Source organism: Mesoplodon densirostris, chromosome 3, assembly GCF_025265405.1.
Source record: "Mesoplodon densirostris isolate mMesDen1 chromosome 3, mMesDen1 primary haplotype, whole genome shotgun sequence".
Taxonomy (NCBI): Eukaryota; Metazoa; Chordata; class Mammalia; order Artiodactyla; family Ziphiidae; genus Mesoplodon; species Mesoplodon densirostris.
In genome coordinates this window covers 30,844,948-31,998,380 of record NC_082663.1, presented here as the reverse complement: position 1 = coordinate 31,998,380, position 1,153,433 = coordinate 30,844,948, and the positions used below count along the sequence as shown (strand labels likewise).

Below are 1,153,433 nucleotides of genomic sequence, written 5' to 3'. Positions count from 1 at the left end.
AAATATAGATTACAAGCGACACTGTATATGATTTTTGCTTTTCAAACAGAAGATTATTACATGCATATATAGGGCAGATGTCTTCCAGGACATTTCTTGGCTGACATCTTTATTCCGTGATTCTATGAGAGTTTTCTTCAAATTCTACAAAGTGGTCAGATCTCCAGATGAAGGCAATCCAGCTATCTTGGGAAAGGGGTTTCTGTTCTAGCTGGTGTGTAAGTGTCAAACCAGCAGGAACCACAGATGCCACTGCTTGGCTTGAAAGCCCCCAACGCCTCACTTATTAATGCCTTTGGGGCTTTACAATCTCTGCTAAAACCTAGATTGCATCAGTTTCCAAGAATGTATGACTTGGTCTGGCTGTCCGAAATATCTGCTCAAGTCCCCCTTACTCTTCACATCTGTCCAAACACTAGGGCAAGAGGTACATTGTACATGATGCAAAGCCAAGAGTCAGCGCAACACTCTTCAAACTCAGAGTCAACAGTGAGAATGACATGAAACAAACGTAACCTGCTCTCCACAAAAGCCGAAATTAAATTTTCTGTCTGCTGAAAGTACATTTGAAAGATGAAATCTTTCCATATGGCTTTATTTTCCTCTGTATAAAAGGGTTAGACTGAATTCTGCTTTATTTAAATAAAGAATAGAGCTCTATGTATATAGTGCTGACATATATACTAAAGTCATCTGGAAAAAATACAAGCTACTATAATGAATGCCAAATGCCAAAAGTAACCGTTTCATTCTATTGAGACAAATGATTGAAGGGGAAACAGGTTTAGTTGACAGAGTGAATAGAGAAAATCGATCTCCTACCGTCAAATATGCTGTTACCAGACATGAGGGTTGGGAAACTCTGAAACGTTGTATTTTGCACACAAAATAAACTTAAAGCCTTCAAATGAACCTATTTCAAAAGCCTCTTATATCTAAGGATGAAATAATTCACACCAGACTAAGTGTTTACATTAGCTATTCCTCTTTAGTTCTTGAGAGAAAGGAAAGCCATCCTGTACATAAAGTTTTGAATCTCAAATGGAGAGAAACAGCATATTTTGTGAAAAGAACATTTAGTACCTAATGTTCAAAACACCAAGCCTGGGTTCCCCCTTTTACGAGTGCACAGTTGTATCAGAGTCCGGACATTTAAGATTATATAGCAAGCTTGTAATAGAACCACATTTCCTTTTAGAATACAATACAGCTGCAAACAAAAAATATCATATTTCCTCCAGTTATTTGCCAAATGGCCAAATCCTCACACCAATTACAGAGTCTAGTGGAATCCGGACACCACCAGGAAAAGGGGCAGGGATAAAAGGTGAGGGTAATCAGACCCTTCTCTTCCATTTGCCATAGAATAAAACCAAGAAGAAAGAAAAGGAGACGCATTTTTAAGACGAAAGATCATATTTTAAAACATAACGGCTAGTTTCTTTTTTAATATGCCTTATTTTTTCCTTTTTGGCTAAGAAACAGGACCTTATTTTTGCTGTAACACAATAAAGCATTTCACAAAGGCCCTTAATTGCACATAAAATTTAAAAAAAACACTTCATGGGCTCCTTAGCATAACCCCCACAGTCTCGGCTCTTTCAAATAACAGGCTAATTCCACTTCCTTCCATTCTTCTACCAAATTCTGCCTCTCTCCATTGCTACCATTTCACCTACTTTGTTTTGTCTTTTCCTTCAGTAAACTCAACACCCTGGTAATTTAATCTCCTGTTCAATGTCATGGTTGAATCAAATTGCTGTCACTCAAAATATAACCCGAGGCTTGAACTACGGCATGGTTGAGTGATCAAATCAAATATTCCCAAATCTGGAATTTCGGGGTTTACAGCTACTGAGCTCCTAAGTGGCTTTAGACAAGATTTCCCTCTGCCTCATGAGAACAGGTCGAATCCTGTTTGTACAGGCTGGGACTCCATAGGGTAGAACATTGCAAGTGAGGAGAGCTCCACCTGTGACCCGGCTCTCTGTGGGTTAGTGGAGAATTGGTTGTAATAGGATTTAAGCAACAAATTGGTGACAGCAGCGTTGACCTCCCAAGATGGACCTGGGAATTAACAAATAATGGAAAAGGTTAACAAAATGTTACTTTCACACCAGGAGAGAAATCGGAAAAGACCAGAAGGGAGCCCTGTTTAAAGATGCCTTTCCTCGTGCAGTATCAATAGCCAGGTTTCCCAGAAAAAGACATTTCCATTCCCACCACTAGTTCTACTTAAACAAGTTTGAAGGCCAATAAAAACACAGTGCTGGTTTACAAGGGTTAGGAGAAATGAAGGGAGATACTGAATCTTCCTTGAGTTCAGAAGTTTAAAGAGGAAATTCTAAGGGTGGGAAGTGACAAATTGTATCGATACTGACATTTTTTTTTAACAATTCAAGACATGAAGCAGGACCAAGCACATTATACAAATGTTATGAGATGAAGAGTAGAAACTAGTCTAAGGACTACGATAGAAGAACACCTGAAGAAACAGGGCTAGATCCTGAATTAGAAGTTACAAACACACGAAGGCCGGCAGCCAACCAACGTGATGCACATTTGCTGTGCATTGTGAGAGACGTGTGGAAAGGAACCCAGGAGGTGAACCTGGTGTTGGAAAACCATCTGATAGGATCCAGAGCTAAGACGCCCTGCTCAGAGATCAGAGACCTTTGCCCAGCAAACTCATTCCAAAGGCGAAAGGGGGCAAGCAGATAGCTCTTAGCTGATTCCTATCACAAAGTGGGCACTCCATAAATCTTTGTAGAATTGAATTGTTCAAATAAAATCATACTCAGAAGAACTGGGATTTTTCAAATTAGAACAGCTGCCTTTATGAGTTGCACTGTTCATCCAGAGAGTGGTGTGGGAAGGAAGAGACAGCACAACCATTCTCTTTTGCAACTGATAGTAAAATTAGAGGGAAAGCAAATGGGCAGAGCAGACCACCAAAATCAAATGGATGTGGACCACTTAAGTAATTGGGTCAAGGGCTAGTAAATGCAGTTCAATTTAGGTAATGTTCAGTAAATTGTTTTAAGAAATAACCTAGGGAATACAGGTTAAATGGAACAACCATGTCAGAGATTGATCTACAAATCACAGTAAAGAAAATCATTGAAACTAACTACCAGAGCATTACCAACATCAGTAAAAAAAAGGCCATAGGAACGCTACCACCGAAAATGCAAATAGACCCGCTCAGACCACAGAGCAGCTGTCCTCCACTCATGCGCTTCTCTCTGCTCTCCCCGTGCTAGTGAGAAGTTAACCATTTCCTAAGCAGCTCTTCAAACTTAATATATTTCAATATTGCTATGGTCTTCCCCTAACTTCTCTCCAAATTTCCTTTTTTTTTTTTTTTTGGCTTGGCAAATTTGGCAGTTACATTCACAGACCAAATGGACATGTTACAAATGTTACTACCCACTTGTCGAATTCTTTGGTGGACCATGAGGCATGGCACTGGGAATCCATATATCTCAGCTAGAGGGCTTTCCCCTAAAGAAGGTGGGGTATGTATGGCACAAAGACAATGCCGTCCTCCAGGTAAAACTAAGTAAAACTCAAAGTAAACCAAGCCCACACTTTCCCCAGGAACAGAGAGAGCTGGAAATGACTTGACTGGCATTATTCTATTTGAATTTTTTTAACATCTTTATTGGAGTATAATTGCTTTACAATGGTGTGTTAGTTTCTGCTTTATAACAAAGAAAGTCTATTTGAATTTAGTTTCTTTAGTCACGGACAAGAATGGGGATACAAGTTAATTTCAATGGACATTTGCTGAGCTGTGTGCCAGATACTGTGTTGGATGCTTGGGATCCTATAATGACTGAGTTGTACCCCCCTGCCCTCTGGAGACCCACAGTCAGATAAATTACAGCACGACACACAGGGCAAGAACAACTTCTGCTGTGTGTAAGGCAATCATGCACATTCTCTGTAGACTTGGCCTGGACATAAATTTGGAACAAGTTTTCAAAACCACAGAAATTTTCTTTTTAATTTTTAAGGTTTTATTGGTATCTTTAAGGTCCAGCTGAAGGGAAAACAGGGTAATGAACTTCTATCATTTGCTAAACAAATGGTGTGTTCTTGCCAGTAAGACAGCAGCTTGAGCAACAACATTCCAGCCAACTTCCTTTCTCACCTCCAATCTGTCCCATTTTGCCCCAGTCTTGGAGGAGTTTGCTGTCCCAGACTTCTGAGACTCACCTAGATTCCTGAAAGGAGCAGGGCTAACCCGACCAAACTAATTAGTGTCTGGATTTCATCAGCTCAAGGAAAAACATTTTGGTGGAAGGCAGCATGGACATGGCAGTCTAAGAGAGGGGTTTGAATCCTGCCTCTACATTTTATCAGCTGTTACTTAGCCTCTCCCAACCTCAACCTACTCATCTTTATAATGGGAATAATAATGTCTCATTGTTGGCTTGCTCCTTATGCAAAATGAGGTAATATATATAACAGTGCCTGGCACATAATTCATTAAGACCCATTCCATGCCACTACTCCTGCCAAATGCTGGGAGAAAAAACTTCCCTACCTTCCATTCAGAATGTCTCTAAAGTGTAGTAGACGATGGAAATGACCTCAGCTGGGCATGGAATTCTAAGGGATACCTAAGCTTCCATCTGTGAGTAAAAACATGGAATGCCTGCCATGGGGAAGCCATCTCTCCTTCTAGCAAGTACTTTCAGAGTCACCCTTCTCCAAGAAGCCTCAGAAAGGAGAAGCTCTTGGTATATTTCACACCTGGTTTTGTCAAAGATGAATCATGTCCTAGCCACAGTGAAAGAACTGGATGCAGTAGAATTTTGCCAGAGGGTAGGAATGAAGAGTGAAAGGGGGAGAAACAGTACTATGATCATTCTCATTATAGGTCAGGAATTTCATAGACGAGAGAGGTTGAATAACTGGCCAAAGACACACAGCATTTCAGAAGTAAAGCTGACAAGTGGCGTGCCTCAAGTTCCAGGGCTGTGCTCTATTTTGGCATGAATTAAGTCTGCCTTTTTTCACTGTCATAGCCTAAACACCTAGCCCCTAGCAACACTCAGAGCCTGCAATTCCTGGCAATATCTAGCAACACTTCACCGTGGCACTCAATAAGTGCTTGCAAATAAATGATCTTTAAAAAGGTAAAATTCAAAGCACGCAGCAGCTCAGAACCTGCACTTAAACCAAAACCTAATAAAAGAGATATAGAGAAAAGGAGATATCTTGCTCCAAAACAGAAAAAATCAGATGTTTTGTTCCAAACTAACAAACACTTTTAAGTTCCCCTGTCCTACCCAACCATTATCTTGTAATATTTTCCCCCTTTTTCTTTTCAGGACAATTTGCTATCCATTCTGAAAAGCAACTCTCCAAATAAAATAGATTTCATCATGATTCAAACTTACAACATTTTTTAGTAAAGAAACACCAGATAAACACTAGGAGAGCTTAGACTTTGGTGTCAAACAACCAAACAGATGTGATTCCTACCACTTCCTACCTCTCCAAAAGACGTGATAAATGGGGAATTATAGGAATATTCTAATTCTTGTTGAAAAGCTTGATCGATTTATTTGTGCTTGCAGCCAAACAATAACCAGGTACATGTTTCATACCACTGCAGATGACCCAGAATTTGGGGCTCATCATGATTCTATACTTTGCTACAAGACCAGTGTCAAGAAAATTTCTTCCAAGCTCAGTAATCCTCCTTCCTTTCTGGATAAATTCTACATAGCTTTCCCTTTGCTCCTACCTTGGGTTAAGATTCCTTGCAGCAGCCTTGTAAATGACTGCCATCTTTGGAAGATTCATTAAAGCTACACTGTATCTCTGATTCCCACCCTTATAACAATATCTACTTTCTACCCAAATGGGACCCTGCACAGAAGTCTCAGCCCAGCATCGATCACCCCAGGAAACCATCACTGATCCTTCTGCCCCTAGACTAGGATAGGTCCTCCTGCTCTGTGTTCTCACAATATTTGTATCTCCCCAATCACAACGTCTTCACATGTTATTAATTTCTATTTAATTGCCTATCTTTCCAGCTGGACTGTATGACCATGAGGAAAACATCATTTCCTCAGTACATGGCAGCTGCTAAGTAAATGAATGCCTCCCAAAGTTTATCAGCCCTTAACATCCAAATTTCATTCCTTCTCCTGAGAGAACCCATAGCACTTTTACTTCAGCTCATCGTTTCCTGATAGCCATTCTAATTTTTGCTTTTTGGGGTAACTGAACCTCAAGAGTTTTGCCAGGGAACAAGGCCACACAGCTAGGGATGTTCCCAGCTTCCCCTGCAGCTAGGCTCTGGCCACCTGAATGTGAGCTAAAGAGCATGTTCAACATGCAGGTCATGTTAAAATAGCTGCTTCTCTTCTAATTGTTCCTTTCTCTTCCTAAAGGCTGGAAAACATATGTATATGTATAACTGATTAAATTTGTTATAAAGCAAAAAATAAAAAAATTAAAAAAAAATTTTAAAAAAATTTTAAAAAAAGAAGGAAATCCTGCCATTTGCAACAACTTATATGAACCATGAGGGCATTATACAAAGTGAAATGCGTCAGAGAAAGACAAATGCTGTATGATCTTACTTATATGTGGAATATAAAAAAGCCAAACAAAGAGAGACAGAGAGTAGATCAGTGATTATCAGAGTTGGCAGAGGAGTGCAGGGTAGGGAGATAGTGGCCAAAGTGTACAAACTTCCAGTTATACGATTAACAAGCTCTGGGTATATAATGTACAGCATAGTGATTACAGCTGATAATAGTGTATTATTTTCTTGAATGTTGCTCAATGAGTAAACCTTAAATGCTCTTGCCACAAAAGAAGAAATGGTAATTAAAAACACAATCTTGAACTATTCGGAGGACCTCACAAATGGTTCCCCGAATGAGGTAATGAGCTCAGTCTAGCTAAGTTCCCAGAATGAGCAGCCTATCTATGGTAAGCTTTCTCCAACCTCTTCCGGATTATTTTGCTCTTGCCCCCGGATGGCAGACAACAATCGATGGGAAAAGCCACACTATGTCTCCAGCAAGTAAAGGCGGTGCTTCACAAGTGTTGCAGGATGCAGCCTTTGTTTTCTGAGTATAAGCAGATGTTAGAGACTCATCTCATTATCTTCGGATACTGTATAATATTATTATGGTGTCAGGCTATGAGAGGCAGCAAACACTATACAACAACAGCTTTAACTGAGGCTTAGAGTTGAATTGTAAATATGTAACCTTACTTGGGGATGTTTCCAAATGCTTTCTGGAAACGGTTTATAAAGATGTTTTCAATTGTTAGAACAATGGCTTGCCCTGCCAAGATCAAGTAAAAGCTTCTTAAGATATGGGTACCATAAACATATTTCTTTTATAGTTTTTGATGTTGTTGTTTTAATTTATTTATTTATTTATTTTTGGCTGTGTTGGTTCTTCGTTTCTGTGCGAGGGCTTTCTCTAGTTGTGGCAAGTGGGGGCCACTCTTCATCGCTGTGCACAGGCCCCTCACTATCGCGGCCTCTCTTGTTGCGGAGCACAGGCTCCAGACGCGCAGGCTCAGTAATTGTGGCTCACGGGCCTAGTTGCTCCGCGGCATGTGAGATCTTCCCAAACCAGGGCTTGAACCCGTGTCCCCTGCATTGGCAGGCAGATTCTCAACCACTGCGCCACCAGGGAAGCCCCATATTTCTTAATTCTTCAGTTTTGGGGTTTTTTCGTTGTTGTTTTTCCAGAAGCACAGCAAATCTGTGAGCCAGGAAGCCTCATGTATGTCACTTCCGGGACTGTTGCCGGGAAAACTAATGAAACACTGCAGAAGTTGCACTCAGATCTACTGTGATCTCACGGCCACAGAACTCCCCTCCTTCTCTGAAGTTACTTTACTATGATAATAATTATCTGTCCATGAGTCTGGACTTGGCACTGGCCTATCCCTAGGGATGGGGATTTGGGTGCATGTAACAACAGCCCATCTTCAGCAAGGAAGCTCCTGACATAGAAGGCTGCCCATCGATCTTAGCTGACATACTTGTCACCATACACACAAAGCGACTGGTCTTGAGCTCCCCGGGGTGAATTACAGCTCTCAAACATTTGATGGAGGTGAATTATGATTCTGATGTATAGGATAAAAGACAGAAAAAGCTGGGTCATTTGAGATTGATCCCAGGCAGAAACTGTTAAACAACAGTCTGAGTCTCCTTTACTGGATAGAGTAAAAGAAAACAGGAACTGAACACTTTGAAAAGTACATTCAGAACAGAATCCAGAGTCCAGAGGCAAATTATCCAGGCTGTGGATTATGCAGGCCATTTTGTCCAAAGTCTGATCCCAAAGAATTGACTCCAGTGGGTCTTTTTTTTTTTTATGACTGTTAGCATGTGCACAAGAAAGGGACAAGTTCAGCATTTTGTTGCTTGTTGGTGACAATGATCAAAAGTGTATGGACAGGGGCTTCCCTGGTGGTGCAGTGGTTGAGAATCTGCCTGCTAATGCAGGGGACACGGGTTCGAGCCCTGGTCTGGGAGATTCCCACGTGCTGCGGAGCAACTAGGCCCGTGAGCCACAACTACTGAGCCTGCACGTCTGGAGCTTGTGCTCTGCAACAGGAGAGGCCGCGATAGTGAGAGGCCCACGCACCGCGATGAAGAGTGACCCCCACTTGCCACAACTAGAGAAAGCCCTCGCACAGAAACAAAGACCCACCACAGCAAAGATAAAGAAATTAATTAATAAACTCCTACCCCCAACAACAACAACAAAAAAGTATATGGACAGATGGCCAACAGGCATATGAAAAGATTCTCAACATTGCTAACTATTAGAGAAATGCAAATCAAAACTACAATGAGGTATCACCTCACACTGGTCAGAATGGCCATCATTAAAAAGTCAACAAATAATAAATGCTGGAGAGGGTATGGAGAAAAGGGAACCCTCCAACACTATTGGTGGGAATGTAAATTGATACAGCCACTATGGAAAACAGTATGGAGGTTCCTAAAAAACTAAAAATAGAGTTACCATATGATCCAGCAATCCTATTCCTGGGCATATTTCCAGAAAAGATGAAAACTCTAATTCAAAAAGCTACATGCACCCCAGTGTTCATAGCAGCACTATTCACAATAGCCAAGACATGGAAGCAACCTAAATGTCCATCAAAAAATATGAAATAATGCCATCTGCAGCACCATGGATTGACCTAGAGATTATCATACTAAGTGAAGTAAGTCAGACAGAGAAAGATAAATATCATATGATATCACTCATATGTGGAATATAAAACAATGATACTAATGAACTTATTTACAAAACAGAAATAGACTCACAACATAGAAAACAAACTTACGGTTACCAAAGAGGAAAGGGAAGGGGGGAGGGACAAATTAGGGGTATGGGATTAATAGATACACACTACCATATATCAAATAGATAAACAACAGTGACCTACTGTATAGCATAGAGAACTATATTCAATTATCTTGTAATACCCTGTAATGGAAAAGACTCTGAAAAAGAATATAAATGTGTGTGTGTGTCTGTCTGTTTATAAGCTGAATCAATCTGCTGTACACCTGAAACTAACACAACATTGTAAATCAACTATACTTCAATTTAAAAAACCATAAAATTAACACAAAAAAATAAATGCTAGTCCAAATCGAGATGTGCTATAAGATTAAATCCACACTGGATTCAGTATAAAAATGTAAAATATTCTTAATAATTTTTATGCTGATTACATGTTGAAGTGATAATATTTTGGAGATATTAGGGTAAATAAGATGTATTATTAAAACTAAAAAAAACATTGTGTGGAAAATCCAGAGGAATGAGGGATTATAAAATCTCAGTAATATAGATCCTAGAGTCCAGAATTTAGGATCATTCTATCATTATTGTCTTTCCAAAGAAATTAAAAATGAGCAATGACTGGATATTGTGTTTAAGCAGTTTATCCCATTACAATTCCATAGCCTTCAGCAGGGGATGGGGAACAAGTGAGAGCTAAATATTAATTATTATCATATAACTGCACAGCAGAAGCTATAAACAACAGTATTTGCCATGAAAACACTATTTACCTAAGTAAAACTGTACTTCTTTGAAAAATAAATCTATAATTCAAATACTGTAAGTTCATTTAGGTTTATTCCCCCACTCCATCCTCAAACTCAGCAATAAGTCTGGTTTAATGAAGTGTTTACTGTATTTAATAGATGAGATTTACCCAATGTGGTTTTCATTTATCTTCATTTCCCATGACCAAAACTGATGTATATAAACAGGATTTTAATGTCAAGGTACCCTTGGCAAGTAAAAGAGGATACACAGCACTTGCACAGTTTACATTTTCTCTGTTACATCCTCTCCTTCCCTGTTAATATTATTTAGATTTCTAAATTTATTTTAAAAATTATACTTGAGGCACAAGACTGAAATTTGCACCAAAAGTCCAAAAGAAAGCCAAAATGGGTAAGATGCTATGGCAATGTATTTATAATAGTGATTATAAACATGGCCAGACTGAGATTCATAATCTTGGCTCTGCCACTTACTGTGATACTGTGCAAGTTTAACTTCTCTGAGCCTTGGTATCCATGTCTACTAAATGGGTGTAATATTATCTACTTCATAAGAGTTACTGAAGGAATAGAAAGAGATCATCTGTGCATATGCTTGCCACAAATCTGGCCACACAGCATTTTATTCAACATATTTACTAGTGTCAGTCACTATTATGAGTGAAATAAATTTAAAAACTGGGATTTGAACCCCAGGCAGCCTGGTTCTGACGCCAAGTGCCTAACTCACTATTCTGAACAGCTTCAATATACACTCAAATGGGGAAATATTTCTAAATAATAATGATTATCGCTGCAGTTAAGGTTGAATCTGTTAGCTATTGCAATATAACAAAACATCCCAATGCATAGTGTCTTAAAGTAATGATAATTTGGTATTTCTCCCTAGTCTATATGTCAGTTGGTAGTTCTGCTGACCCGGCTCATGCTTAGCTGATCTTGGCTGATCTTGGCTAGGCTCACTTGTGAGTCTATGGAGAGCTGGCAGGTTGGCTAGAGGGTGACTGGTCTTAGATAGCCTCAGATGACCTGAATCTTTTATAGGTATCTTTTACAGTCTTTTAGTGAGCTAGCATGGTCATGTTCTCATCGTTATGGAAAAGATGCAACAGCAGCAAAGACAGTCCAGAGTGCATACTTTGTACCACATTTATTAAGACCCCACTGGCCAAAGCAAATCATGTGGCTGACCACAGAGTCAAGAGCTGGGGAAAAATGTCCCTCCCAAAGTAGGAGGAGTGGAAACTTGGGGCTTCTAGTGCAATTAATCCACTGCAGAAATACTCAGAATTATAGAGACAGCAGAATTAAACCTGAAAAATGAATTCTTTAAACAAATATGTTATCAGAAACCTACACGAACCCATGAGGAACAAACACGCCTAAAATTGTTTTATGAATGCTTAATAAAATACAATATGAAGTTAAACTATTAACATTTGATTAGGACTCTAACATAAGTGACACCACATGTATTTTTACATGTTATCCTCATAATACACCACAGAGAAGACAGGACAGAAAGAGTTTCAGGAGCCAAGTTCCCTTTAGTTACTTTTACAGCACAGATTATGCTAGTGAAAACTGGCAGATTTTGTAATACCATACCTTATCAAGAGAGAGCAAACTGGTTTTAATGAGAATCAATCCTACTGATCACAATGATGGTTGTGATGGCTTCAAATTCAATTTTTAAAATATTTCATCAAATTAAGAATTTAGATCTGATATTTCTGGGTTAAAAACCAAGATAATATTTTAGGATACTAGGTAAAATGATTTTGCTGTTAACATGAGTATAGCTCTAAAATATAGAGTAGAAACTTTTTATGTAGGTGGCATTTAAAGACAAGAATAACCATCATAATATTTCTCTTATACACCAAAAGCAGATATAATATGCATACTCTGAGCAAGAGTCTTCAACAAGAAATATGTGAATATTTACCAGTACAAGATGTTTAGGCTTGGATAAACTACTTATCTTCTCTGTACCTTAGTGCTCTCATCTGTAAAATGGGAGTGATGATAGTGCTTATTTCATAGGGCTGGTATGAGGATCAATGATTTAACATATGTTGTAAAGTATTTCCAATAACATCTGGAACATAGTAAGCACTCAATAATAGTTAACAGTTTTAACCATCATAATTATTAAAACAAGACAGTTTATGGCAAGGTTTTACTCTGCTGTCTGCTCTTAAATTATTCCCTCTGATTAAGTAAATTATATATAGAATTTAAACCAACCAAATTGTATTTGCATTTCACAGAATCTAAAGCCTCCACTTAAGGAGATGTACAGATGGGAGTCTTTCATTTATCAGACATCTTCTGTGGAGGTACAATATCACAGCCCAGCTTTAGGGGACACTAAATAAGCAAAGTAAAGGAAAAGGGAAGCAGAGTTTCAGAGAACTGAGTATGAAATCAGGGAATTTCTAGATATTGTGTAAATTCCTAGGGGTATTATGGGCTAAGAAAGGATGGGAGTTGAAGGGTCATAGGAGAATTGAGAAAGGTGATGTAATGGGGAAGGGTATGGTTTAAGTGGAGACTGCAAACTCCAGGAATCACACAATTCCTACCATGCCACCCTATGCCATTCATCCTTTCCACACACTTCCTGCCAGAATTTTTCAACTCAGTTTATGGGAGGATTTTCTCCTGATGAATAAACCTCCAGATAGTAATGGAAAATAATGTCTGCTTTATAATAAATGTTTGCTAGGATGTTTTTGCAGAGTATACTGAAGGAGGCCTACATTTTCTAAGAATGTATACGATGCACAAAAAAGAAGTACTGTAGAAACTCTTTAGCATAAATGAGGCAAGACAAAGAACAAAGATATTTTGAGAATTCGTATGGCACCTATTTGCTTTGAACAGAGTAGTAAACTTGTCAGCAAGTAGTTAAGGAAAAACACCACTGAAATGAAATGTAGCTCTAAGCATTTGTTATTACTTTAAAAATACTCAAAACGTTACCTAGAACCCAGCAAACTGTATGTGTTGGAATGTTTTCATTCTCACTTATAAGGACCGTAGAATATCTGCAGGATATCCAACCTTCAGCTAACAGTTACTTTGCACAGAAAGCTCCTCACCAATACTTCTTGTTGTTTAAGTGGTTAGTCCAATTTGCTGAAAGTCTGAACGAGAAAATGTTTTGATAAAATTATTTTATAGGAATATATGCTAAGATACAGCAAAATATGCTTTTTCCAGCAATGAATCTGATACCTACTTTAAATATAATTTATAATTAGTCTATTACATATGCAAAGGCATTAAACTGATGTCACTGGAAGAGTCCTTCAAACATTTGTTCTTTCAAGTAATCTCAACATCCCTCCCTGGGATCTTTTTTTTTTCTGCTTTATACACATATTTATTTCCTTAGAATCAATTCCTACAAGTGAAATTGTGGGTCAAAGGGTACAAACATTTTAAAGATTTTCCTAGTATAATGTGGCCCTCCAAGAAACAATCCCAATTAACACTCTGCTAGCAGTGTATGTTGGTATACATTTTCCCATGGCTTTATCAACTTAAGAGTATTTTCTTTTATCTTTTCCATAGCTAGTGGGAAGCAGCCGCATAGCACAGGGAGATCAGCTTGGTGCTTTGCGACTACCTAGAGGGGTGGGATAAGGAGGGTGGGAGGGAGACGCAAGAGGGAGGGGATATGGAGATATACATATGCATATAGCTGATTCACTTTGTCATACAGCAGAAACTAACACACAATTGTAAAGCAATTATACTCCAATGAAGATGTTAAAAAGAAAAATGAGAAGCCTGCGCACTGCAACGAAGACCCAACGCAGCCTAAAAATAAATTTAAAAAAAATTTTTTTAATGGTCCACATCAAAATATTAAAAAATGCAAATTGAAACAAACTTCACCAAACAGATCAAAGTCAGTGGGATCAATTTTTATATATTCATTTGCATAAAGTTCTAAGTGGTGGTGTTATTTGCTGGGCAGATTCTTTTTTCAGTATGTTTTGGTGAGAAAGCAAAAGCAAACGTAAGCCCAGCCCATGTCTGTTTTATTCTGAATTCCTTTCTAGTGGGATCCAAATTGAAGAGATTTTACCTTCGTAAACGTTCTCTGACAGTGACCCTCAAGTGTAGTTCTGGAATAAAGAAGACAGGACACAGAAAGCAGTGAGAAGAAGGGAGAGGAAAGGAGAAGGATGATGGGAAAGATGCAGCCAGCCAATACTGCGTGCTTTTGGAAGCTCCAACTTGGAGCTGAGTCACCCATCCCAGGGAAAGAATACCTCAAGGCTCCAAACACAAAGGAATAATTTCAGTCATTCATGTATATTCAAGAAACATTTATGGAGAACCTAATATTCACCAAGTACTGCACTATGCACTGGAAAAAGTACCAAGAGCAGTATTATCATGGCCCCTATTCACCAGGGGTCACAGTAGAGCAAGGAATATGAACACAGAAACTAGTTATGATGATCTGCAATAGGTAAGGTAATGCTAGTTGCTATAACAAACCAACCCCCCAAATCTCTGTGACAGATGTTTCTTTCCTGCTCATGTAACAATATGATGCAGGTTTTCTGATTAGTTGGCAGCTCTCTACCAATATGTGATTCAAAGACCAAGGTTTATTCCATCTTGTGGCTTCAGCATCATCAACATTCACTCTCCAAAGTTTCATTAAGAACACCTATTGCCAATATCAAGAATAAAAGAAGTGTTATCATCACAAATCCAATACATCAAATGGGTAAGAAATGAACATTATGAAAAACTTTATGCCAACAAATTCCACAACTTAGATAAAATGAACAAATTCTTTTTTTATATTAGTTTCTGCTTTATAACAAAGTGAATCAGTCATACATATACATCTGTTCCCACATCCCTTCCCTCCTGCATCTCCCTCCCTCCCACCCTCCCCATCCCCCTCCCTTTGTGACCCCTCCAGGCGGTCACAAAGCACCGAGCTGATCTCCCTGTGCTATGCGGCTGCTTCCCACTATCTATCTACCTTACGTTTGGTACTGTATATATCTCCATGCCTCTCTTTCGCTTTGTCACAGCTTACCCTTCCCCCTCCCCATATCCTCAAGTCCATTCTCAAGTAGGTCTGTGTCTTTATTCCCGTTTTACCCCTAGGTTCTTCATGACATTTTTTTTTTAATTCCGTATATATGTGTTAGCATACGGTATTTGTCTTTCTCTTTCTGACTTACTTCACTCTGTATGACAGACTCTAGGTCTATCCACCTCATTACAAATAGCTCAGTTTCGTTTCTTTTTATGGCTGAGTAATATTCCATTGTATATATGTGCCACATCTTCTTTATCCATTCATCCGATGATGGACACTTAGGTTGTTTCCAGCTTCGGGCTATTGTGAATAGAGCTGCAATGAACATTTGGTACATGTCTCTTTTTGAATTATGGTTTTCTCAGGGTATATGCCTAGTAGTGGGATTGCTGGGTCATATGGTAGTTCTATTTTTCGTTTTTTAAGGAACCTCCATACTGTTCTCCATAGTGGCTGTACCAATTCACATTCCCACCAGCAGTGCAAGAGTGTTCCCTTTTCTCCACACCCTCTGCAGCATTTATTGTTTCTAGATTTCTTGATGATGGCCATTCTGACTGGTGTGAGATGATATCTCATTGTAGTTTTGATTTGCATTTCTCTAATGATTAATGATGTTGAGCATTCTTTCATGTGTTTGTTGGCAGTCTGTATATCTTCTTTGGAGAAATGCCTATTTAAGTCTTCTGCCCATTTTTGGATTGGGTTGTTTGTTTTTTTGTTATTGAGCTGCATGAGCTGCTTATAAATTTTGGAGATTAATCCTTTGTCAGTTGTTTCATTTACAAATATTTTCTCCCATTCTGAGGGTTGTCTTTTGGTCTTGTTTATGGTTTCCTTTGCTGTGCAAAAGCTTTGAAGTTTCATTAGGTCCCATTAGTTTATCTTTGTTTTTATTTCCATTTCTCTAGGAGGTGGGTCAAAAAGGATCTTGCTGTGATTTATGTCATACAGTGTTCTACCTATGTTTTCCTCTAAGAGTTTGATAGTTTCTGGCCTTACATTTAAGTCTTTAATCCATTTGGAGCTTATATTTGTGTATGGTGTTAGGGAATGATCTAATCTCAAACTTTTACATGTCCCTGTCCAGTTTTCCCAGCACCACTTATTGAAGAGGCTGTCCTTTCTCCACTGTACATTCCTGCCTCCTTTATCAAAGATAAGTTGGCCATATGTGCGTGGGTTTATCTCTGGGCTTTCTATCCTGATCCACTGATCTATCTTTCTGTTTTTATGCCAGTACCACACTGTCTTAATGACTGTAGCTTTGTAGTATAGTCTGAAGTCAGGGAGCCTGATTCCTCCAGCTCCATTTTTCGTTCTCAAGATTGCTTTGGCTATTTGGGGTCTTTTGTTTTTCCAAACAAATTTTGAAATTTTTTGTTCTAGTTCTGTGAAAAATGCCAGTGGTAGTTTGATAGGGATTGCATTGAATCTGTTGATTGCTTTGGGTAGTAGAGTCATTTTCACAGTATTGATTCTTCCAATCCAGGAGCATGGTATATCTCGCCATCTATTTGTATCATCTTTAATTTCTTTCATCAGTGTCTTATAGTTTTCTGCATACAGGTCTTTTGTCTCCTTGGGTAGGTTTATTCCTAGATATTTTATTCTTTTTGTTGCAATGGTAAATGGGAGTGTTTTCTTGATTTCATTTTCAGATTTTTCATCATTAGTGTACAGGAATGCCAGAGATTTCTGTACATTAATTTTGTATCCTGCTACTTTACCAAATTCATTGATTAGCTCTAGTAGTTTTTCAGTAGCATCTTTAGGATTCTCTATGTATAGTATCATGTCATCTGCAAACAGTGACAGCTTTACTTCTTCTTTTCCAATTTGGATTCCTTTTATTTCCTTTTCTTCTCTGATTGCTGTGGCTAAAACTTCCAAAACTATGTTGAATAAGAGTGGTGAGAGTGGGCAGCCTTGTCTTGTTCCTGATCTTAGTGGAAATGATTTCAGTTTTTCACCATTGAGGACAATGTTGGCTGTGGGTTTGTCATATATGGCCTTTATTATGTTGAGGAAAGTTCCCTCTATGCCTACCTTCTGCAGGGTTTTTATCATAAATGGGTGTTGAATTTTGTCGAAAGCTTTCTCTGCATCTATTGAGATGATCATATGGTTTTTCTCCTTCAACTTGTTAATATGGTGTATCACATTGATTGATTTGTGTATATTGAAGAATCCTTGCATTCCTGGAATAAACCCCACTTAGTCATGGTGTATGATCCTTTTAATGTGCTGTTGGATTCTGTTTGCTAGTATTTTGTTGAGGATTTTTGCATCTATGTTCATCAGTGATATTGGCCTGTAGTTTTCTTTCTTTGTGACATCCTTGCCTGGTTTTGGTATCAAGGTGATGGTGGTCTCGTAGAATGAGTTTGGGAGTGTTCCTTCCTCTGATATTGTTTGGAAGAGTTTGAGAAGGATGGGTGTTAGCTCTTCTCTATATGTTTGATAGAATTCGCCTTTGAAGCCATCTGGTCCTGGGCTTTTGTTTGATGGAAGATTTTTAATCACAGTTTCAATTTCAGTGCTTGTGATTGGTCTATTCATATTTTCTATTTCTTCCTGAGTCAGTCTTGGCAGGTTGTGCATTTCTAAGAATTTGTCCATTTCTTCCAGGTTGTCCTAAAATGAACAAATTCTTGAAAAATACATCTTACCAATACTGAGGCAAAATGACATAAAAATTTTTAATAGCTCCATTGCTATTAAGTAAATTGAATTCATTATTTAAAACGTTGCTGCAAACAAAACCCCAGGCCCTGACGGTTTCACTGGTGAATTCTATCAAATATTTACGGAAGTAATAATTACAGCATTACACAAACTCTTTTAGAAAATAGAAGAGGAGGGAATACTTTCCGAAAAATTTTATGAGACCAGCATAACCCAAATACTTAAACTAAATAAAGACATTATAACAAAAGAAAATTACAAAATTTCACTGGGCATCATCTCCCTTTCAGCCAGCTGGAAGGGGAAACTAGCATAGATGATTTCACGTGATAAGTTTTCCTATAAGCCAGGCGTTTATACGGAATACACTACATCCAGCCATATTCCTTGAGACGCTAACAATACAACGTGTAAGGAAAACACACACAGACCACCGGTCTAGCACAAGGACAAGACTGGCTGATGAAATGAAGGAATGAATGAACGAACCAGCAGTTAGCTAATGATATAAATAAGCCCCCTTAAAATTGCCTCTACCTAGTTCTAGATGAAGTAGTAACTGTACCAAAAACAATAATGGTTTACAAATCACTAATGGGCCCTGGTTCAGGACTAACTTGTGGCTAGAGCACCGGGTGTGTATTCGCTTTCTGCGGGACTTGGTGGCAAGCCTGGCCTAGCGTTAAATGTCTCAGTTCTAGTTGTACGTGAAGCTAGTGGGATTCTTCTGTAGTCACTTAGCCTCCCACCGCCCCGATTTGCTTCCTTTTTTGTTTCTTTGAGAGGGTGGGGTCCATGGGAATAGAGAGAGTGGGGGAAGTCCAGAAATCTATCCTACTGACTTTTATGACAAACACTGTGTGGTTTCCCTGTATATATGAAAAGTTGGAAATTTTGTTTGAAAAGATAGACAACTTGTCTCATTTCAGTGGATGCCACATGCCTCCCCTGCTTAACCCTCTTCCATTTTCCATAGGTCTGTTTTTCCTTATTTCCATTCCCCATCCTACTATTTTTCTTTCCTCATTTCTTGACCTACCACAAAATATCCTGTTTCCCTCTAAAGAGCTAAAGGGAAGTAGACTTTCTGGAGGTTTCTGAGCATGGTTCAAATTCAGATTGTCTTTCTCTGAAAATCGTGATAACGGTTTCCTCCAAACAGCAGCAGTATCATTTAGACAGCAGGTATATCACCATGGTGAAGAAATGTGAAAACCCTGGCTGTGGAACCAAAGTGGAGTGCAGTGACATGGCTGTGTCCTCACACCTCCTTTATAATTTTCTCAGTCCCCTGGACTGAGAAAATGAGTGAGGATTTCCACCAGGGTTCCCCACCTACCACCACTGCCTCCTCCACCCTCCACATCTCTCTGGGTCACAGCTTCGCTGAGACCACTCCCACCATCCAGCAGAATCATGGAGCATCTTTATGAAGCACCTGGAAGAGCCAAGCATGGCAGCAGAAAAATGCCCTTCTAGCCACCCCTGACATTTCACCTTGGTGGTGAGTTTACCTTCATAAGATACCCTACGTTCAAAACCAACAGTTTACCATTAAACTCGTATTTTATTGTTTCTAATGTATATTAGGCTCCTCTGCCCGTTAAATTTTTTTCTAATTTCTTATTGGAGTTGAGTTGATTTACAATGTTGTGTTAGTTTCAGGTGTACAGCAAAGTGAGTCAGTTATACGTATATATAAATTGACTCTTTTTTAGATTCTTTTCCCATATAGGCCATTACAGAGTATTGAGTAGAGTTCCCGGTGCTATACAGTAGGTCCTTATTAGTTAACTATTTTATATATAGTGCCCAGTTAAATTTTAAGTTCCTTGGGGGCAAGTCATGTCTAACACTGCTTTGGCCCTTCCACAGGCCCTCACACGGCCTTGCGCGTGGTAGATTCTCAATAAATATACAGTGATTTGATTTAGGTCAAAGGTGCAATCACTAGTTAAAAGGCAAATATCCCTGAGAAAGACACTACTATAAGCCTGTTGTATCGTTAAACACCTGCATTTGCATGGTGTTTCTTGTAATGGTGTTTGGATTGGGACTGACAGAGAGGAAAACTCAGTACTGAAAAGAAGGGCTACGGGAAAAGGGAGCCCCTCTCCGAGTGGGGGAAATGGAAAGTTGAGGGAAGTTGAGACTATTTTTTACACTGATAAGACGATCAGAGTTCCAAGAAAAAACTACTCTATAGTGGTCAAGTGATCAGAAAAGATGCTGTGGGAGAAGGAGGACTTCTTGAAGGAATATGATTTTCTTAGATAAAAAGTCAGAGAGCTTTTCTGGCTGGGGGAACAGACTAAGGAAAGGCAAGGAAGCTTGATACAGTTTGATAAGTCAGGGCCTTGAAGAGATGGTGCTGGCTTAGGCCAAGAATGTTGGGGGCTTGTGGGAGGATGGTCGGGATAGTTATTGTGAGGTCCATTTATGGGGAACTTTGAAAGCCAAACATGGGAGTAGGAAGCCATGATAGGTTCTTAAGCTGGGGAAGGCCCTGGTGAAAGTATCATTCGGGGAAGATCCCCTCCACGGGTAACTTCTACTTAAACTCTTACTTTTACTCATTATTTCAATATACAGTTGCCTTGTGAGACCAAGTGTAATTTAATCAATCAGAGTCCTAATCTTTGTAAGCTCAACCTCAACCAAAGACCACCTTGACTCTTTCCCTCTTGGCCTCTGATTAACCTGTTCCTCACAACCCAGTCCTACTTTTAGAGCACTCTATAACATAGCCTATTCATTTATTATTTGTACAGTACTTTTTTTTCGCATTCTACAGTACCTGAGCAAGTTGGGGAAGACCAAGTTAGAAATTTCTCAGATAGCATCAGTGTTGCAAAAATATATTTATTCATTTAGCTAATGCCACACCAGTGCTGCCCCCCCCCCAAAAAAATACACCAGCACTGGGATATATGTATGAAAAGGACATCCACAAAAAAGAAAGGCAATCATAAAAAAATAGCATCTGAGACTCCAGAAGCTAGATTATAAGAAGTTCTACAGCTTCTGCCCAAGTCTTTGGGAACATCTACACTTGGAACCCAAACACCCTACTGTAAGGAAGCCCAAGCAAATGGGCCCATATGGAGAGGTATCAAGACACCAGTTGACAGCCCTAGCTGAGCACCAACTTGCTCACAGGCAGCGAGTAATTCTGGAAGCATATCTTTCAGTCTCAACTGGACCAACCTAGCTGGTGCTATGTGGAGCAGGAACAAGCTGTCCTCACCAAACACATCCTAAATGATAGATTTATGAGCAAAAATAAATGATTGTTGTTTTAAGCCACTAAATCTTGGGGGTAGTCTTCTATATAGCAATACATAACCATAACATATGTGTAGAAATCAACCCTGTCTCTCCTCACACAATTCACACACACACACACACACACACACACACCACTAATGCTACACAGGAATTTCTGCTAATGTAATTAATCTGCATTGTGTATGTGTCTGTGTGTGTATGTGTGTCTGTGTGTGTGTGTGTGTGTGTGTGCCTTGTGCCATGGGTTCCCACTATATATCAGGTAAGGTAGGCAAGCTCTCTACAGACGTCCCTAAGGAACCCATATGGAGCAGGTCATGGTCCCCATATGGAGCAGGTCATGTGTCTGTGTGTGTATGTGTGTCTGTGTGTGTGTGTGTGTGTGTGTGTGTGTGTGCCTTGTGCCATGGGTTCCCACTATATATCAGGTAAGGTAGGCAAGCTCTCTACAGACGTCCCTAAGGAACCCATATGGAGCAGGTCATGGTCCCAAGATCCTCAGGTTCTAATACAGTAATCAGATAATGTAATCAAGGCTTCAGTGTGGTACCCAAATGTCTTATTCCTGCTAAAAGGCTGTGTTTCTTGAAAAGTCAAGCTAATGAGCATTCCAGGCACCATGGCAAATTTAGACAAGATATATTTAGTTGGAGTATCTCAAATTTCAGGGCATGATCAGCTTTCTTTTGGATCCATACTTACATCTGACTCTAGACCCTGGAGTATAGGCCAAAAAACCTTCTACTGGTCAGCTAAACATTGACCTCCCTTATCTTATAGGCAGGTAAAGGCTGAGATTCCCTCAGGGGAAGGAGGCAGGGCAGGAACACGGGGCCACGAGAGTAAAGGGTATTTGTAGCTATTTCTCCTTTAGACCAGTGCTTCTGGAACATTAATGTACATACAAATCACCTGGGAGTACTGCTAAAATGCAGATTCTGATTCAGTTGGTCTGCGATGGAACCTAAGCTTCTACATTTCTAACAAAGAGCTGGCTGGTGGTCACTGCCACAAGTCTATGGACCACACCTTAAATAGTAACAGTTTGACCACCATCATTAATAGTAAGTCTTCAGTGCCTCCTATATAAAACTCCCTCCAAAGACTGAGCCTGGCAAAATAGTCTTGCCACCCCATCACCACCTTCTCCATCACCTCCACCACCACTTCACTAGCTCCACCATCTCCATCACCGCCACCATCACCTCTACTATTATCTCCGCCACCACCACCTCCAATAACACCACCATCTCCATCACCAATTATCACTAACACCACTACCATCTCTACCACCATAATATTGCCCATTATAAACCATCAGAATTACTTAAATGACAGATCATTTATCTATCCAACTAGACTCTTCCTGGGCATCCAAGAGATGATTCAGCCAATAGATACGAGCACTGAAATCAAAGACTGTGATCACTAACCAAACAATAATGATGATAAGAACTGAAGACCGGTAGTTCATCAAGCACAGTCATGACAGCAGGGAATACCAGCTTCTTCTGAAATATGGAGTTCAACTGATTAAAACAGCTAAAGCACAGAAGGAGATCCAAGAGCGAGGCAAATCCTAATGACAATAACATGGTTGCCATGAGACATATGCCAAAATTGTACCTTCATATCAGCACATTTTGGACTTGTAGAAGAGTTCCTACATTTGGAAAGTTAAAAATGTTAAGTAGGTGGGCTTAGATTACAGCTGAGACAGGTAACTCCTCTGCTACATAAAATTAGAAACAGAAAACTGGGGTTTCTTTCCTAATCATTCATTCTTCCCCAAGATGATCTCTAAGATGAACTGCCAAGCATGCTTAACTTCTGTGTCCACCAAACTCCAATCCCTGGCGAACATAATTTTCATTCTGGAAATGAGAAATCTGCCCAAGCAGTAGCAGCACGAAGTTCAAAAACATCTGTACTGCTAGGTAAAGATGATCTGTATACATGGTGTGGGCAGTGGTGATTTCCTCTACTCAGCTCCCAAAATGAGAAAGCCTAGGAAGGCAGCAACTCAGCCCAGCCGATGTGAACTTTCTGGGGTTTCAGAAGTGATTACAGCCAAGTTCTCTCAGTGCTTGTGTGTATTATTAAGTAGATCCCATTTGAGTCTAAAATCACATGCAATGTTTAAATGCTATTTCTGTAAACTATACAAAACTATAATCTTCCAGTAAAGAAAAAAAAAGATGCTGTCAAGGAAGAGATATGAAATGAGATCGTTCCCCTTATTTGCAAGACAGATGTTATTTTTGGCTCTTCTGTATAATACATTCCATATTATAGTCTCTTTCTAACCAAACACTAGGAATAGCACACGCTTGCACAAAGTGCACCAAAGCCATTATCAGGAAAACTTCTTTTTATTAACACTGACAACTCTTCAGGTCCCTGGTGCAGAAACCTCATGCTGTCGGCTGCAAACAGGACCCATTATGCCAAAGCTGGATTTTTTTCATCTATCTCACATATTCCTGCAATAGAAATAAAGCTGTACATTTCCTTCAGAACCTGCCCTGGGGGTTGACAAATGATTTTTTTCCCTCTTATCTTTCCTGTGAAGCTCTTGTCCTCTTACACTGACAGATTTCATAAGATTTAAGGTTTCTTTTCTCATCTTTAAAGAAATGTAAAAAAAGAAGACAGTAAGGATGACATAAACTTACACAGGAAAAAAAAAGATTCCATCACACCAACTGGCTACTCTACGTGTATTTATCTCCAAAAAGTGTGATGCTGAGTAAGTATCAGCTGAAACTAATTAGCTCCAGGACAAAAATTTCCATATTGAACCGGGATGACAAGAATGCAACCAGAAATGAGTAAAATGTACTGGTTGGAAGCAGAAGGCAGTTTTACCAACTAGTGTGTACTGTGGGAGAAACAAATGGTTATTATTAGGCTGATTTAATTTTCAGTTGGAGGTTCTTCTTCACGATGGAGAAACTGACGTTCATTTAAATAACCTGACCTCAGGCAACTGCTAATGCCTTCTGGGTTTGCTGAGGTCTTGCTTTATTCTGCAGAGTTTTTAAAGATGGCATCTTGCCCTTCAACAGCCTGGGGGCACTGCCAGCTAAGATACAGAACAAACAAATATTCTTTGAAGAGACAAGAGCCTGGATACGTGAAATACAGAGCTGCTCCTTGAACAGTTTGATGTTCTTTCCTGTTGCTGATGTGGTGTAAGGGGTTACAGTGGCAATGCTTGGGATTTAGAGGAGACATGGCTTCCCTGTTTCAAAGAAGAATGTGTGAGAGTTTGGGGAGATTTCTGGGAACACAATTGGGTCCCTCTTTCCCATGGAGTGAAAGTGGGTAGTGGTGAGGACCCAATAGGCAGACATTCTCCCAAACCACTAGTCAATATTCCAGGGGACTAGTCAATGGTTAAGACTATTTCCCTTCAGTTCCCCCGCACCCTGGGCTGCAGCTCCCACCCCCGCTCCAGTACAAGACCAGTCACCGGAGAACAGGGTAGAGTAGGGGAGGTGACCTCCTGTTCATTCCCTCCCATACAGCCCTGGCAGGAGTGGAGTCCTTGTGCTCTGCCAGGACGTTGGGGAGGCTCTTCCGCTGGGGGCTGCCCAGTCTGCCCTGCTATAGGTCCAGCCCTGGCCATATTCCCTGAGCTTACTTGGAGGGCATCTGTGGCTCCAGCAGATGGTTCTCAAACATGCCGAAGCCTTCCTCCCTCAAGGACCTGCATCTCTCTCTGCCTATGGTTTTTCTCTAAACTCAGGAGCATGCCTGGCCTTTGCAACCAGTGAGGTATTCATTCACCAACTCATGAATGAATACCTCAGCTTTCATGTCCCTTGGTGAGACAATTCTTAGGTGTGTCCTACCCAGCCTCTCAGAAGGTCTGCAAAAGGATTAGCTGTCCCCAGAGGTAATGTACCCATTAATGTCCCTTTGACTTGCTTTTTCAGAGTTTTGTAGTACATAGTTTTGAGTCAAGTTTATCACAAGAGGGGCAGCACCTGAAGTTGAAGGATTTCAGGGACTGGTCCTCTTAATGTCTAGGTTAATGAGAATAGCTGAAGAGCTGCCATATCTGGGTTAAAAATCTTTGTAAGTGGCCAGTTGTTTGAAACCTGGACAGGCAAATGTATGATGAACACATCTCTTCCCAACTCCTTGTTTAATGGCTTCATGTTGGTAGTTGGACCATGGTAGGAGTATTCACACCACAATAATCAGCAAACACTACACATTTCCCCAAAGAGCCTGTTGTTAAACATTTACCAGCACACCAACAAAACCATCCCTGAGACCATAGTAATTTCTCATAGCCTTTTTATACGAGAGGGAAATGCATCAAAAAATACTTAGGCCACCCACTTCTCTTGAATACCACTATCGTTACTAACATAATAATCATTATGCGAATTAGTAATGCTTCTAATAGGAGATGGCTTATTGAAGGGACCTTTGAAGTGTGGCTTTTCTGATTAAATACAAGCTGACTACCCCGGAGTATATATTCCTGATTAGAGCAACTGATCATCTCTAGACTGTAGCTTAAACCAACACTCAGAAAATACCGTAATATCAATGCTGAAATAGTTGAAAGTAAGTTGCAGACATCACACCAGGAGGCTTACCAGGTACCAGGCACTAGGCAAGGCACAGCTCTACAAGCCCACAGATCTCACTCCTAGAAGTTTTCTGAGGAGCCATTCACCAAGCAAATATTTTTTTGAGGAATTACTGCATGTGAGTACCTGTGCTAAGTGCTGTGAGAAATCCAAAGATGAGAAAAATGAGGGGCCTTGTCCTGGCAATGTTCAATTCCCATGAGGGACTTGTGAGTCCCACAAAAATAACGACCCCCCCCCCAAAACTCCTCTAATTCACCTGCTGGAGTCTGAGGTATAAGAACAGAGAGTGTAGTAGGAACTGGGCTCCAAAGGCAGCCCTGCCCCATGGAGCTCAAGTGCAAAGCAGATCTTGGTGAGCAGTGGGAAGGAAATGGTAGATGGACAGAAGGAGAGAGTGAGGTAGGTAAGGAGGACCTGTCACTAGGTTAAGGCAGATTATGAAGAGGCTTAAAAATTATATGATTTGTGGGAAGGGGCTAAATTAGGAGCTTGGGATTAACAAATACACACTCCTACATATAAAACAGATGAACAACAAGGACCTACTGTATAACACAGGGAACTATATTCATTATCTTATACTAACCTATAATGGAAAAGAATCTTTAAAAGAATATATATATATATATATATATATATATATATAATATATAGAGAACTGAATCACTTTGCTGTACACCAGCAACAACATTGTAAACCAAATATACTTCAATAAAAAAAATTTTATGATTTGAAGACTTAACCCTCAGGTCAAACAGAAACCCAACACCACTTTCCCCAAGTTCTTGAAATTGCTACTTTCAAGTCAAGGAAAACATCAGATCAGATGAGTAGGGTCAGGTGAGGGTGGGGATGCTTCAGGATGGTTGAAGTGGGCAGGCATGTTGTCCTGTGGTCCCAAGAAAGGGGAATGGCATCTGCAAAATACAGAAGCATGTGCCAGCATGTCCAATTTGGGGGAATTTTGAGAACGTCAAGTAAGAAGTCTTGGGTCCTGAGTTCTAATCTAACCTTTGTTACTGAATAGCTTCATAACCTTGGACAAGTCACTGAAATTGTATGGATCTCAGTTTCTTCATCTATCAAATGGGGGGATTGGACTATGCTGATTCCGATGAAGATACCTATTCTTCCCGTCTTCCATACTAGCAGAGCTCCTATTTATCAGGGAAGCCATGTACCCAGGTGAGGAACTTGATTCTGGTGACTTCCCTGAGCAGCAGCCCCAGCCTGACTCTCTGCCTCTGGACTTCTTATTACTTGGGAATTCAGCAGAACCTTATTGGGTTAGGCCATTGTATTTATGCTTCTGTTACATACAGCTAAATGCAAACCCAAATCGTGCACTATGTATCAGTGATTCTCCCTAGTAGACTACATCTCCATAGGAGAAGCACATCAGAATGGGGGTAGGGGCATGTCAACATTCTCATTGTTTTGACTGCAAATACTACACAGTTAATGTCAACATTCTCATTGTTTTGATTGCAAATACTACACAGTTAAAGGCAAACAAAAACCACTTGGCTGGTAGGGATATTCAAAAGATGAAAGTCAGAAAGCTCTCTGTGGGGAGCATGGATTTAAAGTGTTGAAGACAGTGAATGTGACGATTTCTCAGACTGCTTTTAGATCCCGGAATTCTAAATTCGAATCATTTATCTAATTAGTTATCTGCTTTTTGGATATAGTAGAGATATAAGGTCATGCATGAGACATGGGACTAATAAGTTGGATGGAGGAAGAAGTGGTTAGAACAGAGGGTCCCATTCTAGCTCAGTAGGATCCAAAGTGGAATGCATTAGGTACTTCATGGTGCTGAAAAGGGTTAGGAATGTGACAACATATGCAAAAACTGACGTTTGCAAATTTTCCCAGGGCCACCCATTTTATAGAATATGAAGTGGAGGTGACAAGCCAAGTACACGAATCAAAAGAAAAGCAGGAGTGCCCACCTCACCTAAAACCTTATGGCCCCATGGGCAGGGCTTCATAGATTCTGAGTAAATCCACATTCCTCTCCTCTGCAGGGCTCACTCACAAAGGAAGGATTTCATCCCTAAGAAAGAAACCCATGGGTTTATAAGTACCAGATTTTTGACAGTACATTCAAGAGTACTGGGGTTTGCACACACTTCCAAGTGTACAATTCTACAGGCTGTATTCAAATTTTCTAACGTATCATCGGTAGACTTCAATAGAACAAACAGATAAATGCCATCTGCCAGAGCAAAGTAGTACTTTATATTCAATATTCAGGGCCTCTGAGTAGTGATGTAGTAGGATGCTGACTGGGTTTGATGGAGGTGGAAGGAGGAAGAATGGGATGAGGATATGAGACCAGAATGCACAGGCCTTTGCAAAGAATCAGCTTTTGTTTTTTACAGGGCAACTCTACTAACTTCTTATTTGTTAATTTCTGTGTAAATAATTTCTACCTTAATCTTTATCAATTCCTTCACTTCACATTCTTTGAGTTTATTTTTCTCATATGTATCCAGCTTCTTGATTTCAAAGATTAGTCCATTCATTTTTTGGTCTTCCTTGTTTTTCCTAATAAGTACAGTTATAACAAATGTTTATCCAAGTGCTGTCTTGGCCATATCAATGGTTTTAACACATTGTATTTTGTTATATTGCATTTCTAAATAGTTTTTATTTCCTCTTTAACTCAGGTGTTACAAAGACATGGGCTTTGTATAGTATAGTTTTATATTTAAGAAATATAGTTTGGTTTTTAGTTTGGGGGGTTGCTGTTTTTATCCTTCTCAATTTCTAATTTTAATGCATCATGATCAGTGAATGTGGCCTATGTGATTTCTATCTTTTAATTTGTTAACATTTTCTAATCCATGTCACTTTCTTCTGAAAGTTTAATGTTCTTATGAATAAAGGGAATGCTGTTCATTGGAGAGATATATGTAAAATTTATTCACTGTTATTCAAATCTTTTATATCCTTATTTTTAGTGTATTTGATTTCTGAATTTCTAAAAAACATATGTAAAAGTCTATTGTGATTGTGGACCTGTCTATTTATCCTTTCATTTCTATTTGCTTTTGTTTTATATACTTAGAAGCAATGTTGTCAGGGTTATAAAGGTTTGTTTGATAACTTTTATAACTTTTATTATTCTGAAATAGTCCTCTTTGGCTATTTTAATAATATCTACCTTGAATTTCCTTCTGTCTGATCTTAGTATTGCCAAATTTGCTCTATTCTGGTTAGCGTTATCCCTTATATTTTCTTCCATTCCTTTCATTTCAGCCTTTGTGTGTCTTTAGCCTGCTTGGGGGAGAGAGCCGGACATGCCGTTCTGTGCAGTGTGACCTCTAGCCTGTCTCCTGTGACCTGGATGAGGAACAGTATATGCTGTCCCTCAGGACAGATGTTCAGTTATCTCCTGATGTGGGGCTCACTGATTCACCTGCATGTCACAGCCACCAAAGGCCCCACTCAGCCTCTCACTCACTGTTCCTGCCTAAAGGGACAGACATATGGGTTGCTCATTGCCTGGGAGTGGTAGAGGCAGGGGAGAGGGAGACTGCAGATGGTCAACAGACCTGATGGCTTCTGCTGCAGAACCCCAACTGATCACCCTATCAGTTGCCCCGGGGGACTGCTTCTCAGACCTCTGAAAGTCACCAAATTTTCAGCTAGAAGCATCCTTGGAGCCAGATGCACCTTTACGGGAGTTCTCTCCTGCACGGGTTTTGGGCTGTAATTTCCTTCTTCAATCTGATTCCGAATATCTTCCATCTTTCTGAAATTCAACAAATACATTTTGGCCAGTTGCAGACTCCTGTTTTCAAGCATAGCTTTTAAAACAAGATTTTTGCCATTTCTGAAGATTTGGAGTGGGAAGGAGAGGTTGCAAGGATTTCCATAATACTTGTTCTGTCTTTTCCATTATTTCTTTAGGCCAGTTTACCAAACATGGGATTTTGAGGCAAAGCATATGAACATTTTTACAGACCTTGATACATATTTCCAACTGCATTCTAGAAGGAGTATAATAATTTACACTACCATCAGTAATTCCCTCATTAGAAATTTTGTTCGTTGTTTAGAACAAAAAGAGAAATTAGATATCAAGTAGTCTGATGATTCATTTTTTAAAACAGCTTTACAAAGGTTTAATTGACATACAATAAAGTGCACATATTTAAAGTACATAATTTGATAAGTTTTGACATATGCATCCACCTGTGAAACCATCACCACAATCAAGAGAGTAAACACACCCAACAATCCCCAAAATCTCCTAATACCCTTTTGCAGTCTCTCTCTCCCACTCTTACCTGCCTCACTCTCCCAACCCCAAGTAACCGATGATCTGGTTTCTGTCACTGTTGATTAATTTACATTTTCTAGAATTTTATATAAACAGAATCATAACTATGTACACATTTTTCTCTGGTCCTTCACTCAGCATAATTATTTAAAGATTTATCCATATAATTGCATGTGTCACCAGTTCACTCCTATTCATTGCTGAGTAGTATTCCACTGTGAAGTTAAACCACTATTTATTTATTCATTCTTCTTTGTCTGACTTGGATTAATTATTTGTAATGATTCCATTTTATCTTCTTTATTGGTCTTTCAGCTATAATTCTTTGTTTTGTTATTTTAGTGGTTGCTTTAGGATATTGTGTATATCTTTAACTTATCACAGTCTACCTTCATGTTATACTATACCTCATTATGTATAGTATAAGAACCTTGACGATGGCATGCTTCTACTTCTCCCTTCCTGGTCTTTATGGAATCGTCATCACACATTTTCCTTTTACATATTTTATAAGGTAATAACTACATAGCTATTATTTTTGACAATTATATTTTTAAAAGATTACTAATAAGGAGCAAAATCTTACTATTTACCCATGTAGTTACCATTTCTGCTGTTCTTCAGCCCTTAGTGTAGATCCAGATTTCCATCCGGGATCTTTCTCTTTCTTCTTGAAGGACTTTAAACATTTCTTGTAGTTATGGTCTGCTGGTGATGAATGCTTTCAGCTTTTGTAGGTCTGAAAATGCCTATTTGCCTTCATTTTCAAAGGATATTTTTGCTGGGTATAGTCGAGGTTGACAGATTTTATCTTTCAGTACTTTAAAGATGTTGTTCCAATGTCTTCTCACTTACATTGTTTCTGATTAGAAATCTGCTTTTTTATCTTTGTTCCTCTGTATTTAAGGTGTCTTTTTTCCTCTGGCTGCTTTTAGGAATTTTCCTCTTTATCAGTGATTTTTGACAACATAATCCTGATATGCCTTGGTGTAATTTTCTTTGTGTTTCTTGGGCTTGGGGTCTCCTGAGCTTCTTGGATAGTTGGTAGAATTATAGCTCCCCAAGAATATCCACATTCTAATCCCTGAAACCTATTGTTTTAGTTTGTTAGGGCTGCCACAGACTAGGTGGCTCAAACAACAGAAATTTATTCTTTCATAGTTCTGGAGGCTAGAAGCCCAAAATCAAGATGCTGGAAGGGCCATGCTCCCTCCAAAACCTATGGGAGGACACTCCCTTATCTTTTCCAGCTTCTGGTAGCCCCAGGTGTTCTTTGGCTTGTGGCAGTTTAACTCCAATCTCTACCTGTCTTCACATGGTCATCTGTCCTCTGCGTCTGTGTTTTAACATTGTGTCCCCCTTTCTTTACATCTGTCTTCTCTCTTACTTACAAGTCATATTGGATTAAGAGCCCACCCTACTCCAGTATGACCTCATTTTAATTTGTATCTTATCTATACCTTCAAAGACCCTATTTCCAAATAAGGTCACATTCAGAGATACCATGGGTTAGGACTTCAACATACCTTTTGCAGGGACAAAATTCACACCATAATACCTGTGATTATGTAATCATAAACTGCAAAATGGACATGCATAGGTAATTAGATTAAGGATTTTATATGGGGATACTGTCCTGAATGATACAAGTGGACATGATATAATCACAAGGGCCCTTATAAGAGGAATACAGGAGAGCCAGAGTCAGAGAAGATGTGACAATGGAAGAAGCTGCAGTGATGCAAACACAAGCCAAGGATTGCAAACCCTCTAGAAGCTGGAATAAACAAGGAACAGGTTCTCCTCTAGAGCCTCCAGAAGGAATGTAGCTCTGCTGATACCTGTATTTTAGTCCCTAAGATCCATTTCAGACTTCTGACCTCTAGAACTATAGGCATACCTCATTTTATTGTGCTTCATAGATATTGCATTTTTTACAAATTGAAGAGTTGTATGGAGCAAGTCTATCAGCACCATTTGTCTAACAGCATTATTTTAAAATTAAGGTGTGTACATTGTTTTTTTAGACAGTATAATATAAATATAACTTTTATACACACTGAGAAACTGAAAAATTTGTGTGACTCACTTTATTGTGATATTTGCTTTATTGCAGTGGTCTGGAACTGAACCTGTAATATCTCTAAGGTGCCTGTATAAGATAATTTATGTCATTTTTAAGCCACTAAGTTTGTGGTAATTAGTTATTACAAGAGAAAAATAATATATTAGGGTTTATAGGTTTCATCAAATTGTTTCTTCAAATATTTTTTTGTCCTTCCCCTCCCTCTCCTTCAGAGACTCTAAATATACTTACACACACACACACACACACACACACACACACACACACACACACACCATCTTGAAGTTGCCCCACAGCTCACTGATGCCCTTTATTTTTTTAATTCTTTTTTTCTCTGTGTGTTTCTGTTTCATTTTTTATAGTTTCTACTGCTATGTCTTCAAATTCACCAGTCTTTTCTTCTGCAATGTCTAGCCTGCTATTAAGTCCACCCAATGTATTTTTCACCTCAGACATTATAGCTTTCATATCTAGAAGTTTGATTTGGGCTTTTAAAAAATATCTTCTATGTCTCTAGTTTACTTTTTGAACATGTGGAATGTAGTTATAATAATTGCTTTAATGTCCTTGTCTGCTAGTTCTGACATTTGTGCCAATTCTAGGTCAGTTTTGATTTATTTTTCTCCTCATTATGGGTTGTATTTTCCTGCTTTTTTGCATGCTTGGTAATTTTTTATTGGATTCCAATCATTGTGAATTTTACTTTGGTGTTAGATATTTTTGTATTCCTATAAATATTTTTGCACTTATTTTTGTATTCCTATAAATATTTTTGTGCTTACTCAGGGATACAATTAAATTACAAGGAAACAATCTGGCCTTTTATTCTTGCTTTCAAGACTTGTTAGCGCCAGAGCAGTGCTTACTCTAGGGCCAGTTATTTCCCACTACGGAGACAAGACTTCTCTGAGTACTTTACCCAATGGTCCATGAATTGTAAGGCTCTCCACTCTGGCTGGTGGGAACAGGCATTATTTCTGGTCCTGTGTCAGCTTATTCCTCCTAATCCTTTAGAATAGTTCTTTCTCTAGACTTGGGTAATTTCCACACATGCATGGGCTGAAGTCCACTGTCTTGAAAACTATTGTTTCATATGTTATACCTTTGTTTCAGGTGGAATGGCAAATACAATCTCTTTTAACCCATTTTGACAGAAGTAAAACTAAACTTTGTTGTGTGAGAAGTCTTTTTTCAAATAATGTCCTATTTAACACAGATTAAAAGCAAAGCTCCTGTGATTGAAAATGAGGTAAAGGATTGATGGCCTGAGGAAATCTGCTAATGTAGCTTCTTCTCTGATGCTCTCAGAAGCTCCTAAGGAGTCTCCCCTGATGCTTACAGATTCACAGGATCCAGTTAAAAACCACTAGATCTAGTCAAACTGCTCCTTTTTATATTTAATGGGACTTAGACCCAGAATGATTATGTCACTTGCCCAAGGTCACACAGCTAAAACCTAGGTCATAGTTTAAAGGGGAATAATGACTGCACATGAGTAAAGGCCTCGAGAATGGTAGCAATTATTACTAGGTCTGTTTTTGTATTTTAAAAATTCCAAAGCCTGTAATAGTGGCTAGAGAGGAAGGGAAAACTATGAGTTTGCAGAAAGGATCCAGTGCTAAAGGGCCCAGTTATGCCTTTCCTTACAAATCCAGTTCATTTCCTGAATCCCCATCTCCTGGGAAAGGTTCTCATGGCTCCAGATCAACTCACAGATCTCTCTTGAAACTAGAACCCAGATCCCTGAATCACAGGTAAGTGTTCTTCTATTCACTCTACCCCATCACCTCCCTTCCATTGGTAAAATTCTAGAACCCAGTGAATCCTTATTCTTGCTATCCACCAAATATTTAGAAAGAGACTGACCCAGAACAATGTGTTTGTGATTGTTGGCAAAATTCCCTGTGAGCACAAAATAGTCTCAATCCCTCACTAAAGAGCACAGATTCCACTTTTGCCTTGAACTTCATGCAATAGAGTGTGGCCTGACAGTGTTTAGGAAGCAAGCTAGAAGGAAGAAAGTTGATCAAATAAAAATGAAGGCTCTAGGCCCCCACTGAACACAACAATAGAGGAAGGACATGGGTGCCAAGAGGGTCTAACTCAGACATGACATTCTGGATGAGTCTGGATTTGCCACTCAATGAATCTCAAATTCCTTGCCTTTAAACAGTGTTCATAGAACCTGTCCCTGCTTGCTTCCCGGAGAATCTGGGAGCTACAAGTGGATTTAAAAATAATTTGTAAATCACTTAGAGCTCCTTGGAGATAGGATGATACATAAATATGTGATATTACTATTATGTTAACCATACTTAAATATTTATAATATGACCATTGAGAGGGATTATCTACAAAATTAGTAGTGTCTTTTCCAATTAATTTTCCAAATGATAGAGAAGTTAATTACTCTGGATGCTTGCTATATTATAATCTGAGGTACATTTAGAACCCTTTCTGTATCAGTGAGAACTGAAAGAATTTCAATATAACATAGCATTCCCATGCCACAGCATCATAGTATGCCCTAGGAGACTACAGCAATAAGGAGAGTTAAACATCTTTCTTGATGATTCAGTCTTGTCATTTTACCCCACACTAGAGGTAAAAATTACCAATTTGTTTGATTCATCTTTGTGATCTTATTGTTATTTTTTATATATATTTGTTTGCAAATTCAGCACCCAGAAGATGGTTTGTTTCACCTAAAGTTTTAGGATGCCTTCAGTTTAGGATGGCAAGATGTCATTAGGTGGGTAGTGACTTGATTTGAACTGCAAGACTGCTCCTTAGAGCTGACCAGGTATAAATAAGCCCTTGAGAACTGTGCTGTGTACAACTTTCTCCATCACACATGGTTTCCTTTATTCTACTTTAGTATTAGAGGAAAACAGTGAGTCAAGGAAGAGAATATGGGAAGTGAGGAAATAAGGAATATGAGGAAGCCAGGCAACAGAATTCCTCCAAAAAATATGCATATACAGATAATAGATCTGTTATATGTTCTACATTCACCAGAATATATTACATTTACCTGCATAAGCACAATATATTACACTTACTCATAAAAATATTTAGCACATATATATTATATGTAAAAATTCATTGAGCCCCTGTACTAGACCTATAATAGGTACTCCCTAAATATTTCAACTAGATGAATGAAAATATCCTTACCGTCATAGCTGTACACTGTGGCTATGAAACTAAGGTGAACTGCTAATTTTCATCAGGATGAAGACAAACAGTTGGTAATTTTCATCCAGTTAGAAATGGCCCACCAGGTTCAGAAGACTCCAGAGGAACCTATAACCTAGAGTCACAAGTATAACCAAGTGTGACCTAATCATCACAGATTAACTGATTTTTCTGTAACATGTGTCAGAATCCGTTTAATTCTAAAAGTCCTGCTCCTGGGCCTTAGCGCCATCTTCTGAGAAACCTCCGCGCCATGCGAGCGAAGTGGAGGAAGAAGTGAGTGTGCAGCGTGAAGCACAAAAGAAGAAAAGTGAGACAAAGGTCCAAGTAAACTTGTACACCCATGGAAGCCACAGGAGCAGAAACAAAGGAAGCCAGAGGCCAAGGACGCTGGTAAAAGTTGCTGGACTGCATGTCTACTGTCTAGAACTTGTCTCTATGGCTCTAGAACATCAATGGCCATTTGGATCACCTTGACCACCTTGATCGTATCAAAACAGTCCCTTTTGGTCCTTTGCCCCGGACCTGTGACTTTCTGGACTAGTTCTGTTCTTGGTTGTGGCTGAATGTAACACGTATACAATACATCATCTCCTTTGCTGTCTTAGCTGAAGGAAGTCTTGTCCCCATTGTCATAGGTAAACTCCACTCTCTAAGAAGGGTAGTCATCATGGAATAGAGGAACAAGTATTTGCCTCGAATCAGAAGTCAGGGCTCTGTAACTCATAAGCTGTGGCTACCTGTTCCAGTCCCTTCTGTCCAGATCTTTACTGCTTAGTCTATAAACTGCATAGTTGGATTTAACAATCCGTAAGGTCCCTTCAAGTTATGCGTAATTTCATTTAGTTTTTGCATTTACTTACACCCTGTCAAATCAATAAGGTTAATAAAATAGAAAAGTAGGACTAAAGGGCAAAAGGAAAACGAAAATACACTGACAGTCAGGCTTACACAATTGGCAATTAAATTTATATTGGCTCTGAGCAATCAGGGCAAAATTATAAATGTAAGTTTCACAACTTTCATTTTTAGAAAGGGAGAAACTTTCCTTTTTCTTAAGGTATAATCTTCTATGGTTATAATTCTTGCCCTAGTTGAGAAGATAAACTGTGACCCTAGATTCACAGAATCATCCCCCAGCAAGAAACACTTCTATATATTCTTCTAGGTAAAGACTAAACATTCGAATGACACCATTTTTCATAGGCAATGAAATGTCAAGGAGAGGTCACTCGGTACCACACAACTGGGGAAATCAGAACCCAGAGAAATTAAATAATATTGCAGAGGCCACCCAGCTAGGCATGAACAGCAGAGAGATTAAACACTCAAGAGCTCCTGACCTCAGGGCAGCACCTGGTTTTAGGTAACACACCTCTGGCAGTGGAGGGGCAGCCCAGGTACACGTGCACAGAGCTGAGGGCCCAAGGAATCTGACACGAGCTGCAGAAAGCACAAGAGATGTGAAAGGCGGAGAGCACTGGGGTCTTCTGGGGGCATGTGCAGGTCCCTTTCACTCCATCCCATTGCTTTCACCACAGCGCAGTTTTAACCTGAATTAAGTGTGAAGTTTACTTATTCTTCTGTGCAGAACTCTTCCAGGTGGGGCACCCATGGGGGCTGAAGCATCAGTACATCTGCAAGATGGCACTGGGTGTTGTCTGAGACTCTTATTGGAGATCACCATAGGTTAAAGGCTGGGAAACATCTGGCTCGGAGACAGCGACGGCCCCCTACCAACCTCTGACACAATCCAGGCCTGTCAACTCCCCGCTTAAGGCATCCTTTTGCCCCAAGGAGGTGACTCCAGGGATTGAGGTCATCAAAACAATGATTACAAGGAACACCTATTAAGAATAAATTTTGACAGCAATTGGAAGGAACATTTCCCTCCTTTCCTGGTCTCAGGGAAGAGTCCTGAGGCTCCTCAGTGAATTAATATTCGCTGGCCCTTCTTCTGATCTCAGTAGGGATAAAGTCTGAGAAAGAGCAATGGAATACAGCTTCCAGAGAAAACCTACTATTCAGGCGACCACCCTGAAGAGTGATTTTTTCCAAAATAACTTGCCTACCAGTGCTTCCATCCCTCACTCAAGTCTTTTCCCCATTAGCCAGCAGGGGCAACACTTCCAATAAGCATCCAAAAATCGTCATTTTATACTTTTACCGTATCTGTACAGGGTCTTAGAAATGAAAGGAACCTTAAGAAACATGTGTAGCCACTAGAATAGCAAAACAGCTATGCCACAGCTTGTTAGTGGAAAATGGTAATAGGCCTTGGCTACCCCAGTTTAACTGGGGCTTTTTCCTTCCATTCATCTTTTCTCAACAAACATTTATTGCGTGCCTACAAAGGCAAAAGGTAACACAGACAACCATGCTCTGACTCTGAAAACTCCTGTCTCAGAAGTGGCACACATCCTTTCTGCTCACATTTCATGTGACAAAGCAAGTCACTGGCCAATTGCAACAGTCAGGGATAGATTAACCTCCCCTGGAAAAGGCATCAAATTTGTTAACAATAAGATAGTCCTCCACAAGACCCTGAGATCCAGGACAAGGCTTGATTTCACACAGACTAGTTAAGGAGCTAGGACCCCAGGAGATGAATCATCCACTAAAATGGGGGCAGTGACAACTCTTCCTTCCTCAACCCAAACTAGAGACATTCTGAAGGCATGGACACCAATGAGGAGCACAGGGAGGAAGAGTTCTCTGGAAGCTCTTTGGGGAGAAGAATGCTTTTTTCCATTTCTGGGAATTTAAGGACATATATACATGAGCCTCTGACACATGACCTGAAATATTCCATGTATACACAACTATTCAACCAGATGGGTACAATGTTGTGAGGATGAAACATACCACCATGATGGTGTCCAGTCTTGTCCCTCTCCAATATTCTAGACCCTGAAGCCAGAATGATGTTTTTAAAATAGAAATCTGGATGCAGACATAGAGAATGGACTTGAGGACACGGGGGAGTGGGATAGGTAAGCTGGGACAAAGTGAGAGAGTGGCATGGACATATATACACTAACAAATGTAAAATAGATAGCTAGTGGGAAGCAGCTGCATAGCACAGAGAGATCAGCTCAGTGCTTTGTGACCACCTAGAGGGGTGGGATAGGGAGGGTGGGAGGGAGGGAGACGCAAGAGGGAAGGGATATGGGGATGTATGTATATGTATAGCTGATTCACTTTGTTATAAAGCAGAAACTAACACACTATTGTAAAGCAATTATACTCAAATAAAGATGTTAAAAAAAAAAGAAATCTGGTTGTATTTTCCCACCCTGTCATCCACCTTCCCATGCCCAACTTTCCATTGATCAACACATGTCCATAGCTTCTTCATATTTTTACTCTAAAGATTAAAATCTTAACTAATGGTTTCCTGCTCTCTCTGCCCCAGGCACACTGGCCTTCCTTTAGTTCCTCAAGATGACCATGCTTCTTCCATCCACAGAGTCATTCCACATACCACTTCCACTTTCTGGAATGCTCTTCCCTACCCTCTTCATCCAGATAATTCTGACCTTTTTTAGATCTTGGCTTATTGCTGTTCTCTTCTGAAAGTTTTCCTTGGTCTCCCCAACCAAGTAAATCTCTCTAGATTACTCATACAACAAATCTTTTTTAACACTTACTAAGTGCCAGGCATTATCCTGCTTGCTGGGAGCATAAAGGAAACACTACAGTCAGTATGGCAGCAGGGACAATAAACAATAAATATAAACCTTCTATGGGTATGATAAGTGCAAGGACCACCAATAAACAGGGTAAAAGGCAAAAGAACAGGAGCACTATCTTAGATAAAGTGGTCAGGGAATTCTCTTCTAAAGAGGAGACAGCTAACAAAACTCCAAATGCAGTGAAGGACCATGCAATGCTTTCTGGAAGAAAAAGTTCCAGGGAGAGGGAACGATGAGTGACAAATTCCTAAAGGTAGAGTGTCAGAGGAACAGCCACAGATTATGATTTATCTCCATGCTGTGTATCTTGTCTTAGCACTTATCACAGTTGTTATTAAAAACATTTGTATTATCTGATTAATGCTCATTGCTCTTCTAGACTGTTACTTCTAATGACATAGGACAGGAACTGTGTCCATTTTTTTGCTCACCATTGAACATTGGATCTCCTGTGTCTTGCCTGCTGCCCAGAACATAATAGATCTTTGATAAACATTCGTAGAATGAATGAAGAAATGATGACAAAATGAATGAATGATGAAGCAGATCGCTAGATGGCCACAAAAAGTAGGTGTTGCCTGTGTCCCACCCATATACCCTCAGAACTTACTATAAATGCCAAGAGCTATTTATTTGGCAAATCTCTGCCTGTGGACTTTTATTCTGACCAAGATAGCATGTTTGGCCAATGAGTTTCAGAGAGATAATGTCCCCAGAAACAACCCTCTACCAAAGCTGGATGGGGGTCAGAGGATAAATATGTACCAGTTTTCTCATCCCTTGAATGGAATAACTCGTAGGCAATGGTTCTCAGCCCTGGGCAATTTTGCCCCCTAGGGGACACTTGGCAATGTCTGGAGACCTTCTGGGTTGTCACAACCCTGGAGGGGGGTGGGGGTAGTGGGAACAGGAAGATGCTACTGGCATTCAGTGGGTAGAGGCCAGGGATGCTGCTTAAACATCTGACAACACATCCCCTACAACAAAAAATGATCCAGCCCAAAATGTCAACAGTGCTGAGGTTGAGAAAGCCTACTCTAAGGAAATATATTCTACACAGTCTCCCAAAGAGCCAAGCTCCAGTTGCCCACAGTGGTAGCTGGTGTGATTACACACCACTTACTGGCTTTCTTCCCTTCCCTGTCTCACTTCCCGCTCCCCTAGTGGTGTTTCCCAGATCACCTCCCAAACCAACTACTTGCCCGCAAGTTACTGTTTTGGGTTTAGCTTCTGGCCAAACCCAAACTATAAAATATTCCTCACACCTTGTATTTCTCAGCAACCATTCTCTCCTACCCTTTAGCTATGTAATAAGCCATGGGGCTGGCCTAGGAAACCCCAAGGAATAAGCAAGTGATATTGGCTTCTGAAAATGGCAGCAGATGGGCTGCAGCTCTTAAGGAAACGCTGTGCCACTTGATAAAGTGTCTGGTTTGGGAAAAGACACTCTTTTCCCACAGGTATCCCTGGAGAGTCACTCCGTTTAGATAGTTACCTGGCATAAGACTGTGAAAGGAGAAAGAATGCTGGAGCAGGAGATCAAAGACCTGGTTTAAATCCTGCCTCTGCTGCTAATTAGACCCCTCTCCTGGCCAGATGGCTAACCTGTCTTATATTCAGTTTGCCCATCTTAAAATGAGTTTGCTGGGTGGGATGATCACTGAGGATTCTTTGAGCCCTAGCGTTCTACAATTGCAAAGAAAATCACTCACCTTCCATGCCCCCTCCACCGTGGTGCGAGCACTGAGCTCTGCCCAGAGGCCTCTTCCCTTCTAGACCAACCATGCTCTCCCAGGGCAGCACTCCAGGTGCCAGGCCTCTCTTCCCCTCTCCTCTTCTGTTAACACTGATCGCACCCACAAGTTTGCAGGTCAGTTCAGCTCTTAAAAATCGGCACGTCTCTGGGCTTCATTTCCTAGAGGCAAACCAAGGCACAAAGACATTTGCTCACTTTCTCAAGGTTGCAAAATTACAAAACTCATTCCAAGACTATGATCCCACCTCCACCCCACCCTCACTTGAACAACTGGACAAATACACCTGAGCATGCGCTTGTTATATATTGGGTGTGGGGTTTCAAGGGCAAAGGGGAAAATAATTTAAACCCTTTCCCCTATTTAATGGAAATAGTTAGGGGATAGAGTATTCTGACTGAGAATTACCAAGCATGTGCTGTATAGATGATCAATTTTTGAAGAATTAGAAAACAAAAGCCCACCTACTTTGAAACACACACTACAGATAAGTATATATTTTCTTAATGGTTCCAAAGGTGTTTCAAGGTGACAAAAATATTAAGAATGCCTACCATTGGTTTGGCTCCATGTCATTTATAGTCTCAGTTTTCAAAAGGTTTGTATCACAGCCACTATGGACAACAGTATGGACATTCCTTAAAAAACTACAAATAGAACTACCATATGACCCAGCACTCCCACTACTGGGCATATACCCTGAGAAAACCATAATTCAAAAAGATACACGTACCACAATGTTCACTACAGCTCTATTTACAATAGTCAGGACATAGAAGCAACCTAGGTGTCCATCGACAGATGAATGGATAAAGAAGATGTGGCACAAATATACAATGGAATATTACTCAGCCACAAAAGGAAACGAAATTGAGTTATTTGTAGTGAGGTGGATGGACCTAGAGTCTGTCATAGAGTGAAGTAAGTCAGAAAGAGAAAAACAAATACTGTATGCTAACACATATATATGGAATCTAAAAAAAAAAGACATGAAGAACCTAGGGGCAAGACAGGAATAATGACGCAGACCTACTACAGAATGGACTTGGGGACACAGGGAGGGGGAAGGGTAAGCTGAGACAAAGTGACAGAGTGGTAGTGTATATATGGACATATATATACTACCAAATGTAAAATAGATAGCTAGTGGGAAGCAGTCGCATAGCACAGGGAGATAAGCTCAGTGCTTTAGTGCTCTAGTGACCAGCTAGAAGGGTGGGATAGGAAGGGTGGGTGGGAGGGAGGGAGATGCAAGAGGGAAGAGATATGGGGATATATGTATATGTATAACTGATTCATTTTGTTATAAAGCAGAAACTAACACCATTGTAAAGCAATTATACTCCAATGAAAATGTTAAAAAAAATAAAATAATAAAATTAAAAAAATTTTTAATGGTAAATGGTTTTATAAAAAAGTTCTAAGTACTTTATTAGTAAAGTAATATACTCATTTAGAAATATTTAATTTCTAAAAAAGTACATAAAACAAAATACATGAAAATAAAATTGCCTACAATTTCACACCTAGAGACCACCATTGTTTACGTTTTCATGTAATTTTCTTCCAACTGTTCAGACATTTTTAATGAAAATTGAGATAATTATTGTCTAATATACATACATGCCCTGTTTCTTGCCCTTTTCACTTCTCACTGTATCATGAGCATTTAAGCAAAGATTCCTATTTGTTTAATTGTTGCATAATATTCCATTTACCAGTCAATGACAAATTGATTTAACTCAGCCCTTATTACTAATGCTTAGGTTGAATCATATTTCTCAACTTGTATAGAACTCTCTCTGTGTCTCTGATAGATTCCAAGAAACAAAATCATTGGGTCAAAGGAAAAAAACATTTTTAAGGTTTAAAAGCAATTAAAGCCAGAAATTATTTAGTACTTGTCTCATTCATCCTTAACTTGCTGAGCATAAATTAACCTAATCCTGGTGTGAGGCACAGATTTGACTGAATTCTTCTTCACCTTGAGACCTATACTAGAGTTATGGTCTCTTTGAACTGGGTCTTTAGGAAGAGTTTAGCAATGACATTTTTAGAGAAAGGGGATTCCTGGGGTACTGCTGATATTCTCTTTCTTGATCTGGTGGGGGTTACATAGTTGTATTCAGTTTATAAAAATTCATTGAGCTCTACACCTACAATTTGTATACATTTATGGATATGTGTTATACTTCAATAGAAAGTATGCTTAGAAAAAAAATTTTAATGCTTCTTGGAGTCATTAACTATGAGTTTCCTCAAGAAAGTCCTCAGCAGCCATGAAATCCTTGCAATCTTGGGAATGAAATACTGTGTGTATTTGAAAACCATTAGGTATTTTTTAGATGTAAAGAATTACCACTATCATTGCCTGAGTGAAGTCATTCAATGCTAATATATGAATAAGGCAATACTCTCAGAGGGCATTTTTATTTTTTAGTCAACTTAAGTGATTATGGGGCTCTGCTGGGCTCTGCCTGGATATCTGTGATGGCTGATTTTATGTGTCAACTTAAATAAACTATGGTGTCCAACTGTTTGGTCAAACACTAATCTAGATATTGCTATGGAGGTGTTTTTAGAATGTGATTAACATTTATGATCAGTAGACTTTAAGTAAAGCAGATTGCCCTCTATAATGTGGGTGGGCCTCATCCAATCAGTTGAAGGGCTCAAGAGAAAAGACCACGGTTTCCTGAAGAAGAAATTCTGCCTCCAGACTGCAATATAGAAATTCTGCATGAGTTTCTAGCCTGGTGGCCTCCCTACAAATTTCATACTTGCTAGACACTGCAATCTCATGATTAATAAATCAGTAGAGGAGAGGGGGAAGATGGTGGAAGAGTAAGACGTGGAGATCACCTTCCTCCCCACATGTACATCAGAAATACATCTACACACGGAACAACTCCTACAGAAAACCTACTGAATGCTGGCAGAAGACCTCAGATCTCCCAAAAGGCAAGAAACTCCCCACGTACCTGGGTAGGGCAAAGGAAAAAAGAATAAACAGAGGGCTTCCCTGGTGGCGCAGCGGTTGAGAGTTTGCCTGCTGATGCAGGGGACACAGGTTCGTTCCCCAGTCCAGGAAGATCCCACATGCCGCGGAGTGGCTGGGCCCATGAGCCATGTCCGCTGAGCCTGTGCATCCGGAGCCTGTGCTCCACAACGGGAGAGGCCACAACAGTGAGAGGCCCGCGTACCACAAAAAAAAAAAAAAAAAAAAAAAAAAAGAATAAACAGAGAAAAAATAATAGGGATGGGACCTGCACCAGTGGGAGGGAGCCGTGAAGGAGGAAAGGTTTCCACACACTAGGAAGCCCCTTTACAGGCGGAGACTGCAGGTGGCGGAGTGGGGAAGCTTTGAAGCTGGAGCCGTGGAGGAGAGCGCAGCAACAGGGATGCGGGGGGCAAAGCGGAGAGATTCCCGCACAGAGGATCGATGCTGACCGGCACTCACCAGCCCTAGAGGCTTCTCTGCTCACCTGCCAAGGCGGGCGGGACTGGGAGCTGGGAGCTGAGGCTCCGGCTCTGGTCGGAGAGCAGGGAGAGGACTGGACTTGGGGAGGTGAACACAGCCTGAAGGGGTTAGTGCGCCATGGCTGGCCGGGAGGGAGTCCAGGGAAAAGTCTGGACCTGCCGAAGATGAAAGGGACTTTTTCTTCCCTCTTTGCTTCCTGGTGCACGAGGAGAGGGGATTAAGAGCGCTGCTTAAAGGAGCTCCAGAGACAGGCACAAGCCGCAGCTAACTGTACGGACTCCAGAGACGGGCATGAGACGCTAAGGCTGCTGCTGCCGCCACCAAGAAGTGTGTGTGCGAGCACAGGTCACTCTCCACACCTCCCTTCCAGGGAGCCTGTGCAGCCCGCCACTGCCGGAGTCCCAGGATCCAGGGACAACTTCCCTGGGAGAACACACGGCGTGCCTCAGGCTGGTGCAACATCATGCCGGCCTCTGCCGCCGCAGGCTCACCCCAAACTCCGTGCCCCTCCCTCCCTCCGGCCTGAGTGAGGCAGAGTCCCCGAATCAGTGGCTCCTTTAACCCTGTCCTGTCTGAGCAAAGAACAGGTGCCCTCCAGCTACCTACACGCAGAGGCGGGGCCAAATCCAAAGCTGAACCGCAGGAGCTGTGCGAACAAAGAGAAAGGGAAATCTCTCCCAGCAGCCTCAGTAGCAGCAGATTAAATCTCTACAATCAACTTCATGCACCCTGCATCTGTGGAATACCTGAATAGACAACGAATCATCCCAAATTGAGGAGGTGGACGTTGAGAGCAAGATTTATTATTTTTTCCCCGTTTCCTCTTTTTGTGAGTGTGTATGTGTATGCTTCTGTGTGAGATTCTGTCTGTATAGCTTTGCTTTCACCATTTGTCCTAGGGTTCTATCCATCCATTTTCTTTTTTTTTCTTTTTACGTAAAAATTTTTTTCCTTAATAGTTATTTTTTATTTTAATAACTTTCTTTTATTTTATCTTACTTTATTTTATTTACTTTTATCCTCTTTTTTTCTTTCATTCTTTTTACTTTTTCTCCCTTTTATTCTGAGCCAGGTGGATGAAAGGCTCTTGGTGCTGCAGCCAGGAGTCAGTGCTGTGCCTCAGAGGTGGGAGAGCCAACTTCAGGACACTGGTCCACAAGAGACCTCCCAGCTCCACATAATATTAAATGGCAAAAATCAGGCTTCCCTGGTGGTGCAGTAGTTGAGAGTCCGTCTGCTGATGCAGGGGACACGGGTTCGTGCCCCGATCCGGGAAGATCTCACATGCTGCAGAGTGGCTGGGCCCGTGAGCCATGGCCGCTGAGCCTGCACGTCCGGAGCCTGTGCTCCGCAATGGGAGAGGCCACAAAAGTGAGAGGCCCGCGTACCGCAAAAAAAAAAAAAAAAAAAAAAAAAAAAAAATTGCAAAAATCTCCCAGAGATCTCCATCTCAATGCCAACACTCAGCTTCACTCAACGACCAGCAAGCTACAGTGCTGGACACCTTAGGCCAAACAACTAGCAAGACAGGAACACAACCCCACCATTAGCATACAGGCTGCCTAAAATCATCATAAGGCCACAGACACCCCAAAACACACAACCAGACATGGACCTGCCCACCAGAAAGGCAAGATCAAGACTCATCCACCAGAACATGGGCAGTAGTCCCCTCCACCAGGAAGCCTTAACAACCCACTTCAGCCACTGGGGACAGACACCAAAAACAATGGGAATTCGAACCTGCAGCCTGCAAAAAGGAGACCCCAAACACAGTAAGATAAGCAAAATGAGAAGACAGATAAACACACAGCAGATGAAGGAGCAAGATAAAAACCCACCAGACCTAAAAAATGAAGAGGAAATAGGCAGTCTACCTGAAAAAGAATTCAGAATAATGATAGTAAAGATGATCCAAATTGTAGAAATAGAATAGACAAAATGCAAAAAAAGATTTAACAAGGACATAGAAGAACTAAAGATGAAACAAGCAACAATGAACAACACAATAAATGAAATTAAAAATACTCTAGAAGGGATCAATAGCAGAATAACTGAGGCAGAAGAACGGAAAAGTGACCTGAAAGATAAAATAGTGGAAATAACTACTGCAGAGCAGAATAAAGAAAAAAAATGAAAAAAAATGAGGACACTCTCAGAGACCACTGGGACAACATTAAACACACCAACATTTGAATTATAGGGGTTCCAGATGAAGAAGAGAAAAAGAAAGGGACTGAGAAAATATTTGAAGAGATTATAGTTGAAAACTTCCCTAATATGGGAAAGGAAATAGCTAATCAATTCCATGAAGCACAGAGAGTCCCATACAGGATAAATCTAAGGAGAAACACACCAAGACACATATTAATCAAACTCTCAAAACTTAAATACAAAGAAAACACGTTAAAAGCAGCAAGGGAAAAACAAGAAATAACACACAAGGGAATCCCCATAAGATTAACAGCTGATCTTTCAGCAGAAACTCTGCAAGCCAGAAGGGAGTGGCAGGAAATGTTTAAAGTGATGAAGGATAAAAACCTACAACCAAGATTACTCTACCCAGCAAGGATCTCATTCAGATTTGATGGAGAAATTAAAACCTTTACAGACAAGCAAAAGCTGAGAGAGTTCAGCACCACCAAACCAGCTTTACAACAAATGCTAAAGGATCTTCTCTAGACAAGAAACACAAGAGAAGGAAAAGACCTAAAATAACAAACCAAAAACAATTAAGAAAATGGGAATAGCAACATACATATCGATAATCACATTAAATGTAAATGCATTAAATGCTCCCACCAAAAGACACACACTGGATAAATGGATAGATAAATAAGACCCATATATATGCTGTCTACAAGAGACCCACTTCAGACCTAGAGACACATACAGAATGAAAGTGAGGGGATGGAAAAAGATATTCCATGCAAATGGAAACCAGAAGAAAGCTGGAGTAGCAATTCTCATATTAGACAAAATAGACTTTAAAATAAAGACTATTCCAAGAGACAAAGAAGGACACTACATAATGATCAAGGGATCAATCCAAGAATAAGATATAACAATTGTAAATATTTATGCACCCAACATAGGAGCACCTCAATACGTATGGCAAATACTAACAGCAATAAAAGGGGAAATCTACAGTAACACATTCATAGTACAGGACTTTAACACCCCACTTTCACCAATGGATAGATCATCCAAAATGAAAATAAATAAGGAAACACAAGCTTTAAATGATACATTAAATAAGATGGACTTAGTTGATATTTATAGGACATTCCATCCAAAAACAACAGAATACACATTTTTCTCAAGTGCTCATGGAAAATTCTCCAGGATAGATCATATCTTGGGTCACAAATCAAGCCTTGGTAAATTTAAGAAAATAGAAATTGTATCAAGTATCTTTTCCGACCACAATGCTATGAGACTAGATATCAATTACAGGAAAAGATCTGTAAAAAATACAAACACATGGAGGCTAAACAATACACTACTTAATAATGAAATAATCACTGAAGGAATCAAAGAGGAAATTTAAAAATACCTAGAAACAAATGGCAATGGAGACACAATGACCCAAAACAAATGGGATGCAGCAAAAGCAGTTCTAAGAGGGAAGTTTATAGCAATACAATCCTACCTTAAGAAACAGGAAACATCTCCAATAAACAACCTAACCTTGCACCTAAAGCAATTAGAGAAAGAAGAACAAAAAACCCCCAAAGTTAGCAGAAGGAAAGAAATCATAAATATCAGATCAGAAATAAATGAAAAAGAAATGAAGGAAATGATAGCAAAGATCAATAAAACTAAAAGCTGGTTCTTTGAGAAGATAAACAAAATTGATAAACCATTAGCCAGACTCATCAAGAAAAAAAGGGAAAAGACTCAAATCCATAGAATTACAAATGAAAAAGGAGAAGTTACAACTGACACTGCAGAAATATAAAAGATCATGAGAGATGACTACAAACAACTCTATACGAATAAAATGGACAACCTGGAAGAAATGGACAAATTCTTAGAATTGCACAACCTGCCAAGAATGAACCAGGAAGAAATAGAAAATACGAACAGACCAATCACAAGCACTGAAATTGAAACTGTGATTAAAAATCTCCCAACAAACAAAAGCCCAGGACCAGATGGCTTCACAGGCGAATTCTATCAAACATTTAGAGAAGAGCTAACACCTATCCTTCTCAAACTCTTCCAAAATATAGCAGAGGGAGGAATACTCCCAAACTCATTCTATGAGGCCACCATCACCCTGATACCAAAACCAGACAAGGATGTCACAAAAAAAGAAAACTACAGGCCAATATCACTGATGAAAATAGATAAAAAAATCCTCAACAAAATACTAGCAAACAGAATCCAACAGCACATTAAAAGGATCATAGACCATGATCAAGTGGGTTTTATGCCAGGAATGCAAGGATTCTTCAATATATGCAAATCAATCAATGTGACACACCATACTAACAAATTGAAGGAGAAAAACGATATGGTCATCTCAATGCTTTTTGACATCTCAAAGCTTTTGACAAAATTCAACACCTATTTATGATAAAAACCCTCCAGAAAGTAGGCATAGAGGGAACTTTCCTCAACATAATAAAGGCTATATATGACAAACCCACAGCCAACATCGTCCTCAATGGTGAAAAACTGAAAGCATTTCCACTAAGATCAGGAACAAGACAAGGTTGCCCACTCTCACCACTCTTATTCAACCTAGTTATGGAATTCTTAGCCACAGCAATCAGAGAAGAAAAGGAAATAAAAGGAATCCAAATCGGAAAAGAAGAAGTAAAGCTGTCACTGTTTGCAGATGACATGATACTACACATAGAGAATCCTAAAGATGCTACCGAAAAACTACTAGAGCTAATCAGTGAATTTGGTAAAGTAGCAGGATACAAAATTAATGTACAGAAATCTCTGGCATTCCTGTACACTAATGATGAAAAATCTGAAAATGAAATCAAGAAAACACTCCCATTTACCACTGCAACAAAAAGAATAAAATATCTAGGAATAAACCTACCTAAGGAGACAGAAGACCTGTATGCAGAAAACTATAAGACACTGATGAAAGAAATTAAAGATGATACAAATAGATGGAGAGGTATACCATGCTCCTGGATTGGAAGAATCAATATTGTGAAAATGACTCTACTACCCAAAGCAATCTACAGATTCAATGCAATCCCTATCAAACTACCACTGGCATTTTTCACAGAACTAGAACAAAAAATTTCAAAATTTGTTTGGAAAAACAAAAGACCCCGAATAGCCAAAGCAATCTTGAGAACGAAAAACGGAGCTGGAGGAATCAGGCTCCCTGACTTCAGACTATACTACAAAGCTACAGTCATTAAGACAGTGTGGTACTGGCATAAAAACAGAAAGATAGATCAGTGGATCAGGATAGAAAGCCCAGAGATAAACCCATGCACATATGGCCAACTTATCTTTGATAAAGGAGGCAGGAATGTACAGTGAAGAAAGGACAGCCTCTTCAATAAGTGGTGCTGGGAAAACTGGACAGGGACATGTAAAAGTATGAGATTAGATCACTCCTTAACACCATACACAAAAATAAGCTCCAAATGGATTAAAGGCCTAAATGTAAGGCCAGAAACTATCAAACTCCTAGAGGAAAACATAGGAAGAACACTGTATGACATAAATCACAGCAAGATCCTTTTTGACCCACCTCCTAGAGAAATGGAAATAAAAACAAAAATAAAGAAATGGGACCTAATGAAACTTCAAAGCTTTTGCACAGCAAAGGAAACCATAAACAAGACCAAAAGACAACCCTCAGAATGGGAGAAAATATTTGTAAATGAAGCAACTGACAAAGGATTAATCTCCAAAATTTACAAGCAGCTCATGCAGCTCAATAACAAAAAAACAAGCAACCCAATCCAAAAATGGGCAGAAGACCTAAACAGACATTTCTCCATAGAAGATATACAGACTGCCAACAAACACATGAAAGAACGCTCAACATCATTAATCATTAGAGAAATGCAAATCAAAACTACAATGAGATATCATCTCACACCAGTCAGAATGGCCATCATCAAAAAATCTAGAAACAATAAATGCTGCAGAGGGTGTGGAGAAAAGGGAACACTCTTGCACTGCTGGTGGGAATGTGAATTGGTACAGCCACTATGGAGAACAGTATGGAGGTTCCTTAAAAAACTACAAATAGAACTACCATATGACCCAGCAATCCCACTACTAGGCATGTACCCTGAGAAAACCATAATTCAAAAAGAGTCATGAAAAAAAAAAAAAAAGAGTCATGTACCAAAATGTTCACTGCAGCTCTATTTACAATAGCCAGGACATGGAAACAACCTAAGTGTCCATCATCGGATGAATGTATAAAGAAGATGTGGCACATACATACAATGGAATACTACTCAGCCATAAGAAGAAACAAAATTGAGTTATTTGTAGTGAGGTGGATGGACCTAGAGTCTGTCATACAGAGTGAAGTAAGTCAGAAAGAGAAAGACAAATACTGTATGCTAACACATATATATGGAATCTAAGAATAAAAATGTCATGAAGAACCTAGGGGTAAGACAGGAATAAAGATGCAGACCTACTAGAGAATGGACTTGAGGATATGGGGAGGGGGAAGGGTAAGCTGTGACAAAGTGAGAGAGTGGCATGGACATATATACACTACCAAACGTAAGGTAGATAGCTAGTGGGAAGCAGCCGCATAGCACAGGGAGATCAGCTCGGTGCTTTGTGACCACCTAGTGGGGTGGGATAGGGAGGGTGGGAGGGAGGGAGACGCAAGAGGGAAGAGATATGGGAACATATGTATATGTATAACTGATTCACTTTGTTATAAAGCAGAAACTAACACACCATTGTAAAGCAATTATACTCCAATAAAGATGTAAAAAAATAAAAAATAAATCAGTAAAACAATAAACTAATAAATCCCTCTCTCTCTCACACATAGTCATACACAGAGATAGATATCAATAGGATACACATGTATCCTATTACTTCTGTTCTCTGGAGAACATTGACTAATATAGCATCTACGAACTTCAGCCTCTCCAGTGGAGCACGGCCCACTGAGAAACCTCCCCATTCTCAGGAGACCTCTCACTGGAAGAAATGGCCAGGAGCACAGTGATTCATCACAATCCAAAAAAGTAGAAACCTACAAATGCAGCAACCCCATTTTAACACTCATTTTAGAGGCCCTCGCAAAGCCTCTACTAACAAATAAAATCTCAGAATAGATCATTTAAAGAAAATATCCAAGCAGGAAGGGTAAGGCTTTGGGGGTCAGTGTCCTAAAGTGATTTCACGACCATTTTTAATCCTTTAGAAAGTGATTTTACAGGCATGCTTTCAGTTGATCTGACAGTACATCTCGGGAATAAAGTCATGAACTCAAATCTCATTAAATTCTGGTCTTTTGAGACAAATGGAATAAAACATTTGGAGAAAAAGATAGTGTTCTGCCACTGGAGCCCATATGATTTCATAGGGGTTTCTCTAGATCCCTGGCAAGTCTGCATTTTAAAAGCAAAGGGAACATCCAAAAATAGTTCAAATGAGAACACCTTCCCTTGATTTTTTTTTTTTTTTTTTTTTTTTTTTTTTTTTGTTTGCGGTACGCGGGCCTCTCACTGTTGTGGCCTCCCCCGTTGTGGAGCACAGGCTCCGGACGCGCAGGCTCAGCGGCCATGGCTCACGGGCCCAGCCGCTCCGCGGCATATGGGATCCTCCCAGACCGGGGCACGAACCCGTATCCCCTGCATCGGCAGGCGGACTCTCAACCACTTGCGCCACCAGGGAGGCCCCCTTCCCTTGATTTTTATGAGCAGGCCCAGAGTATGAAATGGCATGTAAGGTCTACTAAAAAAAAAAAAAAAAAAAAAAAGATCTATTTAGGAATTACAATCAATTATTTTCCTTCCTCCCCTCCCTGCCCTCCTTAATCTTTCTGGCAGATTAATCTGAAGAACGCTGCCCAACCATCTCATTTCCTGTGTGCACACACCCTGTACACACATACAAGCAGATCACTATCTCTCTGGGAGTGATCATGGACCAAATGTTATTTCCACCTTCTCCAGCTTCACACTCTCTCATTCTGAAGACTCTGGCTATCAGTCTGTCCTTCACATCTTGGTGGTATTTTTAGCACCATTTCCCTTCAGATCTGCCTTTCTCCTGTCAGAATTCCCTGGCAAAGGGATGGATGCCTTCTAGCTTTTTCTACCTTCAGCAGTTAATGTTCATTCAGAGGAAAAATTCTTAATTCTTGGTAGAGTAGCCCCAGTCATCTGTTATGCCTGCCGTTGAGGATGAAGGTGAGGAGGAGGAGAAAGTGCCAGTAAAGAAGCCAAGATACCTGCAAGTTTCTTGCAGGTAGCATCTGAGCCTTGTTCCTCTTTGAATCTTTGCCTCTTAACATCATGCCTAGCACCTTGCAAGTGCTTATTCAATGTTTGAAAAATTAAATAATATAAAGAAAATGAACAGGAATGGAAAAGAATGAAGCCTGGAGAAAGAGAGAGAAAGAAAGAATTAACTTATTCCTGGTAATGTGAGGAGATAGTAAATAAAGCATAGTTTCTGGAGCCAGAATGATTGGCTTGAATTTCAATCCTGAAACTCACTAGCTGTGTCCCCTTGGGCGAGTTTGTTAAGCTTTGTAAACCTCAATTTCCTCATCAGTGAAATGAAATTATAGCACCTACCTCACTGGGTTGTTCAAGGATTAAATGTAGTAATACATGTAAATAACATTCCATAAATGTTAATTATTATTCTTTTCTTCATCACCACCATTATCATGGCATCTCCTAAAGTCACTATTACCCATTGATCTTGAAACTGGTTCTCTTCTTCTAGAAATACCTTGATTTGGTAACCAGTGAAAAATTAAGAAGTCTGTTTGTCGGTTTTGTGGATACTCACTGGCTGTTACTCAGAAGGAAATTTACTATATTAATTTCATGTTCTGACAGTGCTTCAGGACATAGTGGAGAATATTAAAAACTTCTGTTGAATTTTCATATTTTAGTCAATTAATTTAACATATCTTCTGAATATTCAAAGCATAACCTAAGAATTTGAAGTGAATGAATCTTTCATCATGGCAGTAATCACATTACAGTGAATTTCACTCCCTGGGTTTACAATGGTATGTTCCCTTATATCCCAGTATACTTCCAACAGCCAAACCCACACAAGCTTGGCAGGGATCCAGGGCTCAGGGGCACTCACTCACCTGACAAGCAATCACACCTCATTTGCAATGAGGAGGAATTCCCTTTTTGATGACAGATGCACTTCACGGACACAACTGCTGGGCAGGACACTGTCTCATGACCACTCAGGGGAACTGACCCAACAAGATTTCCCAATCAGCAGGAAAATGTTTATTGAGCTCAGCCTATTCATTCGCATCCTCAAGGAAATGAATGCAGAGGGATCCTTTCTAAGAAAGACCAGAGGTGAGAAAGACCAGAGGAGGCATCAGGATGTCTTAATTCCATGCTCATCCATTGTTTTTTTCTTTTTCTCCCACTCATCCACCCAAAAATAAAATATACACTTGCTAAAAAAAAAGACTGGTGCTGAATCACCGTCTACTCATACAAATGTTTTACAAAATTACTACCCTGGGGTTATTTTTTATAGGTCTTTGGCCCTCCTCTTCCTTCTCCTATCCCATGGAGCTAGTCTAATCTTATAACCTTTCACCCAGATCAGAATCATGGGCCTGATGATCAAGATATTTTTTAAGTGAAAGAAAAAATAATGACCACCTATGTCGTGGTACACAAGGTTTACAGATTGCAGAAAACACAATATGTTAGTGTTTGATTGTAATAAACCTTTCTCCAAATCGGTGATACTCATCATTACACCAGTCTTTCTTTGAAACTCCAGGAATGAAGCTCTGAACCAGAGCAGCTCATCTCAACTACACATAATAATTATAATGACAGTGCTCCTATTTGACAAGTTAAATTCACAAGCAAGGAGCTCTACATCCATTTACAAGAGTGAAAAAAAACAAACAAAAAAAACCCCGCTACCTAATAAAGAGCAGTATAACAAGCAACAGTTTTCCTTTGACATAGACTGACAAGGAAGGAGCTTAAAGAGGAAGTCACAGACTCCAGAGGATATCCTGCTCACCTGAGGCTGAGATTTGGTCAGTCAACCTAGAATTCACTAGCTAGGAATTCCTCAAAAAAATGCCCATCCTTCACAGTGCTGGATAAGCTCAGATCCTGAGTCACAGCTTGAGGGACTGTCTTAGTCTGTTCAGGCTGTTGTAACAGAAGTATGATAAACTGGGCAGCTCAAACAACAGACAGTTATTTCTCACAGTTCTGGAGGCTGGGAAGTCCAAAATCACAGCATCTGCAGATTTGATGTTTGGTGAGAACCTGCTTCCTGGTTCATAGAGCGCCATCATCTCACTGTGTCCTCACATGGCAGAATGGCCAAAGAGCTCTCTAGGGACTCTTCTAAAGGGTGCTAATCCCGTTCATGAGGACTCCACCCTCATGACCTAATCACCTCCCAAAGGCCCCACCTCCAAATACCATCATATTGGGGGTTAGGCTTTAACATATGAATTTGAGGGACACAAACCTTTAGTCCATTGCAGAAACTGAGTCCCCAGACCTGCCAGTGCTGAGTGAACTTGAGCAGCTTACTAAAACTTGCTGCTGCCTTGTTCTCTCCATCTGTGAAATGGAGAAACTACTCACATCACAGCACTGTTACGGGAACAAATGATTTCATGTGTGAGGGCATCTAGTAAACTAGCAAGATAACATTCAGCAATTAGGGAAGGCATCATGGCAGAGGGACTCTCCAGAGTTCTAAAAAGGAACAGGGTCTCAACAGGTAAAAAGAAGGGGAACAACGTGACAGGTAATGATCATGACAGCAGCAAAGACAATATAAGCACAAGGGGTGAATTAGACTCATGAGGGCAGGGCAGAGTACTGGAGTCCTGGGAAATAGGCTTCCTATTTGGACGTCCACAGGAACCTTGGGATTACTATTTTACAAAGTATTATTTTGCATAAAAGTTTCAGAAAATCTTAAACCACACAAAATGCTAATTTTCCATAAGACATGCATGTTCCTACACAATTTTATCAACAAGCAATCTTCCCTATCAATCTGCAGCCTTTGATTAGTCCCTTGAGTCACTAAACCAGAGGTTCTCAAAACATGGACCTCAGGCCAGTAGCACCAACATCACCTGTTACAGTGTAGGCAGAATAATGTTCCTCAAAGATGTCCATGTCCTAACCCCTGGGACCTGTGAATACATCATGTTTCACAGCAAGGAGGATTTAAGTTTGGAGATGAAATTAAGGCTGCAAATCAGCTTGCTTTAAAATAAGGAGATTACCCAGGTGAGTCCAATGTCATCACAAGGATCCTTATACAAGGGAAGAGGAGAGCAGAAGAGTTAAGAACCAGAGAGATGACGTCGTGAGAAAGACTCAACTCAATTGCTGGCTTTGAAGATGGAAGGCAGCCATGGGAAGGCAGGCAGCCTCTAGAAGCTGGAAAGTGCAAGGAAATGGATTCTCCCCCAGAGCCTCCACAAAACCCTACCGACACCTTGATTTTAGCCCAGTGAGACCCACTTTGGACTTCTGTCACTCCAGAAATCTAAGATAATAAATTTGTGTTGTTTTAAGCCACTAAGTTTGTGATAATTTGTTACAGCAGCATTAGAAAACTAATACACCTGGAAAGTTGCTAAAAAGGCACATTCTCTGGTCACATTCCAGACCTACTGAATCAGAAAATCTGAGGGTGGGGTTCAGCAGACTGTCTTTAAACAAGCCTGGAAGTAATTCTAATGCATGCTGAGGTTTCAGAACCGAGCACTAGACTAAACAATCACAATTATTTCCCTGAAGCAAACGCACTCCGACACACATCCCCATGAAAACTCAACACTGACAATTAATGACTTGATTAACCATGATAAAATCTACTGGTGTCATGTCCTGCCTTGACAAGTATAGAATAGGAAATCCAACCAAATCATTGGTGATTCAGAATCCTTCCCAATCCAGGGTCTTCATTTGGAATACCAGTAATAAATGTGTCCTAGTCCCTGGGAGGTCCATTTTTAATTCATTTTGGATGCCAAATAGACCGTCTTTGGAGGTGGAGTCACTTGCCTCTTTCTCACTAAACTTGAGTGATGGGGGGAAATGTGGGTGGATGAGGGTCCCAGCAAATCATGGATTTATGATGGCCTATTCCAGGAAGAAGAGGTAGACTTGATTCCATAGACTCTTAATCATGGAGGGATGGGGATTCTTATAGACCATGAAGCTGGTTTCTCCACCTAGAGTGTAGGTCCTGCTCGCCCCACAACCATAGCATTGCCATCAAGTGGTCAGTCAGCCTCAGCTTGAATATCTCCCATGATGAGGAACTCACTACCATCTGTGGCAAACTATTCCATTCTGAGAGGGCTCTAATGTGAGACCTAAGTTCCCTTCATGTGACAGCTGCTGTTCTTTGGACCTCACGCTTGATTTCATTTTGGCCTACACAGACTTCTTTGAAGTCTCAGGTATACACTCACATGCAAGACTGAAATAAGACTAGGTTGCAACCTCCACTACATACATTGGCTTGTTTTCTCAGCACTATTAGCCTCTACTGACCTCAAAGGGAGGCATGTGTGTGAGCTGGGCAGGAGGTAGACGTGGGCCCTGTTAAAGACAAAGTGCTTTAAAAGCCTTTGATGAAAGGCATTATGGCTTGAAAGGGTTGTTTCTGAAATACTACACCTCCCTTTTAAGAACTCTTAAGATCTGGAGGGTGATACTCTCTCATCCCAGAAGAATTCAAGCATGAATTTTCTTAGAGCCACCAATTAAGAATCCAATTCCATCTCCCTCAGATGCTCATTTCCACCAAAATTACCTGCTTGGATTTTTTTTCATTTTTTTTTAAGAAATAAACTAAACCATGTTGAAAATATCTCAGAATTAAATAACCATTAGATGGGACAAATTAAGATATAAAAGCCCAATAGCTCTACTTAATACACATAACGATAAATAGAAAGAAAACCCCAAGTCATCCTTGCTTTACTTATTAATTATTAGTCCAATTATTTTGTGCATCTATTATGTGCCAGTCACTAAGATCAGTACCAGAACAACAATGATGAACTAGACACGGTACCTGCCCTCCTGAGGCTTGGAGATCCATTTAAACATCAACCCGTCTATATTCACATGATCCTGTGGCATTAAGCTTCCAGACACTTCTACTGTTTATAAAATAATTCAGAGAAAAATGTGGTTGTTGGATCGGGATGCCCCTGGATACTTGATTCAGATGGCTAAATGATGTGATGCATTATTTTTAGAGAAGGAAGCTAGAAACCCAAGATTAAATAGTCCTTGGATTTTTCTGGATGCTGCATGATAAATACATAAAAGAATTTCGTTTTTGTCCATCGCAATATGGGTTTCTTTATGAAAACAACTGCACTAGGGTCCAAGGGAGGCTTATTTAACAGAATTCACTGGGTTTTTTCTTTCTTACTCTGTCCCAATGTTTATTCCATCCACACAGAGTTCAAACTTGCTGGCCAGTGTCGCTAGATATCAGCAGTAATTTGTGAGCCCACAGTATTCCCTGTGACCCCTGCCCATCACTGGGGCCTAGCTCCCCTCATTCCACTTTTTACAAAAAAAAAAATGTATGAACTACCAACTGCTGTCAAAGCACTAGTCCTCACATCACTACCCCGAAGTGCTACATCATCTGTAGATTCTCCTACACACCTAATCCTGAGAGATCAGAAGATGCTTGAGACTTGTGAATTCTTCTATAAAAACAGAAAAGCTGCTCTTCTGGATCAGGACACTAGCTGTGACAGAGACCCCAAAAAGCATCTTATGGAAGGTCAGAGTTCTCTTTGTTGTGAACTCAAAAAGTCAGATCAGAACTCAAAAACAAAACAAAACAAAAAACCTCTTCCCTCCCCAGCCAGCTCTATCAACCATAAATATATAAGCCTTATAGATTTATATTTTTAGAGATTGCCTCAATTCTTGAGTAGTGAGGAACAAAAGTGCATTATCCACTATATGAACTGGGACTTCCTTATATTATGCAAAGCTTACCTTTCAAAGACTACTTCTTTAGAAATTCAGGACATCTGTGTCCTCTTCATTATGGCATCCTCTAAGACTTTACCTTTCTGGGCTGAATAATACTGACCTTTTCACTCTGTTTTCATAAAACCAGCTCCTGCCTCTCCCTACCCACTTCCATCTCTTCACTCTCCCATATTCATGCTTAGATCTTATTTATCTTCCCATAACCATTCTCTTCCAGATGCATTTTTTCTTTCTTGTGGCACAGTGTCTGGGCTCAAAAGCAGCACCACGGTTGCTGGGGTGAACCCATCTTTCTCTTCCATGATGGTCAGACAATGCTGTTTAGTTTCTGACACCCTTAAATGACAACCAGAATTCGTTGGCTTTTTGCAGACAGTGTCTTCATTGGCTCACATGCCCTTTTCTAGATTGTATCTGGTAATCCAGAGTCTATTATTCCACCTGAATAGTTTGGATTATTTTCCCACAAATTCAAGATGTTCATCTATTTTTGAACAAGAAAATGGAGAAATGTTATGATTTTCATCACGTTATTGCTTGAGATGGCATCTAGGCTAGAAGAAACAATGGCTGATATGCTCACTAAAGCAAGCTGCCATGTCATGGGGACAAGCAACAGCCCTGGGAGAAGGCAGCATGTAGAGAGGCCCATATGGAGAGGAAACATCTTGCCAGTCCCCTCTTGCCAGCCATGTGTGTGAGCCACCTTAGAAGTGGGTCCTCCAGTCCCTGCCAAGCCTTCAGCTGATTCCAGCCCCCCAGGATCTGAGCCTTCCAGCTGAAATCACAGAAAACATCATGGAGCAGAGACAAGCCACCCATACTATGCCCTCTCTGAATTCCTGACCCACAGTAACTCTAAGATAATAAATGATAATTGTTGTTTTAAGATACTAGCATTTGGGGGTAATTTTCTACACCATGGTTGATAACTATATCACGGTGTATATGTATGCAAAAATAACTTTTCCTAAAAAGCAAAAAAAAATTACAGTTCAAACTTCAATATAGTGGCTACCTCTGCAGGAAAGGCAAAAGACCAGGATAGGATAAGAGGACATAAATAATTGCTAAATAATTGGTAAAGATTTGCCTATTGGTTGGATGGTATGTTTTTAATAGGTAAATAGATGAATGGCTGGCTAGATAGATGGATGGATGTCCAGATAGATAGATAGATAGATAGGGACGACCTTGTATGGTCCAATGATGAGAGTGTGTCATGAGCCAAAGATTGTGTTTAATCCAATTTAAACACCTGAGATCCGATGATAAGGAAAGAAGAGAAGAGAGGGAAGAGAAAGGAGAAGTGAAGAAGGAAGGAAGAGAGGAAGGGAGGGAGGGAAGGAGGGAGGGAGAGAGGGAGAAGAAGGTGAAGTTATTTGTTCTTACCTGATAAAATTTGCAAATGTTTCCACCCTTCACCCAACATGTCTACTCTTGGGTGTATACCCTAGAGCAGCTCTTACACAAGAGAATATGTATAATATTCACAGAAGCATTTTATAGAAGCAAAACACTAGAAATATACCAAATATCCAGCAATTGTAAAATGAATAAACGCATGGTGGTTATTCAGAGAGTAGAACATTACACAGCAATGAATACTAATGATTAACAGCATGGGTGAATCTCCACTCAACTTCAGGGATAAATATCTAGATAAATATCTAAATATATGGCTTTCTGCAATGATAATAATGTTCTAGAGCATGATGTTAAGCAAAAGAAGCAAGACAAGAAATGATTCCATTTCTATGAAGTTAAAACACAGACAAAAATAAACAATATACTGATTAGAGATGAATCTATGGTCGTAAAACTACAGTGAAAAGCAAGAAAATAGGCAAGATTCAGACTGGTGGCTGGGGAGACAGGGCGATTCAATAGTATTGGAAATATTCTCATTCTTAAGCAGGGTTGGGGAGAGATCCACAGGTGTTCATAATTTTTATGTGGGTTGTCAGGCCAGTATTTAATGACACATGGTGCAATGAACAGAATATTGGATTGAGTATGAGAGACCAGAACTCTGGGGCCTGCCGAATCCCTCCCCAGCCTGGATGACTTTGGCAAAATCAGTTCACTGCTCTACACAGCTGCTTCAGAAGAGCCACTAGGGATAACCAGAGCTGCTCCATTTATAAATTATTTCATGTTGGACTTCTTGGTTTGATTCCTTTTGAAGAAAAGATTGCACTGCTTTAAAAAGAGAAAAATTTCAACAACCTCTAGACTGAATGATCCCCAATATTTTCTTGCTCTGACACTTTAGAATTCTGTGCTTTGTCAAAGCCATGTTACTGCACCTGGCACAATGTTAGAAGGGCTGATCAAAAGGGTACTTACAACTAGGTCACAAAGTTGGCCTTTTCTAGAAAAAATCTAAATATTTTGGGCCAACAACAATGGATTATTCCAGAAGTTCTCTAGCAAGGCAACTCAGGCTTCACTTCCTTGTTTCCCCTTCAGAACCTACCTGACCCTTATTCTACTGGGAATCTGACAGCAAATCTGGCGAACTCATTGAATCACTATTCGAGAGAGATCATGGGAGAGGGGCTGTAGATGAGGGGTGTTCTCTGTAAGGGAGAGCATTGCATGGGAACTTTCACAAGAGTTCCTGGGGGCCCACAGCTCTCTTGTCTGTCCTTATCCATCCCTCTTATGTCTTTAGCCCTCAGGCCCATCAGCCATGCTGTCCTCAGGGTCTTCCTCCTCTGTCCTCCACCCATTCTTGTTGTGTTTTTCTTACACTCTGCTTGGTCAAGCACGTGTCCAGTTGAACATTGGGTTCCAGATCAAACATTTGTCATCTAAACCCCAATCTTCTGGGCATGATGAATTTCAGGCACCTGGTAAAGCTGCCTGCCTGGCACAATGTTCTTTCCATCTTTGTACAAAGTCAGCTCTGCCTGTGGCCAGTCAGCCCCTCATACTCAACAGCGCCTGCCAGGACAGCATGGGAGATCTGTCCTCTGGCCAAGAGCTCAATATTATTGTCTTAATAAAGGATTAGCCATTGAATCATCACCCCACTTTGGGGTGAATCCCACTTTGAGCTTCACTCTCTGCTTCAATTTGTTCTAATTTTCAAATAAAACATGCCAGTTGTAGCTCTACAGAATAACAAAAGGAAATAGTAGTTCTTTTTTCTTTTAAGGTCAAATTTATTGTCATAAAGTTATTCATAATACCTTATTATCTTTTTCCTTGTTGGTTACCTATTTTAAATATAGCAGTGTGTACATGTAAATCCCAAACTCCCAATCTATCCCTCCCCCCAACCCTTCCCCCTGGTAACCATAAATTCATTCTCTAAGTCTGTGAGTCTGTTTCTGTTTTGTATTAAGTTCATTTGTATCAATTTTTTTAACTTCACATATAACTGATATCTTATGATATTTGTCTTTCTCTGTCTGATTTACTTCACTTAGTTTGATAATCTCCAGGTCCATCCATGTTGCTGCAAATGGCATTATTTCATTCTTTGTAATGGCTGAGTAATTTTCCACTCTATATATGTACCCCACTTCTTTACCCATTCCTCTGTTGATGGACATTTAGGTTGCTTCCACATCTTGGCTATTGTAGGCAGTGCTGCAATGAACACTGGGGTGCACGTATCCTTTCCAACCATGTTTTTCTCTGGATATATGCCTGGGAGTGGGATTGCTGGATCATATGGTAGCTTTCAAAATAAAGTTTTTTAAAAAATAAAATTAAAATTTCTGACTACAGTAACATGTATGTGGCAAGGGGTAAGTAGAGTTATAATATCCTAAGGGCCTTGATTTATCCATAAAGAAGACAAAGGTTTTTATTAATTTAAGAATTTGATAGGTTAAATGTGCATATTGCATTTTATAAAGAATCCACTAAAAATGGGGTTGGCTAACTCTTTCTATAAAGGGATGGACAGTAAATATTTTAGTCTTTGCAGGCTCCCTATAGTCTTTTTTTTTAATAGATCTTTATTGGAGTATAATTGCTTCACAATATTGTGTTAGTTTCTGTTGTACAACAAAGTGAATCTGCCATATGCATACACATGTCCCCATATCCCCTCCCTCTTGAGCCTCCCTCCCATCCTCCCTATCCCACCCCTCTAGGGCACCTCAAAGCACCGAGCTGATCTCCCTGTGCTCTGCTGTTGCTTTCCACTAGCTAACTATTTTACGTTCAGTAGTGTATATATATCGATGTTACTCTCACTTTGCCCCAGCTTCCCCCTCCCACCCCATGTCCTCAAGTCCATTCTCTATGTCTACATCTTTATTCCTGCCCTGCAACTAGGTTCATCACTACTTTTTTTTTTTTTTAGATTCCATACATATGCGTTAGCATATGGTATTTTTTTCTCTTTCTGACTTACTTCATTCTATATGACAGATTCTAACTCCATCCACCTCACTACAAATAACTCAATTTCGTTTCTTTCTATGGCTGAGTAATATTCCATTGTATATATGTGCCACATCTTCTTTATTCATTCATCTGTCAATGGACATTTAGGTTGGTTCCATGTCCTGGCTATTGTAAATAGTGCTGCAATGAAATATTGTGGTACATGACTCTTTTGGAATTATGGTTTTCTCAGGATATATGCCCCATAGTGGGATTGCTGGGTCATATGGTAGTTCTATTTTTAGTTTTTTAAGGAACCTCCATACTGTTTTCCATAGTGGTTGTATCAATTTACATTCCCACCAACAGTGCAAGAGGGTTCCCTTTTCACCACACCCTTTCCGGCATTTATTGCTTCTAGATTTTTTGATAATGGCCAGTCTGACTGGTGTGAAGTGATACCTCATTGTAGTTTTGATTTGCATTTCTCTAATAATTAGTGATGTTGAGCATCTTTTCACGTGCCTCTTTCCATCTGTATGTCTTCCTTGGTGAAATGTCTATTTAAGTCTTCTGCCCGTTTTATAACTGGATTGTTTTTTTGATATTGAGCTCCATGAGCTGTTTGTATATTTTGGAGATTAATCCTTTGTCTGTTGTTTCAACTGCAAATATTTTCTCCCATTCTGAGGGTTGTCTCTTTGTCTTGTTTATGGTTTCCTTTGCTGTGCTAAAGCTTTTAAGTGTAATTAGGTCCCATTTGTTTATTTCTGTTTTTATTTTTGCTACTCTAGGAGATGAGTCAAAAAAGATCTTGCTGGGCTTCCCTAGTGGTGCAGTGGTTGAGAATCTGCCTGCCGATGCAGAGGACACGGGTTCATGCCCCAGTCCAGGAAGATCCCACATGACGCAGAGCGGCTTGGCCGCTGTTAAAGTCCCCTACTATGATTGTGTTACTGTTAATTTCCCCCTTTTACAGCTGTCAGCATTTGCCTTATGTATTGAGGTGCTCCTATGCTGGGTGCATAAATATTTACCATTGTTATACCTTCTTCTTGGATTGATCCCTTGATCATTGTGTAGTGTCCTCCTTTGTCTCTTGCAATAGTCTTTATATTAAAGTCTATTTTGTCTGATATGAGAATTGCTACTCCACCTTTCTTCTGACTTCCATTTGCATAGAATATCTTTCCATCCCCTCACTTTCAGTCTGCATGTGTCCCTAGGTCTGAAGTGGGTCTCTTGTAGACAGCATATATATGGGTCTTGTTTTTGTAACCATTGAGCAGTCTACGTATTTTGGTGGGAGCATTTAATCCATTTACATTTAAGGTAATCATCAATATGTATGTTCCTATTACCATTTTCTTAATTGTTTTGGGTTTGTTTTTGTAGGTCTTTTCCTTCTCTGTGTTTCCTGCTTAGAGAAGTTCCTTTAACATTTGTTGTAAAGCAGGTTTGGTGGTGCTGAATTCTCTTAACTTTTGCTTGTCTGTAAAGGTTTTAATTTCTCTGTTGAATCTGAATGAGATCCTTGCTGCCTAGAGTAATCTTGGTTGTAGGTTTTTCTCTTTCATCACTTTAAATATATCCTTCCACTCCCTTCTGGTTTGCAGAGTTTGTGCTGAAAGATCAGCTCTTTACCTTACAGGGATTCCCTTGTATGTTATTTGTTGCTTTTCTCTTTCTGCTTTTAATATTTTTTCTTCGTATTTAATTTTTGATAGTTTGATTAACATGTGTCTTGGCATGTTTCTCCTTGGATTTATCCTGTATGGGACTCTCTGTACTTCCTGGAATTAATTGACTATTTCCTTTCCCATGTTAAGGAAGTTTTCCTCTATAATCTCTTCAAGTATTTTCTCAGACCCTTTCTTTTTCTCTTCTTCTTCTGGGACCCCTATAATTTGAATGTTGGTGTGTTTAATGTTGTCCCAGAAGTCTCTGAGACTGTCTTCAGTTCTTCTCATTCTTTTTTCTTTATTCTGCTCTGCAGTAGTTATTTCCACTATTTTATCTTCCAGGTCACTTATCCGTTCTTCTGTTTCAGTTATCCTGCTATTGATTCCTTCTAGAAAATTTTTAATTTCACTTATTGTATTGTTCATCATTGTTTGTTTGCTCTTTATTTCTTCTAGGTCCTTGTTAAACGTTTCTTGTATTTTCTCCATTCTATTTCCACGATTTTGGATCATCTTTACTACCATTACTCTGAATTCTTTTTCAGGTAGACTGCCTATTTCCTCTTTATTTGTTTGGTCTGGTGGGTTTTTACCTTGCTCTTTCATCTGCTGCATATTTCTCTGTCTTCTCATTTTGTTTAACTTACTGTGTTTGGGGTCTCCTTTTTGCAAGCTGCACGTTCGTAGTTCCCATTGTTTTTGTTGTTTGCCCCCAGTGAGTGAGGTTGGTTCAGTGGCTTGTGTAGGCTTCCTGGTCCCTTCCTCCATCTTTTTATGCTATTCGGGCCCTCAGTTGGATGATGCTCACCCACTCTAGGGAGGGTCATCTTCTTTACTGATTCAAATGTTAATCTCTTCCAGGAACACCCTCACAGACACACCCAGAAATCATCTTTTACCATCTATGTGGGCATCCCTTAGCCCAGTCAATTTGACATAGAAAATTAATCATCACAGACCCTCAGCTAAGAGCCCAGCCACAACATCCCAGAATTCTGACCTATAGAACTCTGAATAAATAAACTTGTGTTGTTTTTTTTGTTTTTTTGTTTTTTGTTTTTTTTCTTTTTGCGGTATGCGGGCCTCTCACTGTCGTGGCCTCTCCCGTTGCGGAGCACAGGCTCCGGACGCGCAGGCCCAGTGGCCATGGCTCACGGGCCCAGCCGCTCCGCGGCATATGGGATCCTCCCATATCGGGGCACGAACCCGTATCCCCTGCATCGGCAGGCGGACTCTCAACCACTGCGCCACCAGGGAGGCCCTTGTGTTGTTTTAAGACACTAAGTTTGTTGTCATTTGCTATACAGCAATCGGTAACCAATATGCTGTGTCCCATGTCACTTGGGACTTACAGAGTCTGGGAGATAGTGTCCCATTAAGGGAGCTTAGGGAACATATGGGTCCCTGACTATACTCTTGGGTGGATACTGCACTGTAGGGTTGTTCTCTTTGTAGTTGATATGGAACAAGGCTTTTTAGTGGGGCTAACTCCTTGAGTTAGGTGGGAACAAGCTAGCACCTTAGCAAGGATAAGTTTATTCATTGCTGTTATGAAATTGAAAATGGGACCCAACTGCAATGGGAAAGGTTGATGGTTCAGGGAGGAAATGTCTGAGCTCAGGCAGGCATGGTCTAGACAATGGTAGGCAGAGAAGGCTTGATTACCATCAAGCTGAGGGCACAAAGGGACATGAAGGAGGGTTAGGGGAGGCGGGGACCTGGGGTAGAGGTGAAGGGAAGATAACACAGAAGGATTTCTGAAAAAAGAAGCAAATTACAAAACAGGCCCATTTCACAACTTTACCTTCAACTGATGTGTGTTTGCAGAACTGAGTTCCCTGAAAAGTTCCACTCGGTTTCCAAGGAAAAGAGCCATGAAGATATGGTTTTCTGTCCTGTGGTCTGTCCCCCAGGAACCTGATTGCAAGGATGCGAACTCAAGTTGATAGCTCCTTTCTATACATAGGGAACAGCTTTGGGATGGGAAAAGATTTTTTAAAAGACTGAAAAAAAAAATCCCTGAAGAGCAACTTTGGCTCTTGGTTAATGGGACTGATGAATGATTTGAGGGGGATGAGAACTGTGGCAAAATGAAGTTTTTGAAATGCTGAGTTGCTCTGGTTTGGGAACAGGGCTTTATCATTTGGTAGCCAGAGGGTGGATCTCCTGAGCCTGTTAAAGCTATTAATTTGATTGTTTTTAATATAAAATTTTTAAATAAAAAATTTTTGATTCAATGAAATGAATGGACAGGTAGGTAGGTAGGTAGATAGATAAATAAAGTATATAGATAGACAGACCAACAAGCAGACGTGCTTGTCAAGCACTAGGCCTCCCTCTGCTCAGTTCCTCAGGCACCTTCCTTACTCCTTCTCTTGGGAATCCACCACCTCCCACACTGCCTGGGTATTGAGAACTGCTAAAATTTTAGTCTGAGGTAGATTCAGCCCTGTACTATGGCCAGGCCTGGTGGAATTTATGCAAGTCTCTTTAAGAACCATAAAGGCTTAAGGGTAGGTAGAGAGATAGATAGATAGATAGAAAGATAGATAGATAGATAGATGATAGATAGATGATATAAATGGGGATGATATATAGATATATAGTTATGAAATAAATAAAAAATATAAATACATACATATATGTATATATAAGGTGATTTATATTAAAGAATATAAATTGGCTCTAAATTGGCTCACATGATGGTGAGGGCTGACAAGTCTAACATTTGTCAGGCCAGCCAGCAAGCTGGGAACTCAGCAGGAGTTAACTTTGCAATCTTGAGACAGAATTTCTTCTTCCCTGGAAAACCTCAGTTTCTGCTCTTAAGGCATTCAATTGATTAGCTGTGACCACCTCACATTTTCAACAGTAATCTTTACTTAAAATAAGGCTTCCAGGATTAAGGATTACTGGTTGCAGATGTTAATCACATCTATAAAATATCTTTACAGCAACATCTAGACTACCATTTGACCAAACAGCTGGGTACCATAGTCACGTGAAGTTAACCATCACAGGTGGGATCCTAGCTCACCCTCTCTGGCCCCAGGCTGGAATTTCTTCTCCAATGCTGCTCTGTTACTCCGGGGTCCCACACCCAGCATCCACAGTTGCATTGATGTGGTAGTTACCACTGGGGCCCACATCAGGTCTGTTCTCTGTGGCTCCTAGAAGCCCCTATGACCCTCTGATCCTCTTCTCTCTGATATGTTCTGTCGGGAAGAATCACTCTAGCCTCTTTTGAGGCTCAGCCTCTTTCATCTTTTGTTCTAAATTAATATCTGGGTCCACAGGGGCAAATACCATTACCCAGAGCATCTGTCTGCATCATGTCAGCCCCCTGAAAGGACCCACGAGCATACTCTGCTTCCTCCTTCAAAGGAAGAGTGTCCATTATAGGTCAGTTGTGGGCTCTGGTCTGTGTCATCCTTGCTCTGGGACCCGGATGGGTCTGCCACCCTTTGGAGCATTGCCAGTCACTGGGGCAGAAGGAACATGGGAAACCGTATACTAGCTCTTAAAGCTTCCACCTAAAAGGGATACACGTCCCTTCTACTCATATTTCATTGGCCAAAGCATGTCCCATGGCCATACAAACCACAAGGGAACAGGGAAGTTCTACCCCATCATGTGCCTGGAAAGAGATCTGGAAATGCATGGTAATCAGTGCTGACCGGTACCACCAAACCCCTCCGCTAACCACAGGGCTGATGGATATGCCTCAAGCCCAGTGAGCTGTCCATTCTTGTCTGGATCAGATCCCCAGCCCCTAATCCTCACTCTCCCAGCTCCTCGTGGGTCTCCATCAGATGCACCCAAACCTTCCCTCTGCATTCACTTCTCTCAGTTTCTCTGCCTTTCCTATACCTCCCACACTCAGAAATAACCTTCCAAAGTTGATACTAGAATTTTATTATGGAAACATGCTTTACACAAACAGTATTAATAGACAGTGTCTGCTGAAGTGAAGGAGGATTATATCCTCATCGGTTTCCTAATCCAAAGCCCTGGCTTCTCAGTGCAAACCACTCAAGACCAGTGGCTGTCTGCCCTAATAAAGTGTCCACATGCTTCTAAAAAAATACAGCTAATGATACAAGAGAATTTTTTGATAAAATATAATATGTAAATAAGACAATGTCCTGTAATACAGAATAATCTCAATTTTGTGAAACAAAATATACATAGGCATAACTTTTAATGGGTCTAAAATGTACTTCATGGTGATAGAGGATTGTTTCTGGAGCATGGAAGAATTGACTGATATTTTCTTATGTTTTCAAAATAGGAATGCGTGTATGTTCTTTTAACTAGGAAAACTTTTTAAAGGTTTTTAAAGTCCTTGTGGATGGAGATTTTTCATCTTCTCATTACCTTTTAATCAGTGTTACAGACAAGAATCTTCCCTTTACATCTCATTAAACTCTTTTTTATACTGATTGAAATCTGTTTCATCCTGTCTGGATAACCGAGGGGAGAAAGAAGATGGGAATGGAGTTAAGAGAGATAAGGTGTCTGCTTAGATGACTGGAACAGTCCTGGAAAATTAGCCAAGATCATTATTTCAATTCTCCGACTCCTCTTTTGACTACATAGAACCCACCCAGGGAAAGTGTTCAGACACCCTTATCCCTAATAGACTAATGTCATCCATCTGGACACCTGGAGGTGGGGCAGGGTCGCAGGTGAGCAGAGAGTGTAAAGAGTAACCCTGCCCCATGAGAAGGCCCTCCTCCTCCAAGCCTGGGTGCCATCTCAGGTCAAGTCACGCCAGGTGCAGCCAGGGCTTCTGTGCGCGATGCTCTGGATATACCCCGTCAGCTGGGCAGAGAGCGTGGCTGGCGAAACTGTGCAGGGGACAGACTTGTGCTGGTTTTAACACATGGGTGGATCACGTATGGTTGAAAGGTGGTATGTGATCCGCATCGGAGGCTTACCGGGGTCAGGAGGCACAGGGATGACAGCACATTCATGCAGTTATTATACGTGCTGGGATATTTTTCTTTTCTAAATATATTTTGGAAAATAAGCCCTCTAGTCCCACTCACTTCCTATGTCCACAAAGAGGGGACACAAGGAAAGACAGCTGGCATAAACAGAAGGGGACACACTGCTTTACGATGAACAAGAGCAAACATTTACTGAGCACTTACTATGTGCCAAACTCTTTCTATATATCATCTCAGTTAATCCCTCAGCAACCCCATGCAGCGGGGATTATGATAATACACACTACGGATAAGGAAACAAAAATTCTACAAGCTCAAGTTCAATAGTGGAGCACAGCAGTTAAGACCACAGGCTCTGGAGCCAGACCACATGGATTTGAATCCTGGTTCGGCCACTGACTAAGGAGTCCGACTTTGGCGTGTTACAAAACCTCCCTGTGCCTCAGTGTCTTCACTGGCAAAACGGGGACAAGACTTGTACCTTCCTCCCCAGATGATTTCTGAGAACCAAATGAGTTCATCTATGCAAAGGGCTTAGAAATAGTACCTGGCACATGACAAAAGCTGTCAAGTGTTAGCTCTGATTGTTATGTCATTTTCCCAGGGTCATACAGGCAGCAAGTGGCAGTGTCAAGATCTGAAGGCCGACAGTGTCACCCCTGAGCCTCCACACCCAAAATCTGCTCTACTTTGGGCGACATGGCCTATCTAGCTCCTAAAGAACAGCCTCCCTCAGTTGGCCCTTGTAATGTACCCAAAGGCACCCTATTTGGAATTTAAAAGTACCCTCTGGGCAGTTATTTAAGCAAACAGTACATTCTCAACCAGCCTGCTTTCACACAGCATCTAAAACAAATAGATGCCGAAGTTTTAAGTCACCAGTATGTCACTAACACAGAAAAAGCTGGGAAGTGTCCTTTTGGGGAAGGAAAGAAACACAAAGATTCCATCGAGGCTCCCTCCCTCCCAAACCAAACATGTCACAGGGGAGCTGCCTCCCCATCCTGGGCCCCTCTCCACTGGGCTTGGTTCAAGTGTTCAGCTATGGGCACACTTCAGTGGGCACAGCTTGACCACCCCCCTCATACTATCTGCTCCCCTACAGGCAGCTCCAAGTAGCTATAGACATGCTCAATCTGCAGAATGCCTGGGTTTCAGGCCCTGCCTTGGATTCTGATGTATGTCCAAATTGGAAGTTTGGTTTAAGGGAAAAAAAGTCAACCCTTCCAGCTGACACCAAAGCCAAAAAAAAACGGAAAGGCCGGGACTATGAGCACTAGCCCAGATAAGAACTTCCTTTCCTCCTTAGCCTGCGCTAACCTCAGAGGCCTGATTACCATCATCCACATTTGAAGCTCCTGAACAATCTCAAGGCTGCCTCAAGCAGAGACGGAGCAAAGTTGTCTCCTTTGCTGAGGTGTGATAAACCCTCACAGTGCAGTGGCAGAACCTAAGATTAAATCTCTAATCCATCCTCTGCCAGCTACCTGACCTGGGGCACACTGTTCGTTTCCTCATCCATAAAATGGGGATGATCACACCCACTCGTGCTATTTCTGGGAGGAATAACTGAAGGCACAGTGTAGAAGAAAGGGCTCTCAGAATTTTCTGTACACCAGTCCCTACAGAAGTAAAGGTCGGGGGCCCTTTGTATTAATCATGTTTTAAATTTTCTATATTTTATAATGCTTTGATATCTTGAGGACCTGGCTAGCTGGGGAGAGACTGCCCCTCCAGGGTTAGCTAGTTTCCAGAGATAGAAAATAACTTACCTGTGAATATGCCTTTCATATGCAAACAAATCAATCCAGAGCCCAGGTCTTCAGCCATCTCCTTTACCTAATTCACACACACCAAGCCCATCTTTCCTCTGCCCTAAATCACCCCAGGACCAAGTACTGGACAACTAGTACTGGAGATGGACAACCATCTCCTTTACCTAATTCACACACACCAAGCCCATCTTTCCTCTGCCCTAAATCACCCCAGGGCCAAGTACTGGACAACTAGAGATCACCCCATAGCGCAGAGCCTGCCATAATTATTCAAACTACCCAGTCCTAAAATATGTATCCCTCCCTGCCATGCCGTTCCTGCAGGAATCATAATAAAGGCTCCTGCCCCTGCTTTCTCCTTGCTCCTTCTGCCTTCGGACCAGCCCTGGTGCTTCCCATGTGGCCCTGCATGGCATGGTATGTCTCCTCCTCTTGAAAACTATAAGTAATAAACTTCTTTCAATAGCGTTGACCTCTCTGTGTCATCACTCAGTCACCTCTATAAATAAAATTCCTGGGTACAGTCAAAACACCCTTGCTATCCAAACTCTTACTATTCACTGTCAAAACCCAGGAACCAAATAACTTTAGAAAACTTACTTTTCAAACTAGGATCCAAGTAAATTTGATTAGCAAAGGAACTTGTATTATGTATTCTTTTTTTAAAACATATATATATATATATTTTTTGGCTGTGTCAGGTCTTCGTTGCTGCATGTGGGCTTTCTCTAGTTGTGGTGAGTGGGGGCTACTCTTCGTTGCAGTGCACAGGCTTCTCCTTGTACTGGCTTCTCTTGTTGCGGAGCACAGGCCTGAGAGAGTGCGGGCTTCAGTAGTTGTGGCTCGTGGGCTCTAGAGCACAGGCTTAGTAGTCATGGTGCACGGGATTAGTTGCTCCGCGGCATGTGATCTTCCCAGACCAGCGATCGAACATGTGTCCCCTGCATCGGCAGGCGGATTCTTAACCACTGCGCCACCAGGGAAGTCCTTAATATTCTCAAGATCAAAGATGCTATTCATGACCAGTAGCTGTTCCCCAAATAGGAGACACAAGCTAGATAAGCCAAGAGCTACAAATGTGTGAAGCCCCCTGCTAGAAAGTTACAAAGCTATATAAGCCCTGCTCTTTGCCTTCAAATATATATAGTAATACATGAAAAATACCAAATGAAAGTTATATACTATCAAAGTTCAGACTAGAAAGAAAGCACCCATAATACAAATAAAAGATAATGGAGAGTCAAGCATAACAGTTTAAAGGAAATGAGAAATATTCTGGTCCAAGTCCAACTCTGAGGTTCGCTCCCGTGGTTTTCCTACACATGTGGGAAACCATCCACTTCACGGTCATTGGCATTCAGCCCCTTTGCCTCCCAGGCTTCTAGTGCCTCCTTCTTGGAATGCTCTCTGGCCTGAGGCACTAGCTCCTTAGCTGTGGCTCTTCCTTCAGTGGGTCACGCGGTGCCACCCATGCTTCTGTGGGGCTTTGAGCATGTCTTCATTCCACTGTCAATCCACTTCAGCACATCATCTAAGAGCTGCCTGAGTCAGCTGCAAGCTGACTCATTCTTGCGGGAATGTGTTTCTGAGAATGCATTTCTAAGGCTAGAGGTTGGGCCATGGGACTGTGCCTTGTCATTGATCATTAGTTCAAGTTCACAGAGGCTACTGAGGAAACTGGTCCAGAAGTCAGCCATGCCAACCAGACCTGGGCCAAGCAAGCAGCGCTCTGGGTTAGCTTTCATTCTGAACCACTGATGGTGCTTTGGGTGAATGCACAGTATGTGATTGGCTCTTCCTCAAGAACTGGAGAATTATCTGACGGATTCTCCATTTCCCATTCGATGGTAAAAACATGTTTCCAATTTTGTTTATTTAGTTACTCGACTCTTGCATTTGTTCAATGCTTGTTTAGTTGTCCTTTACAAGGCTCATGACAGGAATGTCTACTTTGACAGGAACCTCCAAGCAGGCAGTGTGTTCCCCCTCTGTTACTCCTAAGGTTGCAGGCGATGGAACGTGAGGGCTTCAGAATCAGATCTGCTTGGGTCTAATGGCCTCTCACCAGCTGTGTGACACTGAGCAAGTCACTAAACCCCTCTGAGCCTCTTTCCTTTTCCGAAGAATGTTAATAGTCATACCTACCTCAAAGGGTTGTTGTGAAGATTAAGTGAAATAACATGGGTAAAATCCTTAGCACTGAGCCATGTACATTGCAAAAAATAGTAAGTTTTCTAGCCGAGTGCTAGCTAACAAATGTTTTTAAGTGGCTATAAAACAGGATATAATGATAAAGTCTTTGACCTCAAAGGTAAGGTAAACTAATGTTGAGAGCTAGGGTAATGGCTATATGAAAGTATACAAGTTGAGATAGATTAGGTTATGCTGCAGTAACAAACAACTCCAACATATCAGTGGCTTAAAACAAAAAAGGCTTATTTCTTTTTTTTTTTTTTTTTTTTTTTTTTTGCGGTATGCAGGCCTCTCACTGTTGTGGCCTCTCCCGTTGCGGAGCACAGGCTCCGGACGCGCAGGCTCAGCAGCCATGGCTCACGGGCCCAGCCGCTCCGCGGCATGTGGGATTTTCCCGGACCGGGGCACGAACCCGTGCCCCCTGCATCAGCAGGTGGACTCTCAACCACTGCGCCACCAGGGAAGCCCAAGGTTTATTTCTTGCTTGTATTATATATGTCCATCAGGAGCAGGTGGGTGGGGGAGTGGGGGTCTTCTCCACTTCATCCTCATTCAGACACACAGGCTAACAGAGACTCCACTGTATGCAGTGTAGTTGGTTGTCTTGGCGGAGGGAGAGGGAGATGGAGAATCCTACTCCAGCTCTTAAATATACTTCAGCACAACTCTATTCATATATTATTAGCCAGAGAGAGTCCCTGGCTATACATAATTTCAGAGGGAAGTATAAGCTTCCTGAAGGCTCAGAAGTAGAGTGGAACTGGAGATTGATAAAAGTGCTCATTTCTTCCACAGAAGGTGTACGACGAGGTCATAAAAAAAGAAAAGTCTGAGGTTGCCTTACATTTCCAGAAGAGCCTCTGTCAGGGAGAGAACTCTTGTGATGAAACTTTAGTAATAAATTACAACTTGACCGATAGGCAAAGGAACAGGAGGTGTCCCAGACAGAGGGATTAGCATGTGCAATGGCTTGGAGGCCTGAGAGAGCAGGATGCTCTCTGAGAACAAGTTATTCAGCGTTCATGGGGAAAAAAAGGGTGATTTGGGAAGAAGTGGGAACTGAGCTTGGACCCGTGCTAGATCATGTCATGATAAGGAGTTGAGAGTTTATCATACAAGGGATGGGGATAGGGGCAGAAGCATTGGAAGGTTCTGACAAGGGAGTGCCAGGATCAGATTCACTTACTCATCTTTTCAGTCAAGACATATATACTGAGTACCTAGTAAGAGCAAAGCACTGCTCAAGGAGGTGGGGATATATAGGTGAACAAAGTTCCTGCCCTCGTGGAGCTCCAATGCCAACGTCAGAAGAGGCACTGTGGCAGCAGTAAGGGGAGTGGATCAGAGGGGCTGGTTGAGATGAGAAGCAGAGAAAACAGGAAGGAGGTTATTGCAGTCGTAGAGATGAATAATGACATGTGTCCAAAGTCTAGCAGTGAGAGTGAAGAGATGGGGACAGATGAGAGACATTGAAAGAATGAACAGGACTTGGGGATGATGTTATGTAAGAGTAAAGAGGTGGGAGGGGTGAAGAATGACTCTCTGTGTTCCTGCTTGAACAACTGGATGAATGTCAATGCCCTTCACCAAGACTGAGACCTCAGAAGGAAGAACAGGTTAGGAAGAGGTGATGAGCTTTGTCGTGGGTGTATTGACTTTGAGGTGGTTTTTTCCCACAGGAAGTTTGATGTGTCTGGGACTCAAGAGATGGCTATACACTGAAAAATATATATATATATTTGGGGATAAACAGAGGGGAGCAGAAACAATGGGGGAGAATCTAAATTGATGGCAAATGTATATCTTCTCTCCCTCTCAAGACCTGGATGGGGTTACATGGGCAAATGTATCTGTAAATACAGCTATACATTCAATATTTTTCCATTTTGATAAGAAATGGAAATCTTCTAGTTTATAAGATTATGCCTATTTTTTTTAAAAAAAAAGAAAAAGAATTAAGGAAGCAAATGGCATTAGACTTATCAAATGCAATGCAGGAATGTAGAAGACCATGAAAGAATGCTTTCAAAATTCCAAGAGAAAACGGCTTTGAATCTAGAATGCCAGACTCATCCAAACTTCCAGTCAAGTGTGAGGGTAAACTTAAAACATTTAGTTGAGCAAGGACTCAAAATAATTTAACTCCCATGCACTCTTTCTTTAGAAGCTTTCAAAAATTTATCCACCAAACATGGGAATACCCAGTGGATCGAGAGAACAAGGGGTCTGACCAGAGTAGAAGGAAGGAGAACTATGGTGGAAGGTATATTGAGGAGAAGGAAAAAGGGAGAATTGAAATGTGACCAGATATAATTGAGCATTTGGGAAAAACTGATAGGTTTGTGACAGATATAATGCAGCACTCAGGAAAAAAAAAAAGAAATAATGAATACCTGTACTGAAGAATCTGCAAGTGAGAATTAGGGGCAATTATTGACTCTAGGAGAAATAAAAATGATACTAGAAAGTAAATATTATCAATAATCCTCCTCCCTGGTAAACATGAGTTTGTTTTCTACATCTGTGACTCTATTTCTGTTTTGTAAATAATTGATTTGTACCATTTAGGGGTGCAGGGAGGGATAAACTGGGAGACTGGGATTGACATACACACACTACTACATATAAAACAGATTACTAATTAGGACCTACTGTATAACACAGGGAACTCTACTCAGTACTCTGTAATGACCTATATGGGAAAAGAATCTAAAAAAGAGTGGATATATGTATAACTGATCCACTTTGCTGTACAGCAGAAACTAACCCAACATTGCCAATCAACTATACTCCAATAAAAATTTTTAAATAAAATAAACAGAAACACTTGAAAAAATCCTCCCCTTGGGTCAAAAATGAATAATATTAATGTAGTAACACTGTAAATGCTGATAGTTGGTTTAACAAAAAATATAACTATCTTAGGGGATCAGAAAGGGACGTGCAGGTAGAAGCAATGGAGCTACATCCTCATCTACATTGGGAGAAATTTGTTAATTTCAGACATTGCCTGAAATTGATGAATGAAGAACTAGTGGTCTAAAATAGTATAGAAATAAGGAGACAACTATGGAAAGAAACTGCCAGAAGAATTTAAAAGTACTGTCTGCACAGAGTGGACATGCACACAGGGTAGAGGGAGAAGGTGTAGCAGGCTGGTTTTTGCATTTTAAGTCTTTCAGAACAATTTTTAATAGAATTTTTAAGAGAAAAGAGAGACATATAGAAGATTATGCAAGGAGGGGAAGAGTGAGAAGCAAAGGACCCTAAAAAGTCCGAGGAGCACGGACATTTCAAAGGAGGAGCCTGCATAGAGACTGAGAAGGCGATACCAAAGAGGTGGGAGGGGAACCAGAAGAAAGCGTCCCACGGAAACCAGAGGGACGGCATTAACTGAATTCCTACCTGCTGTGGAGTCACAGGTAGATTGAGACTTTGATTGAGGAATGACTCACGCTTATATCCACTGGTAATGATCCTTTACACAGGTGGGCCAGGCCCTAAAAGTGGTTCTGGAATTACAAGGTACGGAGCAGCAGCCTTGTTGCTGTCCTACCAGAGCACCTGAATGCACACCCTGGGAAAGCAGCTGGAGTCAATGAAGTCTCTCAGAAATTGCTCCACTAAAAAAAAAAAAAGAAATTGCTCCACTGCCCTGCACCCCTCCCTGAGCTGTCTGCCTCCCCATCTGCCTGGCCTCCCCTACCTTGTAGGACAGGACCTTGGGGTCCTGTTTCGAAGGTAGGATTCTGGGACTCTCTGTGGCTTCCATTCAGATATCCTAACGCTTACTTCGTCCTGAGACTCTGTCCTTTGCCTCTCGGACTGGATCTGAATTCACCAGGTGCTGTCCAAGCGCCCCCCACCTGCTCCTGGGATTGCTGGGGCCTGTTGCTCCCACCTTCCGCCACGTGTGACAGGAATAATTCATGGAGCAGACAGCTCTTCCTGAGGTAAAGCAGCCCAACGCTTGGAGGGCTTTTCAGTGAGCATCCTCTAGTTAAACTGTTTTATGGCTGGATAATGTGGCCATGGGTTGTTTATAGATATACTAATTCTCTAATTTGATATTATCAATAAAAGCATTAATTTTTTAGAGTAGGAAGGTGGCCATAATGGTACTTCCAGGCTGACAACTGAATGAGCCAGAATGTTCTGGAAGTACAGAAAGTAAGGACACTCAAGGAAAGCTCTATCACATAGCACCTATGAAATGAAGGACATACCAAAGGCACATGTGGATGATCCAACCTGAGAGATGATTTGAACAGACATGTAATTGTCTCAGAGAAGCAGATGGAATGGAGACAGTCACCGATGACCAAGGGAAGCTGGTTAACTGTAGACAGGTTGGGATTTTATTACAATCATAATGGTATTTATTGGGACTGCCCTGGTGGCGCAGTGGTTAAGGCTCCATGCTCCCAATGCAGGGGGCCCAGGTTCAATCCCTGGTCCGGAAACTAGATCCCACATGCAAGCCGCAACTAAGAGGTTTGCATGCCACAACTAAGGAGCCCACATGCCGCAACTAAGGAGCCCACCTGCTTCAACTAAGACCCCACGCAACCAAATAAATAAATATTTTAAAATAAATTAATTTTTAAAATGGTATTTATTGAGCACTTGCTGTGTGCTGGGCTATAAACACTTTACCTCTGTTAGCTCACTTAGTCCCCATAAAAACGCTGTAGGTCACTATTATGATTGTTATTATTCCCACTTCACAGATGAGGAAACTGAGGCAAGAACCTAACTTGCCCCTAGTCCCACAACTGACAGAGGTGGGGTTTGAACCCAGGCAGTACAGTCTAGAAACGCCCTCTCAAGCTTAAACTGTAGCGTGAACAACACAGATCACATGCTCTGGACATATTTCCAGACTGGAAAGCAGTCCCGCGTCTATAAGGAGCACATTATAGAGCTCATAACAGAGGATATGGGAGCTGACCAAAGAAGTGAACCCATATACAGGTTCCCATCTCCTACAGAGACTGAAATCCTGACAGGAAATTCTGTAGTCAGATATCCAAGTATAGGCAGCTACTGAGTGAGACTTAAGAAAATCTAACTCTTACCACTAACTCTGTGGTCACAGAATGAGTTTAGCAAACCTTTCTGCACCTCAGCAGACAGAGCTCTGGGTTTCCAGTACTGACATCCTGAAAAGTTATGTATGCCAGTGTAAAAGTCCAATGGTACAAAATTCAGGGAGAAAATTTGTGAACTATATTCCATCAAATGGAGTCTGTCATTTAGGGGGCTTTAAGGGAAATTATTAATACAAGGACCCGAATCTGAGCATGCTAGTCTGTAGCAAAATTTTACTCCACGGGGCAAAAAGCTTTCCAGGGGAAGCCAGATGTATCCTTAGATAATTCAAAGAAACAGTTCATGTAAAAAGAACTGCAAGCTTTGTTGGAAAGGATTCTCACTGCTTGTTCAGCAACAGCATGAGAGCCCTCATCTCGAATTGTTCTCAAATCCTGATTCGTTTGAAAATCAATCCAAATGTCTCCCCACCAGCCCCATTCCCTTCTAGTAAATTTTATTAAGCAATAAATTCACATCAAACACTATTCACTGAGAAACTTCAGATGAAACTAGTCAAATTCACTATACAGTGGACACTCCAAGGAATTCAACATTCCTGCCTCACATTTTTTTTCATAGGGAAGGCCACTGAGATCTTCCCCCTGCCCCCCATACAGGGCATGACTCCCAGGAAGGGGTGTTGGCACAGATGGGGAGTGAAAGGCTTGCAGAGCTGAGACTTCTGCATTAAAAAGCCATGTGGCTCCAGCCATGAGCTAAGTATTCCTAGCTCAAGACCTGTGGTTAAGTCCAGACTTCACGGCTGACTCGTGAAGGCACTCAGCTGCAAGCTTTCTTGCCAAAGGCCAAAGCAGTAAGTTCAAGGTGCTTCCTGGCTCTAACTCAGCCAGTATGGAAGGACCCCATGTTGACAGTGGTGCAGGAGCGGCTCTGAGCCTTCTCTAAGAGTGCTCTGGAAAGCATTATCCTACCCAAAGGGGGTGAAAATCTCTTTGAAAGCATTTCGCCTAGCCTGCTTTGAGATGAAGACAAAAACCATAACACATGGGAAGGACAAATATCCTGTGCACTGCTGATTGATATTATCTGGGTGCTGTGCTTTCAAGAACCTTTTGCTCGTAAAAGAAAAACACGTTCCTATCACTAACTGTCCCCAGAGCAAGTCAGCTGCCCTTTCACAGTCTCAAAGGATCTCATCGTAAAATAAAGAGTTGAATTATAAATGATCATCGAGGTGCCATATTGTCTAGTAATGACAAGTGTCAAAAGTGGTCAGATACTTACAATTACATATGGTTCAACATAGCATACACACACACACACACACACACACTCGCCGCGCATCTACCCTTACAGACATTTCCTCATTCATTTGGTAAAAATGTATTGCCTGCCAGATGCCAAGCACTCTTCTGAGCACTGACGATACAGCAGCAAACACAAAGCCCTGCTTACTTGGAGCTTCCTTTCCAGGACTGGCCAGAAGCAAAATAATCAAAACATATGTGTCAGGTAGTGTTAACTGCCATGGAGAAAAATAAAAATGGACAGAGACTGTCAGAGTTGGGTAGAATGTTCTATTTGAAATATGATTAGGAAAGGCCCCTCTGAATAAGATGACATTTGCTGTGGAATCTAAAAAATAAAACAGATCAGTGAATGTAACAAAAAAGAAGCAGACTCACAGATAAAGAGAACAAACTAGTGGTTACCAGTGGGGAGAGGGAAGGGGGGAGGGGCATGATAGCGGTAGGGAAGTAAGAGGCACAAACTATTAGGTATAAAATAAGCTACAAGGATATATTGTACAGCACAGGGAATATAGCCAATAGTTTATAATAACTATAAATGGAGTAAAACCTTTAAAAATTAGGAATCACTATATTTGACACCTGAAACATATATATATTTTAAAAAGATGCCATTTGGGCAGAGCTCTGAAAGATATACACTAAAGGGGGGAGCCATTGTACAGTCACAGCAAGGAGGTTCCAGGTAGAAGCAATACCATGTGCAAAGGCCCTGAGAGGGAACCATCTTGATCTATTCAATAGTCAAAGAACAGCAAAGAAATCAGTATGGCTGAGAAAGAGAGTGACCAAGGCGTAGAGTGGAAGGAGGTGAAGTCAGAAGGATCATCAAGGTCTGGCTGGCAAAGTCTCACTCTGAGTGAGATGGGAATCCACTGGAGGGTTTTGAGCTTTAGAATGGCATAATCTGATATATGTGCTTTAAAGATTATCTTCACTGCTGTATGTGACAAATAGAAGGACAAAGGTCTCACTCTAAGCAGGGGACCAGTTAGGAGGCCATTGCAGTAATCCAAGTGAGGAATGAGGGTGGCTTGGACCAGGTGGCAACAATGGAGCTAGTAAGAACTGGGTACAGCGTGAAGGTAAAGTCAGGAGGATTTGCTAACTTACAGTGTGGGGATTGGGAGAAGAGGACTCAGACCTGACTCCCAGCATTTAGGCTTGAATAAGTGAAATGATGGCATCTCCCTTAACTGGCCTGGGAAAGACGAGGGAGGGAATGTACTTGGGCTGGTGGGAGATAGAAATCTGCATGTTCCATCTCAGGCATGAGAAATCTGAGATGCCTTTTAGATATCTTATGAAATTGTGATAGAATTACCACAGACTTCTAGAATCTTCCTTGGAGAATTTAAAACATAAGCCCCCATGACAACACCCACATCTTCTACTTGGGAACTGTCCGGAGAATACCTGTGACCAGGGGTTTGCCGGTAAATGTTTAACAACCTGTGCTGCAGGGGAAAACATTTTCTTCATTTGTAGCAATTTATGGATTTCCACTGTGTAAATACTCCACCCTGGCCAATTTCAAGCTGGCAATGTGAGGTCACTGAATGCAGAGAGGGGAAGGCGGAGCACAGTGGCTCTCCCCCACACCCATAAGAGCAGCGGGACCCAGCACAGCGCCGCAGCAGGGACCCCGTCCCCAGGCCCGCACACTCCTCAGAAGGCAAAGCAGGGACAATCTTAGGTGGGGAGGTGATGGCTTTAGGCGGTTACCCTTTAATCACCTTTGCAGGGAGTTCGACAAAACAGGTTGTGAGAAAGCCTGAGGCATCTGTATTATAAACAGCTGCCTTACTGTTGTAACACACTGATCCAAGATCTGACATTAATTATCTCTCAGGTAAAACAAATTTACTCTCAAGTTTCAATGGGGGATAGAGCAGGATATAGTCCCAGGTCCCATGGATGGTCCCCAAGGCATTTTGAAAGGAAGGAAAGCTCCATCCTCTATATTTGTTTCTGGTTTCTGAGCCCAGGATCCCTTTCCGAAATAGTCAGGACATACTTGGATCATTTTCAAATTGGGGGTGAGAAAAAAATTTTCTCTAGGCTTTAACCAGCTCCTGGAGAGAACTATTTTCTCAGGGCAATGAATGACATTAAATTTGCTTTAGTAAACTGTTGTCCAGTCAGCAAACTAAAGATTCTTTATTTCCATCTCCACTCTAGAACAGGGGTTCTTAATCCTCTCTGCATTTTTAGAATCAGCTGGAAAATTATTTTAGAGTATTCATGCCCGGCAAGGGTAAGTGGGTCGCATGCAGAGATTCAGATCCAACTGGTCAAGTGAGACCTGTGGGCCTTTTTTTTTAAATGCACCCCAGGTGATTCTAATGTGTAGCCAGGGCTGAGAACCACTGCAAGTTCAAGTAATGAGTGGTTGGTTAGAAGCAACCTAATCACTTTGTGGTAGCTGAAAAAGCACTCCCCTATGTACAGTAGCCGCTCAGTGAGCCGGATAAGCACAGGGCCAGGAGTTAGAGAGCCCAGGGGTCTAGTCCTATTTCTCCCATTTAGCATATGTCCTTGGAAAGGCTGTTGACCAATGTGGACTCCAGAGGTTAGGACAGATGGTCCTGGCTCTAGGCTCACTCATCCACCTGACATTCATTTTGGTTCAGATAGGGGTGCTGTATCATAGGTGGTTCACTTTGGCTCCTACCAAGGAAGCCCCCTGCCTGGTGTGAGGGCATGTTTTCAAGAGAATGACAGCCAGGGCTGTTGTTGCTTACAACTACTCCAAGAGCTGGTAAAACAGCTTGATAAGGAATACCTGAGCAAAACAAGGCTGGACCACAGATTTGCCCAAAAATAAAGCATCTTGTCTGGGATGGAGGGTCAGGCTGATGCAATCCTAACCTTTCCTAACTCTCGCACCTGAGTTTAGTTTCCTGGTTTTACAGCCTCACAAGGATGCAGCAGGACTAATGGGAACCCAGCACTCTTCAAAACACTGAAATTTTTTTTCTCTTTTATTCTTTTGCATTTTATTCTTTTTTTTCACACACACACACTGTATTTTATTTTTATAAGAGATAAATAGAGGCGGCTGCGAGGACCCGCGCGTCGCAGGGGCACCGAGCGAGGGTGGCGGCGGGGTCGCCGGCTGAAGACTCTCTGCCCCTGAGGCCTGATCGGGCGGTCGCGCCCTCCCTGGCGGCCTTCGCGCCCCCGGCAGGGCTGGTGCCCGGGCCTTCGGCTGGGGGCCTGCTGGCCCTCCGTCGGTGACCCGAGGCGTCCGTCGGTCCGTCGGTCCGTGCATCCGGCGAGCTTGGCCTGCCCCGCGGGGAAGGGCGGCCGGGCCTGAGCCTCCCTCCCCGGACTCGGGAGCCGCCGCTGCAGATACACCAGAAATACAGCTACACGTGGAACAACTCCTACAGAACACCTACTGAACGCTGGCAGAAGACCCCAGACCTCCCAAAAGGCAAGAAACTCCCCACATACCTGGGTAGGGCAAAGCAGAGAGATTCCCGCAGAGAGGAGCAGTGCCGAGCGGCACTCACCAGCCCGAGAGGCTTGTCTGCTCCCCCGCCAGGGCGGGCGGCGCTGGAGCTGAGGCTCGGGCTTCGGTCAGAGCGCAGGGAGAGGACTGGGACTGGCGGCGAGAACTCAGCCTGAAGGGGGCTAATGTGCCACAGCTAGCCGGGAGGGAGTCCGGGAAAACTCTGGAGCTGCCGAAGAGGCAGGAGACTTTTTCTTCCCTCTTGGTTTCCTGGTGCGCGAGGAGAGGGGATTAAGAGCGCCGCGTAAAGGAGCTCCAGAGACGGGCGCGAGTCGCGGCTGAAAGCGCGGAGCCCAGAGACGGGCGTGGGACGCTGGGGCTGCTGCTGCCGCCGCCAAGAAGCCTGTGTGCGAGCGCAGGACACTGTCCACACCGCCCTTCCGGGAGCCTGTGCAGCCTGCCACTGCCGGGGTCCCGGGATCCAGGGGCGGCTTCCCTGGGAGAACGCACGGCGCGCCTTGGGCTGGTGCAACGTCACGCCGACCTCTGCCGCTGCAGGCTCGCCCCGCACTCCGTGCCCCTCCCTCCCGCCCGGCCTGAGTGAGCCAGAGTCCCCGAAGAGGCTGCTCCTTTAACCCTGTCCTGTCTGAGCGAAGAACAGACGCCCTCCGGCGACCTACACGCAGAGGCGGGGCCAAATCCAAAGCTGAGACCCAGGAGCTGTGAGAACAAAGAAGAGAAAGGGAAACCTCTCCCAGCAGCCTCAGAAGCAGCGGATTAAAGCTCCACAATCAACTTCATGTACCCTGCATCTGTGGAATACATGAATAGACAACAAATCATCCCAAATTGAGGAGCCAGGAGTCAGTGCTGTGCCTCTGAGGTGGGAGAGCGAACTTCAGGACACTGGTCCACAAGAGACCTCCCAGCTCCACATAATATCAAACGGCGAAAATCTTCCAGAGATCTCCATCTCAACACCAGCACCCAGCTTCACTCAACGACCAGCAAGCTACAGTGCTGGACACCCTATGCCAAACAACTAGCAAGACAGGAACACAACACCACCCATTAGCAGAGAGGCTGCCTCAAATCATAAAAAGTCCGCAAACACCCCAAAACACACCACCAGACGTGGACCTGCCCACCAGAAAGACAAGATCCAGCCTCATCCACCAGAACACAGGCAGTAGTCCCCTCCACCAAGAAGCCTACACAACCCACTAAACCAACCTTAGCCACTGGGGACAGACACCAAAAACAACGGGAACTACGAACCTGCAGCCTGCAAAGAGGAGACCCCAAACACAGTAACATAAGCAAAATGAGAAGACAGAAAAACACACAGCAGGAGAAGGAGCAAGATAAAAACCCACCAGACCTAACAAATGAAGAGGTAATAGGCAGTCTATCTGAAAAAGAATTCAGAATAATGATGGTAAAGATGATCCAAAATCTTGGAAATAGAATAGACAAAATGCAAGAAACAGTTAACAAGGACCTAGAAGAACTAAAGACGAATCAAGCATCGATTAAAAACACAATAAATGAAATAAAAAATACTCTAGATGGGATCAATAGCAGAATAACTGAGGCAGAAGAACGGATAAGTGAGGTGGAAGATAAAATAGTGGAAATAACTGCTGCACAGCAAAATAAAGAAAAAAGAATGAAAAGAACAGAGGACAGTCTCAGAGACCTCTGGGACAACATTAAACGCACCAACATTCGAATTATAGGGGTTCCAGAAGAAGAAGAGAAAAAGAAAGGGACTGAGAAAATATTTGAAGAGATTATAGTTGAAAACTTCCCTAATATGGGAAAGGAAATAGTTAATCAAGTCCAGGAGGCACAGAGAGTCCCATACAGAATAAATCCAAGGAGAAATACACCAAGACACATATTAATCAAACTGTCAAAAATTAAACACAAAGAAATCATATTAAAAGCAGCAAGGCAAAAACAACAAATAACACACAAGGGAATCCCCATCAGGATAACAGCTGATCTCTCAGCAGAAACTCTACAAGCCAGAAGGGAGTGGCAGGACATACTTAAAGTGATGAAGGAGAAAAACCTGCAACCAAGATTACTCTACCCAGCAAGGATCTCATTCAGATTTGATGGAGAAATTAAAACCTTTACAGACAAGCAAAAGCTGAGAGAGTTCAGCACCACCAAACCAGCTTTACAACAAATGCTAAAGGAACTTCTATAGGCAAGAAACACAACAGAAGGAAAAGAACTACAATAACGAACCCAAAACAATTAAGAAAATGGGAATAGGAACATACATATCAATAATTACCTTAAATGTAAATGGACTAAATGCTCCCACCAAAAGACACAGACTGGCTGAATGGATACAAAAACAAGACCCATATATATGCTGTCTACAAGAGACCCACTTCAGACCTAGAGACACATACAGACTGAAAGTAAGGGGATGGAAAAAGATATTCCATGCAAATGGAAACCAAAAGAAAGCTGGAGTAGCAATTCTCATATCAGACAAAATAGACTTTAAAATAAAGACTACTAGAAGAGACAAAGAAGGACACTACATAATGATCAAGGGATCAATCCAAGAAGAAGATATAACAATTGTAAATATTTATGCACCAAACATAGGAGCACCTCAATACATAAGGGAAATATTAACAGCCATAAAAGGAGAAATCGACAGTAACACAATCATAGTAGGGGACTTTAACACCCCACTTTCACCAATGGACAGGTCATCCAAAATGAAAATAAATAAGGAAACACAAGCTTTAAATGATACATTAAACAAGATGGACTTAATTGATATTTATAGGACATTCCATCCAAAAACAACAGAATACACATTTTTCTCAAGTGCTCATGGAACATTCTCCAGGATAGATCATATCTTGGGTCACAAATCAAGCCTTGGTAAATTTAAGAAAATTGAAATTGTATCAAGTATCTTTTCCGACCACAATGCTATGAGACTAGATATCAATTACAGGAAAAGAGCTGTAAAACATACAAACACATGGAGGCTAAACAATACACTACTTAATAACGAAGTGATCACTGAAGAAATCAAAGAGGAAATTAAAAAATACCTAGAAACAAATGACAATGGAGACACGACGACCCAAAACCTATGGGATGCAGCAAAAGCAGTTCTAAGAGGGAAGTTTATGGCAATACAATCCCACCTTAAGAAACAGGAAATATCTCGAATAAACAACCTAACCTTGCACCTAAAGCAATTAGAGAAAGAAGAACAAAAACATCCCAAAGTTAGCAGAAGGAAAGAAATCATAAAAATCAGATCAGAAATAAATGAAAAAGAAATGAAGGAAACGATAGCAAAGATCAATAAAACTAAAAGCTGGTTCTTTGAGAAGATAAACAAAATTGATAAACCATTAGCCAGACTCATCAAGAAAAAAAGGGAGAAGACTCAAATCAATAGAATTAGAAATGAAAAAGGAGAAGTAACAACTGACACTGCAGAAATACAAAAGATCCTGAGAGATTACTATAAGCAACTCTATGCCAATAAAATGGACAACCTGGAAGAAATGGACAAATTCTTAGAAATGCACAACCTGCCAAGACTGAATCAGGAAGAAATAGAAAATATGAACAGACCAATCACAAGCACTGAAATTGAAACTGTGATCAAAAATCTTCCAACAAACAAAAGCCCAGGACCAGATGGCTTCACAGGCGAATTCTATCAAGCATTTAGAGAAGAGTTAACACCTATCCTTCTGAAACTCTTCCAAAATATAGCAGAGGGAGGAACACTCCCAAACTCATTCTACGAGGCCACCATCACCTTGATACCAAAACCAGACAAGGATGTCACAAAGAAAGAAAACTACAGGCCAATATCACTGATGAACATAGATGCAAAAATCCTCAACAAAATACTAGCAAACAGAATCCAACAGCACATTAAAAGGATCATACACCATGATCAAGTGGGGTTTATTCCAGGAATGCAAGGATTCTTCAATATACGCAAATCAATCAATGTGATACACCATATTAACAAGTTGAAGGAGAAAAACCATATGATCATCTCAATAGATGCAGAGAAAGCTTTTGACAAAATTCAACACCCATTTATGATAAAAACCCTGCAGAAAGTAGGCATAGAGGGAACTTTCCTCAACATAATAAAGGCCATATATGACAAACCCACAGCCAGCATCGTCCTCAATGGTGAAAAACTGAAACCATTTCCACTAAGATCAGGAACAAGACAAGGTTGCCCACTCTCACCACTCTTATTCAACATAGTTTTGGAAGTTTTAGCCACAGCAATCAGAGAAGAAAAGGAAATAAAAGGAATCCAAATGGGAAAAGAAGAAGTAAAGCTGTCACTGTTTGCAGATGACATGATACTATACATAGAGAATCCTAAAGATGCTACCAGAAAACTACTAGAGCTAATCAATGAATTTGGTAAAGTTGCAGGATACAAAATTAATGCACAGAAATCTCTGGCATTCCTATATACTAATGATGAAAAATCTGAAAGTGAAATCAAGGAAACACTCCCATTTACCATTGCAACAAAAAGAATAAAATATCTAGGAATAAACCTACCTAAGGAGACAAAAGACCTGTATGCAGAAAATTATAAGACACTGATGAAAGAAATTAAAGATGATACAAATAGATGGAGAGATGTACCATGTTCTTGGATTGGAAGAATCAACATTGTGAAAATGACTCTACTACCCAAAGCAATCTACAGATTCAATGCAATACCTATCAAACTACCAATGGCATTTTTCACAGAACTAGAACAAAAAATTTCACAATTTGTATGGAAACACAAAAGACCCCGAATAGCCAAAGCAATCTTGAGAACGAAAAATGGAGCTGGAGGAATCAGGCTCCCTGACTTCAGACTATACTACAAAGCTACAGTAATCAAGACAGTATGGTACTGGCACAAAAACAGAAAGATAGATCAATGGAACAGGATAGAAAGCCCAGAGATAAACCCACGGTCATATGGTCACCTTATCTTTGATAAAGGAGGCAGGAATGTACAGTGGAGAAAGGACAGTCTCTTCAATAAGTGGTGCTGGGAAAACTGGACAGGGACATGTAAAAGTATGAGATTAGATCACTCCCTAACACCATACACAAAAATTAGCTCAAAATGGATTAAAGACCTAAATGTAAGGCCAGACACTATCAAACTCCTAGAGGAAAACATAGGCAGAACACTCTATGACATAAATCACAGCACGATCCTTTTTGACCCACCTCCTAGAGAAATGGAAATAAAGACAAAAATAAACACATGGGACCTAATGAAACTTAAAAGCTTTTGCACGGCAAAGGAAACCATAAACAAGACCAAAAGACAACCCTCAGAATGGGAGAAAATATTTGCAAATGAAGCAACTGACAAAGGATTAATCTCCAAAATTTATAAGCAGCTCATGCAGCTCAATAACAAAAAAACAAACAACCCAATCCAAAAATGGGCAGAAGACCTAAATAGACATTTCTCCACAGAAGATATACAGACAGCCAACAAACACATGAAAGGATGCTCAACATCTTTACTCATTAGAGAAATGCAAATCAAAACTACAATGAGATATCATCTCACACCAGTCAGGATGGCCATCATCAAAAAATCTAGAAACAATAAATGCTGGAGAGGGTGTGGAAAAAAGGGAACACTCTTGCACTGCTGGTGGGAATGTGAATTGGTACAGCCACTATGGAGAACAGTATGGAGGTTCCTTAAAAAATTACAAATAGAACTACCATATGACCCAGCAATCCCACTACTGGGCATATACCCTGAGAAAACCATAATTCAAAAAGAGACATGTACCAAAATGTTCATAGCAGCCCTATTTACAATAGCCCGGAGATGGAAACAACCTAAGTGTCCATCATCGGATGAATGGATAAAGAAGATGTGGCACATATATACAATGGAATATTACTCAGCCATAAAAAGAAATGAAATTGAGCTATTTGTAATGAGGTGGATGGACCTAGAGTCTGTCATACAGAGTGAAGTAAGTCAGAAAGAGAAAGACAAATACTGTATGCTGACACATATATATGGAATTTAAGAAAAAAATGTCATCAAGAACATAGGGGTAAGACAGGAATAAAGACACAGACCTACTAGAGCATGGACTTGAGGATATGGGGAGGGGGAAGGGTAAGCTGTGACAAAGTGAAAGAGCGGCATGGACATATATACACTACCAAACGTAAGGTAGATAGCTAGTGGGAAGCAACCGCATAGCACAGGGAGATCAGCTCGGTTCTTTGTGACCGCCTGGAGGGGTGGGATAGGGAGGGTGGGAGGGAGACGCAAAAGGGAGGGGATATGGGAACATATGTATATGTATAACTGATTAAATTTGTAAAATAAAAAAAAAAAAAAAAAAAAAAAAAAAAAAAAAACATAAAACCCCCAAAAAAAAAAAAAAAAAAAAAAAAAAAAAAAAAAGAGATAAATAAACTGACACCAAGCATTGTAAATGGATGACCACAACAAAAGCAACAATGATTGCAATTACCAAACACAAAACACACTCACACTATGTCATAATATTGACATTCAGTCCAGTAATCCTCCACTGTAACAGCTCCTTTACTTTGCAGTGGAAATTGATTCGCATATTTTTTGCCTCTGAGTCCTTGTGGGATTTTTTTTTATTCAAACAGAAAGTCACAAAAATTATAATCATCCTCATCAGTTCACTCAGTCCCATGTAATAAATTTTTTTCATCTTGATCTCTTGTTAGCACTTTTATGAATTCATCAGTTTTCCATTAGAGTTCTGAAATGCTTATTCATTCACTTCAGCAGTATAGTCAGTTACCAGAAACCTGTACTTGTCAGAGTCTTTTCCATAAATTCCTTGAAGATGAAACCCTTTTACAGGAACATTTTTGCAAAAGCATCAGAGTACACCCAAAACACTGAAATTTCACATGGTTCCCGACCAAACAAGAAAGCAGTCAGAGTTCAATTAAGAAATTCATGCTAAAATCAAGCCGTGCTTAACTGCCCAATCTTTGGAGTTATTAACAATAGGGCCCCCTTCCATGAACACTGGCAGTTAAAGGCCATTCGCACCAAACTCATTATAGTGTAAGTCTATATATTCTCTCTCCTGTCCTGTCTCCCCAATCCAGAACGATCCCATCCCCCTGCCCTGCCCCCATGCACACACTCCCCCACTCACACAGAGACACCAACTTGGGACCCAAAGGATCAGAGAGAAGACAACAGCAAACATAGCAGAGTGGATGGAGAACGGAGGGTTAGGCCTGGCGTTCCAAGGACAAAGGCCCAGAAAATGACTGTTTCCAAGGAGAAAGAGGAAAATCTCCACTAGAGAGCAGAGCCCCAGCCAAGGGCAAGCCCCCAAGGATGGAGGGCCTGGGGTAGCTCAAGGGACACAGCCACCAGAGGAGTCAGAACTGGCTCAAGACAGGCAACATCAGCCTCCACTTATCACACTACAGACACTTCCGGCCCATCTCCTACCTCCTAGGGTGGCTCTGAAGGAGGCTGAGAGGAAGACACGCTCCGTTGCCAGTGGCTACAGAGGCTTTTGATTAAGGGAAGTCAGTGGAATGGAAGCTTCGTCTTTTAAATCCCTCAAAACAGTTTCCAAAGAAAATGTAGAAAGGAAAAGAAAGGGAGCAGAAATGCTCAGGGCTTCAGCCTGGAAGGCCAGATGCGGGAAGCAAATAAATTCAGCGCTTTCAACAAGAGAGCAGGGCAGAGCTGCCAAATGACGCAGGGGAGGGGATTCTGTGGTTTGCTTATCTCTCTTCTCACCCAAGAACACAAGTTATGACTTTCATGGAAATGGATGGTGGAATGAATCCGTTACACTCACCAGGTCACCCTTTTCCAAATACAATCACCGGTTTAGCAAATCAGGTCTCTTGTCTCTGCTGGTCCCACTGCCTGATAAGCTCCTTCTTAACCCTCAGGACCCAGCTCAAATGTCACCTCCTCTGTGAGGCCTCCCTGGACTCCCCCAGGTAGAACCTATGGCTCTTTCTCCTTTGCTCCCAAGGCCTTCCTCCACATTCTCCAAGGACATACTGTCATGCTGTCATCTGGCTATGTTCTGTCTCCCCCAGTAAAGTGGGAGCTCCCAGGGTTAAAAGCTAGACCTTGTTCACTTCCTCATCCCCAGTGCCTAGGAAATGCTTACTAAGGGAACGGATGGATGGACACAAAGACACCAGGGGAATTCAGAGAAGCCACTGCTCTAAAAAAGAATCTTCATCCACAGGGGACAGGGGAGCTGTACAATCACGAGGCAGACTTTTCGATAGGCAGCGAGTCATCTTTTCTGGAAGTTTGGAAGGGCTGTCAGCAAGATCTCTGCCAGTCTCCTCTGTGTCTCCCTCTATTTATACCCTGGGGCCAGGAGACAGGAGGAGGCTGTCTAAACTCAAGGACAATGTTCCGCAAGCAGTACCGTCTCTGTATTTATTCTTGGCAAAGATCCCCAGAGGTTAGGTTTCCTTTAGAAGGAAACTACTGAGAGAAGGAAATTCCAGTTTTTTAATTCTTCTGCTATTTCCAAAGAAATTGATGGAAACTTTAAATATCTGCTTGGGAGTCCTAAAGGCGCCAAAATTCACCCTTAAGCAAAAAGACTTTAGGCATTGCAAAAGTTGCTGATGCCAAAAAACTTTCAGGTTACTGGAAAGGGAACAGCAATAAATAAATAAATAAATAAGAGTAAAACTGAAAGGGTCTCTCAGAGAGCAAGAAATTTAAGGGATGGTGATATAGTGTCACCATCCGATCCAAGTTATTTAACTGTGTAATCGGGCAAAAAAAAAGAGTTCAGTAAAATACTTAGTCTTATCCTTAATGAACCTAAAAACAAATACACACATACATGTATGTAGTACAGCCACTATTAACCTAACTTGCTAAAATCTCATTTTGATCTCTTTTAGGTAAAGAAGCAAAAGCTACAGTGACTAAGAGCACACGTTTAGGTGTCAGACCTGAACTGAATCTCACAGCCCTCCAGCTGCAAGACCTTGAGCAAGTTACTCAAGCCCCCTGAGCCTCAGTTTCTTTAGCTGTAAAATGCGTTGTTGTGAGGCTTCCTGAGCTGCTGCATGTAAAAGGTCTCAGCACAGTGGCAGGAGGAATACAGTGCTCAGGAAGTGGTAAGTGGCAGTGTTAGCAGCAGAGGTTCTCAGAATTGTTATGACAATCATCACAATAACAAGCAATGGAATGGATGTCAGGACTTTAGGAAGAAAGGAAAAGGTTCTGAACTTTCTTCTATGGCTTCATCTCTTTATCAAATGCATTGGTCTCTCTGTAGAATCCCCAAGAACAGTAGAAAGATCCAATTCCAGTCACAGAATTAACCAGGAAGGCTATTAATACATTTGCTCAAGCTTTTCAATCAAATAGTTGAGACAAAAGGGTTTCATTTCTAAACGTTCAATTTCCAGGAAAACCCCACACCCTAGGAGCCTAGTTCTCCTAGGTTTGAATTGTTCATTGGTTCCAGAGGCCTGAGAGGCTGCCTAAATACAAATTTCCTTCTAGAAGTCACACCAGAGAGTTTCCACTTGTTATGTCCCCAACAGTTTGGAGCAACTGAATACATACCCCAAGAGGAGGCCTTTTTTGGCATTAAAAGTGAAGCCCCTACCCAATCCCAAGTCTGTGGACATTGTAATAATAGACGCAATTGCTGAAAACAGCACTTTATCACCAGAGGCTTGAAAGACTCAGCAGAACTAAGTTGTCCTCAATTTATTATAAGCTTTCAAGGGCTAAAGACCACACATTTAAACACAAGTGTATGGTTTTATATATGCGTGCGTGTGTGTGTGTGTGCGTGCACATGTGTGCACGCAACAAACGCAGGTTTGAGGATTGTGAGCCATGCCTCACACCTGACTCTTCCTGTCATGTTGACGATGCTCCCAACTAGCACAAGTCAGTTCATCTATGCCAGAAAAGGCAAGAAAAAAGAAAGATCTTAGAGCACCAATGAAACCCAGACAACTTACAAGTATCAGCACTATCTTAGTCCATTCGGGCCGCTATAACAGAATACCATAGACTAAGTAACTTATAAACAACAGAAATTTATTTCTCACACTCCTGGAGCCTGGGAATTCCAAGAAAAAGGCCCTGGAAGATTCGGTGTCTGGTGAGAACCCACTTCCTGGTTCATAGACAGCCATCTTCTCACTGTGTCCTCACATGAGCTCTCTGGGGTCTCTTTTGTAAGGGCACTAATTCCATTCTCGGGGGCTCCACTCTCATGACCTAATTACCTTCCAAAGGCCCCACCTTCTAGTACCATCACATTGGGGGTCAGGGCTTCAACGTACGAATTTTGAGGGAACACAAACGTTTAGTCTATAGCAAGCACCAATAATGAAGAAGATGCAAATAAATTCAAATGGCACATTTCTAAAAACTTCATTTTTATCTGACTTTAGAATAAATAATTTGGCATTTGTGTTAGAAATTTTTGTTGTTTTCTTTTGCAATTAATTTTTAGCATTTTGGTTGAGGAGAATGGCAATTACAATATAATTACTTTCCATAAACCCAGACCAAGTGGTGATTGCAGAATTACACTTGGTAAGAGGAAGAAGCCATTCTTGGATGAAAAACCTGCATAAAAGAATGGATAATGGTAGATAATTAGGAGTTGGTTTATCACATATCTCCATATTAGATATGTGAGCATGTATATCATATATATGTAGCAAATTAACACCAATATTATATATGTGTGTATATATGTGTGTATACATTCATGTGTATATATAAACCTGGGGTTGACATGTATATATTTCTGTGTGTAAAGGTATATATATGTGAGCATACATACACATGCAGGCATTGAAAAATTCATGTGTGTAAACAGTGTATGTGTGTGTTCTTGTGAAGCTTCATCCTCACAAAAGAATTTGTCTCATGAGCCCTGGCTGTAGCTGACGTACAGCCTCATTTTAGGAAACATGTTTTCCATTTATATGGTTTATTATTCCGTGGTTGTTCCCTTCCTCCAGTAAAGTAATGCTGAACCTACATCTTCTTCCCTCCTCCGCTCCAGATCACCTGCCCCCACTGGGAAAAGCCAAGTCCTCCACACTCTTGCAGAACTGTGACTCACTCCATCTCACCCTGTGGACAGCCCAGGGCAGCCCATCCTTATCCTAGGTGACTGTCTCTATCAATCCCAACTCTTTCTCCCAAGGGCCTTTGTCTGCCCTAGGATAGTACAGATTTTAGTGGGAAGGCTCATCCAGGCAGCCTCTATGGGACAAGGGACAGCTGGATCCAATAACACCTTGGAATAAAGTACTTCCTGTAGCCAGATTCAAGTCTCCCTATGTTCTCGGTGAAAGTCATGTCTCCCTGTGTTATAGTCTCTTAAGAGGGCATGGATGTAAGTTGTGACTTTATATATATATATATATATTTATTTATTTACTTACTTACTTATTTATTTTTGGCTGCGTTGGGTCTTTGTTGCTGCATGCAGGCTTTCTCTAGTTGTGGCGAGCGGGGGTTACTCTTCATTGTGGTGTGTGGGCTTCTCATTGCAGTAGCTTCTCTTGTTGCAGATCATGGGCTCTAGATGCCCGGGCTTCAGTAGTTGTGGCACGCAGGCTCAGTAGCTGTGGCTTGTGGGCTCTAGAGCACAGGCTCAGTAGTTGTGGTGCACAGGCTTAGGTGCTCCGTGGCACGTGGGATCTTCCTGGACCAGGGCTTGAACCTGTGTCCCCTGCATTGGCAGGAGGATTCTGAACCATTGAGCCACCAGGGAAGCCCGTAAGCTCTGACTTTTATATAAATATGACCTGCTGCCCTTAAGAACATGTGGGAAATTCTCTATCTGCTGAAGGGCCTGAGTCATTATATGTGCCCACTCTCCTGAGGCCAGATGCACTGTCTGCCATGCCCCAGTTCTCCATCTCCCTTTAACCTGGGGGATCCCTCCTGAGCACAGAGTGTAGGGTCTTCTCCACCACCCCACTTCCACAGCTTCTTGAGAGGCAAAGGGAAGGATGCATTTTCCTGTCCACAGCATCACCATCCCATTCCCAGCCATGCTATGAGTAGAGCCAGCAGGGTACCAGGCTTCACCCTAGTCAGTCTGTCCTTAAAATGCCTCCACCATTCCATCCGCATGTCTGCCTCTCCTCTAGGATCCTCCCTCACATGCTCAAATACCTGATCTTGACCCAGAGGTGCTCCCCATGCCCATTGGAGCCCCATAATCCTGAATTCCCCTTAAACCTCCTCTACTTTCATCAAAAACATACCCGTCTTCTGTGTCCTTTGTCCCTGAAGGTGACAGGAGATGATGCGTCACTCCATTAATTTAATTATCACCTGATCATTTGCCAGCTAATGGGTTATCCCTTATCAAGATCAACAGACAGTAGAACTAGAGGTGGGATTCTAAGAATTCACCATAGGCTAACGATGAGTCACTTGAGGAAGGAGTGAGACTTCGGCCATCTCATGCCACCCTGTGTAAACAGTCACCAACTCGACACAAAGAGCAAAGCCAAGAGGAGGGACGGAAGGCCACCAGAAAGCACTTCTCCGAAAAGACTAGGTTAAGTGTTTCCAATACTCACCCCTACCCTGACCTCTCTCAGAACCACACATGGAGCCTCTCTGGGCTCCCACGTGGAGGGTGGGCTTCCTCACCCTGTGGTAGTGGAGTCTGGCAGACAAACAGCACTCCAGAGGTAGGAAAGCCTCAGTGTGCTTCCCCCAAGGGCACCATGGAGAAGCTAGAATACAAGGAACTCAAAGGCTGAGCCATCAAAAACACTTCTGGCAGGAATACAAGAGCCCTCAAGAAGCTAATTTAGATCCCGCTTGGCTGACTTGGGTCTGGAAGGAACAGAGAAAGAACAAGAAAATTATGTAGTGAATTGTCAGAAGGCAGAAAAGACCCAAGGCCTTGGTCTTAATCACGTTCCATGTGAAGAAGTTCTGGCATGATGCCTGCGTGAAACCTGCCAAGCCTTGAGTAATGGGAACAAACGAGAGAGAAAAGGGGGCGGAGGGGAAGCTGAGAGTGACTGGTGGGGAGGGGGAAATCAGGCCGTGTCTAGGTAGTACCAAACATCTGGGTAAACTGTAAAATGTTCAAGCCAATATCGAGTCATTTTGTCTATAGAATAGCAAACATCGAATCTGAAAATGTCTAGGTCATATCGTTGTCATTTTGCTTTGTGTTCTTTTTCAGTGTTTGTGCAGATGTTTGAAAGTTCCTTGAGGGCATAACCAAGGCTTCTTTATTTTCAGGTATCTCCACCTTCCAGCATTTAGTACATGTCTCATACCAGGTAGCTACTCTACATATGTTTGAGGAAGGGGAAGAGAGAAGGGGGGAAGGAGAAAGCCATGTACAGACTACCCCCACATCCTTAATGACAGGATGACCACATAGCTCATTGCCCAAACTGGGACAAGCTTGAGAGTAAAAGTGGTTGCTAACATTGACCCAAGCCATATGGCCTCCCTACTTAATGGCTGGTTACCTATGGAAGATGAAGCATTAGGAAGGAACTGCCTTTGTTGTTATTTTCCAAACACTATAAGTTAGACAAGCTTGCAGTGCAGAAGAAATAGCAAGAAGCTCAGTGCACCTGGAGCTGAGAGAGGGAAGGGAGAGTGGGAAAATGAGGCAAGGCTTGGACTTCATTCCAGGTGTGATGAGGTGCCATGGGTGGTAGGCGGCTGGGGAGTTTGCCTGGGTGAGTGACAAATTGTGATTTATGTTTTAAAAGATCTGTCTGGCTGTAGTATGGAGAATGAATTGTAGAGGGAAGAGGAGCATCAGGCCGTCGTGGTTGTCCAAGTGCAAGGGAATGGTGGCTTGTGCTGGGGGGGGTGGGAGCCGAGGAGGTGGAAAGAAAGGGACGGTTTTAGGACAACTGGTCTACATTGAGTTACTGATGCAATGGACGTGGGAAGTGAGTTAAGAGAGGCATCGGGGTGGGGAGGGATAAATGAGGAGCTTGGGATGAACATACACACACTATTATATATAAGATAGACAACCCACAAGGACCTACTGTAGAGCACAGGGAACTCTCCTCAATATTCTGGGATAACCTCTATGAGAAAAGAATCTAAAAAAGAATGAATGTATGTATATGTATAACTGAATCACTTTGCTGTACATCTGAAACTGACACAACATTGTAAATCAACTCTACTCTAATAAAATTAAAATGAAAAGAGAGAGGCACCAAGGGTGGTTCCTAGGTTCAGAAGTTGAGCCACCAGCTGGGTAGATGGTGATGTCCTTTGTCTAGATGGAAGCCAGGGGAGGTCAGCAGTCTTACAAGGACTTCACTGACCTCTGTCTAAAAACGAGTTCCCCTGAAACCCTCATCTAGTCCCTGTGTCTCCCACATGTTTATCTCCCCTGGCTCTTATCACCATCTATATTTGTTTTATATATGGGTTTATTCAGTTAATGACGATCTCCCCTGCCAGACCGTTGGCCCCTTGAGAGTAGGGACTTTGTCTTGTTCACCAATATGCCTAGGATCCGATATGTGCTCAATAAATATTTGCTGAAAGGAAAACCAAGATAAGTTTTTAAAAATGCTAAACTTGAGTTCTAGTACAAGTTCTGGGACCAGTGAGCTTCAGAACCTTGGTCAAGCCATTGGGCCTTGCTGATTCTTGACTCTCATCATTACAATGACAGTTTGCATGAGGTGCTTGCCAAGGTCCTTTCCACCTCAAACATTCGGGGACCATGATTATCCAGAGAAATCATGATGCTCCCAGGTGAGCTAGAATCAGCAAAACCAGAAGATGGTGTCCAAAGTCCTCGAACCGAAGAAATATTGTTGACCTAGAGTTAAGGAGGGAGGTTTTCCCCAGTGCCCAAGCCCTCACACCAGTAAGTGGAGATATATCAACCTCATAGGGAAGCAGCACGTTAGGTAGAGCAGGCTGGGCTCGTTCCCTTGGTCCTTAAGGAGGCAGATAGCACATCACCCCCATTACTAGCACTGAGCACGTGCCCAAGGTCCCCATTTCTCCAGGGCTGTAGGTTGGGGTCCTACCACTCTGTGAGTCATCTTCAGTGTCCCCCTTTCTTTTCTTTCATGTCTGTTCCCATTATTCAAAGTTTGGTGTGTGTTTTACATGCAATAAGCCAGATCATCTTTGTATTAAAAATGACTAAGTCTGCAAAACTACAATGAGGTATCACCTCACGCCAGTCAGAATGGCTATCATTAAAAGTCTACAAATAACAAATGCTGGAGAAGCTGTGGAGAAAAGGGAACCCTCTTACACTGTTGTAACTTGGCATAGCCACTAAGGAGAACAGTATGGAGGTTCCTTAAAAAACTAAAAATAGAACTACCATATGATCCAGCAATCCCACTCCTGGGAATATACCCAGACAGAACTATAATTCAAAAAGATACATGCACCCCTCAGGACTTCCCTGGTGGTGCAGTGGTTAAGAATCCACCTGCCAGTGCACGGGTTTGAGCCCTTGTCCAGGAAGATCCCACATGCTGCGGAGCAACTAAGCCTGGGCACCACAACTACTGAGCCTGTGCTCTAGAGCCCACGAGCCACAGCTACTGAGCCCACGTGCCACAACTAACTGAAGCCTGCGTGCCTAGAGCCCATACTCTGCACCAAGAAAAGCCACCACAATGAGAAGCCCGTGCACTGCAACGAAGAGTAGCCCCTGCGTGCCACAACTAGAGAAAGCCCATGTGGAGCAACAAAGACCCACCTCAGTCAATAATTAATTAATTAATTAATTAATTAATTAATTTTAAAAAGATACATGCACCCCTATGTTCATAGCAGCACCATTCACCATAACCAAAACATGGAAACAACCTAAATGTCCATCGACAGATGAATGGATAAAGAAGATGTGGTACATATATACAGTGGAAAACTACTTAGCCACAAAAAAAGAACAAAATAATGCCATCTGCAGCAACAAGGATGTAACTATAGATAATCATACTCAGTGAAGTAAGTCAGAAAGAGAAAGACAAATACCATATGGTATCACTTATATGTGGAATCTAAAATATGGCACAAATGAACCTGTCTACAAAACAGAAACAGACTCATAGACATAGAGAACAGACCTGTGGTTGCCAAGGGGAAGCGGGGAGGGAGAGGGATGGACTGGGAGTTTGGGGTTGGTAGATGCAAACTATTACCTTTAGAATGGATGAACAACAAGGTCCTATTGTGTAGCACAGTGAACAGTATTCAATATCCTGTGATAAACCATACGGAACAGAATATTTTAAAAATGTCTATATGTGTATAACTGAGTCACTTTGCTGTACAGCAGAGATTGGCCCAACATTGTAAATCAACTATACTTCAATTTTTAAAAAAATGACTAAGTCTGCTGTCCTCTGAAATACAAGGCATGATTTTATTTCCTTGTTTCCTCCTTCCTTTTTCCAGCCCCACATCCATGAGGGAACTTTGGAATGAGGCCCATGAAAGCTGTTGCTCTGCCAGCAGCTCTGTGATCTCTGGGTCTCCCTGATTCCACATTTGGCATTCCCGAACCCACCAGCTTCCCTCTGACCTTTCCTCTCTCTCCTTGCCAACAGGAAAGAGAGTGCATGGATAAAAGAAACCGACAGATAGCTCAAACCCCCATGTTAGTCATTAGTTAAAACTTCCTGAGCCACTAACAAGAACCAGAACTCATCCCAGGAATATTTCAAAACCTCTGCATTCAGGCTAGGTTGGTGTCGAGTTGCAACACTCTCCATTGCAGCTCGTGCCAACAGTTAGACCAGGCTCAGAAAAAAGCTCCAGAACACCAGGACGGAGGCCAGAGACCTGAGCTCAATTATCACAGCCAGATGTACCGCTGGTGGCCCCTCTCCGCCTGCTTCTCCAAACCATGGATCCCAAGCCCCAGCCCATGTTCAACCACAAGGACTCTTCTTCTGCTCCACCTTCCTGACTGTAAATGGACCTCTGACCACCAATCTCTGGCCACTCTCTGCCTGGGCCCCGTGTCTGACACGGGCCCTCACCTACTTTGTATGAACATTGACACGAGTGCCCTTCAGCATCAAAGGAGCCAAATCTTCTCAGGTTTACCAGCTCTCCTCTTTGCATATTTCTCTACCTTCCCAATTTGCAGCTTATAACCTGTTTCGGGTCCTCTCTTGACCTTTCTTAGGCTAGTCTGAGTCTCTTCTTAGGCTAGAGCCTCCTCTTATGGAACTCCTGTTCCAAGGTTCCTTTGGGAGCTCTGTGAGCAGCCACACTGGTGACTGTTTTCTTACCACAGTCTCTTGCTTATCCTGCTGCTTCTAAACCTTTTGTTATAGAGAGACATGGCCAGGCCCTCCAAATTCTCTTTACTCAGGCCTCACCCAATTTGAAGAAAAATTAACACACCGGGTAGCAACTGCTGGCTGCATAGACATGCCTTCCAGGTCTGGTCTGAACCACCATCATGTCCCGGCAGTATCTGCAACAGGGTCTGGTTATGTCTATCTGTAATAACAGATAACTGCCCTTGTCCTTCTATAGTTATTCTCTAAACTGTGATCCTGTAGAAGTAGAAATCTGATCATATCACACCTGTGCTCAAAATCCTGCAATTTTTCTCCCATTAATCTCAGGGTAAAAGCCGAAGTCTTCACAACGGTCTAGAAGTCCCTTCAAAACGGGAGGTGTACCTAATTGTTTCTCAAAGATACCAGGCATGCTCCTGCCTCAGGGCCTTTGCACTAGCTGTTCCTCTGCCTGAAATAGTTTTCTCTGGATAGCATGGCTCACTCACTCCTTTTACTACTTCAGATCTTTTCTCAAATGGCATATGCAGCCCACCTCATTTACAATTTCAACCTTCACCTAGCCATCCTATTCCCCCTTACCCTGCTTTTATTTTTCTAAATTACAGTCTATTATACCATGTAATTCTCTTATCTAGTAGGTAATTCTTTATTTCTGTCTCCTCCACTAGAATTTAAGCTCCCAGAGGGCAGGAATTTTTGTCTGTCTTGTTCAGGGATGAATCCTCAGTGTCTCGAACAGTGCCTGACACATAATATTATTGAACGGATTAATTAATCCATTAATTAATAAGAAACTCATCAGTAGTTAAGAGTCCCAACTCTGGTCTTACTGCCAGGTTTGAATCTCAGATTTTCTACTTCTAATAACTATGTGACTTCAAGCTTCAAGCAAGCTTCTTAACTATTTTATACCTCAGTTTATCCGTATGCAAAAATGAAAAAAAAATTTGCCAAGTACTTCACAGGACTTTCAATGGGAAAATTCATGAAGTATGCTTAGCACGGTGCCTGGAATACAGAAAGAACACTGTGGAAGGTATTTATTATCTTCAATGCTGGTGGGTGAATTAGACTTTTGGAAATATTCAAAAAGCCACCTGGACTGAAGCCTGGTAAATAAAGTAATAGTGTCTCTGCTCAAGCAAGATGGGAAGGCAATATGAGCAGTTCTCTTTTGTGGCTAGTACATCAGCTCTATAAACAATTGGGAAAGGAAAAAAAAAAAAGCAACTCATGTTTTCAGCAATGGTACTCCCAGCATGGCCACTTGGAAGGACAACACCCACTTGGCTGCATCAGGTCTGACGTATTTGCTAGTCCCACGGAGTCCCAGTAATAGAAATAGAAATGGAGGCCCTAGAGGTCCTCTGCTGTACCGCCTCCTTCACCCACTCACTTTATGTTGCTTTTCTGCCCAGGAGGGCCAACTGTTCTCTGAGTATGTGGGTCAAGAACCTCTGGGGAGAGAGTGCCCAAGAGGCTTTACAGAGAGGATGTCACAGAAAGTGATACCCTGAACCAGACCAAGCAGTAACCTGAGTGTTGGGAAGGTCTAGAAACCCAATCTGGGGAAGAGTGATCAGAGATGGGATAGCTCACTTGCAGAATAGTCTTTCTGGGCCCCTGAGGAAGGGAAGAAAGGGCCGACTCACCCCCAAATGGCTGATCACCACGCACCCCATTACAGCTCTGGGGCCTTCCTTCTCCTCTCCTCAGCTCTGGTACCTCAGGGGGGAGGGGGGAGGATATAGTGGAGGGCCAGAGAGACACACTCAACCCTGCCACCTGAGAAGACGTAAAGTCTCGGGCTCTTCCATGCCAGCCGTGCCCTCTGTCCCTCTCCAGGGCTAAGCACGTGCTTCAAATTGCATTTGAGACTCAAGGAGGACCTTGGAGACTTACAGAGGAAGAAGCTGAGGCCCAGAGAGAAGAGTATGGGGTTGGCCGACCCAACTGGTGGCCCATCTGTATCCCTTCAGCCCATCTCCAAGGTCACCTGCGGACAGCCTCTTACCCAGCAATGGCTTCCCACATGTCCCTGCCCGAGCGTGGCCTCTGGCCTCAGAAACACGCTCAGCCGGCAGGCAGAACAGGCCACATGTGCCAGGACGTTAATACTTAGAAGTGACCCTCCACCTACCAAGGGAATGATTTCAAGGTGTGCCACACAGTTTCTTAGAGGGACATTTTCTCATCCAGTTCAGGCCCCAAATGTTAAAATAATCAGGGAAAATACTTTCATATTCAAACAAGAAGTGCTAAGCTGGAGGTTCTAACCATCTTTGTTCCCTTGGACTCCTTTGGCAATCTGGCGGAGACTGTGGGCTTCTCCTCAGGATAATTATTTTTAGTGCACAAAATAAAATATATAGGATTATAAAGGACACTAAATGTGTTAAAAGACAATTATCAAAATAATTTTTTAATAATTTTGGGATATCATAATATGCAGATGTCTTCATTTTAGCACAACAAATAATAAGACTGAAAGGAGAGTCTCATAATTAACATAATTTGAAAGTAGCAATGAGCATAAATAATAGTTTCTACACCACCTGCAATGTGCCATGAAAATATGTGTGATTCCCGTTGTTGACAAAGTCACAGGCACTGCTGATACTATTGTGGTGTTGCCTACGTTCATAATTGAAGGAAATGGTAACATTCAGTTAGAAATTAAAAAATAAAGATGTTGGGCTTCCCTGGTGGCGCAGTGGTTGAGAGTCTGCCTGCCGATGCAGGGGACGCGGGTTCGTGCCCCAGTCCACGAGGATCCCACATGCCGCGGAGCGGCTGGGCCCGTGAGCCATGGCCGCTGAGCCTGCACGTCCGGAGCCTGTGCTCCGCAACGGGAGAGGCCACAACACTGAGAGGCCCGCGTACCGCAAAAAAATAAATAAATAAAGATGTAATTATTTCCCATCAAAGTTAAAACTTTTCCATCCAATTTCACAGACCCCCTGAATTCTCTACATGGACCCTCTGGGGTCTTTGAACAACAGACAGGTTAGGGACCTTGTGCAGGAAAATCTATGTGACCTGCTCACTGGTGATTCAAGACTGGTTCAATGCCCCTTGAACTTCCATTCCCTTTCTGAATAATTCAGTCCTACGGCCATTCGTTGCGGCAGAGCAAGGTTCTGCAGCAGAGACAGAGGAAGCCACACTGGCCCACAGTAGGGTATCAGCGTTGAAACAGAGTGAAGAGGGTGGCCCCATCAGGGAGATGATGGCAGCAGACATGGGAGATATGCAAGGGCATTGATCAAATCAATAAATGAATTACTAATGAAAGCAAGGTTTCTCATTGTTAGACAAGACAGTTGCAAATACAGAGAGGGGGAAAGCTAGAATGAACCCTGGGGTTGGATTCCAACTGGAGACATCTGTGTGAATTTATGGTTTTCAATAGATAGAGAAATGTGTATATATAGACTCTAGCTCTGGCCATAGAGAGGGCCTGGGAGCAGAAATACCCCAATAACAATGAGCGCACCTAGCCCTCAGATCTTGGCTTCTAAATACAATTTTCTACTAAAAGAGACCAGGGCTCCTTGGAGAAGTGGCTGATTCCAGGACTGGGGGACAGAAAGTACAAACGAGCCTAGAGCGTCTTACTGTGCCAGAAAGCACTCAAACAATGACAGGGTTTATGTGAAAGGAATATAGAAGTCAGCTTGAATGTGATCCCACTGGCCAAAACAGGGACAATTGGAGCAACAAAATAAATAAGAAGAAGAATTAAAATGTGTTCAGTATAATGAGAAACTATGAGTTGTACAAATGTAAATAAATAGATGAATCTATTGAATGTTTAATTAGGAATGAGATGTTTATACAGTTTCAAAACACCTCCCCACAAAATACGTATTAATTACACAGGGAAAAAGAGTACCTTTTCAGTGAGAAAGCCTAGAAGACATTAACTTAATCAAGCAATCAAAGGTAACAACACCAGTAATAACATAAAGAGGCATCTGTGCCACTTGGTAAGATGCAGTAAAAAGCACATAACCTAACTGCTGTGGTATTCCTGCCCAAAAATGCCTAATCTGAATATAATCACAAGGAAACATCAAGCATCTAAATTGAGGGACGTGCTACAAAATATTGGCCTGTGAACTTCAAAGTGTCAAGGTGATAAAAATCAAGGTATGTCTTGTCATGTCTCTCAGGCCTCCAGACTGAAGGAGACCTGAGACACATGACAACCAAATGCAGCCTGTGATTCTGAACTACACCCTTTTGCTATGAGGACATTATTAGGACAATTGGCAAAACTTGAATAGAGTGTGAGGATTAGATGATAGCAAGGTATCAGTATTCATTTTCCGATTTTGATGCTTGAATTGTGGTTACACAGGAAAATGTTTTTTGTAGAAAACATCCTCTAAAATATTCCAGGGTGATAGGATACAAGTTGGAAATCTACTCTTAAAAGGTTCAGAGGAAAAAAACGTTCTTTGTACTTACTATCGTTCCAATTGTTTTAGAAAGTTTGAGATTGTTTCAAGATATAAAAAGAGGAGGAAAGGCTAATTCTGTGACCTATAGTCCATCATTTACCTTCAGCCAGTACATAAGAGGAAATAAAAATAATCAAAGGAAGACTGGGGAGCATGGACTTCTTGGAATGGAGTTGTGACCTTATACTTGGAGAATCCCATTCATTTCAGTTGAGAGGCAGGGAGAGACATTCTCCACTGTCACCAAACCTTAGAGGGTGGATATAATTGCCTGAAAGAGAGAATAACTCTTGTCCCCCAGCATGATGCTCAAGAAGCTGCAGAAACAGAGCCATTGAACACTACAACCAGAGCAGGACATGAAAGAGTTTGAGTGCAGCCTGTCCTTCCAGAGTTGGGTGGGCAAAGAATACAAAATATCTCCCAGGAGCAGTTAAAATCATGGAGGACAGGTATTCTTGAGCCACCTTGAAAGGATGAAACCCCAAAGGTAAAGTTATCCCATAATCAGAAGCTCAGAGGTAGGAGGAGATCAGAAGTAGGGAGAGAGGAACCATAGGTGGTCAATAGGAGGGTGAGCCCTAAGTCAGGGAATGAGACAGTGGGCAGTGCCTGATGCCCCTTTAGGGAAAGGATATATCTTAAGACCTACAAAAGCACTGAGAGAGAGAGAGAGAGAGAGAGAGAGAGAGAGCGTGCACCAGTATTTGAGTATTGACACCCAGAGGGCATCAGCCCCAGAATTCAACTGCATTAGTATCAGATTAAAACCACAAAGAACCAGCAGCAGCACCATAAGTGGCAGAAGAGGAAAGAAACAGCAAAAAAGAGAAATCATAGAACAAAGGACACTCTACCCTTCCCCACTGCAAGTTCCCGAGGCTGGATCAGACCTCGAAGTTCTGAATTGGAAGAAAACTTGAAATTTTGATTTGGATCCTAATATTTTAACACCAGAAAGCAAGACTAAAATACCCGAAAGTGACCAAACACCTACGGAATCTTCCAGGGACAGGGAAGGAAAAGCCGAAAGAACCTGTTTGAAAAGCAATGGTGATCAGGAATAACGTGACTCTCTGCTTCTCCCCAGTGAGTCCAGCCCATTCAATCCGCCATTACACATGCGTTATCCTGCCGAGTCCTCACGAGACCCGAGGAGGGCGGCCTTCACTGCAAGGCCGACTGAAAGGGACTGAGTGCAGTTTCATGGGTACCAAGTCACAGCACCCAGTGTGCCAGCCTTCCCGGAGCCCCTGGCATTGCTCCGCACCACCGCCTCACATGTGGGTAACGAGCGAGCGGACACCAACAGGCAAGCCGGTAGGTGGGCAGCAGAAACCAAGGGAGGATAATGCAAAACACCGCTGCAGAGAATTTGCTTTGCTGTGTAGTGGTTTCCCGGGAAAACCACAGCTACAGGGAGGATTAGCAATCAGGGATGGGATGGTTAGTGCAGAGGCACTGGCAGAAAACATACCGTGAAAGCTGAAAGCCCAGCAGAGAAAAGCCCAGGCCACCAAGATTCTGTTTATTCACCCACTGCAGTGGTTCTTAATCTTGCTGGTACACTAGAATCACCTGGGAGCTCTTTAAAATCCTGATGCCTGGGCCCTAAACTCAGAGACTCTAGACACTGGATTTTTTTTTTTTTTTAAGCTCCCTGGATGATTCTAATGTGCAGCCCAGATTGAGAACTGCAGCTTGACTGCAATGGATTTTGTTGCCTCCGTTTGGGGGGGAAAAAAAAGGAAAAAGAAAAACGTTTTGTCTCGATTACAAATGTCAACTCCAGAAAGGTTTGGCTGAGCATGAACCTCAACCCTGAAAAGTAACTTGTACGAAATATAAACATACTAATGAACATTCAGGCATAGCGTCATTTACTAGGTATAAGTTTAGAGATAGAGAGATTGATCTATCTTCCTGTGCTAGTGGTAAAATTTATTTTTTATTTATTTAAAAGTGTTTTTCCTGTATTTGGAGGAGATGATCATCAGTTCATCTTATCTACACTTACCTGGTCCCCCTTCTAAAAAAAACACACGTTTGGGCTTCCCTGGTGGCACAGTGGTTGCGAGTCCGCCTGCCGATGCAGGGGACACAGGTTCGTGCCCTGGTCCGGGAGGATCCCACATGCCACGGAGCGGCTGGGCCCGTGAGCCATGGCTGCTGAGCCTGCGCGTCCAGAGCCTGTACTCCGCAATGGGAGAGGCCACAACAGGGAGAGGCCTACGTACTGCAAAAAAAACAAAACAAAACAAAAAAAAAAACCCACATACGTTTACATAGTAGCTGTACAATATTTAAGTGTGCAAGAAGTTACAAAAAAGAGCAAAGCCATTAGACTCACCAAGTGAGTGGCTGGGGTACTTTGTTTCATGTAAACTCTCTAGAACTAGCCAAACCCCACACTACAGCGTTTCCATCCACCCACCGACATTAGCATTTCAATAAAAGCAGAAAACAAGCAGTTAGACAAGTCTACACTTTAACGTTATTTCACTCCAATGTCACTTTCAACTTCCACCCCGTTTTAATATTAACATGTGCTTATTACTCACATTAAAAGGAAAGGTCCAGGGCTTCCCTGGTGGCGCAGTGGTTGAGAGTCCGCCTGCCGATGCAGGGGACACGGGTTCGTGCCCCGGTCCGAGAAGATCCCACATGCCGAGAAGCAGCTGGCCCCGTGAGCCATGGCCGCTGAGCCTGTGCGTCCGGAACCTGTGCTTCGCAACGGGAGAGGCCACAACACTGAGAGGCCCGCGTACCGCAAAAAAAAAAAAAAAAGGAAAGGTCCAGATTCCTCCGCTTGAAGGTTAAGGTCCTTCACAATCTATTTCCATCCTAACTTTCGACCTTTACCTCCCTCTCCCCATATCCTACTCCAGAACAAATTATCTTTCACAGCTAGTAAGTCTGCTCACTATCCCAAATTTCCTAAAGCCACCTTTTTTTTTTCCATGTACTTTTTTTTCATTAAAAAGTATTTTTAACTAATTATTTTTTCCTACTGAAGATAGTAGTGTTTCATCTTAAACTGAAGCAAAAACGTATTTAAATAAACATAGGTACATATACTTGCCTTTTCTACTAGTAAAAAGACAATGCTGACCATATCATCAACAAGCACAGGGATAGACTCATCCCACTATGGCTCCAACCCTTCACCCCTCTCTGGATCCTCGGCCTTTGCAATGTGACTTGGCTGCTCTACCGACCAAAAGGGGGCACATATTTCCCCACTCCTTCGTTCTCAGTTTGTGACTTGCTTTGAACATTGAGCAGACCTGATACAAGCCAAAGCTTAAAAAGAAGCACTCAAGTGTTTCTACTTTTGCTTTTGTTCGTCTGCAATTGCTTGGAGAAAATGCCAGGGCTAGCCCATTGGAGGATGAGAAACACATGGCCCAATGACCCCAAAGGCCCCAGCCAATCAACTGCCAGACTTGTATGTGAGTGAACTCAGCTGAGACCAGAAGAACCTCCCAGCTGAGTCCATCCTAGATCAACCAACCCTTGAGACCATCATACTAGACAGCCCAAGACCAGAAGAACTGCCCAAACAAACCCAGCCTAAACTGCCGTCTTGCTGACAGGCTTAATAAATAACCAATTATTTTCAGTCACTGAGTTTCAGGATGGTTTGTTACACATATTATTGTGACAATCAATAAATGATACAAGCACTATACTAAAAACTGTATAGTGAAAATTTAAGTGAAAACAACTGGGCAAAGACTAGACTGCAAGACCCATGGGGGCAGGGACTATGTTGGGTGATTCACCATTGCATCCCCTTTGCACAGCCCAGGAACAGTTATAGGTACTCAATAACATATGCTGGAGGAGGAAAACATCTGGTAGTAATGGATCCTATGCTGTAACAGTTCTCAGACTGGTCATAAAATCATTAACTTCCAAACTTTTAAAAATATAACTGACCCACTACTATCATTTACTTACCTTTTTTCCTTTCCAAGTCAAAATCCCCAGCTAGCGCACATAAACCAAAAAGGGTTTCTGTAAAAGGCTTTTCCCAAACATGCCGATGACTCTTTGCTCCATCACGTAAAGTCATTTCTCTCCAGCTGCCAGGCTGCTTCTGCAAGACTAGAGCCTAGCCAGTTACAGTAGCTGGTATAAAAGCTAATCTTAGAAAACACACATCAGTTCTCCAACCCCGTAATTAAGACCAGAAATCTGTAACTGAGACATTCATAAAACTGGGGTTTCCAAGTGCCAGCTTTGCCTAAGAGTTCTACACAACGGGCTGGATTTGGGGAAGGCTGCCCAGAATAATCTGATGGGCAGGAGAATGGGCTTCTGAATGGTCAATGGCCAATGGGAGCAGGCCCAAGCCCGTACTTTCCGAATCGACTTCTCCTAGTTCATGGCTCATTACTTCTCTGTCCACCTTTGATCACTATTAAGGGCCAGGACTAACCAACTATTAGCAAATCCATAATAGAAGAACAAATTTCTATGGACAAGGTTAGTAATTGTTTGGCTTTTGGAGTTCTGTCTTTATTAATGTCTCCAGTGGCTAGTTGTAAATGAGAAGTCTTTTAACTTCTCAGAAGGATATTTCTATTCCACTAATTTTAGCTTTCACAGAAGGGACCAGTTTCAATCAACTGTTTCCAGTCCTGATACTTGGCTTCAAGTCAGAGAGGATTATGAAACTTATGTAGACGGGGCTTATTACTGAGTTCCGATTGATTAACATGCTTATTTAGACACAGTCATAACAAAGACTGGGAAGCTACAGCCTCTCCTTCCCAAAATGCAAACATATACCCGTGCTTTACCTCTGACTCCATTTATCTGGACCAAAGTGCTGATATTGGCAGGTCATCCTTGAAGACACTTTAGGAATCTGTCTCTTTGATATAGCCAGAGGGTAAAACCGCCATATCCACATATGTCTTCAATTGCTGAGATATTCTTTTCCCACCACTTCCCACTGAGGAGAACATTTCAATCTGTTTAATTCGAGGGAGGAGTCAGGTTGCTATTTTGGGTTTAATTGTGAAATATTTATTGACTTCTAACTTACCAAGAGCTATTTGAAACCCCAGGGCCTTAAGATTGCATCATTTTTATAAAAATTGGCTCAGAAATTGATCAGATAATGGGAGGAGCAAGAGGGAAGGTCACCCTGATTTGAAGGAATGGCAGACCAGGGAGCTTGGAGTATAAGCACCTAGAGGACAGGAAGAGCAGCGTTTGCATGCTTCATTCACTGTTACGGGCATAGCATGTGAAAACTGAAAAGTACCTTAGAGATCATATACTGCAAACTTTGCATTTTATATGAGGAAATTACGGCCCAGAGAGTTTAAGTGATCTACCCAAGGTCACACAGCAAGTCGGGAAGACCCAAGATAGATTTTTTTCAGCAAATAACCATGAGTACCATCTACAAAGACAGGGCCGTATTACAGGGTTTGATGTTGTAGTTACAAGCCAGGGTACAGAATCTCAAATGTTCTTACCTCTGGGGCCAAACTCTGTGCACTCATACCAGTAGCATTTCTCATTACACATTAGCTCCCAGCAGGGAAGAACTCATGATTTAGAGCAAGGGTTCTCAACCTCAGCACTACGGACATTTTGGCCCAGATAACTCATTGTTGGGTAGGGGTCTGGGGCTGTTCTGTGCATTATAAAACGTCTTGCAGTATCCCTAGCCTCTACCCACTAGATGCCAGTAACATCTAGTTTGGTTCTCCAGACACTGTCAAATGTCCCCTAAGGACCAAAATTGCCCCAGTTTAGAACCACTGATTTAAGGAAAAATTAATCTGACACCTGTTCAAGGCTCCACATAAGCATCACTGAGCTGAATGACATATTTGTATGAATGGTGAGGAAGGTAGAAAGACCTAGAGAGTTAAAGAGGAAGACTTAATATCATCATAGTATTCTCCAGTGCCTAGAACTATGCTTGGTACAAAAAACCTACATTCCATCTTCTTATAAATTAATATAATTAATAATTATTATTTATTATTAATAATAAGTGTTAATGATTATTTTTATTATTAATAATACATGTTCACTTATTAATAAAAATCTTCTGAATGCTTAAAGTTTACATTCAAATAATTTTCTTTCATGTTTCTTACTCCCAATGTACAGTGGGTATTCTTTTCCTAATGGCCACTGCAGTTCTTCTTTTAAAAAAATCATAGCCCAAAGAGTATACAAAGTACACAAATATAGAGTCAAAATAATCCCCCAAATAACAATTCTAAAAAAACCCTCATCCACATTTGATCCTTTACTAAATCAAAATCCACTTGGATAAATGTGCAAACATCTGAGGTAGATTAGCTTGCATTAGGGCAATCCGATTACTTTCCTACCACCCAGCCCCTAGGTAATAAGCACAGAAGTGGTTAAAAGGGGTAGAGAGGAAGGATGGGATGTGGGCACCGCAGAGTGCCAGTTTCATTTCATTTCATTTCAAACCCCCAGTATGAAGCAACTCCAAAGTCCTAGGGAATGTAGTGATTGCGGTACCAATTTGGTTGCGGTACTTGTTTGCAGTACCAATTTGAGGCTGGCATGTCTGAGGAACTGGTGCAAGGAGCCCAGCCAGCTGACCAGGACCACACTGGACTCAGCTCCATTACTCACAGACGACACGTATGAAGTGATTCTGGTAGGTGATTTTTAAAAACGTGTTTCTCTGTGAAAAATTGCTATCAAGTGAGGGGTAAAACCTCAAGGAAATTTGGAAAGGCGGTTCACCGCAGTTAATGAGCAAGGCCAGGCCCAGAAACACTGGCCTCTCAAGGGAAATGAGAATTTAGAGGAAACCAAGAAGTTGTACATTCTCCGATTCTCACTTTATTCTCAAATTTAGGGAGTCAGAAAATTCTGGAGCCCAGTCCTCTGGGTTGTCTACTGTAAACTCTCACTTACCCAGGAGCACACAAGTGAGGGTCCAGCCTGAGGGTCTCTGACATCGCGGGCTGGGTGGTAGGTAGGAGAGGCGGTAGGTGGAAGCCCCAGAAAGAGGTCTGCTTGGCGACTCTGCCTTTCCAGCACTGCCTTCCCACGCAGCTCTACCTTAACTCTAGGGTGTCGGGTACCAAAGAGCTGCCTAGAGTCAGGGATGGACATCAGGTGTTCTGTCTTGCCCCGTAGAAGCACATCGGCTATGGAAGGATGCTAATGTCAGGAAAATAGCCCCGACATGGAGAGGCCTGGCAGTGTCACTCCAGGGGCTTAGAAGGAGGCCAAAAGATGCCTGGTCTCCTGAAGACTCATTGGCCAGGGCGACGGCTGTGCTTTCCAAGGCTCATCAAGCTGTTCTGATCTCCTTCCCTGCTATTGCTACCACTGAGGTCCAAAGAAGCCAGACCCATCAATGCCCTGGGCTGTGCAATTTCCCATCCCTTCCCTAAAACCTGGAGGAAGAGACCAGCTGCATATCTTATTTCAAAGGGGCTAGAGAGTGGACTGCCTGCTTGGAGCCATTCCCAACAGCTCCAAATCTCTGACAAACCACGGCTCCCACATGAGCCAGCGGGAAGGTATTCACACTTGGCTCTGCCACCAGTCACCAAGCTGGACAGGACCCCACAGTTGTCCTTCTCCGGAAAAGTTCGCCCTTCCATGATGTACCAGGTGCTTCATATATTGTCTTATTTATATGTTGTAACAGCCTTCCTCATAACGACATGGCAAAGTGCATATTTATAAGTGAGAAAACTAGGGTTAGGAGAAGGTAAGTAATTTGTCCAAGGTTGCACCAACACGTAAGTGATCTGGCTGGGATAGAACCGAGCCTAAGTCCTGTACTCTCTCCATGACAGCAAAGGATGTCTAAGACCCAAGAAAGATGCAGTGTTTAGGTCAAGACTGAGCTTCTCCTGCCTGACTTGTTCTGGGACAGACCTGGAAAATTCCACTGGGGCTCCATCTCTCCATGCCACCTGCCACATGGTGGTTTCTGTGGCACCCCAAGAGCATCCTCAAAAGTGGCTATGAGCATTTCTGCCCTCTGGATCTGGACTTCCCACCGCACACAACCTGGGATCTCCAGAGATTCAATGCAGCCAGTCAGCCCCACAACCCAACACAAGACCTCACAAGACCTCACATACAGAGTCTGTGGGCCCCTTCTTAGAGTTGGGGACAAACAGGTAGCCTTCGCCTAAATACTGGTGCAGAGAGCTTCATTTATGTTTCCTATGGTTTCTATAACAAATTACCACAAATCTAGTGACTTAAAACAGCACAGATTTATTATCTTACATGTTTGTAGGTGAGAAGTGGACATGGGTCTCACTGGGATAAAATCAAGGTGTCAGCAGGGTTGCATTCCTTCGTGGAGGCTCTAGCAGAGAATCTGTTTCCTTGTCTTTTGCAGCTTCTGGAAGCTGCCTGCATTCCTTGGCTGTTGGCCGCATTCCTCAGCTCATCTTCAGAGTCAGCCACAGCAGGTTGAATCCTTCTCACACGGCATCCCTCTTCTTCCACAGAAACACCACCTTCTGAATCTCTTTTGTCTCCCTCTTCCACTTTGAAGGACCTTTGTGATTCAATTGGGTCCACACAGAAAACTCAGGATAATCTCCCCATCTCAAGATCCGTAACTTAATCACTTCTGCAAAGTCCCTTTTGCCACAAAAAGTAATATAACAGGTTCCGGAGATTAGGACGCAGATATCTTTGGGGAGTGGGCATACCCCATAAGCTCAAAAACCTCTCCTCTGGTCATTTTCACACACGGAGTGCAGACATTTTGACCACTCTTGCCCAGGGCCACCCTGGACTGTGAGCAAGTTGCGGATGGGACCTCTCCTGTCTTATTAACCAGCGTCTGACACATGGAAGGCAGTGCATGGGATCTGATGCAGGAAGAAGTGCCCACCATGGCCAACAAACCAGCCTCTCCCAGTTGCCTTTAAACCCAGTGACCTTAGATGACTCACATCTGCCTCCTGTCTGGCTGCTCACTCTTAGACACAGCCATCCTGACCATGACTCCCCATCAGCACAGAGCATGGGCTGCATTCACCCACCAGAGTCTCTCAGCGTTCAGTCGGGGCAATGCCATTTGTGGTGACAAGTTTGCAAACACTGAGATATTGCCCCGTAAGACTCTGAGAAAGCCTCAGAGACATGATGGTGTCTCACCCCAGCATCTCACATGCTTAAATCAACACGTGAAGTATCCCTCCACCCTGGGAGTATTGGGATGGCTCTACATGTAAAGGCCCTCCAGGTAAAATTCAAAATGTTCGAAGTATAAAATAAGCCTGGCAAGTGGTTTTGTAAAGGGAGGGATGCCATGCCCCCTGCACTCCTCTCTAGCATCCCCTCTGGCACCTTCCAGTCCTAATGAACAAGCACATCACACTCTTACCCCCAAGATTTTGCACAATGCTTTAGTGAATTAGCCCCAATTTTGAGACGAGCAAACTGAGCCTCGGGACAGACTAAGAACTTGCCCGAGGTCATCTAGCTTATAAACAGGAGAGCCCAGTGTTAACCCTACCTGACTCTCAAAACTGATGTGCTCTCTGCCTCATTACACAGCCTCCCAACACGGTGTGATGATCCTGGCCACTATTCATGCCCCAGGGCCTCAGCAGGTGACCAGGAGTGTCCACTACACACAGGGCTGCCTGGGCCCAGCTTTGAATGTTAGGATCAAAAACCTTGTGATGAAAGTTGTCATTTCTAGGGTCGTATTCCCTCAAGATTTGCATGTACAGTAGAAGGGATTTCATTAGACAATTGGAAGAACTTGCCCAAACACTAGGGACTGGGTAAGACCATTGGATTAAATTTTCCAAACATAAGAAGAATGAGACACTGGAATGGAATTATTGAGGTGTCTTTGGAATCTTTCACAATACAGTCCACAGATCCAGTAGCTAACTAACGCTGTTCACGAATAAAAACTAAAAACAAACAAACAAACAAACAAAAACCTACCTGTGTCTTCTTCCCTAACCCTGTCCTATCATTCACCCTCGAAGCCCCGCAAGTCCCAGGTTCCCGGATTGAGGAAGAGGAGGGGGGTTACCTGTCACCACCTCTCAGAGGAAAACAAACCCCAGAGTCCACTCTGAATCTGTGGCTCTCAAACTTTAGCAGGCATCAGAATCACTAGGAGGGTTTCTTAAAATGGAGATTGCTGGCCCCAGCTCCAGAGTTTCTGACTCAGTAGGTGTGAAGTGGGGTCTGAGAATCTGCTTTGCTAACAAGTGCCCAAGTGATGCTGAGGCTGCTGGCTAGAGGACCACGCTCTGGTAACTGCCCATCTAAGCTTCATTGGCCTCCATCCTTATACACAGTTGGATTAAGAAGGGATCTAGGCTTCCTCCCAGCCCTGAGGCGTGCCCCAGGGTCTATAGGATGACCAAGTGCTCCTTTTCCAGCTTTTCTTAGAATAGTCTCTGCAAATCGTGCTGGGGCTGTGATCTTTCATGGAAGAGGCACTAGCCTGCCATCACAGCTGAGATTACGTCTTTTGTTTTCTCTGAAAAGACACGAATCTTGAGCGCTCGCAGAGGATGTGAGCCACCTGTATACCCAGCTGCCACCGGCTTGGCACCGAAGTTTGCTTTACCTCTGCTCAGCTGCCGTCTTCTGAGGATTTTCTTGTCCCGCCCTTAGCCAGGCTCATGTTTTTCAAGTTCAGTCCTGAGAAGTCTCTCATTCACTGGGTGGAGGAATCTGGGCTTCTCTCCTGCACGTGCCCCTTCTGGATTCCCCTCTCCGGCTGCTCCCCATCTCACAGCAGAGACAGTGGACCAGGGAGCAGGGATGGCCCGAACCCGGCTGTCCCAGCAGGGAGGGGTATTTATCACCACGGTGTCTGGAACTGTTGACACATGATGCGGTTTGTTTTCTTTTCTTTTCTTTATTTTTTACATCTTTATTGGAGTATAATTGCTTTACAATGGTGTGTTAGTTTCTGCTTTATAACAAAGTGAATCAGTTATACATATACATATGTTCCCATATCTCTTCCCTCTTGCGTCTCCCTCCCTGCCAGCCTCCCTATCCCACCCCTCTAGGTGGTCACAGACCACCTAGCTGATCTCCCTGTGCTATGCGGCTGTTTCCCACTAGCTATCTACATACAATGGAATATTACTCAGCCATAAAAAGAAATGAAATTGAGCTATTTGTAATGCAGTTTGTTTTCTTACTGTTTTTGAATTCTCTGCAGACACTGTACTCCCCTTTCCCCCGCCCCCTCCCCTGTGCCCTGCACCTGGGGCAGACGGCTCCCACCCAGCCCCTCCTTGGTCCACCGAGGCCACACAGTGTTGCTATTCTAGAAGCCTTGAAGTTGAGCACCATTCCTAAAAGGCCCATTGTCACAAGGTCCCCTGGGAGCAGGTCTAGACCCCATTCCCCTTTTTTTGTCCCTTCCACCACCTCCACCTCCATCCGACACTGTCCAGCCTCAGGACCCTAGAATCACTCTTACTCAAGTCTGTTTGTTGTCCTTCACTCCCCACGCCAACATCCACCGAAACCTGCCCAACCTCCTGCCTAAATGGCTAAGTGATCTGCCAAACCCATTCTCCCTAAGGCCTTCATGGAAAGTCAGGACTTCTCCCAGACCTTGCCGCACCTAAAGCAGCAGGATTTCTGGGCTGAGTGGTGTCCATTTGCAAAAGATTGTATTGCTAATGATGGCGATGAAGTAGTTCAAGGTTCCAAGAAGGGTCAACATGAAAAAGGTAACCTCTGGCCAGGATCCCTCAGATCAGCTGTGTATGTGAACTCTGAACGTCCATCCTATGGCACCAGCCTTCTTTTAATATCCAAACAAATGGCCTGAGCCCCCATCCCATGGGAGTACAGTACTCTCCTCCAGACTCCTAAGTGGGGGCGTGGCAGGGGCACTCATGGTCTCCTGGCCACCTCACATAAATCTTCCCTTCCAGGGACTTCTTGGTCTGTGTTTACCATCTTGCCTCCTGCATTTATGGTTTTCTCTGTGCACCTGTGTGTGCTCCCCTCCCCTCGGACACTACCCCCTCCCCCAATTCATTCCCCAAATGAATGGAGAATCACTTTTGTGCCTAATCATACTTTGACTGAAGTTTGGAAAAAACATAACAGAAAGTAGCGTAAAATTGAATATTGGTCATCAGTGTTCTTAAAGTTGCTATTCTGTTCCCACCACTCTCACCCTCTCTAGCTGGATCTTTTCTTGCTTATCTTCTCCCAGTTTTCCAGGCTCTAAATCCCTCTGTCTCCCTCTACCCACAAACTGCCAAGGGAAAATGGAAAATTTCTGTTACTTTATTATATGGACATGTTTAAGTCTGAACACTCTCTTCCTAGTGGCTTCGGGGCCTCTTTTTCTCATCTGCTTAATAAGGTTTCCTTAAGAAAAAAAAACACCTTCCCCTGGCATGAAACCCACTGATCCCATGCACAGAGAAGCTGCAACAGTCATTCCTGTTTTGAAATAGCAAATTTTCCTTCCCTGATATCTAGGCAATTTCCTCTTCTGCCTACAGGCCTCACTTTGATTCCTAAACCATAAGAGGCTTTTCTTGTGCCAATTTGCTTTTCTCAATTACTTACATATATTTTTTCATAATACTGTAAAAACATTTCATATTATTGCAAAACAAAACACATGATCCCATCACTCTTTCAACCATTTTCATTTTCAAATGCTCCACCCACACATATTTTAAGGTATCCATGTTTTCCTCTTCTACTTTTTTTTTGTGTGTGTGTGGTACACGGGCCTCTCACTGTTGTGGCCTCTCCCGTTGCAGGGCACAGGCTCTGGACGTGCAGGCTCAGCGGCCACGGCTCACGGGCCTAGCTGCTCCGCGGCATGTGGGATCTTCCCGGACCGGGGCACGAATCCATGTCCTCTGAATCGGCAGGCGGACTCTCAACCACTGCGCCACCAGGGAAGCCCCTCTTCTACTTTTTGATTTTACTGATACTACAAACAACTTTCCATGTCTTCATTGCTATTGTTTTAACAGCTGCAGAACATTCCATTGACTTATTGCCCCACAGGTTAGCTATATGTTCCCCATCACAAAAACAGGGATCTTTCCCAAACAGTGGGAAACAATGCTTGGCACACAACAGGATCTCAATAAATGTTTGTTGAATTGAATGATTGAATGAGTGAATGAGACTTTCAGATTGTTTCTAATTTTTTATTTATTTATTTATTTTTGGCCACGCTGCACAGCTTGCAAGATCCTAGTTCCTTGATCAGGGATTGAACCCAGGCCCACGGCAAAGAAAGGGCAGAGTGCTCACCACTGGACCGCCAGGGAATTCCCATCTAATTTCTTATTTTTATAGACATGATGCAATAAACATCTTTATGCGTACAACATTTTCCTTTAGCTTAATTAGATCCCTGATATAATTATTTCCCTGATAATAAAAACAGCTGTAGTGGTGATTATAACAGCTAATATTTATTGAGTAGTTACCACATGCCAGGCTCTGGGCTAAGCACTTTTTACCTCAAATATCACTGACTGCTCAAAAAATCCCTTTGGGAAAAGTATTAATTACCCTCCTTTTACAGATGGAAAATGCAAAGATTATTATTTGCCCAAGATCACACAGCTTGTACAGGGCAGAGATGGTATTTGAACTAAGGTCTATCCCACTCTAGACTCTGAAGTCTTAACTATTATAAGGACTTAAAAGATGAAAGAGTGTGAACAAGCTTATGACTCTTGGTACATACCACCATGCTGCTTTCAGAAAAAGCTGTGGCCATTTATAGACACCTTATTTTGAAGTATGTCACTTGTAAGGGGCATATACTTGGGTTTTGTTTTCTTATTCAGTCTGACAACTTTTACCTTTCAATTGTAATATTTAGTTCATTAACATTTAATGTAGTAATTGACTCATTTGGATTTAAATATCCCACCTTACTATTTGCTTGCCTTTATCTAAATTGATTTTATCTTTTTTAATTCCATCTTTCCTTTCTATTAGTTGGGTAGGTATATATTCTTTTATTCTTTTTAGAGGTTACCAGAAAAGGGCTTTTATTTTAAAATCTCCTGGAACTCAATAAATACAATTATTGGCACTTTTTTTGCTAGATACTCATTAGTCAACCTAAAATAAATTGTCTCCTCAAGTCCTACATGGCACTGTGGGTCATAGACTCAGGTCCTCCAGAGCACGACCGTAGAGCTCCCTATGCATAGGCAGTGCCAATTTCTGGCATTAAATATTAAGCAGTTTCTGTTGTCCTCAAAGTATAAACAAGCAAGCGAATCACTTGATACCCAGATTCAGATGGCCATCAGTGTAAGACACAACCTGAGCACAGGCTGATGGCAGAGATGGCCTCAAACCCTGCCTCGTGCTGGGGTCCCAAACCCCACAAAGACTCTTTCTGGGACATAGAACCATCCTTCCATTACCTGATCCAAAATGTTGTGCAACCTACCTTCAAACATGATATAGTAACCCTTTAATTATTCGTTAGAACAGAGGGCATACAAATACTGCTTTTTCTTGGCTTTGGACAATGGTTTTACATGTACATTTGAGATGTTCTCAAAACTTTAGGAGTAAAATGAAACCATGTTGCAAAGGGCTGAAGCAAAAATTAGCCTGAAAATAGTCTAAAACCTTCCTCCTCCCTCCAAACTGCTGTTAATCTATCCAGAGTTTGGGGTGGCATGCCAACTGTTTAAGACCCCAGGGTATATATGCATGCACTTCAGCAGTAAAGTAGTCTACGAATTCCTCAAAATTACCTCCCTGGAACCTCATTTGTGACCACGAACACAAATAATAAGAATGGAAAACGTCTTTGGCTGGGAAAGTAAACTGTTTCTGTTCCTTAAGAGTATGATTTTGAATCTGTTAGCAAAGCTTTGCCATCTTGTCTGGAATCAAAAAGGTCAGTACAAGGTTAAGCCCAAGAGAATGGCCCATCCTGAACTGAAATAAATACAACACAACCCAGGGCTATGTGCAATGTTATTCTTTCACCTTCCTCCTGGGATTTCAGAGATTGTGCAAATGGAACACAAAAAACGATGAAATAATGTAACAGTGTGAAATAATGCCAGGGGAGAAATCTGTTTACTGGAGGATTCAAAGAAGAAATAAAACATCCTTAAACTGTGGATGTACCTACCTCTGTTCCCTAACAACCTCCTCATCCCTCAGAAAGAAAAACAGTTTCTCTTTTCTTTTTTTCCACAAGATTTTTCTCATTTCCAAAACCCTTTCATTCTCCCTCCCTCTCCTATATACACACAGAGAAAGAACCATAAGATGTTAGAACTGAATGGAGGAGCTGGAGAATCAACAAAGCCAGTGCTTTTCAAACTTGTTTTAAACCAAAGGATCTGATTATTCACTAAAACATATTTATAAGCTGTATTAGTTATGGCTGCAATGATGCTGTGTAACAAACCACCCCCAAATAGAATGCTTTTTTTTTTTTTTTTTTTTTTGCAGTACGCGGGCTTCTCACTGTTGTGGCCTCTCCCATTGCGGAGCACAGGCTCCGGACGCGCAGGCTCAGCGGCCATGGCTCACGGGCCCAGCTGCTCCACGGCATGTGGGATCTTCCCGGACCGGGGCACGAACCCGTGTCCCCTGCATCAGCAGGCGGACTCTCAACCACTGCGCTACCAGGGAAGCCCTAGAATGCTTTTAACAACATTTATTCTCTGCCTACAGATCTTCAGGTTGATCGTAAGCTGGTCTGGATGGGACTTGGCTGGGGAAGTTCTGCTTCAGGCTATGGGTTGGGTTTAGGTCTGCGCCACACATCTCTCATTTTCTTTGCCCAGTGGCTACCTGTGAGCACATTCTCATAGTAAACAGAAGAGCACAAGAGGCGCCAAACCAGGCAAGTACATGTTTAAAGTCTCTGCTAACATCACATCCTCTCACATTCCATAAATAATTCAAAAGTAAGTCAAAGTAAGTCACATGGCCAAGCCCCAAACCAGAAGGACAGGAGAATGTGGTCTGCTCCAAGGAAGAGAGAAAGGGAGTGACTTATTTGCTGATCAGTAATCCAATCTACCACAGAAACCAAATATATAAAGTAGACATAAGTGGCTCTTTGCTAGTTGAGTTAGAGATGTGGGGAGCCTGGACCCCATGCCCTTCGCAACCCCAAGCCCCCAACGAGTTCTCTAGCAACACCTAGGGCTTCAAGGAACACAGCATGAAATGTAAGGCAACCTGTTCATTTTACAGATGAGAAAGCTGAGGTGCAAATAATTACAATAACTTGTCCACCATCTGAGAAGTGTCAGGCATGAGGCCACCAGCGAGTGGACCCTTTCTACAAGTTTTCAGATCTGATGACAACTGGTCATTTTTCAGTCTCTAGTCATAGTTACAGAGATTACAGCAGTTACATAGTTTACAATTTGTGTAAATTGCTCGCAACTGGAGAAAATATTCGCAAACCAGGTAGCAAAGTAAATAAAGAAAAAGAGGGAGTGGAGAATATGATTCTGACTACCAAATCTCCAACCACTCATTTCACAGCACAACACTCAAACCCAACTACTTCATTTCCCGCCACCCAAGTATATGTGATGTAGATTAGAACAGTGACAGACCAATGGGAGAGCATATAGTCAAGCCAAATTCTAAATGCATCTTTGATAAAGAAAATTTGCAAATTACAAAATAAAAATAAGATCATAATTCTATCTGTTGGTAAATGAAGGCTTCAGAAGCCAGAGTATTAGGAAGAGGGTGGCCTGATAACTGTGTAACTAGAGACAAGCTGAGGGCATGCCAAAGACTGGACATCTCTCGTACTCATCCTTGATTTCACAATCATGGGCTGGGTAAGGTTGCAAACACCTGGCCCTCTTCGGGATCCCGGTGTACCTCTGGCTTCACCCTGGTGTCCCATTAAATGGCTTCTTTTCTTGGCACTGACCCTCCTCTCTGCTCCTGGTATCTACTCCTGCTAAATCCTCCAGCTGGACCTAGAGGTCTCTTTGGTGGTCAGCATCCTCAGGCTGTAGGTGTTCCCTCTAGTGCTTCTAGTGCTTAGGAGTCACAGTGTTGAGGAAGCTTCTACCCTCTATAGTGAATCCCTTATTCCATGTCACTCAGAGTAGCTGCGCTTTCTTGATCCAATGCTAACCAATACAACCAGTGATTCCCATGGCCTCAGGCAATGCAAACAAAGACCCTTCTGTCTTTGCTTCCCATGCGGTTCCTCTGAACAGCTTTTCCTCCTACTTTCTGCTTTCTTGACTGAACTTTGATCACCACCACCACCATCAATCACAGACATCTCTGTCACCACGACCACCACCAACACTACTGTCGGTCACCACTACAACCACTACCAAACCACCAACACCATTACCAAAACCACCACTACCACCATCACCCCCGTCACCATTGTAGGCACCTGCTGCCACCGCCACAACAGATACCCCTGCCTTACCTCCCTTAATTTTCGCAGCAATAGAAACATCTAGACAACATTATTCCTAGTTTACAAAATGAGGAGCTGAGGCCCAGAGAGAGTAAGTAACTTGTCAGCAGCCAAGGAGATATTTTTTTTTAAGATTTATTTATTTAATTTATTTTTGGCTGCGTCGGGTCTTAGTTGCAGCATGCAGGATCTTCACTGACGCCTGCGGGATCTTTTGTTGCGGAGTGCGGGCTCTCCCTTGTGGTGCGCAGGCTTCTCTCTAGTTGTGGCATGTGGGTTCTCTCTTCTCTAGTTGTGGCACCCAGGCTCCGGGGTGCGTGGGCTCTGTAGTTTGTGGCACACAGGCTCTCTTGTTGAGGCGCGCAGGCTCAGTAGTTGTGGCGCGCGGGCTTAGTTGCCCCGCGGCATGTGGGATCTTAGTTCCTTGACCAGGGCTCGAACCCGTGTCCCCTGAATTGTAAGGCGGATTCTTTACCACCAGGGAAGTCCCCAAGGAGAGATTTAAACCCAGCTCCGACTCCAAGTCCCCTCTTCCTTCACTCCACTGCACAGCCTCTAAGACTATGTTTAACAGAGCAGAAGAGGGTAGTGGCCAAGAAGCTAAAAGGACAGGAAGAAGCAAAACTGGGCTGATCAAGAGAGGAAGAGCAGAGAAACAGCAGCTAGAAGGCATGAGGCAGGCAAAGAAGGGATGGATTCAGACAAGTTCCTCAGAGCAGAGCTGGGGTGTGGGTGGGAAACACCAACCACCTGGTAGCAGCAGCTCTGACCCAGAGCCTGCCTCAGGTTCCAAGAGGAAGTGGCCTTGCTTTTGCCAACCCAGAGACAGAGCCCCAGAGGAAATCTTGCCCACTGCATGAAGGACAGAAATCAGGTCTTTTCTGGCCTCCAAAGGAAGGGCCAATGAGTTCAAAGGGGGAGGGGTAATAAATGACCACAAGAAGCACCTGCAATGCCCACTGAATGCCTTAGCCAGAGTGGTTCTCAGCCCTGACTACACCTTAGAAGCATCTAGAGAGTTCTAAAACTTACTAATGCCCAAGCTCCACCCTCAAAACGTCTCTTACATTTTTAACATTCCCCAGTTCATCCTAACGTGCAAGAAGGACTGAGAAGCAATGTGTTGAAGCAACACAACTCTGAGCTCATGATTTTCTTCCATTTGAGTCCCCAGAATTCGCTCACACTCTAGTACGATTTAGTTGGAGTCTTGAACAAAGTGACTCTGGGTATTAGATGGTGGTAAAGGAGATGAGAGAAAATGTTCTATACCAGAAGGGAGAAAAAGATGAGCCTAATTTTAGACCGAGGCATCTACCTGCCTTTTAATTGGGGGTGAAAGAAATCAAGAATTAATCTACAAGCTGAAGCAGTAAGAAAAGGTACATGGGCTGGAGGGGAGCCCTGCAGATGGAGTGAGGTACTGCCCTGTCCCCCGACTCAATGTGAAGTTGCCTTATGTTCTACAATATCCAAAGGCTTCATGGAACAAGAGAAATTATAAACAACTAGTGACTGTTAGCATTTGCCAAACACTTATTATGGGCCAGGTACTCTGCTAAGTTATTTAATTATGATAACTCTTAATTCTCAAGGTAACCCTATGTGGTGGATGCTAACATTTTCCCCATGATACAGATGAAGAAACTAAAGCACAGAGAGGCCAAAGAACTTGCCCAAGTTCACAGGAGGGTCAGAGCTGTGATGGCATCCCAGGAATATGCCTCCTAAATCCGTACTCCTAACACTACACCATCCAGCATGTCAACCCCCATGGGCCCTGTGGTGGGTAATATTATCCCCATTTTACAGGTGGAAAGACTGAGTTTAAGTAACTTTCTCAAGCTGCCACATCACCTCACTAGCACAGCCTGGATTGGGACCCTCCACAAGTAGAAATATACCAGACGGGTTCAGAAGCAGTTTAGCCTAGAGGCAGAGAAATGTTTCTAAATGCCCAGTTCTTCCCCAACACCACCCCACCCTTCACACTCAGAGAATACACAGAAGTCACATGCAATGATACTTCTAAATAACTGCATTTAAAAAAATCTACTCAAGACCCAAACCAACACTGGCGTGCGTGCCGAGTCTGAAAATGACACCTAAGTAGAAGGAAAGGGTGAATCTAGCCATGCTCTAGGCTGGGCAAAGCATCTCAGATTATTTGTTTCAAACATTTTGCAATTGGCAAGACCCAAACCACATTTTTCAAAGCATTCTCTTCTCCACTCCCCCCACCATTGCCCTGCTTTACATTGTAAGCCCGTGTGTATTTCCCCAAAAATGTAATCCATATGTCTCTGATCCGTTTACACTTAACTCACCAAATTGTTGTTCGCTCAGAGTTGTTTGCTGCTCATGAAGCCTTCTGAGACTGTCTGTGAGGCCTTCAAAACGCTCTTTCGGCCTCTTTTCTTAGAAACAGGAAGCTACATTTAGCCAAGGGCAAATGAAATTGAAAATGTTGGCAACTGGAGGAAAGAAGCTCCAGGATGAAAAACTTTGTTCTTTGCTCCCATGGCAGAACAGCAAGGAGGGTCCCCCTAAGGAGGTATTTCAAGGTCCTGCGTACTTGCTCTTGGTGAAACATCAAGGCCAGGGTTGGTCTAATTTTGTCTTCAGCCACACTCACAGCCCCTCTGTTGCCACAGCCCCTGAGTTGGCTCTGGAATGGAACAGAGAACTGGCAGCGCATCCCTGACCTGGGTCATCAGTGATCTGATGGTATCGACTGCTTTGGTGGAACTAAACCCCACATACTGGACTTCTATCTCGGTAGCTAAAGATCTTGCAAGTTCTGCTTTTACATCTGCCTTTAAAAAACACCCATGCATATAGACAACAAACCAAACACTTCTTAAAACAAACCATTACATCTGATATGGTTTAACTCCTCCATGTTTTTTGGCTTTTGCCAAAGGTTCTAGTTTTGTGTTTGGTTGTTGGGTTTTTTTTAATTGCCTAAGGTTAGCTAACTTCTGTCCTTTGGGAAAACCAATCTATGTAAATGGGATTTAACTAAAGAGGCTCCAGCCATTCACATGTGTTTTACATTTTCTAATCATCCTGAGCCCTGTACGTAGTGAGCAGACTGAGAAAACGATGGTGGTCTCATTTCAACATCAATTTTTATCCTTTCTGTCTCCCAAGAATACTAATGATGGCTGGAGAGAATCTCACTTCCTATTTCCAGACGATCAGAAGCTGGTATGTATGGGAACCCTGGCAGTGTGCGAAGTTGATTGAGTGGGTGGAACGCTCAAAGGGACATAGCAACTCTCTAAGATGTCCACATTCTCAAAGTTGACCAAAACGTTAGTGAAGATTCATTTTAAATACTCTAAGCCCCTGATTAAATTAAATATGACTAACATTTAAGAAATGCCAAGTGTATGAGTCTTCTAGTATTGTGTAATAAATCACCACAACTTTAGTGGCTTAACACAACGTACGTTTGCCATCCCAGAGTCTCCATGGGTCAAGAGTCTGGGCGTGGCTAAACTGGGTTTCTACTCAGGCTCTCAAAAAGTTGCAGTTAAGGTGTCAGCCAGTCTACATCCCCATCCAGAGGCTTGACGGGGAAGGATCCACTTCCAAGTTTATTCAGGTTGTTGGCAGAATTCACTTCCTTGTAACTGTAGGTATCCCCATTTTCTTGATAGCTGTTGGCCATGAACTGTTCTCAACTCCTTGAGGCCACCCTTGGGTCCTTGCCATGCAGACCCATGTTCTTAAAACATAGCTAATTATTTCTTCAAAGCCAGCAGGAGACTCTCTTCCTTCAGGAAGGGCCCAGTCCGTCTTCAAGGGCCTTCACCTGATTAGGACAGGCCAACCCTGTATATATCTCCCTTTTGATTAACTCAGAATCAACTGATTTGGGACTTAAATTACATTTTCAAAACCCCTTACCTTAGCCACATAACATAACCTAGTGGGGACAAGACACCTGTCATATTAAAAGGCTCCATCCAGGGCCTCCCTGGTGGCGCAAGTGGTTGAGAGTCCGCCTGCCGATGCAGGGGATACGGGTTCGTGCCCCGGTCTGGGAGGATCCCATATGCCGCGGAGCGGCTGGGCCCGTGAGCCATGGCCGCTGAGCCTGCGCGTCCGGAGCCTGCGCGTCCGGAGCCTGTGCTCTGCAACGGGGGAGGCCACAACAGTGAGAGGCCCGCATACCGCAAAAAAAAAAAAAAAAAAAAAAAAAAAAAAAGGCTCCATCCACACGCAAGGAGAAGTGTGTATGCCAGAGGGTAGGAATCTTGGAGGCCACCTTAGATTTCTGCACACCACACCTACTATGTGCAAAGGTATGGTGATACATAAGGTATGAATCCTACCTTCACAAAACTCACACCTAAATAAAGGCAGTGGATATGCAACAAATAATGACTACTCCCTGAGATATGTTTTGTAATAGAGATATGTTCAATGTTCAGAAACAACACAAAAGTGGTCATATAGAAGCTGGGATTTGTAAGTTGACTAGAAGTTCAGCAGGCAAGCATGTATGGTGAAGAGGGGATTAAGTAGGATTGGGCTGAAACAGTGTGGTGTGATTAAGAAATTATCAGGAATTTGATTTTCCTAAGAGTTCCACAAATGTGCTGAGCATTTTTATTTGTTTTATTTTGACTTACTTATCTTCTTTAAAAAAGTAAGAAGGGCTTCCCTGGTGGCACAGTGGTTGGGAGTCTGCCTGCCAATGCAGGGGACATGGGTTCATGCCCCGGTCCGGGAAGGTCCCACATGCCACGGAGCGGCTGGGCCCGTGAGCCATGGCCGCTGAGCCTACGCTTCCAGAGCCTGTGCTCCACAGCAAGAGAGGCCACAACAGTGAGAGGCCCGTGTACCACAAAAAAAAAAAAAAGTAAGAAAATTAATTGCCTTAAAGGCTGGTTGATGGACCATGTGTATGTGTATGTGATATGTTGCATGTGACCCATCCATTTACAGCAATCATGAGAATAACACTGAAGGGAAAATATATAATAAATTAACACCCCAGGTGCTATGGACTGAATATTTGTGTCCCTTCAAAATTCATATACTGAAGCTCTAATCCCCTGTGAGACTGTATTTGGAAGCGGTCTCTGAGAAGTAATTAGGTCATGAGGGTAGAACCCTCATAGTGGTATTAGTGCCCTTATAAAAAGAAACATAAGAGAAATGATCTCTCTCTGCCATGTGAGGATACAGCAAGGAAGCGGCCATCTGTAAACCAGGAAGAGGTCCTCACCAGAACCTGACCGTGCTGGCACCCTATCTCAGACTTCCAAACTCCAGAACTATAGAAATAACGGTAGTTTAAGCCACCCAGTCTATGTTCTCTAATTATAGCAGCCCAAACTGATTAAGACATCAGCCCTATGAGAAAATGTGCTCCTGAGTCTCCTTCAGAATATGTGGACCTTTTACAGTCAGAAGCTTCCCTTGAAATAATGTTTCATTCCAGAAAGGTGGAAATGAGTCTGTACCTACATGCATAACAATAGGAAAAGCCAAGGCAATTTCTGTATCCCGAGCACAAAGAACAGCAACCAAAGTTGGACATAAAGCCAGGCCAATCCCAGTGCCTGAGGCAACACATGCTGAACTGCAGCCCACATCCTGGCACTTTTGTAACTTGAAACAGGATTCACTTTTGAAGCTTGAAGCCTTCTGACTCTTCCACCACAATATATAAACACAGGCCAGAAAGAAAATACCTCTAAAAATTACAGTAGCCTTTATGGCAACTCCAAAACACCTCTTGAACCACTAGGAATATGACAGTACTATAAATGAAAACGCAATCATCCTGCAGGCAGTTTAGGTCCACGTGTTTCACTTCCACCGCCAAGTCCGATTGTGGGGTATTTTCCGATTACTCAGACCTGCTCCGGTTAGCCTGCCTCTCTGGGGCCCTCCTGACAAGCCACAAAGCAGAGGGGAAAGCACTTTAGATATGACATTAGGAGACCTGGGTTCCAGATCCAATTCAATTGAATTCAATTTTTTCTTTCATTTTCCCAGGATTGTTGGAGGACAAGTGAGTTTCCCACTTACTGGATAAGTGAGTTTTCCAGACAAGAGAAAAACTTGCTAGCTACAAGATGTTTGCACTTTATTGTTTAAATATGGGAAATTCTTCTAAGATATGGTACATATTAAGAGATGGGCCCTGGGGCCAGGATGTCTGGGTTTGAATCCCAGCTCCAACACACGCTCGCTGCGTGACACTGGGCAAGGGACTTAACTTCTCTGTGTCTCTGGGGATAGTCTCTACTTCATAAACTAGTGCTGAGGGTTAAATAAGTTAACAACATAAAATACGAGAACAGTACGTGGCATATAATAATCATTTCAATAAGTATTATGGATATTATGATAAAACAGAATATAAAAGATAAGAGGGACTTTTCTTCTCAGGGTCATCATCATAAACACCAAGCAAAATACTGTAGGCATATGTACATACCATATATTATATACTACAATACACCCACTCTCACTAAATACACACACGTGCGCACACACACACACACACATGCACGCATATAAAAATACATAAAATCATGCCTTCGTGACCCACTGGAATAAATTAGGAAGGGTACATCTACCCTAAATGACCTCAGAATGTGGTTTTTAATGACTTGTGTTTGTCTTTTTTTAACATCCTAGCCTCCCCTCTCATTGGTCTAACTGCTACCAGTCATGTCTGGCTATGTTTGTGTCTTTCCCCTCTGAGTTGTTCTTCTATTCTTCTATAACTGGGAAACCAGATTACAAAGCTTGCTAGAACTGTGATCAGAATAAGAGCACAGAGATCTGAATGAGAGTCTTACAGGCTCCATTATGAACTAAACGAATGGGTTTAAACATTTGGGCCTTGTGTCACCTATTTTGATTGAGCAGAACAGTGTTTAGCTTGCTTTCTGGATCTTGAACATATTCTAAATGTGGTTTTCAGCTACATTCATGGGGCCTTCATGCTCTGTGAGCACATCTCAAAGACCTCCACGGTGGAGAAGGGAAAGAGAAAGGTTTATCCAGTGAGGCTTCAAGCCCTCCACTTCCGCTTCAACCATGGAAGAAGCTCTGATATTTTATATAATGGGATTCTGCATACGGTGCCATTTGAAAAAAGGATTCCACTGCTAAATCAATAAAGTTGACTACGGTTCTACATTGTCATGTTTGCCAGATATTTGACATCTGGACATACACACTTCTCTGTATATTTGAAATATTTCAAATTAAAAAGAGAGAGAGAATCACAACCTAAACCATCACTGGGAATTAAACATAAGAATTCATACATGATAAATGAGACCAGACATCTACAGAGAGCATTTCCAAATAAGTCACTGTAACTATTATTTATAAAAAAATTTAATGAGATTAGGCTAACCCCATATCCCAGCAGACAGCCACCAAGTTAAAAGCAAATAAATCTAAAATAAGTTATAATTTTGAGAAGTCTAATGTCAATGATGGTTATAAATAGATGGGAGTGAATTGCATGGTTGGGAAAAGGAGAATTGTTAACAATGATTTGTCAGTGTTTTGCCAGAATTCACCAAAACAGATTCCAGTAGCTGATGTCACGTTTCTACTCAGAAACATTCTTTGAGTGAAGATGGACACATGGGCATGATAGAATTACCTTTCAGCAACATCAAACTCCTTCTTGTTCTAATTCTATCCTTACCACTGTATTAACAAGGATTGTTTTGGCTTCAATAAACAGAATGACACAAAAGTGTCTTCAAAAAGGCTTAAGCAAGATCAAAGTTTATTTCTCTCTCACAGTCGTGGAGTCTGGAAGTAGTTAGTTCAGAGCTGGGTCAGCACTCATGATCTCAGGAATCCAGGCTTCTTCTACATTATTGCTCTGCCATGAGTGGCTTCCATTCTCAAGGTCCCTTCTGATCCAAAATGGCTGCTAGAGCTCCAGACATTATGACTACATTCCAGGCGGCAGGAGGGAGGAAGAGGAGGCAAAGGAAATCCCCCTTCTTTTAAGGAGACTTCTTAAAACTTTCACACACCCTTTCTGTTTACATCATATTGGTCACAACTTAGTCACATGGCCACACTTAGCTGCACAGAAGGCTGGCTGGGAAATGTAAACTTTATTCTAGACAGTTCTGTGCCCAGCCAAAACTCAGGCATTGTATACTGTGAGAGAAGGGAGAACAGATATTGAATGATAACAAAAGTCTCTACCATGCCAAGTCATCTCCCGATTTCTATTTTGACTTCCTAAGTGAACATGCTCAGTGGAAATACAGTGATATCCCCGGTATCCACTCCTCCCCTAATTATATTTTTAAAACATAATTTTTAAGTACCTATTATTTGTTAAGTACCTATTATGATTCATGCAATGGAATACTATTCAGCAATAAAAAGGAACAAATTATTAATATATAGAACAACATTGATGAATCTCAAAATAATTACATTGAGTGAACACAGCCAGAACCTTTCCCCACTACAAAAAAAAAAGAGTATGTGTCCTATAATTCCATTTAAATAAAATTCTAGAAAATTCAAGCTAATTTATAGTGACAGAAAGCAGAACCATGGTTGTCTGGAAACAATGGAAAGGGGGAAAAATACTGCCAAGGAACACAAGGGGACTTTGGAGGTGATGGATACGTTTGTTGTCTTGATTGTGGTGATGGTTTGAGGGGTGTATGTGTATATCAAAACTCATCAATGGAAAACTTTAAAAATGTGTAATTAATTCTCATCATTTATACTTCAATAAAGCTGTAAAACACTTTTTAAAAAAAAGAACCTATTACATGCCTGGCCCTATGCTAAGCACTAAGGATACAAAATAAGCTGAGTTCTATCTCCAAGGACCTCACAGTCCGGTAAGTTGTTCTGATGAATAAAACAGGTTTATGAGTTTAGATGGGATGAATGGATCCCCCAACACTGAGCACTCCCAATACAGTCTACAAACTGAGGACCAGATCCTGGCTGATGCATCCAGCCAACCCCCAAAATCTAGTCTGAAACAGCCCATCAGGCTTAACCATTTTACAGGGAGAAGCAACATACATGTATACACCACACTGTAGATCTATTTTTACATATAGCTATGGATACATATGGGGAATAATGTTACTACTTTAAAAGTCCCAAAGTTGGGGAGGGATATATTGGGAGACTGGGATTGACATATACACACTACTATATATAAAATAGATAACTAATAAGGACCTACTGTATAGCATAGGGAACTCTACTCAATACTCTATAATGGCCTATATGGGAAAAGAATCTTAAAAAGAGTGGATATATGAGTATGTATAACTGATTCACTTTGCTATACACCTGAAACTAACACAACATTGTAAATCAACTATACCCCAATTTAACAAATACCAGAAAAAGAAAAAATAAAATAAAGTCCCAAAGTTAACTGTGTATTTTCCCTTTTAGAAATGAAATTCAACGGCACGCTCCCTTCCCTTTTCACATCTGTGTTGCAGAGCCAGGGAGGATCATATGACAAAGCCAAGAAGTTGGCACAAACAGATCTTCAGAAGGAATAGTCTAGTAAGACAGCTATTTGGAATCTGCTATTTCCAAGGACCAATACTGCTCATGTCTTGGCATCTCTGGGCACTGCTCTTGTACCGTGGGCAGTGTTGCAAGGGTGCAGTGCTAAGCTCTGGAAATCTCTGATGTCGGCTCAAGGGCAAATACTACAGATCAAATTCTTGACTCTACTTGATCCTCAATTTTACCCCCTACTTCCTAGGGCTTATGAATGTTAATAGAACATTTCCTTAGAACTGAAAGCTGTTACTCCTACATTTTCCACTTTGAAAAAAAAATCATAAAAGGACAATGGTTGTCAGAGGTTGGGAGGAGGAGGGACAGATGAATAGGCAGAATGCAGAGGATTTTCAGGGCAGTGAAAATACTCTGTACAATATCATAATGATTTTTTTAATACTTTATTTTTTTTATTAGTTTCTGCTTTATAACAAAGTGAATCAGTTATACATATACATCTGTTCCCACATCTCTTCCCTCACGCATCTCCCTCCCTCCCACCCTCCCCATCCCACCCCTCTAGGTGGTCACAAAGCACCGAGCTGATCTCCCTGTGCTATGCGGCTGCTTCCCACTATCTATCTACCTTACGTTTGGTAGTGTATATATGTCCATGCCTCTCTCGCTTTGTCACAGCTTACCCTTCCCCCTCCCCATATCCTCAAGTCCATTCTCAAGTAGGTCTGTGTCTTTATTCCTGTTTTACCCCTAGGTTCTTCATGACATTTTTTTTTTTAGATTCCATATATATGTGTTAGCATACGGTATTTGTCTTTCTCTTTCTTATCATAATGATTGATACATGTCATGAGACATTTGTCCAAATATATAGAAGGTACAACATCAAGAGTGAACCCTAATGTAAACTGTGGACTATGGGTGATGAGGATGTGTCATCAATTGTAACAAATCTACCACTCTGGTGGGGGCTATGGATAATGGGGGGACTATGCATGTGTTGGGATAAGGGCATACAGGAAATCTCTGTACCTTCCCCTCAATTTCACTGTGAACCTAAAATTGCCCTAAAAAAAGTCTTAATTTAAAAAATTGGCATGCAAAATGATAACCAATCTCATTAGAATTATGTAAATTCTAATAAAAATAATAATGAGATTGGACTTCCCTGGTGGCGCAGTGGTTAAGAATCCGCCTGCCAGTGCAGGGGACACAGATTTGTGCCCTGGTCCGGGAAGATCCCACATGCCACAGAGCAACTAAGCCCGTGCGCCACAACTACTGAGCCTGCGCTCTAGAGCCCGCCAGCCACAACTACTGAAGCCCTTGCTCCTAGAGCCCATGCTCCGCAATGAGAGAAGCCACCACAATGAGAGGCCCATGCACCACAATGAAGAGTAGCCCCCGTTCGCCACAACTAGAGAAAGCCCACGAGCAGCAACGAAGACCCAACGCAGCCAAAAATAAATTAATTAAAAAAAAACAGGTACTAGAAATCATCATTAAAAATAATAATGAGATACTATTCCCCAACATAGTGACCTTTTAAATTACTACAGTAATAAGGTGCTCATATACGGAAGGTAGGGGTATATGTTGGTGTGTTCCTCAGGACAGTAATTCGGTAAGATGCATAATGATCCTTTTGAAGAGTTCTTGACAATGTATGCAGAAACAGTTCCAAATGATTACACAATAAAGTGTTAACTCCTTTTAAGAAAGTCATTAGTTGCTGTGTAGATAGCTTCAATGTAAAAAAGCAACATGATTAGGTCAATTCAAAATCCATGTCAAAAAAAAAACCAAAACTTTTTTCCAGTCACCCATGAAGCCTTTCCTTGTGTGGCCTGAACATCACTGAGTAGGGAGTGTCATACAGATTTGCATCAAATGCTCCTCACAACCCAAAATACCTCCCCCCTCTTATCCTTACCCATACCTGACACCCCTGTATTATTATTATTATTATTATTTTTTTTTTGCGGTACGCGGGCCTCTCACTGTTGTGGCCTCTCCCATTGTGGAGCACAGGCTCCGGACGCGCAGGCTTAGCGGCCATGGCTCACGGGCCCAGCCGCTCCACGGCATGTGGGATCTTCCCGGACCGGGGCACGAACCCGTGTCCCCTGCATCGGCAGGCGGACTCTCAACCACTGCGCCACCAGGGAAGCCCACCCGTGTATTATTGATTAAGGTGCTGAGCCTGGAGTGTCCTCTGGGAAAAGAAAGCAAAAATCCAACTGACCCCCTTTACCCAGAGAGCCTTGAAGGACAGTTGTAAGGTAACCCCGTGGGGTTGGTCTGCATGATGGCTGTGGACCTGGTGTGGGTGTGACAAAGGACCATGTGAGATGCACGAGGCAATGAACTCTCATTATGGAAGATTTTCTCAAGAGCCAGTCCTTCTTTTTATAAAAAAAATAATCTGGAATAAAGTGATGAATTATTCCATATAAAAATCACCAAATCCTAATTCTTTTCAAATGTTGATGTGTTTTTAAAGATCCATGATTCAAATCACTCCTTTCACTTTCACTCAATCCCCTAATAAATGCTCTCCTCCTTAAGCCCAATTTATTGGCATTCGAAGTGTATTGACTTACTAGTATGTGGTTGCCCTAATTACACTGGAACTTCCAAAGCCAAGAAACTCTGCTGATGAAAATAATCCCTCCCAAGTGCCTCCTTTCGGACTGGGCACCTCTGTGTATTGAAAACACATTTCAGTGCAAACTAGGAAGGGCTTTCTTATCACATTAATTTTGTGGTTTTAACTTTGCGACTGGAAAGTCAGTTGCTTCCAGAAGTCCTTTCCTTAAATCATTTGAGGAGAGCCTGAGATAGCTCGTCCACGAGAAGGCCCAGAGCAGATGTGGCAGGCAGGAGGGGAATCAGTGACAATCTTCAACATTTGTTCTTTAATGACAAGTAGCTTGACCCTCCTGAACAGATCGTTTGAGTAAACCACTCACTCCTGAAACTCTTGGAAATAATTCTATCAGAAAAAGAAGTCCCTCATTATCATATGGTTTTCATGAGCAGATATTTCTGGGGGGACAGGAGGCAAGTTAAGGACAGAGAGATGTCGAAATATGGCTACCAAAACCTAACATTGCAAAGCTTACAAAACACTCACAGCTACAAGCTGGAGTCAGTCCCATCCCCCGTATGTCACAGAGACGTTTCACAACATTTACAACATCACCTCCCGGGCACGACCACAGCTTGCTCTGTGCCCTCGGACAAGTGCCTCCTTGCCTCTGAGTCTCATCTCTCATCCACACAAAGACAAGACTGGACTAGGGGACAGCTACCGTCCATCATGATCTATCCTGTTCTAGAATCCAGTCCACAGAATTACCTTGATGCTCCCCTAGTGGCCGTGCTTTGTCTTGGTGCCTTGATTCTTTATATCACTCTTCCCAAGACTCCTCAAGGAAGTGAATTCTGATTTTTTGCAACACCATGTCCAAAATGCCAAGAGAACCTCTTCAGGTGCGTGTTAAGAGTGGTTCGTGGAGAACAGATGCAAAGATGCTGCTAAACATCCTACAATGTACAGGACAGCTACCAACGACAATTATCCAGCCCAAAGTGTCGACAGTACCGAGGCTGAGAAGCCTGACCAGTCCACAGAATGAGTGGGGTGGTGCAGCCAGCTACTCTATCCCCCTAGAGTTGTCTGTGTGCATCTCTCTTCAATTCCACATTCATAAGGTTACTCTGATAGCTAGAAATTGGCCATTGTGGAAGTATTTACACCACAGATATTGGCACACTCTACAAACCAAGGCAATTTTTTTTCTTTTTTTCCTTTTTTTTTTTTGGCTGTGCCACATGGCATGGGGGATCTTAGCTCCCCAACCAGGGATGGAACCCACGCCCCTTGCAGTGGAAGCATGGAGTCCTAACCAATGAACCGCAAGGGAATTCCCACGGCAATTTTACTTCTGAGAGCTCGCTGTGAAACATTAGCCAACACACTGCTACTCAGAGCCAACACCTAAAATAACTGATTAGAAACTCAAAAGTGCTTTTAGCAAAAAGGCTGGATTGTAGGGAAAGTAGAGACGATTTTACCAATGAGCAAGGAGTCTGACCTCATAGCAGCATCATGACAACGAGGACAAACAGGAAAGGAACAGTATGAGGGACGCTGTGGGCAGACACTTGAAGACTCTCGTCTTGTTGTTTTGTTTGCTTACTCCTATGTACCTTGCCTCCTTCCAAAGAGCATTTGAGGGGACAACAGCCTTATTTATTAAACTCCTCAGAGGAGAAGCATGATAGAATGATAATAATTCAATATATTTAATTTTGAAAACTTGACATACAAAAATAAAGATCAACACACGACAGGTTGCAAAGCCTGAGGATCAAAGCCAAGAAGTCAGCCTTTCGGCACCTGACCCGGGCGCCTGAGAGACACACTTCCTGCAAGAGCATGGGTCCCAGCAGTCGGCACAGCTGGACTCCACTAGATCCCTGACGATGGACTGCAGGGACCACTCGTGCCTTTCAGGGCTTCACGCAGACGATGGATGCCCTACAGAAACTCAAGCCACATTGGAGGGAAAGCCTTTCCCCGAGTTTGCTCTTCATTACTGTCTTGATATTTGCCTCTGGTTGCTATAACAAAATCTGGCCTTGGAATTTTTCTGGGAACAAATAGGAAATAGTTGGCGCAGGGGGGGGAAGTTCAAGACCCTACGCACATTTAGGTTTGGTTATAAACACTCATTGTAAAATAAAGCATTGACTCATTAAACCCAAAACGAAACTAAAAAGTATGTTTTTAATCCCCATTCAAAAATTCTGTGTTCCAGAGGTGACCTGCTAGAAAGCTATTTGTTCTTGACAAGGTCACCAGCAAAATGAACTAACAGGGTGGAGTACTGACCAGGTGGGGTACTAGTCATCCTGTGCTAAGACACCCTCTGCTTCTAGAGTGCTTGATTTCCGGAGCTGGGAGTACTAACCCGACAGCAGAAATTTTCCACTTACTGGAGGTGATTATTGGGTCCAGTGATTATTTTTCACTGATGAGAAAACCAGGGCTGCAGCCATGCAAACTCCAGCACCAAGGGTCTGGAAAATCTTATAAGGACATTCAGACCTATGACACACCTCAGACCCAGATGTGCTGGGGTGTCTCTGTTTTTTTGGGGTTTTTTTTGCGGTACGTGGGCCTCTCACTGTTGTGGCCTCTCCCATTGCGGAGCACAGGCTCCGGACGTGCAGGCTCAGTGGTCATGGCTCACGGGCCCAGCCGATCCGCGGCATGTGGGATCTTCCCGGACCGGGGCATGAACCCGTGTCCCCTGCATCGGCAGGTGGACTCTCAACCACTGCACCACCAGGGAAGCCCGTGTCTTTTTGTGAGGCCAGGATATCGGAAATTTTGTTCCTGAATCTCCACCTTTCACCTAAGCCCAAATTGATCTCCCAGTTCACATCCACTGACTTGTCTTCTAAGGCCAGCCTTATACGTGGGAAGAGTCAGTTGTCACCCCGACAGAGTGATCTGAAGAATGGGAAAGCCTCTCCACCTACATGGGCCAGCCAATGTGACTGGGGGTCCATAGCATGGACAGCTGTTGTCAAACACAAAGGCTACGGGAGATGTACTGGGAAATACCCTACGGATCCTTCCAATGGCCATCTGGCTGCATGGCTCCAACCTATCTTTCCCATCCTGTCTCCTCTGGCTCCCCAACAAACCTCCTCCACTCCCGTCAAGCTCATACCTCACTATCTCTTACATCCAACCTAGATGCCTCAGAAATAACGATAAAAATATGTTCCACATTGGGCTTCCCTGGTGGCGCAGTGGTTGAGAGTCCGCCTGTCGATGCAGGGGACACGGGTTCATGCCCCGGTCCGGGAAGATCCCACATGCCACGGAGCGGCTGGGCCCGTGAGCCATGGCTGCTGAGACTGTGCGTCCAGAGCCTGTGCTCCGCAATGGGAGAGGTCACAACAGTGAGAGGCCGTGTACCGCAAAAAAAAAAAAAAAAAAAAAAAGTCCCCTACAGTTAGTTACACAAAGAAAATGCAGCTTATTTTCTATAATTGATCTAATCTTTCTCCTGAGCCCTTCACCTTACTATGTAGAGATAGAAAAACATCAGCCCACCCAATAATTTAAAGTCTCCTGGATATTTCAGTCTTGCACTTTTCCTCCCCAACTTTCTCTTCTTCTCCAAGATGACGTCTGGGGGAAGAGTTTAACTTTACCTGGTGATAGCGCGAAAGGGAAGGGAGGTCCTTGGTCCCCATGATTCATAAGTGCAGGTCCTGTACCATCCTCCACATCCTCTGGGTCCTCCCCGGAAGGCCTCAGTGCTGAAGTCTGCAGCTGATCAAGGTCTGCTACGAGCTCTCTTGGCTTGGCCAGGGCTCTGCTGACTGAGGTCCACTGAGGCCCTCCCAGGAGTCATGGACCCCTGAGGTCGGACTATGCCTCCTATTTGATCTCCATCCTGGGCAGCCCCGACAGGGCAACCCACTAGTAAGTTCATCAGCATGGCACTCATAGAACTCTTGCCCAATGAGCCCGGGTGTGACTGCAGCATCCTGCCCATCACAGTGCCCTGCCGGCCACCACACTGAAGTTGGCATATTAAATAAGCTTTTGCCATCCTGGATCTCCTAGTGATTCTCTAAGAGGCACACCTGTTGGTAGTTAGTTACCTGTGCCCAGAAGATAATAATCACCCGAAGTGGGAACCCAAGCAAATATATAGACCTGCAATTAGTACTAACTGAATTAATAAAGATTATTATCAATCGCTTATATGTGGAATCTATTTTAAAAAATGGTACAGATGAACCTATTAACAAAACAGAAATAGAGTTACAGATGTAGAAAACAAACTTACGGTTACCAAGGGGGAAAGGGTGGGAGGGATAGATTGGGAGATTGGGATCGACACATACACACTACTATATATAAAATACATAACTAATAAGGACCTACCGTATAGCACAGGGAACTCTACTCAATACGCTGTACTGACCTATATGGGAAGAGAGCCTAAAAAAGAGTGAATATATGTATATGGATAACCGATTCACTTTGCTGTACACCAGAAACTAATACAACATTGTAAATCAACTATACTCCAGTAAAAATTAATTTAAAAAAAGATTATTATCACCTACTGAACACAACAGCATGTGTCCCAGTCCTAGTTCTAGTAAGTATTATCTATCTTCCCCAGGAGAGAGAGGGGAACACACACTAGCGTGAGCACGTACTGTTCAGGTCAGATACCCTTCAATCTGACTCCCCGAGGATAATCTGACCCAGTAAAGGCAAGCCCTGCTTATGTGAGTGTTTCAGGAGTTTATCCAGAACTTTGGATCATTATGGCTGGAGAAGTAAATAGGCTGAAGAGCTGATGCTACTTCCAAAAGTCTGGGATGAACCCATCAGATCTCAGGACAGAGGGCCGGGCTGCCTATCTTCGCCCTCTGCAGACGGGAGAAGCTGGGTGTGGACTTGGTCAAGGTCCCAGGGAGTCAGGCCGGTGGGTCTCATTCCACAATCCCCACCTTCCTCCTTCCCCAACATCTACCCTCTGTCCAGCTCAGCGGACCATCCTTCTGTTCAACAAGTGCAGCATTTGAATTCCACATTTTATCTTAAAAGAAAATCCTCAGGGCTTCCCTGGTGGCGCAGTGGTTGAGAGTCCGCCTGCCGATGCAGGGGACACGTGTTCGTGCCCCGATCCCGGAAGATCCCACATGCCGCAGAGCGGCTGGGCCCGCGAGCCATGGCCGCGGAGCCTGTGTGTCCGGAGCCTGTGCTCCGCAACGGGAGAGGCCACAGCAATGAGAGGCCCGCGTACAGAAGAAAAAAAAAAAAAAAAAATCCTCAGAAGGCCAAATCTCAAAAAAAAAAAAAAAAAAAAAAAAAAAAAGGGAGGTGACGGTGAGTTTTAGAAGAGAGACTGGAACAGGGGGCAGGACTGCTCTTAGGCCCAGTAAACAGGGGCCCCTGGACCTGGCACTACGGGTCCTCCACTGGCTGTGCTCCATTCCATGAAGACATGCCCACCTGGAACCTACACCTCCTTTTCCAGACCACGCCTTGGGTACCAGAGACCCCAGAATTCCCTGCCTGGTCCCGAGCCCACTTCCAGGGCCTTCTCCAGGCCAGATCTCCCAAGGGCAGGCCACGCCTCCAGTAATCACACCCCTAAGAAGTAGCCACAGGGTGGCCGTTTGCAAGGATGGAGCTGGGATGTGCAGGCTGGGGCTTCCAGGGGAGGAAGAGATGGGGAGCAGGCAGCAGGCCAGGGCAGGGAGTCCACAGCCCCTGAACCACCACATTCCTGCCTGGCACCCCAGGAGTCCACAAATTTTAATTCCAGCCTGGCCTCTGTGCGGGTATATTTGTCGAGGCAGGAGGATGGAACATATTTCACAGTCGGTCAGCTTGATTGACAGCTTTTAAATATTTAGACACGGTACATAAGCCTCCATTTTTACACTTGCCAGGGCCTCACAAAAGTTAGTGGAGGGCCTGGGGAAGGGAAAATGGGGGAACTCTCTGGATCAAAAAGGACCAAAATGTTTCTGTGCTGTGTGGTGCTTAAAACAGCATCTAGCACCTAGTAAGTACTCAAAATATTTGTCAGAAGAGAGAGAAGAAGAGAAGGAAAGAGAAAGGGAAGGGTTTTGTGTAAAACCTTTCATACTTTCAGGAGTTTGTGATATAGAGTCAGAAAAGCCAGAATTCAAATCCTGTCTCTACTGTTCTACCTGTGTGTCCCCAGACAAGTTATTCGACACCTCTAATCCTCAGTTTCCTCACCTGGAAAATGGGGAAGCCATGCCTATCATACAGTGAGAACACATAAAAATAAGTTCGAGCTACTTATATTATTCTCCTTCTCATCATCATTTTCATTATATACTCCAGCCCTCGGTCCCATTTAACTTATGTCACATTCTGAGGACCAATTTGTTTCAAAGTCTCAGGAAGGCTACTGCTACTGATGTGCCCAATACAGAGACAGAAATATTTCATGGTCCCCATTTCAGCCCCACCAACATCCTCAAATGCCCACCTACCCCCATAGTAGATGCAGCTGGTGGACCACCCATACCCCTGGGCCCACACCATTTCAGTACTCAGCAGCCTGACTTCCAATGGCCAGCACCAGCATTTCTTTGCATAAGGGCAAAGTGGGGCTCTCTCTCTGGGGAGAGCCCCACTTTGCCACTTGAACAGCAGGACAGAAATGTCAGAGAATTAATGCCCAGGAAGCAACCTTCAACCAATGTCAAATGGGAGTGGGTAGAGATACCTCAGCTCTCTCTCTCCTGGGGCAAGATAACTCTGAGGTGCATGTTCTATACTGAATCCCAGCAGGATCACGTTCCAGTTACCCTCAGTAATAACTTGCTGGATAATGAACATTCGGTTGCTACACAACTATGCATCAGTACAGCCATGTCACTTATTATGGCCAGTGAGTGTTCCTTTTAATTGCTCAGTGTTCATGCCTTACTACTTGTTAAATATTTTGAAAAACACCTCTTCACATTTAACCAGTAAGTTGCTACCACAAGTGCTTCTTGAGAAATGTCAATGTTCTATAAAACTAGATCCGACAGCAATTCACCTAATAAAATAATAAGTATTTGTTATTTTTCCCTCCTTCCTACAATGGCATAAAAATTCAATAGTTAAGTGGTAGAGAATAGACAATAAAAGATCGTTCAGCGCTTCCACCTACATACAAAAGCCAGCAAACACCATGGATTTTTTTTTTTTTTTGGTTGTGGTTGGAAAATTTCCCATATATTTAAGTGAGGTACCATGACCCTACACAGTGTGTTATATAGGGCATCTGCTCTCAAATACTTTTGTACTTGGCAGTGACCGCAGGGCTTGACAAATGTTGTCTCCGTATTTTTATTTATCTCATAATCCTTTGAATGGCGACACATTCTGAGATTACAACAAATATATTAAGATCCCAATATGAATATAATGTAACCAAAAAGATGACCTAGGTCGAGAGTGGGTGAAAGCCAACCCAAACAGTGGCTAAACTGGCAGCTGTTTGCAATTAGGTCCAATTAACACATTTTAAACACAGAATTACTGGGAACCTCTTTGAAGTGTGTGCTCCAGGAAGGTTTTTCTTTTTTTAACATCTTTATTGGAGTATAATTGCTTTACAGTGGTGTGTTAGTTTCTGCTTTATAACAAAGTGAATCAGTTATACATATACATATGTTCCCATATCTCTTCCCTCTTGCGTCTCCCTCCCTCCCACCCTCCCTATCCCACCCCTCTAGGTGGTCACAAACCACCTAGCTGATCTACCTGTGCTATGTGGCTGCTTCCCACTAGCTATCTATTTTACGTTTGGTAGTGTATATATGTCCATGTCACTCTCTCACTTTGTCACAGCTTACCCTTCCCCCACCCCATATCCTCAAGTCCATTCTCTAGTAGGTTTGTGTCTTTATTCCCATCTTACCCCTAGGTTCTTCACGACTTTTTTTTTTCCCTTAGATTCCGTATATATGTGTTAGCATACAGTATTTGTTTTTCTCTTTCTGACTTGCTTCACTCTGTATGCCAGACTCTAGGTCCATCCACCTCACTACAAATAACTCAATTTCGTTTCTTTTTATGGCTGAGTAATATTTTACTTGAAAGGGGTTTCCTAATGGGAGGCAGGCAAAATCCACAGCTGAGCAACCTATTTTGACTTAAATGTCATGTAGAGTTCACAGTTTTAATTCATTTTCCCCAGTTATGTGTATAAATATTTCAAACATGTAATGAAATGTCTGGGAAGGCATCTTTGCTGAAAAGAACGTTTGTTAAGCCAGGAAGAGGAAAGCAAGGGGCTGAGCTCCTGTGCTCTAATTTGCGTGCTGTTGAATTGCCAATCTCTACCAGAAACGTAAATTGTAAAATCACAGTTATTCGTTTAATAAGCACATAAAAACACTGTCTACTCCAAATTAAAAGCTCCGTGAGAACAAGAACTTTGTCTCATTTATCACTGTATCCCCACCACCTAGACTGGCACATAGCAGGTCTACAATAAATATTAGTTGACTGACTGAATGAATGGATGAATGTTTACTGAATGAATAAGCAAATGCATAAATGAAATAAATAAAGAAGTCATATACATGTGTTTGGAAAACACAAGCTAAAGGCTTTAACCCACATATATGCATATGTTACACAAAGGCACACCCATACTCAGAGAAAGGGAGAGAGCTGCCTTAATTCTCCTAATTATTTTGCTGGTGCTGCCTATTTGGGGATAATTTGGGAGTTAAATCTCAGCTTCATTTTTCATATCTGACAAAAAGTTGAGGAATGCAAAGTTTGGTAGAGTGCCCCTAGAATGATACGTGGCACATGGCAATTAGCACTAAATAAATATGTGAGGACTAATGAGTGAAAACACTAAATGGTGCTTGTTTCCATCGCCCCTGACCAGAAGAGGTTCCAAAGCTCTGACTCGGTGGATCTGGGGTGTGACCCGGGAATCTGCATAGTAACTACCACCCTGGTGACGCTGGTGTGGATGATAAACCGTTAGAGACAGGGCTAGAAAGAAAGAATTCTGGAAGGAGGAAAAGTTTCATCCCAGAGTGCCTCCAGGAAAATAATTCCCACATCTGGATGTTTCATGTCATCCTGGGACATCTCTTCAGGGAAATTCTCAAGCATTCTCTAAATGAGACTTTAACTAACTTTAATTTAAAAGAGAATGCTGTAACGTGTCTTTTCTGTGGTGGTAGCGGACACACACACATACCCACACACACAATCCAACAATCAAAGTGTCTGAGCTCCCCAAAAGTCTAAAAACTAAAGAAAGAGCCCCTGAGCACAATTTGGGGGGCCATGCACTTCTATGTAGAAGACCCACTTTGCCCTCTAGGGAAAAGCCGAGGTTTGGATGTATCACAGAAACAAAAAGAAAGAGAAGTAGGAAAGAGTCGTTGAAAATGTTGATGCTAAAGAAGCAAATAGGAGGAGAAGAGGCTCTGACGTCTGGAAGCAAAAGAACTCTGCCACTGGCCGTGTGACAGCGTCTCAGGACGGGAGCGGGGCTGGGTCAGAGCTAGACTCCACTAGAGCACTGGAATGACTGGTTCCTGCAACTTGATGATTTAGGGACTTGTAATGTATCTGTCCACACATCAGCCAGTTTCAGAGCCAATGGTATACTCCTTGAAGACAACCTGGAAACCTGGAAAATCCAAGATGAACGGTCTGTTAGCACAAAGGATCTCAATGGTTTAAATCCTCCATGTATCACGCCTGCATGAAAGGGCCCTGCTGTAAACAGAGGAGCATTTGTACCTCTGTAAACAGAGAGGTACCTGCCTTGTATCAAGACCTGCTCAGCCTGTTTAAAAGGGGCATTATTTTCCACTGCACATGTGGTTTCTTCACAATTTCACACACACACACACACCCTATCTGTGCACACAGCATAAAACTCTTCGAGCTTGAGTAATAAAGTACTTAGCCTTTTTGTATTACCTTGGGAAATAAAGCTACAGACTAGACTGGTGCCTCTATGGTACCAACTGGTCAGGCTTCCATCTCTTGCTGAGCTGGTCATCAATATCTCTTCCCTTCCTACTACCTTCTCACCCTGCAACCATCAATTTATTTGTTCTTGAACCTCTCTGAGTAAATAAAGGTACTTATTTTTGGTTTACTTGCCATCAAATAGGGTTTTTTTTTAAAATTAAGTAATAATTGTATATGAGCACTTTATGTCAATTCTCCAACACATGAAATTCAAATCCATTTCTATTGACTCCCAACCCTTAGGCTCATGGCAAAGGCCTTATGACGATATGATGGATATGGGTGAGTTACTCATAAATGACGTCAGGAGGAAGAGAGGGAGGAGAAAGTATTGCATTGAGAACCAGCTAGTTTATGCTGTGGTAGCAACGCTACCAAAATTTCAAAGTCAAGAAAAAGGCATCTTTCTCACTCCACTACATCCCCATCATCTGCAGCCAGGCACGTGGGAGAGGAAAGATCTGCACAACCTCACGCCAGCAACTACACGCTTGCACTGGTGGTGACACACATCACCTCCACTCACATCTTATGGACCAGAGCTAGTCAGATGACCCAACCACAGTCACCCGGCTACAAGGGGGCCAGGAAGTGAAAATGTACCCTGCGCCCGGAAGTCACAGAGCCAGAAAGATTTGGGGAGCAGCACTAATGACCACCAGGATGGTAGGAAGGAAGGGAGAAGAAGCCAGCAATTGCCTGCTGCTGAGAAAGGCACACTGAGAAATCTTACCTACTGTCACCGACCGAACCCTAGTCCTGACTCAACAGCATCTACCACTGCCTGGAACATCCTGCAAAGCTGGTAATTAAAAAAAAAGATTTTTGTTTTAATTATACAATTTTTTAAAGTTTTCATTTGCCATGAAATAGACATTCTCATATATTAATTTTAGTAGCAAAGTTATGTCGGGTCTTTGTAGAATATTGTTTGATGTGTGTGGAAAGAACATTTTAAGAGGTTCATTTCCCTTTGACCCTGTAATTCCACATCTAGAACTTAGTCCTTAGGAATAAGTAGAAATGCAGATAAAGATTACGTTAAAAAGATATTTTCTATAGCATTATCACTAATGCTCCAAACTTAAAGTAATATAAATGTCCAATGAAAGGGGATTGGTCCAAAAAATTCTGCAATATCCATATGCTGTAATATTGTGTAGCTACTAGATGAAATGGCTCAGCAGGCTGGTGTGTTAATACAATGGACTATTGACATTAGGAATCACAATTATGAGGGTTATCTAGAAATATGGAAATAACTACATGAAGTAATAACAGGACAAAAGAGAACTCAATAATATATATATTAAAATTATCTATGAAATAAAGCAGGTCTGTATCAAATCCAGGATTAGGGTATACACATGACATTTCAGGGATTTGAGTTTTTCTGGTGATTGCAAATTTGTGTTCAGATGTTTTGTTCAACTCTTGTTCAGTTGACGAAAGGAGGAAAAACAAGGAGGAAGAGGAGAAAGGGGAGAGAGAGGAGAAAGAACGGGAGACAGCAGAGATAGAAAGTCCAAATAGAAAGGAGAGCAGAGGGAGAGGAAGATGATTTAGAAAGCTCCCTGAAGTGACTGCCAGAGCATCCTGTGTTCGCCACCCCCTGCAAACCCCTGAGCAGGCTCCTCCTCTGCGAGCTACATACGTGCAATGTGATTTAGTCCACCAAAAAAGGGTGAATTTTTTCTGTTCATTAAATACACAGAAGGTATAGAAAAGATCTTCAATACCTCCACATCACATTCACAGATACACCTGCTACTTAGGAGAAGAAGCTTTAGCATCTAAGTAGCGTGGCCACCTGGAAGGTTCACCAACTACCCAGTGACCTGGCTGAGTGTTTCTGGGGTATGTGGTGCTTGGTCTGGCCAATCTCCAGTTGGCTGTGTCAATGAGCAAGGCTGAGTGTCAAGTCTGGGTCTGGGCTTAGTCAGACTTTTTGAGCTCCATCCTTGAGAGTGAAATAGAGGACTCAGAAGTTAGTATTAGAAGAAGTCTTCAAACAAGCCAGAAAGTTTTCTCAATTCAGTAGGCTACCAGCAATGAGATACCATCACACACCCTCTAGAATGGCTACAATTAAAGACTGACAATATCAAATGTTGACGAGGATGCAGGTCAACTGGAAGTTTCTTTCATTGCTAGTGAGAGTGTAAAATGGTGCAACCACTTTGGAAAGCTGTTTGGTTGCTTTTAATATAATTCTACTCCTAGGTACACACTTAAAAGAAATAAATGAGATGCCCACAAAAAGACTTGTAGAAGAACGTGCATGGTGACATTAGTCGTAATAGTTCAGATGTGTGCAATCTGTCTCCTTTCTCTGGGATGACTGGCTGCCCGGGACATGGTTTTCTCAAGGTAGAGTCCAGGGGAATAAGAAAGCAGAGGAAGTTTGCCATGCCTCTTGAAGTCCCATTCAGGACTGACCTACAGTCACTTATGTCCTCTTTCTGTTGACAAAGCATTTACTACAGGTTTGACTCTTCTCAGGCATTGTAACATTTACAACAATGCAATGAGGTAGATATAATTATTATCCCCTTTTATATTGATAGATGAAGAAAGTGAAACTAAGGGAAGTTAATTTTTCCAGGGTCATGGAGCTGGTAAATATCAAGGATTTGAGTGCAGAAAGTCACCCTCCAAAGTCCCTCATAGTGAACCAGGAGTTAGAAGACCCCAGGTCTGGCCTGTCCTCTACTGGCACAGCCATCACAGAAGCCTGGGGAGTGAGTTGGGGCATAAATTTTTAAATGGCTTGAAAAAAGTCATTTAACCTCTCTGGCTTTCAATTTCTTCTTGTGTAAAATGAGAGCCGCATTGGATCTCTAAGCTCATTCCAGGTATAAATTTAATACCAAGGTTCTGTGAACTCAGTAGAACTCTTACCATTAATCTGACAACAGCTGTAAATGGATAATTTGCTAATCACTAAAAACGAGCCCACAAACTACCCCTGATTTCAGTACAAGTAACTATTCTCAAAGGTTACAATGAGACGGTAAAGTCTCTTTATGTAAAATAGATACCAATTAATTCCCACTTTTTAATATTGAATTTTACTTTTTGGTGGATCCTAAAAGCACTAGGAAAAAGTAATTCCATGTAAAATTAGATAAATTCCCCTGTTAATGCAGGATTTTGCTTCAATTTTTAACTGCAAATTGCAGTTCCCATGGAAGCAGCACTAGGCTGCTGGTGCATATGTCTTACCCTCTTCAATCCGCACCTTCTCCACAGTGCGGGGGGGCGGGGGGGGACATAGAGCACAGCCGATACCTGGAAGAGCTGCCTCTAGGGGTTCACACATGCAAATCCCATTCCAGCAAGAGCAAGAGGAAGGGCTGAAATTGTCTCACATCTTTGTTACTTAAAATAACCTCTTAACGTTCTCTGGGGATTTTTTTTAAAACATAATCCTCTGGTCTCCCAGAGGAGTTAGAAGACTAACTCCTTATAGACTTAGAAAACACCTGATTTCTACTTGTTGGCAGCCCTGTGATCACTTGTTACTGTATTGTTTTGTAAAGATGGATGGATGGATGGGTAGATGGTCAGACTGGACAGATGGACAGGTCAACACACACGCTGTACCTCTGTCAGGAATGCCTTTTCCATCCCACTCTACCTTTCACCTAATTAACTCCTATTTACATGTCAGTTCTCAGACCAAGCATTGCTTCCTCAAAGAAGCCTTCCCTCCACCTGTAGATGCCTATGAGGACAGCTTGTATGGCATCTGGAGGATTCATCTGAGCATTCTTAAGGAATGGGCTCATCAGCTACTCCCCCACCTGAGGCCGGCCACACCACTTGTAATAGGGAAGAAAGTAATGCAGTAGAAACCATGAGTTGCCCCCTCATCTTCCTTGCTAGCAGGACCCTGACTATTCATTCAGGCAGCATTGTACTCAATCCCCAAAGCTGATTTCATGGTTGGTCTACCACCTGAGTATATCAGTCCTCTTCCCCTTTGCTAGAGGTTGGGCTAGTTTGGACATATGAGCCAGTTCTGACCAATGAGATGTGAAGGGAAGGCTGCTGGTGGAGTCCTAGCAAAGATTTTCCTCCTTGATAAAAGGAGAAAGGGCTGGAAAGAGATGTCCTTTCTCTCCATTCCCTTGTTTGGGACACTGTCCTGTAAGAACACGACTTTTGGAGTTAGGACATCCATCTTGCACTATGAAAGGAGGTATTGCTGACACATGGGTATTAGCAGAATGTAGAACACAAACATCAACTCTCGAATGACATCGTGGAGCCACTGCACCAGTCCCAGGGCCTTGCACATCCAGGTAAGTGAATGTTAAATGTCTTTATGGCTTAAGCCACTGTTAATCCAGCTCTCAGCTACTTGTAACCAAATGCATTCCTGATATAAATCACAACATAGTCAGTATGTTAGATTAGCATGGCGCGTCACATTCTTCAAAATACTTTCATATCCATTACCTCTTTCAATCCTGCCAACAATCCTGGGAAGAAATAGCGCAGCTATTATCCCTCATTTTACAAATATAGAAACTAAGATTTTAAAAGAATTAGTCTTGTGTGAAAAAACAAAGAGAACCAAAATTAAAATGGATTCAAGACTCTTCACTTTAGTCCAAAGGTTGGCAAACCATGGTCCAAATGTACAACCAGAGTGCCAAGAATGTTTTTTGCATTTTTAAATGGTTGGAAAAACCCCCAAAAGAACAGTAATATTTTGTGACACATGAAAACTATGTGAAATTCACATTTTAATGTCCATAAGTAAAGTTTTATTGTAATACAGTCATGCTCATTCATTTACCTATTGTCTACACTATTGTCTTTAATGCTTCAATTGCAGAGTTGAGTCACTGTGACAGACCCTATGGCCCAAAAAGCCTAAAATGTTTACTACCTGGCCCTTTACAGAAAAAGTTTGCTCTCCCCTGTGTTAGTCCTATCACGCCCACTCAAAACAAACAAACAAACAAACAAAAAACCCTCATGTTCCAATAAAAAACCATGTTGAGCATTTAGGACACCATATTTTATATCCCAGCACAGTGATCTGAGGTTTGGTTTACTTTGGTTTGCTGTTTGTCATTTTTTTCATCATCTGAATATAACCTACTGACAGCTTCATAATCCCCAGACTACCCAGATAGGAGCAGGGAAACATCTTGACTAACTGCTAATTAATCAGTCTGGCTTAAATTCTCCCTTCTGTAAACACCAGAACACATCTGTTTAAAACAATGTTTTGATGAAACAGTCCCTCAATCACAAAGAAAAAACTAACATCCCAGTCATGCCAGGCTGCAGGAGTTTTTCTTCTGAGAGTGGCCATCACAGAAGTGTCAATGAATCATGCTAAATTTGGTGCTAAACATACAAAGACTTCCTCTATAGAGAGATTATGGGCAACCATATTATGTAAACCAAGGTTAGGCAAATATAAAAAGCAGATATAAAACAAACACACCATTTTATTTCTTAAGTGTTTTCTTGTTTTGATCTTTGTATCATAATATTTAATGAACAATATATTTCTAAGTGAGAAAATATATATACAAACATTTAATACAATACCTAGTACATATTTTGTGCTCAAAAACTAGTTGAACCTGAAATTCCATGAATCATGAGGAGGAAAATTTTTAAACCACTTAATTGTTAAAATGGAATTTTTTTAATATGCATCTTTAGCATACAAATGCGAGGAGCCGGCAGTCTACTAAAATCCATCTGAAAATAAATTTTTTCTCATTTTTGTGGCTTTGGTTTAAACCACTTCATAGAACCCCAAAAATATGCCTTAAAAGATACAATGCCAACTTTATTCCAGCCAACATGGGTATGCCATGTTCATAAATCTCTGCATTGTTACAAAGCAGAGGCAAGATGCTGGTCTATAAAGATTCCTTTAAGAGTTCTAAATTAAAATTATACTCACCCCACTATCATCATCAAATAAAGGCCTGGGTGCTCCATGATAAAAGGTGCATTTTAGGACTTCAGAGCTCCTGGCTCCCTGTCACCCAAAGAACTCAATGTTTTAAGTTTATCTGCTCCTTCTGCTGCCTGGTTCCACGGTAATTACCAGGCTCCAAGAGCTGGGCTGACATCTCATGTGATAGAAGTAGACAAGCAAAGAAGTAAACACAAACAGCTGTGTTAATTCCAGCAATGTTCAAGCCTTAAACAAGCTGAGGGAAAGTTGCTGAATCAAAAAGGAGCAAACTAGGGGGTAATAGCTCTTCCAAAATTCTAACAAAGAACCTAAAGGCTACAGCCAATAGGCCCAACCGTCCAAAAATAAAGGTGGTGTTTCCAGGTGACTGTCACCTACAGTCACCTGGAGACACCACTTAAATCCAGGAACATTGTTGTTCCTGTTCAACACTGTGGGTTCCTCTTTTGGAATCAGTTTGCAAGCTGTATCAGTTAGCTATTGCCATGACAATGCTGTGTAACAACCACAAAATCCCAGTAGCATACAACGGGAAGTACTTATTGCCCATCTCTCTGGAGCGGTCAGAAAGGCAGCTCTGTTGATCTTTACTAGGCTCACTGACATGGGTGGGGGCAGTAGGGGTAGGAGTCAGCTGGCTCTCAGCTGACCTTAGCTATCACCTGTCTCCCATCCTCCATTAGGCTAGCCCAAGCGTGTTCTCACAGTAATGGCAGAGGTTTGAGAGAGTAAGTGGAAACATATTAGCCTCTTGGGTCCTACGCTCAGAGGTGGCACACCCTCACTACCACTGCATTTTACTGGCCAAAACAAGTCACAGTGCCGGTTCAGATTCAAGGGATGGGGAAATGGACACCACGTTTATAGTAAAAGAGCATCTGCAAAGTCACATGACAAACAGCATGGCTACAGAGAGCCCATCACTGCAATTAACCACCAGGCCATACCAGAAGAGCAGTCTCTAAATTACCTTCTCTTGGTGTTAGTCCACCTCTATCACTAGAATTCATTTCAGATGGTTTGGTCTTTGCCCCAGATTAAACCCATCTCCAAACTCCAGTTAATTGCCACCACTGAATACGGTGATCCTATCTCATGCCTTTTTAGTTCCCTTGACAACTGCCAACACAAGGCCTTATGAAGAGAGATGCCTAAAGGATTTATGTTGGATGAATGAACAAACACATTCATATGTCATAAAAGTGTTTTGAGCAATAGCTTCTTATCAGAATATACAGATAGTCTCCTCAGATGACCATTTTGAAATGGATGCCACATCCTAATATGTCAGTGCTCCTGTGTTTGTATAAAAAAGTGATCCATTTCATTTAGGTAATATTGCTACTACTCAACACTGTAAAGCAGATGCTTTATTACATTTACCTTACTTTTACCTTTTGTTTTTTACTCGGATGTCTAAAATGCACTTTCCAACCTTTCATCCATTATTTTTTGAATAGTGAAGTCATTCTACAAATACATGCTTCCCTAAATTCATGTTGGGTATATTATGCACTGATCCTGCACTGGATAGAGGATGACTCTGAAAAGGATACCAATGACCTAACTTATGGGGCTGTTCTGCAAAAAGTCACATGATGGATCCCTCAAAGAATGGTTTGCTAATGTGCTTTTTAATATTAATTCTTTACATTTCTCAAGCTGACCTTCTCTCAAAGAATGCCAAGCACTTCACATATGGTCAGCCAGATCAGAGTGTAAATTATGCCCCAGGAGTAAGCGAATTGCTTCGAGGAAGGTGTTAACTCTTTCGGGTCACTAGGGTTCCACTTAGAGCACTGCAGGAGGGCAGTCATTTACCAAACAGCACCCCAGTGGCCGGAAAGTATACGTGTAATATAAATTATTTCCAGGGAGTCATTAATGAACTCAGAAAATCTGGTTTATCATCTCATCTATTCACACAGTATCCTGGTGACGGAGACAACAAGCAAGAAGAGAAAAATAGGTGAGCCTGGCGATGCTAGAAGTTTCCTAAGCTCCCACAGCCTGTCAGGGATGGAGCTCCAACTCGATTTGCCCGATCCTTGGCTTGACTTCCTCGTAACAAGGCCCCGGGATTTGGGGCTCTCAACTTGAAACTTCTGCTAATTGGGAGGAGGTGAGGCAAGTGAGGTGCCTAGGATGCAGAATTAGCCGCCTCCCAGTCTTGGCCCTGCTGCTAATTCAACGAAGGATATTTGCTTTGCCTAGTGGCTTAAAACACCTAAGAAACCACAAAATTCACACTGACTTACTATTTGCTTCTACTAAATCCATAAATATGGATGAGGTTTCGTTCGTTGATTAATTTGTTATCCCACACTGAGGAAAAGTGAAGAAGGCAATGGGGGCGGGGATATGATGGCAGAGAAGAGAAGGCTGTCTTCTTGTTTTGTTGCCAAAGTTGGAAATGGTCAAATAGTTGGTCTATTTTAGGCAAAAGGAGAAGACTCTAGATTGAAGTCTGTGTTATGCAATTAATACATGGCAAAGTGGTCCCTTGGAATGTTTTGGCTTGAAGGTCCAAACACTGAGTCCTTGCCCCGGCGTCAACCATCCACTTTGGCAGTATCTCTAGCTATTGCCTGTGATTTCACATCTTTAGGAAGCCTCCAGAAGCTCTGCAACAAGCACTAGGTGGTCTATAAAAGGATTAGGATGCAGGTGTCTTGATTCCCCACTCAAACCTCTCTTTCTCAACACATCTCTGTGCCTTTGTGATGAGACCCTGTGTATCTGCTAAGAGCCAATCACAGAAATATAAAGGCCTTTTAGGGAGGGGGGAAAATCTATTTAGCACTGTGCTCTGCCTGGGAACTCTGCTACGCTCTAAAAGGCGGCAACTGACTTCTTTTAGAAGTTGAAAGAAAGTCAATTGTCACCTTTTGGAGCATAGCTTCCCATTCAGCCAGATATCAACCTCTGCCACCAATAAAGAGTCCAGTTGATTTCCTTGTATTTGGACTCATTTCTTGCCTCAACAAAAAATACTAAATCCCAATTTGAAAGAAAAATGATACAACACATCCCCCATGTACTCCCCATTACTGCCACTGGAGCACGCACGCGCACACATGCGCGCGCGCACACACACACACACACACACACACACTAGTGAAGTCATTTGATCCCATGTTTTCTCGATAGTAAGGGTGTGTCACTCACTCAAAGAGCGACCTTGGATAAGTCACTTAACCCTCCCTGACTCAGTTTTCTCTCCTGGTAAAATGAGGAGATTAGACTAGAAACCTCAGGGGCTTTCCAGCTCTGGAATTCCATAATTCTAGAGGTGATACATCTCCTCAGAGTTACAACTTCAACCTAACTGGAGTCAGCAAACTATGGCCCTCGGGCCAAATCCTGCCCACCATCTGCTTTCATATGGTCCCAGAGCTAAGGGTAGTTTTCACATTTTAAATGGCTGCAGAAAAAACCCCAAAAGAATAGTATATCATGATGTGAAAATTACATAAAATTCAAATCTCAGTGTCCATAAATAAAGCTGTATGGGAACACAGCTGTGCCCGTTCATTTATATATTATCTATGGCTGCTTCTGCAATACAGGGTAGAGCTGAGTGGCTGCAAGAGAAACTGTGTAGCCTGCAAAGCCTAAAATATTTACTATATCTACAGAAAACGCTTGCCCTTTACAGAAAAAGTTTGCCAACCCTAGATCTAAGCCACTAGACCTGTGCAGAGTAACAAAGTCTGCTGTAACCCTCTTACCTGATTAAAGTTTTATTACCCGAAGAGTCCCATAAAGTAATCCTAAGAACCAAAAACAAAGTTACAGATAATTAAACAATCTGATCCCTATAAAAGAAACTGCTGGAAATCGCTGATAAATCTATCATGTCAATGTCAGAATTGATTTCTTATAAGAAACAATTTACTCCAAAGAATTTAGCTACTTTACAATGTACTCTTTACAAAGAGGCCAATAGTCCCTTTTTCGCTTGTTCTTTTTTTTCTTTTCTCTTTTTTTAAGTGGTCTGAAGGATAGCACGTTTATCTTTCCCTTATGAGTAATCGTACCATTGGTGAAAATGACTGTGAAAGAGTGAGCAAGCATGAAACAAATCCCTGCCCAATAAAGTGGTGACTTTGAAAAGGAAATTGCCCTGCTCAAGTGATGGATTCGGTTTCAGCCGTCATGACCCAATGTTATGAGGGAGTCCAGGGACCCGGGTCCTGGCCCTTCTAGGCAAAGCAGCTGCAAAGCTCCACGGGGAGCTCCGGGAGGATGCTCTGTGAATGGCCAAAGGCTGACCCGCAGCACTCAGCACTGAGTCCCCAGAGACTCCTCCACCTAGCCTGGAATGGCCCCCCTCAGCTCCCCCGCCTCTCTGCTTACCTACCCCAATCAAGGCCCAGTTTGAGTTCCAAATATGGTCATACTCGAGGCCCATAGCCTCAGGATACCCTGTATTTTTTTTTTTTTTGATCATTTTATGTTTGTGTTTCTCTTCCCCCTGACTGTAGGATCCTGGGGCACAGACAGCACCCATCATTCCGACATCTTTCAGTTAAAGACCCACATTGAGTTCTGATGAAGAGGATGACAGTGAAATGGGACATTAGTAAGGTTCTGAAACTTTTTTCTCGAAGAGGAGATGAGATGCTTAAACAATACTTGCTTCTCTCCTTCTGATTCTCTGGCAGGGTTTTCCAGACGAGAGGCCGAGACCTAGGGACCCTGTGAGAATTCTTAGCAGTGTGTTGTTGTTACTTTATCAGGGGACAATCCATCTATTCAGAGCGAAAGTGGTTCTCTTCTGGACTTTGTTGAGGAACGGCTTCAAATCAAACATATCTTTGTTTCCTCGAGAAACGAGAAGATGGAGTCACAGAGCTATTGCGGGGGGGGGTCCCTACTTCCAGCATTTGGGGGCTTTGAGATAGTGACATCAGGCCATCCCCTTGTCCCCAAGACACCAAACGCTTGCTTCCTGGCACTCGCTTTGGAAGCAGCTTTGTTTTTCATTGTCTGTGAAGGTCCGAGGAGATTTTTGTCAACATCAGTTATAGTACTTTTAAATGTTGGGCTTTGCGGTCAGGGATCTTGAAAATTTTTAGGTTTTTTCACCTCTTCTGCAGTCATCTGAATGTTGTAATCACGCAAATAAATGTTCTTTCAAAACTAGGAGTATTTTCTTTAAATTAATGTTGTACTTTCCTTTATATTACTATTTAAGATAATTAGTAGTATTTCACAAGGATTTAATATTCTGGAAGAGTCTTAGTCCTAGAACCTATCAAAATAGGTGAGCCTCTTAGTTTTGCTTTCAAAAAGAACCATAATAATAATGATTATAATCACTGAAAAAAAAAAAGCTAATTAATCCGTCAACCCTGGCTTCACTTGGAACAACTTAAAACAAAATACCGATTCCTGGGCTCCACTACCCAAGAAATTCTCATTTAACTGCCCAGGAATAGGGCCTAGGCATGGGTATGTGTTTGCAATTCTCCAGGGTTTCACTGGCCATGTAAAGATCAGACCTGAGCACCTCATATATACCTCTATCACAGCATTTACCACTTAACACTATGATTACTTGTGTCCACATCTCCCTCTCCTTAGAGATGGTAAGCGTCCGGAGAGCCAGGAGTTGCATCTTATTCATCCTTCAGTCTTGCAGTAGACAGAGGTTTGTTAAACTCCAAGTGCCTGCCATTAACACAGCTACTTCTGGGGGCCCAACTCCTGTGGAGGGAAGGCAAGAAGGAACTCTAGGAAGGCTCTTAAGCGAAGGTGGCCAGTCTCTGAACCACGTAACCCAACAACGTGAACATGGGTGATTAGCCCGGGAATAGGCAACTGACCAAGGGCTGCTGAGCTGCAGGGTATCCAGTAACCCGTATGTCCTGACCCAAAAGCTCAGTCCATCTCAGGCACCTAATTCGTGCCCAGCAGGGCCAATTAGATCCTTTCACTAAAGGAGTTTAAATGTGAGATCAACAGAGAGCTGAGCAGTTGGTAGCAGGAGCAGAAGCCAAGAGACACCCAGAGAAAAACAGAGAGAGAGGAGCTGAATCACCTTGGCGGCTAAGCCTGTTAGACGGGACGGCAGATGCCTAGGGCTCAGGGGGCAGCAAGATAACCCAGTCACAGAGCCGGATCCTGAATGACCTTCCAGTTCCTGAACTTCAATCCAGTTTTCGTGAGGCCTGGCCGGGTGGCCTTTCCGGAAGGCTTTTCGGAGACACGTGGCTGAGTGGTGGAGATTCCGGTCAGCCTTCCTTCCACAGGGAACTCCCGTTACATAGGGTAAACTCAGTGGTATTTGTGCTTTGCAACCCCCCAAAAGCCCAGTCAAGCACAATTCCCAGGGTCTAGCACTTTGCCTGGCACATAATGAGCACTAAATCATTGCAGGTGCTTGGAAGCCATGACCATCCCCGGCGAAAAGCCTTCTGAAAATGAAGAGATCATTCACGGTAAGAACACTGACTACGGTCGCCTTCGAATTCCAAAAACAATGTTCAACTAGGATAAAAATATTAAGGTCATGCCAGTTCCAAGTCCATCTACATTTCTACTGTAATCTACCAAAGAAGGAAATGTCACATTCTGCAGAACTACAGTAGGCATCCTCATTTCAGCTAAGGTATGTTTGGATGACTTGATTTTCACTCCGCTTAATCTTAAATCACAGTAACCTTAGTAAGAACAGTTTCCCTCTCACACTAGCTTCACTGACAAACCTCCAAAGTAGCTGATCTTTGACTTTTAAGAAGTTTAATAATATAGGATCTTCCCCCCACATTGCCACACACATTCCCCCTATTGTCTGTATCATCTACTCAAGGAACACGTACTCCCCAACAACCGGATGAGTCATAAAATAAGAGGTACTTGGATGTAAACTGAGCCTGTTTACGCTCTCCCTGGCCCCAACTAATAAAATAAAAGAGGTCCCACTGAACCCAGGTCCAGTGGCTTCCGGAAAGCAGGTTTCTGCTTAGCAAAGATGAACTTTACTCAGTACATTATTTTAAAGGTAGAGCTAATTTCATGCCCTGGGTTAATGAAACGGATTTAAGGGGAGAGTCATGTGCAGGGTGTGTAAGGACTTGCCCTCCTCACGTCCTCTATGAAAGAAGGTTCTGGCGCTTCTGGTGGTAAGCAAACCAACAAAAGGAATTCCTAAAAGGTCTCACAAAGATCAGGAATAGGCGCTGGGCCCCTGGTCACTGGAAACGCAGCACCCAAGGGAGTGCTTGCTTAGGTTTCCCATCTGCATTTTCGAAAATCTGGATGAAAGCAAGTTTTAGTCCAACCTCCCCCGACCTGTTCCTGATAAAGTGATCTTACGCCTCTGGAATTGGGATTCTGAATGTATGTGCCTACCCCACGTCTGGTATTATATTACAACAGCATGAAAATGGAGCCTAGGACTGAGGAGCGGGCCAGCCTCAGAAGCCTACTTCATTGCCTGCCATGTAATACATGATATGCAAAGCCTCTGACTTCAGCCAGCAGATATTTGGAGACCGTGTTGGCCCTAGCATGGGGACTAAACTAATGTGTGTTTGGGTCAGAAAGCGAATCAGAAAAGCCACTGGAGGGCACGTCACGGAGTGAGAGTCCTATAAATTCTTCCCCACTCTCAGCGTGCCCTGGCAGACACTCGGCTTCCCTCTCTGGGCCGCTGCACATCTCTCCTTCGTAGTGCTAGGAGAACTCCGGCCAGCAGCTGTTCTCCTCGCCACTGCCTTCTGCCCTGCAGAAAAGCCAGAGGGCTAGACACCCGAGGAGGAAGGAGAGGCTTCGACAGGCGCGAGGAAAGCCCAGGGTAGCCCTCTACCCGACAGAGCCCCGGCTCAGAGAGCGAGGCGCGAGGGCGAAGCCGGGCGCGGGCGCCGCGGTCAAGTTCGGATTGCTCCCTTCGGTTCGTCTGCGCAGAGCTCCGCACATTCCTTCGGATCTACCCGGCGAGGAGGAGGCGCGAGCCCGGCAGCGTCTCCACGCGCTGAGCGCTCTCTCCCTGCACCCCGGGGAGGGGCGCCTCGCGTCACCCACTCGCACCCCGAGCCCCCGCCTCGGGAGCTCGGGCGCCTCCTCACTGTTCTCCGTTCCCTCCCCGCCACCGCTGACTCTAGACCCTCCCCTCACGGGGCCCCGCGCCTCCCCTCCCCCACCCGGCCCCCCGGACCGGGCTCTCAAGGACCAGCCTGCGCTCCTGGCGCCCTCATGTCTTCACGGGACTCTCGGCGCCGGTTAACGTGGTGTCTCGTTCGGATTTCCAGGCCAGACCTCAGCTCCGGCGGCAGCATCAGCCCGGCGCGTCTCGTGCTCCCAGGCGCTGCGCCCCAAGAAGGCGCAGAGCGCGGCCGCCACCGCTGAACCGGCCGCCGCGCCCCGCGCCCGCGCAGCTCGGGCTAAAAGCGCGGCGCGCGCAGCCCTGTCACCCCCCACCCAAGGCAGCGGCGGCTGCTCGGACCTCGGCTTCTGGGGGTGCGGGGAGCCGGCGGGGGAGCTGTCTGCATCCCTCGCGCTTCTCGCGGCGGCGGCGGCGGCGGCGGCGGGAGCCTTGGCCGCCGCCTCCTGCGCGCCCTTGCTGCCCCGAGCAACCCCAGGATTGCGAACTCGTGCCCCTGACCTATCGGGCGGGGCTCCGCGCTCCTGCCCTCGGCCCGGATGGGTCTCCTGGCTGGGACTTGGGGCTCCTGGAGTTAATGTCCAACTGGAGGTCTGCGGAGACCGGATCCGAGGTAAGCGGAGGAGCGGGCCTGGGGGAGCGGGCCTGGGGGGAGCGGGCGGGTGGCGCCTGAGTCGCCAGCGGGTGCGTCGGGCTGTGCGGCGCTGGAGACAGAGGGGGCGCGGCTGGACCCCAGAGCAGGCGGTGAGACTAGAAAGAGGGGACACTAGAGGGAACCGAAACGCCGGGAGGGCAGAAGAGAGAGAGAGAAGTGGAACCGGGGAGAGGCTGGGTTTGCGGAGGGGCAGGTTGCCTTTCCTCGTGGGCAAAAGTCTCTGGTGCCCCTGCTGCCTCTGGACCCGGGCATATCCGACAGGGGTAGTTTCCCTCCCCGACTCGGCGAGGTGCTCTTCCGTCAAGTCCCAGGAAGGTGCGGAACTGCAATCGCCTTTGAACCTACCACGACCAGAGCTGGGTTCTCTGTGGACGCGCAGCTGCATAGATATCATTAACGGGACTGTAACTGGGTTTGGTCTGTTCCAAGGGAAAGTGTAGGCCCCGGGAGGGACTGCTGCAAAGGTGCTGAGAACCTAAAAATAGAGAGCTCACCTCCTCCGGCGCGGTTTTGCAAATCTACATTCCTAGCCCTGGTCGGAACCCGGTTGCTAGCACTTTCCTAATGCCCGAAATCCCACCTCACCATCCCCGTCAAGCTTAAGAGACGGGCTTCCTGAACAGTCCAGGACCAGGGCCTCCGCCTCGAGCAGACTCTTGAACCTTCTCAAGGTCTCCCCTAAGCCATCTCGGTGATGGGTTGAATGACTTTCGTCTGTACTCTGTGTCACCTCCCCCAGTAACACCCCCGCCACCACCCTGGCACAGCCTCAGGGCTGATTTCGCTGTCGTTTGGTTTCCAGACCCACCGGGTGAAAACGAACCCTCTTCGGGGCGGGGAATGACTCCCGCCGGAACCCCCAGCCTCCTGACGCCTCCCTAGTTAGGGGGCTGGCACACGCACCCGCAGAGCCGACGTGCGCGCCCCGGGGGAGCTTCCCAGCCCCGCGCTCGCAACACTTTTGCTCATTGGTGGGGACAAACACAACTCTTCCGAGCCCTGCCGCGGATGTGTTAGAGCGCACTCCACTCTTCCACAGTATATTTGGGGGGGAGTATAAGTGGTTTACAATGTTGTGTTAGTTTCTGCTGTACAGTGAAGTGAATCAGCTATGTGTGTACATACATCCCCTCCCTCTTGGACCTCCCTCCCCGCCCCCATCCCACCCACCTAGGCCATCTTGAATATACACTCAAGTATCCCAAGGAAGAGATGCTGCTGCCAACCTGACGCACGCACCTCTTCCCGCAAAGCCCTGGAAGAGGGAGCTGCTGGGCTTCCGCCCAGCCGCGACCAGGTCTCGCCCTCACAGTTTCGCCACGTCTTCGCTTCGGCAGGGCTCAGGGACAGTGTCGCCTTTTCAACAAGTGTCAGGCGTTCGGGGAGCCCGCTGCGTCCCCAGCCCACTCTCTCAAGGGGTTCGGGTGCCCCTGGCCTCGGGCCTGGCCCCCGGCCTCGGGCCCTTTAACAGACAGACCCCTTCCCAGACTGTGTGCAGAAGGCGGCGCTCCTTCTTTTTCCTACTCTGGTCTTGGGCCCGACAGAATAAGTCCTCCGTCCGTCCAGGACACAAGACACAGTTAAGAAAAGCAGTTCATCTTTTCAGCAACTTCTGTCCCTATCCCAAAAGAAAGCCCCCGAGTTACAGCACGCCGCCTCCCACCCACCCACCCCCGCCTCCCTTTTCTCCTCCTGAGACCTGGATCTCGAAGGCAAAGCCCAAACAAACCTCCCAGCCTGCCAGACACAAGAAGGCGCGGGGGCACTGGCGGCGGGAGCGCTCACACGCGCTGAAGCTGTCACCGTGACGCGGGGGAGGGGGGTAGTTCAAAAAGCAGGTTGCCGAGAAACCAGCTTAAGTGAGGTGGGTAGAGAAAAATTACGGAGTGGGGATGAAGAGGGCTAGGAGCCTGAAAAGCAGGGGTGCTCGTGAGGACATCCAGAAGTTCCGGAGGGAAGGGTAATTTGCATTTGGGGACGATTGTAAGGGGAGTGCTCGTTCATCGGTTCTATGCTTAAAATGACAACGCAGCCCCAGCCGCGTGGGCGCTCCAGGACTCCGGCGGTTTCTGGTGCCCTCTGGTGCTGGGAACCCAGAAGCGCCCCACGGCGAGCGGCGGCTTCTGCCGGCACTTATGGCTCTTGGGACGTCCTTTCCTCCCTGGACTTGGGGACCACCAGGTGCCGGCGCCCGCGACGCTCCCCTTTTGCCCTGCCGGGCGCGTAAGTCCTGGGCGCAGAGGGGAACCAGCCTGTAGGGTACGAGGACGGGTGCGGGGGCACCTGGCGGAGCCGACTTCGGGAGGAGAGCTTGGTGACCGCACGTGGCAGCGCGTTCCGCAATTCGCGCTCGTCGCGAAGGCGGACGGTTGCGGCAGAAACACGTCGGACAGATGTGCTTTAAGAAAGAGATAAAGAGACCATCAGGGAACCCGCGGGGTGTGGGGTGTGTGGGGGGAAAACCTCTGCGTGGACCGCTGTGAATGCGAGCCGCCGGATTCCCTCCTCTTGCTGCGCCAGGCAAATACTGGGAACTAAAGAGCCGCTCCGGCTGCAGCCTGCCCCGGCTGTGCGCAGAGGGAAGAACGCGCCCTCCCCGTCCGGGGGACGTGGGAGAGCTCTTTCTGTGGCCTGCGCCGCACCCGGCCGAGGGCGGGAACCGGAGTCGGGAGCCTCCTTTGGCGAGGCGGGGAGTTTTCCGCTGAACTCTTTTGCCAGCTTCGCCACACTTCTAATTGAGGATCTCCACGTCCAATTTAAAAAGCCCTCCGTCGGCCAAGCAGGAAAAAAAGGAAAAACCCTCTTAATGCGGAAGGGAAATCTGGTGCCTCTGTCGCTTCCTGCTGGCGGCCACCGCGATTTGGGATAGCGCATTAATCCCGCGCCTCCCGGCCCCTCAGGGCCGCCAGCCAGTTCGCACGCACCCGCGAGCGGGCCCTTGGCGAGGGGGCGGGAGGCCTCGCGTTCCCCAGTCCTCTCTGCTCGAGCGCCTCGCTGGGCTCGTTTTGCACGGCCTGGGTCAGGTGTTGCCTGGGCCCCCGCGCCCCAACCCAGAGCCTTTCCTTTTCCCCGGGTTTGTAAATCAGCCAGCGGGGCATGGGGCGCCCGGAGCTGCAGGTTTTCGGAGTTCCTAGTGCCTACTGACTCCCCGAGCCCAACAGCTGCATAGCGAACAAACAGACGCTCAAAGGATGGAAAATGCATTCGTCTCCGCAGCGGTGGGAGGTGGCGGTCGAATAAAACGCTTCCCCGGGTGGCCTGCACCGGAAGCCGGGCGGGAGTTCTGGGTGGAGATGGGGGGCGGTTGCTGGAAGGGAGGCGGGCGCTCCTGGCTGCTAATGGAGAGGAAAGGGGCCAAAGTTTTTTTTACCTGGAAACTCTTACTCTCTCCCACGGAAAAAGTTCAAGGAGATTTTCCTTAGAATCCCTTTTATTTGGAGGAAAGAGGATAATCAACTGCATGAGTCTCGTAGCCCTTGCAAACTGAACAGTGGTATTTGGAAGGCACTGGGTAACACCGCGCCCCAAGGCGCCCGGGTCTCCCGCCACCTCCTAATTGTGTGGGGCTTGGCCCCGAGTTGAGGGGCCTTTTTCTCACCAGCCCCCTGCTGCGTGACCCTCCTTTCTAGGGGTGTGCGGAGTGACAGACCAAACGGAGGCCCCTGACTCAGAGGACCTGAGCCCCACCGCGCGCCCTTTCCTGGTCTAGACCTGCTGGTGCCCGTGCTCCTCTGTAGCGTCCCGGACCGGGTGGACTGTGACCGGGCGTGGGGAGCTCGCAACTCCTCTGCGAGGGGAAGGGATTTAAGGCCAGAATCTTCCAACACTGCAAAAATAAAGAGGGCGTTCGGGGACACCACGAACATTTTCAAGACAAAGGCTATCCCTACCTAACAGTAACGCTAAAACACTTACTGAGCGCTTACTTTCTGCTTGGCTAGGCCTTTTCCTGTGTTAATATTCATAACCTTAAGAAATGGAAGTAGTATTTTAAACTGACTTGAAGCTTTGGGAAGTGAAGTAACTTAACGCAGATATTCCCCGGACAGCCCCAAAGTCTCCAAGTTCCTACTAACTTCTTGTTCCGACAACAAAACACTAAGTTAAATGGGAGGAGGAGGGCTTCCCTGGTGGCGCAGTGGTTGAGAGTCCGCCTGCCGATGCAGGGCACACGGGTTCGTGCCCCGGTCCCGGAAGATCCCACATGCCGCGGAGCGGCTGGGCCCGTGAGCCATGGCCGCTGAGCCTGCGCGTCTGGAGCCTGTGCTCCGCAACGGGAGAGGCCACAACAGTGAGAGGCCCGCGTACCGCAAAAAAAAAAAAAAAGGGAGGAGGGCGAGGTTAATGGTGCCGCTGAGCCTGCCCCCGCCTAGCTGAGAGCAGGGTCAGGACCCCCGGCGGTCCCGCACTTGATTTTATTCCTAAAATAAAAGGCTGGTCTCTTGCTTGGGTCCAGGGCTCTTCCCTGGGGCCTGTGGGAGCTGCTGGACGGGGCGGGAAGCACAGGGTGAGGGTTGCCCGGTCGCCCCCCAGGAAGCGGGGGACGGGGGAGGTTGCGCGCCAGTGCTGGTGTCGTCGTGTTGGCCACGCGTCCGGTGTCGTCGTGTTGGTACCGGCGGGGGCAGCGGCACTGCTCGAAAATCCGACCCCTGGGATCCGGTGGCGGAAGAGAAGGGCACTTGTGGGATGGCCGCCAGGGAGGCGCACCCAGGAGCGGGGACGAGCAGGCGGCTGGGAAGGAAGGAGGGTGGGGGGAGCCCGGGGAAACGCCGGGCTGCCGCGGTCCGGGAGGAGGGCGGTGCCGAGTTTGGAGGGGAGCCCCGAGGACCCGCGGGGCCGAGGCGCCCCGGGCAGCGCGGCGGCCCTCGGCGTCCAGGCCTAACGCGCTCTCCCCGGTTCTCTCGCCCGCCCGCCCGCCCGCCCAGGTGCCGCCGCCGGACGGGACTCTAAGATGAAGTTATGGGATGTCGTGGCTGTCTGCCTGGTGCTGCTCCACACCGCGTCCGCCTTCCCGCTGCCCGCCGGTAAGAGGCCTCCCGAGGCGCCCGCCGAAGACCGCTCCCTCGGCCGCCGCCGCGCGCCCTTCGCGCCGAGCAGTGACTGTAAGAACCGTTCCCTCCCCGCGGGGGTCACCCCAGCCGCCGCTCGCACGCACCCCAAGTCAGCCCCGACCGCAGTGTGGCCTCCCGACCCAGGGCAGAGCCGCGCTGGCGCCGACGCCCCCTCGCGGTTCGTAGCCACAGACTGGAGCCCCAGGACCCCAGCACCTAGTCTGTTTGTGGCACGCGCTGGTTTTGCCCCGCACGGGGGGTGACACATTTTTCTGCTGCTCATTTAGCGTTCCGAGGAACAGCTGTTTTCCCCAGCAGTACCACCACCATCACCGTAGGAGAACACGCAGTTGTCCCCTTTCCTCTGCTTCCCCATCACACATATACACACCCCCGTTTTTTCTTCCAAAGCCCTCTTTCTCTGGGTGTGCCTGGCTGTGCTGAATTCTGAAAACAATTGCATTTCCATCCTAAACTGCCCTTGCAAGGGAAGAGGCTGAGGTTTCACAAAACCAAGCCAGAGTCAGAGAAAACACAGAAGGGACTTGATTTCCAGAACAAGCATCTGGGCAGTGTCAAATCTGTTCAGAAAAGTTCCAGTTCTAGAAAGACAACGATACATAGTGCTAGCTGGGGCTAGGGGGGAAAGAAACAAACCATCGTGCGCTCCACACATGACAGTGTTAACTCTTAAGAAAAGACCAGGTTATTAATATTAGGAAATTAGTCTGTGATTTGCCTCTCAAAAATGTCTTCGCAGTGTATCAGGGCACATCAGCTATGATTTGATATAATTTACCCTCCGCTCTTGAGAAGTTTATTGCATAAAGCAGAGTATGCTTCATCACAGGTTAGAGATTATTGGAGAGGTATGTAGCTAACAAAGGTAGCAGCAGAGAATTTGCACGACCCCAGACTAAAGCAATAGTGAGCATTACCGTAACCACTCACCACTCCCGTTACCCTTCAAGCTATTTTGCATTTGAAACATGCACAGTAGAAAGGGTCCCAGAGTCAGCTGTATGCTAGAGTCCCCCAAACCTATGGCCTTGGGCTAAAAATCGCTCAGGAAACGTGATGTGCTTATCTTATGCTTAATTAAAGCATCGTCTTCCAGAAGTCCCAGGAAAAAGAAAAAGTGCATTTTTCTAAGGCCAATTAAGACTTCAAGAGTGACTTAGGGTTAGAAAGAGAACACAGTTGATCCCTTGAAATTGAAGGAACTGTTCCAGGAGTTTCTGTCCATTAGCTGTATAAGCCTATTTTTAAAGGCTTTGGTTTCAACCACGAGTTTCCATCTTAGCGTATACAATGTTTCTGTAGTAGAAACTTAAAATGCCCTTTAGTGCCACTGTCTTCAGAACTGTACCCAGGAGGGCTGAGTAAGTGGCTTTTCATTGGTTCAAGCAGCCTAGGTCAGAGGAATGGGAACACAGTGGAAGGTAATAGTTTTCTAACCAAGACATTCTGGAGAGAAAAATGACTGTGCCTGATTATGAAGCTGATTAATTCATGGAGGTTTAATTAGCATATTAGTATCCTGTCTACCTAGGCTTATTTAATGCTGGATCCTGGTGCTGGCTCTGCTTTTGGCTAATTCTGTGACCTTGGACAAATTACTTACTACAGAACTCAATGAACAGTTTACAACTATACAGTAAAGGAAGGCCTTTCCACTCCAAAATGCCAATGACCGTGAGATTGACCCCCCCCCGGAACCCCCACACACACCTGCACACTCCACCCTAACCTTCCTTTGGGAAAAGACTCATAAGAAAAGACCCCTGCTCACTGGACTTACCTGGGGAACTTTAATGACTGCTGATGCTGGGCTTCACCAGGAGAGATTCTGATCTTATTGGTTTGGGGCGTGGCCTGGGCATCTAGATATTTAGATGTTCCACATGTGAGTCTAATGTGTTGTCAGGGTTGAATCCCTATGGCTTGATAATACCCTAAGAAAATCCGTGCCTCATGTAAGGTACAGGCAGTCACAAAGCAAGCAAGGTAGCCGTAATCCTACTGATGGACGGCCGTAGCTGGGGGTTCCGGGGAAAGGGAGATCACTTCCCTTTTCCAAAACTGATGCTAAATCATCAATGGACAAGATTCTGACCACTGTGTTTACATTAGAACCAGCAGAACACATCTGACTCTGTTTTATCTGTCGGAAGACCCAATAGATCCTTGAAAGAGAACTGTTCCCAGAGAGACAGTGAGCTGCGTTCTAAGCCAAATTGACTTCTCTCCAGGTATGTTCAATTCGGTAGCAAGCTGTCAGTGCAGGGAAGGCAGAATAATGACAATGTGCAGACTTTGAACACTCAACCAGTGTCAACATGCTCCTGTCACAGAGCTGACATTTATATCCTGCACTGTACGCCATGCAACTGGTTAAGGCTTATGTAGAAAAACATTCAGCCACTCGTTTCATTTGAAAATAGAAAGTACCGTAAATACTGGTCCCTCTTCTTTTCAAATGCTTGTAACTTAGTGATTGAGCAAAGGCTCTTTTATGCCACCTTGAGTCATTCTGTGCTGTTTAAAGGGGGCTGGACTGCACCCAACACCTTTGAGGTTGCGTGTATTTTGCTGATTCCAATATAAATGAAACAGCCAGAATTCTGTTCCTACCGTTCTCATGAGCTGAACCAACCAAGTAGAGTTCATAACTGGCTCACTCATTTGCCCAGAGGTTGACAATGAAGTTCATGGACTGTGGCTGCCTCCTGTAGCAACTTTGAACTTGTCTGAACTCGAAGACTTGTGATTTTCCTTTTGGAGCATCCAAGACTTCTCTCCCCTTCACCATCTTTGGGTTTTTTTTTATTTTGCTTTTTACCCATATCTTCTCCAAAGGGCGATTAGAGCAGGCCTGGGGCATCTAGAAAGCGAAACTAGAAGGTGATACGCACAGATGTCATAGCATTTTAGAGCCCAAAGGTACTCCTATGGTCCCCAAGCCTAAAGATGTAAAGCAGCTTGTCCAAAGTGCCAGAGTTCCATGATGGCAGGAGGATGGTTTCTAAAAATTTGTGATGTAAAAGCACGTATTCATTCAACAAGTAATTAATGTGTGCCCGTATGTGCCAGGCACTGTCCTAGGTGCTAGGGAATCCTTGGTACACAGGCAAAAGCTCCTGTCCTCATGAAACGTACTCTCTAGTAAAAGTGTAAGGAATGTATGAATTAGGATATGGGGGCTAACAGACATGTACTAATACATATGAAATATATAATCACAAAATACCTATGGAATACCAAGAGAGGTCTACTCAACACTCTGTAATAACCTACATGGGAAAGGATCCAAAGATGAGTAGATAGATACATAGACAAAATAAACCAAATTCTGTACACCTAGAACAAGCACAACATTTTAATCTAATTTGCTCTGATAATAAATAAAAATTAAATTTAAAAAACAAACAAGAAGTAAGGAGTTATAAGCTCTTGGGGATTAGCCCTGGCACATTCTACTCTAATTTGCAGCCTACTACAAATTGTGGTGCAACTTGGTAGCTTTGTAAACTAAAACTAAACATGAAGAACCTTGGGCTGAAAAGGTGGGCTTTCTATGTGACAGAAAACCAACTAGAAGAAACACTGGGCATTCTTAAATTTAATTGCAGGTAATCCACAATTTATTGTAATCTAATGGGGTTATAGTCCACCAGTTTGGTAGCAAGTCACAAATCCTCCTAGAGAAACCATCTTACAAATCAAGCTATCAAGCTCCCAGACTAGCCCACAAAAATCTATGGAAACCGTGATAGACCTGAGATATAATTCACAATATTATTGGGCTAGAGTTTCTTCCCAGGTTGCCAGGTCCCATAATCTGCAGAAGGAGGGCATAGAGCAAATCATGGAGTTTCAACAAGCAAGAGCTCACGTCCACACATTCAGATCAGTCTATGGTTTGGATCCCAGTCTTGCCACTTACCCAGCGGTTACTTAACAGCTCTTAAAGCGCAGTTTCCTCATCTGTAAAACAGGAATACTATTCATCCTGCCTCCTGGGGCTGCTGTGAGAGTTAAACGAGATAATGCTTGGTAAAACCTGTGCCCCATAAACAACTATTGAACGTGCCACCCTCCTCCTTGCAGCATGCACCCAGTGAATGCCTTTTCTCCCGACACAGACTTTCACTTCAGCCCCTGCCAAGCCATTGCTCTAACTGGTGGAATTTCAAGCAGCCCGACAAAGCATGGAGAGTGAAAGAAATGCAGGCCTTGCAGGGAGGCTATTTTGGGCCCCAGAGACAGTCAGTTGGTCAGCAGGTAGGCGGGCCAGTCTTGCCTGGGATTCTGCCCGCCCCCCACCCCCGTCAGCTCCCCCTGGCTCTTCCCAGGTTTCACAGCTCCTTCCCTTCCCCATTCTCTGAGCCCACGTAGTTCCTATGGAATTGTTCCCACCAGATTCCCATGGTCATGTTAGGGAGACCCTCTTCCCCATGGGAAGAAAGGGGTCAGGGCACACTAAGATCCTTACAGGTAGGTGATAAGGGGGCTGTGAGTTGGAGGCTCCCTGTCTTGAGATACGGTATTTCTGTGTTAAGTGATCCCACCTGGATATTTAAGCTGTTTCACAAACTCAGCAAAAAAAACTGTTAGTGAATTTATTAAACTTTCAGCCCATTGTTATTCGGCTAAGAAAGCTTCTAGTACAATAAGCTGGTTAAATTTTAAGCTTTCAAATCTAATGTTGTGGGTTCAGAGTTCAGAATAAATAAGTGCCGTCCATCTATTGCTTCTTATTATTTTAGGGACTGTATGAATAGATGATACCGTAATAAAGTCCCTAAGCTGAAAAAGGGCTGTGCCACTTGGGCTGGGGGTCCTGGAATCAGGAAATTGCATGTCAGCCTTTTAGGAAGCACTGATTTCTCACTTGAGATCTGAGACCAACATCTCATTCTGGCCTCAGTCTGAAGACCTATTTCAAACTGTTGCTGTTTAGAGAAATCTATTTCAGGCTTAATTTGAATTGGCCAGTCTTAGGACCTTAGGCCGATCCAACAGTCAAAGAATTATTCTCAAAAGATTCTACTTTCACTGATAGAAGAATAAAAGCTATCTGGCATTTTCTCCTCCTAATGTCCCTTTCATCTTTGTTTCTTTAGCACTTAATGGCCCATAGCCCCTTTATTCAATTAAAACACATATTCTTTAATTAATCACTTGAGCTCAATCAGGAAGCAAGTATTAAATATCTTTCATGCTCTAGGTGCTGTGTAGGCATCTAAAAGGCAAAATTGTGAACTTAAATAGCTTATGATCTAGTTGTAAACTATGGATAGGCCGATGGGTGGGTGGGTGGGTGGATTGTCAGTCCGAGAGATAGCTGTGTCTACCAAGGCATGTATGTTAGCTGTGGTCATGGTAAGAATTCCTAGCAATGAAGTCACTGGGATTTGGAGATTATAGCAGGAAAGAATTTGGGGGAGAGGGGGGATTTGAGCTGGTACTTGAAAGATGGGTATTAGGAAAGGAAGGGAAAGGGAAAAGGGCACATTCCAGACCAAGGAGAAGCACAGGCAAATTTGTGATCACGATATGGGGAAGGGGCAGGTGGTGGATACAAGGAGGAGGCCAGACGAGTCGCCAAGTACTGAGAACAGGTGGCGGGAAGTAGTGTGAAATTTAGGATATCTCTGTAGGTGATACCCAGATTATGAGATACTGTAAAATCCAGGAAAAGAAGGTGCTTGCTCTGTTTCTGATGGCAGCGGGGTGCCGCTGGAGTGTCTCAAGCAAGGTGGCAGCAAGCAGGATCTCACTGCAAAGCCTTCTTGCTGCAAAACTTACTCAAGTCCCAAGCTTCACGAGTCTATAGCATAGGCATATTTTTCATTTTGAAGTGTGCCCTTATTTTTAAAGTGTCAGGGCATAAGTACAATTGAATCAACCTGTTAATCCTCAAATAAGTGAAGAGCTACAAATAAAAACTTAAGTTAGTATCATACAGATGAATGTATTTACAAAACAGAAATAGACTCACAGATATAGAAAACAAACTTACGGTTACCAGAGGGGAAAGGTCGGGGGGAGGGATGGATTGGGAGTTTGGTATTAGCAGATGCAAACTATTATATATAGGATAAACAACAAGGACCTACTGTATAGCACAGGGAACTATATTCAATATCCTGTAATAGACACGGCTAGGGGGAAGAGTAAGCTGGGACGAAGTGAGAGAGTGGCATGGACATATATACACTACCAAACGTAAAATAGATAGCTAGTGGGAAGTAGCCGCATAGCACGGTGCTTTTCGACCACCTAGAGGGATGGGATAGGGACGGTGGGAGGGAGGGAGACGCAAGAGGAAGGAGATATGGGGATATATGTATATGTATAGCTGATTCATTTTGTTATAAAGTAGAAACTAACACACCATTGTAAAGCAATTATACTCCAATAAACATGTTTAAAAAATCTTGTAATAAACTATAATGGAAAAGAATCTGAAAAAGAATATATATACATATACATATATATGTACATATCTGAATCACTTTGCTGTACACCAGAAACTGACACAACATTGTAAATCAACTATACTTCAATTAAAAATAAAGAAATAAATAAAATAAAAGCTAAAGAAAAATAAAGTTAGTATCAGAGCACATCTTAGCTCTCCACGTGGTAACCCACTTTTTAACAAATAAGGTGTTTTTAATTTATTTTATCGAGTATAGTTGATTTACAATGTTGTGTTAATTTCTGCTGTACAACAAAGTGATTCAGTTGTACATATATATACATTCTTTTTCATATTCTTTTCCATAATGGTTTATCACAGGATATTGAATATAGTTCCCTGTGCTATACAGTAGGACCTTGTTGTTTATCCATCCTATATATAAGAGTTTGCATCTGCTAATACCAAACTCCCAATCCATCCCTCCCTCTCCCCCCTTCCCCCTTGGTAACCACAAGTCTGTTCTCTATGTCTGTGAGTCTATTTCTGTTTCGTAGATAAGTTCACTTGTGTCATATTTTAGATTAGATTAGATCCCACACATAAGTGATATCTTATGGTATTTGTCTTTCTCTTTCTGACTTACTTCACTTCTTATAATCTCTAGGTCCATCCATGTTGCTGCAAATGGCATTATCTCATTCTTTTTTATGGCCGAGTAGTATTCCATTATAAATATGTGTGTGTGTGTGTGTGTGTGTGTGTGTATATATATATATATATATATATATATACCACATCTTCTTTATCCATTCATTTGTTGATGACCATTTAGGTTGTTCCATGTCTTGCCTATTGTGAATAGTGCTGCTTTGAACATAGGGATGCATGTATCTTTTTGAATTATAGTTTTGTCCAGAAATATGCCCAGGAGTGGGACTGCTGGATCATATGGCAATTCAATTTTTAGTTTTTTGAGGCAATTCCATACCGTTTTCCACAATGGCTGCACCAGTTTACATTCCCACCAACAGTGTAGGAGGGTTCTCTTTTCTCCACACCCTCTCCAGCATTTGTTATTTTAACAAATAGGTTTTGCATATTGCCCTAAAATCGAGTAGGTTTGAGCTATACTGGACAAGAGGAGATGTTATTTATCCCTGTTGTACAGATGAAGCAATGAGACATAGAGATTTGCTCAAGGTCACAAATCCAATAAGTGGTGAAGCCAGCAAACCTCCAACTTCTAGTCCCAAAGCCAATAATGCTGGCTTAACACAGACTGCTCTCATATTAGAAGATTAAGAAAACACAAACCTTGGCTTGCTAAAAATGTATTCACTAACTGAAACACGTATTACTAGGAAAATCAATGAGCAAACTAATAGCAAGAAGCAAGGAATATTATATTTCCTTGAGGCCCTTTCTTTGATCCCTGTTTGGGCTGCAGTGGGCCTAGGCTCGTATTATTAATGGATATTTAGAAGTCTAAATCAGGACATTTTAGGGAGAGAAACATGTATTTCTCTGCACAGTCCTATAATATCGATGCTTTTTGCAGTGAGAGAAGGCTCCCTGACTCTTCGGGACAAAGTGAGGTCTCCTAGAATGCTTGATAGGCTGATGGCATTTGGGAGGCCTTCGAGAAGGCACTTGCCCTCAGGTGGCTTCTGTTCCGCCCAGGGAAGGAAGCGTCCACTTGGGAAGCCAAGGGTGACTGCACATGTGCCAGAGTGATGGCCTCTGTGGGAACAGGAGTGGGTTTGCACAACACAGATCTTGGGAATCAACTGCTTAGCTCAGTAGAGACAAAACCCACTTTTGTATGATTGTATAACTGAGCATGGTTTTTTAAAGTCTTCAAGCTTTTTTGCTTGCAAACCTACAAAATTACATTGAAAAACTATTGCACACTTCTAAAGTGATATCTGCATTTTTATCACAAGTTTAAATAGTTGTAGCAGATGTAATTTCCAGCCCATTTGGGAACTAGATATGTGCTTCAAATCTATTTTTGGCAAAACCTTGGAGCTGCAAATGTAACTTATCCAATTCGTGGAAAATTATCAAACAAATCAGCTCAAATAAGTTGATTTTTTGGTCAGAAAAGGTCCAACTTCATTTTCACTTCAAATGCACATGTTAGTATACATCCATGACAACCACCACGCCTCTGGATCCTAATTATAAGGTGAATAGATGGATGGGTGGATGGACAGACAGGCAAATGAAGCCCCATGCCTTGCCATGAGTGCCTGGACAGAATGAAACATGGAACCACCTACTTTGGTATTTCTTGAGTCATTCATATGGGACTTTTTAGTAAGTGTTCATAGTACAATGAACACCCATGTCCCCTTTTCACCAAGACTGACCTTTCATTAGCATTTTGCTTCATTTTTTTTCTTAATCCATTTGAGAATTACTTGCAAACACAACAATAAATAGTTCAGCATGAACCTTCTAGGAGCCAAGGACATTACCTTATATAACCACAATTCAGTTATCAGTCTCAGGAAATTTAACATTGACACAATACTGTTATCCAATAGATAGTCCATATTCAGATGCCCCCAATTGTGGCAATAATGTTCTTCATAGTTTTTTCCCTTAATTGAGAGTCACAACTTGCATTTGATTGTCATGTCTCTTTATTCTCCTTTAATCTAGAATTAGCTCCCAAGCCTTTTTTCCCACATTTTGAGAAGTCCAGACTGTCCTGCCTGCTGTTCTGCAGACTGTCCTTCGGTTTGGATTTGTGGGATTGTTTCCACATGATTAGATTCAGGTACACATCTTTGGAATCCTAAGTTGATGATGATGTGTCCTCACATCATGAGTCACCGATACCAGTTTATCCCAAGGAGCCATGCACGCCTGAACTATCCTTACAGGTGTCTATCCACCAGACAGTGCCTCGCGGTAAAATGAGTGAGACGGGCAGGAAGGCAGGATGATTGTGGAAGGAGCACTGGCTGCAGGAGTATTCGTAGGTGGACCGGTCTTAGGACGCAGCACATGTGGAATTTGAGGATCTGGACATTGATTCTCTTAAAACCACCCATAGACTCTGTAGAAAGTCCTCATGTACCCCCAGAGGGAATACATGCCACAGTTTGAAGACACCGATCTATGCCAAGGTGGACACAAAATATCATTCATGGGCTGTGGAGTCAGTTGATGTTTGTGTGGTTAATTTGGGGGCATTTCTAGGAAGAGAGAAGAGGCAGCCCAGACTCCCAGGACAGGCCTGCACCTCCTGTCCACAGACCACCATGCCGGGGCCTCCAGGCCTTCTCCTCCATGCAACATGCTGGACAAGCAAGGGGCCAGTGTCTGCATCCCCTTTGTCCAGAGCCAGCAGAGTTGGTCTTCACACCACTGCTTCCAATGTAATGTCAGTGAAGAATGGGCACAGATGTGAAAACCATAGGGACTTACTTTTGGTGCCATTTGTTAAGTACTTTCTGGCACTGAACCGAAAATTTTCTTCCATTCCATGTAACTCTCCCCATTTTCAGGGGAGATCGGGGCTGCAAACGGTTAAGGAACTTAACCAGACTGGACCCAGGAAAGCCTGAGGGAACACTCACCCTTCTGACCATACCACATGACCACTTCCTGCCGGCCTACCACTCTCCTCCGAAACTCTTCTGGCTACCTCAGTGAGGAGAAAAGTCAGGCGTGGAGGTTTTGTAAATGCAGCTGTTTTTGAATGATATGTCTAGCTCATTACCTGAAGAGTCTTTGAGATTCCAGTAAATTCATCCACCAAGGGGTAGAAAGTCCGCCTCACATCTGACCACAGGAATCCATCAGGCAGGCTCAAATGATAAAGAATACTTTTCTTTCACCCCCTTTATTCTCCTTTCAGCTTCTTAACCCCTCCTCTTCTTGCCCAGGTCCCTCAGGCCCTTCGAGTTCCTTCTACCCACCGCTCAGGTGGGCCCACTGGGAAGGGCCCAGGGACGTTGAATGAAGGACCCAGTGGAACCACGGGGCCTCTCTGGCTGCAGGCAGGGCTTTGTGGGAAGGAAGAAGCCAGGTTCTTCTGCTTTCCAGGTTCCTTTGGGGTTTCCCCTCAAAAACCACCTGCCTCTGAGAACATCTCAAGGGATTATTTTCCCTAGGGCGCTCATTGTATTGGGTAACTTTCTCTCCCTCCCCTGTTAAGTGTTTTATAAGGGCAGGAGCAGGGCTCCTGGTGTGCACTGGAGCATGAGGTGTTTACAGCTGGCTGTGGTCTGCTTTTAGGTCACACCAGGTGTTCATGGATTAGCTGACAAATGGACACCCTATTGAGTGTTTTCCTGGCTTAAAAGCAGAAGAATGGACATTTTCCCCTCAGGGGAGCCATTCTGTATTACCATAAAATTATTAACATCACTATAATAAAAGTATGGACCACATAGGTGGAAATCAGAGCAGGGCAATTAGAAGCTGAGTAACAAAATGAATGCAGTCCATCTTTCCTGAGTGAGGTTTTTGGCTATTTGTATTCACAGAGTCATTTCCATTACAGTGATGACAAGTTTTCTTAGTTAAATTGTAGGATAAGTAGTCAAGACATGGTATAGCTAATAAGTGTGTGCGATGTTGGTCAAAGTAAGTGGAGGTGGTAACTAAAATGGCATTCTGGTGGGCAAATGGCCTTTAAAAGTATACTCAAGGCTTCTTTTTCTGTATTTTGAACTGGTTCGTCTTTTCTTCTGTCTTGAGAGGATCCAGAAATGCTTTTTTAAAACAACACAACACTGGTGTTTTTACAACGCAAATACTTTTCAGATAAACCCATGTCATGTTTTATTGCCGGCAAACCACTGGTCGTGGAGAGAACGCCCTGGTAGCTCTGGCGGTGGTCACAGTGACTTAGTAAATTGCCTCAGCTGGTGATTGTTCATGGGAGAACAGATGCTCTGGACCCCTCTTGAAGTTAACTCAAGTCCACTCTGACCAGGATGGTCTATGTAACGCTAGATGAATACTCTGTCCAAAATAGGAAAGTAAGGGTGGTCGTCACATGATGCGAGATGCCTCAGCATTCCAGTACTTAGGGACCCATGGGTGCTTTATTTTAATTAGTTCAAATAAGTGGCAACGTCAACACTTTTAAATAGTAGCAGATGACAGAACTTTGAAGTCTTCAGAGAACTGCAACACGCTCCTAAACTAACACCACACGTTTCAGAGGTCGCTGAAGGTCAAATAAAAAACAAGCGTCAACAGCCCCCAAGACAAAGCTGTGGGGCTCTTACAGCGCATTTGGTAGCAGGTGCCATTGGTGATTCTAGCCTTAGAGTCCTAAGACCAAGCAGCAAAACCAGAAATGAATAAAATAGAGATTTTGAGAAAATGGCAATTTTGCCATTTGGGTGAGGGAGACTGCAGGTTTATAGCATGTTGGTGTCTGTGTCCTCTCAGAGGTCATTGGCTCCTTCTCTACCTTTACAGATGGAGACTGGGGTGTAAGGATACCTCCCACTAGAACCTGGGTGCTTTGAGACACAAGTATAGGGCCCTTTCTACACATCTCTTCACCTCTCCTAAATAAGACATAGGAAGATGACTTGATGAGTTGAGAGGCACTTGGTTATTTCAGGTGTAACCAAGACGTTGAACCAAGAGGCAAACGAAAAAGGTTGAGAATTGCTAGAACCTAAAATACCTCTTATGGGGTCTCCTGGGGCCCCTGATGCTGGTGGTTAGCAGAATGCTGCGGGGGCATCAGCAGAGGCAGTCCTCTCCCTGACGGGGGTGACACCAAGACTTAGACTGTCCACATCTTAGGGCATTAGCACTGGGGAAGGCTCCCGAGAGGGGCTAGCTGACCTCAGAAGGGTTCAGTGACTAGTCCAAGGTCACAGGCTGGGCAGGGACTGACCCCGGACTGGAATCCCAGGCTCTGTCCTCTCCAGCTCTGCAGTGAGACTTTATCACTCGGTGCCAGCGCGAGTTTGAGGAGCTTCCGGAGACGGGGCCTCTCTGTCTGAATCTGCCACCGCCCTTGGCTGCCGGTTTTCCGGTTTTAACTGGGAAATTGCCAGTTCTGCCTTAGGGTGATACGCAAGACCCAGGATGTGGGAGAGATGCCCCTGAACGACATGCTTTTCCCTTTCTGGAGACGATTTACTGTATTCTGTGGTCCATGGCAGCCTAACTTTAGAATCTACTTAATGTACCTCAGTTCAAGCTGAACTTTCCAATAGAAAGTGTATTTCTCACTTCCTGTTCTGAATGTGGTAAATGCGTGCAGGTGAAATGAGCATATCTTCCAGAGTAAGTTACCACACACCCGAGACTAGACAAGCTGCACCGTAGTGGAATTTTTACTTAAAAACAGATGGGCAGCTTGGAGCCCTAGAACAAGTCTGAGCTTTGAAACCAAAACCAGCTGAGTCTACATTTATGAGCCACGTGGCCTTGAGCAGATAGATATTTACCTTCTCTGAGCCTCAGTTTCCTGATCTGTAAAGTAGAGATAAATAGGCGACCCCGACTTTAGCCTTGCAGGGATGTTGTCAGGGTTAAAATTCATGCTAGGTGGCATCCATCCCACCTTGACACTGGTCATACTAAGTACATCAAGGAAGCTGTCATTTCAGATAGAGGATGATGCACATTCTTTGTAACGTGGGGAATTTTAAAGGTAAGACTCCATCATGTAGTTCTCATAATACTGCAATATTAGTGAAAGAAAATCATGTTCGTACATTATTGAAAAGTAAAAGCAGAATTCTGAAGAATGACATTAGTTGGAAATTTTCTTGAGAGGTTACATAAATCTTAGGCTGATCTTTTCATGTAAACATGCACGTGTATATGTGTATATACACATACATGTTTGTATATATGTGTGCGTGTATACACACACAGAGAACTTCTCTTTTTTATATACTTGGTCTACAGAGCAATTTGTACTTTACCTGGGGTACAGGTAGGCAACGAATATCAGATTAAATGTCCTCCCCCCCAGGGGGGCGGGTTCCACGTGCCTCCTTTTGCAGACAGCCTTTCAGGAGAGACTCCGCAGGCACAGCATCTCTGGCTTCACACCCAGGGTCTAGCCCACCCCAGAACTGGGCACCACCTGGAGTGAGGGCACCCAGGCACTGATTGAAGATGTGCCTCTCGCCTGTGTGGCCTTGACCTGGGCAGTAGGTCACCCCTGCGGACCTCAGCGTATTAACCCTTGCCCTTCCAGTACACAGAAGCTGGATGCTTTTCGCTGGAGTACAGAGGTGGGTCCTCCCCAGAGCGAGAAACACCTGTGCCTTCTCTCCAGAGCCTCTGCATCCTTGAGGCTAGTTCTGGCCTGGAAGACGGCTCCTGTAGGAGAGGCCCACTGTGCATGCAAGGGTCCAGCCCTCTCCTTCCTGGGCCCCTCGGGGCCCACCCCACTCTGGGTAAGGGGTCACCTCCTCACTGCTTCCTACACAACCTTGTACTGCCTCCCTCATGGGCCCATGGGTCAAAGACAGGCTGAAAACTGGCTTAGACACTCAGCCAGGCCGGGTGAGGAGGGGGACAACCCAATACGAGTATAAAATGACCCCTTGATTAAAATATAATTAACCTGAAAAAATATATATATATAATTAACCTGTACTCTTTTGAAGATAAATCTGACATTTAAAAGAATACTTTGTCCACTATATGCCAGCTTAGCCAAGATAATGCTTTGAATTATGTGCTTCTTGGTTCAGCTATTACAAGGAGTACTCCGAGGTCTCACCATTGTTCCTATAAAAACTCAATTAACTTTACCAGATAGTCAATATCCCAGGCCTTTGTTCCTGAGGTAATGTTACTGTTTTCCCATAATCGAGGGGGGCAAAGTCTCTGCAGTGAATGGTTTGGTTTGTTCCCAGAGTCTGGCCCTGTACAAGGTTTCATTTGTTTAAATAACATTGTTTATACAAAGGACACATCAAAGTTAAAATATTTTAAATAGAATAATGCCAAAATGTTTAGTTGCACCCTGAAGGATGACTTAAATGCATTTGAGCGTTTTGATTTTTCAAAAACTTTAGCTTTTAGATGTCCATGTTTTCCCAGATCTAGCCTCCAAATGGGTCTGGGAAATGGGCAAGTGTTTGACTTACTTTTTAAAAACGATGCTCCTCTTTTGTATTTTGCAAGTATTTTACTATCAAAGTTCATACTAACGAGGGCCATTTGTGTAGCTGACATGCTGCCAAGCCTTTATAGGATAAAGAAAGTGATATGCCATTAAGTCTTAATTTGGGGAACTAATCCAAACCCAACCCCTTTGCTGCCCCTGGCTCAGTGAATTCCAGGAACATGGAGGCGGCTGGGGGCTTCTTGGTCCCCCAGGGAGTTTACTTGCCTGAGCCAGGTGTGAGGCCTCTGCAGAGACCCTAAAGATTGGCTCAGTGGGGGCATGGCTCACAATGCCCCCGCCAAATGCCTAGTGTTGATAACTTGAGGTCTCTTTAGAAATGAACTCAGTCAGCAGCAAAAGGCCTGGGATTAGGAATTCAGTTGGAAGAGACAGGCCAATTTGCTCTATGGTTTGGAAAATATAATGTTGCCCTTTCCTAGTTTCCAAAATTCATATCCATGTAAAACTTTCAGCATAAATATTTATTTTTTCCTCTATTGTTCAAGAAGCAGAAGAAAGGGGGCAGGGGGGAATCCCTTCAGTTCAATAAGAATCACCTATGTCCTGAACCTGAGGCTTAAATAAACATTTCCACCTTAACGACAAGGTATGAGGGAGATGTCCCATCAAAAGCGGTCCTCATTACCTACACTCTTTCTTTTTATTTTTTTATTTTTATCTTTGGCTGCATTGGGTCTTCGTTGCTGCGCGGGGGCTTTCTCTAGTACGCGAGCGGGGGCTACTCTGTTGCGGTGCGCGGGCTTCTCATCGTGGTGCCTTCTCTTTGTTGCAGAGCACGGGCTCTAGGCGCACGGGCTTCAGTAGTTGTAGCATGCAGGCTCAGTAGTTGTGGCGCATGGGCTTAGTTGCTCCGCAGCATGTGGGATCTTCCCGGACCAGGGCTCGAACCCGTGTCCCCTGCATTGTCAGGCGGATTCTTAACCACTGCGCCACCAGGGAAGCCCCTACGCTGTTTGGTTTAACACATCAAACACAGATTGACTGCTTCCCAGGTGCCTGGAAGCCTTTTAATTCAGGCTTAATGATCCATTCACCACCTCACCCAAAAGCATAAGTGGCTGGTGCATTCACACTGCTACACGCATCACCCCAAAAAGGCCAAGCAGAAATTAAAATAAAGAAAAAGGAACTAAGCATTCTCATAACAAAGGATAAGTATGTCCCAAACATTACTGAGGACCGCTGATACTATAAGTTTATTTGCTAGTTATCTGAAATCAAATTTAACTAGGTATTCTGTATTTTATCTGGCAAGCAAAGCCAGTGGACAGAGTCATGTGGTCAAAATGTCTTAAAAAGGAGGGACAACATTTTTCCAGAACTTCGAAAGTGTCAGGCAATAAATAAGAACATTATAAATGCTGATTCAAATCATCATTATAACCCTAGTAATATAAAATTATGTAATTTATCATGTTATATAAAATAATGAGTCTCTAAACCAGTGTAAGTTGAACTTTTCTAAGTCAAATGTTTTCACATTTGTTTTTGTTAAAATTTTAGTAATATTTCATCCTCATTTCTGATTAATCCTCAGTTGATTCTCAATCAGTTTTAACTTCCATGTTCCCAGGTTCTTAAGTTCATGATCTATTCAGGAGTTCTTGAAAAGAGCCAGGGACCCCATCATGTGGATCCTTTTGTAAAGCAAAGAGTCTCTTTAGAAATTTGAAGACTTTTTTTTTTTCCTGTATTTTGACTAATCACCCCTAAGATACCAGGTTTAGAAGTTCAGACTTCTATTCAAGCATGGGTTTTTGAAACTGAGCACACCTAATTTCCTCTTTTATAGCTTATTATTGAAAAAAAGTCACAAATAGCATAAGCAAGTCATTTTTCAAAATAAGTAGTTCATGTCTTTAACGCAGAGTGCTTTAAAAAATTTTTCAGGGAATTTCCTGGCGGTCCAGTGGCACTTTCACTGCTGTGGCCTGGGTTCAATCCCTGGTCTGGGAACTAAGAATCCTGCAAGCCATTTGGTGTGGCAAAAAGAAGAAAAAAAAATTTTTTTAACATCTTTGTTGGAGTATACTTACTTTACAATGGTGTGTTAGTTTCTGCTTTAGAACAAAGTGAATCAGCTATACATATATATATCCCCATATCTCTTCTCTCTTGCGTCTCCCTCCCTCCCACCCTATCCCACCCCTCTAGGTGGTCACAAAGCACCGAGCTGATCTCCCTGTGCTATGCAGCTACTTCCCACTAGCTATCTGTTTTACATTTGGTAGTGTATATATGTCCATGCCACTCTCTCACTTCGTCCCAGCCTACCCTTCCCCGTCCCGTGTCCTCAAGTCCATTCTCTATGTCTGCGTCTTTATTCCTGTCCTGCCCCTTGGTTCTTCAGAGCCATCTTTTTTTTTTTTTTTAGATTCCATATATATATGTGTTAACCTATGGTAATTGTTTTTCTCTTTCTGACTTACTTCACTCTGTATGACAGACTCTAGGTCCATCCACCTCACTACAAATAACTCAATTTCGTTTCCTTTTATGGCTGAGTAATATTCCATTGTATATATGTGCCACGTCTTCTTTATCGATTCAACATTTTTTTTTAAGAACAGAGAAGGAAAGTAAGGGAGAGAGAGAGGGAGGCAGGAAGGAAGGAGACTTCCTAAAGAAGTCCAGTAGAAGCAGTTCAGAGGAAACGACAAATTCAGATTCCAATACTCTCCCACTCTTCCAGTCCTTCTTGAGAAAATGTTACGCCCATGGAGCCAGAACCTTTCTGAATCCTCAGGATGAAGTGGGCTTTGAGAGCTGACACTCTAAAGCTGCCGGAAGCTGGCAAGGGAGTGAGCTTGGTTATTTGCTGCTTATTCGCTCTCAGGAGGGAGATGACCGTGCTGCTCGCGCACTGCGGCTACCCACGTGATGGAGGCTATTTATTTTGGAGCCTTTCATTTCATCATGGTGCGGTTCCCAGCTGAAGCCCAAGTGTCCCCTGGATAAATTAAGGACTCTCTCTTTCTCCCCTCATAAAGTGACCTAACTCATTCAGAAATCATTGTGGGCCTCCAGGGACCAGAACCTATTGTAGGCACCTGGGATCCACTGGTGAGCAAGCCACGCAAAGGTCCCTGCCTCGCAGAGGTGACATTCGCTCAGAGAAGACAGACAACAAGTAGTCAACATAAGGAAAGTTAGACAGTGTGTTGGAAGGTAGTGAGTATTACGCTGGGGAGGGAAGAGGGCAGGAGGGTCTGGCTTCGGGCTCGGGAGGGATTGCATTTGAAATAGGGAGGTCAAGGCGGGGCTTGGTGGTGGTGACATTTGAGCAAAGACTTGAAGGGGACGTGGGCGTGAGCCACTGGGTACCCCGCAGGAATGGTGTTTCAGGCAGAGAGGGAACAGCCGGCACAAAGGCCCTGAGTCCCTGTTTGTGTTCTGATCTGTGTGGTTCTCGACCACGATGATCTTGCCCCCAGGGGACCTTTGGCAATATCTGGGGACACTTCAGTTCGTCACTGTCGGGATGGGGCTGGGGGATACTACTAGCACCTCCTGGGTGGAGGCCAGGGATGCAACTACACATCCTTAAATGCTCCCACAACAAAGAATGTTCCAGCCCAGAATGTCAGTAGTGCTGAGGTTGAGAAGCCTTGTGTTTGAGGAACAGTGGGAAGGCCAGAGGAGCCGGAGGGGGAGGCAGTAAGGAGGAAGGAAGGTCAGTGGTAACAGAAGCCGGGACGGAGTGGGGGGCCGGGTCAGGGAGGGCCTTGGGCCAGGGTGGACTTTGACTTTTATGCCCAGGGAAATGGGGAGCCACTGGAGGGCTTGGAGCAGAGAAGGGACATGAGCTGTGTTAACAGTTTTAAGAGTGTTGCTCTGGCTGCCGGGTGGAAGACAGACTGAAGGAGGGTAAGGCTGGAATGCAGGGGCTCGGGGACAAGAGGCGATGGGGCACAGACCAGTGGAAGCAGCTTTGAGAATTCTGTGCACAGGACCATCCAGTGCCAAATTTTAGATTTTAGTTTTAGGGCAACAAGGTGATCTGGAAATTCCACACCATCCCCACTCTTTTCATTACTATATGTCATATGTTCTGCATACACACACACACAGATGAGAGAGAGAGAGAGAAACAGAAATAGATATGGTTAAGTTGCCTTAGCTGGATTATGTTTTACACAACAGGATACCTGATATCTGTTTTAACAATTTGTTCATAACAAAACCATTTGACGTGGGTTAGGCACAGTGTAATCCTTTGCTGCTTTAACGTGGGCTTGGCAAAAAAAATTCCCTCTTGCTAACAACTCTTTTGTGGCATATTGTCCTAAGCCACATATAAACCTAAACATACTAAATAACCTGAAAATGGGATGGGGAGCATAAAAGGTTTAGTACCTAATAAATGGGTGTTTGAATTGCTTTCCTCTTTTAAAAATGTATTCAGTTGTTCAAAGTTACTCTTCTCCTACTGGATCAGCCAAAGCAAATGCTTGAAATACGGCAGAAAACGCCAAGAGACTGCAAATTCATGCATTTGCCCAAAGGTCTCAAACACCGTAGAAGCATCACCTCAATCACTCCTCCATGTGACCTCCCTAAAATGCACATCTCTTGTCCTCTTTGCAACCAAAGCCAGTGGGAGTCATGTGACAGCCCGCAGCAGAGGCTGGACACCCCCCTCCCACCATCTGCCCACAAACAGCATCTCAGTCCATGTACTGCTGTGATACATTTAAATGTCATCTTCCATGTCCTGGCTATTGTAAATAGAGCTGCAGTGAACATTGTGGTACATGACTCTTTTTGAATTACGGTTTTCTCAGGGTATATGCCCAGTAGTGGGATTTCTGGGGCGTATGGTAGTTCTATTTTTAGTTTTTTAAGGAACCTCCAAGTGTCCATCAACAGATGAATTGGTAAAGAAGGTGTGGCACATATATACAATGGAATATTACTCAGCCATAAAAAGAAATGAAATTGAGTTATTTGTAGTGAGGTGGATGGACCTAGAGTCTGTCATACGGAGTGAAGTAAGTCAGAAAGAGAAAAACAAATACCATATGCTAACACATATATATGGAATCTAAAAAAAAAAAATGTCATGAAGAACCTAGGGGCAGGACAGGAATAAAGATGCAGACCTACTAGAGAATGGACTTGAGGACACGGGGAGGGGGAAGGGTAAGCTGGGACAAAGTGAGAGAGTGGCATGGACATGTATACACTACGAATTGTAAAACCGATAGCTAGTGGGACGCAGGAACATAGCACAGGGAGATCAGCTCGGTGTTTTATGACCACCTAGAGGGGTGGGATAGGGAGGGTGGGAGGGAGACGCAAGAGGGAAGAGATATGGGGACATATGTATATGTATAACTGATTTGCTTTGTGGTAGTGCAGAAGCTGACACACCATTGTGGAGCAATGGTACTCCAATGAAGACATTAAAAAAAAATAAAAAAAGAAAGAAAATACATTAACTGTAAATACTCAAAAAACAAAGGAAATATAAGGTTAAATAAAATATATGAAAAATTTTTTTTAAATGTCATCTTACAGTATGACCATATAGTTTTAAAGTCATGCTAATCCAAAGAAGTGGTAAATTAGTCTCTGTGTTAGTGAAAAGTAGGCTTTATGTTTTTTAAGGAAGCTCTAAAATATAGCTGAGCTCAAGAGCTTTTCATGTGATCTGTCAAAATGGTTCTCGTCCCACTCAGCTGAGCAGAGGTGTTAAGTCGGGGTGGATTTCAGGAAGGAGCACTCCTCGGTATTCCAGGTGAAAGTAGCAGTGTCTTCCAAGCCCAATCCAAGGTTAATCCTTTTTTCACCCTCTAAGACAGGGTTTCTCAACGTATGCTCCATGGACCACCCCCATCAGAACTTCTCCAGGGCTCGTTAAAAATACAGATTCCTCGGCCCCTCCCCACGCGTCCCTTAAGGTTCGGGCTAGGACTCTGCATTTCCGTGAGCAGCCCAGCATAGTCACATCCACACTCACATTTGAGAACCACAACTGTAGGTTACGTCATTAGAACAAGAAGAAGCGGCCTCGATCAGCATCAGCACCCTCAATACAGACGCGTTACAAAATGGCAGATGTTATTCAAATGGCAATTCCACTTCGAAGGATTTGTTTTCAGCAAGGAAGTGGGTCACCCCCCCGTGTCAGTCTCCTCTTTCGAGTGGATGAACTTCCTTCCGCGGAGTCTTGGAGGGCACCTTTTGGCCTGTGTCCTCAGGCTCGGGCTGGAGGGGGTGACAGCGGTCCCTGAGCTGGCAGTTTCACCGCGAGGCCGAGCTTGGCCGCCTTTAGGAGACACTGGGATCTTGGAGCCTCCTCGAAATGGTCGTTGCTGTTGTCTTACGTGACCGTTTCTGTTTTCTTGTTGCACAGCAAATATGCCAGAGGATTATCCTGATCAGTTTGATGATGTCATGGATTTTATACAAGCCACCATTAGAAGACTGAAAAGGTCACCAGATAAACAAATGGCCGTGCTGCCCCGCCGAGAGCGGCACCGGCAGGCTGCAGCCGCCAGCCCGGAGGGTTCCCGAGGGAAAGGCCGGCGGGGCCAGAGGGGCCGAAATCGGGGATGCGTCTTAACCGCCGTGCATCTGAACGTCACTGACTTGGGTTTGGGCTACGAAACCAAGGAGGAACTCATTTTCAGGTACTGCAGCGGCTCATGCGATGCAGCCGAGACAATGTATGACAAAATATTAAAAAACTTGTCCAAAAGTAGAAGGCTGGTGAGTGACAAAGTCGGGCAGGCGTGTTGCAGACCCCTCGCCTTCGACGACGACCTGTCCTTTCTAGATGATAACCTGGTTTACCATATTCTGAGAAAGCATTCCGCCAAACGCTGTGGATGTATCTGACTCCCGCTCCAGAGACCGCTGTGTATTGCATTCCTGCCACAAAGTGCAAAGAAAGGGACCAAGGTTCCCAGAAAACGTTTGCCCGGAGGGGAAGATAAGGACCAAGGAGGCGAGGAGGAGGCAGGCAGCCGTTGTGGGAGCCTGGCGGAGGGAGACCCAGCGACAGAAAACAGGGCGGGAGAGAGAGAAAACTGCTGTCTGCATTCTCCCAGATGGCGGCCAGCGTCACCAGAAGCTCAGGGCTGGTGTCCCTGCTTGGGTGTTGCCGTCGTTTCATCCGATACAGTCCACCGTCGCCGGTCACGGGTACAGTTGCGGATGCACTTGAAACCAAACCAGTGTATCTCCTGTGGTTTGTTTTCACATGTCTGGAGACACCGGGGAAATGGTCCTCCTGGTGTCGTTCCCTGTCATTACGTTTTACTGCTGAAAGCAAGAAAGGTTTATTTTTCTGTCACTCAGTGGAGACATACACCGGCAAGGAGGGAAAAAAAAAAAAGCAAAGACACACACAAGAGGTAGTAACCTTTGCTTTTGAAGGTTCAGGCCTGAGGTTTACTCCAGCCAGCGTTTTGGGGAACAGTGGGTGATTGATTTCAAACATGGTGTGTGAGGTGGGAAGAGGTTGGCTAGGAACCAGAAAGGCTGTCCTCATGACTAAAACCAAACCTGAAGGTATTTCCTTTCTGTCCTTGGAAACAGGAAACCAGTTGTGGTTTTCGGCAGCATTCTTGCAGGAGAGCGTTCGGGGAAGGCCCCCAGCTGCACCGGGGCGGGGAGGTCGCCGGGCTCTCGGTTTACAGAGAGACAAATGTTACATACACCCCAGCTCCGTTATGTGTGGTCACCAGTGACCAGAGAAGCTACTCGATGCAATGCATCTGTTTCAGATACAGAAGTATAGAGAAAATATTTATTGAGATTTAAGTTATTGTTATTTATTACCGTTCACTAATGAGTTTCTCTTTCTTCCCTTATTTATTAAAGTTTCTTTTCAAAGGTGCCAAAGTATATGTGCTCGCAAAATGTAAAAGAAGGTGACAAAGGAAATTTTAATTGGGAACAAGGGTCCATGCTTTTCAAAGTATTAAAAAGTTTTTCACTAGGCAAAAAATCACTTACTTTACCTTTTTTAAGAAGAGCTCTCGTGTGATTCCCCCAGATCTCAGCGTCTTACCTGTTTTCATATTTTAGAGAAGAAACGTGTCAGAAGGAACATTTCTGAGCCGGCCCCCTTTTCGGGAGCAGGACACAGAGACCAGGGCACTCGGCTTCATCTCTTCACGGTTCTGTCTCCCAGCAGATAGGCTGTGTGCTCCATTCCCTGTTGTATTGAAGCTCTCACTCCCCTGCACGTGTATCTGTCTGTCATGTGCATAACCACATATATCAAAGCTTAAAGTCCCCTTAGTAGGCAGTCCTGGATTCAATGCAGACCTCAAAGTAACAATCCTGTCAGGTAGCCAGGGTTCTGCCCTGATTGTGGAGACTCTTCCTCTACCCTTCCACCCACCACCTTCCTGAGAAACGTGCTCGGCCCCAGTGCAGCCAAGGAGTGCTCCAGGCCTTCCGGAAGTGGGGTCAGCCAGTTGCCAAAAAAGCCACCAGTTGCTGCCCCTCCCTCGGGAGAAGGTGCCCCGGAAGGGTGGACAAGCAAGATGGGCCTGGGCCAGCCTCAGCACACACGCCCTGCCACCTGGATGCTGAAAGCCTTTGACGGGGTGGAGGTGTAGGGTGAGAACGATCCTCTCCTAAGTGCCCCAGATCGTGGATTTGTCTGGCAGCTGACCCAACTCAATGCACTGAGCCCTACTGTAGAGCCTGTTACACATCTCATAAAAGGGATTTTTATCAGAGAGATCATCTATCACTACCACAGTGGCTATTAGCCCCAAACTATGACAGCTTTAGCCGTTAAATAGCCTACTGGCCTCCCTCAAATAATCATGTTAATTTTACAAAGTAACCAAGAAGCAGCAGTTACCAGACATCCCTTTCCACACCCCCCACCCCGCCCCAAAAGACCCGAGCTGTCCATCGTTCTGCACCCTCTGTCCTTTCTGTTCCCCTTACACGACTCGGAAATAGAGGAAAAGGGCCTCCCTTTTGTCCTTTCTTGGGGCCCAAGCAGGGACCTTGCTGAGGAGCAGCCTGCTCAAAATAGGGACGGACCCAGCCGACCATTCATTCACGAAGTACAGTTTGATGCAGCCCCAGGATCATCTGTCCGATTCAGAGAGTCCTGGCTGATCTGGTGGCTGGTGTCCCCAGGGGTCAGCCTCAGCCCCAGCTCCCCGTGGAGAGTCTCTGCCCACAGGGGCAGTGGGATTCAATGGGTGCCGACAGCTTGTTCCCAGCATTACCTACACACCATAAGCAGGTTTTTTTTTTTTTTTTTCTTCTTTTTTTTTTTTTGCAGTACGCGGGCCTCTCACTGTTGTGGCCTCTCCCATTGCGGAGCACAGGCTCCGGACATGCAGGCTCAGCGGCCATGGCTCACGGGCCCAGCCACTCCGCGGCACGTGGGATCCTCCCGGACCGGGGCACGAACCCGTGTCCCCTGCATCGGCAGGCGGACTCTCAACCATTGCGCCACCAGGGAAGCCCCATAAGCAGGTTTTAACTGAAGCAAATCCCTCCACCAAATCCACAAAAGGGTAAAGTTTGTGATTTTTCTCTATCATTGTGATTACCATCTGATCCAGTGCACTTCTTTGGAAGTTTTGACTTCTCTGATCTGTCTCGGTCGTTTGTGTTATACAACCAAAGTTCTCTACAGACTTTATTTTTGTACAATATTATTTTGTAACTTTTTACAAATAAAAACTCATTTCTATTGCTCTCTGTACTTCTGTGCTTCCTCACCTGCCCGGACCATGACTGGCCCAGGCTGGAAGGCCGTGCCCTTTACTACCACTCGGCCCACTGGTTGGCCAGTGGCCTTGTCCATCAACTCTCCACAACCAATCACCACCCAACTGGGGAAGAACTTGCAAAGCTGTTCTTCATTTATTCATTCAACAAATACTTGAGGTGAGCGACACTGTGCCAGGCACTGTCCAAGGCACCAAGGATCCAACAGTGGCCAAAACAAACAAACAAAACTCTGCTCAACCCTGTGGAGTTGATATTTTATTTGAGGGGGAGACAGACAATATTCAAAAAAGTAAAAATACGTAGGGATTCAGGTGTCGATAAATGAGTCACCATTTGTAAAGAATACAAACAGGATATCATAATAGTAAATAGCAGGGGCCTGCTGTAACTAGAGGTGACATTGAGGCGGGACTTACGAAACAGATAGGATTGTCCTGGCAAAACCCTGCGGCAGGCAAGCGCTTGGACGGCACCACCGCTTTGCACAACCCTGGGAGACGCCGTTCACGTGGGTTCCCCACAGCAAAGTAGCAGAATCCCTGGAATTGTGCAAATGGTGGCCTTGGGCTTAGTTGTTGCTGGCAAGAAAAGCACACAAGAGAGGAAATGCCACGGCCCTGGACTGCGGGGAGAGAGCATGCTTCCTCCTCAGATGACACACACCCCATGCTGTGTCACAGGCGGCATTGTGACTATTAAAAGGTGGCCTTGTACAGCGTTTCAAGCCCAAAATGAAACTCTGACGCTCTTAAGACTCTTCTAAGTGGCCACCAGCCTAGGCTTTCCAGACGACCACAGTCAGGGAAGTACAGGAAATGCCCTCCCCTTCCCGACACTCACCATCCCCCAGCTAGAGTGGCTGGTACCCACTGTGGGCACTTGGGAGTCCTGCTGCCAGGGCAGTGCTGAGGTCAGCTCACTTTCTCTAAGCCAGATTCTGGTCCAAAGCTCGGAGAGAAATGCAAACTCTTGCTTACCTCCACTCCTACCGTTTCCCCAAAGCGTGTTCCCAGGATGACGAACCAGGTGAGATGCTCGTAAAACATGGGGTAGTTCTCTGATCAAACAAGTTTGGAAAACATTGAGTTAAACAACGTCTTTTTGAAGTTAGAAAGAAAAGTGTAGAACCTATCAGAGCCTTTATTAAACTAAAGAAGCTTGTGACCGTCCAGGAGGGGCAGAGCGTGCAGACTTCCCCAGATGGATGGGACCATGATCTTGTTTTCTTTCTCATAACACCTGTTGCCCGTCCCTTGAAACTACCTTGGGCCATGTTGCCCGCTCCTGTAGGCATCGGGATGAGCAGAGCGGGGACTAGAGATTAATAAGAGTCAGAAACTACTGGGCAGCTCCCCACGTGCACACACGCACACACACACACACACGTTATGGACATTTGGGCATTGTGGGTTTCTTGTTCAGCATGATTAACAAGTGGTCAACTCTGGAAATTTCATTCAACTGAGAAAGGGAGAGTTGAAAGCTGGGAAATTCTTAGCAGCAATAAGAAAAGGAACTGTCGCCGTGCTTACCCAGTTCAATTTGTTAGGAACCACCAGTGCTTTGGCTGGTCCATAGTTTTGGGGGGGCGGGTGCCCCCTCACAGTGGTCCTCAGAGGAATGTTTCTCCCTTTGGGCGTCTGACTCTGAGTCCTTGCTGCTGAGGGTGGTGTGAGAGCACGGGACCAGGAGCCCAGACACCAGGCTCTGATGGTCTTGTGGGGCTGTACCCACCATCATCTCGGGCCAGTTTTCTCCTGTGTGTCAGATGCCAAAGTAACAGTTTAAAAGAACTTTAAAAAGAATCAATCCACTCCCAAAGTTAAGATGGAAAATCAGAATTCCCTGAACCTAAGTCTCAAAAACAGAAAGCCCCTCCCCTTCACACACAGGGACCCTCTTGGGCCACAGCTGATTTGCTACCTGACCCCAGCATCACGGGGAGGGAGCCTGAGCCCTCGCACCCTCTACCTTCTTGGAGCACGGTGGCAGGGAGGGACCATAAGTGCCCACCACGGGCCTCGGGCTTTTTTCCATCAGGTTGTGAAGTGTCTGAGCCCCAAGTGTCTTCTTGGGACACATCTTTGCTAAAAGGGTGTTACTGGGCTTCCCTGGTGGCACAGTGGTTGAGAGTCCGCCTGCCGATGCAGGCGACACGGGTTCGTGCCCCGGTCCGGGAAGATCCCACATGCCGCGGAGCGGCTGGGCCCGTGAGCCATGGCCGCTGAGCCTGCGCGTCCGGAGCCTGTGCTCCGCAACGGGAGAGGCCACAACAGTGAGAGGCCCGCGTTCCACAAAAAAAAAAAAAAAAAAAAATGGGTGTTACTGCAATCCCACACAGTAGTTAACTTGACTCTTATCTCCCCACACAACATCCTGAATGAAATCAAAACCAGATCCTGCCAAGTCATCCCTGAAAATAAATAGAGAGTTGGGGAAATAAGAGGAAAGCACCCACTTACTCATATGTGACACCTAATACACTGCCACGTCCCGGCCCCGTGGCAGGTGAGGATAATGATGATGGGAGCACAGACGGGGTGGAGAATGTGCAGTGACGGGTGCGTGGAAAGTGCCAGAACGCCTCCACAAGCAGCAGGTGGGAAGAAAGCCTAGGAAAAAAAAAATGAGTCAGGGAAAATTACAGAGTAGGCTTCCCGGATAATTTGAATTTCAGATAAACATGCATGATTTCTTAGTATAATTATGTCTCATGCAATATTTGGGGCATGTGCTATTTGGGACTTAACCCTACTAAAATGATTACTCATTGTTTATCTGAAGTTCAGCGGGGCATTCTGTATTTTAATTTGCTAAATCTGGCAAAAGAAAGCGACCTTCAAGCTGGGACTGGCATGTGAGCAGGAATCCGTCAGGTAGGCGGGGCAAAGGGCGTGGGCGGGTTGAGGGACAGGCATTCCAGGTGGAAGAAAAGTGTGACGCAAAAGGATGGAAGGGCAGTGCGCGCTCAGGGTGTAGCAGGAAGGGTGGTGGGCTCGGAGCTGACTTCCTCATCACACAGGGCGCAGCAGACACCGTGCCTAGGGGCCACGAAATGTTTCGAGATCCAAAAACTGTTTAACTTTCAGTATTTTTACAATCAGAAGAAAAAGTGAATGTAACTATAACGAATATGGAATAACAAAGCAGCCTGGGTTATATTCGCCTTTATATACCAGTGCAGTCATTGGTAATTGTTAACATTTTTTATGGAGAAGGGGTCCACAAAGGCAAAAAGGCCTCCAAACCACAAAAGTCGTTTCTCAGCCCTGGCTGGGCTGCCAACAACAACCTGTCCAGGTTCTCTACCTGCAAGTTTTTTCTAGTTTTCCCTTTCTCGTTCAATCATTAAAGCTGACCTTGAACTAAAAAAAAAAAAAAAACTTCTTCTCACCTTTCAAGTTAGATTGTCTTCTTAAGATATTTGCATTTACTTCCTGCTTAGGAAAACATAAACCTAAGGATAGCCATTAACAGTCCAAGACTCATTCGCTCTTCTTGAAAAAGGACATGAATCGGGGGACCTGGATCAGATGTAGTTGAGGGGATGATGACGGAGGGAAGAACAGGTAGACAGAAAGATGGATGGAGAGAAAGGCAGAGGGAAGACTTCAGGCCCCGGGAGGTCAGAGAACCAGCAGAGGTGGGCATGACATACAAGATGAGGTTTTCAAACATGTAGAACAGATTCTTTTAACTTGGGAAATTCTTTCAAGTGGGACATGTAAGGGATTTTAACACACTTCCTGTATGTGCCTGGGTCTCATTCATCCAATTAATTATTGAGTATCTATCTCCTACCAGAGGAGGATATAAGGATGTAAAGATAAAGCCCTTGAGGGGCTCCCAGATTAGAGGGACAGAAATAAGAGTATTAAAAGGGCCGTGATGAGGGCAGTGATGAAGAGTCGCAGTGTGTTATGGGAGCTTGGAGGGACAATAAACCCAGCTGAGGCTGTGGGGTGAGGAAAGGTATCAGGGATGGCTTCTTGGAGGTGGCCTGCCCAACAGACTATTAAAGGAGAGAAGGAATTTCCCAGACTAGAGTTAAAAGGCGAAAGATTTATACAATCTGAAGAGAACCCAGAGTATAGGAATTTCCCCGACTGGAGTTGAGGACATTTCGGGCAGCAGGGACTCGAGGGCTAAGCCATCAAGACTAGAGGCGGCCTGGTTTGTTGGTGGCTGGAGGAGGTGGAGATGCGGCAAGGCCGGAGCTTTGGAGAGCAGGACGGGTGAGCGTTACTGGGCAGGGGAGGGAAGGGAGCAGAGAGGCTGGGGGTGGTGAGGGGTGTGGGCTCCAGCTCCGCATCCATCCCTGGAGACAGGATCACTTATAATCTTTGCACCTGACCTCTCCCTTTCAGACCCTCTGTCCCCCACCCCCAGGCCCCCCTGCAGTCCCCTCCTCTCAAAACCTTGTCCACACTGCTTTCCTTCTCCCACAGAAAGCCTCTCCTGGGGATGTCTACTTTCCCCAGGGGACTCCATAGGACTGAAAAGGCTCCCAGACTAGCATTTCCCAAACTGTCTAGGTGAACACTAGGGAAGCATCCATGGAGGCAAGAGTTCCTTGATTTTAAAAATTGGGGAAATGCCGCATAGTCTGATTCCATCTCAGGAAGAAACAGTACACGTTACCTATCAAACAAGGCCCTGAGAAGACCTGCAGAGGAAAAACACGTTTAATGTTGTTTAACTCAGCATCTCACAATCTTATTTGACCAAGGAGCATCTGTTGACATCTAATGTAAGTGTTTTGCTGGACACAACTTGGGAAATGCTATTTTAGAACCAAAGGAATGGACCTCTAATGGAAGAACTGCAGACACTGGTAGTAAGTTATTTCTGGGCAAGGGGATCTTTCCACCCCACCACTGGTATACAGGCACCCTTGGCCTGGGGACCTGAGAAATAACCATCACGTTTTCTTACATGCATTACTGGTCCAGTGAGCAGCCAAATCCAGCCATGTTCTCATTTCTCCCAGAGCTTGAACAGACGTAACCAACCCTCCTCCCCTGTCCTCACTCTCCACCCAGCTGGCCAACCCTGCCATAGTTCACAACTGCTGAGCTGGAAGACACTCCAAGGGGTTCTAATCCATGCTACACACACAGAAAAATCAGCTCTTGTGGTCTTCATTTGTGTTGTTCACCAGATAAAGACAGATCCCTTCCATTCCTGGCTATGTGGTGAGATTACACAGCTGGGTTCTCTTGTGCTTGACTGAGGCCAGTGACTGACCAAAGAGCATGAGGAGAAGTGGCATGGGCTTCTCCTGAGCCAACATTTAATTGCCATTGTGAGACTCAAGAATCTCTTTCTTTTTCTATAGTATGGCCACCAGAAACGTTCAAGAAGGTGGCTGCTCAGTCAACTTGGAGTGACTCTGATGAACAAGGCCACTCCGCCAACCTGCAGCAGACATGGCCTGGTGAATGAGAAGTAGCCCTGTGTTATCTGAGCCACTGAAATGTGGAGGTTATTTGTTACTGCAGCATGCCTTAGCCTATCCTGACAGATACAAGCTTCTGCTATGATGAGGCACACTATGGTCCGTGAAGAGAAAGAGAGCAGTCAGCAGAGGCAGGCAGAGGAGCGGGCGGAAAGGCTCAAAGGGAAAGGGGAGTGGTAGGAAATACAGTGGAAGAGATAAGCAAGGGTCAAATCACGTGGAGTCCCTTGGGGCCGTCATAGGGATTTAGGATCTTCTTCTGACTCAGGCAGAAAGCCATCAGGAGGTTTTAAGAAGAGGGTCGACAGGATCTGGCCTGTGATGATAAGGGACTGTTGTAGCTGCTTCGCTGAGTTACAGACCATGGAAGTGAGGAGGCCAGCCAGGCCGAGGCATCAGTCCACACGAGTGATGATGGTGACGTGGACCATCGTCCCCCATCGCGTGGGGGTTGGCGATGGCGGTGCAGACGGGGCTTGCTCAAGACTGGGCGCGAGGAGGCCGGGAGAGCGAGAGGAGTGAAGGTGCGAACAGGGTGGCACCGAGTCGGAGGCCAAAGCAGCGGCCTCTCTAAGAAGGCCGAGCTGTGCACGGCTCATGTGGGGGAGGGTCGGAGTCTCATGATGGGCCTTTTCCGCTCGCAAAGTCACCATGTAAGAAGAGGGACGCTGGTTCTGACATCCTAACTCTGGGTGAGGCAGGAGCCAGAGCCGGGGCAGGGTTCCGAGGGCGTCTGCCAGGCCCCGAGGTCTGGAATGCCATTAAACGTGTGCGTGCCAGGCCGGCTGGCTCGCGTTCAGGAGGAATCTGCCACTGCTCCCTCTGACAATGTTTAGCATGAAATAAAAAGTTTGGCTTTCAAATGATATGACGAGGAAGATTCTTGAGCAAATATGGCCAAAGCCTCTCGGCAGAATGTTCTCAGAGGCTGGGATTCCACCCACCTCCAGCCTTCTTTTTCTGTCTGGTCCTTCCCAGCTGTGCACTGAGGTGGAGACGGCCAGTTGCACCGGCCCCTCCCTGGTCCCCTGCCCCTCCAGCTCTGCTCGCTGTTGCCAAGTTCATCTTCCTCACCTCACTTCTCTACTCAAGATCCAGCTCTAAATTCCTGCTGCCAGTCAGACCCCTCAGACTGCCAGTCACAGCCTCCTCAACTTGTTTCCAACAAATCTTTTCTCTAGTTTTTTTTTTTTTTTTGTCCCCTGAATCTTCCTTTTCAGCCTAACCTTTACCCTTCAGTCACTATGGATGACCCCATAGAACCTCAAATTACACATTGAGCTGTTTACACTTTCCGTGATTGGACCCTTGCCCAAGCCTTTCCCTCTGCCAGGAATAATGTCCCTCATCTCTTCAGTGCTCCAAATTCTCCCCAGCTGGTATCCATCACTCACTCCATTGTGGTCCTACAGCCAAGCTCGTCATGGGTGGATCGGGCTGACCACATGGGTCCCTTCACTTCTGGATATTTGTGCACTGATCTTATGTTCTGTGCTAGCTTGAGGGCTCCTTGAGTGCAGGGGCCTCATCTGACTCGTCTTTGAATCCTGAAGAACCCCAAGCCTGTGCCCTCACAAGTAGCAGATGCTCAAAAAGAATGTTTATTTGTCAGGACTTTGAGTTACAAACAGCAGAAACTCAACTCAAGCTGTCTTAAACAATGATAGGGAACTGATTAGCTCATGCAACTGCAAAGTCCTGAGGTGGATTGCTTCAGGAAAAGTGAGATCCAGGTGATCAATTGACATCATGAGGAATAGGCCCCTCTCACTCTCTCCCACTTCACTGTTGTCCACTGTGTTGGCCTTATTCTCAGTCTGTTTATCCCCACATGGTGGCAAAGAGGTCCAGTGAAAGCTGTAGGCTTTGATCCCACTCTCTCTTTTTTTTTTTTTTTCTTTTTGTGGTATGCGGGCCTCTCACTGTTGTGGCCTCCCCCGTTGCGGAGCACAGGCTCCGGATGCGCAGGCTCCGGATGCGCAGGCCCAGCGGCCACGGCTCACGGGCCCAGCCGCTCTGCGGCATATGGGATCCTCCCAGACCGGGGCACGAACCCGTATCCCCTGCATCGGCTGGCGGACTCTCAACCACTGCGCCACCAGGGAGGCCCTGATCCCACTCTCTTAAATACCCAGTGATTAATGCCACCAAAGATCTTGGAGGAGATTCTGACTGGCCAGCTAGAACCAGATGCCAATTTCTCAGTCAATTACTATGGCCAGAGGGATGGCTAATTCTGTCCTGGCCTAGGGAATGTGCCCACCTATGGTACCATCAGGTGGGCCAGCTCCACTAAACCACATGGACTAAGAACATGGAAGGGCAGATTCCGCAAAGGAAAGTTGTGTGCTGTGACCTCAGGAAGGGAAGAGGGACACTGAGCAGGCACAAACAACAGATGTCCATGACAGAGGGCATTTTCTATGATGGCACATTCCAGCAAAACAATTTGGTACCTCTTTTTTCGATTGATTTTGACAACCATCTACTCAAAAAAATTAACATTCCTACCTTGGCTTACTCATTTGGCCAAAACAGCACAAAACAGTTCACATAATAATTCAAACAAAACAGCAGGGACGGGGCTTCCCTGGTGGCGCAGTGGTTGAGAGTCTGCCTGCCGATGCAGGGGACACGGGTTCGTGCCCCAGTCCGGGAGGATCCCACATGCCGTGGAGCGGCTGGGCACGTGAGCCATGGCCTCTGAGCCTGCGTGTCCGGAGCCTGTGCTCCGCAACGGGAGAGGCCACAACAGTGAGAGGCCCGCGTACCGCAAAAAAAAAAAAAAAAAAAAAAAACAAAAAAAAAAACCCAGCAGGGAGTAGGGGACACCAGTTAGGGCATAACTGGGAGAAATATGAAGATGGGCAATCAACTTTTTTACAAAAAGTAAATGGAATATTGGATGGATGGATGGATGGTTGAAGGACTGTTTATTTATTTGATTGTGCCATCTAGAAGATTAAAACCCTGTTATAATGGACCCCATTAGAAAGACAATTCAAAGAAGGTCCAATTAATAGAAAACCCTACTGCAGTGATTTAAATAGGGGCTTACTTATCTTACACAACTGAGCGTTTGTGAATATATATACACAGTGGATGCCACAGTGATATGTTTTATAGGCAGATCCACTAATGGATGTTAAAAATAGTGGGCTTATATTTGAGGAGAAAAGGATATTTGCATAACTTCAAAAAATCTCTCCCAAGATAGCTATTAATGACAAAGAGGAAAATGGTAACTTTACAGTAGAGAAACTTGGCAGAAACCACCTTAAGCAGGTGGTGCAGGCTAAGATCATCAGTAATAAGACATATTGATATCATGTCCCCTGATATAATGATACACTGGGAAGGGCACAAAATCACCCTTGTGTAATTTTTGCCAAAAATGCAAAACCTCAAACTAGCCTTGAGAAAGCATCAAACTCAAATTGAAGGACATTCTACAACATAGCTGACCAGCAACATTCAAGTGTCGAGAATGGGAAGAACAAGGAAAGACAGAAGACTTATTCCCAGGTTGGAGGAGACTAAGGAGACAATGACAGCTAAATCAAGGTGGGATCTTGGATTGGATCCTGGAACAGGGAAGGAACAGTAGCAGGAAAACTGGAGAAATCTCTTTCAATAGGTTCTGCAGTTTCATTAATAGTATTGCACCAAAGTTAATTTCCTGGTTTTGATCACTGTACGTGGTCACGGAAAACGTTAGCGTTAGCGGAAGCTGAGTGAAGGGTATATGGGAGCTCTCCTCTTATTATTTTGACAATTTTTATATCTAAAATTATTTCAAAATTTAAGGTAAAAAAGAAAACTGTTGTTTTCTTCCTTAGTAAATGTATAGACCAGTTGCCGCCTCAATGCAAAGGTCCATAGGATTTACTGCCCAAATCGTAGGTATAGACAAATTATCTGAGTTTGGAGAAAAGGAGGGAGCAGTGTGGCCTTGATACTTTTGATATCTCTAGGAAGGGCTTCAAGCAAGTCATGTGGGAACAGCTAGACCCTGAAAGCATGAGCCAAGGGGTAAAAGGACTTCCATAGGTGACCCCAGCTGAGCAAAGATACAGAAGTGTGAATGAAAAAACATGGTATATTCTGAATGCTGGGCAACTCATGCCCAGGCAAAGAAAGGGAGAGTGGGCTGTCATATGGTGTAGCATTCTGGAATTTTAGGCTTGAGGTGGAATTGGGGAAGACATGGGGTTGATTGTGGGACATGGAATAATGGGGAAATAAAGGCAGCATCTTAGGAGAAATCAGTTATGGAAGAATAAGTACTGGACAAACTTCTGTACACAAAAATAAGAATGAAGTCTGAAACTAAAAGCCAGAAGCACACATGTTAAGAGAGAGCTTTTAAGGACACCAAGCTGATTTACATCAAGATATCCTGGAGTGAATATTTATTTGGAGGGGCAATGAGTGACATGGGGTCAGCTAAGAAGTTGTGCTTATCTCAGTCTATGTCAACCAGACCTCCTCCAACTTCAATGTGCATACAGAGCACCCAGGGAGCTTGTTAAAATGCAGATTCTGATTCAGCAGGTCTTGGATGGAACCTGAGATTCTGCATGTTTAACAAGCTCCCAGGTGATACAGGTGCTGCTGGTCCTCAAACCATGCTTTGGGTAGCAACAATGCAGACCATGGGAGACGTTTACAGTGGTGAGACACAGTGAAGACAGCAGTTTAAGACCATCAATCTGGGATTATGTTCAACGAGGCCAGGCTGCTTCTGAATACCTTCCTGGCCTTAGTGTGAGGGTAAATAGTCATAAGCAGACAATGCTGAAAGCTGAAAAATTTGTATGAAAAGCCCTAGCAGGCAAATAACACAGGCTCGAAGAGCAGATGGTATCCTGCCCACCCCTCACCAACCCCCCAGGAACATAGAACCCAGAAGTGAAGCTGCAGCGCATCTGTAACACTGACTATTGCAACCAGTCCACTAAACACAGCCCCAAAACGCAGCCCCATGGCCCCGGGCCTCCCAGGAGCAGCAGAGACCCAGCCAAGTGAAGGTTTCCTGATCACAGCCTCAGCCTGTTTGCATGGTAAAGTCCAATAAACCAAGCTCTTCCTTGTTCTTTTCTGCTTCATCACATACCAAGTCTCTTCACGTTCTTCCAACCCTTCCCAGCTCAAACATACCATTATCCAAGAACAGCCCTTCCAAGCTTCCCACCAAAAAGCACCCTCGCGTGCAAAAATGCAGATGCTGAAAGGAAAGAAAAAAGAGATGACCTTTGACCTCTCCTAGGGACTTATTCATTCCTCTTCTGGAGGATGGTTATGAGTTCTACTTCCTGTCCCTACCAGACAACAAGTTAGGAATGCCATCTGTAACCATCAATTGGGAAGGCATTTTCATTCTCTGAGGGTTTCTGGAAGGCAGGCTTATTCCCTAAATAATGAGGTGCTATTCTACCAAATGAGCAGAGAGTGAGTGCCTCCTGCCTGAACTGTGTGGCGACCAAGACATCTGCCCTTAAGATGCTCTCAACCTACTAAGAAAGAAGAACAAGGTAAAACTGAGGCAGGTACCAAAGGCTGCAGGAACCCAAGGGAGATAATGTCTAGTGAACTCTGGGAATTGGAGAACTAGGAGATACACTCTGAGTAAGGGGGTCTGTGGTCCCCTCTCACAGCCTCATCTCTGTCCTACAGGACACCATAGCATCCACCATCTCAACATGGGCTGGTGGCGCTTCCCCTGCTATTAGGTGCAGACTCTACTGAATCCCGCAGACTGACTGTTTCAGCCTCACCTGGCACACTGTCCTGTGCATTCCCCACAGTTGAAGTCTTTCCTTACAGCTGCCTTATTTCTCTCCAGACTTCTAAATCATAGCCACAAAATCCTCCCAAATCCCTTTGCTCCAAGTCTCACTGTTCATTCGCTACCCTGGTTTCAGGGCTGACCCCAGAGAGTGGGTCACACACTCTCCTTGTGGTGGCCATAGCACCTTGCCCACCTCCTCCTTCCTTGCCACCCTCTTACCAGTGCTGACAAGAATCTCCCCGTCCCACCTGCCCACCATCTTCCCTGGTATTTGCTTGATCCTCTTCTCATGCCACCTGTTGTTTGGGACCACTTCCCCCCTTTTCCATCCAAATCCTAGTAATTCAGGTCTCTGTTAACAGAATCACTTTGGAACAAGCTGTTAGAAGGCTGTTTTCTACAAGCCCCAACTCATCCCTTAGGCATCTGACAGATAATGTTTCGGAGATTCATCTACGTTGTAACATGTATCAGAACTTCCTTTTCATGGCTGAATAATATTCCTTTGTATTATATACACAATTTGTTTATCCATTCGCCTGTCAATGCACTTTTGGGTTGTTTCTGGGTTTGGGCTATTACAAATAATTCTGCTGTAAACATTTGTGTACAAGTTTCTGTGTGCACAAGTTTCTGTGTGGATATGTGTTTTCACTTCTCTTGGGTATATATCTAGGAGTGGAACTGCTGGGTCATGTGATGACTATGTTTCACTCTGAGAAACCATCAAACTGTTTTCCACGATGGCTGCACCACTTTTCTCTCCCTTGTTGCCATCATCATTATCATTATCACAGCAGCTAATATTTACTGGGCACACAATGGGCCAGACTATGTTTAAAACAACATTATGAAGTTGATATTAAAAGAAACCAGAATATGTCACCCCAAAATATGCCACTTTGATATAAAAATTATCTTGAGCTAAAGGCAATTAAGAAGCAATAAACTCAGAAGAAGTTCCCCTTTTTCTGTCTAAAAGCACAATATAAATTCTCCTTTCACTGGAGACAGATTCTTATCAGAACAGAGACAGCCCCAGAGGAATCTGCAAACAAATCTCACTCCATTATTTCCCTCCCATTTATTTACCTTCCCACAGTTTGCCATCCTTGGAAGCCTGTAGCTTCTTTTCTTTGTCCTGTCATTTCTCTCCAGCTTTATTGTTCTTTGTTGGAAGATGCTAGATAAGCTGAAATTCTAAGTCACGCTTTGAGTTACTTTTTATTCAGGTTTCTCCCGCGTGATGTGTGCTGCACGCATTAGTAAACTGCTTTTCTCCTGTTAATCCTTTTGTTGAAGAGTCCCAACTGAAAACCTAAGATGAAGAGAGATAAAGTTTTGCCTTTCCTGTAATATCATCATTGTCTTCATTTCACAGATGAGGAAACTGGGGGCCAGTACTTGCCCAAGGTCACACGGGTGGGATGTGGTAGGCGGGGCCTGCCTCGGAATACTTTGAGCACAGGAAAGACCTGTGTATACGAGGCAGTTGGGGCACAGAGGAAGGAGAGTTCTGGGGTGTCTCCATTAAGGAAGGGGCCCTAAGCTAAGGCTTGAAGGATTAGTGTTCCTGCCAATAGATGTGCAGTCTCAGGGGAGCAGCAGAGAGAACTGAGTGAGCAAGGCATTCAGATGGAACAACACGTGCTTGGTGTAGACGGATTGTAAGGTACAGGATGATCGTTATTTTTACTGCTGTGTCTCCGGCACCTACACGGTACCTGGCACAAAGCAGGTATGTGATAAACGTGTACTGAGTGAAGAGGTTAGAGAAGTGAAGTAAAAGAGAAAGCTGGAGAGATGGACAGCGTCCAGGTCCAGGTGAGCTTCACCTGCCTCAGTGAAGAGTTTGGACTTTATCTTGCAGGTGACACAAAGCTTTGAGGGTCGCATCGTAATTACATGAGAGGGGCAGAAAGATCCCTGCAGCAGCAGCGTGGAGTATGGCTTGGAGGAGATACGAGGAGAGACAGTGACACAAGTTAGGAGGCAACTGCAACAGCCCAGGAGAAAGATGTGGCTGAAGGTCTGAACCGAGGCAATAATAGCTGGAATGGGAAGGAGAGGAGGAGACCAGTGTGTTGAATGGAAAGAAGAAATAATCTACTGGATGTGGGAACAGGTTAGATTAGAGGGCAGAGGGGGAAGGTGGGATTGTGACTCATTCGCACGTTTATGTTTGGATGATGGGATTGACGGAGTCCCTGGTGGGCACAGTAGGTGCCCACCGATACTTGATGACCAGTTCACCACATTGGATGTGGTGCACTTAGGCTGCCTATGGGACTTGAAGGCAAAGATGGACTTGAAGGCGAGCCCCAAGCTCAGCAGAAAAGGGAAGGGGATAGAGAGGTAAGGGTCACCAACGCCCATGTGATCACTGATGCCCCTGGGTGGATGGATCCCAGGGATGTGGGTGGAAGCAGGAGAATGGGAACCTGGAGCCAGACCCAGAGAAGACCGTGAATCATATTGACACGCCACCACCACTTAGACACTTACTGCTTGCTTCCTTATTCTCAACAATTTAACTAACCTAAGGTAGTCAGAGCAGTCCAGAGACCACCTTCCTCTCCCACCCACGCACGTCGTAACATCCTCACTTGCTTTCTTTTCCTTTGCACGTAGGAGACATTTCAAGGAATATGCACATGCCTCAATTTCCTTGCCATCCCAAACAGCTCATTTATTAACTTGGATTCATCATTTTCAACCTTTGGAAAATATATGACTGTACAACTCCGTGGAGGAGAGAAAGCTTTGTCTTCTCCTCAGAAAAAAGGACGTGCCCTTTAAAATGGGGTTTGGTGGCAACGGGAACAGAGCTCTCACAGATGCAGATGTGGGCAGTGTCCTCCCAAAGGAAGAGGAGCCTTGGCTTGGGGACTTGGTGCCCTTGGGCCCCGGTGGCAGGGCTGACTCAGAAGCTCTCTCCCTCCCCATTAGACATTTGATTCCTCTGACTCGACTCGGTTCTACGGCTGCCTGCTACAAGGAGAGAATGAGCTCGCTTATGCCAGTGGGGGATTCTGGACCTTTGCCACAGTGATTTCGCGCCGGAAATGAACTAATCCAGCTTCTGCTTTCATCTCAGTCTTAGGAGCTTGGGGAGGATGGGTCTGCCCCTGGACTTGCCCTTGATCTGTGGACAAAATGCAGTGACAGAGCCTGTGGGCTGAGGCACAGCCCTTGGACCTGGTAAATTCCCCAAGGCCATGGCTTCTGCCTCAGAAGCAGGCCACCCGACACAGGAATGACTTGGGCTCTTTTTTCTCTGACTGGGTCTCTCTACTTTGATCACCTGTCACCTCTTTCCACAACCCTTCCACCTCGCTCCTGAGTCTGCCGTGAAATTTTTATTTAAAGGTCGATAATGAAAAACCATCCTCAATTTATATTTTCTAGTTTAACCATTAGGGATGGTGTTTTAGACATCAACTTCTAGACTGTGAAGAAAGGTACTCATAAAATAGTGTTAGTGAAGTTGAGTAGATTCCTTAAATCACCATTTCTGGCTGCATTTTGTGAAGTCACAGCTTAGAGAAACAAAAGCTCCCAAATGGCTTTAAGAATGGAACCATTTTCAGATTGACAATCAGATGAATTTATAAACATTTTCTCCCATTTACTTTTTTAACTTTCACACTCCAAAGGCAGAGATAGGAAACATAACTTGCGTGGAAATGTACTCATGATGCTGGTGATGAGGGGGCGCAGCTGGGATACCACCTGCCCCCAGCCCCCGCCCCCCACTCCACACTCACGCCCCCCCAGCCCCCCACCCCCGCGAGCAGGCGCACCCTCACGCAGCAGGACACACCAGCGCTCATGACATCAGGAGGCAGCCAACGAGACTGCAGCTAAAACACGATCTGCCTCGGCCCGCCAAGCTGCTCCACTTCCAACCACACCTCCAGGGTTCATTTTGCCCTTCTGACAACTATTTGCAGGTTGCTTTACCAGCATGAGTCTTGTTTTTCTGGCTTAAAATCTCAGAGAATGCTAAATTATTCTATAAGAAGGCAAACTTTAATACAGAGATTAACCTCATACTTGGTGAAGTATCTTTAAAATTTCTATATAAGATGCAAAACTGTTTTGTTGCTCTAATGCTTATTTTTCTGTATTTGTTTACACAATAAATTCTTACAATAGTGAAAAAAACAAACAAACAAAAAAACAACAACAAAAAATCTCCACGCCTCTTCAACCCAAAGGCTTGCCTTTTCTGACATTTTCCTTCTCAACTTTGTTGCTCCAGGCTGCTTTGGTTGTTAGGATAAATAGTGTTTATGGAGTGCCTTCTATCTTCTCTGTATCTTATAAGCACTACCTCATTTAATCCTAAACAAAGCTAGGGAGAGGCAGCCAGTACCTGCATTTTATAGCTGGACACCTAAGGCTCAGAGAGGTTCCTGTTCAGCTGGTTAGGGTCACCCAGTTGTAAGTAGCAGAGCCAGGGCTTAAGCCCAGATGAGGCTGAATCCGCAGCGCTTACACTCTCTTCCCATCACACCCTCTGACTTTATGCAGTGTCACTTGACAGAGGGAAGCCTGGGTCACAGACATCACAGCCACTAAATAAGCAAGGAAGAGAATGAAACAGAATTTTTCTTTGCTCCCAGCTGGTGCTCCCCAGCCCATGCATTTCTTACCAGAAATGGAGTGACCCAAGTATTTATTTGTAAGAAGAACAGAGCAATACAGGAGGGAAAAGAGGCATCCGAGAACCAGAAGCTCAGGGACCCAAGGTTTTGCACTTGTAAGGTGGGTTGACTTGGGTATAGGTATAAATCACCTAGACCCTCTGCTCCTGTCTCCTCATCTGTATAAGGACGGTGAACAATGCTTGCCCTTCCTTCTTCCCAAGGCTGCTATGAAGATCGATGGACTAATAGAAATGAAAATTAGAAAATGTTCTACCAATCATGTATAAATATATTTTTTCTATGGGTGTATTAATGCCTGAGAAAACAATATTTTAGGGTCACTGAATCCATTCCTTAGCTCTCCTCTCGGGCATAACATTCAATTTCTCTTGGCCTCAGTTTCCCCATCTGTAAAATGTGGCCACGGGGTTTGTTGAACCCTAAACGTCTTTCTAGCTCTGACATTCAGCAGGTCAGTGACTCTTCCTGACTCCTGCCATGCTTTCCACCCAGCCCTCAGTGGCCAAGAAAACCCAGAGATGGGGTTCCCTTACACAGAGCCATCTGTCCTCAACCAAGAGGAAACTGGAGATTAAACAGCAAAGGTGCCCCAAGAATAGTCAACTGCAAAAATGGCGGCATTAAGTGCTGAGAGGAGTAACAAGCTTTATCCCCTCCACAATGCTTTATCAGTGAGTGTCACGTGTCACTTAGTGTACTGGGAATAAGACCGGCTTTTAGAAACAGTCCAGAGAGGGAGATAGCTTTCAACAAATATCGTCCCAGGTAATTATTTAATTGGAGTTGTGACATATGCCAGGAAGAAGAGTTTGACTATTTATCAGGAGATTATATAATGGGGGGGGGGAGGGGCAGGGGAGGTCTCAGGAGGATTCCCCAAGGAAGTGGCATTTCAAACTGGTTCTTGAAGGAGCATCTGGAGTTGGCAGGGCAGGGAGGGGATGAAGAAAGGGTAGAGAATGTGCTAGGCAGAAGGAACATCCAGTGCAGAGTGCTTTTAAAGAGGAGAGCTCTTGATGTATTTGAGTTGCTGAACATAAACTGATTTGGCTGGAATGCTGGTGGTAGGTGAAGAGTGGTGTGACCTGAACTTCGTGATACAGACAAGGACAGATCATGCAGCATCTTACAGGTCAAGATGAGGAACTGGAGGCTTTAGCCTAAGAGCACAGCGATGCCACTGGAAAGTTTTAAGCTACAGGCTATGTTCCAGGCAATTGTCCTGAAAGATCACTGTGGAAGCAGCCAGTCTATAAGAGGAATATAGGAGTGGGTGCAGTAACACCAGCCAAGAGGCTAGTGCAACGGTCTAAGGCAAGAGAGGAAAGCAGCTGGGCCCAGGATGGTAGCCGTGAATACAGAGAAACGTGGAAGGAGTTGAGAGGTGGAATGTTTAGGCCATGGTCACTGACTGGGGCTGGGGGGAAGAAAGGCAGGTATTTTATACACTGTACATTATAACCCACTGAACTAACTAGTACCATGAATCCCAAGTTCCAGATGAACAAAGGAAGCCTCTGAGAGGCTGAGGGGCTTGTCCAGATTAAAGAGCTAAAAAGTGAGGCTCCCAGAACTTCGGCTCTTAAGTCATAATGTTTCAGGTATGTAAGGGTTCTTGTCCCAAATGATTCATCCTAAGTGCTATCATTACTTCACAGAAAACCCAGTGAAGGTCTGATTTCACATGTATTGAATTCCAACCACACTCCGGCGAAGCCCATATGATGAGAAGGGACTCGAGTGAGCAAGTGACATCATGAAACAGATAGTCACTATTCAAATGTGCACTGTGGACTCCTTACACCATCACCTAATTATAGCTCCTGAGGAAGCGCTGTACAATAATACACTGTGCAGAAGCCAATGGATGATTGTCAGGGGGCCAGACGGTCCTTTTTATCTGAGCTGATATTTGGAAAATAATGTGTAACCAGCTCAATGAGGTTTTTGTGGTGGGGCTTTTGGCTGATCAAGTCATAAATCTTTCTCGTCCAAGAGAAAGGCCTGCCCAGCTTGTGAGTTGAGCAGGCTCTTCCCAACTCCAGAACTAGCACAACTGAAAGTATGCTGACTTTAGAGCCTTCTCACATCCCAGAGAAAGGGAACAAAGAGGTCACAAAGTTCTCGTAAATATGTGTGCATCTGACGCGTAGCAAGTCATTCACATACCACTGCTCCTCTAACTGCACTGGCCCAGCATGGGTTGGCCAAGACAAACATTGATTTCTTTCCAAATATTCTGGTTTTAATGACTACACTTAGGTAACTTCCCCAAAGTCCCATAATTATAAGCAGCAGAGCTTGGAAACGGAGTCTCTCTGAGCACAGGGCCATGCTGCCTTGGGTCCAGTCTGAGCCCCGGACCTTCATGTGTGCAGTGAGGACACTCTCCATCTCCCAGCACCGCTGTGATGGTTCATACCTGCAAGGCGTCTCCCACAGGCCTCGGCTTGCCATGAGAGCTCGACAAATGAGCTCAACTAATTCCAACAGAGCAGCAACGGTGTGCAAAAAAAATGTATCGTGGGGCTTCCCTGGTGGCGCAGGGGTTGAGAGTCCGCCTGCCGATACAGGGGACGCGGGTTCGTGCCCCGGTCCGGGAAGAGCCCACATGCCGCGGAGCGGCTGGGCCCGTGAACCATGGCCGCTGAGCCTGCGCGTCCAGAGCCTGTGCTCCGCAACGGGAGAGGCCACAACAGTGAGAGGCCCGCGTACTGCAAAAAAAAAAAAAAAAAAAAAAAAATGTATTGTGGAATCAAAATGAATATAAATTACACAAATGGTACACTGATTTGTCCAGAATGTGAGACTGACATCTGAGTCATATATCTGAGCATATATCTGAGCGATTATTCACCATCAAGCAACAACCAGTTTCCCAGCTCTTAAACCATTCAGTGACTGAAAGTCTACTGATCCTATTTGCTTCAATCTTCCGTCCCATGTGATGCATTAATCCCGATTCCCCACGAACCTCAAGGTCTTAACTACGCTTTGCATCCTTGAAAGCAGCACGACTGGGGCAAAAGCACACAATAATGTCAGTGCCGTTTCCCACCGAGCCTGGATTTTGCCTGCCTTTGGTTGACAAACATGTATTCTACTTACTGAATTAGGTTGTGCAGATATGGCACCAGAGGCTGGCTCTACAAGCAAGTGGAAGGTCTGGTCATCAGCGTCACATGGTTCACATCCTAGTGGGAAGAGAGGTCTGGAAGTCCCAGTTAGGATGGGATGGAACAGGAGCTATAAAAGCAGGAAAGTTCAACTGTGGGGGGAGGAGACGGGGAAGCTACTCCCTCTGCTTCAGAGGGAGGGGAATTCAGAAGAGCCTGCCTTTCTCTCAATTCCACCATCTCAGGAAAACCTGGAGGGAGGGCCAGTGGGTCAGCCTGTTAGCCAGGGTGGTGAGAAGTGGGTTTATCCGGGTGATTGTGAGGAAGGAGAGCTGCAGAGCCGTGGAAACAGGCACCAAATGAACCCCACCACGATTTAATTCCACCACGATTTGGGGTAGACGGGTAGACGCAGGGGAGAGGCGAAGCTGACCTCTCAGGCTGACACAGGCGGCCAGGGCCTGGCCTCTTCCCCTCACCTCACCTCTCTCCCCAGTGTATCACTTTCTTTCACCCTATCCTTAGCTCCTGCCACCCAGAAAGTTTTCTCCAGATGGGCGGACTGGCCATAGCTCCCCTCCCTTATGTAACCAAATATCTTACCCTGAAGATATGCTCAGACGCCCTGGCCTCCACTCAGCCCTCTGGTTTCCAGCATGGCCTGAGCAGCCAGCCAGCCGGCCCGGTGCCCCACCGGTTTCTAATTAAAACGGAACACATGTGTCTCTAGACGCAGAACAATTTCTTGGAGGAGAAACAGCAGGTTCCTCTAAGGTTGGCCTTTAAGTCTCACGTAGATGGGCTGTTTGTGAAGGAAAGGCAAACAGCCTGGCTTTAGAAAGTACAATAGGTATTTTATTATTATTATTATCTTTTTTTTTAAGCTCTACTGCTACCTGATGCTGACTATAAAGAACTTAGACATGTCTCTGGAATGGCATTCAATAACAGAAAAAAAAATCACATTATTTTAATGTGTTGGAGCTGCAAAAATTAAAAATAATTTCCTGTTTCCCTTAAGTTATAAAAATTTACCTAATCCTCTCCAGATTGATCAGGGTTAGCACTGTGCTATAGAAATGTAAACACTTCCAAAAATAGAAGAGCTTTTATAATTAAAAGTTAAAAACAAAATCAACACAAATGCCAAAGCCATCTGTGTTGGAATACATCCCCTCCTCCAGAGGCAAGATTGCATGGTCCAGCCCAGAGGCCACAGACTGTCACCTAAAGGCAGGGGAGACAGTCAAAGTAGCTAACAGCCATCATGGCTCAGGGCAAGGACTAGTCAGCAAATGGATGTGAGACCTTGCGATGGAGCGGGGACCTGAAGCCCTTAATGCCAGATACAACCTCTTTATAGCCAGACTGTAGGGAAGTGGGCTTGAGGGTGCTATCGGGGAATGTCCCCCCGGAGGAAGGGGGGCACTAAGGGTACTCAGGAAAGTATTTACCAAAGAGAACAGGAAGATTTCACCAATTTAACAACTGGTTCAGTTGGACCAGTACGTACCCACTAGATACTAAAAATCTGTATTTTACTTTGGCAAGTAATGCACAATAAAAAATAATGCCATGTTCCTCTGAGTAATAAAATCATGCATATTGAGAGTGTAGCTCAGGGTCCCGCTCACAAAAAAAAAAAAAAAGTGCCATGTGAACCAAACCAAACAAGTTGGTAAGCGACCATTTTACAACCCCTGGCGGACAATGATGGGGGAGGGGCGTGGTCAGGGCCACCTGGATCCATGGCCGCCACAAAAACATGAACCCACCAAATTGTTCCAAAAGCCAAAATCTCTCTCCATCTCCAAAGCACCTGTCCTGGTTCAGGCCACTTTGTGTTTTTCCTGGTCATTTTAAACTTCTTTTTTGGTAACTCCCTGGATTAAGGTAATAGTGGCAACACCTATACCCAATAATCATTATCAATAGCCACATAATACTCCATGGATTGAATACAGAAAGGCAGGGGGGCCTACCAGGAAGACTGCCACCCTGGTGATTGGCTCGTGTTCCAGTTCCAGATCTAGTTCTGTGAGAGCTTGGGCAGATGAGAGAGTGAAGAAATTCAAACACCACACCCGTCTCCTTGGTGAGGTCAATCAGCCATGCAGATTCTTCAATGGCCAGTTGGAAAAGCAGGACCCCAACCTTAAGGTCCACTCGCAAGGTAATGGAAGGATGGATGTCACTGTTGGCTCTAGAAGACACCTCTGTGCCTCAGCATCTTCATGAGTGGAATAATTTATTGTGAAATTCCAGTAAATTTATTGTGAAAATCAAAAGATAAAGTGAAAGCTATTATTACATTGTATCTAGGTTTAAGGCAGAACACTTTTTATCAACATTATTGGCATAGAGTACCTTTCCTCTTAAGAACGCCAAGTATGGGCTGCTTTTGTATGATATCACTTATACGTGGAATCTAAAAAATGAAACAAGCGAGTGAATATGACAAAAAAGATACAGACTCACAGATAAAGAGAACAAACTAGTGGTTACCAGTGGGGAGAGGGAAAGGAGAGGGGCAAGGTAGGGGTAGGGGATTAAGAGACACAAACTATTACGTATAAAATAAACAAGCTACAAGGATGTATTATACAACACAGGGAATATAGTCAGTATTTTGTAATAACTATATATGGAATAGAAGCTTTAAAAATTGTGAATCGCGGGCTTCCCTGGTGGCGCAGTGGTTGAGAGTCCACCTGCCGACGCAGGGGACACGGGTTCGTGCCCCAGTCCGGGAAGATCCCACATGCCGTGAAGCGGCTGGGCCCGTGAGCCATGGCCGCTGAGCCTGCGCGTCCGGAGCCTGTGCTCCGCAACGGGAGAGGACACAACAGTGAGGAGTCCACATACCGCAAAAATAAAAAAATAAAATAAAATAAAAATTGTGAATCGCTGTGTTGTATATAATATTGGACATCAAATATACTTCAATTTTAAAAAAAGAAACAGAAAAATGAGGTGCTTTATTTTGCAAGCAGAAAAATAGAGGATCAAGAGGTTGCAGTGGGGCTGAGACTGAAAAACTCCTTGGGGCTTCTCAGATCAGGCAGCCATTCTCTCAGCTCAGCCAGGTTGCCGTCAAGGTCTTCAGGGCACCTGAGGCACCAAGTCTCCAGATTTACCCCAGTTCAGAATCAGAAGGAAAGGGAAGTGTTCCTTCCTCAGAAGTGCTTCATGGAGGAGAGTCCATGATGTCCCGTTTCAGAGTCACTCAGGACACTAGTTACAATGCAGATTCCTGGGCCCTACCCCGGGAATATATTGAATTTGAATGACTGGGATTTGGTATTTTTAATAAATGCCCCCCAGATGAATCTGATGCAGTCTAACGTTTTAGAATCAGTTTCTCCTGATACTGGATCACCCTTTTATGGCAAGACCATCCACCGGAAGGCTGAATCCACAGCGTGTCTTAATCCAGAGAACCTCCCTCCGGGCAACATTCTTTCAGCAGCTTGTAAGACACCACAAGCTGTCAAAATGGGCAGTATGTTGAAGGATATCACTGACGGCATTTTGGATTTTAGAAGGGGGGAAGGTCCAAACCCCATTTGCCAAAGAATGTTTGCTTCAACAAAGGGCTGAGCGAGAGGTTAGTAATGCAGCAATGGCCACAATTATGTTCCACCCAGACAGATGCGGCCCAAGCCCATGACTTACACCCCAGTCATGGGTTTGACTTTTGCAGGATCTCTGATCTGGCATTTTCTAAGACCAGATCACTTTCCCTGTGTCTGAGGGTTAACGGGATATTTATAAACAATGCCCATAAAATGCCACCTTGAGGTATAGAAACTCTTGATCCCAGGGTCAGCTTAGCCACACAGCTCATTTAAGTCCCTGTCCCTCAGTTTCTTTAGGAGCAAAACAGAAACTCTCTCGCTGCCCTGCCTCTAAGGGGCATGGCCAGGAGAAAGAGGCAGGATTTGCAGAAAGCTGAGTGGTGAAGAGGAGAAACCTCAGCCCACCCTCAGAGGCCCCCGTGTGAACACACGCTCTGGGATTTAGGTGCGTCCCTCATCTGAATCTCAAATGGATTCACCTGCCATGGCTCATACTCTGGGTCTTGCGGAGCAGCACACCCAGGGGAAGACCCGGAGGGAAGACAGCTGCCCCTTCTAATCCTACACAAGACCTTCCGGCACTTCAGCACTCGGCCTCTCGCTGCTCCCCTCCTTTATCAGACTCCAACTCTGCAGCCTTGCCCCCGACTCGGTGCCTTTCGCCCACGGTGGTCCACTGCCAACGCTGCTGCAACCCACCGGAGCCTCCGTACCTGCCCCCAAGGCAACCAGCTAACGTGCCCCTCCTTCCCGCCTTCAGCATTTCCCCCTCACGTGGTCCTGGGTTGTTTCTTCATTTCTCCTTTACTTCTTTCAAAGCAGCCTTGAAATTCTTAGTGGCTTAAAAAAAGAGGCGAGAGAAAAAGAGATCAGGAAGATTCAAGAGAGACCTACACTCAAAATACTCAGAATCTAAAGTCTTTAGTGAGGCCTCTAAATATTTGGATTCTCCAATGCCTGAAATTTAAGTAGAAGTCTCAGATTAATGGAAAGACTCCGATATGACTAATTACGGCTGAGAAAGTTAGCAAGGTAAAATGGAGAAACTGAAATCAGTTTCTCTGGATTGCATTTGAAAGACATGTGTAGATAATCTAGATCTACCTCTGAAAGCCACTCAAAGGCTGATAAAAGGCAAACCAAGCTGAGAGAAAATTAGAATTGATGAGGAATTAATTTCAGTTAAACTTATGTCTTGATAAAGTGATTTATGCATACTTACTGGTATATTGGCCCTTTGCAAAACCATAATAACTGTCACGTAACTGAGCATGGTCTTGGCCATTGGTTAAGTCTTGGTCTTACGTTAATTATCTAGTTTAATCTTGACAACAACCCCATGAGTTACGTATTAATTTCTCAGATTTATAATTGGGGGCATTGAGGGTCAAAGAAGTGAAATAACTTGCCCAAGTTCACAACACATGGCAGAGCTGGGATTCTAGGCTGGGTCTGTCTCATTCTAATCAGCGACCTCAAGAGTAGTGGAGCTGAAGGAACACTGGACTGCTATCAACGACCTTGTTATGGTCCCAGCTCTACCATTAAGTAACAGTGTGTCCTGGCACAAGTGGCTGGTCCTCAGGGCTCTAGTTTCCTCATCTGTAAAATATGGGCCTCACGGTAGATGGCCTCTAATATCCTTTCTGACAGTCTCTAATTATGCTCCGCTCTATCACATTATCACATTAACGGCCTTCTACCACTTTCTTTGGATTTTATGATACACAGGTAGTCATGACGATGACTTATGGGATGCTCAGTCCTTGATCTCCTCTGCCTCCCAATTACAACATTGTTCTTATGGGTAAAATCCAATGTGCCGGACCAGTGTCTGCTTTGCCTCAGCCCATGCTGTGATACAGTTCCCAGGGCACAATGTGGCAAAGGTGAGGGACTGCCTGTCAGAATCTCCAGATAAAAGCAGTAACATTTGCTTGTTGTGCTGTTCTGTCTTCTCATTATTTACAGTCTTATGATCCTCCGTAAAGGGGAAAACCTGAAAGTTGACTACGCATACATTATAAGAATAATGTTGATTGTTGTTGACTGTTTATAATGACAAAGATCTTAGAAGATGCAAGGAAATCCAGGCATGGATGGGTTAGGACCACACATCTGGCCCCAATGAGATTCATGAGTCTTATCTCCAGGTCTCACATTGTCTGGTGAAAGAGAGTCATCATGCATGATGCTTTTGGGGTTCAGCCAGCCTTGGAGCTGGATGGAATAAAGAGCATGGCCACAGGGGCAGATCAGCAGAAGAAAGCCTCAGGTTGTAGTCTAGTTTCCAACCTCAGGGTGGACACTAATTGTTAGTGGGTAATGAGCAGGTAGGGACTGGATTTCAAAAATAGGGTTCCACATTTTTGAGGTACAGAAACAGCTGCCACATGTTCTTCAGGACTTTCTTGTTTCAAATCAAATACCCAATGCTACGATACAGCATTTCCAAGAAATATCCTGAACCAGAATCTCTGAAAAGTCTGCCTGCTAGGATGCTGCTGAACGAAGCAGCAGTAATAAGAACATTTGTGAGCATCTCATTGTTAGAAAAGAGCTTTCACACTCTGGTTCTCATAACATCCCCAAGAGTCACTGAGGCTCCAAAGAACTTTGTAAGTTGCTCAGTCTGGGATTTGAACCCAGGTCTCCTGACTTCAGAGCTTTTCTCTATGCTATGTATCTCTGAATAATAACTTGTTATTTTTAAAACAAAATAAGGAGAAGGAAAATGTCTGTGTACTTTGAAGGCAAGATCCCTGCTGGCCATTTGTCGCAGTTGACTTGCTGTTTTTCATAAACAAGAGGCGGTAGGGTCAAAGGACAAGACCACACGATACCCAACAAAATGAACACGATCCTTTTGAATGCTTTCGAGAGAGAAGGACAAACGAGAAAAAAAAAACACCATAAAAATAGCCTCTGACAGAGGATCGTTGTCTAGGCAAACTTTCTCTTTGTTGCAGGCTTTTTCCATCATAATTTTGCGACTGAATTGTTCACATGTGCTGCCAATATACGATTATAATTATAATTTAAAAATAAAGGCAATTCTATGTTTCTTCCCCTTTCTGAAAAAAGAAAAACAAAAACAAAATAGCCTATGAGAAATGCAAAAGATAATTCCCCATGCTTCTAAATTTGGATGGTTTTCAGATGCTGTCACCACCAGCACCCTGAGGATGGTTGATGGAATTGAACATGGCCAGCAGTGAGGCCAACAGGAGGTAGATCAGGGTCCCCGCTGGCTCCATGAGAAGCTGAATCAAACAGGACCAGAGGCCCCGTAAGACAGCCTTAGCCAAATCTTGGGTAACTTCCACATTAGACGGCAACCTCTCCAACACGCAGAATGACATTCTCCTTGATTATGGGGCTGATAACGGATTTGGACTTCTTTTCTAAAAATATGCACTTCATGTACACTCAGTGAGATACTACTAATAAATACACACAAGAGCCAACAACTATATTAGCATATTATGGTTTGCAAAGCACCCCCAGTCCCCCGCATTTGAACCATACAACACCCCTCTGGATACAGGCTGGGGGATTAACATCATCCCCATTACACGGATGAAGAAACTGAGGCTCACAGTTTCTTTGATTTCCCTAAACTCACAAAACTACTAAATAGCAAAGGAGAAATATGAACCCCAAACTTCTGCCTTCATATTTCATGTCACTTCCATGATACCAGCCACTGATGAAGACTCCTTGATTAATGGAGTAAGTTGTCTTCTATCACACGTTTACCTTCTGCCATGACTGACTGCTGCCAGAGATCTGAGGAGCGGCACCAGGCACCTGGTCACATCAGCTCTGTCAGGCAGATCTGAGCAGGGAGTCTCGTCGTCAGCCACCCAGGCTCCGAAGTGACTTGTAAACAGCAAAACCAACATCCGTTATTCAGCCGCTGGTGTCTCAGAATAAAAAGGCTGTGAGACAGACTTATTCATAGGCTTACAGCCTCATGGGTACCGTAGATTAGGAGGCTACAACGCTGGGCATCTGTCTGTCCCGAGGAGCCAAGTGCAGAAGCCACAGCAGCTCAGGAAAACCCTGCCAGCGAAGGTGACTGAGGCAAAAATGAGGAAGAACAGCCACTCTACTAACTCAAGGGAACTGAACGAAAAGAATAGTATAATTATTCCCTTTAGCTAAAGTCTCTGGGCTTGTCCCAAGTGGTTCCTGACAGTCTTCCCATCCTAGAGAATAAAATCTGTCCTCTCACCCCCATCGCATCAAGAAGAGCCAAGACCTCACTGCTTTAAGACAAATTCTTTTTTTTTTTTTTGCGGTACGCGGGCCTCTCACTGCCGCGGCCTCTCCCGTTGTGGAGCACAGGCCCCGGGGCGGGGGGAAGGCCCAGCAGCCACGGCTCACAGGCCCAGCCGCTCCGTGGCATGCGGGATCCTCCTGGACCAGGGCACGAACCCACCCCCCCCACATCGCAGGCGGACCCCCAACCACTGCGCCACCAGGGAAGCCCCTAAGACAAATTCTTAATGAACCCACCCTAGATACTCAAAATGTAAGCTGAATTAGCTGCATTAGAAATTGTATTAGTTGTCTATTGCTGTGTAACAAATTACCCCCAAACTTAGTGGCTTAAAACAAGCACCATCATAAGTCAAGTCCATACTGACAGCTGGGGCCTTGCAGGGGCTAGGGGTACGGTGAGAGGGAGGAAAACAGGACTCTAAACTTTGATGTTAGACCTTGAAAGTCTACTTGTGAACTTTTTTCTCTTCCTGGGCCCTTAATGAATTGTGAAATGCAGACTTGAAAAGTGCCCACCTGGAACCAAGTGTACCTCACATCTAACTGCTAGGTGTATTCATCTCCTATGGCTGTCTTAGCGAATTACCACAAACTGGGTTGCTTAGAACAACAGAAATTTAGTCTCTCACAGTTCTGGAGGCTAGAGGTCTGAAACCAAGGTGTCAGCTGGGCCATGTTCCCTCTGAAGGCTCTGGGGAAGGATCCTTCCTTGCCCCTTCTTAGCCTCTTGGTTGCCAGTGATCCTTGGAGTTCCCTGACTTGTCCACATCACTTTGATATCTGCCTCCATCTTCACATGGTCTTTTCTCCTCTGTGTGTGTCTCTCTCTGGGTCTTCCCATGACCTTCTTATGAGGACACCAGCCTTTGGATTTAGGGCCCACCCTAATCTACTATTACTTCATCTTAATTTTAACTAATTGCATCTACAAAGACCCCATTTCCAAATAAGGCCACATTCTGAGGTTCTGGGTATGCATGAATTTTGGGGGGACACTATTCAACCCAGTAACTAGGAATATTTCTGAGAATTATCTTTGGCCTTTCCAACTGGGCATCCACTGATAAGGTAACTACCAAGATTACAGTGAGTTATTCTCATAGCAAAAATGAGTCATTCTTTTGACCCCCATAATTCCATTTTGGTAACCAATTTTAAGAAAAAAAATCCTATGTACATAAAGAAACTCTAGGCATAGATCTTAAGACAAAGCAGCACTGCTCATAATAGCAAATCTGTAAACGACCTGTATTTCCAATAATAGGAGAATGATTAAGTATAGCAGATATATATATATATATATACATATATATATATATATGTATATATATATATATATATAATGGACAACTAAGTAGCCTCTAAAATTATACATGAGGTTTGTAATAATGTAAAAAATGTACATGTTTATATAAAAAGTAAAAAATATACCCTATTTAATAAACATTATTAAAATTATGTTTTAAGAAAAAGAAAATAAGTCTCAAAATTATACATAAAAGAAAAAAACTGGAAAGTAATTCATCAAAATATTAGCACTATTTATATTTAAATGGTTGAATTTCTTTTTCTCTTTTATGTTGTTCCAGTTATATATTTCTGCCAAACCAACCAACCCACAACTTATTGCTTAAAATGATAATAATCATTCATTTTTCTCATTCATCTGCATTTTGGGCCAGGCTCAGAAGAGGCTGGTTTATCTCTGTTTCATGCAACAATAGCAGATGTGATTCAACTGGGACTGAAGGATCTGCTTTTTAAGATAGTGCAATAACATGCTGGTGCTGGCTGTCGGCTGGCAGCTCAGTTGGGGTTCTTGGCCAGGGGCCTCAGTTCTCCACATGGGCCTCTCCATGGGACTACTCAGGCTTCCTAACAGCACAGCAGCCAGCTTTCAAGAACAAGTGCTCCAGGGCTTCCCTGGTGGCGCAGTGGTTAAGAATCTGCCTGCCAACGCAAGGGACACAGGTTCGAGCCCTGGCCCGGGAAGAACCCACATGCTGCAGAGTAACTAAGCCTGTGTGCCACAGCTACTGAGCCTGTGCTCTAGAGTCCACAAGCCACAACTACTGGGCCCATGTGCCACAACTACTGAAGCCCGCGCACCTAGAGCCCATGCTCAGCAACAAGAGAAGCCACCGCAATGAGAAGCCCGTGCACCGCAATGAAGAGTAGCCCCTGCTCGCTGCAGCTAGAGAAAGCCCGCACACAGCAACGAAGACCTAACACAGCCAAAAATAAATAAATACATTTATTAAAAAAAAAAAAAAAGAACAAGTGCTCCAAGAGAAAAGAAGTAGAAACTGCAAAGTTTCTTAATGCCTGGTCCTGGTAGCTAGCAACAGCAACACTTCTGCCATGTTCTATTGGCCATGTCATCACAGAGCCTGCTCAGATTTAAGGGGAGGGGATCTTCTTTCTTTTTTTTTTTTGCGATACGTGGGCCTCTCACTGTTGTGGCCTCTCCCGTTACGGAGCACAGGCTCCGGACACGCAGGCTCAGCGGCCATAGCTCACGGGCCCAGCCGCTCTGCGGCATGTGGGATCTTCCCGGACCGGGACACGAACCCGTGTCCCCTGCATCGGCAGGCGGACTCTCAACCACTGCGCCACCAGGGAAGCCCTGGAGGGGATCTTCTTGACGGGAGAAACATCAAAGAACTTGTGGCCATCTTTTATCACCATTACAAATCAATTTTGACCTCTAATACAAACTCTCTGATAATTCAGAAAACTACTTAGAATAGCAAACTTCTCTTTGTCCTCAAAGCCCCTTCTCTACCTATAGACCTCTAAACACACACACACACACACACACACACACACACACACGATCTCATCTTTAGGCACTTTGCATCTCAGATCTTTGGTGACTCAGGACAAGCATCATGGTGGCTTATGTCTTGTTGGGCCAAGCCTGTAACAGCATTGACACCTGTTTACAATCCTGCTTCTTCCTCGAGCCAACAACAGTTACCTGTGAACAACTCAGTTACCTGTGTACAACCCAGTTACCTGTGTAAATCCCAACACAGAAAGGTAAAGCAGCCAGCTGGGATATGGACCAAGCTTCGGTGTTAATATGGAGAACAGTATGGAGGTTCCTTAAAAAACTAAAAATAGAACTACCATACTACCCAGCAATCCCACTACTGGGCATATATCCTGAGAAAACCATAATTCAAAAAGAGTCATGTACCACAATGTTCATTGCAGCACTATTTACAATAGCCAGGACATGGAAGCAACCTAAGTGTCCATCGACAGATGAATGGATAAAGAAGATGTGGCTCATGTATACAATGTAATATTACTCAGAATATTACTCAGCCATAAAAAGAAACGAAACTGAGTTATTTGTAGTGGGGTGGATGGACCGAGAGTCTGTCATACAGAGTGAAATAAGTCAGAAAGAGAAAAACAACCAATACCGTATGCTAACACATATATATGGAATCTTAAAAAAAAAATGGTTCTGATGAACCTAGGAGGAGGACAGGAATAAAGACACAGATGTAGAGAATGGACTTGAGGACATGGGGAGCGGGAAGGGTAAGCTGGGACGAAGTGAGAGAGTGGCATGGACATACATACACTACCAAATGTAAAATAGCTGGCTAGTGGGAAGCAGCCGCATAGCACAGGGAGGTCAGCTCTGTGCTTTGTGTCCACCTAGAGGGGTGGGATAGGCAGGGTAGGAGGGAGACGCAAGAGGGAGGAGATATGGGGATATATGTATATGTATAGCTGATTCACTTTGTTATACGGCAGAAACTAACACAACACTGTAAAGCAATTATACTCCAATAAAGATGTTAAAAAAAAATTACTCCTTCCCATCTGCAAGGCAGAAGCACTTCTCACACCTCATTCTCTCCCCATCCTTTTCTCTCCTTTCCCTCTGCTAAATATTTAATGAGCACCTTTTTAAGCCCTTTCACAGGGCTAGGATCTAGAAATACCAATGTGAATAAAATACGGCTCCTCTCATTTTTCAAAACAAACTCATTAAATATTCACAGAACCCAATGTATTTTAGTTCTTACAATCTACTTCCCAGTGGGGGAAACAGACACACTCAGGTCCACAAACCACACACATGTACACATTTACGATGCAACATAAAAGAAGGCTATAGTGGAGAGATACGTAAGCAACTATGGGGGCAGAGGAGGGAGCAAATAATTGTAGGCCTGGATGGGTAATGGAAGACTGGTCAGAGAAGGTGAAGTGGTTCCCATGTTCAAAAACAAACAGGCAGACAACAAAGGGACATGTGCAAAGGCATTCAGGTGACAAAGAGCATGGTACCTCTGGGTTCCGTGCCAGTGGATCTCAGAAGCATGTGTAAGATCAGCCAGAGTTAAAGGAAGAAAGACCACGAGAGGCCGAATCCTGGATGTCCAAATTCTGGATGTCCGAATCCTGGATGTCCGAATCCTGGATGTCCGAATCCTGGAGGTCCGAATCCTGGATGTCGATGCCCTCAGGGCCACACAAATGGGTTAGAGATAGAACATGGAGCCTCTGGAAGGCTCTAAGCAGAGGAACGAAATGATGGCGTTTGGTTTTAGAAGCTAATTCTGATGGGCAGAGTTAAAAAAAAAAAAAAAAGATGGATTACATGAGGACCAAATAAAAAACAGAGAGATGAGTTGGAAGTGAGGCTCCTGAGGTCCTGCTGAGGGATAAAAGGGGTCTCGGTTCTAGTTGGGGCAGTAGGGAAAGACACGGAGGTCAAATACCAGAGATTCAGAAGACAGCATGGATAGAAATTGGCAAGTGATTAAATGAGGTGGGAGTGGGGTGAGGGAGGGGTCATTATTATGACTTTCCGGTTCCTTATTTGAGCGAACAGAAATGGAGTTGACCAGGATCAGGAATACAAGGTTATATGGGGTGAGAGAATTGAGGCCTGGTGGGGGGGGTCACCATCCTGGCACTGAAACAGCAGATGAAATGAGCACCCACTCTTTGTCCAATCCCAGCTCTCAGGTCCTTGGTCACCAAAATCGAGACTGGAAATTCTTATGTGCATTTTGATAATCTCGTGTGGAAAAAATCATTTTTTTACAAAACTCTCCCGAGTGAGATAGATCATCTCAAGCATGAAAAGGGCCACTTGTGCTGTGGGTAACAATGAGAAAAATCATCTTCGTGCTAAATTTGCCTTTCCCTTCCCTTACCTCATAGCAGACTCTGCCAAGACCACTATGATCAAGTTTCTGTTCCTCCCTCCAGCCCTCCACAGCAACTTTTGGCTGTGCAACACGAATACTTCCATATGGTGCAATGTTTATGTTAAGACGGGAAAAAACATGAAATGCTTTAATTTTATCCAAGAAGCAATACATTTACAAATCCTAAGCAGCTGGAACAAAATATTAGTCTGTAATTGATTTTGGATGAAGTGTATTTCAACAAGAATAGGAAATTTGGGGCAGTAACTTTTTAACTACTGATGTCTAGGGATCTTGGGTATCTTCTTACTGTATTCCGTAAATGTAATCTCGGACAGATTATTTGATATCCTGGACTTCTTCTGTCTCATCTATAAAGTGGGTTTAGCAATTTTACCTCTTCATGGGTTTTTTTGGTGAGGATTAAATGAGCTAATGCAGGTAAAGAGCTTAAAAAAGTAGTCATCAGGTAGCAGGCACTCAGCAAAGGTTAGTTCTTCCTCTTCTTACCTATTAAGCTAGGTGACAAGGGAAGGGGAATGGGATGAAGATGGGGATGGCAGAAGAAAAGGACAGGAAATAGCTTACGAGAATGAAGGTTTTTAGGATTTATCTATGAAGAATGCCCCCTGCCACCTCAGAACTGTAGACGCAAAAAAATCTGTGTGAGTTCAAGGGGTTGTTAAAAATGATTTCGGGGGAAGGGTGTCAGGGAGTGTAATATGTGAGGCTTGTAGAACCAGGAGGTTCCTGATACACATTTTGGGCCATCATTCACTTTCATAACGATTTAATTCGCTGGGACAGATGAGAGCAGGAGGGCAGAAGGCAAGAGTATTACAAAACCTGAGTTGTCTAGCGGAGATGATTGACACGCAAAAACTACCCCAGGTCGATGGGAAGTCAGGGGAGAAAAAGGCAAATTTAGCACGAAGATGATTTTCTTACTGTTACTCACAACACAAGTGGCCCTTTTCATGCTTGAGAATGAAATAGGATTTTATTCTATTGACTCATTATTACTTTGGACAAACTGCCAACTTTTGTGTTAGTTTTCTAGTCAAAAGCACAAAGACTATTCAGAATGATTCTTAATGTCTTCTACTTATACAGCTTTTACATTTACAAAGCATTTCTATACTTTTAAAAATACTGATAAAAATCAGGCAAAGTCAATATCACTAGCTCTATTTTAAAAGACCAAATATTTAGTGTATATTTACTGCGTGTCAGGGACTATACTAAACGCTTTACAAGGATGTCTTATCCTTTTGACAAACCTATGAAGGTTATACCGTTATCACCTGAGTCTAGAAGAGAGACGCTTAATAACTCTCCCAAGCTGACCCACACAGTAAAGAGTAGAGCCTGGATTTGAACCCACATCGGTCTGACTTCAAAGCCTGCTTCCTAAGTCCTAATCACTGCTTTCTGATGTTGAAAGATAATCAGATACATGTTCTTTCCTAGTATGGCAATACTTTTAGTTTAAACTCAGCCTAATTATTTAGTCATGTAAACAACTGCTGTGAAATTATACAGAGATATTAAACGTTTTGATGTCCATTTCCATTTTGTGCTCCTAGAATTGCTCAAGACAGACGTACATCTCAATGTACCTTCCCCTCCCCCAAGGTTATAACAATCTGTACAAGACCAATCACTGTTGAATAAAGTCTCCAAATACCTAAAGTACTTGGTAATAAGCTAAGAATCTGTTTCTTATTTACTTATAATATGGTTTAATAATTGTAGGTAAGAAAATGTAAGCACAATTTTACTGAAGAGTAGCTACCAATCTTTTGAATGGTTCAATAATACAAAGGACAAAAACCTGATCATAAAAATGTATTTTTATTTCATTAAAAAAAAAATCCAAACCTGTTCAATATCCCTACCCCTCATGCAAACAGCTCTCACATGAGATTCTTCAAATTTTACGTTTTTTCCATTCCGGCTCATTCTTTGCTTCCTCATCATCAGATTCAACTTGGGCAAACATGGTTTTGGGCTGAGTCCTAAAAGAAAGTTAAAGAGGAGAGGAAAACTTTAGTCAGCAAGTGTGCATTAGACTTTGCTGCTTTCAACAAGTGGAAGCACATTTGGGGAATCAATTATATCTCAATTAGTAGATAATCATTAAACTTCTGGCAAAGAAAAGGATAATGGAAATTTAATTATGTTCAGATTCTTTTAAAGGTTTTTCCTTCTGTGGCAGACTATGTATGTTGTCCTTTCCTTCAATAAAATGAAAATGTATCAAAGTCAGTGGAAACTCATACATCCATTAACCACCCTCAGTTTAACCAGTACTGCTCGTGGGCCAAACTATAGTCACCAAGCAAGAATCTACACAGTCTTTATTTATAACTCCCTGGGCTGTCCCTAGACTTAAGTACAGCAGTCCAAATACACGTGATTACGGTGCACACAAATAGGAGAATCTGAGTCAACAGTTTTCTTATTTAATGAGTTTAAAATAATAGATAACATATATAGTAATTTGGGCCTGGCAGCAAAAATAAAAAACAAAACAAATGAACATTCCTTCCACCAAACACCCAGATCACTGCATGGAAATGACAAGCATTTTAGGACATACCACTGCGTATCACTGCCGTAATACTGGCACATGGTACATCAAGCAACCTTTGCACTAGGACTTGCTGTGTTTTGTAAACATACCTGGTTCAGTGACACTCCTTTTCACATCATTCACACAGAAAATAATTGCAAGAAAATATCAAATGGTCATAATTTATGCCTTTTCAGTCATGCTACTGCTGATTTCCTTTTAAAAGCAGCTCCACTGCACTATGAGGAAACATTAAAGCATGATATCTGAAGATGAAATACTTTAGCTTACATCATCATTTAGGGTTCAATTCATAATAGCAAGGTAATTGCAGAATGGTAAAAATAATATCAATAATTCCTTTTATTTGGCAAGTGAAACAGGGTTAAAACCTTATATTACTAAACAGGTGGTTGCCGGAGGGGAGGTATAGGGAGGAGAGAAATAGGTGAGGGAGATAAAGAGGTACAAACTGACAGTTATAAAATAAATGAGACACTGGTGTGAAATGTACGGAGTGGGGAATAGGGTTGATAATTATGTAATATCTTTGTATGATGATAGATAGTAACTACACTTATCATGATGCTCACTGTGAAACGTATAGAAATATCAAATCACTATGTTGTGTACCAGGAACTAACACAGTGTTTTAGGTCAACTGTATTTCAAAACAAACAAACAAACAAACAATTTCATAGAAAAAGAGATCAGATTTGTGGTTATCAGCGGCGGGGGGGGTGAGGGAGGGGGAATTGGAGGAAGGCAGTCAAAAGGTACCAACTTCCAGTTACGAGACAAGTAAGTACTAGGGAGGTAATGTACGACATGATAAATATAATTAACCCTGCTTTATGCTATATATGAAAGTTGTTAAGAGTAAATCCTAAGTGTTTTCACCACAAGGGAAAAACCTTTCTGTTTAATTTTGTGTCTGTATGAGATGATGGATGTTCATTAATTAAACTTATTGCAGTCATCATTTCATGATCCATGTAAGTCAAACAATTATGCTGTACACCTTAAACTTATACAGTGCTGTATGTCAATTATATCTCAATAAAACTGGAAGGAAAAAAAAACCCTTATATTACTTCTTGCTCTTCCTTTATTATCCTGGGGAAGAAGTATAAACCATCCACATTCCATGCTGATGTTGTTCTGATGCAAGCCATGTACTAGAATTCCTCATGCATAACTCAGTCACAATTCCTGTCTCTCCAGTTACCTGCCTAGAGAGCCCAAGCTGTCCCCATACACAATCCAGTTGGTTAAATTTCTTGTTGTCACTTCAAGACACTGTTATGACATCTATAAACAAGTCATAGCCCTAACATTTCCAAAACCAGCTGCAGATTTTCGTAGGTCATGAGTTGCTGAATTACTAGAAAGCAGGACCACTGGCTTTCTAACATGCTACAACAAGGCAACTGGTGCTCGTGACATATTTCATCTTCTGGCAAAGATGTCGAGCCCTTGGGTATAGACAAACCTGTACAGGAACAAATTTGTCTGGTTTAAAAAATCCTTTGGAAGCCTGAAGCTGTCAGGAGTCCTTGAGCTAAGCCTCAGGCGGGGGATTCATTCCCAGTTTGGCCACTGACTTGTTCTGTCACCTGCAACAGGTGTTTCCCCTCTCAGGGGTTTAGTTTCCTCCTCTACCAAATGTGGAGGTTGAACTTGATTAGTGGGTCCCAAAGGACCAAAGGCCCAGGGTAGACAATGATGAAGAGTGTGTTTTAACATTAATTCAAGTATAATACAAATAGAAAAGTGCATATTTCATAAATGTACTGTTTTCTGGATCTTCACAAACTGGACATGTCACGAAACCAACACCCAGGTGAAGAAACAGAGTATGATGAGCACCTCCGAAGCCCCTCATACGCCCTTCCAGTTACTAACCCCAGACCCGGCGTAACCATATCCTGACTTCTGGCCACATAGATCAGCCCCACCTGTGTTTGTCCTGTCTCTGTATGATGCCTAGAGTGTTCACTATTTTGTGCCTGGTTTCTTCCATTCAGCATCATCCACGGTGCTGTGTGTAATAAGGATGTTTGTAACCATACATTCCAAAAAATGCAAAAAAAACCCCAAAGGCAATACTGTGAATTTTACCGTGAGTTAAAATGTGTTTAAGTTAAATGACTGTCCTTTATTCTGAGATAATGTTCTTCTACCTATTTTGTAATAAAATGTGTTGGAAGTTTAAAAAAAACAATCCTTAGAATTAGCTACTTAATTTCTAAGGGAATAAAAAGAACATGATCTTCTAAAGATACCTGGCAATGCTTCATAGCTCATCAATGTTAGCTGCAATGAGACTTAAGTACTTAAGAAGTTGCAGTGCTGCTTTTTTTGGATATAAAAAAAGAAACTGAATGACAGGTCACGGGAAGAAAACCTAGAGCTTGAAAAGGCTATTTCATTTGTGTAGTCACTTTTTTAAATAATCCACCTACTTCCAGAAGTATTTTTAGTAGGTTGGTGGCTAACATTGAAGGGCACAGAATCAATGGAACTATTTAACAAGGGGCAGAAAGGGAGTAATGATGGCAAAGAGGCATGGGAGAACATTTTGGGGAACGGAGACATTCTATAATCTTGATTGAAGTGTTGATTACACAGGTGTATACATTTGTTAAGACTTGAAATGGGTGCATTTTGTATTTTATTGTAACTAACTTATAAAGAAAATCAAAACAAAAAAATGAGTCAAAGGTCAAGAACAAAAGAACAAAAAGGTATGTAACTGAGCATAAAACTTAGCACTAAAGTTCCTAGAAGCCAAGGCAAACGGAAAAGAAAGAGATTAGTTTTTCAAAGGAGGTAACCTCCCCCGCCCCGAGCGCTGAACTCAGCAAAATTCACTGAGAACATTTTCACACCAGGGTCACTTCGACTGTCACTTTCAATGACCAGGCCATGACAGTTTCCTTTTCCTCTCCAGGTATTTTTTTTTTTTTTTTTTTTTTTTTTTTTTTTTTGCGGTATGCGGGCCTCTCACTGTTGTGGCCTCCCCCGTTGCGGAGCACAGGCTCCGGACGTGCAGGCTCTGGACGCGCAGGCTCAGCGGCCATGGCTCACGGGCCCAGCCGCTCCGCGGCATATGGGATCCTCCCAGACCGGGGCACGAACCCGTATCCCCTGCATCGGCAGGCGGACTCTCAACCACTTGCGCCACCAGGGAGGCCCTCCTCTCCAGGTATTTTAACTGAAGGGATATCAACTTGTTTGGAAGGCTGAATGGGCTTATTTGTGAAACTCCATGAATTTATTTTAAATTCCACTTTTGAACTAATAAAAATGTTGTCAGCAAAATAGCCATATTATGTATACACAACATCAAATCATGACACTTAGCTTTCATGTTCCACTTAGCATTCAATAGCCATGCTCCCCTTCCCCAAATTGCCAAAATCAAGGCATAAATCAGTGTCCAAATTTTCCCAGCAATGCTTGCATACCACTTTTCCTTTCATTTCGCTGCCCAGGTAGATAATAATTGAGTGTAAGAACTAGGCTCCTTTCAACAAATAATGTTGGGGAAATTGTATACCCATATGCAATGAAATTGGACCCTTACCTTACACTATATACAAAAATTAAATCAGCATGGATCAAAGACCTAAACCTAAGAGCAAAAACTATAAAACTCTTAGAAGAAAACATAGGGGAAAGTTTTATGACATTGGATTTGGCCATGATTTTTTTGACATAATACCAAAAGCACGGGCAACAACAAAAATAGGTAAACTGGACTACATCAAAGTTAAAAACTGTACATCAAAGGACAAAAGCAACGGATTAAAGTGAAGAGCAGTTAGTTAGTGGGTATAGAATTTCAGTTTTGCAAGATGAAAAGAGTTCTGGAGATTGCACAACAACGTGAATGTATTTAACACCACCGAAGTGTACACTTAATAATGGTTAAGATGGTAAATTTTATGTTATGTGTATTTTACTAAAAACTAAAACTAAAAACTAAAAAGATAAAAGTGTAGGCTCCTGAACTGGGGAATAAGGACGAATGAACCCCCTTCCTGGGACAAAAAGGGGGCACCTTGGAAAGGGCCTTAGCCTCCAACTTGGGGCCATGCCTAAAGCAGTGCTTCTCAAACCATCTGTGGTGCAAGGCCAGACTTTGTTTTCTAATTTCCCACCACTTGCAGATAAATATTTCTAGAAAAATTAAAAGACTACAAAATACAGATCCAAAGTTTTTATTAGATTCAATAAATATATCAAACTGCTATAAAATTTTCTAAGCTTATCTTGTCAGCACTGGCTGGTGGGGCACACTGTGAGTAGCGTCTGCTGGCAGCTCCATCCCTCCCCTTGCTTGGGAAAGAAAGGCTCTGAAAGCAGGGCACTGAAACCAGACTGTGGAGTAAGAATCTGTCTTCTTAACATAAACTTTTACACATGATGAGCTTCCTCCAACTGCAGGAAAATATTTTTCACATCTAGAGAAGCTGGCCCTGTATGATGCTACTGAAGGCTTGGTGAAGGAATGAAGCCTGAGGTTGCACTCTCACAGGGACACCCTTTAAGGAGCAGTCTTTCATTCTCAGGAGTATGGCATGGGGAGGTGAAGGGAGACGTGGCCCTCGGAAGGAAGATTTCCTCATTCCAATCCATCCTGCCCCCACAACCAACATTCTTACAGCATAGTTCAGCACCTTTCATAAGAGCTGTATGATGTCTGCTGAATAAAGACCAGATTCTTCAAAAAATATTATTTGACTTTAGCACAATGTCTAGTCTAGGGAACGCCAGTGTTTTATAGAAGCAAAGTGAGAGAATTACAGCTTTAAAATTTGTAGCTATTCTTTCTTGTCAGCAATTTTTATCTTTAAATTTATTTCCAGCAGTTTTTCTTTTGAGATTTTTTGGAAATCCATATATGAGGAAGACCAAAAAAAAAAAAAAATCAATTCAGGATTATTTAGGGCATTTAAAACAGACTTCTTTAGTTACCACTTTTCAAGACAATGAAGAACAGAGATGATTAGGCAACTTCCAGCAGAGTTAGGAACAGAACCAGGAGATTTCTTCCTTGGGGGTGGCCTAATTTGCCCTTGGCATAGAAAACTACTATAAAAATAAATGAACAGTGTCAAGCAAGAGTAAAATGACACATACAAAAAGATAAAATGTTTTGAGAGCACTTAAAAGCTGGTCCAGAAATTCCTACTTTTAAAACCAATAGGAAACCAACAAATAAACAACAAAACCCTCTAAGCCCCTTCTAACCTTGTCACTGGTGACATAAAATGTATTCCTTTCTGGGCTGCTTGAAGAACTGGAATCTATACACTGATCTTAACATAGACTCTTTTGGGTGCTTCCATGAGGAAAAGTAGAACAAACCAAACCAAATGGGCACTGAAGACATGGGAGTAACTCAAGAAATACACATGTAAATAAATAATGTGCAAAAAATATATTCTACTGCTTCAAGAAAGCATTTCCATTACCAGCCATCCCCTGTCTCCTCCTATTTAAGCGGTTCCTGCGTAATTCTATTACCTCCTTTCTCAAGAGACAGGAAGTTGTCAACTCAAATTTACAACCTCATGGCAGACTTACCTCAGTTGCCCAAAACGAAAGCCTACAAAGGGACTGACCTGAAGAAAAAGAAGGTAAGGGGAACTTTCCATTAAGCCAAAGTATTGTGCATACTCAACAGGTTAATGGGGATAAGGTAAGCCTCACTGAGAACCATTAAAGTATCCACCTTATTGAAATCAGCTTTATCCAGACTATTTATTTCATTGATTTACTGTCTACATTTACCCATTTTTCTAAGTGTTAACTGAAAACTTAAACTTACAGAAGGCTGATGTGAAACTTGTATTTTCCAGTTTGATTAACTCACTTGGCAAATAGTAAACATTTTTCACTTGACTATATATGTCATCTTGTTTACTAGAGTTACCAAGAAAAGGAGAGTAGATTAGATAGCAACATCGTTATTTACTGCTAACCATTAAATAAACTAATCAGAGGAGGGCTGATGGGTTTTTTGTTTTAGCTTCAGTAAACTCTGCATTTGCTAATAGTTAATATTTCATGAAGTACATATAAAAGCTTAAGCAAATGTCTTTCTCAAATCTATACATTCTGAATAGCTGATACTTTGTGCTGATTAATTTCCCCCTTGGAACATTTTTTAAACTGAATTCTCAAAGTTATTTGTACAAAGGGAGTCTTTTCCAGCAACTGTGCGTTACAGAAAAATGACAGAAGCCCAACAGAAACCGGTCCCACCTTCAATGTTTACATACAGAGGAATTTCGCATAGAACAGTCAGTAATGAATAAAAATTCCCTCTGTGATCTTTTCGAAGGGCATTTTTTGGATACAATGTTTGTGCAAGAGATTCAAAGTGTCCTTTCAAAGATTCAAAGACTGTCCTTTCTCTTCTGACTAAGCTCTAACCCAGGCTTTCTACACTCCTTGAGTGCTCAGGCCAGAGAGAAGTCTCAAAGTATCTTTGGCTGCAATGGGAAGTCCATAGGTCAAATTCTTTTTAGTTATGGATATTCTCCCGATATGATTCATTCAAAAAGCATAAAGTGAGCTCCAGGGTAACAGAATGAGTATGAGGGGAAATCACTTGTAATACTTAATCATCAGTATGTGACTATCAACCACAAGCTTTTTTGGCTCAGAGCCCATTGTTTATTATGAAGGAAAACCTCAAAGCCAAAGTCAATTATAGCCATGACTTGACAATCTGACACACTTGTTAACCCTGTTAGAATGAATACAGCCCAGATGAACTCTGACCCAGTCATCACAATTGCAGAATTATTAAGATTAAATAAAGGCTTGACCAAAAGATTCCACTTGAAATGGTCCCTTCTTTCTGGTGAAGAGCTAATCAAAGATAACTTTTATTTGTTTATTTATTTACTTACTTATTTTTAATTTTTATTTTATATTGGAGCATAGTTGATTAACAATGTTGTGTTAGTTTCAGGTGTACAGCAAAGTGATCCAGTTATACATAAAAAATATTAGGGATGCATAAGAAGATGAGAGGCAACAAGATATTTCTAGATAAAGAATGTGCTATCTTCTTCAGGAAATGAACACATAATATTTTGGAAAATAGCTAAACACATCTCAGACTCATTAAGTAGGACATACTAACTCATAATGCTTGTGTGAGAGTTCAAAGACTGGGTGAGGGTGGAGAAAGGGACATACATGAAACCTGTGGAAACTGGGGGGAAAAAAAAAGAAAAAGAGGGGAAAACAAAAGGAACCCTCTAAAATCACCATTAGCTACTTTATCAGTAAGTGGGTACACAAGTTAGAATGATTAAATCTCTGAAGAGCACACAGGCCTGAGGCAGCCCAGGTAACGTCAAAATGCCCTCTCTAAGCTCACATTTATGAAACATATAACGGTGTGCCACAATTCCTACTCAAAAACACATATGAAAGCTGGGCATTAGTGTAACTCTACTGTCTTACTTCATAGATGGCGAAATAGTCTCAGTGAAGGTAAGTGAGTCTCAGAGCAGGAACTAAACCCCAGGACTTCTGATTCTTAGTCTAGCGTTCTTCCACTATGCCACACAATAATCTTTTCGGCTTCACTATTATTTAAGTTTTCCAATAACTACTATCAGTTGCTCTGTGATGAGAAGCAGTACACTGTAGGAGTCAAAAGCAGAAGCTTGACTTTGAAGCCAGACCGCCTGTGTTCAAGTCCCAATTCTGCCTCTTGCTATCTGTATGGCTTTGGTCAAGTTATAAGCCTCAATTTCCTCATACGTAAAATTGGAGCAATAATACCACTTTCCTCATAGGACTGTTGTGAGGATTAAATGAATAATACATAAAGTTTTTACATTACCATATAAAAATGTCATTATTACCATGTACCTTGCTTTTGGCTATCAGGTGTTCCTCACTTCATATTTTCAAAAGTTATATGTGGAATATATTTGATAAAATAATTTGCATATTAAATACAACATAGCAGCTTGCTGTTTTTTTAAAAACCCTGGGGGAAATACTCTTCTATGTAAATGAACTGTCTTCAGTATGAATCTCTACAATCAAAATAATCTATTCCATACATTTAAATCTTCAGACGGGCTAATCACTTGTAGTTTATTTTAAATAATTACTCTTTAAAAAAATTATTACCAGACTTTAGTGTGCAAAATAATCACCTGGAGAACTTCTTAAGATGCAGATTCCCAGCCCCAATCTCTCAGTCTAAATGAGCTGGGGTGAAGTCTAGAAATCTGAATTTTTAACTTTCCCACTCTTACCCTCAACTCTGACACAGACAGTCCACAAAATCACTTTGAGAAACACTGGCCCTTACATAGGAATACGGTGGTCAGTGATATCAGTCATGTAACCATAACTTACAAAGAAAAGTAATATTTTTCTCTGTGGGTTTATGTCTCTTCCTGGCACAAATAATATATAAATCTTTACTCACTCAAAGAGTGATCTCTTTAAATATTGCCTAGTAACTCAACATGACTTAAATGTATCCTTTATAGATGGGAATGATATTTTAATGCATATACACACATATCCACGTATCCCGTATCAGACAAGACATGCACACTGAAAATTAAATTGACTGAACCAGCAGTAATGGCAGCTTATCTGGCAAGGAAAGTGACCATCGCTGACAGAACTGTCAGGCTGTCTGGCTACTGGCCAGGGTTCAGGTTCCCACACACAACTATCCCTGTTGATGCGTAAGCTAATAGCATTCTGGATCTCTATCCTGCCCACTCCCCAGCGGGCTCCTTCCCCCTCCCTCCAGCAACATCTTTGACAAGAAACTGTAATTGAATCTGCCCATGTATAGCTAAACAAGAGTCCTCTGTGATCCTGCTGTGTTTTAAAACTTTCATGGTTGTTACATCGTGAGTGCCAGGAATGAAACTTAAATACTCAACAATAAAGGTAAAGCGTTAAAAGACTCTTTGTTCTCATCACTGGAGAATAAAGGTGTCATGTGCAAGCAGGCAGATTTGTGTAATATCTAGTTGTGCTTTCCTGTGATAAAGCAAGATACAGTAAATCTTCATTTCATCACTGAGACAAGTCAACTGCAGGGAAGAAAAACAACCAGACACACATTCTCGATTACCGTGACCTTTATGAAAAGATCCTTTTAAATATTAGCTTCCCTTCAAACACTGCCACTTGGCAGTAAACAGTATACTGTAGCAGGTGAACACAGGAGAAACTGCACTGCAATTCTGGCTAACAAATCACATGCCACAGACAGTGCCATGAACTTAGTATGCAATAAATGTAAGGTGACAAAACTGAGTGGAAGGAAAGAGATGGGAGCAAACTGCAGCAGTAGAAAGGTGTATATTAAGAGAGATCACAGTCCTCTGAAAAGCTCATTAAATTAGGGATCAAGAGAAATGAAGTCTAATTCTAATTGCAATCACTGTGAATTGCAAGTCTCTAAGTTTCAGTCTCCTCACATGTAAGGTAAGGATATGACAATACCTGTTCTACCCATTTTGCAGAGCTACTATTAAACTAGCATATTATTCAATTGTAGATATCATTAAACCACCTACAATGCAGAAAAATGTCATTAGGTAACAGAAACCAATGAACAAAACCAATTTCTGCTTCAATTAATTCTAGTTAAAGAAGGTTGAAAATCTGGATGAATTTTTTCCCAAGAAAATATTAATTACCAAGCACACTCAGAAGAGTAAGAATATCCAGATAGTCTACTTACCATGAGGGGACGGAAAATAAAGAGAAAAATTAAGGAATTACTACTCACCCTCCCCTCCACAAAAGCACCAGGCTTCGACAGTTTTATGGGTAAATTCTATCAAATTTTTACAAAGTAGATTTAATGGTATTCAAAACAGTTTGAGAGTACATACAGAAACGGAAAGCATACAAAATTTTTATGAAGGCAGTCTAACACCTGACAAAGAACAAACCATAAGCATGTGAGGGTCATACCAAAGAAGTGAGGATGATTCAATACTAGAATTTTGTAATCTAATCATATTCATTGATCAAAGTAGAAATACAGAGGGAATTCCCTGGCAGTCCAGTGGTTAGGACTCTGAGCTCCCACTCCAGGGGGCATGGGTCAGGGGACTAAGATCCCGCAAGCCACGAGGTGCAGCCAAAAACAAAACAAAACAAAACCCCCCAAAACAAAACAAAACAAAACAAAAATAAAGCAGAAATACACAGAGATACAACAAAGGAATTCAATAAAATTCAGCATCTATTTCAGATGAATATGCCTCTCATTTTTGTACAGTGTTTTCTTCGTATAGGATGCTCTTCCCTTGGATATCTGCACAGCTCATTCCCTCATTTCATTCAAGTCAAAGATCACTTTAGCAGAGGTTCTATCCTGATGACCATATCTAAAAATAGCACCCCTCTTTCTCCCTGATTACTCTATGTCCCCTTATCCCTATTTTATTTTTCTTCACTGCACCTGCTACCATCTAACACTTATATATTTACTTATTGTCTCTCTCTGTCCACTAGAATATAAGCTCCATAAACCACAACTTAGTACCTGACACACTGTAGGTGTTCAGTAAATCTTTGTTGAATGAATAAATAAAATAAAAAGAGATGAATTCTTCTTTAACATCTTGTATGTGTGTGTTCTCAAAAGCTGTCATGCTTTACGGAGAAATACCATTAAATTGAACAATAATGAAATTGCTGATATTTGACTTTTTTTCATCTACAGAAAGGGCAATTACATATGTTTTAACCGAATCCTGTTCAAGTTCAAAGTCAGAAAAGGATGTGCACTATCACTGTTATTATTTAATATTGTTCTGGCAGTACCAGTCAGTATAATTAGATAAGATAAAGAAATAGCAGGTATAAAAATTGGAAAAGAGGAGGTGAATTTATAATTATTTGTATATGACATAATTTTATGCCTGCACACCCCTCTAAATCTGACCACATTAAAATAAAGTTTTTTCACATGGGGGAAAAATGGCATAAGCAAAGTAAAAGTAAAAATGACTGATGGGACTTCCCTGGTGATGCAGTGGTTAAGAATCCACCTGCCAGTGCAGGGGACATGGGTTCGAGCCCTGGTCTGGGAAGATCCAACAGGTCATGGAGCAACTAAGCCCGTGCGCCACAACTACTGAGCCTGCGCTCTAGAGCCTGTGAGCCACGACTACTGAGCCCACATGCCACAACTACTGAAGCCCGTGCATCTAGAGCCCATGCTCTGCAACAAGAGAAGCCACCACAATGAGAAGCCTGTGCACTGCAATGAAGAGTAGACCAGCTCGCCGCAACTAGAGAAAGCCTGTGCTCAGCAACGAAGACCCAATGCAACCAAAAATAAATAAATAAATTTATTTTAAAAAAATGACTGACTAGTAGGAATATTTGCAATACGTGACATACAAAGGGTTAAGCTCCTTAATATAAAGAACTCTTACAAATCAGTAAGAAGAGGACCAATCAACCAATAGACAAAAGGGCAAAAGACATAAATAGAAAGTTCACTGGAAAAAGAGGCTTTTAACATATGAAAAGATGCCTAGAAAATTTTTAATGAAAGTGTAAACTACGATGGAATATAAGGTTTCACCTATCAGATTGACAAAGATAGAAGGATGAGGGGAAGGAAGCTCTGATACATTGAATAAGTTGGTTAAAAAGTCTCTTTGGAGGAAATCTGGGCACTATCTATACAAATTTAAAATGCAAATATCTTTTGATTTGGCAATTCTATTTCTCCAAGTTTTGCAATATGTGGTCAAGGAGTCCAAAGATATTAATTTCAGTATTGCTTATAACAACAACAGACTGAAAGCAATGCAAATGTCCTTCAATACTGTACTGTTTTAGAAAAGCATAATATATCACACAATGGAAAATATCAAGAAAGTATACAGCACAAGCTAGATATGTATGAACGGGTCTAGTCCAATCTCCCAAGTAATAAATAAAGCAAAAAACCAACCAACAATCAAAAACAAAGACCAGCTTGTAAAACATGTTATATACCTGTTTTTAAACAATAAGTGTTTCTACACACGTCTGCTCATTTATACATGGACTCTCTCTGGCAGGAAATACAAGAACCTGTCGGCAGTGGGTATCTCAAAGTGGTAGAACGAAGGAACTGGGGGTTAAAGTGAAAGGGAGGCTTTCAAATTTCCACTGTCTTTGCTTTAGCCTTGCTCGATTTTTTAAAAATTGTGTGCATGTATTACTTAAAATCTCAGACATGAAAATTTTGTTATCAAGATAATTAGTTGTTAGAAGTTAGAACAATAACCTGGAAGTTCTAAGGCCAGGTTCCTGGTTTGGGTTCTAGCAATAACGTGCAATCCAGTAGGTTCTAAAAGTTACCTTCGCAATGTCTCATTTTCTTCAGTGGTAAATTTTGACACCTTTCTGTGAATTATATATTGCTAATATCAATCATTAATCAGCAAACAGTATTATTTCAATATTTGTGGAGACACCTCAATGATTTACTTTGTGTACAAACGTACACATGTCTATTTGGAGCAGTTTGCTATCAAAATGATACATATAATGTTTGGCAAATTTTAAACCATGGCTCTGTTTACTCTTCTTTCCTCAGCTAATTTTTGGTATGCTTATAAACAAGTTTTTGAAGTATAAAAAGATCCCTAATAATAATAGAAAATAACTACTCCATTAAAAACAGAAGTGTCAGAGGCATAATCTATAAGCTTATCTAAGTGCCAAGGATGTGTTGACATATATTAGCTTATACACACACAGATTCTATACAAATGAAGGCTACATGCAAACTATTTAGCTGGCCAGCCTTGATATGACCCTCTTAGCTGTTGTAATATTATCCAACTACTTGTTCAGAGATGTTCCATCTGTACTGTCTGGTTATTAATACATGTTGCAAACATCCACCACTCACGTTACACAGTAAATAAAGTCTGTTCTGCTACAACACATAGAGCAAAGGATGCCGTGCTCCCCACCAGGGGCCCTCAAATCCCTTTAGCATTTTTCTGCAGGGTGCTTTCACTCGCAGCAGCAGCACCGACCTCTCTCTGTCAGAGGGCTGCCGGCAGGTTGCTAAAGCCTCGGATAGCTGGAACTGCCTGAAATGTCTCCCCTGGTCCCATCTCTAGCCATCACCAAGGATCAACAGATGTTGGAGTGAAATACTCCAGTTACTGTGTGCTCGGACCAGGGTCTCCAGGATCACCTTGTGGGACTAAGCCAAAGTGACCCTCCCTGGAACTCTATTTAATATTGTGCACTTTCTTGGCTTAAATCATCTTTGCAAGAGTCTTTATCTCAGGGTCTGCTTTTAAGGAACCCAAGCTAAGACAGTGTGTTTTACTTTTAGGCAAAGTAGCTCATAATGATCAGCAGATAGAGGATCAATATCAGTATAACATGTAAGTTGAGTTGGTTTATAAAGTTGGCTTTCTTCTAGCATATAAATGTTTTGAAAAGTAATCAGAGTCCAGCTTTCTCATAATTGAAGAGAAAACTTTAGCAATACATAAAAACATCAAGAGAAAAGCTGAATATGCTTCCAACAATACAAAAATACACATACACTAATTTATTTACTGTGTTAGTAATTGCAAAATACTAGGTGCAATCTAAATACCCATACGTAGGAGAATGGTGGAATAAACCATGGTACATCCATGCAGCGGAGCACTATACAGCTGTGAAAAAGAATGAGAATGAGCTCTATGAACTGGTGGAGAGTGATTTTCAGGGCATACAGCTAAGCGAAAAAAAAAAACAAAACTCAAAAGACTATTTATACCATGCTAATCTTCATGTAAGAAAGGAGGGGAATATAAGAAAATACAGATCTGCACATTTGTACAAAAGAAGATAAAACAGAAACTAAAGAGAGTGGTTACCTATAGGGGTGAGTGGGAAAAGGACTGAAAGAAGCAGGGGTATTGGAATGGGGGAGCAGGGACGAAGAGGGAGTGACACTTCCCTGGGTGTATCTCTTTTAAAGTTCTGACCCCTAGCACCACAGTAACCGTTCATATACCCTACCCACACCCTAAAAAATAAAGGAATATAAACACTAAAAATAAGCCTAACTTCATTTTCAAATGAATAACATAACCACACTGATGGGAGTGGAGAAGAAAAGAGCTAAGTAACTTGACTAGACACTGTAAGGATAAAAAAGACAAGAAGAACTGTACACAAACGCTGTAATTTAGTTAGGAAAAGTGTTTCTCATGGGCGGGTGGCGGTTAGCAATTCTAAAATGATTTTAGGTGTAGACTATAATTGAACAAATAAGTAAATATACTGTAGATAATATGAGCTGGGTTTCTCACTATTGGAGAAAGAAGTTACAAATATGCAAAGGGAAAAGGTGAAATGAACCCTGTGGTACAGGACTGAAATCAGGGGCATCAGTTTGAACTGGTACTATTTAAAATATACATACAGATAGATACATACAGAAATATATATGTGTGTATATGTGTAGGTTAGTATACAAACATATATTTCTGAGGTTTGCTGGCTGACAGGACCTAGAAGCAATGACATTTTAATAGCAATGAGCACAGCTAGCACCAACCTCTTGGTTTCTAAACATCATTCTCCAACAAAAAGGAGCCAGGGCTCCTTGGAGAAGTGGTTGATTCTAGGACTGTGGCAAAACAAAAACAAAGGTGAGCCTGGAACATTTTGTGGTGCCAGAAAATAAGGACGTGCTAAAAAACAAACAAACTAACAAACCAAAAAAAACACACCTTGCTGAAAGAATAAAGGAGCCATTCTGAAGGAGATTCTATTGGCCAAAACTGGAACAATGTGAGCAACAAACTAAATCATGATAGTATTGGATTTTAACCCATAGAATAAAGCATTTTAAAGTCCACACTTATATTTAAAAACTTGAAAAATAAAGAAATGTGAGAGAAGCAATTCTTCCTTTTAGTAGAAGTCCAATGAATAAACGTAGAAAAAAAGAGGGAAATAGAAAACACCACTAGGGAAACACCACGGTAGTAACTGCTGCAGGCAAATCTATCCATGCATGATAAAATGAGAGAGCAAAAGTCTGAGAGACAGGATTTGCCTTAAAATATTACTCCCAAGCAAGTTATTAACTCAAAATGGAATGATAGTAACTTGACAGTGGAGAAACTTGGCAGACATCACCTTAACCAAGTGATCAAAGTTACCATCGCCAGTCATCAGACTGAGGGACACGAAGCCCCTGATGTGATGCACTGAGAAGGATATAACATCACTCCTGTGTTATTTTTGCCAAAAATGCATAGTTTTATTCTAATCATGAGAAAATATCAGACAAACACAAACAGAGAAAGTGTACAAAATAACAAACCAGTGTTCGCTGAAAGCATCAAGGTCATGAAAGATGAGAAAGACTGAGAAACTGTTATGACTGGAGGAGACAAAGGAAAAGTAACAACTAAATGCAACGTGGGATCCTAGATACGACTGTAGAAGAGAGAAAGGATATTAGTGGAAAAACTGGGGAAATCACATAAGGTCTGTAGCTCAGTTAACAGTACTGTACCCCTGTTAATTTCATGGTGTTGCCAATTAATTGTACTATGGCCATGTAAGGTGTTAATATCAGGGGAAGTTGGGTGAAGAGTAGACATGAACTCTCTGCATTGCTTTTACGATTTTTCTGTAAGTCTAACGTTAGTTTACAATGAAAACTTAAAACCCCCAAATTCTACAATATTACTGTTCTTTAGTATAAATGTAGCTGGTTTAGTGGTTTTAAGAACCACTACATGTTCGCACATGCGAAGCTATTTGAGGGAACCTGAGCAGGCAGGCTCTACTCTGCCTATGTTTAAGTGTTACTTACAAACACAGCTCTACAAATAAAAGTTAATCCTCAATAATAGATTCTACAAACTGTTTCCTTTCATTTGTTTTTAACCCTCCCTAACTAAGATAATGCAGACAGGCAGTGATTTTCTTTCTTTTTTTTAATCACAGGTAGAATGGGTTTCACACAATGGGTTTATGCTAGGCTATAGGTCTAATGGAACTGGCCTGGTTTAAACATTTACCGTTTAGAGCCCTCAGGTACAAACAAATGCCTAGGTTTCAGGACCATGAGTACCTAGCCATTTTTCATGCTTAGGACTAAAAAAGATATGGAGAAACTAGAACCTCAAAGCAGCCATTGTTATGTTCTTCGCAATTCATTAAACATAATAAATTTTCTATTTTAAAAGGCTGTTTCCTTACTTGGAGTATGCGGGAGAAACCCAATATGGGTTGTCCTCGGCTGCTTTGGCGTGCCGCAAAATGGCTTCCCGGGGATTGCTGTCATCGGTTTTGTCCAAAGCAATGTTCTTCACAATGTATGATGACAGAGTGCCCCCGTGGGTTCCAACCCGGCCACCACGACCTGTTCCAAAGGAAAAAAACCAAATCCAGAATGGAGTGAGCATATACCTTTTGTACACTGGGGTTATCTGACAAGGTTGAGAATCCCTCACTGCTGGCTTCCAAGGCGGACGGTTAAATGAATGACAGACTAGGGTCAGGGATTCAGGTTTACCTGATTTTTGTCATTCCCTACAGAATCAAAGTTTTGAGCACTCTGAGGCTTCTAACAGACTTTGGTTTGAAGCACACAAGTCTCAAAAGTACTTGAGTATCGTCCTTTCAGCTTTCATTTACGATAATCAAAACCAAAGTAGGACATCACCAAACCTCAACTTCCCCATAACATTTTTAAATAGACACATTTTTTATTATGCCTCAGTTGCTTAATTTACACAATGACACCAATGTAGGAAGAAATACAAATAGTTTGCCATGTGTGTGCCTTAAAAAATTCCTCAGGCATGAACACATGAAATTCAACTAATAAAAATAACCAATGATCATTAGGTGCTATTTTAGATTTAAACAAACATATCTTAGGGCTTGCCATCTTCCAAGTACCTTGTAGGAGAGAAAACAAGATGAACAGACTGATTCACATTATTCTACTGTACTGTAATTGCTCTAGACAGGAAGCTCCACATGGGCAGGAATGTGTTCCCCACTGGATCCCCAACTGCCAGCCTGGTTCCCAGTACTCAGAAGATGTATGACTTTTTAGAAAGATTAAAAAGAAAAAAAAAAAAAAAAGGAAAAACAAAAACAAAAAACCACATCACATGAAAAGTCAAGTAGCACTAAAAGATTAATTTTATAAGGGAGGAAATAACTGCCAAAGAATCTGTATGGCCAGTAACTAAGTGGAAGGAGAGGAAGGAGAAAGCTCTTCAGGCTGATCTGGTGGGGGTAGGGGGTCTGTAGGAAGAGATAAATCCAATTTGGGAGAACTCAGAAGACAGAGAAGGTTATTTTCAAAGAGCAGAATGGTTTAAATACAAAAGTACAGAAAGAGGGACGTTCACTGGGCATTTGGGGGCAGGAATGAACCAACAGTCATGTGAGAAGATCAGAGTAGGAGAGAGGTGAGGTGTAAAGCTCAAAAGTGCGTTAGGGGCTTCCCCGGTGGCGCAGTGGTTGAGAGTCCGCCTGCCGATGCAGGGGACACGGGTTCGTGCCCCGGTCCGGGAAGATCACACATGCCGCGGAGCGGCTGGGCCCGTGAGCCATGGCCGTTGAGGCTGCGCGTCCGGAGCCTGTGCTCTGCAACGGGAGAGGCCACAGCAGTGAGAGGCCCGCGTACGGCAAAAAAAAAAAAAAAAAAAAAGTGCATTAGATTCAGAGTGGAGAGAACTCTGAATCTCTGGAAATGCAACTGGACAGTGTAAAGCTTATGAAGAGTTGGGGGCAGTAGTAATACGAAAGCTACAGGAATTGGGAATAAAAGCTGTGTGTGAGATGAACGAAGGTAGGGTGGTGAGAAGAGAGACCTGAGAAGGTGCCTAGTTAGAAGGGCTTTTCAATAATCCAGGCAAGAATATTATCTAGGAACTTTGATTAGGATGGTGGCAGAGAAAATGGAAAAAAAGTTGAGATTGGTATAGGAAACATTTTCAATGCTGAAGGGTCAGGCCAAACAGATATAGGTCCAGAACTCAGGTTCACATGAATGAACAAGTCATAAGCTTTAAGCATGTGAACATAGGATAAATGGAAACTACGCAGGTGATAACAGAAAACGGGATTCTAGTAAAGGTACGTGCTATATGATAGCCCATGCTGCCTTGTTTTCTTCTGGTACCTACTTTCTTAGAAACTCTAAGGATTTTTATTCATCTTCTAGGGAAATGGGCAGTTCCATTTTATCAACACAGAACTAAATGATGTTCACTTTCTGCCTTGCGTGAAACCTAATCCAGCCTAAATTCTGGTCAAAGTACCCAGTGTTGCATATTAAGCCAATATTGAGAACAGTGGTTTTAACACTGGGTCCCAAGGAGCCCCAGAGTTCAACCGACGTCACCTAAAGGGCTCTAGTTGGAGACCAAGCAGAAAGGGTTCCGGGCTTCCTCTCTACTTCAGCACAGCAGCTCCATTTTTATCAGTTTATGCACTGGGTTTCCGCATCAGATCTTTACACAAGAACTTCTGATGCTAAAAGAAGACGTTTGAAAACCCCTATTTAGCAAAATCTCTGAAGACAGGCATCTAGGCCCAAAAGATCTTCCAAATTCTGCATCTATTACCCCACCCTGCCCCGCAACCCCCTCTGCAAGTCACTAGTTAGATCACAGTCACCTGGGCCTGCTACAGGAGGTTCGGGTTTGTGAGACTTCAGGGGATCCAGTCTGTCCTTCTCCAGCTGTTTCCTTGTACTCCGCTGGCGGGGCTCGCGGAACATAGGCAAGGCATGAGCTACGAGAAGTCACATTTGAAAAATTTCATTATGGTAATAACCCTTCCATCCAAAAACATAGCTAACGCATGAGTAAATGAAGATGAAATGGAAGTCATAATGACAGCCTTCATCTAATAATAAAAGACAGTCTTACTGCAACCAATGAGCCAGTTTCGTTTGAGACCAGGCTCACTGTTCACCTCTCCTGGCAACTAATGGTGCTCAAGAAATGCCGTCAAATACCGTCACAGAAACACTGGTGAGGCTCCCCATCTCCCAAACCATGGGCAGCAGTTAAACTTAATTTCTGTGGTTTTGAAAAGGAACACTTAATGGGACTGCCTCTTGTTTTTTCTTATAGAACCCACATGCAAATAATGCCAACAGCTTGCCTGTCAGCCCTGACGTTTCCTCAGATGCCTCATAAACAGTGGAACCACTTCACACATTTCTGAAATGTGACCACCTCTCAGGAGGAGTCCACAGCACTGAGCAACCGGAAGGGAGGAACACTTATCCCACTGAAACTGGGACAAAGGTGGCCTTGAATGCAAGGAGGTGCCTGCATCTCCTGACGTGGTGACTTGATGGGGACTTAATTCTTTTCAATATGGTCGACAAACGAATAAAAATCAAAGTAATATTTGTCCAACTGCTGTTGCTCAATGTCAGAATTAAATTTCAGAATATAAAAGAAAATATGTATTAAAAAGGGAAACTGTGATATTCTGGTGGAGAGGGAGAAGACTACTGGGGAGAGAATCAAATACCTTCTTTTGACCAAAAAAAGTACCAGAATAATTTCTTCGAATGTTTATGTGCAAATTAAAACCCCTTTAAAAGAGAAAACTGGGGGAGAGTTAAAGGAATAATAGAGGTTTAAAGTAAATTTATGATATGAATGACAGAAATGTCTGTTAACACCTAAAAAACACTTCCAGTACCCTCCTATCCTCTACCCGTACTTCCAGCCTGGGCCAGGGCCGTATCACTCACTAGTAAAACATGCCTACCTTGAGTCAGGGGAGCTGAAACACAGCCACCCATCACTCTGTCGGGCAACACAACACAACAGTATTTTTAGGAGGGGGAAAAATAGCTTTTCACTTCAAACGAATGCAGGAGTTTAAGGGGGCCGCATGTAATCACGTGAGTTAGACTGGTTATGACACCGACTTTAACACTTCTACTCTTGCAAAAAATGTCACCAGATCTCTTTACTGATCATCAGCACCAAGGGACATGGTCTTACACGAGACCAACCACCAGGGAGAAAACCCAGCAGTGCAGCACCCCCTGGTCTTTAGACTGAGCCACTGATAAAGTCCACAGGGGCATCTGCTAATGACAAGTGCTACTGCATCCAAGATCTCCTGCCTAGCCGCAACCTGTGACAGGTCTGAGACTGTGACTCTGGGAAACAAAAACCTGCCAGATTAACGAGGCTGTGTGACAAACCCAAGAGAAGCTGCTCTGTCCTGGTAAGATTTCTGATCATACCCCGGGTAGTTCATTTTATATCTAAAGGTCTCTGGATCAGTCTATGACATGGTCACAGAATTTAGGCTTTTCCCTTTTGGGTTGAAAGTTACATGAAGTAACCCTGTCTCCGTGACGGGGCACAGAAGCTAAAGGGGTTAGCTATTATATGACCCCCAGTCCTGAACACATGAAAGGGGTATTCTGTAACTTATGCCTGAACTCAGAGGGCTTTTTCTGTCTCTAAAGCCATGAGATCAACAGCACACTAGAACAGAAGACAGATGCATGATGAAGAAACCACGCTAACAACTTACGGGTGATGATGTAGTCCTGGGTTAGAGTCTCCGCTTGTTTCGCCTTCCGCTGGGTTTTAACCACGCATAATTTCGCTCCCCTGAGAGGGGTAAAAGCAAACGATTTTCTTTATTTGGTCTCAGAAACAAAGTCTACGTCAAAAGTATTAGATACTTTCAGGAACATGCTCTGTACACACCACCTCACCAAGTCCTTGACTTTCTAAGGACTGGCAACAGATGGAGCCCTTGGTGATAAGAGATTAAATATATGGGAAAGCAAGTCTGAGTCAGTGGTTACTACTCTGTGAAAGGGTTAGAAAGGTAACTGGAAAACAAAAGGCCAGTTTAAAAAATCTATAGAAATAACCTAAAATTAAGATCTTAAAGAGATATTAATAACATTAATCAACCTTTTCACCCTAAAAGTCATAGGGTTCAAATTTTAGTTTATGTCTCAGATGAAAGCAACCTAGGTAGTCTACAGCCCAAGTGGCATTTGTCTACAACTCAAATACAAGAGTACAAGTGATCTGGAACTGAGTCAGCCTGGCAGTGTTGCCAAGGGGCTACAGTCCAAGAATGTGTGGGATTAACCTAGAGTGTGCTTAGAACATTTCACTTCTCCTCAGCAATAATGAGCATCCATTTCAGGAGAAACAAAAACAAATAAGCAAATTTCTTAACATAAAGATCCCAAAGATAGGAATCTTCTAAAGGGTGCTATCAAATGGGGTTCATTATTTTCTCAAGTAAAACAGATTCCCTCCTCTCATCCTAATTACATTAGCATTTTCAATTTCTTTATTAAAAAACAAACAAAATCCTATTTGTTCTTAAAGACCACAATATATAACTTTATTTTATAGGGCAAAGGTTCTAACTCCAGGAAATTCTGAAGGAAACAGGACTGTCTGCTTCTATTCAGAGCCAAATTATAGTCAATACATATTCACTAATAGAGGATGGGTTTCCTTTCCCCTGAAAGAACGTGGGAGCTCAAAACAGGTTTATGGGGGACCCCAGTAAATACAGCATGTGAACTTTAGTACTAGCTAGCCAAGGCTTACTCTAAAGAAAGACTAATCTCTCACTATACCTTAATGAAGAGAAACAAAGCCATCTTTTTTGGGGTTGGTGACACATGTTTACCTTTGTGCCCAAGGAAAAGAGAAATAACTGAGAGACTGACTGAGCCTCTAGTGAAGTTTTCGGATCCTTGAAGCACACTGGTATGCTTAAATTTGGCACTTTGGGACAGACATGGGATTGAAGGGGAAAGTAGCTGTGCTGTCCTCCTCTGCTGGCAGAGAACAACCCTGCCAAACATCCAAACCAGCACCTGATAAAAGCCCAAAGAGAAAGGGAATAAAACGGACTAGCCGTTTCCATTTCCTATAAGTGGTTAGTTCCCTGCTTTGTTAATCCCTTACAGGCATCACTGCTAATGCCACTGTCCAGGGTGGTATGCAAAGTGGGCAGGCCTTTTTCCCCCCTTGCACTCAACATTTCAGCTAAAGAACTGCAAATCCCCGGGAAACTTTCACTTTGAATTCTGTATGGATCAAGGGAGATATCCAAATCCTCTTTAAAGCACAATACTAGGAGTTTGAGGCTTTACTCTGTGCCAGCTGCATTTTCTAAAAGGGTGGATCCCCATCAAAGAGGGAAATAAATAAAAGTGGGGGTGGAAAAAGAAAACCCTCCCCCAGTTGCTGTCATCCATCTAAAACAGGCAATACTTAGGAAATACCTCTGACTCTTGTTGGGGTCATAATAGACTTTAGCCAATCCGTTTCCAGTCCCCACCATGATCTGGTTCAGCTTTGGATGCCACAGGCAGCGGACAACACTCTGTAAAGGAAAGGCATGGTAGTCAACTAAAGAGGGCACATAAAAATGGAAAAAAATTCCGCTGGTACTTTGATGGCTTGTTTACGAAACTGAATATCACCCTGATGATTACCTGTAACTTTTAGGGCATTTTCTTCTAAACCATAGGGTTGTGTTCCTGAGGTTGAGTTCTGTTCTATCACTTGTTATCTGTGTGATGATACTCTATAAAAATAAAAACGATGCTCCCTTCCTGACATCTCTCCTCTCCTTTCCTGACGGCCTTGGGCTTTCCCAACTCTGCTACCACACGAGGCTGGCATCTTAGAATGCTGAACCCACAAACTCAGTTCATTTTACCACTGAAGCTGATTTAGATCTCAGTGTTTCATGCTTTTATACACACAATAAATATGCCCCTCTGCACAGCATGTTGAGGCCAGGTGGTTACTGTTTTTTAGTTTACAAAGATCAAAATCTCATAAAGCTTTTTCAGGAACAACACACATTTGCAAACATTGAATAGTATCTCCCTATCTATGAGATAAACCAGCAGGCCAGTAGCAGAAGTAAAACAGAGATATGGAATATAAAGCCTTGATATTAACCTGAATGAAAAGCTATTTAGGAGAAGGTTCACTGGAAGTTATGATCCTGTGAGTTCATCACTAGTGAGGAAAATAAGTGGTACTCTGGGGTCAGAAAGAACCATGAGTTCTCAGTGAGAAGTACAGCCTGTTTTTGATTTCTGCTGAAGTAAGAGGGCAGAGATGGAAGAGACGGCAGGAATAGAATTAAGGGGGAAAAAATGAAGCTAAGGTTGGTAGGCAGAAACGGCATGTGCTGGGTTCTGCAGATCTCCCTCTGATAGAGCACGAAATGAGTGGAAACATTAATTCAACGATTACCAGGAACCTCTCACGTGCCAAGCAATGTACAAGGACTAAGGGAAAAAGGGTACAATTAGATATTGCCATTTTCTGTTCTAATACTAAAATGCAAAGCATGGAATTTCTGTCTCCCAAATAATCTACCTTGGGCTGGATTTCTTTGGTTTCTTCTCCCCAGCCATCCAGCTCTTTTCTTAAGACAGAATATCTGGGAATCCCTGCAACCCCTTTTGATAGAAACTCTGGCTCCCACCTGACTGGCCAAAAAAAAAAATGCATATAGTTAAATGGCTACAATTCCTACTCTGAGATTCCTGAGAAACTAAGAAGGAAGTGTAAAAGAGTCTGCAGGACTTCTACTTCATGTCTGACAATATTCGAGAAGAGTGGTTCTTAAGCTCTGCACCACTGAACAGCGTTGAGATGTTCTACTGAGAAAACCAAATCAGAGGGGCTGTGTTTCCCCTGTCGTCGGGGGAAAACTAAGTTCAAAGGGCAGGTTTTCACAGTTTTAAGTGTTCTTTCCACAATTTTTCTTAAACCTGTGGTGCCTGCTACCCAATGTCTACTAGCAAGTGCTAAAAGATGATAAAACATTTATAATGGTGAGGGAATATTAACAGAAAAATTTGAAAATAGTAAATCATATTTTTAGTAAAATATGAAAATAGTAAAACAAAGTTTGACTTTTAGGGTGTGGGGTTGTTGTTGCTTTGTGCATATGCTCATGAAACTTACTTTATAATGCATGTGTATAAAAAGTCACGTTTTCTCCTAATAAAACTGTGCCTGGTTGGTAAGACGGAATTAAGTATATCAGTAGTTCATGGTCTGCAAAGCACAACCTGACTATCAGGTTCTCCGCCACTGAGACTAATTTGAGAAGCACGCCTAGACCACTGGGAATTTCCAGATGGTCAAGGCCAGGTATGTGGAAACATGAAAAGAGTCACAAACATAACTTCATATCTTACCTAGAATAAGTTCATCCGGGCCAATACTAATCTCCTTCAAGTCTTGGCTTAAGTGTCCTAACTACCCAGACCACCCTATTTAAAACTGCATCACACAACTCCCCTTACTTTCCTTGTTTTTATAGCATGTATCCCATTTTAAAGTACTATATAGTTTACTGTTAATTATGCTTATTGTCTGCCTCCCCTACTAGGATATATGTTCCACACAGGCTGATCTTTGTCTGTTTTACGTAGCCAAGAATCCCAAGTGCCTAGATTAGTGTCTGGAACTCAATAAATGTTTGCTGCAGGGATGAATTAAAAGTTACAGTTCACCCAAGCCTAAATGGATTGCTTTGCTAGGTGGAGGTAGAGACAATTTTCAACTTAAACTCACTACTGCCTAGGAGGGATAATTTGATTCCTCCAGATCATTATTATACTCAAGTACCCCACAAACAGAGTAGGGTTAGCTCCCTCCCAATGTGGGCCTAAAACGAGGGATGTGCAAGGACCAGAAAGCAAGGGAGGAGAGTGAGAGGGGCTTTCAAGGGCCTTCAGAAATCTCAGCACCCACAAATCGCCCCAGGACAACTTTAAGGACATAGCATTAAAGTTATTTCTCTTTCTTGGTTCTCTAGAGATCTAGCTAAGCAGTCTAAGATTACTGGTTCTCAAATATGTTTTCAAGTGAGCAGGGTGCAGAATTGGAAAAGATCCACAGTGTAGGCCTGGTAAATTCCAAGACACCCAGCCAGACAGGCAGTTTCCAGGGGCAGCAGGTTACTGTTACTCTCTCCCTCTACGCTGAGGGTGTAAATGCTAGAGAGAGGCAACGGCCCAGGCCAACAGACCAATGTCTGACGGCTTTCCAGAGAGTCCAAGCTCAGGGCACTGCACCTCTATTCCTGTTCACAGCTTTTACCCTCTAATGCCCTTAGACACACACATGGCTTTTTACATGGAAGCAAGGAAAAGGCAAATGAGACCCCTTGAACTAAACAGTCATTACAGAGCCCCATCCACTGTGGCAGTGAGTCACCAAAGCAGCCAATGAGGACTCTGGGAGCAGTCTGACTTAAGCAAAAGATACTTAAGGCTCAATTACCCTAAGACTGGCTATTAATCAAATATTACAAGGATTCCAAAACATGGAAAGAAGAAACAGAATTCAAAGTCAAAGGTGGGTGGGCCTTTTTTGTTTATTAATATTTATTGTGTATGTTTAGCTAACCTTCGTAAACTTTGCAGCTAATGCGGCTCCACACTTTGTCCTGTCAAGGAAATGCATCTTATAGCAGAGAGCTGGCCATCTGCCAAACCAAACAACCCCTGAGACGGCAGCGAGGCTGCGGAGCAAGTAGAGCTGCCACGCTGCTAACTTGTCAAACACACATACTGGGTTTTACTTAACAACAATGGGACACGTGCCTGCTAGAAGCCCAAGGAGCTCTCAGAAGACAGATGAGCTATAACTACTTAGAAGGAATGCATTCACTCAGTCAACCATCCACCAAAGACATCTTCCATCCTCTGTTCTTGAAGAGGTACTTCTGTAGCTGGGGGCTTGCCACATTCAGACGTACACATTTGCTGAGTGACACAGCAAAGGAAGGGTAGAGAGCACATCTGAATTAAATGAGCAGAGGAAAATGTCATGACAGGAGATCTGCACGGACCAAAGAGAAAGCAGAAGGCCACTGTAGTGCAAAGAACTAGATTCTGAAGTTAGTCTGCATATTTTAATATACTGATTTGCTTAATTAAATCGATAAAGGGTTTTATTCTTACACTAATCTACTTCATCTTACCGAAGCATGTGGAACCACCACTGGCTTCCCCTAGCTGCCTAAGCTGAACCCCATGTTACCATAACAATTAAGCTTAGTCTTTTAAAATTTATTTATTTTTAATTTTTGGTTGTGTTTGGTCTTTGTTGCTGCACACGTGCTTTCTCTAGTTGCGGTGAGCGGGGGCTACTCTTCGCTGAGGCGCGTGGGCTTCTCGATGCGGTGGCTTCTCTTGTTGCGGAGCACGGGCTCTAGGCGCGTGGGGTTCAGTAGTTGTGGCATGCGGGCTCAGGAGTTGTGGCTCACGGGTCCTAAAGTGTAGGCTCAGGAGTTGTGGCGCACAGGCTTAGTTGCTCCACGGCATGTGGGATCTTCCCAAACCAGGGCTTAAACCCTTGTCCCCTGCATTGGCAGGCAGATTCTTAACCACTGAGCCACCAGGGAAGTCCCAGTTTAGCCTTTTAAACCAAAACCCACTGTCATTTTAGATAATCTGGCAGTGCAGAGGAACCACAGCCTGCCCCAAAAGTGCTCAGCTCTAGCGGCAGCCACAAAGAGACAGTAACTGGCGATGGAGATCATAAGCAAGATGACAAGGAGTTACAAGACTTTCATGTGCTCAACACAGAGATCTTTCTTCTCTGTGAAGACCAGAGAAAAAAGAGGGGGTGGGGGGCAAGAAGAAGAAAGCACTTTGTGTACAAAAGGCAGTGTCAAGATTCCAAAACAGGAATTTTGGAATTACTCCTCTGCAAAAGTAAAAAAGCCACAAAAAATTCCAAATAATTTATTTCTGTGGTTTTGTTTTGCTTACTTTAAGTGAAATCATGGAAGCAAATAAGGAGAAGAGGAGGAAATCAATGAGAGAAGTAAATTTATATTTTAGGACAGGGTAGGAAAGGAACTATTAGGTATCTGCAACTTTATGTTATTTAAAGTAGTTGAATCCTCACAGCAACACTACAAAATTAGTTCTCTCAGCCCCATTTCACAAGAAGAAACTGAGGCGTGTAGGAGGCTGGGTAACTTTCCCAAGGTCACATAACTTGTACACAGAGGAGCTGGGATCAGCAGGGAGGTTTTCGCAACTCCAGTGCTCATTCCTTTATACCACCTAATTATGCAAAGGCCTGTTTCAGAAGATGATGGGGAGGAAGGGATGTGGCAGATTTAAAATCATCTCCAAACCCACCTGACCCAGAAAGAGAAGTCTTAGCAAGTCTATACTAAAAAGCAGATGTTATTACTAAAATCATAAGGAAGGAAAAAGGAACTACTATCCCAGTTCACAAATGTTACTATAAAAGAAATCAATGCCTGCAAAACATCTTAGGCATCCGTAATGCACATATCCAAACACCACCCTTAATTCTACTTCACATGCTAAAAGAAGCCTAACATCCTTCATAATTTTATATCTTAATCATGATTATGATGAAACACCATTTCTTGATCCTTCGCAGCTGCTGACCCACACTGTAAAAGAAACTCCGTCTGGTTTTTTCACGTTTGGTTTTTGTCACATAGTACAAGAATGGATAAGCTAACCCAGTGATTCCTTGGGAGAAGGAGCATTTTCCAAAATTTCAAATAAAGAGCCTAACACCTGTCTGGGGAGGAGACTGTCACACAGTTTTGCACACTTTTGTAGAGGCAGTCTTACGGTCATGGACACCCTCAGGACTACCCAATACATTTGAAAGGCCATGTATCTGCTGATCCCCCAAACTAAGAACACAGATCAAGATGCGAGTCCAAAGCAAATAAAAAGAAGGCAGATGAAAATGGAAAGGTACTGGAGAAAGAATTTTCTTTGGATTTGCACAAGCCCAAGTTTTATTTCACAGAGAAAGAAAAACTGCTTTCCACATTAAAATACTGAGCCAGGGAGGTAGAAGAGTAAGATGGGAAATCTTTAAACTCTTCCAGGCTATTTGTCCTGTCCTCTCAAAGCCTTGCTTTTCCCAAACTTGGATGATTTTGCAGCATGCATGGGCCATCGGGCTTAGTTTCATTCCTCTAGAGTTCAGGAAGCAAACCTGGTGAATAAGCCTTAGTCTACAATAAATAAGACTCCTCAACACCCACTGGATCTCCATGGAGACATCCCTCGAATAAAAACGATTAAAGACATTTTCTCTGCTCTTATAAGTGAGCACGTGCCTATCCTTTTTTCCTCCTCCACATCCCTCCAACTCTAAGGAACTTCCACCATAGGGCCAGACTGGTAGCAATTATCACTCTTTGCTGGAAATCTTCTTAATCTGTCCCCTTCCCTGCCCCAAACAATTCTCTCTCTGATAAACCAGGTAGAAGCCCAATGGTGAAAAGAAAAAAATGCCATGGCACTTTTATAAATGTACGGGTTGCTGCAAAAAAAACAAACAAGGAAAAGTGTTGCTCTATTCCTGCCATAAATATTTGGTACAGATGCACAGATTATGCTTTTTAAGAACTGGTATCTAATTAACAAATTAAGTCCTATCAAATGGATGGAAAATGCATTTATTAAAATCAGTTTATTTACAGCCTCTGCTCTAAAATTAAGGTAACTGCTCAAGCAGCAAAAATCTGGAACCTGGTAATTGTCCTTGGCACAAAATGAATCACATCTGTATCTGATAATAAACTTGCCTAAAGAACTTCATCACGAGAAAAAGATCTCAGAGGAAATGGAAGGTCTCTTGGGTAAGAAAATTAAATACAATTTTCTTCCTCTAATTCAAAACACTAAATGTTAGTTTGCTCCAATTTGCTATTTGAGAAGAACTTACAAAGGCAAAAAAAAAAAAAAAAAAAAAAGCACAAATAATGATTGAAGAAAATCTGGTAATTATTCTTATTAATGACAGTCTGGGAGCAGGAAACAAATAAGAGGCTGGAAGCTGGAGTCCACAGGGTGAGTGACAACAGTGGTGGATCCTACAAGGCAAATACAACAAGGCGGGGGGGGGAGTGACTGGGGGGGGGTGGTGGTGGGATGAATTGGGAGATTGGGATTGACATGCATACACTAATATGTATAAAACGGATCATTAATAAGAACCTCCTGTATAAAAAAATAAATAGGGCCTCCCTGGTGGCGCAGTGGTTGAGAGTCTGCCTGCCGATGCAGGGGACACGGGTTCGTGCCCGGGTCCGGGAAGATCCCACATGCCGCGGAGTGGCTGGACCCATGAGCCTGCATGTCCGGAGCCTGTGCTCCGCAACGGGAGAGGCCACAACAGTGAGAGGCCCACATACCGCGAAAATAAATAAATAAATAAATAAATTTAATTAAATTAAATGCAAAAATTCAAAAAAAAAAAAAAAGACGCAGCGCTTACTGGAGGCACATTCCCAATATTCTTGTAGAACTTCCGACTAGTGGGCACAGGGTGGATCAAGTGCGTCAAGATATGGAGCTGCGCAGGTTTGAGAGGGGCCTGGGGCACTGGAGCCTCAGGCAAGTCAGTTCCAGCAAAGAGTGGGTTTGTCTGTTATATCACACATTATCATCTGTTACGAGGACCAGCTTGTGAAAGAGCTTGGGAAGCAGTACCTAAGGCCATCTCTCTCAATCTAATCTACACAGACCCAGACCCCTTTACCATTCTTCATTTATCAGTAGTTCGAGATGGGAATAAAGATAATAACCATAAATCTTTTCTGTATATAAATAAACAAAGCACAAATGGATAAAGCTTGAAATCCCTAACTACTAGATAAGAAATATATATGATCAGATCTTGGAAATCATCAAGTATGTAAAACTAAAAAATTATAGAAAAAGCTGAATCTTCACAGATGATCTATACAGGATACGTAAAGCACTATTTGTCTTAATATAGCATAGGTAAAGATGTTTTACAAATCATACTCTTTTATTTAGCCCTTTGGGCGTCTCACAACCCCTCATCATACAAGACACAGCATTATCTATCACTCCAAAAAAGGAAAAAATACTATTCTGGGACATGTGTTAATTATAGAAGTCTTTCTTCCCCACACTAATATAAATTGTGAAAGTCTGGCCAGAATTCTGATAGAACAGCCGGAAAACTTGTTACCAAAGATCGTTCATCAAATTCTGGTTGGGAGAGGAAAATCTGTGGTAGAAAATCCTACAAGACACGTAAGTCCTTCACTTGGTCTTCTACCAGTGTGATGTTATATGGAGCTGGGTTTGGACAACAGAGCACTAGTCATTACTGTATTATATTTTATACATTTTATAAAGAATAGTGTGTCATTTTGAACTCCTACAAAATTTACATATCTGCAAAGTCAAGTTCTCTTTTCTTGATATTTTATAGCGTCAAGTATGTTTCTCCTTCAGGGTTGTGTTATCTAGTAGGTGATTCTTCACCCAGTTTTGCCATTCCTGGCAATTATGTCTATACTAGGAAGTATAGATATGTTTAAATGCCAATTAAATAAAACACCAAACTCTTGTGTAGAGAAGAAAAAAAAAGTTTCTAACTAATCAAAAGGGAAACACTGACTGTTTCTATTGCTTTGAAGGACTAGAAATAGAAGCAAGATAGTAAACAGAAAACATTACCATGAGACTGCTGACACCAAATAAGTAGTAGATGCCTTTTAATACAGCATGTTGCAGGGTTAAATGACACTAGAAAATGAATAAAGTATTAAACTGGACAAGCCCTGCCTTTAGTCCTCATTCTTCCGCCTTCAATGATTTATGAAGCCTGAAGCAGGATGTGATAGGTTCTTCATCTAATTGTAACTCCCAAAATGAGATCACTGTCAGACAGATAATTATAGGAAAAGACAACTCACTATAGGTTTTGAATCTGGATCCCTGCAGTAAACGTTATTTCAAAGAAGAAAATGTTGAATAGAGAATCTAAATAACTGCTCCTGAACTAAGAGTCTACTGGTTAAATTTATAAATTGTTCTTTTAAAAGAGACTGGAAATAAGAACAGAAATGAAATGATAAGCACACCAGAAGTCGTCTTCTATTCTAAGGAAGAATAAAGATTAGAATTTTGATAAAATACAGTGACACATTCCAACAAATAATTTTTACTTCAAAGCAGAGTGTGTTCTACAAAACAGATCCAGGAAACAGATCATATTCATTAACAGTATAACAACCAAAACAAATTATATTCATTACAGTTTTAGATTACCAGTATTTTAAGCATCCACAGTAAACTTGCTTCCTCCACTGAACTCAAAACAGCTATTTTTAGTAAGTCTGAAAAAAGATCATCTCAAGTTTTAAAGAAGTAGACAATTAAAATTTGTACTTCTTTCATCAAATCTAAAAGAAAACATATTTATGCTCTGAAATTCCAAATTAATTAGAAAAAACTATTAACAAAAAACAAAAACAAGAGAAGCTGGTACGGAATAGGCCATTATAGTAAGTCCTGATAAGAACATGCTATAATAAAATATAACAAAAGGTAAAGCAAAATTAACAAATACATTTTCACCAAACACCTACCGTGTGCCATATATTGTTCTAACCATAGGAATATAATGCCCTTCCCACCCACATGGCACCAAGGAGTCCCTTACTCCAATTTGGTCACTGGAAAATCTAGAAATGTCTGAGAAAAAGAGTACCAAAGATAACAGAAGTGTTGAGAAAATATGACCCACAAGGAAATGTTAAAACAACAACAACTAAGTTTGGTTCACTTAGACAAGAGAAGACAGAACAGCAACTTTATAATCTTAAAGGAAAGAGAGGATGTTGACCAGCTGTTCTCCAATTCCTTGAGGACTAGAGTAAAGGATGTGGGCTCTAAGCATGAGAATGTGAGCCTAAAAATAATGAAAAAAAAAGATACGATGGTATGGGATTTCATAAACAGAAATGAACTCTTAGGGAGGTTGTAAACTCTTCTGTTAAAAGTCTAATTTTCATATAGGAGAGTTGAGCCGTAGTCCTCAGGTAGGCAAGAAGATGGACTCTGGAAGATAATATTGAGACACGGAGCAACGTATGCCTGATGCCAGATGGCAGCTGATGAAGCAAAAGCCAGCAGCTTTGCCTGTGGCATACTTATGTGAAGGGAACCTATCACCAGTGTAGGAGAGGGGACTCGCAATAGGATCAAAGACGTTATTTTATTTCCTATAATATGAATGTCCTTGCAAATGTGCAGTGATCTTAGAGCTTCCTCTTAGGCACATTTGCTGCAATTTGTACTATTTCATTATTTATTTCATATAGTTTTCCACCACAGTTATGATTTTTTTAATTAAAAAAATTCTCCTGGTGCTGGGTGAGATACAGGGATCACATTCCACTCAGTCTCTCCCTCTGAATGCAGTTATAAAACCTAAATTTCAGGATTCTGAAAACTAAATAGTAGTAGGTGGATCGGGGAATTAGCCCAGAATTCAAAGTATCACTGAAGCAGCAGTGAGTTCACTATTTCCCCACTCTGGTACTCCACCCTATCCCCCCCCCACCAAAAAAACCTGTAATGAACAAAAGATCAAAAGTTTAAACTAAGGCAGCCTCAGTTCAACTGAATTTTCCTTTTGCCTCGGGCTTCAGTACAGCATGGCATAGCACTGTTACTGATCCCATTTTTATTTAAAGCACTGGAATTTTACTCATCATGAATTTTATGCATTAATTCTTATTTTTTATAATACTGCATTAAAATGTTAATTTGCTTTGATTACTGAGTTTTTTGATACCTCCTTCAATTTTGTGCTTGAGTCTGACCCTAGTCCTGGCCTTGATTCAACCTATATCTTACTCTATTACACAAAGATTATCTCAAAATAAACCACACACCCAAAATGAACCACATTAAACCACAGAACTTTTAGAAGAAAACACAGAAGAAAATCTGTGTAACCTGGAGTCAGTCAAGGAGTTCTTAGATGTGACACCAAAGCTACATTCTACAAAATAAAAAAATGATAAATTAGACTTTATCAAAATTAAAGTATTTTGGAGGAGCTTCAAGATGGTGGAAGAGTAAGACGCAGAGATCACCTTCCTCCCCACAAATACATCAGAAATACATCTATATGTGGAACAGCTTCTACAGAACACCTACTAAACGCTGGTAGAAGACCTCAGACCTCCCAAAAGGCAAGAAACTCCCCACGTACCTGGGTAGGGCAAAAGAAAAAAGAAAAAACAGAGACAAAAGAACAGGGATGGGACCTGCACCAGTGGGAGGTAGCTGTGAAGGAGGAAAGGTTTCCACACACTAGGAACACCCTTCTCGGACAGAGACTGCGGGTGGGGGAGGGGGAAAGCTTCAGAGCCGCCGAGGAGCGCGCAGCCACAGGGGTGCGGAGGGAAAAGAGGAGAGATTCCCGCACAGAGAGGATCAGTGCCGACCAGCACTCACCAGCCCGAGAGGCTTGTCTGATCACCCGCCGGGGAGGGCGGGGATGAGAACTGAGGCTCCGGCTTCAGATCCCAGGGAGAGGACTGGGGTTGGCTGTGTAAACACAGCCTGCAGAGGCTAGTGCGCCACAGCTAGCCGGGAGGGAGTCCGGGAAAAGGTCTGGAGCTGCCCAAGAGGCAAGACTTTCTTGCCTATTTGTTTCCTGGTGCATGAGGAGAGGGGATTCAGAGTGCCGCTTAAAGGACCTCCAGAGACGGACGCGAGCCGCGGCTATCAGCGCGGACCTCAGAGACGGGCGTGGGACACTAAGGCTGCTGCTGCCACCACCAAGAAGCCTGTGTGGGCGCACAGGTCACTATCCAACCTCCTTACCTGGGAGTCTGTGAAGCCCGACACTGCCAGGGTCCCGGGATCCAGGGACAACTTCCCCGGGAGAACGCAAGGCGCGCCTCACGCTGGTGCAACGTCACGCTGGCCTCTGCCACCGTAGGCTCGCCCTGCATCCATACCCCTCCCTCCCCGCGGCCTGACTGAGCCATCCCCCAGAATCAGTGGCTCCTTTAACCCCGTCCTGTCTGAGCGAAGAACAGACACCCTCAGGCGACCTACAGGCAGAGGCGGGTCCAAATCCAAAGCTGAACCCCTGGAGTTGTGCGAACAAAGAGAGAAAGTGAAATCTCTCCCAGCAGCCTCAGGAGCAGCGGATTAAATCTCCACAATCAACTTGATGTACCCTGCATCTGTGGAATACCTGAATAGACAACGAATCATCCCAAATTGAGGAGGTGGACTTTGGGAGCAACGATATATATATATATATATATATATATATATATATATATATATATATATACTTTTTGTTTTGCTATTCCCTTTTTCTCTTTTTGAGAGTGTGTATGTGTATGCTTCCGGGTGTGATTTTGTTTGTATAGCTTTGCATTTACCATTTGTCTTAGGGTTCTGTCTGTCCGTTGTTGTTTTTTTTTCTTCATTCTTAAAAATTTTTCGTACTAATTATTCTTTATTTTAATAACTTTCCTTTATTTTATTTTATTTTATCTTCATTCTTTCTTTCTCTCTTTTTTTTCTCCCTTTTATTCTGAGCCGGGTGGATGAAAGGCTCTTGGTGCTCCAGCCAGGCGTCAGGGCTGTGCCACTGAGGCGGAAGAGCCAAGTTCAGGACATTGGTCCACAAAAGACCTCCCAGCTCCATGTAATATCAAATGGCGAAAATCTCCCAGAGATCTCCATCTCAACGCCAAGACCCAGCTTCACTCAACGACGAGAAAGCTACAGTGCTGGACACCCTATGCCAAACAACTAGCAAGATAGGAACACAACCCCATCCATTAGCAGAGAGGCCGCCTAAAATCATAACTAGGCCACAGACACCCCAACACATCACCAGATGTGGACCTGCCCACCAGCCTCATCCACCAGAACACAGGCACTAGTCCCCTCCACCAGGAAGCCTACACAACCCACTGAATCAACTTTAGTCACTGTGGACAGACACCAAAAACAATGGGAACTACGAACCTGCAGCCTGAGAAAAGGAGACCCCAAACACAGTAAGTTAAGCAAAATGAGAAGACAGAGAAACACACAGCAAATGAAGGAGCAAGGCAAAAACCCACCAGACCTAACAAATGAAGAGGAAATAGGCAGTCTACCTGAAAAGGAATTCATAATAACAATAGTAAAGATGATCTAAACTCTTGGAAATAGAATACAGAAAATACAAGAAACATTTAACAAGGACCTAGAAGAACTAAAGAGCAAAAAGACAGTGATGAACAACACAATAAATGAAATTAAAAATTCTCTAGAAGGGATCAATAGCAGAATAACTGAGGCAGAAAAAGAGATAAGCGACCTGGAAGATAAAATAGTGGAAATAACTACTGCAGAACAGAATAAAGAAAAAAGAATGAAAAGAATTGAGGACAGTCTCAGAGACCTCTGGGACAACATTAAATGCACCAACATTTGAATTATAGGGGTCCCAGAAGAAGAAGAGAAAAAGAAAGTGACTGAGAAAATATTTGAAGAGATTATAGTTGAAAACTTCCCTAATATGGGAAAGGAAATAGTTAATCAAGTCCAGGAAGCACAGAGAGTCCCATACAGGATAAATCCAAGGAGAAACACACCAACACACATGTTAATCAAACTATCAAAAATTAAATACAAAGAAAGAACATTAAAAGCAGCAAGGGAAACGCATAAATAACATATAACAGAATACCCGTAAGGTTAACAGATGATCTTTCAGCAGAAACTCTGCAAGCCAGAAGGGAGTCACAGGACATATTTAAAGTGATGAAAGGGAAAAACCTACAACCAACATTACTCTACCCAGCAAGGATATCATTCAGATTTGACAGAGAAATTAAAACCTTTATAAACAAGCGAGAGCTAAGAGAATTCAGCACCACCAAACCAGCTTTACAACAAATGCTAAAGGAACTTCTCTAGGCAGAAAACACAAGAGAGGAAAAGACCTACAAAAACAAACCCAAAACAATTAAGAAAATGGGAATAGGAACATACATATCGATAATTACCTTAAATGTAAATGGATTAAATGCTCCAACCAAAAGACATAGACCGCTGAATGGATACAAAAACAAGAACCGTATATATGCTGTCTACAAGACACCCACTTCAGAGCTAGGGACACATACAGACTGAAAGTGAGGGGATGGAAAAAGATATTCCACCCAAATGGAAATCAAAAGAAAGCAGCAGTAGCAATTCTCATATCAGACAAAATAGACTTTAATATAAAGACTATTAAAGGAGACAAAGAAGGACACTACATAATGATCAAGGAATCGATCCAAGAAGAAGATATAACAATTGGAAATATTTGTGCACCCAACATAGGAGCACCTCAATACATAAGGCAAACACTAACAGCCATAAAAGGGGAAATCAACAGTAACACAATCATAGTAGGGGACTTTAACACCCCACTTTCACCAATGAACAGATCATCCAAAATGAAAATAAATAAGGAAACACAAGCTTTAAATGATACATTAAACAAGATGGACTTAAGTGATATTCATAGGACATACCATCCAAAAACAACAGAATACACATTCTTCTCAAGTGCTCATGGAACATTCTCCAGGATAGATCGTATCTTGGGTCACAAAACAAGCCTTGGTAAATTTAAGAAAACTGAAATTGTGTCAAGTAATCTTTTCCAACCACAACGCTATGAGACTAGATATCAACTACACGAGAAAATCTGTAAGAAAGAATCTGTAAGAAATACAAACACATGGAGGCTAAACAATACACTACTTAATAATCAAGAGATCACTGAAGAAATCAAAGAGCAAATCAAAAAATACCTAGAAACAAAAGACAATGAAAACACGAAGACCCAAAACCTATGTGATGCAGCAAAAGCAACTCTAAGTGGGAAGTTTATAGCAATACAGTCCTATCTTAAGAAACAAGACACATCTCAAATAAACAACCTAATCTTACACCTAAAGCAATCAGAGAAAGAAGAACAAAAAAACCACAAGTTAACAGAAGGAAAGAAATCATAAAGATCACATCAGAAATAAATGAAAAAGAAATGAAGGAAACAATAGCAAAGATCAATAAAAGTAAAAGCTGGTTCTTTGAGAAGATAAACAAAATTGATAAACCATTAGGCAGACTCATCAAGAAAAAAAGGGAGAAGACTCAAATCAATAGAATTAGAAATGAAAAAGGAGAAGTAACAACTGACACTGCAGAAATACAAAGCATCATGAGAGATTACTACAAGCAACACTATGCCAATAAAATGGACAACCTGGAACAAATGGACAAATTCTTAGAAATGCACAACCTTCCGAGACTGAACCAGGAAGAAATAGAAAATATAAACAGACCAATCAAAGCACTGAAATTGAAACTGTGATTAAAAATCTTCCAACACACAAAAGCCCAGGACAATATGGCTTCACAGGTGAATTCTATGAAACATTTAGAGAAGAGCTAACACCTATCCTTCTCAAACTCTTCCAAAATATAGCAGAGGGAGGAACACTCCCAAACTCATTCTACAAGGCCACCATCACCCTGATTCCAAAACCAGAAAAAGATGTCACAAAGAAAGAAAACTATAGGCCAATATCACTGAGGAACATAGATGCAAAAATCCTCAACAAAATACTAACAAAAAGAATCCAACAGCACATTAAAAGGATCATAGACCATGATCAAGTGGGGTTTATCTCAGGAATGCAAGGATTCTTCAATATACGCAAATCAATCAATGTGATACACCATATTAACAAACTGAAGGAGAAAAACCATATGATCATCTCAATAGATGCAGAGAAAGCTTTTGACAAAATTCAACACCCATTTATGATTAAAACCCTCCAGAAAGTAGGCATAGAGGGAACTTTTCTCAACATAATAAAGGCCATATATGACAAACCCACAGCCAACATCGTCCTCAATGGTGAAAAATTGAAACCATTTCCACTAAGATCAGAAACAAGACAAGGTTTCCCACTCTCACCACTATTAGTCAACATAAGTTTGGAAGTTTTAGCCACAGCAATCAGAGAAGAAAAAGAAATAGAAGGAATCCAAATCGGAAAAGAAGAAGTAAAGCTGTCACTGTTTGCTGATGACATGATACTATACATAGAGAATCCTAAAGATACTACCAGAAAACTACTAGAGCTAGTGAATGAATTTGGTAAAGTAGCAGGATACAAAAGTAATGCACAGGGGGCTTCCCTGGTGGCGCAGTGGTTGAGAGTCTGCCTGCCGATGCAGGGGACATGGGTTCGTGCCCCGATCCGGGAGGATCCCACATGCCGCGGAGCAGCTGCGCCCGTGAGCCATGGCCGCTGAGCCTACACGTCCGGAGCCTGTGCTCCGCGGCGGGAGAGGCCACAACAGTGAGAGGCCCGCATAACGCGCAAAAAAAAAAAAAAAAAAAAAAGTAATGCACAGAAATCTCTAGAATTCCTATACACCAATGATGAAAAATCTGAAAGTGAAATTAAGGAAACACTCCCATTTACCACTGCAACAAAAAGAATAAAATATCTAGGAATAAACCTACCTATGGGAGACAAAAGACCTATATGCAGAAACTTATAAGACACTGATGAAAGAAATTAAAGATGACACAAATAGATGGAGAGATATACCATGTTCTTGGACTGGAAGAATCAACCTTGTGAAAATGACTATACTACACAAAGCAATCTACAGATTCAATGCAATCCCTATCAAACTACCACTAGCATTTTTCACAGAACTAGAACAAAAAATTTCACAATTTGTATGGAAACACAAAAGACCCCAAATAGCTAAAGCAATCTTGAGAAAGAAAAGCGGAGTTGGAGGAATCAGGCTCCCTGACTTCAGACTATACTACAAAGCTACAGTAATCAAGGTAGTATGGTACTCGCACAAAAACAGAAATATAGATCAATGGAACAGGATAGAAAGCCCAGAGGTAAACCCACACACATATGGTCACCTTATCTTTGATAAAGGAGGCAAGAATACACAGTGGAGAAAAGAGAGCCTTTTCAATAAGTGGTGCTGGGAAAACTGGACAGGGACATGTAAAAGTATGAAATTAGAACACTCCCTAAGACCATACACAAAAATAAACTCAAAAAGGATTAAAGAGCTAAATGTAAGGCCAGACACTATCAAACTCTTAGGGGAAAACATAGGCAGAACAGTCTATGACATACATCACAGCAAGATCCTTTTTGACCCACATCCTAGAGAAATGCAAATAAAAACAAAAATAAACAAATGGGACCGAATGAAACTGAAAAGCTTTTGCACAGCAAAGGAAACCATAAACAATACGAAAAGACAACCCTCAGAATGGGAGAAAATATTAGCAAATGAAGCAACTGACAAAGGATTAATCTCCAAAATTTACAAGCAGCTCATGCAGCTCAATATCAAAAAAACCAAACAACCCAATCCAAAAATGGGCAGAAGACCTAAATAGACATTTCTCCAAAGAAGATATACAGGTTGCCAACAAACACATGAAAGAATGCTCAACATCATTAATCACTAGAGAAATGAAAATCAAAACTACAACAAAATGTCATCTCACACCAGTCAGCATGGCCATCATCAAAAAATGTATAAACAATAAATGCTGGAGAGGGTGTGGATAAAAGGGAACCCTCTTGCACTGTTGGTGGGAATGTAAATTGATACAGCTACTATGGAGAACAGTATGGAGGTTCCTTAAAAAACTAAAAATAGAACTACCATACGACCCAGCAATCCCACTACTGGGCATATATATACCCTGAGAAAACCATAATTCAAAAAGAGTCATGGACCACAATGTTCATTGCAGGTCTATTTACAACAGCCAGGACATGGAAGCAACCTAAGTGTCCATCAACAGATGAATGGATAAAGAAGATGTGGCACATATATACAATGGAATATTACTCAGCCATAAAAAGAAACGAAATTGAGTTATTCGTAGTGAGGTGGATGGACCTAGAGTCTGTCATACAGAGTGAAGTAAGTTAGAAAGAGAAAAACAAATACCATATGTTAACAGATATATATGGAATCTAAAAAAAAATAAAAATGGTCATGGAGAACCTAGGGGCAAGACGGGAATAAAGACACAGACCTACTAGAGAATGGACTTGAGGATATGAGGATGGGGAAGGGTAAGCTGTGACAAAGTGAGAGGGTGGCATGGACATATGTACACTAAACGTAAAATAGATAACTAGTGGGAAGCAGCTGCATAACACAGGGAGATCAGCTCGGTGCTTTGTGACCACCTAGAGGCGTGGGATAGGGAGGGTGGGAGGGAGTGAGATGGAAGAGGGAAGAGATGTGGGAACATATGTATACATACAAGTGATTCACTTTGTTATAAAGCAGAAACTAACAGCATTGTAAAGCAATTATATTCCAATAAAGATGTTAAAAAAATAATGTATTTTGCCTTGTAAAAGACTCTATTAAGAAAAAGAAAAAAACAAGCAACAGACTGGGAGAGAATATCCCAAGAACTTTGTATCTAGAATATATAGAGGAATCTCAAAATTAATAGTAAGAAACAAACAACCTCATTTAAAACTGAGCAAAAGACTTGAAGAGGCATTTCACCCAAGAGAATACAACCATGGAAAATGGACACATGAAGATATTCACATCACTGGCTATGAGGAAAATTCAAATTATAACCACTCCACATACCTATTAGAATGTATAAAATAAAAAATGTTACAATACAAAGTGTTGGTGAGGATGCAGAGCAAGTAAAAAACACAGACACTGTTGGTGGGAATACAAAATGACATTGTTAATCTGAAGATGGCTTGGCAGTTTCTTATAAAAGTAAATATACACTCACTATATGACCCAGCAAGCCTACTCTTAGGTATTTGCCCTAGAGAAAAGAAAACTTACATTCACACAAAAACCTCTATATGAATGCTTACAGCAGCTCCATCCGTGACCTCCAAAAATTAGAAATAATCAAGTGTCCTTTAGTAGATGAAAAAAACTGTGCTATAGCCATACAGTGGAATACTATTCAACAATAAAATGTAACAAGTTATTGATACGCACAACTAACCTGGATGAGTCTCAAAGGATTCTGCTGAAAGAAGTTGATCTAAAAAGGTTACACACTATATGAGTCCATTTGTATGACATTCTTGAAAAGTCAACACTATAGTGATGGAGAACAGACCAGTGAATGCCAGGGATAAGGAGTGGAGAGCGACGGGGGGGTAAGAGGGTGACTATAGAGGGATGGCACAAAGGAGTTTTTAGGGGGTGATGGAACTAACTGTTCTGTATCCTGATTGTATTGATGGAACTACAGGAATCTATAGGGGTTAAAAATCACAGAACTGTACACTTTAAAAATAATAAAAAATAACCAGCACTAAGCTTGTTCCTTTCATTTTCCCTACATAAAACATTTTAGGACTTGATAAGGTACATATTAACAGTTAAACCATCATGAAATTGGTGGTTTCTTTCCTCTCTATTCTCACGTGCCTACAGATGAACACTCAACTGCACTCTTTAAATCCTGAGAACTACTGTCCTGGAACATCCATAGCATGATACCTTTAGGTGCAATGAAAAGTAATTTAATCACGTCTTATGGACACTAGCCCCATCCTGGACACTGTGAGGCTAACTTAGCAGGGGACTCTAGCTGAGTTCCAGTTACTGAATCTGAAGAAAGGGTTTAGTAAGTCAAATCACAAAAGTGGTAAAAATGCAATATTTTTTTCCATCATAGCCCAATGGCATCTCTTTCCTTCGCTACTTAAAGAAAACCTAAATGTCCATCAACAAAGGAATGGATAAAGAATGGGTATGAAAAAAAAAAAGAATGGATATGGATGTGGTACATACAAACAATGGAATATTACTCAGCCACAAAAAGGAACAAAACTGGGTCATTTGTAGAGACGTGGATGGACCTAAAGAGTGTCATACAGAGTGAAGTAAGTCACAAAAACAAATATCATATATTAATGCATATATGTGGAATCCAGAAAAATGGTATAGATGACCTTAATTGCCAAGCAGACACAGAGACACAGACGTAGAGAACAAATGTATGGATACGAAGGGGGAAAGGGGTGAGGTGGGAGGAATTGGGAGATGGGGATTGACACATATACACTATTGATACTATGTATAAAATAGACAACTGATGGGAACATACTGTATAGCACAGGGAAGTCTACTTAATGCACTTTGTGTCCAAAATGGAGGGGATATATGTATATTTATGGCTGATTCATTTTGCTGTGCAGTAGAAGCTAACACAACATTGTAAAGCAACTATACTCCAATAAAAATTAATTTAAAAATATTCTTACAGAAAGTAACACTGACCATTGTGCTTCCTGACAGTAAAACATTGTCCTAATAACCAGGCTCAGGACCCTGGGAAAAGGTAGTGTTAGAAAAAGAACCTTGTAACTGCTGTGCTGGCAAATTTACACTAAAACTCCATCATCATCTATTTACTCCCAGGTTCCCTATCAAATATTCATTGACCAAGAAAGAAGAAATATTCAGAAGACCAGGAAACACGCAGTGCTCACATACCCTTTTAGTTGCCGATGAGCAAATGCTCAATAAACCTACCCTGAGTATATTGTCTTATCATCTGGCAGTGGGAAAACAGACATATTTTACTAAATACAAACATACTAATCAGAACCCACCTAAAATCTACATTGTTTAATCCTCCCAAGAAAGTGAATTTCATTAAGCTGATATTGCTTTATTCAAAATAATACATAATTCAAAGCAACTGCTATTCCCTAGCCAACGAGCTGCCTGATTGCTCTTTAATAAAAGTCAGATAATGGAACGCTAGTTAACTCACAGCCCATTTTTTTCCATCCCCTTGTGCTTCACATTAAAAAGGTTTCACCATATTTTAGAAAGCAGATAAATGCCAAATATAGTCTTTCTTTCAAGCTTATTTTCAGTTGGCATTTGCACTGCATATAACTCAAGTTCTCTCTGTGTACTACTATTCCTTATGCGATCCTGACTGGGCAAAGACACCGCTTGAATCCTTTATTTCTAGAAAACGCTTAAAGACGTGTGATTCGGACTGAGTTGGGATTTTATATCAGTAAGACAGATCATTAGTCTATTCCCAGTACAAAATGGAAGAACAGTTGAGTTCTTCAGCTCCTTCAGAGACAAGCTTTCACAGACACAGCTTCATTAATTCATTAAGTTTGAAGTAAATTCCCATATTAGTCGTTATCTGTATTCAAATATAAGAACAAAGACACATTCCAAAGCCAATTCTGAGGACTCCTTGGAATATCCATTAATTTGAATGACCTTTCTGCTCTCATTCACATGTACAAATAACATGGGGTGATTGTAGTCTGAAGAGTCAGCATGTCCCTTACACTTATTAATTAAGATACATAGCTAGATTCATGAAGGGTCTATTATTTCATGGCCCCATTATATCCATTTATACTTATTCAATGTCTTTGGATTTAAAATATCAATATTCTCTCCTAATAAGAACACAAAAACTTTTTATGTGAAATGGAAGTGCTAATCCTTTCATTTTATATGTTATATGTCATTTTATATATTGACACATATAGCAATTTTCTTGGACATCAAAATTCATTAATTTAAAGGTTATATCTCAGTATAATCTATGGGTAATGTGATAAGATATGATGTTTAGAAAAATAATGTGAACTCAAGTTCTCTTCAGAACTTCACCTAACTATATAAAGAAGGAAAGACAGTTGGTATTTTTATGGAAATTTTTGTTCTTTTAAAGAAATCTCTTTTTTTTTTTACACAATATGGACCTTACCTTCTCCTCAATATATGCAGTAGGCTATCTCTGTAATAGGATAAGTAGGTCTGATATAAGAAACTTTCCCCACCTTTTGGTAAATATATAAACTATTACTTAATTAACATAACTTTAACAATAATTATGTATTTTTCAACCAATACCCATGATAGTAAGGGGCAGAGATACAGCCTGTAGGTAGGTAGGCAGTAAGTAAGTGTGCATAATCCAGATTTCATCTCCCACAGGAAAGGGATATTGCAGAGAACAAGTAGTGGTAGAAAGAAACAAAACTCTAAGATAATCCTTGTTCTTTGCTATCTATTCTCTTCAATGGTTAAAAAACATTCCTAAAGATAATCAAATATTCTCTAGATGATCATAAATGAGTTTTTTTCTTCCTTAAAACACCTTTACTATTATCTTTCCTATATGGGCACCAGGATTCTCAATCAACTTTGAAATGCCTACGGGAGTCTAGTTGAAAATGCCAAAGCAAATTTCCCTTCCCTTCCGTTCAGTAGCCGTGCTACATGCTATAGCTATGTTTTAAAAATAAAGGTTTAGTTTTTCTCTTTCTTCTCTTCACTTTGTTCATTGTTTACAGAAACAGAGATCCCTCACCAAACTTCATAAACAAATTAGAAGAGAAGTTGGGACCAAGTGTGAAATTTCTGGCTGTTTTCCTTTCCACCTTTTCCTTGTCTCTACACAAGGGAATGTCTGCTCTCTCTTAAATTACTGCCCAAAGCAACTGAGGTGAAGAGGCCACCATCTTAATACCAGGTCAAAACAACTTCATTTCACTATGCTTGGGTTAAAGAGTATAAGTGGTAATATACTAGTACAATTGCATAAACCACATCCCTTGATTTATATTAGCAAAAAAGGAAATTCTATTAATCATTTTGCAACAAAGCATAGTTTGATGAAAAATCACTAAGCTAATAATAGTTTTGAATGTTATTTCACAGCATTTCCTGAAATAACTGGAACTTTGAAAAGACTTTAAAATTTCTATGTTTCTTCTAAACATAATTACCTTTTAAAAAAGTGATAGGTCATCTCCAAATTACACTTAGTCCATTCCTTCTCTCCTACGCTTTTTCACATAAAATAGAGTAATGGAAGCTTTTTACACAATATATAAACATTCTAGGGTCCCATCTACACAAAGACAAAGGCGAGCTTTTAAATTCAAGATCAAATTATATTCTGGAATTTATCTTAGAAAAGAGGCTAAGCACATTATTCAAATTACAACGAAGTAGATGATAAATGAGGATATGCATTTTTTTTAAACTTGAGGAAACGAAATTGGACTAGGAAAAGGAAACACCTAAAAATAATTTCAGCAGAATTGTAAAATGTATACAAACATCACACAGTAAAAATAGTAAATGTTAAACATTTGTCATCTCCTAGCGAAGAGTGTTCAGAGTCTCTCAACTGAATAGAGAAAGAAAAATTTTCAGAGCATATGACAATGCAGAGAGTGTAATTAAAACCATTTTTAAAGTTTGTTTCAAAACTAAATATGGAAAATATAGTTGTTATATTTTAAAAATCTATTTATTGTGAAGACTGTAGGACAGTTTTTAGTTATTAGGAAATTAATCGTATAGATTGTTAACATTCCCTAACTGAAAACAATGTTTGGCTCCCTATCTATATTGAGCTTGGCATTCCAGAATAGAACTATCTAGGGATTTATTTAGTTTTAGAAAAGGGTGTGGGAAAATGCAGTCAATCATACTTTACTGAAGTAAATGGCCTTAGGATAGACCTAACAGCAGCATTGCCTGTGCCTAGTCAAACAAGCAAACAACTAAATGTTGATATTAAGAATATGAGATGCTGCCTTTTAGCTAAATTAAAACTCAATACAGTAAGTACCTTATTATAGCAGAGTGTGGTGTTTCCAAAAGAAATGACAATCCTGGCTTTTAATAACAAAAATACAATTAAATAAAAGAGGTGTTTTTTGGCTCCTCTAGCAAAGTGTCCACCCTCTTTATCCATCCCAAAGAATGAATCTGTTTATTTTTCGACATTCCAAGAAGACTTAAAACTTGAGAAAATAGGGATCAAAGGGGCAGTTTAAAGTCCCTTTAGCATACCGTTCTACAATATAAACAGAAAACAATGCTGTCTGATGCTAACAACCAAAAAAAGACAAACAAATCCTCAATCAATGATTTAAAAGGCCACTTTAAGGTGAGTGGTTTTGTCCCTATTTGGAGTTCTCTCTTCATCCATCTATTAAAATGGGTCTCAAAATCAGTTTTCTGACTTTTCTAAGGTAATTCAATATATGATCAATTCTGTTTCCTCAATGACCTCACTCTTTGCATCTCTTCACTTGCTCGTCCCTTAGATGCTTTGGTTTCCTAGGGCTCATCTTCTCCATCCTTGATGCCCTTTCTGTGATCAAACTAATCAGCAACCAACATTTCAACTCTGAACTATAAATACTCCTCCCAAAACTGTGTCTTCTTTCTTCTAAGCACCAAAGTTATCTACCCATCTGCCCACTGAACATCTCCACCCAGAGGTCCTAAAGGTACTTCAAGTTCAACATACCAACAACAGACTCGCTGCCTTTCTTCTAAAACCTGCTATCTTTTTTTGTTTTCTTTTAATTGCAGGGAACACTGACCCAGTCTCCTAAATTATACATATACAAATAAATACCACGTCTTGTAAATCTAACCTTCACACTTCAATAAAAATCAACGTCTAAGACCTGGATCTGAATATGTCATTCCTTTGCTTTAAAAAACAAAAAACAAAAAAACAAAAAACCATAAGATAAAGTCACTTTATTATGGTATACAAAGTCAGTTTACCCTTCCATCTCTAGATACTTTTCTCCTGCCTCCAAAGACACACCTGTGCTCTACAGTATGCATTACTTGCACTTCCCAAGTATACCATTCACTCATTCAATAAACAAGAACCTTCTATGTGCCAGGCACTGTTCTGAGCATTGGGGATATTGCAGTGAACAAAACAGACAAAGTTTCTGCCCTCATGAGCATACATCCTGGTGGAAGCAGACAGACAAAAACAAACAAATATATAATAGATGAGATGGTGGTAAGTGCCATGGAGAAAAACATCTAGTTAGAAAAGCAATTCAGAGCAACACAACAAACAGTGTGTTCTGTACACTTATGACATCCACATGTCTTTAAAAGTACAATCATACTTCTATATCCCTTAATTTAATTACATTTCAATTTAAATTATAATTTAAAAACACAACCCCATGAGTAATACTGAGAGGTATAGTCGTTGAGAGGCATTAAAAAAAAAACAGCTTACTTCTGGAACAACCAATTATAATAATTTTATTTTTTGAGATTAAATTTGATAGAGTCAAGAGTGTTTTTCTTTGATTCTAGTGTTTTAGTTGGCTCCTGGATGCACCCAAAAAAAGTATTATTAGTGTTGGCACATTTCAAATTATGTCATGAGATTAGAATCTATAAAACTTAAAGTACTCATCTAGAATTAGTCTCATTGTTAGTTCATTGTCTCTATACCATGGTTTCAAATTTAGTGCCTACAACTTAAGACTCCACAGTAATATTAAAACATTAGAGATAGGAGCTTTTTGCTAGTGATTTAAAAACAGTTGTTCAATTGTCTGAATCATTTAAGTACATAATATGTCTCAACTGTTTACATAGAGCTGAAACAACCGGAGAAACCTACATAAGAGTGCTGTTTAAGATATAGGATATTACTAAAGGATTTGACTATGAGCCAAAGAAAATTTGCACAGACATTAATTGGCCTGTTTCATACTCGAAAAATAACAATGATGTGCCTTACCATCTAAATAATAATACATACTTTCAAAGACTTTAAAGGAACTCAGATTTTCCTCTGGGAATCTTCACTATTATTGTATTACATACTGCTCCAGTCTCTAGACATGAATGAATGAATGAATGAATGAACACATGCTGGTGTTTTAGTGCTTACATAAATATGTAAAGAAAACGAAAGGGGGGTTTTTCGGATGTGAAAGTTAAATCTGAAATGTTTTAAACTTCTAATAACTAAATAGATATTAACCTCAGTGGAAGCTGAGTCTTACCTTAATGACAACTCTAACAAGGAGAATTCTGTCAAAGTTTTCAAACAATGATACACTTCATCACATTCTGTGTGCATAACGTTTCACTTCTGTCCATAATCCCTGAATCCTTACAAACATGCACACTGTGGGAAGCTCCTTTCTGTATGTTACATGAAGATCAGCTTCTTCTCACCTCAAATTGGTTGGCAGAGCGGGTAAACATCCCAGGCCCAGCTGAAATTCTGACTAAAGTGTGGGCCTATAGGAAATATTGGGCTGGGGAGGGAAAAGTGTAGATAAGCCAGTCTGCAATGTACTAATAATTCCTGTGTTGGAGAAAAAAAGCAGCTACCACTGTACTGTAAGGGCAAGAACTTATGTTCTATTTCAAAACCAAAACCAAAACCAAAAATGGCTAAGAGGCAAACTTCACTTCATTCTCAAGGCTGGGAGGAAAGAACACACATACCGCATCTGTGATGTCTATTTCATACACCCTTTGGAAAGTCCTGCGCTCAAAGAAAACAAGTTTGCCGCTGCCACATCCCCTTTGAACAGACGTACCGGTGACTATGAGTTTATCATCTGGACTGAAACAGCAGTCAGTCCTACAGACAAAAAGAGTTTATAAGTATAGGCTTATGATGCCACAACAGTGCAGTGATAATGAGTTAAAATATAAACAACCTCACTGTAATAAGAGACAACTCTTACATAGGGTTTATAGTAAGTCAGGCACTTTTATTAATTCACTTAATACTAACAATAATCCTATGAAGTAGATACTATTATCCCCATTTTACTGATTAGGAAACCGAGGCAGAAAGAGGTTAAATAAACCTTGTCCAAGATCACAAAAGTAAGTGGTACAGCTGGGATTCGAACTTAGACAGCCTGACTCCAGAATCTGTGCTCTAATTTCTATACATTATAATATCTTTCGATGTAAATAACATGTGGGAAAAACTCAATATAGACATTGATCCTGTCTATACGCAAATAGACAGTATATGACTAATGCCTAAGTAGTGATTATTTTGATCAGTTTGGGAACTATTTTTATCAGCACTACCTCTCAAACAATTTGAGTTTTGTCAAGTCAAGCACCATGAAATGAGGAGCAGCTTGTACCGCTGGAACCTAATTGATGGCTGTGATTCAACAGCTCTTGTGATGAGAGGTCTGGCCACCTGACTGTGAATAATCTAAGACATGAGCCAAAGACGCTATCTAGTTATCATTACTTGCAGCAGGCATAGGCTCAAAAAATTCGTATCGGCTATAAATTCATGTTTGTTTATCCATCTGTTTGTTTTAACAGATAAATGCCATGGGCAATAGACTGCGTCAGAGTTAGTGCTCTGATATTATATAGCTTCCTCCATTTGCTGCTTCCATTACCTTCACACTCTCCTTGTTGGTCATTATTTAATACAGATGAGAAATTTTATTTCTACCAAAATAGAAATTTTTGCTTAGGCACCAATTGTAGGACTTAGAGATCAAATCCCAACCTCAGCTGTTTGCAAAAAAATCTTTAAAGCTTCAGTTATCAACTTAGTAGAATGCAGATAACAGTGTTCAGCTACCCAGAGCAAGACAGTCTGAATAAGTGACGGTTACCGAATTATTGACTGAAATGATGATAAGAAAAAATTGAGAAAATTACATATAATATTCAGTAACTATGAAGAATTGCTTTAATGGTATGAGGATTCAAATTTTAAAAGAAAACAAATAAAAGACAGGCCTATTCTGTCATTTATACACTATTAAAAGAACAATTTAACCCTTTAAAATGTTTTTACTACCCCAAGACCTATGTGTGCATACAATATATATATTCACAACACAAATACATGAACAGCCATCATTTCAACTTCAAAAATAAAATTTTATATTCTGAAAGGAAAAATAAAAATAAAAATAAAAATAAAAATTCATCTTTCAAAAAACCTATTTCAATCACTCTTCAAGTCGCTTTTCTAGAAAATCTAAGACACATACTATAAATTAACATGAAGATGAAAAAATTACTTTTCCATTCTCTTGTGCTTATCGAATATTAAAAATATGCTACTTACATTGGGAACATGGTGGGAAGACCCGAGGCTGAAAAAAGTGGCTTATTAAACTGTCGGATGTCCCATAATTTTAATGTATCATCACCTGATAGAGGAATGAGAAAGGAAAAAAAAAAGTCAGAAAGTAAATTTTGCAAAAAAGAACCAGCCCCAAGTTTAGAGTTTGCAAAACTTAGTGTATAACTATAAGAAAAGGAAGGGAGAGAGGGAGGCGGGGGACGGAGGGAGAGAGAGAGAAAGGAAGGAGGCAGGAGGGAAGGTAGGAGGGAAGGGGATGCACACAACACATTTTACTTTTTAACTAGGGAGCTTGAGAGCCATAGCTGTGAGAACAGTAGAAAGATACATGATAATGAACTAGCTTCCTAGAAATTACTTTCCAGATTGATGTAGCATCTGCAGGCTAGAAGGAACCCTGGAGAATCTTCTCTAAAGAGTGACTTTAGAGCAGATGGTAGTTTCCCTGTGGTATATCTGAGCATAACTTGACTTCTTAAGAAGATATTAATTTAGCAACCACCAGGACTGAAAATAGTTCAGTTCACAACAGATTCTTTTTCCCACTAGTGTGTGGGTGAAACTATCCATTAACATTAATGAGAGTGAGCCAATATGATTCCTTTCCCTCCAGTGTAACTACCTGTGGCTATCATTCTTCACCTTGCTGGGGAGTATAGCTTTTCCAAGCCATTTAAAGTATAATTAATATTCTTTAAAGAATCACCTTTGAAGTATTTCTATAGGGCTACTAACTAATTCCTGTGCATAATGAAAGCCAAAACTCATATAAGTAATATCTTTGCTGTTCTTTTTCCCCAGTGTCCACAGCTGAGACCTGCCTCAACCCCCTGGGTCCAATAAGGAATCACTACCAGATGCAAGCGAGGTGAGTGGAGAATTCAATAAAAATCCCCATTCTCTCCCCAGAAACCCTGACTCTGAAACCCAACTTTTGGCAGGTGCACTAATCCACAACTGGCTGGATTGGAGACCTGCTTATACTGGAAGAACTTTGTAAGACTCACCTTTTTCCTTTTAGTCTTTAAAAAAAAGGTTACACATCCCCACAATCCTCAAACAGTAAGAAAACATTAATCTGTATTAAACAGTTTAGTTAACCTGGCAGGTTCTGGAGCTAGCAGGAGCACCATACAACACTCTGGGGACTCTGCTGAACAGAGAGACTTCCATCTGGTATATTCTATACATCCAGGAAGGAGAATGGTGGAATACAGTATACATGTTCTGTAGACGACATGTTACCCAACAGCTAGTATGGGATGGAAGTGGAAGGTAAAAATTATCACTAAAATGGCTTTGACTGAAATGGAGTTAATCCTATACTTCTAAGGCAGTAATAATCAACTGGGTGGGGCTGGGCTATTTCAGAATCCTCCAGGAAGAATTTTCAAAGAACATTCCTCTGTTATTCCCCTCTTCTTTCCCCACTCTACCTCGGAGATTGGGGTATACCACTCTAGAGGTGCGAGGGTGAATGTGACAATTTCCTAGTGGAGGATTTGTCGTTTTGAAAACCTTCCCAGGGGATTCAGATACATTCTTGGGGTAAGAATCACTGATGTAAGTACAGAGTATAGTACATAGTCTTAATTAAGAGTCATCTTAGGACTCAAAGAACAGGTTAGAATTGATGAACCAAAACATATATTTTATACATATCTATCTTTGCCATGTATACCGTAAATAGAAAATACATGTGCATAGGCTTTGCTTTTTTTAAAAAATTATGTAAGTGAGGGTAGTTTGGGTGTAATATATCAATAGAAGGCTTCCTTGGAAGAAGGAGAATCTGGATAGAGTTCCCAAGGGTAAACGGGCATGGACCAGTTAAACTGAGGGGAGAGCTGTGCCAACCCTATGTTCCCCTCACTTCCATACCCTCTACATCAGGCTGTGAATTCTTTCAGGAAAGGAACCCTGCTATGATGTCCACAGTTTATGCCAAGCACCTAGCATAATGCTTAGCTCAGATCAGTTGCTCAATATATAGTAAAGTGAGTGAATGAATGACTAAACTCAGTGTTGCTAGATTAATTTGGCCTGTGGAAAAAAGACTAAATCCTTTATGTGATATTTAAGGCTATCTGTAACACGACTCCAACCTACTTACATTGGTTCTTTTCTCTCCCCACAAATGGGCCTACTGGAAGATCCTCAGTCACGCCCCATACCTCCCCCTAATGCTTTGTTCATAAGCTGCCCTCACTATTTTATTATTTCCTTCTATCAGCATACTACTTATTCACGTGAGAAAGATTTAGCAAAAAGTTAGAAACAATCTCTATTCAATCATATGAGTGTAGATAGGTAAACTTACAATACGACGACACAGAATTACATAGCTATTAAAAAAAATAACATCCAGGTATACAATTTTTTTTTAACTGAACTGAATTAGTGTTTGAACTGAAAAAAAATCAATGGTCAGCAAATAGAAGATTTGAAATACCAGACCCAGAACTATGAAATGATATAGAAAGAATACAGAATATCATCTACAAAAGTCCATAAGGTAGAGGCAATGGTCATCCTTGCAGGCTCCAAATGCTGATGGAATTTGGAGCTAAAATGAAAACTTAGGCAAAAAAGTACATATTTTCTAAATTTTACTTGATAATTTTAATAAAACAATGTTGCCAAGTTGGAAATGCATTTTAATGAAAAAAACTAGACTGGCAAAGGTACATTAACAAAAGCACAGCTAGCTTTACTAAGCGCTAGGATATTAGTGTGACAGTTTTTAGAGTTACATACGATCATTTTATATACAGAAACATATCAAAAAGAAAGTTTCTAACCTACCTCCACGAGAGGCAAGGACATTACCATCATAGGAAAAAGTCACGCAAGAAGTATCTGTGCCCGGGTCATGAGCTTGTTTATAGTGGAATTTAGGGTGAACCTGTTTGCAAAGACAAGCAAAGTGTTAACATCTCATCTGAATTCAGATGAGAACATTTTTGTGGCAAGAATATTTTACTTTATCATCCAAAAAATGATATATAGCTACATGAAAAATATTAATTTCACCTGATGATAGTTTTTTTATTTTGGAAAAAATTTCAAAGATCTTTAAAAAACATCCATTTGCTTTAATAAGCAAAAAGAAGAGACAAGGTTAACTTCTAGTAGGAGATATTTTTCAGACTGCCTTAGCAAGCTCTGAGCAACGCAAGATTAGCACTGCATTTAGTTCTTCTCATTAAACTTATAAAGTTTTGGGGACCATTTCCTACAGTTAGTTATCTGAAAGAATAAATATAAATAAAAATTACAAATGAACATATTATTAACTCAAAAATATCACTGTATTCCTAGTATATGCCAGACACTGTGCACATGGTTGTAAGTCTTGAACTATCTTTAGTGTGCCTGTAGGATAACGTTGTTGTGGAAGATGATGACGACAGCTAGCCGTTACACAACGCTTACCATACCCTAGGCACTATATTCTTTTACTAACTTGCCTATGGTGCTCACGTTCACTCTAGAAGATTATCTTCATTTTACAGATTAGGAAACTAAGCACAGAGACTTAAGTACCCTGTCCAAAATCACAGAGCCAGTAAGTGGTCGAGCTAGGAGTTTGAACCAAAAAGCCTACCCTTAAACACCACCCTATACCCCCTCTGTACAGATATGTTATTAGTCTTTTTACTTGCAATGTCACTTCTGAACAGTTAATGACTTATAAAAGTAACTCTACTACACTAACCTTGCCACCCCGTTATGATTCAGTAACCAGAACAGGCCAAAGTACTAGGGAATCAATTATCCCAGATCCACCAGGCTGGATAATTACACAGTGAATGGCCAGGGACATTACTAGTGATGACAGCATGTAGGTCTCTCCTGGCAGCCACAGGTATAGGAATACAAATGACCCATCTCCATCAGTGTGCAGCAACCATAACAAAGAATGAGTCACAAAACAGAGCTCACGTACATTAGCCTCCCAATAATATCCCCAACACTCCATCATTGAGCTTTCACCAAAAAGTTTCCAGTAATGAGGACACACTACCTCACAAAAGCAATCCTTCAAAATAAAAACTATATATTGAGTTAAAACTGTCTTCTCAAATACATCACTTAACTCAGACCTTCTGTTTTAATAAGGACCAGAGCTTCCTTGGCCTTCTGCGGAACTGTTACACTCAGATTTCTTTTCACTATATTCCTAGGTTAGTTCTAATGATTCTTGTGTCCCATTGTCACAATTTAAATTTAAATAATTTTTCAGAAAGTCCCATTGTCACAATTTAAATTTAAATAAACTTTCAGAAAGTTAAATGGTAATAAATAAATAAATAAATAATAAACTTGTCTTCTCTCTTCCTCCATGTGACAATCTTAGAAATTTATATTAAAGACAGTAATCATGCTTCCTCCTTTCATGGATATAAATAATTCATTGATTCATCTTTTTTTTTTTTATATTGGGAATCAACTGTATGGCAGATACATGGTTTAGCAGGGAAACACAAATGTGCCGAGATAAACATGGCTTCTCTCCTCAGAGGTGATAGACGGTCCCCCGAAAGGACACAGATAAGCATACAAAGTGACAAGTGGTACAGTGGGGAAGTATAGAGTAATTTGAGAGCACTAAAGAGAGGTTCTTGATCAGAGCATGTGAAGAGAGGAAAAACAAGAGGGGCAAAAAGAAAGCAGAGACGCAGTGGATAAAGTAAAAGTTAGCAGACGAAGGAGCAGGATGCAGGGTCTAGAAAGGCTATTCCAGTCAGAGGGTACTCACTGCATTCTGGTAGCAGAATTTTGAACCCCATGACCTCTGCAATCCCTGGTGTTATGCCCATGAATATGTTACTCTACTTAGCAAAAGGGACTTCGCAGGCATAATGAAGGTTATTAGTTGGCCGATAGGGAGATTATGTCCTGGATTACCCAGGTGGGACTGAAGAGTCACATGAGTCCTTAGAAGCAGAGTTTTTGGGACTTCCCTGGTGGGGCAGTGGTTAAGAATCCGCCTGCCAATGCAGGTGACATGGGTTCGAGCCTTGGTCCAAGAAGATCCCACATGCCATGGAGCAGCTAAGCCCATGCGCCACAACTACTGAGCCTGTGCTCTAGAGCCCGCGAGCCACAGCTACTGAGGCCACACGCCACAGCTACTGAGCCCACGCTCAGCAACTACTAAAGCCCGCATGCTCTAGGGCCCCTGTGCCGCAACTACCGAGCCCAGGTGCCTACAGCCTGCGCTCTGCAACAAGAGAAACCACCTCAAGGAGAAGCCGGCGCACTGCAACGAAGAGTAGCCCCTGCTCGCTGCAACTAGAGAAAGCCCACGCTCAGCAACGAAGACCCAACGCAGCCCAAAAAAAGAAAAGCAGAGCTTTCTCCTGGCTGAGGACAGAGAAGGAAGCCATAAAGATGTGCCAGAAGAGTAAGAGAGATTTTAAGAATGAGAAGTGTTTGACATGCCACTACAGACTTAAAAGATGTATCAAAGAAACAGGGATCTGAACGTGGGTTTTAACTGCATAGGTCCACTTATACACAGATTTTTTTTCAATAAATACATAGTACAGTACTACATGATCTGTGGTTAGTTGAATCCACAAATGTGGAACCATGGATATGGAGGGCAGACTGTAAAGTTATATGTGGATTTTCAACTGCTCGCAGGGTGGCGGGAGGAGTGTGTGTTGGTGTCCCTAACCCCACACCTCCCCACGTGTTCAAGGGTCAAGTGTACTTTGACTGTAGCCTGGTGAAACCCTAAAACCCTAAGAAGAGAATCCAACCATAGCATGTCAGGCTTCTTACCTACAGAAATTGTGAAATGATAAACTGGTGGTTTTTCAAGCCACTAAATTTGCGGTAGTAATCTGTTACTAAGCGATAGAAAACCAACACGCGCATATTGGAAGGCCTGAAGGGAAAGGAGCTGGTTGATTCAAAGACCTAAAAGAAGTTAATCACGTCTAAGAGGGAAAGGACAGGTGAGAGGTGACATAAGCAGGGCCCAGATCACGCCTTGTAGGCCATGTTAAGGGCTTAAATTTTATCCTGAAGGTAAAAGGAGTTGCTAAGGGATTTTACACAGAGCAGTAGTAGTGTGACTAGGTTTGCTTATCTTTAAAAGATCATTCTTGGACACATGGAGAATAGATAGAACATATTTTTTTTGTTCCTCAGAAAAGCAGAACTCTGCTACTAATCTCAATAAGGAAAATATGCCACTTAGTTATATTTCAACAACTTATCAACTGCTAAACTCTAAATAAAGCTTTTGAAAGATATTACAGTGGTAACTGTTTACCAGAAAGTCCTATACTTACATTTGGCCTCTCAGTGAAATTATTTTTTATTTGTTTTAAATGTTTTATTTATTTTTAATGCTAATAAATACATATATACATCTTAACAGAAGGAAGACCCATCACTTCATGAATTACCAGTAAGGTAATGTGGTATAGCAAAAAGAGCACTGGTCCAGGACTAGGAGATATGAAATCTGGACTTAGTTCAGTCAAAAGGTAGCAGTATGACTTGGGACAAGTTACTTAGCCTTTCCAGATCACAATTTTATCTTCTGTAAAATAAATGGATTGAACTAGATGATTTCTAAAGTCACTTACAGCTCTATGATTCTTTAGGAAAAGACAGAAACTGGTAAATATATAATATTTTATAATTCGACTAACTGATCAAATGTACTTTTTTTTTAAGTGGTTACTTTTTTAAAAAAATTAATTTATCTATTTTGCTGTGTTGCGTCTTCGTTTCTGTACGAGGGCTTTCTCTAGTTGTGGCAAGTGGGGGCCACTCTTCATCGCGGTGTGCAGGCCTCTGACTAGCGCAGCCTCTCCTGGAGTGGAGCACAGGCTCCAGACGCGCAGGCTCAGTAGTTGTGGCTCACGGGCCCAGTTGCTCCGCGGCATGTGGGATCCTCCCAGACCAGGGCTCGAACCCGTGTCCCCTGCATTAGCAGGCAGATTCTCAACCACTGCGCCACCAGGGAAGCCCCAAATGTACTTTTTATTATTAATAGAGCAAAATAGATCATGAATACCAATATTCTAAAATATAAATACACACACACACATATATATATATACACATATATATATATAGACATGTACATATCATATACCAGTCAGGTGGGATAAAGAACCTTAAAAGGTGTAGAATCCAAAGCAATCATATCACGTACACTTCCGCATGAGCCCAAGAGCAAGCAGGTAGTTCCATTTCGACTGAGATTTTATGTCAAGTGTGCTCTTCAATTATTAACTTCACTTTAACCAGTAACAAAAGTTTATTCCAACAAAATAAAATGGATAGCCAGAGGAGATCTTAAATTTGCATAAAACATCAATATTTGGACAGTCTGTGATGAAAAATACCCTCACATTTTGAAAACAAACTCAACCTGACTGAAAAACACTTCTGGCATAATGTGGGAAATCTAAAACTGCAACTTCTCCTTTAATTCCTTTTATAATCATCCTAGGCAAAGAACATTATTCTTTAGGGAAGCTGAGATTATTAACTCCTTTATATAGGCTTCCTATTCTTAGGAGTGCCTTATGTTAGATTTGGAGAACATCAAGTCTCAAATATTCAGAGTGATGGGAAATGCAAGCACAAGAACCGAGAGTTTTAAAGGCCCTCTCTGAGATCATACAGTACCAACTTCCAACTGGTAAAACTGCCCCTTCTCAGCAGATGGTCGTAGAGCATCCAGCAGTACAGAGCTCATTACATCACAAGCAACAACAGCGCGTTGGTCTGGGTGGCTCTAATTGGCAACACCTTTCTTAAACTGGGTGCAAGCCTCCCTCCTTCTAACATCTACTTGTGAGTCCTGGTCCTGCCTTCTGTGGCTATGCTAATTCTAGTTTTTCCTCTCTAAGGAAGTAGGCCAAATTCTCAAAGAAAAATAGGATGCCTAGCCCAAAGTCTTAAATATATCACTTTCTGTAATTCTAAATAATCCAAATATTCTATGGTGGTAACAGAGGTCAGTGAGTCTACATCCAGCAGCTAGCTAGATCCCGATACCTTTCCATCGCTCTAGTGTGTATCTATGAATGCAAGAGGAAAGACAGCCCCCAAAAGGATCGAAACATGTTTTGTAATCAATAAAACAGTGGAATGAACTATTTTAAAAAAGAGAGAATTTAAATAAATTTCTGGGCTGAAAATAGGGGAAAATTTAGTGGAACGAATACTGGTCTTAGAGCCAAGCCAACTTGATCTAAAATTTCAGCTTTCTACATTTAGTTTGACCCTGGCCAAGATGCTTAATCTTTCTGTTTCACAGTTTACTCATCTTTCAAATAACATGCCCTACACATCTTCCCACTCTTACTCTTTTTCTCCAACTCCCAAAGAAACGTAGCTGCATTTGACCTACTATCTCCCTGCCTTGTGTCAATGCCACACATTTATTTATTCAGTCTACAGTGGGCACCTCCTCTCAGAACGTTGCTGAAATGCAACTATGCTACCGAAACACAAACTCCGAGAGCAAGATGAAGCAATGCTAGGCTATCTAACAAACTAGGTGTACTAACAATTTAACTGTTCTCTCAAATCTACTCTTAGGTCCCCCTAAATAGATATAAATTTTCTTCTTCATTGAGAATCTATTTTCAAGCTTCGTTATAATCAAGCAATTCCAATCAATTCTATATTTTCAATCACATGTTAGGTTTACTTACCATACCAGGATTAAAAATATTCCAGGATTTTTTTAAATGCCAAGATTAAAAAACAGAATAGATATAGGTCCAGACTGAATATAATTTCCTCCTGTTCCTCTGATTTCGGAGATCTGTAGTAAGGATTATGAGAATAATGTACACAAAACTATAGGAACTGTCATAGAAAGGTACTTTGCGATTTCCTATGCCCATGAAGGCTTCATTTTAATAAAAGGAAATTAGACAATAAAACCTCTGTAAAAGATTCTGTGATAATCAAATTAATATATTGTATGAAAATATGGTATAATGATAAAAAGCACAGAGGGTGGAATCGGACTGGTGAGTTCAAGTCCAGGCTTCACCACTTATCATCTTGGGCTAATCTCCCTATGCCATCTATTAAATGTGATTAATAATAGTACCCACTCCATAAACTGCTAGGAGAATTTAATGAGGTAATGCAAGTGTGTCACACGCCTTTGCAATACAACTTTGCTTTTCTTTTCAAAAATATGTGGCATGTATTTCTTTACACCTTGAGTCTGGGTATGGACAGGTGACTTGTTTGGGATTATAGGACATGTAGCCAAGAAAATGTGTCTCTCAGACTTCCCACTGTGAAAAGCATAATGACTAGCACCCTCACTACCTCTGTGACAAGCCAGGCTTTCCACAGGCTCCTCCTCACCAAGGATTGAGCACAAGGGAGAAAGGACTCCTAATTGGCCTGACTGAAACATTCTGGGCATTGCGCTACAGTCTAAGACTCTTTCTGTACAATCCTCTTTTTCTTTTCTTTTAATATAACAGTTTTATTGAGATATAATTCACACACCACGGAATCTGTCCACTTAACGTATGCAGTTCAATGTTTTTCAGTATTTTCAGAGAACTGAGCAATCATTACCTCAGTCAACTTTAGAACATTAGGATCACCCCAAAAAGAAACCCCATACACATTAGCAATCACTCCCTCTTTTCCCCTAATCTGTCAGCCCTAAGCAACTGCTAACCTAGTTTCTGTCTCTGTATATTTGCCTATGTGAACATTTCAAATAAATGAAATCATACAATATGCTATCTTTTGTAATTGGCTTCTTTCACTTGGCATAATGTTTCTGAGGCTCATGTACGTTGTAGTATGTTTCAATACTTCATTTCTTTTTATTGTCAAGTAATGCTCCACTGTATGGATGTACCACATTTTATTATCCATTTATCAGCTGATGGACATGTAACAGTCCTTTCTTTCCTTTCTCTTTCTTAGGGGTATGGCCTACATCATGCTCTCTTCTCCAGCCTTCTCAGGCTCCCTCACCCCCATTCCCTTGACAGGCCTTTCCCCAAGAATTCTCTTACATGTTTAACCCTATCTTGGTGTCTGTTTCTCAGAGGAACCAGACTATCGTAAGTGGTACCTGGTGTGACCCAACAGCACAGGTGTTAAGATAAAAATCCAGGACTGCCTCCTTCATGGGTAAAGGAGACACTGTCCTGAGTGGACTGTGGAGCACGGATACACTCGAGCACTTGGTTGCGTTCCAACTGCTACAGATTTCACTGGAGGTGAGCTGGGAAAACTTCCTAGTACAGGGGACTGTCCTTGAGGGAAATCACTTTAGGCATTTAAAAATATATGGGAGGAAGATACCTACAAAGACAATAGTGTTGCTGGTTAGTGCTAAGTCATTATCCCTGCAGAGGGACAATGAGAAACTGAGCACCAATAACAGTTAAAGACTCAGTGGAAGAGCCAGAGGGCCCCTTCAGTAGCTTTCAAAGAAGTCCTCATCTCCTGCAGTGGAAGACCAGACACAGCTGAGCAACAAACAAAAGCGATCTGGTAGTTTGATTTATAGAGCTCCAGAGATATCTAAATGCTCAGCCAAGGCACGTCTGTTATTCTAAGGCAGGGCTCTAGCTGGGAAAACCTGAGACTCTGAAACATAAGGACAGGATATCTGGATGGATGTCTGTAAGATGCTAGATCTGCAGACGCCCCTGAACCCTCACAGCCTACGGAGGTGGCCCACCCTTGCCTAGTAAGAGCTAGCAATTCCTTTGGGTTGGCAGATGCTACAACCGCCCCTCCCTGACAAGGCAGCAGCAACTTCTCTTAGGACCTGCCCCTACCTCCTCTTCTGGCTTCTACGTCAATAACTAGTGCCGAATCCCAGTATTACTCAGCTGGAGAAGTGGCTGGAAAGAGATTACGCGCCAAAAGAGATGCAAGAATTAGCTCACAGCTGCTGGCAGGAGCCATGAAGTACCTGGAGTTTGGATTTTGAGGATCCTTAATCAAGGGGGCTTTCATCAGCAGGATTCATTGATTTGGGGCACATTTTTGTACAAGGTCCCCAGGGGATGGGGCAAACCTGCTGCAAGGATGCTATAGAGGCCTGGAAAAGTGATGGCCAATGTTGAGTAAAATAAAAACACCCCAATTGTCCTGGCAGACAACAGAGAAGAGAATAAGAAGGCTGGGGGAAGTGGGCATGCTGGGATGGATATATTGTGTCAAGTCAGAAAATACAGAATCTTATTTTTCATGGGAGAGCCCAGAGGAAGTACCATTCACCGAGGCCACCAGGAATACACAGGTGAGAGGGAGCCAGCATGACCAAGGAGTTCAGTTCAGCATCACCAAGAAGCACCATTCACCAAGGTCTCTGCTGCAGCCCTGCAGATTAGCCCTCTGCAGGGCTAATCTCACTGAGCTGGGCCATTAATATCCATGGGGATGATGAGGCCCAAAGTAATAAAAGCTAGGTTGCAGTGCTTAATTGCTAGAAGCCAAGAGGCTGCAATATAATGACTGACAAGATCAGAGAGGCAGCCAAGGGGGCTTGATGTGCAGAAAAATGTGGAGATGGTTAACAGAACATGGCATTCCTAGGGGCAGAAGAGATGGGCAGACAGCAAAGGTACTGCTTAGTATCTACAACCAAAAAGAGAGATACATGGAGGAGCAGGAAGCTGAGGGTGGTCACCCCGATAAAAAGTCATGATCCCTGGCTCTGTTCCCACATCTGACTCTATTTTCAGATCAGGAACTGATTGACTATAGAGGTAGCCTGATTCCTAAGAGGAAGGACGGTGCTACTCAGTGGGGCAATGATTTTTCTCCTAGTCCTTCCACAAAGGGCTTGTTGACTACAGACTTAATCAAGTAGTAGTCCCGATTGTAGCTGCTATGCTAACTAAGATAGCAGCATAGCAAGAAAGCCTTGGGTTGACTTAGGCTCAAGGAGTTCCCACTGGCCTGGCCAAAGCTTTCTTAGAACTGTGCTGAAGTCTGAGATTCTTCCTAGCCAACCCTCCTTCGTTCCTTCCCTCTTTCCTTCATAGGAGTCAGACCTGCATCACCACCTGATACTCTCTAGCCTCCTCTGGCTCCCCACACACTTTTCCCTTACAGGAGTTGTAGCAATAAATCTTTTACACATCTTAGCATCTGCTTCTCAGAGAACCCTAACAGAGGACATGAGCAAACAAGACACAAGCAGACACCTGGAAAGGCACATACATTGGGACTTGCTCTCTTGCTGCTTTTGGAACCTAGCCACCTTGTGAAAAAGCACAAGATGCTCTCCGGATGACCAGAAACATGTGTCCAGTCATCCCTGTAGCACCAGCTGACATCTGGTCAACAGCCGGACATGTGGGTGAGGCCATTCTAGACCATCCAGCCTTGACTGAGCTGTTAGTTAACTGCAGATGCAATAGAGAACCCAGAAGAAATCAGCCAAGCCAGTTCAGACCAGAAATACTGCCCCACTGACCCAGAGAATCTTGAGAAATAATTAATGTTTGTTGTTTTAAGCTACTAAGTTCTAAGGTAGTTTGTTATGCAGCAAAAGTTAACTAATGCAACACATGAAGGAAGTGAACAGTGCTTGGCAGATAGTAAACATTATATAAGAGTTTGTCATTATTATAAGTCAGACGATACCACAGAAGCATTAATAACGTTTTAAGAAGGTTAATTCTTGCTCCCCTACCTTAGCATTCTACCAAATAATATCCACCATAAACCTGTCCTGCAACCCTATAATTAAAATTAATTCAACTTTATCAGGTCTTGTACTTTATATAATCATTACGCTCCTCTCTTGCCTTTTTGCATCCACCTGTGAGACCAAAAACTCTCTCTAGCAATGTTTCTTAATCCTCTCTGGGTTTGCTTCAGATAACCACTGTCTCTAGGTAGCTGTAGTCTGTTTTCAACTAGTTGCAGCCATTTCTTCTATATATTCTTTGACACTAAGACAATGATTCCAGAAGACAATATTAGAGAAGTGAATGCTTGGAAACAGCTCATTCTTGGAGGACACAGAAGGGAGGGTTGTGTGTTTAAACTGCTTTTCTTTATGTTACTAAACGAGAGCTCTTTCCCCACATTTCTGATCCTTTCTTTCAAGTAGGTCAGCTTCAGATTATTTCTTTCCCAGGCACATCATCTGAACTCTAGGAACCCCAATGAGTCTTAGAGTACAGTATAATATGTTATGTATCACATAATCATGGTGCTTAAAAGATGAACATAATAAATATAGCAAATGAAACTCTGAACTTTTGAGCATGTTTCAAGGAAACAACATATTTCATAGCAAGTTGACAGTTTCCAACTTTTTTAAAAAAGATAATTATGTTCCAGCCAAGATGTTTTTTCCTTCCCTCATTCCTTTCTTCTCTCTCTCCTTCCCTCCCTTCATTTTTTTAAAATAAATAATTTAAAGACAAAAGACAATGACATCTGACAAAGGTTTCTGAAAGGTCCATTCATCATCCGCCATAAAATAAAAGTGTGATAATAAAATTTTTAGGATCCACATTTACAATGTCAACCACATTCACTGAGGACTCATTACACACACAACACAGAGATACATAAACGAAGAGACGATGTGGAATTTTCTTGAAATGATTCACAAGTTGGGAAAGGAGAAGAAACACTTAAGACCTCTTATTCTTTCATAAAACATTTACTGCATCAAGTATAAGCCAGGTTTACAGGGCATCAAAATGACTAAGAACTGGCCTCTGCCATAATGGGGAAGCTCACGGGAAAGGCCGGGTTGGGTGGGGTGGGGGGCTCAGGGACAGGGAGGGAGGGAGGGAGGGGGGAGGCGAGAATGAGCATTTATGACCAGAGATGAACTCTTCAGCAGGATTCTCCACTCTTGGTCCAGGTTCACTGTTGCAACCACTATGATTTCAGAAAATTGCTATGACTTAGCATTTATTTTTCAACTGTATTTGGCAAAGATATAGCCCAGCCTTCATTCATAACTGGACAATGTTGCTTGTTTGGTCATCTCAAACCAGGTGACTGCAGTGTGTGACTACCTAGGGCTCTGTCTGATTACCAGCTGGAAGCTGCAGCTGCAGGAGAAAGCTCAGCCACTGAGATGTGTGAGTCACAGGCAGAATATGATGCCACTGCTCTGGAATCTTCTGGCTCCCCGTGTGCTTGCAACTTGAAATTCAAGGTGTTTACTTTAGTCTATAAAACAAACCCCTTATGGCTAAGGCACAAGTTACCTTCACATTAATCTCCCTTCTTATAAACCTGAGCTGAGATCAGCTGGTATCCCAGTTAGGCACTCGAGATTTATGCTTCAGAAACCTGGATGCAAAAAAACGTTAAACCCTACAGAAAACCCAAGCTTTCAGAATTTTAAGAAGGCATGAAATGAAACTTTGGACTTCGAGACTCCATTTCTAACCTTTGAGACATCATACAGAATCATTTAAAGACGGGGATATTATCTTATTAGAGCATTTAAATATCTGGTATATTTTACTATTGTGATTTTAGGCAAAGTATAATTTTACCGGGGAAAAGAAATGAGGCAATACAGAATCTCATATGATATTTTGTAGGTCTCTAAATGAGGATATCACTGAAATCACCAAGAGGAATGATTTAAGAAGAAAGTGCTTCTAAAGAGACAGCCCCAAAGCAGGGTTTCCCAGAGGATGCTTTGTGTAACATCATCAGATCCAGGGGTGAGGTGGAGGGGTGCGGGTCATTCTATAGCCAAGCAAGCCTGGGAAACTAGAGTTGATTTGTATACCATGGCCTTGTCTTGAAGATTCACAATGCACACTAGTATATTAAAAGCCAGAGTCTTTTAAGTAGTAGTCCTAGAATAAATCAACTTCTCTAACATTTCCAAAGCTTATTTGACTGTGGAACTAGTTTTTTTTTTCCTTCTTCTTTTCAGAAAGTACTTACTAACACTAATAGAATTAACATTCTCTGGACCTTAATTGGAGAAATATATATTTAGAGCAAGGATCAGTAAACTTTTTCTGGAAAAGTCCAGACAGTAAATATTTTAGGCTTTGAGGACTATAAAGTCTCTGTTGCAACTCTTCACTTCTGCTGTTATCGTATGAAAGCAGCCATAGACAATAAACAAATGGATTAGGCTGTGTCCCAACAAAACTTTATTTACAAACAGAGGTGGCAGGCTGGATTTGGCCCGTAGTTTGCTGACCTCTGATCTAGAGAGGACAAAAATCTTAGGGAAAGGCACTCTATTTGTAAAATCATTTGCATAAACTGAAGGCTTCCTTGTGATTCAATAACACTTTTAACTTGTAATGCTAACGGTGGTGGCAATAGTAATAGTAACAACAGGTACATTTATTGAACATGCTGATACTTAGCGCAGTAAAACAGAACACTTTCTAATTTCATTCTTAAAGCAAGCCTCGTGTCGTGTATGTCATCATAATCTCATTTTACAACCAAGAAAACTGAGGCTTAGCGAGGTAACTTACCCAAAGAGATATGACTAATAAACTGTCAGACCAAAAACTCAAACCCTGATTCTAACTCCAGAAACTGTACTCTTTACTAAAACACCTCTTATTTATTTATTTATTTATTTATTTATTTATTTATATTCACATTTACAGTCATGTTTTAAACCAGGCTTCTTCTGGATGTGTGTAGATTATTATAGTAATGGCTCTAAATGCATTGCATCTCCTTATACTCCTAGGAAGGGCAGTGCAAGGAGAGAGAAGGATAACATAAAGTAACTTTTTTCTCCTTCAAACTACATAATACATTTTTTTACAGTATTACGGATTTCTGGAAAAGAAAAATTCTATTACAAATTCCATCTAAGGGAGCCTTTTATCCATACAGGGGCAGTGAAAATCACCAGTCAGTTTTTCACCTCCTCTAGTCCTGATCAATGGGATCTGGCACATGATAATACTAGCTAACATTTATCGGGCATTTACTCTGGGCTAGATACTGTCCTTAAGTGCACGGTATGTATTAACCCCTTGAATCCTCCAACAGCCTTATGAGATAAGCACTATTATATCCCCATTTTCCAGGGAGGGCATGGTGGGGCAGAAAGGTAGATCATGTGGTCAGTAACTGGCAGAGCCAGGATCTGAACCCAAGCAGCCTGGCTCCAGGGTCTGCACTTTTAATCACCATTATACTCAGACATACTCACGGCTCTTCTGACTTCAGGCTCCCTCCACTCTGACCCTCATTTGCAACTAAGGTGGACCTGGACTCTGTGCAGCACCCTCGCTCTCTCCTTACTAAACCAGTCCTCTCCCCAACCACCAGGGCAAGTTGAAGGCGAAAGGTGGGAAAGTGCAGCAAGAGAGTGAAGTACGGGCTAGTGGGTGAGCACTACACCAGTTTCTGGAAACAGATAAAACCACTGTCCATGACCAAACCCGGTTCCAGGTCACTAGCTCAACTCAGTCCATAAGCACACGCTGATTAGCCTTTACTCAAGAAGATCACACCAAGAGTCCCTGAAGTAATTTAAAACTTGGTAAATAACACAAGATACAACTAGCAATGAGGAAATCCTACTAACTGCTGTGGCTCTCCTTAGCTGCCCTTTGTATGATGTTACCTTTTCTCCTCCATCTTTACTCTTAAGCTTCGGGTAACAGGAGTTAGGATCTTAGACTGTCTATAACACGTAAAAAACACAAATGTGAACACAAGTGCAGCTTTCAATTCAGCTCTTTAATTGAGGAGGAACTTGAAAGCCACTATGCCAACACCGGAAGCACAGGGCCGTGGAATGACCTGCCTAGACAGGAGGGAAAGCCCAGCGGTCCCCCCTTTGAAGTCCAGCTGCCTGAGAGTCACTGGCAGCCAACCTTCAAAGAGAGCCGATGCTTCCTTCCCTCAGCCTGGCCGCCAAGCTTCCCGGGCAGCTGGGCAGATTTAGCCACTCTCTGCCCAGCTGTCTGTGAACTCTGGCAGCCAGTTCAAGAGAGGCAGTGCAGGAGGGAGGGGGAGGATGAGGGAGTGGTGCGGGCGGAGGGTGGCGGCCCAGTGGCGCCAGGGCAGAGAGGATGCTGGGTTTCCTTGGAGCCAACCTTACCAGTGTCAATCAAAAGACCAAGCTTCCAAGGGGAGAACAATCCAACGCCACGACAAAGCAACTTTTGAGTGAGCAGAGAAATTTCAAATACTTTCCTTCAAAAGCTGAGCGAATCTCAGATGTACCCTCCTATACATGGCCCAGTTGTTGCAGAAAGCAGTCCAATCTCTACATAGGGACGCAGGGGACAAAGCTAAGGTCAAGAATCAAAAAGGCACAGTCCTTTACTAATTTTGATTTTCCAGCAGTGTGCGTTTATGCTTCTTGGGGACTTTTGGGGTTGTTTGCCGGGTTTGTTGTGGCAACCCTTCTGTTCCCCTGGCAGCCAATAGCTGAAACCACTTATCTGTTTCTGCGCCTGTGCAGCAGATGCTTGGAGAAGACTGGCTCACTTGACATAAACATCACCAGCGTGTTGTTATGTTTATCCTCTGGAACCATATGCTTGAAACAGAGAATATTGTGTGTTATCAGCTGCAGGTACAAAAGGAATGTAGAACAGTTCTACTGGTGACAAGAAACTTTCGGAAGAAGTCTAACTAAGAACAAGATCTTAAGTTCGGTAAAGCGGGAGGTTATGAAAGTGACTAACATATAGAAAAATGGAAACAAAAGAATTGAAGGGTCATGAACAGAGGAGTAAATCATCAGATCTACATGGGGATGGAGGAGAGGAAGACTGGAAGCCAGAGGAAAAATAATGATAAATTTCATGAAATCTTTCCTCTAGCTTTGTACAATGTGGTTAGGAAAGAAATGTATGGATGAGCTTGTACTGTGCACCATGACAATGTGAGGGAAAGATCTAGTAAGTATTCACATTGACTACTGTATTAAGTCACTAGCTACAAACATCCTCCTCCCTGCTCTCTAGATCTCTTTAAAACTGTGTGACACAGCAGCCAGCATTAAGTACAGTGACATCAAAGACATACAATCTGAAATTTATTATCTAACTTTAAAAGTGTAGGGGCTTCCCTGGTGGCGCAGTGGTTGAGAGTCCACCTGCCGATGCAGGGGACACGGGTTCGTGCCCCGGTCCGGGAAGATCCCACATGCTACAGAGCGGCTGGGCCCGTGAGCAATGGCCACTGAGCCTGCGTGTCCGGAGCCTGTGCTCCGCAACAGGAGAGGCCACAACAGTGAGAGGCCCGCGTATCGCAAAAAAAAAAAAAAAGTGTAACACTAAGCCTATAGAAGAAGCCCCAATTAATATTTGCTGAAATTAGCCCAACTGTTTAATCACTCTTTCTACAAATATTTATGGCGTCCTTGCCATGTGCAAGGCACTATGCTAGGTGCTGCAGGTGAGCAACAGATTAGTTAAATGGCTCCTTTCTCTCCAGGAGATCTGTCTAGAAAAGGAGACAAACATAAAGACAAATATTCGCACTGCATTGTGCAATAAACAATGGCAGTATCCACAAACTATATAGTAAACCCACAAAATAAAGGTTAACTCTACTATGATAGCATAATGGTGACAAGTTGGAAGTGGAGGAAAGAGAAATCAGGTAAAGTCTGGGGATGCTTGACTGTTCTCTTAGAAGGTTAAGGAGGAGATCACTAGGAATACAAAAAAAAATTTTTTTATTCCCCTAGGGGGCTCAGAATATAAAAGGCTCAGAAGTGTGAAACAGCACATTGCTTTTGGAACTACAGGTGGTGCTACGAAGGGATCAGTAGCACGTTAAGACTGGAGAGCAGGAGGTCAAATCATTAGCAGCTTCATATGTGTTACGGAGTTTTTATCTGTACCTATGGGCAATGTTGAGCCTCTGAAGGGCTTTAAGGAGAGAGGGGTAATATGATCATATTTGTATTTTGAAAGATTGCCCTGCAGCAGTGGGAAAGATAAACTGGAAAAGGAAAGACTGAGGGCAGGGAGAAGAGTTAAGAAACACCTGCAGTGGTCCAGGTGAGAACAGGTGGGGCTTGCAGCTGAGTGATGGAGGAGTATGTCTGAGAACAATTTAAGTCGTATTCAGTGACTTTGATATGGGCAGTTGCAGTGAATCTGTGAAGTGGACACAGCAAATATCGGGTACTCTGGGTAGAAAACTGACAATGAAAGAAGGAGGAGTTGGAGAAGGCTTTTGTTAAATCACATAAATAAGAAGCAGAAGCTTGAGCATATTTTCTAGGAGCCAGTAGGGATGAAAAGGATAAAAACACAGGAAAGGGAGTAACTGATAGAATTAAGTCTCAGAGGAAGCAGGAAGAATGTGATCAAGTGCACAGGTGGAAGGATTAGTGAGGAACGAGAAGAGAAAGACCTCTTCCTTGGAGACTTCAAGGAAGGAGGCTGAGAGCCCAAGGAGGTCTGAACACAGAGGTACATGTATACATGTAAGGGTGAAAAGTCTGACAGAAGTCCAACCTAGTGTCCTTACTTTTCCATGTTAAGGAGGGGAGTTGACTGACTAGGGAGCAGGGGGTTATAAAATGGACCAGAAAAGAGCTGGGAAAGTTTGAAAATACCCGATGAGATGAAATGACAGAGATGGCAGGAAAAAGGAAGAGATTACCAAAGGCACGGAGGGCCAAGAAGAGAATGTATATCATAAATCTGGAATGGTAGCAACCTGGAAAACTGTGGGTTTTATCAGGTTGGACTTAGAGCTAGAGTGAGGAAGCAAAGGAACCACACATGCTCCTGGGGTTGCTAGGCAGAAAACAAAAAATAAAGCACAGTTAACAATGCTGGTAAAATGTATATTGCAGAAGTCAAATGATCTTTTGCCTTTTCTCCAAGGACTATGCCCCAGAGTTAATTGATTTAAATTTCAGTTTTGGCCCCCAAAATCAAAGCTGAGGCCAATGTAATGCAACTTTAACTTGGCAGCTCAATTACAAAAGTAAAACTTTCTCTCCTTTTTGAAATGTAAACTTTATTAGAGAAGATGCCTTCACAACAACTAAATATGATAGTATAAATATTTTACTTATTCTCAGCATAGCATTAACTTCTTCAAAAAAGCAGGAGTTCCAATTTCACTCACCAGAGAAATCAATTTGAAGCGAATATTTACTGGGTGCCTTCAAGGTGCCTGGCATTATGCCATGCTTGTAGGAACAGATACAAAAACACAACACTGCCTTCAAGATGATTATGCTCTAATTCACATTCTAAGTATTTAAATAACTTTCTTTTTACCTGTTTAAAAAACTTACATTTCCTTGTTCATTACATTTGTTAATGATCCTGGTGATGCCACTCTTTCAAATAAAACCACAAAAATGAACACTGACCAAGTAGTAACTAGTAACTGTCAGAGAAAAAGAATTTTTTAAAAAACTATTTTCAGGGCTTCCCTGGTGGCGCAGTGGTTGAGAATCTGCCTGCTAATGCAGGGGACACGGGTTCGAGCCCTGGTCGGGGAGGATCCCACATGCTGCGGAGCAACTAGGCCCGTGAGCCACAACTACTGACCCTGCACGTCTGGAGCCTGTGCTCCGCGACAAGAGAGGCCGCGACAGTGAGAGGCCCGCGCACCGCGATGAAGAGTGACCCCCACTTGCCGCAACTAGAGGAAGCCCTTGCACAGAAACGAAGACCCAACACAGCCAAAAATTAAAAATTAAAAAAAAAAACTATTTTCAACCATATACTGTCACTTATATGTGGAATCTAAAATATGACACAAATGAACCTACCTACGAAACAGAAACAGACCCACAGACACAGAGAACAGACTTGTGGTTGCCAAGGAGGGAGAGGTGTTGGGGGAGGGAGGGGTTGGGAGTATGGGGTCAGCAGAGGCAAACTAGTATATAGAGGATGGATAAGCAGCAAGGTCCTACTATAGAGCACAGGAAGCTATATTCAATATCCTGTGACAAATCGTGATGGAAAAGAACATGAAAAGGAATGTATATAGATGTATAACTGAATCACTCTGCTGCACAGCAGAAATTAACACAGCATTGTAAATCAACTATACTTCAATAAAATAATTTTTTTAAAGTATCTTCATTTATATTTTAATTTGAAGAAGAGAGAATGTGGAAGAAACAAACAGGAATTTATAACAACCTACACACATTCAAGAAATTAGGGATTTCCAGCTTTTCCTAATAAACTAAAAGACCTAACACCCCTTATTTCCACATTACAGCAACAGGCTGATGGAGGATGTATATGGAAAAAACCACTCAGTTTTCATCTGTATTTTTCCTTTACTATTCACACAGAACACTTCATTTCTGATACTTCTGGTCACCAAATGTGTGAGGGATTTTCTCCACACCAAGCAATTCTTCATGACAGCAGCCCAGTGTCCTACAATGTAACTCAATTCTGACAGTATGGAGGTCAAAGTCTCAGCCCTACAAGTCTGCTCCCACCCCACTCCCACTTCAGACGCCAATCACAAGTAGTAGGTCTCTGACCTCCTTGGGCTCAACTAATTTGGTAGAGCAACTCACAGAACCCTAGGAAATACTTGTTTACATTTATCAATTTATTATAGGATATGATAAAGGATACAGATACACAGGGTGAGGTCTGGGAGGGTCCCAAGCACAGCAGCTTCTGTCCCCATGGAGCTGGAGTGCATTACCCTCCCAGTACATAGATGTGTTCACCAACCTGGAAGCTTTCCTAGCTCCATGATATGGGGATTTTTATGGAGGCTTCCTCACATAGGTATGATCAATTATAAACTCCATTTTTAGCCCCTCTCTAGAGAAGTGGGGAGCAGGGCTGAAGATTCCAAGCTTCTAATCATGGCCTGGTCTTTGTGGTGACCAGACCCCATCCAAGAGCCATCCAGGAGCCCACCCGAGTCACCTCATTGGAACAAAAGATGTTACCACTACTCTTATCACTTAGGAATTTACAAGGGTTTTAGAAGGCCTGTTTCAGGGACTGGAGACAAAGACCATATATATATATATATATATATATATATTTCTTATTATAAATCACAGTATCACAGAGGAGAAAAAGACTGCCTTAAGGGAACATGACAAAACAAATTGTCTTCATTTGAAGTAAAGAAGATGTAACTCAGTTATTTAGTAAGATATCATTAAATATAAGCACAGGGATGCACTGAAAACATTTTAATCAAGGCAGGTAGTTTCCTCTTTTAAGCAGGGAAATATGTTTTGGGAATGGACATAAACCAATCTTTATTAGTGATCTAATACTGAGATCTAAAAAAAATTTCCAGGTATTTAGCATTTACCTTTACCTTGGAAAACATTTACTTATCTGTAAAACTGTGCTATCTCCATAAGCTCAAAATATTCTCTTAAACGCTCCTTTTCACCTGATTTTTAATGGAAAAATATTGAAGACCTGCTATTTATCAGTATGTTAAGTTCTGAAAGACTATCCATAAGTGCATTTGCTCCTAAGACCCTTCCCACAATCTGTAGGTGCCGGCACAGATGATAGGCTTTGGCCCAGAGCCATCAGCCAGATACTTCTTTGACGTAAGGCAAAAATAATCAACTGCTGACAGAGGGCAGGGAACCCTCCTACCTCCTGGCCCCTGCCCTTCCAGACGAAGGTCAGATGTCACAGAGAAAAGCGAAGGACAGGTCACTTGCTCACACCCAAGACCCCTTACAGACACAAAGCAGTGTTTGATTGCTATGAAGGCAAGACAAAGGAAACCTGCCCGTGTTCTAGACCCAAACTGTCTAACGTGGAAGCCACTTGGCACATGCAGCTGTTGAGATCAAGAAATATGGCTGCTATGATTAAGGAACTGAATTTTAAATTTAATTTTAACTAGTTTAAATTTAAATAGCCATATGTATTGAATAGTACAGGCCTAAATGCTCCAGTTAAAAAGCAAAGATTGTTACATGGATTTAAAAAAAAAACATTCAATTCTATTCCTGTATAAAAAATCCACTATGGCTTAATTTAAAAGTAAAAGAATGAAAAAAGATACAGTAGGCAAATACAAATCGAAAGAAACCTGGAGTAGTTATATTACTATTAGACAAAGTAGATGTTCTAAAGAACAAGAAATATTGTCAGAAAGAGAAATACATTATATAATGGTGAAGGGGTCGATTCAGCAAGAAAACATAATTATAAATGTGTACATACCCCCAGAAAAGAGCCTTAAATGCAAAAAGGAAGAAAAAAAAAAGAACTGAAAAGAAAAACAGACATATCTATAATTACAGTTGCGGATTTCAACACTTCTCTCTTAGTAACTGATAAAATAAGTAGACACATAATCAGTAAAGATATAGGTGACATGATCAATACTATCAACCAACTTGACTTAATTGACATTTATAAGACACTCCTTCCCCAAAGAGCAGAATACACATCCTTTTCAAGTGTACATGGAACATTTATTGAGACACACTATTTTCTGGACCAGAAAAAAAAAAAAACACTATAAATTTCAAAGTGTTAAAATCCTACAAAGCATATTCTTAGACCACATGGAATTAAAGCAGAAATCAACTAACATAACAGAAAAACAAAATATTTGGAAATTATACCATATGCTTCTAAATAATCCATGGCCCCAAAAAGAAATCAGAAGAGGAAATTATAAATATTTTTAATTCGTTAAAAGTGAAAACACAAAACAAGCGTTTTGGGATGCAAATTGTTATGGACTGATATTTGTGTCCCCTCAAAATTCATATGTTAAGAACTAACCTCCAATGTGATGTTATTTGGAGGTAGGCCTTTGGAAAGTAATTAGGTTTAGATGAGGCCATGAGGAGTGGGGCCCCAATGATGGGATTAGTGTCCTTATCAGAAGAGAGAGAGAGATCAGTTCAATAACCATAATTTGCTGCCTGCCTCCCTCCCTCTTTCAGCCATGTGAGGTGAGGACACATTAATGAGAGGCTGTCATCTGCAAACCAGAAAGAAGGTCCTCACCAGGAAATGAATCTGTTGGCACCTTGACCATACACTTCCCAAGTCTCCAGAACTGTGAGAAATGAATGTCTGTTGTTTAAGCTACTTAGTCTATAGTATTTTGTTATGGCAGCCTGAGCCAACTAAAACACTGCAAATGAAGCAGTATTTAGAGAAGAATTTAAAGAGTTTAATGTGTAAACCCTTCAAAAGAAGAGAGGTCTCAAATAAAATCTCCCACTTTAAGAAATTAGAAAAAGATAAGCAAATAAGGAAGAAAGTAATAGAGAGCAGAAATCAATAAACTAAAAAAAAGAGAAAAATCAATGAATAATTAGATATTAAAATAAAAATATTTACAAAAGTATCAAAAACATGAAAATCAAATAGAAATCTATATCAAACTATGACCTCTGTGGTTAATAAAACAGAGAGATTAATCAAAACAAAAATGTTAGGGCTATTACTTAATTGCAGAGGGTTACAAATGGCCAACAAGTATTAATAATCTGTTTTCTAACTATAGAATCATCTACCTTAAAATCTCTATATATATTCTACTGAGGAATTAGAACATATTTTTTTCCAAACCTCAAGAAACTGAAATAGTAATTGTCTACTTCTAATTATTTTCTAAGAACTAGCTAAAGGGAAAATAATGGAATGAAATGTGTAAACATCATCAAGATTTCTCCTACTGATAGAATACATGATTAGTACTAAAGAGAACCTTCTACTATCAAGAACTGATTGCAAGAGAGACCTTCAAGATGGTGGAGGAGTAAGACGTGGAGATCACCTCCCTCCTCACAAATACATCAAAATTACATTTACATGTGGAACAACTCATACAGAATACCTACTGAATGCTGGCAGAAGACCTCAGACTTCCCAAAAGGCAAGAAAATCCCCACATACCAGGCCGTGTGGCTGACAGGGTCTTGTTGCTCCAGCTGGGTGTCAGGCCTGACCCTCTGAGGTGGGAGAGCCGAGTTCAGGTCCACAAGAGACCTCCCGGCCCCACGTAATATCAGATGGTGAGAGCTCTCCCAGAGGTCTTCGTCTCAACGCTAAGACCCAGCTCCACTCAATGACCAGCAAGCTACAGTGCTGGACACTCTATGCAGAACAAGTAGCAAGACAGGAAAACAACCATACCCATTAGCAGAGAGGCTGCCTAAAAGCGTAATAAGTTCACAGACACACCAAAACACACCACCAGACACAGTCGTGCCCACCAGAAAGACAACATCCAGCCTCATCCACCAGAACACATGCACTAGTCCCCTCCACTAGGAAGCCTACACAAACCACTAAAACAACCATACCCACTGGGGGCAGACACCAAAAACAAAGGAAACTACGAACCTGCAGCCTGTGAAAAGGAGACTCCAAACACAGTAAGTTAAGCAAAATGAGAAGAGAGAGAAACACACAGCAGATGAAGGAACAAGGTAAAAACTCACCAGGACAAACAAATGAAGAGTATATAGGCAGTATACGTGAAAAAGAATTCAGAGTAATGATAGTAACGATGATCCCAAATCTTGGAAATAGAATGGAGAAAATACAAGAAACGTTTCACAAGGACCTAGAAGAACTAAAGAGCAAACAAATAATGATGAACAACACAGTGAATGAAATTAAAAATTCTCTAGAAGGAATCAAAGCAGAACAGCTGAGGCAGAGAAATGGATGAGTGACCAGGAAGATAAAATAGTGGAAATAACTACAGCAGAGCAGAATAAAGGAAAAAGAATGAAAAGAATTGAGGAGAGTCTCAGAGACTTCTGGGAAAACATTAAATGCACAAACATTCAAATTATACGGGTCCCAGAAGATGAAGAGAAAAAAAAGGGACTGAGAAAATACTTGAAGAGATTATAGTTGAAAACTTCCCTAATACGGGAAAGGAAATAGTCAATCAAGCGCAGAGAGTGCCATACAGGATAAATCCAGGGAGAAACATGCCAAGACATGTGTTAATCAAACTATCAAAAATTAAATACAAAGAACAAATATTAAAAGCAGCAAGGGAAAAGCAACAAATAACATATAATGGAATCCCCATAAGGTTAACAGCTGATCTTTCAGCAGAAACTCTGCAAGCCAGAAGGGAGTCACAGGACATATTTAAAGTGATGAAAGGGAAAAACCTACAACCAAGATTACTCTAGCCAGCAAGGATCTCATTCATATTCAACAGAGAAATTAAAACCTTTACAGACAAGCAAAAGCTAAGAGAATTCAGCACCACCAAACCAGCTTTACAACAAATGCTGAAAGAACTTCTCCAGGCAGGAAACACAAGAGAAGGAAAAGACCTACAATAACAAACTCAAAACAATTAAGAACATGGGAATAGGAACATACATATCAATAACTACCTTAAATGTAAATGGATTAAATGCTCCAACCAAAAGACAAAGACTGGCTGAATGGATACAAAAACAAGACCTGTATATATGCTGTCTATAAGAGACCCACTTCAGACCTAGGGACACATACAGACTGAAAGTGAGGGGACGGAAAAAGATATTCCATGCAAATGGAAATCAAAATATAGCTGGAGCAGCAATTATCATATAAGACAAAATAGACTTAAAAATAAAGACTATTACAAGAGACAAAGAAGGACACTCCATAATGATAAAGGGATCGATCCAAGAAGAAGATATAACAACTGTAAATATTTATGCACCCAACATAGGAACACCTCAATACATAAGGCAAATACTAACAGCCATAAAAGGAGAAATCAACAGGAACACAATCATAGTAGGGGACTTTAACACCCCAGTTTCACCAATGGACAGATCATCCAAAATGAAAACAAATAAGGAAACACAAGCTTTAAATGATACATTAAATAAGATGGACTTAATTGATATTTATAGGACATTCCATCCAAAAACAACAGAATACACTTTCTTCTCAAGTGCTCATGGAACATTCTCCAGGATAGATCATATGTTGGGTCACAAATCAAGCCTTGGTAAATTTAAGAAAATTGAAATGGTATCAAGTATCTTTTCCCACACAATGCTATGAAACTAGATACCAATTACAGGAAAAAATCTGCAAAAAATACAAACACATGGAGGCTAAACAATATGCTACTAAATAACCAAGAGATCACTGAAGAAATCAAAGAGGAAATCAAAAAATACCTAGAAACAAATGACAATGAAAACACGACGACCCAAAACCTATGGGATGCAGGAAAAGCAACTGTAAGAGGGAAGTTTATAGCAATACAATCCTACCTCAAAAAACAAGAAACATCTCAAATAAACAACCTAACCTTACACCTAAAGCAATTAGAGAAAGAAGAACAAAAAACCCCCAACGTTAGCAGAAGGAAGGAAATCATAAAGATCAGATCAGAAATAAATGAAGAAGAAATGAAGGAAATGATAGCAAAGATCAATGAACCTAAAAGCTGGTTCTCTGAGAAGATAAACAAAATTGATAAACCATTAGCCAGACTCATCAAGAAAAAAAGGGAGAAGACTCAAATCAATAGAATTAGAAATGAAAAAGGAGAAGTAACAACTGACACTGCAGAAATACAAAGGATCATGAGAGATTACTACAAGCAACTCTATGCCAATAAAATGGACAACCTGGAAGAAATGGACAAATTCTTAGAAAAGCACAACCTTCGGAGACTGCACAAGGAAGAAATAGAAAATATAAACAGACCAATCACAAGCACTGAAACTGAAACGGTGATTAAAAATCTTCCAGGAAACAAAAGCCCAGGACCAGATGGCTTCACAGGCGAATTCTTTCAAACATTTAGAGAAGAGCTAACACCTATCCTTCTCAAACTCTTCCAAAATATAGCAGAGGGAGGAGCACTCCCAAACTCATTCTACGAGGCCACCATCACCCTGATACCATAATCAAACAAAGATGTCACATACACAAAAAAAATACAGGCCAATATCACTGATGAACATGGATGCAAAAATCCTCAACAAAATACTAGCAAACAGAAACCAACAGCACATTAAAAGGATCATACACCATGATATAGTGGGGTTTATCCCAGGAATGCAAGGATTCATCAATATATGCAAATCATTCAATGTGATAAAGAATATTAACAAACTGACTGAGAAAAACCATATGATCACCTCAATAGATGCAGAAAAAGCTTTCGACAAAATTCGACACCCATATATGATTAAAACCCTCCAGACAATGGAACAAGATAGACAGCCCAGAGATAAACCCACACACCTATGGTCAACTAATCTGTAACAAAGGAGGCAAGGATAGACAATGGAAAAAAGACAGTCTCTTCAATAAGTGGTGTGGGGAAAACTGGACAGCTACTTGTAAAAGAATGAAAGTAGAACACTTCCTAACACCATACACAAAATTAAACTCAAAATGGATTAGAGACCTAAATGTAAGACCAGACACTATAAAACTCTTAGAGGCAAACATAGGAAGAACACACTTTGACATAAATCACAGCAAGATCTTTTTTGGTCCACCTCCTAGAGCAATGGAAATAAAAACAAAAATAAACAAATGGAACCTAATGAAACTTCCAAGCTTTTGCACAGCAAAGGAAACCATAAACAAGACCAAAACACAACCCTCAGAATGGGAGAAAATATTTGCAAATGAAGCAACTGACAAAGGATTAATCTCCAAAATATACAAGGAGCTCATGCAGCTCTATATCAAAAAAACCAAATAACCCAATCCAAAAATGGGCAAAGACCTAAATAGACATTTCTCTGACGAAGACATACAGATGGCCAAGAAGCACACAAAAAGCTGCTCAGCATCACTAATTATTAGAGAAATGCAAATCAAAACTACGAGGTATCACACCTCACACCAGTCAGAATGGGCATCATCAGAAAATCTACAAACAACAAATGTTGGAGAGGGTGTGGAGAAAAGGGAACCCTCTTGCACTGTTGGTGGGAATGTAAAGTGATACAGCCACTATGGAGAACAGTATGGAAGTTCCTTAAAAAACTAAAAATAGAACTACCATACGACCCAGCAATCCCACTACTGGGCATATACCCTGAGAAAACCATAACTCAAACAGAGTCATGTACCACAATGTTCATTGCAGCTCTATCTACAATAGCCAGGACATGGAAATTACCTAAGTGTCCACTGACAGATGAATTGATAAAGAAGATGTGGCACATATATACAATGGACTATTACTCAGCCATAAAAAGAAACGAAATTGAGTTATTTGTAAGTGAGGTAGATGGACCTAGAGACTGTCATACAGAGTGAAGTAAGTCAGAAAGAAAAACAAATACCATATGCTAACACATATATATGGAATCTAAAAAAAAAGGTTCTGAAGAACCTAGGGGCGGGACAGGAGTAAAGATGCAGACATAGAAAATGGATTGGAGGACATGGAGAGGGGAAAGGGTAAGCAGAGATGAAGTGAGAGAGTGGCATAGACATATATACACTACCAAATGTAAATTAGATAGTGGGAAGCAGCCGCATAGCACAGGGGCATCAGGTCAGTGCTTTGTGTCCACCTAAAGGGGTGCGTTAGGGAGGGTGGGAGGGAGACGCAAGAGGGAGGAGATATGGGGATACATGTATACATATAGCTGATTCACTTTGTTATACAGCAGCAACCAACACAACATTGTAAAGCAATTATACTCCAATAAAGATTAAAAAAAAAAAAGAATTGATTGCAAAGTGTTTAGTTCTCTTCTTCAGTCTCTCCCTTTAAGCAAATGGTCTTCCAGAGGAATGTGGGAAGAAAAATACTGGAAATAAAACCTCAAATGTTTCTTTTTATCTTAAAACAAAAACATGCCTAGCAAATGGTTGGAAGAGGACCAGTGGCAGGCCTACCACTCTTGCCAAAAACCTGGATTTTGGATTACTTGTGGATTTCTATATTACTCATTAACCCATTCATTAATTCATCCATTCTCTAAACACTTATGGAGAACCTAATTGTGAAGCTAGGGATAGAGAGATGGCACGTGTTTAGGGGAGCTCACTGCAGTGTGGGAGGGAGCTCTACGGGTTTTCACACAGGCAGATGAAGAACAGGAAGTGACTAATTCAGCCGAGGGGGCAGGAATGTTTTGCAGAGGTAACGGCACGTAAAGAGGGTTTTGAAGGATAACTAGGAGATCACCAGGCAGAGAAATGGACGAAGCATATTCTAGGAAGAAGGAACACTATTTCCTAAGGCAAAGAGTGGGAAGGGGCACCATATGTTTAGAGATGACAAGCAAATGTTTGGTATGGTAGCCTAATACTCATATTGTCCCTTCTCACTATTATTTGGGATTAGAGAGTTGGTTCCATTTGAATTTCCACTGAAAAGGTATCCTCTGTGAATACATGAATTGTATTTGACAAGCATCTAAAATATTTTAAAGGAAAGTAAGAACACATGTACCTAAATGTTTTCCATTTTCATCGTAAAACAGAAATAGTGTGTAAGCACTAATCTATAACCGCATTAATCAATTTTCATAATTTTGGAGACTATTATCTAAGTTTAATTAAAAACAATGAATCACCTATACAACAAAAAGTTAACATGTTTAAGCTTCCTGTCTGAAAAGTTATCCCTTGGGTGTAAACACATTAATCATGTAATGACACAGAGGAGTCAGTGTGTGACATGATTAAGGTGCAGATACCGTGGTATTTGTGAGAGAGAGGGGTCAGAGTGAAAACAGGCAGTAATTTATAAAGGAAATAAAACAAAGTGTTATCCTTTTAAATTTGGATTTGAAGATGCTATGCTTTCAGTGTAAGACAGACCAGACAGTTGCTGTTGCTCCATATCAACACTGAACTGGCTCCTCAGTTACTGAGTTTCCACTGTAAATGAGATACTGCACTAGCCCCCCATGGGGAGCAAGATAACTACTACAGGGTTCCTGACCCCCAAATTCTCCCAATCTTGCAAAGGAAAAAAAAAATGTATACAACTCTGAATAACAAAGAATGAAATCACTGTTACTGTTACAAGTTATAATAATCACCATAAAACAGCATTTATTAAGCACTTACTATGTGCGATGCCCAGGGTAAGCACTTTATTTACATTATTTTATCTTCACAAAACTCCCCATTTTACAAATGAGGAAACGGGTTATATTCTGAACTAGAGTTGGGATTTAAATCTACCAAGTCTGGGACTTCCCTGGTGGCGCAGTGGTTAAGAATCCACCTGCCAATGCAAGGGATACAGGTTCGATCCCTGGTCCAGGAGGATCCCACATGGCGTGGAGCAACGGGGCCCGTGTGCCACAGCTGCTGAAGCTCGCGCAACCTAGAGCCCGTGCTCTGCAACAAGAGAAGCCACCTCAATGAGAAGCCCGCGCACCACAGCAAAGAGTAGCCCCTGCTCGCCACAACTAGAGAAAGCCCACACACAGCAACTAGAGAAAGCCCACAACACAGCCAAAAATTTGAAAAAAACTACCAGGTCTGAATCTGGAGCCTAACCTCTTATCTATACCTAATATAAAATGTTCTGGGAAAGCAAAGAAAGGGACAATTATTTTGCTCCCAGCACACTGGTTAAGGTTTCACAGAGAGACATCATTTGAGCTGGGCCTCAAAGAGAGTGGCTTTCCACGGCCAGAGGCGGGGAGGAGATATTGAGGCTGAGGAAACTGTCCAGTCAGGTGGGAAAGTACATGGCATGTTTTGGAAACATTACACAAACTTGGTTGGTTAGACTACAGAAATGCACAAGGCACAGATTGTCAAGGGCTTAAAAGGCAGGGTACAACCTGAACAATCCCACCAGATGGCCCTGCTGCAATGGCCCAGATTAAGGGATTTGGACTCCAATAAATATCTTGTTCCCAGGGCCACATCGGCTGATTCATTCTCAGCCTTTTTCACTATTACGCCAACTTTAGTACCAGAACCTCCAAAGCAGTACAAGAAATGAAGCAGGAGAGGAATCTATCCACAGATAAAAGGACTCTCTCTTTCCCCTTTCAAAGCCGGTGGTCGGTAGACAGTTAACTCCTTTAACACTTTGCCCCTATAAAAATAAAGCACATTCTGTTGATTGATGTTCTGAAAGCCCTCAAGGAAGTTCTGTTGAAGGAAGTGTTGCTGTTTCAAGACAGTATTAAAAAAAAGAGTGGGTCGACGAGCAGTGGAGGGAATTATAAAGGACAATTTCTCTTCCGTCTCAAAATAGGGAGCAGAAAATATAAGAGAACGGGAGGGAACAAATATGTACATGGTTTTCCCTTAAATGTCTGCTCTCCTGTCCACACCTAGTGCCCAAGAGCTCATGCATGCACAGGGCTTCAATGATCTACCACGCAAATGATCCCCACATCTTAATCTCACTTATTCTATAACTTTCTCTCAAGCAAAGCCTTTTATGTCGAATGATACCAGGCATTTCCACTTAGATGTATTATCATCTCCAATCAATATTTCTAGAACTAAACCCACACATTCTTACCCCTAAACCTGCTCCCAGTCCTGACTTCCTCATTTCACTTTACTTACTACACTTTTTTCTGTCACTAAGCATCATCGCTGACCCTTACCGAGTATCCCTTGATATAATCCATCTCTCACATCCAATGCCTCCTTTTAGTAACTAGTACAATGGCCTATATTCCTTGAACTGCCAATAAATGTTGATAATGATAATGATATTACTAAGTAATATCAGCCTAAATGTATCCAAGCTTCACAGTTCATAAAAAACATTTTTATGTGCGCCATCACATTTTCTGCTCACAACAACCCAGTGAGACAATTAGGAAAGATATTTTTATTACATTCATTGTCCAGATGCAAAAAAGCACACAGGATCAGAAAGGCTAACTAACCTGCTCAAGACCACAAATTTGACTTCCCATCATGCTTCCTGCTTCATCCTAGTTGTTATAATAACTATGGTAAGGAGAGATTTCCTTTCTCTCATCCCAACTATCTCATATAACCCCAACCAATTAATCTTTCTAAAACTTTTTGTTGATTATATTACTTCCATGTGCATAAAACTTTAGAAATTGGCACTGCAAAATAAGTAAGTAGGTAAATAAGTAAGAAAGTAAGTAAATAAATAAGTGAACCAATGAACAAATGAATGAAGGTCAAAAACGAGACGCTAAGATATTCATGTTCCTCCACGGTCTGGCCCTAACCGAGCTTCCTGAACTTACTCCCTACAACTCCCGATAAAAATCCTTTGCTCAGCAAGAGGCAAGAGATATGGGGACATGGGTATATGTATAACTGATTCACTTTGTTATAAAGCAGAAACTAACACACCATTGTAAAGCAATTATACTCCAATAAAGGTGTTAAAAAAAAATCCTTTGCTCAAGATAAACTCGAGTGGTCACTATCACTTGGAAAGACTTCCATTTTCCACTTTACACCTTTGCCTATGTTGTGCTTTACTTAGAAAGCCTGCCTCTCCCCTCTCTGCCTGCCCTGTAGTGATCCTGTATATCTTAGTCCAGGCACCTTTTGCTTCATGAAGCTTTTCTAGTGTACACACAGCACTCTTTTTAAAATACCTTTTTAAAATTTTGATTTGATTTGATTTTTATAAAGCTGGATACAGGAATATGATTTTAGGGAGTTTATCACTGAAAACTCACATTGTTTAGTTTTATGTCATAGCTAAATTATTTCTAAAGATCATTTCAAAAATCATTTCTCATCCACTGACAACGTTAATAATGAAAATCAAATTAATGTCTTAAAAGTAAAATTCATTAGGATAATGAAAAGCAAAATTCAATACAATGAATATAATCTGTAAGAGCTAAAAATTTTAAATGACAGAGAAAATTCTTCCTCCTAATGACCTCTTTTTTTGAGATGTGCTGTAACATTTATTTATTTTTATTCAATTTATTAAACTAAAACAAAAACAAGAGCAATTTCACCCATTTCTCCCACCCCCTGCCCCCTACCCCCCACCTCTGGCAACCACCAATCCGTACTCTATCTATGAGCTTTTCTACACATAGGAGAGATCATACAGTATTTGTCTTTTTCTGACTTATTTCACTTAGCAAAATGCCCTTGAGGTCCATCCAACTGTTGCAAATGGCAAGGTTTCATTCTTATTTATGGATGAATAATATTCCACTGTATATATATACCACAATTTCTTTATCAAAAGAATAAAATATATGAAATAAAACGTTAATATTTGAAAAATTCATTTACTTTTCTCTCCATAAAAAGAAGACACACTTATTTTAGCTATAATTCAAAATCCCATGAATAACATATTACAAAGAAGTAACAAACTACAAAGAAGAAGGAAGTACTCAACTTCACTGTGTTGCTTTGTTCAAAGCCAAAGAAATATCTCAAGCCACTATTTTTTTTGTCCATAAACTCCAATGACAAAAAATTGGTGAAGACAATACTGTAAATCAACCATACTACAAAAAAAAAAAATTGGTGAGGAGTACTAAGCATGTTTGTTGATGTTTTATTTTACAGTGACTTCTGACAATTTAGCTACCAACAGATTACCTTGAAAAGAATAGCTCTCTCTTTCTGAAAAATATTATTCTTTTAAAAAAAGTTATTAACTAGTTCAAGTCAATATCGGGATTAATCACAGTGAGTTTCTAAATTATGGCATCACACTTTACAGTGGCGTGGCTTCATAAATTTAGATGAAAACAGAAGGAAATCCAACATGCCTGAAAGACATGGTCTTTTAGGAATAGAACCCAAGGGCTCTTCATACACTGCAGATATTATCACCACCTTAGTCAAGCAAGTAAAAGAAGTAAAGATTCTGAAGAATAGTATTTATTAGGTAAATACTATTTACTGTTTATTAGTATTTATTATTACTAGAAAAGTAAACATTTTTCACTTGGTCTTTCTATATATTTACTGGTGAGCCTTTTTTTAGTAGTATTGGGGGTTGGGAGGTTGAAGGGAGAAAACTGGAAAACTAATTTGTTTCCAAGATAGAACTATTTTATATTTTTGAAACCTCCTCTCTTTTACACACATTTCAGTCTGTCAATAAAAGTTATTAAGTGCCTCCTGTGTCTGAGGCACTCAAAGCTAAAATATAACCTCTTTTCATGAGAAAAGCATTGACATTTAGCATATCACGTCCCACAGTTAATATATAGACATTTGGATACAGCTGCTGTAGGAAAGTGTGAACTAGGAAAAATGGCCAAATGAGTTCAAGTGTCACAGACACAACACAGAATAAAAGACAATAAATTTATTCTATTGATCAGCAAGGTTTTTAAAATAAATTTCAGTTGTGCCTAAATTCATGTTAACCTAGGGCATGGTTTGGTAAGGCTGGAAATATCAGAGATTATCAAAAGGCAGAGCTGTTGTTTTTCTCTTACAAATTATGAGCTACCTAGAAGAACAAGGATCAACTCAGGTTTCAGAGAAATTTCACAAGATTCAGGCAGCCTTCTGCTGGACGTACCTGGTTACAGTATGTGTAATATCACGATAATCACACATCATATAAAACGCCACTAGGAAGGACTCCACCTATTTCACTACATTTTCTGCAACTGTTTAGTAGCAACAATCACAATAACAAAGCTCTAGCTTTTCTATTTAAAAAAGTGAGAAAGGGAATTATTTCTTATTTTGTCTTTTCATTTGAGTAAAGGTTAAAATACCTTAGAAAATCTAAAAATTACTTCCCAAAATGCCCAAGGAAGTCATGAAAAATTGAAGGTGACAATTTTTTTGAAAGTATAATGTTCATTTCCTGAAAAACAATCATGTTTTACCACTTATCCTATGTTTAGTAGAAGTAAGAACTGTCATTAGAAGTTCAAAATACTTCAGGTTTTACAAATTAACTGGCAAATGAGATTTCACTCTCTTTAAGAAAACACATCACTTACTGATTACCAAAAAGCAAACAAACAAACCAAAAAAATGCATATACATAATTGTGGTCAGTTTTGAATTATTTTCATACTTTGATGTGGATCATACTCTTATGAAATAATGGACCTAGCAATAGTATTTATGCAATAATTATTAGCTGAACTGAGGATGCTGGGTTATTTTCTCTATGATTGAATGTTTTCATACTTTGACATGGACCACAATATTATGAAATAATGGACCTAGCAATAGCAGTTACACAATAAATATTAGTTGAATTGAGAACACTGGGTTATTTTCACTATTTATGAACATCTGATGAAATTAATTAGAAGCTGGCAGTAAAAAAACTGAAGACATAAAAGCATCTATAGGTGGAGTTTTTATTGCTCTTTCTCCTTATGCAAGATCTTCTTTTTCCTATGCCGCTCTTCCTTTCACTTCCTTTGTATTCCTGAGATAAGCAGGACATAGCCTTTTCACTTTCAGTACTTTGTGAATCAGTATAAAACTCATGCTTGGGACTTGGTGGCACAGTGGTTAAGAATCCGCCTGCCAATGCAGGGGATACGGGTTTGAGCTCTGGTCGGGGAAGATTCCCACATGCCATGAAGCAACTAAGCCCGTGCACCACAACTACTGAGCCTGCACTCTAGAACCCGTGAGCCACAAATACTGAAGCCCACGCGCCTAGAGTCGGTGTTCTGCAACAAGAGAAGACCGCACACCGCGACGAAGAGTAGCCCCCGCTCGCCACAACTAAAGAAAGCCCGCGCATTGCAACAAAGACCCAACGCAGTCAAAAAAAGAAAAAGAAAAAGAAAACCCCCCACATGCTCACTGTGTGTACTCATAGGCACTGTGCCTCCAACAGGGTTCTCTTTTCTACTTATACTTCCCCCATTTCCTGGTTGTCATAAGCACCGGGTATGTGTCTTCTCTGGACAGTTTCATGCTGGAAATATTCTCTTTTAGCCCATCTTAAATGGAACCCCTTAAATATCTGGATATAGGACTGTAACCTACATGCTCATTTACAACTCTCTCAGTGCTCCTATTATAAATCTTGGCAAGAGACATCATGATTATAATGTCAAGTATAAATAATAATAAGATGAAGAATATAATTCTGATTTTCTAAACTTCATTTAGTTTATTATTTTCAGTAATAAGACGATGAAGAGATGGAGAAAGAAATAACACATTGGGGAGGGAAACTAGCGTTAATATAAGGAGGAACAGAAGAGTAGATACTGTGGGGAGGTAGAAACAGTGGGCTAAGAGAACTGACTATGAAATAAATCATCCCCAGTTAGGTGAACTTGAAATAAATATTGGGTTGGCCAAAATGTTCGTTCGGGCTTTTCTGTAACATCTTGTTACCTTGATGTAACTATAGGCAGTTTACAGTAAGGGATACCTACTTCAAGTAAACAGGTAGCACACTTTTAGCAATCACGCTTTCAAAACTCCTGAAAATATATTTAAATCAAGTATTATATTGAGTTACTAGATCTAGAACATTTAACGTAAACTTTGATTACACCTCCATCCCTACCAACCTGCTCTGACCATAGAATAGGCCTTTCTCAAATAGCTGACATCTAAATGCTACTATAGAACAACAGAAGTCCGTTTTCAAAAATAAGTGTTTCAATGATCAGTACTACAGGAGAGAACTGAGACTGAGGTTTATACTTACTGGACTAGGCAGTATTGGGCAGGAGAAGCTAGAAGAGAAATTCTAAGTATAAGAAAGCATGCTGTGAATAAGAGAAATAAAAGAGAAAAGGCTGAAGGTCATGTCTTCAGTGGTTTGTGGTGGTGGTGGAACTGAAGAAAAATAGTTCAAAAGACCCACAGCAATTCTGCTGTAATGAATAGCTTACTGGGAAACAAGTGAATTGACAATCATGCTAACTCAGTGAAACAGGCTATGTTTAGGGTATAGCCTACAAACATTCTTACTCTACTGTCCTCTGGTTAATGAAAGGTAACATTACAGAGAATTTTAAGGATACTACCCTATACCTCATTTATTCATGTGAGCATGAACTTCCAGACTTTTAAAATGCCTCATATTTCTAGCTTAAATCACTGATTGAAGAAAAGTTCTAATTCTTCAAGGGGACAGACCGGAAAAGTACAAACTTGTTTCTTTAATTATCTCCTTTAAATGACTGGTGATTTTTCATTTCATACAGTATTTCCAAATTTGGAAGGACAATTTAAAATTTACTGAAGTCAAGAATAAGTGCTGCTTTAAGATCAAAAGGTAAGCTAATACAGAGAGCAAGTATCTGTTCAGAGTTTAAACCCAAAGTGTGACCTACTTTTAAGACTTTATAGCCTAGAGGAGAAAGTCTTTAGATCTAAATGTCAGCATGTTCTTTTAAAATTATTATTGTGATTATTTTTAACTCCATCATTCTCTCAATGAAAAAAACCACACAATACAGTCTATTTATCAAAGACTAGTGAATACCACATCAGAAAGGCTGAGACACAGCTATAGAAGAATTATCATGGAAAAACAAAATGTATCCACACTGACAGCTACTATGAGGAATGTCCACTCACATATTCTAAATAGCATTAAAGCATTTAACCTGCTATTAATGCAGGTTTTTCAGTGTTAGATAAATGGAATAGATATTTAAGACGTTTTTAGGATATTTTCCCCTAATAAATGAAGACAAATCCGTAAAAAAAGTCCTTGTTTTTCAAGGGTATGCCTTTATAATCATAACTCTCTATAAGTATTCTAAAAGAAAAACATTTAAATATAGATTTGAGAGACATAATAGAATCAATATCACATACAAATGTCCATAGAGACCACTGTATCAAAGAAAACTGCGATACAGTGGTTGAAAGCAGTGCCTTTGGAACCAGACAGACCTGAGTTTCTAGGCTTTAACATTTCTAGTTATATATACAACGGGCAAACTATTTAACTTTTTAAGTTGTAGTTTTCTCATGTGTAAAATGGGAAAATAATAGCAATCTCAGTAAGTTGTGGTGAGAATTGGATGAAATAATAAATGTAAAGGGCTCAAACACACTTCTAGTACCCAGAAAATGATCAACAAAAAATAGCTATTATTTTTGTTTTGATATGACACAGGCAATTGGAAAGTAGATAAATATTGAGAGATAGTTGCAATATAAATATTGAGAAATAGTTGCAATATTATTAATTCTCAGAATATACTAACCAGAGGCCGAGTCTATTTCAACTCAAAGGAGAAAACCACTTCATCATCATGATCACCATCAAAGAGTGATGTAGAACCCAAGCCCAAAGACAGTAACTGCCCTCAAGGAGCTTATAATCCAAAACGGATGACACTGGTACCAATTAACATGTAAAAGGCCAGAGCCACTGACAGAGAACTGCACAACAAACTCAGACCAGAAAGAGCTTAAGAGCCAAGAAAGTGAAGGAATTAAGACTTACAACAACATTCATGCATAAAGAAGGTTCATAGATCAGAGTTCCTAAATCTGCAAATGAGGCAGGAGACGTATTTTGAGAGTAGTTTTTTAACTTCCTCCTGTCTCACTAGAAGCCCCGGTGAGCACCCTGGCTTTCCTTTAATAAACTGCTGACTGACCACAATAAAACTTTGAGGAAAGTTTTGACAAGTCTTCAGAGGTGGGTAATGATGTCCATATCCTCTGGAAAAGAATCATGGTCATGTTTTAAGGATTAAAACTGCACTGCTAAGTCTTAATCATGATCAGAAAGTGTGAAGTTGTAGGGAGGTTTTTCAGGTTTTTTTCCATCATCTTGGTATGATAACTGTTTAAGGAAAACTTAACTCCAATAGGCAATTGGGGAAAGAATTTCAAAGGCTTGACATAATGATGCAGTTGTTCATTACTCAAATGAATACTCTCTCTGGGGTTGTTTGTATGTTCTTCATTTCTACCGAATGTTCTAACTCGCCCCTCCCTTGCGCAGTCAGTGAATAGCTTAATTTTGTTCATCTGGCTTATAAAATTCCATTAATTTAAATTGGATACATTTTTTTCTTTTAAGTGTTATGTATATTAAATTATTCTAGAAATATTTAAAGATAATTAATAGAAGCTAATATTTTAGTCTTGCTCTTGAAAACAACCAATTCATTTCCTTCTAAAGTTGGGATGTCAGTTATCACTTTCCCTTGGAAGCAAATCAGCTGAATAGATTCCAATAACTGTTAAGAACCAAGTTGTTTCTGTAACATACCAATGTACAAAATCTGTTCTCAGATCTCATCAACAGTGTGAACTTTCTTCTGTTAAGACACATACTAGAGAGGCTCACCAAGAGGAAAAGTACTACAAACACAAATGGGTTTAAGAACTTGACACGTTAAAATCATTCAGAAAAGCAAATATAAATAAATTCTGAGCTGATCTGAGAATCAAAATAACAATAGCTAAATAGAGAGCTTACTACCTGCCAGGCACTACTCTAAGCATACACACATATATTTACACACTTACACACACACACACACACACACACACAGTCATTTAGTCCCCCTAACAAGCCCAGAAGTAGGTGCAGTTATCGTCTCATAACTGGAGAAACTGTTGTTCAGGTAAGTGACAGAGCCTGGATTTGAATCCAGGCATACCTCCAAAGTCTACTCTGTTAACCATTACATAATAATGACTCTCAAACTCAACTTACTAGCTCAATATAATACATATAAAGGCATATTAAACCTTGAAGAGCTGAAAAATATACATGCCTTAAAACAACTCTTGCAACATAAACTCATTTTAGTGTCCTAAGAGAATAAGAAAGATGGAGACAGTTTAAAGTTCCAGATAGCTCTCTAAGTCACAGGAGAAAGTTATTAAATCCATTAAAATCATACGGGAGGAGATATGGGAACATATGTATATGTATAACTGATTCACTTTGTTATAAAGCAGAAACTAACACACCATTGTAAAGCAGTTATACTCCAATAAAGATGTAAAAAAAAAAAATCATACGCTAAAGGGCTCTATCTTGCTCCTGATATTTTGATGAACAGATCTGTACATTATCAGTTAGAGTTCTCCATTGTAGCAGAAGATGAATTTACTGAAAGAATAGAAAGTGCATCCTAAAATTGCTGGGGAGGCTACAGAACCAGGCTCATAAAATGTGTGGGAACTAGCAGGCATCGCAGAGCCAGGGTCCCAACCAGATTCAGGACTCAGAACAAGCCTAGAGGACACCATTACCACTTCAGAATGTTGCATGTGACACCGTCAGGGTCACTGCTACCCCTAAAATGGTGGCCACTACTTCCACTCCGCACCAGAATGAATTCTTCCCTCTCATTAGCTCCTGAATCAAAGGCCATAGTGGGAGAATTTGTTTGGCCAAACCTACTTTGAATACCTGCATTCTATTAACACAAAGAAGGCTGGGAAAGTGAGCATTTGGCATTTTGGGGTTTTGGAGTGGAGGCTGTGCTCTACTTCCCACTAAGACTCGTGTGATCCACAGTTCATTTAATGGCATCAGGAGACATGATTATCCATCCTCCAGATGGTCACCCTCTAAAGGTAAGTCATTGATAGGCACATATGCTAGCATTATCTATCTATCTATCTATCTATCTATCTATCTATCTGCCTATCTATCTATCTATCTATCTATCTATCTATCTATCTATGGCTGCGTTGGGTCTTTGTTGCTGCATGTGGGCTTTCTCTAGTTACCGCGAGCGGGGGTTACTCTTCGTTGTGGTACGCGGGCTTCTTATTGCGGTGGCTTCTCTTGTTGCAGAGCACAGGCTCTAGGCGCAGGGGCTTCAGTAGTTGTGGCTCACGCGCCCTAGAGTGCAGGCTCAGTAGTTGTGGTGCACAGGCTTAGTTGCTCTGCGGCATGCACATATGCTTCTTGAACACATTCTTTTTCTCTTTTTAATTAATTAATTTATTTATTTTTGCTGTGTTGGGTCTTCGTTGTTGCACGTGGGCTTTCTCTAGTTGCCACGAGCGGGGGCTACTTTTCCTTGTGGTGTGTGGGCTTCTCATTGCAGTGGCTTCTCTTGTTGCAGAGCACAAGTTCTAGGCGTGTGGGCTTCAGTAGCTGCGGCTCGCGGGCTCTAGAGCGCAGGCTCAGTAGTTGTGGTGCACGGGCTTAGTTGCTCCACAGCATGCGGGATCTTCCCCGCACAGGGCTCAAACCCGTGTCCCCTTCATTAGCAGGAGGATTCTTAATCACTGTGCCACCAGGGAAGCTCTTGAACACATTCTTTTTTAGGCTTTAACTAATCCTCAGGGATGTTGAAGACCAAAAATTTACCTCTCCATTTATTAAAAAGAACTTCCTGCTGCCCTAAAATTATCTCTTTCAAATTTTTCAAAATCTATTAACTTCATCACTTTCAGGCTTAGTGTATAGGCAGGGGAAAGGGTGTATGAGTTGACTTAACCTTGCCATGTTGACACCAAGGCTGTTTCAAAATCATTTTTAAGGTTAAAATACATGTTTTGAGCTCTTTATTTCAAAATAATCCTAAACTTATAGAAAAATTACAAAAATATCACCTATACCCTATATACCCTTTACCCAGCTTCTCGTAATGTTATCATCTACCATAACCATGGTACAATTATTTAAAAAGTAGGAAATTAACAGTGCAGAATGCTATTAACTAATCTATAGACCTTATTCGAATTTCACCAATTTTCCCACTACTATCTTTTTTTCTGGTCCAGACTGAAACAAGGCTCCCACATTGCATTTAGTTGTCGTGTCTTCTTAGTCTCCTCCAATCTGGGATAGTTTACTTTGATAGTTGGGAAGAGTACTGGTCAGTTATTTTACAGACTATCCCTCCATTTGGATTTATCTGATGTTTCCTCATTATTAGACAGAAGTTATATATTTTTACCAAGAATACAATAGCAGTGACACTATACCTTCTCATGCACCATATCAGGAGTTATACAGTGTCAATGTCTTGTTACAGGTAATGTGATCTTTAATCACTTGGTTAAGGTGGTGTCTACCATGTTCCTCCAATGTAAAGTCATTATTGTTCCCTGTGTAGTTAGTACCTTGTGAGGAAATACCTTGAGATTTTGTAAATATCCTGTTTCTCATCGTACTGTTGTCTACTAATTTTAGCATCCATTGATGATTCTTGCTTGCAATAATTATTACTGTGGTATTTGCCCCATGGTGATTTCCTATTTCTGTCTTTCCTTCTACATTTATTAATTGGAATTCTATTGTAAGAAATTATGTATGCATGTGTTTGTATGTGTGTGTATATATATATTCCTGGATGTTTACTTTATTCTACGGATTACAGTTCGTAGACTTGTCTCAGATTTGAACATTAGGAGCTCCTTCAATTTGGCTCCTGTGTCCTTTTGAAATGGCCCCGTCATTTCAAATATATTTTAATCAAATTATCTCAACTTCAATTAATTTCATGGAGAAAATATATTTCAGAATGAGCTCCATTAGGCTAATTTAATTCCTTTATCAATTATCTTAGCAGCACAAATAAACCATTTTCAAAAAAAGGGTGTTTTTTTCCCATTTTCAATTTAATTTTACTGAAATAATTTTCACTGAGATTTATTTTTCCATTCAATTTCTACAAAGAGAAGATTTAATTTATCTATTCTTTAAAATACACTGTATTTGATACACAGTTCTATCAAATCCAATTCTATGGAGTCAAATATTACAGATGTAAATTTTGTGACAAATTTTTACAACTGAAGGTAGAGTTTCAAAGGTCCTTTAGCCCAACCCAATCATCTTACAGAAAAAGAGGCTGAGGCATGGAGGGGTTGAGTGATTTACTTTAAACAGCTAATTCTGAAGCAGCAGTGGCATAAGACCTAATACAGTACTCTTCCTCCACGCTACAGTGTTGTGTTCTCTCCTATGCCCTATCAAAATCAGTGCACAGGGACACTGAGAAAATACACCTCCAATAAAGTTTACTGCACCATCTCTCTCAAGGATATGCATCCAGAAGGGATTCTGAGCCAAAGGTGAGTAAGGCAGGAAGGGAGTTGGTAAGGACCATAATTACACTTGGGCCAGAGGTACTAAACAAAGTGGTAATACAGGTACAGAGGCATAGGTCAAGGCACAGTAATTCAATCAGCAGAAACAAAGAAATTAGGCTAGATCATGGAGGAAAAGAATCAGATCTCAGTCAAGTTTTGGAAACAGAAATCCAGCCCCAGGCCAAAAGTTAGGGCATTTTTCAAAATATAGGAAAAGAGAGTAATGGATGTGGATATTAGTAAATTACCCCTAAGAATGAGCAAATTCATTCATTTATTCAACTGAGTTGGATACGGACTCCAGGATTTTGTGACTTGACACATCCCAAACCAAACCCCTTATAGCCTTCCCTTCTCTCTCCATTTCCTCAGGCAAACCTCCCTGCCCTGATGGGTGGCATGGGTCTTCAGTTACTCTAGTCACTCAGCCTTCACTCCTCATCCACAAACATTTAAAGTCTTATCTGTCCTACACATCCTAAATACCTTTCTGATTCACTTCTCTCGCTTGGTCTCCATTCTCACTCCACAAACTTGGTTGAGTTCCTCATTATCGCTCATTCGGGACTGGACTCACCTGACACCTCTTAACTGACCCCCTTGCCTTAACTGTCTCTTGCCTTAATTTCCTCCGATTTATCTTCCATAGAGACAATAAAGAGATTCTTCAAAAACTTAAGTCTGATCGTACATTTCTCTTGCCTGCAGCCATTTACTGAAAGAAAAAATAGGCCTCCCTCTCAAGATCACCCCACGCCAGTGCCACCAGGAGGGGCATGGCAAGCTACTGTGTGGGGTAAGGCTAGAGAGTCTCTTTAAACAGCATATTCAATCTATCTGCTGTTTCTGTAACAGAGAGTACAGAAAGTAAAGTTTAGCAAATATTCTTAGCTAACTGAAAAACACAGAATATGTATTGGTTTTCAAAATATTTTAAAAAATACTCTCCTATATGATAAAACAGAAGTATTTGGTCCAAGTGTATCTTTGTGAATGGGGAAACCCCATACAAACACACAACTGCTATCAAAATCTCTCTCTCTCTCTCTCTCTCTCACACACACACACACACACACACACACCTGTATCAGTTTCAGATTTATACAGGAGGGTCACTTTCTCTAAGAATGTGGATTTAGGAATACAGCAGAGAATTTTTTATTTTTTGGCTTATCATATCTTATTAAACAAAAGCATGCTTATTTTATCAATATAAAAATAACTGCCATGTATTTTGCTATAATTTTAAACTAGTATTTTAGTGAAATGTCTAAAATATCTTTCCATCTTTGAGATACACATTTTATGTGTGGGAAAACATTCAAGCCTCATGCAAGTATCTTTAGTACCTCCATATGTTTTAACTCAGAGCACTTGGAAAGTTTGCTCTGCTACTAAATGGTTTATAGGCAAACTTCCTCGGTTTAAAAATAAAACGGCAGGGCCTCCCTGGTGGCGCAGTGGTTGAGAGTACACCTGCCGATGCAGGGGATGCGGGTTCGTGCCCCGGTCCGGGAAGATCCCACATGCCGCAGAGTGGCTGGGCCCGTGAGCCATGGCCGCTGAGCCTGCGCGTCCGTAGCCTGTGCTCCGCAACGGGAGAGGCCACAACAGTGAGAGGCCCACATACCGCAAAAAAATAAAAAATAAAATAAATAAATAAATAAAAAATAAAACAGCAAAATGTCATCTGGCTACTAGATCTAGTCAATGACAAAGAATTCCATTTTTGCTATGGCCATTTAAACTTAGCAAAAGGTTTTAATTTTATACCATGTCTATGATCTTCATTCACTATCTCAGTAATTAAAGCATAAATATAGTACAGAATGAATTATTTCCTTCAATGAATGACGAGTGATCACTTAATGGGCACAGAGTGTTTTTACAGGGTGATGAAAAAGTTTTGAAACTAGAGAGAGCTGGTGGTTGCACAACACTGTGAAACCACTAAATACCACTGAACTGTACACTTTAAAATAGTTAATTGTATGTTATGTGAATTTTACCTCAATTTAAAAAGTATTTATAATTTTAAAAAAATCAATTTTTAACTAAGTAAACAATAAGGTGCTGTATAGACAAGGAAAGAATTATGAGAGTAGTATGCAAACAGATGAAGTTAGGGAAATAGACTTAACTAGAGAAACTAGACTGGATAAGTATGGATGGGATTTCTGGGGGTGAACTACAGGAATCTGAGAGGTAGAGCCTTGCAAACTAATTTTGGCAGCCTTTCGAGACACCAGCAACTGAGTACGTTCCAGCCACAGGTGACTTCTGGTGGCATGCCAGATGTCTTCAGGGGCTTAGGCAAAAATGCCAAGGCAGGGAAAGCATCTCTTGCATCTATGTGCCTCCTAATCTAGATCTCTACACCTCCCCTTCCTCTCCCTCACCATTCAAGTGCCTACTGTGTTTATTATGACCTCTGGTCACTCAATGCCCCAAACCATTTCTTCTTCAGTCAAAGCTTCTGTTTTTTTTTGTTGTTGTTGTTTGTTTTTCTGCGGTACGCAGGCCTCTCACTGTTGTGGCCTCTCCCGTTGCGGAGCACAGGCTCCAGACACACAGGCTCAGTGGCCATGGCTCACGGGCCCAGCCACTCTGCGGCATGTGGGATCCTCCCGGACCGGGGCACGAACCCGTGTCCCCTGCATCGGCAGGCAGATTCTCAATCACTGCGCCACCAGGGAAGCCCATAGCTTCTGTTTTTTAAGTGAAGGCTTTAATTATGTTTCTAAAGGATATTAGTCTTGCCTACCTCACCTGTGAAGATCAAATTACACTGGGGACATGATTTAGTAGTGTTTTGCAAACTCTGGATTCTAACTGATTAGTGGGTCATAAAATCAATTTAATAGATTATGATCAGTACTTTTTAAAAATGAAATCAAATGGAATGAAAAAATATTAGAGTGCACTGTACATTGCAAGATTAGGAACTGTTATGGTAAACTATTTCAGTTGTGTGTGTGTGTGTATGTCAGTCTGCGCAAAGATATGTGTGTAGTGGGTCACAATGTAAAATGTAATTTACTGTGGATAAAAAGTACACAGCTTTACAAGACAAGTAAGTCCCTTCTCTATTATATTTTCTGATTGAGAGAGTATAAAAACTATTTTTCAGAATAAAACAGGGTTACCACATGATGTACACAGCAACTGGCTTCCTGACCACCTGTCCCATGAGCATCTGTGTTTTCTACCCAGGGTAAAATGTTTACAGCAAAAAGCCAAATTCTGTATCAGACAGTTTAGAGTGAGAATAATTCTTTATAAACGAACTGTAAATAAATTTGAGCAATAACTTAAAAAATACTTCTGAATTAAGATTTGATCCTTGCATTACTTTGTAGGATAGAGCAGAAAGCCACAAAAACTCTGATATGGAACAAAACTGGTAAATATTTACAATATTCTGAATTTCTGAGGTTTAACAGAATCTTGCAATGCTCTTTAATTTGGGTCCCACATTATAAAAATTAAATTTTCTGAGAAGTTTTAAGAAATGTGGTAAGGCTTGGGTAATTAATAGAAGAAAGTAGATGGAAAAAACAAAATAAAACAAAACAGGAAGAATCACTGTAGTACCAGGAGTTTTGGAGCTCAAATCATCACTGGTTACATCACTTCTCCAGTTGCAATGAATCAAAGAGTAAGTTAAAAGGGAATGCATGTAGACCAGAGAACTGATTTGCAGTTTTGGCTCAGACACTATTTTCTGTATATAAAAGCATTACTAGTGGCTCTACTGAGTGAACATTTAACATTTACTATCTTGTTTCTAATGGTTAAAACAGTAATGTTTGGCCTCGTCAGCGTACAAAATAAATCAGAGCTGTCCTGTAGCTGAGAAACATGGCTCAGGAAATCTCTCTCCTAGAGAGAGGCATCCCTTATATAGGCTTTCTAGAGAGTATAGTCACCCTACAGAGAGTCTGACCATTTTAGACGACATAACAGCCCTATCTAGACAACTGCAAAGGGCTCTGCTTGTGCTACAGAAAACACTAAAAATCTTCTGTTTTTTTCTTTTAAGAATTAGGGAGCATTTACTCCATATTGTCAATTGATATAAAATAATAATAAAAGAAAAAATATAAAATAATAAAAATATAAAATATATAAATATCTATATAAATATATAATAATAATAATAAAATTAGCTGTTCAAAATTAACTAAAATAACACAAAATCAAGGCAGGTTTTCATGAAATCCAAATTCTCAACCTCAAATAGCCTACTTATTAGAAAATCAGGCACCATGAAAGGAAATGATCAAATGTGTTTTGTGGAATCATTTTCCAAATCATCTATATTACACCACTGTACAGCTATTTAAAAAGGCATCATGTAAAATACTGTGAAAAAATTACCTTTACATTAAATTTTACCCATTTGTCAATTCTAGTTTTAAAAAATCTTCAGAAACCGAACATCACCTCCACCACTACCACCCTCATCCAAGAAATGACCTGGATGTCTGCACCAGCCAGCCCCCAACCAGTCTCCTTGCCTCCACCTTTCCCCCTGTAGTTATTCTCTGTGCAGAGAATAACTGCATGCAGAGTGGTGATTCCTTAAAAAATATAATTTAGAGGATGTCATTCTTCTCCTAAAATCTGTCTAATGGCTTCTCATTACCCTCAGAAGAGTGTGTTCAAACTCCTTTACACAGCCTCCAAGGCCCTACTTGATCTGATATCCTCTCACCCCAACCTTTCCCCACTTCTCATTCACTCTTCCCTAGAAAGGAAGGCAGTTTATTAATCTGACTTGAATGTGGGAAGAATTCACTGAGAGTGCTTGGCTCACTCTCTCCTTTTCCTTCCTGGGTGCAAGCTGCCCTTGGTGGTAATTATGCTCTGCATCTCTATGCCCTGAGTCTTCCTGGGGCCAGCCTGGCTGCGCAAATCTATCCAATTCAGGAGTTAGTCAGCAGGGACTTTTGGCTTTCATCCCCCTCTACCATCTGTAACAAAGGTGGATTCTGGCCTTCAACTGTCATGCTGTAGTGATTAGTCTTATTTATTAATTTGTTTAGAACCCATGTAGGGAGAAGGGAATATTAATTATTAGGGCTACCAAAAACCCCTACATACTGAAACAAACACATATGCAAGGCACACACACCTTATGCGTGAGTAGAGAAAAGAATCTAGAAATGTTCATCTCTGATTAGTATAGTTACAGGTGACTTACTTTCTTCTTATGCTTTTCTACTTCAGATGAATATTTTTATAAATAAATATGGATTACTTTTTTAAATCAGAAAAAACCCAAATAAACTTTCTTTAGGGGCAATTAAAGAGGCTCCTAGGGCCAAGTTTTCAGAGGAAATTATGAGCTATGTTTTGGATTCATGTCTAACAAAATTAAAAACAGAGTTACAAAATGACTGTCTCCAATCATGATTACAAAAATGCAGATAAAATTGTCTTACCTTTTTTACAGACATTTCATAATTACTTTCACTTTACTATTTTGGCTACCTACAAGTTACCAAGTAGTGACAAAAATTACATCACTCTCTTGAATCTACATAGCCCCTCTGGTCTATTTATTCAATATAATGAAAATATAAGATTATACTAACTGCTTAGTTATGATGTGTATACATTTGACTCAGTAACAGCAGTCTTATATTTTATTTATTTATTTTTTTTTTTTGCGGTATGCGGGCCTCTCACTGTTGTGGCCTCCCCCGTTGCGGAGCACAGGCTCCGGACGCGCAGGCTCCGGACGCGCAGGCTCCGGACGCGCAGGCTCAGCGGCCATGGCTCACGGGCCCAGCCGCTCCGCGGCACATGGGATCCTCCCAGACCGGGGCACGAACCCGTATCCCCTGCATCGGCAGGCGGACTCTCAACCACTTGCGCCACCAGGGAGGCCCCAGTCTTATATTTTAAACTGGAGGTTTTTGGTTCATGACTGATTTCCTTTTTTTTTCTAAATATCAACACACATCCATAAATATTCATGTAAGTTTTCTTCTATCACATTCAGAGGAAGATTCTTCTGTTTTTACTCACAAGTTAAAATGCTTTAAAAATACTTGCAAATCTTTGTAAGTAAATTTTATGTTAACTCAATTTTAATTTTCCTTCAGGCTTCCCTGAGCAACTTTGATCAGTAACTAAACCTAAGAATTTTTTCTCACATTATTTTCATCAGTTACATTTTTTCCTTCTATATGTTAACGTCTATGCATTGAGATAGTGCATAGAAAGTTTTGTCTTTTTCAGGATACTGCACAAGGTCTATATTTCAAAATTAGAGTATGAAAGCAAGGATCTTTTTGATACAATTTAAATACCTAGGGTGCAGATAAATTAAACCATCGAAAGTTAATTCAACAAATACCTATATATGCTTTGCATCCCAGTGAATCCACAGGTAAGAAAGAAAAAAATCCTTTCCTGCAAAGAGCACATGACAGTGACACAAACTTTTTTGTCCTTCATCAACTTCGGCAGGATAAAAGTTTACCTACTTCATCTACTCCCATTTCCAGTGGCAAGAGAACACAGCATTTAAAGTTCTACTGTAGATACAGTTTTGAAAAGATTATAATGCATTTTAACAATAAGAGTAAGGATCATTTACTTTTTAAACAGCTTTATCAAAGCATAACTTAATACCATAAAATTCACCCATTTTAAGTGTGCAATTCAACAATTTTTAGTAAATTTACAGAGTTGTGCAACCATCAACACATTCAGTTTTAGAATATCTCCATTAGGATCATCCTTTTTTTTTTTTGGCAGTACGTGGACCTCTCACTGTTGTGGCCTCTCCCGTTGCGGAGCACAGGCTCCGGACGCGCAGGCTCAGCGGCCATGGCCCACAGGCCCAGCCGCTCCGTGGCATGTGGGATCTTCCAGGACCGGGGCACGAACCCGTGTCCCCTGCATCGGCAGGCGGACTCTCAACCACTGTGCCACCAGGGAAGCCCGTATGCCATGTTCTTAGGCACGGGGAAATAGCAAATAAGATGAAAAGTCCCTGACCTTATGAAGCTGAGGGGGAGACAAAATGAATGAGAAGGCAAATGAAAAATGAAACAAAGTAATTACAGTGTTAAGTGCTATAATGACAATAAAACAAAGTAATGGGACAGACAAACAGGAGCAGGAAAAAGCCAGTAGAGTAGTACTACTCTAGTCAGTAGTCTAGTCTGGCTCTAGAACCAGTCTTCTAAATCTATATTCTCAGCTACTACATTGCTTGATGGCTCTTTGAGATGACATTTCACCAGAGGCCAGAATGAGAGGTTAGCAGCCACACTCAGGCCAATAACCATGGCAAAGGCCTACAGGCAGCAAGGATAACAAGTACAAAGGCTACAAGGTGGACAAGGCCTAACAATACCTGAAGAACAGAAAGAGGCCAGCTAGCCTGGAGTTTCCTGAGCACGAAGGAGCATGGTAGAAGATGAGGTTGAAGAGGTAGGTAGACACCAGAATCTTGCTTTATTTCACTATTTGAATTACCCATTCCCTATTCAATAGCGTGAGGCAATGTTAGGTCAATCACTGGACATTTCTGCAGCCTGGAGAAATTCACCTTCACCATAGGTTAAACTACAGCAACTACGTTATTAAAAAGATGAGAATTTTAAGTGGAAGATTAATTTTTTTAAAAATTTGACCTAATTTTGTTATTTGAATGTCTTCAGGATTTACACTCCTAGATACATCATCTTCTAGTCCATAAATACACCATCACGACTGTGCAACAGCATCATGGAGAGAATGGTATCTGATTTGCCTTCTTCACTGGGTGAGATTTCCCCCAGTAGTGGGGGGCTTGCAGGAGAGACAGACAGGGCAGAGTGGTCAGTATAGAGACAGGCACGTAGAGCAGTAAAGTAGAGGATGATGAGGAGAGAACAGAGTATAACCTAATCTGACTTTGAAAAGAAGTTCTTCTATTTATGGAGAAAGTTGCGGGAGATACTCAGAGACAGGTTAAACACAAACTGAAAGGCTGTAGGTGTCAGTCTGCAGAAATGTGAACTATCCTCAATATGTGGTAAGCACCGAAGCAGGGATTATTGTATTGAACATGATTTAAATTGGGGCTGAGTAAAACAGAGAGGATGGACAGAGAAGGGAAAGGATAACCAACAACAGAGGTGAGAGGTGCTGAAAGTCGGAAGTAGAGTGAAGGCAAAAGATGAAACTGAGGGGGCAGATGTGAGGGACACTGAAGCATAGAATTTATAGGAGACAGAGAATATTCTGAAGTTCTAAATGGAAATATAAATTAAGAAAACTAGCAAAGTCAAACGGAAGATTGAGTTCTAAAGGAGATGAGGAGTTGCGTCCTGGTATTTTGAGCTTAACATCCTGGTGGGGTTCTTTCACAGGCAAGCGAATGCGCCTCCGGAGTGTAGAAGAACACGTAGGATGGAATGAAGAGCCACAGATTCAGTCAGCAGTCACTGCATGTAATGATAACTGAGCTTAAAATAGTTCATCGGCTTGACAGGAGACTAGGCAAGATGATGCCCTTTTACTCTAGTATGGAGACGGTGGGAAACGCAGCCAGTGAAGGAGGCTGAGAATAATAAGGACAAGAAGGTAGTGACTGTCACACGTGTCAAGATTGCCTCGTTACCTGGAGTTCGGAGGGCAAGAGGGAAGTTGGCAGGAGAAAAGGTTGTTTCAAAGAGTGATACTGTCGGGCTTCCCTGGTGGCGCAGTGGTTGAGAGTCCGCCTGCCGATGCAGGGGACACGGGTTCGTGCCCCGGTCCGGGAAGATCCCACATGTCGCAGAGCGGCTGGGCCCGTGAGCCATGGCCACAGAGCCTGCGCGTCCGGAGCCTGTGCTCCGCAATGGGAGAGGCCACAACAGTGAGAGGCCCGCGAACCACACACACACAAAAAAGAGTGATACTGTCAATGAGGGGAACAGAGGCTGTAAAAAGACAGCTGAATTTGGTGCTTAGAAAGCCTTTTTTAAAAAATCCTTAAAAACACTAAAAGAGATTGTACCATGTTTTCTGATAAATCCTCAAAATACCAATTTTCCAGCTCCTTCAGAGCCTTTGAAAGAAAACTGGATGGGGTCTCTGTTTTGTTCACTGTGGTATCCCCAGAACCTAGAATAGTACTTGGACGAGAAAGGTGCTCAGTAACTTTTGTGGAGTGAATGATGTGATCTCTCTACTTTCCCTCCACGTATCAGCCCCTCCTGTTCTTCATTTCCTTCCGTATTGGGCTAGGAGTCCATGATCTCACACGTCTTATCAACATCCTAAATTAGATGGCCCCAACACCCTTCTATTACATGTTTCCTATTTTTCTCTCTCTCTGCGAGTTTTAGGATCTTCTCTATAACCCCGGTGTCCTGACATTTCATGACGTATGGTTTGATGTCTTTTTCATTCACTGTGCGGAGCATTTGATGAGCAAGTCCTACCTGGAAAAAAAATCTTTTCAGTTCTGAGACTTTTGGGGGTAATGGGGGGTGGGCAGTGGGAGAAGGGCAGTAGTAATTATTTCTTACCTAATTGTATCCTCTCTCCTCTACATTTTCTCTTTCTAAAACTTTCTGGTCAAATATTGGGCCCTGAATTGACGCTTAAGTCCATCTTTTCTTTCTCACTGTGCTTTATGCTATTTTCCAGGAGATTTCCTTGACTATTTCTTTCAATACTCCCATGGATTTTCCCCCAAGTATCACCTATTTATTTTCCAAGAGCTCTTTCTTGAACTCTAAGTGTTCAAAAAATTTTTGTAGTATTCTGCTTTAGTTTCCTGTCTGCAATATTCTCTTTCCTCTCTGAGAATATTAAATATAGAATTTTTTTCTTGAAATATTCTTCTGTTTCCTACATTGTCTCTCTCTGTCCCCTCTGAGATTGCTTTAGTCTCTGTATTTCTTGTCAGAGGATTTCTTCAAATATCTGGTGATCCTTGTCTGTTCATTAATATATAAGAGTAAGGTACTAAAAGCTGATTAGAAACGCTATGTCAGGGGTCAAAATCTTCTTCTGTAAAGGGCCAGACAGTAAAATATTTTAGGCTTTGAGGGCCATATAGTCTGTTGTAACTACTCAACTCTGCTACTGTAGTGCAAAAGTAGCCATAGATTACAAAAATGAATGAGCAAGGGTGTTCTAATTAAACTTCATCATGGACACTGAAATTTGAATTTCACATCATTTTCGTGTGTCATGAAATATTTTTTCTTATTTTTTTTTTTTTATAAACCATTGTGGTAGGCAGAGTAATGACCCCCAATGATTTCTAACCTCCTAATCCCTGGAACCTATGAATATGTTACCTTACCTGGCAAAGGGGAATTAAGATTTCAAACTGAATTAACATTGATAATCAACTGATCTTAAAATAGGGCAATTATTCGAGTAGACACAATGTAAGCACAAGGGTCTTTAAAAGTGGAAGGTGGAAGCGGAAGAGAAGGTCATGGTTTTGTAAAGTGAAAAGGACTCAAGTCACTGTTGCTGGCCTTGAAGATGGAGGAAGGGGGCTATGAGCCAAGGAACGTGGGCAGCTTCTAGAGACTGGAAAGGGCAAGGAAATGGATTCTCCCCTGAAGCCTCCAAAGGAGACAACAGTCCTGCCAACACCTTGGTATTTAGTTCAATGAGACTTTTAAGCTACGTAAGTGTAAGAAGTCTGTGTTGTTTTAGCCACTAAGTTTTTGGCCAATTTGTTACAGCAACCACAGGAAAACAGTAGAATCATTTAAAAATGTAAAAACCGTTCTTAGCTTGCAGGTCATACAAAAACAGGTGGTGGGCTAGATTTGGCACATGGGCCATAGTTTGCTGACGCCTTGTGTAGGCGCTTGCACCAGACTGCCTAGGACTGGATCCCAGTTCTGCCACTTACTAACTGTAATTTTGGGTAGGCAACACAACTTCTTTTTGTCTTGGTTTCCTCATCTGTAAAATAATGATAGTAACTACTTCTATCATAGGATTGTTGTAAGGATTAAATAAAATATTACATGTAAAGTACTTAAAATACTTTAAGTCAATTACCTGGTTTCTAGCTTCCAAAAGTGTCTTGACTTCTCTATTCTGCTGTCATCTCCTCTCTAATTCTCTTTGTTTGTATGGATTTATGCTTTAAAAACGCCTTTTCTGTCATTTTAGTGGGGTTTCAGGAGGGAACAGAACTGAATGAATGTGTTTAACTTACCATATTTAACTGGAAGTCTTAAATTCAATTATTTTTCCTGCCCTCAAAAAACAAGGATAGGGCTTCCCTGGTGGCGCAGTGGTTGAGAGTCCGCCTGCCGATGCAGGGGACACGGGTTCGTGCCCCGATCCCGGAGGATCCCACGTGCCGCGGAGCGGCTGGGCCCGCGAGCCATGGCCGTGGAGCCTGTGTGTCCGGAGCCTGTGCTCCGCAACGGGAGAGGCCACAGCAGTGAGAGGCCCGCGTACAGCAAAAAAAACAAAAAACAAAAAACAAAAAAAACAAGGATAACAGGGACTTCCCTGGCAGTCCAGGGGTTAAGACTCCATGCTTCCAATGCAGGGGGCATGGGTTTAATCCCTGGTCAAGGAACTAAGATCCCACATGTCGTGCGGCCAAAACAAACAAACAAGAAAATACAAGGATAACAATCATCTACATTTAAAAGAAAAACTTTTAACCTGATTTTTTCGAAACCAGTATATTCCCATTTTTACAAATGTTGCTTCCAAATATATGCGACATTTTACAAGAGCATTATAAGTAAAACTTTAAAGCTTTCATTAAAATAATTGACAAATTAGAACTTAACTTCAGGGCCTGCAAGTAATTTCACACAGTTTTGATGGTTTATTTGTGTTTTGAATCAATGACATATTTTTTTGAAAAATGAGCTTTGAAAAATATACATGTTAAAAACTCTATAGAATAAAATTTGTATGTCATATGTTTTCTCTTGAATGTTTATTTAAAAAATAATTATAATTCATGTCTACTGAGGCACACTAACCAATGGATATATAAAGATCTTCTTTATTGACGATGGTTGTATTTCCATACATTGAATGACTGGCTCTAGCAGGGATCTACATTCTTATCTTCCTAAGTCATACTTTTAGTTTCCAAAGCATCTGTCACACTCAAATTCATGACACTTTCACAGCCATAATTAAATAGCATCCTGAGATCTAACTTCACCATTCTATAAAAACTGTAAATCGCCTAGGAGCTAAAAAGAAAAGAGGAAGAAGACCAACAGTTATCAAAACCTGCTATGTGCCAGTCCTGTTCTGGGTGCTTTAAATATATTACCAAATATAATCCTCAAAATAACCAGACAAGGTGGGGATCATGCCCTCATTTCATGAATAAGGAAAACGGGTGTATAGAGAGCTTAGGAAACTCAGGACTGATGGAATGAAAGTCCCAAGTAATGTACAGTGTAATTGTAGGTCTCAGGTGTCATTTACAAAAAATGTGCTATAGAACTATGTGGTAGACTTTTAGCCATCCATATATATTTTCTAAACTCCAAGTATTAGGCCTAATGAAAAGAAAGAAATCTATATTCGAATTTTTAACATGACTCTTTATATTTTTTATAGAGACACACCATTTTTTTCCTCAAAGGAAGATATTAGAACCATTTTATAAATCTCTTGATTTTTAAAAATTGTTTAAAAATATCATTTTTTCCTCTATAATGTACTTCTCTTCCCCCAGTAGTCAATATTTCACTGCTTTAACTTAAACAACTAATACTGGGTGAAAGCTGAGAATTATTGTTAAGCGCGATCAGTCTTTGCAAAAAGAAGGGAAAAGACACCTTTTTGTCATTTGTCTCATTCTCAGTGAGACGGTAGGTTCTCAAAACTACCACCAGGTGAAGTGTTCCTGATCTAGGTAGACAGCTAGATATATGGACAGACATAGAGCTATAGAGAAAAGTACAGAAGGATATATACCAGGTAATTTACAAGCACCATGAGTTAGAGATAGGATAATAAGAGTAGAGGCAATTAATAAAACAGTAATAGTAATAATAATAATTTTTTAAAGTGTATATTTCATGTTTGTAAAATTATGATTCCATTTAAATAAAGAAATTTTGAAAAAAGCCAATTAGAACTATATCTATTATTACAAGGCTGTCCATGTTACAGTCTCAAATAAAAAAAGCAAACTGTAAATTCTCCATTTTGAAAACAAAACATTTTACTGTGTCTGTGCGTATATGTGTATATATATATGTGTGTGTGTGTGTGTGTGTATGTACACACACACACACACAAATAAAGGAAAAGATGTAGAAGGCCATAAATCAACCTAATCTTAACTTGGGTTATCTGAAGGTGACTGGAGACATTTAAAGATTTGTGGAACACTGGATGCAAGCTACTACTGGTGATTTTATTTTCTGTCTTCTTTCTCCTTCATACCTGTTCTCTTATTCACCAGGGGCTTGTTTGCCCAGAAGCTTATCTCCTGGTGTGATTACGAGCTCTTGCCCCAGCTTTCTCTGAACCATACCAACCATTCTCTAGCATGGCTGAGAGAATGTGGGCACTGATCAACCTCTGAGCTAGAGAAATGTCTCCGCAGTGTCTCACAGGCTTGAGGCTTTCCTGGTAAGGGGTTGTAGCGTGTGCTCATGTTCCTAATCTGGGCTGGGGTTGCAGGCCAAAGGAGCAGCAGGAGGCAGGCAGGTGGAGAGCGGGTCAAGTTGCTGGTGGTACCCTATTGCCAAGTCAAACTTCACATATCATTCCCTCCCATCACCTGGATCTAGGGAAAGCAAAACTCCATGAAGATGATGGGTTCTCATTTTCCTGCCAAAATCTTAGTCTACAAAGAGTGACTGCAGTACAAGGAAGTACAGCATGTTCTTTTAGTAAAGAGGCTAGCATATTGTAGACTCCTGACAGATATGAAAGAGCACTAATGCTGCTTCGAGCAAAGTATGTCCAAAGAATTCGGTAGGTGTTTTCATTTGAACAGAAGAAGTCATTGGGTATTCATGAGACTATACAAGCTGGAATATTTTAAAAGCCAGAAATTATACGTGAGAGAGACATGAAAACAGTTTTTAAAACTCCATCTATGTTAATACAGATTATGTGTTTCTACATCATTAAGGATACATGAAGAATAACATCAGTATCTCCCTCCCTCCCTCTCTCTCTCTCATATCTCTATCTCATTATGCTTTCATATAACAAGGATAGTACTTTATGCTACTATTTTTTGATGACTTCTTAGAAATAAACTGACAATCTCAATAAACAAGTAAAATATATAGTATAGTATGTCAGAAGATGATCAGCCCTATGGAAGAAAATAAGAGGGATAGAGAGTGCCACTGGTGGGGTGAAGGTTGCAATTGTACATAGTGTGGAGTCAGGGAAGGCCTTGCTGAGAAGTGAAAATCTGAGCAAAGTACTGAAAGAGGTGAGAGGGAAAAGCCATGTGAACACCTAAGAGAAGAATGCTGGAGGCTGAAGGGTTCGCATATGCAAAGGCCCCGAGTCAGGGGGCATGCTGTTACCTCTCCAACGTCATCTCCCCATATTCTGCACCTCCCCCACTTTACTCCAACCAAGCAGTGGCCTCCTCGCTGTTGCTCACATAAGTGCTGCTGAATGGGGAGTGAGGGAGCAGGAAGGCAGCGCAGACCTGAAGAAGCTCCTCTGAACTGGGCTTCCTCTCAAATTTAAAGACAGCCCAGCATCATATGACTGAGAGGGATGCTGGGCAAACAAACACTCCTCTTGAGCAGCAATGTCCAACAGAACTTTCTGCAACGATGAGAATGTTCTCTATCTGTGCTGTCCAATAAGTAGCTAGTATGACCGAGGAATTGAAATTTTAATTATATTTTATTTTATTTTATTTTTTAACACCTTTATTGGAGTATAATTGCTTTACAATGGTGTGTTAGTTTCTGCTTTATAACAAAGTGAATCAGTTATACATACACATATGTTCCCATATCTCTTCCCTCTTGCATCTCCCTCCCTCCCACCCTCCCTATCCCACCCCTCTAGGTGGTCAGAAAACACCGAGCTGATCTCCCTGTGCTATGCAGCTACTTCCCACTAGCTATCTGTTTTCCGTTTGGAAGTGTATATATGTCCATGCCACTCTCTCACTTTGTCACAGCTTACCCTTCCCCTCCCCCATATCCTCAAGTCCATGCTCTAGTAGGTCTGTGTCTTTATTCCCATCTTGCCCCTAGGTTCTTCATGACCTTCTTTTTATTTTTTTTCTTAGATTCCATATATATGTGTTAGCATACGGAATTTGTTTTCCTCTTTCTGACTTACTTCACTCTGTATGACAGACTCTAGGTCCATCCACCTCACTACAAATAACTCAATTTTGGTTTTTTTTATATTTTATTTTAATTATTTTAAATTGAAATAGTCAGATGTGGCTAGTGGCTACTATACTAGCCAGCATAATTCTAGAATAAAGGTAGGTCTTGAGAACACAGGTTTTTATCACTGATAGACACATTACTTCGAAGAAAAGAAATACATTTCATTTAATTTGCTGAAGTTCAATTGGTCTAATGAAAATTCTATGATTAAATGTGGCAATTGTGATAGCATTACTTAATTGTCACAAAACATATGTATTAACCATTATTTGCCATGTAATTCTTTGGCTATTGTGTGGAGAAAACCATTGTTATTAGGGTTTCTTATCTCAGCTTCAGTGTTTCCCTGTAGATGACTTATTATTGCTAAAGTAATAGTTTAGAACATTTTTTAAGCTGTTTTTTAATCAAACTGCGTTTCCTGCTAGCAAGTTTCTTCCTCTCAATTTGATTTGTCTTCAGGTGACACACACACATGCAAGTTTAAAAATATGAATGAAATATGATGAATAGGATGTGGTATAATTAGCTTTACATTCATGTATTATTAAATAAACAGAATCAAAGTCTGTGATTAGAAGAATGGCTTAAAAGATTCTGGGGGCGGGGGAACTGGCATTCAAATAGCTTTGGTTTCTACAAAATGGGAAATAGGAGATATACTAGTTATTTCAAGAGATGTGCAAGGCCCATCTCTAAAAACTATACTGAACTTTATGAAAATATATGGTTTCTAAGAAAAGGCATATATATATATGTAAATATATATATATATATACACACACACACACACACACACATATATATATATATATAACAAACACATCACTATTAAAGCTAGATAAGAAAACTTCATGTTTTAGAATTTCTATGTTTAAATCAACAGCACCCAGAGACGATGAAAGCTAGGAACTAAAAAATTTATTGCTTTGTTAAAACTCAGTTTATAATTCAAAGGATGTTTTAAACCTCTGAGCTGTTATGAAGCATTATGGGGTTTATAGTGGAGATGAAAACAGAAATAAAAAGATCTGACAAGCAGAAAATGCCAAAGATATTTCCAGCAATCTCAACATGGACTCCTTTTTCCTATCACTATTTTTTACCTTATTCCAAGAAAAATGACTTTAACTCATCTGCCTGAAAAGACAACTATGTTTCCAGGGGCCCCTTTCAAAATATAAGTGTTTGATAGGCAATTTTATTTGAAAGAAAATTATTATTATTATTTTTTTGCTTTACACGGGCCTCACACTGTTGTGGCCTCTCCCGTTGCGGAGCACAGGCTCTGGACGCACAGGCTCAGCGGCCATGGCTCACAGGCCCAGCCGCTCCGCGGCATGTGGGATCTTCCCGGACCGGGGCACGAACCCATGTCCCCTGCATTGGCAGGCGGATTCTTAACCACTGTGCCACCAGGGAAGCCCGAAAATTATTTTTATAATTGTTAAAAAGAAAAAGAATGTAAACTCTATGAAGGCAGAAATTTTGGTTAATCTACAGTATTTGCAGTGCCCAGAATAGTGCCTGCATATAGTATGTACTTAATATTTATTAAATTAATAATTTGACCATCATCTTTTATTAAAATAAGATAACTGGGGCTTCACTGGTGGCTCAGTGGTTAAGAATCTGCCTGCCAATGCAGGGGACACAGGTTCGAGCCCTGGTCCAGGAAGATTCCACATGCTGTGGAGCAACTAAGCCCGTGCACCACAACTACTGAACCTGTGCTCTAGAGCCCATGAGCCACAACTGCTGAGCCCGTGCACCACAACTACTGAAGCCCGTGCACCTAGAGCCCGTGCTCCGCAACAAGAGAAGCCACCGCAATGAGAAGCCCGCGCACCGCAACGAAGAGTAGCCCCTGCTCGCCACAACTAGAGAAAGCCTGTGCGCAGCAACAAAGACCCAATGCAGTCAAAAATAAGTAAATAAAATAATGTTTTTAATTATAAAAAAAATAAGATAACCAATTTGTATTATAACATTAGTGTAGATTTTCATTTTAACGTTGGTAATCTAGAATCATTCCACTTAAAAATTCTTGTTTTACCATCTATGCACACAACAAAACCCTTTTCAAAGCTTATTGGTAATTCACAAAATTAGCCAAAGGCTATTCATTATCTTATTCATTATTTCTGTGGTTACAGAATTCTATGATCCCTTCCAATTCCAAAGTTTATTTATTCTAATAATGACCAAAAACTGAAAAGAAAAAAAGTCTGAAACCTATTCAAATGGAATATCACAGAATGTCAAAACAAAATATTATTTAAATTACTAAAGAAATAATTGCATAACAACTGATGGACTGTCCTTGCTATTTCATGGTTTTCTCAAATCTTTTAAGGGGTATTTTCTAGTGCTCTGCCTAGTCTTGTTTTATATTAATGTCAGATCCTTTGCTTTCAAAATCAAGTGTACTGAGATGTCATATAATAAACTGCACTATGCTTTTTAAATTTTATACCAAAAGATTTAGCTTATTTTAAAAACAAAATCGAATACACATTGGAAAATACTGAGCTGGAATGTTTGCTAAAATGCTGTTTACTGCAAAAGTCCCAGTGTTTTATCAACTAACACTGAAGTTTAAATTAGAGCTAAACTCAGGAAATTGACCTTCATAATATTTTAACATGATGTTTGGCTTTGTAAGGTGGTTTTCTTCTAAGTAAAGAGGACTTAAATGTCTTTAACTTACAGTCATATTTCGGTCCCAGATCTGTATGCTTCCATTCTGGCAGGCAGCTGCTATGAGGTTTCCATCTCTACTATATGTACAAGTGGTGGGAATTACTTTTTTACCCTGCACTGTCCGTGGTTTAAACACACTTTTTTGCTTCTTTGGATTTTCAACTTCCCATGTCCTCACAGTCCTAAAAAAAATAAGGAGATTTTCATTTATAAAGAAGAAAGGATTTTAAAATATAAGAGTTCACAAAGACTGCTTCACCTTTTAAGCATATAAATCTAATTAATGTTTTTAATTTTTTATTTAATATTTAAATAATATTTTAAATAAAATGTGCATTGTAAAACATTCTATGCTTATAAATGAGATTACCCACTAAAATAAAGTGAACCATCCAAATTGTGTTTTCATGAAATCAAATAGCAAGTGGCAAATTCCACTTTAAATCTGTCAGAGTTCTTAGTTCTGACCCTCTAAAGCAGCAGCTTCCAAACAATTCTGACTATACACCATGATCAGTAAAACTGTTTAACATAATACACCCCCTACATACACACATTAATTTCTAAATTACATGTGTTAATGTACTGCCATATAACACACACCAGAAAACACACTGAAAAAAACTGGTCACTAAGAAAGAATGATGTCCTGCTCTAGGGCCCAGGCAAATATCTCATGTCTCTGGGGGAGGCTGACTGCCTCAAGTTTCCACCAAGTAACCACTAATAGCAGTCTAGAGCTGGAGCAGAGAGAACGAATACCTTCCTGCTCATAGCCCCAGGCAAAGGAGTACTGCCACTGAGGGAGGCTAGAATAAAATCTATATGAGAAAAAAAAATACAGAAAAACCAAAGACTAGCAACTTCTTTGCAGAAACTATCCAGGCTAAACCACTACAGAACAACATCTCTAAAGTTCTGAAAGAAATAAAAAAGTCAATCTAATATTCTAAAGCCAGAGAAAACATATTTTAAAAGAAGGTGAAATAAAGGCTTTTTCACATGAACAAAATCTGAGATAATTCATTTCCATCAGATATGTACTACAAGAAATGTTAAAAGAAATTCTTCACAAAGAACAAATATGACACAAATGGAAATATGAATCTACACTAAGAAATGAAGAGTGCCACATATGGTAAAAATGAGGGTAATGTAAAAGACATTAAATGTAAAACATTTAAAATGTTTAAATCTCCTTAAAAGATAAATGGCTATAAAGCAAAAATAATAACATATTGTGAGGTTTGTAACATATGTTCAAGTAAAAGGTGTGACAGAAATAGCACAAAGGTTGGGAGGGAGGAATGAAAGTATACAGTTTATACTATATTTGAAATGGTAAAATATTATTTGAATAGAGACTTTGCTACATTAAAGATGCATATTACTAACTCTCAAGCAATCGCTAAGACATTTTTTATAATGAATATGTAATAATGGAGAAAAAATGGAAACCAAAAATTAATCCTATCAAAAATAGGAAAAGGAGGCAGCTTCAAGATGGCAGAAGAGTAAGACACGGAGATCACCTTCCTCCCCACAGATACATCAGAAATTCATCTACACGTGGAACAACTCCTACAGAACACCTACTGAACGCTGACAGAAGACCTCAGACCCCCCAAAAGGCAAGAAACTCCCCACATACCTGGGTAGGACAAAAGAAAAAAGAAAAAACAGAGACAAAAGAATAGGGACGGGACCTGCACAAGTGGGAGGGAGCCGTGAAGGAGGAAAGGTTTCCACACACTAGGAAGCCCCTTCACGGGCGGAGACTGCGCGTGTGGGAGGGGGAAGCTTCGGAGCCGCGGAGGTGAGCGCAGCAACGGGGGTGCGGCGGGCAAAGCAGAGAGATTCCTGCACAGAGGATCGGTGCCGACCAGCACTCACCAGCCTGAGAGGCTTCTCTGCTCACCCGCCATGGCGGGCGGGGGCTGGGAGCTGAGGCTCAGGCTTCGGAGGTTGGATCTCGGGAGAGGACTGGGGTTGCGGAGTGAACACAGCCTGAAGGAGGCTAGTGCACCACGGCTAGCGGGAAGGGAGTCCAGGAAAAGGTCTGGAACTGCCGAAGAGGCAAGAGACTTTTTCTTCCCTCTTTGTTTCCTGGTGCACGAGGAGAGGGGTTTAAGAGCACCACTTAAAGGAGCTCCAGAAACGGGCGTGAGACACGGCTATCAGCGCGGACCCCAGAGACGGGCATGGGACACAAAGGCTGCTGCTGTGGCCACCAAGAAGCCTGTGTGCAAGCACAGATCACTATCCCCACCTCCCCTCCAGGGAGCCTGTGCAGCCCACCACTGCCAGGGTCCCATGATCAAGGGATAATTTCCCCGGGGGAACGCACAGCGGCCTCAGGCTGGTGCAATGTCATGCCGGCCTCTGCCGCCGCAGGCTCGCCCCGCATCCGTACCCCTCCCTCCCCCCGGTCTCAGTGAGCCAGAGCCCCCGAATCAGCTGCTTCTTTAACCCCGTCCTGTCGGGGCAGGGAACAGATGCCCTCAGGAGACCTACACGCAGAGGCGGGTCCAAATCTAAAGCTGAACCCCGGGAGCTGTGCGAACAAAGAAGAGAAAGGGAAATCTCTCCCAGCAGCCTCAGGAGCAGCGGATTAAATCTCCACAGTCAACTTGATGTACCTGCATCTGTGGAATACCTGAACAGACAACGAATCATCCCAAATTGAGGAGGTGGACTTTGGGAGCAAAGATATATTATTTTTTTCCACTTTTTCTCTTTTTGTGAGTGTGTATGTGTAAGCTTCTGTGTGTGATTTTGTCTGTATAGCTTTGCTTTCACCATTTGTCCTAGGGTTCTGTCTGTCGGTTTTTTTGTTGTTTGTTTGTTTTTTTACTTAAAAATTATTTTTCTTAATAATTATTTTTTCTTTTAATAACTTTATTTTATTTTACTGTATTTTATTTTATCCTCTTTCTTTCTTCCTTTCTTTCTATTTTCTCCTCCCTTTTATTCTGAGCCATGTGGATGAAAGGCTCTTGGTGCTCCAGCCAGGAGTCAAGTGCTGTGCCTCTGAGGTGGGAGAGCCGAGTTCAGGACACTGGTCCACCAGAGACCTCCCATCTCCACATAATATCAAACGGTGCAAATCTCCCAGAGATCTCCATCTCAACGCCAATAATCAGCTTCACTCAACAACCAGCAAGCTACAGTGCTGGACACCCTATGACAAACAACTAGCAAGACAGGTACACAGACCCATCCATTAGCAGAGAGGCTGCCTAAAATCATAATAAGGCCACAGACACCCCAAAACACACCACCAGACGTGGACCTGCCCACCAGAAAGATAAGATCCAGCCTCATCCACCAGAACACAGGCACTAGTCCCCTCCACTAGGAAGCCTACACAACCCACTGAACCAACCTTAGCCACTGGAGACAGACATCAAAAACAACGGGAACTATGAACCTGTAGCCTGCGAAAAGGAGACCCCAAACAGAGTAAGTAAAGCAAAATGAGAAGACAGAAAAACACACAGCAGATGAAGGAGCAAGGTAAACACCCACCAGACCTAATAAATGAAGAGGAAATAGGCAGCGTACCTGAAATAGAATTCAAAAAATGATAGGAAAGATGATCCAAAATCTTGGAAAAAGAATAGACAAAATGCAAGAAACATTTAACAAGGACCTAGAAGAACTAAAGAGCAAACAAACAATGATGAAGAACACAATAAATGGAATTAAAAATTCTCTAGAAGGGATCAATAGCAGAATGACTGAGGCAGAAGAACGGATAAGTGACCTGGAAGATAAAATAGTGGAAATGACTACAGAAGAGCAGAATAAAGAAAAAATAATGAAAAGAACTGAGGACAGTCTCATAGACCTAAGAGACAACATTAAATGCAACAACATTCACATTATAGGGGTCCCAGAAGAAGAAGAGAAGAAGAAAGGGACTGAGAAAATATTTAAAGAGATTATAGTTGAAAACTTCCCTAGTATGGGAAAGAAAATAGTCAATCAAGTCGAGGAAGCACAGAGGGTCCCATACAGGACGAATGCAAGGAGAAACATGCCAAGACACATATTAATCAAACTACCAAAAATTAAATACAAAGAAAACATATTAAAAGCAGCAGGGAAAAACAACAAATAACACACAAGGGAATCCCCATAGGTTGACAGCTGATCTTTCAGCAGAAACTCTGCAAGCCAAAAGGGAGTGGCAGGACATACTGAAAGTGATGAAAGGGAAAAACCTACAACCAAGATTACTCTACCCAGCAAGGATCTCATTCAGTTTGATGGAAAAATTAAAACCTTTACAGACAAGCAAAAGCTGACAGAGTTCAGCACCACTAAACCAGCTTTACAACAAGTGCTACAGGAACTTCTCTAGGCAGGAAACACAAGACAAGGAAAAGACCTACAATAACAAACCCAAAACAATTAAGAATATGGGAACAGGAACATACATATCATAATTACCTTAAATATAAATGGATTAAATGCTCCAAAAAAAAGACACAGACTCGCTGAATGGATACAAAAACAAGACCCATGTATATGCTGTCAACAGGAGACCCAGTTCAGACCTACGGACACACACAGACTGAAAGTGAGGGGATGGAAAAAGATATTCCATGCAAATGGAAATCAAAAGAAAGCTGGAGGGCTTCCCTGGTGGCGCAGTGGTTGAGAGTTCGCCTGCTGATGCAGGGGACATGGGTTCGTGCCCTGGTCTGTGAAGATCCCAGATGCCGCAGAGCGGCTGGGCCGGTGAGCCATGGCTGCTGAGCCTGTGCATCCGGAGCCTGTGCTCTGCAACGGGAGACGCCAAAACAGTGAGAGGCCTGCGTACCGCAAAAAAAAAAAAAAAAAAAAAAGAAAGCTGGAGTAGCAATTCGCATATGAGACAAAATAGACTTTAAAATAAAGACTATTACAAGAGACAAAGAAGGGCACTACATAATGATCAAAGGATCGATCCAAGAAGAAGATAAAACAATTGTAAATATTTATGCACCCAACATAGAAGAAACCCAATACATACGGCAAATACCAACAGCCATAAAAGGGGAAATCGACAGTAACACAATCATACGAGGGGCCTTTAACACCCCACTTTCACCAATGGACAGATCATCCAAAATGAAAATAAATAAGGAAACACGAGATTTAAATGATACATTAAACAAGATGGACTGAATTGATATCTATAGGACATTTGATCCAAAAACAACAGAATACACATTCTTCTCAAGTGCTCCTGGAACATTCTCCAGGATAGATCATATCGTGGGTCACAAATCAAGCCTTGATAAATTTAAGAAAATTTAAATTGTATCAAGCATCTTTTCCGAACACAACGCTATGAGACCAGATATGAATTACAGGAAAAGATCTGTAAAAAATACAAGCCCATGGAGGCTAAACAATACACTACTTAATAACCAAGTGACCACTGAAGAAATCAAAGAGGAAATCAAAAAATACCTAAAAACAAATGACAATGGAGACACGACAACCCAAAAGCTATAGGATGCGGCAAAAACAGTTCTAAGAGGGAAGTTTATAGCAATACAATCCTACCTTAAGAAACAGGAAACATCTCAGATAAACAACCTAACCTTGCACCTAAAGCAATTAGAAAAAGAAGAACAAAAAAAAAAACCCCACGTTAGCAGAAGGAAAGAAACCACAAAGATCAGATCAGAAATAAATGAAGGAAACGAAGTCAAAGATCAATAAAACTAAAAGCTGGTTCTTTGAGAAGATAAACAAAATTGATAAACCATTAGCCAGACTCATCAAGAAAAAAAGGGAGAAGACTCAAATCAATAGAATTAGAAATGAAAAAGGAGAAGTAACAACTGACACTGTAGAAATACAAAAGATCATGAGAGATTACTACAAGCAACTCTATGCCAATAAAAGGGACAACCTGGAAGAAATGGACAAATTCTTAGAAATGCCGAAACTGCCGAGACTGAACCAGGAAAAAGAAAAAAATATGAACAGACCAATCAAAAGCACTGAAATTGAAACTGTGATTAAAAATCTTCCAACAAACAAAAGCCCAGGACCAGATGGCTTCACAGGTGAATTCTATGAAACATTTAGAGAACAGCTAACACCTATCCTTCTCAAACTCTTCCAAAATATAGCAGAGGGAGGAACACTCCCAAACTCATTCTACGAGGCCACCATCACCCTGATACCAAAACCAGACAAAGATGCCACAAAGAAAGAAAACTACAGGCCAATATCACTGATGAACATAGATGCAAAAATCCTCAACAAAATACTAGCAAACAGAATCCAACAGCACATTAAAAGGATAATACACCATGATCAAGTGGGATTTATTCCTGGAATGCAAGGATTCTTCAAGATACACAAATCAATCAATGTGATACACCATATTAACAAATTGAAGGGGAAAAAACATATGATCATCTTAATCGATGCAGATAAAGCTTTCGACAAAATTCAACACCCATTTATGATAAAAACCCTGCAGAAAGCAGGCGTAGAGGGAACTTTCCTCAACATGATAAAGGCCATATATGACAAACCCACAGCCAACAACGTCCTCAACGTTGAAAAACTGAAACAAATTCCACTAAGATCAGGAACAAGACAAGGTTGCCCACTCTCACCACTATTATTCAACATAGCTTTGGAAGTTTTAGCCACAGCAATCAGAGAAGAAAAAGAAATAAAATGAATCCAAATTGGAAAAGAAGAAGTAAAGCTGTCACTCTTTGCAGATGACATTATACTATACATCGAGAATCCTAAAGATGCTACCAGAAAACTACTAGAGCTAATCAATGAATTTGGTAAAGTAGCAGGATACAAAAGTAATGCACAGAAATCTCTGGCATTCCTATATAATAATGATGAAAAATCTGAAAGTGAAATTAAGAAAACACCTCTATTTACCACTGCAACGAAAAGAATAAAATATCTAGGAATAAATCTACCTAAAGAGACAAAGGACCTGTATGCAGAAAACTATAAGACACTGATGAAAGAAATTAAAGATGATATGAATAGATGGAGAGATATACCATGTTCTTGGATTAGAAGAATCAACATTGTGAAAATGACTCTACTACCCAAAGCAATCTACAGATTTAATGCAATCCCTATCAAACTACCACTGGCATTTTTCACATAACTAGAACAAAAATTTCACAATTTGTATGGGAACATAAAAGACCCCAAATAGCCAAAGCAATCTTGAGAACGAATAAAGGAGCTGGAGTCATCAGGCTCCCTGACTTCAGATTATACTACAAAGCTACAGTAAACAAGACAGTCTGATACTGGCACTAAAACAGAAATATAGATCAATGGAACAGGATAGTAAGCCCAGAGATAAACCCATGCACATATGGTCACGTTATCTTTGATAAAGGAGGCAAGAATATACAATGGAGAAAAGAGAGCCTCTTCAATAAGTGGTGCTGGGAAAACTGGACAGGTACATGTAAAAGTATGAAATTAGAACACTCCATAAAAACACACACAAAAATAAATTCAAAATGGATTAAAGAGCTAAATGTAAGGCTAGACACTATCAAACTCTTAGAGAAGAACATAGGCAGAACTCTCTATGACATAAATCACAGCAAGATCGTTTTTGACACACCTTTTAGAGAAATGGAAATAAAAAGAAAAATAAACAAAATGGGACCTAATGAAACTTAAAAGCTTTTGCACAGCAAAGGAAACCATAAACAAGACCAAAACACAACCCTCAGAATGGGAAAAAATATTTGCAAATGAAGCAACTGACAAAGGATTAATCTCCAAAATTTACAAGCAGCTCATGCAGCTCAATAACAAAAAAAAACAAACAACCCAATCCAAAATGGGCAGAAGACCTAAACAGACATTTCTCCAAAGAAGATATACAGATTGCCAACAAACACATGAAAGAATGCTCAACATCATTAATCATTAGAGAAATCAAATCAAAACTACAATGAGATATCATCTCACACCAGTCAGAATGGCTATCATCAAAAAATCTACAAACAATAAATGCTGGAGAGGGTGTGGAGAAAAGGGAACACTCTTGCACTGTTGGTGGGAATGTAAATTGATACAGCCACTATGGAGAACAGTATGGAGGTTCCTTAAAAAACTAAAAATAGATCTACCCTACGACCCAGCAATCCCACTACTTTGCATATACCCTGAGAAAACCAGAATTCAAAGAGTCATGTACCAAAATGTTCATTGCAGCTCTATTTACAGTATCCAGGACATGGAAGCAACCTAAGTGTCCATCAACAGATGAACGGATAAAGAAGATGTGGCACATATATACAATGGAATATTACTCAGCCATAAAAAGAAATGAAATTGAGCTATTTGTAGTGAGGTGGATGGACCTAGAGTCTGTCATACAGAGTGAAGTAAGTCAGAAAGAGAAAAACAAATACGGTATGCTAACACATATATATGGAATCTAAGAAAAAAAAAAAGGTCATGAAGAACATAGGGGCAAGATGGGAATAAAGACACAGACCTACTAGAGAATGGAGTGGAGGATATGGGGAGGGGGAAGGGTAAGCTGTGATAAAGTGAGAGAGTGGCATGGACATATATACACTACCAAACGTAAAATAGATAGCTAGTGGGAAGCAGCCTCATAGCACAGGGAGATCAGCTCGGTGCTTTGTGACCACCTAGGGGGGTGGGAGGGAGGGAGACACAAGAGGGAAGAGATACAGGAACATATGTATATGTATAACTGATTCACTTTGTTATAAAGCAGAAACTAACACACCATTGTAAAGCAATTATACTCCAATAAAGATGTTAAAAAAATAGGAAAAGATAATTTAAAAGAACAATGGGATAAATATAAAACAAATAGCAATATGGCAGGTTTAAATCCAACCTCATCAGTAATTACATTAATTGAAAAAGGCATAAAAGCTTGAATTAAAAGGAAAAGAATGTCAGATTCGATAAAAGCAAAATTCAGCAGATTCTGTATTAAAAAACATACAAAAACCTTTAAATATAAAGACTTGGGACCTCCCTGGTGGCACAGTGGTTAAGAATCCGCCTGCCAATGTAGAGTATACAGGTTTGATCCCAGATCCGGGAAGATCCCACAATCCGTGGAGCAACTAAGCTCATGTGCCACAACTACTGAGCCTGTGCTCTAGAGCCCACGAGCCACAACTACTGAGCCCGTGTGCCACAACTACTGAAGCCCGCGTGCCTAGAGCCTGTGCTCTACAACAAGAGAAGCCACCACAATGAGAAGCCAATGCACTGCAACAAAGAGTAGCGCCCCTTGCCACAATGAGAGAAAGCCCACACACAGCAACGAAGACTCAACGCAGCCAAAAAAACAAATAAATAAATCTTTAAATAAATAAATAAATAAAAAGACTAAACAGTCTAACATTAAAAGGATGGAAAAAAGATGTGCCATAACATAATCAAAAGGAAGCAAGAGTGACTATATTAATGTCAAAGTGGACTTCAAAAGAAGAAATAAAACTAGAGACAGAGGAAAAGTTCATAATGATAGAGAGTCAAATGATCAAGAAGACATAACAATCCTAAATGCATACGTCCCTAATAATAGAGTTTCAAAATGTGAAAGCAAACTTAACAGAAATAAAAGAAGAAATACCAAATCCACTTTTTTTATAGGTTCATGTGATTTTTTTTCACATCTTTATTGGAGTATAATTACTTTATAATGCTGTGTTAGTTTCTGCTGTATAACAAAGTGAATCAGCTATATGTATACATATATCCCCATATCCCCTTCTCTTGAGCCTCCCTCCCACCTCCCTATCCCACGTCTCTAGGTCATCACAAAGCATCGAGTTGATCTCCCTGTGCTATGCAGCAGCTTCCCACTAGCCATCTATTTTACATTTGGTAGTGTATATATGTCAATGCTACTCTCTCACTTCGTCCCAGCTTACCCTTCCCTGCCCCCGTGTCCTCATGTCCGTTCTCTATGCCTGCATCTTTATTCCTGCCCTGCCACTAGGTTCAGCAGTACTGTTTTCTTAGATTCCATATATATGCGTTAGCATATGGTATTGTTTTTCTCCTTCTGACTCACTTCACTCTGTAGAACAGACTCTAGGTCCAACCACCTCACTACGAATAACTCAATATCGTTTCTTTTTATGGCTGAGTAATATTCCGTTGTATATATGTGCCACATCTTCTTTATCCATTCATCTGTTGATGGACACTTAGGTTGCTTCCATGTCCTGGCTATTGTAAACAGTGCTGCAGTGAACATGGTGGTACATGACTCTTTTTGAATTATGGTTTTCTCAGGGTATATGCCCAGTAGTGGGATTGCTGGGTCATATGGTAGTTCTACTTTCAGTTTTTTAAGGAACCTCCATACTGTTTTCCATAGTGGCTGTATCAATTTACACTCCCACCAACAGTGCAGGAGGGTTCCCTTTTCTCCACACGCTCTCCAGCATTTATTTTTTCTAGATTTTTTGATGATGGCCATTCTGACTGGTGTGAGGTGTGACCTCATTGTGATTTTGATTTGCATTTCTCTAATGCAGATCCATACTTACAGCTGTATACTTCAACACTCCTCTCTCATTAACTAATAGAACAAGTAGACCTCTCTCTGCCACTCCAAAAAAATCAATAAGGCTACAGAAGTCCTCAAAAACTGTACCAAACAAGTTGAGGTAATTAACACTTATATAATACATCACCCAACAACTGGACATGCATTCTTTTATACATTCAACATTCACCAAGACAAACCACATCCTGGGCCATTAAAACAAATCTAAACACACTAAAATGACAGAAATCATACAAAGTATGTACACTGTCCAAAAAATAAAACTAAATAAATGATCAATAACAGAAATGTATCTGGAAATATATCTCTTCCAAAACATTTAGCAATTAATAAATACAATTCTAAATAATCCATGAGTCAAAGAAAAAAATCACAAGGGATATTAGACAACACTCTGAAGCCAAAAAAACGTGAAAATACAATATATCAAAATTCATCGTGTCCGACTAAGGCTGGGCACAGAGGAAAAATCTAGCAGTAGCTACATATGTTAGAAAAAAAGAAAGGCCTCAAATCAATGACCTAAAATTCAAACTAGAAAAAAGGGAGAATATTAAATCCAAAGCTAGCAGAAGGAGGGAAATGAGAATACAAATGAATAAAACAGAAAACAGAAAACCAGTAGAGAAACCAAAAGCTGGCTATTTGAGAAGACCAATAAAATTAATGAATTTCTAGCTGGAATGATTAAAAAACAGAAACTGGAGACAACATCAAACACCAGTATCTTGAATGAAAGAGAAATATCACTATAGAGCTTAATGACATTGAAAGAATAATAAGGAAATTTTATGAATGAATTTATATAAATAAATTTGATAATTTAGATCAAGTGGACAAATTTCCTTAAAAGACAAACTACCAAAGCTCACTCAATAAAAAATAAATAACTAGAATATTCCTATATGATTTTAAACTAAGTACGTAGTTTAAAATTCTCCCACTAAGGATGACTTCACTGTTGAATTCTACCAAACATTTAAGAAAGAAATAATACCTTAAGAAAGAAAAGGCTGCCTACTGAATGGGAAAGATATTTTCAAAGATATATCTCATAAGGGGTTGATATCCAAAATATACAAAGAACTTATACAGCTCAACATCAAAAAAACAAACAACCTGGTGGGAGGAGATTTGGGGATATATGTATAGCTGATTGACTTTGTTATAAAGCAGAAACTAACACACCATTGTAAAGCAATTATACTCCAATAAAGATGTTAAAAAAAAAAAAAGGGCAGAGGCAGGTCAAAGTTCCACCAGACAAAGAGTAGCCTTCCCCACAACAGTGCTCTTGAGTAGCCCCATGTGGCCCCAGTAGGAAGCCTCTGATAACTTTGACAGATGAAGTTACAACAATAGCAGAGCCCAACGGGAAGAAAAAAGACTCCTCCTCTTCTTTCCCAGCAAGGACTCCTCTTCTTTCCTGGCAAGGACTCAGCCAATGAAAAGACATGGACTCTGTTTACTACAGCCCTCCCAACTTCCTTTTGCCCTCTATAAAAGAGTTCTCCTTCCCATGCCTCTGGGGACTTGCACATGGCTCCATGGTGGCAGACCTTGAATTGCAATTCTCTGCTTATCCCAAATAAACCCATTTTGCTGGAGAAATATCTGAGAGTCTATTTGTTTCAGGTCAACAAGAGGAAGGGAGTTAACAAGATCTGGGGACTCTGGAAGACTCAGAAAAGCAAATTATCCACTTGACACATTTGAATGGACACTAGTTGACACCTCTCAGGCTGACCAGATGCAGGACTCTAAAGACCCCCCAAAAACCAAGAATAGGGGCTTCCTTGGTGGCACAGTGGTTGACAGTCCGCCTGCCGATGCAGGGGACAGGGGCTCGTGCCATGGTCCGGGAAGATCCCACATGCCACGGAGCGGCTGGGCCCGTGAGCCATGGCCGCTGAGCCTGCACGTCCGGAGCCTGTGCTCCGCAACGGGAGAGGCCACAACAGTGAGAGGCCCGCGTACCGCAAAAAAAAAATTAAATTAAATTAAAAAATTAAAGGCTTACAGACTGGAAACAAGAAATAAAACTAGGGCTTCCCTGGTGGCGCAGTGGTTGAGAGTCCGCCTGCCGATGCAGGGGAAACGGGTTAGTGCCCCGGTCTGGGAAGATCCCACATGCCGCGGAGCGGCTGGGCCCGTGAGCCATGGCCGCTGAGCCTGCGCTTCCGGAGCCTGCGCTTCCGGAGCCTGTGCTCCGCAACGGGGGAGGCCACAACAGTGAGAGGCCCGCGTACCACAAAAAAAAAAAAAAAAAAGAAATAAAACTGTCATTATTAAGAGACCACATGATCATCTATATAGATAATCCCAAGAATCTACAAAAATGTTAGTAGAACTAATAAGTGAGTTTAGCGTGTCACAGGATACAAGGTAAATAATCATAAATCAATTCTATTTCTATTGACTAGCAACAAACAACTGGATGTTGAAATTATGAAAATAATACCATTTATAACAACATGAATAAATATTGAATCTGTCAAGATATGTGTAATATCTGTACACTAAAAACCATCAAATATTTCTGAGAGAAACAAAAGAAGATCAACACAAATGAGAAGATATACTGTATTCATGGAGTCAATACTGTTAAGATTTCAATTCTGCCCAAATTAATCTTTAAATTCAATTCAATCTCAATCAAAATTCCAGCAGAGTCTCCTTGGGGGTTAGAAACTGATAGAGCTAACTCTAAAACTTACATTGAAATGCAAACAACTTGGAACAGCCTAAAACAATTCTGGAAAAGACAGAAACTCATTCTACCCAGACTCCCAGATTACCTTCTAACTCCCACATTATAACACCAATCACATAAGTTGTAATTACACATACTGACATCTATTTCTTCTACAAAAAGAGCTCCATTAGAGCAAGGGCTCTGTCTGGTTTTTATTTTTTTTAAATCTTTGTATGCACAAAGAGGTTCTACCAAATCTCTTGAACCCAATAGGAACATAACACATACTAGATTCTCAATAATTGCTTTGAATGAATTAAAGAAATTCACTGCTTATCTAAGCTAGAAATCAATTTTATTGAGATAAAACCAACATACAATGAAATGTAACTGACTTTTAAATGTATAGGTTTAAAGTAGCCAGCGTTTGCTGTCAAATATTTATGATTTTTTCCAAATGAAGGTTGTTTTTTGTTTTTTTTTTTAATAACTTTTGCATGTCTTCTCCCTAAGCTTTGCTTGGGAACTTAATCAGCTGTTTAACATTACCAAACCCTAGTTTTCAGAGCTGTCAAACCCAGTGCCTAATATAAGAATGCATTCACTAAACTTTAGGAACTACTAACTAGCAAAATGTAAGCTCAAATAAGAGTTTGGGAACAGAACACAGGAACAACAGAAAGGCACTTTGCAACTTCAGGATATAAAGCAACCTAGTGGAAGATCCAGGAGACTTAACTTCAGTGTTACAAAACACTGCGACAGCTAGAAGCCATCGGCAGTGTGACAGATACTGCTAGCAGCATACTCCAACATCCATTCTCTTTTCTTCTCTAAGTCTGTATTTCCCAGTCTCTTGCAAATACATGTGATGAAATATGGCAACTATGCTTTGACCAATGTGGTGTAAATGCAAGGGTATTAAAGAACTCTGGGAAAGTCTCTAAAAGAAGGTTGCAGACCCTTCTTCACCCCTTCTTGTTTACTCCTTCCTCTGCCAGCAATTTGGATATGATTCTGGACTCAAGCAGCATCTCAGAGCAACAAAATAGAAGGCCCTGGTTCTTGATGACACTAAAGCCATCAAACCAATGCTGGAGTGCCTATGGATAGACTTCTCTTACTGATGGATGGATAGATAGGTAGGTAAAGTTTATTGGGGTTTAACATACTTCCAATGAAATTCATCCTTTTAAATGTGCAGTTCTGTGAGTTTTGACAAATGCATAATTCTACCACTCCAAAAACTTACCTTGCGTTGTTTCTTTATAGAAAACCCCTCACATCCCCAGCTTCAAAGTTGGTAACTATTGACCTGTTTTGTATCCCTAGAGTTAAGCTTTTTCCAATATTATATAATAGGAATCACATGGTATGTAGCCTTTTGAGCCTTGCTTCTTTAACTGAGCATAATGTATCTAAGTTGTTGTGTATATCAGTAGTCCATTCCTTTTTGTTGCTGAATAACATTCTACTATATGGATACACCACATTTTGTTTTCCATTTGCCAAATGCAGGATAACGGGTTGTTTCCAGTTTGAGGTGATTATAAATAAAGCCACTACAAATATTCATGTACAGTTTTGTGGGTTTTTTTTTTTTCTTGGTAAAAATAAGTTGTCATTTCTCTTGGCTAAATACTTAGAAATGGAATTGCTGGCCATATGAGAAGTATGTGCTTAACTTTATAAGAAACTGCTAACCTATTTTCCAAAGTGGTTGTTCCATTTTGCATTCCCACCAGCAATGTATAAGAGTTCCAATTACTCCATATCCTTGCCAGCACTTGGTAGTATCAGCTTTTTTAAAGCCATTCTAATACGTGCATATTCTTAGTGTGATTTTAATTTACATTGCCTAAATGACTAATGATATTGAAGATCTTTCCATGTACTATTTGCCTACCATTTCTCTTCTTTGGTGAAGTGTCTCTTCAAATCTTTTGCCTGTTTTCAATATTTAGTTGTTTATTTTCTACTACTATTTTTTGAGAGTTCTTTAGATATTATGGGTACAAGTTCTGTATCAGATACATGTTTGGCAAATATTTTCCAAGTCTGTAGCTTGCTTTTTCATTTTTTTAAAACAGTCTTGCAAATAGCAGATGTTTTAAATTTTGATAAAGTCCTATTTATCAATTTTTTTTATATTGTATCTAAAAAATCTTTGCCTATCAAGGTCATAGAAATTCTCCTATGTTTTCATCTAGAAATATTATAGTTTTAAGTTTTACAATTAGGTCTATGATCTATTTGAATTAGGTTTTATATGTGGTATGAATTAGGTTTTATATGTTTTTTTTAACATATGGATATCCAATTATTCCAATACCATTTGTACGTGAGCATTATAAAAGCTTACTCCCAAATGAATGTATTCTGTATTGTTTACTTGTCTCTGTTCAGTATGTTTTCCATAGTTAATATGCACAAAAAGTTGAGAAATACCTAGTGTGCCTTTTCTTTCTATCCTCAGCTCTGCAACACTGGAGATAAATTATGACAGTTTCTCTTTTTTTACAACTGAACATCTGCAAAAGTCAGATGATACTTTAGAACTACGATATGAAAGGCCCCACATAAGTACTATAAAGTGTCATTATCATTATCTGGTTTGTTTAAAGTTCATCTGTAAAACTGGGATAATAATACCAACAATGAGGGGTTGTGAGGATTAAATGATACTAGGGATTAAACGTGTCTAGGACAGTACTTGGAATACAGCAGGCACTCAACAAATACTAGTTTCTTTCTGCTCGTCCTCTTAGACCATAAATAAAACATTAAAGCTAATAAGCCCAACAACTAAGTATGTTCCATTTATTTCAGTGGTATATTAACAGGTTGAGCTAGTTATCAATATAACAGAAAGAAAAAGCAGCTAGCCTAGCATATAGATGTATGAAATATAAATTTACACAGCATCTGATGGTGACTAATAACATTATGGTTTTATGGCTCTGATTCTCTGAATCTACGCCTGAAAAAATGGATGGTAAAATGCTAGGCCATTAGGTATCTGTCAAAATATTTTATGCTGAAGACCACATATTTTGAAACTTGGAGTGAGATCTGGTCTTATAAAATTAAAACTGTGTTTCATAAAAAAGATTTAAAAATAGAAGAAGGATCTGCCTGGGCCTTTCGGGACACAAAATGAAAACACCCAGAAGACAAGAAAAAGACACAGGTGGGGTCATTATATTGCCCCAGGCACAAATGCTTTCTATCTTAAAATTTTGAATTCTTTCCAGATACAAGTTCTAAACTTTCTGGCATCTGCTGCATAAATGCATCACAGCATTTGGCAGAAGTCAAGGGAAGCATTAATTTTGCATGGAAATCACTTAAGAGATCTTGGTTTAATTTTTCTCGAAAGACTACACAAGCAACTTGAGTGATGTAAGAGTCTGAAACTTGCTGGCTCCCTTCGCAGAATAAATCCAACAAGAAAAACCTTATTTTCAAAAATGCCCAAATATTAAAGGTATTATCCCACAGAAATGGGGAAAATATCTTTTCTATATAAACCCACAACAATCTTTATAAACATATGTAAGCCACATTCTGCACACAAAGTAATTGCAGTAAAAATATAGTTGCATTTAGGAGAAATGTATTTTGGGTTAATGTTCTATACTTATAATTATTAAAATAAGGCCTTATGAAATCTAGACTTAGAGTAAGGAATAAATGCTACAATAAATAACCAGTTATACCCTTACATTTATGGCCAATTGATTTTCAATAAATATGCCAAAACAATTTCATGGAAAAAGAATGGTCTTTTCAAAAAATGATGCTAAGACAGATAGATATCCATATGCAAAAAAGATGACTGTGGACCTTTACTTCACATCATAGAAAAATTAGCTCAAAATGGATCATAGACATAAATGTAAAACTCTTAAAACATGACATTGGATTAGGGCATGATTTCTTAGATGGACACCAAAAGCACAAATGATAAAAGGAAAAAAAAGGTAAGATGGACATCATCAAAATTAAAAATTTACATGCTTCGAAAGATACTATGAAGAAAGTTTAAAAACAAGCTATAGAACTTGGAGAAAATATTTCTAAATCATATATATGATAAGAGACTGGTATTGAGAATACTTAAATAATTTTTACAATTCAATAAAAAGATAAGTGACCCATTTTTTAATGGGTAAAGCACTAAAGAATATATACAAATGCCCAAAAAGCACATAAAAAGAAGCCTGACATCATTTGTTATTAAGAAAATGCAAATCAAAATCACAGTGAGATACCATTTCATACCCAATAATCAAAAGACACATAGTAATAAGTGTTGGTGAGGAAGTAAAGAAACGGGAACCCTCATACTTTACTGGTAGGAAGGTAAGATGGTGGAGCCAGTTTGGAAAACAGTTTGGCAGTTTTGTAAAATACTAAACAGAGATTTACCACATAACTCGGCAATTCCACTCCTAGGTATCCACCCAAGAGAACTGAAACCATATCCCATGCAACAACTTTAACATGAATCTTCACAGAAGCATTATTTATAATAGCCAAAAACTGGAAACAACCCCAATGCCCATCAACTGATGAATGGATAAACAAAATGTAAAACTGTCGTACAATGGAAAACAACTTGTTTGGCAATAAAAAAGAAAAAGGAGTGATACGTACTATAGTATATGACTTTCTTGAGGCTGCCTTAACAATAACTACAAACTGGGTAGCTTAAAACAACAGAAATATATCCTTTCACAGTTCTGGAGGCCAGAAGTCTACTCCCTCTGGAGGCTCTACAGGAAAATTCCCCCTTGCCTCTTCCAGCTTCTGGTGCCTGTCAGCACTGATTGGCTTCACTAGCTTATAACCACAACAGTCCCATCTCTGCCTCTATCTTTACATGGCCGCCCCCTCTGTGTCTTCTCCTTGTTTTGTCTCTTATAAGGATTCTTGTTCACTGGATTTAGGGACCACCTGAATATTCCAGGATGATTTCATCTCAAAATGCTTAACAACTACATGTGCAAAGATCCCTTTTCCAAGTACGAGAACATTCACAAGTTCCAGGAAATTGAAATAGAAATATATTTGTGAGCTGCCACTCAAACCACTACCCACTGTAATATGGACGAACCTCAAAACACATTATGCTAAGTGAAAGAAGCTAGACACAAAAGATCATGTATCGTATAATCCTATTTATCTGAAATGTCCATAAAAAGCAAGTATATAGACAGAAAGCAGATCAGTAGGTTGCCTAGGCCTGGAGGTAAGAATGCAGAATGACTAAACATGGAATCTTCTTAGGGTGATGGACATATTATAAATTAGATTGTTGTGGTGATTACCCAACTCTATAAATATACTAAAAATCATTTAATTGCCCCATCCAATTTCACCTGCTGAACGTCTCATTAAATTTCTAGAAAAACAACCAACAATTAAACATTTCTGAGAATCACTTTCAGAAATCTCAGATGAGGAAGTCGATCAAATGAAATAGAAGATTCTCAATTAAAAATATATACCAAAATACTTATTAGCCAAAAATTATGCCCTGTTCTTATAAACCAAATAACCCTGAAGCTCTTTACAAAGCATTTTTAAAATCTTTTATATCATTAAATCAAACAACAAGAGAAATCAGGGTCTAGTACATAAAATAAGAAGCAAAGGATCCTGGGGTGGTGGTGGTGGGATGAATTGGGAGATCTTGACTGACATATATACACTAATAAGTATAAAATAGATAACTAATACGAACCTACTGTATAAAAAATATAATGAAATAAAATTCAAAAATTCAGAGAGACCTTCAAGATGGGGGAGGAGTAGGATATGGAGATCACCTTCCTCCCCACAAATACATCAGAAATACATCTACACGTGGAACAACTCCTACAGAACACCTACTGAACGCCGGCAGAAGACCTCAGACTTCCCAAAAGGCAAGAAACTCCCCACGTACCTGGGTAGGGCAAAAGAAAAAAGAAAAAACACAGACAAAAGAATAGGGAAGGGACCTGCACCTCTGGGAGGGAGCTGTGAAGGAGGAAAAGTTTCCACGCGCTAGGAAGCCCCTTCACTGGCGGAGACGCGGGTGGCGTGGTGGAAGCTTCGGAGCCATGGAGGAGAGCACAGCAACGGGGGTGCGGAGGGCAAAGAGGAGAGATTCCCGCACAGAGGATGCTGACCAGCACTCACCAGCCTAAGAGGCTGGTATGCTCAGCCGCCAGGATGGGAGGGGGCTGGGAGCTGAGGCTGGGGCTTTGGAGGTCAGATCCCAGGGAGAGGACTGGGGTTGGCTGCGTGAACATAGCCTGAAGGGGGCTAGTGTGTCACAGCTAGCTGGGAGGGAGTCCGGGAAAAAAATGTGGACCTGCCGAAGAGGCAAGAGACCATTGTTTCGGGGTGCGTGAGGAGAGGGGATTCAGAGCACTGCCTAAACAAGCTACAGAGATGGGCGTGAGCCACGGCTGTCAGCACAGACACCAGACATGGGCATGAAATGCTAAGGCTGCTGCAGCCACCAAGAAGCCTGTGTGCAAGCACAGGTCACTCTCCACACCTCCCCTCCCAGAAGCCTGTGCAGCCCGCCACTGCCAGGGTCCCGTGATCCAGGGACAACTTCCCCAGAAGAACAAACGGCGCACCTCAGGCTGTTACAATGTTATGCTGGACTCTGACACTGCAGGCTCACCCCGCATTGCGTACCCCTCCTTCCCGCTGGCCTGAGGGAGCCAGAGCCGCCTAATCAGCTGCTACTTTAACCCCATCCTGTCTGGGTGGGAACAGACGCCCTCAGGAGACCTACATGCAGAGGCGGGGCCAAATCCAAAGCTGAACCCCAGGAGCTCGGTGAACAAAGAAGAGAAAGGGAAATCTCTCCCAGCAGCCTCAGGAGCAGTGGATTAAATCTCCACCATCAATTTGATGTACCCTGCATCTGTGGAACACTTGAATAGAAAACAAATCATCCCAAATTGAGGCGGTGGACTTTGGGAGCAACTGTAGACTTGGGGTTTGCTTTCTGCATCTAATTTGTTTTTGGTTTTATGTTTATCCTAGTTTAGTATATAAAGTTTATTCTCATTCATAGATTCGTTTATTGATTTGGTTGCTCTCTTCCTCCTTTTTTTTATATATAGATATATATTTTTTTTCCTTTTTCTCCTTTTGTGACTATGATTCTTTGTGTGATTCTGTCTGCATAGCTTTGCTTTACCATTGTCCTAGGGTTCTGTCTGTCCATTTTGTTTGTTTGTTGTTTGTTTGTTTAGTATAGTTTTTACTGCTTGTTATCATCAATGGATTTGTTTTTTGGTTTGGTTACGTTCTACTTTCTTTCTTTCTTTTTATGAGTTTTTAAATTTTTTTTTAATTTTTAATAATCATTTTTTAATTTAATAACTGTATCTTATTTTATGTTTCTTTCTTTCTTTTCTCCCTTTTCTTCTGAGTTGTGCGGCTGACAGGGTCCTGGTGCTCTGGCTGGTCTCAGGCCTGTGCCTCTGAGGTGGGAGAGCAGAGTTCAGGATATTGGTCCACCAGAGACCTCCCAGCTCCACGTAATATCAAATGGTAAAAGCTCTTCCAGAGATCTCCATCTCAATGCTAACACCCAGCTCCACTCAGCGACCAGCAAAAAACAGTGTGGACACCCTATGCCAAACAACTAGCAAGACAGGGACACAACCCCACCCATTAGCAGAGAGGCTGCCTAAAATCATAATAAGGTCACAGACACTGCAAAACACACCACCAGATGCAGTCATGCCCACCAGAAAGACAAGATCCAGCCTAATCCACCAGAAAACAGGCACTAGTCCCATCCACCAGGAAGCCTACACAAACCACTGAACCAACCTTAGCCACTGGGGACAGACATCAAAAACAACGGGAACTATGAACCTGTAGCCTGCGAAAAGGAGACCCCAAACACAGTAAGTTAAGCAAAATGAGAAAACAGAGAAACACACAGCAGATGAAGGAGCAAGGTAAAAACCCACCAGACCAAACAAATGAAGAGGATATAGGCACTCTACCTGAAAAAGAATTCAGAGTAACGATAGTAGAGATGATCCAAAATCTTGGAAATAGAATACAGAAAATACAAGAAATGTTTCACAAGAACCTAGAAGAAATAAAGACCAAACAAACAATGATGAACAACACAATAAATACAATTAAAAATTCTCTACAAGGAATCAGTACCAGAATAACTGAGGCAGAAAAACGGATAAGTGACCTGGAGGATAAAATAGTGGAAATAACTACTGCAGAGAATAATAAAGAAAAAAGAATGAAAAGAATTGAGGACCGGCTTAGAGACCTTTTGGACAACATTAAATGCACCAACATTCAAATTACAGGGGTCCCCGAAAAGGAAGAGAAAAAGAAAGGGACTGAGAAAATATTTGAAGAGATTATAGTCTAAACTTTCCCTAATATGGGAAAGGAAATAGTCAAACAACTACAGGAAGCACAGAGAGTTCCATACAGGATAAATTCAAGAAGAAACATCCCAAAACATATATTAATTGAACTATCAAAAATTAAATACAAAGAAAAGATATTGAAAGCAGCAAGGGAAAAGCAACAAATAACATATAACGGAATCCCCATAAGGTTAACAGCTGATCTTTCAGCAGAAACTCTGCAAGCCAGAAGGGAGTGGCAGGACATATTTAAAGTGATGAAAGGGAAAAACCTACAACTAAGATTACTCTACCTAGCAAGGATCTCATTCAGATTCGACAGAGAAATTAAAACCTTTATAAACAAGCAAGAGCTAAAAGAATTCAGCACCACCAAACCAGCTTTACAACAAATGCTAAAGGATCTTCTCTAGGCAGGAAACACAAGAGAAGGAAAAGACCTATAATAACAAACCCAAAACAATTAAGAAAATGGGAATAGGAACATACATATCGATAATTACCTTAAATGTAAATGGATTAAATGCTCCAACCAAAAGACACAGACTGGCTGAATAGATACAAAAACCAGACTCATTCATATGCTGTCTACAAGAGACCCACTTCAGACCATGGGACACATACAGACTGAGAGTGAGGGGATAGAAAACAATATTCCATGCAAATGAAAACCAAAAGAAAGCTCGAGTAGCAATTCTCATATAAGACAAAACAGACTTTAAAATAAAGACTATTACAAGAGACAAAGAAGGACACTACATAATGATCAAGGGATCGATCCAAGAAGAAGATATAACAACTGTAAATATGTATGCACCCAACATAGGAACACCTCAATACATAAGGCAAATGCTAACAGCCATAAAGGGGGAAATCGACAGTAACACAATCATAGTAGGGGACGTTAACACCCCACTTTCACCAATGGGCATATCATCCAAAATGAAAATTAATAAGGAAACACAAGCTTTAAATGATACATTTAACAAGATGGACTTAATTGATATTTATAGGACATTTGATCCAAAAACAACAGAATACACATTCTTCTCAAGTGCTCATGAACATTCTCCAGGATAGATCATATCTTGGGTCACAAATCAAGCCTTGGTAAATTTAAGGAAATTGATATCGTATCAGGTATCTTTTCCGACCACAACGCAATGAGACTAGATATCAATTACAGGAAAAATATCTGTAAAACATACAAACACATGGAGGCTGAACAATACACTACTTAATAACCAAGAGATCACTGAAGAAATCAAAGAGGAAATCAAACAATACCTAAAAACAAATGACAATGAAAACACGAAGACCCAAAACCTATGGGATGCAGCAAAAGCAGTTCTAAGAGGGAAGTTTATAGCAATACAGTCCTACCTTAAGAAACAAGAAACATCTCAAATAAACACCCTAACCTGACACCTAAAGCAATTAGAGAAAGAAGAACAAAAAAACCCCAAAGTTAGCAGAAGAAAAGAAATCATAAAGATCAGATCAGAAATAAATGAAAAAGAAATGAAGGAAACGATAGCAAAGATCAATGAAACTACAAGCTGGTTCTTTGAGAAGATAAACAAAATTGATAAACCATTAGCCAGACTCATCAAGAAAAAAAGGGAGAAGACTCAAATCTATAGAATTAGATATGAAAAAGGAGAAGTAACAACTGACACTGCAGAAATACAAAGCATCATGAGAGATTATTACAAGAAACTATATGCCAATAAAGTGGACAATCTGGAAGAAGTGGACAAATTCTTAGAAAAGTACAACCTTACGAGACTGAATCAGGAAGAAACAGAAAATATAAACAGACCAATCACAAGCACTGAAATTGAGATGGTGATTAAAAATCTTCCAACAAACAAAAGCTCAGAACCAGATGGCTTCACAGGGGAATTCTATCAAACATTTACAGAAGAGCTAACACCTATCCTTTTTAATCTCTTCCAAAATACAGGAGAGGGAGAAACACTCCCAAACTCTTTTGATGAGGCCACCATCAAAACCAGACAAATACGTCACAGAAAAAGAAAACTATAGGCCAATATCACTGATGAACATATATGCAGAAGTCCTCAACAAAATGCTAGCAAACAGAATCCAACAGCACATTGAAAGGAACATACACCATGATCAAGTGGGGATTAACCCAGGAATGCAAGGATTCTTCAATATATGCAAATCAATCAATGTGATAAACCATATTAACAAATTGAAGGAGAAACACCATATGATCAACTCAAGAGACACAGAAAAAGCTTTCGACAAAATTCAACATCCATTTATGATAAAAAACCTCCAGAAAGTAGGCCCAGAAGGAACTTACCTCACCATAATAAAGGCCATATATGACAAACCCACATCGTTCTCATTGGTGAAAAACTGAAACCATTTCCACTAAGTTCAGGAACAAGACAAGGTTGCCCACTCTCACCACTATCATTCAACATAGTTTTGGAAGTTTTAGCCACAGCAATCAGAGAAGAAATAGAAATAAAATGAATCCAAATCGGAAAAGAAGTAACGCTGTCATTTGTGTAGATGACATGACACAATACACAGAGAATCCTAAAGATGCTACCAGAAAACTGCTAGAGCTAATCAACGAATTTGGTAAAGTAGCAGGATACAAAATTTATGCACAGAAATCTCTTGCATTCCTATACACTAATGATGAAAAATCTGAAAGAGGAATTAAGGAAACACTCCCATTTACCATTACAACAAAAAGAATAAAATACCTAGGAATAATCCTACCTAAGGAGACAAAAGACCTGTATGCAGAAAACTATAAGACAAAGATGAAAGAAATTAAAGATGATACAAAAGATGGAGAGATATACCATGTTCTTGGATTAGAAGAATCAACATTGTGAAAGTGACTATACTATACAAAGCAATCTACAGATCCAATGCAATCCCTATCAAACTACCAATGGCATTTTTCACAGAACTAGAACAAAAAATTTCACAATTTGTACGGAAACACAGAAGACCCCGAATAGCCAAAGCAATCTTGAGAAAGAAAAACAGAGCTGGAGGAACCAGGCTCCTGGCCTTCAGACTACACTACAAAGCTACAGTAATCAAGACAGTATGGTACTGGCACAAAAACAGAAATATAGATCAGTGGAACAGGACAGAAAGCCGAGAGATAAACCCATGCACATATGGTCACCTTATCATTGATAAAGGAAGCAATAATATACAATGGAGAAAAGACAGCCTCTTCAGTAAGTGGTGCTGGGAAAACTGGACAGCTACATGTAAAAGAATGAAATTAGAACACTCCCTAACACCATACACAAAAATAAACTCAAAATGGATTAAAGAGCTAAATGTAAGGCCAGACACTGTCAAACTCTTAGAGGAAAACACAGGCAGAACACTCTATGACATAAATCACAGCAAGATCCTTTTTGACCCACCTCCTAGAGAAATGTAAATAAAAACAAAAATAAACAAATGGGACCTAACGAAACTTAAAAGCTTTTGCACAGCAAAGGAAACCATAAACAAGACGAAAACACAAACCTCAGAATGGGAGAAAATATTAGCAAATGAAGCAACTGACAGAGGATTAATCTCCAAAATTACAAGCAGCTCATGCAGCTCAAAATCAAAAAAACCAAACAACCCAATCCAAAAATGAGCAGAAGACCTAAATAGACATTTCTCCAAGGAAGACATACAGATGGCCAAGAGGCACATGAAAAGCTGCTCAACATCATTAATTATTAGAGAAATGCAAATCAAAACTACAATGAGATATCATCTCACACCAGTTAGAATGAGCACCATCAGAAAGTCTACAAACAACAAATGCTGGAGAGGGTGTGGAGAAAAGGGAACCCTCTTGCACTGTTTGTGGGAATGTAAATTGATACAACCACTATGGAGAACAGTTTGGAGGTTCTGTAAAAAACTAAAAAGAGAACTACCATACGACCCAGCAATCCCACTACTGGACCATAATTCAAAGAGTCACATACCACAGTGTTCATCGCAGCTCTATTTACAATAGTCAAGACATGGAAGCAACCTAAGTGTCCATCAACAGATGAATGGATAAGAAGGTGTGGCACATATACACAATGGAATATTACTGAGGCATAATAAGTAACAAAACTGTGTTATTTGTAGTGAGGTGGATGGACCCAGAGTCTGTCATAGAGAGTGAAGTAAGTTAGAAAGAGAAAAACAAATACCATGTGCTAACATACATATATGGAATTTAAAAAAAAAATGGTTCTGAGGAACCTAGGGGCAGGACAGGAATAAAGACACAGACATAAAGAATGGACTTGAGGACTCGGGGAGGGGGAAGGGTAAGCTGGAACAAAGTGAGAGAGTGGCATGGAATTATATATACTACCAAATGTGAAACAGATAGCTAGTGGGAAGCAGCCGCAGAGCACAGGGAGATCAGCTCGGTGCTTTGTGACCACTTAGAGGGGTGGGATAGGGAGGGTGGGAGGGAGATGCAAGAGGGAGGAGATATGGGGATATATGTATATGTATAGCTGATTCACTTTGTTATAAAGCAGAAACTAACACACCATTATAAAGCAATTACATTCCAGTAAAGATGTTGGGGAAAAAAAAAAGAAGCAAAGGATCCTGAATTACACAGAGTTCTAGTCCAAGTGACCTGCTGGATCACTGTAGCTGAAGTGATACTCAACAGCTTCCTACCAACATTAAATTAAAACCCTATAGATACCAAATAACAACTGCTTAAAGGTTTGTATACCAACTGGAAAATATAGATGTATAATTATATATAATATATATTGAGAAATTCTTATCTTTTTCTGAATAAGTAATATTAAACATTACGAGAGAAGGAGAAAAAGGAAAAGAAGAAGGGAAAGGAAAACTATCAATACATATTCAGATGTAGATTCAAATATGTTAAAGCAGTAGATTCCTTTTTTTCCCTCTAAGACCTTTTACTTTAACCTATCATGAAGCTCATGAGCAAAGTAGTGTAGTGTTTTAAGGGAACACTCACAGGTAGATGCTGAGAATTGCTCTGCTCAGACTTATGAGAAAAATGCTTCACAGGTATTTCAAAAGAATATATGAAGACTTTCATACGTCTTCTAATATGCCAAACAAAAATCTTCCCAATAGATACCCATTTCAACTCCTTTTATTCTCCTAATATCTAGCCTCATTTTGTACATATAATAGGCTTTCAATAAAATTAAAATCCTATACCAGATGTACCTAATTAATACATATTTATATAATAAAATAATACATATTTATAAGATATATTGTCATTATCTATCTATCTATCTTTTAGTACTATTCTACTCTCAAGTTCTCCTGAAATGTTCTTGAACATAACTTGCTCCAGTTAACTTTTGTTGAGGCGTGAGCACTGTTCTAGTTCTGAAGAAACAAGGATTGACTAGGATGGGGCCTTAGCCTTCATGGAAATCACAGCTTGCATAGTAGAAATAATGTACAAGCAATAAGTCACAGGGCCATAATGTAACAAATATATATTAATACTTTCTATAGGCTAGATACCTGGGAATACAAAGGTGCCTGTTCTTCAAGAACATATAATCTAATGGAAGAGAAAAACGGGAAAAGACGTTATCACATCATGAGGCAGCATCCAGATAAAGGAGAGAGGTAGCTCATTTGAAAAGATCTGGAAAGGATTCCTCAGAGGTGTGTTTTTTGGGAAGAGTTGAGATTCTACAAGTGAAATTCATAGTTCGGGGAGAGGGTTGAGTCCTAGAAATTGGTATAGAAGATGCAAACATAAGGGGGCTTGCAAAAGCACAGCTGATTCTAGGAACAAGTAGTTTGCTTTAACAAGAGGATGAGGTGCTCAGAGGGCATAAGTAGAAGATGAGATTGTCAACAATCATCAGCAATTACTAGACTGTAAAGGGTGTCCTATAAGCTGTACTGGGATTATAGGCTTTACACTCCAGGAGACTATGGAGCCACTAAACAGAGGAATGACTTAAGTTATATAATCAGACCTGTGTTTCAGAAAACCACTTGCAATGGTAATGGAGAAGACTGTTTGGAGCCAAGTCTGCAGGTTGCATAGCCCAGGTGAGGGATGATCTAGGCCTGGGCTAAGGCAACGAGGTAGGGAGGGTGTAAAAGAAAAATAACTTTGAGGAGGGAAAGGGACGTGGTGTCATTCATTCATTCAGTGAAACAGAGTTGTGGAAGGGGTGATGTAAGACAAAAGATAATAATAGTAAAGGAGGTAAGAACAAGTTAAAGTTCAAACATCTGTGTGGCAATTAGGTGGAGAATCTTGTGGTGCAGGGCAGGTGAAAGGAATACAATTAGGAGTCATTAGGATGCAGACAGGCATACACCTGTGGGAACTGCAGAAGGCAGACGTCTGTGCAACAGACGCCTAAGGAATAGGCAGCAAAAAGGGAAAGCATTGAGACAGGAGACAAGAAAGAGGTATGGGAAGCAGAAGGGGACAGTGTCAGGAAAGACAAAGGAGAAAGTTTAATAAAAGGAAGGTATGATCAAGAATGTCAATTCTGAGCTTCCCTGGTGGTGCAGTGGTTGAGAGTCCACCTGCCGATGAAGGGGGCACGGGTTTGTGCCCCGGTCCAGGAAGATCCCACATGTCACGGAGAGGCTGGGCCCGTGAGCCATGGCCACTGAGCCTGCACGTCCGGAGCCTGTGCTCTGCAACGGGAGAGGCCACAACAGGGAGAGGCCCGCGTATCGCAAAAAAAAAAAAAAAAAAAAAAAAAAAAAAAAAAAAGAATGTTAATTCCAAAGAGATATTAAGTAAAATAACGACTAGAAGGTCTTCATTGGATTTAACAGGTAAAGGTCATAGATGAGGCCTGCAAGAGCAATTTTAGTAGAATGACAGGGCAGAAGTCACAGTTCTATGGAGTTAGGAGTGGGAAGTGATCAGGGAGAGATAGCAGGCAGAGAGTGCTCCCGCATAAAATGTTATTTAAATACAGACAGGAATCCAGGGGTGGGGAGGGATAAATTAGGAGCATGGGATTAACAAACTACTATACATAAAACAGATAAGCAACAAGGATTTACTGTACAGCACAGGGAACTATACTGAATATCTTGTAATAACCTATACTGGAAAATAATCTGAAGAAGTACACACACATAAATATAAACATAACCGAAGCACTTCACTGTATACGTGCAACTAACATAATATTATAAATCCACTATGCTTCAATTAAAAAATAATAAAATTGAAAAATTAAAAAATACATCTAGGAATCGGTAAAACTTGACTTGGATGAAAAGTAACAGAACTGAGGAAGAGGGGCTGAGGACAGGATGTAACATTTGATTTGGCTCCTAAATGGGGAGAAGGGGCTGTGGGGTAGATTTTGAAGGAGGAAGTTTACGGCAGTAGGAATACCACGGGAAAAGACCTTGAAAGGAATGGTCAGTATAGTCTGATGTGGTTACACTGTGTGTGTTGGGGGGAGGGGTTGCACACATGTCTGGATGAGGATGGAAACAGGCTAGGACGGGACTGGGAAAGACCCTGCAAACCCAGTTAAGGAGTGTGCACAGTATTCTGTAAGCTTTGGGAAGCAACAGAGATTCAGGAAGGCGTTTGGGATCATGAAGGGCGGGCCTGAACTCCTCTCCTAGGCAAGCAGCATACCCCGAAGCCTGCCTGGACTGGTGCTCCAGCAACAGGGTCTCAGCCATGGCTGCAGGGTGTGGAGCCAAGGGCTGAAGACAGTGTCCCCGACAAAGGTCCTGAACAAAGGAAAATGATGCTGTTATGAACATAAATGGAAAAATTTGAGAAGACAAGAAAATGAAATTAAAATAGTAAAGATACAGTGCTTCTAACAGCATGTATTTCTGACCAACTGGAAACGAGCACAGAGAGGTCACTGATGAAAACCAACTCTTCTGGAGAGGAAACAGAAGAATTCTGTCATCCTCCCACCTCTATTTCTATGTACTTGATTGGGGGAAATTCACAATAAATCCACCTGGAGCATAAAACAAGTCACTCAGTGCTAGTCACTAATAATTACTCTCAGAGTATGCATCAAAAGAAGATATCATATGTGGATTTGGCCTTAAAATGTGGAGAAATATGTAGGTGCCTATAATTACAAATGACTGTTTATGTTAAGAAGTAATTACTACCTCCCGACAAGAGCAATACACAGCACAGTGGGCGGGGGTGGAGAACGGGCAGATACAGAGGAAGAGGAAAGAGAATATGGTGGCCAGCACAGGATAAAGTGGGTATGACAAATCTTACAGAAATCTGCCTCCACCCACCATCTACTCCGATGCTGCCAGGGCTCGACAGTATTTCTGGACCAACTTCTCCCTGGATATCAGCAGGTGCAGGCAGGCTTTCCAAACAGCCACTGCAGTATAGAGCCACTATTCTTCATGATTACAGCCATTATAATTTTTTTCTAATGCCTATGAAATACAATACATATATGAAATTTTCACTCAACTAACCAAGTTTTAAAGCAGCAGCCTTTAAAAACTAAAAATAGAACTACCATACGACCCAGCAATCCCACTACTGGGCATAGACCCTGAGAAAACCATAATTCAAAAAGGGTCATGTACCACAATGTTCACTGCAGCTCTATTTACAATAGCCAGGACATGGAAGCAACCTAAGTGTCCATCAACAGATGAATGGATAAAGAAGATGTGGTACATATATACCATGGAATATTACTCAGCCGTAAAAGGAAACGAAATTGAGTTATTTGTAGTGAGGTGGATGGACCTAGAGTCTGTCATACAGAGTGAAATAAGTCAGAAAGAGAAAGACAAATACCGTATGCTAACACATATATATGGAATCTAAGAGAAAAAAAAAGTCATGAAGTACCTAGGGGCAAGATGGGAATAAAGACACAGACCTACTAGAGAATGGACTTGAGGATATGGGGAGGGGGAAGGGTAAGCTGGGACAAAGTGAGAGAGTGGCATGGACATATATACACTACCAAATATAAAATAGATAGCTAGTGGGAAGCAACCACATAGCACAGGGAGGTCAGCTCGGTGCTTTGTGACCACCTAGAGGGGTGGGATAGGGAGGGTGGGAGGGAGGGAGACGCAGGAGGGAAGAGATATGGGGACATATGTATATGTATAACTGATTCACTTTGTTATAAAGCTGAAACTAACACACCATTGTAAAGCAATTATACTCCAATAAAGATGTTTTAAGAAAAAAAGCAGCAGCCTCCACATCTGCAAAACAGATTCTAAAGGTAACATTGTATGTGCCAAAGAGTGAGTCAGTGCAAATTTGAAAATGAGATAAATATTCTTCTTCTGAAAGGGAATGGATTTCCTAAACTTTCCTGGAAATCCTAAACTTTCCTGACTGAAAAGTTAAACAATGCTTAATCAAGTTGTAGAGTTAAGTAGTGAAGTCAATGTTATTTTAGAAGTTTACGCTAAAAATAGTGAACCTTCTCAGTATCTCTAAGAAATTAATCTACAACAGAACTCCAGTACTTGAAGGGTTATTTCCAGAAATCATGAATGCCAAAATGTGTTTGATAGTGAATTCAGAATACTGAATTAATAATCTGCATAAAAGCTAAGATTTGGACTAATAATCATGATAAATAACATTTGCATGCTCATAACAAAGCAAGCACTGTTCTAAGTACTTTATCACTTAATCTTTACAACTCTATAAAGAAGGTACTATTATTACCTGTTTTACAGAGGAAAACTAAAGCACAAAAGGATTAAATAATAATTAATGTCAATATTCAGAAAAATCAACTACTGTACCTACTGCCCATTCATGTTTCATAGTGTTATCTATATGGATCCGCTGAAGACAGGTAAGCTCACACATTAATTTTGGGTTAATATGCCATAAATATTGATGGTTCAAGTAATAATTTTACTTGAGAAAGAATACTGCAAAATTTCCATACCTATAAAACTAGTGTAAAATAGAGCTGAATATTATTTGTATTTTGCATCTTTTAAGAATAGGCATTTACCATTGCAAGAAAAAGAATAAACTATCTAGGAATAAACTTACCAAAGGAGACAAAAGACCTGTATGCAGAAAACTGTAAGACACTGATGAAAGAAATTAAAGATTATATGAATAGATGGAGAGATATACCATGTTCTTGGATTGGAAGAATCAACATTGTGAAAATGACTCTACTACCCAAAGCAATCTACAGATTCAATGCAATCCCTATCAAACTACCACTGGCATTTTTCACAGAGCTAGAACAAAAAATTTCACAATTTGCATGGAAACACAAAAGACCCTGAATAGCCAAAGCAATCTTGAGAACGAAAAGTGGAGCTGGAGGAATCAGGCTCCCTGACTTCAGACTATAGTATAAAGCTACAGTAAACAAGATCGTATGGTACTGGCACAAAAACAGAAATATAGATCAATGGAACAGGATAGAAAGCCCAGAGATAAACCCACGCACATATGGTCACCTTATCTTTGATAAAGGAGGCAAGAATATACAGTGGACAAAAGACAGCCTCTTCAATAAGTGGTGCTGGGAAAACTGGACAGGTACATGTAAAAGTATGAAATTAGAACACTCCGTAAAAACACACACAAAAATAAACTCAAAATGGATTAAAGAGCTAAATGTAAGTTCAGACAGTATCAAACTCTTAGAGGAAAACATAGGCAGAACACTCTATGACATAAATCACAGCAAGATCCTTTTGACCCACCTCCTAGCGAAATGGAAATAAAAACAAAAATAAACAAAATGGGACCTAATGAAACTTAAAAGCTTTTGCACAGCAAAGGAAACCATAAACAAGACGAAAACACAACCCTCAGAATGGGAGAAAATATTTGCAAATGAAGCAACTGACAAAGGATTAATCTCCAAAATTTACAAGCAGCTCATGCAGCTCAATAACAAAAAAAATAAACAACCCAATCCAAAAATGGGCAGAAGACCTAAACGGACATTTCTCCCAAGAAGATATACAGGTTGCAAACAAACACATGAAAGAATGCTCAACATCATTAATCATTAGAGAAATGCAAATCAAAACTATAATGAGATATCATCTCACACTGGTCAGCATGGCCATCATTAAAATATCTAGAAAAAATAAATGCTGGAGAGGGTGTGGAGAAAAGGGAACACTCTTGCACCGTTGGTGGGAATGTAAATTGATACAGCCACTATGGAGAACAGTATGGAGGTTCCTTAAAAAACTAAAAATAGAACTACCGTACGACCCAGCAATCCCACTACTGAGCATATACCTTGAGAAAACCATAATTCAAAAGAGTCATGTACCACAATGTTCATTGCAGCACTATTTACAATAGCCAGGACATGGAAGCAACCTAAGTGTCCACCAACAGATGAATGGATAAAGAAGATGTGGTACATATATACAATGGAATATTACTCAGCCATAAAAAGAAACAAAATTGAGTTATTCATAGTGAGGTGGATGGACCTAGGGTCTGTCATACAGAGTGAAGTAAGTCAGAAAGAGAAAAACACATACCGTATGCTAACACATATATATGGAATCTAAGGGAAAAAAAAAAAGGTCATGAAGAACCTAGGGGTAAGATGGGAATAAAGACAGAGACCTACTAGAGCATGGACTTGAGGATATGGGGAGGGGGAAGGGTAAGCTGGGACAAAGTGAGAGAGTGGCATGGACATATATACACTACCAAACGTAAAATAGATAGCTAGTGGGAAGTAGCCGCATAGCACAGGAAGATCAGCTAGGTGGTCTGTGACCACCTAGAGGGGTGGGAAAGGGAGGGTGGGAGGGAGGGAGATGCAAGAGGGAAGAGATATGGGAACATATGTATATGTATAACTGGGTCACTTTGTTATAATGCAAAAACTAACACACCATTGTAAAGCAATTATACTCCAATAAAGATGTTAAAAAAAAAGAATAGGCAGTGACTTTGAAAGCCTATCAAAAGTATATTACGTTACAGAAATGTAGTCCTTATTAATTAACAAAATAAATACCAACTTTTCTCTTCCAATGAAGATAATCAATGAGAAAACACTTTCAAAGGGATACAAGGATAAGAGATTCCAATTACTATAATTTCCTCTCTCTGTTCCCCATCCCTAACACTTCCCATCCTCCCAGACCCGTGACATTTGTTCTTAAGCCAGGCATTTCCCCCTGAATGAGCTCTGTTAGACACTCTTTAAAAATACCTTTAGGGTAATAAATTTTCCATGTGTAAGGGAGGAGGAACAGCCTGGAGAAGAATTAGCAGCAGCTGATGCACAGAGTTCAAATGGGGAAATAAACAAGGTGAATCCAGGAAAAGTTCTGAAACTCACCACACACAGTTTAAAGCCTTGCACAGAGGCTATGAACTACTAGGATCAAGAGAGCAGGGGGAACCACCCAAGTAGCATTTTGCCGTCAGAAACAGGTCGTTGGAGAAAAGGCACTAGTGGAGGCCTGGCTAAAGAAGTACTATACACAACGACAGCCCATGATAAAAACAGGTTGAAACTCAGCAAACTCCCCAAACGCTCTCCAGACCTAATGCCTTTCCAGTGACATAAAGAGTCATCATAAAGAAATGTTCACAGGAATTCCCTGGCTGTCCAGTGGTTAGCGCTCGGCACTTTCACTGCCTTGGGCCTGGGTTCGATCCCTGGTCTGGGAACTAAAATCCCACAAGCCACGCGACATGGCCAGAAAAAAAAAAAAAAGAGAGAAATGTTCACCGTCTGCCGCATTACCACTTAAGTATAATAATATTAATAAAAGCTAAACACTTATGAAGTCTGCATTATACTACCACTAGGCTAAGGGCTTTATACATGTTATCTCATTTTAAGCTCAACACTGAAGTAGGTAGGTACCTTTATCACTCTTATGTTAGAAATGAGGTACAAGAAGCTGTGTCATTTGTCCACAGTCATACAGTTAGTGGCGGAGTTGGGATTCTAAGCCAGGTCAACCTGCTTGTAAAAGTACCTTGATACCTAAAGGATAACTGTGTGTAGACCTCTGATTGTATAATCATTGTATCAAGCTGGGTCAGGTACTACTAAGCACGCAGAGAAGTCTTGGGTTATATGGCTAGATGTCTAATATAAGGACTTTGAAAAGTACTATTTACACGATTGTTAGTCTAGTTTGCAGGGACAATCACTACACATCTTCCTAAAATATTAAAAGGTTTGATTTCATAGTTTGGTTTTCACCTGTCCCTATAGTTAATCAGTCTGAGTAAAATGGTCTGCTACAACACTTAAATTTACCCCAGGAGCAGTAAGGACCAGAATACAACTGCTAAAATGACCCATCCTATAACTAAGTAGCGAGACCATCAAAGGTCCTAATAAGGCAGATACTGCTTTAATAAATTTAAATAATAAAAGTTTTCATACACTCCCCCACACCCTGGGAGTTGTCTAAAGTACTGAGAGATGTGGGATTTGGAATCTAGCGAAATATCTCCTTGCTTGTGACTTACGACGGGACAAACCATCTAATATTCAACAGTCAGTTAATGCAAAAGGATCTGTCCCCATTTGACACACCTAATATTTATCAGTTTATTGTCTTAGACACTCTGCTGCCCAACTCTACATCCATGTATAGTTTTGGGGGGTGAATTTGGGGGTGGTGGTGAGAGGGAGAGGAGGCCTGTGAGTTGCCTAAAATAGTACCTATGCGTACTTTTTGAAAAAGAAGTCTGTAGCTTACCCTAGATCATCAAAGAGATCCAACAAAGGTGAAGAACACAGCTCTAGGTTGACAAAATTTTCCCCCTGGCCAAGTAAGACCTTCAGAGAGCTGACTGTATATTTAGGCTGCATTGCTTTGATCCCCTCTTAGAATGGCTTTTCTTGAATTTCATTTTTTGGTTCTGCTTTGGACTAACATTGAGAGGTGCAACAAAAAACAGTAACATGAATATAGTAAAGAAAAAAGATTAAAGTCAGATTTAGCTGTTTTTAAATCCTTTCTCCCCACTTACTATGTGATCTTGGACAAGTCACTAAACCTCTTGGGGCCTAACTTTCCTAATCTGAAAATAATTACTTCACAGGGTTATTGTAAGGAATTGAATGAGAAAGTGTACAGAAAGGACTTATGCCTTGTCCACAGTAAATGCCCAATTATTATAAGTTTACTGTTGTGTTGACTGTGAGGATATTATCTACATCGACCAGTGCTCCCTATATGAGGGTCCCCGGGAAACATTTTTCCTTTATACTCTTTCAAAAGGAAAAGCTCTATGTTTTCACCTTGGGGATCCTAGGACTCTTAACTGAGCGTGTCTCCACCTTTGCTCTGGTCACTAGCAAGTTTAGAGCTGAGTCTACAACCTAACTTTACCCCCTGAGCAGCAAAACCTTCCTAATAATTTTTTGTAAACTAACTTTATTCCTTTACCCTTACTTTCCCATGGCCCTGAATGCTTTCTTTTTTATAATGTTGTGTTACTATTATTATTTTGAGCTTCTCCGAATTCTTTCTTGGAATGAGACAAGATGCATAAAAATAAATAAATTAACAAACCAACAGAAAAAATACATAGTGTTATTTTTGAGCTGGTGATAATTTAGGTTAAAATAAAAAGCTGCTTTCTTAATTCATGGGTATATTGACTACAAAGTCAGGAGAAAATTTTAATTCTTTGCACTTCCAAAAGTAGGATCTGCCCTAGACCAATTTAGACTCTCTAAGGAAAGCTGAATCAAGAGTCATCAGTCAAAAAGCAAAACCAATGACTGGTATGGTGATGACAACTTAATAGGAAGAGTGAGGAAGTAATGAAGGAGTGTAGCAACATGCTATTCCTCTGAGGCAAATGCTTACATGTCTGAAAGTTAATTAAATTCTAGAATTCAATGAGGGGCATTTCAAAAAGAAGCTACAAATTCACACTAATGGGCTTGATTGCATCAATTTCTCGGGAAAACAAAAACAAAAGTTTCCTGTCTTTAACTGTATTGGACCCACAGCAGTGGCAGGTAATATTCAAGCCAACATAAAGGTCTCTTTATTTTCTGACCCAGATGAATGGAAATGTGCCATAGCTGTTGTGTGTTAAGCAGATGGGACACCAAAGGGGCTGAACGCTATAAGAAAGAAAATGACACCATGTTGGATTATGCACAATAATGAACCAAAAAAGAGTTAATACAGTGAAATTCAAATTTCTTTCAGACTATAATCAAATCTCTGACTGTTCTAAATTTTAATTTTTCCAAAATTGTTGCCAGAGTTGGATTTTTTTGTCCTTTCTCTTTTCTTTGCTCTTCTAGAAGTGAATATATTTTAAATTTTCCTTCTTTTCTTCTCTCTCTCTCTCCCTGTTCCTTCCATTCAGTCAAAAAAAGTATTTATGGACCTACTGACAGACTAAGCACCTCTCTAAGTGCTAGAAATACAGCACTGAACAAAACAGACAAACATCCCTGTCCTTGTGAAGCTATTAGTCTAGTTACATACATTGATTCATTTGTTTATTTTCTCATTTCACTGTCTCTTTATTGTGTGCTTTCAAGGAACATGGAGTTTGGAGAAACACTTATACAAGGAATTAGAGAAACAAAATTTAATAGCAACATCAGGGTTAAGACTATGAAAGGAAAAAATAAAACTTCAAATACACTATATTTAAATGATAATACAACATGTGGAAGAGACATGGGTCAGATTCAGGTCAGGGCCCACCTGTGGAGGATTCCCCTCTCTTCTCCAGGCTAAATTTATCACATTTTTCTGTGCCTCTATAGGGTTGAGTATGTTATACTTCTTGTATAAAACTTGTCATATCAGGTTATATTTTATACCATGCATTCTTCTCCCCCATATTAGACCTCCTCAAAGACAGAGTCTTTGAATTCCTTACACAGGCAAGAAATCATTAAGTTTTTAAACGTTCATAAATAGGGTATAATTCGCGCTGAATGGTTAACTACTGGACAACCGCTCCACGTGTTGATTACACTGTTACTCTGCAGCTTTCTGACATTTATATGGTCTCCACTAATGGTAGGTTTGTCACACTTAGAGCTATAAAATAAAATAAAATGACAATGGTCTGGTACAGAGCCTGAAAAAAAGGCAAAACAAAAATCCTGATATGTTTTATAATTATTCAAATCATTAGCTTCATTCTTCCGCTCTGCTCTGCCTGTATTGATCAACGCACCACCCTAATGATACCTTCCCTTAATTCCGCCTCACCACACCTCTTCCCTTCTCCACCAACACCTCCTTCACGTTTTTCATGCAAATTTGCTTTTTGTCTCTGGCACTGTTCTGAAACTAAATTCTGTGAGACCAGCAGTAACTCCCTGGCTGCCAAATACAACACTTAAGCACCTCTATCTTTACCTTGAAGCTTTTCCTTCTCTGCCCTTAAGTTTTCCTATCTCTTCTGCTGAACCACATCTGACCTGTGCCTTTAAAAAGTTGGTGTTTGAAAATTTTGCCATTTGCAGCAACATGAATGGACTTGGAGGGCATTATGCTAAGTGAAATAAGTCAGACAGAGAGAGACAAAAACTGTAAGATATCACTTATATGTGGAATCTGAAAAATACAACAAACTAATGAATATAACAAAAAAGAGGCAGACTCACAGATACAGAGAACAAACTAGTGGTTACCACTGAGGGGAAGGTAGGTGGACAATACAGGGGTGGGGGAGTGGGAGATACAAACTACTAGGTGAAAGATAGGCTCAAAGATGTACATCACAGGGAATGTAGCCAATGTTTTGTAATAACTGTAAATGGAAAGTAACCTTTAAAAATGTATAAAAAATTTTAAAAAAATTTTTTAAAGAGTTCTGAGGTAATTATACAAAGCCCTATGGCTTCAACAATCCCTTATACAATGAATCTCAGGCCTAAATTTACTATCCACATATCTATCTAGTGCCTGGGCCACAATTTTTACATTTCCAACTACCACCCAGACTTGTGGTTTTCCTGTAGGCAACTAGAACATGTCAAAATTAGAATGTACTATCTTCCCCGTCAGACAGGTTTCTCCTCCTACCTTCCCAGCCTCACTTGGGAGAATCAACATTAATGCAACTGCTCAAGGTAGTGGTCTCATTCATTCTCGACTCCTTCCTCTCCATCCCCATGCCTACAATACATGTGTGGTTCCTTCTGTCTAGAGCATCATCTTGCTTCATAGCTGTTTCTCTCTTCTCCTCTGTTCTCAACTAAAATGGCATCTCCTTGGAAGTCTTCCCTGATGTCTCTCTAATCACCATCATCATCATCATGCCATACCATTTGACCCTGTCTGTTTGCTTCAAATGACTGATTATAAACCATAATTATGAAGTCATGAGTGTCTTTCTCCTCCACAGCTTCTTTGTAAGGCTTTTTAGTGAGCTACCTTGTTCACTAGTGTTCCCTAGAACCTAGCCCACGGTGCGACACAGAGCACAGAGTAGGTGCCAATAACTCATGACTGAATGAATATCTGATCGATAAGTTCTGATGAATCTCATTCTGAAACACACCTCTCATCTGTTCCCTATTTTCCACCAAATTGTCACCACTGCCCTGAATTGGGCTATCATAACCTATTGTCTACACTAGAACTAACCTTGGGACTAAGCGCTCTGTCTTTAGCCTAGCTCTCTTTACCCTGTCATAAAAATGATGCTTTTTTTTCAGGAAAAAAGCTAAATTTGATGAGGTCACTCGCCTGAGGAAAAGCCTGACAGATCAGAAGGCTATAGAAAAAAGTTCCAGAGAGCACCCAAGAGCCTTCCTAAAATGATCATAACCTAAACTCGACTTTCAAGGCTCTGGTCCAGTTACTTCGGCCTGCTTACGTTTGATACACTGGGGGTGAGAAAAGATTGTTTGGTAGACAGAGCCGGAAGGAAGGTCTAGCTAGCAACTAATTAAAAATAAAAAAGAACCTAGCTGTTCTAGTACCCTAAGTCAAAATAAAGTTTAAAGACTAAACAGCTAGAGCTTCCCTGGTGGCACAGTGGTTGAGAGTCTGCCTGCCAATGCAGGGGACACGGGTTCGTTCCCCGGTCTGGGAAGATCCCACATGCCGCGGAGCGGCTGGGCCCGTGAGCCATGGCCGCTAAGCCTGCGCGTCCAGAGCCTGTGCTCCGCAATGGGAGAGGCCACAACAGCGAGAGACCCGCATACCGCAAACAAAAAAAAAAAAAAAAAAAAAAAAAGACTAAACAGCTAGAAGAATTAAGTGGTATAAAGAAATAAAACACAACTGTGTGACAAAATTGGGATAGAGGTTGGTGGGAGGGTGGTTACTAAATTACATACAATGGTCAGGAAAGTTATCTCTGAGACTATGACTTTCTGGAGGTGAGATCTGAATGATAAGAACTGTATCTTGCCTTACAGCTCACCAGGAAGAAGAACCGCAGGTGAAAGGCCTTAATGTGAGGAAGAGCTTGGTGTGAGGAAGGGAGAGAAGGGTGCTGTGGCTGGAGCATAGTGTGATGTGAGATAAAGTCGTGAAGCAGGCAGGACCCAGATACATAGTCTTCTAGTCTAGATTCTATTCTAAACTGGAAAACCACTGGAGAATTTTAAGCAGGGAAAGGGCATCATCTGTTTTATTATAAATTCGAAGTGGAGAATTGATTCATTCATTCTTCCATTCAACAAATACTTAATAAGTGTCAGCTGTGTACCAGACACTATTCTGGGCACTGTGAATACAGTGGTGAACAAGAGAGGTAAAGCCCTTGCCTTCATAGAGCTTCCATTTTACAGTATTCTGTGAAGACAAAAAAGAAGAAACGAGTCCAGTTAAGAGACCACTGCAGAGCCCACATCAGGAATCTTGGCTTGGACAAGATAGGGAGAAGAAATGGACAAATACAGGTTATATTTCAGAGATGCAACAGATAGGACTAGTAAGGTAAAGGAAAGAGAAACTGGGAATGTCTCTCACATCTCGGTCTGGACGAATGCTTTGATGGGTGTAATGCTATTTACTAAAATAGAGGAAAATAGAAGTGGTACACATCTAGGGTAGAAAACCAAGAGGTTCTATTTTGGTGAGAAAGAGCGAGGTGCCTATTAGACATCCGAGGAGGAGTTATCCAGTAGGCTGATGAGTTTAGGAGCCTGAAGTTCAGTGGAGAGGGCAGACCTCCAGTGCACAGGTGACAGAGGTGGTATTTAAAGCCATACGATTTAGGAAAAGAGTTCAAATGAGGGGAGCATCCAGGATCAAACCCTGACACATTCAAACTTTGAAGGGCTGAGCAAAGGAGGAGAAAAAGCAAAGACTATTGAGAAGTGATTAGTAAGTAGGGGGAAACAGTGAAATGTATAGGTGTCTCTGTGGCAAGTCGTGGATGTGTGCTGCTAGGATATCCCATCAAGAAACCACTTGTCATTCAGTTGTAAGGAGTGCAGTTAACTGACAGCCTCCAGCTGTTAACAGCCTCAAGATCTGCTCAGCTTTTAAGCCAAAGCCACATTCTCCCCAGGTCACCCCAGTTGATCGCTGAGCACACTATGGGTAGTATGGCCTGGCCAAGTCTGCCTAATGCAGGTCTCTTCTCAAAGAACCTTTGCTCCAGAGCTCCCAGTAGGGTGGCCAAGGACTTTGTTAGATCTGCATCACAGCTGGAAGTTTTCCCTGACCAATTCTGCTTCCTCCCCACTTTCTTTCAAAGCTATTCAATCTTGGTCTGAAGGCTTGACCTATCTAATCTTGCTCCCTTCCTCTTGCATCTTTCACAGGGAAGCCCCTCCTGCCACAAGCCTCTTGCACAACTCTGTCCATCTCAGCACCTGCATCCCGGAGGACCAGGTTAAACAGCGACAAAAACCAAGAAGGAAGAATGTTTCAAGAAGGAAATGGTCCACTGTGATGAGGTTTGCTGCGACGTCAACTAAGGAAAGGAGAGAGAACTACCTGTGAATTTGGCAAAATGACAGTCATTGAGGATCCTGAAGAGGACATTTTCAGTGGAGCAGTGTGAATCAAAACTGACCTGGAACGGGATGCAGGGTAAATGACAGCTGAGGACAGAGCAGAGACTACAGACAACTAACTCTCTCTGAAGTTTTCCTTATATAACTCCCAGCTATAACAAGCGCTCTGCAAGAACAGTACTAGGATTTCAGAAGAGTGTAACAGAGGAACCTAATTTAGATTGCGGAAGGTGTATCTGAGGAAGTAAAGTTTACCAGAATACTGGAAATAAGAGCATTCCCAGAAGAGGGAAGAACAGATGCTAAAGCCAAGGAGTGGGAGAGAGTTTGAGTTATTGGAGGACCAGAAAGCCAGTTGCTGTGGATGAAATAAAGACAGCCAGAACCAGGTTATGCAAGGTCATGTGGGAAATAATAAATATTTTGGATCTTAGCCTAAAGCCTAGACATTTTAAGCTGGTACTTTATTTGTGATTTTTAGGCAATACCACTATGTTTGCAGTATGGAAAAAAACAGAAGTGAAAGACCTGTTGAGAGCTTACGGTGATTTGAACTTGGACAGTTGAATGCATTCATTCATTCAAATAATATCTAATAAATGAGAGAAGTAAATGGATTCAATAAGGATTTTCAGAGGTAGAATCTACAGAATTGGTGAAAATGGGGTTCAAAGAAGGAGAGTTATCAGGGGTAATTCCTAGCACTCTGGCTCAACCAACTGAGAACTGGTTATGATGCCCAGCAGAGGTACACCAACTTATCAGGTGCCCCACAGACCAGATGTATCCAGTAGCCCCTTTTTTGGTGGGACACCAAGCCTTTCCAATCCCACCCCAGCATCACAACACCAAAGGATACAACTGCATAACACAACTACATTACACAACACAGGCTTACACAGCATGTTTCTCCTTCAATGCTCAACTATCTCATTTTATGCCTGAGGGAATGGACTGTCTACTAGAGTTGGAATCCGGTCATACATATTAATGATGCTCTCTTGACCTTTACATATAATTTTACACATGTCAGGAACAGGCCATAATCCCTCAGTCCAGCAATTTATTTATGGGCAGTTTTTGAAGCTGTTATCACTGGCTTCTCCTATTGGCTTTTCCTGGGAATTAGAAATCCTTGCTTAACATGAGCTGGTCCCTTCTTTCTCCTTTTATCTAAAACAAGCATTAAACTCCATAAACCAGATCTTAACACTCCTTAGCCTTTTTTTTTTTCCATCGCAGAGGTCATTCTTTTTGCTCCTATAGCTCTGAATATCCTTTACATAGACATAAAACAAATGATCAAGCCCCTATCATCCTTGCAAAAAAAAATCAGAAAAAGTACAGAAAAGAAGAATTTGAGTAAATTAAATACACCTAAATTACCAGGAGGAAGGAAGAAGGGATATTACCAGTTTTCAAAGTGACAATCAACAACGCAAGGCACATATTTTTATATACATTAAACATTTAAATGTTGCATGCTGAGTCAAAAGTAACTATTACCCCAGTATACTCCAGTGGATTTTAAGAGTAACTCTCTTCTGAAGTAAATCCATGGGGTAGTTTAATTATTCAGCAGGGAATGGTTCGATGTCCTTACTCCAAATGGACACATGGGCTTAAAATAACTCACTGGAAGTTACCAAATTTATTCCTAACCTCTAGGAAAGAAGAGATATTCCAGGGAGTTCCCTGGTGGCCTAGTAGTTAGGATTCCGGGCTTTCACTGTCATGGCCTAGGTTCAATCCCTAGCGGGGGAACTGAGATCCTGTAAGCCACGTGATGCAGCCAAAAAAAAGAGGAGGGGAAAAAGAAAGAATAGACTATTCCACTGACTCTTACATATTCTGGCACTGTTGTGAAAGACCATTTTGGATCCAGGGGCTTATTAGAGAGAACAATTAGTCTATTCCTGGCCAATTATAGAAAGCTACTTATTGACCCCCTTCCTCAATGTTATATCAATAATTCATATTACAGAACAGGACTTCATTTGTATTGTATTATTAGAGAAAAGAGCATAGGACAAAGTTCATCCAACAGGCAGCACTATTTGAAATTCTTTTTTTTTTGTTTTTTTTTTTTTTTTTGTAGGTACGCGGGCCTCTCACTGCTGTGGCCTCTCCCGTTGCGGAGCACAGGCTCCGGACGTGCAGGCTCAGCGGCCATGGCTCACGGGCCCAGCTGCTCCGTGGCATGTGGGGTCTTCCTGGACCGGGGCATGAACCCGCGTCCCCTGCACTGGCAGACAGACTCTCAACCACTGCGCCACCAGGGAAGCCCTGAAATTTTGGTTTTAAAGTGACTGTTAATGTGCGATTTTAAATGCTGCTTTTGCCGAGGATTATATTCAAAATCAAGCATTCAAATCCATAAGCATTTATCAAGGAATACGTATTTGCTAGGTACTGTGTGGAGTGTTAAGAAGCAAGAGATGAGTAATACAAGACCCCAGCCCTAACAGAACTAATACAGACTTGGTGAGTTCAGGAATTCACTATCTTTGTCAAGGTACACAGATGACCTCCAAATCACCTGTGAAAATGCTCAAATATGCTACACTAGCTGTGAAACTACAGCAAGGAAATAATTTTGCTGGGAGAAGACTTCACAGAAGAGAGGACATTTGAGAAACATCTTGAAAGAGGACTGAGAGTTCAATAAAACTCCAATACAAAAAGAAATAAAGAACATTGTAAGTGGAAGGAACACCTTGTGCTTAGAAACAGAGGCCATGTTCCTGACTGCCCTAAAGAACAATTCTTCAGATCTCACTTTGCTTGATCTCAAAGCAACTTTTGATCCTGATGACCATTCTCATATCCTTGACACATTCTCCTAGTTTTGGGACACCACACTTTCTTTGTCTTCCTCTTATCTCTGGTTAATTTTACTCAGTACTGTCTGAAGACTCCTCTTTGTCTCTTACATAGTATCATTTCCTCAGAGTTTAGTCCCAGGCCCTTCTTTTTTTTTTTTTTTTTTTTTTTTCCCACAAATGAAAAGCCCTCTGCCTGGTTGCCTCATCTCTCATGTTTTCAATTACCATATACTCATGACTTGCAAAGCTGTATCTCCAGAACAGGTAATTGCTGAGTTTGAGAGCCACATAACTGCTGTCTTCTGGATACTTCTTTAAAATTTCACAGGTACCTCAAACTTAACACTTTCAAGATTAAACTGTCTTCCTCCCCAACCCCCTGCTCTTCTTGTGCTGCCCTTCCACCTCAGTGAACTGGCCAGTCAGTCCCCAGGCTAAAACCCTGGACATTATCCTTGACTCCTCTCTCTCCATCACACTTGCCATTTATTCAGTCCCTATGTCCTGTCAATTTTGCCTTTTACTTGAATTCACCTACTTCTCTTCATCCCAACTGCTATTGTCCTGATTTATGGTCCCATCATCTCTTGCATGAAATTACTACAAAACCCTTCTAACTAGACTTCTTTGCCTCTAGTCTTGCTTCCCTCCAAACTACCCTCCACAATGATAATGTCTCATAGCACATTGTGTGCTCCAGTTCCTAATAACATTCTGGACTTATCTCTTGCCACTAGCCCCTACATATTCCATATTTCCAGTCATATTTGACCATTTCTCTTGCCTTTAGGTTTTCCTATATAGATTTCCTATGCATAAAATGCTATTTCTGTTATTTTCTGGCTAATTCCCGCTCTCTCTTTAGATCTAAAATTACACATCATTTTCTCAGGGGAGCCACTGATCCCCCAACTGCTTCCCCTTTTTTTCTTTCTTTTTTGAATGGGGTATTTTTTTTTAATTTCTTTTTTTCACTGAGGTATAACTGACAAATAAAATTGCAATATAAAGTATACAATGTGATGCTTCGATATAAATATACACTGTAAAAAAGATTCCCACCATGGAGTTAATTAATTATCATCCCACATATTTACTGTGTGTGTGTGTGTGTGTGTGAGAGAGAGAGAGAGAGAGAGAGAGAGTGAGAGAGAGAGAGAGAGAGAGAGAGAGAGAGAGAAAACACAAGTTCTACTCTCTCAGCAAGTTTCAGTTATACAATGCAGTATTGTCAACTATAGTCACCATGTTATACATTGGATCCTCAGACTTTATTCATCTTGTAACTGTAAGTTTGTACCCTTTTACCAACTTCTCCCTATTTCCCCCACCTCCTAGCCCCTGGCAACCACCATTCTACTCTCTGTTTTTGTGAGTTCAATTTTTTTTTTTAAGAGTTCACATGTAAGTGATACATGCAGTATTTGTCTTTTTCCATCTGGCTTATTTCACTTAGTAATGTCTTCCCAGGTTCATCTATGTTGTCACAAATGTCAAGATTTCTTCTTTTTTAAGGCTGAATAATATTCTATTGTGTGTACATGTATGTATGTAAACACATATATATATATATGTAAGTACATATACACACACACACACACACACACACAGACAGACACATACATATCTCACATTTTCTTTATACATTCATCTGTTGACAGACACTTAGTTTCCAGACCTTGGCTATTATGACTAATGCTGTACTGAACATGGGAGTACAGATATCTCTTCAAGATAAGAGTTTCATTCCCTTTGGATATATAACCAGAAGTGGGAATGCTGGATCATATCATAGTCCTGTTTCTAATTTCCTGAGGAACCTCCATACTGTTTTCAAGAGTGGCTACACCAGTTTACATTCCCACTAACAGTGCACAAGGGTTCCCTTTGCTCCACATCCTTTCCAGCATTTGTTATCTCCTGTATTTTTGATAACAGACATCCTAACAGGTGTGAGGTGATATTGCACTGTGGTTTTGATTTGCATTTCTCTGGTAATTAGTAATGTTGTGCACCTTTTAATGTACCTGCCCAACTGCTTCCTCTTATGTGTTCCTGTCATAGGTGTTCCTATCCCACTATAATTTAATTTGCTGGTTACTTGTCAGTATATTCCTAGACTGTAAGCTCACAAAAGCCCTTGGCACAGTGCCTATGCATACCGTAAAAGCTCAAAAACTATTTGTGCTATGGCTAAACAAATGATGAGGAAATCCTTAACACATTTCATCAAAACACTGAGCACACATAAGATTTAAAAATGGTACAGGATGACAGGGGACTTCCTGTGGTTCCACTTCTAATAAGGTCAACAGGACAAATAATATATGAAATACTATGGTAAAAGGACACCAAAGACATTGAAACAGATTATTCGAAAGAGGGTAATTCAGTTCAACAAACACCTGGAGGTGGCCAACAACAATGGAAATGAGCTGCTCTTGTCTTTGATTCACTAATTTTGCAGAAATATCATTCAGGATGACTTTTTAAGAAAGCAACAACTGACCAAAAAGCAAGCTGATGTCTGAAGCTTTTGTTCCCCCAAAGAAACATGTTCTAAGACCAACCATTGTACAGAAGGTAGACACTGCTGCATAATAAACTACCCTAAATCCAAGGACTTAAAACATTGAACATTTCTTGCTCTTAAATCTACAGGTCAGTTGCCAATTCCATCTTGACTGTGCTCTCTCATGATTCTGTAATAGTCTGATAAATTAGCTAAGACTGGCTTATCTAGAATGGTCTCCCTCACATGTACTGAGGTTGGCTGGCTCTTGGATGAAGTGCAGGCTTGATGGGGACACATCCAGCAGGCTAGCTCAAGCTAATTCTCATACCAGCTAGACAGGGTTCCATAGGCAGAAATGCACAAGGTGTCTTACACGTTGCAAGGGTCATAGATAGAGAGAAAAATCAAGGTCATTTTTTGCAATCGATCTCCCCCCACACTATTAGGCCCTATATATGTATCTACCTGTGGGTGGTACAGTTCAGTATATGATATTCATAATGATGATTTTGATTCAGCAAGGAGTTAAATAACACTCAGTATATTATAGGCAGAGAAGTATACTATAAAAAGCTTTTCATGATCAGAATGAAAGTTAAAAGATTTACACTAGATAACTCACTTATTGTGGTATCATTCCCCATTGATTTCAGAGAACAGTGTTTTTACCGAAGTGCATTAATTGTTCACTGTGAGTGCTATCAACAGGCCTGAGAAAGTAATAGGACAGTCCATTGTATCACTGGTGAAAGGATTCAATTAAACTAAACAAAGGCTAAGCCCAGGCAGATCCTTTTAATATAAAGAAAAATGTGTACTTATGTAATTCAGGAAAAGGAACTCCTAAGCACCTGCACACAGAGATAAAATTCTATAAAAACACTGACAGAATCACTCACTGGACCCTAGTACCATAAGAAGCCTGGTGATTGGGTGGGTAGGGATAAATGAGGAGTTCTTATGACAAATTCACATAAACCTTGAAACCTACTAGAATGAAAATTAAATGAAACTGAAAAAATACTTTCATATGTGCAAACTGATATTAGTAAGGTATTTTTCAGAAACCACAAAAACTATGCTGGCCTTGATTAGGTAAATAGAAACCAGACCAAATTACAGATAAGCTTGAAAGCATGCAGATCTTCAAATCCAAAGATATTACTGGGTGCACTTGATCCTTAGACTATGTGGCCTAGTTTTGCTGGATGACCCTCTAATTTCTGAAAAGTGCCACAGGATCCTCCTGACAACGACCTCTCTTAACTCCAGCACAGGAACTCTTAGCATTTCCGATGTGGATTTTAGAGACAAAGATAGAACACTGAGACCTGCCAAGGCTGAAAAGGATATCACTTTCAAAGGTTAAAAAAATTCCCCCCCCCACCGACTTTTTTCTGATGACTACCCAATTACACAAGCCAGGCATGATAACCGGGAACAGTGAAAGAAGTCTTCTACAGGCATGGACAAAACTGCCTGTTCAAGTGAAAAACATGCATGAGATATAGCAATAAAATGCATCTTTTGGGGGTTGCACATGGCGTAGCTTATTTAGCATGAAAAGAAATTTTTTGAATATAAAACAAAAAACTTAGAACCTAATTATATTATTAGCATTTATTATCAGGGGCCTATTTTGTACTATTTAAACAGCATAGTTTTTTTTTTTTTTTTACATAAGAGCATCAAGTTATAAAAGAGATTTATTCTTAAAAATCTGTAGGCAGAACAAAATTTTGTAAAGTGAAACCCATTCTTCCTCTGAGAGCTATTATAAAATCCAACATGTGTATCTATATATAAGCATACTCCTAAGACCATGGATTTAGGTTATATTTTTGTGTACCGCAATAAAGTTGTAGTGTGATGTCTACTTTTATGGTGATCCTCATTTTCCACCTGCCCAGTTGATCTATGTTCCAAGCATCTCTTGTCAATATCCAACAATGGCAATGTTTTAGTCTTCTTATTTATTTACAATTCAAAAATAATGTTTTGATGTTCTATTCAGAGGAGAAAGCTAAGGCATGAATTCAAGAATGGAATCTCGTTCAGCCTGTGGGTTCTTCTAGTATCTTGGCTGTTGAAGGTATTTGCCATTGCTTATTATCACGGAGACAGTGAAAAACAGCTATCATAGGAATAGTCACAGTAAACTACTATTATTTTTTTTTGCAGACCCCAGGTTCTGTCACTGCTTCCTAAGAAGAGTCAGAGAAGTTTTATAGTGATGTTCCTAAAACAGGTCTTTTTCTCAGAGTTCTTATATAATCAATTTCACAACATCTTTTCACTCCATACACGTTGGAGTTTTATACAATAACAGTCGTTGGATGACTCTGACAGTTCTCAGCTGAACTAAATCCCAGATGAACTATAAAGCAGATCTCTACATGAACAAAATCCTCAGTATACCTGCCAACTTCAAAAACTACTCCCTTACCCTCTCAGTATCAATCCCTCGCAGTATCAATCTCAGTATTTAAACCAGGTAAAACTAGACTAACCTTGTATGATAGGCACATATTTGTGATAATTAACCCACTAGTCATTCATACAATCAGGTGCCCAAAGTCACATAGCTAGCAAGGACCTTAAGAGCTTGCATGAGTGAAGAACTGAGTATGATCAGTAAAGAATGTCAACTGTTCGTGTGCAAAAAAGGAATGTTTCTAAGACTGAGAAAAAAATGCAAACTTTATTTTAAAGTATTTTAAACAGAAATTCTATTATAACTGCTATGTAAATACTTATTTGTACTGTGAGAGAAAGGTATTCTAAGCAAAGATAAATACAATCAAGGTCATTTTATTTATCCCAATTTGGGGGTTAAAGGAAAGAAATATTTACCTCAAATTTTCAGAAATAAAAACAAAAAAAGAGGTAGATTCAACAAACTTTTGCTAAATAACAGTAGGTAATTAACAATGTACTACTATGCCTAATTAAAACATATGATGATGAACTATTGTTTACAATATGAAGGAAATAAAACCTTAGCAACATTGCTACCAATATTTAACAAAATAGAACTTAATTACATAATTTCATTAATATGAAAGATCACTGGTATTAAACTATTACTTACTTGAATTTCAATGCAACATTTTAGTCAAAAAGTAACAAAAAGTAGATTAGTGGTTAGCACAGGTTGAGGGATGGGAAAAATGGGCAGTTAACTGCCAATGGGTATGGGGTTTCATTCTGGATCAATGAAAATATTTTAAAAACTAGATAAATGGTTGCACAACTCTTCAAATATACTAAAAACCACTGAACTTTAAAAGGGTAGATTTTATGATATGTGAATTATATCTCAATAACAATTCTTTTCATAAAAAGCAAATAATGTTAAACATTTTCATTACCTATGTGAATTCCTAAAAAGAAAATAATTGTTTATTCCAGGGTAATATGCTGAACATATTTAAATCTTTTATCTGTAAATTTCTTTGTCTATTATTTTCTAGGAAATTATCTCCCTGAATGGTTACTCTGATGCTCTAAATATCCACAGGCTTCTAAACAACTCTTCAAAACATAGAAATTACACTAAACATTGAAGATTTCGACATCTTGATAAATGCATTTTATTTAAAAGGGTTTAAATTCCAGTGGGCTACATAATATAAAGACACCTGTTTTCCTGGGAATTAACAGTTGTAAATACAGACAACCTAAGTAATTTCACACATCAAGCTGACGTGTAATAAAATAAATCTACTCAAGGTTCTTCTTTCAACAAGATAACAGACTCTAACAATAAATGACTACAGCTCATCTTGTTAAGATCAAAAGGGAATGACTAAGTGTCCATCAACAGATGAATGGATAAAGAAGATGTGGCACATATATACAATGAAATATTACTCAGCCATAAAAGGAAACAAAATTGAGTTATTTGTAGTGAGGTGGATGGACCTAGAGTCTGTCATACAGAGTGAAGTAAGTCAGAAAGAGAAAGACAAATACCGTATGCTAACACATATATATGGAATCTAAAAAAAAAACAAAAGGTCATGAAGAACCTAGGGGCAAGACGGGAATAAAGACACAGACCTACTAGAGAATGGACTTGAGGATACGGGGAGGGGGGCGGGTAAGCTGGGACGAAGTGAGAAAGAGGCATGGACATATATACACTACCAAACGTAAGGTAGATAGCTAGTGGGAAGCAGCCGCATAGCACAGGGAGATCAGCTCGGTGCTTTGTGACCACCTAGAGGGGTGGGATAGGGAGGGTGGGAGGGAGAGAGACGCAAGAGGGAAGAGATATGGGAACATATGTATATGTATAACTGATTCACTTTGTTATAAAGCAGAAACTAACACACCATTGTAAAGCAATTATACTCCAATAAAGATGTTAAAAAAAAAAAAGCGAATGAGTTTTGCAGCAAAATATGCCTAACAGCTAAGCTATTCCACCACCTCAGTTACTAATGATACAAAAGCACTCTTGCACAAAGCAGCAAAAGGAAGAAAGAAGGGATTAGCAAAAGACCCGATTTGTCCAGGTTGTAAATTGCTTTGTAACTTTTATTTAGACTTTAGAGTTTTGTGTATCAAGATGAATATATCTGAATTGTGCTGATATCACAACAAATTTTTCCTTAACCTCTAAGCACTTTGCAGATATTTCAAACCCACCAAAACTAGAGCTATATTAACAGTTCCTTCTTATTGCTACCTTATAACATAATATCAGAGCTAATTTGCCACAACTGGGACATCAAGAAAGAACAGGATCTCTGTAAGATTATCGTCTATGCTATCATATCATATAACTGTCATATAAAGCAGTTCGTTTTGTGGTGATGCTACTTCTAAAGGTTTAAAATAGTTTATTTTGTATTTAAATTTTAACTACATGAGTTACTGCAAATGTTTATGCATAAAAACATGATCTGCACTTACGCTGCCTTTGAAATAAAACAGACACAATTAGAAAAATGTCAATGTCAATAGAAAAAATCTTTTCTAAAACCATAATTCAGAAACACTCCAATGAAAAAAGGTAAAGAGTTATTAATAAAAACGATAATAGCAGTAAAAACAGATAAACTTATTCTTTTTTATATCATAAGTTTTACCACCATTAGATCTCATACAGTTGTCATACAAACTGTAGCCTCAAATTTTCACTATAAGAGAGGAAAAGGAGCTTTTTTCCTTTCTCCAGTCTAAAGAGCTAAGCTTCTTCCAAAACTATCTACCATGCCCACATAATGGATGATGAGGAAATTGAGCCTCAAAGCCACTGAGAAGCTTCTAGGTTTAAAACCCAAGTCTTCTGATTTTTCTAGAATGTCATTACAAGAACAAAGAAAATCTACCACTTGACTACATAAAATCTGATTATGCATTTGGCATCATCTACTCATATGCAGACCCCAGGACTATGAGTGCATCTTGGGTGCCTATAGTACAAGGGGTACTTACAGTGATTGCCCTATCCCATTCCCTTCAAATACCCCTTTCTTCCTTGCCACTGTTCCCTTCAGCCTTAATTCTCTAAACCCATGAGTTCTTTTCCCCTTTTCCACACTAACACATTAAACAATTTTTACAGATATAAACAGCAAATGCACTTAGAACTTCAGATGCTACCTTTATGTTAAATCAACAGAGAGAACTTTTCTAGTTTTTACTAAAAAAGCAATATGTCATAGTATAAACTATAATAAAAAGAATTCCACCCACCAGAGGATTAAGCTTTGCAAATACAATGAGACTTGCTTTATAAAAATAACCCTTATAATGATATGGCCTGTTGCCGAGACCCTCCTACAGTAAATCCTACCCTTGTTGGGGACAAAACAAGCCTTAGCACCATGCCAACATAACAGCTGCCAAAAATGAATTCTTCCTGATTCTGGAGAACTCTCACTCCAGTTTCCTACCAAGGTAGCTAACCTTATCTGTTATGACCATGTGCTTTGACTACGTATCTTATACAAACATTTTATACAACTTTAATTAAACAGTTATTTTGTTAGCACAGTGTACGCCATCTCTGGTATTGATTAGTGAGAAAGACTTTATTTCTAAAAGAACTCAAAAATATGGCTTTAAAGACAACCAAAATAATCTTATCTCTCTGTTCTCTAGATTGGTTAATTCTATCTTTCTAAAACTTCGAGAGAGCCTACAGAGGATAAAAGAAATACAAAATATTCCTGCTTTCATGGCACTTAAAGTAATATTTAAAAAGATAATATTAACAGAGTTGAAAATAATTAGAAAACACTTAAGTGGATGGGACTACAGACTTTATTTCCTAAAGGTCTTTCTCTGCAATACCCATGAGGTGAGACATAATGGGTCTGCAGTAGCCAATCATAGCCACCCTTCTTAGTAGATCTCCCCCAACAGTATGTATAATCGACAACTTGTCTCATGAAGTTAAAGGAAGTATGAGGTTGATATAGTAACAGTGAACATGTGCAGGAGCCTACCAGCCATGGGTACCATGTACCACATGGCTGACTCAGTTAAAGCCACTGCCTGACTAGACAAATTGCTTTGACCTGTATTTTTTTCCTCAAAACTGACTTCTGTAAGCCTTGGTCATGTAATAAAATAAATGATGAGTAGCTGGTGGGGTGTCCTGGGAAGGCCCAAATGACTCCAACTGTCGCAAAGCTTCTAACATATAGGACTAGTCTCTGTTATTTATTAGGAACTATTAAAGCATCTCAGACAGGTTCACTTATAATTTGAGATACACAGTAGCCTGGTTTGAAAAAATACTATAGCAGTCAGCAATAACTAAGAAATACAACTGCATGTCCTGTCAAAGGGCATGTATTTTCAAGATGTGAAATAGCACAGAAGATAAAAAGGAAAGGTGGGGAGTCAAGACGGCTTACTAGGAGGATGCGGAATTTGCGTCTCCTCACAACTAGGGCACCTACCGGGCACCTACCAGGCACCAGTGGGGGACCGCGGACACCTAAGGCGACGGGGGGGACCCCCAGCGACCAGGTAGGACGTGTGGCACAGGGGCAATGAAGGGGGAGGAGAAGTGGAGGAGGGACGGGACTGGCATCCCTGAGGGGCGGCCGGGGGAGGGGAAGGGATCCCACGCCCGAAGGGGGAAATTGGGGAACCACTCGGAGGGCAGAGGATCAACAGGGACTGTGGCCAGGTTTCCCCTGCCCACTTGGACTCCCAGGAACCTGCTAAGATCCCGGGCCTGACCCTCTGCTCACCTATGCCCCCTCCGGCCCCGTGGGTCCTAAGGGAGGGGGAGGGAGGGAAGGGGAAGCAAAATTAAAGGCTGGACCTACAGGACCGGCACCTCTGAGGGGCGGCTGGGGGAGGGGAAGAGTTCCTACACACAGAAGGACCCACCTGTGGTTAGCAGTCCAGTGGTGATGGGGGAGACAGTGGGGGAGGGGCACGAAGGAACGGAGGGGAACGCGGCCAGTGCTTTCCTTGCCCACGTATGCATGGGGCTCCTGGGACTACTGCTCTGCCCTCAGAGCCTCCCTCCTGCTGCTCAGAGCCCAAGCCCCGCCCCTACAGCCCACCCAGGGCCCCACCTCTATGCTCAGAGACCCCCTCCAACGTGCTGGGCCTAAACCCCACCCACACACCCTCATCAGGGCCCTACCGCAAACTCCGGAACTCCACACTCCAGACGTCCTCCTTTCCACGTGCTGCCTCTCCCCTACTGCCCAGGTCCTAAGCAGAGGCCCCACCCCATGCTCAAACGTCACCCTCCCACCCGCCTAGGTCCCACCCCACCTAAACCCCACCCCTGCCTAAGTTCCACCCCCACCTTAAACTCTGCCCTCATAGCCAAGACTCCCCCCACTTTTAGATTGGGATTCTGTTTTACCTTGTTGATTCATTATTGTTAACTTTATTTTATTCTTTATACTTTGATATTGTTCTCTCCTTTTGGCTTGTCATCCCCCCTTTTGTTTTCTTTTTTTCTGTTGTGATTTTTTTTTTTACCTTGCTGCAGTTGTTTCAATTATACTTTTATTTTTCCTAATATATTTTTTACCTTTCTGATTTTATTTTGTTTTTTATTCTTTGCGATTGTACTGCTCCTTGTTTTCTTTCTTTCTTCCTTTTCTTTTTTTTTTAACTGTGCCACAAAGTTTGCAGGATATTGGTTCCCAGGCCGGAGATTGGTCCTGAGCTCCTGTGGTAAGAGCTCCAAGTCCAAACCGTTGGACTAACAGAGAACCTCAGACCCCAGGGAATATCAGTCGGAGTGAGGCCTCCCAGAAATCCTCTTCTCAGGTTCAAGACCCAGCTCTATCCAACTGCCTGCAAATTCCAGTGCTAGATGTCTCAGGCCAAACAACAAGTAAGACAGGAATACAGCACCACCCATCAAAAAAAAAAAAAAAACAATGAAACGACAAAAAAAATGTGTTACAGACGAAGGAGCAAGGTAAAAACCTACAAAACCAAATAAATGAAGATGAAATAGGCAACCTACCTGAAAAAGAATTCAGAGTAATGATAGTAAAGATGATCCAAAAACTCGGAAACAGAACGGAGAAAATACAAGAAACATTTAACAAGGATCTAGAAGAATTAAAGAGCAAACAAACAGTGATGAACAACACAATTACAGAAATTAAAAATACTCTACAAGGAATCAATAACAGAATAACTGAGGCAGAAGAACGGATATGTGAGCTGGAAGATAAAATGGTGGAAATAATACCCAGGGAGCAGAATAAAGAAAAAAGAATGAAAAGAATTGAGGACAGTCTCAGAGGCCTCTGGGACAACATTAAATGCACCAACATTCGAATTATAGGGGTCCCAGAAAAAGAAGAGAAAAAAAAAAGGGTCTGAGAAAATATTTGAAGAGATTATAGTCTAAAACCTCCCTAACATGGGAACGGGAATAGTCAATCCAGGAGGCATAGAGAGTACCAAACAGGATAAACACAAAGAGAAACACGCCGAGACAATTATTAATCAAACTATCAAAAATTAAATACAAAGTAAAAATATTAAAAGCAGCAAGGGAAAACCAACAAATAACATATAAGGGAATCCCCATAAGGTTAACAGCTGATTTATCAGCAGAAACTCTGCAAGCCAAAAGCGAGTGGCAGGACATATTTAAGTGGTGAAAAGGAAGAACCTACAACCAAGATTACTCTACTCAGCAAGGATCTCATTCCGATTCGATGGAGAAATTAAAACCTTTACAGATAAGCAAAAGTTAAGATAATCCATCACAACCAAACCAGCTTTACAACAAATGCTAAAGGAACTTCTCCAGCCAGGAAACACAAGAGAAGGAAAAACCTATAAAAACAAACCCAAAACAATTTAAAAAATGGTAATAGGAATATACATACTGATAACTACCTTAAATGTAAATGGATTAAATGCTCCAACCAAAAGACACAGACTGGCTGAATAGATACAAAAACCAGACTCATTCATATGCTGTCTACAAGAGACCCACTTCAGACCTAGGGACACATACAGACTGAAAGTGAGGAGATGGAAAAAGATATTCCATGCAAATGTAAATCAAAAGAAAGCTGGAGTAGCAATTCTCATATCAGACAAAATAGACTTTAAAATAAAGACTATTGCAAGAGACAAAGAAGGACACTGCATAATGATCAAGGGATCAATGCAAGAAGAAGATATAACAATTGTAAATATTTATGCAGCCAACAGAGGAGCACCTCAATACATAAGGCAAATGCTAACAGCCATAAAAGGGGAAATTGACAGTAACACAGTCACAGTAGGGGACTTTAACACCTCACTTTCACCAATGGACAAATCATCCAAAATGAAAATTAATAAGGAAACACAAACTTTAAATGATACATTTAACAAGATGGACTGAATTGATATTTATAGGACATTCCATCCAAAAACAACAGAATACACTTTCATCTCAGGTGCTCATGAAAAATTCTTCAGGAGAGACCATATCACAAATCAAGCCTTGGTAAATTATAAAAAATTGAAATCATATCAAGTATCTTTTCCGACCATAACGCAATGAGACTAGATATCAATTACAAGAAAAAAATTGTAAAAAATACAAAGACATGGAAGATAAACAATACACTACTTAATAAGCAAGAGATCACTGAAGAAATCAAAAAGTACCTAGAGGGCCTCCCTGGTGGCGCAGTGGTTGAGAGTCCGCCTGCCGATGCAGGGGATACGGGTTCGTGCCCCGGTCTGGGAGGATCCCATATGCCGCGGAGCGGCTGGGCCCGTGAGCCATGGCCGCTGGGCCTGCGCATCCGGAGCCTGTGCTCCGCAACGGGAGAGGCCACAACAGTGAGAGGCCCACATAACGCAAAAAAAGGAAAAAAAAAAAAAAAGTACCTAGAAACAGATGACAAAGAAAACATGACAACGCAAAACCTATGGGATGCATCCAAAGTAGTTGTAAGAGGGAGGTTTACAGCAATATAATCCTACCTCAAGAAACAAGAAGTATCTCAAATAAACAACCTAATCTTACACCTAAAGCAATTAAAGAAAGAAGAACAAAAAAAACCCAAAGTTAGCACAAGGAAAGAAATCATAAAGGTCAGATCAGAAATAAATGAAAAAGAAATGAAGGAAATGATAGCAAAGATCAATAAAACTAAATGCTGGTTCTTTGAGAAGATAAATAAAATTGATAAACCATTAGCCAGACTCATCAAGAAAAAAAGGGAGAAGACACAAATCAACAGAATTAGAAATGAAAAAGGAGAAGTAACAACTGACATGGCAGAAATAAAAAGGATCATGACAGATTACTACAAGCAACTATATGCCAATAAAATGCATAACCTGGAAGAAATGGACAAATTCTTAGAAAAGCACAACCTTCTGAGACTGCACCAGGAAGAAACAGAAAATATAAACAGACCAATCACAAGCACTGAAATTGAAAGTGTGATTAAAAATCTTAAAACAAACAAAAGTACAGGACCACATGGCTACACAGGTGACTTCTATCAAACATTTAGAGAAGAGCTTACACCTGTCCTTCTCAAACTCTTCCAAAATATAGCAGAGGGAGGAGCACTTCCAAACTCATTTGAGGAGGCCACCATCACCTTGATACCCAAACCAGACAAGGATGTCACAAAACAAGAAAACTACAGGCCAATATCACTGATGAACATAGATGCAAAAATCCTCAACAAAATACTAGCAAACAGAATCCAACAGCCCATTAAAAGGATAATACACCATGATCAAGTGGGTTAATCCCAGGAATGCAAGGATTCTTCAGTATGTGCAATCAGTGTGATACACAATATAACAAACTGAAGGATAAAACCATATGATAAGCTCAATAGATGCAGAAAAAGCTTTTGACAAAATTCAACACCCATTTATGATAAAAACTCTCCAGAAAGTCGGCATAGAGGGAACCTACCTCAACATAATAAAGGTCATATATGACAGACCCACAGCCAACATCGTTCTCAATAGTGAAAATCTGAAACCATTTCCACTAGGGTCAGGAACAAGACAAGGTTGCCCACTCTCACCACTATTATTCAACATGGTTTTGCAAGTTTTAGCCACAGCAATCAGAGAATAAAGAGAAATAAAAGGAATCCAAATAGGAAAAGAAGTAAAACTGTCGCTGTTTGCAGATGACATGATACTATACATAGAGAATCCTAAAGATGCTACTAGAAAACTAGTAGAGCTAATCAACGAATTTTGTAGAGTAGCAGGATACAAAATTAATGCACAGAAATTTCTTGCATTCCTATACACTAATGATGAAAAATCTGTAAAAGAAATTAAGGAAACACTCCCATTTACCATTGCAACAAAAAGAATAAAATACCTAGGAATAAACCTACCTAAGGAGACAAAAGACCTGTATGCAGAAAACTATAAGACACTGATGAAAGAAATTAAAGATGATACAAACAGATGGAGAGGTATACCATGTTCTTGGATTAGAAGAATCAACGTTGTGAAAATGATTATAGTACCCAAAGCAATCTACAGATTCAATGCAATCCCTATCAAACTACCATTGGCATTTTTCACAGAACTAGAACAAAAAATTTCACAATTTGTATGCAAACACTAAAGACCCCTAATAGCCAAAGCAATCTTCAGAAAGAAAAACGGAGCTGGAGGAATCAGGCTCCTGGACTTCAGACTATACTACAAAGCTACAGTAATCAAGACAGTATGGTACTGGCATAAAAACAGAAATATAGATCAGTGGAACAGGACAGAAAGCCCAGAGATAAACCCATGCACACAGGGTCACCTTATCTCTGATACAGGAAGCAAGAATATACAATGGAGAAGAGACAGCCTCTTCAATAAGTGGTGCTGGGAAAACTGGACAGCTACAAGTAAAAGAATGAAATTAGAACACTCCCTTACACCATACACAAAAATAAACTCAAAATGGATACAAGACCTAAATGTAAGGCCAGACACTATCAAACTCTCAGAGGAAAACATAGGCAAAACACTCCAGGACATAAATCACAGCAAGATCCTTTTTGACCCACCTCCTAGAGAAATGGAAATAAAAAAATAAAAATAAACAAGTGTGACCTAATGAAACTTAAAAGCTTTTGCACAGCAAAGGAAACCATAAACAAGATGCAAAGACAACCCTCAGAATGGGAGAAAATATTTGCAAATGAAGCAACTGACAAAGGATTAGTCTCCGAAATATACAAGGAGCTCACACAGCTCAATATCAAAAAAAATAAACAACCCAATCCAAAAATGGGCAGAAGACCTAAATAGACATTTCTCCAAAGAAGACATACAGTTGGCCAACAAACACATGAAAGGATGCTCAACATCACTAATCATTAGAGAAATGCAAGTCAAATCTACAATGAGGTATCACCTCACACCAGTCGGAATGGCCATCATCAGAAAAATGTACAAACAATAAATGTTGGAGAGGGTGTGGAGAAAAGGGAACCCTCTTGCACTGTTGGTGGGAATGTAAATTGATGCAGCCACTATGGAGAACAGTATGGAGGCTCTGTAAATAACTAAAAATAGAATTACCATATGACCCAGAAATCCCACTACTGGGCATACACCCTGAGAAAAGCATAATTCAAAAAGTGTTTGGACCGCAATGTTCATTGCAGCACTATTTACAATAGCCAGGACATGGAAGCAACCTAAGTGTCCATCAACAGATGAATGGATAAAGAAGATGTGGCACATATATACAATGGAATATTACTCAGCCATAAAAGGAAGCGAAATTGAGCTATTTGCAGTGAGGTGGATGGACCTAGAGTCTGTCATACAGAGTGAAGTAAATCAGAAAGAGAAAAACAAATACCATATGGTAACACATGTATATGGAATCTAAAACGAAAATCATTCTAATGAACCTAGGGGCAGGACAGGAGTAAAGACACAGACGTAGAGAATGGACTTGAGGGCATGGGGAAGGAGAAAGGTAAGCTGGGACAAAGTGAGAGAGTAGCATTGACACATATACACTACCAAATGTAAAACAGATAGCTAGTGGGAAGCAGCCACATAGCACAGGGAGATCAGCTCGGTGCTTTGTGACCACCTAGAGGGGTGCGACAAGGAGGGTGGGAAGGAGACGCAAGAGGTAGGGGATATGGGGATATACTTATGCATATAGCTGATTCACTTTGTTATTCAGCACAAACTAACAGAACACTGTAAACCATTTATACCCCAGTAAAGATGTTAATTTAAAAAAAAAAAGGAAAGGTGTCAATCTAATATAGACAGTTAGATAATAGCTTATGTTTGGCTTACCAGACACACTCTCATATTTGACTTTAAATTGAGAATTCTGGGAAAGGGGATAAGCTGCAGCTTGTAAACTACATCTTAGCGGAAGGAGGTGAATCTGATGATCTAGCTGTCATTAAAACTATGTAAGTTTAACCAGCAAAAATACATGGCACAACAGGTCAGAGATATGCCTTTGAATACAGTAGAAAGAAAATAATTCATCGGGACTTCCCTGGTGGCACAGTGGTTAAGAATCCGCCTGCCAAAGCAGGGGACACGGGTTCGAGCCCTAGTCCGGGAAGATCCTACATGCCATGGAGCAACTAAACCCGTGTGCCACAACTACTGAGCCTGTGCTCTAGAGCCCATGAGCCACAGCTACTGAAGCCCACGTGCCTAGAGTCCATGCTCCGCAACAAGAGAAACCACCACATGAGAAGCCTGCGCACCGCACAGGAAGAGTAGCCCCCGCTCGCCGCAACTAGAGAAAGCCCGCGCACAGCAACGAAGACCCAACGCAGCCAGCTAAATAAATTTATTAAAAATAATAATAATTCATCGAAAGGCAGTGGTTAATCCATAATGATTCTGAAGAATATCTGGCTCTGACCTAGTCCCCCAAAACACTACAAGGTTAGTATTTTAATCACATGAAAAATAAATGTAGTAACTCTACCTCTCTATCTTGAATTATATAAATGCGTAATTCAAGCTACTTTGGCAAAACTCAGTTATTAATGGCTTTTCTTGGTTTTAATTCTCTCCATAGCTAGCTTTGCTTAAATTGGCTAATTAAAATATGAAAACTTTGCTATAAAAAGGGAAGTACTAAAAAAACTGTAAAAGTTATCTTCTGCAAAGTTATGGACATAAGCAATAAATACAGTGAAAAACAGGTTCATCAGTCAAAACAAAACTAAATACGTGAGAGAAGTGAAATTTTATTGTAATGTAAGAAAAACAAAATAAGCTTGGTGTTATTGAAGGATAAAGAGAGCCAATCCATAACCTCCCAAAGCTTTCAAAAAGCTTTCTCTATTTCCACTGATGAACACATTTCCAGCCATCAGATAACACCCAAATAAGTCAATATTTCTATACAACTTTATAGCAGTATGCTCTGGATTAATATTTGTTGTTGAGAGAGATGAAGGAGGAGGAGGATGGCTGATGGAAGAAGAGAAAGGGAAGAAAGCGGGGAGGGGAAGGAAGTGGAGGAGAGAGGGAAGACGAGTGGAGAAGGGGGAAGAATAAGTGATGCCACACCAAAGTTCAATATGTCTTGCTTGAAGACAGGGTAAGAATACACATAATTATACGTATCAAAGAAAGAAAAATTATTAATATTCTAGCTAAGGGTAGGGTGGTGGCAGGTATAAGGAAAAAAAAAAGAAGCAACAAAACCTGGCTTACTAGCCTAAGAATGAGATCACTGTGGAGCCACCTACTTTTCTCTATAGAGGAATTTAAACTTATCTCTATGAATAACACAGATGGCTGGTAGACAAGGAAGAAGAGGGAAATAAACTTCCACCAAGGAGGGGGTATTTAAGAAGCAAAGGAAAATAGTAAATATGCTGAGTTCAAAACAAAAAATTTAGGGCCAACAGATATTAACATGGCAACTACATGCAATACTGTAGCTTTAAAAAGTAAACAGGAAGCTGTCAGAAAATCTAGATGGGTTACATCATAGTAAGTACTCCTAAATAAATGTCTAATATCTATTTTAAATTTGACATTCCAAAGGGCTTTCTTTCCATCTAAAAATGACTGAAATTCTTATAGAATATTACTATTAATGGAACTTGAATAGCCCATGCATTTGACATACTTAGAGTGAAATAGAGTGGTCATGCTAGTGCTTATAGGAATTGTATTAAGAATATTATTAATGTTAAGAAATAAATATGATTATAAATTAATATACATAATATATTTCAAAATAAATTCCAAAAGGAATCTAAATTAAATGTTCACACAACGGAAATGTAAATAATTCATTTTTTATTATATAGTCAACTCTTTTGGGGTAGATTATTTAATGTATGGATTACTCATGGGAAATATGTTTATTTAATAAAATACTTAGAATTATCATAAACCAAAATAAAATTCTTATTAGAAGATCTTAACATTGAAACTATATAACTACCAAAGACTCACCACTGACACTATTACAAATTCGAAACATTCCTCTTACCACTAAGACTATAGCACCTCCCAGCCTTTGTCAAAGTGAATCTCCAGAACAAAGCAATGATTTCATATTCCTACACAAAAAGTAGGTAAGAGAAGAAGGGATCTTGTAATTGCCCAACGTGTCTTGTTGCAAGAGAATTAAATGAGTTAATACATACAAAGTGTTTAGAAGAGTGCATCTGGCACATAGCAAGCATTCAATAACACTGGCTATTATTCCCATACAAAAACAGTGTTTTGCAGAAATCCTAGTCTCTGTAAACTATCTAAGAAGAATAAATAACCCATATTTGGTAAACTCATTGTGATCTTCAGGCTCAGTGCCTTGCCAATGCTCTTCAAGGCCCATCAGCATTAGTTATAAAAGCTACTTGGGTGGTCATTACCATGAGTGATTTTGTTAAGCTTTTTTAAAAATGAACTTTATAAATGTCAAGCACTAGTTCTGCTGTTTTGAAACAATAGCTAACTTCTTTTCATGCTGGCTGATCATATACTTCGAGTCAATTTAAGTTAACTGATCTTTTCTTTTGGAAGTTATTCAGGTTGTGTCTAAAAACAAAATCTCAATGATTTTATTTCTAATATATAATTCAAAAAGAAAATAAAAATATTAAATCCTGTGTAATCCCTCAACAATATACACTTCCTAATATAATACTAATTTGGATATAAAGATATTGGCAGTTGGCTCCCATCCTCTACAACATGCTCACCCCAGGGATCTATGAAAAAAGATTAACTCATATCACTACATTATATGCACTAATTATTCTGTGAACTGGGTTGGGCTTTTCCTGCTAAGTCATGAATTTTTCCAATGCATTTATTGCCTACAATTCTACCAGCTGCCATTAGGTGGTACCTGCTAATGGAAGCTAAGAAGAAAAGAGGTAAAACACACAATTCTATAAACAAAAGAATATTCTATCAATGATCATCATAATAAAATGTCACTAACTATTCACTATAAGGTTGGTTATATAAAAAATATAATTTGAAATAATACAAATAATTCTATAACACATATTTAACCTTTGGTTATTTTTTTCCAGTAAGTTTTTATAAAAATCTGTAATTGATAACCTAGAAGACAACAGCCTAGAGTTTCTTCTGTTCACTGCTTCTGCTTATTCTTCCTTTCTGTGACTATTTTAAGACATCTGGGCTTCAGAGTTTGGTATGAAATCTTACTGGTGCCTGGAATTATTTTCCTTTAACTACTTTCCTAGAAGACTTCAACTCAAATATTCAACCCTGAACTCAAACATTATTTCCTTTGTGAAGCTTTCCCTGATCACCAAACATCTTACTCCAAATCTGCCACAGAGCTTGAGGCAGATGGGCCTAGGTATAGTACTTATTTAGTACTCTATAACATAGTGGGCCAGGGCATAAACATAGATTTTATGAGCCAGCAATGCTGGACTATGACCAAGATTAAATCAGCCAATAAAGACAGCCAGTTCTTCACAGGCCAAGATCTGGTACAGTCATGCTCACTATTTTCCACAATAACTCTTAAACAGGTACATTACTTAGTAGCTGTCTTTGTGGTGTTTTTTTTTTAGCCAAATAAAAACAATCCCAGTGTATAAACAAAGGGAGAATTGTACTAAAACAGTGGCAAAGTTAGCATTCTTGTAGCATATGAAAAGTTTGCAATAAATTAATTAACCATATGAATCAACTGTCTTCTGTGGAAAGCTGTTGTTAAGTCAATATGTCCATAATCCCTCTGAGAGAGATATAAACCTTTCAACAACACTAACAATAACAACAATAATAACAGCAGATAACTTACGGAGTGCTACCATGAGATGAACACTATCCTAAGCACTTCAGGTATATAAATTCGTTTAACGTTCACACAACCCCATTTTACAGAAGACAAAGCAGAGGCACGGAGACATGAAATAACTTGCCAAGAGTCACTGTAAATGGCACGGTCTGGATTCAAACCTGCATAGTCTGGCTTCAGGGTCCAAGCTGAGAACTACATTTTAATGCCTTGTAACTAAAAGCAATATGGAATATTTTCAAAGCCTGGAGAAAAGACACAATGGTGAAGTTGTGATCATGTCCTATACTGAAACAGGGAGTGACTTTCCCACAGCAGGAAATACCTTATGCTAAGACCCACACATTCACACACCCACTTACCCTCCAACACCTACAACTGAAACAGAACAGTACTAACCGTGACACAGTATAACAATTTCTACTTGATTTTATTTTGTAAAAACTGCTGGTCATGACCCGAAAGGGGTCTCACAATGGAGTCTGGAACACACTGCACTACCCCAGGATCAGCTTTACCATGCAACCATCTATTCTGAAGGAAGATATAGTAAACAGGATACAGATGATTGTGGGCTTAAGATAACTAAAGCTAGCGAGGGAATGTGGTATAATGGACCCAGGCATGAGGTCCAATCCCTACTCCACCTCTAAATAGATGTGTGACCTAGTGAGTCACTTTCTTCTTCGAGCCAGTGCTGTGAGGATTAAGGGAGACAGAGTATATAAAGCTCCTGGCCCATAACACATATAAGAAACACCAACTCTTGGGGTCCACTCTGTTGGTTTGAAGTAAATCATGAAAGCAGAGGTTGGGGTTATTTTGAAATAGGAAATGATCCAGTGATTGATACTACAACTTACTGAAGACTCAAGCACCATCTTCTCTGGAAAAAACTTTCTCCTTCCCAGGTGAGCCTGAACTAAGGCCCAGGCTGAAATGTAACTAGAGGAAAACTATGTTCTTCCATTATGGGATCCATGTTTCCTAGCAAACAGGGCTTCATGTACCTCTGAAGAACAATCCAGAATGAGCCACTCCCATGCCCTTGCTGCAAATCATAGTGTTATGGGTGCCCAATGATCCTGGGAGCCTGGGAAGCACCTTGGAGAGTGAGGACCATGTTGTATTCATCTCTGTGCATTCAGCTCAAAGCATGGTGCCTAATGCAGCTCCTGAGCCACAACAATGGATACAATGGATATAAAATAAATATTTGCTGAGCTTAACTGAAGAAAATTTCTTAGCTCTGGACTGTGGAGAAAAGATCCTCCAAATGCAAATCGGTATCATCTGTTTCATTTCTGTATGACTCCCTTTTTACCTCTTCTTCGTGCATTCCCACAGTGGACAGTCACGTTGGTAACTATTTTTACACTACCCACTGCTTTCACTCCTCCTTCCTAATCAAAGCCTATTTAGTATTGGCATATACTTCTCTGTAGTTTAGTTTTAGAATTGTTCTTCACATAGATAACTGGTGCTTATTGAAAGGGCAGAATTAAATTAATGCAGCCTAAGACTTTTATTTTACAGATGAAGACATTGGTCCAGGAAGGGCAAGTATGTTGCCCAAGCTCTCACAGGTAGTAGATGACAGATGTTGAATTAATTTATGGTCCAAGCTTTGCATTACAGTAACAGCAAACTTGGCCTTGTATATTTTAAACACATTTGGTTGAAGAAAATAAAAAGCCCAGAATGGAAGTAAACTTGTATTGAGCACCAACTATGTGCCAAGAACTATGCTTTCCATATATTACCACATTTAAAACTTGCAACAAGCCTACGAAATTGCACAAATATATATTTTGTAAATTCTCTGGGTGACACGAAAAAACACTGAGCTTTGAAGATACACATAGCTTTCTCTGCCAATGCTAATATACTAAGATAGACTGTACTAACTGGAGAAGCTCAATATGAGCTGCCAAAAATGCTGAGTTACATATTTTTTTAAGATATAGTAAATACAGAACTTTTAACTGCATTCCACAAGTAGAATTAAACTAAGTGTTATGACAAAGAAATCCTTTAAAAGCTGGTATGGATGGCAATTTAATAAAATTGCATTAACAGACATTAAAATGTCCACACACCCCCAAGGAGCTTTTCTTTATATGTGTCCTACCTATAGATGTTTACCACAACAGCACAAAGTTTTAAAATATCTATTGACTCAATTAAGACTATCAACAAACTCAGGGAGTTCCCTGGTGGCCTAGTGGTTAGGATTCCGGGCTTTCACTGCCTTGGCCCGGGTTCAATCCCTGGTCACTGAACTGAGATCCCGCAAGCTGCGCAGCCAAAAAAAAAAAAAAGAGAGAGAGAGAGAATATTAACAAACTTATATATTAGCATGTTTTTATGAAAAATATATATAAACAAAAATGTCGCATGAAAATATAACAATTATTTTCCAAAGGAAACAAACAAAAATAGTAAGAAATGTAGCACTATTCTACATTTTTGCAAATCACTTTGAAGTGTGACTTTAGTAGAGGACAGTACTTAGCACTTCTGTATTCAATCTGTTACAATATGCTGTTCTTGTTAAACCACATGAAGGGAAATCCATCACACAGGTATGCAGTGGGGAAAAGGAGTATTTTAATCGCCTTTTCAGATAGTTGTGGATATTCTTCAATACTGCACCAAAATTCAACCAGTGGGTACTTTCTTAAAAGTTAGCTGCAATGTGGAATCTGAAACTAAGTCAATACACTTTACACACTCTTACATTAAAATATATAGGTCTATCTTAAACTTTGCAGAGATCCTTTCTGTAACATCATGCACTGGTCACTTAAAAAATGTTTAGGGCCTCCCTGGTGGCGCAGTGGTTGGGAGTCCGCCTGCCGATGCAGGGGATGCGGGTTCGTGCCCCGGTCTGGGAGGATCCCGTGTGCCGCGGAGCGGCTGGGCCCGTGAGCCATGGCCGCTGGGCCTGCGCGTCCGGAGCCTGTGCTCCGCAACGGGAGAGGCCACAACAGTGAGAGGCCCGCATACAGCAAAAATAAATAAATAAATAAATAAATAAATAAAATGTTTAAGTAGGTGGGAGCCAAATCATGCAGGCTACGAAAATCTTCAAAATGTTGATATATTTCATTAAACAATTGTAAAAAAAAAAAACCAGAAAAACATACTCATTAATACAACTGATTTCATCAAAACAAAACAAAATAGAAACCCTTTAAGTACTAAGAAGCTGTCAAGCTCAAAGAAATATTTTAAAATTTCCAATGTTCTACATTTTACCTGAAAACTCAAATTTCATCATTGGACACAAATCTTTCAGTTGTTTTCATTAAAATAACAGTGACTTTGTTCATTTTTTTTAAATAAAATGTCTGCCAAATATCCAGTCTGAATAATCATAATTTGTCTGTTGACAGTTCTTACAAGTAAAAATGGTGTTCTATAAAAAAGAAAGTTGGCTCACAACTCTATCATGCAAGTGTTTTTCCTTCAAACAATCATGTTTTGGTATGCAGAAGTGCTTTATATGCCATTCCCATTTTGGCATAGAGAACAGTAAAGACATGTACTCAAGTGTTAAGATTTCATAAAACTAATGATTTTTACTGCTTCATCAAGGACATCCTTATGTAAAACTGGCATTTTACAAAAATTATGAATGTATGGCAGTAAATACAATGATTACTCATGCAGTTTGGTACCACTGCCTTGATTAAGGCCAAGATACCAGGGGTTTTACCCACCACTGCTTTGGTGTCATCAGTGCAAATGTCAACCCAGTGAAAAAAGCCAAATTATGCCTTACCATTTTTATGAAAATAGTTCTGACCTTGTAGAGCAGCAAAAAGATCTCAGAGACCTCCAAAGGTCCTTGGATCACACTATGAAACTGCCATTGCGAACCACTGTTTCATTCATCATTATATCTCCTATACTATATCTTTATATTAGAGAATTTGCTACATACATATATTTTGTTGTCCAATAGCCAACCCACAGTGCATAGTAAATATATTCTAATTGATGATGCTAGTTTCCTAAATCTAAGAAAAATTATGTGAAAAGGGCTCTGGAAGATTGTCTCAACTGTGGGTTGAAGTGCTTGCTCTGCCATTGGCTAACTACCTACGTGACCTTGTCTAAGTCACTTCTCTCAGCGTCAGTTTTCCTATCAGGTAAGAGCTGGACTAGCTCAGTGATTCTCACCTGAGGTGTGGGTAGCATATGGATGGAGATTAGATTCACTACAAATGATGAGCAGTGTTACTGATGGGAGTATGTTTCATGTATGAAAATCCCAAAAGCAAAAAAAAGAATCACTAACCTAACAGAATGAAAGCCACTCATTATAAAATTCTTAGAATATGGTTACAACTGCCCTGATCTTCACCCATCCAATTTATTCCATAGAGATGTTAGGGTAATTCATTTTAATGTAAATCTGACTGTGTCACTCCCCTGCTTAAAATCCTTTAACCTCTTGTAGTTGTCCTTGGAATAAAATCCAAATGTGTTCAACATGGTCTGTAAGGCCCTGCATGATTTGGCCCCCACCTACTTAAGCAAATTCATCTCATGCTGCTCTCCATCTTGCTCGCTGTGCTTTAGTGATGCTGGATTTCTCTCAGTTCCTATAACAGGCATTTTAATATGATGTTTCCTCTGTCTGGGATGGCATCCCCCTCTTTTCAATGACCATTCATCTTTCACATCTCAGTTTAAACATCACAACCTCATAAATGTTTTTTCTCCAGTATGCTTTAGGTCTTCCTCATATATTGTTCCTTCACAGCATTTTACATGCATAATTATTTACTTAACTATTCATAAGTAGTTTCAAATGTCTATCTCCTCACTGTATTTTAAATTCTACAAGAGCAGGAACTGCTTTATTTACCCACAAAGTCTAGGTGAGCCTGAGCACGCAGGGGGTTGTCAATAAATATTTGCTGGTTGATAGACAAAATGATTTTACAAGAGCACAATGGAATTAAGAATGTTGAAAGTTGTGTTTGCAAAGGATATATTTTTCTGTGAAAAAATAAATTATGTAACGCGTTATGAACAAGAATCAGAATCTTCAGCCTATTTGGGGCATATAAGTAAAACCGCCTAGGAAAGATAAAGAATGCTACCTACAACATAGTTATGTGACATAAACCAGAAGCCGCTCTACCTCTTCAGTTATTCTACGCAGAGATAAAGCTATGTAGCCAAATTTTTGTTGGAAAAAATGTCATCAGTGAGCCTTATTTCCTCCATGAAAACACAGACTGTTATTGCAAGAATGTAATGACCACATGAAGTGTTGTTAAACAAGTCTGTGCTAGCTCTATTTATAGATAAGTTAGTACAAGTTTCCAACAATATCATTTGTTTTATTCAAATTAATAGAACACAGCCCATTAAGGAAACATGAATCAAAGGGAAGCTTGTAATTAACAATTTATGAGATATTTCTACTTTATATTCTACTTGATTTTATTACTATTATAATAACAGAAAAGTGTTACCAAGAGAAGAATAAACTATTTTCACTTGGAGCCTTTTTAAAAAGCAGTAACAAATTTAACATTTTCATCAAGACAAATTTTAGAAGTACCATCACAAGAAAGGATACTTTATAAGACAGAAATAGTTTTACAAGTCATATAAACTTAGAAGATTTAAAAAGAAGCAACAGAAAAAGTCAACTCATTATTCACACCTCGTAGCAAAGTGCCTGATAACATGCCATCCTAACTTCATCAACTCTGTCAATATGAAACTAAAAAGATGAGGTGACAACTTTTTCAAAGTTGGGAATGGATTCAACAGGCTTATACAACACAAGAGAAAACAAGGGATTCAGAAACAGTATACATCTACATTTGCCACGTAGTCACAGAAGCTTAGGGAAAAAATGGAAAGGATAATATAAAAAGGAAAAATCGCTTGTAGCCAAGACTTTCAGAAAAAGTCAGAGAGTCAAAATAAACATTTTCATTTGAATTATGAGTTTCAAGAAGAGCAAAAATGCAAGCTACGGAAACATCTATTCCCATTCCTGCAAGTAAATTCAATTCATCAGTTTTTCACAGGAACAATATTCTTCATAAACAACTACTCCATAAATGGTCAAGAGGGCCATCACATACCATAAGAATACTGGTACATTAGTCATACATACAGGCCCATTCAGTCACGCATGGAGTGGACCAGTTGTATTGACACTACCTTGCCTGGCCTAGAAATCCCCAGAAGAAATTCAAACCACCTTCCACCAAATACTCAGTTAACCTAGGGATGCCAGTAAACAAGTATACTCTTCAACATTTGGAAACACCCATATTCCCTTTAAAAATAAACATATAAGTGAATAAATAAACAAATATTTAAAAAATTGAACTGATGTAACAGAGATGTACTGGTGAAATTAACAATGTTTTTCTTATGGATTTCAAGATAAAGTAAATACTAAAAAGCATCCCTCACCATTTATAATCCCCACATAGAAATTACTGTTCAGCACTGATATTCCCTTAGCCAAAACAAGCTACTGATTAACATCTGTGAAAAGTGTGCAAATAAAGTAAAACATAAACATGGACTTTATCAAACTTTCTGCCAACATTTTTAAAGGTATGAACATCTTACCCTTCTTACGTATGGCAATACAGTGCACATGAGCAACATTTTGTATAAAAATTACATAAAACTTAAATCAAGGATAATGTGACATTAAATTTTTATATAATTCCTAGAGACATAAGGTGAAGTTTTATACTGTAAACATATGACAAAAAATATTATCTAAGTAGAAAGTGCTAGGAAAACTATAAATCAAACAAAGGCTATTCAAGCATAACAGGAGCTTAAAAATTTAAATTATATAAAATTAAAATGCTTAATTATAAATAACTCTTGACTGTTGAGTAAGTTTAACTCCCCCAGTAATATTTTATTAGCTTATTTTGAGTTACAAAATATAAATGACATTATATCTGAGCTTTAAAAAGAAGAATATAAAAGGTTATTTAGTTCTGCATCTGTTTTATTAATAACACTAAAAAATTGTGCTATAGTTTTTTGAAAAATTACATTATCGGGTTTTTTAGTGAGCAAAACCATGTCACCAGTTAACAGAGCAACATATAATTCATCTGTAAAATTATGTGTGAAACTTCTCCTCTGCGTCTAGTGCTGACTTCTTCAGACCAGCATCCAATTACTTTCAATCACCACAAGATCAAAATATACTTAATAAATATCTAGACTGTTTTTGGTGAGTTGTTTTCAAGTCACTTTAAAACAACTGGTTAACTAATGCCCTATTTTATGCTCTTACCAATTCCTAAGAGAAAACTAGTTCTAGAGTTCCAAATACTGCATGGTTCTCAATAACTGTTAATTTCATTTTCCAATTAAGATACATTTCCAGGATTTTGTGTTTCATTGTTTTATGTTTCATGATAGGAATTGAGAACACTGACATATTCTGTTTAAAATACAATTGATTACCAACAAAAAACAAAAACCCAACCATAGTCTGTGTGACAAATTAATCCACATAAAATGGTGAATGGTGATATTTAGAGCCCAACCACAATCATAAACCCTAATTTTAAGTTCTAAACCTAACCTTTTAAAGAATTTGTCCTGGTAGCTCTGCAGTGAGCTATTATTATTATTTTAAAATCTTACAGACTTTTTACCTACTGTGTCTTTTCTCAATATAAATAGAAATAAAATAGAGCTGAGTAAAAGGAAACTATTTTGAGAGGAATGAATTTATATGAACCAAATGAATTTATGATAAAATTAAAAGATTTATATTTTTTCCATTCAAGCCTACAGAAAAAGCTCGTCAATAAAAGCTAAATCAAACTAACACCAAAATGTGCACATCTCAATTACAGCAGTAATTTCAGAATAGATTCTCATTACTCTCAGAACTCATGAAGAAAAAGAGCTTTAAAAAGTGTCTGAATAAATTATGTCTTTTATTATAAGCATATTTCACCACACTCAGAAAGTTTGAATAGGAACATTTTCAGCATTTAGGTTCTACTGACAGCTAAACCCTAAATCCCATTAATCATTCAAAGAAGTTACTGTTTCATGTAAAATTTCTATAACAAATGCTTTAAAATATATAGACATATTTTTAATTACCCACACAGTGAAAATAAAATAGAAGCTATTAATTTTACAAATGCTGGTATAATTAGAATAATTAGAATTAGATAAAAGGATCAAAGAAATAAGTTAGATAAAAGCAATGTCAGATAGTGTAAAAACAAGATCTAAACAGTATATTTTCTTTTTTAATTGAGGTATAACTGACATATAACATTATATTAGTTTCAAGTGTACAACACAATGATTCAATATCTGTACCTACTGCAAAATGATCACCACAATAACTTTAGTTCAAATCTGAAAACAGGACACGTTCTGTTTCTATAATGGGATCACCCAAAAAGAACCATTACTTATGTGGCAGCATGGACAGTATAAAACTCTGCCCAGAATCAGAAAGTAAGCAAGAAAAAGTCTCCTAGCTGCCAGAGATGGCAAAAATTAATGTTATTTAAAAAATAAAACTTGGGACTTGCCTGGTGGCGCAGTGGTTAAGAATCTGCCTGCCAATGAAGGGGACACGGATTCGAACCCTGGTCCAGGAAGATCCCACATGCTGCGGAACAACTAAGCCTGTGTGCCACAACTACTGAAGCCTGTGAGCCTAGAGCCCATGCTCCGCAACAAGAGAAGCCACGACAATGAGAAGCCTGCACATTGCAACAAAGAGTAGCCCCTGCTCACCACAACTAGAGAAAGCCCACGCGCAGCAACGAAGACCCAACACAGCCAAAAATAAATAAATAAATAAATCTATATATTAGAAAAAAAGAAAACAGCGTTTTCCAGCCATACTGATACAACTCCCTCTCTCTCCCACAGCCAACAACATCATTTACACTCTGTGCCTAGTGCTCCCAGGAATATACTTTGGGAAATTAAGGTTGCCACCAGCAAATGCTTTTCATGGTGGGATTCAGTAAATTATAAATCTTTTTTTATTTTGTTGCAGCTTATAAAGATGCACAATACCAATTAAAATTCTTGGCGAATTCTGGCATGGCATAATAGAAAGAGAATGCACTTTCCAGACCAAGAGGAACTTGGGTACTCCGCCACTCATCATGACCTTGAGCAGCTAATTTACCATTGAGTCTTACAGGCTTTTGCTGGAAGGCTGCTAGGCATATTTGACTTGACTTTAATAATCAATAACATATGTAAATATAATTATAAAATTCTCCAAGGAATGATGATTTACATAAATGGATCTCAGAAAATTAAACTTTTCTATAGCCCAAAGGTTTTTTTTTTTATTTAAATATTTTTTGGGGAAACTTAAAAAATATATTAGCTTCCTTTTATTTCTAGGTGTTTTGAATATAATTTAACATTTTCATAATTTATACATTACTACACCATGGTATAACATGCCTCAGAAAGTCTTCACATGTGTAGGCCAATTTTACAGCTTTTTGAGTTCTTTTTTTTAAAATAAATTTATTTATTTATCTTATTTATTTTTGGCTGTGTGGGGTCTTTGTTGTTGTGTGTGGGCTTTCGCTAGTTGTGGCGAGCGGGGGCTACTCTTCCTTGTGGTGCGCGGGCTGCTCATTGCAGTGGCTTCTCTTGTTGCAGAGCACAGGCTCTAGGCAAGCAGGCTTTAGTTGTGGCTTGCAGGCTCTAGAGTTCAGGCTCAGTAGTTGTGGAGCACAGGCTTAGCTGCTCCACGGCATGTGGGATCTTTGCGGGCCAGGGCTCAAACCCGTGTCTCTTGCATTGGCAGGCAGATTCTTAACCACTGCGCCACCAGGGAAGCCCAGAAAATGCTGTTTTCTTTCGTTAATATACTTCTCAGGATCTCTAGTCCTTGGCACTATAACTCTCCAAGGGAAAGCCAAAGGAACCCTTTCTCCATGGACACACTACAGGTACTAGCATTACTAGGAACAAGCTTAGGAAATCCTGCTACAGTCCCTAATCACTAGGTTCTCACAGTTTAATCAGCACTGATATGCAGAAAACTAAAATACACTGAAAAACTGTCCAAGAAAAAACTTAAGTGGAGTACAACGAACTATAATCCCCACCACCCTTTTTACCCATCTTATATTCAACTTTTAGATTGGGGGTGGAATGGATGACTTCCACATAAGCCAATATTAAGAAGATCCTCCCAACTTTTTATTTGGAAAAGGTTCAAAGCTACAAAAAAGTTAAAACAATACTACAATAAACACCCATATACCTTTTCCAATAAACACCATATACACTAACATTCATTTTGTCACATCTATATACTCAGTCTCTCTCTTTCCATACATATATTCATACACACACACAAAAAAATATACACAAATGCACTTTTTATTTTTGTTATACCATTTAAAAGTAAGTTGCATACCTCATGATACTTCACACCTAAATTCACTAGCTGGTATCTTCTAAGAACAAACACATTCTTCTATATAACCATGATTCCACATAACATGAAGCAATAATATCATCTGTGTCAGTTAACAACTGGTGCATAACAAAACATTTTCAAAATTTAATGGCTTAAAACAGCAGGAATACAAAGCAATACTGAGGAAAAAGAACAAACCTGGAGGCATAACCCTCCCAGACTTCAGACAATACTATAAAGCTACATCATGGTACTGGCAAAAAAACAGACATGCAGATCAATGGAAAAGATTAGAGAGCCCAGAAATAAATCTACACACCTTCGGTCAACTAATCTTTGAAAAAGGAGGCAAGAATATACAATGAAGAAAACACAGACTCTTCAGCAAGTGGTACTGAGACAGCTGGACAGCGCATGTAAATCAATAAAGTTAGAACATTCCCTTACGCCATACACAAAAATAAACTCAAAATGGCTTAAAGACTTAAATATAAGCAAGACTTGATAAAACTCCTAGAACAGAACACAGGCAAAGCATTCTCTGACAAAAACTGTACCAATGTTCCCCAGGATAGATCATATCTTGGGTAACAAATCAAGCCTTGGTACATTTAAGGAAACTGAAATGGTATCAAGTAACTTTTCTGACCACAATGCTATGAGACTAGATATCAATTAAAGGGAAAAAACTGTAAAAAATATACACACATGGAGGTTAAACAATATGCTACTAAATAACCAAGAGATCACAGAAGAAATCAAAGAGGAAATCAAAAGATACCTAGAAACAAATAACAACGAAAACACAATGACCCAAAACCTATGGGATGCAGTTCTAAGAGGGAAGGTTATCGCAATACAATCCTATCTCAAGAAACAAGAAACATCTCAAATAAACAACCTAACCTTACACCTAAAGCAATTAGAGAGAGAAGAACAACAACAACAAAAAAAACCCCAAAGTCAGCAGAAGGAAAGAAATCATAAAGATCAGACCAGAAATAAATGAAAAAGAAATGAAGGAAATGATAGCAAAGAGCAATGAAACTAAAAGCTGGTTCTTTGAGAAGATAAACAAAATTGATAAACCATTAGCCAGACACACTGAGAAAAAAAAGGGAGAAGACTCAAATGAACAGAATTAGAAATAAAAAAAGGAGAAGTAACAACTGACACTGCAGAAATACAAAGGATCCTGAGAAATTACTACAAGCAACTATATGCCAATAAAATGGACAACCTGGAAGAAATGGACAAATTCTTAGAAAAGCACAACCTTCCCAACTGAACCAGGAAGAAATACAAAATATAAGCAGACCAACCACAAGCACTGAAATTGAAACTGTGATTAAAAATCTTCCAACAAACAAAAGCCCAGGACCAGATGGCTTCCCAGGCGAATTCTATCAAACACTTACAGAAGAGCTAACACCTAGCCTTCTCAAACTCTTCCAAATGATAGCAGAGGGGGGAACACTCCCAAACTCATTCAATGAGGCCACCATCACGCTGATACCCAAACCATACAAAGATGTCACAAAAACAGAAAACTACAGGCCAATATCACTGATGAACATAGATGCAGAAATCCTCAACAAAATACCAGCAAACAGAATCCAAGAGCACATTAAAAGGATCATACACCATGATCAAGTGGGGTTTATCCCAGGAAGGCAAGGATTCTTCAGTATAGGCAAATCAATCAATGTGATATATCATATTAACAAACTGAAGGATAAAAAACATACAATAATCTCAAAGATGCAGAAAAAGCATTCGAGAAAATTCAACACCCATTTATGATAAAAATTCCCCAGAAAGTAGGCATAGAGGGAACTTTCCTCAACATAATAAAGTCCATATATAACAAACCCACAGCCAACATCGTTCTCCATGGTGAAAAACAGAAACTGTTTCCACTAGAATCAGGAACAAGACAAGGTTGCCCACTCTCACCACTATTATTCAACATAGTTTTGGAAGTTTTAGCCACAGCAATCAGAGAAGAAAAAGAAATAAAAGGAAACCAAATCGGAAAAGAAAACTGTCGCTGTTTGCAGATGACATGATACTATACATAGAGAATCCTAAAGATGCTACCAGAAAACTACTAGAGCTAATCAATGAATCTGGTAAAGTAGCAGGATACAGAAGTAATGCACAGAAATCTGTAGCATTCCTATACACTAATGATGAAAAATCTGAAAGTGAAATTAAGAGAACACTCCCAATTACCACTGCAACAAAAAGTATAAAATACCTAGGAATAAACCTAACTAAGGAGACAAAAGACCTGTATGCAGAAAACTATAAGACACTGATGAAAGAAATTAAAGATGATACAAAAGATGGAGAGATATACCATGTTCTTGGATTGGAAGAATCAACATTGTGAAAATGGCTCTACTACACAAAGCAATCTACAGATTTAATGCAATCCCTATCAAACTACCAATGGCATTTTTCACAGAACCAGAACAAAAAATTTCACAATTTGTATGGAAACACAAAAGATCCCGAATAGCCAAAGCAATCTTGAGAAAGAAAAACAGAGCTGCAGGAATCAGGCTCCTGAACTTCAGAGTATACTACAAAGCTACAGTAATCAGGACAGTATGGTACTGACACAAAAACAGAAATATAGATCAGTGGAACAGGATAGAAAGCCCACAGGTAAACCCACGCACATATGGTCACCTTATCTTTGATAAAGGAGGTAAGAGAATACAATGGAGAAAAGACAGCCTCTTCAATAAGTGGTGCTGGGAAAACTGGACAGCTACATGTAAAAGAATCAAATTAGAATGCTTCCTAACACCACACACAAAAATGAACTCAAAATGGATTAAAGACCTAAATACAAGGCCAGACACTATCAAAATCTTAGAGGAAAACATAGGCAGAACACTCAATGACATAAATCACAGCAAGATCCTTTTGACCCACCTCCTAGAGAAATGGAAATAAAAACAAAAATAAACAAAATGGGACCTAATGAAACTTAAAAGCTTTTGCACAGCAAAGGAAACCATAAACAAGACCAAAAGACAACCCTCAGAATGGGAGAAATTATTTGCAAATGAAGCAACTGACAAAGGATTAATCTCCAAAATATACAAGCAGCTCATGCAGCTCAATATCAAAAAAACAAACAACCCAATCCAAAAATGGGCAGAAGACCTAAATAGACATTTCTCCAAAGAAGATATACAGGTTGCCAACAAACACATGAAAGGATGCTCATCATCACTAATCATTAGAGAAATGCAAGTCAAAACCACAATGAGGTATCACCTCACACCAGTCAGAATGGCCATCATCACAAAAATCTACAAACAATAAATGCTGGAGAGGGTGTGGAGAAAAGGGAACCCTCTTGCACTGTTGGTGGGAATGTAAATTGATACAGCCACTATGGAGAACAGTATGGAGGTTCCTTAAAAAACCAAAAATAGAACTACCATATGACCCAGCAATCCCACTACTGGGCATATACCCTGAGAAAACCATAATTCAAAGAGTAATGTACCACAGTGTTCACTGCAGCTCTCTTTACAATAGCCAGGACATGGAAGCAACCTAAGTGTCCATCGACAGATGAATGGATGAAGAAGATGTGGCACGCATATACAATGGAATATTACTCAGCCATAAAAGGAAACGAAATTGAGTTATTTGTAGTGAGGTGAATGGACCTAGAGTCTGTCATAAAGACTTAAGTAAGTCAGAAAGAGAAAAACAAATACTGTATGCTAACACATATATATGGAATCTGACAAAAAAAAAATGGTACTGATGAACCTAGTTCCACGGCAGGAATAAAGAGGTAGACATAGAGAATTGACTTGATGACATGGGATGGGGGAGTGAAGCTGGGGTGAAGTGAGAGTAGCATCGACATATATACCCTACCAAATGTGAAATAGCTGGCTGTTGAGAAGCAGCAGCATAGCACAGGGAGATTAGTTCAGTGCTCTGCAATGACCTAGAGGGGTGGGATAGGGAGGATGGGAGGGAGGATCAATGGGGAAGGGATATGGGGACATGGGTTTGCATATGGCTGATTCACTTTGTTGTGCAACAGAAACTAACACGGTATTGTGAAACAATTATACTCCAATAAAGATCTATTATAAATAAATAAATAAATAAAATATGTGTTTCACCTAAGTAACACCATCTGTATATTTTCATTTATAAGATTTTTCATTGTAATTTTCTCTGTAATATTACAAATAACTCATTCTTGTGAACTACACTTAATACTAAAAATGAGTCATACAACATAACAATTCAGGAAAAAGCTGCTCAAATATTCCCTGTAATACTCTTGAATCCTAAGCCAACAAATATAATGTAAAAGAATCTGAATAGGGACTACCCTGGTGGGCAGTGGTTAAGAATCCGCCTGCCACTGCAGGGGACACAGGTTCAAGCCCTGGTCTGCGAAGATCCCGCATGCCACAGAGCAACAAAGCCCGTGTGCTACAACTACTGACCCTGCGCTCTATAGAGCCCACGAGCCACAACTACTGAGCCCGCATGCCACATCTACTGAAGCCCATGCACCTAGAGCCCGTGCTCTGCAACAAGAGAAGCCACTGCATTGAGAAGTCCGCACACTGCAACGAAGAGCAGCCACCGCTCGCTGCAACTAGAGAAACCTCACACGCAACAACAAAGACCCAACACAGCCAAATTAATTAATTAATTAATTGATTTTTTTGAAAAAAGAATCTAATAACCATTAAATCATTTTTTTCAGTTGTCACTTCCAAAAAACCATCATTTAAAAAACAAATTTATATAAGCTATTAGATTCAGATGAAAATCAACCTTTACTATAAAAAGTAACAAAGTTTAAAGTCATTTGAGTCCACTTAACAGCATCAGTCTGATCCACTGTGCTCCCTAATAAACTCTACTTGAATTTCTTCCAACTGTCATTTCTACAGCTTCCGTATTTGTTTAAGCAAACCTTATACTGTCAGCTAAATTCAAGGTAAAGTTGAGAACAAGACTATATAAACATCAGGATTACTAATATTCTATCTCTTACTTTACTGGCAAGATTGCTACAATATAAAGGTTCAAGAAAATACTGAAATATATGAATGTATTAGATGAATTATCAACAATACTCACGCATCATTTGAGCAAGTCACAAATTCTCCCTTTATTTTGGGATGCCATGAGCCAGTATGAAGCATTGCTGTATGACCCTTAAAAAAATAAAAAAGGAAAAAAATCTTTTAAAAATGTAAAATAAACAAACTGACCAAAAGCTGACAAATTATGCTTAAAATTAAAACTTTTTAGTCCTCCCCAAGGCACACTATTTTAATTACAAACTGATATTATTTTATTTCAGTTTTATTTCATAATATGCTGTTTATTTCCTTTGTTTATTTTAATTTTAATTCACCGTGTAACCCCTCCTGCCCAGGAATTGGTACAGTGCTTACGTATAACAGGTGCTTAAAAAGAAAGAGGGGGAAATGACAGCCTCTCTTAGGAACGAAGCAAAAAGAAAAACCACAATAAGACAATGGGAAAAAAAATCAGTGGAAAAGAATTAAGGAGAATAGAAAGTACTTACAAGTAACCAAGGCAAAAGCAAGAGGATAGGGAAAAAAAAAATCCATTCTTGAAAATGTGTCAACAATCTTAATTCTACAATACATCTGTAAGAATAAATATGTGAGAAAATAAAAACATCTTTAAAATGATTCAGGAAGATTAGCCCTACTCAGGACGGAGCATAATACAAAAACACTGCAATTATTTTATTTATTTATTTTTATCTTTATTGGAGTATAATTGCTTTACAATGTTGTGTTAGTTTCTGCTGTACAACAAAGTGAATCAGCTATATGTATACATATATCCCCATATACCCTCCCTCTTGCATCTCCCTCCCACTCTCCCTATCCCACCCCTCTAGGTGGTCACAAAGCACCAGCTGATCTCCCTGTGCTATGCAGCTACTTCCCAATAGCCATCTATTTTACATTTGGTAGTGTATATACGTCCATGCCACTCTCTCACTTCATCCTACCTTCCCCTTCCGCCACCATGTCCTCAAGTCTGTTCTCTACGTCTGCGTCTTTATTCCTGCCCTGCAAGTAGGTTCATCAGTACCAGTTTTTTAGATTCCATATATGTGCATTAGCATACTGTATTTGTTTTTATCTTTCTGACTTACTTCACTCTGTGTGACAGTCTCTAGGTCCAACCACCTCACTACAAATAACTCAATTTTGTTCCTTTTTATGGCTGAGTAATATTCCATTGTATACACGTGCCACCTCTTCTTTATTCATTCATCTGTTGATGGACACTTAGGTTGCTTCCATGTCCTGGCTATTGTAAATAGTGCTTCAATGAACGTTGTGGAATGTATCTTTTTTTTTTTTTTTTTTTTTTTTTTTGCCGTACGCGGGCCTCTCACTGCTGTGGCCTCTCCCGTTGCGGAGCACAGGCTCCGGACACACAGGCTCCGCGGCCATGGCTCGCGGGCCCAGCCGCTCCGCGGCATGTGGGATCTTCCGGGATCGGGGCACGAACCCGTGTCCCCTGCATCGGCAGGCGGACTCTCAACCACTGCGCCACCATGGAAGCCCTGGAATGTATCTTTTTGAACTATGGTTTTCTCAGGGTATATGCCCAGTAGTGGGATTGCTGGGTCATATGGTAGATTCTATTTTTGGTTTTTTAAGGAACCTCCATACCGTTCTCCATAGTGGCTGTATCAATTTACATTCCCACCAACAGTGCAACAGGGTTCCCTTTTCTCCACACCCTCTCCAGCATTTATTGTTTGTAGATTTTTGTGATGATGGCCATTCTGACCAGTGTGAGGTGATACCTCATTGTAGTTTTGATTTGCATTTCTCTAATGATTAGTGATGCTGAGCATCCTTTCATGTGTTTGTTGGCAACCTGTATGTCTTCTGGAGAAATGTCTATTTAGGTCTTCTGCCCTTTTTTTAAAAATTTATTATTATTTTGTTAACATCTTTATTGGAGTGTAATTGCTTTACAACTGTGTGCTAGTTTCTGCTTTATAACAAAGCGAATCAGCTATACATAGACATATATCCCCATATCTCTTCCCTCTTGCATCCCCCTCCCTCCCACCCTCCCTATCCCACCCCTTTAGGTGGTCACAAAGCACTGAGCAGATCTCCCTGTGCTATGCGGCTGCTTCCCACTAGCTATCTAGTTTACATTTGGTAGTATATGTTAAGTCCATGCCACTCTCTCACTTCATCCCAGCTTACCCTTCCCCCTCCCCGTGTCCTCAAGTCCATTCTCTAGTAGGTCTGTGCCTTTATTCCCATCCTGCCCCTAAGTTCTTCAGAACTACTTTTTTTTTTTTTTTAGATTCCATATATATGTGTTAGCATACGGTATTTGTTTTTCTCTTTCTGACTTACTTCACTCTGTATGACAGACTCTAGGTCCATCCACCTCACTACAAATAACTCAATTTCATTTCTTTTTATGGCTGAGTAATATTCCATTGTATATATGTGCCACATCTTCTTTATCCATTCATCTGTCAATGGACACTTAGGTTGCATCCATGTCCTGGCTATTGTAAGTAGAGCTGCAATGAACATTGTGGTACATGACTCTTTTTGAGTTATGGTTTTCTTAGGGTATATGCCCAGTAGTGGAATTGCTGTCTTCTGCCCATTTTTGGATTGGGTTGTTTGGGTGTTTTTGATATTGAGCTGCATAAGCTACTTGTATATTTTGGAGATTAATCCTTTGTCAGTTGCTTCATTTGCAAATACTTTCTCCCATTCGAAGGGTTGTCTTTTCGTCTTGTTTATGGTTTCCTTTGCTGTTCAAAACTTTTTTTTTTTTTTTTTTTTTTGTAGTACACGGGCCTCTCACCATCATGGCCTCTCCCATTGTGCAGCACAGGCTCCAGACGCACAGGCTCAGCAGCCATGGCTCACAGGCCCAGCCGCTCTGCAGCATGCAGGATCTTCCTGGACCGGGGCACGAATCCGTGCCCCCTGCATTGGTAGGCAGACTCTCAACCACTGCGCCACCAGGGAAGCCCTGTGCAAAAGCTTTTAAGTTTCATTAGGTCACATTTGGTTATTTTTGTTTTTGCTTCCATTACTCTAGGTGGTGGGTCAAAAAGGATCTTGCTGTGATTTATGTCATAGACTGTTCTGCCTATGTTTTCCCCTAAGAGTTTGATAGTGTCTGGCCTTACATTTAGGTTTTTAATCCATTTTGAGTTTTTTTGTGTGTGTGTATAGTGTTAGGAAGCGTTCTAATTTCATTCTTTTACATATAGCTGTCCAGTTTTCCCAGCACCACTTATTGAAGAGGCTGAATTTTCTCCTTTTTATATTCTTGCCTCCTTTGTCAAAGATAAAGTGACCGTATGTGTGTGGGTTTATCTCTGGGCTTTCCATCCTGTTTCAATGATCTATATTTCTGTTTTTGTGCCAGTAGCATACTGTCTTGATTACTGTAGCTTTGTAGTATAGTCTGAAGTCAGGGAGCCTGATTCCTCTGGCTCCGCAAAAACACTGCAATTAACACACTGTGATGTTGGTATAAAAACTGAGATACATACCAAATCAATCGCAGAGTATATATTTCAAACATAAACACACACATACACACACACACAATTCCCTCCTAGGTAGCAAAGTAAGTTATAGTGGTCTCATACTGTAAGTCAGGTTCAGATGGGGCAGAAAAGAACCTAGTATTTTTTAGTATAATAATGGCAAGGCCACTTATTCTGAAAGGGTCCAGCATAAAGCTAAACTAAAAGTAGTAAAATGTGCATATTTAAATGACTTAGAAGGAAAATAACTGTAGCTCTCTGGAAAGACTGAATTGGAACTGGAGTACCCACACATGGGCCTGGAGACCCATCTCTAGTCCCAGCTGCTCACAATGCCTCAAATAGTATCTGGCCAACTCCTGACATTCTGTTCATGTTAAAAAGGTACAAATCGGGACCAGAGATCTGGAATCTCTTCCTGCAGTAGGAAAGAATGGACCGAAGTACTGCCTGGAGGGACTAGATAGGGGGTTTGAGATTCCACGTTCCTCTCCCGAGCTCAAGACTTGTATATTCAACTATCAACTTGATTGACATTTCCATTTGCATGTCATAAGCATTTCAAACATAATAGGCCCAATAGGGAAATCTTGATTCTTACTGCCCATTTCATTTGCAATAAACTTCTTTCCTAGTTGCTAAAGCTACAAACATGGAAGTAAACCTTAAAGACTCTAATAACCCCTAAACTCTCTTCTCTCTACCCACCCAGATTCAATCCACTAGCTAGTCCTATCAGTTCAACCCCAAACACATCTCAAATCTATCCACTTTTCTCCTTTTTCACTACTACAACTCTTATATGAACCAACATTTTCTCATGTCTCTACACCAGTTATTATGTACTGTGACAGGCCTGTGACTAGTCTCTCTACTTTTACTTTTGTGTAATGTGCTCCACAAAGCAATCAATAAAATAGAGACACAAATTTAGAGGACAGACATATGGGCACCAAGGGGAGAAAGTGGGGGGGTGGCGGGGATGAACTGGGAGATTGGGATTGACATGTACACACTAATATGTATAAAATAGATAACTAATAAGAACCTGCTGTATAAAAAAAATAAAATAAAATACAAAAATAAAATATAAAAAAAAATAAAGTTTAAGGTAACCCCCCCCCAAAAAAGCAATCAATATCGTCCTTTAAAAATATACTTCTAAAAACGCCACTGCTTTTTATCCTCCACTGGCTTTCCAACGTCCTTCCACAGTGTACAAAAGCTTACATCTTCCAGCCCCTGCTTTCTTTACAACCTCCCTAACTTTGTGCTCCTTCTTGCCCAGAATGCACACACCTCCCTGGTCTTCTTTCATTTCCTCCCATACATGTGACTCTTTCCCCACATCAGGGCCTTTCACATGCTTTTCCATCTGCTGGAAAGCTCTTTTTCCACTTTTAAGTGAGTGGCTTCTTCTCACTCTTTCAATCTCAGCTTACATGCCACTTATTCAAATGAGTATTGCCTGGCCCTCTATCTAAGTGAATATGGCCCATTCCATTCTTCTCTACCAGAGTACCTGTTCATTTCCTTGATAATAGTCACCATAATTCGTAGTGCTATATCTATTAACTTCTCATTTGATTCTTGACCCTGTGTTAATGTTTTACGTATTCATAAATAAACAAATAAGGATGGGAAAAAACCTAAAACAATATAAACTGAAACAAATGAACCCTACTGTATTTCAAATGAATAACAAATAAACTGAAAGAATAAACAGCAGGTAATAACCTAAGTAACTATACACCCTGTAGTGGGTTGAACGGTGGCCCCCCCAAAAGATATGTCCATGTCCTAATCACTGGAACCTGTGAATGGACCTCATTTGGAAAAAGAATATTTTCAGATATAATTAAGCATCTCAAGATAAGGTCACTGTGAATTATCTGGGTCAGCCCTAAATTTGATAACAAGTATCCTCAAGTATCCTTATAAGAGACAGAAGGGGAGAAGACACAAAGAGGAAAGGCTCTGTGAAGATGGAAGCAGAGACTGGAGTTTCGCAGCCACAAGGATGCCTAGAGTCACCAAAGGGTAGAAGAGGCAAGGAGCGATTCCTCCAGAGCCGTTGGTGGGAGCGTGGCCATGCCAATACCTTGATTTCAGACTTCTGGCCTCCAAAATTGTGGAAGAAAAAATTTCCGTTGTTTTAAGCTACCAGGTGTGTGGTTATCTGTTACAGTAGTCCTAGGAAACTACTAATATATACTCCCAGTCTAAAGACCAAAAGAACGGTAAATAAATACTGCATTCCAGTTAATATGTCTGCATCTTTTTTTGCAATGGTATGCGTTAACAATTCGGAAACTGCTTTCAATACAATGAAGATTTAAGCAATATTTGAGGAAATATGTTGAAGATAATGGGAGTCGAGTTTCTCACTGTTGGAGAAGGGAGTAACTAAAGTGGAAAAGGGGAAGACTAGAACGAACTTTGTGGTGTTTGACTGAAACTGGGGATATCAATATGAACTCATGGTTTTTAATAGGTATATGTAAATTTAAGGGTAAATGTACATTTGTAAATTATTCTCTAGCTTTATATGCTGCAAATGTCTAGAAACAATGACACCCCAGCAAACATAGCACAGATATCGTGGTTTCTAAATATCATTCTCCACTAAAGGAACCAGGGCTCCTTGGAGAAATGATTGTTTTGGGGGCTGAGGTAGGAAAAGTACAAGATAAACATAGAATATTTGGTTATGCTAAAAAAATAAGAAAGTGTTGCAAAAATGACAGGGATATGCTAAAAAGATAAAATGTAGGTTGGAGAAGCTTCCACCAGCTAAACCTGGGACAATTAGGGCATCAAAATAAATAAAGTAATGGATTATAAACCACTGACTAAAATAAGAATCCTTGAATGCATATTAATATAATAAATAAATAAATAAGAGAAAGCTCTTCCTTACAGAATACTAATAAATATAAGATAAATTATAGAGTTAGAAAAATCATCAGTTTGCAGTCATGACAGTAATACCTGATTCAGACAAGAACCATCAATGGATGCTAACACTAATAGAGGAAAGTCTGATAATACACAGGGTAATTGCATGGTCTCAAAATCTCCCTGCAAATGGCTTAATAATGACAAAGAGATAATCGTAACTTTATAGTGAAGAAGAAATCTGGTAGGCTCCATCTTAACAAGTGATCCAAGTTTACATCATCAATACTGGGATGCAACTGACATCATGTACTTTCTGATATGAGGAAGTAAGGAGGGTACAATATCATTTGTGGGTCAATCTTTCTAGAAATGCATACCCTGACTCTAATTATGAGAAAAAACAGGCAAAATCAAATTCTACATTTTACAAAACAACTGGCTTACAGTCTTCAAAAATATCAAAGTGAAAAAAAGGGGGGGCGGGGCAGAGGAACTATTCCAAATTAAAGGAGACAAAAAGGCATGATGATTGAACTGGGGAGAAAATAATTAGGGACAAGATCATTAAGATAACTGATGAAACTATCGACTATGGATTAAATAGTATTTTATCAACATTAAATTCATGGTTATATAAAAAAATGTAATGTTATTAGGAACACCACACTAAAGAATTTAAGAGCAAAGGAGCATGATGTTTGCAACTTGTTTTCAAAAGTTGGGGGAAATTAAACACACATACGTGATTTTTATGTATGTGCATATACATATGCGTGTGAGTGTCTGGGGGGTGTATAAGTGAGGTGGGAGGAAAGGAGGGAGAGGGAAGGGAGAGTGTATATTAGTCGAGGGAGGAAGGGAGGAAGAGATGAGGGGGAGATAAAGCAATGGGGTGAAATGTTAGCAATTGGTAAATCTGAAAAAGGGGTATAAAGAAGCTGTGTACTGATTTTACAACTTTTCTGTAAATTTGAAATTACATGAAAATAAATACTTTAAAAAATATATTGTGGCTGCTCTGTGAAGAAAAGTCTGCTGCAAAAACAAAAGAGGAATTAAGAGGGTCAACTGGGAAGATATTGATGTGGTTCATGTGAAAACTGACAGTGGCCTGGACTAGGGAACAGCAAGAAAGTGTTCAGAAGTGAGAAGATTTGGGATACATTTTAAAGACAGAGACAATAGGATTCCCTAAAGAATTGGATCTGGGCTATAATAAAAGAGGAAGCCAATGCCTGTGATCTGAGCAGCTGTGTGAATGGGGTGACTGTATAAATACATGTCATTCTTTCTGGCCATGGAGAACATGAACCTCATTCTGTGTTTAGGGAATTCACCCCAAAAATGACTCTTCATAGAAGACAGAGGCTACCTCTCATAGAGAAGCAAAAAGTCAGATGCCAACTTTGCCAGCCTCCCTTACAGATACGACACAGGAAATGCAATTGAGCTCCAGCCACAACATTCATTTTGAGCTGTGACTCAAAGACAATGAGGATATCCTCTTTCTATCTCAGTCCATTCAGGCTGCTACAACAAAAATACCATAAACTGAGTGGCTTATAAACAACAAACATTTATTTCTCATAGTGCTGGAGGCTGGGAAGTTCAAGATCAAGGCAGTTTTAGTGTCTGAACTTCCTAATTCACAGATGTGGTCTGTCTGCTCTAACCTCACATGGTGAAGGGGAAAGAGAAGTTTCTCTGTCCACTTTCATAAGGGCACTAAACCCATTCATGAGAGTCCTGCCTTCATGACCTAATCACCACCTAAAGGCACCACCTCCTAGTAACATCACGTTGGGGTTAGGATTTCAACATATGAACTTGGGGGAGACACAACATTCAGACCTGAGGACTCTCCTTAAGGACAGCAGTACTGCATCTCCTGCAGGACAGAGTTCCCTGATCTTCAGTAGCAGTGGTGCAAGCTGTGACATTCAATGTCTGGCAGTGACCATCACGATTTTATCAGCAAACCAGGTTTGTAGCATGGTTTGGGGGCATTGTTCCTGCATTTCACATCAAGTGTCATTCACCCCTTCCAGCATTCTCATTACACATAAATCAAGGAGAGTAAGCTTCTGCTGCAAGAACAGGTACTGAAATCCTCGCTCATAATATTTATCAGGGAACTGCAGTGAATTAAAATATATTTTGCAGGAGGTTCCAGTTTCACTCCAGGTGGAATATACACATTCCATCCTATCACTCCATCTGATTACAATAAGTTCTGAACAAAATTTTAAAAGTTACTGCCAGAAGACACTGAATAGTAGATAAGATCAAGCAAAAAGGATACAGAACCCAGGTCCCAAGGAGCAGTGAGGTGAAGAGTTTCCTGGGGGGATGTTTTTTGCCTTCTCACTTCCCAACATAGGCTCTGGGGCAGCCCACATTGACAACTGAGAGCAAGAGCAGATAGACGGGGTTCCAAGAAAAGGTTGCAATCTCCAGAGGGTAGGGGTGGTGGAGATTGGGTAGGGAGAGTGGTGAAGGACCTGGGAGACACAGCTCTTGTGACCTGACCTACCCTATGCCAGGCAAACACAAGGAACAAAGCTGCCGGTCTCCCCTCAGTGCTGGTACCAGAAATGGAAGTAGCCTTTACAGGCCAAAGAACTACTGACTGCCTCCTTTTCACACCAGACAAGCCGTGGCTCTGAGGTGGCACTTCTCATCCTCCCAACCAGCTGCAGGGGCCCTGTGAGGCGATTACAGCAGATGACTGCCAGCAACAAAACAGTAACTGCCCTCTCCCTGGTGACAGGAGAAGCCCTTCGGGGAGGATATCTATTGGCTCTCCTGACCTTACACCAGGGAAAGGCCAGCAACAAAGAGTCAAGGCGTCTCCTCCCCTGACCCAAAAGCAGCAAGGACAGCAACCTCAATGGGGTAGAACATTTCTGATGTTCCATGCCCTCTACGAGGCCAACATTAGCAACAAAGTAAGCCTAAGCCTCCCAACCATACAGTAGCATTTGTAGGACAGAAACCTTCTGATACTCTATGCTTTACATTGGGATAATGCCCACACAGACTAGCAGCACTCTCTTTTCCCACCAACTCAAAGAAGCAGCTGCTGAGGGGTAGGTAAAACTTGATTTCCCCATCCCATTCCAGCTTTGCCCAGAGGCACATCCAGTTATCGGAACTGCTACATAGCACAAAAAGAGTAAGTCTCTGGTTTTCCAGCAGGAACACCAGAACAGAAAACTTCTGAAAACAGAGGGTAAAGAGAAAATTATGGGCTTAAGGAATAAGAAAGCTAGAGAAAAATATCATCTAAATCTGTACAAAAAGTCCTGAGCTCACTCCTGAGGTACATATATGTAAAATCTGTCAGAATCAACTGAAGGAAACCACTGAGATCTCAAGATGGTGCAGACTACAATCAAGGTTCCACACAGACTCCTGGGTAACACACACATGAGACAAACCAGAATAGCATACAAAGGCATAAAGGCTTTGGAAATTAAACCAATACTGGAAGTAAAAACAGCTCACAGAAGTCAGGTCAAGATATACAGTCTAAAACTAATCAGACTGACTGTCAACTTAAAAGAAACCACATATTCACATAAGCAAAAACACCTCTAGCATTCTCCAGAAGTTTTAGACAGGAGTCAGAATCTCATAACACAGTATTCAAAGTGTCAAGGATACAATCCAAAATTTAACATACAAAGAACCAGGAAAATCTAATCAGCTCTCAAGAAATAAGACAAAAGATGCCAACCACAAAATGACCCAAATGTTAGAATTCTCAGAAAACTACTTTAAATCAGTGTTTACAATCATGATACAAAAAGGGAAAGCAAACACTTTTGAAACAAATGCAAAGATAGACATGCTCAGCAAAGAAAAACAGACTAATTTTTTTAAATGGTTGTACTGAAAAATACAATAATGGAAATTAAAAATTCACTGGAGGGGCCCAATAGTAGAATGGATATGTCAGAGGACAGAGTCAGTGAACTTGAAGAGAGGTCAATAGAAATAATTCAATCTAAACCATAGGAAGAAAAAAGAATACGGAAAAAATGAGCAGAGACAATAATATTAGACAATATCAAAAAATTTAGTATTCATGTTATATAAGATTCAGAAAGAGGAGATAGGTGCAAAAAATTTTTGAAGAAATAATGGCTAAAAATTTCCCCAAAGTGGTGAAAAATGTAAACTTACAGATCTAAGAACCTCAGTGAATGCCAAACAAAATGAACTGAAAACAAAAAAACAAACTAATGAAAGCCAGAAGACAGTGGAACAACACTTTTAAAGTACTGAGAGAAAAATACTGTCAAGTTAAATGTACAGAAAATGTACTTCAGAAGTGAAGGTGAAATAAAGACATTCTAAGATGAAAGAAAACTAAGAACTAATTGACATGGAAAATAAAAGAATAACAAAAAATTTCAAGAATCATTTTATTATTTCAAAAAATATTAATTTAAGAATAATCATGAGGACCTTCCTGGTGGCACAGTGGTTAAGAATCCTCCTGCCGTCTTCCGGGTAAGATGGCAGAAGAGTAAGACGCGGAGATCACCTTCCTCCCCACGGATACACCAGAAATACAGCTACACGTGGAACAACTCCTACAGAACACTTACTGAACGCTGGCAGAAGACCCCAGACCTCCCAAAAGGCAAGAAGCTCCCCACATACCTGGGTAGGGCAAAGCGGAGAGATTCCCGCACAGAGGATTGGTGCCGAGCGGAACTCACCAGCCCGAGAGGCTTGTCTGCTCGCCCGCCAGGGCGGGCGGCGCTGGAAGCTGAGGCTCGGGCTTCGGTCAGAGCGCAGGGAGAGGACTGGGGCTGGCGGCGAGAACTCAGCCTGAAGGGGGCTAATGTGCCACAGCTAGCCGGCAGGGAGTCCGGGAAAACTCTGGAGCTGCCGAAGAGGCAAGAGACTTTTTCTTCCCTCTTCGTTTCCTGGTGCACGAGGAGAGGGGATTAAGAGCGCTGCTTAAAGGAGCTCCACAGACGGGCGCGAGTCGCGACTGAAAGCACGGAGCCCAGTGACGGGCGTGGGACGCTGGGGCTGCTGCTGCCGCCGCCAAGAAGCCTGTGTGCGAGCGCAGGTCACTGTCCACACCGCCCTTCCGGGAACCTGTGCAGCCCGCCACTGCCGGGGTCCCGGGATCCAGGGGCGGCTTCCCTGGGAGAACGCACGGCGCGCCTCGGGCTGGTGCAACGTCATGCCGGCCTCTGCCGCTGCAGGCTCGCCCCACACTCCGTGCCCCTCCCTCCCGCCCAGCCTGAGTGAGCCAGAGTCCCCGAAGAGGCTGCTCCTTTAACCCTGTCCTGTCTGAGCAAAGAACAGACGCCCTCCGGCGACCTACACGCAGAGGCGGGGCCAAATCCAAAGCTGAGACCCAGGAGCTGTGAGAACAAAGAAGAGAAAGGGAAACCTCTCCCAGCAGCCTCAGAAGCAGCGGATTAAAGCTCCACAATCAACTTGATGTACCCTGCATCTGTGGAATACATGAATAGACAACAAATCATCCCAAATTGAGGAGCCAGGAGTCAGTGCTGTGCCTCTGAGGTGGGAGAGCCAACTTCAGGACACTGGTCCACAAGAGACCTCCCAGCTCCACATAATATCAAACGGCGAAAATCTTCCAGAGATCTCCATCTCAACAACAGCACCCAGCTTCACTCAACGACCAGCAAGCTACAGTGTTGGACACCCTATGCCAAACAACTAGCAAGACAGGAACACAACGCCACCCATTAGCAGAGAGGTGGCCTAAAATCATAAAAAGTCCTCAGACACGCCAAAACACACCACCAGACGTGGACCTGCCCACCAGAAAGACAAGATCCAGCCTCATCCACCAGAAAACAGGCACTAGTCCCCTCCACCAGGAAGCCTACACAACCCACTAAACCAACCTTAGCCACTGGGGACAGACACCAAAAACAATGGGAACTACGAACCTGCAGCCTGCAAAAAGGAGACCCCAAACACAGTAACATAAGCAAAATGAGAAGACAGAAAAACACACAGCAGGAGAAGGAGCAAGATAAAAACCCACCAGACCTAACAAATGAAGAGGTAATAGGCAGTCTACCTGAAAAAGAATTCAGAATAATGATGGTAAAGATGATCCAAGATTCTATTTCCAAGGTCCAAAATCTTGGAAATAGAATAGACAAAATGCAAGAAACAGTTAACAAGGACCTAGAAGAACTAAAGATGAATCAAGCATCGATTAAAAACACAATACATGAAATAAAAAATACTCTAGATGGGATCAATAGCAGAATAACTGAGGCAGAAGAACGGATAAGTGAGGTGGAAGATAAAATAGTGGAAATAACTGCTGCAGAGCAAAATAAAGAAAAAAGAATGAAAAGAACAGAGGACAGTCTCAGAGACCTCTGGGGCAACATTAAACGCACCAACGTTCGAATTATAGGGGTTCCAGAAGAAGAAGAGAAAAAGAAAGGGACTGAGAAAATATTTGAAGAGATTATAGTTGAAAACTTCCCTAATATGGGAAAGGAAATAGTTCATCAAGTCCAGGAGGCACAGAGAGTCCCATACAGAATAAATCCAAGGAGAAATACGCCAAGACACATATTAATCAAACTGTCAAAAATTAAACACAAAGAAATCATATTAAAAGCAGCAAGGCAAAAACAACAAATAACACACAAGGGAATCCCCATCAGGATAACAGCTGATCTCTCAGCAGAAACTCTACAAGCCAGAAGGGAGTGGCAGGACATAATTAAAGTGTTGAAGGAGAAATACCTGCAACCAAGATTACTCTACCCAGCAAGGATCTCATTCAGATTTGATGGAGAAATTAAAACATTTACAGACAAGCAAAAGCTGAGAGAGTTCAGCACCACCAAACCAGCTTTACAACAAATGCTAAAGGAACTTCTCTAGGCAAGAAACACAATAGAAGGAAAAGACCTACAATAACGAACCCAAAAGAATTAAGAAAATGGGAATAGGAACATACATATCGATAATTACCTTAAATGTAAATGGACTAAATGCTCCCACCAAAAGACACAGATTGGCTGAATGGATACAAAAACAAGACCCATATATATGCTGTCTACAAGAGACCCACTTCAGACCTAGAGACACATACAGACTGAAAGTAAGGGGATGGAAAAAGATATTCCATGCAAATGGAAACCAAAAGAAAGCTGGAGTAGCAATTCTCATATCAGACAAAATAGACTTTAAAATAAAGACTACTAGAAGAGACAAAGAAGGACACTACATAATGATCAAGGGATCGATCCAAGAAGAAGATATAACAACTGTAAATATGTATGCACCAAACATAGGAGCACCTCAATACATAAGGCAAATACTAACAGCCATAAAAGGAGAAATCGACAGTAACAAAATCATAGTAGGGGACTTTAACACCCCACTTTCACCAATGGACAGATCATCCAAAATGAAAATAAATAAGGAAACACAAGCTTTAAATGATACATTAAACAAGATGGACTTAATTGATATTTATAGGACATTCCATCCAAAAACAACAGAATACACATTTTTCTCAAGTGCTCATGGAACATTCTCCAGGATAGATCATATCTTGGGTCACAAATCAAGCCTTGGTATATTTAAGAAAATTGAAATTGTATCAAGTATCTTTTCCGACCACAGTGCTATGAGACTAGATATCAATTACAGGAAAAGAGCTGTAAAAAATTCAAACCCATGGAGGCTAAACAATACACTACTTAATAACGAAGTGATCACTGAAGAAATCAAAGAAGAAATTAAAAAATACCTAGAAACAAATGACAATGGAGACACGACGACCCAAAACCTATGGGATGCAGCAAAAGCAGTTCTAAGAGGGAAGTTTATAGCAATACAATCCCACCTTAAGAAACAGGAAACATCTCAAATAAACAATGTAACCTTACATGTAAAGCAATTAGAGAAAGAAGAACAAAAACATCCCAAAGTTAGCAGAAGGAAAGAAATCATAAAAATCAGATCAGAAATAAATGAAAAAGAAATGAAGGAAATGATAGCAAAGATCAATAAAACTAAAAGCTGGTTCTTTGAGAAGATAAAAAAAATTGATAAACCATTAGCCAGACTCATCAAGAAAAAAAGGGAGAAGACTCAAATCAATAGAATTAGAAATGAAAAAGGAGAAGTAACAACTGACACTGCAGAAATACAAAAGATCATGAGAGATTACTACAAGCAACTCTATGCCAATAAAATGGACAACCTGGAAGAAATGGACAAATTCTTAGAAATGCACAACCTGCCAAGACTGAATCAGGAAGAAATAGAAAATATGAACAGACCAATCACAAGCACTGAAATTGAAACTGTGATAAAAAATCTTCCAACAAACAAAAGCCCAGGACCAGATGGCTTCACAGGCGAATTCTATCAAGCATTTAGAGAAGAGCTAACACCTATCCTTCTCAAACTCTTCCAAAATATAGCAGAGGGAGGAACACTCCCAAACTCATTCTACAAGGCCACCATCACCTTGATACCAAAACCAGACAAGGATGTCACAAAGAAAGAAAACTACAGGCCAATATCACTGATGAACATAGATGCAAATATCCTCAACAAAATACTAGCAAACAGAATCCAACAGCACATTAAAAGGATCATACACCATGATCAAGTGGGGTTTATTCCAGGAATGCAAGGATTCTTCAATATACACAAATCAATCAACGTGATACACCATATTAACAAATTGAAGGAGAAAAACCATATGATCATCTCAATAGATGCAGAGAAAGCTTTCGACAAAATTCAACACCCATTTATGATAAAAACCCTGCAGAAAGTAGGCATAGAGGGAACTTTCCTCAACATAATAAAGGCCATATATGACAAACCCACAGCCAGCATCGTCTTCAATGGTGGAAAACTGAAACCATTTCCACTAAGATCAGGAACAAGACAAGGTTGCCCACTCTCACCACTCTTATTCAACCTAGTTTTGGAAGTTTTAGCCACAGCAATCAGAGAAGAAAAGGAAATAAAAGGAATCCAAATTGGAAAAGAAGAAGTAAAGCTGTCACTGTTTGCAGATGACATGATACTATACATAGAGAATCCTAAAGATGCTACCAGAAAACTACTAGAGTTAATCAATGAATTTGGTAAAGTTGCAGGATACAAAATTAATGCACAGAAATCTCTGGCATTCCTATATACTAATGATGAAAAATCTGAAAGTGAAATCAAGGAAACACTCCCATTTACCATTGCAACAAAAAGAATAAAATATCTAGGAATAAACCTACCTAAGGAGACAAAAGACCTGTATGCAGAAAATTATAAGACACTGATGAAAGAAATTAAAGATGATACAAATAGATGGAGAGATGTACCATGTTCTTGGATTGGAAGAATCAACATTGTGAAAATGACTCTACTACCCAAAGCAATCTACAGATTCAATGCAATCCCTATCAAACTACCACTGGCATTTTTCACAGAACTAGAACAAAAAATTTCACAATTTGTATGGAAACACAAAAGACCCCGAATAGCCAAAGCAATCTTGAGAACGAAAAATGGAGCTGGAGGAATCAGGCTCCCTGACTTCAGACTATACTACAAAGCTACAGTAATCAAGACAGTATGGTACTGGCAGAAAAACAGAAAGATAGATCAATGGAACAGGATAGAAAGCCCAGAGTTAAACCCACGGACATATGGTCACCTTATCTTTGATAAAGGAGGCAGGAATGTACAGTGGAGAAAGGACAGTCTCTTCAATAAGTGGTGCTGGGAAAACTGGAAAGGTACATGTAAAAGTATGAGATTAGATCACTCCCTAACACCATACACAAAAATAAGCTCAAAATGGATTAAAGACCTAAATGTAAGGCCAGACACTATCAAACTCTTAGAGGAAAACATAGGCAGAACACTCTATGACATAAATCACAGCAAGATCCTTTTTGACCCACCTCCTAGAGAAATGGAAATAAAGACAAAAATAAACACATGGGACCTAATGAAACTTAAAAGCTTTTGCACAGCAAAGGAAACCATAAACAAGACCAAAAGACAACCCTCAGAATGGGAGAAAATATTTGCAAATGAAGCAACTGACAAAGGATTAATCTCCAAAATTTATAAGCAGCTCATGCAGCTCAATAACAGAAAAACAAACAACCCAATCCAAAAATGGGCAGAAGACCTAAATTGACATTTCTCCACAGAAGATATACTGACTGCCAACAAACACATGAAAGGATGCTCAACATCTTTACTCATTAGAGAAATGCAAATCAAAACTACAATGAGATATCATCTCACACCAGTCAAAATGGCCATCATCAAAAAATCTAGAAACAATAAATGCTGGAGAGGGTGTGGAAAAAAGGGAACACTCTTGCACTGCTGGTGGGAATGTGAATTGGTACAGCCGCTATGGAGAACGGTATGGAGGTTCCTTAAAAAACTACAAATAGAACTACCATATGACCCAGCAATCCCACTACTGGGCATATACCCTGAGAAAACCATAATTCAAAAAGAGACATGTACCAAAATGTTCATAGTAGCCCTATTTACAATAGCCCGGAGATGGAAACAACCTAAGTGTCCATCATCGGATGAATGGGTAAAGAAGATGTGGCACATATATACAATGGAATATTACTCAGCCATAAAAAGAAACGAAATTGAGCTATTTGTAATGAGGTGGATGGACCTAGAGCCTGTCATACAGAGTGAAGTAAGTCAGAAAGAGAAAGACAAATACTGTATGCTGACACATATATATGGAATTTAAGAAAAAAAAATGTCATGAAGAACATAGGGGTAAGACAGGAATAAAGACACAGACCTACTAGAAAATGGACTTGAGGATATGGGGAGGGGGAAGGGTAAGCTGTGACAAAGTGAAAGAGCGGCATGGACATATATACACTACCAAACGTAAGGTAGATAGCTAGTGGGAAGCAGCCGCATAGCACAGGGAGATCAGCTCGGTGCTCTGTGACCGCCTGGAGGAGTGGGATTGGGAGGGTGGGAGGGAGACGCAAAAGGGAGGGGATATGGGAACATATGTATATGTATAACTGATTAAATTTGTTATAAACCAAAAAAAAAATTTAAAAAAAAGAATAAATACAAATGGCCAATAGGCACATGGAAAAAAAAAAAAGAAAAAAAGAATCCTCCTGCCAACGCAGGGGACACGGATTCAAGCCCTGGTCCGGGAAGATCCCACATGCCACAAAGCAACTAAGCCCACGTGCCACAACTACTGAGCCTGTGCTCTAGAGCTCGTGAGCCACAACTACTGAGCTCACGTGCCACAACTACTGAAGCTTGCGTGCCTCGAGTCCGTGCTCTCCAATCAGAGAAGCCACTGCAATGTGAAGCCCGTGCACCGCAATGAAGAGTAGCCCCCCCACTTGCCACAACTAGAGAAAGCCTGCACGCAGCAGTGAAGACCCAATGCAGCCAAAAATAAATTAATTAATTTAAAAATATAATCATGGAAAGAAGGAACAAAGTTGAAGGATTCACACTTTCCAATTTCAAAATTATCTACATGTCAATGTTAATAGCAGCTTTATTCATAAAGCTTTGTAGGTAAAACATGTTTTGCCAATGGAACAGATGTGCAGTGAGAGGGAGAGGGAGAAGTAGAGAAGACGTTTCAAGAAGGAGAGAATAATCAACTGTGTCAAACACTGCTGAGAGTTACAGTATTATGAGAACTGATCACCAGATATGAATGGCATGATGGGTGGGCGCCATGAACAGATAAGTGAGTTAGGTTCCCCTCAATTCTGTGCACCTAAGGTACTAAAAGATAGTAGTTAAACTGGCTCATAGAGTAAAATCATAGGACTGTCAGGGATCTCATTAAGCTCTTTCCAAAATAGAAATTTGCCAGTCTTTGCTTATTTAAGAAAAAAAAAAGAATTTCTAATACCAAGCAGTAAATAGGTACCTGATCTAGTTTCACCCCATTAAATATCTGCCTCTGGGAAAACAGCTCATGATTTGCAACAGCAGGAACACCCCAATAACCCCAAGATATGCCCTACCTTCAAGGACTTAGATCCTAAACTGCCTTGGCTTCCTCAATCTTGCACACTACTCCACACCTTCATTCTCCCGCTCTGCTTAGCTCAGCTCCACCTCCACTGACATCTCCACCTGGCCTCTTAATCTAATGTGGAGCCTGCTTACCTCCCAGTCAGTTCCTAGTTTACCATCGTCCTCTCCCACTCCCAGACTCAGGGATTCACCCATTCTCAGCACAATGGGTGCTGCTCAGTCCAGTTCTTAGAATCCCACTTCCTATGCTTTGACATAACAACAACCTCAAAACTGGCCCAGCCCATACAGGTCTGGAAGGCAGGCTCCAGAAAACAGGTCTTCTATTGATATTTGTTGATTAGAGGTGAAATAGCATCTTGAAATATAAAGGATAGTTCTAAGAGGACCAAAAGAAGATGATCCCTATTACATAGAACACTATGATAAAATGTGGTCACCTTAGTTGTTGAATACACAGAATATGAACACAAATAGTAAGTTAAACTGAAGAAATCTAAAAGACTATGAATCTTGTTTCTTGTTTGTAAAGACAAGAGTATGACAAAGGCAATGGGAATGTTAAGTACCCTTGTGTTAAAACAGTGACGAAAATTAATCATAACAAAAAATGAAGTTCAACTAAGGATTCTTAAATGGAACTAAACAGATTCAGTACCACGGCTAACATTAGTGGAAAAATTTTTAAAGTGACACCTATTAAAGAAGAGTCAGTGACTAAAACACTTTTTCATCAAATAAACTAGGTTTTCTCTCTTTCTCCTTTATCTAAACATAGGCAGGCACCCCTGGAAAAAAATTTTTTTTCCCTCCTTTATTTAACAGCCTTAACTGGAAAGAGCCTAGTAGAAAGAATGAAACATCTATTTGTTTCTCATAATATGCTAAACTTTGCATACAGAGAGGACATTATCAAACCGTGATGACTATTGGTTTCCTCTAACACACACGCGCGCGCACACACACACACACAGAGGTATGCTGATCAACACCTGTCAGTCCATACCCTTGTGGCAGCCTCATGACAAAAGCTGTAAAATAGCTGCCTCGCCGCAGCACCATTTGTAGTCACTGAATGAAGTGAGGCTCTGTGACCCACAAGAATGAAAGTACCCATGTCTTTGGCATGGTGAGCTAACTAACAGAAGCAACTCCTATGAAGAGATGAAGTGCATCAGGGAATATATCTTGAGCCTTAATCCAAAAGTTCTTCTTCACCAAAGTCTATTCATGGGCTTTCAGTAATCACCAAACTTCCTGAAGTTGCCAGCAAGATTTTGTGTCTGTATATTTTGCTGGAGAAAACGTTCATAGCTTGATTTTGGGAGGTAGCAAACTTCTTCTCTAATGGACTACATAGTAACTATTTTAGGCTTTCTGGGACACATGGTCATTGAGGCAACTACCCAAATTCTACCACTGTAAGCACAAAAGCAGTCATAGACAATAGTAAATGAATGGGCGTGGCTGTGTTTCAGTAAAACTTTTATTTACAAAAAAAAGGTTGCAGGCTGGATTTGGACCACAGGCTATAGCCTGCTGACCCCTGTTGTAATCCATCACACTCTTAGTCATTTACTTCTAGGAATCAAGGACTCTGAAGTCCAAATCTTTCTAATTCCTGAGCAATTTTAAAATCCATTTGAAGATATCAAAGAGATCAATTCATTCTTCTTCGATCTACTCAACTCCAATGACCTCTTCTAAGATATTTCAGCAGCCCCAACTATGGCTAACTCTGTCCACAGATGGTTCCTTTTCTGAAATCAAGAACTTTCTTTTCAACACCCTAAATTTCAACCAATCACTCAGAGTAAACCTGAGTGTCCTTTTATAATGCACAACTTTTATTATGGAATAACCCCCTCCTCCTCATCATTGTACTCCATTCAAACACCTCGGGCTAATGAATAGACTCAGGGATATCATACGAATATGCCGAATGACTATCTACAAATTTAGATTTAGTGGCCATTAATGCTCCCACAATTCTTCCAGCAATTTTCCTCTCACGCCATCAATAGCTATTCTAAGCCTTCACTGTCCTACATAAGGCCTCATCCCAACACCTCCTAACACAAAACTAGGAAATGACCCTGTGACTACACGGTGATACCTTCAACTGCCTATCTAAGGCTCACCACCTATAAACGTACCTGCACATGAGCCCATCCTTATCACTCCATTCCCAGTGTAAATAAATTCCCTCCTCCCACTCAAAGCTAATTCCTGCTCTTATGTTTGATCTCTGTCACTACCACCTCCTCAGGGACTTTCATAATTACTTAGTCTGTTTGGTATTTGCAGAAACGTGTTAGTTTTCTATTGCTGTGTAACAAATTACCACAAACTTAGGGGTTTAAAACAACTCCAATTTATTAGCTAACAGTTTTGGGAGTTAGAAGTCCAGTCACAATCCAGAAGTCTGAATTTTCTGCTCAGGGTCTCATAGACTAAAATCAGGATGTCGGTAGGGCTTCCTTCTGGAGGCTCTGGGGAAGCATTTGTTTCCAAGTTCATTCAGGTTGCTGGCTGGCAGAATCCAACTTCCTGTGGATGCAGGACTAAGATGCCTATTTCATTGTATCTGTCAGCTAGGGGCTGCTCTCAGCATCTAGAAGCTGTGTCCTTGCCACATGGATTCCTTCACCTTCAAAGCCAGTAAATGAAAACCTTTCTCTTGTTGAATCTGAATTAGGCAAAGACATGCCCCCAAATCTTTGCAAAAACAATCTCTTCTTGACATATACACACTACCATATATAAAATAGATAACTAATAAGGACCTACTATATAACACAGGGAACTCTACTCAATACTCTGCAATGGCCTATATGGGAAAAGAATCTAAAAAAGAGTGGATATATGTATATGTGCAACTGATTCACTTTGTTGTACACCTGAAACTAACACATTGTAAGTCAACTATACTCCAATAAAAATTTAAAAAAAAAAAGAATAAGGGAAAAAGAAATCCCTTCTCTAACCATAGCCCTTGCTGAAATGGCTAAGAAATAACCTCCTTAAGCTTCCTAGAGGTCACCTGGTTTGTTTGAGAAAATCTGTGAGGCACATGCTCTTGAAAGAGTCTTTAGTGTGACTGAATATTCTGACCTTTTGATCTTTCTGAGGTTTTAGCAAAAGGTTATATAGCCACACTTTCAGAAGCAATTTCTTCATTTTAACATTCTTTGCCATGTGGATAGGTTCAAAATTAACTAAATCATCTAGTATTCATTCCTTTTTAACAAGACTTCTCTCAGTTTACCTTTTTTCTCTCATATTTTATTATAAGTAGCAAGAAGAAACCAGGCAGTACTTTCAACATTTTGCTTGGAAATCTCCTTGGCTATAGCTATGCACCCAACTTCATCACTCAGGTTCTGCTTGCATCTTCAAAGCCTTGAACAGAGAATCCCCCTTGAGTCAAATCCCTCGAATTTTAAAATCCTTTTTTGCCAGGAAGAGCCCAATCCCTTTTAAGGGCTCATCTGATTAGGCAGGATGCACTGAAGATAATCTTCCTTTCTTTTTTTTTTTTTTTTTTTTGCGGTACACGGGCCTCTCACTGTTGTGGCCTCTCCCGTTGCGGAGCACAGGCTACGGACGCGCAGGCTCAGCGGCCATGGCTCACGGGCCCAGCCGCTCCGCGGCATGTGGGATCTTCCCGGACCGGGGCACGAACCCGTGTCCCCTGCATCGGCAGGTGGACTCAACCACTGTGTCACCAGGGAAGCCCTAATCTTCCTTTCTTAAAGACAACTGTGCCAGACAATATAACCTCATCACAGAAGTATCTCATCATAGTCATTGGTCACATCCACACTCAAGGGGAGGGGCAGGGAATCTTGGGTGCCTTCTTAGAATTCTTCCTACAAGGACTGTGTGTGTAGCAATTCTGAAATTACTTTCTATGGACTATACCATTGAAGAAATGAGAAAATATACTGGTGATGCTGGAGGCCAAGTTTCTCACTGGAGAAGTGAAATACAAATATGGAATGGGGAAAGGCTAGGAAGTTGGATTAGAATTGGATATATCAGGGTGAACTCATGATTTTTTAATATATTTTGTTTATTTTTTGATTGGTTGGTTTATCCTCCCAGCCCCAGCTCTGTCTTCTGAAATAGTCTAGAAGCATTAACACCTCAGCAGCAATGAACATATCCAGTGCCCAGATGTTGATTTGTAAATAGAATTCCCTATTCAAAAGAGCCATGGAATGCTAGAGAAATCAGAACAGAAAAGTTCTGTTCTGAGCCAGGAACTTTTGTTGTGCCAGAATGTAAGAAAGTACCCCCCAAATGACGGGGATATGTCAAAAGGATAGAAACCAGTGTTATGGAGTTTCTATTAGATAAAAAGCTCTGGAAATATTCAGAAACTGCAAAGAAACACAATGTACTTTAAATCACTGCATTTTTTAGAGTTTATATTTGCAGTTAAAACCATCAGTTACAAATGCTTAAGGAAATAAAAATATACCTAGAACTCACAGTTTACAATATTTTACTCCTAAGAAACAATATTTACCATTAAAAGGACATGACTAAAATATTTCTTCTCCAAATAGTAAGGGCAATTTTCTCGAGTGGCTGGATATCAGAATAACTACATGTACTATTCAAATATAAATACAGCATTTGAAAATACCTTTTTCCCAGAATTCCTTATAAAGCTTCTAATCTCCATAATTAAAGTACACTCACAGAGAGATGGCCCACTAAAATATTCAAGAATTCTGGTGTCCCATGAGCCTGTCCCCTCCCACTTTAGCCAAGTAATTATGAAATAAATGGCACAGAACTGTTTTAATGTTGAAAAAGAAAAAGGCTGAAGGCAAAGTATATGTCTAAGAGTTTAAAGTAATAGAGAAAAACACTCTCTGGGACTTCCCTGGGGGTCCAGTGGTTAAGACTCTGACCTTCCACTGCAGGGGGCGCAGGTTTGATCCGTGGTAGAGAACTAAGATCCCACATGCCACAGGGCGCGGTCAAAAAAAAAAGAACGGAAAAAAAAGAAAAACACTCTCTGATTGGAAGTAATGTACTAACATTCTCATTTAGAATAAATAAGTTTTAGATGACAATATAACTACAGTTTTTAAAGCATGCTTTTGAATGGTTTAAGGGTTGATTCCTGTTTATCCTTGTCCTACTTTCCTAATGACTTAAACCTGAAGAAGTAAGGTCCCATTTTCCCAGATAATATAACCAATAAATCCCATGAACCCCAGATCAGTGATCTTCATATTCTAAAGACACAGCAGAACCTGATTTTCAAAGGATATATTATAGAGAACTCCAACAGTTCTCCAATAAAACAGACAAAATTGGAACTTCTCTGGCTGAAGGAGGAGGCCTGCTGGCCCTCACTCACACTCTAAGGCCTCTCATTCCACCCCACTACAGGCCCTGAGGCACTGGCGTACAATCCCAAGACTGCAGAACATGTAAAATGTGGCTCCAAACAATAAATGATGTAAAGGTTCTGGTGTGATCAGAAAAAAATCTTTTTCAGATGCATAAAGGAAAAAATACAGAAATTGACATCTTAATAGTGATCATATTTGGGTAGTAGAATTATGAGTATTTTTTCTTTTTTTCTTTTCCAAATTTTTAATAATCAATAAGAATTACTGTTAGAAACCCAATAAACTATTTTTTAAAGGTATAAATATAAATACTCTCCCTGTAATGCATTGTGTTGCAGTATGTAACAGAAAAAAAAAATTCAGTACTACTATAGGTACACATTAAAAAGAAATATACACATACACACAAAGACACAAAGATTAGAGGTAAAAATCTAACGATATAACAATTTAATAATCTAATTAGAAAGGCCTGTTTATGTTTGAAGTACATAATATTTTATCATAATAGATCAGATATATTTAATAGTTTCCTTTAAAGTCCTACTTGTTGAACTTTCCAGTAAAGCCACAAGTTAATAATTACTCTTGGAATCAGAAAAGAAGCTTAGAAATTAAGAAAAAGTGTCCCATGAAATCTGCTTCTTTCAAATAATAATTCTTGCATTTCTAAAACCCATCACTCAAGCCAAAGACTACAATTAAGTTACAAGTAATGTTCCTAAACAAATAGTTAATTATATTTGCTTCTGGAAAATGGAGAGAATAAATATTAACCATGATTTTGAAATCAAAGTAGAGATGATATTAGACAAGATTGGGAGAGTTCTAATATTTAGTTACAATCTATACAGTTGTTTTTTGCATATTGGTAATTAACTTAATATTTTAATTTCCTACATTTCTACATAGATTTGTTTATCCACCCTCGTCCTACTTTCCCAATAATCTTACTATATGTAATATATATATATATATATATATATATTTCTGAAATAAATATATATATATTTCTGAAACTGCAGAAACAGCCAGATACAGAACCAACCAGATTTCTTTCTTCTTGAAATTTTCTTGGCTAAAACCTAAATCCACAAAGTCTTAGTCTTTTTACAATGTAAGAAGCCCTGAGCGGCTGAAATCATTAAGAGCTTAGAAACTGGCAAAAACTTCTCTTCTTCATATTATTTAAGCAAAATTGTCTATGGTAACCATAAACTAAAAAAGAATAAGTTCAGTAAGAGCTTTTAAAGCTTTCCTTTCCACAAACCCATTGTTTAAATAAAGTTTTAGATTCCCAAAAGCTTCAAATAAAACAGATAAAAACAGAACTATTTGAGTTTAAGATAGGGAGATTGATCTGGAGCCCTATCTGCTTTATTTCCTTATCACCATCACCCTCAAAACAACATCTTTGGTGGAATCCTTAGGCAATGACTTTAAGATGAGGAGAGAGAAACTCTAGTGGAATACGTGGGGGAAAAGAAACACTATTCAAGCCACCACTACAATATAATTGCATATAGCATTATGTTTAAATTATATTTGAATGCTGTCTGAATCATCTAACACACACTGGACACTCAATAAACAGTCAGTAAACAAAAGGAAAGGCATGAGACTGTGATCCTCATTAGGATTAAGAGGCATTTCACTAGGCTTCAGCAGAGGGCAGTTTGGAACACACTGTATTAATTTATTCCAATAGCTCAACTGGAGCACCTAAAATAGATTACAGTCAATTCTCATTACTCACAGTAGTTATGGTCTACAAAGTTCTGCAAACACTGAATTATCAAATACAGGATTAGATTACTGCAAGTCTCTGGTCACATTTTTGTCAACCAATCAATACATAACTTTGTTTTATGTATGTTTGTGTTTAAGGACATCTTTTATTTAACATATATAGTTGAGTCATTAACAATGAACTCACAGCCAACAGCACTATAACTTTTCCCTGAATGAAGTTTATCTAACACATGTATTTTCTCTATAAGGCACATCAAAGACTTCCTTGAACTTAGGTAACACTTGACAGGACTACAGCAATTCAGTCCTGGGGGCCATTTTAAACAGCAAGATCACCAACCAAAAGCACAAAAATAAGAAAAATGTAGCACTAAATAGACCTCCAAAAGGACACTTGATTACAGCATGAGAACTGAAACAAGAAGGTGGAGCATCGCCTTGATCAAATGCTTTTTTGCCACTCTGCCAGATGCATGTCTGAAAATTACCATGAAAGGGCTGTGAGTATTGATTTGGGGGTTACAAAAAAGTTTTAGCAAATAGGTGAGCTTGCAAATACAGAAATCACAAATAATGAGGATCGAGTGTATTTTCTTAGACAATCAAATCTCATGTAAGATGTTGACTTAGGCACAACCCAAAGGTACTAGAAGAAGGTACTAGATAGGAGGGGAAGAGAGAGTGAAAATCAGAATTCAAATGAAGGCTCAAAATTCTACATCAGCCATATGCACTGACACTTTAACATATCTTTAAATCATTTTTATTGATGTATAGGAGAGATTTACTTAGAGAAATATTACAACATATAAAAACTACATAAAGGGGCCTCCCTGGTGGCGCAGTGGTTGGGAGTCCGCCTGCCGATGCAGGGGACGCGGGTTCGTGCCCCGATCCCGGAGGATCCCACGTGCCGCGGAGCGGCTGGGCCCGCGAGCCATGACCGCGGGGCCTGTGTGTCCGGAGCCTGTGCTCCACAACGGGAGAGGCCACAGCAGTGAGAGGCCCGCGTACAGCAAAAAAAAAAAAAAAAAAAAAAAAAAAAAAAAAAAAAAAAAACTACATAAAGTCTTAATTTCCACTCATACAGTGGTAGACTTGATATAATGCATAATAAAAACCTTTTAAAATCCAGAATGCACAAAGTGCTGCACAGTGTGGTCACTAAATTAAAAATTGCATTATTGTTCCCAATCCATCATCCCTCCCTGTATCCACAACCTCTGACATGTGGTACTACAGTTCCTCTTACTAGAGACCAGATGTTATTCATGGTCATGTGATTTGCTTTGGTCAGTGGAATGTTCGTGGACATGATATGAGCAATGGCTTGAAATATGCTTTCAGAGTTGGAGTTTCCTTCTTGTATTTCTGCCATCACCATAAGAAAAACATGCCCTCAGGTAGTCTGTTGGTACAAGGAGGAACAGAGTCACACGGAACAAGCCTACACTCTATCTGCAGCTTGGAGCCAAGCCCAGGCAAGAGCAGCCAACCCATATATATGTTAGCAATTATAAATAAGCCATTAAATTTCATAGCATTATTGGGAGTACAGTTAATTGATATTTAATATACATTAATTTAAAAATATCATTATACCACTAAAATCCTTTACATAAAAAGATTGATGGGACCCTCTTTCATTCTTGTCCTAAAGCCTAGTACATAGTAGGTTTGTGGTAGACTGTATTTCACAAGATGGCTGCATTCATATCTCCCAACCCCCATGATACTTTACAATGTGATCTTGCCATTCACCAACCAAACAGTGAAGTCTATCTCCTCTGTTCCCGAATTTGGGCTGGTCCTATGATGCTGTGTAAGACTCAACACCAGACCTTAAGGAATCTGAAGTTCCAATGTTCATCCTTCATGGAACCTAGTCACCAAGCGGCAAGTCAAACCACACTAAGTTGTCTACCACACTGTGAGAAAGCCCAAACTAGACACGTGGAAGGAGAAAGGGGGCAGGGTTGGAGGGAGAGAACGTGTGTGTGTGTGTGTGTGTGTGTGTGTGAACGTGTGTGTGTGTGTGTGTGTGTGTGTGTGTGTGTGTGAGAGAGAGAGAGAGAGAGAGAAGGGGCAGGGAAAGAGGAACAGAGAAAGAAATGCCACTGGTGAGAGCACCAGCTGTAAACCATCAGAGTGAGGCCATTCTGGACTTTACAACTATCCTAGTGCCCCAGCGGACACTATGAAGCAGAAGAACTTCCTGGTCAATGCACAAAATTGCAAGAAATAATAAATTATTTTTAAGACATTAACTTTTGGGGTAAATTATGGCAGCACCAACAAGTTGTTAGTAAATGTGTACTGAATTAATTAAATTCACTAAAATACTCTGTGTCATACTTACCTTGGTGTTGGCCATATCTACAATATACTGGTCTCCCTTTATACACTCCATTACTTCAAAACCATCTCTGTCAATCACTTTGGCCTGAGAGCTTCCAGATACAACAAGAATCATGTCTCCTGTGTTACTGTACTGCAATGACTTGATCTGATGGCTATGGGAAAAAAAAAAGACAATCTGGTAAGACACTGAGCATGTTTATACTTTCACTTATTAATCCCTGTCAGAAAAACAGTCACACAACTCCACAAATTGTTAATTCTACAAAATCAGGAACATCAACCTCAAATGGGCCCTCAACACCAGTGCCTACCCTGTTAAGCTCTCCTCCCACTCTCCATAGCAATCTATTAAAATCTCTATTTGCCTTAAATCTTCAACCCAAACTACTCCTCCTCTGTAGCTGTTGGTTCTTCCTGCTCTTTCCCAGAAGAAACATATAAGAACTGCCTCAACCTCCTCTGATTACTGTTATAAATGCATCTGCTTCTGAACACCTCTCTTGCTTCTTCCGTTTGATTACAATGGTGAAAATGAACCTCTTCCTGCCCCAGGCATATCTACTACCTATATTCTGGATCCCACCCCTTTCCAGTCTCCTCAGTAACTTCTGACTACTCTCCCTCTCTCTCCTCCCCTTCACAGCTAAGCTATCTAAACAAGTTTTCATCTCCCTCCTTATTTCTCTAGCACTGTAGTATCCTTTCCACCCTCACCACCCCACTGAAAGTGATCTTGCCATGTGGCTGTAGTGAAAGCTTCGGTGTGCCACCTGGATCGATCCTTTCAGGACTGAAGTACTCATTCCCCCAAGCTTCCAGGATTTGGCCTGCTGGTGGCTTAAAACTAAACTAAACCCTCAGGAATTTCCTTGAGTCGCAGAGAACTCCCTCATCCAAGGTTATGTTACCATCCCAAAGCATCCCACAGTCAATGACTGGTCAATGTGCAGTAAAATGGTCCAGCCCTCTGTTTCAATCGGGAATATCTCAGAAGGGTTATTCCAGCTTCAGACCTCCCTGTGGGAATCAGCTGAGGCTGCTGTTGCAACTACCTGGCAACTCAGTTCCTGCATCTTCCTAATGCTGTTTCCCTGCACCTTCTCTCCTAGGGGTTGATCCCAGAAGCACTCCTCAACAAACCTCCTACATGCAAATCCTGAAGCTTCAAAATGTTTTGGGGGAACCTAACCTGAGAGCCTTGGTAGCAAAAGTAGACCTATGAAGTCCACTCCAGTGGTGTCAATCACTGACTGGTTAGCAATGAGGACCCCATCACTGGTGGTACATAGTCCCTGATAAGCTGCAGCAGCGCAAATGCAACTGCTAAAACTGTTGGTCAAAGGGAAGGCACTGGCTGGTGCAATACTTCAGGCATTTGAAAGGTACAGGAAAGGAAGTAATTGAAAGGACTGTGGAACTGGGTAGCTATTGCTAGGGGCAGTCAGCGCAAAAAAGAAAGACAATGAAAGGCTGAGGATGATTAATCACCAATTAAAGACTACAGACTGAAAGTCGGAGGGCCCATTTAGCAGCATATAAAGACAGGGTTATTGCTCTCTGTCAGGTGAGTGCTATGCAGTCACTGATCCCCTAAAGCAGGTGTTTCTACTTCTATTAGGAAGGAAGACCGAAAGCAGTTGACATTCATATGTAAATCAACAGCAGCATATATTTACATGCTTGAACCAGGGCTATGTTAATTTTCTAGTCCACTGTCTTAAAATAGTCCCAAGGGACCTGGACAATCCAAAGAAATTCATGCTGGTCCATGATCTCCATGACAGCATGTTAACTATGTCAGGTGAGCAAAATGTCTAAACTACATTGGTTAGAAACACTCTCTCCAGGAGATGAGAGATAAAACCTAGAAAAGATCAGGAGACTGAGAAAAGGAGATGTGGGGAAGATCCACATAGACAGACATATGAAAGTGGACACCAAAAATGAAGCTCTTTGTATCACATGTTAACCCCAGAGAGCATCAACCTTAAAAGAGGCAATGAACAACCATGCAAAGTTAGTTGGCCAGTTCAGTTGACATTAGCTAGCTTTTGCCATCGTCCACTCCACTCTTAATGCAATAGGCTCATAAATGAAACAGTGGTGCTAGCAGGGATGAAAGTTATGCATGGGAATGACAACAGCTCTCCAAAGGTGACCTAACTATTGCTGAAGGTCCAACCCGCCAGTAACAGAAGCCTATGGTAAGACCCCCTCCCAAAATCAATACTAAGCTGATAAATATGTAAAATACATAATATGAAAGACTGTGATAACTGTACAGAGAAAAACAGAATGGGGAAGGCAGATAGTAGGTACCAAGGGGGCAGGAATAAATGTTTTAAGTGGAGTGCTCAGGAAGTAAGTGACTGAATAGTTTATCAGGTAACTGAAGTAGTAGGTTATGGAGATATTTTCAGGAAGAGTGTTCCAAGAAGAGGGAACAGTTACTAGAAAGGACCTGCAGCAAGAGAATACTTGGTATGTTCCCAATGTGGCTGTAGAATGAGCAAAAAGAACAGGAGTTGGAGATAAGGTCAGAATGCAGCCAGTGGGGTGGTGCAGATCATGGAGGGCCAGGTAAGGCACCAAAAGGACCTTGGTTTTACTCTCTCTAGAAGAAATGAGAGGAAACCCACTAGAGCATTTTGAGCTGAGCAATGATACAATCTGACCTATTCTGTACAGAACCGCTTTGTTGGCCTGGACTATTTTATAGTCTGAAGTCTATGGAGCCCTTCTTAGCATGTTTTTAAACACATTTTAAAAAACACACTAGACACACCACGGAAATCATTCATAAAGAAATAACTATAAAAATATTTTTTAAAAAAAATTTGTGACATAACATGGAGCTTCTACACTAATGTATCAAGTAACTAGGCCTAGAGGCAGGTCTGATAACTTCTGTAATTTCAAAGCAGTGATGATCATAAACAATATATCTTTCAATATACCTGTAACAATGGTAATGTGATATGAAAGCATCTGAAATTTGCAGGTACACCTGTGACTTTGTTGCCTACTTTCATAATTAAAGGAAATGCTAAATTTCAGTTAGAAGTTAGTGAAAGGAAAGAAATTTTTATCCAGGTTCACAGAAATTGGGAGAACCAGATACTGAACTCATGAGCCATAGAATTTTGTATAACTATAATTAAGAAATTAAGTGACAAGGTAGAGATCTTATAAGAGAACTGAAAATCATAAAAAAATATGAAGAAATTCTAGAATGAAAAATACATAACTGAAATTTAGAATTAATAGATGGGTTTAATAGCAGAGAATTAACAGTTAAAAGATCATTTTTAGATTGAAGCATGGTGAGAAAAAATGGAAAATGCAGAAAAAAACATAAGATACACATAAGATATGGTAAAAACGTCTCATACTGGAATTGAAGAATGGAAGGAGTGAGAAGCAAAATGTGCAGAGGTGACTGTCAAAATTGGAAAAATGATAAAAGACACTAAACCAGAGATTCAGTAGGTATTATAAACACCAGCAGGATAGTAGAAAACCACACCCAGGCATATCATAGTAAAACTGCTGAAAACTTAAAGACAAAAGTAAAACGTTTAAAACAGCCAGAGTGGGGGAAAAAATTCCTTCAAAAGGGTAAAAATAAAACTTAATGGAAGACTTTTGCAAAGAAGCAACAAAAGCCAGAGGACAACGCAATGATATCTTCAAAGTTCTGAATAAAAATAACTACCTAGATGGAATTATAGGATCACTAAAAATAAAGACAAAATAATTTCCCGAAAAATAGAAGCCAAAAGAGTTTGTCAACAGCTGTATATACTAATGGAAAGAACCCTCAGGCAGAAAGAAAATGACCCCAGATAAAAGCATACAGACAGAGTATGGTATGAAAAATAACAGAAAGGGAGGATATATAAGTAAATCTCAATGACTACTGACTTCATAAAACAACAATATATCTGATGGAATTTAAAATGTATATACACACACATACCCATATATATAATTGAAATACATGGAAAGAACTGCAAAAGTGCAGGAGAGGATAAATGTAGTTACATATGGTAAATGTTCTAAAGTCTTTGTATTGACTGGGAAGGGGTAAAAGTACTAATTTTTAATAAAATTTCAGTCTTTTATTGGAATATATGATGTAATCTTTAGGGTAACCACTAAAGGAACAGTAAAAGACACTAACAAGCCAACTGAGAGGAGAATATATAGTATTAAAAAATTAACGCAGGGACTTCCCTGGTGGTACAGTGATTGGGAGTCCACCTGCCAATGTAGGGGACATGGATTCGAGCCCTGGTCCAGGAAGATCCCACATGCCGTGGAGCAACTAAGCCTGTGCACCACAACTACCGAGCCTGTGCTCTAGAGCCTGCGAGCCACAACTACTGAAGCCCATGTGCCACAACTACTGAGCCCACATGCCACAACTACCGAAGCTTGCACACCTAGAGCCCATGCTCTGCAACAAGAGAAGCCACCGCAATAAGAAGCCCACTCAACGCAATTAAAGAAAGCACCCGCAGCAACAAAGTCCCAATGCAGCCATAAATAAATAAATAAATAAATAATTAAAAAATTTAATGCAAAGGAAAGGACAGTAAATGGGAAATCAAACAGGCTGGACAAATAGAAAACAATGAATCAGATGGATGACTTATGCTCAAACTTATCAGCAATAACATTAAATATAATTAAATTAAGTATTACAATTAAAAGGCAAAGTTTGTAAGAATGATTAAAAAATAAGCTTTCACTTAAAAGAGACACTTCATACAGAGAGGAAAGTGTGAAAGCAAAAGGATGTAAAAACATAATTCACAAATACCGACTAAAAGAAAGCTGGTATATCTTACTAATATCAGGCAGAGTAGACTTTAAAGCAAATAACATTAATGAAGGTTAAAAGGACATTTCATAATGCTATTTGCAGCAACACGGATGGACCTAGAGATTATCATACTAAGTGAAGTAAGTCAAAGACAAATCCTATATGATATCACTTACATGTGGAATCTAAAATACAACACAAATCAACGTATCTATGAAACAAAAATAGACTCACAGACATAGAGAACAGACTTGTGGTTGCCAAGGGGGAAGTGGAGTAGGGGAGGGAAGGAATGGGAGTTTGAGATTAGCAGAGGCAAACTACCATATATAGGATGGATAAACAAAAGTTTCTTATCAGGTTTTGGTATCAAAGTATTTCTGTTCTCATGAAAAAAACTGGAAATCATTACTACTTTTTCTGTTCTCTGGAGATTTTTGGATATAATTTACTATTTTTTCTAGCTTTTTGAAATGGATGTTTAGATCATTAAAATGTTTTTTTGGTAATATATGCATTTAAGTATGTAAATTTTCTTCTAAATATGGCTTTGGCTGCATGTCACAAGTTCTAATCCATTGTCTTTTCATTATCACCCAATTAAAAATACTTTCTAATTTCTCTTGTGTTTTCTTCTTTGACCTAGGGATTATTTACTTAATTATTGCTTAATTTTCAAACATTTGGTGGTTTTCAAATTATTTTTTAGAATTGCTTTCTCACTTAATTCCACTAGGATTAGAGAACATTTAGACTTTGGGCATTTATTGAGACTTGATTTACAGACCAGTATATGTCAATTTTAAAAGCATTATTTATATGCCTGAATGTATTTTGGAACAACATATGTAAATTAGTCATTTATTAATTATGTTATGTTGCTCAAATCTTCTATTTCCTTACTGATTTTTTTTTTTTTTTTTTTGCAACATCAGTTACTGGGAAAGTAACACTCCCAGTATGACTGTGGATTTGCCTGTTTCTTCCTTTAGTTTTGTTGGTTTTTGCTTTATATATTTGGAGGTATATCATTAGGTGCAAGTACATTTAAAACATCTTCTTGGTGGACTGCACCTTTTATCATTATAAAATGTCCTTTGTTTTTAGATTTTATTGAAGTATAGTTGATTTACGATGTTGTGTTAATTTATTCTGTACAGCAAAGTGACTCAGCTACACATATATATATTCTTTTTCATATTCTTTTCCATTATGGTTTGTCACAGGATATTGAATATAGTTCCCTGTGCTATACAATAGCCAATACCTCTTATGAACACAGATACAAAAAAAAGTTCTAAACAAAATAGTAGCAAATTGAATCCAGCAATATGTAAATACACAACAATCAAGTAAGAATTATTTAAGGAAGGCAATATGGGTTTAATATTCAGTCGATTCATGTGATTTTCTATAATTACAGAATATAGTAGGAAAAATAATTCAAGTATTTCATAAACCTTATTAAAAGACATTATTAAGAATATGAATGGGCCTCCCTGGTGGCGCAGTGGTTGAGAGTCCGCCTGCCGATGCAGGGGATATGGGTTCGTGCCCCGGTCTGGGAGGATCCCATATGCCGCGGAGCGGCTGGGCCCGTGAGCTGTGGCCGCTGAGCCTGCGCGTCCGGAGCCTGTGCTCCGCAACGGGAGAGGCCACAACGGTGAGAGGCCCGCGTACGGCAAAAAAAAAAAAAAAAAAAAAAAGAATATGAATGGGCCAAGTCAAAGACTGGGAGAAGGGCCTCCCTGGTGGCGCAAGTGGTTGAGAGTCCGCCTGCCGATGCAGGGGATATGGGTTCGTGCCCCGGTCTGGGAGGATCCCATATGCCGCGGAGCGGCTGGGCCCGTGAGCCATGGCCGCTGAGCCTGCGCGTCCGGAGCCTGCGCGTCCGGAGCCTGTGCTCCGCAACGGGGGAGGCCACAACAGTGAGAGGCCCGCATACCGCAAAAAAAAAAAAAAAAAAAAAAAAAAAAAGACTGGGAGAAAATATTCATAACATGTATCTGACAAAGGATTCCTATCTAATATATGTAAAGAAATCCTAAAGTACAACAATTAAAAACAAAATGACCAACAACCCACTAAAAAGCGTGCAAAAGGAAGAGACACTTCACAAAATATATGCAAATGTCCTATGTAAACATTTAAAAACATGGCCAATTACCAGACAGTGTAGGGGACCACAGTTAGGAGGAACAAGCCCATGAGACTACTTTATAGGCTTGAGGCCAGTCTATAGGCAAGATGCTTTGGGGATACATCCTGAACCCACCACAGCTACGGCCACATGTCAGACAGTCACATGTTATTAAAGGAAATCTTCAGAAGTACAAATTAAAAAGGTATATAAATGTTTCTAAGCATGGAGCTGTTTGTTATTTCCCCATAGCACTTAACACCATCTGTTATTATATATGTTTTGTTTATAGTTGGCCTTCCCTCACTAGAACAAAAGCTCCATGAGGACAGAACTATACTTATGTAGTGTTCTATGCCCAAAACCTAAAACAATACCTGGCACACGGGAAGTGTTCTATAAATGCTTGTCAAATTGATATAAATTTTAGAATAATTCCAACTATATCTGTTTGTGATATGTATAAACATTAAAAAGTAGGTTATAAAACAATATGTACAGAATGGTACTAGTTTTGTAAAATAAAAATATTTACATATGTGAGTAAAAAAGACTAGAAGGATAAATACCACAATGTTAACAGTAGTTACCTCCACAACATAGGGTTTGAAAAATATACAGATATAAGTGTTAGGGCAAAATAAATTATATATTATTTTAACCAAAAAGAGTAAATCATAAAATTCTCAAAGAGCCTGGAAAATTATTACTGGGATGGTGGAATGAAAAAATCTACCCTCTGTGAGGAAGAAAGCTATCACATCAACAATTTCAATATAGTCACGTTTGTCAGTATCCAAGGGGGATCGGTTCCAGACTACCAACCCACATACCAAAATCTGCAGATGGTCAAGTCACCTATATAAAACGCCATAGTACAGTCAGCCCTCTGTACCCGCAGGTTCCACATCCATGGATTCCATCCGTGGTTGGCTGAATCCACAGATAAGGAACCCACAGATACAGAGAGATGACTATATGTGAGAAGCACCATCTCACATCCTATAAGACCAGGACTTTTCAAGAGGACTTTCTGTAATGATGGAAGTATTCTATATCTATGCTGTCCATGGTAGCCACTAGCCACAAGTGTCTATCAAGCACTTGAAATATCACTAGTGCAACTAAGGAACTTAATTTTTTTTTTTTTTTTTTTTTTGCAGTACGCGGGCCTCTCACTGTTGTGGCCTCCCCCGTTGCGGAGCACAGGCTCCGGACGCGCAGGCTCCGGACGCGCAGGCTCAGCGGCCATGGCTCACGGGCCTAGCCACTCCGCGGCATATGGGATCCTCCCAGACCGGGGCACGAACCCGCATCCCCTGCATCGGCAGGCGGACTCTCAACCACTTGCGCCACCAGGGAGGCCCAGGAACTTAATTTTTAATTTAATTTTATTTAAATTTAAATAGCCACATGTGGCTAGTGGCTAATGAACTGAATAGTGCAGCTGTTAACAATATGAAATAAATATAAAACAGTATCAAGTTTGGAACAACAGAAGATTCACATTGCCTCATAAGATGGATGAACAATGAAATACTAAGCTATGTAAAATGTTCTTTAAAAACAAAAGAAAACAAAGCCTAATGAAATCTATAAAAGTCTACTGGGACAATAATACCTTCCAATACTAAAAAAGCCACTGTGCAGCTCCCTAAATGTGACTTTCAGTCACAAATTTAGAAATGACTACTGAAGTAAACTCCTCAGGTAAAAATTTTATTACCATGCTAAAACATAGTATCTAACATTTTTCACACATGGCAAAGTAAAGTATCTCACATCAGAGCAATCTTAAAGGTATGCTATCACAGGTGTCATTCTCTTAAAAAAGATATCCCTAAACAAATATGAATGGAAAGCAAATAATTAAACACCCTAAATAGATATTAATACACAAACTCAATGAATTCTGTAATATATATACATATACACACACAGACACACAATGGAATATTACTCAGCCATAAAAAAAGAATAAAATTTTTCCATTTGCAACAACATGAATGGATCAAGAGTGTATTATGCTTAGTGAAATAAGTCAGACAGAGAAAGACAAATACTATATGTTATCACATGTGGACTCTAAAAATAAAACAAATGTAACAAAACAGAAACAGACTAACAGATATAAAGAACAAACTAATGGTTACCAGTGGGAGGAGGGATGGGGAAAGGGGCAAGATGGGGGTAGGGGATTAAGAGCTACAAACTACTATGGATAAAATAACTAAAGATACAAGGATATATTGTACAGCATAGGAAAAATAGCCAATATTTTATAATAACTTCAAAGGGTGTATAATCTATAAAAATATTGAATCACTATGTTATACAACTGAAACTAATATTGTAAATCAACTATAATTTAATTAAAAAAATCTGGTAGAGAACCAACTTAATAATCAAAGCCCAAAACATAAAATTTCTCTATCAAAAATTAAAATGATCATCTTTTTTTTAAAGCTGTCTCCAGCTATACCGTCCCTTATGAATGTAATTCTTCTGTCAAAAAATTAATTAAAGGGACTTCCCTGGTGGTCCAGTGGCTAGGACTCCACACTCCCAATGCAGGGGGCCCAGGTTCTATCCCTGGTCAGGGAACTAGATCCTGCATGCATGCCGCAACTAAGAAGTCTGCATGCTGCAAGTAAAAGATCCCGCATGCCGCAATGAAGATCTCACATGCTGCAATTAAGACCCGGCGCAACCTAAATAAATAAAAAAAAATCTTTTTACAAAATTAATTAAATTCCTTAATTTATCCTAACAGGCCAAACTCAAAATAAAATTAACTTCAACAATAAAACAATTTTAACAAAATGTTAGGCCATTTAGTCCAATTTACCTTCTAAGTTTATAATTTTAAGGCTGAGAAATAAATTGGTATTTCATAAAAAACTATTAACTCATGATAATTTTATCTTCTAAAAATAGAATATATACAAAACGCTAAAATTTATGGATGTCTAACTAGGCCTCAGTAGAGTTATTCTTCCTGGTTGGTTATCAGATCCAAATTGGATACTTACCAATGAAACTGCCTTTATGCAGAGCCACCACTAACTAGAAACTGCTGCTCAAAATTTATAGTGACTGTTTCTCCTAAAATGCTGAAATTCTAGCTGATAGTTTTTGAAATATTTATTCTGGAAAAGGCCATTCTTAATGTACGAATTCAGAGTACTGCTTCCAATGGCAAAGATAATTCAAACAAAGATCTGAGTGAGCTCTGAGGTTAGAATGTGTGAAAATGTGAGGAATTTCACCACAATGCCCAAGATCAAAGTGTCAAGATAGATGAGAAATTGAAGCTCCCAAACGAGATGCTCATGAAAAAGGAACCTACAGAAGCAAAGGTGGGGCTACTGCCCAGGATCCTTCCTTCCTAAAAAAGAAAAGTCTCTCTGGACTCATGACATCCTTTCTGAAACACTGGAAAGGAATGAGGTCCTGGGCAAGATTCTGATCAGGGTCCCAAATTTAAATTAAGTCCATAGGAGGCATCAATAATAATAAAATATAAAATTATTTGTTTGATCAAATGTGTCAGTTGTCCATCTACTGCCTCTCATTTCCAAATTCACCCTTCACTGCCTGCTGTGCAAAAACAGATTTGGGTCCTTTAAATATTTTCCCTGGGCCACGTGGCATGATGTTAAGTCTGGCATGATGTTAAGTTAGAGAATGCTGGAGGGACACTGCAGGAGAAAGGGGTATTCCTCCCTGGGTCTTGTGTGCTCCTCTTGGTAGGTTCCTGCACCACACATGGCTTCTCCAGTGTCCAACTCCTACAGTTTGTGTGGCTTCTCCACTACCAGGCTCCTGAAGTGTGCACAGCAATCAGTAGCCAGCAGCACCCAGTAGATTCCCCAGCACCTCCCTCAGACAGTTTTGTACCAGAGTGAACTGGTGAAAAAAGTTTCTGGCAAGTTCTCCTGTCACAGCACCACAGAAGCTTCTTTATCTTTAGTGAGCCACAGCCTTGCCCTCGCAAATAAGGTCTGGAGCCCAATCCTGGAAGCCTCTTCCTTAAATATTCTATCTATATGCTAGGAGTAAGGCTACTCTTCTTATCTGCTATTCCTATATTCTTTAGAGTTCACTTTACTTTTTAGGACCAAATCCCTCATTACGTCAATCCCCTGTTACGGGCAATAATTCTTTATAATAACCTTTCCCTATTCAAATTACTGTGTGATTTCTCTCTCCTCATCAGCCTCTGATATACCATATCTCAAGCAATTAATTAGGAACTGAGAAAATTATAGGCCGTTTAGTGCAATTTTTTAACTACATGAACAAACAGATCAGATCTTTGATAATTAGTCAGTTCAGACTGCCAGACCAAAGTCTGTAAAGTAAGAATAGAATGAACCAATTAGTTCACAGGGTGTATCTTTGCTAACAGTACTCCCATTTTGGAGAAGTCTTAATTTTCTTCAATAACCATGGAAGATCAAATACTTTAAGCAATAACTTTTTTTTTTCTGGTGAACCATTTTCATTTCCAAAGGGAAATGAAAATCTTAAAAAACACAGCAAACTTTAGGAAGACTGGGTAGTAGCAACAGTTCAATGGCTCCATTTCTCTGGCTCTTTGCTCTACCAAATTGCTCTATTTACATTTGGAGGGAAATACAAAATCTCAGCAATCCCACACTAATATTCATCTTGCTTTTTAGCTTTACAGGAAAGCCTAACGTTTACCCTCTGTCTCATTTCACATGCTCTCTTTGCCAACATTAAAATGAAATGTTCAGCATCAAGCTCCCCATTCCTGTCCCACTCTGCTCTTAATTCTGCTAGCCACAGAGTTAAAAGGACAGGATTAAGAGTCATTAGACACAGTACTAAGAAGAATTAAAGGGCTTGTTCAAGGGGTATAACATCTGCTCCTCAAATTCCTGCCTAAACAACTAAGATTCTGATCAAAGAGAAGAGGGCGAAAGCCAATCTGACAGTAAACTGGAGTAATGAGGAAGTGAATGTTCTCTCAGGGAGTAACTCTGACACCAGAGGAAGGCTTAGTGACATTGCACAATTCTTTCTGTGAAGTTATTCATGGGGCAAGTGGGAGTATATGTGTGTAAGTGGAGGTGAGTGGGAAGGTGAAGACTGAGGATCCTTTTAAGTAGTTTTTGCTCTGCTAGCAAAACAAGCTGGGACATGCAAGACAGATAAACACAGTTGTTTGGGGCTGTCACTTGGGGCTCAGGAGCCAAGGTGTCCTGATACAGTGAAAAGCGCACCGGAATGTGAGTCAGGAGGCCAGGGATCCAAGTGCTCACTCTGCTGCTAACTAGCTATGTGACGATGAGCAAGCCCTTTGGCTTCACTAGACTCAGTCTCCCCATTTTTTTCCAAATTAGTAGATGGAACTAGATGGTAGCACTATGCAGAGGTGCTCCTGAGACAGAGTGCACGGACCAGCTTTATACCTTTGCTGCGTCCTGGTTTCCTCCACTAAAAAACCCAGAGAAACAATACTTATAGGATTGGGGTGAAGATTAAAAACAATACATATCTATGTGCAGCTAGCACAGTATGTGAAATAAGTAGTTGTTATTATTACTACTTCTTTATTTCCAAGGGCTGTTTAAGATTATTTGAGGGGTATAAAATCTTGATAGCTAACTGTAATGAGTACATTTGAGTTGAATACATTGAATATTTCAAATTCATTACGAGTTAAGTTAGTATAAGTTTAGCATGTGTTTTAATTATTACTAACCAAAATGCTCAAGAGAAATATTCTTACACCTTTTCTGATTTTTTTATACCTACTCACATACTAAAGGTTTGGAAGCTACTAATAACTTTACAAAATAATGTATCTGTCAAACAAAACTAAAGCCACAGAAGATTTCTATCCAGGACTAAATATTTTACTAAACCGAAATAACTCTTCCCTTCCATTAAAATGTATATTTTTGTTTATTAATGTGATAAAATTACTCTATCACTCAAGTGCAGATTATCAGCTTCATGACTTTATATGATCTCACAGACAAGTACCATGCTAAAAGACAATGAACCTAAATATCTAAACAGTACATTTTCATATCTTCTGAGGATTAGAGAAATATGATCAAGAACAGCCAACCAATAAGGATGATTAGCAAAAACCAAGTCCTTGTTCTGATTATTCCCAATAGCTTCCTTTATGATAATGTTGAGTTAGGAATAATTCAAGTCTTAATTCTAACAGCAGAACAACAGGAGCTCAGCATTTAACAATGAATAAAAGGTGTTGAGGGAGCAAATAAGGGGAGAGCCCTAGTTTGGAGAGCCTCTCTAGAAAAGCAATATTTCGGTGGTAACCTAAGCATAAAAATAAGCTAACCATGTTTGTGAGGCGGGAGCAGGTAGCAACGGGCAGGGAAGAGCATTCTAAGCAGGAGAAAAGTACTGTATAAAATCCCTCAGCCGTTTTGCTAGAGCATACTAAGAAGAGAAGAAATGGGCAGGGGCCAGATCACATAGGACTTTACAAATCATAGCAAAGCATTTGAGTTTTAGTCAAAATGCATCAGGAAGGTATTAAGCGGATTTAGCATGAATAGTGGGGGAAAACAGACTGCTTCAGTACTCTAAGTGAGATTTAAGCAAGGAAGATGCTTGAGTTGAATTCTGAAGGAGGGATCTGGAAGAAACTGGAGAGGCAGGGAGAACACTTGTACGGAATACAGGTAAGGATGGAGAGAAGGACCAAGTACTGGGGAAGGAAGGAAGTGGGGACAATGAACTAACTGCAATGAAACCTTCATGTTGTGAAGTCAGACAGAAAGATGATGACAACTATAAAGGCCTTTGAAGTTTAGGAGAAGAATATAAACATAAGACTTTAGAAATTAAGGACTTGTGAAAGATCACCCAAGAATGTTAAAATGTATTCAGTCAATGTAGGGGAGATCCTGAAGACAGTGCAAAAAGAATGTAAAGACAGGGTCCTTAGAACTTAAAAACAGGAAATATAATAGAAGACTTCTACAAAAAATGTGAGTTACGCATTAGATTTCCCTAGTCCAAATATCAAAAGAAATAACCTGGAAAAACGTAACAATAGGGGAGAAGTATCAGAATTAGAAACCGAAAGAACTGAAAGGTAAAAACTACCCAGAAATTTCTAGAAGAAAAAAAACTAGAGTGATAAGAAAAATACCTCCCAAAAAAGGGTACAACAGCCTCATGTGAAAATATCCCACAAACCAAGAATTCCTAGGGCAGCACATTCTCAAAGTAGAAAGGCTGCTCTTATGGAAACATTTATCACAGTAGGCAGCTGGCAGCTAAAAAGGATGTTTAAGAGATGACACAGGGGTCAACAAAACAAAGATGCACCAACTAGTCAGAACCCTAACAAAATAGCTTCCTGGAAAACAGAATATGCATCACATAAAGAGGAAACTCCCTTGCAAGGATTACTCCCAGAAGCAAGCCCCTTGAAACTCCCTCACACCATAGTCTCCTTCCACTAGCTACAAGCTATTATCTTTAAGGAAGTGAGGAGATACAAGAAGAATCTATTCACAGCCTTTGTCACCACGCAAGGAGAGTAAAATGACAAGGAAGAGATTCTAGACTAGGGGTCAGCAAACTTTCCCTTTGTAAAGGGCCAGATAGGAAAAACGTTAAGGTTTGCAGGTCATGTACAATCTTTGTCACATATTCTTCTTTGCTGTATTTTGTTTTACAATCCTTTAACATTGTAAAATCTTTAGTTCAAATGTCATTAAAAAAAAAAAAACAGGCCAAGATCAACTATACTCCAATATAAAATAAAAATTCTAAAATTAAATTAAATTTAAAATTTTAAAAAACAAAAACAGACGAGGGACTAGATTTGGCCCTCTGGTTACAGTTTGCTAATCTCTGTTGTAGAACATAAAAAGATGAGGAACATAGCTGTGAATTTTTTTTTTTTAAGGAAAAAGAACACATATTCAGACTGTCCTTGTTTCAGTGCTAAAAATAAAATTCAAGAAAGCATATCTGTTGCTATTGTATACAATGCTGCAGTAAATAAACTTTGTTCCTTGGCTATTTCCATGTGTGGATACATGTGTCAGAGAAGTTCCTTAAAGTGGGTTACTGGTCAGAGTATCTATCTGTGTTTATAATTTGTAAAATAATGCCAAATTGCCCTCCACAGAGTGGTACCAATTTACATTCCCACCAACAATGCCTGAAAGTGCTTATTTCTCCAAATCTTATCACAATTCACATTTTCCATCTTGATGGATATTATCAAATTATTCCTTAGAAAAAGCTTAAGAGGGGTGGGATAGGGAGGGTGGGAGGGAGGAGACGCAAGAGGGAAGAGATATGGGAACATATGTATATGTATAACTGATTCACTTAGTTATAAAGCAGAAACTAACACACCACTGTAAAGCAATTATACTCCAATAAAGATGTAAAAAAAAAAATTTTTTTTTTTTAAAAAGAGCTTAGAAACTGATATCCCACCTTTGCCTTCTCCCCACATTTGTCTTCTTCCCGCACAGGATAGTAGAGATCTTTTTCATCTTTTCCAGTCTTACAGGGGACAGGTAGTACATCATTGGCATTTTAATTTTTTTCTTCAATTGTTAGTGAAGTTGAGTATAATTTTTCATGTTTATTGGCCAGTTTCATTTCTTCTGCTGCTGTCAATTTATTTTCTTTGACAGTTTTAATTTTCAAATAACCCCCTTTATTGATTTGTAGAAACTCATATATTATGTGTGGCTAGCAGTCCATTGCTTTCAGTATGTATTTCAATTTTTTATGAGCTTATAATTTGTCTTTTAATTTTGCCTATGTTATCTTTTGTTTTCTAAAGTATAAGATAGCTTTTTAATTATAAAAGTAATTCATGCTGTTTTGCCATATCATAGAAAGTGGAAGTTCTTCATTGCCACTACAAAAGTTAAGTCCATTCCCAAAATGTAACCTCTTAAACTCTCCCTAGTAATTGAAAGACAGAAATATGTAAGTTATATATTACAAAAATAAGGTATTTTTGAAAACTATTTTTCATTTAATAAATGTTTGTGGAAATCTATTTTAAAAAGTTTCAAGAAAATATGGCTTATACTAACGTAAGCAGAAAATAAGCAAGGATAGAGAACAATATTTAAAAGCACGTTAAATATGCTATTCAAAAGACACTATCATGTAAATGAAAAGCAAGACACAGACTAAGAGGAAATATTTGTGATAAACATATCTTATAAAAAACTTTATCAACCAACCCAAGAAAAGCAACCCAATTTTAAAAATGGACAAAAGAGGGCTTCCCTGGTGGCGCAGTGGTTGAGAGTCCGCCTGCCGACGCAGGGGACACGGGTTTGTGCCCCAGTCCAGGAAGATCCCACATGCCGCGGAGCGGCTGGGCCTGTAAGCCATGGCCTCTGAGCCTGCACATCCGGAGCCTGTGCTCCGCAACGGGAGAGGCCACAACAGTGAGAGGCCCACATACCGAAAAAAAAAAAAAAAAAAAGGACAAAAGATTTGGACACTTCACCAAAGAAGATAGATGTAACACAAATAAGAATATAAAAGAATGCTCAACATTACTATTCATCAAGAAAATTTAAATTAAAACCCAAGTATATATCACTACACATGGAAAAGAATGGCTAAATTTAAGAATATTGAAAATACCAAGTATTTGGTAAGCATGAAGTAACTAAAACCCTTATATATTGCTCCTAAGAAAGCAAAATGGTACAGCACTTTGGAAAAGTTTGGAAACTTATAAAGTTAACACACATACCACACAGCCCAGCAATTCTCTTTTGGGTATTATCCAAGGGAATCAAAACATCTATCTACAAAAAGACCTATATAGAAACATTTATAGCAACTTGATTCATAATATCTAGAAACTGGAAGCAACCAAAACTTCTATCAATTGGTGAACAGATAAGCTGTCTGTTGTATATTCATACAAGGGACTACTACACAATAAAAAGGGGAAACACTACTGATAGAGGCAACAACAAAATCAGAACAGTGGTTGTCTGGGGGTCAGGAGAAAGGAATGACTGCAAAGTGACTAGAAGGAACTCTCTGGGATAATGAAAATGCTCTATAACTTGATTGTGGTGGTGGTGGTTAATATGACTATGCATTTCTCAAAACTTGCAGTATTGTACACTTGAAAGGATGAATTCTGGTGGGTGTATGTAAATTATACCTGAATAAATGTGACTTTTAAAAAGTTCATTAAAAGCAATAAAGACCTGAATTAAAATTGTAAGAAATTAGTAATGTGGATTGATTTAAGAGATTCTCACAGATTGTAGCAAAAATAAATAAATAAATAAATGAAAAGATAAAGAGAACTGGGTCAGAAAGAAGAAAAGGGAAATGGAGAAGAAATAATAGATTTGGATAGCCAGGACTCCTAAAAACGAAATCAGGACAGATAATAGCTTCAACAGTAGTCTGAATTTTTAGAGGTACAATCCAATCTTACGAGACTAAGAAAATCTTAGTAATGGGAAGTAATACATTAAAGATAGCAATTTGTGAGTCTGTGTACTGAAATTCCTTCATGTTAAAACAGTACTAAGATAATAAGAGCTAATATTTACAGTGCTTTACTAAATAAGCATCAAGCATTGTGCCACACATTTTGCATATACTATCCATTAATCATTATTACAACCCAAAGAAATGGAATTATTCATTCTATTTTGCAGGGAAATAAAACAAGGGTCAAAAGTGATTAAACTTGCCTAGTCACACAGAAAATGAACTGGTCAAAGGAGAATTCAAGTTCAGACCTGGGGCTTCCCTGGTGGTGCAGTGGTTAAGAAGCCACCTGCCAATGCAGGGGACACAGGTTCGAGCCCTGGTCCAGGAAGATCCCACATGCCACGGAGCAACTAAGCCCATGTGCCACAACTACTGAGCCTGCGCTCTAGAGCTCGCGAGCCACAAGTACCAAAGCCCATGAGCCTAGAGCCCATGCTCTGCAACAAGAGAAGCCACCGCAGTGAGAAGCCTGCACACCGGAACAAAGAGCAGACCCTGCTCGACACAACTAGAGAAAGCCCGCGCACAGCAACGAAGGCCCAACGCAGCCAAAAATAAATAAATAAAATAAATAAATTTATTAAAAATTCAGACTTACATGACATGGAATCCATGCTCTTGCCCATTATGCACATGGACCCTAGACTAATACTTAGTTGTAGAACTGAATTTTACATAAATCAGTGTGCTATGGAAAAGAAAGCAGGGGGAAAAATACTTCAATGGAAGTCTGGGAGACTAATGAAATTTCCTTCCATCTCCACTATAACTGACAGATATGACACCAGTTCAGCCACTTAAGCAGAGAATAATGCCCAATGGCTAGAGCAATGACTCAGCCATTCTTATTTCTAGTAATAGAAATTTTTAAATTTCTGAACCTAGGATTCACTCAGGAAGATGAAATACTGGGTAAAGGTTTTTTTTTTTTTTTTTTTTTTCCTTTGAACTCTGAAACTATTTAATCAAAAGAAGAAACTAACAGATATATGCCAAGGACTACAAATGCCATTTCAAAAAGTAGAAATTACAGCTCAGTGGCAGTCAATTTTAACATACAGTGAACGGAAATTGTAAGATGCAATAAAACTCTGGAATCAGTTACCTTGAGATTCCATGTCCTATTTTTTGCTTTTTAAAGACCTGAACATATCAATCAACTTGAGACCTGAAGCCCAGTGTATCATGATGCAGAGCCAGAGATTTCAAAAACTGCCTGTCCTTTATTTGCCCTGAACTAATATGGTTTAAGCCAAAATTTTTTAATTTTCCAGAAAAAGAAATCGTTATACTTCCTTTCTTTTTGAAAAAAAAAATATATAGGTACACCCTGATGAAAATGTTCTTATTCCACACAACAAGAAATTTTTGGAGAAAAGGATGAAAAGATTGCATTATTCATTGCTTATTTAATGCATAATAAGTTCCTACTATATGCCAGGCACTATTCCAGGTGTTGGAATACAAGTAAAATATAAAAAACAGATGATCATTTCTGATAATGGTAAGTGCTATAAAGAAAACAAACCAGAACAATGCATACAGTGGGTGGCGGTAGAGCGATTGGGAGATAAGCTACATTTTTTTTTCTTAACATCTTTATTGGAGTATAATTGCTTTACAGTGGTGTGTTAGTTTCTGCTTTATAACAAAGTGAATCAGCTATACATATACATATATCCCCATATCTCTTCCCTCTTGCATCTCCTTCCTCCCACCCTCCCTATCCCACCCCTCTAGATGGTCACAAAGCACGGAGCTGATCTCCCTGTGCTATGCGGCTGCTTCCCACTAGCTATCTATTTTACATTTGGTAGTGTATATATGTCCATGCCACTCTCTTTGTCCCAGCTTACCCTTCCCCCTCCCCATATCCTCAAGTCCATTCTCTAGTAGGCCTGCATTTTTATTCCCGCCTTGCCCCAGGTTCTTCATGACCATTTTTTTTTTTTTAGATTCCATATATACGTGTTAGCATACGGTATTTGTTTTTCTCTTTCTGACTTACTTCACTCTATATGACAGACTCTAGGTCCATCCACCTCACTACAAATAGCTCAGTTTCGTTTCTTTTTATGGCTGAGTAATATTCCGTTGTATATATGTGCCACATCTTCTTTATCCATTCATCTGTCAATGGACACTTAGGTTGCTTCCATGTCCTGGCTATTGTAAATAGAACTGCAATGAACACTATGGTACATGACTCTTTTTGAATTATGGTTTTCTCAGGTATATGCTCAGTAGTGGGATTGTTGGGTCGTATGGTAGTTCTATTTTGAGGATTTTCAGGAACCTCCATACTGTTCTGCATGGTGGCTGCACCAATCTACATTCCCACCAACAGTGCAAGAGGGTTCCCTTTTCTCCACACCCTCTGCAGCATTTATTGTTTCTAGATTTTTTGATGATGGCCATGCTGACTGGTGTGAGATGATATCTCAATGTAGTTTTGATTTGCATTTCTCTAATGATTAATGAGGTTGAGCATTCTTTCATGTGTTTGTTGGCAATCTGTATATCTTCTTTGGAGAAATGTCTATTTAGGTCTTCTGCCCATTTTTGGATTGGGTTGTTTGTTTTTTTAATATTGAGCTGCATGAACTGCTTGTAAATTTTGGAGATTAATCCTTTGTCAGTTGCTTCATTTGCAAATATTTTCTCCCATACTGAGGGTTGTCTTTTGGTCTTCTTTATGGTTTCCTTTGCTGTGCAAAAGCTTTGAAGTTTCATTAGGTCCCATTTGTTTATTTTTGTTTTTATTTCCATTTCTCTAGGAGGTGGGTCAAAAAGGATCTTGCTGTGATGTATGTTATAGAGTGTTCTGCCTGTGTTTTCCTCTAAGAGTTTGACAGTGTCTGGCCTTACATTTACGTCTTTAATCCATTTTGAGTTTATTTTTGTGTATGGTGTCAGGGAATGTTCTAATTTCATTCTTTTACATGTAGCTGTCCGGTTTTCCCAGCACCACTTATTGAAGAGGCTGTCTTTTCTGCATTGTATATTCTTGCCTCCTTTATCAAAGATAAGGTGACCATATGTGTGTGGGTTTATCTCTGGGTTTTCTATCCTGTATGCAGAAAATTATAAGACACTAATAAAAGAAATCAAAGATGATACAAATAGATGGAAAGATATACCATGTTCTTGGATTGGAAGAATCAACATTGTGAAAATGAGTATACTACCCAAAGCAGTCTACAGATTCAATGCAATCCCTATCAAACAACCAATGGCATTTTTCACAGAACTAGAGCAAAATATTTCACAGTTTGTATAGAAAAACAAAAAACCCCGAATAGCCAAAGCAATCTTGAGAAAGAAAAATGGAGCTGTAGGAATCAGGCTCCCTGACTTCAGACTATACTACAAAGCTACAGTAATCAAGACAGTATGGTACTGGCACAAAAACAGAAATATAGATCAATGGAACAAGATAAGCTACTTTTAACAGGATTATTAAGAAAGGTCTCTTTGAAGAGCTGACATCTGAGCTGAGACACAACTCAAGAGGTCACTGGTTTTCATTTAATGAGACAAAATACAAAAATTATGCAACTTGATGACAGTTATAGAGGGTAACAGAAACCCAGGAAATTAAGCAAAAAAAAAAAAATCCTTAAGCTTATATAAATTTACAATGAAAATACCAAAGGAGAAAATATATTCAGGTACATAGTATATATATATCAAAGAATATTAACTGTGCTTTCCCACACACCTTTCACCTCATATTAAAGCTTTCTGGTGATGCACATGATCCCACACCGACTTCCATACAGACCATGTCAACAACCTTCTTTCTAATTAGTAAACCACAAGAAAGTTCTGTCATCCCTAGGACTATCTTAACATACCAAGAATGACTTGTGATTTAATTAACCTACTAACTTTATGAATGAAGTTATCTTCTAACTTTTTCTTTCCTATTGATGATATCCAAGATGAGCTGCAAACCAAAAAAAGCTTGTTATGCAAAACTGAAGTAGCTACATGGATTTGATATTATACTTTTCTTCTCAAGTAGAGCCTAATTAATGATGCCACTGATTAGTGACATCTATGGGAAAAAAGTCATATTTGGCCTTATGGTTACTTACCCTAAAAGTTGCAAAATCTAATAGTTTCGAAAATAATATTACTATGGAAACTCATAAAGCGAGTTTACCAATTCACTAATAATTATAAAAAGTTCAATCAAAAATATTTTGTCATTAACTTGAATTCAATTAATGAGCTATTGGCCAGGAGAAATGAGAGTTACAATGATATGATTACTGAAATTTATATAACTCTGCTTCTTCACACATTAACTCATACACAAATCATGAATCCAGTTTTATAAGAGGAACCTTTATCCATCTTCAGTTTCTTTTTCACAACTGATAACATGAAAAACGAAAGAAAGCATAAATGCCTGAAAAAAAACACTAATCTATCACACAATTATGTTAAATATTATGCTGCATAAGTATCAGCTGTAAACTAATTTTTAAAACTTTACCTAAAAGCTAAAATAGTATTACTTCAGTTATCTGGCAAAGGCAGTAAATAAAGTGTTAAAATAAGTAAGGCTTACTGATAAATGAACTTAAGCAAACATACACACCACACCCTTGACTATTTCTGATGGCACTTACTCTAAATGGTTTTAATCCCTCTGTGCCTATGCGTAACACAGTGATTAATGGCACAAACTCCACAATTAGAATGCATGCATTCAAATCTCTGTTCTATCACTTACTGTATGACCTTGGGCTAATTAATTTTTAAGGCTCCATCTCCACACTGTCAAAGGGAGATAATAAACGTACCTATGACATAGGGCAGTTAGGAGAATTAACTGATATAAAGAATTTAGCCAGACCTAGAGTCTGTCATACAGAGTGAAGTAAGTCAGAAAGAGAAAGACAAATACTGTATGCTAACACATATATATGGAATTTAAGAAAAAAAAATGTCATGAAGAACATAGGGATAAGACAGGAATAAAGACACAGACCTACTAGAGAATGGACTTAAGGATATGGGGAGGGGGAAGGGTAAGCTGTGACAAAGTGAAAGAGAGGCATGGACATATATACACTACCAAACATAAGGTAGATAGCTAGTGGGAAGCAGCCGCATAGCACAGGGAGATCAGCTCGGTGCTTTGTGACCACCTGGAGGGGTGGGATAGGGAGGGTGGGAGGGAGACGCAAAAGGGAGGGGATATGGAAACATATGTATATGTATAACTGATTAAATTTGCTATAAAGCAAAAAAAAAAAAAAAAAAAAAAAAAAAGAATTTAGCCAGGCTCAATAAATGTTAGCTGTGATAATGATACACATTATTAATATTAGTATTAGATAAAAAGAACATATCTTTGTTCTCTAGCAAAAAAAACCTTATATCTGTATTAAATAATATACACACCTCATATCTAAAACTCAAAAGATATAAAAGGGTAAATAATAACACATTTTCCTTCCACCTTGGTCTCCCAGATAATCAGCTCTTCTCCCTATAGACGACTAGTGTTATTGGTTTCTTGTGTACCTTTCCAAGAATATTTAAAACATATATAAGCAAATAGTCTATATTATCTTTTCCAAGCTTTTTAAAATACTATGTACTACTCCATACTGTGCTTTTATAACTCAATACATTTTGAAGACTGTTCCACAACTGAACCCTTTCTCAATGCCTTAGGTAGTGCATTTAATTTCAGTAATAATACCTTCCTTTTGATGGGAAAGTATTTTAGAGACCACTTTGTGATGATAAATAATTTTATTATATTATTATTTAACTGAGTATGAACATATAACTAGGCTCCTTTTACTAACAACTCTTACAAGAGTATAGATTTGCAATGAATTTAAAAGAAAACACTTATCAGGACTTCCCTGGTAGTGCAGTGGTTAGGAATCCACTTGCCAATGCAGGGGACACGGGTTTGAGACCTGGTCTGGGAAGATCCCACATGCCTTAAAGCAATTTAGCCCATGCGCCACAACTACTGAGCCTGCTCTCTAGAGCCCGTGAGCCACAACTACTGAGGCTGTGTGCCACAACTACTGAAGCCCGCACACCTAGAGCCCATGTGCCGCAACAAGAGAAGCCACCACAGTGAGAAGCCCATGCACAGCAACGAAGACCCAATGCAGTCAAAAATAAATAAAAAGAAATTAAAAAGAAAAAAAGTAAACACTTATCACTCCACTCCCACAGGAATGATTATCATCAAAAAAAACAATAACAGGGCTTCCCTGGTGGCGCAGTGGTCGGGAGTCCGCCTGCCGATGCAGGGGACACGGGTTCGTGCCCTGGTCTGGGAGGATCCCACATGTCGCGGAGCGGCTGGGCCTGCCATGGTTGCTGGGCCTGCGCGTCCGGAGCCTGTGCTCCGCAGCGGGAGAGGCCACAGCGGTGAGAGGCCCGTGTACCGCAAAAAAAAAAAAAAAAAAACACCAAATGCTGGTGAGGGAATTCCCTGGCGGTCCAATGGTTAGCGCTCTGTGCTCTCACTGCCGACGGCCTGGGTTCAATCCCTCAATCCCTCGTTGGGGAACTAAGATCTTCATGAGCCATGTGGTACAGTGGGGCGGGGGGACATGGAATTGTTGGTGAGAATTTAGAGAAACTGGAACCCTTATATATTGCTTGTGGGAATGTAAAATGGTATAACCACTTTGGACAACAGCTTTCAAGTTATTAATATGTTAAACATAAATTTACTATATGACCTAGCAATTTGCAGTTTAGGTTAAAACAGATGGAAACATATGTCCAAAGACTTGTACACAAATGTTCAAGCAGCATTATTCATAATAGCCAAGAAGTGGAAACAACCCAAATGTCCACCAAATGGTGAATGGACAAACAAAATATGCCATATATAGAGAGAGATATATATGCCATATGCCATCTATCTATCTATCTAAAACAGAATACTAGTCAACCATAAAAGGGAACAAAAGTCCTGATGTATGCTACAACATGGGTGAACCTCATAAATACTATGCTAAGGGAAAGAAGCCAGACACAAGAGACCACATATTGTATGATTCCATTTATATGAGACATCCAGAAAAAGCACACCTATAAAGCAGAGTAGTGGCTGCCTAAGGCCGGAGGTAGAAATGGAGAGTGACCACAAATGGGAATTAAGTTTGTTTTGGGGTGATGATAATTAGATTGTGGTCATGGTTGCACAACCCTGTAAGTTTACTCAAAACTACTGAACTGCACACTTAAAATGAGTGAATTTCATGGTATAGAAATTAAACCTCAATAAAGTGATTTTTTAAAGCAAATACTAAAACAAAATAACCAATGAAATTCAAATTAATTTTAAGATGTTTTCTGACACAACACTATAATATAAAGAGTGAAACAACTTCCTTACTGTGAGACAAACTGATTATATCCCTCTGCCACGGTCCTTTAAGCGGCCACCAGCTGAACAAGTTAATGAATACCTGATGCCTGCACTAGCACAGGCCTGTTTTGCTGTGTTACAGCAATGATCCAGTCTTCCCACCAAGTGTCTCTATTATAACTACTATGAAAACTTTGTTCATACAACACTTTATGACAAAACAGGCTTTCACTTGGCATTTATAGATGAAGGGTGTCTCTGCTCCCTTCTCATGAGGCTACGGCAACTGAAAGTGAACGGAGCATTTGAGCCCAGGTGATTTTAAACACAAAGGTAAACAAACGCAGGCATTAGCGTTGTGCCAAATGGTTATCAAAATGAAAAAAACAATTTCTAAATTAATAAAAAGGATTCATGAGCCCCTGAGAATATGCCCATAAACCCCCGTCTGAGAAAACTGTAATGTGCCAAGTCTCAGAATTTACTGCAGTATGCAGGGCTGAGTGACCTCACGCTGAACGGTCACAGAGTTGAGCAGTTCCAGTGAGTGCCCATTCACAGAATGCTTTGGGAAGACAATCTCCACAATGCATGGCCCAAAACAACTGTGTCTTCAGTTATGGATCTTTGGTGGACTTCTGAAGTGGAAACTTATTTTAACATTTATATGAATAGCGATTTTAAAGCAACAAACACCTGATGAAAAATAGTAGCATTCATCCACTTGCAAAGGCTGAGCATCTGACACAAACGATGAACAAACTACTGACAACCATTATCATATAGTAATTAAACCTGCAGAAAAATTTCTCAAAAGTGAATGTAGGGCCTCCCTGGTGGCGCAGTGGTTGAGAGTCCGCCTGCCGATGCAGGGGATACGGGTTCGTGCCCCGGTCTGGGAGGATCCCATATGCCGCGGAGCGGCTGGGCCCATGAGCCATGGCCGCTGGGCCTGCGCGTCCGGAGCCTGTGCTCCGCAACGGGGGAGGCCACGGCAGTGAGAGGCCCGCGTACCGAAAAAAAAAAAAAAAAGTGAATGTAAGTACACAACCACTTAAATCAATACTTACTAAGTATGAAATTGTGTTACATCTAACTAAAAAACACTTTATTGACTAAATTATCCCAGAACTTAAAGTAAGAACCAGGCTTGTAAGTTGCCAAACTAATGATTAACTTGTTAGTCTGTTAGCAGACCAGAAGATCAGAGTACAGGAATATAATTTATTTTCAACAATAAAAAAAATTCATTCTATATGTCCCACTGAGTTTATTTTTTACTTTTGCATATCGAATACAGGCAATCCTTGCTTTGCATGGTTCTGATATGCATGAATGCCAGTCGCCATGGTTTAGATAAATAATACCAGGCCCCAACAACATGGTTCAAATTTCAGTTACTATGGTGTGTTAACTGTGAGTAACTGCATCAAGTACAAATTTTGCTACTAGCACTTCAGTCCAAAAATCACTATATAGGGCTTCCCTGGTGGCGCAGTGGTTGAGAGTCCGCCTGCCGATGCAGGGGACACGGGTTCGTGCCCCGGTCCGGGAAGATCCCACATGCCGCGGAGTGGCTGGGCCCGTGAGCCATGGCCACTGAGCCTGCACGTCCGGAGCCTGTGCTCCGCAACGGGAGAGGCCACAACAGTGAGAGGCCCGCGTACAGCAAAAATAAAAAAAAAAAAAAAAAAAAAAAAAAAAATCACTATATAAATAGCAGCTGTGCATCCTGATCAATGACCAATCACACCACTTCCTCCAAAATCTGTCCCTGATTGGTCACTGTGCATGTGTTAGTTCATGCACAGATAGCAAAGCACATAATTGTGTTGCCTCCCTTGTCTCCCAGGGATAAATCCATGTGACATTTCATAAAACGGATAATCAAAAGACGGTTATTTGACAATGTCAACATTTTTTTTTTTTCTTTTTTTTTGCTGTATGCGGGCCTCTCACTGTTGTGGCCTCTCCCGTTGCGGAGCACAGGCTCCGGATGCGCAGGCCCAGCGGCCATGGCTCACGGGCCCAGCCGCTCCGCGGCATATGGGATCCTCCCAGACCGGGGCACGAACCCGTATCCCCTGCATCGGCAGGCGGACTCCCAACCACTGCGCCACCAGGGAGGCCCAATGTCAACATTTTTAAATGTGCATAAAAGGCATTTCATTTCTTGCTATCTATTCTTGAGAAACACGCAATTTACACATATGCCCAATGCAGTATAGAGGTAATCATTTCATCATTTATTCAGAATAGTGATAAAGTGGCCATAACCCAAGTCCATCAAGGGGAGAACAGCTAATCAGTGTAGTGGTTTTCAAAGTATGTTCTCAGATCAGGCACGCCAGTAGCATGTGGGAACTTGTTAGAGATGCAAATTCTTGGCCACACCAGACCTAAAGAATTGGAAACTCTAAAGGTAAGTTATAGCATTTAATATTTTAACAAGCCCTTCAGATGGTTCTGATGCCTATTAAAGTTTTAAAACCACTTAACTATGGTAAATTATACATAGTATGCTATGTAGCGCTTAGAAAGAATAGAGTAGTATACATGTAGTCTTATTAAAAATCTCCAAGCGATATTATTGAGTGAGAAAAAAAAATTATGGAATAACAACGATCTATGCCATTTATGAAAATAAATATAGAATACACAGTTTTTTGATAGATACATTTGATATTTGTTGATAACTGCATGGAAAAACCTCAAAAAATATATACCATAATGAAAACAGATGAAACCTGAGAAAAAGATGAAAATGAAGATGATAAAGAACTTTAGTTTTATCCAAAATATTTTAATTTCTGTATGAAAATGTTACTTATATAGTACTTGATTAATTAAAGTGTTTTAAAAAAGAAAAGAATAGAGAGTATTTAGTCATTTTCAAAAGGGCTGAGATAAGAAATTCTTATTTTGGGCTACCTAAGTGATCCAAAACTACTCGATATTTAATGACAAGTTTTACTTCATCCACATTTCTTTTTTTTTTTTTTTTTTTTGCATAGAGGATACAACCAAAGGGTTTGTGATCCCAAGGATTCTAATTCTTAAACTTATATATATAGTTATTAAGAATCTATGAGGAAACATAAAGAAAGTAAAAAGTGACTAGCAGATTGGATCAGAGAAAATGTGGTACTGATTTTCACTAAATGACAAAGGAAGACTTTAGAAACCAGAGATCCATAAATCTAATACTGATACTGGGTAAAAGTCCAAACAAGTTACTAAACAGACTTCAAAATACAAAAAATGAAAGATGCATCAAAAAGAAGTTGAACAACAAAAGAAAAGCATTTTTTAAAATTTGATTTTTATACTGGTAGATCAAGGAAACATTTAACATCAGTCTTTTCAGGTGGCCCAGGAGAGTGAGAATGAGGCTAAGAATATTACAGCATCAGAGTCCTTTGGAGAAATTCATCAGAGGTGCCCCAAATCCAGAATACCTTACCTCAGTCTCACCCATAGATTTAGAACTTCTGCCTTCCCTCCTGAATGGCTATGGGGGTCCTTTGTGTGTGAATACCTCTTTGAAACCCACTTATTCATCATAATGTTGCCTCTCGAATATCAGCCAAATTCTGACATCTGCTATTACAGGTGAGGAGATAGTCTGAAAACAGTATAATGTGTTTTTATATCTTTACAACAGTTAACAAATTCCCTCAAGTTTTCTCGATAGATGATATAGAAATAATGTAGATGGGTGACAAAAAAGTTATGGAAGAATTTAGCTGAGTAATTGGTATGCATGGATTCTCATGTGAGTGAACCACTTAATCTAAAAAGTTGTTTAACAGACCAATATCAAAACAAAGAAAGGTTTCTAATGGCATACTAAAGTCTGACTCTTGCCGTATTTAACAAGTTATCAAGTGAATGAGAACTTATTGCACATTTATCAAATCTGCAATTGGCAAAAACCAGGGTTCTGATCATTAATACACTGGATGTCAGAATCAAAAACTGGAACAATGAGCTAATAGAATAAAGAGAATGATATTGAAATCAAAAAAGAAAAAGAAAAAACGTAAATACCTGCACTGCATTTTTTCCTTATTTAAAAATTTAATTTAAATTTATTATTATATAATATAGACACATCACACACACAAATAAATTTAACAAAGATCATTTGTGGCCTGTAAGGCCTAAAACACTATCTGACCCTTTACAGAAAATGTTTGCCAACTCCTGGTCTTGACTAGTAAGTCTTCCTCAAAAATATGTTCTATCTTTGAATTTGAGTATAAAAATCAAAGACATTAAGTAAACATTCTGTAATATTAAATTTAAATTTGAATGGGGATACAGATTAACAATTCTGAAATTATTTTACATGTATACTGGGGTTAAACAAATATATAAATGCATAGGAGGTAGAAGTGAGGTTTCTCACTGGAGGAAAGTTAAGTTTCCAAGACAGAAGAAGAGGGAAGGCTAGAATGAATCAATGTGTACTGGATTAGAGTCAGAGACTTCAGTATGAACTCATGTTTAGCTTAATATAAATGCAAAAGGATACAGAAACAATTACACATATAGCACATACATAGGTTAGTACACAGGCATAAACTTCCTAGCTCTGTTGAGAAGGCCTAGAAGCAGTGACACCCCAGGGGCAACAAGCACAGGAAGAGCCTAGATCCTTTTTTTCTGATATCATTCTCCAAAGAAATATGACTAATTCTAGGACAGGGGTAAAGAAAATATGAGTTTGGAACATCTCATAGTACCCAAAAGTAAGGAAGTGTAAACAAACAGACAAACAAAAAGGCATGTCAAAGAAAAGAACACAAGAGGCAAACTGAAAGAGCTCACAATGGCCACAGCTGAAACAATCTGAGCAATAAAATAACACAGTATTGACTTATAATTCAAGGTATAAATAAATAGAAATGAATAAATAAACAAACAAACATTCTTCCTTGCAGAAGAATTCCAAGTAGTTTATGTAATTATCACTCCCTTCAGAAAGGAGAGCTTAATTTTTCCACTCTACCAAGTGTGAGCAGCATTTGTTGACTTGCTTCCAAAGAATGGCATATGGAAAGGTGAGGAAAAAGTAACTCTATAGTGGAGAAACCTTAAAAACATGATAGCATGCACCCCTGATATGTGACAAGAAGGGCACTTCACCTCTGTGATATTCAGCCCCAAAACCCACAGCCTCAGTCTAACCATGAGAAAAATGCCATTAAAAAATAAGTCAAGGGATATTCTACAAAATACCTGACCGATACACCTCAAAACTGTCAAGTCATGAAAATCAAACAATGACTGAGAAACTAGCATAAACCAGAGGAGACTAAACAGACATGAAGACTAAATGTAATGTAATATCTTGGAAGGGGTATTAGTTTATAAAAAAAGTGAAATCGAAATAAAGTTTGGCGTTTAGGTAATGATAATGTACCAATGTTTGTTTAATTATCACAAACGTAATGTGACATGGTAATGTAAGACGTTAACAATAGGAGAAACTGGGTTAGGGGTATACCTGAACTCTGGACTATCTGTACATCTTTTCAGTAAATTAAAAAATATTCAGAAATTTAAAGTTTACTAAAATTTTGAAATGGAAGTGTCAATATGATCTCATCATTTAAGCACACACACACTTATCTATATTTTTCACCTCTTTCCACTGAAAAGGTCAAGAAGTAATGATACCCCAATATCAATGAACATGTGTAGCATCCAGATTTGGTCTCTGAATACCATTCCCACTAACAAAAGAGGTGTCTGTGGGGAAATGCTCACTGTGGGACCTGGAAAGGCATGTACTGGGAAGCCTACAACATGTTGTTCCAGAAAATAAGTAAGCTTTTAAAGACTAATGAGGTCATGTCAAAACTACATAGCAATCAGGGACTCCCAATGGCCAAATCTGAGACACTTTAAACATCAAAAAGAATAATGACTGGGACCTCCCTGATGGCACAGTTGTTAAGAACCTGCCCACCAATGCAGGGGACATGAGTTCAATCCCTGGTCTGGGGAGATCCCAACATGCCACGGAGCAACTAAGCCCATGCGTCACAACTACTGAGCCTGTGCTCTAGAGCCCAAGAGCCACAACTACTGAGCCTGCGCACCACAACTACTGAAGCCCGCACGCCTAGAGCCCGTGTTCGGCAACAAGAGAACCCACCGCAATGAGAAGCCTGCACATGGCAACAAAGAGTAGCCCCCGCTCACCACAACTAGAGAAAGCCTGAGTGCAGCAACAAAGACCCAACTCAGCCAAAAATAAATAAAAATTTTTTTTAAAAAAGAAGAATGACTGCAATTGACTGAAACACATAAAAATTTTAAAATCATAAATACCAGTAATCAAAAAAAAGCAAAAAATTTAAAAAAAACTATCACCATGAATAACAGCAACAACTCATTTATCAACACCGACCCATAAGCTAAAAATGAGTAATAAAAGGGAAATAACTAAGCATTTATCGTGACTCTCCAGTAGGAACTGTATCTCAGGGGAACCAAATAACATCAGGCATGAGGAAAAGTACTTCTCTTAGAAGAATGCCAGCAAGTAAAAGTAGATGAAACAAGAGAATTAGAAAACCACTATCTTGCAGCCCTTGATGAAATAAATGATTCAGTTATGAATAATCAATGGATGCTAAACTTATTAAGTGAAAGGATGAATAGAATCTGGATATTTACATGGTACCAAGGTATCTTCCCCCCAAAGTTCTTGCCTATCTCAAGTATGTAATATTAACTTTACAATGGAGGAATCAGATGTCCCAACTTACTCCAGGGATCAGTCTTAATTGCTAGTCACTAATAGTGACAACAACCAGACAATACATGCCATCTAATGTGAAACAATATGGATTATAATCAAGCCTCTGGATCTTTTATAGGAAATACTGGAGATAAAGAAACAACTTAAATAATATCAAAAGGAAGCAATTAGAAAATCAGGAAGGAAAAATCTCATAGAGGAGGACTAGACTTGTCTGTTTAATAAAGTTGTGGGAAAGAAAATAGTTAGGGAAGGGTCAGTGTAGATTAAAAGAGATGTAAGAGAGATACAAAATAGACGTGATGTGTATTACTTGATTGGATCCATGTCTGACAAACCAGCATTAAAACACATTTTCAGGGACTTCCCTGGTGGTCCACTGGGTAGGACTCTGCACTCCCAATGCAGGGGGATGAGTTTGATCCCTGGTCAGGGAACTAGATCCCACATGCATGCTGAAACTAAGTCCACATGCTGCAACTGAAGATCCTGCCTGCCACAACTAAGACCCGGCACAGCCAAAATAAATAATAAAATAAATATATAATTATTTTTTAAAATACATTTTGAGGGCAAATGGGGAAATTTAAATACAGAATGTTTATTGGAAATATTAAGGAATTATGAAGAATTTTGTTAAAAATAATGGAACTACATTTATATAAGAAAGCGTCTATCTTTTTCAAAGATAACACATTGAAGTATTTCAAAGTGAAAGGTGTATCTGTCTTTATTTTTCTTATATTATAGTTGATTTATAATATTTTATTAGTTTCAGGTGTACAACAGAGCAATTCAATAATTTTATAGATTATACTCCATTTAAAGTTACTTCAAACTAATGGCTATATTTCCTTATGCTATACAATACATCTCTGTGCTTATTTATTTTATACATAGTAGTTTGTATCTCCTTAATCCTATACCCCTATCCTGCCCCTCTCCCCTTCCCTCTCCCCATTGGTAACCACTGGTTTATTCCATCTGTGAGTCTGTTTCTGTTTTGTTACATACAAACAGTGTCTTTACTTTTAAATAATTCAAAAATTACAAAAATGAGATGAAGCAAATAAAGAAAAATATTTATAACTTAAATCTAGGTAAAGGGTAGATGGCTATCATACTAATCCCTCTGCTTTTCTCTCCATTTGAAATCTTTTTTACAGTAAAAAGGGAATTATAGATGAATATGTAAATCGATAGAAAATACACACTGAGTCACAAAAACATCATAAAAAGCAGAGTCACATTACTTTGAGATTAGGGACAAGTGATAGCAAAGTTAAATAGTTCTCATGATTTAAAGGAGTAACATTCACGTAATGTTTGCAATTATTAGAGTTTTATATTAATTTTATATGAATTGTCAAGAATTCTATTTCTTCCCATCTATCTAATCTTTGATAGCTCACAATTACATATAGGATGCAACAATTTAATTACAGAAGAGAAAATAAGCTTATTCTTGCTTTTTTCTGAATTTTCAATGACAACAGTGTAGCAAATGACATAGTTTAGTGAATAATAGAGCACTGGCTTGAGACTCATGAGATATATATTCCATTCAGAGCTGATCATTGATATAGCACTGGATAGTCCTGAACAAGCCACCTTATAGTTGTAGAAGTAGGAGAGCACAATCCCTATATGAATCAAGAGACTATTTATCATGTGGGAAAAAGGGATATACACAACTTTTTTTTTTTTTTTTTTTTTCGGTACACGGGCCTCTCACTGTTGTGGCCTCTCCCATTGCGGAGCATAGGCTCTGGACGTGCAGGCTCAGCGGCCATGGCTCACGGGCCCAGCCGCTCCGCGGCGTGTGGGATCTTCCCGGACTGGGGCAGAAACCCTTGTACCCTGCATCAGCAGGTGGACTCTCAACCACTGCACCACCAGGGAAGCCCTAAACAACATATTTTAAGTACATTTTTAAAAGCCCATCATGGGGCTTCCCTGGTGGTGCAGTGGTTAAGAATCCTCCTGCCAATGCAGGGGACATGTGTTCGAGTCCTGGTCCGGGAAGATCCCACATGCTGCGGAGCAACTAAGCCCGTGTGCCACAACTACTGAGCCTGTGCTCTAGAGCCCATGAGCTACAACTACTGAGCCCGTGAGCCACAACTATTGAAGCCCGTGTGCCTAGAGCCCATCCACCACAACAAGAGAAGCCACCACAATGAGAAGCCCATGCACTGCAACGAAGGGTAGCCCCCGCTTGCTGCAACTAGAGAAAGCTCACACACAGCAATGAAGACCCAACATAAATAAATAAATTAAATAAATAAATTTATTTTTAAAAAGGTCATCATACTAACTCAAGATAAATGTCATTATTTTAAATCATAAGAGCTATTTTAAATATAGCCATCGCTGGAGATACTCAGCGTTTTTTTTTTCCTTTCAATTGATCCTACATCTGTTAAGATCTATTTAGGGAATTCTCAAATCTTTACTACTAGACAGCTTAAGAGTTACGACTTCAAACTTTACAAATCAATAATGATTTGTAGAACACTGACCAGAGCCACATTAGTCAGCAAAGTTATTTTGCTAGATAACTATATAACTGCCAGAGAAATTTGAGGTCTGACTCAATTCTGATCCACATAAGACAGACATTTATTATGTAATATTTATTGGCAAGTAAGCACAAACAATTCATATGATCTATTCTGCAGGCTTGAGAAAAATCCCAGTATCTCGTTTAGATGCTCCAACCACCACTTTCACAAAAGGTTCACTAGAAGCAAACGCTCAACGGTCCAGAGACAGGAACTTTCTCCATATAGTTGATGAAATCCAGAGTTTACAAGTGGACATTAAACAAAACCCCTAAGAGTTCAGGTTGAAGGCAAAACTAGATTTACATCCCATTCATGCAAGAGTAAGAAATTGAGTCAGAGTAATTTCAGCTAATCCACATATCTTGAATATTTTTAAATCTCATCATTGAAAGCTCATTTCCAACATACATTATGCAAGTTAACAAGATAGTTTCACCAATAAAATCCATTTCTGATATCCAATATGCTAAAAGAACAACGATGGTCAAAAGTAGACATAAGAAGGTTGCTTATGGTAGCAACATGTAAAGTCATTTATAATATAATGCTAGCTGACCATAACTGCACAATGCAGCACCAACTAGCACTTGGCTTAACATATGTTATACACACACATATAATATTACACAGTATTTAATGACGTGTTTTAAAGTAAACTAGGCAAGGTAACAATTTCTAAATTAAAATATTTTTTAAAAAACAATGTCTTTAAAACATAAATTAATGAAACTAAAGGAAATTTACTAAAGAATAAATTAATGAAACTAAAGGAAATTTACTAAAGAAAAGAAACATAAAAGGTACACTTCACTTTCATCTGAATAACGAATGTAGTATATAGTCATGTAAACTTATCGTATTTTGGTAAAAATCATCATAAACGGAATTCAAATAACAAGAGACTCTGTCTTCAAATATGAAGGTATTAAGTTGCATAATACATACCATTCACAGGGCTGAAGGGATCGAAATGCCTTAAAAGAAGCATCCATTCCAGCAAAATCCCAAAACTTAACATCATAGTCATATCCTCCAGTCACCAAACGGGCACCTGAGGGATCCAGACCCAAAGCAGAAACCTGGTTTAAAAAAAAAAAAAAAAAAAAAAAAATGGAGAAAAGCTACTTATTGTCTATTATAACCCTATTTCCTTTCTCTAACCCTACTTCCTACCTTACAGGCACTGTAAATATAGATCACCACTGTTGTTACTTCTGAAAAGTGAAAATGGAAAGCACCTTCTATATTATGTGGCTTTGTTATTAGGAGTATTATTTCTTTGAAATACAAGAAAATATTTTAGTTTAATCTAATCAGTAGCTTCATCCAAACTTATCTACCATGTACTCAGAATAGCTGTCATATGATAAACTAAGTTGCTTCAGTATATAAGTAGAAATCTTACAAACAATTCAGCTTTTTCAATAAACAATTGTTCTTGTATTTCAAAGGAAATACATTTCCATAAAATATTTGTGTTAAATACATTGGGTTTATTATTATTTTAAATGAAGTAAACAGTGAATATTTTAAAATGTCTTAATTTTAATGTTTGCTATGGTAAATACTGACACAAATAACTCATATAAACAGACATTTTGGGTTCTTAAAAGATTTTGAGTGCAAAGGGTCTTGAAACTGAAATATCTGAGAACTGCTGCCTTAAGAAATCATTTCCATCTAATTCTTCATATTATACCTATTTTTTATTAAATCACACTTTTGATATTTTTATTCTGAAATCAGGAAAGAATTTTACTAATTTTCATGTTTTTAAGTAAATAAAAAAAATTATAGACTGTAAATACTTAAACAGAAGCTTTCCTATCATTGAGTCCAGAGATTTTTACAGCTGAGAGATAGTTCATGTTTAACACGTTTTATTTAGATATGCTTATTTTTTCAAATCAAATTTTATCTTTAAAAATATATATAATTAAAAAATACTCCAAGTTATTTTACACATTAATAATCAGAGCTTCTAACTGTACTGTTAGGTTAACTAATTTTTTTTGCAGTCCTGCCTTTGCCCTGCATGTATTTCAACTTTTTGGAAATATGTCAGAGATTAAGAAGGTGACTGGCCGGTCTTCTTTGTTTGTTTGTTTTTAAGCTAGTTATTGTAAAAATGTTTACACATTCACAGAAGTATAGAGAATACTGAAAGGAATTCCCATATATTTATCTCTGAACCTTACCAATTGTCTACATAAGGCCACTCTTATTTCCTATATAATTTACATTTCTAGTAAACCTCCTTCTCCCCATCCCATCGACATGCCCACTCTACCCTTCTTCCCTCCTGTTAAAATTAAAGAGGTGTCCCTCCTCCTGATAAAGCTAACCCCACCAGTGTTCATCTCCCTACAATGTAATTTGAAATTGCAAATTCATTTGTGACTTGTCTATTCTATACCTGTCCTCCCCTCAAGAGTGTAAATTCCACTCCTACCCCATGACCACCAGTACGGAGCCACAGGGGCTGAGGCCCTGAATCAGGGTGGGAGGAATAGTGACCAGCTGCAGGCATCCTCACTGTTCTCCTGGGGAAAAGGACAGTGTTGTTTGCAACCTGCAGTTTCCAACTTCCTGGTGGTCATTTGGACTTCAGGGTAAACTGGGAAGAATGTGCCCAAAGGGGAACCTGGGGAAAAGGAGCTCTTCACCTAAAAAACGTTCACCGTTGTGAGTTCTTTTTTTTTTTTTTCACTGTGCTGTGCGGCATGCAGGATCTTAGCTCCCCAACCAAGGATCAAAACCGTGCCCCCCGGCAGTGTAAGTGCAGAGTCCTAACCACTGGGCCACCAGGAATTTCCCTGTTGTGAATTCTTTCACTGAGGAAGAGAATTACCATTATGTCACTATGTTAATGAAAAAAGAAATAGATGTGATTCATAATTTAGAACCAAAAAATGTAGAACCTAAAAAAAAATGAAAGTAGGAAGTATATTCCTTGGGAAGAATTTCCTCTACTGGACCAGCTTTTCTGGGCATTAGGTTGTTTAAAGGAACAAGGCTATGATCCTTCTCTGGATCATCTGGTAGGATACAAAGGAAATGATCTCTTAAGTGACCAAGAAGATTCTTTGTTTTTTTTAAAAAAAAGACAGAATAAGGTCTGGCTAAGGAATGGAAAGTATCTAATTTCAGAAAAACTCCCATTTTATCTAAAAACTTCAAAAAGATCGCCAGTTTATTTGCAAATTCTTAATATACCTACCACCTTTTCAGCCTTTTCTTGTGAAAATTTTCCTAGGATATGTGACTGCATTACATTCAGACACAGAATATATGATAACTGATGAGACTATGGTTAATCTGCTTTCTATATCTACCTGTGATATTTACTGTGCAGTCTGTCATCAGCAGCTTACATGGAACAGAGTGCAATAGAATTTGCCTTAGCATTTTAGTTCAAATAGAAATTCTAATTCAAATACTAACACAGTAAGCCAATGGCAGAATTTATCATGTTTGTTGATTTTCCTCTTTTCTTTTATTTAAAAAAATGGGAGTAGGGGGCAGTAATATACTGTGACAGTCCTTGCTAGAGGCAACAACTAGAGAGAACAGGACAGGCCATTAGGGTATATTTCCCAGGTTTGTGACTGAGAATCCAAACCAAGAGAAGTGAGACAAACCTCTAGGATCTGTATCCTATCATGAACAGGCCATGTAATTTTGGATTTCTCACTTAATCTCTCTGAGATCCAGGGCTTTTACATGTAAAATGAGCGAGATTAGAATACAGCAGTGGTTCTCAAAGTGTGATCTGGAGGGTCCACGAGACCCTTTCAAGTGTACTCAAGATCAAAGCTATTTTTACAATACTAAGACATCATTTGCCTTTTATCCAGAGGCATAATGATATTGTAAAAGACTGAATGCAAAAAAGCAGGTATGATAACTCCAGCCCTCTTCTATTAAGCCAGATATTAAAGAGATTTGCAAAACTGTGAAATAATATCACTCTCCTCATTAATGGATTGTTTTGCTTTCAAAAAAGTAATTTTTCATAAAAATTATTTATGTTAGCATGTATCAGTTTTTCTTATTTGTAAATGAGTTAAAAACTCTAAAAACTAGAAGAAAAAAAAAAAGTGTAAATTCCATGTGGACAAAGACCATCCTTGTGCCCAGCACAGTGCCTGACACAAATCTGACACTTAATAAATAACCCTTTTAAAAAATGAAGGAGGACTGCAAATAAAAAAAACACATACAAACAAACAGTTATGCAGTTTGACAAATATAAGATCAATTACCCTCTATCAGGAAAGAAAAGGATAAACTACAAAGTTCACTTTTTTTTATCTAAGGACAGAAGAAAGATGGCAAAGAAGAAAGGGCAAAGTGACAAAATGAGATCTCCAATGCTAGCATTCTGAAGTACCAGGATCGTGGACTTCCCTGGTGGCTCAGTGGTTAAGAATCCACCTGCCAATGCAGGGAACACGGGTTCAATCCCTGGTCCAGGAAGATCCCACATGCTGCAGAGCAACTAAGCCTGCACCACAGCTACTGAGCCTGTGCTCTAGAGCCAGCAAGCCACAGTTATGGAGCCCACGTGCCACAACCACTGAAGGCCGTGCGCCTAGAGCCCATGCTCTGCAGCAAGAGAAGCCACCGCAGTGAGAAGCCCGCACGTTACAACAAACAGTAGCCCCCGCTCGCTGCAACTAGAGAATGCCCACGCACAGCAACAAAGACCCAATGCAGCCAAAAATAAATAAATAAACAAACAAATAAATAAAGTATCAGGATCTCTGTGACTTCTTACATACTCCATTTATTATCCAACAAAAGGATATGAAAGGTAATGAGTAACAGAAAACAGAGCTCTGGCGGAGCTTCAAGATGGCGGAAGAGTAAGACGCGGAGAACACCTTCCTCCCCACAGATACAACAGAAATACATCTACATGTGGAAAAACTCCTACAGAACACCTACTGAATGCTGGCAGAAGACCTCAGACCTCCAAAAGGCAAGAAACTCCCCCACGTACCTGGGTAGGGCAAAAAAAAAAACAAACAAGAAAAAACAGAGACAAAAGAATAGGGACGGGAGCTGCACCAGTGGGAGGAAGCCGTGAAGGAGGAAAGGTTTCCACACACTAGAAGCCCCTTCGCCGGCGAAGACTGCAGGTGGCGGAGCGGGGGAGCTTCGGTGTCGCGGAGGAGAGCACAGCAACAGGGGTGTGGAGGGCAAAGCGGAGAGATTCCTGCACAGAGGATCGGTGCCGACCGGCACTCACCAGCCCGAGAGGCTTGTCTACTCACCCACCGGGGCGGGCGGTGGCTGGGAGCTGAGGCTCGGGCTTCGGTCAGATCGCAGGGAGAGGACTGGGCTTGGCTGAGTGAACACAGCCTGAAGGGGGCTAGTGCACCACGGCTAGCCGAGAGGGAGTCTGGGAAAAAGTCTGGAGCTGCCAAAGAGACAAGAGAATTTTTCTTCCCTCTTTGTTTCCTGCTGCACGAGGAGAGGGGACTCAGAGCACCGCTTAAAGGAGCTCCAGAGACGGGCGCCAGCCACGGCTATCAGCGCATACCCCAGAGACGGGCATGGGACACTAAGGCTGCTGCTGCCGCCACCAAGAAACCTGTGTGCGAGCACAGGTCACTATCCACACTGCCCCTTCCGGGAGCCTGTGCAGCCCGCCACTGCCAGGGTCCCGTGATCCAGGGACAACTTCCCCTGGAGAATACACGGCGCGCCTCAGGCTGGTGCAATGTCACGCCAGCCTCTGCCGCCGCAGGCTCACCCCGCATCCGTACCCCTCCCTCCCCACGGCCTGAGTGAGCCAGAACCCCCAAATCAGCTGCTCCTTTAACCCCGTTGTGTCTGAGTGAAGAACAGACGCCCTCAGGCGACCTACACGAAGAGGTGGGTCCAAATCCAAAGCTGAACCCCGGGAGCTGTGCGAACAAAGAAGAGAAAGGGAAATCTCTCCCAGCAGCCTCAGGAGCAACAGATTAAATCTCCACAATCAACTTGATGTACCCTGCATCTATGGAATACCTGAGGAGACAACGAATCAGCCCAAATTGAGGAGGTGGGCTTTGGGAGCAAAGACATATATTTTCCCCCCTTTTCTCTTTTTGTGACTGTCTATGTGTATGCTTCTGTGTGTGATTTTGTCTGTATAGCTTTGCTTTTACCATTTGTCCTAGGATTCTGTCTGTCCGTTTTTTGTTTCTTTGTTTGTTTTTTAATTACTTAACTTTTTTCTCTTAATAATTATTTTTTATTTTATAACTTTATTTTACTTTATCTCCCTCCTTCCTTCCTTCCTTCCTCCCTTCCTCCTTCCCTCCATCCCTCCCTTCTTGCTTGCTTGCTTGCTTGCTTGCTTTTCTCCCTTTTATTCTGAGCCATGTGCAGCACAGGCTCTTGGTGCTCCAGCCGGGCATCCAGGCTGTACCTCTGAGGTGGGAGAGCCAAGTTCAGGACACTGATCTGAAAGAGACCTCCCAGCTCCACATAATATCAAAACGTGAAAATCACCCAGAGATCTCCATCTCAATGCCAAGACCCAGCTCCACTCAATGACCAGAAAGCTACAATGCAGGACACCCCATGCAAAACAACTAGCAAGACAGAAACACAACCACATCCATTAGCAGAGAGGCTGCCTAAAATCACAATAAGGCCACAGACACCCCAAAACACACCACCAGATGTGGACCCGCCCAACAGAAAGACAAGATCCAGCCTCATCCACCAGAACACAAGCACTAGTCCCCTCCACCAGGAAGCCTACACAACCCACTGAACCAAACTCAGCCACTGGGGACAGACAACAAAAACAACAGGAACTATGAACCCGCAGCCTGCAAAAAGGAGACCCCAGACACAGTACGTTAAGCAAAATGAGAAGACACAGAAACACACAGCAGATAAAGGTGCAAGGCAAAAAAACACCAGACCTCACAAATGAAGAGGAAATATGCAGTCTATCTGAAAAAGAATTCACAATAACAATAGTAAAGATGTTCCAAAATCTTGGAAATACAATGTAGAAAATACAAGAAACGTTTAACAAGCAACTAGAAGAATTAAAGAGAAAACAAACAGTGAAGAACAACACAATAAATGAAATTAAAAAATTCTGTAGAAGGAATCAATAGCAGAATAACTGAGGCAGAAAAACGGATAAGTGACCTGGAAGACAAAATAGTGGAAATAACTACAGCAGAGCAGAATAAAGAAAAAAAAAAATGAAAAGAACTGAGGACAGTCTCAGAGACCTCTGGGACAACATTAAATGCACCAACATTTGAATTATAGGGGTCCCAGAAGTAGAAGAAAAAAAGAAAGGGACTGAGAAAATATTTGAAGAGATTATAGTTGAAAACTTCCCTAACATGGGAAAGGAAACAGTTAATTAAGTCCAGTAAGCACAGAGAGTCCCATAGACGATAAATCCAAGGAGAAACATGCCAAGACACATATTAATCAAACTATCAAAAATTAAATACAAAGAAAACATATTAAAAGCAGCAAGGGAAAAACAACAAATAACACACAAGGGAATCCCCATAAGGTTAACAGCTGATCTCTCAGCAGAAACTCTGCAAGCCAGAGGGAGTGACAGGACATGTTTAAAGTGATGAAGGAGAAAAACCTACAACCAAGATTACCCAGCAAGGATCTCATTCAGATTTGATGGAGAAATTAAAACCTTTACAGACAAGCAAAAGCTAAGAGAATTCAGCACCACCAAACCAGCTTCACAACAAATGCTAAAGGAACTTCTCTAGGCATGAAACACAAAAGAATGAAAAGGCCTACAATAACAAACCCAAAACAATTAAGAAAATGGGAATAGGAACATACATATCGATAATTACATTAAATGTAAATGCATTAAATACTCCAAACAAAAGACACAGACTGGCTGAATGGATACAAAAACAAGACCCGTATATATGCTATCTACAAGAGACTCACTTCAGACCTAGGGACACATACAGACTGAAAGTGAGGGGATGGAAAAAGATATTCCATGCAAAAGGATATCAAAAGAAAGCTGGAGCAGCAATTCTCATATCAGACAAAATAGATTTTACAGTAAAGACTATTACAAGAGACAAAGAAGGACACTACATAATGATCAATGGATCGATCCAAGAAGAAGATATAACAATTATAAATATTTATGCACCCAGCGTAGGAGTACCTCAATACCTAAGGCAAATACTAAGAGCCATAAAGGGGGAATTCAACAGTAACACAATCATAGTAGGGGACTTTAACACCCCACTTTCACCAATGGACAGATCATACAAAATGAAAATAAATAAGGAAACACAAGCTTTAAATGATGCATTAAACAAGATGGACTTAATTGATATTTATAGGACATTCCATCCAAAAACAACAGAATACACATTCTTCTCAAGTGCTCATGGAACATTCTCCAGGATATCTTGGGTCACAAATAAAGCCTTGGTAAATTTAAGAAAACTGAAATCGTATCAAATATCTTTTCTGATCACAACACGATGAGACTAGACATCAATTACAGGAAAAAAATCTGTAAAAAATACAAGCACATGGAGGCTAAACAATACACTACTTAATAACCAAGGGATCACTGAAGAAATCAAAGAGGAAATCAAAAACTACCTAGAAACAAATGACAATGGAGAGACGATGACCCAAAACCTATGGGATGCAGCAAAAGAAGTTCTAAGAGGGAAGTTTATAGCAATACAATCCTATATTAAGAAACAAAAAACATCTCAAATAAACAAGCTAAACCTACACCTAAAGCAATTAGAGAAAGAAGAACAAAAAACCCCAACGTAAGCAGAAGGAAAGAAATCATAAAGATCAGATCAGAAATAAATGAAAAAGAAATGAAGGAAACGATAGCAAAGATCAATAAAAGTAAAAGCTGGTTCTCTGAGAAGATAAACAAAAATAATAAACCATTAGCCAGACTCATCAAGAAAAAAAGAGAGAAGACTCAAATCAATAGAATTAGAAATGAAAAAGGAGAAGTAACAACTGACACTGCAGAAATACAAAGGATCATGAGAGATTACTACAAGCAACTCTATGCCAATAAAATGGACAACATGGAAGAAATGGACAAATTCTTAGAAATGCACAACCTGCCAAGACTGAACCAGGAAGAAATAGAAAATATGAATAGACCAATCACAAGCACTTAAATTGAAACTGTGATTAAAAATCTTCCAACAAACAAAAGCCCAGGACCAGATGGCTTCACAGGCGAATTCTAACAAACATTTAGAGAAGAGCTAACACGTATCCTTCTCAAACTCTTCCAAAATACAGCAGAGGGAGAAACACTGCCAAACTCATTCTACGAGGCCACCATCACCCTGATACCAAAACCAGACAAAGATGCCACAAAGAAAGAAAACTACAGGCCAATATCACTGATGAACATAGATGCCAAAATCCTCAACAAAATACTAGCAAACAGAATCCAACAGCACATTAAAAGGATCACACACCATGATCAAGTGGGGTTTATCCCAGGAATGCAAGGATTCTTCAATATATGCAAATCAATCAATGTGATACACCATATTAAAAAATTGAAGGAGGAAATCCATATGATCATCGCAATCGATGCAGAGAAAGCTTTTGACAGAATTCAACACCCATTTATGACAAAAACCCTGCAGAAAGTAGGCATAGAGGGAAAGTTGCTCAACATAATAAAGGCCAAACATGACAAACCCACAGCCAACATTGTCCTCAATGGTGAAAAACTGAAAGCACTTCCTCTAAGATCAGTAAAAAAACAAGGTTGCCCATTCTCACCACTATTATTCACCGAAGTTTTGGAAGTTTTAGCCACAGCAATCAGAGAAGAAAAAGAAATAGGGCTTCACTGGTGGCACAGTGGTTGAGAGTCCGCCTGCCAATGCAGGGAACATGGGTTTTTGTCCCGGTCTGGGAGGATCCCACATGCCGCGGAGCGGCTAGGCCCGTGAGCCATGGCTGCTGAGCCTGTCTGTCCAGAGCTTGTGCTCTGCAAAGGGAGAGGCCACAACAGTGAGAGGCCCGCGTACCGCAAAAAGGAAAAAAGAAAACAAAACAAACAAAAAAAGAAATAAAAGGAATCCAAATTGGAAAAGAAGTAAAGCTGTCACTGTTTGCAGATGACATGATACTATACATAGAGAATCCTAAAGATGCTACCAGAAAACTACTAGAGCTAATCAATGAATTTGGTAAAGTAGCAGGATACAAAATTAATGCACAGAAATCTGTAGCATTCCTATACACTAATGATGAAAAATCTGAAAGTTAAATTAAGAAAACACTCCCATTTACCCATGCAACAAAAAGAATAAAATATCTAGGAATAAACCTACCTATGGAGACAAAAGACCTGTATGCAGAAAATTGTAAGACACTGATGAAAGAAATTAAAGATGACACAAATAGATGGAGAGATATACCATGTTCTTGGACTGGAAGAATCAATCTTGTGAAAATGACTATAGTACACAAAGCAATCTAGAGATACAATGAAATCCCTATCAAACTACCATTGGCATTTTTCACAGAACTAGAACAAAAAATTTCACAATTTGTATGGAAACACAAAAGACCCCGAATAGCCAAAGCAATCTTGAGAAAGAAAAATGGAGCTGGAGGAATCAGGCTCCTGGACTTCAGACTATACTACAAAGCTACAGTAATCAAGACAGTATGGTACTGGCACAAAAACAGAAAGATAGATCAATGGAACAGGATTGAGAGCCCAGAGATAAACCCACACACACCTTATCTTTGATAAAGGAGGCAAGAATATACAGTGGAGAAAAGATAGCCTCTTCAGTAAGTGGTGCTGGGAAAACTGGAAAGGTACATGTAAAAGTATAAAATTAGAACACTCCCTAACACCATACACAAAAATAAACTCAAAATGGATTAAAGACCTAAATGTAAGGCCAGACACTATCAAACTCTTAGAGGAAAACATAGGCAGAACACTCTATGCCATAAATCACAGCAAGATCCTTTTGGACCCACCTCCTAAAGAAATGGAAATAAAAACAAAGATAAACAAATGGGACCTAATGAAACTTCAAAGCTTTTGCACAGCAAAGGAAACCATAAGCAAGACGAAAAGACAACCCTCAGAATGGGAGAAAATATTTGCAAATGAAGCAACTGACAAAAGATTAATCTCCAAAACTTACAAGGAGCTCATGCAGCTCAATATCAAAAAAACAAACAACCCAATCCAAAAATGGGCAGAAGACCTAAATAGACATTTCTCCAAAGAATATATACAGACTGCCAACAAACACATGAAAGAATGCTCAACATCATTAATCATTAGAGAAATGAAAATCAAAACTACATTGAGATTTCATCTCACACCAGTCAGAATGGCCATCATCCAAAAATGTACAAACAATAAATGCTGGAGAGGGTGTGGAGAAAAGGGAACCCTCTTGCACTGTTGGTGGGAATGTAAATTGATACAGCCACTATGGAGAACAGTATGGAGGTTCCTTAAAAAACTCAAAATAGAACTACCATATGACCCAGCAATCCCACTACTGGGCATATACCCTGAGAAAACCATAGTTCAAAAAGAGTCATGTACCAAAATGTTCATTGCAACTCTATTTACAATAGCCAGGACATGGAAGCAACCTAAGTGTCCATCGACAGATGAATGGATAAAGAAGATGTGGTACATATATACAATGGAATATTACTCAGCCATAAAATGAAACGAAATTGAGTTATTTGTAGTGAGGTGGATGGACCTAGAGTCTGTCATACAGAGTGAAGTAAGTCAGAAAGAGAAAAACAACAAATACCATATGCTAACACATATATATGGAATCTAAGAAAAAAAAAAAAAGAAGGTCATGAAGAACCTAGGGGCAAGACGGGAATAAAGACGCAGACCTACTAGAGCATGGACTTGAGGATATGGGGAGGGGGAAAGGTAAGCTGTGACAAAGTGAGAGAGTGGCATGGCATATATACACTACCAAACGTAAAAGAGATAGCTAGTGGGAAGCAGCCGCATAGCACAGGGAGATCAGCTCATTGCTCTGTGACCACCTAGAGGGGTGGGACAGGGAGGGTGGGTGGGAGGTAGACACAAGAGGGAAGAGATATGGGGACGTATGTATATGTATAAGTGATTCACTTTGTTATAAAGGAGAAACTAACACACCATTGTAAAGCAATTATACTCCAATAAGATGTTAAAAAAAGAAGTAAATTATTCACTTAAGCAATATATAAAAATAGAAGTGCTTTAGAGGGAAATTTATGTCTATGACACCTATGTTAGAAAGGAAGAAAGATCTCAAATCAATAACTTAAGCTTCCACCTTAAAAAACTACCAAAGAAGATGAAACAAACCCCAAAGCATGCAACAGGAAGGAATAAAGATTAGAGCAGAGTTCAGCAGAAAAGAGAAATTTTTAAAGTAAAGAAAATCAACGGGACCAAAAAATGGTCCTTTGAAAATTTCAAGAAAATTGAGAAACTTTAGCTAGATTAGCCAAGAAAAAAAGAAAGTATTACTAAAATCAAGAAGGAAAGAGAAGATAACATAAATTAAGAGGATTACAAGGAAATTCTATGAATTGCATGCCAACCAGTTATATAACTTAGATGAACCGTACAAATTATTAGAAAGACACAAACTACCAAAATGGACCCATGAAAAATAAAAAAGAAAAAAAATCTGAATAGATTTTTAATTAGGGCTTAAATTAGTAATCAAAAATCTTCCCAGAAGACTTCCCGGTGGCACAGTGGTTTAGAATCCGCCTGCCAATGCAGGGGACACAGGTTCGAGCCCTGGTCTAGGAAGATCCCACACGCCGTGGAGCAACTAAGCCCGTGCGCCACAACTACAGAGCCTGCGCTCTTGAGCCCACGAGCCACAACTACTGAGGCCCTCATGTCAGAACTACTGAGCCCACACACCTAGAGCCTGTGCTCCACAACAAGAGAAGCCACCGCAATGAGAAGCTCACACACCACAACGAAGAGTAGCCCCCACTCACCACAACTAGAGAAAGCTGGCACACAGCAACGAAGACCCAACGCAGCCAAATAAATAAATAAATTTATAAAAAACAAAAAAATCTTTCCACAAAGAAAAGTCTATATCTTTTTGGCGTCAGGATAAATTCTATCAAACACTTAAAGAATAATTAATCAATCCTTCATAAACCCTTCCAGAAAATATAGGAGAAATAAATGCTTTCAGCGTTCTATGAGGTAAATATTACCCCAATGCCAAAACCAAAGTCACCATAAGAAAACTACTGACCTATATCCCTTATGAATATAAACAGAAAAATCCTCAATAAAATACCAGCAAACTGAATCTAGACCTTAAGCATCACACCTTACAACCTGGAGATTTCATCTATTGGAAAAGACACCTCCAGAAAAACTCTTTTCAACCTCCCTGGAGAGGCCCCTATCAGGCACTGCTAACCAATATTTTTGCCACCAAACTCCAAGGAATAGATTCTTGAATTCATGTGACGTAATACACCTAAAGAAAGCACCAAACCCTGACTGGACCTGCACATCATCTGGTGACCTGAAAGTAAAGATTTCCTGGAATTGAAGCAGATGACATCTGATAAGACAGCTTTCCCAAGATATCCAGAGAAACCCTGTTAGAAGTTTGTCACCAAATCTTTGATGATGACATAACGCTCCAGACGATCTCCAATATCTATGATCTTGATAACATACGGACTTCAGATAAAAAGTACCTGAAAGTTCCCCCTCCTGCCTCTCCTTGTTATTCGAGTGTGATCTTAATAAGTTTCTAATCTATGCAATTTCCTTCTGATGTGAGACACTACACCTAAGAAAGGTCCTTCCTGACACTGAGGGACAAAAGGCTGCTGAAACTAGGCAAACTGACATTTAATCAGTGATGCTTTCAGAGAAAAATCTTGTGATCAAAGGGGTAAATGTAAAAAATTAATAAACAGAAACCTCAATTAAATAGATTTGGGATACCAGAAAGGGAAACCCTGCAATGATAGTAGAGCTCAATAGGAAGAATAAAGACTCCTCTTGTTTCCTGGCAAGGACTCATCAGCCAGTGAAAGGCCATGGACTCTGGTTAGCCCTCCAAATTTCCTTTTCACCCCCATAAAAAGGTTCTCCTTCCCTTGCCACGCAGGAACTTGAGCATGGCTCACCATGGCTGCAGACCCCAAATTGTAATTCTCTGCTGATCCTGGATAAACCTATCTTTGCTGAAGAAATACCTGGTAGTGTATTTGTTTCAGGTCAACGGTAAGTATACTGACAAAATAGATATATTTCTTCAATGGCGAGGAGAAAAAAAGAAAAGGAAAAACATATAGATTAAGAGACATAACAAGTAAACAATGATGACTCTCCTCAGAGTGAGTCAGATACCGTCTGGATACTGATTTGAACAAACTAACTGGAAAAATATGTATGGGGGCTTCCCTGGTGGCGCAGTGGTTAAGAATCCACCTGCCAATGCAGGGACATGGGTTCGAGCCCTGGTCCAGGAAGATCCCACATGTCGCGGAGCGACTAAGCCCGTGCACCACAACTAATGAAACTGCGCTCTCGAGCCTGCGAGCCACAACTACTGAGCCCATGCTCCACAACAAGAGAAGCTACCGCGATGAGAATCCGGTGCACCACAACAAAGAGTAGCCCCTGCTCACCGCAACTAGAGAAAGCCCGCACTCAGCAACAAAGACCCAATGCAGCCAAAAATTTAAAAAAAAAATAGTATGGGACAATTGAAGAAATTTGAATAATGGGATATTAGATGATATTAAATAATTATTGAAAAAACTTTAGACGTAATAAAGATGTTCCAATTATGAGAGAGAGAGAAAAGGAGAGGGAGAGGAGGAGAGAGAGAGAGAGAGAGAAAGACCAACCTTATCTCTTACAGATTCATACTGAAATATTTACAGATGAAATCATATGAAGTCTGGAATTTGTTTTTAAATAATCCCACAAGGTAGGTAGATGGGATGGGGAGAAGGAGGTTTACTAGAAATGTAAATTACATAGGAAATAAGAGTGGCCTTATGTAGACAATTGGTAAGGTTCAGAGATAAATATATGGGAATTCCTTTCAGTATTCTCTATACTCCTGTGAATGTGTAAACATTTTTACAATAACTAGCTTAAAAACAAACAAACAAAGAAGACCGGCCAGTCACCTTCTTAATCTCTGACATATTTCCAAAAAGTTGAAATACATGCAGGGCAAAGGCAGGACTGCAAAAAACATTAGTTAACCTAACAGTACAGTTAGAAGCTCTGATTATTAATGTGTAAAATAACTTGGAGTATTTTTTTAATTATATATATTTTTAAAGATAAAATTTGATTTGAAAAAATATGCATATCTAAATAAAACATGTGTTAAACATAAACTATCTCTCAGCTGTAAAAATCTCTAGACTCGATAGGAAAGCTTCCTTTTAAGTATTTACAGTCTATAATTTTTTTCCTATTTACTTAAAAACATGAAAATTAGTAAAATTCTTTCCTGATTTCAGAATAAAAATATCAAAAGTGTGATTTAATAAAAAGTAGGTATAATATGAAGAATTAGATGGAAATGATTTCTTAAGGCAGCAGTTCTCAGATATTTCAGTTTCAAGACCCTTTGCACTCAAAATCTTTTAAGAACCCCCCAAAATGTCTGTTTATATGAGTTATTTGTGTCAGTATTTACCATAGCAAACATTAAAATTAAGACATTTTAAAATATTCACTGTTTACTTCATTTAAAATAATAATAAACCCAATGTATTTAACACAAATATTCTATGGAAATGATATTTTCAAAAGCAAAAAATTTAGTGGAAAGACTATCACTATTTTTAAATCCTTGGCTATTAATTCTATCATCTGTGTTATTTCTGGACCTATTTCTATTGATTGGTGTTTTCCCCCTCATTATGGGATGTATTTTCCTACTTCTTTACATGTCAGACTTCTAGAAAAAGGTAGCTTAATTATAAAGGGAAAGCAAGATAATTTTATTCTTTCATCCATTCACAAGCAAGTTTCATTCATTCAACTATCATTTTTTAATAAGATATTATTAAATCTTTCTTTACAATAAGATAAAATGATTTAATCTTATACCTCAAAATGTATACATTATTAATTTTTAAATAACATAAATAAATATGAAAATATAAAAATATAATCCATAAATCTAAGTAATATAATCTTAGAGCCATACAGTAACTATCTTATGTTCATTTCTTATCTCAACATCCACCTAAAAAATGAACTCAGGCCTCTTACTGATAGAGAAATGAAGCTAAGGGTAATGAAAAATTTTCCCACACCATAACAAAAAAAAGTACTGGAGTTTCATTTCTTTCTTTCACTTATAATGTTCCTATATCAAAGAAAGAGGTTTTAAAGCCAACAATAACAATGGCAGTAAGTGTTCCTATTTTAAATGAAATGCAATGGTTATTTTGACTGAACAGAAAAGTAATCTATTTTCCTTAATGTCTATAGCTTTGTGATACCAGTTGATTGTATAATTGGCCTTAATATAAATATATCTTATTAGTTCACTTTTCCATGAGAGCCCTGTTACTGAGGGAAAAGAATTAAATTTTTAAAACTTACTGTCTTAGTGCCATGCTTCAGCGTTATCTCATGAGAGTCAGGGATCTTTTGGACAGGATTCTGAAAAAAGAAAATTCCGTGACATTGATGAGTAATATAACATATTTGGGGGAACTACATACCACACTCACAGGAAACTTAATTTTTAAAAATTGCATCACTGACTTTTTAACACAAAACTTTAAAAAATAGGAAGTAAAAAGTGTGAGCGTGGGACTTCCCTGGTGGCACAGTGGTTAAGAGTCTCCCTGCCAATGCAGGGGACACAGGTTTGAGCCCTGCTCCAGGAAGATCCCACACGTCACGGAGCAACTAAGCCCGTGTGCCACAACTACTGAGCCTGCGCTCTAGAGCCCGCAAGCCACAACTACTGAGCCCATGTGCCACAACTACTGAAGCCCGCGCGCCTAGAGCCTGTGCTCCGCAACGAGAAGCCACTGCAATGAGAAACCCACGCACCACAACCAAGAGTAGTCCCTGCTCGCCGCAACCAAAAACAGCCCGCGTGCAGCAACGAAGACCCAATGCAACCAAAAATAAATAAATAAAAATTAAATTAAATTAAAATATTTTTTAAACTGTGAGCGTATCTTATTTCTGCACTTCTAGATAGATTACAATTGGTCACTTTGAGCTGATAATAAATTTATCTTAAATCTCTAAAAAGATACACCTAAGATATTCTTTAGGTTGTATGAAACCATAAGGTCCTCCCTATATGGAAATTTTTTTTTTTTTTTTTTTTTTTTTTGCGGTATGCGGGCCTCTCACTGCTGCGGCCTCTCCCGCTGCGGAGCACAGGCTCTGGACGCGCAGGCCCAGCGGCCATGGCTCACGGGCCCAGCCGCTCCGCGGCATATGGGATCCTCCCAGACCGGGGCACAAACCCGTATCCCCTGCATCGGCAGGCGGACTCTCAACCACTGCGCCACCAGGGAGGCCCTGGAAAATTTTTAAAGTCCTCTTTTCACTGGTACTTGGGCATACCTTAAAGTACTTAATTTATAACAGACAACAAAATTTGCACAGGATAGATACATACCTTTTAACCCATAAAAGATTAAAAAACAAAAAACTGATATTCAAATGGTACAAATAAGGAACAGAGTCATTCACTGATTCATCGATTCAACAAAGCTTTATTAAAGTAAGATGACACCAGATGCTAAGCAGCGTTAGACACAGCCTCTACTCTTCTCTCCTCCCAAGAAGCGTATGGTCTAAGAGGGAAACATCAGTGACTCTACTTCCATATAATACATGCTGTGTTAGAAGGGGTATGGACAGAATAACTGAGGGATGAAGAAGACGGATGCATAAATCAGACAGAAGAGGTCACACTGATCATTTAAGTAAGAAGTTTCACTGGTTAGTCAAGTCTCCATTATCCAAGAGCAGGGTAGTTATACTAAAATTCTACAGCCATGACAAATTCATGTTAGGATTATCTTGCAATCTAATGAATTAAACATGTTCAGAGAATTCCCTGGTGGTCCAGTGATTAGGACTCTGCACTTTCACTGCCAAGGGCCCAAGTTCAACCCCTGGTCAGGGAACTAAGATCCCACAAGCCATGTAACACAAGCCATGTGGCATGCCCAAAACAAATAAACAAACAAACAAAAACGTGCAATCTACAGACTTTGGTCCCTAACTTCCCTCCTTTATTAGGATCCTTGATGAACCAATCAATCACTAGTTCTTTCTATTTTATCTTAAATCTTTCCCCTACCATGGCTCTTTCTCCTCAGAATATGAACAATTTAAGTACGTCCCATATTGGGACTTCCCTCGTGGTGCAGTCGTTACGAATCTGCCTGTCAGTGCAGGGGACACGGGTTCGATCCCTGGTCTGGGAAGACCCCACATGCTGTGGAGCAACTAAGCCCCCATGAGCCACAACTACTGAGCCTGCGCTCTAGAGCCCATGGGCCACAACTTCTGAGCCCGCGTGCCACAACTACTGAAGCCCGCACGCCTAGAGCCCGTGCTCCACAAGAGAAGCCACTGCAATGAGAAGCCCGTGCAACGCAACAAAGAGTAGCCCCGCTCGCCGCAACTAGAGAAAGCCCGTGCGCAGCAACGAAGACCCAACGCAGCCAAAAATAAATAAACAAATTATATTTAAAAAGAAGTACATCCCATATTAAAACACACACACACCCCAATTTCGCCTAGGTTTACTGCTATACCACTGTCTTTTCCTTTACAATCAAGCTTCTTCACACTACAGTTTTCACTCATTGTCTCTACTTTCTTTCACCCCTCTACCTCTACCACTTTGGCACTTGTCATTTAATTCCCAGTACCTAGCACAGTTCTTGGTACTTAAAGGACTCTTAGTAAATATTTCTTGAATGAATAAATAAGTCACTATAAATGTCCCAGGACACTTTTCAGAACTTAATCTGCACGTCTGACCTTTCAACAGCATGATAACTACTTAGCTATTTCCTCCAACTTGAAACTATTCTTTCTTGGGAGGAAACAGCCTTGATAAAAAGCCAGAAACTCTAGGGTTTTAAAATCAAGCTCTGATACTCATTAACCTTGTCATAACCTCAGGAGAGTAATGACTCTCAGTTTCCTCATGTGCAAACAGGATAATAGCACCTGCCCCTTAGGTTACTGTGAGGTAAGTGGTTTAAAGCTCATAATAGAGTTCAGTACAAAGTAGGTACTCAATAAATGACAGCCACCATTTATTCTAAGGCTTACCTCCTGTCTCTCTTGTCATATTATCTTAGTCTATTTCCAGGCTTCTCTTCCTTTTTACTTGGCTAATTCCTACTCACCCTTTAAGACGCAGTTCAGATGTGACCTGCTCCTGGAAGCATTTCTCAACATTTCAAACTCTGGGTTAAATGACCCTTCCATACACTCCCATGACACCCTCTCCTTGTCTCTATCACAGAACCTATCATAATACATTGTAATTTTTGACCAGTCTCCCTCCACACCACTCTGTGACCAAACTCAAGAGATGCTTCTCAAAGACTGTGTATATATATCGTCTCTGGGTCCCCAATCCACAAAACACCTGGTATATGGCAGACACAAGAGTTTTTGGAGTGTATTAATGGCCCTTACAATGTCTACCTCGTAAATCACATTAGATAATTTTTAATTTACCTCAAACCTTAATGTTTATGTCCATAAAGAAGAAGCGGTAGGTGCTATCCATCAGGTGAGCCTGGTGAGTGAGAGTCATATTTTCCAAAAGTGAAAACCTTTGAAGACCAAATGATTCTATCCCAGACTAAAAGCACATGTAAAGTTGCAAGTATAGAGAAATAAAGGCAATTTTGTCTTAAACTATTTGCATCTGAGAAGTGGCTATAGTTCATTACCACCACAGATCAGTAAAGAAGGAGATCAGGGTGCTTCCCTGGTGGTGCAGTGGTTGAGAGTCCACCTGCCGATGCAGGGGACACGGGTTCGTGCCTCGGTCTGGGAAGATCCCACATGCCGCGAAGCGGCTGGGCCCGTGAGCCATGGCCGCTGAGCCTGCGCGTCCGGAGCCTGTGCTCCACCACGGGAGAGGCCACAAGAGTGAGAGGCCCACGTACCGCAAAAAAAAAAAAAAAAAAAAAAAAAAAGAAGGAGATCAGGAACCAAGAGGCGCTGAACAAAAACACTTACCTCATAGTAACCCAAGGAACTGCTGGAGAGTTTGCAGTTTATTTCAAGACAAAGACATTACAGTATGGTTTACTATGTTTTGGAAAGTCCTGCACACACCAATATTGGAGATACCAATATTCCAACACAAATTCCAAAATAATTTAAAAGTTGAACAAATGAATTCTGGACTACCCCTACATTAAATTATGTAAACCACTGCTCCCTTTGCAGTTGACAATATTTGTAAGTAATAAAAACTCATGTAAAGGTGCTAAGTCCTCCTGAAAGAAACAGAACAGTTCAAATGTTTTACTTAAAGAAGAATCTATTATAGTATCATTTCATAACCAATTCCTTTTTCATCACTCAGGAAAGAAAAACACTGTCACCAGAAGGAAGGATGAAAATTATTTCACTGAATTCAATGCAGAACGTGCCTATATACAGACAATTTCTGACATGTAAAGAAAAAACTTACAAGAATACAGAACAACTCAGTATTTACATTAGGAATGAATTAAATGTTCAAATAAGTATTGTTTACATTTAAAATCAAAGTTTTACTGGAAATCATGTAGGGCATAACTCATAAAAAGCCCATATAATTGGCACAACTAAATCATCTAAAATAGTAGCAATCCATCTTTTGGTAGCATATCACTTGATGGTGACTGTTCTTTTTCCAGAACTTTTACTAATGACTTTTTGAAATATGGCTTAGTGTGAAATTTGCTGTAACAGTAAAATATTTTCAAGATTTCCCTGCCAGGGGACATCATAAACTACAAGACTTCAAATGAAGTCATTTATTACCAAAATTCATAACAAGAGCTACAGTCTTAATGGAAGAGAGGAAAAGATACCAGTTTTTGTTTTGTTTTGGTTTTAAATGCCAACCAAAGGATTATTTCCCAGGCTCTTTCGTTTATCCCAGTAAGAACAATGATAGCAAACATATCTAGAATGTGAGCAATTCCATCTCATATACTATACATACATCCTTGCAGTGTTTTTCAAAAGACTTGCAAATCATTTATAACCTTTCTGGGGTAATATGTCATAAATTTTAGAAGTTATATATGTATAGTAGTATGAGTCAAAATAAAAAGTCTACTCAGTAATAAAGATCTACCACAAAGTGGCTAACAGTTGGGACAGAGAATGGGGATTTCCAACCAGGAGTTTGAAAATGAGTGCCACTTTCTCCCAGAAACCACTCTGGAAACAGTTACCAGTGCAGAACCATAAGCAACCAGAATTAGAGTCCATTCTGCTGTAACTCTTAAAATGAATTCACTTATTCACTCACTCACTAATCACACATTCATTTAACCACATTTATTGAGTATTTAATTATATACTACATACCACATACCAGGAACTAAGTTAAAGATAAAAAGACCAATAACAAAGACTCTGCTCGTGAAGAACTATCAGTCCAGCAAAGCAAAACAGACAGGTAAACAAACAGGCAAACTAAAATGTTTCAGACGCTATGAAAGAAGGATGCACAGGGTTCAGCACTCAATTCCACCGTGCCTGGGGAAGTAGAGAGTGATTAGAAAAGGCTTCATACAAGAGATGTTTGAGATGCTTTTGGAAAAACAGAAGTTCCCTAGATGAATGTGGAGGGCAACTAGGCGAGAATAAGATGAATCTTGACACTTTCTGAGTTGCAAATATTTTTGCCTGGTTAGAGTTTAAATTGCTGGGCAGAAAAAAGGAGAAGGATGTGTGGGGTCGGGGTGGGGGGGGTGTCTTTTTTTTTAATGTTAACCCAGAGAGTTCATTATGAGCCAGATTGTATACAATGCCAAGAATATGAAATTTAAGCTCTGAGCCATATAGAGTAATTTGATAAGACTTGAGATTTCAAAAAAATCACCGAGGCATCAAAAGACACACTTAACACGGTGAAAAGGCAATCTACACAACGGGAGAAAATATCTGCAAATCATATATCTGATATGGTGTTAATATCCAGAATATATTTAAAACTCCTATGACTCAACAACTACAACGAAAAAAACCCAATTCAAAATTTGGCAAAGAACTTCAATAGTTATTTCTGCAAAGAAGTTATACAGATGACCAACAAGCAAATGAAAAGGTACTCAACATCACTAATCCTTAGGGAAATGCAAATCAAAACCACAATGAGAGGGCTTCCCTGGTGGCGCAGTGGTTAAGAATCCACCTGCCAATGCAGGGGACACGGGTTTGAGCCCTGGTCCGGGAAGATCCCACATGCACGGAGCAACCAAGCCTGTGTGCCACAACTACTGAGCCTGCGCTCTAGAGTCCACGAGCCACTACTACTGAGCCCGCGTGCCACAACTACTGAGCCCATGCGCCACAACTGCTGAAGCCCGTGCGTGCGCCTGTGCTCCACAACAAGAGAAGCCACTGCAATGAGAAGCCCAACCACCGCAACAAAGAATACCCCCGCTCGCCACAACTAGAGAAAGCCTGCGCACAGCAACGAAGACCCAACACAGCTAAAAATAAATAAATTTAAAAAAAAAAAACACAATGAGATACCACTTCATACCCAATGCAAAAGCTAATATTTAAGGGACAAAAAGAAAAACAAAATAAGTCTTAGCAAAGATGAACAGAAACTGGAACACATACACTGCTGGAGGGAAATAGAGCAGCTGCTATGTAAAACAGTATGGTAGTTCTTAAAAAAACTTAAACAAGAATTACCTTATGATTCAGCAATTCCATTGGTGTATATACCCCAAAGAACTGAAAAGCAGTGTCTCAAAGCGATGTTTGTACACTCATGTTCAAAGCAGCTTTATTCACAATAGTCAAAAGGTAGGAGCAACTCAAATGTCCATCCATGGATGAAGGAACAGTCATATAAATATACAGTGGAATATTATTCTGTCTTAAAGAGGAAGGAAATTCTGACACATGCTACAACATGGGTGAACCCGGAGAACATTATGCGAAGTGAAATAAGCCATTCACAAAAAGAGAAATACTGTATAATTGCACTCATCTGAGGTATACAGAGTAGTCAAATTCACAGAGACAGAACGCACAGTGGTTGCCAGAGTTTGGGGGAAGAGATGGAAATGGAAAGTTGTCGTTTAATGGGCATAGTTTCTGTTTTGCAAAAATGAAAAAGTTCTGGAGACTGGATGCACAACAATGTAACACTACAGAGCCGTACATTTTAAAATGATTAAGACTGGGACTTCCCTGGTGGCTCAGTGGTTAAGAATCTGCCTGCCAATGCAGGGGACACAGGTTCAATCCCTGGTCCGGGAAGATCCCACATGTCGTGGAGCAACTAAGCCTGTGCACCACAACTACTGAGCCTGCACTCTAGAGCCTGCGAGCCACAACTCCTGAGCCCACACGCCACATCTACTGAAGCCTGCGCACCTAGAGCCCGTGCTCTGCAACAAGAGAAGCCACCGCAATGAGATGCCCGCTTGCCGCAACTAGAGAAAGCCTGAGTGCAGCAACAAAGACCCAACACAGCCAAAAATAAGCTAATTAACTAATTTTAAAAAATAAAATAAGATAAATTTTAAAAAATGATTAAGACTGTAAATTTTACAGTATGTGTATTTTGCCAAAACTAAAAAAAAAAAATTTTAATAGATACAACACACATAAGCAAACAAAAAAAGATTAAAAGATGCATACTCTTATGCCTGAATACTTCTCAATACTTTAATAAATGTTAGGTAAGTGTCAAAAAATCATTTATCCAATGTTTATAAAATCTTCCTCCAAAAATGTAAAGTTACACGTCTAAAATACTGCAGGAAGGAAAGACAATTTTCTAGCTAAATCTCACAGCTGGTTCCAATCCTTCAATTAGCAGTATTCCCAAACCACTTCTAAATTACCTTCAAACCATTTATGCCCTATTGCAAGCTGAAATCTTAGAGAACATTTCTTAGTAACATGACTTAAGAGCACACTATTAGATAATTTTTATACTTGTGTGAGAGCCGAGAAACTCGAAAAGGATAGTTCATTCTTATATTTTATCAGAAATCACTTTTTAAAAAAAACACGACATTAGCAATAAACACAAAGATGATAATTTTCTATGTTTATTTATCATAAAACAATGGCAGGTAATTAGCCAACAGGATTTATATCAAATGACATTTATTTTCAAGGCTACCATGAAAATGTGCCCTGTCATTTCTTAACACCCTAAAATTTTATGAATATGTCAGCTTTTATTCTTATTTGCTCTCTAAGTCCAAAGACTTGAAATCTAGACATGACTCTGACATTAACTGCCACTTGCAATCTTCACTCAGCCATTTAACTGTACAGAACCTCAGCTTTTCCACTTGTAAAAGTGAAAGAGTTGGACCAGGTAATTCATGACATTCTATGATGACATGGTCTACCTTAAACTCACATCTAGAACTAAGAACACTACCCTATGTCCTTCCCTGACTTCCATCTTCTTTACTCCACACTGCTCACTACCATGATATTACTCTTCCTACTGCATTTCTCACTGAGAACCTTCAATGTTTCTCCACCACCTTTAGTCCCAATTGTAACCTCTCAGAGCATCACACATATTGTTTTAGAAATTTTCATTTGTAGAATGTTATTCCAGGTTGACTTTAGAAAAATTAATGTTTTTAAGAAGTTTCTGGTCAAAGGGTACAAACTTTCAGTTACAAGATAAATAAGTTCTGAGGATCAAAGGTACAGCATGGTGACTACAGTTAATAACACTGTGCTTACACTTGAAGTTTGCTCAAAGAATAGATCTTAAGTGTTCTTGCCATACCAAAAAAAAAAGAAAAACGTGACTGTGTGAGGCAATGGATGTGTTCATTGATTGTGGTAATCATTACACAATGTATACATATATCAAACCATCACACTATACATGTTAAGTATCAATACATACAATTTTTTTTTTTTTTTTTTTTTTTTTTTTGCGGTATGCGGGCCTCTCACTGTTGTGGCCTCTCCCGTTGCGGAGCACAGGCTCCGGACGCGCAGGCTCAGCGGCCATGGCTCACGGGCCCAGCCGCTCCGCGGCATATGGGATCCTCCCAGACCGGGGCACGAACCCGTATCCCCTGCATCGGCAGGCGGACTCTCAACCACTTGCGCCACCAGGGAGGCCCAATACATACAATTTTTATTTGTCAGTTATACCTCAATAAAGCTAGAAAATAAATATCATTAAAAAAACAAAAAAGTTTCATACATAATCAAAACAGCAGATCATTTCTCAAAAGATATTAATCTCTAAAGAGCCTACCAATATTCCTATCATTTGCAGTGGTATTATTTTTCATTGATTACTTATCAATGTAGGCATTAAGATCCCACCCTTACCCACATAATTAACCACTCCAGGCAGGAACAGAAGAACAGAGGTTGAGCTTGCCAGAATTAAGAAGGAACAGCCTCGCTTTCTAAGACCCCTATAATGAAACACTCCCCTCCCACTTCTTTACCCCTACCCAAAAGAGAAGGCTTTCCTTTACAACTATAAAGGAAGAGGGAAAATTTCACCAGCTCAGACTGGAGTCCCTGAGTTTTACCATTTGTCCTATTCCTAAAAAAGGCCCACCTCTACCATGTCAGTGGCAACAATGTACACACCATTCTCACATCTTCACAACTTGAACTAATCATCCCCTCAAAACTTCAAGTCCTTAGCCTTATCTACAAGGAATAAGAATTTGTTACAATGATTCTTTTGGGAAACAAAGCACTTTTATAAGTGGAGTAAAGATTAATACAAACCTCAGCCTGATAGTGCCACTGTTCTCATAGAAGCCTCTCTAATGCCTTGCTACTCAAAGAACAGTCCACAGAGCAGCACCAGGGGCATCACCCAGGAACTTGTTAAAATTCAGAATGTTGGACCTCTCCCAGACCTACTAAATCAGAATCTGCTTTTTAATAAGGTCCCCAGGAGACTTATGTGCACATTAAAGCATGAGAAGCAGGGAGTTCCCTGGTGGCCTAGTGGTGAGGATTCCAGGCCTTCAATGCCGTGACCTAGTCAGGGAACTGAGATCCTGCAAGCTGCGTGGCATGGCCAAAATAATAATAATAATTAAGTATGAGAAGCAAAAGTTTTCTGAGATTACCACTTTACTGCAACACAAGTTCACCAGTCCTATTACGGCTTGATAGTATATTGCCTGAGCTACATTTTATACCTTAAGATAATTTCTATAACCTAAAAAAAGATATTCAACTGGAAAATCTTTTTTTCCCATTTGTTAATTTTTTATTACCCCGGAACAGGAAGACTAACATGTAACATGTTTCATTTATTTTATTTTATTGAAGTATAGTTGATTTACAATATTGTGTTAGTTTCAGGTATACAGCATAGTGATTCAGTATTTCCGCAGATTATACTCCATTATAGGTTATTACAAGATAATAGGTATAATTCTCTGTGCTATACAGTACATACTTGTTGCTTACCTATTTTATATATAGTAGTTTGTATTTGTTGATCCCATACCCCTTATTTGTCCCTCCCCCTTTCCCTCTGCTCTTTGGTGCCACAAGTTTGTTTTCTGTATCTATGAGTCTGTTTCTCTTTTGCATAAACATTCATTTGTATTATTTTTTAGATTCCATGTATAAGTGATATCATATACTATTTGTCTTTCTCTTTCACTGGAAAATCTTGGAAGTCAAATTTAACTTTCAATTTAGCAAAAATCTTACTCTATAATTCAATTTTCCAAACTGCCAGGCAACATGGGATTTTTTTTTCCAATTCATACAACCATTCATTCAACAGGTACTTAATAAAACTCATATTGTTTTAAAGAGTCAAGGCAAGAGCAGGACAAGAATCTGGATTCTGTTACTTACTAGTGGTAAGAATGAAAAAATCCCTTCTTCATAGAGCCTCTACTTCCTTAAGCATCTACTGTATATAAATAATAATAATAATAGTAACAGCTAGCATATACATGCATACTATGGGCCAAGCACTGCTCAAGGCACCACATATATACTAAGTAATTTAATCCTCACAACAACTCTCTGATAGGTCCTATTATCACCCCATTTTAAAGATGAGGACACCGAGGCAAAGAGAGGTTAAGTAATTTGTCCATGGTCACATAACTGGTAAGTGACTGAGAGGGAATTTGAACTTAGAAGTCTGGCCCCAAAGTCTGTGCACATAATCATTACAACATAATGCCTCCTCTATAGTAACACTTACCCTGTTAGCTTCGCAGAGTTGCTGTGATAACCAAATGAGTTAATGTGCCAAAACACTTTATAACTACAACCCCATTATAAGTAAGACATTATTATGAGCCTATGGCTATAAAGGTTTTACCCTGAAAGTACACATTTGAGAAATTGTTTGAGACCAGGTATAAAAATGCCTTGAGATAGAAAAGTTTCACCAACTTTCAGAATCTTAGACATCAAGTGCAGAATTAGTTCAACATGGGTTATACACTGTAGTATTTTGAGTTATGTTTAAGGTTTCGTAACTTTTTTTTACAAAAATTGAGTTATTACTTGGGCAGTCTTGTGATATTCAGTTAAAGATGCACAGACTGTACTAATTTTGACTATAAAAAATGTCCAGGTATCAGTCAAATTAGTGAGAATTAATTTATTTGGAAAAATAAAAGAAGCTTGAGACATAATAAATTTTTATCAAATTCACCTCGTACTGAGAAAAAATATATTTTAATCCTTCTCCCCTACTACAGCTCTCTTGAAAACTAACACTGCAGAATAGATACCATATATTATTTAATGTAACTCTGCATACATGCAAAAGCATGTATATGCTTCACAACTGTAAAAGGTATAGTGAAAATTAAAGGCATCCCCAAAGCCAATCTGTATAGATTCTCTTGTATTCATTCTATAGTCCTAGCTCTAGCAATTCTACACCCTATTCATCCCACCAAATATGGAACAGACAAATTATTAACACTCCACCATACTTTCCATAATGTCTAAAGCCACCACTACTACAACAAAATATTTTAAATTGCTCTTGGGCATTTCTTGCTAGAGAACAAAAGCAGATTGTTTACTTGTCATCTCCTCACTAGTCTGTAAAATCCTTGAGGACAGATACTAAGTCTTATTTAATTTGCATCTTCAGTACTTAGCACAGTGTCTGACATACAGTACATGCTCAAATATATTCATTCTTAACTAAAGATATAAATCACCTAGTAATGACAGTTTGTTTTTAAAAGAAAATAAACATGAAATCCATGAGAAAAAAAAATACACAAGCAGAGTTTATCCGTCCTTTCTAAAATATGGGGATGTGTTTATTAACTATTTATATTTTATATCTACTCTTAAAAATTTTTCTCTGTATCCTCAGGATAAAACATTCAAGGCCGCAGACATACTGTAAGCTGTACCTAATAAAGCCTAAGTGCCAGGTACTATATGCTAAACACCAGGAAACCCAAAATAAGGAAGACACAGGCACTGTCTTCATAGAGCTCAGAAACTACAGAAGGTGCACACTTGTAAACAAATAACTATCACAACAATGATCATTTTATCATAGTTGTGACAACTACAATAATAGGAGAGTGTCCTTTGTCAAATCATACACAAAAATTAACTCAAAATATACCAAAGACCTAAATGTGACTAAAACTATAAAACTCGCAGGAAAAAAAAAAAAAAACATAGGAGTTAATGTTCACAACCTTGGGTTAGGCTACTTAGATATGACACCAAAAGCACAAGCAACAATACAAAAACCAGACAAACTGGACTCCACCAAAATTTTACATTATTATACTTCAAAGTACACCATCAAAGAAGGTGACAGGACAACCCACAGAATGAAAGAAAATATTTGCAAATCAAGTATCTAAGAAGGAATTTGTGTCCGGAATACATAAAGAACCCTTATAACTCAATAATAAATAAACAAATAACCCAACTGAAACAGGCAGAAGAGCTGAAGAGACATTTCTCCAAATAAAACATACAAAAGGCCCATAAGCACATGAAACAATGTTCAACATCATTATTCTTTAGGGAAATACAAATCAAAACCACAATGAGATTCCACATCACATCCACCAAGATGGCTACCATCAAAAAGACAAACAATAAAGTGTGTTGGTGAGGATGTGGAGAAATTGAACCCTCACAGACTACTGATGGGATTGTAAAATGGTGCAACTACTTTGGAAAACAGTTTTGCAGTTCCTCAAAATGTTAAACATAGAGTTATCATATGACCTAGCAATTCCACTCCTAGATATACACCCCAAAAAACCCCAAAACATACATCCATACAAATAATTCTAGACAAATATTCATAGTAACATTATTCATAATAGCCAAAAAATGTAAACACCCAATGTCCATCAACTAATGAATGCATTTTTTAAATGTAGTATGTGCATATAATAGAATATTATTTGGCAATAAAAAGTAATGAAGTACTGATACATGCCACAACATGGATGAACCTTGAAAACATTATGCTAAGTGAAAGAAATCAGTCACAAAAGACTACTTACTGTATTATTCCATTGATATGAAATGTCCAGAATAGGCAAATCCATACAGACAGAAAGTAGATTAGTGGTTGCCAAGAGTTGGAGGAAGACTAGCAGAGGGAGAATAGGGAATGAAAGTAAAAGGCTACAAGGTTGCTTTTTGGAAGGATAAAAATGTTTTAAAATGAGTTAGCAGTGATGGCTGCACAACTAACTCTATGGTTATACGAAAAGCTACTGAATTGTATATCTGAAAATTATGAATTTGAGGGTATTAGTTATATCTCAGTAAAGCTGTTATAAAATTTTTTAAATAACAGAGGAATATAACTAATACACAAGTAGCATAAGGAAGGAGGTATTCAACTCTCCCTTTGTCAGTGAACGCTTTTAAAAGGAGAAAATGCACTCCTTTCACAATGATAAAAATTGGATCCTGCAAAATGAAGAGGTTCTTCATTGATGCAGACAGGTCTGTCACAATGTTACCCACAGGGGCACTACTTACATAGACTACCAAGAGAATGGAGTTGTACTAAGTATTGACCAGGGTCCACACACAAGGAAAAGCATGTGGGAATGCATGAAAGAGTAGTCATATGCAAAGACTGCTAATAGCTTGTATGGTTGGGGCATGAGACAAGTGTAGGAGAGACAACTGATGCCCTTGAGAAGGAGAATAGGTCACAACCAGTGGTAAAGGAAGGCATACTGGTTAAACACATGTATTCTGGAGTAGATTTTCCTAGATTTGAAACCTGGCTCCGCCGTTTACCGTGGCTTTGGGGAAGTTACTGCCCCTGAGTATCAGTTTCCTCATCTTCAAAAGAGGATAACAGAAGTAGGAGGATTAAATGAGTTATTTCACTTTAAGTGCTTAGAACTTTGCTGTACAAAGGAAGTATCCACTTACTGTCAGCACTATTGCTGGGCTCTAGATTTGAGCATACGCTTATTTCTTTATCATAAATCAAACAAAAGGGGACTGCAGATACTGAACTGTGGCTTAACACTGAATTCCTGGTTTGTTAGAGCATCACTTTTTTTTTTTTTTTTTTGGCCACACTGTGTGGCATTTGGAACTACCTGGACGAGGATCGAACCCGTACTCCTTGCAGTGGAATTGAAGAGTCTTAACCACTGGACCACCAGGGAAGTCCTGAGCATCACTTTTTATGAGAGTAAAAATCAAGACTATGCCATTAACTCCTTCATTTAATCAAAAAAAATTTTTTTAACCCCATTTGTAGTGTTCAAGGTTCTGCGGCATGCAGAGGTGAACAAAGACTCCCTGATTCCAACCCAGACAAGTAGAGAAATGGCAAAATTACTATCCAACAGCTGCCTGGTAGGCTATCTGAATCAACTTGGTGGTCTTGGTATTATTTCAAATTCACAATTAGCTGCACTTCCAGCACTCAGCACAAACAGTATGAACAAAATGTCCCTCCAAATAAGAATCAAGGTCTATAGAAGCATTTTTTTAAAAAGTAAGCTCTGTTGGTGCTGCTTTAATATTTACTTACATGCTATTTTATCAATTTGGCACTTAAAAATATAAAATGTACTCACATGCAAACTTTATAATCTTGGTAACAGGAAAGTACAATTCTACTAAAAGACATCTCAATACCAGTAAATATTAATGATTTTGTAAAGATTCTTTAAAAGCACTTTTTTGAATTAAAGCACTAAGAAATCTTTTTCAAAACTGACATACGCAAATCTTCCACTATTACCCATGTAAATAGAAGCGGTGAAAGAACAACGGAGATGTTTCACTTTCAAATACTGTGTTTATACCTACTAACCTGAAAAACTGATGTCTGTTTTTACAGCTTCTTTAACATCTAGAGGAGTGCAAAAACAATTACATGACCTTTGCTCTTAAGAATACTTACTAGTTGGAAGACAGAAGAAAACAAAATGAGATCAATAAATAAAGTAACTCAAAGTAACACTTTAAAGTAATAAACTGAGAGTAAAAAATGGCGGGGGGGGGGGCTTCCCTGGTGGCACAGTGGTTGAGAATCCGCCTGCCGATGCAGGGGACATGGGTTCGTGCCCCGGTCCGGGAAGATCCCACATGCCGTGGAGCAGCTGGGCCTGTGAGCCATGGCCGCTGAGCCTGTGCGTCCAGAGCCTGTGCTCCGCAACGGGAGAGGTCACAATAGTGAGAGGCCCGCGTACTGTTAAAAAAAAAAAAAAAAAAAGCCGGGGGGGGGAATTTAATTACACTGCATGCAATTTCTTTTTTAAATTTTAAGGTAAATGGATAAAGAAGATGTGGCACATATATAAAATGGAATATTACTCAGCCATAAAAAGAAACGAAATTGAGTTATTTGTAGTGAGGTGGGTGGACCTACAGTCTGTCATACAGAGTGAAGTCAGAAGGAGAAAAACAAATACCGTACGCTAACACATATATATGGAATCTAAAAAAAAATGGTTCTGATGAACCTAGGGGGGCAGTACAGGAATAAAGACACAGACATAGAGAATGGACTTGAGGGCATGGGGAAGGGGAAGGGGAAGCTGGGACGAAGTGAGAGAGCAGCACTGACACATATACACTACCAAATGTAAGACAGATAGCTAGTGGGAAGCAGCTGCATGGCACAGGGAGATCAGCTCGGTGCTTTGTGACCACCCAGAGGGGTGCGACAAGGAGGGTGGGAGGGAGACGCAAGAGGGAGGGGATATGGGAATATATGTATGCATATAGCTTATTCACTTTGTCATACAGCAGAAACTAACACAACACTGTAAAGCAGTGTTAAAAGAAATGTTTTTAAGGTAAAATGAAACATACATGAAACAGAGCCAATAGGTGAAGCATATGTAGGAAGACATAAGAAACTGGAAAAAAAGAGAAATGAAAGCAGAAGATAAAAAAGACGAGGATTACACATAGGTAAATAACAAGTGAAGGACTTTGGCAGGTCCAATTACAATAGTATTAATAGAACTATGAAGTATAAATGATGCAACCCACTGAACGTAAGATCAAAAATACAAAGTGTGAAAAAAAACTTCGGTGTTATAAGCAGAGAGAGTCAGGGGGAATAAAAGAAGATGAGGCTTTCATTACTTCATATAAAGTACTGATGATAGTAAAAATCCTTGGGTAAAGGGGAAAAGAAGTTCTGAGAAAGAAGATGTCCAAGGGATTGTTTGCAGAAATGAACAAGGGTTCTGTGAATCCAGAAGATAAGTATATGGCTGTAATAAATAATAAAGGATACAAGGGAGAACATAATAACTTTTTTTCATGATTACAAGATAAGTAGTCAACTGAAAAGGAGACCTAAATTTTCATTAAAAAGGGGCATTAAAAGGTTTGACTAAAATATCTTAAAATGAAATTTAAATTTCTAAATAGTTTATTTAATCTTTAACAAAAATTAAGTCGTAACTACATCAAATCTCAGAATACACTAAATCTTACAATCCACAAAGAATGAATCAGGTATTACTTTATAAGAAGTAGGGAGTAATTTTTCCAACTAAAATTTAGACGACATAAAATGGCATCACACTGAGTAGCCCCTGCTCACCGCAACGAGAGAAAGCCCGTGCACAGCAACGAAGACCCAACGCAGCCAATAATTTATTTATTTATTTATTTATTTTTTAAAATGGCATCACAGACTATACAGGATCAACTTTGGCAGGATCATTAAGGGGGCTGTTTTTGCAAAAAAAAATTCAAAACCTTCGTGAATTTTCTCCAAGGCTCTTAATCCCATAATATTCAAATCGTTTTTCATCCTTGTCAATTTTCTCTTTTTCAATTAAGAACTGGTCTGGGACTTCCCTAGTGGCGCAGTGGTTAAGAATCCACCTGCCAATGCAGGCGACACAGGTTCAAGCCCTGGTCTGGGAAGATCCCACATGCTGTGGAGCAACTAGGCACGTGCACCACAACTACTGAGACTGCACTCTAGAGCCTGAGAGCCCACAACTACTGAGCTCGCGTGCCACAACTACTGAAGCCCGCATGCCTAGAGCCCGTGCTCCGCAACAAGAGAAGCCCCCACAATGATAAGCCCATGCGCCGCAATGAAGAATAACGCCTGCTCACCACAAATAGAGAAAGCCGGTGCACAGCAACAATGACCGAATGCACCAAAAATGAATAAATTAATTAAATAAATTTTAAAAAAAGAACTGGTGTAACTTAACTAGATCTTCATTTGACAAAGGCTTTGAGTGAGGGACCTCCTTAACATCACTTCCAAAGACTTAAAGAAATTTTACATCTGCGAGATTTGCTATTCACTATATATCCATTACATTGATAGACGTTTTTACCAGAATTTAATGCTGAATACTTAGATTTTAAAGCAACTTGTAATTTGAGGAGACTACAATCAGTCAGATAAAAAGTACCCTCCTGTCTTCTTCATTGCACTTAACTGCCCTTTGCATTGTCTGCATATTGTCTGCATCTTCCCCACTATACAGTAATTACTGAAAATAAAGAAAATGGTCCATACTAGCAGTCATTCACATTGCAGGTGCACAAAATAAGAACCCTTGATTAAAGGCAGAAAGGACCCATACTACGGACTATTCTCAGAAGCCACCTGAGAGGATACAAAAGCCCACCTAGAAATGGGAGCTTAAAAAGGTCTGCAGAGTTTTGACAAGGGAACTGTAGTAGGACTAGCCTGGAAGTGTAAGAGTGGAATATTGCTCCTGAGTTTCTAAAGGTTAACTGTGACTATAACAGAAGTTGGCTTTGATTCCAGGAAATGTCTAGGGGAAAGAGAGTAACTATAACCAGAGCCAAAGATGGCCACTCATTCAACAAATATTCCTTGAGTATCTACTATGTGCCAAGTACAGGTCAAGCCACTGGGGATACAACAGTAAAAGAGACACTGCTACTGCCCTCAGGAAACTTAAATTACTGTGAGGAGAAAGACAATAAACCAATAAACAAAAATGTCAGATAATGGAGCACCATACAGCAGTGGGATGGAGGCGGAGTACTTATATAAGGTAGTCAGAGAGGTAACACTTGAACAAAAATCATAATGAAATGAGGGAGTCATGTGAAGCTCTGAGTGTTAGTTCCAGTAGAAGAAAGACAAAATAGAAAGGTTCTATGAGGGAACAAGCATAGCTGTTCAAAGAAATGCAGAAAAGTCAACATGGGTAGAGAAAAGTGAGCAAGACAGGAGTGGAAGGAGATCAAGTCAGAGAGATCTGCAGAGGCCAAGTCATGCAGGGCCTTACAGATCAAGGCAAGGAACGAGGATTTCTTAACAATGTGGTAGGAAGACATTGCAGAGTTTACTGACAGGAAAGTAACAAAGAAAGCAGGGACGTGACAAGATCTGATATGTGTTTTTTAAAGTTTGGATTACTCTGGTGATCAGAGAAATAAACCTTCTTCTTTCGCCTTACAGACTTAAATTATAAAGAAGCTATCCTTAACATTCCTGCCGTTAAGCCTTATCCTATACAGGGATCTGTTAGTGATTTTAAAAGCTTAAAGATAAAAAAACAAACTTTATACTACTGTCATAACATTCTCAAATCACAAAAGAATAAAGAATTTTTCTACATTCTTCTTCAGAAAAAAAGGTGATTACTCCAACATTAATCTCAACCTAAACCTCACCTGTTCCAACTTTTAGAAGACATTGTTTATAAGATTCTTTTTTTCCTTCCACTGTAGGAAGGAGACAGTTGAAAAAAATGGATTCACGCCAAAAGCTAAAATGCTTCTACTGCCCCCTGGTGCCCATCTTAAAGAATGAAGACCTTCCCACATTAGTTCGGAAATAGTAATGAACACATTCACTGGATTTGGGAATAGAGCTTCTAGCAACCTCTGCTGACAGAATCTCGCAGGTGTAATTAACTGGCTCTGTTTTAAAGAACACTAATTTTCCTCTGAAGTTAAAATCATTAAGTGTCCTCACACTGTTTTTTAAAAACTTTTTTCTCCAGTCAGCTGCAATTAAATTAAAACTGGTCATGAATCAAATATTGGTAATGATGATGAAAACAACGTTGAAATCCAGCAATTTTGAGTACTCAGTATGTGTCAATCCATGTGTTAAGTGTTTACAGGCATCATCTCATTCCTCATATAGATCAACTCCTGAGAATAAAAGAGAGTTTTTGTCCACTTTTAATGCTTCAACCTTTGCCTCTGCATGAGGGAAAGAGACTGACTGATACAGGTGGTTGGCAATGACCAAGGCCAAGGGATGAGAAGCCTCAGCCCAGAAGTCAGGGAAGCACAGTGGTGACCCAAATTGGACTCTCCACCACAGAACGTGCCAACCAGGGAGTCAGAGAAAGCTCATGGAAAACAGGTGCTCACAACTAAAAAGTCACTGCTACATCTAGCCTTTAGTTACAGTGATAAAAAAGCAACTTTCAATTTTCTGTAGGAACGGGAAATGGGATAGCAAGGATAATGAAAATCCTCAATAATCCCAGAGTTTCCATTTGATTATGTTACAACCTTCTTTACCTTTAAAATAAAAATCAGAATTATGCACATATAATAGATATGGTCTAAAAAGCATTTTTCACCTCTTTCCTGACTCTATCACCCTTGAATTTTTGTTCACTTATTCAGTTCAAAGCAAAATAATAATATACGTTCAAATACTCACTGAATACTTCTAATTACTTAACAGTTGGTATAGTTTGGCAAAGTTCAAATATGGTTTGCATACCATTTTCATTTGCATTCTATTTGAAAGAACTATTTTATTACCACTGTAGATAAGTAAAATGGAACAAAGGAAAAATGAGTGAAAAGCAAGCTTGTCATCAAAAAAAATTATGACAAACAACATTAACACTTCCAATCCAGTGACTTCAGCAGCAGCACTAAAGCAACTACTAACCAGCAACTGAAGTAAAATGCATATTAAAAAAATTAACCACAGGGCTTCCCTGGTGGCGCAGTGGTTGAGAGTCCGCCTGCCGATGCAAGGGACGTGGGTTAGTGCCCCGGTCCGGGAAGATCCCACATGCCACAGAGCAGCTGGGCCCGTGAGCCATGGCCGCTGAGCCTGCATGTCCGGAGCCTGTGCTCCGCAACGGGAGAGGCCACAGCAGTGAGAGGCCTGCGTACCGCAAAAAAAAAAAAAAAAAAAAAATTAACCACAATCAGGAGCTATAGTTCTTAATGTAAAACAATCAGTATGTCCTCTGGTAATTTTCCTTCCAATTCTAGTGCTATCAAGAGCTCATTTTTTAAAAGTCTGTGACTAGAAGAAGGCACAAAGAACTATATGGGTGACAGGAATGTCCTGTATCTTGCTTGGGATGGTGGATACATCTGGTGTATACAAAACTGTCAAAATTGTTCAAACTGATACCTTAAGATCTGTGCACATTACTATATATAATTATACTCAATCAAAACAATCACATTTTAAACTTTGTGGGACTGTTTTAAGAAGAGAAAACTACAACTTTTTTTGCCTCATTTAAAAGGTAGGTTCATAAGCAATTATAGTCTATACGATTAAGTTAACTAATCTCATTCAACTGTGGGGCAGTTCTTACAATTATTAAACTATTATGTAACTAAATTTTAAGCTTAGGACAAGGCATATATAATGGCTCTTACAAAGCAGGTGTCGTTTTGCATTTTCATGCTCACATTTTTTCTGTTCAGTCCTCTATCCCAACCTCCATTTTCCGTGTAAAAACTAGGGATTTATATGTCAAAAATAGAAAACACTCTCAAATGTCATGAGGTTTTCAATTATAAAAACCAAACGCATTCAATTCCAACTGACAAATATTTACTCTATGTACTACATTAAAAGTACTACACCAAAGGTTGCAAGTTTTTAAAAACTACTGTACTATTTATATACAAATCCCTGTACCTAAGGTCATCACAAAGGATTGCAAAGGAGAGGCACGGTAGTTAACACAAGAATACAAGTAATGATTTCACAAGAAAAATAGCTTGTTTGTTTGTTATACAAGGGAGAAAACAGGCCTGGGAAGTAGCACGTGCAGCTGGCATCTGGAGAGGCTGTTTGAAGGAAATCACGTTTGAGATGGTCTCCAAAGGCTAGACAGAATTTTAACAAGCAGAAACTGGAGGAATGGGAAGGAAGCATTACAGTTTTGATCAGTGTCCACTCAAAACTAACAGACTCTTTTCTCAGAGAGAATTAATGGGCAAATAGGAATTTGGTGAGGTCTAATACATTTACAAATCAGGCCTTCTCTATATTATCCTATTTTAATGACAGATTAGACATGTCCTTAAAAAAAATCTCGAATTACTGATAGAGCCAGTGATAAATGAACAGTGAATTACATGTCAGTTGTGGGAAATAATAAAAGAAAGTGGGAAGGAGGTAAAACTCTTTTTTAAAAAAATGACAATCATAAATTCAATTGAGGGAAAATTGCTTATTTTGTTTACAGTTATAACTTGCTTCACTAAAGAAGCACATTCTCCTAAAGTAAAAGCATTTAAAATGTAGTTTCTTTGTTAAGATCTCTTTACTGGGAATGCTTTTGTAAAGTTAAAAACAAAAATCCATTCCTATGCCTCCATTTCTTTATGAACGTTTCAAAGATCCTCTATACAAACGAACTTGACATATATAGTTGAACTTGACTAAAATAGCCAAGACTAGTTTTAAAATCTCTCCTTAATAAAATGAACCATAAAGATTGCACCTCATTCCAGAAGAAATAAAAACAGTAGAATAACTAAATAGCAAGATGAAACAGACAGGAATTCAAATGAAATTCATACATGCTAATATAGTAACCAAATCCTAGGAGTTTAAAGATTGCATTAGTAAACATAAACTATGTCTTTTGAGACTTTGGAGAAAGGCAGCTAATATGTTCACAATGTGCAAAATGAGATCAAATAAATAGAGTATACATATGTATGTCATAACGATACAATATTAAAGGACTATTCACAGTGCCTAAAAAGATTTAAAAAGTAAATAAATAATTTGCCATTTCTATAAGTGAAAGTACCAAGCACTGAGTATAAATTCATGCACACTACATAGTTGCTGGTTGCTGCCTCCATCATCCATCCTTTGTAATGGAAGCCCTGAATTTTAGCTAGAATCCTGGATCCCTAAAGTAAACATTGTATTTCTCATGTGACAGAAAGACATAAAGTTCAAAATGAGTAGCCTTCTTTATCCCTTCTGCCTTCCTGCTGACAAAACTGCAAGAATAATGGCTACAGCTAGAGCGTCCATGTTGAAGCCCACACATTGATGATGGAAGAACAAAAAGACAGAAGATCTTAGATCTGTGATATCCTGGACCTGCAAACTAGCCCTGGTCTATTTAATTCTTTATTTCATTTATGTAAGACAGAAAAAAAAAAAAGACTTCTATCTGTTTAAGTCACTGCTTTTTTCCATTTTCTGTCACCGGCAGCCAAATCACTATGTACTAACTGATAGAAGTTAGTATGGGAGGGAGCACAGTAATGTTAAAAGCACAGACAGCCTGGGTTTGAACAGAAACTCTACCACTGAATAGTGAGATAAGTGAGTAAATGAATAAATTGGGCCAATTATTTAACCTCTGTGGGGAAAAAATTTAATATTTACTGATTATCTAGTGGTTCTTACTTCTTTTTTGTACTGAAAAGCTTTATAGTGTTTATATTATATTTACATTCAGATGCATCTCTCACTAAGCTTACTTCTAATTTTTGTTGTTGTTCCTGTTGTGAAACAGGTATCTCTTTTTCAATTTTAACCCTTTAAACTAGACACTATTAACCTGGTGTTTTTTGTTTGTTTGTTTGTTTGTTTTCGGTACGCGGGCCTCTCACTGTTGTGGCCCCTCCCGTTGCAGAGCACAGGCTCCGGATGCACAGGCTCAGCGGCCATGGCTCACGGGCCCAGCCGCTCGGTGGCATGTGGGATCTTGCCAGACCGGGGCACGAACCCGTGTCCCCTGCATCGGCAGGCAGACTCTCAACCACTGCGCCACCAGGGCAGCCCCTCCTGATACACTTTAATTACAGCCATGATAAGATTTCAAATGGACTTCTGAGCCCCACAACCACGCATGTTTTTCCTTCTCTGCATAGCTGCACTTCGGGTTTACTCACCTATCAGCTCCAAGTCAAAGGTCCAATCTTCATTAACCCTCTATTCTAGAGAAGTTGATTTTCCCATATTCCCAAATCTAATCTTGTACACTGTGCCTTTGTTCTGGCCATTCACTCTTCCTAGATAGGAGGTGGCCTCCACTCACCTCACCCATCAAAATGTTACCCTCTACAAGGCTCATTCAAATTCCACCTCCTCCACAAAGTACAGGCATCCCCTCTTATCCCTGGTTTTTGCTTTCTGCAGGTTCAGTTACCCTTGGTATGGAAATATTAAATCAAAAGTTCCAGAAACAAATAATTCATAGGTTTTAAATTGTGTGCCTTTCTGAGTAACATGACAGAATCTCAAGCTATCCTGCTCCTTCCTGCCCAACAAGTAAAGCATCCCTTTGTATAGTGTATCCTGCCCAGCAGTCACTTAGCAGTCATCTGTCAAGATATCACAGTGTTTGTGTTCAAGTAATTCTTATTTTACTTAATAATGGCCCCAAAGTGCAAGAGTGATGCTGGCAATTTGAAAATGCCAAAAAGAAGCTATAAAGTGCTTCCTTTAAGTGAAAAGTTGAAAAGTTCTCAACTTGATAAGGAAAGGAAAAAAATGGTACGCAGAGGTTGCTAGGATCTACAGTAAGAACAAATCTCCTATCTATGAAATCATGAAGAAGCAAAAAGAAATTCATGCTAGTTTTGCTGTCGCACCTCAAACTGCGAAAGTTATGACCACAGTGCACGATAAATGCTTAGTTAAGATCGAAAAGGCATTATACCTGTCCAATAATATATTTTGAGAGAGAGGGAAAGACCGCATTCACATTCAGGCATACCTTGTTTTATTGCTCTTTACTGTGTTTTTTACAAATTGAAGGTTTGTGGCAACCCTGCTTGGAGCAAGTCTATTGGCACAATTTTTCCAATGCATTTGCTCACTTCACGTCTCTGTGTCACATTCTGGTAAATCTCACAATATTTCAAACCCTCCACCAGCAAAATGATTACAACTCGCTGAAGGCTCAGATGATGGTTAACATTTTTTAGCAAGAACATATTTTTTTTTTTTTTTTTTTTTCGGTATGCGGGCCTCCCACTGCTGTGGCCTCCCCCGCTGCGGAGCACAGGCTCCGGACGCGCAGGCTCCGGACGCGCAGGCCCAGCGGCCATGGCTCACGGGCCCAGCCGCTCCGCGGCATATGGGATCCTCCCAGACCGGGGCACGAACCCGTATCCCCTGCATCGGCAGGCGGACTCTCAACCACTTGCGCCACCAGGGAGGCCCTGCAAGAACATATTTTTAAATTAAGGTAGGTACATTGTTTTCTTTTAGATATAATGCTATATTGCACACTTAATAGAGTACAGAATAGTGTAAACATAACTTTTATATGCACTGGGAAGCCAAAAAATTCATGTGACTTGCTTTATTTCAGCATTTGCTTCATTGTGGTGGTCTAGAACCCAACCAGCAATACCTCCAAGGTATGCCAGTAACTTTTACTACAGTACATCGTTATAATTGTTCTATTATAAGTTACTATTGTTAATCTCTTACTGTGCCTAATTTATAAATTAAACTTTATCACAGGTATATATGTATAGGAAAAACATAGTGTATATGTAAAGGTTGGTACCATCCACAGTTTCAGGCATCTACTGGGGTATTGAAACATATCCCCCTGGATAAGGGGGAATTACTGTATTTCTTCTCTGGATCTGATCTCATCAGCCTCATCTTTCCACTTCCCCCTAGTAAGAAAAAACAGCCATGCACTAATCACATGACATTTCACCACACTATCATGTACTTGCACACATTTAGTCCTCACTATAGCAACTTTTTTTTTCTCCTCACAACACCCTTCATACTTCTATTCTCTCTTCCCCAGTACCTTGCCAGCATTGCAAACCTGCATTCATCAGCTCAGACAAAAGACCACAGATTGGGTGGCTTAAAGATTAAAATTTTATTTTCTCACAGTTTTGGAGGCTAGAAGTCCATGACCAAGTGCCAGCAAATTTGGTTTCTGTTGCAGACTTTCTTCCTGGCTTATAAACAGCCAGCTTCTTGCTGTCATGTGCAGACCTAGCTCTCTAGTATCTCTCTTCTTATAAGGAGGTTAATCCTATTTGGATCAGGACCCACCCTTATGCCCTAACTTAACCTTGATTATTTCCAAAGAGGCTCATCTCCAAATAGTCACATTGAAGGTTAGGACTTCAACATATGAATTTGGGGGGCATACAAACATTCATAACAAACAAACATAAGTCATTCTCACATATGATAGTTCAACCTAAATATTACCTACTCTGTGAACTACCCAAAATAATTAAACACATTTTTTCCTTGTCCATCACACATTGTGGCCTGTTGTTGTGTGGTTGCTATTGTTTCTGATTACCCATGTATGAAAAGAAAAGAAAATGCTGGATGAAGGTTCTATATATGTTCAATAGATAAAACTTGTGCATTTGTATTGCTAAAATCTATACTCTTACTAATTGCCATCTTAACAACTCCTGAATTGTTTCTGAACAATCTTCCATTATCACTGTAGGTTTGTCCATTTCTCCTTATAATTCTGTCAATTTTTGCTTTGATTATATTGTGTTAAAATGCACACAGGTTAAGAACTATCAAATTTCCCTGGAGAATAAATTGTTTCTTTTACCATTAGCTAATGACACTCATTTTATCTTTACATTAATTTTATAATACTAATCAGTTATCTTTCAGTTGGTATTTTCCTGCTAGTCTCCTTTATTCCTTTTTCTTTCAACCCTTCTATGTCATTACATTTTAGATGTATCGTTCATAAGCAGAATATGCCTGAATTTTTTAATCCAATCTGAGGAGTTTTGTCTTTTAAGTGGCAAGTTTAGCCATTTACATCTATTGTGAATAATGACATACAGCTGACCTTTGAACAACATGACTTTGAACTACAGAGGTACACTTATAAGCAGATTTTTTTTTTAATAGTAAATACTACAGTACTACATGATCCACAGTTGGTTAAATCTGAGGATGTGGAGCCTCAGATGTGGAGGAACCATGTAAATGGAGGGCTGACGGTAAATTATACTCGGATTTTTGACTGCTCAGAGAGTCGGTGCCCCTAATTCCTGCAATGTTCAAGGGTCAACTGTATTTGTATTCATGCTTACCATCTTATTTTGTGATCTCTATTTATCAAGATTTTCATCTACTTCTTTTTTCCCCTTTCCTGTCTTTTTTTGGAATGATTGCTCTTTCTTCAATGGCATATCAAGAGCATTTCAGTGGTAGTATTGCAGACCAATAAGGGGGTACATTTTCTTTAGAGAATTTAAAAACAAAAATAAAATCAACTAAAGATGAGACTACTTTTTATTATCACCAGGTGCTGGCAATTCTAAAACTGTCAGTTTAGAAATTTGTTTTTTTGTTTTTTGCTATGATTAGTGCCGAGTTTTGATAACACATATGTAAGCTTCAAATTAGCATATTTTTATTACTTATCTTTTAATAAACATTGCATTCTACACGAAGTTAGTTTGGCGCACTCCCAGTTATACTATCTGCACCACATACATGCACAAATATACTCAGCTACACACATGTTCAGATAATATTTGTAATGGTTCAGAATCATTCAAGCTTACTTCAAGGGTGGTTTCATATCTCCAATCCCTGGTGTACTTCATGTTCTTGCATTTAAACAGTAGGTTCAAAATAAACAATGATTATAAAGTCAAAGAAACAAAAAGGGTCTTCCATTCTGCTATACTTTCAAGGCCAGGAGGAAAAGACAAAAGATGGTAGACTAGGTCGGCAGAAGAATTCAAAATGGGAATGTTTAAACACCTCAATTGTTTTCATCAAAAACATTCTAAAGCAGTGGGCCATTTAATGACAACATATGTCATTATTTAGCCATTTTCTCTGATTTTTACAGAAGAAACTTTAGAAGTTTTTACCAAATATATTAGAAAATGATGGATTTTCTGGAAGAAGAAATTTTAGTGAAAGTGTTTTAAGAACAGAGATATTTAAAAGCCACTAGGGGGCCTCCCTGGTGGCGCAGTGGTTGAGAGTCCGCCTGCCGATGCAGGCGATACGGGTTCGTGCCCCGGTCTGGGAGGATCCCATATGCCGCGGAGCGGCTGGGCCCGTGAGCCATGGCCGCTGGGCCTGCGCGTCCGGAGCCTGTGCTCCGCAATGGGAGAGGCCACAACAGTGAGAGGCCCGCATACCGCAAAAAGAAAAAAAAAAAAAAGCCACTAGGACTGACATCAAAAGAAAAATGATATGGTCAACACTGCAGTTTCAGGGATTTATTGTAAAACAAAATTTTTAATGAAACTGCCTGATTTATCCTTACGTTCCTCTTTTCCTAATTTTACATACACACACATACACATGTGTGCATGAAAAGCTTTCTTTAATAAACTATGAATAGACATAGAATGACAAATTTGGTATACTGTGTAGTAAACACAAATAAACAAAGAATGTCCATTTTGATGAAGTCACTGACAGATCTGCAAAGGCTGTCAGTTTCTCTTCTGGCCATTATTATTTGTTTCAACTCATAATTATTACTGAAAATAATCTGTCACATAGAGAAAGGTGGTATTAAAAAAAGATCCATTCTAGGTATCAAAAATACAAAGTACATCAATGGTTTTCTTTATATGTTTTTCCTTTTACTATTTTGGAGGTTACACAATTTCTATTTTTTGGGCATTTACTCTTAAAATTGTAACTTGCAACTTGACCTAAGCTAATCTAAAATTAACTAACATCTCTAGCCTTCGCCCAAATAATATGACTTCAAAATGATTGAACTGATTCCACTCTCCTATCTTCCACATTATTGTTCAAAATAATATTAGATCCACTTTATTTTTAAATCTTCCCAGATTTATTCATCATCAACATTACACTCAAGGCTACATAAACTTAACAAAATGTTTATTAGCTTTTTAACACATTGCTTCCTACTGTCCATTTATTATTTTTGAGTTCTACTTCTTTATCCTGAAATACATTCTTTAGAGTTCTTTCAACAGGGGGTTTTAGGAGTAAACTCAGATTTTTTTTTATTTGATCTCATTCATGAATAACTGTCTAGCAGGGAACTGATCTCTACATTACTCTAAAAGACACTACTCCACTGAATTCTTAAATTACTACTGAAATACTTACTTCCTCCTCTTCTGAATCATCATCATCATCATCATCTTCTTCTTCTTCTTCTTCCACATCTTCACCAAGAGGTGGAGGTAAAGGACCGAGGATATCTTCCTCCATATGATTAACTGGTTCTTCTGCCATTTTAAGGGGTAAAGGGGGGCCAATTAACTCATCATCAGAAGATTCAGAACTCGCTTCACTTTCACTGCTGCTTGTATCCCTGAAAATACAGAAACAGAAACTCATTGCCTTTGCTGAAACAAAGAACGTACTCTGGAGATAATACTGATTTCTCAGGAAACCCTGACTCTCCTTTTAACAACTGAGTTTTTTAAATGTTTTTAAATTTGTAATTCAAACATTGAATGTGTGACTCAAATATTATTTCACCTAAAGAAAGTAAAAAAACTTCTTTTATCTATCTTGCCTAAATATAAAGTCAGAGACAAAAGCTCAGAGCAATTACATGTTAGAGGCCCATCAGATAATCCTCATTCATAAAGAGCCAGCAGAACAACTGGAATGTGGAAGAAAAACTACTAGATACTACACCATAAGAAAGAAAACTACTGAGATAACCCATGCTTCTATTCACTATATGTGAATACGATCACTGTTTGCCATAGGAGTAAGCAAAGTCAGTCGTGTAAGAAAGTTAATATTACTGTCAAAATGTTTCAATATATTTTCTGAAATACAAATTATTTCTCAGTGCTAATCCAAGTTTGCTGAGTTGCTAGAATGTTAAACATATTGATAGCTGTCCTGGATTGTAAAGATACCTTACCCTAGGGAGTATCATATTGATTCTCAACTGTTTTCCTACCCAACACACCTGAGGACTATTACACACTCTCATTAAAGTCTATATGAAACACCTCTATACATTCCGAAGCCACCACCATCCACCATCCCCCTACCTCCCACCCCATCCCAAAAGGTGGAGAATTGCATTCCTAATTGTATCAATTAATCTATCAAATATTTTCTAGGATTCAAAGTGTCACTGCCTTCTAATGAAGTATCTCTAGAATATAAGCTCAATGAAAGCAGAAATTTGTCTGTTGTGTTCATTGCTGTGGCTCTAGCACCTACATGATGCCTGACATAGGCAGTCAATATCTACTGAAGAAAAAAAAATGGGATTTTTCTTTTTATTTTCATCTAGGTTCAATATTAAAAGGAATACATACTCACATACATGTTATCCTTATACAAAGACAGGAGCTAGCAAACCTCCATAAAGAGAATATCTCTTTTTTTCAACAGTTAAGCTCAAGGTGCTCCAGCCCCACAGGCCTTCTTCATAACCAAACACTTGAAGCTTGGTTCAGCCTGAGGGTCTTTGCACTCGCAGCTCCCTCTGCTAAAACACTTGTTACATGGCCTCTTTCTCATCATTCAGTTCTCCTCAAATGTCACCTCCTCAAAGAGGCCTTCAGACACACACCCCTTTCTAAACTTTCAAACACACCCCCATCAGTCACCATTACCTTAATTACCTTACTTTGATGGTCTTTATTATGTACATTGCTAAATTATATTGTTTGATTAGTTATTTAGTTGTTTGTAATCTGTTATCCATCCCCTCAAATGTCCCCACAGCAATATGAGCTGAGATCTCATCTGACTTGTTAAATGCTATACCCCCAATTTTTAAAGCAGTGCCTAACCCACAGAAATGTTCAATAAATACTTGAATTACTGAATAAATTTGTATTAAAGTATTCATGCTCCCAAATTTTCTCTCTTGTGATCAGATCACAAATTTCTGACTGTACTGGTTACAAGTCAGACTTCCTTAATGCAAAATTAAGGCCACAGAGAGCTCTAAATTGAAATGTTAACCCTTAGCACCCATGCTTTAACCCAGTTAACCAGTTCAAAAATAATCATTGAACTGAGAACTAAACAGATCCATATAGATTTCATGGCTGATTATGCAGGCCTAATACCCACATGAAACTTGATAGAATGTATAAGCTTCTAATTCTGCTTCTGGCTTTTTGCTGCTAATGTGCACAAGCCAAAAAAAAATGAACCATTTTTAACATTTTCAATATCCTGAGAAACAAAGTCCATGAAATTATGTCCAAAAATGTCCCTGACTGAAAACACAATACATTCCATGTTTAAAATATGCCTTGATTCAATGTGGTACCCAAATATGAACCAGAGCCTGAGAAACAATATGTACTCAACGAGAAAACAGTTGAGTCAATCCTAACGTTTTCCTCAGCTGACTTTTTTTTCCACCTGACTTTTTAAGTGAGATTTTAGCTAGGCATTAAATAAGATGTATGGTTGTACAATTTCATTAAATTCATAGGCAAAATTCATTGTTTCTGGTACTACTTTATTAAAAGGAAGTGCAAATGTCTAAATGATTCCTACCTTACAAATCTGGAGTATATCAGTATTTCTCTACTATCCTACAGCTATTTTTCATAGGATAAATGACGTATTTCTTCTCAGTAATTGATTTCTGAATGATAACTTACACCCATATAATATTTCTTTAAGCCAATAAAAAGGGTAGTTTTAGATTACTGTCTTTCTCTAAACCAAATTTTAACAACATTGTAGACGTTTTTTAAATTATCTGTATGCATTGTGAAACAGACTCTCAACATGCTACAAAGGAGAAAAACTAACATGAAACATACTTAAAATATATAGGCCCAAATGAAATACAGCCAAGAGAGCAGAAGACCAATTCCAGAACTGAATTCAAATTATAATAAGTAACTTATATATAATAAGTGTGCATTTAAAAAAAACAGTGAAGAAAATGATCACCATATAATGAATGCTGAACACTCATAAAATAAAACAGAAAACTACTCTGGAATCACACCTTACGTTACACATTAGAATCACCAAGACGGGACTTCCCTGGTGGCGTAGTGGTTAAGAATCTGCCTGCCAATGCAGGGAACGCAGGTTCAAGACCTGGTCTGGGAAGATCCCACATGCCATGGAGCAACTAAGCCCGTGCGCCACAACTACTGAGCCTGCGCTCTAGAGCCCGCAAGCCACAACTACTGAAGCCCACGCACCACAACTACTGCAGCCTGCCCACCTAGAGCCCGTGCTCCACAACAAGAGAAGCCACTGCAATGAGAAGCCCATGCACCGCAATGAAGAGTAGCCCCCGCTTGCTGCAACTAGAGAAAGCCCACGAGCAGCAACAAAGACCCAATGCAGGGCCTCCCTGGTGGCGCAAGTGGTTGGGAGTCCGCCTGCCGATGCAGGGGATGCGGGTTCGTGCCCCGGTCTGGGAGGATCCCATGTGCCGCGGAGCGGCTGGGCCCGTGGGCCATGGCTGCTGGGCCTGCGCGTCCGGAGCCTGCGCATCCGGAGCCTGTGCTCCGCAACGGGAGAGGCCACAACAGTGAGAGGCCCACATACCGCAAAAAGAAAAAAAAAAAAAAAAAAAGACCCAATGCAGCCAAAAATAAATAAAATAAATTTATTTAAAAAAAAACAAAAAAAAGAATCACCAAGATGGGTCAAAAATAAAACAAAAACAAAAAAAGTTGGACCCCTACCTCACATCATATACATAATGAACTCAAAATGGATCAATAAGCAAAATGTAAGAGCTAAAGCTATGTTTTTTTAGATGAAAGCAGGAGAAATCTTCATGACCTATAATTTGGCAATGGCTTCTTAGATATGACATGAAAAACAAGATCAACAAAAAGAAAAAATAGGTAAGTTGGACTTCACCAAAATTAAAAGCTTTCATGCATCAAAGGATATTATTAAGAAAGTAAAAAAACAATCTAAAGAATGAATAAAATATTTGCAGATCACATATCTGATGAGTTAATAACCAAAATGTATAAAGAATTCCTATAACTTAACAACAGAAATACAAACAACACAATTTTTAAATGGGCAAAGGACTTGAATATGCATTTCTCAAAAGAAGATATACAAATGATCAATAAGCATATCAAAAAATGCTCAACATCATTAGACATTAGGGAAATGAAAATAAAAACTACAAGGAGGGACTTCCTTGGTGGTCCAATGGTTAAGAATCTGTCTTCCAATGCAGGGGACGTGGGTTCAATCCCTGGTCGGGGAACTAGGATCCCACATGCAGCGGGACAACTAAGCCCACACATCACACCTAGAGAGCCCACGTGCCCCAACTACAGAGCCCATGTGCTCTGGAGCCCACACACTACCACTAGAGAGAAGCCCGCATGCTGCAACGAAAGGTCCCACAAGCAGCAACCAAGACCTGACACAGCCAAAAATAAATAAATATATTTAAAAAAAAAAAAACTACAAGGAGATACCACTTCTCACCTACAGGGATGACTATAATAGAAACAAAACAAAAAATGGAAAGTAACAAGTGATGGCAAGAACGTGGAGAAATTGGAACCCTCACACGTTGCTGCTGAGAACGTAAAATGGGGCAGCCATAGTGGAAAACAGCTTGGCAGTTTTTCAAAAAGCTAAACATAAAATTACCATATGACCCAGAAATTTCACTCGTAGGCAAATACCCAAAAGAATTAAAATCAAAGACTCAAACAGATACTTGTATGTCAGTGTTCACTGCACTTACAATACCCAAAAGATGGAAACCCAAGTGTTCATCAATGAGAGAAGGGGAATTACTGCTTAATGGCTAAAGTTTCTGTTTGGAGTGATAACATTTTTGGAAATAGTGATGATGGCTGTACAACATTATAAACATTACTAATGCCTCTAAACTGTATACTTCAAATTGTTTAAAATGGAAATTCTTATGTTAAAAACATTTTTGCCCCAATTCAAAAAATCAAGACACCATAGTAAAATAAAACATTTAGAAATACAGAGGTAAATTGAAGAAAAAAAATGTTAAAACAATTTTTAATCATTTCCTCTGGGAAGCAAGAATCATGAGCAGGGAGAAATGAGACTTTATAATGTTTGACTTTGTAATGTGTATACCCTACTTCGATAAAAATTTAAAAGATAAGTGGTTGCTAAGGGTTTGTGGGGAGGGAGGGATGAAGAGGTGGAACACAGAGGATGGTGAAGGCAGTGAAACTACTCTGATTGATACCATAGTGGTGGATAAACATCATTACAAATTTGTGCAAACTGACAGAAGGTACAACATCAAAGAGTGAACCCTCATGTAAACTCTGGATTCTGAGTGATGAAGATGTGTCAGTGTAGGTTCACCAACTGTAACAAATATACCACTCTGGTGGGGGCTGTTGATAATGGAGGAGGCTATGCATGTACTGGGCCAGGTGATATATGGAAAACTCTCTGTACCTTCGGCTCAATTTTGTTGTGAACTTAAAACTGCTCTAAAAAAAACTCTACTAAATTTTTTTAAATTAAAAATAAAGGGGCTGGGGAAATTGATTATTCATATGAAGCAAAAAATAAAAATGAATAACATCTTTACATTATCCACAAAAAATTAATCCTATGTTGATTTAAGACCTAAATATGGAAAACAAAACTTAAAAACTTTAGATAAAAATATAGAAAGTTATCTTTATGTCCTCAGAGTAAGGACTCATTTCTTAAACAAAACACAAAAGCACACATCACAAAAGAAAAGGTTAAAATGAGAATATATTAACATTTGAAACTTATTTTTTTAAAAAATACCACTGAAAAACAAAAAAATAGTAATAGTAAACCACCAATTAAGGGGAGAACACAAGGAACCTGACAGAAAATCTTGCAGAAGACACAGTTCTTACTATATCTTCAGAAGAAAAAATATATGACCAATAAACTTTTGAAATGATGATGTACAACCACGCTGGTAATCATCAAAATGCAAATGAACACTATAAGGATACCACCTCACAACAATCAGATTGGCACAAATAAAAATGTCTAACAGTAACAACTGTTGATGAGGATGTGGAGCAACGGGAACTCTTACACTCTGCTGCTGGGAAAGTAAGTGGGTACAAACTCTTTAGAAAACAACTGAGCCAAATCTAAAGATAAATGTGTACTTACTCAAAGACCTAGCAAGTCCACTACTAGGTATATACTCTAAAGAAACTTTTGTACAGTAAAACAGAGGATAGCTATAAGGAGATCTCTAAAAGCATATTTTATAATAGTATAGAAAAACAGCAACCTAAACTGACTAGACAATGGATAAACTGTAATATAGTTCTAAGTGGAAAACTAAAATGCACTGAAAATGAAATGAACTATAGATTCACTTGTCAACACGAATGTGAAAAACCTCTTGTTGAATAAAAAAAGCAAATTGGAAAAATACATTCATTAAAGCATTAATGACATCTATATAAAATAGAAATCATACAAAACAACATGTATTTAGGAATACACTCATATATAATAAAATTATTAAAAAGAGGAGGGAAAGATAAATACAAGGAAGGTTTCCCTTGTGGAGCAAAGGAGTAGAATTTCAAAGCACTGATAAAGCTCTACAACTGTCTCACATGCTGGATGTTTGTTTCATTGTTCTCTTTACTTTAAATGAAGGATATCTAAAGTTTTATATGTATGACAAACTCCATAACAAAAATTTTTTGTCGGGCTTCCCTGGTGGCGCAGTGGTTGAGAGTCCGCCTGCTGATGCAGGGGACACGGATTCGAGCCCTGGTCCGGGAAGATCCCACATACTGCACAGCAACTAAGCCCGTGCACCACAACTACTGAGCCTGCGCTCTAGGGCCCACGTGCCACAACTACTGAAGCCCACGCACCTAGAGCCCGTGCTCCGCAACAAGAGAAGCCACCGCAAGGAGAAGCCCACGCACCGCAACGAAGAGTAGCTTGCCGCAACTAGAGAAAGCCCGCGTGCAGCAACAAAGACCCAACACAGCCAAAAAATAAATAAATAAATTTTAAAAAAAGAAAGAAAATATCTTGGACTACAACTTGTAGTGAATAAAGATGTTCTTTTTTTAAAAATTTATTTATTTTGGGCTGCGCTGGGTCTTTGTTGCTGCACACGGGCTTTCTCTAGTTGTGGCGAGCGGGGGCTACTCTTCGTTGCGGTGCGCCAGCTTCTCATTGCGGTGGCTTCTTTTGTTATGGAGCACGGGCTCTAGGCACGTGGGCTTCCGTAGTTGTGGCTCGCGGGCTCTAGAGCCCAGGTTTAGTAGTTGTGGAGCACGGGCTTAGTTGCTCCAGGGCATGTGGGATCTTCCCGGACCAGGGCTCGAACCCATGTCCCTGCATTGGCAGGCAGATTCCTAACCACTGCGCAACCAGGGAAGTCCCTAAAGATGTTCTTAAAATGGCTATTTTTTAAAAACGGACTTCAAATTTAATTTAGCCACAGTGAAATTATTTCATAGTAACATGATTCAATGCTTAAGCAGAAATAGCTTAAAGACTCCTATAACAGAGATAGAAAATCTACATAAAATATATCTGATATTAATATAGTCTCAGTTAAGCTTCTGACGGGCTTATTCATCTGCCATGGATTATTCATTCGAGGCCTTCTGAAACAGGGATAAGTAAACTTCCATTCTTTTGATCAACAAAATACTGTAATAAAGTTGTATTATTTTATTTTTCTTGATGATCATTTCTATCTTTATATTTGATATAGATGGTCCCCACTTACAATTTAGACTTAACGATTTTTCAGCTCTACAATGGTGTGAAAGCAATACGCATTCAGTAGAAACCATGCACTGAATTTTGATCTTTTCCAGGACTGGCGATAAACGGTACCAAACTCTCTCATGATGCTGGGCAGTGGCAGCAAGCCACAGCTCCCAGTCAGCCACGCAATCATCAGGGTAAACAATCAGTACACCTACAACCATTCTGTACCCATACAACCATTCTGTTTTTCACTTTAGTATAGTATTTCATAAATTACATGAGATAGCCAATACTTTATTATAAAATAGGCTTTGTGTTCTATGGTTTTGCCCAGATGTAGGCTAATATAAGTGTTCCAAGCATGTTTAAGGTAGACTAGGCTAAGCTTTGATATTCAGTAGGTTAGGTGTATTAAATGCATTTTCAACTTATAATATTTGCAATTTATGATGGGTTTATCTGGACATAACCCCATCATAAGTCAAGAAGATCTGTAATTATAATCTTAACAGTAGTTCTGTAATTTTAATCACTAATGACAAAAGTAATGCTGGGTTTTGTTATATCAATAAAATTTATTCTCAATACCAATACTGCACGTTCTTTATCTTTGGACTTTAAAGTTAGTATTGCAGAAAAAACAGAATCAATGAAACTACTGAAATTTTTACAATTTTCAATTAATGGAATCATTTGTTTGTCAAAACCTTAGCAATAAGATAAATTTCCAAAAACACAACAGTAGTTTTTTGACATCTTAAATCATCCCAAAAGTAAGAAACTAAAGGTAAATACTAAATGTTCCTCTTAGGAAAAAGGGGTTTTTTCCCTATCATATTGAAACCCAAGGACATTGTGAGACTGATAACTGATATAAAACCATAGATAATGCTAAACTGAATTTTTTGACTAATATAAAGAAAGGACACTCTATAGCAGGGGTTGGTAAACTTTGGCCCAGTGTTTGTTTTTTAAAGATTTACTGAACACAGATAAGCCCATTCATTTACGTGTCGTCTATGAAAAGGGAGAACCAGACTTGTAGTCCCATATAGATATCCCCTCCCTCCGCAAAGAGAAGCTATAGAAAAGACTAACCAACACTCTTTTTTTTTTTTTTTTTTGCAGTATGCCGTCTTCTCACTGCCGTGGCCTCTTCCGTTGCGGAGCACAGGCTCCGGATGCGCAGGCTCAGCGGCCATGGCGCACGGACCCAGCCGCTCCGCGGCATGTGGGATCTTCCCAGACCAGGGAACGAACCCGTGCCCCCTGCATCGGCAGGCGGACTCTCAACCATTGCGCCACCAGGGAAGCCCTAACCAACACTCTTATGGAAAGATATTCTGCTCAAGAGCCTAGACTGAGATACCAAAGAATGCACCTTCTGGGTGAACAAAAAATAAAATTACATAGTATAAGTGATATTTTGTGTATTTAGATATTTTATGTTTTTTTACTGTAAAAAGAGGAAATAATGAAATCCACTGGTGAAATTTGCCATGAATAGTTTATGTAACCAATTTGATTATTCCCTGGTGGCACAGTGGTTGAGAGTCCGCCTGCCGATGCAGGGGACACGGGTTCGTGCCCCGGTCCGGGAAGATCCCACATGCCGCGGAGCGGCTGGGCCCATGAGCCATGGCCGCTGAGCCTGCACGTCCGGAGCCTGTGCTCCGCAATGGGAGAGGCCACAACAGTGAGAGGCCCGCATACCGCAAAAAAAAAAAAAAAAAAAAAAAAAAAATATATATATATATATATATATATATATATATATCTAAACAACATTAGAATTCTCATATTATTCTACCCAGATTTGATATCTATATACTTATTTATATTGTTTAAAGTTCTTAGTAATTAAGTTACATAGTATTAAATTTCAATTTAAAGTAATTTTAATGGCTGCTTTCTCCTCTAAGTCGATAAACTTTATAATGTGCCTCTATTTATATTCTTTCTTATTATCTATTTCCATAAAGGATCCTACCAAAAAAGGTTATGAATGCAGAGTCTGGGGAAAGGGACAAAAGATGTAAATGACAAAATAAACATGAAAAAAATAATAAACTTGTCAACATCTTTCCAACTTTACATAGTTATGCTCTGCAGTCAAAAGGCATAGATTTTAATACTACATCTGGAATACTTTAGAAAAAGTCAATTGATTTACAGTGTGACAAATGACTTTTTCCTGATCCTAGACATACACAATTGCCTGAAATGGGAGAAATTATGCAAGCTTTTAGTATCAGGAACTTTGCCTAAATTGTGTTATGAACGCCTGGAAAAAGGTAGTTTAAAAGCATTCTTTTGAGAAAGACAAGCACCTGGAAGATGATTTAGAGCCATCTCTGGCCACATTTGAGCCTGAAGATGTTGGTTCAAGATCTTCGCTTTGCCTTCTTAATTCTTTCTCTCTGTTCATTTCTTCCTCTTTTTCTCTTGCTTCTGAAAAGATTATAAAATTTTTTCAACAGTTAGGCTTCAAAATTTGTTATTATTTAAAACACTATAAATTAACATAGTTACAAAGATGTAACATAGACATGTTACCAGTAACAGCAAAAAAATTATCAATCTAAATGCCCAACACTGAGAAAATAATTGAAGTTTACTGTGTATCAACATAATATGAAATACAGCCAATAAAAATAGTGATAGAAGAGAAATTCCTGGCAGTCTAGTGGTTAAGACTCAGTGCTTTCACTGCAGTGGCCTGAGTTCAATCCCTGGTCAGGGAACTAAGATCCTACAAGCCACACAGCACAGCCAAAAAAAAAAAAAATAGTAATGGAAAATGTACAAATCTGAGAAAATATAAACAGATATGCTAAGCAAAATTAACACGTGAACAGTGTATGAACCATGACTGTACTATGTAAAAAGATGTGGCAAGTGACCAGAAGAAAGTATTCAAAGGTAAGATTTTAGGTAATCTCACCTTTTACTTTTAATGTTTTAAACCAAAAATTCAGTACTTCATTCCTTTATGAATTTCCCAAACTGGATTTTTGGTCAGAGACTTCCTACCAAAATTATGAGGAAAGTTGAATTACATTTAGTTTCCAGAGTTGTCTACCTTGGAAAGACAAAAAAAATTTATCCAAGGAAATCTTATCTTTCTCCTCTGATAATCTCACTCAACAATTGGGGCGGGAAGCACATAGGAAGGAAATTAATTATATGAATAAGGCTTGTTCTCAATTGCCACCATCCTCAATAACCTGAGATAATCTTTAACATTTATTTCTTAATAATGAAGAATAATACACCCAAAGTTAAGTGGTATCAAAGGGCACTTATTAATTGGAATGTTGTACTCTTTAGGCCTTTTGTTGCTAGGATGTAGAGGATGAGTAACAAGGAGATAGGCAGCAACTAGTGTCAACAACCAGTCTTTTGTTTCAAACATGGAAGATAAAACTCTCCGGGAAGAGGTAAGGCATAGCTCAGGTTAATTTTTTTGTGCTCTCCACTGGGCTGGGTTAGGAGTTAACAATTTGGCACTCTGATGCTGGAGGAGGCTGAAAACAATAAGAGAAGGATAATGCCCAAATTTAAGAGTGAGCCTGCTGGGCTCCTACCTTCATCCTGCTTCTCCAGACATTCCCTCCATTCCCTCTAGGGTGAGGGGGGATTGGAGAGTGAAGTGGGGAAGGCCACACTTGGACTGTAGGCTCAGGTCTTAGGGGCAGTTCTGACCCTAATCAGGAAACGATACTAAGGCACATTATTAGCCACCTACACAACAGCCACTTCTCACTTTCTCCTTGCTAAGAAAACCACAGTTCTCCCTAGGTAAGAATCAACACTGTGTTTCAGGAGCTGCTGGGCCCCGCCCTGCCCAGGAGGGCTGAAGTTTGATTCCAGGTCAACCATAGTGGTCTTGCAATGGCTGTTTATTGCAACTGATGTGCCACACTAATACCGGCTAATAACATGTGAGGGGAAGTCAGCTGAAGGTACATTTGAGAAAGGTTTTCTTGCTCCTCAAAAGTGTTACATAGAAGTCTCCTTTCAGCCTGTGGAGGTGGTCACCTGCATGTAACAAAATTTAGCTGACAAAATTTTGAGACATGAGGACAGTCTGCTTAGGACAAGCCAACACTCTAAAGCTGGCAAAACAGAAAAAAGGGGAAAAAACTTCATGTCCTTCATATCAGGACGCAGAAGACAGAACAGCCCCACTCCAGAGTTCTTGTCATAGTGCAATACTAAACCTTTCTTATTTAAGCAATTTTTTATTAGGTCTTCTATGACTTCTTTGAAAGTAACCATTAGCATCTTAATATCAACCTTAATTTAACAAAAATAATAGCAACTAATACATGGAGCTTACTATGCTATGTACTAGGTATTGTTTTAAGCATTTCCTGTAAATGAACTCCTTTAACGCAGACATAGAGAATGGACTTGAGGACATGAGGGGAAGGGTAAGTTGGGATGAAGTGAGAGAGTGGCATGGACTTATATATACTACCAAATGTAAAACAGATAGCTAGTGGGAAGCAGCCACATAGCACAGGGAGATCAGCTCGGTGCTCTGTGACCACCTAGAGGGGTGGTCTAGGGAGGCTGGGAGGGAGACGCAGAGGGAGGAGATATGGGGATATATGTATATGTATAGCTGATTCACTTTGTTATACAGCAGAAACTAACATACCATTGTAAAGCAATTATACTCCAATAAAGATGTTAAAAAAAATTAACTCCTTTAATCTTCATAACAATCCCTGAAGTAGAAACTTTTTTTCTTCACCTTTATTGGAGTATAATTGACAAATAAAACTGTGAGATATGTAAAGTGCACAATGTGATGATTTGGTACAAAAATACATTGTGATAGAATTCTCCCCATGGAGTCAATGAACACAACCATCACCCCACATATTTACCTTTTTTTTGGGGGGGGGAATAACATTTAAGTTCTACTATCCTAGCAAATTTCAATTATACAATACAGTTGAAGTAGATACTACTATCCTCACTTTATAGTTGACGAATCCAAGGCAGAGAATAGAGCTATTAAGCCTCAAAGCAGTGAACTGAGGCTCCACAACTGCAACTTTCCTTGATGTGACCAGACTTTCTAGAGACTGTAAAATTATCCAGCGACTACCACCTACCTTATAAAACAGTGAGCCTGCCTCTCTCTCCAATGGGCCATAAAGTACAGCCCTTCATTGCTTACTTGTCACCAGACTATCTGGAAACTATGACCCACCCACCTAACTAGAGTTCCTTCCCAGAGGATGAATACTCCAAGCTATGTGCCCCATCCTGGTGAAGATCTAACTTTTTAATTTAAAATTTAACTTTTTTTTAACAATAGTAAGGATTTTCTATTCAGAGAGGCTTCTGCTGTCACCTGCTGCTTCATAAAAGAAGAAAAAAAAAGAAAAGACATTTTTGAGGAAAAAAAATATTTTTTTCCTCATTGTTGACTGAGGACAAACCAAAATGAAACATAATAAACTGTAGCTCCCTGACCAAGGGGATCATTTTCATATATTTTTACTGAACGTAGGACCAAGTACACTGTAAACACTGTAAAAATGCTCCACATGTTCCCTTAACAAGTGAATTAACCTACCCCCCATCACCTCATTTTATTCTTCCAAGTACCTCATTTTATTGTTAACTCTCTACTCTCAGATAGTTACCAATTTTGGATAGCCATTTCTGCAAAAGCACCCCAGATGTATGCAACTCTCATTTAGGTTAACAGCAAACTAGCCAAGGACTTGCCTGGTGGCGCAGTGGTTAAGAATCCGCCTGCCAATGCAGGAGACACAGGTTCGATCCCTGGTCCAAGAAGATCCCACATGCCTTGGAGCAACTAAGCCCGGGTGCCACAACTACTGAGGCTGTGCTCTAGAGCCCACGCGCCCCAACTACTGAGCCCGCGTGCCACAACTACTGAAGCCTGCGCGCCTAGGGTCCCTGCTCCGCAAGAAGAGAAGCCACAGCAATGAGAAGCTCGCACACTGCAACTAGAGAAAGCCTGTGTGCAGCAACCAAGACCCAATGCAGCCAAAACATATACTTAATTTTTTTAAAGTAAAAGATTAACAACAAAAAAATTTGAAACATTATTCCCTGACATTTTACATAACACATATTTTATTGAAGTTTTACAGTAACTCATCCTTTCTGTTAGAGCATTTAACAACCAAAATTTCACGTCCATATACACAGACAATTAAACTTGCCATTAAAAGGGACCAAAGTTCTTATTTTCCTCAAGTCTGATGTCAAAGCCCAGGAAAAGACTCCAATACCAATCATTAAATAAAATATGCCCATATCAGAATTTTGTAACTTTTCTTTTAAGAAAAGTAAGTCAAACTTTGGATTCTTGAGTTTAGATCAGGGGTAGAAACAGCAGTCCATATCCAAGACTGTAACACTAAATCAAGAAAGTTCAATGCATTTAATTCATCCACAAATATCAATAGGAGTACATGGTCTTGAGATAATTTTTCAAAATTTTAAAAATGTAATAACTCTTTAGTGGAATTCCTCTTAGGTGCTAAATGCATACATACTTCACTAAGAAAAATGACAGGAATTAAAAGTGATATTTATAACACTGCTGTTTAAAAAGTACTCTGCCCAACATCTTAATTCCTTCAAGAATCTTCTAAGAGGGTCTCCCTGGTGGCGCAAGTGGTTGAGAGTCCGCCTGCCGATGCAGGGGATACGGGTTCGTGCCCCGGTCTGGGAGGATCCCATATGCCGCGGAGCGGCTGGGCCCGTGAGCCATGGCCGCTGAGCCTGCGCGTCCGGAGCCTGTGCTCCGCAACGGGGGAGGCCACAACAGTGAGAGGCCCGCATACCGCAAAAAAAAAAAAAAAAAAAAAAAAAAAAAAAAGAATCTTCTAAGAGAGATCTTATTATTATTGCCACCAAGCTGATGGGGAAATTAAGGATCTGAAATTTGAAAATCCATCCAATGTCATTCATCTAGTGGAATGTGGGGCTAACCCTTAAACCTGCATCCTCCAACTCCAAATCCCAAACTCTTTACTATTCATCATGCCATTTAAAAACATTCTCCAAAGATGCAGGATTTATTTTTTTAAAGGCAGTACTGCAGTTTTAAATTCAATTCAGTCTTCACAAATATATATTGAGAAACTATCTTGGAAGGCATGGTACTGGGGACTATAAAACTTAGGTAGGGGAATAAGACAATCCCTATTCAAAGCATTTTGTATCACACACTGAAAGAGGTAAATACAAGAAAGTTACACTGTAACAGTATACGCGTTCACTAAAACATTTAAAAATTAAGTGTATAATGCATTCATGTATATGCTGCAGATAGCATGTCTTTACGTATTGTTTGATATTAAATTATTTAATATTTTTAGGTGTAGTAACAGTATTTTGGTTAAGATTTTTCCAAATCCTTATCTCTTAAAGACATACTAAAATATTTATGGGTGAAATAATGTACCTAGGATTTGTGTCAAAGTAATCTGAGAGGAGAAGTAAATGGAACTAACACTGGCCATGAACTGTTACAGTAGTTAAATCTGTGTGATAGGTATACGGGAGTTCATTACTATGTTACACTGCATGTAGAAATGCAAGTGTTTTTTAAAAAAATACATACTATATGTAGATAGCTAGCTGTCTTTTCACCACACATACACAACAAAAACTGTTATTCTTCCAAAAACCAAAAACATTTCATGTCAAGTGCACTTCCCAAATATGAGATATTACTGCTATACAATTTATCATTTTAAAACCAACAATGACAACTGCTGGAATAACATGCACTTAAATTTTTCCAGGAGTCCTGTCTCTGGCTTCTAGCCCCTTCTGCTGTGTCAGGTTACATCTATCCTTTCTCTAGTGTAAGAATGATCTGAATCAGATCTAAAGAAAGCGGTAGAGGAGTCAGTCTCCTTCTAAGACCCTGAGGTGGTATCTAGAATTGCTAACCACCTGGTATCAAACCACACAGTCTGGAAGTTAAGGCCTTCATTAAATATCTGATACAACTTATTAATGCAGAGATTCAACAGCAGCAGCCACATTCACTGTATGTCTCAATTTTCTATACTGTCTGGGTCAACGGTCAGTGGTGTACACAGCTCTGAGAGCCACCTCTCGCCCAGCCTTCCAAATACTGGTTCCGCTGTAAGCAGGAAAGAAAAAAATGAAATGAGAATCAGATAGAGGGGGGGAGAGGAGGTAATAAAGAAACCACTATTCTGATTCTTATAAATTAATTTTGAATCCTTGTTTGTTCATAGCTCACAGTACTAAAAGATTTTAGCTCTCAGACCTTCTTATCCTGTTTAGATGCAACTTTGATCGTGTTTAAAAAAACAAAGACAAAAAAGCGTCTGCTTCCAAAAGAACCAGCACATATGGTCTTTTAACAATTTTGAAATTTTTTTCAGTCTTATAATTTTATAACTGGTAGGACACTGGTGTAAGCTGGATACAGTATTTATTCCTATAAAAGAGCAAGTAACTGAACTTCTTACCCAGTGTTTTCCGACTTCTTTCCACTGCTGTTCTTCGAGTTTGTTCAAACATTGCTTCCAAATCAAATGTGCGAGCTTTTTTCCCTAAAACAGAAATAAGTAGCAGACTATGATTTTCCTGAACTAAGTTGGCCAAACTTTAGGTACTAAATAAATACTTACTGACTGACCAATAACCACTTAAGTCTACCTAATTTATAGTAGGGCTACAAAATAACCATAAAATATCAATGAAGAAAGAGTTTACTTCCCAGGGAATTTTTAATTACAATCTCATCGCTAAATAACATTAACCAGCCAACTTTCCCATCCTCCTGTAATTCATCTAGACCCTACTCCTTGAAACTACAACACTGGTGTGTTAGGCAGAATAGAGAATGTTCATATCCTAATCCCTGAAACCTGTGAATATATTACATTACAGGGTAAAAGGGACTCTGCATATTAATCAAGGTTATGGACTTAAAAACTGGGAGATTATCCTGGCCAGCCCAATCTAATCACAGGAGCCCTTACATGCAAAGATGCAGAATAGATATAGCAGAAGTCAGAGAGACCTGAAACTTGAGAAGAGCTGCAGTTCCTTTGAAGATGAAGGGGGCAAGAAGACAAGTAATGCAGGTATCTAAAAGAGCTAAGAAACTCCCACCAGACAACCAATAAGGAAATAAGGAAACCACAAGGAACTGACATTCTGACAACCTGAATCTGCTTGGAAGCAGTGTTGTATTTGCTTTTAGTGCCTTTTTAAAAAAAAAAATAATACCTATCCTGTGTTTGTTTGCCAGAATATGGTAAAAATGGCTTTCTTACACACTACTGACTTTGTTATAAACTGAAACCACCTTTCTGAACAGCACTATGACAATATGTATCAAGAAGCTTTAAAAGCTACATGCCCAATTTTTTAAATTTACTTTTTAATTTACTTTTTAATATCTGTATTTTTTATCAAATTATTCCCTCTTTTAGATCTACCCTATGGAAATATGCATAAAACTACCTTTACAAAAGGAGATAAAAGAGTTATTTATAAAAATGTTTATTTTAGTATTACTGATAAAAGAAACTATGTGGGATAAAGTTAAAAATATTACAAATTATAGCACTTCTATCTACTATTCAACCATTAAACATCATGTTTTGGAAAAACATTTTATAATATGGGAAAATCCTCAAAATATTAAGAATTAAACAAATTCTATATAATTAAGAATAATATAAAACTGTACATATATACGATCTTACAACAGGAAAAACTGGAAAACAAACTAACTTTTAAGGCTTGATTTCTAGATCATGAAATTATGAATGATTTTACTTTCTTCCTTCTTATTTATTGGGTTCTTTATATTTTCCTGCTATTTACATGTGCTCCTTTTGAAATTAGGGAGAAAGCTATTTAAAAGAACTGAAACAAAAATAAGTACCAAAATACTACAGAAGTATACAGTACTTTTGTAGCCATGACCACCTAGGAGATAGTAAATATGTTTTGTGGCTCAAGACATTACCAGAATAAATGAATGAACAAAAGAGAGACTGAAATGAAGATTCTGGAGTAGAAAACCTGGAATCAAAAAAGACTTACTAACCTACAAGGACCTACTGTATAGCACAGGGAACTATACTCAATATTTTGTAATAACCTAAAAGGGAAAAGAATATTCATATATAAGGGAATATATATAACTGAATCACTGTGCTGTACACCTAAAACTAACATGACATTATAAGTCAACTATAACTTAATAAAAGATTTACTATTATAACATCACCTAATGGCCCATTTGTTGCCAAAAGGGCCACCTTATTACAGACCACAGTCAGTGGTTAGCGCTCAGTCTCAGGACGCAAAGAGACAACTCCCTCCATCAACCAACACCCTCCACCGCGTGGGTCACAAAGCAATCTTTCTTTCTCACTAGCCTTCTCATAAGTGTCACCTGAGCTGGTCCCAAGAGATAGGCAGGAGTTAGAAAACGGATGGGGAAGACTGTGTCTAAAAATTGCAAGATAAACACATTAGAGCTGAAGTAATGAGAACTTAGCACTGCGGAAGGGGCGGAACACAGGTGACAGCTCGGGCCCCCCTCCCAACCTGCGGCTCTTAAAATCTCTGCAAAATGAAACGGGACCATGCCTAGGGCAGTCACTCACCGAACCCCGTGAAGCCCATGGTGACCGCCAGCTGCGGGTCCGGTCCTGATGCGTCTGAGCCTGTCACTGGGACAAGAGAAAAGAGAAAAGGCCTTGTTAGTGCGGCGCCCCCAGAGCCGCCGGCCTGCCCGACCCACCCCGCCGGCGCTCGCCTCACTGAACCCACCGCCGCTGGGTCCGGGGCGCTCCATGGTCTGCCACCCGCGACGGAACCAGCAACACCCACAGCCCAAACAGCTGCTAAAGACTAGCGGCAAACAAGGCAGGAAGTATCGCCTCCGAGCGTCAGCCTCGCCTCCAAGGCCAAGAGCGGCGCCTTCCGCGGAGGGAAAGAGGCCTCCTAAGCAGCGCCGCCCTAGCGGGCTGGCGGAGTATAAGCGCCACAGAAGCTGGCTTCAAATTGAACCCACAGGAAGGGGAATAGTATCTGGAGTTTCTGTAACACTTTTTACTTTGTAAGACGTATTTATCGGGGCTTTCCTAGTGGCGCAGCGGTTAAGAATCCGCCAGCCAACTCGGCGAACATCGGCTCGAGCCCTGGTCTGGGAAGACTCCACATACCGCTGAACAACTAAGCCCGTGTGCCACAGCTACTGAGCCTGCTCTGTAGAGCCCACGAGCCACAACTACTGAGCCCACGCGCCACACCTACTGAAGCCCACGTGCCTAGAGCCCGTGCTCCACAAGAGACGCGTTTACTGCCAAGGTGACACTTAATCCTCAGAAATCTAAAGATGGCTTCAAATTCCACGTCACAACTAACCACTAAGAGACTACCATTTGTTAAGTTTTGGTATGCTGTCAGAGAGTATTCACAAGTGTCTAAAAAGGTTATTAAAATACTCCCTTTTCCAGCTACATAACTCTGTGAGGCCCCCTTTTCTTCGTAGACTTCAACTAAACAAGTAACAACAAGAGATATGAAATCTGGTTATCTCTTATTTAGCCAAACATTTAAGAGATCTGCAAAAATGTAAAATAACAGCATTCTTCTCACTAATGGTTTAGTTTTAGAAACTATGGCGATTTTTCATAAAATATGTGTTATTTATATAAACGAGGATTAGGCTTATTCTTTTAAATAAGTTATTTTTAAATTTCTCATTTTTATGAGATATTAGCAATTATTAACAAAAATAACCCTATGAAATAAAATTCATATTTTATCGCAAGACAAGAAAAATTCAAACACAAAAACATTTCTCTGCCTTTTGACCTCCTCTCTCCCCTCTACTGTGCATTGTGTATATGCATTTTGTATCAACCAAAGCTCCTCCATCAGCAGAAATACCTGCTCAACCATAAAGAGCAACATTCTCCTAGCATCAAGACAACTCCCTAAAAGATAACGTTCCTTCTTGATCTTGAAAGTGGCCAAGATGATGGTTAGAGCTGGATTGTGTAAACTGTCAGTAATACATCATTTAATGTACAGCCCTCTGTTTCGAAAAACATATAACTGTGTTTTGACTTCTAATGAGCGGAACAGTCCTTAGAGCTTTCTGAGATGTTGTTTTGGGTTATAATCCTCAGCTTGGCACAAATAAAATTTTCTATTTCTTTTTTAGATCGACTGATTAACTTTTTTTCAACAATCCACACAAAAACCAAACCTCTTTGGACTCCATAATAATTTTTTTTTTTTTTTTTTTTTTTTTTTTTTTGCGGTACGTGGGCCTCTCACTGTTGTGGCCTCTCCCATTGTGGAGCAAAGGCTCCGGACGCACAGGCTCAGTGGCCATGGCCCACGGGCCCAGCCGCTCCACGGCATGTGGGATCCTCCCAGACCAGGGCACGAACCCGTGCCCCCTGCATCGGCAGGCAGACTCTCAACCAAGGCGCCCCCAGGGAAGCCCTCCTTAATAATTTTTAAAGGTATCAAAAGTTTTAGAATCTTTATTCTTGAGACGTCTTCAGCAAAATTTTCACATAAAGGTCTGGATGGTAAATATCTGAGGCTTTGAGTCCATGTGGTCTGTGTACCAACTATTCAACTCAACAGTTGCAGCTGAAAAGCAGCCATTGCAATATGTAAATGAATGGAGGGTCTTGGACTTAAGACCCTTGGAAATGCTGTTGCTGTGTGCAGGACTATTAGACCAGTATTGTTAGATATCCAATTTGTAGAGGTGAAAACTTTCTATTGTATTTTTTTGTCTCAAATTAAAAACAAACCAACCCTGTGACAGACTGTCAGTTTTCAATCTGTAGTCTACCAAATAAAAGAAAATTGACAACTGGCGACCCCTCTGCCTATTTATCTGCCGGTAATACAAATCTAATTTTTCTTGGTATACTTGCTATGAAGTCTTAAATTATATGTATAGATCTGTAATATCACAGTATTTTTAATATTCAGAAATTTAGTCAACCCTTTATTTGAGGCAGTAAAAAGTAATTCAAATAGCAAAAGACCACTTCAGAGCAATTCAGCTATTGATTTGCTAAACTATGAATATAATCGGATGTAACTTAGGTGAGACTCTAAATAAGGACTAATTCTAAGTATTCTAAATAAGGACTGCTCTTTGAAGACTACTGCTTTGTTTTAACCACTCCAGCTGCCTTCTGCATGAAATGAAGCCCATCCTGCCTCTCCTCACTCATTTCTCTTACCCTTTTACTGCAGTTAGTACATACCCCATAGACAAAATATGGTTATGCACACTGTTTTTTTTTTGCCTGTGTGTCCCTGCATAAAGCACCTGGAGAAGAGGAATGCTGTTTCAGTTTGATATTCCCTGCACAGGTACAATGCCTGACACAAATTCAGAATTCAGTTGCTGTAGAAGATGATATATTAGGTGGCCTACTCTATACCAGTCCCTCTACTATGTGCTGGGGATGAAGCAGTGAATAAGAACCACCTGCTTCCCCTCTGAAATGGGAAATAAAGCAAGGCATCAGGTCCCTGCACGCTGTGAAGATTCCATAAACATAATTTTTCACAGTAACGTACCACAAAGTCAAGTGGTAACGACACAGAAATAGAAAACCTGATGAATTTTAATTTACACTGAAGCCCATATTTCTAGTGAAATTCTGGTTTATGTGTAAACTTTTTCTAACAAACATCTACCAACTCCTATCCACTCTCAGAAGACAAGTTATTTGCAGCACCAAATTGGCACGCATACTCAAAATAGTTGCAGTTGCCGGTTTCCGATCCCCGAAGCTCGAGGCACTCAGATCCAAGCGCGCGCTAAACCCACCAGAACCCGAGCAGCCTGCGCTGCCCCCGCACTAACCGGCTCCCACCCTCCCGGACCCCGCTCCCTCCTCCTCCCCACCCCTACCGACCCCGTCCCATCTCTCCTCTTCCCCAGTCCCTCCCCTTTCCCCTTCCTCCCTCCTTCCCTCCCTTCCTCCACTCCCACCACCGATCTCCCCCTCCCGCCCAGAACAACCAGCCAGCCCACTTCGAAGCACCTCCCGCTCACTAGCTCCACCCTCAACGTCCAGCCCCCTCTAACAGCTTCCTCTTCCCAGAGCCGAAAAACTGGCTTCAAATTCCCCGCCCCATGAACCAGAAGTGCGTCATGCACTGGCGCCGGGGCGCTTGTTTGGCGCGCGCGCCCTAAGCTTTGGGGCTGACCTAGCGTCTTGGCTTTTTCTCTTATTTCTCCTCGCTTTTTGACTTTCTCCGGTCGCTGTTGTCTCCGATTTTCGATATGCCGTCTTCTTTGCTGGGTTCGGCAATGCCGGCCTCCACGTCGGCCGCAGCCCTGCAGGAAGCTTTGGAAAATGCGGGGCGGCTCATCGACCGTCAGTTGCAAGAAGACCGCATGTACCCGGACCTTTCCGATCTGCTCATGGTGTCTGCCCCAAGTGAGTGATCGTTGCCCAGTTGGTGACTGTTTCTCAACCCTCTCGAGTCAACTCTCGTCTGACTCCCTAAATAGGTCCTTATCCGCAGGGTGAATCGGCGAAGATATCCTGAGATCTGGAACGCTGTTTGCTGCATTTTGAAGGGCGGAAAAGAGCCCATTTTCAGTGTTTTTCCTTCTCTCACTTTCTTCGTTACAGGCACCTCAGGGGATAGGAATGAGGAGCAAGCCCCCATTTGAAGCAGAAAGAGGCAAAGTTTCCAACCTTAATGAGCTTCTCATGGCCTCCAAGTGTGTATCGCTAAGACCAGATGAGAAGGTTCACCTGACCCAATTCTCATCCTTGTTAATACCTCATATTAATGTTGGAGTAAAATTGAAGAGCATACGAAGTTAATTTGGAAATTTACTGTGTTCGCTCAGAGATATGCTTTATTATGTATGGAGTTAATGTAATATGAAGTCCTTAAAGGTGTTAAAAAGAACTACCACCGCAATGAAGGAAGGGGATAGGGAAATCAGCACTGATGATGGGTGAACACGGAGGGTAAAGCAGATTTTTGTGCCAACAAAGAGAGGTGTCCGTAAAATATTCTGTTTATCGGTTTTAAATTAAGGCCAGGCTCCTCAAGGCATATAGAATCACACAAGTTGCTAGAAAAAAAGTGACCCCCTTTGTGAGGTGGAAATTGGAGAAGAGTAAGTAAGATAAAAACAAGATTTGGGGTAAGCAAGAACCAAGATAATCTAACCAGGTTAATCTGCAATGTAAACCTAAAAGACAGCTCTGACGATTTATAAAAAGTCATTAATTGACTTACAATCAGAGAAAAGACAGAAACAAAGCAAAGAGTATTTACTCCTGACAGCTACTTACCAGTGGGCTTGTCTTAAAAGAACTGAGTGGCCTATTAGCAACTCTCATCCTGAATAGCACTCTTCCCTTTGTACTCCTTATTTCTGAAAGCAAGGTGTAAAAACAGTCCATACATTCTGGTCTTATCATCATATCTGACCCCAGTCCAACCTATCCACCTTTACACACATGTACCTCTTCAACCAAATTTCCTCTCCCTCATCCATCCTATTCTCGACCTCCTTGTTCCAGTTATACCAAATTTAACAGGTTTTCCATAAGAACCCCCTCTTCAGGATTTCATTTTACATGTACTCTTCATCATTTCTAGAATGTTCTTCTTTGCCTGACAAGCTATTCTTCCAGACTCCGTTAAATACCACCTTCTCTGTGAAGGCTTTCTCAACCAGAAATAACTCTGGTGAGGTTTATATCCTCACCAGAGTTATTAACTCCATCCTTTGTGTTCCTGCTGCAGTTTAACATGTGTAATGTTCTATTAAAATTATGTTTTAAGATTAAATGGAACATCTGGGATTTGCTTCAAAAAATACATTAGGGAAAAAGTGGATAGTGACTGACATATGAAATATGACTGGGCATGTTACTGGTAATTTCTGAAGCTGGATACTCAATACATAGGGATTGATTGCATTTGTTCTCTAGTTGTATAAATTTTAAAAATTTTCATAATACATTTAAAAATTTGTTTTATATGTCAGTTTCCCCCAACATCTTTGTACTTTAGAGAGGCTGAAAAGGTGCCTGAGTAAATAGTAATAGTAAATAGAACTAAAACACCTTGCTCAGGACTAGGAAGGACAGGCTGAATAGACCAGCCTGCTCTTGCCCTTAGTGTCTGGGCTTTAGAGGAAGAGAAGGTTGCCAGTTGAGAGCAGTTTATAGAGTAGTCTGATTCTCTCCCACTGCCCCCCCAATAAAATATTGCTTTTGTGGTATTACAGGCATACCTCATTTTATTGTGCTTTGTTTTATTGCGCTTTGCAGATACTGGTTTTTTTAACAGTAGGTTGGTGGCACCCCTGCCTTGTCAGGTGACAGCATTTTTTAGTAATATTTTTTAAATTAAGGTGTGTACATTGTTTTTTTTAGACATAATGCTGTTGCACTCTTAGACGTCAGTATAGTGTAAACATAACTTTTACATGCACCGGAAAACCAAAAAATTTATGTGACTCGCTTCTGGGCATGTTCATTTTATTGCAGTGGTCTGGAACCAAACCCACAACATACCTGAGGTATGCCTTTATTTGTATATTGGTCTGAGGGTGGGGGGTGGATACATAATGGGAAAAGGCATGGATTGTTTTAATCTTTAAATTTTTAAGTGGGAAAGGAAATGCTGTATTTTCCCCAGTCAGTATTTTGTTTGTCCACAGTTGTTTTTTTTTTTTTTTTAATTTATTTTTATTTTTTTTTTGTGGTACGCGGGCCTCTCACTGTTGTGGCCTCTCCCGTTGCGGAGCACAGGCTCCGGACGCGCAGGCTCAGCGGCCATGGCTCACGGGCCCAGCCGCTCCGCGGCATGTGGGATCTTCCCGGACCGGGGCACGAACCCGCGTCCCGTGCATCGGCAGGCGGACTCTCAACCACTGCGCCACCAGGGAAGCCCTGTCCACAGTTGTTTTTATCTGAGAATAACAAAGCGGTTTTATAATTTTTTTCCCATTTCAGATTAGTAAAATAATAGGAAAACACTCTAAATTATTGAACTAAACATTTCTCTTCTTATGGAGAAAGTCTCTGTGAAAGATAACCTTCTGTTCAGTGTTGAAACCAGTAATTGCACCCCATCTTAACACTGGAATTTCTCAGGCCTCCTTTGTGTCAGATCAGAACTACTTTATTCTCCGTATACCTTTAGAACCAGATGCACAATTTTTTTGTAGCTTGCAATACTTCTGTATGCCCATTTGATGCCCAATACATTATGATTTTAAATAAATGCTTTATTTTATTTTATTTTTTGTAGATAATTCCACTGTTTCTGGCATGTCAGATATGGATTATCCTCTACAAGGACCCGGTTTGCTGTCAGTTCCCAACCTGCCAGAGATCAGTTCCATTCGAAGAGTTCCTCTTCCACCTGAACTTGTTGAACAGTTTGGCCGTATCCTATTACTTTGTGTTTAACTCTTTAAAAAATTTAAAAATTGGTATTCTCATTATTATAATTCTAGTTTTGTGTTTAATTAGCACATTGTGTATAAGTTCATATAAGGTTTTATTTAAAGTACATTTTAAGTATGTGGGTAGTTTGCCATGTGCCTAGAAAATGTCATGTAAAATTGAATGTTGAAAATTGAGTCACATTTTAATTGTTTGGGGACATTGAGAAGAATAAATTGTTTACAAGCAACTCTGCATTTTTGAATGATATATAGCAAGGCATTACTTTCCAATTAAGTGCTATACAGGGAATTTTTTTACTACCACTCTTCTTCAGTTCAAAGACCCATGATTTTTGTTTTTATTTTTTCCCATATGTTAACATTTTAAAACTGGGAAGTGGCTCTGAAAATGTTTAAAATAAAACTGCTAGGTATTCCGTCCTAGAAATACCCCCCAAAAAGTTTTTTTGTTTTTTTTTTGTTTTTTTTTTTGTGGTACGCGAGCCTCTCACTGTTGTGGCCTCTCCCGTTGTGGAGCACAAGCTCCGGACGCACAGGCTCAGTGGCCGTGGCTCACGGGCCCAGCCGCTCCACGGCATGTGGGATCCTCCCGGGCTGGGGCACGAACCCGTGTCCCCTGCATTGGCAGGCGGAGTCTCAACCACTGCGCCACCAGGGAAGCCCCAGTTTTGGTGTGTTTTTACACTTACTGGTGTCTTAGAGTTGAAGTTTATAATTTATTGTATTTCTAAGGATTACAGTAAGAATCTGTATCTAAAGGTATAAGAAACTGAAGTATTGATACTAATGCCATCTTCATAGACTGAGAAGTTAGAGGAGTTTTCTTATCCTCTAAAAATAAGATTTTATTTGTTTTTCTTAAAGTGTGGCATACCCTATAAAAGGACTATATATATATATTTTTTTATTAGTTTCTGCTTTATAACAAAGTGACTCAGTCATACATATACATCTGTTCCCACATCCCTTCCCTCTTGCGTCTCCCTCCCTCCCACCCTCCCTATCCCACCCCTCCTGGCAGGACTATATTTATAGTTCTTTGCTAGGAAGCTTTTATAAAAATCAGTCTGTAATTCTCATAATAAAGACATCAAGATGCTATATAAAAATTTAATCTGACTTTTAAAAGTATGTTAATCTGTTGCGGGTAAAGGGCTTCATATTTCAATACAGTGTGATTTAGAAAAAAAAAGAAATGAAAAATTAGGGAAAATGCTTGTAAAAGAAATAGAAAAACTAGTAAAATCTAATCTATATTTTCATTGTTTCTCTGAGACTTTGTAAAATAGTGTTATTAAATAAATAATACACCTTATCATATACTCTACCATTGCTTAGTTTCTTAATATTCTTTAATTCTCTGATAATATTATACTATCTACAAGGGATATTTCTTTAATTCGGAAATTATTTTGTTTTCACAATTGTTTCCTTATAATTACGTAAATAATTCTTTGTCTATTTTTCAGTTTATACAAGGCTTGTAGATTGTCACCTGGCTGTGACTTTAGCATGCCGACTGTTTTTCTTTGTTTTTTCTTTTTTTATAAATTTATTTATTTTTATTTTTGGCTGCGTTGGGTCTTTGTTGCTGGGTGCAGGCTTTCTCTGCTTGTGGCGAGCGGGGGCTTCTCTTGTTGCAGAGCACGGGCTCTAGACTTGCAGGCTTCGGTAGTTGTGGCGCACGGGCTTCATTGCTCCGCGGCATGTGGGATCTTCCTGGACCAGGGATCGAACCCGTGTACCCTGCATTGGCAGGCGGATTCTCATTCACTGCACCACCAGAGAAGTCCCTGTTTTTTGGGTTTTTTTGTTTTTTTTTAATCACTCTTTTATACCATTGGAAAAACTGGTCCAGTGAAACAGTTTATACTGTTAAAGTCCAATGGTATTACTCAGAATCAATATTTTTTTGTTAGCAATGGCAAAAACATTACGTTTGTTATTTAGAGTACATTTTAAATGGTCAGATAGCTTTATTTAGAAATTATAATAAATATTTTTGTCATACACTATGGCTTTCATTAAACTCATTGGAAATAAAGATATTTCATTTGCTCTTTTGATTGAAGAGTGAATAAGTCATGATTTTTTAATCATACATTTTAAATCAAAATCTTTTTTTTTTGTTTTTGTTTTTTTTAATCAAAATCTTTTGAAACAAGTTTAAGAAACGTGGGATTGAAATCTTTCTACCTTACATCCATACTACCTCAGATATGCAGTGTAACTGCATGATGGGTGTGTTCCCTCCTATCAGTAGAGCTTGGCTCACAATCGACAGTGACATATTCATGTGGAACTACGAAGATGGGTATGTATTTATGACTGGTTTGCTTTAGCATGATTAGAATTTAAATTATCTTTATTACAACTAGTATTCTACTCATTAAAAGCTGCCTGGTTTATCTTTCATTCTTCTAACATCCGGGTCGGTGCTTCTCAGTTTACGTACCAACCTGGGGATGGGGTTAAAATGTGGATTATGTTTTAGTCATTAAGGCTCAGGAGTCTGCATTTGTAAAAAGCTCCCAGGTGATGCTGGGGATCTGGGTACCACTCTGAGTAGCAGCAGTCTTATTTCCCAAACTCCTATAATAATGATAGTCTATCAGTAATTCTTTGAGGGACGGTTTGAGATTTTTAAAGACCTCTGTTTTTCCTGCATATCATGGAGTGGGAGGATGTTTACTGAAGTATCTTAACAGTTTTGTTATTCTGTGGGCTTGACCTTGTGTAAATTAAATTTGTATAAAAGAGTCTGAGTGAAGGCCGAAGGCATTCTTGCTTAAATAAAGTTTATTGATCTGATGAACTTACTCTTGGCTATTTGGAGAAAAATTTTACCTTCCAGTTCTCCATCATATTATCTTTAGGTGAGGGGTGAGATAACCAGAGGAAGATCCATATTAAGATGCTACTCTTGCTCCTGAGTAATTAACATACTTGTTAGAAACATACAGTGTCATTGAATCAAAATTGACACTATATGAGAACTTGTAGCTTAAACCATTTTTGTTTGCTGCTTTTTTTTTTAATTAGAAATTTTCCTAGCTATTTTTATTGTTGAAATGGTAGTCATAATAATAGTGATATAAGGTTGTGATTGTTCTTCAAGTATCATAAACGTTGCCCCAGTTTGTTATATTACACATAACATTCATTTTTATACTAAAGAGTAGAACCTGTTCATTTAGGCATTGATCTCTTCAAGAAAACCTAATGCAAGAAAATTACAAAATGGATAAATGTGAGAATAATTTCATTGAAAAGGGTTTTCACTTCAATGAAATTTTTATATTTCCATTGACTTCTAACTTATTCATTTAACAACCACATTGAGCTTATCATGTATCAGACACTTTTTGTGCTTGAACAGTACTGAATAAACATAGTCCCTGCCCACATGGAAAGTGTGGTTCAACCTTATTGAGTGTTCAAACTAAACTCATTTAAAGAAAAATTATTTGAACATTGTGTTTATTGAAAAAAATCAAGGCACAGGTACTGGATATAAATCTTTACTTCCTAAATTCAATTCTGTAAAAACCTTAGCCTTAATTTCAGTTATTCCGATAGCTTTCTATTATAAATCCCAATTCCATCTGGATGATAGAAACGTAATGTTGTTCAACTCACTGTTCTCTAATCCCCAGCTCTCCCAATATTGTTCTTAGTTCTGGGGGCTGTGTCAGTTGTTGAAGGAGCCTGTGTAATTCCACAGCATTGGGAAGATGGGGAAACCTGGCCCCACGTAGGTTGCCATGTAGGTGTTTTCTGTCCACTTGTGTGGCCCTTTGCAGGACAACCAGAAGTTTTCCTCAAAGTCTGGATCATTTTTTTTCTTGGTATTTATCCTGCTTGCTGTTCTCTGAGTTTATTGGATCTAGATTTGAAGTCTTTGTTATTTTTGAAAATTTTTCAACCATTGTCTTACTAAAGTATTTGTTCTTTCCTGTTCTCTTCCTTTCTCTTCTGAGATTTGTTATACTTTTGTTAGACTGCTTGATGTTTTCCAACAAATTTTGGATGCTCTGTTTGGATGCTCCACTCCTTTTTCTCTTTTTATTTCAATTTGGACAATTTCTATTGACCTTTAACTTCATGTTTACTGATTCTTTCCTCAAGTCAACTGAAAAGTCCATATAAGACATTCTTTGTGCTGTGCTTTTTATTTCTAACATTTTCACTGGCTTATTTCTAATTATTTTCATTGCTCTGCTGAAATTCCTTACCTGTTTATACATATTGCTCATGTTTTTTATTAGAGCCTATACTATATTGATTATATTTATTTTAAATTTCCTGTCTGATAGTTCAGACATCTGACTCTGGTTCTGTTGATTGCTTTGTTTCTTGACACTGGGGCTTTTTTTTGCTTGCTTTTTTGCTCATGTTTTGTTACTCAAAACCAGACACCATGTATAGGACAGTGAATACTGCAATAAATACCCTTTATCCTTAGAAATGGGCATGTCTCTTCCTTTGCTGGAGCTTAGCAGGTAGGCCCTTACTGTGAGGGAGTTGACTTTTTCCAAGTCAGGAGTTAAGCCTAGTGGTTTTGTTGTTGCAGTGGTTACCTTCAGTGGACCACAGGTTTCAAATTCCTTTAGAATTATTTTGCACTTGGCGTACAGACTGGGTTGCTGGATTTTTTCTCAGTGTTCCTGTTTCTCCCCCAGCAATAGGCTCTCCCTGTGAGCCAGTTCTGAGAGGGTCCTCTTGCCCCTGCCGCAGCAGTAGATTGTTGTTATTGAGACTTGCAACCTGGTGGGGGGATGTTTGGCATGGGGACCAGCATTCCCCTTTTTCCTGGTTTATGCTTAGCCTTAGGTAGGGCTGTGTGCCTGAGTCTTGGAACTAAAACAGTTTTTTATATTCCATAGTCTTGAAGAACATTATAAAACTTTTTCCTTTACATGTATAACATGTTTTTCTTCAACTGTTGACAGAGGAGACCTTGCCTATTTTGATGGACTTAATGAGACTATTCTTGCTGTGGGGCTTGTGAAACCAAAAGCTGGTAAGAAATAAAAATATAAAGATTAAATTATGTTTGTACATAAGATTCCAAATGTTTTAGGACTAAATGATATCATATTTTAAGTAATTAAATTTCCTATTGAAGTTTTGTTCTAAATTACTTTTAATTAGAAATATAAAAAGTGATTAGGAATATTTAACAATTTACTCACCTTATGGTATAAGTGAGTCTGCCTTTAAAATTGTTAAACTATAATTCTTGAATTTTACCTTGCTTTTTCTTAGTTTTTCTTGATTTACCTAAAGTTTTTTGCATTATACATTTTTCACTAATTACTGAATTTAATGTTAAAACCATTTTTGTCTCTGTATTTTTTTAGTCCTGATAGCCCATGGAAGTGAGAATAGAGTTCAGAATAAATCCTAAGAGAAGTCACGAGCATTGTTTAACTTACAATTTCAACTTCAGTACACTAGATCTTTTATCATAGCCACTGATAAGCAGAATTGATTGATTTAAATTTAATATACATCCCTTGAAAGCAACTTCCTACAAGAGGAAATAATAGATGAAATTTACTTGTTTACAAGGCCTAAATAGGAATTTTGAAGGTCACAGCCATTCTGAAATTATACTAATTCACATAAATATAAACATGCAGTTTTGTTTTGTTTTGTTTTGTTTTTGCGGTACGCGGGCCTCTCACCGTTGTGGCCTCTCCCATTGCGGAGCACAGGCTCCGGACGCGCAGGCTCAGCGGCCATGGCTCACGGGCCCAGCCGCTCCGCGGCATGTGGGATCCTCCCAGACCGGGGCACGAACCCGTGTCCCCTGCATCGGCAGGCGGACTCTCAACCACTGCGCCACCAGGGAAGCCCCAACATGCAGTTTTATACACTTTTTATGTGATTGCATTGGAAATGTATTTCCTTTACATAGAATTTTAAAGCAGTCTTTACCCAGTTGTATGTTTCTCTATCTTGTTCCTTAATTTAAAAGTTTATTCATATACACATCAACACCTGTTCATGCTCTCTATCATAATAAATATTGATTGTCCGTCTGAAACAAATAGTAAAATTTTGTTGTATTCAAATGTAAATTTCAGTACAGAATTGAAATGGCATAGTCTTTGATTTGGCAGCAAAGGTGTTATCTTTGATAAGTTTTCATAAAGCTCAAGCTTTTTAAAATCAAATCCTGAAATATCAGGTATATTTTGAGGTCATTAAGTAGAAGGTCTGCACCTTCAGCTTTATTGACTTGAACCTTGAAACAAACAATTGTGGCCTTTGTGCCCCTTGGTATTCATCAGTGAAAGTAAAACCAAGTGATAATAGGAGCTTTGTTGAATTTTCTGACATTTAACACCCAAACGTATACATATAAAGAGATGTCCATTATCATAAGATAAGATATATTTCCTTTTATTCTTATCAGTGACACTATTTTTGGATGTTATAACATGAAGAGAGTCATAATTACACATAGCATCTCATACCACTCTTTAAAGTTAAATGATACCTTAGAGTGAATTAACATTTAAAAATTTTGTTCTTGGTTTAATGCCCTCTCCGAAACTGTAAATTTTCTAGCTTTGGTACATAAACTCATTTGATCTATAAACTCATTTCTGTGTCTATGAATTTGACTATTCCAGGAACTTCATATAAGTGGAATTATATAGTATTATCTTTTTGTGACTGGCTTGTTTCACCTAGTATGATGTCCTCAAGGTTCATCGCTATTGTAGGATATGTCAGAATTTCCTTTTTTTTTAAGTTCTAGTAATATTCCATGTATATACATACCACATTTGGTTTATCCATTTATCTGTTGATGGTCGCTTGAGTTGTTTCCACCATTTGGGTATTGTGAATAATGCTATGAACATGAGTATACAAATAGAAATTTTTATATTGTAGTAAACCTGAACTGTTTTGTAATGTAACACTGATTTTATTTTTCTTTATTTTTTTAAAAATCTTTATTGGAGTATAATTGCTTTACAATGGTGTGTTAGTTTCTGCTGTATAACAAAGTGAATCAGCTATGCATATACGTATATCCCCATATCTCCTCCCTCTTGCGTCTCCCTCCCACCCTCCCTAGACCACCCCTCTAGGTAGTCACAGAGCACCGAGCTAATATCCCTGTGCTATGCGGCTGCTTCCCACTAGCTATCTGTTTTACGTTTGGTAGTGTATATATGTCCATGCCACTCTCTCACTTCGTCCCAGCTTACCCTTGCCCCTCCCCATGTCCTCAAGTCCATTCTCTACGACTGCATCTTTATTCCTGTCCTGCCCCTAGGTTCCTCAGAACCATTTTTTTTTAAGATTCCGTATATATGTGTTAGCATACGGTATTTGTTTTTCTCTTTCTGACTTACTTCACTCTGTATGACAGTCTCTAAGTCCATCCACCTCACTACAAATAACTCAGTTACGTTTCTTTTTATGGCTGAGTAATATTCCATTGTATACATGTGCCATATCTTCTTTTTTTTTTCTTTAACATCTTTATTGGAGTATAATTGCTTTACAGTGTTGTGTCAGTTTCTGCTGTATAACAAAGTGAATCACCTATATGTATACGTATATCCCTGTATCCCCTCCCTCTTGTGTCTCCCTCCCACCCTCCCTATCCCACCCCTCTAGGTGGTCACAAATCACCAAGCTGATCTCTCTGTGCAATGCAGCTGCTTCCCACTAGTTATCTATGTTACATTTGCCTACCCATTTTTTCTTTTAACATCTTCATTGGAGTATAATTGCTTTACAATGGTGTGTTAGTTTCTGCTTTATAACAAAGTGAATCGGCTATACATATACATATGTTCCCATATCTCTTCCCTCTTGTGTCTCCCTCCCTCCCACCCTCCCTATCCCACCCCTCTTGGTGGTCACAGAGCACTGAGCTGATCTCCCTGTGTTATGCGGCTGCTTCCCACTAGCTGTCTATTTTACATTTGGTAGTGTATATATGTCCACACCAGCCTCTCACTCTGTCCCAGCTTACCCTTCCCCCTCCCCGTGTCCTCAAGTCCATTCTCTAGTAGGTCTGCATCTTTATTCCCGTCCTGCCCCGAGGTTCTTCATGACCTTTTTTTTTTTTTTTAGATTCCATATATATGTGTTAGCATACGGTATTTGTTTTTCTCTTTCTGACTTCACTCTGTATGATAGTCTCTAGGTCCATCCACCTCACTACAAGTAACTAATTTCGTTTCTTTTTATGACTGAGTAATATTCCATTGTATATATGTGCCACATCTTCTTTATCCATTCATCTGCTGATGGACACCTAGGTTGCTTCCATGTCCTGGCTATTGTAAATAGAGCTGCAATGAACATTGTTGTCCATGATTCTTTTTTTTTTTTTTTTTTTTTTTGCGGTATGCGGCCTCTCACTGTTGTGGCCTCCCCCGTCGCGGAGCACAGGCTCCGGACGCGCAGGCTCCGGACGCGCAGGCTCAGCGGCCATGGCTCACGGGCCCAGCCGCTCCGCGGCATATGGGATCCTCCCAGACCGGGGCACGAACCCGTATCCCCTGCATCGGCAGGCGGACTCTCAACCACTTGCGCCACCAGGGAGGCCCCATGATTCTTTTTGAGTTACGGTTTTCTCTTTTTGAATTATGGTCCAGTAGTGGGATTGCTGGGTCGTATGGTAGTTCTATTTTTAGTTTTTTAAGGAACCTCCATACTGTTCTCCCTAGTGGCTGTATCAATTTACATTCCCGCCAACAGTGCAAGAGGGTTCCCTTTTCTCCACACCCTGTCCAGCATTTATTGTTTGTAGATTTTTTAATGACCGCCATTCTGACCAGTGTGAGGTGATACCTCATTATAGTTTGGATTTGCATTTCTCTAGTGATTAGTGATGTTGAGCATCCTTTCATGTGTTTGTTGACAATCTGTATATCTTCTTTGGAGAAATGTCTGTTTAGGTCTTCTGCCCATTTTTGGTTTGGGTTTGTTTTTTTTCATATTGAGCTGCATGAGCTGCTTATAAATTTTGGAGATTAATCCTCTGTCAGTTTCTTCATTTGCAAATATTTTCTCCCATACTGAGGGTTGTGTTTTCGTCCTGTTTATGGTTTCCTTTGCTGTGCAAAAGCTTTTAAGTTTCATTAGGTCCCATTTGTTTATTTTTGTTTTTATTTCCATTTCTCTAGGAGGTGGGTCAAAAGGATCTTGCTGTGATTTATGTCATAGAGTGTTCTGCCTAGGTTTTCCTCTAAGAGTTTGACAGTGTCTGGCCTTACATTTAGATCTTTAATCCATTTGGAGTTTATTTTTGTGTATGGTGTTAGGGAGTGTTCTAATTTCATTCTTTTACACGTAGCTGTCCAGTTTTCCCAGCACCACTTACTGAAGAGGCTGTCTTTTCTCCTTTGTATATTCTTACTTCCTTTATCAACGATAAGGTGACCATAGGTGCATGGGTTTATCTCTGGGCTTTCTGTCCTGTTCCACTGATCTTTATTTCTATTTTTGTGCCAGTACCATACTGTCTTGATTACTGTAGCTTTGTAGTGTAGTCTGAAGTCCAGGAGCCTGATTCCTCCAGCTCTGTTTTTCTTTCTCAAGATTGCTTTGGCTATGCAGGGTCTTTTGTGTTTCCATACAAATTGTGAAATTTTTTGTTCTAGTTCTGTGAAAAATGCCATTGGTAGTTTGATAGGGATTGCATTGGATCTGTAGATTGCTTTGTGTAGTATAGTCATTTTCACAACGTTGATTCTTCCAATCCAAGAACATGGTATATCTCTCCATCTTTTGTTTCATCTTTAATTTCTTTCATCAGTGTCTTATAGTTTTCTGCATACAGGTCTTTTGTCTCCTTAGGTAGGTTTATTCCTAGGTATTCTATTCTTTTTGTTGCAATGGTAAATAGGAGTCTTTCCATAATTTCTCTTTCAGATTTTTCAGTATTAGTGTATAGGAATGCAAGAGTTTTCTGTGCACTACTTTTGTATCCTGCTACTTTACCAAATTCATTAATTAGCTCTAGTAGTTTTCTGGTAGCATCTTTAGGATTCTCTGTGTATAGTATCATGTCATCTGCAAACAGTGACAGCTTTACTTTTTCTTTTCTGACTTGGATTCCTTTTATTTCTTTTTCTTCTCTTATTGCTGTGGCTAAAAATTCCCAAATTATGTTGAATAGTAGTGGTGAGATTGGACAGCCTTGTCTTGTTCCTGGTCTTAGAGGAAATGGTTTCATTTTTTTACCATTTAGAATGATGTTGGCTATGGGTTTGTCATATATGGCCTTTATTATGTTGAGGTAAGTTCCCTCTGTGCCCACTTTCTGGAGAGTTGTGTTTTTTTGGTTTGTTTTTTGTTTTTTGGTTTTTTTTGTGGTATGCAGGCCTCTCACTGTTGTGGCCTCTCCCATTGTGGAGCACAGGCTCCGTACTCTCAGGCTCAGCAGCCATGGCTCATGGACCCAGCCGCTCCGTGGCACGTGGGGTCTTCCTGGACCGGGGCACAAACCTGTGTCCCCTGCATCAGCAGGCGGACTCTCAACCACTGCGCCACCACGGAAGCCCTGGAGAGTTTTTAATCATAAATGGGTGTTGAATTTTGTCGAAAGCTTTTTGTGCATCTATTGAGATGATCATATGGTTTTTCTCCTTCAATTTGTTAATATGGTTTATCACACTGATTGATTTGCGTATACTGAAGAATCCTTGCATTCTTGGGATGAACCCCACTTGATTATGGTGTATGATCCTTTTAATGTGCTGTTGGATTCTGTTTGCTAGTACTTTGTTGAGGATTTTTGCATCTATGTTCATCAGAGATATTGGCCTGTAGTTTTCTTTTTTTGTGACATCTTTGTCTGGTTTTAGTATCAGGGTGATGGTGGCCTCATAGAATGAGTTTGGCAGTGTTCCTTCCTCTTACATTTTGGAAGAGTTTGAGAAGAATAGGTGTTAGCTCTTCTCTAAATATTTGATAGAATTCCCCTGTGAAGCCATCTGGTCCTGGGCTTTTGTTTGCTGGAAGATTTTTAGTCACAGTCTCAATTTCAGTGCTTGTGATTGGTTTGTTTATATTTTCTGTTTTTTCCTGGATCAGTCGGAAGGTTGTGCTTTTCTAAGAATTTGTCCATTTCTTCCAGGTTGTCCACTTTATTGGCATATAGTTGCTTGTAGTAATCTTTCATGATCCTGTGTATTTCTGCAGTGTCAGGTTTTACTTCTCCTTTTTCATTTCTAATTCTATTGATTTGAATCTTCTGCCTTTTTTTCTTGATGAGTCTGGATAATGGTTTATCAATTTTGTTTATCTTCTCAAAGAAGCAGCTTTTAGTTTTATTGATCTTTGATATTGTTTCATTCATTTCTTTTTCATTTATTTCTGATCTGATCTTTATGATTTTTTTCCTTCTGCTAACCTTGGGGGATTTTTGTTCTTTCTCTCATTGTTTTCGGTATAAGATTAGGTTGTTTATTTAAGATGTTTCTTGTTTCTTAAGATAGGATTGTATTGCTATAAACTTCCCTCTTAGAACTTCTTTTGCTGTATCGCATAGGTTTTGGGTCATCCTGTTTTCATTGTCATTTGTTTCTAGGTATTTTTTTATTTCCTCTTTGATTTCTTCAGTGATTTCTTGTTTATTAAGTAGTGTATTGTTTAGCCTCCATGTGTTTGTGTTTTTTCCAGTTTTTTTTTTTTCCTGTAATTGATATCTGGTCTCATACCATTGTGGTCGGAAAAGATACTTGATACAATTTCGATTTTCTTAAATTTAACAAGGCTTGATTTGTGACCCAAGATATGATCTCTCTTGGAGAATGTTCCATGAGCACTTGAGAAGAAAGTGTATTCTGTTGTTTTTGGATGGAATGTCCTATAAATATCAATTAAGTCCATCTTGTTTAATGTATCATTTAAAGCTTGTGTTTCCTTATTTATTTTCTTTTTTGGATCTGTCCATTGGTGAAAGTGGGGTGTTAAAGTCCCCTACTATGATTGTTGTAACACTGATTTTAAATGTCATTAAATACTGAAGTGTTTGTGTCTAAGATTTGGGTTTTTTGTTTGTTTGGTTGGTTTTTTACTAATATCTACTTATTTAAATGATCAAAAGTGGTAATGTTTTAACATCAACATTAACTTAATTAGCTTCACACTTTTCATATGCTGGTTAACCCATAGCTCATATTAAAGGTAAACATATTCTGTTAATGCTTAAATGATGAGTGTTTTCCAGAAAATAGTGCCTAACTCATGTTTACTTTATCTTAGGCATCTTTCAACCTCACGTACGACATCTTCTGGTTTTGGCAACCCCTGTGGATATAGTGATTCTTGGGCTCAGTTATACTAATTTGCAAACAGGTATAGCAACCCGCATGTGTCGTGGGGGGTTGGGGGTTTGTTTTTTTGGCCACATCCTGCATAGCATGTGGAACTTCCCCGACCAGGCATGGAACCCGAAGCCCCTGCAGTGGAAGTGCGGAGTCTTAACCACTGGACCACCAGGGAAGTCCCCACATGTTGTGTTTTTTAAAATAAAAATATGTTGCCCAATTTAATATTATAATTGAAAACTAATCTTTTTCACTAAGTTAACTTTCTGGGCTATTTGCTCATAGCAAAATATTTCCCTGTAGGTATGGTATCTTTCAGGTTAATAACTCCACCAGAAATTATTTTGGATTTATTTACCATATCAGTGTACATTCCTTAAATGTCCAATATAAAGGAAGGGTAGTAGAAGAGAAATAGTTTCCCCAGTAATATTTTTTAAATGCCTTCAATTTCTTTATTTTTAATTTTTTGAATGGCCATTTTAACATATGGAACATTGAAATATATATTATTCTTTCCCTTAAAGTAAGAAGCCATTAATTAATTTATTACATGCACATTCAGTGGTTTCTTTTGCATTCTGCCAGTGTTTTAGGTAAAATAATGTTGAATTTCAGAGCCTCAAATTGATGATTATTGGGGTGGGGTGGGAGGAAAAAAGAAAAAATTAATGATTATTACTACCGTATCCCTAGGCTTTTTTCCAAAATTTAATACTTCGGGTTAGTTTTTTTGTTTGATGTTTTACTATGTTATATATATATTTGCTATATATTTAACATGTGTTATATATACATACTGTAGGTTGTATTTAACATGAATTATAAAACTGTTCATATCAGACTTTTTATAGTAATTTTGAAATGTATGTTATACATACATTATTTTGAAATTTTTGAGCATATCATGAATTCAGTAAGAATATCACTTCTGAAGATAATACAGTGATTGTTTTAAAACTTTTAAAAAGCTCTTAAAGTGATTCCTATATTCTTTCTTTTAAAAAAAATAGGTTCTGGAGTTCTCAATGACAGTATGTGTGGTGGAATGCAGTTACTTCCAGATCCTTTGTATTCTCTTCCTACTGATAATACTTACCTTTTAACAATAACTTCCACTGATAATGGCAGAATTTTCTTGGCTGGAAAGGATGGCTGTGTATATGAAGTAGCATACCAAGTAAGTCTGGCATTTGTAAACATTTTCATTTTCCTCCCTCTTGATGGAGTAAGAATAGCTAAGCTTTTGTCTTTTTTTTTAATTAATTTTTTTATTGGAGGATAGTTGATTTACAGTGTTGTGTTAGTTTCTGATATGCTTTAGTCTTTATCTTCTAATTATATAGCACGTTAATATATTCTTATGGTAAGTAGTCAAACATGCAGTTAAAGCTGTAGTCCTTCATGACTACACCATACCTGTAAAACCCCGTCCTCCCCGCAAAGATAACAGCCATTATCAGTTCTGTATATGTCCTTGTAGAATATGATGCATACATTTCTAAATACCTATAACTGTCTTTAAATATCTATAGATAATACATATGTATTTATTTGTGTGTATACATGTATATTAATACATAGTACACTTCTGTGTATGTATGTTTTTACTTGTATTATTGCTTAAGTTTTGTTTCATATTGGCTTTTTTTCCTTTTTCTGCCTTTTTTTTTTTTAATTTGTTTGTTTCTTCCCCACGCCATGTGGCTTGCGGGATCTTTGTTCCCCGACCAGGGATTGAAACTGGGCCAAGGCAGTGAAAGTGGCGCGCCCTAACCAATGGACCACCAGGGAATTCCCATAATTGGCTTTTTTCATTTAACTGTGCCTTGAAAGTCTTTCCTTGTCAGTATCTTGTAGATAGATATGTGTTATGTTTTGTTTTTTTTTTTTGCGGTACGCAGGCCTCTCACTGTTGTGGCCTCTCCCGTGGCAGAGCACAGGCTCCGGACACACAGGCTCAGTGGCCATGGCTCACGGGCCCAGCCGCTCCGCGGCATGTGGGATCTTCCCAGACCGGGGCACGAACCCATGTCCCCTGCATCGGCAGGCGGACTCTCAACCACTGCGCCACCAGGGAAGCCCATGTGTTATGTTTTGTGATTGCTGCATGATTGTCCGTAAAATGGATGTATTGATACATGATTGAACAATTCCTTTCTTGATAGACTTCTAGGTTTTTATTAAACCTTTCAGAAATGATGGTGTGATAAGTGTTCTTTTGCAAGCCTCCTTGTGCACACGTGTAGGAGTTTTCTAGTGTGGTGACTTAGAATTCTAATAGTTGTATTATAGTGTATGTGTATTTAAAACTGAATTTTCTATTTTCATTTTGCCCTCTTAAGAGTTTTAGACTCTTAGCAGGCATCTGTGATTGCATCCCTTTCCTCTCCCTCCTCACTCTCACTAACCCTGGTATTTTATAACTTACTAATTTTGACCAGTCAGATAGAAGACAATTGTTTTTTATTACTGGTTGGGTTGAGCATCTTTTCATGTATTTATTGGTCATTTGTGTTTACTCTGAAATGTCTTTGTATCCTTTGCTCCATTATTTTTTCCCCCTACTGTACTGTTGCCTTTATCATAAGGTAAACAGTAGGAAACTGGTAAGAGAAGTATTCTCATAGGCACACAGCTAATTAGTGGCAGAGATAGGATTAGAACTGAGGTTAGCTTTTTTATGTTATATTGTATCCCTTCCTTACCCAATTTCTCTTGGTTTTGTTAACTACAAAAAAAAGATTTTGTTGTAGATTTTAGTATGGCAAAACTCGATCATTGAGGGGCAGACTGTAGATTATGATGGTGGTGGCTACTATTTTTTAAATTTCCTTTTAGCAGTAGTGGGAAGAGATAAAAATACCTCTGTCCTGTGTACTTTTGACACTTATAAACTATGCTTATTATTCCCCTTACTGCTTTCAAATAGGAGTTTTTAAGATAATTAAAATGAGTTCACTAACATAGCATTACTGAGGTTGCTGGAATAGACATAGCTGATTTCATTGAGAGCAGTGATTTATTTGATTTTCGTTAAATACATTTTCTATTTTTAATTACAGGACTGAACTCAGTACTTCTCAGTACTTATTTTTGAGTAGTATGTCTTACTTTACAATTATTAGTATTTTACTAAGATTTGAGAATCTTTATAAACATGAGTATATAATAGTTGCTATGATGGAGGTACCTACATTTACAAGTCTTATGTCTTTCAATTTTTTCTTTTAAGGCAGAAGCAGGCTGGTTTAGCCAGAGGTGTAGGAAAATAAACCACTCAAAGAGTACACTTTCTTTCCTTGTTCCTTCATTACTACAGTTCACATTCTCGGAAGATGGTGAGTAGAAAACAAATTTGGCAAACAAAAAATTTTAACAAATCACTGACCTAACATTTTCTTCAGAAATTCTCATTCTTAATTGAAACAGTTTCCTACTAAACAGTATTTGTTATATATTCATATCATCTTTTAAAGGGAGAAGGGATGATAAAACAGACAGCATGAGTTTCATTCCCAAGTTCCTATAAATGTAGCACCATAGAACATGTGTCTACAATAGCTATATATACTTAAACCACCCGTGTCTGTGTTTGTGAGAGAGTTAGACCTTCAGACATTTAATACATGTTTTGCCTGGTCTGAAAGAAATTCCCAGCATAAAATGAATATATCTGAGTTTTTAATTGAGAGATTTAGGCAGGTGAAGTAATTTTAAAATGTTTCAGTAAAGTAAGATAAATATATCTAAAAATGTTAATATGACTGAATTTTTTAATTATTTTCTTTTACACAATGAATTATTAAACTAAACTGGAAGTTTCTTGAAGGAATGGACCAGGTATAATTATTTTGTGTTTCTAGCATATAGTAAGCATTCATTAAATGTTGAATGAAGGAATAATTTGGAACTTGTTTTTGGTTTGGCTTAAAATTAATTTAAAGGACAGAATAACTTATTCGTGATGCTCTTAACCCAGTCACAGTATTTGATGTTTGCTTTCTTTCACGTGCTGTCTGACCTGAATGCTTCTTGGCCTTGTCCTTGTGCAACTACCCTAAGACTTACCTACAAAACAAAAGAAAAGCCCTGAATGTAAATCAGCAATTTTAATTTGTTGTAAGTGGCTACTGTGTTTGATTTGTTAACCTTTGTTTTTTTTTTCTTCCTCTGTCTTATTTTAGATCCTATTGTTCAAATTGCAATTGATAATTCAAGAAATATTTTATATACACGTTCAGAGAAAGGAGTAATACAGGTAAGTATTAATATTATACCACCATGTAACAGGGGAAGAACATCCCTGTTTTTTTTTGTTTGTTTGTTTGTTTGTTTGTTTTTCGGTACGCGGGCCTCTCACTGCTGTGGCCTCCCCCATCGCGGAGCACAGGCTCCGGACGCGCAGGCCCAGCAGCCATGGCCCGCAGGCCCAGCCGCTCCGCGGCATGTGGAATCTTCCCGGACTGGGGCACGAACCTGTGTCCCCTGCATCGGCAGGAGGACTCTCAACCACTGCGCCACCAGGGAAGTCCCCATCCCTGTTTTTAAGGAACAAGATTTAGTCACTCTTGGGCTTTTCCTATGAACTGTGTGCTTTTAAAAAAAAAAAAAAAAAAAACCCAAACCGCTTCTTAAGGCCCCCTTTTTATGAAATTGCTAATCTCTGAATGTTTTCATACTTATATGAAGTACCAAAATTAAATGATCCCTTAAAAGGAATAGTTTATTTAATAAAAGTTTATTTAAAAGGTTATTTTATAAAGTGTATACAGTTTATAATCATGTTAAGTGGGTATGATTTTTTATTCACAGGTGTATGATTTGGGCCATGATGGACAAGGAATGAACAGAGTTGCCTCAGTGTCACAGAATTCTATTGTTTCTGCTGCTGGAAACATTGCTAGGTAATATGTAATTTATTCTCAGGCATTTCATTTGCAGGCATAATTATATTATTTATATGAAGTATACTAAAATTATTACCTCCTCGAAATATCTCCAGAAAATAAGAAACGTTGAAGGAGGTGACATTGTAGGTTATGTTTGAAACAGTTGCTAGCAATGCTTCCTTTTATTCTTATGTTGGATGGTTTGAAACACAAAGCAGACTGGTTTTACAGTGTAAAGGACAGCTTGACCTGTGATTTTCCTTGGAGTTTGAAATTATGCTCTAAGTGGTCTGTGCAGGCATTATAGGTATTATGACTAGGAAACTGCAAGTCTCAAAATTTCCCCTTTTGTAACTACTCCACCCTTTTAACAGGTCTACATGGTAGTTTCATTGGTCTGATAATGGACACAAGTACGTTTCGGGAAATACAGAATTTCACAGTTGTATTAGCCTCACTGTATTCTTGAGGAAACTAAAACTAAGGCTGTTAGGATTTGCCTGAGGTCTAACTCCTAAGTAAGTGCTGAGATCCAACCTAAAAGCCAAGTTTTCAGACACTATACACTGCTATTTGCATATGTCACAAGTGACTTAGCTGCAGAAACTCTCATCACCTAACAAAGACCTCAGATTTTCCATTTCTGTTTTCTGTGTGCCTGGGTCACTGCTACAATCAGATATCCTAGTGATAGCATGTTTTCCTTGGTCTTCAATGACCAAAAAATTCTCAAGGCAGGCAATTTGAAACAAAGTTTCCTTTTTCTTCTCCTAATTTTTTGGGGAAAGATTTCTTCAAATCCACAGAAAAATGAAAAGAATAGCATGATAAAATCTGATATACCCTTTATCTAAATTCACCAGTTGTTAACATTTTGCCTTATTTGCTCACTCTTAAAACCTATTTGAAAGTAAGTTGCAGACATGACTTTCACCCTTAAATCCTTCAGCTTCCATCTCCTAAGCTCTTATAGACTACATTATCATTACCACACCTAAAAAATTAATAATTTTGTAATGTTATCCTAATTATATAGTTCATATTAAAATTATTCAGTACTCCCCCAAATCTTTCATAGCTGTTTTTCTTTACATTTTTCTCCACATGCAGCCAGAGCACATGAGCTACGTTGGTCATTAGTCTCTTTAATATAAAACGGACCTCTTATTGCCTTTTTCAAATGTTGACATTTAGGGGGGAGGGGCAGGAGAGTTATTTGTAGAATATCCCATTTTCTGAAATTTTTTTTCCTTATCTATAGATTCAGGGTAATATTGTCTTTTGTTTATTTATTTATTTATTTATTTGGTTTTGCCAGGTCTTAGTTGTGGCTCCAGGGCTCCTTAGTTGCGGCACGAGGCCTCCTTAGTTGTGGCATGAGAACTCATAGTTGCAGCATGAATGTGGGATCTAGTTCCCTGAGCAGGGATCAAATCCAGGCCCCCAGGTTTGGGAGCACAGAGTCTTATCCACTGCGCCACCAGGGAAGTCCCAGGATAATATTGTTTTTAGCCAATATCACATACATGATGCGAATTTCTTACGGTATTACATTAAGAGGCACATAGTACCAGTTCTCCTATTATGAACACTTGGTTAAAGTGGTATTCACCAGATCTCACCATTATGAAGGTTCATTTCCCCCGCCTTTTTTTTTTGCGGTACGTGGGCCTCTCACTGTTGTGGCCTCTCCCGTTGCGGAGCACAGGCTCCGGACGCGCAGGCTCAGCGGCCATGGCTCACGGGCCTAGCCGCTTCGTGGCATGTGAGATCTTCCCGGACCGGGGCACGAACCCGTGTCCCCTGCATCGGCAGGCGGACTCTCAACCACTGCGCCACCAGGGAAACCCTCCTCCTTTTTAATTAGTGATAATCTTTTCAATGATATTTTGATGCTCTAAGAACACCTTATTCCCCATTAACCATTCACCCAATGGATTTAGCCTTCTTTTATAGTCTTTGAAAAAAGGTTACTCTTAACAATATTAATGTGAAGAACACACATTCAAGGGTTTTTGCCAATTCTTGCTCCTTTTCCACTACTTTCCTAAAAAAGTAGCCTTAAAATTATTTTAGCATGTTTAAACGTGTAAAAATCCTGGTGGAGGGGCTTCCCTGGTGGCGCAGTGGTTGAGAGTCTGCCTGCCGATGGAGAGGACACAGGTTTGTGCCCCGGTCCGGGAAGATCCCACATGCCGCGGAGCTGCTAGCCCCGTGAGCCATGGCCACTGAGCCTGCGCGTCCGGAGCCTGTGCTCCACAACGGGAGACGCCACAACAGTGAGAGGCCCGCGTACCGCAAAAAAAAAAAAAAAAAAAAATCCTGGTGGAATATATTCCTTGTAATTGAATAGATATATTTTAAGAATAAACTTTAGTTTTTCTTTCTTCTAGGACCATAGATCGTTCTGTTTTTAAACCAATTGTTCAAATAGCAGTGATTGAAAACTCCGAATCACTGGACTGTCAGTTATTGGCTGTCACACATGCAGGTATGTTGTTTTATTTATATGTGTGCTCTTAGTGTGATAACTTTTTATAATTTTCAGGTTTGGAAATTTATGACTGAAAATATGTTTTTACTTCTGTATCAATTATAAGCCATGTTAATAATTCATAAAATTAAGTCTTTTGAAAAATCAGAAGATTCCACTCCCTCTGTCTCCTCATTTTATAGATGTAAAACCAGGCCTGAAAGGTAAAGTGGCTAACATTTAGTGACAGAGCCTGAACTGGAACGCAGACTCCCTTGTCTTATACTTGTAGGTTCTTTCTACTGAAATGTGTTGATTTACCTCTCAATTCCAAGTGATGTCTTAGAAACCACTTCAGCTGGTAGTACGCTTGGTGATTTAAGATCAGTCAGGAAAGTGATGTATGGCTTTAACAGAGTTCTGTGTTTTTCTGTGGAATTGTTTCAACCACACATGTACCTCATGTCTTTTATTTCCTGTTAATGATGGATAATTTTACCCCATCATCAGGTGTAAGACTATATTTCAGCACTTGTCCGTTCAGACAGCCATGGGCACGCCCTAATACATTGACACTGGTCCACATCCGCTTACCTCCTGGATTCTCAGCATCTTCAACGGTGGAAAAGCCTTCAAAAGTACATAAAGCTCTTTATAGTAAAGGTAAGTTCTGAAATACTATCAGATGTAATATTAGATTCTTAAAATTATTAAAATTAGAATGCATTTTGAGGCATTTGAAAATAACAGATTTCCAGTGAAGTTCAGGATGTTTTGGGTTTCTTTAATCCAGGAACTCTTTTTTTTTTTTTTTTTTTTTTTTTTTGCTGTACGCGGGCCTCTCACTGCTGTAGCCTCTCCCGTTGCGGAGCACAGGCTCCGGACACACAGGCTCCGCGGCCATGGCTCGCGGGCCCAGCCGCTCCGCGGCATGTGGGATCTTCCGGGATCGGGGCACGAACCCGTGTCCCCTGCATCGGCAGGCAGACTCCCAACCACTGCGCCACCAGGGAAGCCCAGGAACTCTTTTTTTATATTAGCTTATATTTCAGATTTTTCATTGGCATATATATTAAAAATATAGTTTTTTAAAGTATCTAAGAACTTTTAAAATTGTTTTATTAGTCTTGTACATGAACTCACTGGTCAAAATCAGTGTTATAAACTGTTATAAACAGTTATAAATTTAAAATGACTTTTCTGATACCATGCCTGCTTTGTCAGTGTCTTTATGGATATGGAGAGTTTTGCCTGTCAAAATATGAAATTTTAATAACAAACTCTTTTGGATTCATAATCAAGTTTAAAAAATGAGATTCTAGTTAAACATCAAAACTTGAAAAATCTGTATGTGGTTTTCCCCAATATGAGAAAGCATTTGTAAAACAATTTCTTTTTATTTTCCAATCATTTTAAAGCCTCTTCTCTGCTTATTCTACTGTGTCTTCTAATATTTTATTTTTCAACACCCAAATTAAACTTTCCTTTACAAATAGAATTTTTTCAAGTACATTGTGTCGTGTACCTTCATAGCATTTTTAATAACAGCTTTAATTGAGATATAATTTACATACCTTTTAAAATGTACAATCTATTAGTGTTTAGTTTATTCACGGAGTTGTACAACCATCACTACTATCTAATTTCGGAACATTTTCATCACTGCAGAAAGAAACCCTGTACCCATTAGCTGTCACTCCCTATTTCCCCCTTCTCCCAGCCCTGGGAAATCACTAGTCTACTTTCTGTTTCTATGGATTTGCCTCTTTTGGACATTTCATTTAAATGGAGTTGGAAAATACAGGACTGGCTTCTTTCACTTAGCATAATGCTTTCTTTCAAGGTTTATCTATTGTAGCAGGTTCTTTTTTTTTTTTTGCTGAATAATTCATTGTGTGAGTGTACCACATTATAATTACCCATTCATCATTTGGTAGGCATTTGGGTTGTTTCTATTTTTTGGCTATTATGAATGATGTTGTTATAAACATTTATGCACAAGTTTTTGAGTGGACATATTTTCATTTCTTTTGGCTATGTACCTCAGAATGGAATGCTGGATCATATGGTAACTTTAGAAATGTTAAAATGTGAAAAAAAAAAAAAGTTGTGTTTACCTGAAAGAAATGCAGTATAAGGTCTAGAACACTTAATAATGCTACCCTGGCACTAATTATATATCCTTTTAGGGGATTTATTTTTGTTTATTTTGTGACTTGTTTATTTATAAAGATTAATGCTGTATATTTATGTATTTGTATTAATGTCACTAATCATAATAATTATGATTATTGAGGATATATATTATTTGACATCATATAAGATTTTACATATTAAACTTTTAGGTATTCTACTGATGGCAGCCTCAGAAAATGAAGATAATGACATTTTGTGGTGTGTCAACCATGATACATTTCCTTTCCAAAAGCCAATGATGGAAACCCAGGTAAGTTATCCTGAGAGATTATAAAGAATTTTTTACATAATTTTAAGTGAAGAATAAAATTATGAGAAACTTTATCTTCTGATTTATTACTGTTTGCTTCTAATAATCTTATATGATTAGCAGTCATACTGAAAAGAAGTATATACTGTTAATTTTTTGTTTTTCCTCTGTGAGATTAGAAGTCATTATGGTACTCGTTAAAAAAACCTTTAACAAAAACATTGGAACCCTTTTAGAATGTTCTTCATAATGTACCTGAAAATGCCTATATCTTTTCTGAAATGATCTTTGTCCCACTTAAATATATTTTTAGTTATTATGAGGCCATCCATTATAGTTATGACTTAGAATTTTATTCTTATGATCTCTTTAATTTGTAGTTCCACCTAAACATTTAACGTTTTTTCTTTTAATTATAGAATATTTCAAATATATGCAAAAAAATAGAATGGTAAACTGAACTCCACATTAAGAAGTTACCCATTTCTCCATCTTGTTTCGTATCTCTTCCCCACATATATAAATGTATACACACAAACACATGATTGTATTTTAAAAGTAAATATCACGTATACCACAAAGTCAGCGGAGAGGTCCTAGGTGAGAGGTGCGGCCCCGGCCTATCCTGGCCCAATCCCACACCTAGGCCACCCACCCCAGCCCCCAGCCCAGGAGATACTGAGAGGAGGCCATCTCTACTCACTTCCCTTGCTGTCCCCTACTCCACTCCCATCTGTCCTAGATGCCCTAGCATAGCTCATGTTACCTGCCCCCAGAGGCTGCTGATCAAACGAGATAGACCAACCCCCACTAGTGTGTGAATGTCTGAGACTCTCTTTGGAGCCACCTCTTTAAAGGCATTTTGGTTCTAGTGTCACTAGCTGCTTCTGGTTATTTTCAAACATGAACCCTTCTGGTGAGGGGGAGTGGGAAAAGGTGTGTGTAGATGGGAGGAGGAAGAACCAATTCCTGGGAATGGGGGCATAGTTTGGGCTCTTCCAAGTTTCTGACATGGCCTAAGCAGCTGGGGTAGAGTCAGGAGGTAGGTATGGAGGCAAGGAGCACCTTTCTCAAATTCTTTTGTTTATCCTTTGAACTTTACTGAGCACATACTGTGTCGCCTCATTATGCGACAGACTGTAAGGATTCAGAACTCAGGAAGATATAAACCCTGTCTTGATGGGAGCACAGTGTTAGGGGGTGCAGGTTTGAAATCTGGCTCTGTTTCCTCAAAGCACTGACTCAAAGGACTAACATGTCTCTGGTCCTCAGTTTCCTAATCTATAACAGTTTTAATGGTACCTACCTCTGTGGGGTGGTTGTGGGATTAAATGAGTTCATGTGTGTAAGGTGCTCAGAACACTACCTGGCACACAGGAAGCACTTGATAAACGTTAGCTATCGTTTTTACTTTTAAAGTAGATACTATACATCATATCACTTCATCTCTATAATACTTGAGTTCTCAAACAAATGTGGACTTTAAATATATATATATAAATATATAAATATAGCTCATGAACTTTAATCAAATTCTGGTCTCCCAAAAACAGCTGTAAAAGACATTAGGTCAATGGAAAAATTCTGTATTGACTGGGCATTAGATTGTATTAGAGAAATGTTAATATTCTTACATGTTAGGATAGTATAGCAGTTATGTTAGAAAACATCCTTATTTTTAAGAGGTGCATGCAAAAGTATTTAGTGGTGACATGATATTCATAACTTTCAAATGGTTCAATTAATGAAAAAATATAGAAAGAAGAAAGCAAATAGGGCAAAATGCTGTCAACTGTTGAATCTAGGTATCAGGCATATGGACATTTATTGTACTTTCAACATTTTATTAATGCTTAAAATTTTTTATAATAAAATATTTTAGAAGACTAGACACTTTTTTTTAGAGATATCTTAGTTTAGAAAGCAGATATAACTTCAGAAGAAAACAAAAACTGTATGTCAGCAGATTTAAGCACTGAACCTACCAATGTAGATCAATTTACCCTGGAAAGAGCATAGAAGGTATAGTCTTCAGTTATTGAAAAAATTATAATTTTAGTAAATACTATTTATAGTTTATTGTAAGAAAATTTTGCCTTTGTCTTCTGGTATGAAAAGGTTTACTATCATAGAAGCTGCCTGATTAAAAGAATAGACATTAGAAAATTAAATACAGACTTTTGAGCATATTCATGCTAATGTATTATTATTAATCTGTTAAACCCTACATTATTTAAAGATTGTATTTTTTTTCTTTTTAGAAGGTTTTGCCTCATGTAACTTTAATAATATGTATAAAACGTTTATTTCTTCTACATAGATGACTACTCGTGTTGATGGTCATTCCTGGGCTCTTTCTGCAATAGATGAGTTCAAAGTAGATAAGATAATCACACCTTTAAATAAGGATCATATTCCCATAACTGACTCACCAGTTGTTGTACAGCAGCACATGTTGCCTCCAAAGAAGTTTGTTCTCCTCTCAGCACAGGTATGTACATCATCTGTTAAGGTGGAGAGAAAAAGAAGAGAAGCCATATGTAACGTTTTGGTCAAAGTATTCTGCAGTAGTTGCTTAATAGAGTTGTTTACCTAAGTACTTAGGAATATTTATTCTTAAAATATTCTTAAGGAATAGTTTATAAATACCAAAAATGCGGGCCTTCTCTAGTTGTGGCAAGGGGGGACTACTGTTCGTTGCAGTGCACAGGCTTCTCATTGCGTTGGCTTCTCTTTGTTGTGGAGCATGGGCTCTAGGCACACGGGCTTCAGTAGTTGTGGCATGTGGGCTCAGTAGTTGTGGCTCGCAGGCTCTAGAGCTCTAGAGTGCAGGCTCAGTAGTTTCTCCGCGGCATGTGGGATCTTCCTGGACCAGGGCTCAAACTGTGTCCCCTGCATTGGCAGGCGGATTCTTAACCACTGCGCCACCAGGGAAGTCCCAAGAACTTGCTGTTTATAAAGTATTGATATTATACTTTTTCTAACGTAGCATTTCTATCAATAGTATTCAGCATAAAATTAGTAAAACAAGCTATGTTTATTTCTTATCATGTAGTCCTCACTTGTTAAAAAAACAATTTTTTAATATTTATTTTTTGAGTAGCAATGCATTGACAAAATCCCACTGGTAAGCAGAGGGGTATACGCAATAAAATCTCCCTTCTGGTTTGGGTCCCCTCCCTACAGACACCCATGTCATCAGAATCTATATCTTTCCAGAGATATGTTATGATATCAATATACAAACAATACAAGTATGTTTATAAACAAACAATAGCATATTGTGTGCACTGTTTTATACTTTGCTTTTTATGTTTCAAAGATACATTTTAGATTTCTTTACATAGTAATATATAAAGAACTTTCTCATTCTATTTTATATTTGAAAGACATTCCTTTATATGGATGTACCATATTTAACTAGGCCCCTATTAATAGATCATCTTTTGCCTTTAAAAATGATGCTGTGGGCTTCCCTGGTGGCGCAGTGGTTGAGAGTCTGCCTGCCGCTGCAGGGGACACGGGTTCGTGCCCCAGTCCGGGAAGATCCCACATGCCACAGAGCGGCTAGGCCCGTGAGCCATGGCCGCTGAGCCTGCGCATCCGGAGCCTGTGCTCCACAACGGGAGAGGCCACAACAGTGAGAGGCCCGCGTACCACAAAAAAATAAAAAAATAAAAAATAATAATGCTGCAACCTTATGCATATATCGTTTTGCCTGTGTGTGGGTAAAGCTGTAGAATTACATCTGCTGGATCAAAAAGTATGTGTATTTATCAATTTGATAGATGTTGCCAGGTTCCCTGTATATATACATACATTCACTATCAGTGAATGTTGAGTGCTTGTTTCCTTACATCCTGTGCAAGTACAATATGCCATCTTATTAAGAGTGAGATTGACTGTCTGTTCTAGTGTTTATTTTTCTGTGAATTATCTGTTCCTATTCTATATCCACTTTTCTATTAAGTTGTCTTTTTCTTTTTTATTTATAGAGGCTCTTTATATGTCAAGGAAACTAACTTTTTGTGATTTAGTCTCAAACATTTTTCCTGGTTTGCCATCTTATTTTGTTTACTGAGATTTTTTTTCCTCGTGTGGATAAGTTTATAAGTAGTTGAAATATTCAGTTTTGGGGGGGGATTTCTATTAAAGTTTAAAAAACAAAAGTCCACACTCTGAAGTTCATAAAATAATTCACCCAGAGTTGCTTCCAGTACTGTTACAATTTTATTTTGTCCTGTCTGTTTGGAATTTATCCTGTTTTAAGTATGAGTATGGATCCAGCTTCATTTTTTCCCTAAGGGGACATACTTGTGCTAACATGATTAATGAATAATCTAACTTTGATCCTTTAGTTTGGAGGGCAGCTTTTATCATATATTAAATTCTAGTGCTTACTTGAGCCTATATCAGAACTTTGTTTTGTTCCACTTATCTGACTCTTTATTCATGTGCTAATACCATGCATAAGATAAAGGTTTATAATGTGTTTCTGTCTGACAGAGCCTGCACCCTTTTGCTTTACTTTTTAGGGGGAAAGGGCAGTGTTCTCTTATTAAGTTTTCTGCATGGATATATAGATCTAGTATAGGTTAGGAATTGAAATGTTTTTGACCAGTTTACTTCGTATTCTTGAAGTTATTTTTTTGTTTCATTGCTTTTATTAAATAAGGTAACAAGGTCAGTTGCTTACTAGCTATGCTTGATAAATCTATTATTCGTCCTTTTTCTTTTTTAACTTCTTAGGGGAGTCTTATGTTTCATAAACTTAGACCTGTAGATCAACTGAGACATCTACTTGTGAGTAATGTGGGTGGAGATGGAGAAGAGATTGAAAGATTCTTTAAATTACATCAGGTAATTATTTGTACCTTTTTTTTTATTGTGATGATATTATGTAAGTTAGGATCAAAATACTGTGATTAATACCAGTCTTCCTTTCTTTGCCTTAATCACTGTATGTGTACTGGTACTTGGGAGCAGTATTAATATGCTATAAGGGTTTATGGTAAATGGTCAGATTTTTGTTCTGTTTTTGATAAATTCTTATCATTAAAGTGTACTAATAAGAGTGTGATGTTCAAATTATATGATGAATGTATTTTTATTAAAAGGACAAGATATTTATAGATAAATAACTTTTTTAATTAAAAACTTTTTTTGCTTTTTTTTTTTTTGCTTAATGACATGAGGAAAAAACTTGAGGCAGTAATGATGGGGACTTTAGTATTTTAAAGCCACAACTAGAAATGATGAGGTAAAACTGGGAATGCTTAGTTTAACATCAGGAGTATCAGATCAAAGTTAAATATACACACTCCGAATTCAAACTAACAGCTCCTCCATCAGAGTAGATTATTTGAATTCTCTGAGCTTCCATTTCCTCATGTGTAAAATGTGTATTAAATTATAATATGTGGAGTGAGGATTAATATGCTCTAAACTCTTAAAGTAGTGCCTGGCACATGACAAGTACTTAATAAATGTTAGCTATTATTGTTATTTTCTAAAAGGTTAAAACACCATGAGAAAAAAACCCGGGGTAGTGGGGGACTAAACCAGATACTAAAGTAGAATCTAGATAAAAAGAAAAAGAGAACATCCTTTAATAACAGCGCCTATGATAAACTTTAAAACCAATAGTGTTTACTTCTCCTTTTTCATACCAGCTGATTTCATTCATTCAGCAATTATTTATCAAGTACCTGCTCTGTGCTAGGCATGGGTTTAAACATTGGATACAGAAGTAAACAAAACTTTTGAAATGTTTATGTTTTACATAAGGAAAGATACTCTTTTTTTACAGGAAGACCAGGCCTGTGCAACTTGCCTTATTCTTGCTTGTTCCACTGCTGCCTGTGACAGAGAAGTATCTGCTTGGGCCACTCGGGCTTTCTTCAGGTATATATCATTTTCCTTTTGTTCTTGGCCACTTTTTTTAATGGTTGTATTGGCTAATGTGGTTGTTTAAGGGTTTGCAAAACAGTTGAGCAACTATATAGGCAACTTAGTAAAATTTAAATTGGAAAGGTGATAATACTACTGGAAGCAACTAGATTAGCATAATTTACGCATTGTTACTCTTTCTCTGGATTCTCTTCTCCAACTTCTTTTGTCTAGTCTTCTACCTCAGTTATTATCTCATCTATCTTTTCTACTTCTTCAAACACTACCAGTTGTGCTTTATGTGTATCATTTGCATTGAGAGATTGAGTCACTTTAAGAAAACTTGGTATCAAAGAGATATTATTTGGAAAATATTTAGCTAAGAATAAATTTAAAATGCAATTTTGTTTAAAAGAATTTTTTGAGTGGTCTAACCATAATCTAGTATGAAAATTACAGTACCATATACTTATTAAATACATTCTATGCATTACAGACTCTTTTAGAAATTGCCAGAGTCCCTTATGATTCTTCTTGTTAGCAATTTGAAGTCAACATTTACTAAATAAGTATTTTATTATGTATCTGTGTATATTTCACTGTCTACACAATGCATTTAAAGTCTCTAATTTTTTTTAATATTTATTTATTTATTTATTTATGGCTGCGTCGGGTCTTTGTTGCTGCATGCAGGCTTTCTCTAGTTACAGCGAAAGGGGACTACTCTTCATTGAGGTGCACAGGCTTCTCATTGCAGTGGCTTCTCTTGTTGCAGAGCATGGGCTGTAGGCGCGTGGGCTTCAGTAGTTGTGGCGCTCGGGCTCAGTAGTCGTGGCTTGCTGGCTTTAGAGCGCAGGCTCAGTACTTGTGGTGCACGGGCTTAGTTGCTCTGTGACGTGTGGGATCTTCCTGGACCAGGGATTGAACCCATGTCCCCTGCATTGACAGGCCGATTCTTAACACTGCGCCACCAGGAAAGTCTCTAGTGTTTAAAGCATTTATTTTGCAGCTAAGCAGGACTTGAAACAGTTCTAGCTTTTAAGGTGTATAGTTTCACTGAATAAACTCAGCCCCTGTTGTCATAAAAATAGGTATGGTGGTGAAGCACAGATGAGATTTCCAGCCACTCTCCCCACTCCGAGTAATGTTGGTCCCATCCTGGGGTCTCCTGTCTACTCTGGTGAGTATGAAACATTGAAATGAAACTATTTCTAATAGAGTTGAATTTTAGAAGCTTTGTAGCATATTTTAATGGATAAAAAACTTCATTGTATTTTCTTTACTGCTCCTGCATTATTAGGGAATAATTCTATAGATGTCTGACTCTTAGTGTTATGATATATTAATATTGAATCTTTAGTGTGTACTGGGAAACAAAATAAGATATAACCAGTAGGAAAGAGTTGAGTGGTTTAACCAAAAGGAAAGAGTTGAGTGGTTTAATAACAAGCTCCCACCTCAGTGTTTTCCAAAGTGGGATTGTTAGAAAGTTGCTGGGGAATGAGTCCCTAACTCTTGAATATATTATGGGTGGTGCCACTCCTCACTCTTACGCTTAGAACCAGTTTCTGTGTCTAATTTTGATCAGATGCCAAAAAATTGGGTGATAATTTTATAAATCTTTATATTCTTCTTTCTTTTTAGGTTCTCTGGTTCCTAGTGGTAGTACATACCTGAATCCATCCTTTTTGGGAACACCATCTCAAGGTACCTCTTTTCTTTGTTTTAGGTTGCTACTACTATTCTTTTTGAGAAGCTAACATTGTGAATTATTATTCTTAATGCTTAGAGTGGGAAAGATCAACCTGTCCTATTCCCCTGAAAATAATGTAGTTTAATAGAAGTGGCATCCAAGCAAGTATTGGCGTTTGACCATGAATGCCTTTACTTAGTGGACCTGGAAAGCCCCCTTTTTGAGTATCAGGACCTTAATTACCAGCCCTGAACTGTATAATTAGTCCTGTTTTACTCCCAGCATTAAGGTGCAGTGATTGCAAGTTTGCTTTCCTTTTCATCCTGCATTGCCCACGCTTGAAAGCCAACTTGGGAGTTCCTCTCCAAGTCTAAATCTCTCTTCTTATCGAGGAAAACCAAATTAAATAACTATTTATTTCAGTACTTCTGTAATTGTTTTTACCTATGGGTCTAGGGACAACTGACTTGGGTTATTGAGAATTCTGAATATTTAAGGTTAAATTTTAAGATTTGTTTTTCTTACGTGTGTACAAGGTGTTCATCCTCCTGCTATGTCAACTCCAGTGTGTACTGTGGGAAATCCAGCAACTCAGGCCACAAGTATGAGTTGTATGGCTGGACCAGAGATTGTGTACTCTGGAAAACACAATGGTATTTGCATTTACTTTTCTCGAATCATGGGGTAAGTTTTTCATGGGATAATGAACTATTGCTTACCTTGTTCTATTATGTATAGTTGAACATTTTTAACTTTAAATTTGGGACATCATTTGTCCCTACTAAATTTTACTTATAGTTTAAGCTCACTTGTCCATTAATAAGATTGTTTTCTGTCATTCAGCTTTTTTATTATCTAACCATCTATATTTGTTACTGTGTTTTATATATGTATATATATCTTCAAAATATATCTACATATACTAATATGTGTAGTGTAACAAACCACCGCATAACTCAGTGACATGTGTCTGCAAGTCAGTTAGGCAGTTCTGGTCTTGGCTAGGTGCACAGTGCATTTGAAATCAGCATTGAGGTTGAAGAGAGTTCTGTCACTCTTGCTGGACTCTCACATGTTTAGGGTTATGTTTGTGTGTTGGTCTAGAATGGCCTCAGCTGGGACAGCTGGATTGTTCTCCACATGGTCTCTCATCCTCTAGCACGCTAGTCAGGGATCATAGACTTGGTGGTGGCAAGGTTACATGAAAGAGAGTAGAAACTTGCAGAGCCTCAGGATGCCTGGGCTCAGAATTGGTCTACTATCACTTCTGCCTGACTTACTTGGCAGGGGGACATCTCCAAGCCAGCCCAGATTCAAAAGGTGGGAAATGGACTCCTCGTTATAAGGGAGGCATCAGAGTCATATTGTAAAGAGGATAGGTGTAGGGAGGGATAAAGAATTACAGCCATTTTTCAATCATTCTACCAGATCCACTTAATTATCATGTCTGGTGTGTATTTTTCTTAGAATTGAGATGTATGCTTTCATATGAATCATTTGCATAGAAATGGGAAACAGTGCAGAACTCAATTTATAAGCTTCCTTGTTTACAATTTATTACCCAGGGTCTTTGATTTTTCTCCAACAGTATTTCATTATGTGAAATGACTTAGATCTGTCAGGTTTGGAAATTTTCCTGTTTTTTTTTTTGGTTCTTTCAGATAACTTAGTAAAATGTTAAGTCATTGCTACACTTTAAAAACTAAATAAACACATAGAAAGGAATTTACTACTTATTGTAATTGTTTTTATTCATCTACAGCACAATCATTAAAACATTTTTTGTTCCAGAAACATCTGGGATGCTAGTTTAGTTGTGGAGAGAGTATTCAAGAGTGGCAACAGAGAGATCACTGCAGTAAGTGCGTTATATAAATAACAGTATTCCATTATCTCTGTGGAGCCAGTTTATGTTATTAATGGAGAAGTAGATTGTTTCATATTTCTTGATGTTATAAACAACATGCAATGATTATTCCTTTGTATACATGGTTGTGTCCTCATCTAGTAAACTGTTCACCCCCTGAGTTACATCTCAGCTCTGTCACTTACTAATGATGAGTAAATTTCTTAACATTTCAGAGCCTGATATCTCACAGTAAAATGAGAATGTATCTCCCTCATAACATTGTTATGAGGGCTAAATAGAATCAGTCCTAATACTTAATATTGCTCAAAGTTACAATTTAATGTTTTGCTTATATGCCCCCAAACTCCAAGAACCTAGCACTAATTTCCATGTATTGGCGTACTTTCCAGAGTGCTTTAAGAAACACAGAAATTTGTACTATCATAAATTCAGGTATTAAGGGGTTTTTTTTAATGTGAAGTATGCATGCAGTTTATTTTAAGCTTTTTTTTCTTTTTAAAATGGAAAGATACTAAATATCTTCTTAACTCTGATACTCTATTTTAAAGTTCTAAATTTTAAAGTTTCTCAGAATCAGAATGTATTTACTTAACATAGTATGTGATTCCATTTGTGTGCATTTCGAACAGGCAAAACCAGTCTATATTCTATGATAGAGGTAAGAAAAGTGGTCGGTTACCTAGGAGGTAGAATGACTAATGACTAGAAAAGGGGCAATAGGGAACTTTTTTGGGTGTTGGAAATACCCTATGTTGTGATCTGGGTGGTGACTATATAAAGATGTAAAAAGTTATCAAGGTATTCACTTAAGATTTGTGTATTTTACTGTCTGTAAATTATACCTCATTAAAACCAGAGCAGCAGGGGGTGGAGGGATGTGGGTGTCTATCCCTTTATTCTGGTCACCAAGTATAAATTGATAAAAGAAATAACTTTACTGTTTATGAAGATAGGGTACCTCAGAATTAAAACTTCATGTTCAATTATGGGTATACAGCATATGTGTTTTTTATAGAAACTTTTTTTTCATTGTTTTTAAATGTTTGAAAATATTTCCCTTCTTTCAGATTGAAAGTAGTGTTCCTTCCCAGCTGCTGGAGTCAGTGCTACAAGAACTGAAAGGTTTGCAAGAATTTCTAGACAGAAACTCCCAGTTTACAGGAGGACCATTAGGAAATCCAAAGTAGGAATAAATAAGATTTATTTCCCTTTTTTTTTCTGAGATTTAATTTACATGTTATAAAATTCATCCTTTTAAAAAGTTTCATGGTTTTTAATATATTCATAAGGTTAAACTATCATCACCACTATCTAGTTCCAGAACATTTGCATCACACCAAAAAGAAACCCTATGCCCATTAGCAGTCACTCCATGTCTTAATTCAAGCTGAAATAACAAAGATACCATAAACTGACTGGCTTAGACAACAAACATTTATTTTTCGTAGTTCTGGAGGCTGGAAGTCTGAGATAGGGTGCCAGCACGGTCAAGTTCTGGTGAGGACCTTCTTCCTGGTTTGCAGACAGCTGCTTTCTTTTTGTGTCCTTACATGGCAGAGAGAAAAGCAGACAGCAAGTCCTCTGGTTTTTTCTTAGAAGGGTAATAATCTTATCATGGGTTTCCACCTTCATGAGCTCACCTAAACTTAATTACCTCCCAAAGGCCATACCTCCAAAAATACCATCGCTTTGGGGATTACTATGAATTTGGTGGGACACAAACATTCAGTCGGTAACACTGCAAAGTTGTCTTTCCCCTAGTCCCTGGCAAATACTAATCCACTCTCTGTTTCTATGGATCTGCCATATTTTGGATCTTTTATGTAAATGCAGATACACAGTATGTGGCCTTTTGTTTCTGGCTTTTCTCTTAGCATAATATTTTCATGTTCATATATTGTAGTGTATATCAGTACTTGGTTTCATTTTTCAGTTCATCGTTTGATGCACATTTGTCTTGTTTCACCTTTTTTTCTTTTTCTTTTTTTAAATTGATTTTTTGTTTTTTATTGAAGTATAGTTGATTTACAATGTTGTGTTTCAGCTTTTTGGCTATTATGAATAATGCTGATATGCACATTCCTGTAAAAATTTTTGTGTGGACACATGTTTAGGATGAACATTTTTTGTTGCTGTTGTTATAAAAGTAATATGGACTTGTAAAAAATTCACATCAGGGCTTCCCTGGTGGCGCAGTGGTTGAGAGTCCGCCTGCCGATGCAGGGGACATGGGTTCGTGCCCCGGTCCAGGAAGATCCCACATGCCCTGGAGCGGCTGGGCCCGTGAGCCATGGCTGCTGAGCCTGCGCGTCCGGAGCCTGTGCTCCGCAATGGGAGAGACCACAGCAGTGAGAGGCCCACATACTGCAAAAAAAAAAAAAAAAAAAAAAAAAAAAAAAAAAAAATTCACATCACTCCCCTGATGAATTAATTTGAAGTATGACAATATAAACTTTCAAATCATATGTGAACATACATGAATATGTGAATTTACACATATGTATATGAATGTATATTCATATATGAATATACATTTCTTTTTTTTTTTTTAGATGTTGGGGGTAGGAGTTTATTAAATTATTTATTTATTTTTGCTATGTTGGGTCTTCGTTTCTGTGCGAGGGCTTTCTCTAGTTGTGGCAAATGGGGGCCAGTTTTCATCGCAGTGCGCGGGCCTCACACTATCGTGGCCTGTCTTGTTGTGGAGCACAGGCTCCAGACACGCAGGTTTAGTCGTTGTGGCTCACGGGCCTAGTTGCTCCGCGGCATGTGGGATCCTCCCAGACCAGGGCTCGAACCTGTGTCCCCTGCATTAGCAGGCTGACTCTCAACCACTGTGCCACCAGGGAAGCCCCTACATTTCTTTTTTAATACAATTTTTAAAACTTATACTCCATTTACAGTTATTAAAAAATAATTGGCTATATTTCTTGTGTTTTACAATACATCCTCATAGCCTGTCTTATACCGAGAAGTTTGTACCTCTCACTCCCCTACCCTTATATTGCCCACCCCCCCACCCCCTCCCCACTGGTGACCACTTGTTTGTTCTCTATATCTGTGAGTCTGCTTCTTTTTTGTTATATCCACCAGCTTGTGTATTTTTTAGATTCCACATATAAGTGATATCATGCAGTATTTGTCTTTCTCTGATTTATTTCACTTAGCATAATGCTCTGCAAGTCCATACATGTTGCTGCAGATGACAGAATTTCATTCTTTTTTATGGCTGAGTAGTAGTCCACTGTAAAAATAGGATCTAAGTAGGCATACTTTTTGTGAAACATTGTTTACATTCATTATATTCTTTAGAGCATTCCAAATCAATAGAATAAATTTTGTTTGTATTGGCTGCATGTTATTCCATTATATTCAAGCAATTAGTGGCATAACTCTATGCGTAATTAGGTTGTTTCTACTTCTTGATGGTATAAACAGGGTTCAGTGAGTATTCTTTATACATGTTTGTGTACTTGTTCAGTAATATTCAGATGAATTTCTTTAGAAGTAAAATATTGGGATATAAGAGCTTTTAAAAATGTTGGTATGTAGTATTTGGTTGTCCCCTGAGAAGGTTATACCAATTATTTTTAGCCTTCAGAACTCCTTTAAGTGTATCTTAACATGTATATATTGATTTCTAGCCCCTGCCACTTTTTAATTCAGTTTAAGAATCTTTGTCTTTTTAAACCCATCTCATTTTGTTGGGGTTAATTAAATGTTTGATCTATTTCTTACCATCCTGAACTTGTGGGCTTTGTTGTGGTTTTGGGTTTGTTTGGGTTTTTTTCTCCCCTTCCATTTTACTGGATTGATTTAAAAGTTTTATGTATGACTTTTCTTCTTCTGATAGTTTTAAATTCTGAAAAATATACATCCCAGTCATCATTAATAATTGAACAGAATCTGTTATCTTACCTCCTTCCCCTGCCCTCTACCACTGTCCTTCTTCCTACATAGCTGGAATTTTAGTTGGAAAGTGGGTTTTTTTCTTTTTCTTTTCCACCATTATATTCTTCTGTTAATAGTTTCTAAGCAGTTTATTGAATTTACAATTATAGCCTCAATTATAACCTTCGATTTTGTAACCTACTGCTTTGCTAATTTCTCTTTACTGTTTTTAGTAGTTTTTTTTCATTGAGTTTTTTGGATTTTTCAAATATGTCATCCTGTCATCTACAAATAGAGATAGTTCTACCATTTTCTTTATAACTCTAGTTGCTTTCTCCTGTCTGCATAGGCTAATATCTCCAACATAGTGTTAAAGAGTGGAGATAATGGTGCGCATCCTGCCCTTATTCCTGACTTTAATGGGAAAGTGTGTAGTGTTTCCCCACTAAAGAAGATGCCTAGATATAGTTTAACATGATAAGAAAGTATCCATCCATTTCAATTTTACTGAGTATTTTTATAAAGTGAGTATTGAAGTATGTCAAATGTATTGTCTACATCTTATAGAGATGATTGTATAATTTTTTTCCTTACCTTTATTAAGAGATTTCCTAATTTCAACCAACCCTCACAACATTAGTCTCACTGAGTATGGGAATTTTTAAATAGCTTTTTGAGATAAAACTTACATACCATAAAATTCACTTGTTTTAAATCAGTTCAGTGATTTAGTAAATATATAGAATTTCTTCAGTCATGATAACAATCCATTTTTAGACCACATCCATCTTGTTCATTTGCACTCACTCCCCATTTCTACCCTTCAGCCCCAAACAATTACTAATGTGTTCTATCTCTGTAGATATACATGTTCTTGACATTTCATATAAATGGAATCATACAGTGTGTGGTCTTCAGAGACTTACTATCTTTGCTTTGCTTCTTTGGGTATGTTCCATGCACATACAGCCTGGGAGGTGAGCCCAGAAGCTGTGTTCATCTTCCTCAGAATTAGGGGATCTCCTCCTCCAGCCTCTTCTTGCTCTGATTTCCCATATATTCCCTAGGTCCCAGAGGCCTCTTTTACTGGTCCTCTGGATAGAATGTCGGTGTTTTCTCTCAGTTTTCACTGTCTTGTCATACAGCTTTGCAGAAGTGGTGGTGCCTTTGGGGCAAAGCATCAAGAGAGATAACTGATTCCCTCCAGACTTTTTGGACCACACGGCCCCCTTTTCTCAGTTCTTCTGCTCCAGTGTTTCTCAACCTTGGCACTGTAGACATTGTAGACTAGATAATTCTTTGTGCTGGGGGCTGTCTTGTGCATTGTAGGATGTTTAGGATTATCCTCGGCCTCTGCCTACTAGATACCAGTAGCTCTCCCCAGTTATGACTCAAAATGTCTCCAGACGTTGCTGAATGTTCCTTGGGAGTTTTACTCACCATACTGGTTTGTTTTTTTGTGTGTGTGTGTGGTACGCGGGGCTCTCACTGTTGTGGCCTGTCCCGTTGTGGAGCGTAGGCTCCGGGCGCGCAGGCTCAGCGGCCATGGCTCACAGGCCTAGCCGCTCCGCGGCATGTGGGATCCTCCCGGACCGGGGCACGAACCCGTGTCCCCTGAATCGGCAGGCGGACTCTCAACCACTGTGCCACCAGGGAAGCCCTCACCATACTGTTTGGAGACTCAGTTCACCTTTGGACAAAGCCTGAAGATAAAGGAGTGGGGGGGAACCCAGTATACTCACCTCCATATGGATTATCATTCGAGTTTTGACTTCCCCTCATCAATCTGTGTGCTATTAGAGTCCTCAGGTGAATAGTTGCTTTTCGTATAGTGTCCAAAGTTCCCACTTGTAGTCAGTGAGAGAGACTGTAACAGGCTTACTCCATCTTGGCCAGCACCATCAGTTGAGTTTTTTATTTAGTATCATTATGTGGATCTGGTTTCAAACGTATTTAATGTGTTTCAATCCATTGCAGGTTGTTTTTTCAATGGAAAATTATCCCAACCTCTTGCTTCTTCTAACTGCTCCGGAGTCCTTTTTGATAGTATTTGGTAGCGTCTTTGCTTTCTAGCATGACAGGACATTTCAGGCTCATTTGGTACAATTCTTGCCCTAGAACTGGATTTGGCCATTTCTCTAGGGAGCCCTGGTTTCTTTTGGTAGGAAAGGGTATTAGAGACTACAGCTAGAGGTATTAATTCCTACTGGTCATGCTGTATGTTGTTTTGTTTTTTATTTTTTTTTAGTAAAACAAAATTATGAGTTTGTATTGTTTTTCAGTTCAGATTTAAGGTTAAAGGGAATTTGCTCAGTTTCTTTTATAGTATAGTTGTATTGCTTTTACCCTAAAAATTTTGTTTTCTAACAACATTGACATATTCACTTATGAACTTCATCCGACAGTGTACCTATTATAGCTTCAGTAGTCATACTTTTTTTTTTTTTGCCATGCTCCATGGCTTGCAGGATCTTAGTTCCCCGATCAGGGATCGAACCCGTGCTCCCTGCATGGAGTCTTAACCACTGGACTGCCAGGGAAGTCCCTCTTTTTTTTTATTTATTTATTGATTGATTGATTGATTGATTGATTGATTGATTGCTGTACGCGGGCTCTCACTGTTGTGGCCTCTCCCGTCGCGGAGCACAGGCTCCAGATGCGCAGGCTCCGCGGCCATGGCTCATGGGCCCAGCCACTCCGCAGCATGTGGAATCCTCCCGGACTGGGGCACGAACCCATGTCCCCTGCATCAGCAGGCGGACTCTCAACCACTGCGCCACCAGGGAAGCCCCCTCTTTTTTATTTTAAATGGAAATATAGTCCATTTACAGTATTATATTGGTTTCAGGTGTACAGCATTGTGATTCAGTATTTTTACAGATTATACTCCATTGGAAGTTATTACAAAATAATGGCTGTAATTCCCTGTGCTATACAGTACATCCTTTTTGCTTATCTAATTTTTACATAGTATTTTGTATCTCTTAATCTCATACCTGTAATTTGCCCCTCCCCTCTTCTCTCTCCCACTTAGTAACCACTAGTTTGTTTTCTATGCCTGTGAGTCTGTTTCTGTTTTGCATATAGATTTTTTGTTTAAGTTCATCATTCTTTTCTTTGCATCCCTGAAGTTGCATTAAGAGCTGAAATAATCAGATTCTTCACCAAATGAGTACCAAATGCTTTTATTAGCTCATATCTCTCAGTGACCAGTATTTCCTGACAGCAGGTTCTTTGCTTTTCACTTTTGTCCTGAAGTTTTCGTATCTGTAAAATGGTATTCTTAATAATACGTACCTTATAGAGTTGTTGTATTACGTTAAATCATTGGTGGGGACAGAGAGCAAGTGTTTGATAAATGGAAGCTATTGTTATTAACCATTTACTCTCAGTGAAAATTTAAGCATCTGAGAGATTAAAATGCTCCAGGTGTAAATTGTTGTATTGATTTGTCAGTGATTATTTCACTAATCTACAGAGGAAAAGAATATTTACAACATATTCCAGTTCATTATATGCAGAATAGGCAAATTTATAGAATCAGAAAGTAGATTAGCTGTTGCTTAGGGTAGGGCGGGGGAAATGAGAATTGACTGCTAATGGAAAGTGAGTAAAAATGTTCTAAAATTAAGTTGTGGTGATAGTTGCACAACCCTATGAATATACTTTCTGGAATTTTTGTTTCAGTACTACTGCCAAAGTGCAGCAGAGGCTGACAGGATTCATGCGCCCTGAAAATGGAAATACCCAGCAAATGCAACAGGAGCTGCAGAGGAAGTTTCATGGTAAATTATTGCTTCTGATCAGTTAAATGTACATGACCCCAGTAAAGAGTTTTATTAGGTGAATAGAAAACAGTGGACATCTCTTGATAAGATCATTTGTGGTAACAAATATTTTTATTAAAATAATATTAGTGTGATTTGAAAAGTAAGATGATATGGACATCATGTATTTCCACAACTTTCAGCTCATAAAAGGTTTTCATTTCTTCCACCAGAAAACATGATACACACTTTTTTTTTTTTAACTTTTTTTGGGGGCAGTGGGGGAGCTGCATCCCGTGGCCTGTGGGATCTTAGTTCCCCGACAAGGGATCGGACCCAGGGCCCCTGCAATGGAAGTGAGGAGTCCTAACCACTGGACCACCAGGGAATTCCCCAATACACACCTTTTTCTAATGAATTTTTTTTATTGTACTAAAATATACATAACATAAAATTTACCGTTTTAACCATTTCTAAGTGTACAGTTCAGTGGCATTCAGTAAGTTAAGTTCACATGATGTCCTGTAGCATGGTGATTGCAAAAAGCACCACTATCCATCTCCAGAATGTTTTCATCTTTCTAGTCTGAAACTCTGTACCCATGAAACAATAACTCCCTGTTTTCCCTTGCCCCCAGCCCCTGACAGTCACCTTTTTTTTTTTCCTGTCTTTGAATTTTACTACCCTGTGTACCTCATGTAAGTGGAGTCATATAGTATTTGTTTTTTTGTGACTGCCTTATTTCACTTAGCATATAATGTCTTCAGAGTTCACATGTGTAGTGGCATGTGTCAGAATCTCCTTCCTTTCTGAGACTGAATAGTACTCCATTGTGTGTATCAACCACATTTTGCTTATCCTTTCATTTGCTGGTGGACACTTAGGTTGCCTTCATCTTTGGGGTACTGTGAATAATCCTGCTATGAACATGGTGTACAATAGAAATTTGAGTCCCTACTTTTAATTGTTTTATTATATATCCAGAAGTGTAATTGCTGGATTATGTGTAATTCTGTTTTTAATTTTTTGAGGAGCCACCATAACTTTTCCATAGCAACTATACCCTTGTATTGGTACATTTCCACCGGTAGTACACAAAATACTCCAATTCCTCCACATTGTCACCAATAATTTTTCTTTTTCTTTTTTTTTAAAAACATTTCTATCCTAATGTGTGTGAAGTGGTATTTCTTGGAGAGTTAAAAATGTGAATCAAATGTTAGGTTGTGTTTTTTTATTTATTATAAAAAAGTAACACCTAAGGAAATAGCAAGGGAACTGAAAAGTTCTTATAACCAATAATTATTCCAGATGTGAATTGGCATAGTAATAAAATATTGTTTAAATTTTGCCTGCCATTCAGGGTTTGTTTTAAGTTCTTTTGCCTTCTGTTGTTTGAGCCAGTTATTCAGGCTGATAGAACTTTGCTAGTTAAGACTCAGCTATTTACTTTTGTTCCAACGTACTTCCTTTCCTTCCTGCTGGACCTAGTTTTCTGTGCACTATTTTGTAAATTCTTCTTTCAGTGCTTCTTTTCAAGTAAACTTGACAAAATACAAGCATTGGTAAGGATTTATACAAAGGGGAGCATTCAAATTGCTGACAGTATGCACTGAAATAACCACTTTGGAGAGCAATTTGATCATATATATTAAAAGCTAAAAATGCATATGCATTCAAAGCCAGCAGTTTCACTTCTAGGTATATATTCAGGAACAGTCTTTACCAGACGTTTTTCCCACAATAAGTAATAATTTTTATATTATGACCCAGATGTTTAAAAGCATGTACACACAACAAAATTTTAAGAAATAACTATACCTAGTTTAAACTCTAATATTTTTTTTCCTTTTTCATTCTATTTCCTTTTTAAGGGGGAAAAAAATCTGTCATGATTGACTGAATTGATTTCATGATTCACCAATGCATCTTAATTTGAAAAACAGTCATAGCAAAACCTGACTGTGTTTTTGAGGAGACCTTTTTTAAGGATATTTATTGCATTATTGTTGTAGTAGCAAAACATTGGAAACAACAGAAATGTCCTTCATGTGGAAAATGGACCTAATTGTGGTATACTTACATAATGGAACACTCAGCAATTAAAATAAATGTATTGATACTAGATTTTTACTTATCAGTATGGGTAGCCTGTGAAAATATAACTGGGCAGAAAAAGCAATGGTGTAACTTGTCTAAAAACAGCAACATTTTTACTGTTTATGTATGCGTACACACAGAAGCACTTATATATAGTGAGAGGATAAAACTGAATTCAACAACTCACGATCATGGTTGCCTATGAGGGGAGGAAGGAGAACAATGAGGATTTCAACCTTAACTGTAGTTGTTGTTATTTGAGATAAAGTGTTTTACTTAAAACAACTTAACCTGTCATTTTTCAAAACTTCATGAGTTGTGTTTTGTAACTAGAGGCTCAACTGAGTGAAAAGGTTTCACTTCAGGCAATCCAGCAGTTGGTTCGAAAATCATACCAGGCTCTGGCTTTATGGAAACTTCTTTGTGAACATCAGTTCACTGCCCTTGTAGGAGAACTTCAGAAGGTAGGATACTTTTCCCCCTAAGATCGTACTGTTAATTCTGTGCTTAGTTTGTCTGCTTTTTTTTTTTTTTTGCGGTACGCGGGCCTCTCACTGTTGTGGCCTCTCCCGTTGTGGAGCACAGGCTCCGGACGCGCAGGCTCAGCGGCCATGGCTCACGGGCCCAGCTGCTCTGCGGCATGTGGGATCTTCCCAGAGCCGGGCACGAACCCGTGTCCCCTGCATCGGCAGGCGGGCTCTCAACCACTGCACCACCAGGGAAGCCCAGTTTGTCTGCTTTTGAGTGAGCTGTAATCTTTCACTTAGGTTCAGAAGGAGATTATTTTGGGAAGCATTTAGGTTATGATCATTATTTTGGGAAGCATTTAGGTTATGATCAAATTAATGTGTTATGAGAAAATTGCACTAAAGCATGATAACTTGAGGGATTCATTATCAAAACCACAAGTTATTACAGTATATGAGAACTTTGTTGTGATATGTGAATGAACTCTTACTTTACCAAAAATATTTTTCAAACAGTAGATTGTAACCTTTATTTGGGCTACAGATCCCTTTGGGAATCTGATCAAAACTCTTTCTCCCCACCTTCAAAGAATGCATAAAGACACATACATAAAATTTTTGCATGTAATTTCAAGAAGTCCAGTGACCTAAATTAAAATTAAACATTCCTACTTTAAAGAAAAATGTTTGCCACTGTGGAAAATGAATGGTTCTTGCTGTCCTCATTGGAATCCTTTTTAAGGATAAAGGTAATTTGCATTTATCTAAATGTTAGGTCATTTAGGGGGAATGTATTCCCACCTATTAATTTAATTGTGAGCATTTCTAAACATACACAAAAGTACAGCAAGTACAACTAATCCCCCATACACAATTTATTTGCATTCAACATTTTCACAATTTTACCAACTTTACTTAATCTCTGCCTTATTTTCTTTTTCTTTACTGAATTATTTTAAAGTAGATCCCTAACATCATGTCTTTTCATTCCTGTATATTTTAATATGTATTCCTTTGGCCATTTTCTTGAATACCAATGTCATTATCACATTTAACAATATTACCACTAATTCTTTTGGGTAACATCTAAAATAATGAAATTTCTGTGTCTTAAAAATATCTTTATAGATTGGTGCATTCTAATCAAAATCTGAACAGTTGGTTCACTCATTGAATTTGGTTGTTTTTTCTCTTAAACCTCTCAGTCTAGAGCAATTTTCTCTGTCTCTCTCTTTTTGGTGGGGGGGTGTTGCTATTGCCTTGTAGGCATCAGGTCATCAATCTTGTAGAATCCCAACATTCTGAGGTTGTCTTTACCTTACTTGTAGTGAACTTATTCGTCTATTTCCTGAATTTTCTATGAAATGGAAGTCAAATCTACAGAGGCTTGATAAGTTCAGGTTTTTTTGTTTTTGTTTGTTTTTTATGTATTTTATTTATTTTATTTTTGGCTACATTGGGTCTTTGTTGCTGCGCACGGGCTCTCTGTAGTTGCAGCAAGTGGGAGCTACTCTTCGTTGCGGTGCATGGGCTTCTCATTGCGGTGGCTTCTCTTATTGCGGAGCACAGGCTTTAGGTGCATGGGCTTCAGTAGTTGTGGCACACGGGCTCAGTAGTTGTGGCTCATGGGCTCTAGATCACAGGCTCAGCAGTTGTGGCACATGGGCTTAGTTGCTCTGCGTCATGTGGGATCTTCCCAGATCAGGGCTCGAACCCATGCCCCCTGCATTGGCAGGCGAATTCTTAACCACTGTGCCACCAGGGAATCCCCAGGTCCATTTATTTGAGAAAGAATAGCACATACTTTTTTTTCCTCTTTTAAAAACTCAAGTGAATATGTTTAATTATGAAAGCTATTTCCTTTTCCATGCCAGGTAGAATGATGATTTTTAGTTTTATTGGCTGGTAAGAATAATGTAGGTCAGTTTTTAGCCTAGGTATCTTTTTTGTGATCCACCTTCAAAGCTTTCCTTCCCTATATGCTCAAGGAATGCAAATTAAATATTAATCCAAAAAATTTGAACATAGATTGTATATTTGCAGAAATTTAGAAAAAAGAAATAGCAGTCAGATCACTAAACAGAATGTTACTATAGTATAAATCACCTCAATACTTTAGAACTCCATTTTAGCAAGCAGATTTGTTTAAATAAGATCAAACTCCAATGTCAGAAGTCCTTGAATAATAGAATTCAAATGTTATTTTGGAAAAATAAATGTAAGCCCAAGATTTTTTAATGTAGCTGATTGTTTTTTCCTGGTTATAACTAAAGTCAGGAGGCCTGTCTCGAATTTTGACTCCACCTGGGTTTTGCTTTCCTCATTCGTAAAGTGAGAGATTTGGGATAGGCATACTGTGGGTTCTTTTACAATTCTCAATGATTCTATGAAAATCTGTAAAATTTTATTATTTTTTATAGTTTAGTATATTTTATCTTTTGAATTATAGAGTCTATTAATGTTTTGATATTTTAAATTATTAAAGAAATTTCATTCTGTGTGGAAATACAATATTCCTATATTTTTGATCGGAAGAGGATTTTCTTTTATACTCCTAGGAATTTCAAGAACAGTTGAAAATCACCACCTTTAAAGATCTGGTAATCAGAGACAAGGAACTGACTGGGGCATTAATTGCTTCTCTAATCAACTGTTACATCAGAGATAATGCTGCTGTTGATGGCATTAGTTTACACTTACAGGACATCTGCCCACTTCTGTATAGCACTGATGATGCAGTTTGTTCTAAGGTATGATGCTTTGTTACCCGTTTCAGTGTTTCTTACAAGAGGTTTCATGGTATGATGAAAGCACACTAGAATTGTAATCAGGAACTGTTGTCTTTTGTTTGACATACGACCTTGGGTAGGTCTTTTAACCTTCCATGGCGTCAGGATCCTCATCTGTGTAAGAAAGACATTGGAATATATTATTTCTTAAAATCCGTATATAAATTCTTCATAAAGAATCTTTGATAGTATTTCTAGATTGTATTTAAAAAATGGTTAACTATGCCTTTCCTTAAAAATTAAGAAAAAATCACTAAAACTTTGTCTGTAATAAATTAGAGCTAATTGGGCAATTTTTATTGATCCTTTCCTACAGGTGAAAAAAATTTAAAAAATCAGTGTCGCTCGGACTGCCTGCTGACCAATAATGTATTGACTAGGCAAGAGATTTACCAGTCAAAAGCTGTCTTGCTTACATGTTTGTGAGAGGAATTAAGAATAGCTAGCATTTTTTGGTCAAAAACTTTTCTGCCTAAAATTAAGAAGAAGTAAGTTTGTAGAGTTGTTTTTATCTTTGATGATAATCAACCGGATGTAAATTTAGACATAGACTAAACAAAACTTGTATTGACAGCATCATCCATGTGCTTGTATCTTTTTAAGTTCTTGTCATCTCTGCTTCTAGGCAAATGAGCTTCTCCAGCGTTCCCGACAAGTTCAAAATAAGATTGAAAAGGAAAGAATGTTAAGGGAATCATTAAAGGAGTATCAAAAAATCAGCAATCAAGTGGACCTGTCCAGTGTTTGTGCTCAGTATAGACAAGGTGAGAAACAAAATGTTCTTCATACCTTCTGCTTAACTCAGAGGGAGATCTTGCTTCAGCTTTCAGTAGCCCAAGTGATATGACATAGGGAATTCATTTCTTATGTCTTAGTATTTGATGACTGCACCAGCTTCTACAAAAGCTATAACTCTCTTTTTATATCTTGAAATGTGTAACTTTTTAACATTGGGGTTTCGGTCCTATTCCAGTTAAACTACTACCTGTGTTAGATTGCTTTCTGGGTTACATTTATTTTTCAGATGCTTTAGATTCTTCTGATTAATTTTAAAAATACTGCCTGTCTGCTCACTTTAAAATAACTTTAAATCAAGTTTAACATAATGTAGTAACTGTTAGTACAGGTACTACTTTGAATCCTAAGATTTTTTTTCCATCAAGGAACTGCAACCCTCCTTTTTGCTATTTTAAATATGACATTTTTTTGCAATGAAGAAAATACATTTAATAGCTGCCTTTTAGGCATGCTGGAACCTAGTTCTTCGGTAGACTCATCAGAAATATTTTATATGATGTTATCACCTGGGTGACGGATATACAGTAGAAACCTCACAGTAGTAAACATAATAACCTTGATCAGTATTTTTATAAGCCATCTAAGGAAAATGTATCCACTTAATAATATGCCTTAACTCTTTGTCCTTTGTCTTTCCTATTAGTGCGTTTTTATGAGGGTGTGGTGGAGCTCTCTCTTACTTCTGCAGAGAAGAAAGATCCTCAGGGTCTTGGACTTCATTTCTATAAACATGGAGAACCAGAAGAAGACATCGTAGGACTTCAGGCTTTCCAAGAAAGGTGAGTTTTATCACCTTAGCAGATGCAACTTTATGGATATAGACTTTTCTTTGTGTCAAGTTTGATTGATGGTATCAGGAAAATAATATTTCAAGTACAACTCATAAAATTGAATTATGCTTTCACCTAAAAATGTCTTGTTTTATCAAAGGTGTGAATCAGTATTCTAATTATTAGCCTAGGGATAAAATTATAGCCCGGTGGGAATTCTTAAGGACCTCAGTGTTTTTGAACTTGCCTCTGGTTTTCCTGAGGTTGTATTAATGTCAATTCGAAATGCAAGAACAACTTTGGAAACAAAACTGTCTCACCCGCCCCACCCCCAATGTCTCGTTCTGGATGAGGATTAGTATTTTAAAGGATGATTTTTAAATGTTCACAGATTATTAGAGACTGTTTTTTAAAAAAAAAAAAAGGTATGTCCAGGGCTTCCCTGGTGGCGCAGTGGTTAAGAATCGCCTGCCAATGCAGGGGATACGAGTTCGAGCCCTGGTCCGGGAAGATCCCACATGCCGCAGAGCAACTAAGCCCGTGTGCCACAACTACTGAGCCTACGCTCTAGAGCCTGCGTGCCACAACTACTGAAGCCTGTGCGCCTAGAGCCCGTGCTCCGCAACAAGAGAAGCCACCACCATGAGAACCCACGCACCACAACGAAGAGTAGCCCCCGCTCGCTGCAACCAGAGAAAGCCAGTGCGCAGCAATGAAGACCCAATGCAGCCAAAAATAAATAAATACATTTATTTAAAAAAAAAAAAAACAGTAAAATAAGCAATATTTTTTAAAAAGTATGTCCATAAAGGAAATATATAACCAATCTAAGATGTGTTTCATTTTTATGACTTTACCCTTTTAAACAAGTGCTTCTCAAACCTATTGAAAAAGCATATGATTTGTATTGTTTTTATTTTTATTTATTTATTTTTAATTTTATTGGAGTATCGTTGCTTTACAGTGTTGTGTTACTTTCTACTGTACAGCAAAGTGCATCAGCTATACATATACATATATCCTCTCTTTTTTGGATCTCCTTCCCATTTAGGTCACTACAGAGCATTGAGTAGAGTTCACTGTGCTACACAGTAGGTTCTCAACTATGGATACTATGTATAAAATAGATAACTAATGATTTGTATTACTTTTTTTTTTTTTCTTTTTTTTTTTTTTTTGCGGTACGCGGGCCTCTCACTGTTGTGGCCTCCCCCGTTGCGGAGCACAGGCTCCGGACGCGCAGGCTCCGGACGCGCAGGCTCAGCGGCCATGGCTCACGGGCCCAGCCGCTCCGCGGCATATGGGATCCTCCCAGACCGGGGCACGAACCCGTATCCCCTGCATCGGCAGGCGGACTCTCAACCACTTGCGCCACCAGGGAGGCCCTGTATTACTTTTAATACCAAATTGTGTGTGTGTGTGGATTTTCTCCAAAATTCTCTTTAGGTTATATTTCAATTAGATAAGATAAACCAGTTGATAACTAAATGATGGAATGGCTCCTTTTTCATTCTTTCTCAGATTAAGCAGTTACAAGTGTATTACAGATACACTTCAAGAACTGGTAGATCAAAGTAAGGCTGCTCCTCAGTCTCCCAGCGTGCCCAAACAGCCCGGACCTCCAGTGTTGTCATCTGACCCCAATATGCTGAGTAATGAAGAAGCCGGCCATCATGTAAGGGACACAGCACACTTTCGTTCTGAAAATACACTGTGTTTAGATGTTCTGTGTGGTGGTGGCGGCATAACCATCTTGGAAAGGGTAGTAACTCTTCGAACTCACCATTTAAGGATTCTTGATTTCTTACCAGAAGCTTATAAGGCTAAGGAGTCATGTCGAGCCTTGAACTGTTGTTTTACCGTTTTTACTGTTTTTTACTGTTTTCTTTATTTTAGTTTGAACAAATGCTTAAATTGTCTCAAAGATCCAAAGATGAACTCTTTAGTATTGCCCTGTATAATTGGCTAATACAAGCTGACCTTGCAGATAAACTGCTACAGGTAAAAAATATTTTTTATACCAATGTTGTTAATTTATAGTTTTAAGTAGCATAACTCAGCGGGTTAAGCACATATATAGTCATGAGGAAATTCAGTTTTTCACCCTGTACCAACCGTTAGGTATTAGTGAAAAGCCAAGTAATGTAATACCTTTTCCTAGTGAGCAAGGTAGTCTGTTGGTCTAGTTTTCTTGTTATTTAGAAGCTGATTGGGATTGTTTATATTGTGGGGTGAAAATCAATGGATTATGAGTTAGGAGACATGAACTTTGTCGTAGCTCTGCCATTAAGCCACTTCACAAATAAATGTCCTTTCACTACCCTAAGTCATAGTGTTCCTCATTCTGTAAAATGAATATATGGCATTTGATAATTGCAAAGATGCTTTTGAGCTCACAATCTAGGAATCAATAGCTGTGTTCTCAAAGTTTATTAAAAGATTTGTAATTGGATTGTAATAAATTGTTTTTATCAACCTAATGCAACTATCATAGCAATTCTTTGATTAACTGTGGTAAAACAATCATTTATAATGAGAAAAATTGCCCTCTCTTATCTGTTACTGGATTATAATATTGCTTATGTATTCATAAAACAAGGCACACCTATAAAATGATATATTTACTATCTGAAGAGCAAGTGGGTAGTCACAAAATGTTTCTGAGTAACTTTACAATTTCCAGATTGCTTCTCCATTTCTGGAGCCACATCTAGTCCGAATGGCCAAAGTTGATCAAAACAAAGTTCGTTACATGGATTTACTCTGGAGGTATTATGAGAAGAACAGAAGTTTTAGCAATGCTGCTCGTGTCCTATCCAAATTGGCTGACATGCATAGGTATGGCCTAATATTCTCACTGTGACAAATAATTGATAACTGGGCTATATCTAGTTACATCCAGATTTTAGATATTAAATAAAACCTTATTCAGGTTATAGATATATAGAATTTTTATGCTTTTACTTGGATTTACCTAAAGTTTATAGTTTTCTCTTTTTATTTGTTTTTAATAATGTGTAGCAGGTACCAAATACCTCCTACTAAATAGACTCGCTATTCAAACTGTCTTGTAAATCCTTTTCTTTAAAGTATGTCTTTAGATTCTTTCCTATTAACAGCAATTAATTACTATTCTTTTTCTTTTTTAATATTTATTTATTTTTATTTGGTTGCGCTGGGTCTTAATTGAGGCAGGCGGGCTGCTTAGTTGTGGCATGTGGGCTCCTTAGTTTTGGCTCACTGGCTCCTTAGTTGTGGCATGCATGTGAGATCTAGTTCCCTTACCAGGGATTGAACCCGGGCCCTCTGCCTTGGGACCGTGGAATCTTAACCACTGCATTGCCAGGGAAGTCCCTTAATTACTATTCTTAACTAAAGGACAAAAAATACTTCTCAAAGTCTTTATATTTTTAAACGTTTAACAAATTCCAGGCCAGTTTCCTCTACTCTCTTTAAATAACTGAATAGGTCTTGGGGCATATGTATTGAGGATTGTTAAGAGTCCTGTTAAACAGTGCATTGAAATTTCTAATTAGATTGTCTTATCAAAAGACAACTTAAAATTTGGGACAGATCATTAATTTGACCCTCTTTTCATTTGGAATTTTCTTTGCCACAATAGTGCAGTGCTATTTCTAAAATCTGGAGATTGGTTAAGTTAGGACAAGGAGGTGTTTGAGACAAGGTTGTTATTAAACCAAGTTAATCAGAATGGTTACTTAAATCACCCAGATATGGCTAATAGCAAGTGTGAGAGTTTGTGTATCTGTGTGTGTGTGCTCAATGCAGTTGTAATTATTGCATGTATGGGCCCAAGGCATTTTTGGTCTTCTTGCTGTCTTTGGTCATAATAGTCATTTGGTTTTTTCCTTTTTTTATTTTTTTTATTTTTGGCTGTGTTGGGTCTTTGTTGCTGTGCGTGGGCTTTCTCTAGTTGTGGCGAGTGGGGGCTACTCTTCGTTGCAGTGCACGGGCTTCTCATTGCAGTGGTTTCTCTTGTTGCAGAGCATGGGCTCTAGGCTCGCGGGCTTCAGTAGCTATGGCATATGGGCTTAGTTGCTCCGCGGCCTGTGGGATCTTCCCAGACCAGCACTTGAACCCGTGTCCCCTACATCGGCAGGCAGATTCTTAACCACTGTGCCACGAGGGAAGCCCAGTCATTTGGTTTTTATAAGTTCCCTTCATATACATCTTCTGTCACATGTATCGAAGTGACTTTAATTTCTTTGTCTTTGATTTAATAAAAGGAAAGAAAAGGAATTTAAGCTAGTAAAGGCCTAAAAGGTAGTTTCTAGTAAAGGCCTTGGTCAATTCATAGTTTTTGTACAATTAAGAATTGAGAGGGAGACGCAAGAGGGAGGGGCTATGGGGATATAAGTATATGTATAGCTGCTTCTGTTTGTTATACAGCAGAAACTAAAACAACAATGTAAAGCAATTGTACTCCAATAAAGATGTTTAAAAAAAAGGAAAAAAAAAGTTCAAATGAAAAAAAAATTGAAAGCATTATTAAATATTTAATTCACTGTAGCTCTGTCTTAAGGTTATGTAATTCATTCCTTTATCCGGTGTTTGAATGCCTATTATTTTCTGTACTCAGAGGCACGTGTGGACTGTGCCCTTATCCAGGCCTTCAGTATCTCATTTCTGGATTACTCTTGTCATTTTTCTTAGTGCGTCCTAGATACCATTACTATACAAATCTTTGTAAGTCATTTCTGTCATGCTGCTCAATGCTTTCAATGTTAGAGTGACTCTTTTTTTTTTGGCCGCACCTTGCAGCTTGCAGGATACCAGTTCCCCAACCAGGGATCGAACCTGGGCCCCCTGCAGTGGAAGCGCAGAGTCCTAACCACTGGACTGCCAGGGAATTCCCTAGAGTGGCTCTTTTTACACACACACACACACACACACACACACACACACACACATTTATTTATTTATTTTTGGCTGTGTTGGGTCTTTGTTGCTGCACACAGGCTTTCTCTAGTTGCGGCAAGCGGGGGCTACTCTTTGTTGTGGTGTGTGGGCTTCTCATTGCGGTGGCTTCTCTTGTTGTGGAGCACAGGCTCTAGACGCACGGGCTTCAGTAATTGTGGCACACAGGCTCAGTAGTTGTGGCTTGCAGGCTCTAGAGTGCAAGCTCAGTAGTTGTGGTGCTCGGGCTTAGTTGCTCCACGGCATGTGGGATCTTCCCGGACCAGGGCTCGAACCCATTTTCCCTGCATTGGCAGGTGGATTCTTAACCACTGTGCCACCACAGAAGTCCCCTAGAGTGGCTCTTAATTGCCCTTTCATTAATATTTACTGACCTTGTTCCTTGTTATAACAGTTACTATATTCTTGTTATAAAATATTCAGAAATCCTCTAACTTTTAAGAACAGTGCCCATTGTTCATATCTGCTTCACACACAAACACATAACCTAATTTCCTCCTCATGTGAGAGACCCTATACGTCTTACCAGCTCTCAGCTTACCATCTCTTTCCACAATAAAATCTTTTTCCGACTATTATGTTACTCTCTTTCTCACTACACTTTTTTTTTTTCATTTATTAATTTATTTTTGGCTGCGTTGGGTCTTTGTTGCTGTGTGTGGGCTTTCTCTAGTTGCAGCAAGCGGGAGGATACTTTGTTGCAGTGCGCGGGCTTCTCATTTCGGTGGCTTCTCTTGTGGAGCACGGGCTCTAGGCACACAGGTTTCAGTAGTGGCTCATGGGTTCTAGAGCACAAGCTCAGTAGTTGTGGTGCACGGGCTTAGTTGCTCCGCGGCATGTGGGATCTTCCTGGACCAGGGCTCGAATCCGTGTCCCCTGCATTGGCAGGTGGATTCTTAACCACTGCACCACCAGGGAAGCCCTCACGACACTCTTTTTACATACGTAGGCTGCACCAAGTAAGTTGGCGGCTATAGAGTGTTCTACTGTAAATAATTTGGAAATATTACCCATGTTTAAAATGTTTGTTTCAAGTGGGGTTTTTTTAAGAGATGAGAGGGGAGGTAAAGGAAAGCCTTTCAGAAGCAAAGCTCCTAAAGGTACAGAGTCCTTTATATTTGATCTTAAGAGATGGTCAGTGCTAATTAACTGTCATCCACACACGTACTTTGCAAGATAGGAGAAAGGAGTTAATCCTTTCTTTTGGTTTCTTTTTGGAAGGGGAAAACTTACAGGAGCCATAGCTATGTAGAAGGACAGTTTTTTAAGTAAGACCTTCTCTGAAAGTAAAAGAAAGCCAGTTTTTTCCTGATTCAGATTGGCATTAGTGGGGATATCAAATATTAAAATTCATTTAATACTGGTTGATCTGAGGGGTTGCCAACAGCTAAATGAGTTAGTATGTTTGTTTTTAATGCCAAGTTGCTTTATAATGTCAAAGAACCAGGTCTGATGGACTTAGGGGATTAGAAAGGACTGAAGATGGTAATCATGGAGGTGGATACATGCTTAGGGCTTTCTGACACCTGTCAGTCAGTCAGCCAGCAAATAGATTTTGAGTACCAGTGATAATTCAAGGCATTGAGGAAGGGAGTAGTGAACAAGATAGACACCATCCCTGCTCCTAAGGAGCTCTCATTCTAGTGGGCAAAGACCATAGACAGACAAGTTCAGATTCTATAAATACAGTAAAAACAGGATATTACAGTAGAAAGTGCCTTGGGGAATGGGGAGCTGCTTTAGTTAAGATTGGTCAGAGAAGGCCTCAGGCAAATTGTCATTAAAATTGATTCTCAAATGACAGGAAGAGGCAGCTATTAAAGAAATGGAGGAAGTGGTTTAAGCACAGAAGCGATGGTCTCTGAAGAGGCACTGCATCAGATTTAAGTTTATCATGTTTAGGGTACAAAAAAGAAAGCCAGTGGGGTTGGAAATGGTGAACAAGGGAGGAATGAGATGAGGTTGGAGGAGTAGGTAAAGGAGATTGGAGGGTCTTAAGAAAGCATGTGACGTGATCTGATTTTTGTTTTTAAGAGGTCACTCTAGTTGCTGTGTGGAAAATGAAATGTAGTATTTGCCACATTAAGGTAGAGGAGTGAAGAATATGAGGAATAATAAAAAGTTTAATTTAATTTTAGAATAATCCAAGTTTTAATATACTGAAGTTTTAAAATAGGAAGTTACTTTTTGGATGTAAATATAAGTATTTATGTGCTGACTTAAATTGTGGATCTCTTTTATTAGAAATCCTCTAATTTTTCAAGTTTCAAATGGCTTTTTATGTTAATTTGGCATAAATAGTACATCATCGCTGATATATATGTATATTGGATCCTTAAGAATTCACATGAATAAAAATAAGGATTTTCCCCCCAGCACAGAAATTTCACTTCAGCAGCGACTAGAGTACATTGCTCGTGCCATTCTTAGTGCCAAAAGTTCCACTGCCATTTCATCAATAGCTGCAGATGGTGAATTCCTTCATGAATTAGAAGAAAAAATGGAAGTAAGTGCTAACGACACTTAAGTCTTATCCACATTGATTAGTAGCCACGTGTTAGTCCACTTCCTCTCTTCCCCTAGTAAAGAATAGGTCTGTAGCAGTCAGTATTAATTTTAATCTCTTATACCTTCTTTTTTTCTTTTCATATTTATATATAAATCTTTTAAAAGATTTTAATGATACAGCATTTGGGTCCTAGGACATTGCTGTAATCTAAAAGTTTTCTCTATGGCATTTCTAAAGATTTATTCTAACTATTCTAACACCAAGCAGATTATGTCACATTCACCGTTTATTCTGGAGGCTAATAAGTAGATGTGTAGAGTGGGCTAAACTGCCTTTACTAAGAGACACAAAAATGTATAATGGTCCACATACAAAAGCTTATTTCTCATTCACAAAATCCAGAGTTGGTGTTCCTGATTGGCATGTGGCTTTCTTCCACTTGGTTGATGTCAGTTCCCAAGTTCTATTTTCTGGCTCTACCATTCCAATGGCCTTACCTTTTTCTTTGATCAAAGGGAGGAAGGGTGAAAAGCGCGTGTAAGAAGCACATTCACTCTTAAAAAACCTCAACCCTGAAGTGCCATACTGTACTTCTGTTCACATTCCTTTGAAGAGAACATAGTCTTACGGCCATACTCCTAGCAGAGGAGGCTGGGAAGTAGAGGCTGGCCATTTTGTCTGGCTATAATCATGGGCAAAACAGGTGTTGGTGAGTAGCAAAGGCTCTCTGTCACAGCACAGTCCCTGTGTAATCTTCTATGTTGTAATGAAGGGTTGCTAGTCTGTTATGATAAAAGTCTTTATTTATACATTTTTTTAAATTTGGGTAGAATTAACATATAACAGTTGCTAAGGTATACAACATAATGATTAAGTTTTTCTGTATATTGCAAAATGATCACCACAGTAAGTCTAGTTAGCATCTGTCACCATAAATGATTACAAAAAAATTAATTTTCTTGTGATGAGAACTTTTTAAGACCTACTCTTTTAGCAACTTTCAAAATATGCAACACAGTATGATTAACTGTAGTCACTATGCTGTTATTTATATATTATTTTTATTTTAACAAACTTAAAGTCAGATACTAGGAGTCATTCCTTCAAGTACCTGGTGATTTATCATGAAGAACTTAAGATTTGATTTTTTTCTACCCAAACTAGGTTGCTAGGATCCAACTTCAGATACAAGAGACACTACAAAGGCAATATTCCCATCATTCTTCTGTACAGGATGCAATTTCTCAGCTGGACTCTGAGCTAATGGACATAACTAAGGTAATAAAAAAGCAAGTGAAATTCCTATAGTAGTCACCTATTATCTTGTTTCTTTTGCATTTTATTTTGTGTTTAAGATAAGCCATCTTTGGAAGCACATCACTGGGCTGACACATCACCACTGTGGTATCTCACTCTTAGAAAAAGCTATGTTTCTCTTTCCAGGCCAATTTCTATCAAGAATCTATCAGCCTCACATGGGGCTTTGTTAAAACTCCTGCCACCTATTTTATGGCCTTATTTCTTATCTTGAAAAAGTAATTTATCTTTGCTTAACTCTCCAAGCCTCTCCCACTCTGTACCCTTCTGAACAGTTTCTTTTTCAATTATTCATGGACATTTCTCTAAGTACCCTGAAGCACCATTAGATTTGTCAGTATTTCTGTGATTTTTCAAACCTTAGTTTAGACACTAATTCTAAAAGAAATGTCATTGCAGTATCTTGCTCTCAGCCAAGAAAAAAAAAGGCACACATATTTAAATCTGTTTAAATGTGTTTTCCATGCATTTACCATTCTTAATCTGGCATTATGACCACCTACGTGTCATCACATCTTTGTATCATATTTTTGGAACTTTAGATAAAATCTTTGGTTACTTTTAACTTTGAGGGAGTTCTTCACTGTTAATTTCTGAATACTAATCTCTGGTTGGATGTTGGCATTTTCTCCTACAGCTTTATGGGGAATTTGCTGACCCATTTAAACTTGCAGAATGTAAGCTTGCAATAATTCATTGTGCCGGTTATTCAGACCCTATACTGGTGCAGACACTTTGGCAAGATATCATAGAGAAAGGTAAGTGTTCATTTATAGGTGTATTAGCTGTACGTTATTTAGTGACGTAGTAGAAGAGTGAATGCAAGCTGCTAACGGTCATACATTTAGGGCTCATGAGAATTGTATATACCTAAACAGAGGGAAGTAGAGGGTACTTGATATGGTGGAGGGTGATCCCGTAGAGAATGATCCCAGTAAATATTTGAGAGGACCCTCAGAAAAGATGTGTCATTTTTGGTGGTTTATACTGCTTAATAAGGGATTCTGAGACTCTTATCTCGGAATCTCATAACTAGTGCCCTGGTAAGTGGAAAGTATATCAGGAAGTAACAGAAACACAGAATCTGCTCGTTATATTAACGTACGTACAAGTTCTAGTATTTTGTACCTTGAAACAGAATAAAATCGTCAATTTAAAATTCTCACAATAAAAACAGTTTGGGTTTCTAATGACATATCTCTTTCTTACAGAACTGAATGAAAGCGTGACATTGAGCTCCCCAGACAGGATGCATGCTCTTAGTCTCAAGATAGTGCTCCTTGGCAAGATGTATGCCGGCACACCTCGTTTCTTTCCTCTAGGTAAGCCATAACCTTAGCTACGGTCGTGGGCTTTTATCTTTTTGTTTTGATGGTTTTCTTCATTGACATGGAAAAATAATGGTTTGTAGGGCAAAATCATTTTGTTGTTGCTATTTATTAGCTCTGCAGTTTCATTCTACCTCTCCAGAAAGAGACACCTCTAAAGAATAGCAGAATTTGTTGATGAATAGTTGGGTATGAAACTCTCTTTGCTTGACCTTCCAAGTTGATATATCTATCTTGGGATAGTCTGACTAACAGACCATAGTGGTTATGTTATTGGTAACCTTATACACGCTTGAAGAGAAGGGAAAAATAGCTGATGTTTTTGTGTATGGATGATCTGTGATTGATTCAACTGCCCCCTATTATATTGGGGGCATATTTTTCTTTAAAATAGCAAGTAGTTGTGTTAAGAATGTAATTTTTGTGAACTCCTTTCTTAACCAGATATACTGACTTATTTGTTATGTAGGAGACTCTGTTATAAGCCATTTGCCAACCTATAATGTCTTCTTCGGTTGTAAAACAATAGATTCAACATAAATGTAATCATACAGTAGAATGTTAAATAAGCACTTTCTGTTTTTGAAAAATGTTGAGAAACATGAAAACGCTTATAACATAACATCAAATTGTTTTTAAAATATGAAGATCCAGACTTGTTTATAGACCTTTTCTGATTTAGGGTTTATTCCCTGGACATGGTAAGAAATAAAACTATTATAATCATACCATTATTTCTTGTAAGTACAGTATTAAAAACTGCCATGACAAAAAAACAAAAAACCGCCATGCCATTTCACTGATCAGGAAAATAAAGAGAAAATAAAGAGCAACTGTATATATATGTCTTATGAGTATGTGAAACCTGACAATTTTAATAGCAAAAAGGCCACATTGTACACAATCCCTTTTGAGGGTATTTCTGCTTTGACTTAAGATTTTTAATTGTTGAACCCAGTAAAATTTAGGGTAGAAGAGGCCTTCCTTTTTCTATCACTCTCTCAATGGCAAACAGGTTCCAGGGGGCTTCAAACTAGAACAAATTGAGTCTTTAGAATTTTTATTACCTTTCCAGAATCTCTGTATGGTAACTTGTAGGGGAGATGTAGGTTCAGTGGCACTTTTTTCAGTGACTCTTGCCCATGGTTACTCACATTGGTCAGTCTCAGATTTTAGGTACCATAAATAAGAACTTGATTCTTACGGTTAAGATCTTATTTATGGGACTTCCCTGGTGGCACAGTGGTTAAGAATCTGCCTGCCAATGCACAGGACATGGGTTCGATCCCTGGTCCAGGAAGATGCCACATGCCGCAGAGCAACTAAGCCCATGTGCCACAACTACTGAGCCTGCGCACTAGAACCCGTGAGCCACGACAAGAGAAGCCACTGCTATGAGAAGCCCACGTACCGCAACGAAGAGTAGCCCCCGCTGGACGCAACTAGAGAAAGCCCACGCGCAGCAACGAAGACCCAACGCAACAATCAATCAATCAATCAATCAATTTAAAACAAAAAATCTTATTTATGATGTAACAGGTAGTAAAAAGTGAGACTGGGACCACAATTACAATCATCAAAATAAATAACTTATGAATCTTACGAATATTACATTTAATATTTCTAAAATCTAGATGCAGTAGTGCTTTTCTGAAAAGCTGTTAAATTGAAGATATAGTATTTCAAGATATTAAATGTTATCAGTGGGTCCTCTCCAATAGTGGAATTGTGAATGGTCTCTATTTTCTTCTTGTTCTTTTGCTGTTTTCCAAATTCACTATAATAAGTTTTTTCTCTAATAGCTTTAAAGTGTGTAATTGAATGGTTTTAGCATATTTACAGAGTTGTGCAACCACCATCACAATTAAATTTAGACTATTTTCATCACCCCAAAAAAGAAATTATATCCACCTTCAGCCCTAGGCAACCACTGTTCTACTTTCTATCTCTATAGGTTTGCCTATATTTCGGTATATGCCTTATTTTTTATTAAAAATTTTTTAAATTGTTTTTTAAAAGAGTTTCCTGTAGAAACTGTTCAATTATGAGTAAGGTCTACTTTTTAGTATGAAGAGTTAACAATTCTACAACAACAAAAAAATGGTAATTATATGAGGTGAAGGACATGTTAACTAACCTTATTGTGGAAAACATTTTGCAATATGTATGTGTATCAAATTATCACATTTATACCTTCAACTTAGACAGCGTTACATGTCAATTATATCTCAGTAACACTGGGGGCAAAAAAAGAGTTAACAATCCCAACTTCTGGTCCTTTTCTCCCCAGATTTTATTGTGCAGTTCTTAGAGCAGCAAGTTTGTACTTTGAACTGGGATGTGGGTTTTGTGATACAGACAATGAATGAAATTGGAGTGCCATTACCTAGACTACTGGAAGTATATGATCACTTGTTCAAGTCACGGGTAAGGAAAATATTAAATAAAATAAAACTATTTAGTTAAATCAATTAACTATCTAGATACAGGAGCGGAGTATTTTGCTTGTGTGTTTGTAAGTACCTCATCTAATACAGTTGTATCAGAAATTTGCTTCATTGGTTAAGCAAATTATGCTTCAGACTTTTAAAACCGATAATGAGAGTTGCTTTGCTATATATCGTGATAAAAATCAAATATTTTTTAATATTAATAAGCATAATTATATATGCTTTACTTTTAGTGGAACAGGCTAAATACATGAAGACTTATCATTTACTTTAAAGGAACAAAATATCAGTGTATTTATTCACTGTAACCTCATATAAAATATCAGTGCTTAAAGATCTTTCCACAAGAAAATTTAACTATGTATGGTGACGGGTGGTAACTAGACTTACTGTGGTGATCATTTTGCAGTGAATGCGAACAGTGAATCACTGTATTGTACACCTGAAACCAATATAATGTTATATGTCAATTATACCTCAATTTTTTTTTAAATGATCTTTCTCACCATATTTAACCTTATTGGACTGTATATTTTGTAATTTTTATCCTAAGATCAAAAACCAAACAAAACCTGTTGAACTGGATTGCATTTAATACTAGTCATGATTATAGTACCATCGTCAAAACATTCATACAGTGCTTTACAAGGCACTTGTATATCTCATTAAAACTCACAATGAGCCCATGATGGAAATGAGCAAGTAGGAGTATCCCCATCTTCTACTGCATCTGACAAGGGCAGAGAGGTTAAATAACCTGCTCAAGTCACATGGCTAGTAATGATGAAGCCAGAACTAGAATTAAGATTCTCTTTGGGCTTCCCTGGTGGCGCAGTGGTTGAGAGTCCGCCTGCTGATGCAGGGGACACAGGTTCGTGCCCCGGTCCGGGAAGATCCCACATGCCGTGGAGCGGCTGGGCCCGTGAGCCGTGGCTGCTGAGCCTGCGCGTCCGGAGCCCGTGCTCCACAACGGGAGAGACCACAACAGTGAGAGGCCCACATACCACCAAAAAAAAAAAAAGATTCTCTGACTACTGATGTAGTCTCTTATTCACACTATCGGATTAAGTCTGCATAAGTTCAAAGTAAAAATGGTGTCACAGCCAATAGGAACAGATGGATTTTCTTCTCTTCAGGTTCCTAAGCAGGAAATTTATATGCTCTACACAGTAGATCGAAACATCAAATATTCTTTCTAAATAACATCACAATGAAGTTTTCAGTGCTATTCATTATTAACCATAGATCAGATATATAATTTAGTAACCACATAATATTAAATGCTTATTTTAATATCAGTAAATTTTGCTTTGGACATTGATGACTATTTTAACTAACATAAATGATTAAAAAATCAGTTGACACAATTTGCCTTACAACTCATGATGTGTTTTTTCTTTATAGGATCCATTCTGGAACAGAATGAAGAAGCCACTGCACCTTTTGGATTGTATACATGTACTATTGACAAGATATGTTGAAAATCCTAGCCAAGTTTTAAACTGTGAGAGGTAAGTATGAATTAGATATACTTTATTATATACCAAAGGCTTTTAAATGCACCTAATAAATACCTGGGTAACACATTTGGAGACAGTGGAGCATGACATGGAAACTAAAAGAAGTATGGGAGATGTAAGCTCTTGTGCATATTTGCAATAACTATTTGAATGATATCAGTCAGTATTTATGAAAGGTTAGAGTTTTTTCCATTTTTCAACCCTTGTCCTGAAGGCTTTCTAAAGGTGACAGGATAAAATTAATGAATTACTCCTAAACTCCTTTCACTTTGAATTAGTGGCCTAAGAAGTTCAATTATATATTTGTGATATTAATGGCCATTTCAAGATACATTTGTTTGAAAAGGCCAAATGAATGTAAATAATATTAATTTAAGGGGTCATCCCTTACTGCCTCCTTCTCATTATAATTATCTTCAAAAGGGAAATGGTGATGATGTGGTATAATCCACCTACCCCCTGAGTTTCCTTCTCTAGTTTCATTTATTTGCCATTTACTTAATCACATGATCCTTGCTCTCATGTGGGACTATGATAAGTAAGGTTAGCAGAAGTTGAAGGGAAGTCCTATAGGAGGAAATGTTTCTAAATATGTAGATGGTTGATCAGGTGTCTTTTTCATTACAGGAGAAGATTCACAAATCTCTGCCTGGATGCCGTTTGTGGTTATCTGGTTGAGCTCCAGTCTATGAGCTCCTCAGTAGCAGTACAGGCCATCACTGGGAATTTTAAATCTCTTCAGGCTAAACTAGAACGGCTTCATTAATTATTGTAATGTATTTTCATCCATGCGTTTTGATCTGTAAAATAAAAGCTCAGTTGGGTCCAGATTTCAGGTGCTATAAATCTAAGAATTTAAGACTAATTTTAGTAGAAACATGTTTTTAATAAGTGGCTGGTATCAGCAGACAGTACATTTGCAGGTGAATTCTTTTTTACTACATAATACTATTTTGGTTTTTAATAATCAGTTTAAACAAACGAAGTAAGATTATGATTTTAACACAAAGATAAAAAATAAAAAACTCTTATTTTGAATTTATAGTATTCATTTTCAAGTTAGTTCAAGTGTCAAAACTTAAATAGGCTAGCTGAGCAGGTCCAGTCCCATAATACTAGATTCTACAACAGTTCCTAAATAGGCAAATAAACACTGTCTCTTTTTAGAAGTTATTTAGGTTTTGGGTTTAACCTTGGAAAGAAATTTCTTCCAACTACTGATTTGGTCAGTTACAGTCCTTATAATACACACCTGGTTGTTTTCTGAGCAAGTGATAAACTTGTAACTAATGTTCTATGTCTTAAAAACCTATGCAGGGAGATACTGTTTTCCCTCAGTGTTCACCTAGCTCTTCTTTGGCCTGGGACTACTGATTCCTTTAAAGCAGTGGTTATCAAAATGTACGCACCCAACTATCACATCAGCATCATCTGGGAATTTGTTAGAAATTCAAATTCTCCAGCCCAGTCCCAAACCTGCTGAACCCAAAACTTTGGGATGAGTCCCAGCACTCCGTTTTAATAAGCCCTTCAGGACATTCTGGTACATGTCAGGTTTGAGAACCATTGCATTAGAGGATACACTAGTTTATGGATTGAGCTCCCTATCTGATTCCTCCTCCTCCCTCCCCCATCAATAACCACAACACACGTTTCACCCAAGACACACCATATATGAAGCAAAATAGTAATATAAAAATAGTTTAAAAATAGTTTTTTATCTTCAAAATTAGGATGACAAAACCAAGTGCCCCCAAGTCATGGCAACAGGGAGGGAGAAAAAAGTGGGAATGGCCAGGTCTAACAAAAAAGCAAGAACATAGACTCCTTTCCTCTTACCTTTTATGCTACCAAGAGTAATTACCTTCTACCTGTTGTCACTAATGTATGTCTAACAATTTTCAAAATACATTTTGAAAATATTTTTCCTTGCACTTGTTTTTCCCAAGACCATGGGTTGCCCTTTCCATATTCTCTTAGAATCTAACTCCCTTTCTCCTATAATCTTCTAATTTATAATATTTAATAGAATGTCAAAATACCACTCATTAGGTACCACTACCTCTCATGTTTTTCAGCTTTTCAGTTCCCTGAGTTTAGATTTTTTGAATATGTAAAATGAATGTATGCTACACATTGTTAATTCTGTAAATTTAAAATTCTGTCATATCTACTTAAAATGAAAGTCTTGCTTAAATGCTATACTTAGCCACAACTCCAGTTCTGCTACATGTTTTTGTTTTAAGCACATTTACATATAAGCACATTAATATATATGTTAAGTATACTGAACTGAAAATAATGAAGCTACATCTTTCATTAGGGCTAATGTGGCTAAATGGTCCTTAAGAATCAGAAATCTGAACCCTGTTTCTTTCATTTACATAACATCTTTTGAGAGGGTTTAAGAATTCTAACCACACAGCAGATCTTTTCAGTATCCTTTGGAGGGTGGTAAGATTTCTAAGAGAAATTAAGATCCCCTCCTTCTTTTTAGTTGTCTAGAAGAGTGTTTCTAAAACTTTTTCATAAGAATCACTTCGATAGCCTGTTAAAACATGTTCCACCTTCAATGTGATGATGAAACTGGTAAGTGGATCAGACTTGGAGTAGCATTGTTCTAGCACATTCATCCACTTCATTTATACATTTTGTATTTGGTGTTCATTCAACACAGTATTTCTTTATAGTGACTATTAAACATATATAGGCAATGAATAATAAGTGGAACATATGAAACAGTGCATTCATTGTAGGCAGTGAGGAGTCACTGAAAGTCTTGGTTTTGACATATATTTATATTTTAGACATCATTTTAGTATGGCAAAATGTTTAGGAAAGAGAAAAATCTATTTTGAGTTAACTGTACAAGGTATGGGATATTGATCCTGAAATTCATGGAATGTACGTTCAGCATTTCTTCAGTATAATATACCTGGACTTACTAGTGACTTGTTCATTGAAAACCTCTCTGCTAACCACATAAACTTCCTCCACTTATATGTTTTATAGTTGATTTCATCTCAGGACTCACATATTACTCATTCTTTTCCTCAGGATACTTCCCACCTCCATCTTTTTTCCTCTTATTCATGAGGGGGAAATTATGATAGTGATACAGTTGTATCAGGAAAATAAAGAAATAGAACATTGAGTCTGAAGGTCTTGAAAGGCACATGCTTTCCTTTCATTTTCTATCAGTTTTTTCATTTAAATTCTCTTAATAAAAAAATTATGCAGAATATTTTTGAGTCTTCTAGTATATCATTTAAACTCTTTGAAGTTTTATTTTCCTCATAAGGAAAGTTTCCTCATAAGGAGGTTGAAGCTAAATGATAAGACTTCTTTAAATCCAAAAATTTGTAAGAACTAATGTAATCTATTTTTATTCACTTTTGTTGTTCTGCTTCCCATATTAGTTAAAATACTATTGTTTTTACTCTTTTTCATTTCAAATAAACATTTCTACTGCATTATGGCATGTATGAAATTAAACATTTGTTTTAGAACTCAGCTATGCTTCTTGTATTTTGGCAGCTCCTATTAGCAGGAAGAATAACTTTTTAAGTTTAATCAGTTTGCCATGTGGGAACTAGGACTATCATATCTGCAGCCCACACCTGAGTGTCTACTCGTGTAATCAACATTTCCACTTGAATGACTGCCAAAGATCCTCATTCAAAATGTGACCAAATCTGCACTCATTCCTCTATCTCTCTGCCCTTTGCCTCCTGTTCCTCCTCTATTTTCTACCTGTCTTTATCATCTAATTACTCAAATCAGAAATACAGGTCTCATCTTTAAATTCCTTCCCCTCCCTCCAAATCCAGTTAGTCACCAATTTCTAAGCAAGTCTATTTACTTGATGAAGAAATATCTGTCCAGTTACCTCACTATTTTAGTTTTTTAGAGTTTAATCAGGTACCCTATTTCACTTGGATGCTTACAATAGTGTTTAAGTGGTTTTCCCACCTCTAATTGGACCCCGTCTTCATTTTTCCCCTGCACTAAAGTCAGAGTTTTCTTTTAAAAATGTAAACCTAAATATATTATACCCCCACCTTCTTCAGAAGAAATTTCAGATTCCTGGTGTGATGTACAAGGACTCCACTGAAGTTGACAAAAATAAAAATAACAAGAATCTCAAGTTCGTTTAAGCAAACAAAGAATTTATGGGCCCTCAAAACTAAGAAGTCCAAATGTAGAGCTACTTCCACATGACTAGATCCAGAACCTCAATATCTTCACAGCTGTCTCTAGGTCAGTTCTGCTTTTCTTTCCATCTTTATTTTTTTGTCTTTCTGCAGTTTGCTCCATAAGCCCTGGGAGAGTGCAGGCAGTGTCAAGTTACTTCATTCTATTTAATCTAACCCAGAGGTATAGTCAACAGACAAGTCCCAGGAAGGGTGCTGATTGACCCAGCTTGAGTTATGGACTCAGTTTTGGGGTACAGAATCATTCCCAAACTATACATAACAGGAAAGAAATGCTTTCCTAAAGAACTGGATGTTCGGCACACATCAGTCCACTGAACCCTGGACTGATGTGTATCTGACCACCTACCTTACTTACCACTAAATTCCTTGTGTTTTGATGGAAACTATAAAAGCATAGATCCAAGAAACTCAATGAACCCAGAGTAGGACAGACACAAAATCACACCTAAGCACAATATAATCAAATTCTCAGCAAACTAGAAATAAAAGAACTTCCTCAGCCTGATAAAAGACATCTATGAAAAAATGTACAGCTAACATTACACTTAATGGTGGAAGACTAAACACTTTTTCCTTAAAGTTGAGAACAAAATACGAATGTTTCTATTCAACATAGGATTGGAGGTCCTGATCAGTGCAATTTGGCAAAGGAAATGAAACACGAATTGGAAAAGCAGAATTAAAGGTGTGCTTATTCACAAACAACATAATTATGTAAAAAATCCTATAAAATATACAGAAAATAGTAGAACTACTAACTAGAACAAACTGCTAGAACTAGTTTAGCAAAGATCACAGGATATAAGGTCAATGTATAAAAACCAATTGCATTTCAATATACTAGCAGCAAGTAATCAAATCTTAAATACTGAAAATAGCATGAAAAACCATTAAATAAGATTAATGTTAACCAAATATATATAAGACCTATACATTGGAAACTATAAGATAGTGCTGGAAGAAATTAAAGAAACCCTAAATGAGAAATATACAATACTCATGGATTGGAAGGCTAAACTTATTAACCATGAAATCTCATCAAATGGATATATAGATCTGATGCACTGTCAACCAGATTTCCAGTACACTTTCTTGTAGAAATTGACAAGCTGATTCTAAAATTTAAATGGAAATCAGAGGTCCTAGGATAGCCAAAACAGTTTTGAAAAAGAATAAAATTTGAGAATATACTCTGATTTCAAGATTTTGTTATAAAACTACAGTAATTGTGATAATGTGGCATTGGTATAAGGATATACACATCAATGGAACAAAGTAAGAGTACAGAATTAGATGCACACATATATGGACAATGGATTTTCAACAAAGGTGGCAAGGTAATTCAGTAGGAGAAAGAACAGTCTTTTCAATAAATGGTGCAGGAACCATTGACTACATGGAAATAAATCCTCAACCCTTACCTCATAACATATACAAAAATTACCTTAATATGCATCACAGACCTAAATATAAAATGTAAAATTATGAAACTTCTGGAAGAAAACTGGATAAAAAAAATCTTGTGACTTTAGGCAGAATTCTTAGGACAAAAAAAAAAAAAAACCCAAATCAGAAAAAGCTGATAAATTGAACTTCACTGTAATTTAAAACATCTGCTCTTCAAAAAAACACATTAAGAAAATGAAAAGCCAGGCCACAGACTGGAATAAAATATTTGCAAACCACAGATCTGATAAAACACTTGATCTCAATAAAGAGACAACCCCCACCCCCCAAAAAATAAATGAGGGCAAAATGATTTGGATACTTTACCCAAGAAAATCTGAATGGCAAATAAGCCCACTAAAACATGCTCAACATTGTTACAAGGGAAATGTAATATAATAAGATGCCACTAGACGTCTACAAAAAGGACTAGAATTTTAAAAGATTGGCCATTGGCAAGGATGCAGAGTAACTGGAACTTGTATATGATTAGTAGGAATGCAAAACAGTATAGCCACTTTGGAAAACCAGCAGTTTCTGTTAAGGTTAACCATATACTCTTGTGACCCTGTAATCCTAGTTATTGCTCCAAATATTTACTCAAGAGAAATAAAAACTTAGGTCCACAGAAAAACTTGTATGAGAATGTTCATAACAGCTTTACTCATTATAGCCAGAAACTGAAACAACCAAAATCTCCAACAACAGTTGAATAAATAATAAATTGTAGTATAGTCATGCAATGAAGTACCATACCAGTATAAGCAACAATATGGTGTTAAGAGAGAGTTAAGTAGCAAAAAGAATATATGCAGTATGTTTCCATTTACACAAAGTTCAAGAACAGACAATAACAAAAAACTGCCCTGGACTGTTTAGATATGTATACATAGGTGGCAAAACCTTAAAGAAACCAAGGTTATCATAAAAGTTGGTCTAGTGGTTACTTCCAGAAAGTAGGGAGAGAGATGGTTGTGGGGAGAGAGGGGAACTTCATGGGTATGGGATGTGCATGCCTTCTAGGAAGTTAATGTTCTTTCTTGACCTGGTTGGTAATGTGTCATAGATATTTACTCCATATTTTATAAACCTTACATATGTATTTTATATATACTTCTGTGTATATACTACATTTTACAATTAAATGAAAACAAACCTTTGAACGAATTATTATAAATCATTTAGTCATTGTAAATAAAGCACTTAAACACGAGCTTTGGTGGTGCCTTCAAGATGGTGGAGGAATAAGACATGGAGATCACCTTCCTCCCCACAAATACATCAAAACTACATCTACGTGTGGAACAACTCCTACAGAACACCTACTGAACGCTGGCAGAAGACCTCAGACTTCCCAAAAGGAACAGATGCCCTTGGGCAACCTACACACAGAGGTGGAGCCAATCAAAAGCTGAACCCCAGGAGCTGTGCAAACAAAGAAGAGAAAGGGAAATCTCTCCCAGCAGCCTCAGGAGCAGCAGATTAAATCTCCACAATCAACTTGATGTACCCTGCAATTGTGGAATACCTGAATAGACAACAAATCATCCCAAAATTGAGGCGGTGGACTTTGGGAGCAACTGTAGACTTGGGGTTTTCTTTCTGCATCTAATTTGTTTCTGGTTTTATGTATCTCTTAGTTTAGTATTTAGAGTTAATTATGATCAGTAGATTTGTTTATTGATTTGGTTGCTCTCTTCCTTTATATATATATACACACATATATATGTATATATATATTTTTTTCCTTTTTCTCTTTCTGTGAGTGTGTATGTGTATGCTTCTTTTTGTGATTTTGTCTGTATAGCTTTGCTTTTGCCATTTGTCCTAGGGTTCTGACTGTCCATTTTTCTTTTTAGTATAGTTTTTAGCACTTGTTATCATTGGTGGATTTGTTTTTTGGTGTGGTTGATCTCTTCTTTCTTTCACTCTTTCTTTTTTTAATTACTTTTTTTATTTCTAATAATTTTTTTAATTTTAATAACTTTATTTTTTATTTTCTTTCTTTCTTTTTCTCCCTTTTCTTCTGAGCTGTGATGCTGACAGGGTCTTGGTGCTCTGGCTGGGTGTCAGGCCTGAGCCTCTGAGGTGGGAGAGCCGAGTTCAGGACACTTGTCCACCAGAGACCTCCCGGCCCCATGTAATATCAAACGGCGAAAGCTCTCCCAGAGATCTCCATCTCGATGCTAAACCCAGCTCCACTGAATGACCAGCAAGCTACACTGCTGGACACCCTATGCCAAACAACTAGCAAAACAGGAACACAACCCACCCATTAGCAGACAGGCTGCCTAAAATCATAATAAGATCACTGACACCCCAAAACACACCACGGGACGTGGTCCTGCCCACCAGAAAGACAAGATCCAGCCTCATCCACCAGAACACAGGCACCAGTCCCCTCCACCAGGAAGCCTACACAACCCATTGAACCAAACTTACCCACAGGGAGCAGACAACAAAAACAACAGGAACTATGAACCTGCACCCTGTGAAAAGGAGACCCCAAACACAGTAAGTTAAGCAAAATGAGAAGACAGAGAACTACACAGCAGATGAAGGAACAAGGTAAAAACCCACCAGACCAAACAAATGAAGAGGAAATAGGCAGTCTACCTAAAAAAGAATTCAAAGTAATGATAGTAAAGACGATCCAAAATCTTGGAAGTAGAATGGAGAAAATACAAGAAACATTTAACAAGGAACTAGAACTAAAGAGGAAACAAACTGATGAACAACACAATAAATGAAATTAAGAATTCTCTAGAAGGAATCAGTAGCAGAATAACTGAGGCAGAAGAACTGATAAGTGACCTGGAAGATAAAATAGTGGAAATAGGGCTTCCCTGGTGGCGCAGTGGTTGAGAGTCCACCTGCCGAGGCAATAGCCAGGACATGGAAGCAACCTAAGTGTCCATCATCGGATGAATGGATAAAGAAGATGTAGCACATATATACAATGGAATATTACTCAGCCATAAAAAGAAACAAAACTGAGTTATTTGTAGTGAGGTGGATGGATGTAGAGACTGTCATACAGAATGAAGTAAGTCTGAAAGAGAAAAACAAATACGGTATACTAACACATATGTATGGAATCTTAAAAAAAAAAAAGAAAAAGTTTCTGAAGAACCTAGGGGCAGGAGAGGAATAAAGACACAGACATAGAGAACGGACTTGAGGACACAGGAAGGGAGAAGAGTAAGCTGGGATGAAGTGAGAGAGTGGCACGGACATATACACACTACCAAATGTGAAATAGGTAGTTAGTGGGAAGCAGCCACATAGCACAGGGAGATCAGCTCAGTGCTTTGTGTCCGCCTAGACGGTTGGGATAGGGACGGTGGGAGGGAAATGCAAGAGGGAGGAGATATGGGAATATATGTATATGTATAGCTGATTCACTTTGTTATACAGCAGAAACTAACACACCATTGTAAAGCAATTATACTCTAATAAAGATGTTTAAAAAAAAACAACAACACACAAGCTTTTTAAGGACAAGGACTGTCATATTCTCCTCTGTATCTATTTCTCAGCCTAACAAATGGTCTACATGTAATAGGAGCCTCACCAAATGTTTGCTGAATTGAATTAATACATATTTTATAATAAAAAATAACTTTACATGATAACTTTAGAATTAATAATGTACTGGGTCAGATTAATGGAGACTATATCCATGTGATTATGTCACTTCTGAGAAGTGACTTAAATACACATTAATTCCTAAATTCCATGTTTCAAAACAATGTCCAGACCAGGACAACACAATCTTTTATAAGTCATAAGAATTTTGCAAATCAAATCAAAGTACCCGTTGTTTTCACATACTGTCACAGTTAACGTTTTGCCAGTGTATTTGTTCTCTTGTATAATTCATATCCTGAAGAAAAAGGACTAGAGTCCATCCATTCTGACACCATTTTTAGTGAACACAATAATTCAGATGCTAGCAATTATAATAAGATACACAAAAAAAGAATTCTATAAACTTCATAATGTAAAAGGATAAATATAAGTAAAAGTCTCAAAATAATTCCACGTGAAGGCAACATGATTACATATTTTGAGAAACTAAGTGAATCAAAAACACAATGTGATAAGAAAATAAGAGGGCTAGCAACATCGTAGGGTAAATTGACTACAATGTATTTCCATACTCCAGTTAAAAAATAGAGTTTATAGGGCTTCCCTGGTGGCGCAGTGGTTGAGAATCTGCCTGCTAATGCAGGGGACACGGGTTCGAGCCCTGGTCTGGGAGGATCCCACATGCCGCGGAGCAACTGGGCCCGTGAGCCACAACTACTGAGCCTGCGCGTCTGGAGCCTGTGCTCCGCAGCAGGAGAGGCCGCGATAGTGAGAGGCCCGTGCACCGCGATGAAGAGTGGCCCCCGCTTGCCACAACTAGAGAAAGCCCTCGCACAGAAACGAAGACCCAACACAGCAAAAATAAATAAATTAATTAATAAACTCCTACCCCCAACATCTAAAAAAAAAAATAGAGTTTATAGTGAAAGTAATGACATGCCTATTGATGGGAAATATTAAATATTTCATTTAGTCTCAAATGCCATCAATTAATCATTTTTTAATGTACTACCAAGAAGGAAAAAATGTTGCCAATCAAACTGACATAATGGACTCATCACTTAGAATTTTTATTTTATGTTTATTGAGAGATCATTAGATTTATAAAATAGAGTTTTATATCATTTTTGCACATTCATAAAAAAGAAAATAGAAGCTAAATAAATCAGTTAACGTATTCCTAAAACGATTTTACACTGACAGACTAACTTTTGGGGTGGGGCATCACTCTTTTTTTTTTTTATTTTTATTGAAATATAGTTGATTTATAATGTTGTGTTAGTTTCAGGTGTACAGCAAAGTGATTCAGTTATACGTATACATATATATTCTTTTTTAGATTGTTTTCCACTATCAGACCAAGTCTTCTGAATTATATTTGGACTCACTGATGGGATAGGTAATCCGCCAGGACCCTGTGCGTCCTATGCCCTTGCAGGATATGCCAAGAATGCAAAACCCAGACTGCTCTTTATCCGGGCCATTTCTGAGGGTTTTGCTGAGGTAATGTCCCAAACAACGAGCTGGCCTTACTTGTCACTCACATTCCTCTCCTGTGACACAACCCTCTTCATCCATCCAGGCACCTGTGCTGCCCCTGTGGGAACTGGGAGTCACGGGGAACCTCATGAATATCATACTGACACTTTGCCTACTGCTTTTGCCTTAAGAAATAAAGTCCTTTCTCTCTAACCACAGGAGTCTGATGTTTTCTGCCAGCATCCATGAAAAACAGTAACAGGAGAGCTTGTTAGCTTGTGAGTAGGGTAAAATCCCAATCTTCACAAACCCTGAAAATAACAATTTATGACCATCAAAAATGGTGATGAGGTATTTCTTACAAGTGTTTTACTCAGACTTGTAGTTGCCAAGGGGAAGGCGGGGTGGGAGAGGGATGGAGTGGGAGTTTGGGATCAGCAGATGCAAACTAGTGTATACAGGATGGATAAATAACAAGGTCCAACTGTATAGCACAGGGAGCCATATTCAATATCCTATGATAAACAATAATGGAAAAGAATATGAAAAAGAATATATGTATATATATATATATATATTCCTGAAAAAAAAAAAGTGTTCTACTAATGACTCACGAATTTCCTGCCAAGCTGCTGACAGCCATTTTGCAGATTTTGACATGCATACAAAGGCAATTACCGCCACCTGGCTGACAACTGTTCTAAAACTCATCCCAGTTTGAGATGTTGAAATGGGCAGTGCATCTTAGAATCGATACAGTACTTGGTATAACGGATATTTTTTGTTTATTCATGACCCGTTCTTCAGCTTCCTGATTAGCAACCTGATTTGGGGTACCTAATTATAAGGGAACTTGGTATAATGAATTTTTTAAAATAATTAATTTATTTATTTATTGGCCGCTTTGGGTCTTTGCTGCTGCGCGCGGGCTTTCTTTAGTTGCGGCGAGCGGGGGCTACTCTTCGTTGTGGTGCGTGGGCTTCTCATCGCGGTGGCCTCTCTTGTGGAGCACGGGCTTTAGGCGCACAGGCTTCAGTAGTTGTGGCACGCGGGCTCAGTAGCTGTGGCTCACGGGCTCTAGAGTGCCGGCTCAGTAGTTGTGGCGCACAGGCTTAGTTGCTCCGCGGCATGTGGGATCTTCCTGGACCAGGGCTCGAACCTGTGTCCCCTGCCTTGGCAGGCAAATTCTTAACCACTGCACCACCAGGGAAGTCTGGTATAATGAATTTTAAAATCTATCCATTCATTTTCTCTTTCACCTTCCTAACAGGAACCCAGTTTCATTAGATTATCTTCCCTTCCCCTGCGTAAACCAGAGTAGGTCCTCACAGGTAAAAGCCAATACAACCTACCCATCTTCACACAGTGTTTGTTTCTCATGAAACCTGAGACACATTATATCCAGGGCATGTGATTCAATCTAGGTGAATGAGATGTGAGGGGAGGTGGGCTTATGGGAAAGACACTTCTTCACTCTTCTGATAAATCTATTAAAAGGATTGTTCTCCTTCTCAGGATGATTGTGGCTTGCCTGCCTTAAGTCAAGTCAGTGGTATTCTGGGGCCCCTAGTACTGGGTTTTGAGAGCTGATTGTTAAATTTTCAGGAAATTTGTGAGCCGGTTGATGTCAGGCTTTAACTTGAAAGCAGTCATGGTGGGAAAATTTACCCCACAGAAATTAGCAAATGCTATAAATCATGACATCTCCCCCACCTCCTAGAGAAGCTTGTTACATATTTACCAATCTGCCACTGCCTTAACTCCTATCGGGCTAGTTAGTTAGCTGGGGATGGGACGACATGAGAGGACAGGGTTATGGCTGCTAAGATCCACCTCTGAGTGTGTAGTACAGCAGTTCTCAAAGAGAGAGTCTGCTAAGGTAGCACCCAAAATATGCCTTGTATTTAGAATCTGCCACAGGAGCTCACTTTACATTCCCTGAATATGTCCTACATTCGTTCCATATGATGTAACTGAAATCATAATCTTTCTCCACTTTGCTGTCAAAGTCCTACTCATCCTTTAAAGGTGAATCTGTTTGGGAGCCAATAGAGGACCACTTTAATTTTTATTTTTGTTTTGTAGCTTTCAACATGTTTTTAAAAAACAAACTTTTGGGACTTCACTGGTGGTCCAGTGGATAAGACTCCACGCTCCCAATGCAGGGGGCCCGGGTTCCATCCCTGGGAACTAGATCCCACATGCATGCCACAACTAAGAGCTCGCATGCCGCAATGAAAAGACCCTGCATGCCATAACTAAGACCCAGTGCAGCCAAAATAAATAAATAAAATATTTTAAAAAAATAAATAAAAATAAAAAGCAAACTTTTACTTGAAATAGTGTACAGAAGGGTACACAAATCATAGAATATTAAGTTTTCTTAAAGTGAACACACTTGTTTAACTACCACCTCAATCAAAATACAGAACCTTATCTAAAAGCACATGTTCTTTCCTGTTTCCTGTCCTGACAGCCCAGGTCTTAGTATTTGACTTACTTTTTCCCTCCATCATGGTTGTCTTTTTCCTTCTGATGGGTTTTCTGGAAGTAGAATAACTCCAACTGCCATTTAAACAAGAAGAGAACTTAGGACTTGAAATTAAAAGGTTGCATGTTATGATGGTACTGTTACACTCATCTAAAGATAAGGTCCAAACAGTGGCTGGATAAACTATTGAGGCATCCCTGCATAGCCACTCATTTACCAGGTTACAGTTGTTGGGTCCACTTTCTGAAGCAGAACCTTGGAAGAGAAATCGGAGGATGGTCTCTACTCTTGGGATGACATACGGATCCATAGCACTCACCATGAGAAAGTCCTTTGTCTCTGACAACTCTGGCAACTCCAACTGATTCTATAACTAAGTTTAATAGTCACCATGGCTTCTGGCCACCTGCTCATTATTTGTCCAAGTATGTGATAAATTAACCCTCCACCTGACAAGTAACGGAAGGCATACTTAAAATGTAAAATGGCTGCCTTTCAGGTGACAGGGAAAGTCTGCAGTCCTGCAGCTCACATTGTTACAGTGACACTTAACTAAAGCCTAAAGCAATCAATGCATTGTTTTTAAGGCCAGATGATTGACTCAAAGTGACTATGTGACTTAAGTTGTTCCAATCAGAGTGAAGCCCAGGTTGGGGAGATAGATCTTTTTTTCTAGATAGTAGGGTGTGACAGTCTAAGGTCTGGTTCATCTGTAGCCTCTTTGCTACCAAAACAGAGATGATATTTTAAAAGAATATTTTGGAAATTAATTTTATATTTGTTAAATCTTGTTGCTTTGCACACTATATCAGTCAGGGTTCAATCAAAGAGAAAGGAGCACCAGAAAATGTGTGTGTGTGTGTGTGTGTGTGTGTGCGTGTTTACAGGAATTTGACCTTACACAGTCATGAGAGTTGGTTCAAGTAGTCTCTGTACAGCTGTTGTCTTTGTGTCAGATGCTGGAGCGTGAAGTTCACAGAGCAGTTGATCAGCAAGAGAAGATGGCTGCAAAGTGGAAGAGAGTAATGGAAGTCTGGGACCTGAAAGCTTGAGCTGGAGTTCATGAGGATGGACCCAAATCCCTATCAGTTCTTGTTGTTTGTCACCTTAATGGTACTGGTGTCCTGCAGAGGCTGGGACCTTCCTGGAGCTAAATATTTACACCTGTCACAGGAGTTGGAGCCTCTGAAAGAGGATCCAAAGGAAGTTAGAGCAGCTGCAAGTTCTCCCACTGCCTTAGCAGTGACCACATATGTGAGCTCCAAATAGCTGCTGCTTCATTCTGCCCTCAAATCTCCCATAATAATCTCTCCTGTGTTCTATTCTACCTAGCAACACACAGGGAAGGGAATTCTGGGAAAGGTAATTCAGCCTAGCCAAGTTGACACATTATAAAGCCACCACACTACCCATTCATTGAATCAATGGCATTCACCTCTTTGCAGAGAAGATAGAAACCACCTAGAACAAAGGTTTGTTTTCAGCTTCAAGTCTCCAAGCAAAATTATTATTCAATTCCTTAGCGAGACAACTGTCTAAATAGTTCACTTTTTTTTTTCTTTTTTCCTAGGTGGGGGTAAGAAGACACACGCATGCCTGAGGAAGGTGCACAGGCACACAGGGGACAAGGGCAATGCTACCTGAGACCCTGCGAGGTATCTTGCCTCTGTTTCATTTGCTTCACCTCTGTCTGTATGTCAGCAGCCAAACATGTATGCTTCAGGGCATGGAAGCCTTGAGAGCGGGCCATCATCAAGCCAAAGAGTTTGCTGTGAATCAACTCCTTGGTCTCAGGCCCTGCAATTCAGCTCCTGATGTCATCCTGAACCCCTGAGAGACCCTCAGGGGGACTGGGCCCCCTCTGCCTAACAGCCACTGCCCTCCAGGGTAACACACCCGTTCTTTGCACATACTAAAAAAGTCACCTTTATTCACAGAGAAAGGGACTCTCTAAATTTCTTGTTATATCAAATACAATGCATTAAAGTCTGAATATGGAATTTTGCCACAATGCAGGGACAATCACGAGACGACTCAGAAAATACATAAGAGGGACACTCTCCAGGAGGAAGAAGAAAGCCCCTCTGGCTTAGTGGAAACAAGGAATCAGACATGCATGTATTTCAAGGTAAAATCTCATGGGGATGGGGTTGACGAGAATGTTGAGAGCAGAGTAGCTTTTCCAAATTATTGGAAAAGATTATCCTTTAGGATGTTCCCCCTTTCCCAATATGGGGGGAGGGGGTGATCCCAGCAGAATAAAACATGGTAACGTGTCATCATTAGAGAAAAGAGTTTAGTCATCATTCCTGACCTGCTCTCAGCTCTTACGTCTAGTTCAAGACATAGAACATTCTCACATGCTCTGGGGGACTTGAGAGCAAGGGGACCCCACTGTAAAGGCAACAGAATAGACAGATGAAGGATGTGGCTGAGGCTTCGTGGGCATACTGGCATCATCCAGGGAGAAATTAGAGACTCTCTAGATATAGACACCACAGTAGACACCAATGCAAGAGACCCAGGAGCCAACATCAGACATCCGGAAGCAGGGATGACTAAGAATATAAAAAACAAAATTTGAATGCAAGCACTCTTTCCCCCATTGCCCTCCTACCACTATCACTTATGAATCTACCCTGTAGATTGAGCAGAATGAGAAAAAGACAATCTGCAAGATACAGCATTTATTTGAAAGAGACTTCACCAAAGAAGAAATGGAAGTACCATTAATTGTCAAGGTAAAGACTTTCCCTGCTATACATTGGGTTGGAGGCTCAAGAAGAATGTTTAATTACAGAAACAAATTTTAAACTACATTTTCCTTGCAAAATAAGTGTAAATGTGCCATCTTCTTACTTTACCACAAGAGAAGCCAGCCTGAAGACAAAGAGCAGAGAGAAGAGAATTCGCGAAAAATAGAACAAGAGCCCTGCCTGATCAAAACTTGCAAGAAACCTGCTGAACCCCTGGGTTAATGAGACAATCAACTTCTCTTATTGCTAAATCTAGTTTGTGTGGGGTTCTCTATTACTTAAGATATTTATTAGGCTTAAAGATAAGCAATTTAAATCAGCCAGTAAGTCAAAGTTGGGAATTGAACGGAAAATGTCTAACATTCAAAATTTGACTCTTAATCACTGTACCATAATACAAAGCTCAAATGCCATTCCCTCTGTGGTGTTTGCTGCACCTGCAACTGCTTGCTACTCAAGGTATGGTCCAAGGACTGGCAGAATCAGCATCACCTGGGGGCTTCTTAGGAGAGCAGATCTTACGGCCCCACCTACCCCAGACCTACTGAATCAGAATCTGCATTTTTAACAAGATTCCCAGATGATTCATAGGTACATTAAAGTTTGAGAAATAGTTTTAAGTCACTCTTTTCTTTGGGTTCTTACAGCATGTTCCTTATTCATTGCTAGTTACGTACTCTTCTATCTCCTCACCAAACCTGTGATACCCTTGAAGGCAGGAAATATGTATTACTATTTTTTATATTCTAACCACTTGTGATGAAAACTGCTAATTGACCACCAAAATCATTCTTTCAGTCTTACTGGGTATGTTGCTAATCTACATTTCCCAGCCTGCTTTGCAGTTAGGTATGGCCAGGTGATAAAGTTCTCTCCAATACAACATAACCAGAAATACTGTGTACCACTTCTGGGCCCAGGTCTCAAAACTGTGGGTATGCTCTCTCTTTTTCTCCTTTCCTTTGGCTGGAATCCACTGGAACCCAGTCTTGATTATGCAGCAAGATACTGGAGAATTACAGAGTGAGTATGTCGAAGGAACCCAGATCTCTGAGTAACTGTGTGGAGCAAAGCTACCCTAACAAACTGAATCACTCACCTTGTAACAGTTACGCAAGAAAGAAATAATTGCCTATGTTCTCTAGGCCACTAATTTATGGTAGAGGCTTTTTGATATGGCAGCCTACTCTTACCCTAAATAACTCACAACTCCATCTTATAATAGATCTCAGCTTATAATGATTCCCCTTGTCAGGGGAGAATGGCCTCAGATACACACAGACAAGACCTCAGCAGCCATTTCTGCACTACGTGATCCTAGCCATAGCTGACTGCTCCAGGAGTAGATCTCTTACCCAAACTGCACCACTTGCATTTTTCCCTCCAAGAGATTTGCAATTCTGAACTGAGACACAGGCTGAGAAAAATTGGAGCTGAGTCACGTTAATGGAAAGGCTTTAAAGCTGCACTGTACAATACAGGAGCCACTAGCCACATGTGGCTATTTGAATTTAATTAAAATAAAAAATTCGGGGCCTCAGTTGCACTAGCTACATTTTATGTGCTCAATAGCATTTGTTGCTAATGGCTACCATATTGGACAAAGCAGACATAGAACATTTTCATCATCACAGAAATTTCTACTGGATAGCATTCTTTTATTTTTATTTTTTATTATTATTATTTTTTTTGCGGTATGCGAGCCTCTCACTGTCGTGGCCTCCCCCGTTGCGGAGCACAGGCTCTGGACGCGCAGGCTCCGGACGCGCAGGCTCAGCGGCCATGGCTCACGGGCCCAGCCGCTCCGCGGCATATGGGATCCTCCCAGACCGGGGCACGAACCCGTATCCCCTGCATCGGCAGGCGGACTCTCAACCACTTGCGCCACCAGGGAGGCCCTGGATAGCATTCTTTTAGAGAGAAAGTCTATGATCTGTCCTGGTTGCAGTACTTCCTAAGAACTGGTTATTGAAATCATTCCTTAGATTCTGTGGGATACTCCACACTCCCTACAATAAATTCCTTCTCTTGCTCAAGCTAGTAAGATTTGATTTCACTATCTGCTACATAAAGGACCTAGGTTATTATATATCTTGCACTATAACTATGAAACACCAAATCTGATGGGGGAATTTTCGAGCTTATTTCTATTTCACTTTACTCAGACTTTCCCATGGTTGACCACTCCTTCCTAGACTCTTCCCTCCTAGGCTTTCATGCCTTCCTGACACCACTTTTTTGGTTCTCTTCACCCCTCTGATGCTCTCATAAGAAGTGGTCTTCTCCATTAAACCCTTATTCATCAATATATATTAAAGAGAGGTGACCTTTAAAAAAGTGCAGGGCAGGCTGATGGAGAGACAGATGGTTAGGTTACATGTTCTACATCTACAGTTCTCCCATTGGGCTTCTGAACCATGATTCTAATTGCTCACCTGCAAGTCCACGAGGCACCACAAAATGAATGTGCTTCAAATTGAACTATTCCTTGTTGAAAACCTAGCTTAGACACTTCTGACCTGCCCATCTCCCAAAGAGAAAAAAATGTGTTCTGTGCATACTGCTATCATGAAATTTATCACTGCACTGTAACTTAAGTGTCTGTGAATCTCTTTTGAATAGGAACAGCATCGTCTTCCTCTCTTTACACCTAGCATCATGTTTGACACATGACACGTAATAGGAATCCAATAATTTCTATGTTAGCCAATTGTAGGCATTCCCATGAAATTTTAAAGAATAAATGTGCACAACAGTTACTCCAGAATTGCACCAATACCTGTAGTTCTGATGGCCACACAGCAAAGTCAGCCACAGTTATCCTATTGTTATCACATCTGAAGACCTAGAAATGGAAACACAAAATTGTGGGAATAAGTTAGGATTTCTTTGTTCTGCTTCAGACTTCTTGGGCTAACTCTAGCAAGATTTATGTAAGATGTTTGTGATTTGAGTAGCCTTGGACCACTTCAGTTCTATAACCCTTGACGTAAATGGTGCTAAGTGGTAATTATCCCAGCTGCCACTTATCCCACACCGAGACACAGGGAGAGTTGTGATTTACGATGCTGTGGGAAGTCCTCCTGCCCAGTACCCTTTGCTTGTGCCAAGATAAACCAATCTGATAACGATATCTTTCCATTTGAAAGGGCTGAGCGATTTACTCAGCAGAACATACCTAGCCTAGCCAAAGGTAACAAGCCAAAATGCCTTCAAACACCAGGCCAGTGACATCAGTGAGTGAAGAGGAGGGCGGCTAGGGAACGGAACGCTTGCCCCTGCCTGAGGCATACAAATGTAAGCTAAAGAAAAATGCTTTTCCAGACCAAATATAGATCTCGAGCTGCGTGTTCTTGCCCCCTGTTTCCAGACCGTGCGCAGGAGCGGGACAGGAGCGAAAACAGTGCTGTAAATAGAAGTCACTAGGAGTGTGAGTACAGAAACGCTTTCCTTAGCGCTTTAAGTTGCCCACTTGATCCGTGGAGGGCAGTGTACAACCCGTTCATTCTCAGGTCTCTAGAGGTCTCCACTAGGGTGCTGACATCCCGTGATTTACATCTTAGTCGCGGCGCGCATCGCCTGGGCACTCAAAGGCGAGTGTCTGAGGAACGCACGGGGACGGTGAACACAGAAGGACCCGCGGAAGCTGAGGAGGAGACCGGGAACGGGAGGAGGAGCGGCCGATTGGAGGGGATGCGGGACAGCTGAGAGGAAGGGGCGGGGGAAACCCGAGGAGACCGGGAGGAGAAAAGGAGGGAGGAGCATTTCCAGCTTCCCGCCCGCGCTCCCGGCCGGCTCGAGGCTGGCGCACTGGCGGCGCTCGCTCGCGTCCCCTCCCCCACCTCCGCCGTCGCCAGGGCGCAGGCTCGCGTCTTCGCCGGCGGCTGGGCCCTCGGCCGTCGCCCTGTGCTTTCTACCCTGCGCTGCGGGCTTCGCCTTCTGCCTCCCCGCGCTTCCCCCTTCCCGGATGGGCCGGACCCTGGCGGAGGTAACTGCCCGCAGATTCCTGCCCCTCACGGCCCCAGCCTCTTCGCCACGCTGTCCGGCCCGCGGGGTCCTCGGGCTCCTCCGTCTCTCTCACCCGCTCGAGTGTTGCGCGCCCGCGACCTCCCCAGCCCCGCCATCCCCCGCCGCACCCAGCTCCCTCGTCCTTTCCCACTGCACGGTCCCCCAGCTTCCCCGGAGTCGTCCTCCGGCCGCCGCACCCTCAGCCTGACGGAGGCTGGGCGGCTCCGAGGGGCCTGGGTCTCCCTCCGTATGGCTGGGAACGACGCCCGGTTCGGGCCAGACCTCGGCCCCGCACCGGGGTCCTCCAGCTCCCGCCCTGTCCCGGGTGGGCACCGCAGTGGCACCTCTCGGGGCAGAGGGCGGCGCTGCCCCGCAGGGTTGGGTAGGGAATCTCAGAGGGGTCCCCTGGGGATGACTTGTGCGAAGTGGGGAAGCTCCTGTGTTTGACCTTAGTGGGTGATAAATTGAGCACGGATGAATGGACACGATTTCTCAGAGTCGTCTGTAGTGGAAGCCACAGAACAACTTGGATTTCTTTCCCTCTCCTCTCTCTCTCTCTTTTATTGAGCAGAGTTCCCTGAGCTATACAGTAGGTCCTTGTTGGTTATCCATTTTAAATATAGCAGTGTGTACATGTCAATTGGATTCACTTGAAACTGCTTTCGCCAATGTGTTTTAAATAAAGGTACTTTGGAGTGGGGGTAGACTTAACATGTTTCTCCTCCTCACATATTTTGTGAGTGTGATCGAGCTTCCTTTTATCTCTTTCTTCCATGAACTAATTTGACTTGTTTCGTGATGTCTATTAGTATCCATCCGTACGTAGCATTATTGTTTTGAGTGCCAGTTTGGTATGAGGCAGAAATAACCTTTGCTATATAACAGGTGATTTTCAGAGTTGTAAAAGATAGAAGACCATCCATCATCAAATTCTTTTGGGTTCTGTCTTTACATCTTTTTTTTTAAATTTTTTTTAAAATTTTTTTATTTTTTGCTTTATAACAAATTTAATCAGTTATACATATACATATGTTCCCATATCCCCTCCCTTTTGCGTCTCCCTCCCACCCTCCCTATCCCACCCCTCCAGGCGGTCACAAAGCACCGAGCTGATCTCCCTGTGCTATGCGGCTGCTTCCCACTAGCCATCTACCTTACGTTTGGTAGTGTATATATGTCCATGCCGCTCTTTCACTTTGTCACAGCTTACCCTTCCCCCTCCCCATATCCTCAAATCCATTCTCTAGTAGGTCTGTGTCTTTATTCCTGTCTTACCCCTATGTTCTTCATGATATTTTTTTTTCTTAAATTCCATATATATGTGTCAGCATACAGTATTTGTCTTTCTCTTTCTGACTTACTTCACTCTGTATGACAGACTCTAGGTCCATCCACCTCATTACAAATAGCTCAATTTCATTTCTTTTTATGGCTGAGTAATATTCCATTGTATATATGTGCCACATCTTCTTTACCCATTCATCTGATGATGGACACTTAGGTTGTTTCCATCTCCGGGCTATTGTAAATAGGGCTGCTATGAACATTTTGGTACATGTCTCTTTTTGAATTATGGTTTTCTCAGGGTATATGCCCAGTAGTGGGATTGCTGGGTCATATGGTAGTTCTATTTGTAGTTTTTTAAGGAACCTCCATACCGTTCTCCATAGTGGCTGTACCAATTCACATTCCCACCAGCAGTGCAAGAGTGTTCCTTTTTTTCCACACCCTCTCCAGCATTTATTGTTTCTAGATTTTTTGATGATGGCCATTCTGACTGGTGTGAGATGATATCTCATTGTAGTTTTGATTTGCATTTCTCTAATGAGCAAAGATGTTGAGCATCCTTTCATGTGTTTGTTGGCAGTCTGTATATCTTCTGTGGAGAAATGTCTATTTAGGTCTTCTGCCCATTTTTGGATTGGGTTGTTTGTTTTTTTGTTATTGAGCTGCATGAGCTGCTTATAAATTTTGGAGATTAATCCTTTGTCAGTTGCTTCATTTGCAAATATTTTCTCCCATTCTGAGGGTTGTCTTTTGGTCTTGTTTATGGTTTCCTTTGCTGTGCAAAAGCTTTGAAGTTTCATTAGGTCCCATGTGTTTATTTTTGTCTTTATTTCCATTTCTCTAGGAGGTGGGTCAAAAAGGATCTTGCTGTGATTTATGTCATAGGGTGTTCTGCCTATGTTTTCCTGTAAGAGTTTGATAGTGTCTGGCCTTACATTTAGGTCTTTAATCCATTTTGAGCTTATTTTTGTGTATGGTGTTAGGGAGTGATCTAATCTCATACTTTTACATGTCCCTGTCCAGTTTTCCCAGCACCACTTATTGAAGAGACTGTCCTTTCTCCACTGTACATTCCTGCCTCCTTTATCAAAGATAAGGTGACCATATGTCCGTGGGTTTATCTCTGGGCTTTCTATCCTGTTCCATTGATCTATATTTCTGTTTTTGTGCCAGTACCATACTGTCTTGATTACTATAGCTTTGTAGTATAGTCTGAAGTCAGGGAGCCTGATTCCTCCAGCTCCTTTTTTCGTTCGCAAGATTGCTTTGGCTATTCGGGGTCTTTTGTGTTTCCATACAAATTGTGAAATTTTTTGCTCTAGTTCTGTGAAAAATGCCATTGGTAGTTTGATAGGGATTGCATTGAATCTGTAGATTTCTTTGGGTAGTAGAGTCATTTTCACAATGTTGATTCTTCCAATCCAAGAACATGGTACATCTCTCCATCTATTTGTATCATCTTTAATTTCTTTCATCATTGTCTTATAATTTTCTGCATACAGGTCTTTTGTCTCCTTAGGTAGGTTTATTCCTAGATATTTTATTCTTTTTGTTGCAATGGTAAATGGGAGTGTTTCCTTGATTTCACCTTCAGATTTTTCATCATTAGTATATAGGAATGCCAGAGATTTCTGTGCATTAATTTTGTATCCTGCCACTTTACCAAATTCATTGATTAGCTCTAGTACTTTTCTGGTAGCATCTTTAGGATTCTCTATGTATAGTATCATGTCATCTGCAAACAGTGACAGCTTTACTTCTTCTTTTCCAATTTGGATTCCTTTTATTTCCTTTTCTTCTCTGATTGCTCTGGCTAAAACTTCCAAAACTATGTTGAATAAGAGTGGTGAGAGTGGGCAACCTTGTCTTGTTCCTGATCTTAGTGGAAATGGTTTCAGTTTTTCACCATTGAGGACGATGCTGGCTGTGGGTTTGTCATAGATGGCCTTTATTATGTTGAGGAAAGTTCCTTCTATGCCTACTTTCTGCAGGGTTTTTATCATAAATGGGTGTTGAATTTTGTCGAAAGCTTTCTCTGCATCTATTGAGATGATCATATGGTTTTTCTCTTTCAATTTGTTAATATGGTATATCACGTTGATTGATTTGCGTATATTGAAGAATCCTTGCATTCCTGGAATAAACCCCACTTGATCATGGTGTGTGATCCTTTTAATGTGCTGTTGGATTCTGTTTGCTAGTATTTTGTTGAGGATATTTGCATCTATGTTCATCAGTGATATTGGCCTGTAGTTTTCTTTCTTTGTAACATCCTTGTCTGGTTTTGGTATCAAGGTGATGGTGGCCTCGTAGAATGAGTTTGGGAGTGTTCCTCCCTCTGCTATATTTTGGAAGAGTTTGAGAAGGATAGGTGTTAGCTCTTCTCTAAATGCTTGATAAAATTCACCTGTGAAGCCATCTGGTCCTGGGCTTTTGTTTGTTGGAAGATTTTTAATCACAGTTTCAATTTCAGTGCTTGTGATTGGTCTGTTCATATTTTCTATTTCTTCCTGATTCAGTCTTGGCAGGTTGTGCATTTCTAAGAATTTGTCCATTTCTTCCAGGTTGTCCATTTTATTGGCATAGAGTTGCTTGTAGTAATCTCTCATGATCTTTTGTATTTCTGCAGTGTCAGTTGTTACTTCTTTTTCATTTCTAATTCTGTTGATTTGAGTCTTCTCCCTTTTTTTCTTGATGAGTCTGGCTAATGGTTTATCAATTTTGTTTATCTTCTCAAAGAACCAGCTTTTAGTTTTATTGATCTTTGCTATCATTTCCTTCATTTCTTTTTCATTTATTTCTGATCTGATTTTTATGATTTCTTTCCTTCTGCTAACTTTGGGATGTTTTTGTTCTTCTTTCTCTAATTGCTTTAGGTGCAAGGTTAGGTTGTTTATTCGAGATGTTTCCTGTTTCTTAAGGTGGGATTGTATTGCTATAAACTTCCCTCTTAGAACTGCTTTTGCTGCATCCCATAGGTTTTGGGTCGTCGTGTCTCCATTGTCACTTGTTTCTAGGTATTTTTAAATTTCCCCTTTAATTTCTTCAGTGATCTCTTGGTTATTAAGTAGTGTATTGTTTAGCCTCCATGTGTTTGTATTTTTTTACAGCTCTTTTCCTGTAATTGATATCTAGTCTCATAGCATTGTGGTCGGAAAAGATACTTGATACAATTTCAATTTTCTTAAATTTACCAAGGCTTGATTTGTGACCCAAGATATGATCTATCCTGGAGAATGTTCCATGAGCACTTGAGAAAAATGTGTATTCTGTTGTTTTTGGATGGAATGTCCTATAAATATCAATTAAGTCCATCTTGTTTAATGTATCATTTAAAGCTTGTGTTTCCTTATTTATTTTCATTTTGGATGATCTGTCCATTGGTGAAAGTGGGGTGTTAAAGTCCCCTACTATGATTGTGTTACTGTCGATTTCTCCTTTTATGGCTGTTAGTATTTGCCTTATGTATTGAGGTGCTCCTATGTTTGGTGCATACATATTTACAGTTGTTATATCTTCTTCTTGGATCGATCCCTTGATCATTATGTAGTGTCCTTCTTTGTCTCTTCTAGTAGTCTTTATTTTAAAGTCTATTTTGTCTGATATGAGAATTGCTACTCCAGCTTTCTTTTGGTTTCCATTTGCATGGAATATCTTTTTCCATCCCCTTACTTTCAGTCTGTATGTGTCTCTAGGTCTGAAGTGGGTCTCTTGTAGACAGCATATATATGGGTCTTGTTTTTGTATCCATTCAGCCAATCTGTGTCTTTTGGTGGGAGCATTTAGTCCATTTACATTTAAGGTAATTATCGATATGTATGTTCCTATTCCCATTTTCTTAATTGTTTTGGGTTCGTTATTGTAGGTCTTTTCCTTCTGTTGTGTTTCTTGCCAAGAGAAGTTCCTTTAGCATTTGTTGTAAAGCTGGTTTGGTGGTGCTGAACTCTCTCAGCTTTTGCTTGTCTCTAAAGGTTTTAATTTCTCCATCAAATCTGAATGAGATCCTTGCTGGGTAGAGTAATCTTGGTTGCAGGTTTTTCTCCTTCATCACTTTAATTATGTCCTGCCACTCCCTTCTGGCTTGTAGAGTTTCTGCTGAGAGATCAGCTGTTATCCTGATGGGGATTCCCTTGTGTGTTATTTGTTGTTTTTGCCTTGCTGCATTTAATATGATTTCTTTGTGTTTAATTTTTGACAGTTTGATTAATATGTGTCTTGGCATATTTCTCCTTGGATTTATTCTGTATGGGACTCTCTGTGCCTCCTGGACTTGATGAACTATTTCCTTTCCCATATTAGGGAAGTTTTCAACTATAATCTCTTCAAATATTTTCTCAGTCCCTTTCTTTTTCTCTTCTTCTTCTGGAACCCCTATAATTCGAATGTTGGTGCGTTTAATGTTGTCCCAGAGGTCTCTGAGACTGTCCTCTGTTCTTTTCATTCTTTTTTCTTTATTTTGCTCTGCAGCAGTTATTTCCACTATTTTATCTTCCACCTCACTTATCCGTTCTTCTGCCTCAGTTATTCTGCTATTGATCCCATCTAGAGTATTTTTTATTTCATGTATTGTGTTTTTAATCAATGCTTGATTCATCTTTAGTTCTTCTAGGTCCTTGTTAACTGTTTCTTGCATTTTGTCTATTCTATTTCCAAGATTTTGGATCTGGGAAATAGAATCTTGGATCATCTTTACCATCATTATTCTGAATTCTTTTTCAGGTAGACTGCCTATTACCTCTTCATTTGTTAGGTCTGGTGGGTTTTTATCTTGCTCCTTCTCCTGCTGTGTGTTTTTCTGTCTTCTCATTTTGCTTATGTTACTGTGTTTGGGGTCTCCTTTTTGCAGGCTGCAGGTTCGTAGTTCCCGTTGTTTTTGGTGTCTGTCTCCAGTGGCTAAGGTTGGTTTAGTGGGTTGTGTAGGCTTCCTGGTGGAGGGGACTAGTGCCTGTGTTCTGGTGGGTGAGGCTGGATCTTGTCTTTCTGGTGGGCAGGTCCACGTCTGGTGGTGTGTTTTGGGGTGTCTGCGGACTTTTTATGATTTTAGGCCACCTCTCTGCTAATGGGTGGCATTGTGTTCCTGTCTTGCTAGTTGTTTGGCATAGGGTGTCCAGCACTGTAGCTTGCTGGTCGTTCAGTGAAGCTGGGTGCTGGTGTTGAGATGGAGATCTCTGGAAGATTTTCGCTGTTTGATATTATGTGGAGCTGGGAGGTCTCTTGTGGACCAGTGTCCTGAAGTTGGCTCTCCCACCTCAGAGGCACAGCACTGACTCCTGGCTCCTCAATTTGGGATGATTTGTTGTCCATTCATGTATTCCACAGATGCAGGGTACATGAAGTTGATTGTGGAGCTTTAATCCGCTGCTTCTGAGGCTGCTGGGAGAGGTTTCCCTTTCTCTTCTTTGTTCTCACAGCTCCTGGGTCTCAGCTTTGGATTTGGCCCTGCCTCTGCGTGTAGGTCGCCGGAGGGCGTCTGTTCTTCGCTCAGACAGGACAGGGTTAAAGGAGCAGCCTCTTCGGGGACTCTGGCTCACTCAGGCCGGGCGGGAGGGAGGGGCACGGAGTGCGGGGCGAGCCTGCAGCGGCAGAGGTCGGCGTGGGTAGAGGTCGGCGTGATGTTGCACCAGCCCGAGGCACTCCGTGCGTTCTCCCAGGGAAGCCGCCCCTGGATCCCGGGACCCCGGCAGTGGCAGGCTGCACAGTCTCCCGGAAGGGCGGTGTGGACAGTGACCTGCGCTCGCACACAGGCTTCTTGGCGGCGGCAGCAGCAGCCCCAGCGTCCCACGCCCGTTACTGGGCTCCGCGCTTTCAGTCGTGACTCGTGCCCGTCTGTGGAGCCCCTTTAAGCAGCGCTCTTAATCCCCTCTCCTCGCGCACCAGAAAACCAAGAGGGAAGAAAAAGTCTCTTGCCTCTTCGGCAGCTCCAGAGTTTTCCTGGACTCCCTGCCGGCTAGCTGTGGCACATTAGCCTCCTTCAGGCTGAGTTCTCGCCGCCAGCCCCAGTCCTCTCCCTGCGCTCCGACCGAAGCCCGAGCCTCAGCTCTGTCTTTACATCTTGAAATGATTAGCTATCTTTTTATCCTTTACTTTTTTTTTTTTTTTTTTTTTGGCCTCCTGGCATGCGGGATCTTAGTTCCGTGAGCAGGGATGGAACCTGTGCCCCTTACAGTAGAAGCACCAAGCCTTAACCACTGAACTGCCAGGGAAGCTCCTATCCTTTACATTTTAATTGACAAACTCATAAGGATTTAAAGGGAGTATTTTAAAGCAAATCCCTGGCATAAATACTTAAGTATAGACAGAATCTCTCATATCTGGGAGAGGTGAGGTTCTAAAAAAAATAATAATAATAGAATTACCACACACCACCAATCTCATTTCTCTTTCTTTTTGACATCCGCACCGCCCCCCCACCCCGCCCCATTGTGTGTCTGCTTCCTCACTTTGAAACAACAAGATGTTCCAGGTTCTTCTGGTTCCTTTCCTACCCCAGCCTTGAAATCACCAGGTTCTCCTAGGAGCTCTGGTTCCTCCTACTGAAGAATGGTATTTGGAAACCGAGATCTGGGTGTTAACTTTGCTTATGGTTACTGGGGTGTCGTTGCTTCTAGGCCCTTTTAGAGGACAGAGCTAGAAATCATGATTTTTATACTGTACCTCCAATTCTAATCCAGCCCCTTAGGGCTCTTCCTTACCTTTCCCTGTTCTATAATTGTTTCCCCTTTCTTCCACAATGAAGATGGTAGCTCTCATTGTCAGTATATTGTTGACCCTTGAACAACACAGGTTTGAACTGTGTGGGTCCACTTATACTTGGATTTTTTTCAGTAGTAAATACTACAGTACTACAAGATCTGCAGGTGGTTGAATCCTTGGGTACAAAGGAACTGCAGGTACAGAGGGCTGACTATAAATTATACTTGGATTTTCAACTGCACAGAGGATCAGTGCCCCTAACCCCCGAGTTGTTCAAGGTCAATTGCGCGCTGATTTGCTGATTTATTCAATCCTAAACTACACACAAAATTGCTTCATAATTTCTATACTCATACCCCTAGGAAAAATAAACCTACTAAAAAGAATTTGAGGTTTGTTTGTAGTTCTTTTTATTTTTAGTTTGAGAGTATATAGTCAAAATACTGTCGTAAAAGTTGCTTGAATTCTTTTTCTCTTCAGTGTGGTTTTTAAAATTTATTTATTTATTTACGTTTCTTTGTATTACGTTTTAGTTCCCCCCATTCTTGTTTTTTTTGTTTTGTTTTGTTTTTGCGGTACACGGGCCTCTCACTGTTGTGGCCTCTCCCGTTGCGGAGCACAGTCTCCGGACGCGCAGGCTCAGCAGCTATGGCTCATGGGTCCAGCCGCTCCGCGGCATGTGGGATCCTCCCAGACCGGGGCATGAACCTGTGTCCCCTGCATCGCAGGCAGACTCTCAACCACTGCGCCACCAGGGAAGCCCCCTATTTATTATTTTTAAATATTTATTTATTTATTTATTTATTTATTATTTTGGCTGCTCCAGGTCTTAGTTGCGGCACGTGGGATCTTTAGTTGTGGCATGCGAACTCTTAAGTTGTGGCACGCCTGCGGGATCTAGTTCCCTGACCAGAGACTGAAACTGGGCCCCCTGCATTGGGAGCATGGAGTCTTATCTGCTGGACCACCAGGGAAGTCCCTATTCCATGGATTTTAAATCCATTAATATAATTGTTTTGATGCTCAAATTGTCCTCAGTTTGGTCTATGGGATCCCTTTCATTATGGCTTCTGTGTCCTCAACTGTGCCTGGCTCCGATACACTGTACCAGGCTCTTCCACTGCGTGAACATCCTCCCAAGATTCACTCAAGAATGGGCCATTCACCCAAGATTATGCTTCCCTCACCCAAATAGGGCTCTAACAAACTGTTCATGGCCTCTACCACACTATCCCCACAACCAGCATGGGGACTTGCTGGGCATCTTTACTTCATATTATCTCAAGGCTTCATTTTTACGTCAACTAGTTTGGACTTTCTTACAGCTCTGTGACTTAGGGCAGTTTGACTGTTTATGTGGTGATTGAAGGCTTTAAGAGTGATTATTCCATAGAGTAAGGTAAAAGTTGTATTGCCTTATATGAGCTAGCCTTGGGAAGTGCATAGCATCACTTCCATTTTACTCTTGGTCAAAGTAGTCAAAAACCACCCAAATTCAAGGGTTGAGGCATAGACCAGAGCTCTCAATGAGAGGAGTATTAAAGTCATAGTGTAAGAAGAGCATATGGGATGGGAGGTATTTTTGTGGCCATCTTTGGAAAATACAACCTGCCACACTGAGAAAATCAAATCACATGGAAACTATATTGTCAAGATGTTCTCCTAGTTCATGTTTATCTTCATAGTCTGAGAAATAACTTGTTGAAAAGCAAATACATTTTGTCTGACTATTCAAGATGAGATACGAATAAATTGTCATCATCTTACCTTAAAAAGAGTTAACTTGAGCTGATGAAAAAGTAATCTACTAAAACTTTATGAAAATTCTAAATTAAGATCCTCAGTAAGTATTATGGGCTATTATCATTTTTTTGTTTGTTTTGATTTTTACAGCATCTTGTGACTTTTGACTTAATTGGTCATTGATATCTCAGCAAGCATGGAGATAAGATTAGAAGTTTTGACCTCAACGAGTATCAAGCAGAAAAAACCCTGGCCACGAGTCTCCTGGTTGGGACAGGTAGGTTTTTCTTTAATCCTACAATATCAGTTCTAATATGTGTTAACTGTGTGCTTTGCCTCTAAGATCAAAGAATGTTCTATGGCCTTCACAAAATACAGTATCATCTGTAGAAGGATCACCTGCCTACTGAACAGGGTTTTGTGTATTTGTGTGGTAACAGGCTGGCAGAGATGGGGAGGGAGCATCAGTCTTTCTGTGGTCTAATCAGAGTTGCCACCACTCTCATCACTCTCTTGCTCCTTTTCTCCATAAACTTGCTTAATCTTCTTCACGGTCCTCTGTTTCTTTGCTCTTGGAGAGCTGGGATGATGCATCATCCTCACTCTCATTTGCTGTGCTCTCCTGGGAATGCTGGGACATAATTTCTTCACCCTGCAAGTCCCAGTTTTTGAGATTGCACAGCCAGAAGACCTCTCTGCAGTTGCTGAGGATGAGCATGGCTTTCACTCTGCATACTAACAACTACAGGGTCTTTTTGAGTAAAGGCACATGTTTGGTGAGTTTCATGTCCTGGTGAATCTTGGAACGCCCACACAGGTGATGAAGCAGTGTGGTGTCCAACTGGAAGGTTTCCAGTAAGCTCAGATCATTTTCTCGATGTTTTCTAAACCTGAAGTCTAGGAGCAGCATGTCACTGCTTCAGAAATGAGAAGCCATGTCTATTTTAATCTAAGTAAATAATTTAAAACTTACCCGTACTACTGTTCAGGTTGATGAGATAACAGCAGGTAACTCAGTTTGGGCTAGCAGAATTGGAAGACACTCCTATAATTTTAAACTCCAAAGAAATCTCAGTGCAACTGTTAGGTCATCCTACCTAGTAATTCTAGTAAGAGGTACTTTAAGATAGAATGAAAAATCTTAAGGTTACATAATCAACCTTATTGTTCATTTTATGATGTGTAGTACAAATATACAATCTTTCTTAAATGTCATTTTGTTTTCTTTTCTGGGATAACTTACTTAGGTAAGAGGCTGAATTAACTTCTGGCATCTCTTGAGTCTCTCACGTGTTTCTTCTCTTAGGAAAATGAAGCTGTTTTTCTTTTGGATGATAAATTCATAAATGAAATTAATTTGCTATCAGGAAGGACAAAGAAGAAAATTCCCAGTCTTCAGCCTTTGTTGAAGGATGTTACAGTCCTAACAACGTCCAGTAATGGTTAAGTAGTACTGATATTTTCAGAAGGCTAGATTAACTGTATTTTTAAAAATAATTTTGGGAGTAATATTAAGGGAAATGTTAGATCATAAGTATTGCATTTCCTTTTTGGAAGCAGATGCCTGGCTGGCTGGGGTACTTGCTACTGGGGAGCTTTTCCTCTGGAACAAAGATCAAGATTGTTTGAAAACTATACAAGCAACTGAAAAGCCTAAAGAAATGATTAAAGCTGCAGTAGGTGGGAGTTTTTTATTTGTTTAAATTGGTTTAACTTGATATATAGGAGAAAAGAAATATATCTCTGTGTAAATATATATGTCTGTATATATATGTATTTTTCCTTATATCTGTAAGTATTTTTTTGGTGTTGTTTATTTGTGACAATTAGGTTCATCTTGAAGAAGAAAAATCTGGCATGCCTTACATATCTGTGGTAACAGTGGGTTCCTAATACCACATATGAGTACATGATAAATGTTATAATTTGTACTTTTAGTTTATTACTAGTGCCTTAGTTTTACATTCTGAATGGAAGCATCATTTAGCTTCCTTATTGTCAGAATAGATAAAATTTGTACTTTTTTGTGGGAATTCAGACTTCAGAGGTGTAATTACTTTTTTTTGTTGTTTTCTAGCAAGCTCTTTGAGACTGTACTTGTATGTATCTGGCAATGGGAAAAGAGTTCTGCTTATAACTCCTTCTGGATGCATATTTCTTTGGGAACATTTGGAATTCAAGAATATCTTATCTTCTAAAAGCCCTTCATTGGTGGGCCAGTGGTCCCAGATCGTACCTGAAGAAGCAGTTCATTTGCCTTCCACTGAAGATAAAGAAGCTGTAGTGCATGCTGTTTTTATAAAAAATGAGGTAAAATCCAAATCAGAAGTGGTGGAGATCTCAGACTCTAAGAACAGACACCATCTGGGAAGCTGTTGAGCAGAGTGTGTAATGGCATAGCTATATATCTCCAGGCATCATTAATTGTCATAGTAATGGTGAAATTATTACGGAAAAGGTATTTTTATATTTCTTTGTCACATTTTAAAAGATGTTTATTAAAAATGGTTTGAACTTAGAGCTTCCTAGTTATACTTTTCCCTAGTTTTAGAATATAACTAGTTTTGTAATAAAGAGAAAAACAAATATCGTGTATTAACGCATATATGTGGAATCTAGAAAAATGGTATAGTGATCTTATTTACAAAGCAGAAATAGAGACACAGATGTAGAGAACAAACATATGGATGGATACCAAGGGGGAAGGGGGTGGTGGGATGAATTGGGAGATTGGGATTGACATATGTACACTTCTAAATATAAAATGATAACTAATGAGAACCTATTGTATAGCACAGGGAACTCTACTTGGTGTTCTGTCATGACCTAAATGGGAAGCAAATCCAAAAAAGGGGATATATGTATACATATGGCTGTTTCACTTTGCTCTACAGCAGAAACTGACACAGCAGTGTAAAGAAACTATACTGCAATAATAAATAAAAAAAAAAAATTTGTTGGAAGGATTTAAAAAAAGCTAGAATTAGTGATATTAAGTAAGCCATTTAATTCCCAGGAAATAACACGTTCATTAACTAAAAGCATTCAGAATAGCTGCATGGTACTCTTTGTATGTATGGACCAACATTTTATTACCCAATCTACTATTGTTAGAAATTGCATTTTGAACTTTTGTTGTTTTCCTCCACCCCCATGGGTAGTGCCCTAATTTAAATAATATGTAACTATAGGGACTTCCCTGGTGGTCCAGTGGCTAAGAATCCACCTTCCAATGAAGGGGACGTGGGTTCGATCCCTGGTCCCACGTGCTGCAGGGCAGCTAAGTCCGAGAGCCACAGTTACTGAGCCTGTGCTCTTTAGAGTCCATAAGCCACAACTAGAGAAAAGCCCGCACGCTGCAACGAAGATCCGCATGCCACAACTAAGGCCCAACACAGCCAAATAAATAAAATAAATTAATTACAAATAAATAAATAATATGTAACTGTAAAAGAAGAGAAAAATAAATATATTAGAATATTTCCAGTTATAGCCAGAGTAAAGGCAGTGTTTTCTAAAGAGAGTAAACTGCACCTTGATTTCCCTCTTGAGATATGCCTGTGGCTCAGAAATTAATTACTTAGTCTTTAGCTTAATGTTCAGCTACATGTTAATAAAAATATGAGCAGGCTCTTGATATATTTCATTTATTTTATTTATGATGAGAAATATGTGGGGGGGTTTTGTTGTTTGGTTGGTTTTTTTTTTTTGCTGTTCTTTCAGGCATTAGTTTATTTTATTTATTGTTTAATTATTTTATTTTATTTTTTTTCCTTGTTGGTTATTTATTTTAAACATACCAGTGTGTACATGTGAATCCCAAACATCCTAACTATTCCTCCTCCCCACCCTTACCCCCTGGTAACCATAAATTCGTTCCCTAAGTCTGTGAGTCTGTTTCTGTTTTGTAAATAAGTTCATTTGTATCATTTTCTTTTTTTTTTTTTTTTTTTTTTTTTTTTTTTTTTTTTTTGCTGTATGCGGGCCTCTCACTGCTGTGGCCTCTCCCGTTGCGGAGCACAGGCTCCGGACACACAGGCTCCGCGGCCATGGCTCGCGGGCCCAGCCGCTCCGCGGCATGTGGGATCTTCCGGGATCGGGGCACGAACCCGTGTCCCCTGCATCGGCAGGCGGACTCTCAACCACTGCGCCACCAGGGAAGCCCTATTTTCTTTTTTTTTTTGATTCCGCATATAAGCTATATCATAGGATATTTCTCTTTCTTTGTCTGACTTCACTCAGTATGACAATCTCTAGGTCCTCTTGATTTATTTTCAGATTAATTATATACTAAAGTATATTAAATTTATCTACAGTTATTTGGAGACTGCTGCCTGTGTTCATTTACTTTCTATTCCGGGGAATGCCTGAAGTTAACATTTCTAGCAATTCGCTGGCATGAAAATGTATTTACATCTATAAGGTGAGGTAAATGTTTCTTCTTCCTAGTTTTCTATCTGCTTTTTTTTTTTTTTTTGGTCACTCCATGCAGCATGTGGGATCTTAGTTCCCCTATCAGGGATTGAACCTGTGCCTCTGCATTGGAAGCATGGAGTCTTAACCACTGGACCACCAGGGAGGTCCCTCTATCCCTTTTAAAACATTGTTATCTTTTGGCCCATAAATATGTAATAAGATTAGTAAGTGGGCTTCCCTGGTGGTGCAGTGGTTGCGAGTCTGCCTGCCGATGCAGGGGACGCGGGTTCGTGCCCCGGTCTGGGAGGATCCCACATGCTGCGGAGCGGCTGGGCCCGTGAGCCATGGCCGCTGAGCCTGCGCATCCGGAGCTTGTGCTCCGCAACGGGAGAGGCCACAGCAGTGAGAGGCCCGCGTACCGCAAAAAAAAAAAAAAAAAAGATTAGTAAGTGAAATGTGAATATCAACTTCTGAGGCTTTACAAATTCTTTCTTCCTGTAAGTATTGTTCTATTTCTTTACTTTTCATTTTGAATGTCTATTATAGAAAGTTTTTCTTGTTTTTATTTTGTTTCTCTTCTTGGAATCAAGAACACATAAAAGGTAAGGCAGACAGACTCTGGTCTTACTTGTATTAAGACTATAAAAATAACTCCTTTGAAAAGTAATTCAATTGAATTTTTAAAAATAAATTTATTTATTTATTTATTTATTTTTGGCTGCATTGGGTCTTTGCTGCACACGGGCTTTCTCTAGTTGCAGTGAGTGGGGGCTACTCTTCGTTGCAGTGCACGGGTTTCTCACTGCAGTCGCTTCTCTTGTTGCGGAGCATGGGCTGTAGGTGTGCGGACTTCAGTAGTGTGGCTCACGGGCTCAGTGGTTGTGGCTCACAGGCTCTAGAGTGCAGGCTCAGTAGTTGTGGTGCACAGTCTTAGTTGCTCCGCGGCACGTGGGATCTTCCCAGACCAGGGCTCGAACCCATGTCCCCTGCATTGGCAGGCGGATTCTTAACCACTGTGCCACCAGGGAAGTTCCAAATCAATTGAATTTTGAAAAGGAAATAACTTGAATTTACTACTGTACCTTTTAAATGCTCAAGTATTTTTTCAATTAAAAGTAATTTTATTTATTTTAAAAAGCCCAATGAAATAGAAAGAATGCATTAAAAGCATATAATGACTAAGATTTAGTAAAATAGTGAGGTTTTTTGTTTTTTTCTGTTTACTTTATTTTTTATGCTAGCAGTTATTTGGGTGTAATTTATATAAAGTAAAATGAACAAATCTTAAATGTACAACTAGGTGGACTTCGATAAATATACATATGCCTGTAACCATCCTCATATCAAATATAGAACATTGCCACTATCCTAAAAATCCCCTCTTCTCACCTATTTAATACCTGTAAAAATGTTTGTAATAATGTAGAAATATGTGTATCTAAACTTTTAGTGGATGCAGATGTGTTTGGGGCTGGCTACAGAACATGCCATTATTAACAAAACTCTGATACGGACCTTGTTTAACTAGCAATTGCTCTTTTGTGTCCTGGATGAAACTTGTGAACAGTTGCTACGAGACCCCAAATATATGTGCACGTGTACGAATTTAGTTGAACCCTTTAATTTTTTGTAATGAAGTATATGTTAATTTAAAAGTTACTATACTTTCTGTTTTCAATGATTTCACTACTTAGATCATTGACATACCATGTTCAGTGGGCACAACAAGATTGCCTTCTGTGCAGTCTGATTCCTAAATGTGAACCAGTAAAGTCAAGAGGAGCTCTAATTTCTGCATTTTCAAGAGATGGCATTACCCTGGCAGTAACTCTTAATCAGAAAGACCCAAAGGTCAGTAAATGTAATCTGTCTTGGAAGTAACCTGTAAAAGAGAGAGTTTAGTTCAGTTTTGAGATTTTTTTCCCCCTGAGTATAGTTTTTTCCTTAATATTACTTTATATTCTTTAAATTGGTGTTTTCTGATCCACCTCAACATTGTAAATTGGTAAAGTTATTTACATTAGCTGCCATAATTTTCAGAATTTGGCCTTCAGAGGTGAAAAGAGGATAATGGAAAAGGAAGAAAGAAGGGCAAAGTGGTAACTGATATTCTTAAAATGTAGTATAAAAGAGAGAAAAGTTATAGGTGGTCAGTATTATCTTGCCAGTTGGCAAAGACTAGGTAGTTCATTGATATAATAGATCTCTAGGTCTTCAGAATTATAAGTAAAATAATTTTAATGGTTTTTTTAATCTTTTTTTTTCTTTCTAGGCAACTCAGGTATTATTTATAAACACACTGAATTTTGTTACACTCTGTGGTAGCCTTAAAGGATGTAGTAATAAGAATCCTGTGGTTCCAGCTACACTTATCAGGTAAGGGTTTTTTTGTATTTCTGAATAGTGTTTTTATTTTCTTTTTTAATAGTTTAATAAGTTTAAGGCACTGATAATTCAGTAGGTGTCTAAATAGATGTTTAGATAGGTGATGCAACTTTCAGCATTTGTGCTTGATAGATTCTAAAAATTGCTTTGTATAAGGAAAGGCTTAAATACTTTAAGGAAGGGTGGAAGATACATGAACTCATTTTCTTTTCTCTCTTATTTCTTTCTGTGTTATCTTGGGAAGAGTGGAATTATGACTGGGTAGAGAAATACTGGGCTAAGTTAGAGAGGCTGAAATGAAAAAACCTGGGTTGGGAAGACCATTGTATACTCAGGCTGAGGCGTTTCTAGCTTTTTAAACAAAGTTAGCGTTCTCTGCATACGGGTGGATAGTACCATAAGTGGTGATTTTGGATGGCACATGGACCTATGAAGGATTATAGAGTAGGAAAATTTCCTCTAAGTTCCTATTCTGAATTGTTTTCTCTGCTGCTCTCTGAATTTCCAAAGTTTTCAGGTTCATCCAGCCTTGCCTTTTTATTTTCTTTCTCTCCCCAAAATCTCCTTTCTAGAAATATTACTAGTCTCAGTTCAGTGGTCTGTTTGACTTAGGGTATCCATCATTCACATGAGGAGGAGCTATTTTTTGTCTCCATGAAAGAAACATTAATATTACCAGATAGTTAAGGAGTAGTAAAGATGGCTTTGGGAAGAGGGAGTCTGCTACTGAGTGGAGCTCTGGCAGACTGCAGAGAAGACAGGTGTGGTATTGACCTTCAAATCTACCAGTAGATCTTAGTTTTGGACACCACTAGGATTAGAAGTTGTTCTAATTATAATGTAAGTGACAAAAACTTTACTTTGTTAGGTCTTATTTTCATCTTATGATTTGCTTATGAATCTAAGTAAATTTATAATTTGTATGTTGTATGGAGTAGATGTTTATGAGCGAACTCCTTTTTTCTTACCTTTTTTTCTGGGAAGTAAAATACATGAAATGTATGTGACATTTGCCTACTATTCATTCTTTTGACCTTATTTTTCAAAGCGTCTCAGCCCTTCTTGGCCATTATAAATTGTCAAAGACATTGTAGAGAGTCCTTTTCTAAACATATTGTCTTGTTTTTTCTAGGTCCTACTGGGTAGGTGATATCAGCTGGACTCATGATAGTCTTTTTCTGGCTTGTGTGTTAAAACGTGGCTCCCTGGTTTTATTGACCTGCCAAGGTGAATTGCTAACGTTAATTACATTTGGTTGCTCTATAGAATTTGGGCCAGCAGAATTTATTCCTCTTCACCCGCTAATAACATATAGGTGAGACATTTGAATTGTTTTAATATATTTACAGAAGTTTTTCTCTTTTGGTATTACTTTACTGTGTATTTTTTTAATATAATTTCGTCTTTCAAATTGTCTTATTCTTTCTTTGAGTCTGTCATCTCACTATCCGCTTCTTATTTATAGTTTTCTTCTGTTTCTTTTTGTGGCTTAATCCTGGTGAAAATTTGACATTGTGACTATGTAAGTATATGTTATTTAAATATTTAATAGCACTAAAAAAAGTAACTTCTTTGATATAACAATTAATAGGAGTGTGGTATATCTTTTATTGTTTCAAAAGCAGAGCACATATGTATCTACTTTTCTCCCAGAGGGAAAAAGGAGAAAAGTTGTTGGAAATGGGTAGTAGACTTTAGAATTTAGCCATATTTTAATTTTTACTTGTGAGATCATGAAGCATTTTGGCTTTGGAGTCAGAACAAGATTCAAACCTTGGTTCTACTTATTAGTTGTGTGACTTCGGGTAAGTTATTCTTAAGACTCTGTTTCTTTTACTGTGAAATGAAGATGACCGTAATTGTCTCTTAGAGTTGAGGGAATGAAGTAAGATAGTAAATAATTATAAATTGCTTTAACACTGTTCTGGCATAAAATAAGTGGTCAGTAAATATTTGCTGTTATTGATGTTAATATTATTATATATGGCTAGACACATATAGACACCTATTTACAAATCAAAAGCATTGGAAAAGGTCTTTGAAACTAATCCATTCCCTTTGCTGTATAGAAAAGAAACTGAGGAGGGATGTGTCCTTGATTATATTTAGCAAAAGTTTTGCTTAATTTTTAGCAATAGAACGTTCTAATGGAAAAACTTGTCACTTTGTGCAGTGAAAGTGTTTTTCCTTATTTCTTATGGTCTGATTCATAATTGACTTAAATTTCCTCACATTTTCCTTTAAAATGAGTATTTAGGGGCTTTCAAAATGGATTGCATTTTTTGATTACAAAAATAATACATATTCATTGTTTTAAAAAAAACTTAAAAATCAAATGCTACAAAAGTAAATAATGAAGAAAGTGAGACTTGTAATCCTATTCCTCAGAGATAGCAATTATTAGCATTTTAGTGTGTTGTCCTCTAAATTTAAAATTTTTATATAACATTTATAACAATATTAGTTTCTTTTTTAAAGCAAAATAAATTATATGATATATGTTGTTTACTATTTTGCTTTTTTGATATAACAGTATGTCATACATCTTTCCATGGAGTCACTTTTTAATGGTTTTATAAATTTCACAGCATGTACATTCTGAAACCAATCTTCTATTGTGGATCATTTGGCTAATAAAATCTATATTTGATTAGTTTCCTAACCAGAAAAAATATATATATTTTCTTTATTCTCTTTATATTTATAAAGCTCCAAAGTTAAAAATCAGTGATATTAAGTAATCAGAATCAGGTACTCCACCATAAAAATAAATAACTACACTTATGTGGAAACTCAGTCAGATTTAATCTTAAGCTGATAAAATTATACTTATCACCATCCTCTCCAAATGTCCTGTTTCTTTTCTTTCTCCTCCTTAATAACAAATATACTCATAGCTCCTAATTATATTCTTATAAGTATATTTAAATAGATAGTAAGAAGGAAAGGTAACTAACTCTTTAATAGTAAAAATGAACTGCCTCAATTATTTTATGAAAAAGGTTGTATAAAACTAGATTAAAAACAAGACAGAGGGCTTCCCTGGTGGTGCAGTGGTTGAGAGTCCGCCTGCCGATGCAGGGGACACGGGTTCGTGCCCCGGTCCGGGAAGATCCCACATGCCGTGGAGCGGCTGGGCCCGTGAGCCATGGCCGCTGAGCCTGCGCGTCTGGAGCCTGTGCTCCGCAGAGGGAGAGGCCACAACAGTGAGAGGCCCGCGTACCGCAAAAATACAAAAACAAAAAACAAGACAGAGTAAGTGCCACAACGCTGGGAAAATTTTAAAAAACACATAAACCTCTGTATTATTTAATCACTTATGTTTTCCTCACAGATATATGCACATTTAATATTTTTGCATTTAATTTGCTTGCTTTTTCATCATTCTGGAACTTTTAATTGTTTTGTTTTTTCTTTGGAATAACATAATTGTTTCCTTTAAGATTTTTCTCTTACTAATTCTTGAATTTTGGTGTTTGTTTGCTAGACCACAGCAGTTTACACTTCAAGATTCAGATAATTCTGTAGATTCATCAGCTTCTGATAGTGACCCTATGAGACAGAGATTTTCTATAAAAGCACATTCACGGTTACCCTACCTCATTATTTCTGATGGATACATGGTCACAACCCTTCGATTTCTTGATAATCTGTCTCCATCAGTGCTCATGAGATCCCTTCTACTTGATTCAACACAGAGGCTTGAGAAAACATACGGAAGTTTGATATTGTCTAAGGTATAGTGCTTTTTGGTACCACTAGTAAAAGTTGACTTCTTAGTCCTTTCAAATTTAAAACTGTACTGATAGCCTTGGATTGTATACAGTTATCTATAGATGTTTTAATTGTTTGTAGTACAATTATCGATAAAATTTTGCTCTGGAAATCTTTTTTCTTCTATAGCCAAAAGGCCAAGGGCTGAACTTGCAATCACTGGATTCCCTAAGATCTAGCTTGTTAAAACACCACAGAAATGAAAATTTAGCTGATTCTACTGTTCCCAGATTCTTGCAGGCAGAAGAAACAATGAAGTTAAATGAAAAAACAGCAGATTTGCAGGTACTTAGTAACAATGGTTTATTTACTTTGAACAGTTACATATTGACTTTATTCCAAGAAACGTATTTTCTTTTTCTTTCATTAAAGGGAAGAAAAATTTGAGAGCACTAAAGTGATTCTACTTGTAAGGAATCAAATGATATTAAGTATAATTTTTTTTCACTCATGTTTTAGGATTTTGAAGCTGAAGAAACTAATGAAGGCGAACATTTTCCAAACAACTTATTTTCTTTTTGGAACCAAAAGAATCATCTATTGTTTAGTAGTGCCAAAGAAGGAAGATTGGAATTTGCCTCTATGTTTGATACCATACATGCAAAAGATAATACTGAGGAGACAGATAAAACTGTTACAGAACTGCATTCTGTCCAGAAAAATCTCCTTGCAGCATGGACTATAGGAATTTCAAAAAATGTGACAGAAAAAAACTTAATGTTAAATTACACAGTAGTTTGTATCACTCATTTTTTGTACATTCTTCAATTTATAAAATGTCCTTTCCCCAAACTTGATCTTTTTTTAAGCAAGAGCCCAAGACGTAATGCATGGGTACTTTGTATCTTTCAACTTTTTCATCAGTGTTTATCAATCCAGTACTGGGATATGAGATACAGACAAGATGTAGGACATTTGGTAAAGCTGACCTCAAATACTATAAAGCTTTTGCTGACACAGCAACAACAGAATCAGTTATTCTCAAAGAAGCTTTTAGCCTGTTTTCATTTACTCAGAATGGTAGCTGATCATTTAAATGGCATATACAGTCTTCAACCAGAAGTTATTTCAGCATCAACTGATGGAAGTAGAACAGCAAAGCAAGACTCATTGGTGGTACCCATTTTTCAAATGTTTCAAGATAGTGGTGCTTGGAAAAACTGGTCATGGAATTCATCTTTCAAGATTCGTCCTCAAACATTAAATTTTGTTCAACAGCCAGGACACAGGTATAATGACTTTAATATTAGGAGACCATCAGCTTTATAGATTTTTCAAAATTGAGATATAATTCCCATACTGTAATATTCTCCATTTTAAAGTGTACAATTCAGTGATCTTTAGTATAGTCACTGGCTTGTAGAACTATTAGCACAAATTCCAGAATATTTTTATCACCCTCAAAAGAAACCTTGTACCCATTAGCACTCAGCATTATAGATTTTACGTTATAGGATTTATGCCAAATATTATTCAACACATATATTTTATTAGTCTTGGGCATCCATGATACTGTTGAAGGATTTTGGTTTAGATAAGCACTATAGAAAAATGACCACAGGTACATAAAGCATTTATGAAAGTTTTAAAAATATGCATTTTTCGATCAGTGGACTTTGTTGTATATTTAAATCTGATCAGTTTGTATACATGTTATTACCTCCGTGAAGAATACATGCAGGAAAAAAAAGGCTAATGAGGAGGCTATACTCATTCTTATCCCTAGTCTGAAATTTGATTTTTATGACTACCTAATTTTGTGTGCAGATTGATTGTTCTCTGGAGAGTATTGTACAGAAAAACTTTATGGTATCAAACACAATTAAGTCAAAGAGTTCCTGAAGATGACGTACAGTTAACTGAAAAGATGACACACGAAGCATCTACTGTCAAGTCCCTGTTATGTCATATACAGGCTAAATTGCAGACTGCTGGAGTTCTCTTGAACCAGACCTTAGAACTTAAATCTATCAATGGTCAGTATCTTATAAACAATTTCTAACTCCAGGAATAAGTGATATAGTTAGTTGGACTTTGATTTTATTAATTGGTTGCAATTATTTGCTTTTCAAAATAATTTCTGGTGGAGCTGTATCCACTAAATTTTAAAATAAGTACATGTTTATAAAGGAATTTAATGAACCAGCACTAATTTTTGGTTAAAAACTTTGTAGGGGAAGAGTGTTTCCTATTAGGATCATATGAAAAGTCTGTTCAGCTATGGAAGAAAGCTCTTCAAGAAACCCAAGAGAAAGGTAGGGGAGTGTTAAAAAATAATATTTGCCATAATATTGGTAGGACCATATTTTAGCATGCTGTTGAGCTTAAAAATTACTTCAGATTTCTGAGTGCTCACAATTTCTTAATGCTCAAATAGCATACATATTGTAGGTACCTTTACTGTCAGAAATAGTTATTTAAAATTATTCTTAGTCTTGGAAATTGTAGCACTAAGAATTTTTTCTGTTATCTATAGATAAGGCTCCTCTGTCCTTTTTTTGGTTAGTGGTGGAACCTGTGATTGATTGTTGATAGGGAAAAAATGAGACTTAATCCGAAATTAAAATATATATTTTGTCATTTAGTGGACTGCAAGTATCTAAATGAGAAACTATGGGTCAGATAATTTGTCACCTTATTACAGACTTATAGAAACATGGAGCTAAGGCTCTCTGCCCTTAAGTAATTCAACTTTAAGAATTTCCTGTGGGACCTCCCTGGTAGCGCAGTGGTTAAGAATCCGCCTGCCAGTGCAGGGGACACGGGTTCGAGCCCTGGTCTGGGAAGATCCCACATGCCATGGGGCAACTGGACCCGCGTGCCACAACTACCAAGCCTGTGTGCTACAACTGCGGAAGCCTGCACCCCTAGAGCCCGTTCTATGCAACAAAGAGAAGCCCATGTACTGCAATGAAGAGCAGCCCCTGCTCACCGCAACTAGAGAAAGCCCGCACGCAGCAACCAAGACCCAACGCAGCCAAAAATAAAATTAAATTAAATTAAAAAATTTAAAAAGAATTTCCTGTGAGTTAGACTTATTATGGGCTACATGGATTTTTTTTTTAATATTTATTTATTTGGCTGCATTGGGTTTTGGTTGTGGCACGCAGGATCTTCATTGCAGCACATGGGCTTCTCTCTAGTTGTGGCACTCAGGCTCTGGAGCGTATGGGCTCAATAGTTGCGTTTCGCAGGCTCAGAAGTTGCGGTGTGCAGGCTTAGTTGCCCCGTGACATGTGAGATCTTAGTTCCCCAACCAGGGATTGAACCTGTGTCCGCTGCATTGGAAGGCGGTTTCTTAACCACTGGACCAACAGGGAAGGTCTCCTACATGGAGTTTTTGATGAGAATCTAGGGGTGTGGATTCTAGAAACTGGTGATAGCTTTTATGATATAGGGCTGAGGGTATGAGTAAGGTGACAGAGGTTCTCAGCTAGTGACCTTGGAGCTATCCTTGACTGCAGCTACTACCTGGTCAGGTTTGGCCAATTATTAAATTTATTTTCTGACTGATGTGGCTTTGTATGTTTCTTTAATTTATCTACTTAACTGGTATTTATTGAGGGCCTGCTATGTGTATTAGGCAATAGGAATAACTGAAATAAACAAGTTTACCCTAAAGTTGCCTACAATCTGGAGGAGAGATCATATAAACAACTAGCATGTTTCTAATTATGTTTTATGGTAGGTGCCGGGAAAGCACACAGTCTGAGCTAGAGTGCAAACATCAGTCTGGGGAAAACCTGGAGGAGCTGACATTTAAAATTGAGTGAATTGTCCAATTGAAGGAGTGGGAATGGTTTAACAAATGATATAGCATTCCTAAAGCAAAAAGGCATGAGAAACCATGGCAGTTTGGTAAACTGCAGGTAGTTTTAACAGGACCAGATTATTTGAAATATGTGTGTAATATTGAGGATAGGGTGGCGAGTGCTAAAGTGAGAGGTAGAGAACAGATGATAAAGGAGGATATTCTGCAGTGCCATGGGATTAAGATTATCCTGAAGACAGTGGGGTCACTTAAGATACTTTATGTAATAAAGAGAACTTTTCAAATAAATATAGGCCATTTGGAAAGATCACTTTAGTACATTATGGAGGGCCATTTGTAGGAGTGTGGTGTAGAGATGTGGGTTTTACCTAGAAGCAAGACAGTTATTTGAGGAGGTCCTGAACCAAAGCAACGTCAAGAGTACTGGAGGACAGAAGTCACATTTGTCAGACATTTAAGAGGTTTGATCAATTGGACTTGAGTAGAGAAAGAAGTCTAATGTAGTTCTCAGATTTGGGGATTGTCCAACTGGGTGAAGAAGAGTGGCATTCAAGGTGATAAGTTCTCATGAAGAAAAGTTTTCATAGTGAGTCTCATTGTAGACCTTTTCATTTAATTTCATTTCCAACTGTATCCAGTTGGTATGGTTTCTTGTAATAGAGACTGACAATAACTGGCTTCAACAAGAAAGAAGTTTATTTCTCTTTCTTAGGAAATGAGGCCAGAAGTTGATAGGCTGGGGCTGATTCGGTGTTTCTGTGGTCTCATCAAGGACTCGCGCTCCTTTAGTTTCTCTACACCGTCGTGCTTAGTGCTTTGCTTCCAGTCTCAAGGCCATTACATCAGTTAAGATGGGTGCTGAAGTCTCAGGCATCATGTACATAATCTAGTTAACAGAAAGGAGGAAGGCAGGAAGGGCAAGAAAGGGTGTACCTCCTAGTTGAGTTACCTCTCTTTAAGCAGCTTTTCTAGCAGTTCTATACAATATTATCTTGGTTCAGAACTTGTCATATTTTCACATGGCCACATCTAGCAAGAAATTGTGATCTGGGTCATTGTAACCTCAAATAAAATTAGAATTCTTTTACTCAGAAAGAATAGATAAGGAGTAGGCAGCCAGCAGTCTCAGTCCTAAGCACCCTTCAGATGTTTGAAGGCAGTGGTCAGGGGCTCCTATCTTATTGGGTAGTGTTTCTTCTCCTTTGGAAAGTCTCTTTGACTGTCTGTTTGATATTTGTATGATTTCTTGTGTGGTTTAAAATTTTTTTTTATTTTTAGCATGTTCCCCTCTGTTTCATACCATGTGTACTTGAGATAGATGTCGTTAGTGGACCTTAGTACCAAGATGAGGAGGATGTGCACCTCTCTTTGGATAAATTCTTAGTCAGCCTAGGGCCTGATCAAAGAAAATAAAATTGTTCAGAGCTTAAAATGAAAAAGAACAAAATATTGCTTACCTGTTTTTTATTAAAGTATAAAACAGGTGCAGAAAAGTTCACATAACATGAATGTACAGCTTGATGAATTTTTATAAACTGAACATTCCTGTCTACCCAGCACCCAGATCAAGAACATTACCTAGCTAACATGTTTTTAATGTAAGTGTAATTCTTCCCTGTTTAAGGAAGAAGAAGGATATGTTTTCTTCAGATACGCTATTATCTTTCCCTTTTGTACTGCCATCTGTATAACTATAATTTAAATGATGCTCAAGGATTATGTGATCAGCTAGTAAGAGAAATACTGATATCGTCCCACCTACCTGTAAAAGAAAATGAAGATTGTTCAGGTATGCTTTTCAAAAATCAGTATGTTTAATGTTAGTAATTTGTATTTATAAGTGTAGATATGAAATTGCTTATACATAAAAGTTGGTTGCTCTGCCCTATTGTGGTAAATTTTGGACTATCAGCTTCTCACTAGCAAGGATCATGTTTTCGTTTGTTTTTAATCTTTGGGTCTCTAGGCTTAGCAGTAATTGCCTGCTGAACTGATACAATTGTTGTATCACAGCCCTATTTGTTAGACATAATATCAGGTACCCAAGTACTTTTCCTTGATATTTTTATATTTTCTTTAATGGTTGCTTAAGGTTGTTTAGTAAAGTGATGAAAATCACTTACTGAGGTATTCTGAGTCTTTTAAAATTGCTTAATAGGCTGCAGAATACTTGGATTGTCCTTTTTTAAAGAGTTGTATTTAAATTAAGCAGTAACCAGAGTAAAAGATATATATGAATGAACACATAATATAGTTATAATGGTTATACGGTCATAGACCATTAGATGTATACTATGCATATGAATGTGTCAGAAAGGCTCAATATATCAGAACTTTCTAAATGGAGTTCATGACTCTAATGGAGTTTTGTTTGTTTTGGTTTTTTTCTAATAACTGATTATTTATTGGTTTAGAACATCATTTTACTGATGGAAAATAATGATCAAAAGAAGTTAGTTTACAAAGGCTTCTAAAAATAGCTTGAGAAGTGGGGCCCATCTCTTATGTAAAACCCTTTCTTTGATTTTCACTAGTTTATCAGAACAGTGTTAGTTTCTTTGGCTTCAGCCACTGTTTTTTTGTTGTTGTTTTGTTTTGTTTTTTTGAGGTGAGATAGATGGTAGAATACCATGACATTTTTATTCTGGTATTCATATTTTCTCTGCATTTTTTTAAATTTAATTTTTATTTTATACTGGGGTATAGCTGATTTACAATGTTATGTTAGTTTCAGGTATACAGCAAAGTGGTTCAGTTATACGTATATCCATTTTTTTTCAGATTCTTTTCCCATGTAAGTTATTACAGAATACTGAGTAGAGCTCCCTGAGCTATACAGTAGGTTCTTCTTGATTATCTAGTTTTTATATAGTAGTGTGTATCTGTTAATCCCAACCTCCTAATTTATCCCTCCCCCTCACTTTTCCCCTTTGGTAACCATAAGTTTGTTTTCGATGTCTGTGACTCTGTTTATGTTTTGTAAATAAGTTCATTTGTATCATCTTTTTATATTCCACATATAAGTGATGTCACATGCAGCCACTGTTTATAGATTTCTTACTTTTGGTGATATTTGTCTTTTTAAATTTTGTGTTCATTACAGAAGTGATACAAGTTCATTTTAGACAATTTTGAAATATGGAAAGGTTTAAAGAAGAAAATAAAATCACTTAATTCTACCACTTTTTGTCTATATACATTTATATATGTATATTCTGTTTTGTAATCTTTTTTTTTTTTTTTTTTTTTTCTTTTTGCGGTATGTGGGCCTCTCACTGTTGTGGCCTCTCCCGTTGCGGAGCACAGGCTCCGGATGCGCAGGCCCAGCGGCCATGGCTCACGGGCCCAGCCGCTCCGCGGCATATGGGATCCTCCCAGACCGGGGCACGAACCCGTATCCCCTGCATCGGCAGGCGGACTCTTAACCACTTGCGCCACCAGGGAGGCCCTGTTTTGTAATCTTTTAAACTTAATATTATGATGAATATTTTCCAATGTAAATAATATTCTTTTTAAAAACCTATTAAGCCTTTTCCTCATTATTGCACATTTTAGATTGGTGCCACCTATTTACTATTGATATTTTAAATAATGCTGTAGTGAACATAAATTTTTGTGAACATTACTAATACTATCTCTAGGTTAAATTTTGAGAAATGAGGTTACAGGATCAAAGAGAATCCATGGTTTTAAGACTTCTGATGCCTGGTGTCAAATTTCCCTCCAAAAGGACTGGTAGCTGTGTATGAGTGGAAGACTTTTATGTGTGACTTTTTTTTTTTTTATGTGTGACTTTTTAACTGACTGATATTCTTTTTTTTTTCAGTAGTATTGTCATGACATAATAAATTTCAGGATAAGTTGAACCTATTGTAATGTATTTGTTTTAATTTTTAATGACAATTGTTTAGAGTATATTAATCATATCCCTACTGGGTCAGGAGTCCCCAAGACTATCCCCACGTTCAGGGATTCACAGGGAGGACTCACAGGGCCTAGTATATAGCTGTACTCACACCTATGATTCATTACAATGAAAGGATACAAAGCAAAATCAGCAAAGGGATAAGGAGCATGGGGTGAAGTCCGGAGGAAACCAGGCACAAGCTTCCAAGAAGTGACAAGATAGAAATGGCCATACACATATAGAACTTAATATTATTGTGAATACCTACCAAGTGACTTCCTTTCTTTTTTTTCTTTTTTTTTTCGGCTGTGCCATGTGGCTTGTGGGATCTTAGTTCTCACAACCAGGGATCAAACCCGGGACCCCTGCAGTAGAAGCACGGAGTCCTAACCATTGGCCCACCAGGGAATTCCCCCAAGTGACTTCTGAGAAAGAAAGATACTTTGCCATTGTCGGGGCCATACATTTTATAAAAATTAATATTAACTTAGTATTTATCTGTGTTTAATAGTTTTAACTGTTTATTTTTATATATCTGAATGCCAGTTTATATTATTGAGTTTTGATTTTCAAATAGGGATGACACATGTTTGCTCCTACTAGTTTATATCAGAATCACCCTAGAAATAGTGATGTAACTCTCTTCCTCCCCTGCCTTCTCCCTCCACTCCACGTGTTCCTTTTGTCCATACCTCCCAGAAGAATCTTATGGTAAGGACTTACTCTTACTAATGGAAGTATATCATAATATCCAGACCTAACGGTACAGAAAAAAGCATGAAGAATCACTGCTCTGGTGCTTTTCAGATTATCTTTGTAGTAAACGCTGCCTCCTTTCATTAAAGAAAGAAAATTAGAAAGGGAAGAAAGAAGGGAAAATAAATAATGAAATGCTAAACTTGCAAGTCCGTTATGGCTGGATTGTTTGTATAGATCCTTCCATGTTTTTAGATAAAACTAGTAGCTTGAGGTTAAAAGAGTTCCTAAGTGTATGTGCTCATAATTATGAGCTAATTATTTTTGTTCTATTGTCTTCAAGAAGTGTAGATAGCTATTATAAATTAACTTGTGTAGGCCATGGGTGTTCATCTCAGAAAAAAGTTGTAATTATAATTTTCTTCTTGCATAATGTTGGGAACTTAAATATTACTACTTTTGATAGTTTGATCAGAATCTCCTTTGGTCATTTGGTGTATCCTGCAGTTCCTGAGAAGTCTCATTGTGAGTTTGGAGTGACTGGAAATGTTCATCCTGAAGCGGCGGTGAGGGTTATCCAGTCCATGGCTCGCTTCATGGCTGCCTATTTCACCAATCAGCTGCTTTGCATTTTGCCACCTCACCATGTGAATGTTCTTCCTCCCCTTCATATTAAAACAGGTAAATAATCTTCTCCCCTTGTTTTTGCACGTAATATTTAAAATCATATTATACGGTGATCATTAGTCTATGGAAATACAACTGTTCTAGCTCACTGCCTGAACGCTAAGGAGATACACAAGTGACTATTTACGAATGAATATAATCTGAGAAAGGTAATTGCTTTGGACTTGCTTTTATTGAATATGTTGTTTTTGTTTTTTTGTTTTTTTTTTTTGCGGTACGCGGGCCTCTCACTGTTGTGGCCTCCCCCGTTGCGGAGCACAGGCTCCGGACGCACAGGCTCAGCGGCCATGGCTCACGGGCCTAGCTGCTCTGTGGCATGTGGGATCTTCCCAGACCGGGGCACGAACCCGTGTCCCCTGCATTGGCAGGCGGATTCTCAACCACTGTGCCACCAGGGAAGCCCTGAATATGTATTTTTAAATTGCAAATTTTGGACACATCGGCATTTATAAAGTTTCCATTTTTAAAGTAAAAGGGCTATAAAAATGTGGTAATTTAACAAATTTTGAGTATTCTAATTGAGAATTTAATTTTATTTGGACATTTTACTTTTATAATTTTATTTGGATCATTTTCTTTGCTCTACTTAATCATTTCACTAATAGAGTCAAAATGTACCTAATCTGTGTGAGGTAACTGCCCTACCGTAATGGAAATAAACATGTACACAGATTTCTATGATATTCATTCATTCCAATAATTTTTATTAGTGCCTGCTATGTGTCAAGTAGTGTTGTAGGTGCTGGAAATATATTAGCTTGCACCATATGAAATTAATAATATGAAAACATCTGTAGTTTTGTCTTGTCTTGACATTTGGAACAGATTTATCCTAACTGCCATGACCAAAACAGATGAAATACCTGTTCTTTTATGGAAGTACATCTAATAGATTGAGACAAAATTAAATAAATGCATATATAAACAAAGATCTATCAAATGGTGATAATTATTATGCATAGAACTGAAGTAGAGAAATGTACTGTGACTGAGTCGGTAGTTGAGGTGGTGACTTTAGGGAAGAGCTCTCTGCGGGGGTGACATTTAAGCTGAACTCTTAATGACAGGAAAGAGCCAGCCATGGACGCGTAGGACTTAGAGCATTATAAGCTGAGCCTGTGCAAAGGCTCTAGAGCAAGGACAAACTTGATGTGTCTGAGAAACTGAAAGACTGGTGTAGCTGGAGCACAGAGGGTGAGGTAGAGAGTGGTGTGAGATGAAGACAGAGATAGACGGCCAGGTGATGTAAGCCAGGGTATGAAATCTGGATTTTATTTTAGGTACAGTGGGAAGTTATTGGAGGGCTTTAAGCAAGAAATAACATGAACCGATAAACAGGTACAAGGCACACATAGATTAGAGTAGTACAAGTTGTAATATAATTAGAAGTTTAATAGAAGTAGCAACAAGTGGTCATCAGATTTAATCACAGAACTGTGGATTTTGAACTATGTGTTCGGACTCTAATGTAATTTTCTCAGGGTGTGGGTGGGAGTGGAGGACTGTCCTCACCCACTTGGGTGCTTCAACAGTAGTGTTAGACTCTAGTGTCATCAGGGTTTTCAGGAGCTTCTAGACCCTAGAGAGCCTTATATGTAAGGTAGGATCAGAAAGGAAATTGTCTAGAGGTTCCTTTTCATAGGTGTCTGCTTCCCTGGGGAAGAAAAGTTGGCCCTGACCTGATTATGGCTTTTCTTAGGGAACTGGTGTAAACAGAGAAACAGGTGCTCTGATTTTCCAGGATCTACCTTCTCCCCTTTCCGTCTCCACTGGCCACTAACTCAGTTTCAGCTGGTGCTCCCTCCTTTTCTCCCTGAGAACAGCCTGTGCTGCTTTCTCTGACCTTTATGCTTTCCTCTGACTGAACCCCTCTCAGTTGGATATTACTTATTTCCTTGTACATTTGACACTAATTATTACAATAGTTTTTTATTTAAGCTCTCTTTATTTTGTCACAACTGAGGTATTTACTACTTGTGCTCCCTATTTTTGGTAATAATGGTTCTGATAACAAATTGTATCTTTAATCCATATAATTTTACTGAAGGAGAGAGGCAGAACTCATGTGGTTTTTATTTTTATTTTTTAAAATATATTATTTATTTATTTATGGCTGCGTTGGGTCTTCGTTGCCGTGCGTGGGCTTCTCATTGTGGTGGCTTCTCTTGTTGCGGAGCATGGGCTCTAGGCATGCGGGCTTCAGTAGTTGTGGCACGTGGGCCCAGTAGTTGTGGCCTGTGGGCTCTAGAGCACAGTCTCAGTAGCTGTGGCGCAGGGGCTTAGTTGCTCTGCGGCATGTGGGATCTTCCTGGACCAGGGCTCGAACCTGTGCCCCATGCATTGGCAGGCGGATTCTTAACCACTGCACCACCAGGGAAGCCCTCATGTGGTTTTTAGAAAAATCTAAAAAAAAAAAAAAGGTACAATCCTGATATTCAGAAGATTTATCTCAATTTCTTATCTTTCTGTCCTACAGTATTTATAGGACTTTTGCTCTTTGCTAATGATTTTTATCTTTACAGATGACTTTACATACCTAAGGGAGACTGATATTTATCACACTTTGTGCAGAAAAGTGGGAGAGTTATTGAATTGTTTCTGGGCAGATTCATAAACATTCATAAAAGCTCAGAGACACACCTTTTTATTCCCTACATAAATATCTTCCCAGTTAGAGGAGAGAGTAGGAGAGAAGACTTTGTGTTCTTTTCCTATGCCCAAGACTAGACTATGATTGTTGAAAATTTAAATATCTGAAACTTGTTATATATCCTTTAATTTCTTTAATCTCCCTCTGTCTTGAAAAATGATATTAGCAGGCTTGACTTAGAATATATTTCATGTTAATCTTTTAAATCAGAACTAGTGGCAGAATGTACTGGGGATTTGAGTTGCTAATTTGGTATGATGTTTGCTGTGTGAAAGCAGTAAAAATTTCAGAAAATTAAATCATTCAAGTTCTTTTAATGGTACAGTGCCTTAATCGTAGTAAATTAAAAACTGGAAAAATTTCATCAATCTCCTGGCTGTTTGCCTATGCAGAATCAAACAGTCATCAATTGACTAAATTTTTCCTTCCTTTCCATATCTTTGTCAAAGAGCTAAAATGTTAGTGCCAGTTGTGGGCAGAGCCTATGCAGATCACCTAAGAAACTCATCATTTCATTTCAAGGAGCAAAAACCTACAGATACTAACTACCAGTTTTATTTTGAGGGAGTGAGTGAAAATCTTAGCAATATGTATTTTTTAAAAGATAACAGTTCTGTCATAGTATTTTCAAATTTCTCATTCAAGTTACTTTAATTAGGGAAAGATACAGAAGGCTGGGGAGAAAGATATTATTACCCTTTGTATTTAATCTCAGGCCGGACTGAAATCTTGTCATTTGTTCAGGATTACTGAAAATCACAGTTTTCTACTTTCTGTTAAACACTAATACATTGAACATTTCATATGCTTGAGTATTACCTCAAACTAGATTTTTATCCCATGGCACTATGAGGAATGAAAAGCCAGGTAAAATGCAGTCTCTGCCCTCCAGATTTCATAATGCAGTAGGAAAAATAGCTATATATTTCAGAGCAGCCCACAGTAGTAAACTGTACACTGTGACCGGTACATTTACGTGTGTGTGTACGTTTATATTATCTGACCAAAAAGTTTCATTAAACTGTACTTATTTACCTTTATTTTGTGTAATGCCCTCTGATACTGTCTCTTTTGTTTCTGTGTCTACTCTGTTTCATGTTTTTAGGAATGCTGACATTTGCTTCATGACCCACTAGAGAGACACAGTGTTCAATGTTAAAAAAACTATTCTAGAGTACGTTAAGCATTGTTTTAGGCCATTTTGTATGTATCTTCCTTGTTGTGGTTTTGTGTAGGAAATACTGATTGAAGAGATCTATAAAAGGAGATATGAGTTCTTGTATATATAACTGTAAAATCCATTTTCTTTAATTTACTCACAGAGCAGCCCTTTCGACTTATACCTCTGCAACACTCGAAGGTGGCCAGTGTTGTTAGAGCGCAGAATCTTTCTAATGTGTGGACAATTGAATATGCCCTTGAGTTATTATTTATTGGTGGCCTGGTTCCAGAAGCTGTGTGGTTGGCACAGAAACTTGGAGACTGGAAGACGTCTGTTTCCATTGGTGTGGCCTTGCAACTGTTCTGTAAACATGATAGCAATTTCACAAGGTATGTATTTTTAGGAAAGTATGATGGTGTCATCTAAAATATTTTTTATTTCACTCATTGCTGGTATTTACACATTTTGTGGAATCCTTAGTTCAGCATTGTCCAATAGAACTTTTTTCAGTAATGGAACTATTCTGTATGTGCTATCCAATCTGATAGCTACTAGCCACATGTATTTATTGAGCACTTGAAATGTGGATAGTAAGACCAAGGAACTGGATTTTCCATCTAATTTTAATTAATTTAAATTTAGAAAGCTATATGCAGCTAGTGGCTACTGTACTGGACAGATCAGAGGCTTACTTATGGTGTTAAAACATCTGTTCAGCACATTAATTTGTTAGTAGTGCCCTCAAAGGGCCTAGAGTCAATGGGAAAGTTTGTCTTTCCCAAACAGGATTTGAGTTTTAAGCTAATCAAACTAATCCCTATATTTTAACTATTCTGAAGGTTATGGTATTGCTGTGTCTTCTATATTTTTTAATTCAATAATTCAATATATGTTTATTTATTAAGTAACTCTGTATCAAGCTCTATGCCAGGTATTTTAGTGGATTGTAAACTTAAATGGTACATAGTTTCTATGCTTAGGCATTTATAGTTTAATAGAGAAAATAGGACAAAACATTACAATTTACATAGTATGGTAAGAAAAGTGCCCGTGGTACAGTAGGGAGAGCAGTAATATCAAGTGAGGGAAGGACAGGAAATACTTTATGTGGGAGATGTCATTTGCGATGGGCATTGAAGGGAAGATGGGATCTTGACAAACTGAGTAGCTGTAGGGAGAGAGAACATTCCAAATGTGAGCAAAGGCATATGGCAAAAGCAAGTTTGGTTTGGTTTGGATAGAGTACATATGTAGGGCAGCAGTGGGAGGTAAGGATGAGGAGATATATTAGTACCATAATTATGGAAAGCCTTAATACTATCCTTAATACAGTATTTCCTTATTTCTTGTCTAAATACAGGATGAATAAAGTGAATATCTCTGTTCTTTAAAATTTCATGTTTAGCTCTTGATGTGTGTATGTTTCCTTTTTTCAAAATTTGTATTCTTTTCCCTTAATTTGATGTGATTTCAGGTCCAGGAAGAAGGGTCTGAATCTACCATTAAATATGACTCCAGCACAGATTTTCCAGGAAAAACTGCAGTGTTTTTTAGGTCAGCCAGCCTCTTTGGAAGCAAAAAATGAAATGGGCTCAAAATACAAACAGTTTACAGGTGTGTTACCTATGTATGGTCGACACATGTATCACCTTAATTAATATAAAGCTTATGGTATTTTAAAAAGCTTTTAAGTACCCACACATATATTAATGCTTTGAAGTAATAAGCTTATCAAAAATTAAATTTTGCTATTTATTCTTAATAATGGGAGCATCCCAAACTGATGCAGTTCAAAATACAATGTTCAGTATCTGAATGATATTCTGATTTTCCATACATAACATTTCTTTATACTAGTGGTATTTTGCTGCATATAGATTGTTTTCTTTTGCAGTCATAGAATCGTAGAATCTCAGACGTCGAGGCGTACTTAGACCTCTTGCCTAATGAATAAATCAGAGTTGTTTTTTGCTTTTAATTTGAAAAGTTCTGAGTGGTATTATAAAAAAATAATATAATATTACATGTAATGTATAGATTTACCCAGGAGCCCTATAAAACTCGTCTGTTTTAAAGATGGGGAAATACAGACAAAAAATAATGAAGTCTGTTATTTAAAGTCATATATTTAATGATAAAACCAGGATAGCTGTTTTGTTTTATTAGTGCTTGTCTCCATTAAGGAGTAAGACTTCTCTAGATTCCTAGAGCTTATTAATTATAACTTCTCTTTCTGGAAAGAATTCATAATACTTGGAAATCAGACTGAAAATTTCTTTGATAATTTTCTGTCAAATTTTTTTAAAGTAAATGAAAAGATAATGTATCTACATGAAAGTTGATTTTGAAAAAAAGGACTAAAAAATTCCCAGTCTGAACTTCCAGTTCTGGCAATATATTGTTTTAGATGATCTGAAAACTCTCCCACAGTAAATACATAGATACAGTGTGTTTCTAGATAAAATATAAAGATATGCATTTAAAGGCTAATATTTAAAGAAAGTAAGGGAAATTTCCAGGGGTCAGAAACAAAGAGAAGAAGTCAGTGAATTCCACCCCAAGGTATTTACCCAAGAAAAATAAAAACATAGGTCCACTGAAAAACCTGTATATGAATGTTCATAGCAGCTTTTTCATAATAGCCAAAAACTTGAAACAACCCAAATGCTTATCAACTTGTGGATGGAAGAACAAATTGCAATTTATCTGTACAATGGAATAATAAATAATAAAGAGTAGCAAACTACTGAAAACATGCAACAACATGGATGACTTGAAGAACCATTATGCTGAATGAAAGAACTCAGAAATAAAACCACACTGTGTGATTCCATTTATGTGATTTTATAAAAAGCAACACTATAGGGACAAGAAACAGATCAATGGTTACATGGAAGTAAGGGGGGAATTGACAACAAAAGGGTATAAGAACTTTTTTGGAGTGATGAAAGTGTTCTTATATTCTTATAGGCTGTATAGATTTGCCTAAATTCATTGAACTGGGGACTTCCCTGGTGGTCCAGTGGTTAAGACTCTGCACTCCTAGTGCAAGGGGCCCAGATTCCATCCCTGGTCAGGGAACTGGATCCCACATGCCACAACTAAGCCACGTGCCACAGCTAAGACCTAGCGCAGCCAAATAAATATTTTAAAAAACAAACAAAACTCATTGAACTGTACACTTAAAAAGGATAAATTTTAGTGTATGTAAATTATACCTCAACAAACTGATTTAAAAACAAAAAAACTCAGCAGATGGTTAGTTAACTGGAAAATGAATTTGATCTATCTCTGTATATATACACACACAAAAAAATATATAGAGATAAAAATGTATAGATATAAAGAAAAGAGTTGGAAAATATGAAAGAGAAGTTAAACTTTGTATAGAATGTGGTGGAAGACACAACATATGTCTAATAGGAGTTTCAATAGAGCCACACCAAATTCTGGATAGTGACTACCTCTGGAGAGAGGAAGTGAAATATGATTGGTACCTAAGGAATTTCAGCCGTATTTGCAACATTTTTTTTAATCGAAATTGAATGTAGGAAACATGTTAATATCAGACAAAGATGAAAAGTCAGTATGTGAGTGTTTTCATATTATATTCTATACCTTGAAGTATGCTTAAAATATTTCCTAATATAAAAGTGCGTAAGTCTCCAATTCTGCCACCTGCATCTCTGCATTTTGCCTTCTGGAACATGTCTCCATATATACATACACTTATATAATTGAAGCTGTACTGTATGACTATTTTGTATATTTCTGGGGTTTTTTTTAGCTTCACAAGTCCTTCTTATTATAAAAGTACTGTGATGGACCATTATGAAAAAGAAAATAATTACTCTCTCACTGCCTTCATGTAATGTCGTATATTATTTTGGAGTCTTTCTTGTCATTTTATTTTTCCCATTAATATTTTTTCTTTTATTATTATTTTTGAGTCACGACTATATTCCAAGAATATTTTTATTATATAATTGTTATTATAGTGTCTCGTATAATTTTGGAAAAGTCTTTGTGCTCTGATTACCTATAATCTTAAAAGTAAGAGAACCTTTATTAATTTTCTGTCTAGAAGTTTGGGTGTTTTGCATGTCAACCAATATGTTCATTTTTGGCAATCAGCTTTTTCAGATATGAAATTTTATACTACAAAATAGCATGAAAAGTATAATATAAATTTTAACTACTTTACCTAATTGTGTATTTGCTAGATCCCATTGAAGAAGAAGATGCAGATCTGCTATTTGGTTCTGTGCAGGAAGTACTGAAAGCAGCAGTTATGGCTGATGCAGATATTCTTTCAGAGACATTTCAGCTTCTGATAAACTCTGCCAAGGACTTCAGTCAGAGACTGTGGGGCTTAGTGCCGGTCAGCTTGTATCTTCCAGCTCCTCCATTATATTGTCCTCAGCCAGCTATTCTTAGTGAAGTAAGCTTAGTGCTTAATCTTTTAATTAATTTAAAGTTGATTTTGTCCAATTTTTAAAATAATCAACTTGATAATAATCATCAAGTTAAAAATGCAGGTTCTGAAGCTAACTTCTGGATTCCAGCTTTGCTGTTTATTTATTGTGTAATATTGGGCAATGTACTAAACTGATGTTTAAGTTTCCTTATCTGTAAAATGAAGATGATAGTACCTCTGACAGCATTGAGAGTATTAAATGAGATATCCTGTAAAAGCTTTTACTTTAGGGCCTAGGACACATAGTAAGCATTCAATAAATGTTAAAATTATTTCAATAATAAAACAAAATTAAGAGATATTTCTCTGTATCCAGATTTTTAAAAAATAAACATTTGTTTAGGGTAGCAAAAAGAATGTCAGAATTTAGAAGCCATACATTATTATTTATTTATTTATTTATTTTTGGCTGTGTTGGGTCTTCGTTGCTGTGTGCGGGCTTTCTGTAGTTGTGGCGAGTGGGGGCTACTCTTCATTGTGGTGCGTGGGCTTCTCATTGCGGTGGCTTCTCTTGCTGTGGAGCATGGGATCTAGGCATGCGGGCTTCAGTAGTTGTGGCATGTGGGCTCAGTAGTTGCAGCTCCCAGGCTCTAGAGTTCAGGCTCAGTAGTTGTGGCGCTTGGGCTTAGTTGCTCTGTGGCATGTGGGATCTTCCAGGACCAGGGCTTGAACCCGTATCCCGTACATTGGCCAGTGGATTCTTAACCACTGCACCACCAGGGAAGTCCCAAGCCATACATTATTTTAGTCTTTTATTCATCTCATTGTCTGTGCCTCTTTTGAAAGACTTAGTTTGATTTTTCTTTGATTTGAAAGATCATTTTTTTCTCCTACACTTTTCAATTGATAGTTCTGTCTTATAAATAGCAATACTGTATTCCTCTCAGGAGCTTTTCCTCTGTTCTTATTGAAAATCATAACATAGCTGGTTTTAGGATTTAAAGTGTTAATGTAAGTTATTTACATTTAAATTGTTTTAATATTCAATTAGCAGTTTAAATTGATTCTGGTATTGTTTCTTTACTACTTTTTCAGAATTAACAACTTTTTTTTTTTTTTTGCGGTATGCGGGCCTCCCACCGCTGTGGCCTCTCCCGTTGCGGAGCACAGGCTCCGGACGCGCAGGCTCAGCGGCCATGGCCCACGGGCCCAGCCGCTCCGCAGCATGTGGGATCCTCCCTGACCGGGGCACGAACCCACGTCTCCTGCATCGGCAGGCAGACCCCCAGCTAGTGCGCCAGCAGGGAAGCCCAGAATTAGCAACTTTTTTTCTTTTTCTTTTTTTAGACTTATTTGCTGTATTCTCATTGTTATATTTCAAGTTACGTTTCAGTAGGTTAAAATATTTCATTTGTTGATATTTCAGGTGTAATATATTACAAATGGAAAGAATAAGTAGTCCATGGTATTTCTCAGTAATTCCTCTTTCCTCTCGTATCTGAGTCCTCCGTATGTTGGTTTAGGAATTAGAAATAGCATTTAAGATATTTTTGGATATGCTATGCTGATATTAGTTTGGTAACTATCCTTAGTAGTACTTCATTTTATTATTTTTTAGTAAAATAATCTCCAATGGTAGGATTTCTCTTAAATGTCCCTCTGTATCAGTTAGAACCCTTTGGGTTGTAAGTAACAGAAAACTTGGTAAATATTGGCTGGCATAATTGAGAAGCCCAGTTATGTTACCAAAGACTTGGGCTCTTTCTTTTAGTTTGTTTTCTAAGGTGTCAGCTTCAGTTTAAGGCTGGCTCCCTTTGTGGGAGCAGGATAGCTGCCAGTAGCTTCTAAGGATACCTTGTCCATGTCCAAAGGGAGTGGGAAGGGGAGAAAGAAAAGCAGTAAAAGTATTTCTCTCCCAGCATTCCAAGCAAAGAGTACTGAGAGTTACTCTTGTAAGACCGACTGAGGTCACTTCCCTGTCCTCAAATCAAACACCTTGGCTAGGGCTAATACAAGGTACTGCTTGCCAGTTGACTAGGGCCTTCCTTGGTAGCTAGGGATATGGGATCAGCTCTCCTTGAATCATTTGGCTATGTAGGAGAGGGGCAGATACCCAAATAAAAACTGAATACTCTTAAGAAGTGACAATGGTAGGAGAAGGTTGGGGAAGCAAATGTTTACAGTACTCACATTATCTCATTCTCTGGGAAATTAATCTGTAGCTACTGACTTGAATTGTGTTTATTCAAGAAACATTTGTTGGATCCTACCACATATTGGAGTTTACTCTATGCACTATATGACAAGGCCTTTGCTCCTGGGTAGTTCTCAATAGTGTGGGAAACAGATACATAAATCAGCAAGAATAGATTAGTGAAAGCTATAATGGAAGTCTTGAGCAAAGTGTCATAGTAGCACAGAATGGGAGGGCTTCACAGAGGAGGTGACATTGAAATATAATGGGATTTTTCCAAGAAGAGGAAGGGAAAAGTCATTCTTTTTGAAAGGAGCTTTCTCTGTAACATTCCACCCATGGAGTCGGGGGTGATGGCTTCAACTGTTGTAGCCGAAGACTTGGGATTAGGGTCGACTTATCCCTTTACATTGTTTGAGGTGAGAGAAGTGTTTCCTTGACACTAGAAATAGCTATAGTTAATCTCTGAGGCCATGCCTCAAAACTTCCTTTATAAATGTCCAGGAGTATTCTACTTTGAGAAGCACTATCTTTATTTTCACTTTAACATTTTAAGTTTAAGTTTTAGTAGCTACTAAAATTGTTGTTACTGTTTTTTTTTTAGGAAGATGGTGGTGATCTTCTTTTAAAAGCTGAAAAAGCTAATCGCCAAAAGGTGTCTGGAATCCTTCAACGTGTTCTCTTGCTTTTCCGGGCAGCTCGGTGTTCTTTTCCTATAGCACAGTGGTACATCTTGCAGTTGAGATGGGCAAGAAAAGTCATGCAGAAGGTATGGAAATGTCCTAGTCACTTACGTGCTATTGAAATAGGGAAGAACCTTTTGTATTTTATTACAAGTTAATCACTAAAGGGTTGTTGCCTCTAACCTTAAATTATACATAATGGCCCATCTTTGGGAACCCTGCTTCCCTGGTAATGAGCATTAAGCTAAAATACCTCTTTTTAGCTAACAGGAAACGTCCTGACCAGGCCCACCTGTGAATGACTGCAGGGAGGAAGAAATTAACACATGCCCTCCAGAGGAAGTGTTTGACTTTACTCCCTCCCCTTTTAGTATAAAAGGAGCCTGAATTCTAACTCAGGCAAGATGGTTCTTGCGGCATGAGCCCACCATCTTCTCGGTTTGCTGGCTTTCCGAATAAAGTTATTCCTTGCCCCAAGAACTCATTTCTCGATTATTGGCCTGTAGTGCAGCAAGCAGTATGAGCTTAGACTCGGTAACGGTATGGTAAACAATTTAAATATACTAATATTTATTAATATTTATAATTGTGATATTTTCCCAAGGAGTCCCGCCCTGTAAATCCATAAATTTCAGGCTTATTTATAGTACGAAACCTGGACAGACCGGGTGGTTTCTGCTGAAAGATAAGGACTCTGAACTGGAGCTCAGTGTTAGTCCCATGTGGTCTGACAATAGAAAGTGTAACCTAGTCAGTTAATTCCAGGTAATTTCAGTTACTTTTTTTTTTTCCCCTAGTTACTTTCTTTTCCCACAATCATTGAAGATTTGAGCTTAGTTCAGGGTTTACCCTACTTCTTCCTGAGACGTTATCTGTGTTCTGTGGGGGCTTCTGTGGTGTCAAACCGTGGAGCGTTAGAGTTAGTTCTTGGTGGTGTGTTTCCTTGCAGTAGTCACCCCCAGTCAGAGTCTCCCCCTCCTGTCTTCGGAGATGGGCAGTTCAGTTTGATTCTGGGGCTGTCATCCTTTTCTACACTGACTTCAGCTGAGATGTAGCTGCATTCTTGCCTGATCTGCAGCCAGATGGGACATCTGCTTATATATCCCTTACCCAGCTGCAATTCCTTTGTTGTCTGTCTCTCTGTAAAATGTGGAGCTAAATATTATTAGCCCCCAAAATCTAAAATTTGGCCCTTGATTAAATTACTAAATGTAACGAGAGTTTACAGCTTATTTTAGTAGAAACCCTAAGAGAGAATGAGAAATTGTTTATCAAGTTGTTTTTGAAAATTATCCTTTTTTAGGGAGAAAGGTTTGTGAAATTTGCATACAGCTACCATAAAAATACAAGTTAAAACTATTAAAACTATACTCATTCTATATCTTGTTATCCCAAAGGTGTTTTTAAGGATGTTTACTAAGAAGGGCAAAGAGTTTTCCTGTATTATTGAAAGATTGTTTTTAATAGTTTCAAGATTTGTTGAGCCTGAGTTTTTGTTATAGGAAACTTTATTTTAAAAACTGCTTGTTGTAGAAAACGGTTTCCTTTATTCTTTTTTTTTTTGCGCATGGGCTTTCTCTAGTTGTGGCGAGGGGAGGCGACTCTTCGTTGCGGTGCGCGGGCTTCTCACTGTGGTGGCTTCTCTTGTTGCGGAGCACAGGCTCTAGGCAAGTGAAATGTGGAAAAGGAAGGCAGGAGAAATGAGGCACAAGGGAGGATTAGAAGAGTGATAACCTTGCTGGTTTGAAGAGGGCCATTATCCGAGGAAAGAAGGCAGCTTTTAGAAACTGAAAATGTTTCCCCAGCCTATAGCCAGTAAGGAAATGGGGGACCTCAGTTCTGTAACTATGTGGAATGGAATTCTGTCAACAACCTGAATGAGCCTGGAAATAAATTTCCCCTAGAATCTCTAAAAAGGAAGGCAGCCCTGCTGTTACTTTGACTGACTTTGTGAGACTCTAAGCAAGGAGCCAGCTGATCTGTACCTAGACTTCTGATCCACAAAAACTGTGTGATATTAAATGGGTGTTGGTTTCAGCCATCACATTTCTGGTAATTTGTTAGGGTAGTAATAGGAAACTAATATAATGCAGAATCTTTATTTTAGCTAATTTCTTTACTATTTTTTAATTGATATATAAATTACATTCCATAAAATTCACCTTTTAAAAATGTACAATCCCTTGGTTTTTAGTATATTCACAGAGTTGTGCAGCCATCACCACTGTTTAATTCCAGAATATTTTCTTCACCCCAAAAAAGAAACACATTAGTAGTAACTTCCATTTCCTTGTCTTCCCAGCCCCTGGCAACCATTAATTTACTTTCTGTCTCTACGAATTGGCCTACTATAGACATTTTATATAAGTGAAATCATACAACATGTGGCCTTTTGTGACTGGCTTCTTTCACTTAGCATAATGGTTTTAAAGTTCATTCATGTTGTAGCATGAGTCAGTACTTTATTCCTTTTTCTGGCTGAATAATATTCCATTGTATGGATATATAACATTTTGTTTATTCATCCATTGATGGACATTTGGATTGCTTCCACTTTTTAGCTATTATGAGTAATGCTGCTATGAACATTTATGTATAAGTTTTTTTGGGGGGGGGTGCAGTGTATTTATTTATTGATTGATTGATTGCTGCGTTGGGTCTTTGTTGCTGCTCACGGGCTTTCTCTAATTGTGTTGAGTGGGGGGCTACTCTTGGTTGCGGTGCGCAGGCTTCTCATTGCAGTGGCTTCTCTTGTTGTGGAGCATGGGCTCTAGGCACGCGGGCTTCAGTAGTTGTGGCTCATGGGCTCTAGAGTGCAGGCTCAGTAGTTGTGGTGCATGGGCTTAGTTGCTCCGCAGCATGTGGGATCTTCCCGGACCAGGGATTGAACCCGTGTCCCCTGCATTGTCAGGCGGATTCTTAACCCCTGTGCCACCAGGGAAGCCCCTATGTATAAGTTTTTGTGTAGACACATGTTTTTCATCCATGGGTCAAACTGCACCAATAATTGCAAGGATATAGGTAGCCAAAAGATACAGATGAAATGTAGCGAACTCTGGAATTGCATACACCACTCCAAGTCTTTTCTCACTGTAGAAGAATGTGTCCTGGTTTTTTTTTTTAACGTCATGACACAAAAGGGAGCTATTTCAGTTATTTAACATCTCCATTTTATATCTCTCTAATTATATAGCTTGTGTAACATTTTCCATGGGTCATACTCCATAAATCCATACATTCTAGATTTGTTTCTAATAACCAGCCTAGACAGACTCTGTACGTCTGGTAAATACCATTAATTTGTTTGACAAGAAGTCTGTCCTTAGCATGCTTACACGGGGATTTGACGAGATCATGTCTTTCTGGAAGTGAATAATAGAGGGAGAAAATAGATTACAAGCCTACTGTTAATCCTTTTCTTCCCATGATTATGTCTCTTAGATCCCTTTTCTTTTATTCTTTTTTTTTAATAAGTTTATTTATTTTTATTTATTTATTTTTGGCTGCATTTGGTTTTTGTTGCTGCGTGCGGGCTTTCTCTAGTTGTGGCGAGTGGGGGCTACTCTTCTTTGCACTGCACTTGCTTCTCATTGCGTTGGCTTCTCTTGTTGTGGAGCACAGGCTCTAGGTGCGTGAGCTTCAGTAGTTGTGGCACATGGGCTCAGTAGTTGTGGCTCATGGGCTCTAGAGTGCAGGCTCAGTAGTTGTGGCACACGGGCTTAGTTGCTCTACGGCATGTGGGATCTTCCCGGACCAGGGCTCGAACCCGTGTTCCCTGCATTGTCAGGCAGATTCTTAACCACTGTGCCACCAGGGAAGTCCCCCTTTTCTTTCATTCTATCACAGTTTCCTTTTAACACACAGTAGTTTCCTTTATTTTCTATTCTTGATTTGTTAGAGAGATTAGGTAGTTGGTCCTAAACCATATTTTGGATTTGTCTGTCATTTTTTCATTTAGTGTCATTTAAGTTGTTCCTCTTTCTTTTCATTTTCTATAAGCTGGTAATTAATCTATCCTCATCAAAGTAGACAGGTTTGATTAAATTCAGGTTAACATTTTCTTAGAATTGAATCCTTCATAAGTGGTATTGTATACTTCCCTTCTGCAGCATATCATGTTGCACATAACGTCTTTTTCTTTCACTTTTCATGATAGTGAGATGGATCAATGAATTTGGGTCATGTTCCACCCACTATCATGTCCTCCATCAACCCATCAATTTTTTACCTAATTTAGCATTTATTGATGATCCTCACTAGAGTCATTTTTTTATTAGGAGTTGCCAAATGATGACTTTAGAATTCTGTCACTTATAGATTAGTTTTTTAAAGTTTTGTATGTAGATATACCTTTTTCTGTATTAGTTTTTAGGTAATGCACATAGGTAGAGTTAGATACTTAAGTTTATTTTCTTTACTATTCCTTTGGGGGAAGTCAGGGCAAATAGCATTAAATTCTTTCTATACAGAACTTTTTAGGCAAAACTGAGTGACAAGAGAGGTTAATTTGGATAGAACCTTTTTTTTTTTCCTTTGAGATTTAGCCTAGTGAATTTGTTGGTTAAATTTGTGAGCTAAGTTTCTGAAAGAACAAGTGATTTCAGGGATATTTTCTTACATAGTATGGGAACCATGCTGTGTTTTCCACTCTTTATGGTTTATCTTACCTGCCTTGTTTGTTGCTTTATAGTTTCCTTAAAAATTGACTTATATGACTGGTAATTAACATATTCTTTCTTTACTTTCAGATTCGAATGAAAGGATCCCTTCCTTCATTGAGTCCTTTCCCTCAGTCGTTACTTAATTTCTGTAAAGAAGGTGTAGGATTCTTTCGACCTGGGGCAACTGGAGACCGCAAGCTTGATGAAGTGTCCATTAAAGCAATAGGTTTGTCCAAAATGAGCTGCTTGCTTATAAATTAGGCCTAAATATTAGTAATGATATATTTTACATTTGATTTGGGGAAGTTTCATGTAACAGAATACTGTGCTGATAATGAAAAGACCGTATGTGTATGTTGCCACCATGGAAATATATCTGAGGGACTTACCTGGTGGTCCAGTGGTCAAGAATCTGCGCTTCCACTGCAGGAGGCACAGGTTTGATCCCTAGTTGGGGAACTAAGATCCCGCGTTCCTTGTGGTGTGGCCAGGGAAAAAAAAAAAGAAAGGAAATATATCTAAGATACATTAGGTGGAAAAAAAAGAGATAGTTGCAAAACTGTATATACATAGTATGATTTTATATATCTTTGTGTACTTGTATTACTTTTAATAAAAATTGTTTTATATTGGAAATTATACTTTTAATATTGAAAAATTTTTAACTTAAATGCCTATTTTTTTAAAATAAATTTATTTATTTATTTTTGGCTGTGTTGGGTCTTTGTTGCTGTGCTCAGGCCCTCTCTAGCTGTGGTGAACAGGGGCTACCCTTTGTTGCAGTGCACGGGCTTCTCATTGCAGTGGCTTCTCTTGTTGTGGAGTACAGGCTTTAGGCACGTGAGCTTCAGCAGTTGTGGCACACGGGCTCAGCAGTTGTGGCTCGTGGACTCTAGAGTGTAGGCTCAGTAGTTGTGGCGCATGGGCTTAGTTGCTCTGTGGCATACGGAATCTTCCCGGACCAGAGCTCAAACCTGTGTCCCCTGCATTGGCAGGCGGATTCTTAACCACTGTGCCACCAGGAAGTCCCTTAAATGCCTATTAATAAGTGATTTTCCAAATAAATTAGCAATATGGTATTAAGTAGAGCTATGCGTATTGGCTTTGAAAAATATCTACAATATACTCTAAGTTTAAAGGAAGTAAACTACCAATAAATAGAGTAGCTTATTTACTCTATAAAGTGTTTTTAATATTTTCATGTGAGTGTGACATGTATGAAATATTCTGGAATAATATGTGTAAAAATTCTGTAGGGATCTCCACAACTTTTATATAAAGTATTGAGGATGAGCATGTTTCTTTTATAATCAACAGTATAAAGACATTTATTTTGGAAAAAAATAACCAACAGTTGTTATAATATTAATGTATATACTCATGCAGTCTTCTTTCATATTTCCATTCCTGATTTAGGTTGCTTCAGAGAACTTTGTGCTTTGTGTTGGATGCTGCATGTCCGTGATAAGTTATCCTATAGTTGCAGGCAATATCAGAAGGCAAGAGAAAATGTGGAGGGAAAAAAGGTATCAATTACACAAGAATAAGAATAATAAATATTACTTGGGAAATAATTGCTTGATCGAAGAATCTAGTCTATCCGTCTAAAGTGAAAAGGAAATGATATCTTTCAATATCCATTTAGGACCTCGAAGTGAAGTTTGATTCTTGTATGGTTGAGCACTGTCTCAGTGCAGTGGAATGGGCTTGTAGAATGCTACCGTTCTCTCGGTTTTCTAATATTGAAGAACTTATTCAGGATCTAATTTTGAGCCTCATTGGAGAACTGCCACCAATCAGAGAGGTAATGTAAATGTAGGTGAAAATAAACTAAATCAGAATCAGAGACTTTAAAGAATTTTAATTTTATTTATAATTAAGAATGATGCTCATAAAACTCATTTTTAAATTTTTCTGAAGGTAGCAGAAATTTTTGTGAAAGCATTTCCCAATCCTGAGGACATAAGAGTTCCTTTAAGAGAAAAATATCACTCTCTTCAACAGAGACTCAGACACTATGTTGTGAAAGGTATGATCTGTCATTTCTTAGATATCTGTTAGATAAATTGCTGAAGATTCTCATTTTGTTTTGAAAGCATTTATTTTCTAGTGCTTATGTTTTTATGCATTTCTCTTTGGAGATAGGAGTATGAGAAGTCAGAAGCACTTCCCCATTACGGAAGCACCAATTCTGTTGCTTTGGAACCAGACAAAGCTGACTTCATGTCATGGCTCTGTTAGTTAGTAACTGTGTGACCATAGGCAAGTTGCTCGGTATCTCTGAGCCTCTTTTCCTTATTTGTAAAATGAGTATATTAATATTTCTTTATGAATATGTAAAGAGGATTAAACAAGATAAAATATATAAAATGAATATATAATGCTTTGTATAATCAGATATTTTATTGAAGACTAGTATTCTCCTTTTAGGGTTATTTATGCTCCTTATTTTATACTATGCATTCAAGATGACCTTATGAAAAATTTTTTTATTGTGGTAAAATATAAATAATATAAAATTTACCATTTTTAAGTGTACAGTTCAATGGCATTAAGCACAGGCATACCTTGGAGATATTGCAGGTTTGGTTCCAGACCACCATAATAAAGTGAATAATGCAGTAATGCAAGTCACATGAATTTTTTGGTTTCCTAGTGCATATAAAAGTTATGTTTGCAGTATACTATAGTCTATTAAGTGTGCTCTAAAAAAAGACAATGTATATACCTTAATTAAAAAAGTACTTTATTGCTAAAAAATGCTAACCATTATCCGAGTCATAATCATAAGCAAGTTATAATCTTTTTGCAGTAGTAGCATTAAAGATCACTGATCACAGGTCACCAAAACAAATCTCATAATAATGAAAAAGTTTGAAATGCTGTGAGAATTAGCAATATGTGACACAGAGACATGAAGTGAGCAAATGCTGCTGGAAAAATGGCACCAGTAGACTTGCTTGAAGGTTGCCCCAAACCTTCACAGATATTGCAATTTGTAAAACATGCAATATCTGTGAAGTCTAATAAAATGAGGTATTCATAATATAGAAATTTTTAAAGAATTAAAATTACTCTCTGTTTTAGAACTATAGTCTAGTTATTTAAGTCTAGTAATATCCTATGATGTACATTATTGCATTAATGTACTTACATTGTATTTGTGATTTATATTTTTTCAGACTTTTTTGAAATCTCTAAAATGTCATGTTAATGTATTACTGATATTTAAAAATTTTTATGTAGGCACTCTTGAAAAACTTCCCTTTCTGTTGTTTTCTGTTACTTGAAGTCAGAAAGGTGTTTTTGTTTCTTTGGCTAAAATTATACTTATTTTCTCTTGTGTACCACTCTGTGGGAATGAGAAGAATGTTAGTGATTCTTTCTCTAATTATCCGATTTTTGAAACAGTTAAATTGCTTCTAAATTTTTTGTTTTCCAGGGCATACTTTTTTATGGAATCACTTTTATTGTTCTTTAATGGACCTTTTCTAGCTTCTGCTGTTCTACCTTAAAAATATGGACCGTACCTTTCTAACAGATATTGAAAAAAAGTATGATCTGTAAGATTGTAGAACTAAGCCTTAGCCATCAGTTAGATTTCATGTTCCCAGGGGGGACCAGAATTGAATCCCCTTATGTCTTGAGTTGAAACATTATAATGAACTTTAAGGCCTTTTGTTCTTTTCTTTCTAGGTCCCCAAACTCAGGAAATGATGTCTGTTATCATGCATTCTATCCATAAAGTGAGGGTGAAAGCTCTGAAACGTGTGCAGAGAAATATAGGTTCTTTTGAGATGAATATATGGGAGCCAACTGAAGAAGAAAAACCAACTGAGGTTCTAGGTTTTGACAAGTTTTCCTTGGGAACTAGTTTGAGCAGGAGCACACTCACAGAACCAGGGAATTCTCTGGTCCACAGTGATGCAGATACAGCTGATACTTTCTCAGAAGCTTTGTTGGCTGAAGAAAAAAGTAGGATACATTTCTCTCAAAGGTACAATTGAGATCTCGTGATAGAAAGCATTCACTTCCTTTGGGAACAAAGTACTTTCAGTATTTTCATGCAACTGATGACCTGATTTTTATTTCCAGCAACCTCACTGATTGTATTATTACCACCCTCCATACCCACAAGAATGTGAGGAGTGTAAGATGAGACTGTTGAAAATCCATTTAAAATATTACTGAGATACAAAATAATTTTGCCACCTGAAGGTATAAAATAAAATGAGTAGATGAAATTCTAGAGTTCACTGGAGGACTTTTAGTTCTTTTAGCAATCTTAGACTTAAATAGTTCAGGATTATTTGGTTAGCTATATTATTTTTAGAGTTTCCAGGGAAGGAATTTGCAAATTCATCTTTTTTTTTTTTTTGCACATTCATCTTTGAAGCTTGTCTATAAATTGTTGAGAAATTCTTGCTTATCAGTTAAACCTCTGTTACTTTGACTTAAGCAGATTTTTTTCTTTATAATTCAGTATCTACAATGCAGTTTATCCTTCTCGTGACTGAAAGACTATATAATCAACCATAATCTTGCTTAAGTGAAATAGTATCATCTACTTCAAACGTCTGCTTAAACTGTATCTGGTAGTGTCATAAATGATGTGCTTGTTTCACCAAACAACTTCAGTGTTAGCACAGGAATACCTTGGAGACTGCTTATTTTGCATTCTTAATAGGAAGAGACATGGAGGCTTCAGCCCAGGTGCCTAACTGGAAGCTTTCTTTTATTGAGGGAACTAGGGATCTGTGTTCTGCCCTAAGAACCATGTTGAAAGGAAACAGATTTAAAAGTAATTATGGCTGGCAGTTAGGTGCCTGCCCAACAGGTTAACAGCAGCAGAAAGTGTTTAGAAAAATACCCAACTTTTGTGTGGTATCCTGTGGAATCCTGAGGGCAGTCCTGCTTCTTGCATATCATACAGGGAAGCTGAAAGGGGTGGATGCAAGAGAGAAACAGAAAACTGTAAACTATGATGTGTATTGGTGGCTTGTGATTTTTTATTGACTTTGTATAGTATTTCTAAATTCTGACCTGTTAGAGGACCTGCTTTTTTTTTCCCAGAAAAAGTCATGTTTTTTTTAATAGTGAAATTTCTATGAACACCTTTTAATCTTTTTTAACATAAAATTTCCCTTTTGATATTAATCTGTTATATTTTTTGGACTCAGAATGTTCAGCTCGAGTGACTACTTAGAGATCTTTGCCCCTTATTTGAAAGATAGGTTACCAAGGCATCAGAAAACAAGAGGTATGACTTAACCAGCAGAGAGAATTTTTATTGTCAATGCTAAGATCATTTTTAGTGATTAAGTGATCTTAATTTTGTCTTTTTAAATTTTATTTTGCTATAGGAATGCCCCAAATCACATGGAATTAACATTGACTGGTAAGCCCAATGGAAAAAAGAAAATATGTAATCAGAAGGAAAACCCTAAAAGAAAAGAAGATCATGAAAAGTTGTTACAAAATACACTTCCTATAATAGGTGTTTGGGAATTTGAACGTGACGATGATGAATATATTAAATTCCTTGAACTCTTCTTGAGTTATGTTCTTGAAAGAGACCTACTTGGTTCCAAGGATGCTGGCATTCCATTTCTAACTAGCTTTTCTGGACATCTTAGAGAACATGAACTTAATTCTTTACTTTTTGATGTACATACAACATTAAAACGACGTCAGGGCAAAACCAAAAGCCAGAATGTGTTTAGAGCTGGCTCTTGCTTTGTTGTTGCTCCTGAGTCATATGAGTATGAAAAATCAGAAAACCAGACACTTTCGGCTTCTGTACTGGTTAATCAAGGGATCAAGCCTTTTTTAGAGAACCCTTTGAATGAAGTCAATAAAAATGAAGGGAAGAGTGGGTTGTTTGGTTTAAAACAGAAGTCAGTTTACAGAATACAAGATGACAATGCAGAGAAAACTTTAATACAGAGGTGGTCAAACCATAGTTTTTGCACTCCCAAGTCTACTGAAACTAGAAGATGTATTTTCAAAGTAATTCAATGCAACGATATTAACCCTCAAGAAGATCTTCCTCTAGCACTAAATAACACATTTGGCAGTATAAGAAGGCTGTTGGAATGGATGATAAGATGGTCTGATAGAAGACTGCTCTGTGATTTTGGTCTCACTGCGTCATCCTGTGAGTACAGTCCTGTCATTCGTGTAAAGACCTCTACGGCTGCCATTCTTACATCATTGTGGCTTTTGAAACAACCCTACTTTGCTACATATAAGGCAAAAAATGCCATTATTAAGGTAAATACTTGAATTGTTAATTACATACAAATGAGAATTCTCATTTTAGATTAAAACTATATTTATATTTCCCTATCTAATAAAGAGTCACTAAGTAACAAAGTTAATGACAATGCTGATTATAACCTGTATCACCTAATTTTTTAAAGTGGTTCCTTTAATTCTTAAAAATGATAAATTAGGGTTAAAGTGCTTTCAGAGAGGCTGTGAGGTTTTGAGGTTTCATGTGTGTTTATAAAAAAGAAAAAGAGTTCCCTGGTGGTCTAGTGGTTAGGATTTGGTGCTTTCACTGCCGTGGCCCGGATTCAATCCCTGGTCGGGAAACTGATATATCCTGCAAGCTGCATGGCATGGCCAAAATAAAAAAAAAAAAAAAAAAAAAAAGAAGAGATAATTTTAAGTGATATAAGTGGTATTACATTTCTGTTATTTCTTTTTAAAGTTTTAGGGTTTTGTTCAGATGAGGAAGAACTAGGCAGCTGTCCAGTTTTTATTACTGATATCTCATCGTATGTATTAGAGGATCATCTTTTCTTATACTATCTGGCAGATGAAGTTGGAGGACCAAACTTAGAAAGGCAGATGGATATCAGTAGAGAAATTAATGCTTATGGGCTATTCTTTTTTTGTGTGTGTGGTATGCGGGCCTCTCACTGCTGTGGCCTCACCCGTTGCGGAGCACAGGCTCCGGACGCGCAGGCTCAGCGGCCATGGCTCACGGGCCCAGCCGCTCTGCGGCATGTGGGATCGTTCCAGACCGGGGCACGAACCCGTGTCCCCTGCATCGGCAGGTGGACTCTCAACCACCAGGCCACCAGGGCAGCCCGGGCTATTCTTTCTTTTCTCTACCCAGTGGCAAGTAAAAGGCTGCTCTTTTAACCTAACTGTTTGCAAGGCAAGTATTTTTTTCATAAATATCTTTTGATTGAGTACTTGCTGTTGTACTCCAGAAAAAGATGGAGGTGAATTTCTTGGAAAACAAATTTCTATATGGTAAAGTAGTTGGGACATGGACTTTTTTTTTAATATTTGGAGAATTCCAATAGTATCTAAATTTGTTCTTTTTTTCAGTTTTATTGAGGTATAATTCAAATTTGCTTTTGTTTCCTTTGCTTTTGGTGTCCAAAAAATCATCATCAAGGAGCTTAACTGCCCGTCTTTTCTTCTAGGAGCTTTATGGTTTCAGGTCTTACTTTCAAGTCTTTAATCCATTTTGAGTTAATTTTTGTGTTGGCTTCTATGTTGGCTGCATAAATATTAATTGATGTTATATATTCTTGATCAATTGGCCCCTTTATCATTATATAATGAGCTTCTTTGTCTGTTGTTATAGTCTTTGGCTTAAAGTTTGTTTTGTCTAAATATAGCTACCCCTGTTTTCCTTTGGTTTCTGCTTGCGTGGAATACTTTTCTATCTCTTCACTTTCAGTATGTGTGTGTCCTTAAAGCTGAAGTGAGTCTCTTGTAGGCAGTATTCAGTTGGGTCTTTTTTTTAATCCTTTTAACTACTCCATGTCTTCTGATTGGAGAATTTAGTCCATTTACCTTTAAATCAATTATAGATATGTATGGATATGTATGGGCTTAATACTGCCATTTTGTTAATTGTTTTCTGGTTGTTTTGTATTTCCTTTGTTCTTTTCTTCCTCTCTTGCTTTTTTTTTTTTGGCCATGCCACATGGCTTACAGGATCTCAGTTTCTTTCCCAACCAGGGATTGAACCCAGGCCACAGCAGTGACAGTGCAAATCCTAACCACTAGGCAACCAGGGAACTCCCTCTTCCTCTTTTGCTCTATTCTTTGAGATTTGAATATTTTCTGTAGAGGTATGCTTGGATTCCTTTTAAAAAATCTTTTGTGGGTTTTTTGTTTGCTTGTTTACTATAGGCTTTTGCTTTGTGGTTACCATGAGGCTTATACTAAAACAAGTTATATTTGTAATAGTCTGTTTTAAGCTGATAACTTAACTTCGAATGCATACAAAAGCTCTGCATATTTATTACACTACCCCTCTCCCTGCATTTTATATTTTTGATGTAACAATTTATATCTTTTTACATTGTGTATCCATTAATTATTGTAGCTATAGTTATCTTTAATACTTTTGTGATTTATTCTTCATAGTACAGTTATGAGTGTTTAACCCACCACCATTACAACACTAGAATATTCTGAATTTACCTATATATTTACCTTTACCAATGAGTTTTATACTTTCGTATGTTTTTCTGCTACTAATTAGCATCTATTTGTTTCAGCTTGAAGAACTCTTTTTAACTTTTCTTGTAAGGCTGGTTTAGTGGTCATGAACTCCTTCAGTTTTTGCTTGTCTGGAAAACTATCTTTCCTTCAATTCTGAAGGACAGCTTTGCTGGGTAGAGTATTCTTGGTTGGCAGTTTTTTTCTTTCAGCCCTTTTAATATATCATGCCATTCCCTTCTGGACTACAGAATTTCTGCTGAAAAATCTACTGATAACATTATAGGGGTTCCTCTATAGGTAACAAATTGTTTTTCTTTTGCTGCTTTTAAGATTCTCTCCTTGTTTTTAACTTTTGTCTCTTGGTGTAGGTCTCTTTGGATTTATGTTATTTTGAACTCTCTAGGCTTTTTGGATCTGATGTCTGTTTCTTTCCCCAGGTTTGAGTAGTTTTCAGCCATTATTTCTTTGAATAAGCTTTTTGCCCCTTTCTTTCTTTCTGGGACCTCTGTAATGTACCCTTAAGTTATCTGCACTCTTTTATTCTTCTTCCTTCTTGCTTCTTTGATTCCACTGCCCTATTTTTGAGTTCTCTGGTCCTTTTTTCTGCTTGATTTAGTCAGTTACTGAATCCCTTCAGTGACTTTTTCAGTTCAGCTATTGTGTTCTTCAGTTCTAATTTACGTTTTGTACTTTTTTTGTATTTTCTATCTCTTCCTTGAAAGTATCACTTTGTTCATGCATTGTTCCCCTCATCTCAGTGATTGTTCTTTTAGATCTCTATCAGGTAAATCACTTATCTCTTTCATTAAGATCTGTTTCTGGAGATTTATCTTATTCATTTGTTTGGAACATATTCTTCTGTTTCTTTATTTTCTTTGAGTCTCTTTGTTGATTTCTGAGCATTAAATAAAATAGCCACATCGCCCAGTCTGAACAGAGTGGTCTTATGTAGGAGATGAACCTCATCAGTTAACCTGGCCTGAGCTTTTGGTTGTCTCTGAAACCTTTGTGATTATCTAAGCCTCCTTTGTTCTTAGTGATTCCTAGTAATTGAGGTTATGTGAAGACTGTCAGTGTCCCAAAGGGGTAGATCGCATTTAGCACCAGATGCAGGCTGATTGGAAGCCAGACCCTCAGACAGCATGTGGCGAAGTATGTAGTTAAGCCCTTCTTGGGGAGTAACCGGGAGATGGGTATTTTTGCCTGCTCCCTGTGGTCTGGGCCCACGTGTATAGCCATTGTGGGTATTCCTGCACCCATTAAGAACTGCTTCTTTGTTTGCTACAGTTCTGTAGGACTTGTGAATACAAGCCCTACTGGCTATCAGAGGCAGGTGATCCAGGGACCTCCCCCTCAGTCAGCAGCTGCAAAAACTGGGGCAACATATGTGTGTATAGGCTCCTTCTAGGGAGATACTGGTGACTTGGAGCAGGGTAGATAGAGAAGATAGAGGAGGTGTCCATTGGCTTCCCTGGTCTCTGGGGAAGGCTGTAGCCAGGCCAAGATGAGTGCTCAGGTGCGGGCTCCCCAGGCAGCAGCTTACAAAGTATGCGGATGGACTCATTCCAGGGGAAGACTGGGAGATGGCTGTTTTTGCCCACCCCTCTGTGCTAAGCCCTGTGGGGATAGCTGCAGTGCAGTGCTCACACACTTGTTAATAACTGCTTCTTTGTTTGCTATACTCTTGTGGGTTTCATGGATACAAGACTCTTTGGCTCTCAGAGCTAGGTGTTTTGGGGCCCTGACTCTCAAGTAGGAGTCTTAAAAGTCTGGGCACTAAATGTAGGGTCCAAACCCTTTGCTTTTTGGAAGCTGGAAGTTAGAAGTTCCCTCCCGCTTGTAGGGTGCTGTTCCAGGGTTGGGGTTTATGGTCAGATTGTGTTTCAGCCTTAACTACCTGTTTCAACATGTGTTTTCTTATTCCCCTGATGTGTAGGAGTCACCCAGTGAGCTTCTGGATTTCTTTCAGTGGTAATTTTCTGTGTGTCGTTGTACATTCAGTGTGTCTGTGAGAGGAGGAGAATTCAGGAGCCTCCTGTGTTGCTGTCTTGGTCAACACCCCTCCACACTTTTTAATTCTTCATTTGTTCTTTTTTGAATTGCCTTCATTTTAAACTAGTTTATTCTGGGTTGAAGAAATTTTGTTTTGTTTTATGTTTTCTTTTTGTGTTTTTTTTCCTTTTTTTGAGATCAGTTTCTGTTATTGTAAGGTAGTTTAGAAGATACTGTGATATTTGTTGTCATAGAAATTTTTAAGTGTTTCTAGGTGATGCATACCTAAATTTCTAAGTAAAACAAAAGAGATACATCCCTTGTATTTTTAGCTGCATATATTTTTGCCCACTATGTCATTTTGAAATAATTACTAAATGTCTTTATAACTGTAAAGAGAGTGCAATGAAAGCAACTTTACATTTTTATTGCTATTGTTCTGTGCCTGAAAACACTGGTGATATACCTTTCAAGTTTGTAAGGCTGATTTCTTTTGAATACTCTTTAGGTAGTCAAGCTTATTTTTTCTAGGTGGAATAAAGACAGACATTGCTTCAGCATCAAATATTGAGTATTAGAAATGCAGTAAATACTTGGTAAATGAATAAGAGACTTAATCAGGAGAAGTTCTGTAGAAAGTATTAATAATCTAAAAATATAATGAGGGCTTCCCTGGTGGCGCAGTGGTTGAGAGTCCGCCTGGCGATGCAGGGGACACAGGTTCGTGCCCCGGTCCGGGAAGATCCCACATGCTGCGGAGCGGCTGGGCCCGTGAGCCATGGCCGCTGAGCCTGCGCGTCCGGAGCCTGTGCTCCACAGTGGGAGAGGCCACAACAGTGAGAGGCCCGCGTACCACAAAAAAAAAAAAAAATATATATATATATATATATATATATATATATATATATATAATGAAAATTAAATGAATATTAAGTACTATAAATGGTTTGTTTTAGGTGCTAGAGAATAATTACCCTGAGCCTCAGAATGGACCCAATATAGAGAGTGATTTTAAAACAGATGCTGGCTGTTCTGTTGCAGTATCCACTCAAGGTGGGAGTGAGGAAAGAAATGATCAGAATGAATCTTGTCAGAGTATCTTGAAGTAAGTTGCTGATTATACCTTCCTTTTCAAATACCTTGTTTGATGGTGTTTGGGCTTAAAGGAGAATTGAACCCTTGAAAGTTAAAGAAATGAGCATTTCTTTGAACTAGAGAAGCAGTAAGAGAGTGCTTTCTGAAGTACTTTAACAATTCATTACAAATTTTGTTTCTTTACGTGTTGGTCTAGCTTATATCTTGTAAGACAGGAGCTAATTCATCCCAAGAGATCCCTTTATTATGTTCATTGATTTCCTGTGTCAGAGGAAGTTGAACTAATCATCTCATCCATTTTTACGTATTAAGTAATATTACAAGTAATGTATCTTTGAATACTAAAGCTGAAGCCTTGGTAGCAGGAAGATTCCTTTGTGAGAATGGCAAATTTAGAAAAGTGGAAATTATTCTAATCCTTTGAGTAAATAAAAACGGGACGTTCAGTTACTCATTGAACAACCTTTTATTAAGCTTCTAGTATTTGCCATACATGGTTAAAAAACAAACTTTATAAATACGAAAGCTTAGTTTGTTCTTTTTCAATAAACTGAATCAATTGAAAGCAAGCTCTTTGTTCCCAAGAATGAGTTATAATTTTAGCTGCTTCATTTCTGTCAGTAGAATGCCAACTGAAGTAAAAAATCCTGAAATAAAAGGAACCAATGATGAGATTATTTCTGTCACTGATGATACTGAAAAAATATTTGTAGATATTGAGGAGGATCTTTTAGAAGTAGAAACATTTACACAGGAGGAAATGGATATATACTCATCAGACTATGAAGGTCAGTTCATTTAGCTAATCTTTTTGTTTGACCTTACTAATTTGATATTGGTGAATGATTATCTGAGATAACTTACATCTTACATCTAAATTGGCATGTTTATAATAGCCTAAAGCCAAATATTTAAAGAGTATTTAATATTTATGAAACGTTAAGCATATTAACTTATAACCTGAATATACAATTTTGGGGCCTTTTGCCTTGCTGTGTAATTATTATGGGTCTCCTCATTGCTGTGAACCAATTCTATGAACCTTTCCTTGGCAGTCTTCTTTAAAACAGAAACTCTCAGAGCTTTATGTGGAGTTATACACACTGATATGAGGCCTCTCAAGGCTCACCTGTGATTCACTTGATGAAGAGGGGTTGTCTCTAGGTGTTTAAAGATATTTTTGTAAGGAGGATAGAAAATGTTTCTGCCATTATATTTGTTTCCTATAATATTTCTGAACATTCTAAAAAGAAAATTGATTATTTTTCAAAAGGTCAGTTTTCTCTTCCTTCTTGTTTCCGTGTAGAATCCGCCAAAGAATCTGTTGGAATTGTTAAAAGTCCCAGTATTGCCTCTTACATGCAGATGCAGACTTTACCACAGCATTTAGAAGAAGTAAGTCTATAAGTAGTGGATAAAGTTAAATTATGCTATGGTAACACTATAGTGTTTTATTCAATATATCCAACCAAGGCTATTATCTCTTAAAAGTGTACTGTGGACTGTAGAGTGTAGCCATGCAGCATTTTTCTTTCACTGAAATTCTATTATTAGTTAGATGTCTAATAATTTCAGGCAATGAAATGCTAATTTCATAAACTGCTGTACTAAATTAATTTAATCAAGAGTTATGCAAGTGTGCCATATTCAGAATGTATAATTCAGCAATAGTGTGCAGTTTTTACACATACATGGACTTTTATGTATTACTTGTTTTCTCAAAACTCTATACGCTGGATTTCCAGGTAGAACACAGACATCTCTAATTATTGAAACAATTCCTTTAAGAAGGATTTTTTTTTTCTGATTTTCTAGTTGTTTTCACAGCGTACAGTTGGCCCTTGAACAACATGGCAGTTAGGGGCTTTGACCCCCATGCAGTAAAAAATCCTCATCCATTCATCCCTTAGTATTCACGGAGGATTGGTTCCAGGACCTGGCGTGGATTCAACCAACCCCAGATGGTGTAGTGTATTTACTGAAAAAAATCTGATATAAGTGCACCCCCTTAGTTCAGACCAGTGTTGTTCAAAGGTCAGTTGTACTTACTTATGTAGTGATGTGTGTGTAATTTACAAATACATTGTAAATACATTGTGAATGATTTCTAGTGACATCATTTGTCTTTGTAGTTTAATATGCTCAGTGGCTCAGGGTGATGGGCCAAAGGCATCACAATATAAAGGTCTAGTCAGAGCAGGACTGGGAGTACATTTTAATGTTTGGTTTCGCACTTGCTTTTAGACTGTTTTTATTCCAGGTGAATGGCTAATGTGAAACTCAAGATAACTGAGACAGTAATACCTGTTTGTTTCACCTGTTTTCTTTTTGGGTACTATTAATTTTAACAGCATTCCACAGGAGAGGTTCAGTGTCCAAGGGAAGAACTGTTAGAGACATGTATGGAAGAAAAATCAACTGAACAGAAAGGGTAAGGGGGAAAAAGTATGGAAAGCTTTCAAAGCTCATCTGGGATTAACTTGATGAAGAGGGGGTTTTTTTTTCCTCATCATTAACAGTATATATTTTATGGTGATAACTGTGTTCCTAGTGAAATTGTAACCTCAATTTAATAGTAGTGGTGGTGATGATTTTTAGTAAATTCTATACTTCTAAATCTTGGTAGAGTGAAATAAATAATGATGTCTAAAATGCTTTTTGTTCTCCTGTCACTATCAACCTTAAAGTAAAATATAGCTATGAATAGACCAGAGTTTATTCAGCTGCTAATTAGGGTACTCCCTTTCCATACTAATTCCACTCTTCATGGGTCAAGTAAAGAATCTTTATGAGTCATATATGTATAATCTTTCACTGTTATGGTATGATTACTGCACACTGTCCATAGGGCTTTGATGGACACATACTCTGCTAGCTTTTTATTATTATTATTATTTATTATTTTTTTTTTGCGGTATGCAGGCCTCTCACTGTTGTGATCTCTCCCGTTGCGGAGCACAGGCTCCGGATGCACAGGCTCAGCAGCCATGGCTCACGGGCCCAGCTGCTCCGCGGCACGTGGGATCTTCCCAGACTGGGGCATGAACCTGTGTCCCCTGCATCGGCAGGCGGACTCTCAACCACTGTGCCACCAGGGAAGCCCGCTAGCTTATTAGCTTCAAGGATAGCTGCAGGCAGTTTTCATTTGTTGCAGTTTGGGCATGATTTCTTAATTTTTAGAATTTTTGATGTTTTAGAATTTTAGAATTACCTCAGATAAGAGAGGCAACATAATTAGATTTTCTTTCTCTTCTTTTTTGTTCAGGTCTTCTGTGGATAATTAACAAAAAAATATGTTTAATGTCCTGTGCCTTTACAAGTAATATAGATATTTCTATTAATAAAAAACTAGTCGTTACAGTTTCAGATGTGATAATGGGCTCTGTAGTGTTCCTGAGCAAACTGTCTGCTTCTTCCTAGGTAAAATTTGAGGTCCCAGCTAACTTCATTTCCACTCATTTTAGATTATATTATTTCTGTTGCCAAGCATTTAATAGTGTTCAAGTCGTATATTAAAGCCATCCAGACATATTCTTTGCTTTTGTTTGAATCTGTTACTATTGCTATAGAGACGGATGTAAATAGATTGTAATTACGAGCTAAGTATTACAGAAGATTAGAGGATGTTTAGACTCTTAGATCGCGGAGCATTAGATCACCTGGACCTTAGATAATGTGAAGAATATCTTGCTTCCTAATTGATTATTAATCTTTAATTGTAGTATGATCGAAGGCTCTATAGATCCAGAACACATCACTCCTCATTCATTTGGTGTAGATACAAGTTCAGAAGTTTCTAGGTGAGAATTTTTGCATACTGTACCATATTGATATAATTACAAATAGATAAGAGAATGAAATGATGCCTACTGTACCATTTTGAAATAATTACTAAGATCTTGACCAAAAACTAAGAGAGTAAAAGATTTTCCTCTAACAGTTGTGTTTTAAAGACATGCAGGAACTATTTTAGAACAAATCTTTTCTGGAAAAAAGAAGTAGTGGATATATTATTGAAAGATGTAGTTCTTGCTCATTTTCAGCCTCTAGCAGATCTCTAATAGCATATGAAATGCTTCTAATTCTCTCATAGAAAAGAGTCATCCAGTTGTCTTCTGAATTTATTTTACAGGAGTTGAACAGTGTGTTTAGTGTTTACAAATCATGTTGAAATAGGAGAATGATATAGCACAAATTTGCTTTAAAAAAACTCTCCAGTATTAGAATTTATCTCATTACTTGTTGAAAGCAAAGGCCAATAAAGTTGTCTTAAAATAGGCAGGTCAGTTGTAACGCCTGTTTTTTTATGGATTTCCCAAATATAGTTTTGTTATTAAGGATGTGAGATGCTTGATAAAAGGCAAATGTTATTGCTGAAAGGGAATGAATGTAAATCCAAATAAATATAAACACAGTTTAATGTGTTATTTTCGTTTTAGAGACAATGATCAGTTTATTTGGACATGATAGTGCCTGTTCCCTAATTTAGGTTATAAAATTGATTTGCTTGTACAACATTGAGTCCCTTCTATGTTTTAAGGAATCATCCCCAAACAATCATTTTATAAAACAAAACTCACTTTGATTTTTAACTTTTATTTCTAAATAAGCATTTTTGTTAGGGTTTAATTATTAACATCAAGTCTCTGATTTGTTTGGAAATGAAATGTTCACAATACTGTTGTTTCACATTTAATGAAGAACGACAGGAGTTTGCTCTATCCATGTTAGAATTAAACATTTTTTTAACCCATTCTTTCCACAGTTTTCTTAAATCCATTCTGGATCATTAAATTTAGTCCAAGAAATATATTCCTAAGCCAAATTATGTACTCTGTACACCTAATCAGAATGATTGCACAGGTCTCAAACTCAGATGCCTGTAGGGACCAGGCAAGTAAAATGAACGTGAGAACTGTCCTGGGTTGTAACACCATAGGGAGGGGACCATGGCTGACTAGACATCACATGTCCCTTAATTACAGCATTTGGATGAATAACTGTGCTGAGGACAAATGTGCCTGGGGGCTGAGGGATAGAGTGAGATCGGCTTTAGGGTTTAAATTTCCTGAAAACTTCCAGAAAGCTTTTAAAGTAGAATAAAAAAGTAGGATCAAAATACTCAGCTCATAGACATCTAATTTGTTTCTTTCTTGATTAATGTGTGTTTTTTATTTATATGCTTCCACATAGTGCACGGATCTCTGCATGTAAAGATAAATCTTCCTCAGCTCCACCTTTGGTATCAAATAGAGTCACTGTTGCTTCACAAACACCTGGGCCAACAGCTCAGCCAACCCAGAGAAACGAACCCAGGGCTCAGTTATCATATTCTGATTCTGTTAGGCAAATGCTTCAAGATGAAATGTTTAAATTAGTTCAGGTAAGCACATCTTCATATAAACAAGTAAGTCTACACATGATATATATGTAAGCTTTTAAAATATGAACAAACTTCCAGAGACGGACAAGTTAAAATTGAATTGCAGGGCTTCTCTGCTTTGGGCACTCTTGCTTTGTTATTCAGAAGTCCTAACTCTAGGGACTAGAGTCTAGGCTGAGTTCCCTACTTCCCATGACGACTTTTTTTTACTGAGCTCTTGGGGATGCAGAGCTGCTCACAAAAGTGAGGTGGGGGATAATCAAACCAGACCAGCGGCCCCTGCTCAAAGGTGCCCAAAGTTCATTTTCTAACACAGTCCGTCACATCACATTTATCATCCCCAAACCAAATGTTGGCTTGGTTTGAAATTGTCAGCTGCATTTTAAAGTATTGTTCACTTTGCCTTCCATCATCTTTTTCTCACCTGGTTATCCTTTCCTCTGTCTACCAACAATTTTTAAATATTTCCCTTTTCTATTTTATTCCTTAAACATTAATTTCCCTCAGATCTTATCTTCTCTTCATGTGTTCTACGTTCACTTTCATACCCTTTTTGTTTTTAATTGTACAATTTTCTTTTTTATTTATTTATTTTATTTTTCGCTGCATTGGGTCTTCATTGCTGTGCATGGGTTTCCTCTAGTTGCGGCGAGCAGGGGCTACTCTTCGTTGCAGTACATGGGCTTCTCATTGCAGTGGCTTCTCTTGTTGCAGAGCATGGGCTCTAGGCACACGGGCTTCAGTAGCTGTGGCACGCGGGCTCAGTGGTTGTGGCTTGTGGGCTCTAGAGCGCAGGCTCAGTGGTTGTGACGCACGGGCTTAGTTGCTCTGCGGCATGTGGCATCTTCGTGGACCAGGGCGTGAACCCATGTCCCCTGCACTGGCAGGCAGATTCTTAACCACTGCAACACCCTGGAAGTCCTCATATCCCTTTATGTGATGCAGTATACCATTTTTATATGGATAATTCTGGGCACTAATTTTGTGAGTTTTTCAAATATGTGTACCGATTTTTATAAATACAACTCTTTTGTAATTAACTCATGTACAACCTCATGCTATATAGTTTAACAGTGAATGCGCCTGTGTGGTGCCTGGGCTCACAGCCAGGCTTGTGTGGCGTTCCCATGACTTCATGACTGATTGGTGTCTTCCCATGTGGACTGTGGCCTGGCCAGAGACCGTCACACATCCCACTGTGGGGCAGCCAGGACTGTTCCCATCCTCCTAGCATGCCCATACCCCTCCTCATGCCCTGCCCACACCCCTCCTCCAATAGAGACCTATGCCCTCCGTGACAGCTCCCCATGTGCTGTTGCTGGGATGTTTATACTAAAAAAAAAAAAAATCTTTGAACTATGGGTCCTGATGGGAATACTTTTTCAGCATGTCCCACTGTCCCATGGAACTTATTGAAAGTGATTTTATTCTTATTCTTCTGAGTCTCTTCTTTCCCTTTTCTGTTTACTAGCATGACCTATTTTACCTGCTTAAGGTTTTAGAAGCATTTGTCAAACTTGTTTTTTGGATTACCTAGGGACTTTGCTGGTCACTGCCCTGTATATCTAACACATTCTCCAGATGATTCTGGAGAAGATTGAGAATCACTGCCTTAGAGAGTCATCTTCACCTTCTTTCACTACGCATATCCAGTGTTGTACTGTGCCCTCTTGACTCTTTTGCCCACATTGTATGTCAGTACAGTTACTTGCTATTTCTATAGTGGTAGCCAACCTTAGGTTCTTAGAACTTCATACTTCCATTGTCTCATATATGCATTTCTGAGACATTTTTTCCCAGATATTGTTTTAATACTCTTATTTTCCTGCTTTAAAATCTTCAGTAAATTTCAGGCACAAATTTGTATACTATATGATATCAATCATGTTTTAAAAATACAAAGAATGGAACTTCCCTGGTGGCGCAGTGGTTAGGAATCTGCCTGCCAATGCAGGGGACACGGGTTCGAGCCCTGATCTGGGAAGATGGCGCATGCTGCAGAGCAACTAACCCCATGCGCCACAACTACTGAGCCTGCGCTCTAGAGCCCATGAGCCACAACTGCTGAGCCCACATGCCTCAACTACTGAAGCCCATGTGCCTAGGGTTCATGCTCCACAACAAGAGAAGACACCACAGTGAGAAGCATGTGCACCGCAATGAGGAGTAGCCCCCACTCGCCACAACTAGAGAAAGCCCACAGCAACGAAGACCCAAAGCAGCCAAAAATAAATAAATAAACAAACAAATAAATAAATACGAGGAATGAAAGGATATACACTAAAAAACGTTAATACTAGTTATCTTTGGGAATAAGATGAATCATTCTTATTTTCTTTTTTATCCTTTTTTTCTGTAATAAGCATATATTTCTTTTGTAATTGAAGGGACCTACATTTTTTTTTTAAAAAACGCAGTGTTTCCTTATTGGCTTGTTTTAAGAAGTGCAGATTCCTCTGTTGGGCTTGAAAGACCCCCATGGACAGCTTTTATCTTCCCTCTTTTCCCACCATACTCTCACAAGTCCAGTGGTTCTCAAAGTGTGGGCCCTGAACCATTAACATCAGCATCACTTAGATATTAGGAACACAAATTCTCAGGCTGCCATCCCAGACCTACTGGAATCAATCTCTGGGGATGGGGCTCAACAAAGAGTGCTTTTAGAAGTCCTACAGGTGGCTCTGATGCATGCTACAGTTTGGGAACCACTGTACTAACCTCTCTCCTCATTAGCTATAAATTTCCTGCTCCATCTAAGCCAGTGTACATGCTAGTGATTCCCAAGCTTTTCTGTACATTGAAATCACCTAGTCATCTTAAAAAATACTAATCCTGGCTCACATCCCCCGGATACTCTGATTTTATTGGTATAGGGTGTGACCTGGCCATTGGGACTTTTTAAATGCTCCTCAAGTGATTTTGTCATTCAAGGTTTGTCAGCCACAGTGCATACCTTTGCCTTTCACTGGGTCAGCCCTTCCACAGGAATTCCTCTCTCTTCACCTGTTGCTAATCTCTGCTTTTTTCTTTCCTGAAAAACCTGGTCACAACACACCCATTTTAGCAATTCTTTAATTATCCTCACCCACTCCATCAGACCACTCCTTTATGGTCCCAGGGATGTTTATGTAAACTGCTTTACAGATAGTCCCAAGTCTCACTAGGAGTTCATATTCCTAGTTGACAGCTCCTTGAGGACAGGAAGCTATTCTTCTTTTCCTGTTTTTTTTTTTTTAAATCTCTCTCAGCTCTGCTTCCTATTCAGCATTTATGGGTCCAGCAGTTACTAAGACGGAAGTATGACTATTCTGGAATACTCAGATAATTATTGTTGCTTCTTTAGGTTCTTTTCATTATATTTTAAGATGTTTCTTTAATTTTTATTTTATCCTAGCTGCAACAGATCAACTTCATGAGCCTAATGCAAATAGTAGGATCATCCTTTGCTAACCTCCCGGATATACATCAACGTCTACAGCAGTCTCAGTCTGTGCATTTGGTGGGAAGCCAGGGATCAAACCCCACAAGAGGGAGTAATGATGTTGAAGACACCAGTAGAAATCTGAAGGAGAGATTTTTCGTTAAACCACAACCCATGGGAGAGTACACCAGAGAGCCTGGCAAGAACAGCCCACACTGCCATAAAGAAATTGTGCAATCTGATGAAAATAGTAATGGAAATTTACAGGTTATGCATCTTAAAGTACCATTAAAGTTGTCCTAGTAGTTCAGTTGTTGGTTATTTGAGTAAATAACTTATTTAGTAATTATATTCCACCTCCTCCAAAACATACTGAACATCATTTAAAAAGTAAGAGTTCGTAATATATTTTAATCTTACATAATATTTTTTTCTCTTCCAGAATGTTCCACATAAGAGTGTTCCTTTTTGTCAGTTAGGAGGCCAAACCCAGAATAGAGGACTAACTCCAGCATCTCAGAGCTTACCAACCACTTCGTTGTCTCCAGCCCCTGCTGGAAATACTCACCTCCACCTTTTGTCTATGCCTTCTGCCATTCTGAAGACACCTGAACTTATCCCCATTGCAAAAGCTTTCAGACCTGGTGATGGTTTTCCTTTGCTTCAATTTCAGCCCAAGCCTGAATTTAAGCCCCTTTCCTTCCATACAGAAAGAGTTCCTCAAGTTCCCTTCAGTCCTCCACCACAGCCAAGAGTGGCTTGGGGATTATCTGACTTCTTCCAGCCTCCTTTGCCAAAGAGAGCAATGGACACTACTTCAATGTCCCATTTGAATTTGAGCCAGTATAATACTGAAGCCATAAAAAAAGCAGTTGAGCAGAAGAAATGGACGGAAACAATAATTACAGAAATCCCTAAGCCTGTGAACTTGGATCAGTATGTTGGACAAGAAAACGTGACACCTCAGCAGGACTCTGCAACATTTATAAAACCAGAAAAACTGTTTGATGTTAAGCCAGGGCCCTTTGAGATATCTCCTCAGAATTCTTTTGGACTTCCATTATTGCACCTGCAACTTAAACCTCCTTCTGTATTTTCCTCTGCCTCAAGAGCATCAGTTACAGTTCCATCAATACCTATTAGAACTGTAGCAGAAGAAAGCAAATACCCAAGACTATCACTACTTCATTCATGTCTATCCCAAGGAAATATGGTAATGATTTTTGCAGAGTGATACGAAAGCACAGTCCTGCCTTTTTCATACCATAAATATACACTCAGTGAAAAGCTCTTACACACTTCTTTTTAAAGAAATAATGCTTCTGTTATTGAAAATAACATACAAAATTTGGTTTAAAATAATAATGGAGTTCCTTAAAGGTTTTAGGTCTTTTTCGTATATCAGTACCAGAGTTTTCTAGACTCTTTCAAAAAGATGTTTCTGAGATTCTTCTCAGAGAAGAAATAAGAAGTAAAATGACCAGCGTTCCGTGTGTGTGTGTGTGTGTGTGTGTGTGTGTGTGTGTATGTATGTGTGTATGTATCTGTCTGTCTGTCTAGAGAGAGAGCATTGTTTGGGGTTCCTAGCAATTGTGATATGATTCCCTTCAAATCTACTACAGGTTAAAATTGTTAAATTTAGACCCAGATCTGTAAGTAGTTTTACATACTAAAAAATTATATCTTTTTAAAATACTTTAAACACAAAGATTAAAGCTTTATAAATCCACCAAATCATCTTTAAAGTTGTAACCTTTGATTTATGAAATTAAGACTGTTTAGGTTCTAGTTTTGTAAGTCAGTATAGTTGAGTAATTCATTCTCTGGTACACTTTTAAGATTTGAAAATAGTGCCAGGAAAAGAAATGGTCATTCCTTAGAAAAAGTACTTATCGTGCCTTCCTTTCTTCTGAATGTATTATGAACAAAAAAGAAAGGATTAAAGGAGTGGAAAAGTAGACATTTTGGGAAGGTTCTAAAGAAATATGTTTAATTAGAATAGTATAATGAACCCCCAAGTTACCATCACCCAGCATCAGTGGTTATCAACATATTGCTACTCTGTTCCATCCATAATCTCCACCCGTGTCCATCCTCCCTATTCCAAAGAATTTTAAATCAAAGCTAGATGTTATATAACTTCGTTTATAATTTTAAGGAAGATTTTTAATATGAAAAAGAAATTAAGAAGATGAGGACTTTTAACATAATTTCTGAAATAAAATGCCCAGTTGAAAATTTCAGGAAATGATTTCTAAAATCATTTGTACTTTAAGATGTGCGTACTCGTCTTACCAGTCCAAATCAGTTTGTTTTCTTTGATATGTTCTATCTCTTGCACGTCTTAGTTTAATTTAAACCAATGTTTTTCTCAATTTTTTATTAACATATTGCCTAATTGAGGTTTGTAATTTTAAATTACTATGCTTTGTTTCTTTCTTATAGTACCAAAACCCACAACTTATTCCACTTGAAAACCTTATTGCATTTAAACAAATGCAACAAAAATTAACACATAATTTATTTGAACAAGGCAATCCTGGACACCTCCAGCTTCTACAGGTCAAAATAGAATCATCTGAATTGAGACAAGGAAAGGACAGTAAAAAAAGGCAAGTTTTAACGTGAAATTTTATTTGAGTATATACCTGCAAACGTACCTGCAAGTTTATTATTAGTGACAATAATATAGTTATAAGACGGAAGTTATCTGGTTCAACCTCCCAGCCTGACACAATTGCATATTCAGTTTCCTTGTCAAGTGTCATGCATTTGAACACATCTTGTGATGAGAAAAATTCCTATAATGTGAGAAACAAATACTATTTTTGTTTACATTTTATTAAGGAATTCTTTCCTGGCATTCATAGGCTAGAGGTTTCTTTTTACATTTTTCTCTAACAGGATGAGCAGTCATCTTTTGCAGCACAAATATTTGATATCATGAAATCTTCCATATACTGTCCAATACACTGAAGTAACGTTAATTGTTATTCATCTTACCATATCCTCCAGACTCTTACAGGAAGCAGTGATGTGAATTGTTTCAGGGCACTAAGAAATGCACATGTAAAAAGCAAGGCTGTGACTTCTAATGAAGAGCATTTATAATGTTTTACTCATAATGGATGTTCAAAACATGTATTAACTGGTAGATTATTACTTAGTTTAGAAAATACTTTAACAATTTTACATTTATCAGACCCTAAAATCTACCACCAGTGCTCTCTTTCCAGAAATGGTCTTTCCTTGCATCTTTTCCAGGTAAACCCTCTTCAAAGTAAGTTTTCCCCTTAACTTTTTGGGCTCTCCTTCCTCCTTGCTGGGATTTCCTCCTTGCTGAGGTGACTGAGTTTGCCTAACTTCTTCAGATAGGTGAATGGAGGTATCCAGTAGGGTTTCTGGGGCCAGCTTAGAATCTGCAGAAAAGAGAATTTGAAAATTACCTAAAAGGTGTAACTCTAACCTGGGACTCTAGTGACTAACACAGAAAAGTCAGTTCAGTATTAAAGGAGCTAGAAATAACTTTCATGGGTCCCTGACTTCTGCTTATATTTGCTTGTATTCTAGCAGAATATCTTGCTAATTTAATTAAATGGCACTGAAAATAATTTATTGACAAAATTTTGATAACTGTCCCACTGCATAGCATGATACAAATGAAAAACTGATGTTACTAAAATAGTAAAAATATATTTTACACTATTGTTTTTAATAGACAAAGACGACGAGCTGAAAAAGAGCTGCAAGAAAAAAGATCAGAGGAACTAAGGAGAAAACTAAATGTGACTTTCCAACCAGAGGATTTCATCATTAATGATAATGATTCAGAAATAGTTATGAAACCCAAGGTATAGAAAAACTATAATACATTCTTCCCTGGTCTGCATGTACACAGAGTTTGGAATGTCTGTGGTTTATCTAGTTGTCTGATTGCTGGAAGCTTCTGATTGTGACTAGGAGAACCTTAACATCATTAAGCACATAAATCTCTGCTGCATCCCTCTGTGCAACAGTAGACAAACAGTTGTGAATGTGAAAAGCAACTTGTTGGTAAATCAAAAACTAGTTTAGAGCATCTGCTTGTGTGACTTATATTTGAAATCACTCTGCCTTTTTTCTATGACATCTTAATGCATATCATGTTATTTGGGTTTCTCCTATGATAGTTTCACCTCACTCTTTTAGGTGCCTCTAGGATTTCCCAAACATAGGTTTGTTATGCAACCTATATTTTATATCAGATCTTTGCAAACATTCATTCTAAATTTGGTGACTATTTACCTGTATTTGCAACAAGAGTTTAAATAAACAGAAATAGTTTTGTTTACTTGAATCTTAGCACCCTTTTTTCAGTAAGTCCTCAAGAACATGTCTAGAGGCACTTAGTAAAATTTTGAGTCCATGAACAGTTTTGTTATTATTTGTGAGTTAAAGCTAGTCTTGCAGGAGAGAATTGCATATTGTAATTTAGTAACTGCATTAAATTGGTAATCCTCTTTTTTATTGTTTGACTTGTGAATTTCGTAAGCATCTTTGTGGAGTTACTTTGATAGAGTAAATAATTTGATAGAATAAATATTTCTAGAATTAAAGGATTTTAAACTATACCTAAAAAATCAACATTTCTCATAGCTATTGAATATTTTTTTTCAAAATAATGACTGTCTTTGAGTTAATCATAACTTGATCATTTGGGAATTCATTTAGGAGCAACAAGAACATCATGGTTCCCAGCCTTTGGAAGACTTTGACATTCCTTTTGGTATGTATATGCATGATTAATGTCATATCTCCATTCAGAGTTAAAATCAGCTTTCTAAAAATATGTAGATACCTACCCATTTCCCAGGGATACTGGGAAAAGTGGAAATATTTATGTAAGTGTTGTATGTTGTAAGCACTGTTAAAATGTTAGTTATGATATATGAAAAAAAAACACAAAAAATAAATATAAAAATATGTAGATAAAAGTGAGACCAAATTGCTTTCATGTTATCTTTGACAGGATGGTGTATATGTGTGTATGTATGCGTATGTGTTTGTTTTGATGTGTTATCCGTTAGAGCAGTGGTTGACAAAGTATGGCCCATAGACCAGATCTGGATTACACCTGCTTTTGCGAATCAAGTTTTATTGAAACACAGGCAATGCCCATTTATTTACACATTGTCTATGACAGCTTTCGCATTGCAGCAGGTTCCATTTATTGCAAAAGGGACCATATGGTTCACAAAGCATAAAATATTTATCATCTGGCCCTTTACAGAGTTTACCAACCCCTATAGTAGAGCAATGCAATTAATTAGAATCTCAAATAAGGTATTGATATATAAGGCCTAAAAGGAAATTATTGGAAAACGCGCCTGGAGTCAAATTAATCATAGAAAATACATGTACATTAAAGTAAAGGCATCAGTTCAGAAAAAAGAACTTGTTTGTACATAGTAAATTCTTTTCTTTCTTGAATTGGTCAATTAATTTCTTGCCACTGAATGTACATGTTCTCCAGGCCTTTCTCTTCAGTATTTTTCACACATATACACACAAACACTCTTGTGCCTCTGCAACCATTCACTCTCATGACTTCAGCTTTTAAATTTTTTTGGTGACATTCAAATATACACCTTCCCTCTCTTTCTTTTCTACTTTCCCCTTAAATTCAACATGTTCACGGGAGTTCTTTGGTGGCCTAGTGGTTAGGATTCTGGGCTTTCACTGTGGTGGCCCCGGGTTCAATTCCTAGTTGGGGAACTGAGATCCCACAAGCTGCATGGCGTGGCTGAAACAAAAACAAAAAAAAACATGTCCACATTTTAAACTGGCATTTTCCTATTAGTGATATCACCACTCATTTGATTGGACAAGATTTTTACCTTGGAAGTCACCCCTGATTTATCCTTCATGTCTGTTACCCCATTCCTTCACTTAATCCTTGACCTGGTGCTCCCTCCCTTTCTCGGTGCCACGACCCAGCATCAGGCCTCTGTGTGCTGAGCAGTTGTCTCCTCACTGACCTGGTTAGCTTCTGTTTCTCAGCTTCTTAATCTGTCTGGTGTTCTTCTTTTCCATGCACTTGTCTTAAAACCATTTTCTTTTTCATTCATGATAACATTCTTTCTCTTCACAAAGGTGGTACATATTCACTGGAGAAAATTTAGAAAATGCAAGTAGAAAATAAGACCAATATTAAAATCTCCAATAATCCTTCTGTCTAGAGATAACTAGTGCTAATATTCTTCTAGGGTTTACTTTCTGAATATCCCTACTCTCTATATATCTATAAATATATATATATGTGTGTGTGTGTATATATATTTATATATAAAAAGAATACCTCCTCTACTTGTTTATAACTTACTTGTTTTTACATACTAGTATTAAGGTATATATCTTCCCATTTTACTAGATATTCTTCTACAATGTCATTTAAAATGACTGCGTAGTACTCCAGTGAATGTATATTGTGTCATTCCAAACAACAACAATTCTCCAATTCTGTGACATCTACTGGGTGTCCTATAATTCAGTTCCATTCTAACACTAATAACCTAGAGTTAGCAGAGACTCCAGAGGTTAAGGAATCAGTCCCAAAAGACTCCCTATTTCCTTTAGACACCAGCTGCAAATGGGGTCCCCCAACACCTGCATTTTTGTCTGGTCAAATATAAATTCAGGGATTCCCATGACACCCCCACCCCCTACCACCAGGTTTACTAATTCTCTAGAACAACTCTAGAACTCACAAAAGCACTTTATTTGTGGATACAGTTTCATTATAAAGGATACAACTCAGGAACAGCCAAATGGGAGAGATGCATAGGGCAAGGTATGGGGTTTGAGGACACAGAGCTCCCACACCCTTTCTGGGTGCACCAACTCCCAGCACATCCACTTAATCATCAACCTAGAAGCCCCCTTAGCCTCGTTGTCTCAGGGTTTTTACTGAAATTTCATTGCATAGGCATGATTGATTACATCATTGGCCATTGGTGATTGAACTCCAGCTGCTCTCCCTTCCATGGAGGTGGGGGTATGGCGGGGCTGATAGTTGGTTCCTCTGGTGACCAGCACCCATCCTGAAACTATCTAGGGGCCTGCCAGGAGTCATTAGCCTAAACTCAGATATGATCAAAAGGGGCTCATCATGAATAACAAAACATACTCCTACCACTCAGGAAAATCCAAGGGTGTAAGGAGTTTTGTTCCTGGAACCAAGGACAAAGACCAAATACAAATATTTTTTATTATACTACCAAGAGCCATCATTGATACTCTTTTATTCTACTTAGACTCCCTGGGTACTCTCCCAGGAATATCCACATCAAAACCTAAACTCCCATAATAGTCTTTGGACTTTGATTCTACTTCCTGCTGAATGTTTCCTCCAGGGTGGAAATTACCTCAGGTACAGCATGTGCAGTCTGAATTCATTATCCCTTCCCTACCAACTGGTTTGTTCTTCTGTGTTCTCTATCTCCATTTGTGTCACTACCAACTTAACATCAAACCACGCATTATTCTGAGTTCTGCTTTCCCCTTCCCCCTCTCAACCAGTCAGTAGCCAGTTCTTGCCTATTTTACTATCGTTGTACTTCTTAAATTTATCCTCTCTTGTCTATTCCTCACCATTACTGGGTACTTATTTGGACTGCTGCAGCAGCCTCATCTATCTGATTGCCTTACTTTAATTTTATCCACTGAAATTTATTTTCCACACACTGGCTGCGGTGGTTTCTCTGGAACATCAGTCTGAGCATATCATTTCCCTGCTCAACAACTTCTACTGGCTCTTCATCAGTCAGAAGAATAGGTTTCTAGCCTGGGCATACAGAGTCCTTCACAATTTTGGTTTTAATTCTACTGAGCTGCCTGTGAGGGTCAACTTAGATACCACTTCACTCAGAAAGTCCATTTTAGTAACATCTTGACACTGAATTCCTCACCTCCCTTGAGTTAGGTACTCTGCTTCTGGGCTCCTGGTAATATGTTGGCTTCTTAATGATTGCTTCCAATGTTTTGTTGTTATATTTAAGAAAAGCTCCAGGATGATGTTAATACTTCAGCTGGATTGCATTTCATGGCCTCTGTAAAAAAGAAAGTTAAAGAATGTCAGGATGCAAGTACAAATACAGACCCAGGTAAAATGCTATTTCACTTTAATTTTTAAAATTCATTACATTTTGCAATATTTAATATATCAACTTTTTTTTTCAAAGCAGTGATTTAAAGGGAATTTAAAATTATGTGATAGGGACTTCCCTGGTGGTCCAGTGGTTAAGACTCCACACTACCAATGCAGGGGACCTGTGTTCAATCCCTGGTCATGAAACTAGATCCCGAATGCCTCAACTGAGAGATCCTGCATGCCGCAACTAAAGGTCCTGTACATGGCGATGAAGATTCCACATGCCTCAACTAAAACCCAGCGCAGCCAAATAAATAAATAAATATTTAAGTAAAATATAAATGAATAAAATTATGTGATATTAGTTACTCATCCCAGCTTCTTGTCCCCAGCCCTGGTATATACTTTACAAATTTTAAACTAAAATTAAATTTTAAATTGAATTTATGGTAACTTTATTAAAATGTAATAGGTATTTGTTTTAAAATGCCATGGACTACATCCTAAATCAGTAGAAATAATATATATATATTTTAAAATTTTTTATTTTTTGGCTGCGCCATGCGGCATATAGGATCTTAGTTCCCTGACCAAGGATTGAACCGCACCCACTGCATTGGAAGAGTGGAGTCTTAACCACTGGATCGCCAGGGAAGTCCTGGTAGAAATAATATTTTGAATTTGGGTTCTCTGTGCCATAATTGACTTTACTAGAATTTCATGCCTAAGATTGAGAGGCCTGAAGCCGTGGCTACTGAAGTTGAGTTAGGAAGAGAAGGACTAGATTGGGTTTAGTGTGGGAAGAATATATGTAACTGTGTCCAAAAATAGAGGAAATAATTGTTGGAGGAGCTATTATTTCGAATTTTGCCTGACAGACTTCTTCATTAATGTAATGAATGAATGTATTAGGTGGTTTCCAGTATTTTTCTCCTATGAATGATGCTTCAATGAGTAACTTCTTGCATAGAGCCTTTTTTGTTATTGTTCATCACTATGATTTAGCTAACTCTTTTATCCTTTACCAATCCAGTAGATTAAAGAAAAAGGCCTCTAACTGTTATTTTAATTTTTATTTCTTTCTGAATGAGGTTGAGCATGTACAGGTTTTTTTTAATAAGATTTTTTTGATGCAAATGGTGAGTGCGCATTTGAGAAACATTCTTAAATGTAGCTTTGAGAAAGCCTTGGAGGTATTTGACTGCTCTGTAGTCTTCTAAAGTCAGCAGCCTATTTGCTAGAAGTTTGTTATTCATTCAGGTGATCAGGCCCAAGATATAAATAGTAATAAAATCTAAAATTATCATATTAATTAAAAAATTAAATTCTTAAGCTGTCAGTCTACTTTTCTACCATGTTTTATACACAATATATAAAAATCTGCACTTGTATATTTAATTTTTTCTGTGCTTGTGAAATCCTTTTTCTGTTTTCTCTTTTTGTCCCAAATCTCCTAATTGACTACAAGATAAAGATGCTGCTTCTCAAGAAGTTGTTTCTGAATGTCATAAAAATCAGCAAATCATTTCTTCCTTATCAGGTGTGATTTCTTTCTTTCTTTTTTCTGAGAACACCATGACTAGTTAAAGGTTATGTCTGCATGACGGCTGAAACAGGAGTTACCGACCCCCATAAAAAAAGCAATTAAACCAATCAATTGATTTAATAGAGATAGAAAGATAATTTAAGTATTTTCACTTTCTTTTTTTCTAGTTTTTTAAAAAATGTGTTTATTTTATTCATTTATTTTTGGCTGCATTGGGTCTTCGTTGCTGCACGCAGGCTTTCTGTAGTTGCGGCGAGCAGGGGCTACTCTTCGTTGCAGTGCATCGGGTTCTCATTGCGGTAGCTTCTCTTGTTGCAGAGCATGGGCTCTAGGCACGCGGGCTTCAGTTGTTGTAGCACGTGGGCTCAGTAGCTGTGGCTTCTGGGCTCTAGAGCGCAGGCTCAGCAGTTGTGGCGCATGGGCTTAGTTGCTCCACAGCATGGGGGGATCTTCCTGGACCAGGGCTCGAACCTGTCTGTGTCCTCTGCATTGGCAGGTGGATTCTTAACCACTGTGCCACCAGGGAAGCCCTTTTTTTTTTCTAGTTTTTTGGTTGTCATGTGGTTTAAGTTCAAGCCTTGGTGCCAAGTTTCCAGTACTCAGTATTGCAACGAGTTATATTTTGCTTGTGAAATTTGAAAGTAATGTTCTATTAAAAATACAATGTTAGGAAATAAGATTACAGTTGTAGGACAAAAGGCACAGCGTTAGACTGCTGACTTATTGTGACAGGCTTCTATATTGTTTTGAATAAGAAGCTAATGACTTTTGTAAAATTAAGATATTAAACATTTTAAGTGGTAAAATTTAGCTATGGTCTTTATATATACTAAGAACCACTGAATTGTACATTTTTAAAGGAGGTGAATTACATCTCAAAGCTGGTTAAAAAAGTGAACAAACAACAAGAAACGGTGTTGAAAGTAAAAAGAATAAATTAGTTATGATTAATTTCCTAAAGCCTGGTTTTATTGAAATTTTAAACAAGCAAAAATGACTTAATATATCTGAAATTGAAAAATGAAATTATAGCATTTTCTTGGTATGACTTAGATATTTCATTATTCATGTGAGCCATTCATATGAGAAAAGCAGTAGTCAATATGCATCAATTCTGAATTATTCTAGAGTAATTTGCCCTTAGAATAGAATACAATTTGCTTTATTTATATCTATGAAACTTCTACTTAGATTTTCAACAAATATCCTTTTTTTTTTTTGGTTGTGTTGGGTCTTTGTTGCTGCGTGCAGGCTTTCTCTAGTTGCAGCGAGCAGGGGCTACTTTTTGTTGTGGTGTGCAGGCTTCTCACTGCGGTGGCTTCTCTTGTTGCAGAGCACGGGCCCTAGAGCACGCCGGTGTCAGTAGCTGCAGTGCGTGGGCTCAGTAGTTGCGGCACACAGGCCCTAGGGTGTGCGGGCTTCAGTAGTTGTGGTACGCATGCTCAGTAGTTGTGGCTCATGGACTCTAGAGCACAGGCTTAGTAGTTGTGGCGCACGGGCTTAGTTGCTCTGCAGCATGTGGGATCTTCCCGGACCAGGGATTGAACCCGTGTCCCCTGCATTGGCAGGTGGATTCTTAACCACTGCACCACCAGGGAAGTCCCTCCAACAAATGTCTTTAATGTTGTTTGTTGCTAACTTGTTCTTACCAAGTTAATGACATAGAGCTATTTACAGATTTTTTTACTATCCTGATTTTTCTTATTTTTAGAACGCGAATCTTTCAGTGTTCCTCAACTTTTGGCACCAGATGTATATCTGAATCTCAGACTTTCCACTGAAATATCAGAGAAACCTCTGTCACCTTCAACAAGTGAAACGGTACTAAATTTGGAAGTTTTAATAAGAAGTTTTAACAATACCTTTGTGCTAAATTTTATTATGGTCATCTGCATTATTCAGTTGTATAGGTGAAATGAGGCCAAAAATCTCACCTACATAGATTTGTTGGAAAGGTCAAAAATTAGTTTAAAATTTAAATATTGTGCCCCCAAATACTGTAAACTAAGACCATCACACATACTTCCTGCAGTTTGCCCTAAGTTAGGCTTATATAAGCTCTTCTTGCCTTGAGAATTAAACCTTTTTGGGGCAGGGGTAGGGTACAGTACTATAAGTAAAAAGAATGTAACCCTCATTGATTTTGTGTGTTTTGGTTCAGATTGGACACACTTACATAAATGTTATTGACATTGAAGCTGATGATCTACACAAATTACCTGTTAGAGAAGAGCCTTCAGATGATAATAGTATCAAACAGCAAAGCGATCATCTAAAAGTCCCATCTTCTGCAGAATTACATTACGTGGCAGCTTCAGTTACTAATGCTCTTCCCCTGCACCATTTTAAGAGTCAAGGTAATAATTTTTTCTACTTTTAAAATAAATTTAAAACATTTTGAAAAATTCTTTAATATAGCATTGTTACCCCTACTTATGTCTCTTAGCTCTCCTCCTCCAAATCCACTGTAATTTTATTTTATTTATTTTTTTAATAAACGTATTTATTGATTTATTTATTTATTTTTAGCTGTGTTGGGTCTTTGTTGCTATGTACGGGCCTCCTCTAGTTGTGGCGAATGGGAGCCACTCTTCGTTGGAGTGTGCGGGCCTTTCACTGCAGTGGCCTCTCTTGTTGCGGAGCACGGGTTCCAGGCACGTGGGCCTCAGCAGTTGTGGCACGTGGGCTCAGTAGTTGTGGCTTGCAGGCTCTAGAGCACAGGCTAAGTAGCTGTGGCACATGGGCTCAGTTGCTCCATGGCATGTGGGAACTTCCTGGACCAGGGCTCAAGCCCATGTACCCTGCATTGGCAGGTGGATTCTCAACCACTGTGCCACCAGGGAAGTCCAAATTCACTGTAATTTTAGATGTTTATATTCACATTTAGAAATGTTCTATTAATCTTTTAAATACCTTGTTTATATAAGTTTAGAATCGATCTTTTTATGCCATTCGTATTCTTGATAGAATCTGGCAATTCCACTATGGATTTATTTTTTACACCTGCAGAAGTGTCTCCAACCTGTCTAGATGGAAGAAGCTGGAGAGCAGGCATTCCAGAAGTGAAGGAGCCTTGCATCACCTCACCTCCACCATCAGACATACAGCAGGACAAAGGTGCATGCCCTAGATTTATAGCATAACTTTCCCCTTTCTCTGAATTACTGTTATATTAGAAATAAGCACTAAAACTTGATCATTGCAGAGGAAACCAGAAGAAGGGTTTTTCCCTTGCTAAGGAGAGTAGGGGCAGATAGGTTCCAAGCCTGGGACCCAGGGATATTGTGCAAGGAAGCTACAGATCTGTTTATGCATATGTCTTTTCTCAATTAATGAGGCTAAAAATAAATATCCTGTGGAAATTCATGAGAGTTTTGGTGTTAAAAAGGAATTCTCATATTTTAGAAGGTGGGAAGTTCTAGAATAGCACATAGAAAATACACAGGCTTGGTAGCCAATAGTACTTTATAGTAAAATATTCAGTTTTATAGTCATAAATCAGGTTGCATTATTGTAAAATATTTGCAAGATTTAGAAGAATGTTTCTCCAAAACCTAAACTTACTACATGCTGCGAATTATTAGGTTAATCTAGTATGTAATCAGACTTCCTGCAGCAGAGACCTAATGCCTCTTCTGGCTTCCACAACTGTTGGGAGTAATGGACCTAGCCTTGTGGTCATCAGGTGCTTGGGTGCAAAGTCCAGCACTGCCCTTTCATTGTGCATCAACAGCAGACACTCAGGAGATGTGAGGAGCAAGGAAGGGATGGGTAGCAGGGAAACTTCACCTTAGGATGTGTCAGAGCATGTGTATTACAGCTGTGTATACAATAAGTGCCAGCATTTCAGATTTTGAAGCCTTTGCCCTCTCTCTCCCCTGCCATGGGACTGCTAGGTGCATGGGTCGTGGAGGGAGGATGTATGAAGCTGACAGTCTTTCAGGCTGGGGAAGTGTGTGGGGAAATGAAAGGACCTTGGCTTTTATCAGTAGATTCAAATAGAACAGACCTGGCTTTCAATCTCAGCCCTGTTACTTAATAGCTTGGAGACTTTTTGCAGGTAATTAACTTTATCTGATCCTCACTTGTATCTCTGTAGGATACAGTCTTATAGGGTTGTCATGAGGGTTGCATCTAGCCAAATGCCTGTGACCACTTAAGTACCCTGTTAGTTTCCCTTCATTTTCACACCAACTTGACTTTTGAAATTCTGACAAACTAGAACCGGACTGATCTCCCTGTGACCTCAGAATATCTTAGGACAGCATTTTAAATGACTATAAGCTACAGGTTAATTTCCTCCATCAGTGAGATCAAGTCTATATTCAACCTTTTGGAAGATCCATCTCTGAGGAGATCGGTCATGAAAATATGTCAGTGGACCATTCTACTATTACTAAAGATAACTAAAAAATGCCAATTTAAAAGGAAGAGTTTTATATTTTGAAATTAAATTCCATCATGGTATATACATAGTATGCTTTAAAGACTCAGAATATAGTCACAGTAAAGTTGAGTGGAATTTGTATTATAAGAAAAGGCTGGGAGAAGGGAAGGACAGGGTTCTTAGGTATTTAAAACAAAAGCAAAAGCCAAACAAACAATACATTTATGTTTTAGTGAGACCTCACCATTTTGAATGACAGTAGCTTACTATTTTTGAAACCATCTCCAACAGGAATACTATCAGTAACAGCAAGCAGAGCTTTGCTAGGCAGAGGGAGAGCATTGCAGGGTCCGTGGAACTCAACATTTTAAATCACCTCCTAGAAAAAAGTGCTATCCGACTTCCGGGGAAGATGGCGGAAGAGTAAGACGCGGAGATCACCTTCCTCCCCACAGATACACCAGAAATATAGCTACACGTGGAACAACTCCTACAGAACACCTACTGAACGCTGGCAGAAGACCTCAGACCTCCCAAAAGGCAAGAAACTCCCCACGTACCTGGGAAGGGCAAAGCGGAGAGATTCCCACACAGAGGATCGGTGCTGACCAGCACTCACCAGCCCGAGAGGCTTGTCTGCTCGCCCGCCGGGGCAGGCGGCGCTGGAAGCTGAGGCTCGGGCTTCGGTCAGAGCGCAGGGAGAGGACTGGGGCTGGCGGCGAGAACTCAGCCTGAAGGGGGCTAGTACACCACAGCTAGCCGGGAGGGAGTCCGGGAAAGCTCTGGAGCTGCCGAAGAGGCAAGAGACTATTTCTTCTCTCTTGGTTTCCTGGTGCGCGAGGAGAGGGGATTAAGAGCGCTGCTTAAAGGAGCCCCACAGACGGGCCTGAGCCACGGCTGAAAGCGCGGAGCCCAGAGACGGGCGTGGTACGCTGGGGCTGCTGCTGTCGCTACCAAGAGGCCTGTGTGCAAGCGCAGGTCACTGTCCACGCCGCCCTTCCGGGAGCCTGTGCAGCCCGCCACTGCCGGGGTCCCGGGATCCAGGGACAGCTTCCCTGGGAGAATGCACGGCGCGCCTTGGGCTGGTGCAACGTCACGCCGGCCTCTGCCGCTGCAGGCTCGCCCCGCACTCCGTGCCCCTCCCTCCCGCCCGGCCTGAGTGAGCCAGAGTCCCCGAAGAGGCTGCTCCTCTAACCCTGTCCTGTCTGAGCGAAGAACAGACGCCCTCCGGCGACCTACACGCAGAGGCGTGGCCAAATCCAAAGCTGAGACCCGGGAGCTGTGGGAACAAAGAAAAGAAAGGGAAATCTCTCCCAGCAGCCTCAGAAGCAGCGGATTAAAGCTCCACAATCAACTTGATGTACCCTGCATCTGTGGAATACATGAATGAACAACAAATCATCCCAAATTGAGGAGCCAGGAGTCAGTGCTGTGCCTCTGAGGTGGGAGAGCCAACTTCAGGACACTGGTCCACAAGAGACCTCCCAGCTCCACATAATATCAAACGGCGAAAATCTTCCAGAGATCTCCATCTCAACAGCAGCACCCAGCTTCACTCAACTACCAGCAAGCTACAGTGCTGGACACCCTATGCCAAACAACTAGCAAGACAGGAACACAACGCCACCCATTAGCAGAGAGGCTGCCGAAAATCATAAAAAGTCCGCAGACACCCCAAAACACACCACCAGACGTGGACCTGCCCACCAGAAAGACAAGATCCAGCTTCATCCACCAGAACACAGGCACTAGTCCCCTCCACCAGGAAGCCTACACAACCCACTAAACCAACCTTAGCCACTGGGGACAGACACCAAAAACAACGGGAACTACGAACCTGCAGCCTGCAAAAAGGAGACCCCAAACACAGTAACATAAGCAAAATGAGAAGACAGAAAAACACACAGCAGGAGAAGGAGCAAGATAAAAAGCCACCAGACCTAACAAATGAAGAGGTAATAGGCAGTCTACCTGAAAAAGAATTCAGAATAATGATGGTAAAGATGATCCAAGATTCTATTTCCAAGATCCAAAATCTTGGAAATAGAATAGACAAAATGCAAGTAACAGTTAACAAGGACCTAGAAGAACTAAAGATGAATCAAGCATTGATTAAAAACACAATAAATGAAATGAAAAATACTCTAGATGGGATCAGTAGCAGAATAACTGAGGCAGAAGAATGGATAAGTGAGGTGGAAGATAAAATAGTGGAAATAACTGCTGCAGAGCAAAATAAAGAAAAAAGAATGAAAAGAACAGAGGACAGTCTCAGAGACCTCTGGGACAACATTAAACGCACCAACATTCGAATTATAGGGGTTCCAGAAGAAGAAGAGAAAAAGAAAGGGACTGAGAAAATATTTGAAGAGATTATAGTTGAAAACTTCCCTAATATGGGAAAGGAAATAGTTCATCAAGTCCAGGAGGCACAGAGAGTCCCATACAGAATAAATCCAAGGAGAAATACGCCAAGACACATATTAATCAAACTGTCAAAAATTAAACACAAAGAAATCATATTAAAAGCAGCAAGGCAAAAACAACAAATAACACACAAGGGAATTCCCATCAGGATAAGAGCTGATCTCTCAGCAGAAACTCTACAAGCCAGAAGGGAGTGGCAGGACATAATTAAAGTGATGAAGGAGAAAGACCTGGAACCAATATTACTCTACCCAGCAAGGATCTCATTCAGATTTGATGGAGAAATTAAAACGTTTACAGACAAGCAAAAGCTGAGAGAGTTCAGCACCACCAAACCAGCTTTACAACAAATGCTAAAGGAACTTCTCTAGGCAAGAAACACAACAGAAGGAAAAGACCTACAATAACGAACCCAAAACAATTAAGAAAATGGGAATAGGAACATACATATCGATAATTACCTTAAATGTAAATGGACTAAATGCTCCCACCAAAAGACACAGATTGGCTGAATGGATACAAAAACAAGACCCATATATATGCTGTCTACAAGAGACCCACTTCAGACCTAGAGACACATACAGACTGAAAGTAAGGGGATGGAAAAAGATATTCCATGCAAATGGAAACAAAAAGAAAGCTGGAGTAGCAATTCTCATATCAGACAAAATAGACTTTAAAATAAAGACTACTAGAAGAGACAAAGAAGGACACTACATAATGATCAAGGGATCAATCCAAGAAGAAGATATAACAACTGTAAATATGTATGCACCAAACATAGGAGCACCTCAATACATAAGGCAAATACTAACAGCCATAAAAGGAGAAATCGACAGTAACACAATCATAGTAGGGGACTTTAACACCCCACTTTCACCAATGGACAGATCATCCAAAATGAAAATAAATAAGGAAACACAAGCTTTAAATGATACATTAAACAAGATGGACTTAATTGATATTTATAGGACATTCCATCCAAAAACAACAGAATACACATTTTTCTCAAGTGCTCATGGAACATTCTCCAGGATAGATCATATCTTGGGTCACAAATCAAGCCTTGGTAAATTTAAGAAAATTGAAATTGTATCAAGTATCTTTTCTGACCACAATGCTATGAGACTAGATATCAATTACAGGAAAAGATCTGTAAAAAATACAAACACATGGAGGCTAAACAATACACTACTTAATAACGAAGTGCTCACTGAAGAAATCAAAAAGGAAATTAAAAAATACCTAGAAACAAATGACAATGGAGATACGACGACCCAAAACCTATGGGATGCAGCTCTAAGCAGTTCTAAGACGGAAGTTTATAGCAATACAGTCCTACCAGAAGAAACAGGAAACATCTCGAATAAACAACCTAACCTTGGACCTAAAGCAATTAGAGAAAGAAGAAAAACATCCTAAAGTTAGCAGAAGGAAAGAAATCATAAAAATCAGATCAGAAATAAAAAGAAATGAAGGAAACGATAGCAAAGATCAATAAAACTAAAAGCTGGTTCTTTGAGAAGATAAACAAAATTGATAAACCATTAGCCAGACTCATCAAGAAAAAAAGAGAGAAGACCCAAATCAATAGAATTAGAAATGAAAAAGGAGAAGTAACAACTGACACTGCAGAAATACAAAGGATCATGAGAGATTATTACAAGCAACTCTGTCATAAAATGGACAACCTGGAAGAAATGGACAAATTCTTAGAAATGCACAACCTGCCAAGACTGAATCAGGAAGAAATAGAAAATATGAACAGACCAATCACAAGCACTGAAATTGAAACTGTGATTAAAAATCTTCCAACAAACAAAAGCCCAGGACCAGATGGCTTCACAGGCGAATTCTATCAAGCATTTAGAGAAGAGCTAACACCTATCCTTCTGAAACTCTTCCAAAATACAGCAGAGGGAGGAACACTCCCAAACTCATTCTATGAGGCCACCATCACCTTGATACCAAAACCAGACAAGGATGTCACAAAGAAAGAAAACTACAGGCCAATATCATTGATGAACATAGATGCAAATATCCTCAACAAAATACTAGCAAACAGAATCCAACAGCACATTAAAAGGATCATACACCATGATCAAGTGGGGTTTATCCCAGGAATGCAAGGATTCTTCAATATATGCAAATCAATCAACGTGATACACCATATTAACAAATTGAAGGAGAAAAACCATATGATCATCTCAATAGATGCAGAGAAAGCTTTCGACAAAATTCAACACCCATTTATGATAAAAACCCTGCAGAAAGTAGGCATAGAGGGAACTTTCCTCAACATAATAAAGGCCATATATGACAAACCCACAGCCAGCATCGTCCTCAATGGTGAAAAACTGAAACCATTTCCACTAAGATGAGGAACAAGACAAGGTTGCCCACTCTCACCACTCTTATTCAACATAGTTTTGAAAGTTTTAGCCAGAGCAATCAGAGAAGAAAAGGAAATAAACGGAATCCAAATCGGAAAAGAAGAAGTAAAGCTGTCACTGCAGATGAGATGATACTATACATAGAGAATCCTAAAGATGCTACCAGAAAAGTACTAGAGCTAATCAATGCATTTTGTAAAGTGGCAGGATACAAAATTAATGCACAGAAATCTCTGGCATTCCTATATACTAATGATGAAAAATCTGAAAGTGAAATCAAGGAAACACTCCCATTTACCATTGCAACAAAAAGAATAAAATATCTAGGAATAAACATACCTAAGGAGACAAAAGACCTGTATGCAGAAAATTATAAGACACTGATGAAAGAAATTAAAGATGACACAAACAGATGGAGAGATGTACCATGTTCTTGGATTGGAAGAATCAACATTGTGAAAATGACTCTACTACCCAAAGCAATCTACAGATTCAATGCAATCCCTATCAAACTACCACTGGCATTTTTCACAGAACTAGAACAAAAAATTTCACAATTTGTATGGAAACACAAAAGACCCCGAATAGCCAAAACAATCTTGCGAACAAAAAATGGAGCTGGAGGAATCAGGCTCCCTGACTTCAGACTATACTACAAAGCTACAGTAATCAAGACAGTATGGTACTGGCACAAAAACAGAAAGATAGATCAATGGAACAGGATAGAAAGCCCAGAGATAAACCCACACACATATAGTCACCTTATCTTTGATAAAGGAGGCAGGAATGTACAGTGGAGAAAGGACAGTCTCTTCAGTAAGTGGTGCTGGGAAAACTGGACAGGGACATTTAAAAGTATGAGATTAAATCACTCCCTAACACCATACACAAAAATAAGCTCAAAATGGATTAAAGACCTAAATGTAAGGCCAGACACTATCAAACTCTTAGAGGAAAACATAGGCAGAACACTCTATGTCATAAATCACAGCAAGATCCTTTTTGACCCACCTCCTAGAGAAATGGAAATAAAGACAAAATAAACACATGGGATTTAATGAAACTTAAAAGCTTTTGCACAGAAAAGGAAACCATAAACAAGACCAAAAGACAACCCTCAGAATGGGAGAAAATATTTGCAAATGAAGCAACTGACAAAGGATTAATCTCCAAAATTTATAAGCAGCTCATGCAGCTCAATAACAAAAAAACAAACAACCCAATCCAAAAATGGGCAGAAGACCTAAATAGACATTTCTCCACAGAAGATATACAGACTGCCAACAAACACATGAAAGGATGCTCAACATCTTTACTCATTAGGGAAATGCAAATCAAAACTACAATGAGATATCATCTCACACCAGTCAGGATGGCCATCATCAAAAAATCTAGAAACAATAAATGCTGGAGAGGGTGTGGAGAAAAGGGAACACTCTTGCACTGCTGGTGGGAATGTGAATTTGTACAACCACTATGGAGAACGGTATGGAGGTTCCTTAAAAAACTACAAATAGAACTACCATATGACCCAGCAATCCCACTACTGGGCATATACCCTGAGAAAACCATAATTCAAAAAGAGACATGTACCAAAATGTTCATAGCAGCCCTATTTACAATAGCCCAGAGATGGAAACAACCTAAGTGTCCATCATCAGATGAATGGATAAAGAAGATGTGGCACATATATACAATGGAATATTACTCAGCCATAAAAAGAAACGAAACTGAGCTATTTGTAATGAGGTGGATGGACCTAGAGTCTGTCATACAGAGTGAAGTAAGTCAGAAAGAGAAAGACAAATACTGTATGCTGACACATATATATGGAATTTAAGAAAAAAAATATCATGAAGAACATAGGGGTAAGACAGGAATAAAGACACAGATCTACTAGAGAATGGACTTGAGGATATGGGGAGGGGGAAGGGTAAGCTGTGACAAAGCAAAAGAGTGGCATGGGCATATATACACTACCAAACGTAAGGTAGATAGCTAGTGGGAAGCAGCCGCATAGCACAGGGAGATCAGCTCGGTGCTTTGTTACCACCTGGAAGGGTGGGATAGGGAGGGCGGGAGGGAGACGCAAAAGGGAGGGGATATGGGAACATATGTATATGTATAAGTGATTAAATTTGTTAAATTAAAAAAATAAAAATTTAAAACTAGCAAAAAAAAAATTAAAATAAATAAATAAATCGCCTCCTAGGTGATTTTTTTTCAGTTAGTCAGCTAGAGTGGAACAGTTTCTCTATAGGAAGGGAAACTAGTTTCATTATGTATGTAAGCCATTCCAGGTTTTGAGCACATCCATCTCTTTTTGCTGTATTTTCTACTTGAAGTTTGCCCACCAGATTTTTTCCTGTGTGAATAAGGGAGATACTGCAGGCTGTCAAGAAACAAGAAGGATAGGTGGCAAAGTACTGTGATAGGCAAGCTAAAAAAAGGGTAGGGCCAAAACAGGTAGTGAAAGATTATGTGACTGCCATTGCCAACACTGGAATTTACCTTTATCTTCTCATGGGAATCTTCTCCTTAGACTGGGACTGAAATATAATCACTACTTAACGTTTGTTTAGTAATTCACAGTTTTCAGAGTATTTTCTTGGATAATTTGATCTTCACAAAACCTCTATGAGTTAGGTAGGACAGGCATCATAATTCTCATTTGACCAACTCTTCACTCAACAGTAAGTTAGAGACAATATATTGGGACTGAAGAAGAGAGTAATACCAGGCTCTGTGTCCTTGGGCTCATATATGGGGAGAAGGAAGGCAGGGAAGTAAAGAGGTGATTATGATACAGCATGCTAAGTGCAGTTATGGTGAAAAGGATGAGATTGTTGGGAAATATAGCATTTAATCCATATCTGGCTAGGATTGGGGCTATTTAGGGGAGAGCCACCTAAATGGAATCTTAAAAGTAGGATCTAGCGGGGGAAAGGTGCATACAGATGTAGAGAGTAGATTGTGCAATGACTCAGAGGTTTGATGGAGCTTACTGAGTTTGAGAAAATCAAAGTTCAGTGTGCTTGGAATTTTTTTTTAAGAAATAGCGAGAAATGAGCTGGATAGGTAGGCCAAGGAAAGACAATGCCATTGTCTCTCATACTGAGACATTTGAACTTTTAAGGTGAAGGCATTAGAGAAACGCTGAAGGATTTCAAGTGGAAAAGGAAGAATACCAGATTTGTGTTTTAAAAGATCTCTCTAGGGCCTGTGTGGAAGTTGGGCTAGAGAGAAGTGAAATAAGTTAGAGATAAGGATACTGTTTGGGGTTCATTGGTCGTGAAAGCTTCAGCTAAGCACTGGTAGTAGGAATGAGGAGATGATAGGTATGTGGATCCTCAATATTTGGTGTCACGTTGGAACTGAAGGAAGGAAGAACCTCGAATGTGTCTCAGGCCTCTGGCTTGGGAAGCTGGGTGAATGATAGTGCTACTCCCTGAGCTGGGGAATCAGGAGGAAGGAGCAAGGTGAAAGGGCTGAAGTGATGAGTTTGGTTTTATATGCTTTGGGGACAGCCTAACTGAGATGACCAGGATAGAGATGGATTTAAGGGCTGGAGCTCAGAAAGAGTGCCATTTGGATGTGAGAGTCAGCAGTGCATCTGAGACCTCACCCAGAGAGGGTGGGTGGAGTGAGAAGAGATGTGAGCTGAGACCGGCACCCTGGAAATACTGAAGGGTAAAAGGAGTGGGTGGTGGGAGGGAAGACCAAGGTGACAACTGAGAAGGGAGAGCGAGATAGGGAGGAGAAGACCCAGAAGCCAAAAGTGTTTCAAATTTGGGACAAGAATCAGTTGGGCTTAAGAGTAGAGTCAGTCATTGGCTTTGATATGGGCCTTGGGAGGTTTAGTGTTTGCCTAAGAGCCCACGTAGAAGCAGTAATGGCCAACACTGGACCTAGGTTTTACTGTGTGACATTGTTGGTTTTCAAGTAGAGTTTTAAAAAGTCATAAAGATAGTAAGGTTGCTTTTTTTTTTTTTTTTTTTTAATGGTATGCGGGCCTCTCCCGTTGCAGAGCACAGGCTCTGACGTGCAGGCTCAGCGGCCATGGCTCACGGGCCTAGCCGCTCCGCGGCATGTGGGATCTTCCCGGATCGGGGCACGAGCCCGTGTCCCCTGCATTGGCAGGCGGACTCTCAACCACTGCGCCACCAGGGAAGCCCAGTAAGGTTGCTTTTTGATGAAGTGTATTTTTGTAGCAGAAGATAAAAGTAACATTCAAATTGCATTGTATATGGAACTTCGTGGTAATGGTAACACTGTTATGTATTCTTATCTCACAACAAAGACAAATCTCAGAAGTCAAGAAGCTGAAATGGTATTTCTAAGTATATTAAGTTAAAACTGATTTGGAAGGGAATGTTATGTTGACTTAAAATGAGGTCTTCAAAAAATTAGATCATCAGCATCTACTTCTGTTTTTGTTTTTGTTTTGTTTTTTGTGGTACGCGGGCCTCTCACTGTTGTGGCCTCTCCCGTTGGGGAGCACAGGCTCCGGACGCGCAGGCTCAGCGGCCATGGCTCACGGGCCCAGCCGCTCCACGGCATGTGGGATCTTCCTGGACCGGGGCACGAACCCGTGTCCCCTGCATCGGCAGGCGGACTCTCAACCACTGCACCACCAGGGAAGCCCTACTTCTGTTTTAATTGTAGTCAATTCTGATATTACCTTTATTAATATTTAGATACTCTGAAACCAGATCTTCGATTCAAGGAACGAAGCTCAAAGTCAGATGCCGCAGATTACCTGCTGTGGGAACTACAAGAGGATGTCTCTGCCACTCGTCCTGCGCCAAGCTCTGCAGCTCGCCGGCTAGAGCATCTCACCTCAAAGCTTCAGAGAATTGATGAACAGCTGTTAACAATACAAAACATTGCTGACAACATAGAGCAGAATTACCCGAGACATGTCATGCTAGGCCGACCTTGTATTAAGGTAGGCTGTCTTTATTTTAGTTGTTTGTTTGTTACCTACTTATTAAATTTGTAGTGTGATATAATTTTAGACTCTTGATTTTTCAAAATAATGAGAAATTTGGTTTCTTTAGGCTAGGGTTTCTCAACCTCAGCATTGTTGACATTTGAGCCAGATATTTCTTTGTTGTGGGATTTTGTCCCATGCATTGTAAGATGATTAGTAGCATCCCTGGTCTTGACCCACTAGCTGTCAGTAGCATTCCCCTCAGCTATAATAATCAAAAATGTCTCCAGGCATTGCCAAATGTCCCCTGGGGGACAAAATCACTCCCAGTTGAGAACCACTTAAACGTTAAGCTTTTAAGAAGTGAACTCTTGCTTCCTACCAGGAAAATAAATATATGAATTACAAAACCAGAATGTGGTTTTAGATAAACCCTGCTCATAATTGAGTATCATTTTCTTCAGCAAGATTTTTATAACTTTACAAACATTGTTGTCCTTATATTTTGAATTCTCTTTCTTTCAGATACTTTATACAATGGGATTACTAGTGCTTAGAAGTTTTCTGTATCTTTAAAAAGTATTCAGAATAAAGAGATTAATGTTTATGTATATTGGTATATCATGGTAGTTAGACCAATAGAAAGGAAGTCTCAAACATTAATTACTTACTTTGCACAAACATCCTGTCTTTTTTTTTAGGAAATAAAATTTATATGAAAAAGGTTAACCAACAAATGGTAAAAATATTTTGTGTGTGTTAAAGCCTTATATTGAGAAATGCAAATTGGTTTGCAGGAAAAGAATTCCATCAGTAACATGTCTAACAAATATTCCAGGTTCCTAAGATGTTGATATTTTAAAAGATAAATTTATTAGATTTATAGCATTTGTTTAATCCAAACATTTAACAATTATTAAAAGGTTAAGAGTAAACATATGTGAAACTACACTGAAAAAAATGCATGAAGTAGGACTACTGGGGTTTTTAAAAAAATTTTTTTTGGAGTTTAGTTGATTTGCAATGTTGTGTTAGTTTCAGGACTACTATTAAGTAATGACATTATTGTGTTTTGTTGGTTGTTTTCCTTTTGTTTTTAATCCAGGTTTAGATCTGTTACATCCAAATTAATGTTGAGGGTCAGAGTTGTCCTTGGAAATCCATATTCCAAGGAATCACTTTCAAAATCCCTTATCTTCTAGTTTATTAAGCGTATCTAAAGCCAGATATGTTACTTACACCTGAATCTAGTCTCGTTCCTGGCTTGTTCACTCTCTCCAGAGCCCATGAATCATTCGTTCCTTTAACAAACATTTATCGACCTTCTACCACATGCTAGGCCCTGTGCTAAGTTCTGGGAATAGGAAAGTAAATAAGGCATAGTCCCTACTCTCAAGGAGCTTAGAATCTAATAAAAGAAGATAGGTGTATGCACCCAAAATATGTGTGAACAGGGTGCTGTAAGGACACACAGGTACATATGGCCTGTTGTGACTGTATAGGTAAGTGAAGCTATGGCACCAGAGAAGGCTTCGTAGAGGTGATTCTTGAACTGATAATGAATTGATATTCATCAGTTCGATGAGCAAGGGCTGATGAAAACATTGTGAGCAAAAGCAGAATGGCATAGAGTATTTGGGGAACTATATCAATGTTAGCAGAAGGAAGCAGTTGATGGGACTGGGCTTTAAGATGCCTGGCAGGAGAGGTAGGTAGGGCAGATAGGGAAGGATGGAAAGTGTTGTTTGCCGTGCCAAGAGAGTAGGATTTTATTCTATAAGCAGGCAATAGGGAACCACTGAGGAATTCTAAGCACTGAAATGATATGATCAGACACTCTGGCAGCCATGTGGTGAATAGAATGGAGAGGAAAAGACTAGGAACAGGGAGATTGGTTGGGTCACAGTAGTTCTAGGCTAGCTGTTTGTTAGAATCAACTTGGGAACTTGTCAGAAGTGCAAACTCATGGGCCCCATACCTATGAAATTCTGATTTTAGGTAGGTGTGGGTTAGAGCCCAGGAATCTGTATTACTAACAAGTTTCATAAATGATTCTTAATCAGTTAGCTCTATATCAGGTCTGTTGATTGGTGTTTGGGATCTGGTGAATAGTACCAAGCCAAGAAATAATACTAACCTGAACTTTGGCACTGGGGATGGAGGGAGAATGTCGCAGGATTCAGAGGTTGAGTGGCTATGGGAAGGTGAAGAATAATGCAGAGATTCACAGTAGAGTCCAGATTTCCAGCCTGGGTGAATGTTGGAGTCATTTTCTAAACTAGGGTAGAGGAAGTGTATGTCTTTTGGGAGGAGTAAGACAGAGATTTCATTGAGGGCCATGTGAAATTTGAGGTGCTGTGAGATTAGCAGGCATTTGGATATCTGTTGGTACTTCTGGAGCCCAGGAGCTAGATCCGGGGTGATGGTACAGATTATTTTAGAGTCATCAGATAGGAGAAAGTTCAAATTATAATAGTGAGGGCACTCACCCAGAGAGAGCATATTGAGTAAGGAAAAAGTGGGTTAAGATCAGAATTCTGTGGGTACACTAACTTTTAAGGATGGGGATTCAACAACAAAGCTTAAGAAGGAATAATCTGAGGGAGAGAAGAGGTTCAGGAGAAAGCAAGCCAGAGGAGGAATTTCAAGAAGAATTTCCACAGATCTGGGTCATTAGATAAAAGGACAGCTGTGCATGTCAAGATCACTTGGGATGCTTTTTCAAAATATACATGCCAGCCCTATTGAAAGGGGTGGGGCGGAGAGAGAGGAAGGGGAGTGACTTTGTAAGGAGGAGGGCGTAGGTCACACACTTGTATTTTTTGAAAGTTCCCGCAAATTCTGATACAGGTCCCCTCTCAGCCCAAGCCTTTCCAAACTGGAAGGTAGGAATTATGTCTTTTGCTTGGTGCATGGCAGGCAATTGATAACTTTATTTAATGGCTGTCTTTGTGCTCTCATTTTTAGATTCTGACAGAAATAAAATCATGTTCATATAATAAAGACTTACTAATGGAATAGTTATTAGTAATTGTAGCACAAGCTTGGGAGACAATTTCAAAAGAAGAGTTCTAAAAATGGTTGATCAAACTCTATTCTTCCGAGGTGACTACTTTGAAGGAAATAGAATTGATTTAAATGAAAGGTTTGGCATATTGGCTTAAAATGTTCTCACCCTATTATAATGCACACATAAATACAAAGATTTTTACTTGCCCATTTTAGTTTAAGAAAACAGCTTGTAGGTCTGGAAGAGGCTGAGGGACACCGTGGACACACCGACTACATGCCTTAAAGTTACGGGTTCATGTCCATGTTCTGGATTTGCAAGTCACTGAATTTCTCTGGGCCTTATTCCCTCATCTTTAAAATGAAAGGTTTTTTTTTCTTCAGATAAATACCCAAAAGTAGAATTGCTGGATTGTATGGTAGATCTATTTTTTTTTTTTTTTTGAAGAACCTCCATACTGTTTTCCATAGTGGCTGCACTAATTTACATTCCCACCAGCAGTGCACAAGGGTTCCCTTTTCTCCACGACCTTGTCAATACTTGTCTCTTTGATAATAGCCATTCTGTGTGGCATGAGGTGATATCTCATTGTGGTTTTGATTTGCATTTCCTTGATGATTAGTGATGTTGAGCATCTTTTCATGTGCCTGTTGGCCATCTGTATGTTGTCTTTGGAAAAATGTTTGTTCACGTCCTGTGCCCATTTTTAAATTGGATTGTTTGTTTTTTTGATATTGAGTTGTATGAGTTCCTTAAATATTTTAGATATTAATCCCTTATTGGAGATAGTATTTGCAAATATTTTCTCCCAGTCTGTAGGTTGCCTTTCTGTTTTGTTGTTGGTTTCCTTCGCTGTGCAAAAGCTTTTTAGTTTGATGTAGTCTTGTTTATTTTTGCTTTCTTGCACTTACCTGGGGAGACAGATCCAAAAAATATATCACTAAGACGAATGTCAAAGAGCCTACTGCCTGTTCTCTTCTAGGAGTTTTATGGTTTCAGGTCTTACGTATAAGTCTTTAATCTAGTTTGAGTTTATTTTTGTGTATGGTGTAAGAAAATGGTCTATGAAAATGGTTTCATTCTTTTAAATATAGCTGTCCAGTTTTCCCAACATCATTTGTTGAAGAGACTGTCTAAAACACAAAACAAATAAACATATACAACAGAAACAGACTCATAGATACATAGAACAAACCAGTGGTTGCCAGAGGGGAGATGGATGGGAGATGGGCGGAATAGGTAAAGGGGATTAAGAGGCACAAACTACCATTTATTTTTTTAAAAAAAAGTAAGTCATGGTGATGTAATGTACAGCACAGGGAAAACAGTCAATAATATTGTATAACTTTGTATGGTGTGTAGTGTATAAAAATATTGAATTACTGTGTTATACACCTGAAACTAATATAACATTGTAAGTCAACTATACTTCAATAAAAAAATAAATAAATAAAATAAAGGTGAACTATGTAAAAAAAAGAAAAGTTTTGTCTAGATGGTAGTTATTATTCCTCCCCATTGTAAAATTTATAATACAATTTTTCTGAACCTCTTAAAAGGTTAAATCAGTTAAGATACAAAATAAGTAAAAATTTACTCCTCTTCATCAGTTCTCACCATTTAGCTCATATTGGATTTAATGCTGTTCTTTCATTTGTTGCATTAATACAAATGTGTAAAACCTACATAAAATCGTTTATGATGTTTTGAAATTATCAAACCATAAAATTTGTAACAGTTATTTTGTTGTGCATGTTTTTCGACAGGTTGAACCTGTAGATCACATTGAGCTGTCTTCTGGCCCCGAATCTGAAAAACCATTGCCTTCAAAAACCATTCACGTTCCTGAAGAAGGTTTGTGAGGGGTCGGGGGTGGGACTGAAGCCTTTCTTTGAAAGAATAAGTATTTCTTTTTGGTGTGCCAGAACTGGGAATAGTTTTCTTATGGGAGCTGAAGCCGTCCGTCCCCTCATTTTTAGATGAGGGCTTCCACCTCAGGCCAGTGTTTTTTCCGAGAAGCCCGATGCTGTACCCTCCCCTGGTGTTTGTACCAGAGGTGGACACTGTGGGCTGGACCTTACGCGGCCACACACTGCTGAGGGTCACACAGAGCTTTGTGCTGAGGTGCTTGTTTGTCTGTGGTCATCAGCTGAGCTAGAATTTGAGGTTCAGGTTAAATGACACGGCAATGGTGAAGTATTAAGTTTTTTCATTTCTTATTGAATGAATGGAATTAGGGTAGTTATTTAAATAAATTTCTACTGTAACTATAGTTGTTTATATCTACATTCTCTCATTGAGTCTTATCAGCAGTTTAATGCATTTTGCCAAAAAACAGGTTTTAGTTCATTGATTCTCTCTATTGTTTCTTAATTTTCTTTTTCATAAATTTCTACTCCTAGCTTTATTATTTTTTCTGCTTTTGGGGCCTTACCTTGTTGGATTTTTCCTAACTTCATTCTTTCTTTTTTTATTTTTTCTAATAAATGCATTTGAGGCTGAACATGTTTCTGAAAGGACCCAGATAAGAGTGTTGATATGTTACATCTTTTGGTGGTGTTCAGATTGAAATAGTTAGCAGGTGTTTTTTTTTTTTTTTTTTTTTTTTAGATGTTGGGGGTAGGAGTTTATTTATTTATTTATTTATTTTTGCTGTGTTGGATCTTCATTTCTGTGTGAGGGCTTCCCCTAGTTGTGGCAAGCGGGGACCACTCTTCATCGCGGTGCGCGGGCCTCTCACTATTGCGGCCTCTCTTGTTGCAGAGCACAGGCTCCAGACGCACAGGCTCAGTAATTGTGGCTCACGGGCCTAGTTGCTCCGTGGCATGTGGGATCTTCCCAGACCAGGGCTCGAACCCATGTCCCCTGCATTGGCAGGCAGATTCTCAACCACTGCGCCACCAGGGAAGCCCCGATTAGCAGTTTTTATTAAGATTTCTTCTTTAGCTCATAAAAGGAGTTTTTAGCTTCCAAATATTATGGGGCTTTGGCTATATTTTTGTAATTTATTTCCATTTTCATTGTATTGTGATTAGATGAGTGTATAATAATGTCATTCGTAGATATTTGTTAAAATTTCCCTCAGTATATACAGTCAGTTTTTGTAAATACTATATGTTTATTTGAAAAGAATAAGCGTTTTATGTTGGTTTATATATGTACACACGCACATCTCCTACATAAAATCCTACATAAAATTTCATATGTGGGGACTTCCCTGATGGTCCAGTTGTTAAGACTCTGCACTCCCAATGCAGGGGGCCCGGGTTCAATCCCTGGTCAGGGAACTAGATCCCGCATGCTGCAGCTAAGAGTGCACATGCTGCAACTAAAGATTCTACATGTCGCAACTAAAGATCCTGCATGCCTCAACAAAGATCCCGCACACGGCAACAAAGATCCCACATGCTACAACTAAGACCCGGCACAGCCAAACAAACAAATAAATTAATTAATAAATTCATATATGTAGTCACACATACATATATAATAGTCAGACTTCTAAATTATACTGTTCAGAAGGGTGCATTAAAAATTACCCACAATGATTGTGGAATTAATTATTTCTCTTTATAATTCTGTTAATAGTTTCTTTATGTAGTTTAGGCTATGCTATAAAATGAATATAGTTCATGATGATTATTTTTGTTGAATTTTGTCCCTTTTATCATTAATGACTCTCTTTATTTGCAGTAATGCTTTTTAGACTCAAAAGTCAATTTTGTCTAATATTAATATGTCCATTCCTGCTTTCTTTTGCCTGGCATATCTTTTTTAGTACTTTTCATTTTTAAAAAATTTTAATGGAAAATTTCAAGCATATTTCAATAGCAGACAGAATAGTATAATTGACCTTCATGTACCCAACAATCACCTTTAACAATTACGAACTCATGGCCAATCCCACCCACTCTTCCTACCTTTTCCTGAATTATTTTAAAGCAAATTCCAGACAGCACATTATTTTATCCATAAATATTTTATATGTATCTCTAAAAGATAAGGTCTCCTTTTAAAAAATAATAGTATTGTCATTTCTTTTTTAAAAAGTCTTGATACTGTCATGTATCTAATTAGTGTTCAACTATTGCCAGTTGCCTCATTTTAAAAAATAGTTTATTTGGTCTAGTTTGAGTCCAGATAAGGTCTATACATGGCAGTTGGTTGATGGCTTAAAAGTTTCCTTTAACTTCTGTGTTACTCCTTTATCTCTCTTTTTCCCTTCCAGTTTATTTGTTGAAGAAACCTCGTTGTTTGTCCTTAAGTATTTTTTGGAGTCTGTAATTTGCTAATTGAATCTCTGTCGTGTCATTTAACATGTTCCTCCATTCCCTGTATTTCCTGTACATTAGACATCCCTTTACTTTCAAGCTGAGTGATTATGTTGTAGCTGTGTCCAGCATATAGCTAGATTTCATTCTTTTAAATAATTACATAATTTGTGTTTTAATCATCAAGTATAATCAGTTTCCATTTACTGTGATTACTGATATATTTGTGCTTATTTCTATTATCTTATTTTGTGCTTCCTATTTACTCCTTATTTTTTCTTTACTTTCTGTCCTTTCCTTCTCTTGTATTGAGTTTTCTATATACTCTCTTTCCCTATTTGTTTAGAAATTATACATTCTATTTTTAATCTCCTAGTGATTATTCTTCAGTTTTCAACATTCAGAGTTGAGTGTTGAGATGAATATATTTACCTCCCAAACAATATAAGGACTTTAGACTTTTAACACTGATATGCCTTTTCACATTTTCTCTGATAATGTTTTCTAGTATTTTTGTTCTACCTTGTTTTTAACCCACCCACTTAGTCTCCTTTGTCTTGTATTTTTGCTGTTGTTGTTGTTAAACGTTTTTTTTTTTTTTGGTTTTAATTTATTTATTTTTGGCTAGGTTGGGCCTTTGTTGCTGTGTCCGGGCTTTCTCTAGTTGTGGCGAGCAGGGGCTACTCTTTGTTGCCGTGTGCGGGCTTCTCATTGTGGTGGCTTCTCTTGTTGCAGAGCATGGCTCTAGGCATGCAGGCTTCAGTAGTTGTGGCTCACGGGCTCAATAGTTGTGGCTCATGGGCTCTAGAGTGCAGGCTCAGTAGTTGTGGTGCATGGGCTTAGTTGCTCTGTGGCGTGTGGGATCTTCCCAGACCAGGGCTTGAACCCGTGTCCCCTGCATTGGCAGGTGGATTCTTAACCACTGCACTGTCTTGTATTTTTTTAAGTAAATACTAATTTGAATTTATCAGCATGTTTGCCAGTTTCTTTCCCCTAAGTTGCTTCTCTTTTAAAAAAAGTTGGTAATTGAATAGTGTACTTATGTAAACAATAAATATATGAAACCAAAACACAAGTTTCATCAAATAATACTTGTCCCTACTGCCTGAGATGCACTCTGGCATTTTCTATTCTGTGTCATTATTGCTTCTTGCATCCACTTCTTCGAGGATTGTTCTCTTCTTCCTTCCTTTATTAGTTCTTTCAACTAGAGTCTGTTAGTAGCAAGTTCTCCCAGTCTTTGAAAATAGTTTTAGTTTTACTACAAATGTGAGTGATGGCTTATAGCCAAGTACAGAATTCTAGATTGATGCTTATTTTCCCTCAGCATTTTAAATATATTATTCCATTTTCCACTGACATCTCTAATTGCTGAGTTTATAATACCTATGTGCTGTCTGTCTAATTGCTGTTTTTTAATCTCTTATTCCTTTTAAAGTTTTCCTCTTTATGTTTGGTTTATTTTGCATTTTTGATACACTTTGGGTAGGAATGATTCTTTTATTTTTTTAATAGATCCTTATTGGAGTATAATTGCTTCACAATACTGTGTTAGTTTCTGTTGTACACCAAAGCGAGTCAGACATATGCATACATATGTCCCCATATCCCCTCCCTCTTGAGCCTCCCTCGCATCCTCCCTGTCCCACCCCTCTAGGTCATCGCAAAGCACCGAACTGATCTCCCTGTGCTATGCTGTTGCTTCCCACTAGCTAACTATTTTACGTTCAGTAGTGTATATATGTCAATGCTACTCTCACTTTACCCAACTTCCCCCTCCCACCCTGTGTCCTCAAGTCCATTCTCTATGTGTACATCTTTATTCCCGCCCTGAAACTAGGTTCATCGGTACCTTTTTTTTTTTTTAGATTCCATATATATGCGTTAGAATACGGTATTTGTTTTTCTCTTTCGGACGTACTTCACTTTGTATGACAGACTCTAGGTCCATCCACCTCACTACAAATAACTCAATTTTGTTTCTTTTTATGGCTGAGTAATGTTCCATTGTATATATGTGCCACATCTTCTTAATCCATTCATCTGTGGATGGACATTTAGGTTGGTTCCATGTCCTAGCTATTGTGAATAGTGCTGCAGTGAACCTTGTGGTACATGTCTTTTTTTATTATGGTATTTTCAAGGTATATGCCCAGTAGTGAGATTGCTGGGTCATATGGTAGTTCTATTTTTAGTTTTTTAAGGAAACTTCATACTGTTTTCCATAGTGGTTGTATCAATTTACATTCCCACCAACAGTGCAGGAGGGTTCCCTTTTCACCACACCATTTCCAGCATTTATTGTTTCTAGACTTTTTGATAATAGCCATTCTGACAGGCATGAGGTGATACCTCATTATAGTTTTGATTTGCGTTTCTCTAATAATTAGTGATGTTGAGAATCTTTCCATGTGCCTCTTGGCCAGCTCTATGTCTTTCTTGGTGAAATGTCTATTTAGGTCTTCCGCCCATTTTTTAATTGGATTTTTTGTTTTTTTTTGGTATTGATCTCCATGAGCTCTTTGTATATTTTGGAGATGAATCCTTTGTCTGTTGTTTCATTTGCAAATATTTTCTCCCATTCTGAGGGTTGTTTTTTTGTCTTGTTTATGGTTTCCTTTGCTGTGCAAAAGCTTTTAAGCTTAATTAGGTCCCATTTGGTTTTTTTGTTTGTTTTTATTTCTGTTAAACTAGGAGGTGGGTCAAAAAAATCATGCTGTGGTTTATGTCAAAGAGTGTTTTTCCTATGTTTTCCTCTAAGAGTTTTATAGTGTCTGGTCTTACATTTAGGTCTTTAATCCATTTGGAATTTATTTTTGTGTATGGTGTTAGGGAGTGTTCTAATTTCATTCTTTTATATGTACCTGTCCAGTTTTCCCAGCACCACTTATTGAAGAGGCTGTCCTTTCTCCATTGTATGTTCTTGCCTCCCTTGTTGTCAATTAGGTGACCATATGTGCAGTGGTTTATCTCTGGGCATTCTATCCTGTACCATTGATCTATATTTCTGTTTTTGTGCCAGGACCATACTGTCTTGATTACTGTAGCTTTGTGGTATAGTTTGAAGTCGGAGAGCCTGATTCCTCCAACTCCGTTTTTCTTTCTCAAGATTGCTTTGACTATTTGGGGTCTTTTGTGTTTCCATATGAATTGTAACATTTTTTGTTCTAATTCTGTGAAGAATGCCATTGGCAGTTTGATAGGGATCGCATTGAATCTGTAGATTGCTTTAGGTAGTATAGTCATTTTCACAATATTGATTCTTCCAATCCAAGAACATGGTATATCCTTCCATCTATTTATTTTGTCTTTGATTTCTTTCATCAGTGTTCTATAGTTTTCTGAGTACAAGTCTTTCGCCTCCTTTGGCAGGTTTATTCCTAGATATTTCATTCTTTTTGTTGCGATGGTAAATGGGATTGTTTCCTTAATTTCTCTTTCTGATATTTCGTTGTTGGTGTAAAGGAATGCCAGAGATTTCTGTGCATTAATGTTGTATCCTGCAACCTTACCAAATTCATTGATTAGTTCTAGTAGTTTTCTAGTGGCATCTTTAGGATTTTCTATCTGTAGTATCATGTCATCCGCAAACAATGACAGTTTTACTTCTTCTTTTCCAATTTGTATTCCCTTTCTTTCTTTTTCTTCTCTGATTGCCGTAGCTAGGACTTCCAAAACTATGTTGAATAAAAGTGGTGAGAGGGGCTTCCCTGGTGGCGCAGTGGTTGAGAGTCCACCTGCCAATGCAGGGGACCACGGGTTCGTGCCCTGGTCTGGTAAGATCCCACATGCCGCGGAGCGGCTGGGCCCGTGAGCCATGGCCGCTGAGCCTGCGCGTCCGGAGCCTGTGCTCCGCAACGGGAGAGGCCACAACAGTAAGAGGTCCATGTATCGCAAAAAAAAAAAAAAAAAAAAAGTGGTAAGAGTGGAAATCCTTGTCTTGTTCCTGATCTTAGTGAAAATGCTTTCAGTTTTTCCCCATTGAGTATGATGTTTGCTGTGGGTTTGTCATATATGGCCTTTATTATGTTGAGGTAGGTTCCCCCAGTGCCCACTTTCTGGAAAGTTTTTATCATAAATGTGTGTTGAATTTTGTCAGAAGCTTTTTCTGCATCTATTGAGATGATCTTATGGTTTTTATTCCTTAACTTGTTAATGTGGTGTTATCACATTGATTGATTTGCATATATTGCAGAATCCTTGCATCCCTGGGATAAATCCCACTTGATCATGGTGTATGATCCTTTTAATGTGCTGTTGGATTCTGTTTGCTAGTGTTTTGTTCAGGATTTTTGCATCTATGTTCATTAGTGATATTGGTCTATAATTTTCTTATTTTGTGACATCTTTTTCTGGTTTTGGTGTCAGGGTGATGGTGGCTTCGTAGAATGAAAATGGGAGTGTTTCTTCCTCTGCAATTTTTTGCAAGAGTTTGAGAAGGATTGGTGTTAGCTCTTCTGTAAATGTTTGCTAGAATTCACCTGTGAAGCCATCTGGTCCTGGACTTTTGTTTGTTGGAAGATTTTTAATTACAGTTTCAATTTCATTACTTATGATAGGTCTGTTTATATTTTCTAATTCTTCCTGGTTCAGCCTTGGAAAACTGTAGCTTTCCAAGAATTTGTCTATTTCTTCATGGTTGTCCATTTTATTGACATACAGTTGTTTCTGGTAGTCTCTTATATTCGTTTGTATTTCTGAGGTGTCTGTTGTGACTTCTCCTTTTTCATTTGTAATATTATCGATTTGCGTCCTCTCCCTTTTTTCCTTGATGAGTCTGGATAAGGGTTTATCAATTTTGTTTATCTTTTCAAAGAAGCAGCTTTTAGTTTTATTGATCTTTGCTATTGTTTTCTTTGTTTCTATTTCATTTATTTCTGCTCTGATTTTTATGATGTCTTTCCTTCTACAGAGTTTGGGTTTTCTTTGTTCTTCTTTCTCTAGTTGTTTCTTTGTTTGTTTGGGTTTTTTTTTCGGTACACAGGCCTCTCACTGTTGTGGCCTCTCCCGTCACGGAGCACAGGCTCCGGACGCGCAGGCACAGCGGCCATGGCTCACGGGCCCAGCCGCTCCGCGGCATGTGGGATCTTCCTGGACCCGGGCACAAACCCCTGTCCCCTGCATCGGCAGGCAGACTCTCAACCACTACGCCACCAGGGAAGCTCTCTCTAGTTGTTTTAAGTGTAGGGTTAGATTGTTCATTTGAGATGTTTCTTGTTTCTTGAGGTGAGATTGAATTGCTATAAACTTCCCTCTTGGAACTGCTTTTCCTGCCTCCCATTGGTTTTTGGGTCATCGTGTTTTCATTCTCATTTGTTTGAGTGTATTGTTTTATTTCTTTGTTGATTTCTTCAGTGATCTCTGGGTTATTTACTAGTGCACTCTTTAGCCTCCATATATTTGTGTTTTTTACAGTGTTTTTTCCTGTAATTCATTTGCAGTATCATAGCATTGTGGTCAGAAAAGATGCTTGGTATGATTTCAGTTTTCTTAAATTTACCAAGGCTTTATTTGTGACCCAAGGTGTGATCTGTCTTGGAGAATGTTCCATGCGCACTTGAGAAGAAAGTGTATTCTGCCACTTTTGGGTGGAATGTTCTATAAATATCGATTAAATCTATCTGGTCTTTTGTGTCACTTAAAGCTTGTGTTTCCTTATTTATTTTTTTTTGGATGATCTGTCCATTGGTTTAAGTGGTGTGTTGTGGTTTAAATGGTGTGTTAAAGTCCCCTTCTATTATTGTGTTACTGTCAATTTTTCCTTTAGTGGTTGCTAGCATTTGCCTTATGTAGTGAGGTGCTCCTATTTGGGGTTCGTAAACATTTATAATTGTTATATCTTCTTGGATTGATCCTTTGATCATTATGTAGTGTCCTTCTTTGTCTCTTGTTAATAGTCTTTATTTTAAAGTCTATTTTATTGGACACGAGTATTGCTACTCCAGCTTTCTTTTGATTTCCATTTGTATGGAATATCTTTTTCCATCCCTTCCCCTCAGTCCATAGGTGTCCCTAGGTCTGAAGTGGGTCTCTTGTAGACAGCATATATATGGGTTTTCTTTTTGTATCCATTCAGCCAGTCTGTGTCTTTTGGTTGGGGCATTTAATCCATTTACATTCAAGGTTATTATCCATATGTATCTTCCTGTTACCATTTTCTTACTTGTTTGGGGCTTGTTTTTGTGGGTCTTTTTTTGCTCTTGTGTTTCCCACCTAGAGAAGTTTCTTTAGCATTTGTTGTAAAGCTGGTTTCGTGGTGCTGAATTCTCTTAGCTTTTGCTTGTCTGAAAAGCTTTTGATTTCTCCCTCAAATCTGAATGAGATCCTTAATGTGTAGAGTAATCTTGGTTGCAGGTTTTTGTCTTTCATCATGTTAAGTATATCCTGCCACTCCCTTCTGGCCTGCAGAGTTTCTGCTGAAAAATCATCTGATAACTTTATGGGGATTCCTTTATATGTTATTTTTTGTTTTTCCCTTGCTGCTTTTAATATATTTTCTTTGAATTTGATTTTTGTTCTTTTGAGTAATGTGTGTCTTGTTGTGTTTTTCCTAGGGTTAATGCTGTATGGGACTCTCTGGGCTTCCTGGACTTGGGTGACTCTTTCCTTTCCCATGTTAGGGAAGTTTTTGACTATAATATCTTCAGATGTTTTCTCAGACCCTTTCTTTTTCTCTTTTTCTTCTGGGACCCCTATAATTAGAATGTTGGTGCGTTTAGTGTTTTCCCAGAGGTCTCTGAGGGTGTCTTCAATTCTTTTCATTTTTTTTTCTTTATTCTGCTCCTTGGCAGTTATTTCTACCATTTTGTCTTCCAGCTCACTTATTTGTTCTTCTGCCTCAGTTATTCTTTTATTGATTCCTTCTAATGTGTTTTTCATTTCAGTTATTATATTGTTCATCTGTGTTTGTTTGTTCTTTAGATCTTCTAGATCACTGATAAACATTTCTTATATTTTCTCAATCCGTGCCTCCATTCTACTTCCAGATTCTGGATCATCTTTACTATCATTACTCTGAATTCTTTTACAGGTAGATTGCCTATTTCCTCTTCATTTGTTTGGTGTTGTAGGTTTTTACCTTGCTCCTTCATCTGTGACATATTTTTTTGCCATCTCATTTTTTTTTTTTATAAGTGGGATTGTGTTTCTGTCTTACTGGTTGTTTGGCCTGAGGCTTCCAACACTGGAGCTTATAGGCTGTTGGGTAGAGCTGGGTGTTGGTGCTGAGATGAGGACCTCCGTGAGACCTCACTCCAATGAATATTCCCTGGCGTCTGAGGTTCTCTGTTAGTCCAGTGGTTCCGACACAGAGCTCCCACCACAGGAGCTTCAGCCTGACCTCCCGCTCATGAACCAAGATCCCACAAGCCGCATGTGGTGGCAAAAAAAAAAAAAAAAAAATGAGAGAACAATAACAAAGTAATAAATAAAATTAGACTAGGAAACTAACAGATATGTTAGAAAGAATATAAAAATGAAAATATAGTTGAATCAACAACCAGAAGGTACAACAGTACCACACTAGTAAAAAAGAGAAGGGAAAAGAGGGAAAAAGAAAAGAAAAGAAGAAAAAAAAAAAAAACAGGGAAAAGGCCTTGGCTGTGGAGGGTGGGTCCTAAGCAAGGGTGAGGTTTGGGTGGTGGGCAGGGTCAATGCTCAGGGACCCACATCAAGTGGGTGGGGTAAATGCCCTCCTCTCCTCTCCTGCTCCTCTGGTCCGGAGGGCCTCTCCTGCCTGCCTCTCCTGATCTCCCCGGGTCTCCCTCCTACGCCCCCAGGACCCATGCCACCTGGAGGGGGCTTTGGAGAACAGGGGACCAGCCTGGGAGGAATGATTTGCAGATTTAACACTGGGACTTTTTCATCTGATTTCTTTTGGAGTATTGCTTCTTCCCCATTCTTTCTGTTCTGTTTTCTAAAACAATTGTTAGAGGTATGTTGGAACTTCTCAGTCTATTTCTTGTCTTTTAATCACTTCTTAATTTCCACCTTTTTATCTCTCAGTGATGTGCTCAGGATGTTTCCTCAGATCTCTCTCTCTTAGTTTACGAATTCTCTCTTCTGCTGTGTCTCCTTTGCTGTAGAATTTTAATTTTGGTGACTACATTCTTAATGTCTAGAAGTTTTGTTTGGTTTTCAAATCTATCTGTTCTTTGGATGTACTCTGTCCTGTTCTTTTATTGTGGTTTCTATACCTTATTTCATCAATTTAATTATTTTAGTAATATTTTATGCCCTTTCAGGTTATTTTATTTCTTGTGTGCATATTCTCAATTGTGAAATCTATATACTGTCCTCAGGGTTGCTTCTTTCTTTGTGTGAGTTTTAATTTTTTATCATGAGCTTATTTTGCAGGGGGTTGTTCTGCTAGGTTGTATATGTTTTTCTTTGGAGTGGTTTTATATTTACTTCTTGCTGTTACTGAAGTATAAAAAAGTGGGGACAAGTTTATATATATATATTTTTGGCTTGGAGTTGCTGTACTACATAGATAGTATAAATTCAGATCCCACATTTGCCTGTAGCAAGACAGGGGTTTCTATTTCTCAGAGTTGACTTTTATTTTTGTCCCATCCACTATCCACGGAGATAGAAAACTTCTTTGCTGCTTTTTTAGGGCAGAGTTTTTCTTATCTTCATTTTTTTAAAATTTTATTTGTTTTTGGCTGCGTTGGGTCTTCGTTGCTGCGCGTGGGTTTTTCTCTAGTTGCGGAGAGCGGGGGCTACTCTTTGTTGTGGTGTGTGGGCTTCTCATTGCAGTGGCGTCTCTTGGTGCAGAACACGGGATCTAGGCGCATGGGCTTCAGTAGTTGTGGCTCTCAGACTCTAGAACGCAGGCAGGCTCAGTAGTTGTGGCGCACAGGCTTAGTTGTCCCATGGCATGTGGGATCTTCCCAGACCAGGGTTCAAACCCATGTCCCCTGCGCTGGCAGGCGGATTCTTCACCACTGTGCCACCAGAAGCCCTCTTATCCACATTTTATGGACAGAACTGTCCTTCAGCACTCTGAGCCATAGGAAGGTAGCTCAGTTCCCCTCAATGCAGTCTGCAGAAACCACATCTCCTGTTCCTCCGTGGACTATTCCAGCATCATTGTCCATTTATTGCCCAGCTTTGAATTCCTTTTGCTTTTATGGCACCAGAAGATTTCTTTATTTACAGGTCTTGGTTGTGTATGAATCTTTTTTGTTTTGTTTTTTTAATTTAGCATTTCTCCTTTGTTTTATAACAGGGCATGGGCCTATCCACTGTAGCTCAATCTGAAGTTGATAGTAACTTTAATAGTTTTTTTTTTAACCATGAGGGAGTTTAAATTTTAAATATTGTATTAAATTATTTTATTATGGGGTAAATAGAAAGCTATCAGAATAATATGTTGTAAACTTCTTAATGTGTCTGTTGCCATGTGGAAGTGTTAGCTAAGTGCTATGTCTTTCCCATGTGACTTTTTTCTTCTGTTTTCTTTTAATTGTAATATATACTATGGATAGTGCATTTCCTGACTCATATGAATAAAGAAGATCAAAGGGACAATGAACAGATTTCAGTAACGGAAACTCATCCTAGTCGGAAAACCTGTGTGTTTCCTTCTGCTGATTCAGCTGTCAGCCTTTCCAGTGACCAGAATGTGACTTCTCCTGGTATGATTCTTAACTTTTTTCATTTACTCTTATTTTCCAATACTCTTACTGAAGAGTACTTACTAGGAATATAGTTGTGAAGGATTTGTGAAGCCATTTTGCAATACTTACAAGTTTCGGGAAAGGGATGTTAAAAATGTGCTATTCACATGAAGAGCTACATCATCTTGTCACCTTCATAAGATACACTGCAAGCATGTGTCATATCTCTGTGTAACTTATTAATGTTAAATACATTGCAACTGAAGTATTATACCATTATACTGGTATATTATACTATAACACTATAATATTTGATTTTTGTAAAAATTAAGAAATTCCAACTCTGTCAACTATGAGAGTTTTGATTTGAAAACAAAATAATAGCTGTAATTTATTGAGCCTCTGCCATGTGCCAGACATTGTTGTTTTACATGCATTGACCCTGGTGTAAGCCTGACCTGTGACGTAGCTACCATTATTATCCCCATTTTACAGTTGAGGATATTGAGCCTTAGACAAGTTCAGTGCCACTGTTCATTCCATTTCATTTGGAGCTGGCAATTCAAAATGCTATTCCTTGGTCCTAACAAGTACTTGGTGTCATATAAATAGCAGGGCATACTAAATATCACAGTTGGACCACTAACAGTGGCTTTAAATATTTTTTTTGCCCTCAGATATTTATGGTCAATAATGACGATTCTACTGAATGTTTATAGTATGTTTTATGACCATTATTAATATAATCAGTTAAGAAATGCTATTTTTAAATGACATTGCTGTTATTTAAACAAAAGCTATTAAGAAGCTGGTTTAAACTTTGAAATTTTTTTCTCTAAGTTCTTCCTAGATTCTGTTTGTATTTCAGTCATCATCACATGGGGATAATTATTTTTACTTCATAGAGTTGCTGTGAGGATTAAGTACTATAGATAGAGCAACTAGCTGAGAATCTGTTTGATTCCTATAGGTTCTTGGTTACCAGTATCTTTCCTCTTCCCTCTTATGGGTGGGGGGAGAATTGAGAAATGAGGTTAAAGAGGCTTTAGTGGGTTCTAGCTGTATCTGAGAAGTCTAAACTCCATTTTGTACTTAGGAATCATTGGTAAATTCTGAGCGGTGGAGGTTAGGAGGAAGACTAGGATGGAGGCCTGGGTCAGTTAGTGAACTGTTAAATTAATCTGACCTGTGCAGTGATGAGGGCCTGGGCAGTGTTGTGGGAAAGGAGAAGAAACAAGAGACATTCTGAATAGGCAGCTGATGATACTCACTGATTAAGTGGTTGGAAAGGAAGGAGAACGTGAATGGCTAGTTAGCATTGTCGGACTAAGAGCAAGGATATCACCAGGTCTTAACGTCAAACTCTAGGGCACCTTCGGACCACTTGTAGCATTTAAGGAGATGCAGGGCCATGTCATATTTAGGATCTAGTTTTTGATAAGGAAGTAGAGCTTGCTGAGAGCTTTAGGCTTAATAAACAGATGTAAGAGCCTTTTACCTAATTATATAGTCAAGACTTAGAGAGTGCATCAGTTTTCTACAAGAAAGATGGAAAAAGGAGAAAAGATGAGGACCAACCTGTGAAATGCCACCCATTAGAGAGCAAGGGGAGCCCCCGCCTCCAGTGAGGGAAATGGATGAGCAGACTCTGGTAAAGGGATTTTCAAGAAAAAGTGAGTGGCTAACAGTTTCACAAGCCGCCAGAAAGTCAAGAATGAAGACTGAGTTTTTTTTAAGGACTAGAGGACTTTCAGGGTAATATCAAGGGTAGAAGAAGGCAGGTTGGGGACGAAGACAGACTCAAGAAGCTGTAAGTATAGGCAACTTAAGAATTCTGACAGTAAAAGGAAATGAGAAGAATGAAGATAGAAATGAGATAAAGGAAATGAAGTCAAAGATCATTTCGAGTTGGGGATAAATATAAACTCTTATGTTTAAAGGCAGAAGAAAAGAAAGTGCTGGGAGAAGAGAAATTGAGAGTACCAGGTTAAGGCGAAGATTCATTCAGGATTGTAATAGCTTCTTAAACTCTAAGGCAAGAGGAAAAAACAAGAAGTGTCAATAAATGTCATAACACATGTCAAGATGGATAAATAAAAATGTTTTTTCTCTAGTATTCAATGTTTAATTATAAATTAAAAAAGAAACCTTATTAGTATTTTTTTGGAAGTGCAGAATTTAGATGCCCTAATGGGTGTTTTCTTCTCCAAGGTTGGCTTCTTGGAAAGATGTGCAGTCATTCCTTTACTTCTAGTGCTCACAAATAGCTCAAATTTACTCTTTTGAAATTGACTTTCACTTCTTAGCAAATTCTTCTGAGTGTTCTTATCAGTGCCAAATAATTTAGTCACTGAGAATGAATTTAATTTTTGTTAACAGCCATAAGTTATTCAGAGGTGTTTCTGGTAAGTGAATTAGATGATCAGGCTGAGTGTCACTGTTTGGAATTGTTTTTTTTTTTTTTTTTTTTTTTTTTTTTTTTTGCGGTATGCGGGCCTCTCACTGTTGTGGCCTCCCCTGTTGCGGAGCACAGGCTCCGGACGCGCAGGCTCAGCGGCCATGGCTCACGGGCCCAGCCGCTCCGCGGCATATGGGATCCTCCCAGACCGGGGCACGAACCCGTATCCCCTGCATCGGCAGGCGGACTCTCAACCACTTGCGCCACCAGGGAGGCCCTGGAATTTTTTTAAAAAAGGAATTGTGACTATCAAGGAATGAAGCTGATCCATTGTGTTTAGTAAATTGTGAAGCCTGTCCCAAAGAAAAAGTTCCAAAAATGGTTTGAAAATGAAGTAAGGATAGAATCTTCCTATGTAACTACTTTCAAAAGTAGTTATTTGAATATAACACTTCTCTGCCTTTTGATGAAAGGAATCTGTTTCATTTCTTAGATCTTTTATATCTTGTTAGCCTTTATGTACACCATTATCGAAGAACTTGCAAAGGACCAGACTCTGAGAGCAAAGATAATGTAAAATCCTTGATTTGAGGATTAACAAACAAAACAACATGTGCTTAAGAAAGCAAAATTGTTTTAATATTAAAAACGTGAGAATGGATGATATAATAAAGGACATGATGAACATGGACCTTAAACCAAAAAAAAAAAAAAAACAATGTGGATGTTCTAAGTCTTAGAGGCAGGGTGGATTTATCTTAGTATAAGAAAATCTTAACAAGGAAGTGTTTTTGACAAGAGATGTCAGGACACTTTTCCCTGTTTTAACTCAATTCTCTTTGAGGGTTAAACATACAGAAAATTAAGTAGACCAAGTGTTTTGCTTTAAAGACGTGTTGTTAATATTGGACAAGGTTTAAAAATTATTCTTTGGGGCATGTTCTTCCAAGTAAAGGCTCTTGGAGTTAAATTAGATATTTTCCCAAAAGTATTCCTGTTAGATCATCAGAAGTTTTGTTTTTTGTTTTTTTTAGTAAATCTCACTCCAGTATTCTAAACTGTGTATGAAGCAAAGAAAGATTGTACCTCCTAAAATGAATTATTCAGAGTACTCTGGATAGAAAAGTAATAATCTTAAAATGTGGACAATATTCACTACCAAATGGAGGTTTAAAAATATTTCAGTTTCTGTATATATAATTTCTAGATCAGGTTAATAATCGAAAATAGAAAAAATAACTGACCTGAAATTTTTATTAATAGTAATGTTGCTTTTTTTTAAGGTGTGAATAACAGTGATGAATTATTTGAGAGGTAAATATCTTAAGAATTAATTCACAGTTTTACTTAAAGTTAAGTATAAATTATGTGTTCTGGAAATTTTGTTGTTCATATGTATGTAAACTTCTACACTACATATTTTTTGTGGATTAAAGGGAGGTAATTCACATTGGGAATGGGGTGTTTTAAGATAGCAGTCCCCAACCTTTTTGGCACCAGGGACCCGTTTCTTGGAAGACAGTTTTTCCACAGACGTCAGGGCTGGGGGATGGGTATTGTTCAGGTAGTAATGGGAGCCGTGGGAAGTGGCAGATGAAGCTTCTCGCTCACCCACCGCTCACCTCCTGCTGTGTGGCCCTGTTCCTAACAGTCCACGGACCGGTAGCAGGGTAGTGGTCCACAGCCCCAGGGTGGGGCCTCCTGTTTTAAGAAACTGAGGATTGTTACATTGTATCCCTTACTGTTCAGCATAGGTAATTAGAATACAGTAGCTTATATTTGCTACCTTTTCTTTTACTAAGTATGTATTATGTTTCAATAGGCAGGACAGGCTGTTGTCGTAGTTGTCCCAATTGTCCCCTAGGCCTTATGTTTGCTCCTTTGAGAGTGCATATGAAGTTATCAATGACTGATGATGAGGCTTTTCCACCGAGGATTACTGGAATTAAAGCAATAGAAGGAAATTAGTTATATGTTTATCATTTTATGTGGTCATTTATACTCTTGGAGAGCATAGTTTTACATGTTCATTTTTGCTTAATGTAATTAAGTTGTAGATACTGATTTATATCTCTCATACTGCATTTGGGAATGAAGTGTTTCAGTAGATCCACTCCAGATGAGTGAACTGACTGATATTGCAGACATTATCAATGACCTTATAACAAAAGATGGAGTTTCCAGTGAAGAGCTTGGCTTAACAGAACAACAGGCGAGGAGCATCTCCAGGTAATCATTGAATAATTCATTTTCAACCTGCTTAAAATGTTTATGGTTCAAGAATCTTTAAAATTGACCATATTTTATGTGATTTTTTTACCTCTTTATTGGCATATAATTGCTTTACAATGTGTGTTAGTTTCTGTTTTACAACAAAGTGAATCAGCTATATGTATATATATATCCCTATATCCCCTCCCTCTTGAGCTTCCCTCCCACCCTCCCTATCCCACCCCTCTAGGTGGTCACAAAGGATCGAGCTGATCTCCCTGTGCTATGCAGCAGCTTCCCACTAGCCATCTGTTTTACATTTGGTAGTGTATGTATGTCAGCACTACTCTCTCACTTCATCCCAGCTTCTCCTTCCCCAACTGTGTCCTCAAGTCCATTCTCTACGTCTGCATCTTTATTCCTGCCCTGCCACTTGGTTCATCAGTACTGCATTCTTAGATTCCATATATATGCGTTAGCATACGGTATTCGTTTTTCTTTTTCTTTTTTTTGTTTTTTTTTTTTGTTTTTTTTTGTTTTTTTTTTAATGTATTTTTTTTTAATTTTACAAATTTAATCAGTTATACATATACATATGTTCCCATATCCCCTGCCTTTTGCGTCTCCCTCCCACCCTCCCTATCCCACCCCTCCAGGCGGTCACAAAGAACCAAGCTGATCTCCCTGTGCTATGCGGCTGCTTCCCACTAGCTATCTACCTTACGTTTGGTAGTGTATATATGTCCATGCCGCTCTTTCACTTTGTCACAGCTTACCCTTCCCCCTCCCCATATCCTCAAGTCCATGCTCTAGTAGGTCTGTGTCTTTATTCCTGTCTTACCCCTATGTTCTTGATGACATTTTTTTCTTAAATTCCATATATATGTGTCAGCATACAGTATTTGTCTTTCTCTTTCTGACTTACTTCACTCTGTATGACAGACTCTAGGTCCATCCACCTCATTACAAATAGCTCAATTTCATTTCTTTTTATGGCTGAGTAATATTCCATTGTATATATGTGCCACATCTTCTTTATCCATTCATCCGATGATGGACACTTAGGTTGTTTCCATCTCCGGGCTATTGTAAATAGGGCTGCTATGAACATTTTGGTACATGTCTCTTTTTGAATTATGGTTTTCTCAGGGTATATGCCCAGTAGTGGGATTGCTGGGTCATATGGTAGTTCTATTTGTAGTTTTTTAAGGAACCTCCATACCGTTCTCCATAGTGGCTGTACCAATTCACATTCCCACCAGCAGTGCAAGAGTGTTCCCTTTTTTCCACACCCTCTCCAGCATTTATTGTTTCTAGATTTTTTGATGATGGCCATTCTGACTGGTGTGAGATGATATCTCATTGTAGTTTTGATTTGCATTTCTCTAATGAGTAAAGATGTTGAGCATCCTTTCATGTGTTTGTTGGCTGTCTGTATATCTTCTGTGGAGAAATGTCTATTTAGGTCTTCTGCCCATTTTTGGATTGGGTTGTTTGTTTTTTTGCTATTGAGCTGCATGAGCTGCTTATAAATTTTGGAGATTAATCCTTTGTCAGTTGCTTCATTTGCAAATATTTTCTCCCATTCTGAGGGTTGTCTTTTCGTCTTGTTTATGGTTTCCTTTGCTGTGCAAAAGCTTTGAAGTTTCATTAGGTCCCATGTGTTTATTTTTGTCTTTATTTCCATTTCTCTAGGAGGTGGGTCAAAAAGGATCTTGCTGTGATTTATGTCATAGAGTGTTCTGCCTATGTTTTCCTCTAAGAGTTTGATAGTGTCTGGCCTTACATTTAGGTCTTTAATCCATTTTGAGCTAATTTTTGTGTATGGTGTTAGGGAATGATCTAATCTCATACTTTTACATGTCCCTGTCCAGTTTTCCCAGCACCACTTATTGAAGAGACTGTCCTTTCTCCACTGTACATTCCTGCCTCCTTTATCAAAGATAAGGTGACCATATGTCCGTGGGTTTATCTCTGGGCTTTCTATCCTGTTCCATTGATCTATCTTTCTGTTTTTGTGCCAGTACCATACTGTCTTGATTACTGTAGCTTTGTAGTATAGTCTGAAGTCAGGGAGCCTGATTCCTCCAGCTCCGTTTTTCGTTCTCAAGATTGCTTTGGCTATTCGGGGTCTTTTGTGTTTCCATACAAATTGTGAAATTTTTTGTTCTAGTTCTGTGAAAAATGCCATTGGTAGTTTGATAGGGATTGCATTGAATCTGTAGATTGCTTTGGGTAGTAGAGTCATTTTCACAATGTTGATTCTTCCAATCCAAGAACATGGTATATCTCTCCATCTCTTTGTATCATCTTTAATTTCTTTCATCAGTGTCTTATAATTTTCTGCATACAGGTCTTTTGTCTCCTTAGGTAGGTTTATTCCTAGATATCTTATTCTTTTTGTTGCAATGGTAAATGGGAGTGTTTCCTTGATTTCACTTTCAGATTTTTCATCATTAGTATATAGGAATGCCAGAGATTTATGTGCATTAATTTTGTATCCTGCAACTTTACCAAATTCATTGATTAGCTCTAGTAGTTTTCTGGTAGCATCTTTAGGATTCTCTATGTATAGTATCATGTCATCTGCAAACAGTGACAGCTTTACTTCTTCTTTTCCCATTTGGATTCCTTTTATTTCCTTTTCTTCTCTGATTGCTGTGGCTAAAACTTCCAAAACTATGTTGAATAAGAGTGGTGAGAGTGGGCAACCTTGTCTTGTTCCTGATCTTAGTGGAAATGGTTTCAGTTTTTCACCATTGAGGATGATGCTGGCTGTGGGTTTGTCATATATGGCCTTTATTATGTTGAGGAAAGTTCCCTCTATGCCTACTTTCTGCAGGGTTTTTATCATAAATGGGTGTTGAATTTTGTCAAAAGCTTTCTCTGCATCTATTGAGATGATCATATGGTTTTTCTCCTTCAGTTTGTTAATATGGTGTATCACATTGATTGATTTGCGTATATTGAAGAATCCTTGCATTCCTGGAATAAACCCCACTTGATCATGGTGTATGATCCTTTTAATGTGCTGTTGGATTCTGTTTGCTAGTATTTTGTTGAGGATTTTTGCATCTATGTTCATCAGTGATATTGGCCTGTAGTTTTCTTTCTTTGTGACATCCTTGTCTGGTTTTGGTATCAAGGTGATGGTGGCCTCGTAGAATGAGTTTGGGAGTGTTCCTCCCTCTGCTATATTTTGGAAGAGTTTGAGAAGGATAGGTGTTAGCTCTTCACTAAATGCTTGATAGAATTCGCCTGTGAAGCCATCTGGTCCTGGGCTTTTGTTTGTTGGAAGATTTTTAATCACAGTTTCAATTTCAGTGCTTGGGATTGGTCTGTTCATATTTTCTATTTCTTCCTGATTCAGTCTTGGCAGGTTGTGCATTTCTAAGAATTTGTCCATTTCTTCCAGGTTGTCCATTTTATTGGCATAGAGTTGCTTATAGTAATCTCTCATGATCTTTTGTATTTCTGCAGTGTCAGTTGTTACTTCTCCTTTTTCATTTCTAATTCTATTGATTTGAGTCTTCTCCCTTTTTTTCTTGATGAGTCTGGCTAATGGTTTATCAATTTTGTTTATCTTCTCAAAGAACCAGCTTTTAGTTTTATTGATCTTTGCTATCGTTTCCTTCATTTCTTTTTCATTTATTTCTGATCTGATTTTTATGATTTCTTTCCTTCTGCTAACTTTGGGATGTTTTTGTTCTTCTTTCTCTAATTGCTTTAGGTGCAAGGTTAGGTTGTTTATTCGAGATATTTCCTGTTTCTTAAGGTGGGATTGTATTGCCATAAACTTCCCTCTTAGAACTGCTTTTGCTGCATCCCATAGGTTTTGGGTCGTCGTGTCTCCATTGTCATTTGTTTCTAGGTATTTTTTAATTTCCTCTTTGATTTCTTCAGTGATCACTTCGTTATTAAGTAGTGTATTGTTTAGCCTCCATGTGTTTGTATGTTTTACAGCTCTTTTCCTGTAATTGATATCTAGTCTCATAGCATTGTGGTCGGAAAAGATACTTGATACAATTTCAATTTTCTTAAATTTACCAAGGCTTGATTTGTGACCCAAGATATGATCTATCCTGGAGAATGTTCCATGAGCACTTGAGAAAAATGTGTATTCTGTTGTTTTTGGATGGAATGTCCTATAAATATCAATTAAGTCCATCTTGTTTAATGTATCATTTAAAGCTTGTGTTTCCTTATTTATTTTCATTTTGGATGACCTGTCCATTGGTGAAAGTGGGGTGTTAAAGTCCCCTACTATGATTGTGTTACTGTCGATTTCTCCTTTTATGGCTGTTAATATTTCCCTTATGTATTGGGGTGCTCCTATGTTTGGTGCATAAATATTTACAATTGTTATATCTTCTTCTTGGATTGATCCCTTGATCATTATGTAGTGTCCTTCTTTGTCTCTTCTAGTAGTCTTTATTTTAAAGTCTATTTTGTCTGATATGAGAATTGCTACTCCAGCTTTCTTTTGGTTTCCATTTGCATGGAACATCTTTTTCCATCCCCTTACTTTCAGTCTGTATGTGTCTCTAGGTCTGAAGTGGGTCTCTTGTAGACAGCATATATATGGGTCTTGTTTTTGTATCCATTCAGCCAGTCTGTGTCTTTTGGTGGGAGCATTTAGTCCATTTACATTTAAGGTAATTATTGATATGTATGTTCCTATTCCCATTTTCTTAATTGTTTTGGGTTCGTTATTGTAGTTCTTTTCCTTCTGTTGTGTTTCTTGCCTAGAGAAGTTCCTTTAGCATTTGTTGTAAAGCTGGTTTGGTGGTGCTGAACTCTCTCAGCTTTTGCTTGTCTGTAAAGGTTTTAATTTCTCCATCAAATCTGAATGAGATCCTTGCTGGGTAGAGTAATCTTGGTTGCAGGTTTTTCTCCTTCATCACTTTAAGTATGTCCTGCCACTCCCTTCTGGCTTGTAGAGTTTCTGCTGAGAGATCAGCTGTTATCCTGATGGGGATTCCCTTGTGTGTTATTTGTTGTTTTTGCCTTGCTGCTTTTAATATGATTTCTTTGTGTTTAATTTTTGACAGTTTGATTAATATGTGTCTTGGCGTATTTCTCCTTGGATTTATTATGTATGGGACTCTCTGTGCCTCCTGGACTTGATGAACTATTTCCTTTCCCATATTAGGGAAGTTTTCAACTATAATCTCTTCAAATATTTTCTCAGTCCCTTTCTTTTTCTCTTCTTCTTCTGGAACCCCTATAATTCGAATGTTGGTGCGTTTAATGTTGTCCCAGAGGTCTCTGAGACTGTCCTCTGTTCTTTTCATTCTTTTTTCTTTATTTTTCTGTGCAGCAGTTATTTCCACTATTTTATCTTCCACCTCACTTATCCGTTCTTCTGCCTCAGTTATTCTGCTACTGATCCCATCTAGAGTATTTTTTATTTCATTTATTGTGTTTTTAATCGATGCTTGATTCGTCTTTAGTTCTTCTAGGTCCTTGTTAACTGTTCCTTGCATTTTGTCTATTCTATTTCCAAGATTTTGGATCATCTTTACCATCATTATTCTGAATTCTTTTTCAGATAGACTGCCTATTACCTCTTCATTTGTTAGGTCTGGTGGGTTTTTATCTTGCTCCTTCTCCTGCTGTGTGTTTTTCTGTCTTCTCATTTTGCTTATGTTACTGTGTTTGGGGTCTCCTTTTTGCAGGCTGCAGGTTCGTAGTTCCCGTTGTTTTTGGTGTCTGTCCCCAGTGGCTAAGGTTGGTTTAGTGGGTTGTGTAGGCTTCTTGGTGGAGGGGACTACTGCCTGTGTTCTGGTGGATGAGGCTGGATCTTGTCTTTCTGGTGGGCAGGTCCACGTCTGGTGGTGTGTTTTGGGGTGTCTGCGGACTTTTTATGATTTTCGGCAGCCTCTCTGCTAATGGGTGGCGTTGTGTTCCTGTCTTGCTAGTTGTTTGGCATAGGGTGTCCAGCACTGTAGCTTGCTGGTCGTTGAGAGAAGCTGGGTGCTGGTGTTGAGATGGAGATCTCTGGAGGATTTTCGCCGTTTGATATTATGTGGAGCTGGGAGGTCTCTTGTGGACCAGTGTCCTGAAGTTCGCTCTCCCACCTCAGAGGCACAGCACTGACTCCTGGCTCCTCAATTTGGGATGATTTGTTGTCCATTCATGTATTCCACAGATGCAGGGTACATGAAGTTGATTGTGGAGCTTTAATCCGCTGCTTCTGAGGCTGCTGGGAGAGGTTTCCCTTTCTCTTCTTTGTTCTCACAACTCCTGGGTCTCAGCTTTGGATTTGGCCCTGCCTCTGCGTGTAGGTCGCCGGAGGGCGTCTGTTCTTCGCTCAGACAGGACAGGGTTAAAGGAGCAGCCTCTTCGGGGACTCTGGCTCACTCAGGCCGGGCGGGAGGGAGGGGCACGGAGTGCGGGGCGAGCCTGCAGCGGCAGAGGTCGGCGTGACGTTGCACCAGCCCGAGGCGCGCCGTGCGTTCTCCCAGGGAAGTCGCCCCTGGATCCCGGGACCCCGGCAGTGGCAGGCTGCACAGGCTCCCGGAAGGGCGGTGTGGACAGTGACCTGCGCTCGCACACAGGCTTCTTGGCCGCGGCAGCAGCAGCCCCAGCGTCCCACGCCCGTTTCTGGGCTCCGCGCTTTCAGCCGCGACTCGCGCCCGTCTCTGGAGCTCCTTTACGCGGCGCTCTTAATCCCCTCTCCTCGCGCACCAGGAAACCAAGAGGGAAGAAAAAGTCTCCTGCCTCTTCGGCAGCTCCAGAGTTTTCCCGGACTCCCTCCCGTCTAGCTGTGGCACATTAGCCCCCTTAAGGCTGAGTTCTCGCTGCCAGCCCCAGTCCTCTCCCTGCGCTCTGACCGAAGCCCGAGCCTCAGCTCCAGCGCCGCCCGCCCCGGCGTGGGAGCAGACAAGCCTCTCGGGCTGGTGGGTGCCGCTCGGCACCGCTCCTCTGTGCGGGAATCTCTCTGCTTTGCCCTACCCAGGTATGTGGGGAGTTTCTTGCCTTTTGGGAGGTCTGGGGTCTTCTGCCAGCGTTCAGTAGGTGTTCTGTAGGAGTTGTTCCACGTGTAGCTGTATTTCTGGTGTATCTGTGGGGAGGGAGGTGATCTCCGCGTCTTACTCTTCCGCCATCTTACCTGGAAGTCTCGTTTTTCTTTTTCTGACTTACTTCCCTCTATGACAGACTCTAGGTCCGTCCACCTCACTACAGATAACTCAGTTTAGTTCCTTTTTATGGCTGAGTAATATTCCATTGTATATATGTGCCACATCTTCTTTATCCATTTTTCTGTTGATGGACACTTAGGTTGCTTCCATGTTCTGGATATTGTACATAGAGCTGCAATGAACATTGTGGTCCATGACTCTTTTTTTTTTTTTTTGCGTTACGTGGGCCTCTCACTGTTGTGGCCTCTCCCATTGCAGAGCACAGGCTCCGGACGCGCAGGCCCAGTGGCCATGGCCCACGGGCCCAGCCGCTCCGCAGCATGTGGGATCCTCCCGGACCGGGGCACGAACCCATGTCCCCTGCATTGGCAGGCGGATTCTCAACCACTGCGCCACCAGGGAAGCCCCCATGACTCTTTTTGAATTATGGTTCTCTCAGGGTATATGCCCAGCAGTGGGACTGCTGGGTCATAGGGTAGTTCTATTTTTAGTTTTTTAAGGAACCTCCATACTGTTCTCCATGGTGACTGTATGAATTTACATTCCCACTAACAGTGCAGGAGGGTTCCCTTTTCTCCACACCCTCTTCAGCATTTATTGTTTTAGATTTTTTGATGATAGCTATTCTGACCGGTGTGAGGTGATACCTCACTGTGGTTTTGATTTGCATTTCTCTAATGATTAGTGATGTTGAGAGCATCTTTTCATATATTTGTTTGCCATCTGTACATTTTCTTTGGAGAAATGTCTATTTAGGTTCTCCGTCCATCTTTGGATGGGTTTTTTTTTTTTTTAATATTGAGCTACATGAGCTGCTGTATATTTTGGAGATTAATCCTTTGTCAGTTGCTTCATTTGCAAATATTTTCTCCCATTCTGAGGGTTGTCTTTTTATCTTGTTTATGGTTTCCTTTGTTGTGCAAAAGCTTTTAAGCTTCATCAGGTCCCATTTGTTTATTTTTGTTTTTATTTTCATTACTCTAGGAGGTGGATCAATAAGGATCTTGCTGTGATTTATGTCCTAGAGTGTTCTGCCTATGTTTTCTTCTAAGAGTTTTATAGTGTCTGGCCTTACATTTAGGTCTTTAATCCATTTTGAGTTTATTTTTGTGTATGGTTTTAGGGAGTGTTCTAATTTCATTCTTTTACATGTAGCTGTCCAGTTTTCCCTGCACCACTTATTGAAAAGGCTGTCTTTTCTACATGTATATTCTTGCCTCCTTTGTCAAAGATAAGGTGACCATATGTGTGTGGGTTTATCTCTGGGCTTTCTATCCTGTTCCATTGATCTGTATTTTTGTTTTTGTGCCAGTACCATACTGTCTTGATTACTGTAGATTTGTAGTATAGTCTGAAGTCGGGAGCCTGATTCCTCCAGCTCCGTTTTTCTTTCTCAAAATTGCTTTGGCTATTCAGGGTCTTTTGTGTTTCCATACAAATTGTAAAATTTCTCGTTCTAGCTCTGTGAAAAATGGCATTGGTAATTTGATAGGGATTGCATTGAACCTATAGATTGCTTTGGGCAGTATAGTCATTTTCACAGCATTGACTCTTCCAATCCAGGAGCATGGTATATCTCTCCATCTGTTAATGTCATCTTTGATTTCTTTCATCAGTGTTTTATAGTTTTCTGAGTACAGGTCTTTTGCCTCCTTAGGTAGGTTTATTCCTAGGTATTTTATTCTTTTTGTTGCAATGGTAAATGGGATTGTTTCATTAATTTCTCTTTCTGATCTTTCATTGTTAGTGTATAGGAATGCCAGAGATTTCTGTGCATTAATGTTGTATCCTGCAACCTTACCAAATTCATTGATTAGTTCCAGTAGTTTTCTGGTGCCATCTTTAGGATTTTCTATGTATAGTATCATGTCATCTGCAAACAGTGACAGCTTTACTTCTTCTTTTCCAGTTGTATTCCCTTTCTTTTTCTTCTCTGATTGCTGTGGCTAGGACTTCCAATAGTATTTGAATAAGAGTGGTGAGAGTGGACATCCTTGTCTTGTTCCTGATCTTAGAGGAAATGCTTTCAGTTCTTCACCATTGAGAATGATGTTTGCTGTGGGTTTATCGTATATGGCCTGTATTATGTTGAGTTAGGTTCCCCCAGTGCCCACTTTCTGGAAAGTTTTTATCATAAATGGGTGTTGAATTTTGTCAGAAGCTTTTCCTGCATATACTGAGATGATCATATGGTTTTTATTCTTTTTTTTAAAAAATAGATTTATTTTATTTATTTTTGGCTATGTTGGGTCTTCGTTGTGGCATGCGGGTTTTCTCTAGTTGTGGCGAGTAGGGGCTACTCTTCGTTGCGGTGTGTGGGCTTCTCATTGCGGTGGCTTCTCTTGTTGCGGAGCACAGGCCGTAGGCGCGTGGGCTTCGGTAGTTGTGGCTTGCGGGCTCTAGGGCGCAGGCTCAGAAGTTGTGGCACACAGGCTTTGCTGCTCCGCAGCATGTGGGATCTTCCCAGACCAGGGCTCGAACCCGTGTCCCCTGCATTGGCGGGCAGATTCTTAACCACTGTGCCACCAGGGAAGCCCAGTTTTTATTCCTTAATTTGTTAATATGGTGTATCACATTGATTTTTTTGCGTATATTGCAGAGTCCTTGCATACCTGGGATAAATCCCACTTCATCATGGTGTATGATCTTTTTAATCTGTTCCTGGATTCTGTTTGCTAGTATTTTGTTGAGGATTTTTTGTGTCTATGTTCATCAGTGATATTGGTCTCTAGTTTTCTTTTTCTGTGATATCTTTGTCTGGTTTTGGTATCAGGGTGATGGTGGCCCTGTAGGACAAGTTTGGGAGTGTTCCTTCCTCTGCAGTTTTTTGGAAGAGTTTGAGAAGGATAGATGTTCAAACTCTTTTCTAAATGTTTGATAGAATTTGCCTGTGAAGCCGTCTCTTCCTGGACTTTTGTTTGTTGGAAGATTTTTAATTACAGTCTCAATTTCATTACCTGTGATTGGTCTGTTTATATTTTCTAATTTTTCCTGGTTAAATCTTGGAAAGTTATACCTTTCCAAGAATTTGTCCATTTCTTCCAGGTTGTCCATTCTGTTGGCATACAGTTGCTTGTAGTAGTCCCTTATGATCCTTTGCATTTCTGCAGTGTCAGTTGTAATCTCTCCTTTTTCGTTTCTAGTTTCATTGATTTGAGTTCTCTGCCTTTTTTTCTTGATGAGTCTGGCTAAAGGTTTATAAATTTTGTTTATAAGAACCAACTTTTAGTTTTATTGATCTTTGCTATTGTTTTCTTTTTTCTATTTCATTTATTTCTGCTCTGATATTTATGATTTCCTTCCTTCTACTAACTTTGGGTTTTCTTTGTTCTTCTTTTTCTAGTTGCTTTAGGAGTAAGGTTAGATTGTTTATTTGAGGTTTTTCTTGTTTTTTGAGGTGAGCTTGAATTGCTATAAACTTCCCTCTTAGAACTGCTTTTGCTGCATCCATAGGTTTTGGATCATTGTGTTTTCGCTGTCATTTGTTTCTAGGTATTTTTTAATTTTTTTGATTTCTTCAGTGATCTCTTGGTTATTTAGCAGTGCACTGTTTAGCCTCCATGTATTTGTGTTTTTTACAGTTTGTTTTTCCTGTATTTGATTTCTAATTGATTTCTAATTTTCTGATTTTTTAAGAAACAAATTCAAAGCTTAAAATAGACTTTTTTCTTTGTAAATACATTTTGTGGTGTGTGTTTCATTCCTCCCCCTCCTCCAATATATAGACTGGTTTATTTAACTAATATAGCACATCTGTATCCTTTGAGTTTTCCCAAGGTCTCATCACCCTGAGTACAACATAGATTTAATCCTATTTCTTCTTAGAAGGATTAATGATTTATTTCATAGTACTTTACCCTAAATATGAACCCTTAGAATACATTTTAAACAGCTTTTCCTTGGAACATTAGGTTAAAATGTTTTTCCTTGTAGCCTTTCCTGGGCCCACAACTCGTTCCTGATAGAATAGAGGCTGCCTCTTCTACTAATGCTTCTTTGGGATACATATGCCTTTTGGGTTATTGCTTCATTGGGGGCTGGTTGGGTAGGGTACCCTCTGCCTGGCATGTACAAAGAGTCCAGTCTTTCAGAAGGAAAGCAGGTGTTCGGTATCAGCCACATCGTCTGTATGCATGACCCATCTTCCAGTTAGGATGGTGTCTTCTTCGCATACTTGGTGATGAGTCTGCCCCAAATTCCCGTCTACAACACCTGTTTTTCTGGGCCACTCTCAGTACTCTTTGTGTAGAAGCCAAGATGGGATTAGATGTACAAAAGATTTACTGAGAGAAATGCCTGTGAAGGGAAAAATAAGTGGGGCGAGGCATCAGACCCCAATGCAGTTCTGACCCCTGCCTGTGAAGGAGAGAGGGTTGGGTAAGCAATCCCAGAGTATAGTATAGCTCTAAGCGTGTTTCAGCTGGGTCAGGGTGAGACATCGTGCCAAAATCGCCCATCAGAGGAGTCCTGTCTCTGTAGATCGGGGCCAGCCACAACATCCCTTCCACACTCAGTTGTTAGCTCGGGTTGGCCCTTGGGAGGTGCGGCCTGGGCACGAACGTGAGGCCAGATCCAGAGAAGCATCAGTTTAGAAGTCATCTCTGTAGTATAAGTTTTGGAAGTGACTGAGATAGTCCAGAAATAGATTATAAGTGAAGAAATCCAAACCAGAACCTTTAAAGACATTAATATCTCATGGTGAGCAGAGAAGAAAGGCACCAATTCAAGAGGCTGCATCGTGTTTTGAGAGTTAGAGAAAGACCCAGGTAAGAGAGAGTTTAAAGCAGGAAGGAGAAGCCAGTTGTACCAAATTTATAGAGAAGTGCAGTAAGGTGAAGACTGAAGAGGCTGTCAGTGACCTGAGATCATTGTCAGTGGATTTCATGGGACAGGTTGTAGCAAGTTGATTAGACATCATGAGTGTATGACTCTTCAAGATGGGGCAGAATCAGTCCAAAGAAACAGTATTTAGTTGTGATACTTTTTATCTCCATAACAAATTTAACATCAAGTGATGCCCTGCTGGTTAAATTTCTTAGGATTCAGCATTCCTCTGGTAGACGTCCACAAAGAACTGAGAAGGAGAGAAAAGCGATTCAAGTCTGGATGAAAAGAAAACGAAAAGAAAGGATGGCAGAGTACTTGAATCAGCTAGCAGAAAAGAGAGGGCAAGAGCGTCATCCTTTCTGCCCCAGGAGCAACCCAGTAAGTCTTCAGTGTCAAGGGTAATGGAATTATCACAGAATATGTGTAATTTTTTCCCTGGCAAGTATTCAAGAAAAGGATTAACATCATTTGGATGCATTTTTTTGTTTGATAGAAAAGTCAGCATTTTACTTAAGCCTGGAAAAGTTAAGAAATTACCTTAACAAAATGTAGCAGGGAATTCTACAAACCATGTTCTGTTGAACTATCTTAGATTATTTTTTCTCCCTGAGGCTAATTATGGCTCTAGCATTTTATTTTATTTTTTATTAATTAATTAATTTATTTATTTGGCTGCGCCAGGTCTTAGTTGTGGCGTGCGGGCTCTTAGTTGCTGCGTGTGCGATAGAGTTCCCTGAGCAGGGATTGAACCCGGGCCCCCTGCATTGGGAGCACAGAGTCTTAACCACTGGACAGCCAGGGAAGTCCCGTGGCTCTAGCATTTTAACCAAATGAAGAGGTCGAGGGGTTGGGTGACCAGCTGGAGTCACTCCCTTAATCTTCAATGAAAATCAGTGGCAGTTGAACAACTGTGTGTGTAGTAAAGCTATTTTAAAAATCAATTTTCTCTCCATAAGTTATCTACAAAAAAATCTATTAAAGTATGGTCCAGTTATGAACCCACAGAACAGTGGCACTTCTGTGTGTGTGTTTCAACTGTCCTTTAAACTGTCAACATTCGTTTCCTGAGCCCTGACTATGGACATCACCATGGCCAGGTCAGAAGTGTTTTTCTTCAGAAGGTGAAACAAAGCAATGTTACTTTGATGATTACGTAACTGTGAAACTCACATTTAGATTACACTTGGATTATAGTTTATCTTTTACTTTGTCATCTGAAATAAAATATAATAGCACTTCATCTTTTTTCAGCATCATGAGAGGAACATATTCTGTAAGTGAATTTTCCAGATAAGGTTGTCACATTTCAGCACCAAACGGTGCAAAAGTAGGTGAACTGTTATTTAAAGAGTATAATTTACTTACCTGTGTCTGGAGAGAGCATGCTGATGTTAGGTGACATTTTGTTGATAGCTCTGGGGACATGGTAATGACCTTCAGGGCTACTCAAAGACCAGAATCTTACAGTGTGTGTGTATATGTGTGCTCTTCCACCCCACGGAGGGTGAGTTTGCATATCACCCTCCCTGTCAGCCAAGCAGATTCCCCAGATGGTTAGAATTGTATCCAAATTTAGAATAAATGAACTCTGAGGGCATTGGGACTGTTTTGTTCATAGACTTTGTGACATCTCCTTCAGTATCGCAGATAATTGTTTATTTTTAGCTTCTGTTTGGGTAAAGGTATGGAACTAGTGAGGGGTTAATGTAATTAGAATTTTCACTTTCATTTTTATCAGAAATCAATAAGACCTTAAATTTATTGTTGACTACTGTATAGGACCTTGAGAAAGTGAATCCACTTCTGCACGTACGTTTTTATATACATAATTGTATGTGAAAGGACTTACCCTCATTAGTAATTCAACAGTAACTCTTAATGTTCTGGAATAAGACATATATAGCTGATGTTGGCCAGTTTACCCTGTGGTGCATAAGTTTTGAAGAGTTTACAAGTCACAATGAACCCACTATAGTAGGTTTCTCATGAACATTTTAAAACATTAAAGTGATGGTTTTAAATGTCTGACTCATTTCTGCTTTTATCAACCAAGCTGTTGGTGAGATTAATCATAAGACAGAGTACAAAGTATGGGTGTCTCCATCCTTAAAATGTTCCTATTTTCCATTTTAAATGCAGCTAATAAGGATCTCTCCTTTTGAGAAAATACATTAGTTTAACTACTAAAATAGACTTTGCATTCCATTTATTAAATTGGATTTTATTTTAATTACATGATGCTTTAATTTAACATTTTCATATTTTGTGCTGGGGTAGTAAGCTTCATCAAATATGACAGTGTTTTGTACTGTTTACTAAATAACAAAATTATGGTTTAACTGCCTATTAAAATATATTAGTGGAATTTTCATGTTTTCCAAGGGTCATAATGGTTTAATTATTTGAACTGAACAGTAATGAACTAACTGGTTATTTCTTGTGCAGTTTTACATGACTTCAAGGGAAATCAGGTTGAGACAAAAGATGAAGCACGAAAAAGACAGGTGATTTTGGTGGTTGCACCCTGATCATTCTCTCTCTTGCTTGCTCGCTCAAGGCCATAGATAATGCCTTAGGGATTCTGGTTTGCACAGTAGTCCCTTTTTTGTTGATAAACAGAAAATTATGGAAGCTAACTGCAAGGAAAATAATTAGATTCCAATAGCCTTTTTCAGAATTTGCTTTCAAATATTATTTATTCCATTCAATTTTTATACCTTATTTCTGCTATTCCCCTCCCTCTCACAATCCAGATATGTATGTGCATTTTGAAAATACCCCAAAGGCCATAACTACAGATGCCTTTAATAATACCTCCCAATGGTTTTCAGATATCTGAAATTTGAAGTTGTATTGAAATGCATTGAAGAAAATAAATGCTATGTGGTCTTTGAACGCTATGTTCCCTCTAGAAATATGAACTGAAAGTGACTCTTTTACTAAATGTTGTTTAATTCTTTCTCTAAAGATTGCTGCTCTCTGACCACTATAGTCGTCGAATCTCACAAGCATACAGTCTGATGAATGAACTGTTATCTGAATCAGTACAGCTTCCAGCAACTGCACAGAAACCATTGCCTAACAAACCCAGACCTGCTCAAATTCCCAGAAGGCAATGCTCCCTTTCTCCAAGAGGGTAAGACAAGGTTTGGCACGTCATTTGGCAAGATAACGTCAAGCGTGATAAGTGTGAAGCGCTGTTGTGACTCAAGTTCAGTGGACTTGTTCTGAATTATGATAATAAAGTGAAGGGGAAAATGGTGCCGTAATTATGAGGTCTTCATTAGTTTTAATCACCAAGGAAAAAGACAAAAATGGCATTAAATGTCTAATTAAGATATAACAAAGCACTTCTGTATGCCTAATACAATTATTATATCCATTCAATCCTGTTTTCTTCTTTTTTGTAGTTTTTGTTAATAATTCCTTCTGTAATTTGCCTCCTAACTGCTCCCCTGTTTCTCTGCTGGGCTCCATTCTTGTAGAAACAGATAGTCATCACCAGCTTACCACTTCTTCCTCTTCTTCCCACCCAGTTATTGCTGATTCAATTGTAGATACTGTTATATGTTTCTTCTTAAATTAATGGCCTGCATTAGGTTTGGATATTAGTTCATTAGGGAAGAATTAATTAAACATAGATACTAAAGAAAAGTACCCAAGTGTAAAGTTGCTTATATATGGCAAACAAACACAAAATTATATTTGTTAATGACCCATAAGGAAGAAATGAATTGCCAGTATAGTGTTGTTAAAAATTACCACCTTTGACAAAATAATTGATTAGGATTGTAAACATAATCACGTAACTTAAGAGCCTAGAAGAAATGCTACCCGACACAAAGCTAGATGTAATCAGATTACTTGTGTGTGTGTAATTTGGGGTGTAATCAAAAGAGCAGAGACTCCTCTTGAATATTTCCTAGACTAATGCATGGTATTTAATACATAAATAACTGCCAAATGCAGTTAAAATAGAGAGATAAAAACAATTTCTTTGGGAAAAATGAGTGAAGTTGGAGCTATGAGGAGAATTATACACTGAATGCATCACTAAGGTACAAAATGAATGTATTAATCTGAGCTGGAATTTACATCTTTTGAAATATGGTAGTTTATCACTGATAGAAGATTCTAGGAATATAATAACTGTGTAATTTCTACTTTAGAGAGAATCGACATGATCACAATTTTCCAATACATAGACCTGGAAAAGTCAGATATATATCCATCAAACCAAGTTATACCCAAAAGGGGAGACTTTTGGGGCAAACTCAAGGCTCACCTTGGCCATGTGGTAAGAGTGAAAACTTTTTTTTTATCTTGTGTAATTTGGACCTATTCTTTCTTGTCTCCAAAGTTGTGTTTTCGTTAGTAAAAGTTGTAAATCTTAGTGAAAAGCAGTTCCCATTTCAACAGAATGCAAGGGATTGATAAAGAGTTAGTGGTACTGGGATTTTGTTCTGTTGCTTTGAAATGAGAAGACCCTAGGAATCTTTTTAAACTAATGGCCTTTTTGTAATAGAATTTGAACAGTCAGTTCTGTGTGATATGACTTATTTGGGAATCTATTTCTTTTGTGTGGCTAAAGATGTAGGCATTTTTACAAATTAAATTCTGATAGATTTCTGGATGGATATATCATAGAGTAGGAATAGAACAGGCGCAGGTTGAAATAGTATCGTTTTTACCCTTTTTGAATATTCTTTTCCACATTTGAAGCTATAGTATCTGTTATTTATTACTAGCCTTCCTTTAGTTCATTTTGCCATATGTGGGTTTTGATTACTAAAGTAAAACATACTTATTTGTTTAAAAATGTATAATCATAGTTAACATGTAGTATACATATATACAGCTAAGAATGTATAATAATAACTAATGTGCCAGGTTCCATTTAAGCACTTGAATTACAACTCTGTGAGAAAGGTACTATTATGTTCCCATTTTAAGCAAGAGAAAGCCAAGGCAGAGAAAGTTGAAATAACTGCCTAAGATCAGATATCTAGGAAGTGGTAGAGTCTAGATTTAAACCCAGTCTGGGTCTAGAGCCTCCACACCTAGAACCTGAACTTTAGTATGCACGTTAACTGAGAAAATTGAAGTATCCATATATTACAGTCTTTTTTTTTTTTTTTTTGCGGTACATGGGCCTCTCACTGTTGGGGCCTCTCCCTTTGTGGAGCACAGGCTCCGGACGCGCAGGATCAGCAGCCATGGCTTCCGGGCCTAGCCGCTCCGTGGCATGTGGGATCCTCCCGGACCGGGGCACGAACCCGTGTCCGCTGCATTGGCAGGCAGACTCTCAACCACTGCGCCACCAGGGAAGCTCTATTGCAGTCTTTTTGATGGAACTTTATAGTTTGATTAACTCTTGCTTTTGATTGATGAATTACAATAAGAAAACACTGTTCTTTTTTAAACTAGAATTTCAAAATAGTAACCATTTAAAAATTTTTTTAAGTTTTATTTTATACCTGATACATTTACCAAAATTAAATAAAAGAAATATCCAAAATTGGAAAAGATTTTAAACTTGAATCATGGTTTCTTAATGTCAGATGGAAAAGTCTTGGATTATGTGGAAATATGTCTTTTTCTTGGACCTGTCCAATGTCAGGCCTGTATTGTTACCTTGCACTTGGCTGGGCTGAGGCCTTGGCCCTCTTTGGTCCCTTTACCTGTCCTTGCTGAGCTGTGCTTGATGAGGTGGTCCTGCTGCCCAGGGACTCAGAAGTCCTCAGTGACCCGTACCCCACACAGATAAGTCCAAACCCTCTCCCTGGCCTTTAATGTGTCCCCTTCTGCCTCCTTAGCCTCCTTTCCGCATATAATCCGGATGATCCATAGCACTTACAGGCTTGTTTTCCAGACACATGGCTGTGTGCTCCCATTCCTGCCTTGAAAATTTCCCTTATACCTTAAATGCCTCCCCTCTGTGTCTTGGAAGACATCCCTAATTTTAATTCTTTAGCTCTTCCAACCCAGTGTAATGAATTTTAACATACGTATTTTCATTTTTAAACTGGCTAATACTTAACTTGCATGGTAGTTGTGAACATTAGAGACAAACAGTAGCATTGGTAACTAATAGAGTTATTTTTTTTTGTCCTCTGAACCCTCAGTCATGTGTTTCTGCCCCTCTTGAGGCACTACTACAACAGGTCTTATGTTGTAGTTACTTATAAACTTGGTTATGTCCCAGGATAGACGAAACGTTTTGAGGGTAGCAACACTCTCTGCATCTTGTGTTACCCCTTCACATTGAACAAACGAAATAATTGAATAACTGGATAAATGGGGGAAAAAAGCCTATTTAGCTTTTTTGCTTAAAAATAGCTATTTTTAAACTAATTACTGTTCAAGAATATTAATGGGCAGGTATTGCAGTATTTATACTGTGTCATAGAACACCATATGCCTAACTATTATCTGAGCTGACCCGTCACTCAGCTTCCTGGACCTCCAAGGCAAAGGTAGGAGAGGCAACTTGAGGGACTGTGAACACTCTGACCTCCCTGACGGCCTCTGCCACATCCAGAACCCAGCCACTCCCCTGACAACATTCAACGGCAGTGGGGGAAACTGGGCTCTTCCAGTCAGTGATACAGACAACATGAGCCCGCTGGGGCAAGTTTAGTTGTTACACAAGTGGGAAGTGAGGATCCATCAAGATTTTAAAATTCCCTGCAGTTCTTCTGTAAAAGTTTTCCTGAAAATTCTTTGAGTCCGACTATATGTTGCTGTCTTTTATTTATTTATTTGTTAAATTTATTTATTTATTTATTTTTGGCTGGTTGGGACTTCGTTGCTGCGGGTGGGCTTTTCTCTAGTCGCGGCGAGCAGGGGCTACTCTTTGTTGTGGTGCGCCGGCTCCTCATTGCGGTGGCTTCTCTTGTTGTGGAGCACGGGCTGTAGGTGCGCGGACTTCAGTAGTTGTGGCTTGTGGGCTCTAGAGTGCAGGCTCAGTAGTTGTGGTGCACGGGCTTAGTTGCTCCGCGGCATGTGGGATCTCCCCGGACCAGGGCTCGAACCCATGTCCCCTGCATTGGCAGGCGGATTCTTAACCACGGCGCCACCAGGAAAGTTCCAACTATCTGTGTTCTATAAAGCAGTATACAGTTTTTGGCTAACTTCTTCAGCCCCGTGCGCAAACTGTTAGAGTTTTCTTTATTTTTTTTTGCTTGTTTTGTGTTTAATTCTGTCAAAAACAATACATAAGGACTATATGATAAGTATCTGAGAGGCATTATAAGCATAAATAATAGGTCTAGCCTTTGAAATCATCCAGGCCTAGGTTCATAGCCCAGCTCTGCTGCTTACTTTGTGCTCTCAGATGTGTTTTTTAAATCCTACCACATAGAGCTGTTGAGGATCATACATAAAACATTTTGTATAACAAACAGTAAATGGTTGCTACTAATCCTGAAATTTAAGAAACCTTAGTTGATCATTCTCTTCGCATTTTGTCTAGGTGTTTACTGGAAATAGGCTTATACACCTGGCTTTTCCAGTTGCCAGAGATGTTGTCAGGGTACATTTGCCATATGAGAAAGGTCCATGGTTGTGCTATAAGGATACCAAGTCTCAAAGTAGACTTTCCCTTCCTTCATCTGCACTTTTGTTTTGCTTTCTTGGTTCAAATCAACCACGATTTATTGGGCCCCTACTAAGCAGATTTCTGTCCTCAAAGAACTTACAACATGAAAGGTGCATATGGAAGGCTAAAGAAGTTCACCTGTCTTTATAGGAACTGCTACTTTTACCATACAGAGGAAACCTGGTGGAGCCAAAATGGCAGTAAGAAAGGCTGTGCAGTCTCCAGTTACCATCCGAAAAGGTATGGGATAAAGATTAGAAAGTTCTTGAGCTTAATACTAAAAATTTTTAAATCATAAATCACTCTTAGAAATGTCAAATACAGATTTCAGTATGAAGAGTGTGGCTAGGTGGTGGTAATGGGCTTAATAAGCACGGTGCTGAACATAAAAATAAGTACTCAGGAAGGTGCTGTGATCATGTAGCCATGGAGCACACAGACCCATAAGTTTGGCCCAATTAGCTCTGCTCTGATGGAGAGAGAGGGAAACTGTACGTCATTATCTCAGTCCCCAACATCTCCCCGAGCCCACCCCTCAACTGCTGTTACTCTCCACAATTTAAAAAACAGTTTCACATTCATCCTCCTATTAGCTGTCTGTAACAACCCAGGTAGATAGTCAGGGCAACTCTTATCCCCATCTTACAGCTGAGGAAGCTGAGGTGTAGAGAAGTCAAGTAGCCTGCTCAAATCCCCTTAGAACAGTAGAAAGAACAGCTAGCAGTTATAGAGAACTTACTTGATGCCAAGCATTGTATTAACATCTTATGTGCATGATCTCATTTAATCCAGTGAGGTATCTGTGAATTAAAGAACTAAATTTGATGGGAATAATGATGAAAACACTGATTCATATATACCATAAAAATGATGAGAGATGTGAGTTAATCTGTTCTGTTATGCCTCTCTCCACTGCTGTGTCCTTTCTTTGCAGATTCTTCTTTCAGTTTACATCACATCTCTCTTCAGCTGTGTCTAATCTGCTGTTTAACTCATTTATCAAGTTTTAATATCGATGGCTATACCTTCTAGAAATTCTACTTGGTCCTTTCCATACTTTCCCCCATTGTATGCATTAAAACCCAAGCCTCCAGTTACTGGGATTAATTTGAGTCCTAGAAGCATCATTTCCTGTGCTTTTAATTTTATAATCCCAGGCTAGTTTTCTTCTTTCAAAGTCTCTCATTTTAATCTTTTGTTAAGATGTTTTCTAATTTAGAATACCCCATAGCTTTTTATTCTTTTCTAAGCAAATATGGAACAATGTTTATTTTAACAGATAAAATGCCCCAAAATACAATGTTACCCCTAAAAATAGCTGAAATTATATGTACCTTTGTATTGTATTATGAAGCCTCCAGAGACTCAAGGTTTTGTGTTCTTGAAGTGAGTTATGACCTAGCATGAGGCCTTGCCCATATAAAGGCAAAGAGAAGTATTTCTTTCATTGTCCAGTGTCCAGCCCCTGAGAGTATGACTCCAGGTTTCTAGCTTGGGTGTTTGTCTAGACTGTGGCCTAATAATTGGCCCAGGTTGGGCAAGAGGAGGAGTAGGGTTTTCTTCTAGGGGAGGTGGAGCTAATGGACTCAGGGTTACTGTTCAGTTTCAGACTCCTCAGGCAAGAGTCTACAGAGTTGTTTGGCAATAAAGAAACAGAGGCAGCATTCACTCTCCTACAGAGAAAGATGCTACTTTAGGGGAAGCTGGTGCACTTTCCCACTAGTTTCCACTGTGGGGTTTCTTCTTGATATATCACTTACCTTTGACCTTAGAAAGCTTTCCCTGGCCATGTTGGGGTAGGAACACCCCACCTACCACAAAGGAGAAGCTTTGCACATGCTCCGTTTCACAGAATTTTTTTCATATTGTATTTTTATCTCAAAATTGGATATCCCAAATAAATCTAGAGAAATGCACTTTGATCTGAAGCAAAGGAAATTACAAAGCCATCCCTGTGTAAAGCAAGGTGAGAGAAAGCCAGTGTTAGCCTCTCAAGGTTTGTAGATACCCCATAGGTAAAAGTTTACCCTAAAATGTAGGCTTATTAACCTTAGTATCAGCCGACTTGGTGATGATCTGTCATTCTTTCTAGATGGCAGTAATTATGTTCATTTGACAGAACAAGAGTAGCAAAGATTAGATACCAAATTAATTGCAGCGGAGATAGGGGTGGGATTAGTTAATGGTCACAATCTTTGCTAATCTCTTATCATACCTGGAAGACTTGAAGGAACAACTTCAGCACCCCGCCTCCGTTATTTTCATCTACTCTGGAGGGACAGCCTACCCTTGTAGTTACAATACTGCTTAACTACCTGTTGGTTTCTCTTCTTTTTTTTTTTTTTTTTTGCGGTATGCGGGCCTCTCACTGTTGTGGCCTCTCCCGTTGCGGAGCACAGGCTCCGGATGCGCAGGCTCAGCGGCCATGGCTCACGGGCCCAGCCACTCCGCGGCATATGGGATCCTCCCGGACCGGGGCACGAACCCGTATCCCTTGCATCGGCAGGCGGACTCTCAACCACTGTGCCACCAGGGAGGCCTGGTTTCTCTTCTTTTTATCCTCAGTCTCAACCTTTTCTGTTTTACCAGCTGTTTTTTTTTTTTTAAACACAGTGTGTTCACATGTGCATTCCGATTGTGCATTCATAGATATTTTTTCTTTCACAGTTTTTCAAAAATTGTTCCTTAGTAATATTTACTGAAATAATTATTTTAATATGAAACTTTCAGTCACACCCCAAAATACTCAGTGGTGTCTTTAAATAGCAGAAAAAAAAGTGAGCCCTTTTTCAACTAGAGCACAGTCCTCACATTGGATTCTAAAGTGGTGACCACAGGTGCTACAGAATGATGTTGACCTTATTTCCGTTTCAGACCCTTGGGTCTAATCAAAAGAAGAATCCCTAAGCCCTCTTGTACTGCCACCCTTCTCCCTGTAACCCAAGAAGCAAGCCATTGGAAAGCTGCTGCCTTGGGGATCCAGATTAATAGACCTGTTTCTCACTTACAGATGTGAAGATTATCCAGCAGAGCCCTCTAAATACTATTCTTCCCTCACCCAAAAGAACTGAAAGTTAACATATTAGCTTAGGTTCTGGGCATAGATCATCTCTCTCATCTTGGGCAAATTACATAACCTCCTCCCTAAGCCTCACCTTCCTTATTTGCAAAATGGGGATAGTAACTGGTTCCCCACAGGACTTTCATGAAGAGTATTTATTCTGCAGCAGTCTGTTGAGCTCCTGCTACTTACCAGGCACTGTTAGTCAGGAACAACGCAGACGGTAGCACAAAATAAGATATGGGAGACCTTGAAGGTCTCTTTGAGAAGGTGTCATTGGAGTGAAGATGCTGAATGTTGAAAAGGCGGTTGTCACGTAATAATAAGGAAGAACAGTTCCAGGCGGAGAGAAGAGCAAGTTCAAAGCCCTGCTACAGAGGCAGTCTTGATAGATTGCCTGGATTGGATTTTACTCTGCATCCAGTGGGACTCCATTGGAGGGAATTAAGCAGGGAGATAATATAATTTACATTTTAGAACATGTGGGAGAAAAAGAACAGAAGGCAGCAGACAAGCACAGAGATATTCCTTGGAGTAGCGTTATAATAATAAAAATGGGGGGAAGTCATTCGATTTGGAATATAGAGCATTTCCCGGAATAGGGCAGACATTAACAGTTTGATTTTGGACATGTTAAGATTGGGATGTTTATTGTACATCCAAGGCAAGGTGTCAAGAAGGCCGTTTGCACTATGAAGCTAGAGATACAGGTTTGCGAGTTGTCAGCATGTAGGTATTTCCAGCCATGGAACTAGATGAGGTCAGCGAGGGAGGATGTAGATGTGTAAGGAGACCAATGACCAGGTCCTGGGGCTCTCTGGTAATTCAGCGGACTGAATGTAGGTAGCGTGCATAGCCCATAGTAAATGCAAAACTGTGTACTGCTGTTATTTGGGGGCGGGGGTGCTTATTTCTTGGAGGTATCCTTAGCACATGAGGTTGGTAGAGAGATGAAAGACCAGGTGGCCCAAACCTTAGCACTCCGTTACCTCTTCTTCCCCTCTTCAAGGAGCCACAGGCCTGCTTGTTGGGACCTGAGTTTACTTCCCATCGTATACCCCACATATACACCCATCTCGGGTGTTTCTTTAGGTCACCCAGTAGGGGTAGAATGGGCTGTAATGCTGGCTTTAGAACATGAAGTGTGTTAGGTGGGGCCAGCTTCCTCCAGGCCTCGTGCAGAGAAGCGCTGTCGATGGGCCGACGCGCTAAGCTGCCTGTGGGCGCGAGCTGGGATGAATGTTTCTTTTCAGCAAATACTGATATTCAGTAAGGAGGAAGGGGGCCATAATGTGCGGCTACTGCACTTACCTTGATGCCTGTGCCCAAAGGCGGATTGTAGCTGTGAAGCGCGAGTGGCGATGCCGAGAACACCACTCCTGTGAAGCTTCCACAAGACTTTCCATAAGAGAGAGGCAAGGGGGCTTCCCTGGTGGCGCAGTGGTTGAGAGTCCGCCTGCCGATGCAGGGGACGCGGGTTCGTGCCCCGGTACAGGAAGATCCCACATGCCGCGGAGTGGCTGGGCCCGTGAGCCATGGCCGCTGAGCCTGCGTGTCCAGAGCCTGTGCTCTGCAACAGGAGAGGCCACAGCAGTGAGAGGCCTGCATACCACACACACACAAAAAAACAAACAGAAGAGAGGCAAGGAAGGCCCAGTTCTCTGAGTTCATCCAGCTTTTAACTTGGAACTTCTCGAGAGTTCCTTTTTTTTTTTTTCTGTGGCCTCTCCTCCCTGGACTCTCTTGTCCTAGAGGTTACTGTTGCTTTTTTTGTTTGTTTTGTTTTTGTTTCTTTTTTATTAGTTATCTATTTTATACATATTAGTGTATATATGTCAATCCCAATCTCCCAATTCATCACACCACACCACCCCTGCTTTCTCCCCTTGGTGTCCATACGTTTGTTCTCTACATCTGTGTCTCTATTTCTGCCCTGCAAACCAGTTCATCTGTACCATTTTTCTAGATTCCACATATATGTTAATATACGATATTTATTTTTCTCTTTCTGACTTACTTCCCTCTGTATGACAGTCTCTTGGTCCATCCACGTCTCTACAAATGACCAAATTTCGTTCCTTTTTATAGCTGAGTAACATTCCATTGTATATATGTACCACCTCTTCTTTATCTGTTCATCTGACAATGGGCATTTAGGTTGCTTCCATGATCCTGGCTATTGTAAATAGCATGGCAATGAACATTGGGGTGCATGTGTCTTTTTTTTTTTTTTTTTTTTTTTTTGTGGTACGCGGGCCTCTCACCGCTGTGGCCTCTCCCGTTGCGGAGCACAGGCTCCGGACGCGCAGGCTCAGTGGCCATGGCTCACGGGCCCAGCCGCTCCGCAGCACGTGGGATCCTCCCGGACCGGGGCAAGAACCCATGTCCCCTGCATCAGCAGGCGGACTTTCAACCACTGCGCCACCAGGGAAGCCCGCATGTGTCTTTTTGAATTATGGTTTTCTCTGGGTATATGCCCAGTAGTGGGATTGCTGGGTCATATATTAATTCTATATTTAGTTTTTTAAGGAAACTCCATACTCTTCTCCATAGTGGCTGTATCAATTTACATTCCCACCAACTATGCAAGAGGGTTCCCTTTTCTCTACACCCTCTCCAGCACTTGTTGTTTGTAGATTTTCTGATGATGTCCATTCTAACTGGTGTAAGGTGATACCTCACTGTAGTTTTGATTTGCATTTCTCTAATAATTAGTGATGCTGAGCAGCTTTTCATGTGCTTCTTGGCCATCTGTATGTCTTCTTTGGAGAAATGTCTATTTAGGTCTTCTGCCCATTTTTGATTGGGTTGTTTGTTTTTTTAATATTGAGTTGCATGAGCTGTTTATATATTTTGGAGATTAATCCTTTGTCTGCTGATTTGTTTGCAAATGTTTTCTCCCATTCTGAGGTTTGTCTTTTCATCTTGTTTGTAGTTTCCTTTGCTATACAAAAGCTTTTACGTTTCATTAGGTCCCATTTGTTTATTTTTGTTTTTATTTCCATTACTCTAGGATGTGGGTCAAAAAATATCTTGCTGTGATTTATGTCAAAGAGTGTTCTTCCTGTGTTTTCCTCTGAGGGCCTTATAGTGTCCGGTCTTACATTTAGGTCTTTAATCCATTTTGAGTTTATTTTTGTGTATGGTGTTAGAGAATGTTCTAATTTCATTCTTTTACACGTAGCTGCCCAGTTTTCCCAGCACCACTTATTGAAGAGACTGTATATATACCCTTGCCTTCTTTGTCATAGATTAGTTGACCATAGGTGCATGGGTTTATCTCTGGGCTTTCTATCCTGTTCCATTGATCTATATTTCTGTTTTTGTGCCAGTACCATACTGTCTTGATTGCTGTAGTTTTGTAGTATAGTCTGAAGTCAGGGAGTCTCATTCTTCCAGCTCCATTTTCTTCCCTCAAGATTGCTTTGGCTATTCGGGGTCTTTTGTGTTTCCAGACAAATTTTAAGATTTTTGGTTCTAGTTCTGTAAAAAATGCCATTGGTTATTTGATAGGGATTGCATTGAATCTGTAGATTGCTTTAGGTAGTATAGTCATTTTCACAACATTGATTCTTCCAATCCAAGAACATGGTATATCTCTCCATCTGTTTGTGTCATCTTTGATTTCTTTCATCAGTGCCTTATAGTTTTCTGAGTACAGGACTTTGTCCTCCTTAGGCAGGTTTATTCCTAGGTATTTTATTCTTTTTGTTGCAGTGGTGAATGGAAGTGTTTCCTTGATTTCTCTTTCTGATCTTTCATCTTTAGTGTATAGGAATGCCAGAGATTTCTGTGCATTAATTTTGTATCCTGCAAGTTTATCAAATTCATTGATTAGCTCTAGTAGTTTTCTGGTGGCATCTTTAGGATTATCTATGTACAGTATCATGTCATCTGCAAACAGTGACAGTTTTACTTCTTCTTTTCCAATTTGTATTCCCTTTATTTCTTTTTCTTCTCTGATGGCCGTGGCTAGGACTTCCAAAACTGCTGAATAAGAGTGGCGAGAGTGGACATCCTTGTCTTCTTCCTGATGTTAGAGGAAATGCTTTGTTTTTCACCATTGAGAATGATATTTACTGTGGGTTTGTCATATATGGCCTTTATTATGCTGAGATAGGTTCCCTCTATGCCCACTTTCTGGAGAGTTTTTATCATAAAAGCGTGTTGCATTTTGTCAAAAGTTTTTCTGCATCTATTGAGATGATCATATGCTTTTTATTCTTTAATTTGTTAATATGGTGTATCACATTGACTGATTTGAAGAATCCTTGCATCCCTGGGATAAATCCCACCTGATTATGGTGTATGATGCTTTTAATGTGTTGTTGGATTCTGTTTGCTAGTACTTTGTTGAGCATTTGTTTATCTATATTCTGCAATGATATTGGTCAGTAATTTTCTTTTTTTGTGATATGTTTGTCTGGTTTTGGTATCAAGGTGATGGTAGCCTCATAGAACGAGTTTGGGAATGTTCCTCTGCAATTTTTTGGAAGAGTTTGAGAAAGATGGGTGTTAGCTCTTGTCTAAATGTTTCATAGAATTTACCTGTGAAGCCATCTGGTCCTGGACTTTTTTTGTTGGAAGATTTTAAATCACAGTTTCAATTTCATTACTTGTGATTGGTCTGTTCATATTTTCTATTTCTTCCTGGTTCAGTCTTGGAAGGTTATACCTTTATAAGAATTTGTCCATTTCTTCCAGGTTGTCCATTTTATTGGCATAGAGTTGCTTGTAGTAGTCTTTTATGATGCTTTGTATTTCTATGGTGTCCATTGTAACTTCTCCTTTTTCATTTCTAATTTTATTAATTTGAGTCCTTTCCCTCTTTTTCTTGGTGAGTCTGGCTAAAGGTTTATCAATTTTGTTTATCTTCTCAAAGAAGCAGCTTTTAGTTTTATTGATCTTTGCTATTGTTTTCTTTGTTTCATTTATTTCTGCTCCTGATCTTTATGATTTCTTTCCTTCCACTAACTTTGGGTTTTGTTTGTTCTTCTTTTTCTAGTTCCTTTAGGTGTAAGGTTAGATTGATTACTTGAGACTTTTCTTGTTTCTTGAGGTAGTATTGTATTGCTATAAACTTCCTTCTTAGAACTTTGCTTTTGCTGCATCCCATATGTTTTGGATCGTGTTTTCGTTGTCATTTGTCTCTAGGTATTTTTTTATTTCCTCTTTGATTTCTTCACTGATCTCTTGGTTATTTAGTAACGTATTGTTTAGCCTCCATGTGTTGGTTTTTTTACGTTTTTCCCCTGTAATTTATTTCTAATCTCATAGCGTTGTGGTTGGAAAAGATGCTTGATATGATTTCAGTTTTCTTAAATTTACCAAGCCTTGATTTGCGACCCAAGATTTGGTCGATCCTGTAGCATGTTCCATATGCACTTGAGAAGAAAGTGTAGGGACTTCCCTGGTGGCATAGTGGTTAAGAATCCGCCTGCCAATGCAGGGGACATGGTTTGATCCCTTGTCCAGGAAGATCCCACATGCCACAGAGCAGCTAAGCCCATGTGCCACAACTACTGAGCCTGTGCTCTACAGCCCACAAGCCTCAACTGTTGAAGCCCATGTTTCACACCTACTGAAGCCCATGTGCCTAGAGGCCGTGCTCTGCAACAAAGAGAAGCCACTGCAGTGAGAAGCCTGTGCACCTCAATGAGGAGTAGCCCCCGCTCTTTGCAACTAGACAAAGCCTGCGTGCAGCAACAAAGACGCAACACAGCCAAAAATAAAAATAAATAAATAAATTTATAAAAAATAAAAAAACGAAAGTGTAATCTGTTTTCGGATGGAATGTCCTATAAGTATGAATTAAATCTGTCTGGTCTATTGTGGCATCTAAAGCTTGTGTTTCCTTATTAATTTCCTATCTGGATGATCTGTCCATTGGTGTAAGTGAGGTGTTAAAGTCCCCCACTGTTACTGTTACTGTCAATTTCCTCATTTATAGCTGTTAGCATTTGCCTTATGTATTGAGGTGCTCCTATGTTGGGTGCACATATATTTATAATTGTATATCTTCTTCCTGGATTGATCCCTTGACCACTACGTAGTGTCCTTCCTTGTCTCTTGTACCATTCTTTATTTTAGTGTCTATTTTATGGTATATGAGTATTGCTACTCCAGCTTTCTTTTGATTTCCATTTACATGGAATATCTTTTTCCATCCCACCACTTTCAGTCTGTATGTGTCCCTAGGTCTGAAGTGGGTCTCTTGTAGACAGAATATATATAGGTCTTGTTTTTGTATCCATTCAGTGAGCCTGTGTCTTCTGGTTGGAGCATTTAATCCATTCACCTTTAAGGTAATTATCGATATGTTTGTTCCTAATACCATTTTCTTAATTGTTCTGGGTTTGTTTTTGTAGGTCCTTTTCTTCTGTTGTGTTTCCCACTTAGAGAAGTTCCTTTAGCATTTGTTGTAGAGCTGGTTTGGTGGTGCTGAAGTCTCTTAGCTTTTGCTTGTCTGTAAAGCTTTTGATTTCTCCCTCAAATCTGAATGAGATCCTTGCTGGGTAGAGTAATCTTGGTTGTAGGTTCTTCCCCTTCATCACTTTAAATATATTGTGCCACTTCCTTCTGGCTTGTAGAGTTTCTGCTGAGAAATCAGCTGTTAACCTTATGGGAGTACCCTTGTATGTTATTTGTCATCTTTCCCTTGTTGCTTTTAATAAGTTTTCTTTGTCTCTAATTATTGTCAATTTGATTACTGTGTGTCTTGGCGTGTCTCTCCTTGGGTTTATCCTGCCTGGGACTCTCTGCAGTTCCTGGACTTGAGTGGATATTTCCTTTCCCATGTTAGGGAACTTTTTGACTATAATCTCTTCAAGTATTTTCTCTGGTCCTTTCTCTCTCTCTTCTCCTTCTGGGAACGCTATAATGTGAATGTTGGTGAGTTTAATGTTGTCCCAGAGGTCTCTTAGGCTGTCTTTATCTCTTTTCATTCTTTTTTCTGTTCCACCACACTGAATTCCACTATTCTGTCTTCCAGATCACTTATCCATTCTTCTGCGTCAGTTTTTCTGCTATTGATTTCTTCTAGTGTATTTTCATTTCAGTTATTGTATTGTTCATCTCTGTTTGTTTGCTCTTTGGTTCTTCTACGTGTTCTTTAATTCTCCTAAGTCTTTGTTAAACATTTCTTGCATCTTCTCGATCTTTGCCTCCATTCTTTTTCTGAGGTCCTGGATAATCTTCACTATCATTATTCTGAATTCGTTTTCTGGAAGGTGGCCTATCTCCACTTCATTTAGTTCTTTTTCTGGCGGTGTTTTATCTTGTTCCTTCATCTGGTACATATTCCTCTGCCTTTCCATTTTGTCTAACTTTCTGTGAATGTGGTTTTCATTCCACAGGCTGCAGGGTTGTAGTTCTTTTTCCTTCTGCTCTCCGCCCTCTGGTGGATGAGGCTGTCTAAGAGGCTTGTGGAAGCTTCCTGATGGGAGGGACTGGTGGTGGGTAGAGCTGGGTGTTGATCTGTTGGGCAGAGATCAGTAAAACTTTAATATGCTTGTCTGCTGATGGGTGGGGCTGAGTTCCCTCCCTGTTGCTTTGCCTGAGGTGACCCAGCACTGGAGCCTACAGGCTCTTTAATGGGGCTAATGGCGGACTCCAGGAGGGCTCATGCCAAGGAGTACTTCCCAGAACTTCTGCTACCAGTGTCCATGTCCCCACGGTGAGCCACCGCCGTCCCCCGCCTCTGCAGGAGACCCTCCAATACTAGCAGGTAGGTCTGATTCAGTCTCCTAGGGGGTCACTGCTCCTTCCCCCTGGGTCCTGGTGCACACACTACTTTATGCCCTCCGGGAGTGGAGTCTCTGTTTCCCCCAGTCCTGTTGAAGTCCTGGAATCAAATCCCACTAGACTTCAAAGTCGATTCTCTGGGAATTCCTCCTCCTGTTGCCAGACCCCCAGGTTGGGAAGACTCATGTGGGCCTCAGAACCTTCACTCCAGTGGGTGGACTTCTGTGGTATAATTGTTCTCCAGTTTATGAGTTGCCCACCCAGTGGTTATGGGATTTGATTTTATTGTGATTGCACCTCTCCTACCGTCTCATTGCTCCTTCTCCTTTGTCTTTGGATATGGGGTATCTTTTTTGGTGAGTTCCGGTGTCTTCCTGTCGATGATTGTTCAGCAGTTAGTTGTGATTCCGATGCTCTTGCAAGAGGGAATGAGCACACATCCTTCTACTGTGCCATCTTGAACCAATCTCGGTTACCATTACTTTTAAAATCAAAAGAGATGGCCAGAGGAGATGGAGTCAAGATGGCAGAGAAGAACATGAGCTCACCTCTTCTTAGGAAAACATCAAGATAACAACTGCTGAACGACCACAGACAAAAAAAAAAAAAGAAAAAGCCCTACTGGAACCTACCATAAGGATATCCTACATCCAGAGAAGCCACAGTGAGACAGTAGGAGGGGCAGAATTGCGATAAAATCAAATCCCACAAAATTTGAGTGACCGACAAAATGGAAAATAATTATACCACAGAAGCTGTCCCACAACAGTGAAAGTTCTGAGCCCCACATCAGGCTCCCCGGCCTGGGGGTCTGGCAACCAGAGTAGGAGCCCCCAGAGAATCTGGCTTTGAAGGCTAGTGGGGTTTGATCGCAGGAATTCCACAAGATTGGGAGAAACCGAAACTCCTCTATTGGAGGGTACATACAAGGTCTTGTGTGCACCAGGACCCAGGGAAAAAAGCAGTGACCTCATAAGAGCCTGGGCCAGACCTACCTGCTCCTATGGGAGTGTCTCCTGCAGAGGTGGTGGTGGGGCAGCTGAGGCTCAGTGCGGTGAGAAGGCACAGTGGTGGTTCTGGGGAGCACCCTTCGGTGTGAGCACTCCTGGAGGCTGCCGTTCTGTCTCCAAGACCTTGCCCCACCCAACAACCTGTAGGCTCCAGTGTTGGGATGCCTCAGGCCAAACAGTCAACAGGGATGGACACAGCCCCACCCCACCCATTAGCAGACAGGCTGCTTAAAGTCTTCCTGAGCACATGGCTACCCACGAAACACACCCCTTGACATGGCCCTGCCCACCAGAGGGACAAGACCCAGCTCCACCCACCAGTGGTCAGGAACCAGTCCCTCCCACCAGGAAGCCTGAACAAGCCTCTTAGCATCACCCACCAGGGGGCACAGCAGAAGCAAGAACTACTACCCTGCAGAAGAGAAACCACATTGCAGAAAGTTAGACAAAATGAGACAGGAGGGGAATATGTCCCAGATGAAGGAACAAAATAAAACCCAGAAGAACAACTGAGTAAAGTGGAGACAGCCAATCTACATGAGAAAGAATTCAAAGTAATGATAGAAAAGATTATCCAAGTTCTTGGGAAAAGAATGCAGGCACAGATCGAGAAGTTACAAGAAATGTTTAACAAACACCTAGAATAACTAAAGAACAAACAGAAATGAACAATACAATAACTGAAATGAAAAATACACTGGAAGGAAACAAGGCAGAATAACTGAGACAGAGGAATGGACAAGTGAGCCGGAAGACAGAATGGTGAAAATCACTGCTGCAGAGTAGAATAAAGAAAAAAGAATGTAAAGAAATGATGAGAGCCTAAGAGACCTTTGGGACAACATTAAATGCACCAACATTCGCATTATAGGGGTCCCAGAAGGAGGAGAGGGAGAGAAAGGACCTGAGAAAATATTGAAGAGATAATAAATAGCTGAAAACTTCCCTAACATGGGAAAGGAACCAGCCATAGAAGTCCAAGGAAGCCCAGAGAGTCCCTGGCAGGATAAACCCAAGGAGGAACATGCTAAGACACATGGTAATCAAATTGACAAAAATTAAAGACAAAGAAAAAAATATTAAAAGCAACAAGGGAAAGCAAAAAATAACATACAAGGGAATTCCCAAAAGGTTGTCAGCTGATTCCTCAGCAGAAAGTATGCAGGCCAGAAGGGGGTTGCACGATAGATTTAAAGTGATGAAGGAGAAGAAGCTTCAACCAAGAACACTCTACCCAGCAAGGCCCTCACTCAGATTCGATGGAGAAATCAAAAGCTTTACAGACAAGCAAAAGCTAAGAGAATTCAGTGCTACCAGACCAGCTTTGCAACAAATGCTAAAGGAACTTCTCTAGGTGGAAAAGAAAAGGCCACAAATAGAAACAAGAAAATTATGAACAGAAATGCTCACCAGTAAAGGCAAACATACAGTAAAGGTAGAAAGTCATCCACACACAAGTATGGTATCAAAACCAGCAATTGTGAGGAGAGTACAAATGGAGGATATTGGAAATGAATTTGAGATTAAATGACCAGCAATTTAAAACTATCCTGTTTATGTAGACTGCTGTATCAAAACCTCTTGGTAATCGCAAACCAAAAATCTACAATAGATACGCAAAAAAAAAAAAAAGGAATCCAAACACAACATGAAAGGTAGTCATCAAAAGAGAAGAGAACAAGAGTAAGTGAAGAAAAAACCCTACAAAAACAAATCCAAAACAATTAACAAAATGGCAACAAGAACATATCAATAATTACCTTAAACATAAATGGATTAAATGCTCCAACCAAAAGATATAGACTGGCTGAATAGATACAAAAACAAAACCTATACATCTGCTGTCTACAAGAGATGCACTTCAGATCTAGGGACACATACACACTGAAAGTGAAGGGATGGAAAAAGGTATTACAGGCAAATGGAAATCAAAAGAAAGCTGGAGTAGCAATACTCATCTAAGACAAAATTGACTTCAAAATAAAGACTGTTTCAAGAGACAAAGATGGACACTACATAATGATCAAGGGATCAATCCAGGAAGAAGATATAACGATCTTATAAATATATGCACCCAACATAGAAGCACCTCAGTATGTAAGGCAAATGCTAACAGCCATAAAAAGAGAAATCAACAGTAACACAATAATAGTGTGGAACTTTTAACACCACACTTTCATCAGTGGACAGATCATCGAGACCTAAAATTAATAGGGAAACAGAGGCCTTAAATGACACATTAGACCAGATGGACGTAATTGATGATATTTATAGAGCATTCTATCAAAAAGCAGCAGAATACACATTCTTCTCAAGTGCACATGGAGCATTCTCTAGCATTGGTCACATGCTGGGCCACAAAGCTAGCCTCAGTAAATTTAAGAAAACTGAAATCATGTCAACCATCTTTTCTGACCCCAATGTTATGAGATTAGAATCAACTACAAGGAAAAAACAGTAAAAAACACAAAACATATGGAAGCTAAACAATATAATAGTAAACAACACGGATCACTGAAGAAATCAGAGGAAATCAAAAAATACCTGGAGACAAATGACAGTGAAAGCACAATGATCCAAAACCTATGGGACACAGTTCTGAGAGGGAAGTTTATAGCAATACAATCTTACCTCAGGAACAAGAAAACTGTCAAGTAAACAACCTAACCTTACACCTAAAGCAACTAGAGAAAGAAGAACAAACAAAACCCAAAGTTAGTAGAAGGAAATCACAAAAATCAGAGCAGAAATAAATAGAAACAAAACAGTAGCAAAGATCAATGAAACCAAAAGCTTGTTCTTTGAGAAGATAAACAAAATGGATAAATATTTAGCCAGACTCATCAAGAAAAAAGAGAGGGCTCAAATCAATAAAATTAGAAATGAAAAAGAAGTTACAGCAGACACCACGGAAATACAGAGGGACTACTACAGGCAATTCTATGCCAATAAAATGTACAACCTGGAAAAAACTGACAAATTCTTAGAAAGGTACGATCTCCCAAAACTGAACCAGGAAGAAATGGAAATATGAACAGACCAAATACAAGCACTGAAATTGAAACAGCAATTAAAAAACTTGCAACACACAAAAGTCCAGAACCAAATGGCTTCACAGGTGAATTCTATCAAACAATCAGAGAAGAGTTAACACCCATCCTTCTGAAACTATTCCAAAAAATTGCAGATGAAGGAATACTCCCAAACTGATTCTATGAGGCCGTTGTCACCCTGATACCAAAACTAGACAAAGATACCGCTCACACACACAACGAAAATTACAGGCCAATGTCACTGATGAATATAGACGCAAAAATCCTGAACAGAATACTAGCAAACGAAATCCAGAGACTTCCCTGGTGATCCAGTGGTTAAGAATCCACCTTCCAGTGCAGGGGATGCAGGTTCAATCTCTGGTCAGGGAACTAAGATCCCACATGCCACAGGGCAGGTAAGCCCACTCATGGCGACTACTGAGCCCATATATTCTAGAGCCCACATGCCACTAGTGAGCCCTGTGCCACCACTACTGAGTCCTTGCACTCTAGAGCCCGCACACCACAACTAGAGAGCCTGCGCCCTGCAACTTCTGAGCCTGCACGTTCCGGGCCCATATGCCGCAACTAGTGAGCCAGTGCACCACAGCTACTGAGCCAACAGTCTCTGGAGCCCATGCACCACAACTAGAGAGAAGCCTGCACACCTCAACGAAGAGCCTGCACACCACAAAGATCCCACATGCTGCAGTGAAGATTCCACCTGCCACAACTAAAACCCAATGCAGCCAAATAAAAAACAAACGAAAAACCTCAAATCCAACAGTACATTAAAAGGATCATACACCATGGTCAAGTGGGATTTATTTGAAAGATGCAAGGATTTTTCAGTATCTGCAAATCAGTGTGCTACACCATATCAACAAATTGAAGAATAAAAACTATATGATCATCTCAATAGATGCAGAAAAAGCTTTTGTCAAAATTCAACACCCATTTATGATAAAAACTCTCCAGAAAGTGGGCATTGAGGGAACATACCTCAACATAAAAAGACCATATATGACAAACCCACAGCTAACATCACACAAAACGGTGAAAGGCTGAAAGCATTCCCTTTAAGATCAGGAACAATACAAGGATGTCCACTCTCACCACTTTTATTCAACATAGTTTTGGAAGTTCTAGCAATCAGAGAAGAAAAAGAAAAGGAATGCAGATGGAAAAGAAGAAATAAAACTCACTGTTCACAGATGACATGATACTATACATACAAAATCCTAAAGATGCTACCAGGAAACTACTAGAGCTCATCAATGAATTTGGTTAAGTTGCAGGGTACAAAATTAATGCACAGAAATCTCTGGCATTCCTATACACTAGCAATGAAAAATCAGAGAAATCAAGGAAACAATCCCATTTACCACTGCATCAAAAAGAATAAAATACCTAGGAATAAACCTACCTGTGGAGGCAAAAAGATCTATACTATGAAAACTGTAAGATGCTGATGAAAGCAAAGGTGATGCAAATAGATGGAAAGATATACCATGTTCTTGGATTGGAAGAATCAATATTGTCAAAATGACTGTACTACCTAAGACAATCTACAGATTCAATGCAATCCCTATCAAATTACCAATGGCGTTTTTCACAGAACTAGAACAGAAAATTTTACAATTTGTATGGAAACACAAAAGTGACCCCAAATAGCCAAAGCAGTCTTGAGAAAGCAAAACAGAGTTGGAGGAATCAGGCTCCCTGACTTCAGACTAAACTACAAAGCTACAGTAATCAAAACAGTATGGTACTGGCACAAAAACAAATATAGATCAATGGAACAGTATAGAAAATCCAGAGATAAACCCACACACCTATGGTCAATTAATCTATGACAAAGGAGGCAAGACTATACAGTGAAGAAAAGACAATTTCTTCAATAAATGATGCTGGGAAAACTGGACAGCTACATGTAAAAAAATGAAATTAAGACACTCCCTAACACCATACATAAAAATAAACTCAAAATGGATTAAAGACCTAAATTAAGACCAGATACTATAAAACTCTTAGAGGAAAACATAGGCAGAACACTCTTTGAGGTAAATCACAGCAATATCTTTTTTGATCCTTCTCCTAGAGTAATGGAAATAAAAACAAAAATAAACCAATGGGACCTCATTAAACTCAAAAACTTGCACAGCAAAAGAAACCATAAAACAAAACAAAAGACAACCCACAGAATGGAAGAAAATTTTTGCAAACAATGTGACCAACAAGGGATTAATCTCCAAAATTTACAAACAGCTCATGCAGCTCATCAATATCAAAAAAAACCCCAATCATAAAGTGGGTAGGGCTTCCCTGGTGGTGCAGTGGTTGAGAGTCCGCCTACCGATGCAGGGGACACGGGTTCGTGCCCCGGTCCGGGAAGATCCCACATGCCACGGAGCGGCTGGGCCCGTGAGCCATGGCCACTGAGCCTGCCTGCCCAGAGCCTGTGCTCCGCAACGGGAGAGGCCACAACAGTGAGAGGCCCCCGTACCGCAAAAAAAAAAAAAAAAAGTGGGCAGAAGACCTAAATAGACATTCCTCCAAAGAAGATATACAGATGGCCAAGAGGCACATGAAAAGATGCTCAACATTGCTAATTATTAGAAAATTGCAAGTCAAAACTACAATGAGATATCACTTCACACCAGTGAAAATGGCCATTGTCAAAAAGTCTACAAACAATAAATGCTGGAGAGAGTGTGGAGAAAAGGAATGTTGGCGGGAATGTAAATTCGTATAGCCACTATGAAGAATGGTATGGAGGTTACTAAAAAATCTAAAGATAGAGCTACGATATGATCCAGCAGTCCCACTCCTGGGCATATTTCTGTAGAAAACCATCGTTCGAAAGGATACATGTACCACAGTGTTCATTGCAGTGCTGTTTACAATAGCCAAGACATGGAAGCAACCTAAATGTCCATCAACAGAAGAATGGATAAAGAAGATGTGGTACATATATACAATGGAATATTACTCAGCCATTAAAAAGAATGAAGTAATGCCATTTGCAGCAACATGGATGGACCTGGAGATTATCATACTGAGCAAAGTACATCCGACAGAGAAAGACAAATATCATAGGATAGCGCTTAATATGTGGAATCTAAAAAAAATGATACAAATGAACTTACTTACAAAACAAACAGACTCACGGACTTAGAGAACAAATATGGTTACCAGGGGAGAAGGGTGGGGGGGAGGGATAGATTGGGAGTTTGGGATTGACGTATACACACTTGCTATATTTAAAATAGATAACCAACAAGGACCTACTATAGCACAGGGAACTCTGCTGAATATTCTGTAATAAGCTAAATGGGAAAAGAAGTTGAAAAAGAATAGTTACATGTATATGTATAACTAAATCACTTTGCTGTACATCTGAAACTAACACAACATTTTTAATCAGCTGTACTCCAATATAAAATAAAAAGTAAAACAAAAGAGGTGGCCAGAATTCAATTTCCTTCTCTCACACAGACAGAACAGGAATTGCTAGAACCCTAAAGCCAACCATATCCAGACCTTGTGATTTAAATATTAGGTAAGGTGTGACCGCCTTGGGTTTGATGATAAAAGTCACTGTAAGTAACAAACTTATAAATGAATCAGTCCTAATGTATGCATTGTTCTTTTCCCTTGAAAGGGTCTAATGCTCCCTGTCTGCAGTGTACAAAAAATCACACAAGTGCTGGTCTTGCACCTCAAACCAAGGAGGTATGTTTAGAGCATGAGAGAGAGGAGAGTGTGGTGAGCCCCTGGACGGTACCTTCAGACATCCGTGCGATTCTCTATGAGAGTCACAGTTCCCTTCTACAGGTACACGTTGTTCCAGGTTCCAGTTTGCCTAGTGGTTCCTTGTGTTCGTCAGGGTTTTTTTGTTTATTTATTTATTTATTTATTTAGTGGGATGTAGACTTACTCAAAGATTATTAGGTCAGTTTGAAGTAGCATCTACACTTTGGGCTTAGTACTCCAGCATTTATCATTCAGAATTTTCCTTGACTGTGTATTTTCTTTTTAACCTAAAAAAAAAAAAAGACTCAAAAAACAAGACACAACAACAAAAATGTAAGAACAGATCATTGTACTATAGATATAAAAATCTATTCTGTCCACTCTCAGACCTGGTGCCAGCATCTTGTTGTGTCAGGTGATGTTCATTCAGCCCATTGCCAAGCCAGATGTGCCAGGCAGCCACAGCCCTGGTTCCCTTCATATTTCCTTCAGTGTTGGGTGGATGAGCAGCTCTAGAATCTTTGGAAATTTTAGTTCATGTTCCATTTATTTTTTCTCAGGCTAGGACCACAACTTACTGTTTTTCTCAATTTGACAGGACTCATCAGCAACTGAAGAAAAGCCAGAGCCTCCTCTTGGGGTGGGTGGCACGGACAGCTTGTCTGAGAGCACGGGCAGCATCCTCAGCAAGCTTGACTGGGATGCCGTCGAAGATATGGTGGCCGGTGTGGAGGACAAGAGCCCGTCTGTCCACTGGGCCCTGGACCTGTAAGACCTGAATGTCACTCTGCTTCCACGCAAAGGCCAGCAGCTCAGTGTTGTAGTTCTGAAAGATTTGTGGGCTTAAGGGAGAGAAGCAATGAAAGAAGCAATGTGAATTTACCACCTGCAGGCATATTATTACCTCGATTAGACATTTTAAGAGGAAAAATAAACATTTCTCAATAAGTTTGCCTTCAAGGGAAAGGGGTTAACTATAGATGTGTTATATGTTTTTGCATTTGACTTACTATCTTTAGGTATAATTTTTTAAATGGTGAAATAAACAGTACCTTTCAAGCCAAGCTTGTACAATATTTAAGCTTCTTTCAATAAAAATCTTCTGTCTTGCCTCATCATTTACCCCCTGAGTTTTAAGAAACCACCTTAGCTGGGTAAACCTGATGGGAAAAAAAAATTCTTTCATTGAGGTGAAGAAAATCACACTCTCACCAGAGACGCTCAATAATGAACTCCATTTTAAACGATATCCTAAAGTTGTGTAGGGCTTGGCTGTGGAGTGAAAAGGAACCAGCCACCTTCCACTAATCCTGAACTTCTAAATAAAACATGTTCCACATGGGCCAGGTCTTCTGGCCTCTGCCCTGTATCGTGAAAAGCCTTGGAGGAAGAAAAAGAGTTGGATGCTTTGGGTGCCTTGCAGAGTCTGGCCACTGCTACTACTCTGCACTTTGATCTCTGCCTTGTCAGCTCAGTGGGACCACTGTGGTCTGCTTGGACATAGCTCGTTATGCTGGAGTCGGGATAATACCCTTAAAGCAGAGAGCCAAGCATTTATGAGACTTACCTCATGAGCTTCCCTTCCCTCGGGGATCACTGTCTCGCACTGCATGCTGCTGTCCAGTGTCTACAAGCAATTGCCTCACATGTTTTGTCCAATTTTATGGTTAAGGCATGCAGGCTAGTCACGTGCCAGTTACTTTGTCATAGCTGCAAGTGGAAGTCTTGTCTTGGTCTCGGTCAATTTTACATCCATACAGAAAACCTGAAAATAAGGACTGAAGGAGGGTAGAGCATGTCAGCAGAAGACTGATGGTCCTAGGCAGTCTCCAGCCTCTAGCTTGAATATGTTCTCTTAGTCTTCAAAAAACTGCAGTATGGCAGTTTTGTAGTGTGCCTGACAGGAAACATCCTTACAAGGAAGGGTCTAGACTGCATACCTTCCAAACAAGGGTTAAAAGAAGCAGTTTCCATATCTAGATTTCAAGCACTTAACATGATTGGGAATACCTCCAGTTACCAAAAGGATTCCCCAATTTCTCAAAACAATAGTATTTTGCTCACATTTTTATTAGAAAATACGTTATACAGCATTTAGTATCATGTATATCTAAACTAAAGCCACATCTGAGTGTGTAGGTTAGGAATGAATCTTTATATATGGGGCCTAGGGCCAACTTCCATGGCAGGAGTTGCCTAGTTGAAGGGAAAAATTTTATGTAGGATTTTTAAAAACTGATACTAACTTAAAAAGAAGTATTTAAAGTATATTCAAAGTCAGTAAAAGTAAAAACAAGCTAATTAAAATAACCAGCGTTAAGAATTTTAAAATGGTAAAATATTTTACCTTCTGATAAATTTTGATTCCTTCTAAGAACTAAGTGAAAGGATAATAAAAGAATTTTTAAATGTATAAATCAACACAAACGAAGAGAATTGGAGAGGAGATATCACCGGAGGAGAGAAGTCACAGGAGGTGTAAGAGGGTGAGGAAGCCATAATTGAATTTGTGCAGAAGAGGATAGTGATGAAAAGTGAATTTAAGACTCAGAGCTGACAAGCACAAAAAGGGACCCAGTGAGACAATCACGGTGTAAGTCTTAGAACAGTTGCAACTTCTCATCTCCGCATCCCTTGTGCAAAGAGCTCTCAGTAGCTATGCCCGAGGCAGGAGTCCAACTTCCCACCTGATTACCTTAGAGCAGAGATCAGCAAATCTGGCCTGCTTTCTGTTCTTGTACATAAAGTTTTACTGAAAGACAACCTGCCCATCCATTCACATGATATCTATGCTGCTTTTGCTCGTCAGTGGCAGAGTTGCATAGTTGCTACACAGACTATGTGACTTGCAAAGCCTAAAATACTTGTTTTCTGACTCTAGAGAAAAAGTTTGCCAACCAGTGCTCTAGAGTGGAGCTCACCAGATGAAATCCACCTATAAACTTTCAGAGCTTCAATAAAGAGCTTCAATAAATTTTCTAGTACCTTGCTCAAAAACCTGAATGGACAGTTAGGCATCACTTGACACAAAGAGAAAGCCCTTTTCATGAAAGGGAGAGTCAAAATTAAATGAGAAAATAACAGACAAAAAGATCATGCAAGAAATAGAACAAGTGGTTTTTTAAAGCTAACAAATTGGAAGGCTCAGGCAATGACAGAGGAAGCCCTATTCTCACATTTCTGTTAGTAAAGAAGACATTTCTTATTGGTGAGTGGCAAGAGTTTGACATCAATTGATTCCTATTTTAAAAACGAGTACACATGCATTCACCAAGTATATGTGTGGTCTCTTTGTCCCTACTTCTGGCTTTTGATGAGTGAGGGGCAGCTACTTCAGGAAGCTAAGTAGATTAAATGTTTGCTTTGCAGAGCGCTCCACCAGAAGATGGGTGGGTGTCTAGATTTGGGGCAAATGGCAGCAAGCTGGACTGTGGTTGCCGGTCCAGGCTACAATATGTTCTCTACTCTGGCTCTACTGACAAGCTGGTAGTTTTATCTGTATCTGACTTCAGTTTATAATTCTAATCAGAACTCCAAGGAGGGAGGAATGTGATTTATCAGCCTCCTTAAATCTGAACACGTGAAGCACTGGCTGTGGCTTGAGCCCAGGCCTCCAAATGGTGACAAGGCTACTTTCTAATCAGATAGATAGATGTGAGATTGTTGCATTCATAAAATAAAACAAGTTACTGTATGAAAGGAGCAATCAGAGAACAAGAAGAAACTCTTTGAAATTTAGAATATAGCTGAAATAAAAATTTTAATAGAGTTAGAAAATAAAGTTGAAAAACTCTCAAAGATAGACTCAAAAGACCAAAAAAAAAAAAAAAAAAAAAGCCAAAAACGTAACTGAGGAGATCAGTCCAGGAAGAATAATATCTAACAGAAATTATAGAGAGGGGCTTCCCTAGTGGTGCAGTGGTTAAGAATCCGCCTGCCAATTCAGGGGACACGGGTTCAATCCCTGGTCCAGGAAGATCCCACATGCCGCGGAGCAGCTAAGCCCATGCACCACAACTACTGAGTCTACGCTCTAGAGCCTGTGAGCCACAACTACTGAGTCCATGTGCCACAACTACTGAAGCCCATCCACCTAGAGCCCATGCTCCACAACAAAAGAAGCCACCGCAATGAGAAGCCCGCACACAATGAAGAGTAGCTCCTGCCAACACAGCCAATGAATAAATAAATAAATAGATTTTTAAAAATTATAGAGAGAAGAAACCAAGGGGAAGGAATTATCAAAGAAAATTCTCCATAGCTAAGAACACAGATCAAAAGTCTATAACATGCCCTGTAGAATGAATTTCACAAAGAGATCCACTAAGAAACCTCATAGTGAAATTTTACAATATGAGAAATAGAGAAAATATCCTAAGTTTCTAGAGCGGGGAAGCACAAGTCATAAACAAAGGAATAATCATCAATATGGTAGCAGCCCTCTTAACAGCAACAACACAGGCTAGATTATGGTGAAAATACTTTCAAAGGGAAAATTTTCAATTTAGAATTCTAGGCCCAGCTATCAACCATGAGGTGAGAATAATGACATTTTCAGACATCTAATGATTCGAAAATTTTGTCCTTATGTGTCCATTCTTAGGAAACTACTGCAGGATATGCTCAAGCAAACTGAACATTTTTAAGCAAAAAGGAGGAAGTTTTGGGTTCCAGACATGGGTTCTGGATCCTACCAGAAGAGGGGTAGAAAAAGTCTGGTAGAACACCTTTGCAGCAGTCCTGAAAAATCGGTCCAGATTGGTGCAAAAGTAAGAACAGCTCCAGGAAGGAGTTTCTTGATGGAGGAATGCAGGAGGGGCAGGGGGGAGAAGACTCAAACAAATGAATGATATGAAAGAAATCTGTAATTCTTTTGGAGCTCTATGGAAATTATGTAAGTGAAAAAGCAAAGCAATTTCACTAAAAGGAAAACAAGAATATACAATAAAGGAAATGTATTCATAGTAAACAGCTCTGATTGAACAATATTTGCATAGTTTTATATTACACAAATGCTTATTAAATATAGTGATATCCATACTGGGAGGAGAGGGAAAGACTATAAGAGCCAAGTCTTTATCTATTATAAAAAAGTCAATAGGGGACTTCCCTGGTGGTCCACTGATAAAGAATCCACCTTCCAATTCAGGGGATGCAGATTTGATCCCTGGTCAGGGAACTAAGATCCCACATGCCGTGGGGCAACTAAGGCTGCGTGCTCTAGAGCCTGCATGCCACAACTAGAGAGAAGCCTGCACACTGCAACAAAATATCCCACATGCCTCAACAAAGATCCCATGTGCCGCAAAAATAAACTAAAAAAAGTCAATAGATGATAATATAATTCAATATCTAAGTTCCAGAGTTAATAAATTGCAACAGTACATTCTTTAGAAATATGCATGTTAGCTACCCAAAGAAATCAGAGTGGTTGCCTGTAATTATATTAAAAGCTTGTCTCATTAAAATCTATCTTGGAATTACTCTGAACTGTATAAAAAGCAGATTTTAAAGATTCAGTTGACAGTTTTAAGCTATCCAAGACTATTTTTCTCTTTTTTGGTTCCTTTCCTCACTTCAAATCATGGTTATTCCTCATGGGCTGTCCTCCAGATGAATCAGGGGTAAGTCATGTTGTCTTTTATGTGGCTATCTACCCAGGAATACTTGTCTCACTCATCAAAACTTACTAAGGAAATTCACACCTGTTCTCTCATTACAATTTAATTTTTAATTGTTGGCCATTATTTTAGCCTACCAAAGCTATGTGACCCACTTAAACATCCTAACCACTTCTACAAATAAGGCTACTTCTCTCCTTCTACCACCACCACCCCAGCCAGAGTTATCATCATCACCTTCCACAGGGCGTTATTGGTCCCCCTCATATCATTGTCAGTGCTCTTTAAAAAAATGCAAATCTGGACTTCCCTGGTGGTGCAGTGGTTAAGAATCCGCCTGCCAATGCAGGGTACACGGGTTCAATCCCTGGTCTGGGAAGATCCCACAGGCCACAGATGAACTGAGCCCATGTGCCACAACTACAGAGCCTGCGCTCTAGAGCCTGCGAGCCACACAACTGCTGAGCTCATGCACCACAACTACTGAAGCCCATGCTCCCTAGAGCTTGTGCACCACAACTACTGAGCCTGCATGCTGCAACCACTGAAGCCCACGTGCCTAGAGCCTGGGTTCCGCAACAAGAGAAGCCACCAAAATGAGAAGCCCTCGTACAGCACCAAAGGGTAGCCCCCGCTCTCCACAACTAGAGAAAAAGCCCGTGCACAGCAATGAAGACCCAATAAAGCCAAAATAAAATAAGATAAATAAATTTAAAAATAAATAATTAAAAATGCAAACCTGACTTCACAGAACCAAATCCCCGTTCCACTTCCCACCTATCTTAATTTCTTAATGGCTCCCCATTGCTCATAGGACATCCTTAACATGGCCTACAAAAGCATGATTTGGCCCATCTATTTTATCAGCTTCATCATTACTCTTTTTTCTCTGCCATTCACAGGAACTGCAAAGCTTTAAGTGATATGCTCTTTTCTTCAGGCCCTTTGCATATGCCATGTCATCAATTTGGGATTCTTCTTGCATCCCCTTCTTTCATCTAATTTTTTTCCCCTCAGACTTTATAGAGTTCAACCATCATGTCCCCTAAGGAATGAACTGCTAGGAACAAAAAAAAAAAAAAAAAAAAAAAGAGAGAAGTTTTCCCTTTTATCAGTGGTTCAGCCAACATTATTTGGTGTCTATTATATATATTACATGTCAGGCTTTATCCGAGCATTAGTTTCACTTGGAGAAGGAAGACTTTCTGGTCTCCCCCAGCCCTCCAGACTATTTTAGTGCTACATACTCTCATGATTTCTTTTACTTTTCCTTTTAAGCACTCATTTCAACTGTAACTTAATAACTGTATAATTGTGTACTTTGTGGTTCATTTCCTATCTCTTCCACTAGAAACACAAGCTTGTTGCCAATGGGTCCAGCACAGTTTGTTGCTGATAGTATGCACTCAGCAAATACTTGTAAAATGACTGAATTTGCAAAAACTAAAAATAATGAACCAGTGTCAATACCAAGTGATCTTCAAGACAAAGGGTATGACAGGAAAAAAAGAGGTAGAATCCAATGCTTTAAGCTCAGGAAAGGAGTGCAGAATGTAGCCTGTGATTCCTTCATCTCTGCAGCACCAAACTCCACCTGTTCGCCTGACTCATTCATTCCTACGGCCACCTTCCCTACCTGGTTTCCAGAACCACTCTCCCTCAGAAATCCCACACTCCTCTCTCCGACTTTATCACTCCACTATTCCGCTTCTGCCACTCTCATTCTACTTGCTCTCCCACTTCATGCAGACCTCTGAACTTTGATCTTTCCATTTTCTCTCAATCCAGCTCTTCAACTATACCCCCAACAAAGGCCGGCCTGCCCCTGGCTCACTGATGAGTCACTCCTGCTGTGCAGCTGAGTGCTGCTGGGGAAAATAATGCAGTTTGGCATCTTCACAATCCTCCACATTGTAGCCAGTGAGTGCTTTTTCTGAACCACAACCCTGAGGATATTTACTGTTTAAAGCCCTTCCAAACTCTTAAATATGGGGTTTTAGGCCTTTTATTATCTGCTTTTCTCTCTAGCTTCACTACTCAGCATTTCAGTACTCTGTTGTCTCTCTTCCCGCCCTTGCCACTCTCCCTGATTCTCATTTATTTCTCAACTCAACCACCATCTGGCTTTGCTCTCATCCTCCCTGAAACAACTCTCCCTAAAATTTACCATTTACATCCTGAACGGCGAGATCAAGCATTTTTCATTCTCAGTCTTACTGTGGCATTTCACGTGCTGCTCTCTACCTTCTGGAAACTCTCTAATCCCTTAGTTCTGGATTCTTTCCAGAGTCTTCTAATCATTTCACCTGCTTCCATCACAAATGCATTTTTTCTTGCTGCACCTTAAATGTTAGTAGCCTCCAAGGTTGCTCTTTGGCTCTGCACTGATTGCTGTAGCTACAGCTTCCATGGCTGATGAATCCCAAGTGTAGCCCCTGACCAAACGTCCCCCCGAAAGTGCCATGTTCCCACCTTTTGCACATCACCTGAACATCCCATAGGCACTCACTTTCAACATATTTAAAATTGAACCTCGTCATCTAAAGTAGAGAATCCCGATAGCTGTTCTAGACAACTGTCTTCTTTTACCTTATCAGTCAACTGTCAAGTCTTGCTGTTTTTAGTTCCTAAATACATCTGCAATCTCTGCAATCTTCTTTATCCTTACTACCATCATTATCCTAGTTCAGGCTCTAACCATCCCTGAGACTATATTGCACTAATATCCTCTTCTTGACACACTTAAATCTATCCTCTAGTAGCAGTCAGACTGAACTTGCAGTAATCCCTTGATTAAGGTCCCTCCACTCTCTACACATTTAAATTCTCAAAATTCTATACTTACCTCTCCTTAGTTCTGTAACTTCATTGTTCGATACTTTACTACCCACACCCTGTGCTGCTCACACTTCAAGTTCCCACTTAGCATGGCTAAATGATTTTATTTACCAAACTTCATATAACACTTATTTCAGAAACAATGGCTTCAGACTATGTCTTCTGACTTCTCATCAATCCAAGTTTTAGTCTTCTATATCAAGCCAGGTAATGTAAAAGATAATTAAAAATAGAACACATAAAATATTAAATTTTGGGCTTCCCTGGTGGTGCAGTGGTTAAGAATCCTCCTGCCAATGCAGGGGACACAGGTTCGAGCCCTGGTCCAGGAAGATCCCACATGCCGCGGAGCAACTAAGCCCATGCGCCACAACTACTGAGTCTGCGCTCTAGAGCCCACAAGCCACAACTACTGAAGCCTATGCGCCTAGAGCCCGTGCTCTGCAATGAGAAGCCACTGCAATGAGAAGCCCGTGCATAGCAACAAAGACTAGCCCCCGCTCACCACAACTAGAGAAAGCCCGGGTGCAGCAACGAAGACCCAATGCAGCCAAAAAATAAATTAAAAAAAATATATATATATATACATACTACATTTTACCATATCCATTTATCTAACAGGATGGTAGGCATCTCAAAAGTTACATTTAGTCATCAAGTAGCCTTCATTCAGATCTCAACGGGTGACTGAAGAATGACCTGACAGACGAAATCTTCCTTATTAAGAACATCTGGAGGGTTGCTCTTGGCTCACTCTTGGCTCTAAGTAAGTATGTAGCTTATAGGTAACAAGTCACCTCTTTGAGCTTCAACTTCACCTTAAAAAGAAGGGTTTGGATTAGAAAGTATCTCTTAACTTGTAACCCATAGATTTTCAAGTCAGGTCATTCATACATAGACCTGGGTGGGGTAACCATAAATCCCTTGAAATTGTATGCACAATTCTGGATATAAATTTGTTCAGTTTTCTAAGGAGAGAGAGTTCATGGTTTTCATTAGGTTCTCAAAGAAGTTCATGAATTACAAAGTGGTTAAGAACATCTGGATCAAAGGATTTCTCATATTCCTCATATTGTGTAATTCTGTATTTTTAGAACTATGGAATGTGCAGGTCCACTGTTGGTTTAGCTTTTATGACAAACTTAGATTATAATGACTTTTCCCTTTCCTTTATTTCAGAATCTAAATCTAATAAGGGTAAGCCTAAATTAGAATTCTAGGCAAGTTTTGATCAAGCCAAACTTACAGGCATGTCTTAGCAGAAGAAAGGCTAATGTCAAAGGTGAAGACCCTAGAACTACTTGACAAAGTAACACAAAATAACTTTTGATTTCTAAGGGTCTAAGTGACTGAGATTAAACAATGACTGAAAAAAGTAACAAATACAAACCCAGAGGCAAAATTCCATTCAGCAAAAACTGTAATGCCTATGAACTATAGAGTAAAAAATAATCAGAGTTTGTAGTCCACTTATTTCAAACAATAATTAACACAAAAGTTTCTAACAGAGGGACTATAATCCTAGAGTATCCTCTGTTATCTATTTAAACCTCTGTTTCCTTACTTCAGTTCTTTATCTCCAATTGCCTGCTTGGCATTTGCCAAGTAGAATTCAAAGGATGTTTATCACCATCTGTCTGAAAACTAGACCTATCTCCTTACTTCATTATCTCTGTAATGGTACCTCTGTTCTAGTTATCCATGCTCAAGAATAAATACATGAGTTTAGATGAGAGACAATGACTCTCAAATGTACAATAAATTCAGGTAAGAAAAATGATTACAAACCAGAAAATAACTGTTATCCCTCTATTTAGAATTAACTATTTTCTTAAGAATCCAAAGACTTTCTTCATGAAAAATTTGCAAAAGGCAGATGAAGATACATATAAAAACTAAAAAAAGACATTTTTTGAGGAAAGTGAACATATGAACACTTACTGGATACTTGAGGTCAAGGAGTATTTAACATTTAAAGATATTTTTATAGATGAAATAATATGATGCCTGGGATTTGTTTCAGAAAAATGAGGGAGTGTATAGGGTATAATGCAAACAAGCTTGATCAGAAATTCAGAATTGATTGAAACTGAGTGGTAAATACATGGTGGTTCCGTAACAAAAAGTTAAAATAGTTAAATTCTGATGAGAAAAAAAATTGTGTGCATATGGCATCACTATGAGCAACGAAGCCATACACAACGGGAATCTTAAAAAGGAAGGGTGGGTTGGTGGTTTTCTCTTGGTTGTCATGCAAAACGTAGGAGGATTTTATGACCACTTGGTCAATAAACTATACAAACTGGAATTTGGTCAGTGACCTTTCTATCATACCAAATTTACACACAAATGTTTCTCAGATGGGACCAATAGGACAACTGAATAAAACTTCACATATATAAAAATAAAATCAATTTGTGTAATAAGTATCTCCTATGACAAAAATTAGCTAAGGGTTAAACAAAGTTTTAAAATGAGCAAGGCAAAAGGTTCATACAAGCAGAACTTTTGTAGAGCAAACATTACTATCGAATGTTTCAAATTATTATTTTAAATGGGTCATCTGATGCACTTTATATTTGCAAAAGTAATCTTATTCCAGTTGATATCAATTTCTAAAGATGCAGACTACCTGGACATTAAGATAGGAACCAGGATGAGTGCTTTATGCAACTAAAAATGGTGTGTGGAGGAGGGAGAACCATACACCTTCCTGGTTAAATTCACTTTCTAAATGAACGTATGATAAATTTGCTTGCTGGTCATGAAATCTATTGGGTTGGCCAAAAAAGACTTACCTGTCTTCACGAAATAGACTACAGTTGTTAAAATTTGCTGTGTGCTTCAGTTTACCTGCTAACAATTCAAATACTCAACATATTAATAGAATAAGCATATACTACTTTCCCCTAAAAGTTCAGTATTTCTTCTCCTAGAGATTACTAAATTCTATTTTCTGCATTTGTATCTTGGTATGGATTTTTAAAAAACGACCCATTCGTCAAAATAATAACAAATAATTTAAATAAGAAAATATTAAATTTCATATTAATATAAAAAGTGAAGGCATACTTAGAAAAGTTCATTTCAAATATAACCTCTTTTCAATACAAATCAATAAAACATGGTACAGCTTACTACTTATCAACAAACTATAGATTGAAATTTGTAAACTCCCAATACACTCCAAAATTTTGATTTTGTACAATTGACTGCCAAGGCCTTAACTTATTTTAGTGTTAAGACCTAAAATCACATTTGAGAAATCTACTTTTTAAAAACCTTGGTTTGTATATTTAAGGGTTTCATCAATTATATCAATATTAATATATTAATAGCTAAAATATTGGAGCTTAGAATAGATGGCAAATTCCTGAAGACAGCAATTCATCTATGACCAAGCTAACAGAAGCAATACTCTAAATAGGATCCCCAAGTATATATACTCCAAGGATCCTTTAAGAACTGGTTTACTTTCAAAAAGTATCATCTCCTTTAATGCTTGATGTTCAATTAGCTTAGAGTAGTGAGATGCAATTACTCCAACTCCAAATTTAAATCCTTATTATAACATTTAATTTAAGCAGATTACTGAATCCTGCTGAGCGTGTTTTCCTTATGAACAAAATGGGGGAAAAAGATTTAACTAGCAGAGTTTTTGTAAAAATTATAAGACACCATGGGGACTTCCCCGGTGGTGAAGTGGTTAAGAATCCACCTGCCAATGCAGGAGACACAGGTTGGAGCCCTGGTCCGGGAAGATCCCACATGCCGCGGAGCAACTAAGCCCATGTGCCACAACTACTGAGCCTGTGTTTCTAGACCCCGCATGCCCAAACTGAAGCGCGCATGCCTAGAGCCCGTGCTCCACAACAAGAGAAGCCACCTCGATGAGAAGTCCATGCACTGCAATGAAGAGTAGCTCCCACTCGCCGCAACTAGAGAAAGCCCGCACGCAGCAACGAAGACCCAACACAGCCAAAAACAAACAAATAAATGTTCCTTAAAAAAAAAAAAGACATCATGCATCACTGAATGTCAGCATTCAAAACTGGCTGTTTTTTTTTTTTTTTTTTTTTTTTTTAACCCACAACTCTATTCTTTAAAACTCTAGAGGCTGGGTTTTACATTCTACTTTTCCTAACTGGTATATTACTCTTATTGATATATCATTGTTGTTTTCAAAAGCCACCTCAAATCTTTTGCTGATAAAACAAACTCCAAAGGTGAAAAAACCCAATCTATAATAGTTTTTCCCCACGTAGTTCATAGCAAAAAGGAAGAGGAAACATGCAATTAAGTGGAAGAAAAAGAAGAATGAGAAAACATTTCCTTCAAGAAAATGTTCTGAAATAATTCCACATAGAAAATGGATCCTGTAAAGGTATTTTCATAGTGGTTTAATAGGTGTTCACAAAAAGGTATTTTATGGCAATGTCACTCTTCCTCACAAATTGAGTATCTTCATTTATTGGCCAATTTCATAAAACTTAACATTCTAGAGGTCAGATTTTAAAAAGCTGACTTAAAAATAGTACATATTTTTAAAAAGACTTAACTTTGAAACAGACCTCATCCCCTGTAAATTTTAGGCATTACTATTTCTCAGCATCAACTATGCAAATCAACTAATTAAATACCCACCTCCCCATCTGTAGTAACAGATAAACGACAACTGCTCCCAAAAGATGTATAAAACGTTTAGAATAGAAAATGAGTAAACATCTCAACTAGTAAAATTACTCCTTTTTCAGCATTAAAAAATAACTTGTGAAAAATGTAATGTTATTATGAAGTGTCATAGTCATCTCAATTCTAGTTTGAAAATAACACATGGCATAATTTTAACTAAGAGAAATGCTAGTTTTCCAAAATAGCATGATTGTTCTTTCCCGAAGACTGTTACCTTTTCCCAAGGTTTAAAAAATAAATATTACCATCATGACATTACTAGAAAGAAATTGAAGCATACAAGGAATAAACTATAGTTTCTTTTTATATCAAAATGTACTCTTGAAAATGTGTTTGGCACAGTGCTAAATCATATATAGTTAATACTAAATATTGCAGGATACAATAAAACCCTGGAATTAATTGTTTACACCCTCTTATGGGAATGAAAATAATAGATACCAATTATTCAGAAGTCAGCCTATACAAACTGTATAAACAATATTTTATGTTTTGTTTTGAAAACCAGTGATATAATAAATTTTACATAAAAGACTGCAAAATAATATAAATGGATTTAAACAGATCTTTACAATAAGAAATTCAAATGGAAACAGACAAGTAACAAAGAGAAGTAAAAAAATTTATTGCAGTATTCGCTCCACCAGATTGCCTGGGGATCCCTTTTCTTGTATTGTTTTCAGGGTGACCTAATACATCAAAATCTACATTTACAAAAACTCCTTCTGCAGATAGGTCATAGATACTGCATGCTTTTTTTTTTTTTTTTTTCCAACAGAATAAATTATATATCCAGGAGATTCTGCCATTTTACAGCCTGGAAAAAACAATGCTTCCCTGGAAACTGGGCTAAGCTAAAGAAAGCCATCCGCTGCTAGGTTAAACTCCAAGAACACTTTATTAAGAACATTAACAGACTAATTTCCAACATTCACTTGTTTATTTTTTAAACAGAAAGTTTTTTTTCCAAGATATAAACAATTTTTGTTAAACTATAATACAGTGGGAGTAAAAATGAACTGAGAATCTGTTTCTGCTGCACAACAGCGAAGGGAGCTCCCACAAAAATGTTTTGCCCAACATTTCCTTCTTTTGTTCCTGCATCCCAGGTTCCATTCTTACTCTTCATAAAACTGATTTTTTTTTGCCAGAATGTTGATATTTCAAGTTTTTCTGCCTTTAAAAAAAAACTCCTGTAAATTTGGCTGCATGTACAAATTCATTAGCTGGAAGTCCCGTCCTTGGCGGCATACAGGGATCGTAAAGTCTGAACAACTTTATTAGTCAGCTTATTAGCACTCGTTAGAGCAATTTTTTTGTAAATAATGTCTGACTCTTTAATAGTGTCTACCCAAGGCACCAGTTTGCGGCCATCACGGCGCTTAGCCTCAGTCCAGGAGCCACTGTAGGAGCCTGCCATCCACTGAACACTGAAGCCATTGCTGGTTTTCTGTACTACTCTTGCAATTTGTGGTCGATCTTTGTACTTTGGACAGCAAATAGCGATGACATCCATGACGTCAACACTTTCATTCATCTGTGCTGCCAACTCCGTAGAGTCTGAATTTCGTTTTGACCTTCTCAATGACTAAAACATTGGGAGGGGGGAAAAAAGACCAAGTGTTACACAAAATAATTTTAGTGAAATTATTGTTTTTATTGCTTTTAATCCCTTGACGCCGGGAGTTGGGATTTCCCAGCACACTTCCATTGCCGGCAATGAGACGCACCGTGACCGCCAGCGCCAAGGGGTTAACATATACTTGTAAAACCATGTAACTCTTAATTTGTACCCGTGTCTTTACTCTTATTGATATATAAAATTATATATACATATGAACCATAAAGCTACATAAAACTTATCAACAATAAAAAAGGATAACACACATTAATACAATCCAAAGAAAAATTAATAACCCTTTATGCTGGATAAATCTCATTTCTGTTTTTTCTTTTTTATTGTCTTTTATGTTAAACTTTCTACAAAAGGATGTATAAATGGATAAGTAGAGAATTTCTATCTACAAAATGTTTTCTCTCATAAGTATTACATTACTTGGTGTACATTTAATAGACTGACATATATAAGCACATAAAAATCATTTTACGTAATACGCTGCGAAATACGTTGACTCCTCCTCCGCCTCACCCCTGAAGTGCCTCCTCCTCTATCCTCCCCATCACTTTCATCATCTTCTGTCTCTGCTGCTGCATTATTTTTAGGGCTGCCTCCTCCAAGCAGCGAGGTAATTGCTTTGTTCCGAGCATTTGTGCTAGCTGACACCTCCCCTTCTTCTTCCTCTTCATCAGGGTCCAGATGTTCCATGAGAAGTTTGAACTACAAAAATTAGATATTAATTTAGAATTTTAAGTATATTTTTTCAAACAAGACTGACAAATTCCTAAATGTTTCCTTTATTTAAAATTTTTTTCCTAAATGTTTTCCATGGTAGTTGTTTGGTGTGGGTGAAACAGACTTTAGCTATTGTCCAAGTTGGGGGCTGGCAAACATTTTCTGTAAAGAGCCAGATAGTAAGTATTTTTGGCTTTGCAGGCCAAAATGCAATGCAAAAATGAATGGGCATGGCTGTTTCAATGAAACTTTATTTTACACAAACAGGCAGTTGGCCAGATTTGGCCCATAAGCCAGATGTTGCGGACCCTGATCCAAGTTATCAAGCAGCCAAGTGATTACTAATTATTGACAGACTTTTAAACTTTTCTGCCCCCCATTTTCTGCTCTCCACCAAGATAAGAGGATACAACAGGAAACAAAAAATGCTGAAGAATTTTAAAGAACTAAAATAAATGTCAAATTTAGAGTACAAGGTTTGCAGTCTATGAATAATATGAAAATCACTGTGTACATTACATTCTTGGTCAAAAAAATCATTATTAGTTGTGTTCAACTACCAGCTTTAAGTAGATTAAAATTAAAGACTTTATTTTTACTTTTTAGGACAATCTCGAAAAATTTTTTTAAACGTTAAAAAATTTTTATTCTGGTAAAATATATATAACATAAAATTTACCATTTTAAAGTGTTTAATTCATTGACAGTAAGTATATTCACACTGTTGTACAATCATCACCACAGACATTTCAAAAGCTTTTTCATCATCCCCCAAAGAAACTCAATCTGTACCCATTCAATACTCCCCCCCATTCCTGAGACAGTGGATGCAAGAAGAACTACAATCCTGTAGCCTGTGGAATGAAAACCACAACCACAGAAAAGAGAGACAAAATGAAAAGACAGAGAATTATGTCCCAGATGCAGGAACAAGATAAAACCGAGAAAAACAACTGAATGAAGTGGAGATAGGCAACCTTCCAGAAAAAGAATTCAGAATAATAACAGTGAAGATGATCCAAGATGACCCTGGAAAAAGAATGGAGGAAAGGATTGAGAAGATGAAACAAATGTTTAACAAAGACCTAGAAGAGTTAATGAACAAATAGAGATGAATACAATAACTGAAATGAAAAATATGCTAGACGGAATCAATAGCAGAATAACTGAGGCAGAAGAACGGATAAGTGACCTGGAAGACAGAATGGTGGAAATCACTGCCATGGAACAGAATAAAGAAAAAAGAATGTAAAGAAATGAAGACAGCCTAAGAGATCTATGGGACAACATTAAATGCACCAACATTCGCATTATAGGGGTCCCAGAAGGAGAAGAGAGAGAGAAAGGACCAGAGAAAATATTTGAAGAGATTATAGTTGAAAACTTCCCTAACATGGCAAAGGAAATAGCCACCCAAGTCCAGGAAGTGCAGAGTTGCAGGCAGGATAAACCCAAGGAGAAATATTCCAAGATACACAGTAATCCAATTGACAAAAATTAAAGACAAAGAAAAATTATTAAAAGCAACAAGGGAAGAACAACAAATAACATACAAGGGAACTCCCATAAGGTTAAGAGCTTATTTCTCAGCAGAAACGTTGCAAGCCAGAAGGGAGTGGCACAATATATTTAAAGTTATGAAAGGGAAGAACCTAGAACCAAGAATACTCTACCCAGCAAGGCTCTCATTCAGATTCCACAGAGAAATCAAAAGCTTTACAGACAAGCCAAAGCTAAGAGAATTCAGCAACACCAGACCAGCTTTGCAACAAATGCTAAAGGAACTCCTCTAAGTGGGAAAGAGACTAGCAACTTAAAACAATCTTGTACATATACAGACTGCTATATCAAAACCTCATGGGAACAGCAACCCCAAAAGCTACAATAGATACACACACAAAAAAGAAAAAGCAACCCAAACACAACACTAAAGATCGTCATCAAACCACAAGAGAAGAGAACAAAAGAGCAAAGAAAGAAGACCTACAGAAACAAACCGAAAACAATTAAGAAAATGGCAAAAGGAACACACATACCAATAATTACTTTAAATGTAAATGGATTAAATGCGCCAACAAAGACACAGGCTCACTGAATGGATACAAAAACAAGACCCATATATATGCTGTCTACAAGAGACCCACTTCAGACCTAGGGACACGTACAGATTGAAAGTGAGGGGATGGAAGAAGGTTTTCCATGCAAATGGAAATCAAAAGAAAGCTGCAGTAGCAATACTCATATCAGACAAAATAGACTTTAAAACAAAGAATGCTACAAGAGACAAAGAAGGACACTACATAACAATCAAGGAATCAATCCAAGAAGGTATAACGATTGTAAACATATATGCACCCAACTTAGGAGCACCACAATATATAAGGCAAATACTAACAGCCATAAAGGGAGAAATTGACAGTAACACAATAATAGTGGGGGACTTTAACACCCCACTTTCATCAATGGAGAGATCAGCCAGACATAAAATCAGTAAGGAAACACAAGCCTTAAATGACACATTAGATCAGATGGACTTAACTGATATTTATAGAGCACTCCATCCAGAAGCAGAAGAATACACATTTTTCTGAAGTGCACATGGAATATTCTCCAGGACTGACCACATCCTGGGCCATAAAGTGAGCCTTGGTAAATTTAAGAAAACTGAAATCATATCAAGCATCTTTTCTGACCACAACACTGTGAGATTAGAAATAAACTCCAAGAAAAAGACTATAAAAACACAAATACGTGGAGGCTAAGCAATATGCTACTAAACAACCACTGGATCACTGAAGAAATCAAAGAGGAAATAAAAAAATATCTAGAGACAAATGAAAATGAGAGCACAACGATCCAAAACCTATGGGATACAGTAAAAGCAGTTCAAAGAGGAAAGTTTATAGCAATACAACCTTACTTTGGGAAACAAGAAAAATCTCAAATAAACAACTTAACCATACACATAAAGCAACTAGAGAAAGAAGAACAAACAAAACTGAAAGTTAGTAGAAGGAAAGAAATCATGAAGATCAGAGCAGAGACAAATGAAATAGAGACAAAGAAGACAAGAGCAAAGATCAATGAAACTAAAAGCTGGTTCCTTGAAAAGATAAACAAAACTGATAAACCTTTAGCCAGACTCATCAAGAAAAAAAGGGAGAGGACTCAAATCAATAAAATGAAAAATGAAAAAGGAGAAGTTACAGCTGATACCACAGAAATACAAAGGATCATAAGAGACTACTATATGCAACTGTATGCCAATAAAACAGACAATCTGGAAGAAATGGGCAAATTCTTAGAAAGGTACAGTCTCCCAAGACTGAACCAGGAATAATTAGAAAATATGAACCAATTACAAGCACTGAAATTGAAACTGTAATTTAAAAACTCCCGGGCTTCGCTGGTGGCGCAGTGGTTGAGAATCCGCCTGCCAATGCGGGGGACACGTGTTCCAGCCCTGGTCTGGGAAGATCCCACATGCCATGGAGCAAGTAAGCCCGTGCACCACAACTGCTGAGCCTGTGCTCTAGAGCCTGCGAGCTACAACTACTGAGCCCATGTGCCACAACTACTGAAGCCCGCATGCCTAGAGCCCATGCTCTGCAACAAGAGAAGCCACCACAATGAGAAGCCCGCACACTGCAACGAAGAGCAGCTCCTGCCTGCTGCAACTAGAGAAAGCCCACATGCAGTAACAAAGACCCAACACAGCCAAAAATAAATAAATAAATCTATATATTAAGAAACCCCCAAATGATCATCTCAGTAGATGCAGAAAAAGCTTTTGACAAAATTCAACACCTATTTATGATAAAACTCTCCAGGAAGTGGGCACAGAGGGAACCTACCTCAACATAATAAAGGCCATATAAGACAAACCTACAGCTAGCATCATACTCAATGGTGAAAAGCTGAAAGCATTTCCTCTAAGATCAGGAACAAGACAAGGATGCCCACTCTCACCACTTTTATTCAACATAGTTTTGGAAGTCCTAGCTACGGAAATCAGAGAAGAAAAAGAAATAAAAGGAATCCAAATTGGAAAAGAAGACGTTAAACCATCACTGTTTGCAGATGACATGATACTATATATATAAAATCCTAAACATGCTATCAGAAAATTACTAGAGCTCATCAATGAATTTGGTAAAGTTGCAGGATACAAAATTAATACACAGAAATGTGTTGCATTTCTATACACTAACAATGAAAGATCAGAAAGAGAAATTCAAGAAACAATCCCATTTACCACTGTATGAAAGAGAAGAAAATACCTACAAATAAACCTACCTAAGGAGGCAAAAGACCTGTACTCCGAAAACTATAACATGCTGATGAAAGAAATCAAAGAAGACACAAACAGATGGAAAGATATATCATGTTCTTTGCTTAAAAGAATAAATATTGTCAAAATGACTATACTACCCAAGGCAATCTACAGATTCAATGCAATCCCTATCAAATTACCAATGGCATTTTTCATAGAACTAGAACAAAGTATCTTAAACTTTGTATGGAGACACAGAAGACCCCAAATAGCCAAAGTAATCTTGAGAAAGAAAAATGGAGATGGAGGAATCAGGGTCCCTGACTTCAGACTATACTACAAAGCTTTAGTCATCAAAACAGTATGGTACTGGCACAAAAACAGAACTACAGATCAATGGAACAGGACAGAAAGCCCAGAACTAAACCTACCCACCTATGGTCTATTAATCTATGACAAAGAAGGCAAGATTATACAATGGTGGAAAAACAGTCTATTCAACAAATGGTGCTGGGAAAACTGGACAGCTACATGTAAAAAAATGAAATTAGATCATTCTTTAACACCATACACAAAAATACGCTCAAAATGGATTAAAGATCTACATGTGAGACTGGACATTATAAATCCTCCTAGAGGAAAACACAGGCAGAACACTCTCTGACATAAATTGTAACAATATGGCAGAACACTCTCTGACATAAATTGTAACAATATCTTTTCTGATCCATCTCCCAGAGTAATGGAAAAAAAACCCAAAATAAACAAATAGGGCCTAATTAAACTCAAAAGCTCTTGCAAAGCAAAGGAGACCATAAACAAAATGAAAAGACAACCCACAGATTGGGAGAAAATATTTGCAAATGATGTGATCGACAAGGGATTAGTCTCCAAAATTTAGAAACAGCTCATGTGGCTTAATATCATCAAAACAAATAACCCAATCAAAAAATGGACAGAAGACCTAGACATTTTTCCAAGGAAGACATATGGATGGCCAAGAGGCACATGAAAGGGTGTTCAATACTGCTAATGATTAGAGAAATGCAAATCAAAACTACAATGAGGTATCACCTCACACCAGTCAAAATGGTTATCATCAAAAAATCTACAAACAATAAATGCTGGAGATGGTGTGGAGAGAAGAGAACCCTCCTACACTGTTGGTGGGAATGTAAACTGGTACAACCACTATGTAGAACAGTATGGAGGTTCCTTAAAAAACTAAAAATAGAGCTACCATGTGACCCTGCAATCCCACTCCTGGGCATATACCCAGAGAAAAACATGGTCCGAAAGGATACATGCACCCCAATGTTCACTGCAGCACTGTTTACAATAGCCAAGACATGGAAGCAACCTAAATGTCCATCAACAGAGGAATGGATAAATAAGATGTGGTACATATATACAATGGAATATTACTCAGCCATAAAAAGAATGAAATAATGCCATTTGCAGCAATATGGATGGACCTAGAGACTGTCATACTGAGTGAAGTCAGACAGAGAAAGAGAAATATCATATGATGTTGCTTTATGCGGAATCTAAAAAAAATGGTACAAATGAGCTTATTTACAAAACAGAAATGGACTCACAGACTTAGAGAACGAACTTATGGCTACTGCAGGGGAAGGGTAGAGGGAATGGATAGTTAGGGAGTTTGGCACTGACATGTACACACTGCTATATTTAAAAAGGATAACCAACGAGGAACTACTGTATAGCAAAGGGAACTCTGCTCAATGTTATGTGGCAGCCTGGATGGGAGGGGAGTCTGGGGGAGAATGGATACATGTATATGTATGGCTGAGTTGCTTTGCTGTGCACCTGAAACTATCACAACATTGTTAATTGGCTATACTCCAATACAAAATAAAAAGTTAAAAAAAAATCTAAAAAAACCCCACCCAACTAACCATTCCTGCCCCCCCTCCCCCCATAACTTCTATTTTCTGACTTTCTGAATTTGCCTTTTTTTTTGGGGGGGGGCTACACCACAGCTTGAGGGATCTTAGTTCCCTGACCTGGGATTGAACCTGGGCCCTCGGCAGTGAAAGCGCAGAGTCCTAACCACTGGACTGCCAGGGAATTCCCTGAATTTGCCTATTCTTAAAGACACTTTAAAAGCACAATTTATACACTCACATACTCACTCACATACTTCTTAGGTGGGTCTATATGTAACAGATACACAAATACACACACACACACACACACACACTTGTACTGCTTCTGTAAGAATACATGAAAAAGTAGTCATATTGGTTGCCAGAGGGAAGAGGAACAGAATGGCTGAAGAAGGCAGGAGGATGACTTTCCATGGTTTTTCCTTTGATGAAATATAAACCATGTAATCCACTGAATTAAAAAAATACATATATGGGCACAGCTTTTCTCTAAAACTTGCCTAAAAACTTTGCTTTTCACTAAAATAAAGTTAGTGGTGGGCTGGTATTTCCTAAGAAAAAACAATTGTAGTGCAATTGTAGTGGGTGAAGTGGGAAAGATAAGCTTAAAGTAACTCATTAAAACTACATAGACAAAAATAATGAGTGATGGGTCGCGAAGCATACCTTCAATGAAAGGAGGTAGCTATCTGTCTCAAAAGAATTTACTTTTTAAAAAAGCCGTTATCAAAATGAAATATATTTTGGTTTTACTACTCACATCTAGATACTGTTTTACTATACTCCTCTTCACATCTTCAGTGATTTTGGAATTAGCCATATCACTCCGCAGGAAGTCCAGTGTTTGTTTGGGATGAAAATGAACTCCTGTTTTTCGGTTTATCGCTTTATCATACACTTTTGCAGATTCAGATGGAGAGTATTTCTGAATTTTACTGTTTTGGGAAAACAAAACCATTAACTTAAAAAAATTTTTTTAGGCATTTACATTTAAATTGATTCTAGTTAAATTTTATTTAGTTATAATTAAACTTTTTGTTATACAGATTTTAACCAGTGAAATTGTATACAAAATAAATATAATTTTAAAAAGGGAAGTAAAGACACAAAATCAAAAGATTAAAAAGAATAATATTCTCTTGTTTCTATCAGTATTTGTCTTGAATAGAGGCATCATTTAAATGAAAGTAGTTTCTCATGTCTATTTCTTAGCACCATGATTGTGACTGTAGGACAGTTTTAACATAATTACTCAATACTACCTAACTGGTTTACCTCCTTCTACTGTTTTGTGCCCCAACTATTCATTCTCTACACAGTGACCAGAATTATTGCTTACAAACCTGTTTCACATTATTAACAACTGTTTCAAAATCTTTCCAACTCCTTAGCACTGCCCCAAGACTTTACAAGGTTTTAAATTATTCCGAATTACAGGCGTATCTTGGAGATGTTGCGGGTTTGGTTCCAGACCATCGTGATAAAGCAAATATTGCAATAAAGCAAACCACATGAATTTTGTTTCCCAGTGTGTATAAAAGTTACGTTTACACTATATTATAGTCTATTAAGTGTGCAGCATTGTCTAAAAACAACGTATGTATCTTAATTTAAAAATATTTTATTGCTAAAAAATGCTAACTATCATCTGAGCCTTCAGTGAATTGTAATCTTTTTGTAACAGCAACATCAAAGGTCACCACAAAATATAATAATAAAAAAATTTTAATACCGTAAGAATTACCAAAATGTGACACAGAGACACAAAGTGAACAAATGCTGTTGGAAAAATGGCGCCGACAGACTTGCTTGATGCAGGATTGCCACAAACCTTCAATTTGCAAAAAATGCAGTATCTGCGAAGTGCAATAAAACAAGGTATGCCCGTGGCTGCCAATATTTAACATCAAGATAGTTCTCATTAAAATCTGGATTATCTAGCTTCTCTTGAAAAGATGGAAGCTCTGGCCACATTGTTCCCACTCTCTTCCATGGCAACAAGCTGATGAACATCTGAGTAATATCTAAACCCTTCAGAAGAAACATGTTCTTTTCATTTTGCCACTGACCTACCAGGTCTACTTTACTAATTTCATTATCTGTCCCTACGAACATGTGACTTCATAGGGTTTCAATGAATGTGAAAAATGTCCAAAATTCCATTGGTACAGGCAGAAGACAGATACCTACAGTGATTGACAATGGGTAAAATTATAGGGCAGTCTAAGTTATTAGTACTTTTCTATCTCTTACTTGATAGTGTACATTAAAGACTGCTAGACTGTTAGAACTTAGCCTAGTTGGTCTGCATCTATTCTTCATTCATAGTTCTTTTTTTAAAAATAAATTTATTTATTTTAGGCTGCGTTAGGTCTTCATTGCTGCGCGTAGGCTTTCTCTAGCTGAGAGCGAGCTGGGGCTACTCTTCGTTGCAGTGCGCGTGCTTATAATTATGGTGGCTTCTCTTGTTGCAGAGCACAGGCTCCAGGCACGCAGGCTTCAGTAGTTGTGGCATGCGGGCTCAGCAGTGGTGGCTCGCGGGCTCTAGAGCGCAGGCTCAGTAGTTGTAGTGCACGGACTTACTTGCTACGCAGCATGTGGAATCTTCCTAGACCAGGGCTCGAACCCATGTCCCCTGCATTGGCAGGCAGACTCTTAACCACTGCACCTCCAGGGAAGTCCCCACAGCTCTTTAAAAACTTGAATTTGTGATCTATTTTTAAGGTTAGCCTAATTCTCGAATATCTTTTTAAAGATATTAAGGATTTAAGTCCTCTAATTTATAGTTCATAATGCATTATCTCCAATTAGAGGAATAGTTTTCCTCTCTTCAATAACAGAATGGACAAATTATGGTAGATTATACAACAAAATAGTATATAGCAATTAAAAGGAACAAACTCCTTTTTTAAAAAGAGCATTTTTAATATTCAGCATGCAATCAAAACTGGGTTTCACATTTGTTCATTATTTGAACACAGCAAGTTTTTTCTCTCACTGCTTATGCAAGCTTACCTATCAGAAAATCCACAGAGATTCTTCAAATGTTGTTTTAACATCAGAAGCAATAAAATACCCTGGGAGACATTTGCAAACTCAATTAAAGGAGCTGAATTTTCTGGCAAACATTTCATCACTGAATTTATATCATCTTCTGAATCTGAATCTGAATCTGAATCTACACGTTTCCGTGACTTCCGAGGCCTGCAGACTTCTTCTTCACTCTCGCTTGACTCATTTTCCTTACCAGGAGATGATTTTCTCTCTTTCCTTTTGTCTTTTACCATAGACTGAAAAAAAAGAGGAAATTATTCTGTCTGAAAAATAATAAAACAAAAATACCACTACAACTATACATATGCTCCATTTAACAGCTTCAAAAGTATCCTTATATTAATATTTTATATACTGAAACCATCTGATTTTCCATAAACAACTGGGGACGCAAACCTTGGGGGAAAAAATTATGTTCCAAGACTAAATAAAATCCACTCCTTCAACCACTGTGCCACCCTCCCTAAACCATTCTGAAATATCATTCAAAGGGAAAGAATCTCCTTATAGTAATGAAAGATAAATTAGTTATAGAAGTAACAATTTGATATACAGGTAAGCCATTATAGAGGAAAATAAGTAATTATAATTTTTTTTTTTGCGGTACACGGGCCTCTCACTGTTGTGGCCTCTCCCGTTGCGGAGCACAGGCTCTGGACGCGCAGGCTCAGCGGCCATGGCTCACGGGCCTAGCCGCTCCGCGGTATGTGGGATCTTCCCAGACCGGGGCACGAACCCGTGTCCCTCGCATCGGCAGGCGGACTCTCAACCACTGCGCCACGAGGGAAGCCAGTAATTATAATTTAACTGGGGAAAATATAATAGGCTTGAATTCCCCCAGCTTCTATCAAACTCTCCCTTTTAAGAACTTTTCAGCAAGATAATGTGCAACTTTCCTTAAATACTTAAATTCTCATTTTTTGTACTTTATGAAACTGTTAGCTTTTAAAAAGAAACAAAGTCAGCTGGTTTCAAGGTGGAAAAGACCAGATTACAAAGCAATATTCAAAATGTAACTGCTAAGAAATAAAACAGGAGAAACAGATACAAGTATATGTACAACAGTAAGTGAAGTAAAATAAGATAACATGATGGATCAAGTTCCTGGGAAATTATTAACCTCTCAAACTTTAATGTGCATATTAAACAACTAGAGATTTTGTTAAAAATGCAAACTCTGTTTCACCAGGTCTAGGGTGGGGCCTGAGGTTCTGCAGGTCTAACAAGCTCTCAGGTGAGGCCAGTGCTACTGGTCTTGGTCTGCACTTCAAGTAGCAAGGGTTTAGATACTTCTGTAATTCCAACCCTTAGGTATTAAAAAGATCTCCCTGATTTACGAGTTTGACCAGGCTGAGTTTTGAGCACTACGATATTGTAAAATGAGATATATACTTATATCATCAGGTACATGAAAATACTCCAATTAATTTACAAAGAATGTAAATTACTGAGTACACCTACTATGTACCCAGGGCTATACCAGGTGCTTTTACAATGAAACCAATTATATTTCCTTCTTAAAAACCATGAAAGAAAAGATACAAAGTTTATAACAAAAAATTTAGTGAAGATTTTGGGCATACAATATGCCAACTCCATTATGATGCTGGTGTTCAGGGATAAGGAAATCAATAGTATAAATTTTCTGTGTTTCCTTGTAAGTAAGCTACTTATATTTATTCTGTATTTCTTCAAGTGTACTACTATTATCTACACCATTACCAGATTTATAAAATAGCAAAGTGTTTTAAAATGGGGTTTAAACAAATATATGAATGAACACCAAACACTTAAGGTCAATGCTTGAAGTGAGATAAATAAACAAGTGGGATGGCTTATCAAGAGAACAATCCACATGTGTGTGTGCGTGTGTGCGTGTGTGTGTGTATAAATTCCACCTAAATGATCTGGAATGAAATGGTTTTAAGATCTTTCTTAATGGAAATGAAATGGCAACCCACTTCCTCTCCCCAATTCAAGCACTACCCAGATTTCAGTTAAGTTTTAGAAAGACTTTATATACCTATGAAAAGAATAAAAAGAACAATGAGAAACAAAACAGTGAAAATAGCATGCCTGTACTTTGAAAGATTAAGAATAGTAATGTGTGTAACTTACCTCCTTGAATGACTGCAGTAGGTTACTACCAGAAACTGAGAGTGTAATGTCTATATGATGCATTATAAACAACGGCTCTTCCTGTGTCTGGTATGGAAAACAGGCTAGATTGTCTGCTATATACAAGAGCATATTCACTTCTGTTTTCTGTAAATTTTAGAAGAAAAGGTACACATGTTTAGTGGATAATCTAGAAATCCATCACAAAAGCCTTTTTAGAAAAAATATTACAGGGCACTTTCACCTCAGTTAATGTTTCAGAACGAGAGAGAGAGAGAGAGTTGGGGAGAGGGAGAGGGAAGGAAGAAGAAGGGAGGAGGTGGAACAGAAACGGATTTTACAGAATAATCTTAAACCCATTTTAAGAGATTTCATAATGACTTAAACCATGGTACCTTAAGAAGGGAAGGGGTGAACTTTTTTAGTGCACCCAAGTGGGAGTCCCTGAAGTTTTCTTATAGAGTATATAGAATCTTTATGATAAATCCATACCACATCAGAAAGTATACATATGAATTCATAATTATGTCATTGTGCCTCTAAAAGTTTAACCCATATGGAGATCAGTTACACACAGTTACTATTCTGACTTCAAAAGTAAGTGGTAATTATAGTACTAATATGTGGGTTAAAAAAAAATCAAAGTTCATGTACTCATAAAACAATTGTCAGTTTCCTATGTGTACATAATTTAGAATATCAGAGTCATTCTGACGGTGTTACCACAGTTTCACACCAAAAAACTCTAATGCTGGCAAATTATGGTTACTACTAGTTGTTTGCTTTAAAAGAAGTAACAAACTGAGATTTTCAGCATTTACATGATGATACAGAATATAAACAGAAAGACATGTTAATGTTTAAATTCCTTTAAAACATTTATAGCTTAAAAAAAATAGGCAATTAAAAAACACTCCTTCCTGCCATCTCCCTTATCCTGCTGTCCAAACAACATAAAATACAGTTATCAGCAGTAGTAATAACAAAAATCCCATAGGACAGATGGAATGAACTTGCTATTAGTATTCATGAGACCCCCACGTTTTTATTTTTAAATATGTATCAATACCTACATGTTAAAGTTGGAAAAATACAGACAAGCCACCCTCATCTCCTTCCTGAAACGTTCTTCCTTAGTTTTCTCTTCCTAGCTCTTTGACTATTCCTCTTCTATCTCCTTCTCAAACCAACTCCTTTTCAAACTGCTTTTAGCAACATCCTGTTCTTTTAGGTGCTTAGGACAAAAATATTTCAGTTACCCTTTGACTATTCTCACAGACTCTCATTTAATTTATTCCTTCCTCACATTTCTTCTTTCCTTTCCTACTGTCCATTCTTTTCTTTCCAACTTTCACCGTAACAGGTCAATCCCTTATTACCTTCAATGTAAACACAATGCTAAAAAATCTGTGTTCCTAAAATGCTCTCTGTCACCTGTCCTCATCACTGAATTTAACACTTCCAACAGTTTTCCACTGTCTACAAGATCCTCCATTAACCATGCCTCATTATGATCTTGCTGCTCCAGTTAAATAACATCTATTCATTATTTCCCACACATTCTTTTTTAAAAAAATATTTATTTATTTATTATTTATTTATTTTGGCTGCACCAGTCCTGGTTGTGGCATGCGGGATCTTCGCTGCGGCATGAGGGATCCTTAGTTGCAGCATGCATGCAGGATCCAGTTCCCCCACCAGGGATTGAACCCAGGCCCCCCACATAGGGAGCATGGAGTCCCACCCACTGGGTCACGAGGGAAGTCCCTCCCACACATTCTTATCTTTGTACCTTTATTCATGTTTTTACACCTGCCCTGCCTTAAGAGTAGATCCATCTTATCCCCTAGGCCTTCAGTGATTTGTTCCTCCTCTGACATCCACTGTGTTATGAGAGATGGATTTCCAGTTTAGCATTTCACATGCTGAGAAGACAGAGCATCCAGCTAATGATATGTAGCAGGCAATGAAACCACGTAGGAATGAAGCTCAGAAAGGAGATAAAGACTAGGGCAGTATCGATACAAACCACCAGGGACTCAGATTATGCTAATCTTAACTGTTAGTTCCTTTATTTAGTGTCCTATCCCTCCAACTGGAGATAAGATCCAATGAGGAAAAGAGCACTATATCATTTTGTACTCCTATCTAAATATCTTACACACAGTGAAAGCTTAATACTGATGACAGCCCTGATGATGACTAAATTATAGTCCAAGTATTTCTAAAATAGAAGTTTGTTATATTTATTTGTTAGATAGTATATCCAAAAATTTCATGTTGTACTTAAAAAGAACAGGTCTAATAAGACATCTACATTCTGGTAATTTAAATTTTACTTTATTGAAAAAATCTGGTGTTGGAACAGCAACAAAGTCAAGCTATCAAGTGATTAAAATAAGAAAAAAATATTTCTTTTTTTTCTTTTTAAAGCTTTACACAATACACTAATTGGTAAGCTCTATGTGGAAAGATACCACATCTGTCCCATTTACTATTTTATCTTCATCTCCTAGCACAATGCTACCATAACGCAAATAGATACTGAATAAATATTGACATAAAATGAATGAAAAAATTAAGAGATAAGCTTAAAGAACAGGATGTTGTATTTTCTTGCCTTATGGTCCTGGCCAATGCAACTTGTCCAATAGCCCCCTTAAGGGTCAAAATTGTAATTACACAAAAGTGGGCTCTTCATTAAAGGCGGTCAGGTTGAACAACCAGGGATCTCAGCAGCCAAAACCCTATTAGAATAGTTACTCTAACAGCATTCAAGTCTGACAGAAACTAGCAAAATTCCACTTCATCTATCTATCTATCTATCTATCTATCTATCTATCTATCTATCTATCTATCTATCCTGGAAGTGACAGATTAGTAATGTAGCTTATTTAAAGGTATGCTTAAAGCAATTGCTATCAAAGTTTATAAGACACACAGTATGGAAACACAATTATACTTTATCCCACAATTTTACTTTATCCCTCATTGTGTTTATTCTCATGCAAAATTTCCCCTTCAATTTTGACTGTATACCTTGCAATTAACATAGACCTAAATAAACATATTTAAGATAGCCTCTGTTATTTACTAAAATGGTAGTATTTTTAAAATGTTGACTACTTTAGGCATAAAATTTATAGAACACTTATTTTCTTAAAATAATAAGTCTTTAATACTTACTGCTGTGTCATCAAACAGGTTGAGTAAAGAAATTAGAAAGGCTCGTCTGTGTTGGCGGTTTCCACGGATCATGGAGTAAAGGTGTGAACACAAAGCACTAGAGGACTCATCTTGTCTGAAACCTCTTACAGGATCTTTTAGGCATGTATTGATTGCCTGTTGTACCTGGTAAGACATCTTCATACCAGCCACCGCTTTCATCTGAAATCAATAAAAGCCTTAGTTTTGCCACAGAAATTAGAAGAGTCAAATTAAAAATATAACTTTGAGTATTATAGTTCGAGGCAAGCTTCGTTATTTGGTTTTCTTTAAAATAATAAAAATCATAGAATGCAAGTGCTGGAAGGAATACTGCAGATCATCTACCGCAATCTGCTCATTTTATAGAAGAAACAAATGGAGACTCAGAAGAGCCATCACTGCCAGGATACACAGTAGGGACTAGAACCCATGCATCCTGATTTTTATCCTGCGTGCGTGCTGTACTGTTACCTCTAGCTCAATCTTAAGAGTTAATTTTAAACTAAACACCCTGGGGGACAAACTTAGTTGCATGTTTAAAAGTAACTACTAAGCAAAATATTTTATTCTAATATGAATCTGAGCAGAACATTTGCTAAAGAAATGGTTTACCAAAGAATGATGTTTAAATTTAGGTTGCACAATTTAAAAATACATACATGAATAAATCCAGCATATTTTTTGTCTATTTCCACAAGCTGCTGATCAGCCTTGTTCCGCATAGCTGGTTCTGGGTCTGTGCCCATAGCAATTAAATATGGTACACACTGGAAATAAAAATAAAGAATTCATAAGACATAACCGTAGTAAAAGCTCTATATGTATCTTGACATATGTTAAAACTTGCTATATATCTGGGACATATGAATTTAGCTTTATAGGCCTTCCTATAAATGCCATGGTTTAGTGTTTTTTAAAAAACTATTCATCTTCCCTTAAATCTTTCCCTTAAAGCAAAAAAGCACTGGAGTATCAGCAAGAAAATGATGCGGTGAAATTTAAGCAATTTCAGTGTGATTTTAAGGTTCTTTAAAACTAAAGGGCTCCCAGACTAAGAATATCCACTTAAGATTATGATATATACTACAAATGTATAATTCAATAATTTTTCAAGCCTGACTGAATTTTCTATGTAAAGATAGTTGAGGGGAAAAAGTAATTTGTCTTCCATACTCAAAACTAGAAAAATATAAATTTTTTCTCACAAAGTTGATTTTAAATATGGCTTCAACGGTCAGACAGTTGGATAGCTAGTAATTTGGTAACAGCCATACTCACTGTACACTTCTAAAAGTCAGGAAACACCACTATTATGTTAAGTGAATCTGAATTAGAGGTGAGGAGGTGAGAGAAATAACAACAAACAAACAAAAAACTTAAAAAAAGTAGACACAGCACTAACTGAAATGGGTCATCACCAATTAAATCCTGAATTGGGGTGGGGTCGGGGGGAGAAGTCCACAAAGAATATTATTAGCTTAACTTACAAAATATGAAAATGAACTATATATTAGATAATATTGTATCAATGTTAAATTTCCTGAATTTGATGACTGCATTATGATTTTGTAAGAGAATGTCCTTGTTCTTAAAAAAATATACGCTGAAGTGTTTAGAGGTAAAGAATCATGATATGTGAAACTTACTACCAAATGATTTGGAAAAAAGTGTACATATGAAGAGAGAGAAAGCAAATGTGGCAAAATGTTAACAAATGGTGAAATATAGGTGAAGAGTATAAAGAAGTTTATTGTACCACTCTTGCAATTTTTTTATAATTGTAAAATTTAAAAGAAAAGCTTAAAAAAAGAAGATATAATAAAAGCACAACCACCTGAGACCATTTAGAATACCAGCAAAGAGCCCTAAGTATCTAAAAAATTCAAGAGTATCAACATAGTACTGTATACTTTATTAAGTAATCTTGCCCTGAATCATGAAGAATAGGCTAAATACACATTACTGTGTTTTGTTTCAGGACACAGGGAAGAACACAGCATAACAACATAGAGCATATTTTAGAAAAGTTCCACAAAACAGAGCCAAAATAAAAATCTTGAGGGTACAGGCTTTGGTTATCTAACAAATTTACTTTTGCCCCCTATGGCACTCTCCTGAACATGTCAGATGGTGAATACTACAACATCAGAAATAGCTGCCAATCCCTTGTAGTACTAATATGTCTTGAGTACATCATCTAGTCTACACATCGGTGTTTTGAGGTGTTGGGTACTTGATATTACTTCCAATTCAAGATGAAGAAACTGAGTTCAGATTATATAGGTTATTTTTCTGTGAACTAAAATCCACCTTGTTTAAGATAGATTATACTCTTAACCCCAGTTACATTACATATTTGACAGTATATACGATTGGTTCTTAGAGATAAGAGTCAATGTCAATTAAAACATATCTATCATTTCAGAAGAAATAATTTGGAGTACGTATTCTACAAATATAAATTGGAAGTTTGTTTAATAGAGACGTTATGAATATATGGGTATTTTGCAGTAAAGACAACCTAAAAGATGGACTAAAACTTGTATTCTTAAGAGTTTGGGACAAAAAAAAAATCAACAACTAAGAGGAATAAAGAACTACTTATTTTCTAATCACCATGTCTTCAAATGGCAACAAATTTGGCTCTTTTGCTAAGTGCCGCTGCTATAAAACATACTTACCTGAACTGGATGAATAAGACCTTGGTTTAGAGTCAATGCAATGACATTTAGGGCAAAGTGGCGTACACTTGATTGGGTGTGAAAAAACGCCTCGAGCACCTGTTTGAGGTAAAGCTGCATGATGGAACTACTCATCCCTGAGGAAACATCACCCATTTCTTTTAAATCTTCCTGTTTTGCAACCTTCTTCCCTACAAAAGGAAGTAAACATACTAAGAACGTGTCTATTAACTTTACTAAATACTCTAAATTAGGCCACAACCAAAAGCACAAAATGTTATAGCTGGCCCAATGGTTCTCAAATTTTTTTTTTTTTTTGGTGGGGGATCTGTTAGAGACTCCTTTGAGAACCTGATGAGAACTATAATCTCTCTCCCTCCATCAAAATGTTAACGTCTGGTTTACCAGACGTTATGAGTTGAGAGTCCGCCTGCCGATGCAGGGAACACGGGTTCGTGCCCCCGTCCGGGAGGATCCCACATGCCGCGGAGCGGCTGGGCCCGTGAGCCATGGCCGCTGAGCCTGTGCTCCATGATGGGAGAGGCCACAACAGTGAGAGGCCCGCGTACCGCAAAAAAACAAAACAACAACAACAACAAAAAAATGTTAACGTCTGCACATATATTAAATTTTATAAACTACTTCAGGGAGTTTATGAAGGATTCTTCTTTAACTGAACTCCTTTACCTAAAATTCCTTATCTATTAGATATCTGGATTAAAAAAGAGTCATAGATGGTATGCTAACTGCAGCTACACTGTGCATGTTTGAAAGTATGTTTTTACTTACAGTCTCTATCTGCCTGCTGCATACGTGTGTCTTCTTCTTGTAGGTAGGTCTGGAGGTTTTTTAACACCTGTATTTTTAAATTTACTGAGGAGTTTTTATCAGATAAAATATTATTGTATAGATTTTTCACCTCTTGCTCAAACATTAGACTTGGATGCTGAATAAAGGCAAATCCTAAAGAAGAGAGAAAACAAAAATTCTCTTGATATATTCATATTAAAATTAAATATAACATTTAATGAAAATGTTGATAAATTATATAAACAGCTCCTTATTTCAAAAATTAAAACTTAAAATGACTGGAAGAATATGCTGGTGGCCTTACCTAGAGAAGTATTAGAGCAGGTACTTCTTTCCCCATGAATTAAAAACAAGAAATTGTATTTCAAAGGAGAATTTCACACAAGAGGAAACCTTGAGGAGGGAGCAGGGCCTAGTGGCTAGGGGAGTGGATTAGGAGTCAGGAGTCTTGGGTTCTATTCCTGGCTCCACCACTGACTTGTAGTGTGACCTTAGGTGAGTCACATAATATCTCTGTGCCTCAATTCTCCATCTGTAAAATGGGGACAATAATATTTACCACCCACCTAACTCAATGGGATATTTTCAGGATTTAAGAGGTAATGTCTGCAAACATTTTTTAGATCCCTAGCAGAAGGTACTACCTTGGAGCTATTAAAAATATATATATTGAAATATATTCATTTGATGAAATGGAATAATTCTAAAATAAAGCTTAAAATCTTCTACTTATTTCTCATATGTCATTATAATTGAAGCCACAATGCTGAATTCTACAACCACAAGCTAATAAGCAGCAAAATTATATTGTCCATGTTTATTTGTACAAAATGCTTACTTATGTGAGATAAAATGAAGATCCTTGATGATAGCAAGTATTATGGATGCCAAGTAACAAACTAAATTCAAAGCACAGAGTGATCAGATAACTAGCCCAAGGTGACACAGGATAACTATGGCCCAGGCAAGATGTCTTTTATTAACTAGTCTAAAGGCACTATTTTCTGGACAGTGCTGCAAGTTAAAATTTACACTCTTTGTTTTCTGAATTAGATGTAACACTATTAGCTTTTGCCACTTTATAGAATGTATGTCCAGATTGAATATTCAAAGGTATACATTTGACTTAAAAGATAATACTCTATCAATATAACTCTCTAGTAAGTGATATCTGAATTTTTACTATATTTGCTATATGTAATTTTCTGAAAGAGATGAAGAAGGAATAAGATATTAAGATTTAAATTTATTTAAAGAAATCAGTAAACATTTAATGAAGTTTGGGTGACTTAGAAATATCAGCAACTGTCCATGCATATTAAATTATAAACCTTGCTAATGCTGCCAAAATAAAATTTCTAAATAAGTTGTTAACCTTACTGAGTAGCTTTACATGTATTTGTACAAAACAAAACAAACAACAACAACACGAAAACCTGGAGAGAGTGCTCTTCTTCTAATTTTTTTTACAGTGCATTCATTTCAGGCACTTTAATTCTACCCTTCTCATATTTCTCCCATATACCAATATCTTTCCAGATAAGCCACAAAGACCTAACTTTCTGCAAAGACATGTATTTATTACATCAATGATCCCTGAACAATAATACAGGAAAAGTATATATCCAAATTGTTCCTGTGGGGTTGTTTACCCAGTGCTTCTAAATAAATAAAAGTTTGGGTAGACTGCCCATTGTTTTCACCTTAGAAGAGGCAGACACATATAATGACAAAACTTTGCAAAGAAAAAGAACAATTTAAAAAATATGCAACAGCACTAATTCTTCTATATTACCTTTCTTTATTAAAGTATTTTAATGAATGTTTCTATGAAACCCTATGAATTAGGGGTAGAAGAATGTATTGTCATCTCTATTTTACTAATGAGGAAACTGACAAATAGAAGTTACATGACTCGCTCAAAGTCAATGGAACCCAGTTGTTTTAATCCGCAGACTTATATTCAAGATACCAGATCCTACTTTAAACAGAAACATACTTAAATAACTCAACAATTTAAATTCACAACATTTTAAAATTTGTTCAACCTCTCAAACAACTAAAAAATATGAAGAAATTTAGACTTATCTTACCTAGACCAATGATAGCTTTTGTTTGTACTTCTTCATCTGAATGCTTTGTAAAATACATCAATAGTTCAAGTACCTTATCCTTTATGTTAACCTAAGGGGGGGGGAAACCATGTTAAAGTGTATAAGGAAGAGTTAACTTAGATTGGTTTTCAACTATAAAGGAAAAAAATACCTAAAAGCAAGCAATGAGAACTTCCACATGTGAACTTTACTAAAGAATAATTCACCAATACATTTATAAATCCATGAATTTTAGAACAGTGGCATTCATTGAGACTGTTAAAAAAAAATGAACTGCTGCTGACATAAGCAGTGTGCCTACTAACACAAAGCTGATATAACTTGTGTAAACTTATCTTATTATGGACCGGTAACAAAGAGTTCATGGATCAGACGCCAGTCTGAGGACCATGCTTTGAGTAGCACTGTTTCAGAATTAAACCAGACTACCCTAATGCCACCTTCATCCTGAGTCATTATAGTCATTTTCAATGCCCAGGGTCACACAGTTGTTTTTAAAGCATACTAAATAATTAATATTAGGATCTTTACCTTACTGTTGCCTTTAAAATCTTCCAGATCAAAATCAAAATGCCGACATAGTGCTCCAACAGTGAAAAGGGATCTAAGAAGTGCTGGTTTGTTTGTTAGCAGTGAAGTGTTATTTGGGTCCTCTTGGTGCTGACTTTTTAATTTTGAAATGGCACCTAATAAAATAAGTAATATTTATTTATAACAAACCCTGTATCCTTAAATTGTTATGTTCAAATAATTACTGCTAATAAATTAAAATTAAATTTTACTAATGGTTTTAAGTATTAAACGTCTAGAAATATAAGGGCATTCCATTGAGTCTAAAAGAATTAATGTAAGAAAAAAATGATATTTAAATTTTATTTTACATAGTAGGCAAAAAACTTACCAACATTTACTTATGAGGAGATAAATTTCTGAAGTAATCATACTGGGCTATTAAGAGAATGTAAGACACCAGAAAATATTGCTTCTGAGAGTAGACCGGAGAGGACAATCATCACACCTCTTATAATTCCCTTGATACTACCTTTTATCAGATGTGTTAAAAAGGAACTGTATACACTGCAGGATCTAGCAGAATAATTTTAAAGCCCAGGCACTGAACTTACCATAGTATCTATTGAAACAGGCCCACACAAATTTAAAATTTTGTGTCACTTTATTTACAACTGCCCCAAGACAGCTTACACAATGTTGCACTACCTAAAAGAGAGAAAATGTTACTGTTTAGACAAAAGTTAAAGAGAAAGGTAAAAACACATGATTAAGTTATCATTTGTGAATTATACACTGATCAACACAGAGATGGTAAAGTGAATGCTTACAGTCATGCCATATTTGATGATAAGCTTCATTAGATCTTCTTCAATAGTGGCAAGGAAAGTTTCACTCGGATGCTCCATCAGTGGTACAACCAGCTCTAGGATTTTTGCAACATTGCAGATAACCATGAAATCATTTTGTGTCTATAAGGATAAAATTAGTGCTTTATGAAAAACAAAATCTGAAAACAAACTATATACAGCTTTACATAGTTGGGAGGTTTGGTATTATTTATATATATGTATATTTATATAAAGTTTTTTTTTTTAAAAAAAACATTATTAGAAAAGAACTTCTTTAAAGAATGAAGGGAAGAGCAGCAGATAGTGACAGGAACCTGGATTCTAGCTCTGTCACTAACTTACCATGTGATTTTTGGGTCACTTAATCACAATGCTACAATTACTCTTTTTCTTCCCAAGATGCACTAACAGTCAATTCTGAACAATGGGGTTTAACTAACAGAGTATTTTACCAAGACTGGTATCGTTTTCAAGATTAGTATTTTTCAAACTAGGGTATGTTAACTCAGTAGTTCTCAATTGAGGGTGACTTTGCCCCCCAACGGATATTTGGCAATATATGGAGACACTTTTCGTTGTCATAACAGGGGCACTGGGGTGCTACTGGCATCTGGTGGATAGAGGCCAAGGATACTGCCAAAAATCCTACAATGCTCAGAATAGCTCTTGACAACAAAGAATAATCCGGCCCTAAATGTCAACAGTGCTGAGGTTGAGAAGCCCTGTGTTAACCCTTCTATGATAGATGGAAATGTGGAATCCCAGAACTAGGTATAAGGCTCCTTTATTTTAAAATTTAAAATATTATATTACAATTATTTTTTAATTTTAAAAGTTTTAAAGCTGATTAAAAACTAAGCGGTTTAAAAAATAGGTAGAACATTAAGAAGCAAAAAAACCAAAAAACAAAGGGGACTTCCCTAGCGGTCCAGTGGTTAAGACTCTGCATTTCACTGCAGGGGGCACGGGTTTTTTTTGTTTGTTTGTTTTGCGTTACGCGGGCCTCTCACTGTCTTGGCCTCTCCCGTTGAGGAGCACAGGCTTCGGACGCGCAGGCTCAGCGGCCATGGCTCACGGGCCCAGCCGCTCCACGGCATGTGGGATCTTCCCAGACCGGGGCACGAACCCGTGTCCCCTGCATCGGCAGGCAGACTCTCAACCACTGCACCACAAGGGAAGCCCGGGGGCACGGGTTTGATCCCTAGTCGGGGAACTAAGATGCCACATGCCAGGCGGCACGGCCAAATAAAACACCTTAAAAATAAATAAATAAAGTAAAAGCTAGTGATTAAAAAAAAAAAAAAAGGTATTAAAGGATTTACAGTAAAAAGTCTCTTTCCTACCCTTGTCCTCCAGTCACCCAGTGGTGTCCCTGCCCATAGGCAAATAAAGTTACTAGTTCTTTCTTTCCTTTCCTCTTCTCTCCCTTCCTTCCTCTTTCTAAGGTTTTAACATATGTTTTTTAAAATCTAGCCAAGTTATCACTCCTTATTCTTTTTTTTTAAAGGTTTATTATTTATTTGTTTTATTTATTTATTTTTGGCTGCGTCAGGTCTTAGTTGTGGCACGCAGGATCTTCGTTGAGGCAGGTGGGATCTTTCATTGTGGTGCGCAGGCTTCTCTCTAGTTATAGTGTGCGGGTTTTCCCTTCTCTAGTTGTGGCACGCAGGATCTTCGTTGAGGCAGGTGGGATCTTTCATTGTGGTGCGCAGGCTTCTCTCTAGTTATAGTGTGCGGGTTTTCTCTTCTCTAGTTGTGGTGCACAGATTCCAGGGTGCGTGGGCTCTGTAGTTGTGGTGTGTGGGCTCTATAGTTTGCGGCATGCAGGCTCAGTAGTTGTGGCACGTGGGCTTAGTTGCCCTGTGGCAATGTGGGATATTGGTTCCCTGACCAGGGATTCAACCCGCATCCCCTGCATTGTAAGGCAGATTCTTTACCACTGGACCACCAGGGAAGTCCCTCATTCCTTATTCTTAGCAACAGGTTTTTAACACTCATTTTGAACTCTTTGAGCTTATTATTACCTCACTGGTTAAAAACTTTCTGACCTTACATTCATCCTTCCTTTCAGGATACACAAAGGATTAAATAAAAAAATAGGCTAAGATGAATACTTTTTTTCTAAGTAACACAGATATCCTATTGTTCTCTGCCATCTCCCACTCCCACCTCCTTTAAGCAACAGGGGATGAGTTAAAGGGGGTGTAGGGATAAATCAGTTTTTGTCAAGTAAGATAAATTCATTTGAGAATCACTGCAGAAATTTTACCTAAAAATATGTAGTAAAAAATTTTTGAAACATAACTGGCTTGAAAAATCAAGTAAATGAAGTATCTTAAATTCTGGAAGGAAAATTTAAATGAAGATGTAAATCATGAAGGAAAAGAGCTGTAGAATATAAGAAATATTTGAAATGAATATACATAAGATAGTTCAGTATATTAAACATTTAAAGAGTTTTCAAAAAAAAGGTCCACAATTCAAAAGTAAAATGGGCAAATGGTAACAACAGTCAAATCACAGAAAATCAAGTCCAATTGGTTAGTATCATAAAAAAGATGCTCAACCTTCTTAGAAATCAGGGAAGGGAAACTGAAGCAACAATGAACTATATTCTTTTACACCTGTTAGACTGGCAAAGAGTACAAAAATGACACAGATTGTCATTTACTGGTTTCCAAAGAGGCTATGAAACATGTCCACCAGCAATCTGGAAAGATCTATTCAAAACCAAAACCAAAACTAAAAAAAATTCCTTCAATCTGGGAAGTTAATTCTTCAGAATCTATCCCAAAAGAAAAAAAGCACCAGTATTTAGAAGTATATGAATAGGAATGATTATTAAGGAATTGTTTGTAGTGGCTATCAATAGGAAACAATGTAAATAAATACCTGCCAAGATGGGAAATGGTTAAATAAATCACAGGACGTCCATAAGATGAATAATATGTAGCCATTCAAAAGGATGAATTAAACATATATCAGTTGTTTTGAGATTAGTAAAAATGCCTAACAGATATGTATATAACATGACCTGATTTTTTAAAAAATCTGGTCAACCATTTGTATATGTGTCTATGCGTGCCTACAATTATAGAAACATGGATAAAGTGGCAAGGATATTCCAGATTGCTTATCTTGAGAAGAGGGGGAATAAAGACGGGGATAGGATATAAAAAAACAAAAACAATTTTAAAATGTGTCTATTATATTTATGAGATGGCCTTATTTATATAAAACTTTACATTGGTGTATATATAAAAATATGTATATATGCATAACAAATTATACAAAACGTTTTCAAAGTAACCTTGCTTTAAAAAAATATTGACTGAAACGAGGACAATTTACGAAGGTTCCATTATAGTTCAGATTCTAGAGGCAAGCCATGGTGTTGAATTCTAGTTTGGGGACTTGTTAGCTGTGTGACACTGGGCAAGTTAGTTATATTCTCTAAGCTTTTGTTTCCTTATCTGTAAAACTGAGATAATAATGGTACCGACTTCACAATGTAAATGAGATAATGTATGTAAAATTCTTCAGTGTTTGGCACTGCGCTCAATAAATATTATCTATTATTATTAGCCATAGATTACATATTAATCAATTTATTTCTGGATCTAACACTAAGACCTAAGCCCTGAAGATAGAATTAAATGTTATCTTAAATGTTGTTTTCAGAAGTACTATATATTGTTTTTTTTAAATAAATTAATTAATTTTATTTTATTTTATTTTTGACTACATTGGGTCTTTGTTGCTGCACACGAGCTTTCTTTAGTTGTGGCTAGCAGGGGCTACTCTTCGTTGCGATGTGTGGGCTTCTCATTGTAGTGGCTTCTCTTGTTGCAAAGCACAGGCTCTAGGCATGCAGGGTCAGTAGTTGTGGCTCACGGGCTCTAGAGCGCAGGTTCAGTAGTTGTGGCACACGGGCTTAGTTGCTCCGCGGCATGTGGGATCTTCCCAGATCAGGGCTCGAACCCATGTGCCCTGCACTGGCAGGTGGATTCTTAACCACTGCGCCACCAGGGAAGTCCTATATATTGTTTTATATATTGCTTTTAATGCATTTATCTTCTGGTACTTTCCTCAGTCGTTAAAATTTCTCAGGACATCCTGAAGATTTTCACCTAGAATTTGTTAATTTAGATTGCCAAAAAAACCTGACTGTGGCAACAAAACAAATTTAGTAAACAGTTCAAATTAGCTCCTTAGGAACACTGGGAACATAGTAAGTAAAAAACGATTTACATTTATAGGTTTTTAGAGTATTTTAAAATTTAGTTATAATAAGCCACTTAACTCACCACACTGTCATGTTAAGTTGCTAGATTATCTTACTCAAGTAATATTTAACCTTCACATTTGATTTTAGGAAAACATAGTATGTGTAATATTAACTTAAAATAACAGCCTAGCATCTCTGATGATCCTAGGTCTTCCATATTCAATATACTGATATGTTATAAAAATAAATAAAATATATCAAAAATGACAAATGAAAAGCAAAATCAGAATCCAAAAGACAGTAAATTTCTCAGTGGCAGGAACTCTGTCTCATTCACCTTTTAAGTCCTAACAATAATTACAACGTTTATTAAGCATTACTGAGGATTTAGCTTGAGGAGTTCACAAAGAAATGGGACTTGAACTTTATTTATAATACATCAGAAAAATGATGTTTGTAGATAACTTGCCACAAATATTAGAACATACATTTGAGTACATAACCCAGTTGATCTGTCAGTGAAAATGACTGTCATCTGTCAGTGAAAATGTGGATGACACAATGTGAATTTTAAATTTAAAATATTTACTACATGGTTTATATAAGAGAAAAATAGGACAGCTCTAATACTTACACTACATTTAGTGGTAAGATATGGCTGCATAGTCATGGCATGTTTAACCATGAGCTGGGGTCTTATTTTGCTGAATAAGAACAAAGTGGTTATGCAAGCTACCAATCGTCCAGAATTCACACCTTTATTGTCAGAGTCTGGAAAAACAAACAGAGAAATAAGACACTAAAATATGACAAGGCAATGGAAATTATACAGAATATTATTTAAATTACTCAATACTATCCCCTGAATAGATTCAGTACATGCCTGAATACAACAGATTAGCATTTCTTATGATGCTAGACTTCCTGCATTTCATTTTTTCTTTGTTATATAATATTACATATATTAAGGATAAAGGACAAGGAGGCTGCACTAGGGAAGGCAAGTTTTACACTGAGGGGAGTAGGACTGAAGTTAAAAAGTAGAATGAAAAGTTGGGAAGTTTAGAGATGGAATTTTCAGAATAAACATGGTGTTGATTATATCTAAAACTGGATGGAAATGAGTATGGGAAAGAAAATTAGCAAAGGAGGACAAAGACAATTTAGCTGAGGTGATACTGTGTTTAAGGGTACTGGGGAAAAAAAGAGATGCTGTGGGAGAATAATGTTAGAAGACAGGAATGATAAGAAGGTGGGCCAGTGCTATATTAGAAAAGTAAACAAAATGCTGTTCAGGTGAGAGGAAAATGTTGCTAGTTAGGAGATAAAATGTTTCTTGGTCCTCAGGAGTTTTTAGAGGAGATTAGAAACTTTTTAACATTAAGTGACAACAGTATCACCCTTAAAATCTAGGATAGGGAAAAGTAGGGGAAACAACAAAATATACAAAGAAAAAGAGGTAAACATGGAAAATGAAAAAAAAAATAAAGAAAAAAAACTGCAATAAAAATATAAAGAATATCAACAATTTTACCATAAATGATACCTCTGTATAGAGGCAACTGGCCCCCAATTCTGAAAACTGACTGAGGCTGACTATTGTTCCTCATTAACGTACATTAGGGGGATGGGAAATAATGTTAGTCTTGTGTGCTTTTAAGCAATAGATATCCATTATGACTTTTATAAGTTTTATATAATTATTTATATTTTCATTAACTTCAATTTTGTGACAGTGTGATAAATAATATAAAATATTAAATATTTAAGGAATTTCACAATTAAAAAAATATTAACAGCTTTCTAGGTCAAGATTAAGCACATTTTATATAATAATTATAAATGATATTAGGTATATACTAAAAATCTTTTAAAAACATTTTTATAATAATTAAAACAATTTCATTTTGATAAAAATTTTATATAATTTAAAAGATATTGAACAGTTTTTGGATGAGTGCATTTAGCTAAATACATATTAGCCCCTGGACTTACTTTAATTCCTGTTCATTATGACATCTAAAATTATGTGCTATTAAAAGATATGTGGAAGAGATAAGTCCTATGCTTTTATTGTACTGCTCTAGATAATATTACTCAACCATAACAATATAACCTAGGATTCAACACCAAACAAAAAACAGATTTCATTTAAAAGTGAAGTAGTTAATTATTAGGCTAAGCAGAGCTAGAGGCAAAAATGAGAAATGTGCCCAAAGTATTTTAAAATATCTTATAAAATCAACTTAACGACCAATATATAAAATGTCTTACCAGCTAGAGATTCCTCATATTTAAGAATGTGCTCAACTAGGTTATCAACAAGTTGAGTACAAGCTTTCTTCACAGGTTTATATGAGGAATCCTCTTCGGACTTCAACAACTATATATGTATATATATAAAAAAAAAATCCCAGTATAATTATTCATTAGACAATAATAATATAAACGCATTAAATGTGTCCATAAGTAATAAGCTTTTCAATTGGTTATTAACAATTTAATACTGAAAATTCAAATTAATAAACAAAAATATGTAACAAATATTTAAAAATATCTTATAAACCAGTAATTTATAGATACTTTCAAACAATTTTAGTATGAAGTTATTTAAATTGCTATGTGTAGGACTTAAGGTAGAATATGAGAGAAATGAGAACGGTGACCTTCCCTTAAGAGTACCACTCAATGTTAGTTGGAATGATTTTAAAGAATGAGAATTCCATTCCTTATTATTTCAAGTTCTTTGATGTCTCAAAAAAGTATATTATGGGTTAATTACATTTTTAAAATAATTGTAACTACATCTGAATTGCACCTTATAATTTGCAATTATAAAACACAAGGCTGGATTTCTTCCCTGTGTTATCTCTTACCAAGTTATTAATAAACAATGTTAGAAAAGTGTTACGAATAATGATATGAGGAAAAGAGATCAGTCTAACTATAGCCAAAAAAATAAAACCAACCCAATCTTTCATAATAATCAGAGGTCAATGGTAAAGTCATCTAAGGTGTATCTGTTTTGTTAATAAAGAATAGCTAATACAATTCTGGGGCTATTAAAGAAACTGAAATGTTTAATTTCTGTCAAGAGTTCCAGTGCTGTCCAATGTAACTTTCTACAATGATGGATATGTTCTATATCTGTGCTGCCCATTATTGCTGCTACAAGCCACATGCAGCTACAAAACACCTGAAATGTGGATAGTATAACTGAGGAATTAAAAGTAAATAAAAATTCAAGTTAATTTAAATGAAAAAACACGTGTGGCTAGTACGGGACAGCACAAGTTTAAACTTTCGCTACAATATGCGTGGATGATTAAAACTGATGGCAATCAGAATAACATATCACACACATTTCCCCTGCTCCCTCCAATTTAAAGAAATAAATCAAAGCAAGGAAACTTCAATTTACCCAGTTACAACTCTGAACAGCAAATTCTCCTTGTTCTGCTCTATAACTCAACCTTAAGCAGCTATTAAAATTATATGCTAGTCTGGTCTTTTTCAGGCAGGAGTAGAAAACAATCTCCTCGCCCGTTTTTTCTTTCTGCTCTCCAAGACATCAAGTATACATAAAAGTATTAACCATAAATTTTAGTTCATGGCATTGCCAATACTGGTTATGTACCCTTTTATTTACTTATAAATATAATGATGCACTATGAACCTAACTCAAGGATATTTCCAATAACTTATATTTCCCAATGTGCTCCTTCCTTTATCCTATCTTCCTGTTTAACTTTCAAGGTAACACTTATCAGGAATTTTACCATTTCTTTGCTTTAAAAAAATTGTCTAAGCTAAATACTGTTTATAGTTCTGCTGGATTTTCAGCTTTCTGAAAGGTATCATACTGGATGTAGTCTTCTGGGATGTGCCTTTTTCACTCAACATGTCACTAACTGTAATCCAGGTTGTTGCATGAAACTACTTTATTCATTTTCACTGCTATACGACAGGCCGTTGTATGTCTATACTGCAGTTCATTTATCCATTCTTCTGAAGATAGGTTAATTAAAATTTTAGTGGCATAATGAACATTCTTGTCTCCTGGTGCACATATGCAAGATTCTCTTGGGTATATACCTTGGCGTGGAACTACTGGGTCATAGGATATATGAATGTTCAACCTTATGAAATAATGCTAAATTTAAACTTTTGTTGTAATATTTTCTCAGCACCAGTGTTTAAGAGATGCTATTTAATCCACCTTTTCTCTGTCATTTGTTATCACCGAACTTCAACTTTTGCCAATCAAATGGGTGTAAAATGTGGTCTTGATTTGTATTTCCTATATTATTTATGAGGCTGAATACCTTATAGGCCATGTGTGCTATCTCCTCTATGAACTGCCTATTCATGACTTTCTCCTGTTTTCCTGCCAGGACTCCTGCCTTATACTGGTTTGCAGGACAGGAGTTCTTTACATATTTTTAACAATGATCCTTTGTTAGTTATATGTGTATCAAATATCTTTCCCAGTTTGTGACTTGTGTTTTCTTGATTCATAAATGTTCCTCATTTTAAGGCAGTGAAATTTATCAATCTTTCCAGGTTAATGGCTTTTGTGACTTAAGAAATTCTTCCCTAAGAAAGGTCAAAAATATATTCACACATATACTTTCTTCTGTAAGTATTAAAGATTTCCTTTCATCTATATGGAATTGACTGCTGAGTTGAAGAATTAAAAAAAAAAAAAAAATCCTTATGGATAGCCACTTGGCCCAGTCTCATTTATTGAAAAATCCATGCTACCTTAATTACTGTATCTCTAAAAATAAGTCCTGATATTTGTTAAGGCACATCAGTGTCCCTGCATTTTCAGAAATGACAATTATTTTCAGCTCTTTACTTTTCCATATACATTTTTAATCACTTTGACATGTTTGATGAATATTTTTTGTTCTTGATTTTGATGAGATCTTTTAATATCTTTCCATTTTGCATGATTTTCATTTTAGGTTTTAGAGTTTATTCTCTGTCAGATTTTATTCGTAGTTTACTAGAAGTTGTCATTCAAGGGTATTAAATTTTATCAACGATTTCTCCTGTATCCTGACATGATTATTTTTTGTTTAACGTTAAATCATACACACGTGTGATGTTAAACCAGCCCCATGATATGCATGCATAGATATATGTATATATGTGTGCATATGTATATGTAAACATATACACATCTCTATCCATCTTTTTGATGCATTTCAAAGTAAGCTGCAGACATCAGTGTATTTCCTCGTTTTTCTTTTTTTTTTTTTTTTTTTTTTCGGTACGCGGGCCTCTCACTGTTGTGGCCTCTCCCGTTGCGGAGCACAGGCTCAGCGCCCATGGCTCACAGGCCTAGCCGCTCCGTGGCATGTGGGATCTTCCCGGACCGGGGCACGAACCCATGTCCCCTGCATCGGCAGGAGGACTCTCAACCACTGCGCCAGCAGGGAAGCCCTCTTTCTTCCTTTTGAGATAAAATTTACATGAAATATATACAAATCTTCAGTGTATACTCGCCCGGTTTTGTTAAGTGTATTCACCTATATAAGTCAAACTCCCTATCAAGATAAAGGACAGTCTTTCTCCATCTTTAACTTATATCAGAATCATCTGGAGACTTTGTTTAGGTGGGCCCCTACTTCAGAGTTATGGATTAATTAAGTCTGGGGTAAAGCCTTAGAACTTCACTTCTAACAAGTCACAGGTAATCTTGATAACTTTTAGAACCACTGATATAGATTATTACCATCGCCCCTGAAAGTCCCCTCATGTTCCTTTCCAGTCAATCCCTGGCCCCCTGCAACCACTCTTCTGATTTTTTTCCAATATAGATCAGTTTAGCCTCTCCTAGAGCTTCATATAAGTGGAATCGTAATATGCACTCTTCTGTGTAAGGCTTCTTTCGTTCCACATGTTTTTATTATTTACCTATGTTGCTGTATGTATCAATAGTTTGTTCCTTTATGATATGGTATACTATCAAGTTGTATGGATACATCAGGTTTTTTTTAACCCATTCACTGGCTGATGGAGACAGAGACAGTATTTGACTGTAAACTCAGGCAGGAGAAATCAAGCTGCACCTTCAACACTTTGCTTAGAAATCGCCTCAGCTAAACATTCAGTTTCATCACTTGAAGGTCTACCTTTCACAAAACACTGGAACAGAAACACAATTTAGCCAAGTTCTTTGTCACGTTATAACAAAAAGTCACTTTTCTCTGTTGACTGATAGCATGTTCCTCATTTGCATCTGAGACCTCATCAAAATGGCTTTTAACCATCCATATTTCTACCAACATTCTGTACATGATTATATATATGCTTTAAAGAGAAAGAAGCTTTCCCTATAGTTCTTCTCTTTTCTTTCTGAGCCCTCATCAGAATTGCCTTTTAATGTCTTCACAGCAATATCAGTTTTTCTCTAGTATGCACCTCAAAAATCTTCTGGTGTCTACCAACTACCCAATGCCAAAGTCACGTCCACATTTTTAGGTATTTATTTCAGCAGCACCTCACTTGTTGATACCAATTTCTTAGTATGGGCTGCTTTAACAAATACCATAGACTATGTGGATTAAGCAATAGAATTTATTTCTCATAGTTCTGAAGGTTGGGAAGTGCAAGATCAACGTATGGTTGGTTTCTGGTGAAGATCCTCTTCCTAGACTGCAGAGATGGCTGTCTTCTTGTTGTATCCTCACACAGCAGAGAGCAGACAGGTAATTTCTCTCATGTCTCTTCTTAGAAGGACACTAATCTGATTCATGAGGGCCCCACCCTCATGACCTAATTATCCTCCAAAGGCCCCATCTCCTAATACCATCACACCGGGGATTAAGCTTCAACATTATGTATTTTGGAGACACGAACATTCAATCCACAGCATTCTTTGAAGAATCCTCTTGAGGAAGGAGTTCCATGCACTACTGCAAATTTATACTGTTAATCCTTTCTCCAACCTTCCCTAAAGGAACCTACAGTCTTTTACCAGGTTAACTGTGCATTGGGGGAAAAAAATTATTAGACCTTTAGGGATTACCAGACACTGGCTCTGAACTGACACAAATTCTAGGAGACCCAAAACATCACTGTGGCCCACCAATCAGAGTAGGAGCTTATGGAGGTCAGATGATCAATGAAGGTATAGCTTAGGTCTGTTTCACAGTGAGTCCAGTGGGTCCCCAAACCCATCCTCTGGTTATTTCACCAGTTTCAGAATGCAAAATTAGAATAGATTTATTCACAGGCTGACAGAATCCCCACATTGGTTCTTTGATCAATGGAGTGAGGGCTATTGTGGTGGGAAATGCCAACTGGAAGCCACTAGGACTGCTTCTACCTAGGAAAATAGTAAATCAAAAACAATACTGTATCGCTGGAGGGACTGCCGAGATTAGTGCTACCACCAAAGACTTGAAGGATGCAGGGGTTGTGATTCCGACCACATCCTTATTCAACTTGCCTATTTGGCCTGAGAAGACAAATGGATCCTGGAGAATGACAGTGAATCAGCATAAGCTTAACCAGGTCGGGACTCCATTGCAGCTGCTGTACCAGATGATGTATCAGTGCTTGAGCAAATTAACACGTCCTCTGGGATCTGGTGTGCAGCTACTGATCTGGAAGATGCCTTTTTCTCATCCCTGTCAAAGGCCCACCAGAAGCAGTTTGCTTTTAGCTGGCAAGGCTGGCAATACACTGCACTGCCCTATCTCAGGGGTACATTAACTCTCCAGCCATACATTATAATTTAGTTTGCACGTTCTTGATTATCTTTCCCTTCAATAAGATATCACACTGGCCCATTACATTGATGACATTATGTTGATTGTATGTAGTAAGCAAAAAGTAGCAACTACACTAGACTTATTGGTAAGATGTGCGTGTCAAAGTGTGGGAAATAAATCCAACAAAAATTTAGAGGTCTTTTACTTCAAAGAAATTCCTGGGGGCTTAGTGGTGTGGGGTATATTGAGATATTCACTGTAAAGTAAAGAAGATGTTGCATCTGGTCCCACCTATAACCAAAAAGGAGACTCAATACCTAGTGGGTTTCTTTGAATTTTGGAGGCAACAAATTCCTCATTTGGGTATATTATTCTGGCCCATTTACTGACTGACCTAAGAAGCTGCCAGTGTTGAGTGGGGCCCAGAACAAAAGAAAAGGCTCTGGAATAGGTCCAGGCTGCTGTGCAAGTTGCTTTGCCACTTGGGCCATACGATCTAGCAGATCCAGTGGTGCTTGAAGTGTTAATGGAAGACAGGGATGCTGTTTGGAGTCTTTGGCAAGCCCCCGTATGTGAACTGCAGTATAGGCCCTTAGGATTTTGGAGCAAAGCCTTGCCATCCTCCATAGAAATAGCTCTTGGCATGCTACTGGGCCTCAGTAGATACTGAATGCCTAGCCATGGGCCACCAAATTATCATGCGTTCCGAGCTGTCATGAACTGGGTGTTTTCTGACTCACCAAGCCATAAAGTTGGGTGTGAAAAGCAGTACTCTATTATCAAATGTAAGTGGTATATACATGATTAGGTCAGAGTAGGCTGAAGGGCACTTGAAAAAATGGCCTAAATGCCTGTGGTTCCCACTTCTGCTATACTACCTTCTCTCTCCCAGCTTGCACCTATGGCCTCAGCTGACCATGGGGAAGACCCTAGGGTCAGTTGACAGAGGAAGAGAAGACTTGGGCCTGGTTTATGGATTGGTCTGCACAATATGCAGGTACCACCCAAAAGTGGATAGTTGTAGCAATACAACTCCTTTCTGGGACATCCCTGAAGGACAGTGGTGAAGAGAAATTTTCCCACTGGGCAGAACCTGAAGCTGTGCATCTGGTTGTTCACTTTGCTTGGAAGGAGAAATGACCAGATGTGTGATTATATACTGATTCATAGGTTTTGGCCAATGGTTTGGCTGGATGGTCAGGGACCTGGAAGGAACATGATTGAAAAGTTGGTGATAAGGAAATCTGGGGAAGAGGCATGTGGAGACATCTCTGAATGGGCAAAATCCATGAAAATATTTATATCCCACATGAATGTTCACCGAAGGGTGACCTCAGCAGAAGAGGATTTTAAAAATCAAGTGGATAGGATGACCTGTTCTGCAGATACCTTCTCTGAGGATATCAGCCTCTTTCCCCAGCCACTCCTGTCATCACCCAATGGGCTCATGAACAAACTATCCATGGTGGCAGAGATGGAGGCCATGCATAGGCTCAGCAACATGGACTTCTACTCACCAGGGCCACACTGGCTATGGCTACCACTGAGTGCCCAACCTGCCAGCAGTAGAGACCAACACTGAGTCCCTCATATGGAATGATTCCCTGTGGTAATCAGCCAGCTACCTGGTGGCAGGTTGATTACACTGGACTGCCTCCATCATGGAAGGGGCAGCATTTTGTTCTTACTGGAATAGACACTCTGGATACAGATTTGCCTTTCCTGCATGCAATGCTTCTACCAAAACTATCTCCTGTGGACTTACAGAATACCTTATCTACCATAATGGTACTCCAAACAGCATTGCTTTTGATTAAGAAACTCACTTCACAGCAAAAGAAGTGCAGCAACAAGCCCACGCTCATGTTCCCGACTATTCTGAAACAGCTGACTTGATAGAATGTGGAATGTCCCTTTAAAGAGTCAGTTACAGCACCAGATAGGTGGCACTATCCTGCAATGGCTCAGGCAAGATTCTCCAGCAGGCTCTTATGCTCTGAATCAGCATCAATACATGGTGCTGTTTAGTCCATAGCCAGGATTAGTCCAGGAATCAAGAGGTGGAAATTTGAGGGGCATCACTCACTATTACCCCTAGTGACCCATTAGCAAAATTTTTGCTTCTGTTCCAGCTACTTTATGCTCTGCTGGCTTAGAGAGAGGTTCTAGAGAGGGAACGCTTCTACCAGGAGACACAACCATAATCCCACTGAACTGAAAGTTAGTACTGTCACCCAACTACTGTGTGCTCCTCATGCTTCTGAATCAACAACAAAGAAGGGAGTTAGGGTCTGGATGGAGTGATTGATCCTGACTAACAAGAAGAAATTGGAGTACTACTCTATAATGGAGGTATGGAAGAGTATGTCTGGAATACAAGAGATCCCTTAGGCCATCTCTTAGTATTATACCAGCTGTGATCACGTTACCAGTTATAGAAATAAGGACTTTAATTGCCATGAGTATTTCCTACTTATTTTGTCATGAATACATTTGTGTGTGTGTACATGTGTGTGTATTGTGTGTACAGAGGTGGGGGAGAGGGAAAGGGAGAGAGAGATCGAGAGGGAAAGTGAGAAAATATCTTTCTTCCCCCCCCTTATTCCTTTATCACATAACATAAAGTGTACTGACTTCATATCATAGTATTTAAATGTTGTTAATCTGACACCACAGTACTTAAATTATGGGATATCAAGAAGAGTAAACATCACTCAAGGACTTCTTCTGGGGAATGGGTTAGTGCATTTTTGGTTACATGCATGATAGTTGTATCATGTTAGGTAGAATCATGACCTTGTTATTGTCTTTATTTGGAGATTTAGTATGGTTTAAGGAGATGTATATGGGTACCAAGTTAACAAAGGGTAGAACTGTGACGGTTAATTCTAAGTGTTAACTTGACTGGGCCAAGGGATGCCCAGTTATCTGGTTACACATTATTACTGGACGTGTTGGTGAGTAAAGGTGATTCTAAATGAGATTAGCATTTGAATTCGTGAACTCAGCAAAGGAGACTGCCCTCTCCAATGTGGGTGGGGCTGAATAGAACAGAAGGTAGAGGAAGGGAGAATCCAACCATTCTCTGAGTACTTGAGCTGCGACATTGGTCTCCTCCCACATTTGGACTGGGATTTATGCTATCAGCTTCCTCGGTTCAGGCCTTAGGACACAGACTAAACTTCATACTAGGGGCTTTTCTGGGTCTCCAGTTTACAGACAGCAGACTGTGGGATTTAAGAACCTCCATAATGACATAAGCCAATTCCTTATAATAAATCTTTTCTCTGTCTCCCTTTCTCAGTATCTTGTTGGTTCTGTTTCTCTGGAGAAACATGACTAATACATGTCCCTTCTGAGTCAATCCCTGGCCCCCTGCAATCACTCCTCTGATTTTTTCCAATACAGATTAGTTTTGTCACTCCTCGAACTTCACATAAATGGAATCAGAGTATGTACTCCTCTGTGTAAGGCTTCCTTCATTCTGCAGTGTTTTCATTAACCGTCTATGTTGCTGTATGTATCAGCAGTCTGTTCCTTTAAGATGTGGAGCACTATCAAATTGTATGGATATATCGGTTTCTCTATTCATTCACTGATTGATGGCAATAAGAGTATTTGATTGTAAACTTCAAGAAGGAGATCTTGTTCTGGACTACAAAGGCCAGGAACAGATGAAATATAGTTTATTCAAGTTTTTTCATTGCCTGCATTTTCTTGTAAACTAAAAAAAAGGCTGTAGTCTTAGATCATAAGTGATGACAATGAGTGGCTCTGTAAAATTAATTTTGTGTACCCACCATAGGCTATGACAGTGGTTTAAATTAATTGAACCACTTTTTAGAAATAAAAAAAATGTAAGGACTTTCATGATAGAACTTTTTCTTTCACATACTACTGAAAAAAATCACAAAAAAGCTATGAATTCATTAAGTTATAAGGGAATTGAATTTCCATACATTTACAAAATGTGTATATGTAGTTTAGTGGACAGAGTTTGATGCCTGTGTAAATATGAAACTATTTCATGTAGTACTTCAAGTTTCCCTAGGAAATCATATTCCATGAATTGGGAATCACTGATTTATACAAAGCCGACCCAAAATAAAAATAATAATGAGAAATATCTGAAATTGGACAGAATGGAATGTGTGTACATGAATCCATGTGGAAACAGTAAGAGTGCTAATTATTTTTGATTCAAGAATTTCAAACAATTCCAGTAGTCTCTTCTTTGTATCCTTCCCAGCTTCTCTTAAAATTTATGCACAGTGCTGTTACAACTGCTAAGACTGGTTATATCTCCATCAGATGTATTTATATAAATATTTTTTAGTTTTCTTTATTTCATTAACCTAAACTCTGCTAGTCTAATGACTGTATCAGAAAGTCACAATGTCATTTTGGTAAACTAAATTGTTGGCAGAAACTAAAGTAGGAAAGCAATGAATAGGGAGCAACAGAAATCAATGAACTAAAAGAGGACTAGAGAGTAAAGATATAAAGAATATAAAACTACTGCTAAGAGGTTATAAATCTAGTGTTCTCTTTTCTACTTCCAACTTGCTAATAACACATAGGGATATTATCTTAGATTCTTTTTATTAATACTAACTAATGACATTTCTGATAGCTATACTTAATTCTTACTTTAACATTTATTACAATTATCACATGAAACACTGTTGTAGAGCTTTCTAGAAATTATTATGCCCCCTTTGGAATGGCTGACATAAATATAACTAAGATGGTCATAAGGCTCTATAATATAGAGCTAATTATGTGACTTAGCAGGGAAAGGATGTCAAATATATCATGTAAAATTATAAAATGGAAGATGATTGATGAAGAGAGTCCAAGATATTACAGACTGGATAACAGGCAAATACCATGAAGATGCTTAAAAAAGGCATCTTAAAAATTTTTTTAAAGCAACATATTACTACATACTACCAGAGGGCTAAAGTTAAAAAGAATGACAATACCAAGTACTGAGGATGTGGAGCAACTGGAATATTGCTGGTGGAAATGCAAAATGGTTCAGCCATTTTGGAAAAACAGCTTGGCAGTTTCTCACTCACCACATGACCCAACAATTACGATCACAGGAATTTACCCAAGAGAAATGAAAACACCTACCCCCACAAAAACTTGCACACAAATATTCATAGCAGGATTATTCATAACAGTCCAAACTGAAAACAACCCAAAAGTCCATAAATTTGTGAATAAAGAAATTATGATACATCCATACTATTGACACTACTCAGCAATAAAAAGGAATAAAACATTAATACACCAGCAACATTCTGCTAGTTAAAAGAAGTCAAACACAAAAGACTACATGTTGTATGATTCTATTGATATGAAATTCTACAAAAGGGACAACTGTAGTGACAAAAAGTGAATCAGTGTTTTCCAAGGACCAAGGGGAGAGGATCAACTACAAAGAGGCACAAGGAAGCTTTTAAGAGTGATATTCTTTACATCACTGTAAATAATTATTAAAGTTAATAAAAATGTACACCTAAAATTGGTGAAAATTTTTGCATGTAAATTATGTCTCAATGAAATAATTCTGATTGATTGTTAAAAATATTGCTAGGGTTTCCCTGGTGGCGCAGTGGTTGAGAGTCTGCCTGCCGATGCAGGGGACGCGGGTTCGTGCCCGGGTCTGGGAGGATCCCACATGCCGCGGAGCGGCTGGGCCTGTGAGCCATGGCCGCTGAGCCTGCGCGTCTGGAGCCTGTGCTCCGCAACGGGAGAGGCCACAACAGTGAGAGGCCCGCGTACCGCAAAAAGAAAAAAAAATTGCTAAATACAGTTTTATTACTAAAAGTATTATTAAAAATAAAAAAGTAAACAAATAGACTTAACAGTAAATTGTTGACATAATCGAACAGAAAAAATTACTTCATGATAGACTTTTAATGGTATATGTTTAGTGAGCTACAGATAAAAAGAAATGCACAAAAAATCCTAAACTGTATCCAGTAATCTTACTGTTAATATAGTAGGGCAAAGCAAATAGGAAATTATGTCCATTTCCTTGGAAATAAGATTTTTAGCCTAAAGGAAATAATAAAATCAAAGAAGCAGAATCTCATAATCTTAAATTTGAATTAAAAATATCAATATAAATTCTTGGTTTATTTTTTTCTAAGAAATATGTATCTTTTAGCTCTATCCTCTGAAAAGGCCCAAAGCTATGATAACCCGTTAGTAATGAACATCCACAGCACCCAGATTATTCCCACCAAAGGGATTCAAGGCTCTTTGGAAAAACGGTCGATTTCAGGTTTGGGACAGAAAATGTATAAGTTGAGTCTAGGGCATCTTGTAGAGGCAGAAAGTAATCAGGCTACAAAAGAGTAATGAGGTTATACCAAAAAGATACAAGATCCATTTGAAGGGACTACCACTGGGCAAAGATGGGACAATTTGAGCTTCAAAAAGAATTATGATTGCAATAAATTAAAATACAAAGATACAAAAATCTTAGTTCACACTGATATTGACAGGAAAACTCATTATTCTGAAACTTGATTAAGTAATGGAAAGAATAAAGTATTTCCCCTGCCCTTCCTGTACAAACTGTATTTTACAGTAGCCAAATATTATGACAAATTCCTCTTTAAAGAAGAATCCTTGCTAATTAATATGGAATAAATAAAATAACTAGAAAAAACCAGTATTTTGCCACTTTTAATGAAAATAATGAATCTAGGTAATGATCATTTAAAACCAGTCCTGAAAGACTGTATAATAGATGTACCAGGCAATCAAAATCACTGAAAATGTAACAACCAAACATTATGTGCCTCTTGATGTGAGGCAATAATATTTACCATTGCCTGTGAAGTATTTCTGTCTATACTCCTAAAACTGAACTTCAGTATTAGTAAACCTCTAGATCTAACTTAAGAGTTTACAGAAAAAAATGGTGGACAGAGGAACAACTTAAATGACACCAGAAAGAACAGGTCTGTGAAATCCAGAATGTGGGACACTCTACAGGAAAACATGTAAGTGGCATGAAAAAAGGAGTGAAGGGTTGACTATTATAGACTAAGACTTAACAGTCATGTCAACCAAAGCAACTGCAAACCAACTATAAAAATACATTTTTGAGACAATCAGGGAAATGTGAACATCGACTAGGTATTAAATATTAGGAAATAATTTTATTAATATTTATTTTGATATAGATGATAAAGATATTCTGGTTATTTTTTAAAAAGTCATTTCTGTTAGAGATCAATACTAAAGTATTTATGGGTGAAATGATACAAAGTATGGGATTTTCTTTAAAAGTATTACAGCCAAAAAAAAATTTTTTTTAAAAAGATGGGGGAGGGATAGAGATAAATAAGATATTAGGAAAGTGCTAACAATTTTTGAAGCTGGGTGATGGGTACTTCTATCTATCTGAAAATTCTTAAATAAAAAAATTCATATTTCAACTTATAAAATTTTTAAAGAACACTAATTGTGGTTTAATCCTGTACTACTATAGGAAATTCTACATATTTTATAATATGTCAAATAATGTAAATATATATTTAATGCAATCTATATACCTATTTATAGATCTCATGTCTATCATCTAGATTAAAGGGATAAAAAAATTATCTAGAAGGATGGGAAGACGGAATATCAATATTAGTGATTTAGAAAACTTACTTGTAGCAAGCAATTGAACAATTCATTAAACAGGGATATTAACCAAAACATTCAGCCTAATATATTGAAATAAATTTTCCCTACCACAAAGTATATACTTAAAAAATAACTGAAAAACTTCTTTTAAATCATAAAGTCTACAAAAACTCACATTTTGAAGAAGTTGCTCAAACCAGTCATAGCCAGTATCTCTGCATGCTGCAACCTAAGGGGAGAAATATGGTGAAACTATCAAAGTTAGAAATTTACTTTAAAATATACTTTTGCTATGCTATAGCCTCAAGTATATAAATATCTAAAGTCCTAAATTAAAAAAATTATTTTTAAACTATTTTTTCAGTGAGCCAATAATTTACCATGTTAAAGAACTTTATTCTAAAAATATCTTAGAAGACATTCAAGAAATTAGTTTAATGCATTGAAATTTTAAAAATGGTATACATTCTGAATGGTATTATTGAATCACACACTATCAGAAAAATCTGTAAGGTCTAAAAACAATAAAAATGGAAATGTTTGCTTCTTATTTTCCTTCGAGATAGAAGATTTAAAGACATCAGTGAAACAGAGTTGATCATGTAATCCATAATATAAAATTTCTTATGTTCAAAACATGAACAGTATTCTGGGTCAAGAAAAATTGTAGCTTATGTGTATAATTAAACATAATGAAACTAATCTTAATTCATGTTTTCTGAAAAAGGTAGAAATTACTATCTCATTTCAGGCTGCCATCCATGGGTTATCGTTATCTTTTTATCCACTTCTCCTTTCCCTTTCAGTTTTCAATCATTGGAAGAATCTGGAGAATTTTAGTATCAGCGCTTTAACTCAGTGGATGCCAAAAAGTGGGGCTAGGCGAAAACAACACTCTCATCTTACTTGCATCCCTTGAGTACATCCATAAATATAAAGGAAGGGATGTAGTAGAGAATAACCAAATATCTTGTCATTGTCTCTCCCTTTGTAAGACAAGGCAGACCTCAATGAGGTTTGCATCCACAGGGACCACCCTTGTTCCAGTCCTTCTTACCACATCAGTGATATTTAAAATTTTCCTTGTCATTGCTTCTTTGTCGTTGTGTGGAGTTGGAGTAAACCAGAGTTTTTGGAATGTTTCATTTACTAATTTCTAGAAGAAAGAAAAATTTCAAACTAAGTAACTACAACGAATGTGGCAAAATTCGTAACCCCCAATTCTCATTAAAGCCCAAAACAGATTAAAAAAAAATCTATAAATAACTAAACAAAACACAAATTACCAGAAACTATTGGTATGACATCCTCAGTTTTTTTTTTTTAATCAGCAATTAACTTACAAAAATTATAACCTTTTTCAACTTGGCAATGATTTTAAATGGGTAATACGATGCCTAGTATAGAACTTCTGGAGAGTACACATTCAAATGCTTTTAATCAAACTAAAAACACATTTTTTTCTACTTTTGGGGGAGAAGTTGTTAAAAAACAAAAGAAAAAAACCCCCAAAAGAAATATAGGGACAATCATATATATATAAATTCACTAATGAACTCAGGATTAAACTTTCAACAAAGTACTTACTAATTTAGAAAACCAAGCACATACCATTTGAAAATCAAAATAAATTTAATTTGATAATAAACTTCCTATATACAATGCAATCTCTACAATGATATTAAATATTATAATTGCTAAATTGGTTGGGTAAGATCAGATTTTATTAATTAATGCAAGATATAGAAATAAAAATACCTAAGTATGTCTTTTTCTTGAATTTATAATCTAAAATGATGATTCACTTGTAAAGTTTATATATATGTAAATTAACAAAATTTATGTAAAATAAACATTTAAATTATTTAAAACATTAATTAAAAAATGAATTTTAAAGTAGTCAACGTTTTTATCTCACCTTAATGCCCTCTTCATCATTCACTCTGCGAATCATTTTTACACACATTTCTGTAATTTTTGGAAATGTTGGTTGTTCAATACAGATGTCTCTTAGAATCTTTATTACCCTTTTTCTGACACTGATACCAGTATCCTAGGAATAGAAAGGTATTTTAAACGTCAGAAAAATTGAGATGCTTAGGTGTGTGAAATTTGATAAAATGAAATCAGAAAATACCAACAAGCAGTATATACACTATTTATTAACATGGTAAACATGGTCTATATATTTCCTTTTTATATGCTCTTTTATTAATGTTACTGTAAATTTAAGTTATTTTATTATGTTGTCTTTGCTTTTAAAATATAATATCTAATACATGGAAAAATATAAAATAGCACTGAACACAAGACTAGAGTATAAGCTTGCCAAAATTAAATGGGATAACAAACATGAAACTTTTAGGACAGTGTCTGGCGCTTAAACAGCATATGAAGTATATTTAACAAAAATGTTTAACCTAACTCTTTCAAACCATTGTCACTATATTATGATTTATAGTAAATATAAGAAACAAAGGAACAGATTAAATGAAACAAAACCATGAGGAAATAACAATATTGGCTTGGCCATTTTATTTTATTTTTATTTATTTACTTTTTAATGATATTTTCCTTTTTTAAAAAGATTTTTTGATGTGGAGCATTTTAAAATTCCTTATTGAATTTGTTACAATATTGTTTCTGTTTTATCTTTTGGTTTTTTGGCTCCAAGGCATGTGGGATCTTAGCTCCCTGATCAGGGATGGAACTTGCACCCCTGCATTGGAAGACAAAGTCTTAACCGCTGGACTGCCAGGGAAGTCTCTGGCTTGGCCTTTTTAAATCAGTCAATGTGGATGTGTGTAAAAAAGAGCTAGAGAATACTCTAAATAAAACAGAGATGAGGGACTTCCCTGGTGGTGCACTGGTTAAGAATCCGCTTGCCAAAGCAAGGGACACAGGTTCAAGCCCTGGTCCAGTAAGATCCCACATGCTGTGGAGCAACTAAGCCTGTGTGCCACAACTACTGAGCCTGTGCTCTAGAGCCCACGAGCCACAACTACCGAGCCCGCGTGCCACAACTACTGAAGCCCATGTGCCTAGAGCCCATGCTCTGCAACAAGAGAAGCCACTGCAATGAGAAGCCCACGCACTGCAATGAAAAGTAGCCCCCGCTTGCCACAACTAGAGAAAGCCTGTGTGTAGCAACGAAGACCCAACGCAGCCAAAAATAAATAAATTAATTTATATATATAGAAAAAAAGGTGAAATATTATGTCCCCTTTGGAAGGGGGTGGTGGATACTTGGGTGTTCACTGTACTATTTTTCTTTAACTTTACAAATTTTCATAATTCAAGCATTTTTAAAATAAATAAAAAGCATTGAACACTTATTGTGTAAAATTATTTCCATTATGCAATTTAGCAATTGTGAAAATATTTTAGGATACATTACTAAGGCAGACACTGTCAGAGTTCATTATATCTGAAAATCCTGAGGAGTTTGTCCTTCACTCTTGAAAAGAGTGAGGCACTAAAATGGAAAAAATTACTCCACTCTTTCCTTAAAATTCTTTGTTTCCAAAGAATTGAAGATGAAATTATCTGTAACTCTCAGTCCCACTGTATTCTAATACTGGGCTAAAGGTGATAAAATAAACTCTTGTCATTTCAGAAATACCTAATCCTGTACCTAATGCATCTCTGTTGAGTTACAGAAGAACTCAATATGTCCGCAGTGGGTGGTATGAAAATTCTACAGATACTTTGTAATGCCAATGTTTCATTTTTTCATTCTTTCATTTTCCAGGGAAGAATTCAATGACATAGAAGAAAAGAATATCTTAGAATAGTGTTTATTAAGTTTGGTCTTAAGACTCAAATGACTTTCTTGTTTAACTTGCAGGTATCTGAGCTTGTCATAATTCAGCTTTAAGGAAACATGTGAATATATAATGGCCAAAAATACTGTCAGACATCAAAGTTCTATACCTAGTTCTCACTGAAACAATTCTTCCTGTTTATATACATACATATATAATTACTCTAGATTCCTGTCCAAAATATTTAACTATGCCATGTAGCTCCTATCATTTACTCATTGTAAACTGGTATAATCAAAAGGCAAGAGTAAGTGTAAAAAGGAATCCAATTTTTGCCAATGATTTGTTTTACAATATTGAGCAGCCCTCCTCTTGAAATATGTCCTTCTTTAGAAAGTTGCTATAGTTTACAGATTAGGTAATATAAATACATAATTGATATCTACATTTCTAGCTTAACATTTTTAAAAGTGACATTAGGAAGGCAAAATTATACTCATAAATGACAATAAAAATGACGTAACAAACATACCAATATTCTTTCAATCAGCATATCATAATACTGCTCAGCAAGCTGAGGTCGACAAAGGACAAATCGACCTAGTAATTCTACTGCTGCTTCTCTGACACTAGTGGAGTTATCCATCAATCGTCCATGAACTCCTCGCTGCATATCCAGCTAAAGAAAAATAAAGCAAATGTAATTTATACTAAGTAGAACTAATATCTTAATTTGAATAGAAAACTCAAATAAAAAGAATCATCTGTGCTCCTCTTTACCCTTGCTAGAATACTGGGGTCTACAGCAACAACCTCAGATAAACACTTCATGGCTTTTGTTCGAACGGCAATTGCGTTTTCACCAAGAACTCGAAGGATCTGCCAAGCAAATATTGACATTTTCATCAATTTTAGAACACATAACATTTAACAAAATATAGAAAGAAAACATGAAAAAAGATTAAAATAAATATCATACTCACTTTCCTTTAATTTTTATATAAGTGAGTAAAAGATCTGTTATCTTACTGATCCAAAGCTTTAACTTAAATCATAGTAAGGCATTCTATGCTTTATGGACTTTCCTTTATCCTGGCATTCTCAATTAAACCTGTTTTTTATTGCTATGTTTCATCTGCAAGAACCTGTAGCCCCACTGAAACCTTCCTATCTGTAACTTTAATCAAGGATATTTAGTATCATTTAAATAATAACTTGGAATTGAATATTTTTATTACATCAATCACTCTACCTATATACCATCACTCTACCTGTACCATACAGATACATATCCATTTATCTGTAAAACAAGAATCAGTAGGTAAAAGGCATGCAGAACAAAGATATTTTAACAAATATGGAACACAGAAACAAATGTTACTTTCATGATTTTTTAAAATATCTGTTCTCAATAATGATAGACATCATACTCAAACGCAAGTAACCAGAATTAGAAAAATTAATTTCATTGTATAAGGAATTCTGGTCCAGTTTACCTGTGTCAAATAAATATCAAAGCTCTGGGCAAACGGCCTCATAGAGGCCAAGTATCGAACAATCAAACAAGCATCATCATAGTCCACAGTATCAGAGTTCATCCTGCAACAAAAAGTCATTAAATTTTAATTTATTTAATTATTTTGTAAAGTAGGTAAATAGATATCAAAGAGATAACTGAAAAAGTAAAGATGTTTTCACTTTGGATCTTACTTTAATGTGCTGAACTGAGAAGGTGTGGTTTTGATAATGCTTCTAAGGAACTTTTTCCGATTTTCAGCTCGATGCATAATTTGACCAGTTGTCTCAACTTCCTTTGCGTGATGTGTTCCTTCAGATGATTCTTCATCTTTTTGTGATTTCATTGCTTTTTCTGTTTCCAGAGTTGTATCACGGAACCACTGGGCTATATAGAATTTACGAGAAAACTGGAAAGAAATTGGTGAGATCTGAGTTTGATGAAATTAGTAACAAAATTTCCAACCTACTGATAAAGTGCTCACAATCAGGAATACAAATATCAAGGTTTACTTTCAAAAAACTTCCATCAGATAAAGACAGATTTTAAGAAAGCTAGAACATTTAGAATATCTAAATGATAGAAAACTTATTATTTTACTTTGTCCTAACAGTTATATCAATGATGTCAAAAGATAATTTTATAAACACAACTGTATTAAGTCTACAATACTACTATAACTACTTAACTAAGGACGGTATCACACAACGAGTCAGTAAAATTAGAGAGATGATGGGTCAACTAGAAAAGTTTAGAACACATGGATAAAATGCTGAAGGTAGAAGACTATAGTTATTTTCAAAATTTCACCTTACGTCTTCAAGAAATACATAGCCAATTATTATTGAAATACATTAACACTAAGGCACACCTATAATCTGTTCCTTTTAATCTGTTCCTGTTTTTTTTTCACTTTTATTGAGAAATAATTGACATACATCACTGTATAATCTGTTCCTTTTCACAAAGACTGAAAACCTGCAGTAGTTGGCTGAACAGCTTAGTTATCTCCAACCTCTTTAGATGCATATCCCATCAATTAAAAAAAAAATTAAAAAGTGCCCCAATATAGTGTATAAATTTTACATATAAACTTCTTTTACTAATATTCTGGATACCTTATAAAAAAACAGAATTAAGGATTATAGTTAACAATAAATATAGACATAAAATTCTAATATTCTTTTTATATGCTAACAGATCATCTCATGCACCACTTGGACAAATGATCTCATTTGGTCTCAAAGATAACCTATGGAAAGATTTCCAAATATTTCCCATGTCACACAATTTTAGTAAACTATCTACAATATCTGTACCAGAATTCCATTTAAGAAAAATCATTCCATAATCATTATTTTCTGTTTAGACTATCATGCACCTGTTTTAAAAATCAAGATTCCAATACAACTTTCCTCTTCACAACACTTCTCAATTTTCTTGCAGAACAAGTTTGAAACAAACATGTAAACTCTCCAAAAAAAGGGGAGAACAGAATCCTACCACTAGTGAAGGATCAGTCTCAGTGTTTTCATCCAAGTAATCAAGCAATGCTTTTTGCAACTGCTGGATTTCATCTTCTCCTCCTGAAACCTACAAAATAAACCAAGTAGTAACGAAAAAGATATTACTAATGTTCTTTAACAAATCATCCAGTGGCATACACAAATTTGAGGGGAAAATCTGATAAATGATAAAAATAAAAATATAAGTATAGGAAGAAACAGAAGAATACTATTTTTTAAAAACATTATATATTGATAGCTGAAGTGTATTAATAGCTGAGGTTAGCCTTTATTTTTATGAACTACATGTTAACTTTCTTTAAAGAAGCTCGTAAGTAGCTGACATAATAATTATTAGAACATGTATGTAAATCTTCAGAGGTAGGAAGGTCCTAGCACTGGTTTTCTGTTTGGTAAGAGATAACTCCAAACTTTTAATCTAGCAAATGGAAACTAATTATTGTCTGAATTATTATGTGTTACAGGTGTCTTTGGGATATTATTTTAAAAAAACATTCTGAAAGGGAAATATTTTTATTTGCAATTAACATAAAATAGTACTTTATTTCATGTAGGATATTAAATATACAGTAGGTATATTTGAGCTGTGCATTTGATATAGAATCAGAAAGGGACTGAGTCTTTGGTTCTGTCAAGAACAATACAGAAGCAGAAATTAACTCTGAGTTGACATTAATGTCTGTAGCTTATTCTCTGGTTTACCATGTGAAATGCCAAATATATGGTTTAGAATATATCTAAGTAGAAAACAAAGATTAGAATAACCTATGTTCTTGGAGTATAGTGAAATGGATACATTCAGAAATTAGTCATGGAACTGTAAACTAGTACACTATAAAGTTCCAAAGGCTTTTCGAAGTATGTCATAAGAGTCATAAAAATATTTACCAAGGATCACTCCCCTCAAGTTTTACAGTGTACGATACATGGCCGTATGTGGCAAATAAGAGGTCCTAGGTCTACTCTCAGAAATACTGAAAATCACCTAGTTACCATTCTTCAATGAAAGGAATCAGCAATACTTGGACAAATGGCTGATTCCAGGGCTGGCACAAGGAAAGTAAAAGATGAGTCTGAAACATCTTGTGCCACAAAGTCCTCTAGGAAAGATGGGAAGATATCAAAAAGATACAAAAGGCAGTTTAAAGGGGCTCCCACTGGTCAAATCTGGTTCAATTTGAGTGCTACAATAATGATAGCAACAAATGATAATCTATCAAATACAACAGGAATGGTAATATTCCATTAAATGGTAGTATTATATTAATGGTAATTTCTTGCTTTTTCATAGCTGTGCTGTGGATATTTAAGTGAGAGTTCTTGTTTGTAGAAAACATACACAACGCAGTGGTTCTCAAACTTCAGCATTCAACAGAATCACCTGGAGGGTCTGTTAAACCAGGCTACTTGTCCCCACCACCAGAGCGTCTGATTCAGTAGTTCCAGAGAGAGTCCTGAGAATTTGCATTTCTAACAAGTTCCTAGGTGACGTAAAAGTTGGTTCTGCTTGTCCAGAGAATCACACTTTGAAATTCAGGGGTCATGGGGGCATCCTGTCTGCTCAAAATAAAAATGCATATACAGATACACATGCGTGTATATTTTGAAAAAGAATGATAAAGCAAATGTCAACCACTAAGGGATCTGGGTGAAAGATTAATGGGAGCTTTTTGTACTATTCTTAAAACTTTTCTGTAAGTTTAAAATTATTTCAAAATACAAAGTATAGTAACAAGAAAAAAAAATTAGAGGCATTTGTCATGGCCAGCAATGGATATGGTTATGGACATTAAAAAAAGAAAAAAGAGTAGAAAGAAAATGAAAACATTGTGCATTGTGAATGGTAGGATTAGAGATTATTTACCTATCAATTTTCTTAAGTAACTTTTAGTACTACTACCATCTCATCCATAGTTTAAAAAAAAAAAAAAGGTATTGTTGAACCAAATAGAAAATAGCATCATACATTCATAACAGTAGTTCACCAAAAGTAAATTAAGGATTATATAAATCATCTGAAAGTTCCTGTTACACATAACTCACCCTACGGTATAAATTTTCTCAGTGGAGCTTTTGAAAAAGCCCATTTTTAGGAGTAAGATTTTATTCTGAATCTACAAAATGAAATGCAACACTAACATAAGAATATCTAAAAAAAGTACTTAACTATTACTTATCCCCAAAATTCAAATTCTTTATCTCAATACCTGTTTTAAAATTCGTTCTATAGACCCTTGATCCATTTTGCTTGTAACAGCATCTTTCCTCAGTCGTGCAGCAACAGTTCCAAGGTAATCAAGAGATGCCACTCTTAAAGCCATCTCTGTTGACTTGTTACTGAATTGATGAACCTACACATGAAAAATAATTTTGTTTTAATTTAACCAATTCATACTATTTTTAATAGCAACTTATAAATTCCAAATCTATGTTGTATTATTTGAAATTTAAACACTTTTTTCCCCTGTGATATTGTTCCACAAAGTAATTGACTTTTTAAAAATTTTTACTCTATTTTATTTTTTTGGTTTCACCCCAGAGTGTATAGGATCTTAGTTCCCTGACCAGGGACTGAACCCAGGCCACGGCAGTGAAAGCCCAGGATCCTAACGACTAGGCCACCAGGGAACTCCCAGTAATTGCCTTTTGAGTTTCTGGAATTTTTAACATTTTCATTAAAAAAATATATCTATATCTATATCTATCTATCTATCTATAAAATTAAACCTTCCTAAGAACATAGTCACTTTCTTTAAATGTAGGCTAAACTCTATAAAATGGGATTATTACTGAGTAAGAATTTGTTAGGCTGGAATTCTGATGCCTATGAAAAATTATCTTGGTTTCAGAATAGTATTAAGTTTTCCAGCTGACAAAAAGTAAGGTCCCCAAAACTTTGTAACAATTGCAGAAGTCCAAATGTAGTCTAAAGATAAAAAGAAAAATCACAATAGTATTTCTTTGCATTTCCCTAATACAATATTACATTAGGACTAAAACGTGTCATGTTTTTAGAAATACTCTTAAAGATGACAGAGTTCACATTAATCAGTTTCATGCTTTGAAATGAATTAACTACAATAACTTATGACTCAGTGTTGAGATGCTTTTAACTAACAATACCTCCAAACAAAACAAAACAAAACAAAAAACAACAACAAAAAAGTTTTTTAAAGCACTGTTACCTTATGTAATGAAATGAAAGCACCGAAAGTCACAACATCTCAAAGTTTCTACAAGGTACTGACAGTATTGTGTACAGTTATGCACATGCAAAAATAGAGATGCAATGGTCATATTTCCTTACACATTTTTAAAGAATTCATCATCTGTGAATCAGAGTACATCCTCATTATGTTGTCTTCTAGTAATCTAATAATCTTTAAATGCTATACTCTTACCAACAGTCTCCCTAACAAACTAAGGAGTAGTTCAGCAGCTGGCCATTCAGGCTTATTGACTGTTGAAAGAAGGTCTTGAACAAAATTTTCAAATAGTGGTCTGTAATCTTCTTCACCTTGCTTACTACCACATCTGTTCAAAGATAAATAATGGAAAGGCTGTGAATTTAGATGACACGTTCACCAATATGACTAAAACTTTGTTAACTAAGTTTTCCTCTTCTCTCATATCTAAACATGGTATAAGACAGTACATTAAATAAAATATGGTTTAAAATGAATCTGTTTCTCAATCTTCATTTTTTCCCCTACTACAGGGAATTCATTTATTGACATTAACATAATTTTCTGGCAAGTGTAACACATTTTAAATAATGACCACTGTTTTTCTATGAGATTACTATAAATTCTTATAAAAGTTAAGGAAACTTCTCTCCCCAAACTTTCCTATTCAATTAGAAAGTCCCAAAATTCACTGAAAAAAAATTATAGAATTTCAATCTAGAACTTTAACTTTGGTAGTTCAACATATGAGCAAGTTCATAAAATTTTAGATTTTTAATATTCTAATTTCCTCATTTTAAAGATAAGGAAATCAGGGGTCAGTGAGATATAGTCAAGGTTCAGATTATGGCAGGAAGTTGGATTAATCTTTTACATAAAATAAATGAACTATTCTCTATATTGTAAAAATAAAAATCAGATTATGTTAATTTTACTCACTTTTTAAGGAAGATGGAAAGGAAGTTTTGGGCTGTTCGCATGGCTGTTTCATAAGAATTGGTAATGACAACATCTTGGTCAACCTAGATTGAGAAAAATGAATTTATACAGATGTAAGAAATAACCAACATACAAGTTATTTCAGTTTCTATAGCCATGTTATTACTGAATATAGGGGCAATACATTTAAATACTAAAAATCTTAACTATTATATATAAAAAGAGAAGCTACAATTAGCCTACTAAATATATGTCAATACTTCATAAAAACTAAATAAAAATATTGATAGAGTCCATTTTTATTTATTAAAATATGTTAAGAGTGACAAATGTGTTTAACAAATGAAATATCAACAGTTGTTTATCATGATCAGAACAATTTTGATTGAAAGTATCAACACAAAAAGAATTTCAAAAAAAGTTGGAAGCTCCAAGCTTATGGAATGCTAGAATATAATACTAAAAAAATTCAACTCCTTCATTAGAAATTTAAAGACCAGGATATAAATAGTTAATTCAAATTTGTGGAAACCCAAAAAGTGAATAAATATATGAAAAAGTTCACTAGTAACCAGAAAAATGCAAAATAAAACATGGTATCATTTCATACTAACCAGACTAGGCAAAATCAAAATGTAAGAATGTAAACTAGAACACCACTTTAGTGAGAAAACTGACAAGTTCCAGTGAAGTTAAAAGTGCATGTACACTATGATTTAATACTCTATTTCTAAGTATATCTAGAGAAACTTTTGCTTCAAGTTGTTGTATGTCATATATGATGTGTTTAACCTAAATCAAAAAGAATCTAGCATTAGTTACATGTATTAAAAACAATGGTGAGTGAAAAAATTAGCTGTAAATATGTCACTATATCATTTATGTAAATTAAAAAATTCTGTATCAAATTTATACAGAAAAATAAATAAATAAATGGATGAAGATAAACATTCACCAATGGTAAGGAAAGAAAAACTGAAAAGAGAACAGTAAGATTAGGAGAAGGGGAGAACAGGGACCTCAACATTTTTGATATTCATTTTATACTTTATTAACCAGTCACTTTATTATTTATTATTATACACACAGCCACGACTATAACAGAATTAGGAAATAAAATTATCCCTCTTTCTTTTGAACTTCTTTGAGGTAAAACTATAAAACTTAGAAAAATTTTAAGTGTTGATGGGTAAGAGCTACAAAACCAAAAGCAAATCTTAGCTATAAGTTACTCAATAGTGAGGGCATAAACTCATTTTCTGCATGAATTTAACATTAATTATATTAACGATTATTTACTGTATGTGATTATAGATACTACATATTATAATTATAATATTATTCACTTTCACATTCAATATCTCACTTGAGTCTTACAACTTGTAATAGTAGGCTTGTTAGGTATTATCATTCCCATTTTATAGCTGAAGAAACAAACTCCGATTAAAATGATTTGTATGTTTCATGACTGGTGGATATTAATAGTCAGGACAAGAACTCAAGTCTCCTAAAACTTAGTTTAATGCTCTACAACGATCTGTAAGCCCAGTCATGAAGGCCTAATTAAGAACTTCAGTTTTATAACAATGGCAGAGAATATAGTTGCTTCCTCCTATAAAAATACAGTTATAAAACTTACAAATGATTCCTTACTTTTTTATTTGAGTCCTCTTCTGAATTAGAGTCCTTCTCTGATGATGGTAAGTGTACCACACACTGAATTAGTTGTAAAACCAGTGCTGTAACCATCTGAATATACATAGGCTCTCCATCCATATCACTACTGTTTAACCTTTAATGGAGAAGAAAATACTTAAATCTTACAGAGTATGAAGAGAATTTCATTTTACATGTCATCTATGATCTGAAAGTTTCAGGATGCTTTTTTTACCAATATTTCTAGGCATTGTCTTTACTGCTTATAATAGTGTCCTTCAGTCTAATTATTTCTAACTTATCAAAAAACCAACTAAATGCCTATGCATAGGTAATTAAAATAGTCAAAGGAAAAATGCAGTATTTAATATAAAATTCTATACTTTATATATGTACTGCAGATATTCTGAAAAATATCAATATTTTTCAAAATGATTTTTAAAATGAGAAGTCTTCAGGATTTCCCAATGCCCAGGCATTCTGGTATTCATTTTCTTATTAAAATCTGCTACATAGGGGCTTCCCTGGTGGCGCAGTGGTTGAGTCTGCCTGCCGATGCAGGCGACACGGGTTCGTGCCCCAATCCGGGAAGATCCCACATGCCGCGGAGCGGCTGGGCCCGTGAGCCATGGCCACCGGGCCGGCGTGTCTGGAGCCTGTGCTCCGCAACGGGAGAGGCCACAACAGTGAGAGGCCCGCCGTACCACAAAAAAAAAAAAAAAATCTGCTACATAGTCAGCTCCTGATCATATGTTAGAGTATGAGTGACATAGAATATATTGTATGCTATAGAATATTTTATGACATAGAATATAAAATATCAACTTTTAAATCTTTTTGTTTAAAAAGATAGTTAAAAATCTAAGAATTCCTTTAGATGTTGACAGCTTTTCTTCAGGTTTTAATGGACAATAGATGTTTATCAATACACAGTCTAAAAAATTAAGATAAAAACAATTATTTTACAGAAGACAGCCTTCAAAGCAATCTAAATATAACCCTATATGCTAGGTCAACACATTTAATCAGCCAGGGATATTATAATGATAGTTATGAAAATGATGATGATTACCTATGCCAACAAAGGTAATAATGCTGACCACAGCAGTGGATAACATTCCTTAGTTACTCTGTGCTTAGTGATTAAGAGTGTTTAATCATCATGTCTATTTTCTATACTTCTGTTAGAGTAATTTTTCAGCTCTCTTTTTAAAATATTATGTAATGACTTACTACTGTATAAAGGATTAAGTTCAAGTTCCTTCGTAAGGCTTATAAAATCCTTGAACTGCCTCTGACTCTGGAGCCGTATTTCCTATTGCTCTTCTCACAGGCCAATAGTTCTTAACCAGGGATGATTTTGCCCTTCAGAGGACATTTGCCAGTGTCTAGTGAAAATTTTGGTGATCGTAATTTGAAAAGGTGCATTTCTTTTGGTATCTATTAGGTAGAGGTCAAGGATGCTGCTAAGCATCTTACTATGTACAGGACAGCACTGCAAATAAATTATTATCTGGCCCAAAATGTCAATAACGTCAAGACTGAAAATTCTTGCCCCAGATCTTTACACTTGAGAATCACTGAACTTTTAAGTCTCTAAAATGTGCATTGTTATTTCTCACACCTAAGGTATTCTTCACGCTGTTCTGAGACTGAATTGCCTCTCTTTTATTTGATCATTAAAATAAAAATCAGACAGAAATGATAAAGAATTAAAATATGATGGCTACAGTACAATGGAGTTCTTCATTATACTTGGACTTTGCTATAGTTAGTTACCTGAAGTTCCTTAAGCTCCTCTTGCTGGTAGGTAATCTTGCAAGTGACGTAAAAATTTCTTCCAAAATTAACTGCCTATGTTTTTCATATCTTGAGAATACCTATTTAGTAATTATAAGATTCCAAATTAAGTTTGTTATAATTATTTGAAAATAAACAAAAATGATACTATACCATGTGATAAAAAATATTATCTGCCATTTAGAATGAAAATGTTTTCATCATTTTCGATGGCAATGACTTAATTTGCTCAACTTTTCTATCATTAATTATGACATTCTTGTAGAAGTCATAGTATGCTAGTTTCATCTAGAGGAATACGATATCTTGGGTATGAAACGTAAGCCAAGATTTAAATGATTTAAAATAATTGATTTTATAGTAAATATTAAGAAATTATTAACTGAAATATTTGAAAATATTTATAAGTGTTTGAAATCTAAGGCATACTAAAATAGTCCTCACGGAAAACTCAAATCTGCATTAGTTTTTGCACATCTGGATTGAACGATACCACTGTTATTTTTCTGAGAGATAACTAAAAACGTGAACTGATTATACTTACTGCAGTGACTAACTTAATGGCACACAATTGTAATTCACTGACATTTTCCACAAAAAATGGTGTTATTCCCATTGATGATACCTGCACAGACACAGACAGTAATCAGTACACATCTGTAATAGATTTCAGGACCATTCTACCTTACTAAATCCCAAAGCATTCATAAACTTCTGGAAAACACTGAGAGCATTTTCTTTTCCCTCATCAATCAGCACCTAGTTTTTCCTTTTGTTCCCTTTCACCCTCAAGCAAATTAGCACAGACCTTCCTTCATAGCTGCCATTCCTCTGATTTCTAACTTCTGGATTGATAAATGTCACAGGAATGTAAAAAACAAAAAATAGTTCACTGTTCTGGAAGAAGCATCCTGACACATTTTAAAGGAAATGATCATTTATCTTTCAAATAATTTACAGTTTAGAATTTATACTACATTCACCTGTCTTCTGCCCCAAATGTTTCTTTTAAAACTGCCCTAGACTCTTATTTCTTCCATTTAGATATAAAATACTCTGAATGGAAAAAATTAACATAGTGCTGGTATTATTATTGAGTGAGAGAGGTTATACTGAACTCAATTAGGTCCCTTATTCTCCTTTATTTTTTTGGTCTAGAAATATGGAAAATGCTTGAAAAAAACTTACCTGAAGAATTGTTGTGTCTGTAAGAAGCTGTATTTCTAGTAGTTCTGATAAGCTGCTAACAATGTCACAAACTTTATTATAAAGCATTACTATTACTCTTTGCTTATGGGTAGAACATTTAGCCCGTTTTGCCTTTGAACTTAATAAGCCTCCTAAAATGAAAAAAAAATCAAAACAAGGAATATATCAACTTTTAATAATGTTTATTAAAAAGTAATAAAACTGCTTTCTGAATTAAAAGAACACACCTTTCCCCCCCCATATAAAAGTACAATCTGGCAAATAAAGCTGTCTATTTATTAAAAGAGAAAATTATTCTTTAGGGAATATTCAGTTAGAAAGTCAACATTCTTATAACAGATAATTCATGGTACATTTCAATGGCTATTAAATTCTTGTATCTTAAGGATTACTTTATTTCTATTTTTTTCCACTGACTGGAGCAGGATATTAAGATTATATTTCCATTGAAATCAACTTGCAATAATTAAACAACAGGTAATTAACGGTAGGTATTCGTGATCCACGTTTACCCTCCTCTCTTTAAATGTATACATGTTAACATACATGACTAATTTATAAAGATTATAAATAAGAGAAAGAATTATATATCTTTAATCAATCCATTTTGTAGATAATATTTTGGGTAAAATTTGGGGGGAGTGATAAATGGAACCAGAAGCTACTATTATCTGGGAAAATCTCAGACCAGTAGAAATTACTTCTTATTATATGTAAATAGTTGCTAAAGAAATTATTACTGAACAAGTATTGGATTAAAACAAGTTCTATATTCTAGTCAAATGTAAGTCAGTGTTTATTACAATTTATATAATCAAACAATTTTGGTGCCATTTTAAGTCACTGCATTCTGACCCATCCGACGTGGTAAAATTATATAACAGGTAATTTTGATATTATACTAAAAAACTATCAGTATAAAAGGGCGAACTAACCTCCATGAGGATCTAATCTGTAAACAGGATCATACTGAGGATAAAGTGTATTCTGCAAATGAAATTTAGTGTACTGTATAACTCTTTCGATTACATCCTCAATATATACAGCTTTTGGCATGTTAGGGGATGTCATAATGTTGATAGTCGTAAGACAGGCATCTGCTGATTTTGTCACTCTCTCCATAATAAGGTCTCTCCATAACCTTTCTTCTTCTTCAGTATCATTATTCTATAAAACAGTAGATTGTTAATGAAATGGAAATAAACACATTTATAGGTTAAAATATTTTAAAAAATTATAATATATTTGATTTTCACAGTTGAAAACTTGGTGAGAGTTATGGTGTGTGTATATTTAAAGAATATCAGGAATGAAGTACAAATACTTATATTACATTAAGTATGATTTTTGTTTCAATGTTTTCAAACATAATGTACTCTTATCTCCTAATTTCACCACTAAATGACATTCCAATAACAAACTTATAGTTATGTTTATCTTCTGTGTAATTTATGCAAATCTAGGATTTTAGCTAAAGATCATAATTATACATAAATCATTTTGTGTTTGGGGTTAAAAACATTATGATAATATTAAAGCTTTTTAGTTCTGCTTGCTCTTGTGAGATAAAAACAAAAATTAACAACAAAGGATAGACCCTTATTTAAAAGTAGTAAAATGTTATCGACTCAATCACTCCTAATAACTGTTTTTCAACAATACTGTATTTTTGAAACTGAGATTAAAAAGTGGTGATTATGTAGACTACTGAAAACATAATTTATTTTCTAAAATAGGTAATTCAACAACTGACAGACTATATTTTAATTTACACATCAGCAACCTGCATTACAATTGGGAAAAAGTGCTTTTAATCTTAAAGTGAAAATTCTTCTATCACACATCCTTAGTTAGCAACTTTATGTTCTAGGAATACTTGTGTATGCATGCTATTCAAAGCTTATAACATTGGGAAAAGGAATAAATAAAAGTATAATATTTGTAAAACAGAGAAGGGCTTTCTAAATCACTAATGCCTAAAAACTCTATCTCTAACTTTCTTTCATTTTACTACTTACATACCTACTTAAAAAAATAAATAACTTTTCTTTGATATTGAAATTGCCATTTCAAAGAGTCAGTTTAGGAGGTTCATCACTCGTATCAAACATTAAGGCTTAAATGCAACACACTAAATAGTGCTCAGGTTTTCAGGAATGAAAATAATTTCATTAAAACTGAGTCAGCCAGTTCTCCAGAACTGTAGATTCTTCATATTTACCACAATTTCTTGCCAAAGTGTTTTAAATAAAACTTGTAGTTAATATATTGCCACTATAGGTCCTCTAATCCCTTAGTTTCTATGATTCAAAAACTAATTTTAAAAGGGCACTGGAAAAATATGGATATATTTAATAAAGCATAGAAATACCACCTGAGATTATTTCTCTACATTTTTAAATTCCATGTAGATCACTTAGCACTCCTGTGGCTTCTGAAAACATCAAGAACATTTCCCTCACGAGATATAATCCAGTGCATGTGCTAAATACATATAGTATGTATGTACATATGAGAATGGAAGTATTATCTACCAAAACTGTTAACAGTGGTTACTGCTGGATGAAAATTGAACCTTTCTGTTTTTTTGTGTTTTGAAAATTTTCTATAATACACTACTTTTGTAATCAGTCATTTAAAAATAAAGAAATTTCATTAACTCAAAACATTCCCAAATCCTTACCTCTTACATTAAATTCCTATAAGCATTAGTGTTTGAATTCATTAATGTTAGACACCAAGATCAATTCAAATGCACGTATGATTTTGAAAGTCTGCTATAATGCTAGGAAGGTAGATCCCAGTTCATAAATTATACCACGTTGCCACTGCTTTTGATAAAACATACTAAAATGTAACGACAGTTGCAGTTAACATTTATTGAGAACTTATAATGTGCCAGACATTGTTAAGCAGGTTACATGAATTAATTTATTTAACATCCTTTCAACAACCATTTGAGCTAGATATAAAAACAATACATAAGGATTAACATTTTAGGATACATTAGGAAATCACCATAAGGTTTCCAGCTATTTATTTCTCCAAGGAAGGTCAATGAAAAGAATTACTACCTACTAACATTTTATAAATGAAAAGACATTTTAAACACTCATCCACTTACAAAAGGATTAAGATTAAAGAATGGTCTTTTGAATTGAATGAATTTACATCTGTTACTATTCTTATTTGTATCAAAGCTGTGAATTGATAATGTGTAACATTAATTTTAAACAGCTAAAAATCCAATTCTAACTGCAAGGCTAAATGTGAACTAGTAAATGTGGTAACAAGCTCAAATTAATGAAATTTGGAATTTTCCCTATAAATCAGATTCCATATGAAAAATGTTACATCTTAACAATAGAAAGGGTAAAATTAACAACATGGATCTTAAACTTACATGATTTAACAAAGTGGAGAGCTTTGACCCATCTTGAATATTCTTCTCCAAGATATTTAGGACTTTCACAGTTTTGTCAGTGGAAAGCTAAAATTGAAGCATAAATTCTTTCATCAATCATTGGTAAATGTAATAAATTATTCAAGAACTATTCTGTACAATTATTCCCTTTGGCCAATGGAATATACAGCATTAACACCCTCTTAAAGAGTGGAAAAATAAAACTTTCCTACTTAGATCCTCTACTAAAATGATTATGTAGAGAACTTAATTACTTGTTTTCGAAAGACAGATAGCAAACACAGAATGGGCACGTATGTATGTTATTAACTCAAATCTTACCACATAGCTAGTTAAGACTGAATTTGTTCTGATGTCTGGTCCTTTGCTCTTATGAAAGTGACACTGAACATGCATACGAACACACAGGCACAAACACACACTCTCTAAACATTTCATCTGTTGAATTAGTTATAACATGGTTTCCACACTACAATGTTATTTAGCGGGTGTCTTAAAATCCCAGGTAATATTTTGAATAACAGAAGCCTGAATCTGAGAATGATAAAAGTTACAAATGTGATAACACTGCTTTATTTGGTAGAAATTTTTCTTATTTTTAAAATATCTGTTTCATTTCTTACAAATAATGTTTGCTATATTTAAAAAATTAATAGTTGATTTAGAGGTTCTGCGAGGAAGCAACTGTTACTCATTCCCTTGATTGAATAGGTCTCCTTTTAGACTCTTATCATGCAGCTAGGACACTTACTGGAATGAGCCAGGAGAGTCAAATGGGAGCATCAATAGAATAACCTGACATTAAGTACATTTTGATTATTCCTATGCTGGCTTCCAGAAAAAATTTCCCCCAAATATTGCTTTAGATAATTTCACAACAGATTAAACTACTGAGACTTTTGGTAAACTGTCCATGCTTTGAAAATATTCAGCAAATTCACCTTTTGAAATAGAAATATTAGCTACATGTAACTATAGAACTTATGAAATAAAACCTAAGATTGGCATTGGCACTTCAGAAAACTGAAGCCATATTCCTGTATACAAAAGAAATCAATATGTCCCTCACTGCACACAGTAATAGCAATGTGAACTAATAGTACATTAATTCTTGGTTAATTATGTGATATGTCTGTATAGCTTTAAAAACCAAACTCAAGGAACCTTTGTGCATGGTTGGTAGGAATGTAAATTGGTGCTGCCACTATGGAAAACCAGTATGGAGGCTCCTCAAAAAATTAAAAATAGAACTACCATATAATCAAACAATTCCACTTCTGGGTACATATCTGAAGAACACAAAAACACTAACTTCATAAGCTATATGCACCCCCATGTTCAGTAGAGGATTATTTACAATAGCCAAGACATGGAAGCAACCAAAGTGTCCACTGGTAGATGAATGGATAAAGAAAATGTGGTGTGTGTGTGTGTGTGTGTGTGTGTGTGTGTGTGTGTATTCTGCCATGAAAAAGAAGGAAATCTTGCCATTTGCAACAACATGGATGGACCTTGATGGCATTATGCTAAGAGAAGTAAGTCAGACAGAGAAAGATAAATGCCATTATGATCTCACCTATATGTGGAATCTAAAAAAAAAATAATTCATAGATATAAAGAACACATTGGTGGTTGCTAAAGGTGGGAACTGGGGGTGGGTGAAGTTGGTGAAGGTGGTCAAAAGGTACAAATTTCCAGTTATGAGATAAGTAAGTCCTGGGAATATAATGTACAGCACAGTGACTATAGGTAATAATACTGCAGTTTATATTTGCAAGTTGCTAAGAGAATAGAACTTAAAGGTCTCATCATAAGAAAAAAACTGTAACTATGTGTGGTGAAGATGTTAACTAGATTTACTGTTGTATCATTTTGCAATACATACAAATATTGAATTGTTACCTTGTACACCTGAAACTAATATAAATGAATACAAAATGAATAAGTGATTATATCTTAACTTTGGAAAAAAACGTTCAAATATTTCCCAGTCTACTTTAAAACTCAATAAATAAGTTTAATTTGTTAAGAGGATAAATTCTTCAGGTAAATATAGTCTTCTATTAATTCTTTTACTATTCTTGGAGAACAAATCATTATCTCTACATTATAGACTAAGAAACTTAAGACGAGTAGATAATTCTATATAAGAGGAGCCTGATTAGAACAGGAGGAGAGAGGATTTGTCTTGAAATTATATTTGCATAGCAATCATGCAGTGGTTTAGGGGGTGACTGGTAGCTCATAAAGATTATGGGAAGCTAGCCCTTGACGCTGCACTATTGTTTAAAGTTATTATTAATGAAAAAATATTCTGCTATTCCATTAGTGTAATGAGACTACTCAGCAACACAGAGCTCAGAGGAAAGACAACTCACGAAAGTCATTATAAAGCCTACAGCAATGAGGTTCTGTACTTATTAACAATTAATGTGTTAACAGACATAGAGAACAGACTTGTAGTTGCCAAGGGGGTGGGGAAGTGGGGAAGGGAAGGACTGGGAGTTTGGGATTAGCAGATACAAGCTATTATATATAGGATGGATAAACAACAAGGTATAGCACAGGGAACTATATTCAATATCCTGTGATAAACTATAATGGAAAAGAATCTGAAAAAGAATATATAGAGATGTATAACTGAATCACTTTGCTGTACAGCAGAAATTAACACATTGTAAATCAACTATACTTCAATAAATAAACTAAAAAACCCCCCAACAATTAATGTGTTAAAACCGTGGCTTTACTCTTTCACCAATGTAAATGGCTAAAGGAAATGTCAAAGAAAAATTTAGTGTATTTCTGCATTTAAATCATCTAAATACGTAAGACAATGAAAAAAATAAACAGTGACAAAAATCCAGGATATGCCTCTTTCAATGCAAAAATGATTTTCTTTCGAATGATTGCAGAATATTTCTTTGATTCAAGCTTTGTTGTTGTTTTTTTTTCTAAGAAATAATTCTGGGGACTTCCCTGGTGGCACAGTGGTTAAGAATCTGCCTGCCAATGCAGGGGATACAGGTTCGATCTCTGGTCTGGGAGCTGTGGAGCAACTAAGCTGTGTGCCACAACTACTGAGCCTGCGCTCTAGAGCCCGAGAGCCACAACTACTGAAGCCCATGCACCTACAGCCCGTGCTCCTCAACAAGAGAAGCCAGTGCAATGAGAAGCCTGTGTACCACAAGGAAGACCCAATGCAGCCAAAAATAAATAAATACAATAAATAAATTTATTTTAAAATAGTAATAATAATTCTGTTACACTCTCAGAAGGCAACCATGAATTTTCTTTTCATCATTACTTACTTTATGTAAACTTTGCAATTTACCTTTAAAACTTTAATTTCAATTAAGTAAAGTTATAAATTTTACTTTAGTAGATACCTTATCCATTATACCCATTGCTTTAATTTTAGCAGATTCACTGCCAAGTTCGTTAAGCTGATGTTTTCCTAACAGCAGTTCCTGAGGAATTTCATCATCATCACCTGAAAAACCAATCCAAACACACAGTTTAGGTAAAAGAAACAGCTCAAAATAGAAAGCTTTACTTCTTAATAATTTCTGGATATACAAACAAACTAAAATAACATCCTAGGATGCCTCTGTAAACCTCAAGCAAACCCTGAAAGGGGGCAGAGGTTAAAATTAGAGCTCTGACTAAGATGGGAAGATGAGATATCTTATCTTTACTACTTTATGACCCTTCTCAACCAAACTGTCTGCCCCAGGAGGCTGACCTGTATGGACTACATCAACAGTCTCCCATGCCCTCTGGCTTCTGTTTGGGTTCAGCCAGTGGGTTGCCCTGTCAGAAGATCAAAGAGAAGGAGAGTGAGGTCAGGGTATTTATATCCCTGACTCCTTCCTTGCAAGGTCTGCTCACGCTGCCTATGTCCTCTGACCAAAAGATTACTTCTTTTTTCACGGCAACCTATTCTACAACTTTTTTTCCTTTTCCTATTGACTGAGTTCTGTTGATTTCACTTTACCCTTGTTCCTTTGGGTGTAGGGATGGTAAAAGTTCCAAGTCTGGGTTTTGGCTGTATTCTGCCCCTATCTTTGTAATCAGTCTCTTTGTAAATAACTCCTTCTCAAATTATCCTAATTTGAGAGTGCCATATGACATCCTGTTGGGATCTTAAATGACATGGAAGACAGTTTCCCAGCACAGAATTGGAAAGTTTTAGAAATGATGAGACAGATATTTCAAATAATGGGGAAATGCATTAATGATACTTAGGCAAGTAACTGTCACAAAAACAAATACTTTTAAAATAAAGGGTAATATACCTTTTAATGCATTTTCAAATAGATGTACTAATATCAGAATTATTGTACGCCATCTAGCTTTTGTATAAATTAGTGTTTGTATCTACTGAAAGTGGCATAAAATTGTTGAGAGTAGCTCTAAACACTGTAAGCAGTGTTTATTATAATCCTAACACCTTTAGATCTATAGATATGACCTTTACATATTACCGTAAATGTAATATTACATTAATCCTACTGTATTCTGATTGTTTTTCTATTTTGTTTTCCATATTAGATTCTGTATTATTTAAAGCCAGGGGTTGGGGTATTTATCTCTGCACCTCTAGCACTTAACATACTACTGACAAACAGTAATTATTTAATAAATATTGGCTTTTAGAATAAATTAAATATGTTCCTATTTCTGCATCTTTGCTCATATTAGTACCCATCTTATCTAGGGCCCATTCAAGTTTCACCTGCATAAAGGCTTCCCTAATTATTCTAACCTACTGTGGTAGCTGCACTCTCAGGACTCTTAAAAAAACACTATCAACACTTAACTAATTTAATATTTGATTTTTATATCAAAGTTTTCAGTTACTTGATAACAGACTAGACTTGACTCCACAGCTAGGTTTCAAGTTTCTTAAGAGCACAAACCATGCCTCTGTATCCACTAGAGTAACTGGCAGAAAGCTTAACACATAGGTAAATAAATATATCTTAAATTCAGTTTATATTTAGAGGTAAATAAATATATTTTAAAATGATTTTACCAAATGCAGTAAAGTCCATATCTTCTAAGTTATCCAGAATATTCTCTATTGAGGCTGTGAATCTCTTAAAAGTTGAAGAATCCATCATTTCTGGAACAGAGGAAAAAAACCCCCAAAACTTATTATCCACATTCCAAGTAGAAAACTGAAGTTGAAGACTATGAATAAAGACAAACTAAAATGTTACCTTCAGGTGTTAATTTTGGTTCATAAGCTTTCCGCTTCTTCTGTTTTTCTTTTTTCTTCATTTTTCTAGCAACTAAAATGAACAAAAAGAAATACTGAAATGCAGTAATTACAACTTAAAATATATGTATCTGTTTCACTTTCTTCCTGAACATTAAATACTTTAACAATAATCATTGCCAATCCAAACTTTTGTCTTGATTAAAAATTAGTTGTTAATTAGTCCATAAAAAAGGTATAAAAATTCTTCAAAGTTAAAGCCCTAAATTTAAAATCAGCTTATGTAAGAAATCCGTTGACACTGATGAATTACCCTCACTAAGGCTGGGAGGAGGAGAATAATCTTCCATGTCAGAATCTGACGGGCTTCGGTTTCGATAACGACCACCTGAACTCCTTCTTCCTTCATGAGAATGGCCACTTCTCCTATGATCCCCAGAGCTTCTTCTGTCACGCTCTTCATATTCCCAAGCTTTATCATCATCTTTTTTATGTCGTTTCCTAGAGGCTAGAAGCAAATCCCCATGACAAATAATTTACCTCATTTAAAAGACTATTAAAACTTGTACTTTAAAAATGAATTACATGGAAGAAAAAATCTTCATTGTGTGGGTCTAGGAAATTCTGAATCATTCTGTTTAAGCAGAAATATAAATTATGGTACAGAAATGGTATCACTTATTTTAGTATTTATCTAGATTTAGAAAATTTTACATGAAATGGGTTTGCTAATAAATGTAGATAGGAATGTTCTGGAAATTAAACCACAGTGCTCATTTCAAAGAGGTATTCAGTGAGTCAGTAAACATAATATCTGAACTTCAGGGTGAATTAAGACATATAAAACAAACTTTATCTAGAGTTTGGATAAAAACCAGAAACACCTTTAAGCATTTGGATTGTTGATGGGGAGTGGGGTTTGGAGGAAAAGTAAACTTTTGAGAAAGTGTTACAGAATGTGGGTAACCATGCATACTGTCAATTAACAGCCAAGTTAAGCCCACAACTCTGCTATAAATACAACAAACTCTGATAACCTAACATCGCAAACTACAAAGATAGAATAAACCTGTATAGTTGTAAATACTCACATATTGAATTCAGTTCTCCAACAACATACTTGCTTAAACCCAAGGAGACAACTTGTAAGCTTATGCGTGCTAGGTAAGCATATTTATGTATGTTACCTTCAATCCCTTCCCCATTCTTCCAGAGGTATAAGCATTCTGCTAAAATCATCAGTACTGACAGGAGCCTCTAGGCAGAACTGGCAAACAGATCTCATCTGACACATCAACTCTGATCAACTGGTAGTAGCTGCCTAAAGCATAATGTTGAGAATAATTCTGAGCCCTGAGACAAAGCACCATATTTCAGCAAGAAAGACTGATTAAAAAATGACTGTCCAGTGAGAACTGGAGGGAATACAAGTGAAAAATATTTACTATATCTGCTCTAGAGTATAAGCACTACCACGTTAAAACCAGGATAGAGAACTGATATGTTCTACATCTTGGGATCACACACTGGTTGTTGGAGTGACCACTTGTTGCTGACAGTGAATTACTTTCTAGTCTGTTAATCTGAATCTGACTCCCTTGCTTTCTTGTGACTCGCTTCTATTCTGAATCCTTAACTATGATCAATACCCAAGTAATTAAGACAAAACTCTTGCTTGAGTCCCTAGTCCCCCACTTGGCTTAGATTTAAGGATGCCAACCTTTGGCCCGTGCATTCTATGCTTATGCCGATGTCCTTCTGTGTGGGTAATGTGTCTATACCTTGGCTAATCTTACCTTTATATGCTGCCCTAGCTATTCCTATTCAAGAATCTACTGACAGCATGGCAAACATAATTTTGTTTCTTCTTCTTTGCGGTCATAGGTTTGGCATAGCAAGAGGACGAATGTAAATGGATGTATTTAAATCTTCAGTGATTTTCTTCATAATTAGGCAAAAATTTGACTATGAAATATATGAAGGAGAGGCAGGATTTCCCCCCTTTTATGACTAGTGTACCCCGGAATATTCTCTTAGTGAGGGGTTGTCTCATATACTGATAAAAGTAGGTGTGTATGCATGTGTCAGAGAAACAGGTCATTTATGTATAGCATTCACTAAACTTTTTTTCAACAATTACCGAAATACCTACTTTGAGAAATGAGAACTAACAAGCAAACTTGTTCAGAAGGTAGTATTCTATGACCTCAAATATGACTTAGTTAGTCTTTTTGAATTTTAATTAATTTCATAAGAAATCTATCTCAATCCTTGAATTCTATGAGTAGAAAATGCTTGAAAAATCTTATCGTTAGCAAGTACATACAATATGCTGTATCGGTGGTAATTTTTATAGGTCTTGGAGATTTTTTTTCACATTCATTAAACTAAGCAATTTGAAAGAAAAGGAATGGCAAATTAAGGGAAAAAAGAAACACAACTTCTATGATACACTGTATGCTGCAATAAGCTTCTATCAGGATCCCAATTCATTATGACTAGTCTGTTCATTCTCTATATGTCTTGTTACCCTGGAAGAAGCAGGGGAAGAATTCAACAGAAAGGTATGTAAAATATGACTTCGGTGTTTTCCACCCTAACCCTTTCCAAATTTCACCTGTATGTCTCTTTAGCTTCTTATATCTCCCCTCCTTCTTCCCCAGCAACCCAGAGACTTTGTAATTGTGCTATGACTATCCAAATCTTTGTGGCTCAACTTTCAAAGTTAACCCTCAATATTTCCCCCTATCTTTCAACAAAACTATTTCCGTAGTTTTAGATTTTTAGGAAACCAGCTTGATTAAACTGCAATAAAATTTTGTTTCAAAAAGGTCTCTCTCCCTCAAATCAGGATAATGCTTGTTACTTATGTTCTCATAATATTTTTACATTTTGTATTGTACTCTATCTTTATTACATGGTTTTTGTTGTGGTATAATGGCTATTTGGTTGTTTATGTCAGCTTCTTTCATCACTCATTTCAGTGGCCTCAGAGTCAACTTTTCTATAGTTACTTGTACAGAAATAAACCCCCCCAAACCAGGGAACTATATTCTAAGGTCTCTTGAAAAACCCAGAGAAACTTCCGTTTTTCCTAGCAGGGGCTGAAGCTCAGGTTCCCTAACTAATATTAGCTTTCAATATTTTGGGGCATAGATCCATGGCTTTTAAGATGAAATTATGTGCTCCCTTAAGATGAGACAATATCTCTCATCACAGAAAACAAAGAACAGAGGTTGCAATGAGGACAAACATGAGGCATGTGTGGCTCTCTCCTCTATTTTACATTTGGTGGGCTTTTTCTGATTATGCTACCCTTTTTACTTAACTGTGAGGTAGCTACAAAATTCTCATCAGCTTAGCAATGCAGGCAGCCACTCTCAATTAACTGGAGTTGAAGTGTGATTTGAAATCAGTCTACAATTAAGGAACTCCTTTTTAGTTATCCCCTTTAGAAATGGGTGAGGTATCAGGGGAAAGGAAGGAAAGTGAAGCAGAGGCATGTATATAAAGGGGAGTGAGTTTCTAGGACACCAGATCTCCTTCCTCCTCTCTCTTTCCAGATCGTATGTTCCCGTATGAACAGAATGTTTGATTATAATAAAAATATTAGCTTTAGCCATTGAAATATACTGCATGTAAACACATCTCATGATAATACAAATTATAACACTAATACATATAATTAAATGTCAGATTAATTTTGCCATATTTTATTTCAATTTTAAAACTTTGTTCAGATTTGTTCAGTATTCATAATCTACTGCTCATAGCTCAAGAGCTCACAATTTTGAGAACATCAGAGTAAATGAACATAGATTAAAAACTCTGGAGGTGAAGGGCTTCCATCAGCGATATATACATTTTAAAATGGCAGCATGCATCTGTCCTTCCTGCCCTTGCTTGTCACACCTCAATCTACGGACACTAGGTGGAAAAGGTAGAACACACTGGCAGTCTTCCCACTTCTTTTGGTCATAATGACTAAGTCAGTTGGCACACAAGTGAAGATCTCCCATAGTCTGTTTCCACTGAATGCCGTTTAAGTCAAACAAGGTTGCTGACCCCTCTTGGCTAGGCTCAATTCTCTTGCTCCAGTAGAAGGAAGATAGGGATAAAAGAGAAGAACTTTTTCAGTGGACCAGTAGGAAGACAGGCGAGGTATAGCAAGTCTAGTGCAAAGACAGGTGATCACAGTGTTGTAGAGAGGTAGCTGTGTAGTGAAGAAGCCAGCTCTGGAAAACAGTGAAACAAGGGAGGAATTCCAGGACACAGCTGGGCAAAAAGGAGAAGCCAGGTCCAAACCACACAGATAATTGGCAATGTGGCTAATCCATTCACAATTTAGTGATAGTATGGTTTAAAATATTTCTTCATCTGGCTATCTCCTACGTGTCCTTCAAGACTCAACTCAAGTGTCACCTCTTCCAGTAAGCGTTCTCTGAACCCCAGTATAATTTTGATGCCAATCCAATGTGCTCCCACAGCACCCTGGATTTACTATTATCATTGCACTCTTCTCACTGTACTACAATTGTTTACATATTTCCCCCATTAGACTGAAGGCTCTTCAAAGATAGGGGCCACATCCTATTTGTTATATTTTTATTCTCACTGCCTAGCATATAGTAGGAGCTCAATAAATGTTTGCTAAATGCATACAGAGGCATACCTGTGTTATCTGACACTAATTATAACTCATTAAAAATTTTTTTCTTGGTGCCAACTGATCTCATCTTTCACACATTTTTAAGTATAAAGAAAAAAACTTGCTATACTATATTATTAAGAATTGTGATCACTGTACTCTTGCTAACCCCCCCAAATTAAAATGAAACAAACATATCAATCTGCTTTTTAATTCTAAAGTAATAATAAAGTTATATGATACTTACATTCAAAAGCTTCATCACTATCATTATCTTCATCTGAACTGATTTCAGCGTATTTTGGTTTTTCATTAACTGTGCTACGCTTGCGTTTATTCATTTTCACACGTTCACAAAGTGGCATGGTGGATTCAATTTCTGCCAGGAGTTCGGGGGGTAATTCTTTTAACACTGATTGATCTATACTACCTATTAATAAAAGGTAAGAAAAAATATAAATCTGAAGATAAAAGGGAAATTTTAACTAAATTAAGCACAATGAAAATGAAATACTAATATTTATGTAAGTTTTCTAAGTCACCTTTGTATTTTAATAAAACATGTTCACATTTACAACTGTAACAGTCTTAACCCTAAACTGATAATGCAGCTTTTAATACATATATCATCATATAGCAACTTTAAAAATATATACTTATTATCACAGCAATGGAGGGTAGTTATATCATCAAGTTTTGCTACAATTAGTGCCTTCATTTGTCTTCATTGACTAAAAACTTTCTGAAACTAGAGATCCACTTGCATTATAAGGTGTATTTGTAGTTGGGGGTATATCTCACATTCTTGGTAACACCCAGATTTGTTTTATAGAGGTCTGGAGCAGTTAATTTGAAAGCAATGCTATCCATCAGTACAGATGAGAAGAGTTGGAAGACACTTATCACCTCATTCTCTTCTACTTAACACCTGCTTCTCATGTGCTATCATCCTGGTGGCCACGTGCGGTGGCTGGGACAAGAGTTTTATATGCTTTTACCCATCACTGTCTATTTGTGAGGCACGGTAATGCCTTTACTGTTATGGAAAATTTCCTCAAACAGATAAATCAAAATATGCATTTAACTGAACATAACAGGAACATGAAAGGCAAGATAAATGGAAAACAATACTTTAATATATAAATGTCAATAACTGAAAAGAGTAAATTCAAGCTTGTTATGAAATAAATTCATATTTTTCCATGGAAGAGTAAAGACAGGATAAACATATATCAACATAATATAATTAGAACTATTAATATAATATTAACTATTTAATCCTACACACATATACACAAACACACAAACAGCTGCTATGAAGAAATAAACCCATAACATCCTGTTGAGAGCTTAAAAATAAAGTAGAACTACAAAAAGTTATTTATTCAGGATAATTTGTCCTTGATGACTACTAAAGATGACGATTGAAACTTACCCATTCAAATCTTTGAGTAGAAGTATAAAAATGATGTCTTATCTGCTAAATTTTAAGAACTGGGAGCAAAGAGTACCTTAGTGGTTTACAGCAGGAAGTATTAGTAACTATAATCAACATTAAGACTAGGACATTCAAATGATAATAAAGAATAAAAATAAATCATTCCAAAAATAAATGGGTACTGATTAAGACAATTTAAAAGCCTCAAGAATATACAATACTAATAATTTAAGAATATGAAACATAAATTATTAATCTCAAATGAAGAATAATCCTTTTTTTATTCATCATGAAACTTTTATTCAACATCATGAAGGAGTTATTTCAGTAACTGTTAACCTCTATTCTTCTAAGGACACGCATAGCAACAATTTTACCCAACAAAGATGTAACATTCGTGACTAGTAATATTCTAAAGACTTCATTGCTTGAAATTGTGACACATTCATGTTGAGTTTAACTTATCTGTGTCATTTTCAAATCATGTTACATTTCTTTGTTCTGTCTTTCTTAATTTAACTGTATCTTATCAGTGAGCTCCACTTTTTAGAATATTAGTAGAGGTAAAAAATCAACTTTAGCTTTGGATCATCAGTATCTTCAACCCCCAAGGTAAACACACTCTTCATCTCATTTAGAAGTCCTTAATGCTCTGAGCACCTCTAACTAAATATGTGGTTTTTTGATGGAAGGATCATGTCTTCTAGTATGTATCTTCCCCTTTCCACATGACCTATAATATTAAGTATGTATATATAGATGGTCAATAAATGATTTCTGACTCTTTGGTTCACAATTTCTTATGTTCACTTACAGATTACTTCCTGTATAATTTCAGAATTGCTATATTTTATTTTTTTTTATTTTTATTATTATTTTTTTTTGCGGTATGCGGGCCTCTCACTGTTGCGGCCTCCCCCATTGCGGAGCACAGGCTCCGGACGCGCAGGCTCCGGACGCGCAGGCTCAGCGGCCATGGCTCACGGGCCCAGCCGCCCCGCGGCATATGGGATCCTCCCAGACCGGGCACGAACCCGTATCCCCTGCATCGGCAGGCGGACTCTCAACCACTTGCGCCACCAGGGAGGCCCGGAATTGCTATATTTTATACAAATGAAGACAGTTCCAAATTTTTTTAATGGAAATTCTTTTTTGTACTACATGAAATATAACCTTTTGGGGTCTATAAATATGGACAACCCAAAGTATTTGGCTTTTAGTTCACCATGAGATTTTTTTTTTAAGAAGCAGATTTACCTAATTGTTATGTTTTGCTTAAACTTCCATTCACAAAGATATGCTGACTTGATAAAATATCAAAGAATTATTCTGCAGATAAATATACAATAAATAATCAAGGGTTAAGATATGTATGGGTACTTGCACTCTCTTTACAGTGGTTTATTATAGCCCAAGAACAAGGACTCTGCTCTCTTCGTTCTCTCTTTAAAAAAAAAAATCAGCACAATAGCCAAATATAAAAATTTATGTCTTATATCTGATAAAGCAGGTAACGAAGTTTATTCATTGTAGTTTACCATTTCTTATTCCCTAAATTAAAAATAACACTATCAGATTTAAGAGCTCTACTATTCTGTACATCATTTTAACCTCTGTACAACTCTGAAAGTTATGGCGGTATAATTCAAAGACCAACTGTTCCACTTCTAAAGATGACCAACTTAAAAAAAAAATCCAGCAGTGGTTAATGTCTCTCAGCATACTGTCCTCCAAAAGTGGACTGCCTCGTTTTGAATAGAAATATCTCTTCCACGGTTTTATGTATTTTCTGTATTTCTTCCTTTTCATAAAACACTTTATAAATTGACTCAGCCAGGTCCCTTGATTATAAAGGGTAAGCAATAAAATGCTTGACATTCCTATACTCACACTCAGGATCTTTAATACATGAAAGTTTGGATAACTGACTCAGCTTCAACAGAAATGAATAAACGTGAGTACTGCAAATGATTCCTAGAACATATCTGGTTACATTCTTTTCCCTGAATTAGGTAGGAAATAGTCCTTTAAATAATGCAAATACAGTGTTTAACTGGCTACCTCTTAATACGTTGATGATTTTCGAGATTATTGTTGTTTGCTGAGCTATTTGTTCTTAAAACCTTCAGACTGCTAATACTTTATGATTATCTTTCTCACCTCATTTCTCTCATCCCAGCTACTTTATGCTTTAAATCAGGTTGTTTGAAATACCACAAAATTTTAACTTACTGGCTTGAGGGATAATGCCATTTAGTCACAATTTTGTTTGGCACCACACTTCTGTAGATATATATTCCATTAGATACAGTGTATCTCTGTTTTCTGGCTCTAATAAAGCTAAAGAATACATTTAATTCTAGATGTGCTACATTTTAGCAACCTTGGTTTTCCAGTATAAATCACTCATACTAGCTAGCACATTTATCAGATTATTAAAACCAGAAGTCATCAAAAGACTTAAAAGTCCCAAAGAGTCACTGATTTGATAACACTGTGTTTTGTCTGTTTCTTTAAATGGGGAAACAACCCTGAGATTAAAATAAATCACTTCAATCAATGAACTCTTTAGGACTGAAGCTTCAGACAATGGAAGCCAGTCCTGTTCAGAAACAAACCAAGAAACTCACATAAACCTCCAAATTTGGTAAGTCATAAAAAAACCTTAAGTAGGCATAATGTAGTTCAGTGACAATCCTTCCAATAACCTAGCACAAATGGATCTTTTACTTCAATCAGGGGCAAAAAGAAAAAAAAAAAAGTTCAGAAGTGCAGGTTGTCAATCTGCCCCTCTTGGAATCCTAAGTTAATATGGTTTGAAGACACATATTTTTTGGTGCAAATGGTTTCTAAATGCAAGTCAACTTCTTTATTTGCAGCCACTGATAGGAAGTGCATTCAAAGAGTATGAAATGCTGATGACACAGCCTTGAAAAAAGTTAACATTTGGGAGGCAGAAACAAAGGGAGGCAACGTGAAGAGAAGCCGAAAAAATGTGGGGCTTAACTATGAGACCAGAACATTGAATGTTCCTTCCACAGGCACCCCCAAGGTTACCTAACCTGATGCAGAACAAGGGGTGAAGAGGAAGACTGTGCACTAGGAGCCAAAATCCAAAGTGAACGTAGGGACACTGTATATTGATGAATAAAAGTTTTGAGGTCACAGAACACTGACCTTAGACGAAGAACTCTGACGTGTATTTTATCAATTATTTGGAAAGAGCAATAGCAAACTAGGAGAAAGGAGATATTACTTTTTGGTGCTAAGGCTCCTTGGTTGAGTGAAAATGAGGGGAGTGAAATTTACATCTTCTACAGTAGATGTTAACAGTCATCGGGATAATAAGGGGGAGGGATCTGTTTATAACTGAAGAGGAAAGAGGGGATCAGGTAGTCTACACCCTCTAGAAGAAGAGGGTCAAGAAATAACTGAAAGGTATGCTTTTTTGTGATGGTTCAGGATAAAAAGAAATGATGCATAATGATAATCAGGTTTAAAGTTGTCATAATTTGGGTAAAGAGGCAGAAATCCTAAGCATTAGCTAGAAGCTTGTTCAGGATTACATTTTTTTTAAATTTAAAAAGAAAGACTAGTTATTCATTTGTGGCTATGGAGCGGTCATCAGGGTCAAATTTGAAGCTATACTCTTCCTGATGGTCTTAGAGAAATACTCCTGAAACTAATGTAAATCATCATTATATAATCACTATATAAAGAATGCTGTAACCTAAGAACTGGCAAGTCTCCCTTTAAATTTTAGCCAGCAATTTTTCAAGTTGCAGATTGTGACCCATAAGCAAGTTGTGGAATCAGTTTTGCAGGTGTTGACTAGCAATGTGTTTAAAATGAAATAGAAGATGTTAGTGTTATGCCTGTAGTAAAGGTAGGTGTTGTTATTATGAGTTTGTATGTGCATATTAGGTCACAACATGCATCTTATTTGTCTTAGGTCACAATCAAAAAAGTCTGAAAGCCTTTAAACTTTATGGTTGCCATATTTCTCAAAACAGGAATCAATTCAAATTGAAAGGTCCTTCTAACTTAATCTACCCAATGTTTCTTTTTTTCTTTTTTTTTTTTTGGCCATGCCAGGCAGCTTGGGGGATTTTAGTTCCCCAACCAGGGACTGAACTCATGCCCCCTGCAACAGAAGCGTGGAGCCCTAACCACAGGACCGCCAGGGAATTCCCAGCCCATTGTTTCTTAAACTACAGGTTCAGTGAAAAATAAACTATAATTTAAATAATATACTCAAATCAAATTGATTCTACTCATTATAAGCTGATAGAATATTCACTACCTTGTATCAGAGAACTTAATTATCTACATTTTTAAGTCTGATATAAAAGTTGCCAATACTACACTTTTGAAGCCCTGTTACAATAAAACCTTGGATTACTCAGAAATTACTTTTAATTATTTTTATGTAAACCTTTCTAAAAAAGCACTTTATGCATCTTTTTTTAACAAGTTTCTTGACTCATGATCATCGTTGAAAAGATCAAGTTTTCCACTATGCTTTACATGGCAATGCCTTTAGGAGTTAACTGCTATGCATAAGACTGTTCGAAATGATATAAAATGATCTATGCTTCCTTCTGAGTTCTGTAGGTCTGCTTGCAATTTGCTGAAATGTGTACACTCAGATTCTGCTAACAGTGTAGAATATATAACACACAGCAAATGGTGTTCAAATCCTTCAACCCATTTATACCATTCTTGGAAATTTATTCCAAGAAAATTTGTATAACAAAAGGTTCTATGAAGAAAGATGTTTAGATCAGTTTTATCTATTGTAATATCAAAATGTCCAACAATAGGGGATCACAGTGGAAGAGTAAATCATATTAAGTATAATTATGAAAAATGTTAGTACAGAGATAGTAAATGTAAAGAAAATAGAATGCAAAATGATAGGTATACTACACTGCACCTTTGTAAAAGATATTTGTAACAGGAGTTGAAGGAAATGAATGCTAATATACCAACTTGAGATGAATTTTCCTAAAGAAATAAAAGTTATACTTTATGGAAACAAGAAAAAGGTCAATGATTATTTGTGAGATTAGGAGGTATTTCATGAACACAGTGGGTTTTCAACAGAGATGACGTGCAGTGAGGTGGAGGATGGAGAACAGGGGACAAGCACTAGGAATTGGTAGCCATTTTAGAGCATTCCAGCTCTGTCTGCTCTGGACAGAGCATGATATTCAATAGGGAGAAAAAGTAGGTAAGCCCATAAAAGTAGGTAGGGTTTAGATGTTACAGTCTTTTTGAGGAGGGACAGAATCAGAATGTACTTTAGAAATGTTACTCTAGCAGTAATTTGTGGGATGGACTGGAAGGGCAAAGACATTAGAAAGGAAATCTTTTAAGAGATATTCAACATGTCTCAGGAGAAAAGTAAGTAATGCCATGAATTTAACCATTTTCGAAAAGTGGTAATGTTACTATTATATACTTATCATGCCAAACTTTAGAAAGGAATATTTAGCTCAAAATAATATTAACTATTTAACATGTTTAAGATCACGAAGAAACCAGAAAATATGAAATCAAGGACAACAAAATTCACTGTTGATATGTTATTTAAATATTTTAATCAATTTGATCAAGTATTAAACTATGTTTATTAGGTATTCAACTAACTACTATTACATTAGGTTGAATATGTAGAGAATTTTAGCAACATTTATTTTATAATATTCTAGAAAAACATTTTCTAACAACACTAGGAATGGCATATTTTCTGATTGTTTTTACTACTAATGGCTGTAAAACAATGTTTAATTTTAACTAATCTACTCTTACCGTACTTCTTCCACATTGTACTCTAAATGAGCCAAATGTTTAACTTCTCTAAACTTGTAGTGCTTTTTCCTTCTACCCTTGTGCTAAAAACACATGTGATTCCTTATTCCTCTGGATTCATATACATCTTTTTTCTTAAGAATATTACACTGTCACTGTATCTTTAGTTACCCATATCCTCCATGAGATCATAAGCTTGATAAAGTCACAGACTTGTGTTCCAGTTGCATCATCTAGCAGGGTGCATGGGATGTTGAAGATGGCCATAAATATTTATTGAATTAGTGTAATCATTAGAATAAATTTGTGAGATTTTTCAAGAAATTTTTCCAGCTGAAAATTCTTTTTTAAATCCTGAAAGCAGTTCTTAGTTGTTCTATATTGACAATTATAGAGAAGTTATCCACAAAATGAAAAGATGGGAGAGAAGATTTCATAATTGACATGCAACAAGTATAAAATATTTAAAGGTAATTTCAGCCTGTATACACTTGTTATATGTTTATATTTAATATATCAATTACATATTAATATACTAATAACATACATAATTCTACTACATAAAAACGAAGTGCTCAATATTAAATATCCTGGCAAAAATATTATATTTGGCTAATTTCATATTACATTTATAAATATTGGATAAAAAATAGGAAAATAATTCAAAACTCTATGTAGATCAGATGTAGATCAGTCTTTTTAATACTCAAATGATAGTGTGAAATACAAATTTTGAGTCTCATTTGCTACAGAATAAGGAATCTAGTTATCAGATGCACCTATATAAAATTTCAATTTTATATTTATATTATGTTCAGCAAACTAAAGCCTGTGAGTCAAATTTGCCCTATCACCTGTTTTTGTATATAAAGTTTCATTAGAATACAGTGACACACAATCATTTACATATTGTCTATGCCTGTTTTCGTACTACAATGTTAGAGATAAATGGCCTACAAAGCCTAACATATTTTACTATCTGGGCCTTTACACAAGAAGTTTGCCTACCCCCAATTTATATCCTGTTATACTTTATTCAATATGAAACAAAGTGCCACCCACCCTGCAAGTGCAGTCACTATATATTTATATTCTGCACAGTTTAGGCCATTGCAAATTGGTTTATTTAATGAAGACAAAATACCAAGGAGTTGGTTTAAAGCAACTGAAAGAAAGAACACTGTTACAAATGAAGAATGCACAAGAAGAGATTTAAAGAAAACTCTTGTTTTAAGCATCATGGTTTTGATATTGTGCAGTTGTCAAATTACCATGAAGAGGAACTACAAAAGGAAACATTTTTTTTAGAAGTTTTTTATGTAAATGACAATTTACTACTACCTAATATAGAAACTAGAAGCAGGGATCATAAGATCCTTTCCTTAATATATATACACAGTGAGAAAAAGAAATGATAGAAGCACAACCTAACTTGCTTCAAGGAACTAGAAAAAGAAGAATAAAGTAGAAAAAGAAGAATAAACTAAGCCCAAAGTTAGTAGAAGAAGGAAGGAAATAACAAACACCATGGCAGAAATAAACAAAAATGACACTAAAAAGAGAATAGCAAAGATCAATGAAAGTAAGACTTGGATTTTTGAAAAGATAAACAAAGTAGACAAGCCTTTAGCTATGCTTACCAAGAAAAAAAAAAAAGACTCAAATAAATAAAAATGAAAGGTGAGACATTACAACTGATACCACACAAATACAAAGGACTGTAAGGGATTACTATGAACAATTATACACCAACAAATTGGACAACCTAGAAGAATGAATAAATTCCTACAAACATATAATCTAACAAGATTAAATCATGAAGATATAGAAAATCTGAACAGACCAATTACTAGGTGACTGGTCCCAAAAACCTCCCAACAAAGAAAACCCCAGGACATATGACTTCACTGGTGAATTCTACCACACATTTAAAGAAGAAGTAATAACCAATTCTTCTCAAACTCTTCTAAAAATAGAAGAGGAGGAAACACCTCCAAGCTCATCTTACAAAGCCAGCATTACCCTATACCAAAATCAGACAAGGGCACTACAAGAAAAGAAAATTACAGGGCAATATCCGTGATGAACAGAGATCCAGAAGTCCTCAACAAAATATTAGCAATAAAAAGATCACATACCATGATCAAATGTGATTTATTGCAGGGATGCAAGGAAGGTTCAACATCCACAAATCAATCAATGATACACCACGTTAACAAAATGAGGATAAAGATCATGATTATCTCAATAGATGAAGAAAAAAACATTTGACAAAATTCAACATCCATTCACAATAAAAACTCTCAACAAAATGGGTACAGAGGGAATATACATCAACATTATAAAGGCCACATATGACAAGCCCACAGCTAACATTATACTCAATGGTGAAAAGCTGAAAGCTTTCACTCTAAGATCAGGAACAAAATAAGGATGGCCACTCTTGCCACTTTTATTCAACTTAGTACTGAAAGTCCTAGACAGAGCAACTAGGCAAGAAAAAGAAATAAAAGGCATCCAAATCAGAAAGGAAGAAGTAAACTGTCACTATTTGCAGATGACATGTTATTATACACAGAAAACCCTAAAGACTGCACCACAACTGATAGAATAAACAAATTCAGTAAATTTGCAGGATACAAATTCAATATACAAAATTCAGTTCTTTTTTGATACACTAACAATAAACTATCAGAAAGAGAAATTAAGATATTTCCATTTTTAACTGCATCAAAAAGAATAAAATATCTAGGAATAAACTTAACCAAGGAGGTGAAAGATCTGTATACTGAAAACTGTAAGACATAGTTGATGAAAGAAACGAAGAAGACACAAATAAATGGAAAAATATTCCATCCTCATGGACTGGAAGAATTAATATTGTTAAAATGTCCATACCACCAAAAGCAATCTACAGATTCAGTGCAATCCAATCCCTATCAAAATTCCAATGGCATTTTTCAGAGAAATAGAACAAACAATCCTAAAATTTGTGTAGAACCACAAAACAGACAAAGAGTCAAGCAATCTTGAGAAAGAAGACAAAGCTGGGGGCACCACAGTTACTGATTTCAAACTATATTACAAAGCTACAGCAATTAAAGGGTATGGTGTTGGCATAAAAACAGAAACATAGATCAATGGAAGAGAACAGAGAGTCCAGAAATAAACTCATGCATATATAGTCAATTAATTTACCAAAAAGGCACCAAGAATATTCAATGGGAAAATGACAGTCACTTGATTAAATCATGTTGAAAAAACTGGACAGCCACATGCAAAAAAATGAAACTGGACAGCTATCTTACACCATACACAAAAATCAACTCAAAATTTATTAAAGACTTGAATGTAAGACTCAAAACAATGAAATTCCTAGAAGAAAACACAGGCGGTAGCTCCTTGACATTGGTCCTGGCAATGATTTTTACCAAAAGCAAAGACAACAAAAGCAAAAATAAACAAATGGGACTACGTCAAACTAAAAAGCTTTTGCATAGCAAAGGAAACCGTCAATAAAACAAGAAGACAACCTACTGAATAGGAGAAAATATTTGCAAATCCAATGTCTGATAAGGGGCTAATATCTAAAACATATGAAGAACTCATACAACTCAATACGTAAAGTAACCAAACAATCCAATTAAAAAATGGGCAGGGCCTCCCTGGTGGCGCAGTGGTTAAGAGTCCGCCTGCCGATGCAGGGGATACGGGTTCGTGCCCCGGTCTGGGAGGATCCCATATGCCGCGGGGCGGCTGGGCCCGTGAGCCATGGCCGCTGGGCCTGCGCATCCGGAGCCTGTGCTCCGCAACGGGAGAGGCCACAACAGTGAGAGGCCCGCATACAGCAAAAAGAAAAAAAATAAAAAATAAAAAAAAAATAAAAAATGGGCAGAGGATCTGAACATTTTTCCAAAGAAGACATACAGATGGCCAAAAGTATATGAAAAGGTGCTCAATATCACTAATCATGAGGGAAATGAAAATCAAAACCATGAGATATCACCTCACACCTGTTAGAATGGTTATTATGAAAATGACAACAAATAAGTGTTGATGAGAATGTGGAGAAAAGGGAACCCTTATGCACTGTGGTGGGAATGTAAATGGGTGCAGCTATTATGGAAAACAGTATGGAGGTTCCTTAAAAAATTAAAAACTACCATATGATTGGGCAATTCTACTTTTGGATATATATCTGAAGGAAATGGAACCATTATCTCAAAGATATCTGCACTCCCATTTTCATTGTAGCAGTATTTATAATAGCCAAGACATGGGAAAAAAACCTAAGTTGTTTAGCTCATTGATGGGTGAATAAAGAAAATGTGGCATATATGCACAATGGGATATTATTCAACCAAAAAAAGAAGTTAATCCTGCCATTTGCAACAACATGGATGGACTGTGAAGGCATTATGCTAAGATAGATAAATAAGTTAGAGAGGGAAAGACAAATACTGTATGATCTCACTTATACGTAGAATCTAACAAAAACAGAATTCAGAGAAGCAAAGAACAGATTGATCTTTGCAATCTGTAGGAGGTGGATGAAATGGGTAAAGGCAGTCAAAAGGTAAAAACTTCCAGTTCTAAATAAGTTCTGGGAATGCAATGTACAGCATGAGATGATGGATGTTAACTAAACTTACTGTGGTAATCATTTCACAATAAATACATATAGTCAGCCCTTCATATCTGTGGATGGGGAACCTGCGGATATAAAGAGTTGACTGCATGATACCATTTTATATAAAGGACCTGAAAGCATCTGTGAGGGGTCCTGGAACCAACTCCTTGTGGATACCGAGAGATGACTGTATATCATATCATTATTTTATATACCTTAAACTAAAACAATGCTATACGTTAATTTTATCTCAATAAAACTGGAATGAAATAAATGATGGCAGCAATGTTTTCAGATATACACTGAATATAAAGTATGTATACACAAGTGAGACTTATCTTTTAAAATTACTTTATTAGATATATTCAATTAAAAATGGGATGACTGCATTTCTTTATATAAAAAAACTAGACAAATTTTAGCTCTGACTATAAGATTCGCTTTGGTCTTCATAACTGCACAAAGTAGGAAAAAAATTGGTTTCTCTATTTTAAAAGTGAATGAACTTTGAATCAGAGCTTTGAAAGGCTATAATTTGTTGAAGGCTCTGATTCCAGTACCCTTTGAACTACAATGTATAATGGGCTTAACGGAGAATTGTCAAAAGTTAGCACGTTAGTAGTCAAAGAATGCTATTTTTTTGTGGGTGCAGAAGAGGATCCATATTAAAAAATTCTTATTATATTGTATCATATTATATCATAGTACAGTACAGCATATACTGTTAACTCTAATATATATTACTCTAACATACTGAATTCTTAAAAAAACTACTGAAAACCTCCCCATACGGGAACTTGACACAGATATTAAGATAATGAATACCTACTTGATATACTATAATACATTATAATATGTATTATAACATACTATATTATACTATATACAATAATATTAAAATATATTAACTATTTAATATAATACTATGATATAGATACAATGTTACAGTTATCAAGTAGGTATTCATTATCTTAATATCTGTATCACGCTCTTGTAGGGGTGGGTTTCAAAAGCATTTTTTAGAATGAGAGAGAATTCAGTATGTTGGAGTAATACGTATTTCTTCATAAATAGTAGCGGGTTCTCTCAGAATTAATCATTTGTTTTCTCTCACCCTTCAACCATATATCTATTTCTACAGATAAGAAAACCTTATAGAAGCTATGTCCTTAGCTGGCCTGAGATAATGAACCGGAAGGAAAGAGAACACTGCTAGCAAACTTTAATACATTTAATTTTTATGAAAAACTTCTACTTAATGAATCTCTTTAAATCAATATTTATATCAATTATCTACTAAGTAATATTTGAACCAGAGAAATTCTATAAATAGAAATCATGGACAAAATTTTTCAAAGTATTGCTCTAAAATCACAACAGCCAAGTGTGTATTATGCCAACTTCTGTAATAAATATTCTCCAAAAACTTCCTAAAGATATAACTAATAATAAAGTCTTTACGGAAACTAAAAGTTTTATTTTTTTAGAAGAGTATTTTATATATTGTTCAAATGAGCCAAAGTAAATTTCTACTGCAGCATAATTAAGGATTCTGAATATTATAATCATAACTACTTTACTGAGAATTTCTTGATTTAGGAATTCATAAACTATGCCAAAAATTCACTCTCAGAAACAGTACTTTCTCTCAGACTTACGAAGCCTAGAGTCCTAAACACAATCCAATGCTACATAAAATATGAATGCTACATAAAAGGCAAAAACTAATTTTAGTGATCAACAGTTTACTACAGTAGTAACTGAGGTAAAATAACTGCCTCTAATAATGACTGCAATCATTAACTAATCAAATGAGCACTATATTTTAAACACTGTTGACTATTAGAGCTGTTAGATAACTTTTTAGTTTAAAGGCCATGATCTCAAATAACAGATGGTATGTTATATTCTTGAAAGCAGTAAGTGCAAATGATGGAAAACAATACACTATTAAGAAGGAAGTAAGGGGAGGAAGAAGAAAAAGTGATTTCCTTGGATATAAAGCTTAGGTATTTTGAGACACTCAGGAATTGTAAAAAACCAAAATCAAATTGTTATAGTGTGTAATTACAAATAATACACTGTTAACAACACATACTGCAAATTAGTTGATGATCATGCCCAGACTTAAAGATGGTATAAGTTTATATTTTAATTGGGAGACATACTGTACATTAGGGTATATTAGGCTAATATTGTAAGTAAAAATATTTTAACCATAAAGACATTATTTTTGCATTTAATATACTGCTTGAAGTATATTTTAATAGATATAAGATTTTTTTTTTAATTTAAAGTTTTTACAAAGGTTATGTTGGTTCTCCACTCCCATCTCCCCTTGGCAAGGAAGAAACAAGGTGATGGTAAAAAGACTGGGAAGATAACAGCCCCAGGAAATCAGAACAGAATGGATTCTGAGCCAATCTTTTAACAGCTATAGAGCAAAATAAAGGTAAAGAATAAATTAAACAGACATGAATATGAGTAGGTCTCCTTTGGAGCTTAACAAAAACTAGTAGTTGACAGGGTGGAAAGAGGTATTACAAAGTTCAGGGAACAGCTGAAAATTATGTAGCTTTTGAGCTAGGATCTACAGGTGGGAACATAAAAGATAAATATACAATTTTAATCTGCACACAAAAGCCTTTTCTAACATTGTAGCAATACAGTCTATTCATTCAACAGGCATTTAATATGCTCTTTTTATGTACTAGGTATTATGCTAGGTACTAGGGCATACACAGATCCCCACAGAAATAAAATTAAATGTTAACAATGTCACTTTACATTTAATAAGTTCATACAACAGACAAAAATAAGTAATCTATACTGGGAGTCATAAACCTATATCCCTACCATTCAAAATTTACCAGCTTAAAGCATATTCAAGGAATTTAAAATTACCCTAAAGGATGGCTATTTTAAATATGGATATCAGATGAAATTTTATGGCTCTACCAAGAAAGGAAAACCTACCAAGAATTCTGGCCCTAAGAATCAACAAAAAAGTATTCCAGCAATATTCAGTTTTTACTTAGAAAACACCAATATGTCAGAATATGTGATTTTCTGTGACTCTCCGAAGAAAATACCAAGTAATGTGTACTACAAAGGGTCAGTAATCCACAACTGGCCTTCCTATGCATGTAATTTTAAAAATCCACAATTATATACCTCTGCTATTGTTAACTTAGTAGCAGAGATCTAAAATAAAACCAAAATTAGTACATTACTGAAAAGCAGATATTAATTCTATGGTATAAATAAAGCCAAAAAGATATCTACGTGGGATCCTGAAATGAACCTAAGCATTGATGAAAAGGTTCACTTAATATAGTTGCATATATATTGATATATGTGTGTGTATATACATACATGCACATGCATACACACAAACACCGTACTCTAACAGGCAGACACACCCAGATTAGTTACTCACTAACATCAACATATCAAGTATATACATTTGTGTTAAAGGTATATTTAGGAAAAACACTGGATTAGTACTAAAAACTTTGTATTCACAAGCAATGAAATTACATGTGGAAAAAACCAGGAGAAATAATACAGCAGTTACTAATTAGGAGCTATATTCATTTCTTGATATTCAGCTGTAAGGATTCTTTGTTAGAACAGAGCTTAGAAAAGCAAGGCTGGCACAAATAAGCTGACAGAGGGCAGGGGAGAAAAAGATGGTCTAGATCAAGGGGACAAGAGGGTACCACTTTCCATCTTTCCATCTGACTCTTCTACAGTTGTATAACTTATACTCTTTAGTTTATATATATAAGCCACTCCCAAACTTTCAGTGAAAATTAATAAAGACAATCTTTATCTAAAAGACAACAATTCTAGTGCAAGCCACTACATTCTAACAAGCTCTTTTACCTAAACAATTCTGAAAAGATGCATTCAAGTTAAATACTAAAGACTATTAATTAAAGCTAAAATCTTAATTAATTTTTATAGATCTGACAGCCGTAATTTAAAATCTGAAAGCTTCATAAAATAGTGCAAATATTAGTGATTCAGAGGCAATCTTTTTTCATTTTTGAAAGACAAAACCAAATAAATTAACAGTGAGACAGTAAACGTTTGAGAAGACAAGAATAAAAACAGATTAGTCGTGACACATTATTTCTTCGAATAGAGTTCTTAGTAGTAATACTATGTTTTCAACGAGCTTTTTTTGATAGAGATGGTACAACGGCATTTTACAAAACTAATAACCAATACACCTTCTGTGTCTCCTAATACGTTAAGTGCAGTTACACAACTTTCTGTGATGATGCAAATGTTCTCTCTCTGCGTTAATAAGGTAAACACTTGTCACATGTTGCTACTGAGAATATAAATTTTTAATTGTACATCGTTTAAACTTAATAGCCTAAAAAGGCTAGTGACTGTCATATTGGACATCATAACTCTAGAGTTTCATGTATTTGTTAATAAGTATAAATCTAAGTTCTTAATGAACTTCTTTCACAGAATGTGAATTTAAAAATCATATAAACTATCACCTCTGTTGCCTTAAAAACTATATCCCAGGGCTTCCCTGGTGGCGCAGTGGTTGAGAGTCCGCCTGCCGATGCAGGGACGCGGGTTCGTGCCCCGGTCCGGGAGGATCCCACATGCCGCGGAGCGGCTGGGCCCGTGAGCCATGGCCGCTGAGCCTGCGCATCCAGAGCCTGTGCTCCGCAACGGGAGGGGCCACAACAGTGAGAGGCCCACGTACCGCAAAAAAAAACAAAAAAAAAACAAAAACAACTATATTCCAATCTATTTATATTGCACGGGCTAAACAGGTCTTACCATACAGCATCATTAAATTTTATATATACATATATAAAAAATAGTATACAAAGGAACACAAAATTATATTTTCTATACAAACTGCCACTGTATTCTCAGCACTTCAGACTTTTTTTTTTTCCTCCTGGAAACAATACTATTTATGTAACCAGAGAATTTAACTCAGAACCATGAGAAAAAAACCCACAAAAAAACCCCAAACCAAAAAAAACCCAAACAAACAAAAATACCAAAAAACCTTTAAAACTGATGATTTAACCCAATTTAAGAGGTAACTATCATTCCCTATTACTCTTCCATAGACAAGGGCAAAACTACATATTTTAAAAAATAAAACATTCATAACTAATCACCTCCTACACAAAAAGATGAAATAACCATTTGCATAACTTTCTAAACTATATACACTCAAACTATTCATCAGTAATTAACTCAGAGATAGGTCTGTGAGAAAACAATATTAAGAAACACTTAATATTCTTAAAAGAATTTATAATATTGAGTTTCGTATACCACATAGCTTTACTGAGACTTTAGAAATTAAAACTCAGTCAATTCATTACCTCATTATAGAGAATGGATTCTCTGTACAGTCAAAATTATTTTTTAAAAAGTTGATAAATACATCTATTTCAGTCATCCATTCGAATCATTCACTTGATTAGCAAGCAACTTACAAAAATACTGAAATAATTAAACAGCAAAAGGAACTCTTCTCTGTGAACCAACAGTAAAAATCACAACTATGGTGAGTAGTAGGGGTGGGAGAAAAAGAATTTTCAATGAGAACTTTTTATCTATATTACTGCAAATAATTTCACTGTTGTTTTATACTGTTCTTTTTCCATGCAGTAGTGTTTCAATTTTTGTAAATTTCCATTTTTTTATCCATAGTAACCCTAAAACTTAAAAGAAAACTCACTAGAACACAGATGACATCAGAGTAAGTATTCTTACCTTTATTTGACTTTGATGGTTTATTCTTGATAGGTTTAAGGGAACTTCTTGATTTATCCTCTCTATCTTTAATAAGTTTCTGAACGTCATCCAAAGACAGTTTTTGCAGGACTACTACAGGCTTAGCTCCTTTATTTAGATCTTCAACTAATCCCATTTTTTCTACTTTGTCTTTCTGCTCTCCTTTCATTTCCATTTTCTTTGTCTCCTGAGTAATATTGCCATCTTTATCCCTCTTGATTTTTGGAATGACAAAATTTTTCAATGCACCAGACCTGCCCCCCAACAAATAACTTGGAAATTCTGCCTTATTGTCAGGGTGTGTTTTATTACTGTCTACTTTACTCTTGTTACCCTCTGTCCTTCTGTCATCTTTACTATTTGGTGATTTAAAACCAGGCTTATCAGATCTTGATTTATTAGAATCTCCTTGTTTAACACGAGGACTGTCAGGTCTTGCTTTCTGCTCCCCAGAAGATGGTCTTTCCCGTGAGTCCCCTGATTCATGTCTGTGTTTTCTTTCTATTTTATCAGGTTTTGAACCATCAGATTTAATGCCATGTTCATTTCTACTAGAGGATCTCAATGTTTCTGGTCTTCGAACCCTGGATTGATCCCCCCGATGTCGTTCAGATTCACTCCTGTCATCTGACTTTTGTTTACTATCATGGTCACGTCTTAGTGACTCAGAAATAGATCGCCCATCAGGTCTCTGCTTTAAGGCTTCAGCTCTTTCTGATTTTAACCGAGGTGAATCAGATTTAATGTCCTGTTTATGTTTAGACACTTCAGGTTTTTTCTCTGTTGATGGCTTTCCAGAATCCCTCCTATTTTCATGCCTATGTTTTGGTGTTTCAGGCCGACCTTCAGTTTTTTGCTTTGGAGTTTCAGGTCGGCCCTCACCTTTCTGCTTTGGAGTTTCAGGCCGTCCATCACCCTTTTGTTTGGGGGTTTCAGGATGCCCATCACTCTTTTGTTTTGGAGTTTCAGGTCGGCTTTCACCCTTTTGCTTTGGGGTTTCAGGTCTTGACTTTGTTGTTTCTGATCTGCCATTATTTTGTTTGTTGTCATTTAACTTTGTGTCAGACACTCTGTTTTCATTCTGTTTAGGCTCGGCTGTGGTGCTCTCATTTTGTCTGGATTCGATCATTCTGCTCTCATTCTGTTTAGGTTCTTCTGTTTGTACCTCAATTTTAGTTTCTATCTTACTTTCACTAGATTTTGTCTCTACCAATCTGTTTTCATTTGGTTTTGACTCCGCCAATCTACTTTCGTTTTGTTTCACTTCACTCTTTAAAAGCTCAGGATCAGACTTTTTTTTAGGAGTCTCAGGATGGTTTTCTGGTGCAGATTTAAGATTTCCAATAATATCTTCCTGAAGAACAGACATAGGTGCATCATTACATTGTTTGACTTCTTCAGGCTTTTTTATGGAGTCTGAATCCTGAGTTACAGAGGCCTGAGAGTCCACTCTTCCTGCCTGATGAAGATCAATGCTAACCATTAATGCTGGCCTTGACCCATTTCCCGTAGAACCCGTCTCCTGAGAAGCTGGTCTATTACCTCCTGTAGCACCCCCAGCCTCCTGTGGGTAAGAATCTTGTTTTCTTTTTTTCAAAGGCTTATCTGAAATTCAAAGATAAATATTCAGTATCAGTAATAGACATATATTCTTATCTTATTAAAAACCATATGGACTTTGACTATTTTTTAAAGTCACATTTTTAAAAAATGTGGTGAATGCAAATGTCAATACGCATATATAAAAAAGTAGGCACGAATGGCATAATACTTTTAAACCAAGGTTTGAGGAAATATTCATGCTTGCTGTACCTCAATAAATATTAGCCAGTATAGTATAAAGATCATTTAAACTGCTAACTGAATAAAAACTACAAAGAGCCCCAAATCTGCCAACATACAAAACAGGGTGCTTTTGTCACATGTAAGAAAAGTATGGAAAATAATAAAACTCAAAAGAAAATAGAAATCATGCCACTGGAAAAAAGGTAAATGAGGAGAGTAAGAAAAAAAAAAAGAATTTAATAGTTTGTTGTTAACCTTTGATCCAGGATTCAAATTCTTCAAGGTGTCAACAGCACAAATGGAATTTAAAAGCTAACACACAGTTAGAAGTATCTTTAGACAAGGAAACATAACTATAAAAATGAGAAGCATATAATAAGAACTTTTTAGATAAACGCTATCTTTCCTAAGCAACTTCAACTGAAGAAAAATGCTTCAGCTCTTCAACATAAAGTTCTAGGGGTCTATATACTGGCTTAATAAGAAATTATTTACAGTATTTATGTGCAATTTAAAGACAAAAATACACACAAACACAAATCTACCACTATAACAAAATGTCATGGTATTTTTAACAGCTATGTATTTCTGTGCGTGATTCCACTTGACTCAAGAGGCTCCTAGGTAATTTTCTATAAATTGAATTTCCAATTAGGTCTTGGGAATCATAACATGATATATAACTATAATATTATAGCACCCTGAGACTCTGCCTGCTTTAATGCTACTTGCTGAATTGCCTGGCTGTTTTAAAAGTTATTTTTAATCTTTTTCTTTTATTCAGGAGAATCTTTAGATTCTCTTATACTATTCATTAATGTGATACAGTATCATTTAAGGAAAAGATCACAAGGTGAAAAGTCAAAATGACCACTAAAAACAGCTCCTTAATATTAGGGAACCAAGTTCTGAAAAAAATGTTTTTAATAGTAATGATGCTTTTATACACCAAAGTTTCATCATTTTGTTTTGAAAGTGAGAAGTAGCAGTCCCTTACAGCTTACAATCTAATCAAATATTACTAAAATTTACTTCAGATATTTTCCAGTAATTTTTTGAAGAACTAAGCCATTCTGCTTTTTCAGTAATTCAGAAGTCAAATCTATCATCACATATACTCCACTTGCAAAATAACTACATGATGATAATAATAAAGTATATTATCATTAAACTGTTTTCCCTAGTTAAAACTAACCTGGTAAGAACTTATATGAAGCTTTCTGCATCAATACCTAAGGAAAAAGCACTTAGAATACTAATTTATAGAATTTTGCTTTTGAATGTTCTGCCACACAAAATCATCTTTATATCTTGCCAAAGGGCACACCAAATAATTATTACCTCAAAAACAGGATGCTTTGTAACCTTATACTTATCCCTTAAACTTTTATGATAAGCATTTAGAAGAAAAGTTTTAAGGATCTAGAAATTTAAATAGTATAATCTAATCTAAGATTTTTATATTTTTCAATGAAATATGATTCATGAAAGTCATTAAAATGGTAACCTAAGCATACTTAAGAACTATTAATAACATAGATCTCAGGCATCTGAAGATCTCTCTTAGGAGATCTGTGGCTCATCCTTGTATTAATATGAACAATCTGTCTTTCAGGAGAACATTAAAATAACTTGAAGGCTAAATTTTAAAAGATTACAAAATACTTAATAATTAATAGATCATTAACCTCATTCTAATTTATCTTTCATTATTAAAATGGAAATTTAGCAAAGAGTTTAATTTCAAAGAAATTATCATGTTCGATTTAGTTACCTTTATAGACACTATGATTATTTATAATAAAAATATGAAAAGCATTTGCACATGAGTGATGTATGAAGATTGGGGGAGATCTTATAATTTTCTCTACTATGTATAAAATATTGCTAAATACAGAGTTTTAATTTTTCAACTACTGAAAGGTACTACACCTCTTCTGTAAAACCTGGAAAAATTCCATTACTGCTGCAAGGACTCTTGGATACGTTAAGAGCACGCAGGTTCTGATTCACTTCATCTGATTCAGTTCCACCATGAACTTATTCCTGTAAAGTGGCTCTGAATCTGCACAGACCACTTTTGTCTATTCACTTTTGTTATCAGTCTTCATTACATAATAATCTTCACCTAATGATGGAAAGCCATCTCTATGAAGAATAATTTTAATATTTGGGACACTATTACCTGTAAGCCCTCTAAAGCACTGGGAACCATAAAATTAGCCATCAAAATACAGGTGTTCCTGAAGAAAGTGCATACAAAAAGATATAATTTTAAGACCAACAACACTTGTCATCTTGATGCTGGTATTTTGAAAATAATATCTGGCCCTTAAAGAAACTGTGAACTCAGTTGTGCTTGTACGAAACAAACTATATCACTTGCCTAAATCTACAAGTGATAAATGAAAACACTTAAAGCAAAAAGCAGAACAACTGTACACACAATAGCCAATTATAAAAAATGAGAAAGTCCCATCCCTAAACCACAGTACAGGCTAAGTGACTAATTGTCCTATTCCTGTCCCAAATCCCAGTCTCTTATTCCAAATGACAATCGATAATAATTTAGTTCTAATCAGGGTTACAGTGCAAGAATATTTTAACATCATAAAAAACATTAGTGACGCTAGACCATTCCTTATACTTGCTAACATGGAAAGTGGACCTTGGGAAAAGATGAAACAGGCAAAGATGAACAAAGAAACCCCCTCTTTAACAAGAGAAAGCAGGAATTTTCAGCACATGGAGATATTAATGTCTATGACAGCTCATCCCAGAAGCAAAGAAAAAGAGCCTTTTGAAATTAATTTATGTAATTACAGATGTTAAAAGTTTGAGCAAAAGATTGAGAAGAAGGTCCTTTAGGAATATTATAAAATATTAGGTTGCACAGAATTAACCTATCAGTGTATATAAATCTCTCCAAAGAAGAGAGAACAGGCCAAAGGAACATAAATATCTAGCAGTCAGAAAAGTGTCTTCTGTGTGTGCAACAGAGGTGTATTAGGTTATACCGCAGCCAATGTAAAATGTTTCTAAGAGCATTCTATCTCTTTTCCTGAATTCCATAGTTATCCAACAACCATGTCTGCCAAACTTTCTAATCTATTTACAAGGTACAGTTTTTTGATTTCTGGTCTATTGAGGGGAATGCTTCATTCATTCGTAACAAATGAATATAATGGGAAACAAGCTCAGAACCTAGAGCAGAGTGCTCGGTAAAACCATGTATACCACACAAGTAGTCTCGTTTGCTCCTTGCCACCAGCAATAAAATAGTTATAAAAAAAGTACTCCGTGCCAAACCTTAGAATACAGTAAATATCAATCTTACAATATACAGTAGTTCTAAAATGTAGTGGTAACTAGTGATAAATTCATTTCAAAGAAGTATTTCATCTCTCAAGGGCTGACTGTAAGACTACCACTTCAGAAAACTTTACTTTTATTTATGACCTCACCTACAAACTTAGAGAAACATACCAACCCTTTAATCTTTCCAAAATCTCAAGATAACTACTTATATATAAAACACTATCTCATCATACAATGCAGAAATTGAATATAAAATGACAAGATACAAATGTTAGCTGGTACCTAAAATTCCAAAGGTTTTCAAATAAAGCTGTCAGAAGGCAAGTTAGAGATGACAGCACTAATATGAGGTCGGCCAAATCAGCATAACCAATTTGGGAAAAACCATCTAAATCAAACTGAAAATCAGATAGTTCATCTTTTCCCTTAAATCTTTATAGAACCAGACACCTCTGTAAGTCAAATTACATTGTTTCAAAATTCTAAGTCAACTTTGCTCACTCAACTTTTCAATTATCTTTGTTATAGTCACACCATCAGAGATTACAGAGAAAACTGTTAATTAAAATTAAAATATACATAACAAGTGTCAGGAAGAACAGTATGCTGTTTGTCGATTTTGTTTTAATCTCCCAAAGAAAAGTTAGTAGTCTAAAATAAGTTTGCTAACATGCAATTAGCATCCTTATTTCCATTCAGTTTTTAAAAGTAAAAACTTTGGTTTTAACAAATATGATACAGTAAAGTTAAAAAAAGTAAGAAAAAAAGCTCATTTCCTCTGTTTTCGTTCCTACCAACAATTAGGTCATTAAAAAAAGATTATACTTCTTTTAAAGAATATAATTTTCCAAAACACAGATTAAAACGTCATGCAAAAGTTCAGTTCTCAAGGCAACTAATATTTCTTGGTCAAGAAATTACAATTGTATATGTTTTCTGCAAAACTGTCACAGGACTCAGGAATTTTGGTAAGGTTAATATTATTGAGAGCAGCTGAATGATACTGCTCTCTCCATCTGACATGCATATACTTTTATTAGAGGTTAGAGGAAGAGATATATATTGGAACCCATAGAGTTATTTCCTAAATCCCACACTACTAAGCAAAGAGAAAAAGGGCAAGCAACACTTTATTTCATCTTTAACGTCCATGATTTGCTAGTTAAAAACAAAACAAAAAAACACCACCAGTTCCCTAGCCAATAAAATGAAGATTTCTAGCAATCTCTTTATTTGCATCTACCCGTGATTTATGCACTTAGCAAACACTGTAGTACAACAATTACCAAATACAGTCTGTTTTTCCAGTAACATTAAAAAGAGACAAATGATAGGAAACATAATATGAATCTTCAGCATGTTTCTTAGCAGAGGAACACAATTATCTAGAAAGGATCCTGTCACATAATGAACAAGATCACAGATAAAAATGAGCTCTAGTCAACACCATGAAGTTTTGCTTTATAATGACCAAACAGAAACTCTAAGAACTATAAATCAATCTAGAATATTTAACTGTAAAATTAAATCTTAAAGTATTCTTTGGTTTGAATGGTCAAATGTGTATATGCGTCTACTGTAGAGACATCAAATTCATAAATTACTAATTTCAACCACTGATTCATTAGTCTCTCTAAAAATTTAAGAGATTGTATACATAATGTTCACCAAATAATCAAGAAATTAACAAAACTTACTTTGATTATAATTTTTTATAAAGCACAAAAGAAAGCCCATAAACTCATAGAACAGGTGTCTTGGAAATCCATCCTAATACACTAGTCAGACAAAAGAGAACACTTAACCATAATCACCAACAAAAGATCCCTGATTCTTAAAGCTTACTATTTCATATTAACATTCTTTCCTAATTTTTTTACTTAAAAAAATGCACATTATTAAGAGATGACAGAATTAGAAACTAAGTGAAAAATCTAATTGCATAATAAACATACAAACTTTTCTTAAATGTACTGATTCAAAATAATTCTATAGTGTTAACCTTGTTTTGGTAGAAAAAAGGTGAAGATGCAAAATTATATTAACATAATTTGTGGAAAACACATATAATATAGAAATGCTAATGTTCATTTTAGTAGATAAGCACAGATAAAATAACTTGGTATATAATAGGTGACAGATGTGTTATATAGAATTACCATATCTCAGACAGTGGTTTTAGATAAAAATTGAAATTAAGACTAACTTCTGAGGGGTGAGCATTTTAGTAATAAAACCATAATTTTGAGGAGAAACATTAAAAATTATAAAATATAATGAGAAAAAAGAGTTACTTTAAAAACTTTTTTGACATTATAATTAAATATGTGCCGAGAGCATGAAGTGGTAGTAATGAGACTATTTTACCTTTATCTTGAACTTCTTTTGAAAAGCGCTCCCTTTCAATAGCCGATTCTCTCTCTATTCGCTCAATTTCAGCCAATGCATCCAATTCCACTTCATCATATATAGGTCCCTGTTGTGATACCTGTTGCTGATTCTGTACCACAGAAGTCGGGGGCTGTTTTGTAGCAACTGAAGTGTTCTGCTGTAAAACAGGCACTTGATTTGCTGGAAGGAATGCTGTTTGTTCTTGCTGCGACAAACACTGAGCAGCATTTAGTGGGCGGTTTACATCCTGTGGAGTAATGGGTGTTTTTGAAGTCTGTCCTGGGTACTGCACATTAAAAGGAATATCATTTTCTGAAACATTGCTATTTTCCATACCAGAAAGCATATCCTCTTGCTGGTCCATGTCTGAAGACCTTACTCGAGAAAGTCTTAATGTAAGTTTAGTAGAGTCCTTGGATGGAGAGCTAATGATATCATACATTGCAGCTTTCTCACTCTGGTCTTTTTCATCCTTGCCTAATTTCATTTTCTTTTGCTTCTTTTGTTTTCTTTCTGGAGAATCTAACAAGATGTCTGGTGGAACATCTCGAGGTGATGAGCAAGGTAGAGACTGAGACTGTAGGATTAAAGGTGGTCTTGATCCTAGAAAAACAATTCAACAGGAATGAACAGTTGTGCTAGATTTACATTTTCAGACAATGTGATAAACATATTAAATAAGTGACAATACAGTACCGCTAGAAAAAATGTTAAATTATCTCATCCAAGCTACTTATTTACAGAATATGAAAAGAAAGCCTAAAGATGTGTCCCCCATGGTCTTTTAGCTTGCTGGTAGACGATCCAGGTTTGAATTAAAATATGAGTATTCCATCTTCCAGACCAGTATTATTTCTATTTTTTCACGTAAAAAATATAAATACTTAGCTTGAAAATGGCAAAAGACTTCACTATTTCTAAAGATGCAACACAAATATTTGGGGTATGATAATCTCTATTCTCTCACTTATTATCTAGGAAAACTGACATGTCTAAAGTAAAAATAAGACTGTCAAATTACAAAAAAATAAAATAATTAATCCTAGGGTGTACACTCACAGGAATACTTAATGGTATAAGAAAAAGGAAGTGGGAAAAATTACAATGATCAGTCTTCACTTACTTAACTAATTGGTAGTAAAGTATTAATTTATACCTTTATGTGGTCTTCTCTTTCTCCCTCCACTTAACATCATTCACATACTCTCTTCAGCTTGCTAATCCTCCTTTTATTAGAAAAATATGCAGGTCCAGCAAATAAAATATCTTCAGCCCAGATCCCATTAAATTATTAAACACTATACGATATAAGGAAGTGTTAAAAGTAAGCTAATCGAATGGGAAAATTTTTCCTAGTTAACAAGCTGTCAGTGAGGAAGAACTGCATCAATATGCTTCAGAAATAAAAGTATAATTGTATCTGAACAATATGTACATTTCTTTGAATTAGATTATAAAAATTTTAAAAACCCATAGGAAATTATAAAAATCAGTCAAGCTAAAAGTGCTTTATATGGTTGGCCAAAAAATGTTCGTTCGGGTTTTCCATAACATCTTACACATTATAACACATCATATTGCCTTTTTATTTAAAGTTTACATGTCACATTATATCTATTTTAGAACAAACTTTAAATTCCAACAATTTATCTAAAAATTAAACTAGGTTAATTGAAGATGCATTCAACCTTCAAAACTAGTTGGAAAACCACCTCACAAACAGAAATAGAGGCTTCTGATGACTAATGTGTTCGTGAGGTTAACTGTTCTAAAGTTTTCTTCTCTTTCTATCTAAAGTTATCTATCCACCTAACAATCCATTCATCCATTCACTCATCTATCCATCCTCAACAGTTAGAGGAAAAATGATCTGGTTATCTAGAGCAACCAGCTATCCCACTGTTATTCCTCCCTGACACTCTGATTATTTCTTACTCTGAAAATACTTGGGAGATACGTACCTAACTTTGATACCTAAAGTACAAATAGAGTTACTCTGGAAGTTGTTCTCTCTTTCAAAAGCTGGGTTATTTCTATGTCTGGAAATTCATAGAATTATAGAATTAGAATGGCTCATAATTCTAATTATTGTATTAGAATGGCTCATAAAAGTTCGACTTTCACCTCATGAAGAATATCCCTGGATCAAAGAGTTGGAACATAATCTATGAAAAAAAAAATCTTTACAATGAGGCAGACCAGTCCATGTTTTAGACGGCTGTAATTAGAATTTCTCACAGATAGATAAAATTTGTTATCAGCTATATTGCAATTTAAAGCTACTTCTCTAAAGCGGATACAATATTCTCTTCCAACAAACTTGGATGACTCCAATTATTAGACCTTAGTTTTAAGTATTTTAAATAATAGCTCAAACCTGGACTCAGAATTTTTTGACTCTATTATACACAGAAGACCACACAAGGTTCTTTGGGAATTTGAAGATAAATAAAATAGAATTCATGTCCATAAGATAGAACAGGATAAGTTATTAGAAAAACAGAAACTAACGGCTTGGGGAAACCAGGGAAGGGTCCATAGAAGATCACCCATTTAACTTAGAATTTGAAGAATTAATACGATTTTAATAAGCAGAAATGAAAGTAGGTGTAAGAGATCGAGTGAAGTAATTAACATAGAGCTGGCCATTTTGATAAATGACTACCTAAGAAGAGAAGACTTTAAAGATAATTCAGGATTTGGAATAGCATTAAGAGAAACAGGAATGGCAGAAAGAACAGTGAGTACAATTTTGACTATGAATTTGAAATACCAGCTAGATATGAGGAGGTTTTGTCCGGAAATGAAAAATTACAACTTGGGAGACAGGACTGGAAGCAAAAGACATTGATTTGGGAGTCCTGTTCACAAAAGTAACAAACGCTATTACCAAAACTGAGTAAAATAGCCAAGGAAAAAAGTACAATGGAAGATTAAAAATCTAATGATAGAAATCTTGAGAAATGATAGAGCAGAGAAAAGAGCTAATGAAGAAAAAAAAATCAATGAGAAAAGGATGAGGAAAATAGGTGGATTCAATACAAAATAAGTTTTGGGGGGAGGGTGAAGATTGGGGAAAGCTGATCAATAATTTCAAATATTTAAGAAAGATGAAAAAGATTGTGGTTTGAAAAGACCACTGGATTATTAGTAAGAACGATACTGTATATATCTGAAAACAGTATCAGTAAGTACAGGTTCATTTTTTTCTACAATAAGTGAAAAACAATAGAGAATAATTTTTGGTAACTGCATTAAGAAGTCTGAATTCTTTACTCAATTTGAAATGTGAAAAATTTAAGGAAATTTTTGTTACAATGATACCTTTTGGAGTTCCATCACTTCCAGCAGGGGAACATACTGGCTGTGGAGACCTCAAGGGAAAAGATGCAGCATTCCTCATTGTTGAAGAATCTCCATCCTAGGAATAGAGTATAACATTTATATCTTGAATGATAGAAGAGGTTTTATAGAAATCTTAAAGAGAACCAATAAAAGACATAAATTACTGACAGGTAAAGTGTTGGTATTCAAAAGCATAATTCTTCTGCACTTTCCTGTTTTCTTCGTGGTATATCTTAGAAGAATTGAAATTGTATCCAAAAGAATCAACAGCCTAAGCATAGCAATGAATAAGAAAACTGGTATTACTAGTATGCTTCATTTTTGTTTGCTATTTTCTACCAAAGGAGCTCTGAACATCCCACCAGGCTGTAAATGTAAATGTCTTGAGGGCAGAGTCCAATGTCATCTTTGTTAAACTTAAACACATGTAACTTATGCGATAATACCACCAAACCAATGACAAGACAGATTTCCAGTATGTGGAATATTTCAGTAACATTAAAGCAACATTAAATTTCAGGGAAAAAATTTCTGTACAAGTCTTAGAGGGAAAAAGAGCTAAGCACTAATAAATAAAGGCTCATTATTTAAGAGGACATCTTTGTGTGAGCAAACATTTAAAAATGAAGTATATTTCATTAAGGACCTAAACCTCTAGACCAGAGGTTGGCAAACTTTTTCTGTAATGGGACAGATAGTATATATTTTAGGCTTTATGGATCATATACAGTTTGTCACATAACGTTCTTTGTTGTTGTTCTTTTAAACTCTTTATAACTGTGAAAATCAGTCTTAGTTTATGGGTCAGACTACTGGCCAGTTTACCAACCCTGCTCTACAGGTACAGCTAGATTCTCAGACCCAGTATAATCCTCAGTAAAAGGTAGATATCCTTCAAATTACAGAACTGAAATACTAGGTTATGAGACAAATATTAGAACTATTTTATTACCTTAATGATAACTAATATATTACATACGTCACTACTTAGCCTGTGCACCATGTGTAGGTAGTCGTCACTTGAGCCATGTCTAGGATTATCAGCATGATGATTAGCAGAACTGCCAGACAACGAACCAGAAACTTTATTATCATGTAGGTTTCTCAAACCACCTGCAACAATGGGACTTGATACCGATGCTGAAATTAATAAGAATTTTAAAAAAGCTTTATAAAAATAAACTGTTAAAATTCTTACAGGACAATAATAATTGTTCACAAGTAATATTATAGCATACATAAATTACAAAGACTAATGAGCTGGCTGACTATCCAGAGCTTGATCAAATCTTAACACTTTGCCACAAGTCATTCAGATTGATTTTTGAAAAGAAATAAGACATTAGATATGGCTGAAGCTCTCCATATATCTGCATATTCCTCTCCACTATTTCCTTCCCCTTATTCCCTAAAAGTAACCACTATACTGAATTTAGAGTTCACTCTACGTATGAATACCTTTTTACCTTTGCTATAAATCAATATACTCTTAAATAACACACAGCACTGTTTTGCACATTATAATTTTGTATAAATGGTATATGTATTGTATATAACCTCCTATAACTTGCTTTTTAATTCAATATTGTGTTGAAATGTGTCCATTTTTATATATGTAGCTTTAAATTCATTTACTTTGAATAAATAATTATATATATTCTGCTGCATAATGTACATACTTTATCCATCCTTGTGTTAGTAGTTTATTTTTTTATTTTTAAAAAATATTTATTTGTTTGTTTGAGCCAGGTCTTAGTTGCAGCAGCCGGGATCCTTAGTTGAGGCTTGCTGGCTCCTTAGTTGTGGCATGCAAACTCTTAGCTGCAGCATGCAAACTCTTAGTTGTGGCATGCATGTGGGCTCTAGTTCCTGGGCCAGGGATTGAACCCGGGCCCCCATCATTGGGAGCGTGGAGTCCTAACAAGTGTGCCACCAGGGAAGTCCCTTGTTAGTAGTTTAGATTGCTTGAGTATTTTTGCCATCATAAACAATGCTGTAATGTATATTCTTGTATATGACTTTTTTACAAATGTGTCTTAGGAGTGAAATTGCTGGATATTCCTGTTTTTAAACCTTACTAAATATTAACGAATAGCTTTCCAAATTATTTATGTCCACTCTACTGGTAGTAGGTAAGTGTTCATACTGCTCTATATCCTTGCCAATGATTTTCGTCAATTTGAAGATGGAAAATGTCTCTGACAGCCACTTTAATTAGTATTTCCTTCCTTAATTAACAGTGAAGCCAAGCATCTTTTCATGTGTATTAGACATTCAGATTCCCTACTTAACATAAAATCATAAAAATTACTCTGATATTTTCTTTCAAAAGTTTCATAGTTTTGTTTTTTCACACTTAGTCTTTAATTCATGTAAGAACAGAGTATCTTTTCCATGAATGCATGTTAGAACTTGAGATAAAACTGCCTGAGCATTTTTATCCCCACCCCTACTTGTAAGGGAGATAGATTTTTTTTTTTTTTTTTGCGGTACGCGGGCCTCTCACTGTTGTGGCCTCGCCCGTTGCGGAGCACAGGCTCCAGACGCGCAGGCTCAGCGGCCATGGCTCACGGGCTCAGCCACTCCACAGCATGTGGGATCTTCCCGGACCGGGCCACGAACCCGTGTCCCCTGCATTGGCAGGCGGATTCTCAACCACTGCACCACCAGGGACCCAGGGAGATAGATTTTTAACAACTGAAGGAGGTATATGTATTTTAAACTGGAACAGGTATTGTCAAACTGCTCTCTAAAATGGTTGTATCAATTTATGTCCCTATGAAGACTGTATGAAGTTCAAATTTCCCCACACACTATAAAATGTTACTAATCTGATAGATATAAAATTTTATTTCAATTAAATTTTGATTTGCATCTCTTTAATTGTGAGCCAGGTTGACCGTACTTCCGTATATGTATTAAATCTTTCTGAATCCACTTTGCTTTTCTTTTTCAGTAAATTGTTTAATTCTTTAGTTTATTTTTGTCTTATTCTTATCAACCTGCATAAGATCTTGCTATATTTAAATTAATACTTTGTAATAACTATTGAAAAAAAATTTTTCCCTAAATTTACTTGTCCTTATTTGTTCTCTCTTATTACGCAGAAATTTAGAATTAATCTGTTTTTTTTTTCCATTTCTAGAATCCAGTCCTGCTTAGAAACAAGGCCTTCTCGACCCTGAGGTACCCAAAATTCACCCCATGTTTTCTTCTTATAATTTCTTTTAAAATTAATTAATTTATTTTGGGCTGCAATGGGTTTTCCTTGCTGTGTGCTGGCTTTCTCTAGCTGCGGAGAGTGGGGGCTACTCTTCGTTGTGGTGTGCGGGCTTCTCATTGAGGTGGCTTCTCTTGTTGCAGAGCACGGGCTCTAGAGCGCAGGCTCAGTAGCTGTGGCACACAGGTTCAGTAGTTGTGGCTCGCGGGCTCTAGAGCGCAGTCTCAGTAGTTGTGGCGCTCAGGCTTAGTTGCTCCGCGGCATGTGGGATCTTCCCGGACCAGGGCTCGAACCCCTGTCCCCTGCATTGGCAGGCAGGTTCTTAACCAATGCGCCACCAGGGCAGCCCCTTCTTTTTATAATTTTATGACTTAAAATACAAATGTAAATAGTTCATCCATCTAAAACATTTTTGCTCTAGATGATCTAGGAATCCAAATAAAATTTCAAAATGCCTAGCCAACCAATCCAACATGATTTATTAAACAATCCATTATCACACACTGATTCAAAATACCATCTTTAGAATGACAAAATTGGAAAATCACCATTTTCCAATGACCAGTGTAAAAACTGATGAAAAGAGAATCATTATTGGATGGTAAACCCTTTAGGATCAAGATTAATAGGAAATAGGACAGTTACATGATCTCAAAATATCACCTGACAGATTGCTCACTGATTGCAAAGAAATACTATGTTCCTTTTAAAAGAAGACATGGAGTAGTCATCACCTAAATGTCACTAATAATGAAGCCACTTGCCATTATATGCCCTCTGATGTGATGTAGTATCAAGTGTACAACGTTACTTATTTAGTACCCTTGCCAAAAATATACAACTAGAAACTAACAGAGCCTTTAAAGATAACTTCCAGATGGTAGGAAATATAGGAAGTATATAAGCAAATTAAACAACACAATGAGGAAACAGTGAAGCCTAGAATATGGGATATTCTACAACAAAAGTAGCATAGACTCCTCAAAAACACAAAAATTACTGTCATGGGGAAAGGGTATGGGACTGTTTAGATTAAAAGAGTCAAAAGAAATGTAAAAACCAAATGCAATGTGTGAGAAACTAGATTAGATCATATGTGGGGGAAAAAAGGTTATAAAAGACATATTTGAGGCCAACTGGTGAAAACAATGTAGATGGCATCAGATGATACTACAGAAATGTTCTTAATTCTTTTAGGGGTAAATTATTACACTTGGTGTTTATAAATGAGAATTGACTTCCTAGCAGATGTATTTAAGGACAGAGAGGCAGAATGCCTATTGGTGAAATGGTTCACTGTGCTATTCTTTCAACTTTTCTGCATGGTTAAAATTTTTATAATATAAAATGTTTTTTTTTATAAAGTGTTTTTTAAATATTACCTTTCACAAACTCTAAATTCCCACAGACATCTGCCTTATTTCTGGACCCATTTCTGTTCCATTTACCAATCTATTTGTTCCTTACCACATTAAATTTTCTTATTTATAACAATTTTGGTATCTGTGTGGGGCTAATCCCTAGTATTATTTTTGGTCTCTCAAGTATCTGAGAATTTCTAAGAAATGACTCATTACTGAATAGGCCCTCAAACTACATTTTTCTTTTGATTTTGTGATTTCAACTTATTCTTTTGAAAAAGCTGGGTTTATCTTGTTATAAAACAACAACAGTGTTTAGAGTAAAAATTTATGGTTTTTTTCTACACATATTTATGTGGATATTTCCGTATGAAGCAAATGTGTCCTTTCAATATTTTCCCTCTTATTAATTACATTTAAAATGTTTCACATAACTTTGGCATACCAGAGTAGAAGAGTAATATTTCACAAGTATCAAGAGCCCATATACACGCATACTTCTGTTCAGCACTCACACTAAATTCTGTAATTTTGGAGGTGTCTATTCCAAAGGTGTGATTTGTCTCCAAGTTTTTCCTTGACTTACTGTATAAAATAGGCTCAACCTACCATTTCATTATCTAGCTTTGGAAAACCAGAAGTTGGCTGTTTTAATAGATGACACTCAGTTAAAAGTTTATAGGATAAAAGTTTATAAATGAAGCATGTTTTGATCCATGCATAATAAAAAGCCAAGAATACAAACAGGAACTAATGACTGACTGTGAATGTTAAAAATTTGCTGTTAATTATGAGGGATAAAAACACAGATATCTGTTATATTATCTTTTGTACTTTTCAAAATTTCTCTAAAAAAGTACAATATACTAGTAAATACATTACTTAATAGCCATGACATAGATCCCAATGCAGTATGATCTTAAAAAGACACCATATTATCAACAATTGACTTCAAATGAGAACTAGTAATCTAATCCCAGAAAATTTTAAATCCAAGTTATTAATTTTCCTCTACCAGTACTGTATCCACTTGATATTAAAATTTTCACACTACATATACTTTACTAATTAAAACGTAATTCTTCTTTGACTTAGTGCTACTGTAAGAAGCCCAATTAAATAAAACAGTTCCTAATTTCATAACTAGATATACTCAGTTGTATAATATAATAAGGTAATCCAAAGAGTCAAATTACACTGATCTTTTTATCTCCCAGATGACTTCCCAAGTAATAAATGTAACATATTTTTAATAATATAAGCCACAGCTTAAAAGAAATGTTCATTGACAAAAAAGTATACAGTTTAGTATTTGTGTTTTAAAATTTATAAAAAGAAAAAAATGAATTTGCTGGGAACTAGAGGCATTCCCTGTAAATAAACAAGCAACTTTCTTACCTTGCTGCATTTGTGGATGTGTTGTATAACTTGAAGGATGGGAATATGGCATGTATCCTGCAGGGCTTTGTGGGGCATATGGACTAGGCACTGGGCTGTTTTGTTGTGGCATAAATCTGTTCCCAGAGCTTGTCTGTGGTGGCACAAACCGGCTAAAACCCAAAATCCAAATAAACAATATCAGGAAATGAAATAAATATGATATTCCTTGATATTTCACTGTCATAAAATTCTCCAAACCCTAATTTGTATAAAATAAAATATATGTACACAGAAAAATTCTGAAAAATAAATAACGTACAAAAATCATTCACAATTCATAATCTAAGAGTTATATTAAGCAGTTTGTAAAAACTGGAGTAATTCATTTATTTCACATGCTCCCTAAATTCTACTCAATTAATTTTCTTATTTATCTCAAACACGCTGGTTATTTTAACACATTCTTTTGTTTGTATGAAATTAAGTTCCTATTTACTTAAATTAGTATATTAGAGCATTTCCACATATAACATTTTAAGGCAAATATTCATGTGGGTTACTATTTAAGGCTAAGCATCTAAACTTTTTAACTACACGTAATTCACCATTACCTAAATGTATGTATACACTGTATATTCCCAGGCATATTCACTACAGAAAACAGTACTTAATAAAATGATATATACATTACCTGGAGGGGCTATGTGAGATAGTGGTTTGTTGATAATTGGAAGATGCAGGACTACTGTGCATGGAATTCTGAGAAAGTTTATACTGAGACATCATCATTCCTACACAACATACAAAAATGGTAAAACGTTATTTTCTTCCAATGGTAAAGCATTCTTTAAGTGATTTATATCAATCATTTTTTCACAAACATTCAAAAGTTCTTTCTGTTCTTTTCTTTTTGACCAACATGTTAATTTTGAAGAGCAAAATACAGAAACTATAAATTTCAAGTACAACCAATTTCACCAAAACATCCTTTTAGCATATAACTAATCCAGGGACAGAGATAGAGATATAATTTTTTGTTTTTAAATTTACTTGCTTACCTATTGTCCTATCATTTAGCCTTAGAATTGAAAAGAACTTTCAGAAGTTGCTCTATCTAACCTCTTTCCAAATACTACACACTTCTGTCTACAACAGGCTTTTGGATGGTTTTCCTATTACATGGAATACTTTATTACATACATCTCCCACCTTAGGAGCTTAATTTTACAACTCTATTTATTTCATTGTGATTCAGACCTAAGTTTTTTTTTTGTCTTTGTCTTCCTTTTTTTTTTTTTTTTTTTTTTTTTTTTTTTTTTTTTGCGGTATGCGGGCCTCTCACTGTTGTGGCCTCTCCCGTTGTGGAGCACAGGCTCAGCAGCCATGGCTCATGGGCATGTGGGATCTTCCCGGACCGGGGCACGAACCCGTGTCCCCTGCATTGGCAGGCAGACTCTCAACCACTGCGCCACCAGGGAAGCCCCGGACCTAAGTTTTAAAAAGTACTTTACTTAGGGGCCCAAAGTCTGAGGTATTGAAATTACCATCTGAAAGTCTGTTAACGAACAACAGAATGCTCCTGTTCTTTCTTCCACAGTAATTTTTGCCATGAAATAGGATTAAATGAATATTTGTTTAATGAATAAAAGTGTGAGAAGAGCTTTCAGATTCTCACATTTCTTTTCAAGTTAGACATTGTTCCTTCAACTGTTGCATAAGTGGCATTTTGTTATATAGGAGATGCAGGAAAATTCAGCTATTTAGACACTCTAAAATCAAAGATAAAAATCTATGATTAACTTTGACCTTTCTTATGATATGTATAGCCAATCTTTCTGGGAGTTTCGAGTATCACATTATTTCCCCAAATTTCATTTCCTGCTGCTGATATGAAAAGTGTCTTTCACCAGAAACATTCAAACAGAAGTTACATGTTCATTTGCCAGGAACTACAGAAAGGATTCTAGCTCTACCACAGTGGCTGAATGAGATGAGAGCACCTCAAAGTCTAACACTAATAGAGTGTTTTCTATGTAGTCTAAATTTCAATTTACGGATTTTCTCTTCCAACTCAAATTCAGTACCAAATCATATATTCCATGGCTTAATAATTTAATTGCTATAACTACTGTTGCTGAATTTTTTTTTTTGAGAGAAAGGGGGCAAGACTCCATGAGATGGGAATTAAAAAGTATTTTCTCCTGAATTAACAGTCATTACTGTGACAAGCTGGAATTACTAGTTTGGAGGCAGTGGCTTTATAAATAAAAGGGGCAAATGAAATACTAGTAGTCCTTTCTGATTCTCTCAGAGATCCAAAGAACTATGAACGAAGTGATTTGCACATTATTAAATTTTCTCCAAATGTGTGACTCACATTTATATTTAACAACCCAAAATCACCTTTTAAGATTTTAAAACCAAATGGAAAATGCTTAGAAAAAAAAAATCACAACATGCAATGAATCAATTCTTAAATGCTAGTTTGTTTTTACAAAGTAGGATATGGAGAAATGAAAAAATGTTTCAGACTAAAAAATAAGCATATATAGTAAAAACCACAAAATATGTGACTGAAAGGTGAATACTCAAAGTTTCTTATTAGAGATATAAGTTATAAAAATGTAGTATAAATAGCCTTGGAAGACTTCCTTTATTCAATCTTACATTTATTTACGTTATCCTATACTCAATGCCCTTATCCTATTTCCTATTACAGGCATACCTCGGAGATATTGCAGATACGGTTCCAGACCACCGCAATAAAGCAAATATCACAATAAAGGGAGTTACATGAATTTTCTGTGGTTTCCCAGTGCATATAAAAGTTATATTTACACTATACTGTAGTCCATTAAGAGTACAAGAGCATTATGTCTAAAAAAACAATGTACATACCTTAATTTAAAAATATTTTATTGCTAAAAAATGCTAACCATTGTTTGAGCCCTCAGTGAGGTTGTAATCTTTTTGCTGGTGGAGGGTCTTGCTCAATGTTGGTGGCTGATGACTGATCAGGATGGTGGTTGCTGAAGGTTGAGGTGGCTCTAGCAATTTCTTAAAATAACACAACAATGAAGTTTGCTGCATTGATTGACTCCTTCCTTTCATGAATGGTATCTCTGTGGGACGCAATGCCGCTTGACACCATTTTACCCACAGTAAAACTTCTTTCAAAATTGGGAGTCAATTCTTGCAAACTCTGCTGCTACTTTGTCAACTAAAGCTTATGTAATATTCTAAATCCTTTGTTGCCATTTTAACAATCTTCATAGCATCTCAGCCACAAGTAGATTCCACTTCAAGAAACCACTTTCTTTGCTCATCCACAAGAAGCAACTCCTCATCCATTAAATTTTAATCATGAGATTTCAGCAATTAAGTCACATCTTCAGGCTTTACTTCTAATTCTAGCTCTCTTGCTATTTCTACCACATCTGCAGTTACTTCCTCCACTGGAGTCTTGTACCCCTCAAAAGTCATCCATGAGAACTGGAATCAACTTCTTCCAACTCTTGTGAATGTTGATATTTTGACCTCTTCCCATGAATCATGAATGTTCTTAATGGCATCTAGAATGGTGAAACATTTCAGAAAGTTTTCAATTTGCTTTGTCCAGATCCATCAGAGGAGTTACTATCTATGGAAGCTAGAGTCTCATGAAATGTATTTCTTAAAATAATAAGACTCGAATGCTGAGATGACTCCTTGATCCATGGGCTGCAGAATGGATGTTGTGTTAGCAGGCATGAAAACAACATTAGTTTTGTTGTACATCTCCACCAGAGCTCCTGGATGACCAGATGTGCTGTCAATGAGCAGTAATATTTTGAAAGGAATCTTTTTTTCTGAGAAGTAGGTCTCAACAGTGGGCTTAAAGTATTCAATAAACCATGTTATAAACAAACATGTTTGTCATCCAGGTTTGCTATTCCATTTATAGAGCACAGGCAGAGTTGATTTTGCATAACTCTTAAAGGCCCTAGGATTTTCAGAATGGTCAATGAGCACTGGCTTCAACCTAAATTCACCACCTGTATTAGTTCCTAGCAAGAGAGCCAGCCTGTCCTTTGAAGCTTTGAAGCCAGGCATTGACTCTCCTCTCCAGCCATCAAAGTCCTAGGTGGCATCTTCTTCCAACAGAAGACTGTTTTGTCTACATTGAACATTTTTTTTTTAGCACAGCCACCTTCATTAATTATTTTAGTTAGATCTTCTGGATAACTTGCTGCAGTTTCTACATCAGCACTTGCAGCTTTGCCTTGTACTTTTATGTTATGGAGATAGCTTCTTTCCTTAAATCTCATAAACCAATCTCTGCTAGCTTCAAATTTTTCTTCTGCAGCTTTCTCACCTCTCTCAGCCTTCGGAGAATTGAAGAGAGTTAGGGCCTTGCTCTGGATTAGGCTTTGGCTTAAGGGAATGCTCTAACTGGTTTGATCCTCTACCCAGACCACTAAAACTTTCTCCATATCAGCAATAAGGTTATTTAGCTTTCTTAACATTCAAGTGTTCACTGGGGTATAGCACTTTTCATTTCCTTCAAGAATTTTTCCTTTGCTAGGTGGCTGTATGGGACAAGAAGCCTAGCTTTTGGCCTATCCTGGCTTTTGACATGGCTTCCTCACTAAGCTTAAGCATCTCTAGCTTTTGATTAAAGTGAAAGACATGTGACTGTTCTTTTCACTTGAACACTTAAGAGGCCATTGTACAGTTATTAATTGGCCTCATTTCAATATTGTTGTGTCTCAGAAAATAGGGAGGCCCAAGGAGAGGGGAACTGCCAGTCCTGCCGAAACATACATTTATTGATTACACTGTCTTACATGGGCACAGTTCCTAGTGCCCTCAAACAATTACAATAGTAACTTCAAAAATCACCGATCAGAGATCACCAGAACACATATAATAATAATAAAAAAGTTTCAAATATTGTGATAATTAACAAAATGTGACAGAGACACAAAGTAAAATGCTGCTGGAAAAATGGCACTGACAGACTTGTTCAATGTGTGGTTGCCACAAACATTCAATTTGTAAAACAGGCAATATCTGAGAAGCGCAATAAAGCGAAGTGCAATAAAACGAGGTATGCCTACAGCCTTTCTTCCAATCAACATCTCTCCATATTTTCTTTCATTCCAACACTCTTCCAGAGTATGTGTAATTCTAACTTTCCTTTCACCATTCCCATCTGTCTCTTACGACTGCCATCTAGCTTATTAGTTCTGATGAAGATACAGTCTTGCCCTGCATGCCTACCTTTGATTTCCTGAAAGGAAATTTCCCTGGATTCACTTTGGGAAATGGATAGTAACTATGCAATTGCTTTAAAAACACAGCTTACACACAAATATAAAGAATCAACAAAGTAATACTATTAAAAAACAAAACTAAGAAATGGAATGGCAAGCTTCATGGAGGTACTGTCAATAAATGTGGCAATATTCTTGAATACAAGTAACCAATTAAATAAACTAGACCTTCCTGGGTTCTCTAAACTATTCCCTTCTGACTGTTTTAATCTTGAGAGGGAAGCAAGTACTTGGGCTTGCCAGATTCAGTAAGCTTCAGACCAGAACAATGCTCCTAACTTAAAGGTTCTTCTTGACTACAGAAAAATCATATCTGTGTTGGATATCACATTTTTTATGGGTTTTCTAATGCTTACTATAAATAGAAGTTTCCTTAATAGTAATACTTATTATACACCTTGTTCTATTGCTAAGGCAACAGAAGTGTTAAACCAATTACTACATAACCATGAATATAGTCACCATTGATACTAAAACTAATACATGGTATAATTATTTATACATGTACTACATGTTGAGAAGCTCTGCAGATATTTTTATTTATTATTTGATTAATGAAAAGACTCCTTTCATATCTATTCTATGATTTTTTTAAATAAAAAAAATTCCTAAAGCTCTTTCATTGACTGAACTAATAAAGTCTGAAATATCTAGCAAACCACATATTAAGCCTTGCCTAATTCCCAAGAAATTTAGTTACATATTAAACTGTAAGAATGTTAACATCCATTTAGTTTCCTTTTCATTCTTGGCTTCATTCAAGGTATCAACACGGCATTAACAGATGACAAGCTAGCTGTTAAAGGACACACCTGAATTTAATTACATGTGAAACAAGTTCTAATACAGGACACATTAAAAATATATATACTATGAAATTCAATTATTAAAAACCTCACCACTTTGTACATATCTGTTCTGCATACTTTTCTCCCTGAAAACGTTAGGACTCCTCGCCAGGATGGCCTGCAACAAGACTGGTATGTCGCCTTCTGGATCATCACTGCCAAGGTTATCTTTCAACTCTCTGGCATTGAAAAAATAAATACAAAACATTAAAACAGTGATGGATGATTAAGAATTCACCAGTGAAATTCAGAAAATGCTGAGGCAGAAAATCAAGAAGACTTATGGTATAAAAATAAATTACACAAGCATGTCTAACAGTTTCATGGATTTTTGAAGACGCTAATCCTAGAAGAAAAAGAATTATCCAAAAAATGACAGAGGGGAGCTCTTCTATGGACTTCTTCCCCCCCCAGTTTTATTTTAAACAGAAAAAAAAAAGAACCCCAAACATTATTTTATGGAACTATAAGTTTATTTAAGAATGTTCATATTAGTTTCAAAGGAGAAAATAGTGTCTATTCTAAACTATTCAAAATAATGGAAGGGTAGGGGTGATAACTGTGCACAGAAGTTGATATTTGGGCTTGGAATATATTTTCTCCCTTACATCTGAATGTGAGTGGATCTGTCTTTTTGAGAATGTCCTCTGAATGAAATAATGTTGCCACATTGATTAAGACAAGACCCAAGGTTACATAATTTTCCCCTCTTTATTCTGTTCTCAAATAAAGCCATCAGGGGAAAAAACCCAAGCAAGTGGTTAAGAATAGCTGCAATTAGTAAGTAGCAAATTAAGTTCACAACTATGGAAGGTAAATGATAAAAAAAATTAAATATAGGCAGTATTTTAAATCTTATATTCTACACGTCACTGTTCCACTCATTAAATCTAGTAAGATTCATAAAGATGGTATCCAATGATAAAATTAATTTCTGGGGGCAATCTTAAAGCAGCTCTCCATATAATAAATCATAACTATACATGTGCTATTTTATTTCCCTTATCTCTTTAAATATGTGGTGAAAACTTTTGATTAAGGATGTACATGTATAAGAAGTGATATAATATTTAGACAGTGTTGAATTTCTGGAGTGACATAACCAATCATTTCTCAGTTTCTCCATCAGAAAATTCACATTTAGTATTTCACCTAAATTCATCAGCTTTAAAAATGGCCCTAAAGTATGTGCTACAGCTAATGGCAGAGACCTCTCCATTATACTGTGCTTTATCCTCATTCCCCTAAATAATGAACTTTAAGTTAAACAACAGTAAAAGAATGGAAGGACACGTGAGTACCGCTGAGTAGTGGGTTGTGAACTTTTTTACATTTTTGTGTTGAGATATTATAAGTATATACTGCTTTTGTAGTAAAAAGTAAATTTTAAAAAGTATACTCGTGCAAAAGTTCTGTAAATAAGCTATGTAATTTAAGTGCATATTATTTTAAAAGTCTATTGTGTGAAAATACACACCTATGTTTATATTGTATGATAAATCCTGGAAAAAAATTAGTCCCAAATTCTGTAGTAGCCTTCCTTGAAGTTAATCTCTGAGTCCTTGTTATACTTTACATGAAAAGCATATAAACCTACTCCAAATAAAGCCAGCATTAAAGTCCCTAGTGCCTGGGAATTCTAACTACTCCAGCAATTCCAGGAAAAAGGGAGCTAGCTTCGCGAGCAACATTAGACCTCTGCACAGATCCATCCTGATGAATCCCAAGATCATTATAAGAACCGAAAAGGTCCTCATAGAATCACATGGTCAGAACTACTGTCTCAAAATAACTATGGCCTATTTAAATCTCATTAATATCTCATCACAGTAAGGCTATATTCTCACTTGGATATTCAAATAATTTAAAATAAACTATGCATTAAAAATTTTTTGAAATAAAACCAGGAATACTGATTCTCTTAGTAAGACCAAAACTTTTCATTTTATTTTAGATTGTACTTACATGTGATCTGTTGATACCTGGTTGAGGCTATGGACAAGCTGTGAAACCAAATTATCATCCCTACAGGCCAAAAGGCAGTTCACCTCTTCTGCTATTCGTGCATTAAAGAGAAGGCTCTTTGTAGTTGTAGCAGGTAAAGGGGATGGAAGAGGCAGCTGGTTCAGGACTATTGGGAATAAAATCAGATTATTAGAAACTGAGTGACAGAAAGAAATCTCTTTAGTGTTTAAATGTATTTGGGGATTAAAAATAAATTATAAATATAAATGTGACAAATTTATTAAAAGGCATTCCGTCTCTCCCCCAACAAACCCCAAACAACTCTATTAAAACTCTCCAAACGTCCCTTGGACCATAATAGATTATATTACTCTCTAAGAATAAAACTCTGTGCTAACTTTTCATGTCTTAAATCTTTATTAATTTAATAAATGAATAAAAAAAGTAGGGTTAAAAACTAAGTAATTTCCAAGAATTGAGACTATATTTATTATTTCTGTTATAAGATTTATCAGAATCAAATAAATAAACCAAGTAACAATACCTGACTCTTCACCAGATAGACAAGTAATGTGTGTTTTTTGTTTGTTTGTTTTGTTGTGTTTTTTTTTGCGGTATGCGGGCCTCTCACTGTTGTGGCCTCTCCCGTTGTGGAGCAACAGGCTCTGGACGCGCAGGCTCAGCGGCCATGGCTCACGGGCTTAGTTGCTCCGTGGCATGTGGGATCTTCCCGGACCAGGGCACGAACCTGCGTCCCCTGCATCAGCAGGCGGACTCTCAACCACTGAGCCACCAGGGAAGCCCTAATGTGTGTTTTTAAAAGCTTAAATAAATATAAAAATAAAGAGCTCACTTTGGTAGGAGAACAACGTCCCCAGAATAGGATTCTGAAGGAAGAAAAATATCTAAGGAATTTTGCTTTAAGTTATAAATTACTAAATAGTCTCTCTTCATTTTATTCTGACAGCAAACAAAAGGGCATAAATGTTTTACAGTAGTTTAAATTCAGTTATTTAATGTCTTCATATAAATGAAATTTGTTCATTTGTCTAAACTAATAGTTAAGAAAGTTAACTACAGTGTCTTTGTTTTTGGTTTAATTTCTAATCACCTATATAGTATAACTATCATGCCACTCAGCCACAATGGGTAATAACAGGGTTTTTATTAAAAAAACACTGAAAACAAATTATTACTTAATAAGTAGGGCTTATTGGGCAAATTTTAAAAATGAGGTACAGCTGAGATAACGGGCAGACCCCCCCCCCCCACTCCCAAAAGAAATTCCTGGTAGTATATTTGATTCTGTACTCCTACATATTACATGAATTTATGCCTTACCTATAACAGAGTGATAACCAAAACTAAAGACTGTTTCAAAAGCTTTCTTACCTGAGTTATTCTAACCCTACTGGCTACTTTCTTATTATGTCGGATTTTGTAAACTAGCCCTGCTGCAAAGCTGTAGGCTGTTATCTACTTTACCCCACTTAAACCAGCTGGAAATTAATAACAGAAAAAAATAGTATTTGGGGGAAAACAGATGAAAACATTTCTTGAAGTTATTTTCTTATAGCTCCTTTTATGAAGCCCCATATCTTGCATAATGCTTGCTATACAAAGAAAAGTATGCCATCTCCTCACAGTCTACCCTCCCCCTCATATCTCTTTTTCCCTTTATTCAGGTAGGATAAGGACTAACATTGTGAGGAGCTTTTTGCAGCATTACCCAGGGACTAGGAATTAGAGTTGCCTACCAAAAGAATGAGTCCCTAAAATATTATGCTACACTAATTAAATCTCAGGAGAATGAAGATGTTCTTAAACTTAAGTGTTCAGGGTAAAATAGGCTCTTGACATCTATGACAAACTCCAAAAGATTACTAAACATGACATCCAAAATAAATGTCACTAAGAAATCAGATTGTGTTGGGTTATCAAATTTTCTTCTTTGAAGGGCAGTTTCAGTTATCATTTCCATAAACACTTTTTAAAAGTCTATAATAGTTCCTCTATGCAAACCCATGCTTCTTTGGTTTTGATTTTCCTTAATGCTTTGTTTCATCTTCTTTGATCCTTACTTTTGCATTTATCCCTTTATCATATAAGACCTTTAAACAAACACACACTACCATTTCTTAATGGGTCCTTAGCATGAAACGGAAATTAAGGTCTTATCTATTATTAGTTGACTACACTAATTCTGTTACTTTCACATTTATGCCAATAAACCAAAGAAAATAATGTTGTGTGTCATTCAAAATCTAAAATCTTTACACATTTTGTTATTTATGACGCTGCAATAATTAATGTTATAGTCTCTTTAAAAATCAATGTCAGAGTAGAACATAGATAGAATAACCAAACTTACGGTCTGTGAGACTAGCAATCCCCGCAAGAGTAGTGATGGGGACATGGGGCATATCCCCATTCATCCTGAAGTTCTGGAATGGTGTTGCCTATGAAAGTACTTAGTTCAGGTGCCAGCTGTCATTACTTCCCATTTCCCAAACACTGCAACAAAAAACAAACAATTATTTGTAACAATATGTCGAATATATTACTACTAGGGAAGTGCTTAAAAAATAAAATTTTCTGCTTTTCTTGTTTGCTCAAACTATATAACAATAATAGCCATCATGCATATACTACTTACTGTATGTTACACACTGCAAAGTGCTTTGTATACAATAACTCATTTAGTCCTCACAACAACCAACTAAAGTAGGTACTATTATTTTCTGCATTTTACTGATGAGGAAATTAATTTACATGAAGTTTCAAGTAATTTGAGAGCAAAGATTAGAACCCAAGCAATCTGGCTCAAGAGTCTGTGTAACTAGTAGGCTATATTACCAGACAGGGATACTCAATTTTGACAAGCACTATTTTCTTTTCCACATCATAAATACATAAAAATTTAGCTTCAACTTGCCTTTCTAGTAAATAATGTGCACATTATTAAAAGATTTGTCTTATTAATATAGCTTCATAAAATAAATGGCAAACAAAAGAAGTCTGCTCTACATCAATTATCTAAGACAGTGCTAAAATAGAAAACTGAATTGTAATTTTTAGTTTAAACAGTTTAAATGTTTTTTTTTGAGGTTATACCTGCTAGTCATTAACTTTTAAGAGAACCTCTAAGTTTTTTTAATTAAAAACTTCAAAACAGTGTAATGATATAATAATAATAACTCCCCTTACTACTACATCTTAATGCAACTTTACAATTTAAGTTTTTCATTAAAAAAGTAGATGTATATAAGTAGTTAAAATTAAGAACTTTCTTTTTCCTCACTTTTATTATAAATATGAGATATACTGAGAAAACTTCCTAAAACATATATGTATGGTTTAACAGTTAAAAAGTAAGCTTCCATGGAATCATTCTAGCAATCTAGCTCCTTCTAAAGATAACAACTATCCTGTCTTTTTATCAACAGTAATCATTTCTTTTTCTTTTTATTCCTTTAATGACTTTTATATGTACATTCTTTTCTAGTAGCTGGCTAAGGAAAAAACACTGTTTTCCTTTGATGAATGACTGACACAAAACTTGCTAGTAGAAGCCCACTATAGGGAAAAGGCACAGGAAATAGTATAGGAAAGATATAATTACTACTGGCTATCCTCTATTTTTTTTGCTACACGATGGACTTTACACTTTGAAGTAATTTATTTGATTATTTAATAATCACTAAAGAAGTTTAAAGAAGCACTGCATATTTAACAGTTGCATCAAGCACTTAAAAAAATCAGTTAGAATTTAAAAGTTGACAGTCATCAAAACAGTACAGTTTTTCTAAGTTTAGGTTAATAAGAAAGTTCCATTTTATGATTAGTAATTGATGGGGAAAAAAATCACTGAATGCAAATTATGTATAGAACAGCACAAAACCTCTTGTTATTCATATATGACTCACTATTGAACATGTAAATTGCCATATTCATTCAAGCAGATTAAGTAACAAGTGACTGTGTTTAAGTATTTAATTCAGAGGATAGGAACCCATAAAGAATAATACACTAGGGGATTCTATTGTGGGCTATTTGACTTTATTCTATTTTCCTAAATTTCAGATGAGTAACATGTAAAGTAGACCCAACCCTAGGCTGGAGGTTTTTTTAGCCTAAAAAGATTTACATATTTAGTTACCACGTGTGAATTGGAAGATTAATAAATCTAACCATAATATTTTTCTCAGTTGATATAATAAAGGCATCTAAACACTCTGATGTCAACTCAAAACTGGGAGTAAGGGGGGGAAAAAGTGGGGAGCAACAGTGCTTGCTTGGTGCTTTAACTATGAATTAAGTATTTGGCTACTGACAAATATTTACACCATACTGCTGAACTGTGACAATTTCATGTAATCGAAGATTCTGAAGAACAGAAGACTTTGGTAGAAACAGACATAATTGTAGCTAAGGTCATAGATTTTAATGAATATGAGTAATCTATAGAAATGTTGCTGCCTTATGCTAGAAGGTGACCAAAGACCATCAAGAAACAACATTCCTAGAACTCTAAAAGTGAATATACACACTCCTAATTAGACATGGCATTTCTGGCTCTGGATTGGGCAGTGTTTGGTTCACCTGCCTCTGTGAAAGTACACTGTCTTTCGTGAAACTACCAAAACGGAAGCTGAAAGTCATTATCTCTGAGGAAGAATGTGTCCAGAATGAAATGGTAACCAAATGGTAAAGGTTATAATGAGTGCTTTAGAACTGTCGCTTAAGGCAGTGCTTTATTTAAAATCTGTGAATGGTGACTGATCAGTAGATTGTAAAATAAATTTAGTGGGTTGAGATCAATACTGAGAGAGGTGGAGAGAATAGAACTGTAAGGCTACACTGCACATTGCTTTGAGAGTCTAGGTAACATGTCTTACTAATGATGGGTCACCAAATCAAAGCAGTTTGAAAGTTGTTGATTTAAAGAAATGGAGGGGTAAAGAAAGTAGCCCACTGCATAAGTGGTAATGAGAATGAAATAAAATAATGCATGTAAATCACTTGGCATACTACCTGGCACATAGTAAGTGATCCAGAAAGTTAACAATGTTACTGCTAACTGGAAAAACACTTCCGGAGAGGCAGAGGGGAAACACAGGTGCATAAGGGAAAAGGGGTCTTTCAATACAAGTACTCCTTGCTTCTGAAAGACCTACTAAAAATTATTATCCAGTATATATTTCACCATAGTATTACAAATATGTGTAATAGTCCTAGGCATGCTCACCTACAATTACTAATCGTTAATTAGTGGAAGATATTTTGGTAAATTTCCATTTCAGCCCATTATATGAGTCTGAAGGGAACTTCTAAGCACTTGCCAAGATTTTTTTTTTTTTTTTTTTGCTGTACACGGGCCTCTCACTGCTGTGGCCTCTCCCGTTGCGGAGCACAGGCTCCGGACACACAGGCTCCGCGGCCATGGCTCGCGGGCCCAGCCGCTCCGCGGCATGTGGGATCTTCCGGGATCGGGGCACGAACCCGTGTCCCCTGCATCGGCAGGCGGACTCTCAACCACTGCGCCACCAGGGAAGCCCTTGCCAAGATTTTTAAAGACCCTAGTCTTTCACTCATTTAATTTCACTTCAAAATTTATGATTTCCTAATGTAAATGATAGCAATGAAGATAAAACAGTATTGGTAAAAGTTATAATAATAATATTCAAATTGAAATGGACTTGGAATAAAAGGCAATCTCATAATCTGATGGTAGATAAACTTTCCTGGACAGCCACTTTGTACCCCACAGCCCCAAAATGTGTATAATCTGTCTCAATAATTGCACTTTTTTAGTAGCGAAAAACTGGTAGAAATGATAACTAACATTTATTGAGGACCTACTATATAATAAAAACTGGTAATAAACACATAAAATGTACTCTCATTCAATTCTTATATAAACCTGAGGTACTAATATTCCAGTTTTATTTAATGAGGAAACTTCTTGATTTGTCACATTATCTCAGAAATCTTTCATAAATGCAGATATGTCTCATTCTTTTTCTAATATTATTTTATAGCTCGACTGAAATATCAAATTTAAATGAATGTTATTCAGTAAACTATACCATGTAAATATAAAGTAAGGTGACTATGGCTTTATGGAATCAGACTCCTTACTTGATAATTTATAACCACGTATATTTTGTACTTGGTTCACATTTTATGGTACTTCAAGTACTCTTACTTTCTTCTTGATCAGACTATAGAGCAGTAAGCAAAACTCACGTTGAAGAAAATCAGTCTTTGATAAAAGATTATAAAGAATAAGTTAACACCCTCATACTTTTTATGCTGAGTTAATAACTTCTCAAAATTGGCATAATATAATAACATTTTATTAAATATTGTCAAGCACAAACCCCTTATTTCTTCCATTTCTGAGCATATCATAGATGAGATAAATGTATGCTAAATATAAGATATCAATTTGGTAACTTTTCCCATAATAGCCATTCAGTCTGCCTTAAATTAATAAGTGAAATTCCATTAAATTGTACTTTGTATTGTTCTCCAGAAAATATGTGTCACCTTTTATTGGACCTAACTAAAGCATTTTCCTTTTACCTGATAGTTAAAATAGTCTCAAAATGTCATACTAGGTTAGATCAATAGCTCATCCAAACCCACACAGCTAGCTACTCCTTCAGTTATAAATGGTAGCCAAAAGAACACACTGTGCTTCTATAGTATTGAGCCCTTCATGACGATGCATCCAAAATACGTATTCTGTGTCACACACTATGCTAGCCAAGCAAAGTGCAATGGTTAACAAGATGGCAACAGTCTCTACCCTTCGAAATTTGAGTCTGGCTATGGGAATGTTATAAAGGGAGTATATCTTCCAGGAGGAGAAAAGGAAAAACAATAATTGAATTAAAACCTGAACCATTTGTGACAACATGGACCTTGAAGGCATTATGGTAAGTGAAATCAGTCAGAGAAAGACAAATACTGTATGATCTCACTTATATGTGGAATCTAAACACATACACACACAAGCGCGCGCGCAAACATACAACAAAACAAAACTCAGAATAAGAGATGAGAGTTGTAGTAAACAGACACGGGGGGTGGGGGAGTGGCTCGTGAGATTGGAGGAAGGTGGTCAAAAGGTTCATATTTCCAGTTATAATTAGTAGGGATGTAATGTACAACATGATGACTATAGCTAATACTGTCGTATGATATATAGGAAAGTTGTTAAAAGAATAAATCTAAATCCTAAGAGTCCTCAGCACAAGGAGAAAATTTTTTTTCCCTTTTTTCTTCCTTTTTTTAAATTGTATCTATATGAGAAGACTGATGTTAGCTTCTCATATAGTTACTGCAAACTGAAAATAATATCAATGTGTACAGTTCAAGCCCATTTTTGCTTAAAATACATTTTCATACAAATGATAGGCATGAAAAAAGGTTCTTTATATTTTTTAACCATTAACAATGGTTGGGGGTGGGATGTATTCTGGTATTTTGGGGAATTCCCATTTTTGTAATACTTATATCTGTGTTGCTTGGATTAAAAAAACTATTAGACAATTATTTTATAAGTCAGAAAAACAATGATATAAAATATGTATTAAAATGAAAAACATTAAACGAGCCTTCTAATAGGTGCTGCTATATGTGCACAGATTTCTCTGGTATATTTGTATAATTATCTATGAAACCTATGTTAAGAATCTACTGTATGAAGACCCTGTGCTAGGTATTAAAGACTAACAGAATATGCAGCGTACATGAATAAGCACTTTGGCCAGAGCATAAGGCCAGAAAGATGAATTAGACCCTGAAAAAGTATTTGCTATGAAATGTTGATTTTTTTAAATATCCTTGATATAAATGAACTTAGTAAGACTAAAATAAGAGTGATAAGGAAGATGGGGTGGTAGAGAGTGAAAATAGAGGCAGAAAGTTGTTGGAAGAATACTGCAATATTGAAATATAATGATGGTCTGATTTTGGATTCATTCAGATTAAAATGCCAAAGTAACATCCAGTTGTTGAAGATGTCTAAAGTAGGAACTTGGAAATTCTGGAATCGACAAAAGAGGTCAGAACTACAGTTATAAATATGGAAGTGAGCCATAGAAGACTGATAACAGTTAAATTATAATAACAGATGAGACAGGCAAGAGACCAGATAACTTTTGTAGTGGAAATTTTTTTAGCACTTCTTACATGCCAGACATTAACACATACATTTCCTTAATTACCAAAGTCAGAGGACTGTGAAGATGATCTCTATTTCAGAGGTGCAAAAATAAGGCTAAGAGCCTAAATGTTTTGCCTGTGGCTACACAGCACACAGCAGAGCTGATGTGTGAACTCAGGTGTTTCTAACCAAACCTTACATTCTCAAGCATATCTGAAGGACATAAAACTGGGAAATATCTACATTGCTATGACAGAAAAGACAAACCAATAAAAGGTAAAGGAAATGTTCCTCAGAGAAGCTAAATGTTTGTTGAAGGTCTCACAGCTTGTAAGTGACCTAGTCAAGACTACAAATGTTTGGATTTCTAGTTCAGTATTCTTTATACTACATTGTCTTACATGATTATAACATTATTTTGAATAAACCAACATTTTATATGTGTGGACTATTTAGGTAATTAGCACTTTTCTTCCTTAGTAATGTTAATTTCTTTTTTTCCTTCTTTTTTCTTTGGTGAGGAAGGAGGGAGGGAGGGCTTAAAACTAGTACATTTTTATTGTCTCAGTTTATATTACATTTAATAGAATAAGCTGTCTCAAATTCTTTTGGGAAATAGGTGGCATGTAAATCCTACGTAGCTAGATAAGTAAATAAATAAATACATGTTGTACTATTTACTATTTTAAATAGGTAACAGTGACTCCCTAGAGTGGCACCTCTCCAGCAGAATCCTTTCACTTTATCAAGCTACCTCCAGATTCCTTTTTGCTGCCTACTATTTAAGAATGAATTTTTCACATTCTGTTTAAAGACACTTCCAAAAGACCTTCTTCAAATCCTAACTCAAAAACAGTTCCCAATCAGCTGTCTGTAAAAATTTTCACTTCTTTAAAACATTTCTCCCTTTCTATAGTTCTAAATTATTTCCATTAAATAAGAAAAATGCAAAATAAAACAAAGCTCTAAATCTCTCTCTAAACACACGCTTTGCTTTTGGAATCCTAAGCTCTCTGCAGCCACCATGCTGGATACCAATAACCATCTGGATACCAATAACAGTAATGTTGTTATATCTTAATATATTTAATATGTAATAGGAGGATATATTTACATTATTGAGTACTATTATGAAGGGAAAGAGAAGTCACTAAGAAGTAAATCTGGTTGAGATTTAGGGTATCTCAAAAGCACTTTATAGAATATGTGTATGTTCATTGAGAAGTAAAACAATTAGTATAACTTTATATATTTCTCTAATCAGTCTTGTTCCTTGTTCTTATCAATGTATTTCACATGCATTTTTATTTGAACTGACTTTAACAAAAGTTCATATTACTTTAAAAGGTCCCCCTTGATTATAACAGTTAAAGTGACTTACAGAGGTGCAGAGTAGTTACATGATGTCTAATGATAACAAAATACACAAAACTACAAGCTTCATCAGGAGAAAAATAGTCCCGAGCCCTGGAATTTTTTTTTTTTTTTTAAACATAAAGGCCATGGAGGAAATTTCCGAGTCCTACTATGAGTTATCTGGGTTACTAGTACACCTCCACATCAAAAATTTTATTTCTCACATTCTTTTCCACTGCAAAAGAAAGAGCCTCTCTCAATATAGTTTAAGACCGATTATTATATCACAAGATGATTTCCTATACAATGGTAGTAGAAATGCAAAAATCAAACAATAGTCATTTTATTTCTTTCTAAATGAGGCTGAGGTCTTAAAGAACTATAACATTTGGATGTAGGTCTAACCTATAACTTTTGACCATTACACACTTGATGATACACAATTAATTTAATCTAAAATATGAGAGAAAATGCTTTTACGTAAAATTACTGAACAGTCCACAAGAGGGCACACTTTCAACTACTGTAAAAATTTTTAATTCACTTTTTTCTTTCTAGTGCATCAAATATATTGGCCAGATTCTTCTGAACTGATCATTCAACATCACTAGAAAGCAAGAGATCCTGAAGTCTGTAATTCTTTTTGTTTAAACACACACAAGCAAATTTTTTGGATGCATATAAAATATAAGAAAAGCCTGGATACATGAAGACTTCTACATTAATATTAAATGATAAAAGTATGGAATAGTCTTATTAGCCATCTTGGTCCTGTTAGCTATTTGGAATTTGGCTGCCCTAAGAATCTTTTCAAAAAAACTCTGGCTACTTGGAAAATTTTTTTTTATTACCGCAATAAGTTTAGTGAACATCTATCATCTCATACAGAAACAAAGAAAAAGAAAAAAAAAATTTCCCTGTGATGAAAACTCTTAGGATCTACTCGCTTAACAACTTTCATATATAACATACAGCAGTGTTAATCATGGTTATCGTGCTGCACATTACATCTTTAGTACTTATTTATCTTGCAACTGGAAGTTTGTACATTTTGACCACCTGCATTCAGTTTCCTACCTCCCAACCCCAGCCTCTGATAACCACAAATCTGATCTCTTTCTCTACGAGTTTGTTTGTTTTTGAAGTATAATTGACCCATAACACTATGTTATTAGTTCCTGGTGCACAACATAATGATTTGATATTTCTATACATTTCAAATGACCACCACAGGAAATCTAGTTACCATCTGTCACCATACAAAGATCTTACATTATTCTTCACTATATTCCCCACACTGTACATTTCATCACTGTGACTCATCTATTTGGTAACTGGAAGCTTGTACCTCTTAATCTTCCTCATCTATTTCACTCATCCCCTCACCTCTCTCCCCTCTGGCAACTACCTGTTTGTTCTCTGTATCTGTATATCTGTTTTTGTTTTCTTATGTTTGTTCATATGTTTTGTTTTTTAGATTCCACATATAAATGAAATCATATGGTATCTGTCTGACTTGTTTCACTTAGCATAATACCCTCTAGGTCCATCCATGTGGTCGCAAATGACATCAGCCATAAAAAATGTGTGTGTGTGTGTATACACACACATACACATAACCACATCTTCTTTATCCATTCACCTATCGATGGGCACTTAGGTTGCTTCCATATACTGTAAATAATGTGATGAACATAGGGTGCATGTATCTTTTCAAATTAGTATTTTTGTTTTCTTCAGAAAAATACCCAGAAGTGGAATTGTTGGTTTGTATGGTACTTCTATTTTTAACTTTTTGAGGAACCTCTATACTGTTTTCCACAGTGGCTGCACATTCCCACCAACAGTGCATGAGAGTTCCCTTATTTGTTGACTTTTTGATAAGTAGCCATTTTGACAGGTGTGAGGTGATATCTCACTGTGGTTTTGATTTGCATTTCCCTGATGATTAGTGATGTCAAACATCTTTTCACATGCCTGTTGGCCATCTATAAGTCTTCGTTGGGAAAATGCCTATCCAGGTCCTCTGTCTGGTTATTTTGATCCTCATTACGTGACATATTCCCTAGGAACAATAAATCTTTAAGACACTCAGTAGGAGAATAAATGGATATGTTTCAAGTACTTTAGGAAATTCTTCCAATTCAACAGTTTAAGATCATTACTTAAAGTACCTAAAAGAACAATTGAGGGGCTTCCCTGGTGGCGCAGTGGTTGAGAGTCCGCCTGCCGATGCAGGGGACACGGGTTCGTGCCCTGGTCCGGGAAGACCCCACATGCCGCGGAGCGGCTGGGCCCGTGAGCCATGGCCGCTGAGCCTGCGTGTCCGGAGCCTGTGCTCCGCAACGTGAGAGGCCACAACAGTGAGAGGCCTGCGTACCGCCAAAAAAAAAAAAAAAAAAGAACAATTGAGAAAGTGTACACACAGAAGATATACAAAAAAATCATGATCACATGCATAATGTGCATTAATGATCCGTCTTCTGCCCTAACCCATTCAAAGATGTCACTTCCAGCAACTCTCTTCTCTCTCCTGTAACAATTTTCCCTCTTATTGGATCACTCCAATCAGCATATGAACATCTATATGTTGATAACTCCTACTACTCCCCCCCAAAAAAACAAAACTCTTGACTCCTATACCCTCCATCAAACAACTGCTTAATTTTCTGTTTGCTTTCACAGCAAAATTCCTTCAGTTGTCCATATTCATCTCTAATTCTTCTTTCTCTTGAAACCACACTGTATGTGTTTTTATTCTTATCATTCCACCAGAAGTCTTGCCATGGTTAGTAATGGCATGCATCTACATTGCTAAGCGTGATGGACAAACCTCATATCTCATCTGATTTCACTTAGCATTCAACAGAGTTGATCAATCTTCTGTTTTCCACAACAACATACTCTTCTGGTTTTTCCTCATAGGACACAGGCCACTCCTGAATCCTATTTTGGTTCCTTCTCATCTTCCTGTCCTACCTCTGCTGTTGATCTCATCTGATCTCATGATTTTTTTCATTCATTTTTAAAATTTTTATTTATTTATTTTTGGCTGCGCTGGGTCTCTGTTGCTGCCTGCAGGCTTTCTCTGGTTGCAGTGAGCAGAGGCTGCTCTTCGTTGCGGTGCGCAGGCTCCTCATTGCGGCGGCTTCTCTTGTTGCAAAGCATGGGCTCTAGGCACGCAGGCTTCAGTAGTTGTGGCAGGTGGGCTCATTTTTGGCGCACGGGCTTGGTTCCTCCACGGCATGTGGGATCTTCCCGGACCAGGGATCAAACCCATGTCCCCTGCATTGGCAGGCGGATTCTTAACCACTGCACCACGAGGGAAGTCCCTGATCTCATGATTTTAAAATAACACCTGTATGCTGATGACTCTAAAATTTATGTCTCCTACTTTGACTTCTCCCCTGTACACTACACTCATATATCCAACTACCTACTCAACATCTCTGCTTTGATGTCCAGTAAGTACAGGTCTAGAGTAGAGGTTGGCAATCTTATTGCTGACTTCTGAGAGCATGACTTATATGCTTTAGATAAAAGTTTTATTAGATACTATTTGAAAATATTTTATCATCATCTTTTGCTTTGCCTTTTCATCCTCTTAATATCTTTTGGAATTCTGATGAAGTCCAACTTATAAATACATGCTTTTATGATGGGGGTGGTGGGATGTGATTACAAAGAGGCATACAGAAACTTTCTGGTGTGATCAAAATGTTCTATACCATGGAGAGATATTGGTTACATGAGTATATCCAATATTTCTATTTTTCAATATATCTAAATATTACCAAATTCCAAAATACTGCAGAAGTAATAATGATAATAATTTAGCAATGGTTAGAGAATGGGTGAAGGTATAGATGAAATTAAAATGACAGCATGTTGATTACTACGGAAGCTGAGTGATGGACACTGGGCATTCATTATACTCTTCTGTTTACCTTGAACATACAAAGTTTTCCATAATAAACAGCTTTTTTTCATATGTATCTTGCTTTTTCTTTTTTTTTCTTTAAGTTTTACTGGAATATAGTTGATTTAGAATGTATTAAGTTTCAAATTTTTTTTTAATTAAGGGAAATTTTTTGTTGGGTACAAAATATCATTGTCTCATATTTAAGTCAGAATTAAGTAAAGCCTTTTCTTTATCAGCCCTATTACTGCTAAACCATGTGCCATGAAGTGAATGTCTGTGAACACCCGCCCCCCAATTCGTATATTGAACCCTAATCCCCAGTGTGATGGTATTTGGAAGTGGGGCCCATGGGAGGTGATTAGGTCATGAGGGTCAAATTCTCACAAGTGGGATTAATGCCATCACGAAGGAGACTTCAGAGAGCTCCTCTGTCCCTTCCGCCACATGAGGACACAGCAAGAACACGGCCATCTATGAACCAGGAAGTGGGTTCTCTCACGAGACAATGAATCTGCTGGGAACTTGACCTTGGACTGCCCAGCCTCCAGAATTGTAAGAAATAAACTTCTGTTGGTTATAAGCCACCCAGTCTATGGTATTCTGTTCTAACAGCCTAAATGGACTGAGACACCATGTTTCCCTCAGACTCTATTTCTGTAATTGGTATTTTTAAAAAACCAGTAAAAGAATTCAAGAGACCGAAATATAATAATTATATAACTAATGAATGTAGAAAAGATATTGGGGTAACTTTTCAGGGAGGATAACCTTGTAAAAAGTCAATTAAAACCAATAACAAACAACTCCTTATTAAGGAGCTCAATATCAAAATTATTTTAAATAGTTCAATTTATAGGAAAATAAATAATAAATGGAAAAAGCAATGTCTCATCCACATTACCTGCAGGAAGCTTTTAAATAATTTCCACTAGGTCCCTCCCACTATGCCACTTTATAGGACATAAGTATATAAATTTAAGATGTATATTTTTGAAAAATGAACTAATCATAAAATGCAGATTTTTATAACATCAAATGCCATATCCTTTCTGTATATAAAATGAAAACAATTTTTGGTTATTTAAATTCTCTCATTATCAGTCTGACTAATGTTTCATTAGGAAAAATGGATTTTTAAATTTTAAGTGGAGTTTCTGATTTATATAATGATGAGTTACACAAAAGTAAACTTTCTATGAAAGTTTACTTAAAAAGAAAATGTAACATCAACTATATCCTAAGGTAGAAGGTTAACAGAAATACAGAATAAAGTGACTTTGTGTGTTATAGAGGACTTTTATAATTGTTTAAGACATCTAGGTAAAATTGGTGGGGAGGAGGGAGGTGTGCAGAAAAGAGGGATGTAAAAAGATAGGTTTGGGGACTTCCCTGGTGGTCCAGTGGGTAAGACTCCGTGCTCCCAATGCAGAGGGCCTAGGTTCGATCCCTGGTCGGAGAACTAGATCCTGCATGCATGCTGCAACTAAGAAGTCCGCATACATGCCGCAACTCAGCCAAAATAAATAAATAAATAAATAAAATATTTTAAAAGTTTTTTTAAAAAATAAAAAGATGGGTTTCTCAAATAATATTTTGACATAAGTCACTATTACACATAAACATAAAAGCAAACTAAACTTAAAATGGAAATAAACACTTTCAATTTCAATCAGAATACTGAATTGCCTGGACTTGAGGAAGTAGTTTAGCTTCTCTTTACCAGTACCTGATAATATTAAGTATGCCTATCAGTAGATAATGAAATTTGTGACTCATTTCCTTTTTCTTGATGACCTCATTTCTTGATTTTTAAAACATTAAGTCTTTATGTATTCACTGTTATGCACTTAGCACCTAACACCTAGAATAGGATCTGACAGATGGTGGGTATTGAGTATAATGTGGTAAAAAAACACCAAAAAACCAAAACCAGACCCGGTTAATACCCTCATAGAGCTTAGAGAGTCCAGTAGGAGTGATATTGTGAATAATCACCATGTAATATATAATTACATATTGTGATACATTTCACAACAATAATAATGGATGACACTTAGCATCTAATAATATATGCCTGGAATTGTTCTAAGGGATTTATATATTTAATTTCATATTAATTTATATTTAGTTCATTCATATTTACATATTTTAATTCAGTTAATCCTTATCCTATCAGACAGGTACTACTATTAATTTCATTTAAGATAATAAGACCTGAGGCATATAAAGGTAAGTGACTTGCCCAAGGTCTGATTCCAGAGTCCCTGATCTTAACATTCTGGAGTCCTTGCTCTTTTCCTAAATGAAAAGAATTGGGCACTTTGAAAGAAGAAAAGACTGTAACAAGTTTATATTGGAGGGTGGGCAGTAACCATGCCTCATTAAGGAAGTCTCATGAATAAGAGTTAGATAGGCAAAAGGAGAAGAAGAAATGAGGACAGGGTGGGGGGTGGGTGAATAGCACGTTAAAGTCCCTACAGAAGGCCAGAGCCTAGTACAAAGGAAAAGAAGATTATGTGGCTGTACATAATGATGGACTGATACAAGATTAAGGAGAAAAGGTACATACAAATTAGATCATACCTAGCCTGAAGGGCCAGGTCGAGGGGCTTTTGATTTCGATTCATGCCACTTAAAAAAAAAAAAAGTAATCTACTGGCCATTTACATACATATCTTAGTTACTGAACACAGCAACTGCAGTTGCTTAATTTATGAATCCATTTCTCCGTTTTCACACAGACTCTATTTAGTCCTTATTAACTTGAATGCATGAATGGTTAAACAAACTGTGATAAATCTATACCATGGAATACTACTCAACAATAAAAATAAACTATTCATACATACAACAACTTGGATGGATCTCAAGGAAATTATACTGAGTGAAGAATGACAATCTCAACAATATATACTGTATGATTCCATTTATGGGACATTCTTGAAATACCAACATTATAGAGAGGAAGGGCAGATTAGTGGTTGCCAGAAGTTGGAGATGGGGAGTGCAGGTGTGTGGCTATGAAGTGATCGTACAAGGAAGTGGTACTTGTGGTGATGAAACAGTTCTGTATGTTGAGTACGGTGGTGGTTACATGTAACTACATGTATGATAAAAGTTCATAGAAAGAGAGTACAGGCACAGCTAGCTAAATCTGAATAAACTGCTGGATTGTACAAATGTCAATTTCCTGGTTTTGAAACTGTAGTAAGGTACAATGTTACTATTGGGGGACGCTGTGTAGTATGGGTGCACATGATATCCCTATACTTTTTTTTTTGCAACTTCCTATGAATCTACAATTATTTCAAAATAAAAAATCATTAAAAAGCAATTATCTGTGTGTTCTATACAATCCCTAGTTCATTCACTTTGCAGGCTTTTATTATGGAACCAAGTTAAAAGTTCAGACTAGCTGAGTTAGAAACTTTGTAAAGCAATTTATAGGCATTAAGTTTTTTAAAAAGTTTTTCCTAAATTTTTTAAGGTTTTTTTAGGTTGAAGAGATAACTTTTAAATTTGGTATAATTTCAAACTTACAAAAAGTTACAAAGTTACACAAAATTGCTATACAAGTACAAAAAACTGCCATAACTTTTACCCAGATTCACCAACTGCTTACATTTTGCCCCATCTGCTTTAACTTTCACAATCCCTCTCTCCTCCCTGCCCTACTGTGTGTGTGTGTGTGTGTGTGTGTGTGTGTGTATCCCTCTGAACTATTTGAGAGCAAGCTGGAGATATCACAGTCCATTCCTCTAAATACTTAAGTACGTACTTCCTAAGAACAAGAACATTCTTTTATAAAATCAGGAAATTTAACATTTATAAAATAATATCTAATCCAATGTCCCTATTCTATCCATTGTCCCATAATATTCTTTTTTAACTGTTTTGTTCCCCTTGGTTCAGGAACCAATCCAGGATAACATATAGCTTTTAGTTGTCATGACTTTTAGTCTTCTTGAATCTAGACTACTTCCCTGAACTTTCCTTGTATTTATTGACTTGTTTTGTAGAATCTGTAGATTTGAGATTCAGGTGATGCGTTTTTGGTAGGTATACCATAAAGGTTCTTAGTGCATTATATCAGGAAGCACCTGATACCAGTCTGTTTTGCTAATTTGGTGATGTTAACTTTGGTCACTTTAATGTGGTGTGGGACATGTTCTCCACTATAAAGTTACCCCTTGCAGTTAGTTAATAAGCAATTTGTGGAGAGAGACTTTGAGAGAGGCTATTAAATATCTGATTCCCATTGAACTTTTACTCCTGAATTTTAACACCATTAATGATTTTATATTTATTTGTTGACATTCTACTGTGATGGAACATCCCTTCCTCCCTATTCATTCATTCATTCATATCAGTATGGACTGGGAACTTCTTTTTTATTGAATGGGTTACAATCTATTATTATTCATTTATTTTGATGCTCAACTTGTCCCAGATTTGGACAGTGGCAGCTCCTTCAGGCTGACTTCCTTGTCCTTCTGTTATGCCCTATCATTCTTTAAGAGATTCCTTACTTTCCAGTGCAAGAAGATGTTCCAACTTCATCTCACACTTTCCCTATCCCGGGAGTGGAAACCAGCCTTTTCTTGAGGGAGGCGCTCTGATTCTATTTAGTGAAGAATGATATTTAGATACAGTGCTAGGTGTGCTCTCTGCTACTGGTGTATCGTTTGTAAGTCAAGCACATTAAATGAAAAACAGAGAATCAAGAGAAAATAAATATGTAAAAGCATGGGTCCCAGAATAATATAAACGTGAAAAGCAATTCATAAATTCCAGAATCATACAATTTCATAGGCAAAAAATTTCTCAGGGATAACAAACTCTTGTATTTTACAGGCAAGAAAACGAAGACCTAGTGATGTTAGGTATCCTGAATATGGTCACAGAATAAATTATTAGCCAAAGTCAGCAAATTCTCAATTCAATGCTCATCAAGTTCTGCTCTTACACTGTTTATTCAGCAAATATTTATTGAATGCCTACAATGTGCAATGCACTGTTGTGGCTAGGGATATAGCAGTGAACAAAACAGACAACAATCCCTGTATGCCCTCACAGAGCTTAGATCATAATATGGAAAACTGGATCAATTTTCCATATGAAAAGGTGCTTTACTTTATTAGTCTTTAGGAAAATGCAAATTACAACCATAATGAGATTCACTTAAGATTAAAAAGACTAACCAACTGTTGGAATGACAGCACTGTAAACAACAAGAATGCTCATACAATGTTGGTGGGAGTATATAAAATGGGTACAACCACTTTGGATAAGGGACATTATCTGCTAGGTGATTACCCTAGGCCCTGCAATTTCACTCCAAGGTATATACGCAACAGAAAACTCAGTGGCTTAAAACAATAGTCTCTCAATCTCCTCCTAGAACCAGTGGGCCAGGCTGGACATGTTGGTCTTCAGACACGGCAGAGGCACAAAAAGTGTAAGCCCAATCCTGCAAATGTTTTTACAAGCCTTTGGTCATGTCACACCCACTAATTCCAATAGTCAAAGCATGTCCTGTGACCAAATACAAAGTTAAGGGGCAGGGAAATATTCTCTGCTTCTTTAAAAGTGGGAGGAACTACACAGTCACTTGGGAAAGGGCTTGGATGCAGGGAGGGGTGAAGAACTGGGGCTATTAATACAATGCATCACACCCACCCAACCCAAGACTTTTCAGAAATGGAAGCTGATATTTTAACAAGCCCCCACCCCCCCACCCCCGGTGATTTTGATGCATGCTAAAATCTGAAAACCAATGGGTACCACGGATTGCTGGGCCTCATGCCCAGAGTTTCTAATTCAGTAAGCCTTGAGTAATACCCAAGGATTTAGCATTTCTAATAATTTTCCAGGATGATGCAAATGCTTCTGATCCAGGGACCACACTGGTAACTACTGGGCTGGGAGACAGGGAAAATCTTTTGAGGAAGATGTCACCTGTAATGAATTTTGAAAGCTTGGTAGGAATTGATGAAGAGTGGGAAGGGTGTTCTGGGCAGAGGGAAAAGCAAGTGCAAAGGTAGATAGGTGTGAAACTGCATGACAACTACGTGGACTGAGGAAAGGTGAAACAGAAGTCAGATCATTAAAAAGCCTTATGTGCTAGATTAAAGAGTCCAAATATGACTGGACTGATACAGGCAGTCGTAGAAGATTTTTGTATTAAGAAAATGATATGAACAGATTCTGATATTAGAACATGCTCTAAAGCAGCACTGTGGAAGAGGAAAAGGTGCCAGACTTGTAGGAAGGTGCCAGAAGGTAGGCAGAACAATAAGGTAGGAAATAAAGTAATGAAGCAATGAGACTTGAACCAAGACACGGCAAGGTAACAGCAAGGAAGGGCTAGATATACAGAGATAAAAGAGATAAATCTGGTGACAACTTGGATGTGGAGAGTAAGTGAGAGGGAATCTAGGACAATTTACAGCTTCTAGCTTGGGCAACTAAAGGTGCAATATGCACGTACCCTTTCATTCATAAACACAGATACCACATCCTGCATTGCTCCACAAGGATTTGAGGCAGTTTACCAGAAGAATACATAGGATGAAAAATAAATAGGTGAAGGATTCAAGGCAAAAGTTACACTGGGATAAAGAAAATAAATAAAGAAAATAAATAAAACTAGCACAGTATATTGCTCTCCAAAACTCCGAGAGTTGGCCTTCAAATGTGGCTTAAGCCTTCTAGTTAGCAAGGCAAAGAAGAAAATACACAGTGCCTGTAAAAAGTGAATCAGTTGCTCAGGAGAAGTACAGCTTTTCTAAGATACTGTAATCTGAGAGAAATTTCACCAGTGAGTCCTCATAAAGAAGATTCTGGATGATATAATGGAGAAAGTCCTTGAAAGCATCCCTAAAAAAACCAAAAATCTGTTTTGAGTTAATTTTTTTAATGTCTTAAAAAAAAATCACATCCTAAATGCACAATTCAGTAAAAGCAAATCTACAAGGGGCCAAAATAATGCAGTCTATCCAAGTACACAGATCTCTAATGGTATGGTTTAATCTAAGAGTAAAATTTTAAATATTCAGAGGAATAGACAGAATATCGCCATTAAGCAGTCCTCCATTAATACATTTTCTCAGAACTGGGCTTTTGAAAAATTGAGATGGTCCAGAGTACATGGTGGAATACACACATGCAGTATTACTAAGGGCAGCAATATATGTTTTATCAATCAAGGCAAGGAAAATGAAGAGAAGATAACATTATGAAGTTTAAGAAGTTTACCCAAAACATGTCCCACTTCTACATAGAAACCTCAGGCAGGTTAGAATCTTCTTATTCAAAAAGAAACTCTGATGCTGCTCTAATACATGGATGAATGAGCAGATCATGGTGCCAAATTTCTACTAACTATAAATTATGCAAAATGTTATTGCAATTTTCAGAATCTGAAAGCCAGAAAGTTAATAAAACATCTTACTCTAGGCAATATTGCCTATAGTATTTAACACATCACAAATTCTCCATTATAGAAAAGTCCCCCCCGCCCCATACACTTACTAGACTGCTTAATTGTAAGCAGTATATGGCCTATATTCTGCAGCATATAGGGAGAGAAAAAAATTTGTATCTACCACTTGCTAGTATGTGCTGGGCACTGTGCCAGTTGCTTTTCCTCTCTTTTTATTTTTCATTTGATCTTCATAATAACCCAATGAATATGTCTCATTATCTTCATTTTAAAGATGAGAACAAACTTAAATGACTAGCCCAAAATATAATAATTAGTTAAGATGTGGAATCAGTATTCAAAATCAATTTGTCATCATTTCGATAGAAAAGTTATAGAATGGCTCTTAAACACAAAAAAAAGATGTTCAGCCTTACTCTTAATATATGAGAAATGTGAATTAAAACTACACTGAGAAAGCAAGTTTTTGAATAATAGCCAACCTGATAAATGAGAAATGTTAAGACACTATTGTGGAGGCTGTGGAGAAACAGGCAATCTTATACATTGCTGGTAAGAATGCAAAATGTAGTTGAATTTAGCATATCTAACAAAAGTACATATGCATTTACAAAAACTTTTGCCTCAGTTATCTCACTTCTAGAAATTGACCCTCCACAAATATGCAGAACATATACGCACAATGTTATTCATTAAAGCACTGTTTACAACATAAATATTTGGAAACATTCTAATGTCCAAGCATGGGAAACTGACTGAATAAACCATAGTACATCCGCATCATGGACTATTATATAGCAGTTAAAAAGAATGAGAGATAACTATGAACCAAGACAGAGTAATTCCCAGGATAAACTAAGCGGAAAAAGCAAGGTACCAAGTAAGTATATACAGAGTACAATCTTTCTCTAATGAAGAAGAAATGAGACTATATATAGGTATTGTTTAATCATAAAAAGAAATCAGGAAAGATAAACTTGAAAGTAATGAAATCATTATCCATAGGGAAGGTGCAAATGGGATTGTAGCAAGACTTCTGAGTATACCTTCCTAATACAGTGTTGACTTTTGAACCATGTAAATGTTAAATTCAAAAATCAATATTAGGGCCTCCCTGGTGGCGCAGTGGTTAAGAGTCCGCCTGCCGATGCAGGGGATACGGGTTCGTGCCCCGGTCTGGGAGGATCCCATATGCCGCGGAGCGGCTGGGCCCGTGAGCCATGGCCGCTGGGCCTGCGCGTCCGGAGCCTGTGCTCCGCAACGGGAGAGGCCACAACAGTGAGAGGCCCACATACCGCAAAAAGAAAAAAAATAATAATAATAAAAAAATCAATATTAAATCAAACTGAATAAAAAAGCAGACCCTAAAATCAAACACAGGCAGCATAACTATACTATCAAATAATAACATCATCACACACACAAAAATTTAATCCAAGTAATTCTCACCACAGTGCTCTTACTGTAAACCATTACTGGGTGTGGTGGGTTGAATTGCGGCCTCCTCCAAAATATGTCCACCTGGAACCAATGAATGTGACCTTATTTGGGAAAAGGGTCTTTCAAATGTAAGAATATAAGACTCTCAAGATCATCCTGAATTTAGGGTGGGCCCTAAATCAGGGCCGATAAGGACACGTTCATCAGAACGTTCTGATGAACGTGTCCTTATGAAAGACAGAATTAGGAGACACACTGACACACAGTAAAGAAGGCCACCTGAAGATGAAGGCAGAGATTGGAGTCACGCAGTCACAAACGAAGCAATGGCTGGAGCCACCAGAAGCTGGAAGAGAGGCAAGGAAGAATTCTTCCCCAGAGCCTTTGGAGGGAGACTGAGACTGCTACCACCCTGATTTTAGACTTCTGGCCTCTAGAACTGTGAGAGAATAAATTCCTGTTGTTTCAAGCCACCAAATTTGTGGTAATTTATTATAGCAGCCCTGGTAAACTAATGCACTGGGATATATTCTAAGGACAGAAAAGATTGAAGAGAAATCCTGAAACATGCCTGGTGTGTTTTATTTTGGCAGTGGTGTTAATAAAGCAATTCAAATACAATATGGTCTTGGAAGTCAAGTGAAGAACATCTTCCACTGTGTCACTTACTACTGAAGTCTGAGAAATGACCACTGGACTTGGCAGCATGGAAATTACTGGTAACACTGAGAAGACCAATTTAGAAAGTAAAGGAATGTAACAGCAAAAACTTGTTTAGGATAGGCTTAAGAAAAAATGGGAGGAGAGGAATAAGAGTGAATTACAGACAAACTTCTACAAAGGGGAGCTGAGATTTTGAGCAGTAGCAGGAGGGTCAAGAGAAGAGGAAGTTTTTGTTTAAAATGAGAGCTATAACATTATGTTTGTATGCTCATGAAAATGAATGATCAAGAGGGGAAAAAATGACACAGGAAAGAGGGGAGAATACAGGAGTGTGATATCTTTGAGTACACGAGGGAGTGAGACCCCAGTGGAAGGGCTGGATTTAGGAACTTGGACAGCTCATCTACAGTGACAGAAGAGAAAACAGAGTATACATGTACTCTATAGCATATATAGTATAGAGAGTGGTAAGTAGATAGATAAATAAATGTGATGCCAGGTACTTATGAAAACTCTCTTATGATTGCTTCAATATTCTCATTGTTACAGAAAGTAAGTTCATCAGCTAAAATTAAGGTGAGGGAGAAAATGCTGAAGGTTTTAAGGATGGGGAGAAATTATGAAATAGTCACCTAGGAAAGTGAAAGGATCAAATAAGTGTGGTACAAATGCTGAGAGCATTAAGAGTATACTGTTGTTGTTATTATTTTAGAGTAAGACCAGTCATCATGGTTTTACTATTTTTCTCCAGTTCTTTCTATTCAGCTGTTAAGAGCGAAATTTAACCATAGTTGTAGCTTTGCCAAGACAGAGAAGGCCAAAGGAACTGAAAATGTATGCAAGGGAGCGAGTATGACTGACTTTTTTATTTATTTATTTTAAATTTATTTTTATTTTTTAATTTTTTTTCACATCTCCATTGGAGTACAACTGCTCCACAATGGTGCGCTAGCCCCCACTCTACAACAAAGTGTATCAGCTACACACACACACATATATCCCCACATCTCCTCCCTCCTGCATCTCCCCCCCACCCGCCTCCCATCCCACCCCTCCAGGTGGTCACAAAGCACTAAGCCAATCTCCCTGCGCTACGCGGCTGCCCTCCACTCTACAGCTGGTAGTGTACACATGTCCATGCCACCCCCTCACCTCGTCCCAGCTTACCTTTCCCCCTGCCTGTGTCCTCAAGTCCATTCTCTACGTCTGCATCTTTATTCCTGTCCTGCCCCTAGGTTCTTCAGAACGATTTTCTTTCTTTTTTTAGATTCCATATATATGTATTAGCATACAGTATTTGTTTTTCTTTCTGACTTACTTCACTCTGTGTGACAGACTCTAGGTCCATCCACCTCACTACAAATAACTCAATTTCATTTCATTTTGTGACTGAGTAATATTCCATTGTATATATGTGCCACATCTTCTTTATCCATTCATCTGTCGATGTACAGGTTGCTTCCATGTCCTGGCTACTGTAAACAGAGCTGCAATGAACACTGTGGTACATGACTCTTTTTGAATTATGGTTTTCTCAGGGTATATGCCCTGTAGTGGGATTGCTGGGTCGTAGGGTAGTTCTATTTTTAGTTTTTTAAGGAACCTCCATACTGTTCTCCATAGTGGCTGTATCAATTTACATTCCCACCAACAGTGCAAGAGGGTTCCTATGACTACTGACCTTTGAATTTAAGGTATAAGATGAGAAATAGGGGTATCAGGGTAAAGAAAAACAGTACTGAATTGAAACATTCAGTACAGTTGACCCTTGAACAACACTGGTTTGAACTGTGGGGGCACACTCACAGAGTGGATACAGTACTACACGATCTGCAGTTGGCTGAATCCACAGATGCAAACCTGTGGACTCGGAGGGCCTACTATGGGACTTGAGTATCCACGGTGGGTCCTGGAACTAATCCCCTGTGGATACGAAGGGATGACTTTGCTTGTGAATAAGTCTTTCCATCCTGCAATAATTTAATCCTTTGATTTCTGTAACCCTACCTTCTCTCTTGTACCTTATTGATTAACTCTTCACTGATTCCGCTTTCTCCAATGGTTTACTACCTTTCATCATTTCTCAAGTCTAGCTACTCGACTCTCTGTATACTTCCTCCAAAATTCATTTACTTTCATGAGATTGTGAAAGACCTGTATGGCTTCATTATATGAGAATTCATTCATGATTCTTCATTGGCACTTCAAACTCTTACAGTACCAATGTGTCAATATGTCTGACATTCAACAATCATCTCCCTCAAAGTGTCAGGACTTTGACAGTGATAGAAATTATAAGATTACAGGAATTGATTTTCATTTTAGAAGTGTTATTTGTCAGGACTTTGACATAAATCACAGCAAGATCTTTTTCAATCCACCTCCTAGAGTAATGAAAATAAAACCAAAACTAAACAAGTGGGAACTAATTAAACTTAAAAGCTTTTGCACAACAAATGAAACCATAAGCAAAACGAATAACACTTCTAAAATGAAAATCAATTCCTGTAATCTTATAATTTCTATCACTGTTCCCATTCATAGTAATCCAAACTCTTGGTTTATAAGCATCAAAACAAAACAGAAAACAAACAAAAAAATCCACCCAAACTCTAACCCGCATTTTTAAAAAATCTCATTCTCAGGCACCTGGATTATTCTGATTACCAACGAACTAGTCTTTTTTTTTAAACTTCCGTGCTTTTCTACTTTCAGCTGTCCTTCATATAGGTATGCAATGAATTGCCTTTAAACAACTGTTTTTATTATTTATTTCCATAATTAACTATAATAAAAACATCTATAAACTTAATTCCAAAGCCTTTATCCTCACATTTAATCTTTTCCATAATTTAGTTTTTTCTTCAATTATGTTTTCCTTTATTCCAACATAAACTGTCCATTCTTGCCAGACTGGTCTTTTCACTATTTCCAAAACATGCTTATCCTCAAATCTTGTACCAATACATTTCCTTATACTGTTCTTTTTCCTTTCTATACCCAACCATTTCAACCCATTCTTCAAGCTCCTCTTCCTTGAAATCTTCCTCCACTACTGTACTTCATTATCTTTTCCTTTAATGAACTCCTGTGTTACATGCATACAACTCAGGATCTGGCCATGCATAGCTATACTCTCTCTAATCATTTCATTGGCTCCTTAAGGGCAAAATCTTGTCTCATTAATTTTTTCCATTTTCCCATAATACCTAACAAAATGATGGTCACATGGTTAGTAGGTTAAACAGAAATGAAAACAGTGGGAAACTGCTAGAAGATGAATTAGACAAATAACTCAAGGCCTTACAGAATCAAACACAAGGTAAAAAGAATTTGAAATATGGATGCTGAGCAAGTTCATATATAAGGTGATGACAGCAGGGAGTCATAATTGAACATAATCAGATGACCTTAAAACAATGTTCTTCACATGTTAAGCTTATATTAGCAGCCTCATATCTGTTTTTATTCGAAAAGGAAACACATTTTAAGAGAAACCTATCAGTTAAACTCTAAAATTCTCCTCCCCCCTTTCAATAACCTTATTAAGGAGAATAGAAAAATTAGAGTTGAACTTTTACACAAACTGATAATTTAAAATCCTTAGGAAAATCTAGAATAAAGCCCCAAACAGCTCCATAAGAAGCTAGTAATATTACTAACTTCTTACTTAACAAACATAAACGCTGTGCAGCTGATGAGGGAACAGGAGGGTTAAAAAATCAAATCCCCTTGGTATCTTATCTGTGCTGAATTAAATGGACTCTGGTAATTTTCGCTATTGATTTCTGAAACCACAACTAAAATCTGCTCAGTCTTAGATTTAATTATTACATTAAAAAATTAAATTCTTTAAAAAAATTAAATTCTTTATAAAAAATTACCATTAAGTTAATATTAAAAACAAACTTCTACTTTTGGCATGTGATGGCTCCTAAATTTACAAGCCTCTTTTTTCTTCTTGAAATTAAGAGATTAAGTTCTCTAAAACCAAAGCCCAGAAATGTCTCTAGTGCTATCTGATCAGATATCAGCCAAAAAATGGGTAAATTTTAAATAACCACTATGCAAATGTTTCAAATTAAATATTATAATTTCCACAGATCTTTTGATTAAATAGAATCAGAAAATTTTCAAGGTAGCAGAAAAATTAAGAATTACTAGTCCAGGGCTTCCCTGGTGGTGCAGTGGTTGGGGGTCCGCCTGCCGATGCAGGGGACACGGGTTCGTGCCCCGGTCCGGGAAGATCCCACATGCCGCGGGGCGGCTGGGCCCGTGAGCCATGGCCGCTGAGCCTGTGCTCTGCAGCAGTGAGAGGCCCGCGTACCAAAAAAAAAAAAAAAAAAAAAAAAAAAAGAATTACTAGTCCAACTTGCTTATTTTACATAAGGAACAGGAATGCTGCATATTTACAAAACTTTTGGGGGGCAATAGTGTGCAGAAATATCATTACTACAGCTGTTGTAATAGGGAAACTGGGAATTTATTGTAACTGTGAAACTCACATAATAACAGAACTCAATATAGCTTCTGATACCACCTTTAACTAGATATAAATTCTATTAAATACTGACATATGGGACTTCCCTGGTGGTTCAGTGGTTAAGACTTTGTGCTCCCAATGCAGGGGGCCCAGTTTTGATCCCTGGTCAGCGAACTAGATTCCATATGCTGCAACTAAGAGCTCACATGCTGCAACTAAGACTCAGCGCAGCCAAAAAAAAAAAACAATACTGACATGCATAGTTAACTACCATGGAAAACACACTAGAACAATATCATAGCTTAGAAATCTAAAATAAACAAAATAGGGAGAAGACCTGAATAAACATTTTTCCAAAGAAGACATACAGATGACCAACAGGCATGTGAAAAGATGCTCAAAATCACTAATCATCAGAGAAATGTGAATCAAAACCACAATGAGATATCACCTCACACCTGTTAGAATGGCTATCATGAAAAAGACCATAAGTAGGGGACTTCCCTGGTGGCACAATGGTTAAGAATCCACCTTCCAATGCAGGGGACATGGGTTTGAGCCCCGGTCTGGGAAGATCCCACATGCCACGGAGCAACTAAGCCCGTGCGCCACAACTACTGAGCCTGCGCTCTAGAGCCCGCGTGCCACAGCTACTGAAGCCTGCATGCCTAGAGTCTGTGCTTTGCAACAAGAAAAGCCACCACAATGAGAAGCCCATGCACCGCAAAGAGTAGCCCCTGCTCACCACAACTAGAGGAAGCCCGCGCACAACAACGAAGATGCAATGCAGCCAAAAAAAAAAAAAAAAAAGACCATAAGTAACAAACACTGGCAAGGATGTGGAGCAAAGAGAATTCTTGTTTATAGTTGGTGGAAATGCAAATTGGTGGAGCCACTGTGGAAAACATTATGGAGCGTTCTCAAAAAACTAAAACTAGAACTACCATATGATGAAGCAATTCCACTTCTGGGTATATATCCAAAGCAAACAAACATTAACTCAAAAAGATATAGGCACCCCAATGTACACAGCAGCATTATTTACAACAGCCAAGATATGGAAGCAACCTAAGTATCCATCAACAGATGAATGGATATTTTGCCATCTGCAACAACATGGATGGACTTGGAGGGTATTATGCTTAGTGAAATAAGTCAGACAGAGGAAAACAAATACTATAATGATATCACTTATATGTGGAATCTAAAACATAAACTTGTGAACATAACAAAAAAGAAGCAGATTCACAGATATAGAGAACAAACTAGTGGTTACCAGTAGGGAGAGGGAAGTGGGGGAGAGTCAAGATAGAGGTGGGGATTAAGAGGTACAAAGTACTATGTATAAAATAAATAAACTATAAGGATATATTGTACAGCACAGGGAATATAGCCAATATTTTATAATAAATATAAATGGAGTATAACCTTTAAAAATTGTGAATCACTATGTTGCACACCTGAAACTTAAACTATGCCTCAATTAAAACAAACAGGGCCTCCCTGGTGGCGCAGTGGTTAAGAGTCCGCCTGCCGATGCAGGGGATACGGGTTCGTGCCCCGGTCTGGGAGGATCCCATGTGCCGCGGAGCGGCTGGGCCCGTGAGCCATGGCCGCTGGGCCTGCGCATCCGGAGCCTGTGCTCCGCAACGGGAGAGGCCACAACAGTGAGAGGCCCACATACCGCAAAAAGAAAAAAAAAAAAAAAAAAAAAAACACAAACAAACAAAAACACAAAACAAATAAAAAACACAATAAAACAAAAAAAGAAATATAAACAGAATCATCATTGTATTAAAAAAATGTATGATTATTCAGAAAGTACTTTACGACTACCATTCTAGACAAATCTAGTTTTAACTTTCATTTTCCACTACTCTATTGGGATAAAAATTCAACTATAAAGGTAGACTGTGATAAGTTGAGATGCATATTGTAATCCCTACAGCAACCTCTAAAAAAACAACTCGTAAAAGTGGCAAAAAAAAAGGGAAGAATTTAAATGGTACCCTAGAATAATATTTAACACAAAAGAAGGCAGTAAGATAAGAATGGCAGGCATAAATCCAATCAATAATTACATTAAATGGGAATAGACTGAACATGTCATTCAAAAGGCAAGACATTAAAATAATGGATAAACTACCCAGACCAACTGACATTACTTCCACAAAAGACACATTTTAGATTCAAAGATACAAACAGGTTGGAAGTAAAAGAATGGAAAATTTATTCCATATAAACAGTAACAATAAGAAAGCTCAAGTGGCTATTATTAATAGCAGATGAGATAGACTTTGAGATAAACAGTACTAAAGACAAAGAGGGAGTATTTCATAATGATAAAAGAGTTAATAAATACATCAGGAAGATATCACATTTACAAATGTATTCACTCATACCTAACAACAGAGCTGCCAATATGTGAGGCAAAAAGTGACAGAATGAAATTGAATGAACAAACAGAACTAGAGAAAATCAGCAAGGATGCCAAAGACTTGAGTAACACTATCAACCAGCTTAGCCTAATTTACATTTATAAAACACTCCACCCAAAGACTGTTCAGAATACATTCTTTCTTTTTTCAGAATACACATTCTTTTTAAGCACACACAGAACATTCTCCAAAACTGACCACATGCTGGGCCACAAACAAATCTAAACAAATTTAGAATCATAAAAAGGATGTTTCCTGATCATAACAGAATAAAATTAAAAATCTGTAACAGAAATATATCTGGGAAAACTCCTGGGTCAAAGAAGATAGAAGAAGGGAAATTAAATATTTTGAACTGAATAAAAATGAAAATACAATACATCAAACTTTATAGGATACAACTAAAGCAGTATTTATTGGAATATTTATAGATTCAAATGCCTATATCAGAAAAGAACAGTCTCAAATCAGTAACATAAGCTTCTATACCTTAAGAAACCAGAAAAAAGCAAATTAAACCCAAAGCAAGAAGAAGTAGTAGTACTTCCCTGGTGGTACAGTGGTTAAGAATCTGACTGCCTGCTGGTCCGGAAAGATCTCACGTGCTGTGGAGCAACTAAGCCCGTGGGCCACAACTACTGAGCCTGTGCTCTAGAGCCTGCGAGCCACAACTACTGAGCCCATGTGCCACAACTACTGAAGCCTGCACGCCTAGAGCCCGTGCTCCGCAAGAGAAGCCACTGCAATGAGAAGCCCATGCACCACAATGAAGAGTAGCCCCCGCTCACCCCAGCTAGAGGAAGCCTGCTCACAGCAACGAAGACCCAACGCAGCCAAAAATAAATAAATAAATAAACTTATTTTTTAAAAATGGTAAAGATTACAGTAAAAATGAATGAAACAAAACCCAGAAAAATAAAAGTGAAACATCAATGAATTCAAAAGTTGGTTCTTTGAAAAAAAAAATCAAAAAAAAATCGACAAACCTTCAGAATGATAAATAAAATAAAATAAAATAAAATAAGAGAATGGCAGATACAGATTACCAAAATCAGAAGTGGAAAAGAAGAAACCACTACCAACCCTATAGAAATGAAAAGGATCACAATGGAATATGATAAACAACTTTAAACCAACAAATCAGAGCACTTACATTAAAAAGTAGAAAATCCTAGAAAGACACAACTACCAGAACTGACTACAAGAAATAGAAAATCTGAATAGATCTATAACAGTTAAGGACACTGAACTACACACTAAAAATCTTCGCACTAAGAAAAGTCTAGGAACAGATGGTTTAACTAATGAAGCTTTTGAGATATTTAAGAAATAACTCGTTCTATGAGGTCATTATTACCTTATACCAAAGCCAGACATAAACACAAGGAAACTATAGATCAATATCCCTCATTAACATAGATACAAAAATCCTTCTTAAAAAATTAGCAAATTGAATTCAACAACATATTAAAATGGATTATATGTTATCACCCAGTGAGATTTATCCTAAGAATGCAAGGTACGTTTAATGATCTGAAAATCTAGTAATGTAAAACATCATATTCATAGAATAAAGAACAAAAACCACATGATCATTTTAATAAGATGCAGAAAAAGCATATGACAAATTCCAATATCAATTCATTATAAAAAATGCTCAAAAAACTAGAAATAGAAGGGAACTTCTTCAATTTATTAAAGGATACCTATGAAAAGTCCACAGCTAACATCGTACTTAATGATGAAGGCTTTCCCCCGAATAACAGAAGAAGGATGTCTGTTCTAACTACTTCTACTGAATGTTGTACTGTAGGTTATAGCCAGCGCAGTGTTGTCAAAAAATAAGAAACTTTAAAAATTAAATTTAAAAAATCAAAGAGAATAAACTGTTATTACCAGATGACATTATCCTGCATATGGAAAATCCTAAGAAACCATTTAAAAACTACTAGAACCAATAAGCAAGCTTAGCAAGGTCACAAGATATAAGATCACAGTACAAAAATCATCTGCATTTCTATATTCTAGTAAATATGTGAAAATGGAATTAAGGAAACAATTCCATTCAAAATAGCACCACAAAGAATATTTAGGAAAAAAACCTTTAAAAGAAGTTTCAGGGTTGGAGAAGGGAGGAGTGGGAGTTAGGTAAGGGCAATAAAAGGGATCCTTGTGATGACAGAAATGTTCTGTACCTTGACTGTTTTAATCTCAACATCTTGACTGTGATACTTACTGTACTATAGTTTTGCAAGTTTTTACCACTGGGGGAAACTGTAAAGGGTACAAAGGGGTCTCCCTGTAGTATTTCTTAAAACTGCATGTGAATCTACAATTATCACAAAATTAAAAGTTCAATTTTTAAAATGTGAAAAAAAGGAAGTATAAGATTTATACAATGTTACAAAATACTGCTCAAAGAAAAAGATCTAAATAAACAGAGAAACATTTCATGCTTATGGACCAACAGACTCAATACTGTTAATATGGCAATTTTCCTCAATTTGATCTACAGATTCAACACAATCCCTTTCAAAATCCCATCTGGCCTTCTTAAAAAACAGAAGTAAGCTGATCCTAATTTTACAGGGAAATCAAAGGACTGAGAATAGCCAAAACAATTTGAAAAAGAACAAGGAAGTTGGACTTTTACTACCCAATTTCAAAACATAGTATGAAGCTACAGTAATCAAGACAGTGTAATATTGGTATAAGGATAATTCAATGAAGAGAATGAGAGTCCAGAAAGACATCCTTATATTTATGTTTGATTGAATTTTCACAAAACTGCCAAGATAATTCAATGAGAGAAAGAACAGTCTTTCAACAAATGGTTTTGGGATAACTGGATAGCACTTGCAAAAAAAAAAAAAAAAAGAACCCTTACCTCACACCATTCACAAAAATTAATTCAGATGGATCAAAGACCTAAATGTATGAGCTACAACAATAAAACCATTTAAGAAAAATACAGGAGAAAATTTTTGAGTCTTGGTTTAGGCAAAGAGTTCTTAGATAACAAAAGTATGACGAATAAAAGATAAAACTGATAAACTCGACTTCCTTAAAGTTAAAAACTTTTGCACTTTAAAAGACACCAACAAGACAAGAAAAAGACAAGCTACAGACTAGGAGAAAATAATAAGCAAATCATATTTCTGGCAATACCCTTGTATCAGAACACAGATAAACTCTCACAACTGAGTAAGACAACAATCTAAAAAGAGAAAAAAGACTTGCTTGAATAGACATTTCACCAAAGAAGACATATAAAAATGACTTGCAAGCACAAAAATATGCTCAACATTATTAGTCACTGGGAATATGCTAATTAAAACCACAATGAAATACTACAACACACCCACTAAATTGGTTATAATCAAAAAGACTGGGCTTCCCTGGTGGCGCAGTGGTTGAGAGTCCACCTGCCAATGCAGGGGACACGGGTTCGTGCCCCGGTCCAGGAAGATCCCACATGCCGCGGAGCGGCTGGGCCAGAGAGCCATGGCCGCTGAGCCTGCGCATCCGGAGCCTGTGCTCCACAACGGGAGAGGCCACAACAGAGAGAGGCCCGCGTACCGCAAAAAAAAAAAAAAAAAAAAAAAAAAAAGACCAAGTGTTTGAAGAATGTGGAGAAATTAGAACCCTATATATTGCTGGTAGGAAGGTACAGCTACACAGTTTGGCAGTTTCTTAAAAAGCTAATTTATTATACGACCCAGCAATTCCATTCTTGGGAACCTAAGAGAAGTGAAAACATATGCCCACAAAAAGACTTGTCCATGAATGTTCAAAAACACATTATTCATAATAGTCAAAAACTGGAAATGATCCACATGTCTATCAACTAGTGAAAGAATAAAATATGGTATATTAACACAATGAAATATCATTCAGAAATAAAAAGGAACAAAATACTGATACACACTATGCCATGACTGAACCTCAAAAACATTTTATGCTAAGTGAAAGAAGCCAGGTGCAAGAGACTACATGGATAGTATGAGTCCCTTTAGATCAAACGTCCAGAAAAATTTATAAAAACAGAAAGTAAAAGTAGATCAGTAGTTGCCAGAAGCTGGGGAAGGGGTATAGGAGTGAGAACTGAGCACAGCTTGTGGGGTGTTTTGGTGGTGATGGACAAGTCCTAAAACTGGATTATGTTGATGGCTGCACAACTCTAAATGTTTACTAAAAACCATTAAATTGTATACTTGCAACAGGTGAATTTTATATCATGTAAACTATACCTCAATAAAGTAATAAAAATGTAACTGGAGAAATTACTCTCCCTGAGCTGGCTATATATGTTTTTCCATAGTTCAATATTTTTTTTCTTTAAAAAGATAATGATACATAATTTTTTTTAAACATTGTACATATTATTCATATACTAACAATTTCTGGGAGTTCAAATACAGACACTGATTTGGTGGCATTAACTAGCTCTAACCTGCACTTGACTAAAACTTCTAGTGAGGAATAAGGAAAGCAATCATGTTATTTAAGCAAGTTCACTGTCACGTGCATGTAAAGACTATTTCACTTACCCTATGATGGCAGTTACATTCAATACGATTACCTTACTTTGAATAGAATCACTGACACTTAAGAGTAGGAAGGCATCTTTATAAATAACCTAGTCCAATACCTTTGTTTTACATATGAGCAAAGAGATAAAATGACACATTCAATAGCACACTTTTGAAAGTTAATTGTAAAGCTTCCCAATCTTTTCCGGTCTCCTAACTTTCCTGCTCTTTCTGTGCACTGACTATGGTTTTACTGAAAGAAGAAAATGGTAGAAGATTATAAAAAATAATCACAGGGAAAATATCTAGGCAACAGCTAAGCAAATGATTAATTTTTCACCCTATGAACAAATCTCTTGTAACCCCAATTGTTGGTTCCTTTTGTATTCTACAAACAAGGAAGGAAACTTTAGAGAGCCTTCTACATATTTATTATCTCATTTAGTACTCAAAACATCCTCATGAATAGAATTACCTTATTTAATAATTGGAGAAACAGATTCAAAATAGGGACTTCCCTGGTGGTCCATCCAGTGGTTAAGACTCGGCACTCCCAATGCAGGGGGCCCAGGTTCAATCCCTGGTAAGGGAACTAGATCCTGCATGTTGCAACTAAAGATCCCGCACACCCCAACGATGATCCCGTGTGCTGCAACTAAGACCTGGCGCAGCCAAATTAAAAACAAACAAAAAAAACCCTAACATTAAAAAAATTATAATAAATTGCCATAGCTACTAGAAATCTTATAAATAATAAAGCCAAAATTTAAAAGAACTAAATTTATCTGATTTCAAAGCCCATGCCCATTTTTCCACACTTCTTTCAGACACTTCACAGCAGTGATCTCCAAACAATTCCTTTCAATAAATATTGTTTGTGCTTACATCTCCAATATACAAAAATTATGCTTATTAGAAAAGCCACAATACAGACATTTTAAAAGGATAAGATTTTTTACATGTCTACAGGTTCTAATTTCCTTTGCACAATAAGCTTAAATTACTTTGCATATCCCTAGTCCCACCATACTACACCTTTTCCTGTACACGTTCACCACTTTGGAAACCACTATTCTAGATATTATTGTGTTATTCCAGAACTGAATACCATCCTCCTTTGAAATTTTCTTCTATTCTTGAAACTTTACCCTCATTTAAAAGCTTTAATTCCTGTACTTCTAATTCAATTAATGCCTCTATTAAACTTGTGTTTTTCTATTCTTATTTTTTGCCTAGGCTCTTGAATTGGGATTATATCCACTTAAAAGCTCAAATAGCTCCATCAATAAAGCTGGATATTCTTACTTAAAAATCAGAGTTTTTAAACAAATGTGAAGAAACTGTACAAATAATTGAAAATTATGTTTCTGATAGACTGAAAGTTTTCTGTCAAAAGGTTTACAGTGTTTAGGTAGGGAAAAAAATTTAGGTAACAAACAACAACAACAAAAATATATTTCCATAATACTAACACTGGATTTTAAGTAAAAGCAGCAAGTAATCTGTTAACCTTACAAATAATGTTTGTTTTCTGAGCTACAGAAAAATCACTGAAACAACTGTTGACAGTGTTATATGAAACCAGGAAGGTGGCAATCAGGTTGCAGTATATGCTTCATTAGAAGTATGCTGTAAGACATTTTTTTATATTTTGCGGTATGCGGGCCTCTCCCGTTGTGGAGCACAGGCTCTGGGCGTGCAGGCTCATCGGCCATGGCTCACAGGCCTAGTCGCTCTGCGGCATGTGGGATCTTCCCGGACCGGGGCACGAACCCGTGTCCCCTGCATCGGCAGGCGGACTCTCAACCACTGCGCCACCAGGGAAGCCCTGTAAGACATTTTTATGTAGCTTAAGATGATTAAATAGATTTGGCTTTGGATCACCTTTTACCAAGATGAAGTGTAACTCAATGTAAAGTAAAATATTCCTTCTCAAATTCAGCTTTTGCTGTCCAATTCCTTCCAGATGTTAGAATCTTTCTCCTACCTAATCAAACTTGTTCTCTTTCAAATTTGACTTACAGCCTCTGGTTATAAACCAGTGTTTCTCAACTGTTTAAGAGTCCCCCTTTCCAACCAATTTTCAGCCCCTTTGGGGTGGTATCGCTCCCCATTAAGAACACATTTTCTAAATATCTTTCACAAAACTTTATACTATAAAGTTACAGGGACTGACTTTTTAAACAATTTGACAAACTAAAGATAAAGAAAGCATCTGTTGCCCAAGAGAGTCTATCTTCCTGAATAAATTCCCATAGTATTTTCAAAACATGAAAGAGCCAAAAGCAAAGTTGGAAAGAACTGTAGTCAGGGAAAACTTAAGACAATTACAGGTTAAAAAAAAAAAAAAAAAAAAAAAGGAAGGAGGGAGGGAGGGACGGAGAAGGGGAGGAGGGGCCGGAAGGAAAGGAATGAAGGAAGGAAGAAGCAAAAGACATGACTGAGGAAGTTTTTAAAGCCCAAACCACTGATTTTCAGAATACCTCTCCGTACGTGGCCTAATCACTTGATTCCAACAACGTTATTGTAGTTCTGTCTGTACTAGTTATCTCTACAGTAGATAGGAAGTAGCACTGTCAATAGTTTTAATACATTCCTAATAATTTTTACTTGGTGTGTTACTATATACGCAATAACTTACTTATCAGGCATCTTCACACAGATCTTCACGGGCAACTCCAATTACAATAGTGCCAAAGTGATCATCCTGCTCTATCTACTTTTTAAAAACCACTGCCTGAGTTATTCTTCTAAAACTGGTTTGTGTAATCTCATGCTACCTCTTGTATCTATGGAGTATTTCTATTTTTGCATTTACACCATGTAATTATTTACAAAATTGAGTTTCATGTTAAATTGTGAATGGCACACGCTATCATTTATTTTTATATTCCCAATGCCTATCACAATACCCGGCAGTTATACATGCTAAATAAGTGTTATGCTTGTTGGCCTATTAAGTACTTTACCACAAACATATATGATATGCAACTAAACTAACTTCTGAAAAAGGCTTTTTCTAATTTTCTATCAAAATAGCATTATCTGATCATGAAAAGCTCTTTTCCTTGTGTTACCTGTGCTTAGAGCTCCTAATGCTTGAGGCATATAAATGTACTAATGTTTAAAGTAGGGGTTGTAAACTCAAATGCCCAGTGACCATGGAGTCACTCTAAATGAGTGAAAGCAAAGATGGATAAGGAGAAGGAAGAGAGAATGAAGAGAAGAAAGTGGGAAGAGAAGGAAGTGGCAAGCTGGAGACTGCCCAAAGCAGCAACTCCACTTGATTGTAGACAGATTATTTAGTTTGGTTCAAGTCTGATTATTTAGTTTGAATTCAAGAATTCAAATATTGCTTTGATTTTTAAAATTTACTTCTTGCCTCCTTCCTCAGGCTCATATCCATACAACCCTTTCTATCTTTCAATATGATGCAACCACATTGCCTTTTAGTTCCAGAAAGTCTTCTTCCTGCTTCACTGGAAGCCTGGGAAGCTACCTGCTCCTTCAAGTATAAACTATTCCTTCCCCAATCCCTCATGCTATCTTATTTCTACTCTGGTCACTGCCTCAAGAAAGCATTCCATGATCTTTCCTGGACTCGATTATGTCTTCTGTTAAACACATTCTCAAGTATTCTGTGCTTTTCCCAAAAGCATCTGTCAAAACTGTAATGAAATAACCATTTCTGTAACTAGTTGTTTAATTCCTTCTTAGACATCAAGTTCTAAGAGGCCAGAAAATGGGTACGTCTTATGTGTTACTATATTCTGATCAAGCATAGCATGTGATAGGCATTAATAAATATTTGATGGAGGAAGGAATTAAAGGGTCATTTCTTACTATAAGATAAAAAACGGAATTAGGTAAAAGATAGCAAAATTTGAACGTTTCCTCTGAGATTAACGGGGAGATTTCCACTTAAAAGTTTTGAACCTCTGTATATCTCTTTATTGAGCTTGTTACCTACTCTATTTAATACCTCTGATCTTCCTATTGTGTCTACTAGATCTGTCTAGTATTAAAATTTACTAAATCTCCATAATATATACATATCTATCTATCCATCTTTTTATACATATACACATACATACATACACTGTACAATTGTATTTTATCAGGTTGTATTTACATTTCAAAAAATCTTTTGCTTTATATGTTTAACTATTTGCTGGGTTCATGAAAGTTTTTGCCTGATTTCCCAAATGTCTGATACCTGATTTAGTATTTTAACTTTATATTCAACCCTGTCTGGCATTTATACTACCATTCTTGTCTTCCTTTCTTACTTTCTTTCACATCCTTAGTCCAACTCATTGTTTTCATCTCCATAACCACCTTCTTTCTTTACTGTCCCTTGGTGATTTCCCTGTCTCAAGGATTTTAAACATCATATATGCTTATGACTCTAGCTTAGACGTCTCTCCTGAACACTAGACTGGTCTATCCAACCGCCTATTTGACAACTACATTTGGATGTCTAATAGCCATCTTCACCTTGAATATTTTTAAAACAAGTTCCTTATATTGTTATTCTCACCAGTTCCTTCTGCAACATTCCCCATTTTGATTAACGACAACTCATTCTAGTTGCTTTGGCCAAAAATCTTGTTATTATTCTTTTTTTTTTTTTTTTTGCAGTACGCAGGCCTCTCACTGTTGTGGCCTCTCCCGTTGCGGAGCTCAGGCTCCAGACGCGCAGGCTCAGCGGCCATGGCTCTCAGGCCCAAGCCGCTCCGCGGCACGTGGGATCTTCCCAGACCAGGGCACGAACCCGTGTCCCCTGCATCGGCAGGCAGACTCTCAACCACTGCGCCACCAGGGAAGCCCCTTGTTATCACTCTTGACTTCTATCTTTCTCACCCCACTTTTGGATCATGAGCCTCTACCTTCAAAATATATCTGGAATTCAACCATTTCCAAGCCGCCTTCCTCCCTCATAGGCTTCTAATTGGTCTTTTTTAACCTAGCCACTCCTTGTCAATTGGACACAGCAGCCAGATATTCTGTTAAAATATAGGTCAGATCATGTCACTCCTCTCTGATCAAAATCCTTCAATAACTTCCTTTCTCATTCAGGATGAAAACCAGAATCTTTAAAATGATATACAAGTTTTGAATAGGAATTATAATATTTCTTAACCAGAAATGTGCTTTAATACTCTTTTCTTCGCTCAGTAAAATACTAGCCTGCATCTTATTTTAGGAAACATTATTTATAATATTTAAGTGTTATATAAATTGGTGAAAAAGATATAATGTTGGCTCAGAAGCTAAGAAATGGAGCAGGGGATTCTTTGTCTTTCTTCACATCCCATACAGCTAACTTCTTGAACTCAAGACATGTGAGATAAAAGTGTAGGGCTTTATACTGTTATTTTAAAACAAATATTAGAGGGAGAATACACACATTTATAGGAAAAAGGATTTATAGTTCTAATGTTAAAAAACCATCTCCTTTCAAATCAAACCAATAAACATTTTGCTTGAGTTCCAGGAAAAGATCAACTTCAGTTACAGCTGCTCTAACGATAATCGTTTAAATCTGTTCATGGTAGAAAATACATGAAACCATTTGCCCTCTCTACCACCAATTCATTTTTCACTTGAATTTGTACAATCTCAGATAACTGGTGTGATTCACTGTAGCAGATTAAAAATGGCCACAGATTCTTTGCTAGATCTCATATTGAGGTGAAGTCTAATATCCCTCCCTTTAAATCTGGCCCGACCTTAGTGACTTTCATGACGAATAAAATATGGCAAAAAATGACCTGAGACTCCCAAGGCTAAGTTATAAGAAACCTTACAACTTCCACACAAGCATTTTATTATACTCCCTGGGCGCTCTGATCCACTATGTCAAATGTCAGACTACCATGAATCAGTCATGCTGGTGATACTATGTCTGTGATTCTGTGCTCTGGTTGATGTCCCAGCTGAGCTTAGCTTTCTGGCCATCTCCACTAAAGTAGCACTCATTGGGTGACCCCACCTTGGACCATACAAACCAGTCAGTTGAACACCTCCCAAGTAATCTCCATCAACACCACATGAACAATGCTGAGCCCTACCTCAATTCTTGACACATAAGAAAATGATTGTTAATTTAAGCCACATTAAATTCTGGGGTATTTTGTTACACAGCAAGAGATAACTGAAATAGTAACATTTTTATTAAATCAGCAACAAAGGAATTTAATAAACCTGTGTTTTCTTTTCCTTTTTTCTGGAAACCAAATATATGTACTATTTCTAACTTATTTCCCACTTTACTCCTTAAAACTTAAATGACAACATATAACTACTTTAACTTTTAATTTTCTGCGATTATGACAGCAAATTTCAATATGTAATAAAATATTCTAAGGTTTTTGTAAACAGCAAAAGAACCATAATCTCGTTTCTTTTTTTTTTTTTTTTTTGCAGTATGCGGGCCTCTCACTGTTGTGGCCTCTCCCGTTGCGGAGCACAGGCTCCGGACGTGCAGGCTCAGTGGCCATGGCTCACGGGCCTAGCCGCTCCGTGGCATGTGGGATCTTCCCGGACTGGGGCACGAACCTGTGTCCCCTGCATCAGCAGGCGGACTCTCAACCACTGCGCCACCAGGGAAGCCCTTGTTTTGTATTTAAAGAAAATTTTGTACAATGAGCAATTTATAAATTACAAAGAAACAAGCAACTTCTCAACATTTAAAAATATTTAATCAGGGCTTCCCTGGTGGCGCAGTGGTTGAGAGTCTGCCTGCCGATGCAGGGGACACGGGTTCGTGCCCCGATCCCGGAAGATCCCACATGCCGCGGAGTGGCTGGGCCCGCGAGCCATGGCCGCGGAGCCTGTGTGTCCGGAGCCTGTGCTCCGCAACGGGAGAGGCCACAGCAGTGAGAGGCCCGCGTACAGCAAAAAAAAAAAAAAAAAAAAAAAAAAAAAAAAATTAATCAACCAAAGCATAAAGATGTAACTTCCATCTAAAAAACAAATGATGTGATTAAGAGAAAGTAGTACTACTGCCCTAGGAAGAAGGTAATGAAGTGATACACAAATAAGAAAATAATGAGATAATGAATGAATAAAAATGCAGAGTCCACTGTCATAATGCTATCTAGCCAACTGGTTTTTAAAAATTACTTGATGCATGCCTGAAAAAAAGGTTAAAATCCAGAACATTGAAATACCAAATGCTGGTGAGGATGTGAAGCAATAGGAACTCTTATTTACTGCAGGGGGAATGCAAAATAGTACAGCCACTTTGGAAGCCAGTTTGACAATTTCTTACAAAATTAAACATACTATTACCATACAATCCAGCAATCGCACGCCTTCATATTTACCCCAAAAAGGTGAAAACATATGTCCACACAAAAAACCTGCACATGGATGTTTACAGCACTTTTATTCCTAACTGCCAAAACTTGGAAGCAACCAAGATGTCCTTCCATAGGTAAATGGATAAACTGTGGTATATCCAGACAATGAAATATTATTTGTGCTCAAAGAAATAAATTATTAAGCCATGAAAAGACATAAATAGAGCACAGATAATTTTTAGGGCAGTGAAAATACTCTGTATGATATTATAACGATACGTATATGTTATTATACATTTGTCCAAACCCATAGAATGTATAACACCAAGAGTGAACCCTAAGGTAAGCAATGGACTTTGGGTGATTATGATGTGTCAATGTAGGTTCATCCTTGGTTTAAAAAAAAAAAGAAAAGTACCATTCTGGTGAATGATGTTGCTAATAGGGAAGGCTACACATGTGTGGGGGAAAGGGGTAAGTCTCTGTAGCTTCCTCTCAATTTTGTTGTAAACCTAAGACTGCTCTTTTAAAAGTCTTTTTAAAAATTGCTTGATTTAACAACCAAATAATGGTAATTTAAAAATGACAAGTACCTTAGTGAACGTTAGGGGATGAACACCAAAGAATACAAATATAATACACATATTACTTATGCAAGTCAATTAACCATGTTGAGGTCTATTTCTTTATCTGAAAGCTAGGATAGTTGCCACAACCTTACATGGTCACTGAGGATCAGAAACAACATACACAAAAGCACCTTGCACAGTATGGGCCCCAGTGGTGAACGGGAAGTGCAGGAAGTCAGCTTTAAATTATTACTATTACTATTAGAAAAAGGCATAAAAGGGCTTCCCTGGTGGCGCAGTGGTTGAGAGTCCGCCTGCCGATGCAGGGGACACGGGTTCGTGCCCCGGTCCGGGAGGATCCCACATGCCACGGAGCAGCTGGGCCCTTAAGCCATGGCCGCTGAGCCTGCGCGTCTGGAGCCTGCGCGTCCGGAGCCTGCGCGTCCGGAGCCTGTGCTCCGCAGCGGGAGAGGCCACAGCGGTGAGAGGCCCGCGTACCACACACAAAAAAAGAAAAAGGCATAAAATAATATATAAGACTTATAACATAGCAATCAAATAATTAAAAACAAATTACAAGGCAACCAAATTATATTTTCTCTAAAATGTAACTAACATAAAATGCTGGAATTACTGTCACATTCATTTGACTAGTATTCAGAACCTACTATAATTTCCAGGTACAATGCTACCATAAGAAAGGCACAGACTGACAGAAGCATTTTAAGGCTAACTCAATTCTAGTTTAGGTTAATCTAAGGGAACATGATAGATAATTATAGAAGCGGCTTTTTGTCACTGACAAAAGTGAAATCTCCAGAAGAAAAAGTGTAGTTAACTAAAATCAACATCAAATAATTAATTTCAATAAAAAGAAACAATTCTCACCTTGCAAAACAGGTTACTAAAATGTCAACAAAGATGCATCTGACAAGTGCTCAAAAGTGGATGATTTTTGTGGAGAGAGCCAAAGGGATTAAGTCAGGAAGGATGTTTATTCTCACAGGAATAAGGGGATGAGGAAGGTACTGAATGAACTGGACTTAGGAATGCATATGAGAATGAGAAGAAAATATTCATAAATGAACACCTAGCAAAATAAGCAAAGTAGAAGATTAAAACAAACTTATGACCTAGAAATCTAGAAGATAGAGTATGGAATACTGTGTTCTTGATCTATTTGGAAAGAAGGAAAAAAAAAAAGAAAGCAGGAAATATGAGTGGAACATGGGAAAATGAACATAGAACAGGAACCAAGAATGTACCTACTTTCTCTTAGCTCAGCCTCAATAAGAAATAGCCTTCAAACCACATGGAACAGTGGCAAGAACAGAGGTTTTAATTATAATTCCGCCACTTATTAGTGAATGACTTTGGATTATTTACTTAGCCTCTTTAAAGGTTTTCTCAAATATAAAGTGAGGATAATAGTACCCAATTCACAGTTATTTTAAAGATTAAATGAGATACTGTATCTAAAAATCAGTGAAGACAGTAAACATTGTTAATAGTTTTGAGATGATACAGTAGAAAAAGTGTGTTTTAACTTTTCCACTTTACATTTATGAAATACCTGTGTACACAGACAAAATAACTTGCTTAATAACACTGTAAAACATTTTCCTTTAAAAAATGCAGTTATTCTCTCTTAACCTGATGATAGTAAGGATATAAGATATATAAAATTACATTAACAAAGATACCGGTGTGCTGAAAGTAAGCAAAGAAAGGGGGCTTTGGCAGAGGCCCCTGGGAAATATAGAAAACTGAAGCAAAATGTAAACATCTGGGATGAGGATGGGGAAAAAAAATCTTGAGAGGGAACACGAGATGAGAATCTAAGAAAATCTATTTCATGTATTAGCTAGACTGGGAGTTTTCTGTTATTGTTGATAACAATGGCAGCTAATAACTCCTATGAAAGATACTAGCTGCTTTATATTCATAGCACCACTTAATTTTCATGGCAATCTTGCAATGTAGGTATTATTCATCATCAAAACTTTATTGAGTATCTACTAGGTGCCAGACACTGAATACAACTGTACACAAGACAATATAGTTAGTGTCCCTGCCCTTACCAAGCTTGCAGACTACTGTAGAAACTGAACCTCTTTCAAAGAGGTTAACCAATTTGCTTAAATTCATACAGCCAAAAGGGACAGAGTGAGGATATGGACTCAAATCTAAAACCCACGCTCTTAACCACTTAACACAATTTTTCAAAAACTTCTATAATGCTGACCAACTATGAAACTATATGAACTTATATAAAATTTCCTTAAGAAACATAAAAAGCAACCACATTATTCAAATGTTTTATTAATAATTTATAATAAAATAATTTTATTTAATTTTTATTCAATAATATTCTGTGCTAACTTGTTTTAACACTTAAAAGATTAAAAATTCAGATATTAGTTCAGGAGAAAATAGCTGTTATCCAAAGTTAAAAGCTATATTCATAGAATTCTGTATTATCTGATCCAGTTTGATTAATCACTTAAGCAAACATTAATAAATCAGAAAGTCCTAAAGATGAAAATAAGGGATCTTTGTGGAAAGCAAAGGCATGAGCAAACAAATTATAACAATGCCATCTATAGGACAATTATTAGAATGCAGACAACTAACTTGGAACTTGCAAACAAAATTCTTAACCACCTTCATTAGGAACTTCTAGAATGGAAATTAGTCATCAATAAAACACTCTCAAAACTGGATCTCACCTTACACCTTATAAGACTAAACACTGAAAAGACTCTATTTGTAATTCTCATATACTACTATATTTCAAGTTTCTACAAATAGTAGTGAACACTTTGACACCTACCAGTGTTAGCTGGGTTTTATCACTTATTAATAAATATCCCTAGTCTCATATTCAAGCCAAACAGCTGGCATATAACACAGGCTTTACACAGAAAGCTAAAAGAGGTTAAAAGACTGAGCTAAGTTATAAGTAACTTCTGTGCCTGCAGAAAAGGATTTCTCCTGGATATGAGTTTTCACAAGACGAGTATTTATAAGAATACACCTAAGTTGTAAAGTAATATAACCAAATACCGTATGTTTCAGGTCACAGAAAAAAGAACTATACAAGAGAGATACGGTCAATTTCTGCAGATGACCCTGATAAGTAGTTTCTAATAAAATTTTTTTAAATGTAAAAATAACCCAGTTACCAAATTAAGAGGTATCAATAAAGATAATACCCTCAACTTAGAGAACAGCATCACTGGCCCACAGAAGCCAACTTTAATCAGTTTAGTTATAACAAATATTTTCTTTCAAATGTATTTTTCTTTAACTCTGTCTACAGAAATATTACTGGGAAGTACCTAAAAGTACTGAAAGGTGGTGGAAAGAAAGCGGTAGTTCAAATCTACAGACATACTGCCTACCCTGTCACCACTCACATTCTTTAAAATCCCCTTTATCAAAGGAAGGGTAAAGAAGATAAACCAATTTACAAGGGTCTGTGTTTTGACATTTCATTTATCTTGTCAACAAAACTGCCATGATCCATAAAATTATCAACTCTAGGCATAACAACGCTTTCAGATAAATTAGGTGATATATTAGAAAAGCAAAAAAAAAAATTAATCTCAGAGAGACTGTTACTTGCCCAACTTCATAAAATGAGTAAGCAGGAAAGTCAAATCCAGGACTTTCTAGAATAAAACCTAATATAAGTTTTATTTCACTGTGTAGTAGTCCCAAATACCACAGAAAGAAAGCCAGAGTGAGCCCAGAGAAATTAGATAGAAGTGTGCTTGATACTTCCCACAGCTTACCCTAGTTTAAGAAGTGTAACACTCGCTAACGACCAAAGGAAAATTGAACTCCAGTTTTCACACGTAGCTCTTAATAGACTCAAAAATTTCTTTCTAAGAATATACTCCCAAATTGGGTAACCTCAAAATGAGATTTAACCTATACTATGAATAGCAGATTTTCCTTATTCAAAAATCAAACTAACAGGCATATTTACAGTAAGAGACAAGTACAGAAATTACAATAAAGAAATTACAATTACAATTTTTAAGAAATGGGTCAAAATCCAAGGTCATATGTAAAAAACAAGAGGGTAGGAAATGGGCAGCAATAGAAATTTTACCTGACTCATGGTAAAATGTAATTTACATAGGCCCACAATGACAAAATCAAGGGATAACTTTGCAGTAGTTAAAACAAAGAACTGGAATGGAGAGTAAAGTGCCTATGGCACATGTAGAGAAGAGGCTGGGGAATATAGATCTCTATTTCTGAGTCTAGGTATGACTTAAACATCTTCAAAGTTTGATTTAAACATTATGGTTAAACCTTATGGTTAAATATTATGATTTAAGCTTTTTCAAAAGTTGCTAAAACTAGTCAACAAAGTACTTGAAGATGAGAGAAAAGGCTCAGATGGTCTTTGAAGAAAATAGGAAACTAACAAAAAGATATGTAAGATCCCAGACACAGGTTAAAGATGCCATTGAAAATATATAAGGTAGCTTGGGACATCCCTGGTGGCGCAGTGCTTAAGAATCCGCCTGCCAATGCAGGGTACACGGGTTCGAGCCCTGGTCTGGGAAGATCCCACATGCCGCAGAGCAACTAAGCCTGTGCACCACAACTACTGAGCCTGCACTCTAGCACCTGCGAGCCACAACTACTGAGCCCGCATGCCACAACTATTAAAGCCGGCGCGCCTAGAGCCCGTGCTCCGCAGTAAGAGAAGCCACTGCAATGAGAAGCCCGCGCACTGCATCGAAGAGTAGCCCCTGCTCGCTGCAACTAGAGAAAGCCCGCGCACAGCAACAAAGACCCAACGCAGCCATAAGTAAGTAAGTAAGTAAATAAATAAATAAATAAAAACTGGGGCGGGGGGGGGGAAGAAAGAAAATATATAAGGTAGCCAAGCCATTGAGATGAGGAATGCAATGGTGGTGGTGGCCATGGCAACAAGCAAAGTTATTCTTTGCTGGAAAACAATTATTAAATGAGTCTATTAATAGCCAAAAAACATAATGTGCTGTGTCCATGCTTCAAAATAGATATGAAAGTCTTGTAATTACCATTTGAGAACACTGTTTCTTGTTCTACATTAATGTGTTCTTTATTATCCAAAGAATAGCAGTCAATAAATCCCAAATTCACCCCACTAAAAAATTAAAGTATCAGCTCTAAACTTTCATAGTCAAATATCGAAAGTTGAGAGTCACATATGTTCACTTCTAATGCAAGATTTACCTGTACGACTTCACCATATCTGAGTATCATCTGTGTACTATTATTTACCTAATGTTTTTCTTTAAAATGGCTATTTGTTGAAATGCTTGCAGCACAAATCGATAAGATGCTTGCAACAAGTGCTGCTTAAGTGACACAAACCTAAATGCCTTTCAAGTTCTGCCATCAGATCTATTTATGTCTTCCTAGTCTTTGAAAATGTTTGCATTTGTGTCACTTGTGAAGCTTTTTCTTCTTTTAACTACTCCTTTTTTACCTATGAAATCAGGGACATAATGTGCAATATTTATATTTTTCCAATATTTGCATCCCCTATCCCTTCCAAAAAGGCTACCTAATGTAACAGCTAAAAATGATGAGAGCCTATATCCTGAAAATGGCAAAAGAATATTACTAGTAACATCAAATGTGCAAGAGAAATTTTAGTGAGTTTCAAATATAACAATCCATTTTATCCAAAGTTTCATATAATTAGTAAGTGACAGAGCTGGGATTCAAACCCAGGAAACCTGGCTTCAGGGTCCAAGTCATTAAAGACTACACTATATGGACTCCCTGTCACAATCCATTTTAGAATTAATAAGATAAACTAGAATATCTGACAACAAGTTTTAAAGGATAATTTTAGAAGATAACCAAGATAGTTCTGTTAAAGTCTGTACTTGGCTTAATGGGTATTCAGCCCAGTACTGATGGCTACCAAACACCTGGTTTGTGTGGTACTTAAATTCTATCCCTGTGAACACTGCAGTTAATGAGAATCTGTATGTCAATGTCATCAGAGGATTTTTCATCATGCATATGGATCAATTTGCTGTGTTAGGAAAAAAGCAGTGAATTCTCTGCTTATGTAAACAAATTTACTTCAAATGAAAATATTGTGTTTTACTAGTCATGTACTTGCCGCATACTTTCCCTACAAAATCAAAAGCTCCTTTTCTATTGCAATAAGCACTGTAAAGTTCATCACAAGATACGTTCAAAATCATGCTTTTCAAATAAGGATGAAAATAAAGTTCACGGAAGCACATGGTGAAAAGAATAAAGATAAATGCAAGACATAAATATATCAATGTGATACTGTCAACTAACATATGGAAGGACTGCCTTTGATTCTGAAGTTTTATCTTTCCTACTTTACCCTTTTTGTGTTAAATATGTCCCCTCCTGGGGGGAAGGGAGGTTAACAATTCTGTCCCACAATTTCATCTAGTGAAACACTGGTATTAAACACCTTGACAGGGGCTTCCCTGGTGGCGCAGTGGTTAAGAATCTGCCTGCCAATGCAGGGGACACGGGTTCGAGCCCTGGTCTGGGAAAATCCCACGTGATGCGGAGCAACTAAGCCGTGTGCCACAACTACTAAGTCTGTGCTCTAGAGCCCGTGAGCCACAACTACTGAGCCCGCATGCCACAACTACTGAAGCCCACGCACCTAGAGCCCATGCTCCGCAACAAGAGAAGCCACCGCAATGAGAAGCCCGTGCACCGCAACGAAGAGTAGCTCCTGCTCACCGCAACTAGAGAAAGCCCATGGGCAGCAACGAGCACCCAACGCAGTCAAAAATAAATTAAATAAATAAAATTTTTTTTAAAACTTAACAAAAAAAAAAAAACCTTGGAATGTCCAATACAAAAATAAAGAGATGGCTTTACTTTGGCGAGGTGCTTACTTGTATTTTTGAAAGTTTCAGAGAAAGCTGTCAGTTTCTTCTTAATTAAAGCAATACTTTAGTGAATAACTTCGAAAATAGGGGTCATCTGTCTCTAACTTACCAGAAAAACAAATTCAAACATCAAAATGAACTTGTACCTTCCAGAAGGCAATTATCTACTTTTACTAGAAAACTTCAAACTTGGATAAAGTATTCTGAGAGAAGAAATTTCACTGATTTTCCTTTTCTTCAGGAAATAGATGGTTTGGGGGGAAAAGAAAGGAAAACTGCCACAAATAAAATGACAATGACAATTCATTTGCAACTGAGTGCAGTCATTTCACATATATTTTCCACTGAAGATAATGCTCTGGGTAAAGAAATGGATACCAGCTGCATTTCTTTTTAGTCTGTGTCCTACCAATGATAATAACTGATGAAATATGATTTCACTGACTTATAAGCTAACAGTTGGATCCTTAGGGAGTCTGATACAAATGCAAGGAATTTCTGATGTGTTCAGTCAGCATCACTTCCACAAAAGATGAAGGCGTGCCATGGAGAGCCTTAGGCATGTGTTACCGCATACTACCATGCGATAAGATTTATACCATCTTTCTATGTCAAAAGAAAGGTCAGAAACTACTTAAATGAGAATGATGAATAGGAGTGGCTATTTTTTTAAAATCCTCTTTTGACTATGAATGAACAAAAGGTAAAGAAAGTTACTGTTTCAAGCATATAAACCTTAATACATTCTTAGTATTAAAATAATTATCTCCCTTTGATTCTACAGTTATGATACAGCTCCAGTGTGTTTTCATAAGGGTATTGTTTTGAGAACAAAACTCCCAACAAGAATTACTGGGGCAAGGCTTCCCTGGTGGCACCGTGGTTAAGAGCAACTAAGTCCGTGCACCACAACTACTGAGCCTACGGAGCAACTAAGTCCATGCACCACAACTACTGAGCCTGCACCCTAGAGCCCGCGAGCCACAGCTACTGAGCCCGTGTGCCACAACTACTGAGCCCATGTGCCACAACTACTGAAGCCCATGCACCTAGAACCTGTGCTCCGCAACAAGAGAAATCACCGCAATGAGAAACCCGCGCACCTCAACGAAGAGAGCCTCCGCTCGCCGCAACTAGAGAAAGCCCGCGCACAGCAACGAAGACCCAACACAGCCAAAAATAAATAAATTAAATAAATTTTTTAAAAAAGAAAAGAATTATTGAGGCAAAAAGACTGTACTGAACCCATACTGACCTCAGAACTTCACCTAACAAGAGCTTTGGCCTATAATTTACCTAATTTGGTCAACCAAGGAGTCTGGTTAACTGATTTTGTTTGTAATAGATTTAGAACAAACATCCTAAGGTTAGATATTCAAAATGAAGTTTTCTATTATTTGTAGTTCTACCCAAAATTTTATTATTAGAAATTAATTTTGAACCATACCTCAGAAATATGTTACTAAAGTTTATGTAAGTTTAATTAATCTATGTAGCCTTTTCAAATGCATTTAAGATAAACATTTTGGATATTTGTTCAGAAATACATTAGAATGTTTACCTCTGAGAAATGTCAAGTTAAATGCCTAAGAATAAAGGAATAATTATATACAGGGTTATATACAAGTGGATGATAGACCACACTGAAAAAACATTACCTAATGCTAGTTTAAACGTAAATAACGCAAATTTTTAAATAAAAAATAAAACCTGAGGAAACCCCCTTTTTAAAAATCTCAAAAAAAGTCTGAGGTTAAAGTAGTATTTAAAAGTAGCTATCATTAAAATTAAAATGGCAGGGACTTCCCTGGTGGCGCAGTGGTTAAGAATCTGCCTGCCAATGCAGGGGACACGGGTTCGAGGCCTGGTCCGGGAAGATCCCACATGCCGAGGAGCAACTAGCCCGTTCACCACAACTACTGAGCCTGCACTCTAGAGCCCGCGATCCACAACTACTGAGCCCGCATGCCACAACTACTGAAGCCTGCGCGCCTAGAGCCTGCGCTCCGCAACGAGAAGCCACCACAATGAGAAGCCCACGCACCACAGCAAAGAGTAGCGCCTGCTCTCCGCAACTAGAGGAAGCCCGCGTGCAGCAACAAAGACCCAACGCAGCCATAAATAAATAAATTAATTAATTAAAAAAAAATAAAATGGCAAAGCAAAATCTCAAAACACAAGTTCTCCAAATGATATACTCTGTAACTGGGCAAATTACTAAACTTCCCTCAAATTCAGTTTACATTTACTATACAGTTTTGAAGGTAATAAATAAAAATGGGTTATGTGAGAAATAGTTAATATAAAAGTAATAAGCTACTTCCTGACACTAAAAGTAATAAAAACTTTTCCTACAGTTTAATAAGCAGAGTTATGGCAACAATGGCCATTACCCATAGGTTTAAAGACTATCGACGCTCACTACTTCTTGAGGTGAGCTACAAATTTTGAGACATTTATTGCTCACCAAGTATCCTTGTGCTGTCCACATGTCCCAGACCCTTACCAATAGGGTAGGGCCATATAATTGGTTCTGGTTAATGGGCTACAAGTAGAAACGACCTGTTTATCATTTCATGGCTGAAATATTTAAAAGCCAATGGAAAATTAGAAAACTAGACAATTTTATGAAAATACATTTTCACATAAGTAAAAAAACTCTTACAATACAAACCCAATTCGTTTTACACCTTTCTCTTTACCTATACACTCTCTTTTTTTGTATGCTGAACCACTTGATTTAGTTTCACTATGACACTTCACCCTAAGAAAAAGGACATTCTCTTGCACAATAATAAATTATCACACTTAAATTTAATGTTGATAAAACTATCTGCTATATAGTCCGTATTCAAATTTCCCCAATTACCTCAATAATGTCCCCTAAAGGGGCAATCCAGGATCATTCAATCAATTAACCAAGGATGACATTATATTTGGTCATTGTCTTTTAGTCTTCTTTAACCCAGAACCGTTTCCCGACCTATGTTTTTAATCTTTCTTTCTTTTTCTGGGGGGGGGGGGGGGGCGGGCCACGTGGCTTGCAGGATCTTAGTTCCCCCGAGCAGGGATCAAGGATCAAACCTGAGGCCCTGGCAGTGAGAGCACCTAGTCCTAACCAGTGGACTGCCAGGGAATTCCCATTTTTAATCTTTCAAGACACTGGTATTTTGAAGAGTTAATGTCAATTGTTTTGTAGAGTTTTCCTTAATTTTAATTGCTTTGCTTTTTTTCCTCATGATTACAGTCAAGTTAAAAGAGATTGTGTTTTTATAAAAAAAAATAGAGAAAGTAAACCATAACAAATCTTGGCTAGTGGGGTCATCACAGAAAGCACTGAAGAAGAAACGGGTTTTTGAACTCTAGAATACATACTCTCCAGGCAAACATTAACCACTCTTACTTTGAAACTGCATGCTGATGACTCTCCCTAAGCCTGAGGCTTATATAACCAACTGACTGTTGGGTATCTTCAACTGGCTGTCCTACAGACAATTCAAATTTACAGTAGCATGCTCAAAACTCAACTCAGCCACAAAACTTAATGCTACTCTCCTTCCTCCTATATTCCTTCTCTAAGTCAAATATCAACACTTCACCTAATCTCTAAAGCCCAGTCAAGACACTTCTCTCTGCCTTAACACACATCAACTAAGACACCAAGATGACCTATCAATTTAATCTATATTTCTTTTTTAAAAATTATTAATTAATTAATTTATTTTTGTTGTGTTGGGTCTTCGTTTCTGTGCGAGGGCTTTCTCTAGTTGTGGCAAGCGGGGGGCACTCTTCATTGCGGTGCGCGGGCCTCTCACTATCACGGCCTCTCTTGTTGCAGAGCACAAGCTCCAGACGCGCAGGCTCAGTAGTTGTGGCTCACGGGCCTAGTTGCTCGGCGGCATGTGGGATCCTCCCCGACCAGGGCTCGAACCCGTGTCCCCTGCATTGGCAGGCAGATTCTCAACCACTGCGCCGCCAGGGAAGCCCTAATCTATATTTCTTAAATCCATTCTCTTCTATCGAACTATACTGCCTTTGTTCTAGAATTTTAGGATTTTTTTCTTTACTAGACCTCTTACGATAGCCTAACTGGGTCCCAGCTACCATCTTAAGATATACCTTCCTCACTGTAACAGTTTAATGTATTCAAAACACAAATTTGATCAAATGACTCACCTCTTAAAACCTTTTGATGGTTCCTCTTTAAGGAACACAACAGAGTTCACACTCCACATCACCTACACGGATTTACAAAGTTGATTGCCTATCTACATTTCTAGACACTTCTTGACTGGCACTGGCACTTGTTTCAGTTACATCGCTCTCTTCACTTTAGTCACTGGATAACAGCTTTACAATTTTTGCCATAATTTTCCTCTGGGGCAAAAGACATTTCATGGAGATAGAAGAACAATGACATTTGAAGTTCATGAACTTTATGTAAATTTCACAACAAATACTTTGATCAGGAAATATTTGCTTAGCCTCTACAGTATGTGCAAGGTATTGTATTAAGTACTGTGAGAAATACAGAAGTTAGATATATGCCCTGCTCTAGCAAGAGTTTCCAGGACAGAACATAGATTTTTTTTAAAGGTACACATACAAGTACAGGTAGGCAGAAAACTACCAGGGTCATAAATAAGATCCAAGTAAGTTCAGAGGAGGGAGAAATTATTTCTGAGTGGGAAAGGCTGGAAGGAAGTCAGGGAAGATTTCCTAGAAGAGGTGGCAACTGGCAGCCTTGAAGAATATGAAAGGTTTGGGCATGAGTGTGAAGAAAATAATCGTAATTATTGCCAACTCACTTTCTCTAAGGCAACTATTCTAAATCAGTTTTCTGCCCCTACATGCATGAGGAATATGACATATTATTTTAGTAATAATGGCTCATTAAAACCGATTCTCAAAGGGAGAATGGTAATAAATGGGATGCCATCTCAGAATCTGCTAAGTGTCATTTGGGGAAAAGCTCTTGAGGTTCTTTTGCCCTCTAAATGAGAATCTGCTCTCAAAAGGACACCTGACCATTTCTAAGCAAGTTTCTCCAGATTTCTAGTCTTCATACAATGCTAGTCAAGACACAGATCACAATAACAAAATCCTTTTTTCCTCTTAGTTTAGCTAAGAATTCCACAAAGGGAAGATGAATGACATCGAAAGAATAAACCAAACCAAGACTTTAAAAGATATTAAAAGAGCAGACATGCTTATTCACTATAGCATTTCTATCCTAAAACACAATTCACCATGCAAGCTCTTCCCATAAATAAAACTACTTTAAATCTTGGTTATAATAACATCCTTTCCTCCTGGAAGAGCTGAGTTAGTGTATAAGCTTATATAATCATTATTTAGGGATGGAACCCTGGTACTGAAACACAGTAGTAACAGCTTCTATATCTCCCTTTTCTTTTACCTTTTCTCCCCACTACTAAAAAAGGTGAGATAAAAGTTTATTTCTTTACAGAGCAAAGAGGTACAAATTGCAAAAGCAATATTTTTTATTGGGGTATCCTGTGCACAGCTGAAAATACACAACACAAGACTGCTTCTGCAAGCGCATTTAAGATAACAGTACTAACCCTGACTATCATATGCTCAGAAGTCACTGCTTAGCAGGGAAATGGAATGGGCTGAAGCTGAAAGGAAACCAATTTCATAGGCTACTATAATAGTCCAAACATAAAGTAATGAGAATATGAACTAGGGTAAAAGCAGTAAGAACAAAGGTACATATGAGAACAATGTTTTGCAGGTTGGACCCAGCAACTAAAGTGAAGAAGAGGTACAAGGAAAGATAGAAATAGTCAAAAAATAATTTTGAGCCTAGGGTGCCCATGAAGAAAGTGCTGACCCATTAGCTGCTAGATCTTTTTCAAGCCTTCTGATGTAGAGATTCAAGAAGCAAGCTTTTCTATTGAATGTAATTGGGTTCTCTAAAGGAGGAAAAGGATGAAATGAAGGTTAAATGATAGGGGAACTAACTGTATGCTAGAACAAAGAAAGTATTACACTGTCTCTTTCTCAACCTTTGAAAGTCTTGGTTCTACTTTTTTTTAAAAAAAATATCTTTATTGGAGTATAACTGCTTTACAATGGAGTGTTAGTTTCTGCTGTATAACAAAGTGAATCAGCTGTACGTATACACATATCCTCATATCCCCTTCCCTCTTGCATCTCCCTCCCACCCTCCCTATCCCACCCCTCTAGGTGGTCACAAAGCACCAAGCTGATCTCCCTGTGCTATGCAGCTGCTTCTCACTAGCTATCTATTTTACAATTGGTTGGTTCTACTTTTTAATTTATTCATTTAAACAGTATCAAAAATCACCTTCCAGGCCTCACATATACTTGAATGCACACACAATTTTATTGCAAAACTGGGACTGCAATAATCATACTGTTCGAACTTGTTTTTTTCCTTTAATGGTATATTATTTGTTAACAATTTATCCAGTATATAGAGTCCTACTTCCTTTAAAAAAAAAAAAAAGTAGATGTACAGTATATACTATCAACTATTTAACTGCTATTTATATCTACTTAGTTGGGTGGGGTTTTTTGTTGTTGATTAATTGTTTTTTTCAACTTCCGTGTATTTGTACTGCGTTATTACCAATACTGCAAATGCACATCCTAAAACATGAATTTTTATGCCCTCCAAGATTTCTATTGGCCAGATTCCTCAAAGTGGTGTCAGTGAGTAATGGACATTTAAAATTTAGACTGACACAGTAGTGCAAAATCACTCTCCGAAAAGACTGTAACAAGTCCTCTCCTGCATTTCTAAACCATCAATTGTTGGAATGAAAAAAGAAGACGCAAACCCCTCCCAATATACTGAACTCTAATCCTTTTCACTCATGTCCAATGTGGTTTCAATTTAAAAACTACAACATTAAGTTAATCTATTTTTTAAAGAGCTAACTGGCATTCTTCTAGAGACTAGACTGATAAATTCTCAACGGAAGGTGGTACTCACTCATCAACCGACAGAAAACTGTGAGAGAGCATTTTTGGTATTCGTAATACCTGAGGGATGCATCTGGCAATAGTGAGTGAGACACTGAACCACAGAGCAGTCCAGCACAATGAATGTCTTGCCCAAAATGCCAACAGAACTCACCAAACCTGTGGTTGGGAAATATACAGTTGGGGTATGCTGCTCAATTTCAGGTTTAAGAAGCCTGGAAAGACAGTCGAAGAGGTTCAAGTGGGGACACAGTAACAATTTGAGCTTTGTGAACTATCTGCAATATTATAAGTTTCTTTTCCTTTACCTAGTTCCTTAGGTAAGGCTTCAAGTTTCTAAAGAAACTGCATCTGACTTACTACTTCTGAAATTCCCTGCTTCAACTTTTGACTGCTGTGGCTTACTGGCATAGATTATTTCTCTTTTTGCGCTCCAAGATTTAAGGTATATGTTTGTCAGTGGCTGCACTATTTTGGATGCAACCTTGGATACTGGAAAGAAGAAACTGAAACCAGAACTTAGAGATTATTTTTTAAAGATGCCCAAAGTTCTTCAGTCATTTCTGAAGCAATATCTTTAATACCTTTTTATTTCTTAAAATCTTAATTTCTTTGTGGTCCTAATTCTGGGCTCCCTACACAGTACCTGGACAATAACTGTACCACATACAAAGTCAGCTCAGAAAACCTTCACTAGGGGATTCCCCGGAGGCACAGTGGTTCGGAGTCTGCCTGCCAATGCAGGGGACAGGGGTTCGAGCCCTGGTCCGGGAAGATCCCGCATGCCACAGAGCGGCTGGGCCCGTGCGCCACAACTACTAGAGCCTGCAAGACACAACTGCTGAAACCTGCACGCCTAGAGCCTGTGCTCCACAACAAGAGAAGCCACTGCAATGAGAAGCCCGCGCAACACAACCAGGAGTAGCCCCTGCTCGCCGCAACTAGAGAGAGCCCTCACGCAGCAACGAAGACCCAATACAGCCATAAATAAATAAATAAATACATATATACATACACAAAACCTTGGATAAAAGATTGGCTCTTTAATATTAGGAAATTTACAAACAAATCTCGATGAAAATTGGTTTATTATTTAGGAAACTTCTATAGGACATAGACTGAAGAGGGCCAAAAACATAAAAACAAATAAAACCTAAGCATCCATAATATATAAAATGTGGTTTGTTCACCCTATAGTCAGAACGCTATCATATGTAAAATTAACTTAGACATACTTGATTTTTTAAGTTGAAGAGACAGTTTGCAAGATTAAATAATTTTTTTGGTAAATATTAAAGCATTTTGCAGTCTCATCTCTTTACACTCAAATCAGGGCTTTTACTTCAAAAAATTGTCTTTCAGTGTGTAAACATTCTGCATAGTGGCAGCTGGAGTGTGTACAGTACTTTTGTATTTTATTGCCATTATATTAAATATAATCTTTCTTTGCATTAACCATATTGCCTTTCAAAAGGCTGCAGAGTGCCACCAGAAATTAATGAATATATTAGCTTTGCTGTACCTTGTCAGCACTGGAAATCAGCTCTAAAGCACTTCTTTTAGGAGAAAGTAGGTACCTATTCTTTGCTCATCTATTGAAATCTTGGTGATTTTCATATGAATTGTCAATTATTTAGGCAGGCCTGTTCTTCAGAGGCATTTTTGAGAAGTCTAAGGTTTTTTTCTTTTCATTGTGAAGGTAATATATGCACGTTATAAATATTTTAGACTGAAGATAAAAGGAGAAAGTACCTATAATTCTGTCACCCTAATGTACTGTAACTGCATTATATTTTGGAATTTTTTTTTCTGGTCTTTTATGAGCAAATGCATTTCAGTTTTAGCCAGATTGCTCCCACAGTATTTTGTTTTCTTTACCTAAGGGGACAACATAATGAAACGCTTCTTAAAGTTCTTTTACCTGGAGTCTTAGACAAAGCTATAAAAAAGTATGATTTTAATTTCTGGTAGGTACCTAATTTTATTTTTCTTCTCATCACTTATCTGAATTTTTCATAATGAACATGTCCTACACTCTTGCAGGTGTGTTGTGAAGTTTAAAACAGAAAAAGAATATGGGACTCACTTAACAAAATATCTTGCAATTATGAGACCAAGAACAGAATAAAGTACTTTTTGAATAAAGACATCAAAACAACTAAAGTCTATCTAGGCAATTTAGTACTCTGGAACCTTGCTACTCTACGTGTGGAATACAGACCAGGAGTATCGTACCAGCTGGTAGTTTGTTAGAAACGCAGACTCTCGGACCCTACTCCAGATTTACTGAATCATAATCTGCATTTTAAAAGATGCTCAGTGAGCACCTCTCAAGAGTGTTTCTTAAACTTGGCTACATACTTGAGTCACTTGGAAAACCCTAAACAGGTACTTGTGCCTTGGGTACCACCCCTGTATATATTGATTTCACTGTTAGGAGTATGGGCTGGGAACCAGGATTTTAAGTCACCCTCCTGGTGACTGTAACATGTAGCAAAGTTTGAAAACCACTGCTTCAGAATGCAGACACCTGAAATGGCTCACCAAGACAGGTGGAATCTATAGTTTACCACAATCATTACCTGTGCAAAGAAACACACCACAGCATTTTAGCACTACTCTGAAACTCATTTGTATTTCTTTTTTTTTTTTTTTAAAGTTTTTGGCCACACCCCGCAGCATGTGGGATCTTAGCTCCCCAACCAGGGATCAAACCCACGCCTCCTGCATTGGAAGGCAGAGTCTTAACCACTGGACTGCTGGGGAAGTCCCTCATTTGTATTTCTTGTGGATCAGGTTTCCCATAGCAATACAGTGCTTAATAAGCTATCATTCCCTCAAAGAACATAAAGGTTAAAGTTCTAGAAAATATTCAAAATCTAGCACTTTTCAATTTTGTGCCCTTTTCTCCAATACTCAGACTTAGAAATCACTAAGTATTAACTATACTTTCTATTTAAGACTTAGTGAGAAAGATAACTACATACTGACAAAATAAAAAGTCAGGTTGCAACAAAGTCAATTAATTGGTTTTTTTGATCAATGTAGGTAGTTAATTTAAGGAAAATTATTAGAGAGAGAGGAAAAGTTCATATATTGTAATCAAATTTTCACCTCACTTCCTTCTGCAAAGAACAATTTTAAGCTAAGAATAAATAAAACAAAATCTGTTCAGGTTACAGTGGTATGTTTCATATAAACAAACAAATAAATAAATAAAGGAGAAAACCTTGGGTCTGAGGCTACAGTAAAAGAAAGATTACCTAAGAGGACTACTGGCTTCCGCTTCTAAGATCATTTTAAGACCATTGATGAAGCTATATAGCCTTATACTGTATACTGGGCATCTTTCTATGCTGTAAGCTGGGGGGTGGGACTTTGAGAACCTGAATCATTTTAACATTATAAATCTATTTCCCACTGGAGCAAGACCTAGAGCTGAATGGAACAGCATCAGGTAGATCCTTGGTTCCTGGACATCTCACTTTGCCAAAGAAGTTATTTACTGAATAACTTTTAAAGTGGTTAGTGGAGATGGAATCCGAGTAGACAGCACTGAAGACTCGGAGCCACCACGACTTATTTTCATTGATACATTCAATGAACACAGAATAAATTTTAAAAAGCCACTGCATTAGTAGTTTGATAGGAAAAAAAAAGTCATTCTTAATATAAAGACTAATAAAGACAACACAATGATTTTAACAGAGGAAAAATTACATAAACAGCTCCCAAGATTATGCCTAACATAAATTATTCTTTTTAAAACTAGTCTTAAGGGCCTCCCTGGTGGCGCAGTGGTTAAGAGTCCGCCTGCCGATGCAGGGGATACGGGTTCGTGCCCCGGTCTGGGAGGATCCCATATGCCGCGGAGCGGCTGGGCCCGTGAGCCATGGCCGCTGGGCCTGCGCATCCGGAGCCTGTGCTCCGCAACGGGAGAGGCCACAACAGTGAGAGGCCCGCGTACCGCAAAAAGAAAAAAAAAAAACTAGTCTTAAAACAGTCCCAAGATATCATAATATTATTAGTATCACTATCATTATTTAAAATTGTTCTGGGAGAGCTAAAAATACACAATCCCTTTACATATTTTATGTATATTTATTATATATTATATACTATATATTACATATTATACTGATTATATATTTAATTTGCAGAGATAAGTTGATAGTAGGATTTATTTTAGGGTTGTTCTGTTCCACTGACTTACCTATCATGATTTATTGTACAGTGATGTTTTAGCTATTGTCACTTGATAATACGCTTTAACATATGGTAGAGCATGTCTGTTTTCCCCTCCCTATTAACTCATAGTTTTCAAATTTTTCTGATTTATTTTTAGATAAATTACGTAAATGTTGATTTCAAGTTTCCCCAACACCTCACTGAATTTTGATTGAAAATATATTAAACCAAAAAATAATTCAGAAATAGGTATCTTCAAAATATTTTCTCTATTTGCCTTTCTCAAAGTTTTAAAGTTTTCTTTATAGGTCACATACATTCCTCATTAAGACTAATTTAGGAAAGAGGGGGAAAAAAGCACAAGGGAAACTGCCCTTTTCGTACATGAAAAACTAAATTTAAGAAGGTATTCCATAGTCAAGTCTAACCCTGATCTTATAAGCAAACTGTAGGCTTTTCTGCTCAGTCACCCACTATTAAGTTTCATATCTTCAAATAAGAATCCTCCATTAATGGATCTCCTTCAACCAGGAAAACACTTCTATATCAGAACCAACACAGAAACAAGAAATGTATACCAAGAGAGGACCCTATTCCATGAAGGCACACTTTGTAGTAATACTGTCTTTAAAGTTAGATTACTCAAATTCACTCCTTATTACCTTTTCCAACTGATTCCTGACAAACTACATATTTTTTATCTTGACTAATAATTTTAGGCAATTTATCCTTTATGCATTAAAGCATGTTTAAAAAACTCAACTTGTTCCTTTTTTTTTTTTTTCTTGGCCACACCATGTGTCTTGCAGGATCTTAGTTCCCCAACCAGGGACTGAACCCGGGCCCCAGCAGTGAAAGCCCCGAGTCCTAACCACTTGGACCACCAGGGAATTCCCGACCTGTTCTTATTTTTGTTGCATTTTTTTAACTTTTGCAATACTCAAATCCCTACTCTAATCCCATAGGGCACTGTGGTAGGAAGTCTCCAAGATGGCTCCCAATGATGCCATCGTCCCAGTACTTATGCCCTTGTGTAACCCCCTCGTCTTGAGTGTGGGCTAAACCTAGCGATTTGCTTCTAACAAATCAATAACAGAAAAAGTGACAACATGTCCTTCTGAGGTTACATTATAAAGAGCCTATTGCTTCTGTTAGGAGAACCCTCTCTTACTCTAAGGGAGGTCAGCTGCTGTATTGTGAGCTGCTCTACAGAGAGGTCCATATGACAAGGGACAGAAGTCTCCAGCCCATAACCAGTGAGGAACTTGAGGCCACCAAGAGCCAAGTGAGTAAGCTTGGAAGCAGATCCTCTGCTAGTCGAGCCTTGTGATGACGGCAGCCCCCAATGATGCCTTGACTATAGGAGGAGTGTAGGTATGGGAGACACCCAGAGTTTACATGGCACCCAGCTAAACCAGGAATTGGGAGATAGTAAGTGTTTTTACTGTTTTAAGTTGTGCAATTTTGGAGTGACTTGCTATATAGCAATAGGTAACTAACATGGTTTTTGACAAAATTCCTAAGAATCATTTAATCTACGGCGTCCTAATAGTTTAATAAAATCCCTTTTGCAGAAACTAACATATAGCACTATCCTATTTATAAGCACTTCTATTCTTATTGTCTCTACTGAACCTCATAAACAATTCCATGTGCAATGTGGTATGTGTAAGAACAAATGTAATTCTGACTTATGCCCTGTATTTAAGGATCCTAAAATTTAATCTAATATACTCCTTTCTATACTCAAATTCTTAAATAACTTGTTCATTCCTAGATATTTGGCTTATCTATGAGCACAACTTTTATTAAGTTTTTTCCTCCTTTCTTAAATCTTTTTCCCCAAAGGGTAAGGATGTCAGAGAACTTCTTAGAAAGCCCTAGTAACAATCCTGAGATACTACAGTATCTCCTCAATTATTATTTCTGAAAGAAAGTTTAGAGGAATGATTTTTCATAATCTAAAGTCACAAAGCAAATGACAGTAATTCAGAGAGGACAGCATTGAAATAAAGTCCCTCAACATTCACCTACAAGTCTACTTTTAGCTTGTTTGTATAAAATCATTCAGCCCCATTTAGTGAGCACCTAAAGTGCCTGAAACTATACTCATTGTTGAATTTAATTGTGATGAATAAGACAGTCTACCACCACCCTTCTCCTGACCTATAAGGATTCCCAGGATAGGGGAAGAAGATATTACAATATGATATAATAGGTATTATAATAAAGGCTAAACGGAAAAAATGGGCAGATAAAGAATGGAACAACAAATCTTGCCTAAAAGAGACAAGAAGGGGTAACAGAAAAGATGGAATTAGTTGGAACTTGAAAAATGAACAGAAACGTGCCAGGTACACTGCCAGATACAGGAAAAATGGTGATCTAAAGAAAAAGAACAAGTATGCAATGCAAATGAGATTTGTATGGATTCCGTCCAGAAGACTCATGGCTAAGGCTAATGAACCAGCCTCTCACAACCTCATTTATTCATTTAAAAAAACTAAGTATATACCATACGTCTGGCACTTGTGCAAAACTCAAATCCCGTGTTAGGTAATACAAACAAAGCAATAAACATGCTATTAAGCTCTCGACCTCAGGGAGCTTAGAGTCTAATTCAACTTAGGAGAGCACATTTTCATTTTAATTATGCCAACTCCAAATTGCTCATGAGATTTCCTTCCCTCTCTTATCCTTTGGGCAAGTCACATTCTTTGTAAGCATCAGTTTCCTAATTTGTAAAGTGGGGATAATATTATATGTATACTTCAAAGGATTGTAGTGAGAATTAAGTAATGCAAGTAAAATATTCAAAGCAGCGAGCTCAATAAATATTAGCCATTATTGCTTTTACTGTTATTATCCTCATTGCTAAGAATAAGGCAATTAAAGGTTTTAGTAAAGAATTCTTCTGTTTTCTAAATCATTAAGGAACTGAAAAGGACACTTTTCTGTTTCGCTCCTTCTAGGTTTTACAAAGTATAGGAAGTAATAATGTCATCAACCAAGGCACTAAGTACCCCTAGTCTGTCACAATGTCCCCCCAAAAGAGTACTAAAAATAACACCTAATCTATCAGCAGACATAGTCTCTGATGATACAATCTGGGATTGATTCTATTAGTAGCAGGACTTTAACCTCTGTGTATAAGTTTACTTAAGAAGTAATACTGGACTTCCCTCGTGGTGCAGTGGTTAAGAATCTGCCTGCTAATGCAGGGGACAAGGGTTTGAGCTCTGGTCCGGGAAGATCCCACATGCCGTGGAGCAACTAAGCCCATGCACCACAACTACTGAAGCCTGCGTGCCTAGAGCCCCTGCTGCGCAACAAGAGAAGCCACTGCCACGAGAAGCCCATGCACCGCAACCAAGAGTAGCCCCTGCTCGCCGCAACTAGAGAAAGCCCGTGCGCAGCAATGAAGACCCAACACAGCCTAAATAAACAAATAAATTTATTTTTTTTTTAAAAAGATTTCCTTAAAGAAAAAATATTGAAACACTGTAAAGCAACTATACTCCAATAAAAAAATTATTTTAAAAAAGAAGTAATATTGAATAACAGACAGAAAACCTTAATTAATTCACTATGAGCCTAAAATCTAAAAAACTAAGAATTAAAAATAAGAAGCTGATATACATTGGAAGGGATGTTCTGAACAGTATGAAATAAGAGACTTGCAGTAATTAATGAAAAAAGAGGAAAGGAAAAAAATAAACAAATAATCATTGAGGCTTCAAATTGAAAAAGTTCACAAAATCAGGAGCCAAACATGTCTCTGACCCAAGATTCAGAAAGCAATCCTTTGGAAGGATTATCAATTATTTTAAACCTATTTAAAAATTCATTTTTAAAAGGGCACAACACCATCCAAAGTTTTGGATGATTCCTTTAAGCTAAATTTCATTCTACAAAATCCTATTATTCAAAGCTCAACATAACCAAACTCAAAACAAAGATGTCCACTGAATGTGGAATTCCGCAAGAAAGGTATAACAAAAGAGCAAATGATATAAAACTTCCAGAGGCTCAATCAAAAAGAAGTATAATACATATTAATTTTTAAGTACTTATAAGGTAACCACATTACACTTATTTTTTTTTACTCTGGTTAAGATCTAAGGTAAAACAAGTTTTCAAAACAGAGAAAACTCAGAATTCTATTACCCTTAACTTTTACCCATCATCTCTTTAAGCTAAACTTCTCATCCTAAAATTATTCAAGGAACTCTCCCAGGACCTCCTCTTTTACTGAGTCTATTCGATTCTGGACTCAAAGCCTGACTCCGTGAGTTTTAAGAGCCAACTTTCCAAAGTGAGGACACTAAAGAAATTTTTGAAACCACAAAAACTGAGTGATACAGCAACATTAAAAGAATGGGCAAACACTATATTTGATTTCCAAAAGCAAAGACTTGATATTTTTCTGAAGTAAAATTAAAATTCAACTTTAAAATTCTACTTTAAATCTTATTTAATAGTTATTTATAGTTTAAGGATCCAAGGAGTATTATGTATAACATTATCAACCTCAGTATAGGCTCCTTCCTCAAAGGAACTGGAGAAGCAATATTTGTATAGTAGTTAAGATTTCAAAACTAGGCTTTAGAATCAGAAAAACTTGGGTTCAAATTCTCCTTCCTCCTGTGTAGGCTGCATAACCTTGACTTCCTAAGCTTCAATTTCCTTACCTGGAAATGCAAATAATATCTACTCCAGGAGGTTTTTTTCTAAGAGTGTTAAATATGACAACGAATAATATATAGAAATTTTTTGATAAATGTTTGTTTAAAGAGGGGGAGGGAGAGCAGGGGAGAACTACCTTACCCATTTTTATATGTATTACAACACCTAAAGGTTAGTGATAAGAACAGTATTAATGTGAATGGAAGCTAAAACTTATAAGAACAATTTTAAGGTACTTTTGCATTTGATTAATCCTTGCTGATCAACAGAACACATCATAAGCTAACTAGAGTATACCTCTTCATTTTACTAATTGCCACTGATGATGAACATCTTTTTATATATGTACTTGCCATTTTAGGTTCAATTCTGACTCAGGTTAAAAAAACAGAAGTTTGAATTTGAGGAATAATAATGCACTATCACTGTTTCTCTTGTTTCTAATCAGCAGATATATTTTTATATCATTATATTGCTTGCATTAACAAAAGTCAACTTACTAATCTTGTCTCCTTGCCTCTCTTCTCTCTTACCTTCTTTTCCTCTTCCCTAATCCTCTTACCCTCTTTGCCTAGTCATTCTTTTTATCCCCCCACCCCACATCCCGTGTAGTTCAAGCTCTCCAGATGCACTAATGAAAATCACTTATTGACCAGTGGAAGACAAAGACTTTAGAAATTACTAACCAACAGAATTTATTCTGCATCCATATATACACATAGTTATCATAAGCATTTATTTATTCCCACAACAAACATGTGAGATGGCCCTTACTACAGGTAAAGCACACTGCTTTAAGTTCTAGACCACAATTGCTCAATTTTTAATCTTATGCTATAGCCAGATAGCACTAAATGAAAATTTTGACATAATGTGACCATTATTTTTCTTCTGAGCTATCTAATCTTACTTTCCATATATGTACAAGTTTGTTTGTTTTTTTCCCAGCCCACAAAGCAGAGAATTGGACAACAGGAAAAATTCTGTCTCGTAACTACTGTTGGCATGTAGTGTCAATGGAGAACAGAAATGAACCATATTGAACAAACGTAAATTGTCCCTAGAGAAAGGAGTATAAGTTAGAGCTAATAAAGGAGTTCAGCAAGGTTGCAAGATACAAGATCAATATATAAAAATCAATTGTACTTCCATACACTAGCAATGAACAATCTGAAAAATGAAGTTAAGAAAATAATCCCATTTACAGTATCATCAAAAAGAATAAGATGCTTAGGAACACATTTAACAAAAGAAGTGCAACACTTGTACACTGTCCACAATACTAAAACAATCTGGAAGAAGAACAAAGTTGGAGGACTCATACTTCTCATTTTCAAACCTTACTACAAAGCTACAGTAATCAAAATAGCGTGATATTGGCAAAAGGCGAGACACACAGATTGATGGAATAAAATTGAGAGTCCAGAAATAAACTCTTATATTTACATTAAATTAATTTTTGGCAAGGGTGCCAAGACCATTCAATGGGAAAAGCAGTCTTTTCAACATATTGTAATGGCACAACTGGATAGTCACATGTAGAAGAATGAAGTTGGATCCCTACCTCATACCATATGCAAAAAATTAACTCAAAATGGATCAGACTTAAAGAGCTCAAACTAAATATAGGTGTAAATCTTCATTATCTTGGATTAGGCAATGGTTTCTTAAACACGGTATCAAAAGCACAAGCAACCAAAGGAATAAAACAGATAAATCAGACATCAACAAAATGAAAAGCTTTTGCACTTCAAAGGATACTATCAAGAAAGTGAAAAGATAATCCACAGAATGGGAGAAAATATTTGCAAATCATACATCTGATAAGGGACATATCCGGAATATATTAAAATTTTAATAATTTAAGAATAAAAAGATAGATAATCCAACTTAAAAATGGGCAAATGATTAGAATAAACATTTTTCCAGAGATATATAAGTGACCAATAAGCACAGGAAAAGATGCCCCAAATAAAATCATAGCCAAAATGAGATACCACTGCACACCCACTAGGATGGCTATACTCAAACAGACAATAGCAAGTATTAGAGAGGATGCCAAGAAAGTGTAAACCTCAGTGTTAATGGAAATGTAAAAACCCTGTAGCCTCTTTGGAAAACAGTCTAGCAGTTCCTCAAAGAGTTAAAATATACAGTTAGCATATGACCTAGAAATTCCATTCCTATGTATCTGCTCAGGGTAACTGAAAACACAGAAGCTTTATTCATAATAGCCAAAAGGTGAAAACAACCCAAATGTCCATCAACTGACAAAAGGTTAAGCAAAATGTGGTATACCCACACAGTGGAATATTATTTGGCCATAAAAAGCAGTTTTACATCCATGCTACAACATGGATGACCAAGTGAAAGCAGCCAGGTACAAAAAAGCCACATTGTAAGATTTCACTTATATGAATAAGGAAATCCATAGCAACAGAAGGTAGATAGTGGTTGCCGCGGGCTGTGGGAAGAATGGAGTAGGACTGCTAATGGGTATGGGGTTTCTTTTCGGGGGAATGAAAATGTTCTGGAACTAGATAGTGATGATGGTTGTACAACTTTGTGAATATACTAAAAAACCACTGAATTTTTACCACTGTACACTTTAAAAGAGTGAATTTTATGGTTTTTAAGAATGTGAAATAGTTTCCAAACCTTTTCAAACTAGTTCAGATGAGCCACTTAATCAGCAAACACTTGCTAAAAGCCTGCTCCAGGCAAGACACTTTATAAGGTACCACAGGCATATCCTGCCCTCAGAGAGTTTATAATCCGATTAATAATATAAATAATGTGAAAATGAAACAAAATAAGCCGTAGCTTGATATACAATATGAAAATGTGATGAGTCAGCATATAACTTACATTACTAACTCCTACACACAGGTATGTATTAGAAAAGGAAGAGATCACGTGAATTGGGGCAAGAGCAAAGAGAGAAAATGTAAGCTTGGGAAAAAAAAAAAAACCACAAAAACCCCAGGTGACTCTAATATGCTACCTCCCTCCATTACTACCCAAAACCCCTAAGATCTTGATAGAAAGAAGGTAGAATTTGGATAGATGGAGAGAAAAGGAGGTAAATGTTCTGACTAAAAGGTGTGAAGCTGGAAAATACAAAATGAGCTATCAAAATATAGTGGATATATTTGTATATATTGTATATATATGTATATTGCCATACACAGCAGTACAGTACAATACCTTTAGAGGCATAATTAACTTTAGATAACAGAATGAGTTAAATCAAGTTCCTTGTATAAGTAGAGTTATTATTTGGGATACTTCACTTGATTTGGGGTATATAGCCAAGTTGTGTTGTGAAGGAGTACTTATCACATTTCAATACCAGATGAACTTGAGTTGATTGGATACCTTTCTGTTTCTTATCCAATACCTTCCTAATAATTTATTATGTCACAAACTAGCAGACTTTTATTTAGAAATATACTTGACAAGTACGTTTTTCATCAAATCACTAATTAGAAAGGTAGCTGTCAACAAATAAAAAGAATAAATATTTGTTGAGGACTTACTGTAAGTGCACAGCACAGTTCCAAGCATTTTACACATCACTTTGTAAGAGTGTATATCCAACATATACAAAATAAGGCACTTTGACTTTTGAGTAAACTTTTTCAACATAAGCCACCGTTACGAACAGATCAGTCAGTTCATCACTTTTTATTTTATTCTAAGTACTGTTGCTAACTTGTATTTGAATTTTTAACTTCAATTTTTCTCACTAATTCTTCTGCCAAATTCATTTGTAGTATCTGCTACTCTTCTTTCCTTGATTCTACCACATCCTCTCTCGTATCCAGAAACTCCACTCCATTCTACCTCTATTTTTAATTTTAAGTCATTAATAACTCTGCTCACCATAGTTCTTTGCTCCTTTATGCCTTGCAGATGATATTTTTATAAAATAGAAGAAAATAAAATAGAAATAGAAAAAATAAATAAAATAGAGGCATCTCTTAGGCAGCCATGTAAACTTTGAGAGGGAGGCTGAAAAATATTCCAACATCAAATGCCTAGAATTCATTGCTGAGAGCACAATAGTTATTCAATTAATACTTGTGGAATGATTACTAAGGAACTACCTAATAGAGAAACTTATAAAACTTACCTTACATCTCCATAAAAGGGTTATAGTTCGAAAAAGTTCCCTAGGTGATTCTGACACACCACCTCTCTAATCCAAAAAAAAAAACAACAAACCAAAAAGTACATTTACTTAAATGTACTTAGATCCTGGGAAAGCACTCATTTTCATTTTGATATTGACCTGGTAAATTATTTTTGACAAATCAGTTTGATTCCTTCATAATTATTCCTGCATATAATAATTCTGAAAAGCTACTGCTTTTCATTTTTTATTTAATTATTCTAAAAGCAGGCCTTAAATTATATCTGTAAAGACAATCCCCTCATGAGCAAAGCAACATAGTTCTCACTAAAGATCTCATAATATGTATGCATTTAGTATAAAACCAACTAAAGAAGCAGTCTTCAGATTATGTTGGATAGAGAAATACACCAGGAAGGCCCTAAGAACAGCCTTATACAATAGAAAATAGTCATACAAGAACATTCATTTTGTTATCCTAAGTTCATAGTAATACTCAATACACTGGAAAACAAAGCCATAAGAAGAAATGGTATTATTATCTTCTGGTAATTTACACCAAGTAAGATTTTTTTTTTAAATACTACTTTTAACCCTGATTTAAGACTGTTTGGAGAGATCTAGGTCAGCCTTGAAAGAAATTTTCAAATAACTATTAGTATCTACAACAATTTGACCAAGTCACTAAATTTTTTAATATCCATTCCATCCAAAATGTGAAAAGTGATACAGTGTTTGGTAGACTGTATTCTTATTAAGCAGCCAAAGTTATTCAACTTATGTTGGCTTTAAAAGCTACATGCTAGTGGGCTTCCCTGGTGGCGCAGTGGTTGAGAGTCTGCCTGCCAATGCAGGGGACACGGGTTCGTGCCCCGGTCCGGGAAGATCCCACATGCCGCTGAGTGGCTGGGCCCGTGAGCCATGGCCGCTGAGCCTGCGCATCCGGAGCCTGTGCTCCGCAACGGGAGAGGCCACAACAGTGAGAGGCCCACGTATCGCAAAAAAAAAAAAAAAAAAAAAGCTATATGCTAGTAAGTCAGAAAGAGAAAAACAAATACCGTATGCTAACACACATATATGGAATCTTAAAAAAAAAAAAAGGTCATGAAGAACCTTGGGGCAGGATGGGAATAAAGATGCAGACCTACTAGACAATGGACTTTAGGACACGGGGAGGGGGAAGTTTAAGCTGGGATGAAGTGAGAGTGGCATGGACATGTATACACTACCAAATGTAAAACCGATAGCTAGTGGGACGCAGGCGCATAGCACAGGAAGATCAATCAGCTCAGTGCTTTGCGACCACCTAGAGATATGGGGATATATGTATATGTATAGCTGATTCACTTTGCTATAAAGTAGAAACTAACACACCATTGTAAAGCAATTATACTCCAATAAAGATGTTAAAAAATAAATAAAATAAATAAATAAAAGCTATATGCTAATTCTGATTTGTACATCTATACGAGAACTATAATAATAAATTGAATATCGCCTTGGATATTCTCAGTTAAGGTAATAAAAGAAATTCTAGGATTTCAACATGGTTTTAAACTTAAATTTTACATATCCTTTTTAAAAGTCTACAGATTTAGAAATGTCTTCATAAAAATAATTCTCTAATAGACCAATTCATAATTATGACTCTGCCAAAGAAAAGCCTAATGTCTTCTCAGCTCTGAAGTATTGAGACTCTCATATCTACCACAAACCTGAATGTCCCACTGACATGCCTGAAACTGTAATATCATCTCCTTCCCTTCCTCTACAACCCCATCTTCCAATTCTTATAACCTTCTCCTCTTATATTCCTGATCTTTAGTGAATGGAACTTTCATACTTCAAGGCCCAGAAATATGAAACTTGAGAATCAATCCTCAACTCAGAAGCCAATGCAGAATTCTTAAAGGCATATACATTCCTTCATAATCTGGACCCTGCCCCTCTCTGTAGCTTGGAATCTTTTTGGCATGCTCCTTTTCCAGCCCTATACTCCAATAATCAAAGCATCTGCAGTTTCCAAAATCAAACTGTTGCCCCAGACTCCCAAGTCTACTTAATGGCCTTCTAAACTTACTTTATACACCACCTCTAGCCTAAATTAGGTGATCCCCCTCAGTGCTCCTACTGTATCCTCTTTGTTAATCTTGATATTGTAACAAAATCTTTGTTTACCTGTCTATTATTAGACTGTAAGATCCTTGAAGGCAAGAGTGAAAAATTTTATTTCACCACTTGTAATGCCTTATAGTTCCTGAGATAGAGGAAACACTTGATGTTTGATGAACAAGAGAATGAATGTGAGATCACAGCCAAGTCCACATCACACTAGATGTTTCATATCTCAAATATTAAGTCTAAGTAATAGGACCTACCAAAAAACTGATTTTTCTTTTTCATACGTTCCAATCTAAAATCTACCTACTACTTTTCTGCAGATAAAAGACTGATGATGCCTTAACTATAACTGTGTCTCTAGGACCTGCCTACTCTCTTCTTTCATTTATCTAAATTCCTTTTTTTCCCCTTTGCTTTGTGTTTTTTTTTTTTTTTGCGGTATGCGGGCCTCTCACTGTTGTGGCCTCCCCCGTTGCGGAGCACAGGCTTCGGACGCGCAGGCTCCGGACGCGCAGGCTCAGCGGCCATGGCTCACGGGCCCAGCCGCTCCGCGGCATATGGGATCCTCCCAGACCGGGGCACGAACCCGTATCCCCTGCATCGGCAGGCGGACTCTCAACCACTTGCGCCACCAGGGAGGCCCTGCTTTGTGTTTTTATTAGTCCACAAAAATCCTAAAACCTGAGAACTCCTTCAGTTTACAGCTGAAGAAATGGGCTTAATGACTAGTCTAAATGTCACTTGGCTAGTAGCTAGTTCAGACTAGATTCTATGCTAATTTCACTATATAATACCTCCAAATGATATACCCAGTCTGAAAAACCCATTATTTTTATTACGAAGAAGTTCAAAAATATATTGGAAAGAGACCACAGCCACAACAGTGGAGAAGGTGAGCATTTAAATGACCTAAGAATAATCTTAATAGGAAAGGTGCATCATATGAAAGAAATGAATTCACTGAATGAATTATGACATGAATGAAAATAGAGATTATGGAAGGGTAAAACTACTTTTGGAAATACATATCAGGCGCCACAGAAAGGTTCAAACCTTTTGGCCTAACTACCACTAACGGAATTCTACTCTAAATGAATAAAGTCCCCAAAGGGGGAAAAAAACTGTACATATAAAGATGTTCCACTGCCTCGTTTTCGTACAGAAAGTGACAGCAAGTAAAATGTCCAAAGTAGAATACTAAGAAAATTCCGGTTCATCCACTGACAAAATGTTGGGTAACACTTTAAATATTTATGAACACTATATAAAGAATTAGGAATATCTTTATGATAAAACCTTAAGAGAAAACAGGACTAGGTACATATATTTATACCATAAATACGTATTTAACCATAATGACATTCATATAAATATTTTTATTAAAAACCTAGTAGGGAAAAACATAAAATATGAGATTATATGTTTTTTTCCTATTTTCCAAATAGCATGTAGTTTTTTTCCATACTGCTTCTATAATTAAAGGAAAAAAGAGAGGGAAAAGCTTTAGCTTTGAGATTCTTAAAATTTTTTAAGCTCTAAATCCCACAATTTAGCCTTACCTAACATACCAGCAAACTATAAGTAGTTTTGGTTCCCAAGAAAACTAAGGGAATGGAGAGTTGCTGAAGTATGAAATTTTTATAAAGAACATGAAAATTTTGGTGGCTATCGTCTAGTTGAAAACAGAATCACTAAAACCATATGATAATTAGCATAGGTGGCAACATGGCTCAACATCGAGGTAGCGCAGTAACAAGCATGTTGTAATCTCTAAGTCGTTTTAAGTTCTAGTGTTTAGGCCCCCCATCTCAATACTGAGGACAATGGCACTTTGACATGAGCTAAAAACCATGAATAATCGGAAACGACTGAAGAACTATAATATCTCTCTCCCTTCCCCACCAACACCTCCCATGTCCTAATATGCATATCTGGATTATGCAGGTCATTTTATCCCTGAGCCTATTACATTGTCCCTTACCACTGAAGATGGAAGTCCAGAGCTAATACTTGAAATCAGAAGCAAAACTGGAGTGGGAATAAAAGAATAGAAAGAATTCAAAAACACTTCTGTACATAGATCTTCCTCTTATCCAGCTAAACAAACCTAATTATCCAAATACAAGTAGTTAAATTACACAATTCTTTGCTTTAAAGGCTGTCCTACCTTTTACGGGCTCAGTGTTCTCTTTCTTCTATCAAATTTGCTTAATATTTAGCAAGCCCCACCTATCATCTGTCACTCCAACCAGTCCTATATCTCAAAACTAAAATATAATTCAAATTCATGTATTCAACAATTGTTCATTGAATGCTTACTATGTGCAAGCCACCACAACTCAATAACTAGGCAAGGTTCTTGGTCAGTCTTTGTAAACAGCCTTTGGATTGATCCCATTTTCTCAAAAACATGGCAATTAGCACTAGAACAAAATACAGCACCTATTATTTCTTTAGTTATAAATTCTAGATACAGTGAAGAAAATGTTTACTTCATTTTTCAAGGTAGCATCACATTTTAAGATGCCCTTCACAAGAGATACTTAGGGTTATTTAAATCAGTAACTCTAAGCATACCCTTCTGTTCAAACTGGGGAATAAGGAGATAACTTCTTATTCTAAGGAAGAAACATTGCAAGGTTATACAAAACCATGAGCAACAACTTCCAAACTCACAAACAAGTAATACAGCTACAGTATATGTGACTCTTGCCATTAAAAATGTTTGCATGCCTAGCAACTGAACAGTATCATATCCCCACTGCATTTGCTTCTTTAGTTTTGTTACCTTCAATAAAAATGAAAATGTTATTCAAATAAACTTGCTTCCACAGTACAGGAAAGTCAATTAAAAAGCCTTCCTTTGCTCCTACATTCTCATTTTCTTCTCAATTCAGACTCTGCCCCTGAACACATAAACATGCAGTATTTAAATGAACGTACACATCCATGAAATGCAGTGCTCTAAAAGTAAGGTATGGAAAGAAGACTGAGTTCAAACTGTCCTACTTGATACACTGGGTTCTAAGGTAAGAAGTTCTGGACTTTAGATATGGAAATGGGTACAGAAGACACTGACATGAAAGGTACTGAAAGTTACACCTTAATTTTAAATATCAGAGCCCAAGCATATGGGCAAAAAGTATCCTAACACTAAATACATCTTTCACAATTACCTCTAAATCTTTCTTAAAATGCTATAAGTTATTCCATCCAACAAGCTGTATGTACACGCCCACTCTCAGAATCAAACTGTAAAGGAGGGATGGATTCAAGTGATATTGAGGGAGGTGCTATGAATGGGTAAACAACTGGGTAAACAACTCGTTTGGAGATACACTAAAGAAGGGTCAAGCATTATCACCAAGTTTCTAGTTTAGGCAACTTGAGTTAATGATGGGAACATTAACCTACTTCACATAGTTCTACGAATACTTTTTCTTTTTGAGTGGGAGGGGATAAGGTTAGGGAAGAACTGACAGATGAGTTCAGACTTCTACACTACTTTTGAATTTATAGTATTTATGGGACATCAGGAGGTGCCTGGTAAGACAGCTGGATCTGTCTCAGAAGAAAATTATATTCTGGAGATAGATATGTGAGTCATCAGCATGTATAAAAAGTCAAATGAATAGATTAAATCAATAGGAAGAGAGAACAGAATGAAGGTTGAAGAACCACCTTGGGAATACCAATATTTAAGGAGTGCGCAGAGATGGAAGAGCTAGCAAAAAGAGTCTACAAATGAGAGACTGATATCCTTGAACTCAAGAGAGAAGGCGGTTTCAAAAAGGGAGGAGGGAGGGGGGACAAAATAGGTGGTCAAATAAAATAACTCTTTTTCATCATTATCTGCCCCAACTTTCAGGAAATAGCACTACTTCTCTAACTTTAAGCATTAGAGGAGAAGCAATGACTGTTCTTCACTATAACCTATGCCCTATTTTTAGTATAAACAGCAGTTTTATACTAAAGTGTAAACTCAATTTCTGGATAAATTATCACTGCACCATTGTTCCAGTTTCTATGTGCTGTATGTTCAAAATACACGATGCTACCTATTTTAATTATGATGAGAAAGAGGGCAATGTCTATTTTACCTACTTGGTAGAGCATCTAACCTAACAGAATTAACTAGTATAAATGCATGGCACTCAACAGTAATGTAAATTACAAGATTTTTGGAGTTGAGGGGTAAACATGGGCAAGTAAAATTATGTCCAATAATAAAGCAGCTGCAAAATCTGAGACAAATTCTAAAACCATTCAAAGTATTTTTTGACAGGGTAGTACCAAAGTTAAAGAGTATATCAAATTCAATGTCAAAATTCAGATACCAACAAACTACTCATACAGGCAACAACATGGGTGGATCTCAAAAGCCTTATGCTAAGTGAAAGAAACCAGACCCAGAAGCCTATATAAATATGATTCCATTTACGTGACATTCTAGAAAATACACAACTACAGGGACAGAAATTAGATCTGGCTGCCAGGGGCTAGACTAGGGGTAGGAAACTGATTACAAAAGGATATAAGGGAACTTTTGGGGGTGATGGAAATATTATATGTCTTGATTAAGGCAGCAGTTGCAAGATAATGTTTGTCAAAACTCATCAAACTGTACACCGGCAATAGTGAATTTTATAGTGTAAATTATACCTCAATAAGCCTTACTTAAAAAAAATTCAGTCACCATATCACTATTATATTTAAACAGCATTTTTAATGTGCTGTAATGTATTTCTAATTATCTAAATTGTTATTATATATAATACTTAAATTAGCAAAGAAAACAAAAACTACAATAAATCAATCTTAAGCTTAAAACAAAGTATTTAGATACTTTCCCTCTTACAATAAATCCCGGTATCTTACTCTCAATTCTACTGCCCAAGGGAGCAAAACAAAAGCTCCTTCCTATGCTTTACAATCTTAACAGCTAAAAAAATAACTGTTTTAAGTTTTTCTTTGATTCTTTTAATACATAAGTTATATGATGTATGTATTGATTGGGATATATGTAAATACTATCATATAGTTTAATTCTAATTAATCAGTTCAACAAAAATGTAATGAATACCTATAGCACAGGACAAGCACTGTGATGGTGTTATAGACATAAAGATGGAAATGTCTCCTTGCTCTCATAGAGCTGGTGGTTTAGTATGTCTGAAAAACATAGGAACAAATTATTTTATCAAGAGATATAAGCAATAAACTGACAAATGCTATGAAATTAAATGGCCAGGGAAACTTAAACAAAAAAGGCCATGTTTTCTCTTTCTCCTTAAAAAAAAAATTCTGGTCCTTGAGCTGACGTTTTGAGAAGTAACACACCTCCAGAACAAAGTAAGAATGCTACCCTAATATACATGTTCACAGTTAGTGTCAATGCTTTTTCACCAGCAATATTTTGAACTTATGACGATCTCAGAATCTGAGGCCTTTTAAACTGCTCTAGGTTTCATTAACATTAACAATACCACCTATATTCACCAAGCTGTGTAAAAATCTGCTTGGGGGGGAGATAAAGACTGGACACTGACAGAGAGAGAAAGAGATATACAAGAAAAGGGAAAGAGAATATTAGTAGAGTTAAGTAAAAAGCATATTGCATATATGTCTTTCAGGATAACCCGGAGTAGGTTACAGCATGAATACTGGATTCTTAATTCTTTTCTCAAAGGGAAAAAAATGATAGCAGTAGCTTTTAGGCCATTACATTTCAACTTTCAACCTTAAGAGTTTTCTGAGACATAGGCAGAACCCTGGGAAAAAGATTATGTTATGTGCAACAATTTTTTAAGAATAGTACTTTTTTTTTAATGGGAGTTAGAGCCAATATATACCCATGTAAAATTTCAATTTGGTCATTACCAAAGAAAAACTAAATTATGTATAGCCTATACTCATCATCAACTTCTTTAGGTAGAAACTGGCAATCCTATCAAAGAAAACTAAAAGCAGATTTTAAAATCCTGAAAGGGTTAAAATAGATAAGCAACAGGGATATACAGGATAGCACAGGGGATTATACCCATTATCTTATAATAACCTATAATGGAATATAATCTGCAAAAATACTGAATCAATATGCTGTACACCTAAAACTAACACAATATTGTAAATCAACTATACCTCAATTTTAAAAAAAAACAAATAAAATAAAACATAGCAAATATAGGAAAAAACCAAGCAAAACAACAAATAAAATAAAATCCTGAAAGGGTTGCCAAGTAGCAGTGCTGAGAAAACTGAGTGTTGAAAAAACTCCTATTTCCTTACTAGGACTAATTTCAAGGACTTGTTTGTTTGTAAATAAAAAAATTAAATATACCATCATAAATATTAATATTTTTACAGTAAACTATAGTTTGAATTTTAATAATTCATTAGTGTTTAAAGCACTGCTAGTTTTTAAGGTATCTAGAATCAATGACTATTTTTAAAAAACAGTACTTATGAAGTACATATGCATTTTATTGGCACAAGACTAAAGAATTGAGAGTATAAGTGACCCAAATGTGTTCATTCTAACGAAAAGGAATCCAGTATTTCAAAATTATGTCATAGCTTCTGAATTTCTCAGGAGAGGTAAAAGTATACAAAATTATTTTAATAAATAAATTAATCAATGTTGCTAATTCCATGTTTTTCCATTCTGTTAAAGTTTTTCCTTTCTGCCAAAAGGCAAATACATACAAAAGAAAATTTTTAAGAGTTTGCTATATCATGTTAAACGTTACACACACATAAGATGGCAAAAAAATTTACCTACATTAATTATGTTAAAAATTTAGTGTATTCTTGAGAATATTTTTTAATGCTTCACGTTTTTATAAAAAATAATTCAAGAATCACATTATGAAAATAAAGTGGCTTTTCCACACTTTCAAAAAATACAGCATGCATTATATTTAACATCAATATTCTATTTAAATGCACATCTGTACATAGAAACATTTTGTATATTTTGTATAGTGTAAAGTTAACAATGTGTGTTTTAAAAGACTAATCAGATAATGAATCAGCTATAACCGACCAAAAAACTTCAGAATTGCTCTTTTTAAGCCACAGGATAGCTTTATAAGCCACACAAGAAAAACAAGTCTCACTACTTTATAATCAAGCCTACTATTTTTTATCAAAACAAACAAACAAAAAAAAGTATTATAAATCTTGAAGAGACAGAGTGGTAGAATGGAAAGAATAGAAGTTTTAGAATTAGACATATTTGAGTTGGGATCCTATCTCTAACACTTGCTAGAATCGCCACCTTGGACAGGTTATTAAACATGATGAGCTCCAATTTCCTTGTCTGTAAAAAGAGAACATTATCACTAAAGTCATTGGATGGTTGGGAGGTAATCACGATAAACAGTGTAGTGGTTAAGGTTGGTGGGTGAAGCATCAACTCCGGAGTCCTTTCTCCACTTTCTTCCACTTGTTAGCTGTGTGACCTTAGTCACTTAATCAGTCTATATCTTAGTTTTCTCAAATATCTTAGAGTAATAAATATAACCAAACTCATACTATACCTTGAAGAATTGAGAAAATCCATATAAAGCTCCTGGCACAGTTTTTGGCACATGGGAATCACTCAATAATATTACATATTACAAATGTAAGGCACTCAACACAATGCCTGACACAAAAAAGATTTTAAATCTTAGCTTTCCTAAACTAAGTTCTAAATTACTTGTTTACTGTCTCTAAAATTCAAATTCACCCCTGAAGATAAACATATGCCATTAAGGATGAGAAAAAAATACTAGCTCAAGGTCTATAAAGGTATTCACTAAAAGACTCCCCATAAGAATGTATGTAATGGCAACAGCTCTGGAATAAGTGCACAACTTCCCAAGCTGAGAACTTCAAAACGATCCACATTCTTTGGCTATATAAATACTAGAATTTTTTTAAAGTGCCAGTCATACTAATTTATAGATTCATCTACTACAATACAAATTGGTCATATACATTTCTATGAATAAAATCACTCTAAAGCTCAATTTTCCCTTTCTAAAAAGATGCTTTGACAGTTTCAACTCAATATAAAAAACTTAAAAGAAGTAAAAAATTCAGATTAACAAACTCAAAATTAAAATGTAAGACAGTAAAGATGTGCTGACTTCAAAATTACCGAAATTATTATTAATATATATAGCATATATAGTCTGGATTCTATTTTAGTTCTATGCCTAAAGTACATTATTTCCCTGACAACATGACTTTTAAGTACTGATTCAACTGAGCAACTAAAGGATAGTAATTAAGAATTTACTAAAACTAGAAATGTGGAATCCTAAGTCCTTAAGAACAAATATAAATCAGACTGATCATACTAATAAGACAACAGACAATTTTCTGACATTTTCAGCCTCAGTTTCTTCATCTATAAATTGTGGATGATAATTGTTTCTATTTCAGGAGCCTGTTAGAAGAATTAAATGAGATAATATTGGGGGGTCATACACACGTTAACACAATTCCAGGAAAATAATAACCTCTCAAAATCCTACCTAGCTGGCAATGCTGTAACAAGAAATGATCTCTCCTAGTAATATCACTTTGGGAATAGAAAGAAACCTGCCTTAAAACATAATGCAATCCTACGAAACTCAATTCATTAAAACTGACTGCAGACTTGGTGTTTAAAATAGCATTTAAATCAATTAGAAACACTAAAATTCCACTCTGGCAGTTAAAAAACAGAATAAGAATAAAACTTTAAGGAGTCATTATTTACTACACATACAGTTAATTCACTTACACTCCTGAAGAGGGACATATGTAAATAAACTTAATCACCTGAACACCAAATATATACACACAAGGTCAAGATTTCTAATGTAAAAGTACTATTTTCATACCAGGAAAATACAACCAAAAGACAAGTATCATATCTCTCTATGGAGATGAGAAAAGCACCTTGGACTCAGATAATTGAAAAAAATCACAAATGGTATCAGTGTCAGCACTGAGCAATACCTAGCTTCATGACCAAAGCTCACAGGTTTCTTAAAGCAACATAATCTAATAAGAAACTCTTAAGAGTCAGAGAATACCTAATCTCCCACTGAGTCACTACATGAATCTCTACAAATCATGTGGCCTCTGAGTTTTTCATCAAAAAATGGACATCACACTGGTCGTCTACCTTGCAGGGAAATGAGAATATTTATGAATGAACTCAGGTCACCCTGAAAAAGGACCGATTTAAAAATACAGAGAATAATTATTGGCATCCGCTAAAAATAGAAAAAAACTTTGTTCAAAAAGTATATTTTTAAATGATTTTTTAAAGCTACATAAGACCATACATTACCACCAAAGCCAACTTAGTATGCTCAGGATATTAAAGATGTCAACTAAACACTTAATTACCAGGCTTCTATAAAGTTCCTAGTCAGTAATTTCCTATTCGTTTTATGGCAAATAAATGTGATAAACGGAATTGAAGTTACATTTCTATGAAAAGAATTTTTATTTACCTCAGTCTTCCCAGTCACTTTATATAGAACTGAAATCTAACATTATTTTAAAAATTTCAGAATTACTTACAAATTATGCTTTTCCTAATAAGCAACAGAGTGCGGAAAGTTAAACGAAACTGTGTAAAACACAAACTCTTTAGTTTTTATTTACTCTTTATTATTAATTTTTACACCTTATTTTGGAAGAGTAAAAATACCACAATAGAGTATGTCAAAATATAACACAGATGGGTTCAAATGTTTCTATAGCAGTTTGATGATGAATTGGTACCAAAAAATTAAATATGAAATTAGTTTAGGAAGCCTTAGAAAATACATGTTTGAGTTGGGTAGTCTGGCTCCAAATAAAGAAAACTTCATGTTTGAATTGGTACAGCTTTGCTCATAATATTTTGAAATTTAATAATGATCATTATGCAGAAAACCAAAACTAGGCTTACTACCATACCGAAAACTTTCACTTTTCATCCCCAAAGAGAATCTGAAGTAGCCTTTCTTCGAAGATAACTCTTTTCTTCTTAAAGGTGGACAGTATTATAATGATCCGTAGCACAGGTTCAAAAAGCTTTCGAATAACTTTAGTAAACAAATCTGTTGAATGGCTTTCAAAAGGAAGCATCCAATATACTCATCTCAAAACACTAGAAATAATTATTTACTATTCAACTTTAATTTGATTTACTAGACTTTCCTGATATACTTTAAAACTACTTCCTTTTCAAGTAATTATTATAAGTTACTGGTAACTCTGCAGACTCAAAAGAAACAATAAACCATACTGTTGAAATTTCCTCTAAGTATATTATGAAACATTTATCCTATAATATAACCAGCATTATAAGATTTCTGGAACACTTATAGTTGTTTCCTTTCGCTGAATTAAAAAAAAAAAAAAATGGAAATACAAGATTAGCCACGGGTGACTATCCCGACCAATACAGGGGAGGTCGAGCAGACTATTCCTAATCTCTAGGGAAACACAAATTATTCCTTCCAACTAAGTTATCAAAAAGGTAAAGCTCAAGTTTAGGTTTTACTCAAGTTTCACAATGTCTCCTTTAAAAATAATCTATTTAATTGGTTTGGACTGAACAAAAAATATTTTCAATGTAATTTAAAGAAATATTTATGGTATCTGAATGAAAGCTATCACACAACCTATATTACTTACAGATTACTAAATATGTAGAATTAGGAAAATAAGGTCTGATAAGAACTAATTCACTTTAATTCCAAAGTCACAATAAAAAATCAGTCACATAAACAGACATCTAATATACTGATTTAAACATCTGTGTAAGAAAGCTCCCTTTAACTATATAAAACGCTAAAGATAAGTTGTTTCTGCTGATGAAAACTAAGCAAGCAGAACTCCTCTTTCCATTACCTTTAGTAGAAGTATGTTCATCCCTTGACATAGGTCTCAGTATTTTAAGTTGTAAAGACAATCGCAGGTTCATAAAGGGCCTTTTAAACATTTACATTGAAGCCCTTACCCCGCCTCCCACCCCCAAATCCTCCGCTTAACAAGTGAACTGTTCCTACCTTCTGTATTCTTCCCCCCCTCCCCAGCCCCCATTCGCGTGCCCCCCACCCAGTGTAGGCCTGAGGCCCTGTAGCAAACAGTGTCTAACAGGAGCAGGCAGCACAAAGACAGGAATGGGAGATTAGTGGGAGGGAGGGAGGCCGGGATTGGGGCTCAGCAGGAGCTTCAGGCTTTTTAAAATTCAAACTGCTCCCTGACCAATACAAATCACGGACACGCTACTGACTACTACACGGATTTATAGCATTAAAAACATGCCTCGTACGTGACAGCTATATTAACTTCACTCTTTTTAACATTTATCCATACGTTTGCAGGAAATGTGGAACAATTTATTTTAAGCAGAGGGCCAAACTCAAAAACAACCTTCAGAAAAGTTACTTCTACAATGACAATAATAATTCAATGAGACACAAAAAATTCGAACCAATGTTAACACCCACTAATAAAACAAGGGACTTTTTTGATCAGTGTTGCTTCATTTTAAGCAATGAAAGTTTTCCTTCAGTGACTATGAGACAAAGTATCAAAACGGTCTAACCCAAGTACATTTATTTTTCTGTGCAACTTGTATGGCTGAGGACTTTTAAATTGGTTTTTCCCTAATGCCAGCCTACATTACCAACGCCTCCATAAGCAAGACCTAAACACTTATTTGTGAACTAGAATTTAAGATAGAACTGATCTTTTTCTCCAGCATTTACAGATACATTTGACCTATTAAAATGACACCTCTCTCATTACACAGTCAAACATCATGGGCACAAACAGCCAATGACAATCCTGGGACCTCAAGAAGATCTGCCCTGACATGAAAGGATGGCACCTTCTACATTTTTTTTTAACCTCCCAGGGATTTTAAGCATTACTTAATTTCTATCCTTCTAAAGAAAATTGGTTGTACCTGTATCTCAGCACAATTCTCAGAACATTTAAAAAATCTTTTTTAAGCTTCTACACGTTTAGATCAGGAAGTACCTAAGTGTGTTATGTATAATCGTTTAAAACTGTCCTTATACAACGCACACAAATATAAAGTGGCAGGGTAAACCTGTCAAGTACTTTATACTTGTCTTTGAATAAAAAGTCCATGTGCAACACACTGTCAAACACCAACATAAAAGCTCTTTGCGTGGGTGGGGGTCATATGCAGTGTCTACCACACTACGGGTTCCTATATGAAATATTCATGTGGACGACTTAATTCTTTTGAAAAAGAAAATGAGTCTTTATTAACTTTCCAGCGCCCAAACAAGTTTTACACAGGAAAAGAATTACCACTGGATCCGTGTCTGAGTATTTACATTTGTCTCACTAACTGAAACTACTTCCTCCCTTCATGGGGTCACAGGGGGAAGAAGGGGGGTTGTTTGTTTCACTGGGACGTTCCCCACTCCCGGACCAGGAAAGTTGTAAATATGGGGACGGTCAACGCACATTTGCTGTTAGTTGTATTGTTTCCGCCTCCTCACTAGCTACGGCTCTTCTCCCGGGCGAGGCCTGTCACCGACCAGCAGTAGCTCCGCTCAGCCCGAAGCTCTCCTAATCCCCGAGCTCAAGTAGATTCCGCTGGCCCGCGGCCTGCACTCTCCGCCGGGCCTACGCCTCCCCGGCCGCCCGGCAGGAGCCCAGTCCCCGCCACCGGAGCCGGCCGGGAGAGGGTACCAAACCACCGCCACCCAGGGCGGCTGCCACCAGAGAGGAGCGAACTCTAGACTCGCCCGTGGAGGAGACCTGGGGCCGCTAAGGAAACGGCGGGGAGGGGAGCGAGGAGGAGAGACGCTGAGGACCTGGCGCCGCCGCCGCCGCCGCCGCCGAAATAAAGAGCAGGAATTTACCTGGGCGAATCGGCGTCTGAATCCAAGGGGAGGCCGAGGCCGCTGTGGCGAGAGACTATAATCCGGGCCGGGAGGGGGGGTGGCTACGGCTCCTCTTCCGTCTCCTCAGTGCGGGGAACATGTAGAGCCGGGGGGAGACCAGCCGAGAAGACAAATCGCTGCTTCTTCTTCCTCCTCCTCCTCCTTCTCCCACATAGAAACACTCACAAACACCCGACCGGGGGCCCGAGCTACCGGGGGGGCATCGCCGCCGGCCCGGGAACCAATCCTCCAGTCGGCGGGGGCGTCCCTCCCTGCGGCTTGGTGGTGTCGGGTGAGTCGGTACCGACGGAGGGAGGGGGGGAGGGCGGGGGGGGAAGGAGCCCAGTGTGTGTGTCTCTCTCGTTTCGTCTCTCCCTCTCAGAACAAAATGCCGACCGGAAGTGCAGCTGCAGGAATGACTCCCTCCGCCGGCGCCAAACACTAACAACCACCCCCTCTTCCCCACTCCACTTCCGCCACCGCCGCGCCGCCGCCGCCACTTCGGCTCGCGTCTTCGGCTGCGCCGCACCGCACGGCCCGCTCCGCTCCGCACCGCACCCGGGGCCGGGCGGCGGCCGGCAGCAAGGCGGCGGCGGCTCTCCTCTACGCTCTTCTCCTCAGGGCGGCTGTGGATGTTACCTTTTAGTGTCGATCCTGCGGAGCGGCGTTTTCGCTGCGGCAGGGGCGGGCCGGGTCTTCCCGGTCTTTATTTTCCTGGAGGCCGACCGGAGCGGGGCCCGAGTTCGGTGGCGGTTGAGTGCGTGGGGGGCGATCAGGCCCGGACCGTCTCGCAGCCCGCGCACGCCGCCCCAGCTGCTCGTCTTTAGCTCTCGGGAGCCGAGCTCGGGGCGGCCACGTAGAGGACGCCCGCTATCCGACGGCGACCGAGCATTTTTTAAATGGTGTCCCTGCAGCCGGGTGGATGGATGTATCGTATTGTACACCTTTCTCTCCTGAGAGGCCAGACTTTACGCCCGTCTCTGCTTTATTTCTGAGGAGTGAGAACGCAACGCGTGGAGGAGACGAAGATTCTCAGCTGGATTGAAATGGAACCATGTTTGTGATGCATATATTTCTGGAAATATGTGGTCTTTTCTGGTCTTGCATTTTGTTGCCGGTGGTTTTGGCTCTTGCCTAGCAGTCGGGAGAAGGGCCTGTAGGAGACGCTGTTCGAGCGAGGAGCCGGTCCGCGCCCCCCTCTAGGTGTGGGTGGAGCCGAGCGCGCGGGGAGAGCCGGCGGAGTGCGGGCCGCGGGGGGGCCTGGGGCCAGCCGATTTCAGACTTCGTTTTCCTTTACGTTCGAAACAGTGCGGTACTGGCCAAGGCTGGAGTACAAATGTGATTATGTGTACAGCTCGAAGCCTCCTGTAGTCTCTGACTGAAACACATGAAATAACTTTACCGTACAGGTCACTATTCAGTTTACTTCTGTACATTAAAAGGGGGCTATTCTTCAGGTAAAAAGTGCATAGGTAAGCGAATTTTACTCAAACGGGACGAAATTTGTGTTATATTTTCATGAGTTTACTTAAATGGTATGTTAATTACATATGCATATGTACCGGTACGCTGAAAGTAAATAGGAAAAATTTTCCCCACAGGTTATTCCTTTTGCCTCACATCACTCGAAGGACTAAATCAGGTCTTGTCACTCCTTGACTCTAGACCCTGCCATTGTTCAGCTGGGAGTAAAAGCCAAAGCCTTGACCGCGGCCTAAAGGCGGTGCGCGCGGTGGGGCCGGGGGAGGCTGCCTCGGCCGCCTTGCAGGCAGGACGTCTGTCCTGGCTTTGCCTTCGGCCAGGCTCTTTCCCCAAGGACCACAGAGTTGGCTGCCTCACCTTCAGGATTTTGCGCAACTGTGTCCTCGGGGCTCCGTGGCCACTCTTTAAACTGCAAGTTCCCGGTCCCTTTTCCCCATTTTTATCCTTCAGGCGTTCTGCATATCTTACATGTTTATCTCGTTATCTGTTTTCACCAATAGAATAACGTAAGCTCTAGGAGGGCGAGGTTTTTTTTTTTTTCTCCACTGTTGTTTTGTGGAGAAAATAATTCCTGACACACACAGTAGATGCTTAATATTTGGTTAATGAATGAATGACGATTGTAAGGGCCCTGACCCCACCCACACATACACCAGTTTCTGAACTCTGTCCCTTACATATGTATATACTTACACACTACAGAGAACTTTATGAAAGATTTGTGGGGGGAAAAAAAACCCTAGGGAAAAAAAAGCAAGTTTATTACAAAGTTCTAGGAAACGGTACTACTTCTAGACATTGAAAGCCGTCCACAGCAACACCAGAAGCCCACAAACTGTGATAATTATTTGTTTTGGGGTTTCTGTAAATGGGCTTGCTAGAGGACAGTGCATTATTGGATTATATGATCGTGTGCATACTGGGGCAGTTAGCTTTCTCTCTTCCTGAATGACAACCTGCGTTCTTCATCCAGTCTGTGCTCTTTCTTGCAAAATCGTTTAATCATTTAATCACTAAATTAAAGTCTGAAAATTTGGTTGGCTTAGCCCAAATCCAGCACTACTGTAAAAGTTCATTCAGCAAGTATCTATCGGGCACAAAATGTGTGCCCGGCACAAAGATTCAAAAGGTGCTGTGTTTCTGAGGCTTAAAGGACCACATATGGCTACTTCGGTTACTACTCAGTTATGCTGTCAAGCAAAGCAAACGCTAGTGAGATTTATTTTTACAGTTTCCTTCTGAAGAAAAGGTTCAGTGAATGCTGAGGTCAGGCTTAGTGTGGATATTTTAATCCACCTCTTAGTTTGCTGCTCATTTACATTTACTTACTTTATGATAAGCACCAGGTATACCAATAAATTAATTGATAAATGATTTTTGAAAACTGAAACAAATTGAGAATTTTTATTTTCTAGTGGTTGGATTAACAGGGCTTTTAAATTAAAATACAAATGCCAGGAAACTAACAACTATGCTATAAGCCTTTGGCAGTGATATTACAAATAATCATATTTCATGTATGGAATTTTTGGACAAGAAAAGGTATTTTATAACCATTAATACAATTAATTAGACACTGTTTAGTAAATCCGTTTGTTCATTATAAGTGTACCTTTTAATCTTAAAGAATAGCTTTAATATATGAATGGTTCAGAATATGTTTTTTGTTCATTTTCAAAATACTAAAATTTCAGTTTGCTTAGAGAAGCACCATTATCTTCTTATATACTTCCTTAAATGTTACTGGTAAGCTGATAATTTTGCATGTCCAGGTAACAAAAGTCTTGGCATTATTGTAGCATTTAATTTAAAATTGTAGATATTTTTTAGTTTCTTCCCTCATTTATTAAGGACTTAACTAGGTGCTATAATTAGCTTTACAATAGGCACCTCCTAAACATTAGTGAATTAAAAATAGACAGGGTCCCTGCCTTTAAGTGTTTTAACTTGTATATAGTTTATACCAATTTTTTTCCAAATCATAGAATTAATGAAATTGTTTCAATGCATATCAGGATATTTCTCCATTAAATCAAGTGTTTTGCTTGCCTAAATTTAAGTATCCAAGTTGAGATCTTGTGTAGACTATTAATATAATCTTAGTTTTCTCGATTTCATTGCTTTGTTTCTTGGTGTTTGTTTTTTGGGGGTCTTTTTGCTTAATAATTATTTTCCTCACCACCATCTATTTATTTTGCTCTTACATTTTAAAACCTTTATGTCCAAAATCAGTTGATTTATGGTGGGCTTATGTTTCATTGTTAGATCATTGATGTATAAATTCTTAGTTTGTAGGGTAGCCCAGTAAACCTTTAATCTGACCTAATATTGCCTCCTTGCTTTAAGTACTGGGTTGCTCTACTCATTTTATTTGCCAAGGAGATTCCTGGATATTCCCGTATGTATTCTTGATCAATAAACTGCAAAAGATTTTAATAAAATATTTTAAAACGGATTTTAAGTATTAACTACTGAATGTCATCAACAGGAATTGGTACAATTGGCAAATTATGAATTATTTTTAGTGAAAATATTTTTCTTTAAGATAAATACAATTTGCCATAAAATGATAGGAATAAAAAATTTTAGAAAATAATTTTCTTCTCATTTTTTTCTACCAGTTTTATCATTTGTTAGTGATAAAATTAACTTATAGGAACAGATTTTGAAAAACTAGACATGTAGTGTATATACGTTTCATAGATTATTTCAAACTACCAAAATTATTTCACATATCGGATAATTAAAGTTACTTTTAGGATGATTTTTATCTTAAACTTTAACAAAGTATTAATTATAGCTGTTGATTTGAGGGTGAGCTACAAAAATATCAAATAGTCTGTAAATATTTCTATTCACGTTCTCAAAGTAAATACCTTTATCAAATTTGTGATAGTGTTTATGAAGGTTATTCAACATATCTTATCCATTTTTGTTAAGATGATAGAAATGAATGGTTTTTCCCCTGAATGACTTAGTTCATGTTGGCCTTGGAGAACAGGCTTTGTCTTTTCATGAATCCTTCTCGCCTCTAATTAAGGATTTTCTCTAAATTCATAGATTTTATTATTCATGCTATCCATTTATAATCCTGTGACTTTCCTATATTGTTGTTTATATTTTTGTGTAGCTATTCCTTATGTTCCTGGATCAAAGTGACTAGTTCTGTGTTATACTACATTGCAAGTTTCACTGTGCATTGCATTACTGTAGGGCCCTCAAAAAGTGTACTTCTGAAATATAAATTCAATATAAAATTATTTAGGGTCATTAAATCATCATGAAAGCCTCATCTTAATGGAACCTATGCATATGCTGAATGTGAACCAGAGAATTAAACTCTACACACATTTTAATACTAAACTAATCTGGAACAACACTGTTTAAAAAAAGATTTTATCAATGAAGGAAAAATACAAAATCCATTAAAAACTTAACATCTAAAATAGGTATGAAGGGAGTGCTTATTATGCACATTTCAAAGCACCTCCTCTGGACCAGTGTTTTAAAACTGGGTCATGTACCATTATGGGTCATGAAATAAATTCAATGGGTTGAGACTAACGTTTTTTATTTGAAATAGAGGAAAGAATAGAAAATCTAAGAGTACATCACACATGGTAAAGTCTGTATTTATAAACATTCATTCCATTTATGTGTGTGCATGTACTGAGTTACCTTGTAAAATATATTTTTTATTCTGGGTATAGGCCAGAAAAAGTAGTGTTTTATCTACCGTTCAGATTTTCCTTTACTTCCCCCCTTAGAAAATGAAAAAGAAAAATGCTAGAAAGTTCTGATTGCCTATGAAATAGTGAGGAATTTTAGAGGAGGCACTAGGATATTTTAGAGAAGTTTGATATTGGTTACAGAAAGGTGATCTTAAGGTAAGAGGTAGGTAATAAACTATGTATCAATGGAAACATCAAATTTGGTTGAAGTTGTGCGAAGGAATTATTTTCCTAGTGGATCTAAATTTGGTGTGTTTAGGTCCATAACTATTTTCTTACTGATTTGTTGTAGCACATTTTCTAGTCTCAGATGCCCAATACAGCAAAATAATAAATAAAAGGCAAAAAATGTTTATCTGTTTCTTCCCACCTTCCCTTCAATCTCAAAACAAATATTAACTAGTCATAGGAGTACAAAGCAAACTGCTACCTTCACAAAGTGATTAGCATACAAACAAGTTATTCCCTGAAAATGAAACTCCTCCTGAAAAATAACAAACTTTCAATAAGGTTTTTCTCTCTAGCCAAAGTAAATAATTTCTTTAAGTAAATAGTTAACTTTCATTTGCCACCTAGCTCATCTATATATTTAAATAAATGTACTTAAAACTGTGTACAGAATTTAAAAGGGAAATTTTAAAATGAGAGAATTGTGTATAGAATTAAAAGGGAGGCAATATACTGTGATCAGTGGGATGAAAACTACCTACCAAACAGAAAATGAGAATTATGTTATACTGAAATGTTTTAATAAAATTTAGACATTTTGAAAAATTTAAACATTGCATTACCATTTCACCTTATTTCATTATAGATTTCAGTATTGTAATGTTGGTGAGCATTAATGACAGGTTTTTTTCAGACATATGATACCAGCTCCCTTTTGATTATAGATGTTTAAGGCCTAGTTTGATTAAAACCTTAGCTAAACACAATATTTTCTAGAGAACTGACATGAGAATCTCGAACTCAATTATTGAACCAAAGCTTATTCACCCCAAATATTTCACCAATACAAATATGTATCCTATTGAACTAAGAAAGGAATTATATTACTAACCAGCAGAGGGAGCCAAGTCAGTCCTGAAAGATAGGAGTGTAAAGAAAGACCACATGACTTCCTGTTGTGAGTTTGTTGTGGCAGCTGTTCAGTTTAGTCTACCAAAAAGCCAAGTAGAAGGCTAAGAAGGCTACCAATGTATCAGATGTGGATAGGGTGACAATTCTGTCAAAATTACGTTGCAGGAAGCAAACTGAAAGGAAACACTTATGCTTAAGCTAAGGGCAGCCCTGCGAAGAATGTGTAGTATAAGAATTCTTTAAAAACAGATGTTAAAAACTAAATGAGTAAAATACGCAAACTAACTGGTTTTCGTTCTACTATAGGTGGTGAAACTTAGGTGGATCAGAACAAAGCAATGATAAGCTTATCAACCATTAAGCAGAAGCAATTCAAGTAGAAATAGAAAAGTGGAAATGTCTCGGTATTATAACCTAAGATGGAAGACCAAAGAAAATAGTACCTAGGGCCATGATGAGTTACTCACTAGATGTAACAGTAAGCCATTTCTTAATAATTCCATCTTTATTGAAAGCTGAAATTAGTCTCTAATAGGCACATTATAAAATGATCACGTTGGCACAAATAGATTGATCTTACATTAAAATTGTATGTACTTTGATAATCTAAAAAACAAAGGATAAATTTTAATAAAGAATGATTACAGTGAATTAATATGAGGTGATTTTTCACTTTAAAAATAAAAAATAGAATTGTTTCCATTACGCTTTATAAACAAAACAAAAAGTAATACCTTGATTTGTGACATGTTTGGAGGAATATAGTAGCTAAATGACAGTTGTATTGTCAGCTTATTTAATATCTTCTAAGTACCTCAAAATCCCTGATAGAATGATTATTCAAAGTAAAATTGTAAGAGCTGGGTGTTAGCTAACTGTATTAAAATTTAAAAATTTAAAGGCCCAAACAATTTTAGTTTAATAAACTAAATAATGGTAGTCTAGCCACTTACTCATTGTAAGGTTTGTGGAAACATACTGTCCAAAGCATAGAAGGACAATGGATTCAGGGAGATTTTAGCTATAGGTATATTTACTTATGTGTTTGTTCATTCTAAAAATATACTTCTTGAACACGTACTATCTCCACAGGACATGGAGCATGTATTCATTATGAACTAGACAAAATTCTTACATCTTGTTGAAAGATTTCATTTCATTAATATTATGTGAATAGTCATAGAAATTCAATATGCAGCCCATTGAATCCAAGGAGATGGCACTTAGAAGTAAATCATTTAATATTGAGTACCAGAAGGTAGACTGTAAACCTCTGTAAGTCAGTTCTTTTATAATACTACATTATACTGACATTATATATTGTCATCTGGTGTCAAATCAGTTAATCACAGCAATAATATCCAATAAGTAAAATATATCTAATAGCAGCCGTAGAGACATTATAGTGCTAAAAAAGAATTCAACCAGTATTACTACTAATTATGTGCTGCTTTTACACATAAGTTGCTATAAATATGGGCTATTAGAATTGCATAAACTGACTTCCCTGGTGGAGCAGTGGTTAAGAATCCAACTGCCAATGCAGGGGATACGGGTTCTATCCCTGGTCTGGGAAGATCACACATGCTGCGGAGCAGCTAAGCCCGTGAGCCACAACTAGTGAAGCCCGTGAGCCACAACTAGTGAAGCCCATGCTCCGCAACAAGAGAAGCCACTGTAATGAGAAGCCCACGCACCACAATGAAGAGTAGCCCCCACTCACCACAACTAGAGAAAGCCTGCGCACAGCAACGAAGACCCAACGCAGCCAAAAATAAATAAATAAATAAATAAATTTTTTTTAAATTGCATAAACAGCCTGACCTTTTAATTATATTTTAAATTTTGTTAGTGTTTTCACCCATGGAAAATGCTATACTGATCTTTTAAAAATTTCATTAATAAAGTGGCAGTAGCTTTGCCGTGAACCATTTTTTTATTGATAAGCATAATAATGGGTTAATTCATCAAAATTCAATAAAAACTATTAACTTTGTCACCAAAGTCAACATTTCAGAGTCTAAAATACGTAGTATGTTTTTCTGCTTTATCTAGTTTTTATTTAACAATCTAAAGGTCTGTAAAGATAAAACCAAAAGAAGGAAAGAAAATAGCTCATACCTTATCTTATTCCAGAGTAGGGAATGGTGACAGATTAGGAAAAGCACCCAAACACTGACTCCCAGTGAACAAAATGAGGTCTGAGTAAAGAATTTTGCTTTCCCTAAAAAAAATTAAATACAACATTTTTGTCAGGAATTTATACCCACACATGAATACTGTTTTTAACGCTGCACTGGAGACATTTGAAATATTTTATTTTCTCTTTGAAAAAACAACACCAAAATCCAAATTGCTTTAGTAGTCATGTTTCTAGTTATCAACTTCTTTTGGTCTTACACTGTTGAATTCTGCATCTCTTCTAAAGCACCTCTCTGGTGTAGCCTCCTCCCTAATTCAATCATCAACATTCATTAGCTTTCTCCAATATATTCAGCTGATTTCTCATGATCATATCCAGACAAACTATGTAACTTTTGCTTTATGTAAGGAGAAATAGCTTATTATGAATTTAGAAGAGCTATAGTAGTACTTGACAATACTTTATATATGCAGAAGTATTTTTAATTTGAAGAACTTACTGCACATCTTGTAGGCGTTATGTAAAAAATTTTTATGTCTATTTTGTTTTAGTTTAGAATTGATAATGATTTAATGTTTAATCTTGTGTTTACATTAAATATTTTGGGCTTTAATTCTCGCTATAATATTGCTGTAAAAACATCATGGTTGTGAAATATCGGTTTAATAAATGCTCACCAGAAAACCGGTTTGAAATTATTCTGACTACAATGTAACTATTATATTCAGTATGGCAAGAGTTAAGTGTGACCTCTGAATAAATGTGTCTTTAATTCTGAGTATCAGAAGACAAGGTGCTTCTTAAAGAAATTTTGAATTTGTATATCCAAAGTTAAGAGATAAGTGTTTTTTACTTACATTTACAACATTTTTACTGTAGATCCTTCATTTGACAAGCATGTACCCAGCACCTATCTACTGGAAACAGTGAATCCAAATGAATAACCTTGTCTCTTTCTTCATACAACTCACAGCCAAGAGGAAGACTAGATCAAATACCCTTAAAACAGTGAAATAAATGACTATGAGTTGTATCAAAAGTGCTATGAAAGTACTAAAGATACCTGGAGGTTTTGAGAAAAGCTTCACAGGAGAGGTAAAATTTGAACATTAGTGGAGGAGAAGTAATTTTCCAGGCAAAGAAAGACAGGAAGAAAGGAAATCAACCATTCTAAAGAGGAAGAGGAACATATAAAAAGGTATAAGATTGGGAGATTGGGATTGACACATACACACTACTATATATAAAATAGATAACTAATAAGGACCTACTGTATAGCACAGGGAACTCTACTCAATACTCTGTAATGACCTATATGGGAAAAGAATCTAAAAAAGAGTTGATATATGTATATGTATAACTGATTCACTTTGCTGTACAGCAGAAAGTAACACAACATTGTAAATTAACTATACTCCAATAAAAAATTTTTTAAAAAAATAAAAAGGTATAGATGCATAAGTAAGTTCCTTGTATTTCATAATCTGAAAATTGGTTTGGTTAGAATGCAGGTTAGGTAAGGAGTCTGGGATCTGCTTACTCCAGTATAAAGTGTTTGGATTTTATCCCACACTCAACAGGTAAACGTTAAAAAATTTTACACCCAAGATAATATGATAAAATTTGCACTTCAGAATCACTCTGCAAATTAACATTAAAAAGTACCTATTGGGGCTTCCCTGGTGGCGCAGTGGGTTGAGAGTCCGCCTGCCGATGCTAGGGGACATGGGTTCGTGCTCCGGTCCGAGAAGATCCCACATGCCGCGGAGCGGCTAGGCCCGTGAGCCATGGCCGCTGAGCCTGCGCGTCCGGAGCCTGTGCTTCGCAACGGGAGAGGCCACAACGGTGAGAGGCCCGCATACCGCAAAAAAAAAAAAAAAAAAAAAAAAAGTACCTATTGCATTACAAAAAAAATAAAAGTATGAACCTGCAAGTTTCATACTATTTAGAAATATATTCTGAGTATTCATACCCTTTGTACTCATACTCTTTGACACAGAACTTTCTCACTTGGACTCTTGATGTGGCTTTTTAAATTTCAATTAAAGCAGAAAGAAGCTTAGGAAACAATGAAGGAAAGATGCTATGTGAGAGAGGCTGGAGAAATGTGAATAAGAAAGCTAATGTAATTATTCAAGTGAGACAACGAAGGCTGGGTTATGGGAGCATGGCTAGAGAGATGGAGGTAGATTTGAAAGATAAACTAGAATTGAGGACTCCTTGAACCAATGAATGTGTAAAGTAAGATAAAGTGGGGAGGGGAGGACTCAAGGATTACTGACAATTCAGATTTAGTTCTTTAAAAGGGCTCTGGTGTCAATAAATGAGATAATACATACAAGAGAAAGTGCAGGCTGAGAGCAGAGAGGAGTAAGAATAAATTTGGGTTAAATTAAATCCGAGTTGCCTATTAGACTCCCAGTAAGAAATATCCAATAAGCAGCTGAAAATATGTGTGGATACTTGGGAGCTAGGGATAAAGACGTGAGAGTCATCTTCACATAGATGATAGCTGAAGCCACAGAGTTGAACCCAGGGAGAGTTTATAAAATGAGAAAGAGCCAAAGAATTATAAGGACTACGAAGGAAAAAGCAAGCTACCTAAGTTTGCTATGGCTTAATAATCCACCACTTCCCCCTAAAATATTTGAAAAGAACCCTTTTTATTTATAACACATTTAGTTAAATATTATTAAATATTATAACAGATGCTTGGCTCTAAAACCAATAACCTATAAAATATTACCTAATCTTGGAAGTACTCAATTACTGTCTCTTTCTCTTACATTTTACTTGGAGATGGGGGAGTAAGAGAACAGAGGTTGATTTCTTAAAAGAGAATAATAGAAAAGGTTAATGACATTTTATTTTTAAGAAGCAAATTATTCTTAACATTATATAATATAAATAATATATATAATATATTATATATATAATTATATATAATATATATAATTATATATATAATTATATATATAATATAAACTTTCTAGAAAGTTTATATTATATATAAACTAGAAAGTTTAGTAACAGCGTCCAAACTTTCCAAGTAGTTTCTGCTATACTAGCCCCAATGTGCCACTCCAGTCCAATCCGCAAGCCTATCTACCTGACTATTCTTGCTGTTTTCACTTAGATCATTCCTTCTTAATCCCTGTTCCTCTTACGACTAACCCTCTCATAATATCTATCTAGTCATCATCGGTTTCCACTGTCTCCACACATTTTGATTCTTTTAGTCAAGGGTAGGGTAATATCACAGTCTTCGTTGTTCCTGCCACCTAATTTAGTAAGACAGAAAACTAGCATAACAGGGTTGAAATGAAGATTATGCAAACATAGCATAGTCTAGAGATATCCATTTTTTCAGTAGTGAAACACAACAATCAGAAATCCATAGGGCTTCCCTGGTGGCGCAGTGGTTAAGAATCCGCCTACCAATGCAGGGGACACAGGTTCAAACCCCGGTCCAGGAAGATCCCACGTGCTGCGGAACAACTAAGCCCGTGTGCCACAACTACTGAGCCTGCGCTCTAGAGCCCATAAGCCACAACTACTGAGCCCGGCTCCACAACTACTGAAGCCCGTGCGCCTAGAGCCTGTGCTCCGCAACAAGAGAAGCCACCGCAATGAGAAGCAAGTGCACCACAACGAAGAGTAGCCCCCACTTGCCGCAACTAGAGAAAACCCACGCACAGCAACGAAGACCCAATGCAGCCAAAAATAAATAATGATAAGTAAAATATTTTTTTAATCTTAAAAAAAAAATCCATATATCTCTGGGCCACATACATTTTAAATCATAAAAATAATGGAATTATAATCTATTAACTTTTCAAAAGTATTTAGCTTTATAGTGTCCAAATAGTTTACTCAGCTTTCTTCATATAATAGTCCAATTATGGGCCAATTACTAGTCTTCAATCAATTTTAAAAAGTCAATGAGAATATTATTATACATCAGATCAAACTGTGCTCTCAAGAACAAAGGGCTGTTCAACAAATGGTACTGGGACACTGAGATAGCCACATGCAAAAGAATGGAGTTGGACCCTTACTTCATACCGTATGCAAAAGTTAACTCAAAATGCATCAACGACCTAAATGTAAGAGCAAAACCTACAAAACTCTTAGAAGAAAACACAGGGGGCAATCTTTATGACCTTGGATTTGGCAAAGGATTCTTAGATATGAGAAAAAAGCACAAGCAACTCCTCCCCCCCAAAAAAGATAACCTGGATTTCAAAATTTAAAACTCTTGTGCTTCAAAGACACAATCAAGAAAGAAGATGGGGAAAAAAACCCATAGAATGGGAAAAAGTACTTGCAAATCATATAGCTCATAATGGATCTGTGTCTAGAATATATAAAGAACACTTACAACTCAATAATAACATAACGAATAACTTGCTTTTAAAATGGGTAAAAGATCTGAGTAGATATTTCTCCAAAAAAGAAAAACAAATGGCCACTTAGCACATAAAAGGATGCTCAACATCATTAGTCACCTGAGAAATGCAAATCAAAACCACAATGAGATACTACTTCAAACCCACTAGGATTGCTAGAATAAAAAAGTCAGATAATCGGACTTCCCTGGTGGTCCAATGGTTAAGACTACACCTTCCAATGTAGGGGGTGCGGGTTCGATCCCTGGTCGGGGAGATAAAATCCCACTTGCCTTATGGCCAAAAAAACCAAAACATAAAACAGAAGCAATATTGTAACAAATTCAATAAAGACTTTAAAAATGGTCCACATCAAAAAAATATTTTTAAAAAAAGTCAGATAACAAGCATTGGCAAAGATGTGGAAATATTGGAATGCTTATACACTGCTGGTGGGAATGTAAAATAGTGCTGCTGCTTTGGGAAACAGTCTGGCAATTCCTCAAGTGATTAGGCCTCTAGTTACCATATAACCTAGCAATTCTACTCTTAGGTATACCCAGGAGAAATGAAAACATATGTCCGCCCAGAAATTTGCACACAAATGTTTATAGTAGCATTATTCAGAATCACCAAATGGTGGAAACAACCTAAACGTCCACCAACTGGCAAATGTGTAAACAAGATGTACTATATCCATACAATAATGTATTATAGGGAAATCTATAGGGGCATAAAGTAAATTAGTAGTTGCTTAAGAGCTGTGGGTGTCAGGAATGAGTGAATGGGAAGGGTGATAGTTAAAGGGCATAGGGTTTCTTTTTTGTGGAGAAGAAAATATTCTAAAATTAACTGTGGAAATGACTGAACATATCTGTGAATATACTAAAAACCATGTAATTGAACACTTCAAGTGCGTGAATTGTATGGCATATGAATTCTATCTCAATAAAGATGCTAAAAATTATAAAAAACAAAACAAGGACTCTATACAGAGATGACACATCTCAATTTTCACTCCAGGTTTATATTACTGAAAGGGGCCCTCAGATTTGATTTCCATGGTTTCAGGAAAGGGAATATAATACACATTAGCAGAGTTGGAAGACTCGTATATTGCAAGAATTTGGCCACAGAGCCAGATATTTCATAAGGGTCACTTACGATGTATATACTCATCCTCAATATCCTAGAGATTCTAAGGGTTCTTCGTGGACCTAGTTTGCTTTCAGCATAATCAGTACTTCTTTAAGTACAGCGATGTTACAAGGCAGAGGCTTAAAAAATTCAAATACATCACTCTAAAGTCAGCTGCAGAAACTTAACGCATAATTCATGCTAATGAAAATTTGTGAATTTCTTTAGAAACCTTGATTTTATTTCTACTACATAGCTCGGCAGTTCTTCAAATTTTGTGATTCCATTTAGCGCAAGGCAGTTCTGATATGGGACATGAATGCACACTCCAAGTAACATCTACCCACTCCCCATGTTCTGCTTTGAATATTAATAAGTATAGTTCTTTCACCAACTCATCAGTTCTTTTATATTTTTCCCTGCAGTCTCAAGCTCAGTATATTCAGTTACCCTGCTTGCAATACCAAACAAAATATAATCATGTTAGCTATTTGGGCTCTATTATGTACTGAATGTTTGTGTCCTTCACCAAAATTTGTATGTTGTAGCCCTGACCCTCAATATGATGGTATTAGGAGATAGGGCTTTTGAGAGGTAATTAGGATTAGATGAGGGCGTGAGGGTACAGCCCCTATTATGAGATTAGTGCCCATAACACCCCTCCCTTTCATTTCCCGGCCACCCCACCAATTCAGTCAACCACCAAATCTTCACTTTGTCTTCAAAGTATCTGTTGAAGCTGTCACTTCCCTGTCTCCAGTCTTTGTCACTAGTTATCATTGGTAGCCAGAAATGATTGCCATCATTTCTCACCTGTTACTGCCATAGCTTACTTTCTGGGCTTCTGGCATCCACAATGACCCCCCTCCAACTCTTTCTCCTGCTGCCACGGCAATCTTTTGAAAACATGAATTTGATCATGTAAGCCTCCTGCTTAAAAATCTTTAAATGGTTCTCATTACTCTTAAGATAAAGATTAAAATTCTTAATGTGGAGCAAGGCTCTGCATAGTGTGTCCTTGCCTACCTTTCCAGCCGCATCTCCCATTAATCTCTACCTTGCAATCTGTGCTTTAGGCACCCTGGCTCTCTTCCCAGTGCTTTGAATGATACCGTGCTCCCTGCTGCCAAGGACCCCACAGTTCCTTTCCTTTAGGGCACTAATATCAGTTTGCATTTATTCATTTACTGGTATGATTATTTGATTTATGTCTGCCTTTACCATCTAAACTGTGAATTCCACTACAGCAGGGACCATGGCTGGTTTACCAGCACCTAACAATATATACTTGATAAACATTCACTGAATGAATAACTGAAAAATAAATGAATGAAAAAAAACTAGATGATCATATTCACTAAAATAAGTTACAGATAAAATTCTAAATTTTAAATGTAAAAAAAAAATAGGTCCACTTAAAAATTATAGATTACTTGGGTAAATTAACAGAACTCAGGATGTGAACAGACTTTTTAAACAAGTATTTTGAAGGAAATCATAAAAAAACAAAGCACTGCTTATAATATCAAAGATGTAAAAACTTAAATGTCTACCAATTGAATGTTATAAAAAGTATATATCATATTTTTAATTAGATTATAGGAGAATAAGCACATAATAGAGTATAAAAATCAGAGTATACATATATATATGCATAAATATTATAATTCCAACTTTATAAATTAAAAATTCATTAAGAGAAATACACCAAATGTTATCTCTGAAAGGTGGGCTTAAAAGTAATTTTCTTTCCCATACTTTCTTTTTAAATACAAACTTTTTATTATTGACCAAGAACAACCAACCAAAGATTCATACTTTTAATGTTATTTGAAAATTATACTGAAATATTACTGAGTCTTGACAGATCATCTTAACTTTTATGGAATGAAGGATTTCTATGTTTATAATTAATTCAGAACTTAAAAGTGATTTAAATTACCCTGTTTACTTTTCTTAGACTAATAGAATTCTGAGACTAAAATATGACCAAAATTTCTTAAAATGGACACTAAAGAAAATCCTCAATTAAATACTAAAAATCTCAATTCAATAATTATTTAAAGAATTCACCATAATAATTATGCTCATAACAGAATTGCAAAGATGTGAACTTATTAATATAAAATATAATACATCATATCAATCAATTAAATCAGAAAATATACAGGATCATCTCAACAGATGCCCAAATCGGTATTCATCATCCATCACATGTACAATCACTTTGAAAGCAAGACAGCGGGGATGAGAAATTATTCAATAAATGGTGCTATGAAAACTGACTGGACATCTGAAAAAATCTATTCAGTGTCTCACTCATTTCCACATACCAAATTCTACCTATTTCAAACAGGTAGAGTTGAAAATCAAGCAGCACAATATGGATTAATGGAACAGAATAGAGAACCCAGAAATACAGTCCACACACTTACAGTCAATTAATCTTTGACAAAGGACGCAAGAATATCCAATAGAGAAAAGAAAGTATCTTTAGCAAGTGGTATTGGTAAAGCTGGACAGCCACATGTAAATCAATGAAGTTAGAACACTCCCTCATACCATACACAAAAATAAACTCCAAATGGCTTACAGACTTAAATATAAGGACACCATAAAACTCCTAGAAGAGAACATAGGTAAAACATTCTCTGACATAAATCGTACCGATGTTTTCTTAGATCAGTCTCCCACAGCAATAGAAACAAAAGCAAAAATAAACAAATGGGACGTAATCAAACTTATAAGCTTTTGCACAGCAAAGGAAACCATAAACAAAACAAAAAGACAACCTACGGACTGGGAGAAAATATTTGCAAATGATGTGACTGACGAGGGCTTAACTTCCAAAATATACAAACAGTTCATACAAATCAATAACAAAAAACCCAAACAACCCAATTGAAAAAAGGGCAGAAGATCTAACTAGACACTTCTCCAGAGAAGACATACAGATGGCCAATAGGCACATGAAAAGATGCTCATCATTGCTAATCATTATAGAAATTCAGATCAAAACTACAATGAGGTACCACTTCACACCAGTCAGAATGGCCATCATTAAAAAGTCTACAAATAACATATGCTGGAGAAGGTATGGAGAAAATGGAACCCTCTTACACTGTTGGTGGGAATGTAAATTGGTGCAGCCACTATGGAAAACAGTATGGAGGTTCCTCAAAAAACTAAAAATAGAACTACCACATAATCCAGCAATCCCACTCCTGGGCATATACCTGACAAAACTATTATTCAAAAAGATACATGCACCCCTATGTTCACAGCAGCACTATTTACAATAACCAAGACATGGAAACCTAAATGTCCATCGACAGATGAATGGATAAAGAAGATGTGGTACATATACACAATGGAATACTACTCAGCCATAAAAAGGAATGAAATAATGCCATTTGCAGGAACATGGATAGACCTAGAGATTATCCTACTAATTGAAGTAAGTCAGACAAAGACAAATATCATATGATATAATTTATGTGGAATCTAAAATATGATACAAATGAACTTATTTACAAAACAGAAAAAGACTAACAAACATAGAAAACAAACTTATGGTTACCAAAATGGAAAGGGGGTGGGAGAGGGAAAAATTAGGAGTTTGAATTAGCAGATACAAACTACTATATATAAATAGATGAACAACAAGGTCTTACTGTATAGCACCGAGAACTATATTCAATGTCCTGTAATAAACCGTAAGGGAAAAGAATATGAAAAAGAATACATATATTTACGTATAACTGAATCACTTTGCTGTACACCAGAAACTAACACATTGTAAATCAACCATACGTCAATAAAAAAAAAAAAAACAAGCATTACGAATCGTGAAGAAAATATAAAGGTTTTACTCCAAATATTTTAATGAGGATTTCAAAACTAAAAAAAAAGTGTGAAATATTTTTAAAAGAGAAAATATGGATAAATTAAATTATAATATTCATAATCATAAGCCAAAGAATCCAACATTTTGGGGATTAATGATCAAAAGTAATCTAAATTCTAAGTAGAAAATTTGTCCTAGTGGTATAAGCTAAGCAGACTTTTACAGTAAGTGATAAATCAGAGACTTTCTTCATTTGTTCCTTGGTAGTTTGTGCAGGACTTAACACATACATATCAATATGTTCTTAATATACCTACTCTTTTAAAAAAATATATCTTTTCCCCCAGCTACTCTTGTAGTTTCAGTAGCAACACAGTGCTTGGCTAGGCACTCAATAAATGTTTGTTGAATGAATGACCCCCAAATAACCACATTTCAATAAAAAATTAAGAGTTTCTGTTTTTTTCCCCCAGGGCAAAAAATATTCCATAGCTTGGCATAAAAACTAGGGAGAAAAATCAAGGACTGTAAATTGGGATAAGGCTTACTAAATTACACATTTTGGCAAATCACTAACTTTTTTTGTGGACAGGTTGACAATATGATATTGCCTGTGCCTAATCAATTTTAACATGAATTAACTATACTGAGTCACTATAACACTATTTCCCAAATTAATTTACAGAACATTAGTCCTGCAAAATGATCCAGAAATAAAGGACTCTTAGGACTTCTCTGGTGGTCCGGTGGTTAAGATGCCGCGCTTCCGATGCAGGGCGTGTGGGTTCAAACCCTAGTCGGGGAACTAAGATCCCATGTGCGGCACGGTCCCCCCCCGCCAAAAAAAGATTTTTTAGCCATATTTCCATCTTGAAGATTTATCATGCATATCAACATATTGAATGTTCTGAAAAGTTCCTTGGTAAAGAAGCCTGTTGTTAAATTTTGTTTGACACAACATTTTTGGTCATGAAAAGTTTTTGTCATATAACTGCTCTTAATATCTTTAACATTAAAGTACTTTTTTGTGGAAAACCACATGGAGTGAATAAACATTGTTCAAAATGTGTTTTTTTAAATAAACCAAATAGGCCCACATTGTTAAAACAGAATTGTTAACTACATATTGTTAGAGCATATGGAGTTTTGCTATATAAATAAGCTATTATTTAAGTCAACACATATTAACATTTACTGTTATTTTTTCAATACTTTTAACAAATTAAACCTTCAGTTTTAAGAGTAAGTTGTGGACTTCCTTGGTGGCGCAGTGGTTAAGTGTCCACCTGCCAATGCAGGTGACACAGGTTCGAGACGTGGTCTGGGGAGATCCCACATGCCGCGGAGCAACTAAATCCGTGCGCCACAACTACTGAGCCTGTGCTCTACAGCCCACAAGCCACAACTACTGAGCCCGCGTGCCACAACTACTGAAGCCTGCATGCCTAGAGCCCGTGCTCCGTAACAAGAGAAGCCACTGCAATGAGAAGCCCGCGCACCGCAACAAAGAGCGGCCCCCTCTTGCCGCAACTAGAGAAAGCCCGCGTGCAGCCACAAAGACCCAATGCAGCCAAAAATAATAAATTAATTAATTAATTTTAAAAAAGTAAGTTGTGCACATGTAAGTAATTTATTCAGGTAAAATCAATAAGATTTTTTTAAAAATCTGGGGTGGCAGGATTTATACGGAAGGAGAAATACAATATTGTAAGAATGGGTCAATTTTTAACCTATTTTAATAAAATAGAAGCAAATGTTATATTTTAGTCTAATCTTTGTTATTGAAATTTCATTTCTAAAAGAGAATTTCATCAAGCACACACTGTAAAAATTTAGATTTAAATAAGTAATTGATAGGACTTGGGATAATCATTTAACTCTTATCGATAAGTCATTTAACTCTAAACCTTTGTTTCCTCATCTATGAATTAGAAATTATAGTTGTGGCTAACTCACACGGCTAAGGGTACAAATTAAAGGACATAATACTTGTAAAGTTTTAGCACAATGCCTGGCACATAATTCTAAATAAATGTGATTATTGGACTATCTCAGTTTTCATTCTAACTCTGATATTAGGCAAATTACCCAAAATAAACCAGTGTTCATATTTTTTTTGGTGTGGACCATTTTTTAAAGTCTTTATTGAATTTGTTACAATATTGCTTCTTTTTTTTTATGTTTTGGTTTTTTGGCTGAGAGGCATGTGGGATCTTACTCCCCATCCAGGGATGGAACCCGCACCCCCTGCACTGGAAGGTGTAGTCTTAACCACTGGACTGCCAGGGAAGCCCCCCAGTGTTCATATTTTTAAAATACTACCTAGATCATAGGACTGATGTAAATATTTTGCAATGAAAAAACAATATTTAAAAAATTTTTAGATACCACTTGAGAATTTAAAAACTGCTTTCCATCTTTGATTTCTCCCCTCCTCCAAAAATAAAGATTAGCAATTAACCTTTCACAGATTTTTCTGAATCATTCCATGTTCCTGAAATTATAAACCAAGAAACATCCTTGGCTTTACTAAGAAATGAAAATGCAAAAAAAAAGAAAAAAAAAGAATATGCTGTGACTAAGCTACATAAGATCATATCAATTTCACTGATGAATAAACTATTTGAAAATGATTGGCCCAAGTCACAGAGAATTTATATAAAAGGCAAAAAGAAGCTGTGCAAGTCCTGATACTCAACTCACCATCCCATGAAATAAAAGCCCAGGCTATACACAGCTACTTATATCCAAGTTCTCATAGAAATAGTATATGTACTACTGCATTCTTGGTTATTGCTTATTATATGCTCTAGAGAAAAAAAAAAGATTACTAATATTCTTGACTTAGTTGGTTCAAAGGAAAGGACTTAAAAATGCTTTTCACGTCTTCAATTCTGCTTTGGTTAAAAGCAAATGACAAAATGGTATAATTAGTATATGCTGTGATGGGAAAGCATCCTGAATCTCAACATCTATATTTCATTTTGGTTCTACGATCAACTAGTAATCCGACCATTTAAAATTGGTCTTTCTGGTTAAATTGTTTCAACTTAAAGCAAGGTAGATAACCTAAGTAACTGCTGCAGCCCTTTACTTAGAGGCAGCAGATATTGTGGAAAAAGCATGGATTTAAGGAGTCCGATCTGGGCTCCCATCCTTATGCTATAATTTCTACTAGTTCTGTATCTTCCAGCAAATTAACTTCCCCAAATGAAAATTTTCAGTGAACAGTAAATAAGATAAAGCATGTAAAGTCCCAGGTAGGTGCCCAAGTAGCTACTTGAATAAAACTTAATATCTCCCTGTCAAACCTACATTTCTCTCTTTCCTTGTAGAAACCGCAAATTTGGGGGTGGCGCGGGGTCTGGCTTCAGCTAATAACCAAAAGTCTGGGCACGTGGATATTTTTCTATTTATTTTCGACATTAAAAGACATAAAAATCAAATTACATTACATTTATTTACACATTTAACAGGTAACCTTCGTTGAAAACAATACATTTACGTGAAACCAGGTCTATCCTGATAAATCCAAGACGTATGGTTTTCCCCCTCCCATAGTACACAGCCACCTCGTCAGGAGTCTAAAATATTTCAAGTGTAAAGTTTAAATTCAGGTTCTATGTACAGTATGGGAGCACATCCCACGTGCCTGCCCAGCCCTGACCTTCTGCACACCTGAGGGACGAGGTCCAGAACTCAGCATTTCTGTTAGCTGTTGATTGTTTGGGGCAAATTCATGAAGAGGGTCGCAGAAGTGCTTGTATTTCTGGAAGCAGACACACTAGCAGGACCTTGGTGTTATTAGAGAATTATCTAATTAGTAATAAGGAGGAAAAAACTGTGAAGTCGCTTACCTGAGCGGGACGCTTCGGATTAAACCATTCTTCCTAACGAGTTCCTGTATTAAGAGAAAGAGAACACCAACTTCAATTTTTTACCTCAGATTTACTTATTTTATTGCACAACTTGGTTTGACGCAATTTATTCTACTGATTTCATTGTTTCTAGTGAAGTTATTTTGTGAAATATGGGGATAAGTAAGTTATATTTCTAAGAAAACCTCCCCCCACCGCTCGGGGAAAATGGAAGCGTCCACGAGCTGTGCTTGCGGGTCCACGCTGTGCTGGGCGAGTAGTCCCACGTGTGGCTCGCTGGCTGTAAGTTGGTCTGTATTTGGCTACGTGTGAGTCTGGGCGGGGGGCTCTGTGTGTGAACTGGGGAGCAGGAGGGCAAGAGGCTGTAAATTATACTAAAGCAAAGACAGTTTTCTCATTTAAAGAGTTAGCTCATTCTAATAGAGATTTTTTTTAAACGTAAATAATGAAAAAAAAAGGAGGAAAATATTAAAAAAGAAATCGTACCGGCATTACGCTACTCAAACTGCAATGAACTCGTTTAATTTTTACTTTTTTACATAATTGACAATAATAAGAATTAAGTGGATTTTCATGAATAGTTTTCTAAATATAAAGCATTTCTAAATATAAAGGTAAAGCATAAATTTCATACTATGAAGCATATAGAGTTTAAAGTTTGCGAAAAATAAAACGTGAAGTATATTTTTTCAAATGAGAATGGCTTTATATTTTTCTGACTATAATTATAATACGTGATCATAGTTTAAAAAAATCAAAACACAAAAGCATAAGAGAAGAAAGTAAAATCACCTGAAATCTCACCACCCAGTGATAAGCACTGCTAAAACTTTGTTAAACAATTTTCTAGTCATCTTATAATACACACACACACACACACACACACACACACTCACACACTTACGTATAATTTTACATAACTGGACACTCTATATGCATACTGCTTTGTACACAGCTTTCTAATGAAATAGTATGTTGTGTATATCTTCTTACATCATTATTTTTCATAACTGGGTAGTATGGTTGAACAATAAGTTGTTTAATCAACCCCTGTTAAAGGATAATTAGATTGCTCCCAATTTTTTTATAGTAGATAATACTGTAGAGAATATCCTTATGTATAATCTTTGAGTACTTGTTAGGTTATCTCCTTAGGATAAATTTCTAGAAGTGGAATTGCTGGGAGCAAAAAGTTATATCCATTTAAAAATTTGGTACATATTTTCAATCATTCCTCCAGAAATACGATATCAGTTTACAGTCCCACCAAGCACAAGAGAATATCCATTTCTCAACACTCTCAATGTCGCTGAGTATTATAAATCCTCTTAAACTTTAACAATCCATCAAGTCTGTCTGTCTTTCTTTCCTTCCATTTCTTTTATTATTAATTAAGCTGAATATCTTTTCTTATATTTATTGTCCATTTGCATTTCATCTTCTGACATTTTTCATGTCATTTACATATTTTTCTATTATAGCAGCCATCTATCTCAATTATTTATAAGGACTCTGTATATTATAAACTTTAACCTTTTGTTTATATTAACAAATATAAACATGCTTTTCTAAGTTATTTACATTATAATTTTGCCTATGATGTACTTCTGACATATATTTATTTAAAGTGATCAAATCTGTATATTTTTACTACCCTTACTACTTGATTATAGAGTTGTATTTTAAAGTACGAAAATACATGGATTATGAAGTAGATACCTTTCCTTGGGTTGTCAGCACCACCATTTTCTGAGGTATGTCACGGTGATTCGTTTGACTGATTTATCCTTTGCCCTCCTAAAAGTATTTTTACAAAAGTCTTCCCATTAAAATTTCATTACAATGTACAACCTAACAATAATCTAATCATAAAGTAACCCTAATCTGAGGGATGGCTTACATACAATAAGAGAGAATTCATTTTCACATTATTTCATCTTTTCCAGATACTCAGCACCTTCACAAGGACTCTAGTCTGGCCAAGGAAAGCATCCTACCCTGAAGCCTCCAGCCCCAGAAAAGCATACCAAGCTGTAGAACCTCTCAACCTTTTATATCCTGAAAAACATCACCAGGTCTGTGCCTCATTGCCTTAGGACATTAATAGTCACTATCAACTGCCACCTGAATAGTTTTATGAAAAATTTTTTCCTTCTTTTACGTTGTCTTTGAAAAAAATCACAAAGGTGGGATTGTTGGATCCAAGGATATAAATATTTTTTTAGCTCTTGTTATCTTGTACTATATTTTTCTCCAAATGGACAATACTACTAAAATTGTTTATGTTTTCATTTCATTTCAACTTTAATAGTTTTGAGTATTATTAATAATTATTTTAGTTAGTTTAATAAGTGTAAAAGAAGTGATTATAGTTTTACATTCATATTACTTTGATTTTCCCACATGCCTTAGCTGTCCATTTTCTTCTGTGTATATTTTATGTTAGTTTTTTTAAATCATGATAAAATTTGCTCTGGATCTCTAGAGATTTAAACTATGCAGGAAAAAACCGGAATAATCCTATTTTAAAAAATAAAGAAAATGTACCTTTCTGAGCAGAAAAATAATAAAAATACAAAACAATACATTCTAGTCTCAATCCCTGGATTCATTTTCCATTCATCTTTGCAGGCATTTTACATGTGTAATCAAATTTAGAATTGAGCCTAAAATTTTCCACAGTGCAGCTAGAATGATCTTTTAGAAACACTAGCTTAAGACCATTAAATAAAAGTCTCAAATCCTAAGCATTGCTTTTTAGCCTCACCATGATCCGACCTCTGTCTGCTCTTCCAGTTTCACTGTCAATCCTGGCCTTCTGTTATGTTAGTTCAGGAAATCTCTTGTCGTTAGTACCCCATACACTATTCCTTCTGCTTGAAAGCTTTTCCCACATCCTTTTTACCAAACAGATCCTCATTCTTCAGAGGGCTCTTGGAATATTGTTTAGTTTGGTGAAGATGGTCAAGGAAGGATCTCTAAAAAACATGGAGATCATGTTAAGAAAAATAATACAGAAACATATACCTTGCACCTCTCCCAAGAAGCCTCATGCAAATAAAGGGTCCTGAAATTTAATCGTCACAGTAAATCCACCTCTGGGTATTAATACCTGCTTTACCTTTATTACAGGGTCATAGGGATCAAAAAGATAGCATATCTGGGTACAAAATGAAATTTAAATTATTCAATTTAAAGCAGTTATCACTTTTCTTAATATTTTTCTTTTTATAGGGACAACACAATAACGGACATTTAATCTCAATAAATTGACAGATTTTACCTATGTTGACAAACAAAGCTGATTATCATTTGTTCGTTTAGTTTATGGACCACTCTAGTCTTTAGGAGATGTTGACCTGTCTGTACTGTGCACAAGTCAGCCACAAGAAGAAACAAGAGGAAAGATGAGTAAGATCTTGGCATGTTTCAGGAACAGTAAAAAAGCCATTTTGTTTCTGAAAGAGTGAACCAAATGACAAATCCCTGTTCTCCTGGAACTTACACCATACCAGGGGGAGAGAGACAAATAAAGTGAACAAACCATCACATAAGTATATGTTGGGTGGTGAGAAGTGCTATGAAAGAAAGAGCAGAGCAGGAGAAGGAGGAGGAGAAGAAAATGAGTGCTGTCTTAGGGTGGGGAGAGAAGGCTCCTTAGAGGAGATAACAGAAGCTTCAATGAAGAGGGGGAGCGAACCACGCAGATATCTAGGGAAGAGTGAAACAGGCAGGAGAACAGTGAGTGCAAAGGCCCTGAGATGCTTAGAGAAAAGCAAGGAGTGTGAAGGAGAGTTTGCAAGGAATGAAATGGTAGGAGATGAGGTTGGATTCGTAGCCAGGGTCAGAATTGCTTGGTGCTTGTAGGTCATTGGGTTCATTCTCAATGAGATGGGGTGCCAGTGAATAGTTATAAGCAGAGGAGTAACATGATATGACATATTTTAAAAGGATCACATTGCCTGCTGTGTTTAGGGGATAAGAGTGGAAGCAGGGAGACCAGTCAGGAAGTCACCTGGGTACTCTAGATGGGAGGCAAAGGTGATTGGATTATTGGAGGTGGAGGAAAGGCATCAGAGTCTGGATATATTTTGAAGATAGAGCTGACAGGATTGAAGAATGGATTAGCTGTGGAGTGTAAGAAAATAAGTACCAGTTGGAAGGCACTTGAAAAAATCCAGGTAGAATTATGTATTTATAAATGTAATTCAGTTTGAAATGGTTACATTTTAATTATTCAAAGATGTTGTTAATAACGCAAATATAGATTTGACGAATCCATTCATCTAAGTTCCTCTAAATGTGAAGGTTTGATTAAAATGTGAAAAACAATTCTCTGGTTTTGGCTTTTATTTAGCATCTGGCCATAGGAGTAACACTGAAAGTTAAACCACTTGGTGACAAATTCACCAAATACTTGTTGAGCTTGGTTGACACTGTACCGAGAACTAAGGACATATGATCCATAAGGTACCAATCTGGATTCATATTTAATCTTCAGAATTACTATTTTTTAGGTAGATACTCTGACATTAATATCCATGATAGTGTCTGTGACATAGTATTATATAACACCACAGTGTACTTTTAAAAAATAAAAATGTTTCCCATTATAATGCTGATGAGAAATAGGACTACCTCATAGGCTGACTTAGTTATTCTGGCCTTTATTTGTAAATTGCTTTCATTTCCTTGGTATAGAGTTTGATTTAAAATCCATGTAAGGGGACTTTGCTGGTGGCGCAGCGGATTGCCTGCCAATGCAGGGGACACAGGTTCGAGCCCTGGTCTGGGAAGATCCCACATGCCGCGGAGCAACTAAGCCCGTGTGCCACAACTACTGAGCCTGTGCTCTAGAGCCCGCAAGCCACAACTACTGAGCCCTTGTGCCACAACTACTGAAGCCCACGTGCCTAGAGCCCATGCTCCGCAACAAGAGAAGCCACCGCAATGAGAAGCCCACGCACCGCAACTAGAGAAAGCCTGTGCGCAGCAACGAAGACCCAGCGCAGCCAAAAAATAAATTTATTTTTAAAAATTCATATAAGGTAATAATGAACCATATGACAAAGAAGTTTTTGTGTACATTTGATTCAGTTAATTATGCCTGATTTAGGTTTCTTCTACAGTGACCAGATAGGAATCCTAGTTGAAAGTAATCTGTTACTATATAACTTTTAATACCTAGCCAAAATTGCTATGTAATTATTTTGGTAACATTCTTAATTCATCCTGTGATTATTGCGCTACCTTTTAGAACCACATCTCTTTAACACCACAGTATTTTCAAAGAAATATTTCCTCACTTTTTTTTTGTTTAAATAGTGTCTATAGTATCATTGCAGGCCCTCTTTTTCTAACAATGGTGTGCTATCTCAGTGAATGCTTCTGTTAGTGCCACTTAACTAATTGTTATGGTAAACTTTAGTCCAATTTTAGCTTATTTTACCAAATTACAAAGATAAGGTAGCATATATTTTTAATAGATAGATTTCTTTAAAAAATTCATCTGCCCTTTATTTTTGTTGTCAGTCTGTACTAATCAATGAAGAATTTTTTTTTTTTTTTTTTTTTTTTTTTTTTTTTTTTTTTTGCTGTACGCGGGCCTCTCACTGTTGTGGCCTCTCCCGTTGCGGAGCACAGGCTCCGGACGCGCAGGCTCAGCGGCCATGGCTCACAGGCCCAGCCGCTCCGCGGCATATGGGATCCTCCCAGACCGGGGCACGAACCCGTATCCCCTGCATCGGCCGGCGGACTCTCAACCACTGCGCCACCAGGGAGGCCCAAGAATTGTTTTTTGATGAATGATTTAGAGAGAAAAAGATGGGTTTAGGCTTATAATGTATGCCTGTCATGCTTCTAATGGATACTTTGTGCATTGTTTTTTTTTTTTTTTCCTTTTTTTTTTTTTTTTTTTTGCGGTATGTGGGCCTCTCACTGTTGTGGCCTCTCCCGTTGCGGAGCACAGGCTCCGGACGCGCAGGCCCAGCGGCCATGGCTCACGGGCCCAGCCGCTCCGCGGCACATGGGATCCTCCCAGACCGGGGCACGAACCCGCATCCCCTGCATCGGCAGGCGGACTCCCAACCACTGCACCACCAGGGAGGCCCTGTGCATTGTTTTTATACATATTATAGGGCCAATTAATATTGGGAAAGTGTTCAAATTATTAAGTTTTTCTTTAGCACTTGTGCAATTCTTTTTTTAGCATAATAATTTATCTGGAACTGGTTTGTTATTCTGATACAGTTACTGTAAATCCTTGCCTATCCAACATCCATCCTTCAACAACTCTGAATCTTCAGGTACAACTCTTAGCCCATAATTAAAGTAAACATTACAGAGAAAGTGTCAAATCAGAGCTTATGCTTATGCCTTCTGCATCATGATGGTTGGATTGACCACACCAACCAGCCAACAAACAAACAAAACAAAAAACCACCAGAGTACTCTGATTGATTAATCCCGCCCATAAAAACAATCTTGCTAACTTTTGCTTGTTAAATCCATGAAGCAGGGGATTAGTGGAGGGAGTTAGAGAAGAAAGAAGATTGGAGAGTAAAGGTAGTAACTGCAGAAGTGGCAGAGGTTAGAAAGGGCAGAAATGATGAGAAGAAGCTGTGGGCATGGGTGGCAACAGAGAGCCCTTAATGAGTGAACAGAGATTAGTCAACTCTGAAGGCCACCTTCTCTGGAGCTCTTGAAAGCATACGATACCTCCTTCATGGACTGTTCGCAGGAGAGAAGAATTGCCATGTAGGCATAACCTTTCTTTGTTTTTTTTTAATTGAAGTATAGTTGATTAACAATATTATATTAGTTTCAGGTGTACAGCATAGAGATTCAGGTTTTTTACAGATAATACTCCATTAAAAGTTATTACAAGATAATGGCTATGATTCCGTGTGCTATACAGTATATCCTTGCTGCTTATCTATTTTATACATAGTAGTTCTTAATCCCATTCCCTTAATTTTCCCCTCCCCCCTTCCTTCTCCCCTTTGGTTATCATTGTGTAGTTTGTAAACTGTATATATAGTTTGTTTTCTGTATCTGCAAGTCTGTTTCTGTTTGCATATACATTCATTTGTATTATTTTTTTTAGATTCCACATGTAAGTGATATCATGCAGTAGAGGCATAACCTTTCTAAAGGCACATATTGTATATCTGTAAGATGTAGTAAATTTCTTTCAAGCTAATATGAATGAGAGCCATGCTTTTTTCTGTGGTTGTTCAGTTGATGAGAAATACCAAGTAATACACAGTTTAATATTTCACAAATAATTATATATGCCATGCATTTTTGGTGAAAGAAAGCACCTGTAAATGTCTTCCTTTTTTGTAGAAATACTAACCATAAATAAAACAATTTTCTCTCCTATTGGCTAAATGCAGTGTCATAAATGGCAAACTTTTAAAGTCTATCTGCCTTAAATAATATTTGTAGAATAAGACGGTATAAATAAATACAAATAAATAAAATCATGCTAAATGTAATTTGTATCCTTTGTAACTAGCTTCATAACTTTTGTAATTAGCCAGCCAAAATAAACATTTTTGTACTTAGCTTAAAACCTGGACTGTACTGCCTTCCTTTTTTCCCCCCTTTTACTATGTGACATCTTTTAAAAAAATATATTAATGTGAAAAAATCGGTTTGTGTATGATTCACTTTTCTGTAATCCACTAAAACGTCATCAACTTTCAGTAACTAGAAAAAAAGTTAGTAATGTTTACCCTAATACTGTGGCTTTCAAAATGCTGTGTTCTGTGGAGCTGTGGTAGGCAGAATACTGCCCCTAGCCTACCAAAGATGTTCATGTCCTAATCCCACACTTTGCAGATGTGATCAAATGTATAAACTTTAAGATGAGAAGATGATCCTGGGTTATCCCGGTAGGCCCAATGTAATCATGTGAGTCCTTAAAATTGGAGAGAAAGTTCACAACAGGAGAAGGGTCAGAGAGACGTGATGTGAGAAGAACTCCACCCGCTGTTGCTGGCTTTGACAGTGGAAGAAGTGAGCCATGAACCAAGGAATGCAGACAGCCACTAGAATTTGGAAGAAGAAAGGAAACAGATTCACCCCTAGAGCCTCCAAAAAGGAATGCAGTTCTTCTGACATCTTGAATTTGACCCGTGCCAGACTTCTGACCTACAGAAATTTAAGATGATAAATTTGTGTTGCTTTAACTCACTAAATTTGTGGTGATTTGTTATGGCAGCAATAGAAAACTAATGCTGTTTCTCAAACCCAGCTTGGAGAAGGGACTTCTGATCATGATGGAAAGGCCTGGGGAAGGCCACAGACCCACCCATGATCTTCCCATTTTCTGCTTGCATCTACTTGTCCCTTCAGTCACATCTTATCTGCTTCATAATGTTATTGGAATTCCACGTGAGATTTATTTTGGGGGAAAAAACCTACTGTTTAAAATTAACACAACATAAATACATATATTGGGTTGGCCAGAAGGTACCTTCGGTTTTCAGGTAAAAATAAAAGACACATTTTTCATTTTTACCAAAAATTTTATTAAACAACGTATTCACCATTTTGTTCCACTAACTTCTGCCATTTTCAGGCAACTTCATAATTCCATCTTCCCAAAACTTTTTATCTTTTTGAGCAAAGAACTGTTCCAGGTGCCATTTACAGTCTTCCAGGGAATTGAAATTTTTTCCATTAAGAGTATTTTGTAGAGACTGAAATAAATGGAAATCCGAAGGTGCAATGTCTGGTGAATACAGCGGATGAATCAGGACTTCCCAGCCAAGCTGTAACAGTTTTTGCCTGGTCATCAAAGAAACATGTGGTCTTGCGTTATCCTGATGGAAGATAATGCATTTTCTGTTGACTAATTCTGGACACTTTTCGTCGAGTGCTGCTTTTTAGTTGGTCTAATTGGGAGCAGTACTTGTTGGAATTAATTGTTTGGTTTAACGGAAGGAGCTCATAATAGAGGACTCCCTTCCAATCCCACCATATACACAATATCACCTCCTTTGGATTAAGGCTGAGCTTTGGTGTGGTTGGTGGTGGTTGATTTCACTTGCCCCACGATCTCTTCTGTTCCACATTTTTGTACAGTATCCACTTTTCATTGCCCGTCACAATTTGTTTTAAAAACGGAAAGTTTTCTTTACGTTTAAGTAGAGAATCGCTTGCTGAAATATGGTCAAGAAGGTTTTTGTCACTTAACGTATGTGAAACCCTCACATCAAAGCGATTAACATAACTAAGATGGTGCAAATGATTTTCAACGCTTGATTTGGATATTTTGAGTATGCGGCTATCTCCAGCATGGTATAACATTGATAGTTCTCAATTATTATCTCAATTTGATTGCTATCAACTTCAACTGTTCTACCCGACCATGGAGCATTGTCCAGTGAGAAATCTCCAGCACAAAACTTCGCAAACCATTTGTGACACGTTCGATCAGTCATAGCACCTTCTCCATATACTGCACAAATCTTTTTTTGCATTTCAGTTGCGTTTTTGCCTTTCTTGAAATAATAAAGCATAATATGCTGAAAATGTTGCTTTTTTCTTCCATCTTCAACATTCAAATGGCGACACAAAAATTCACCAATTCTGATAAGTTTTTTTTTTAATGCATGCTGATATGACAGCTGTCACAATACAATCTAACAAAATTGTTTCGAATGAAGTTAAAGACACCTAAGCACTGTTAGAGCCATCTTATGGAAAAAACTGAATGAACGTTTTTGCCAACCCAATATATGTATATACAATATCTATTCATTCATGTATTTATTTATAAACATTTTATTTAAACAAACATTATACAATTTAAAATAATAAGTACATATTTTGTTTCCCTGAAAAAGTGGTTATAATTAGTAACAGGGGCTTAGACTTCAGCACTGTACTGACTTGGATTCAAATCACTGCTCTGACACTTACCAGATATATAATTCTGAATCTCAATTTGTTCATATGCAAATTGTAAGTAATAGCAGTACCTATCATTTATTGAGCATTCTATGCACTCAGCACTGTCCTAAGCATGTTTTCTGAATTAATCATTTAACCCTCCCAAACTAAAACTAGTAATAAGGTGGTAGGTACTCTTATTATCACCATTTTACAGATGGGGAAACTGAAGAACAGAGGTTAAGTAAGTGGCAGAACCAAGCAATCTGGCTGTGAATCCTGAGATCTTAAACAAATATACTTTCCCTGGACTTTGCCTCCTCCTATGACATAACTAAACAGAAAAGAAGCAGCAACTGAGGCACTCAGGCCAACCACAAGGGTAAAATTTTCTTCACCTCACACATCTGAGCTGAAACTAGTGCTGGAGGGGAAATGGCCTTGACTCAGGAGATGACGGAGCACTAAAATTGGCTGTCATCACCAGAAAGAGAAACTAGTCAGGGCTGAACACAGTGAGGAATTAATGAGATGATCATAATGACTAACATGAATCGAATACTTACAATATGTCATGTACTGAACTAAATGCCATACATGTATTATCTCATTTACTCCTTAAAGCCTATGAGATAATTACTACTGTTTTCTCCTTTATACAGAGAAGGAAATTAAGCCTCAGAGAGATTAAGTCCCTGGATTAAGGGTCAACCAGCTAGGAAGAAACAGAACAGAGAATTTAATTGAGATTGCCTTACTCCAAAGACTGGGCTCTTGGCCAGTTCTTTACATTGTATTAGACTGGCAGAGTAGAAGCTTGCAAATCTACGAGCTCCTCATCCTCCCAGCCCCACCCTGTGATCTGGGCAAATATGAATAAATGTGATGACTGAGCAAGACCTGTGGAGTCTGAATCCCAGGAATCCTTAAAATATATCTCCTATTTGCTTGCTAGTGCATGAATATAATGTAGGTAACTATCTAATCTGGTTTGATGGGCTCCTTTAAAATGCCTGAACTTAGCTACGCAAAGTGCACCAAGATTTTTCCAAGCAGCATCACTCTGGAAACTTAACAACTGTCACCTTAGTACCGAACCACAAGCTTCTCTTGCTTGAATCTTGTGAGGAACCATTGTGAAGTTGAGACTTGTCTCTGTTACTTACTTGCTGTGTGACCTAGTGCAAATCATTTGTATTTCTGAGAAAGTTACTTGCCCCATCTGAAAATGGGTGTATAAATACCTTATATAGAGTAGTATAAGGGTTAAAGTAAGATCATAAATTTGAAAATGCCTGGCATGTAGTAAATGCTCAGTAAAATGAATTAAATGAAATAAAATGGCCTTCTTATTTCCAGCCTCGAACTGTTTTTCCAGCCTCGAACTGTTTCTCCAGCCTCTCTCTGCTTAAGTTCGGTCTGACCTGCAGTGATTGTTTCATCTCCCAACTTTTTTTCCCCTCTGGCAAACTCTGCAACCACATTCATAGACAACATGGAGGAAGGCCTGGACTCAGGAATAGAACCTCCTGACTCCTGAGCGGGACTTAAGTCTTTAAAACCTAGTTCTGACATGTTTAATTATGGCATTGCCTTTAAAAAACATAATGTACTTCCATTATTTTTCCAAGTGAAAAATTTTCTAAACTCAATGAGAAAAGTTGGAAAATTTCAGAAAGAAAAAATCCCACCATAATCCAGTGACCTCTAAATAAACATTATTAACAGTTGGAGGCATATATTTAAGTGGTTTTATTGATATATCTTGAGAAAGGGAGCCTGGTCTCTTTAAAGATTTTATTCTGAATCAGAAATTCAGCCATAAAAAAGTTAAATCAGCCCAAATTAGCATTTGATATGGAGGACCTACTGTGTGTGAGACATTTGACTAATAGTCTACAGAATTTAAAGTGAAATAATCAGTGTGTTACCTCAACAAAATGTAGAAAGGCAGACTGGAGCACACTATGAAAATTTAGATGAAAAAACAAAGGGCTAGATGGTAATATATACAAAAGTAGGAGAAATTTCACATGGCAACTCACGGAAAAATTCCCAAATGAGTGATATCAATAGTGAGTACTATGAGTTCAAACTTGCCAGGATCTTTCAGCGAACAAGAGCAATTATGAAAAGATGAAGTTTCTGATAATAAAATGAGAATAACATAGGTCCTGTGTCAGGTTGGGGGTAATGTCTGAAGGCTTTTCCAAACTAGAATAAACAGGTTCAGACTTAGAATTTAGATGCCAGGGAATCCGTTGATTTGAAAAAGACTTGGAAAGAATTTTCTAGGCTAGAAATCATTTTTTTCTATATTAATATTTCAATCTTATCCTCCTGGGTCACAAATAAACAGAGGGAGCTGAAGGAATAGTAGGGGATCTTGAAGGATAAAGTCAACTTTTCATTCAGTTTATTGGATGTTTATTGAACACCTACTATGTGCCAGTCACCTAGAGAGCAAGGTGCCATGTATGTACACACATTGACTATGATTGTGCAGTACACGATCTATACAACTGTTTGTGATAACCCTGCAATAAAGATACAGCAGTGAACAGCTTCCTGCTCTTGTGGAGTTTACAGTTGAGGGAAGAGTGGGGAAACTAACAATAAATATGTCAAAAATAAGGGTATTTCAGACAGTGATAGTTGTTTTGAAGAAAGTAAAATAGGGTAATGAGATAGAGAGTGATGGGAGCAATATCACAAGAAAAGCCTCTTTAAAGAGGTAACATTTGAGGGCCTCCCTGGTGGCGCAGTGGTTGAGAGTCCGCCTGCCGATGCAGGGGATACGGGTTCGTGCCCCGGTCTGGGAGGATCCCATATGCCGCGGAGCGGCTGGGCCCGTGAGCCATGGCCGCTGGGCCTGCGCATCCGGAGCCTGTGCTCCGCAACGGGAGAGGCCACAACAGTGAGAGGCCCGCATACCGCAAAAAGAAAAAAAAAAAAAAAAAAAAAAGAGGTAACATTTGAGTCGAAACCTGAATGACAAGGAGTCAACCATACAAAGATTTGAGAGATGACTATTCTAGGTAGAGGAAAAAGGAAGGGCAAAGTTTCTGGATGGGAATGATTTTGCCATTTATTCCAGTATGTCAGTAACATAGTGAGTGAGGGGTGGGCAACAAGGCTGTAGCAGTAGGCAGGGACTAAATTATGTAACTATGGTAAGAGGTCTAGATTTTACTTTAAAAGAAATATTAAACCTTTAATAATATATGATAAGAAAGAGTCAGATGCTCCATGTTGGGGTGAAGATTTGGGTGAACAAAAATTCTAGCAGAAGGATGGATATAATAGTTTTGGGGGTTTTTTGTTTTGTTTTGTTTTGATTTGATTTTTGGCATTGAGCCAGCCTGGCTAGAGGTCTTGGAACCAAGAACAAGCTGTGGACCAACTGCTATTCCCAGGTCACCCCATGAAAGCCTCAGGTTTGGTTACATTGACTAGCGATGCAGTAGTCTAAAAGACTGGTGACAAAGGTATCTATACAACAAGGAGATAATACTACACACCCATTAGAATGTTCAACATCCAGAACATTAATAAAGTCAAGTCCTGGCAAGATGTGGAGCAATAGGAATTCTCATTCATTGCTCTGGATCTATGACTCTGTTTCTATATTGTTATGTTTGTTCATTTGTTTTGTCTTTTGATTCCACATATAAGTGAAGCTGTACAGTATTTGTCTTTCTCTGTCTGACTTATTTCACTTAGCATAATAATTTCTAGGTCCATCTGTGTTGTTGTAAATGGCAAACTTTCATTCTTTCTCATGGCTGAATATTATGCCATTGTAAACAAATATACCACACTTCTTCATTTATTCAACAAATGAGAGTTCATTCAATAGGAATGAAAAATGGTACAGCCACTTTGCAAGACAGTTTGGTGCTTGCTTACAAAACTAAACATACACTTATATGATCCAGCAGTCATGCTCCTTGGTATTTACCCAAGGGAGTTGAAAATTTATGTCCACACAGAAACTCGCACATGGAGTTTAGAAAAGATTTATTCATAATGGCCAACACTTGGAAGCAACCAAGATGTCCTTCAGTAGATAAATGGATACGTTAACTGTGGTACATCCAAACAATAGAATATTACTCAGCACTAAAAACAAAGGAGCTCTCAAACCCTGAGAAGACATAGAGGAAACTTAAATACATATTGCTAAGTGAAAGAAGTCAGCCTGAAAAGGCTATACACCGTATGATTCCAACTATATGACATTCTGGGAAAGGTAAAACTATAAAGACAGTAAAAAGATCAGTGGCTGGCAAAGGTTGTGGGGGAGGAAGGAATGAATAGGCAGAGCACAGAGGATTTGGGGGGCAGTGAAATTACTCTGTATAGTGGTAACAGTGTACACTACACTACACTGTATAGTGTAGAAATTACTCTGATACTATAGTGGTGGATGCATGCCATTACAAATTTGTCCAATCCACAGAATGTACAACATCAAGAGTGAACCCTAATATAAACTATGGAAGTTGGAGGATTATGATGTGTCCATGTAGGCACATCATTTGTAACAAATGTACCCCTCTGGTGTGGGATGTTGATAATGAGGGAGCCTATGCATGTGTGCGGGCAGGGTGTATATGGGAAATTTCTGTACCTTCTGTTCCATATTGCTGTGAATCTAAAACTGCTCTAAAAAATAAAGCCTATCAAATACTAATAAATATATCTTATTATACTTCAGTGTTTATATTTCTTTTAATTTTGCTTTAAATTTTCTTTTTAAATTTTATAAACCTTTCTTATTCTCTCAGCTCTTCTATCATTCTAGTAACCATAATCAGGTATAGATTTCACTAACGTTCTCTATTTCTCTAACTTCCCTTTCTGTGTGTGAAGACCTAAAGTGGCCCTCCAGCTTTGCCACAGGGCAAAGCCTCCTTCCTTACTTCATCAGGAAGTGTAGAAGAGTGTGGATTGCATGCTTGCCAGCAGGGTGACTCTGGGGTTCTGACTTTTGGACTAACAGAAATACAATATGAGATACATATGTTACTTTAAATTTTTCTAGTAGTCACACTAAAAAAGTAAAAAAACTAAAACAGAAACCAAAAACCCCAAAACAGGTGCAATGAGTTTTAACTATATTTTATTTAACCCAATATACCTAAAATATTCAATACTATCATTTCAACAAGTAATTAAAATAAAAAATTATTAATGAGACATTTTATATTCTTTTTCATAACACCTTCTAACTCCAGTGTATGTTTTAGGTTTATAGCCCATTTCAATTCAGACACATTTAAATGCTCACTAGCCACATGTGGCTAGAGGCTACCGTGTTGGATAGGGCAGTTCTAGATCTTACTGCCATTTGAGGCTTGGTGATTCCAATCTACTTTGTCCTGTGGTGACTGGGCCTCTTGTCTTGGCTCTGACGTGACTTCCTGTTTCTAGATTTCTGTTCACCTTGAACCTTAAACTCCTGAATTGCTGATACTAGAAATGGTCCTTTGCCTGACTCTCTTACTACCTGCTCCCTGGGACTAACATTGCCCTGCTGCTACCTACTAGATGCGACATGAGTAATTACCTAGACTTTTCTGCATTAGAAGAGAGTTCTATTTTATAGAAGTATCATTGAATGGAAAAACATGCTGAATTCTCTGTGGCTCACTTAAATTAATCTGTGGGGAGATTAACTACTTAGAACATAAAACTATTATCTAGTTATCACATCCACCTGTGGCTGCTTACTGCTTGCTGGCATTGTAGACAGAGGAAAACCATTTTTGAATATCAGAAGCTGAATATTACCTTGGTGTTTCTCTTTGAATTTTTTCTGTGAAAATTCCTAATCTTTACCCCAGGCCAATGGATGATTCAAACTTTCAGGTAAATTAGGGCCAATGTTATGTGCTCAGAAAGGCAGAAAAAAACAAAAACAAAAACAACACAATAATTTCCAAAATATACCTAACTCGACCCTTCCCGGTTAAGTTGGAAATCTCAATAGTCTTTTACTCTGCTATTTTACCTTTGAAGGCAAAACTCTCTGGTTGCAACTGTATGCTCAAAGGTGAAATTCAACCCTGAAAATGTGTTTTGTTGGCACACACAGTGTTTAAAATTGTTTTGGGCCACTGTTTAGAAATTAGGAGCTTTCACATAAACATTCAGTTTTCTAGCTTCCCTTAAAAATTTTGAAGACTCATTCACATTGAGCCATCTTCTCGCATGGTACCTTTTGGCTGGGCTAGATTTGAGAGGCTCTATTCTCTTTCTGTCTTGATATGGTCAATTACCCCTGGCTCATTTCTTCTATATAATAGATAGATCTGTCCTCATCTGGGCCCTTGAGTTGGCAACCTCCATAACTCATCACACCTGTCTGCCCTTTGTCTTCCACTATTCTCTAGGGTCCAGGCTGTCTTCTGTTTTTTTTTTAAATTAATTAATTAATTAATTAATTTATGGCTGCATTGGGTCTTCGTTGCTGTGCACAGGCTTTCTCTAGTTGCAGCAAGTGGGGGCTACTCTTCATTGCGGTGCTCGGGCTTCTCATTATGGTGGCTTCTCTTGTTGTGGAGCTCAGGCTGTAGGCACATGGGCTTCAGTAGTTATGGCACACGGGCTCAGTAGTTGTGGCTCACAGGCTCTAGAGTGCAGGCTCAGTAGTTGTGGCACACGGGCTTGGTTGCTCCACAGCATGTGAGATCTTCCCAGACCAGGGATCGAACCCATGTCCCCTGAATTGGCAGGTGGATTCTTAACCGCTACGCCACCAGGGAAGTCCCTGTCTTCTGTTTTTGAGAGGCCTTCTTTTTAGCTCCTGAGTCTTCTGAAGATCCAGGGGGTGCAGAACAATGGAGATAAACTGTTGAAGTCATTCGGGTATCTAAGTCTCAGGTGCAACTCAACCGAATTCCTTGATTGCCATGTGTTTTAGGGGACTTTTTGGCCAATGATCTGGGGAAATTCCTTTTCCTTGCTAGATCCCTGGAAATAATTGGTCATTTTGTAAGCTAGTGAGTGAAAGTTTCAGATGTCAGTCATAATTATTTTTCAGCAAAGTCTCTTTATTGTCTGCTCAATGTAATATTAATGAATAATGCAATATTACTCATATTAGTTACTCAACCCTCTGGTGGTGAAGTCTCTTTTCTTAAGGGTTGAACTATTTTAAAACACCAGAAATTAGGGATCCCCTGCTCTCTATCCCACCCCAACCACTTATCTTAGGGGAGGCAGAAAGAAAAGAGATTTGTCTAGGTAGAAAGCCATATCCACAAACTGGTTGTTGCTTCCTTCCTAACAATCTTTGATTAATAGTTTTACTTTCTCATGCGGAGCACTGAAAGGCAGTTTCTATCAGAGATGACCCAATGTAAGTTAAAAGAAAAATTAGTGTTCCATGAACTATGTTATTTCCTTGTTATCATTTATATAAATAACTTCATTAGGAGGGGGAAGACTTACTGTGCTGTACTTTCCTGATGAAAGTTTAGAAGTTCGTAGGTTCACTGGCAAGGAACTTGGCAAACGGCCAAGAAAACCCCCAGCTGGCCCACTTCAGGATTATTTAAGGGTCTCAGGCATCCCATCTCAAAGTCTCCTTTACCTCTAACCTAACTCTATTCAAAATAAGTCACCTTAAGCCTGTGATTCTCAATCTTTAATGGGGGAGCTTGTTAAAATACATATTCCTGGGTCCCACCTTTAGAGACTTCAGTTTCACCAGTTCTAGGATGGGACTGAGTACTCTGTTTTAACAAGCCCTGCAGGTGATGCTGATGCAAATGATCTGTGTATACACATTGAAAAATCACTGCATAAGGGAATCCAGCATCTTGATTTTAAAATCATACTAAGGTTATAACTATCTAATATTCCTTTCTGAAAACACATTCTAATGGTGGTGGTGGGGTTTGGGAGGAGAGTGAATACTTTAAAACTTGGCATATCACAATGGTAGGGGAAGGGTACTTAAAATGGGGACTTTGCATGTACTTAATTCCTTATGATTTCATAAAGCTTCCTTTCTAGTAACAAAATCTTGTTAGAAACAAGAATAGGTGCACAGCATAAGAGAGGAAAAAGAATGGGAGATGAAAACATTTCTCCTCAAAGCGGGTGTCATTAAAAGGCTTTAGATAATGCTTGAAGTTAGGAGGAACAGGCAAGGTGTCATCTTTTAATTTTCAAAAAATCAGTTAAGGGGGCTTCTCTGGTGGCGCAGTGGTTGAGAGTCTGCCTGCCAGTGCAGGGGACACGGGTTCGTGCCCAGGTCCGGGAGGATCCCATGTGCCGCGGAGCAGCTGGGTCCTTGGGCCATGGCTGCTGAGCCTGCACATCCAGAGCCTGTGCTGTGCAACGGGAGAGGCCACAGCAGTGAGCCGCCCGTGTACCACAAAAAAAAAAAAAAAAAAAAAAATCAGTTAAGATGATTTCTGCTGCAAGTAACAGATTACCCAGCCATTAAATCTATAATCCATAATCCATAAAGACATTCAATTATCTCAGAAAACAAGGAACCTGCCTATAGGGTGTTCCAGATGTGGAGCTCAATGATCCAGGCTCACTCCTCTCTGTCATCCTCAGAATGTTGGCCTATTGTTCCAGACTTATCACCTCATGGTCGCAAGATGGCTGCATCTTCAAACTTTCAAGGAAGAAAAACAGGTTCATCTTTCTTTGAGCAAAATTCTTCCCTAAAGTGCACCCAACAGATTTCCCCTCATCTCGTTGTTCAGAACTAGCCAGAACTGACTCATACCAAACATTAACAAAGGAGAATGAGTTTACACTCTTGGTTTATGACAATTATGGTCCATGTCCTGGCCTGGAAGGAGAGTCCACCTTCTATGAAAATGCTGCTGCTAGAAAAAACTCAAGGTCTCTTATATTGATATATAAACTATAAAGAATTGGTGAAATAACAATAGATAGGCAACTAATCATATCTGCCTTGATTTTTAATTAGCCTTAGGATTTTACTGGTTGCAGAATCCTAGGAATGCATTGAGAATGGGGTGGTAGAGTGGGAGGGAGGGATTATGGTCAGAATTGCTTCTGAGGATGGTGGGAGGGTGGAGTGGGATGGGAGTGGGTACGTAGCAGATGACCTGGAGAAACAGTTGGCTTTCTTTTTTGATATTTTGATCAGTCATGCCTTAGTTGAGGATGCCTTGGTAAGAACTAGAAGAGTTTGTAAAGCTTGTATTGCCACAAAGAATAATAAAATAAAAGTGACAGCAAACTTGTAACTCTTCTGTAAGTTAATAATCTTTAGTTATATTTAGTTATATTCAAACCCTATCTGTAAGATATTGCTTATTGCAATAATTTAGCAATAAATTACAATTACAATTTACATTTTAATTTTGAAAGAACAATCCTTGAAAGTCTAACATTAGTTAGACTAAATTCATTTTTTAAAGATTAAATGCATTTTTTATCATTTTACATTATATATAATTTAAAAATAGTAACCTTCTCCTACTTTGGTGATAGGCTGACCTTTCTACTTGTTATTATCCGTATTAGGTGCATTCTTTTAAGCCACTTCAAGTATTTTCGGAACAAGGCAAAGCATAAAATAAACAAATGCATTACATATATGGCTGACATTTTTTCCCCAACATGTCTAAATGCCTCGTGTGATCTCCAGAGCTGAAGATAAAAGCAAACACTGTACAGTTCTATTTACCACAGTCTCTCATGGGAGTTGTAAGAAGCTGAAACAATACTTTGTTTTATATTCAAGTAGAAGGTGGTAAGATGCTAAATTATTGCAATAAGCAATATCTTACAGATAGGGTTTGAATATAACTTGAGAGTTAAATGTTAATGAGAAATGCACTAAAGTGTCTATATACTTTTTTCTTCAAAATTTACTGTGCATATTTATCATTTCACTTAGTAATGCTATTGAAATATAACTATTTTATAAGAAGTTATATTTTGGAAAAGGGGAAAAAGGGATTGGAAAATTCACTATCTAACATGGTTCTTGGGTAAATATACCTAGGGTAAAAATATCATGTGACTGATACATAGTAGGCGCTCAATAAATACTTATTGGAAATGAATGAATATGATGGGCTAATTTGGGCAGCAGAGCTATATGCAGATTCAGTTCTTCTTATTTATGAATAAACTCCCTGAACATTATTAATGATAGTAATATCGCTATTACCACAGGGCAGCCACTATATTACAGTTATTTGACAATGCCATACTTTAAGGAAATGAAGAGAAACACTTGGGAAACAGAAAGAGATATTATATAATTGTTGAAGAGGGATTTGCCCAGAATATCAGAAGTAGTAGTTTTTATTCTTCTATCTAATAATGTTTGGCATGGTTGAATCATGTGTATTGCAAAGGCTGGTAATACTCAAATTATTGTAATCATGTTAATCTTATTTCAAAGTTCATCTGATATACATGTGATGATAGTCATAATTGTACTATGCTACCTGATCTTTAGGCAACAGTAGTGACATAGGGATCACAAAAATGGATATATGAATTATTATCCATCTTACAAGATTGGGCTAGGGTTAGCAGAGGTGGATCAAGGGGATGGGAAGTGGTGGACAGGAAGGAGGGTGGGGCAGTGACGGGCGACTGAATGGTTCAGGAAGTTACTTAATATCTAACTTTCTCAAGAACAGGAACTGGGAAGTCATAAAACTTCCCCTCCTCCTCACCTAGGGTTGTGTTTACTTAAAGGAGAAATCTGTTTGATAAAATTAAGCGTTGTTCAGCTGCTCTCAAATTTCCAAATCCAAGAAGGAGAGAGAAAGAGATCCCATGGGTGTTAAGGACAGAGGAGTAGCTTTGGGAAATGCACTGAAGTACCTGCAGGTGTAAACATGCTAACACCTCTGAGAGATCGAAAAGGAAGTTTTCATTCATTCACGTTTCATTCATTCCTTCAGTGAGCATTTAGTGAGCATCTAGTATTTTCTCCAAGCCACTGTATAGATATAATGCAATTCCAAGGAATCTAATCTCTGTTGTCAGAGGCCAAGAGGTCACTATTTGTGTTTGCCGTAAGACTATCCCTTCCTAGATGTCTTCGCTTTCATCTGTACGGAAAAGAGGAAGCCCTAAAGACATTACTCCCTAATCACAGCTTTGCCACCAGTATCTGCTGTGAACCCACAAAAATTAATTTCATATTAAAACTGCAAGTAGCCCCAGACTTCCCTTCCTAATCATTTTCCACTTGAATTCATACACTGTTCACACCCTCTATTTAATTTCTTTCTCCCACTTCTCCCTGACTTCTGAAACCTTTAACACTATGTCCTTTGGAACTTATGGATCCATCATCAACAATTTGTTCTATATCCTCAAACTTCTCTGAAGGTTCCCCTCACTTCCTTGCTTTAATCGAAACCTGACTCCCTCCTGAGTCTACTTCTACACTATCAAGTGATAAGATGTTTTTTCTCCCATAGGATTGGGGTTAGGGTGGGGGGAGTATGCGGCCTATTCTTTATCACCACTTTTAGAGCATTCTCACTCTCCCTCTTCCCTAAAAAATACTCAGATGTGAATCTCATGTCATCAGACTATCCCCAATACCTCCCTTATTGCTTCCGTCTTCTGGCCCCCTGGGTCACAGCTCATCATTTCTTAGTTTTATCTCCTGACCCACTGTACACTACTCCTATCTTAATTCTTGGTAATGCCAATAAACATGTGGGTGATCCTTCCAACCTTCTGGTCACTTAGTTCCTTCACATCTCTCTTCCAATAATCTTGACCCTACCTTAGTTCCTCATCCCATAATTATAGCCTAGACTTTCTCATTACCAATAATTGCAATGGCTTCATAATCTCAATTTGCTGCATACTATTCTCTGACAACCACTTTTCTAACTCATCTCTCTGTACAGTAACTTTAACAAGCTTTGGATCTAACCAGAACCTCAGTCCATTGATCCTATATAATCACTATGTAAATCACTATATAAGCACTATAATCACTTACTTTCGTTCATCCTCAAATCCCTTGCCCTTCTCTCTTACCTCATCACACTGCCATAGCAAAACCACAACCCTGATTAATCTAGCCATTGCTGCTGCGTGCCTGCAACCCCACAACTGAACAGAGCTAGGAAACAACACACAGCTGTGCTTTTGGTCTCAATTGAAATTCATGATCATTAACCTCATTGGGCCCTTAATGATTTTTGAGAATCGTCCTGTGTTCTCCTAGTCCATTCACTTTACCACTCTCTTAGGTGACAAATTCATACCTTCTCTTTTCTCCTCAAACCTCTAACATCTCCTTTTCATATCTTCATGCAAGTGAAGTGTAATTTTTCAATGAACAAACAGCCTCCTTTTAAAGGCCAATCTCATCTTCTCTTCTATTAAAGTACATCTCCAGCAACTCTTCTCTCTCCTACATTATCATTTTTTCCCTCTTCATGGTCATTCCCATTAGCATGCAAACATTCTATTTGTTCTTGCATTTTTACTTTAATGGAAACATTTATGGAGCATCTACTTGTGCTGGAGGCATGAAAAAGAAAAAGAATCATTGTCTGTTACCTCTACAAGTCAGAGGTAGCACTTACCTGAGAAAGATTTTAGGATTAAAGACTGTAGATGTAACGAGTTAGCTTACTTTAACAACACCGGTGAACTTCCATAATACCAGCTTCCTATTGACCAGGTAATATCTATAATAGAGGTCATTTTGCTCAGAGTAGAAGACTTTTGTGAGGCTTTGCACACTTTCTGTCACTAGAGATGATAATTGAACTTGATTGTGAATTCTCATGCATAGTACCTGGCTATTTTCCTTGCAAACAACAAAGATGACCCTGCTCCTTAAATTAAGGTTAGGGTAATAATAATTGCCACAATTTATTAAATGTCAATAAATTTACTGAATGCCAGACTCTTGGCCCCAAGTTTTTGTACATCTGTTCATTTAATCCTCACTGCAATCTCGCGAGGCAAAGGGTGATCCCGTAATTCAAAGGTGGATAACTGAAAAACAAATAACTTTTTACATGTAATGAAGACCCTCCCCATGGGTTTTATAAAATTTTTATTTTAATTGGAATAACATACAAATTCTGGTTTGAATAGTCAAAGACAAAAAAAAGCATGCATGCAGATGGTCTGAACTAAATAAATTATGGCACTTGAGAATGAATGCTGTCTTATGAAAGAGAACACGTCAATAGCTACAGTGGACTTATTGTGTGAGTGGTTTCTGCATGACACCAGAAACCCTGGGCAATGACAGGACAATTTAGCCAACAGACAACTGGTACCATTAGGGGACATGCAGGCAGGAGGGCATGGGTGAGAAAGGAGGAGGGAACACCCAGTTATTGTTAGATAAGGAGGAGGGAACACCCAGTTATTGTTAGATAAGGTATACTTTTAAAATTAGATGGTTTAGCTTTTTTACTCTCAATTTTATACTTTGAAAAATTTCAAACCTATAGAAAAGTTGAATGACTAGTACAATGAACAACCATATGTTATTTATATAGGTTCAAAAATTAACATTTTGCCATATTTGCTTCTCTTTATATATTTATATTTTTTCCTTTTTTTTTTTTTTGGCCGCGCAGCTTGAAGGGATCTTAGTTCCCTGACCAGGGATTGAACCCACACCCTCAGCAGTGAAAGCCAAGTCCTAACCACTGGACCACCAGGGAATTCCCTTACTTATTTTAAAAGTTAGTTGCAGATGTCCTGATGCTTCAGCATGTATCTCTCAAGAACAAGGACATTCTACATAATAACAAGCCTATTTGTCACACTTACCAAATTTGACATGAATCCATTATTATTCTCTAATATGCAGTCTATTTTCAAATCATTCCTACTGTCCCAATGTCCTAATAATATCTAGTATAAATCAGGTTTAACTCTGCTTTAGAACCCGATCATAGATCCTACATTACATTTGGTTGTCAAGTCTCTTTAATCTCCCTTAGTCTAGAACACTCCCTCAATCTTTTGGTCCTTCATGACATTGATCTCATAGAAGAGTCCAGGCCAATTGTTTGGTAGACTGCTCCTCAGTTTGGATTAATATGATTTTTTTCTCTTATGATAAGATTCACATAAAACATTTTTGGTGGGAGTACCACATAGATGATGTTAAGATTAATTTGAACACATTTTCTTAATAAATGTATTACCATAAACTATGTTTCATTTCAGTAATTTATATACACATTAAAATTTTTTTTTGCTTATAATGCAATTTTACTCAAAGCCGTTAAACATGAGATGAGGGGCTTCCCTGGTGGTCCAGTGGTTAAAACTTCGCCTTCCAATGCAGGGGATGTGGGTTGGATCCCTGGTCTGGGAGCTAAGATCCCACATGCCTTGGGGCCAAAAAAACAAAACATAAAACAGAATATTGTAACAAATTCAATAAAGGCTTTAAAAAAAATGGTCCACATCAAAAAATCTTAAAAAAATAAATGAGATGAAATGTAGTCTGTACTAATTGTCATGAATAAGAAATCCTTTGCAGATTAGCAGATTATATATTTTCATAGAAAATTTTAAAAATTAAGAATGATGCAAGCTAAAATGTGTGGATGTAATTGGTTTAAAATATTTATGTATTTACTGTGTGCAAGACTAACAAGTGCACTATATTATTTTTGTCTCGGTGATAATGAAGTAATGTGAACCCTTTTTAGCAAGTCTTAATAAGTCTTTGCTGCAATGTGGAGTAAAACTAACAAGGTGTTTGGTGAGAAATGCCAAAATTGTAAATTATAGAAACAGGAAATTGAGAAAATCTCCTGAAATAGCCTAATGCTTATTTACAATATTTATTTACAAACTGTTAATGCATGGTTTACAATAACAATAGCTGCTGTTTACTGAGTGTGTGCCAGATCTGTTACAAGTATCTCCTGTAATTAGCACAACAATCATAGGAGAAAGATATAAATATTAGCATTTTATAGGTTGGAAACAAAGCAGCTTTTAGCCATTATTCTAAATCCCTTTGGTTTTATCAGTCTACAAAAGTGCTATATTTTATTGCCATTATTGATGCCATAGTGTATTCTAAACTTCAGGGTTTGTGTGTGTGTCTCTCTCTTTTCTTATAAAAAAAAGAGAAGAATAAGCTTAAACTTATATCTTTCTAAAATTCATTTTTACTGTTTTCCCCTGGCAGAGTCTGTTATGTTCTGGATAGAACTCTGAGGATAGTATTATTTTTCTTGTTTATCACTTTATTTTTTCAATAAAAAATACTAATTTGGTATAATATAAACAGTTATATCAACAGCCAAGATGGCTAAGAAAGAAAGCTGCTGTTTATATTCTCTTTCTTAGTAAGTGTTATGCTTGCTTTGGCTACATTTTCATTTTTACAAATTATCAGTTTTTGTTATTTTTCCATGTAAAAAGTGATGTGGGGACTTCCCTGGTGGTGCAGTGGTTGGGAGTTTGCCTGCTGATGCAGGGGACACGGGTTCGCGCCCCGGTCCGGGAGAATCCCACGTGCCGCGGAGTGGCTAGGCCCGTGAGCCATGGCCGCTGAGCCTGAGCATCCGGAGTGTGTGCTCCGCAACGGGAGAGGCCACAACAGTGAGAGACCCGCGTACAACAACAACAACAACAACAAAAAAAAAAAGTGATGTGAAGACTTAATTTTAACTTCTAAATTTTGAATCGAATTCTTAAATGAACATTATAATGATTAACTACAATATTTCTTTATTTTATTATATAAATATCTTAAAAATAACACGGTAAATTCATAATATTAAAGTAAACATGGAAGGCAGGGACTCCATACAGTAAACTCTCTTAGTTTTTATAGTGCTTAGTTGTCAAAATGCCTTTATAGTAGGAGTAATTTTTAGTTCAAATCTTCACCCAGCATCTGATTTTAATTTCTGCATGATCTTCTACACCTAACTGGATATATAGAATAAAAAAATGGAGTGTGTAAACAATTGTGCTCCAATATTACTCCTAAAAGAAGGTTTCCCCAAATGTCTGGCTAAGCAATACAATGAAGGCAGGTCTGGGAAAAAAAGACTTCTGGACACATGTACATGCCTCAGGGATCAAAGAAAACCAGGGTCTAACATGTAATGCAAGTGCTATGATTCGACACACTTATTTAATTTGGTGATTTAAAACTGTGATAAGAGGCATGCGAAATGTGGTGTCAAATTCAAAAAGTGTGGTGATCTGCCTTGTTTTCAACTTGTTGTTATCTGATGAAAACACTTTTCCACAAGCAAGACTGATGAACAGATGGTGCTAATAAGGCCAATTAAGTGCTAAGCTTCTGGAAATGTTTTTGTTGAGTGACATCTTCAGACTGGTTTCTGCTAACATGCATCTTAAGCCATGTGTTTCTAAGGTGCAGTAGCATTAATGCTAACGGTCGCTGGAATTTTCATTTTCAAGAACATGCAGTCATGGGCTTCCCTGGTGGCACAGTGGTTGAGAGTCCTCCTGCCGATGCAGGAGACACGGGTTCGTGCCCTGGTCAGGAAGATCCCACATGCCGCGGAGCGGCTAGGCCCGTGAGCCATGGTCGCTGAGCCTACCCGTCCGGAGCCTGTGCTCTGCAATGGGAGAGGCCACAGCAGTGGGAGGCCTGCGTACCGCCAAAAAAAAAAAAAGCCAACAAAAAAAAATGCAGTCACTCAAGACACATACAAACCCTTTGCCCCAGTTCCAAAGACAGTATGTGAAGTTGAATGATGAGATTCTAACACTTTTGGGATTCTGGGGGGCTCAGTCTAGGTCACTGGTTTCTAGCAATTGGGGCATGAAGAAATTTTCTCTAGTCTGCAATGAAAAGAGGAGTATACAAAAAAAAAAAAAAAAAACCTAAAAAAATGTAATAGATATTTGGGGGTGCTTTTCCATTTTCCCTCTTAACTTTTACTTTCTTTTTTTTTTTATTCTTATAGTTTGGAAGTAATTGACCCTATTCTTATTATTATTTTTTTTTTGGCGGTACGCAGGCCTCTCACTGTTGTGGCCTCTCCCGCTGCGGAGCACAGGCTCTAGAGCGCAGGCTCAGCGGCCATGGCTCACAGGCCCAGCCGCTCCGCATGTGGGATCTTCCTGGACCAGGATATGAACCCGTGTCCCCTGCATCGGCAGGCGGACTCTCAACCACTGTGCCACCAGGGAAGCCCGACCCTATTCTTCTATTGATTTCTATCTGCATACTATGTTTTATTTAGATCACAGGTAAACAGAATTGAATTAACCATAATACATTGCCATCACTGATCCATGAACAATCCTTCTTTAACTTTTTATTTTATTTTAAAAAATTTTACTTCCCATCCCCCCAAAAGATATGACTAATACTCACCCAAGCCAATAACTACCAATAATTTACCTCCACCTATATATTCTTCTATTATCTGTCTACCTACATATATCTCCCTGCCTGTCTCCCTCCCCCATGTATACATTGCCTTCTCCATGTATTGGTTGGCCAAAAAGTTCGTTCAGGTTTTCCCGTAACATCTTATGGAAAAACCCGAATGAACTTTTTGGCCAACCCAATATGTGTGCATCTCCAAATTTCTCCTTTTTTATAAGGACACCGGTTAGAGTGGATTAGGGTCCACCATAATGCCTCGTTTTAACTCGATTACCTCTGTAAAGACCCTGTCTCTAACTGTTACATTCTAAGGTACTGGAGGTTAGGATCTCAACATATAAATTTTGGGGGAATACAATTCAACCATAACAATAGAGAACTTGCTTTTTTGTTTATTACTATCAAGTTAACAGTGAGTCTCTTGAAAAAGTTCAAAGAGGACTTGGTTCAAGTCCTTTCCCAGAAAGGAAAGTGAGGGAAGAGAAAAAATGGAGTAATAGGAAAAAAGAAATTTTTTCTCCTTCCTTTGGTAGCATCACCCTGATTTTGCTCCATACAGGGTTCAACCAGGGGCTGAATTGGAGCATACCATTCCATCTTCCTATGCTGAGTTATTGGAGTAGGGATGGCTACTTGACCTAACATGGGCCAATCTTAACATCTCAGAGTGTTATCTGGGACTTTCATTGGAACCCTTGACCTGTGGTATGATCTGTCTCCTGGGGTTGCCAGTGGCCAACTTTGACACTTCTTCAAGAGAACCTAAGTCAGCACAGGAGAAAGTATAGCTGAATGATGAGGGAAAGCAGAATTATAATGACATCATCTCGAGTTCTTAGATTCAGCCATGCCTGAAGTTCACCTTTTAAACTTCCAAGTTACATGAGCTGGTAAATTTGCTATTTGGTTTAGGTTGGGCCCCTGTTATTCATAACCAAGAGTATTAACAGATGCTCAGTCAGTTTTTGAGGAAAGATAATAAGAAGTAGGCAATGACAGAAGTGGCATAATTTGTCACATGCTTCAAGTGAGTGCACAAATAACAGGACAGCTCTACATCTTTCTAAAATGAACTAATATATTGTCTCCCCTTTTTTCTCTTTCATTGATTGCTTCCTCTCTCAAAATAATCAAGTGAGAAGAAAAACACTCACATTGCCTATAAGTGGCTGGATATGAGCATCACTGATGAGCTTTAACTCATGTGTACTTATTAAATATTTTGTTATTAAAACATATTTCTAATAAAGTTGCCATTCTATTATTAGTAAGGCCTTGAGCATATATGCTCTGAAATTCCATATTCCAGATGGAAGTATATTAATCTGTGGGTAGTTACCAATTTATGAACAGGTTGTATTCTAATAGAAATTTGCAAAAAAGACTGGAGATCAGAATACATCTTCCCACAGAAATAATGTTATATAAAGTTGTTGCATACCCAAGCTAGCAACTAGGGAGAGAGGCAGTATAATACGTACTAGATAAGAACTTTTCTCCCGGACCCAGGCTACCTGGGTTCAAATCCTAGCTCTGCCACTCACAAGTTTGTCCTTGTAAAAGTTATGCCCACTAGAATATCTAAAATTAAAAAGACTGAACATACTAACTCTTGGTGAGGAGGTGGAACAATAGGAATTCTGATACACTGATGGTGGGGTATGTAAAATGGTACAACCACTTTGGAAACTGCTGGTAGATTCTTAAAAAGTTAAATTTATACCTACCATATGATGCATCCATTCTACTCCCAAGAGAGATGAAAGCGTATTTCCATATAAATATTTATATGTATATATTCATGACAATTTTATTTGTAATAGCCCCAAACTGTAAACAATCCAGAATTCTATCAATAAACAAGTTGTTTTCTGTCCATACAATGGAATCCTACTCAGCAATAGAAAGGAACAAACTACTGATACATGCGACAACATGGATGAGTCTCGAAGTAATTATACGGAGTGAAAGAAGCCAAACAAGAAGAGTACTTATTGTAGCATTTCATTTGTATAAAATTCTAGAAAATAAAAAACTAGTTTACAGTGATAAAAGCAGATCAGGGTTGCTTGGGGATAGGGATGAAGAATAGAGAGGATTAGATTACAAAGGGGGATGAGGAACTTTGGGGGTTGATGATTTCATGGGTGTAGTTATATGTCAAAATTCATCAATAAATTCATCAATAAACAGCACTTTAAATATATGCTGTTTATTATATGTTAATTATACCTCAATAAAGTTGTAAAATATATTTTTTAAAGATTCTCTTGTTGCTTCCTAATTCCTGGAAAGTCTGAAAAGCAAAGTGTTATATTTGTATTCCCTTCCCCCATCTTTTATTAAGACAATAATAAAAAAATCCCTCACATTTGAACAAAAAAACAAGAAAACAAACAATTCATTCTATTTTTAAAATAAAAATTAAAAAAATACAAAGGCAAGAAATAGTCATTTATTTTATAAATCATATCAGCATATATGTCAACATTACTATAAATGCAACACAAGGTATTAGGCACTGCTATTCTGTACTTGACCACACTTTTATGTGTTTATATAGCAAATGATATATTTTGTACTATTAAAATTTTTCAGCTTTTCATGACATTTTAGGAATACTAAGGTGTCATTAAGACAGAGCCCTTGTACACTGTAATCCAAGAGTGAACACTCTGCTGACACATTAGTTGCTGGTAGTTGGTTAATCAAAAAAGTGGTTAATGCAATGAATAGTAAATAAGTAAAATCAAAAGAAAAGATAGAATTATCACAGAAAAAGAACAAAGGATGGCAGTAATTTTAAGGTAAAATTGAGCAGAATACGATGACAAAGCAAGATGCTAAAAAGAGTGATTTATCTGAGTTAAAATTGTGAAAGAAATAAGTATTATCTTCGTGAAATATTAACCACATTAACATATTAAAATGGTTTATATGATCTCAGGGGAAATAATAATCAATATTCCATACCCTAGATGGCTAATTCTAAATATAGAAGCAATTACCTTTATGTATTGCAAAAGCAACGTTTGTGTCACTGTGAATATTTCAGTTAAGTAATAAAAACAAAAACATATGGTTGTTTTGTTATACTGTTTATCAGTTCTTCCACACATCCTTTGCACCAGTTTATGAGTGCATTTGCATATTTTCTACTATTGCAGGTTATATGGCAGAGTTTTATCTTTGAAATTTCTTGTGAAATTACACAAAAGAAAAATAACAGATCTTGCATCAACAGCGAATTTATCATTTTTGTCAACCGCTGAGGGGATTCCCAAGAAATACGTTGATGCACTTAGACGAAGAAATTACTATACTGCATACGAATACAGAAGGGAACAAACTACTCATGGAAATTTTTTGAAAGACTGCCTATGCCCTAAAAGGTGCAAAACTGGTAAAATTCATATTTATCTGGCATGTATAATTTCCATAGCTGGATTAGTGAGTAATGAAATACATACTGGTTCACTGAATAATTTTGCTATCACTTTCAACTTAATTGTGCAATGGCTTATTCTTATCGTATGTAGTGTATTCACATGTAGAGATAAAGCAAGTGGGAATCTTTTTATCCACATTCTAACTGGTATTCCAGAAGGCTATGCCATTCACAAATGGAACAAAACTGTAAAACTCCAGTAAATTGTCTTTGCTTTGTCTAATTTTCTATCTAATTGTATCCTTGACAACAAGTAGGTAAAGCATCAGTATCATGGAATTTTTATCTAGATGTACTATTTTTAACCTTTTTTGAATTTTTTATTGTGATAAAATATACATAACATAAAAGTCATTATTTTAACTGTTTTGAAGTGAACAATTCAGTGGCATTAAGTATATTCACAATATTGCACAACCATCAATGCTATCCATTTCCAGAACTATTTATTTATTTAATTTATTTACTTTTGGCTGCGTTGGGTCTTCATTGCTGCACGGGGACTTTCTCTAGTTGCGGCGAGTTGGGGTTACTCTTCGTGTGTTGTGTGGGCTTCTCGTTGTGGTGGCTTCTCTTGTTGCAGAGCATGGGCTCTAGGTGTGTGGGCTTCAGTAGTTGTGGCACACGGGCTAAGTAGTTGTGGCACGTGGGCTCAGTAGTTGTGGCTCACGGGCTTTGTTGCTCCGTGGCATGTGGAATCTTCCTTGACCAGGGCTCGAACCCATGTCCACTGCATTGGCAGGCAGATTCTTAACCACTGCACCACCAGGGAAGCCCTCCAGAACTATTTCATCATCCCAAACAGAAACTTTATATCCACTAAAATAACTTTCCATGTCCATCTTCCCTTAGCCCCTGGTAACCTCTATTATACTTCTGATCTCTATGACCTTGCCTGTTCTAAGTACCTCATGTAAGTGGAATCATACAATATTTGCCCTTTTGTGTCTGGCTTATTTCACTTAGCATAACACTTTCTATATTAACGCAGGTATCAGAACTTCATTCCTTATTAAGGCTGACTAATATTCCATTATATATACACAAATACACACACACACAATTTTGTTTATCCATTCATATGTTGATGAACACTTGGGTTGTTTCCACCTTCTAGCTATTAAGAATAATGCTGCTATGAACATTGATGCACAAGTAGGAGTCCTTGCTTTAAATTTTCTTGTTTATATACATGGGAATGGAATTGCTGGATCATATGGTAGTTCTATGTTTAAGTTTTTGAGGAACCACCATACTATTTTCCACAGTGGCTGCACCATTGTGCATTCCCACCAGCAATGCACAGGGTTCAATTTCTCTACATCTTCCCCAACACTTGTTATTTTCCATTTTTAAATAATAACCATCTTAATGGAAGTGAGTGGTATTTCGTCGTAGCTTTGATTTGAATCTCCCTAATGATTAATGCTGTTTAATGCATTTGCTTGCCATTTGTATATCTTCAGCTAGTCCATGTTGCTTGACTGCATTGGGGGATGAAGGTGACTCTGAGGGGTCTGAGCAGTGATCAGGCCATGGTGGACTATGGCTGCTGCAATTACCTATTCACAACTTAAGTAGGCATGGAAGCACCAAGAGATGTCCCCATAAATCCTTTGAGCTACAGAAATCCTGCCTAACTTCTCATGGTAATCAGAGTCTATTTTTCTCTAACAGTAGAGTAACCTCTGCCTTTTCTAGTCCACTGGCACAAGGAGCCCAAAGAGACCAGATGGTATTCACAGTTGCAAGTTCAGTGAAATTCTTATTTCATTCTCTAGTACAAGTGTTCCCTTGAGAATGAGAAATTAATCTGACAAAGCCCAAAATTTCAGAAAAGAGAAGCACAAAATCTGAAAATATGTCACTGGTAATGATGATGAGAGGGACTAATCTCCCTTCTACCTCTTGTTTTCTGCATCTATGTACATCAACCATTGGGAATTAGCGCCATGTGTAGGTCACTGATTCAAAGCTTTCCCCACATTTCTGGGACTGTGCTCTCTCCCACTTTCTCAGAACACTGTCCTTGAAATGGAGAATTGCCCAAACCTGTTGAAGGTCATTTAACCATCTAATAGGCTAGACACTGCGCTAAAGAAGTATGTGACCAAGCGAGTGTGTCTCGTGCTCATATACCCACTGACACACCACTTTTGCCACAAAATGGGTCCCCTCATTAAAGGTAATGTTGTGCTGATAGACCAGTCATTCTGTAAACCTCTGAAACTGTCCTTCCAGCCCTCAGCCAAGATTGAATCAGAAGTAATACCTAATCCAGAGAAAAATGCAGTGACTGTTGCCTCCATCAATATTTAAAGAATCCAGGATATGTCTAAAGCCCAGGTCCCTGACCCCCGGGGCCTGTAAGGAACCAGGTTGCACATCAGGAGGTGAGCAGTGGGAGAGCAAGCGAAGCTTCATCTGCCGCTCCCCATTGCTCGCATTACCACCTGAATCATCCACCCCACCCCGCCCCATACGTGGAAAAATTGTCTTCCACGAAATCAGTCCCTCGTGCCAAAAAGTTGGGGACCGCTGAAGACCAGCGGTCATTATATCCCTGCGTAATCCACTTGTTCAGTCTTTACAAAACCTTTGAAATCAAAAATATTTGGGGCCACCTTGACAATCGTTATCATTAACGTGACCACTGTGACCACCACTAAGTACCACTGCTACTGCATGTCCCAGCACTTCGCCTTCCACCTGCACTTCATCTCAACCTCTGGCAACTGAGTCTCAGGAATTGCAATGGGGTCTTATTGCTGTGAGTGATGCAGTTCCCAAGTCCCATCCCAAGGGCCTGTTTTCTAGGTCTACTACTGGTACCAGTTGTCTTGGTTTAGTATCTTAGATCATGTTTCTTAGGAAACATAGTCTGGGGTGGATATTTACCTGCAGGAGGTATACTGAGGAGTGTTCTCGACAGCAACACCTGTAAGGGAGTGAGGAAAGCAGGAGTGAGCAAGGGAGAGGCTGAACTGTGACACAGTTGCAACAGAGGGTTTGGGGGTTCCATGGAAATCTCTGGAGCTGAGCTTGCCTTTCGAAGATGTCTTAAATTGAGGCAAGGCTACTTTACCCCCAACTCTACCAGTCATTGGGTTGGGCTGGGGAGATGGGCTGTCAGCTTGGGGGAAGCAGCTCCTTTTGGCCAGGGCCACACCTGAAAGGTATTGAGCTGTGAACCATTAGCCAGCAACAGTCCCAGCGACCGAAGGGGCTGAAAGCGAGATCTGGGGGTGGGGGGTGCACCCCTGCATTTACTACTTTTAAAGAGAAAGCAGGGTCAAGACAAATGCTTTGCTGCAGATACTCTATTTGGGAAGTGATGTCAGGGAGCAAGAGTGAGGCACAGGAGAGTGAAAAGGAAGGAAGAAAAGCCGGTGCAAAAACGTGCTATATGGTTGGTTGCTGCTTTAGAAGACTGCTGCTCAGTGCACGAGATCTCAGGAGCCTTAGGAAGTTCAGCCCAGAAGTTTCTGCCTAGGGCAATAACAGAGAAGAACTTATCAGTTGGCTTCCACCGGTCAAGGTTGGCGCCATGGGTATTAAACTTCCCTGCGCTTCTGGGTTTCCCACGTGTGAGCTCTGAGAGTGCCAAGAAAAGGTGTTGTAGAAGCCAGCATGGCTTCCCTAGGAGTAGAGTGAAATTGAAGGGTATCTAGTACTTCTGAAAATATCTGGCAGAATTTAAAATGTAAGCACTCTGTGATCCAGAAATTTCACTTACAGGAGTTTATACTAGAGAAATTTGTGTTTAGAGGGGCAAATATCTATGTGAATTTGATAGGCTTTGGGCCTCACTGCCTGGGTTGGAGGCCAGGCTCTACCACTGTAAATGAGACATGTGTAAATTATGTCATGTCTCACATAGGGTTGCTAAGAGGGTGAACTGGGTTAAAACATACCGTAAGCTGGGCTTCCCTGGTGGCGCAGTGGTTGGGAATCAGCCTGCCAATGCAGGGGATGCGGGTTTGTGCCCCTGTCCGGGAAGATCCCACATGCCGCGCAGCGGTGGGGCCCATGAGCCATGGCCGCTGAGCCTGCGCGTCCGGAGCCTGTGTTCCGCAACGGGAGAGGCCGCAGCAGTGAGAGGCCCGCGTACCGCAAAAAACAAACAAACAAACAAACAAAAAAACCCCAAAAACATACCGTAGGCTTTGAACAGTGCCTTGCACGTAGTAAAGTCTCAGTGTCTGTCAGTTATTATTAATATTACTCTTTCAAGGATATTTATTACAGCTACTATTTGTAGTGATAAAAGATGAGAACCTAAATATCTATTAATTAAATACTAGATAAAGAAATTATAGTATGACCACACATAGAGAAGTATCACACACACCATATGTGGAAAAAACAAAGTAGAGAAAAGTGCGCCTAGTATGCTCCCATTTGTGTAAAATATGTGTGTAAGTACATATGTGATACAGATTTATTAGTGTTTACTGCTAGCCGGTTCTCCTCTGCTTCCTGGGTACGCAGAAGATTGCTCTTTCCAGTTAAGTGAACCATGTGATTAACTCTGGCCAGTGTGAGTCCAAGTAGGAGAGAGAAGCCTCTGTGTAATGTCCCAGCACTCTCTTCCCTGGAAGCCACATGCCGAGATGGCAGTGTCACAAGGTGATACAGCTTAAACATGTAGTTTGATGGAGAAACGAAAACTTTGTTCTGTCTAGCCACAGAGATTTTGGGTTAAATTTGTTACCACAGCACAACCCAGCCTATCCTGGCTATTTTAATATGATGCCATGAAGGAGATGAAAAAATGGAAAATGCTGGTTGCTCCTGGGGAGGAGAACTGGGGGAACAAAGGGTCAGGGGTTGGAGGGAGACTTATTTTGCCCTCTATACCCTTTTGTATAACTTGAAATTTTAGATTACAAGTGCATAAAATTTAAAAATTAAGGGGACTTCCCTGGCGGTCCAGTGGTTAAGACTTCACCTTCCAATACAGGGGGTGCACGTTCAATCCTTGGTCAGGGAGTTAAGATCCCATGTGCCTCGTGGCCAAAAACCCCAAAACGTAAAACAGAAGCAATATTGTAACAAATTCAATAAAGACTTTAAAAAATGGTCCACATCAAAGGAATCTTAAAAAAAAATTAAGATAGTTTGGGTCTGATGGAAACCATCAACCTTCCCTAAAACTTAGGAGAACCTGAAGCCCTTATCCCCCTGAAAACAAGAACAGAAACAAAAGACAAAAACCCTCCACCCTCCCCTCCCCGAAAAAGACAAAAACCACCGATCATTTAGCCTGATTACATTGTTTTCTCCAAGAATGTTCAGCAGCTTGAATAAAGATGCAGAAAAGGAGCTTTTGGGCAAAGAAAACAGTAAAGGTAGGAGGGAGTGGAGTAGTAGATTGTGAGGAAGTGGAGGGTCATTTCACTGGATGTCTCCAAGGGCTGGAGTTTATGCAGTGGTGCCAGAGAAAGTAATGAGGAAGAATAATTGCTGGTGATCAGGAGTTAGACACTTGAAGAAAAGATGTACTAGTTATGAAGGGGTCCAGGAACTGGCAGCTGAGATAGAGTAAAGTAAAAGGTAACGTAATTTTGATATTTTAATACAAGTACTCTAAACGTTGGTCTTCTTTCATATTTCATTATGCTTATAATATTCTGACTGATTGCAAAATACATGGCATATTTCATAACATAGAGGGTAATGAGGAAAGAAATATTTATCATTTTTCCCTCAGGAGCTTTTGCAAAGAAATTTCTGATTTTTCTATAAATTTTATATGCAAAGGATGGCATGACATGCTGCTGATCAATAGAGACCAAGCCGGATATTTGCAGAACAGTTATGACAAAAGAGGATGAATAATGATGAAGATAAAAGATAACCTTGACAGATAACTCAGTTAAGAGGGAAACTGGAAAGTGTTTAAAAATCCTGATTCATACCAATAGGCCATTCTATGGAATTACATCTAAAATAATAAACAGTATTTATATAGATGATCCCCTTGAGTCAAAGAAAATTTTTCTTGGTGACTAGAGAACTATGGCATTTTGGAAAATAGATGAAGGATTTTATTAACATGAAATAATAGAACCCTCCTCAATAATACTGTAGCAAATAGTGTGGGGGAAAATTAATTAATCAAAGTAGTTATTCAGCAACTAGACAACAGGATGGGACTGTTTGATCCCAGATCTTAAGGTACTTTGGGTTCATTTGGAGAGATGTGTCATAATGAGATATTCCTCATAAGAATGATGGAAAGAAAATGAGATAGTACTCATTGATGAATTTCAAGATAAAGAATAAAACTGGTATGGAAACTCAGAGAACAGTGAGCTCGGGGTAGATGAAATATGTAGTGAAGACTCAGTGGACGTTATCATCAACTGGATTTGGAATTAGAAGACCTGGATTAGAATCTGGTGCCGTCATTTACTAGCTTGAACAAGTTTACTTAATTTGCCCCTTCTTAATTTGTAAAGTAAGAGTGATAATATTTACCTTGCCCTATTGTGAAGTACTTTTCCTATTGTCCTTAGATCTATTTCTTTCCCTTTCTCTATCACAGTTGAGTGGGGGTGACAAGCAGCTGCGTGTTCTGGGTGCTGTGGATTAAAATGTGTCCTGTCAAATTGATATATTGAAGCATATATTGAATATGACTGTATCTGGAGATAAGGTCTTCAGGAGGTAATTAAGGTTAAATGAGGTCTTAAGAGTGGGGCCCTAACCCAATAGGACTGTGGCCTTATGAGAAGGGGAGAGAGTAATCTCTACCCACCTGCTCCCACTGGCCATGTGAGAACACAAAGAAGGCGACATTCTACAAGCCAGGGAGAGAATCCTCACCAAAAAATGATCATGCTGGCACCTTGATTTGGGGCTTTCCAGCCTTAAGAACTGTAAGAAATACATGTCTGTTCTTTAAGTCACCCAGTCTACGGTATTTTGTTATGGCAGCCTGAGTTAAGACACCAGGTTCCCATGTCAGGAGCATCAGGCGAATGGCAGTTACAGGAGGAGGCTGAAAAGTGGGATGAAGGGAAAAGCCAGAGTATTTCTCTTCTCTCTGCCTCAGCAGCATCTCCAGCCTCTTTCATGACTCAGCTCCCTGCATTTAAGCAGACTGTGCTTCTAGCTTTTGCTGGGGAAGTATGACCCTGGGTTCCACTAATGACACCTCCTCCTCCTTTTGTCTCTCAAGCCCAGCAGCTCTCTGCTTTTACTCATCTCTGAGTTGCTTCAACTGTCTCCCATTTCCCTTTCACCTTTTCCATCACCTGTATTATCAATTTCCTGTATTAAAGTCCCTCTGTTGTTAACATGTAACTATGTCTTCTATTCTCTGGTTGAATTTTGAGTAAGACAAAGAGTAAATTTTAAAATGTAATATTGTGAAGCTGTATGTAATGTGCCTTACAAGTAATAATTATACATGCATACAGATGTCATACTACACATATCTGTTTTTGCTTGTCCTGCCCATTATGGATGTGGAACCATATTTGTGATGTCTTTTTTGATCTAACTGATAATTCCAGAGAGCCCAAAGAGGGCCCATCACAGGGCACAATGTTGATCTAATCACAGTCCCTTTCTTAATAATTGGAACTAAAAAACATAAAGGAACATTCTAGCTGGTGGTTGTCACTGGAGCTGAGAAGCCAAGCTATGAAGTCATGTCTGATGACCATGTTCCGATAAGTAGAAGAATCTATTTAAGAGAGAGAGGACCAAGTGATAGGTCACATGGCTCCTGGGAAATAGAGAGTGTAGCCTTGGTTCCAGATAACTTTCCATTCCCCAGTTCCAGTTTTATACAGGCTTAGTATATTCCTACCACAATATTTTATGAGATTCTTTCATATGCTTTGTGTATCTGCATTGAGGTTAGCTTATTTGGATATCTGGGTTTTTGAGTCCTAACTAGGACATCCTTGTACACACACACACACACACACACACACACACACACACACACACTCTTCAGATGTTGAGTTGCCTTTAAAAATATTTAGCTTGTGATAGGGCAAAGAGACAGTTATATGGAATTCTGTTTAGAATGCACAACATGAGCAAAAGTTTGTAGATGAGAGAGATTAGACTCTAGAATACCTTGTTGACTGCTCTGCTTGTTTTAACTAACTGAGAATTTATCAAGATGTCTTAAAGGTTTGGGTGAAGTTGTTTTTAACCTAACTTTAGTAGGAAGTTTATTGTCTTTATTCTGTAGTTACCTAATAATGTTGGTGTTCCCTGATGCTTGCTTTAAAATAACTTAAGTATATCATTCAAAACAAAGAATCAATGATCATTACATTAAAATGTATTAAAAACTATATTTATAAGCAGCATGTTTCCTCCATGCCCTGAAGGTCATGCCACCAGGTTTCTGCAAAATCAGATCAGGAAGAGAATACAGTAAAAAAGGGCTCTCTGGAAACTATCTTATTTGTCATTTCCTGAAGATAAATTTTTGAAACTCACTCAGACCACTTAATGGATCTTAATGACCAGACACAGCACAGTTTTTGTGTGTTGGTTTGTCTTGCTATGAGGTATTTTGCAGTTATTCATTCCCTGCCCCGAAGCATCTTGCTACTGAGAAGAACAACACTCCTGTGTTGATCAACGACTACATTCTAAAACAGGCTGAAATGTTTTTTGGTTTCAATGTAAAATATAACCAAGAAGTGACTTGGATGGAAACGTGAAATGTGCTGTCAGAGGAAAGTCCCAGTTACAAAGTTTTAAAAGACATTGGTCAACTTCACCAATATCTGGAAGTTGTTTCTTTTAAAACAAAGGATATTTTCTGGACACAGTATTTGTGTGTACTATAGTGAGTTTTAGCTGATTACACAAATCCACTTGTTGTCAAAGGGCAACATATATTTTAATGAACTTTATGATTAGAGATAGTCATGTATGTTGTATTATCTTCAATTATATAATTTGAGCTAGCATTAAAGATCACATAGCCCATGTAAGAAAGCATAAGAGTTTCTCCCCACTCCAAGTATTAGATCATATTAATGATACCAATAATCATTTATATGTTATGTATATTTTGCTGCTATTGTAAAATGGTCAAATATTCAAATTAAGATATAGAGTGTTGTCTTTCATGTTATCAGAAACAATCAGTAGGGTGGGAGAGGGTTAGATTGGGGGTTTGGGATTAGCAGATGCAAACTGGTATGTATAGAATGGATAAACAACAAGGTCCTACTGTATAGCACAGGGAACTCTATTCAATATCCTGTGGTAAACCATAATGGAAAAGAATATGAAAAAGAATGTATATATATATATATATATATATATATATATATATATATAACTGAGTCACTTTGCTGTAAAGCAATAATTAACACAACATTTGTAATTCAACTATACTTCAATTTAAAAATAAATTTAAAAAAAGAAAAAAAAAGAAACAATCAGTAGTTATTATTAGAAACAAGACTCATTCTAGGTTTCTAAACCTGTTTCTTTGTCTCTTTTACAGAATCATACTTCTATGAAAAGGTCATAGGGCAAATTTTCTGAAATCTAATTTTGATGAATTAATTTATTAATAATTTAGCTTTCTATTGAATGCTTCAATAATATAACGTAAAATTAGTATCAGAAAACATTTCTTTTTTTAATAATTAAAAAATATATATATATATTTTTAAATTTTATTTATTTATTTTTGGCTGCATTGGGTCTTGGTTGCGGCATGCAGGATCTTTGTTGAGGCATGCTGGATCTTTCGTTGTGGTGCTTAGGCTTCTCTCTAGTTGTGGCATGCGGGTTTTTTCTCTCTAGTTGTGGCACGCAGGTTCCAGGGCACATGGGCTCTGTAGTTTGCAGCACGTGGGCTCTCTTGTTGAGGCATGCGAGCTCAGTAGTTGTGGTGCATGGGCTTAGCTGCCCTGTGGCATGTGGGATCTTAATTCCCTGACCAGGGATCGAACTCACGTCCCCTGTACTGGAAGGTCGATTGTTTACCACTGGACCACCAGAAAAGTCTTGGTACCAGAAAATACTTCTTTAAAAGGCATGTGTCTTACTCAGCCATAAAAAGGAACGAAACTGAGTTATTTGTAGTGAGGTGGATGGACCTAGAGTCTGTCATACAGAGTGAAGTAAGTTCAAAAGAGCAAAACAAATACCATATGCTAACACATATATATGGAATCTAGAAAAATGGTACTGATGGACCTAGTGGCAGGGCAGGAATAAAGACACAGACATAGAGAATGGACTTGAGGACACAGGGAGGGGGAAGGGTAAGCTGGGATGAAGTGAGAGAGTAGCATTGACATATATACACTACCAAATGTAAAATAGATAGTGAGTGGGAAGCTGCTGCAAAGCACAGGGAGATCAGCTCAGTGCTTTGTGACGACTTAGAATGGTGGGATAGGGAGTGTGGAAGGGAGTCTCAAGAGGGAGGGGATATGGAGATATATGTATACATAGAGTGGATTCACTTTGTTGTACAGCAGAAACTAACACAACATTGTAAAGCAATTATACTCCAATAAAGATGTACTAAAAAATAAAAAAATAAAAGGCAGGTGTCTTATGCATTTTACAATTAGATGTTTTAAAATAAGAAAATTAGAGCTTCCCTGGTGGCGCAGTGGTTGAGAATCTGCCTGCCAATGCAGGGGACACGGGTTTGAGCCCTGGTCTGGGAAGATCCCACATGCTGCGTAGCAACTGGGCCCGTGAGCCACAACTACTGAGCCTGCGCGTCCGGAGCCTGTGCTCTGCAACAAGAGAGGCCGTGATAGTGAGAGGCCCGCGCACCGCGATGAAGAGTGGCCCCCGCTTGCCACAACTAGAGAAAGCCCTCGCACAGAAACGAAGACCCAACACAGCCATAAATAAATAAATAAATAAATCCAACTGTCAACAAGTAAAAAGAAATAAACACTATTTAAAAAAAAAAATAAAAAAAATAAAATAAAATAAGAAAATTATGTTTCAACATTGGTCCTACTGGACCCTTTAACCATAACAGGTGCTGTACTAATATTCACTGTTTTGCATTTCATTGCTGTCAAGGTCTGTCTTTTAAGTTCCGCCACTTTTCTTGTTTACACATCTGATATCGCTTCTGACATCACCATGAGCTGAACCTGCTCCATAAACCCAGTGGCCCCAGAAGGTAGATGAGAGACATATGGAGCAGAGCTGCCTCCTGTGAGCTGCCCAACCACAAGCCCAGCCAAGGTCAGCCAACCACCAGCTCAGGAGCTATACAAATATCTCTTGATGTAAGGCTAATGAAGACTTGTGGTCGTTTGTTAAGCGTTGTTGTTGTAGTCATAGTTAGCTGTTGTGACAGTAATGGTAGATTACTATTGAACTCAGTAGTTTCCAAGAACAACATTTTGGCTCCCTCTTTTGTAATTGTGACAAATGTGATAGCTTCCCTAGTGGATCAGTTTATGGTGTTCTGGGAGTCGTCCTGGAAACTCAGTCTAGAGTTTGCTGCTCCAGTACTTCAAACAGTTTTTATCTAATTCCCTTTCTGCTTGAAATAACTATACAACCTCACATCCATTAGTGTGGCTACTATAGAAAAACAAAACAGAAATAACAAGTGTTGGTAAGGATATGGAGATACTATAACATTTTCACACTGTTTGGGGGAATGTAAAATGGTACAGCTGCTATGGAAAACAGTATGGTAGGTCTTCAAAAAATTAAAAATAGAATTATCATGTTATCCAGCAATTCGATTTCTGGGTATATACTCAAAGAATTGAAAGCAAGGACTTGAAGAGAGACTTGTATACCCATATTTATAGCATTATGCACAATAGCCAAGGGGTGGACGCAATCTAAGTGTCCATCAACAGACAAATGGATAAACAAACTGTGGTATATACAGACACTGGAATATTATTCAGACTTAAAAATGAAGGAAATTCTGACACATGCTACAACATGGATGAACCTCGAGGATATTACACTGAGTGAAATATTACATGATTCAATTTATGGGAGGTACCTAAGGTAATCAAATTCAAAAACATAAAAAATAGAATGGTGATTCCCAGGAACTGTAAGTAGGGAGTTTGGGGTATTATTGCTTAATGGGTACAGAGTTTCAGTTTTGCAAACTGAAAAGAGTTCTGGAGATGGATGGTGATGGTGGTTATATGACAATGTAAATGTACTTAATACCACTGAATGGTACACTTAAAAATGGTTAAAGGCATAGAAAACAAACTTATGGTTACCAAAGAGGAAAAGGGTAAGGAGGGATAAATTAGGAGCTTGGGATGAATAGATACACATTACTTTATATAAAATAGTTAAACAATAAGGTCCTACTACGTAGCACAGAGAGCTACATTCACTATCTTGTAATAACCTATAATGGAAAAGAATCTGAAAAAGAATATATATTTATACATACATATATATATATATGACTGAATCACTTTGTTATACACCAGAAAATAACACAACATTGTAAATCAACTCTACTTACATTTTTAAAATTTATTTATTTATTTATTTATTTATTTATTTATGGCTGCATTGGGTCTTCGCTGCTGCTCACAGGCTTTTCTCTAGTTGCAGTGAACGGAGGCCACCCCTCGTTCTGGTGTGCAGACCTCTCACTGTGCTGGCCTCTCTTGTTGTGGAGCACAGGCTCCAGACACGTGGGCTTCAGTAGTTGTGGCACACGGGCTCAGTGGTTGCGGCTCACGGGCTCTAGAGCATAGGCTTGGTAGTTGTGGCACACAGGCTCAGTTGCTCCGTGACATGTGGGATCTTCCCAGACCAGGTCTTGAACCCGTGTCCCTTGCATTGGCAGGTGGATTGCTAACCACTGCACCACAAGGGAAGTCCCAACTCTACTTAATTTTTTAAAAAAATGGTTAAGATGGTAAATTTTATGTTGTATGTCTCTTACCACAATTAAAAATAACTTTAAAATGAAAAAAATAACTAGAGAGATTTACTTGTCTGTACTAAAACCTGAATGATTCACCAGATGAGAGCAGAGACCTCTGGGAAGGACCATACCAATCATTCACAATAATTCCCAAACTGGGCCTCTGCATTTGATGTCATTCATGGCATTCCACATGCCCCCACCCAGTAGAGGGAGCCTAATTAAGGTTGAGGAGGGGACCCTCTTTTTGATCATGAAGGGGTGTTTCTTCCCAATCTGAGTGAAGAATAGAAAGTAGAGAATTCAGTCTTATAGTGTCTCATATCTCCAGAGTTGTTTTCCTTATTAGGATCCTCTCTGGTGGCTGATACACACGGGTTATCCCACATAGTAGCTCACTGGGATGACTGTCCACTCAGATGAGGGCATTATAAATACCACATAATGAGACCCGGCAACTCATGGAGCCTTCCTGGTGGGGCTCCGTGTTCCACGTGAGGCCACGCATACCTGCCTCGACTCTTCTGAGGAGAAGAGCAATGCCACCTCTTCAGCTTTCCTCCAAATCACTGAGATGTGGGATTTGAGTTGCAGAGAGATGCATTATGAAGCCTGATAATGGACCAGGCTTCAGTCCCAGTGATTCCCAGTGGAAGAAAGTCAGGAAGTCCTAGTGTGATAAACTGAGATGGGTGTGGGGCAGGTTGTGAGAGCAAAGAACAAATTCAGGAAAAGCAAAGTGAAAGGGTGGAAGACAGTTGCTAGAAGAGGAAGCATGGAACCTAGCTTTCAATTTTACTGAGCGCTAGTGCTGGTTACACAATGTGTGATGAGTCAGCCTAGGTTAAAGGCACAGTTGGAGATAAACCTTAGATTACCTTGATTTTTGTATAAGAATATTATCTTACTAAAATTGGTAAATATTTTGGCCCTGAACCTTACTCCTTTAACCTTCTGCATTAAAACTGAACACATTAGAAGGAAAAAGTCACTGCAGGTGAAGGTTGGCTTGAGGACTTACTCTGGGTTCTGCCTCCCACTCTCCCTATCAAACTCTGTTCTCCCTGGCTCCTGTTTTGTGATTCCACACCCACATTATCCTTGTATCACCCAGAGGACTGATCGCTCTGGCCCTAACTTTGAGGAACTCAATTTAGTTGAGGAGACAGCCATATAAACAGATTCAAATAGTAGATAGCAAGTGCTGAAACAGGGACATAACTCAAGTGCTATGGAAACAGAAGACAAAGCAGCTAATTCTACCTGGGGCTACTGGAGATGCAAGAACACAAAGGCTCTGAAAGATGAAGAGGGGATATCCAAGCCGAGAGGTTAGGCAAGGACATTTCAGGAAGAAGGATCGCAGGTCTTCTCTATCTAGTTGTGATTCTTGGGATCTTCATTTTTAGGCAAGTAAACATTCTGGGCCGGTTGTGAATTTGGAAAGACTCCTCATGTGTTCCTTGACAGCTATTGGGGAAAGAGAGTCCATTTGGAAAGTTAGTGTTTTGGAAAAAATTTTTTTTAAAAGTTAACTCCTCTTTGAGAAACCATCTCTGATAAGTAACTTCTAAAAAGATAGGCATTTGCTTCTTATGAGTTGAGAACTTTAATGGATGTGGTACATAATCTGAAAGTAATAGCCACAGGAAATATTAGTGAGGATCAAATCACAAGTACAAAGTCAACTTGATGTATATATTGCTTTTTCTTTTTTGGGATTGGTTGTTTTGTTTTGTTTTTTAAAGGAAAAACAATTGAACCTCTGAATCATGTGATTTTTAACGTAAAAATAAAACAACAAGCAAAATCAAACAACCTCTAAACATGCTACTGTATGTTCCATAAACAAAGAAAGCAAAGTGGCCAAGTAGAGGTGTATAGGACAAGATAGTACCTCAGCCTGGACCAAGCAGGAATTCAAGTAATTAATGTTTTTGCAGACCAGTGACAGAGAGTCTCTTACGCAGGTTGCTAAAGGGAGAATGTCACAAAGGAACTGACATCACTCCCTTCTCCAAAGCAACAAGGCATCTTGAAAGCTCAACTTCTTGGTGAAGTTTTATGGTTGGTGGCAGGATTTAGTTCACCCACGTGAAAAGACAGCTCAGTCTATGATGAAAACTCTTCAAAGGAAAACTTCCCCTCAACAGTCTTACTGAGAAACTTCAGCCAACACATAATCAAATTCACTTTTGGGATAAGTCTATACCAAAACTGTGCAGTGGGAAGAGAGGTAGGTACAGTTACCCAGCCCACATTCACTGCTTTCTTCCTTGACTGAATTAGATGGTAGTCGAAGAGAAGCTCTCCTACATTCATCTTCTAGGCCAGGAAAGATGGACAGAGGCAAAAGTGGGGTCTTGTCCTTCACAGATTAATTTTGGTTCTGGCAGATTGTGAGCCATAAGCGTCCTGTTCCCACTACATGCACTCTGGGATCAGAGAAGTCAGCACCCATGCTCATGTCTGTCTGTCAGTTAGATCTCCTTGGTTTAGTGACTCCTGTGGATCTATGGCAGTTGAGACAGAAACCTCACATGGGTGCCTCCATGACTGCATGGTCACCAAATGATGTGTCACATCAGGCACTGAAGACAGAGGACAGGGGGATCCTTCAGTGAGCACCTCATCATCAACTCCTAGGATAGAATCAGTATTCGGTAGTTTCAAGGACTCTCCACCAAGGCTGGGCTGAGAATTCATAGACACCAGGTTTTTGCTGGTTACTGAAGCCTCTTCAAGCAAACTACTGCCCATTAGTGGCTCATCAGTTTGTTCCTGCTCTTGACTCCCAGCTGCTCCCATCTGCAAGTGATGCTTTCTCATGTGCACATTCCTGCTCCTACTCTGATAGAAGGTCTTCCCACGGACTTGACACTGATGTGGCTTCTCTCCTGACTGAAACACCAGATGTTTTGGAAGACTAGAATACTCAGCAAAGGAACGGCCACATCCTTTGGCTTCACAAAGGAAAGCTTTCTCTCCTGTGTGGACGCGCAGGTGGTTCTTCAGGTTTCCAGCTGTAGTGAACTGCTTACCACAGTTAGACTCAGGACACATAAAGGGCTTCTCGCCATGTGGGTCCTCATGTGCACCTTCAGCCTCTGCAGTATATAGAAGCTTCTCCCACAACCTGCTGCAGGGCAGATAAAGGAGCAGTCATTCTGATCAGTTTTGAGGTGGTACTTAAAGTGAGCTGGCCACACAAATGTCTGGTCCCATCCTTCAACTGTACACTTAGCTTCGTCTTCATTTGAGGAAGGGGCCCAGAATCTTCCGGTTGCCCATCATCAGAACCAAGATGGACATTTCTCCATTGCTGCTGGTTTTCGCATTCTTTGCCAGTTGTGCACGAGTAGCAGCAATCAAACTGTCATGGGCCAACTCCTGAACCCAGAGGATCCATGGAATGCTACTGTCTGTGCTCTCACTGGAGAGGAAATCATTCCCTGAATCCTTTGCCTCATCTTGTACAAACGCTAAGTGTTCAGCTGAAGAGCTCAGACTCTTGTTAGGTTAAGAAGAATAAAAGAAGTGCTATCACTTGGCTGTAGATCTTGCAACAAGCTAAGAGACTCCGGAGTGGACAAAGACTCTGGAGGCTTCTGTACAATCTGAGCCCTCGTCTCTTCTCTGTCTGGACCCACATTCACCTGAAGGCTTCTCAACACAGCTCAGGAAGGAACCTCCTTGGAGGAGTTAGTATATTTAGAGTATTACCTGGTAACATTAGCCGACTGCATTCTGAGGCCTCAGTCACTGGAAGGAGGGACAAGCAAGTAATGTCTTTAGCTTCTGATTCTGCTAGTCCCTGTCCCAGTGTGATGGACGTATTCTGAACAAACTGTACCAGGAGCTCTGGTTTGAATTCTAACTCATCTGATAACATTGATTCAGCTTCCAAATCCTGTAGCTGTTCAGAGCACAAGTTAAAATCTTAATTCAGAGCCAATGACACCTTCCTGTTATGCTCATATTCCTCTAGGAAGTGCTATGCTTTTCCTGTAAGATGCTGTGCTGGGTGGGTAATCAATTCAGCCCTTCTGTCCCGGGAAGCCGGCCGGCCGTCAGTCGGTCTATTGCTTTTTTTTTTAAATGATTCCAATAAAATTTTATTTATAAAATCAGGCAAGGGGCCTACCAGCCTAGTTTGCCAATTCTTAGTCTTAGGGAGCCCTGCACTATCTTTTTTTTTTTTTTAAACATCTTTATTGGAGTATAATTGCTTTACAATGTTGTATTAGTTTCTGCTGTATAACAAAGTGAATCCGCTATATGTATACATGTATCTCCATATCCCCTCCCTCTTGCGTCTCCCTCCCACTGTCTCTATCCCACCCCTCTAGGTAGTCACAAAGCACTGAGCTGACCTCCCACAGGTGCTCCCTGTGCTATGCAGCTGCTTCCCAATAGCTATCTAGTTTACATTTGGTAGTATATGTTAAGTCCATGCCACTCTCCCACTTCGTCCCAGCTTACCCCTCCCCCTCCATGTCTCCTCAAGTCCATTCTCTATGGCTGCATCTTCATTCCTGTCCTGCCCCTAAGTTCATCAGAACCTTTTTTTTTTTTTTAGATTCCATATATATGTGTTAGCATACGTTATTTACTTTTTGCTTTCTGACTTACTTCACTTTGTATGACAGACCCTAGGTCGATCCACCTCACTACAAATAACTCAATTTCATTTCTTTTTATGGCTGAGTAATATTCCGTTGTATATATGTGCCACATCTTCTTTATCCATTCATCCGATGATGGACACTTAGGTTGCTTCCATGTCCTGGCTATAGTAAATAGTGATGCAATGAACATTGTGGTACGTGACTCTTTTTGAATTATGGTTGTCTCAGGGTATATGCCCAATAGTGGGATTGCTGGGTCATATGGTAGTTCTATTTGTAGTTTAAGGAACCTCCATACTGTTCTCCACAGTGGCTGTATCAATTTACATTCTCACCAGCAGTGCAAGAGTGTTCCCTTTTCTCCACACCCTCTCCAGCATTTATTGTTTCTAGATTTTTTGATGATGGCCATTCTGACCAGTGTGAGGTGATATCTCATTGTAGTTTTGACATACATTTCTCTAATGATTAGTGTCGTTGAGCATCCTTTCATGTGTTTGTTGGCAATCTGTATATCTTCTTTGGATAAATGTCTATTTAGGTCTTCTGTCCATTTTTGGATTGGGTTGTTTGTTTTTTTGATATTGAGCTGCATGAGTTGCTTGTAAATTTTGGAGATTAATCCTTTGTTAGTTGCTTCATTTGCAAATATTTCCTCCCATTCTGAGGGTTATCTTTTCATCTTGCTTACAGTTTCCTTTGCTGTGCAAAAGCTTTTAAATTTCATTAGGTAACATTTGTTTATTTTTGTTTTTATTTCCATTTCTCTAGGAGGTGGGTCAAAAAGGATCTTGCTGTGATTTATGTCAAAGAGTGTTCTGCTTATGTTTTCCTCTAAGAGTTTGATAGTGTCTGGCCTTACATTTAGATCTTTAGTCCATTTTGAGTTCATTTTTGTGTATGGTGCTACAGAGATTTCTAATTTCATTCTTTTACATGTAGCTGTCCAGTTTTCACAGCACCGCTTATTGAAGAGGCTGTCTTTTCTCCATTGTATAGTCTTGCCTCCTTTATCAAAGATAAGGTGACCATATGTGTGTGGGTCTATCTCTGGGCTTTCTATCCTGTTCCACTGATCAATATTTCTGTTTTTGTGCCAGTACCATACTGTCTTGATTACTGTAGCTTTGTAGTATAGTCTGAAGTCTGGGAGCCTGATTCCTCCAGCTCTGTTTTTCTTTCTCAAGATTGCTTTGACTGTTGGGGTCTTTTGTGTTTCCATACAAATTGTGAAATTTTTTGTTCTAGTTCTGTGAAAAATGCCATTGGTAGTTTGATAGGGATTGCACTGAATCTGTAGATTGCTTTGGGTAGTATAGACATTTTCACAATGCTGATTCTTCCAATCCAACAACATGGTATATCTCTCCATCTGTTTTTATCATCTTTAATTTCTTTCATCAGTGTCTTACAGTCTTCTGCATACAGGTCTTTTGTCTCCTTAGGTAGGTTTATTCCTAGGTATTTTATACTTTTTGTTGCAGTGGTAAATGGGAGAGTTTCCTTAATTTCTCTTTCAGATTTTTCATCATTGGTGTAGAGGAATGCAAGAGGTTTCTGTGCATTAATTTTGTACCCTGCTACTTTACCAAATTCATTGATTAGCTCTAGTAGTTTTCTGGTAGCATCTTTAGGATTCTCTAGATTTAGTATCATGTCATCTGAAAACAGTGACAGCTTTACTTCTTCTTTTCTGATTTGTATTCCTTTTATTTCTTTTTCTTCTCTGATTGCTGTGGCTAAAACTTCCAAAACTATGTTGAATAATAGTGGTGAGAGTGGACAACCTTGTCTTGTTCCTGATCTTAGAGGAAATTGTTTCAGTTTTTCACCATTGAGAACGATGTTGGCTGTGGGTTTATCATATATAGCCTTTCTTATGTTGAGGTAAGTTCCCTGTATGCCTACTTTCTGGAGGGTTTTTATCATAAATGGGCATTGAATTTTGTCAAAGCTTTTTCTGCATCTACTGAGATGATCATATGGTTTTTCTTCTTCAATTTGTTAATATGGTTTATCACATTGATTGATTTGCATATATTGAAGAATCCTTGCATTCCTGGGATAAATGGCACTTGATCATCATGTATGATCCTTTTAATGTGCTGCTGGATTCTGTTTGCTAGTATTTTGTTGAGGATTTTTGCATCTATGATCATCAGTGATATTGGCCTATAGTTTTCTTTCTCTGTGACATCTTTGTCTGGTTTTGGTATCAGGGTGATAGTGGCCTCATAGAATGAGTTTGGGAGTATTCCTCCCTCTGCTATATTTTGGAAGAGTTTGAGAAGGGTAGGTGTTAGCTCTTCTCTAAATATTTGATAGAATTCGCCTATGAAGCCATCTGGTCCTGGGCTTTTGTTTGTTGGAAGATTTTTTTTTTTTTTTTTTGCGGTACACGGGCCTCTCACTGTTGTGGTCTCTCCCGTTGCAGAGCACAGGCTCCGGACGCACAGGCTCAGCGGCCATGGCTCACGGGCCCAGCCACTCCGCAGCATGCGGGATCCTCCCAGACCGGGGCACAAACCCGTGTCCCCTGCATCGGCAGGCGGACTCTCAACCACTGCGCCATCAGGGAAGCCCTGTTGGAAGATTTTTAATCACACTTTCAATTTCAGTGCTTGTGATTGGTCTGTTTATATTTTCTATTTCTTCCTGGTTGACTCTCGGAACATTGTGCTTTTCTAAGAATTTTTCCGTTTCTTCCAGGTTGTCCATTTTATTGGCATAGAGTTGCTTGTAGTAATCTCTCATGATCCTTTGTATTTCTGCAGTGTCAGTTGTTACTTCTCCTTTTTCATTTCTAATTCTGTTGATTTGAGTCTTCTCCCCTTCTTTCTTGATGAGTCTGACTAGTGATTCATCAACGTTGTTTATCTTCTGAAAGAACCAGCTTTTAGTTTTATTGATCTTAGCTATTGTTTCCTTCATTTCTTTTTCATTTATTTCTGATCTGATCTTTATGATTTCTTTCCTTCTGCTAACTTTGGGGTTTTATTGTTCTTCTTTGCCTAATTGCTTTAGGTGTAAGGTTTGGTTGTTTATTTGAGATTTTCCTTCTTTCTTGAGGTAAGATTGTATTGTTATAAACTTCCCTCTTAGAACTGCTTTTGCTGCATCCCATAGGTGTTGGGTCGTCATGTTTTCATTGTCATTTGTCTCTAGGTATTTTTTGATTTCCTCTTTGATTTCTTCAGTGATTTCTTGGTTATTTAGTAATGGATTGTTTAGCCTCTATGTGTTTGTAGTTTTTACATCTTTTTTCCTGTAATTGATATCTAGTCTTAGAGTGTTGTGGTCAGAAAAGATAATTAATACTTGATTTCAATTTTCTTAAATATACCAAGGCTTGATTTGTGACCCAAGATATGATCTATCCTGGAGAATGTTCCATGAGCACTTGAGAAGAAAGTGTATTCTGTTGTTTTTGGATGGAATGTCCTATAAATATCAATTACGTCCATCTTGTTTAATGTGTCATTTAAAGCTTGTGTTTCCTTATTTATTTTCATTTTGAATGATCTGTCCATTGGTAAAAGTGGGGTATTTTTTTTTTTTTTTTTTTTTTTGCTGTACGCGGGCCTCTCACTGCTGTGGCCTCTCCCGTTGCGGAGCACAGGCTCCGGACACACAGGCCCCGCGGCCATGGCTCGCGGGCCCAGCCGCTCCGCGGCACGTGGGATCCTCCGGGATCGGGGCACGAACCCGTGTCCCCTGCATCGGCAGGCGGACTCTCAACCACTGCGCCACCAGGGAGGCCCAAAAGTGGGGTATTAAAGTCCCCTACTATGATTGTGTTACTGTCCATTTCCCCTTTTAGCTAACAGCCATAAGGCAAATGACTGTTAGCATTTGCCTTATGTACTGAGGTACTCCTATGTTGGGTGTATATATATTTACCATTGTTATATCTTCTTCTTGGATTAATCCCTTGATCATTATGTAGTGTCCTTGTTTGTCTCTTGTAATAGTCTTTATTTTAAAGTCTATTTATCTGATATGAGAGCTGCTACTCCAGCTTTCTTTTTATTTCCATTTGCATGGAATATCTTTTTCCATCCCCTCACCTTCAGTCTGTGTGTGTCCCTAGGTCTGAAGTGGGTCTTTTGTAGACAGCATATATATGGGTCTTGTTTTTGTATCCATTCACCCAGAGTATGTCTTTTGGTTGGAGTATTTAATCCATTTACATTTAAAGTAATTGTTGATATGTCTGTTCCTATTACCATTTTCTTAATTGTTTGGGGTTTGTTTTTATAGGTTTTTTCCTTCTCTTGTGTTTCCTTCCTAGAGAAGTTCCATTAGCATTTGTTGTAAAACTGGTTTGGTGTTGCTGAATTTCTTAACTTTTGCTTGTTTGTAAAGGTTTTAATTTCTCTGTTGAATTTAAATGAGATCCTTGCTGGGTAGAGTAATCTTGGTTGTAGGTTTTTCCCTTTCATCACTTTAAATATGTCCTGCCACTCCCTTCTGGCTTGCAGAGTTTCTGCTGAAAGGTCAGCTGTTAACCTTATGGGGATTCCCTTTTATGTTATTTGTTGCTTTTCCCTTGCTGCTTTTAATATTTTTTCTCTGTATTTAATTTTTGATAGTTTGATTAATATGTGTCTTGGCATGTTTCTTCTTGGGTTTGTCCTTTATGGGACTCTCTGCACTTCCTGGACTTGATTGAGTATTTCCTTTCCCATGTTAGGGAAGTTTTCAACTATAATCTCTTCAAATATTTTCTCAGACCCTTTCTTTTTCTCTTCTTCTTCTGGGACCCCTGTAATTCGAATGTTGGTGCATTTACTGTTGTCCCAGAGGTCTCTGAGACTGTCCTCAATTCTTTTTATTCCTTTTTCTTTATTCTGCTCTGAGGTAGTTATTTCCACTATTTTATCTTCCAGGTCACTTATTCGTTCTTCTGCCTCAATTGTTCTGCTATTGATTCCTTCTAGAGAATTTTAAATTTCATTTATTGTGTTGTTTATCATTGTTTGTTTGCCCTTTAGTTCTTCTAAGTCCTTGTTAAACGTTTCTTGTATTTTCTCCATTCTATTTCCAAGATTTTGGATCATCTTTAGTATCATTACTCTGAATACTTTTTCAGGTAGACTGCCTATTTCCTCTTCATTTGTTTGGTCTGGTGGGTTTTTACCTTGCTCCTTCATCTGCTGTGTATTTCTGCTTCTTCTCATTTTGCTTAACTTACTGTGTTTGGGATCTCTTTTTCGCAGGCTGCAGGTTCATATTTCCCATTGTTTTTGGTGTCTGCCCCCAGTGGGTATGGTTGGTTCAGTGGCTTGTGTAGGCTCCCTGGTGCAGGGCACTGGTGCCTGTGTTCTTGTGGGTGGGGTGAATCTTGTCTTTCTGGTGAGCAGGCTGCGTCCAGTGGTGTGTTTTGGGGTGTCTGTGAACTTAGTATGATTGTAGGCAGCCTCTCTGCTAAGGTGGGGTTGTGTTCCTGTTTTGGTAGTTGTTTGGCATGGGGCGTCCAGCACTGGAGCTTGCTGGACATTGGGTGGACCTGGGTCTTAACTTGAGGCGGAGATCTCTGGGAGAGCTCTCGCAAATTGATATTATGTGGGACTGGGAGGTCTCTGGTGGTCCAATGTCCTGAACTTGGCTCTCCTACCTCAAAGGCTCAGACCTGACACCAGTCCAGAGCACCAAGACCCTGTCAGCCACATGGCTTGTAGCTTTCAAGGCTTTTCTTCAAGGCTCTGTCCTGAGGGTGCCAGGTGGGGACTGTCCAGGCCTCCCCATTTTCCCATGGATGCTCTTGGAGGTGATGTATGGCTGCCCAAAATCCCTGAGCTTTATTTTCTTCTCTGACGTGGTTCAATTACTGAACCCACTTCACGGTATCCACTGCAGGAACACCACCTGGGAAGTGGATGTGCTCAGACTACCAGTTGTTTCATCACTTCTGGTCTGATTGCTTTTTGATTAAAGGAACAAAATACCCAGAGTTCAAATTTCAAAAGTAATTATCAAGCAAGTTTGGGCAAGGTATAAATTCATGCCAGGATTTTTTATCCAAAAATCCATGATTTTTTTTAATGAAATCTTTCATCTTTTAAAGTGTTATTATAAAATGAAGATTTTGGAGAGTTTTGAGTAAGGAATGATGATGTTACTTTTGTTGCAGGGCTGAACAAATATTGGAGACACTTTCCATTTTCTTTTTTTGATGGAAAAGTTTTTAAAATTTAGGTATATTTTTCATTGTAATTATGGGGTTAACGTGAAAAAAATTTTTCACTTCAATATTTGTATTTGTAAGAGATTCGATATTTGAGGGAGATTAGATACTGTGAAGGAAAATGCTAATATTGAGTATGTAAATCTCCCCAGTTCTACCATTTACAAGGAGTCAGTGGGTTAAATTCTGGGGTACCATAAATGGTAAGGTCCTTTTCGGCCCCAAACTCTGCTCTTTTCTCCTTCTTCATTCATCTTTCTATTGCTAGTGGTGAGAAATTATTTTATCTCTTGGGAGTTATATTGAAAAAGTAATATATTAGTTAGGGAACAGATTAGGTTGCTGTAAAAAGAGGACCCCAAATATAGTAGCTTAAGCAAGACAGCCTGTGTCTTTCTCACATGGAATTCTGGGGAGGCATTCTAGTGACAGTATGACTGCCTCATAGTGTCAGGAGCCCTATCTTGTTATTCAGACAAGATCAACACTCAGATTGTATCCCTTGTTTGAAAATGCTGTTTCAGCTACAACCAGTGATCAATTTGTTGTAACACTAATGAAGATTCAACTTCAGGATCCTTTACTTGCATGGGTCTTTCCTACGTGTCATGTAATGTTGGAGGGGCTGCAGGCTTTTCTGAGATATGACTGTAGGGGTACTTTTAGTGCCATAGACACTTTTGGCCCTTTGGTGAAGTCTATAGACCCTTTCTCAGAATAATATATTTTTAAAAATATTTATTTATTTATTTGGCTGTGCCGGGTCTTTGTTGCATCATGCGGGATCTTCTTTGCAACCTGTAGGACCTTTAGTTGTGGCATACGGAATCTAGTTCCCTGACCAGGAATCGAACCTGGACCCCCTGCACTGGGAGCGTGGAGTCTTAACCACTGGACCACCAGGGAAGTCTCTCAGAATAATATTTTTTAAAGTTTAGTGTAAAATACACAGGATTACAAAGAAAACCAATTATATTAAAGATCACTCATCAAAATATTAAAAAATTTTTGTACTTCCCTGGGGCGCAGTGGTTAAGAATCCGCCTGCCAATGCAGGGGACACGAGTTCAAGCCCTGGTCTGGGAAGATCCCACATGTCGTGAATCAACTAAGCCCATGTGCCACAACTACTGAGCCTGCGCTCTAGAGCTCATAAGCCACAACTACTGAGCCCACATGCCACAACTACTGAAGCCTGCATGCCTAGAACCCGTGCTCTGAAGCAAAAGAAGCCACCACAATGAGAAACCTGCGTACCACAACAAAGAGTAGCCCCTGCTCGCTGCAACTTGAGAAAAACCTGTGTGCAGTAATGAAGGCCCATTACAGCCAAAAATAAATAAATAAATAAATCTGTTTTCAAAAAAACAAACACTTAAAAAATATTTTTAAAATTTTGTTATATAAAAACATATATATGCTTCTTTATTAATGCATTAAATAATAAGATCTAGTGATGGGACTAATAACTAGTAATTCGGAAGTAGTAATGAACATTAATGATATTTCATATATTTGTATTAATTGCAATGTCATATGAACATATCTAATTTCTATTGGTGACAAAGTCACTGGTAAAGCACATATGACTATGTTTTATTGTTTACATCTATAGTAGAGGGAGGAATAATAAAAATTATACTCCCCACAGTAAGAGATCTGAGTGGTGCATTTTCATGAATTCTACACTGGTTTTCTAAGAGAATAATTATATCCTTGTATTTGATTGTGTTTATTTTCCATCTCAGTTCCTCTCTGTGTTCATTTCTCTTCATTTTCATCAATGTGTATTGTGATGATCTCAGGGCTTTCTCTTATGTCAGTAGATCAGTTTTTTTAGCTTATTTTGTTTCCTACATATTTATTTGTTTTCTAATGATATCATTTTAGTCCTCAATTTTTCCTTAGATCCACAAGCCCTCTTTTTATTTCATTTTGATCTTTTATTTGATCTCTTGCTTTCTTTAGTTTATATTCTTTTTTTTTTTTTGTGGTACATGGACCTCTCACTGTTGTGACCTCTCCCGCTGTGGAGCATGGGCTCCGGATGCGCAGGCTCAGCGGCCATGGCTCACAGGCGTAGCTGCTCCACAGCACGTGGGATCTTCCCAGACCAGGGCACAAACCCGTGTCCCCTGCATTGGCAGGCGGACTCTCTACCACTGCACCACCAGGGAAGCCCTATTCTTATTCATTTTTAAACAGTGATGTTAAGTTCAAGGAATTTCCTCTATTCCTTGAATTAGGTTTTCTTCTGGTTTGAGCTTTTTATCTGTTTCTTCAATGTTACCTTCCTCCCCAACCCGTGCCCAACTTTTTGATTTTCACCCTTTCCTTCTTCCTTTTAAAAGTTTTCCAGATCAGCTTTTCATGGCTGTCACGCTATTCTTTTTCATGCTTGGCTTTGTCCAGGCATACATTCTATTTGCTCCCATATAATGCAAGAGATTTCTTGACTCTCTTTGAGCTCTGAGACCACGTTTTCCCTCTGAATTTTCATGTGGAGCTGTGGGTTTTTATTCTCCATTTTCTCTTCTTTAGCTTGAGGAAATGTGGCCTGTAGTGTGACTGCCTGTGTGTGGGAGGAGGTGGTGTCTGTGTTATAGCACCTAGGTTTTGCTGAGAACCAAGTTTCACTCCACCTCTTTTGGATATGTGTACCGTTCCAATGGGGCAGACTATGTACAGCACTGAAGTCTTCATTTGTTAACTGGTTAAAGGAAAACAGCCTCGCTATTCACTTTCCTTGTTTTATCCTCTTCTTTTCCAGTTTCCATAGCTCCTTACTGAAAAGAATGATTTAAAAAAAAGAAGAGAAAGACAAGGGTGGTTGCTCAGTTTGCTTTCCTCTGGACTTGAGATAAGTGAGAATTCTCAGGATTCATTAAAATGTCTGGATGGTGGAGGTGGTGTTAGGAGGTGAACCAGTTGCTCCTTTGCTCAGCTCCTGAATCTCCTGTTTCTTTCTTTGGACACCTGTTACTGAAGTTTGTAGCATTAGCTTAAACGCCTTTTCTAGTTTGGTGGTTGCTAGTAAGTTTTTTGATCATTCTGTTAGGTGAAGCAGGATACAATTTCTTTGAAGAAGTTTCAGTCTCCCATCTTATCCCAGGAGTCTGAGCCTCAGTTTTCTGAGTAATAAAATGGACCTATGTATATCTAATTCAAAGAGTTTCTATGATGATAAGATGGATTGATGTTTGTCAAATGCCTAGTACAGTATTTAGCCTGAAGAATGTAGGTGATAGTAGATGGAATGCATTTAATTTAAATAAAATGAATTATTTGTCAAGTATACCCATAAAGCTGGAAAAAATTAATTAAATGAATAACTATAGTAGTATCTTTATATATATTATAAAATATGAGGGCTTCCCTGGTGGTGCAGTGGTTGAGAGTCCACCTGCCAATGCAGGGGACGCGGGTTCGTGCCCCGGTCTGGGAAGATCCCACATGCCGCGGAGCGGCTGGGCCCGTGAGCCATGGCCACTGAGCCTGCGCATCTGAAGCCTGTGCTCCGCAACAGGAGAGGCCACAACAGTGAGAGGCCTGTGTACTGCTAAAAAAAAAAAGAAAAAAAGAAAAAAAAAAAGAAATATGTACATTATTTACAAATCTTCTCCTCAAGGTATGTTCAAATTTCTAATACTTAAAAATACTACTTTTTAATACTATTTTAAAAGTAATACTTTTATTACTAACAAAGAACACATGATCAATTCAAGCATTCAAAGTAAGTGTCATGCTTAGGCCACTAATTTAAGATTGACCTCTAATTTATTTCCTAAATTGTCATCTTTTTAAGTGAGTTGGGAGAATCAGGAGAAATCACAGTCGTCTAGGAAACATGTCAATACATTTGCAACCAATTCTTGATTATCCACATGGGGATTTTCTGCATGTTCAATTATCAGTTCCTTCCAGATGATGTCTAGAAAACAAGAAAAGATCATACTTTAGTATTATGCAGATTAATGGGTTTTTCTTCATATTAGTGAAATTTAGGCCAGATGGTGATTCCCAAGCAAACCCTCCTACTTAGGAGAGTCTGTAAACAGACGATCTCTTTCCATACCAACCCTATGTTAGAAATCTGTGCTGTCTCTTCCTTGCACCTTTTGGAAGAATGACACATTTGTCTTTATTAAATGGAAAGTTAAAGGAGATAGGGAAAGCCTTATAGAACTACTTGGTCAAAGAATCAAATACATGTGTTTGATAAAAAATAAAAATATAAATTTAAAGAGTCGCATGTGAACTTTTCCCTCCATGCTTTCTTTCTCCCTTGTTTTTCCCTTGTATGATTGTAAATTCCTTTGCAGGGAGGAATTCAGTCTTATGCATCTTATTATTCTTCTTTCTGCTCCATCACCTAGCACAGTGACTAACATTTAGTAGACGTGTAAATATTTTTTGAAGAAATCGACATGTGTATTTAATGTGTGAGCTGAATAAACACTCCAATCTGAATCACAGACGTCCTTTATTGAGCTTGGCAGATCCAAAAACATATTTTTTATTTTTCTGAGGAGCTATGCATGTAATTAGAGGACTGTACTATGAGCCATTGTCTAGTACTACCAGAGAAATTGCTGTCACAACTGTTCTTGGAGACTAGACTATGTCTAAGCTTCCTTACAATTAGGGTCAAGGGTATCATTTTGCCACATCCTACCAGGAAGACTAGATTCTGGAAGCCATTTGGAGAGGACATTGTGGAGGCAGTCACCATATCTTCCCCAGGTACTGATGGTATTCATAGTATGATTATTAGAGATTTCTCATATTTCATAGATATGCCCTGACGATAACCTTTTGTCAAAAAGTAAATGACTCTTTTTGTTATTGGGGTGTGTGTGGGTGTGTATTAAACAATACATTTGACCAATGACGTTACAGCTAAATAGTCAAGAAAATGTTATGACTCATATTTCCTTGGGCGTTCCCTTTTTTGGTTGATGGGTGGCTTACCTAAGTCAAGGCTATTGCATTCTACAAAATTAACAGGTGTGTACCTACATACTGTGTTTTAATATACCTCCTTTCACAATTGGTAGCATTATTTACTTAGAATCAAAGGGTATCTAAGTGCTGAAAAGGTTTTGACTTCCCAGTCTCCATACATTTGCTTATCCTCATCCTTCTACAGTGAATGCCATCTGTTGTCTCCGTGTATCTGTTGAAGTCATTTCTATCCTTTAAAGCCCATGTCAAATGCGCTCATATCTCACAGAGTGCTTTTCATTATAGCACCGTTTATCTTAGCTTTTAAAATGAAAACTACATATATGTATCTCAAGCAAAGAAGATTCAAGAACAGCAATAGGAAGCCAACCAGGTACAGGGAGAGCAGCATGAAGTATTTTGAAAAGACCAATCAGTAATAAGAATACCTGCGCTGGGAATATATCTTTAGAATTCAGCTTCCCTACTTCATTTGCTATTATCTTTCATGTTCTAGTATTTTCCACTTATTAGGTAGGTTGGGGTAGGGATGTGGGCTGTATCTTGTGATACCTTCACATGACTCTTGAAAATTGTTATGGGCTCACACACTTAGGACATAAAAGAAAACCCATCAGGTCAAGTGAAATGAGCTGGAAGATTTTTAATTAACTTTGAAACGATTGCCAGCCAGGCTGATACTATTTTTCTTCAGGTGACAGATCTCCCTCTCATTAGCTACATTAATTCATTAATTAATACAAGGAAATTTAGTGGGCACTTATTCTACACCAATAACTATGCTTGTTTCTGGACACTGTGTGAAGTGCTGTATTACCTTTACTGACATGGGGACCTGTGGAAAGAATTATGGAACATACATAGTATTTAAATTTTTTTAAATTTTAAAGTCATGGTTTGGGACATTAAAACAAATATGAATACTTAATGCAGTCTCTCCATTTTTGTGACATAACTATAGTTTCATTAGGAACTTTTGCTTTGTCAAAATAATTCTGAAATATCTTGCCAAGTGTTACTGTTGCATGAGGGTGGTCTCTGTTCATAAAAGGGAGGGCATGTATTTTTTCAGGGGACCCCTTTAAAAATAATTTTACTGCTTCTTTAAAAATTATGTAATAGGGCTTCCCTGGTGGCGCAGTGGTTGAGAGTCCACCTGCCGATGCAGGGGACGCGGGTTCGTGCCCCGGTCCGGGAAGATCCCACATGCCGCAGAGCTGCTGGGCCCGTGAGCCATGGCCGCTGAGCCTGCGCGTCCAGAGCCTGTGCTCCGCAACAGGAGAGGCCACAACAGTGAGAGGCCCGTGTACAGCAAAAAAAAAAAAAAAAAAAAAAAAAAAAAAAATTATGTAATAAATTGAAATTATTCTTATTTGTTCTGATTCACTTCTTCAATGAATTCAGTAAGATAATTCAAGCCCTTTTTACTCCCTTATCCTGACACTTTTAAAATGACCTACCTATATTTTAATTACTTGTGGGGATTCCTGTCATGAAACAACTGTAGAATTTTATTTTTCACTCATAAAAAAGTAGGTCTGTTGTCACTGGTAATAGTGACTATGGGGACAAATCTTATCTTTAGATTAGCTTGAGTAAGGAGAGGCAAATTGACCTTCATGAAAACTTGCCTTTGAAGGAGAAAAATTAGGATGATAAAAGAGAGAATAAATAAATGTGACCAGTTGCCAAAAGGGAAGAGATAATCTTATTTGGGGTTATTGGAATTGTTACTAATGATGAGAAGTATTTTGCAAGTGTTACATATTATATGCAAACTGCATAAAATTTATGCAAAATAATACACTTTCACATCTGTAGAGGATTATGTGGCAGCTTAAAATATGTCCACAAATTCTTTGACACTCCTCCCTTCAAAGAGTGGAGCCTAAATTCCCTCTCCTTGAGTGTGGGCTGGACTTAAAGATTCACTTCTAACAAATAGAATAAAGCAGAAGTGATAGCCTACAACTTAGGAGACAAAGTCATAAAAGGCACTGCAGCTTCCTCTTTGGTTTCTCCCTTGGACTGCTTCCTTTGGGGCGATTTGCTGGTTGCTAAATCTTTAGGACACCCAGGCAGCCCTATGAAGAGACCCATGCAGTGAGGAAGTGAGGCCTCCTGCTAAGAGCAAGTGGAAACTGAGGATTCCTGTCAGCAGCTTGTCAGTGAGCCACCTTGGAAGTGGATCCTCCCACCCCAGATGATTTCAGTCCTGTCTGATATCTTAATTGCAACCACAGAAGAGGCTTTGAGCCAGAAACACCAAGTGAATCTGCTCCTAAAGTCCTGCCCCACAGAAACTGTGAGATAATAAATATTTATTATTATAAGCCACTAAATTTGGGGGAAGGGGCAATTTGTTACACAGCAATTGATAACTAACGCAAATTCCTATGAGGATTCTTTTTCAAGAAACAGAACTAATTCCAGCTGTTTTGAGCTAAAAGAGGTATAATATAAGTAGTTGAGAGGACTAGAGGAATGATATTTATGCCATATTTGCAGAATAATACCACTCTTTTCACCTATAAGGGGAGCTGCTACCATTGCCACTATTAGGAAAGCAAAAAATTAAGCTCCCCCTGAAACTGCTGACTTCAGTGAGCTCTGCTAAATGAATCAGGAAGCCTCTGCCACTGTTGCCACTGCTACAATACCCACAAAGTTTCCTACATGGATAGGAGGATGTGACTGCAGAAAAACAAACAAACAAATAAACATTATGTATATCCATAGCATCAACCAAAGTATCAAAAAAAAAAAAAAAAAAAAACCCAAGTCTCTGCTACACGTTTGCCTTCCAAGTCACATGAAAATATATCTGGTTGGCAAAAATATAACACAAAACAAGAACCAAACAAAAACTTGTCTTCGGGATCCCAGCTGTTAGGGAATCTGAGAAATGTTGTTTATAGGTTTCTAGCCTCTACAGTACAGGCAGGCATACTTATTGGGTGCAGGATTTTTTGTATTTCTAGAAATACTCCTGAGCTTTGTTCTTCAACATAGGTAAGTTACTTGAACACATTTAGATTCTTTAGAGTCTTGCTTTTAGGATTTGTTAAGCTAGGGTTAGTCTAGGGCTAATTATTTCCCACTATTGAGGCAAGAACCTTCAAAGTATTCTACCCAATGCCCTGTGGATTATGAGGTTTTCCAGTCTGGTTGGTGGGCACTGTTTCAAACCCTATGCAGGCACTCCTTTCTCTTGCCTAAGGTATTTTCCTCACACACATGAGATATGCTGAATACTAAAGGAGTAGCCTCTGTAGATCTCTGGGGTTCTTTCATATGTGCAGCTCTCTCATATCTGGTATTCTGTCATGTGAACTCTGTCGCCTTAGTCTCGCTGAGCCCTCAGTTCCTTCTTCTTAACTCAGAGACTCCATCCAACTCTACCTGGGTTTCTCCTCCCTGCACCACAGCCTAGAAACTCTCTCAAGCCAGTAAGCTAGGGCAACCATAGGGTTTACCTCATGTGTTTTTTGTTTCTCAGGGATCACTATCCTTTATTACCTCATGTCTAGTGTCTTCAAGACTGTTTTTTCAAACACTGTGTCCTTTTGTTGTTGTTACAGATGCGAGCATAAATAGGGTCCCTATTATTCCATCTTGGCCCCTTATTGATTTTTTGATCAGAGTATATATCCCACCGTGTAGGAAAGCATTCCAACCGAATTCAGTGTTATTTCCCAGGTGACACCATAAGCAAGTCTTCAATAAGTCACTCTATTGTTCTATAAGACTGATTGCTTCTGGGTGATGGGATACATGGTAAGATCAGTGATTGCCATAGGTATCGATTTATCACATACCTTATTTTTCTGCACATTTTAGTTCTTTGGTCAGTAGTTTCGTGAACAAGACATTTAGTAAGTGTGGTAGAAATATGACAGAGAGGAAAGATAATCCATATCCAGAATACATCTCTATTCCATTAGGACAGTCTGCTTCCCTATGATGGAAGGTTTCCCATGTAGTCAACCTGACTCCAGGTACTAGTTTATGGTACTACATTGTGGGTTCGTTGCTGGGTTTTGCCATTGGCAATGCTTAGCTGTGGATACCAAGCAGATCAGCATTGGTGAGACAAAGTTCACCCCTCCCAGCGTGGCTACCTGTTCATAAGCTCATTGGACAAGTACAGGTTGGCTGGAGAAAAAGTCTGAATAATATCCCCAAACAGTTGTACCTGTCCACAAAATTTTTGAGAGCCTCATCTTCAGTGGTTGACTTTTGGCTAGGCTTCATAAGGGCACATACGATTTTACACTTTGGGCCAAGTCTGAGAGGTTATCTATCTGTTATCTATTGCCGTGTAACAAATCATTCCAAACTTAATGGCTGAAGACATTAATTTTGCTCATGAATCTGCTATTTAGGCAGGTCTCACAGGAATAGCACATCTCTTTTCTACTTAGTGTCACTTGCAGTGACTTGAAGGCTGGGAGTAGGATTATTCCAAAGGCTTGTTCACTCACATACCTGGAGTTTGATACTGCTGTAGGCTGGGTCTTCAGCTGGGGCTGAGACTGGAACATCTGTCTACATGTGGCTTTTCCATTTGGCTGCTTGGCTTCCTCAGAGCATGGTCACTGAGTTGCAAAGGCAAGCATCCCAAGAGGACTAGAAGCAAGCTGTATTGCCTTTTATGACAGCCTTAGAAGTCATGTGACATTGCTTCTGCCATGACCTGCCCAGACTCAAAGAAAGGAAACATAGACCTCTACTCTCTATGGAGGGGTGTCAATGTCACATTGTAAGGAGCACATGTAATATGGGACATATTGGCATGGCCATCTTTGGAAAATAAAATTCTACCCCACCATCATATACCTCTTCCCCAGAATTCCTCATCTCTAAGTTTTCATTCTTGTTCCTTCCAAGACCCTAACCATCTAGGCAAATTTGTAACCCTTGCCCATTAATTGATATTGATTTGTACTTTGGGGCATTTCCATTTCCAAGTAGAGGATAAACACATGTACTGCTCAAAGTTCTCCACACTGAAAGAATGTATCTGCCTCACTACCCTTCACAGTTCACCTGCGTGGCACTGTAATGCTGAGACATTCCACTTACAGAAGGTGCCAACAGAGTATGCAGAATAATTTTAAAAACCTTTCTTTAATTTTGTTATTCCCCAGGCAATTGTCATAACTGATTAGATGAGGAGGATGTGGCAGTGCATCAGGACTAAGAATATTAAGAATGTAAACCACATGTTTGTGAAAAATGCTGGTGTCTTCAGGACCTGCTCGGGCCTCATCGTTTTCCTAGAGGATGGAGTGCAGCTGCATACAAATTTAGGGCTTGCTGCATCAGATGACACCTCAGCTCATGACAGGAACGTCAGGTTGCATTGTCACTTGAAATCCAATGGTTAGATAGTGTGGTAGGCTAAATAATGGTCCCTCAATACATCCACATCCTAATCTCTGGAACCTGTGCATGTTACCTTATGTGGCAAAAGGGACTTTGTGTATGCGGTTAAGAATCTTGAGATGGGGAGATTACCCTAGTTGATGTGAGTGGACCCAGTGTAATCACAACATTTTTTATAAGAAGAATGTAAGAGGAGTCAGAGTCAGAGGAAAGGACAGTGGGATGACGGAAGCAGACTGGAGTGATGCTCTTGGAAGAAGGACGAAGGGGCCAGAAACCTAGGACCCAAAACCAAGGGCCACAGCCGCCAGAAGCCAAAAAAAAACAAAACAAAAAAACAAACAAACAAAAAAACACAAGGGAATGGATTCTCCTCTCAGAGCTTCCAGAAAGAAACAATCCTTCTGCCACTACTTTGACTTTAGCCCAGGGAAATTGATTTCAGACTTCTGACCTCCAGAACTGTAAGAGAATAAATTTGCTCTGTTCTAAGCCATTGTATTAGTTTCCTGTGGCTACTCTAACAAATTACCACAAACTTGGTGGCTTAAAACAACACAGATTTATTCTCTCACAGTTCTGGAGGCCAGAAGTCTCAAATCGGTATCACTGGGCTACGATCAAGGTGTTGGCGGGGCTGCCCTCCCTCTGGAGGCTATAGTGGGTATCCATCCCTTGCCTCTTCTGCTTCTGGTGGCTGCTGGCATTTTTCAAGCTGGTGGTCTCATCACTCCAATCTCTGCTTTCATCTTCACATTGTCTTCTCCTCTGTGTGTGTCATCTCCTCTTTATCAAATCTCCCTCTACCTTTGTCTTCTGAGGACATTTGTGAGTGCATTTAGGCCCACCCAGATAATCCAGGATAATCAACCCATCTCAAGATCTTTAACTTCATCACACGTGCAAAGACCCTTTTTCCTTATAAGGTAACATTCACAGATTCCAGAATTAGGACTTGCTCTTTGGGTGGCCATGATTGCCCTTACTATAACCACTAAATTTGTGTTAATTTGTTACAGTGGCAACTAATACAGGTAGGTATTAAGTCTCTACTAGGGCACAAGCAAGCCAAAAGCTGTTTCTCAGAAGGAAAATTGTTATTTTTCAGGAGGACATGGCTTTCCTATGAAACTCTAGGAGGCTGGGCAGTAATTCTTTGAATGCAGCTTTTCAGATCTGCCACAGACATTTCAAACTCTATTGGATATGTTGTTGTAAGGGACTCATGTTAGCCTAGACCAGCTGGAGAGCTTCTCTTTCTCTCTGCTCCATTCAAAGCAGGATGCCTTGAGGGTCAATTAGCGAATGGATGGGAACCATGCACTTAAATGTGGCATATGTTGCCTCCAAATCCCGGGAAGCCTATTAAGCATTGTGCCTCTTCCTTGGTGGGAAGTGGTGCAAAATACACCACCTTTTCTTTCACTTTTTGGAGGAAACATTCTGGCATGTTCCAGTCTGGGCTCCCAGAAACTTCACTGAAGTAGCTGGTCCCTGGATTTATCTGCCACAGGTGTGCCTTACTAAGGCATTCCAGTCCTATTAACCATTTGTTACATATTCTTTCAAACCCCTTTATTTTCATTTATATATACATAGATATTGCACACTTAATTTACTTCTCACCCGGCTGCTCTTCGTCTTTTTCTCACTATAAAATACACAGTGGTGGGATTGGGATAATCAGTTCTGACATCTACACTCTCAACTCCCACCCACAGAGTCCCTGGTGAATTGAATGAAAGAGAGAGATTCTGGAATGAGAGTATACAATATGAGAACAGGCATCCTTTTTCAAGTTCAGTTAAACCAGATGCAAAAAGAATTTGTTATTAGGTGTGATGGGTGTGGTTTGTCTTTTTTGTGTAGATTGGGGAATTTGCAGGTGGGCCTGACTACTAGATTCTTCTATTTCTGAACCAGATGTGCTCACAAATAGAAGTGACACACATTTACTGCAAGTGTGTTTGCATGAATAAATTCCTCCCTCATTAAAAGCCGAGGATTGGAATAATCGGTAACCTCTTTCTTCATTTGACAGGCACAAATAGGTGTTGTATTTATCCTTCAATGTATAATTTCCAGAAGAACTTTTTTTTTCACTTCTATTCTGGTTTTATTTATATGTCTCCAAGCCTGGTTATTTACAAAACTATCCGTATATGAATTTAGATGCTTCTGAAACCTTAGTTCAATTGTTTTTGAAACAACTGAAAAAAAAAAAAAGAACATTCAATAAAACCTTTACATCTTGTAAGGAAAAAAAATCTAGTTTAGATAAAATTGAAACACATGTCCGCAGATTTTCTTTTAATGCAGGAAAAAAATAATCATAGGGTTCAATGGAGATTCTTAGAAACTGGGTCCTTAAAGGATATAGGGGAAAACATCTCATTTTGTAGATTGCACACGTGAGGTCCACAGGAGTCAAGAGAGTTGGGATTAGAATTCCAAGGTGCTTTTCTGTGCCTCTCCAAGGAATCAGAGAATTAATACAAAATCCTTGATAGTAATGAAATCTTAAAATCAAGGAAAGATTTGTACAATGAAATATCACCCAGCCATAAAAAAAAAAAATGGAGTACTGATGTATGTGACATACGTGGAAGGACCTTGAAAACATTATGTTAAGTGAAAGAATCCAGACACAAAAGACCACACAATGTATGATCCCATTTATATGAAATGTCCAGAGTAAGCAGACCTATAGAGACAGGAAGTAGATTAGTGGCCGCCAAGGCTGGAGGAGGAAATGGGGGGAGGTGAGTTCGAGTGGGAATGGAGCTCCTTTCAGGGGTGACAACAATATTCTGGGATTAGATAGTGGTGATGGTTGCACAACTCTGAACATACTAAAAACCACTGAGTTTACAGTTTGAAAGTATGACTTTTTTGATAGGTGAAATTATATTTCAACAGAGCTGTTATATATTAAAAAATCAAAGCAAGATATCAAAAGAATTTTGCCTAATTATTTCTCACACTTCATAAGATGTAGCATTTCTCCAAGGCTTGGAAGAGCAGACATATGTAGTAACATTACAGGTAGCTTCTTACCAGGTTCATTTAATTAGTATGATGGATCATATAAAAAGAAAAGGAAAAATATCACCAACAAAGTACTTAATTCACTTAGTGATCGAGAGAGATAAAAATCTTCTGACACTAAAAAATTAGGAAGAAAGAGTTTGCCCTGATTAATTATAAACTGAATTATAAGGGCCTCAGCAAACATTAAGAATAGAGATCCTCAAGGAAGCAAATTCTCCTTTATTTGTGATAATTGCTATTCAACATAACGGACACCTGCTGGTGTCTTCCAGAGTTTTCCTAATAAGAACGTAGCTCATGGCAGCTGGGGAAAGTCTTACATTATAAGAAAAATAAAACACCTTAAATAAATAAGCAGGCCTTTCATTACAGCTAGGTAGTCCTCATCATGCATCATGCTGATAAATATCTAAACTGAACTGGGGGTAATTTTCAAGCTTTTCTGTTTGTTTGTTTGTTTAAAGGAAATCAAGCAATATCGTAGGTTTGGAAGACATTGCAGTGTATACCCTGTATTAATTTCCCCCTTCTTTCTTGCTAACAGAACCCTGATTATGTTTGGAAGGGTGCTGTGGGCTGAATCTTGTGTCCTGACAATGCATATGCTGAAGTCCTAACCCCAATACCTCACAATGTCACTGTGTTTAGAGACAGGATAATTGAAGAGGTAATTAAGGTTAAATGAGGCCATTAGGGTGGGCCCTCATTCATTATGACTGGTGCCCTTATAAGAAGAGGAAATTAGGACAGAGACACAGAGGAAAGACCATGTGAAGGCACAGAGAGAAGGCAGCCATCTAGAAACCAAGGCTAGAGACCTTGGAAGAAGCCAACACTGCCTATACCTTGATCTTAGATTACTACCCTCCAGAATTGTGAGAAAATAAAGTTCTGTCGTTTAAGCCACCCAGTCTGTAGTACTTGTTATGGCATCTCTAGCAAGCTAATAAAAAGGGTAAACAAAAAACTTTTTTTTTTCAGTTTCCTCGCAACAACATGCCTCAGCTTTCTGGCCAAGGGGATAAAAAAGTGGAAGAGCTCCTTGGTGGGTCAGTTGCTAAAACTCTAAAAGAGGTCAGAATTAGCTATCACGTGCCTTTTACTCGTTGCCCTTCCTTTTCTTCCTGTCTGGAATAGAAATATGAATCTGATGGTAGAGTAGCCAACTTGAGACCAAGAAGCAACAGCCAAGGATGGCCAAGTGGGAAGACAGAAAACCCGGGAACTGATGGCCTCATAGAGCCACTATTCCAACCCAGAACCAGTTAACTCCAGAATTCTTTCATGTGAGAAAAACAGAACCTTTCATTTATTTGGCCACTGTTTTTTTTTTTTTTTTTTTTTTTTTTTTTGCCATTCAAGTTTCTATTTCTCATAGCTGAGTGCAATTTCTAAACGATACCTTAGATATTTAGTAACTGTTATTAACCTCATGAAAAAGAGGACTGCATTATATTGGGCATAGTTGAAAGATCTAATTGGAAGCCATGCAGAACACGAAATTTCTTTACTTCCAACCATCTGATGGTTAGACAGTTACCACCTTCTCACTTGTGAACAAATTTCAAATTAGTTTAATAGTTAAATTAGAGTGATACAGACTTTTTTCTAAGTGAGCAATGATGTGTACAAATATACTTATTCAGTACTATTAAAGAAAATTTCAAAGGAACCATAATTTGGTAGCCAGCACATCAAGATGTAAAGAAACCTTCCACTGTGAATCACTAGAGTAGGTTTCAGAGGAGAATCACGGGATTTCTCTCCTTGTAAATTATCATATGTAGGCTACACAGGTACCTGACTCCTAACTTATTAGCCTGTGTGGTTGTGGACCAGCTATGGGCCTGCAAACTGTTACCAATTAGCAAAGAGATAGGGAGATAAGGAACTTGTCACCAAATGTAAATCAACTACATCACTAAGCACATTGTTTAGTTCAGCTTACCTTTTTTGTGGCAAGACTGCTTGAGGAAGGAAGCAAGTATGTTGGTTTACATTGTGGTGCGATCTACATATCTCATCGTGGATTGGGACTTTGAGGAGCACTGAGAAAGACAACTTGATTAGGTATAATCAACTAATCACTGTGGGAGTTTCGACTGTCAATGTCTGCCCTCTGTAACTCACAGGGCTGTGAGTCCAAAATCCTATTTGTATTAGGTCTAGACTGTAATGACTTTGAGCCACAACTGTCTGCAAAAGAACTTGGCCATGTTTATGAAAATCCCTAGAAAACAGTCTCATATTTGTTCAGGAAATATTCACTCACGTTCTTGGTCTTCGAGCCAAGTTACCCCAGCATGGCCTCCGAGGCTGATATTCTCAGTGATGAAAGTGAAGTGCTCTATTATTTAGGATACATTTGGCTGCAAGCAACAGAATACCCACCTAGTAATATCTTTAGAAATAAAGACGTAATTTTTTCACATAACAGAAAGTCTGGAGGAAAGCAGATGTAGGTTTGAAACTGGCTCAAGAGTTATCAGTAGCACAGGCTCTTTGCATCTTTCCACGGTGACATCCTCACTGTGTTGGCTTTTTGTCGTTTCACAACTCTAGGCATTATGGTCTAAAGCAAAAGCTTTCTTTTCTTTTATTCGGAGGAGAAAACCCTTTCCGGAGGAGGTATCCTCCTCCACCACACATACCCAGAAGATTTCCTGTGACATCTCATTGGTCAGAACTAGGTCTTATGAACTGACCTTCAAGGAAATTTGAGAATGTGATCATCTGCTAAGGGGAAACAGAATAAATATAACTGGCTTAGTCCATTAGGACTCATCCCCTTGGGCTCTACTCATTGATACCCCAAATTAGATCAAGTTTCTGTTGGCAGAGAGGAAAGAGGGAGTTCTGTTGTGTAGTTAGCCAACAGTATTTTCCAGGGATACTGCCTTCCCAAAGTCATCTTTCTTGGAGGGCCAGAGAAGTGCTAATGGTAGTGGACAGACCTATGTTTCAAAGCAGCTCCTTGACCCGGATCCAGAATCTTGCAATTTTGTTCTTGCAAAAAGCTGCCTAGCCTCTAGCACTGAGTTGCTGAGTCCTTGACAGCATCTCCTTAACACACATTCACATTCTTCCATGACAAAGAGCCAACTATTTCCAGCAACACAGCAGTTTCAGATGCGTACTTGGAAAGAAAACATTTTCTCAAGGGACCATCATTCTACTGAGCTGTAACTGCCTACAGCACAGACATTATCATTCACTGTAGCTTTAGCCCCTAACCCCTTGGAACCAGTCTCAAACATTTTTTGTTTCAGATTGCATTTTTAACATTTGTAAAGATACCATCCAGGTAGTTTTTCCAGAACAAAGAAAAGTGTGTGCAACTCTCTAATTTTTGCACACACCAAACTGTTAGATGCTTTGAAATGGCAGTTTTCCAGCTTCCATTCTCCCTGTCAAGGTTTCAGAAGTCTTAGGTTCAAGTTTCAGCCAGGAGTCATGCACTTACTCTGACCATCCCCTCCTTCTAGCAATTTCTGAAAAAAAGAAGCTACTCTCGAGAAACTGGCCTAGGAATGGGATCTCAACCCTGAGGTGGTGGCGAAAGGTTTACTTCCCCTTCTTCATCACCTATTTAGTGATCCTTGTAATTAAGTAGTACAAAAGAGTGTATGATACATATAAAAACAATTGATAGAATTCTATTAGGTTCAGTTTTTGTGTGTGTGTGTGTGTGTGTGTGTGTTAGCCTACATAAGCTGGATGATTTAGGAAGACTTTAAACAAGATGTAGAGTTAGAACTATGGGTAGGTTTTGGCCAATGGAGAGAAAAAATGAATGGGCATTCCTGGTGGAGGAATGTCTAATATTAATATGTCTCAAGGTAGGTACAAATAGGAGACATGGATGGACAGGTTAAGTTAGGACTGGTCAGTGGAGAGAGCATAATCCTATTACCTAGGGTAGAAGTAGTTTAGATAAAGACATGAATAATTTATCTATATCATTTCAAGTTTTTCTGTTCTGTGTTTATGCTGGTTATTACAGTTATTGTGGTGGGCTTTTTAGGAAAAACTTGAGCTGTGTGTATTCAACAATTTCATGTTTCCTGTCCAGTTTCTGCATGTGATCTGGATCTCGAGCTAGCTGCCTCTAAAACAACAAAATCTGAATTCAAATGAATCAGAAGTTTTGCAAGATCTGCATTCCTTCACATTATCATTCATACCAGTGAAAGAAAATGGGGATATAACCTGAATTCTCCTGAACTTTCTCCAACTGGTATAACTGCCTTGTATTAATAGGGAGATTTTAGCACCTTCTGATTTTCTCCATGCATGTATTCTGAATAGAATCTTCCAAATGTACTATTATTATTATTTTAATAATTCTTAAGCATCCTTTTAACTTAGAGGGGGAATAAGAAATGGGTTGACTATTACAGGCACGAGAGTCAGTTTTCCACCTTTCTATTTTCTTTTTCAAGAAAGTTTGACAATACGCACAGACGTACAATCCTTGTCTTCTGATAAAAGGCAGTTTCTGGCTTCTACTGGCTGAGTTTAATCTCATTAGAAAATTTGGAAAATTGGATTCCACGTGTCAGCAAAGCGGATTGTTCCTTAAAGCATTTGAAAAACCAGTGGGGCTTGTGGAATCAGACAAATGGGAGAGGATATATGGATCCAGAAACAGGGCTGGAGAAATCTTTATTCACACAAGACCAAATGTGTGTTTACTGAAAACAACACATGGAGAGGATGGGGAGCTAGAACTGGCTTTGTTAAGCTAAAGCTTGGGAAATATTGTAATTGAAGATCCACCTGGTGTGTTCAAAGCAGATTATAAAAGCCTCTTGAGCAGCAACTAGCTTCTCTTCTCTGGAGATCAGCTTACACCTACGAACATAACTGGATTGGCTTAATGATATCCAAATCAAACCATAGTTTTGGTCTCACCCATGATACTCTCTCCTACTCATTCTCTGTCTCTCTGTCTTTCTCTATCACACACACACACACACACACACACACACACAAGTTTTGATGGGTATTTTAGTAGATTGAATAATGGCCTCACATATGTTCATGTTCTAATTTCCTATATCCTTGAGTATTGCCTTACATGGCAAAAGAGATTTCACAGTTGTGATTAATTTAAAGGTCTTGAAATGGGAAGATTATCCTGGATTATTCAGCTGGGCCCTAAATGCAATCATAAGTATCCTTATAAAGGGGAGGCAGAGGAGTATTTGCTACAGACTGAATAGGAGAAGGCAATGTGACCACAGAGGCAGAGATTGCAGTGATGAAGCTACAAGCCAAGGAATGCTGGCAGCTACCAGAAATTGGAAGAGGCAACCATTAGATTCCCCCTTAGAGCCTCCAGAGAGAGTGCAGGCCTGCTGATACCTTGATTTTGGCCCAGTGAATCTGATTTTGGACTTCTGGCTTCCAGAAGTGTGAGAGAATAAATTTCTGTTGTTTTAAGCCACAAAGTTTGTTGTAATTTGTTACAGTAGCAAAAGGAAATGAGTATAGATACATAGTAGAGTAACATCTTAGATATCAGAATTTAAGGCAAAAATCATATATAGATATGTTGACCTGAAAATCACTTAAGAATATACCACATTGGAGAACGATATAGCACGTTTTCCCCCAGGACTGGAACAAATATTGTTTCTTCAGTTTAGATGCCAAATGCAGTGGCTGGCTTGGTTTAGAGGCTTGTTGCAGAAAAAATATTTATCTTTAAACATTAGACTCCTCACAAAAGCACCTGGGAACCAAGTTCCCCTGAGGGAACTGCAGATTCATATCTCCCATCTTACTCTCAATCAAGGCATATGCTCTCTGAAAGGAATAATGGGCAAAATTGCTCATGTGATTCAAATTGTCCTTTCTCTCCCAAGGTTGAATTTGCATACGATAAATAGTAATAGCTAACTGGTATATAGACCCACTATTTGCCAGATGCTTTCCTAATTGCTTATATTAACTTATTTAAGGACATAAGCTGGAGTGTAGAGAGGTCAGTAGCCTAATATGCATTTTTCTATTGTATACATATATATATTTAAAAAGTTAAACCATCTTCCAATACGAAATTAAAGACATTTGAAAATCCCAACTTCTTTTCCCATAAGGCTTCCTTGGGGAGGCTGCCTAATAAAGATGTGTGCTCCAATTTGAGAATCTGTGAACTCTAAAAATATGCTACCCCGAAAGAAAACTCCCTTATTTATTTATTTTTGGCTGCTTTGGGTCTTCATTGCTGCACACGGGCCTTTCTCTAGTTGCAGAGAGCAGGGGCTACTCATCGTTGCGGTGCATGTGCGTGGGCTTCTCATTGCAGTAGCTTCTCTTGTTGCGGAGCATGGGTTCTAGGCGCGCGCTTCAGTAGTTCTGGCATGCGGGCTCAGTAGTTGTGGCTTGAGGGCTCTAGAGCGCAGGCTCATGTAGTTGTGGCACATGGGCTTAGTTGCTCCGCGGCATGTGGGATCTTCCTGGGCCAGGGCTTGAACCCATGTCCCCTGCATTGGCAGGCGGATTCTTAACCACTGCACCATCAAGGAAGTCTCTCCCCTTTCATTTCATGTGGACTTTCCTATTACCCATTCAGCTTGAAATGAAAAGAAGTTCTTAGAAAACCCTTTCTCTTCTTTGCTATTAACTTGAAAACATTCTGCTATTTCTAAACTTCTATTTTCATAATTCAGTCTGATGCTGTTAAATTAATACATACTTTATTCCCAGGTTCTATTTCTAGCAACCTCTGTGGATATCAGAGCTAATCCCGTCCGCACTCCCTTTTACTTATTTTTAGCCCATTTCTTTCAATTGCCCATTTTCATTTGTCTTTCATATAATGCATTTGAAATAATTTATTTTCCCTTTCTAAACACAGAACATTTTCTTGGGTTCAGTAAGATTGCTGCAATTTTATACAATCTTCGATAACACTCTTACTAGAAAAGCCTCATAGTTAAGCTTCGGCCACAGCTTAAAGCTGCCATAAAACTTTGTCTCTAACAGTTATATGCCCAAATTGTAGCACACTTGATGGGATTCTTCAGGTCCCCTGAATGACTGAGTAGTGTTGCTGCATATCTGATGGCCACCCAATGATTCACGGAGATTGAAAAAAGGAGTGAATTGGCGGTGGCTGCCAATTCGATCACAAAGCATGCAGGGGAGATCCAAGAATAATTCTGTAGTGTTAAAATCACCTGCTTCATTACTGTACACCCCACTTGTCTCACTGATCATTTAAAAAATACAGACTTCTTTTTCTGGCTTTTTATCCAGGCAACTTGGCGGTCTACCGTGGTATCGTTCCTCTTTCTACAGCCTCGAGGTTTCCCTCCTTCTTTGCCACAGCAAAAACTCGGCTCTCTCCTAAGGACACTGATGCCTCTGCAGCCCTTTCGGGTTTATTCTCCCACTCCCATCATACCTCAGGTTTGTGAAGAAGGATGGTGTAGTCACCACACGGTTGCTGCCCTGCCCAGATTCCCCTTCCCCTCTGGGCAGCCGTCCCGTCCCCTGGCTGCTCTAAGTGGTGGTTGCCGACAGCACACAGCTGCTCCCTTCTGAGAATTGCCCTACATCAGTGTTTCTCAGAGTGCGGTCCCTGGACCAGCAGCATCAGCATCACCTGGGAATTGGTTTAAAATGCAAATGTTCAGGCCCACGCCAACCTACTAAGTCAGAAACTTGGGCTGGGTTCAGCTCTCTGTGTTGCTGGCGCACAATAAAGTTTGACAACTACTGTCTTAGAGTGAATGGAAACCCAACTTGGAAATGTTCATGATGATACATCTTCCCTTCAGGGATGTTTGCAGCCAGTGGCCGACTGAGTCAGGGAGAACAAAAGGCTGCTAGCTCCTTAACCTTGACAGGGGGCAACACTGTGGTGCCATTCAGGCTCCAGAACTCCCCACGGGATCAGACTGAGGCTGGAATTGAACCGAACCTATATCTTGGCCAAACTTCTTCCCTGCTCTTTTCTGCACCTTCATTCTCTAAAGAGGTGTTATGAGTTGAATTACATTTTCCCAAAAAAGAGATGTTGAAGTTCTAACCCCCACTAGCTCAGGATGTGACCTCATTTGGAAAAGCTTGTTGCAGATGTAATTAGTTAAGATGCGGTCATACTGGAGTAGGGCGAATCCTTAATCCAATATGAGTGGTGTCCTTATAAGGTGAAGACACAGGGACACAGGGAGAGTGCGATGTGAAGACGGATGCAGAGATTGAAGTGATGCACCTATTAACTAAGGAATGCCAAGGATTGCTGGGAAAAGAAGCTAGGAAAGATTCTCCCTCTGAGCCCTCAGAAGGAACCAACCTGGCCAACATCTTGAGTTCAGATTCTAGCCTCCAGAACTATGAGAGAATAAAAACCCCTTGTTTGTAGTACTGTGTTATGGCAGCTCTGGGAACAAATAGAAGGGGTTTCATCTAAGCACACTACCTTACTGATCCTCTTGCACAAGAATCCCTGCCTCAGGCTCTGCTTCTAGGGAAGCTGACCTAAGGCAATGGGAATTTTCCTTATTCTTCGCTAGGACTTCCACCTTCTTGCAAAACACTCTGCTCCTTCGAGGTTCATGTCATGCAGCCACACCATCTTCTCTAAGAACCTGTTACTCTTGTAACAGCTTTATTAAACTAGTTGAACCAGCCAGGTGCACTTGGGAAATCCCTTAATGATTTCTCTACTAAACTGCCTTTAAACGCACTGAGTTGTATTTCCCTGACCTTCCCCTGATGGTACCTCAGATTCTCATAGCTTTTCTGGTCACATGTGGTTAACAAAGCAGTCTCATTTTGGTGTATTAAAATGTCCCATCAATATGTACACCTCTCATTTAGTTCAAAGCTGCCCCCCTCTCTCATCATTGGACTGCTCTGAGATTCTGCAGGAGGTGTCACAGAAAGGGTGAGAGGTCTTGTCCTCTACCTTTTCCTGTACTCTCTTCACGGTCTCTGGCTCCCTCAAGGCAGGGAGAGGAAGGATTAGAGAAAAATTCTCAACCTCAGAACTACTGACATTTTGAGCTGTGTAATTCTTTGTTGTGAGGGTTGTTTTGTGTATTATAGGACATTTAGCAATGTCCCTGGGGATGGGGGGCAGATTGCCCTTCGTTGAGAACCACTGGATTAGAGGGAAAGGGCAATTTCTTACTTGACCATTGCAGGTATTATCTGGCCATTGGTGTCCTCCGTCATGGTCTATAATTTATTGCTGGTTGTTTCTCTTGTGGAGTGCTTTTGTGGGCTCTTCCCAGACACCCACCACTGCCACTCAGCAGACTTCCTACTGCACATTCCTTGCCAGGGGATCCCCTCTCTGGCTGACATCCTTACCCCTTCCTCTGATGGTCATCTTCAAGCCTGTTCTGCTGGGGTTGCCTTCCCCCAGCAGGCAGCTCTCTTGGGTGGAGTCCTTTTGAGAAGTCTCATTCCCAGATGCTTCTGCAGGGACAATTCGGCCCAGAATCCACCTGCACCCCATTTGCTTCTCCTCACCATGTCATTGCAGACAGCTGTTTCAGACAACCATTTACTCTCGGACTTCTCCTGGTAAGAATCAGGCCTTTGGGCTTTCCTGGTGGCGCAGTGGTTGAGAGTCCGCCTGCCGATGCAGGGGACACGGGTTCGTGCCCCAGTCCGGGAAGTTCCCACATGCCGCGGAACGGCTGGGCCCGTGAGCCATGGCCGCTGGCCGCTGAGCCTGTGCATCCGGAGCCTGTGCTCTGCAACGGGAGAGGCCACAACAGTGAGAGGCCCGCGTACCAAAAAAAAAAAAAAGAATCAGGCCTTTGTCATTCTCCAATTCTAGGGACAGGCATGAATACGTCCCAAGAATTCTCACCACTCTGCTGAGGTTCTGTATTCATTTCCTATGGCTGTGTAACCACAAGCTCAGCAACACAAATTTATTATCTCACAGTTTTCATGAGTCAAAAGTCTAGGTAGGAGTTAGCAGAGTCTTCTGCTCAGGGCCTCACCAGGTTGAAATCAAGGTGTTAGCCAGGGCTGTAATTCTCATCGGAGATTCAGGATCCTCTTTCAAGCTCGCTGCTTGTGGGCAGAATTCATTTCCTTGCGGCTGTATCACTGAGGTCCCCATTTTCTTGCCAGCTCTTAACTGGGACCACTCTCAGCTTCTAGAGGCCACACAGAGTTCCTTACTATTTGGCTCCACAGACAGTTCACAGCATGGCTATTTGCTTTCTTCCAGAGCAGCAGAGCACATCTCAGACCATTAGCCCTCCTCCCTGCTTTTAAGAGTTTACCTGCTTAGGACAGGCCCACCCAGGATAATCTTCCCTTTGATGAACTCACCTGACCCTAGGGGACTTTAATTACATCTGCAAAAATCCCTTTTGTCATCTAATCTAATCTAATCATGGGAGTGATATCCCATCATATCTACATGTATCAGCTACACTCAAGGGGAGGTTATATGAGTATGGGTCATTGGGGGAGGTCCTCTGAGAATTTTGATAATCATAAGCCTCATGGGGCTACTGGGCCAAGAGAGCCCCTCATTTAGCTTGAGGGTAGTGACCATCAAACTCTTCTCCCCTGGAAAGGAGAGGGGAAATGATGCTTTTCCCCAGGACAAATGCTTTGTTTTCTCTTTTATAGCCTAGAGATGGGTAATAGATTAATAAGTGGTTTTTGCCTGCCTCTTTGCAAGTCCTGGACATAGGCATCTGATACCACTTCTCTTTTGAATCTGTAAACATTTATAACCAGTTATCCTTAGACTGGAGTCTCAGCCGAAAGTCTGGGATAACAGGAAATACCATCAAACATCCTGTTAAATTATTATTTTCTGACTTCCTGGTCGTGGCACTCATCAAAATCTATGACACCTGACTCGCAGTCTCCCTCTCCTGTCCAGCTAGGTGCTAGTGGAGAAAGTCACACAGGTGGCTAGGTAGCTGTCGCCACAACTTCACAAGCTCAGGTGGGCCCTCGGCACTGCCTGAACTCTCTTCCCCCTTCTCTAGGCTGCTCACATCCCCACTCCCCATGGGGGCTGTTTCAGGCCTTCACTGTCCTTGCACCCCAGCTTCCCCTTCTTTACACAGTATTCCTTGTGCATATAATTAATCCTAGGGTACAATGCAGTGCTGGGGATTCAAAGATCTATAAGACCGGTCCCTTCCCTTAAGGATCTCACAGTCTACTGTGGAAGACTAGATAAACAGATAATTATAATACAAGATGAAAAGGACAGTGTCAGAGCTCTTTGCAGAGGACACGATCAGAACTTAGACAACCTTTGTAAATAGGTTTAAGTTGATTCTATTTTGGTCAAAACTTTTCTTATATCTGATTGCCCACTTTTGACTTACTCTTCTAAAAGACCAGTTGGTTCATATTATTCTCAGCCAGACTGGCTTTCCTAAAGACATCAGGGAACCTGGTAGTTTTGGGTTTGTTTGTTTGTTTTTATTGGGGTATAGTTATTACATTATTGTGTTAGTTTCTACTGTACAGCGAAGTGGAGTTCCCTGTGCTATACAGCAGGTTCTCATAAGTTATCTATTTTATACAAATTAGTGTATATATGTTAATCCCGATCTCCCAATTCATCCCACCCCCACTTCTCCCCCCTTGGTGTCCATATGTTTGTTCTCTACATCTGTATCTCTATTTTTGCACTGCAAACAGGTTCATCTGTATCATTTTTCTAGATTCCACAAATATGCGTTGATATACGATATTTGTTTTTCTCTTTCTGACTTACTTCACTCTGTATGACAGTCTCTAGGTCCATCAACGTCTCTACAAATGACCCAGTTTCATTCCTTTTTATGGCTGAGTAATATTCCATTGTATATATGTACCACATCTTCTTTATCCAGTCATCTCTCATTGTTTGTTTGTTTTCATACGTAATAAGTGGGGAATTAGGGAAGACAGTGATTTCTGAGCTGTTTTCATAGTTGAATAGTATATGGTAAAATTATATATTTTATCACTATATGAGATGTGTGAGTATACACAGCTCTGGACCACTCTAAATCTGGTGCTAGAGTTGAGATGTTTCATCCAGAAGCAGTGAATGATTTCTGAGTTGTAAATGGCTTGATGGCTTTCATGTGAGGGATTTCTGACTTTTGCTCCATTTGAAAATCCACTCTCATGATAGAATATATGTGTATGAGGCCCCTCTCACAGACCACTTCAGATCCTCTCTCTCTGCACAGAGCCTGATTCAGGTTCAAGCTCACAGCACCTCACCTTCTGCTCAGGCACATACCTCTCACTTCCACCTCTGAGATCCCTTATTGATTCCACCAAGGGACCCAACTCAGGGTTCATACCCACCTAAGAACAACATAGGGGTGTAGGGGAGTTAATGCCCCAGGTGGTGAACTTTTGACCAACGCAGGGTAGGAGCCAATGGATACATTCTTCCCTTTTTCTCCCCATAATGAGATGCAGTTAATATGACTTCTGGGAGGCAAAGTCCTGTAGTCTGAGCAATCAACAGCAGTTAGCAGTGACCAGTTCCATAATGCAGCCTTGTATCGACTCCCCTTACTTCCCATCCCTCCTCTCCTTCCCCCCCAATCCTCCCACCCTGTGGGACTGTGCCTCCTAATAAAATAGCATCACACAGTCCTCTGCCCTGGGCGCTGCTTTCTGAGGAACTCAGACAAAGACAGGGCTTCCCTGGTGGCGCAGTGGTTGAGAGTCCGCCTGCCGATGCAGGGGACACGGGTTCGTGCCCCGATCCCGGAGGATCCCACATGCCGCGGAGCGGCTGGGCCCGCGAGCCATGGCCGCGGAGCCTGTGTGTCCGGAGCCTGTGCTCCGCAACGGGAGAGGCCACAGCAGTGAGAGGCCCGCGTACAGCAAAAAAAAAAAAAAAAATAATAATATGCATATTTAATTAAGGTATGGTTAAATGAGTGGGCTCTGAGGTCAGAGAAATGAGGCTTCAATCCTAGCAAGGTAGTTAACCTCTTCATGCCTCAGTTTTATGGTCTGTGAAAAATAATGCCTACTTCAGGTTGGTGTTAAAAATATTGAGACTGATGTAGCACCAGACACATTGCACACTCAGCTGTTAGCTATTAGTAATTTTGTACCCAGGCCAAGCTGGAGTGGAGTAAGTGATCCTGAATGTTAAGATCGCGATGGTGGTGCCTTTATCCTTTTCTGAGGGCCTCATGTTATCGCATTCAGTCTTTCCCAGTCCTGTGAGTTGGATGGACCTTGAACCTTGACTTAGCACCTGTTTCTAGAAATCTTGGTCTGCAGAGTGTAGACAGTTTAAGGAGAAGAAAGGCAAGGTTAAGGGTACGAGTAACTAGGTGCACATGCAACAGCTCCCCTGGGTGATGCAGTGGAAAGGGGACAGATCCAGCTACCATCAGCTTGGTCATGGGCTCTCACTCTTGTTGATTTCTGCTGCTCACCATTCCTGGTGTTTGAACCCCTTCACAACCTGGTGTCCTGGTGTCTTTCCTGGTGTCCTCAGATGGTGCCCAATACACTGTGCTGCCTGCAGCAGGTAATCTGATGAGAACAGGGTGGCATTGCTCTCAGAACTCCCTCAAGGGAGGATTTCTGGTTATACCTCTGCTCAAAGTTGGAGGACTTAAATTAGGAAGAAAAATAATTTTAAAAGGGGATCATGGAAGGCCTTTGGCTTCAATTCTTAAGTGGAGCTAAATAACAAGGCCTCCTGGAAGGTATTAAAGGGGAATTCCTGTTTGTTGACTTGTTGGGTTTTGGCATGTCCTTGTTTTTGGAATTTCCCCAATGTAAGCTTTTAAGTCATTTTCTATTTGTAGAATTCTTTCAGAGCTCACGTTTGGCCTCTCCAACTGGTGCTTTCCTTAGATGAAGCTTCAGTAAGATGTAACTAAAGAAAATAAACATTTGGCCAGAATTACTATAATGTGCTTATAATGAAAGGACAGGTTTAAGAAATACTGTGTATTAAAACTTAAGTTTTGGAAAGCAGCTTTTCCTAGATAACAAAACATCATTTGCAGAGTAGTGACCAAAGATACACTGACTGGCTGTAGCTCATTTTTGGTTAATGTGGAATAATTCTATTTACTTCAAGGCCAAATTTGCTTCACTTAAGCTTAATTGTCAGAAGAATGGAAAATAGCATGTTGCTAATTCTAATTTATTTTGCTTTGCTGTAGTCAAAATTCATGCAGTGGGGGGAAGAAAAGGAGGTCAGACTATGATCTAACAACTTATTCTTTTTTATTATTCACATTCTGCTGTAATTGCTAACATTTAGCCTAGTCCAACTAAGTTAAAAACAAAATACACAGTTGACGTTTCTTCTCACAAAAGGAAAACGTGAAGTCCAGTATAATTACAGACAATAAAAAAATATATACTTGTATGGTTGATTTTTGTGTCTTCTGTGAAGAAATACCATATATGATGAAAACCTTTGTAAATAGGCTTAAGTTGATTCTGTTTCGGTCAAAACTATTTTCTTAAATCTGATTGCCCACTTTTGAATTACTCTTCTCAAAGACCAGTCAGCTCATATTATTCTCAACAAGACTGCTTTTCCTAAAGCCATCAGGGAGTTTGATAGTTTTGTTTTCACATGTAACAAGTGCCATCTTTCTGTTCAAAATGGTCCTCATAGTTGTCTGAGGGGATTGGTGGTCCATAGATCTGCTATTAATAAAACAAGCTCAAAATTGTTCATAGTAAGAACAGATCTTATAAAACCCATTACACTGTGGGGCACAGATGCTTGGGAACTTCTTTCCCTTTGAAAGGGAATTGTCTCAGGAGTTGGAGGTTGTCTGGGCAGCTTCAGTCCTCTTGGACTCTGGGACCATGGTTGAATTAGGACTTACAAGCAGATAAAATAGGCAACCACCTCTCTGATGTGAGGAGTATGTATGTGTATGCATGAACCTCAGTTTTTCATCTGCAAAATGGAGGCAATTCTGCCTACTTCATTGGGTTTTTGATGGGAGTTGAAATTAGGCAATTTTTAAAAGGTGTTTTTACATATTTTTAAGATGGGAGCGATAGAAAAATGGGAAATGATCCACGTGAGGGCTATGTTAGTGGTCTCCATGTTCTGTACATATTTATTCAGTGCCTTGCTTGTCTTTAAAATGGGGATAATGTTATTGACTTACTTTAAAAGGTTGATGAGAAGAACAACTAATTACTGTTGGTAAAACACTCTGAAAACATTAAATGCTATCTATAAAAATGCTAAATAATAACTTCCTGATGTTGTTGAAATTAGGGAAAGTTTGTTTGAATCTTGATCCTCTAATGAAAACTGTTTCTCCTATTGCTATTCTTGTGTTAACTATTATTTTGTGCTATAATTTATTGGATAGTAAGTGTCACGGTTGGCTGGTTTATAACTGTTTCCAGGCACAGTTTTGATCATTTTTCTTTGAGAGATCACATGGATTTCATGTTGGAAAGCATCTTGTCCAATGTCATCCAACTAAGCTGACCTCTGCTTGTTTCATGCTCTCACTCACAGCTTCCTAGAAGTTCTCACTCAAGCCTTTCACGGTCTGCTTGAAATGTTGTACTTAGTGATGGATTTAGAATTCTCTGGCTCCTCCTCTATTTCTCTGCCTATTTTTTTTCACCAGTTACAAAACAACTCAAGAGAATTTTGAAAAATAGTTTAATCATCACTTTAAAAGCTTATTGAGAATTAGCACTTGCTTAAAAATAAAAGTTGTCACTTTTATTTTCCAGACTTAAATTCGTAGATATACAGGCTTACTCTCCTGGCTTATTCTCTTACTTTTCTTGGTGGCAAAAGGGACTGCCTTTAGAATAGCCTTATCCCAAAGGAGATTTGATGAAAGTCCATTTTCACTTCTTTCTAATAGATATAATTGCTCCAACTCATTTTGCAGTTTTCCAATATATTGTGAGTGGTAATTGGGTCAAAGAAACATAGGTGATTTCAAAAGCTGAAGAATTCATTTAAAAAATATTGGGCAGCTCGCAGAATCTGTGAGGAAGCTCAGGCCAAGAACAATGTCCAAATATGTTGCAGACGTGCCCTCTCTGGATACCAGCTCCTACAGCTTGTGCTGCTCATATCCCTTACGTTGGTGCCACCAGCTGCTGCCACCATAACTGTTGTCATTTGTGCCTCTGAAAATTAGATATTGATGCTGCTGCTACCAACACCCCTCCCCACAATAAATTTGGACAGTCCTTCTCCTTTTAATTAGAGACTGAGGGGGACACATCTAATACATGGAGCCACAGGAAGGCTGAGAAGTCCAGAGCCTGGCATTTTCAACTTTTATAGTGAGAAATGGGCTCTTCCTCAGGAGTGGAGATGGGACTGGGGAGGGGTGTTCTTCAAACATTGGAAAGAGGCTCAGATGGCAGGTGGCCAGAAAGGATGACAAATGTCCATCTGCAGCAATATCAAAACCACAGTCTATGAGTATGTTCACCTGATTCCTTATTCTTCCTCTTGGAATAAATATTTAGATGTTTTAAATTAAATTAAATTTAATTTTTTTTAAAGATTTAAAATTTTTATTTATTTTTTTGGCTGCATTGGGTCTTCGTTGCTGCTCATGGGCTTCCTCTAGTTGCGGCGAGCGGGGGCTACTCTTGGTTGTGGTGCGCGGGCTTCTCTTGTTGCAGAGCACAGGCTCTAGGTGCATGGTCTTCAGAAGTTGTGGCACACGGGCCCAGTCGCCCCACGGCATGTGGGATCTCCCCAGACCAGGGCTCGAACTCGTGTCCCCTGCAATGGCAAGCAGATTTTTATCCACTCGCCACCAGGGAAGTCCTTAGATGTTTTTAATTTTAAAGATGTATCTCCGTTGCTTTTTCTGATTACAAAATCAAATTCCGCTTGGGATAAAAAAAATTCCATTATTAATCTCAAATTTCTTTAACGAATGTCCTCATAGATCTTTTTCCTACACATTTTCTATCAAATATTTTCTTTTACGAGAGCAATAAAAATCCTCTTCCTGGCATATTTGGAAAACAGTGATCAGAAAAGCCACTAAGAAAGAACAATAAACATCTTTATTATTACCTATTGTCATTTGTGTTTGTTTTTTATTCCTTCGGTTTCTATCAGCAAAAGGTAGTAACTGGTGTCCATGCTATGCCAAAGTTTTAACCAGCTCCAGATCAGCTGACTGCATCACTGTGGTTTTCAACTCCCACTGTTTTTTTTTCCCTCTAAATCTAATTACTGATTTTATGGCTCTCAACATTGCTGATGATGAAAGCTTTTTTTCCCCGGATACCGTGCCTGGCTCTACCAAAATCATGACAATATGTTGGTGACTTTTACAAACCAATAATGCCGTTTGTAAAGTTTACCAACAACATTCCCTGTGGCAATTTCTTCAAATCTGTTTCCAGAGCTCTCATTTGAAACAGATTTTGAATTCTTTCAATGTCAAGATTCCCAATATTTTAAAATAAATGGTACAAGAGAAAGTAGCTGTGTGGATTGCCCACCAAAAATGGATTACTCTCTTCCAGTTCGGATATCTGTTGCTCAGCTCTCCTGAAAGTTTTGGGAAGAACTTTTGGTTTTATTTTAATGTAATGGTGGAGGCAAAGAAAACTTTCAGGATGTAGGCACTTTGATTTTTCATTATTCATCAGCACTTGACAATTCATTTTTACCCAACAGAATTTGTTAGATAATGGATCCGGGTAAGCTCTGCTGAACTCTCATGATGAAACAAGTGTAACTTTTGTAAAGCTGAAAAGCCTAATTTGGTTGAGGTGCAAACATTAAAGATTGTTTTTTTTCCAATGGCTGCCCTGACTATGCTAGGTAGAATCATCTTTTCTTTGCCTATATCTCAAGGAGATCCCACTGAATGGCCTGTAATAGCTCCAATTTATTCTGTCAAGTACTTGGTTCCCTAACTAGGCACGTCATCATGTGAGTTGTGCATAGTGCGTAGTGGAAAGCAGGAGTGGAGCATCCCTCATCTCTTGGTGGGTTAATGCGAACGAAACACTGCCGAGAAAAAAAAAAAATGAACTTTAAAAATTGTAAAGACCGGGCTTCCCTGGTGGTGCAGTGGTTGAGAGTCCGCCTGCCGATGCAGGGGACACGGGTTCGTGCCCCGGTCCGGGAAGATCCCACATGCCGCGGAGCGGCTGGGCCCGTGAGCCATGGCCGCTGAGCCTGCGCGTCTGGAGCCTGTGCTCCGCAACGGGAGAGGCCACAACAGTGAGAGGCCCGCGTACCGCCAAAAAAAAAAAAAAAAAAAAAAAAAATTGTAAAGACCCTTCTAACCACCAACAGATGAGGGATGTTCCACCCCTGCTTCTCTCTGGTACTCACGCTGCACAACTAAGTGCCCCATAAGGGAACTCTGAGTACGTGACAGAATAAATTGAAGCTATTATTGGAGGTCATTCAGTGAAGCCTCAGTTTGAAAATGTTTGGCTTGCAGATCAATAACTCATAAGACTGAAACAACTCTGAAAAAAGTTGCAGTCCATGATCTATGGGGGTACTGTGGCCTGGGAGGCCTTCATGGACATGTAGAAAGCACGTTGGGTTATTCTGACTGGGACGACTTAGCAGGATTCTTGAAGAAGCACTCTGGGCTCCTACAATCCATTGTGTTCCAACGGGGACCATGTATCTATCTATGGTGGATATGTGTATAAGTAATATTTTAAGGACATATTAAATGCATTGTAGGTTATTGGTAATACATTTGATTTTAAAACAGATCCATGCTGGTTTGGTTTAAAACACAAAATTCTTCTCTTTCCAGTAGAATATGTTGTAACAGCATCCAGCTATTGATTCAATAAATACTGATCACCTACTATGTATGGAGCACTATGTTAGAATATATACTCTGTCTTTGTGTCCCCCCTTCTCTCTCTCTATGTATATAACACACACATATGCATACATACATTTATATATATGAATCTGTATATATAGAGAACACACATACAAAATTGGTGGTACAGTGAATTTAGTAGAGTTTACTAAATATGTAGCACTACTGTTTAAGCTGTTCATATGAGTTATCCTCCCTTGTGTAACCTCTTGAATTATTATCTCACATAGTTATTTGTGTTTTGTTATCTCATGTAGTTATTTGGGTTGTTTGGGTTTTGGCTCCCCACCTAGTCTCTGAGTTTTTCCAGGTTGAACTGTAGGGCAGGCTCTGCCTTCCATCCACTTACTATCCATTAGCAGTAATTAGCAGAGAGCTGCTGCTAAACATCACACTGGTGCAGACCTTTAGCTGAGAGCCGGGTTACATTTTCCCAAAAGCCATGTCTTGGCCACAGATTTTGAAGGTAATGTATTGACACTACAGGATGCAAAGGCGTTAGAGAAAGGTATATACATTACACAAACTTCCGTGTGTCTAGAAATCACGTACGAATTTGTTAGAGTACATTGTGAATCTACAGGCCTGAGGAAGGGCCTGAGGTGCTGCATGTAATAAGCTCCCAAGCGATGCCAGGGCTCCTTGTCGTTGGTGGACCACGCTTGGCCGGGGCAAGGTTATCTGGAATGGGTGCATCAGAGATCAGACCCTGATAACAGTAGATGAAGGAGTCAGGCACTCCCCGCAGCCTTGGCCGCCCCCAACTCCCCGCATCCGCACAAGCCCGCACGTGGTCGCGAGGGGCTGGCCTCTGAGCGCTGTTTCCAGGACCCGCGAGGGCCCACTCCTCTCCCTTCTCTCGCTGCCTCAGTGCCCGGGCTTTCGAGCCGGAGTCGGAGCGCAGCCGGCAGGTGAGCGCAGTCCCCACGGGCCGACGACGCGACTCACTTGGGCCTTCTCCCACCGCTCCCCCTGGAGACCCGGCAGACCGGTTTTACCTGTCCTTGTCCGGGGGAGGCTACCGACCCAACTCCAGACCACCGGAGAAGGCAGGCGTCCTTTCTTATCCTCCCACCCTTCCAGTCGCTTCTTCATTTTTCTACCTGACACTCCTGAAGCCGCCGAAAGCAAGGACCCGGCACAGCAGCTGGTGGAGCACCGTCTCCAGCGACGTGTGTGAAACTGTTCCACCCAAAACACAAACACCAGCCACTGACATGTTTTAAGAAACGCCACAGTTGGATGACTGCGGAACCAAAACAGACCAAATGGGGAGGCAAGAAGGGAAAGCAATTGGCCCAGTTCGGTTGGAGAAGCCGCTCGTGTTACACTCCCTTTGCCAGTTAGCATCGTGGGCGTTTGTTGCTGTGTTAATTACAGTTCTTCTCGGAGTCGGAGGCGAGAACAGCCCTTGTGGAACGATTTCAAGCGGAACGTTCCACTAGGAGGAAAACAACTGCCTTCCTCCCCAGCTGGGGAGGGATTCCCACCAGGCAGCACTTGGGCAGCAGTGGCGGCGAGGCTGCCTGCACGGTGCGCGCCTTGCGCGCCGCGCGCCACCCGCGAGCCTCTTACCCTCCGGCTTCTGCGTGCAGCTCAGAAACAGGGACCCACTGCGCCCAGGGCCTGTGCCCACGTGCCAGGGCCGGCAGAGGCGGACCAAGAGCAGATTGGTTGGCTTTTCCTGGGGCGCACTTTTCAGTGTTTCTGGTTTTCGCAAGCTTTCCAGGGAGCTCCCGGGGTGGAAGTGGGGCACGGGGGACCACCTGTTTCATCTTGGGATGGGCAGGACGAAGGTGGTTCAGAAGGAATCAGGGACAAAAGTGACATAGTGAGGCAGGGTGGAAAGTACATGGCCTTACAGACACAATGACCTCGCTCCAAATCCTGTCTCTGCCTCTCAAAAAACTACGTGACCATGGGCAGGTTGATACTTCTCAGAGTTGCGGTGTTATACTTACCTCACAAGGTCGAGAAGCGCTGACACGCTTAAGTGGAATTGACTGTGTAATGGGATTCCAAACACTCTGCCCTCACAACGACCTTATTAAAAAAGCGCTTTTTAAATTGCCATTTCACAGATGGGAAAACTGAGTCCTAGAGATGTTAATGAATGTGCCAAGGTTACACAGCTGATGAGTGGTGGGACTGGGACTGGAAACAAGGTGGTCTAGTTCGAAAGTTTATGTTTTAATTACGCTGCTAAACTGCATGTTAAGTGATAATGTGTATGTAATGTACCTGGAACAGAGCAGGGTGGAAGCTATTATTGTTTCCATTACTGTAGACACATAAACATCAGAATGATCGTAGCTAAGATGTAATGGATTCATTATTGATTTACAGGGAAAGGGGCAGAGGGGGTGATGGTCCTGGTGGCTATGGGAAATCCATCAGAGGCAGCTGCATAGGGAATGGAGCATTAGAAATGTGGATCCCAGCTCTCACCCCATCCATGTGTCCACACCACCACCCTACCAGGTGTGTCCACAACCTAGACATGGCTAGAGACCCTAGAAAACCAATTAGGTAAAGCCCCAGTGTCAGGGTGGCTCAACGAAAAGGGACTTCGGTCTATGAGTCTGTACTAAAGTCTTCTGTCTCCTACTGGCTGCACATCACTTACTTAAGACAGTACGAAAAAATTCACAACTGTTGGTTTTCCTGCCAGTTTGAAAAATACAGTTTTCTGCAGCACTATTCGGGCTTCCTAAGAGTAAATTTCTTGGAATTGACTCAACAACTGCAGTCCAAAAACCACGGTGTGCACTTGAAACTGCCATTTACGCACACGTAAGGGCTGGCACAGACACCTGGGATAATATATGGCAAGTGCTTCGGAATAAAAGCTCTAGGTACTGATATTTTAAAAGGATACCATACATGTATTGATTGTCATAATAATCTTCGTGGGAGAATTTTGTCAGGAACATGTGTGTCCTTCTTGGTAAGGCCATTTTCAGAATAGTACAGGAACAGGATGGGAAAGGGTCAAGTCAGGAAACAGGTGATCCTGGGAATGGTACAGTGTCTGTCTATGAAGGATTTTCATGGATGTGGAAGGCAGATATTTGGGTTCTATAGAAAGCAGTCTATTTACCTTTCACCAGGGCGTTGCCCATTCATCAGGACAGTTTAGGGCTAGCTGGGACTCTATAGCTCTGAATTAGTTTATTATTGCAGCTGTAACAAATTACCACAAGTTTGGTGGCATAAAACAACCAAATTCATTATCTAACAGTTCTGTAGGTTAAAAATCGGACACAAGCCCCTTTGGCATGTAATATAGCATTCACAGGCTCTGAAGAGCAGGATATGGATACCTTTAGGGGCCATTATTCTGCCTGCCACACACCCCAATTGCTTTGGTAGCAGGGATAGCCTTAATTAATTCATAAATATGTGCTCATCACTTACTCTGTGAAAGGTACCATTAGCAGGGACCTCGGAGTCACACAGCCCTGTGTTTGAGTCCTAGCTTGACCACTTACTAGTTCTGTTATTTGGGGGCGGTTAACCTTTGTAACCTCAGTCTTTTCATCTGTAAAATGGGGAGAGTAATAGTACCTACCTTGTTGGATTGTTATTTGAATTAAATGAGATAATGCTAGAAACAGCACAGTGCCTGGCACGTGGTAAACACTCAGTGAATGTTTTTTGGCTATTGTTCTTATTGTGTGTCCTGGGGATTGCAAAGAAGTAAAATGCATGATATCTGTCCCCGTGGAGTTTAGGGAGTAAAGCACGCTCACACATGTAGTTATGCAGTAAGCTACAAAGGAACAGATAGTGGAACATATAAAACAGTATCATGCTTAAGGGCTACATGGGGTACTAGAGACAGTAATTGCTGTTGAGGGAAACAGAAGATATTTTCAGTCATCAGGAAAGGTAGGAATGGAGGAAGTAGGATGGATGCTGGAACTAGAAGAAAGGTTGGCTGTGGACAGGTAGAGGAGGAAATGCTGGGCACAGGAGCGTATACATGGCATGTTACAAGATGGCAGTAAGAGGATCATCTTATGGAAAGGAGGGTTGGGGAGAAGTGTTCATTCATTCATTCATTTTCAATGTTTTTCAGAACGTTTAGGGCAGGAGTGGACAATCGGACATGAAGGGAAGGCCTCAAATGCTAAGTTATATAGTTAAGATCTTTCAGGGTGATAGCAGGGAGCCATAGAATGTTTCAGAGCACAGGTACATTCATGCTGAAAGCAGTGCTTAGACAGGTTAATCTGAGAGTAGTATGTGTAGCTGAGTTGATAGCAGAGCCTGGAGGTATGGTGACCTGTTGGGAGATGTTTTCAATGGTCCAGATAATAATGGCCGGAGGAGATGTGATAGCAATCACAGCCTCAGAAAAGGAAATGGATGCAAGAAGATACAATAAAGTAAGGACAAAGGGCCTTGGTGATCAAGAGGGAAAGGATCAAAAATTCCTGGAAGTTTGATGATAGCAATCATAGAAATCAGAAACGAGTTCAATTTGAGTTTTCCTATGTTTGTTAACGATGTTGGCAGGTCATGCAGGTGGCACATATCCAGTAGGCACTGGAAATGTGGGACTCTCTGAGAGAGAGGTCAGAGCTAGATAATTTGGCTTGGAGGTCTTCGGCAGAGAGGTGGTGGCTGAAATCTTCCACTCCCACCCCCCAGCCTTTCATGATCAAAACCATTTTAGTGCCACCCTGGTGGATTCCTAGCCTCATCCCTTTCTTCCTCATTCCATATTTCCCTTTTCACTCCTTGTTATGAGCTGAATTATGTCTCCCTAAAACTCATAAGTTGGAGTCCTATCCCCCAGCACCTCAGCTTGTGACTCTATTTGGAGATAGTCTTTAAAGAGGTGGTGAAAGTTCAGTGAGGTCCTTGGGGTGAGCCCTACTCCAGCATGACTGGCGTCCTTATAAGAAGAGGAGATTTCAACAAAGACACATACACAGGTAAGACCGTGTGAAGACACAGGGAGAAGACAGCCATCTATGAGCCAAGGAAAGAGGACTTAGAAAAAAAACAACCCTGCAGACATCTTAATCTTGGACTCCTTCCCTCCAGAATTGTGAGAAAATGAATTTCTGTTGTTTAGGCCACCTAGCCTGGGGTACCTTTTCGTGGCAGCCCCAGCAAACTCATATACTCCTCCAGGGACCAGTGCTCTTGTGTGACCACCCCATCTGAGCTGAGGGCATCCCACCTGCCAGTGTCTCCCCCTGCTTACCTTTTACCAGGTCTGTTTCCCAGCCACTCATTCTCTGGATATGTTGTGGGTGATATTTACTAGTTATCAGAAAAGTTGTTCCCTGTGAACTGAACATGTTATTCTTCCCTGATAACAGTCCTCTGTATCTCAGGAGCCTCCCCACGGTGACCACTCCAGTGTCTAGAGCAGGGCTTGTGGGAGGGGGCGCTGGTCAGAGATGCCTTTCTGAGCACCCAGCTCACAGCTGTTGGAGGACCATTCCACCACCTGCTCCTAAGGCTGTCCCTGGCAAGGGCTTCTTCCATGTGCCTTCCTCTGAAAGTATACTCAGAACAGAAAGAAATGGGTCCTTCCTCATTAACAAGACCTGAAAATGAGATTTGACTGCATTTATAATTCATACAAGTTTTTTTTTTTTAAATTTAGTAATGATTCTGAATCTCAGCTGGGCTCTGCTTTTCAAAACACAAAATAAAGTGCTTGGAGGGTTGAAGACCAAGTCAGAACTTAACACGTAGCCCTCAGAGGAAATAAACAGAGGGATATTTTTGCACATCCACCTACGAAGAGCTTATCTATGAAAGGGTCGAATAGCTAGTGCCCAGAAAGCTCCTGTTAGCTCAAGTGGACTGATTCCAAGTCCTGTCTTGCAGACTTCTGTGACAGTGAAATATTCAGACCGGGACCGTGTCCTTGGTGACTTCTGTGTTCATTAGAGCTGGGCTTTATGATGGATCAAGGCCGTTATTATGAGGAAGGTGCTGAGGAACTGTTCTCCATCTTCCCAGAGGACAGAATGAGAGCAAGTGCGCCAGAGGTGTAGCCAAGAGTCAAGGCAGAAATAGCCTGCTCCTAAGGCCATTTTAAAGCCTGACTAGGTTGTGCTTTAGCTCCCTCCTCTGGGCTTCCCGGGTACTACCTCGCATTTCCCACCCTTGTTCCGTTTACTACTTGTCTATGTGCTTGTTCCTACTCGTAGCCTGTGAACACCCAAGGGGCATGGCCTGTGTCTCATCTGTCCTTGTTCCTCTGCCTCAGCCTCTAGATGGCACTGGGTGAGCCCTCAGTGGATGGTGAATGAATGGCTATCTGTTTGTCCTTCGAAAACTTTTTCAGGGTCCTGGACACTCTGTGTGTGTCTCTGTGTGTGTATGTGTGTGTAAGAGAGAGAGACACAGACAGAAAGAGACAGAGAAGGTGAAAAAGACGATGAATAAATGACTCTTGGAAATGACTTTGATGACTTTTTTCCTTTGGATATCAAATAAGTATGTGAAGAGTGTTGAAAATCTAGCATATGTTGATGGTTAAGACATTATTATTGACTAATTAACAGGTCTGGCAAACATAGGTATTTGCTAGTGGGAGAGGTGTGGCTTCCTCTCTAGTGAATTTTAAGGAAAGTGATGGTGATATTTTTGAGATGCAGTGTGAGCACCTGCTGAATTCAGACTTTCTCTAGACTTAGAGGGTGATTGGAACGGAAGCTGTGTCCTGGATGGTCAGTATAGCTGCCATTTATGGGCTCCTACCCTGTGTCAGGTCCTTTGTACATGCTATTTCATTTGATTCTCACATACTTCTTGAGATGAATATTATTTTCCCCCATTTTATAGATGGGGAAACTGAGGATCAGAGAAGTCTATTTATTCACTCAGTCAACCATACTTATTATATTCTTGCTACATGCTAGACACTGTGCTAGGCTCTAGGGCTATAACAATGACAAGTCCTTGCTCTCTTGGAGCTTACAATCTAGCAGGAAAGAGAAACATAAAAGAGGTAAGAGACATGGCTTAACAGGGTGCTGTTGAAGCTTATAGCAGGAGGGTGCTCATTAGGAGCTCACAGCACAGTGAGATACTGAGGAACAAGCAGTCCGTTACGATGGGCTTGATTATACGTGCTCCATGTGAATAAGCACTAGGTGCTATGAGAGCACACAGGAGACAGTCAGGGAGGCTTCTTGGAGGAAGTGACATCCAACCGAGACCTAAAAGGTGAATAGGAGTTGGCTAGCTTAAAAAAAAAAAAAAAAGGAGAGTGTGGGAAGGTGTTTCTAGGGAACAGAATATACAAAGGCCCAGAGGTGAGAACTAACATGACCCTTGAAAGTTAACCCTGGCTGGAATATAGATTTGGAGTGAGAAATGAAGCTGGAGAGGTAAGCAGGGGCCATGATCCTAAGGGTTATCGTAAAAATCTTGGACTTGATCTCAAGACAACCAGGCAGAGGATGAAGGTAGTGGTGGCCTGAACAAAGTAGGAGCAGGTCAAGGGACTGGCCCACTGTCTTATGACCAGAAATCAGGTTTGGAACTGAGGTTCAGCCTGAGTTTAAAGGAACAGGTGGAGACTCACTTGTGTTTTCTACCCATCTTTTTCAACTCCAACTCCCAGCCCATATGGGCTTTCCGTTTCCACTTCCCTGGGTCTGCAGCAGCTCCAGAAGAGGGTATGTCTCAGCCCAGGGACAGGTGGGAGATGCTGGCCCCGAGGAACGGTTCTGTGACAGCCCTCCTGCCCCCTGCCTGCTTTCTGTCCTTTTCCTGGGCTCAACATTGCTGTCCACTACACATCTGTGCAAGCAGCAAGCTGGCTGCCTCCAGGTGGTATGGAAGCTGCCTGTTCAGCAGCATCTGGGAGCCTTTTACTGCCTCCCTAAAACATAAGAAGAAAAAGAACCAGCGTCCCTTGTAAGCGGAGAAGTGTTGGGTGGGCAGGAGAAGACACTTGGGTTCTCTTTGCTGCCAGTTGTGTTCTTGCTGGGTGGATTTGAGATGCATATGCTTGTGTTTTGTTTTGCATTGGTTTCCTGTATACCTCCTCACTGGAGGGCTGCCATCATGCCAACGTTGAACTAAATCTATGAACCATTATTTCATATTTTGGAACCCCAAAATGTTAAAATGCTTTCATGGTAAACAAAACATTTTTAAGAATTGCTCAATAGAATTTGGAAAAATAAGCTTGTTCTCTTCATCTTTATATTTTCAGCAGGATGGTGGCCTTTGTTCCATTTTTTTCTTTTACTCTAATGTAGCAGGTAAGGGTGCCGTCTTTCCCAGACTATCTGAGTTTAAATCCTGACTCTAACTTTCCTACTGGATGAACTTAGGCAAATTACTTAACATTTCTGTACCTCCATTTTTTTTAGTCTCTAAGAAAGAGATAATAAAAGTATCTGTCTCACAGTGTGATTATCATGTCTGGCCTATAGTAGGTACTTCACAAGTGTCCAGCTACCATCATTATTCATGACTTAGCTTTCATTGTCTTTTGTTTTTGTTTTGTTTTGTTTTTGAGACTGTAATCCTCAGCTCCAAATGTGCTTTAGGAAAGACTTTGGATAGATAAGTTGTGCTGACCTTCACCCTGAGCACCCTCTGCATGTAAAGTTCATCACCATGCAAGGAGATGATTATGAGGTGAGGCTTCCCTGAGGATCGAAGGAGGGAGGTACAACTCTGCTTTGCTCAAGTTTCTGAGTGGTCAGAAGCATTTGCAAAAGATGCAGTCATACCCTGTATGTTAAGACACGTCACATCAATCATTCCCAACAACCTTCTGGGGCAGCATATAGCACACAGCCCAGTGACAAATTGCAGAACCACAAGTGATGTTTTTTTTTAATGTAAATAATGTACATCATATAAGTGAAATTCCAATTTTTTCCAAGTCACAGAGGAATGTACTCTTAGCGAGTGCCTCTGTTGCTACGTGGTTGGCTTTCTCTTAAAGCCAGGTAAACTCCTTGTTTTGAACTAGGTTTTCATTACAGGTCAATTAATTTTTAGCTCTCAATATGTAAGTGATTTTTATTTTCTTCTGAGACAGCTTTAACCAGAAAATGCATGCACAAGTGGAAGAGAAAGCTGCCCTTTGATTCTTCTCGACAGAGGCTGTGATAAGCAAGTTCTCGACAGTCTGCACTGGCTGGGAATGTGCAGGTGACTGTGGAGACAGCCGGGAAAGGACAAGAACGGGCATATGGTCCTCATTGGCACAGCACACCAAAGTAATTAAAAATGTCTTAAAATGCAGAAACCCCCCAAACTGTAAAGTATATCATGGTAGATGTCAAATTAGCATTTTCTGCCTCTTTTTAACAATGCCATAATCTCATTAATCTACAGAAGGAACCAAATGCATGGACTCCAACCAGTTGGCTGGACATATGTTGCATATTGGACTGGCCATTTGGCTGGATCCGATTAAAGTGGAGAAACTGCATTTTATTTTGGGCACTGAACCCAAATCTGGGTCTGCTTATTACTTCTTGAGCTCCTTTGCTAAAGTGATGGGTTTGTGAGTGCCAAAAATTCAGTACCAACTTGAGTTAAAAAAAAAAAAAAGCCTATAAAGAAACTCCACAGAGGAAAGGGACAAGGACTGGAGATGGAAACGTAAGGCTGGCTTCTGATCATCGGGATCTATTAAATAGCAGCATTCACAATATTATACATTAGAATTGTCAAATCCACTTATGTGCAAGGTGGCTCAGTTGATTAAGATATTTTATTTATTTTGCACATATCATATATACTCTCAAGCCTTTCAACCTTTGTTTTTTTTGTTTTTTGGGGTTTTTTGCGGTATGCGGGCCTCTCGTTGTTGTGGCCTCTCCCGTTGCGGAGCACAGGCTCCGGACGCGCAGGCTCAGCGGCCATGGCTCACGGGCCCAGCGGCTCCGCGGCATGTGGGATCTTCCCGGACCGGGGCACGAACCAGTGTCCCCTGCATCGGCAGGCGGACTCTCAACCACTGCGCCACCAGGGAGGCCCTTTTTTTTTTTTTTAACTTTTCATTTTATTAAAAAAATTTTTTTTTGGCTGCGTGGGTCTTTGTTGCTGCGCAGGGGCTTTCTTTAGCTGTGGCGAGCGGGGGCTACTCTTCCTTGCGGTGCATGGGCTTCTCACTGTGGTGGCTTCTCTTGTTGAGGAGCACCAGCTCTAAGCTCACGGGCTTCAGTAGTTGTGGCTCGTGGGCTCTAGAGCGCACAGCCTTTGTTTTAAAATTCTTTATTACCAGGTATGAAAACTTAAAAGTCTTCTAAATATTTCTGAAAGCAAAATGAATGTGTATTGTTTACCTACATGGACACACCCACTGTCTTAGTTTGGGTCGCTATAACATTTTATCACAGACTGGGTGGCTTAAACAACAGAAAATGATTTCTCACAGTTCTGCTAGCTAGAAGTCCAAGGTCAAGGTGCTGGCTGATTTGGTGTCTAGTGAGGATTGTCTTTCTGATCTGGCTTCTTGTGGTGTCCTCACATGGTAGGAAGAGGGATCATCTCTCTTGCAGTGTCTCTTCTTATAAGGGCACTAATCCCATTCATGTGGGCTCCACCCTCATGACCTAATCACCCCACAAAGATCTCTAAATACCATCACATTGGGGATTAGGGCTTCAAACTATAGATTTTGGGTGGATACCTTCACTCCATGGTACCCACTAACACTTCTGGATTATTTGGTACATGCTTAGCACATTGTACCAAGTATTGTAAGAATGCAGATTTGCTATGACCCTGTAAAGTATTTGTGGTTATGGCAAGCTCACTACTAGCTCTCATACTGGGTAGGCTATGGCATTTTCAGAAAAGTGTAAAGTGTAATGGGGATTCAGAGGAGGTCATATCTGGTGTGTGTTTATTTACAGGGACGGTGGACTTGGAGTGAAATAGACCTTCACGAGGGAGGTAGCATTTATTTGAAAAGATGGGGTAGGATTCTGACAGGCAGAAACGGGAGCAGGAAGGTGATTGGAAATTTGAGGAGTAAAGGGTGGAGGGTAGGAAATCACAGGAAGCTGTGAAAAGGTAAGCACTGGAGGATGAGTTTAGGAAGGTAGGTATTGGGGACCACCTAGTGGAGAGGACTCAATGGCAGATCAAAGACTATAGGGGCTGTGGCAGTTACTGAAGGGGTTTGAGCAGAGGAATGACAAAAACTGGACCTGTGCTTCAGGATGAATAACACGGCAGTGTGTGATGTACGGGATAGATTGGCAAGGACATCAGTTAGGAGATGATGATGGCAGACCAGGTGAGACAGGATGAAGTCCTCCTCTGAGAAAGGACAGTGAAAAGAGGAGATGTATAGCTAGAGTTACCGTGGAAACAGAATCCGCAGGATATGGACACCAGCGACTGCTGGGTCGTGCGACAGAATCATAGGACCTCAAAATTCTCATTTTAAACAATAATAACTGTTACGCATGTGTAGACAGTTTCATTCTCATAAAGCCTTCTGGTTGACAGAATGCTCAACAGACAAAATTCTGCTCTATTAACGATGCCTTTTCAAAAGCTATGTCTCATTCCCTCAGACTAAGGTAAACCATGTGTGGAGCAGGATGGATGTGGGTGAGATGGGGAGCAGGGTTCATGTTCTGTTTTAAGCTGTCCAACCCTGCACCCTAGAGGTTAGACATTTGTTGTTAGCTTGCTAGAAAAATTCAAAAACCTGACAGGAGGACCAGAAGTCAGAACTGTCCTTAGGACTTAAAAATGCCACACACACACCCCCTTCCACAGCAAGCCTTAATGTTTTCATAAGATCTTGACACTGACTTTTTTTCATCAGTTTTACAAGAATTTCTGCCAAGATGGTGGATGGGGTGGAGAAACGTGTTGGTGAGAATTTTAAGTACTGCAGTTCCAGTAGCCCTGTGATATCTCTATGGAGTTTTAAGATCAAAGGCTGCTTCTGGCTGGACGTGCAGTGGCCTGTGAGAGGCGCTCAGGTAGGTGGAGGAAAGAGGTTTCCCCTTTGATGGAGGTGTCCTTCTAACCTAGACCCTAGATCAAGAGCTCAGCTACCAGCAGGCAGTTTTAGGAGAGGTAGTAGCCATTTGAGTTCATTAATTTCTCTTTTTGTGGCAGTAGAATTTTCTGTACGGAAATGAGACCTCTGACACTCTTGGCATAGAAACATTAAATTAGGAATCTATCCATAAAGACTTCTCTAAATTTAATTAAGTGACCATCTCCAGGGATTGAGCAGTATGTAGAGTAATAAACCCATCACACAGAACAGCTGAAGATGTGGATTTTAGTGCAAATTTGTTACCATTATAACAAGATTCTAGTGTTATATGAAAGCATTCAGAAATGAATATTTTTTTATCTTAACATAAAATAAAAGTGCATTTATTTGCATAAATAAAGCTGGACTCTGCATTCTTACCAAATAAATATGGCATAAGGATGACTCAGAGACACCCTGAGTCATGAAAGCTTTGTAAAGCTCCATGTAGAAATGAATATATATATATATATATATATATATATATTTTTTTTTTTTGCGGTACGCGGGCCTCTCTCTGTTGTGGCCTCTCTCGTTGCAGAGCACAGGCTCCGGACGCACAGGCTCAGTGGCCATGGCTCACGGGCCCAGCCACTTCGCGACATGTGGGATCTCCCCGGACCGGGGCACGAACCCGTGTCCCCTGCATCAGCAGGCGGACTCTCAACCACTGCGCCACCAGGGAAGCCCAGAAATGAATATTTTTGAAGAAATATTTGATAGCATTTTTTGTCTTGATATTGTGACTCTGAGCTAAGCAAACAGGAATTAAAATGTGTTTCCTTAATTCAAGTGAAGGTAGCAAATTAACACGAATATTTTGGGTTTCTCTTACTATTGGGGGAGAGGCTACTGAAGAGAAAGGGCTCTTTCTGTGTCATGATGGGGACCTTCTGGGACAAATTCTACACTGTGTTCTGTGACTACATTGGAGATATTCAACAAAGCATATCAGCTTCTAAGAATTCCTGTTGAATCTCTTAGGGCTTTCCCTAGGAGCTCTCTGATACTTTGGGGCAGAAAGAGCTTATGGAGGGTAAGGGAGTTATAACGCATCCTACAAATCTTGGAAGTCAACTTCACACTATTCAGTCCATACAGACCTGCCCACCGCCTTACAGAGAGGAATCTCCATTAATGGTAGGGTAGTGAAGGTGTGTGTGTGTGTGTGTGTCTGTGTGTGTAACTGGCATATTTTCAAGAGACGTAATACAATTCCATCTTACATTTTGTGGATTTGATTACAATAAACCATGGAAGTTTATTTTGTTTTGATGTTGTGCTGTCTTCTTTAAGGGTCCTGCATCCTTTCTGTGACAGGTATATTTATTTAGTGACAGCTTGGAAAATTTTAAAGATTTGCCAGATATTTTTTTTGGAAAGAACTGCCTTAATACCTTCCCTCCCTAAGAGGGAGGGAATTCCTTTATAAGAGAGGAACTTCTGAGCTCATTTTGTAGATGACGAAACCTAATTAACTGAGGCACTAAGTTAGCTCACCCCCTAGTGACATCAGTGGCAGAAAGAGCTCAGCTTGGGGCCTCTAGGGTGAGATCTGGATCCAAGTGCTGGCTTTGCCCCTTCCTACCCGTCACCTTGGGCAGGTCTTCCATGTTTCTGAGCCTCAGTTACCTCGTGTGTGAAATGGGGAAATAATAGATGAGAGAATGTATGTGGGAGCCTAGAACCGTATCTCGTACCTAACTGGTGCTCAGTAAATATTAGTGGCCATTTGCATCATTATTATTAATAACAAGCCTGCTCCAGATCCCCGTGCTTGGATGGCACCTTGCTGCCAGTGTTGACTGCGCCTGCCTCTGGCCAGGACAGGGATGCTCGGCTGCTGATTTGGGTGATGGGCTTCAAATTCTAACCTCAGTCCTTCCCCTCTTATTCCAGTCTCCTTCTAGCTCCATGCACTTTCCTTTCTCTTTGGCTGCCCTTGGGTCAGAGTAACCTGTACGGATGTGCCTGGACTTCAAGGGCAATTGCTGCTTTTTAGATAAGAACCTCATTCGAAGGATTGTATAATCAAGAGCCAGAAAGCAGTACAGGCTGTGAAGCCATATAGACTGGGTCTGAAGCCTAGTTTCACATCCTGCGATCTGAGGATGTCTAGCCCAGGGAGCTAGCAGAGCACAGTGACTTCACTGTGCTGGGGTAAAACTGTCTATGTTGAAATCCTCATTCCCTAGATACATTTCTTTAATCTCCCCCAGACTCAGTTCCCTCATCTGTATAATGGGGATACAGATTCCCACCTCACAAGGTTGTTGAGAGGACTGAAATGACAAAAGACATGGAGCAATGTACTTACCATAAATATTAACTGTTACAGTAAGTCCCCTACATACAAACCTTCAAGTTACGAACTTTCAAAGATGCAAGCGTGGAGCTTACTCATGAAGACCTGATGGAATTGGAGGCCCAGAGAAAGGATGAAGAGAGACAAGAGGAAGAAGTAACTGAAGAACCGAAGAGATTCACGATGTAGGAAATGGCAAGGGATTTTCTTTATTTGAGGAGGCACGGTTAGGTTTTGAGGCCCAGGACCCGAACGTAGAACGGTACACGAAGGTTGCAGCAGCCGTTCAGAAAGCAATCCAGTGCTACTGTGTCATCTATGATGAGAAAAAAAAGAGCTACTACCCAGACATCACTGGGTCATTTTTTTCAAGAAGGTAGATAGAATTGAATCCAGCAAGGAACCAGAACGTGTGCCATCAACGTCAGGCGTGAGTGAAATTGCAGCTTGCCCTCCATCCGCGTCTCCTGTTGCTGACGATCCTTCAGCTCTACCATCTCCCACCTCCTCTCCCTCCTCCAGTCAGTAACTCTTCTTGCCTGTTCACTCGATGCCAGTCCCTTATGCCAGCTGTTGTACTGCACTACTGTACTTTTCAAGGTACTGCTCTGTAAGATTAAAAATGTTTCCTTTATTTTTTGTGCTTGTGTTTGTTTCTTTTTTATGTATTATTTGTGTGACAAGTATTATAAACCTATTACAGTATAGTAGTATTATATAGCTGATTGTATTAGTTGGGTACCTAGGCTAACTTTGGACTTACTTACGAATGCGCTCTCGGAATGGAACTCATTCGTATGTAGGGCACTTACTCTATTATCATCACAGGAACCCTGGCTCTGCCACATAGTACCTGTTTGTGATCTTGGGCAAGTTACTTAACCTCCCCAAGCCTCGGTTTTCTCATCTGGAGAATGGGGTTAATAATAATCTTTACCTCATAGGATTAGTATGAGGACTAGATAGTATTCCGTGAAGTGCTCAGCTCAGAATTAATACGTACCCAATAAATATTTGCTACTATTATTGCTATCACAGTATGACCATGAGTAAGTTATCTAATAACTCAGAGGCTCACCTGTACAATTGGAATACTTATATCTGTTTCATAAAGATGGGAGGAACAGATGTAATAATGTACCTAACGGACACGATACATAGTAGATTCTCATGAAGGGAGCTATTTCATTATTTCCCCAAATTAGCCTTCATGCTGGAGAGCCTTCACTGGCTGCAGGCCTTCCGTGGTCAGCTTCATGCCTTTCACTCGCTGCCCAAGTTGAACCACATTCCCCACAGAATTGACAGGTTTCCAGAGTGGATTCTCTTCCAGGTATCACCATGCAATCCAATCCCCACCCGAATGGGGCCTACGTAATTGCTTTGCACACAGATATCCCTCCCAGAGCTCCAGTGGCAGCCTGGCCTGTGAGGCCACTGTATTTGATTTTTGTAGGTCAACAAACAAACATTTGAAATTAAATAAGCCTGTTAGTCATGGCAGGTTCAGGTTGCTGTAATTAGCTTCTGTCTGGCCTGCTGTAGCAGCAGCAGGCCTGTGCTTCTCACTGCCTATATAGCAAGAAAACACAGGTCCCAGAGCTCTGTGGGTGCTGTGGCTGAAAGCACTTGATGCTGATGCTTCAGGACAGATGCTGGCAAACGCCTCTTCCTGTGGCGGCGGTGGTGGTGAGTATGGGGCCTTTAATTTTTCAGGCTGTAGAGGGTCACTGAGCGAGCTATTAGGTGTAGCACTGGGAATACAAAGATGACCTAGACACATTCTCTGATGGCAGGGCACTGTGATGACGGTAGTGACGAGGATGGACACCCAGAGGCCAGGAAGCAAACAAGGATTACATCTTTCTCACTGGCCCCAGGGCTGAAGCCCCTTCAGGGTCAGGCTGTTCTTTGGGTCTAGCTGGGGAGGTGGGGCTCATCCACGTGTGCATAAGGTGTGGTCCTGGACCAGCTTACCTGTCAGTGTCCCAGTGCTCCCCTTGTGTTCCCTGCTCAGAAACTCTGAGCCATCTGAACCCCAGGTTGACCTTTCTTTCTTTCTATTTCCTGGAAATTTAGCACCTTTTAGACTGAATTATAGTCTCTGCATATCATTACCCTGCAATCTGCCAAACTGGTGATGCATTTTATCATAATGATAGCAATAATATTAATAATGATAAAAACACATCGCTTTGGTAAAGTTCTTTTGATTTTTCAGAGCAAATTGTATTTTTATCTCAGTTTTCTCCCCCAGAAGTTTCTACATATACATAATTCATCACCTCCACCAGGCATTTATTGAGTATCAATCGTTTATCAGCTTTGATGCAAAGAAGCATAATATACAGTGCCCACCTACCCACCCTCCACCCTCTAAGGGTGGAAAGTAAAAACATGAGCTTTGTAAACTTCCCTACTACTTAGTAGCTCTGTGACCTTTGGCATGTTATATAACCTCAGTTTTCATGCATGTAATATCTGAGTAATAATAGAACTTCATTCTTAGGATCTTTTTATGCATGAATCCTACATACAATCCCAGTAAATTTCAGCATTAGGTAGGCACCCAAAATGTGCTAAGGATTTTATAAGCATGATCTCATACGCCTTACCACAGCTTGGCAGGCTAATTATTACTGCTCCCATCTTACAGGTGAGGAAACTGAAGCCTAGAGACTTTGTTAATGTCACAAAGTTATTATGTGGAAAAGCTGGGATTCAAACCCAGATCTTGTCTAGATACCCATTCTTTGCAATACAGCCTCACTGGAGCTTATTAGATACTAAACTCAAGAAGTGGTACAGGGACCTCCCTGGTAGCGCAGTGGTTAAGACTGCACGCTCCCAATGCAGGGGGCCCGGGTTTGATCCCTGGTCAGAGAATTAAATCCCACATGCATGCCGCAACTAAGAGTTCACATGCCACAACTAAAGAGCCCGCATGCTGCAACTAAGGAGCCTGTGAGCCCAAACTAAGACCCAGCACAACCAAATAAATAAATATTAAAAAAAAAAGTCCTCATAAAAAAAAAGTCGAACAAATGCTGAAAACTAGAGGATCACAGAGAAGCAGGCCCAAGAGATGAGTACCTAGTTATTTTGAACACGTTCTTCGTTCTGCCGTATTTTAAATCTTATGCATGTCTACATGCATAAGAAAAAACACCAGTGTACTATTCCTGAATAGTTTGTGTTTATATCAGTGTTTGCATGTAGTTATACATTTTGCTTTCAGTTAGTGCTAGTGTGAGGTATTTTTATTCAAAGTTTTGCTCAATTATAAGGGGGCATTTTGTTTAAGTGGGAGTATTTCGGTGATAGCAAGGCCAAATACACTGTATGTGACTTTGTGACTCAATTTGGCATCAGTGCCCTCTGGTGGTAATTCTTGGAAACCATTCGCTTCTTACAGAGGCTAAGAACCAAAGAAAAAAATCTTGGATTTACCAAAGATCTTTCTGACATCTCTTGCTAAAATATTAACCAGTCAATCTTGAAATCCCTATTTTTTAATAAAAATATTTTTGTAAAGGTCCAAAACTGTAAGAAAGAGGTGGCTCTTTACACAAACATTGGCCGCATTTGCGTTTAATGGTTTTCGGTAGTAAATATTTAAAAATCAACGATTTTGTGTTATATGAATTAACGTCAAAGAAAGTGAATATAGCCTAAAGACTTTTACTTACTGCCTTTTCCACAGAGTCATTTTAGAGGATGTTGTATTGGAATAAACTTTTCATTTATTTATGTATTTTTCTCTGTAAAATACACTTAGAAAAAAAAGAAAAGACATCGAAGTCAGATTTCACTTGGGTTTGTTTGGAGTCATTGTTTCAAAGCCCTTGGTTGAAGGGTGGATATTCACTTTCCCTCAGATTCGCAGGAATTTAAGGGCAGAGTTGAAAGTAAATTGTGTGTTTTTGAGGAGAGTCTTATTGAAATTTCCATATTTTCTCTCAGGTTCTCAAATGTGGCATCTAATTCTGTGGTCCACTGGACATCCTGAATGGTGTTCTTCTAAAAGAGGTTATATGAGCAGGTGCTATGGGCCAGCCATCGTGTCAGGTGTTTTACATCCTGTTTAATCTTCTCAACAATCCTTTGAGGTCTGGATATACCCTCGTTTTCTATAAGAAAGACTCTCAGAGAACTTAAGTAACTTGCTACTCAGCTGTTAAGTGGCAGACCTGGGGTTCAACCTTAAATCTCTGACCTCTCAGTTTATGGCTTTGCCTTCTTCCTGTGCAGGACTCCAAATGCTGGGTGTGTTCACATGCAGCTCAAACCCCAAACTGCAACTGTGTGCTTGGCTGTGTGTTATTTTCACTCAGGGGAGAGTAGCAGCGAGGCTAATGTGTTTGTGTAAACAGTCTTGGCTGACACATGGCAATATCACACCTACAGAGCCATAGGGAGCAGAAAGCTCTGCTTTGCCCCTTACCAATAAGTTAAGAGCAAAAAAAAACCCCAACGACCTGCACTCATGACAGTGAGATTTGCACAAAGCCATACCTGTGCAGCCTGGGACAGCTCCTTTACATGCAGTAGCCACCTCTAGGCACAAGTTAGGATCCCTGAAATGGACACTGCCCTCAAGCAACACTCACATCTCACCCAGTCCCTCTCCTGGCCCCTGACTTTGCCATTCATTTGCTCATCATGGGCTAACCCTGTCCCTGAGATGTGCTACACTTTGGACTTTCTTAATTAATGACGTTAGCTCCCAATGCCTTTCTGCCTCCCTTACTTGGAAAAAGTACTTTGTAAAAATATTTACAATCCTAATCTTCTCACTCACTGAGACACTGTCGGCAGGAGGGTAAATCGACTCTTTGGAGGGCAATTTGGCAGTGGCTATTTTGCAATTTCACTTCCAGGAATAATCTATTCTATATAACTACTCATGCACATATTCAAAGATACATTTATAGGAATATTCATTGCAGCATTGTTTGTAAAAACAAACAAAAAAAAACCAAAAAAACCCCTACAACTAAAACAAAAATAAAAAAAGTAAAAATGGAGCTGCAGCTGCAGATGGCTTGAGAGGTGGGGAATTTTGCCGCTTCTGGTTTCCAGTCACCCCAGCTTCTTGAAAAACTGAGTTGAGTATGGGTGTTGGGTGGGGGTGGGTAGGACCGGAATGGCTTAATGAACAAGTGAAGCTGCCACATCACTACCATCAGGACCACTCTTCCTCAAGACAGCCTCATGCCTCACTCTTCTCATCTCCTCGTCTGCTCAGAAGTCACCTTCTCAGGGAGGCCTCACCTGACCATCCTGTTTTTTTTTTTACAACTTTATTGGAGTATAATTGCTTCACAATGGTGTATTAGTTTCTGCTTTGTAACAAAGTGAATCAGTTATACATATACATCTGTTCCCATATCCCTTCCCTCTTCCGTCTCCCTCCCTCCCACCCTCCCTATCCCACCCCTCCAGGCGGTCACAAAGCACCGAGCTGATCACCCTGTGCTATGCGGCTGCTTCCCACTAGCTATCTACCTTACGTTTGGTAGTGTATATATGTCCATGCCTCTCTCTCGCTTTGTCACAGCTTACCCTTCCCCCGCCCCATATCCTCAAGTCCATTCTCAAGTAGGTCTGTGTCTTTATTCCTGTTTTACCCCTAGGTTCTTCATGACATATTTTTTTCTTAAATTCCATATATATGTGTTAGCATACGGTATTTCTCTTTCTCTTTCTGACTTACTTCACTCTGTAGGACAGACTCTAGGTCTATCCACCGCATTACAAATAGCTCAGTTTCGTTTCTTTTTATGGCTGAGTAATATTCCATTGTATACATGTGCCACATCTTCTTTATCCATTCATCTGTCAGTGGACACTTAGGTTGATTCCATGTCCTGGCTATTGTAAATAGAGCTGCAATGAACATTTTGGTACATGGCTCTTTTTAAATTATGGTTTTCTCAGGGTATATGCCCAGTAGTGGGATTGCTGTGACCATCCTGTTTTAAATTGCACTCCAAATTTCCCTTACTTTGCTCTTCTCTGCCTGCCAGTAGTGATCACTACAAAATTTACTTAATTTTTTATGTTTATTTCCTACCTCCCTTCAAAGCCTCCTTCTTGCATCCTAGAATGTAAATTCTATGAGCAAGCACAGTGTTTTTGTCTTTGTCTGTTCATTGAGAAACACCCAGTGCCTAACACAAGGAGTATTCTTTAAGTATCGGTTGAATGAATGAACTGTCAGTGGTAAGGGACTTGGGATCCTTTGGTCATGGAATGTTGCCCAGATACACAGAAACCATTTCTGAAGCATTTCCAAAGATTTACTCTGTTTCTCCCCCTTACACTCCCAAATCCCCATGATTTAGATCTTGGCATTCAGCCCAGGAGATACGATCGCTGAAAAAAGTTGAGTGAAGCAGTAAAGAGCATGGGTTTGGAGTCACATAGACCCACGTTGGAATCTAAGCCTTTCCCAATACCAGCTGTGTGACTCTGGGGAAATTATCTTCTTTAACATTGAGAATGAAATGTATGTGTGAATGCATGAAGCCTGGCATATCGTTGCCATTAATAAGCGGTAGCTCATACGGTCAGTGATGGAGACAGATGAAAGAAATGGAGCAATGAATCTTAAAAAGGTAGTTTCCCTCTTCATAGTCATTTAAGCTGCCTTCGATGAAACTATCTAGTTAATTTTAAAATATCAAGAGATTTTTAGTAGATTCCAGGTTTGTCCTTCAATAAGATAAAAAAACACTTTTAAGCCCAAATCAGCACAGGGTCTTGGAGTCAGGCAATGTCTTTGAGCCTCGGATCTCCCTCCCAGAAAGGTGGGTAGAAGCCACGGGGGCATCTCATGCCTGGGAAGCAGCACGAGGAACCAGGCAGGGGATTCGCACAGATCTAACATCTGGAGCCAGGTTACCAGTGCGGGTGGTAAAGAGCAAAATGCAAAACCTGTGGGTTCAGCTGAGGCGACCAAGGCAGAAAGAGTCTGAGAAAGCGGGTGACAAGCGAGCCAGAACAAAAGCCCAGGTAGGTGTCTGTGGTAGCTTTTTATGTAGAGCCCATGACCCCAGGCAGAGACAGGAGATGGGAGACGGGAGCTTAGGGCTACCTGGGCCGACCTTCCAGTACTAACCGCATGTCCTCAACAGCCCAGACTGGGGCTCCGGGGTTGCCTCCCCCTCCTCCTGATTCGATGCCTGCTCCATTGCTTGGCTTCTTCCCTATCCTTCTTCCCCAACTCTCCCTTACTGCTTTCTTCTGGGAGCATTTCCTTTAAAAAGCACTTGCACCTGAATCAGCAGCTCAGGGTCTGCTTCCTGGAGAACTCAACCCAAGACAGAAGGCCTTTCACTCCAGTTTTCAACAACTCAGGAAAGGATTCTGATTGGCCAGCTAAGGTCATAGGCCCGCCCCAGGCCTTCGATTGGCAGCTCCTCCTTCACTCCGGCTCCTTCCGCGACAGCCCTGTGATCTGATCTAGAAGGCCCCCATAGATCGAGGCCCGTACGTGACAGGCATTGAACCAGGCACGAAGGCTGCAAACCGTCCCCATTCTCCTAGGTTTACAGTCAAGCGGGAGAGAACCACTAGTCAAAGCGTTTCACAATCACACGTTTACAAGCTGCGGGCTGGGTTAGGAAGGAAAAGCACCGGGGGCAGTAAGTGGGAGGGGGCGCGGTAGAGGAAGTGCCCTGCCCGCGGGCTGCCGGGTGGAGAGCGGGTGGTAAAGAGGGGGAGAGAGTGGAAGCCGTGGCAGGGGAGCAGGTGAGGGGTGATGGTGGCTTGATTAGAGTGGTGGCCCTGGAGTTGGGGCGAAGTGGAAAAAAACTCAGGAACCCTCTAAGGATCTAACCTATTGCCATGGAACATGGATCTCATCCTCACCAAGCCCCTGTCATTGCCCTAAGGTGAATGAAAAAACAAAACAAAACAGAAGCTACATTGCCCTTGGCTAACTTTCAGAAACTTTAGGAGAAGCAAAAGAAAACTGAGTAGTGCCTTCTAGTCTAAAGAGTCATCTTATTTGATTACACCCCCCCTCCGCCCCTCCCTTATTTTCAACAAATGCATCCATCTCCTGTTTGGAAATTTTAATAGAGAAGAATGTTTTGGCTTTTGAAAAATATTGCCTAAATAAATGTCACACCTTGGCATTGTCCCATATTTTCATTATTTGTCTTCCTTTGGGGTGGGAGTGGGGAGGGTCTCTAAAGGATAATCTGATCTGTGAATCTGATCTCTGTTCCTCACTCTGTAGGTGACAGAAGCTGTTTTCACTTGTATTTTCATGAAATTACTCTCATGAGGAGAAAATAGCTCAGAAATATAAGCCCACAAGGTAGTGTGGAGGGATGGTGACTATTGGTGGAGACACAGTCACTTGGGGTGACGAAATCACTACCCGACAACATATTTGGGGCTGCCAAGCCCTCCTCCATCCATGCAGGCCCAGAGTGAAAGTGTAGGAGTCGCCTGGGGTATGGGAGGGGACGGGGAGGCAGAGGCCCTGCCCCTCTGCTACCACCCTTGGGGCAAACCCCGGGATGGGTTTGTCTGGAAAAGTAAGCACATTGAACCAGCCTTGTTTCCAAGCAGTAGAAGGAACTAGAGCGTTGGGGGAACTCCTAAGTAACTAGCCCACTAGAGCAGGAAGAGGACTCTGAGGCTTCAAGAATCCAACTGGCTGGTGCACAGTTTTTCTATTTTGCCAGATTATTCTTCCATATAGTGTGTCACTAAGCTTATTAACAAATATTCACAGATGACCTTGCTTAGAATACAAAGGGGTGTCCTTGTTGTCTTGTGTATTGTTGTCTATTTTAAGTCTTCAGAGCCCATCAGGAACTCAAGCCCCTCGGAAGTTCTCATTTTCTTTCCAGACATGTCTCTATTCCCCAGTACCCAGTTCCTTTAATCTCTACTCTTTTTGTTTTCTTTTTCTTTTAAAGCCATCTCTCTCCTCTCCCTTGACTCCCATTCCACCTGTATTGTTCTTTTTTCGTCTCTTATGCTGTGTACTTGCCCTCCTTCCTTCTCCTTTCCCATTCTGTGCTCACCTGCTACATCTCATGAACTCAGAGGTTATCCTCTAAACACCATGGGCATCACCACCAGTTTAGTGGCAAGTGTTACTCCCACTCTGGCTTGGAAGATGACATTTTCCAGAGTATTCCCCATAGAGGCTGACAGGTCTGACCCAGATAATGCTACCAGTTAAAAGAATCCTGACTCAGGACCCATGGGTCTCACCAGTCATTATCCTGTATTGGAAAGTAAAACTGATTTGGCAGCTTCATGAGATTACAATCAGCTCAAGTCTTCCCTTCTGGCTTCTCAGAGCATAACATCTGTCCCCAGGAGTGGCAGAAGGGAGAAAACCACTTCTCCTCCCCAGCTTTCTGTACTTCTTCTAGGCTCTTGACTCAAATTAACTATTTACTCTGTTAGAGCAGAGAATGGCTCATTGGCCACCATGTCAATCACCTGAAGGGGGTTTCTAATTTGTTTTGGAAGCTGGTTGAGGGGCTCCAGGAGAGCATCTACCATCTTAAGAGTACAGCTCCAGGGTACAGCTTGTATAGGCCAATGCATGCTGGGTCAAGGAGCTTGGACCACATTCTATAACAATAGTAATAATAGCTGTCACTTACTGGATGCTTATTAAATACCAGACCCTGTTCTATATGAATTCATTTACCCCTCACATTAATCCTATGGAGTACAATATATACTATATTATCCCTATTTCAGGAGGAGGACACTGAGGCACAGAGAGGCTGAGTGACTTGCCCAAAGTAGCAGAGTTAATAAGTGGCAGAATCAGCATTGGAGTCCAGATAGACCAGCTCCAGAATCCATGCTGTTAATAGTTTCCTGTACCACAGTCTGTAGGCAATAGGAAGATACAGAAGGTTGGTAAGTAAGTGTGACATGAAGATAGTGATGCTCAGGAAGAGACATTTGGAAGCAGAGAGATAGAGTGATTGATGGATGAATGAAGGAATCCAGTAAGAGCCTCTGGTAATAAATCCTGGTAGGTGAATTAAAGTCTGAATTAGAGTGGTAGCAGTGAATATGGAAAGCTATAGATGTGAGAGATGGTGTGAAAGACTTAAGACGCAGAGGGAAGAGCATGACCTGAAATGTTCGGTCCTGAGAGAATGGTGAGGCCATGGTCCGAAGTAGAGGTGGCAGAGAGGGCCTTTGACTCATGTGTGGCCCTGAGATATTGGGTTGATAAGGTTGTTTCCAAGATGCAGAGATGAAGCTTCCTCCCACCTCCCCATACTCTGTCCCCAAAAGGAGTGATGCTGCTGTGGATTAGTTACACTCAAGAGGACCAGCTTGCTAGAGGGTGGGGCTCTCGCTGGGAGAAGCAAAGGGATGATAAACAGAGCCACCCTGCATCCCTTGTCTTCCCTAGGATGATGGAAAGTCAAGTACCAGGAACCTCTGGGCCTGGGCATGACCCCAACCCCCTTGGAAGTCCTTGTGGGTGGGACCTGGGAAAAGAAGCATGGAGGGCTAGTTCAGGGGAAGGTCATGGTAATTATGAGAGTCAAGAGCGTGGTGAGGGCTAGAGAGAAATGAGCCAAATAACAGGCTATTCAGCCTGCCCTTGTTCTAGGTCTGGCACTAAGGGGCCAAAAAAGAAAGGTGGGGGGGCGTGGTGGTCTTCAAAGCTCAGCTCCACAGGGCAGGGCTAGGAGATTGGGGCAAAACTCCAGGCTGTATTGAAGACTATGCATTTGCCCTTGAGCTGTGTCCTCGTTGTAATCCAGAGAAGAGTCAGGAGGAAAGAAGGAGGGGAGAAGTGGGATACAAAAATCTGTCAGTAGAATCATCAAAATAAGGGAGAGAAAGCATAGAAACAGGGAAGTGGAGTCAAGGTCAGAATTATGCAGGAGCTGAGGAATGCACTAGATTGGACCTCTCAAATTTTTGATCCCGGGACCCCTTTACACTCTTGAAAATTGTTGAGAATGTCAAAGAGCTTTTATTTATGTTGCTTATATCCATTGATATTTACCATCTTAAATATTAAATGGAGAAATTTCCAAAATATTTATTAATTCATTTAAAAATAACGATAAGCTCATTACATGTTAACATAATGTATTTAGGAAAAATAACTATATTTTCCAAAAATAAAAAACTTAGTAAGAAGAGTATCATTGTTTTACATTTCTGCAAATCTCCTTAAAGTCTGGCTTATTAGAAGACCACTAGATTCTCATATTCCTTTCTGCATTCAACCTGTTTCTATATCATATCTTAGGAAACCTCTGTACACCAATAAGAGAATAGAGAGTTCAAAAGGCAAAAAAAAAAAAAAAGTCCAGAGAAGAAGTCATGATGGGGTGGGATTTAAGGATTCAGAATCAGCCTTTATCAACCATGATAATGATGTTTCTTTTGTCTAATCAGACTTAAAGTCCCCTACAGGTTCTTTAATGTCTAACCTGCCTATGTCTTCCCATTTTGATAAGATACTTAGTGGTGATAAATATCCTTAAAATATTTGGTGCAAAGAGCTAAAAGGAGATATAAAATTAAGACACCGCCTCCCACCCCCCAGAGTATCGTGGTACCTTATAAAATGATGATATTTGAAGCTCTGATTTTAAAAATCTTAATAAACACATGAACACTGAGGACTATGTGAATGTTAATAATTTGGAAATGTAGATGGAGGTATTGGTATTCCTGAATAACACATGTTCACACTTCATCATTTTAATTAACGAAGTTCTTTTTCTTGTAATTTCAGCAGGAAATATCCCAGGGTAAGAGAACAAGATTTGGATTTATGTGAATAGGATTTATTTCATCACTGATTCCAAATTGTGTTTACTAGCATGAAAACAGATGGCAGAGACTTTATTTGTGGTCAAAGGCATTATGTATGAGAGTAAACCTTTCTTTGACAGGCAGATTTGAATAAATTCAGGAAGTGATTTAAGACATGATATGTCTCCTAGAACCTGATCCATGGCAGGTGCTTCTGTTAACAAAACTTACACACTCAAGTCCAGTGAAACAGAGGAACTAATTTTCATTCTGGCAAATCATGATATATATATTTTTTGGCCATTAATTACATACCTGGAGATTAGGATTGTCTTGGAAAACTCAGTCTGTGAGTCAGAGTTTGCATGTTTCTTATATCATAGCTGAAGCATGTCTTCTGACCCGGTTCCAAGACCTCAGTGTGTTTGAAAGAAATTATTTGGGGAGATAACCAAATCCTGGTTTGTTGTTAACCTTAGTCTATAAATTGTAATTTGATATCTCCAGCAGTGCAGTTTAAATGAGATATTATCCTGAAAGACTGTTTGAAACCATAAATTACTTTTCAAATGTAAGGTGGTAGTGTTATTATTACAACACATGGCTTTGATATAAAGCCAGATTTCTCCTACATTCCCAATGAAAATTAGGTTATTAGGTTAACTCTTCCCTGCTTCCAAGGTATTCTTGGATAACTGTGGTTTTGGAACCAAAATTGGATTCCAGTTTCGACTGAGGGCCATACACAGATGTGGAAAATAGCTGAAATACATATGTTTTTAGAGTGACTTACTTGTCATGGTCTACTCTTGGGTCAATTTCCTCCTCAGCTCATTGGTGAACTTCTTGGATTGTAATTCTTTGCTTTTTCTTCTCTTCTTGGTTTCTTTTCACTACCACCAATACATGGAATGGTGCATAGAATGAAAGAGTTATTAGGTGACACAGTGTCAGAACTGGGCTGACAGCTCTGAGCTGGACAAGGCAGAGGTGACGTGCACCAATGAAATTTTTGCTTGGCACTTAGGACTATGCAGGTCTCCATACATAGGGGATCTTAAACTTTAGTGTGACGAGAATCTCCTTGTTGACCGTTACCTTGTAAAAAACAAAAAACTCAAATTCTGATTCATTAAGTCTGAGATGGAGCCCAGGAAGCTATATTCTGAACAATTATTCTAGGGAATTCTGATGCTGCTGGTTGAAGGACCACAGTTTGAGAGACAGTGCATAGAGAGTCCTAATTACATGGCATCCAAGTGCTCAAGAAAATCGACTACGGTTATTAAAGTGCCTACTTTTCTTGTGTAGAAAAAATGTTGTTGTATCTCATTAATATCTCATTAAGTACAAATAAATGAATGTGGCATTGCTGACTCTAGGGGGTTTAGTGCTTCTGATTCCTTCTTCACCAAGGCTGGGAGACACAAGGCGAGAGCAGATATTCCCAGAGATGTGACAGGGTCACCATGGCCAAAGAAGCAGTGTGAGGATATAGACCCAAGTTTTCAATACACTGCACTTGAATCACTTTTTCTGGGTTGACTTGGAAATCAATAAGAAACAACCAGAGTCAGCCAATTAGTAAATAAACACAAAGTCAGGAAAAGCACAGAGGATGACATAAAGCAGTGGGGAGCTAGTTAATCCTGTAGAAACGCTATAAATGGTGACGGCTCAAAGGCCTGTGAGTTATAAACCTCCAGATGCTATGTGAGCGCAAGAGAGGCGGGTGGGAGTTTCTCAATCTCAGAATGCTACTGTGTGACTTTAATAAATGTCTTTATTTAGATCCTTATTATTCTGGGGGCTCACATGTAGAAGGTACAAGTGGGCACATGTGGATGACACAGAAATGTGTTAGGTGGCCCACAGTGGTTTACCTTCAGCAGGTGCTTGGAGGAAAATGGAGCTTTGGCTCTGACAGCTTATAGGTAATTTGGCAAATGTTTCTTGTGTACCTACTGTGTGCTCAGCATTGAGCCCCAGGCCATGATAGGCCTAACACATGTTCTGTGTTCATTACCAGCCAGAGAGCTGTCTTGCATTTCTAGAGCCAAACTGAGGCTGGTGTTCAATGCCTGGGTGTAGCACACAGATGTGAGCAGCTTTCTAGAATTCTGAGCTTTCACTGTTGCTTAAAGGGCCACCTCCATCCCTCAACCTGGAGAGATTAAAATGCCAACCAGTTGCTGCAGATCACTGATTTCTAGTTCCAAACCTGAAAACAATAATTAATGAAGAGCACTAATACACTTGAGAGACAGGCACCTAACCCCATGCATAAAACAGTGTGTGGGAGAAAGCATCAGGTAAATGGGCAAGCTATGGATTTGGAAGGCCCTGGACTTGAACTCAAATCCTGATTCTGTCACTTCCTGCTCTCTTTGAGCCACAGTTTCCTCATCTCTAAAAGAGGGATGATTCTACCTACCTCATTAGACTTATGTAACGGTTAGTAATATGCAAATATGTATAGCACATAATAGGAACATAATAGGAACTTCAGAAGTATAAAATCCTGCCCCTGCTCCTTTTCCTCATATTCTGGGCCTTCATGAAATACATCTCAGTTTTAGCAAAACCTCAGATCAAGCAGACCATGTATTTTGGTTTGAACTGTCCTGAGATGAGTGTGCTTAGGGGAGGAGCCCTGTGTCAGAGTTCTTTGCCAGCCAAGCATAAAATATTTGAATTCCAGAATCAGAAATCATCTTTCTCAGAGCTTGTCTTAGCCAGGCTTCATTCCAGAAGGTAGAGCCAGAGACAAGGGCTTGTATGCAGGTAGTTTGGGAAGTGACCTCAGGGAATGGGACTAGGGGACTAGAAAGAGGGGAAACAGAGAAAGAAGGGGAGACAATTCCTACGAAGTTCACAATCAAGTCCCAGCTGTGGGAAACTGGGGCCTGATCTTTCTGGGACCGTCTGAGAGCCGTGAGGAATGCGTCTCAGAATTGTGCACTCAGGGGACACAAGTGGGGCCCACAAGCTCCCATCCCTAGCCGGCCAAGGATCAGCCCCAGATGTTAACTCCCTCACACTGCCAGGTTTGCACAAGTGCTGAGTTGTTCTTGTAGGTGTCCTAGGCCAAGTGTCTGAGAAGCTCAGGCAAGCATGTAGCAGAAGTCAGATGTGCTCAGGAAAATGGGAGTAAAAAGCTCCAGAGTATGTGAAGTGAGCATGACCAGGCCCCATGCTGGGATCAAAGGAAATGCCAGTCAACAGGAAAAGGAGCAAGTCTGTTTCTTCCCTCAAACCTCAGATATTTTCACTGTTTATGAAAGTAGCCACTGGAGTATTCTTCAGTGACCTCCCTGTGGCGTTTGTAGCCTCACTGGTCTCTTGGTTTCCTGAACTCCAATTGCATGGACAGTCAGTAACTTAGCACTTGATGATATATTCTCTTCCTTGTCCTCCAATTTCTTTGTATCTTTGAACTGTGTCCCTCTTCCCCTCAGTCTCCTTGGGAAGCTTGGGATGGAGTCTTCTAATTCTTTATTATCCAATCAGCACCTAACTGGGCTCATTAAAATCTCCCCCCAAAAAGAAAAAAAAAAACAAAAAACCCCACAAAAAACCATCGACTTGAACTCACTTGACAGATGATAATTCCTTTCTCCAGAAGCACAGTTATCCTTTCAGGGGCCTGTGGAGTCTATTTCCTAACTATATTGAGACCCTCACCACTTAATGGGTCTGGAAAGAAACATCTTTAATGAGGGTCAGGGAGCTGGGAGCACGATGCTAGTGCCTTGGGGTGTTGTAAGGTTTTCATAAGCAATTCATTTTGCACTCCTTGTGTTTGGTTTCATTCCAATCATTTCACAGCCAGTGGCACTCAGAAGGGACATCTATTTTGACTAGACATCAAGCCTCTTGTTGAAGCTTCCTGTATGTAACAAAACACGAATGCACTGGTTCTTTCTCTGCCTGTCCTTTTCCCTCTGCTTCAGCCCTTCCCAACTGTAGATACCCAGTAGATATGAACAGTAACTAGGACTTGGGGTGGATCAGCAGGGAACTAGTATTTGCTGGATTCTTCTAGGTAGCAAAAAGGGAACATATCCAAGTTACCTTTAATATTATATTTCTTAGTGTGAACTTGGAACCACTTCTATGAGAATTATGGATAGCTGCCATGTTTAGCTGGGCAGGTTGTGCACTGCACAGCTCTCAGGAGGCACACACATCATAGTCAATATGAATGTGTCCCCAGAGGAGTGCAAGGGATAACTTGTGTGGCCACAAAGAGCGGCCCTATCTGAGGCTCCACTCCAGTCCTACTGAACCAGAATCCTGGGGAGAGGGCCCAGATTCTACATTTTAACACATTTCACAGGCATTTTTTTTTTTTTTTTTTTGCGGTACACGGGCCTCTCACTGTTGCGGCCTCTCCTGTTGCGGAGCACAGGCTCCGGACGCGCAGGCTCAGCGGCCATGGCTCACAGGCCCAGCCGCTCCGCGGCATGTGGGATCTTCCCGGACCGGGACACAAACCCGTGTCCCCTGCATCGGCAGGCGGACTCTCAACCACTGCGCCACAGGGAAGCCCTCACAGGTTCTTATTAACACTAAAGTTTGAAAATCACTGCTTAGGAGGTAGGTTTTAAGACAAGCATGCACCATAAGGAAAAAAATGTGGGAAATTATCTCAGCACATATGCCATCCCTAGATCTTCTGCTTCCCAGGCTTCAGTGTTCAGCTGGCTTCATGGATAACTTAGTGAATCATTGCCATTCAGAATATAATCACCCCATTAGTGATCCAGTCATCTTTTCAACTGCTTCCAAATAGATCCCTATTGCTTTCTTTCCTGTGTGCTTTTATATCCCAAGTTTCAGAGAGAGAAGTTCTCATCAGGCTGGGTTGTCACCACCCAATATGGAGTGCTCCATGTAGGGAGCATCTCAAGTCAAGTTATCTCCTGGGCAACAGGTCTTACTCATGTTCATCTTACATACACATGTATTGCCTTTGGCCTGGGCACTCATTTTTGACTCAGTAACCATTAGCTATAGTATCTCTCTTTTTTTTGGTCACGCCACGTGGCTTGTGGGATCTTAGTTTCCCAACCAGGGATGAACCCGAGCCCGCGACAGTGAAAGCATGGAATCCTAACCACTGGACCTCCAGGGAATTCCCTAGCTGTGGTACCTTCATGCAGAAAGAACTGCTCATGACAACTTTCCTCTGAAGGGGGATGTAGGTATGGCCAGAATCCAGTGCTTCATTGTTTGTTAGGACAGGAAGGGGATACACTTAGATAATACACTATTCAGATGCCATGTCCCATAACGATAAGAGCTAATATGCATTGAGTACCACCTTAGGCCAGACATTTTTTCTAAGCACTTGATTAACATTCATAATTGAACCTTCAAAAACAACTTCTTCTGGTAAATGCTATTATTGTCCTTATGGATTAAGAAATTGAAGCATAGAACTTCCTCAGCAGTTTTTATATTGTGGAGCTACAATGGAATTGACACAATTTAGCTCTGAAGTCATTTCTCTTTATGACTATTTGGGGGTCATGACAAAGGATCCCTCTGTGTGTGTGTGTGTGTGTGCATGTGTGTGCTTGGGGTTAGACAGTTTTAAGAGAGAGAATGAATGCAAGGCACAAATTAGGTCAGGAAAGCAAGAATGTGCAGAAACCTCCATTGGTGCATGTTAGGGGAAGTATTTGAAAGACATGACAGGCAGATGTAACAAAACAACAAGACACAGCTGGGCTTGCCTTGAGAGCCGGAAAGGATTCTAGCACAAGACGCTAGAGGGGTTTCTCTTACTCACTTCTTCCCTTTTTAAGAATAAAAAAGAGTAGAAATGGCGTCTAAATGTCCATGATTCCTTTTAAAAATAATAGCATATTAAATACCTTCCTTTGGAGCCATAAACCTCCATCCTAGCCAAGAGCCCCTGGGTCCTGATGCTACTTGATAGACAAGAGTCGAGAATTTTGGGTTAGACAGGAAAGTTTGGATTTGAGTGTATTTAAGGAGAGAAAGTGGAGGGTGGTTTTATGTACGTTGCCCAGGAACATGAAGTTTACATTAGGAATGTGGAGATGGGAGACCCCTCCACCATGAAGAAGTCTCTTAAGGTCCAAGCCAGAGCAGCTACTAAGCAATAATTAGTTTTACTAAGCAATAATAATGAGGCAATTATTCCAGTGATTTAGGAGGAAGGGGAGCTATTGAATTACTAGAATACTTATCTCCATTTCCTTTCTTTTTTGTTCACGGAGAGAGATCTGGTCTGCTCGTGTCAATGTGTGCCACCTTGCTGGGTGAGGGCGGCCTCCTAAATCCTTCACTTTTTAGTAAACACAGTATCATTTTCTTGGGCCTTTATGGGCCTTGACGAGGTCTCCTGGGTGCTTCAGAGACAAAACCTTTCCACCTTTCATTAGTTACGTTTCTCTTCCAATCAGTAGCTTAGGAAGTAACAGGGGATACTTGAGAAGAAAATGGCTGTTTAGTATCTCATATCATTTCCAAGTCACAGTGGGGTTCCTGTAGGTCAGGAGTGATTTTGCAAAGTTCTGACTGAAGGCAGGGGAAGGACAGGATGATCCTTGCTCTCCCAAATTCTGAGCAGGCTGATGGGCTGTGCGAGGTGTGGGTTCTGGCCAGTACTTGATACACTGTGTGACATGGGGATTTATACATCCAAACCAATAGGTCTTGGTGCTGAGAGCAGTATTTGAAGGACGGTCAGTTGTTCCTCTGAGAAACACAAAGATGTTCTCTGTTTCAGGCACAATGATTACTCCAGAGACTTGAGGAGTTTCAAGACAACTGAATTCCAGATAAGAAAGGAGATAGCTTGGGGAAGATAGACTGACTGCTTATGCCTACTGGGACTCTTCTGGAAGGCACATTATTGACTTCAAGGCAAGAGGCTATGAAAGTGTGCTTTTCCTTAAGACAGTAAGCTCTCTGTTTTCTGAAGCGAATGGAAAAAAAAGGGGCGTTTTGGTTCCCTATATCAGTTTCCAGAAATGAGTGTATTGTACAATGTACTTGAATCTACAATGCTACCGAATATAACTTATTGTTACTCAGATGATTCAGAAGACCCTCTGGGATCTCATTAAGATAAACAGCAAATATTTTGTGCTGCAGCTGTAGGGACAAGCCATTTCCCAGTGACTTCTAGCAATGAGTCAGAAAAATAAAAATAAATGCCTTTCTCTATTGTCACATATTCTAAGCCAATCATTCAATCAATTGGAATTTATAGTTTACCTCTTAACTGTCAGGGATTATACAGGTATGTGAGGAATATAAGGAAATGTCAGTGGAGGACTCATTGGTTGCAAATAGAGTTACATCTACATAGGTTCTTTGTCAGAGCTTAAGACTAGAACTCAGGATTGGGGTTTTGTGATGGGTTTGGTAGATCTGCCCCCAGTGTCCACCCCACCTGCCTTCTGCCACTTCCTGCACTGTAGTGGCTGGAGAGCCAAACACCCCATTTCCCAGACTCCCCTGACCTCAGGATGTACTCTGGATGTGATTTAAGTCCAGCCATTACTTTGCACTAGTGTAAGGTTTGGAAGGCAGAAATGAGCAGAGGCCATGCCTTTGCTGCTTCTGCTTTTTCTTTTAAAAGTCTGCTTGTAGAGGCATTTGCATTTTCTGCGGCAGCATTAGCAGAAGTTTGTGGGTGACAAGAGCCAGGTCACAGGGACCCTATCCTGCAGGTGAGGATTAAAGCATGTCTGGTTTGGTGGGGAGCCAGCTTCCTGTCCCTGAGGGCCACCACATTGCGGTGGCTTCCTGACTTTGACTGTCATACTGTGTAGAAGGTGGCAGGTTCCTAATCTTGGGATAACCAAGAGCTCCCTTGGTGACCCAGTTTGGCTACATGGTCTGGGGAGTCATTTCTGAAATCTCAACCTCAGTCTTTTTTTTTTTTCGGTACGCGGACCTCTCACTGTTGTGGCCTCTCCCGTTGCAGAGCACAGATTCCGGACGCGCAGGCTCAGCAGCCAAGGCTCACGGGCCCAGCCGCTCCGCGGCATGTGGGATCTTCCCGGACCGGGGCACGAACCCGCATCCCCTGCATTGGCAGGTGGACTCTCAACCACTGAGCCACCAGGGAAGCCCCTCAGTGAGCTTTTTAATGCCCTATGATAAACACTTCCGTGCTTCAATTTGCTAGAATGGCTTGTGTTCTCTGCAATTAAACCCTGCCCATGGCTGTGACTGGTAGAGGAGAGTTACAGGCAACAGACTCTAAAGAAATTGGAAATCTGGATTTGTTTTTTCTGACTTGATTAGGTTTGAGAGGAGCAACAATGACATTAGCATTAGAATATGGAATACTGGCAGTGCGTGACATGGAGTTGTGAAATTGTTACTTAATATATGGGTCACTTGGAATGAAGTGTACAGTGCAGGCAAGGCTTTGGTGCGCTGGGTGCCTGCTGACCACTATGGTGAGAATGAGGCATACAAGCACTGTGGAGCTGGGTGGCTGTTTTCACCTACATTAGAAAACTTAAAGAAAAAATGATCTGCTTAGGATTGTAAAGTTACTGTCGTAAGGCATGATCAGAGGACAAGAAGTGCCTATGAATTTCTAGAAGAATCATTTATTTCATGTAGCTGCAGGGCTGATACATTCTAACATCAAATGCAGTCTGATCCTGTGGGTTGATGATTAAAAGATAATCTGAACTCACAGAATCACTAGGTCTCTTATGCGAAAGTTTGAGTATTGATTGGGAGAGAGTGAGACCACATGAATTGGGGCCATTTGGGTGGGTTCAACTGAACCTGAGTACAAAGATCCCCAAAACTCCATTGAACCTCTGTTGCCAGTAGAAGCATTTCCTCTGGCAATGATGTTTGATGAGGCTGGTCCAGCCTTTCTTAGAGACTCTGTAATGACCTTGCTGAAGGAGTTCCCTTGCAAGGGGATGCCAGTTTTCCTCTTACCACAATTCCTATCACTCATTGGTCTAGATCTATTACTAGAGTCAAATGCCATCATGAATTCAGAAGAACAAGTACAATGTCTATCTTAGGAGGCAAAAGTTTACACACCTAGGGAATGGCAAGATTTTCTCACTTATACCAGCAAAAACCTAGGGAATATATGTGGGAATAAATTATGAGAATCTAGGCTAGAAAATAAGAAACATAATTTTAAATCAGGCTTACTTTATTGCTGTGGTTGCATTTTCTAGAGATTCTGGATTGTTCTAGTTGGAGCAGCTGGGAATGGTTGTAACTCTTGGCCTGACTGATTGACTGGAAATGGGACTCAGTGGTGGCCTAGTCAAAGGAAATTGAGGTATCAGAAACCTGTGGTATAACGTAGGGGGAGGAATCCAAACACTTAGGAGAAAGGACTATCGGGGTAGGTATTTCACATATAATCCAGTAACTCACTAAGAGGGCCAGGGGACTGACTTTTCACCAGAGCACTGAGAAACAAAACTGTGAGAAGTACATCCTTGAGAAGTGTTGCAGTGAAGTCATCTGTAAGTCAGGAAGGTGAGAGATGCTGCTTTTGAAATGGACATTTTGATTGCAGTGGGTCTGCTGAGAACCTGGAGAGGCAGAGAACAAGTAGCAATACTTAAATGTTAGAAGCAAGGTGGAAACATCTTCTAGCAGCGCAGCCAGAGCAGCAATCTGATCTTTGCTGGTAGTTAATTGACCATCTGCCTTCTAGGAATGAAGAGATGGCCCTTCTATCAGAATCCACTTGTTGATATATATAATCAAAAATACTGTGCATCTGGAAAGTCATAGGCCTTCACAATTTCCAGACCAGTTTATAAACCTAAAGCCACTGAATGAAGGGGAAACCAGAGCCCTGAGATCCTATCAAGAAAATGTACCATAAATATTTCTCCTATTCTTCCTCAAAGAAACCTGTAGCTATTTAATAAGTTAACTCTGCACTAGGAAAAGAGAACCACCAAAACTGATGAGGGCTGATTGGATTCTAGCTTTCATTAACATGAATCACCTAAGACTCCAAATACTACTGTGGTCCTTTAGAGGTGATAAACGAAATTTGGGTCTGAGCTTGTCTCTCAGTGGTCCCACTGAATTTGTGAAGTGCTCTTGTAATTATTTCCCTTACTCTTAAATGTGTAGTTGGAGTATACATTTCAGCAACTGAAGAGTAGCCACGTTGGTTTTGTGGAGTAAAAGCTATTAACTATGAAGTGTCCAGTGGAAGCCGGAGTAACCCCTACCCATCAAAATAGTAAACCAAACCAACCCCACCCCCCAAAAATACTGCAATCTATCTTGAGGAAATCACAGAGATTAGTGTCATCATAGAAGGCTTAAAATAGTGCAGGGATGATGATTCTTCTCATATCTACGTTTAACTCATAGTAGATATACAAGAAAACTATGGGTCTTGGAGAATGACAGTGGATTACTATAAACTTAATCAGTTGGTGATTCCAATTGTATTTGCTGTTCAACATGTCAAATTAACATAATTTCTAGCACCTGGAAGGGACCTATACATTTAGCAAATACTATTTTTTCCTTCTAGTTGGTAGAGAACACTAGATTCAGTTATATTTTACCTCACAGAGACAATAGTATACTCTCCCTGTTTATCTCTGGGCTAGGTCATGTATCAGATGCTCAGACATACTTTAGTTTTCAGGGAAGTTGATCATCACACCATGCTATGGAACATCATACAGGTCCACTGTGTTGATGACATCATTCACTTGAGCCTGGTGAAAAAGAAGTAGCATGTGTTCTTGGTAAGATGTATACATGACAGGATATTTAAAAGATCATAAAAATACAAGGGTCTGTCACTTCAGTAAAGTTTATGGAAGACCAATAGTCTGGAGCATTTTGAGATATCCCATCCAAAGTGAAAGACTAACTGTTGTACCTTCTGCTAAGAAAGAGGCTCAAGCTTGGCAGCTTTCTTTTGGCTTTTGGAGACAGCACATTGACCACGTCTGCATGTGCTACCTGGACTCATTTACTGAGGAACCTTAAGCTGCCCGCTTTATAGGGGGCCCAGAGCATAAAAAGGAATAGAAGCAGGCTGCCACTTGGCCTAATAATCCAGCCGATCTAGGGGTGACTTGTAAAGGAAAAAATTCAGCTTTTTTCTACTGCTTAGGGAAAACCCCAGTTCTTCCTGACTGTGTGTTTCTTCCCTGAGAGTTTCCTTTTCTTTTACATAGACACTTCAATTCTGACACTTCTCATCACCAAATGGATGGGAGTTTCCCCCACACCAATCAATTCTCTTCAACACCAGCTGCGTATCCTACAATTTAACTCAATTCTTACACTATCTCAGTTCCATAAGACCCCCTCCCCACTTCAGATGCCAGTTAACACCTGTGCTTCTGACCAACGGGCTATAGAGCAGAGGCTCCAAAACCACCCCCTTGGGTTTGATTAATTTGCTAGAGCATCTCACAGAACTCAGGAAAACACTTAATGACTACCAGTTTATTAAAGGATACAGATGAACACCCAGATGAAGAGATACATAGGAGGAGGTCTGGGAGGGTCCTTAGGAGAGGACCTCGGGGACATAAGCTCTGGCACTGGAATTAGGGTGTGTCATCCTTCCAGGGTGTGTGTGTGTGTGTGTGTGTGTGTGTGTGTGTGTGTGTGTGTGTGTTCATCAACCCGGGAGCTCTCTGAACCTTGTACTATTGGGATTTTTGGAGGCTTCCTCACATAGGCACAATCAATTATTAACTCCATTTCCAGCCCCCCTCCCCATTTTGGAGAAGTGTTGGAGAGGGAGAGGTGCTGAAAATTCCAAGCTTCTAATCATGGCTTGGTCTTTGTGGTGACTGGCCCTCATCCAAGAGCCATCAGAAACCCACCCAGAGTTGCCTCATTAGAACAAAAGATGCTCCTACTGCTCTTACTACTTAGGAATCGACAAGGCTTTAGGAGCCCTGGGTCAAGGGCTGGGTCAGATATAAATACTAGAACACGAGATGATCTTAGTGTTCTTATCACTTAGGAAGCTACAAGGGTTTTAGGAGCTCTGTGCCAGGAACCCAGGGCAGAGACCAATATATATATTTTCAACTATCTCACATGACTGGAGTGTCTTTATCAGATGAGGATGGTGCATGGAACCTATAGGAGTATGGAGCCTCTACAGGAGTGATACAGTATACATCCCTAGAGTTTGGAGCAAAGTTATCCTGTATTTGTCAATTGATTACTCTCTCTTTGAGAAATAGGCCTGGCTTGCTTCTCATGGTCAAGTGACCATGTGACCTGAGCTGTCTGTCATGGGCTGGGTGTTATCTGATTAACCAAGCTATAGGAATGGGTCTTCTCATTCTTCATTCTCCAACACTTTATGATTATGTGGTCTTGAAGGATGAGTACATTGCATGAACAAAGTTCTCACACTGCCAGGGCATCACCCACTGCTGCATCGCCCTCTCCCTCAATCAATACCTGTAGATCCTTGGGGTGAGCCCAATGAAGAAGTTACCCTAGAAAGAAAAAAGTCAAGCCTGGTTTATGAATGCATCCATATGATGTGCTTGCGTCAGCTGAAAATCAGCTTCTGTAACATTACAGCCTCACTCAGCAGTGACCTTGAAAAACAGTAAGGAAAGAAAATCTCTCTGTGGGAAGAACTTGTCAATGTTGCTTGAAAATAAAGATGTTCAGATGTCCAGGTCAACACAGATTCATTGGTAATGGCTAATGGGCTCTGGATTAGCTGGGTGGCCAGAGATTTGGAAGGAAAAAGATTGGAGGACTGGTATCAGACTGGGGTAGAGGTGTGCAAATGGAACTCTTAGGATGGGTACAAAGTAGGAAGATATGTGTGACCACATGTTTGTTCAAAATAGGGCATATTTTGAGGAGAAGATGCTGAAAAATAAATTGGACACATTGACCTGTTTTTTGGATGTCTGTAAGCCTCTTTCCTCAGTCTGATGGATTGTTTCCTCATGATTAGATTCAGGTTATGCATTTTCAGCAGGGTTACTACATAACTAATGTTGTATCCTTCTCACTCAAAACATCAGGAAGCACGTGATATCAATTTGTTCTGTTAAATTGGAACTTGAGATTGCTATTCACCATTTTGGCCACCATGTGCAAATGAACCAACAGGCAAAAGAGGGGTCAGTACTATGTCAAAGGAGTGTTTCAGCCCAGTTATCAAGAGGAAATAGTGTTGCTGCTTTACTATGGGAGCAGGGAGAGGTATTTTTGGAATCTGGAAGATCCTCTGGGACACTTCATAGAAGTGCCATGCCCAGTGGGTAAAAGTTAAATTAAATTATATATTCAATATGCATTTTAATTTAATTTATATATATAATTTATATATTTAACAATAACTTTTAGTGGAAGGTTACAGAAATCTAGGATCCCTGAGGGTTTAGATCCACTAAGAATGAAGATCCGTGTCACTCTACCAGCTAAATAACTTGGCCCAGCTGTTATGCTGGCTGAGGACAAGAGTAACTTATAACAGGCTGTGGAGGAAATAAGTTGTAAATACCAACTGTAGACTTCCAGCTGCCTCTGGAACTATCATGACCACAAATGAATTCTTTCTTGTTCCGTTATGTGCTTTTATATGCATTAACCATTTTCCCTCCTCCCTTTCCATTTTTCTCAAAACTTTATAAATGGTCTACTGATGGTGGTTAATTTTACAAGTTAATTTATATAGCATGGAATATCATGATGGAAGTGTTACTGAACTAGAGAAGGAATAAATATCACCCAAAGATAGATACAGAGACTTATGGAACTTTGGGTGTTCCCTTTTGAGGGGAGATGAGTACATTTGTTTTTTGTTTTTTGGATTTTTTGGTACAGGGACAATTATGTTATTGTTTGGAAGTTTAAATATGGAGAGAAGATAAGTATGGATGTTGAATAGCCAGAGGAAGGTTCTATGGCATTTATGGTGGATTGGTGCTCAATATCCATTCAAGTTTTCTTCTGTGAACTTTCCCAATCTGCAGAAGTTAGAAAGTTAAAAAAAAAGAAGTTTCTGTTTTTTTCTTTTACCTGGACTCTCTTGCAGCTAAGGTTTTGGAATTTGTTAGGCTGGGCCAATCAAATACATTTGTGCAAGATTTGGAAGGCAGAGTGGAATGGAGGCTGTATTTTTGCTGTACTTGCTTTTTTTTCTAATAAGTTAAGGCATGGAGGGATTTTTTTCCCCCTGAGGCAGCATTAACATAGATACCAGTGTCTAGGAACTCAGTTGGTTTGAGTACTAAAAGGCAGAGCATGAGGCCTCCCTGCTGGTGTGTATCAGAGCAGGGATGGTGCAACTTCCTGATGTGGCAGGTTCCTCATTGTAGCAGCTTCCTGCCACAATTCTGGAGCCAGCTTCTTCCTGACCACAGAAGAGGCGGAAGCTCCTTTGGTGACCCATTTCTGCACTGAGACTTTTTGTTCTTGAAAGCTTGTCATGGAAGCTCTTTCTTCCGCTTTCCCAATGATTCAGTAAGCTTTTACAGTAAGCTTGTAATAAGTATTTTTCCTGCTTAAACCAGCTACAATGGATTCTGTTCTTTGCAAGTAAACCCTGATCAATATAGGGGCTTAGGAGCCCACTGTCCTGTGCCAATAGTTTACATGAGGAGCAAGCAAGGTTCAGGTGTAGCTTCTCTACTACTGCTTGTTATGCTTCTATTCTGGAGAGAAATCTATCACACCCTCTATGACAGCAATTCTTAAACTCAGCACATTAGAATTATCTGGGGAGTTTGAAAAATTCCTGGTTTATGAACTGTCCCCAGAGTAATTAAACCAGAAATTTCTATGTGTGGGACCCAGCATTCAGTGTTTTTTTTTTTTTTAAGGTTTAATGTTATTTATTTTTGGCTGCGTTGGGTCTTCGTTGCTGCGCGCGGGCTTTCTCTGGTTGTGGCGAGCAGGGTCTACTCTTCATTGCGGTGCGCAGGCTTCAGTAGTTGTGGCTCGTGGGCTCTAGAGTGCAGGCTCAGTAGTTGTGGCTCACGGGCTTAGTTGTTCCGCAGCTTGTGGGATCTTCCCAGACCAGGGCTCGCACCCGTGTCCCCTGCCTTGGCAGGTGGCTTCTTATCCAGGGCGCCACCAGGGAAGTTCAGCATTCAGTATTTTATTTTTTTTATTTATTTTTATTTTATGTTTTTTTTTAGCTAATTGGGCCTCTCACTGTTGTGGCCTCTCCCGCTGCGGAGCACAGGCTCCGGACGCGCAGGCTCAGCGGCCATGGCTCACGGGCCCAGCCACTCCGCGGCATGTGGGATCCTCCCGGACCGGGACACAAACCCGTGTCCCCTGCATCGGCAGGCGGACTCTCAACCACTGCGCCACAAGAGAAGCCCTGGATCCACTTTTAACCAGCATCTTGAATTATCTGCACACTGGGTCCTTGACTGAAAACTCATAATCTGTGCTTCCCTGGGGCCACACTAAATAGGAATGGGCGTGGAGTGAGGTTGCAAAAATGCAAACAAAGTTGGGCATCTCTGGCTCACTGGTTGCCCCCCGTCCAGACTGGCAGGCCCGTCAGCCTCACCCTTGCCTGCAATTCTCTTTGTAATTCCAGCGGCCCCTGACATTCCCTCCTCTCTGGGCCTGAGGTTGGCCTCATGGGCCCCGGCTCCTATGTTGCTGCTCTGGCTGCCTGGAAACTTCTCTCTCAAGCTAAATTTGAGGCACAATTATAGGCCCTATATGAGCTGTCATGGGCTTTCCTCAGTCTCGACTTTCTATTTTTATTTATATTGTCTCTGCTACTGATTCTTTATTCTAACTTTTATTACATCACAATGTTATTGTACGGGTTTTGGTGAAAAGCTCTTCAAATCCTCCACGGACTAATACAGAACACAAATTAGTATACAGAATAGTAACACTGACATCCCTGTCCCCATCGAGAGACTGGGGATGGTGTCAGCCGTGTATTTTATGTCTCTACATTGAAAGCGCAGAGGGGATGATGCCAGTGTCGCCTATTCAACTACGTGGATCAAGGAGGTCTTGGTTGCCTGGGTCAGAAAAGGGGAGCTTTACCCAATCAGGCACTTTTTCCAGATATTCCAGATAGACAATGATCAATGAAACGATAACCCACCAGGATTTAATCTCGGGACTGAGTACGTATGAAAAATGATCACCTGGGTTTTTCATTTTTGTGAAACAAACACACAAACCACCCTCCGCCCTCAACAAAAACAAAAACCACCTAAATATAGCTCACTGAATTTTCAATCTTGGGAAAATGTTTTTCATAAATAAAAAGCATAAAATTTTGGCTCAATTGTCAGCATCTAATAATCAAATTTAGGAAAAGGTCGTTTTGGATGGTGCACCTAGGGTAGAAGCTATCCCGAGGAAAACTTGGAAAACTTGTCTGTCTGACTCTTGGTCTCTCCTGGTCTCTCCCCTTTCTCTCCCTCCCCACCTCTTACTGCACGTTCCTCCTCACTTCTCCTCCCTTCGCCTGACACTGGATGCAGTTTCCATGCGGGCCCCACTGTGGTGCTAATAATAGCAAGAACTGCTGTTTATCAAGCCTTTACCACTTGTCAGGCGCTGTGCGAAGCGCCCTAGATACATTACCGCAGTCCTCCCAGAGGATGGGCATATTTGTGTAATGAGCCCGGACAGACATGGTGCCTAATAGCTCCATTATATCCTTTGTCAGCACTCCAAATAACAAAGTTATTGGTATTCTTGACTTTTTCATGTTTGGCTTAAAATATATTGGTAAATATGATGCTGGCTACAGAAAGGAACTAGCAGGTGGGCTATAGGGAATTGGGGTTAGGCTTTACATATTTTTTAATCCTTTCTCTGAGCAGGAATTACTGGTGGTAGATGAGAGTACTGGGAGCTGTTGTTTCATATTGAAATTTAACTGCTTCCTTCCCTGCAGTAAAAAAAAAATAAAATAAAATAAAATACTGGTACAGATGATTAAGAGCCTAAGATGTAGGAAAGTGCTAAGTTTTGAACTCAACCTCTCCTGACAGGCTCAGTATGAACCATTATTTTCAACGCTTCGTCATATGAGAACAAAAAGTACCAGGTCTCTGTGCTGTATATTTTGCAGGCAAGATGCTCCAGGCTGTTTCTGGAGGGTCTGACCTCTTGGATTGGAGCAAATGAGTCTGGAGAGGGTGATAGGTCAGTAGAGGCTGAGATTTTTGTTTCTGTTTTTTCCTCCTCCTGGACCGTATACCACCTTCCTACCTTCCTCACTGTCCTAGTGATCCCAACAGAGTACAGAGTTTTCCAGAGTTCCTCTGCTTCACAGGTAAAGCCCTACAGATTTCTTTTAAAGTCAGAATCTTTGCGACTTCAGGGACCACCAAATGTTCCCCAGTCAGGCAGCCCTGTTCTCACACAGGGCCGCAGAGCCAACTTGTTGGGGCATGAGGACAGCAAGGGAGCACAGTCTTGCATCAAATGCTGAAGATCTTTCACCATATTGCTCTGACAGTGAGGCTAGAAAACCACAGTTGAAAACTGATGCAACAGGATAGAAGGGGCTGGTAGCACTGGGAGTTAAGTTACCCTTGATAAAGGGAAGACAGAAAGGAAAATTAAAAACAATATCTTGAGGCACTGAATTTAAATGACCAGCTGCATATTACCTGAGACCATTCCACATCTTTTAGGATGACCTAAGGGAATACAATTATGTCACTTAGAAGGAAAGTGATGAGTTATGTTAGAGAGTCAACAGAATGTCAGTTTTATTAACATGAATAGGTGTAGACAGCAGTTTTGTTCTTGTACTTGTCATTAATTTGTGAGTGAAAACTTCAATTAAAAAAATAAATTACTTCGGGGCTTCCCTGGTGGTGCAGTGGTTGAGAGTCTGCCTGCCGATGTAGGGGACACGGGTTTGTGCCCCTGTCTGGGAAGATCCCACATGCTGCGAAACGGCTGGGCCCGTGAGCCATGGCCGCTGAGCCTGCGCGTCCAGAGCCTGTGCTCCGCCACGGAAGAGGCCACAACAGTGAGAGGTCCGCGTACCGCAAAAAATAAATATAAATAAATAAATAAATAAATAACTGTAGTGGGCTGAATAATAGCTCTCAAAGATATCATGTCCTAGTCCCTGGAACATGTAAATGTTTCCCTATTTCAAAAAATTCTTTGCAGGTGTGAGTTAAGAAACTTGAAATGGAGGAATTATCCTGAATTATCCAATGGGCCCTACATAATCACAGTGTAATCCTTTTAAGAGGGAAATAAAGGGAGATGACATATAAGGAAGAAGAGAAGGCAATGTGACCACGGAGGCAGAGATTGGAGGGATGTGGTCACAAGCCAAGGAATGCTGACAGCCAGCAGAAGCTAGAAGAGGCAAGGAAGAGAATCTCCTCTAGAGCCTCTGCTGACCCCCTGATATTGACTCAGTGATGCTGATTTGGATATCTCACCTCCAGAACTGTGAGAAAATAAATCTCATTGTTATAAGCCCTCAAGCTTGTGGTAATTTGTTACACCTGTCATACGTAGGAAACTGATACACTTAACTTGAATCTAGGGAGTTAGATTCTTAAGTCATGAACATAGGTCTCTGTACTGAAAAATATGTCCATACCTGTATGTGCTTGTAGAGAAGGAGACACAAGAAATTGGCAGCAATGTTTGCTTCTTGGAAGGGGAACCAAGAGAGTAAGTGTCTAAAGTAAGAGGCAGACTTACTGTTCATTTTATATACTCTGATTCTATTTGAATTTTTTCAAATGCATTTATTTCTTTTTAAAAAATAAACTTTTAATTTTAGGATAGTTTTAGACTTACAGAAAAATTGCCAATATCATACAGAGAGTTCCCATATACCTAAACCCAGTTTCCCCTATGATTAGCATCTTACATTAGTACATTTCATTTTTCACAATTTGTCACAGTGAATCCATATTGATACATTATTATTAAGTAAACTCCATACTTTACTCAAATTTCCTTAGTTTTTACCTACTGTCCTTTTTCTGTTCCAAGATGCCACACAGAACACCACATTGCATTTAATTGTCATGTCTCCTTGGGCTCATCTTGGCTGAAACAGTTTCTCAGACTTGTTTTTGATGACCTTTCAAGAGTACTGGTCAGTACTGGCTACTAGTCAGTAGAATGTCTCTTAATTGGAATTTGTCTGACGTTTTTGTCATGATTAGACTGGGGCATGTATTTCTTTTTCAATTAAAAACTAGTTAATAAAAAAGGAAATATATTATTAGAACACTAAAAATACTTATGTAGATTACTGTGAGGATTAAAATAGTATGTGTGTGTGTGTGCATGTATCTTAGGTAGGATAATATATACAAATATAAATATTTTGGGCAGGATAATGTTGTAAAGTCAGGAGGATCAAGGTTACACTCTTAGCCCTGTCACTTCCTAGTTCTGTGATCTGGGGCAAATAACCTATCTGAGCTTCAGTTTTGAAATCTGTAAAATGGTGATAATAATATATGGTTAATAGGGTGGTGATACATATTTAAAAATATGTGTAAAACTCAAATGCAGTTATAGTAAATTTTGTATTGTTCTTAAGTATAATATTGGAAGATAAACTATATGCAAGGAATTGTGACTAATTTGCTTGTAATACAGGGAGTGTATAAATAAAGCAGCCAAGTTATTGCTTTAAGTTTGCTGTATGTAGCTGTATAAACATCTGTGCCTTTCTCTGTTAGCTGTATAAACATCTCTGCCTTTCTAATCGTGATGTTTTATCCATGAAATACTTATTTAGTGTCTACTAGAGGTGAAATTTTGTGCAACACAGAATTATACAAGACACAGTACTTGCTTACAATCTAACCAGGGCAGGAACAAAATGACCCATGAGTGCAGAAGGATAAGGGGTATTCCTGTCAACTGGGGCAACTTTGTCTTGAAATATAGATGGCTAGAATTTTATATTGTATCTTCTCTTGATTATCAACATATTGGATGTGCAGTGCAGAAAATTTGGGAGAGTATAGAGAAGTAGAAGAAAAATATCCAAACATAATTCTATTTTGGCATAGTTCCTTCCAGTGATTTTAACTATGAATTTTTTTAAAAAATTGATGAGATCATATCAGTCATATATATATATATATATAATTTAATATCCAGTTTTTTTCCACCTAATATATGATAAACATTCTTTCGTGACATTCAAACTGCTTATTTTTTAAATCTTTTTTAATTTTAATTTTTTATTTTTTTATTAGTTTCTGATTTATAACAAAGTGAATCAGTCATACATATACATCTGTTCCCATATCCCTTCCCTCTTGCGTCTCCCTCCCTCCCACCCTCCCTATCCCACCCCTCCAGGCGGTCACAAAGCACAGAGCTGATCTCCCTGTGCTATGCGGCTGCTTCCCACTATCTACCTACCTTACGTTTGGTAGTGTATATAGGTCCATGCCTCTCTCTCGCTTTGTCACAGCTTACCCCTCCCCCTCCCCATATCCACAAATCCATTCTCAAGTAAGTCTGTGTCTTTATTCCTGTTTTACCCCTAGGTTCTTCATGACATTTTTTTTTTCTCAAACTGCTTCTTAAAGCATCATTTTAAATAGTTGCATACTATTTCCTTCTGCTACTAGGAAGCAGGTTTGGCTGTTGTGAAAGAGACATGGAACAATAGTGGCTTAAACAAGGTAGAAATGTATGTCTCAGTTGTGGCATTCTGAGCTGGTGTGAAGCCCCGTGAAGTTGTCAGAGGCTCAGACTCTTTTATTGAATTGCTCTGCCATCCCGAGGTGTAGTCCTTGTCTGCATGGTCCAAGATGTCTCACAACCATGTTTATGTGAAAATCAAAAAGGGGAGGAAAAAAGGTGGGGAAGCATGCCTCTCATCTTTAAGGACACAACCCAGAAAGTATGCCCATCACTTCTGCTCATATTCCATTGGCCAGATCTAGTCATATGGCCATAACCAGTTTCAAGGAAGGATGGGAATCATAGTATTTATTCTAGGTGATTATATGCCCAACTGAAATCCAGGGTTTCTTCTACTTTAGAAGGAGAAGACAGATATCGAGGGTCAACTAGCAGTTTCTGACACACTTTGCCTGGCTGTCCTCTGCTTATATAAACCACGTACTATTGCTAGAGATTTTTGATATCTCCATTTTCTTTTGCTTTAATGATAAATCTTTATATTTTTGTGCTTACCAAGTTTCAAATGTTTGACATATCAGTTCACTTAAGCCTCACAATAATCTTATAGATAAATACTATTATCCCTATTTTAAATTGAAGAGAGTAAAGTTAAGGAATTTGCTCAAGGTAATGTAATTAGTTAGTGGAGTGGCCAGGATTTGAACTGAGGGTCCATATTCTATAACTACCACTATGCTTCTCATTTTTTACCACGTACTGATGATTTCCTTAGAGAAGACTTCTAGAAGAGGAATTAGTGGGTCAAAGGGTATGGACTTGTTTTTTTGGGGGGTGTGTTGAGCAGCTTGTGGGATTCTAGTTCCCTGACCAGGGATTCCCTGAACCTGGGTCCTCAGCAGTGAGAGCTCAGAGTCCTAACTACTGGACCACCAGGGAATTCCCAAGGGCATGGACATTTTAAAGGCTTGTGATATATTTTTCCAAATTATTTTATAGAAATTTATACTAACTGCCCATTTCCTCCAATGAGAAGAAAAGATGTCCTCCCACTAGTCCAAAATAAATCTCCCTACTTGGTCACATAGTCGTCCTCCTAGCATTTTCCTAGAACTGGCCCCATGAATCAACTCTTCTCTGCACTTTTGCTTCAAATGTGGTAGTGGTGCTCGTAAATGGGCAGTGGTTATTTTACACACACTTATACACCCACAGTGTCCAGCCAAATGTGAAGAAGCTCATTGCATGCTTATTGAGTGGACACGGGTGACACATACTCCTATGGAAGGTAAGCCTGGTGCCTGGCCATAGTAGGTGTTCCAAAATACTTCTTACATGAATTTACAGCTTCTTCCCATGTTGAAACGAATCTTTCCTTTTGCCCCCACTACTTCTGTAAGCTATTACCTCATCACAACATTTCTTTCGCAGCTAAATTTCACAAAACCACAACAGTACAGCTTTCAGTCCTCCTTCCCATCTACCCTCCAACTTCCTGACATCTAGCTTCCATCCCAGGGCCCCCTCCCAAATGCCCTTTCGAAACAGAGTTCTTGGAATCCCGATGTTAATAGCAAGAGAAGGTAGTACTGTATGTTTAATCCACCTCTATATTCCCCTAGCCCAGAGTAGATCCCCAGTAATTATTTATTAGATGAATGAATATATCTAATGGCCCCTTCCTAATTATAAAATCATGAAATCTTTGATCTAGAAGGAATCCAGCAACCCAAAACATGGTACAGGCATAAAATATAAATTGCTTCAGAGAAACACACAAACAGTTATTTGTGCTGTCAGTGGGGGTGGGGAGTGAGATAAGGAGGTGAAGGCAACTTCAGTGGTTTACTCTGTATGTTTCCCTGTCATTCAAGTCTTTTACAAGGGAATGAATTCATGTTCTATTTTTAAAAACATAAATGTAAGCAAAAGAATTGAATATATCTCTTAAAATAATTTAGAACAAGTAATGGCTGCAGAGCCTTAAAGGTTTTCTACTGTATTTGTAGAATACAGTCTGGATTATTTGAGATTGGCATGAAGAAGGACAGGAGTCTTCCATTAGGCTTTAATGAACTGTGTGAGTCTTACCCAGTATGGCCATTTTATCGTCAAATATATGTTTATTTCAGATTTCTAACACAAACACAAGCTCCTCCCTTCTTCCTTCTTCCTCCTCTCCCTTCCTTCTGCAACAAGTGCAGGACTGTGCTAGGTACCATGTGAGATGTAAAAAACATATACTTGGCTCCTCCTTTCAAGAACATTACGTATTGGCTTGGGAGATAACATAAAGGTAAAGGAAACAGATGATCCATTATGGAAGAGATAACACCACAAGCCCAACATGTATGTGATTAGGTTCTAAAAGTGTAAACCCATAGGAAATGTTATGAGGTGTCACTGCTGATGTGCATTAAAACAGAGCTGACCATACAAATGTAAACAAAACATAACCCTGCTTAACTCTTTTCACTCACTAATTGTCCTGAGTGGTCGCTTCAGTATTGGTTACCTCCATTCTCAAATTGTTACTGTGATGTTAACTAGCAAGCGTTTATCCTTTAACATCGGAAGTGTGAATGGAGTCCTACCAAGTGATTTTGCCAATAGTTCCCGTTTCTGCTAAAAAAGTGGTATACTCAGACTTAAGCTGTCACGTGTCCACACTCACCTGTCACTTGGGAAGGCCTCTCTCAGAATGCCATGTGCCCGATATCACACAGCCAGTAAGAGGCAGAATCAGGAATTGAACCAAGCAGTCTGCCTCTAAAGCCTGTCGGCTTAGCCGTTGTCTTTGGGAAAGGGATACCCTGTTGAGTATCTACCATGTGCCAGGTGCTCTGTTAAGCACTTTCGCTTACACTATTTCATTTAATCCTCATGAAAATACTTAGAAATAGCAGTTATAATCCACAGTTCTGTAGATGAGGAAGAAGACAGAGGCTCAGAGAAGTTAGGTAAGTTGCTTAAGGTTAGGTAAATTGTTTATAGTCACACAGCTGGTAAGTAGTAGAGCTGAGGTGCAAGCCTAGGTCCTTCTGACTCCAAAGCACATGCGTGTTCTATCATTTCAGGTAATAATGATAAACATCTTTCAAAACATAGTAGTGGGAGACTAATAAAAAATGGTGTTTGGTGATGTTGGGAATCTATACCCTCTGCTAGTCTGGCTCCATATTGGGCTTGTGTTTGTTAGCAATTCTACTCTGACATTTCTCTCCAATCCCTATAATCTCCCTCTGGCATCCTCTCCTACCCTGTGGTCTCCTGTTTCTTCCATCCTTCAGCCACTCGATTATTCTCATCTTTAATTTCCATTAATACCTGTCTGAGCATGCCCATAGCTCTCTCATGATACGTCCCTTTGGCATTATAACTTGTATAAGAGTAGTTTTGTAATGTGTATTTGTTGTTTTTGTCCTACCCTGAATATCCGGAGGACAGGAACTACATCTCATTTATTCATCTCTGTTTCTCTCAGCTTTGGCGCTCACAGAGTAGGCAATCAGCGATTATTTTTTAACTTGAATCTCCCTCTGGTTGCCCATAAACGTCTACTTCAATTCCTTTTCCCCGACTGTAGTCCTCATGTACCACCTCTCCCAGTTCCCATCCTTCACTATCAACCTGCAGTGTCCTGAGCTCAGACATAACTCAATAAATAAGATCTTCTCCCATGATGGCCATGTCCAGTATCTGTGTTGTCCAATATGGCAGCCACTAGCCACATGGACCATTGAGCACCTGGAATGTGGTTAGTGCAACTGAAGAACTGAATTTTACATTTCATTTCATTTTAAATAAAATTGACTAATTTAAATAATTGACTTATTTTATTTAAATTAATTTAAATAACCACCACCATATTAAATAGCACAGCTCTTCAAACATGGAAGAATCAAGCTCCTCAGTCCAAAGCTCAGACTGGAGAACAGGCTTCTGCAAGAATTCTGTGGAAGGGTATTCTGGAAATACAGAAATGAGGGCTGTACAATTCATTTCCAGACAGGTAGTTGCTCATGTTTGTTCTCAAGTTGTCTTGAACAAATCATCATGCAGTCAATCTGTAGACTAAATGTGTAGATACTACCTATTGTCTATAGAGTGGCAGCTCCATTAAAATAACGTTCATGTATATGGGTAAAAGGGGGGAGACATCTAAGTGGTCTGTTACTGAATGGTCCTAAAATCCCTTCAAAGGCACTGAGATGCTAACTGGAAAAAAAATTCCCTCTTTCTCCCGCTTCTCCATTTCTGTCAAATTTAATTTTCTTGTTTTCTTTTCCTGGAACTCTAGTGGCTGTCTAGAATGTATTGCTGGGAGGCAAATTTGTCATTTTATCTTTGGCAGTTGAAGAACTTTAATTTTTCTTTCTAGGGGTAATGCATCTCCACTTAGAGGATAGCTAAGTGAAAATGCACTCCTTAAACAAGATTTGCTCTGCTGGCTTCCTTCAATTTGTCAAAAAGACAAAAATCTCACCAGCCTCACTTTGTAATAATGCCCTGAAATTACTTGGAATCATCTTCCACCTACTTTTCTTGTCGTTATTACCTAATACGTGTGGCAGGGAAGACGAAAACGAACACATTTACAGTTAAATGTTCTGCTTATATGTGTATTGTCAATGCTAATTGTTTTAGGCAAGGTGTTTGTTTTCCCAATTTAACTGGGTATCAGTGTTGAATATTCAACATAGCTTTCAAGTCTCAAAATCTTAGCACCATCTTCGAAGCACATAAGGCATCTCCTGAAGCTAGCCTTTTGCTCTGGACACAGACCTGCTCCTTGCCCTGGCAACATGACCAACATTTTCTTCTTTCTAGATTCCTCCTCCCTCTTCACCCTTCATCTCTGTTATGAGCAGACTCATCACGACAATGCTATTGCTGGACAGCTCAAGTTCACTGTCTCCCAAGAGGGTCTCAAGAGAGCCTACTAAGCACCAGGTCCTTTCCAGAGCTGATCTTCAATCCTCACATCAACCCTGAGAGCAGGTGTCATTTCCATTTCACAGACAAGGAAACTGAAGCTTAATCAAGTGCAGTGAATGGTCTGTGATCTACCTGATAAAAGGAAACGAGAGCTCAGAAATCCTGCTATCCTTTGGCTCTAAAGCACCACACCATGCTGCTTTACTGTTGAGAGCAAAGGTTCACTTCATGCATGTGGAGCCCAGGCCTTGTAGAGCTTTCAAGTACTGCCTTGTTAGAGAAGCAGGGCCCTAACATGCAAAACTCCTCATGGGAGGAAACCTGACCTGGGCTTGTGTGGTAGGCTGAAGTGTGGTCACCCAACGATGTCCATGCCCAGTCCCTGGAACCTGTAAAGATGTTACAAGACATGGTAAAATGGACTTTGCTAACAATCTTGAGATGGGGAAATTATGCTGCATTATCTGGTGGACCCGATATAATCACAAGGGTCCTTATGAGAGGGAGGATTAAAGTTAGTAGTAGGAGATGTGAGAGGTCGGAGTGATGCAAGGAAGGGGCCATCAGCCAAGGAATGTGGACAGCATCTAGAAACTGTAAAAGGCAAGGAAATAGATTCTCTCCAAAACTCCCAGAAGGAATGCAGCCAGGCCAACATCTTGATTTGAGACGTCTGACCCCCAGAACTGTAGGAGAATAAAAACTACAAGAGAATAAATTTGTGTTGTTTTAAGCTAGTAAGTTTGTAATAATTTGTTGTAGCAGCAATAAGAAACTAATACAGCTTATTAACAAAAAGAAAACAGTCACCCAAAGATTGGCTGATTGCAGTCCCCATGTGTTGGCCCCAGTGATTCCTGCCTTTTCTTTCTTCTTCTTTTTTTTTTTTTTGCACAACATCCCAGGAGGGCCTTTTATATCAAAAGTGTCATGAAGTCCTCAATTTTTGAAAAGTTGCTAAATTGTTCTTGTGTTAAATATACCACCTGGTGAGGGAGCGTCTTCTGTGGGCAAACTGCTTTGCCTTCGAGATCACAGGCTCGTTTGGGAGACTGAAACCACTTGAAAGTCTAAAGGAGAAGAACCGTTAAGAAAGACCTAAGTCTCTAGAATCAAACTTAGTTGGAATTCCAACTGTAGCGTTTGTTAGCTTTGTGACCTCAGGCAAGTTATTTAACCTCAGCTTTCTCATCTGTAGACTGGGGATAATGAAAAAAACTATCTTATAGGGTTTTAATAGAGATTAGATGAGACAAGGTATTAAATGGGGGGTGATAATAGTTTCTATTTCAGAGGGCTAAAGTGACTTGATTTTAACCACGTAAATCTCTTAGATTTCTCTTAGAAAGCTCCTGGCACATAGTAAGCTCTCCAGAAATCTATGTTATTATTTTTATTAAGGCAAGCAAGCCATGATGGGAAAGAAGTAGGACTCTAGACTTTGAAAGACAATTAGTGAGTGCCTTACCTAAAATGACAGAGGGGGAAGAGAACCAGTATTTTTGAATGCTTAGTAAGTATCTGGAACTTAACATCAAAGGAGATATTTTGAGGCTTAAATAAAATAAGATACCCCCGTGCCCAGTGTAGGTTGTAGTTTTCTTATCCTGATTTTGCACCTGAGTCTTCCAGAGTTTAAGTAGTTTACCCAGGATCCCATGACCCTGGTATGTTGGAAGTCCCTGTCCTTTCCCTCCACCTTGCTGCATCTAGCTGCAGGGAGAAGGGAGGCAAGTCAAGACGGGTGTGGGGACACAAGGAATCAATTCAGTTGCAGTCAGGCTTGGTACCTGGTTCCTGCTCTTGTCCCTGGCACCGAGTAAACACTATATATACCTATATATGTAAATTTATATATATTTATATATATACCTGTTGAATTCCAAATGGCCGAGATACTGGGTTGCCTGCCTCTTGACGACCACCAGATGTCAGTGCTAACAAGGCATTCCTCCCCTTGGTTCTGTTTCCAGAGCTAAGTGTCAGAGTGTACTTATGTCTTCATTTGGGAAGCAGCACTGGAGGATGCGGCTGTCTAAGAGAAGTTTAACCTGGTCGTGGAGCCCCTCCTCAAGTCCGGAGAGTGGAATGATTTTGGAGGACTGTGTCATATATTTTAGCAGAGCCCAGAACTGAATTTGGAAAATATATGGTGGTAGAACACTTGGGTCTTTAAGATAAAAGTCCAAATCATCACATCCTAAGGAACTATTTGCACTTTTTTCTTTTTTTGGCGGTGCTGTGCTTGGCATGCGGGTTTCCCCTGCAGTGGAAGCACGGAGTCCTAACCACTGGACTGCCAGGGAGTTCCCGAACTATTTGTACTTAGAAGATGAACTTTCCTTGAGGGTAGGCAGTTGTGGAAAACAAAAGGCACTCAAATCCTTCAATTCATGAGGTGAAAGAGTTATTGACTGGTGACTGGTTATTGATCAGAAAAAGCTTGGAACTGTAGCTTTAACCTTTTAAACCATGAAATGTAATTTACTCATGATGCAAACCTATACACATACTTATATAATTAAAATAAAAATTTCCCCAAACAATATTTTACTACATGTGGGGCACTCTGATATTTTCTCTTCTATTCTTTCATTAAAAAATGCTGATTGGGACCCACCAAACTGATGACCCACAGTTTGAAAAACACTGACCTAGGAGATTATGCCATAGTATGTTTTAGATGAGGTCCTGGGTTTGCAGTGCTTTGTCAGAATTAAATTCCAGGGTTAGAGTAGTCTGGGGGGAAACCCATGCTTTGGGTATGGATCTGGACTCAAATTGCAACCTTGCCTTGAGTAAGTTACTTATCCCCTGAACCTCTACTTTCTTGTATGTAAAATGGATATAATAATGCCTCCTCACAGGACTGTTGTGAGGTGCCTGATATATAACAGGTTTTCAACATATGCCTTGCCCTTCTGTACTTGAAGGGTTTTATATTATATGTGGTTAGAGAAATTACAATTTAAATAAACCAGGGCATTCTAAAGTGGAAGGGAGGTTAGATCCTAAAACCAGTTCCTGGAAATCCTTAAGAATGGAATAATCTGGGAGTTCCCTTGTGGCCTAATGGTTAGGACTCGGTGCTTTCACTGCTGTGGCTTGGGTTCAATCCCTGGTCCGGGAACTGAGATCCTGCAAGCAATGTGGTGCAGCCAAAAAAAAAAAAGGAATAGAATAATCCTGTGCCTATAGTTCAGGCATAATCATGCTCAGTTAGAGAGCTGGAATAATGTGTCTTAAAGTTTTGTGGAGAGGACGACATGCCCTGTTTACAGTGATGCTTCCCTGCAATTCCCCTGTCTGACCCTCTCTTAGAACTTATCACACAAATATTATTACTCATTTAATGATTTTTCCCTGTTAGGATCTGTGCTTGACTGATAAACAGTAGGTGCTCAAAATATTGCTGATATTAATGCAGATTTATGACTGAGCATGGGACTGTGGGTCAGACTTTCTATCTGGAGAATTCTAGCCAAGGAGCCCTGTGACATGCTGAGGGGGAGCTAGGAAGACTTTTTAATTTTCCAGGTAATAAATACTGATCACAAGTGCACTATGACTTGTTTCATAATGAAACTGCCTGTATAGATTTTTTCAGTCTGTGAAAGCCTCCAAGTTATGTCACCTGAGGAAGAGACTGATTTCCTAGCACTTCAGCTCTTCTGAACCCCTGGTGTAAGAATCCATAGCACCATTGGCAGTGTTTTCTGTTTTTTTTTTTTTTTTTTTTTTGCTGTACACGGGCCTCTCACTGTTGTGGCCTCTCCCATTGTGGAGCACAGGCTCCAGACGCACAGGCTCAGCGGCCATGGCTCACGGGCCCAGCCGCTACGCGGCATGTGGGATCCTCCCGGACCGGGGCATGAACCCGTGTCCCCTGCATTGGCAGGTGGACTCTCAACCACTGCGCCACCAGAGAAGCCTGTCAGTGTTTTCTCGTGATGTGTTTTTATCTCTCCTCTCCATTGGATTATAAGTTATTTGAACCTGTCTTACGACAATAAAGCCTCTTGTTTTGTGATCACCTGCTCTTCGTGTGCATGAGCACCTACCCTCACAGCTACCCAGCAAGGTAGATGTTGTTATATCTCCATTTTACAGGTGAGGGGACTGAGGCTCAGAGAGG

The 1,153,433-nt window shown here is 39.1% G+C and overlaps 5 protein-coding genes and 2 pseudogenes across 12 annotated transcripts; 4 read left to right on the top strand and 3 right to left on the bottom strand.

The window, feature by feature from the left end:
• Nucleotides 1-158,822: 158,822 nt before the first annotated feature.
• Nucleotides 158,823-186,733, top strand: GDNF (glial cell derived neurotrophic factor). Its single transcript, XM_060091646.1, has 3 exons — nt 158,823-159,311; nt 164,279-164,455; nt 185,333-186,733. The coding sequence occupies exons 2-3, from the start codon at nt 164,305-164,307 to the stop codon at nt 185,815-185,817; spliced, it is 636 nt and encodes a 211-aa protein (XP_059947629.1). The 5' UTR covers nt 158,823-159,311; nt 164,279-164,304; the 3' UTR covers nt 185,818-186,733.
• Nucleotides 186,734-222,659: 35,926 nt separating this feature from the next.
• On the bottom strand, nt 222,660-541,170 carry WDR70 (WD repeat domain 70). Of its 2 annotated transcripts, none has more exons than XM_060092819.1 (18): nt 541,069-541,170; nt 540,903-540,968; nt 538,743-538,826; nt 532,563-532,683; nt 522,664-522,871; nt 494,250-494,309; nt 478,544-478,677; nt 443,391-443,544; nt 415,478-415,554; nt 335,161-335,335; nt 276,092-276,191; nt 273,269-273,353; nt 271,654-271,792; nt 245,686-245,786; nt 243,954-244,033; nt 242,058-242,174; nt 239,619-239,781; nt 222,660-222,798 (listed from the first exon to the last, which is right to left on the bottom strand). In XM_060092819.1, exons 1-18 carry the CDS (start codon nt 541,091-541,093, stop codon nt 222,711-222,713), a joined length of 1,977 nt encoding a protein of 658 aa, XP_059948802.1. In that variant the 5' UTR covers nt 541,094-541,170; the 3' UTR covers nt 222,660-222,710. The 2 variants fall into 2 exon arrangements, with proteins under 2 accessions (XP_059948802.1, XP_059948803.1); XM_060092820.1 differs by having other exon boundaries at nt 540,903-540,962.
• LOC132485762 (nucleotide triphosphate diphosphatase NUDT15-like) lies at nt 480,054-480,900 on the top strand (annotated as a pseudogene).
• A 3,257-nt stretch (nt 541,171-544,427) lies between the features above and the next one.
• Nucleotides 544,428-608,789, top strand: NUP155 (nucleoporin 155). Its single transcript, XM_060092818.1, has 35 exons — nt 544,428-544,730; nt 547,579-547,716; nt 549,956-550,052; nt 552,691-552,761; nt 559,988-560,080; nt 561,066-561,232; nt 563,288-563,393; nt 564,240-564,313; nt 564,868-564,959; nt 567,338-567,435; nt 567,928-568,080; nt 569,763-569,863; nt 572,184-572,354; nt 574,613-574,723; nt 575,673-575,767; nt 576,844-576,932; nt 577,397-577,459; nt 577,982-578,129; nt 579,237-579,303; nt 580,383-580,498; nt 586,894-586,991; nt 589,407-589,537; nt 592,099-592,290; nt 592,955-593,093; nt 593,771-593,906; nt 595,419-595,572; nt 595,794-595,898; nt 596,581-596,735; nt 601,212-601,341; nt 602,509-602,622; nt 603,299-603,419; nt 603,873-603,983; nt 606,280-606,416; nt 607,844-607,950; nt 608,587-608,789. The coding sequence occupies exons 1-35, from the start codon at nt 544,574-544,576 to the stop codon at nt 608,723-608,725; spliced, it is 4,176 nt and encodes a 1,391-aa protein (XP_059948801.1). The 5' UTR covers nt 544,428-544,573; the 3' UTR covers nt 608,726-608,789.
• Nucleotides 608,790-627,714: 18,925 nt separating this feature from the next.
• On the top strand, nt 627,715-778,009 carry CPLANE1 (ciliogenesis and planar polarity effector complex subunit 1). 6 transcript variants are annotated; one of them, XM_060092812.1, is made up of 54 exons: nt 627,715-627,927; nt 637,821-637,947; nt 638,977-639,112; nt 639,231-639,350; nt 639,748-639,980; nt 641,987-642,093; nt 643,781-643,937; nt 644,359-644,462; nt 645,604-645,786; nt 647,959-648,208; nt 648,375-648,530; nt 648,705-649,474; nt 650,013-650,221; nt 650,420-650,500; nt 653,642-653,806; nt 657,128-657,301; nt 661,280-661,508; nt 662,594-662,733; nt 665,343-665,560; nt 668,335-668,499; nt 673,162-673,300; nt 674,491-674,600; nt 674,720-674,878; nt 674,995-675,103; nt 676,771-677,071; nt 678,438-679,347; nt 684,498-684,646; nt 685,261-685,424; nt 685,943-686,031; nt 686,988-687,067; nt 688,359-688,436; nt 689,830-690,019; nt 693,414-693,707; nt 693,883-694,653; nt 695,886-696,052; nt 697,159-697,291; nt 698,151-698,205; nt 701,477-701,581; nt 703,037-703,108; nt 704,826-704,935; nt 705,276-705,471; nt 706,124-706,231; nt 717,019-717,269; nt 722,031-722,118; nt 734,027-734,176; nt 737,840-737,870; nt 738,654-738,785; nt 750,952-751,117; nt 753,185-753,243; nt 753,708-753,875; nt 754,909-755,036; nt 758,490-758,579; nt 776,853-777,025; nt 777,543-778,009. In XM_060092812.1, the coding sequence occupies exons 2-54, from the start codon at nt 637,867-637,869 to the stop codon at nt 777,714-777,716; spliced, it is 9,777 nt and encodes a 3,258-aa protein (XP_059948795.1). In that variant the 5' UTR covers nt 627,715-627,927; nt 637,821-637,866; the 3' UTR covers nt 777,717-778,009. The 6 variants fall into 6 exon arrangements, with proteins under 6 accessions (XP_059948795.1, XP_059948794.1, XP_059948800.1 ...); XM_060092811.1 differs by having other exon boundaries at nt 685,258-685,424; XM_060092817.1 differs by lacking the exon at nt 668,335-668,499 and having other exon boundaries at nt 685,258-685,424.
• Nucleotides 778,010-790,591: 12,582 nt separating this feature from the next.
• On the bottom strand, nt 790,592-989,714 carry NIPBL (NIPBL cohesin loading factor). Of its 2 annotated transcripts, none has more exons than XM_060092809.1 (47): nt 989,309-989,714; nt 907,453-907,595; nt 905,082-905,247; nt 903,168-903,295; nt 897,645-897,744; nt 896,972-897,123; nt 891,972-892,132; nt 890,972-891,068; nt 887,624-888,250; nt 880,133-881,758; nt 862,729-862,911; nt 858,147-858,341; nt 857,835-857,906; nt 857,648-857,737; nt 855,999-856,102; nt 852,589-852,675; nt 850,121-850,352; nt 849,165-849,316; nt 848,521-848,601; nt 847,956-848,056; nt 846,174-846,312; nt 844,521-844,603; nt 843,798-843,930; nt 842,604-842,747; nt 840,374-840,463; nt 839,065-839,279; nt 838,851-838,953; nt 838,135-838,233; nt 837,887-838,033; nt 835,509-835,643; nt 834,648-834,746; nt 833,766-833,819; nt 820,479-820,587; nt 818,839-818,975; nt 813,956-814,096; nt 813,740-813,833; nt 813,147-813,301; nt 812,595-812,685; nt 810,481-810,654; nt 809,692-809,882; nt 807,670-807,777; nt 806,990-807,190; nt 803,804-803,950; nt 801,647-801,921; nt 799,392-799,566; nt 792,245-792,433; nt 790,592-791,683 (listed from the first exon to the last, which is right to left on the bottom strand). In XM_060092809.1, exons 2-47 carry the CDS (start codon nt 907,514-907,516, stop codon nt 791,318-791,320), a joined length of 8,412 nt encoding a protein of 2,803 aa, XP_059948792.1. In that variant the 5' UTR covers nt 907,517-907,595; nt 989,309-989,714; the 3' UTR covers nt 790,592-791,317. The 2 variants fall into 2 exon arrangements, with proteins under 2 accessions (XP_059948792.1, XP_059948793.1); XM_060092810.1 differs by having other exon boundaries at nt 791,604-791,683; nt 792,204-792,433.
• Nucleotides 989,715-1,057,083: 67,369 nt separating this feature from the next.
• On the bottom strand, nt 1,057,084-1,058,512 carry LOC132485159 (zinc finger protein 410-like; annotated as a pseudogene).
• Between the last annotated feature and the right edge of the window lie 94,921 nt (nt 1,058,513-1,153,433).

Excerpts from the sequence above, each read along its gene's own strand:
- CPLANE1 (XM_060092811.1), top strand. The coding sequence starts at position 637,867 with ATGGAGATAAGATTAGAAGTTTTGACCTCAACGAGTATCAAGCAGAAA. Across the intron at positions 665,561-668,334 it reads AGCCAGCTATTCTTAGTGAA|GAAGATGGTGGTGATCTTCT; the intron begins GTAAGCTTAGTG and ends TTTTTTTTTTAG. Across the intron at positions 690,020-693,413 it reads AAATGTTTAAATTAGTTCAG|CTGCAACAGATCAACTTCAT; the intron begins GTAAGCACATCT and ends ATTTTATCCTAG.
- NUP155 (XM_060092818.1), top strand. The coding sequence starts at position 544,574 with ATGCCGTCTTCTTTGCTGGGTTCGGCAATGCCGGCCTCCACGTCGGCC. Across the intron at positions 575,768-576,843 it reads GCCACTCGGGCTTTCTTCAG|GTATGGTGGTGAAGCACAGA; the intron begins GTATATATCATT and ends TCATAAAAATAG. Across the intron at positions 595,899-596,580 it reads TTGCAGATAAACTGCTACAG|ATTGCTTCTCCATTTCTGGA; the intron begins GTAAAAAATATT and ends TACAATTTCCAG.
- GDNF (XM_060091646.1), top strand. The coding sequence starts at position 164,305 with ATGAAGTTATGGGATGTCGTGGCTGTCTGCCTGGTGCTGCTCCACACC. Across the intron at positions 164,456-185,332 it reads CTTCGCGCCGAGCAGTGACT|CAAATATGCCAGAGGATTAT; the intron begins GTAAGAACCGTT and ends CTTGTTGCACAG.
- WDR70 (XM_060092819.1), bottom strand. The coding sequence starts at position 541,093 with ATGGAGCGCCCCGGACCCAGCGGCG. Across the intron at positions 494,310-522,663 it reads ATGATTCAGAAGAGGAGGAA|AATCCTGTCCAAAAGATCCC; the intron begins GTAAGTATTTCA and ends TTCTTTTTTCAG. Across the intron at positions 443,545-478,543 it reads TCCCTTCAGCCCTGTGAATG|CCATCAGATCAAGTCATTGC; the intron begins GTATGTATTATG and ends TTTTTCCCATAG.
- NIPBL (XM_060092809.1), bottom strand. The coding sequence starts at position 907,516 with ATGAATGGGGATATGCCCCATGTCCCCATCACTACTCTTGCGGGGATT. Across the intron at positions 897,124-897,644 it reads ATCTCACATAGCCCCTCCAG|CCGGTTTGTGCCACCACAGA; the intron begins GTAATGTATATA and ends TTTGGGTTTTAG. Across the intron at positions 809,883-810,480 it reads GCAGCAGGCAGATAGAGACT|GGAAGAAGGTTGCAAAACAG; the intron begins GTAAGTAAAAAC and ends TTCCTTTTGTAG.